At 37.7% G+C, this 1,153,433-nt stretch overlaps 7 protein-coding genes, 6 long non-coding RNA genes and 1 pseudogene across 25 annotated transcripts; 3 read left to right on the top strand and 11 right to left on the bottom strand.

Annotated features, from left to right (window-relative positions):
- The window catches only part of LOC106728792, a 334,339-nt pseudogene extending 272,705 nt beyond the window's left edge, over positions 1–61,634 (top strand).
- Positions 61,635–102,358: 40,724 nt separating this feature from the next.
- Positions 102,359–108,185, bottom strand: FZD1 (frizzled class receptor 1). The gene has a single exon (XM_032484024.1). It carries the CDS (start codon positions 107,710–107,712, stop codon positions 105,769–105,771), a length of 1,944 nt encoding a protein of 647 aa, XP_032339915.1. The 5' UTR covers positions 107,713–108,185; the 3' UTR covers positions 102,359–105,768.
- Positions 108,186–113,498: 5,313 nt separating this feature from the next.
- Positions 113,499–120,282, bottom strand: LOC106728793. The gene is made up of 3 exons (XR_001365052.2): positions 119,865–120,282; positions 117,367–117,455; positions 113,499–114,300 (listed from the first exon to the last, which is right to left on the bottom strand). It is a non-coding gene; the product is annotated as an uncharacterized LOC106728793 (long non-coding RNA).
- LOC116664988 lies at positions 115,255–179,725 on the top strand. The gene is made up of 6 exons (XR_004321562.1): positions 115,255–115,405; positions 127,505–127,612; positions 137,961–139,640; positions 165,376–165,494; positions 166,318–166,505; positions 177,014–179,725. It is a non-coding gene; the product is annotated as an uncharacterized LOC116664988 (long non-coding RNA).
- Positions 142,794–698,866, bottom strand: CDK14 (cyclin dependent kinase 14). 7 transcript variants are annotated; one of them, XM_032484028.1, is made up of 17 exons: positions 698,800–698,866; positions 654,189–654,297; positions 646,184–646,281; positions 625,017–625,048; positions 506,720–506,965; positions 494,873–494,967; positions 458,151–458,230; positions 411,828–411,922; positions 385,779–385,841; positions 370,270–370,393; positions 338,541–338,661; positions 319,106–319,199; positions 267,660–267,723; positions 251,504–251,552; positions 223,798–223,937; positions 218,191–218,334; positions 142,794–146,181 (listed from the first exon to the last, which is right to left on the bottom strand). In XM_032484028.1, exons 5-16 carry the CDS (start codon positions 506,948–506,950, stop codon positions 218,219–218,221), a joined length of 1,272 nt encoding a protein of 423 aa, XP_032339919.1. In that variant the 5' UTR covers positions 506,951–506,965; positions 625,017–625,048; positions 646,184–646,281; positions 654,189–654,297; positions 698,800–698,866; the 3' UTR covers positions 142,794–146,181; positions 218,191–218,218. The 7 variants fall into 7 exon arrangements, 6 of the variants coding, with proteins under 6 accessions (XP_032339919.1, XP_032339920.1, XP_032339918.1 ...); XM_032484029.1 differs by lacking the exon at positions 698,800–698,866 and adding an exon at positions 666,328–666,450; XR_004321561.1 differs by lacking the exons at positions 625,017–625,048; positions 646,184–646,281; positions 654,189–654,297; positions 698,800–698,866 and adding exons at positions 152,225–152,268; positions 601,762–601,926.
- LOC116664990 lies at positions 385,985–396,215 on the bottom strand. The gene is made up of 3 exons (XR_004321564.1): positions 395,685–396,215; positions 394,947–394,949; positions 385,985–385,995 (listed from the first exon to the last, which is right to left on the bottom strand). It is a non-coding gene; the product is annotated as an uncharacterized LOC116664990 (long non-coding RNA).
- LOC116664989 lies at positions 569,719–581,109 on the bottom strand. The gene is made up of 3 exons (XR_004321563.1): positions 580,596–581,109; positions 577,802–577,805; positions 569,719–569,728 (listed from the first exon to the last, which is right to left on the bottom strand). It is a non-coding gene; the product is annotated as an uncharacterized LOC116664989 (long non-coding RNA).
- Positions 698,867–700,683: 1,817 nt separating the features above from the next.
- On the bottom strand, positions 700,684–707,490 carry LOC116664991. The gene is made up of 3 exons (XR_004321565.1): positions 707,397–707,490; positions 706,107–706,200; positions 700,684–700,742 (listed from the first exon to the last, which is right to left on the bottom strand). It is a non-coding gene; the product is annotated as an uncharacterized LOC116664991 (long non-coding RNA).
- Positions 707,491–743,484: 35,994 nt separating this feature from the next.
- Positions 743,485–753,807, bottom strand: CLDN12 (claudin 12). The gene is made up of 3 exons (XM_014566919.2): positions 753,682–753,807; positions 752,122–752,211; positions 743,485–746,798 (listed from the first exon to the last, which is right to left on the bottom strand). The coding sequence occupies exon 3, from the start codon at positions 746,763–746,765 to the stop codon at positions 746,031–746,033; it is 735 nt and encodes a 244-aa protein (XP_014422405.1). The 5' UTR covers positions 746,766–746,798; positions 752,122–752,211; positions 753,682–753,807; the 3' UTR covers positions 743,485–746,030.
- A 5,594-nt stretch (positions 753,808–759,401) lies between these two features.
- GTPBP10 (GTP binding protein 10) lies at positions 759,402–778,355 on the bottom strand. Of its 2 annotated transcripts, none has more exons than XM_032484039.1 (10): positions 778,084–778,355; positions 774,704–774,897; positions 774,008–774,099; positions 773,429–773,573; positions 769,816–769,889; positions 768,274–768,326; positions 767,346–767,453; positions 766,780–766,857; positions 764,611–764,734; positions 759,402–762,728 (listed from the first exon to the last, which is right to left on the bottom strand). In XM_032484039.1, the coding sequence occupies exons 2-10, from the start codon at positions 774,841–774,843 to the stop codon at positions 762,457–762,459; spliced, it is 1,086 nt and encodes a 361-aa protein (XP_032339930.1). In that variant the 5' UTR covers positions 774,844–774,897; positions 778,084–778,355; the 3' UTR covers positions 759,402–762,456. The 2 variants fall into 2 exon arrangements, with proteins under 2 accessions (XP_032339930.1, XP_006193852.1); XM_006193790.3 differs by lacking the exon at positions 778,084–778,355 and adding an exon at positions 777,578–777,723.
- A 26,018-nt stretch (positions 778,356–804,373) lies between these two features.
- CFAP69 (cilia and flagella associated protein 69) lies at positions 804,374–857,954 on the bottom strand. 6 transcript variants are annotated; one of them, XM_032484034.1, is made up of 23 exons: positions 857,619–857,954; positions 849,497–849,556; positions 847,993–848,058; positions 846,748–846,857; positions 844,156–844,232; positions 841,212–841,310; positions 838,061–838,210; positions 837,779–837,953; positions 835,986–836,109; positions 833,843–833,891; positions 833,624–833,745; positions 831,190–831,406; positions 828,647–828,811; positions 824,895–825,013; positions 823,236–823,354; positions 815,133–815,214; positions 812,206–812,398; positions 810,984–811,121; positions 810,317–810,393; positions 808,929–809,126; positions 807,166–807,252; positions 805,853–805,957; positions 804,374–805,331 (listed from the first exon to the last, which is right to left on the bottom strand). In XM_032484034.1, the coding sequence occupies exons 1-23, from the start codon at positions 857,736–857,738 to the stop codon at positions 805,161–805,163; spliced, it is 2,823 nt and encodes a 940-aa protein (XP_032339925.1). In that variant the 5' UTR covers positions 857,739–857,954; the 3' UTR covers positions 804,374–805,160. The 6 variants fall into 6 exon arrangements, 5 of the variants coding, with proteins under 5 accessions (XP_032339925.1, XP_032339924.1, XP_032339926.1 ...); XM_032484033.1 differs by having other exon boundaries at positions 837,779–837,956; XM_032484035.1 differs by lacking the exon at positions 838,061–838,210 and having other exon boundaries at positions 837,779–837,956.
- Positions 857,955–863,973: 6,019 nt separating this feature from the next.
- Positions 863,974–891,324, bottom strand: STEAP2 (STEAP2 metalloreductase). Its single transcript, XM_032484038.1, has 5 exons — positions 890,613–891,324; positions 877,889–878,413; positions 874,886–875,413; positions 871,830–871,994; positions 863,974–869,840 (listed from the first exon to the last, which is right to left on the bottom strand). Exons 2-5 carry the CDS (start codon positions 878,378–878,380, stop codon positions 869,553–869,555), a joined length of 1,473 nt encoding a protein of 490 aa, XP_032339929.1. The 5' UTR covers positions 878,381–878,413; positions 890,613–891,324; the 3' UTR covers positions 863,974–869,552.
- LOC116664992 lies at positions 875,593–896,191 on the top strand. Its single transcript, XR_004321567.1, has 4 exons — positions 875,593–875,739; positions 880,484–880,585; positions 886,287–886,388; positions 895,607–896,191. It is a non-coding gene; the product is annotated as an uncharacterized LOC116664992 (long non-coding RNA).
- Positions 896,192–918,398: 22,207 nt separating this feature from the next.
- On the bottom strand, positions 918,399–928,020 carry STEAP1 (STEAP family member 1). The gene is made up of 5 exons (XM_006193793.3): positions 927,881–928,020; positions 924,202–924,316; positions 921,752–922,264; positions 920,915–921,079; positions 918,399–918,818 (listed from the first exon to the last, which is right to left on the bottom strand). Exons 2-5 carry the CDS (start codon positions 924,283–924,285, stop codon positions 918,561–918,563), a joined length of 1,020 nt encoding a protein of 339 aa, XP_006193855.1. The 5' UTR covers positions 924,286–924,316; positions 927,881–928,020; the 3' UTR covers positions 918,399–918,560.
- Between the last annotated feature and the right edge of the window lie 225,413 nt (positions 928,021–1,153,433).

Consider the following 1,153,433-nt stretch of genomic DNA (forward strand, 5'->3'; position numbering starts at 1 on the left):
AGGCAGGAGTAGCTTCCCAGAGATCCCTTTCCTACTCTGATTTTCATCCCAGTTAACATTTTTTTAAAAACATGAAGTGTTTAACAAATGATTTAGTATATTCCCCTGAATCTCTATGACATTTCATCTTGAGATGCTTAAAACATAGTTTCTCATTCGTTTCTGCCAGGTAAAAAGACAGGTAAGGCTAACCACATAACCCCAGTTCAAAGAGTGAAGGTGAGAGCCAGAAATTTTTTTCCATGGAACAGAGAAATAAGAGAAGGAAGCAAGACCAAAATGGTAAGCAACTCAGTGTTAGTCCTGGACAAAACTGAATTTGGAAAAGTTCGTCTTTGGCCTCTATTCAAATCCCACTTCCTGTTTGTTCTTTGTTCTCTTCAGAAGGGTTATTGTTCTCTGTTACAGTAGTGATTAAAAAGAAAAAAGTCCTCCTCGAGACATTTTATTTGAATAGAGTCTTGAAAGTGAGAAGAATCTGCATGTACCCAAAATGGAATCTAAGGAAAGAAAAGTACTTTGAGTGGAGAGTCTGGCTTAATAACAACTAGCACACTCTTCCTTCATGTCTCCATTTGTCTTCATGAATAAAGTTTAAAGACAGTGATTGGAATAAATAAAATACAAAACTCTTTCCTTCCCTCCTGATGACAGGCTCCCAGCTGGCAATTTTCTTTTCTTGAAATCACCACGAAAAAGAAATGGGTACCATGTCCAGGTCTTGCCAGCTCCTCATGTGCTTTCTGGCCCATCCCTCAAATTTCTCTCAAGGTTTTCTGATTCTCTTTAACTTTCTGCTTCTCCAAAGAGAAGCTATGCCCAGTGGTAACTTAATATATATCTGACCAGTGCAAATGTGATTAACTTCATTAATCTACTTCTAACGGCCTTTTCTGTTTCTGAAGGGAGCATCAAAGCTGTGGGAAATAAACTACAAATAGCCCCACAATAGTAGCAGGATGGCATTTCAAAAGAAGGCATTAAAGGAAGCTCATCAACAGTGATACTTTTTCCTAATGGTTCTGGGACGATAATTAAGTTGTTTATCACCTTTGATGCTTATAACCTTAACCCAGGTGTTCCCTGGAAACCAATTAAAAATACTTAGAGCTGATAAAGAGTGTCTCTTAGCTCAACAAATTTACTAATAATTTCAATCCCATTTGGAAAAGAATCTTGTCAGGTCTTTTGACACCAAAAAGCAACTTTCACACTCATTTACACTTCAGTGCCTGTAGTGATGAGCACACACGGGTATTTACTCAGCCTCCCTTGATCTCAATAGCAGTGTCCTCCAGAAACCTTCCCTTGGCCATTGAATGATAAATTTAGTTTCACAGTATGAATTGTGCTCAGTAGCTTGGGATTTCCATTGAAAGGAAGTGGACTAGGATCTCTTGGATGATACCTTTGCCTAATTGTCAGGAAGTAGTAGTGCCTTGAATCTGTAGCCCTAACTTTGTGACTTTCAGTGAATGTCAAGTTGATTATTTTTAGTTTCTCCAAGAACTGATAGAAGTAGGAAAGGGTTCTTTGTGAAAATCTTAGGTGGTCACAGGAGGCTTATGTGGCTGACTCACAGAAGGTGGCTGACTTGATAAGTTTGGTCAGGACCCATTTGTTTCCTTATATTCTGAGCAGTTGGCACACCCAGCCCCCAACCCTGGCCCCATCCTTATAGGCTGACCATTTTTCTGGAACCTATTTATAGCAGGCCTTTTCAACCTGGTTGAAAAGCTCATTGACAAAGTTCCTGATTCTTGTGTCTGAAGGCTCGTTAGTTCTCTTGTAGGTGTGTTTGCTGGTTGATTGGTGGATTGGTTGAGCTCATTTCCTCTGCCTTAGCCTCATTCTGATTGATCCTCCATGTCTTTAGAGCAATGGTAATTCTCAGGTCACTTTATTTCTCATCAGTTACTCTCTCTTCAGTTGGGGCAAGAGTTGTGACTTTAGATGCAGGCATTAATCTCCTAGTCTGCCATTAAATAGTTGAGTGGCTTTGGTCATTCTGTGTTCCTCTCTGGACCCTTACTTCCTCATGTCCTTATTTGGGGGGAAGGAATTAGACCAGATGATGTGTGAAGGACCTTTCAGCCCTAAATTGTATATGATATTTTCAGCAGATGGCTAATTGCACATTTTCATATGAAACATTTCTTCATACTTCACTCTGTTAACCGAGTTATTTTGTAATGAGTTTCTCATCTCATACCCCTCGAATGTATAGTTGCATTTAAGAAACTGATTCCTGGACTATGTTGAGAGAATGAAGAAGAGAGTGGCATAAGACTGGAAAGAGAGTTTGGCACCTCCTAAGGAACCAAGGAAGAATTCTTGACACGTGGAAGAATCACTGTAGCTATAAATGTGAAGAACAGGTCAGAAGGAGGTTGTAGTCAGTGAATATAGCTCTTTTGGTTAAGAAGCCATTGCAGTGGTCTAACAAGGGGTAATACTCCTTTGAAAGAGGTGACTATGGACATAAAGAGAAACGAATGGACTCAAGAGCTGTTTGGGTGGTGAGATTTATAGGAGTCCAAGATGACTCTTAGTTGTTTGGCTTGTGCCATTAGATGCATGGAGGTGTCACTTACCAAGATGTGGTACAAAAGAAGAGGACCAGGGCTTAGGTAAGCAGAGGATGTATTAAATTCAGCCATAAATAATTGAGTTTGAGATAACTCTGAGATACCAAATAGGCAACTTGGGTATATAGGTCTGGAACTCAAAGGGGAGGTTTGGGCTGGATGGTCAAATTTGGGGAGTCATCAGTAAATAAATGATCGTTGAAGCCATGGACAGAGAAGAGGTTACCTGAAGGAGAGAACATAGTCTGAAAAGAGAAAAGGGCCTAGGACTAAATTCAAACTTCAATGGCCGGGTAGAGAAGGATAACTTGGCAGTGGATACTAAGAAGGGGTGATTGTGGAGGTAGAAGGAAAACCAGAAAGGTGCAGTGCTGGTGAAACAAAGCTCTTATTTCACGAAGTAGGGAGTCGTCAATAGCATCAATTCTTGTCTAGAGATAGGGGAAAAAAATGTCCGTTTGACTTAACAAGGTGGAATTAAATGGTGATGTTAGAGCTGCTTTGGAGGAATGAGAAGAGTGGGGCCAGGCTGGAGTGGGCCGATGAAGTCACAGGGACAATGAGTGTTAAGACCTGTTACAAAATCTGGTTCTGAAGTGGGAGAGAGAGATGGAGGAGTAGATCTAGGGAGACTGCGGGGTTGTATGACAGTTGTGTTAAAAGCAGAGAGACTCAAGCATATATTTATTCAAAAAATATTTATTGGACACTTACCTTGTGCTAAGCCCTATCTTGGGCAGTGTGAACACAGCAGAGAATTTAAAAATCCCTATTCCTATGGAATCTACATTCTAGTGAAGAGGTAGAGGAACAGAGACAATAAACAAACATATAAATACATAATATGCCCAGTGGTAATAGTGTATGAAGACCAAAAAAAAAAAAAAAGAAAAGAAAAGAAAAGTAAAGGAAGGTGATAGAAGCTATCTCAAGGGGGAAGTACTATTTTATACATTAAGTGGTCAAGAAAGACCTCTGTGGTATATGGTTGTCAGATTTAGCAAATAAAGATACAGGATTCCCAGTCAAATTTGAATTTCAAGTAACAACAAATACTTTTCAGTATAAGTGTATTCAATGCAATATTGGATGCATACTTATACTAAAACATTATTTGTTGTTTGTCCTGTATTTAATCTGGCAAGCCCACTCTGGTCGTAGGACATTTTCAATGTTTAATGTCAGTGGGAACTCTCCAGTTAGAAGAGACCAGTGGAAGATAAAGGAGAGAAGGGAGGCTTCACTTGAGAGCGGTATAAAGCCCCTGAGAATCATTAAGGGACGGGATCCAAAGCCCGGATGGAGGGGTTTGTCCTAGACAGGGGGAGGAAGAGGGGCTGCATGTGGATGGGCGATGGTTTGTAAGCATGGTAGGAGGAAGGGGAAGGGTTCCTGCGTGGTATCTTTGATGATTCTCTGTGAATGGGATGGAAAGACAGGGGCCAAGAGCTAGAGGTGTGTAGGCAGGGAGATGGGTTGGGGGTTGAAGAAAATGGAGATGTAAGAAGAGGAAGGGTGTGAGCAGCCTGACGTGTTGAGAGCATTCAGGTCATGAATGAGGTTCATTCTTCACGGTCTCCTTTGCCCTCACTGGGCATCCTGAAGGTGGGAACAGAGAAGCTCAATCTACTCCCCACTGACCCCTTGCTCTACCCAACCCATGGCTCCTGGTGTGACTACTTGCTAAGTACTTACTCCCCGCATCTGTGCCCCAGGGCCTCTGCAGAGAATGGGCCCCATTAAGCATTTAAGCTGTTTTCCTTTAGTTGGAAAGATGCTGCCACTGTAGAAGCTACTTTAATAGCCCCACTTCTTAGGAAAGGAGATGAAGTTGAAGATAACATCAAAAGAGCCATTTATGAGGCATCTAATTTTGACAAACTCCATCTACACAGCCTGAAGTAAACTAGAGATTTGGCAATTAACCCACTAATTTGAACAATATTGACAGCCAGCCTGCATAGATAACACAGTGAACTTGACTTTTTGGTTTTTGGCTTTTGTCTCTATTGTGTTTCGATTTCTGCCTTTTACACACTTCTTCAGTGCGGCATCTTTCCGTGTTCTGGTTACACACAGTGTTTTTAAGAAAGAGGCAAATCATTTTGAACAAGTTAAAACGTATTTTATTCATTATTAACACTTTTCATTTCATAATCATATTGTTGCATTCTTAACAAGCATAATAATTGCTTTGCATTATTTCATTTATATGCAGAACATTTTTACAACATGTGCTTTCACGTTCCACAAACACTAGGCTGAATACAGAGCTCCTTTCCAGAGTGAGAATAACTCAGGCGAATGCAACTTTCTTTCACGTGAAGATTAGCATTGCAGGCCATTTCCCCAGCGCTCCTCTCCTTGCAAATCAAGAGCTCAGCAGGCAGCAGCATTTAGTGACATGTCCCTTCCGCATATGAACACTTGAGTGCACGCGCGTGAGTTCAGCGTTCAGCAGGAGACACATGAATGTTCACCAATTGTGAAAGAATGTATTTGATGTGGGGGGTGGGGTGGGGGTCAATGCAAAGAGCTGTACGCCTCCCTCCTCCCAGGGTGAGAGTAGCACTGAGAATCTTCAGAGGCACACTTCCGGCACCATCTCTGGGTGAGTTTAAGTAGAAGAGGCTATCTATAAAATAAACAAACAAAAACAAAACAAAAGAAGCCTTTAATTGGTGACCTAGCACCAAAGGAAAAAAGGGGAGGAATAATCAGGATGGGGAAAGAGTCAAATATTTGATATTTGCCCATCTTGGCTTCCTTAGACTTTCCTTCATGGACTTTTTCTTGAGTGCATTTTTACATTTTGTGAAACTGGATTTCCACATATTGTCTATGCCCACCTCATACAAATTCCGCATTAGGCAGAAGTGCGTGAATTTTTTGGAGTTTGTGGAGTGGCTGGGAGAGCAGAGAGAAATTTTCTCTGGGCTACATGTTAGGAAATGTTGTCTCTTACGTGTGGGAGAGAAAGACCACTCTGGAGCCAGATCTCTGGGTGTTTCTATACAGAATTACTCTGGTTGATCAAAATCCTATGAGGAATTGCTGCCTGGTTGTGATGGGATCTTTGTTATCTTTCATAGAGTCAGAGAATTCAGATGTGAGAAAGACTGAATAGTTGACCTTGTCCAGTGGTCCTGTGATGCCACACTGGGCTACACTGGCAGGTCACAATTACTTGTGAACAAAGTGTCAACGTTTTGTGCCTCAGAAGAGATTGAAGATTATCCCCAGGTTATTGTCGCTCTCCCTCACTGGCATTCTGACGTGTTGTCTTGCCTGGGTGGCAAAGTGAGTGTGCCACTTCTACAGCCTGTGTATGTCTGTGACTGCAGGCTGTGCTTGTGAACAGTGTCCACCATGAAGATGTGGAGGAATAAGGGCCGAGAACTCAGGCACCGTTAGCAGATGGCTGTCTTACATCCACAGGCCCGCTGGCGGGTGTCTAGGCTCTGCTGCAGCGTTAGCAACACTCCTTCCAAATGCTTGGGGTGGGCTTCAGAGATCTAACAGGCAGCCTGTGGTTTTTTCACTTTGGCCACAGTGGTAGGAAATAGCAGAGGCCACCTACCCTTGAACTGTCTTCCAGCCCTTAGACAAGAAAAAGGATTGCATTGGTGTGGGGGGATTACAAACCATATACCCCAACCCTGTCTTTAGGAGAGGGTCCCATTAGGCGTGTCCACTTTCCCTAAGTCACGGGAATGAGGCAAATTCTCTTGTGTACTACCTCTTGTGTTGCACAGACAAAATGGAGTGGAGAATGGTCCAATCAATCACCCTTAATTAGCACATATAAGGAACTTAGAAAATTAAGACCAAGACCCACATATTCCTCTTACATGCAGGCTTGCTGGCGGTAATACACTGGTGAGAATTTTACTGCTCCATTTAATTTAAATTTGTAGATATCTTATCAGAAATAGAAAATTCAGCCACCATATCCCCAGAACAGAGCATTTGAACTGTAGGCTAGGCTGAGTAATAATCACAAGCTTCAAACTCTACGCTTTGGTGTTCTATCTAAGACTTCTTGGTCTACAGCTACGGTGTTTTAGCTTAGTTAGCATATAAAAATATAAAATGAAAGTTGGCAAATGCCTGTAATTTCTCCTCCTGGGAAGAAGGCAGCCTCATTGACTGTGTCCAGATGGAAATCCATAAGTTTGTGTTCCTACCCGAGCTGTACGTATTGGGTGAACCACCGAACACTGTATCTCAGTTTCCTCACCTGTGAAAATATTGTGCTGACCTAGTTTCTCGGGATAGCTGGGTGGGCTACTTCATGATTTAAAAACTGCTTTGAAAATACAAAGCCCCATTGAAATTGTTTGTCAAGAGTTCCTCCTGGCTTACATGTTCCTTCCTTCTCTGGCATATAAGCCCTGTAGGCTTGGTATTTTTCTTATCTTAAAGTCTACAAAATTAAGCAGTAATTTTCAAATTGGAAATATGTCCTCTGGTATTTGGTTCAAATGAGAATGGAGTCATTCTCTCTCTTAAACCTGAATGCAAAGTGTGTGTGTGTGCGTGTGTACACATGTTTATCACAACCATGTAGAAGCCTATTGGGCCCAGAGGCACCTTGGCATGTGGGCACTTCCTCTGGCTTCATTTGGCTTTGTGAGGTGTCACATCACCTGGACAGTAAGAATTAGTGGCACAGCCTAATGAGAGGAGGCAGGAGCTGTTTTCTCTTCTCTGCCTCCTCTCATTCACTTTCCCGGCCTGTCTCACGATTGCCCTCTCCACCAGGCTGTGGAGGCAACATCTCAAAAAAGCACCACAGAAACAAAAAGAAGAAAAAGAGATGAGGGAAGGGAAGCTAAGAGTTTGCAGGAGCTGCTTTTACCAACCAAAATATTGTTGAGTGAAAGGAGAGCGCCTCCTCCTTCCACCCCACCTCCAGCCCTGACAGGGCTGAGGATGATGGGGAGGAGATGCGGGTGGTCATATTATAGGTCCATCCCTGGGGAATACTTAACACGGGTGTGACACAGATCCAGGGAATGCCGGCCTTCTAAGTAACAGCTGGAATCTCTCCAATTGCTCCCTCTTCTTTCATATTTGAATATTTTGAAAAATTTCTCAATGTTGATCTTGAGTTTTTGGTTAGTAAAAATGTCTTTCTCCAAATATACGATACTTTCCATGGGCAATAAACATCCTATAACTCTCTCAATACCTACACCAGTGCTCTGTGTATAGCAGGCAATTCAGGATGATGAATAAAAATAGTTCTACATGCTGTCCAGTGTGTGTCAACTGTTCTGCAATTCTGAGATTGTTTCTCCAGACTCTTCCAGTTTACTCTGGCAATATGTACATTTTTGTTTAAGGGGCTTTCTTTAGTTAATGATTATCCCTAGCACATTTGTGAAGGCCCCACAAAACCCAGTTTTAGAAGAAGAGAACTAACCATTCTTCCTCTCTGCCATGATCTCAGATTCTTTTAAGTTATGTTGTCTTAGATTTTTGAAGAAGAACGGAATCTCCATGGTTTTCCAGCCCTGTCGCCTGCTGGGTTTCCAAAATCCCTCCCCAACTTTGCCATGAGGTGGGCTCCCAGTCTCTGGTTGAAGCCCTTCAGGGGCAGGCAGCTCTTTCTTTCTTCGAATAGCTCTGTCTAATAGAAGAGGCCTCTACCACATTGAGTGGACACATGTCTACCCTGGAGTTCTGCCTCCTGTGACCATGGAGAATAAGCCGATCTCTCTTGGAGGCAACACTCACCATGTCTCCCCCATCTCATAGGCCATCTTCAAGTCTTTTCTTCTCTTAGCTAAACAGTCTTGCTTCCTTCCAGAAAATAGCAACTTGGCTGCTGCAGGTATCATGCCTTGTGGGACAGAGATGTAGTCCTCTGACCCCTGGAATCCTGAGCTGGCCTATTTATGGAAGAAATGTGAGCATTCACATCTTCTCTCCTTTGCACTTGAGGACCCCATGCCCAGTACTTCTGCGGAGGGTGGGCGGGCACTCGGGGCACGTGCCAAGGCAGGGAGACCTTCCTTCCCACCATCCAAATATGCCCTGGGAGGCCAGTCAGTGCACGCTTCACAGCTCCTCCCTCTCTGAGGCATGAGCAAGAGTAAGGCTTGGCGTGATGACTGATGATAATAACACTGATGCACTAACTTATTAGACCACAGCCCCTAACCTAGGAGCTCATTGTTCAAAGCATGCTTTTCTCTAATGTAAGATCTAGGTTTAATTTAACTAGTTAGAATAATGACAATGTTTCTGGGTATGGTGCACATCATGGTGAGGGACCATCATCTTCTTTATCACTGGAGATGCTCATAAAGACAGCTGGAGGAAACAAACCAGGACTGAATAAAGCCAGGCTAGTGGGGGTTTTGTTTCTCATTTTGTTTTAAAGTTAGTCATAGAATTATGGCCTAGGGAGATTAAAGCACCTAACACATCACCGGCTCCATTCCTAACTAATGAAGGAGAAATAATTAGGTAGTGTGTTCTGTTCTCTTTCGGTTCATGCAGTAAACGTTTTGATTTAGGATGGTTTGTGTGAGACTATTCTAGACATATTCAAGTGTACTTTATGTGAGCTATCCTGTAATCTTTGATCCCGGGAGAAACATGTTCAGAATTATCTAGGGCTGGAGCTACCTAGAGCAGGAATTAAAGTACTTGCCTGTAATATTCAGTCAGCCTGATTCCCCCGGTGTCTTCTCATCAGTCTCTCAGGTTGGATCACTCTCTGGACCCAGCTCTGTTCCTTGGCAGCAAAGCCAGATAAATTGTCATTAATTAGAAGACTTCCCACCTGCCCCATTTGGACACATTTGCACAAATTTGGTCTTCAACTATAAGAACAAATGCCAACAAATGACTTCCAACATTCACACAACAAATAAAACCCAAAAGTGTAGTTTAGGGTCTTTTGCCTTTGGTGTATTTCCCTCCCTCCCTCTCTCTACCAGGCATTGTGCTGGGCACTGGGGCTACAGAGTGAACAGGTCTGGCCTCTGCCTTGATCTCACAGTTGAGATGGGATGAGGAATCAGCTGTAAAAACCCAGTGTGCCAACTGCTAGAACAGAGGGCACTGAGGCACACTGTGGAGGGGAGGAGGGATGACGGTCTGGGGTGATGAGGGTAGGGTGGAAGGCTTTGGGGTAGCCATGATCCTGAAACTGAATCTCAAAAGATGAGTAGGAGTCAGCCTGCTGGTTGAAGTAAAGAAGGGTCTCAAGGGCAGAGGGAATAGCACATGCAAATGTACTGCCGGAGTGGTAGGAGGAAGATCAGGAAGGGCAGTTGGAGCATCAATTGACTGGAATTGCAGAGAGTTGGAGGAGACCTTGGAGACCCTCAAGGCCAACCTTCCTCCCATCGTGGGAACCTTTCTATGGCTTTCTGACTGGGGCCTTTCAACCCAAGTCTCATCATTTCCAGAGTCGGGGAATCCCACCAAATCTCATGGCCAAGCCAACTTTAGTGATTAACAAGTTCTTCTTTACACAGACAATAGCTGGGGCCTGATATTTGAGAACAGAGATTCTGTGTGCCTACCTTAACTTCGTAATGTGGCTTACTCCCCTCCGCCCCCCACTGTTGGACTTGTTCTTCTTTCATCTTGGGCTCACAGAGCCTGATAGTTACAACAGCTACCATTTATTGAAACCTGTTGTGTTCCAGACACTGGAACAGTGTCAGGAGCTTTATGTATATTTTCTCATTTAATCCTCTCAGCAACCTTTCTGTGGTTGGTATACAGATATAGTTCTTTGTTTCAGCAAACTACAGAAATTGATTCAGCTATCTTATGTAGAAACACAATCTATTGGACGAACATGGGTCATAAAATTAAGGAAGCTGAAAAACCAGGCCCCAATAAAAACAGCAATCTGGTGACTTAGGAAATCCTGGCGGCAGGAACTGATAGTCATTTCATAATGCCATCCTCAGAAAGAATCAACTCCAATCATTTTCCATCTTTGGATCCCCCTGCTCAGGTTTAAAATTCCAGGGAGGCAAATTTTGATTTTCCAGGGGTAGGCAGGCCACCTTGATTGACATGAGGACTTGACTTGGGAAAAATCAAGGTGCTTTTCTTAGAACAGGGAAAGTAAATTCTGAGTGGACATGATAGCTGTCCATTAGCACGAGTGTTATTATCACCATTGTACAGGTCAGGAAACTGCAATTCAGAGAAGCTAGGCTGTCTCCCAAGGTGACACAGACAAGAAATGGTACAGCCAGGGTTTCAACCTAGACCTTTCTGACTCCATAGTCCAGGTGCCTCCCATTCCTCCTCGCTGCCTGTTTGGCAGAAGTGCATATGGATATTGCGTTTGGAGTCAAGCCATGCCTGGTAGGCTGAAACTTTGCTGTCAGTCCCATATGTGGGTCAGTCTCCTTAGTTCCCTTCCCAGTTCTTAGGGGATGGCTCCCAGAAGCATCTTCCTGTCCCTTCACATGAGCCTGTTTTGCTGTGAGGAAGTAGCCGTGCTCTGCTTGCCCTAGTAGGAGACAGGAGAATATTACAGGGGGTGCAGTCCATCTCCCCACTGTCTCCAATGTTTTGCCCTTGGGAGGAACACGCAGTACTCCCTTCACATGCTGACTTTCCAAATGTTTGCAAAGAGCTATCTGTCCCACCCAGATCTTCTCTTCACAAAGTTAAATATTCCCGTTCCTTTAACGATTCCTCATACTGCTATCCTATATGACCACATGGGGATAATTTCCATATGTCGGCTAATTCTCCAGAACTTACATCAGATGAGAATCTGGCCCTGTATGAAAAGAAACTATTTCCCCTTGCTTTCTCTTTCTGATTCATTAGATTTCATATAAACCTTTCTGATGACTACCTGCTGTTTTCCAATTCAGCTGCAACCCAACATGACTCACTAGGCAAAATTCTTATTCTTCAGTCTTCGTTTATCGTTTCCCACCAACCCAGGGCCCCCAAAAGCACCCTTCAGAAGCCATAGCCAATGGGCAATATATGTCGACAAAAACGCTAAGTTTTGATTCCTTGCCATGTTTCAGTTTATATACAGTCATATGACTTTTTCAAATCAAGGTTTTTGTTCAATGTAAATAATTTTAAGTTTGAACAGCTGTAATCACATCCTCCAAAGAAAATACCCTGAAAGGTGGTTGAGGGGGTTGTATGTCAGACTTTCCCCCTAAAATCTCTTTAATTGTTCCTTCCAGTTTTAAAAAAAGAAAGTAGAGATTTGAAAATTGTTTTGAGGTTTTGAACATTTACAGGGCATTTCCCCACAAAGACATTAATTGTGCTGTTTCTGAAACAAAGTGTCTGATTATATAAACAGTCATGGAACCTCCAAGTTTGAGTTGGAAGAAAGGGAAAAGAAGGAGAATTGTAAATGTAGGGAAGGAAGTTTAGGGTTTTTCTGGTCCAAATCTTATAGCTAGGCAACTGGGAAGACTGGAGCTGGCACTTTAGAGAATTAAATAAATACTGACAGAGCTGGACTGAATGACTCCATATCCTAGGCTCAGCATGTAATCAGCCCTGTCAAAAATTCTCATCCTCTTGCTCTTCAGAACTTGATTCGAAATTCACCATTTATGATCTGCACATCATAGAAAAGGAACCGAACTCAAACAGGGGCACTTACTGTCTGGGCTCTGCCATCAATGAACTATGTATCTTTGAACAAATCCTACCTGATTTTGAAGGCCCTTTGCATAAAACTGTGGGTCAGTGACCATCTCTCTAGAGAGATGATCTTTAATGATGAGTCTGTGGTAAGAGGAATGAGCAGTTTCTACTATATTGTGTTGTTCCATCCAGAACAAAAGGAGAGATGGTTTCTGCCAGTTCTCTGCTTGACCAGACTTAATATAGGCAGGCTGAAGAATTAATTGCTAAATGAAGCTGATAGCTTCTGTGGTCACTGGTCATCAGGTTTATGAAATATAGAATCTCAGAATTGGAAGACTCATTAGATGTGCAAACTGTTTGCCTGATGCAAAAATGCCTTCACAGGACCACTGAACAGTGGTGTCTAAATGGGGGCTACTTCAACACATAGGGGTGGGGGCTCCTGTCACCTTCCAAAGCAGCTCATTCTATTCCGAGATGGTTCTAAACTTATACCCTTTCTGTGTTGAACTGAAATCCACTACCTGTTGGTCTAGGGTAAGCCCTCTAGAGCCACAGAGAATAATACCTGCACTTTTCCTGAACTTGCCGGTTTCTTTCAACTGCTCTTCGTAACACATAATTCCCAGGCTCTCTACTTCCTTGGTCACTTTTATAGTGCACATCTTATTCTTCTGCAATCTCCTGTTCATACTTTAAATCTAGTCCTCCTACTGGGCGAGCCTCCCAGATATGCAGATGTCTTGAGTGTAAGCTTTATGTGGGTGAAGGCTGTTTGTTCACCAGCAACTAGTAATACTTGAAATGTTGTAGGTACTCAAAAAATATTTTCTGAATGAATTACTCTTTGATCTTTTATTTAGTTGCGTCATGTAGAACTCCAACGAATGTTGAAAATCTGCTCTCCTCCTAACATATGGGAAATTATGCCTTTTGTGTTTAATCTGAATAAAGAGAACGTCTTTCTCTCTCACAGGCAGAGCCAGGTTAGACTTGCTGGAAGGCTGATAACTTATGCTTTAAAATGTTTAACTACATGGAAACATAATTACCAGATAGTAATTTAGACATTGGCAGTTTTCGTTCAACATGTGTTGTACTGATGTTTTCCAGCACGTGATTCATACAATTTTTTAGGATCTTTTGATTAATAAGAGAAAAATTTACAAATCAGCAAGAAGAGGAACTGTGGTGTTTTGCCTTTACTGAATGTGAGTAATCACCTGAGATCTGCAGAAGGTCACCTCGGCACCGGAAGTGAATGATTCACTGACTACTTTGTTGTGCACCCCTCTAAGTGATTTTGGGGATGAGTGGGTGTTTGAGGGACTACAGTGGAGTGAAACAGTTGTTGAGTTTTTTTCTATTCACTTGAAAGCAAAGAACACCTAAAGCCCTGTGATTTCACCTCGACATTTCCAGCCTCATGAACAGACTTTGGCTTCTCCTTGACTAACAGGAGACCCAGGACTTCTCTCCACCACACACAAATGATAAATATGACTTACCTCTCTGTCAGGTGCTGTTGATTAGCAGGTACCTCCGTTTGAGGCCAAGAAAACAATCTACTGATGGGACTTATTGCCTCTCTTCTGTAAAACCACTTCCAGTTTTAGTGACATTAAGTTAATTTTCTGTGGTTCTGTCTCACATTGAGCTGTGTGTGTGTGTGTGTGTGTGTGTGTGTGAACATGTGCACTTTGTTTTGTTTTATACTCTCACAAATAGCCAAGGGACTGCAGAGGGCATGGCCAATCAGTTCTCCAGTTCCTGGCAAGAAATTACAAACTGAAGGAAATCAGCTTTAAAAGCTTTTTTGGCCCCTCACATTATTATTAAGCTAAACTTAACAAGAATATGAGTAGGAGAAAGGAGGCAGTATAATTTCCAAGGAAACTAGCCTGAAACTATTTAGAGACATGCTATCTACAAATTCTATTAAAAAATACTTTCTTCCTAAAGTTTGAAATAACCCTTAAAGCCAATACAATTACAGCATTTATTTCTAATCAACATTTTTTTGTCAGCCCTCTCCGATCTCAACCTTGTATTTCCCTTGCCACTAGAAACCACCTCATTTAAAGTGAAAAAAATAAAGACTATGAAACAAAAAGAAAAGCAAAGACTCATAATCATATATGGTTCTAATTTTTGGCAAAGACCAACAGTTTATTATAGAAACATGTAAATTAAATGACTAGTGGCAAAATCTGTTCTTTGGTGATGCTGGGTTGACCTTTCTCTGAGATGACTTCTGTTTTCATCGGGAAGCAGTACCTATGAGGGACAGACATCTGTCTGGTAAGAAATGATTATAATTCATGGAGAAGATTAAATGTTCACCAACAAGGTTTTCATTTTTTCTAAACTCCCTAGACCAAAACCTCACTAGACTCTAGTTCTGCAACTCATGGAGAAGGATTTCACTAAGGGCTTTGGCCGTCTTCCTTCCAGTTCCTACTCTCCTTAATGCTCTTGGTTGGAATTCTCCCCTGCTAAGCACCAGCAGTCTGACTCACTCTAGGGACTGGGAATAGATGGGGCCTTCCACATTATGAAGTTCAAGGCTTCTATAAAAGAAGGTCAGACAGCATAACCACAACTGGTGTTAAATAAAGGCCCAGGGGAAAGGCAAAATAATTGTGGGGCAAACTCCCAAGTTTTACTGAGGACTTGTTGATTTTAGGTTTCTTTTTTGCTTTTATCCAAATAAAAGGTTTAGTGTAAGGTGTTTATATGTGGCTTCTTGACCTTCCAAGTGATTATTGAAAAGTATGCGGTGGGAAGACTTTCATCCCAAACTATCTCTCTCTCCAGCATCAGATCATTACAATTTTTGGTGCAGAAAGCAGAACACGCCATTGTAATGTTATTTACTTGTTTATAGGTCTGTGTCTTCTACTCAGCTGGAAACTTTATCAAAGGGAAGAACTCTGCCTTTTGTGTCTTTTTATCCCCAAAGCCTTGTTTAATGCCTGGTACGGAGCCAATAAGTATTTGCTGAATTAACCCATGAAGGTAAATTGTAAGTAGGCCATTAGCATTAATTGTTATTACTGGCAAGACCTTCCGTAGGCAAATAAACAGCCCCACTATGGCTCTGGTAACCACTGTGTCCTTTGAGGCCCAACGTTAAGCTCTTTCTTATTCTCCTTCCCAAGCATGGAGCCTGAGAAGGTCTCGGTTTGATTTCCATATTTGGATCATGCTGAGTGCAGACCCCAATTCTATAATCCATTTCTTTTTGAGGCTGTTGGCATCTCTGGAGTCAGGAAGTAACATCTGCTTCAGTGAGCTGATTACCAATGAGAAAAAAGAGGTAAAGGCCAGCATTAGGTGGGGTCTGGCTTAGCTTCAAAGCGGGCATATGGCTTGTATCTTAATGAGAGAGTTTACATATTCAGGAAAGATGCATCTGAAGGGCAAATTAACTGGTTCAAGACCAAGTGCATAATGAAATGTTGCTTATTAGATTGCTCTAAGTCAGTGGCGCACTGCCGTGTAAAAGCCCTCATGTCTATGCTTCCCTTTCACTGCTTCACTCTAGCTGGGGTCCTGGTTGCCTCAAACCGGTATTACTGCCGTGATTCCTCATATGATCCACCATTGTTGGATGCCTCTGCACCAAATCCTGTTCTGTAAATCCCTAAAATGACATTTTCATTTGCTCAAAAACCTTCAAACCTCTCTTCGTGGCATTCAGGTGTTTCCATGAGGGTCTGGTCTTAAACCATATTTTCATTCTACCTCCTGACAGAGTTCCAAGCCAACTCTCCATCTCACCAGCCTGGTCCACTCACTTACACATAGTCTTCTGATTCCTTTCTGCTATGTTTTTTGGTGCACAAAGTCCTATCTACATTTCTTCAAGTCCCCAAATTCTTCCCACCTTTCCAGGTTCAGTTTAAGCCTTATCTTTTCCACAAAGCCTTCTGTCATCATTCTAGTTCTCAATAGCACTTCCTTCTCTGAATGCTTATAGAACTATAGGACAGTGGGGACGGACAAATGTGCACCTATATTTTAAGTACCCTTTGATTCAAACATATTCAGTGGGATAAAAGCATATGTTCTTTGAAATATCAATTTCAGCTCATAGACTTGCAATGTGGAGACCTCCTGTGGTGCAGAGACCTCAGTCTCATGAGATAAAACCAGTACATTAGGATGGAATGCTCTAGCCACTTTATCCCCTTTGTCCCTTCTCATTGTTGTCCCTTTTGATCAAACACAATGCATTAGAGTTATGTCTTGAGGATGAGTGGTATCAGTCAGACAAAAGTTTTAGTCTTAAAAGAACTCCACCCTCAAGAACTGGGAGATCCAAGTGAAAAGACTCTGCTCATTTGGATCTGAGTGGTGGTAACTTGAAGTGGGACTAGCTAGTTTGAATATAGGGAGTGATGGCAGAATGAAGCTGAGCTCCCCAAGGAGAAATGGGTGGAAATGATTGAAGGAGAGAATCTCAAGGGAGAGGGTATTCCCAGCATGCGTGCAAGGCAGGGACAACACAGCAGAAGGTGGCTTGAGAACAACAATGACAACAAAAATCTGCCCTATCCTTTGGGCTCTCTAGGGATTTCTGGGCAACTATGAGTAAGACTGGGTTATTTCTGGTGGTGGACTGGATGGATCATGTACTCATTTTTAGGAGATATAGAGGGTAACAGCAGGGATACTCCAGCTTGTAAGGGACTAGATCTGGGGACTCTGCCACAGAGATTCTCCTATGGAAAATAGGAGGAAGGGGTGTGGTGGTGGTGGTGGTAGAGATGAAAATGACATAGGTTGGGGTGGAATCCGCTCATTGGTTCATTCAGCCATAACAGAAGAGAAAGCCATTTGTCTAATGGCAGTTACATATATACATATATATTGTGAGAATGCCTAGAAGAAAATAACCTCTAAAGTGCTAGACTTAAACCTAAAGTCTAACCCTTGCCACTTGTTCCATGAGCACTCTTGGCACTTACAATGTTAAGACCTTGTTTCTTAAGAACATGTTTTTTGAAGACTTTTGAGGCCACTCCCTAAAAAAATATCTTACCCAGGCTAATGTTTCATGGGGGAAAAAAACCCCAAACTGTAGTAAGGATAAGTACAATGCATTTTGATATTTTTTAATCTAGTGAGGTCTTTTTAATTTAAAAAATTCTGGTCAAGACCTACTAAATTGGCTTCATGACCCACTAATGAAAAAACCTTGTCAGAGCAATTAGGCATGGCTGACTTCCAAGACTATAAGACAAGAGCAGAGAGAGACCCAGCAAACCTAGTTCCAGGTATGTTCTAAGGGATTATCAAGGGTGTTACTGGTAGACAATTTAAAAAGCTTCTTGTACCCTTTAAACTATAGTCTTTATTGTTTAACCCTTTATGTGCAGGCAAACTCCTTACAAAACCACACGAGGATGGAGGGACTGCTTAGGGATGTGAGAAATAACCTAGAATCTGAGCTTGATTCTCATTTCACAGTGGTCCTTGGAGGGAGAATAGATGTTCATAGTAGACCAAAGCTCACTCTGAAGGCAGGACCATGTCTTTCTATCCCCTGCAGCACCTCGTATGGTGCTATTCATGAAGAAAGTACACAATAAAATGTTGGCTCACACTCTTAAGATTAATAAATTTTAGAATCATGGCTTTCAACTTTTGAAAGGTATTCTTCCTTTTGATAAATGTGCTCACATTTCTGATTAGATACTCCCAGATTCTGATTCTAGACTTTCTCTTACTTAACCACAATATTGGTGATTACTTGATCTAGAAAATTAACAGAAGAGGAAATTAGCATTTGTAAAAAAAAATTAAGCTTCAAGCACATAGTATAATTAATCTCATTTAAATGGTTTAGCAGTTTTATGAGATAGGTACTACTTCCCCTTCTGCCCCCCATTTTAGATGAAGAAACTGGAGCTCTATGGGGTTAGGAGATTTGATCAAGAACTCAGAGCTAGAATGTACTAGAGCCAAGATTTAAACCCACACCTAGATGATTCTGAGGCCTACATTCTTTTCATGCTTTCAGAATAGGTCATACATGGAAGTCAGGCCTCTGTGGCTTTGGAGGAATGTATACTGATCTGGATACAAGTGTTAGCTCTCCCAAAACTCTCCTTGTGGCCTGGGCATATTGGTCAACCTCTATGAGTCTCAACTTTTCCATTTATAAAGTAAGGATCATGCCGTCCTCATAAGAGGACCACAACAGGACCATTGCAAAGACTAGATGAAATGATTTATATGGATTGTAAACTATGAATGATTTCATAAATATGAGATGCCACTTAATGCCTTGGCTTCCTGTAAAGGGTGATAGTAAATGTGATAACTTTTATAAATTACCTGGCATCCTGCCTGAAAAATGATACATGCTCAATAAATTTTCCTTCCCTTTTCTTTGTCCTTAAGGTATATATGAGAAACCTATACTGAAGCAACCCAGTAAAATCATATAGGTACATGCTAGCCTGGCCAGATCCAGGGCAAACGTGCCACGTGGTCCTACCAAGAAGGCAGGGGCCAGAGCTTGAGAGCCCAATATTTAAAAATAGTATGCTCATTGATATACTTCTACTTTGGGGCCTTGTCTACAGATTACATGAGTGGCACCCAATGCTGAAGGTTTAAATTCAGGGTGCTGGCAGCAGTTTCAGAAAGGTTCTCTTTGCCTTTGGAAAGTGAACAGAAAAACTGGCTCTAGCAGCTTGTCCATCTCTGTGTCTTGGATAACCCCAGCAGTACGCGTTAGCTTGAATGGGAAAGATCAAGGGAATAGGAATAGTTTTGTTCTTATTCAATTAAGGATCATTAATGATATTTAACTGCTTTGCCATATCAGTAGGTGGAATCAGATGGTCTCCCAGTTCTCCAGGTGCCTCAACTCCCCCTCACTATCAGAGTATATACTAGAGTTTATGACAGATTTCACAACGAGCCTCTCCTGAAAGTCAGAGGACCAAGGGAATGAAGACTTGCTCTTCTGAACCCTCTTTCTTCTCCAGCATTTCTGCCACAGCTGCTGGATTTCCAAGCTAATCACTTCCAAGTCGCATTCCTTTTTCCTGTCACTTCCTCTCAAGTTCATTTCATAGGCATCTTCCTCTGTTTCTGCACTTTGTCCCCCAATTTATAGGGAAGTGCTGCTTGAGAGTGTTGCTGATGAGAATTCCTAGCCCTAGTTCACAGGAAACAGAATAGAAGGAATTTTGCTCAAGTCACTGCCAAGGGCCAATTTCAGGATGAAGTATAGAGAACATTTTTCTGGTGTCAGGGGACTTGGATCCTCTACCACTGAAAAGATCATGGGCAAAACTGGGGAGATCTTAATGTATCTCTCAGGGCCATGAGAATCAAGTGAGTAAACATGCCTTGTTTTGTGTGTACATATATACACACACACATACACACACACAGAGCATTTTACAAATGCAGGAAAAGTTTTTGTGTCAGAGGCTAGAGAAGCCCAAGACTCACCCCTCCCCTTTTCTATGTTCAGACTGACAGAGAATAATTGTAAAGGTAAAAACCAAAGTGAAGCAAGTATAGACTTTGCACCTGGCAGAAAGAATGCCCAACCTTCCTCCAAATGTGGGATCTGGAAATACCTGGATTAGAGAACAGAGTTTGGGCTGAGGCCAACATGGAATCATCCTAATACTCTCTTGAATCCAGGCCGTAGGGTTTACTTGACTGGTGGTCTCAGACTGGAGCAGGCTCTAAATCTGCTTACGCAATCAGCCATGGACCTGGGAGCGGAAAGGAGCTGTGAGCTCCAGTGCTGAGATTCTGCCCCCTGCTGTGACATGGGTCCTGACCAATCAGATCGCTCTTCCTTCTATGGGGAGAAGGGAATTCGGTGAGTGAGGAAATGTCCTCAACAATCCTGAAGGGAAGAGAGGGCAGAATGCCAGTGGAACTATGGGAGGTAAGGTGAGTGGGGAAGAAACATTCTCCTCTTTTCAGCATTTCTTACAGGGGACAATGGCATCATCATTCATATTTCCCCGTACAAAGCAAAGACTCATAAGTAATTTGGGGAACTGACTTCTCTGTTTCTGGTCTTTCAATTACCCTCCCTAGGTTTGGTTCACTGTGATTAGTTGGGAACTGTACTGTAAGTAAAAACACAAGTTTAGGATTAAGGGTGACAAAGATCAAGAAACTCCTAATGGATGGATTAAAGGGAAGTGAAGAAGCATTTAGGTTGTTTTGATGAGTTATTTTACCCAATATATTATATCTATTTGCAGTAACAAAATACATTTAGAGCTATTAAAGTCTTCTTGAAATTTATATAGGAAAAAGAATATGTTATGACCTTAAATTTAATAGTCATAACCCCCTTTTCCCATTGAAACAATTGTTTTTGTAACAGGTTTTCTCAGGGGGACAATAATCTTATTATGAAAGATAGATCATATTTTGTGCATCAAATATCTGCTATGTATCTGGTATGTGTTAGACACCATGAGGGATTTAGAATTAAATAAGACACAGTTTATGCTCTAAATAGCCAATAGGAGAGACAATGGAAAACCAATAATAAAATAACAGGAGCTAAATGTATAGAGCTGTCTAACTCAAATTGGAATAGGATAAGTGCTCAGAGTGGGGTCAATAGATATATTAAGTAACAGGGTGATTATTAGTTTGGGGAACAGGGATGGGAAGGACTTTGGGAAGGATAGAGAGACTCAGGCAGGACTTGAGGAAGTAGCATTTGAGCTGAGTCTTAGAAAGGTGGGTGTTATTTAGACATATAAAGAGGATAAATAAGACATAACAGACAAAGAGAGTAATAAGAGAAAGGCACTGCATGGCGTGTGAATTAAAGAGAGTAGTTTCCATTGACTAAATAGTGGGGCTCACCAACGGGAACATGAGAAATAGAAGGCTCAGTAGAGGCTACATAGAGAATTCTTCATTCCAGGCAAGGGATTTTGGACTCTGCTCTTCATTGGCAGGAGGGCTTTGTAACAAAGCCAGGAGCAAATTGCGGGATCTCTTGCATGTTTGGTGTGTGTAAGCCTTGGCTTTCTCCCCAAAGGATTGGAGATGGAGGAAGCCCTTTGGGAGGCTGTCATAATTGTCCAGGCAGGAGTTATGCTTGCCTGAGTTAGGACGGTGGCTGGGGGAGCTTCAAGAGGGAATGAATGGGAAATGAATTGCTCAGAAAGAACTGATGGGATTTGATACACTTGATGCCAACCCAGGGAATGCCATGTCCCATTTACTCTAACAGAGATCCCCCTCAGCAATGTAATTTGTAAATTACTTTTTATCAAGAGTAAGTATAAAATTATTTAGGTAAACACACGTTGGTGTCAACCCATTGATTTTCTAGCACTGCTTTCTGTGCTGCCCCATTTTCTGAGCTAGACAATGCTTGAGAGAGCAACTTGCCCAGGAGTTTGAAACCTGGTTCTCCAACTCCCAAGCTGTCCCTTTTTTATTTCTTTCACAGACAGGCTGCCTTTACCATTTCCTTTGCCCAAAGGGTTCCATAGCTATAAAATAGTTTGAAAATTACTAACCCAAACTTCATAGATGAAGGAACAAACTGGAAGGATACCAAAATTTCTGGACTCCAGGTCAGATCACAAAGAAATAGATAATAAATCCTCTTTCCATATGCTGAATTCTCTACTTCTCTTTCAATGTTGTAACCCCTGCTGGGTCATTATTATTCTGTTTTTCATCCCGGCACAATATTAACATCAGAGCTGGTTATAGATTTATCAGTATTCAGATGTGGGAAAATCAATCATTTACAAAAAGAATGCCAGAATCTAGATGGAGAGACGCACTCACTTTGGTGCAAAAGGAGTAGTTTAATTATTTGTGTGCAGTACCTTTTAACTCAAGTAGCTAATATCCCATTAACAGCTCACGTTATAAAGTCAGGTAATTATGAATTTCTGTTTGTGGCTGGAAAGTTTGTCTTTTTCAACAAAATAATTACAATGTACTAATCCTCATGCGAAGTTGTTGGCATAATCAAAAGACACTTTAGAAATTCAAAAGTGGTCTGAAGGGTCAAAGAGAAAACAAAAGTAGAATATATTACCCTTTTAATAAACTTATACTCCCTGAAGAAATCCGAAAAAATGCTAATAATATTACACAAATTATTGAATGTGTAAAGAGAATTAATGAGATGCAGCTTTGGCAAAATTTAGTTGCGCTCTTTTGCTATGCCTTACGTTTTGTGATGCTTTCTCCCCCTCCCCTCTCACTGAGCTAGGGCTTCTCAAATGCTAATGTGCAGACAGATCAGCAGAGAATCCTGTCAAAATGCAGATTCTGACTCAGTAGGGCCTTGGATTAAGGTGGTGCTGCTGGTCCTTGGACTATACTTTGAGTAACAAGGCTGTAAATACCTTTCTGCTCTGACTCAGTGGAGTCTGGTCACCTTCACAGGATTTTCTATGACCATGCTGCAAACAATTTTCTCAAACAGTGCTCCCTGAAATTCTAGGGAATAGTGAGTATTGCTAAGGGGATAGGGTAGGGTCCAGAAACATTCTCATCATGGGAATACTCAATACACATGGCTAGGACACTGTACCACCCCACTACAAGAGTTTCATTTTTATGGATTTGACCTATAGGCTGTTGTTTGAAAAAAAAGAAACAAAAAACTCTAATGCTTAAAGAGGAAACAAAATCTGGGAATGATGGCTGTAGACTTTTGCATCTTCTCTTCTCTTTAAGGACAGCTAACACTTGCTGAGAACTTAGTGTGCCAGGCCCATGCAGAGGGACTGCCCAAGATCACACATTTGAGGAGCAGTGGAGGAGGCAGGATGGGTCCCAGATCTCTCATTTTACCTAAGCCTGGGTTATTTCACGTGCACCAGGCCTGCTTCTGTGCTGCACCTTCTCCTCAAGGGGTCTAGTGCACTGCTTTCTCTACTGAGAGCTAAATACTATGAAAAGGACAGCTTTTCGACTCAACTAAATTTTATATGCAGTTTAATCAATAGATGTATACACATTTACCATTATGGAGTCTCTGGATGAATTGGTTCCTTTTATCACTATGAAATGACCTTCTTTACTTCCGGTGATATTTCTGTCTTGAAGTCAGCTTTGTCTGATATTAATGTGGCTATACCACCTTTCTTATACTTGTTCTGCACATGGTGTATCTTTTTTCATCCTTTAACTTTTAACCTGTGTCTTTATATTTAAAGCATCCTCCTTTTCCCAGTCTGACAGTCTCTGACTTTTAATTGGAGTGTTTAATTCATTCACATTTCATCTAATTATTGATATAATTGGATTTAAGTACATCATCTTTCTATTTTTCATTTGCCCCCTCTGTTCTTTTGTTTCTTCTTTCCTGTGTTTGTGTGTGTGTGTGTGTGTGTGAGATAATCAGTTTGTAGTATTTTATTTCATCTTCTCTGTTGGCCCTTTATTTATACTTCTTTATATCTTTTCCTGGAAATTACAGTATATATCCTTAACCTGTCACAGTCTATGTTGAATTAATACTGTACTACTTGCAACAGTACAATTCTATTTATACTCTGGCCCTTTTTTGTGCTATTGTTTTCAAATATTTTACTGCTACATATGTTATAACTCTCCAAAATAAACTGTTTGCTTAACTATTAGCTGACTTATAAAGATTTTTTAAAAAGGAAAATTGGTATTTTATAATTACCACACATTTACCATTGCTATTATGCATCCTTTCTTCCTGTAGATCTGAATTTCCCATTTATATCATTTCCCCTTCAAATAATTTTTAGCATTTAGATTTAAAATTTTTTAAATTTAGACATTCAGAACCTTTAACATTTTTTGATAGTCTGGTCCGCTGGTGTAAATGTTCTTGGCTTTTATCTAAAAATGTCTTTATTTCACTTTAATTTTTAAAGCTATTTCACTATATATAAAATTCTAGATGAGGAGTTTTAAAAGATGTCATTCCATCGTCTCTGGCTTCCACTGCTTCTGAAGTCAATAGTTATTATAATCAGCATCCCCTATATTTAATGCATCTTTTTCCCTGACTGTGCTAAGATTTTTTTTTCTTTATTGTTGGTTTTCGGCAACTTGTTCTGATATGAGGGTATCTTAGTAACTATCCTGCTGGGGTTCTTAGTATTTATCTACTGGGGCACATTCAACGGCCTTCATCCATGGGATACTGGTTTTTTGTTTTTTTTCAATCAGCTTTAAAAATATTGAACCATTATTTCTTAAAATATTTTTTTCTCCTATTTTTTCTCTTTCCCTTCTGGAAATCAATTTATACCTGTATGAGGTCACCTAAACCACATGTTAATTCTCTTCCCAATCTTTTTTCTCTTTGCATTTCAGTCTGGATAATTTCTATGATCTGCCTTTAAGTTTCCTAACTTTTTAAAAATGTTTTCTCTATAAGCTATTAGTTCCATTTAATCATTTTTTATTTTTTTATTGAAGTGTAGTTGATTTACAATGTTAGTTTCAGGTGTACAGCAAAGCGATTCAGTTATACCTATACATACATTTTATTTTTTAAATGTCAGATAATATATTTTTCAGTATTAGGATTTCCATCTGATTCCTTTTCAGTCTTTAAATCTCTCCTGGAAATCCAGTATCTGGCCACTTGTCAGTCTGTTTTACTGATTGATTTTTCTCTTGGCTGTGTGTCGCAATAAATAATTTTTCTGCATGTCTAGTAATTTTTAATTATTGAAATGAGACATTGTAGAGACTCAGTATCCTGTGATCTTATCCTGAAGAGTGTCAAATTTTGTTGCAGCAAGCAGTCAAATTGCTAACAGATCACTATGAACTTCTAGAGTCTTGGTTATGCTTTACTGGATCTATTTCCATTTCCCCTTATTTCTAGGGTGAACCCATTAATTCTGTTATATGGACTTTACTGTTAAGGTCTCTCTGGTGTTTCGATGGCAAGTCTAAAGAGTTTATACCAAGCTCTTCTAACTTGTCAAGAGTCAAACTACAAACAATTGTCCCTGTGGTTTCAGCAGCAGCAGTCTTTCCTCAGCTGTCTCCGCCGCCTAGATGTCGTTTTCTCCTTGGGGTATTTGGAAACCCACTCATACCTGTACTGCTCAGAAGTCAATTATGATGTTGATGGGAGTTAATATGCAGAGTTCAGCCCCCTCCTTCACCACAGTTTCCTCTTTTCTGGGATCCCCACCCTCAATTTCCAGCCATTCTGTCTATCTCACACTCTGTTCTCTATCCCTCCAGGCCAGAAAGACTGTGGGGTTTTTTGCTTAAGTTCTAGTACCTTGTGTAGCATGTAGCCTGGGAATCTCTGCAGGGCAAAACTCCCTTCTTTCATGGGCCGATGCTTCCCTGTTTCTGCCTACGTCTGATCACTGTCCAGTACCTTCTAACAGTTCTTTTTTATATTTCGTACAGATATCTGCAGAAGCATTAGTCTAATAAAAGCTGTTCTTCCTCTGCAAGAGTTGGAAACCCAAGATATAGTTTTGGTGTCAATTACCCTGATTCCTTCACAGTATGTTTTTCCAGGGACCATTTCCTAATGCTGGTTCAGGGATTACCAGTTAATGGTGTATGAAACTGCTCCAAATTCCTTGTAACTTTCAAACCAATTATTTTGTGCTATAAACAGCCAATCCAATTATAGGTTTATTACTTTAATCATTTTCTCTTTTAACTTTAAAGGAATTTTTTATATAACAAAAACTCAGAAGGATTGTCTAAAACAAAGCTCCTACCAATCCAGTGTAACTATTTTTAAGCATAAGAGCTCCTTCTTAGTGTAATTTACCACAAATACTTTTCTCAAGAATGTTCTCCTCCAGGCTCCTCCTCTAACTCTTCTTCTTTCCTATCTTTTAATTCTCAGATCAGACATTCTCCTTAAAAAACTTCCTGGATCTTCTTCACCACAGTAACCGTGCCTAGCTTTATCATTGCAGCTACCACATTGTTTTAATAAATGTAAATTTAAGGCCATGCTGGCATCCCACAAGTTTTTCTAGGTAGTGATTTGTGGTCATTCAGTTCTAAATATTTCATAAGTTCCATTATTATTTCTTCTCTGATTCATGAATATTTATAAGATTATTTTCATTTCCAAATATATGAGGTTTTGGGGGCTCTTTTTTTGTTATTGGTGCCTGATATAATTGCATTATAGAAAGAGAATGTGGTCTTTGTTATCAATTCTTCGGTGTTTCTTAGGACTTCTTTTGTGGTCAGTATTTTCAGTGTGTACCTGAAGAGAATGTGAATTCTCTATGTGAGGTATACAAGCTTCCTCTATAGAGGTTTCCTTTAAAGCAGGCACGTTACTTGTGTTGCTCAAAATGTCTATAAATTTATCAATTGTTACTGTTTGATCAGTTTATGAAAGAGGCATGCAAAAATATTTCCCATTAAAAGAGATTTGTCAAATTTATTTTATGTGTTGGTAGACTGTTTTGCTTGGAACATACAGATTCAGTGTTGCTATCACTTCCCTGTGAATTGCTCTTCAATCATTAATTCATGACTTTCTTTATTCCAAATAATACTTTTGTGCCTTAATATCGCTTCTCCAGCAATATTATTCTTTACCTGTTTTATCTTTTCCCATCCCTTTCAACCTTTACGCATTATCATGTTTTATTAACATCTCTTACAGACAGCACGTAATAGGTTGTGTTTAAAAATAATCTGATCTCTACCTTTGAACAGACTAGTTTTATCTGTCTACATTTATACTAATATATTTAGACTTTTCCTACTTTATCTTGTTTTTTCTTAGCTTATATATATATATTTTTTCCTTCCTGCTTCTTACTAGATCACTCCAGAATTCTTTAATTCTCTCTTTTGCATGTACTTGTTTTGAAGTACACATTTTTTCCTATTCTTTGAGTGTTACTCTTAAATTTTAAAAGGCATACTTGCTTAATGTCTAAAATGAGCCTCTGTCTCTTCCTCTTGAATAACAGAATGAAATTAGAGTTTATAATTTCACCCTCTCCCATATTCCTTTGTCTTTGTTACTGTCATCTCGAATTTTAGTTGCTTCTTGTTTGAACAAATACCTGATTTTTTAAACAGTACTTCTTTAGATTTACAACCATGTTTACAAATTTTTTTGCTCATCATTCCCTCTTGAATTAAAAAAAAAATTTTCTGGAGAGGAAGCAATTAGGCTTATTTTTATTTACTTATGTATTTATTTAATGGAGGTACTGGGGATTGAACTCAGGACCTTGTACATGCTAAGTGCATGTGCTCTACCACTGAGCTATATCCTCCCCAACCTCTTGCATTTTGACTTTGGGCTTCAAATCTATTTCTTGAATTATGTTCATTAATAGCTATCTTGGCTTGGCAAAGGTCTAAATTTGGTAAACTCCCTCAATTATTGCTTTTCTGAAAATGCCTTTCTTTCTTTCTTTTTTTTTTTTTTTTTTTTGAAAATGCCTTTCTTAATTCCACCTCACACTTGAATGATAATCAAGCTTGGTATATTATTCTAAGTTAGTATTTATTTTCCCTCACAATTTTGAAGATATTCTGTTGCTGTGTAGCATCTATTGTTGCTGAGGGGGAGTCTGGAGGATGACTGAACCCAATTAATTCTGAGTAGTCTCGGGTAAATGCCATCATTTCAGACATTCCTCTCTGTCACTCCTGTTAATATTACTGAGAAGGATTAATTCTTATTCTATTAATGCAAATGTTATAATTTGAATAGGAAAATGGAACCAATATCACTTCTTGGAGATACATTTCTACTTAAATGACAATTTGATTATTAATAATAATATCCTCTAAAAAAGGTAGCCGGTGTTTGCTCTTTAAAGTTTCCACATATATTCTTTGTTGTTGTTTTTGTTGTTGTTGTTGTTTTTATTGAAGTATAGTCCACATATATTCTTTTAATTCATTTGGTCCTCAGGTAAACCTAATGAGTTAAGAATTGTTGCTTTCGTTTTTTTGCAGCCGAGGAAACCAAAGCCCTGAGAGAATTTGAGTGATTTGCTTTAAGTTATGCAATCAGATACCTGGACTCAACTCAAGATTTTTATTCTGCTCTCTCTGATTTCTCTTTGCCTCTTCTTTGCTTCCCATCTTTTGTTCCCCTAGCCTCTCAGGGGCCAGACATCAGTGTTAAGTATACATGCACCCCAGCAAGGGCAGCCATGTGAAGAGGGAGGGCATCCCCAAGTCTCCTGAGGGGCCTTTGAGCATGTGCCACATGGACTGAAGGGAAAAGGGAGAAAGCCATGGGGTGATTTTTCTAGGGCCATGTCACAAGCTACAGAAGAAAACAGAGTGGGTTATAAATATCCACGGAGACTTCTACCAACCAAATGACCTTGAATGCGACTGCTTCCTCCACCAGGCTTGTTTCTCCGACCCTGTCCTTCCCCCACAAGGCCATATGGTGGAGTCCTTTCCATTAGGCTTGCTCTTCACTCTTCCTCACTCGGCACCACCCTTTAAACTTTAGCAAACATCAGTTAGAATTCTTCAAAACATTCATACTAACTTACCTCTAGTGCTGGGGGAAGTGCAAATTGGCGCAACTGTTCAGGGAAACTGTTTGGCAGCATCTTCTAAAGCTGAAGATACATAAACCGTACCGCCCAGCAATTCTGCTTCTACATATGGACCCAAGTGCATGCATATGTTTACCAAGTGATGTGCTTGATATTTATAGCAGCTTTGTTCATAATATCCCCAAACCAGAAACTATATAAAGACCTATTAACAGTAGAATGATAAATTGTAGTGTTCACCCAGTGGGATCCTATACAGCAATGAATGAACAAATTGCAACAATATAGATAAATTTTACAAAAATGGTATTATATGAAGGTACCTAGTCACAAAAGGACATACACTGTATAATTTCATTCAAATTTAGAGCAAAACAGGTACAATTAATCTCTGTTGATAGAAGCGAGGCTAGTAGTACCCTTAGAGGGAGTAGAAATCGGATCAGAAGGAGCACAAAGGAGGTCCTTTTGGAGTCTGGGTGATGTTCCTTGTCTTGCTTTGGGTGCTGGTTATATGAGAGTGCTCATTTGTAAACTGGACAATTATGATACGTGTACTTTTCTATATGTATACTATATATCCAGTAAATTAAAATACCTATATTTATCTACATAGGACATTTAAATAGACATCCAAGACTGAGATATACCACATAAATGTATATACTAGTTATGTGCTTGTCCATTATGGATGGATTTGAAGGCCCTAATCCATTTCCTCAAAAAAAAAAAAATCAACATTAGTCACTATCTGGACCAGAGCTGGGATTTTAACTTGTTCATTTCATGAGATACTATGTTAGTGGCTTCCCACCAAACCACACTGAGATCAGTAAAGAAATCACATACATACAATAGCCAACACTGATGAAACAGCAATTATATATCTTAGCAGCTGTGTGCTTCTGTTCATGTTAGATAATTAGCCAGAAAATTGTTTGCATAATTATTTTATGGAGCATTTGGTGATTTAACCATTTAACTCTGAAGGCTTATCCAAAAGTCATTAAACCGTTTAAAGTGGTAGAGATCACAGTTGGTGCTGTTTCAGCAAACATAACAAAACCCAAATGGCTTCAGAATTCCATGGATCTCTTCCGTGTAACCAATCATTGCAGCTGGCAGGTCTGAGCTGGCTTTTGCTTTTTAAATATTATTATTTCCTCTCTACTCTAAAGAACATGTGTGTCAACTCTTTTAAAATGGTGTACAGCCAAATGAGTTCTTGGGCCTGCCACTGTTCTTTCTGACTAGATGAAAGTCTACATGAATCACTGCCTTGGTTATTAAATCCATGTGGCTCATTCCCTGTTTGTGAATAGGAAACATGGAGAAGAGAAATCAAGAGAGGTTGCAAAGGAAGGCAAAAGTAAAGAAGGAGAAACTGACCTTAGAGATTGGTTTGAAAAATACTTCTGGCCCACCAAAACTATTGCCAATCTTATAGTTTCCCAACAACGACATCATAATTTAAGCTTTGAGGCTTCAACAGGGAATGTTTTCTGTTTCTTTTTGTTTGTTTGTTGTTTGGCTTCACTGAAGAACTTGATTCTGCATACCTGGCAAGATGCTGAACTAAGTCACTGATGAAGGCATGTTGCCTCATTATAGCATTAAGCTTGGGGTCCAAATACCTGTATTCAAGTCCTAACTAGTTCTTCTCATAATGTATAACCTCTCAAAGTCTCAGTCCTTTTTTCCAAAGTGGGAACACTAGAGGCAATTAAAGTGGTGTTTAGAGTTCAGATTGGAATCAAACCACATATGCTCCCATCTCAGCTCTGGCCCTACCAGCTCCATGACCTTGCGCTCATCATTATTCAGCCTCTGAGCATTTCTGGCTAATTTTAACAGAGCCCTGTTTCATTTGGTGGTTGAAAATTAGATGAGTTAATGCATGTACGGGAACAACTTAGAATTGCCATGCATAGAATACATACTTAATGAGTGAATTCTGTTGTTATTTTTGCTTCTAACTATTGTTTGGGAGAATAAAATAAGATTGCATCGATGAATCTGCTACTAAAACTGTAAATCCTCGAAAAGTTGATTCCCATGATCCTGTCATTTCCTAAGAATAACCCATTCATGATTCTCCAGGGAACAAGTGAGGAGAAATTGTAAATCAAAATTTACTAAGCACAAGTTCAGGTTAGCGCTCCCTAGGGAAGGAAACCCAACTGCACAGCTGCCATCAATTAACTAAGTCTCCTCAGGGAGCCCACTGCAGGCACAGCTTTTCTGAAAGATGGTGGCCGAATAGGTAAGTCCAGGAAGAGAACAAAAGATGGGCAACTATTGCTCAAGAAACATTGTCTATCATTTTTAAAATTCCCCCTTGGGGAATAGGTATTGGGTTTTCTTTTGGGGGTGATGTAAATGTTCTAAATTTGCCTGTGTTGATGGTTGCACAATTCTGTGAATATGCTAATACCATCAAATTTTACACTTCAAATGGGCCAACAGTATAATCTCTGAAATATGTCTCAATTAAAAAAATAAACAGACCTCTTGTACTTCAATTCACATCACAGATTTCTTAAAAGAGAAAGAGAGGGCAAGGGAAGAGAGAGGAATGAAAGGAGGAAGGAAGCATTTGGCCTCTCCCCTAGCGTGGTGCGGCTACCGGCGCCAGGCCAGATGCAGCAGGCCCAGCCCTGGCCGTGTAAGTGAGCACAGCAGATCTACAGACTGTGGCAGCTTAAAATCTTCACCAGACCCTAGGTGCACAGAAAAGAATGCCATTTTCTTTCTTTTTATTTGTTTTCTCCATTTGTTTCTAAATCAGAAAGCAGGATTTGGAAGGAAAAGGCCAATCGCAAGGGTGTGTTCTATCAGAGCAATGGTGGGAACGGGAGGGGAAAGGAAAGCTCACCCAGGGACTGTGGTGGGACGTCCCCCGACATGGGGCAGGGACGCCCCCCGAGGAGACCTGTCTGCAGTGCTTATGGTACAACTTCTCTCAAGCTGTTTGTGTTCCCATAGGGTCTTTTGAAGTAGAAAGAGCCCGAGCTCTCATGTGGTGGTGGTGGTTGAGGGGGGCTCCTCCTTTCCCTTCTAATGGGCCCCCAGCTGCTCACCACTCCAGTCTACCAATTCAGACACAGGGCTTGGAGCTTAGGGCCCTGCCGGAGGCAAAGCTATTCCAATATAATAATTTCCAATTGAAACAATTTCCAACATAAACAATAAGAAGCCATCATAAAGATGATCCCCAGACGTGAAAAGACAAAAACTCTGCAAAAAACCCCCAGAACAAACCACCAGACTGCAGTCTCAGGAATGGGAGTGAGAGATACTTGGGAGATTCTCTGGAGGCTGGCAGGGGGCCAGTTTGTCCCAAGACCAGCTTGGAGGACTGTTTGAAAGAGTTCTTTCCCAGGGGAGAGGAAGGAATTGTTAAAGACACAGGGACCTTGGAGACACCAGAGAACACAAACCTGGTCTCTGGGCATCTGGGCTCTGTCATGGGACTACCTTGTGTGCCTCAAAGCACACCCTTCTTATTTGTGCCTCTCTAGGGGAAAGGAGCTTTAATTAATAGTATAACTTTGTTATTTTTAGCCAAAAGATACAAAAAGGGGCAAGTGCTAAATTCGTTTAAAGGATAAAACCAGCGGGTAAAAGTTTGAGGAGACAGACGATGTTTAAATAGTGTCCAAGTATCTCCCTACAAGACTTTTTACTAATTATGAAGAAAACAACGCAACAGTTTGGATGGTATAATAGGACAAATTGTTATCAGGTGCTTCCTGGTATGATCCACTGAGAAAGAGCCAACATATCTCCTAGGATATTCTTGCCAAATATGCATAACGTGAAAATAGCTATGAGGACACATCAGACAAGTCCAAATTAAGGGGTATTCCACAAAATAAGTGGCCTATAGGTCTTCAAAATTGTCAAGGTCCTAAAGGACAAAGAAAGACAGAGGAAGAGTGCAAGATTAAAGGAGACTAAAGAGATGAAAGGCAATGTCTGATTCTGGATTGGATCCTTTTGTCATGTCACTATTGTTGGGACAACAGTGAAATTTGAATAAACTCTGAGGATTAGATAACAGTTGTAGCACTGTTAATTTCTTGATTATAATAATTGTACTGAATTTATGTGGGAAAATGCCCTTGTTTTTAGGGAATACACTGCATATTTAGGCATAAAGAGGCTTCTATCCGTAACTTATTCTCAAATGGTTTTAGAAAACGGTAATGATAATAATTATATATAATTAGAGAGATAATAATTAAAGCAGCTGTGCTAAAATGTTAACATTTGAGGAGTTTGTGTGCAGGGCATGTAAGATCCTTTGTACTATTATTGCAACTCCCTTGTTAAGTGTGAAATATTTCAAAATAAATAGTTTTTTAAAGAGACACTAAATTTCCCATGAGAAAAACATGAAATAAATCCTACATGGCCCATTGAACTGAGTTTTGTCTGTAGACCCCAAAAGGAGGATGCAGATTTGGATAAAGTAATTCTTACAGAGACTCCACATACTGCACTGTGTTACTGCTGGAGCTTTGGAATTCCAGCGAAGTCTCCTCCAGGAGGCTGCTCTGTGGGTTGCTAAACTTATCATGTCCCCAAAGGGAGCTAAACTGTTTAATGGTTAGGAGAATGTGAAACACTCCCTTGACACTCAGCATTTGGAAATAATATCTAATGTGATAGAGAGGCTGGGGACCCTATCCAAGGAAATTATTTCCCATCCTCCTTCTGTGTGAGGCATTGAAGGGCTGTTGTTTTTGGATTATTAAGATAATGAGATGCAGATGAGAACTTAAATGATGATACTATAGACTCTTGAAATGTTTTCTTACTGTATCTCAGCTACCTCCTCCTTCTTCTTGTCCAATTTCCTTTTTATCTGTTTTATGTTTATGAGTTCATTAGCTGCCATCCCCAAGATGCTGTAGGAAGAATCTTAGGACTTTGTAATTCATCATTTGCCAAACACTTTTAGGATCTTCAGTATAACATTCCCCCCACACCCAGCTGCCCTCGCCCCCTTAAAGTTGTATTTTTAACTGGTTAAAGGAATAAAAGAGAAAGGAAGGGGAAATATCTAACAAGTGATTTATACCAATATCTCATTTAATTTTCACAGTATCTTGAAAAGTAGGTGGAAACACCATTTACAGATAGAGACCAAGGCTCAGAGAGGTTAAAAAGAGGCTAAAGCCATACAAATTATAAGGAACAGAGCAGGGATTCAATAGCCAGGTTTGTTTAACTCTGAGCCCTATGCTGTTTCTACCTTACCATTTAATACTAACAAAATCTGATTTGTTCATTTCTCTTTTAAAATAGCATTTTTTCTAATTGCGGGGGTGATTTTTTAATTTTTAAAAGCATAGAAAACTTAGAAACGTAGAAAAGCACAGTATGAAATCCATTTTCCTCCTATGCACAGTTAACCTGCATGGTTTGGAAATCAAAGCTAATTAAAAATAGCACCACATTTATCAGTATTAACAAACCAAATCTGATATTCAGTATCTTGGCTCTTATAAGTAAATCAAATTTCAGGGAAAAAAAAATGCATTTTAGGTAATCCAGACTGGAACTCTCCTTCTTAGGTATGAGATCTCCTCCATCTGGCAGGGATATGAAAACATCAACTTTCTGAACTGAAAAAGAAGTTGGATTATGTAATCTGAAAGGTCCCTTTTAACTCAAAGGTTTAATGATCTGAGGGCCTGTGTTTATGTATATTTGTTTCTCCTGTGCATGTCTAAACCAAACACTCAGTTCTTCTGTATCCAAAAAGGCAGTGATGGAAACGTGTCCGCAGTAATGAAAGAAAATTTTAAATATGACACCAATCCATCAGTCCTTTCCAGATCTCTTGTCTAAACAGCATGCAAGTGATTAAGACAATGGGCTTCAGAGTCAGACACTCCTGGGATGCAGTCTGAATTCTACTATTTTCTAGCTGTGAAACACTGTTATTAAATCCCTCGAGGCCTCCTTCCCTATTCCATAAAATGGAGGTCATTATAAAGAAAAGTTGAAGGTAATTCAAGGAGGCAATGTGTGTACAGGGCTTTGTACAGTTCCCGACACATAGGAAGTGCTTAACGAATAGTTCCTATTATCTATAAATGCTGGGATTAATGTGGGTAGACAGTATCCCATAGTGAAATAAGTGTAGGTTCTGGAGTAAGACAGGAACAGGTCACATCTTGGCATGCTTTTCCTTACAAGCAACATGATCTCGGTCAAGTAACAAACTCTATGCACTTCAGTTTCCTCATCTGTAAAAATGATAATAGTGATTCCAATCCAGGTCTGTTTGCCTCGCAAACTTATGCTCTCAGCTACTACATGGCAGTGGTGAAGATGTCACCTGCAGGGTTGATACACATGCAGGGCTCTGCAGCGAAAGTGACACCTAGAAGTCACTGATAGGCAGACATGGTAGTAACAGCATAAGCAGCAGTTGTGGTTGCTGTGGCCATGCTCTTTATTCACCATCTCTGTCATTCAGTGGTCTGGGATGGTTTCGACAGATAGAGCTAGGCCTGTCTGAGAAGGTGCCTGGGCTGAACAGCAGACTATGACCGGCTCGGTCACAACCACTCCAGCTCAGATTCTCCATCCATTTAATGGAGATGACGGTGGGGGAGAGTTGTTTCATAGGTTTGTTTCTGTGTCTCCTTCCCTGAAGGAGAAATGACTATGAAAACCACGAAGGTCTCTTACAGCCTTCCAGTTCTCAAACTGAATAACTAGTAATGAAATCCTTCAGGACACCCTGGTTCTGAGCCACTTGACCTCTCCAACCCTGTTTGTCATCTGCCAAATGGTGAGACTACACCTACATCCTCAACTCCTGGCAGGGGTCATTTACTCCTGTGTATCCTGAACGCCTAAGATAGTGCCTGGCCCTGGGCTAAGGGTGTACGTCTGTGCTTGTTGAACGCTGGAGGAATGGCGGGGCTGGGAGTTGGGGGAAAGGTCCTTGCCAGTGCATTTACCCTCCTACTGTTAATTAGAAACACTGAGTAGAGGCCACTCACCAGCTCTGTTCCTGCAGCAACTTACAGAGAAAGGCTCTTTGAGAGTGGAGAATGCTGAGGGTGTCCCCATACTCTTAGGTATAGAGGACACTATCTGCAAAGTTTAGAAACAGTGCAAAAACAGTACTTCTGAATTGCCCATGGGAGAGCCAATTCAGCCTCCCTCCTGTGCTCACCAGACAGGAATGTGATACCCAGGAGGGGGCGATTAGCTTGACCTTGTAGGCAAAGCCCAGCCCCTTTAAGTGTTTCTCCATGCTGCCCACCAGCCACTGCTGGGAACATCTTTTAGCATCAGTGAAACTGTAGCCTCTGTTTTGTGCTTGCACGTCCCGTTCTCCCTTCCTCCTCAGTCCACATCATCATCATCATTCATTGCCTTTATTAAGGGCCCATCTGCAGGCATTTGGCTGCCTGAGTGCAACAGTGGGTCAGCCCCACTCCTGCTCTAATGTGGTAGGAAACTGCTTCCTGTGCATCCCAGTCCCCAGTTGTCTTCACCACTGGTTTTACTTAGTCACACACACACACACACACACACACACACACACACACCACTCACTTGCCATTTTCAGGCAAGGGGTAGAGAGCTAGTTAATAAGCAAATGTTACTAGAGATTGGGAGCACTTTCCAGCCATTTCAGTCCAGATTCTCCTGCTAATTCTTTGGGATTGGGGGATTCAGAAGCAGGTACTTGAAGTATGTTTATATCTAGGGGGTTGGATTGAGGGGACGAAGGCTGAGACTAAGATCTGGAACAAGGAGCAGACCTAGATAGAATCCACCACTGTGGGAGGATCAGAGGAAGGGGAGCGTCTTTAAAATCAGACTTCTTTTACCCAGACCCAGCCTGCAGCTGCCTTCCAAATACTTGTCATGGGATCTAGACAGTCATTTCCCCAAACTGTGCTCAAATAGAAAAGACATTGAAAAATAAAGTCAAGGTGAGTGACAACATTTCTTGAGGCAAAATCTCCCACACCAGATGGGAAAATGTGTGTCCTCGTTAGCCAAGGCCAAGCAGTCCTCTGGACTGCCCGGAATCGAGACTCAGGTACTTCTCTGAGTAGGGACAGTTCTCAAAGTCTGAGCCTAGTGGTCTGTCCACACTTCCCAGTGTGTGGCTTGGAAACAGCCCGGAAGGAGACAGAGCCCAACAGGGCGCCCTCTGCTGGCTGAACTTCACACTCCTTAACCAAGTGGTCCCCTGGGACTGGAAAGGTAAGTAAAGCAAAATTGAGGAGAAAAAAACCCTTTCTCCTGGTAAGAAACAAGATTTTCTGCTGAACTGCTCTTAGGATGTCAGTGATCTCATTGTTGATTTCCTGTGGCAGAACCTTGGGTCATAAGTCTTTTGTTTCTCATGTGGCCTCATGGTCCTCTCAAACCACCTTCATCTGGATGAATGGCAGTGCCATCTTAACCCTGATTTCCTAATGGCATATTTCCTGTTCTTGCTCTTGTGTGAAATGACAGCTTTCTTTTGGGCTGGGTTTCCAAGGAGCCGGAAATGCTGCTGTCTGACTTCTTGAACTAACGAGTTCACTGTTGGGACAGCACAAATAAAGACGGCTGCTTGGGACATCTTGGCTCACTTTCGAAGGATGGTGTTTATGAGAGAGCCTTAAACGGTGATCAGAGGAAGACAGCAGAGAGTTATAAAAAGAACTATGTCTAGTCATGGGGGGAGAGAGATGGGAAAATCTTGACTACTCTTACTGAGGGGTCCCTAAACAACACTACTAAGCTTCAAATGCACAAAGACACTTAAATAAGTTGAAGTTTTAAAGTCAAAGGAAAACCAAACAGAAACTAATATGGGAAAGTGTCTGAATGAAGAGGTGCTGTACCTGACTTGCAGAAATGACTTTCAAGATCCCAAAGATAGAGAGAGTGGGAATTGCTCTTTTTAAGATTTTAGAAATTCTCATCTTGCTGTTCTTGTAAAGGGAAAACAAGTCTGTCCTTGGGAGAACTTGTAAGACAGCCTTCTCTTTAAAAAAAATGCTCTGAAAACAGTTAAGTGCCACAAAACTTTGAAAGAACTAAGATCAACTTGATGTTTGACAAAGCTAATATAAGAATGATAATCAATCCCTTGGCAATGGAAATTTTAAATTTAAAATAAGCTTCAACAAAGCCTTTGAACCTTCAAACACTTTATCCTTAAGAAATTAATGGGTCCCTGAAGAAGTCACATTTCCTTTTCTGTTTCTGTAATATATACTTCAATTACATTAATCAACAATACAGCAAAATAACTGACACCAACCAACTTCCAAGTCACATTTCCAAATGCTTCTTTTCTTCAGCTGAGACTTAGCATTTGAAGATAGCTAATTGAGGTTTATATAAGCATGAATAAATATTTGGTGAAGCTGGATTTTCCCATCCTGTTGTCACCCTTTGCTCACCCCAGTATAGTTTCCCATCCTTTTTTTCCTTCTGCTGTCATTTCTGTTGAGTGTGATAAACTATCTTGCTGAAGGAGATACTATGTTAAAACCTTCCTTCTGCAGTATCTATGAAGATGCTAAAGTACCCAACAAATATGTCTCCTTTTAAAGCAAACTGGAATTTGTGAGTCATTTTGTTTTTCCCCAGTGAAAAGTAAGCTGAGGTTTCTCCGGTTCCCTGTGTTCTCCTCTGCTCCGGACAAAACAACAACAACAAAACAAATTTCATAACAGTCATCTCTTTAGATGTGATCTCCCTTGAAAATTAGATTTTGCTTTTATTGTGTCTACCCTCAAATCTGCCCATAGTAGAATTTTGGTTTCACTTAACTTTCCTCAGAGAAAGTGACTCCAAGGGCTGTTTTTCCATTTTGGCTCATGCGCGCGCTCTCTTTTTCTCTCTCCCTCTCTCTCTCTTTCAATCACAAAAATGGCAACCTTAAGAATAAAAGCCTCCAAATATTACTTTTACTAGTATGGTATGGTGTATGTACACATACACAAAAGGACTTTTATTTTCCATTTGGGATTTCACCTTTCTATTTGGAAGTGACCAATATCTGTCCAGTGGGAGGTCGTGTCTCCTTTTTGCCAACGACCTAGAAGAGAACTGATCCTGACACTGCATGCCACAAAGATGGCCAGTCTTGCTTTGGAGCTCTTTCAGCCCCTGGCGGGCATTTCCACATCTACCATCTCCTCTCTGTAAGAGATACTGAGTCTGTTTCACTATGACCCTTGTCTTACTCATCATCTTAGAAAACAATCTGATAAATTTCCCCTCCCAAGGTGAACCAAGGACTTTGAATTCTAATGGAGGAACCTTCTGAGAGGGAAAAATTAGTTACTATGGTGGAATTAGCTGCATAAGGCAGTGTAAGAGATTTCTTAATAGGTCATGCAGTGGGTAGACCTTTGAGTCATATCAACTCAGCCGCTCAAATTCATAGATTCACAAGGCTTATCCTTTGTAAAAATAATTATGGATCATCAATTATTGCAAAAGTCCAATTATTCATAGTCCAATATACTGTGAGGAAATTCCATGTAAGGAGAGATCTGGTCCATGGTTGATACTTCAGTGGTTACTTTGCTTTCAAATCTGCTAGTCGCTGAAGGGGAAATCGGGACATTAGGTACCACACAAACAAGTCATCTCTACAAGTGGTTGGATTTTTCACTTTCCACGTGAGTGTTTGAGTCAAACAGCTAGAGACATGGAAATTCAGGATTTAGTTGTCAAGGCTGACTTCCCCACAGTCTTATCTTGCTTCTCTTTGTTTCACTGGAATCAAGAAACTTGAATCTCTTCCCTTGAGCTCCTGGGGAGGGAGAAGGGCTTCTCTTGTACTGTTTTCTTATCTGCCTTGGGAGTCACTTTTGTTCTTGCATACGTGTGTTTTGGTTGCTTTCTTCTGTTTATTAAAGTTGGCAATTTATTGTGAATAGACCAAGCTGAATGAGACTCTCTGCTCACACAATTACACACTGTGACTGTTTGGGTCTAGATCTTCACTAGAATTGGAAACCAGCATTCATTTAACCTACAACATCCTACAGAGGAAGGTTCAGCCCGTCCACAGCATTTGCCTATCAAGGAAGCAAATGCTGCACATTTAACTGCTCAACCTGGCCGCAAGCAAAGCTCAACATTTCCACAATCTCTGGGAAAATGAGATGTTACATGTTCTTAGCAGGAGCTGACAATTAAACTGAGTGAAGAATCCTTCGAGGTGGGGAGTGGAGTTCACACTGCTTAGCCACAGGCCTCAGGTGCTGGGGCGAGTGTGAGGCCGAGGGCCAAATGCTTTCAACCACCCAAGAAGCTAGGGATCCTCAAATCTACAACCCTATGGTATGTCATCCTGTTTATTTTCATGGAGACTGCCCTGTTCCTTCCAACTATTTCCTCTGGCACGATAAGGATTTTGTGAGGTGCCAGGGGAGATATAACTCATTAGAATCAAGTAATGATTTGTAATATTTAAACTATTCCATTAAATCAGGAAGCAGGTCCGAAACTAACCTTTAAATACAGCCAAGGGAGAAAGTCAGCCCAGCAGCTTAAAATTTATATCTTTTGCAGGAAGCATGGAGCGTATAATTAGCTGTAATTTCTGCAACTGTAGTCAGGAAGCTTTATTTTTTGGCTGATAGGCAGTGTTATCGGCGGATGGCCTGGGAAACCAAATTCTAGGGTTACATTCCTGGCTCCCACATGGACCCTTGTGGGTGGCTTTTGTGGGGAAACTGGGCAAAGGAGCAAAGGAAAGAAATGAGCAGGGTGGAGCCTGGAGCTGGAGAAGTTACAGGAAGGATCTGGGTGATAGCCTCTTTGATTCTTCTGTAAGGAGACTCTGAATGTTGTGAATTATATTTAAACATATTTTGATTTCCAGTGTGATCATTTCCCCAAGACATTCTTAAGGCTTAATATATTGGGCAAAAGCTATCCACCTTGGCTCCCGCTGGTAGCCATGGAGGTGGTTAAATATGCCACTGTTAGAGGATAACTTTTATTTGGGGCTGTTTCGGCGAGCATAGCTTTTTTTTTTTTTCCAGTGGGCAAGTCCCAGTCTGGTAGAGGCATTAAAAATTAGTAAAGGTGGAAATGCTTTGAAACATTTGATCTCTTCTCGAGGAAGCTGAGCAGAGGGGTGGGGAGTCCCTCAGGAATGTTTGCTGTGTGGAAGCGTATACACCAACAATGAGATTTCTTCAATACTGCCTATATTAAACTGCTTTCCTAATTATTTATTTAAAAAAAATCTGCTGTCCATTTGGGAGAGAAGAGATGTGATTTTAAAGGATTTAATCTTTTAAAATAGCGTATGCCAAGACTAGCACCAGAAAAGCCCAATATCACTTCCCTCTTCTGCTTCCCGGGATGAGCGCTCTTTGATGGGGATCACGCTCAGATGTGTATTATACTGATATTCCCCAGATAACACATCTTGAATTACAAACTCAGGCATCTTCCAGGTACCGAGGAGGAGAGGATAAAGCAAGAAGGTGAACAAACACTCATTAGATGAGAAATGGAAAAGCAAGGGGGCATCTTTCCAGGGACCTCTATTGCCAGCATTTATCCCACAACAGTCACGGTAAACAAATAATTGCCTCCCAGCCCTGACTTGGTCAGATAAATCTGCTTGCTGCCTCCTAGAAACAGCCCGACACCAGTTCTCAGAGGCTCGCGTCTTCCACAGCAGCTGCTCTCTCTAATGTAACAGTTCCAAGCTGTCCTCCAGAGCAGAGCGCCATTGTCCCAGCTATGAATAAATCATTAACCCTATTTTATTAATAAGGCGAAGCTAACAATACTCCCAACTTGGCCCTGCTTTTCCTCTCCAGCAGCGCCTCAGAAACAAGCACCACTGCACTCTTCCTGTGCAGAGAAGGGCTAGAAGCCTCACGGACGCAGCTTGCAGGATCTGGGGTGTGAAGAGCCAGCCAGCTGTCAGCAGATGAGACCTAACTCTGAAGCCTCAGAGGTTTGCAACTGACGAGAGGCTTGGCTTTAAAGAGAGGCAGTTACTCAGGGACATCCACTGCTTCCCGGGACCATGAGAGGGGAGGGAGCAATGCAGTGTTCCGGGGAGGGAGCCTGGGTAAGGAGGCAGAGCAGACCAACAACTTACCTTGGGCTCATTTTTTAAAAAGAAATAACTGAATTTTAAAAGAATTCTGCTTAAGAAATCATATTTTAATGTTGTATTCCCCTCTTCTATGACCTCAAATTGTCCTTCCACCCCACCCTTGGAAACAGGCAGAAATAGATTATGTTTTGTTTTAAGAAACGTTATCAGTGTATAAAGTACTTTGCTATGTCATCCGTTCTGTTATACTATTTGCTGAGTTATATTTCTTAGTGTACTGAGGCCTCTTTTGGAGGCCAATAACAGAAACCTAACTAGAATAAACTTAAGCAACAGACGAGGAAGAGGTTGTTGACTCAGGGTAATGAAAGCTTAAAGAGGTGGATGGACTTTAAGCATGGGGCCCGGGAGCTCAAAGAATGTCATCAGCTTGTTCCCTGTCTCTCTACAGACTTTATTTTCAGGCAGACTTTTTCACATGGTGACTCCCATTGGGAGGTGGTTGAGGCTTTTGGATGCCCAGCTGCCCTCTGAACTAGCTGAGGAAAGGCTGCTACCACTTGACGTTTCCATAGACCTGACGGGGAGCTCAATTGGGGATGCCTGGGTGTCTCCGACCTGCTCTTCTCTGAGTCTCCACCCAGCAAATAATAACCAACATCTACCAGGGCTCCACCTGGAATCTCGGAGCCATTCTTGGTTCCTCTCTTTCCCTCACTCCCTGCTTCAACCCACCAGCAAGTCCTACCAGCTTTATCTTCAAACTATATTTGGGCCCAACTACTTGTTACCGTTTCTGTTACTAACCACCCTTGCCTGAGCTACCAGCATGCCTTGCATGGACCAGTGAGGAAGTCACAGGGGAATGACTCGTCTTCCTACCAACATTCTTGCTCCCCTAAAATCCCCTTTTCATGCTTAGCTTTAATAATCATTTTCAAACGATCATAATGGGTCTCTGACCCTATCCGTGTAAAATCTTCTTAATTTAATTTCTCACTGTTCTGAAGGCTGGAATTCTGGAATCAGAGTGTCGGCAAGGGTTGATTCCCTCTAGAAACTCTAAGGGACAATTGTTCCATACCTCTCTTCTAGCTTCTTGAGGATGCCAGCAACCTTTGGTGTTCCTTGGCTTGTAGCTGCATCCCGCCAATATCTGCCTCCACCATCCTATGGACTTCTTCCCATGTTTCTCCATGTCCACATCTCCCTTTTTGTTGTAAGGAGACCAGTCCTTAGATTAGGGTCCACCCTAAGCCAATATGACCTCATCTTAACTTGATTAGATCTGCAATGACCCTATTTCCAAATCAGGTCACATTCACAGGTACCAGGGGTTAAGACTTGAATGTATCTTTTGGGGAGACATAATTCAGCTCAGTACAGTATTCTTTCCAAAACTCATATCTGTTCCATGGGCAAAAGATATTCACTTCCTCCCAGATCCTTAAAAGTTAAGACCTTTTCCACCATCAGCCCCAAGTCCAAAATCTCATCTAAATATAATTGACCCCATAAGTACCAAATCTCATCTCCTAAGTCATCTAAATCAGGTATAGGTGAGACTCTGGGCATGGTCCATACTGGAGCAAAATTACCCTCCATCTGTGGGCCTGTGAAACCTAGAAAGCAAGTTATCAGCTTCCAAAATACAATAATTGGACAGGTATATGATAAACATCCCTATTCCAAAAGATAGAAATTGGGAGGTGAAAAAAGTGTCACAGGTCCCAGAAAGGCCCGAAACCCAGCAAAGGAAATTCCATTAGGTTTCAAGGGCCACATTCCTCTGTGGCTCAATGCTCTGAGTGCTGGGCCAGCTGGCCTGGGTACCCCAACCCTCAGGTAATTGGCTCCCTTGGAGGAGGCTGAAGGGAGGGTGACATGTAGTGAAAGGAGAAAATAGAAAAATATCTGAAAACAAACTACTCATTTTTACATGTTGCTGAGGATGAAACCCAAGGAGGGTCCCTTGGATTGGCTTTAACCGCATCTGTAGCTGCAAACACTCTGGCAGCCCCAGAGGTACCCTTGAAGCCAGGAGAAGGGAAGGGAGGAGAAAGTCCTGCAGCCAATAAGCTGTTTATGTTTGAGATTGAGGGATAAGCAAGGCTGACTTCATGGGTGTGCAACCCAGACAGTTGCACAAGGCCCCACACTTAGAAGGGCCCCACTTATTGACTTAATGCTCTTCTGTTAATATCTTGAAATCCTTCATATTTGAATGAGGAGTCCCACACTGTAATTTTACACTGGGCCCCCAAAATTACGTAGCTCTGAGTATAATCACTGCCCTACCACTTAACTTATGACAGATTTGTATATACATAAGACAAAGACTGGAATCTGTACCAAATTATTGACACAGTTATTTCCAGGATAAAGGTAATTTAAAATTTTCTCCTTTTGCATACCTATATTTTGTAATTTTCTATAATGAATATTTATGCATTACTTACATAAGAATTTTTTTAAACTTTGCAAATTATTGACATGGAAAAGTTGCAGAAGTAAATTTCTTATGAAACACCTTTACCATCTTGAACTCAACTAGAATAAGTCCTAGAGGCCTTATTTTGCGCATAGATTTTATTGGGAAGAAGTCACCTCGGGGAAGAAAGCTATACCAGGCAGGGAGGCTTCCCTTGGAAGCAGCAGATGGACGGAGGGTCATAAAAGATGATGCCTTCAAGATCCTTAAGCTGTCTCCATGTAGTCTTCCCCGAAGAAAGGAAAGAGGAACAGCCTTCCAACACTCACTCTGTTCCTTCACAAAGACCTAACCACTGATGTGTGTTTCTGTCCCGGGTTGTAAATGTGCTGCAGAAGAAAACCATACAGTTCTGCCAGTGGGCCACACGACACGCTTATGGGGCCAACATAAGTTGTGCCCAGTGCTTTTCAGCATACCATGTCTTCTATTTGGAATCATCTCCCATTTTCCACAGCATATGCCAAACTTAACTCTGCTCTTCTCAACCCTGAGTAAGCACTTCCTCCTCTAACTTCCCCAAGAAAACAAAGGGCATTCAGTAAGAATTCCACAGGCTCTCCTTCAAGCTTTTCTTTGTTTTAAAGTGTCTCCCTCTGCTCTGACTTCTACCTCTTAACTTCCAAATGAATAATAAGGTCTTGTTTCTCTTTTCATATAGTAACATAATGCCATCTTTACCTAGAGGACATTTGCTGGATTAGAAACCCAAGATCACTCTCATCCAATTTTTTTGTCATGCAATGTGTCTTTCAGGATTTAAAAAGGTCCCTGTTCAAGCCTGGGTATAACTTTCTGGAGGTCACTGATGCTTATATGCTAGTTAACATGCTTTAATCTATTTATGAATTAGCTCTTTCCATCCACCTTAGCTCAGAGCTCACTTTCCCTATCTTTTGTCATTGTTGTTACCTTGGCTCGTTATGGTGGCCAGTCTCCAAAGATAGTCCCCAGTGAGCCACACCTCCCAGAATTCATGGCTTTGTCTAGGGCCTGACTTTTGAATTTGGGCTGCCCCTGTGATTCACTTCAGCCAGCAGAACATGAGGGCAGTGACACTGTGCTAGTCTGAGTCCACGCCTTCAGAAGACCTGGCAGCTTTTGCTCTTGCACTCTTGAGAGTTACATGTAAGAAGCCCATTTAAAGAAGCTTAAGTTGGCCCTATAGTGAGACCATATTGAGACAGAAAGATGTCTCAGCCTCCCAGCCAACACTTGAGACAAGCAATTAGATCATCATGGATGATCCAACTCATGCCTCCTTCTCTCACCACATGAGAGACTCAAAGAGAAGCACTTAGTCAACCCACTGCAGCTGTTATGAGAGATAATAAAATTATTGTTTTAAGCTCCTAAATTTGAGATGGTTTGTTAAGCATTAATAGATAACCAAGACACTAACTCTCTTAACCAGTCTTCCCTGGTAGCTTCACAACACCCCCATCACCTCCATTGTCTAGTTTATGCAGGCAGTCACCGACAGTCAACATACTGAATAAGTGAATTCCAAGTGGGTGGAATTCCAAAATGTATCTTTGCTTACACAGGTTAAATTTGGGTGGCGGGGTAGTTCCTTCCCAACCTTTTAAAACCCAGCTCTGGGCTGCCATTCAAACATTTACTGATGATCTTATAGTTTCGGCAGTTGTATTTTTGCCTGACATTTCTGTGGACCTCATTTGTATCAAAACGACTTCAATTTGGATGTAGTCAGTATATAGTGTATATACTATATATAGTAAATATATATATATAGTATAGTACAGTGGTCTAAAACACAGAACACTGTTAAAATGAATGTGTTTTGATCGCTGTGAATGCCTCGTCCAATACTGAGGTAATTCAGAAATGACATGTTGGGACTATTCTTCCAGTGTTTCAGGCTGTTCTCTATCATTCCTAGCCATGTGCTGCAGGCTTTTGAAAGTAATAGTCTACAATGCATGCCACAGGCAAATACCACTCTGAAGGACTGAAAGAGGAATGTAACAAACCACCATATTTGTGAGCAGTTTGAGGTACCAAAATCTTTGTGAAATTTCAAAGACCATTTCCTCAGGCCTATACACACCAATGTGGTAACATTATAAATCAGAACTCACAGGCTCTTGCCTGTAGAAATACTTCCAAGGAATGTCTAGTGAGTCTCCAGTGAGGATCTCGTGTCCACTCCAGGATGACACTGTCATCTTTCCCCAGACATCTGACGGTACCTATATAACCTCCCAGAACAGATTTTTCTCCCCTCAGCTGAGGCACCAGAACCCTCCACATGCCAAATCATTCAGTGTGTTTTGTTTCTTTGTTTCATGTTCTGTTTGGTAGACACATAGCTATGCTCCTTGGACACAATGTTTTGCAAAGTTTTCCTGACACAGATCTTCCAAATTTACTCACTGCTCCCTGCTCACCACACAATTCACATATACACTCATTAGGCCTAGAGAGAACTCATCTTCAAGGACACTAAGTGCCAGACACTATTCTGTGGTCAGGATGACTCCCTTCCCCACAACCCTGAAGTTTTAGTACCAGGTCACACTTTTCAAGCTTCTGCTTCCCTTCAGAAGCCTTCCCTTTTCTGGTAGAACCTTTTAGCAGGCCTGCTCCACCAGCTCAGAAATGCCCTGCCAGTCTAAATTGTAATCATGTACCAACTTATATTCAAAGTACGTCCTCCACCACACACACAAAGCGTAAATAAATGCGTCTCATGTCAAATAGGCCGTGGCTTGAGGAAGAGAAAAGGTAGATCTGCACAGGAGCAAGAAGAGAATACAGGTTGATGTGTGAAGGGGCAGGACAGTAAAGAGACTCACTGTAAGCGCTTGCTGCCTGGTGGCTCACGACGTGTCAGCCAGTAGGCAGCCATCTTTAACTGGCAACAGGATGAAAAGGAAATGGTACGTCACGGAGGCTGAGGTGCTAACTGGGACAGGCTAAGGGAGCACTGGGACTCATTCCAGACATAACCATAAAGGGCTTTCAAGAGACGCTAAGGCGCCTCTGAGATAGCCAAGAAACACTGGTAAAATCTACCCTGAGCCTTCATTGCTAAAACTAAGACTGACAGAGAAGGTTCAATGGCATCACTACTTGAAAGCAAGAAATGTTAAAAATTCAGGGAATATAAGGACACAAGGCATGAGAGAAGATTTTGCCTTCTTCATTAAAAGCATCATGTCAGATTGGTAATGCTTAAAGACTTAGAAAAGCCACATTGGGTTTCATAGGTCAGGTTTGTCAAGAAATCTATTCACTTATTAAAACAATCAGTTTTCTATATGTCCATTCAACTTTCCTGTGTCCCAGTTTCTTCAACTGAAATAACAGCCGTGTTGTACGTGACTTTATCTTTTTCACATATAATATTTAATTAGTTTTCGTAGCTCCTTGAGAGGTGGGTGTTACTGTTCTTAATTAACAGATAAAATTGAGGCTCTGAGAGGTTGAATTACTTCATTAAAGTCACCTAAACTGTTCTAAGTACACAAGGTTTTCTATTTCAAGTTCTATACTCTTCCTAGAATCCTGCTAAAAACCAGAGATGAGCTCTCTGAGGCCTCTCTCAGCTCCCAAATTCCACGATTTTCTGGGTTCTGTGTTTTTGAAAGCATATCTGTTCCTTTTGTCTTCCTCCCTTTTATCCCGCAGGGGTTTAAATCATCAGAGGCAGAGGATCCCCCAAGGGTACCTGGTTTCCCCTTTCCCTGCCATTTTATATCCCTTTCTGCTCCAACCATTTAGAAGACCTGCAGATAGGCCCCAAATGCCTGTACCAGTTAAGTGTTTAGATTGAGAATCCTGCTTCAGAAAAAAAAAAAACACAGAGAGTAAGTTAACTTTGGGAAAGGATAATCCAGACAGATGCTAAAAAAGGCCAGGGCTAACTCCGGACAGTGTAGACCCTGTGGCCTTTTCTGAGTGAACGGGAAGTAGAGCAATCTGAATTTGCAAGTTCAGTGAGATGGTACTCCCTTTGGAACACCTGGGAAGAGACCACCTCAATATCTTCCTCGTCCAGTGAGTCCTTCACACAGAAGGCAGATGAGCCTCGGAAAAGACAAATCATGTTGCTTCTTGACTGAAGCATCTCTGTGGGGTTTCAGCAACTTTTAGGAAAATCCAAAATCCCAAGCACAACCTTCAAGCTCCTCCAGAACCTTATTCCTTGTGTTTTTTTGTTCTTTTTTCCAGATCTGACTCTCTCAACATGCTTATATTCACATTGTGCTGGAATTCCTGCTCTTCTTCTGACAAATTGTTGGCTCTTGTGGTGAGCTCCTCTCTCCATCATGTGAAGTGCCTCCAGCCAGCAGAAGTCTTCTCCTCTATAAGCACCTCAAATACCTGGATCCTACTTTTGGTAAGATCAGCTACTTTGGATTATCATTCTGTTTCTCTCTTCCCCCATGAGTCCATATCTTGTCTGTTTTCTTATCTTGGTGTTGAGCTTAAAACAGGTAATCAGAAAATGTTTGAGAGAATGCATATGTGTTAAGAAAGAATTGGTCAAATGAAGTAATAAGAAGGAACCAGAGTATGCACCCTGATGGCACTTTGTCTTCTTTGCCTTTGTCACTACCCCTTTGTTTAATTTTGTCATTGGTTGTTTACATTAGAATGAATTAATATTATTGGTTGACTTATGTTAGAATGTATTAAGCTCACCTGTCCTGAGATTTCTTGGTTGTTCCAAATGGTTTCCAGAGCTCCTAGTCACTGGGGATAAAACATAGAATGTTGCAGAAGACCTCTCCTCCACCCCAACTGTGCCCCAGGACTATTTCCTTCCTTCCAACTGCACTTTCCAAATAGCAGTTTTTACTTAATTAATGCCCTGACTTTGACTTTTACTGCCCCCAATACAGGATTAGACAGTGCACATTCACAGCCAGACCAGTTGAGGAAGACCACAAATGGTGAGATTTAGAGATTAAATAGGAAGCAGGGAATATTCAGACAGGCCAGAAAGGAAGCACAAAGGGTGGTGGGCCCAACATGCACAGAGGGGCACAACTCTGCAGCAACGTTCTAATTACATGCAACCTACAGGCATGGCTGGGCCCATTACTAGGTAGACATGAAGATCAAGTGTTATTTCTAAAGATCACATTTTTATTCTTTTGTTTAAAGAAAGATATAGATAGAGTTACCAAACAGACCCATGTTCGAGTCCAAGCTCCACAACTTTCTCACTTTGAGTGAATCATTTAACTTTTCCAGGTCTCAGTTTCCTTTTATGTAAAATGGGTACAAACCTCACAGGATGGTTGTGAAGACTAGATGAGGTCATAGGAGCAAAGTGCTTAGTACAGAGTTTGGCAAAGAGTGAGTTCAGAATAAACTCAGGCATCATCATCATTATCATCAACATTATTATGTTGCTTAAAACCCAAATTAGGGCAAGTAACTTGCAAAGAAAATCTTTAAACTAGGAAAATATCCCCTGCTCTATTTTTCTCAGTGTACTGAAAGCGCAAGATTTGTCATGAAATATGTTGAGAATTAATTGCACATATATTTGGGGGTCACTATTCACAAAAGTGTGGCTGCTGTGAAGAATAACCAGTGCCCCAAGCCTGCTTATCATTGTTCGTGACAAATCACATCATGAAGGCAGCTGAAATTTACACAGACTCCTCTCTTTTGAGTCATCTCAGCTGGGCTGGCTATGAATGCATCTTGCCTAATGCTGTATTGGGGGGTGGCCAATTGATGCAATCTGGACTAGAAGCTGTCCTACAGTGAATACCAAGGCATCTTACTTTTCTTGTGCATGGTATGATACAGAGCACAGAATGGACCACAAGAAGGTGAGTAAGAAATGCATTTTACACCAATGTATGAATTACATGTGTTTCTTTTGTTACAAAGATTCTGGGTCAAATTTTCTCTCGAATGAATGGCGACTTCTATGATGTCAAGGAGAAACGAGGAATGCTAAGAACTCTTTGGCTTTCACATGCAGCTCAGGGGAAAAACACATAGCTTTGTGTCATGCTAACCTGAGTTCAAACCTTTCTCCACCAGGTATGAGTACAACCTTAGACAACTTAGTCATGGAGCTGGGTGATACGACCCACTTCATGAGGCTGTGGCACTGCATGATTTGACACATGTAATTGGCACAGTGCCTGGTGCTGTAGAAGTATTAGCTATTCAGCTCATTGTAGAATTAAAAAAAAACCCCACCCTACCTTTTGCTTAAGAAAATAGGACAGAATGAGAGACAAGGAAAATTATCGCTCTAAGATGCAGTTCAAAAAGGACCACTTAGGGAGAGGGGCCAAACTTGTCTACAGAGTTATTTTAGAAGAGGACACAGCGTCTCAATTCAGGAAGAAAGTTTGTTTTTTTTTAAAGCCACGTAGCTTATCTTGAAACATTTTTTTTTTTGAATTTGCAAACATTTAAAAATTTTACTTTTACATTAAAAGCCAAGATTGAACTGCTTTCAGAGTACAGTATTGGTTCACTGAGTGATGGCGGGGTCTGTGCTTAGTCTACGGCTCCATAAATATTAATGAAGGGCCGAGATACCAGATGATAAGGCAGCAGTGCTGGGCTGGTTCTCATGCCTTACACTTGCGCCCAGAGGGGTCGGCTATGATTTCGTGTTTAAAGAACTGAGCTTCATGATATAATAAATCAGGCTGTGTGATGTATGTCTTCCTACTACTGAGCAATGAACTTATACAAACTCACAGCAATACACATACACACATATTTAAATCAGTAAAAACTGAACTAGTAGAATTTATACAACTGTTTATTTTGTGTCTGAGTTTCAGCTTTGCTACTGGGACTATATATATAGGTATATTTTTGCCTTAATCTAATTATTTTGCTGATGTCTAAAACGCCTAGATATGGTGGCTTTTTCTGGGAAAAGCAGTTCCTTGCTCTAATTTTCCCCACCTTACCCCAAGGTCTCCTTCCCTTCTCTTTTCCTCCCCCCATCCACACGTGACACTCTCAGTTCACCCGTCTTCTGTTTTTTCCATCTGACTGTGGACATGTTTCTTTGGCAATGATCTAAGGCCCTTTGAATCAGTGTCTGCATGTGTCTTCATGGTGTGCGCCTTCACACAGACACAGGCCCGAGTAGATGTGCTGCCTGCTGTTGGTCAAGGAGTTGGGTACCGTCTTCAGGCTGAATGGGGACAAGCTGCCCTTTGCCTTCATGTTACATTCACAATACACTGGCCATAGGGATCATCTCGTTGTTTAGTAACTGAAACTCTAAAGCAGATCAAACACATATGCCTGCCTACGTAATACTACCCCAAAGTACCATGCCACACATCACTAGCATGAAGTCACAGAATTATAACAGGAAATCACAAAGAAACTTAACGAAATAACTATTCACAATTTTCCTTTTTAGCAGCAAATGATAATTAAAACCCACAAACTGTAAACGGACAATTAATTTGACAAAATAATCATTGGACTATAGCGTGACTTTTCCTTCTAGAAGAGCCTTACATAGCCATTAGATATTTTTTTCTATATCATGGAAAGGCAGGAAATAAATAGATAAATATCCTTTTTTAAAAAAACCCACCATGGAGGCGTCCATGACAGTTAACACTAATTCAGCTTTCTAGAAGACAATATGAGAACACGTAGCCAAATTTCAAGCATTCATAATCTCCAAATCAACAAGACTACTTCTAGAGCCTAAATTTATCCTAAAGATGTCTAAAATAGTATAAAGTTATATCCAAAAGTTCTTTATAATTATGAAGAAAGAAACCATATGATTATTACTAAGAAGTCATTTGAAAGACTGCTGTAGAACATAGTTATGGCCGTAGGAATTTGGACACGATAGGCTTCTAAATGAAAAAAGGAGGTTCTTGAAAGAATATACTATGTTTCTTTGTGCTTGTGTATGTTTGCTTGTGTACATATGCATAGAAAAAATGCCTAGAAAGATATTTGTCAAAGTACTAGATGGGTTATTACTGGCAGTAAAATTAAAGGTTATTTTTACTTATTTCTTTATACCTCTTTGCATTGTACAAACTGCAAGAGAATAAAAGTAAAACTATTTAAATCTAGGGGAGGGAAACACATACTAATAGAGGACATACAAATATTAATGCCAAATTGAAATGCATTGAGGTCCACCATCAAAATCTATACCGCAGAATCTCAAGGGCCTAGTGCAGGTACTGAAAATCCCCTCTGTGCTCATTCAAGCCCAGTGATGTAGTGAAGATGAGGAGAAATCACGACCATAGAAAAGACATGGAGCTTTCCCAGTGGTGTCACTCCACACACAGCCTTGTCTCATTAGTGATTTAATATTTGCCACCCCGCCCCTTCCCCGCCTTCCCCAACACTCACCAGCAGGCTGCTGGCGATTGACGGTCTGAGAAAGTTGAGCTGAGCTGTCAGGGGAGTGGAGGTGACAGTGAAGTGGGGCATGTTCTGCAAAGCAGACTAATTCCAGGAAAGTGTGTGCACATACGACATGCCTACCGAATCCAGAAATGCACTTGCTCATTAGGACACAACCAGGTGAAACATTCAATGCAGGTTATTTAGCATCCATTTCAAAAAATTAAATAGGCACAGGAACAAAATCCAACCTTTAGTTTTTTTCTCCTTTCTTTCCCTACGCCCAGCCTCCTCTATCTCTCCCTCCCTCTCTCTCTCTGCTTCTTCCCTTCTCTCCCTCTCTCCCCCCATCTCCCTCAAATTTCAAACATGTCTTATAACCTGATGTACTAAGTACTAAGGATAAGTAAGTACTAAGGATGTAACGTACAATATAAGTATAATTAGCATTACTCTATGAAAGTGGTAAGGAAAATAAATCCTAAGAGTTCTCATCATAAGAAAAACATATTTTTTTCTGTTTCTTTAATTTTGTAGCTATGTGACACAATAGATGTTCACTAAACTTATTGTGATAATAATTTCATCATGTATACAGGTCAAATTGAACTCAGGTCTGGCTGCTCACTGCTTGAAAGCTAATACTCAAGAGGCAAATGTTAGTAGAAAACGAAAGGGTGCTTATTTCGGAGGCTGGCCACTTGGGGAGAAAACAAACTCATGAACAAAGGCTAACTTCCCCTGCTGATCAGGGGTCAGGAGGTTTTAAAGGGGAGTTTCAGGGGTGTATAGGTGGAGGGAAGGGGTAACATGCAGAACAGCAGTCAGCTCCAACAATTATCTTGAAATTGTTGTGCAGTGTTCTGATCAGTGCCGTCTTGACTATTTTCAGTACAGTTAATCTTCAGTTCCAGGGTCAATTTGTTCCCATTTCCATGAGGCCAGTTCTTAGAACTGTGTAAGTTGGAGCAGCTGATGCCATGGCTACAGTCTGGTTATCGTGTGGTTAACTTCTTCCATCTAAAAAACGGCTCAAAAATATGGCTGAGAATTTTATCTATAGCCCCTGGAGAGGAACTAAAGGTCCTTGACTTTGCTTAATGACTCATCTACTAATATTTTGTCCTGTTTGACTGCTTTTCCTTTATTTCTGCATTTCCTCACTTCTCTGATTAAATTTATTCTTTGGCTAAAGTTTTTCTAGACAACAAGTGGGCTAAGGACATGGTGGGTATCTGTCCTGGAAAGGCCCCATAGAGTAAATTTATATAGGGATGTATGTCAGTTATATCTCAATAAAATTGGACGATAGATAGATAGATAGATAGATAGATAGATAGATAGATAGATAGATAGATAGATAGAAGGAAGGATAGAAGGAAGGAAGGAAGGAAGGAAGAGAGAAAACAAGAAAAGTTCCCTTTCCCCCTTGCGTTCTGGTCCTGGAAATGGAATAAGTCCACTTTGCACATTCTTGGCCACAAGTGTGACCAACATCCAGTACATTCCTTCCAACACTTCTGCAAGCATCTCCAATTTGATATGCTGCCTTATTTCCAAACTGCCTTGAGCTGAAACACTCCATCAGGCATATGATGGGCCAGCTAAAGCTGCACCCCAAGCAGAGATAGAGCATGTAGATTTTATCTGAAAAAACACATGCCTATCCATTCAAGATGAAATGTTGTCATCCTAGTCAGGTCTGTGTTGGAGAATATGAAAGGAGCCCTGACTACAACAACACATCACCATCCTAATGTACCCTAGTCAGGTACACTGCTATTTCTTGCCATTTTCCTTTTTGTCATATGAAGCTTGCCATCATTTCACACACATTTTACAATGATAAAGGTGGTTCTGTTACTACTCGTCTGGTAGGGATTGGGGAGCAAGCATTTTATAACTGGGTTTCGACAACTTTGAACATACTTCCTCAGATCTCTCTCCGTCCTAACTCTATCTTCTTTACATGATTTTTCTTCTTTAAATATAAATATTATGTCTTTCTCTGTGATATACAAGCACACAAAGTCTGGATAAATAGCCAGGGGGTTGGGAACTCTATGCCCAGTGCCCAATTCCCAACTGAATTTTAAAAATGGAGTTAGGAAACTCAAATCATAATTGTCTCAAAGCAGTTCAGAGAGTTCAGAGGTGAGCCATCACCAGATTGATGGGATGTAGATGACACAACAACTCATTCCAAATGTTAGAAACCTGAAGTCAAGGAGACAGCCTGCAGCCCCAAGTCTCTGGAATTATCATCACTTACTGATCCTGAGGAGTCTAGCCTTCAGGCCTGGGACATGACAGCCAGTGCAGGGAGAGGCCAAGCCTTGTAGTGCCTTTAAGTTGGTTGTTGCTGCTGTTTATGTGTTTCAGACAACATAGCTCCTAATGAGGTTATTTAATGAAATGTTCATCTCCCTCTGTGTTACTGCCGTGACACTCAGTGGTGAAAGGGAAACAATCAAATATGCAGTAACTAAATATCCAGATAAAAATCTGGTTTTACAGACTTTCTCCCCTCCTTTCAGAAGAGAATTTCTATTGCTTTCACCTCTCAGGTGTGTTACAAGGCACTTGAGAAATAAAAAGGGGGAAGAACAAATAGCATTTACCACTGACTGATGGAGCAACAGTAACTGGCAACATCGTTCACAGATACTCACCTGCAGGGCCGAGCCACACAGAAATGAGTGAGAATAGTTCCATTTCAGTTACAATAACAACAGGACCCAGGCCCACATGTTTGTATCTTAGTAGAGGCAGGGGACAGACCGCAAAGCAAGCCTAGATTCAATGATCAGACAGGAACGAAGCCCTCCTCCTAAAAATCAGAATGAAATAATTGCCAGTGGCAGTTCGCCTTGGGTTCTGAGAGTTAGGAGGCAAATGTGTTTGCAAAAGGAACCGTAGGGAAGCAAAAATGAAAATAAATTGCTCTAGTTCTAGGCATTCTTTGACTCTTTGGGGACGCTGGCTCTTTTTTACACAATCCTTAGAAAAATGGTTGGTTCAGAAACAAAACAGAACAAAATAGAACATGTCAGGGACCATATCTGCGCAGCCGTGAGTAAAACAATTCAGGTCTCCCAAACTTGGGTCTACAGTGTAAGAAGGGCTCAAGAATCTACCTTGCAGTGTTTCTAGTTCTTTTTTTTTCTACAACTGGGTTAAAACACAAAGAACCTGTTATCATAGAATTTTCTAAATTAATACTACACTGGAAAATATAAATGAATATTGGAAACTCAAAAAAAGAATGTCTTCTTAGCTTTGATGCCACCCTGAAAACAAGCAACCCTGAAGAGGTCTGTTCACTTGGATTTGATCTGAGAATTTGAAATCTACCTCTCCTTACCCCTGCCAAGTTAGTCCCACCCCTCCCTTCCGCTCCCTGTTATGGGCCCTTTATGATTTCCTCCCTCCTTTACACCCAAATGCAGAAGTGAAATGTGAAAAGCTGTTTAAGTACTCTTAACTTACAGAGAAAGGAAACTATCTGGCCATTTTTTAATATTCCATGATATTAAAGTAATTCATCTGAGTTTGCGCTAATGACAGTAAATCTCTCGTGCTGACAAGCCGTGGTCAATTATCCTTTCTACAGCCTTTTAAATCCAAAGCACTAGGAAGTGCGTCAGTGTTCGAAACTTGTGGCTTGCTTATTCAAAAGAAGCAGCCAACCAGTTTGAGCAGCTTTCTAAACAGTGCACAACTAGGCTCTCTGCCCCCAAACAGCTCTCCTAGGGGCCTGCAAGTGCTGGGTTACTTCCGCTAGAATTTACATGTATGGAGGAAACGGTTTAAATAAAGTGGTGTGTTATTTATCCCTATAATGAGTACTTTAACAACGACAATTAGAAAGGAAATTCTATAAGCCTGAACTCCAGTTACTTATTGTCACCGACAGTCAATTACAGTATTTCAGTAATTACAGGGATTCGGATCATCTGTCATCTGGCAAATCATATTAGAGGGAAGAGGTGCTTGTTTTGTTTTGAAAGCATGTGATCTAGTCTCCATCATGTTGGTTAATTTTCGGAGCAGGGAGTGTGCGAGGGGGCTTGCCCCACACGTCTGAGGATCTCTTCACCTGGGAGAGCAACGGAAATGTTCGATGGATTTCCATCCAACCTCAGTGGCTGTACTAAGGAGTAAGAGTCATTCAAGAGGTGGGTGGGTGGTGTCCACTCTGCTGGACAAGTCACCCAAGGACATTGTTCTTCAACTCTAGTGGTGCCTTGTTCCTCCTTGAGCTCCTACTATATCAATTCCTTGCTGCTTTGCTCACTTGAAGGCCCACCAGCTCCCTGACTTCCCCCCTGTACCTCCTTTGGTCATTTCTTGTCAGTTCGCTATCTCATAAACATTATCATCATGATTAAATCACTTCTGTGCTTTTTCTCAACCTGTTACTTAAAATGTATTCTTCCCCTCTCTTCCATCCATCCAAACCCTCTTCACCCTTCAAGGCTCAGCCTGAGTCCTGACCCCTCCTTGATGTGGATCCAATACCAGACCCCTCCTTCTATGAATTGCCTATAGAATTCCAGATATACCGCTCAGTTGTTCTCAGATTGTGAACCCCTAGCAGGCCCTACATCTTAAGTTTCCACTTCTCACCCAGCATCTGGGATACATTTACACCCCTAGAGTGGTAACCTCTTGATTCTTGACTTCTGTTGTTGCTGTAGTTTAGTCCGTGTTTGGTGAAATGTCTTAATCAGACCTAGCTGGCATTCCTTCATTATCCACTCCTTCCTTCAGCAGCATGTTTTGAGCAACTTACTTAGAGCAGGACACCAGAATGATGGCTTCTAAGTTTGAATCCAGCATTTCCTCTCCTACCATGTCTTGATGGGAAATTGTGTTTGCTCACAACACCCTGCACAAATGAGTCTCTCAGTGCTCATCATTCCTGCTCATCATTCTGTCCCTGGCCAACATTTGAAGGGAAATCATCATAAAAGCCCATATAAATAAAGAAAGAATGAGCTCTCTCTCCCCTGTGGTTCCACATGGCTCTCCTCAGAGCATTCTCAGTCTGAACCTGGAGGCAAAGAGAGGAAAATATTTTCAAATCACTTCAGGGCTTATATAGGGTTCAAGTTTGGTTCAAGGGATGGGCAAAACTTGGGTCGGCCAGCTACATTACGGTCAGCCAGACATTGGGGTCAGCCGGCCATGTTTGGGTTGAATCAAGAACACGTGCTATTCTTCACATCCCAAGACAGATACTGGAATTTTAATTTTTCTTTCTGCACCCTCTTTATGTTTTGAAAGCTCGTTTCATCTTGGAGTGAGACTTCCCAGAAGATCTCTTTTCTCATTCACTTCTTTGGTGATATGTCCTTTGGTAGCTCCTGTTCTGTGCCTGTGGTGTTTAGACTTCATATTTCCACTAGCATTTGCCCCCAACATGCTGTTTGTGTTAAAAAAAAAAAAAAAAGCATTCTGCTTGAGTCCAAGGAACTAGGAGAAAACGTGAAATCTGACTTGATGTGAAAATCCACAAAGTGTTTTTATTAAAGCTTCTCACTATTTTCTGCAGGAAATATTGCCCATAACAAAGCATTGGAACTAGAATGTTCTCAGGCATCAAACATAAAGGCAAGACTGGCAAGTTCAAGGATATCAGGCTATATCAAAGGGCTGCTAAAAACCGTTCAGTGGCTTGAACTCTCTGATAGTAGTCAGCACACTGCACTGAAAGTATTGTACCTGCCTCATAACACCCACACCACCAACAAGGAGAGCTTACGTTCAGTACAGACCACAATTGGGTTGTGCGTCTCCCTGGTGGCCAGCACGGTGCCTGGCACACAATATGCCCTCAGTGAATATTTGGTCCCTATTTGGTTATATAAACACCATGTGCTAGGTGGGAAGGTTTTACAATACTAAGATACACAATTCTTGTCTTCAAGAAGTTCAAACCCTGATGCTGTGTTCCCAAGCCTGAGTGAGCATCAGAATTGCTCAGGAAGCTCCAAATGTACAGATTTCAAGGCCTTGCCTCCAGAAGTTCTAATTTAGTAGGTCTGTGTAGGGGCCCAGAATTCTGAATTTTTAATAAGCTTCCAGGCACCTCTGATGATCAGCCAGATTGGGAACCTTTGGACCAGTGAGTGGTAAGAGAGCCTGATGTTTTTATATCTCTTTTCCTATATATGAAGTGTTTTCGTATCCTTCATCTCTCTTGATTGTTACTCTCTGAGTGGGGTGGTGTACCTGTAGGTTACAAATGAGGATGTGAAGCCCAGAGAGTTCACGAGGTTGGTGAAGTCAGAGCCTGGCTTTGAACCTAGGATTTCCATCCACAAGCTCAGCACTGTTTCCTTCTCACTGACTCCTTGAGAGTGATGACCCAGGTTAGCTCTGTCAGGTAAAGAGCAACAAACCCTAGGTCATCATTAAATGAACAGCCAGTATGTTCAGGTCTCTCTCCTAGGTTCTGTGGGAGAGACACAGTAAGAGGAAAACATTACCCCAGCTCCTGGAGAATCACACTGGAAAAAAGAATTGATGATGGGCACAGGTCCTCTCAGTGATGGCAAGTAATGAAGGTTATTTCCTTATGTTTTACACAGAAAATAAAAAGATCAATGGAGAAAGTCAATCCTAATAAGTGAAGTAAGCTCAGTTCATACTCCACAAGATGCCTTGGTAGGGACCCCATGGTCAGCCAGACAGCAAACCAGATACAGTCCTTTACCTGGATGTGGCTCCTGAACCCAGTCCTCTTGCTTCACTCTGGATTGTTACCTAGCCCACTTCCCTTCACTCCACTGTCAGCGGTGTGGTTGAGATAAGCCATTAACAGATTTATTTCACTATTATCATGTCATCCAATGTGACATTAACAGTGCATTTGACAGCAGATAGTTGAAAACTGGCTGCCTTTCGGAATTAGTAACACAGCAAGTTTCACTTTGCAGCGACGAGCTGCGAGAGAGCAGCGTCAGCAGGTACCTCCATTTTCTACGCAGGTACACGGTGCGAAGCTCTTCCACGACACATCCATGACAAGAAAAAGCCAAGGGCTCAACAGTGGGGATGCTGAGTCATCCCACCTCTCAGGGATGTGGTCCCTTAGGCTGTGTCTGAGGGTGGAGCCCTGTATGCTTCCCCATGAAGCAGACAGAGGATTTGTGCCGACCACAAAAACGGGAGTTGGTGTGGGGAGAAGTCACTAGAAAAATAAGCAGAAACACACAATCTCCTTTAAATTCCGCTTGAAAGTGTTTCTGGGTAGAAGAGCATCTCATGAAGGTTTTTAAATTTTCTTCTCAGAGACAACGTTCTTTCATGCAGTAGCACCAAGTATTACCTGAGGAAGTCCTGTAGGGAGGGGAGATGGAAAAGGAGAAGGCTGACAACTTGCCGAGACATTTATCAGAGCATAGATACTCAAGCACAATAACCAGTGGCTCCCTTTCCTTATGCTTACAACTGGAATTTAACAACTCAGAAAGCGTAGTTGTGAAGAAGATCGCATTCTGTGAAGATTCTCCTTTTTGCATCTGCTGGGTTGGGATTTTCTGACCTAAGCATACTAAAATCAGACCTCACTGGACTGACTGAATTACACACACAAATATACAAATTCAGGTCACCTTCTAAGTAATCAGTATGAGAGGCTACATGCTTGATGGGAACCCTTCTCCTTTTAAATTGAGCATGGCAGCCAGTGGTGTGCTCATTTCAACCACCAAATACTTATCCACTGACTCTATTATTACATGGCCCAGCACTAGGTGCCCTAGGACACGATCTCATCTGAGCAGTGGCAGCAAAGGTGGCCAGAGATCTTCCTGGGGAGTTACAACTTGGCACTTCCTGATGGAGAGGAGGCCAGCTGCAGCCCTGGCTGTGCCCACTTCCCACTGGACACAGATGAAGATGGGGTGAAGGGACAGGGAATGATGGTGCTGTGCAGCCCCTGAGCCTGTATGGGGATGTGAAAATCTAAGATCTGAAGACTGAATCACACTTTCTCCAGTACCAACAGTTTCTCTTCTTCTGTGGTCCATGTGATTTATAGGAGCTTCTTCAGGAGCAAATGCCACATCCAGAAACATGGATTCTATGAGTTTTATGTTGGTCTGGGATTGTCTATGAGCACTAGTATTTTTATTGGGAAAAATTGCATTTTGAAATAAAACCAACTAAAACAAGGTCTCCTGCAGCTTACCAGAATAGGATCCATGAGAGCAGGTCAAAATGGTCATGCAGATCTTAAAGAATGGTTGTGGTGGCTGGACTGCTTTCAGTGGGAGCTGGTGGGGTGGCCAACTTCGCTGCTTATGCATTTGGACCAGTCACCTGAGGGCCCCCATTAGGACCTCTCATAATCCTTATTAAGATCTACAGTTACACTCATTTGTGCTCCAGAAGAGGACATGGAGACATCAAATAAAATGTTGGTTTATGCAATAATTGTGGTCATTGTAGCCTTGATATTAATCTTTGAGTTAGGACTTCACCACAAAAAACAAACATTCTTGTTACATAACCATCTGCTCCGTAAGTGGAGTGCTTTTAGTCAGCTATGCTAAAGGCCTGGGCATTGCTTTAAAGAACTTTCTGCTAAAAAAGCCTCAGCTGAGATATCCCTTGACTTTGATTCTGTTGCTAAACCTCAGAGTCTGTGTACACACACAGACTAATTGTCCAAACAGGGCCCTGGACATACTGAACCCTTGTATACTGTAACTCCAATGGATTTCATATGCTTTATAGCAGGGGTTTGGACTTGCCCATCTCTTCTTTTCAAGGAGGGGCAAGATATGACTGTTGAAGACATCATTGGTACTTTGAGTAGCTAGCTCCCTTAAAGTCATTGTAGGGATGTCATGATTGCATACCTTTAAAGATTTCCAGTTAGTCTAGCAAGACTGCCTGTGTCTTTTTGGTAAGATGAAAAAGTAATGAATGTAATCTCTAATATTCTTAATATTGCTAATATTTTAATAGTACTGAATAAAGCTTAACCTGGGAAACTTAACAGCTAAATGGTGAAAATATCTCCCAAAGAAATGGAGATCTGACAGGTTTTTGAGAAACAAATTTAAACATTATTCTGTAGTTCTGCTACAAAATGAGTTAGAATTTCAGAACATGCCTGAAAATGACATTGTCCTCTTAAATGATATTCTCTAGAGACAATCTTTTTTAAGATTTCACTAATTTGGATCAAGAAAAATTGATTTTCTTATATTTAAATTATGGCAATTAACTAAAATAACCTCAGTATGTGGCTGGTTTCTATTTTTATTGACACTGTATTATTGTATTTGTATTTTAAGTCTTGATTCCTCCATGAAAAACTAACATATTAATGACAATTTTAAATGTAAAAGATAAAATGCCTTATTTCTTTATTGCCAATAATAAAGTGACATGTCCCTGTATAAGGGTATATAGGTCAAGCAACCTCAAGTAAGAGTAGAATTTTTTCTAAATATTCTTGCAAATTTTTGTTTGCTTGGGACTATTGATTTGGGAGAATTTTTGAAAACAGTCTGAAAATTGTGTGGAACTAAGCCTGGTAGATGGAGTGGGTTATCAAACTTTATAATAACATTTTGAATGATTTGTAACTATAGTGAAGAGATGACTTTTCCTTTTGGCTCAGAGATAACTCTACCAAAGAGAAATTTTGAAAATGTTTGGAGAAAGGGCAGTGCCAGCAGAAGACACAATACATGTGTCCTCGTGCATGACTGCCTTGAGGCGGCTGTCATTTGAACTTTAAGATTATGAGATGTTTACTTACAAATCATCAGTTCAAGAACAGGATGGAAGAGGTTATGTTTATGTTTAAAAAATCTGATTATCAAAGGTGAGAAGCTTTATTTTTTTTAAAAAAATGACCCCCCCCCCCCTTTTTTTGCAAATAATACCAGAGTGAAATTTTTCTAAGATCACATCTTAGGCAAAGAATCCTAAGTGCTTTTTATTTTCTAGATTAAAAACAAAAAATCCCACACACCCAACATTCCTCTCTCTGCCTAAGGGATTAATTTCTCACAGCTTTGGGTTAGAGCAGCAAAAGGTATTCTGGGGTTACTCAAAAATTTTAATGCAAGGGATATATGATACGGGAACACTGGTATATACATGCCATGATTAACTAAGAAGTGTTTTCTTTATACACAAGTAACTAAGCTGTCCATTAAAAACTTGAAAAAAAACAAAGCTGGAAACTTGGCAAAGTTTTTGATTTAAAAGAAGTTGATGTTAGTTGTCTTCATTGTTACTACATTTATCTGTCAATGTGCATCAAAGGAATACTCTCTGAATACATCCATTTTTATAAGTTTATTGTGGGTGAAACAGACCTAAAAAAGCTGCATAAATTTAAGTGTACGATTTAATAAGTCTTGTTATATGTGAACGTCCATGAAACCATCACCATAGTCAGTATTATGAACATACCTGTCACCCCCAAGTTTCCTCATGCCCCTTTGTAATTCCTCCCTCCCCAGACAACCACTAATTTGCTTTCTGTCACGATAGATTCTAAGATTTTATATAAGTAGAATCATACAATATTTACTCTCTTTTGTCTGGCTTCTTTCACTCAGCATAATTATTTTGAGATTCATTCACATTGTAATGTTTATCAGTAATTTATTCCTTTTATTATTATTTATTCCTTTTTATTCTAGTTATTCCTATTTATTCCAAATATTTCTATTTATTTATTTTATTTTGTTATATGGCTAAAGTGGAGTTTGTCCATTTACCTGTTGATGCTCGTTTGAGATTTCTCTAGTTTTTAATTTTTATGCCTACGGTTGCTACAAACATTTATGTTCAAATCTTTGTATAAACATGCTTTTTTTTCTCTTGAATCATAGGTAAGTGTATGTTTAAATTTTCAAGAAAAATTTCCAGTTTCCTAAACCAGTTGTACCCTTCCACATTTCCACCAGCAGGATATGAGATTTCTGGCTCCTTCATACCCTCCCCAGTTTAGCACAGTCAGCTTTTTTAAGTTTTTATCACTCTAATGGGTATAAAGTGATACCTCATTGTGGTTTTGATTTGCATTTCCCTGATGGCTAATGATGTTGAACTTCTCATCATGTTTTTATTTGGCATCCATAGTTCTTCTTTGGTGAAGTGTCTGTTTAAATTTTACCAATTATCATTGCGTTGTTTATCTTGCTAATTAGTCATAAGAGTTCTTGCATAGCCTGGACATAATTCCTTTGTTGGATATATATCTTGCAAGTATTTTCGCCTAGGCTGTGGCTTGACTTTTCATTTCCTAACAGTGTGGTTTGAAGAGCAAAAGTTTTAAATTTTGATACAGTCTCATTTATTGACCTTTTCTTTTGGGTTTTGTGCTTTTAGTGTCATATTTTGAAGTCTTTATCAAATTCAGGGTCATTAAGATTTTTCTCCTATGTTTTCTTCTAGAATTTTTATAGTTTTATCTCTTACATTTAGGATGGTGAGCCATGTTGAGTTAAATTTTGTATGTGATAGGAAGTAAAGGTCAAGGTGTATTTTATTTCATCTTTGCATAAGGCTGCCCAATTGTTTCATCACTTAGCCTCAGTAGCTATAGTTTCCATATCTGTAAAATGGGGTTACATTTTCCATGTCAAAAATTTGTTGTGGAAACTAAATAAAACAATATATGTGCAGTGCCTGGAACCTAGTAGGCACTTAATAAAGTTTTTTTAGGGGGGTGAGTATAGGAAGGGCACCCCCCCAAAATCATTAAAAACCATGGAATCCTATTTGCTGTATATTAGAAAATAATTTATCACTTAGTACATATTTAAATAAATAAAAATATGAGCAAAGAATTCATAGACCCTTGATAATTCGGTGCTAGAAAGGTTTTCAGAGGTTATTTCATCCACCTCTCTCTTTTTAAGAGGGAGAACATGAAGCCCAGGGCCGACATGATTCACCCACTGTCATTCACCAAGATGGTGGCAGACATGGCCTAGAACCAACCCCTTAGCCCTCCATCTCAACTCTTACTAATCAGTGCTTAACTGAAGGATGGGCTACAAACAAATTTTTCCAGAGTAAAAACTCACCACATACATTGAAGTAGAACAGTTTTCAAAGAGATATATAGTAATTTCCTCTCAAAATTATTACTAATTGTATCTAGTAGCCTGAAAGTGTTAGCACACAATCTTCTAGCCAACAAAATGGAATTCTTAAGAGGTGGCTATTAAAGTATTTTAGAATAACTGTTAGGAGTACATTCATAATATTATTGAAGTTTTTTAATGAACAAAAAGGGAAATATTTTTTATATATTTGGCTACGTGAAAATTAAAATTTATGCCTGGCAGAAGACATTGTAAGTAAGAATTTTTTAAACTGAGATGAATTAGAAAAAAATGGCAAGCTATATAACAGACAGTGGATTGATACACTTCATATATTATGAGCTATTACAAATCACCAGGGAAAACATGAAGACCGCCTACAGAAAATAGGCAAGGTGTGTGTACAAGTGTGTCCTAGATAAAGAAACACACATAACCATTAAACAGAAGGAAAGGGTCTCAATCCACTGATATTTAACAGTCACATCGGGGGGCAGGGTATAGCTCAGTGGTAGAGTTCATGCCTAGCATGCATAAGGTCCTGGGTTCAATCCCCAGTACCTCCGTTAAAAATAAATAAGTAAATAAGCCTAATTACCCCCCCCCAAAAAAACAAACCAAAAAAAAATTTGAAAAGATATAAAATAAAGATCATATCTGAAAACAATAAGATATGTATTTACCTCAGAAGTTGCCAAAGATTAAAAAGAATAATAATACCCAACACCTTGGTGAGGGTGTGGAAAAAGAGCCCCTTTCATCTGGTCTGTTGCTGTGAGCCTAGTATCGACCCAGCTTTCCTGGAGGGCAATTCTGTGAAATTTCTATGAAACATTCCATGAAATTGTTGCCGTAAAAATGCCATTGCCGTGAATTTATCTTTTACAAATACTTACCCAAATGCCTAAAGATATTTTTATTAAGATGTACATTGCAGGCTGGGTTATAACATCAAAAACTAGAAAACCAACAAAATGTCTGCTCATTCTGATGAGTGATGACTTGGGGTCAGCCGGGGCTCATTCTCAGTGGAAGGGGAGGCTCCTGTTCCATCTCTGGGAGCAGTGGGAGCACACGTTGGGGCACAAACTGGGGGTAAGGAGTTCCCTACAGGGCAGGATTCCGGTAAACAATCTGTCAATGGCACACTTTAATAACAGTGTTACTATTGTAATTGAAAAATGCAAAGATGGGGACTGCAGGAAATGAGACAGATAAACAGCAAACCAGGATTCCTACTTCGCCTCTAATCAGGTGCCCTTTGGAAGATTTAAAAGAACAAAGTAACATACACACACACACACATACGCTTTTCCATTATTTTATCAAAATGGGGCCTAGGTCCTTCTTGGCAGCAAAGTAGTTAATGTCTTCTGGAAAGATACCAGGAAAGGAATTTTTATTGAAGAGGCTGATTCAGCCTTTTCTAGGGGCAGAGACCCTTAGATTTTGCCAGATAAGTGAAGGGAAGGCACAGGCCTGGTGAATGCTGAAGTGGCTCTGTGTGAGCCTGTCCTGGAGCCCCGCGAGGCAGGAGGACTGGAGGGCAAGGCCAACATCACGGCTCTGCTGCAGCCCCAGGCCTTCTGACAGCTTCTGAGCCGGCTGTAAGTGTCCCCAGAACTGATTTTTCTCTGTGCACTCTGTCACACTTGCAGCTGACTGCCTACTCCACCCCCCACGCATCATAGGCACATCACAGAGAAACCAATAATGTAAGACCTAACAGCTAAACTTAGTTTGGATTCCACGAATCCTGCGTTTGAGAGAAATCAAATAGGAGCTGTAATGAAGTTTCTGTGTTTATTATCTCTGAATAAAAGATTAATTTTGCAAATTATAGGGTAAATAAGATTGCAGAAGGAAAGGAGAGAGCTTCTTTTCAATTACCCTTCACTATTTTAGAATCATCCATCAATAGATAATCAACTGATAAAACCAATAACTAATTATAACTCACTGCTGTCTATTCAATCAAGTATATTTTTAATCTCCTACTACTGGACATTTAATAGCCTGGTTCCTCATTTCTGTGTATATCCTCAAAAGTTATTAAACAAGGTATAATTCAGAATGTTTTACTAATTCAGATTACAGGAGAATTTTTATTGTAGAATGGCTAAGACTCAGATGTGATAGCTAATGTGAAATCTGGCATAGTTACGGTGGTTAAGACTTTTGAGTCAGACAAGTCTGGTTCAAGTTCAGGTTCTATCATTTAATGCCATCTTGGGCAAGCTGCTTGCTTCTTTGTGCCTGTTTTCTAATCTGTATAACTGGACTTGTGTTTTAAATGTACCTGACTCTCCTGGGTTCCCAAGACATTTTTTTTTTAAAGTTGTGGTTGAGTGAGAACAGAATAGGGTTGGCCCTAAACACATGTGGACCAAGTTCTCACCTCTTCAGTACAATAGGTCATGTAGCATCTGAGAGGGGAAAAAAATATATCATCTGAACCACCTGTCGGCTTCTCACTTCATTGGTTTTATAGGATTTGTGGGTTCTTTCCTTAAGAAAGAAACCTTCTCTACGATGTTCTACTTTTCTGTTAACAGACAGACAGACAAAATTCTCCATAGAGTTGGGCAGTATCTTGATCTATTCAGTCTTGGAGGAGTCCACCAGCATAGATGGTTCCGTTTCAACAATATCCTACTGTATGGCACGTGCAGGCAGTGTTCGTCCACAGACAGCCCTGGGTTATGAGCTAGGAAATTGTGAGGCAGGTCAGGCAACTCCAATTGAGTAGAATGAGCGGTGAGAACGTAAAATGACAAGCAACGAATTGGGGAACAATATTTTGCACACGTGTAACACGCAAAGGCTGTAAAGGACTAATATCAGAGTGTAAAAACATAGAAGACTCTATAGACCAATCAGAAATGTCGAACAGCCCAGCAGCAGAATGAACCGAGGTTAGTCTCTGCCAGGTCGCAATACAAATTTAGTGTCAAGAGCTCATAAAAAGCTGAACCTCACCAGGAATCAGGGAGATTCAAATGCAAGCAATAGTGGCTCACTACTTTTGATTATCAGACTTTCAAAAATTAAAAAGATTGAAAAATATCTAATGTTTAGGATTTCAAGGACTGGGTATTATCTTAAATTAGATATATATTTTTTCTATTGCTGCAGTAACAATTTGCCACAAACTCAGTTGCTTAAAACAACACAAATTTATTATCTTATGATTCTGTAGTTCAGAAGTCCAACACGAGTCTCACTGGGTTAAGATCAAGGTGTTGGACTGGGTGGCATTTGTTTCTGGAGACTCTGGGAGAGGGGATCTATTTCCTTGCCTTTTCCAGCCTCTAAAGGACACCAGCAAACCTGACTTCCTTCAACCATCTTTAAAACCAACATTGTTGCATTCATTTCTTTGATCATTCTTCTGTAGTCATGTCTCCCTGTCTGACCACAGCTGGGAGAGAGTCACTGCTTTTATCAAATAATCCAGGACAATCTCCCTATCTCGGGGTTCTTAACCTTATTCACATCTATAAAGTCCCTTTGCCAGATAAGGTGACTTATTCACAGGTTCTCATAATTAGGAGGTGGACAACTTTGGGAGGGAGCACATTCTGCCTATCATATTAATGGTGATCGTATAGTCTATTTGGAAGACAGTTTGAAAGTGCAGTCAGCTGTCCATATTCACAGATTCTGCTTCCAAAATATTTGAATAAAAAATATTCAAAAAAATTAAATTCCAGAAAGTCTCAAAAAGCAAAACTTGAATTTGCCATACCAGCAACTATTTATGTAGCATTTACATTGTATTAGGTATTATAAGTAATCTAGAGATGATTTAAAGTATATGGGAATATATGCCTAGGTTATATGCAAATACTACACCATTTATATAAGGGACTTGAACATCCACAAATTTTGGTATCCTGAGGGGTCCTGGAACAAATTCCCCATGTATACTATTCATACCCATTGACCCAGCAATTTGACATTTAGTTTTTTATCCTACAGAAATGCTTGCATATTTGCATAAAAATATGTCCAGAAATGGTCATTGCAGCATCATTTGTGAAACCAAGAGGTTAAAACAAATTAAATACCCTTCAAAAAAGGATGTTAAGTATATTATATGTCCATATTATATTACTAGGTAGCAGTTAAAAATACAAATATGGATATATAATTTACATGCAATTTCAAATGTTACTTTTATAATCATAAAATAAAATTCAAAATAATCTGTACTTACAAATTATAATAAGCTCTTAAATGAAAAATTTAACCAAGAATTTATAGAAAAATCACTAATTCTCTTCACATTTGAAAAATCATCTTTTTTTCTTTCTTCCTTCTGTTTTCTTTGGATTTTCTGTTTCTAGTTTCCTAAGGTGGAAGGTTAGTTATTGATCTGAGATTTTTCTTTTTAAATATAGCTCTTTAGAGCTATACATTTACTTCTAAGCACTAATTTAGCTGTATCCCATAGTTTTCAATATGATATATACTTTTTCAAAGTACTTTCTACTTTGCCTTATGATTTCTCCTTTGACCCAATGGTTTTTTTGGAGGTTTTTTTTTTAAATTTTCATATAATTGTGAATTTTCCATATTTCCTTCTAATATTTTTTTCTGACTTAATTCCATTGTGGTCAGATAACATACTTTGTTTGTTTTCAATTCTCTTTAATAAGTGTTGAGACTTATTTGTAGCCAACATATGTTCTGTCCTGAAGACTGTTCCATGTGAATTTGAGAAGAATGTTTATTTTGCTGCTGTTGATTAGAATGTTCTATAGATGCCTAATCAGTTAGTTGGTTTATAATGTTGGTCAAGTCTTCCACTTCCATATTGACCTTCTGTCTATTCTATCCTTTATTGAAAGTGGGATGTTGAAGCCTCCAGCTATGATTGCTGAATTGTCTATTTCTCCCTTCAATTCTGTCCATTTTGCTTATGCATTTTGGGGTTCTGTTGTTAGATTCATATATGTTTATAATTGTTATGTCTTCCTGATAAATTGACCATAGATTGAACCTTTTATGATCTTTTTGTTTTTTAATCTCTGGTGACAATTTTTGTCTAAAAGTCTATTTTTTTCCTGATATTAGTATAGCTACTCTACCTCTCTGTTGGTTATTGCTTGCATCATGTATTTTTTCCATCTTTTTTGCTTTTAATTTGCTTGTATCCTTGAGTATAAAGTGTGTCTTTTGCAGGCAACAAATAGTTGGATTATTTTTTTAAATTCTGCCAATCTCTAGCTTTTAATTGGAGTGTTTACTCCATTTACATTTAATGTAATCACTGACAAAATAGAATTTATAGCTGCCATTTTCTATTTGTTTTCTGTCCTATCTTTTTTTATTCTTTTCTTAATGTATTAGTGCCTTCCTTTGTGTTAAATAGATATTTTTAGTGTACCATTGTTGTTTATTTTTCTATATTTTGAAAGTTATTTTCTTAGTGGTTGTCCTGGGGATTACAATGAACATTTCAACTTAAAATAATCTAGTTTAGACTAACACCAACCTAATTTTAATAGCATAAAAACTTTACTCCAGTACAGCTCCATTTCAGCTCTCAATCCTCCCTGTGTGAGAATAACTTTTGGAGGGCTGTTCATTGTCTCGTTTCTACTAGTGAGCACTGGTTATGTCTTGCTTTAACTAGTGAGCATATCTTAAAGAGTCTAATTTCTACTTAGGAGTGAAGTGAAGTGAAGAGAAAAACTAACCATGTTAGCTATTTAAGCAGGAAGCGTGGCAGCTCCACTTCACACAGGAGGTTTTGAAGGGGGCATTCCCATTCACCGGGCTTTCTCAGTTTTCAGTTGGCAGCTCATAAAGTGATTTTATGTGCAACTAAAAAAATGTAAAACTGTTTCCCACAGTGCTTTAAACAGCTATAAGGCATTTTCAGGTACAAAGGGCTATAGGGAGCTCTCCTGACAAGTTGAATAAAGGTGGAAATTTCAATTTTTTATGAGCTTCTTTAAGCACTGAGTTTAAGGCAGCAGCAGCAGGCTCATTCTTTTGAGCTATGAGGGCATTGTAACTCTCAAGCTGAAGAGGGGTAAATGAGCATCCCAAGGTCTGCAAAATGAAAAAAAATATATTTGCAATTCATGGGTCACAGGAGCAATTATTCTTCGTTTTATGATCACAAAGTGAGAAAGGCAAATCACCCTGTACGTAAACATTCACACACATAAATTTATATAATGTATTTATAAAATATATAACACATTACTTTGTATTGTAGTATTTGGCCATGGACAGAAATAGAAAGTATGGCTGGTATATAGTAGTTTCTATATGGTCTTCCAGACCATGTGTATCAGTTCAATTCAAAATAGGCTGGTGTGAGTATTAGGCAGGTCTGAACTTGAGTCATGGTGCTGCCACTTACTCCTGGTGTTACTTGGCATTTCACCTCTTAATTATTTAATCTCTCTATGCCTCAGTTTCTTCAACTAAAAAAACAGACTTAAATTTGGTACCCACCTCACAGAGCAATTGAGGTAATGAATGAGTGTGATTAGCTATTGCTAATAATATAGATATTAATAAAAAATAATAACAGAATCTGTTTTGAGCACCTGTTACATGCAAACCAGTGTACTAGTGCCTAATGATAAATAGTAGATGGAATATATTGAACCAATGTGTTTCAAATGTGCTTCAAGATGAGTCTGGGAAACAAGAAATAATGACATACAGAATGCTGACAAAAATCAAAGTTAAGTCTCAGTGGAATTTTTAGGGACAATAAAACTAAAGTAGAAATAGAATTGGTTTCGGAATGTGTCTACTTACTAGTTTTCAACATACTAATAAAAAGAAAATAGGCTTTTTTTTTTTTTTTTTTTTGCAAATCTTCACTATATTTGTACTTTCTTCACTACCCTAAAGAAATTCTATTAGTATTGGTTGGTCTTTGAGTTCAATAATAGATTACCTTCATTTTTTTTTTTTTTTACAATTAAAGGGTTTTTTTAAATTATGTATAAAAAATTATATATGTATTTGTAAAGTGAGTTATGTTTTAAATGGTTCTGAATGAACTTTGTGCTTTCTAGTCATCACATTTTGTTCATTTCACTCCCTACTTAAAATCTATTCCCATCTCTTACCTGCCAACTCAAATCCTATCCAGTCTTTCAGAATCATCACTTCTTCTCTGAACCTTCTCTAAGTTCATCCCAGGTCTCAGCTTTTCCCATTCATATGATTTATTATAGGATCTGCATTTAATTATAAAGAAATTCAACAAGCAACTGTTGACTAGTTATGATGAGCCAGGCAGCAGGATTGGTGCTGGAGACAAAGATGAACAAGAGAGTGCCTGCCCTCCTCTTATAGGATGTCGAGTCCAGTGGAAAGAGACAGAGATACTAAAAAAATCATTATTCCAAGGATATTTTTATAAAATAAAGGGCACAGTTATAGAGAAATACTTTATCAGAAAGAAAACATCACCCATTAATTTGTCTTTTTTACTTGAGTTTTCATCTGGAGCATGAAAAGCTCAGTCAGGCGTTAAACTTTTTTTTTTCAGAGATAGAAAAGTGATCACTTAAAAGTAGTTTTTGGTTTTCTGTCTCTACAGTTAGAGGAAAAATTCACCTTTAGAGGAAGACTTTTTATTTAGAGAAAGCATTCTAACATGCATTTTGATTATACAAAAGTAAAGCCAAAATGCTACTCTGGAATGGGGACACTAGAACCATAAGTAGCCAAGCTACTTTGCACAAAAATGTCAATATTTGATTTTACCATGGAAAGAGTTACATCTTGTATAAATTAACTTTTGCCACAATAATGGTGCATAACAAACAACCTCAGAATGCAGTGACTTAAAAAAAAGCTTTATTTTCACAGATCTGTGAGTCAGCTGGGCTGGTTTTGCTTCACATTTCAGGTCTGCAGATCTGGGCCTTTCCCACATGTCTTTTATCCTCCTTGGTCCCAGTAGGCTGTTCAAGACACATTCTTCTCATGGTGATGGCAAAGGCACATTAAGGGGCAAGCCCAAACACATAAGCACTTTTCAAGCTGATTTTTGCATCACAACTGCTAACATCTTACCACTCAAAGCAAAACACATGGTAGAAGCCACAGTCAAGAGGCAGGGACTTTAGTAGGAGCAAGTGCAAAGCTATAAGGCAAAGGGTGTGGATATAGGAAGAGGGGGAAGAATTGGGTCCAAGTCCAGTAATTCAGTGTATCAGATATCTCCACAAAGATATCGACTGAAACTGAGAGAAGGATTTGTGGTTGTAGTTCTTATTGCTGGGCCAAGGAGAGGAGAGATTTGAGAGATGTAGAAAAGATATGCCTACAGCAGAAGGTAAACAATCTTCACAATGCGGGCAGGAATTAAAGTGAGAGCTGGCAGTGATACCCAAGTTCCTTGTAGAGTTCCTTAAATGTTACTGTTTGATAGTAGCTGGGCTAGGTAAGTTAAGACAGGCCCATGCAAAGCAAAGTCAAGAACAATGGATAGCCAATCCATTTTTGGAATGATTATAAAATTCATCTACAATAAGATGCCTGGCCACGAAGACAAGCAATAATGAGAGGGAATTGTGGGAAATAGGTAGTTTTCCTCCAGGGTGTTTAGAAATATTCCACATGGGCAACCCCTGAGAACACTAAACTTTCTGCTAACACGGGCACGTAGAGTTTGCTCTTTGGGATATCACAGTTATGAAATAACTGTGAAATAGGACATAATTAAGTTTGCCTAATTCAAGCAGCTTTACCAAGGATATTACTAATTATAACTTGTCTGTTTTAGATTAGGCTAAGTTTTAGTCACTTCCTGGACCTCTTAGCCCAAACTCATTTATTTGTATATAAAAGTAACATTTTCCCTGTAGGCTTAAGTCATACATCTCATGATCACTTGTATCTTTTATCATTTACTCAGTTCATAAGTATGAAACCCAAGCTATGCACGAGATACACAGCTATGTAAAACAAAGTCTCTAATTTCAAATTATTAGTCCAAATAAGGTGATAACACTATACGACAAAAGATGCAAAGTCTATAAATATTTTGAAGAGACAATCACGAGTCAGTGAAAATCTTGACCTTTAAACCTGATCACAGTAACACACCCCTTAATGTTTTTAAATGGACCATGACAATCAGTAAGTAGCTGGCTCAGCATTCAAAATGTGAAGCATATAAACCAAGCATATATCATCTAAATGTTGGAATCCATCATGGGACCCCCAGTGAAAAACACATTACAGAAACCCAAAACAATGAAATATACCCATTCACTTATATATTTGTTCAAAAACTAATCAACAGGCCTTTCTGAGGCCTGAGCATCCTTGCTGGGACTTGGTAAAAATTTCTTTCCTTTTCCTTTATATTCCCCAAACACGTAACACAGTCCTGTTAAGGAATGAGAGAGTCTGCCCTGCTCAGTTCCCTGATCTGTACCTCCTGCCTCTTTCCACCCCTACTCTCTCCACCAGAGGATAAATAGTTTCTCTCAACACTGGAAATCAACTGGGGAAAAAAATCTAGTAGGAAACTGTGATTAAAGCTGATCAAGAGAAATGATTTTAAATGGCTGGGGAGCGACATGCAGACACATGACTGGTTTCCTGTGGACAGTTTTGCTTCCCTCTTCTGTGGGAACCGGTTTTCCTTTGCAAAATCCTTCCTGGGTAGGTCGAGCACTGCTTCTGGCTGCTCCTTGACTAATGCACGTGTTTGTTTAGTGGTCGCCCCTCCTGTCTCCCTGACTGGATTTGGATGCCTTCCTGCCTGAAAAGGATCTCTTTAAATCCTTTTCAATCTGTTTTCCCAACAGGTTTGTAGTAGCATGAGCTCAGGTTCTGAATTGGGGGTCGGGGGGTGGGGGTGGGGAGAAGTTCAAGCAAACTTCTTACCGTTTGGTTCTCAGTGTAAGTTAAAAACAAAATAGTTCAGATCTGAGCAAAAGAGAAATGCTCTCCCTTCTGCGTTGTGCAGTAAGTGCCCAATCTTCTCAGTCATAAAAACACAGGCATTTCCCGCATGTAACTATAGGCATGGTCATTTACAAGGTTTAGGTGCCTGGTACCTTTTCTAGCACATCTATTTTCCTTCTATCTTACTTGCCACTTCCTTTTCATGGCCAACCCTCCGCCGTGCCCATTTCAACCCACCACCCTCCATGTTCCAGTTCACAAATTAAAGCGTTTCTGCTGGGAGTTATGTATTTCACTGGATGACAGGGGTTGACCACTGGAGTTCATGTAGCTGAGGTATCCAGATGGTTGTCATAATTTTTCACTTTAATTTTCTGCGTGCCTGCCTATTCTTTCTCATTTCATCCATCATAAGAACATTTTTGAAAGTCATCCTCTCCAAAGAATGAAAAGGTGAAGCTTCAAGTAAGGTGTTCTCAACTAAAGTTAGAAATTACACTTGAATTTGGAGAGCAGGTTTTTCAAAACAAATATTGACTGAAGTAAGAAAATTAACATATCTTTAAAATATTTGCCTTTTCTAGATAAGTGGGCTTATTTATTAAAATTTTTGAACAGATGTTTATTGAATACCTATTATGTGCCAGACATTTTTTTCTCAGCACTTAGCATGTCTCCATGACCAAAATGAAGCTCCCGACACCATGAGAGCTTACATTTCAGATAGGAATGCTGAAAATAAACATTAATGTAATAAATATATAAATCACATGTCTTGTTAAGAAGCTTCCCATGTGATACAGGAAGGTTTCCCATATGAGATGGAGAAAAAAAGAATGAGAAAACATGGTAAGGAGGATCAGAACAGGAGGTGTTGAGGGTACAGTATAAAATAGGGTAACCAGGGTAGGCTTTCTTGAGAAAGTAACATTGCATAAATAGGAAGGCTGCTTTTTAGGCAAAAGTCAGAGCCATGGCAAAGGCCCCAAGGTAGGAGTCTGCCTGGCATATTTGAGGAACAGCAAGGAGACCAGTGTGGCTGGAGTGGACTGAATTTAGGGGAGAGAAGGAGAAAAAGGGGGCCCAGACAGGGAACTGGCATCAGAAGACACAGGGCCCAGGAGACCATTGTAAGGATTCTAGCTTTCACTCTGACTGAACTGGGGAGTGCTTACAAGATTCCAAGTAGAAACACAATCTGATCAATCTGATTTTGGATTTTAAAAGGGTCAGTCTGGCTGCATTGCTGAGAATAGATGGTGGGGGGTACAGGGATGGAAACAGGCGAGGAAGCTGGTAACGCTGGTGCAGACCAAGGTGTTAGCAGAGGTAGTGTTGAGAAATGGTCAAGTTCTGGGTCTGTGACGAAAAGAGAGGAAGAAATTTCCTGATGAACTGGATATAGGATGTGAGAAAACGATAAAGGGCAAGGATGCTGTCAGAGTTGTGCCTGAGCCCCAGGAGGACTGCATTGCCGTTAAGTGAGTTGGGAACAGCTGCAGGGGATACAAGTACGGGGACCATGTCAGGAGTTCAGTATTTGACGTGTTCACTTTGAACCAACCAAACAACCATATGGCAGGTAACTATATGTGAACCTGGAAATCAGGAGAGAGGTCTGGGATGAAGAGGTGAATTTAGGAATCACATGCATTGGAGTGGTATTTAGTCATAAGTTTCGATGAGATCACCAAGGAAGTAAGTGTAGGTAAGAAGAAAAGAGGAGCAAGAACTGAGACGCCAGGGATCTTCACCATTTAGAGATCAAGTCGGAAAGGAAAAGCCAGTAAGTATGACTGAGAAGGAACTAGGAGGAAATCCACGAGAGTGTGGTATCCTAGAAGCCAAACAAAGAAAGGTCGAAAAAAATAAGAAGTGAAAACTGACCATTGGATTTAGCGACAGGGAGGTCATTCATGATCTTGACAAGACAGTTTCAGTGAAATAGTGGAAGGAGGCAAAATCTGTTTGGAGAGGATTCAGGAGAGAATGGAAGGGGAAGAATCAGAAATGGCAAGTCAAGATGTCCCTTTCCACAAATTTTGCTGCAGGAACCCAAAGAAATGAAGTGATAGCTTGAAGAGGAGGATAGGAGAATAACAGCACATTTGTATACTGCTGGAAATGACCCAGGAGAGAGTCAGCATCTTGATAATACAGGAGAGAGAAAGCATAATTGCTAAAGCAAGTAGGTGAGAAAGGATAGGATCAAGTGCACAGGTGGAGGGGCTGGCTTTCATTAGGAGGATGGATGCCTCATCTTTGGTAGCAGGTGGGACAGTAATGTATGAGGGGGGAGAAGTGAGGGTGGAGATGTGATTGTAAGAGTCAGTTGAAGTTCTCTTCTACTTGCTTCAGTTTTCGCAGTAAAGTAAGATGCAGTATCATCAGCTAAGATGATAAAGATGGAGGAAAGAGGTATTGCAGGTTTGAGGAGAAAGAAGGTATCAACTAGGTGGTGAACAGGTGAGCAAATGGACTGGAGAGGTATATAATGGTTACTGTGAGCACCAAGGGATCACTGAGTTTGTGCTTATGAATTTAAATTGAGACCAGTCAGCACAGTTGTGTTCTTTTCCAGTCATGATAAGTTACCCAGGTCCCATACAGAGTAGGGAAAGAGTTGGATTTAAGCAGCATTACAGTTTCACAAAAAAAAAAAAAAAAAAAAAAAAAAAAGACAAAGCAAGAGGGAGCAAGGAAACTGAAGATGTGTACAACTGAGAGAGAGTGTTCTGGATGGAAGTCACCTGGTTAAAAAGGAGTCCGGACAAGGGAGTAAGAGATAATGAAAAGATGTTAGAATTGGAGGTCCCAGTGGGATCAAAGAAGAATAATCAGAATACTAGAGGGGGTGATCTGGAATGTCAAGAGATGTTGGTCAGAGTGGGTACATGACATAGAGAGAGTGGGAATGACATGGCCTAGCAGGGTCTGTCCATAGGAGTGGCTGACATCAGAATAGGGACACAACTACTAGGGAAAAAAGGGCCAGGGACCTGAGAACCCAAGACATTGAAAGGATCATTCACTGCAGTATTGAAATCACTAGGAAGGTAAAATCCCCAATGGCAGACATTAAGTTAAACAAAATTATGGTACAACTGGGCAATGTAATATTATGCAGTTGTTAGAAATAGAATTTTGGAAAAATATTTAAAGACAGGAGGAAATGATGAAAGAATACTAAGGGAGGAATCCAAGATATATAATTTTGTATGCCGTACAATCTAATTACTTAAAAATATATCTTTATGCATAGAGAAAAGCCTAGAAGGGGCTAAAACAAAATGTCAGTGGGATTTATCTCTATGTGAAATGGATTTTTTTCTTTGTATCTTTTGTAATTTTTCTAAATTTCCTACAAAAAAATAAGAAAAAATATATTTTAAAAAGAGAATAAACAAAAAAGAGTAACATTATATTATAATTTTAGTGTATAAAACTTCCTAAGAGCATTTTTCAAATAAAACAAAAAACAAAACCTTCGTCACAGCTCCCAGATTTCCCACTGCCTTCTGGATGATAGTTTACATAGGTTATGTGAAATATGGCACAGTTTTGTGGTTAAATTTTAAATTTTGTTTTATCTTTAGAGGGTTTTTTTTTTGTACAATAGATTTTTTTCTTAGTCAATTGGGACTCTAGGAATTTGCTTTTCTTCCAAAAGTTCTATAAATGGATGTTCACATTTGGAATGATCTTTCCTCCTAGATAGGACAAATATCTTTTACAGAAGATATGAAAACACACAGCTATATTTCTAAAGCTTTGAGCATCTAGGTCTGGCATGGAGAGCCAGGATAGTTGTAAGTTAGGTCACTTCAGTAGAACTGCAGTTCAAGGGTAAGTGGGAGAACAAAGCTTCTGCTGAGGGGTCTTTGTCCCTTGTGATTGGTCATTTTTAAAGAGAATGCAGTTAACTTTAAATTTGTAATTAAGTAATTAGCACATACACACATGTCTACCAGGAAAATACAAATGTCCATGTTTGTGAACCTAGCAGTTGTCTTATGTTGTTTCGCTTTTACTTCCAGCTTCTCCCAAAGAATTTTTTCCCCTGACCTATTAAGGGAAACTACAGGGGAAAAGAAAAAGACCTCCTTTTGACTCAGTAGAAAAGATTTCTACCAGACCTTATCTTGAACACTCTCTGTAGTCTCATGTTGACAACAGAGGAGTAGGTTAGGGAAGATATTCTAAGAAAAGATTTAGGGTCGAACCATATGACATTTTGGAAAACATTAATCTCCTAATGACCCAGCCTGAGAAACAAACCCTGTCTGCCATTTTAAAGATTTATTTTATTTTTAACATATAAGGTTAAAGAGGAAAACTTTTATTTTTACTTTAAAGCAATTTACAATACAGCTGACAAGAGAAAACTGAAAAGAAAATATGGTTGAACTTTAACCGTCAAAAGTTTGTGTGCCTAATCTCTGCAGAATAGTCTCTGGGGGTAATTTTGAGAGGAAAAAAACACTTTCTGAAAGTTGAAAATTACTAGTTTTAAACATGAAATTTCATAAGTCATGAAGGTCTAGAATCACATTGCTGCTTGCCTGGCTGCTACACCATTTAAATCTTTGGCACCCTTGACCAAAAACCTAGTGCCTACAGCCTGGCCAAGGATGGAGATGGGGATGCTCACCTGTAGAGCCCGTATCTCATTTTGCATTTGCCTCTATCCCTAACCACAAAGCCAAGGCAAATGAAAAAGAAGACTCCAATGTCTACATTAAGTTCATGTTAAATATTCCATTCAAAAATGTAAGTTTGAGGTGTCTAGGCAACTTACAACATTTTTGTAAAAATTCTAATCTTTTTTCATTCCACTTTGATGGTGGTATAAGCAGCCTGAAAGGAGAAAAGACGTGAGAGATAATCTAGAGTCCAGTCTTGTGGACTAGAAAGACTCATGACTTATCCAAGTTCTTGAGGCTGAGTAGGAACATGTAAATAAAGACCCTGGAATTAGGTTCTTTTGTACTCATGTTATCTACAGTATAGATTGTCCATCCACAGACACAGACACAGACACAGACACAGACACACACACACACACACACACACACACACACACACACCTTTAAAGTCTTCAAATAGCTCTATATTAAGGATTGAAAGAAGCAAAAACGAAAAATTTGGTTATAGTTACTGGTTCAATCATCTGCCCACTATAAACTGGAATTCCTTCTTATTTAAATGTAAGATTTTAATTGCACGGGTTCAGACACTTTGTATTCTGAACAATCCTAAATGTACACATACTTCAAAATTATATAAGTCCAAATGCTCTCTTTAGTATATTAATGTTAAAAATTTCTGTTTCTTCCTGCACCAGTTTATGAAATTTCTCTTGATTCTAAATGGAACTTGGCTGGGTAATCCAAAAGTGCCAAGAACCTCTGGCCTGCATGGTCTAAGATAAATAGAAGTTTGTGCAACTAACATGACTTTGGCAAAAACATAATTGAAGTTAAAAGAGCCCTATAGCTATATAAAGAAGCTGTTCATGGTAAAACTAAGATCAACAACAATAGTAGTAACAAATATCTACTAAGTGCCAGACACTGTGGTATTGTCTCATTTAATACTTCCAAAAACCCCATGGGGAGAGCTACTGTTCTTATGCTCATTTTATAGATGGGGGAAATGGGAAAATTATGGAATTTGCCAAGGTCATAAGCCAGTGAGTAGCAGAGTTAAGATTGGAACCAGGCAGTCTTAACCACTCCTTCACCGAGATAGCATAGAACAGCTATTAGCAAATTGGAAAAGTATGCATTGGTATGAATTCAGTTCTCAGTTGAATGGTCTGTGTATTTAACTGCTGGCTGATAGCATTATTAGCACCATACATGCTTTGGAAATGTTGCTTGTCATGCGTGGAAAAGTAAAATATTTGCACTTGCTCTTCTTTTCCCAAGACGAATTGTATTAATTTCCACTCACATGTCAAGATAGTAAGAATGAAAAAATGACTTACATTATCAAACCATTAGGTTAAGAGTCTACATAGGCATGACCTGCCAATTTTCCAAACTGATGGTAGCAATTAATGGGTTGATGGACTTTAACCATTGCACGAAAACAACCCCACGTGCCCTTGTAAATCATTGTCGAACTCATTACTCATTACAGATAGTCCTTCTCATTATCATGCCACATGTGCAATCCTGACGAGATCTGCCTGACGTCCATACCGACTCTTCTCACTCTAGTAGCACGCTTCTCTGGTGTCAGCCCGCTGCAGGTGTTTCTTTATCACAATGAATAATTACATCAAACAAAGACAAGAAATATTCCAAAGCTGACAAAACCACACATCTGAAATCTGTATTTTCTACCTCTTGGGAAATTAAAATCTACAAGGATAGGGGCTTCAGTGCCCGTGTCTTGGGGCCATTCCAGGTTGAGAAAGAAAGATCTTTTCTTTGCAAGCCCACAGATTGCAATAATACAGGAAATTAAACTATATTTATAGACTGGACACCAGCATGCCAGCGTGCTTTCTCAGCTCTCTGAATCTCCCAACAAAAACAAAAACACTAGCAATCAAACGGGTGAGCAAGAAATGACAAGTGTTTTGACAGCTCTAGAATACTTTGAGGTATTTTTAGCATATTTCTGAGTCGTATTAGCTTAACCTGTAATAGAATATAAATGAGCCCATATGGCACAGATGTAATTATGTTCCATGCGAGAAATCCCTGTGGTAGGTTGGGGAGGCGGGCCGGGGGAGAAGAATACACCAGCCCCACCTCCCTCCCCACCCTCTCCCCCTCACCACATGTGCCTTCTGGAGGGCATGATTTACACATCATTTGCATTGAGAAGAATGTGAAGAAACACAATGCTAACAACATGGGGCTGAAAAGGGCAAGGGAAAGATTGGGGATCCCTAGGGGTGCTGCTCTCTGTGACTGACATCCAGTTAGGAGCAGAGGCAGCGTCCCCTCGGGATCGCATTTGATGAAGCGATCTTTGATTATGTGGGCACAGCAATCATAAGGCGTAATTATTATTACTGCAAGAGAATGGGCAACACATCTCTGGGGAAAGCCTCTGTCACAGACACTTTGCAGGCGCACGCTGGAAGCAAATGTTCTCCCAAGGATCATTTTCATTCCAACCTGATATTTAGCTGAAGCTTCTTTGACTACCAGTCATGAAACATTAAATATAGATTAGAGCCAGAGAGATGTTGAAAGTTGAAATTCACCGGAGGTGCACACTTGTGTCCTTGAGAAACAACCCGAATGCTGTCCAGATGTTGCAGCAGCAAGGCAGAAAGGTCCCAAGCTGCAAGGAGGCCACAACAGAGGAGAGAGGGGGATGTTTAGCATTCCACCAGCCTTCTGTTTGGTTTATTTGTACTACAATAATTTAGCAGAGAATCCTAACAGGCTGTTAGTGGTAGATGTTGCAAAGTGCTCACTATCTGGAAAGAATGAAGAAATGCTTTTGTGTCAGGGAAGGGAGTAATTCAAAGCACGTAATTGATTTTCTACAGTTTCAAACTGTGATAAGACTAAGGCCTAGCAACAGAAACATATGTTAGCAGTTTTGTCTGTGTTTCTCAATGAATCACAAAAAAGAGCACCCCCTTAACTCGTAGATGGTTAACTGGCTTTGAACATCTCACTAGATATTAACAGACACTTGCGGTGGAATTTGGAATGAATTGGCTTGCTTTGGAACAGTTTGCAGAAGGGCAGCTGTGCTATGCAAAGCAAAATCCATCCCCCAGGTGTGTGATGGGAACACCTCTTCTGTTTCCTCAGTGAATTGCAAGAGCTGCGTTTACACTTGCAGCTTTCTCCACCCCACCCCACCCCCATTTCATCCACTTTTGAGAACACGAATCAGAGGGAGGCTCTGTTACAAGTTAGAAGCATGTAACTGGCACTCTTCAGGGAAGACTCCTGCTTCCTAGCAGTCCCAGTAAACCAGAGATATTAAACCAGTCCCCCTGCAGGCAGGAAATGGAGTTGTAGGAGATAAGGAGCCAGGCCGGCAGGTAAGGATAGGAAGTGAGACTTGGGAATTCCTTGCTGGTATGGGCTGACATGTGCTGGCTTGGATAAACAAAGAAACAGGAGATACTGGTTAAGTTCCTGGAGTCTTTCTGGAAGCAATGAGCTGAATTAGATGTCATGCTGACCTCTCCTTTCCAGCTCTAAGATTTTACCTTTCTATCAAAATAGCTCACAGGATTTCTGACTCTCTCTACGACCAAAAAAAAGGGGGAAACTGAAAGCTTTGTCTGAATTTGCAACAGTCACTGGGGGTCCCTCATCACTGTGCTTCAGGGCCTAAGGTGATCATTAACAGTCAGCAAGGCAAGTGCCCAGAGGCACGAGAAAGCAGGGGGGTGCAGAGTCGACTCTTACCTTTTTAGCTTCCCTCCCCTAGCTCAGGCTGGAGGCCCCTTCCCCAATGCTAATTCTTCTATTTATACTGATGGTGGAAATAGATTTGTATCAAATAACCTTGGAGTCATGTTAAACAGATATAATTCACCAAAAGGAGGGGAAATACCAGTCCCTACCAATCTTCATCAATCTGTGTTCCACTTCTGTAAGAACCCTGGCAGCTGGGCACAAAAGAGACCCCAGGAAATGTTGCCATACTCTATCCAGTGGATAGCCCTTCCTATAACAGCTCTAGGGTGAGGGGCGAGGGGTGGAATGGGAAATGTCCCACCAGAGAGGAACCCCTTGAGTTGGATTTTAAACATAAAAAGGATTTTCCTGGGTGAATGGAGTTGAGGGTGTGGAGTGCTATGGAGGACATTCCTGTGGTTGGAACGGCACATGTAGAAACACAGATGTTGGAACTGGACATCATCAGGGAACTGCAAATGGCTAGAAGGTAGTAGTAAGTGGGAGGTTAAAATGGGAAACAAGACAGATAGGTGGCTGGTGGTCATCCTGAGGCGTTTCCTGCCGCTCAAGTGTTTTGAGTAGGGGTGGAGAAAGGACTGCATAGAAGTTATAAGGTCAGTTAGATGGTATTACAGTGGTACAGATGAGGGAGGATGAGTCCCTGAGCTAGAACAGTAACCATGTGGATGGAGAATAAAGAATGGGTAGGAGACAAGTTAAGATGGTGGAACCTAGTGGACTGAGTGGCTTTAGTATGTAAAGAATGAAGGAAAGAGGGAGTCTAGGATGATTTGCAGGGGGAGTGAGCAAATAATCTCCAAATCATCTAAATTTCATCTCCAAATTGATTATCGGGTTACTCAGGTATATTCTTGCACTTTATTCTTATCCAATTTGGGGAGGCTTGATTTGGAATATCCTGAGTATCTCTTCAGTGGGCAGGAAAGGGAAGGTGCACAGAGAAAGGGCTGGGAAGAGGGTGTCTGCGCTGGAAGCCTCGGGACTGAGAACAGAGGAGGAGAGTTAGAGTCACTGATAGACCCTTTTGGGAAAGTAATGTAACAAAATGTATTAAAAGTCTTAAAAATTTTTATACCTTTGACCCAACAAATTACACTTCTAGGAATCTATCCTAAGGAAATGATCCAAACTACGCAGACTCTGTGCAAATGTTCACTGCAGCATTATTATAATAGGAAAAATTCTAAGTGATCAACAATCGAGGCATAGTTATATAATTGCTCTAGAAGTAGTAGTTGATACAGTGACACAAGAGAAAAAAGCAAAAAGCATAAAAATTCGAAAGGAGGAGGCAAAATAGTCATTATTCACAAATGAGACGGACGTCTTTGCGGAAAACCCCAAGAGAATCAACTGAAAAACTACTATACATAATAAGAAAACTCAGGAAAATGACAGATTACAAGATTTATAAAAATGTTCACAGCTTTCTTACATATAATGTACAATCATTTAGAAAATATAATAGAATGAAAAAAAATCCCACTTGTCAAGGGGTCATGAAATGACTAAGTGAAAAGATATATTCTAATTGAAATGAAGTTAAATAGCCTATTTGAGGGGAGAAAAGGATGCAACAGTGTAAGAAAGTCAATTCTAGCTGAACCAATGTCTACATTTCACAAGTTTCTAGTAATGATGGGTTTTTTGTCGGAGATGGTGTTTTTTGGGTATTTTGTTTTGCTTTTGAATGGGAAAAGTGATTCTAAAGTTCATGAGAGGGGGGAAGTCGTTTCAAAATAGTCTGGACATTTTTTTTTTTTAATTAAAAAGTTAAGGAAGGGGGACTAGTCTTACCTGCCTTAGTATTCGTAAATAAACCCTTATGCACTGATAATTAAATACATGGCCAGATCAGTGGAGGAGTATTGTCAGGCTAGAAATAGAACCAAATACACACTGGAATTTAGCATATGATAATAGTTAAGCATTGGTCTGGTCTTAAATTCCAAGGAGATGATGGTCCCATTAGAAGCAGACAAAGTATTTCAAAATTTAGTGGATTTTGAGTAATTGTTTACCTACTGGGGAATATTATAATTTGGTTCCATTTTTACAACAGTCAGGATGGGGAGTATATTTGTTTCGATACAATGGTTTTTACCAATTGATGTATACAATTAAATATACGAATTCCCCACATTTGTATTTGTATATAATCAGATACCCAACAAGCAGTATAGGTGTGACATTTTTGCTTAATGCAGACATTCTTGGGCACCCAGAGACACAAAGCCCTTACCTTATCATCTTTAGCAAAAGGTTTGATAGGTGAGGCATTTAAAACTTCTGGCTAACATAAGGTTTGGGGATTATTAACGGATTTAATTTCTGCAAGCCAGCCCCATGACACATTACCATGGCTAGCTAAGCATTAACTGGATTTTCCTTCCTTTTCCCATATTGTTGGGCTCAACCTAAACTTGTCAGCTTGGGTAAATCCCTTAACCCCGTAAGCCTCAGTTTCTTCCTCTGTCAAATGAAGGAGTTAGGAGAATTGATCCCTCCAGGCCCTTCTCACTAAAAGCTTCTGTTATTCTGGGGACAGCAGCCATGGCCATACTCCGCTGCACTAAGCATTAGGTGAAACAAAGGAGGAGTGTGTTTAGCTAAAAACGGTGCAGATGTTTTAGGGGAGAAGGTTACCAGTTAAGAACAATGGTTTCCAAGCTTTTTTGAGCCTGCGATTCTGTGTTTGCTTTTTGTTGTTGTTGTTTGTTTGTTTTTTCAAGAGAGAATTCGTCCCAATATCTGAATATACATTTACTTATAAATTATACAACTTTATATCTACATATGTATATTTATATATATGTATCAAGGTATTCTGTGGTGATTTATTATGTTCATTTAAACACATTCAAAATTATAAAACTAAAAATCCTAATATTTTCTTTCTTGTTTATATCCTCTAGAACTGCTGGTTTAGAGATAAAAATACTTTAGTCTTCAGTTAGTATCTTTAGTAGAGAACAAGCTGGTAGAACCCAGAAAGTGCGTCTATGTTATGGCAAAAAGAAAAAAAATACTCAAAATGATTTTGTTTTTCAGCTTGCCAGATGCCACCAATTAATTTGTGGTTGAGAGGCAGCCAAGTATGGTTTAAAAAATATCCTTGAATCTGAAGTCAGAAAACCATGGTCTAAATCCCCATCTCGGGGGGCTTCTACCACTTTCCTTGCATCTTAATTCTTTGTGCCTCAGTTTCTTCATGTGTTAAATAGAGTTAATATCACATGCCCTACATACCTCACAGAGTTGTTGTAACCAAATAGATTATATACATATTATATATAATAGATTATATATAGTATTATACAAATATGAAGTATAAGAATTAGTATTATCAAGTACAAAAATAGTATAAATTCCAACCCAACTTAACCTTCTACAACTAACCTAGATCTTACATACATGTAACCTAACCAAAGAGTACCATAAACTGTACTGAGTTGAAAACGTTCTGAGAAGAACACTGACTTTCTCATCTTTGAAACATGATTTATTCCCAGATAGACAATAGCTATTTCGGTAACAGGGCCCCCCTACCTGTTCTGCTCACATCCTGCTCCCCCTGCCCCTCAACCTTAGCCACTCAGCATCTGTCCATTTATAGTGCTCCTCCCTGGCAGGATGGGCTTCTCTTCTTGGGCACTGTCCCGTGCTCTGATAGCTCTGTGCCCCATTATCAAACCTATCTGCCCGGTGGTCCTGTCTCTCAGAACTTCACCCTCTCCTCACCAACAACACAGCATCCCTGGGCAGATGATATAAATCCTGCTTGCTGATGACAGGTTAACGCATCAGAATCAGAGTCAGTGGACCGGCAGCCCATCTGCTCTCACACACAGCATCAACTCCAGCTTTGCTTGCAGCTCTGGGGTCACTAGGAAGCTAAGCCGCCAAATCTCATCTCCCTCATCAAGGGAGTTGTTCAAGGAAATGAGCTGGGAGAGTGGCAGAAGACCACACGGTTCTATTTGTGCTGCCCCTGTGGACAGAGGAAGAGTTCAATTTCCAATGCCGAAACTTTTTAAAAGCCACTTGAAAAGAAGTTAAAACCAAACAAGTACACTTTGCAATGGAAACTTCTAGCTACATGTTAGAATTCACTAAAGACAAAACCTCAACCTAGTTTTAAAAAGAAGTCAACTTTGTGAATTAGGAGCAAAGTAAATTAGGATCTTGATCTCATGGATACTCGAAATAAATTTTCTACCATTAGTGGCTTGACAGGACTGATGTGGCCAGCTGTGATGAGAAGCATTGTGTTTCTAAACTGGACCCCCACGCTTTTAACATAAAATCGTCCTTTTGGACCTGAAAAATCTACTATCCCAGAGGAAGGCAGAGAGTAAAATCAAATAGTTAAAGTCAGGCATACCACGACTGCTGGGACAGTGTGACCATGCTAAGCAAGGCAGGCCACAAAGGAATAACTGACAGACAATAATTTTACAGACATCATTTTCTAGACTGTAATGTGGTGTAATGGAGGTACTAGGGTCAATATAACAATGTAAACATTGTGCTTCTAGCTTTGCCCTGTCACTCTTGTGAGACCTCATTCCCTCTGCTTCATTTAGATGTGTAAGTTAAATAATTTTATATATTTTTCTAATTAAAAAAAAGCACGTGGTTAAGATAAAACTGCAAATGTTACAAAACTAACAGAGCAAAAGTGATAGTTCCTAGGAAGAACTATGTGTGACTCTACATTGCAGTTTGTCCAGGATGGTCTTACCTCTGCTGTCTTGGCATAATTATTAGGAACATACTGTTCATTCTCAAAGCCATCCCTGTTTGGATGACAAATTACTCGTTACCCTATTCATAACCCACACTCTAGACTTAAGTACGTTAACTCTTTCAGTCCATTTTCAAAATTCATTCTCACCCGCTAGTTTCAAGAGCCCTGAAGGGTGTCTCATATGTGCTCAAGATCATGGCCCTCCCAGCTCTTTGATGATGTCCATCATTTTCCCATTTTTCTCCTCCTGAGATAATGCTTCTGATGCCTGCAGCATCCACAGAGCTTCAGTGAAGGCCCTCTGGCACCTGCTCTGCTCCCCCACTGGCACTGGGCCACTTCCATTTAATGTCAAAACCAGTTGGTTCCACTTGCACAGATAATGCTGTAACATAATAGTTCTGCATGAACCAGATGCACCCAAATTGCCAAACTGCCAAAGAGCCAACCCTTTCAGCTCCACAAAGTCTCAATGAACTCTGCAGTGATGCAGGGCACTTTGTCATGATGTGTTTTGTCAGTGCAGAGAGAAGCATGCTACTAGTGTCTTTGACAGCTTTTAAATGAAAATGGCACTGCTCTAGGGAGGATTCCACGACAGTCCATCCAATGGCAGTATACTTGTACATCCCACTCCTGATACTCTGGCACTAATTTTCCACCATGCTGGGGATTTGACTCTCAGCCTAAGGTGAGCTGTTTCCCAGAAGGTGCCTTGGTCCTCGTTAAAACAAAATTCCGACGGTGCCCTAGCTGGGCAGGCATGTTTGAATCAGTGTGACCTTATTTGTCAATGCAGGCATTTCTTAATCTATTTACACCCTTTGTCCCCTTTTGCTTTACCTTTTGCTTCATTTATTTCCCTCCCGTGTCTCACATTTTCTTGACAGTTTTCCAAGCCCTGTAGTTTTTTTTTATTAGTGTAGTATTTGTCCTTTTTGTCAATTCTTGTACTTTTTATTATTTTTTATGGTGGTGGAAGTAGGGGAAAAAAATCTTGTCAAATGACATCTCTTTTCAACTGCAAATTTCTAGAGAACAGTACCATGTCATAGCACAGACTCAGTGCTGCATGCATGTGAGCTCTTAATAACTGAAGTTCTGGTTCAGAAAACACAGCTTGGGATTTATGATAAATTCTTCATATTATTCACTTTTTGACAGAACATAAATATAAAAATCTCAAGATATTAAACATATTGGGTGGGTTCAGGAAATTGAGATTTATTTTCTTTTTCATGGCATCCAATAGCTGACCAAAGGGAAAGAGAGCAGACAGGAACAGTATTTTTGTCTTGTTAGCATCTGCTAACAGAAAGCCTACTTTCATTAGGGCTGCTTTATGTGAATGTATGTTAAGAAGCAAACCATACCTGAAAAGTTTCAGTTTGGGTAGTTTTCCACTTCTTACATTTTTCTGCCTTGGTGTTCCAGAAGTTTCTCTTGTCAGTTAGCCTGTAGCTGGCTGTTGCATCCTGATGATATAGTCAAACATAAGAATTCAGTGTAAGGTCAATAAAAAGGCTCTCAGATCTGGAGAGAGCGCTCACAGCCAGCCCACATTCCTGTGCACTACGGTTCTCCGTTTCCTAACACTCTGGCTTAGTTTGCCAAATGGGACAAGTTAAGATAATTTTAAGCAGCCTTAAATTGCACTGCGGCGTTTTGTATGAAGGAACTGAAATTCTGTGCTAACTAGGAATATTTATATCATGGAGATGTCTTTTAGAGTGGAATGCTTAAAAACCAAATTATACTGAGTTCTCACCATAACACTCTCCTTAGACTTCCCACTGTGGGACCTCCTTTGGAGTGTGAGTGGCTTCTAATAAAATCTTTTTAATGCTCCAGGAATAAAACCCCTTGTGTAGTGCCTAAGATGCCCCCATTGATTCAGCATTGCAGCCTAGATCTATACAGACATTTCTGGGCAACAAATAAACTTTGAAATGATTAAATTCCAAATCGACATTTTGTTTATTGATGAATGATCATATTCCATATTTTAGGAGGTTTTAAATTTTGCTGAATGTAAGTCATTATTTGATTAGCTTATGGTGAACCTGAAATGGTGCTATCAGAGAAATAATATGATGGGCTGATTGCCTTTCCTTCTCTGAAGTAATGTCTCTTGCCACTTTGAGACAGCATACTCCGTCTTATTGATCCATTGGTGAAGCCACACAGAAGAATATAGTATTTATACATATTATACAATTGATCTAAAGTGGATTTGACTCAAATAAAATTTAAGCCAGGCAATGTGCTAAGCTGTTGAGATGTTGAGTAAAGCAGACTGTAGACCGGTAAGGGACAGAGAGAGTAATGCAAACTATCACGGGAGCTGCGGCGAGCTCCGTGAGGAGGAGTGTACAGGATGCTACAGGAGTACGCAGTCATGACACATAACGAGGTCTGTAGGGGTCAGGGAAATACCAGGCACAGAACACGTCTATTAAGTGATGACATATTTTCCCAAAGATATGGAAAGTTTTGATGGGGGGGTTCGGGAGGGAGACAAGAACGTGGTCTTTTAGAATCTTGGCTTAGAAGAACAATGAGTTTCCCAAGAAATATTTAGATGTACTGGATAGTTTTTTTTCTTTAGCACTAAATACACAATAGTATTAAAAAGGCAAATAAATGCACATGTTTCACATAAATCCTCCCATACACAGTTGACATCAAACTGGTTGATAGAGTGAATGTGACAGATGACAGAATTAGAAGTGAAATTTTACTTTTTGGTCTGGCAAGATGAAGGTATCTTTTCCTATGGGAAACAAGGATACAAATAAAGGCTTGTATTTAGATTAGAAAGTGAAAGCTGAGGAAAGCCTGGGTACCAGAGCATATGGGCACTCTGCACATGGATGGACTAAAATCCGGAAAACGTTTTTCATTCTGGGTGGGAGGAGGTCACTTCTAAAGAGAGACAGGAACAAACCAATGTGCACCCATGGGAAGGTGAGAAGTCAGGAGTGACTGACAAAATCAACTTGACTCATCACCCTTGGTTGAGTACCTGCTTTGTGCCAGGCACTGTGGATGTAAAAATGAAGACACTTCACTCCCATGAAACCCATCACTGTCCACCAGGGCAGGCTGACACATAAGCGAATCATGTTGATAAAGTCTATAAAATGGCTGCCTAAAAAGTGCAATGGGGGCACAGAGAAAGGAAATTCATTCTGTCTGGGGGTTTTAAGGACCTACCAAGAAAAAAATCACATAGGAGTTTGGCCTTGAAGACTGGAGTTTGAATTTCTTCAGTGGGAAAGGAGGGCGGGGCAAAGAGGAGGAGTGCAGAGAAGGGCTGGCCAGGCAGAAGGAAGTTAGAGGCAGTCTTAGCCCTTCTACCATCTGGGAGGGACAGCGGTGGGAAGGACTGCATCAAGATTGAGCATGTCCTTGATATTGGAGGGTCCATGCAGAGAATAGTTAATGACTCTTTAAGGACTTCTGTCTTATTTTTAATCTTATGAGCATTATGGATTTTACAGTTTGTGACTTTACTCTGGCTCCTAGGAAGCTCAGAGACAAAATTTTAACACTCCTCTGGTAAGTGTACAAAGCCTTCTGATACACCTATTGTATATTAAAATTACATCACCTGTTTTCTACTCACCCAATACAGTAAGGTCTATTACTGGATAGTAATATTTTATATTTTCCTACATTTACTTATGTTATAATATACATTTTGATAAGCCATATGCAACCTTTTTATTAATAAAGCTATAAATAAATAAGCTAAGTACTAATTCTAGAATCATTTTCCATTTTCAGTTTATTCAGAGATATGAAAGCCATCATGAATATCCTTCCTTTTTTACCATTGAATCGATTTCAAAATATTGAAAGAGGCACAATGCAAATCACAACTGCAGTGAGATACCATTTCACACTCATTAAAATGGCTGTAATAAAAAAGACAATAGCAAGTGTCAGCAAGCATGTGGAGAAATGGAAACCTTCATTCATTGTTGGTGGGGATGTAAAATGGTGAAGCCACTTTGGAAAACAGTGTAGTAGCTTCTTAAAAAATTAAACAGAGTTACCATGACCTAGCACCACTCCTAAGAGTATACAAGAGAACTGAAAACATAGGTCCACACAAAAACTTGTACACAAATGTTCTTAGCAGCATTATTCATAATAGCCCAAAGTGGAAATAACCTAAATATCCATTCACTGATGAATAGATAAGCAAAATGTGTGTATCTATACAGTGGAATATTATTCAGCCACAAGGAGTGAAGTACTGATACGTGCTAAAACATGCATGAACCTGGAAATTATTATGCCACATGAAAGAAGCCAGACACAACAGCCATATGTATGATTCCATTTATATGAAATATCCAGAATAAGTAACTCTATACTGACAGAAATCAGATTAGTAGTTGCCAGGGGCGTAAGGGGTGGGAGGAATGAGACGTATCTGCTAATGGGTCAGGGTTTCTTTATGGCATGATAAAATATCCTGCAGTTAGGTAGCTGTGAGATTGCACAACTTCATGGATATCAAAAACCACTGAACTTTTACACTTTTCAAAAGGGTAAATTTTATGATATGTGAATTACATCTCAGTTATAAAGTATTGAAAGAATTAGTTGGGGCAGGTGGAATGTATGGGAGATAGATCAATTTTATTTTCCTGTAAAAGTCTTTAATTGACTATCACCTCAGCCAGCTCTACCTACTTCAGGTACTTTCTACTGTAACTTTCTTTAAAAACTTCATGACAAAATTTCTTTTCCTTAGCCTTGAAATGTATACAGTTTGTTATTTGGAAAGGATGGCTGTTTAATGACTAACTTTTTTTTTCTTAGTCATGAGCTGTCCTTTGAATTACTTATTAAGACTGTGTACACAGGTAATTAATTAGATCTAATAAATATTTATTTTTGAAATTTAATATCCATCTTTACTTAGATGATAAAAACATTTTAATAATAAAAACCTCAATCAAAAATTGTTTTCAGTATTCCCTATCTCAACACTAACATGGCATTCACCATACCTGGAGGTGGTTATTACCTTCGCAGTATATTACCTGCACCAAGGAAGAAGCTGCTTAAAACTTTCCAAGCTCTAGTAAGTTCTGTGGAATAAAATTACTTCATTCTAAAAAGATATGACTGTCCTTTCCTCTGTAACTGTGATTACTCTTTCCTATGAAGCAAGTTCTTAAAATGCTTAAGACAACATGGGTTTATCTTAGGTTTGGTGTTTTTTTTTTTAATCTTGTAAAATCAGTTGGGATATATTTTAGTCCTGTGTTACTCACATTTCCCAGTTACCTGGATTAATTGATGTGAACAACAACAATGATGCTTTGAAGCACTCAGGTACAACAGTGGCAGTGATCACATTTCTTAGTTAATCAATGAATTACTCTTTCATAAGGCTTTGTTTATAGAAATAAATGGAGTATTACCTTGATTAGTGAATTCCCTGGGAAGGAAGGGCCTTCTAAGAAGTCAGTTGTATTAAAAACCTAAACAAATAAAATCAGAACGGGTGAGAAGCTAGGTTGTATGAGAGGCGTCCACGCTCAGCTTCTGCCAATGGCTGCCCCGCCGAAAGCCGGGAGGCCCAGCATGGGGGGAAGCACGAGCCGTTTGAAGTCCCTCCTCTGCCTGCCCATCAATCCTACACCTGCTGCACTGTCTCCCTCTCTGTGTCGTTATCAGATGCTGAACGTAAGAAAGAGAGAATCCATACATACCCTTCTTTCCTACCTCTTGATCAGTGAACTGATTGGACTCTGAAAGTCTTCTAACTAAAAGAATAACTTGAAGTTAACCTCTAGTTATGGAATTAGAGCCTTCTCTTTGAAAAAAAAAATTTAGACCTGGGCAAACCACTCAGCAGCCTTGGAGAGGGGCCTGTCGGGCACACCTGGTGTACCCTAATTTAGATCTTTAGGGACAAAGACAGTCAGGGTAAGTCGACTCACTATTGAGAGTTCTAAAAAGCTAGTTCTCATAGTTTTCAGATTCTGAGTCCAATGAACTTTCCCCACTGTTGTTAAAAGAAAGGAGATTTGTAGACAGGAAGAATGGCTAGGGGCTTGTCTTGAGGTTGTGTTTACTAAACCCTTCATGCAAGCTTGAGAAACATCAGATGTCCCTATCGAAAACTGAGGGGAAGGGTGGGGGAGCAGAAGGTCTGACTGGGACTGCCACTTCTGTGTATGTGGTCACCAGTTCCATCCAAGATGTGGCTGCCTTCATTTGGGTCTCCTGGTGTGTTCCTTCTCTAAGCCATCTCTCTCCCTGGACTGAGCATAATCGGTCCTTTACTCACTTCCTTAACTTTACCTAACCCAGCATTTCAAAAAACTCCTCTAGAACCACCAGCATCAAATCACCAAAATGGAGGGTCCTCAATCCCTCCCCTGGACAACAAAATCAGAGTCTTTTAAAATTAGGCCAGAAATCCTCATATTTAAAAAAGCTCCTTCAGTGATTCCTGTGTACACTCAATTTTAAGAATCCCTAGTAATCCATTGCCACTTCTGATATTATGAGGATCATCTGGTTTTATTTTAGTCAGTACCAAATGTTTCACTATACCTTGCCTTATCTGAGATCTTTAAACATACCCTATACCTCCTACATTAATTCAGCTTGGCTCTAATGAAGCTGTATACTATTAAAACACATCGTTATTTATAGAACCATTACTGCATTCAAATGACCTCTGGTCTGTTACTGAACTTGGAGGCAGGGGGAAGCTATAGAGAGATGAATGGTGTAAATTTTAAAAGAAGGTAAATGATAGAGGCATTAGATGGTAACTTGGATGGACTCATTACTGATTTCTAGGAATTCTCTGTATCTCTGTACAATCCGTGCAAATTCAAATGCTTGCAAATAATGCATATTTGGGGGTTGCTATGAATATTTGAAATCCTTCTTAAATAAGCTGCTGAAAAAGGTATATCTTTCCAGACATATATTTATATGTATATGGGAGGACAATGTGTACTTTTAGCTATAACAGTCTAGATAGAAAAAAAGCCTTGCAGTTGGTTTCTAGTGTAGACTAAAAATTACATTTTAGAGAACATTTTCCAGGATGCATTTGTAATGCTAGAAAAATTTCTTCTCCAAAAATGTCAACATAACATTTTAAACTAGGGCAGGCGTATTCATTACCTGAATTTGTATGAAATGCAACCCAGGCGATTGAGAGTTTTCTTTTTCAACAAAATGTTTAAATTAAAGATCATGAGGGAAAAAAAATGTCTGTCTGAACATGATGGTAACTTCATAAAGAACTAAAACCTATAGACACAGCTAGAAATACAGATCGAATTAATCAGAAATGAGGTGAACTATGTAAACTATTTCTCACATCCAGCCCTTCACCAAAGGGCAAAATTACAATCATTTGACAGATGTGTCTCTGATGAAAGCCATAAAATTATACCACCTGTCATAAAAAAATAGTGGGATTGTGTGTGTTCACTTGGGAGAAGATACTTGACATTAGTCAATCACTGTCTTTTTCTGATCTGTTTCTGGGACAGACACAAAATATGAATCTAGAGGGAAATGAAAAGACAGAGAGGGTAACAAAAAGGATAGCAAAGGAGAAGATATATAGGAAGAAAGAGTAAGAAAGATGACATCTGGGCTATAAAGAGATCTGGTAGTCAGAGGATTAGAACTGTTGTGCAAACTACTTAACAGAAAATGTGGTGAAGGGAGAGGGGAAATCAATGAGGAACTGGCCATTTGCAGAAACATACTTTGAGAGAACAAAATGGAGAACAGAAGAAATTCTGACAACCAGTTTCTAAAAAATGGAATTGTAAAGAATGAGAATGTGATGGGAATACTTCTTTTAAAAAAAAAAAAAAAGATCCTGTAGCTATTTCCAACAGCTTAGCATAGATAGATGTGGCGGGTACAACTAATGGTCCCCCCAGAATGTCCACACTCTAATCCTTGGAGCCTTGTCCTGCATTGATCTAATCATATGGGTCCTTAAAAGCAGGGGACCATTCCCAGCTGGAGAGAATCATACAGTGAGAGAAAAGACCTGATCCAATGTTGCTGGTCTGAAAATGGAGGAAGGGTGCCATAAGCTTCTAGAAGCTGGAAAAGGCAAGAAAACTTACTCTCCCCAGAGCTACTGAAGGAAGCACAGCCGTGCAAGACCTTAATTTTAGCCCAATGAGACCAGAGTCAGACTCTGACCTCTAGAATTGTAAGGTGATAAATCTGGGTTTCTCAAGTCTGTGGTAATTTGTTACAGCAGCAACAGAAAACCAACACACTAGACCATGGGGGTCATGAAGGCACCAAAATGGCTAGCTGCTCTTTCTTTATGAGGAAATAATGAAATGACCAGTCAACTGCTTTGATGTAAGCCCTCAACCATGCCAGACCTCAAGCATCAAAATACATTCAGTATGTTCCAGTAGCATCAAAGGAACATTTTCATAACCGCTATTGAATAAGCTCCCTCTGGCAATACAGTCAACAAGGACAAGCAAAGGATGCCCACAATTCTTCAGTTAGTTATCAATCCCATAGAGGAGCTTATTTCTAAGAGGAAATTATGATTCTCTTCCTGGTTATGATCTAGGGTGGCCCCTACAGAACTGTTGTCGGGTTACCCAAGTATACAGCCTACCAATTAGGACAGAATTGTGAGCAGCCATAAAGAAGCTGGATCTGAGTGGGGAGGCTATAGCTCAGTGGTAGAGTGCATGCTTAGCATACACAGGGTCCTAGGTTCAATTCCCAGTACCTCCATCAAAAAAATAAAATAAAATAAAATAAGTCAATAAATAAACCTAGTTATCTCCCAACCCCAAAAAATAAAATTAAAAAAAAATTCTTAAAGAAATTGAATTTGAAATGGTGTATCCCAAAGTGGGCACAAATGCATAGAAGTTCATTTATACTTTAGGAGCAATATCACTAGTTGATTAATATACAGAACATTATTCATGTCATTTAACCTTAAGGTTGCCCATTAACTTAATCTTTTATCTGAATAAGTCTTGTAAAACACGCTTAGCCTGAAAAGAGGATGCAAGAAAAATCCAGCATTCGTTTGCATTATGCATTTTCAGATCCCATCAGCAATAATGGTGAGTTATAGAAGGAGGAAGGAAAGGGGAGGGAATTACGGGAGAGAGGAGTGAGGAAGTGGTGGGGGAGAATAACAGGTGGGAGAGGAAGAAAGAAAAGAAATACACAGCAGGGAGAGGAAGACTAGGTAGATGACTCTCAAGTGCTAACAATACCATTACAGACTTTATTTCTTTAATCCTCCCAGCAGCCATATGAATTAGTCAAAAGTTGTTATTGTTACCATTTCAGATAAGTGGATCTGAGGCTAAGAGCTAGTTGGGATTCAAGCCGTGTCTTGCAAGTCCAAAATTCTTTCCAAGATGACATTCAACTTCTTTGTGTCCAAGTCCCTATTATCTTGAAATTGATTTTTTTTGAAAAGGAGGAAGAGGAAAGGTGGTCATATTTCCAATCCAGGATTATGGCCCTATTCCATTCAACTCCCACTCTGTTGACTCCCACGAGAGCTAGCTCCAAGAAAAATAAGCTGCCTTTGGCTTTCATTGTATCCATTTCTTTTTTTACCCCTTCCACTGCCTAAAGGACCCCAACCTGTCTGCCTTCAGGGCACAAAACATCCCATCACAAACTGCTTCTCACATCTACCCCAGCTTCATTAATGAACAGATGGACAACACAACTTCTGAGGCACCTGTGACACAGTGAGGGCTCGCAATCTATTGTCTGCCTGTGAATTTGTCACATTTGAATCTAGAACATATCCTTAGCCCTCCTGCTCCTTTGACCTTAAAGTACTCCCACCCCACTCAAATAGTGCACTGCAGATTGATTTATACTAAATTTAACCAGAGTCTCCTGAAAACTGGGAAAAATCCTAAGTGTGTCCCAGAGAACCCAAGTGAACTGATACAGCCAGTGGATGGTGGTCAGGAAAACTGCAGAAAGACCCCCAGTCACCCTTGGGTCCCTTCAGTGACTGAAACATCCTTTTCCAAAAGTGGAGAGGAGTAGTCAAAGCTGAGAAAGAGCCTTCAAAATATCACAGTCTCCTCCTTAGTTAGCTCTGTGCAAGTGACAATGGAAACCCTGAACATTAGTACAGAGCTTCACCATTTATAAAAGGGTTTTCATGTCTGTTAATTTCATTAGTGTCTCCATTTGACTCATGAAATCCTGTGAGTAAAACTCATCCAATGTGCTTAGCCCAGTCCAGACTGGAGTCTAGGTTTTCTGCCTCCCAGTCCAGAGTTCTTCATCTGTACTGTAACCACTTCAATGATGCAGGGAAATGTGTAAAAGAAAATGGAAATGTAGAATATGGAGTGTAATAGCATGATACTAACCTTTTAAGAGATTTTTCCAATAAACTTGTTTAATGTTATTTATATATTTTTTCCCACTGAAATTATACTGTGTCCTTGTCTAGATTTAAATATAAAAGCAGATTTATTTTATTGACTATTATGGGCTGAATGTTTGCTTCCCCCCAAAATTCACATGTTGAAGCCTAACCGCCAAAGTGTAGGTATTTGAAGTAGGGCCTCGGGCAGATAATTAGGTTTAGATTCAGTCATAAGTATGGGACCTTCATGATGGGATCAGAGCCCTTACGAGAAGGGAAAGCTCTCTCTCCACCCCCATGGGACCTGTGGGAGCACACAGTGAGAAGGTGGCTAACTCTAAGCCAGGAAGCAGGATCAGAAACCGAGTTTGCTGTCTCCTTGATCTTGGATTTCCCAGACCCCAGAACTATGAAAAATAATGTCTATTGTTTAAGCAGTCCGTGGTGTTTTGTTATAGCAGCTTGAGCAGATAAAGGCACTGACTACTATGCAATATCATCCGGCTGTTCACCATTGAAAACAAAATCTGCAGGGCAAAAGTTAAGTCCATGCTGTAAGCACAAGGAAATTCATATTTTTCTCAATCCTACTTAATAAATTTAATGTTTTATTATTTTAAAATGTATAATTCACAATTTTAAGTATTCCTCTAGAACAAGGTTTCTCACCCTTGGCACTCTGAGTCAGATAATTCTTTGTTGTCAGGGGCTGTCCTGTGCTCTGTAAAATGTTCAGTAGCCTCCCTGGCCTCTACTCACTAGATGCTCGTTGTAACCCCACCCTCCAGTCATGACAATCAAATATGTGTTCAGACAGTACTAAATGTCTCCTGGGGACCAAAACTGCCCCCTGTCGAGGATCAAGGCTTTAGAGTCTAATGTGTATGTACCTCCTGAAATAATTACATTATCTGCATATCTTTTTTATTTCTTTACGTTGAGCTTAATGAAAAGATAGCAAGAATAGTGTTTTGTTTTAACAAAAGAGTGAAATTTCAACAGTGAAATTGTATGTACATTTACAAGACCAACAGGGATGGATGGATAAGAAGGATGACAAGAATGATGAGCTCAGTATAAAAAGGGGTGGCCAATTCTGATTAAAGAGTTTCACGCAAATAGAAATGTGAGTGCCGTAGATTGCCTGGTCCACACCCTACATTCTACAATTCCCAGTAATCACTGTAGAATTTTATCTACTTTTTTTTTTTTGTCCTATGGATACGACTTTTCATTTGGGGGGAAGTATGGGTGTTAAACCTACTTACTTCTGAGAAAAAGTATGACAATTAAATTCAGTGTTGATGTATAGTCATTTGGGGTAATCCCTGCTTGAGTTTGTAATCTCATTACAGTGGGCTGTATTAACAGGAAAATAAAAAACACATGCAAAAACCTAACAGTTCCTTACAATCCGATAAACTTTAATATCAATTACAAAAAAACCCCACAACATTTCATTCCAAGGGTATAATTTTGAAAGTCTCTTATAAAATATAGCTGCTTGCTCTGATTTCATAAGCAGCAAGAACAGGGCTCAGTGGCCAGTTAGGTTCCCGTGTCTATGCCCCTATTTATTCCAGAGGCAGAAGACAGAATGGCCAAGGTATCAGTGTGGTTTGTTCCACTTATACCTCATGACCCACTCAGCGTCTTGTTGATTGGTACTCACTGTCAAAATCAGTTACAAAGGGCTGTGTTCACCGGCTTTTCATCTGGTAATGAACAAGGCTAAAGCTACAGGGGGATACTTCTAATGCCAGACCAGTGCCCACCACAGAAGCTTTTACTCTAACTTGGAAGCACTGTTTAATCCATGGACTAGGGTGACCCCTCATCCCAGTTTGCCCAGGACATTCCTGGTTTTGCCACTGAAAATCCCACATCCCAAGAAACTCCTCAGTCCTGGACAAACCCAAATAGTGGGTCACTCTGCCTGAGTTATGAGTTTTTGATGGAATATTTATTGAAGTTAACTTTCAGAAAGTGCTCTCCAAGAGTTGGGTGAAAGATAAGGTTGGGAATAGTCTCTAAATCTACCTTTAAAGAAAAAAAAAACCTTTGTAACAATCAAGCAGCACTTGGCATTTGGAATATACATTTAACTAGCCTGTATGACTGCCAGGTATTTGCTGCTGCATTTGTGAAGACGAGCATTTCCAAGGGCAAGAGAACAATCTGTCTCCGAGAGCTTCATTTAAGCAAGGACACGCTGCCAACTTGAAAGGAAATAAAGGCCGCACTTTGTCTATGGGGGGATCCTACAGTTAGTCCCCTGCAAATTTAATTCAAACAGGTACTAAGATCTGAAACATGGAGATATCCACAAATTAGAGGATACTTGGATTTTAAAAAGGAAAGAAAAGAAATCCAGGCCACAGAGAACCATCTCAAAGCAGCAATAGTGGTTCCTTTTCATGTTAATCACTGTAGTCCTGTGAACATGTTTTGAAAGCTTATATTGTGAACAAAATTTATTGAGAGCTTCTTTATATGAAATATGCATCTTACAAATTTTAAAACCTAAAACTTACTGTCCTCAAGCAAGTCAATTTTATTTAAAAATAACATGCATGTGTAAAATGTGCAAATCAACGCTATTCTAATACTTTGCTTCTAGAATTATTATTTATACACATATGCCATTCAACTAGTGTTTAATGATTTCTTTAGAAAATGCAGCATTATTTTAATTTTATCACAAAAATATACCTCTTGAGAATATCACATCTTAAAAGGATTTATTTAGAGAAATCACTATTGGAAAATGTTATTTTATTTTTTCAAACAATTTTAAGAATCTGCTTGACTTATAAAACTGATGATAATCCTCAGAGTATTATTATATGTTCATTGTAGGATGTACTTATAAATTATACTTGATCCTATCTATTACATGAGAAAGATTTCTGTGAGAAATCCTTTTTTTGACCTGTTATTAGGGTCCCAAGCCAACTTAGAAACAAAAATCCCCAAAGAAAGTGTTATTATATTTAAAAAGGAATTTGATTCTGTAATGGAGTAGAGACACTTGTCACCACAGACCATGATAAAACTTAAGAAAATTAGTCTAGAGTCTGTCTTTTTATCACCAGGTTGCAAATAAGCTGTTTTATCATTATAATTGTTATGGTTTAACACATCCACTGTCAAAAGGTATGACTAAAGTGAATAGAAATACTTAAGCCCCCCAAATTTTAGGGACTTCTGAGTCATGAAACTCGAATACTCTTTCTCAAATTCTAGGGGCTAGTGGTATCTGCCAACAGTTCAAAATATAGATATAAATCTTAGGAGTCGCCAAAATAAACTTTACCTGTTTGGCATTTCCCTTGCAAGACCTCATTTCAAATGTAAAAGTCTTAAAATAAAAGTCTTGAACTTAAGGTGGTATTGCAATTCTGTTTTAATAATGTAACTGGAGAATTCTTAAATGTAGCCCACATCTTATTTTGGCTCCTACAAGTTAATCCTGCAAGACTTTTATATTCGTATATTTTGTGGAGTATTTAATGACAACATCACTAGGTTCCACCTTTAGACATATGTAATGACCACATATTTGATTATCTCTCAGGCCCCAGTTACACAGATCATTATAATCAGAAATGTATCAGAGACACCCAGTGTCATAACACTGGTTTCAATTAACTGCATGTCTTACATAAAATCTGGCTTATAGCCAATAGATGGATTAGGAAGCAATAAAAGCAAGAGTAGCTAAAATTGAGCACAAACACACACACTGAAAATACAGCATCTTTTAAAAAAACGAGTATGTACTGAGATTGAAACATGATATCAGGGAAAGGGATTTGAAGCAATCCAAGTCCTGAAATGGTTTGTGATTTAGGAAATTAAAAAAAATTGGTCACCAACTCTTCACTGTGGACTCCTTTCCGAGTTCAGTAATGCTGGACTCTGGGAATGATGCAACTACAGCAGACGGCTTCAGTGCTCCGTGGAGACAAAAGAACCAGGACTGTAAACTCAGGCTAACAAGTGACTGCCCCAGACAAACTGGAAAATCCGATCCAGCTGTTTTGCATATGTTTGACACTAGCTGGCTTTGAGATTAAAAATATGACTTTCTGCCCCCCACAAAGTTTAAGTTAAAAAAATGGCTTTTTTCCCCCCAAAAAAGAGCAACAGAAAGCTTTCATATTATTTATACATTTACTACAAAAGCAGAACCAAGCACGCCGTGAGGGGGAAAACTGACCCTAATTGATAGCTGGCTTAAAAAAAATAAAATAGGGAAACCAAATAATCTGAAAATAGAGTTTGTCATGGAAACAGCATACTAATGGCGCTATAGTCCCGATAGCTCTGTTTTTTTAAGGCAAGTCTTATTTTGCCATCACTATTGAAAGAAACAAAAGAGCACACTGGCTTTCTATATGCTACACAATTTAACATAAATTGTTCTCTAGAAACAAAGCCTAGTAGTGACTTTAAAATGTCTTTTTAAACTACTTAAATCCAGCATTATAAATCCTTTCTGCATCAAATTTATAGTTACATCATTTTAAGGACACCCACAATGAGAATGCTTTATATTTATTCTTTGGATAGAGACTAATAATCTTAAAATTTTTTTCCAGAAATTATCTGTTGAATTATCTAGTGAGAAGACATGTTTTAATGTGGCCTAAGAATTGCTATTTTGTGCGTGTTTCTCTACAATAAAATCTTCTCAGATATCTACTATATTAGATTAATGTAACAAAGAAAAAAGAACATAAAATTGCACCTTGCTAATTAAAATTGAACACTGTATTTTCAATTAGATTTAATTTTTTCAATTGCCTTAAAATAATATGATGACTTGTAAGTCAATTGCCTTATAACCATTAAAGTAACTCTATTGTATTAAAGGTCTTCATTTTAGCCCACAAAATGTTTTCATGAGAAAATTTAATAAAGTTAGTCTATAATGAGACCTGTTTTCCAAAGGTATTTGAGGTATTCCATCTAGCATTTTCCTTTTCTCATGACCTTATTTCCATATTGTAAAATATATAAGTAAACTTTGCATCTCTATTTTATAAAAATTAGTGTGTGTATACTTATGTGTATATTATATAGACATAGATATATGTACATATCTGTATATACACTCTACATATATATACATTTATGTAAATTCTGACTAACAGTAGGCCAACTAGATAATTCCTCAGGGAAAGGTTCCTTGAACAATATAAAAATGGGTCTTCAGAAGCAAACAATAAAACAGCCCTATACACCCAACTGCTGTTTAAAATGCTTATAAACACACTGTCAGTTAACCATTTACTGATTGCCTATTTATGGTTTTGGAATATCTAAGATTATGGAAAGTATAAGATAATACTTCATAAAAATCATGACAAAGATGATGGCTGATGATTTAAAAATAAACTTCCATATTATAAAAAGTCATGTAAATGTACCCCTTAAAAGAAAAAAAAGCTGTAATAAAATGAGAATTCTCTTTTTAATCATCTTCTTCGAGTAAAGAAATAATTTGCAAACTTCTATTATATACTGTCACTACTATGGAAGCAGACCTTTTCTAGGGACTTTACAACATCAAGCACCATGCAAGCAGGCTAATTCTTTGGAAGGATCTGAAGGTTTACAGATAGACTTTTTCCTTGAATTCCTGAATTTATATACTGTGAGATTGACTGTAGACACTATAAAATGTAAAGATAGTTTCATAGTGCAGACAGTTCCAGCTCTATTATTTTCAGGCACAAAAAACCGTATAATTTTGTACAAAACTTTGATTTTTTTATTTGCGAAATTAAAAATATGGTATTATATATATATAAACTTCTATTCCTCTATAAATATAGATGATTTTGTGATAGTGAACAGAATAAATGCATACCAAATTCAAAGACCATTGTCACTTTAGGGTATGACAGACATAGATAAATTTAGGTCCTAAGTACCGGTATTTTGATAAACTCTTAAAGTTTAAAACCATACAATCAGGAGGATCGCTTTTCTCCTCTTTTTCACAGAGAACTAAAGTGAATTATTTTTAAATGGCTTTGAAAGATTTCCATTTGACACATTTCTGTAAATCCAAAAAGGAGCACATAGGATTTAGTGCAGTAGACCTGCACACATTCTCCCTTTAGCATGCATGCCCATATTTTATTTCAGGAGCTAATCCCATCAATTATTCCACCTCCTTTGCCTCCTGGAATCTTACCAGGTTATTATTAATGATGTGGATTGTTCCTCCCTTGAATAATAATCATAATAATATGTTGAAAGTGTACAACTTTTACATTTTAAAGTTTCTGATAGATGTCTAATTATTATTTGATTAAAAACAATAAAGTAGCATTTCATTTTGGGGAAGCCCATTACACTGAAATCTCCTTCAAGTTTTCATATTCAGTTTACCATTTCCTGTTAAAGGAAAGCAAAGATCAACTCTTTCAACAAAGCTTCCCAGGTGACCAAACGTTTCCATTTTACAGAACGGTAAAATCTCAACTCAGGCTGTTTCAACCCTAGAGGCAGGTTGCCAGGCATCAGTATGCAATTAGAATTAACATTTTATAACCCCCATCTTCAGTCTCTCCCAACCCACACAAAGCTTCATGCCTCTTCCCGAATCTCAGTAACCACATCTTTCCATGACGCTGGCCAAACCCATACCAGGTTTTAGACGCTAGAGAATGAAATGAGCTCATCCATCAAAAATTAGACTTAAAAAAGTTTGGCATTGGTTATCCCACTCACCCTGTAACCAACTTAGGTGGAAGAAGGGAGTGTCTGGGCGTTGGGGGCCAGACAGAGGGAGGGTGCGACAGCCAGTGCACCCTGCGGGCCTCCTTGAAGCCAGGGGGAAGGTTCTGGACAGTGAAAATTTCAGCTTCGGAGAGTCAAAGGGACAGGCCTTTGCTATCCGGCCCCAGACAAGGGCAGGCCTGGGATGGGCAGGAGGCCCACCCCCAGATTCGGAAGCTTTGTGTAGTTCAGTACCTTAAGAGCCCCAGCCCCGAGCAAGGAAGGGAAAGGAGGGAGCAGAAAGAGGAGCAGGGAAGTGACCCGGGCGGCGCAGCCCCAGGCGTTCCCCACCCGTGGCAGGGAGGGGCGCGCCAGCACGAGCAGGAGGAGCGAGCTATGCGCTCGGATTTTCTCTCTGCCGTACTCTGAAAAGGACAAGAAGGAAAAGCCTCGAATGGTTAAACCGCCCTAAATAATTAAAATTTAAACAAAAACAAAAAAAGGAAAGGAAATGAAAAACGCGTGAACGGTCGTCATTTAAATACAAATATACTTACAAAAATCTTACACAGGCTATTTACAATCACAAAAGCGTACAGTTCCAGGTACCAGAGTGTGAGAGCAAGAGAGCTCTGTGCATCCCCCCTCTGGCAGTAGAGTCTGCCCCCAGGGACAGAAGCTTTTGCAGGAGCCTTGTTGTTAAAAGGAGCCTGCGAAAGCGAATGGCTAGTGAGGAAGACTCGAGCAGCCAGATTTGGCAAGGATTCCATGGGGCCAACTTTTGGGGGCAGCTGGGGGCACCAGGCCAAGGGCTGGGAATGGGCTGAGCCTCTGGTCTTAGACGGTGGTCTCCCCCTGTTTGCTGTTGGTTAGCCTGGTGTAGAACTTCCTCCAGGAGTTGAGGGTCTTGCCGGACCAGATCCAGAAGCCTGACGTGATGCCCACGATCAGCGTCATAAGGTACTTGATCATGAAGACTGTGAAGTCGGGGCTCATGGGCGGGTGAGGAGGGGCGCCTCCGCCCGCCTGGAGGTGGGGGCAGGGGATGGCATAGCTCTTGCAGCTCTGGGCCACCCAGCTGCGCTCCCACTGGTCCCGGAAGGCCTGCTCATAGAAGTAGCAGGCGATGACGATAGTCGCTGGCACCGTGTAAAGCACGCTGAAGACGCCGATGCGCACCATGAGCTTCTCCAGCTTCTCGGTCTTGGTGCCGTCGTGCTTCATGATGGTGCGAATGCGGAAGAGGGACACGAAGCCTGCCAGAAGGAAAGATGTACCGATGAACAGGTACACGAACAGTGGCGCCAGCACGAAGCCGCGCAGCGCGTCCACGTTGTTGAGCCCCACGAAGCACACCCCGCTCAGCACGTCGCCGTCCACCTGGCCCAGCGCCAGGATGGTGATGGTCTTGATGGCCGGCACGGCCCAGGCAGCCAGGTGAAAATACTGAGAGTTAGCCTCGATGGCTTCGTGGCCCCACTTCATGCCAGCTGCCAGGAACCAGGTGAGCGACAGGATCACCCACCAGATGGAGCTGGCCATGCTGAAGAAGTAGAGCATCATGAAGAGGATGGTGCAGCCCTCCTTCTTGGTGCCCTGCGCCACTGTGCGCGCCCCGTCCTCGGCGAACTTGTCATTACATACCACCCGGTCCTCCAGCAGGAAGCCGGCGATGTAGGCCACGGCCACTGCCGTGTAGCAGCCTGACAGGAAGATGATGGGCCGCTCCGGGTAGCTGAAGCGCCGCATGTCCACCAGGTACGTGAGCACCGTGAAGAGCGTGGAGGCGCAGCACAGCACCGACCAGATGCCGATCCAGGTGCGCGAGAAGCGCAGCTCTTCCGGCCCAAAGTACATGAGCCCGTACACCTTGGTCGGCTCGCAGGGCGCGCCGCAGTCTTTCTCCCCCAGAAAGTGGTAGTTGAGGTAAGACGGCACCTTGAGGGCGCGCGGGCACGAGAACTTGCCTCGCTCTGACGCGCCGGCGCCGCCCGGGAAGCCGCCGCCGCCGCGGTGACCCCCGCCGCCATGCTGGGGATTGCTGGTCCAGAACTCAGGCAGCAATGAGGGCGTCGGGGTGCCCTTGTCCGAAGTGTTCTGGCCCACGCACAGCTCGCCGGCGCCGTGCACCGGGAACTTCTCGCACTTCAGTGTGTCAGGCCACTGGAAGCCGAACTTGTTCATGAGCGCCTCACAGCCCTGGCGCGCGCGCTCGCACAGGGAGCGGCAAGGCGGCAGAGCCTGCTCCAGCACAGTGCACACGGGCGCGTACATGGAGCACAAGAAGAACTTGAGCTCGGCCGAGCACTGCACCTTCACTAGCGGATAGAACTGGTGCACCTCGAGGCCCGCATCCTCCTGGTTCGTGTGGCCCAGCAGGTTAGGCATGATAGTCTGGTTGTATGCGATGTCCGTGCACAGCGGGATGGAAATGGGCTGGCAGTAGCCGTGGTCCGGTATAGAGATGCCCCGCTCGCCGTTGTACTGCTGCCCGCTCTGCTGCTGCTGAGGTGGCGGAGGCGGGGGCTGCTGTCCCGGCCCGGGCCCCTGACCAGCCGCCTGCGCCCGGACCCCCAGCAGCAGCGGAGCCTCCAGCAGCCAAAGCAGTAGTAGCAGCCGGCGCGCTAAGTGCCGGGAGTGAGCTGAGGGACGGCGGCGGCGGCTGCCCGTGTCCCCGCTTCCCTCTGCCACCGGCCCAGCCGCGAGAGCCCTGGCACAAAGTTCCCAGCTCGCGCCGCCGCCCGAGGCCCGGGACTTCTTAGGCGCCTCCTCCTCAGCCATACTTTCTTGGCTCCTTTCTGGGCGCCGCTCGGCTGGGGCTGGCGGTGGCGCGGCCGGTGGCGGCTCCCCCTGCGGCCGGGGCGATCTCCTCCCCGCCGGTGCCCTCCGTCGAGCCCGGGCCGCGCACGGCCCGCTCTCCCGGCTCCCGCTCCGCGTCCCGCAGCCGCCGCCGCCGCGGAAACTTGCGATTCATGAAGCGCGGGCTGCGAGGAGAGCCCGGGTGGCTCGGGTCGCGTCCCGCCTTCCTGGCCCTTGGCTAGCTGGCTCCCGGCTGGCGGCGCCGCGCTAGTGGCCGCGGCCCCGTACAGCGCGCGACTCTCGGCAGCCCAGCGGCCTCGGCTCCCCTCTGCGCCTCCGCCTCCTTCTTCGCCGCCGCCGCCTGACCATTTGTGTCAATCCCTCAACTCGCTTGCTCTCCTCTCTCGCGCGCGCCCTCGGACCGGTTTCCAGGCGCCCCGCAGTCTGTCTTTCACCAGGAGGGAGGAGCCTTGAAACCGACGCGGAACTGGAGGCTCAGGGATCGTCGCCCAATGGCTGCACTGGCTTCCCGGCGCAAAGGGCGCCCGCCGCCTCCTTCCTAGAGCGAAAGTCGGCGGCGGGTGGGAGGAGGAGGCGGGAGGAGGAAGTAGTACTGGTGGCAGAGGCACCGCTCAGGCACAAAGAGTGGGTTTGCTATGAAGCGGGACAGGCTTGGTTGCTTTTGCTTTTGCAGAAGAAAGGGCGAGGACGAGTGGGAGAATGGTCCCATATGCTGGTGGAGATAATGAATAGGAGTCCGCGGACCGCGGGACTTAGCTTTTCTTTTCTTTTATCCATTTTCGTGTTTACAAATGCTGCTCTTAACGCTGGTTACACACAGCGAACTGAGCGCTTCGATCAGAACAGATGCCTTTGACTTAAGGAACGCACCGCTTCCTTTGAGTTTATGTCTGTCCAGATTTTGTTTAAAATATTACTCTGATAAATCCTACAGCTCTCAGGCTGGGCCTGGCAGGCTTTGGTCGCGCCATTTCCCCCAAGGAGAAGTTCACGGGATCGCTGTCAAAGAAAAACAGCAACAAAACACAAACTTCGATGGAATTTTAAAAGACAGGCCGTCTGCTACTGTTATCCTTTCTGTAGTCAAACTCCTTTTTCTCCTGTTTATCAATCGAGAAACAGAAGCCAAGGGAAACTACCGAATAAATATTTAGAGACGAAAAACTAGAGAACCCGACGACCTCTCTCCAGAAGCAGAGTCCTCGCGGCCTGAGACCCCAGAGGTGGTCCGGCCGAGCTATGGCTGGCGGACAGCCCGGACCCTTGGGGGAGCTCCTAGGAGTCTTCTAGAACCCGGGACGCCCACGACTTTGGGGGAAATCCTGGGAGGGTAAGACCTGGGCCAGTTGGGTGCCACAGAGTGGTATTCCACTAACGCGCAGAACTGCAGATGCCACTTTAAAAACCAAAACAACGAAGTCTGAAAGCAAAAAGCAAACTGCATGTTTGCTTCCTGATTCCAAACAACACAATCCATCTCAGCTGACTTACATTCTTGTTGTTTCCCATGTAAGAATTTTTCAAGTGATGGTTTAACTACATGACTCAGTTTTATCAGTAAAATGCCACTGTATTATTAATTCTACCTAAGATTTGTTGGCTGGTGATTAGGATCTCTCTTGGGATACTTTTCTACAATTATTTTCTATCATTTGTTTATTCATTCATTTAATAAGTACTTACTAAGCTCCTATTATGCTATAAGCACTGTTAGGTAGTAGAATACAAAGAGGAGCAAGACAGGGCCAGCCTTACAGGAAGGCATAGTGCAATGGAGTACAGAAATGTAGATCACTTATCAGAATCCCCATCTCAAAGCTAAAGGAGCACAGGAAAGCAGCCAGTGGAAATGGGTGGGGAGAATTCTGTTGGAGAGGTGGGTGGAAGGTGTAAAAGACAGGACCCTGAAGTGCTTAAATTGCTGAAGCTTGAGAGGGGATGTGTGTGGCTGAGATATTATGGGGAAGGCAGGAGAAAGTTTTAGTCCATACTAGAAGGTTTGGGTTGAACTACATAGGCAATAGGGAGCTATTGAGGGTCACTTTTCCTACATAAGCAGGGGGTGGCTTCAGGATGACTGGGAAGGAGGGAACCTGGGACACAATGTCACTGGGAAGCTTATAACATTAGTCTAGACATAAAGGTCACTACTTAAGAGGACTGTTACTTCTACTTACGTAGTTTTAACAGGGCACTGTGAATTTCCTCACCATACATGCTGGTGTCTCTAAAAAATGTGCAATTATATCTTTATCTGTTAAAACAAAATGACATCTCAGATACTTAACATTTTTTCAAATATTCATGGATGTAGTTAATTTAGAAAATTCATATTCGTTTTAAAGCATTTCTGGATTTCTGGTATTTTTAGAAAGAAAATGCAACAGGTACTAAATGGACGACAGGTATCAAATGTGAGTGAGTGTGTGTGTGTGTTGGCAATAATTCATGAAAGATTTTGGTATTGAAAAAGAAATTGGGAAGCACAGGTGCTCTCTGAGGTCCTTTGAGCACTCACAGTCCATAACTGTTCACTTTATCTGCCAGCATCCTGGCCCACAGTCTCCCAGGGACAATGTTCTCTAGCTTCCTGCCCTTATGCTCTTTCTTCTGCCGATAGTATCCCATGCTTAGAAACTGTACCAAGCCATTTTCCTTCTGCCACTCCTGTCTTGTAAATACTTATCTGTCTTGTGTTCTATTCTCTCAAGGTCATTCTTGGTGACTGGGTTGGATGAAAAGTGAATTTATTCTAATGCATTAATTACCAAGAAGCATCATGTGCATTAAGCATCCACCATCACCATCACTGCAGACTCATCCTCTTCTCCCTCAGGAGGGTAGGGCTCAGGGAGTTTGGCAGAGTCTGGTTCTGTTTTCCAGAGTAGGTGACACTGTCCTGCTTCAAAAGTTATTCTTTTGAAACTCTTTAACTTGTTTTATCTTCCACTGGATGGTGATATTTACTAGAGAGGAGGCTCAGAAGTGCAATCAGAGTTAAAAAGGAAAAAAAGGTCATTTTTTTTTTTTTTACCAAATCATGAAGCTGGAAGGAACCAAAAACATCACCTAAGAATTGGTTAATTTTCTGCAGTTTATAATTAAGAGTACTAGATCGGAAATTTCAAAGGAAGAACTACAGGTTAAATGACCTTGTTTGGCTTGAATTTAATTACATGCATATTTTAACCCTTTCTATGTTCTTTTGAGTAGCTATTGTTCTTTTTATCTTAAAAAATCAGTTTTCTATAGTTTTCTGTCAGTGGATTGTGAAAAAAGATCTCGTCAAACAAACAAAAACTCATTTCCTGAGAGTTGTCTTCCAAATTTAAAAAAAACCAAAACACCTAGATTGTCTATTTATTTTTATACCAATGCATTATTTCACTTATCAGACCTATGTAATACAGAGGAAACTATTAAAATCAGGAACAGGTCAGAGTTGTAACCAATAACAGTTAGTGTTATGGAAGGTCATTTGGGGAGGTGATGAAGGCAGCAGATAAAAAAAATGTTAGAAGGAAACTATGAGCAGCATATTTTTACTATAATCTAAAATATATTATTGTCAGGATGTGGAAAGGTTTGAGATCCACAGATAAAAATTACTAAGTAAGCATGAACTCTTCTGAACTTGGTAATAAAAATATTTCGACTAGGTAAAAACTATAAACATAACCCCATTCCTTCTTGATACTGGTTCTTCAAACATCAGACTCAGTCAAGTTTTCTTATAGCAAAAATCTTGTTTTATCAGGCTTTTCCCAAATCTTCTGAACTCTCTCCAGATTGCCTATGTGAGGTTAAATATGGATAATTACCAGTTCCAGTTACATACAGTTGGGCACCCATGGACAGTGGTTAGGTGAATTCTCCACGTGCAACCTGGCAGACCTTGAGCTTTTAGGTGAGTTGCTTTGCCAGTGGCGTGCAGGTAGCAGGCTTGAGATGTCTTTGTTGAATGACAGAGATTACAACGTAGGTTAAGACTATATTTTTGAGCCCCTACCATATGCATTTGGCATTGCTTTTCTTAATGTACACTAAGTGCACTACATTGTGTCACTTAAACTTTACCACTTTTTGAGGTAAGTAGTAATTATAATTTTCTTTTAATGGATGAAGAATCTAAGGCTCAAAGTAGTTAAATTATTTGTCCAAGTTCCCATGGCCAGAAAGTGCGAGAGTAGGTCTTGTGTGTGACTAAAACCCATGGGTTTCCATTGAATAACATTATGGGAACATGTCCACTTCTAAAAAGTATAGAAGAAAATGTGGTTTCTGAGGGAAGCTTGTGATGATTTCTCAGTATTTAATATAGTCTTGCATACCAGGATCGAGAGGGCAGGGGTATCAATACTGGGACTCACTGATGCATTAGATCAGCATTTTCCAAGCTGTGTTCTGTGAAATAATAATATCTTCCCCAAATATGTTCTGTGAAAAAAATTTGTTCAAGTAATTTTGAGGAAAGGCCATGCTCTGTGTCCTTACTGGAAATTCATGTTAGACTAATAAAATCCCTGAGAAGTCCTGAGGTGAAGAATCTTTTTTAAACTTTGTCTTCCTAGTATTTCCCACATTTGGGACTCTCTCTCTCTCTCTCACACACACACACACACAACAACTTGACACTTGTGCTCTGTATAATACAGTTTGAGAAATGTTGGATTAGACCTAATATATTTTAAAACTAAACTTTATAAGGTTAGACTCTCACCTCTGTATTACTTTGGTATGTTAAGAGTGGAAAGTGAAAACTTGGCTTTCAATACTTGAGTTCCTGATGCTTTCTCATATTTGAATTTCTAGCGTAGGGATGGATGTTGGTTGGTTAGGGAACTGACAGTGACAGAGCCAGCCTGGGCTGTGCAGTTCCTGCCGTCCTTGGCGGCATCACATAGGAGTCTGTTTAATTGTCTTTGTAGAGACACTTCAGGTGTAACTCTGCCTGAGTTTCCGCAACATTGATAACCTCTTTCCTCTGGAATTTCCAACCCAGGAATTTTGGCATAAGCTAAGTCTTCCAAAACATCTGTATACTTTTGCAAGAATTCTAAAACTAAATGTCTTTTCTGTCTTCATTTTTTTCTTCATTCTTACACAAATCTGTTCTTAACATTGGTGAGATGGTTCTTGGATTCATTTATACATGGAACCTCAATTTATAGACTCTCTTTGAAAGGGCCAGCTTTTAAAAACATATATTGCTCTCCCTAAAACAACTTATTAAAAGTAACTGTCAGCTTGACTATTTTGACTTTTATCTTCTAGGGCACATATAGCTGATTCATATTAAGATCCTAAACTAACTTATCTTTTGTGAATCAGACACGATTTGTTAGAATTTATATTTTAAACATGGTTAAGACTTAAAATTTTTATATAGATGAGTATGTTCCATAGGTCTAGGTATGAATCATGGATTACTTATACACAGATCTCACAAAACATATTTTAAAAAATAGAATTATGAAAGGAAAAAAATGGTCATCACTGAATTATCATCAACAGATTAGGGTAGTTATTAGTCCCAAATTTTCTTATAATTCAAAGATTAAACTATAAAAGAAGATTTTGCTACATAGATTACTTAAGTCTCAGTTTAACATACAAAGAGCTATCTCATGGCTCTGCTTTAATTTGTTCTGTTGTCATTATGCAATTGGAAATAGTGTATACTATCTGGGAAAATGTTTGCAAGACATACAGGCATTTGTATTAGATTTAAAATGTAGTCCTTCTGTGAGGCCCTGGGAAAGAAATATAGATGATCCCTTGTAAATTAAAACCTTATGTTTCATGAGCTTAACGAGGTCTCTCTGATTGGCTAAGATATAGGGAGCAGAGTTTGGAACCACTTTGGTGCAGAAAGAAGTTTTCAAGAGGATGAATAAAATTCATGCCTCTGTAAGTGAACATGTCTGCTTTCTCTTCTGGATGACTTGTCTTTTTTTTTTTTTTTTTTTTTTTTTGCGTGAATGGGGGAAATAATGTTATTCATCTTTAAAAATCATAGTCTGAGCAAACTGTTTTCTTTTTATTTGTTTCTCGCTTTAACCTGAAACCCTCTAGCTGAAGATAATATGGAAATAAATCCATGGTGTCTAAAGTATTAGTAAAAATCCTTCTTAGATAACATCTTTGGAATTATGATCAAGAACAAATAGAACAGGCTACCAGGCTTTCTCATATAGATTTGACCACATTTCTTCGGACAAAGTAAAGAAAAATACTGGGCTATTTGTACTTTATTAGACATCTAAGGCAGAAGAGATCCTAGTACTTGAAAAAAAGTGAAAAAGGAAAAACCATTCTTCTGCTATGAAGGTTGTCCCTGTATCATAGTACCCGACTTAATCTTCACAACAGCGCTGATGCAGGTGGTGAGATGATGACCCTCAGTGAAGACGCAGACATGGAGGCTTAAGAGGTTGACTAGCTCACCCAGGCTGTCAGCACGGGAACCAGACTTCAAAGGCACCTACCATGTGCATTAGCACAGCAGCTCACCAAGGGAAACAAGACAGAGCCCACAGCTTGTGTAACCTAAAGAAAATTCATTAGAAAATGCAAAAGTCTGCTAAGAATCTAGCTCTGAGACAGTTATTCGGATGTTTTAATATAAAGGATCTCAAACACCACCAATCACTGTCAGATGGCCATCTCTTGTGTCTACCCGTGGTAAAACCTGAGGTCTAATGGTGCATTTTTGCCAAGGGATGGTGTTCTGTAAGGAGGCAGAAAAATAGATTCAAAATTACAGCTTTCCTGTGATCTGATCTGATCCATGGGTAGACCTGTAGGGGATATAGTCTCCATTCTCACATTTCTTTTGCATCAGAAGAAAGGCCTGGACACTGGAGTATTCTTTAGTGCTCAGTAAAAGGCACCGTGATTTCTTTTATTGTGATGAGTTTTCTTGCTTTCTCGAACGTCATTTTCTTCATTTATAAAATTAGGGTGATAATCTAATGAGTATTGTGTATCTTGCTGGCTTTAATATACTGTAATTCTGATCCAACAAAGAAGTTTGCACGTTTATATTTAAAAGACAGAGTGTTAATCAATAGGCAAGTGCGTTTGGCAAAACTGCTTCAGCACGCTGACGTTAGGAATCTCTGCATTATTGATCTGATGGGTTGGAATGCAATCGGGATCCATTTAAACAGACGGCTTTTCTTTTCAGCTTTCCTTTCCCTTCAGTTCTCTCTACAACAGAAGTAAGAGAAGTCCCTGTCTTCATGGGCTAGTGTGCCTCCCTGTGGGGCCCTGCAGTGGGTGGAGTTTATACAGCATTTTGTTTGCCGCAGGCCCTTCAGTTTTACATAGGACTTATAACTCAGAAGAAAGTAAACGTTGCCATCTTTAAAAACTGATGTATATTTGAAAATTATGCACACAGATCCAGATTGGATCTGATGATTTTGATATGGTTCATTTTCCCTTTTATGACATTATTTCCCCCAAATGCATTATTTTCTAAATGTCCCATATATTAACTGATATATAACAAACTACCTCAAATTTAATGGCATAAATTAATAGCCTTCTATTATGTTCATAACTCAGGGTGTCAGGAATTCGGAGAGAATGACTCGTCTATACGCCGTGAAGTCTGGGAACTCAGCTAGGAGGGCGCCAGCAGCTGGAGGTGACTCGGGCAGGGGAGGGCTGGAACAGTTGGAAGTGGAGGATCTGCTTTCAAAATGCTTGGCCCCTAGGCAGGGACGCTGGATTCAGATGGGACTGTCAGCTAGAGTGCTTACCATGACCGCTCCAGCTTAGAAGCCTTGGGGTAGTCAGACTCTACATGGCAACTCAGTGTTCCCGCCAACAGGCAGAAGCTGCATGTTCTTCCGTGACCTAGCTTTGGAAGTCACCTAATGTCACTTCCAACAGATTCTAAAGTCAAAGCAGTCACAAGCCTGATCAGATTCAAGTGGAGAGGGCAGAGACACCACTTCAGTGGGAGCAGGGTCAAAGATTTGTAACAACTTTAAAAAACTGCCACACTAAGAAATCTGAATATATAGAATAAGTTTATTTTCTATGACAGGGTTCAGGAAAGCTATAATAATAACATCTGCTGAATGCTTACTGTCTGCTGGTTAATTCTTACATTCATTCTTTGAGGGATGTTGTATTGTTATCTCCATTTCACAGAGGAGAAAAATGAGGCTTAGGGAGGATAAGGAACGGTCACATACTACTGAACAGGAGAATGGAGGTTGAACCAAGATTGTCTGGATATAGACTGTTGGAACTTAACCACTGAGCTGTATCATTTCTTCTTAGCTAATTAGAGCAAAGCCTTTAAGAACTGTTAAGCAAAAAATTTAAAGCTATGGTCCTCACCAAATATTAAGAAATGTTTTGCACAAAATTGTTACTAAAACAGATGTGGTGGTCTGGGACCCATAACAATTGAACAAAATGCCTCACCTCCACATAGACACCTGTACTTTGGCAAAATATTTTCCTGGCAGGATTGGACAAGCTTGAACTGGTAGAGCTGGAACCTTCCCCAAGAAGAATGAGGTGAATCATGGGGCTTGAAGGTTACTGTACTGTGACTGCTGGGAAAGCAGGCTTTTGTCTTTGACTCTTAGTTGGATATCATTCCAAAGTTCAGGGATGCTTTTACATCCGTATTTGGCTGTGATCAAGACATATTACAATGCAAAGTTGTTTCATCTTTCAGGCCAATTGGAAAGTAGATGGCTAAACCACAGAGATAAGATACAAAGCTCCCATTTTTTAACTCAATTTTCACACATCAGACCAAGTTATCTAGCAGGTTCATGTCCTATAAAAAATATAAACTGGCAAAGAGACACACCTCTGGGATGAGTTAAAAACCTGTGTCCTGCTGGAACCCTGCTTCTTACTAGAATACCGCAGCATGCAGCTAAGATGGCATAACCCTTGTGATACCAGCCTGGACATGCTAAGAGCTTAGCAGGTAGGGAACAACCCCAGAGTTCTGTGGCTTTAGAGCCAACATGGGTGCTGAAGTTTGAACCCTGCCTGCCCTGTTTCCAGGGAGTTGGAGTGAACAGGAAATGGGATCTTTTCTAGCCCCTCTTTTCCATCCACGCCCCAGCCACTCTCCCTGCTGCAGATAGCTGTCATCTTGCTCTGTTCTCACACACCAATCACCGGAGACTTCTAGCATTGTTCCTGCAGCCCTCTCACCAGTCAGTCTATGACGGGTCACACAGCCCTGCAGGGTCTACTGCTTCACAGAGCTACCATCCTTCCCTCCTGCACTGACCAAGTTAAAGAGATTTTTTTTTTTTCATCTATGGTAAGAAAGCTCCTTTACCTAACCTTGGCATCCAGAGGTAATCGGGGTCCTTATACTTTACTCTTTCTGCTGTCAGATAATATAGGATGTTTTCCAAAAGTTGAGCTGTGTGACTACCTGAGCAATTCAACCAAGAGTTTCCATTCAAAGCATTTCTCACCAACATGGAATCTAAACCCATGATGGTCTCTTTACCCTCCTGCTGAGCCAGAGTAAAGTCTCATTCTTTCTCAGGCAATGCCAAAGAGCTGCATTAGTCTTATATTTCCATATATTCATTCAATAAATATTTATGGACCACTTACCATGTGCCAAGTGCCTTGCTTGGTGTCCAAGATTTAACACCAAGCAATGCAGACATCTTCCCTGTCTTCACAGAGCCTTCATTCTAGCCCTGAAAAAGGACACAGAACAAATACACCATTCATTGTACATGCATACATGAGTTCATTCCAGCTGGTATACATTATTTTAAATTTTTGGTTTGGACTTATAGACAACTCTGGATAGTTTCATCAAAGAAAGGAATGCATGGGAAAGTCATAGAGGTGACTAACAAAATTTCAAGGAGGAGGTAAACATGCAAGAGTCAAACTAGCTCTCTCTCCTTGGCAGGAGTTTATGGATCTTCCTTGTGATGTGTTGCATTAATGTAACTTAGTTATCAAAACTCCAGTTCTTTCAGGGAATGTCTTTGGTCCATCTTAAGTTTACTGTCTGCCCCTGGACTAATGGATCAGAGCCAGGGAAGCTGGTCTTAGTGTACAGACATAGCTGTTGGGGGTCACCCCTGAGCAATAGGTTAAGACCCTAGAGAAGAGGTAGGGCAGCCTCTGCAAAATTATTTATACAACAGAAGTAGGAATAGCCCCAAGAACATCTGACTTAATTTTGGAAAGGAGGTGGACTCAAAGAAAATTTCATTACGGATGAGAATTATAATCCCATCACCTAAAAGATGAAGGGGAGTTAGCTAAGACAAAAGGAAAAGTGTGGGAAGGAGAGAGAGTGGGGCGTAATGATAGACAGAAATGGTGTCTGTGAAAACTCAGAGGTAAGAAGGAGTAAGACACGTTGGAGGACCCACGAGAAGGCTGGCTTAAAGCCAACTGCGTATCTTAACTCTGGTGGACTGGAGGGTTTATCTCCAGCACCACATCCCTTTGATCAGCCCTCCTAGGAAGCCAATGGGACACCTGGTGGCCAGTTCCGGCACTGCTGGGTTGCCCCTGGGCAGGGCCTCCAGAGCAGGCTCTTGGCTACCGTTAGTAATAGAGCTGGTTGACACCTCTGTTTTATGGCTGTTCCTGCCTTTCAGAAATAGTTATATTCTTTACAGAAATATATTGGCTTTTCTTTCTGAAAAAAAAATGTTGATTAAAATTCACTTCACCTACTTTCTCTAGACTTTATAGATATGTCACCTGATCTTTGTATCTATAAAACAGACCTATATAAATTCTAGCTGAATTTTTAAATCATTTTTAAAGCAGCTCTTGAATTTTAAGAGTCTAGAAAATTACTTTTCTATTAACCTAAGGCCAGAAATTGAGCTATTTTGTTCTTTTGGAGAAATAATAGCTTCTAGGAGTTTCATAAGATGATCTGACCCATATTTATTAACTCTTTAGGGAATAAGTCAGAATAGCTATTGTGATAACTGTGGCTAAGCAAATGTGGAAGTCTCTGGTGGATTAAAGTTGACCACAAATTCCTTGCCATTCTTCTCATTATGAGCTGGAGTCTATTTCCCCTCCCCTTGAAGCTGGGTTGGCCTTGAGACTTGCTTTGACCGGTAGTGCAATGGAGAGGAAGCAACACTGTGCTGGCTACAGGCCTAAGCCTTCAAAAGGCAGGCAGTTTCTGTTTTGTGCCCTTGGAAGCTGGATGCCATGCTGTCAAGGAGCTCCAGGACTCCTGGATGGGTCCTAGAGGTAGAGCTATCACCTTGTGCATTCCAGCACCAGCCATGCTCCTGCCTGAGTACCGCTCCTGATGTGTCTCAGTTATACCCTATGAGCTAAAGAACTGCCCCGCTGAGCCCAGTCAAACCATGGAATTAAGACATCATTTTTGTGTTTTAAGCCATTCAGCTCTGGGGTGGTTTGTTACACAGCAACAGCCACTAAAGAGGATCCACGTGGATTTCTTTTCCATTTCTTCAGGAGGCAGTGGATTTTTTCCCCTATGACTTTAATGTCATAGAAGCCAGCAAAGAGAGTGTGCCACGAGAAATGGAACAGGCTCAGAGGAATTGAAAAGACTTCAAGCTCTTGGTGGACACAGGGAAACATTCCAGGAAAGAGAGAAAGGCTGAGACACACAGTGGGATGGGAGTGTCAGGGGGAGATGTTTGTAATTGGTGGAGTGAAATTCTCAAGGAGGGGGTAAGGGAGGGATTTCTAGCAGAAGAAGGGGTTGATTTAGCCTTGGAAGGGAGGAGGCCACCTCTTCTCATGACAGTGGGACTGACTGGGGGAGAAAATCCAGGAAATTCTGAGGTGGCAGGAATAAAACCGAAAAAGATCTCATCAGATGATTGAATCCCAGTCGAGCAGAGGGAAAGACCATACGTAGAGGAGGATAGGGAAGCCAATGTTTGCAATAATGACCTGTTTGGAAGAGTATCAATAGTAAATGAATAATAACAATAATAAATAGGCAGACTATTAAACCACAAGTGGTGATTCACTACCACTGTTCTAGCAATTGGACAAGCAAAAGAAACATTTAATAGAGAAAGTAAAAGTTGGCCGATTTGAACTCCAGGGCCCAACCAATGCCTTGCCCATACGTTACTCACCCCGATGAATTGCCTTTTCTCTCCTTGTTTAGTGGAACTAATTCTCAGCACACAGTGTCCATAACCAGAAGAGAAGGGACACATTCCTGAAACAAGGGAGATGGCTCTTCTTCAGACCTAGAGAGTCCCCTCACTCAGGCAGTGGGCAAGCAAGCAAGTTCAAGTCCCACATTTGTCCCACTTTTGGTAGAAGTGGCCAGATGGGAACGCTTCTCCTTTTAATGACCCTGGAAAGTCTAATTCATGTTCTTCTCAAAAAGGAGAAGGGAGTTGGAACATGGAAATCATTAAATATTCTCAAATGTCCTGTCTGCACCCCTGAGAAGGAATTGCTCTGACGCTCTGACTTTTATTTAAGGGTCTGATTTTAGCAATGATATCACCAGAAACTATTAAGCCTAATATGAGATGAGATAATTTACAGAGCTTATTAACACATGACACTGCATTCATTCTGCTCCTGTAGCTCATTAGCTGCTTGACTTTGGACAAGTTTATTAAAATGGTGCTGAGCCTCAGTTTGTCATCTGTGAAATGGCAGTTATAAATCTAGCTTCCCCGGTTATCTCACTGGCTGTTGTGTAAGGATCAAATGAAATAATGAATACATAGAATGCTTTGAGAATGCTCTCCAAACATATGGTATATTGCGTAAGTCACTTGTGAAAAATACCTTTGTTTACTGTACAAACTCATCCTGATCCTGGGGAAACTAGTGGGAGAATTTCACTTCTTCCTTCTCTACAGTGCAAATGAAGGCAGACTTTTTCTGTACTTTGGAGCAGTGCCTTGTTGAACTTGGAATGAAATGGATTGATGATTTGCTGAGCTTATGAAAGCCTCTTTCCCAGTCACTCTGCTAAAGTACCAGCGAGTCATCCATCTAGAAAATAAGCACAGTTGGGGTGGGGATGGGATCATTGGCCATGTGGGAAGATGCTGCCTGGAATAATAGGGTTAAGTGGATAACCACCAACGTAAGAAACAACCTTTGAATGACGAGATAGAGAGAGAGAGAGAGAGAGAGAAATAGTACATTTTCAAACAAATAACTATTATAAACTTGATAGCTGCAGAATGTTCTGCTTTAAAGACGTGAACCCAAGAACCAGATCGTGAGGACGGAATCTCAGCTTTGGCACTTAGACCAGCTGTGGGACCTTAGGCAAGTTGTCTAGCTTCTTTAGTTTTCTTCCCAGTTCAGTGAGGAATGGAACGGCACCTCCTTCATGGGCTCATTGTGGGGAGTCAAGGCGTTAATACATATAAAGCACTTAGAACAGTGCCCGACATATGCGTGCTGCATGAAGATTAGTAAACAGGTTATCTGGCAGGTGGTGTTTAGTATGTCAGAGTCCAGCCTAGACCTCTATGTTTGTTTGCTAATTAGATACACTGAATACAAAGTTTAAAAAGCCTGTGAGTGTACTGACCTTCATGTAAATATTTTCGGAGACGTTCCCTGCACTGAGTGTGAAACCCATACGTGAGCACATTGCAGGTGCTGTCAGACAACATCAAACCAGGATGGAGCACCGTGATCTCAGATCTGCTGTCTGACTGGGCAGTGCGTTTAACCTCTTCACGCCTCAGCTGCTCTCTCTGTAGTAATGGCAATAAAAAATGCTTGCTTCACAAGGGCATCATGAAGATGAAAATGAGATAATGTTTGTAAGACTCAGTGCTTGCCTGGAGAGGCGCCACCTAAACGCAGATTGTAATTATTAACATCATCCAGTACCCTAATGGTGACTGGGTTGAATGCTATTACCTTATTAAATGACTAAAGACAATCTTAGAAATTACGTTGGGTGGTTGGATAGTTAGGAACACAGCACCAGACAGCTTCCTGCATGAAAACTGTTGAGAAGGCACCACCGGACTGTGCTGTGTTAAAACTCACTAATTAAAACTCACTTCCCCTGGGGCAGATGCTAAGGGGAGAGCTTAACCACTTTGCAAACGTGGCTCTCTCAGGGTTACCCTCTGTGATTCCTGAGCATTACTGAATCAGGAATCTGGAGTGAGGAGATTTGGAGCATAAGTTTCCTACCTGAAATTCATTAGCCACAAAGCTAATGGGCTTACAAAGCTTTTTGGAGCAGTTTAAAATTTTGTGGAACCAATGGTGTTAATTTTCTCCTGCCTGTTCCAGGTTTACATACGATAGAGAGTAGGAGACAAATGCTCAGGGAGCAAGTTAATAAACTAATGGAGGCAGAAAATCTTTCTATAAAATTCTGCTGTCCCTGGAGGGTAGAATGGTCCCAAATGGGAGGCATAATTGGTGATAAGCAAGGTGATTTTAGATGGTACACCGATAACTATTGTATATATGTATGCACGCACACATATAGACATGTTATATACACACATATATGCACACACACATATAGACATGTATACATTTCTATGTATATGTATGTGTATAAAAATTAAATTATTAGGACATGTAATCTATACATTGATTGATATTATTGCTTAAGCAAAGATAAAGTTGGTAATTGAAAAAGATGGTTGATAGTAAGAATAAAATATATTCGACTTAAAGAAAAACATTAGGTAATTAATAGTAATGAAAACTAATGATGCAATTTTTATAGCAAAAATCATGACTGCAGTTGAGGAAAAACAATCTTAGAAGACAAGTAAGAGAGCCTCGTTTCGTGTTAGGTTGCTGGGTGTGGGGTTTCAATCCCAGGGCAGAATGTAGAGAACAGTGATTTCTTACATCCGAATTGATCGCCACTGTCTGTAAAGCCCTTTTACATACTTTTGCTTATTTTCAGATCAGGCATAATTATTTCTGTTGAATACATGAGGAAACTGACTAAATGTCCTTGAAACGTTGTGCAAGAGCAAGCTGGCAAGTGACTAAAAATCTGCACATGTTGTAATACTGTTTAGGGAAAAGACTCATATGCTATGTGGTTTTTACAAAGTGGAGAACTGTTTATTAAAACTAGCAGTCATTCATTTAACTCCTCGGGAACCAACACTTCTAATGATGGTCCTGGTCATCCAGGATCTCATGGATCCTGTGCTGAGCACTGTGCGGGTTGCTGAGGCCTCAGTGGGAATCACCTGCTCTGTTATTTCAGGGGCTTAAGTCTGGACGTAGGTAACACAGTACTAGCCCAGCTGGGCCTCCCGTTATGTTTTACTTGAATAGTAGAGGGTTATAATTTTTAAAAATGTGTTGTTGGTATTTAAGAAGCTGTAGAGTTCCCATAAAAATCTGGTGCCTGGCTTTTCTTAAAACCCTGTGAAGATCTGGCAAGACCAGGTCTTGGGTTCCTGCTTAGTTGGCCTTTGGCGGGGACTGTGTGCTCTCCGCGCTGACACAGTCACTTGCTGGACTCACGTCTCTGTCCCTCCTCTACCTTGGAGAGCCCCGGTGCCCGGAGCAGTGCAGACAAGTGAGTAACGCTTAACAAAGCAGCCCTCACTAGGGAGCAGGGCAACGAGCACGGTGGGCATCAGCCCACAGTAAAAAACACAAGTTGGGAGAAGTCAACCATACTTTCATAGAACCTAAGGGTCAATATTTTTTTTTTAATTTTTAAAAATTTATTATTATATTATTTGGGGGGCAAGGGGGAAGTAATTAGGTTTATCTATTTATTTTTAATGGAGGTATTGGGAATTGAACCCAGGACCTTGTGCATGCTAAGCATGTGCTCTGTCACTTAGCTGTACCCTCCCCCTAAGGGTCAATATTAAAACAAATAGTATATCATGTTGCCTGCAAAATATTTTCACTGCTTTGGCTGTTTAGAAAATTCTTCCACACAGTTTGCCCTTCGCACTGCCACTTTGAGAAGTAGACTAGGCAGAAATTATTACTCACGTTTTATTGATTAGGAAATTGAATGTCTAAAATTGAAAGAGGTTTCCTAGAAACACAGCTGGAGACAGGGGTTTGGGTGTCCTGATCTCCTGAGCAAGGGCTCTCTGGGAAAATGCTGTGAGGGAAGGAGTGAACAGGAGAGGGCAGGAGGGGATGTGGCCTCAGGGAAAGTCCCCCAGGACCTGGACCATAGGGAAGGGATCTGGAGCTGTAACCACGACACAGGACTGTTCCTGGTGGGGCCAGGGCGCCAGCCTTTTGTACCGCTTACCAGTCAGTCATTGGCCGTGGCCTCCCACCAACGTCCTGGGTCAGGTGGCCCCTCTTTTAGCCCAGGACAACTTTCCCAGAAGTGGGGGCATCTGTGAGCCTTTAGCAGCCAACACTCCAAGCGGAGCCTCACCAGCCCAGTAAATGGGACTGGGGAAGGGACATCACAACAGCACCTTTGAAAATAATGAGTGAACATGCAGAATCGCAGTGAGATTCAACTAACAGCAGCCGTTACTCAGGCAGTGCACATACACCACATGTGCGCGCGCACGCGCACACACACACACCAGACACAGCGTGTTTCAGGAGGTGACAATTTCAGAAAATACACCGGGGTCCTTCCAAAACCGGAAAGTTCTCAGTCAACATTTTGAGAAATTGAGAGGAAATTGTCTCATCTTTTAAAATACTATTTTCAAAAAGAATGAAATAATGCCATTTGCAGCAACATGGACGGACCTAGAGATGATCATACTAAGTGAAGTAAATCAGATAAAGACAAATATCATATATCACTTATCTGTGGAATTAAAAAAATGAGACAAATGAACTTATTTACAAAACAGAAACAGACTCACAGACATAGAGAACAAACTTATGGTTACCAGGGGGGGAAAGGGAGGGAGGGATAAGTTAGGAGTTTTGGATTAACAGATACAAACCACTAAATATAAAATACATAAACAACAAGGTCCTACTGTATGGTACAGGGAACTATATTCATTATCATATTATAAACTATAATGAAACGAATATGAAAAAGAATGTGTATATATGTATATACATATATGTATCACTGAATCGCTGTGCTATACACCAGAAACTAACACAACATTGTAAATCAACTATACTTCAATTAAAAAAATCCAGTTTCACAGTTTATTCTGTGCAAACCATGGAAATAATTGAAAAATAAAGTCTTAGATTTTATAAATTAATACATTAAAATATACATCTAGATACACACATACAGAATCTAAGTATCCATGTACGTAGTGTATGTATGGATATAAATACAGCTAGAAGATGTGATGGTTAATGTTTGTCCAGGAAAAATATCTTGCCACAGAAAATGGAAAAGCTTTGTGTTCAAAGGGCTTAGAAAATAAATTCTCCTTTGACAGAGCCTGGCCCCTTGGGATTTGTCACAAGCAGGAAGAATTTCCAAGAAATATCAGGTTGTTCTTCTGGCATATTCCTACTTTGTTCTGAAACAATTTGAGCTCAGAAGCACATTTCAAGTACAGAAGTTATAGGTTTTGCTAAGTGTGAACAGAAGAGGAAAAATGAGATGCAGGGTTATATTTTTAACCTTTAAAATTTTAGATAAAGATTTAATAGACTTCTCCTTATTAAAGGACGTAATTATGCACCTGTCCTTCACCACTGATGGGACATTGTCAATATTCACAATTGTGGCAAATCAGGGAGAAAATGAACAGGCAAAAGTCCAGTGTAAAATACGGTTTATTTTATTTTATTTCTTCCTTGATTTTTTTCCATAACACCTTCAAGATGCCATCCCAAAGCTATTATCGTAACTGAATATTTTACATAATGAAAAGCACAGGCACCTCAGATCTCCTTTTGCATGACAAATGCTTAATTAGAAAAATAATAGGATGGAAATGAAATTGGTATTTACTATGACTGGAACAGAGAATTGTCCTGGAGAAGAAAATTCAGTTTTAATTTACCAAAGGCAAAAAAGAAAGAGGATAAAAAAAAAAATAAGCAAGCTAGAAAGAAGTGAATCTCATATGATGAATACTGGAAATAAATCAGAGACTAAAGTATATGGCTTGTGCCCATTAATTAGGATGGAATTTCTCTCTCTCACTCACTACACATATGCATGCGCGCGCGCGCACACACACACACACACACACACACACATCATAAAGCCCAACAGAATTTTTTAAAGTGTGATATTAAGCTGAAGTCTTTTTAAATTGCTTGTGAAAAAAACAGTCAGGCCCTCTAAATGTTACATTTCCATCAGGTTAGATAAAGTGTATACCAAATTTGTGTATGGTCGAATTCTGCACTGCATTAGCAACCTAATTATAACTGTGAAATAATTCAGTGTAGAACCATATGCTAAAATATGGTAATTGCTATGTTAAGGTTTTTGTAGAACAGAGTTGCATTTTCCTGTGTCTCTCTGGGTTGTTGTTGCTGATCTGTTGCCTTTGGCCAGTGAGTCAGAGGCCATGAGACTCCTCCTTACCACAGCATTTAAGAATTAAATTAATTCCTCCCCTTTGCATTTATTTGCAGATTTTCATTTCTTTAGCAGGAATACATCTTGTCCTACGAAAGAAGATAGGGTTCCACACAAGTTAGGTCCCTGAACTCTTTGTCCATCTCAGTCCTGTTCTTCTAAAGCTGTCTAAAAATGTGCAGGGTATGTCCACTGTTTGTCAAAATTCTTTTTTGGGAATGTACAAAAAGTTGGAAGTCTTGAATTATTTGTTGAAATGTTGGGCCATAGAATGTTAAGTGTACTTCACTCCATTGTGGCTGATGCCATTAAATTTACTCCGCAGTTGTTTGTTCTGATTTTGTTTTCTTTTTTCTTTTTTTAATTAAGACTTTTTTTTAGAGCAGTTTAGGTTTACAAAAAAAAATGAGAGGGAAGTTCAGAGATTTCTCATATATTCTCCTGCCCCCACACATGCATAGCCTCTCCCATTATCAACATCTCTCACCAGAATGGTGCATTTTTAATCATAATATATCACAGTCACCTGAAGTCCACAGTTTACACTACAGTTCACTCTATGAGTTGAGTAAATGTATAATGACATAAATGCATCATGATATAGCATACAGAATATTCTTACTGCCCCTAAAATCCTCTGTGTTCTGCCTATTCATCCCCCACCCTCCCTGGCAACCACTGATCTTTTTACTGTCTCTACAGTTTTGCCTTTTCCAGAATGTTATATAGCTGAAATCACACAGTAATTAGCCTTTTCAGATTGGCTTCTTTTACTTAGTAATATGCGTCTAAGTTTCCTGCATGCCTTTTCATGCCTTGATAGCTCATTTCTTTTTAACATTGAATAATATTTCATTGTCTGGATGTACTACAGTTTATTTATCTATTCACCTCCTGACTGGCATCTTGGTTGCTTCTAAGTTTTGGCAATTATGAACAAAGCTGCTAGAAACATCCATGTGCAGGTTGTGTTTTAATATTTTTCACTCCTTTTAGGACAAGGACAAATTAAGACCACCAGATGGGAGAAGTTATCCAAATTACTAGCTATGAATTGTGTTGCTCCCAAAATGCTACCCAGCAGGTCCTCAGCTGATTGGAATGTCTCAGCCATTGTTTGTGTGTGTGTGTGTGTGTGTGTGTGTGCGTGCGCACACCCAGTTCAACTTGTCACCATTCTACCAGACTTTTGTCCAATTTTTAACAGGGAAAAATGTGAAGAGAGGGTTCATCCCTTCTTCTTTATCAAAGTAAATAGAAAATTCCACTGAGTTCCACTTCTTTCTCTTGTAGGTAAGTGGTCTGAGGTGCATACTGCCCAACATCTGTCTCCTAGAGTCAAATTCAAGACAGAAGAGGTACTATATATGAATCAAGGAGCATCTGCCTTGTGATAACCAGGTCAGTTGCATCTTATGCTTAATCACAACTTCAACCCAGCTTTTGTATCACCTCTGAATGAAGTTTTATTAAACAGGAAAATGGAAACTATTCCAGTTCATTCATTCTTCTATTTAGCAGTCTTTTGCTAGGTGCCCACCCCTGCACTCGGCTTTAGGAAGAAAACCAAGTGAGATGCAGTGTTGGGTGTGGGAGGGTAAGGTAACCCCAGACGTGTTTGAAGATGTGACATCACAAGCCACCCTGGAGCCTGAACTGGAGGTGCAGTGTCACAAGCAGGTGTCCAGCAGATGGAGCTTCACGGGAAGAGCTGTCCCTTCTTTTCTATCTCTGTTGTCAATGCCCGAATTCAGACCAAAATCACTTCTCACCAGGACTCCTGACTGTGAGGGGCTTCTAACTGATCCCTCTGCACCCAGTTCTGTCGTCTCAAATCCATCCTCCCCACTATTGCCAGAACGGTCTTTCCAAAATGCAAATCAGCCCATTTCTCAACTTCATGTACAAGCTCAGCAGCTTGCCTGCACCTTGAAAACTCTGGCCAGGAGCATCAGCGAGGCCTCTTTGAGCTGCCCTCCTGCCTCTGCCCATGCGTTACCCCACACTCGCTCTGGCAAAGCCCCCACTTGTGCACCTGTCACACTAAAGCACTCGGGAGTCCCCCTGCCACGCAGTTTGTGCTTAGCACCCTGGATTCTACTGTTGCACAGCTCTGGATTTGACTGTGGGCTCTGCTGCTTCCTAGCTCTGTGACTGGATGGGAGCAATTTTGACGCATGAGCCTCAGTTTGTAAAGTGGGGATGAAAATGGAACCTGCTTCGTAGGATAATGTTATGGGAATTAAATTCAATAATGAAGGTATAACACATACCCAGTTCCTAGTCTATAGTAAGCAGCCAACATATCTTACCTATTCTTACTATCTTTAAAAAAAATTGTTTTAAGAGAGCTGAGGCTTAACCTTCTCCAGAAACCTTTTTCTCTGTTCTGCCTCCAAGTTTACAGGCTGTATTAGACACTCATCTTACAAGGTCCTCATTGCCCTGGGTATAGCTCCTATTGCAGTGTGGAATAATTACTATTCTGCACCCAGATTATTGTTTCAGACTGTGAACCTCACAAGGGCAGGGACTGTGTCTTTATAGTCATTCCCAGACCCGCAGCGCCATGCGGTGCTCTGTTATATTTGCGCTTTGGGTGGATGCACCCTGGGAAGACAGCTGAGGCAAAAGGAGCAGGGATGTGCTTGGCTGTGCAGAGGGATGCCTCTGTGGTGGCAGCCAGGAATCCAGGCCAGGGGGTGGAGTCCCAGAGGGCCAAGCATCCCGGTATGTGCCTAGGAGATGAGATGTCAGAATCCATCAAAAGAGTCCAGACAACGGGCTCAGGAGCTGCGGGTGGGGCGGTGAGCTTGGAGCCTCCCAGGGCCCGTCCCCTTCTGCTCTGTTTGGGGAGGGCAGCTGCTTGGGTTTATCCAGCTAGAGTTGGGAAGAGTGGGTGGGAAACAGGGCAATTTCTCACAACAGATAGACATTGAAATAAAGAAATCCTAGAAAACCAACAAAACTTCTCCACTTGAGTAACATTTTCATAAATAGAAATATTGTGGTAAGAAAGAAGATCTTCTTTTGGGGGAAGTTCCATCCATGTTGGTGACTCACAGAGAAAGACCCATTTTGGATAGGTGTCCTGCTTTATGTTTCTGTGGTTCCAGATTTTGACTCGAAGAAAGAAAAGGAATGCGGAGGTGGCCCTGGGCCTGTGTGTGTGGCTTCAGCCCTCACCACACAGAACAGGGCAGCAGGTTGAGGAAACGATGTGATCTCAGCAGAGACAAGCCTCCCTTGTGCATCTTTCCTGGGCAGGCTTGGTTTGGGCGTCTGTTTCCATGTGACCAACAGAAGACAAACAGTCAGACAGACAGAGAGGCAGGAAGTTCTGAGAGCCGCTTCATGGTTATTGTTACTAAGGAAACCAGTTCTTTAGTATTCATGTGTTCGGCAGACGGCCGCTCTGAATCTCTGAGGCTGAGGCGATATCACAGAATGGCATGGGGGAGAAGAAGGGGCGAAAACAGCCAAGCAGATAAATATGGAAGTGGTTTAAGAATATGTTGGTAATTTAGCCATCGTCTATGCTTACTAATGGCTTTAAAAATGGGATCCCTGCTAGCATCAAATGATTTCAAGAATGATCAGGAGTACGTCTTCCCGCTGCATGAATATAATCGTATGCACATACTGCCCACACCCTGGGAAGAAAAGTCTCTGGAGGGGACAAAGATCCTTGAAGTCTGGTTCCATTTTGAAAAAAAAATCATCACTGTGTGAAAAGACCTGTGAAATTTATCTTCATCTGTTGCCTTCATTCCAAAAATACCTTTCCCTTAGCATCTGAAGATGGAGATGGCAGATGTGTTGTTAAGGTGACATTTTCTCTAGCTGAGGATGGGAGCATTTACCATAGCTGAGCAGCAGTCCCCACGTCCAAGAGAAGTATTCCCACAGAAGTCACAATCCTAAAAGGAGGCCCATAATCCCATGGATGAGTCTATGGGTAGCAAAGCCCTTCAGAATATGAAAAAGCCAAGTGTGTTGCAGATCAGACTGAGTGAAAGAGAAGAGCCCGAGGAACTAGGGAGGAGAGCCACTTGGCGTCCCCCCTCGCCCCCGGTCAGCAGAGTGACGACCAGTGAGTTTTGCAGCTGAGACTGTGGCCAGTTAGCAATCCTCCTAATAAGAATCTGAGCAAGGGGGAGCTAAGAACTTTTTTCTCGTAGAGAAGTCCTATAAATGGAAACATTTAGGTTTAAAACAGTGCCATGCCCCTTCCTCTTTCGTCTGCATGGCCTGGGGGAAAACACTTGGGAGTCTAGGGGCGTCTCTTGGTTTGGGGATACAAGTGTCTGCTAAACGAGATCATTACTAACATCCTAGTGCAAGGTCACATCACTGGCATCCTTTCCACATGTTCAATCAGCATTAATTGAGCACCACCTGCATTCCAAGCTGGCTGCGGTCAGAGATATAAACACGAGTAGGAAGCAGCCTCCTAACTCAGGGAACCCACAGTCAAGTTTTATAGTAAACAGGGTGAAAAATGTAAAAGTGGAGCAGATCCCAACCCTCAACATTCTTAAAGCTTCATGATATGACCTGAGCTTCCCTGGCCCTGTCCGACTCTCCCCCTCATCTCCGTGGGCCCCTCGGCCCCTCCCTCCCACATCGGCCTCCTCAGTTCTCCGGCTCCCTCTCCATGCTCAGAGCTCACTTCAAAAGTCACTTCTTCAAGAAAGTTTTCCCGAGTCCCCAGGTCAGGCCCCCTGCTGCATCTTCTCATTGCACCCTCTTTTCTTCCTTTGCGTCGGTCACTGCAGTTTGATTATATATTTATGCGACTGTGTGATACTGGCCATCCTCCCCCGTTGGACTTCAAGTTCGAGGGTAGCAGAGGCTGAGACAGCGATGGCTCATGACTGTGTCCGCAGGGCCAGTCACGGGGCCTGGTACAGAACTGGCTCTTGAAATAAGTGAATTACTGAATTTATGAATAAATGTGCACAATGAAATAAGTTTGAAGATGAGAGAAACAAGATCCTGAGGACAGAGGGCCATTAAACAATGGGGCTGGGGCCTGGTCGTTTTTCCCCCAAACCCTTGCTATGTACACAGTGCCCTGCACATAGAAAGCTTGTAGAATGAAGGGAATGAATGAATGAATGAATGAATGAATGAATGAATGAATGAATGAATTGTGAACTGGGAAAGTCATCTCTCATTTGCTTTGCTTTGTTTGTTTACATGTATACTTTACATAAACAGCAATGTTCAAAACCCCCTTTTTTTTAGTGCCAGAAAGACGTGAAAAAAGAGTTAAAAAATAAACAATAACCAGTCAAAATCCCAGAATACGGCTGAGTGACCCCTCTTTGTCATTTCCATCAAAAATGGATTCTGGCCCATAAGCCTCTGTGGTAAGACCCTGGACAACCTCAGTTTGCTAAGGGAGGACTCCGGCTGCCTTGGCTGTGAGTGCGGACTTGAGAGGCCTCCGTTTCATACGTCCTTAGAGCCAGAGCTACAGTTCTTCCATTCATTCATTAGTTCACTTGTTCATTGATTCACTCAACACACATTTATAGAATGTCCACCATATGCTAGTTACTGAACTATGAGTGTTCCCCACATACCAGGGAAAAAGATAGTTAAAGTCTCTCATGGTTTACTTGGGAAACTAACTCTATAAAAAAGACGATTCTGCCCTCACAGGAGAGTTGAGAAAGAGACGCGTTTAGCACTCGGTACTTCCTCATCCGTAGCATTGACCAGACTCATTACTGCACTTTTAGTGGCTGCGAGCTCCACCAAGGCCAGCCTGCTTTTACCTTATCCATCTTTGTACCTCCGACAACCAGCCAGCTAGCACTGTCCTTGGCACACAGTGGACTCTCAGTAAACATTTATCTCTTGACTCACTGTAGCAAACGTGTGTCATATGAGCCAAGCCCTAGGTTCTGCATGTTAGCATGCGGGGCCTCATTTCATCCTCATAATCCCGCTCTGATGTAGATGCTATTCTTACTTCCACTCTACCAGGGCACTAACGCATGGAGAAGCCCAGGGGCTTGACTAGGACACACGACCGGTGGAGTGGCAGAACCAGCACTCAACTGAGGTCTGTCTGACACCCACCACCTGTGGGCTCCTGCTTTTCCGTATGAAATTGCTGCTATTTGACCCTTTTTACCTGCCAAAATAGCAAATGTATAAATAGGTAGCATAAGTACTTCTAATCTAGATGGAATAGGACAAATGAAGGGTTATGCAGGGGGCACTGGGGAAGCAGAGCAGGGTCAGGGTGGCTTCCCGGGGCAGCCGGGCAGGACGGCCAGGGGTTCATTGGCATTTTAGGAGGAAGGAGGGGAGCAGCATGAGCATACCCACTCCCTCCATCAGCCCATGTTCTGTCCGGGCCCACTGTCTGCCAGACCCAGGGCTCGTGGAGAGAGGAAGCAGAGCTTGGAGTCATGCAGAGAGGATGATTATAAGAAAATGGGGTATTTATTACACTCTAGTAAAATGCCCTGAGAATACACAGCAAAGGCTGGAGTGTGAGAGAGACCTAGAACAGAGGATAGTGGCTCAGACCAGAGAGAGCAAAGGATTCCAGAGCAAAATGAAGAGGAGCAGATGCCGTGAGGAAGGGCCTGGATGCCTGGCATGAGCTGGATGCAGAAGGCAGAGAAACGAGTGGATGGGGTGCGGCAGAAGAGGGCTCCAGAACGTCCCCTGGGCTGCAGCACGGAGGAAGGTCTGGAGCGGGATGGATGGGTGGCAGGAACAGCACGTGTGGCTGTTTGGATGGAAACATCAAAAGGCAGTGGAAATACTGATGGGCAAGTCCCGTGACGTTTGGAACTGGGTAAACCCTGAGAATGATCAGTTCCTCTAGGTATTCTGTGAGACACAGGTGTTTTGATTTAATTGGTTTAACTCTGTAGAAAGCTTCCACTATCTTTCTACACAAAGGATTCTGCATGCCAGATGGCTCTTTGTGCGAGGTTCCCTCTTTAAACGCCTTCTTTGGATATGTTTAAATTCAGTCAGGGTTCCTTGGCTGTTAGAAGTTGCTTGTTTTAACATGTGTGTTCATGGGAGGAAGAGGTTTTAATCAAAGATAATGGAACTTCATCTCTCCTGAACTTAGACTGGCTTCTTACCACCACGTGCCTCTTTGAAAAGTGTCAGGAGTCCCTATTCTGGCTCTTAATGTTTGCAGTGTGATTTTTTTTTCTTTTGTGGGAGGGAGGTAATTAGGCTTATTTATTGATTTATTATTGTTCTTTTTTTAAATGGAAGTACTGGGGATTGAACCCAGGACCTTGTGCATGCTAAGTATGTGCTCTACCACTGAGCTATACCCTCCCCCCTGCAGTATGATTTTTAAATTGACTGCCTCATGTTTCCTCTGTTCTATCTCCTAAGATGGACAGGGACCACTTTTGCTCCCCATTGACACTCAAAACATACGTGAGCATCCCAGGTACCAGGAAATATGAAGCCCATTCAGAGTAATGACATAGCTCTGTAACCCCTCCTAACACGTCAAATGCAGTGAAAGCTGTTAACAATTATAAAAGATATGCAGATTTGGATTTTTAAGTCAACCACAAAAAGTGTTTTTAAATAGAACAAACTAAATCCTAGCTGTATCTAAGAAAGTGTTAATGTTTTGATGTATTTAGTGGAGCACAATTGACCAAAGGTTGTCACAGAACAGAAAGATGGGACATCAAAAAAAATTAAGACAATTCAGCAAAAGGTCATACTCTGCTTAAGTGCCTGATCATAGATTCAAATATGTTTTTTGAGATTCTCTGATCAAAAACAGGGCTTGACCATCTGGCTTTCACTTGCTGTAATCAAAGCTATCTTTTCGCCGGCCACTCTGTATGGTCAGGAACAGACTTTTTGGAGAGAGGTGGCCAGATGTAACGACCACATCTGTTATCCTGGGAGGCTGAGCAGAAAGGAAGTTGTCGAGCTGCTAATTGGTAAATTTCGTTCCAGCATTAACGTTCTGCTGCTGTTGTAATTCCCACAATCGCAGCCAAAGAAATTCCGCCTAAAACAATGCAGCATCTTTACTCCTGAAGGTAAATCTAAAAATCACCCCTGTGGGAAAGTCACCTCAAATGTCCCATTCACCACAGAGGGCGGCAGCCCTGGGAGTCCTCTAAGGGAGCAACAATGGAGATTTATGTTGCCATCTGTCTCTGGTAGATTTAAGTGTTTATGTCTCCCATAGCTGTAGGGTTTTGGCAGCAATATTGTTGATACTCAAGAAGAAAAGATGTGATTAAAATTAAGAGACTAAGAGCTGGGAGTTGATCTGACTCAATGTGATGTTTTGTCATCACAGCCTACTGCTTCTCTGTCTCTCCTGCCCTGCTGCTGAGTTTTTTTTTTTTTTTTTTAAATTCATCCAGTCTACACCAAATCAGTGATCTCTGAGGTTTACCTCAGCTGAGTCTCTATCAAAACTTCCTTGAGTCCAGACAACACTTGCTAACCATGGGAAAGAGAAAGTGAACAAGGTGGCATGGAAGGGGTGCTCTGGACAGACAACAGAACCTCAGCATTTAAAACAACAGTAAGGACACCACTGAAAAGCTCAGCATGAGAACACCCCCTCGCAGCTCCCTCCCAAGCTTTGTGGATTTCAATCATGTCTCCTCTGATCCCCAGTACAGTAATCTTTGGCTTACTCAAAGATTTTTCACATTTTCTGTACAATTTATTTTAATATAAATTATTCACTGAATAAAAAATGTCTACAAGAGCTCTCCTTTTTTTCCTCCGGAGTAACTCGCTCTCCCCAAGGATGTGAACAATAGGATTTGTGTTTGAGCAAGTTGTTAAAAATAGGTCTTAAGCTTTAGGAATGAATCACATGTGACTTAGTTATTTTTAAAAATAAATAAATAAAACCTGGAGAGAATAGGGGGCAGAGAGAGAATGACTTAAGGGGAAACAGAACAAGCAGTTCATTTTCATGAATTGCTAGACATGGTCTAAATATAAAAAAGGAGACTCTAGTCATCTCTGGGGGCTGAGCATCACTTCCTTGCACCACCCCCTGTACCAAAATACATACTTTCATTTGTCAGCCTGCAAAGAAGAATCTCTGCACCCCGAGAATTTCTCTACACTTGGAAAATTGATTGCATACCATCCTAGCTATGGCCATAGAATCAAAACCTTGTAGAAAAGAGATTTTCTTGCCTCAAATGAAGTGCGGTGGAAAACTAGATTGTCTGTCCCAAAAGGTGTTATTTTTAGTCCCCTGTAAAGCATTTAAAGCTAGACAAGTGCTTATTTAATTCTTTGGCACAGCAGGGTTTTTTTTAAAAATCAGTATTTAAAAGTTACTTACTCAGGCTAAGTCAAGTTGAAGCATTAGCAAGTCTTAGAGACTAGAGGTGGAGGGAGTGCTGATTGTTGGCTACCCGAGGAGCGTACTTTTTCCTTTGGGACAGTGGCTGCCTGGCTTGGGGAAGCATGAAACTAATGAGAGTCAGAGAACAAAACTCCTCTGTAGAACATGTGGTTTCCTGTGAGGAAAGTAGGGCTCTATGCAGTTATCACTCCCAGAGTCAAAAGCAATCGGACAGGCAAAGGTTTCCCAGGTGCTCATGGGGGATAACATTCAGTTACAGATAATTTTTAAAATAGAGACCTAACTCCCAGAATTCCAAGATCACAGTCTTGGCTTCTCTTCCAGTCTACCAAACTCATCCAGATCAGTAAGTAAATGCATACCAGGGCAGGGCCTCTTTGTTGTTCAACTCCAGAGGTGCAATGGTTTTAACGCAAGTCTGCATAGGATTTGAAACACCTCCCAGTCAGAGGTGGAGTCTAGTTCCCCTCTAAGTATTGGGCTGTTCTTAGGACTTGCTTCTAATTAAGAGTAGGTAGCCTAAGTGGTGGTGTGTGGCTTTCAAGGCTAGTTCATCAAAGGCAATATGGCTTCTGCCTGGCGCTCTCTTGCGGTATCTTCCTTTGGAGCATGGAAACCGCTTTGCCAGAGAAACCACAGAGAGAGACCGTGGAGACAAACAGAAAGATGCCTATGGAGACCCAGCAGTCCCAGCCCCGAGCCGTTGAGGTCTTCCCAGCCCAAGAGCCAGAGACATGAGCGCAGGAGCCCTGAGCTGGCCGCGGCCCCAGCGACCTCTGAGCTCCTGAGCCAGAACCACCCAAACAAGCTGAGCCAGAATGCTGGAGCCACAGAAACCACGAAAGAGATCATAAACGAACTCTGTTTTTAGGCCGCCAATTTTGGGGGTGATTTGTTCCACAACAATAGATACATGGAAAATTTTTTGGTACCTAAAAGTGAGTCATTGCTGTAACAAAACTTAAAACATGTGGCAGCGGTTCAGGGCCTGGGGAGAGGGCGGGGATTGGAAGAGCTTTGAGGAAGGCTGTGTGTGCGGCATTAAAGGCAAGTGAGGGAAGGGTGCTGGAAGCCGGAGGAAAGGAGATGCTGGTTGTGAAGTGGTGGAAAGTCTAGGAATATTTTCCCCAGTGGTAACATGGACGTTAGAAAACATACCTAATAAGCTCATGATCTAGGAAGATTTCCAGGCATATCGTTCAAGGTGCCCCTGATTCTTCCAGCTGCCCATAGAAAACACGAGATGAGAGAGATGAACTAGAGAAAGAATTGTTAACTATAAAAGAGCTAAGACTTTTGGGGTTCAAAAATTAAAACTATTCCTCAGTTTCATCCTCGCCATATGGCAAATGAGGCTCAAATTAAAATATGTAATTTCTCCCTAAAGATGGAAGCAGTGGTGTGACCCTGGAACCCTTCCTTAAGCCCTCAGACAGATTGGAGGTAGTGCCACATAGGTTCTTTCGAACCATCAAAAGTCCCTCTAAAGATATGAAAGGCATGCCTTTTAGATGTCTCTGTTACACAGAAATGCATGTTAAAAATCCTAAGGGCACGGTCCCGCAGTACCGTTAGCAGGAGTCAAGTTGGAGAAAAGCTTATCTCAGTGAGACTTGTGAGTGCAGTGTTTGTCTAATGGAGTGAATCCCAACAAGACTGATGAGAAACAGAATATTAAGGAGTCTTGTTCTAATGAAACCATTTCCAGCTCAGACTTAAAGGGACAGAGGTAGTATAAAATGAAAATAGGCTTTTGGACTCCCAAAATTCTATGAGAAAGAAGCAGCCTGGGAAGATTGCTCAGCTATAAAAAGGCGGTGCACTTTATAGAACAGGAGGGAGGCAACAAGAGCGCAGAGAATGAAGCCAAGAGCCACGGAGAATCATTCCTACGGAACCATGCTGAGCTCTAATCAAGAAACTGGCAGCGTGTGCCTGGCTAGATTTCAGAATTGCTGCAGACTGATTACCTGATTGCTATAGACTCTGAAACGTCTATAGTGGCTTCCTATGCCTATCCCACTGAAGTATGTCGGGGTGGGAGGAGCAAAGAACGTGTCACTTTAGTTCACGGATCATGAGGATCAGATCAAGAACAGTACTCAGGAAGCTGTGATTGAGGATCTGCACTATGGAGCCTTGTCTGCAGCACCTGAACCTGATTTGGGTGCTGGGATACGGGACCTTGAGCCTGAGATGGATGCCATCCAGATGAGATATTGGGGGGGGGGGGTCAAGGAGGGCCTGAGTGTATTTTGCATGTGGCATCAATATATGTATAATTTGTGGTCAGAAGGCGGGCAGTTGTGGTTTTAAAACATACCCACAATTTTTAAGACATTCTTTCCATCAAAAGGTAGAGCCTAATTCTCCTTCCTTTAAATATAGGATGGCCTTTGTGACTCACTTCTACCAAATAAAATGCTTGGTCATAAAAAGCAATACGGCTTCTACCTGATTCTCCCTCTTCTTCTCTTGGTGCACGTGCTTTGGAACCCTGAGCCACCGTATTAAATGTGCAGCTAATCTGAGCCACGATGCTGAAGAGACCTTGTGGAGTAATCACGTTCGGTTAGAGGTGCTCTGCTCTAGCTGTCTCAGCTCCCAGCTCTTTGAGTTGTCCCACCTGACTGCAGCCTCATGAGAAACCTCAAGCCAGAACCATCCAGCCAAACTGCTCCTGAACTCCAGAACCATAGAAATCAACCTGCTTTAAAAGGGTAAATGCGAACTTGCCTGCTTGAAAAATGGGAGAGGGTGTTCCAATCAGAGGGAACAGTGCGTGCAAAAGAATAGGGGCATGTAGAGACCTGGAACATCCAGGGATCAGTGGCAAGTTCAGCACCGCGCATGTGGAGGAAGTGTGCATGGAGACGGGAGATGAGCCTGGAAAGAAAGAGGTGAGAGGCAGTGCTGTGGCGATTTCTGTGGTGTAAATGCTCCCTTCTGGTTTCCAGGTGTCAGTGATTAAAGAACTGGCTCACAAACTTCCTAAATATTCAGTAATTGGTTCTTGTGAACTGCTTTTCAGCTAGTTCCAGCAAATGACTGACAAGAGGCCAAATCCTTTAATTCCAAGAGATGTCCGCAGCCTTGAGTGAGTAGGAGTAGGCTGTGGGACCCAGGGCAAAGGTCACAACAACACGCCTGTGTAGGAGGTAAACAGTAGAAGTACGCATGCGCTAGTGGTGGTATGTACGCCTCATGAACAAAGCAACGAACAATTGCGCATGTGCGGGCAGAACAGGCGCAAGCAGGACAAGTGCGCCGCGCGGTGGGCGCCATCTTGTTGTGCTAGAATGGAGTGTTGTTTCTCTCCGTGTCCGCTCCTCGCGCAGTTTGTTTCGTGGTATGGCAGCTCCTAGCGCATTTTTCCGGTTGGGAAGCTCACATTCTCGAATCCCTCTCCAGCCCCCCTCGGCTGACAGGTGTGCTGAAGCAATTTTTCGCCCTTCACGTTGTGAAGTCGGCTCCTGTGGGTTCGGAGGAGAGGGGCTGATGATACGCGTGACGGACATGAAAACTCCCGGGAGCTAATTCCCAGCCTCCCATCACCGACCAGTAGTGCCCTTAAACCAAGGCAAGAGGGACCACTGTTTGAGTTCCCACGTTTACGGGGCCTGGTTCTGAACCTTTGTGGACATAGCCTTCCTCCACAGAAGGCGGACTCCGTGGCGCCGCGCCCACCAGGAGCCTGCCTCCCCCACTTCTACTCAGACAACTCCGGAGGTCTGGGACCCTGGAATTCTCTCTGCAAATGGAGCCTTCTCTGAAACCACCGTCCCTGAGAGTATGCGGCTGATGCCAAGGGCTGGCCAGTGGGGTACTGCTTACCACGAGAACGGACAGAGTCTGGATGTGGGGCGCTGGGGTGTTCACACACATGCATGTGTGACTCCTCACACTGGACCCACACCCCTACAGCTAGGAGTGGGAAGTGAAATGAAGAGGGTAGTTCTTGAACCAGGCAAATGCTACACGTTGCCCAGTTTTGGTGAACTTTGAGGAGTCCAAGAATTCGAAGTGCAACCCTGGCCGCCTAGGTCATTCTGAAGACATACTGTTAAGGTAAGAGAATCACATTTATTTAACATTTTGTCGGTTGGATTTACATTTTGAAATATTTTGCTTTATGGTATATGGGCTTCCATTTTGGATCTACCCTGGGCCCAGCAAATATCAGGGGTGGTCCGAGCTTACCCCATTACCAGGGCGCATTCTCAGCCAAGGTAAGCAAACTACAGCCACGGGGCAAATTCCTGCCCACTGCATGTTTTTATACAGGCTGTGAGCTACAAATGGGTTTTACTTTTAAAAGAGCTTTTAAAAATCAAAAGCAAAATATTTCATGACCTGTGAATATTGTATGAAATTCAAACTTAAGTGCCCCATAAAGTGTTTCACTGGAACACAGCCATGCTCGTTCATTTCTGTATTCAGCCCGGCTGCTTTCACGTTAAGACAGTAGAGTGAGGAGTTGTGACAGCGACTGTATGGCTCAGAAAGATGACCGTATTTACTATCCGGCTCTTATAGGAAAAGTTTGCCTACCTTCTTCCTGGAGTAGCAGACAGACAGGAGGAAGAGAAGAGTCCAGCAGGTCTCACTCAGGGTGCATGATATAAACACCTGTTGAGCTCCCAGACTGATGCCAGGGATCCACCCTCAATGTTTCTACAGTGAATTGGTTTGGGATTGGGGGTAGGTTTTCAAAACTTTCCCACAATTTTAATGAGAGCCAGGGCTGTGAGCCACTAGGCTAAGGAGAATGGATACATGAGGGTTTGGATTTCCCAAATGTTTCACAGAATAAGGTGGCAGGACTTGTGCCTCCTTGCCCCGAGGGTCTGCGGGGTACTGTTAACCGATTTAGTTAGAGATGGAGAGAGGGAAGAGTCATTGTTTTACACTATAGTATGATGTATAAGCTAAGTTGATTTGAATGTCTCTAAATCCTTAAACTGCTGCTTCAAACATATGTCCCTGGATGTCTGCAGCATTGTCTGCATCTGTCAGGCAGGCACACCTTGGGCTGTTGGAACATATCCCTTCACTGGAAGCCCCGCTGGGTCACTTCTCAGGATACACTCCAACAGGGAACCCTTACCCCATCTTTGCAGCGTGCCCTCCATAATTATTGGTGGTCTCGCAGAGAAGGAGAAAAAAGACAACTCTATCAGAATCCCATTCTCCACCAGCACAGTCAGCACCGTTGGCAGAGGCTGGCTCCAGGGCTGCAAGGCTGCTCCGAGCTATTATTGTGCCTGGTTCTCTCTCAGCAGGACTCAACGCAGACAATATAGCACACGGAGAGCGTGGGGGATGAACAGTAAATACGAAGCCTTGGGTTTTTTTTTTTTTTAATCTTGTCAGTCTTCTCCTGATTTGTGTCCTTTATCCTAGCCCCCTCTGCTGTATAAGCTTCTCAAAGCTAATGCCCATAACGCCACCACCCACTGGTAGCAGCAGGCTGCTGGGCCACGGCGGGGTCCTCATTGCAGAAATTTACAATGCCCGCCATTCTTCAGCAACTGTACGCGTTAACCTAGTGGCACAGGGTTGCTCCGACACCTTCCCCTCTGGTTTCTCTTTTCTCTGGGGGCCAACAGCAACTCGAGGAGTGCGGCCCTCCTGTCTCTAACTGATTGCCTTCGCGAGCACACATCACATCTTCCAACCCGGCAGAGCTGGAATAGCCCCTGCTGAAAAAGAAGGGAATGTGGGGCCATAATGAGCTGAGAGAGGGTTGTCATCTCTCCTGCTACATTTAAAAAGTTAAAAATATTTCTCAAAGTTATTTCTTTGGCTTCTTGTAGATACCAGCTGTCTGCCTCCTTTCTTGTATTAAGAACTCATGGGATTAAATCAGCCCAGGCTTGCCGAAGGGCCCACGGCTGTGGCCGCTGGGAGTGACGTCACATTGGGCATCAGCACGCCTGTCACTGTTGACATGGGACTGTGGCATGCACTTTACTCCCTTCAAACAGCTCCAAGGAGCAAGTTATTTCTTTCGACACCTGTATAATTCTAGTCAGTTTTTGGGATAATTTATGGTTCCCATTTAAGAAATCTGCCTATTATCTCTACCTTGGAGACCACAAAGTCTGCCTCTACACAATCTTATGTCTCAGAATCCACTGGTGGTGACAGGAAATGCATGTGCCTTTGGCATAGATGACTTGCTGTCTTGGGGGAAACAGCTGGGGCAGTCGGGGGCTGGAGATGTGGGGGTTGTCATGAGCTTTTGTGGCATGCAATACACATCAACTGAGAAACCTTACATTTGGTTTTGTGAGAATGTTAGCTTGTGAGGGCTTAGAAACTATGAAATCACATAAGTCACAGGAAAGGAGCAAGGGAAGGGAAACCTGAGGTAGCTGCTGCTAGTGGGTAAGGGTCTGTGCAGGGGAGAGGCAGGGCTCCAGGGTCCTCTCAACGTGAGATACGAATTTTGATTTTGACCTTCAAGGATAAATGTTTTCAAATCACCAAATAGCATATCTATAAGTTGAGGATTTTATTGCTATGAACTTTATTAATCAGTGTATCAATTCATGGGGGTTTGTTTGGGGTTATGAAGCTCATAGATCCGACAAGAAGAGGTGATGAGAGAAACGAAACTAGCCTCCTCAGGCAGTGCTGCCCATCCCAGGGTGGCTCCCAGCAGTGCCAGTTCAGCACAGGTGCCTGCTGGGTGGGGTTCACAGGAAGCGTTCTCAGCTCGGAGAACAGTGACACTTCTGGCAGAATGTCAGCATGCTCGGGCTTTGATTGGTATTCAGTGATGGGTAACCTACCCACCTCATCTTAGTATATGTGCAAATTCACCCCCCACCCCCGCAAAAAAGAGGCACTAAAAGATAAATAAGACCGTCATTAAACAAAACCAGATTGGCTCCAGATGCACAGAACACGTGGTGCATGTCAGTAAGGAGCTGGGGGAATTGTGAAGCTCTTGGAGCTCATGAGATTTGTTTTGCATAACCTCCACTTCTTTACTTATGTTCCACACAGCAAATCAAGGAAAGGGAGGGTTTAACAGACTCCTAGAACATTCCTGCTAACTCACTTCTTCCCACATCCAAGAGCATTGTGTGTTTGGTCTCTTACTGCACTCTTTAAGAATGGTTGAGTCTAAGAGTTTTTAAGACAATGTGTCTTTGACGTATATGTATGTCATATGGTGTTATTTGGTACCCACCAAGATGTACCAGGAGAATGTAGAGATTCTGCTATACTTTATTCCATATCATGTTACAAGAAAACAACAGTGACAGCTGACAAACCATTACGTCTTCCATAATACAGACAAATTACAATTGGTAACAAATATGCAACATGTATTATTCCATTCTCCTTACTATGTGTCATTTTGCAGTATAATAGTTTTCTGAATGCTAGCACATTTCTTAGGTACCAACTCCCTGTTAGAAAGTACGCATCTCAGTGTATCATACAAAAAAAAAAGATTAAAAAAAATTTAAAAATCCACTCCCAACTAGAGAATGTAGATTTTGTACGTGCCTCTAAAATATGCTGCAGTGGGAAGGGACTGAGAATAGGAGATTGCTTATTTTACTTGAGTTTGGTTTGGTTTGGTGTTTGGTGTATGAGAAAATTGCAAGGCAGTAACATATACAGTTTCCTCTGCCTACAAGCTGGTAAGGGAGATGGAAATTATATGCGATTTTGCAGCATATTCCTATGTATAAGGGGGGCAGGCAATAATCTACCCCAGTATGTACAGCCTAAACATCCTCTTATATAACAAAGATTACAAAACCAGTAATATTCACAGATGATTATCTTGTAGAGATGCATTACCTAGGGTATGATTACACTGGCTATCATGTACACATTGAGGGAAGGATACCAAGAGATTTTGCTTTCTCTGCAAGCCTGGAGGCTCCTCTGGAAACTTTTCTTATCACTCTTGGGAGGTAGAAATAGCTTCTCATCCTTGGGTCAGTGGATGGACAGCCACCCCTGCCTTATGCCCCCTGTTTTTTGTTTTGTTTTGTTTTTTCTGAGCACTGCAAATTTTTTTTTTCATGTCCTATGTATTTTGTATTTTGAAATCAACCAAAGTGTTCCTTTAAGAAAACAGAAAGGAAGTCCCAAATTTCCTTTCAGAATGCTGTGTGTGCAGTGATGTCACACTGATACAATCACCATGCTAATGTGTTCTAACTATTCCAGCTGTTTGAATGCAAGCTACTCCTTCATATAAAAATAGTATCACCAAAACATTCCAGTGCTTTCTCAGTAGAATAATAAATCTGCTCATGAACACAGTCTGCAACGATTTTCATAGCTGTCCTCAGCAAGAGGTGGGAAATGAAGAAGGAGAGGGTGGCTACAAATGGGAGAGGAAAGGAGAGACAAAGCAGACTTTGGATGTCCTGTACCGATGGCAAGCATGGGGAACTCAAAACCTCCTAAATGAGACCCTTCTGAGACATATGTCTCTGTAATAAAACAGATTTTCCCTCCACTGAGAAATATTACATTTAATTTCCCAAGAGAAGCTGCCAGGGATGGGCATATATCTCTGAATAACTCTAACATTTCTAATCAAAGTCTTTAAACATTAAACATTTTCAAATTTTCAAGTTAGAAAGCCTGTTACATAGCAAGACTTAGTCAACAGTTGCCCTTGATTTAAATTTCATAAAATACAAAAGTTTGCCTCTCCCCCAAATGAGTAATTCAAAACAAATAGCGGGAAAGGCCATTTTCGATTGCATGTAAATTTTCTTTCCACATTTACTTTAAGAAATTCTAATGTAAATACACATTAAAGCAAAATACCTCTATGAAAACTTCCAAAGGGTTGGAATGTAAGAAGCATGGGAAAGATTTCTAGGTAGCAAACAGTAAACATTCTGGCCTTGGGTAATTTTTCCTCTCTTTAAAAATCAATCAGTGAATAACTCCTCACTTAGCACGTAGAAGCTTACAATGAATGCTACTTTGGACAAGATGGTTGTGACCTTGACATCTACATTCACACCCTCCCTACTCCAGGGAAAGTAGTGTTTTGATGTTTAAGAATTCTAGGTCCAATTTTCTAGGTTTCCTGGCTTTGACTATAGAATAGGTTTGCCTTCACCTGACTCTCAGAGAAAGTCTTTGTCAAACTGGCTCATAATTCATATTCTTGATCCTCCAAAGTGCGATGTGTTTCAAGCTCTTAGTCTCTCCTTCTAATAGGAAATGTAAAACAATGTACATGAAGGTATTTCGGTAGGAATTGGTGTCCTGAGGAGCTAGGTTTCCTAGCTGCCCCCTTGGCCTCAGTATTATTGGGGTTCTGCAGCGAGGCCGCCCCTACTGGGAGCAGACCTACGTCCGGAAGCTCTCCCCTCGATGAAAGCACGCGCATGCCCGGTCCCCTTTTCCCTCCATGTCACATACTCGCCTTCCTCCTATAAGTTCTCTCAACTTGTTAAAGAAGGGAAGCTGGACCTTTCTTTTTTTCCCTTTTCCATCTTTAAAGCAAGACTCCTGCCTGGTTTCTAAAACCTGCATCGAACAGTTAGTTATTCTAGGAGACTGTCTAAAGTTAGGGTGCCTTTTAATCAGCTTGGAATGTTTGTTTTAAAAAATGTAATTCAAAAGTGCTTTGGTGTAAATGAGCAAATTTTAAACTCTGGATAACTCTGTAATTTTCTTTTTAAATGTGAACTAGTAAAGACAGCTTTCAGGGCTCACCTAGCAGAGATAATTCTTATACCCACGCTTTAAACATTCTGCTCCTCACTCTTCTCTCCATTTAGAAAATACTCACAAAGCATAACAAAGTGGATGGAAAAAATAAGATGTTGACAAGACCCAGAAAACATGTAAAAAGTCACCTCACTTTCCAGAGGTCAAAAGCAAGCAATTTACCCCTGTCTTTGTTCTTAATCTTGATACTGGTTTCTTCACTTCCAACCTGCTCAGAGAGCAGTCACGCTATGTGACTTGAAAATGCTAAGCAGATTCCGATATCCTATATAAATGTGCAGTTATTTCCAAGAAAAAAAAAAAAACAACACACATTTGCAAATGTCCTCAAAAGGAAAGAGACAACTGGGGCCCCACGGCCAGGGACCAAGTTGTCAAGTCAGTCGAAGAACACGGATTTGCTTTAGCTCTAATTTTCCTTCCTGGTGGTTGCAAAATGTGCACTGCTCTCAAAGAAAACACACAGTGTTTCATGCCACTGTGTGGCTTTCAAGTACAGACATTACTGAAGAAGTGTGAACACCGAATGTGTTGTCTTAATGTATTTAAGACATGGCTGGTGAAAGCATAAAAACCTTTACAGAGACGCTGCGGTGCAGAGGGAAATCAAACAAAATCAAACACAAAAGACTGAAAAGAATACATGCCATGTATCAGTAAGCAAAACTTAATCTTCACATAGTTCTTGGAAATCACAAGGTATCCAAATGCGTGCAAGGTTTTAAATAAATTGCAGAGAAAACAGGGTCTTGCCAGCTTCAATTTTCTTGCAAGTGAAATCCACCACAGGGAGTGAAAGGAAACTGATCCATGGTTCCCTTCACATTATTGGCCACTTCATTAATGTTTTTATTCTTCCCAGAATGATGACAACTTCATCCTGGAAGGAGGAAAAGAGAAAATTGTTATATGTTAAAAACAAAAAAGAAAAAAACTCTTACATCATTCATTTTTCCTAAATTATATGAGATGTCAAAATTGGTCAGGCCAAAGTGAGCCTGCCCATTTTTTTCCACAGCTACCCCGAGCACACATACCTGAGACAGAAGAGTCTCCTTAAGCAAAACAGTTCTTATAATATGATAAATAAATGTTCTGACTGAATTTTTTCCCTTAAAATAATTTGACTCCATGAATTTAAATAGTCTAACATCCTTTTGGATTATTTAGAGAAAAAGAACTTCAACAAATTTCCTTCCCTAAATCGTTAGTACTAATACTGGTCTTAATTAAGTGCCTGTGGCATCCTACAGACCATTAAAAAGACACATCGTGTTCATTTTTATGAACATGAAATAGAAAAATGGATCATATACATGCTTTTACAAAAATTCCAGCTGCATATAATTCCTTGGTGCCTATTATCAGACCTAGTTTCAGCAGAATGAAAATTGGCCAGCATGACCTGAATTGCCAGCCTCTTCCCAACATCCTGCGTACAGCTATGTTTCCGACAGTGCACGCTTAAACTCAGAAACTGCGTGCACGAGAACGGTTCGGGAATAAAGAAGGAATGTTCACATTATTTCTCTCCATGTTTCTTTTGGCCCTTAAGCATTTTCATTTCTAGGATGCAAGTAGAATGTCTTGCCAGGAAGGGTGAAGAGAAACACTCCCAGGCTCAGGTCACACAGCCCAGAGATTCGACCAGTCAGCTCCACTGAATCCCAGAACCAACTCATCTCAGTTTAGTGGCTCGAGGTCACTGAGGTCTGGTCTGGCCTGCTTGTCCCCTTCTGCAGTGCCACACAGTCATCTTCCCGGGCAGAGAGGGAACCTGGGCCTTTGTTGAGACCTCACCGTGTGGTTGCCCTGATGCTGCCCTGGCAGGCTGTACCACCAAGGTTATCAGCCTTGAATGGCACTACTGGATCAAGGGAGCAAAGAGTTCCCATCTTATAGATAAGAACCATCAAAACAGCATCCTCTCCACCCTCTACTCATTTCCCCCCACTTACTACAATGATTTTTTCGAAGGTTAACCTTTACCCCCTTTTTTTAAAAAATTGAGGTGAAAGTCATATAACAAAATTAACCATTTTACAGCATATAATTAATTGGCATTTAGTGCATTCACGATGTCATGCAACCATCATCTCTAATTCCAAAACATTTCTGTCACCCCCAAAGGAGACATTATATCCTCTACTTATGTATCTTCTATCCTTCACTCCCATTCTTCCCTTGCTCCAGCTCCTGGCAATAACGAATGTGCATTCTGTCTCTATTTACCTACAGGTATTCACCTATTCTGGGTATTTCATATAAATGGAATCCATATAATGTGTGTGTCTGGCTTCTTTCACTTAATGTTTTTAAAGTTCACCTATGTTGTAGCTTATTTCAATATTGCACTCCCTTTTTATGGCCAAGTAATATTCCATACTATGAATATACCACATTTTGTTTATACATTCATGAATTAATGTGTATTTGGGTGGTTTTCACCTTTTGGCTTTTCTGAGTAGTGCTGCTATGAACATTTATGTACAAACATTTGAGTACTTGTTTTCAATTCTTCTGGGTAACACTTGTTCCTGGAATTGCTGGGTCATATGGTGATTCTGTTTAACTTTTTGAGGAACTGGCAAACCATTTTCCATAGTGGCTGTATCATTTTATATTCCTGCTGGCAATATACAAAGGTTCTAGTTTCTCCATACCCTTTCCAATATTTATTATTTTCTGTTTTTTGTTTTTGTTTTTCCTTGATTGTAGACATGTAGTGGGTGTGAACTGGTATCTGTCTCATTGTGATTTTGATTTGCATTTTCCTAATGACTAGTGATGTTGAGCACCTTTTCATGTACTTGTTGGCCGTGTGTCTATCTGTTGATAGTTGTCTATCTTTGATACCCAAGAATTTGAATTTTGATGAAGTCGAATTTATCAGTTTTTTTCTTTTGTTGCTTACGGTTTTTGTTATATCTAAAAATCCATTGCCAAATCTGAGGTTATGAAGCTCTGTCCCTATTGTTTTCTATGAGATTCCAGCTCTTCCAGGAAGCATGCCCACCCTGGCCAAGCAGGTCGGGGTTTATCCTGACATATGCTTGCCTGGGCATGGAGTTCCTGCAGCCACACCCAAGTGATGCAGTCATTGCCTGGCTCTCCTCCACTCCACCACTTTAATCAACAGAATGCAGACCTGGCGCCCAAGCTGACCTTCCGAACTTTTTATGTAGTCCCTCCTGAGGCATGGGGGCATTTCCTGTGAGGGAGCATGGAGAGGGGCAGGTGGCATCATTATGTTCTTGATTAAGCTTGCTTTTGTTGACCATTCTGTCCCTAGAGCATAGCCCAGATCTGGCCCAGGTACTCAGTAAATGGTTGTTGAATGAATAAGAAGAGGAAGGGTAGGATCTGAGAACTTGGGAGTGGAATATGCTCTCAGATGTAAAAATCTTCTCATGGCCCAGGGACAGAGGGCAGAATGCTGTGTGTAGGCTCTTGCTGAAAGAGCACAGTGCTGGGTACAGAGCAGGCTGTCCACAGATACACTGCAGGCTAGGAAAGGTAGCTAGGATTAACACCTGCCTGTAGGCCAAGCTTTTTTTTTTTTTTTTGCCTCCTGACATTCTATTTGAAAGAAATGATTTGATCTTCAGTATATCTGATTTCATGTAACAATGAACTATGTTGTCATCATCATCCATAGCATGTTACTATCCTATTGGGCTGATTTATGACTTTTTTTTTAAGCCATTGATGGTGTCTGTCTTGCCTTTGCCCTGATTCGCTGGGTGTAACCTCCAGGAGAATCATGTGTACCTGACCAAGGGCATAAACAGAGTTGGAGATTAAAGGATAATACATAATAATAGTAGTTGGATGATAAATGGTGGACACAGTGATTATGAGAAGTATGTTACCAAGGTTGAGGCTCACTTAATGGGAGGAGCCAATAACATGAAAAGAAGGCAGGTGCCAAGGAGAGCCAGACTCTTCCCCAGCTCTGGGAGCAGCTGAGTCCAAACTGTGCCAAGTACCCTGCCTGATACTGCTCACTGGCAGCACAGGATGTCCCTGCTCCCTCCTTGGATGGCATCTACATTAGTTTCAGTTTTCAAGGACTGCATCTAAGGTAGGACAGTTCACTGCCAGAAAAAAATTTTTAAATCTAAATGTAATCATGCATTTGATCGGGGGGGGGGGGGAGGGATACAGGTGGAAGGAGAGAGGGCACATGACAGTTGTAGGTAGGCAAACTATAATAGTGAAATCCTTCCCTTACATTTAACTGCTTATTACTATACGCTGCATACATAACACAAACAAAACTGAATATAAATCACAAGCTCAACTATGTGCACAGCAACTCATAGGTATATGAGCCATAAGATTAATGATTGCCATTTTTATCTTGCTTTCTGCTTTTACAATGTTCCTTCTCTAGATATGAATGCTTTAGACAAGAAATTGGATTTTATTGATAAAATCCTTATTCAGAAATATCTACATAGAGCTTCTCAGCTATAAATATTAATTAATTGGGTCGCTAGTACCCATAATGCAACTTTGTTCTGACCCATGTGCCCTATGAACTAGATATTTTTTGGATTCAATTTTCTTAAAACCAACTGTCAGCATCATGTGATGGAGGAGATGAAAAATGAAAATGAGCAGCCCTGCTGTGCAGGTGGGTGACCTGTGGGAGAGAGTCTGCCTGGTAGGATTTTTACACGAACCATCAGACACAGACCAATTGATTAGATCATCTCATACCCGCCACCAACTAGGCTCAAGAGACTAATTAGAGAGAGTACTGCCTGCGCAGGCACCCCATTGACACCTAATTTGCTCAGCCAAAGCCTTTGGGGAAAATGTATTATCTCTGCAGCTGCACTTCATGCATTTCTGATTTGAGGCATAAGCAAGGAGTGCTTCATCATTCTTTTGAGTAAACTGAATGTAGAAGCCCTTAAGTGCTAAATGCAAGCAAACAGACCCAAATTAAAAATGGGCCAGGCTCTTTCTAATTCCCTCTGTGCTCCCTGTTCAGTCTCTGTGTGTACACACACATGCAGTTTACATGCCGGCGGGACAACACAGCCCAGGACCCCAGCTCAAGGTGCTTCCATTGTGATCAGATGGTCTCTCTTTTGCTGGACTATTTCCCACTCTAAGGTTTTGTGTTTGTTTTATTTTTAATTTTTTTTAACCCTGCTGCACTGCCCCACCACAAAATACTCTTTTTTCTACAGGGAGACTGTGCCCCCTCCCCTCCCCGCTTTTTTTCCCCTCTCTCTAAGCCTCACTGGAGAGATGTGATTATTTTGGTTCCAAATTAAAACAACTGTAGGTTTTCCTTTCATCACCCAAATTGTGAACAGGATATTCACCAGGATGTATGTGAAGCTGCAGGGTAATCCACTCATTTATATTTGAGGGACTTCTTTGTAAAGATGCCTAACAGAAAGGGAAGAAATTTGATGGAAAGCAAGCTACCTCATGGTAGCAAAGCCAGTACAGAATTATAAAATAGTTAATGTCTCTTCAAGAAAAACAATGTATATTAGTTGACCACCTTTAGCTTTTATCTGTTTCTAGCCTAGAATAAAATTAATTCTAACCTTATTTTTCAAATGTAGAATCCAAAACACTGGTATGTAGGAACATATTTAAAAATACATATATAATCACATGCTTTAAAAAAAGGAAATAAAAATGAAAATTCCAGACAATATGGAAAAATGAGAGTATGCTGGTGTCAAGTCTAGTGACTATGGGGAATGAATTTCCCTAATGCTGGAATAAAAGAGAAAAAACAAAACAGGACCTGCTATGGTGTGTTCTAGAGCCGACCTCATGATGTCATGCCTTCCTGCTCACATGCTGGATGAATTATTTACCCATGTATTCTGGTAAATTACAGTTACACTTTTGTTTTTCGTATGTATCTCATTCGTAGTAATTTGGTGAAGATTTGGGGGGATCATTTTAGCTGCCTGCTTTTGAAATCAGCTTTCATACTTGGCCTAAACTGGACATTCAGGTAGTAAGAGGACTCCAGTGGCCATTGGAGTGATTATCTTTCTGAAGGTTTATAAAGAGTGGTTGTAGGGGAGATGTTTGAAACTAGTTTAGAGGGGGAGGGTACAGCTCAAGTGGTAGAGCATATGCTTAGCATGCATGAGGTCCTGGGTTCAATCCCCAGTACCTCCTCCAAAAGTAAATAAATAAGTAAACCTAATTACCCCCCCCAAATTAAAAAATAAAATGAATTAAAAAAAAAAGAAAATAGTTTAGAAATCAGGGCCTTAACTAATCCATATAACAACCATCTATAGAAGGTATTCTGATTTAGTGAAAAATGAAGTCCAGAAAGCTTCTCTTCCCCAAGGACCATATTAACAAGATTTCACATGAAAAATATCCAGGAAAAAAAAAAAAACAAACTTACTGGGCTGTGCCATTTTGAGTTTGACTTTGCTTTACATACTAAAATAAAACAATCAAACCAATCTTTTGCACCTAATTAATCTTCAGTCAGATTTTGGTACTGTAGAAAATTAAGTCCACAAATAAGGCTGCTAAACCTCAAGCATTGAGGCAACTACAAACCTCTCTGAAGTAAAGATTTCAAGTATATATACAAATACATACACATATGACACATATACTCATTGGTGTGTGTGTGTATATATATATATAGTCTAATTTTATACTGTAGATTTTATAGGAACGGTGAATTCAAAATGGTAAGTTTTAAACTTCACACTGATTTCCAAAAATCTGGGAACAGCTTAATTTATTCTTTTTTTTCATGAGTTTAATTATGTTATGATTTGGCTAGAGATACAGGTTTTCTTTAACATCTAAGATCAGTGCTTTCCAGTTACTCTGACATTGCATTGAAGCTCCTTGGGGGGTGGGGAGAGATGGGATGAAACAGAAGGAAGTAGAAAATTAGTCAAACCTACTTCTGTAACTTATTTCTGATTTATGATAATCACACTTCTTCCCCCTAGAAGAGAACACATCTTTGAGACCAGCAAGAGAATATTAATTAAAATGAATGCAGAGCTAGTCGGGCTTTGTTTTAAGCTTAACAGAAGGTACATCACTCAAAATAGCCCAAATCCTTTAAGTTGAAAGCTGACTGGTAACATCCATATGGATGCACAATGCACTAATTGCAGTGACTTCGCACATTTTATGCTTCTTGCCAAAGTGGGGATTTTAATTAAAAATTTTTAGGCAAAGCTTTAAGTCTAACATTTCAAAACAAAACATTTCTCATACAAGGAGACCGACTTAACATCATTTTAATAATCATCATTATCAACAAACATTTATTGAAATCCTCATTGAAGACCAGGCATTATATGATGTTAATTAGCTGTGATTGAAAAGAATCCTCTATTTTAATGGGGTGACTGTTTATGAAATCAGATTTATGTAAATGTAAAACACTGGTCGTATTTTAGACACATGTGGACCAAATCATGGGAGGATGTCCTGAAGGCCAAAATAAAGTGCAGGGAAAGTACTGATCTAGGTCTTCAAAGGGCCACCAAGACACATTTTAAAGCTTTAAAAAATCATATACATATATATTCAATCATACATATAATCATTTATATGTAATCATACATTATATATAAAATAATAATCATACACATACATATACATATAATCTAAGGTTTGAAATAGCTCATTGACATAGTTTTAATGACAAAGTTAAGAATAGAAAAGCCTTCACCAAAGTGGCTTATTCTTTTCAAGGATTTCATATGTGAAGCTTTATTTGCTCAGCATACCCTTATAACTGACTGGTTCCCAAGTGGGTATAAGTTAATTAAATAGAATTCTGACCCTTTAACCTTCCTTACATATTACAGTCCTACTAAACTATATTTAAATAAACCAAAGTCATGTAACCCAGCAGTGTGTGCATTTTTTACAACTTAAAACACATACACACAAATCTCCTAAAACCACTTCTAAGTATTTAGCAGTCAGAGAAACATGAGGGTTCATGTCTGACTTTAATTAAAAGATCTGAGAGGAGATGTGACTACATTTGGGGTGTTTTTTTTTCTTTCAAATTAAAAGTTGTGTAAGTTACTACTGTCCAAAGTTTTGAAGCACAAGAAGTTTTCATGTTAAGAGTTTTGAATTCAGAATATATACGATTAATGACAATTTGAATCTGTCTCGTGAATCATCTCATTCAGCAGAAATCCGCAAAGCTGAAATGCATTTCTGGAGAGAAAACTAGATCACATATGATTGGTAAACAGCGAACAGTGTCAGCATAAACCAGAAATTGTGTTGGTTCATGTGAGAGATTTCTTTGCAATGTCACAGTTTTGAGCCACCAAGTCACAGCAACCATGTGCAAGAGACATAAACACAGTTGCATGCAAGCTGGAGGGTCCCCAGCACTGTACATGCTGCCTATTTACACCACATGCTTCATCTTGGCTTGCTTTGGCCACATGCTCTGTCTGGGAGTTGTTTATTGTACAAATCTGCTAGCTCTCTGCACATTTTGTCCTTTCACCCAAAATTCAGTATCCTCAACCCCTGCATCAACCTTCTTTCACCTGTAAACTGTGCTAGTACTTTTAGTAGTGTTTTTACAACTTTTGTGAGTGCTGTGTGCTATAGACTGAATGTTTGTGTCCTCTCAAATTCAGATGTTGAAACCTAACCTTCCCAAAGTGATGGTATTTCGAGGCAGAAGCTTTGGGGGAAGATTAGTTCATGAGGGTGGAACCCACATGAATGGAGTTAGTGCTCTTAAAAGTGACCCCAGAGATCTCTCTTGCCCCTGCTGTCATGTTGAGGACACAGCAAGAAGATGAAGATGGCCCTCACTAGACACCAAATCTGCTGGAGCCTTGATCTGGGACTTCCAAGCCTCAAGAACTGTGAGAAATAAATTTCTGTTGTTTATAAGTCACCCATCTATGGTATTTGGTTACAGCAGCCCAAACATACTAAGACATCATGCTGAATACATTTTGAGTGGTCTGCCCTTTACTCTGTTTCTTTCCATAAGCTGTACAATTTTAACTGTGGTAGCTTGCTAAACACAGGTAGGAACACATATTATAGCAGAAACATCTACTCCTGTGGGGCACAATCTGATGCTGTCACAAAGTGACAGGTTGTGAACACTACAGCATATCATTTCCACCAGGAAGTGACTGCTAACAGCAAGGAAGGTCCACCAAGGCCATGCTGAGGGATGCGGACACTGGACACCCAGCTAAGCTCCCCACCCACTCTTTCCCACGAAAACAGTGCCGGCGAATGACGAATTACTGAGGGTTGATTCACGGAAGTTAAAACTCAATCAACATGTAAAAGTCATCTGATATGCACCCCCCACGAAATCCTAATAGGTTATGTTGAAGTATTTTGATACTGGTTATCCCATCATAGAAAGTTGCTATACTTCTCTGATACCCAAGAAGAATTCTGAGAATATGGGATAATTACAGAACACGTGTATCATTATGAGAAATAAATAGCATTTTGTGCACATATAACATTATATATCCAAAGTACATTTCCATTTATGCTCCATTTAATGAATGTGCCTGAAAAATAGGACCATAACCTTAAAGAACAGATTTTTATAAACGGGACTTTTTAAAAAGTTCTGATCCTTTTAGTCACCGGTTCAATGTCTTCTGGCATACCAGCTGTGGGAGGTGTGTTCCACGTGTAAGAGCCCGCGGCATTCACTATGGGAACCACAACCTACCCAGGGTGGCCAACTGTCCCTGTCCATCAGGACTGAGCTGGTTTCTAGGATGCAAGACTTGCAGTTTTAAAACCGGGGTAAATCAGGAGTTGGTTACTCATAGGAGCAACAGAATTGATAAGCTGTTATTTCCAAGTTTATTATAAAAACAGAGCCTGCAAGCTTGGCGCTGTACTACGCTAACTAGAATATGCTGATGTTCCAATCTCAGACTGTGAGTCACAAAAGTATTACAAAGGCTCAACATCAGGAATGCCAAATGATTAGATGCTAACTACCATACATACAATAAGCAACAAGTTTATACTGTATAGCACAGGGAACTATATTCAGTATCTTGTAGTAACCTATAATGAAAAAATATGAAAACGATTATATGTATATTCATGTATGACTGAAACCTTGTGTTGTACAGCAGAAATTGACACAACATTGTAAACTGACTATACTTCAATAAACACACATACACACAAAGAATGGCAAATGATTTAGTGACAAGACAGTAGGAACTGAGCCTAAAACCTCTCTCCTCTCAACCCTCCCCCCAAGAATTTCACTTTCTGCTTGACTCTGTTTTAGGCTTTCCTCCGTAAGGTTTCTATTGAGGGCATGGTGGATCACGTTCTGTTCTAATTAAGCTGCTGAATTCAAGACCATCAACTTGCTTCTCACCACAGTTCTTGGTTGTACTTCTGATAAATCTGTCTACTTAAATTCACACATGCCTGTGCAGTCTGGCATGGAGGAGACGGCTAAGGCCACCCTCTCTCAAATGACAAAAAGTGCAAATAGCCTCTGAATCTCTGCAGCCAATGACTTCCCAGCTCAATGAGTAGCGGCAGAACCCAGCTGTCAATTGGCCTGCCTATTTCAACTCAGAAAACACTTAACGGAGCATCTATTTTTAAGCAAAGCACAACATCTAGTGGGGAAGAGGAGACTACCACAAGGCCAATTAAATCAAGGTCCCAGCGGTGTTCTTGAGCTGGCTTGAAGTGGCTTGTGAGAGGCCAAGGTTAAAAAATTCAGGAATTTTGGAAGCTGTTATTAAACACAGCCACCCTTGACACTGGCAATGAAAGGAGGCATGGGATACAGACAGTCGACCAGTCAAGGCTTTTCTGCTCTCTTTCTGGTGAGCTAGCTGTTTGTCGTTCACCAGCACACCACTCTGTCCATGGAAGCCTCAAGAGTTTGGAAGGGGATGATGGTCAGGACAATAACAACTTCTAAGTCAAAATGAAAAATGGAAGTGTTATACTAGAGGAGCCAATGCAGTGAAGAAGAACTGGGCTTTGAAAAAGAAAGAAAAGTTCAATGTGTAGAAAGGAGGAAGGAGGGCATTCTTGACTGGCCTAGGGCTCTGGGGAGCAGGGAGTGGCCATTGAGGCAGGCACGGATTTGGACGTCAGGGAACAGAAGCAGGGGAAGCTGACAGGGTGGGCGAGTGTGGTGGAGTCGAGGGCCTTACATGCCTGGCTTAGGATTTGGGGCTTTCGAGCTGGGGAATCCCAAGGGCAGTGCCCAACCCAGGGGCAGTTGTGTGCTCTCCACCCAAATGAGGTCTCAGCTGCTTCTGTGAAATGTGTGGGTAAACAGTTGTCTTTCTTAGGATGCCAGCAAGTCAGATAGTGCAGCAGGTTCTTCAGATGACTTGTGACTGCCCACAAAGCACCAGGTTTTGTAGCACTTCACGTGGAAAGGTCTTATTCTGCCCGTGAGAAATACCCAAAGTGTCCTGGACTAATGATGACAGAGAAACTAAGTGTCTTCCCAAGGGCTGCAATTCTCAAAATGTAACCCATGGGGATAATTCGGACATTTTCATGCACCAGAAAGATGCCTTAGGTCCTTGATAAATGGTCTGTTCACTGGGGTTTTTATATTTATCTATGCATTTAAAAGGAAAAGGAAAAAGATATGCACTGTTTCTCAGTTTTACTACTTTGCTGTCCTTCATAGCTCAGACATGATTTACTGTTTTTGATTAGCACACAACCTCAGACAGAATTTCAAACTGCAGCATTTAGAGTTCTGAAATACTGTCAAATCTTTTAAAGAGCAACTGCAATAAATTAGAGAATGTCACCATGGCACGTCTTGGTTCACTGTGGTTGCATGTCGTGGACTTGGAGTTTCAGCCCATTAAAAATGTGAAGCCTGTAATGTCTGATGAATAAGACATTCACATCAACACAACTGGCTTCCCCCTGGTAGAAAACAATTAAAGTGCCAACAGCTCAGTGGTTTAGTGGCAGAGCAAAGAACAGTGGTTGCAGGCCTGAGGTCAGTCTCTCACTTCCATTGGCAACAGAGTTGGAGAATGCAGTGATAGGAGCCAACACACACCAGGCTCATGGGATTAAGAGATGCTTCATGCCTTTTTAATGTCCATTTGTGGCCAACTGAAACAAAAGCACTAATGGAGCCGAGTGAATCAAGCTTTTATTGTGAGAGACAATACACTACCCTGTCGTCTTGTCCCAAGCCAGAATCCCACCCACAAGGTGGAAAGTGGGGAATGTGACATCTTCTCTTCCACACCTGTGAGCAGGAGCACACCCCAGAAAGATCTGATTTCCTCTTTACACAGATGCAAAAGAACAAAGTCATGTCTTGTCTGGGTTATGCTGTTTGTTTTCCAGTCTGTTGGCGTTAAAATTGCACTCTAAGCACCTATCACGTCTCATGATGCTCTGTTAAGTCCTTTTCAAAAGATCTGACTTTGAACACTGGGGTCATTTGAAGGAAAAAAAAAAACACAGATCTAGAGACTCAGCTGCTTCCCTGTCATGGGGGAAAAATCACTAGAGTTCTATCTGAGGCAGTAATTAAATATAATGCATACTGTATGAAGTATAGAAATGTGAAAATAGAACAAAATAGCCCAGTCAGCTCCATTAAGCTGTTTTAGTTTTGTTCCTTTTTGCAACTCTTCCATTCAGTGGCTCTGCGTGAGTTGTCACCCAAGATGAGCCATTTTAAGATGCTAAAATTGAAAAACTCTTTTTTGTTTTTTAATTACGAACCTCCCAGGTTTTAGTGCTAGAGTTTATACGGTTCTCATGATCAATTATTGAGCACGTTGGTCCAAGCAGGATATAAAACCACTCATGCCTGGATTAACACGATTAAATTAAATCTCACCTCTCTCGGTATTTCCTTATTAAGGAAGATTCTAACAGGTTGATTTTTAGGCACCGATGTATGTCTGGTAAAATGTAAATCAGAACACAACAACTCTTTCTTTTGCTCTCTGGGATGTAGTGTGCTAAGACTGGCTACAGACTAGAGATGGGTGATTCAGATAAGACATACCTAAAGCAGACAGGTAGAGGGAAATTATTAAGATAAATGGTGTGAAATCAAGCAAAGAAATATTTGTAGAGATGAGAAAACAATGGCAGGAAGAGCTCTGTGAGAACAAGCTCCAAGTAAAGCTGCGCAAACACTACCAAATCTGGGGAAAATATGCAATCATGGTCACCGCTCAGAGGACTGTTGTTAAGCACTGACACACATCAGAGTAATTCCTCTTGACCATAAGTCTTTGCACTTGAAATCTGAACATATGTAGGTTTACTTCTGTGTACTAAAGAATTACCTCCAAATTGAATCAATGAATATCAAAGTCATAAAATCAACTTCATTCACTTCTTTCAACCCTTATTCTGTGTGTCTGCTATGTCATATGCAGTTGTATATACCCTAAATATTAACATTTTCTAACATATAGAAAAACAGAAGAATCATACAGTGAACATCAATACACCCACTACAAAGATTCTACAATGAACATCTGATGTGCTTACTTTGTATCATATCTGTTCATCTGCCCATGATTCCATCCATCCATTAATCCTATTATTTCGATGCATTTCAAGGAGAGGTTTATGTGATTTCCTACACTCTTCCTAGATGACAAAAATAAAACCAACCACACAAAAACGAAACAAAAAACAAAAATCTCACCTAGTCCATTCCTCAAGTTTCCTTTGAGAGGTAGAACCTGGACCCTTCTCTCTGATGAAGGCAACTGCCAATAGGAGAAGCATAAATAGGCATTGTGGATCCTTAAACAGAGATCTAAGGAGATGATGCTCAGACCGTGAAGGGCTAAGTCAAAGTCTCTTTGCCCCAATACGATCCCTTACCCTTCCTTTTCTTCTCTATTGAAAGTCATTATCAGAGACAGAACAACATTAATGGAGGATTAAAGATAAATGGAAATTAATTCCACAGTACCCATTCTTCCTAGTTATATTAAATACCATTAATAATTGCTTTACTTCATATGCTATTTGTATTATTTTATTGTGAAAGTAAAACTTATATGGGCTCCTCATAGCTTTGTCAACGGCACCGAACTTCTATTTTTCCTGTTAAGGTAAAAACAGCATTGGCCAAGATTCTGCCATTGTTCTAATATGGCCACCTGTGTTTCCCCTCTTAGAAAGAGTCACAGACAATCATTGGAGCAGCTGGAGAGGAATTATTGTGCCTCTGGTCCCCAAAGCAACTTTCAAGGCAGGCATTTTTATTTCATCTTATGGCTGAGAAAACTGAAGCTCAGAAATACGTGTTAGAAAAGTTAAGCCCCACTCCTACTCTCTGGACAAACCTTTGTCTCTCCTGTCAATAACAGGGTTTCTTCTTATCATCAGAAAACCAACTCTTTTATATCTGACTTCACAGGCTGCTCGGGCTTCTACGGTCTTACTTTGGCTCTGTCATTTCAGAGTTGGTAGTGTTCTAGGACTTGGCCTGGAAGCTGGGCATTCTGATGATTGTTGCTCACTTTCATCTGCCTGGTTAAACCTTATCTAGACTTGTACCCTGTTCATCCCAGGCACATGAATAACCTGTGCCTTCCTTGCTAGGGGACAGCCACTTCTGGTTACATGGTGTCTCTGTAACCTGGCTTGGTAGTGCTGAGACCTCAAGGACTACATATCTTTCTTTAGGAGCCGGTTAAGAGAAAAGGAAAATGTGGAGCCAGGGATGAATCATGACTCCTCAGTCTTATTCCAATCAACACAACGTTGCCATAGCAACCACAGCTAACTGGTCCCTCCACCTTGCTCCTCCCGCTGATCTGCTTGCTGGTTTGGGTGTTCAAGGGAATCTGCACAGAACGGCTGTGGTTCTCTGATCCTCATAATTCAGTTTCACATAACTTTATACCACTTCTTCCCTTGAGCATAAAATAAAGAAACTAAGAGTTTAAAAAGCAAAATACACAGTATTTTTTTTTACCACAGTTTTCTACTGATCGAATGCAACCATACCATTCTCCATTTCCTCCTCCTGAAGCTTCCCATGTCCTTTTCCTTCATGCTCCCTTCCCTCCGCAGGCGGACGGACACACACACACGCACACCATCCCAGGGCTACTTGGTGATATTTTTAAAGGCATATTCTGAAGAGAAGTTCTAAACATATATAGATACGGGATCCTAAGCATCTTGAAGACTTGTAACCCTTCTACAATTAAGTCAAAGGAGAGGAATTTTAGGAGAAACTGGACTTGGAATAATGAAATCAAAGCCTTTTTCATTTATGTTGACATGCCTTCCATTTAAATAATAAGGGAGGCTGACTTCCTTTAAAGCACCAAGAAAATAGGATGCTCTATAGAGGTTCGGAGAGGGTAGAAAGAAAATCTTGTGATTGTTTCAGGGGTTTTTGAAGCCTGGTGGCCGTGGTGTTGCCAACCCTGGATTGGGAAGTGATCTTCTATAAAGAGCACCAGGAGCTGTGCAAAGGCCAACGTGAGAATTCAGTGCCAACGATGAGACCAGACAGCAGAGACCATACCAGGAACTGAGCACAGAGACGGAGGGAGGTGGCTTTGAGGTCTTTTGTGTGGCACAGGCATCCTACATGGATGATACATGGAGGGGACTGAGGAGGAGTTCACCTAGGCTGCAGTTTGCAACCCACTTCAGATCTAGAAGCGTGGGGCTTAATTTCCAGTCAAACATGAGATCAGCTTGTTTCACTCTGATGCTTTCCCTTCCCTCACTTTCTTTTCTTATTGAAGCCCTCACCCCATGTTCCTTTCCCCAATTCTGACACCCAGACAAGGCTCCCATTTGTGTACCAGACTCATTTTCTGCCCTTGGAAATCTTTCTTGAATATCTTTGGGGTCACGGCAAATAACAAGGAATGACTTCGACCTTCCCTGGAAATGCTTCACATTATCTCTAAAGTTTGCTAACATTTCTGTGGTGGTCATTAGTGCTATTCACTAATCTCCAGCTCTCTTTCTTCTGGACTCTGGGTGGAATGCCCTTCCCATCTCCCCTGGAAGTTAGGCATGGCCGTTTGACCTGCTCCGACCAATGAAGCGTACATGTCCATGTGGTTGCCTTAAGGGCCAGTATTCCTCTTGCCACGTCTCTGCCGCCTACCAAGGTGACTGAGGAATCTGAGTAAAATTTAAGTAATAGTATTCTTTGAAATTATAAGCATGAAATGTCGTGTATATCAAAAAGGATCTGGAAAGATACATACCAGCTATTAATAGTGGCTACCTCTGGAAGGAGATCAAGATTTTCTGGAGGTTGGAAATTTTAAAGTTTTATTAGAAGTTCCTGTGTGACTTGAATACTTTCCAGTAAGAAAGTTTTATTACTGGAATTCTATTTTTAGAGTAAATAATTTATTATTTGTATAATGAATACATACATAATGTGATGAATAACTGCTGATCCCATAACTGTGAATTGGTGAGATGGTTAATATTTGGTAATCGCAATGAAAACCTAAACCTGTCCAGCACTTGACTTAGTTGATCAGCACTGTTTAAACCCTTGTGAAATATCCTTATATTTAAGAGAAAATTGTTCAGAAAAAGAAGAAGTGAAATATGTTTCATGCTTCCCATGGTATATCAAAATTGAGTTAGTTTGTGATTTGGGGGGTAATGATATCTTTTCAATGCATTAATAATAAGCTGAAGTGATAGGAAAAAAGGCTATGATATCTACATAGAAAATAATCATGAATGTCAAATGTTGCTCAATCTCTTTAACTACAAATACATAAGACACATGTTTCTGGAGGTTCTTTCCTCCTAGAAATTTTTCATGGCTCTTTTATTTTCAGGAGTGTTGACAAGTATAAAATTTCATGTGCACATTTTTCCCACAAAGGGTATAACTAACCCTCAAAGAGAATGTTTTAATTATCACAGATTCTGTGGGGTCAGCAATAGTCCAGAGCTTCTGATATCTAAGTTCAGGCTCTTTCTGTTTCAGAATTTAAAGAGAAAACAAACCCTAAACCACCTTTTGGATTCATGTAATCGCTGAAAGGAAGACCATAGTCAAATGTGTCCCTTTGGCAAAGAACATTAATCCATAAAAATATTTTCCCCCCAAAGAAGGATTCACTCAAAAGCACAATTTCAGACTTTATCATAAACTTGGAAGATAAAGCTTTTGTAATTTGCACATACACAATGAACGGACCAGAAGCAGCCATCTAACCTACCTCAGACCCTTCTGTTCCGGAGTAGAGGAAGCTCCTTCTTTTAAAGGAGTACATTAAAATGTGGAGAAATTGGAATCCTCCTGCATTGCTGGTGGGGATGTAAAATGATGCAGCCACCTTAATGTTTATAATAGCAGTGTTCTTCATAGTAGCCAAAAAGTAGAAGCAACCCAAATGTCTGTCAGCCTAAGAATGGATAATTAAAATGTGGTTATATCCACAGAATGAGTATTACTTTGGGGAAAAAAAAAAGAAAAGAAAAGAAAGAAAAAATATAATACTGATGCATGCTGCAACTGGATGAATCTTGAAAACATTATGCTAAGTGAATGAAGCCAGTCACAAAAGGCCACATACTGTATGATTCCATTTATGTGAAATGTCCAGAATTTCAAATCCACAGAGACAGAGCATAGATTAGTGGTTGTCTGGGGCTATGGGGATGTAGGGAAATGGAAATAGGAAATGACTGCTAATAGGTATGTGGTTTCTTTTTAGAATGATGAACATATTCTAGAATTAGATTGTGGGGATGTTTACAAAACTCTGAATATACTAAAAACTACAGAACTGCACACTTTAAATGGGTGACTTTTATGGTGTGTTTAATGTATCTCAATGAATTTGTAAAAATAAAAGAATTCTATGTTCTTTCCAGGTATAAAGTCTAATACCATAATTCCTGATGTAAGTTGCCCACTTTATAATAACAAAGATACACTGGTGGTTGTACAGAAGTAAAATATTAGAGGAATATGTACTAATGCAAAGTGGTTCTTTTTAGTGAGTGTATTTTCTCTTTATGTTATTATGGGGTATGTTCTCTTTATATTAGGTACTTATACCGTTTTTGAATTTGTATACTGAACATATGTTATTTCTGTAATCAGAAAAAAAAAGCTAAGTTATCTGAGTTTCTTAAAAAAGTTTTAAAGTAGGAGCTCTGGAAGAGAGATCAGTAGGGGCTATTGCTGAGTAAGGTGGAACTGAGTTGGGCTTTAAAGGGTGGGTGGAACTGGACAGAGAAAGGCCAAGGGAAGGGCGACAGTCTTCTAAATAGTTCTTTTATTTCTGGCATCATTGCTTACCTTCTCTGGGCTCTGAGGCTGGAGACAGATCTGTCTTACTGACCACTGAGTCCCTAGGGTCTAAGATGTGTCTGAACTGTAGGAGTGCTCAGTAAACATTAATTGGATCCATGAACAAATATCTGTTGTTAGAATCCTTTCCCTAAAATAGAGAAGACAAGTGGGGCTACCACTTGCAACATGTGTGTCTTTGTGCAGATTAGAAAAAGGGGTCCCCTTCTTCTAGGCTGATGCAGCTCCTCTCTAGGACTTGTGTCTGGGAATGAGTTCACCCATGACCTGCCCCAGTCCTGCGGCCTGACCAACCTCCCTTGTGATGGTCCCATCCTGAGCTGCAAACAGGATAAAGTCCATGCTTCTGGGGCTGGCCATCAAAGCCCTTCTCAATTTGACCCCAACATTCCTGTCCCATCATAAACATTTCCAACACTTACTCTGTGCTGAAGTCATCGTAATCCGATCCTTCCGTGTGTTGGCTCCCAATACTGCCTTCATCCCACCAGTTCAGTGATTTTAAGCCAAACACCTACCATTTAATAAAGATGAGCCTCTGCTAACACTGCTCTCAGTGACTGTCCAGGACCCGCCCTCTTGTCTTTGCATGCTCCCATTCCGACTCTCCTTCTATCTGACTCTTGACTCCTTCCTCATTTGAAGCTCTATTCCTATTCATGCGATTTAGAGCTGGATTTTAGTACGAGGTAGGAACAGTAGCTTCTGACTCTCAACTTTCCCTTCTTTTGGTCTTGTCTTCGCTCCCTTTGGACAATTTCCCTGGCCCCTTTGGACAGTAATCGTCAGCCTGTCTCCCCAGCCCACTTCAGGTGGAATCAGTACTTTCCTCTTTGATCAAAGTTTATGAAACCTTGATCATATCATGTTATGTTGCTTCCTTACATATTTCCACCTTTTAGCTTTTGGAACTTCTAAAGGAAGGAACTGTATCATCTCTTAGGCACTTAGCACTGTGTCTTTCACTATGAATGAAACATGGAGGCAGAATCTGATCTGAGCAGAGCAAGTGGGACTTTTGGGGTAGATTCTAGTAGGATGGAGTCAGATTGTGAAAAAGGCTTGACATCTAAACGGAAGAGGTCAGACTCATGTTGGAAAGAAACAGAGAGTCACTTTATATCTCTGAGAAAGGAAATGACATAATGAAAACAGCATTTTGGAAGACTTATTATGTGTCACTGTTCAGGGTGGAGGGGAACAAGGTGGGGCTCGTAGTCATAGCAAGCACTCAATAAAATGTTTGCTGTTTGACTGGTTGAGCCCAGAGACTCTCTTATGGAAACACAGGTGTGAGGTGAGAGAACAGAGAAAAGGGCAGACGTTCAAGAGACTATTCAAAGCAGATGGGCAAGCCCTGGAAGCCGACAGGAGATGCAGACAAAAGGAGCGCCAGAGCCACAGCGAGCAGAATGGGACCAAGTGGGACCACGGGAATAGAAAAGCTGGGACGGGAAGCCAACTGATAAGGGGAGAAGAACCCAGCTTTCAATACACTGAGTTGCAGTGGCTGGTCTGTGTGCACATGTGTGCTTCTGTGACTGTGAAGTAAGGCATGTCTGTGACACAAACCTTGTGCTGTTCCAACAAGTCCTCCCTCTCACTATGCACCACCCCTGCCCTGGGTTTAGTTTTCAGCCAATAAAAACAAGATTCCCCATAAAATTAATAGAAACAATCTGCTTTTTCCTTGACATAGAGAAGATTTTTCTTAATTACTTTATTTTTTTGTCCTTTGAATCTTATATCCTGTAGCTTGATTAAATCCCTTCGAAGTCAACCAAGCATTAGAGGTCTGTGGCATGAAGCTCCAAGCTCGTGTTTACTTGTCCCATGTAAACAGATTTTCCTTGGGAGGCTGAACTTCAGCTAGGGTAAGGAGTGCATGCTTTCCCTCTCTGGTGCCACATTTATTCCTCAATATTTTCAAGGAACTAAGGTCTGGTTAAAATGTTAAGAAAAACTGAGTCTCTCACAGACATAGAAAAAAAACTTACGGTTGGTGGGGGGAGGCAGGATGGAGGAATAAATAGGGAGTTCGGGATTTGCAGATACTAAGTACTATATACAAAATACATCAACAGCAGGGTCCTACTGTAGAGAACAGGGAACTATATTCAATACCTTGTTACAGTCTATAATGAAGAATATGAAAAGAAATATATATATATACACACACACACATATACATATATAACGGAATCACTATGCTGTACACCAGAAACTAACACAATACTGTGAACTGACTATACCTCAATAAAAAAATAAAAAAACAAACCAAAACAAAAACCCTGAGTCTCTGGATAATCTCTCATTGTGAGTCAGGTTTTCTAATATGAATCTCTTGCATTTCGATAGGTCTTTTCTTTTTTAAAAAGGGCTTTTCTCTTATTCTCTCAAATTCTCACAAAAGGAGGCATGTCAGGCAATACAATCCCCATCTGGAAAAGTATTCCCTGATATGAACTGAGACATTAAGGAATTTTCCAGATGATCTAGCTTGTAAGGGTCAGAGATAGGCCCCAACTGCAAGATGACGTTCTCTCCACTCTATCAAGCTTCCTCCCCCCTAAACCCCTGAAGGCAAAATGTCAAAATACTTCTCAGCGATGGGAAAAGTTGAGAGAAAAACGGGACAGAGGCTGCAGAAAATGGGGCGCTAGGGCCTTACAGTAAACCTGACTCACCTTCCTTTAGGCACTTACTCCTGGAGGCTACACGTGGCCAAGACCTAAATGTGTGCCACCCGAGAGCTTCGTGGGAAGCTTCGCTTCTGTCTCCAATCCCTCTGGCTTCCCAGCAAGGATGGAATCTGTTGCCAGAGAGCACAGACCAAAAGCTGGGCTGATAGGAGTGAGTGGATGGATGCCTGGCCCTCTCTACAGGTAGGATTACCTTTTTCTGACGTCCAAAAATGATCTGAAGGGATGCAGGTTTTCCTGTTTGTCTTAATAGTCTGTTCTCCTACTGACAGCCCATAACCTTCTGCCTAAAGCCTACAGTCACCTCAGGCCCAACGACAATGGCTTTATTACCGAAGGGAGCTCCTCATTGTAAAAGTTAAAACTAAGCAAAAAGGCACTTAAACTTACCCACAGTTCTATGTGAGCAAGAGAGAAAGACTGTTAACATTTTGCTTATAAATTTCCATCTTCTTTTTATGCATATACATATGAGTGTACTTCAGTTACTGAAATGGGGCTGGACTATACAGAACGGTTTTGCAACCTACTCTTTTCACTTAGTGATAGCACAGAGAGTATTTCAGTATGTCATTGAATATTACTTTAATGACTATTTAATAGCCATGGCATGAGCTGCATTAGTATTTAAACTTTTCATCAAAATTAGAGAGTAAACTCCTTGAAGACAGGAGTGATGTGAATTTGTAATGTATTTTGCATCCCAAGCATCTAGCAAAACTTCTTTCATGATAAACATTGATGGTGTTTACTCGGTGTGGGGAACATCTGAGTTAATCATGCGGTTATGCTTCAGTATCTCAGCTGACAGGGGAATCTGGAAACTGTGGATTAATTACAAATGATCCCGTGACATATTTAACCCAGGGTCCATGAGCTCCTTCTATGTGAGTGCAACGAAAAAAAATTCAAGGCTAGAAAGTTGTGTATTTAATGGCAATGTTGGATGTCATTAATTTCTCAACTATATAAATTCTAAATCCCAGTAAGAACACTGAACTCTTGCCCCAGCTTCTTTCATGCTAGATCAGCAGCAAGGACAGGAATTAATAAAGTTGCAAAGAGTAATCATGTGCTTATGTAAGAAATCCAGTAAGTTCTGCACCCACCGGAGTTTAGCGAGGCACTTTGGCATAGGCCCAGCTACTGAGATTTGCAGAAGTCCTGTGTCCTTGGTGGCTACTGATTAGCGTTTGGATAAAACTCAATGTTTAGCATAACTGAGGGGAAAGTGGTTTTGCCTACTTGTCCATTAGTAACACTAAAATAAAGTAATGGTAAAACCAACCCTCTTAAAGGTACAGGGATTAAACATTCCACGCATTTGCTCAGCATGTCTAGGATTGGAATCTGATCATTCTGAGTCAACAGTCTTCAACCTTTTTGGCTTGACTGCTTCATAAATGTTTATGTTAAACTATGTACTCTCCTGCACATCTTAAAGCTGAAAACGAATATTTTGATCATAAATGTAATAGCAGCAAAGAATGTAATGTTTGCCTTATTAAAAATATTGACATTTTAAAATAAAAAGATTTTACATAAATCTTTAAAACTGGTCTAGTGTAATGTAAGTATATTTGATCTATCATCTTCTGTTTTCAAAGTACATGATTCTATTATTCACAGTTGGAAATTTTACATCATATTTTTTTCTCCTGTAGTACTTCGATCCCAGTTCCCAATAGAATTTTATCCTAATATAATATAAATTCCTATTGGAATATATTTCCCATTCTATAATACTCCATAGAATAAATATATACAGGAATTTTAATTTAAAAAATTTCCCAAGACAAACTGATCAAAGTGACAAAATATTATAAAATTGAAAATAAGCATTAAACATAAAGCTAAACTTTTATTGGAAATGCATCTCTTAATGAGGTAGGTGAGGGTGGCCTCCCTTCTCCCCAAGTTATTTAGCTGACACATCCCTGGAAGCATACTATTTATTATTAGAATGAGTCTTGGGTCTTTTATTAGAAGAGGCTTTCTGGGCACCTATAAGCGGATCTACCCCTTTGTTTGTTACCTGGAGGTTTGTACAACTCAGGACAATTCTACAAGGCAAGGCTGGGGTGGATGAGAGGATGCTTTCATTGGTAATGGGGAGGAAGGGCCACTGGGAAAGGAGAAGCAGCAGGTGTTCTCAAGAAGACGAATTTTAGAACAGAGGGGAAATTAGGAAGGAGTCTGAGTATACAGGGGTACATTCATCCTAGTTTGAAGACTACAGAAATAAGGTATGATCCATGGTTTACAGGTACTCATAATTTGCTGGGGGAGACACATAAATTAACAAAAATAAAATTTAATGTGAGTGCAACAATAAGGCACAAGGTCCAAGAGGAATAACCATGACCTCTTCCTGGAGAAGTGAAAAAACGCTTCTTAAAGGACTGAGCCTGAGAGAATAAGGAAGGAGGCATTTCCATGCATAGGGAGACAGGTCTAGGGAGTGGGAGTGGGAGGCGCGGTTAGCACCCGAGCGTCTCCATGGCTGGAGCACTGAGTGTCTTGGAGGAAAAGGTGGAAAGGTCAGTCAGGGCCAGACTCTGTAGGCTCTGTATTCGTTACTTCACTCTTCTAGCCAAGGGGACCCACTAGAACATTTCTAAGCAGGGAGTGACTGATCAGATTGGAGTTTTGAAGAGAAAAAAAAACAATACCTCTCTTGGCAGTGAGGAAGATGGATGGAGGTGGGGGACAGGAGTGGGAGTAACTTGAGGCAGAGAAACAACTTAGGAAGCACACGAGGGATAAAGAGGGCCTCAATTAAGGTTAGAAGACAGTATGGGAAAAGAGAAAATGGATTTTAAGATAATATTTAGAAGGGATTGACGGGTCTTGGTGGATCACGCAACATCTGGTTAGAAAACGGGGCAGGAGGGTATAGTTTGGTGGTAGAGGGCATGCTTTGCATGCACGAAGTCCTGGGTTCAGTCCCCAGTGCCCCCATTAAATAAATAAGCAGACCTAATTACCACCTCCCCCCAAAATAAAATAAGTATGAGAGTATTAAAAAAAAAAACAGGGCACATCATGGAGGACACTTTCTAGTTTAGACAACTACATTGATGATTATATAATTAATGGGTAGGAAAGATACAGACTCTTCCTTTGAAGGTAGTTCTCACTGTTTCACTCATGTTTGTTTCTACACCACCTAAAAGATATTAATGAATACTTAAATAAAATTATCAATGCATTTGACCTCACGACTTCCAAGCTCAATAAGATGGTACCTCTAAGCAGGTTTTAAATTTTATGATAAAATTTGTGGACTGCACGTAACTGACCCTTAATAATAAAATGACAATCGAAAATCTAGTCCAGTTGTTGAAAATAATAGTACACATTTAAAAAATTAAATATACTTTAGAAGACTGAACACATCATCCAATTGGAAATGAAGCAGTCAAATATTAAAATTATTAGCAGTTTGGCCTAAAATTATATAGTGTCAAGAAAGTTAGTTCCATGTGTCATTACGAGTTCTACATTATAAAAGAGACTATAAAGTGGCATTTTAAAAAAACTCAAAAAATGTGTTGTATTTACTCATGTAACAACGCTAGTCATGGTAAATAGGGAGATAAAGCCTGTTTCAGTTGGAAAACCACTTTAAAAAATAAAAGACTTCTGGAAATGGATGGATGGTGATGGTCGCACAACACAATATATTTCATACCATTGAACTGTACACTTAAAAATGGTTTAAAAGGTAAATTTTATGTTACGTGTATTTTACCACAACAAACATTTTTGGAAAACAACTGAATTGAAAACAAGAAATCAAAAACAAGCTATAAAAATATATTTGGTTATAATATAGTAACTTAAAATAATTTTCCCTTTTAATTTGGTATACTTTTCATTATAAAAAAAATCAAGTACAAGCAAACTAAAATTATTTTTAACTAACGAATCAATTTTCACTAAAGTGAAATGACTTCATTGTATCTCTGCACTCAAAAACCATCTTCCTATGTGGATGGTACCAAGGTGTCTAATATTGTAGTCTTTAAACTACATTAAATATTGTTTTAAGATGAGAAAACCTGCAATTTTACAATGTATTTTATCTATTATGCATGCACACACACACACAGAATCATTTATTTCTGCCATCATCAGAACTAGAGGGTCAATTCTGATGCAGTGGAATTACTCATGATACTGAAACAATAAAATACTTAAAAGCAAAATTTTTCTATGCAAAATTAAAACATAAGTATGTAATTTTTAAAAGAGCCCCAAATCCAGCACTTTGGGGAGAAACATGCCAAACTGAGCATTTATCATTATTTTTAGACTGATGATGAAATTTAGACTCTGGTCCCTTCTGTATCTGTGAACTCAAAGGGAACAACTTATCATAGCATCACTATTTGACCTCTAAGGAACAGCTCATGTCATCACAGAGCAAAAGTGCTGGCGAACATTTATCTAGATGAAAGACCACAAGCAGTTAACCTGCTCAGCAGAGGCAGTGCAACCAGGCAACAGGATAATGACCTCTATCCAAATGTGGAAGGTACATCAATTTAATACCCTGACAGCTTGACAAAAGATGATGGCAGCTCAGCAGGAAAATATTAGCCATGATAACGCAGGGTACTGTATGTGAAAAGAATGAATTATAAAGCACAATGCTATTTGGGCCGAGTAGGGATTTTTTTTTTTTAACCAACTTTATATTTAGGACGGTAGTTATTCCTAAAACCTCCTTCTATTCTCTTCTACCTGAAGAATATTCTGATAAAAGTAAAAAGGCAGTGTGGATTAAATTGATAGCTTAAACACAAGTCGAGTTTCCCAACCAACCCAGGAGATGCTGCACTTCATTTCTGGCAGGCTTGTTACTGTCTCAGAGCAGAAAAACCTGGGCATTGATAAACTGGTCTAACCCATTTGAAAAGAGAGGTAACTCAGATATGTGCGGATGGGACCAGGCTTAGTGTGTGTGTTATTTTGTTTTATTTTGAAAAGGAGAATGTATCTGGCACATGTTCCGGTGCTTTGGATCTTTCGCTATAAAACCTGCACACTGCAAATTCAGTTTAAAAAGTAATTTAATTTTCAAATAGTAGCATGATCATGCTTGTATGTTTATTCAAGGACCTTTACTCTGCGACAGGGTTTCAGCCTGTGAGGTTTTCTCTGCACATGGCAGGCAGCTGTCAGAACCAGTGTGAGGGGTGAAAGGGCAGCCCGGCTGCTCTGTTAAATCACGGGGTTCCATCAACATCTCAGAATTCCTGCCGAGTGGGAGCTGGGAGACCACAGATTAGAGTACACTGGAGTGTGTATATTAGGTCACTCAGTGTCTATCAAAGCAGTATCACGCCGGTGAGCTGTACAATAGATTTTACTATGTTCTGTTCAAAGAAAATATAAGGAAAGTGGACATGTGTGTAGCAGACCACAGCTGAACACTGAATTTTTCTTGTCTTTAAATGGACGGATTTATTATCACAAGATGAACGAAGAATAGGGGCATGATCAATGGCTTTGGAAATCATGCAAAGCTGGTGGTTTTATTCTGTTCTTGGAAATGACTGTTCAGCAGATGCATGAAGAAGCAGATAGAGTCCCTGGCCCTGCACAGTCAAAGGGCTGGAATCAAGGCCCAGCACGACCCGGAGCTGGGTAACGGCTGTGGCCTTGGACCATGAACATGTTCTGCTATCCTGGATGGTCACTTCACCTCGGTTACATAAAACTTCAGCATCCTCTTTTGTAAATTTAAAATAACAAGATCTGTCTTATCTACCTCTCAAAATGGGTAAACAAACTAACAAAAATTCCTAGATGAAAAAGGACTTTTTTTAAAAACTGAAAGGAGTGCAGCATGATGGTATGTGTGGTATTTGAGAAACATCTGAGAAATGGAATGTAACTTGTATTAATGGATATTTGGTCTACATATAAAAATAGAAAATACCTACTTCTTCAGTGTTTATTGTTTTTCTTATTAACAGACTAAAATATATGTCACCCAAGGAATCCTGTAGTCTTTAACAAGATAATGAATATAATATGATTAGCACCATGCCTGACAAGTGAAATTTTAAAAAGCTTAAACATTTTGTTCACTATTTTATTTTTCAATTATGACTTCTGTAAGAGCCTTTTTTTGCCTGTGCTAAGCATATCCCTGAATTTATATTAACGATAGCCAACACTAACAAAATGTTTACCACGAGCCAGGCACTGTTCTAACCACTTTACAAAAGTTAATTTATCTCACTCACATGACTGTATATAAAGTGGCCCCAATGATCAGTTCTTAGGGTGGATCACCATCTTACAGAAAACATCAGGCTCTGCATATGATCTCCTTTTGGGTTTAAATACATTTTCTAATCTTGTAAAATGTGAACAAACCAACCACCTTCTACAAAACAACTTCATTTCATACCCTATGAATCAGACACTACTCTTTCCACATTTTTTTTTTTTTCAGATGAGACTACTATGCCCCAAGAAATTAAGCGAATTCCAAAGCGACCAAGTGGCAGACTCAGGAGTCATACCCAAGTAGCCTGGCTCTTAACACACTGTACTTACTGCCTCTTTGCATAAGAAGGGCCCAGAGACCCCATTACCTGGGGCAACTTCTTGATGCCCCCTTGGCCCATACAGGAATCCAAAACCCAGACACCAGGTGGAGACCTAATTAATTTTCCACAAAATAGCTCAAAATGCAATGTTGCACTGAGACTGGGCTCACATTGGAGCCATGGCCCTGTTTATATTACAGCAATAGCTGGGCAGTTATAGCAACAGCTGTTTTAGTGTGAATGAATGTAGCAAAGGCCACCATGTCAAAAATTCACTTCCCAGGTAGGGGGGAGCTGAAGAGACGCCTGACGGCCTTATGTCCACATTCACCAGGTGAACTACAACCTGAAATCTACTTCTAACAGTTGCCACTCTGATGCAGAAAACATACCCTATAATGAGACAAATGTTGGGGGGATTGTTTGTCTTTTTTGAAAATTGGAAATATTTTTCCTCCTTATTTGGAAATAAGTCCTTGAAGAAAATCTTTAAAAGATGGTAAAGAAATTCTTAGATTGAATTCCATTTTGCCTGTGTGTTACTGGTTGACGAAAGTGTGAGATACAAATAGGCATATATAGAGCTGCATGTAACAGCTTTGCAGCTTTCCCTTCAATAAATTCAGAGACCGTCTTTGTATCCAGTGACCTTTTAGGGAGAATTTAAAATCAAAAATCAAAAGACACAGTACAATTTGTCTACACCAAAGGACCCAATTATAATTCCCAGCCTCATCTTTTATGGTTACTTCTCAAAATTCAGCTTAGGTGGCAAGAAGTGAAAAATAGTCCTCTTTTCTGAATAATACCCTCAAGTGAAGTGAGGATCTCAGTGCTTCTTTTCCAGGCTCTGGGGCTGGTGCCCTCTTTGGTGACTGATTCTGTAATGGGTTTCACTGGCAGGTCCAGGAGCACAGAGGCTGCCTGCCTCTCTAAATTTTAATAAATGATCAAATCAGATGCAAATTGAGCTATGTTCCTAGGACAGGTCAGAGAGACCAGGGGATATACTCTTTGAACAACAAAACTGAAATCGAGATGCTTTAACAAACACATTCACATGTACTCAGAGACCTTACAGACTGAAAGAGAAAATGCCAAGTTGCTTGGGTGGTAAAACCAGCCCAAACCATTACCTTTTGGGCTGGATCAGCACCTTACCAAAAGTATAATCAAATAAAAATATAATTAAATAAAAATATATTATGACCCTTTTGCGGTTAAATTCATTTTCTAACCGAACCATCTGACTGCCTTCTACAAAACGATTTTGCTTCATAGATTTTGTCATCATTGGGGCAGCTAAAACCCACTGCATTGCTATAAAAGAATTAAGAGGCACTTCAAGTTTAGCCTCTCTGCAAGGCCATCCTATTTATTTATAAATTTTATTAATTCTGAAGCCAGTCGCTCCTCAATGGTGTATTTATGTTCAACTAGGTCAGGTCCATTGGGATGATATTTGGTCTTTCAGAGCAGACACACAGAGCCCGTGTGGGCAGCAGGCCCAAGCTACCAAACACACTTCCGTTCTTGAGATCTGACTACATGAATTTGTTAGACTTTCGTGAAAAAAAAAATCTATCTAGAAATCCAGATACGCATTTCTCGAGTCTTTCTGCATGAGACATTGTACACATAAAGCTGTCAGTAATACGTGGCTTCCTGATTAGGGAAACAGGTATTTGGCAAGCAGTCCATTTGTGATGGTTTGTGGGGCTTGGTGCAGTCACCAGGGGAGGGCACCCACAAGTACAAGTAGAGGGAAACACTGAAAACTGCCCTTTCACAGCACGTTAGTTTGCTTAAAAAGTATGCACTTGTGGACCAAACCTACAAACCACAAATTTTCCAGCATGCTGCAGTAGAATAAAATTTAATGCAGTAAAGACTTAGGTGAGATAAAAAAACATTCATGTTTACATTTCCCAATAATGCTGTGATTGACTAACTTTGATAATGATGATACTGTAGAGAGAATTTTAAGGATAAAAACAACGTAGAGGCATTTGGCATTTAAAATGTTCAGATGCACATTAACATTCTCACTTGTCCTTTCAGCAAAGGGGATGTGTGGACCACTTGGAGAACTATCAGAGCCACCCCCAGTTGATGGGTGAGGATTACACGCATCTGCAGTGGCCACTTTCTTGACCTTCCTGCTCTGATTTTATTCAGTGGAATCTGATGAACATCATTTTTGTTTGAAACTATTACCCAGAACTCATTGATGCCTCAGCACAGGATATCCAGTTAAAGGGCTTCTGGGACCCAAAATTCTATCCTTATTTTACAGAAAGGAAACCAGAGGCCTCTTAGAGGTTAATTGACATGCTCAAAGTCACAGCTAGTCAGTGACATGGTTCAACTTCATACAAAACCCATGTCTCTGGACTCCTAATATGGTGCTTATTCACCCTGTCACCCTAAATATAAGTGAATACAGATAAATGACACTGATTCCTTGCAGTTTCTATGTCAGCACGTGATTATGAGATGTGTGCTGTTGACTCTGAGTTTTCTGAGGTTGGAAGAAGTGTGCAGCAATCTCAATGTCACAGGCCTGGAAGTAATCAAAAGGAAGCTGAATGTTAGTTACTACTGTGCATAATGCTTGCAGTGTATCTGTGGTCGGTGGCAATGTGTTATTAGAGCTTGGGTTTTTGTTGTGATTGTATGAACCAAACCACACAGGGAACGCTGAAGAGTGATCACAAAAATACCTTTCTTTCCCTACTGTCCCTCAAGCAGCAGGGATCAAATAACTGTTTCTCAGCTTTCTGTCTTTTAAACAAAAAATCTCTCCTTCCCTCTCCATGTATCTGTGGCAGGTTGGTTGTTTGCTTCCTCTTCTCTGTTCTGTTCTATTTTTTAGACCCCAACCTTGAATCACCAGGGGACACTGGGACTAGAAAGGGCCTGACATGATGTTTTACAAATTTATCTTGGATTCCTTCAGAACGTCACAGTTTGTGTTCAATAAAGGCAGGCAGTGGAGAGCAGGCAGGCAGAAAATGGTCTGCAGTTGGGTATTAAACTTGCAGAATCATCAGCCATGAGTCTTGATACTTGAAGGGCTTTCTACTCTGAGCCTGGCAGTTTCCACCTGTATTTTGGGCTCGCTGCTTATGCTGCTATGCCAACATAGCAATAATGGTGTGTTTTACTCATCTGCAACATAGCCAAGTCTCCCTACATTCGTCTAGGAAATCACAGAGTTAGGTGAGACCTGGAGGAGCCATCTTTAATCCACTCTACTTCCTGGATGCACACAGATTCCACAGTTCCTTTATCCTAGCTCTGGCCTGCCCGCTTACTAGCCGGGTATGCTGCTTAATATGACTGTGTCTCAGTAGCCTCATATGCAAAATGGGTATAGATAATAATAGTAGCTCCTTATTATGGCTGTTCTGAGGATTTAGTGAGTAGCTACAAGTACAAGACTTGGCATATGAGCACTACAGAAATATTAGTTATTATAATTATTATTTCCACTCCACAAAGTTAAGACTTCCTTATAGTTTTGGACCTCAGCTGGCTGTAATTACTTTTACATCAGTTAAGGAATGGCTTGTTAAACTAATGAACATCATATGGCTATTCCATAATTGATTCAACCACTCACCTATTATTGGACATTCAGTGAGTTTCCAGTGTTCTGCTATGCAGATAATGTGGTAGGTTACCTGCCACTTCTAGAAACTATCCTTACAGCTTCCTGACGAGGTGGATGCTTTTAATATTGCCATTTCCCAAACCAGGAGACAAAGACAGACAATGTAAATACAATATCATCACACAACTAGTTAAGTGTTATATGCAAGACTCAAAGCCCAGGCTTTTGGACCCCAAAGCCTTAATCTACTCCCTACACATCTCTTTCTATCCAAAAATGGTTACAGTAACAACTAGTGTGTGAACCTACAGTTGCAAACTCCACTGATTTAACATTTTTCTTATAGTAGGGCCATTTAATTCCTCAATAATTCAGAATAACTGCAGTGTTATTTTTTCCTTGGGCCCGAACTCCTCAATTTAAAACCCTTAACCTACTATCAGGAATGCTGACGTCGCACAACCACCAGCAGCCTCTCAAAGCCTCCTTGCACCAATTCATTCCAGACTGCCTGGACCAGCAAGACACCCAGAGGACATGAAGAGCAATTTCAGGAGACAATATAATTACATTTCAGCAAGATCTTCTTTGCTGCCTTCACCTGCTACGAGCCTGTACAACACATTTAATAAAACATGACTAAACACCTTGTTGGTCAGCGGGGAATGCCTGTCATCACCTGGGAGCAGTGTGAACGAATCACACAGGCGCTACCTCTAGGAACATACAGATAAGTTTGCTGCTTTCAAGATAGAGGTGATAACTGAACAATGGTGTAAGTATACTAAATGCACACCTCGAAAAGGAATCAAACACTTACTATGTGCCTGACGCTGTTCTAAGAACTTTATATTTGTTAACTCCATTTAATCCTCCCAAACTCTATGAAGTAGATACAATTATTTTCTCTATTTTATATGCGAGGAACCAGAGGTGTGGACAGGGTGAGTAACTTCTCCAGGTTACAGAGTCAATATGTGGTAAGGCTGGGATTTGACCCTCTGACCCTGGAGCTTTTGCTCTCTGTTGCTACCTTATGCCTGTAGGTGCCTTTGGTCCCTGATGCCCTTGCCCTCTGCCCTCCCTGCCCAGTTCACAGCAATTTATTTCTCCCCTGTGTTCCTCAATGGGTACCTTTACTGGGCCACTCTCAAGCTCTGAGTCCCCAGCCTTCTGCCTCCTACCTCCCCCATCCCTCTCTGAAAGTCTTTCTACCTGTTTCATGAGTCTTTTCCGGGACTGAAAGGAATGCCAAAGTATCACTGAAACGACCACCAAAAAATCATGTCCCTTTAACACAAAGCTCAAATGATTACTAGAAATACATCGATAAGAAATAGTTTATAAAAAATGAAAAAGTACTCATTAATACAAATACTTATTTTTAGAGAAATCAGTGCTTAAAGAGACCACTGCCCCCAGTGCAATTTCCTGTACCTACAAGAGGCAATAAATAAACATGTATTGAGTGACTGAACGAATGAAGTCCACTCGGGACTGTGGAATTTCAACAGAGGTTTCTGGAAACTTAACACTTGGATGTTTTTGTTGGATTGCTTTAAGAAGATGCTTTTCTGAAAGAAAGACCATTTTGTCAGAATATATATAATCTAATGTTTCCACGTGTTATAAAGCCCTCCACTGAGGGTTGTCTAACAAGTCTGTTCAGGCTACTGCCACTCACCTGCCAAAGAAGACCATGCCTGTTCTCTTTTATGTGCCTGTCTTTCACAAGTTTTTAAAAAAATAACAAACATTTGTGATACCAAGAGAAGAGTTAATCTTTCTTCAGTATCAAGGTTGGAGAAGGCAGAATAGCTAATTTGCTTTCTTGACTTCCGTGGAGGTTTTATTACTTCAGTGTTCTATAAAAAATGTACTTCCATTTCATGTTGACATGCCATTTTATGAACTGTTAATAGAAATTATTGACTCACAAATTGAGGGAAAAACTAAGACTAATATATTATTTATTATGTTCTAGCCAAGTGCTGAATGCCGAGGAGAATTTAACAGTATCTACAGCTTTGTTGTTTTAATATTCAGTTTATTTATTTTGTAATCATATCTTAGATTTAAAAAGCTGTTTTAGGCTCACTGGGTTTTATTCATTAAATAGAAATTGTCCGTCTCAAACTGTTTTCAAACAGTAAAGGTAAGAATTTATTAACAATGGTATAATTAATATAAGGAAGAGGCTGACTGACTCCATTATAAAAGCAGGGTTCTGGTACCTTTACCCCATAGCTGCTTTGGGATTAGCCTATCACAGAAATAGCCCTGCTGTTGTTACCTTGCATCAAAATATAAAGTTATTCTGTTCTGGTATTGCAGAAAAATGCACTGCTTTCAGCAATAAACCTTGCATTTCAGGAACCTCACAGGTCAAGTTTTTCTCAGCAAACTGTAACTTGTACAGTGAATGTCCTGATTTCTAAAAGAAATGAATTCAGTTTTCCCACCTTACCTTCCACTCTAAGAAACCCACCCTCTAGCCACCTGCCTGTGCTGCCTTCACAGTACGCCTTGGCTGTCCCATCACTGACCCTGTGCCCGGCAGCTCCTGTTCAAATCCTCTGTGTCCACCCACCCACTTGTAACCCACAGTATCCATAATCCTGCTGACTCGTCCAGACCCAGATCAAATCCCACCTCCAGTATGAGTCTTCCAAGCCAGAAGCAGCGTTTCCCTGTTCAGATATCGACACTGACACTGATCGTCCCTATGCCTTCAGGTTGCTTCTCTTAGACGTGCCCTTCCCTGGTTTATGTGGGTCTCCATGTCTCCCTCCCCTGCCAGACTGGGGCCTCCTGGACATGGAGACTCTGGAGACAGTCAGCAATTTGATCTTTTGTATTGTATATACATTTGGAAGCTGCCCTCAATCACATGACAAATGAACTGTGGCATAAATATATCATGCTTATGACAGGGTTATGAAATAAAGATGTGTGGACATATTATGTATGGCCTATAAGAGCAATTGCATTATTGTGTAGTGACACTTCCTACTCTGTAAAACCCAGAGCATCTATGCACATAAATGCAGTTGATAAATACATTGTAACAAAGGAGATGAAAAAAAGGAAATGGCAAGTATGTAATATAGTAAAAGAAATTTGAAATAGACAAAAATATCTTTAAAATATATACAGTATATAGTGAAGATCTGATTACCTATAAACCTGGACAAATAAAATCAACTGACAATGAGAAACTAAGTGCTGGCTATAGGTTTCCATCATCTGTTGAACTAAACATTTCCGTACAAGTATTTATTTCTAGGTCACAAGTTGCTTATTTGAACTTACTTCCCCTCCCTGTCACAGCACAACCTCTCTATGTATATTACCCAGGTGGTGGCTAGAGACTTTTCTACCCTTTAAGTCTGGGTGGAACAGGCAGGGATCCTGCCAATTTCTCAGCCCACAGGAGTCCACAATCCTAAGATTTCTGCAAATTCCAGGGACGGCGGTGACACCTACACCCTTAGTGGGTTTGCTGAAGATCTGGAGAAGGTGGAGCTAAGAGCCACATGGTGTTATACCACCCAGATGGCTCCTTTCTCCCTGTTACCTTCTGCCCTTCTCCCTTTTCATCCTCTCTGTCCTGGATAAAGTAATTCACATTTTCTAGAGGAAATCTTAGAACCATCTCATCTTCTCAACCTAAGTGGATCTCATTTCTCAATATAATCTTCTAATCAGTATTTCCTCAGACAAAAGTAGTGTCCTTCTTGAGATTAATACTGATCCTGGCTCTTAAATATTGTAAAAATGTTTCCCATTACAACTCACACATTAAAAAAACAGTATATAGCCAAAAAACTGGAAACCAGCGGAAAACCATCAGAACTACTGCTCTGCCTCTAGGGCTCCTAACCTCCACCACGGGCATGTTCCAGACCCCATGACAAGCTGTGCTAGGCTGGTAACCCCAGCACTGGTCCCACGGCCTGTCTCTGGATTCTTCCTTTTCTTCATGGTACTCCTGGTTGTGATGCACAACTCAGACTTATGTCCAGTTTTGTTTCCTTCTCTCTCTTCTTGAGACTACCACGGTCTTCCACCCATGGCCCAGTTTCATTCTCCTTGCTCCCAGCACAGCCTCGACTCACATTTGTCCACAACAGCAAGCCTGATACAGTGCTGCAGATGATTTGGGATGTGGATAACTGGCCTATGGGTAATGGGCAATTAGATCCACTTAAGAGTTCAGGTATCATTTCTAAATTTCCAGGTTTCATGATCCTCATGATGCTAAGTTACTCATCTCTGCAGTATGTTCTCTTGTTCGCCACTGAGGTAATAGGCAGAAAGGAGGGTAAGTGACCGTCTCTTAGACAATAACAGCAGACAAGAGTGTTACCACGTGAAGTCCTTCAATCAACCAATCTATGGATTTGAGCACCAGAAAGACCCCATTCCATACCTTCTAACCACCTTCATTTTTTTTTCTTAGGAAAACTGTCTCCACAATTTGTTTTCAGTTAGAAAACACAGTCTCCCATAGTTATGACACCAAGCCAGCATTTTCCCTGTTTCCAGTTAAAGGAAATATAAAGATGCCAGAAAATATTTGCCCAAACAGCACTGTTTTTCATTAGAAGGGCACTTCTAGAGCCGAGTTACTACAATATTAACTCTGTATTGTTCTATTAGTGTGAACTGCAAAATTGAAATAGGCAGGAGTTTTTTGGTTTTTTGCTTTCTCTATCAGCAGCACATCACATTTGTTGGTTATTAAAGAAAGTGTTTACAGATATTAAAAGTTTTTCTCCTCTTTGGGAAAGGCATATTGAAAATGTAACATAATGTCAATTCTCTTTCGCAGCCCTGAAGTTTTAAAAGCATAATTTTTCTGAGTTGTGTCAAATAGTCAGGACATGAATGCTCCCTCCCTCTCACCTCCCCTGCAATGACCTGACTATCTCAGAGCTGAAGAAAGATGTCTACCCTGTGGCCATCAGTTCTTTACCTCTGTCAGGTCAGAAGGATCATTCACTCATACACCTGCCCTGGAATGGCCTTTCACAGTCCTCCTTTTCCAAAGCATTTTCAATATAATGTAATTTATCATGGGACAGACACATTACTTTGCAGACAAAAAAACTACTCAGGGATTAGAGAATGTTTCATATTTCATTAATATGTAAGTCGTGACCAATTCCACTTCCCCAGTGGAACAACTCTGGAAGTGTCAGAGCATAACTGGATGGCCAAGACTTCTGTGTCTGGCACATGGCTGTTGTGAGAGAAAGTTTCTTGGGAGCTGTGGAACTCATCATGGCTTGGGAGGATTGTAGCATCACAGATGTTAAGTGCCAGACCAGGCGCTTGTGTGGCCATGATGAACGTCAGAGTGAAGAGCCAGGTGTGTCTAATCAGGTGGGCTCCCACTGGATTACTTCTGGATGACGGGACAGCAGCCTCTAGTTATTGTTCATTCGTGACGTGCCAGGAATCACAGGCATTAATGCCCATCTGCCTGACCATTCTGCAAGGTCAGCATATGAAAATATTGAGTACCTTCCAAATACTGAGCAGAAACAAGTCTAAGCGCCTCGCAGGGACCATGTCCATCACTTCGCACCACAGCGCTATGAGATATGAGCGAGATTACAGGCTATGCTTCTAAGGCCACAGAGTTAGGAAGTGTCAGAGCCCGGACAGTGGACTCCGAAACCAGAGTCCCTAATGGCCATGCCACAGTGCCCTATTGCCTCTCAGGTAATAGGGGGCACTGAACACTCTCCTCTCTCAATTCTCCAACGGCTTTATAGGATCAGTGTTACCGTCCATACTTGGAAATGGAGAAAACAAGCCTCTGAGAGATTTAGGGACTTGTCTATGGACACAAAGCAAGAAATGATGTTACTGGAATTTGAACCTGGGTCTGTATGAACCTGAAATACAACTAGATGCACCATGTGGCTTCTGACAGGGAGCCTCTGGCTTGTCATGAATAAAAGCTGATTGTGGCAAAAGTTTAGGTGCTCATATCCCAAAATCTCAGGGAACATTGAGGCCATTTTAGTTAGAAACTGCTTTTCTTACAGAGAAAACACGAAGCGTGTGATGCAACTTCTCTGATGAACCTAGTCTTCCACCCTAATCTGGACTCAAATTCAAAAGTCTTTTTCCACGTGTTTCCCTGTTTGAAATGTCTTCGAGCTCTTGCTGATACCTAAGTCACGAGGGTAGATATTAATCGCTGGAGACATGTAATGCCCCAAATATGAAAATGACAGTTGCTTAAAATACAGGTTGTATCATCCAAATGAAGGACGATCCAAAAATGGCAAGTCAGACCGCTAACATTTCCTTAAATGCTATCTGCATGTTCTCCAGTTTTGTCTACAGCTCTTTCATGCGTCTGCTCGCGCTCCAAGTGCCGGGTGTGCCAAGAGGCTCAGCGTAAATGGTTTCAAATGCACAGAATGTGATGGGAATCTCATTTGAAACCATATGGCCTTTCACAAATGCGCCAAATGGCCACTATTCAAAGGTACAAGATTTAAAAAATAATCCTGCCACCATTAAAAATATACGAATAAATAAACGATGGCAATGATTTCCTTTCCCCTACTGGATTCGAGGACGGGTTGGGGAGTATGAACTGCTTCTGCTCTGTGGCTGATTTTCGGTTCAGATAACTCATCTTTATTCATTTCCTTTCAGTCATGATGAGCCATATTGAGAGCAGCTGTAGGCAGGAGGGAAAAAAAAGGATCTCCTCACTCCCTCCTTCAAATCGTGGTCAAACAGCCGTTATAAAGAATCCATCTGGGCTCGGTGCTGTGCTGGGCACCCATGAAATAATAGAAAACAGGAGAAAAAACAATTTCAGCTGAATCTAACAAAGAGATTTAAAAAATACCCAAACATGTTTTGAGGACAAATCGAACTCAATGATTTAATGCAAAGTCAGGTAGACCAGGAATAAAGGAAAATTCTACTTCTAATTAGTTCGAAACCCAAACGAAACAAAGCGTACTTTAATGTTGATGGGAAACACCAATCAAGCGTCTGGTTACGAGGCAGGTAACTAGAAGTGAGAGGTCTGGTGGCCAGTACTGGTAACACACAAGTCAGAAGGTGGTGAGTGAGTGCCAATAAGCCAAGCCTTAAAATACAAGAAGAGTGAAATGGTCATGGGAAAACAACTTGCACAAAGTGGAAGGAAATGAGACATGATTTACATTAGTGGCTGAGTTTTTATATCTGAAAAAGTCTTTCCAGGTTTACAGAGCAAATGGATTGGGAATCAAAACTCAGTTTTGTTTCATTTTTTAAAAATTTGGATGAATGATGTATATTTTTTGGATCAGGCTTGGTCTGAACTAGGAAGTAAATGCTTTTAACATTTTACTTAAAATGATTTCATCTGTTTTAATACATAAACCCAACAGAAATCTTGTTTATAGATCATTCTACTCTACTTCAATGACACAAAAATGGCTTCAGTTTCAAAGGGGAGACTTGGCAAGTGATTACTGCATAAAATACTGCAGTCTTGTTTATTTTACAGCAGTTTTGTTCATTCGTTTTTAATGGTTACATGAACCAAATGCTTAGGCAACTGTGCTGAAGATGATATGAATCAAAAACAAAGAGATGTTAGAGGGCAAGCTGGAAGACTGACTGCTTTGCAAGTTTTCATAAAACATAACTTACATGGTGAAAAAGTATTCTGAGCAGTGTTTGAAAATGACCAAGAAAACGGAGTGACTAAAACCCACAGTTTTAAGAAGCTAGAAGAAAACCCAACAAAAAGACCACCACAGAATAGGCAAAGTCAAACTCTCTTACCTTCAATTTATTAACTAGAATTAGTAACGGTTTTATTTCTGGTCAGTCTCTGAACTCTCTGCCACTTTGCCACACTGCTGAGTCCTCTCTCCTTTGGGACATTTACCATTCCCTGGTACCCCAAATTTGACTCTCTGTCCACCCCTGCAGTGGCATCTTTTAGTCTCCTTGGCTGGTCGGGTCCATCTTTCATCTAGCCACTCCTCCTCATCACTCACCTCTAGCAGTCCAGCTCTCTAAGCTCCTAAGCCTTCCTCTCTCCTGGGAGTCCATTCACTCATCCCGACAGGCCACTTCTGACCATTCCCAAACCAACACGTCTCCACCTGTAACTGACAGGCACCCGTCAGTGTCCCTCACCCACTGTGGCAACTTCAGTAAGTAAGGTCGGAGCCATCTCCACCACTGAGTCCACTCCTCCAGTCTTGAAAACTTCGACCCATTTTAAAAAACTCTTTCTCTCTCTCTTTTGGCCAGTCAGTCACTGAGTCCTACTAATTTGTCTCTCTCTGTATTTTTCCTCTCAATTGAATCGAGGCTCTCATCACTTCAAATCTAAATCACTGCACCATCATAATACTAACAACTCAGAAATGTCAGCTATTATGTGCCAAGCACTGCTTTAATTGCTTTACATGAATTATCTCATTATACAGGAAGAAATCAAGGCACAGAGAAGAATTTATCCAACTCAGAAAGCAAAGAGGATGTGAACCAGAGCTGTCTGATCCTAGAGTTCTTCAGTGCTAGATTAAATTGCTTCTCACAGAATCTCTCATCCAAGCCATGCTGCACACTTTTTCTAAATAAATACAGCCACTCAATTTTTCTAAAATATTGTTTTAAATGTGGCAATATATACTAGCAGCCTCAATTACCCATACCTCTTGGCTCAAAATTTGAGTTAAAATTTCTGGAAATTTATCCTAAGGAAATAATTAGCAATGGATGGGAAGATTTATATACAGGGACCTTCACTGCAACAAGATTTATAATAGTTCAAAACTGGAAACAACTTTAATGTTTAATGGTTGACTAAACAGAACTGTGGCACAACCATATGAGGGAATATACACCATTAACAATGAGTCTGCAGAAGAGTATTTGATGACATGGGAAAATGTTCAAGATTTACTAAGAGGGGAAGAAAAAGCAGATTATTAAAGTTACACAGAGCCATAAAGAGTATGAATCCAATATTGTTAAAAAAAAAGGGGGGGGGGAACCACAACCCAAACCAAAACAATTCAAAATACACCAAAATGGTAACCAAAAGTGTTTCTTAAGTATTGAGGCCCTAAGGGATTTATTTTCATGCTTTTCCAAAATTTTACGATGAATACATGATACCTTCTAATCAGAACCCCCTCTTATGATAAATGTCATTTTAAAAATAATATTCAAATCCAATTCCTTCCATAGTATCACTTCCCTGCTCAAGGACATGGCAATAAATACTTGTTATCTGTTACGTTAGGTTAAAAGTTTCACTACCTACAACTGAAACTCCTTTGTTTAAAGGCTTCTTGTTGGTTCTTCAGTCCCAGCCCCGAGTCCTTCCCAGAGAGTGTTAGGCCACAGCCAGACCAACATCTCCGTGACACTTCTGCACATCAACGCCGGCTCCCCGGGGGGTCAGGGCCCAGCCGGAGCCCCACTCCGCCACTCACACCTCACCGATACAGACGCGTCCACTGCTCCACTGGATTCTTAGAGAATAACTGGAATTTATTTACAAACATTTGGTACTTCTTTCTAGTTTTACCATGTGTGGAAAATGGTACTCAACATGTGGGCCAGTTACTATAAAAAATCGTCATTACCATACACAAGCCAGGCCAGTGGTATTCATTGTATCACCCACACGTCTGCGCTGCAGTTTTACTATTTACGTGCTGGGCTTGGTTGCTATTCTCTGTCTCCGACATCACATTTTTCACACTTGGGCTGTGCAGTACTTCCCACATAAATTCAACTGATACATTTACTTGTATTTTTTTCTTGCTCAAATGTCAGTTCTTTGAGTTCAGTAATAACATCTAATTAAGCTTTATAGCCCTAGAACATAGCATGCAGTAGTTACTCAATAAATATTTGTTGAATGAATTACAGATTAGAGAAAATGGGTAAATCTGTATCTAAAGTAAATATAGGTTGGTTGAGGAACACCCCGGAAGCAACTCTAACATCGCTTATGACTGAAATACAACATCAAACACTAGAAAGGATCCAAATCTCCATGAGTGAAACTGCTAACGCTAAAATATGTCCTATGCCCACCTGGCTTTGCCATATATCTAAGCTGCATAAAAGTTAACATGAAAATACAACTCTTACCCATTATACTAACTTCTTATAAGACTGTTCCTACCTAGAGACGTAGTTATGAAATGGGTGAGAGGGGAGAGGAGAAAAAAAAGAATTTTTACTGGTTGTGAAAATTCCCAAATAGTAACTCTAATTGCTACTTTTCCCCCACCATACTCTAAATTACTCTTAAGTTGCTACGTATCTGTAGAAACCAAAAGATCATACCACGATTCAGAAGACAACACTGTATGAATTAAGTGATCCACAAGGGGACCTATAATTTTCCTGTGGTGCTTTGGAGAGGTTGTAACCACATGAGGAAAATCTGACTGGTTAATATAGCCAATCAAGCCACTGGCTGCATTTAAGAATACCATAATCCCAAACACACAGGCTTGGTTTTTATAATGCATGGGTATAACTCTAGCGGAGTCTGCATACTGCAAGGATTTTTCCATCTCATGTTGGCCCTAATTTCCATTTCTTTAGTCTACTTCACTTCTCTCTTTGAGCTGTATGGGTCATAACATTACATCATAAGTGGGCAAAACTGAGACTCCTCTTTCCATCTTAGCAACCATGAAACGGAGATATTTAGCTACTAGTGGATTCCATCATCCAGCTAGGAATGAACCTGGATCAAAGGGAGAACATGCAAAGAGAAAAGTGAAGCATTTTTCCTCTTCTTCATCTATGGACTAAAGAACAAAAGTGCCCCCTTGGAAGCCAGTGGGGAACTCCAAGAGGGAAGCCATTCCAAACTGGTTTTATTTAGACTGTTGCAAAAGCATGGCAAACATTATTTAAAATAGAACTCCTAACAAATCAACCAGAGAAATAAAAATCAAGAAATAAAAAGGTATAGTTTTACATGAAACCCCATCATAACATTACAGGTAGGGAAACTCAGGTCCAGTCCCCTAATTTATAGGTTAACCACATTCCCTCAGGCTTTTAACAGGTGAATGAGAGCATGAATGAGAGCAGGATGAGATGCAAAGTTATCTGGATGGGAATAACAAGGGGCCACTGTGAGTAGGGACATTCTGTATCAAAGATATGATCTGCAACGAACGGACTCTGGGATGAGGATGCTCTCATTGGACCTGTAAATACTTTAGCCAATCAGACTCACTTTGGAAGTGGGAATTTGAGTTCTCTGTGCCAAATCATGAGACAGCCTGAACACTGGGGTGTGAGCGAGCGGACGGGTTGAGGGGTGGTGGTGAACAGTAAAGCAGTAAAGCAGAAGCAAACGGCGTAGTCTCCACAAGGGAACTCCAGTCTTAAGAACAGTTTCTGCTTCATGGGATATACAGTCCTTGGGACACTGCAGGCATTAAATAGGAACTGTTCCTAACGATACTGGTGTTCTTTAGTGGAGAGTTCTCCATATAAACAAAACTTAAAAATACTTTGTGCTTTAATGAGGCAAAAAAATCAAGAAATATGAGTCTTGTATCTATTACAGTAAAACCTAATTTGGATTAATGGCCTGAAAGACACATCTAAATTAAAATCTAAACTCTAATATTTTTTAAAGTGATACAACTGTATTATCTTTAAGTATACACAGAAATAGAAGAGGACTGAATTCATCTAGCAGAGGTCCAAGGGTTTCCCTGGACTTAGCATATCAACAGTAACTTCACCGTGCTAGGAAACATTTTCTTAAAAAAAAAAATTATTGAAGAAAACAGTTTTCTTATAGGATAAACATTCCTTTGCGTTTTTCAGAAATGTTATCACCTTAGCAAACTACTTTTCATAGATGAAGGAAAGGTCAAATTCACCAGGCCATTCGCCTTATCAAAAAGTATTATACACTAAGTTTAAATGTTTAAATTTAGAAAGTTGTAATAAATTTAGTAGTAGCTCCATACACGTGTGCACATGTACACACACACACACACACACACACACAGTACCTTACGCCTTTCTAGTTTTTAGAACAACATGTAAAAAAAAATCACCAGTTGTCTGCATTGCTACAGAGCAGCCAAAGTAAATGGATTGACAGACAAGACTGCACCCAAATAGGTAATTAGTTATCTGATCTAATATATTTTAATCTAAAAGGAGACTTGGAAAAGGGAATTCCATTTTAGAAAATGCTTTAAAACACAAACTGTCCCCCTGTAAACAAGCAGCAGTCAGGACGTCTTACATCCCTGGTGCTAGAAGGGTGAAGTACTCCTCTAAATGTCTCTTCCACTTCCTCCCAATCAGAGGATGCTGTGACTTTTTTGGATTTATGAATTAGCCAGGCCAGCCAGCATCTTGAACATGACAGATTCTGTCTAGATCTATCCACTGCCTGCTGGGAAGAGACAATGCCTCTCACACCTGGAACCCTGAAGCCCTTTCAGCTGCCCGCTCTGCAACCGTGGCAGCTGGGCCCCACACAATTCCTCATCTCCCGCCACCGGGCCTCACTGCCTAAAAACTACGTGCCTTGTTAGCCAACAACCGAGTGTGAAATCACTACACTGCAATTCCCTGCTCTCTGAGTCAGTCCTTTTTTCCCCCTACTACAGATCCAGATGCATTGGGTCAATACGAGAGTGGGGGAAAATAGAGTAGAATAAAATGAATGTATCAGGGCAGTCGTAGCACACTGGGACAGCATATTTAATTCCGTATAGTAAAGTTAGTTGGTGTATTCACCTAAAATAGTTTAGAGCTAGCTAACAAAACCAAGTCGTATGCTATTTAACATCATCATTGTGTTCTGAACTTACACGGGATACATAAAGGAGAGAAGTATGGAGACAGATATGTAGCCAAGAACAAGCTTTTGTCAGGTCTAAAATTGCTAACAGATTAGAATGTGTGTGACAAGGCCCTGAGATTGCAACATATGTTCTTTTTAAGGAGTATTAACATTTCATGCATTAGCTACATGCTAACCAAGAGGGCTTGAACCACTAAGAACGATCAGAACACCCCACGGTGAGTCAGCAGCTCTCCTCCATACTCTGAATCCTGTGTGTGCAGGCGCCCGAGGATGAAGGATGCATGGAAGATTGGCGTGAAGAGGAGGAAAGTCAAGAAGGAAAGAACACGAAGAAACAGGCTGTAATGTGTGCTGCACGTGGTGCTTTTTTTCCTTGAAGAAGCTCCTAATGCGAAGGGCATGTTCGAAAGAGGGAAGGCATGTTCTGAAATAAAGCTGTTTTCCACATTCCACCCCACCTAAATAACACCTCATATCTAGTACGACTTCCCCAGTTGCAGGCCTGGTTTTGCTCCACATCCTTTAATAGCTCCTTCACTTCTATTCTCATAATGATTCTTTTTCAAGAGTGCAAAATTGTCTTATGGCAAAAATCAGAGGGTTGAATGAATATTATTATTAAAAATAAACCAGGACCACTAGGTCCATCCAGAGCACCTGAAAATCATTAGGCCATTAATACAGCCCCCCTAACTGTAAATGTCAACATCTGGTGTGTTACATTTTGATACAAAATTTCAACAACTTGTGCTCTTAGTCTCCAGGCTCCTACAGACAGCAGCTATATTTGTCCCCCACAATGCCGGCAAGTAGCAAGAATTCAGTTCGCGTTTGTAGACTTGTACTGATAGAGAAGAAATGGAAAACATAAAATAATACTTCTAAGCAAGGAGTCTCACCAGCAGCCTCATTCACACACCCCTCTTCAGCAGTCCTCTGGGACTCCTGGGTGTCCCTGACCACAGACCTCATTCCTCTGGCCAGACTCACTGACCACTGTCTGTCTTCCCCATCAGACTTCAGTATCCCCCAGGATGGGCACTAAGGCTTACCTGACTTTGTAGTCTACATATCCGGAACAGGACTGCACTTACAGGAGGTGATCCACTCTCCACCCTAAGGTGCCAAACCTAATTATGACCTCAAAACTTCATATCCATCAAAGAGGTTCCATCATATCTTATTAAAGAGACCGAAAATGCAGAACTCCCGCATAAGTAAAATGTCATTATGTGCACATCATTATCGAATTTGCAAATTCTCTTTTAAAATGAGTTATTTTGTATTGTACAGCTTAATCTTATTATTCACAGGTTATTCAGAATCTGGAGATAGGCAGTAGTTATATATGTGCCTGTGTGGCTACACATATATATGTGCAGACAGATAGAAATAGAAAAAGACAAAGATACATAAACTTTTAACCCTAGGCCTCTTTTTACTTCTTGACTGATTCCCTGGTGGTGATTTTAAGGTTAAACATAATTAGAAATGTAGATTGGAAGCATATTCTATGAAGTATTATCCTACCAAGAGAGAAATAATTTTAGAGTTAGTTGTTTTCCTGGATTATCTGTGCACTTACCCAGATTTTTATGGGGAAAAGGAGTTGGGTTTGGATCTTGAGATTCATAGCCTCACTTCATACATGGCAAGTTGGTAACCCCTATGATAAACTGTAAGATATTTATCACATATGCAAACATTATCTGTTAGAGGAGAGGCAACATGGTTTACATAGAGAAAAGGCATGTCTCTCCAATCATTTTGAGTTATTTGAGATGGTAAATAAGCAGAGCACATAATTTATTTAAACTTTCAAAACCCTTTGACAAGGTTCCACATCAAAGATGGTTTATAAAAACGGAGTTAACATGAGATTGGGGAGAGTGTTTTCCTATGGAGAAAGGGCTTGATTAAAGATGGGAAATAATGAGTAGAACCAACATTTTCCATCAGAGGACTGTTAAAAGTAACTTGTAGCCAGCATTAGCTGGATTTTCTTTTTAATATTAAAAATTATCTTAGAATTCTTTAAAAAAAAAAAAAAAGCCCATCTGTAGAATCCACCTGCCTCTTTCAGGTGATGAAATACCTAAAACCATGGGAAGATCTCTGTGTGTGTGTGTGTGTGTGTGTGTGTGTGTGTGAGAGAGAGAGAGAGAGAGAGAGAGAGAGAGAGAGAGAGAGAGAGAGAGAGAGAGAGAGATCAAAGAAAAATAGAGACAGACAGGAGACGACAGAAAGTGGAAGCTGCTAGGGTGTTCAGCTTGGGAAAACAGAAGTTGAGAGGGGGAGACTGGAAAAGTTTACAAAAAAATCACAAAGGACACAAGTGGGGGTATCTCTTAGACTCACTGTCTGAACAGTAAAGCCAGGTAAACCCCTTTGAAGTTTAAAAGGCTCTTTTAGGACATCTGATCGGAAGGGCTTAGATTCACACAACAGGTGTCTCTTCAAGAGAAAGCATCCAGTGAAAAACTGAAGTGAGCTTAAGATGTTTGGGACACTCAGGGAGGCTAGATTCTTAACAGGTTAATAAAGGTCCGCATCCCCACCTTTGAGCGTCCCCTCCCCTCCACCCCTCACAGACAGCGGTGGTAGAGGAGCCAGGTTTGCAAGCCGTTGCTTCCGTTCCCGTCCATTAAGGCAGAAAATGGAGCATGAATTATGAACGTCGCGTTAGCTATCGCTGCTGTCAGCACGAGCCCCTCGTGACCCAATCTGGGGATGAGGGGTAGAGGGGAGAAGATTCCAGCCAAATAACAGTACTATCTAAAGGTGTAAAGGATCTTTTTTGAGGTAATTAAAAAAAATTGGGGGTGACTTTAAAGACTGACTTTCTTATGTGCAGTGTGGCATAGAACAGCTTGTAGGCCGCAGATCAATACATTCCGGTTAACTTTCAAGTCATGTTGGCATGCAGCCCTGGCTGGTTTATTAATTCAAATTTCAGCCCTCTAAAAAGGTGTGTCTAAGGAAATAAGGCACTCTATAGATCGCAGGGAGACTGCTCAATCAGAGCAGGCCTCCATATATATTGGTGACTGGTTATCAACATCAACAGGAAATCTTAAAACACTGAATAGGTCACCCCTCCTGTCTCGTTCAGTCAGTGTTCTTAGGAACCATTCCTTTTTGCTTTTAAGAGTACTTAGCATCTGAGCAGCAAATGTCTGTGGCTTTCCTTAGGCAACATTCAGCAGTTAGGTAATTAAGAATAAAAAGGGTGTGAAGGAAAGGAGAGGAGCTGTCTCAATGTTCATCCTCCACGTAGGAAGGAGTGTCTGCGGTGGTTTCCTGTTCTTTTTCCTTTTCCTGCCCCTCTGTCCCCAATACCTATCTAACTATAAGGACATAACCTAAAAGTCTGACAGTAGAGATGAAAAGCTAGAAAGAGCTTATGTTTCTTTCTTTCCATCATCTCTCCCATGCATTTTTTCTTATCTTTGATGCTTCACTTTGTTTGCTTTCCATATACAGTTTTTAAAAGCCCTCAAATATCTGCCCGTGGATTATCCCTTCTGTGGACTTGTTCCAGCTATCAAGACATTCTGGAATTCCCGCTCCAAAATGGTTATCATTTGAAGTCGACAAACGGCTTTTATGATTAGACTGTGCCAAAAATCACCCTGACAGTACAGCTGCAGTGCAAACGATGCATCCTCAAGCTGAATGATCTGGATTCTCTGCATTGCTTTCCTTTCTGCTGACATAAATAAGGGGAAGCTGCCTGAATCTACGAAAACTGGTCAGAGACTGCAGTTGAATTCCACAGCATTTTTCATTCTGAAAGAATTATTTACAAAACAACAATACTATTTGACTATGGCCCATCATGATTGCTTCTTAAGTATATGTTTTAAAAAAATACAAGTGCTTATGTAGAAATCAGATATTTTCAGATCAGTTGTGTGTTCATCAAGTTTACACAGAACATTATCATTTTATTAAGAACTGTGATATGAATTTTAAGAGCCAACTAAAACAATATGAAACTTATGCCGCAGTTTCATGCCGAGAATTTTAGATTAAGGACAGCTTTACACTTTTTATTTCTGACTGCATTCAGTTTTAATCAGGGTTCCTGGAGCTTCTCACGAACAGTGAAATTGTATTTAAATAGGGCCTTCAGGGTGTTCGAGTTACGGATTAATTAACTCAATTTGGACGGGGTTTTAGGGGGCACTGTAGTTCTCGCAGCTCTAATTTTATCTCCAGAGGTAGTCAAAGTTTCTCTAGACATTAGCAACTAAATAATTGCATAGGCTAAGACTGGCTGTGACTGAAACATCTAAAATAAAGCAGGCTCCTCAGAATTCAGAGTAAGGCCAATGCAACGGGATGACAGTGGTCGGCAGAATGGGGATGAGAACGCTTCGAGGTCTGCTGTGAGCACTGAATACGAGCGTGTGTGAAGCGCTGGACACGCCGCCTGGCACACAGTAAGTGCTCAGTAAGTGAGATGCTGTCATGATGATTATTATAAATTGGATGAAGGTGATTCATGGCAAAGCAGACTTTTCTAGAAATAAAAGGCAACGAGAAAAGGTTCAGGAAGAGAGCACCCTGTGCTTGTTCAGACGTTGCAGAGAACGGCCCTTCGTTAGGTTCTTCTCTCCTGCCTTCTCCCAGGCACCATGTGTGCCTGCTCCCACACCCTCCCGTCCTGTTGAGGCCCTTACATTTCTTGTCTGGCTTCAAACATGCCCTGGACTCTGCGACCTTTCTGTGCCTTTTGATTCCTGGCTCTGGAAGCCCATCCCTGACTGTAAATATCCCACCTGGTCTTCAGACTTCAGCTCAGAGGCTGTCTTCTCCCTGACTCAGTGAGGTCTGTCCCTGCTGTTCTCATTGCATCTTATTTATACTTGTACAATAGCACTTTCCACATCTTACCTTGAACTAATCATCTGTATCTTATGTGGCCTACTGCACTGTATACTGCTTGACAGTAGGGACCACTGGTATGGACTGAATGTTTGTGTCCCATCAAAAGTCATCCGCTGAAGCCCTCACCCCCAGCGTGATGGTATTTGGAGTTGGGGCCTTTGGGAGGTAATTAGGTTTGGATGAATTCATGAGGGTGGGGCCCCATGATCAGACTGGAGTTCTCATAAGAGAGAGAGAGACGAAAGCTCTCCCCCCCCTCTCTCCCTTATGAAAATACACTGAGAAAGTGGCTGTCGGCTGGGAAGCTCTCACCCGGAGCCACATCTGCCAGCTCCTCGATCTTGGATTTCCCAGCTTCCAGAACAGTAAGAAATAAATTCCGGTTATTTAAACCACCCAGTCATGGTATTTTTCTTTGGGAAGCCGAAGCAGATGAGTGCCACCTCGTCCTGATACCTCTCACAAATCCATCTATGGGCTTTGTTGGCGTTTAATAAATGTTTGCCAGCTGCCTTCTGGCTCTTGCTCATCTAGGCCATTTGTTTCCTTGAGTATCTTCCTTCCCTGGAAACTCGTTATACCCTTTCAGGTTGCTCCTGGTTCCCCAGCAACTATATGCAAACAGAAACGTGTATCATAGTAAACCTGATTCACTGCTGAACAATTAGAAAAGATTCTAAGGCCTAATAAGGGCGAGGAAGTAACGAGTGAGTGAAGTGGGCTACGTCATTTACATAAAGAAATCCGTTCTTGCCAATTCCTCTCCCAAGGAAAGGCTCCTTTGGGCTATTTTTATATTTGTTATTTAAAGACAGGGACACAGTTACAAGAAATAGCTCACTTTTCTCTTCCCCCCACCAGAAGATAAACAACAGACAAAAGGTAAAGGGGAGCGGCAGCTGCTTCTCAGCCTCAGTGGCAGGAGGACAGTCAGTGAGTGGTGGGGACCGTGGCAAACTTCACAGCATGGCCTTTTCCAAAAAGGCAGTGGCTACTCAACTCTGGCCCATCACTGTGGTTAGAGAATGCCTGGAATGGCTCAGTCTTCCTCTCTCTCTTTTTTTTTTTTTTTTTTCAGAGAAATAGGGATTTTTATATAAGATATGCATAGTTTTAAACACTGGCTCTTATCTTAAAAATTTAGAACCACTGTTTGAGGCAAATACAGTGTGTACGGGTAGTATCCGTTGAAGGCTCCCCGGTGACAGCCTCCACCAGTGCTCTGGAAAGTCAGAGACAGACCGCACAGCTGCAGCCTGGAAAGCTCTGGCTCGGCATCATGAAGACGGTACCGGGGGGACACCTCCAACTTGCTGTGTCTTCCTTCTGACCCTTCTCTCTCTGCTGTGGGTGCGGGTCTTTACCCACAATAGCTCAGGAACAGTGATCCAGCCTTTGAACCTTTACACTGATCTCCGCAGAGTGCTCTCAGGCCGGAGGTGCCCAAATCTTCAGTTCTTCCTTGGATTCCTCACTCTCTATTGATACGCCAACCCAAATGAAAGGGCATTTCTACTTTGCATCCCCAGACTTGGCCTAATTGTCCTCACCCACTGCTTACCCCTTCAGAGTTCTCCCAGGCCACCAGTGAAGGCGCATCCGGCCTATTTGCTAGTCTCACTATGTGGGAGGCAATTTTAATTCTTCTCTGGTCTATGTCCTCCCGCTCCAACCACGTAACTACATCACATTAATGATTTCTTTGGAATGGTGTTCAGCAACGCCTACTGGGGCCATGAAACTTCACTAATCTTCCTTAAAAACTGCTGCTGCTTCTATGCTTTTTACAACACGTCCAGGTCTACTTTTGTGCTTTTTTTTTGCTGACTTAAAAAAAAAAAATCTCTTGAATGTCTCTTCTCAATTTCCACCAATTCCTTTTCTTCATTCTCTTTAAAACTCATGCCAAACCAAGCCCCAATTTGCCCTTCCTTCTGTCATGATTATGTATGATTTGGACCAAGACCTGTGTTGCATTGTAAGGATTTCTAGTTTTTCCTCATTTTAGGTAAAGGAAATGGAAAGACAAAAATAATGATAATAAAAGAGTTCAAGTAAATGTGTCTTTCGTTTATCATAAACTTTATGGAATTGGGGATTCGTAACAGTTTACTGAGCATTTGTTATGAACCAAGCAAGCCACTGTGCTAAATACTTTACATTTATCAACCCATTTAATCTTCACAACAAGCTAAGATAGGCATTATTCTTAGTTCTGATTTACAGATGGAAAAACTGACGCTTAGAAAGGTTAAGACCTAGCCCAGGAAATGGCAGATAGCACAGTGCAGTCTCAAGACACAAGCGGCTGGTCCAAGCCAGAGACCGTCATCCCTACCCTGCACAGGTTCCTTGAGTTAAAGACAGCTGCTTATACTGAGTGAATCCCCTGCTAACAGGACTGATGTGTGCAATGCAGTGAATGGCTAATAAAATGTTCACCAACATCAGGTCACACTCGTGTATGTGTGCAAACAGGCAAAACAGAACTCATCACTAAACAACAGAGCTCAACATTAGATCCCACCTTTCAGGAAAGTCTGTGTCACAGAGGTCCCCTCAACAGTGTCAAAGGCGGAATAAAAGCAGCTGCTAAACCCATTTCAACTTCCCAAAGGAAGTCCTATAAAACATTTTTAAGAAAGTCAGCTTGTTTTCTTACTTAGTCTTGTTCTCTTACTATTTAATTCTATTAAAGAGACTCTCTCTCCCCAGGATGCTCAATTCTCCAGGGACCACGTGAGGAGGCTGCCACATGGCTCTCACTCGTGTCACCGCTGCTCACGTCTGCCTCTCATCCCCTCTAAAGAGCCGGACAGGGAGAAGCACAGGCAGAAGGGCTTGCTGCTTCCCCCCTTTTTGATTGTAAGGCTGCTTAAAGTCCATTCAGATTGAGTATTGTCCTGGTTATATGCCAAGTCTCAAAGTTTTCTATGGGATTAAGTAGGGAAACTGCATTTCAATTTCAGAAAGACAGAAAAAAAAAAATCCCCCAAACAGCTGAGGGCTGGATGATTTCCCAAGCCCTCCCTCGTACAGAAAACCAAAATAATGCCTGATCTGGTCCGGACAGCTACTGTACTTAGCTCTAAAAATCCCAAGAAGGGACCTGGGAAATCATTTATTCAAACTTCTGGCCACTGCATCCTTTGTTTAAAAGCTATCTTAGGTGGAAACATAAAGTATAAAGCAGATTACAGTGGAGCCACTTTGATGGAGAGTGATGCGCTTGGAGCCCTGCCCAGTGTTTCCCTCCCTCCCTCCGCCTCCCAAGAGAAACCCTGAAGGGGGTCTGAGAAGCAGTCACTGGCTTTCAAACTTGTTGTGGGCACAACTCACTGTCAAAACTCATTCTATTAAGTGACTCAGCGTTAGTGCACTTGCACACAAACACACGCGTCACTGAAACAAAACTTTCAGGAAATAACCTTTATTCTTAGTTCACATGAGCATTTGATCATCTCCGATATTTCTCTTTCTCACCTAGTCTATCCCATTTAAGAAACACTATTTCCAGTCCACTAGACTGGTATCACCACCCATGCGAGGCGTTGAAAAACACTGCATCCAAGGACTTACTCCTCAAAATGAGTCTAAAGATGAAGAAATTTCTACACACGTCTGCGGTTCCTCCCGCTAAGGAACTGAAGAGAGTCCAGTAAGAAGTGGTAAATGGAGGCACTAAAATCTGGGTGTCGGACTGATTCACTTGATCTGGGAAGGGCAGATTACCTTTGCAGGGAATGGGGGACGCTGACCAACAGCGATGCCTTGTCTTTTTTCTGATGACAAATCATGAGACAAGTCAACTTGGTTTCCACTGCATGGACCAGAGAAGCTGGGAAAGTCAGACTCAAGGCAACTAAAAGATGGAGAAGGAAAGAGTTTGTCTGTATTTGAGTCTCTGCTTCTGGTTTATGCCCAAGGCCCTGTTTTATGTTTGTCCTTGGTCCCCAAAACATCCTGTATCCTGGTAATCTACCATTTGATTAAAAAGAAGAAGAAGAAAAGGAAAAGAAATCCAGCACAGTCATGATAAAAATTTTGAAAATAAGTTGTCATTAATATACATAAAATCTATTCATGCTACCAAATTATCACCAATATAAGGGGGAAAAAACTACCCCTTTAAAAGAACAGTACAGAAAATATTTCTGGTGAATTTAAATAAAGTGAGAGAGGATGCAAATATATGTATCTGTGGAAAAAATTTCAATGTCTACTACTTTTCCACCCTTAACGATTGTCAGCTCACTATGTCAATCCAGTGGCAGCCACAGGATTTAAAGGCTCTACTGAACTTTCTTCACTAACTTAAAAGATAATCTCCAACGCCATCTATTTAAATATGTGTCCCCTTTTACTTTTCATTTTAGGAAGAGGTTGCAAGAAATACACCTTAAAAAATAATCTAGCCAAGGCAAACCTGTAACAGGGCTTCAAACATAGGTACTTCCACACCAAATCACAAAATGGGCTTTTATAAGTTTCCTTCTACAAAAATAAATAAGAGAAAGTAATAAAAAAAGATAAAGCCTTCATACAGAATTGCAGCAATTACATCCCCACAGCTACACTATGACCCAAAACTTTGCAAAGGCTTTGATTATTGAACCATGGCTGAAGTGAGTAATTTGCTTTTCCCTAAGAAAACAGGCACATTCATTCTCACCACAATGGAGAGAGGCAGTTTTAATTAAACCTTATCAAAAGATGAATAAAAAATAAACTCAATACCCATTCCACAGAACTCTATTTTCATCTATTTAGTTTCAGCTTGCCATGTTCATGCAATAATTATCCACTGTCCAAGGAATGCTGGAGTTGTGTTAATGTTGGTAAAGATTTAATTAGCTCAATTATCTGGAGAGTATTGAATTGAGGCTCAGCACAGTACAAATTTCTTCAGGCTTTATACATACCTCTAATCAAAATACATGAAAACTGAAATCTCAGTGAACAAAGGACTCTTACTTCTACAATTCCACTACTGAAACAGTTCCATACTTCATAATTTTATTACTCCAATTAAAAAAAAAAACACCCCACAATATAAGTCTTTAGAAGTAGAACTCACAAGTGAAGGCTTATCTTGGTGTGAGAGCGTGTGTGTGCGCGCACGCACGTGCATGCCGGCCTACACAGTGCATGCAGTTAACTTCCTGGATCTATAAACATGTTCTTAGAAAGTTAATTAAATTTTCCTTTTGGATAAACATTAACATCCAAAGTCCAGCCTTTTCAAAAAAGTTTACCTTTTCAACATAGCCTACATACAGTACCTTTTTCTCGGAAAACGAGGCATTTAAGAAGCATTGAAAGTGCAGTAACACAGACAACTGTTTCAATCTGTCAGACACCAGGGACAGACAGTAGGGTTCGTTTCAGAGAACAGACTGGCCCCCAGCGGCCTGACCTTCCTGGTGGGAAAGAGAACAGAGGGCTGTGCTTGACAAGCTCCGCAACAAAGAGGTATATTCAGGTCTCCCCAGTTCAGACATGCTTCTCACAGGGGAAAATGCAAAGCAGGAGAAAGAAACGCACCACCTCCAGCAAAGCAGAGTTTACTCAGATCACAGACCAGCATCTCAACCGTAACAAAAAAATAACGTATTTAGGAAAGTAGCAAGCACCATTTTATTCATTCAGTTTATAACTTCAGAAAGCTCTCATCTGGCTATTGCCAACACCTTAGCTTCCGGCCTCACCTGTGATCCATGCTCACTGGAAACCCCCAGATATGATTATCCTGATAAAGGTTTTCCTAATCACCAATGAAGAAGGTGCAACATTTCTCTTAGAAGCTGGCTCATGCTCATTTCGAAGTAAGCTTTCTCTTTCTTTTTACACGTCACAGGTTTTACCTTTATTTTGAAAGTCAGATGGACATTTCCTCGTCTTTTAGACCCTTAGATAAACAGATTTTTCACTACTCATTTTTATTTTGAATTTGTATAGGGTCTCCGGTGGAGGTCTCTAAATGAACCAAAAATCCAGCAAAAGGATCAACAATAATAAAAAAGTTCATAAAGCAGTATCCTTAATTAAAAAAAAAAAATCTCAAGCTAAATTTGTTATGTGTAAATACATATAGGTTTTTCTAACTTCAAAGGTCCAGTTTTACTGTATACCCTGCATGATCAGCTGCAAGCAATGCTTAGTTTGTATGTTTTAAATTATACATATAAAGCAGTAAGACCATATTTTTGGAGCATTAAGCTCCACATAGGAAGATCATAAATTTAAAAGGCATTCACAAATGCCCACATTATCCTTATAAACAAATATACTGCTATTTTTTATAACTGAGATTCTGTGTTTTCTTTAGTACATACTTCTCCGAACTATAAGGATTATGGGCACTTAGGCACAAACCAACTAGTGAAGTTGAAACAAGTCCTGATTTCTGACCCATGAGTCCTGTGATGATTTATTATATAAGCAGGTACACACTTCCCACTGTAGACATGTAGACTAGAAGGAAAACTTCTGGTGAAGAGTAGATCACTGCATACTACCTAGTTCATCTTGGTTTAGGAAAGAAGGCATCGTTTTGAAATTTAGACACAGACCACAAGCATGAACTCATATTGCCAGAGAGAATGATAAGGTTGATGGGGTGGTGAGAAAACTTGTTCCGCTTGGTTGTCTAAATAACTTGCCTCAACTTTAGACTTAAAGCACTTCAACCTCAGAACGTTTTGTAGAAAAACAGGGCACAAATGATGTGTGGTAACCAAAAAATTACTTTATCTGCCATATATATATTTTTTGGAGTCATCTTTGCTGGGAATTACATAAAGGACTTTGTTGCGCTGGCAAAGAAAGACACAAGTCTTCGTCGGTTTTGCCTCATTTACTAGCCTGCAAATGCTCTGATGGTGTGACTCACTCAGTGTGGCTCAAAAAGACATCCTTGGAACTTTCAGAGTATTTTGTGTAAGAACAAAGGGTGCTTGGGTTCAGTTTGCAACACGAGTCACTTTTACCACACAAATTTCTTTCTTTTGTGCCAGCAAAAGGGGATACTTGGAGCCCTCTGAGTTGAGAAGATCTTCAAACACACAATAGTGTGCAAACAACCCTCAAGAACCTACCTCGACGAGAACAACCTCAAGGCTGAGACCAAGGCTTTGAGAAAGGCCCCGTCAGCAGATTTCCTTCTGCTCTTTACCCCGAACAAAGCCTGCGTGACAACACTGAAATCTCTTTCTTTCTTTGGCTTAAACCCCCTTTGCAGGAAAAGTATGCAAATGCTCTACGTGGCTCCCTTGTCACAGGAGGCTGCTCTTGCCAGCAAACTTTTCTCTGTCTGGCTCACCCGGCAGACCATCTATGCCTGCCACCGGGCCCAGCCTTCCAATTCAACATCTTTCACTGCTCTGACAGTCAGCTCCCTGGCCTGCCACTGCCTCTAAAAGGGGCTCATGTTGTCATAATTAACGATTCCCTGCATATTTCCTAAGGAATGGTTAATTGTGCTAAAAGCCCACAAGTGAAGCATTCTTTCTCCTTCTCCTTTAAATCTTTTTTTTTCCCCTCAGCAGTCTTCCTTCCTCTGCCTCTTTTTCACCTCACACCACTACACCTCCATCACGCACACACACACACACACACACACACTTTTCTTTTTTCTACTCCTCCCTGGTAGCATTTCAAGTGAAGAGATGGAATGAAGGTGGAAATTGGAAACTACACGAAAACAGTTCAGAAAGCAAAGCTGACTGAATGGGGAAGTATCACATGGGAAGTCACAAAGAAACTGAAAGAGAAATAAAAATGAAACAAATTGTCTTTGTTGACACAAATATATAAATATATATAAATATAACTGTATATTTGAATATTATTTATGTAAAATGACCACATAATAAGCTGGTTTCAGGTCTGAAATATGTTGTGCACCCCCCACACGACATAGAAATCCTACAAATTCATTTTTTAACACATATATTTTGTCTCAAAATTTATTTTTCACCCTGCATTGCAAATAAAAGGTACAAATAAAAGGTAATGATTCTGTCTCGCCAGCCTCTCTCTTTTATCCTCAAGTTGCAGACGAGAGAGCTATGGTCAAGTATCTGAATTTCTGACCTCTCGCAAACGTCGCAAGCCCCCGCCAGCGGGCAGCGGGCCACCGAAGAGTGCCTTGTGCTCTTGCAGGTGGATCGGTTCTGCCACGATCAGGAGACGTCTTCTCTGCTGCACCAGGGATTTCCAGTTTAATGTTATGTCCTCTGTCATTTCCCCTCACACGTAAGTTTTATATACACAGCAGGATTAGTCTACTTTTTCACACTATCACATGTATTTATTTCTCCACGTTATTTGCCTTTATGACTTTCATTTTTAAGACTGCATAATATTCTATCTAATTTGGTAAACTGTAACTTTACTTAATAACTCCTTTTAAAAATATTTAAATGACTGAACTATTATGCTATATGCCAGAAACTGACACAATATTATAAACTGACTATACTTCAATAAAAAAAGAAACTATACACATTTTGCCCAAATAAAATCTCTTTTTATCATGCTAAATAAAAATCCTTTTTCCCACCACATAAAAAATATATTTAAGTGGTCTATTCTAAATAACTTATGTTTAATCTGTCTAATGCTAACTGTTTTAATATTTTTCCTTTGTCACTGTCACCATCATTAAAAAGTTACTGAGTTATTAAAATATGACGTGGTTTTAAGAAGCTGGTTAGACTCACTTTAAGATCTTTAATAATTGAGAGCTTATTTGTATTTAGGCAAAAGTGGACATGAAAACTAGAGGTAACTCTTACAAGAGCTTAAAGTTCATAAAACTCAGAGGATGAATTTATTCATGAAAACGCTTTTGCACACCTACAGAGTGCTGAGCACACTACCAGTTAGACCATGAAAATACTAGATTCTTAAACATTTGTTTCAGTTTCAAAAATTACTAAATTCTTAAACATTTCTCTCAACTTCAAAAACTGTCTTAGATTTTTATCCCTGAAAAATCAGCTCACTTTTTAGTTTATGCATCTTTCCTAAATGTTGTCAGTATTTCTTAGTATACAGAATTCTACATCTCTAGAATTAAGGGGATCCTTACTCATCTTACAAAAAGACAATGCAAGCAAAGAAGGCATATTCTTTCAACTAAAATAATGAGTTAAACATAGCCTTTCAAGAAACACATGTATGCACATGTTGAAAAATGTATACTAAAGGAGCTATACCCATAATAGATTTATAGGATTTCAGGGCTGGGGGATGAAGAGGTTTTCGGCTAAAGAGAAGGGTAAGTGTTGGTACAATTTATAATATTCTAATATTATATTCGACGTAAGTGTGAATGGAAATTTATGCATTTCTTTACTTATTTTCAAGACATGATTTACCATAATAAGAAGCTCAAAGAAAAGGAAAAATACCACATCTTCTTTTAAGGTTGATATATGATCCCTAAAGGACCTTCCAGCTTTAAGACATTTTGACTCTCCTGTGTCTGACCAGGAAATCATATGTATTTCTCCATGGCCAATCACATTAAAATCCAGACTCTTTAGCATATCATTCCAGATCCTTCACAATTCAACTTCAAATCACTTTTCAATCTCACCTCTTCTCACTCCCCCATCCCCGTGTCCTTTGGCTTTATCAGACCACTCCCTAGGATGCTGCACCTCTGGGACATGGCTTTGCTCAGAGTGTTTCTCCAATTCCACCTCTTCCTCAAAATCTCTTCTTTTGTGAAAGTTTCTCAAGACCCTCTGGCAGAATTAATTTTTACCTTATTTGCCCTCCCACATAGCTTTATGAAAAACATCTACTGTAGCTTTTATCATACTGAAATTGAAATGTGTCTCTAAACTGTGATTGTCTCCAAGCTGGAAACTGTCTTATTTGCTACAACCTAAAACAGTATCAATATAATGGCTACTCAAAAAATACTTGTTGGAAGAATAGAAGATTACAATATGGTGAGTTAGGTGGACATTCACTAATTTGGTCAACAGTTTAAAAATATTTGATGGGCACAAATTATGTGCCATACTAGGAGATGGAGACAAAGCCATGAAATGAAGACAAACCTGTGAACAAATTCCTGTATTCTGGGATTTAGATTCTAGTGAGGAAGACAGACAAATGACAGGGGACTTCAATACAGAGGGGCTGAAACTCCAGCTTTGCTCCCGACATGTGTAAAACAGCCACACATTTACTCATGTCCACAAAAAGTATTTCACACTCTGCTGGACATCTTGCTAAATTCTTTCACTGATCCTGAGTCAGAGGCTGGAACACCTCAGGATTCTAAACTCAGACACGGTCCTCTCTGTCAGGGACTCCTCTCCTCCATTTCCACCCATTTTCAGCCTGAGCCTTGAGACTAATTTTTCTCTCTTCTCTGATTCTCACATCAGGCAGCCCTGTTCTTAGATCAGTAACTCATCTTGAATTCATTCCATTTGATTGAGAACTTGTCCCAGGCTTCCTGCTTCTCTGATTTTACTTTCAGGATATCATGGTGACTTTAAAACCTCACCCGCCTAACCTCAGCGATCAAGGTGAACATGACAAGTGATAAGCCACGTGGGTATCACATACTTCCTGGCATGAAGTGAAGAGAAGAGTACTTCATCGTGGTGGTAATCTTCCCCAGAACTCATAACCCCAGTGTAACCGTGAGAAAACATCTTTTGTAGAGGGACATTCTACAAAATACCTGAACAGTAATTTTCAAAAGCATCAAGGTCATGAAAAACAAGGGAAGACTGAGAAACTATTACAGACCAGAAGAGACTAAGGAGACAGAATGACTAAATGCCATGTGGTACCCGGGATGGACTCCTGGCACACAAGAAGGACATGAATGTGAAAAGAGGTGAAGTATAAATAAAGTTGTAGCTTAAGTAATAGTGTGAATCTACGTTAATTTCCTAAGTTGATAAGTGTACCATGATTACTAAGGTTATTAATTTTAGAAGTTGGGTGAAAGGTATAGCTCTCCACACTGGCTTAACAACCCTTCTGTAAATCTGAAACTATTTCAAAATAAAAGAGTTTAAAAAAAATACAACACTAATCTGTCTGCTACTCATGCTGAATAGTTACTATCAATTCTGAACCTCAGAATTCACTCAGATTTCCATGAACTACCTCATAGCAGTGGGCAGGGAAAGACCTAAGTCCATTCTCCTGAAAGAAGTTCAGTTTAGGCTGAGTCTGATCAGAGCACCATATTGATAAAACAAGCTACGTAAAATGGCCTGATGGCTTAGTACTGTATGATGAGTGTCTCTCCATGCAAGGTCAAATCTACTGCATGGAAAAAAGGGAAAGTTACAGCCCCACAAACTAATATATAGGAAACGTATATATTTGAAGAATTGGTCTACTAGTCATCAAGGACATAGTAAATGACACTAATTTTCAGATGGCATCTGTATGAATATAATAGAGGTTCTATCCACTGTACCTCAGAAAAACAGAGATATTCAATTAGATAGGTAGAACTATAATAACTTTATATAGCAAAAAAAAATATGTTACGGAAGAGTAATTTATTTGAGGAAAAATTGTTATCCGCATTAATTAGCATATTAGAATTAACCCAGAGCACCACTGATACAGAGGAGCAGCTCTCACACCTCTTGGTCTTAAGGATGGAACCCTTTATAGTCTTGAAAACTATAAAGATCCCCCAAAGAGCTTTTGTTTATACAGATTACAGCAATTGGTGTTTACCATACCTGAAATTTAAATTGATAATTTAAAATATTTATTAATTCATTATATATAACCCTATTGCATATTAACGTAAAAACTTCATTTTGATAAAATGACTGTATTTTCCAAACAAAATTAGCAAAAGGGGTGACAAGCTTTTATAGTTATGCAAAACTTTAAAATATCTGGCTGAATAATAGACAGCTGAGTTCTCACATCTGCTTCTGCATTCAATCTGTTCTATGATATGTTGTTAATGGTTGAAGCAACCACAGAAAATACGTTTTCTCACAGATATGATATGTACTTAGGAAAGAAAGAAGTATTTTCATAGCCTTTTCAGATAATTGTGGGTATATATTCTTTTATATTACAACAAAACTCAACAAGTGCTAGTTTCTTAAAGATTAGTTGCACTGGGAAATCTGAAACTGTACCAGTGAATTCTTTGTATTCTGTTACTCTAAAATCTATCGGTTTATTTTGCCCTTTAGAATCTATTGATTTATCTATGCAGTGATCTCCTAAATTCATGCATTGGTCATTTGGAAAATATTGATTCAGTGAGTTAGGGAGATCTTTCAAATGTTGACACATTTCACTCTACAATATCAAAAAACCACATTTGCTTACATCGCCACCCATCTCACTTGAAAAGTGTTTGGGAAGTTCTCAAGAAGCAAACAAAGTTTTCTACAGTTTTTCCAAATTCTGATTTTCTTCTGAAAGCTTTAATTTTATCTTAGGCAGCAAATGCTATCAGTTGCTTTCCTTGGGTGACAGGCTCATTTTTTGTTCATTTTTGAGAAAATGCCTGCCAAATACCCAAGTTTAAATAAGCATAGTTTCTCCATTGGTCAGTCATCCTTTCAAGTAAAAACCATGTTTCAGGATAAAAACAGACAGTTCTCCTTGCAACTCAAATACCTGCATTACAACTCTTCCTGGAGACAACCTGAGCAATTAGGTATACAGTGGAGACAGTTTATGCAAACTTCCTATTTAGCCACATCAAATATGAAAAAGATAATTATTTTATTATAAAATTAATAACTTTTACTGCTTAATCAAGAACATTAGTAAGTGAATCTGGGTTTTAAAAATGATAACCATTCTGTGCCAGTAGAGAAAACAGTGCATAGGAATACAATTTGGTGCCACTGCCTTGATTCATCCTAAGGAGCCAGCAGTTGGTTTTACTTCAGTTGCTTTAGCACCACTGAGTTGAGTGCAAACGTCAACACAGTGCAAAAAGGCAAAGACTAACTTGATATTATTATGAGAACAGTTCTGAGCCCCATGGAGCCTCTGGGGATCTCCAAGGTATCTGGACCAGTTGGGAACCGATGATAAAGAGGATAATTATAAGGATGCCATTTCTTTTCTTTCGAACTAGGGACCTTATCTAAGGGGAATCCTCAAACCTGAAGGTGAAACTTTCAACCACAAGGTCAGTCTATCCACAGAGTTGTGGAAGGATTCAGCAAAGGGAATGATAAATATAACGTCAGTAGGAATCAGGTATTATTTTAGTTAATGGAGAGGAGATTAATTAAGAAGAATGCAAATAGTGGAGAGTCTACCAAGTCGGTGAATGCAGAGCTGGCTTTGGAAGGCCAAAGTGAGGGCAGGACATGGAGGAAAAGGTGAGAAATGAGACCGGGCATGAATAAAGGCTGCCATTCACCTCCAGCTCTGCATGGCTAGATGCCTTTGACTGGCTCATCTTGAGAGGTAAGGGCATCTTATTTCAAGCTTCTGATTTATATATATATATATATATTTATATATATATATATATATATAAATATATATATATAATTCAAGTATAATCAGTTTACAATGTTGTGTCAACTCAATTCTCTCATTAAAAAATTTTTTTGAAAGTATTTTCTCTCAAGACATTTGATTTATTCATTTTTCTAATAAATATGTCAGTTATTAACCAATTCAATTACTGTGGAAGAAAAAAAAATCTTAACTTTAGATGAGTCATTTCAAATAGTATTTCATAAAAATGTTTTTTAAAGGCCAGCTCCTGGACCACACAATAAAACTCCTAAATGAGGGGATGAGTGGATTCACACTGATGTTTAAATTTTTAGACTTGACAAAAGTAATGCACTCTATCTTGACAGCTATATTCAGTAGCTTAATGCTAAGCTTTTTATGCTGAATACAGAACAGAATGAAGTTTCCACCAGCGTTTCGACTAGGAGGTTTTAGGGTTCTTCTTCACTTAAGACAGCAGTCTGAGGCTGCTTGAGAAAACAAGCATTGGCTATTTCATAACTGTCTCATAAAATGTCTCCATATTAAAGAGAAAAGAAAAACTCAAGACAAAAACATTTTGAAAATATATGTTTTAACCAAAATCTGGATGCTAAGTAAACAGCCTTTAGTTTTCAGCCAGAAAGACTTGCAGCTGGGGCATTTGTGACAACATAGGATGAAGATCTCCATGTAAAAGATAAATGATATCATAAAAGTTTCCTATCAAAAGAAAATACATTTTTGGATGGAATTTATGTAGGAAAAGGCTTTACACTAAAGCCCATTTTATACACTGTAAAAATACTGGAGCCTTTTAATTTGGAGTTTAGTTTGAGCACATGCTAGGCAGTATTATTTTCTGTTTTGCCACTACATTCTCTTTTTACAAACTGCAGATTTGTTTCCTGTAAGGGCACCCATTTAGTTTAGTTTTGTTTGTCTATGGCTACTGTAAGTTGTTGACTTTATGGTAAAATATCAAATTCAAGATGAACTGACAACCAGGCAGTAATGAACTGGGCGAGCTGCCCCTTTAAAAAAAATTTAAATTTTAACATTGGACCAAAATATGATGGAGTCATATTCTAAAATTTACAGATATATTTTAACATGGATTAGATCTAAATCTCCCAAAGGGCAAAAGCTCTCCTCTATAAATGAGACTGCATGAGAATCAGGAACCCCGGCTTGATTTGTGCATCCTAGCTAACCACTGAATTTAAACACCAAGCCTGTTATAATTCAGTATGCAACAGAGCAAGTCTTCCACACAGCAGAGGGAAAAGAAAAAAATCCCTCTTATTTTCTAAAGTTGCCCATCTCTATCCGTTTCTGTCGAATTGCCACAACTGCCCAGATAAAACATTTGAGAGCATGTCAGCTTTAATTAATGTAACATGACCTGAGCATTTCCACAGTTAAGAATAAAGAAGTTTGCATTCTTTAAATCCAAAGCTCAACCTGGAGATTATGCTAAGTTGCTTCATTCACAGTCCACACTCCTCTGCTCATGTCAGAAGGACAGCATTTGTCCCCTCTAGTGATAAACAAATTATACATGAAATCAATTCCACTTCACAATCATTTTCCCTATTGGGTATTATCTTTCCTTCTCTGCTCCCTCCAGTTAAGCCCGCATCCTGTAACTTGCTAATGAGCTGGGGGCTTTCTGTTCCAGGTGGCACCCCCTGCCTCGAAGTCATGACATTTCCCATTTCGAATGCTGCTGGCATTTTTCGACAGCTCCTGCTAACTAGCCTTTTTGACCTGCACTAAGAGGAACTCATCTGATCGAATCCTCTAACCTGCCAATCATTCCAGCAAATGATCTTCACAGTCACTCCCAAGGCAAGGATGGAAAAAAAAAAAGAAAGAAAGAAAGAAAGAAATGCGAGTTAGAGAATGAGGGAGTAGGCAAGCGGCTGCCTCTGCAGCTACCTAATGAGAATACTTTAAGTCTCTGAGGCAGCTGAAACACTGAAAAACTGGTGGGAAAATTAGGACACAACTGAATGCCTGGCTCTGTAATTACTGATTTCTTTCCATCCTGAGATCATTTTGAGAGCAACACCTCTGAGATGTGCCAGTTTCTAAAGAACACAAGAACACCCTACCTTACGTAGAGAAAATAGATTTATTTCTCCTGCCACTATCAATATGCAATTCTCATGATCCCACTCTGTCAAACAGCATCTTTTGCAGAATTAATTATGTGCTATAAGCTTGTTAAGTGTGCGTTTGTAAACTAGGGATGATTATCAGTGTTTGCCACAGTGAAGAAAGGACTTTTTTTTTCCCAGACATATTTAAAATGTTGCCACCATTTAGGGGGTGTTGATTTTTACACATTTACATTAAAACCTAATAGGTATGGTGAAGAGCGGCATTGGGCTCAGGGAGGATTTAACACGGACAACACAGGATAACCTGGGCAGTGTTCATTTTAATGGAGGTAAAATAATTTTCTTTTCCTTCCAGATTGTTCTTGCCTATGCACAGTCAGTTCATTTGGTGGGTCCCCAGTCCACAGAATAACCCAATTACTTTGGGAAAAAAGATCTCCTACATGGATCTTTGGCAACGGATCTCAATTCTAGGTATCTTAATATGATGGAGATTTGTTGACCAAGGAATGATACGATATAATTATGTATTATCATTACAACATTTATATAATAGTGTAAAATAAATACTGTACATGATTTAATTGCACATGATAATCACACATCTTTCTCCATTTATAGTAATTAGGCCAATAGCCCCATTTACAGTAATTATTATATGTAATTGAGAGCATTTTACTAATTGCATTGGAAATGATAATCCAGAGCAATTAAAAATCCAAGGGCACTACACATAATGCAAACTACATTAAAAGAATGGTGATAATTTAAAGGGAAAAAAAAATCTCAAGTACAGAAGTTAACAGCACAATATTTGATTCCACGCTTGGTATATACCTGGTAATATTTTTTATGAGATAAATTTCCACCTACTTCTCTAACTTTTGTATTATTTTTGTTCTAGATCTTGTGCCCTATTTCATTAGGTGGAAAAGTTATCCTTTGATTAATCTATGATGTTATCCTAACAACTCTAGGACTGCTGAAAAATTATTCTATCTAGCTGTGTGAGTGTACAGACAGTGTGTGTGTGTGTGTGTGTGTGAGTGTATTGGTAGATGAAACAGCTATCCTAAATTCCAAAAGAGCCACGCTAAATTATTCATTTGCACAACCAATTTGATGTTCTTAAAAGCTTTATTCATTGAAGCATATCAGAGTCTTGCAAACATTTTGTTAAATATACTTGTAATAATTTAGCTAAAATGTTTAACTTTGTTAGACTTGAAATATATTTGGGTTGCGGTTTTCATTACATTTGCTATCTGTCTAGAATTTTAACGTGTCTCAGGACTGAATCCCTGGCTTTTGTCCCAGGGCCCCAGTGTCTATCCCTCCCTGATCCCACTCCCCATTTCTACCCAGACAAAGCTCGCATGAGAGGACTGTCTCACGAGTGATGAGCATTTGTGGGACAATGGCAATAGTTTCGAGCTTCTTTTTGCCTTCCCTTCTTGACATTGTTATTTAGACACTGTCCTCCATGCATTTAAATGTCATCGCAGACCATCAGCCCACTTCAACTCAAACAGCCTCCTTTTATGCTCAGACACTTCTTAGAGTATCCACAGACCACAAAGACTGTCTAGTGGGACTCAGCTGCTGTCCTGGTATTAATAATACAATACAGTGCACTTAGGGCATAGACGATTCCCTCTGTATCCCAAATTCATAAGGATCAACAGTAAATGAAAAGGGAAACTAGAGCACCTGAACTGATTATAACTACTTGTTATATGTGACGGTTAACTTCATAAGAGTTTGGGCAAGCATTCTATTAGATATCTTGCTTACTAGCCACATCACATCTTGTGCCCACTATTTATAAGAAAGCTTCACTTATATTATGCTGCTGGCTAAACAGTCCCTAAGAAATTAATTTAGGTTTTAAAAAGACAGAAGATGCAAGTTGCAGTGCTCTTCTTCCCCCACCCCCAACCCCATCCTTAGTTTGAAAGCTTATCTGACCTGGAAACACTAAATCACAAAAATATAGCCAATTTTTGAGCGTCCGTGGGCTGATGAGACAATCTACTGGAACATGAAACCAGTTTCTTCTCTATTAGCCATTTTGCTTTTTAAAATTCAATCAGAGAAAGGAGAAAGGAAAAGCAAGGGCAAAAAACCCTGTATTTTTAACGTAAAAAATATCATTGAATTCTTTGTTTTTCAGAAAAACACACCGAAATATTTAAAGGTAATGAAGCATCGTGTAAGGAAAAAACAATGGTTTGGAAAAACACGCATGGGCACACATCTGTGTGTCTGTGTGAGAAAGAGAGCCAGAGAGGGAGGGAGAATTAACACGATAAAGCAAATGGCGTAAAACGCGAACATCTGGGGAAAGTGAGTGATGAGTATCAGGAACTCTTGGCACTACTCCTGCAACTTACCTGCACATGTGAAATTATGTCAATACAGAAAAAAGAAAAAAAAAAACTTTAAAAAATGTACCCCAGATGAATGAAGCATGATATTTTTAACTTTCTTTTCTTCTGCTTTGTGACAATGCCAGGGCATAATTAAGCAGATTAGACAGTAGAGGCCTTAGAGTCTTTTGCTAGCCCGTTCACAGGGTGGGTGGAGGGGGAACAGATCAGAGGTGACCCAGAAGAAGGGAGGGGCAGAGAGGCGGAGAAGGGAGAGGACAAAGTTTGTCAGAGAAGACACAAACTTCCTCAGCCACTATTTTGCATCAGGGTTTGGAGGAGATAACAGACTCTCCAGAGTAGAGGGGAAGCCAAGGAAAAGGAGTGGAGGTGGGGTGGGGAAGCTAAACCACATTCCAGCCTCTTCTCAATCAGGTGTTCACCATGCATAGTATGCATTTGTGTGGTTTGAAGTATTGTCAATTTCCTGAATAAAATACATTTTTTAATCTGCAGCAACACAGAATAACAACAAAAACCAAATAAATAAAGCCTGCAAGGAACATTACAGTTGTTTACCCCTCTGCCTGTTGTTATTTGCACAACTACTGCTGTCCATGGACTACATGAGGCGATAGAGATAATAAACAGATATAAAACTGTAGTTGTTGGATAGGAAGAAAATTTGCAGCATCATGTAGAAAATAACAGTTCTTGAATGAAGAGAAAAATCAGAAATCTTCCTGCTACTGAAAGAAAACTAGACCCAACACCTGAATTTCTTACATTGTGTTAAGTACTAATGTGTGTTACCTCCTTTTTGCGTCTACAGTTGAGAAAATGCAACAGGGCTTAAAAAGACCTTTAGTCAAAAATACACACCGAGGATGCTGTCACTCCATGAAAGCTGGGGCTTCCCTCTCCACCTGTCTGAGTTCTCCCTTCGTAGGGCACTGGCCAGGCAAAGGCCCTTCCGGCTAGCCTGCTTGCTTTCGTAGAAGCTTCAGAGACTGCTAAGCCCAGAGCCCTCTCTGAGGGATCCTTTAAGGAAAGGTGGGCCACCACGTTCACAGCTCAGCTGACGGCCAGGCCTCAGCGCCCAAGCCAGCGCAGCTCATGGGGTGACCGACCCCGCAGCCTTGCTCAGAGCTCTGCTCTCTCTTCATGATGATTGCGACACCCACCACGGCTGCTCTGGAGTGGGGTCGAATCTCAGGAAAAGAGCTCAGCCCAGATTGCCCCAGAAATAAAGGGACAGGGAGAAACTACAATAAGCAGAAACGAGTCAGCGGAAGCCACGAGAAGAAGAGAAGATGAAAGCAGTGTTAGTTGACATACAGACAGAAAAGGTGGCTGCCACAAGGTCACAGCACAACGGAGGGTAACAGGCCCTGTTTCTCTGGGACCCAGGGACCAGCACTGAGATGGTGGCCGAGATGGCAAACAAACCAAAGCTCCCTGTGGGTTCTGAGGGACAAAGCTCCCTGAGGTCCTTGTGGGCCCTGCCGTGCAGCGAGAATGTCAGCCTGTCTTCCTCACTTCCCCAAGCAACCTCAACAAAGCCCGCCATGAACTGAGGAAACCTCACCGCGTCTGCTTCCCCTGAGAGACCCCCATGCCTGTCCTCGTGGTCATTCCTGTCCCTGCAGCAGGGCTCTGTCATTCTCAACTGCCCGCCTCTGTCCCTCTCACTTGAGTGTTTCTCTTCCTCAAACGTTTCGAGCTTAAGTCGCTGTGTTCTAGAAGTGAAATATATTTTTAGTGATTGAATTCAGTTTAATTTTCCTGATTCCTCTTTTAAAAGGCAGGCAGGAGAAGTGCTCTTCACCAGTGTGGTCCAGCAGAATGTTCTGCGAGGCTGGCAAGGTTCTGTCTGCCCTGTCCACCATGGCGACCACCAGTCGTGTGGGGTCAACGAGCACTTGAAATGTGATGCTGCTGCTGAGGGAACAAAGTTGTAATTTAATTCTAATTAACTAAAAGTTAAACTTAAATAGCTAATGTGGCTAGTGGTTACCATGTTGGAAAGCACAACTCTACACTAATCTTCCTCAAAAAAAAAAGAAGGGGAAAAAGGGATGGATTTTCCTTTCTTGTCTTTATCCAGTCCTGGCCCAAAAAAGTTGATTATTTTACTTCATAAATATACAATTCCTAAATATTTACTTAAGATTTCATAGTATATAATTCAAAGGTTACCTGCGTGAACATCCTTTGCAGTTATTTAAAATGCAGATTCATGAACATCAGGAACCTGGATTTTAAAAAATTCGACAGGGGTTTGGCACCCCAGGGTGTGTGAATAGTGCTCTATGAATGTTCAGATATCGATGCCAAAGAGTCTTAAGCACCAATGTATTATATTTTGTCTGAAGTTTGGTTTTTAAAAAAATCTTTATCTTATTTAATTAAAATTCTTGAGCAATTTATGCATCCTACTGTTTACCTGCCAGTGTACTTTTAGGAAATTATTGCTTGATGACTGACTCAGGCAGAGAGCGTCTACCACACTTTTGACAATGTTGATTAGCAAAGAAACCATACTATAAAGCAAGGAGAGGGTTACCAAAATATGCATGCAGCTAACTTCTTGCTCTTCAACCAAATACAAATTTTTTCATGCACTAGACAGATATTTGTATATCTATTAAGAATTTAATAGGGTCTGAAGACCAGTTGATTCATCACAAAGAGATATTCCATAATGAGCACATACTATTTCAGGAAAATTATAAAACATATGTCTGAAAGAGGCCATTCTTATACCTTATATTCAGCAAAGGGAGAAGCAGACAGAGTGACTGTGCACTTCCTGTCTCAATTTAGAATGACTGGAAAATTAAGCTCAGCATGTGGGTGTATTTGGTATCGCTGTGAGCAAATGTAAGTGATACTAATGGATGTGATATTCAATAGAGTCTCCGGTCTTTTCCTTGGGGAAAATTTCTATGCACATTTAAGGCTCTCTTTAGGAAAGACTCATCCTTCAAAGCTGATAAAGAGGGTGGGGACAATCTGTGCAATCTGCAGTCTATTCATATCTTTAGAGGATAACAAAATGTAGGAAGCACAGTATTTTGATCATCCAGTGGCTCTTATCCCATTTTTAAACTTAGATGCATGTGGCTTTCTTTTCATTTAATTTGGCTATAAGACTCTGAAACCAAAATTGCTTTCTGCTGCAAAGAAGAATGCTTCTTATTAGCTTTTCCAGTAAGGTCAGTTTATGCAAATCCATAGTTATTAACTAAAGAGTTGAAGTGGCCTTAGTATGCACGTTTAGAAACAATCTTGCATTGTGGTATAAGGGGAAAATTAGAGCTCGAAATACTCCTGTCTACTGAATCCTCCATCATTTCAAAAACAGAAGTGATACAACGCATTTTCCACAATTACCTCTGTGTGACTCCCCAAAGAGAGGTGGTTAAAATGCTCCATGACAGTCTTAGCCTCTTTGAGCCCTCAACCTCTCACCTCTCCCCTCTTCCTCTCCTTCCCAATCTCTATGGGCTTTACAAAGAAGTGGGACACCAGAGGAAAACTTAAGATGTCACAGTCGGCTCTAAACAGTTAATTAATTCATCAACAACAAAATTAAAATCTAGGGAAGTACATCTTTCCCTAGGAATACTCTTATTTACACAGACTGTTCGCTCTATAATGTCTACAATGTAGACATTGAGATTCAGCTACTGGTCAGGATAAATTTCACTCTGCGCGATGCAGTACGCTATATTACAGGTTATATATTATTTGACCTCTAAGATGACCCCATTTGATTAAAACTAAAACCCTTCAAAGGTGAAAAATTAAAATGATTTCTTTTTCTGCTGACAGAAAACTCTAAAAATCCAGCTTCTGTGCAGCTTTCTTGAGAAAAAAACTTTGATGTTTCTTCAATATAATGGTGAGTCAAACTGAGTTATTTGGATTTGGAAGAAAACAAAACAAAACAAAATAATATTAAAGCTGTAAAAGTTGATGTGAAAAAAACAAAATTCACAGAGAACATATTTGTATTATTCTCAAATAATTCTAAAGGAAGAGGTTTCAGATATAACCTTAAATCTACTTTAAAAAACATACTACAAAGAAAAAACATTTTTGTAAAGACTTTTGAATAGTGATGACTGTAGTTCTGAGCAGCTCTTTAAAATCTCTTTCCATTTAGCGATTTTTGAGACCTTAAGGGCAATACTTTTGCCCAGTGAGCTGGATTTGATTTACAAGGGGAAGCTCATCTGAAACTTTCTAGCAGGTCTGATTGGCCAGACTTAGGTCAGAGAGATCTCAAAAAGAGCAGAGAAGAAAGAACACAGCACTGTGGTTGAAATTCAAGCTTGCTTGTGTGTGTGTGTGTGTGTGCAAGAAGCAACAGCACAAATAAAGTCCACTTTTTGTTTTCTTCTACCGAATTGGCTAAGGAATCCACAAAGCCAGGGGCTTTCATTACGGTAACACAGGTTAAATACTTTACAAAACATCTGTTGCAACCGTCGTCAGTTCAAACCATTCTCAGAACCAGGGGTAACTGATCAAAAACTCAGCTCCACTCGTGGTTTGACCAACTGAAGTGAGAATACAGGCGCTACTGGGTGAACAGGCTGTGCTTCTAGGTAACTTTTAATCCAACAGGGAGAAGTAACTGGAAGAAGGGAACATCTTACCCTCAGGTGTGGTATGGCCAATCTATTGGCAGCATTTTCCAACTGGCAACAACACATCATCTTTTATCAATTTGGGACGCTCTTCTCCAATCATCCATCAATCACTAAACTCCTTCTGAGATGCCACTAGCGGCCCCCATTGTGAGTATACACATGAGCAAAGTCCAAACCAGCTCAAGGTACTGGCGAACCACCCACAAGGTGGACAGTTTAATTTGCTCCCTCTGCCGTGCTGACAGATCAGCCTGTTAACATATTTCAAATTAACAGCGAGAGGAAGGAAGGGGAGGCCCTGCAATGCTGCCTCTATCTTTTGAATCACTGCAACATCTAATTACTGAACATCTACACCGACAAGTAACAAACATGGGCTAGCAAATAAAAAGCCTTTCCCACAAAAAAGTTTGTCCTCTACTTGCTTCAGAGTTATGTAACATTAAAAAAAAAAAGAGATATATGTATGTGTGTGTAGGCACAACATTCCAAAAAACCCAGACATTTCCATCCGGCTGTAAAGACACTGCCTTTTCAGAAACCACCATCTTCTGCCTGTTTCTGTAAAGCCCGGGTGATGACCAGGACAGGCTAATGTGCTCAGAGATTGTCTTGTTTAGATTATGCTTTCCATGTGCAGAATAGCAGAGGTCAAAGAATTGAACAGGAAAGAGGGAAAAGCTTCACCAAGACAAAGTCTGTACCAGGGGCCAGGCACGAATCAGAAGTGGGTGAGGTGGTCCATGTGGTCGCTGAGCTCTATGAATCAGGGAGCCCAAGTCCCTTCCAAGGGAGGCGGCTACAGTTCAGTCACACACACAAACTTCTGGTAGAAAGGTGAGTGCTGTACTACCAGAGTTGCTGATTTTTTTCAAGAAAAGCCAGAAATCCAGACTTCGTGTAAAATCTCCTCCATTTAAAAATGAAAGAGACCAATTAAAAAAATTGTGTGGGCCAAAGAAAGTAGATCTGTGGCTTTGGATGTCATGTGAGGTTAACCTTTTTCTAACCTCAGTGAAGAATGTGTGAATAGTGAAATGATTCGCTTATGACTAAAACGGTTTGCTTATAACTACATAAACAAAATAACATTTTGGTTAGAATCCAGCAAGTGCTTAATACGAGAACGACTGACAGTACTCTGCTTCAGTAGAATCTGTAATGAATGCTATAACGAACATGAGAGATTCACAGGACTCTTGGGAAAAAAATAAGCCCGAAATATCTCATTGGAAAGATCGACTCAGTGTCTTTTCACTATCACTCTGCAGGTAAAGCAGGTCATCTTACCTGTGCTCTCTTGAGAACGCAGTGCGCATCAGTGCTTGCTATTCGACAGACTTTTGCCATAGCTATTGTTTTTCCCAAAGGCCCGCATGCTTTCTCCAGCTTCTGGTTGCAATCTTACATTTGGGACGGTAAAAATAGAAGACACTGTGGACAGAATGAAAAGAAATTCATTTATGTATTTACAGGTGTATTTATAACCTTTTCTTTTAAAAACTGGAGATTCAAATGCAATGCTGGATGTCCAGCGCACGGCACGTCATGGTGTGCATTGGTCTCGGTAACATCAAGTTGTTACAGCCAAACACACACATACATACTCACACTGATTTACATACACATATGACAGGATAGCTGGCCTTCCCCTCTGAACCACAGCTCAGTTGATCTCTCATATTTCTTTGATCTAGAACAATTAACTTGAATTTGGAAATGACATAAGTTGCTCTTTCTTTGTGACATTCTTTCATCCATTCATTGGAGAAATATTTATTGAGCTGCATACTATTCTAGGCTTTCAGAATCCTGTAGTGTATATAAATCAGAAAGAAAAAAAAAACCCTGGTTTCTGTAGATTCCATTTAGGGGAGACAGATGATAAACACTCAAATATACCAACTAGTCACAAGTCTTATGAACAAAAATAAAGTAGGGAAGAGAAACGGGAAGTGCTGGATGGAAGCAGGTCAGTGAAGGCTTCCCAGGTGTGGTACATTTGAGCAGAGACCACAAAAAGGTGAATGGGTAAGTCATGCACTTGTCTAGAGGAAAAGCAGAGACAAACTGTAGAAAGAGGAAATAGGAAAGGCTCCCTAAGGAGTGAGAAGAGAAGCAGGCAAAGCAGTTAGAAGACTATTGTCAAAATACAGGTGAAAGAGGATGGTGCATGACACGGGACAGGGTGATAGCAGTGGAGAAGCGAGGGTGGTGTCATTCCTGATCTGTTTTGAAGGCAGCGCCAACAAGGTCTCTGGCAGAATTGGGCCTGGAAGTGACAAAAGAAGAGGAGTCAAGGGTCACTTCCAACAACTGAAAGAATGACATGGCCATTTATTCACAAAGCGAAGACTACAAAATGAGCGAGTCTGGGGGAACCACCAGGAGCTCACTTCTGGTGATGTGAACTTGGAGACACCTACCAGATGGCCAAGTGGAGATGCTGAGTAGTCAGTCGGCTGGATATGCAAGTCTGGAGTCAGGGAAGATGGGATGGGAGGTAGAAATTTGGAAGCTGTCAGTGTATAGATGATGTTTAAATTGTGAGATTGAATGAGATCACCTAGACTCTAGGGAGCGTATGCAGGTAGAAAGATTTGAGGATTAAGCCCCAGGGCACTCAAGAGTGAGAGGTCTGACAGATGAGGAACCAGCAAAGGAGTCTGAAAAGGAATGTTTAGGAAGGCAAAAGGAAAGTGTCCTGTCCTGGAATCCAAGTGAAGAAAATCTTACTAGGAGATGGTGGTTAATTGCGTCCAATTATACTCATGGATCAAGATGAGGGCTGGGGCAAGACCAATGGTTAGAGACGAAAACCAGCAGTTTTGAATTCTTGGGTGCAAAAGCTTGATTCAAAAGAACTCAAGAGAGAACGGAAGTCCAGGAACTGGAACAGCAAATATATTTGAATGGGGTGTGTTTTATTTTTAAAAAGATGGCATGGAGCTAAGTTAATGGCGTAAGGTTGCTTTAGGATAATAATACAGGACATATATAGGAATAAGTAGGAAACCCCACCAACATTAGAGCTGGGAAGGTCCTTAGGGATCAGTGTCTCTAAACGAGAAACTGGAAACCCAAAGAGACTAAGGCACTTGTCCAACGTTGCCTGGCGAGTTAACAGCAGAGCTGAAGCTAGAATCCAGGTGGTCTGATTCCCAGTTCAGTGTTCTTCACAGTGCACCAATTTGTTGGCCTTCTTTTACTGCAGATCTGAGTTTTGTGAATTAGCAAATGAATGTAATAAAATCAAGGACTCTGTGCTATGAAGTGTATTTTGTTCATTTACTTTGACAAGGGTAGTTCAGCTTCAATAATTTATGTAACTTGATAGTATACACAGGAGAATGCCCTGTGGTGTATTTGGGAAAAGTAATGAATTTCTTTTAAATCAGCCCTCCATTTACTTCCCTGCAATTAAATCTTTGTGAAGAAGTGGGGCAAGGCTGTTGGGGTTTGGGGATAGAGGGAGAATGACAGGGTGCCACCAGAATTAGCCTGCTTTAACCGCCAGATTCCTAGGTAACTGTATCATTATTCTTGCTTTATGAATTTATAATTACTGCTTCAGTGGCACCCTAAAACACCACTTCTAAATTTTGGTATTACATAAACTGGTGAGGTTTTAAGTACTAGTACCATAAAGAAAGATATTATATTGTTATATGTTCTTCCAAAGCAAACAACAATCTGGCATCAGCATATAATTTCATTTTTATATGAATCCATGGAGTGACTGCAGTGCTCTATGTAACCAAGGTTCTAATAATATTTGACGCTCTGCTCGAAAGGTCTGATATATTGAAGTAGGCCAAGAAGGCTGAAGTCCATTTTAAACTTATTTTTGTTCCAATCTTCTCCTTTTAACCTGGGTTTGCTTTCTGCTTGGATAAGTGTGTTTTCTTGTGGACACTCTTCTTAAAAAAAAAAAAATGCTATGACCTATCTTTAAGAATGTGACTGCTATGGACTTAATTGTGTCCCTCCAAAATTCATATGCTGAAGCCTTAACCCCCAATGTGATAGTAATTGGAGATGGGGCCTTTGGGTAGTAGGTAGTAGATGAGGTCATAAGGGTGTGGCTCTCAGGATGAGATTAGTGGCTTTATAAGAAAAGGAAGGGGGCGGCAGGGAGAGAGAGAGAGATTGTCACTCTCTCTCTCTCTCAATGCCATCTGAGGATACAGGGAGGTGGCAGCCTGCAAGCCAGGAAGAGTCTCTTATCAGGAACCTTGATTTTGCCGGCACCTTGATCCTGGACCTCGCAGCCTTCAGAATTGTGACACAGAAAAGTCTGCTGTCTTGAGCCCCAGTCCATGGTGTTTGTTACTGCAGCCTGAGCAGACTGTGTATTAATGTGAGGTTCCTGAAACTGATAAATCCAAACCATGACTTGGTTGCTAAGACAATCCATTTACTGGTTCTGTAACACTTCTTTTCAGAGGGACCGCCTTCCAAATCTCCTTGAAAAGGAAGCGTATGAGGACCCCGGCACTGCGGCTGCTGCTGCTGCCATCTGCCAGGAGGTGAACTTACACAGGACTCCATGCTAATGTCAAATTTAACTTTAAGAATTTCCAGAACTTCTAAATATAGTCTGCAGAATATTAACCTAGATAACAGAGTCCCCCAAACTAGTCATTTCACCTCGAAGAACTAGTTCCCCAAGTCTCCAAAGCCTAGGAATTCTTTGTTTTGTAAACATGTTTGCAAGCACTACCACGTTGTTCAAAATGGAAATGACTGTGGTATTTAATACTGAGATTGTCCTTTCTTGCGACTGGATTTATGCCTCATAATGATTATCTACTAGACACAGAAATAGCATTTCTGTAACTCAAAATTGTTACCGGAGGCATTTAGCAGAATCTTACTTTAAAAATATAATGATTTTTCATCTTTATTCTCCCCCCTTCAAAAGGTTTCACTGCTCCTGATGTTTAACGTTATGCAAAGACGTGTTTCTGCCAATGAATATCGCCTTATGGTTATGCTTCTGCAAATAGCCTGCTGTGAGCTGATAAAGGGATTAATGCAGCCAAAATTCTTAATCTGTGAAATTACAAATTAAATTCTCATATTAAAAATACCACCCTGAGGTATTTTTTGTGGTTTTAATTCCCCTCTGGTGTTCTGCATACATTGTGCTTGTTAATGACGGGGACAAGGCTGTCTCCGTTGGCAGCCTGCTGCCGAGTGATAATGTGTAGGCATTTACTTACTGATAGAAACTGGATTTAACCACTGGCTGATAAACTAAGTGGCAAGTGGGTAATAAGTCCATATTAACAGAAGAATACTACTACAGAATTCAGAATTCATAGACCATCAAAATCCTGGCTTAAACTCAATCATCAAGTCAGATGGGATAGAGATGTCACCAAGGAGGAGTGATATCAAGTTACAAGTTATACTAAATGGGAAAACAAACCATATGTTTGAGTTTGATGAGCCATAAACTAATGGGTCCATGTGCACCTTTTTTTTTTCCCTCAGGATGGGAAGATGTGTCACCAATCCCTTACTTTTCTATTGGGATTTCATCTTTAATTTTGTTTTTAAATGGGGATAGCTATACTAAGGGTCACTGGGTAGACTTTTTGAAAGGAAGTAGGGAAGAATATGGGATAGATATGGGCAGGGAATGTATGAAATATTGAAGAAGATTTCTGAAGTATAGGGGAGTAGTGGGTTACTGTATCTACAGTCACTTTAGGGTAAAAAAAGTAATGAGCATTAAATACATGAAATCAGAAAAGATTTAGGGTAGAAATACCCAAGAGTTGTTACTTGGGACTCCGTTCCAGAATAAAGGGTTATTGTCATCAAGGAGAATTCAATACAACCATGGGAGGGGAAAAGCCTAAAATCTAAGAGATTAAAGATATAACTTTTATGTATATCTAGGGTAAGTGATGTATATTCGAGGATTAATAATCATATTACAAATATCTATCTATATATGCAATATATTAATTTTAAAGCAAACAGAAAAGTAAGAGAAGAAATCTCTCTCATTGGCACTTGGAAAGAATGTACCACCACTGAACAAAAATGGTCTACTGCAATAGTGTTTTCCAAAATTTCATAAGAGTTTTGTTTCACACTTTGGAAGAAAGATGAGATCCTCCCAGCCATAAATCCTCCCCAAAATATTTAAAATGTAATTGGAAAAGGCTGTGTAAATATGAACACTTTTGTAAAAACAAAACAAAAACCCACCCAGGAATGTGTTTTGTTTTAAAAGACCCAGAGAAGAGCTCTGTATGAATACCAAGAGCATTTGCAGTCAAACTGAATTACGCGTCTTCTGTTTGTACGTGTCAATTCTGTGCATTAGCCAATTGCCAACCCTGTTCGTCAGCTCACTGCATAGCAGTCCTTTTTAAGGTTATTGTTACAACTAAGATGGTCTCTGAAAATCAAACAGAAATGAATCATTTCTACTCTGTGTAATGCAGCCACTTAAAAAGTACTGTATGCATAAAGCACTAAATATGTAAATCATATTTTCCTTTTTCTTTATGATGGTTCACATCATTTTTTTGGACACACACATAATCAAATACAAAGACACGCAGCTGCAGACTGCAGAGCAGAGATAGCAAAAAAGGAATCCATTTTCTTCCTATGTCTGGTAAGCTAGCAATTGAATGGCTGGATTCCACTAAATATATATGCACACTACTCCCCTCCCCCACCCCCATTTCTCTCTCTCTCCATATATATACATATATAATAATACACACATACATGTATACGTGTAATACATACACATACATAATCTTACAGATGCACATATAAACATGTGAGCCCCTCTACATGTGTGTTACACACAGGTGCTAAAATCATGTCCCTGCTTTGAGTAGATGTTTTCCAATTTGTTGTACTCACTATCGGTCAGCTCCCATAGCCGTGGGGGCAGGTCACTAAAATATTCATGGCTCAAGGCTGCCTGTGCTGATAGTCTGTTCTTTGGGGAACATTGTAGGAGCTTGGAGGCCAGATCCTCTGCATGGTTCACATAGCTGAGCCTGAAAACACAAGAAAACAAGAGAACTCAGAACAAACAAGAACATCCACTAAATAAGATAGAAGGCTCACGTAATTTTTCTGGACTTATTTGTTCCTGGTTAAGAAAACAAGCTACATTGCCTGTTGAAAAATAGAAAGAAGCAGAATTCACATTACTTCTTAAGAGTAAAAAGCTAAACCAGCTTTTATTCTTGACATCATGGTCTCATTGATTTCACATATTTCTACTATAAACAAAGGGTTGATACTTTCAGGATAGAATTAGGTCCCAAGGTAGAAAATTTCAGAAGATAATTTATCAAATAGTTGCCAGAATTTGTTTATAGACTATATGTACCGCATATACATCTGGATACATTTATAGGACAATTAATACAAAATAGCCAGGAGAATTAAAATAAATCTGCTATTAAATTCTCTTGTTACTAAAGTTATTTTTTCTTCTAAGAATTTACATTTTCTTACATTGATTATAAAATTATTGGACTAAGCACCCTTTTAAATATTAACAATCATAATATTAATATGCAGGTTAACAAAAGGGATAAGTTTAAACAATATAGAGCTGAATCAATTCAAGACGACCTTCAAAGCCCCAGGAGACAGAAAATATGTGTTCTCAAGATTACCAAATAAGCAGAGGAGTAAAGTCGTCCACAGGGTACAACTCTCAAACGGGTTTTTCACAGAAACTCGGTTTCACTGCTCAAGGCAATCAAACCCAGATAATTAACATAAAAATGATCGTAAAAGTCTTCCTAAGGTTGACTACCAGTTGTAGGTAGTTGAACACGTGTCGAGCGCTTTCACGCACTCCCATAGTTATTATTCCGACGAGGTAACTGTTTCCATCCAATAGCAGTGGGAGCTACATGGAAGTCAGAAGACGTAGTGGGCTGCTCAGTTAGCAGGTGGAGAGGATTCAAGGCCATCTGGAACTAGCTAACTCTAAAGTGGTCTGCCTTTGCCAAGCTCTCAGATCCTTTCTAAAGGCTTCTACCCACAGATTCTGCAACAAGATGCACTAAGTGCAGAGACTGAGGAGCCAGAAGAATGTGAAGAAAAGTTGCATCTGCTAGTGGGTATTTTTTCAAAAGCCTTGAAGCTATGAAACACACAATTAGCCAATAACTAACTTCCCTCAATGACCAACAATCCTCTCTCTTCCCCTCCTCAAGCAGCTCTTTAGTATTGACTTAAATTTCTTAAGGGTGGGGGCGGGTGGGGGGAGGGTGGACTGGGAGTGAGGAAGAGAAAAGGAGGTAATGCATTTGGGTAGAGGAAGAGAAAGGGAGAAGGGCAAAGAAAAGTACTCAGCCATAAAAAAGAGTAAAATAATGTCATTTGCAGCAACATGGGTGGACCTGGAGATTGTCATATGAAGTCAAGTAAGCCAGAAAGAGAAAGAAAAATACCATATGAAATCACCTATATTTCAAATCTAAAAATATGAGACAAATGAACTTATTTACAAAACAGAGACACACAGACATAGAAAACAAACTTGTGGTTAGTGGGGCGTGGGGGGTGGAAGGATAAATTGGGAGTTTGGGATTTGCAGATACTAACTACTATATATAAAATAGATAAACAGCAAGGTCCTACTGTAGGGCACAGGGAACTCTATTCAATACCTTGTAATAACTTACAATAAAAAAGAATATTAAAAGGACTATATATGTACAACTAAATCACTATGCTGTACACCATAACACAACATTGTAAACTGACTACGCTTCAATAAAAAATAAACAAAGAAAAGTTTACTCCAAAGATCCAATTAAGAGACCTTCTCACAAAATCTTCACAGGTGAAGGTCTCATGTCAGATGGGTTCGGTGTTTGGCCCCTACAACGGCTGTCTTTAAAAAAACCCATCAGTGGCTTGGTTTTAAATATCTCTTACTAGCAAACAGAAATTTGTCTGCAGGAAAAGGAGGCATTCTTAAAATTCTCTATGGTTTTTTTCTTTCTTTCTTTCTCTTAAGAGGGCCCAGGGCCATCCAAATTATTCCTTCTTCTTCTTAAGACTTTCACTGTTATAAACTTTTCATTAGTATATTTCTAAATACCAAATGCAAAATTTCAGATAGGTAGACTTCATGGTAAAAACTGCACTGATATTGAATGTATAGTTTATATGTAATTGTAATGAACAACACACTGGTATCAATTATACAGCTTTGATAAAACACAGCAGGGCCAGATGGAGACAAGATCTGAGTTGCAGGCCTGAGTCTGTTACAAGAGTGATGAACCACAGTAGGTCTGCAGTCCTTCCATCTCCACCATGCCATGCTTCAAACTTGAAGCACGGTTTCACTGTTTGGAGGAATTATAAATATTTATAGTTGTATCTCTTTTTGTAATTGATTGCTGATCACATTTAGATTTAATGCATATACATCTAAACATAAGGAGTTAACCAATAAGACATTTCCCCTCTCCCAAATTGACTAAACTTGTTAATAATGTCAATGAAATAACCAAATGCTTATTTGTGCTATTCAGTTTATACACAAACACTTAAATTATCATGTAAAATTTTAATTTAGAAAATTTGCTCTCACTTGTGTTTCAAGAACCACTTTTGTTCCAACTCCCCACATGCATTTTCAACATCAGAATCTTCATCATTACCAGAATCACGTTCTGAGTCCATCTAAGCAGTTTGAGATAAGATATTTCCGGGATATCTTATTTGGAAGTTTTACCCCAAGCCGTAAGTTTGGAATGTTAGAATCATTGTGCTTGTTTTCCCACTGTGCTAGTATTTTAAAAAATCTTTCCTTGTAATTCCCCCAACTTTTGTTTAATTTATTCTAAAACTGGGTAATTAAATGCTTAACACAATCTAGCATTGCTGTCTCTTCTGGGTAAATTCAGTCTTTAATCCTTCCATGGTGACCTTCTTTCTTTAATAAAGCTTTCAGGACTAAAGTTCATTTTTTAAAATTAATTTAATAATCTCAGCTTTCTTTTGTTTAGTATTTGCCTGGCATACCTTTTGTCACTCTCTTACTTTTAATATTCAATACCCACAAATTAAAAATGTCTCATTCATAAATACTACATTGCTTGGTTTAATGTTTATTCAATTAAACAATCCCTGCCTTTTAAGGAGAAAATTTAGTCTATTTATATTTCATGATTACTGATAGATTTGGAATTACTGCTACCACTTAATCATATGTCTTATTTTGTCCTGCTTTATCTTTTTTCTCTTTTCTTGCCCTCTTCTGAACTGAGTTTTAAAATATCACATTTTCCACCTTCTATTTGAGAAGTTATACATTCTATTTCCATGTGTTTACTGATTACTCTTTTCCTTTTTCCCCCCAATATTTATTTAGATCTTTGAACTCTCACACTAAGTTTTTACAAGCTGGTGTACAGTGACAAATTATTTCTCCCAAAGAACCATAATCATACATTCCAAATAGTATAAATACATGATTAAACTAATGTAGTGAACAGCACCATTTTATTAATCACATAACAAGAAAAACTGTAAGCATACAAATACTAAGTTATACACCTCAACAGGAATTAAAAATATGAAGTTTTTCTGGTTCATTAGCAGAAACTAACTTCTCTTTTTGTAAGAAAGATTGGGAGAGAAGGAAAAAACTAACAACAATAGTTGGCAAACAACCTCCAATAAAAATGGGAAAAAATTAAAAGGATTTTCAGAAATTTTATGATTTAGAATAACTTTATCTACAACAAATCATGTCTACCTTTAAAAAATATTGACTAAAGGGCACATTCCATATGTTCTACACAAGACAAGCACAATGTTTTGCTAAAAATACTTAACAGCTCACTCCCAGTCTTTTTTCAGGCCCTCTCTTTTAAGTTGCACCCTAAAGTGCAAACATTAAATTAACTTTAAGACATTTTTGTCTGGAGACATTACAGATATGAGCTTCTGTACAACGTGGACTTTACATGAACTTTACAGCTAGAGGTTTGTGATTTTCAAAATGGAGTTTTTCATAACGGCATGAAATGAGATTTATAGAAAGACATTAAAAAATCATCGTAAGACTTGGTCAAAAGCCAACAAAATCTGTGGTTACACAAATCTGATGTGTATTATTTTAAATATGGGAGACAAAGACAGAGTAGCAGGCAAATAGCCATGCAGACTCTGCTATCAATGTTTGAAATGACTGAGGGGATAAATCACAGAAGATAGTTTCTGGGTTTTAATTCTGTACAATATTAAAAACATACAAGTAACCTGCTGGGTATTTCAGCACACAATCTCTCTAAAGGTCTTACAATTTGATAAGATTCTGGCATGGGAATAGATCTGAAGAAGACTTATAACCCAATACTGCATGGTTTCAGGAAAGGTCAATTGATAAAAATGATCAGCACATTTTAAATGCTGAATAGCAAGAATCTTTTGCTACGTTTCTAAACAGGCTGATCATAATCCAAATGCAGAGGCTGCAATTCTGCTAAGCTTGAGGCCTGATAACACTGCTAATCAACGCTTCTATGAAAGCTTCATTAGACCTCATTCACCAAGTCTATATGTTGGCTAATATGTGCAATAAATTGCATCCTGTCTAAAGTTCCATTTCCAAGGAACTTAAGACATCAGGCAGCCCAGCTTTATTGACTGCGACCGTAGTTTCTATGACTACTGGTATCTATGAAGTGCAGCTGGATATACAAAGCTGCTTGCTTTTAAAATCTCCACTCCACTTTTGTCTTGTGAACTTTACTGCATCTTCGTATTTCATTCCACTTTGAATGAATGCTAAGACGACAAGCACTGAAGCTCTCCCAAGACCTGCAACATACTGATGGTTCTTCAAGAAACTTCATTTTTATAAGACATAATGAGTTACCCACAGTCTGGCTGGATGCCAGTGCACCCCAACATTTGTCCAACTCAGAACGTGGACACCTTTTCTGTACAAAAGCAGTGTTGTAAATTGCTTCACCTATTCATACTATTGTGGTATTGCTACACTTTTAAAGTTCCTCTATAAATTTGTTAAAGTCACACTGGTTGGATTGTCCTGTGTATGACTTCACAATAGTTGGTCACTTCATTTGTGCCATATTAATTTAGTTTAAAAAAACACTCAATGGGATTATATAAAATAAAAATTCTGCATATAGAATACAGAAATGATACAAAGAATGATGTAACTGAAACCACACAGGAAACTGAAATCTACTGCAATACACCACACTTGAGATTCTCAATGCTTTGCATATGAGGTTGGGAGTAATGGGAAGTGAAATAATCCTCCTGGCAAGCCTCGGCAACTCTGTAATCCAGTAATGAGGCAACAGAAAGGAAGTTCCCCCAGATTTGGCCCACCTAGGTCAGAACTCTTACAACATGCTTTCCTGGTTTTAATTCATTTCTCCTGTGTCCTAGTTAAGCCTTCCAAAGGACCTTCTTGGTCAAACAGCAATGAATTCCCAGGGTTCACTTGTCCATTCAGAGGTCATGCTGTGTTCCTGCAATAATCTCCACTACCCTCCAAAAACTTAATAAATATGTGACCAAGAACATCACAGAACTGCCCAATCTGCAGCCAGTGGTGTCCGCCTTTGGGATAAGTTAGTTTAGTGTTTTTATACCATCAAGGACATCAGAAGAAACTTCCACACTTTATAAACCTTCACCCTTAGTTCTCCAAGTATATGGCTCTTTAACTTTGTAACCATTTAAAGTGCAGAGTTACACTTTCTCTTTGCCCTCCTGCCAAACAATAAAAGAACATAGGAACACTTGAATTCTGATATTCCCATCTCTCATGTTATATTGCTTAATATTTTATTTCTATCTTTTACATTTCATAAGGACACACATTAAACACTGCTATTATCATTTAAGATTTGCCCATGTTTATCATGTATGTAATCATCTTTCTTCCCATGTTTCAGACATTCCTTCCCAGATCACTTTTTTGTATCTGAAATACAAACTTCAGAAGTTCTTTCTATGACTAAAGAACTTGGTGGCAAATTCTCTCAGTTTTGTTTTCCTACAGCGTAACAGCTGACTGCAGATACAATTCTACATTCAAAGCATTTCCCCTTAACTCTGAAGATACCATTTCACAGGCTTCTCTTGTTGCCTGTTAGCTATTCTCCCCCTCAGAATTCGGCAATTGTGGCAATGTACGGGGTTCTTTTGATTTAACCTGCTTGGTATTCATAATGTTTCCTGAATTTGAGGTTCCATGTCTTTCATCAATTCTGGAAAAAACCCCAGCCATTACTTTTTGCGTATTACCTTTCTCTCTCTTCTCTCATTTTGTAACTCCAATGTAATGCCATCCTATTAAATTTTCCATGTCTTTACATGTTCTTTCATATTATCCATCTGTTAGTCCCTCTGTTCTCCTTTCTGGGTAATTACTTCAGAGCCATCTTCCAGTTCAACTTACTCTCTAATCAGGTGCATCTAATATGCTGTTTTCCCTATTCATTTTGTTCTTATAAGCTCTTTTTAAAATCTCTGGCAAATTTGTATTTTCAACTTTAATGGTTTCTTGTTCAGGTTTCAAAATTTGATCTCTTATTTCTTTACAATATTTCAAATATAGTTTTGTTCTATGTCTGAAGTTCAGGGCGAGGTGGGGGGAGTCCGGTTGTGTTGCTTTTGCTACTGACCCTCACCCACAATGACTTTTTCACATCTTATAATCCTGGATGTGGGGCTCATGCTGGGCTTCATTAACTTGTGGGAACCCTGAGGGGTCTGAGTGGAGAATATGTGTCTCTATAGGGATTTTCTTTGGCTTCCCTGGACCTCTTTCAACACCTAGGTACTCCAAATTTTTCTGTTGGCTTCTGAGACCAAGTGAGTTATGTAAATTTAACCTAAACTTGTAGCATTCTCGGGGAGACTTCTTCATCCCCATTCAGAGCCAAAGGCAACACAAACAACTGTCGTCGCAGTCTCTCTTTGCTGGAAGCAGACTTTTTTCTTTTTTTCTTTCTTTTTCATTTTTAGCCAGCCCATTACTGATTGAAGAGCTTTGAGGGTCTTGACTCTCTGTGGGGAATCTCAATTCCTATGCCCTACCTTTTTCAGGCCCACAGCCTTGTTTCCAGGCCCCCCAAGTGGCCCCGCGTTCCTGTTTTAGCAACACCTCCAGTGCAGCTGCAACTTTAGCACCTACTTATCACTTTGGTTTCTTCACTATTGACCCCAGGAGATTTCACTTAATTTCTTCTTGGTTCAGCTATGCATATGCATTTCAATAGATATGCTTTTATTTTATCCAGAATTTTAGGTGATTTTTAGTGGTAGTAGAAGAGACTATTTTCCCCCCATAGGTATACATTTATAATTTCTATAATCTAATTAGCTACTATAATATCATCTATATTTGTAATTTCTATCTTTTTCCCTGGAATAATCATCAAATTGGTTTTATTTTCTTGCCTTAAAAAAAAAAAAACTAATTCTTTTAGGTCACCTCTATTAAGCCTCAAAAACCAGCTAACCTAAGTTGTTTCAGGACAATATCCCTTCACCACTCAACTTTATAGATGACTCTCAAATGTATTATCCTAAGGAAAGAAGCCAAAGGCTGCATACAATATAATTCCATTTGTATGACATTCGACAAAGGCAAAATTACAGAAACAGAAAAGTGATCAGTGGTGATCTGAGGCTGGGGGTGGGAGAGGTTAATAAAAGGGGCCCCAGAGAATTTTTTCAGCTCGCTGTCCATCAGGCCATCTAGAGAGGTGGGAGGGTGGGTCAGGGGGACGTGTCAAGGAAATTCAGCAGAGGGAGCAGTTTGGAGAGATGGGGTGTTGCAGGTTTTTCACAAGGAACATTCAGACATCTGGGGTGGAGGGCTGACCTCCTGTGAGGGACTGACACGACTGACATTGGGACTTCTGTATTCAAAGGGGGCCCTGATGCCTCAAGGGATGTCCTAGAAAATGCAGAGATGCGACTACCAACGGTGAGGCCCTCCTAGGAATTTCAGCACTGGACCCTGGGTCGCTGAGTGGGGTCTGCCTCAGGCTGTCGGAACCGAGACGTCAGTGCACGGGACGAACGCAGTGAGCTCTACAATCAAGCAGGGTCACGTGGACCGGGGAGGGGACGTGGGGCTGGAGACTGTCATGTCCATTTCATACTCATTTTTTAAAAAATAAAAGATATTGTTTGTTGTTTGTGGAAACTCTGGGAAAAACCGTAAGGAATTTTAAAATTATAAATCTGGATGACAATGAAGAGAAACAATCTCTACTGAATTCAAAACGTATTTGTGGAATCTTATATCATGAGTAAGTGTCAAGCAAATATTTTTATAATACAGTTGAAAATAACATTATTTTGCTATTCTAATAATAATAAATTTTCATCATTTTCCTCGTCTTTATCTAAGCAACACACACACATACTTAACCTGAGTTAAAAAAAAAGATATGAAAGAAGATAACATGAATAGTGAAAAAAGCTTTAAACCATGAATACAGGGCAGGAGATTTTCTTTATTCCTTGTGCAGGGCAGTTTTCTGAGGACGACGGAACAGATGGTCTCTAAGTGTTGTCTAGCTCTAAAATTACGTGTCTTCCAATCTAGGAGGAATCTGAGTGTGAACCAGAGGCCAGGATGGTGAGCACGAACCTGCCATTGCCGGCCAAACACAACGGTTCCCTCTGCCACAGAGGCAACGATCCATCCAATGGCGCCTCTCACTTCTCTGCACTCAACCCATCAGCTGACCGCTTTAAAAGCCCATCTACCTTTCTAAGCTATCCTGAAAAGAGGCAAAGAGCAAAGCAAATCCAGAGTCTTTTGTCAGACTAAGGGAAACTGTCACAGTAGAGAGGAGAAAACTGAAAATGAAGGATGATAATGATGGTGCAAAAAAGAGGAAGAACTGGGCAGCGGCAACGTGAAGAGGGCTACTTCCTATAAGGCAAGGCAGTTGGTACAGTGTGGGAACATGACGCTTGTTGAATGACAGTGCTTGCTGGAGAACTGAGTGTATTAATTTTTTTAATAATTATTTTTTAAATGGAGGTACTGGGGATTGAACCCAGGACCTCATGCATGCTAAGCATGTGTTCTACCACTGAGCTATTACCCTCCCCTCTTAACTTTTATACTCACAGAAGTCTTACCTAACCTGAGAAGCATGAATTTAAAAAGTAAACAATCATTTTGGGCCAAAAACATCTTAAGGTCAAATTCTGGTCCTTAAGGAACATCTTCCAAGCATACACATCCCAGAGGATGACTTTTTATTTATTTATTTATTTATTTTTGAAATCGGAAAGAAATTTGTCCATGTCTTTTCAAAGCTACTTTTATAAACTAGGGCTGCAAGGGGTTTTTGTTTGTTTTCACATTGTAGCTTCAAAAGACCCCCTTTAAGACTGATGATACACCTGCTTGTAGAACAACTACAAGTTGCATTTTGCCCCTAAGAGTTGACTTCTAAACATCTCTGTAAAAATCTTCTCTGGGATTTATTAACATTTTAGCTCATGAAGGCTGGACATAATGAGCAGAGGTGTAACAGGTTCAGTTTACTTATTGAAGCATTCAGTGGAGATACTATTACCATAGAAAAGTTTAAAAGGAAATTTTAAAAAGGACAGAAAGTTGCAGAACACTTCTCACTTGCACTCTATGATGGGGAAGAACTGCATGCACTGAAGCAGGACAGCGTGCTTTGTCTCCCAGGGCTGGAAACAGAGCGACTGAGTGAGCGAGTGACGTGGAGGGTCTCTACACTCCTGCTTTACTTGCTGTCACACTCGGCACAGAGCAAGGCCAGAGAGCCTGGGTCCTTTCGTTAGACAGTGCACATCTTGTCTCTGTGGCACAGATGCCAACATGCCGCCGGCCACTGGACACAACGACTCATCTCCTGAAAATGATTTGTGAAGACGCCCACCCGCCCATCAAGACAAGTCTGCCTCCTCAGCTGCACGGACCAGATCTGTCAGGCACAGCGCTCCTTCCTGTCTACACATCAAAAGCGGAATGCTCATTAAGTCACCTTCTTATCAAAGTTCTGACTTAGAGGGAGGACTATGTTCATAAAACTGCTCTGATGTTTCAAAAAGTGACTTATTTTGTAGAAAACAGGCTTGAATTTATTCATTTTGCCAAAGAGGGGTTAGCAATTGGTCAAGCAGAACATGAAGGGAATCCCTGACACTGGAATGAGCTCTTGGGGAAAATAAAGACTCATACAAGGAAAGATGTAGGTCTGTGCAGTGAACTTCTCAACTCCAGGTGCGGAGCCGTGGAACGAAACGAGAGGCAAGGCTCTTAGTTACGTAAATAATAAAGACAGGCTTGTTTAGCACTGAGACTTTCTTTGTCAATAAACAGCTGTTAAAAAAAATTAATGAGATTCCTCCTCTCAAGGTAAACAGATAACATTTTTATATTAGTTTCCATAAATAGTTTGTGTTCTTTTGTGCACAGAAAATTGTTCAATTCTCATTCATTTACTCAAGTGAAACTATTTAAGGACACAATCTTCCCTGACAAACACTCATTCCCAGTAATGGTCAGCTCACTTAACTGTCAAAATGCTGTGTAATGATAATGCTATTTGTAAGGAGCTCTACAGTTTACAAAGTGCTTTCACACATACCATTTTATTTGATCTAGACAATCGAAGGGCCATTACTTACCACATGGAGAGCACCTGGATTTCTGATTCTTTGGTGTCTATTACATGTCGTATCAAAGATTTATTGCATATATATATATATATATACACACACACACACACACACACATATATGTGTACACACACACACACACACACACACACACACACCCCAAGCTGTATGTTACCTGGTTGGTAAAGTCATTATTTGACTACTTTAAGGTTTTTCTTAAGGACACCTTACATATTTCTACATTTCTCTCTCTTCCTTTAATTCTGAACCACTATAAAGACTATTCTTTCCATATGCTTAGCACCTCCACAGCCCTATATTAAATAAAGACAACAGGGAGAGTCCAGCCTTACATGAACAAGATGAATAATCCCTAAAGCCAGTCATTCTAATCTGCACTGCTAGGTCTTCCCTTCAGATCTAACCCTCACTCAAGACATAGTTGCCCTTGCAGTAAACTCTATCTGGTGGAAAAGTACAGAAAGTGCTTGTAGAGCCCTCAGCAGGATGTGAATGAATTGAGTTTTTGAAAACGCTAGCACTGACACTCTTAAGAGTATTATAAACTGCCAAAAAGTCAGCCAGAAAAAGGAAAACATTAAATTCTTGCTTTGGATTTCAGAGCTTAGCTAGATAATATTTACCCCACATTTCCTAGCTTTGATTTTATTTATGACAATTTTCTACCCTCTCCAGGAAAAAAGAGATGTCTTTGAATGTTTAAGTTCACTATGAAATCAAATAAAGAGTGGTCTGGCTGTTAAAAATTGGTTAACTTATGTAATTATACCAGCCTTTTCCATGTATTAATATGAAGGTATAGATTTTCATATGTATATTTCATAAATTTATGGATGCAGATATTATGATAAAATATTCATGGAGAAAAGCTAATATAAGTGAACTTCTTGTTACAGCCTTTCAACAAAAGCCCTGTGTATTTAGACCTACTTTTACTTTATTACAAAGGTAGTAACTTACTTACAGGAAAGAAACGGTTAACCAGTTCATACATTGTTTTTGCAGACTCCACTTTAATCTCCTTTCCAGTTCTTCTACAGTACCTAGCAGCAGTAACTTTCAGAGTTGTGAAATCGTGGTTTTTAGTGGCTTAAATGAAACACTATAACCAATAGGCACTTAACCTCTATTTCTACTTGCCTAAATAGTATAATTTCAAAAAATTCCTCTAAGATCTGCTAGAGTTTGCAAACACTGACATTTTTCTTTCATAGGAATAGCAAAAGCCTGTCAAGCATTACATTAATATTTTAGAAAAAATTCCTAGATTTACTTGACTAGTGATTATATTCTATGTTTTTGTTCAGTATTTCACTTTAATAACGTGGTTAACAGCAGAAGAAGCGCACAGGATTACTTTTCAATCCTCTGACTGAAGGACATGGTAGAAAAGGATTTATCTTATTTCAGTAAAATAAATAAATAAAATACATGAATAATAATTAATCCTTGTAGTCAGAAGGATAAATGCTTACGGAATACTTAAAAGAAAATTCTAAACTCACAAATCAGTGTGGAATATCCTCAAAACCCAAAGGACATGCATTCAACAGAACTGATTTCGAACTTCCTAGTTATTTTGTGTATTGTTACGTCCAGTCATAAACACTACACCTTCATAACCATATGACCTTCCCCCACATGGAATTCCAATGTCACCTGAAGGACATCAAGCAACTCATAAACTTTCTGACTTTTGGACACAGATCAGGGAAAAGTGAGCACCCCTCCATACTTCACAGGACTGCTGTAGATACCAAGCTTTTCTTACTGTAACTTGTTTAAACCAATTATAGGACCATATTATTCTACCTATTTCACAAGTTTTCAAAATACTTTTAGTAAATCAAGAGTGAAGCAAAGCAAATTGTTAATGAATTTTCTACCCATGTGATGTTTTTGATACTTGTGTTATTTAGAGAATAAACATCGTCCAATTTTCCTGAATTCAAAGTGGTTGATTATAGCACTGTTTTATCAGAAAAAGACAACTCTCATGTTTTAATGATAAAACACTGCATCAGGAGTTTAAATTCAATTCTGTATTTGTCAAAAAAGAAATCAATACACATTAAACTTTAGTAATGGCTTATGTTTTTACATTTCAGATGGATCAGTTATAAATACTCAGTCCAGTATTTTCACTCTAAAAGACTAGTGCAAAACACTTTACCTTATTGGTGTATCTCTATTATGGTAAACTGAGTTAATGGAAAACGGTAACTTCACAGCCTTTCATGCCTCTGAAACCCTATAGAAGTTACAAATCTCATCATCAGAGGCTGGTTTTGGAAGCCAATATCTGCTTCACCAGAATGGAACAGTGTGTCCTTCGCCTGTAAACAATGCTAAAAATAGCTTCTGAAAGGTATCATTTTGTGTGATATTACTGCACCAAAAGAAAAAAAAATATTCTTTAATCCTGAAAAAAAAGCTCTTTAAAGTTTGTGTTCTCAATAAACCTTTCACTGAGAACTTAAAATATAACTTTGTAATGCAATAAATGCCCTAACAAATATATCAGATTTTTCACTTAATGCTTTTTACAGGCTTAAACCAAATGGACTAAAAGGAAATCACCTTTTACAGTCCGACTCCTACAGGAAGAATGCCTTGCTGTTACGCTTTTTAAAGAAGGCATGGTGAATTTATATCAACTTTGGCGAATCTTGAGGCATGATAAAAGGAAGAAAAATACCAGCACAGTTAACATTCCACAGAACTCTTTCTTCACATGTTTATTTCCTTAGAGACTGGACATGATCCAAGGTAATAAGAAAAATGTAAAAAGGAAATTTTTTTAAAAGGCAAACGACATACAGTTTAGCATCCTATAGTGATATAGAAGAGATAATGTTTCCCTACCCCTTAAGAAAAAGGAATTGCTGTTTTTTTACTTTGTTTTATTTTTTAATTTTTTGGGGGGGTAATTAGGGTTTTATTTATTTATTTTTTAATGGAGGTGCTGGGGATTGAACCCTACGACTAAGCTATACCCTTCCCCACGGAATTACTGTTTCGTAGGTTAAAGATATTACGAAACAGTTCTCCCATTTAAATCAATATGAAAGAAAATTCAGTGAGGACAGAGCTTATGGGTTAACCAGGCAAATGAAGAATATATTTTCTGGGTATTCTCACTTCAGCTTCTTTATCTTATGACATTGAATCTGGAATTGGAAAATACATGATTTCATTATGATGTAAAGAAGAACTGGACTGTGTGTTTACGTCTAAAACAAGACTTGGATTAAGACTGAACAGCTGCGTGTCCTCTACAAAGGGCCTGATGATCCTTAGGAAGAAAAGTCATGTGGCTTTTGATACTTAACTGTTTCCTTATGCATGTAATTTTTTTATTCTACTTTTTTCAGAAATCATACGAAGCATTCCCTATGTTTTCAAAGTCTTATAATACCACCCTAACATTGTTGTGTAATATTTCACTGGGCTCATGAATCATGACTTATTAAACATCTTCCTATTCCCTTAATCTTGGTTAAGTTGGTACCAAGTCTTTTTTTTAAATTCAATATATAATATAATGAGAACCTTTGGGCACTAGGTTTGTATATTCCATTGATTTATTTTCTTGGGAGAAGCTCTAAAGAGTCAAATTAATAGGTCATAAACGTAATTCCCCAGGCTTCCTATTGAAAGTGAAGTAACATCCCAGCTGTAGCCTGCACGGCCTCTCCTGACCTGGCCCCTGCCTCCAGTCTCCAGTCTCGTCTCCTCCCCCTCTCCTCACACTCACTGTGCTCCTTACCACGGAGCACCTTCATCCTTCAACATGTACTTTTTGAGCACCTACTATGTGATGAGCTCTGTCATAGGTACAAAGGATATACAAGCAAATAAAATGGTCAAAACCCCAGGCTTCATATACTGATAGCTGGCCAGTGCTACTCCTTTTTGTCACATTGACTGTTCTACTGTCTCCATGTACTTGTCACTCTCTGAGATTCCTTTGTTTATTTTTACTTGTTTATTGTCCCAGATACTCTAGAAGGCGAGCGCTATGAGAACAGGGGCCTCGTCTGTGCGTTTCTGAGTGGAAGAGCTTTTAGATGGTGCTAAACCGTATTTCTTGAATGTGCCACAAATGAGTATCTTTGCAGCTTTTAACATGTTTCCACGATGTTTTCCATGCTGTTTATCAGTCTACAGTGGCATCAGCAGTAAAAAAAATGGGCCCATTTCTCTATCGCCCTATCAGCACTGGTGTTTAGGAAGGTAGAGGTTAACGATCTGGGGGATGGGGGCTAAGGAAGGGTTGTTTGATAGATAGCATAGAAGACACTGAAGTTATCTTTTGGTTTTTAAAAAATATTGCATTAAAATGTTATTTATCTTGATTACTACGTTTTTTGGAGGGCGCTTCACCTTCAATTCTGAACCAAGGGGAGTGCCTTAGTTGCCTCATCCTAGTCTCAGTCCTGCTATGTATAAAATGGCAAATAAGGGATATATTTATAGATTTGTTCTTGAGGCTACAATATAATTGAGCACAGGGAAGTAAATTTCCTAAAATAAGCTGAAATGCATAAAAAAGGAATGAAATAATGTCATTTGAAGCAACATGGTTGGACCCAGAGATTATCATACTAAGTGAAGTAAGTCAGACAGACAAATACCATATGATATCAGTTATATGTGGAATCTAAAAAAAATGATACGAACTTACTTTCAAAAGAGAAAGAGATTCATAGACATAGACAACAAATTTCACTTACCAGGTGGGGATGGGAGAAGGGAGGGATAAATTGGGAATTTGGGATTGGCTGATACAAACTACTATGTACAGAATAGATCAGCAAAAAGGTCCTATTGTACAGCACAGAGCACTATATTCAATGGCTTGTAGTAACATGCAATGAAAAAGAATATGTGTATATATGTGTGTGTGTGTGTGTAATTGAATCACTATGCTGTACATCAGAAACTAATACAACACTGTAAATCAAATATATATATATATAAAACATGCAAAAATAAATAAATAAAAGAACTGAAATGTTACTGTCAGAAAAATACAGAAATTATTTGAGAGTTATTTTCAGGACTAAATGAGATACTGCAGACACAGCATTTGGCAATGCTTCAGGCACATCTATGTGCACCATGAACAGCGTGGCTGTTGGTATTTACGATAAATATTACTGCCAGTGCTTCACCACATCTATGCATGTAAAAAATTAAACTGATCCTACGAAGAGCAGTAAAAAGGATTCTTTTAAGACTATAATATTCTTTCCCAAATCAGAGTCCCTAAAAATTCTCTGGTAGGAAACACCTCATTGGGAGGTGTTGTTGTTAGACAAGCTGTAGCATCTGACTCTTATTTTAAGATTTTGTAACCGTGTTTAGCAGTGTTACCCACCAAGGCGTACTACCTTCTTTGCCAGTCTCCCTTTACCCTTGACTACACTTGTCCTCTTTCTAAGTGTCCAATGTCTTTCTTGTTCTATGGCTCACCATGACTATAGTTCTTTCTCCGGCTGGTCTTCTATGTCTTGATTTCCTCCTGCCTAGCAGGCCCTAGGGTGCTGACCTCAAGTCCAGATTTATCAAGACGACAGTGAAAGCATGTCACCTTTTCTGCTGTCTCTTTTCTCCTTTTCTCTTCCCAACCCTTCTGTTCAGCTGCTCCCCAAATAAGAGTGACTCACAACCATCTGAACCAGGGCCCTCAGAACTGTAAAATAACAAGCTGACATCTACTAAAATACTGGGTCACTGCAGCAAGTGTTTGGAGAGGGTTTACTGTAATTTTTTACATGGCCAGGGCTGATGCCAAAGTTAGTATGGAGAAAACATCTTTTGTTGTGTTTGTTCTGGTTTTGTGGTTCGAGGCCTGAAAAATAATTTATCTTACTCTGTGTGTGATGTGTATTACAAATATGAGAACCATTCAAGGAGAGTTTTTTTTTTAATTTTTAGAAAAAATATTTCATGTATTTCCTGTCAAAAGACATCATTTCCTCTGACATTAGAATATGCAATTTAAGGAATGATTTTTAGCTACAAACCTGCAGGGTGTATTCCAACTCAAGAAAAGTTAAGACATGGTACCTTATTCTTCTCCTGGTTCCAAGCCCTTGCCTTTGACCTTTCATTTTTCTCTCTCTCTATACCTATATGAACCTGCACATGGTAGCATGACTATTATCAAATAATCTAAAGTGCTTCTGGAGTTGGCAAATGGCTGTTCTCAGCACAGAAACAGTTGCTACATTAGAAAAACTTCAGTCTAATGATTTCTCTGCAGATAACTCACATGTCCATTAACAGAAAGTCAACCAGTCTTAAAATGGCAGGGAACTGCCTTTGTGCACGAGAGCTCAGTCTTAACGCCCATTACTAACAAAGCACTGACAAGAACCTCAAGATCCCTCTCTATTTTGCTCTCTCGTGCCCTTTGGTGTAGGGGTGCCTGAGCTTTTCTGAGAGGCCAGTCTCTTAAAAAATAACGTGGCTACCAACCATCCTTGCTTTCCTCTCTCCTAGTGTAAGGCAGCTGTGGATCCAGGGGCACAGGAGCTACAAAGCATGGTTTGATGGTGTGCAAAGAATAGGCAGAGGCTGTCTTTATTGGAAGTGAGCACAGCCTCTGCATTGCACGTTCCTTTATTCCTGCCTTTAATGCTACATTTGGCTCTTTATAGAAAATGATTTCTAATGGAAGGGTGCCATTCCATATCCATTTGGGCTTAAAGGTCTCCTAAACTGGCATAATTGCTGAACTATCTATCTTCTTGAGCACTGATTCTATCTTTACAGCTGAAATGAAAGATAAATAAACAGAATTTAAAGCTGCACATTTATTATCATCTAGGTCCAATGACTTAGAACTGCCAGGTATATGGAGGTAAGGGTGTTTTCACTCATATATCTAACAGGAGGCAGAAGCTAGTGGCATGACACAAACTATTAAAAAAAAAAGAGTCTGCCTTTGTTTTAAAATCAGCAATATCAATAATAAAAGAAACAAAAACAAAAAACCAACAAAAACAACAAAACAAACAAAAAACCAACCATATCAGCATAACGTGGAAAACTAAGGCATTTGTAGATGATATGTAAAAATACGGAAGCATTTTTAAAAAAATGATTACTTGGCAACTGATAAGAACATTTTAAAAGAACAGCGAGGTCACTTAGAGAGAATGGCACAAACACAGGCTTCATTTGTAGTCAGTGTAAATAGCTGTTTCATACCTATATGGGGGAGGACACTCCAATTTAGGAAATCTGCTAACTTGTGTCAAGCTCGTATGCAGTTGGACACACTTGAGCACACTGCCAAGTTTTACTTCTATATTTAGGGGAAAACAGATCTAGAAGTGACAGAGCTGAGACCGTGAAATGGCCAGTGCCCCCAGAATCAGTGCTGTCCAAATGCCAGGCTTTAAAACCCCATTCTGGAAACCCAGGAGACAGACGTTCAATATTCAACAAAATCGAAGAATTTGAAAATTGAAAATCTCTCAGATGTTCTATGAGAGAGAAAATCCTGGGGCAGCGTCAGAGGATTTGGATTTAAGCCTATAGCTATATGAGAAAGAAATAAGTGAGAGAATAAAAGCCTGGGCAGTAGGTTTTTAGCTGCAAAATCTAATCCACCTCACAATATATTTTGATAAAACATTTTGTTATAAACTGATCAGAAGTCATGGTCTGTTCTGCACTTTCCAATTTGGTCACCATAAGCCACACATGACCATTTAAATTTTAATTAATTAAAATTAAATGCGATAAAAATGAAAGTCCTCAATTGCATTAACCATATTTTAAGTTAATGGCCCCACGTGGCTGGAAGCTACCATGTTGGACGGCGCAGATATAGAACATTTCTATCATGCATCAAGATCTACCAGACAGTACTGCTCTATCTTTCAAAGATCTCCTGCAGCTTCTAGAAATTTCTAAAATAAAAACATGCATACTTTATACACTGGAAAGATTTTATTCTTTAGATAAAGAGCAGAGATTGGATTGAGAAAATCAGTACCTACAGAGAGGAAGGCTAGGTCAGGGATTACGTCAAGGATCTGCTGGCCCGTTATGAGAAAGAGCCTAAAATCATGACGGATGGATCATGTCCCTGTGGAAACGTTTTCTACTTCCTTGGGAAAAATAAGAGACATTAGAATTCCTTCAGGGTCACAACCTAAAAGTAAGGGATGTAACGTTGCCGAATTCTAAGACAAGAGAGTAAAGCCTCATTTGACCACCAAATAAATTAGAACTGTGGGTACAATTCCACTTAAATTCTAAACTTCAGTCAAAGGTGACAAGAAATGAGAGACAAATGGAAAAATCCCATTTGTATTCATCTTTATAAATAAAATCATAGGCTTATTTCCAGTTGGAGACAAAGGCATGGAACCTGGAGCAATCTTTAAGTGGCCTCCAAGGTAGCTGAGCCAGTTCGTAAAGATGTCCCCCGTCCAGGTAGACACCCAAAGCAGCAGATGGACAATCAAAGCATGGAGCAGCACTGACTTCTCTACCTGAGATACCTTACCTGTTTTGCTAATGGAAAAAAAAAAATCAGTTCTTATCTCACATACTTTATGGAGATAAGCAGCTGTCCTCTAACCTTTTTTCCCCAGAACATGCTGCCCTCTAGAGGCCAAACAGATACAACATAAGTAAAGACAATGCATGAATAAGGGTCAGTTACATCCAAATTAATAGGATTGGCAGTCAAGATATGGTGAAAAAGAGGGGAGGCAGCAGACTGCATCTATTGTCTGAAAGATTTTAGGATAAAATGAGAAACAATCAACATTTATAAGCCTCTAGTAAACCTTTCCTCTTCAGCTGACATAAACATGAGAAATCATAAATAGTACCAGAGTCCATTAGCTAACAGCATTTTCCTGGAGAAACTTAAAAGTGTCAATAGTCACCTTTCCTTTGTTTTAAGGGAGGAGAGGGTGTGGAAGGAAGAGGAAGAATAAAGTGGTTTAACAGCTTTTACTAACATCTCCAAAGTATGTCAGTTTGGATCTAAAACTTACTGTATTAAAACTAGACCCTGAGTTGGAAAGTAAGAGCCAATGAATTCAAAGGAATAGACATGATTTTATCTCTGCTAAGAGTTTAATCTTTTAAATCTTGGCCACAGTAAAGTGGTCAAAATCTGGCCTAAGAAATGAGAACCACTCTTCATCTTTACTTCAAATCAATTCTTCCCCAACAGTCAGGCCATGAACACACACACACACACACACAGAGCTGGGATGTTTATTGGTTTAGTCACTAAAGGACTTAGCTGGACAAACATCACAAAGATGATGGCTGATTTAATTGAATTTATGATCAAATGTTTTCCATTGCAGGAAGAGTGGGAAATCACTTATGGGGAGATTTGAATAATTTAAGGGAAGTTCTCTATTTGGCATTATGTTTGTATATCAAGTCTGGAGGGATTAAATTCAGCTGAGGCCTGGCAGAGAATTCACATACACATACACAAAGATACGGTGTACATTAATGCAGCAAGGGCCAGAATATTGATCCCTTTGTGTTAAAATTTCTATTGACTCGTATCTCATTTACAGTCTGGGTAATAACACACACACACACACACACACACACACACACTCTCTCACAATGAGACTTAAATTGTAAACCACTCCTGGATTTTTCTGAGATCCCCAAAATATTGAAATTATCTAAAAATGCTCTTTTAGATAAGAAAAGTAACTGACTTGGGGATTACAGTATATGTGTGTTTAAGGCATTTTAACTTATCTTTGTTGTTTTTGTTAAGGACATAATAAAAGCTATCGTTAAAGTCACTCCCGTGATGGATATAACAAGGTAACATGGGATTTGTGCCTTCGGGTACGGACTTGGCTCAGTGTCTGAAAGACAAAGTAGTTTCCTTTGGCATCACCTACCCATTTGCTCGCCAGGGATGATTGGTGAACCAGACTAAGGCGCTGCTTCCAGGCTTTATTCTTTGTGTTTCTAGAGATAAGTCATCTATCCAGCCCATTTAGGAGCCAGAAACAGCAAGAATGATTACTTTTAGGGTCACCAGTGAAATTCTTGGGTCAAGCGAACACCCAGGCCCTGTGCACCTGGTTCAGGCTTACCCGTCAGCTCACGCACAGAGAGCATCACAGGTGCTTTGAACTTGGTGACAGTGTTTGTCTATGGGCTTCTCGCAATTTAATTAGGAAAACTGTCTAACAGACGCATTTCAAAACTTAGGATAAATCTCAGTTTCACATAAATTATGTACAATGCTATTTGCTAACATAACACTCTTAGGAAGAAACTGCTGGGCAAGTATTTTTTTAAAAATCATTTCGTGACCAAGAAGCTCAGCACACGTTCCCAGGAAGGTAGAAGGAATACAGAAGGATATTCCAGATGTCTGGGGACCGACCCTATGTAGCAGTGGTGTCCATGTTCAAGGACAACTGCTTATTTTGAAATGAATGAAGCGCTCGGACTAGAAGGAGAGGGCAGGGCGTGCTGAAAACCAGAAGCTAGTGCTTCCTGAAAGCCCCTGTTCATCCATATCTGCACCTCACTCATTCCTCACAACAATCCTGCCAAGGGTCTTAAAGACGGAAAATCTGGGTCTGGGATCCTGAATAGTATATGGTTCGGTAGTGGATCTAGGATTGAAATTTGGCCCGTGCTGCTTCAGAATTGTGGTTGGGTATTACTACTTAATGAGCTGGATGGCGGAAGGCAGGTTTTAGACCAGAAGTGTGTACTTTTGGATGAGGAGTCTAACACGTAATCTGAAAGGATGAAAAACCATGGCTATAGCCGACTCCCAGACCTGGCACACACTGCCAATTAGTAAGAGAGAAGATGGATATTTTCTATCAGACAGGGAATAAAAAATTCGTGCCTGAAAGATAGCAAACAGCACGGGGCCTGCCCTTGGCCATCACCAGGGTTATTAATGTCAGCAAACTCTTTGCTACAAAAAGAAAGACACGAACGAGAAATCTGGCAATGACACAAAATGAGAGAGGATAATTCCCTGGGGGTAGTGGGAGCTGTGCGGAATGGGTGATAAGTCTCACTAGCAGGGCCTGAGTGGGTGGCCAGCAGGCCTGTCATCTCCAGCACTTGGATTGTCACAAACTCGCCTTTATCCCAAAGGCACATTACCCAGCAGTGGCTCAGGAGAGGCCCTAATTGATGGTGTGGGTGGTCAGCCTTCTGCAAACACTGTTCCCCAGGATAGAGGAAGCCAGGTTTCTACTCCACCCCCATTCTCCCACTGGGAATGAAAGACACCAGGTCCCAGAAGAGCTCTCCCAATGAAAAGTCATAGTGAGAACAAAATAAATCCAGGTATTGATAAGCCTACTCAAAGATGAGGGGTTTTAAATGGATAATATTTCTTTCATAAGATTCACTCTGGGGCATATCTTCCAAACTGTAATTCTCAATAGCACTGATCCTTTGACCTCACCAGGCATGTTTTTTTTTATTTCAAGCTATAAAATGGAGATGATACTATCTGCTCTACCTCCCAATATTGTTATAAGGACATGAAGATGGGACAACGTGTACGAAAGCCAACTCTGTATCACTCAAGGCTGTCTGATTACCACTACCACCCCCATCACAGCCAGCACTACGGACTCACAGGTGTATGTTAGGCCTCTGACTAGGTCGCCTCACGTGTGATCGTATTTATGCTGCTGCTGCTCTGAGTGACAGACTGGGCCTTTGGCAGATCTGCCATTTTCTCTTGGGCAGCTTTCTCTTTGTCTGCCTCCAACCTGTGTCTTTGCACAGAACTTTATGCTGTCTTCTTTGACTCCCACCAGTTCCTGCAAACCATGTCCTATTTTAGGACCTTCCCTTTTTCCCCTTCAAGAATCTACTCTTCAGTTTTCTAGAAGAACTGCTCTCTGGTGAGTGGCAAGGGGTTTAACAGATCAGATCAACATCACATCTACATAATGCTTCAGGAGCTGAACTAATGATTCATTTATAAATTATTCTCATGAAACTGAATGACCCCAGAAATTTCTCTGAACTGAGACTGTCAAGCAGGCGGAGGAGACTTTGTAGCCTCCAGACTGTCCAGGTGTTGAAAACTGTATTTACCAGGGTGTGATGAGGAACTACACCCCCACGTAGCCTCCCAATGCTGGACTCAAATCCCCAGAGCTGGGACGTTGACAACCGCAGCTCCAGCTCATCCTCTGAGTGAAGAGAATGAAATTCCAAAATGTCTGCTCTAGTGTCTGCGTTAGAGCTTGTCACCCCAATAAATCCCTCCTTAAAAAAAGTGCATTGATGATGTAAAGTCCAATTTCTTTGAAAATACTGTGAGAAGAAATCTCCAGGCACTAAATAAATTAAAACTGCTACTTTGAAGTAAACAGAATTATAACAAAAATGATCAACAATGAAAAAAATGTGAAACTGTAGAAAGAGGATTTAAAACTCTGGCTCGACTCAACTGCTCCACCTAGTGGCAGTGACTATGCTTACCTTCCTCTAACATTTCTAAGCAGCTAGTAGAGAAACCAAAAGCATGAACTTACTTTTCAGTGTATTATTATTTTAGAAAATTTTAGGTCAACTTAAAACAATAAGGCAGAGTAGCAAACAGGACTTTTCTTTCTTGAGAAGGCACTGACTTAAGTCTTAATGTGATGCAATTAGATATCACAAGAAAAATATAATAGAGAATTACCAATATAATTAAAGTGAAATTTGTTATTTCTCTAAATATTATTTTAAATACATTATGTTTTACGCACATGGAACACAATTATCTAGCATGTCATTTTTAAAATATGCTTTGGAAGTTAACCATTAAATCAGATAAAATACTCAAGAAAAAGTTCAAGAACACCAAGTCAGAAAACACTTCTAAAATCTCCTAAATTAGGGTTTGGGATTCTGCTGGTACATTCAAATATACGCGGGTAAATGTTTTAGTTTCTATTTTTGCATTTCCACCAAGGTACAAAACAATGTCTCTGAATTAATTGGACATCTTAAATTACCGTCTTTTTTTTTTTTTTTTTTTTGGATTTGTAGGAGAAATCCAGTTGGATTTACTAACAAGAAGGATTATAAGCAGAACTAGAGCACATGGGCAGGGCAAGGTTGACTTCACCTGTTCGAAGTCTGTGGACATGCTCTGCTTTACCAGCCATGAGCTGTGTTATCCAAATTCATCTTCTGTGACATTGTGGTTTATCCTTACTTCTCTTTTTGCTACTTTCAAACCCCCAAAATTGTTCAGCTGCTAAAAAAGTTCCAAAACAAGCAAATGTGTTCCTGGAATCCTACCCTTAACATTGCTGGAGAGCATATTCTAAGGCTTCTTCTCCAGCCAAAATAATAAAAGAGCTTTTAAGTGGCTGAAATTCTTGGTTGATTGCACATGCATGCCAATGTCAGACAACTATAAATAGAGAGATTTGGAAGAAAAATAGAGAGAGTCTTTCTAACTCCGAGGAAATAAAATGGAATGTTTTGAAGGCCACCAGAAAATGGAACATGCATTTATAAAATTAAGATTTGTCTCCCTTCAGTCCAAAATCCCCTAGGAGGGAAGAAAGGACTTTCTTTTCTTTATTAATATATATTTATTATTCTCAATCCTGTAATTAAGACTTCTTCTTTGTATTGTCCTTTTGAGTTTAGATATCTGCTGAATCTTTTGATATTTTTCTCCTATCCCTGCTTTGCTTCCCCAGAATACTAAAAAAATCCTTCAAAGGATAAAATTATGCCCATGGTTACTGGTATAAATGAAGTCAGTGGGGAATTGCATGGGTGTTACCTAGGGCAGACGTTGTCCCAAAATAAACTGGGTCACTTGTGACAGCCATTCAGAGCGACGTGAGAATTCATTTCTCTAGAAAGTCTTACCCCCTTAGGCAGGTTAACATACTCACCAGCTCCCACAGCTGTGTTAATACATATTTTTAATGACATTGTTACTTAATTTTGAACAGCGACTTACATTTGTATATTAACCTGCCCATCTTGTACTAACCTATCTAAATTGAATTCCAATTAATTCTTACAAATTAGTTCACTTTATTTTGAACCAATTACTGAACTGCTGTTCAAGAGAATTTACCAATTGCTTTGGTTTCGTAACTGTGCTGTAGACAGCAAATTAGTTAGTGATAGAGAAAGCCAACATTTGCTTAATAGTCTTTAAATGCAATTCTTCCAAATCTGGACCCCACTCTGAAGTGAGAGATGTTTGAAATGTCGATGATGGCTGCAAGGTTACAAGTCCGTTTGGAGGAAGAATCAATAATATAGTTAATGTCTCTGAATTCTCAGTTCTCTCTAAACTGCACTGGGTTCCAACTGGCTGGAGGCTATATCCTGGCTTTAAGGATTCAGTACATAACACTGGGAGACCAGAAAGTCATATTTTTATAATATGTTTAGTGATGATTTTATTACATAGTGTCTTCTGAACTAAAACCTTCAGGCAACAAACAAAATAAGACTTACGGGGACCAAAACCAGCACGGTTCTATTTTTTAAATTTTACTTCAAGCTCAGCTTTTAGTATTTTCCCCAAAATGGTTTTAAAGTAATCTAAGGGTGGGACTCTGTTAAATGACTTTGAATTAATTCTAAGTTAAAAAAAAAAAAGTATGTGATGGTAGAAATTAAAAGAAAGATATTAACTGTAACTCTAGCAAATGATTAAAAAGACTTTACATAAAAATGTAGTATTTCCTTCAGTAGTTTAGATCTTGTTTTGGTATAAAAAATATAAATGTATGTTCATGGAAAATGCAAATAAGAAATATCTCCGAAGTAATATCTTAAAGAAAAACTGTGTTCTTATTTTGTGTAAAATCATATTCTGGAGGATTCTAATTTGCCCTCAGAAGTAAAAGTATATTTACTGCATCTACCATCTTTTAGGAAAAAAATTAGGGAATTTTTTCTTTAAAAAATTTTTAAAGCAGCAACAGCAGACGATCTCACATCCTAATTTTTGTCAATGAAATTAACTCCTTCTGTTGTGACATGAACAGTACGTCTCAGAAAAAGGAAGGCTTCAGATCTTAGGTGGCCAGAACAAGGGAAAGCAATGCAAAGCTTGAATACTCCTTCCATCTTCTTTTTCTTTTTGAAAGACATGAAATAACCTATTTTCTCCTGAGATAGAGGAATATAAACGGACAAAAGTGTCTTCTCTGAGAGGCATCCCACGAGTCACTATGAAATGACTGAACAAGAAAGAAAAGCCATCCATCTGGGCATATAGATGGAGGTGTGGAATATGAGCTGCAGAAATGAACGACTGGTGTGGGCTGGGTGTGCACGGTGTGGGCTGGGTGTGCACGGTGTGGGGTCACATCCACAAGAGGACAGTGGACGCAGTTTCACTCAGCATCGTGTCTAGACCTCCCTCTCCCCTGCCCTGTCTTTTGTAGACTATTCTAAGCAGAGAAAAATTGCCGTTTATTTTCCTGGATGATCTGGAGGTTATCCTGGCTCTGAAGGAGGGAAGTGGAGGGTTAGCTAAATTGCGGGCTGTTCTTCCACAAATGCTACTGTGTAGTAGATTTGCCAGGTTTTCCTGTTACTTCAGAGACAGAGATTCAACTGCTTCATGGTTACTTGGCTGGACAAAACTTTTTGAGGAATTATGAGAAATGTGTTTGATGATTTAATCAAGGCAGGAACTGTACACTGTATATATTACCTGGTACATTAAAGCACTTAAATAAAGTATGTCAGACCAATGGTCAGTGAAGTTGGGGGGAGGAGGGTAAGAGAGTGAGGAACACACAGAATGTTCCTTCCCAGCCCAGGGCCTCCTCCCAGGGGAGATTCTAGGTATTAAGAACTGACTCTTCCAATGGCAAATGCAGAGTCTTGTGTTAGACAAAAATAATTATACAGGTGTGTTCTAAGTATGAATTTAATCAAAATAAATTGCTAAATCTGTCAAATAATCCACTGAAGGGTTTAATGTATTCTTTCCAAGAGTCCCTCACAAAAATAGCTGTCTTCTGTTATCAGCTGACAGCACTGATTTACGGCATTTTTATTATAAAATTTATTTTTTCCCATAATTGATAGCGTCTAAAATTAAACATGTAGTAAAGTAAAAGAGAAACAACAACCTTAAATTCCCCACAGACAAAATTTTGTTACTGACAAATTATACTTTGTTTAATCAAAGCAGCTCCATCCACCTTTCCTCCAACATCATGCTGGAAGTGTGAAGCTCGTCAGACAGGAGTGACCCCATTACTCTACTTTCCCACCTGCAATGATTTACTAACAGTCAGTCTGGTTTGCAATAAAAGACCTCTGAATAACTTGAGACACCCAGATCTTCAGATGTCATCAAATTTCAAAACCAATAAATAAAAGTATTTCATTGGTTTTGAGAGGTCAGATGAGAGAATAGAAATGAAATGCAGAGTACATACATATTCCAAGTGAACATGGACTTAGCTTCCCCACAAGGCCTGAGGAAAAATAGGTAAACTGAAAAAACCTGTAAGATTAGTGTTATCTAGCTTGAAGGTTGTCATCAAGGTTATTTATATTAGAAAGTCAGTTGCTATATTATACTTAGGAAATATGATCTTGCTGATGCTAAACAATTTCTTGGAATCTAGTTAGGAGAGGATGAATTTCAGGATTTACAACTCTGAAGCAACCCTACATCACTCTAGGAACCCAAACTCCAACAACGGTGTTGGCTCAGGCAGAACGTGGTGGCTGGCACACAGTAGCTTAATGACTGTTTAGTTGTTAAACGTACGGATGAATAGATAATTGGAGAAAGAAATGACAAAATACTATGACAAACTTATCAGGAGAGTTTTAAAAATTAAAAGAGAAAAAGAGAACGAGTACAATCTGTATTAAAAAAACTTACTTATTCCATGCTTGTCTAAGGTTTTTAGAGCTGTACAGGGTAAAGCGTTCTGAAATAAAAAAGAAAAATGATAAACAATCTTTGTTTCAACTGTCTATTTTGCAAGCATGTTAAAAAAAACTTCTAAAAAGTTCGTGTTTGATTTAGCCATAGTTATGCTAGACATAGTAGGTCTCTACCTTTAGATTGCACTTACAGAGTAAAACAGGACGATCTTAACATCTTATTTTCATTTTAAACAATGAAGCATTGTTTTTTTGTCTAGAGTGATTTGTTTCATAATCTGTTTTCCTAGTTAATTATTTCTTAGAATAATTACGTTTTAATTGGATTGAAAAAAGAAATGCAAATTCCTGATCTCCAAACTGTAGGCAGACTTACAGAAGAACACTGACACACGGACCCAGGGAGACCTGCTGCCTTCTCTAGGAAGACACCTCTGACCCAACACACAATGCCAGCGCTCCTTCCTTACACTACAGGGTATTCACACACACTCAGAGCCAAACCACCAACGCCCCGTAATGTATATTTACATTTATCATTGAACAATCTTTATTATACTTAAAAAGGTAAAACATAACACTTGCTTTGCCAAGTTAAACAATAAAGTGGCACAGAATATGCTTAATAATCTTTTCTCCTGCTCTCCATTTTTCACTCCTGATGATACAGCAATTGTCAATGGCTTGGTATGTCTCTCCCCACATACTTCTTCATGTTTATAAATACAAACCCATCCATTTTAAAAAATATATATACTATTTAAAATTTTTAATGGGTTGTGCAATAAACTTTCTCTTAAAATTTTAAGCATTTAATAATATATAGCAAATAGTCCTTAAAATAAAAAAAAAACAATTGTTTTAAACCTGTGTAATATTCCATAGGATAGAAGTACATAAATTACTTGACCATTCTCCTACTGATAAAAATTTAGTTTCCAATCTTTTTCCTTAAAAACAATGCTTCAATAAATAACCCCCACTAATAATTTCATGATGTATGAAGTCAAACCATGCTGTACCCCTTAATCAGTGCTGCATGTCAGTTATATCTCAAGAGAAGTGAAAGATAAATAAACAAACAACAAATAAATAATCCTTGCACATCTATCTCTATATACTGTTGCTTTCTTTTCTTTTAAATAGATTCCTCAACATAGAACTGCTTGGCAAATGATACGCACACAGATGCTGACAGATTACTTTTCATTTTCCCACCAGCAATTAAAAAAAATATTGTCTCTTTTATATTATGCATCCCTGGGATGCAAAGATGGTTCAACATATGCAATCTGTAAGTGTGATACATCATAGTAACAGAATGAAAGATAAAAATCACACAATCATCTCAACAGATGGAGAAAATGCATTTGACAAAATTCAATAGCCATTTATGATACAAACTCTCAATAAACTGGGTACAGATGAAACATACTTCAACACAATGAAGTCCCGTACATGACAAGCCCACAGCTAACATTGTACTCAGTGATAAAAAGTAGAAAGCTTTTCCTTTAAGATGAGGAACAAGACAAGGTGCCCACTCTCATTATTTCTATTCAATAGAGTACTGGAAGTCCTAGTCAGAGCAATCAAGCAAAAAAAAAAAAAGGGGGGGAGGAGGGCGGCATCTGAATTGGAATGAAGACGTAAAATTGTTGCTGTCTGCAGATGACACGATTTTATACACAGAAAAATAAAGACTCCACCAAAAAACTGTTATAATAGACACATTTAGTGAAACTGCAGGACACAAATTCAAAATACAAAAATCAGTTGCATTTCTATATACTAACAATGACTTATTTGAAAAAGAAATAAAGTAATCTCATTTACAACAGCATCAAAAAAATAAAATACCTAGTCATAAATTTAAGCAAGTAGGTAAAAGATCTGTACACTGAAAACTATAAGACGTTGATGAACGAAACTGAAGATGACAAAAATAAATGGAAAGATATTCCATGCTCATGATTGGAAGAATTAATATATTGGTAAAACGTTTCATACTACTCAAAGTCATCTATAGATTTAATGCAACTTCTATCAGGATTCCAATGGCATTTTTTAAAAAACAAAAATTGAAAACAGCAATCATAAGATTCCCATGGAACCACAAAAGATCCTGAGTAGCCAAGATAATATTGAGAAAGAAAAGCAAAGTTGGAGGTATTATCCTTTCTTTGTACATAACGATATGGTTGATATTTAAAATCTTTGTACATAACAATATGGTGTCTCATTTTGACAAGATCTGTGTACATCCTCCAGTAAAATGAAATGGTTTCTTTTTCATACTGATCTCATCTCTTTTAAACAATTTAATACTTAATAGGCTATTATGCTTAATGTTGGCTGGTGTCTTTTGTTAGTTGTTATCTGCTTTTAATTACAGACTTTTAAAGAAGAAAATCAAAATGATTTATATTGTTTTTGTTCTGGTATGTTTCACATATAAGAATATCACTAGAAAAAAAGAACAAAAAGAAATTTAAGAACACACTTTGGCTTCCTATCTCTAAACACAGAGTTTATTCAAAAGAAATGACTTGAAATACCATGCAGTGATTCATTTATTCAACTATTATTTGCTGAGCAACTACTCGGTGCTAGGTACACTTCTTGGGACTGAAGATACAGGTGGGAACCAAGAGGAAGACCTTCCTGCAGGGAACTCACATCTTAGGAGGGGGAGTGCAATGTTGGAGTGAGCCTGGAGGACCGGGTGGCTGGAGCCAACAGACAGCCCAGGAGAAATGGGTAGAAGACTGGCTCACACAGACTTTGTGGCCTTTAACATATGATTTAGATTTTTTTCTTAAGGGATCACTCTAAGTTCTGTTTGGAGAATACACTACTGGAGGCAAGGATGGAAGCAGGGAAACCAATGAAAGATTATTACAACAGTCCAGGAGAGAGAGAACACGACTTGGGCTATGGCAACAGAATGAATGCAGTGAGTGCGAACAGTCTGAAATATTTTCAGGTAGAGCAAGTAAGATTGCTGATGAATTGCACTGGGTTTTGACAGAAAAACAAGGAGTTAGGATGACTAACTGAGCAACTACTGATCTTCAATTCCCAAGTTTCAAAGATTTGGAATTTCATATTCAATTCAAATATTACCCTGAGACTGCATTAATCTTTTCATGATGATTCACAAAGTCTTTAATATTCTCATGGGGTTTCAGAGTCATCACTCAGGCAGGAGTAATTGTCAAAACACTTAATACTCTACAAGGCATGGGTGCTGACCAATCACAGAAACCAGCCATTTTGCTTCAGTGGTGGGCATGAGCGGAACAGCTGCCCTGATTACTAATATAGATTGTTCTAAAGCTATAGGCAAAAGTGCTCACCAACAATTATGTATTTATTTGTTTCAAAAGAATGTCTACTGTCTGAGTTTATCCTCCACTGGACTGCATTACATAAGATGCAACACATTTCACCTAGTTGATGCAGAGCATATTCTAGTTTTGAGGATTAACTGACAAAGAGAGGAGAAATGGGAAGAATAGTTCTTTTCACAGAGGTTTAAAAACCTATTATTATCTAAGTCTGGTATTTAAAAAGCAAGATATAGTTTAAAATTAATTACATCAAGTGTCCTTGTAAAACAAATTTGATTGCCTTAATTTTGTACTCCCCACAAAGCAATTTTAATAATTTGCTATGATTTCAGGAGGAACAAGAATTCCATTACAGATAAAATTAATATGATCTCGCATTTACAAGTAAATTATTATTCTTACCAATTAATGACTGCACATAAATATGAGTTCTAAGAATTGCCTCTATTTAGAGCTTGACAGGATATGCTAATAGAAAATTTTTTTTTCAGAAATACAGTATGTCAGTTTTAGCTGTGCATAAGAGAGCCAAAATTGATAGTGAAACATGTCACATAGAAGTAGACAAAATAAGGAAGAATGAAGTCTTACATCCACCTTCTAACTCCACTCACATAAAGTCTTAATTTTTCTAGCAAATGTCACCCGGGCACCTGCCTGTATACCAGCCACTGCACCGGGCAATGGGCACACAGAAATAAGTAAGTCCTGGTTACAGCTGAGTGGCACAGAAATGTAAACACAGAATTACAAATACAGGGGGGGTACGTGCTACAATGTGGATATCGACGCAGTCTCCTGGGAGCCCAGAGGCAGAGCCACTAACTGCATCTGTTTCTCTTCCAAAGGAAGACAGGGTAAACTCAAATATCTGAAGCTAGCTCCAGGAACACGCAGGACCTGTTCTCTTGCTTCTGACATCTTTCAGATCTAACTGTCAAAGTACACAATTTCAAATGGAGCCACTTGTAACATTTCCTCCTATGAGCCTGTGTCATATTTATAATTAGATTTTTTAAAATTCTATTTTAAAAATGGTTTCCATCATGAGTAAAAGTAATATTCCATTAGAATGAAAGCAACCTAATTAGCTGTGTAAGCTCTGAAAACAAAAAGGTGCTTAAATTAGTGCCCCCAAACAGTAACAGGTATATTTAATAAAATAGATACTCAACTGCCTATGAATAATTTTCAGAGATTATTTGAATATTTGCAAAGGAGTGTTTTATACTGTTCTCCTTCAGTTAGGTTTATTCTGTCACTACTTTAATGTCAGCTTTTTCTTTCCAATTATGTTTAAGCTAGAAGTTTAGAATGCCGTGATATAAAGCATTGGCTAACTCGCAGCATAACTGAGAAGTGCAATTAATTTAAACCTGCAGGCTGGTTTTCACCTTCTCCTCTTATTGCAGGGACACTGCAGAGGAGGTGGCACCAGGCGGGCGGCCAGGGGGGAGAGCTGGTAGAGAAGAAATCACTTGCTCTGCCACACGGGGGGGGGGGGGGGGGGGGGTAGAAGGTTGGAAAGGTTTTCCCTCAAACTGCCATGCGTATGCACTGCAATTCATTGGAATTCCACAGGAAAACGATGGAGAACCATGCTGCATATTCTAAAGTTTCCCAGCTTAAAAGAGCTAAACCTGAAAAGGCTTGAGGCAGCATGAAAGCAGATAAAACCTAAACTGGGATTTACTCATTTGCTTATAGGTACAGACTGTATACTCCAGGAGAGTAATTTTAATTTTTATTCTCCTTTATCCTCTTCTTGACAATGCTTTTTAGATCTTATATGATATTACTGAGTTTTTAACTTCAATAGCACGAAAACATGTGAGTAAATCGTCAAATCAACCAACCAATTAAAAACCCCAAATATGTTCAAGGGACTTGAAAGGCTAAGCCAGGATTTGTAAGAACACGTTTCTTTTCCTTTTTTTTTTTCTGTGGGGGTGGAAAGGAGAGACAAGATCATTAAAAATCTCAAACTTCAGTACATCAATTTTTAAATAATATTGTGGGATAACTATTTGTAAATCAATACATAAATGAGTGTGTCCAAAATGCCACAGGAAATGTTAGATATACTTTATAGTTAACATCTCTAAACCATATATTCAACTACTCACAATTTTAGTTCTTCAGGATTATTTTGCATTTAACAAATGCATTTACTCTTTCCTCCTGCGCGTATAAGAAAGTAGTAACCATTCAAGCCAAGAGCCGTGGCCGTGCTGTCATCTGGCAGAGGCACTGGGCCCGAAGGCTTTCTCGGGATTGCTTCAACGGAGCAAAAAGGGTCCAGTCCTTTTTGTTCATGAGGATGAACAATAAACACAGTCATGAATCACTCTGGTGATGCTTCAAACAATCACTTTAATTACTTGTTTATGTAACAGAAAATAGCCTTGAATCCTTTAGGTTAGAAGACATGAGTATTCATTCTCTCACACATCCTACAAATATTCCTTCTGGGCCTACTGTTTGCCAGGCAGTGTGGACACAGCAGCGCACAAAACATACAAGGCCTTCCGCAGCCGACAGTAAGCCATGGGACCCAACACTAAGGGGCCACCAATGGAAGAAAATGACATTTACAAGTATTCATAAGAATTTTTATGCAAACCTGAATTTCTTATGGTTATTAGGAAAACCAAGCCAGCACTGAACATTTCAGTTGATATTCTCACCAAGATGTAGAAAAGCTGGATTTAAACCACCTAGAGTCCTAAGATCAGAAGTAAAGCAGAATTCATGCAGAGTAAATGAGAGTTTATCCCAAATAGGGGTAGACTTGTTCCAGAATATGTGGATTTTAGATATCTCAACACCAAAAAAGCATAGTGATCCTAATAGGCATTTTAGAAATAATATGTATGTCTGCACAACCGCAATTCACAGCTTTAAAACACTTGCTGGTCCCCAAATATACAATGGGTGTGATCTGACACAACTCCAGCGTTACCGGCGAGAGGCTCCGTTGTCACATATTAATGCTACCAGAATTGCACTGCCCTGTAGCTGTCACCCAGAGGGGCTTCCTTAAAATGCCAAGTAGCCATCTTCAGTCCTGAAAACAGGAGACTGCAGCATCCTGACCTGCCCTGGCTACAGCAAATCATCTTTTACGGACCAAGGGTGTGTGTTTTAAAATGAGCAATCTCTGAGTAACTTGTAGAAATAAACGTCTACTATATTCATTCAACGTTCTTACTTCCTAAGGCATCGGGTTTTTCTAACAGATGTACAAATGCGGGTTTGTAAGTGCATATTCCCAGATGAGGTCTTCAAACGAACCACACCTTTCTTAAACTAAAAGTCATGGAACACTTCTCTTTCCACAGACATTTTTCTTTAAAGAAGTAAAGTTTAATCAGTTAGGCATTTATTACAGTCTAAAGTGTACTATTCACAAATGAGAATGAACCTTTACAGCTCCCAGAAAAGAAAGAAGAAAGATTTTGGGTTTCACTCTCCATGCGTCCCCACTCAGCCCTCCATCCAAACTTTCAAAGGGAGAAAGAGATCAGGAAGAGAGCGCTCAGCACCTCCTGGGGAAAAGCATAAGCAATCAGGCAGTCTAACCACTTCATCCTACAAATGAGTACACTGAGGTTACAAAGGTTGAGTGGCCTGAGCCCATGATATAGGCTAGTGGCAAAGGCTGAACTAGGATTCTGCACCCAGGCTACCATTTGTTACTAAAGAGCTGGGTTACCCAAGCCTCCTATTTGATATTTAACAAACACTTCCTGCGTCCTATGTGGTTTGCAATTATGAACTCACTTTAGTCCTTCTAACTATACTATGGGGAAGGGGATATGGTTATCTCTGTTTTACACAGAGAAACTGAGACGCTGGGCACCTTGCCCATGTTACACAGCCCGTAAGTGGCAGAGCTGGGATTTGAACCCAGACAGTCTGGATGTGGAGTCCATGCTCTTAGTCACTGTACCATGACATCTTTCTGTCTCTCCACTGGAAGAGACTTGAAGTTTGACCCCCAACAATGCACAAAGCCAGCAGCAGCACAAGAAGATCAAAGCTCCTTTAACCAGCAACAACAACAATTAAAAAACCAAGAAACAAACAAACAACAAACAAAAAACATGCACACTTCTAGCCATAAGACCTCCTGGAAAAGGCAACCCTATGGAGACAGCGAAAAGATCAGTGGTTGCCAGGAGTTAGGAGAAAGAAAGGGATGAATGGGCACAGCACAGAGGATTTTTTCAGGGATGTGAAATCACTCTGCCTGGTACTATAAGGTGCATACATGTCATTATACATTTGTCCAAACCCACAGAACATACAGAACCAAAAGCAAACCCTAGTGTATGGATTTCGAAGTATAATGATGTGTCAATGTAGGTTTACAGAGTTTAACAAATGCACCATCCTAAGGGGGGATGTTGATCCTGGGGGAGGCTGTGCATGTGTAGGGGCAGGGGCATATGAAAAATCTCTGTACCTTCTGCTCAGTTTTGCTGTGAATCGAAAAATGCTCTAAAAAATAGTCTATTAAAAACAACCAGAACAACATAAACAATACTCCTCCCACTCCCGACTCCTTTCCACCTGCCTTGGGTGCCTTGCCCTTGTAAGTCTGCCTTGTGTTTACAGGAAACGCCAGACTGATGCTTCCAAGCTCCTGTGACCCTGCACTTACTGCTTTAAAAAAAAAAAAATCTTCGGTGCCTCAGTTTCCCTCACAGACAGGAGTAACAGCAGTGCTTACTTCATGGTTTACCATGAATGTTCAATAAGAAAATGCATCTCAAGAGCTGATAAAAGTGTCTAATGCATAATAAACTTTTGACACCTACCAGCTATTACTACTACTACCGCCACAACTACTACTACTAATGGGCTTTAAAAACTGGCCATCCTGCACAGCTGTGTTACACACACACGACAGACGTGGCATCCTGGAAGCAGTATTATTCCAGGGAGGCAGGATACTTAAGCTCTCCTAAACTACCCTCTTGTGGCAACAGTTACAGAAAAGAATAAAAATCATAGATATGTCAATACTGTTCTAACTCCTTACATGTAATTCTGTGATTTTAATGCACAAGTGGAGAGCAGGAGCTGGCATTCAATTGTCTTTTTTTTACAGTCAAGAGATTATGAGTTAGGTGTACAAAGCTGGCTCTCGAGGCAAAGCGTATACACACTTACATCCTTTCTTAATATCCTCCCCTGCAAACATGCCTGTCTGTTAGTTATCAAAGCACTCTATCAAGGACGGTGTAAGTGAAGGAAATTTCATCAGATCTTAAAACCGAGCTAACTGTCAGTAGTTTGTTTTATCATGTGTTACTTGAATATTTGGGGGTTACAATATTACTCATATCTTAAATAAAAGAAACCAAGATTTTTCCTTTCACCTCTGTATTAGCAAAAGAGTTACCCTTCCATAGTCCTGTATGTGTCTTGCAGGAGCCCTATGATAATGGCCTAAACAGGTTTTTAAAAATCAACATCATTTTAAACAAATCAATGCACTGGATTCACTTATTTTAGCCAGGAGTAGCTGACAAACTTAGAATTCATAAGACCTAACATGGGAGATTGGATTATTATTTGGTAAGTATTTCCTCTCTCTACTTCTAAACTTCCGGAGTAAGGTCTTCTCTGCTGCACTGATATTTTGTGTGAACAATGGGATGCTGGTGGTATTGACACAAGCAGAGGCTGGAAATTATTTTCTGTATAAATTTCATTACTTTTAATTGCAACCTTTTTTTCTCCTTGAACTATACAGCACCTTCCTTTTTTAAACTCCTGAATAGTAATTTGTCATTAAATAGCTGTTGCTGGAAGCATTTAAGAGATGGATAGAAGTATGACACATGGCCTCTACATGTTATTTCGGGGCCAAACTATTTCATACAAAATGATGTTTGTGGTTCTATGTATCTTACTAAATACAAAGGCGAGATCTCTATTTTTCTATTATTATCTGGATGGACTAATTGTCAGTAAGTTGTTCATTAGAAGAAGCTCAATGAGAAATCATGATGCAGATGCAGTAGAATGATTTTCCACGATGCAAAACAGAAAACTGAACTGAAAGCCAGGGAGACCTGGGATTTACTTCCATCTCTGACACTGACTTTGAGGAAGTCCTGTACCGTCTCTGACCTCAGGTTGCTAGCCTTACAATGGAGAAAGCAGGACTAGATACCCTGGGACTTCTTCCAGCCCTAACGTTCAATTTGCTTAAATAATTATGACACAGTTAAAACACCACTCCCACTCCAAGCTCAAGCAGCCCTGGGGTTTTCCTTGACAGCAGAAAATTCCTAAATCTTCTCAGAATTCTTAGTCCTTACTCTGATTCTACCAATGTGGAAAACCTCAAATGTCTCCCTAGGTTCTGTCCTGATCTGGGGTTACCACAATTCTACAAAGCCCAAACAACCCCTCCAACACGTACGCAAGATGTGTTTTTTAAAAAGTATTAATGCTAAGTCCGTCTTATAACACAGAATTTCAAGCATCACTTCACCAGAGGTGCAGGAGCCACGTGAGAAAGTACCCGTGGGCAAGGCAGGCAGGGACGCGTGATCCGGGGACTCACGCGGGGAAGCCTCTTCCTATCCTGGACGGAAACGGAGGCAGAGGGCAATATGCAAAAGCACCCCGGCAATGAGCAACTATGAAACAGGTGCAAGGGAAGATCTCGTTATTTTGCAGCTGGCTCTTTGTTAGAGAATGGGGTTTGGTCTGTGATGAATCTCATCGAAGGTGACAGGATTACTGAAGTGCTAAGTAAGGATACTGTGCTGTGACCTCTCCCCTCCGAGGCTGGCCCACACCAAGCACCCTGAGGATGGTGATGAGAGGAGACATTCTGAGAGGTGGGGAGAGAGGGGGGAGAAGGACAAGAGGGACAGGAGGGGAGGGGGACGGGGACAGGGAGAGACCCGTACTTTTGAGAGCATAAACCAGAGGGTGACGGAAAAGAAATGAGAAGGCAGTCGAGTTCAAAGAAGAAACAGACCCACTTTCCACTTCTTTTGAGAGAAATTTAAATAGAAGTAAATGATGGAAAAGCAGCAGCTCCCAACGTTAGGCTCCTTCTTATATGTAATACACACACGTGTGTGTGTGCGGGCGCACATGTGTTTTACATGTATTTATTTATTTTATGCAGCTGCGGCCCATCCCAGCTGCCTGGCTGCTATGGGGATAGTGGAGGTTAAGGAATTTTGGATTGGCATAAATGTAAGGGCAGAAGAGGACACACACATGTTAAACACTGTATACCCCCATCTGTTATATGATTGTCCTTTTAATATCTTAACAATTGCTCTTAAACTGTTCCTCCAGTTTTGCTTTACTTTCCAAGGGATGATAACATGTTAAGTTCTGAGCTAAAACAAAGAAGCTGAGAAGGTAAGACCAGCCTGTTCACCTCTCCCCTAGACTCCTGTCATGGTCCAACTGGTCTCCCTGCTTCTGCCCCAGGCCTCCATCTTATCAAAATGTAACCCAGAGCAGGCGCCGCCCTGTGCAAAACCTTCTTCCAGCATTTTCTATCTCGTTCAGAGAAAGGGGTGAAGGACTCCTCATAGCCCCTCAAAGCCCCTCATGACCGGACCTAGTGCTCTTACCTCTGACCTCACTTTCTACCCTCCCCGCCTCTTTCCCACATCAGGGCCTTTGTATTTGCTGTTCTCTCTAGAAAGTTCTCCCCTCAAATACTTTCCTGGTTCTCTCTCCCTCACGTCTCTTAGTCAATTGTTGTCTTTTCTGTGAGGACTTCCTTGGTTACATTTACAATTTAAAATCACCCTCTTCCCCAGCACTTCCTCAACCTATTTCTCCCTCTATTTTCCTCCATTATACTCCCCATCACCTAACATACATTACGTTTTACTCATTATGTGTCTCTCCGACCAACCAGGATCTTGTGTGTTCTGTTCACTGCAATATCCCCACACTCTAGCCATACAAATGGTGCTTAATACACATTGATGCATTAATAAATAAATTTAACTTCTTCTGTAGTAATGAACTATAAAAATAAATTAATTTTTAAAGACCTGCTAGGTAATTAGATTAAAATATGCTACAACCAAAAGACTCAGCCTTTCAGCTTTATTCATGATCCAGATCATGGCCATAAAATAATCCATTTGAAAACACAAATTGGCTTTCCCTACAAGTGTACATATATATGAATTTGTACATATATCTATAACAGTAACTGATCTTTTTCAAAAATATGACTGCACTGTTGTAAACCACTATGGATTTTTCTCTCTTGAGCTAAAAATTTTCCAGCTAAGCAAGTCTAGTAAGATATAAGGGTGAGGATTATTTTCAAAATTGCTTAAAAAAACTAAAAATAAAGTTACCATATGAACCAGCATTCCCACTCTTGGCATATAGCCAAAGGAAACTCTAATTTGAAAAGATACATGCACCCCAATGTTCATAGCAGCACTACTTACAATAGCCAAGACATGGAAACAACCTAAATGTCCATTGACAGATGACTGGATAAGGAAGATGTGGTATATTTATACAATGGAATACTACTCAGCCATAAAAAGAATGAAATAATGCCATTTGCAGCAACATGGATGGACCTAGAGATTATTATACTAAAAAAAATGACAAATGAACTTATTTACAAACCAGAAATAGACTCACAGACATAGAAAACAAACCTAAGGTTACCAAAAGGGAAATGTGGTGGTGGGGGTGGATGATTAGGAGTTTGGGATTTGCAGATACTAACTACTATATATGAAATAGATAAACAACAAGGTCCTATTGTATAGCACAGGGAACTATATTGATCAGTTTGTAATAGCCTATAATGAAAAAGAATATATATATGTATATAACTGAATCACTATGCTGTACACCAGAATCTAACAACATTGTAAATCAACTATATTTCAATTTAAAAAATAGAATAATTTTTTAAATTCCAGAGAAGCAAAAAAAAATTTTATAGAAAATGGGATACTTTCTCTAATAAAGAATCTCTAGAAATTAATAGGAAAATGACAAATGACACATAATTACAAACTGGGCAAAAGATACTAGCTGTTCACAGAAAAGGAAAAGCAAGTGATCCTGAAACATATGAAAAGATGCTCAACCTCATCATAAAAAAGGCACTTACAAATTAAAATCATATTGAGATTTTCTGTCACCTACCAGGTAAAATCTAAAAGTCTGGCTGAACCCTGTAGACTGGACAGGAAGTGCTCTCATGTACTGCTGGTAACAGAGCCAACTGGTGCGACCCCTTTGGAGAACAATCTGACAGAAGTGCTCAAAATTGTAATTGTATACAGTTGACCCTCGAACAACACAGGAATTAGGGGTGCCAACCCTTACAGCTGAAAATCCATCTGTAATTTACAGTGTGCTCTTGGTATCTGTGGGTCGGCATCCATCCCCACTCAGACAAGAGTGATGTAGTGCTGCAGTGTGCGTTAATGCAAAAACCCATGCAGAATGGACCCATGCAGTTCAAACCTGTGCTGTTCAAGGGTCAACTGTATAGTTTTTAATTCTTCAACCCTACTTCTGGTAATTTATCCTTCAGCCATGTGCATATTTATGTGTTAATGGGAAGGTTGTAATATTTATAATAGCAAAGCACTGGAAACAACCCAAAGGTCCATAAGTAGGGATAGGTTAAATCCATACAATGTAAAACAATGTGGCTGTAGGGAAGAGGGGAGCTACACCTGCCTCCTCCATGCAGTGACATGAGAGGACTTACAGGATGCAATAGTGAGAAAGGCAAGAACCAAGTTGTGTTTAATATGGGTAATATGGAAATATATATTCATAATTTCTTATATTCCTCACATAAAGGAAAGAAACATAAGAGAAACTAATAAAATGTGGGCCTGTGGTTCTGGGGAAGTGGGCAGGTGGCAGACAGGGGTGGGGACGCTTTGCACTGTGCTCCTATTTCATAGTTAGATACTTTGAATTGCTTAAATTTATTATCTGTTCAAAAATTAGGCAAAGAATGTCCCGATCTAGCAATTACACTCCTTGGTGTTTATCCAAAGGAGTTGAAAACTTATGTCCACACAAAAACCACAAAGAATCAATTCCTAAGTACCCAAACTTGAAATAATCAAAATGCACTTCAGTAGGTAAATGGACACATAAACAGTGTTACATCCAGACAATGGAGTATCATTCAGAGCTACAAAGAAATGAACTATCAAGCCATGAAAAGACATGGAGGAACCTTAAATGCATATTACTAAGTATAAGAAGTCAATCTGAAGGGGCAACATCCTGTGTGATTCCAATTATATGACATTCTGGAAAAGTAAAACTATGGAGGCAGTAAATAAATTAGTGGTTGCGAGGGGTTAGGGGAGAGGGAGGGATAAACTGGAGGAGCACAGAGGATTTTTAGGGCAGTGAAGCGACTCCGTACGATCCCACAGTGGTGGATACGTGTCTTTATACACTTGTCCAGACCCATAGAACGTACAACACCAAGAATGAATCCTAACATAAACTATGGACTTCGGGTGACAATGATGTGTCAATGTAGGCTCATCAACTGGAACAAATGTGCCACTCGGGTGGGGAATGCTGATAACGGGGCAGGCTGCACAAGAATCTCAGCACCTTCTGCTCAGTTTTGCTATGAACCTGAGATTGCTCTAAAAAAGTAAAGTCTACTAGACAAAACTAAACAAAGTATGTCCTAATGGCTCAGACTCTGTTTTCCCTCAGGCTTTCTAAGGCACTCTTTGAGGGTAGAATAAGGAGATGGAATGCAGGGTGGGGAAGGTGGACCTGAGCACCTAATTTTCACCTCAGGAATGTGTACCTTCGTCCCCAGGACTCTCCTGACAGTCTGGTAAATGCTGCATGAAAAGACTCACAGATTTGCTTCCTTTGCCTGTCTTTTATCCTGTCTCTCCTTGACTCCCCCTAAGCCAACTCAGGAAGCATTTATCACATCTTCTCTTATTCACAAGCCTCACGGGTTGCTGGAAATATCTTTTTTGCTAGTCAGCACCCATGCCTTATACGCATCTAAACGTTTTATTCTTCCAGACCCCCATTATCTTCCCTGCCCTGCGTGTCTGCAGTGGCACTTGAACATAATATTAATAACTGAAACATATATATTTCCTAATTTATATATGTCTACCAGAAGATTCACATAAATAATGTCTGTTTTAAACATTCAGTATCATTCAGGGCAACAGACATTTACTGAACCAAAATTTGTACTATGCATAGTCCCTAATCTCATGAAATTCCCAATTTGTTGGTTTAATTTTATTACATCACAGTACTTTCCAGAACACACACACTTAATAAATGCTTTTGTATGTTGTTGATGAAGGTAAGTTCTATTCACAACAAAGTAAACCAATCACTCCATGTTTTCTAGTCCAGAAACTTGGCAGGCGGAATGACTATCTGAATTGTTCCTTTCTGCATCTAACTTCATTCATTTAACCTCTTTCCATATCCTCCTCTACTTTATTTCCCTAGGAATTAAGATTTTGGATACTAACATGAGGAAGCTATCCTTCTTTTAGAGCCCACACTTGGAACATTTATAAACAGCTGCATTCTTACTTAAAACTCCATTCGTGTGAGCAGCTAGACGATGCTTCTTGTTTGGTTAAAAAAACAAGAAAAAACTCCATTTTAAATTGTTAAGTTTCTATAGTCTTTCAGAACAAGGTAGTTATTTAAAATTTTTAGTAAAGCACAAAGAGTCCTTGGGGAAGCCAAAGAAGATAAAGGAATTCTCAGCACACCGTACACTTTCAGAAGAAAAATATTAAGAATAAAAATAGTTTCCCAACTCAGTCATTCTTTGGGATGGATAATTTATTCCTGATGGTCCCCCAAAAGACGAGAAGGGAAGAAAAATAATATATTTGGCTCCTGTAACAGTAACTATTCATAGCTCTTTTCCCTCATAAAATAATGAACTATTAGATCTCCCATAAAATCCCTTTCAGCAATTTTATGGTAGGTCTGCATTTTATAATCCATGTTTTGTAACCAAGAAAAGGAAAAACACCAAAAAACAAAAAGAGGATTATTTTATAATAATTCACTTCACTGATTTTTATTAAATTTCCAATTCCAAACTTTTCATCCCCCTTATAAAAATTTATTAGATAGACCCTATTTGAGATTCTTAGAAGTGTAATTATTAAAACTGAAAGTTTCTTGACTGCCACCTACTGGTAAGAAAACAGTGTCAACTTATTTTAAAAGTTCTGTATTTCCTCTGTTTTCCAGTTTAGGGGTTTAAATATTTAACATTAAAAAAAAAAAAAAAAGTGGAATGTTGGACATATAGGACATTTTGTATGTTTAAGCTCAAATTAACTGACCATGTATTACTAGATTTCAAAACAACTGAAACGTGATTTTTCCTTTTTACAATTTAATACTTTTCCTAGGATTATTAGTAGAAGTCACATAGATGGATTATAGTAGCTTGATTTAAAGTTTGTTTTTATAGACATGGGTGCTAGTCTAACTGATGATGAAATGAAAGGTTACCTCAAGGTTAGCCAGTCAAATCAAACAGAGAACATAGGGTGACTGACTCTCATAAGGGATGTCATTCACTGTAGCCTTACAGACAAATAAACTGCGGAAATCAGAGGACAACTCCAGTAAGAGGTAGATTATACAATGACACATATAACCAGAATTTTTCCAGGTAATAAATTAGCTGGAGGGGGAACATTTATATATTCCCCACCCCCCTTGAATATAGAAAGCACTTAGTTATTTGTAATTAGTGAAACATACCTGGCTTAAAATGTGGTAAAGAATGAACTCCAGGCCACGTGTCCTCATTTGGCGTTCCAAGAACCTAGTGGAGAGCAGACTTATTATTTCCAAAGCACTCAAGATCCTCCAGTGTAGAAAACAGTACGTTGCATATGATGAAAACTCTGGGTTTTTTTCCCATTATCATGTGCCAAGGATTTTATTTCAGTAAAAACAAACCCGGCTAAAGAGCCACCCAAGTCGAACGTCTGTGTTTGAACAAATGTAGCTGAATGTGGTGAGGCAAGTTAAATCTGCTGCGTTTTATCAACTCCAGGCTTACTACGTAGGCTTGGGACTCAAAGGATGAGCTGTCACTTTCATGGAACCGAAAAAGTATGTGTCTTTCCCTCATGATTCTTTCATGAGCTTTTGTCCTTCAGTCCAGGATCAACATGTCATCATTTAACAGTTCGAAGAATTCTGTCATTTCTTCCCCCACATCCTCTGTCCGGGAATCAGAATGTTTCAAAGAAGCAGGACAGACAGCTGGGACACACGTTCTCTACTGGCCGCACTATTCGTTCCAGTTAACACCTTTAGTCACGTGATTTATAGTTTTCTCATCCCCCAACACTGTTCTCCCTACACTCTCATCTTTTCCTATCCACACCTCCAGCTTCTTTCCCCATCCACTTTTCTATCCCCACAATGTCTGATCTAGTCAAAGGAACGAAAGGCAATTCCAGCCCATGTATAACTGGGTACACTCTATTTGAATTTCCAGTTCCACCATCTATTACTATTATACTCAGTGTCTTGATAAATCGCCTACGGAGAACAGCAGAGTTTAATGGTTAAGAGTTCAGATCATGCAGACAGACTTTTGGAGTTCAAATCCTTGGTCCCCTCCTTACTAGCCATGGGACCTCACAGAGCTTCACTTCCCACTTTGCACACCAGGGGTGATGACAGCCCCTGCCTCATCTGTGGCGAGCACACCACCTGGCATTCAAAGCACCCACAGAAAATGGGGTCAGATCAGGGAGATGCTGGCCACATGGGAGAATCTAGCCCATCCACTTTCTCCACAGGGACTCCTTGATCTGGGGAGTCAGTGCCAAATGCTGCAATTTCAACCGTGGTGGACAATATGGATAGTCAAACAGGTTAGAAAGGGGAAGACATAAAGCCAGAAGCTGGCAACCTTGGAGGAATGGCAGAGATCACAGGAGGAACTGACACCTGTTCCCCTTATCTCTGAGGATCAGTAGGTGCTACTAGGCAATTAGAAGACAGGCAGGGGCAGGGCCGTGATGTCAAGGCAGGTGCACATACAGCGGGCTCTTCACTCACCGCTTCTGACTCTGGTGAATCAGGGCTCAACAGATGTATTAGGTTCCTCTTTGAAACACGGAATCTGGGTTCGGGGGACCAGATAATACAATTCTTTACAACTGCATTGGTTAATCTTGCAAGCGCTTAGTAACGCTAACATTAATAGGCAGAACTACACAAACAAGGTCACACTGTTGATGGGCTGGGTGGGAGCAGAATGTGACAGACAAGAGGGCTTGAAGCGCTGTAAGACAGAAGAGGGACCAGGACAAGTCGGACATGAACAACGGTGATAACAGTGTCTCTGCAAAAGGCATGTCCTCCTTTCTCTTCACTAAGTTCAACTGTTAGTTCAAGAGAGGGTGTAACCAGGTCTGCAGGCAGCACTAGCCCCTCCACTTTGAGCTCCCCTGAATTCTTCATGAAGGACAAAGGGGTTTGATGGAAATAAACTTTTGAAAATGAAGGGAGAAACTCTCAGCTCAAAATCACATCTCGGTCACAACCAACCCATCACACGTGAAACAGACTTTCTAAGGTTTTATAAACAATGAAAAGTCCAGCCAGAACGTGAAATTCGTTCTCTCCCTCCTAATTAAGGTATGATTGATACCCTGACTGCACCTGTGTCTACAATGTTTGTGTGAGCAAAACTTTTTCACAGATACTACCCCATCCATATTCAGTGCTCTGTCTCAAAGTGATCATCAAATATTATGGCCATTTCATAAAAACTACCTGCAAGGAAAAAATACGTAAGACTTGTTTTGCATCACGATAGTGCTGACTGATGAAATTCCAGACCTCAAACTATTCTCCAAACTGTCTACGACTCTTAGGCCATTTGCACAGGAAATAGAAAATGGGCAAAGGAAAAGAAGAATTAAACATCAACGGTGCTTCCTGTAAAAGCCTTTTTAGGAAAGGCAATCTGGGCTACATGTGTGGTGAGAGATGACAGGCTACTTGTGCTCTAGGGCAAGTGGGTGTGTGTTGTCTCTGATGTCAGATTTTCCTTTATATTAATTGACTAAGAAATTCCACTACCAAGACACTTTTAAGTTACAAGGAAAAAGAGGTGTTCTCTAAAAGTGAAAAAATAATCTTCTGCAAATAAAACAGTGCAGGAGAAAACTGCATCCCAACATTTAAAATGTGGCTTCCTCACCTGTAAACAAGCAGGTTTAAAACATCTGAGGTCCCTCTGTCTTAAAAGGACACATTGTGATATGCTAAAACATCTCTCTTCTCAGTAGAGGATGACACTACCTGACCCTGATGAACTGTGGTTTAATCACCCCAAACTCACTCTCTGGTCTTACACATGTGCTGATGGGGCGGCGTCAATCCTGCCCAGTGTGTCAGCCTCTCTGCTGGGCGCAGGAGGATGCTGAGAAAAAGAGGGCCTCTCTGCTGAAACATCTAATTTCTAAATAACAGAAGAAAAGTGAATGCCAAACTTCCAGAGCTCAGAGTTCAAGAATTAGTGTTTGTCAGAAATATCTACTTGCCCTTGCAAGTTATTAAGTGTCACTAATTCTCACATTTGCTAGTCTTTGCTTCTGCACAGGCCCCAGGCTAAAAATGAGCCCATGGGCTTTCCCTGAACAATGCCTGTGGTTGAACAGAACAAGGACTGCTAATAGTTTTCCTGGGTCAAGGGGTCAGCGAAGTCTCTAGCAGACTCTAGCACAGAGGAATTCTGGCCTCTCAAATGCAGATAAAACCGGCACACACAAGTATGTGCTAATGACGTGATTGGGGTGGAGCATGCTGGGTTCCCGGCTTGGAGTCGTCAGTTTTATGAGCTGGGTGTTCCACGTGGTGGTGATGCTTTCAAACTGGCTTAACAAGGGCCCTCAGGACACGGAGAACAACCCAGTAACTTTAAGCATTTTGAAACTGACACTCTCAAAGTCCCCACTTAGAACGTCTCTACAACAATGATAGCTTCATAGCTGTGCTACTTTAGGTTCTGGAAAAATTATTTTTCCTGGTTCCTGGTGAGAAGTCCTAAATGGAACTCGTGAAGAAGCTCAGCAGAACTCAGCCTGGATATTACACACTCCGCTCTGGAACAGATGGTTTAAAGTTCAAAGACGAGCCAGGGAGAAAGCAGAACCTCCTAATTCTCATCCTGCGTGTGTGCTATCCATCCAGAAAAGTAATTACCAAGCGGGTGCAGCTGGAGCTCAAAATCAAGTTGGTTCGATTGAAAGACTGAGCTGTTAAGAGCTGTGCTTCCTGGGCTCCCAGAAGGATCAGAGAATGTGACTCAGATGGTGTGAAATGATTCAGCGCCAACTAACCAGACTCTAGAAGGAGGTATTAAGTATGAGGAGTAAGGCTTTTTTCCATTCTCTCTCTAGTCCAACACACACACACACACACTCACACACACATTCACCCACATTAGACATTAGACACCAGTACCAACCTCTTTGGCATTTTCATCAGTGACTTAAAGGAAGACACAGAAAAATATCTTACATTCTCAGATGCCATAAAATAGAAGGGATGTGTAATATTCTCATAGCTGAGCCAGGATTAAAAATACTTAATCAGGTAGGAGCCACTGGCTGAACCTAACACAGGGAATCTTAACAGCAATAAACATAAGTTCAGTATTTAGGTGCTATTAATTAATTGCTCAAGATGGTAAGACCAGGCAGGCAACAATTTGTATTAAAAAAAAAAAGACCCAGGGCTTTTAGCTGAGTACAAATTCCACTGAGACCACCCAATGGAAATAAAAGCAGGTGGGGGTGGGCTGACTTAAGGTGGTCCCTTAATCCCTGACACTGGGTGTTCATGTCCCATCTGTCTCTGAGTGTGGTTGGGACCAGTGACTTGCTTCTAACCTACAGAATACAGCCCAAGTAATGAGATGTCACTTTTGGGTGTGAGAGGCTGACTCCGTTTTGCTAGGGGACTCTCCCTCAGTGGCTTTGAGGAAGCACGCAGTCAGATTAGGAAGGCTGTAAGGCAAGGAACTGAAGGTGGTCTGAAGATTGTGAGATGATAAATGTGCATTAAGGTGCTAAATCTGTGGTACTATTGTTACACAGCCTAAACAACTAACACAGGTTTTATCAGTGAATCATACCATATACTTGTCAGAATACGTGTGGATTTCTGCACGAGTACCAGGCGCTGCTAAAATAAATAAGGCAATCTTCTAAGGTATGTACCCAGAGAGGTGAGGGGGTGGTGGATCCCGTGAGGTGGACTGCAGACGTTTACCCGCAGTGAGAAAGGTTTGGGACGTCACCTTGAGCAGAGCAAGTACTGCAGTGTTGATGGGGGACGGGCAGGCTGTGCTGAGTCTGCTGGAAAACAGGGCCAATGGGGTAAGACACCAGTACATGACAAAGAAGGGCATTCTAATGACAAGAGCTGTACAAAATGGAATGGACAGCTTCAGGAGGCTTCATCAGAACGAAGGGCTGGGCTGCACCACATTTTGCATTCAGATATAATAAGGATCAAATTCTGTCTCCTTAGACAACAAGGGTCGTGTGCAACACAACGTCTGATGTAACACTACAACAAAGAATCTGGTGATAAGACGAGGCCATGCATTCACATCTACCCTTGTTTATATTTGGCTATAATTATAACTTACAGGGCAGATAAGGAAAAGTGAGTTGATAAGGAAAAAGATATGATTAGATGAAAGAGGGTAGAAAAGAAAGGTATGGATGAAAGCTTTCCTTCCCCATTTTCCATCCAAAGTATACGTCAAAGTCAATTATTTTTCAGGGAACCAGCACGAGCAATGGCTGATAACAGAATATTTTCTGGCAGCAAAATAAGCAAAATATATATGCATATGTGGTATGTGTGTGTATGTCTGTGTGTATATTTACACACACATATATAGGTCCTCTCCTCCATCATCCCTTAGGCTTTACCTGAAGTGCCACCAGATAAGGGGTTAGCGCATTCAGACTGTTCCCTTTTGGCAATGGCCAATGGCATACAGGTTGGACGTGGGATTAGAAAAGCAGCATTAATGCCGTGTGATCCTGGGTGAGAACAGCAGAGCCTATAGTGAGAGTCTGCAGAGCAGGGAGCATTTTACCTAGGACAGGCCAGCAGAGGGAGCAACTGGACTGAGAAAATGAAAAGCCGCTGGGGCTTCAGAAAGCCGCTGGTGCCAGGTTGAAGGAGATAGTGATTCCAAAATATTAAGCAGCGTATTCAACATGGCAAAGGTTTAGATAAGAAGGAAACCACATATGTAAAGGACAGCTCTTAAGAGTTTTATCTAAAGTGAGTTCAATTTACCAGCTAGAAGACAAAGGTCTGGCTTAGTGGTGCTTGGCTGCATGTGGAAATCACCTGAGAAGCATTAAGAAAAAACACAGATAAAAGAAATACTAAAGACTGGGACCCACCTCAAAGGTTCTGATTTAATTGGTCCAAGGTGCAGTCCTGGTTTGTGGAATTTTCTGAACCTCTAATGCCACAGCAAGGGCTGGGCCCAATGACTGGCTCCATCTAATTAGGCCACCTCTCAGAGGTTTAGTTAGATGGTATACAGATTTTTTTTTTAAGTCTTCAGTCTAGGTCCAGAGGACCACAAAAGATTTTCAGTAAATGAATGAACAAAAACAAGCAGTTGGCTGTTAGAGAAATTAGAGGATAATCAGAAAATAAATTTGAAACTACCCCAGAAAACGCTCTTAACCGGAAAATTCTGCAGTGAAAGCAGCTCATTTAAAATATGTTCTCCTCCATCAAAATTCTCATTCTTTCCCCTCTCCCTTTCCTCCTACTGTTTCTCTTCCCCATCTCTCTAAACCCTGACTCCCTCATCAATTTCACTCTGATCTCAATGGCTTTTCTTTTCACTGAGTGAGGTTATCGTGACACGGGGCTTCAGACTGTCAGCCCCCAGCCGCGCTGTGGGAGCCACAGCGATGAAAACGCACGTGCACGTTGTTCAGGAGCCCGAGGGTGGAGGCTGCTGAGGGTGGAGGGGGGCGATGTTGCCAAGCAAATGCCGCAGAACTGGCTGGCTGCCTGAGGTAGCCGGCACAGAACACACACACCCCAGTGAACCCAGGGAGAGGTACCTGGAGGCAGGGGCACCAGATGCTACAGCCTTGCCATTGGAAGTGTGGTCCACAAACTAGCAGCGTCAGCATCGCCTGCAGAAAGAAGCCCAGGCCCCACTTCTGACCTGACGAGTCAGGATCTATAATTCCACATGAACCCCGGGCTCATAGGCAAACTTAAGTTTTAGAAGCACTGCTTTAAAGAAGTCATTCTAACTGGATTTTTCAACCTAAAAAGTGCAAACAGCAGACAGCAAGTTATCACCAGGGGTATATCTTCATTTGGAGCATTTGGAAAAGAGAGGTGGGCACTTCACATCAGGAGCTACTACAGATGACAATGGCTGCGTGGAGAACTGGCTCAGCAGTTCTGTAGGTCAGAGCTCATCTACCAGCACCTGCTTTCCTGTGCTGACTTTAACAGTCTCACACTCTAGGGGTCTTATATACAGCAAGAGGCGTCTGATAGTTTCTCAAAACTGGCAGGATGTGAACAACAACAATAATAATAAAAAGAAAAACTCAGTTCATTCGCAGATGCTTTTTACTTCAGCTGCAAACTTGAGGCCAATTAAAATTCAATGACACACATATGTGTCATACATGACATATAACACATGCTCACATCACCATCTTTTTCTTGAATGAAACTAGTTTTCCTATTTACTAAGCATTGACCATGTTCAAGGCAGTATGCTGATTACTGGCAGATGGAAAAATGTGTAACTATAATTTCTGCCCTTAAAAATATACTATTTTAAATACTCATTTTTTATTCCATTTAAAACTGAAAAGGACAAAGCACTGAACTGTTTAATACTATGAAACTTTGACACCCTTGAGAGTGTTTTAGAAAATAATATTTTCAAAAACATATTAATGTGAATGCATTAATTTCCTGTGGGTGCTGTAGCAACCTACAAACTTGGTGGCTTAAAACAACAGAACTTTAATTCTTTTGAGGTTCCGGAGTCAGAAGTCAGAAATCAGACTCACTGGGCTGAAGTGAAGATGTCAGCAGGTCACCCTCCCTCCGGAGGCTCTAGGGGACAATCCCCTTCTCGCCTCTTCCAGATTCTGGTGGGTGGCTAAGGGCATTTATCTTCCCAATTTCTGCCTCTGTCTTCACACTGTCTTCTCCTCCTCTTCTGTATCAAATCTCTTCTAAGGGCCCTGAGGACTGCATTTAGGGCCCTCCTAAATAATCCACGATCATCTCCCTGTTTCGAGATCCTTAACTTAATCCCATCTGCAAAAAAACATTTTCTAAATAAAACATAATTAGGTCCAGGGATTAGGGTCTAATTCACCCGACTACAGAGTAAAATGACCATTTACAAAATACTGTTTCTAAATGATACTCAAAGTAGATATTTCATGCATATAAAACATAAAGGAAACGGAGAAAGCTGTGGAAGTACGTCTACTAGCAGCAATAACTTCACCTAAGCTGCTTGACTGTTTGCACTGTTGCACCTATTATTTCATATGAGTCGTGATCAATCCAGTAAAGGAGGGCACTACGGGCCAGTCTGCAGGTGAGAAAACTAGACTGCAAAGTGGGGCATCTGCCTCAGTGCCCTAGAAGAGAGGAACAGAGCCAGGACACAGCCTGGATTTGTGTCTGGTGCCCTCCCCACCTCTCCACTCAGGTGCCAGAGCAATACTGTTAACAGGACTGTTAATTCCTCTCGGTTGACTTCTAAAGCAACTTACACATGCAAGCCCAGCAGAGACTGAAGCCCAGTGGTCAGCCAGGTGACCTCACTAGCTAAGTGACCCTTTCCTCACAGCAGGTGCTGCCCTGCTTCTGCTGACCTACTGGACAGACTGAGATTGGCTGCAAAGTTAAGGCGTGATATTCTCATAGAGCTGTTTACTAAGAAGACTGATTTTGCCAGTATTCTTACTCGATCCTAACAATAGCAATCAAAGTGTTTATCTCTCAAACCAAACAGAAAAAATGTATCTATTAATTTTTCTTTCTTTGGATCTAGTGCACAGAACTTTTTTATTGAAGTATAGTTGATTTACAATGTTGTATTACTGTCAGGTGTACAGCAAAGTAATTCAGATATAGATATAGATATAGATATATATCCTTTTTCAGATTCTTTCCCATAGGTTATTACAAGATATTGAATATAGTTCCCTGTGCTATACAGTGGGTCCTTGATGTTTATCTGTTCTATATATAGTAGAGTGTATATGTTAATCCCAAACTCCTATTTTATCCCTCCCTGCTCCTTTCCCTTTGGTAACCATACTTTGTTTTCTATGTCTGTGAACCTATTTCTGGTTTGTAAGTAAGTTCATTTGTGTCATTTTTTAAGATTCCACATATAGGAGATATCATATGATATTTGTCTTTCTCTGTCTGACTTACTTCACTTAGTGTGATAATCTCTAGGTCTATCCATGTTGCTGCAAATAGCATTGTTTCATTCTTTTTATGGCTGAGTAATATTCCACTGTACACATATATGTGTATCTGTATATACTACATCTTCTTTATCCAGTCATCTGTCGTTGGACATTTAGGTTGCTTCCATGCCTTGGCTTTTGTAAACAGTGCTGCTATGAACACTGGGGTCCATGTATCTTTTCAAATTGCAGTTTTTTTCCAGGTATATGCCCAGAAGTGGGAAGAATTTTGTTTTAACTAACATAAAAAGCACTCAAGCTCACTGCCCCAGACAAGAGCTAGATTATTTAACAACAACCACATGTAATCCAGTGGGCCAGGACCCAAGCGATCACCCAGCCTCCCCTACCCCCACCTGTCGTAAGTGCCCTCCTGAACCATGTCCAACACCCTATCCTTTTTTTAATATGATTTTATTGTCCTTATAAAGATTATGAAATCCTTTAAATTATTTAAAAGTTTACATACAAGATATAGTGCTGTAGCTAGTCTTCTGAGATTTTCTTTTACATAACATCATATTGCTAAGATTCATCCAAACTCTTGTGTGACGATTATGTGAATGGATATTATTCACCCACTCTCCTATTGATAGGCATTTGTGTTGTTGTAAGTTTCTGCCCAGGACTTAGGAAGGAAAATTGCATTATGTACAAATGGCAAGTTGAAAGCTCAGCAGTGATCTTATTATCCCTTCACCACTAAAAAATTCCATAATACAAAAATAAAATATTGGCATCTAAAATGGGGCTGTGTTCCAACAGTCTGAGAACTGTTTGGGACTCACAATATATTTCCCCAAAGAAGCAGCTCTCTACACGGCGGTTAGTCCCCTGGCTGCCACACAAAAGCCTGTTGAACTCATAGCAAACCAAAAAGCAGTACAGAGCCAAACCACTCTGGATGACAGGGCTTCCGATAAAAATGCAGCCACCGTGGAAATCACAGCAGTCTTCCTATGGAAGCAGCCAGGGAGCAGGACAGGGCTCCTGTCTCCAAGACTCACCAACTCCCAGTTTGGGGCAGCAAGTTCAGCCCAGAGAGGGAAAAACAGGCTGGTGTGAGGCTTCCAACCTGGAGAGGCTGGATGGAGACTGAAGCCAAGAAGGGCAAGAGACTGATTTGGGAGAAATGACAAGCCCTCCAGCAGAAGCAGGGAAGGGTTGTCAAAAAACTGAACGGCTTTCTCCGCGTTCAGTTTTTAGCACTGGTTAATACAGGGCAACCCAATAGCAAGGTGGGGTCCCAGGCTGCCCGCAGGGTGTCGCCACCAGGGGACAGGCTTGGATTTTCTTTCTCTTCTTCATAACCTTTGTATCTTTTCTTTCACAGAGGAACCTCCGGGCACTGAGGATGGGCATTGAAGAGGTAGAACAGAGGGCTCTGGAGGGAGTGGAGTCTACAGAAAGGAGGTGTCCCTTCCCCTGTGCTGTGCTATCTGCTGCGGGCGGGGCGGGCGGCGGAGAGCAGAACAGCCTCCCATGCTGTCCCTGCTGTAAGGGCTGTGTCCGTATTGGGAGTATGTAGGTCAGGGCCTGCCTATCAAAGGAAATATATACATTTAAAGATTTCTAAAAAAAGATGCTTTTATTTTTAGAGCTTTGAATGTGTGAGTTACAACTAAACCTCTGGTAAGTTTACTGGCAGAAAGGCTGTTAAATTTAGGTCAAGATAGTTCTATAGAATGTGCTACATTTGCAATATTTTATTAGTTTCTGCAACTGTATATATACCATTTAGATGTATACAATTACAATTTCAACATATGTGTATATTATTACCCATTATTCATTTATTCATAAAAAGTTACTGTTAACTTGTCATTGCCAAGGGCTGTGCTAGAAGCTAGGATGCAACTATGGAAAAGGTGGTCCCTGATAAGGTGACCTTCATGATAAGCTCTGGGTCCTCCAGGGCCCCACAGGCCTGCTCCTTCCTGGTCAAGAGTGGATTCCCAATCCCAATGCAACACTCTCTTGGCAAATCACATGAAATACCATAGACTTTCACCTACAAATGGGTTACTTACTCCTAATAGACTCAGTGGGTCAAGAACTGGTATTTAGAATGCCAATGATAAAATTTAGTATTCATGATCTGAAATCAGTAAATTACTTAGAGTTGAAAAGGAAGTATTCTATCAGGAAGAAGGGCTGCCACGGAAGTGCTGACAACTCCGGACGCTCCTGGCAGCCCTGGCGCATCAAGGTGGCTGGAGTTCTGCAGTTCTCTGGACAGCACTGAGCCAGGGGTTCATCAGTGTTACAATTTGCTGAACTTTCGGTTGTTGTTACTCTTGATTTTAAATTCTCAGCTGGTATTTAGCTTCATCAGTACCAGATTATTGTGAGCTATCTCGTTAACTTCGCATTATATTTTAATACATTTCTGCATCAATGGCACCTGTGGCCAATTATTTTCCAATAACTAAAAATGATGACAGTTGTGCACTGTGGGTTGTAGATGAGTCAGCTAAGAGACTAATGCTAAAGGATATAGATACCTAATTCTTCCTAAATCCGTGTTTTTCAAACACATTGCTATGGACTGAATCTCTGTGTCCCTCAAAACTCATATGTTGAAACCCTAGCCCCCTAATGTGATGGTATTTGGAGGTGGAGTCTTTGGGAGTTAATTAGGATTATACTAGGTCAGGAGGGTGGGACTTTCACGATGGGTCCTTATAAAAAGAGGAGGAGACACAGGATCTCTCCGTGTGCACACTCCAAGGCAGGCCATGCAGAGACATAGCAGGAAAGGGGCCCTCACCAAGAATCTGACGATGCTGGCAGCCTGATCTTGGACCTCCAGCCTCCAGAACTGAGAAATAAATGTTTGGTGGGTAAGTCCCACCGGTGGATGGTATTCTGTCATAGCAGCCAGTAGTGATTAAGATATTGAGACTTACTGCTACCTCCACAGTTAACTGGAAAGGGTGGAGTCGGCAGGCCGAGAGATCAGCTGCCTGCCTACGTGCACCAAGGAAGAGACAATGAGAGCCCATCCTGGAGGAGCCCGCGTGAGAAGCACACAAAACCCTATTTACCCTGCATCAAAACAGTTTGGACAGAGAGTTTATAATGTTTAAAGGGGTTGGGAAAAGGGGGCTTCAGCACCTATGAATATGAAATGTGATATAATGAATAAAAGCCCTAAATGAGGACCTCTGATTTATACAAAGATACACAAATGGTGTCTGAAACAGGTTGACTGACTTGTAAGGGTCTCACAGCCAATAGTGGGGAGGGGATTTGGGATGGTCTCTGAACTCTAGAGACCTAATGGGCTCCCTCCTATTAGAATATACTGTAAAAATAATTTAAACACCTGTGATGGCCTTTGATCATGAATTTTATCCTCATGTGAAGGACAAAATGGAGATGAGAGACTCTCAGACAAATCAGGGGTAGGGCCAACGACAGGTATCTCTTCCTATTCTCCACCATTCTTCTCTAAGACCATCCTGTTCTGTTATTTCTTCAAGGAGGCAGTGTCTCACCATTTCCTCTCCTCTGTGCCCCATTCTCCGGCTGACAGGTTACAGGGGACAAAAAGGACAGCCTGACAAGACTGCTGTCAACAAAAGGAGCAAAGGGCCAGTCCAACCAAGGCACAAAGCCCCCTAATGATCGCATTCACTACAGAGGCAGGTAACTTAGTCCTTTCAAAGAGCTCACCTAGGTTTTTTAATATTCAGCCACCTCTGTCTTCCTGTTTCTTACAATTCAAATAGGCTCACAGTGCAACCAGCTGAGGAACAGAGACCAAGGGTGGATAGGCATTTCTGAAAGATAACAAATGAGGATTTTGGCCAATGACGCGGCTGCCTGAGGGTCCTAGGCACTCCTTCTTTTAGTATAAGTGAAATTAAATTCAACAAGGAAGGAAACACTTGCTGCGGCTCTTATTTTCCTATGTTGCGTTAGAGACAGTGCACACGCAGTTGGCTCAGAGTCTTATGTGCATAAGATTGTCCTCGGGAGATGCATTTTCAGACCACGCTGTAATTTACAGACAGAGCCATTTGTGCCTTTCTGTCTCCTACCAGCCTTGTGGAAAGGAGGCAGCAACAACACGATCAAGATCATCCACAGTCCCTTAAAGCACCAGACCTGAGTCCAAGTACAGTCACCATCATCTTCAGCATGTTCTCATTCCAGGCACCATGTTCACATGAGTACAATTTAATGAGACTTATTAAGTCATAAAACTCACTCACTGTCCTCTACTAGCTTATTCACTGAGTAAGCCTTAAACCACCTCCTGCTTGAACTGACAAGCTAAGTTTCCCCAAGATGCCTTTGAAAACGTACTTCTCTCTCTTTGGACAATCCCCTGGAAGAAACCCACCTCTTCCTTAATTGGCTCATCTATCACTGACTTAAGAATTAAGAGATCTAAACAGTGCAAGGCAATTAGTTTTGTTATGGTATGTTTATAACATAAAACAGAATTTGATTCTCTTATTCACTATGTACTACAAAAAGTTCTAGTACTAGATGAGAAGCAAGGAAATTTGAGAATACTCAAACCCTCCCACCACCGACCAAGACCTCGCTTATTTTAGATGATGCCACTGGTGATGCAGGTGAGTAAACAAAATACCTGAAGACATACATCCCTAATTCTTAAGTTACTTTAAAACTATTCAGCATTATCTGCATTTGAGGCCCGGCTGGACTATGGAGTGAGGAGGGTAGAAAACTCTTAGTTGGCTGAGTATGAGGAGTACACACGGTCGTAGACTTCAGAGGGGTATTAATGCAAGCTGAGAGCATTAAGTACTCAAGGGCTGCGACTAGGAAGAGGGGTTTGGAGAGTGCCAGCTGAGAGCTGAGGGAAAGGAGGGTCTCTGCTCATAACCAAGTGCTCCCTCTGTGCAGGACATGTTGACATATCCTCTTATCCAAAGCTCCCAACAAAGCTTCCATATTCCTCCATGTTACAGATGAGGAAACTGAGGCTTAGAGATGCTAAGGGACTTGACTAAGGCCTCACCAAGCAGGCAGAAGAGGTGGGATCTAAAGAGAGCGTCTGGCTCCAAACTCCACATTCCTTCTTAATGTGACACTGCTTCCAGGGCCTAGGCTCAGGCTGTCTCCTTCCCTCTGGGATGAAACTGTCCACCCCTGACCAGTCATTTCTCCAGGTGGGAAGCCACCATCACATCCTGGAGGCGGGCGGGGCAAGTTGTGGGGGATAATCCTAACATGATGAGTGAACGCTTGTCTTCTTTATCCTTGATAACCTCTGTGTGCTTTGTATTTACTCCATTTAGCTCTGAAAAGAGTAAATGATCACATCACCTCCTACGAGACAATCCATCAAATGGAATTAGCTTAACTACTCAGCTGCACTGCTCAGTGACTAAGAGCCTGCCTACCACTCCTGAGCTTAGGTCCTGGTCTGCCATTTATTTAGCAACCACACGATCCTGGTAGACACTACGATAAGAGTGTGGCCTCCAAGTCAACCTATCTGTACTCAAATCCTTACTTAAGTATTTTGAACGTGCAACTTAACCTCTTTCATTCTAGTTAGTTAACCTTCCTGGGCCTCAGGTTCCTCACTGGATTCTTGGTAAGAAGATTAAATGAGGTAAAACATGTAAAGCACGTGGTGTCCCAGGTGACATACTGGTGCTCAGTGGCTGCTGTGAGGTGTCACCACTATTGTCACCATCACTATCATCATCATCATCATCAATATTTTAATGGGTTGATTAATTTCTTTAAGACACATTCTCCTTTCATGGTTATGGGAGGATAACAACACCCATTTCACAGCATCGTGAGAGTTAGGGGGAGCGTGCATAAAAAATGCGTACTATGTCACTTTGTGAGCTAACAGGAATAGTAGGAGTAATAATGATGATATTTATCTATTTCCTCTCTGTTGGGCTTTTCTGTTCAGAAATCTTTGTGTCCTTGTGACTATTTAGGAACTCTGAGAAGTCTAGCTTCTAAGCCAAATAGTATGAATATTTAACATTTTTTCTAACTCACTCTGTAGAGTCATTTGTCAATGTGTAGTCCCACCGAGAGCATGAGTACGTATTTCATCCTGCCAAGAGTAGGAATGATCATTTTGAAAAGTCTTCCCTGAATGATCACACTGAAGCTGTGGAAGTCAAATTTATGTGGCAATCACCACCACCACGACCAAGACCAACAAAAATCAAACCTAAATTTTGTGTTACTATAATTCAGAAAACAGACGGTGGAGCAGCAGGAACCACAAGCACTTATTGTGAAGCCGGTAAATCACGCGTGCTGATTAAACGAACAAGCCTCGGTAAGAACCTCACAGTCCACTGTGTGAGGAGGTTGTGCTGTGATGTGAAAAATACAACCTCCTCAAGTCCACTGTGTCCCCAACAGGACGAGAAAATAGATAAGAAGCACCGTTCACATTCTTCCAACGAAAAACCAGGGGTTAGTACTTTTGAAGGATTCAGTTGTTTCATTAGATGAAAAATGTCTACTTCGAGGGCTTAAAATATTGATGCCCCAAAGAGTTCTTCCTTACCGCCACACGGCATCAGTCTTAAAAGAGATCGTGGTGAGAGGCTCCAGAGGCCATGGGAGTAAGTTAAGGGGATGCAGCTTCACACCGTGCAGGAAGTAATTCTTCTTGAGAGGCCACCTATCAGTCCCCAAAGAGCTGACAAGCTTTTTAAAAAATGCATCAGAAACAAACTCAAAGAGATGCATGCTGATCATTTTCTTCTCATCTTGAACACAAATTTTAAAAAGTTGCTAATAAAAACATAATCCACACACCTGTATGTCTTATAATAACTTGATACCTAATCTGCATTTATATAAATTTTAGTGCCATCTCTGGAGATCTCTTGTGAACTGAATAATGGTAGCACGTTTGTCTCTGGCATGGAAACAGTAATAAGAGGCATTTTTTTTAACTGTTTACCATTTTGTACTGCATAATTTTTTTTAAATCATGTACATTTTAATTTTTAAAAAATCATGATAACTATATAAGTAAATAAATGTATAAAATGTACTGGGACATTTGGCAACTGCTGTAGACAGTTTTTTTTGGGGCATTTGGTAACAGCTGTCACAACTGGGGGAGGGGCTGCCATTGGCACTGAGTGGACAGAAACCAGGTCTGCTGTTAAACATCCTACAATGCACAGGACAGCCCCCTACAAGGTGAACAGCTCCAAAGGTGAACAGTGCTGCTGCAGAGAAACCCTGCCCCAAACGATGGCCCTTTCCACAGAGAACATAAACACAGGATGTGAATTATACAAACAACTGCTGAAGCTGCCTCTTGGCTACTCACTGCTCCAGACAGCATCTACCAGCCAAAGAGCCAGGGAAGGGGGTGGATCCTATAGATGGCACCCTCCCCGACTCCCAGACACGTTCCTGCCTGGCTGAGGAGGCACCGCTTCCATCAGTGGCTTTTAGCAGGGAAAGCAGAACAGCAAGACCTGGGCCTTTCCTGCTGCCTCAAGGCTTCTTGGAGAGACGACCTAAGGCCCTCTCTTCACCGGCCTGTGTGAGTGGGAGGGGGCAGTTAAGGGGTGTCCTACTCCACTTATTTGTGTTTAAACAAGCCTGGTTAAAAGCCATTCACGCTTTTATGTCTCAAATGTGAAAGCAGGAGCACCTATGTTCAAATTGTTACATGATAACCCAGTGGCATCATCCAACGGTCTAGCTGACATTCACAGGCTTCAATTAATTTAGGGGGCAGGATGGTGACCAAAGGAGGAGAGTTCCTCAAAAGGCACTGTTTGCTTAGAGGGATCTTAAAAAATAATCTAACAATATCCTCAGATTTTATAGATTAAAAAAATACCTAACACATACAGGGATTTTTCTCTAGCCAGCATTGTTCTAAGGTTAGGGTTAGGGTTAGGGGTTAGGGTGATGCCTACTTCTTCTTCTTCTTCTTCTTTTTTTTTTTGGTGGGGGGTTATTAGGTTTATTTATTTACTTATTATTATTACTATCATTTTTTTAAATGGATGTACTGGGGATTGAACCCAGGACCTCCTGCATGCTAAGCGTGCACTCTACCACTTGAGCTATACCTTCCCCTCTCTAAGTGCTTTACTTCTATTAATTTCTTTAATCCTCAAAACCACTTGATGAGATGGACATTATTATTATCACCCACATTTTACCGATGGGAAAACTAAGACACAGAAAAAGTTAAGTAACACATTGTGACAGGCAGAATTCTAAAATGGCCTTTGGTTAGTCATTTATAAACCTTCCCCACTGAATGCAGGCAGAAGCTGTGATTTGCTTCTGGTCAACAGTATATGGCAAGGGAGGTGGAAGAGTCACTCACATGATTACATTATGTTATGTGAGACTCTGTCCTAGTGGACTCAGTAGACTGGAGAGAGATTCTCCCAGTGGCCTTGAAGAAGCAAGTTGCCATGTTGTGAGAGGTACGACAAGAAAGCCACAAGGTCAGAAACTATGGAGGCCTTGAGGAGCTGACAGCAGCCCCTGACGGACAGCAAGAAAACAAGGACATCACTCCTACAATTGTAAAGAAATGAATTCTGCCAACCACCACCTGAGATTGAAAGAAGATCCCAAGTTCCAGAAGGGAATGTAGTCCAGCCAACACCTAGACCACAGTCTTGAGAGACCCCGACCAGAAGATCCAGTTATGCTGTGCCTGGACTCCTGAACCACACAGGCTATGAGGCAATGACGCATGTTGCTTTTATGTACTAAGACTGTGGAAATCTGTTATGCAGCAATGCAAAGGCAACAGCCATCTCCAAGATCACAAAGCTAGTAAAAGAAAAAGCAGGGATTCAAACCAGTGGTCAGGCTCCACTATCCATCCCCTTAACCACAAACACCAAACTGTTAACAATGGCCATCTATGGGGCAGGGAGAGAGGAATTGTTTGACTTACTGTATTTAATTTTTCTTCATTGCACTTTTTATCCTCTGGCCTATTATACACCCAAGAACACAGGCACACACACACACACATTATATAATTACCATCTGGCTATTTGACTAGAATACAAGATCTATGTGGGTAAGGATTTCTGACTGTTTTGTTCACTGTTGTGTTCCTAATACCTAGAACGATGCCTGGCACTAAGTGGATGCAGAATAGTTACTGAATCCCATGAGTGAACACAGTCACTGAGAAACTGAGGCTTGCAGACTTGCTCAAAGTCCCTCGATGGTTAGTGGCAAAGCCAGATGTGATCCACTGTGTTACGGATCTTGATTTCTCACCCCTTCCTAAAACCGCACCCTCTGTCTTATGACTGCAGTTCTTCCATGGCTGCTCTGACTTGTCTGGCCAATGGGACGGGCTGGAAGTGAAAGGAGCAGTTACCAACTTAGGACTTAGGAAGTAGCACTTGTTTCTATTCATCCTTCTTGCCCTTCTGCCATCACCAGAGAAAAGTACACCTTGGTCCAAGGAGGACGCAAAATACATGGAGCAAACCTGGACTCAACCTGTAATTGATGAGCTGAGCTTGGATCAGCCAATCCAACTAACCCATGAGCATTTGGGCAAGAATAATTGCTTTTTAAGCCACTGAATTGTAAGACAGTTTGTTATGCAGCATTATCATGGAACAGGAAGAGTTCTTCTGCTCTTTTAGTTCATCTGAGGCCTTATTAACAGGAGGTTTCACAGCACTGGCATTCTGGCAAAGAAAGCCCCAAACAACATAGGAAGATGTAAATGATGCTTTAATAGTTCTTTTGTTGCCTATAGGATGCTCTGTAACCATTACACTAAAAGCAGCTTTTAGAATAGAACACACCAAAGACCATAATTCTGCTAAAATAACAAAACCAATACATAAATACATTTCTGAAATTAAGGCATTACAAAAGAAAATTATATGGGATTAAGGGGCAAATGGAGGTGTGAACTGGAGCCAGGAGTTCAATAGCTAAGAAAGCCCCAGTCAATGTAGAGCTGACAATGGTTAATCATCTCATTTCAAGATCTGAAATGACTAAAAAGGGTTTGAATTTTTGTAGCCTGGAGTCTGACTATACTTTCAAATACAGTACTATTGTCCATAATTTAGTCAAAATCAAAAATAGATCAAAGCTAGCTCTATTTAATGTAATTTTCCCTGAGTAAGGGTGTAGAAGGAGCATCAAAGCTTAATGTTACAGACATGAGAGAAGTCCCAAGAAGCTGTTAGCTGATGGAGTGGTCCGTCCACAGGGCTGAGCCAGCCCATGGGGGCTGATGCAGACAGTGCGGGCGGAGGTAAGCCTAGCACGGAGGCTGCTACGTCTCTGCCAATGAGAACAGCCAAGTTATTCTTACTTATTGGGACCTACTACATGCTGAGCTTCCTCTGCTAGAAATCTCCCTAAATATATCATCTTCAGTCATCACAGTGATCCCAACAAGTTAAGGACTCTTATGTTCATGATACAGACAAGGCTCAGTGAGTGAAGTTTGATGTAAGAAAACAAACCTGTATTAAGCAGAGGATGAGGAAAAAGAATAGAGGGTTCTGACCCCAAAGCCTAGATTCTTTCTGCACCATCACAATGCACCTTGGGTTTCTGAACAAACATGACTTCCTTTCCTTTCCATTTCTCCTTGCTTCTTTCGAATTTATCCAGCTTGAATCTACTCATCATTAATGTCATGACATACAATAAATTCACTCAGAAACACGACTGTCCCCATGCCTTTGTTTGGGAGACAATGCCACATTTATTTGTCTGGTGTTTGGCAGCACAACCCATGGCTGATGCAAAAGCCAACCCAATTTGACTTCCTCCAAGCCCTGCAATTGGACAAAGCTGGTTAGCAGCACCACTCTACGGTTATGGAAATAATCTGGAAGGTGGGCTAGCTGCTGCATTCTGGTGGCCTTATAACTCAAAATGCTGTTATCTCCATGCACAGATTCACCTACTCACAGAAGACAAGGCATAACAGACCACAATGGTGTTGGCCCCTCCTCACAGAGCTCTTTGAATGCAGAGTCCTTCCAGAGGCACTGACACTCATCCACCATAGAGCAATGCCCGTCTGCCCTGCTGATGTCAAACGCAAGCACCCTTTCAGGCAGCTGAAGTCATCAGTAACAGCACCACACGCAGCAAGAGCCCACATCCAAGTGAGCATCACCAAGCACCTAGGACGTGGGCTGCAAGTGTCTATGAAAACTGACCAGGAGACGCCTGTTTTAAAGGATTTTCCTTTCTAAAAACTTTAACTATCAACTGTTAAAATTTTATTATAGATAGTCATATACAAATAGCAAATAAGAATAACAACTAACAGTATATAAGCATGTTTGATGAACAGTGAGTATGTTAGCACAGGCCCAGTCCTGGACCCCATCGGAAGCTATGGAAATGCTCCATGCACTCTCTGGACATCCTTTCACATCCACCTTTTCAGCAGAATGTTCTCTTTTCGTTCCGTTAATGGGCACTTAGACCTGTTTTATACTTCGCTTTTTTTCTTTTACATATCTTGAAAATCTTTCTATATTGGAGAAAACAGTAGGGAATCAAGTCTTAGGTCAGTCTCCTTTGAAAGTGAAATGTATCTTACTAAAAAGTATTAACTTCAGAGAAAAGAGACCTGTGTCCTTAAACCATTTTTGCTCATTACAAATGGATTCCAGCAGATAAAGTGAAAAAAAGGAGTATCAGGGGACCCAAGAACAGACAAACAAGAGCTCCGCAGGGATTCAGTCTGCCTTCTTCCTTGAGATTGCGATTTTGTTTCTTATTTCCTTTTCCTCTTTTTCCTAACAGGAACAATGGCCACGTTGACATTTGTGGGAGCTTTAACAAAGATCCCTCCTAGGTCACTTTCTATGCCTCGTAAGGTGGTGCAGTAAGAAGTTACTGTAGACAATGCTTTGTTGAGCTTTGTTTGAAAGTTCGACAGATGAATAAAAATTCATTCATATACATTTGCTCCCCACCCCCCACTCCTCCTACAGGATGTGGTTTCCAAAATCTTAAAACTTGTCATAAATGATGAATATAAAAGGCAACTTGCGTACAGGAGGCACCAGATTTCACTGCAAGGTCTGAGACAAATGATATGATATGATATTTAGGTTTCAAACGCACCCTGCAATTCTACTTCTGACCTAGACTGCGAATCTCTCAAGAAGTCCTTACTGGATATGTGTGATTGGAGACTAGGTTGGGTGGGCAGGGGAGGAGCCATGAAAATGCACAAGTCACATTTCAGCTGAGGTTGTTAGTCCAGATGGAGCCCTGGGGCACACACTAAATGGTCACAGAGAGTGCAATCTATAAAGAATATAAATTAATGAATATAAAACATCCATCCACTTGACTGAAGGTATGATAATGGCTTGACTGATTTGCATGAATGCTTGAGAGCACATTTGAAACAGTCTTCCTTAAAGCTGAGATTTAGACCCAATTCAGTGGAGGCCTGAAGGGCCACCAGAAATCGTGGTAAAATGGGAGGCATGTGTAGAGGTGGATGGTAGGAACACGTTAAGAGTACTATGTTTCTGCCAGCAGAGAAAACATGTCAGATTTCAAATACTCCTAAATCAAAATTCACAAGGGCAGAGGCTCTCACCTGCAGGCAAAGGGCTGCAGGTGGAGACTGGCTGGAGGGCTGCTTTTCCCGTAGGCAGCTCTCTGCAGCTCCACACAGCATCCTGCAGTGTGACAGCCATGGGGATCTATTTATTCAGCAGTGGTTCCTATAAGTATTCCTCATGTTAGGTCAGTAATCCATTCCTGAAAAGCCAGTTCTGCATGGAAATGGTAAGTGAGAGCCTATTTCCCATTATACTAAGTGAGAGAAATTCTGACATGCTACATGTCAAAACCCCAATCAATTTCCCAAAATGTAATTACAACATAGTCGTCAACTAATTATATGTCACCAACTATCATATTAGAATACTTCCTATAAAAGCAAACAAGTGTTTTGTGGATGTTCATATACATTTTTTGTATGTGAACAAAGAACTGAGTCTTGCCTATATTACAGGAAGTAGAGCATGAAAAATCAATACAGGGTCTACTGGGAAAAAAAAAAATCCGTTCACTGGGAAGAGAAATACTGCTGATGTATCTGCAATTATTGTAAGCAACGCTGGGTGCAGACGGCATGTGGATAAATACAACCTGCGTGATCTGGGCTGTGAGTAATTGGAGATTGGTAAGGGAAGAGCTTCCTGAGGCTGCAGACACCACAGTGGCAAAGGATGTACAAAATGTGGATAAGGGAGTGACTTGAGGAAGGGGTGATGGCTGGACAAAAAAGAGAGGTAAGAAAGAGCCTGGTAAATAAGGAGGCTCAGTAAGGAGACCGACCAGATTTGACATAAAGGAACAATGGGCAAGTGCTTTCGAGTCAGGTAAGAAGAGATTAAGGTGTCTGGACTTCACCTAATACAGAAAGACAACGAGCAAAACCACAGACAAAGGCAAAGTCAAAGGACACATGAACAGAACATCCTCTGTCAGGTGAAGACAGCCTGCTGGAAGGGAAATGGTTAAACATGCTAATAAACCTCAGTGATGGTGGAAAGAACTTTTTAAAACTTAGTTTCAAGGATTATATGTTTTAGGATGAACAGAAAACTCAGAGACTTTGAGAACTGTAAGGGGCTTTCACAGTTGTCCTGGTCAAAAGTGAATCTTCGTCAATGGTTGTTTCACACAGCAAGGCAAGTGGGCACCTGGGCACTGGAACCTGGGCCAGGCTGTCCCCTCACTCGTTTGGGGGTACACATCATAATGGAACTGGGCACTTACATCTGACGTCAAACGAGCCTCTATTAGCAACAATAATGACAACTAACCTTTATTGGCATCTAACCCTGTTTAATGACAATTAACGCACTGGCAGGCTGGTTTATATTAGTTTGTTTTGTGCTCACAAAATCCCTATGCCTGGGTAGTAGTACTGCCACCTCTACATCGCATGTAGCCTGGTTACAATATACGGTCTTTTCATAAAGATGAGGAAAAAGATCATCATAGTATGTGATGGCATATTTAATGCCATGGAGTTGGTAACCTTTTTCAGAAGCCTTGGGGCGGGGTGGGGAAACAGGGGCTGACCCAACATTCTAAACAGGATCTCGTATTTTTGACTCCAAGGAAAGAATGAGGAATTCACAAAGAAATATTTACTTCTGTTCTGGATGACCCCAGTGTTTTAGTTTTCCCCTGTCTATAATAAAAATCAACCCTGGATCATACTAAACTGAGGATGAAGTTTGGTGATGCAACCAGCAGAAAGACAAAACATGTCATTAAATGTGATGTTTTAAACTTCTAGCATCCTGACAACTAACAAAAATGTCATCAGCTTAAACACTGAGAGAGTTTTCCTGAGATGCTCTCAGCACCTCTGTAACTATAAAAGAAAATAAAATTAGGTCACCTACTTTCCAGTCCAATTTCCCAACTGTGAACAGCTATTTCACTAGTCACACAGATTCATGCAGGGCTGGAAACACTCTACCATTTTCTCCTGTGCAGAGCTAACCCTCTTTAGACTGTCTTAAATACATGTTACCATAAATTAATCTTATTACATAAAGTTTGAGACTATTATAGTCAGACACAAAGATTCTCCTACCTCAGAACTGCCTTCTCTTTACCTCAAGGAGAAGCAGCACAAATATAACATGACTATGTGGTCTACAGAAAGATCTTACCTTAAAAACGGGTAAACTGATAGGCTAGGACCCCCGGCTTCAGCCAGACTGGAGCTACTCATGAAGAAAAGAAGCCCAAATATTCTCAATGGCAGAATGACGTTTTAAAAGAAAAAGAAAAGAAGGTCTCATGTGGAAAGCAACCTGGTAGTTTCCTTTGATGATCTCTAGAATGTCTTTCCTTAAACCCTGACTCCGTTTCTGGGGAATAAAATAAAATACAAAGAAGTTCTCATAACTGGTAGAAGCAAGTGGACATAAGCAAAGAACAATCCACTGCCAGAAAGAAGAACCCAAAGCAGGAAGAAGGTGAAAACAGATTAATGCAACAGGGGCTGCTGTGGGAGCATCTGTCTCTCACAGAGGAACAAATCGGAAGCCCTGGTAACAGAAGCCCTGAGGGAGGCACTGGGCAGGAAGCTGGGAAGAGGACAGGAAGGGAACAAAGAAGGTAGCAAATTTGGGTTTTCTTTACTATGTAAATCTGAGCCTGTGCTTGGGACTTTCTTGGGGTGGGATGACTTGATGCCTTTCCTGCTGGCTTTGATCAACCAGGTTAGGTAATAAATTAAGTAGCTTCATGCCCATGTTATTTCTGCTACTTGACAGTGCTGGGAGCAGGTAAGGTTCAGTGGAACTAGTGCCCTGAGTTACTGGCTGGGGCGTGGAGCAGTCCAGGAAATCCCACAAAAGCCCTGCTCAAAAATGCTTTGGCATCTGACACTAGTTACTCACTGTCATATCCTTTCAACAAGTTACACATTAGTCTTTCACTTCCACACCACCCATTATTTGTACATCAATCTATGAAAGTGATTCTCCATAGTCACTCTTTGAGGACTACTTGCTTTGTACCCAGCAGCACTCTGAATGCTAGGGGCCACGAAGAAACAGTCACAGCTTCCAGCCAAGACCAAGTAGTAGCGACTGAACTTATCCTCCCACATGTGACAATTAAAACACCAAAGAAAATAAATGAAATAATGACTCTCAAGTATTTAAATATCAGGCAATGAAGGACAGTGATTCTTGAAAAACAGGAAACAAACAAAGTGAAATCTATAACTGCTCTAATTTACTGGCTGGAGAAAATGTCTGGGTCACAATGCAGAGAAAGGACAACCAGGGAGAGCTCAGTAACCTCTCTCAGTTTTAAATACGCATCTGGGAGTCCAGGGAAGCAAAGGCTGCTAGAATCTGTTGAGCATTCTATCAGAGAGGAGAAATTTGTGTTGAAAGAAAACTCTAAGGATCTTAACTGACGATTCAATTAAGTGCTAATCAGTGCATAAAGGAAACTACTGAACGCTAGGGGAAGAAGTATCTGAACGATTAGAGGGAGAATAGTGCGTATTCCCAAAAGCCAGCATGGAAAACCTCAAATTCACAGGGAACCAATTTTAGAGCACTAAGAAGGATCTTGCTTCAGTAATGAAGAAAAATTTACCCTCGGCTAAATACAGCATGGGTCCTGCCTATTAAAGTCTAAAAGCAAGAGCTACAAGGATGACACTGTTTCAAGTAATCTGACCATGTCACAGAACAGCTGAAGAATATATTTTTTTGGAATACAAAAATATATAAAACCATTGTGTTTTCACAATGTATGGCATTGAATTAAAAATTACCAGGCATACAAAGAAAGAGAAAAACACAACCTATTTAAGGAGAAAAAAATAAATTAAAAAAAAAAATTCAAGCTGAACCAGAAATGACAAAACGGCTGAGTCCATAGAAAAGTAAATTATTACATAGGTATTCTATATGTTCAAAAAGCTAGAAGACTGCATATGTTAAGTAAAGATATGAAAGAGATAAAAAGCAAAGTTCTACAGATAAAACCTACAGTACGTGAGATAAAAAATGCAGTGGATGAGATTAACAATTTATTAGACAATGAGAAAAAAAAGGTGAGTAAACTTGGAAGACATAGCAGAAATGCTCCAAATGGAAACATGGGTTAGGGGGTAGGAAGGACAGGAAAAAAGGGACTAGTCATGAATGATTGGAATTTTAAATTAAAAATACTATTTATGACAGCATAAAAATATTAAATAGTTATAAATCTGCCAAAAGTTTGCAAGACCTGTACATTGAAAGCTATGGAACATTTCTGAGAGCAACTGAAGAAGATCTAAATAAATGGAAAAATACACACGTTTAGCAATCAGAAGTCTCAAGATTACTAAAATGACAATTATCTCCAAACTGATTTGCAACTTCAACATAATCCCATTCAATCACCCAGCAAGCTTTTTGTGGAAACTGACCAGCAATTTCTAAAATTCATATGAGAATACAATCTACAAAGTTGCTAGACAAGCAACTTCGAAAAAGAACAAAGTTGAAGTACTTACATTACCTGATTTCAAGTAACAGTAATTAAGACAATGTGATACAGGCATCAAGATGGAAAAGTCTAGTAATTTTCAGACACACATAGTCAACAGATTTTCAATAAAGTTGTAAAAGCGATTCAGTGGAGAAAGGATAGTCTTCTCCACAAATTGTGCTGGAACAACTGGATGGCTATGTAAGAAACTGACCTATCCCTAGCACTGCATACAAATATTAACTAAAAATGGATCAGAGATCTACCTAAAGCTATAACTTCTGGAACAAAACATAGAAGAAGCTCTTTGTGACCATGGGATAGGTCAAGATTTCTTTGAACTTCATCAAAATTAGGTACTTCTGCTCTTCAAAAGAAACTGTTAAGAAATATTTGCAAATCACATATCTGATAAAGTTTCTATCTAGACTATAAGAACTCTTAAAACTCAATAAATAAGAAAAAAAAGTAACCCAATTAAAAATGAGCAAAAGATTTGAACAGACACTTTACCAAAGAAAACATATGGATGGCAAAAAAACACATGGAAAGATGTCCAATATAATCAGTCATGAGGGAAATGCAAATTAAAACCACTGTGAGATACCATTACACTCCTACTAAAAATGTCCAAAATTAAAGCTGTAAAGATGGAACTCTCATAAACTGCTGGGAGTGATGTAAAATGGTATATCAGTTTTGGAAAACAGATTGGCAGTTTTTAAAAAAAGATACACACACACCTACCATATGCCAGCCTTTCCACTCCTAGGTATTAACCCAAGGGAATAGGTAACCTGTGTCAATACAAAGATTTATTCATAGCAGCTTTACTTGTAATTACCAGAAACAACAAAACTGGAAACAATCAAAATGTCAATCAACAGGTGAATAGATAAACAAAATGTGATCCACCCAATGGAATACCATTCAGCAATATAAAAGAATGAACTGACACTAACACAGATGAAGCTAAAAACAGTTGTGTTCACTGAAAAAAACCACACACACACACACACACACACACACAGAGTGCACACTCTATTTCCATTTAAACGAAATTTAAGAAAACATAAACTAATCTACAGTGACAGAAAGCAGATCAGTGGTTGCTTGGAGATGGAGAGGTTACGGAGGAAAGGGGTGGAGGAACTACAAGGAGGTATACAGAAACTTACAGGGATGATGGATTTGTTCACTATCTTAATTATAGTGATGGTTTCACGGGTGTATACACATAGCAAAACGTATCACATTGTACACTTTAAACACAGTGTGTCAATCATTCCTCAAAAGTAATTAAAATCTTTTAAAAGGAGACAGCCTCAAAAGGTGAAAATTCAGCATAAAATGAAACTTTCAATTCTTGTTCTAGGATAGCATTTCTAAAACGTTTAGTTAACACAATATCCTCTTTTAACCACAAAATCCCATGCCTTCCATAAATATTACTTGGAATTTCAGAAGCAACTAAGTATTCTGACAGAAACAAAGAACTGGTAACTGAACATGCTTTTCCAAATTGCAAATTTCCTTCACCCACTCTAATATGCTCCAGTCCCTTTGAGATTATAATTTGAGAGTTTTCAAGAAAAAAAATTACTGCCAAATAGGCATTGGAAAATATACTGTAAATACAAGGAAGGAAGGAGAGAAGGGGGATGGGGGAGAAGAGAGGGAGGGGCACAATTAACAACCAACATCCAAACACACAAGAAACTTCAAAGAATGACCTCAAATGTAGTATGAATTTTAGCCAAGTTTAGTTTGGCCTTTATTCTAAACTTGAATCAAAAGCTGCAATGTTTGTTTAGGTGGCTTTGTTCATTATTCCTCACCTGTCTATCTTCTCACCCTTGATTGCTCTGATTAGCCCTCCAGCTACACTAAGTTCATAATTTCAGTTACTTGCTGGCTTCACCTAGAGTCAGCAGAGCTTTGTGAAGTGTCAGACAACAAATTCCTGAGTGGAATTATTGCAACTAATGCCATCACCACCAGCTCTGTTTTCTGGCCTTCTTTCCCCTCTGGGTCACATTCCCAGACTCTGCAAGGCCCTGGTGTGCCCAGAATGAGCAATTCTTGTCCAGTAGTAGGACACTTAAAGAGGCCCTGGTCTTTTCTGGGGAGGCCTCTGCCATCCTTACCTGAACTAACACAATAACCACAAAGGCTGCAACTATTGGAATATCTAACAAAACGTCAGGTTTAAATTTAAAAAAAAATTCAGAATGTAGAGTTATATTTATAAAGGGATTTCAACCATGAAAAATCTTGACAGATGGATAGAAATTGGAAGGACATGTGTAAAAGTGAAAATAAGGTAATTGTTAGAGTTTATGTCCCCTCCCTCCTGTTTTTACTATCTATGTTGATGTTTTATTGTCTTTTTAAGGGGAAAAAATGGTTTATTGACAGCTGCTGGCTTGAAGGCTTTTTTCATTCTATCCAGCTGAAATGAATCTGAGGCTTCTATTCATCTGGGAAAAAAGGAAAAATAATAAATTTATTTTTCTCCTGCGGTGGGTGGTTTTAACCGTGGTGGATTTGCTTCACTGCCAGTTACTAGTAACAGTTATCTGATTGTTACACATTTTATAAATGTGTCTAGCAGTGTTCTGTTTGGAAATGTATACAGTTTAGAAAAAAACTATCATAACTTTATCTCCCATTCCACAGAGTGAAGAAAACTGACCCTGGTTAATTTAGTGAGATGGTCCAGACCTCACTATATGCACAGTGTATAATAACTCCCAGCAAGGTCTGGGTGGAATACTGTCTCCCGGGAAGGATGCTACTATAACAATTATCTGAGACAGGAAACAAGCTTTTGTTGGGTTTATTCTGAATGGTAGCAGAACATGCCATTCCAAAATATGCCACTTTGGTACGTTGATTATTTTGAGTTGTAGGCACTTGAAAAACAGCAAGTGCAGGGAAAGGCTTTCTCTGAACTCCTCTTACCTGCCAAAAGACAAAGCCTCCAAACGGGATTCAATTGTCATAAATCCCCTTCCCGGAAGGAATTTTCATCAACCAGGGAAGACTGACTCTTATCACAGAAGGGGAGACTAGAAGCAGACACCAGACAAACTTTGTCACATACTATCACAACTCCACCTACTCTTCTAAGAGCCCCAACTTTCCTAAAACTCACTTGACCTCCCCTAAGAGGCTTACATCTCGCCTTCTCTTTCCCTACTAAGAAGGTACTGAGGTCTGCCTCCAAAGCCACATCTAGGAGTTAGTCATTTTCCCCAATTATCTCCCACATACACATGAGGGGTACATGTGAATAAACTTTTGTTTTTCTCTTGTTAATCTGTCTCTTATTATAAGGGTATCAGCTAAGCACTCAGAAGGGTAGAGGGAAGTTATTCTCACTCCTCTCCAATCTTATCTCAAGCAAACCATGGGCTGAACAATGACATTCACCTAATTGCAACCCATTGCTGTCCCCGGGGAGGCAAGGGCAGCTGCAGGGGGTTGGGCAGAACCAGTAATACTGGCACAAAAGTGGGACAGGAGAGCACACCCCTCATTGCTGATGGCGTGTAAACTGGTTCAACATTTTTGGAGGACGACTGGTCACAATCTATAAAAATGTTCAAAGTGCACCCAGCAGTCTTCTAGGAATCGTTTCTTCAGAGATAATTTCTAGGTGCATAAAGCTCTGGGCAGAAATCAGGATGCTACTGGGTATATACAGGATGCAGGCTCTTCCTTCCACCATAGTAAAAAACTGGGAACGACCTACATTTTCAGGGCTGGTGACATAAACACGTATCAGCCACAGAATGGATCATCGTGCAATGGTTAAAACTGCTCAAGACAAAATGAAGCAAGATGAAACCAATGTTTTAACTTTTTTTGGTGAAACACACATCACTCACAAATACGTAGTATTTACGTGAATGACCACATAGGAACAGAAGAAAAATGTGCATGAAATTTTTAATAAAAGTTACCAGGGAGAGGACTTCAGTGACGCTGGAGAGAATTTCAATCTTTACATGTACATACTTCCATAATATAGTGGATTTTGGAGTGCTTTTTAATTTAATAAATCAAAAAGAAAAAGACAACGAGATCAAATAAATTTAAAATAAATGGAACAAGATATTGACATTGAAAATAAAAGGTAAAAAGAATGGGACGGGATCAAATTAAGAAAATGAATTTGGCAATAAAGGTGTCAGTTGTAAGAAATTTCCATTAAGGAGAATATATAAAGTTTTTTTTTTTTTCTGGAAAAAAATGAGCACATGTTAAATGACTTTCTCTCTCCTCTCTTACCCCAACAACTAACCAGAATCCAAGTTTCTGGATAAATGTAGCCTAACTGCAAACTATGTAATATAAAGAACAATGAAAAGAGAAGACCTCTGGGAAAGGGGAGTTTCAACACTGTTATTCCTTTAAGAACTAAAGAGAGCCATGGGGCGGGGAATTCCAAGTTCCCTTTCGGATTAAAATAGGCACGGTAATGCTAATTCTGAACGTAGCTGGCAGCTGAGTTCCCAGCTGCCCGTCTAGTCTCGGGTGCTGCCAGCCTGCAGGGCCAGCAGTGCCTGCCTACAGGGATGGCTGACACCATCTTGCAGCAGTCGCCCGGACCAGCCTGTAGCCATCACTGCCTCTAGGGTGGGACAAGGACAGGACCGGTTGTCTCTATGAACTGCTTCAGATCTTAAACCACAGCCGCCCACAGCACCATCTGTTCAGTGCCATGTGGACCCTAAAAGAAAAATCCGGTTTGGTCCTAAAAATACTATTTGCTTCACAAGGAACTGTCTCCTAGGGCTCTGCCTCTCAGGCCTCTGTTTTACATAACATTAATTAGAGATGCTAATTCGGTGTTGGAATGGTACAGTGGCCACACCTTGCAATGTGAAATTGTAAACTCCAAAATTCTGCCAGAAAGTGTCATTTTATCCACGTGGAGCAAACGCAGTTTTAAACTGCTCATGTTCTAAGGTTCACTGACCACGAGTTCCAACTGGACTGCAGTTGTAATCTTGCTCTTCCTTTTTGACTCACAATGTGTAAGATGTTTTTCTCCTGTATCTAATAATAAAACTACCACTTAATAGTAAAATTAGCACAAGCACTTGCATATGACTTAAAAGAAATAAAATCCCTGAAATTGTTAATAAGTACTCAGGACAGAAGTCAAGAACTGCTTCCTTTATCAATGCAATGTCCTTCAGCTCCAAATGCACATTCCATTGCCCACTTGTGATACTGGAATATGTCTCCCTTGCTAATGAGCACAATATAAAGTTTTGTCAGTAGATGGTGGTGGAGGGACCTTAGAGGAGGAAGGATCTTAGCTTGATCCAGTGGCAATTGACCCCCAGCCATATATGCTCCATGCTACCTAACGGTACTCATCTTCCAGCTTTCCAGCCCTAGCCGGAAGTTCCCTGCCTGTCCGTCAGAACCCAGGAGAGATTTCCTGCTTGCAATGCCCTGTCCACCAGCCTAGGCCCCCTGGCAACCCAGAGGGAGGCTCCCAGCTAGCTAGTTTTGGTTGCCAGTTCCATGAGACCAGCCTTTGTCTTACAGCTGTGGACAGCTCTGGCCCAGGGCAACCCAGTGGGCTTTTCTGCCACCCAGTGGGCTGCAGAAAAACCTTTTCCAAATGAGGTTTGAATCTAAAACTTGGGGAAGGAAATTCTTTCTAAGTTTATTCTTTTCTTGCGTGCTCTTTCAGCCTTAGGGTATTCTTCAAATTCTCTTTTATACTCTCTCAATAGCAAATCCCTTGTAAAGAGATAGTAACTCTCTATATCAAACCACTCCTGTTCAAATTACAGTGTAGCTTGGCTCCAGATTGCATCCTGACTGATAACCATCCATCGAAGAAGACAGCAACTTTAAACTTAAGTTGGCTCTGAGTGCTGGTCATTAATTTCATCATTCACTTCTTACTGTTAGTCTGGCTCATGACTTACCAGGTTATTTCAGACCCTCTCTTGTCCTTTAGAATCCAATTCATTTGGTTTACCAACAACTTCCTAGCAGAAGATGACAACAATTAATATTCTATAAGAAAAAGTGGGAGCTTCCTTCAGAATCTGAATTTTTTAATCCCTGTATTGTCCTCCTATTGATGTTGCTCAAAAATACCACCCACCCCCCAACTTGGTATATAACATGCTTGTTTTTTATTCTAGATTTTAGCCATCAGGACTGTCCTTACAGTTAACTGCTTTATCTTTTCTTTCAATAGATTAAATCTGGACACTAATTTTGGAAGACTTCACAACAATATTGAGTCTATAGGTTGAGGAACATGGTATATCTCTCTATGTAGATCATTTAAAGTTTCATTTAGTAGCATTTACTAATTTGCAGAATACAAATTTGAACATATTTTATTGGAGATATATATATATATATATGTATTTCATTATTTGATGCCATTATGAAGGATGTTTTAAGATTTCAAATCGTGCTAGTATAGAAAAATATAATTGATTTTGTGTATTTTCTAGTAGCTTTTTGTAGCTTCCTTAGGAGTTTCTACATAGGTGAGCATGTCTTTCAATAAGAAGAGTTTTACTTATTTCCACCCTTTACGACTTTTATTCCTCACCTCTCCTTTCCTTTTTATCTTATTGAATTTGCCTCCCAGGCACATGTTAAATAGGAGTGAATGACACACTTGCTTTGCTCTGAACCTTAGAGTTAAAGTATTGAGAATTTCATCACTAAGTATAATGTTTTTTTGTAGATATCTATAATCAGGGTAAGGAGGTTCTCCTGTATTTAGTTTGCTGAGAGTCTTAACCATGAATGGGTGTGGAATTTTGACTAATTCTTCTTCTGTACCTAGGGAGATGATCATATGATAACCTCATGAACCACCACGTTGTACTATACATGAAAAAGAAAGCCATACTGAGACATGCTGTTTTTGCCTCCTTTGAAGCAGCCAAACTAATATGCTAACTAATACACTTTCACTGCCATTTGAAAGAGACAGAAGCATCATCAGGGGCTGGGGCAAGATGGAGGTCAGATGGAGACTATTGCACTGGCCAAGAGAGACATAACAGTGGAGAATTGTGGATCAGATCAAGATCTATTCTAGAATAGAACTAATGGAACTAGCTGATAAATTTGAGGCACAGGATGAAGAAAGGGTAGAAATTAAGAACTGCTTTTAAATTGCTGGCTTGGGCCTCTGTGTAAAAGATACTGCCATTTACTGAAACAGGAAAACTTGGGGAGGAAAAAATTTGAATGATTTTGTTTGTGATATATCAAGAGCCATGATTTAGATGGATCACATCTAATATTCTTATTAGACACCAAGTTCATGGATTAATCAGGAGACTGGATTAATGAGGCTGAAACTCAGTACTGACCACACAGAATCATAATGATCTGCTTTCTTATTTTTCTCTCTGGCTAGACTGTGAGTTCCTTGAAGGTGGGAACAATGTCTTACTTATTTTCACATTCTGGGTTCTAACACAGAGCCTGCCTTAAAGTTGATATTCAATAAATACTGGCTAAATTAGTCCATGAACCCTTAGTTTTAGTGAACGGCAATTCACACTATGAGCTATATTAAATTATTTGCTATAGAATTAAAATACTTATCTATATTTCAGTGATCAAAATAATTAACTAAATAACTAAATGAAATCAGAAGACAAGGACAAATATTTTAATGAAGGCAATATATTTAAAACGATTGTGGCAAAAAGCAACATATTAATGTTAAAATGTATGAGATATAACATACAACAAAAATGACAACTGTGGAGAAGACTGAAAAATTGTGGAGATACCATAAAGATCATCTAGTCTAGTGGTTCTCACACTATGTTCCTTGAAGTTATACCATTTCTTGGAGGCACACGAGGGCTATGGTGGGGATGGAGGTGGTAGGTCAAACAGGTGCAATTTGGGATTTCAGGATTATAGGTGGGATTTCACTTCAAAAAATAATGATCTCACTAAAAAATGTTTTTCAAAGCTATGGATACTCCAGTCTCATTCTACAGGTGAAGAAACTGAATCCTACTTAAGCATGTCCACATTCAAATAGAGACAAGACTAGAAGTTGGATCTTCCAACAACCAGTCCAGAGATTGTGAGCTTTCATTCCAGAATTTATCTAAAAAAAACTTGATATAATTTTATATTTACTATCTATCTATCATCTTTTAGAGTCATAAGTTCCATAAATTTATTATAGATGGTTATATCACTTACACTGGGCTTAAACACAGTGTGATGCAAAGAGAAAGAGCTTTGAGGACAACGACTGGGCTTAAGCTCTGCTGGCTACAGTTATAGGAAGGATTTATGTGTGAGTTATTTTCATGGAGGCAGGACAGAGCATTCAGGTTGACCAATGTCGTTCCTCAAACATTATGAGGAGGTGCACACTCAAACATTATGAAGAGGACTGCAAAATATCCTAATTTCCCCTCAGGGGTTTCAGTGGAATTAATTAAGTACTAATCAGAAGTAAGGAACAAAGAGACAGGATAAAAAGAAAATCTTTTTATATTTACATTTGAAAAGGGTATTGCCTTTTCCAAGAAAGGGAAAAAAATAGAAAGCAGAGGTACTACTGAAGGTATCTTCATGTTATATTTTCATTATCATTATATTATTTCTCCAGCAGGTTATGCTGCAAGACACTGTGGATAAAATCTCTTCATTTGCTTTCTTCTTTCTTTCCTGAGTGAATTTGTTATCTTATCTGGAAAGACAGGCTGGTATTATCAAAGCTGTGTATCCTGAGAGTCAGTAGCAGGACTGCATTTCCTTTTTTCATTATTTTTGGTAGAACACACAGACCATAGGGGTAAGCTAACAGCGCTGATATGTCTTCAAATTCTTACTAGGCTCCCTTAAGGGGAAAAGAAGGTAATTAATCTGTCATCCTAGACAGTGTACTGCTCCTTCACAATATTTAAAAGCCTATTTCAGAGGGATAAAATGTTATGATAAATAGATGAACCAGAAGAAAAGAAAAGGAAGCATTTCTAACCAAAAGCTGCTGAAGAGCATAATGGTAAACGCTGAATTTTTAGAAATTCTAAGACTAAAAACCAAAACCAATAACAACAATAACAAACAAAAGCAGTATTTTTGCCTGCTAACTTGTACTTGTTATTTCTGAAAACTAATCTGCCACATGACTATCATGTTCCTAATAAACTTTATTATAGCAAAGACCAAATAAATATGAATAAAAAGATTTAGAAATGCACTGATTTGGGGGAGAGGTGGTAATTAGGTTTATTTGTTTTTTTAAATGGAGGTACTGGCAATTAAACCCAGGATATCATGTGTGCTAAGCATGCACTCTACCACTGTGCTATACCCTCCCTCCTAGAAACGCACTGATTTTTAAAATGTGTAATCCTCTTTGTTGATATGTTGATCTCTTGGTAGAGTTTCCTAAAGCTCACAGAAGTGTTCTGAATCATCCCTTTTTACAAGCTGCTCTTTTGAAGTTGTCACTAAATGTGCAGACCCCATTTAGAATATCTCCTTTTTCAGGGGTTTGGGGAAGAGCCTCTTAAAATGAGTTCTCATCTTTGTCTTTTTCTACTTCATAAAACTTGTCCTAAATATTGTCCCAGGCAGCCCCGAAGCAAAAACATCATCAGAAAGCAAACCTGGGGTATATGGGAAGGAAAAAGGTCAGGGTATCTTCCTTGTCATTGGAACAACACCTTAATAAACTACTTACACAGATAGGAATTTCAGCATCTTTCTCGGTACCTGCAGGGGTAGCCACATCCTTCTAATACTTTCTTGGACCCTATCCCAGGGCTATAAACATAAGGTTTGGCTTGTCAGGCCTGGCTGACATCAGTGGAAACAATCAGGAATAAGTGCACATCAGCAAGAAAGAAAGCACAGCTGTTTGGAGAGGGGCAGAATCACATGAGAAGAAACAGTAAGATATTGAGCAGTGAAATGGAAGTAGCCTGTAGGAGACATATTTGTAGTTGTTTTTACTTTAATACAGGGTTTTGAACACTAAATTCAAATTATAGGCTATATTCCTGGCACTTGTCAAACCCAGTTCTTGGGCCGCAGGTTCACCAGGGGACAGTAAGTCAAAAGGGAAGGGGAAATGAATGTTCTGTTGTGTTTCATTCAGCTCCCTAATTTTCTGAGCGAAGGAACAGAAGTAGTTGGCTTATTTAAAAACTATAGCTTGCTTTTTGAAACATTTTCATGAGTAAAATCATTACTTTGGAAATTTGAAGACAAAGAAACACATATATCAGTAGAGAAAATGAAATCATTTCATTGTATGTCTGAGTCATTTTTTTTTCAAAATGGTGTCAAAGAAATGCTCAAGTGGTGGCTGAGACAAGTCTGCTAGTAAATAATCATTCAATATTTGTAAGTCAGAAAATATTTTGTGTTTTAACAAATAGACTACTCTTTATCTTCAAACTCAAAGGTAAAAGGTCCATTAATTTCTATTAACATCTCTGTGTTTTGGACAATATAGTGTAGCACCTCTTACCTTTTTTTTTTTTAAGTAATGTTGACCCAGATTTGTTCAAATGAATGAATGTTCCCATTTTAAATAATTCATACCAACTTAAATACACAGGAAGAAGAATGATCATCAGTAATGTCCCCCAACCATGCTCCCCACTCCCAAAGTATAGGCTTTTAATGCCTCAACTTGACTTTATTACTATACTGCCAGGCACTTTGCTTCAGGACCTGATATTTACGTGTCTTTGCACCTCCCTGCTCCATCTAACACAGCTTCCATTAAATTGTCAGGAAATATTTTTATTGCCTAATTGTCTACTCCCTTCCACATAGTGGCTCCCTGACAGAAAAGAGTTATAATTCCTGAAAGGGGAATCTTATTATTGATTCAAAAGAGGAGAACAGATTTTAAGAACAGTATTCTGCTTTGTTTGATTCATCTACAGAATCTTTTTTTTTTTCTGATATATTTTATTTTATAAAGCAGTTTCAGGTCCACAACAAAACTGAGCGGAAGGTACAGAGACTTCCCATATAACAGCATATTTTATTGTTTGCAAAAATTGAGCTTAATATTTGGAAAGATGAACAAACACTGTATTACGTTTGTTTAAAACTATTTTGCTAGATAGACGGTTATAATTTCACTAAAGTTAATGCCTTTTCCATTTCACATCCAATTTGACATTGGTATATCAGGAAGATTACAATTATGAGAAGAGTCACTCTACACACTACCTATTTACGTCTAAAAATGATTTTCATTATAAGGAAGAAAAATTAATAGGAATTGGCAATCAAATTTATTTCTCTTATGATTTTAGCTTCCTGGTTTCCTCAGAGTGGCACTTCCAGTGTAAAGTACTAAAAAGAAACCTCAATGAAAATGTTGTCAAACTTCTTCAAAATAGACATTCACTGAAGCCCACTTCTGGGCATATCATAAGCCCTCACAAGTGCTGAATGATTTGGATCACATTCCAAGAGTCAATAATCAGATTAAAATGTGCATTCATCACCATTCTGTGTGAGAGACAAATAATATTTCATTTTATTGGGAATAAGATGGAATCTGAGAAGTGAGCCAATATTATCTTCCAAAAAGAGATTTTATTAACACCTTTCAGCTATTTAATTTTCACTTGGCAAACATGAAACATTTTTAATACTAAATTTTACTTAGAGCAAATTGATAGTAATTTGTTCTACTGAGCTTCAATAAAATGAACTTTGCATTTGAATGTTAAATGTTATCTGCCGTGAGTGATTTACATATTATTAGAACAAGAAACTGCAAAAGGAGAAACTAAAGGAAAATATGAACTCACACTTATTTTTAAAACAAACGAAGAAAAAATTGTCTTTAATTTTTAAAGTGGTTCTTAATGTCATCCCTGCAGAATTATCCCAAAAGATGCATTTTAAAAAGAACACAGTGAAGTATAAAAAATGCAATAATTCTCTCATGCGTTTCTCTCTGCAGCGTCAGGGTACACACTAATGCTTTATTTGCATAAAGTACTCCTTTATTCTCCACCCCTACTCCCAAATCCTAAACTCTATTAGGGGAATAAGAGCAAAACTAACTACTGCAAGGTCAAAATTGAAGGGAGACAGCAGAGAGCTTTTGGTAAAGAAACTAAGAGGGCCAAAAGAAGGAGAGAGAATTTGTAATTAGGAAATCAGAGAAAAAGCCATTAGGGTTACTGGGGGGAAAGCAGGTGGGAAGGGATAAATTTGGGAGTTTGAGATTTGCAAATGTTAGCCACTATACATAAAAATACGTTAAAAAAGCAAGTTCCTTCTGTATAGCACAGGGAACTATATTCAATATCTTGTAATAACCTTTAATGAAAAAGAATATGAAAACGAATGTATGTAGGTATATGCATGGCTGGGAAATTGTGCTATATACCAGAAATTGACACACTGTAACTAACTGTACTTCCAAAAAAAAAGCCATTAGAGAGGAAAACTTTCTAATATTTAGAAGGATGGGTTATATTTAGATTTTGGAGATAGGAGAGGAGGAATTGAGAGGAGGAGAGTTCAATAGCACAGGATGTATCTCTGTACCAATTTTGTATTTTTACCAAGGATTGGCCAACATGGCAGGCAAAGTGTGACAAAACTGTCATTTGCTCTTGTCATGGAGAAAAATATCCTCCCAAACAGACTCAAGTTCACTGACAATTTTAATATGTAGAGTTATTCAAAACTAACAGAAGCCTGAGTTTATATGAGACACAACACTAAGAAAAAATTAATTGAATGGTACATTTAACATAGACAGTTCTTAAGAAAATGTGGTAATACATACATGAAATATTATTTAGCCATAAAAAGAATGAAATCCTGCCACCTGTGATAACATGGATGGACCCTGAAAGCATTACACTAAGTGAAAGAAGTCAAGACACAGAAAGAGAAACACTGTATGATCTTACATGTGAAATCTAAAAACCAAACCAAAACAAACCGAAAAACAAACAAGCTCATAAACACAGAGAACAGAGGGTGGTTCCAGAAAAATGTGTGTGTGTGTAGGGGGCAAAATGGGTGAAGGGGGTTGAAAGGTACAAACTTCAACTTATACATAAATAAACCAAGGATGTGAGGTAAATTAATGAATAAAAAATAAAATAAAATACTTCTCAACACTTTTCCTGTACAACTAAACTCACAGATAAAGGGATTTTTTAGAAAGATTTTTTTTTAATGCCATAGTCTACACACTACCTGGATAATGTATACCTGTCATTTTCAAAAGAAGTGAGTGAGATAAAGGACAAATTCAGCTCCAAGGTCAGATCATCTGTTAACCTGACTTAGGATAAAACTATTCTCTAGGGGACATGCTCCAGTGACTAGGTTGGATTATTTCATACGATAAATTTTAATCAAACAGTCATAGCTTTCTATCAAGATATAAAATAATGAGACATGAGAGATCACTTCAGAATAGGATGTTTTGAGGATGCTTTTTTAATTTTTTTATTTTTTGCAGGCATTTGGGCAGGATATGAGACCAGGTCAGATTTTAAATGAACTCATGCCTCACAAAAAGATTCACAGCCTGGACAAATTTACCCTTGTGGGTAAAGTCTTTTAAGGCATAAGAAGAGGTAGGTTATAAAATGAGGGAGGGAGCCAGGATGCTAATCAAGTAATGAAGCCAGATAAGAAATTAAAGCAGCTGGGATATGGTGATTACAGACCTTTGTTTGCTTGTCTACATAATCCTAATAATAGTCACCTAATATTATAAATACTAAGCCACGTGAAAGAACCCCCCAAATAAACTGCTTATAAGGCTGCCCCTTGAGAATCGTATCAAAAGTATCCCTGTGAGAAACACAGGACTTGGTCTGACTGAATACTGACTCTGTATTCCGGATAGTATGGCTGAGCCATCTAGGTTTTGGGGTTACCACATCAGGCCAGATGATTTAAAACACACATAACATTTCAAAAAGTCTGACACGTGTCTTTTAAAGTGGGGTTTCTTAACTCAGAGGACTCATCAGCCAGGGTCTGCTTACTTGTCTGAAGGCACAGACTCCTGTCCCCCAGGACCCTGACGCTAAAGGCCCTGAGTGGGGCCCACGAACGTGTACCCAGGAAACAATTCCCAAGTCACCCTCATGCTCACTCCTGATTAGGATCAGAGCCAAAACCACCAAACAACAGCTGCAAAACAGAACATTTTGGTGCAAGAGTCAGCAGCTTCAGGATTTAGTCTCAGTTCTGGCACTTACTGAACACCTCTTCTTAGGCAAGTTCATACAGTCTCTGGAGACAGTTTTCTCAGCTATAAACCAACCCAGTAACAGTACCTTTTTCCTGGTCATGGGATTAAAGGAGATGTATTAGTTATCTATTGCTACAGAACAAGTTACTCCAGAACTTGGTGATTTTAAGTCACACTTACTACCTCACAGTTTCTTTTGCTCAGGAATCCAGGTGCACCTTAACTGAGTGCCTCTGGCTCAGTCTCTTACAAGGTAGCAGTGAAAGTGTTAACTATGGCTGTGGTCTCCCATATAAAGTTCAACTGAGGGAGGGTCCACTTCCAAGCTCACTCACATCGTTGATGCCAAGCCTCAGGTCTTCACTGGCTGCTGGCTGGAAACTCTAGCTCCTTGACACAAGGGTCCCTCCACAGAGCACCTTACGACATAGCAGCTGGCCTCCCTCAGACAATTAAGAGGCTTGAGCTATAAAGAAGCAGTAATCTTTTGTTAACTTACTCTCAGAAATAATATCCCACCTCTTCTACTACAGTCTGTCCATGAGAAGCATGTCTTTAGGTCCAGCCCACACTCAAGGGGAGGGGATGACACAAGGGCATAAAAACCAGGAAGGTGGGGTCACCAGGACCATCTTGGATGCTGCATACACAAGGGGTAACACGTGTGATGCTCTGAGGAATGACTTACATGTGGAAGCACATGCCTTATGAAAAAATAATTAAGGTGGAATTTGAAGTTACAGAAATCTACTTTATGGATAACATTCTGAGAATTTGCTAAGAAGTGTCGCTGCCTCCTCACCTGCCTCAGATGTGTCACGCTAGGGCAGTATTTCACCATTTTTCCTTCAGTCTGACACATCTGTGAACTTGTTAGCCAAAAAAGGAAGAAAAGGAGGGTGAGCAAACAAGGGACCTCATGACCCACCAAGTAACACTCTGTAACAATTCACACTTTCGTATTTATTCTGGGAAGCAGTATTGCAATGGCTATAAGGAGTATGGGGGAAAAATGACAAAAATTTTAGATGCTTCAGAAAGTTGTTTCCCAGATTGGTTTTTCTTACAAATTTTTTTATCAGTTCAAAATGGTGATATGCCCTAATGGAAATTTACATAATTCATGTGGCAGTTTTAAAACATAGCCCCAGCGTTTGTTGACATTCTTTCTATCTAGAACTGAGGTCTATGTCCCCTCCCCTTGACTCAGTGAGGGTCTGTGACTCGTGTGACCAACAGAACCAGTGTATGACTTCGGGGGCTAAGTTAAGAGAAGCCATGTAGTTCCCATCTGGTCCTCTTAGGATATCCACTCTCGGAATCCAACCAGTATCCCATGAGGGAGCTCAAACTAGCTGGCACGGAGAGAACCCATGTAAGCCCTCAAGACTATGAGAGAGATGCTTGGCTAGTCCCCAACCACTCCAGCTTCTGATTGTTTCTGCTCCAAGCACCATCTGTCTGCAGCCATATGAGAGACCTCCAAGTCCAGAACTGCCCAGCTCACCTCTTACTGAATTCCTGACCCTGAAACTATGACAGGTAATTTAAAAACGTCTGTTGTTGATTTAGTCCAGAATTTTGAGGTGGTTGCGTGACAAGAGATAACTGCAACAGCCAGTAAGTAGCCACATTCTGACAATAAAGCCACATATAAACAAAATGGTATTATAAAAGGGAGACATAATAGGTCAAAACATTTTCAAAACATTTAAGACTGTTAGACCACAGATGTGAACCACTGCCTCCAGAAAAGACTGAGAAAAACCACTGCAATTGAGAAATATTTCCAGCCAGGATGGATATGCCTATAAAAACCATCTTATGCTAATAGGAAAGTAAACTATTAAAAAATCACAGAAATTGGAAACAGAGCATTTCTGTTCCTGTAATAATGTCTCTGATCAACAACTGATTAAAAAATGTGGTCAGCAACTACCTCCTTCTCTTGTCCTATCACATATCATAGTACCATTTGGTATTACACCAGTTTTGCAAATACCCACTCCCCTCAACATCTGCCCCATACAGATGCACATCACTCTGTCAGCCACATCCCCTCCCCTTCATTTAAGAACCATGCAGATCATGAGACCTTCAAATTTGTTTTTTCCTCCTCTACAACATTTACTCAAATCTTCCTCTTCTTCCTTCCTTATCTTCCTTCTTTCTTATCTTCCAGAAAATCTTTTCATCCATGTTTTCAAGGCACCAACTCTTCCAGCACCCATCCACTCTTGCCTACCAATACCCTGATCCACCAAGCATGGATGGTTTTTCAGCACCATCCTTCGCTGACTCCACTGTAGTATTTAGTGCAGTTTTCCTTCTTGAAATTCTTTTACTTTTGACTTAAAAAAAAAAATAATGCTCTCTGGCTCTCTTTGAGCTCTAGACATTCTTTCTCTGTTCTCTAAACCACTGTCTACTCTCCAAAACAGGGGCATTTCCCATCTTCTGTCTGCACCAACAATTCTGATGTACTAAACCAGGAAGCCCAAATCTCTTGCTCCAGCACAATTCCAACCTGAAATATTCACACGGGTGTACTTCTAACTCTCTTATTGATTTGCTCAATCCAATGTCTGAATATTAATCTGTACAGGAGTTTAATGCTTCACACAAAGCAAGGACTTCTCATGTAAGAAAATGATTTCTATACAGGAGCTCAAAGTAACAAGAGTATTAGCAATCACCTTGATGCAGTAGGAAGAACAATCCTTAATTCAGCAAATTCAGGCTTGAAAACCCTGATTTTAATACTCTTATCATTAAGCATACACAAGTTGCTATCCCTTCTGTCTAAATGCTCTGATCCTTGTGCCTTTGCTAACTTCACTCAGTGTACAAGTATCATGATGCTTCTGAGAGAGACCTCCCCAGAATGCCATATGTAAAGCAGTGTCTCTCATGCAACTCGCATGAGACACATTATATATTTATCTGCTCAGTGTCGATCTTTTCTCACAGGAATATAGGTTCTATGAGAGCAGGGACTTTGTTTTTGTGTATTGCTGTCTCCCTAGAACACGCAAGAGTAGCCCACAGTAACCACATAATAAATATTTGTTGAAAAATGAATAACTTAATGACACAGTGAGTGATTTAATGAACGCGTTCTCATTTTCCACTTTGTTCTCCATTTTCCAGAAAGTTTGTAACATTATAAAGTAAATGTAAGAAACCTCAAGGTAAAAAAATACTTTTTTCACCATGTGAACCAATTCAAATCTCTATGTTAACAGCCAGCTAATTTTCACATGAAAGTTTCTTTGCAAAAAGTAATGTGATTAGCTAATCTGTAGTGGGATATCCCACTTTGTTTTTTCTCAAGACAAATAATCTTACAGAAGTTTGCTACCAAAATTTTTATTAGCTTATTAGCACAGAACTTTCTTTATTATAATATCTATCTAACGTCTCCATATATAAATCATTCCATTTTAATTTCTCTAATATCTTCCTTTTCACTGGATCTCCCTTCATCATTTTTCTTCCACACGGACTTTTTTTTCATAGAACTCTTGACCTAGGAGGACCTTAAGGTAACATTAGTCCAGGGGTTTCCAAGCTTTCTTTCAGGTGTGAGATCTATTTCACATACAATCTTAATGACTGCAAAGCCAGGAGTCAAGGGGCTGGAACTTGCCCCCCTTGAGGTTACATTCACTTTCACTCCAGCATCCCTAAGACACGGAGGAGAATCATAAGTCTCCTTTGAAAACCATGGATAGTTGAAACTTTCCTAATTAAACCCAGATGCATTTTCTGTGTCGACTCCTCCATTTCTCCAGCAGGAAACCCTCTAATCTACTCTCCGCTCTGTTGCTAGTCTTTCTAAAATGCAAATATTCTCCTAAAAGCGCACCAATAACAATACAATAATCTTGAATCAGCATGGCATACAAGGATGTTCCAAATCGCTTGTATTTAGCCAAATCTTTTCCCCTATATGCACTTAAAAAAAAAAACCAACTTTTTATTACTGCTTCCTTTCCCCATCTACCTGAAAACCTTCTATTCACTGTTTAAGTCCTTCTCATCCTCTGGGCTAAAAGCCTTTACTGAAAAAAAATACAGTACGTGTGCCATACACTATACAGGTGGCGTGAGGCACACACTGAAGGAATGCAGAAAGGAAGGACACTGGCCTCATAATTCCTCACCCACCAGTTAAACAGGCCTGAACTGATCTATAATTTCCCTCCAGGGAGTGATTATTTTCTCCTTTCTTATCCTTCCCTTCTCCGCTGTTTAACCCTAACCCTGACTTATGTTGCTGTCCTGATTTCCTCCTGGTTTCGCTCCCCATCTCTCCCCACCCCCACAAACAATGTGCAGCTCTAAGGTTCAGGCAGTGCTCCTTGGCACCTCCTCTGCCTTCTCCTGGACAGCTCCACCCGGGGTCACCTGCTATCATATAAAGTCCAGAAACCTGAGCTCTCGTCTTCCTCTCCCTGCACTGCCACTCCTTTTTAATGTCCCCATTATTTTCCACGACTTCATCAATCACTTAGTTCCATAAGCTGGAAACTCTGAAGTCATCTTTGATTCCTTTCTCGTCCTTATCATTTACATACGAGATGTGTCACAACAGTTCCACAACAACATCCTTCTGATCTGACTTTCTGGAAGCTATGCACATGTAGCCCAGCTGACAGTACTTCTGAGATGAGCAGGGACTGTGTCTGTTGGTTTACCACCGCCTGCAGGCACAGTACCAGGCACAGAATAGATGCCTAATATTTCTTGTTGAAAGAATAACTGAACGAGCTAAAAACATGTGATGCTTACTGTAGCGTAAAAACTGCAAGCAAATTACCTAGTAATAAGGCAATGTGTTAGTACATTTGGGTGCATTAGTAAGATATTATAGCACAATTAAAATAATATTTTCAAGCATATATTAATGGCTTGGAAATTGCTCCCTATTTAATGTGGAAATAAAGAGAAGCTGAATATGAAAACCATAAATATTTTATGAACCCAATTGTGAAAGTCTAGAAAAGACAGTATAAAAATATTTAACACTGGTTACCTCTACATGGTGATTTTTGTTTTCATATTGCTTTAAAATTTTTGTTTTATTTTTTATATGCTTAACACTCTGAAAAAGTATTTACCTTATAAATAACTATGCCTATTAATGAGGCTGCAAAGAAACATGTTTAAGTTACAAGAGGCATTTGTTCCAGGGTGGGTGGTATTATAATCCATCTCCCCCACCTTGTTTTTCTAAAATTGACTTTAAAAAAAATGTTGCTTCATATTTTTGGTATCTACGCTAACATGATTGCTTGGCTCTCTAATTCTATCAGTCTTTATATAGTTGAGTTTATCATTATATATGATACTAATTTTGCTAAAATGCCATTTTAACCTCATTATTCTTGTCTTTAAAAACTGTACTGTCTCCTTCTTACAGATAAAATAAAATTAAAAGTCTTCAATCTATCAAAATCCAGTCTTCAACATCCAATCTTACCTTCCATCCACACAGAACAGATTCCTACTGCCCCTCCTCCACACCTGTACCATCTTGCATTGCCTAATGGCCCCCCATCTTCCATATTCTACTTCAAATTTGTACTTTCTTCAATGCTTAACAAAAAAGGCCTCAGCAATTTTCTCTTTAAACACTCACAGCCCTTATGCATAATCCTGCAATATCATGCATTTTTAGAATTAAAAAATGCTAGAGCTGCAAGACATTACTGAAATCATTTAGTTCATCTCCTCCCTTTACAGATGCAGAAACTACAATCCAATTAGAAAAGGTGGCTTGTTCTGGGAAAAAACAATCTAGGATTAGAATTACAGTTTTAACTCTTATTAGAGTTCAGTATATTTTAATTAATACAGGATCTACTATTATTACTGGGTCTCCCATCTGCTGATCAACTGCTCAGCAATTCTTCATGACTCTATTCTTAAAGGTATGTCTTGCCTGCCTATCTTGATTGTCCTCACTTTCTCCAGGGAGGACACCATGGCACACAATTTCTTCCCATCTCCATGGTACCTAGTGCTGCAGAGTGAGTGTTGAAGAAGTGTAGTGGATAGCACCTGAAGCAACCCAATAATGGGAATGATGATACAAATCTGTGATAGCAATGTTCCATCTTAACAACGAGGCTGCTACATCCAATTGGATGGTAATCCCCATTGAAGGAAGTAGTGTCAGCTTTCTTTTACATTCTATATGGCTGTTCTAGCCAATCATTGAAACCTCAGCTTATGGTTTCCTTTAAGATTCTAGAGAGCCAGGATAAGGAAAGAAGGATCGAAACTGGATCTACAGATGACATCTCTGCAGTCAGTTCACTGACAAACACAGAGGCTTAAGGAAGATCCTACTCAAAAGCCAGGCTGAGTAGTAGATTTCAAAGTTGCAAGTGGCTCTTTCACACACACACACTCTTTCTCTGTCTCTCTCTCTCTTTTAAATTCTGAATGACATATATGAAGAAGAGAAACATTTTAACAACTGCACCAACTAAATAATGTACAACTTGTTAACAAATAACGGTGGATGAAATCCCATTGCAAGCCAGAAGATGCAGGAGACAGGGAAAGGTGAGCCCCATGGCGTTAATCAACATTCAAAGGCAGGGAGAACTAGGACAGCCCCCCAGAGACATTCACACCAGCCCCTCTGCCGTGGCTGCTGTACACTGGGCCATGAGCCACACAAACCCAGAAGCATCTGCCAAAGGTCTCAGACAGCTGTGCAAGCACTCTCTGCCATTTGTCCAGCTGTTGTGAAGTGACAAAAGAACGTTTCCAGGATTCCATCAAGTAGATTTCTTTTTCAGTTCAGAACAATGTGATTAGAAAACAAATTTTCTTATTAATTCTCATTTTGTCATTCTAAATATCATATTTACCTCAATGAATGCATCTACTGTTTATTTTCACAGCTAACAGAGGTGAAGACAACACATCATGAATATTAAAAAGTGAACAATGCAGAAGAAATAAAAATAAATCACTCTTATCCCGTAAGTGGAGAGTTACTGCTTTGAGAAGTAGGTGCCCATTCACCTGGCCATTCAAAATGTCTTGAATATAATCTGTCAAAATTCCATCACTTTCCTTCCTTTCTTGTATATGAGCATCACAATTTCAAGGAAAACAATTTAATAGTGAAATCTCAGACTGTAGCACATCCAGTTCACCTTACATATATCAACACAGTTATGATGCTGCAGAAGTGAATGCACTGAATTTGTTTAAAATGTGAACTCCTTCCATCAAAGGAAGGAAAGAGAAAAAAATAAGGAAAGAAAACCTTCAAAAGAAAAATATAAAGGCTCTACTGACTGATCTTTGCTGCTTTTCACATAAAGACTCAGTGTGTGGGAGTTAGTATGTTAGTCATCTTGGGTAATAAGCTAATAATTGTGTGCTTCCAAGTTATTAACCACCTTTCTAGATACAGTTCACAGGCAAATGAATGGACTTAATCTCTGTATTAAAACACAAAACAAACCAAACCAAACAATCCTATGTTTCGTGACTTTTCAGTGCTGATTATCTCCTTGGCAATGCTTTACCAGAGGCCAGATACACAACTGCTGCTTTGGAAAAGAGTCTCTGGCACTTTGCAAGAGAAGCCCGTGAAAGTGGACTTAATCACATTTAAGTCAGTCCCCTTCAGACCAGACATAAAAGGTTGCCAAGGAAAAGCATTTTTTCCCAGTGATTCAACCAATACTGGGTTAGTAAAATTTCTCCTTCCAATGATCACACCACCCCTGAGAGTCTGCCTCTTTAATGTGTCATACAGCTAACATCTGCAAAATCAAACAACTCAGTGGAGGAAATGAAATATTTAAGATGATAACATTTACTGCCAAAAGAAGTTTGTAGATTTCTCTCTTTTTGGTCATGTCAAACTCTTCAGGGTAAAACATTACATTACTTAATTCTAAAGCAGCAATTTTATAAAGATGAGGATCTTTATCTCCTAATTACCAAAGGACATTTTACTTATAAAAATCACTACATATGTAAAAAACTACAGTAAATGAAGGAGTTATTACCGTTAATCATGATGCTTATCTGCATTTAAGGGTCTCTGTGCTCTAATAAGAGCAAACAGTAGCTCAGTGTATCAATATTCCCACGGAAATATTACAACGATTTCTTTCTTTGATTTATTAAAAGCCTAGTCATAGCTCAAAGGTCTTTGAATACCCATAAAATTAGGAAATAATTGCCATAAAATTAAGAAATAATAGCAAAATCTCCATACAGGAAGCAATCCAACAAAGACAGTACCTACTGGAAATTACTTACATTATAAAAATAATATTGAAAATTGAAACACTAACTAAGGTATACCAATAAACTATGCTTTCAGGAAACTCACTTTTTGGTACAACTGCTATGGAATATGCCTCATTTATATAACCATTTCCTTTTCTTTTAAATTCATCCTGAAATAATGTATAAGTGGCAATATTTCTTTCTATATAAATTTCCTCTGAAGTTTTCTGATTTCAACCATAGTAAATTAATGATTTTAGCATAAAAAATCAGTACTTTGACAAGGTTATATAAGTATTGTTCAACAGCTATCAGAGACTGAACAGTTAAGTGGAATCTAAAGTTTAGGAAATTATTATCAGATATAATTAAGTGGTATTATTATTATTATACTTGAGCTTTAAATAAATTAAAAAGCTAAATATTTAAAGATATGTCTTAGCACAAAAATCTATATGATGCAGACTACAGTCCATTAAAATTTCCTCTCCTGCCATTTTTTTTCAGTGATACAATATATGAACAAGTTCATTGTATTTTTGAGAAAATAACTGTGGAAAGTTATTTAAAATAATTAAATGAAAATAAAGTCTTGGTTAGAAAAAAGGAGAAGAGGATATGTTTATGCTACAATTACACAAAGGGACATGAAATATGAGGAAAGAGATATTATTTACTCTTGGATGGGAAAGCTCAATTTCATATCACTTCTTTGTAATATAGCCTATGGGCTCAATACAATCTCACTGAAATCAGTAAGTGATTTACTCGGGAACAGAGACAGGGAAGTGTCTCATGAGTTCAGATGAAGGGAAGGATGCAGAAGAATGGTCAATAGATTAATGAAAATTAAGTCCAATTAAGGACTTTCAATTCTAATAATTATCCTTAATTAACAGGATAACTATGCAAAGGTTTCTGGTAGCACTTTACGATAGTTAAAAACTGTAAACAAGTGATCAATATGGGACTGATTAAGCAAATAATATCTCATCTGTACTTATGAAACACTCCCCTGTCATTAAGAATGGTGGTACGTTTCTGGATTTCTTTCTCAATAAAAGGTGTTAATTCCATATTGTTAAGTGAAAATAGAAAGTTACAAAATAGTATATAAAATATGACTTAATTTTTTAAACATGTGTAGAAATGGGTATATATCAAAATATTAAATGTCATTTTCTTGGGTGGTAGGACAAAGGGGTCTTTCAACTTTTATACTTTTTGACATTGTGGGAATTTTTCATAATCATGAAGATGGATTATTAAAATCACAAGAGATTATTTTAACATTCTGTATGGTAATTTATGGATAACAAGTAATATTTAAGTAAAACTGAAAGGAAGTGGATACAGACAGCTTCTGGGAGAAGAAACCAACAGGACAATACTTTGAAGAAAGTCGCTGTAATATTAGGGACACTGCTGTTTGTCCACCTGCTATGAGTACACAGGGGTGCCTGTGACAGAAGATACTGCATGAAGGAATCACATGTGCTTTGGTTCTCTAGTTTCCATTCTCCTTTTCTTTTCATTTTAATGCTGATACCAAGGTGAACATGGTGGTGATGGAGTCTCAGTTCGTATCTCTACACCTGCCTGCAGTCCTTATACTTACTACTTAATGTGAAATCTACATTTTAAGGCTATCCTTGCATAATCCAGTAAGTACATCTCTCGACATGGTCCATGCTAAAATGCGCCCCAGTGATTTCATATGGGAACTTTATTAAAGAAGAGAAGAGTATGATAGTGTGGTTACTACTACAATGTCTATAGTCTGAATCATTTTAACAAAAGGAGCTCTTATTCCATGTTTTAAATAAGTTTATACGAATATTAGCTAATGCGAAAGTTCCACTTAATGAAAATATCTGGTATACAAATGATTTGATAAAAATAATAACAATGTATTTATGGGGTGTTTATTATGTGTCAGGCATTGTTCTAAAAGCACTTTGTGTAATTAAGTGAATTATTCCTCAAAACCATCTATAAGGTAGGTGTTATCATTATCCCTTATTTTACCCATGAGAAAACTAAGGCTTAGAGAGCTAAGTACTTTGCCCAAGGCAACAGAGCAGGTGATAATTCCAGGTTCTTTAGCTACAGAACAAATATCATTTTTATTTTTTGCAGATTTAAGAAAAATTAAATACTTTACATTTTAGAATCGTTCCAGATTTACAGCAAAGTTGGGACAAGTAGTACAGAGTTCCTCGATTCCCCTGACCAGTTTCCCCGATTGCTGAAGCCTTACATTATAGGGAATGTCCGTCACAACTAAGGGGCACGCACTGGGATGCTGATGTTAACTGAACTGCACACTTCACTTGGATCTCACTAGTTTTTCCTTAGTGTTCGTTTTCTGTTCCCAGATTCCTTGCAGGACAATTACACTGAGCTGTCATGTCTCCTGAGCCTCCTCAGTTTCTCAGACTTTTCCTGTTTTTCATGACCTTGGCAGTTTTGAGGAGTCTTAGTCAGGTATTTTGAAGAATCTCTCTCAATTTGGATTTGTGTGATGTGTTGTTCCTGATTAGGCTGGGGTTATGGTTTTGGGAGGAAGACCACACAGAGGAAGTGCCATCTTAATACATTAAGATATATTAAGGGTACATGAAGGGTACCAGCTACCAACGTAGCTTATCTCTGATGATCCTACCCCTGAAAACCCTGGCTGTGGTAGTTTGACTAGTTTCTCCATTTTGAATATACTATACTCCCTCTTTCCACGCTCTACCTTTGGGAAAAAAGTTACTTATCAAACCCCACATGTAAGTGAGTGGGTTGGGGCGGGGGGTTAAGCTATGCCTACTTGAAGGGAGGATGGCTGTATAAATTATTTGGAATTTTTCTGTCAGAGCTCTCACTTTTAACCTGTTCTTCTATATTGCCTTTGATGTCCTATTCTTTCTTACCATTTTGGCATATTATTCACATGCAGTGGTTTAAAAATATAATTTTTCACTAATTTCCTGCTTTTGCAAAGACCAAAAATATGTTAGAATTAAATGTGGCAACCAACAAATTTGTTTGAAATTATTTTCCACTACCACTGTAGAATTTGTCACCAAGGGATGCAGTCGAAACCAATTTTTCTCAGAAGCATTCTGAAAAGAACTTACCAGAAATATTCGTTCAAGTTGATCCTGAATGTCTTTCATTCCTGGAAAAGCAGCAACTCCTTGGATCATTTCAACAAAGATACAGCCGACTCCCCTAAAGAGAGAAGGAAGAATTGTTACAAAAATTTCAATATATTCTGCTTAGAAAACTAAATCTGGAATTAGAACATCTACTCCTACAGGAAAGGAACAATGAATAAATAATATTCTCAATGGGTATAAAGGGCTGTACCACACGTACCGAGATTCCGTAACTTCCCTTTCTCTGTCTACTGCCCAGAAAGGACTCCAAATAGATGCAGCTATACTAGGCTCAGAAAGTGGTGGAAACCAATAACATGTAAACCTCATTGGTTTCACCTGGCTCACAGGACACAGCCAAGAAACTCCTTAGCCTGATACAGAAACCCTCCACAGTCCTGCTCTACATCTTTTTCCAACCCTATATCACGAATTCATAATGTATTGTCTTCTCTAGCTGTCGAAGGCTCAAATCTCTCTTTGCACCAAAATCATTTGGGGAACTTTTTGAAAATGCAAATGATCTGAACACAAACCTCGGAGACTGTTTCAATCAGCTGGAGGCCAGGCATTGACTCGGGCTGCTCAGGTGATTTAGGGCAACTACACTGATGATCTCTAAGCCAGCGTGACCTGCCCACAGGCCAAGCATAAACTGCCACAACCTGGCTCAAATTGCTCCACTACCTAGAATTCCCTTTTTCTTCATCTATTTGCTCTTGACATGCAAATCCAACCCAACCTCTGTAATCTAATTACAAAGCCTTCCATGAGCATTCTGCCAGACAGGACACCTCCATTTATGAGTTTGTTAAGCTCTTATTCAGCATATTGGCCATCTATTGTAATTAACTTCCTCACCTAGCTTAGCCTCCCATGCTCACAGTTCTTACCTAGCATGGCAGGTCAGCATATCAGGAGACCTCCCCCCAGACCACAGAAGACTGCACCTAACTCAACAGGAACATCCAATCCATAGCATAGGCAGAGAGCCAATCAGATACTTCTGCTGGAAGTTTGGAAGATCAAGTCACTTGGGAGCAGGACAGAAAGAAACTAACATATGTAGATGGGATAAGTCACATTAATAGCAGAGAACCAGCAAGAATGGCCACTTTCCTACAGATGGAACTCACTGAATTGATCTGGTTCCCACTTTCTGAAGGCCTCAATGCTCAGATAATCCAGTGTTTTTGCTAGATCTCTCTATCTTCCAGCAATTCTCCAGGATTTAAAAAAAAATGGCTCTACCTTGAATGGGTTTATGTTTCCTGAAAGTATCCTAAAAAAATCATAAACATATTGGGACACTTCTTCAATTGCTCCACTCACATTCAATTTATGGTGAGCAAACCCTTATGTATTTAACTTATTTCAGGCCCTCTGTAGGTTAAAGACAAGGAACTTACTTCTCTATAGCTGCCCCAGTTGTACATAAACAATGTTTTGAATTAAAGAGGTAATACATTAGCAGAAATCTCCTCTCTATGACATCATATAATTTTTATCCAAATTAAATACCAATAGCATACAGAGTCAAAATGACTGAAAACAAACAAAAGCTACCTTATATCATAAAAAATAATTCCATTTTAGTAATAAGAATTAATTTCAAAATCAATGCTCTAGGGTGATGGGTTTTAACACAAGCTGTTTCCTTTTCAGATAAGAGGGAGATCAAGATCACGATGGCGGACTAGGAGGCCATGGGACTCACCTCCCCCAACAAGCACATCAAAAATATATCTACACGTGGAGCAATTCTCACTGAAAACTACATAAAACCCGCAGGAAGACTTTTGTACTACCTGTAAGAAAGATTCACACAGAATTAAGTAGGAAAGGAAGAGAAGTGTTCAGGTTGTGACTTGTGTCCTGGGAGGGGACTCAGAAGAAGAGGGAGATCCTCCCTGGGGGGGGAGCTGTTTGGGCCACATATCAGGCACCCCAGCCCTGGGGTCCAACAGCAGGAAGAAAGATGAGTCCTCTTAGCTCGTTAGAAAACCAGCACGACTAACAGAAGGACTGTAAGAAACCTAGAGTCTACCTGTGAAGCGCACACACACACTTGCTTACCCTCAAAACAAGGCAAAGAGAGCCAATCGAAACTGCACTGGACTCTGGCCAGTTTCCTGTGACCACTTTCATGTGGACGCCCCAGCTTGAGCCTAGTGTTCATTCTGGCCCCACTTGCTTCGTGATGCAGCTCCACACTAGGGTGAGGGCTGCCACAGTCCAGGGGAGTGCGCGGTTGTGAGAGATGGAGCCAGCCAGCTGAAATAGCATCTGAATGAGGGTGGCCACTGCTGGCGCCAAAGGGAGCAGTGCACCAGATCAGTCCAGTATGCCCATAAATTCTGCCATTTGCAACAGCATGGATGGACCACTAAGCATAGTTGGTATCATGCTTAGTGAAATAAGTTAGAGAAAGACAAATACTCTGTTATCACTTATATGTGGAATCTAGAAAATAAAATAAACAAATGTATATAACAAAACAGAAACAAACTCACAGATATAGAGAACAAACTAGTGTTTACTAGTGTGAGAGAGGAGAAGAAAGGGGCAAGATCGTGGTATGGGATTAAGAGATACAAACTACTATGTATAAAATAAATAAGGAACAAAGATATATTGTACAGCAGGGGGATATATAGCCATTATTTTGTAATAACTTTAAATGGAATATAATCTATAACAATATTGAAACAGTATGTTGTACACTTGTAATATAATACTGTAAATCAGGTGTACTTTAACAAAAAAGTATAAAAATCATAGTAATAATAATAAAAAATTTTAAAAGATTTGAGAGACAACAGATATCAAGAATTACTTTATTGGTATACTAAAATGCAATGATATTCTTATAAATATTAGGGCTTCAGATATCTAGTTAGGTCTAAAATTTCAATTTGGTGGTTTTTCACATTTTTATACCAAGAATTCTTTTCTAAGGCTACTGACCTACATTTCTACTGTCTCCTTATTTAAGTTGACATAAAATATCCTGACTCTTTAATAGCTACCAGTACTTTCCTTTTTTTCTATTCAGACTGTGAACTTTATTCTCTACCTTCTGACCTCAGTCTCTCCCACCACAAGCTGCAACTGTGAGTGCAAAGACCCTCAGCAGAAGCCACCTCCACCGACGTTGTGCACTCTGCCAAGCGGCTGGTGAGGTAACCTTTTACACTGTCAGAACTACTTATGGAAATTCTTTTACCACTACTTGTGCTTGGTCCATAACATCTCCATAATTCGTTACTTAGAACAATTTAAAAGATAAATCTATGCTGCAACGCTACTCAGTCGGAATGAGATGATATAGCATTTCTGTAGGCTCTTATCCGCTTAGCTGGCTAAGGGATTTGGACTCTCATTTCTAATGGATGTTTCCTATGCTGTCATTTTTCAAAGATGCTTGAGGGTATACTAATGAAGCTGAGAGAATTATGTTTAAAGGATTTAGAAAAAGAGAGAGAAAGCACAACAAATAAAAAAGTAGAAGTATAAATATATCAGCATCTTAACATAGCAGAATACTTTATTACTGGAGTTTCTTTATTGCTAAGCAGCAATAAAAAGCCCTTCAACTTAATATGGAGGGACTACTGCCTGCTTTCCTTTTTTTTCTTTTTTCTTTGCTACCCTCCATTAGCCCTGTGCTACCTCTCTATTGATGGATTAAGATGACTGCCCTGAGTGGTTTACTGACAAAGAATTCAACCACTTAAACTCTATATTTATGATATATAATCTTATTTCAGGAAACATCTCCTTTAATTTGCTTCTTTGGGGAATTTGAATCATTGTGTAATTATCAATCACTTAGTAATTTTTCAAGAATAAGAATTTGGTCATAAAAGCTCCCAATTAAAGGTGTCACAGGATGCAATGTGTTCAGACTCTTATTTTAGGATTAGTTACCAGGCAAGGTAATATATAAAACACCCACTCATGCTCACACACCTTTAATTCTTTCGATCTTAAAATTTACTAATTTATTTTATGCCACAGCTATGTAAATATTCTTTCATTATGATTCAAATCAAGATTTTAAGCAGAATTGATAATTTTTCGTCATTATAAGCAGAGACAGGCCACTTTTTAGTCCTGAAGTTCATACAATTTGGGAGTTCTCATTATGAAAAATATACAAAATTATCAATTAAAAATTGGGTACAAAAGTGAATTTAGGATGAGAAACATTAATCAAAAGAAATCATAAATTTTTAAAGCTAACAAATGTGGCAAATAATATGTAACTCAGAAAAATAATACAATATATTTATTAATGGTCTGACACCCTTCCTAATACTTTTCTTTCTACAGTTTTGGTAATATTCAATTACCTCTTCCATGAAAATTCTGTAATATATTTCTCTATAAAGAGAACACAGAGATAATTTAGTTGTTCCTCTAGCACAATGATGACTTTTTTTTCCTGATGGTATGGAAAACTGTTTTTTTCCCCAGCTTTACTTATTATTGGTATGGTATGGTCACATAAACTTTTAGGACTGGTGTCAATTAGGGGAAAATGTCTCTCACACGTCTTTCAAATATGTATGTTATAAACACAATAATTCTAAAACATTCTACATAATTCCCATGATAAGGTATCAAAGGAGCACGAGAGGTCATGCTTAGTTAGCTCAATGTCGGGGGGAGGAAGGACCTGCACCAGTGGAACCCAGTGGATAATGATGTGGTGGAGCCAGGAAGGAGAACAGTGCTTCCAGGCAGAGAAAACAGGAGCCAACAACTGAGAAATCTTGGGAAAGCCAAGTGCTATTGTTATGGCTTTGAGTGGAAAAGGGAAGGAAAAGTTAAAAAGAGAGTCAGAGTCCATACTCTAAGAAGTCTGTGTTTTATTCCTAGGCTAGAAGTTCTCAATTTTCTTCTGTATCCTAATACTCATGGTGAACAAAGCTCACCAGTAGAGTACATAGAGTGGAGAACTCAGTTATTTTAACAGCTTTGAGGACAGAAGCACTAGTTGTAAAGCCACTTCATTCTTTCCCACTCATGGTAGCCAATGCATGGGACTGATGATAGTATAAACCCTCTCTCTACTGGGTGGGGGCAAGGGTAACATGCAATAATACACAGGGGCCCACAAACTACGGACCATGCACCAAATCTTACCCAGTATCTGTTTTTATACAACTTTTGAGCTAAAAATGGCTTTTAAATTTTAAAATGGTTGAAAAGAAACAAAAGAAGAATATTTGAACACGAATTCAAAGATACATGCATTCCAATGTCCACAGCAGCATTATTTACAATTGCCAAGGTGTGGAAGAATCTAAGTGTCTATCAACAGATGACTGGATAAAGATGTGGTATGTATATAACAATGGAAAGCTATTCAGCCATAAAAAAATTAAAATTTGCCATTTTCAGCAACATGGATGGACTTGGAGGGCATTATGCTAAGTGAAAGAAAGAAAAAGTGCCAGAGAAAGAAAATATTGTGCAATATCACTTAAATGTGGAATCTAAAAAATACAACAACCTAGTGAATAAAACAAAAAAGAAGCAGATTCACAGACACAGAAGAAAAACTAGTGGTTACCAGTTGGGAGAAGGAAGTGAGGAGGGGCTATATAGGGGCAGGGGAATAAAAAAAAAGGTTATCATTGTTAGGATTCAGATTCTAATCACCTAAATGTGGGTTGAGGCCTGAGGTCCTGCATTTCTAACCAGCTTCTAAGCAATGCCAATGCTGCTGGTCACAAGACCAGAAAATGAGGAGCAAGAATCCAAAGGAATCCAGGTAATTATGTTTTGAAAGGAGTTTTATAATTCCGATTAATTCTCTAAATATGCATCCAAGTTCTACCCAAGAGGACCAAAAAGAAACAGCAGACTAACAAAAATAAGTTAGATTAAATGCTAAACACAATCTAAATTTAACACATAGGGATGCAATACCAACTCAGAAAGGTTCTACATTAATTAGCCTAATAGGTAATTTTATTTAGCCATGGTTCACTGAAATACACCATTATGCAATTAAAGCTAGTGCAATTTGACGCACTAAGTGGCCATTTATTTATCTCACTTTTCTCTGTTACAAATATATATATTTGTAAAATAGAACAAATAGACCAAAGAGTTTTGTTCCCTGGGAGGTTAGCTTCTAAAGGACTAAAATTTAAAAAAAATTTTTTTTTGGCTAAACTTGCAAGAAAATTTATTACACATAACAGATGTGATCTTTTCACGTTGGCATTTGCAGTACTTGAAAAGTGAAAGATTAAAAAATTACATTCCATGTGCCCTTGGTGACTACTGAAGGAACTGAATTGATTAAACTGTCACTCATCATTTGCTGTGGTTAGTGCTTCATTAGGCACAGATAGGCACAATATATCTTAGTCAAATACTTCTATGGCGTGCTTAGCTCTCAAGGAACGAAAACAAAACCAATCCAAACACTAGACTGTGGGTAAAAGCCCATCTCAGAAGACATTCAATTCAAAACAACAGATTTTCTTATGTAAGGGGAAACTTTAAGATTTATTTTTCAGTCTATGAAAGAAAACTATACCTCTGAAGAGTTGTACTTACAAACTAAGCATATCAGAACAAAAATCAAACAAAAGCGAAGAATGAAGTACCAGAAGTTAAAGAGGTTCAATAACGCCACGGCCCAGGGCGGCCTGCTGCTGACTGGGGAGGAGGGGCCAGGCAGTGAGAGGGAGCCTACTGTCAGTGTCCCCATCTAAAGTACGACTTGCCAGAAAGATCAAGAAGCCTAACCACCTTAAACTACTAGCTGGCACGAGTGCTTTAGGTTACAATGTTAATTCCTGCTTGTACATTTTAATATGCACATATCTATGTACGTATTTTTAGGGTATGTATTTCAGTATACATATATCTCAGTACATATATATATTTTAGTGTGGGTATGTGCATATGTATATATACACTTCATATATATACAACTTATTTTATATATTATATATAAATTATATATATTTTATAATATAGAAAATGTATAAAGTATATATGTGTGTATATATATATATTTCAATCACATGGGAAAGCTGTTTTTTTGCTCCCTGGTCTAGTTACCTACCCAGAAATCCAGGAATCATCTGAAGCCCTTGCCCTTCCAATACCACTCTCATGTTGTCACATCCCAACTATTCCTAAATATTCCTGGTTTCCAATCACCTTCCCCCCTCTCCATTTTCCCAACCTGCTTCTTCAACTCTGTCCTCCCATACCTACAAATATCAGCTTGTTCACCCCTTGGTGGGCTAGTTTTTGTCCACGGCATGGCCTACATGTCCTTCCTCTAGCTCTGTCAACTTTCAAAAATGCCTTTGACGAGTCAGCCCAACTAACTGCCACCTGGTGACATCTCCCCTGATCCTCTACTTCTCTTCAACCATCCACCAAGGATAAATGTATCACTGTCACCTCTGAGCCATCACTGTACTAACTGTATACCTGTGTTAGCTTATTATGCTGTTTTTCCTTCTGACCTTAAAGGCATAGATGGATTCTTCTCATCTCTATAAGCCCCAGGACCTAACCTGATGCCTGGTACAAAACAGGTGTTCAATAAACATCTTTCAAATGAATGAATGAATGATTCCATAGTCTGAGGAATGCATATAAGAGAGTGCAGTAGAGAAAGGAATTTGAGTTAGAACTAATATCATCATACAAAATTAAACACCAGAAAAAAATCAGTTCAGTCACTTCACCAAAATATCTAAACCTTAACTTCATTTATGTCGCTCTGAAGGAATTCCAACGGTCTCCATGGAAACCTCTGGTTCAGCAGTACAAATTACTGGACTGCTAAAATTTAGAGACAGAGGGACTTTATGCTTTGATTTTTACATGTAAGGAAATTGTATTACACATTTAAATGTCTTAGTTTCAGTCCCAGAACCTGAAACTGTTACTCGGAATCCTGGGCCAGTGAGCCCTTCATCATACCACGTCTCCTCCCCAGTTAGAACAAGTGTCTTTACTTAGTTGGTCTGGTCAGATTAAAAAAGAAGAAATAGAGATGGCAAATTCGTTCTCATTCCTGATGACACAAATGCTAACAAGGACAAATACAAACCCAAAATCAAGTCTTCAAAATTCAGTTTGGGCAGGAAAATAATCAAAACTCTCCTTAAAACTAGAGTCTATCACCATTGCTAGTGTACTGAAAATAAGATGGTTTTCAGTGTTAAAGAATGCTTGAAAATTGAAAACAGACTCCCATAGATAATGAAGACCTCCAGAGAGAAAGTTAAAAGATATCAGCCACAGGTTATAGATAACTGGGAATATTCAGACGAGGAATATGCAAAGCAGTAACGATTAACACAAAAATTTAAATAGGAAAGGCCCTTAATGAGGACCACCATAAAGGAAAAAAATGTAAAGCTCAAAATGTTTCACTGAACAGCAGAGAAGTATTATTTCTTGTACTATGGAACAATAAAGGAAGAGAGAAGTCCCATTTGATTAGTCGTGTAAAATGCTACCACTGAAAGCACTTCTCCAAGGAATATCTGTAGACCAGGAAGGACAAGAAAAAACAAATTAATAAGCCTTGCACATCTTTAATTTCTGTTTATATGACAGCTGATGCAGAACAAGGAAGTCATATTATAAGATTTCTCCCAGCAAATGTATTAATCCTCCTGCAATAACGTGGAGAATTAGGAAAAAAACTGTTCATGAGTAATTATCTTAAAGATCAAAGCAAATGATGCATTCTAGTAATCTTGTTAGAGACATCATATCTAGTATACCACAAAGACAAATCACTGCTAAAATCATCATGTGAATTACTTTCCCATAAGGAGAATTCTAAACTTCAATTTATAGTGTTAGGTTGATATATTTAGTTCTAGTCATCAAACGGCGTAACTGGGCTTTGACGGACTATGGTTTAAAATGTTGGAAAGAGAACCACTAAGATATATGACTCGATGGATGCTATCTGACAGCGAAAAGTTTGACAGCCATCTTAGATAACATATGATACACCTGAAGGCAAAGATTTTCCCATTATAAATCCTCATTGTCCATTTTTTTGTGAGGTCTGTGGGCTTTTTGGCATATTCTCAAGGACTTGCCCTAGAATGTGGCTGTATAGACTAGATAATAGGTACAGACTACAATACGAATGACGCCCCCTGGAGTTGTGTAATGCTGCAGCACTAGCGGGTGCTGCTTGAGGACAGGGACTACTAGGTCTTTTTCACTCTTGAACCTTGGAAATTTGTTAAGCTTTTGTGGAGTGAATGAATGAATAAAGATAATCATGTTGTGTAAGACAGACCTTAGTGAGAAGAGGGCTGCCCTGGGATTCTAGAGGTGCTTTACCCCTCCGTGCTGCCACTAACCAGCTAGCTTGAGCAACATAACCAAGAACCTTCAGACTGGGGGCGTGGGGTGGGGGTATGTGTGCAGGGGTATAAAATGTCCATAAAACCACAGTATAACAAAACTATAAATTGATTTCACTGGGTTGTTAAAATTCTGAAACAGTTTCTAAATTAAATATGTTAGGATTAAATATGACAAACAGATGAAAATTTATATAGTTGATATAATACAGTTTTTCAATTTGTCGAGGCTACATTAGGTTATGAATATATTTTATTTTCAGAAGCAAACATGGTAAAAGCTGGCAATCAAAGAAGAACCACTGAATTACCAATGAGAAATAGAACTGTCTGGCCAAGCTCTACAGAAAATGCAATTATGTGAGCATCTCATTCTTAGAATCTACTGTCTCATATGGAAATCAGAGAAATATAAAATGCCACAGCAAAAGATGAACAACCACTTATGTATGAGAAAATAGGAAGCTACTCAGATTCTGTCCTTGGTAATTACTAAGTGCCTATCATAGACTATGATTAAGTTTTGTTATACATGTATTTTTTGATCTCACAGGTACACTCATTCATGAATGAGGGCAGCGGCACGTCTACAAGTCAACATGATGCTCCACGTTCCCAACAAACACAGCCAGACCAACGCTCCATCCATGTTAAGCTGGTTGATGGTGACCATGAAAAGGCACTGCAAGCTTTCAAGGCTTTACTTCTTTTGTCAGCATTCCTGGCTTTATAAATGATGAAGCCCACCATCCCCATTCCTGCCCAAATCTCCTGATAAACTTGGGTACAGTAGGGCTTCATGGGGATTCAAACATTCTTAAGGCTTTGAAGCATCTCGGCGCAGGACCAGTGGCTCAGGTGGCCCCAACCCACAACCAATGACACGGAAAGGTCACTGAGTGCTCCTTTTACATTTTAATGGAATTTAGCAGGCTGTTTCTTGGCCACTGATAGGCTATTGTAGTTAAGTTTGACTTTAACTGCTTTTTAATTATTGTACTATTTCTTTTTTTCCACTAAAAAATGATACCTTTTAGCAATAGAAATCTAAAGACATTACATCTGAAGAGCTAAACCAAAAAAAAAAAAAAATCTAAGTTTATCAATTACATAATATAGTGTTTAAAATCAAGAAAGCTACTAGTATATTCATTATATTAATGCATACGGCAGAATACTGGTAAATGAAAGTGTGATTCCTAATTAAAGTACACTCTAGACAATGCAGTGTCCTGAAGAATTAATTCACAAGTGTCACAACAGCACAGAAGTCCCCACTCTCGTCCTTCAATGAACAGTATGAAGTAGACATTCAAACCTCTTTACCAACAACAATGTTTACACAAGTTCCATGCTTCTCTCCAATCACATTTCCATTCAAGCATCATAGCTTCCCTGTACACATAAGGTGACAGTCTACCTTTTCACTCACTGGATTAGAAACAATATTGACTGGAACATTTGCTGAAAGAGTTTCACTAATTGCTTTCACTTGTTTTAATAACAAGCTTATGTTGGATTCACATATGCCATTGATTCAAAAGAACTACTTTGTACAATCACTTGTATAAAATCATGTAAAATTTTTATCTTTTAAAGAACTGTCAATTCACATTCTATTCCCTTTCATCACTAAGCTTGTCAAAAAGCATTTCTCTTTCTTTTCAAGTTTGTTTTCATAAATAAAGCTGTCATTACTTCCCTAACAGTTAAATGGTAAGGATTACAAATTTCTACCACTGTACTGAGATGCTGGCAGTCAAAAAGCTCCTGCTTGCACTGTGCTGTTTTTGTTTGGCTCTCACCCACCAGCATAAGAGGATGAGAGATGATCTTTTTTCAGAAGATGTGGATGAAGGTGTGGCAATCTAGACAGACCATGGGCAGTTACAATTTCAAGTTACAGTCAGAGTATTTACCTACAACAACTAAGAAGAGACTTTAGAGACGCAGGTTCTAGAAAGTGTGAAGGTGAGTCTGACAACCGGAAATAGGGTGGAGGATTGAAAGTTTGTCCAAAGCAATTGACCCATCAGCCTTCCCTGACCATCTCCCGGCCCAACCCACCATCAGGAAACTGAGTGTTCTCTAGAGACGTTAAATCCAAAAGGCTTCAAACTGAGGAAAAAAAGGTGACAGTAGGGTGAGACACAAAGTTGAAAAAGGGAAATTAAATGAAAAATGTTTAATTGGTCTGTGTTTCTACTGGAGAAATTTGGAAATTGGTCTGTGGCACTAACAGAAATTTGGAAATTTGCTTAATTGTTCTGTGGCACCAACAGATAAGACACAACCAAAGCTCACTATCAAGCAATTTCAGAATACCAGGGATAGACAGAAGAGTCTAATACTTTCCACAGAGAAAGTATGGAGGCGGCATGTAAATGATTGTGAGCCAGAATGGAATCAGACTTCTCAGCAGTAATAGAATGAGAATTCTGAAGGAAAAAAAACCTAATTATATATTCACCTAAACTTTATCAATCTTGTGTAGAAGCAGAATAAAGACATTTTCAGAAAACTAAGAATTTGAAAACTTGCATCTCTAATGAATTCTTTCTTAGGAAACTAAAAGAGGAAGACAAAGAATACAAGAAACTGGGAATCTATAATCAGTAAAAGTAGAAAGGAAATGAATCCAACCCAGAAAAAACTCTAATAAATTTAATACTTACAGAGGCGTAAAGGAACGAATAAGACACAGTAAAACACTAAGAGGCTAGCAACAGCAGGAAGCCATTATCGGCCTTAGACTAAAAGCCATTATTGCCCCTAGAATTAGAAAGGTCAAGTATTACTGAAATCTATTGACAGAGTCATGAAAGAGGGGCTTCCCCACAAAAGTTGTAGTTAGTCATTCCCCCAGATATGGACTAAAGCAGGGAAGAAGTAGGGATGAATATTTAATCTTTGTCTCCTCCCACTTGTCCATTACCTGATCACAACTGGAAACCAGTAGCTAAGGCAGCTTGGGGGATGTATTCCCTTGGGATCAGCCATCCAGGACACAGAGCAGGGCAGAAGAGGTTAGAGAACAGATTTGGAGGGAAAAAGAGAATAACTATCTTAGGACTTACAACAGGAGAGGGGTAAATGGAAGTCCTGAGATGACAGATGTTCAGCTGTGCTTAGGCAAGAAATCAGAGCGCCAAGAGAAGAAAGTTTCAAGAAAAAGGTTGAGTAAGAGAGATGTCAAGAAATTAAATGGGATTAATTAGATTTGCTGATGAATGTGAGCATCTGGAAAATACTTTTCATATGTAACTGACAAATCCTTTACATCCATAAATAATTAGCAGTAGGTACAAAGACAGTTAAACTAATAACAAATCAGAGACAATTATAAAGTCCAGGAAAAGCAAAAGGTTATACAAGAAAGCATACATAATCATGAATACTACTTGACTTCACCATGAGTAATATTTACATATTAATATTCAAAATACTGACAGAATGAGATGAAGGAGGTGTGGGGGAAAGTTGATGAAGTTAAATCCTTGTCTACTATACCTCTACTTAGTAGTAATGCCTAAAATAGTAAATTAATAGGTAGCAACATAAACAATTATTTAACACCTATGGAGATAGTTCCTAAAAGAGCTGAAAGTAGTAGTTGCTTCTGGGAAAGAGGCTAGAGGGTGAATATATTGGGTGAGGCAGGAAATTACTACTTTTGTTATTGTTACTGTTGTGGCATCTATTAGTTACTGATTATATCTGAAATAAGTTTAATTATACAGGTTTTCTGATTTGGAAACTGAAGATAAAGATAGTTAGGGGATTTAGTCAACCAAGTCCACACAGGTAAAGAGTGGCAGAGACAGAACCTACTTTAGGCTTTCAATGTGTTTTTTTCCCACAGGATTGCCTCCTTTATACACAACAAACCACTGTTAGTTACATGATCAGAGAATCAATTTCTACATGAATACCCAACTTAAAACATATAAGGCGCTAGTGTACATCCAATGTTCTCTAAACTCTGAGTACTAATTTATTTCCAAATTACACATACACACATACCCCACACAGAGTAAGGTGAGAACATCTTGTTCCAAAATTTTGCTCTAATTCTGGAGACAAAGACAGTATGTTAATCTCCCTAAAGCCAAATATAGCAGCTTCTTTTTCTTTGACGTATCTTATAGCACCCTTTGATGCTGTGCATTAATGCAAATGCAAGATATTTAGTGTGGCTGACTGATATACTAAAAGCCAATAAGAACACTATTCTCAACTTTTGTGGAGTCTTATGTTTCTCGAAGAATTTCACATTTAACCATCTCTTGCTATTCTCATGAACCAGGGAGGCAGCTGAGTATACCAAGGGCTATCTTAGTATCATGAAACTTTAGTCATTGTGACTGACTATTTAAAAATTATCCAAAAAACAGTTGTAGGTAACCAATTACTTTGTGAACTTTGATTTAAAAAAATGGGAATTTTTATTTGTTTTTGAAATATTTATTAGTGAAGACTACATACAAAGTCTCATTTTATATATTTATAGTCAACTAACTTATCACTAATAAGTAGCCAAATATATCCATTGAAAACAAACATACACTCTTTGTCTCACAAACACACACTGATAAACAACATGGGATGTAAAGATCATAACCATGCTAAGCTTTTGATAGAATAATGGAACTGGTTCCCTTCAGCATTCCAAAGCCATAACTAAATTCAGCAACTTTGGCAACCACTCTATAATGCCATAATAAACTAATATTAGAGAACTGTACTTTTGGAGATAATTTGTTATTAAGCAATGTAACAGAAGTTTTCTGCAAGGAATTTGAGTTTGTAGCCTGCAGTCCTTGGGTGTGAATTTAGCACTCGAGTGCGTCGTCTCTTCTGACTACTAGCATTTAGCAAATTATTGCTCCACATATAAGTAAGGCAACCATATGTCACAGTTAAATCCCTGTTTTATGCCTATTGTCCTAGCAGAATTACTATTAACACTGAAAGGTATCCTGGTATGGATGGTATCATCTACATCATTCTAATTTTCTAATTTTAAGGGACTTATCAGTGGTGGGAATGGCTCAGAAACCATGGCTGCCACCAGGAGCTGTTTTCAACCCCCTAGATGCCCTTCTGACTGTCTGTGTTTCGTTGTCATGTTCCATTGCATTGTCAGTGGCTACACCAATAAGTCACTCAGATTACGTATTATTTGAGCAGCTCTCAAAAGCTCTTAAAGAGTTGTTACTTTTGACAGTGACAAATTTGAATCCTCCTTGGTCTTATGAACTGATTAATTAGAAAATGTGTAAATGATGTTGACAGACAGATGACTTTATATAGCTCATAAACTCAAATTCTCATTCTAACCAGAATTCTTTTTAAAATGGGCTCATTCATTTTAGCAGAAGTAAATGAGTAATGATTAGGAGTTGGGAGCATACACGCCAGCACAGGCATTGAAAATGTACTCAATCCAATGAATCATGTCTTAAGTGTATTTCAAAGAAAGTCCTCCCTGAATAAAACTATGTAATGTAGAAAACTGATGTGAGGGGAGAAAGGCGGTCCACAAGGCTGTCATGTGAGAATGAAAGCCACCCACTTTATTGGTAGCATGCAAAGGATCCAACATGACTCAGAGCATAATGTAAAGTCTGAAAGAGGAATTTACTGATTTGTGTTTTGGAATCACTTTACTAGTAAAACTAAAAAAAAAAAAAAACAGTTTCTTGTAAATCATCTTAAGAGACTATGTAATACGTTGTACGGAGAAGGGGCTTTGAGTGGGTTAGCCCTGAGTATGAATGCTGGCTCTGCTCACTAACTGTACAGCTTTTACTATTTTATTCAGTCTCTCTGGGTTTTGTTTTCTTTCACTGTACCATAGAACAGTAGGTAAGTAATTAAAAATGCGTAAGAGGGCTTAGAATAGTTTGCGTATTAAAGTATCCACTGTCGCTATAATTGTTATTACTATTGCTTAAGAATCAATTATTATTATTACTATTACTCAATTACTCAAGATAGGACCTTCTATGGAACAAATTTATTTTAGTAGGTTTATCCAGAGTAGGATTCAATTATGATTTTTCTCTCTGTAAACACTAGTAAACAAACCTGAGTCCTAGGAAACCTTGTTTTATTATATAAGTTTCCTTGGTTTAAGAAAGATCGTTAAGGATGATGGCAGAACACTGTATACTGCCAAAGTGTATGGTGATTAGGCTTATTTTAAAAAATGCAATGCTAAATGGCCTTATAATACTCAATAAATAGGTAATTTCTTTTCTGATATATGCAAAATCAATTTTGATGCAGATATCTTTCTATATATCAAGAATGGTACAGAAATTTTTTTCTAACCACCCAGCTGCTACAATGTTAAATAAATTAATTTTAATTCTAAATCAGAGATGTAATAGAGAAAAGGGTGATTTAATATGCAATCTCATTATACTTGACAGGCTTATTTATAAATGATTTGCCCCACATTTTGACAAGCATAGTTAATATGTTAATTAGCTTTGGAAAAGATGATAACAGGAGAGACTGACACGCAATCATCCTGCACACACTGTGTTGGGGAGCACTGTAATTGATACAAGGTGGTACCACTATAGAGGGTGCCCACCCAAAAGCACCACAGTCTTGATGAGATATTTATTAGCTACAGATAACTTAGTCACCCTATGTTAAAATTAATCCCTTAAAATAATCCCAAGTGACCTTCTGCTTCAGAAAACAAATGCCACTCTAAACATATTTATGAACTTCTCTAAAGGAATATAAAGCTTATTTAGAGCAATGACCTCGACAGATAGAGCAGGAACTCCTTGACAAGGGAGGAACTACACAGATAAGCTCCTTTTCACATCTGCGCTTCTCTTAATGTGGTTTTCAGTACATGGTAAGTCTTTTTGGTTTAGAAGCTTAAAGATGATTTCCTATGCCTTGACTTTCAAAGAGCTATAAAATCCAAGAATTAAGGGAAGTTATACACAAGACAGTGTCCAGTTTGAGTCCTCTGCTTAAATCCTCCTTCACGGAGGAAGACAAAGATACCAAAAAATATCTTTTTTTAAAAAATATATTAAGTATAGTCAGTTTATAATGTTGTGTCAATTTCTGGTATACAGCATAATAGCTGAGTCATACATATACATACATCGTATTCATTTTCATATTCTTTTTCATTATAGGTTACTAGAAGATACTGAATATAGTTTCCTGGGCTATATAATATAAGCTTGTATCTATTTTATATATGTATCTATTTTATATATAGCAAATCTCTAACTCCCAAACTATCTTTCTTGATGAGTTCTCAAATTGCACAGTATATTCATACATCGCCACGGTGCTGGAGACCTAGAGCAGTAAATCATAACACAGAGAGCTCTGATTTCCATCAGTTGCCGCCAATGTTAATGCAGAAGTGTCTTCATTAATATTTTTATTGCCCGAGGCTATTTAAACAGAAAATTGGAAATTGTAACACTGTGTAGGGATCGTTAGTTTTTAGTTACTACCCTACTGCCCCAGGATGGTAAATGAGGTATAAAAATAGCCTGAAATCACTGCCACCTGCCTCCTTGCTACTGTCTATGGGTTAATATTTGTACTGCTCTTTTGTGCAGCTGAGCCTTGACTCAATTCCAGTCCCATTTCCAGATCTTTGAATACCCAGCATCAAGGTCACTGATGATGCAAAAATCAGTGCCCTGTGAACTTTTCTCTAAGTGGGAAAAATACATACGTTTTACCTAACTTACAGGAAAAAAAACAAAATGGCTTTTAGCAAAAGGCCTGGAATGAAACCAGATTCAGAGTGACAGGCATAGCATAGACATAATTCAGGTTTTAAGGCTTAGAAATAAAGAGCCAGTAGCATGGGAAACTGCTCCAACATAACACATTTACTATTTGTTTTTTGGCAATGAATAATCTTGGCATGCAGACAAAAGGGCACTTGGGGGTCTGCTATTTCATATCAGTTGTCCTCCCTTCCACTTAAATAACCATCTTCTTCTCATGCTTCATTACGTCTCTGTTTAAAGCAAATCGCCAGAAAGCAACCAAGTCTTCTTCCTCAAGAGAAGGGACACACATAGGCACATAAACATGAAAGAAAGAAAGGTTGAGGGGAGGAGGGTGGAGAGGCACAGACTGGGAATCAAATCAGAAACCGGCATATTAGCACGTCACAATCCATGTGGTTCTTTGTACTTTACAGACACTTTCAAAGGTTTGGGAAAAACCAGCCACTAGTGTATAAAAAACAGCTTCTCCTGATTCTGAGGGTAGAGTCTTAATTACACTGCCAAGCACAAACACAAAACTGGCTCCAAGCCACAAATATTTCCAAGCTATGTTCTATTAGCAGAGTCCTTAACTGACCTCACTGAGAGACAATCTAGAATTTTCATACTCAAAAAACAGAAAGTAACATTCCATAACTCAAGACTATTAAGTAATGATTATTTGCATAGCCAGCTCTCAACTATAAGGCAGGAAGGAAGAAGGGAATGAAGTAGTTAGTAACCAATATCCAAACGCATTCATTGACCTTTATTTCCAGTCTTTCCCTCCCTTACAACTAATGATCAAAATATCTATTTTGCTCAAGCCCCTGCTTAGCCTTGGGGAAAAAAATCTAATTCTGTAAACAACTGTCCATAAAAGCCAGGAAGTGTGATGAAAAAAATGAATTAGCTCAGCTCCTCAATGACAGATGATTGTCTTTATTCTCAGTGTTTTGGAGCAAGCGTTACAACAGCATTAGATTTATTATAAGGCATTACAAAATTTATGGCAATAGATCTTAGGCTGTTTGATGACCCAGATTCTTTCATAGCTCTATTGAAAGCTACAGATCTACCCTCCATAAAAATAAATATATCTATGGGTACACAAAACGCTGCATATAGTTTCAGTGGTTTCACAGATCCCCAAATCCCACTCCTAAGGGGGTTGCTAGAATTTAAATGAAGGAAATCTACACTGTGTCCTACATGGCAAGGAACTTGATTGTTTTCTCTCCATAAAATGTTTGGATCAAAAATGTCAGGGAAGAAGCCAGGCCTCATCACAGCCTAATTTACTAAAAGCCAAGATGATTGAGGGTTGAGCAATGAAGTAATACACGGCAGGAAGATAAATGACACATGCTGAAGTTTTATTGAGGTCATAAACATTATGTGAACATGTAGCTGAATTCTGTATGTGGGACATAATCATTCATGGAAGGTGATTCCTGCTATCAGATAGCCATGTGCTATGTGAATTGTTTTATTCTGAATACAACTGTGAGTCCAGAAAAGGGATTTTTCTATTAATAAAGGACATTTTCAACATTCACTATTAAGCCCTTCCTGAGTACTAAAAAATAAGATTATTCCCTTCTTTGATTATTTGATTTAGATCATGCTAGATTGGGAATTTATCACAGTTTATCATTAATACTAATTGTACCTTAAGTCTCACCAGTCTTTGGGTCTCCTAAGATAGATTTTTAAGTTTTGCTAAACCATTGTGTAAAATTGTGAGTCTACTGAAATTAAACTTACTGTGGTATTTTCAAAAAGTAATTGTTTTATTTCATTTTGGATAATTGGTACCAACAGCTTTCAGGAGTATCCCCCGTCAACTTCAGCACCTAACAATGACACCAGAATTTTCAGACTACTTATCTGAGCTCTGTTGTGAATTCAAATGTGCTCCCTACTTCTTCCAACCCAGGCTGCCATTTGGAGATACATACTTCCTTGTTTAAGCTAAAGCCACAAATTAAGATCCTTAGGGAGAAAAATCACTGTACTGACAGTTAGAAAAATGTCTCTGCCCCTGTCCATCAAGAATCATTACCAGACACCATCTGCAAGGGAGTCCTTGATTAGGGAATATTCTCAATTATGTTTTCAAAAAACCCAGCAGTATTGCCACACACAGGCAAACACTCCAGTACCATTAATCTTCATTCAGACTGTTAGGATGTTTGTCTAGGCTTGACCCAGACCAAGCACTACAGATAAATTAGCTAGAGTAAAGCTTCCATTTCTCACCACATGTCAAGGCAGGTGGAATATTCTGTCGAACCCAGGAGGACATCTGGAGGTCTGTACCATAGGGTAACCACTTCATTGGAGTATGTGTGGCTCGGAACGGATTTTGCTCTTGCAAGACCTGTGGGTTACATGAAACACAAAGAAGTTTAATAGGCCTTAATAAAGCAAGGGAATTTAAATTTGAAAGCGGACAGTTTTTAAAAGGTCAAACATGATATTATAATAGAGAAACACAATTGCAGGGTCAAGGTTTACTAGAAAGGTTGGGGAAAGCATACTGTGGTCTACCTGTTTCAAATACATGCTAGTAACCTATAAATCATTTATGTTTTCTAATAGAGCTTCATGAATCCAGAAAAGCCCCAGGAGAGGAAACAAATGATTCATAAACTACTAGATGTTACACAGAAGCTTAGACATCTCCTAGGCTTTCCAAAGAATGTTTCACGGCACTTTAGTTCTGAGAGTTACAAAGAAGTGTTATGAGAAAGGGTTCTAGGTCAAGAAACTTCGAGAAAAGGTGGTTTAAAAAGTAAAACAGGTCTCCATCCTGTGAGACTTCTCAGTGCCCTTAATTTTTCTAATGTATATTGTGAACCTGAAAAAAGAGGCTGTGACTTTTTCCTCAAAGGGCTGTTCCAAGACATTTTTTGGTTTCAGGGTGCTGTCAAACACGCACTAGGAAATGCTGATTCAGGAGGCTCGTTTGAAAACCATTTAAGTAAATCATTATAAAGGAATAGTTAAATAAAACTGGTACAAAGAGATGATGAGATGCCATATAAAAAATTAAATTTGCTGAGAATTTTTGAAAACTGAGAAAAAGGTCACAGTAATATGTTAAGGGATGAATTACATGCAGTTAGACCTCACGGTGACAAACACATGTGCACTGAAACAAGAATAGTGGAAAATACATTTGAATGTCTTTGATGGTTAGCTCTGGAATATAGGATTATCAGTTTTTTTAATTTAATAATTTTTTCTGATTTTTTCCCAGATTTTCTATAATAAATACGTAATTGCTTTAAAAGAAACTTTCAAAATCTATAAATGTTATTTTTTTTAAAAAAAGAAAAAATCTGTGTGATAGCTTTCTTTGTATCTGGGTATATTCATTAATGACAACTGTAAAGTATTATTTACCACTGTGATCCTCAAAGCAAATATACCAATTTTACAGTGAACCTACCATAACATATTTACTTTAATGTTCTAATTATTTAAATTTTTTATGTAGTACTTAGGAGCATAACTTTTTTTTCTGTTTATTAGACACTTGGTATTCCCTTTAATGTCTTATATGTAAATGGTAAAATTAACAGGGCAGCTGGTGAGACAAAGAATGTATAATTAGTTCAGCTATGGTTACAGTAACTCAGTTTTTTCTACAGTGCAGTTTTCATCACAAAACAATGGCGTAATACAAATTGGTTAATGTTTTTAACTATTCCATACTAAAATGTACAGATAATACACACAGAGACATACACATACACAGTCCCTAACTTTTTTGCACATGAATAGAATAGCTTTTTCTGATAATAGATTTCCATAATAACCTCTACTCCTTTGCTCTGCAAGGTTATATCCTTGCCAGGCAAAACTGAACAACAGATAAAACAATCAAGATGGTAAAGTATTTCCAGAGTTTAGTAATCCCATCAAAAGGTTTAGTTCCTCAAATGAGTATGTTTATCTACAGACCAAACAGCGGAGAAGAAGTCCTGAAATAGGTTCTGACTTGTTCCATATGCTGTTGTCAAGGCAAAAGGGATGCCAAAGACATTCAGGCTGGATTCCCTTGGTTTTGCCAAGGCCTTGTTGACAGAATGCTAGGCCAGAGGGACAGGAGAATGAAAAAATCTGAGATTTTCTTTGACAGCTCAGAAGACCAGACTGGTTATAGAAAACTGTGATATTCCCGGTTTTAAATGGAGAACCAGAACTCAAAATAGCCTAGGAATAATGTAAGTCTACATAATGATACGTGATTTCAGATCAATTATGTTCGCTCTATTAAACTGATTAAATATTTCTGAAAAATATAAATAGAAAAAGCTCTGGGTCTACATTATTTTTCTCCATCTCACATGTTTAGGTCAAAGGTGACCCAAACTCGATTCACATGGGCCTCATAACTTTCTAAATCAACAGTGAAAATGAGTTTTCAATATCTAACTCTTCAGTGTGTTCAGTTTCTTTAAAATGGTTTGCATGTAAATGTGTCATACTGAGAAATGTTATATTTTTAAGATACATTCTTCTGCATCACTTGAGGAAAACTCTTTCACATCTCACCTTAATAGAGTCAATTAAAACATTTTTTTTCCTGGAAAGTGTCCTGTATATGACAAACAAAAGGTTTTCACTCTAAAACAATTTCTATTCGGTTAAAAAGATAAATAAATGCCAAAATTTTTCAGGAAGGGAGCAAATTATTAAAACAATGATCAAAGAAAATATACCTTGAAGTAGAAATATATAACTGCATTTTTAAATAAATATTTTTAGTAAAGATATTGCTATGTATTTATACAGTTCATGCATCAAAACACGCTTACTCATGCAAAATTTATTAAACTGCATCCTCCAGCTGAAAGAAAACTGTAGGACAGGATTAATTAGCACAGCATGTGTGAAAGCTTTCTTTCTCTGTTCCTTATCAGTTGCTATGGTTACACTACAGGAAAAGAGCTACACTACCTTCTAAAAAGGATGAAGTTCATGGGTTATTATCAAAACTTCTTATATTAATGTTTAGTTTGAATTAAAAGTCAAAAAGCAAAGTTAAATGCTATCCAGATGAGTATAGGTTATTTACACGCTGCTGCCTTGCTTGAGTGTGTGCATATCAAAGGGTGCATGTTCCTTTGGGCACCTAAAGTGGCTTGCCTAATGATTCAGAGTATCCAACTTTAAGATGTTACCCCTTCTAACTGATGAAAGACCCTAAGAGCAATAAAAAATCCTACATTCAAGCCCTATTGCCAATTATTCAAAGTTGGGCAACCTTGATACTAGCCAGCAGAGTAGCATCTTTCATTTCCAGAAGAGCTAAGAAGCTTTATAGTTAACCTCTTACCCAAGGAAAGAATTCCTTTCCGTATCTCTATAAGATGGTCTAACTTCTGCTGCCATCCTGAGCCTGGTTCTACCCTCTGGCAGGAACAAAGAGTAAGTCACGTGACAGTTCTTTTGCTATTTGCCTAAAGCAGACCAGTCCTTTGGCATCAACCAATGAGGAGATTCTTCAGGCCTTGTATTAAAAGTTCTCTCAACAGCAATGGATACTGTTGACCTCCTGTTCTTTTAAATTTACTCCCTTGCCTTCTCAGATATAGAAGAGTTAACAGAATGACTTGGTCGGCTTCTGGGTTCTTCCTCGATCTGCCCCATAACTGCAGGTTTTGTCTAGAATTGTATATTTAAAACAGTGCTTTCTAAATGTATACACTCTGGAGGTAACTGTGACTAATGCCATGTTTTAACTAGAAATCATCCCTAGGTGATTTCTCACAAGATTTTATCTCTAGCTCATACTTGTCCATGGACTTCAGATCTGGGTCTATCCAATCACAAGTACGAAGATGTCCTACAGGCAATAAACAGGATCAACACCAACCACAAGTCTCTATAGCCAACTGCATCATTAATACAGAGAATATACTATGAGTCTAGGAGCAAATGCAATTTACTAGTAAACCATTTTAGGTTCCCAAAACAGCAAAAGATTTTTTAGCTGTACAGAGATGTACATTTGATTTCTATTTCATGCACATCTAATTAGTCTTTCAAGTTTTAATGCACCCTCTTTGCGGGTGGTAACATTGGTTGGAGACTTGAGTTATCTCCTTGACTCCATGGAGAAAATTGCTAAACCTAGAATTGAGGTTCAAGAACACTAATTTCCACGTCTTTGCTTTGACTGAGGAATTGAGAAAGGACTGTGAAATAATGGCAAAAGCTAGATGAACTCTTGAAAGCCAACTAAAATACAACATAAGGGGGTAACTTTTACCACTTCAGTCCTTCCAGAGGACGTGCCACTGTTGTGTGCTTGTCAGCGGTTTCGTTTTTATATTAGAGCAACTCTCACACCTCTCTCTCAGCACACCTCATTCCTCACACTGAGTGATCAGAAAAAGAGCATCTTGCTCTTAGTTAATCACAAAATCAGTATTTCTAGGAGAGAGGATGCTTTCTGCACAACTTGATTCCAAACAGGCATGAAATACTTGGGTAACAGTTTATTTACCATTAAGGCAGTCAGGCTAAAAAGGGGAAGACTTCTCTATTCTGTGAGTTAGTCCACGGAGTAAGGGCAGAGGAGGACATTTATATTTCTTTCCCATTTCACAGTCCTGGGAACTGGCCAGGAATTTCTTTTTAAATAGACATTCTTAATGGAGTCCTCTCCCTCCTAGTGGATTTATATTAAGTATCTTATACGCTAAAGCTATTTGAAAATTCATTATTGCTGTTCTTAGAGTGTATCAATAAAAAGTGATTAAACAGAACAAAACAAAAAGCATTTTCCTCTGGTGCTGTCCAGCGTTTGGGCTTTAACCTCTTCTTTCTGCTCCTGACAAGTTTTCCTGGAGGATCTGATTTACTCCCTTGTCTTCAGTTACCATCTATCTGCTGAAGACCCCAAATACACCTGTCTACTATCAATCTCCCCCTACAACTTTAGATTTCTATATTAAAAGTCCACTTAGATCTTCCATGTGTACCTTTGACATTTTTATTGTCCCCAGTTCTCCAACTAGTACTACCCCTCTGGTTTTCCATAACTCACTGCTAAATGTCAACCATCCATCCATTCACCAATGCCCCAAGTCTTGTTTCATTATAGGCTCCTTTCACTTACAAAACAATGGATTTTACTTTATAATTTCTCTCTTTTCTTCGTTCTCCTTAGGTCCTCATCATCATTTCTTGCAGGATTATTACACTAGCCTCAAGTCTGTCCATGGCAAATAGTATCAATTTTGAAATACATTCTAGACAATGAATGATCTACATTTATTGAGATTTAATTTTATTGAAAATTAAAGTTTAACTGGAACGCTCTTCAATGTGAATAATAAAAGGCTTAAATGCCCCATCTTTCCTTATAAGTGCTATGAAACTTGGATTTCCTCCAGTTCTCTTTCCCCAAATTTGCCATAATAGGAAGTAGGAAATGTGAGCATTGAAGGGACAGGCCTATGCTTTTTCATACATTTAATAAAACATGGTGTTTCTTAAAGTTTTGAGATTACAACTATAATCTCCTTTTTGTTCCTTTGAATGAAACATCTTTGTTTTTGTTTCTGTGCAGACTTATACTTTAACAGAAGCTACTCTTTACAGGAAACTAAAATCCCTTAAAAATGTTATGATTAGCATTTGTCAGAGTCTTTCAACTGAACAAGAGTAATCTCTGAAAACAAACTCTAACTAAAATGAAATTAAGTCCAGAAGACATTTAAATATGTTAAGGCAATATTTTATTTTGCTCTGATCTTATTAAATTATCTTTGAATTTTTTAAGTTAATAAACTATGCCTAACTTCTGTCTCTCCTTAAGGGTACTCTTTTTTACATTGTTCATTTGATATATCAGAAATGACTGTAACATTTTCATAAAGACATTCTAAACAAGAAAGAAAATATTCAAATAATTAAATTTTATATATAGAAAGACTTTCTTTTCTATTTTGTGTAGAAGATAACAACAATCTATTTCTCTGGGAAATACTGTTTTAAATGAAATTAATAGGTATGGTGGTAAGACGAATTAGTCAGATTTCCTTAGCTGACTGTCACATGAGGAATGTGCTCTTGCTGTCGGAGCACTAGTAAGCACACTGGAAGACTTGAGATATGAAAAAACTGAATGCCTGATAATGGTTCTGACACTAACCAGTTAGTTGTGTGTCCTTGATTAAGTCACTTACATCCTCTTGAAAATATGGGGGCTGAGATCAATATCAGCAAACTATGGCCTGTGACCTGGCTACCTGTCTTTGCAAATAAATTTTGCTGCGAACACCACTATACCTGTTCATTCATGTATTGTCTGTGGCTGCTTTTGTGCTAAACAGCAGAATTGAGTAGCTGATGCAGACAGTATGACCTATAAAGCTATGAAATATAGTATCTGGCTCATGGGTTGGACTAAGAAAACTTTCAAGTTCATCTAGGCACTTAAACTCAGTCATCCTAAGAAAATATTACTAAAAACCTTGTTCATTAAATGTATGAAGATCACATATGCTCAAGCTCTTAAACAGCCCTTTGAAGTAAATAATTCCACCTCACCGATCCCATCATAGCACATCTGCATTAGCAGAAAATGCAAAATCATTTTCAAGAGAGTATATGTGAATATATCAGCATTTTCACAGTTCACTGGTTTACATTTATTTTCTAGTTTCTGCTTCTCAGTTAATGAAACTATCATAGTTATTTCTCCAATGCTAGATGACAACACAATACAGAAAATGAATTTCATAACCTGACTAAATTGGCAATTTTGATGAATTTCCATATCCATGCTGATTTGCTTCCAAGGTTTAAAAAGTAAAGGTAAAACATACTAAATTCATCATAAGAATATAAGTTTTAAATCAAGACATAGCACTCAGAACTTTCAGGCCACTGCTTATAAATATATATTTATATATCAAAATTATTGTAAATATGTACTCATATGTGTTGAAGAATTACTTATTAAGTGTAACTATAATTAGGTCAAATAATTAAGGATAATTATGATTTTTTGCCAGAGATATTCTTTGTGCTTAATATGAAAGAAGTCAGTCTATAAAGATGAAATATCATACATACCTAACATTTGAAATGACATCTGCTCATTACTTTTTTTAGCTTTTAAGAGGAATAATAAATTGGAGTGAGTGTTCCTCTTGGAGACTTATGAGAAAATCATTTCCATTTCCTTCCTAGACCACCTAAAATTTTGTGGGAAAAAAAGGGAGGGCACAATATCCTCACCTGATCTTACTATGGAATACAAAAATATGAAAATCAGTGTATATGCTAGTGCTTATAATAAGAGGCAAACCTTGATGAGAATTTGTTGAGCAGTTATAATCTGTTAGGTATTCTAAGGGTTTTAAATGTGTGGTATCATTTAATCATAACAATAACCTAGAAGGTAGTACGATTATTAGTGCCCCAATTAAACAAAAAGGAAACTAATTTACTCTTAAGTGGCTGTGCCAGGATCTGAACGCAGGTAGTGTCACTGCCTTTCTGGGAAGACCGGGAATCTGGGAACAAACGTGTTTGTTCCCGGGCTCCAGGTGGGCAGCGGTATAGACTAAGTGGGTCCAAAACCCCGAACGGTGACAGGTCAGTCTGGTGAGAGAGGGAGAGGGGTGGGGAGAGGACAGGGTGGGAGGGGAGACAGGAAAGAGAAATGAGAAGAAAACACAGCTGGTTTTACTGGAAGGGGGTTCCAAAAATAGGAGTAAACTCAAGAGAAAATGACTGATGTTGTCTAGAGAGCCTCAAGGAAAAATCAGACAAAAACCCCTCAAGGCAAAGAGAAATTTGATAAGACAAATGCTCAGGAACCTTCAAGTTAGGGTCTGGTTGCTAAAACAATTCTTATCAGCTGCTTTATTTGTTTGTTTGAAAGTGGAAATGGGCAGAAGGCAGCAGTCCCAGAAACGGAGCAGTGAGCCAAAGGCTGTGATAACTTGGACAGTAACAGCTAGAAATTCAATTTTATTGTGGTAGGTGGGAAGGCATATTTATCTTACAGGATCCCAAGGGACCTTTTTTTCCTCCCCAGAAACCCCAAACTTAGGTGTGGTTCATCTGAAGGATATGTAGTAATACCTAAAGAAAAAGCTCTTCTGAGGTGTCTGTCCTTACTGAAATGAATTTTTTAAATATTCTGTGAGAAGAAAAGAGGCAACTACTCTCAAACTTGAACTGAGAGGTTTTTATGTTGTTTTTTTTTTATTACCAGGAATATGTCCAACTAAATCTGGTCAAATTAATGAAGCAGTTATTGAGCCAATTCAAGGCAAAAAAGGTTTGGGTCATACTGAGTCATTACAATATTTTTTAAATTTTATGGTTGCTGCTCAGGTTTTATGAATTATTTTCTCCATGCTTTTAGCTTTTTCTTTTCTCTTTTCATACTATTTGAATGGAGGTTGAATTCTATTTTGGATCTCAACACTGTACTCAATAAAGGATTTCAGACCTTATAATTAGAAGACAATGTCTACTGAAAGACATGAACATTATTTTGATGATTTAAAAAATTATTTTGATGATTTTAAAACATGTTTTATGACACTTGATGAGAATCTCAGTTGTCCTGGTACTGGCGTTGGGCATTACTAATGTAATGTAGAAATAAATTTCAAATCTCGAAAGGGAGATATGTTGAGAATTTGGAGAATATTTTTGAAGATACATTAATTCCGCGAAATAAGTATGTATCACAATCACTGCAGAGGCGAGTCACACAGCTTTTGTTGTGTGTCCTTGATTAAGTCACTTACATCCTCTTGCACAATGACCACACTTGACTGGAAAGGATCTAAGACAGTCTGTCTTCTGTAGTATCATTTCTTATAAGAAGGAAGTTGAGGTCTACAGTTCTGTCCATTCTGCCTCCACTGTTTCAAATCCATTCCCTTCTTTCTGTCCTCCCTCCACTTAAGGCCCTCAAACTTACTGGGTCTTAATTCTTAGAAAGAGCTTCTCACGGGTTTCCCAGCTGCCACGTTTGCCCTTCCTATCCCTTTTCCATAGTCTGAGGAAGGGACAGTTCCATGCAGTGTATAAGAGCTTCCTGTGTGCGCCCAGGTGAGACCACCACTTACAAGCTGTGTGATTTGGGGCAAGCGACTTAACAAGCCGACTTTAGTTGTTTCATCCATGCAATGCATGTGGTAACTCTGCTGGACACTCTCTATTTGCCTTTCCTGATACATTCTTGCCTCTTCCTCCTCCCTGTTCTCTGCTCCCCAGAGGCTGACCTTAATGGGTCTATAATTACGGAGTCGCTGGTCCTCTGGCCTCAAGTTGGGTTTGGCCAGTGGGAGGCACAATGATCAAAGATCAGAGCAGAGAAAAAAAGTGAGGTTGGTGTATATTTTTTCCCTTGGCTCCTTCCCAGCAGGACAGGGAAATGGCCATGGCTAAGTCCTCCCCTGGAAGGCTACCACTCTTGCTTAGTGGGTTCCAGAATCTATTTCTCCCTTAATCTCACAGAACAGAATGGTAAAGCCTCCCCACTGTTGCTAGCCTGGAGGGGTTTCACATCTTCAACCCCACCCACAGTTTCATAAATAGTTCCTTTACCCAACTCTCTTCAATCAGCCCTCTTGAGTTGCCCTTTGTTTTTATTCTAGGACCTCTGATACAATGACCACACTTGACTCACAGGGCATTTGTAAGAATTAAATGAGAACTGCATGGAAAAATGGAAAATATAGTGCACTTGGCCTATAATAACACAACACATATTGACTATTATTAGTAACTAAAACACTGTTTGATCAGGTTACTCCCCTGCTGAAGGGCTTAATGGATCCTCTGGGGTTTATCCTGAAAGTCCAAACTCCAAGGAATAAAACCCCTTGATATTATTACTTCAGCCTTTTTCTTCCCATTCCTTTCTGTGTTCTAGCCAACTGTTAGCTGCCTATCAAATTACCTGTAATTACCTGATTCCATGTCAGTTTCTTTACACAACAGGGTCTCATCCCTTGGAAATGCTTTACTCAGTTGATGAGCTCCAACTCCTTCAAAGCTATACTCTGGCCAAATCCTCCAGAAGCTTCCCTGACTTGCCCTCCCCTCCCTGGTCCAGGTAGCATGCCTTCCTCGCTTCTCTGATTGACTGCAGCCCTGAGCTTGCATGAACATCCCAAGTCATTCATTTACATGTCAGCCATCACCTGCCCCACACAAGAATGCAGCTTCCCTGGATGTAGGACCATGTGTCATTCACCTTGGTAGCCCCCGCTCCTGGCATGGTGTCTGGCCCACAGTGAGTCTATTGTTGGACTGACTGACGAAGAGAGAACAGCTTCTGTCATGAGCCACTGGGACAGTGTTCCCATAGCAGGTGGCACGAATGTGTCTTCCTGGCCAACAGGGAGAATAGCCCAACCCACCGCATCCAGAGTACCTCTGCTTTTACCTGTCTTACACTTTGAGACTTTATGTCAGTTTCAATAGAAAACCTGTCCCTGGGTTTTAAAATGTTTAAAAACCTAATGCTTACAAGCAAAACTAAATTTGAATCACCTAAGATCTCATGATTCTTTTTTTTTTTTTTTGTAAGAAGTAAAGCCAAAACTCACATAATCCCACTGTGATGCTCATATATATGTTAAATAAAATTATAACAGGGCACAGGACCATAAGGCTATTAATATAGAAGCTACTGGTTCTTAATAATACAAGTGATGAACCTACTTTCTTAACCAACTCCAAGATTTCTCAAACTTTATCTAATGTGGTATTTAAAATTTAGATAAATGAATATGAAAACAAATATATGTGTGCATATGCATGACTGGGACATTGTGCTGTACACCAGAAACTGACACACTGCAACTGACTATACTTCAATAAAAAATTTAAAAAAAAATAAATAAAATTTAGATAAATGAAACCTCAAGAAATAATCAATGTCTCCTTCAAATTTTTATGTTACATCTTGTTTTCTATTCAACTCACTTGGCAGTAAGCATATAAAACTGTTTTATTCATCTGTTTATCTCTATATCTATATTATAAGCTCCCTATGAGCAATGATCATTTCTTCTTCCCACCACTTCCCACCCCTTCTGCATCCCAACAGAGCACTGAGTCTTCTGTAAAGTGTACTACTTAGACTGTCTAAAGCACATTAAGACAGGGGACCAGTTTGCTTTTACTTACTAGGATTGCTGCCTATGAATTGCAGTGCTCAAATGTGTTACACCAGCTTAGATCCCAACTATAACAATAGCAGGTGTCTGATTCTGCATGGCAACTTCGCTGCATCTCAGAGAGTTAACTTAAGCATAGAAACAGGTGTGCCCAGAACTGAGAGTTTTTAAAAGAACACTGGAGCACAAGTACAAATACACTCATCTCAAAGCTTCTAGTTGTTTAGTTTTACTGACAGAAAGAGACCTGAAAATACCTTTGAGGCTGACTGTTCCTTTGTTCTAAGAAAACCAACTTAATGGCAATTTCTGTTATATAAAGGTAAAGCAAGTCCCTACACACTGTTCTGGGGCAAGCTATGAAATTAACCTGCATCTTGATGTGTCAAACAGACCAAAAGGTTTAAGGTAAACTGGGTTCCTGTTTTGGCAGAGTTAATAGGTTTCTGAGGTTCTGTGGATTTTTGGAGGGAGACATTTGCTGCCTTGAGGAACACAGAGACAACATGCCAATGCTTCTCCCAGTTCTTGAACAGAGGTTTTCAGGAACCCAGGGGACTAAAGAAAGGGTGGGTAGTGAGAGATATTCTTTACCCTACAAAGGACAGGATCAACAAAGCCCAATCTGTAGTAACATTTAAGTCTAAATCCCACCAGGACTACTGATATTGGACTGTTGGTTGTGTTTTGATATAAATATTAAGTGCTATGATTGTCTATCAGAGCTGTACGTCAGAGCCCCTGGTTCTGTGGCCAGGGGATAGACGGGGGAATCCCAAGATCTGAAATTAGACCTCCCAGGGGTCTTAGATTCTCATGAGGAAGGAAATTCCTCTTTCTGGAGCCTTAGGGCCTGAATTCCAGCTAACATCACTGGGGTACACTTGCTTGGGGGGGGGGGTGAGAGAAGCTAGTCCTAGGCAGAGAGAGATAAGCAGGAGATAAACAGAGAGGACCCTTTCCCCTGACACTGACCTGGAGCACTCATTTCTGACATGCCGGACAACACCAGGGCTGGTGCTGAGGAGTCCTAATGACCTACTGTGGGCATCACTGTAAAGGGAGCAAGCCACCGAGAAATCTAGGGGAAGTATTCCAGGCAGAGGGCAAAGCAAGTGCCAACCTGCTGAGGTGGCAGCGGGGCTGACCCACGGCAGGTATGGTGAGGAACCCTGTGTGGAGGGCGGGCACCTACTGTGAACTCTGGGGCACTGAGGGTTCCTGGATACCCCGCCCCCACATGCCTTTTCTGCTGCTTTCCACATCCAATTCTAATTCCAACCCATCTTCCAAGTCTTCCCTGACCCCCAAGATCAGAAGTCATTCCTCCCTGCAGTGGATTTCTACAAGATTCTGCTGTGTCTCTGACTAGTCACCCAGCACTTGACCTTGAAGCATCGCCATCACTGGAGAGTGACGTATTTAAGGTGGAGACTGTGTCTGACTCTTGAAAGTCTCTGGGGACCTGCTTAGACAGGGCCTAGAATGAGTAATGTGTTCAGGGAGCTGGCTGGTTGAACTGAACTGGGAAGTCACTGGGTGTACTTCAGAAGTTTTAGAACATGATTGACGGTACCTTTATTCTAGGTGTTTATCCTATATTTATATACACAAAGACTTATGTGCATGGATGTCTACTGTAACACTATTTACAGCAAAAGACTAAAAATAACTTCATATTCCAGGAGGAAACTAGCTAAATAAATTACGGTACAGCTACAAAATGCAGGCAATGAGGCCAATAAATCTGTATGTACTAATATGGAACCAACCATAATATATTGCTAAGGGAAAGGCAAAATAAAAACAAAGTGTTTTTGCATGTTTTATGTTTTGCATAAAAAGAAATGTGCTTATACACACATATTATATCTCTGAAAAGAGACATGAGAAACAGGGAACGGCGACTTGCCTGGAGGGAAAGAAACAAGGAAACAGGAGGGAGAAGGACAGTTTTCACTATACTCCCACTAGACACCCTAGACTGTGTCCATGTTACCTCCTGGAAAAAAAACAAACGAACTTGTTTTTAAAGGAGAAAAAGAAAAGTGGTCAATTAAGTCCTCAGCCAGTCCTGTGCAGTCTTAGCCCCCCCCCCACTTCCGCCTCCGCCCTATCATTCCAGCGTATTCTTTACACTTTATAGAGTGGGTCCCAAAATAGTCATTGGTTGTAAATGACAGGCTTTCCTGGTGTGGCAGGGAAACTGATGGCTGGCAGCAGTGAGTTAATGACTGGGTGGAACAAGCCGAAATACACTATTATTTAACTATTCTCACCACTACAACCAAGCTGCCTTCTAAAGCTCAGGCTTGTCTGCATAATAGCCAGTTTAGCTACTAAGACTGAGGATAAGCTTGCATGAACAATCTGAATCATCAGGCAATTTTGAAGTCGAAAAAAAAAAAAAAAGTTCCTTGAAGGAAAATACGCTTGTAATAGATTTCCCTAAGATGAAAGTGTCAAAACTGCCCAGGCAGCCAGGATTTTATCTTCAATTTTTATAATTCACACAATGAAGGCTTCATTTCTACATCTAATTAACCACATGAAGGCATGCTGCTCGAAATAACCAAGAACTAATGGATGTAAGACTTTCAGGTAGATTTTGAGAAGTTCGAAGGCAGAATTAGCAGCATGACAATCTATTTATCCTCACTTGTCAGCAAATATCACACACATGCTAAGTTTGAGAGGACCAAGAGTGTTCCCAGAACACTGCCATGGTTTTAAAAGAGCTGTCAGCAATGAATTGTAAACTCATCTTGTTCTATACTAGACAACTGTCTTATCCTTTAAGAATTAAAGACAGAAACCTAACATCTGAAGAACATGTCTTTTTTAGAATCTGTTAAATAATACTTTAAATATCCCCATCTTGTCAGTCCAAATAACTTGTTCTTCAAGGCATTTATCTTCACCAATGGAGTTTCATTTGAAATCTTACAATGTAGCTGAGGCATTTTAAATTTAGAGACTTTCTTCAAACCAAATTTGAGTTCCAGAATCATAAAGTCCTTCCTATTTTGCTATGCATTCTTTTATTGATCCTACTTTCCCCTTCATTAAATAGTTCATTAAAGGAGAACAAAAGGGAAACTGTACTAGAAATATATGTCCGGAAGTTAAGTAAAATTTAGTACATGTGTGGATTCAGTAATCTTTGAAACCACAATTGTATATTAAAATCCTGAAGTATGAAACAATACCTCATGGGCACTAAATTACTCTGCATCTAATATACGTCATTAAAAATGACACTATGCCAAGTGTTATGAACAAATGCAGTATACACTTCTAAAAATAAATTTCAGAGGAATTCAAAACAAAAAAAAACCCATAGAATTTTACAAAAATATATTCTTTACAATCATTTTCTATAAACTTTTGTCTTAAAAAATGGCAACTTTACACATCACTCACTTTTAAGTAAAAAGGTAAGCCATCTTATACAACACTTTTTTTTCCAAAAACACTTTCTCTATACTAACATCCAGTTTTTGCAATATTTTTATCATGAAGTTACAGGTGCTATTTTATATTACAAATTACTGACTTTACCTAGCTCCTGTGATAAGCCCATTCTCCCTCAATGTGTGAATTAGTAAATTTGGGCTGATATTTTTATAATATTACTAGGTTTTAACTTTAAAATGGTTTGGTTAAAGACAGTACAACATTATCAAGTTGGACTTTCAAGGAGAGAAAAGATGCATGTGACAAAGGCCATATGTTCAGAGGTTAAAAACTCCAACATGTGTAAGTACTCCAGTCACAGCCGAATCTGTAGATATGCTCACCCATGGAGCCCAAGGGGTAACATTCTTCTTTCACTACAACTCTCCAACCATCAGGATTTAGTTAAGACTCTTTAAATGGTTATAAAACACTCACAAAACAAAGGTAGATTATTCATTAAAAAAACAAAGAAACAATTTTGTCATTTAGTACAGCAATATTACACGAAAAGAAAATACAGTTGACATACATCAACATTTGCAAAACTTTTATAGGTTAGTGCTATAATTTTGGACCTACAATTTGTGTTTTACTATTAAGTATAAAATACTAATTTCAAACTACTCCTTTTTTCATTATCTCTTTGTTAGTACAAAAAAAAACAGACATTAATTTATTCTAATTGCACTTTGCAGGTTTTTGGAATATCTCATATATTGGACATTTTCAGAAATAACTTCCAGAAGACAAGTGTACTAAATTAAAATGCTACAAATTATTTTACTAACTAATGTATTCCTTTGAAAAGCTCACTGAACCAAATGTTTTATTATCACCTCATTGGCTATATTAATAAGAAAAACTGAATTTCAAATGTCTAGAACATGGGTTGGCAAATTACATCTCATGGATCAAATCCGGCCACATTCATTTGCTCAAATAGTGTCTGGCTGCTTTTTCACTAAAACAATACATTTGTGTAGCTGTGGCAGAGATTTCATGGCCAAAACTATTTATTATCTGCCCCTTTAAAGAAAAAGTTTGCCAACCCCAGTCTAGAATATCTCATAAGACAGAAATTTTGTTTTCCAAGCAGTGTTTTATTATTTGGAGTCCCACTCTCCCAAACTAAGGTCTTGAAAATAATTCAAAAATAATAGTAAGAAAAATATTTACTTGACTGCTGCTACAGAAACAAGGGAACTTTCTGACGTGATCAAAGTGTTCTAAAACTTGGTTGTTGAAGTAGTTTTACCATTATGTATCTTTATCAGGCTCATCAAATTCTAATTGGTAAATTTCATTTTATGTAAAATACAATGCAACAAACAAAAACACTAAAAGATAACATTTGAAGTCTATTCACCTCATTGTTATAGCTGGACAGAATATAACTGAAGATCAAAATAAGGGAAATCAGCTAATGATTTGACCTTGTGATTTCTGACAGGAATGTTTCTACCATTTACAACATGAATTATTAAACATAAAACAATGTAGAATTATGAAAAATATTCTTAATTATTATTTATAATGCCTATGTTTAGAATTATTAAAATTATTTAATTTAGATGCCAGACTCAACATGAGTATTCATCCATGTACCAGGAGGTAGATCGGGGAGCAGTAATTACTTTGTGATGAAGACTGTTCTCTTCCTGAGGGCACCCAGGCTGAAGTTTCAGAACTGAAGGGTTTAAAGAATTACTTAGCTTGAGATACACATTCAAAATTAAAATTTAAGACTGAAGAAATCTACCATCTAATAAAAGAATCTAACAACTACAGCGAGTTCAAAGGAATAAAAGAGAGAAAGAGCATTAACACAGGAGATCATCCAGATTTCCTGCACAAAAGTTTTCTTCATTAAAAATCTGAGTAGTATGTTTTATGTATATTGAGATATTAAAAAAGCAAAGGACTTATCTGTGTTGGAATGCAATATTACTGGATTTCAGTATAAAGTTTGTGAGCATTTTATGGAAAAATATTTGTCCATTTTCTACTGCATTTCCAGTACGTCACATAAACCTTCACTTTACTATAAAGGTCATTTTGGACAACTAATAAACTGGTGATTATTTGATAAGAAAATTCACCAAATTAATAAAATCACATGCTCTTAAAAAAGCAATGTATGTTATAGATATGTTATAGACATAGCATGTTAATAGATAAAGCAATTTACCTTTTCTAAGAAAAAGATGTCATTATGTAAGCATACAAAAAAGGCTGTGAGCTATGTTAACAGGGGCTATACTGTCGAAGATTAGTTGATAGTGTTTCTTCTTTATAGCTGTCTATAATGCCTATTTTAAAACAAAGAAAATATATCACTTATAACTATAAAAGTTAACATGTAAAAACAAAATATTAAAAATTTTGGTATGCTAGAGATAAAAGCAGAATCCACACTACCAATGATATAATTACTACTATGTGAAGATGTGTATGTATGTCATCGAGGAATTGAAGATTTTAAAATAGCTACTGTGATTAGGTTCACAACATGATGAGTAAATGTTTCTAGATATTTTTTCCTTTGTCATCATTCTTATTCTCAGTGTTCAGAGCAATAAAGAGCGAGATAAGGAAAGGATTGTGCATTCTTTTTTGGTGCAATGTAAATATGCTTTTCAAGTTTTACCTTAAGTTTACTTTTAAAAATGACACTTTCCACAAGCATTAAAAGTTCTTCATTCTTTTACCTTATTTTCTAGTTACAGTCATTAGAATGATTACACTAAGAAAGGTAACAAAATCTCCACTCTAGATAAGGCTGGCAAATCACAATAATTCTATTATTTGCTGGATTTAAGTTTCATGGGCAAAGCAGAAGACTACTTTGAAGCTGGCAAAGGTATTTTTAAGAAAATGACCACAAACTATATTCACATAATGGTGAAAAAACTTATTTAGGAGAACAGTTTTTAAGGGACACTTAAAAATACTAAAACCTGAAACTTAAAGCTTAAAAACTGTTAAATCCAGTCTTACATTTTAAAAAAAATTTGCAAAAAAACAAAACTGCCTGTTTAAGTGACTAGTCCAAGGTCAAAGAGCTAATTAGTAAAAACATTAGAACAAGGGCTTGGACTTCTCACTCCTGCTAACATACTCTTTTTATTAAAATTTCATTGTGAAATGAAACGGAGGGGCTCCAAAGGATACATGTGTTTCCTAGTTTTTCACCCTCAGTCTTTGCTGAGGACTTGGCTGTCACTCTTCAGGCAGAGGACTGGGACACCGAACAGGACTTACTCTCCTAGCTTTGGCCTCCCCAGACCTGTCTAAGGGCTCTGCATGGCGAACAGCAGATTGCAGGCACCTGGCTCCAAGTCCTGCCACAGTCCCAGGTGGCCTATCTGTGCGGGGCTTGAGCCCAGCCCCAGATCCGGGCTGACTGGCAGCAGGTTCTAGCTGATAGGAGGCCAGAAAAACGAGTGCTAAAACCCTCTTGCACTGCAGACCACCAGCCCAAGGCCTCCAGGCACCGCACACGTGACTGGAGGTGAAACTGGAGAGGGGCAAATGGTGGACGGAAGCAAGTCTGCCTAGAACAGCCAGCAGGGTAAATAAGAATAAAGCAAGTAGACCATCAGATCAGCAGCTGTTTCAGGGCCATTTTGGAAAGAGGCCGGGGATAAATAAATAATAAAAAATATAACCAAATAGTTGCCATCTGCTGCTGTTGCCGCCACCTAATTGACATTTAATCTACTCTCCGGCTTTGTTGCCCATATGTCCACCAACATCTCTGCCCGTGGCTGAACAGTAAAAGCTCTGTCCTTTGCCGTGTTACTCACAGAGGGACTGTAAGTATTACCGTGATACGAACCTACTTGTCTTTACTTATACTGGGCCCTGACCCTGTCCTTGTCTCAGAAACCTCATAAAATCCTACTCATCCTTTGAAAAGACTTCTTCAGGGTGTCCCCTCTAAGTCTCCCAAGCAAAAAGTGTGGAACCCTTTTCTGGCCTCTCATTCTATATAGAGAAGTCACCTGTTGGAAAATACTATAATTAGTGGCATAAACTGTATTTTCTCAGCTTTACTTAACTTCTCAGCCTTCTATTTTGGTTTCTTATGTGAGGACAGAGTAAGGTACTACAAGCAGAGGGCTCACCCCAGGACCTGACCATAAGCACCAATCAATAAGGTTACTTATCATCACCGTCATTACCAATACACTTCACACAGCTTTACACCCTGGCATAGGCTTTACATGCTCATTGCTCATTGTTACTCTTTATGGAAAACTGCACCCAACAGTACAATCACCATGAAAAAACTGGATAGGACTTTTCACATCAGCAGCGGTTGTCAGACACTAAGGTGGTTCCCCTGACCCCTGCACCCAAACTCCTGGTATCCATGCTCTTGTGGAATCTCCTTCCCTTGAGTATGGATGGAACCTGTTACTTGTTTCTTAAAAGATCAAATACGGCAAAGGTAATAGGATATCATTTCTATGATTAGGTTTATATGAGACTGTAACTTCTATTTGCTGCAGACTCTCTTCATGTGCATGCCTTGCTGAAGCGAGCAGCCACGTTGGAGAGGTCCACACGGCAAGAAACTGAGGGTGGCCTCTGGCCTACAGCTAGCTTGGAACTGAGGCCCTCAGTTCTGCAGTCGCCTAGGAACTGAATTCTGCCAACAATCATGTGAACTTGGGTAGATCCTTTCCCAGCAGAACCTTCAGATGACACTATGACTGGAGCCTTGTGAAAGACCTTGGAGCAGTGGCACCCAGCTAAGCTATGCCCAGACTCCTAACCCACAGAAACAGTGAGCTAATAGACGTATGCTGTGTTAAGTAGCTTAGTTCATGGTAATCTGTTACACAGCAATAAGAGAACTAATATGCCAACATTTCCCCAACTTACGTTCCGCCAAGTCAAAAATCTGCCTTTAATGAAATAAATCTGGGAGATGTGATGTTAAATTTTAACTGCAGAAACATCAAGGGTCTTTAACTTCTGGTTAATATATGCTATGATTCCAGGGGCAGGGGGAGGTGGGGAAGACACCCATGCAGCTCACCTGAAACTGATTTCACCAAAAAAAAATTTTTAATTCAAAAAAATGATTTCTCAGTAATGAATGTTCAATGGACCACAATTTTTAAAAATGACTTTAGGTTTATAGAAGCAGTAAAAGTAATAGCCATCAAAAGCTGGCTCTGGCTGCCTCAGGAAAAAGGCAAGATAAATGTGCAAAGGGGAAATTGGCCATCTGACTCACTGGGGGAGTGGTCTGGCTCCTCTGAAAAATTGTACAAGGATGAAAAAGTTTCACTTCCAATATTTCTATGAACTTTTCTGGTCTTTTTATCATTCTAAATATACCAAGTATGATATTTTTATGAGCAAAACAAATTATACACCTGTGTTTCTCAACAGAACTCACAACTATGAAGAAGACCAAACAGCAGTCCTCATTCCTTCTTCCCCGCCGTTTCCCCATCACGTCAGTGCTGTACGTGACCTCCTACAATATCGGCTGGTAATGCCGAGCTGACCGCTTGGATGAGATGGGGCAGCTCGGCAAGAGGAAGGCAAGTGGCAAAGTCTAATGAATACCTTGTTTGATGTCATGTATGTTGAAAAAACTTTTTTTTTGTTTTTGTTTTTCAATGTTTTTCTGATTTCCAGAAATTTTATCTTTGGCAAGGAAAGGGCAAGTTGGCATACACTAGAATGTTTTACTGCCTTTAATGTCTGTGTTTTCACTTTATAAATAACTCTTTAGAGCCAGTGGGTAAAAGTGCTATGATTATTTTGGCATTCACTTGATGATTTAAAGACAATTTCAAATCTGTATTACAATTTCTCTACTTATCGGAGGGATATCCAACAACTTACTTACAGTTACTCCCATTGATAAAGTGCTGGATAATAAAATGCATTTATCTATAACTTTCATATTTAAAAGGTCACTGATCATAAAATTAATTAGAACTACTTGAACATTCTTCATGTTGTTATTTAAAAGATATAAAAGAAGTCATATGATCTTAGAAGACGATTTCAAGACAAATTATTTTCAAGCCTACAGACTCAACAGAAATGCCAATGTTAAACAAGTATCGGTCATTCTGATGCCCACGCTGAGAAGCAAAAATGAATGTTCTCATTTTAAAAAGAGGGTAATGAGACCTGTACCATCCACTTCACAGGGTTATAAGAATAAAATGAGAGCTATGAAATCACCTCATGAACTATAGAGGGCTGCTATTACTGTTATTAGAAATAACAGGGGTTTGGATCAATTTCATTTTCTAAGAGCAATCTAATGCCAAGAAGCAATCTAATGCTTCAGATAAAGTTTTTCAATGGTTCAACTACTAGAATGCTTCCAAGTGTTGAATTTAATATTCACAAATAAGAGTGCTTTCAGACACTGGAGTCTGCAATGACTTCATCTTGTACTAGGCAAAACGCCCATCCTCTGTTTTGACACTGTATAGCACGGATGCCTGGATCCAAAGCAGATCACAGACATGTCGCTCACAAAGAAGCCACAACAAGCAATTCTTAAAATTTAAGAAGTGACTATGTTTGCTGTCATAGTCAAGGTTGACAAAATGTAGGGCACTGATATTTTTACTGGAATGAAGGACACGTGCTACAATGTGCTTGATTTATGAATTTGCTACGGAATCTACAATCTACCATTATCTTAAATCATTCATTTGACAATCTACACATATTCCTTTTTGAAGATTACAAGTGCATTCCTTAATTTATGCATATTTCTAGTTATCTATTTTTCCTCTTGAGATTTTAAAAGACTGGTCAAATGAACTTTGACACAAAATCTAATTTTCAAAACATTGCCAGAAAAATCTTAGAAAACAATATAACGGTCCCATATAGTTTTCTTATCAACTAATTTCACTGTTTTACAGAGCAGCAAACGTCCAAGGATCCTTAAAAAAAAAATCAATGTGTCATTTTTCATTTAGGTTTCTGCATTATCTGACAATGGAAAAGTAATTCCTGAAGCACGATTATCTCCTCAGAGACTACAAACACTGACACTGTACAGAAGTTGTCTTTGTTCTTGCAGTTTCAAGGATTCACTCATTTCTTTATTAAACTGGACACTGAGGTGTAACTGTATTTTTCACTAGGACTGGTTTTTCCTGTTTTCTCATCTGACAGGTCTTTGCTAATGAAATACTGGACAGAAGCACTCAGATGTTGTTTATGAAGAGAATATGTGTAACACCACTAGATTTCTGTTTGGTTAGCACAGTGTTCTACCTCTTAAAAGAACTAATATGAAGTAAAATTTTATTCTCAAAGAATGTGCTGCAAACCTATCATAAAATTTCTTATCACAAGAATGACTCCCTTTTACTAAATTATCCTTAGTCCCTTTACCAGGGAAGCTGAACTGAATGGCACTATGAGAGAGAGATTTTAAACTCTGAACCACAAACCACAGGAAGTTTTTAAAATTAATTTGTAAATAATTATCTTTAAAAATCTTACCTTGCCTAGTAATTATACTTTAAAATAGACAAACAACACTATCCAGAAAATATATGAGAGAGTGATTAAAAATCACATCCTTTAAAAATGATTACTGGTCCCAAGGACATCTCTGTCCAGTGCAATAACTGATACTCAAAATGGCGACTGTCAGGAAAGCTCGAAGCAGGACTGCAAGGACCACGTGGCCTTGATTTACCGCTGTGCTATCAGCCACGAGCACAGCACTGAGTATAGAGTAGGCACTCAGTAAAAACCTGTTGAATGAACTATTGAATAATAGTCCATATTACCTCCTTGTTCAAGAAAGCATTTTATACATTTTAGGGGGAAAAAAAATCACATGAAAAATAAATGACATTTTGAATACTTAAACCCTAGACCCTAAAGGGTCAAAAATAAGCGTAACATTTATATGGACTGTCTACAAGCCAGGCACAGTCCTTAAATTATAAGTATTAACATATTTAATTCTTCTAGTGATTTTGTGAGGTACCCAGTATTACTATCACCACCCTCATTTTCAGACAGGTAAATTAAGTCACAAGGAATTTCAATAACTCACAATTTGTAAAGAGTAGAGGCAGGATTCAAACTTTGGCATCTGGCTCCAGAATCTGCACGCTAACAATTCCGGGATATTTTATTTTGTTTTTTCACGTGGGTATATTTGTTTCTATGTAAAAAGTTTTCTCTTTCAGACAGTGTTTCACTTGGTACTTTGGTTATAGCTCCACCTGCCCTGCAGTTATGTACTGTCTCTTTCTAACTTTTGGAAAAGGTAAGATCTGAACAGAAGATTCCTTCCACTGAGAGGCATCAAGGGTATTTTTCAGCTACTACCCAACACTGCTGAGTCATAAGGGGGACAATGTTAAAACCAATACAGCCTTTATTTGCCCACAGGGCTTCTCAATACTTGAATTTTTTCCAGGAATATAATTAAAGAGGGTGGTTCCTTCTAATTCATAAATTACCCAGGTTTTATTCCACTTTATATTCCAACAAGGCTTCCTATAGGTCTACTGTAAGAAATGTTCTTTATATTTGTTTCTTGCGGTTTCCTCAAGACGCAGGTCCTAGTTTCAGTGTTCTGGGCTAAGTGATCTCACAGTTCAGCTGACGCAGGTCATCAGACCAGCAAAGGTTACTCTGATCCTCTGTTACAAAGGACATCTGGTTAGCATTTCTACCTTCTCACGCACTTGGGGCACTAAGACTGCTATGCATACGCTAAATAAGTTATCAATCGTCTGTCAGGAACTACACTAGGACTCTAGAGACATTGGTAATAATGATAGTAATGATAATTTAACACAACACTCACTAAGTAACAGGAAGAATGTTCTCTTGATTTTCCATCAATGGGCAAAAGTATATACATTTTAAGATGAGAAGTTTGGAATAGATAATCTGAGGTTCCTTCAAAATCCAGAGAAAATAAAATAATTCTAAAAATGTGAATATAATGAGTTTTCCTTTTCTCTTATACAATTATAATAGACTTATTTCAATTTTCCCCTCAAAGTTGCTGCCTTTATTCTGAAAATTAAAAAGAATGAAACTTTCCCAATGATGTGACTCTATCAACAGCTAGATGATGACTTCAACAATAACATCATCATCTGCTTTTCTCTGAGCATCATACTCTTTGAGCAAAATGCTTGCATACCATATTTATTTTGTATTGTTCGGGTAATGTTAGTATCAGGGATTCTCATTAGATGTTCTCAACTTATTTTAAGTCAGTTGAAAGCTTACTGGTAACTTTTCAGAAACCACCATAACCATATTATCCTGAAAGTATCCAACTTTTCTCATGCCCCTCTTTACGCCTCTGTTGTGTCATTCTCTTGATGGGGGCATTCAATTTAGCCAGCTCATTGATCCTTTTCACCCCCTGCTCCCCATTCTATGCCTTCCAGGCTGGTTCTAAGACAGTTTCCACATTCAGTAGGGGCTGGCTGTTGTTTCACACAATAGATTTCTTTAGCTGACAACTCTACTCCCAAACTGCAGTAAACACTTCAATCTGCATTTCACATCAGTATCTTTCCAGATTAAAAATTAGAATGTCAAATAACTTGACATATATTTAAAAGAGATATATTCCATTTTTAAAGTTTGAATTTTTACAAAAAGTTCTATTCTTTTAGCTAGGTGAGCTTGATTATGCACAGCAAGGTTATTTTTACAATATGTGATAAAATAGATTGTTTTTCAGATGTGTATCTAAACTTCCTAAGCAGTACAGATCATTAGTACTCAACTGCTTTTTACTTTTTTAATTTTCCAGTACTTTTTTCTTCCATTAAAATGAAAAAGGACAAGTCCTAGCTTCCTATATTTATCTATTGCAACAGAAGAAATCATTCAGGTGAAAAGAAAAAATTTAAATATTAATGTAAATATGTACTATTTCAAAGTAAATAAGCCAACACATATGGCATTTTAAAAAAACCTCAGAGAACAAAAGAAAGCAAACTAATATTGAACTGACTGTATTAAAGTGAGAAAAAAATCAAAATGAATTTTTCAAGTATATCTAACTCTCAGAATTTACAGTATATCTCAGATTTCCTATAGCAGCCAGTTTTCCTTGCTTCCAGTAAAAATTTTAGAAAACATGTGCGTTAGACTACAATGACTCACTGTCATCCAAGATTCTGGTAAATCAGGCATACTGATATGTGTATCAGTTGAGTCTGGTTTTGGCTGCATTTAAAAATGTGGCTTCTTGGAAAGTAAAGAGCAGAAGATGAAGTAAGATTCATAAAGGACGTGAGTGAATTACTGAACTCTAAGCAATCTTTTACATTTACCTATAGATTACGAAAACTCATGTTCAAATGTAATCGTTGTCTTGAATAGCATGTGAGTGTTAAGTAATTCTAAGTTGCGTTTCAATGCTATCTTGCTAACATCACTTATAATTCTTCCACTATGGTCATCACTGCCAGCACTTAAGGTTCCAGTCATTTCATATGCAGATTTTTAAAGGAGATATTGGTATATTTCAACCCATACTCTGAATTACTTATCTGACTTGCTGCCAACAAGTTTGCCCTCATGTAGTATAGAAAAATAACATTATTTTGCAGATTGAAATCCCTTTGCCTAGAGAGTTTCCATCAAGAGCAGAGAATAAGATGATCAGCCTTATTTCAAGCAGTCTGTTCTGCATTTTAAGATGTCTCGTTACCTCACATGCATGATTTGGCTAAAAATGAACTAGCAGTTTTGAATTTCCTCATTTCCATGGAGTTTGAAGCTGCCATTCTTTGAAATCAACCCCTATCGACATTGCTTCAATCTAATCTGCTTTGTGGTGATTGAACAGAGAAGGTTTCTCATAGAGAGAGCAGAATATGCTTATTAGTTACAGTTCATATATTTCTTTCTTGTTCCCATTTATAACTTTAAAAAAAATACAGGTAAGTTTATAAATTTTTTTAGGGCAGTGAAACTCTTCTGTATGATACTGTAATGGCAGTTATATCACATGGCATTATAATTTGTCAAATTGCATAGAATGTACATCAAGAGTGAACCCTAATGTAAACCACGGACTTCAGGTGATATTGATGTGTCAGTATGGATTCATCACCTGTAACAAATGTACATTCTGGTGGGGGATGTTGATGGAGGAGGCTATGCACGTGTGGGTGCAGGGGATATTTGAAAATTCTCTTTCTGCTCAATTTTACTGTGAATCTAAAACTGCTCTTAAAAATAAAGTCCATTTAAAAGGAGAAAAAAATCACATGTAGGTAGTATGTTAACATATCCAGGAAAAGTTAACATTATGATAACACAAAGCAAAAAAAACCAATATAATGAAATGTCATCATCATCCATCCCTCTTGAATGCAAGAAAACTTCCAAGGGAATGAGCAGGGATATTAAACAAGATTTAAACAATGAAGCTAAGTGATGATTTCATGATCTAAGAGAAAACAGTTTGAAGCATCAACATTCCTTACCTAAAGGGTTATTACCACATTTTTAAAATACTGAATCAGGGAGAATAACTGTCTAATTCACATGTCAATCAAAATATTCCTAACATGGAATCTTGATAATCTATTTGATAGATTTTAAGACACATACATTTGGATTTGGAGTTTTAATGAAGTCCATAAAAATTAGGGAAAAAACAGCCCTTTCTTTGGTTCATATTGTAGCAGAAATTATTATAAAAATATTCTTTAGTTTTCAGATCTGTATGAAAGCAACTGGCTGAACTTTTAATTAAAATTGCTTATCTGTTAAACTGTTCAAAGGACCTTTCTAAAAGTAGAGTGTTACCTCATATTAGATAATAAAGATACTTTTACTATTAGAAAATACATTCTAAAACAAAGATACAGTAAAATTAAATCCTTCAGGCCATAACAAACAAAGTAAATTATATCTAACCCTGAGTTTATAACTATGACTTTCATGGTGAATTTTACATGCTAATAAAAAAAAATAGGTAAAGGTCTATACTTTGGGGACTAACAGGCTTTTTATTCAGAGACTTCATATTCATCAAACTGACAGACTCTACTCTGCATCTGAGAGCAGCTGATTTCTTTCTGTTTTCTACTATTCCCTACGTGAATTCTGAGAGGCACAATACAAACAAACCCTGCACTCACCATGGCCTCTGCAGAGATACATCTCTGGTGTGTTCTGCAAATTAATCTAAAATGTGATTTACCATAATTTCCTTTTTCAAATCGAGACAAGGAACAGCCTGGAGGAGGAAACTACCAACATTAGGAAGGTAATATTTTAAGACCTCTGGTGGGAAAGAGACCTGTGTAATTTTACTTGATTAAAACCGCAGAGCTGTTTAATTCAGCTCCTGCATTAGGAAAGCCAGTAAAATAAGCCAGGACCTTACTTGCTGATATTACAGAGTTCTTACTGTCTCTTTTTTTAGGGGTAAATTTAACCCAGCTGTCTTTCCATGTAGCAAAGCTACGACCCCTCAAAAGAGCAGAAGAATGGCTGGGAAGTGTGGATGACACACCACCATCATCTTGCAGGAATTGCAGGAAGCTGTACTTCCACAGACTCATCTTTTGTTTTAACCTCATTTACATGGAAAAATACACTTACGTTTTCATACCATCATACTGCAAATGAACATTAATTTCTCGGTGAGTTTATTTATGACTTTACTTGTCTTACTTTGATAATTTTCTTTTAATGTGATCTCAGTGCACATCATAAAAAGTGTGGCTTATCTATTTGAATTTCCAGAAGCTGGAACAAAAAATTAGATTCTAGGAAGGGATGGTATAGCACTGATTTTGGATTCAACGGACTGAATTAGCCACCAGTGAATATTGGATCATTAGAAAATAACTTAATAATTTCAGAAATGTACAATGTACTGAGAAGAATCTTAGAAAGTATCTGCTCAATGCTCTTATTTTTCATCTGAGGAGTCTAAGCTCAGAAAGGATAAATGACTTCTTGAAAGTTGTAAGCTAGTTATAGACAGAGCCAGGTCCCCTAATGCAATGCTCTCAAGGATAGTACAACTTGACAATCATTTAAGGTCTGCAGAGTAAGAACTCCAAATCTTATACATGTTTTGTGCATGTTTACATTCACTCAGCAATGTTTATTTCTGCTGCCTGAGATTACAAACATCACACCAAGCAAGTATGTAGGGCCTATGTGTAAGAGCCTCAAAGCATCCTGAAGCTCCAATCCATCTAAAGTCATCAAATTCCATCTGCACTCTTGACTGGGCCCAGCCAGGACAACACTGATGAAGAAAAGATTAACTTGTAATCTGCTGTTTTGCTAAAACAAATCAGGCAGAAATTAATAAATTCAGGCGGGTCTTAGTCTTCACACTAATACTCAATTTTGTTATGCACATTGTTTATACATTGTACCAATATTTACTCATCACCTTCTATGAGCTAAGTGTGGTTCTAGACAGAACACAGACAAGCATGAGCAAGACAGGCCACTCCCTGCCCTCATGGAACTGACAAGCAAGTAGCAGAAGCAAAAATAAGCAGATAAACAAATGAGCAAAATAATTTCAGGGCACCCTAAGTGCTACTGAAGAAGCTGAATGGGATGATCATAATGAGAAAAATTCTGTTTTTGGAAAGATGGCCTATTTGAACATATGATTTATGATTTGTGTAATGAGAAAGAGGCAGCCAGGTAAGAAGTAGGAGGAAGAGTATTCCTCGCAAAGGGAAAGGCTGAGGAAGAGGCTCTGATGTGGGGACACGTCTGAGATTTGGCTGCACCACGGGAAGCAAGGAGGAGCAAGGTGGTGAGGACACAGGCTGGATAAGGGGTTTGAAGTTTTTTTGCCCCCAAAGGTAATGTAAAGACAAACCCATTTTTAGAAATGAGTCTGAATTCCTCTACACAATTTTATTATCTTATTATATACAAGCAGGACAAACCTCTGTATTAGGAAAGCCATAGTGATTCTAAATCATGTGTAATTTACTTATTTAAAATGCATATAGGAAATAAGTCTTAGCTGAGTGCTTGAATATGACTTCTGCATACCAGAAAAAAAAAAAAAACAGTACAGCATTTTGACCATTCAGAACTGCATTCCATTTAAACCTAAATGGGTCTACAAATACATTATCACCTGGTTTACCCCATCCAGCAGGTAAAATCTCCAGAGTACAAAGGTTGAACTCACTCCTTACTACTGAATTAGTCAATTGACAATATGTTCTTTAAATTATGCAATGCATTTTTGAGGGTATTAGTACAATCTATTTTCATAGCATGAGTGTTATATTTGTTGTATGTAGAAAATACATATAATGATAAATAATTTTCTGTAATTATTGAGGTACAAATGTAACCATATATAATGATCATTAATTTACTGGAAGATTAGGAAGCTCTGTAAGGTAAAATATCTATGTTTATAAATACAAAGATCCTGGGCCACCTGAAATTGAAGGATATGGATCAAGCATCTGAATTTCAGTTTTGTGAGCAGTTACCCACATGATCAAGCTTGGGCAAATTTCTAACTCTCTATGAATCTCAAGTCTCTCTCAAAAACATAGGTTACCATACTTTACTAGGTTGAAAAGACAATGAAACAAGAATTTCTAAGCATCTGACACATAGAATAAACTCAATAAATTTAAGGGTTTCTCCCTCTTCCTGTATATTTTTTTCTAATAACAACAGTAGCATTTATGGTACAGGAACTATGCTCATACAGATTTCATTTGTCTGTTTCAGGCAAAACGTGATGGTATTTTTCACTCAAGAGAAAAAGGTAGGACAAAGGAACTGCTGCTAAAGCTCTTCATATATCAAACTCTGAATTAAGACCTGGTGTTTCTAATTGTTCTGCTGCTTGGAACCATCCCATTTTGACAGCCTAGCTTCTCCACAGCTTCCACCGTGTTTCCTTTATCTCAGACACAAACACATGCCCAGAGCGCAGTAAATCACAGTTAATTGCATGTCTTAAATTAAAAGACAAAAATAATGCACAATTAATTGGGGGAAATTGTCAGTTGGTGAATGAGTCTCACTCATTACACTTGATGCAGAGGATGCATGCCAAGTGTGTGTTCCAGGCAAGAAGATTCAGCCCGTGACACTGAGGTACAACCTTTCTGCAGAGCAGTCTGGTCCAAAGAATCAAACGCTTTAAAACACTCAACACTGTAATTACAGCATGTACAGCTTTCTCTGCAAGGATGTTCAATACAGGACTGTGCATAATCAAGAATGATCAGAAAGAACGAAAATGTTCAGTGATAGGGACTGAAGAAAGAGACTAGGTTTTGGCCATTAGAGGAAAAAATCTAAGATGTTTACAAATGATTTTTTCATATTAAATAATAAGAGAAAATGTCCATGACATATTCTTATGTGACAACTGCTTATAAAACCATGTTTTTTGGAGAATTACATTATAAGTGGAAGAAGCAAGAAAAGAGAGAGGAGGAGGAGAAAGGTACTGGAAAAAAATACAACAAAAATGTCAACATTTGTTATCTGTGAGTTGCTTATACTTCCTAAATTTTCTAATTTTCTAAAAAAACTTTCTAAGTTGTCTAAAATTTCATTTCAATTTATTTCTGAATCTGATATTACAAAACGTCAGTTTTAAAGATCCATAAGAATCTATTAAGATGAACTTACCTGACTATTATAATAAAAAGTCATCATAAAATTTAAAAAAAAAAAACCCAGGAAGCACTTAGATACAATCTTATTATACCTTTGGTTATACAGACAAAATCAACTTTGTAAAAATGTACTTTATAAATATACAAGAAAACCATGTTCAACAAAATTAAATGTTCAGTACAATGATTTATTGCAACATATACCTTATAGTATATTACTGTACCAGAAGAAAATCACTATAAATCCTTATTAATTTAATACTAATACTGACAAACTACAAAATATGTTCACAGAAAAACCAATAACCTTGAATTTGAGGAACTGCATATCTTCTCTCCTCCACCCACCTACTCTCCCATTATTTTCTACCCTGTAATAGTAAAACTTTACATCTAGCCACCGAGTTATTATTCTGATGCTAAAATTTGACAATAAACAATTCACACACACACACACAAACACACACATATAGTTTCATCATTTTTACCAACCAAGATGAGAACAAGTAAAGTTTTGCAATATATCACCAGTCATGCTAACATTTGTTTCATTTCAATTTTAGAAGAAAAGAATACACAAAACCCAGAGTAGATTCATTCCAAAAGTACTGAACACTCTACGAACCTTGAAATAAGAAATAAACATTTCCTGCTCTCTATTATTTAGCTGGGGTAGGGAAAGATAATCATATTTCAGCAAAAGCCCATATCTCAACCTCAGGCGTCTTTCTGTCCCAATGGAAGTATTTCCATTCCACTCTTAATGGAACAAATTTCTAATCAGAATACAGTATTGAAAAATAATTGAGGCAAGGCAATGTCCACACATCATGCTGCCATCGGCCCTCCTGGTGTTGGGAATTAACTCAGCAGACTCTGGTGTGACAGAGAGCCAGGACAGTGGGAATATGTCAGACTTGATGACGGGAGAGGAGCCAGTAAGGATGACACAACGTTCTGCTCCCTTTGGGTGCTTAAGACAGTGTTGGAGGGAAGCTTCTACCTGGAAAACGCCAACCTTAAAACCTTTAAGGAAAGGATGACTTATAATGGGTCCAGACCAGGACCTCAACATTTAAATTGGCATCAGCGTCTACTTTTTTTCTTCTTTGTTTTCTCCTTTTTATATTAGTGTCTACATTTATAAAGTTATGGAGAATTTTTGAAGTAACAGTCATTTTTGGAAAGGTTAACACTGTCTTTGGATTTTTAAATTATTAAAATCTTTGGGTAACATTCACTATGGGATATACCGTGTGATGCTTTGAAATAGTCCAAAGGCTTGAATTCATGTTCTTCAAGTTTGACAACATACTGATAATTGTTGAAGCTGGGTGATGGGTCATGGAGGCTCATTATGATAACCTTCTATTTTTGAATCTGTTTGACATTTTCATGATAAAAAATAGAAAAAATAGACTTCTCACTATTCATTACATGTTCAAAATTTTACTGACTTTTCCTTTGGTATGAGATCTGATTTATGCTTAGGATTATTTAAGAATTTAACAAGCAGTGTAAATTAAAAAGAAAAACCTACCAAATATGATGCTGATCATTAAAAAAAAATTCCTTCACTCCTGAAAAAAATGTTACCAGGATCTCTAATGCTAGAAGAAGTGCACCTAAACCAATGCAGTGCCACCATCTGCCTGGCATTCTCACAGTGTGACAAAATAGACTGGTAATGAACTGCTTTCCTACCGAAATCTGCCAGCTTTAACTCCCCCGTGTCACTGATCAGAAGGTTCTGTGGTTTCAGGTCTCTGTGCAAAATATAACGCTGGTGGATGTAAGACAGCCCTCGCAGCAACTGAAATAAAAACAACTGAAAAAATAGGGAGACAAAAGTTAAAATCTGAACACAGATAAATGCCAGTTTCTATATACAGTCGGCCAAGTACTTGTATTTAGTGAAAATGGATACCCATCACTATACTTCCTACCAAACTGTTTGAACAGAATGTGCATAAAGGTATGGTAATCCCTAATTTATTAAGAAGTAAGTCTGAACATGTCTAACAACCTGTTTTGTCAACCCAGAGTGGTACCTCCTCAGCCAGAAAGATCTATAATCCAATCTGAGCTTTATAAATTAACAAAAATGTAAAGAATCAACTTTTTTCATAATATTCGATTTCCTCAGATCTAAATTGACACTTGAAACAGAGTAAAATATCTGTCCATGACATTATAAAAAGAAACAGGAATTTTATTAAGTTTATGTAAATGTGCACATATTTAATTCCATAGAAATGACATAAACTTGGTACCCGAGGACTCACCCATTAAAATGCTTTAAGGAATAGAAAGATAAGATGATTTCAAATAATTAACACAAAAACAGTCACATGGTCCAATTATTACTACATGGTAATTATATTGCTTTTGCACATATGGCCACAGAGATTAGGCTGTAGCCTAAAGACAGACATGTACCTTCACTAATTACAGAACAGACCCATCCTAAAGGGAAAGGAAACACAGAAAACAGAGAAATCAAGAATTCAAGAGCAATGCTTTTGTAAGAAATAATTTTAAGAAGCGACTGATGGCCTTCTCTGTTTAGTTTCAGAGATCATGTCAACCGTTTCCACCTTGATAACAAAAAATGTGATGCACTAGGATTTCCAATATTATGTTTCTAAAAAAGGGAGTACCTTTAAACAACTTACTTGCCAAAATATCCTAACTGACATAGTTTTTAAAAAACCAATCTCCTAAAACAAAAATAAAAACAAATGGTTTTAAGTGCTGTCAATATTGTAGTCTATGTAATCAGCTAGTAAAAAAAACACAGATTCAGAAAAATTTTAAATGAATTAGCTGCCAAAGATTAGTGTTACAAGGATTCCAGAATATTCAAATGGAAAAGACTGGCAACTTCTCGAGGGCCCTGGAAGCTAGTATTTCTGGAATATTTTCTGACTAACTAGGGGCTCTGAAAGCCAAGTAAATTTTTTACAGGGTGGATACCTTGAAATAACAGTAGATGAATTCATTTCACAGTCTTTGTATATGATAATACGCCATGGAGCAGTGAAGGCCTAGGATCATTATTTCCAGAATCCAAGTATCAGAAAGTAAAAGCCTGTTCTGTGTTAGCCTAGATTAAATTACTGGCTCAAGAACCTCAGGAAGCAAACGTCTCCTGGACACCTCGTTTCAATTCTTCCTGTGCAGCAGATGGAAGACTTAACACCACCACCAGCCTCATTCCTCACTTCTTATGCCCCCTGCATCCCAAACCTGAAAGCTTATCATTTCTAAGAAAATCCATATCCCTTCCATTTGGAAGGACAAAAGGAAGAGCAGATAAAGCCAGCCTGTGTTTCCAAAAGCTTTAAAAAAAAAAAAAAAAACCAACACAAAGACAGATCACATAACAAACTGAATTTCAAAAATAAGCTGATTTTGAAAACAAAGTTCACATTCTGCAAGGTCCTAACTGATCTCTGGGGCCGAGCCAAGACTTACCCGAATGTGATTATGTGTTTAACCACAGCAACACAATTGAGTTGAACAAACGAATGACATGAAGTACCAGCTACCATCTTCTGCTTCACAGAATATGAGCTTATTTATTCTCCGTAACAACTTTAATACAGAAGGTTCGACTATTATCTCTGTATTAGTCACACGGCAACCAAATGGCAGAGCCGGGACTAAACCCAAGCAGTTTGACTGGAAAATCCATGCCCTTAACCCCTACGCTATAGCAATCGTGGCTAGGAAACAACACAAGCAGGCGGTGTTGACAGAGAAGCTGCTCCCTCCAATTCCAGGACAAGGTCTGGGCATATAAGAGCATGGCCTGAAGCTGCTGAGCTGAGCCCTGGTCCCAGCGGGGTGCTTGGTCACAATCACTCTGCATTCCCTGACTCTGCACAGTCTCACTCACCCCACACCCCACACTGCTCCTCAACCTTCTTCCTTGCTTCTTGCCTCTTCTCTGATGGAAAAGCCGTCTCTCATCATTGCCTGCTAATCTCCAGTATGTATTATTTAGGTATCTCCTGAAAAATCACTCCTCCCTGGAGCCTTCCCTGACCCCAGGCCTTCACTCTGCCAACACATCTGTGTGAGGTGCTCCTCCTCTGTGCTCCTGGGGCAGCTCCTACATCTGTCATCACAGCACAGTATTACCCTACCTCCCATAGACTGCGTGCCTTAACCATCCTCCTAACCTGGGTACACAGCTGATACTCATATACCAGTAATGTGATTACTGCACAGAATTTAGAGACATCTGGATAAAGTAGATACAAAAATAACAGACTCCTGGAACGGTATTCTCCAGAAGCTATGGGTAGGGGTGGATAGTCAAACAGTCCCAAAGGGCTCTTCTTTTAATACCTTAACTAATTAGTGAAAATATATAATCCTCATGCTAATCCAGAAACCATTCAAAAAGGATATCTTATTAAAGAAGATTAAGAAAATCAGTGTTAGGAAAGGATGCAACCACATACTACAATTAGAATTGTACACATGACAAACTAAGCCCCAAACAAGACAAATAAAGCCCCAAACATTAAGCTATAGCCCCAAACAAATTTTTAAATCTCTGAGTAATGCACGAAGTTAAGTCGGAACAAATCCCCATAGAATACATTCATTCAGGATTTATTAAATGCCAACCATGTGTCAGGTGCTGTCATGTAAGAGGAATGCAGAGATGAACAGGGTATAAGATGCAGTCCCTGGACCCGAGGAACTCATAGCCCACATAAACTGGTAACTGGCACTTAAAGAGGTCTGCACTGTGACAGCAATGCGAACTGAGCGTACTGAAGGCACAGAGGAGGGAGCAGACTTGTCACTCTGAAAACAGAATTCACTGCACATAAAATTTTAATAGGAAAACAAGCTGAGCCTTCACTAGGGGCACAAGTTGAAATGACGTATTATATGACAAACCCCTTGCTATTCTGAGCAGGAAAAAAAATTGAAGAGCTCAAGCAAGCAGGTCACTAGATAAACTGAAATGAAGAAAATCTTAAACAAATAAGTGAAAAGAAGACAGTACCTGGAACTGTAAAACTACCAACGCACCATCCAACAGTAATGGTGGCAAGAGGACAAATGTATATGTCACTGAAACCATCAGTAAACGTGGCATTTTAGAAATAACATTTTAATGTGTTGAACAGAACATGCACTGCTAGCTAGCGGTGAGAAGCCTATCAGGAAGCAGCAGCCATTGTGAGGTAAACAGGATTTCCCATGGAATATTCTTTGGGAATGTCTTGAGAACACAAGTCTTGGGGATCTCTTCCTTTAGACAAACAGGCAAGTACCTAACTTTCCCATGTAAATTTTTGAGCAAGCCACTTCACTGGATTGTTGTATAAAGCACAACACAACAAACTAGACTTAGTCTTTGTGAAAACCAGAGGCCACTGTGAAAACCAGAAGGATCACACACAAAGAAAGAGTAAAAAATCGGCTTTGCTACTTGCTGACAGAACTCGGTCAACACAAATGCAATCTTAGGTATGGAAAAGAAAAGAAGGGAGACTTCTATTATTTGAAAGCTTATGCTAATTTAAAAGCTGCTCCAAGTACTTCTACACATATTTTATAATCCTGTATTTTTCCTTTTCTTTTAAACAAATGAGAAAACTAAAGCTCTAAAAGCACGAGAAGCTTGCTCAAGGTCATCCAACCATCACACAGCACTTGTGAACTTCCCACTACCCCTCATTATTCTAAAGGAGGTCGATGCTTACTAAACATGGATGAATATAGTTATACACCTAATATAATCAAAGTGCTTTTTATTAAATGAACCCAAGTTTGTACAAGTCTCAGCATATTACGTAATGAGCATAGGATTCTTGAATCTCTATTTTTGCTATTTAAAATCCTCTTAGAGATAAGTAACATGGCAGAAGACGGATTTATACTGAAGCTGATAAAATTAACATATTTTAGTCTCTATCTTCTTATTTTTCTATCATAGTAGCCATAAGGTCTTCCTAAGAATCCTCTGTCACCTCAGGCTATTCTCTTCAACTTTATAAAAGAAGGTATCTTCAAATCCTTCAATATGATCACTGAAGAGTTATATTCTAGTTTGAGTATGTTCCCTTTTTGCAATCAAAACCCCAATGGGAAACTGCCTTAAATAGCAATAATAAGATGAACAGGGACACTTCTGCCTGCAGCAGATCTATCTATAGCCCCACTGTCTTGCCATCGCAGCAGGAAGCAGCACATATTCTCAGTGCCACGACATATACTTCTTGGGAATATCCTTTAATATTTCTTCTATTTCCTTCCGAACCTCTTTAGAAAGTATGTAAAAAAAATATCAAGAGAAGGATTTTTAGCAAAACATTTCAAGCAGGTTGGTAAAAAGCAAATATCACTGGACTCAATATGTTATATATATTACTCAAAAGAGTTACTGGCACTTGCAGTGAGCAACACATTTTATAACCCCCACCCCCTCGAAGTCTAAAGCTGTGTAATCAGATGCTCTTTGTCTCAATGCTTACAATCATTAGGCTCCAGGAACAGTCTGAAATGCATGCATTATTTAATATACGTGGTTCCACTTAATATGAGACTAAGCACAGTGAATATCCTGCAGGTTTTCCAGGCACAGGTCAACTACCTTCAAGGAATGTCCAGGGTCTCTTAGGGCTTATCAGAGTGACTAACAATGGACTCTATGTCTTACGGTACAGCACCAATTCTTACAAAGACAAGCTAGCCAAGCTAGTTTTCTGTCATCTGGGGACCAGGGGTAGCATCTCTGTATCCTAGGTTTCTCATCTTGAAAATTACTGATTGTCTCAGATGCTCTTAATATTCATTCATCCTGTAAAACTGCATCATTTTACAATTTTATGAATGACAGAAATAAAAGGGACTCTACAAATCAATAATTTGTACTAACCGCCATCTACTAAGTACTTACTATGATAGATACTGTGCTAAGTGTTTTATATCTATAAGATAAGTTAATCCCCCCCAACACCTCTGCTAAGCAGATATTATTATCCTTATTTCACAAAGAAAGACATAAAGGCTCAGGGAAATTGAATTGAAGAAAAGATACACAGCCAAGTAAGAGGCAGTAGTGCTATTTCCCACTTTTGTCTTGCTCTGACACCTGCAATTAAAAATACTGCTACCAGAAAGTAGGTACACTCTTTGATGAAGGTACCTATACATTCTGTGAATCCAAGGATAGAAAATGTGACATTGGCAAATAAACCAAAGTTGTCCATGGGTAATAAATACTTCAAATAATATGCTCCATGATGTACAAACATCAAATTACCCATGCATCAAACTTTTTAAAAATGAAAAATAATCAGGAACTTTGAGTCCCCAAAATATCTAATGAATGTGAAAATATAATATGCATCAGATAGTGATTTTATTGCAACATTAGATCTTTCATCTTTAAAAGCCAAAGAATGATTCATTCCACTTAGTTGAGTTTCAAGTTTGCAAATATCAAATCCTAATTTGTAATATAATGTATATAACACATGACCAAGTAGTTCTTATTTCACAAAGCATCATTGCAATTGCATGTATAGAATTTTTTAAAAGAATACTTAGAAGGCTATACAGAGCTATAAGGGAAACAGACATAAAGCCCCAGATAATAAAACATTATGATATAATTTCTCTGTTGCTTTGGACATACTTGACAGTACTAAATGTGCTACTGAGAAGGGTTAAGACACAAATATTTATGCCAGGGCATCAGGTCATAGATGTGTCCTTTTTGCCAGGTACTACGGATAGTTCCAGCTCCTGGAAAATCTGAGTAGTAGGGCGACTTTGGCCACGTTTTGACCTTTTTGAGTTCTTCCATGAATCTTTCTGCTTCTTTGTTCTACTCCCTCAAAGTCCTAAGATATGTAGCATGCTCCATTGTTTCTAGATAATGTAACAACACAATTTGATTTGCATTCTCTAAGATATTTGAACGTTAATATCTTATTCCTAATGATGATAACTTTCTGGAGAGGAATAACTCAAAAAATAAGAATTTCAGGTACTTGAGTGAGGATTGTGGGGCACTCCCCAAGATGAGGTTCTTGGAGGAAAGAGCTTGCACAGTTTCTGTGATGCTTAAGCATGCCAGGAATGTTGGCCTCCTCTCTTTCTGCGTCAATATGGTGTTGGACATCAAGCAAGGTGTTGTTCCAGGCACCGAGATGCCCAGACTGAGCGAGGTGACCGCAGCTATAGGAACAAGAACTGGGATGCTTAGAAGAACTCAAATGGGAACTGTAAGACAAATGGTTGTTTTTCCATGTTCCTTGAAAGAACCTCAGTGGCTTCTTTAGTACATTAATGTATTATCATAATATATAATAACATATATTATAATTTATTAATATTAGTATACTAAGTAGGTTTCAAAGTTATTAGGGTTTGCATGTATGGTGAAGAAAGTGGTGGGGGGTGGTGAGAACAATAATCTCTTCTTTAATAAAACCGGTCAGCAGCCTAAAATTAGTATTAGAAATACTCCCTAGTTGAATAGAAACAAGATGAAAACTTAAAGCTATTGGCTTTAATAGTTATTCAACGTAATTTTCCAAGAGAAAAACTGAAACAGCTGTTTCCAGGAATTCAAAGAATATAATATTAAGACCTGTGGTCACTTGTTTGTCACTTTAGTTCAGAATTATACAACTGACCTTACTGATACACACTTTTTGGAGCCAAAAAGAAATAGCATGAATTACAAATTTTTACTGAGCTTAATTTGCAAATGTATGCTACTCTCCCCCAAATACAAGGCCATTCTTTTTACACACAATAAAAAGGAATACATAGAGTTCTAAATGGTTTTACTGCCGAACTAACATCTTAGACACTATCAAAATGAACTGTCTTAATATCAACTGATAAGGCTAATGTAAATTTTTTATGAAATGAGAGAGAGATGCAGACCGAAAATCTGACAAAGCTGATGAATCTTGAGTCTGAGAGTCATGGAGAAAGCTCACATCTGCAAGCTATACAGCAGAGAAAAATACATTTCAAATGGAATGCAGAAAGACTCTTGAGTTTGGATACATATGATCAACAAATCTCTCTCTGCATCCTCATAAGAGAGAACCCAAGAAATAGGAATTTATCTATTAATGAGAAAATATCTACAAAATGTACTGGCTAGTCACATGAAGGCTGAACCTGTCCGAGACAATCAGAAAACTCCCTGGTAGTGTGCACACTATACTACTCAGCTCATTTTCCTCCTAGGACCTCATGTCTGTCTTAAAAAACATGCAGAGGGATCGAGTGCAGGACCAGTCTTAAACGGGAGAGAAGCAAGGTGAATGGCTTGAAGTTTGAAATCCAGGAGGGCTTCTTCCCTGTTCCCACTGGATATCCTCACCAAGCTGGGTAATTCCACTTATAATTAAAATATCACATGGTATACTTCTAATGACTATCTGTATTTCATCAATCTTTGGGGTTATTGCTCTTCAATCTGGGTTTTAAAGCACCTCTAGGAATAAGAAAACGAATATATGTATGCGTATGTATGACTGAAACATTGTACACCAGAAATTGACACAGTGTACCTAAGTAAGCCTCAATTAAAAAAAAAAAAAAAAAGAAAAGCACCTCTAGGAAAGAGTCGGCTGTTTAATTAACTGTCTTGATTCCTTTGTCTCATTCAGATTGTTACAAGCAGATCAGCAGATGATGCCAGGGATACAAAAGACATGTTCTAAACAACTGAATGCAGGCCCCACATCTTAACCAGAAATTCACTACTTAGACTGTCTCAAAGTGTCCAACACAATAGGAAGTGACACATGGATTTCACTTTCTTTTATTGTTAATCTTTCACTTTCTAGATATGGAAAATTACTTTGTTATAACAAAAAGAGGATGAAAAGATTCAAAAGAAAGCTGGACTGGACAGGTGCTGAGACTAGGTGTCAAATTTTTTAAACACTTTTGAATGGCTTCATGAAACAATCATAGTTCCCAAAATTCAGAATAAGGAAAGGCTCTATAATATTCACAGAAATGCAGAGCAGGAAATTATCACCAGCTAAATGAGAGCTCAAATGCAGAGTATGGAGAAAATCAGGTGTTATCTGATTTCCTATCTCAACATTAGAAAGTCTCATTTAGGAATCAATTCCCGGTGCCATCTGTATAAGACAATCTTAATTTGGCATAACATTACTCTGACTGTTACACACCTGCTTGTTCTCTGGACTATGAAAGAAAAATAGCAGTTTTTCAACCATAATAACCTTCATATCTTTTTAATTAATATAGATACTGAAATAGAAAAATAAAACTCAGCTTTATGTCAGTATCAGATACTTCAGAGAATATAAGCAGATAATTCAGAATTACTTTGGTTATTTTGTATTATGGTTCTGTTTAAAAAAAAAAGGGAAATGTGAAAATCTAGAAAAGTCATTAAGATAACATGGAAATGAAGGTACATTACATTAAAAACACAAGAAGATCCAATGTCATCATGGTAATAAGATTTAGGCATCTACATTTCTGAATATGAGCTGGAGACAGCATTAATCTTTCTTCTTTAAATGAAACTGAGTTTTCTGTCTCTCAAGCTTATCAATTTTTAAAGAACCCATGAAAAACTGAATGGAAGAGGAAATTTAGACTGTTATGGTCATTTAAAAAATTTTTGACCAATCTGTAAATCACTGAGAATTATAAAATGAAGAACTTCAATACAAGTTCTGCATTCAACTCAACTATGGTAGCCAAAACCCAGTAAAATTCTAGTGAATGGTTTTTGTAAAGGGGGAAAAAATTAACTACTCTTTCCAAAAAATTCTAACCAGTTTCCTACATACCAATTACCATGTTCTAGCAATTGCTTGTTATACCTTTAATCATCATAAATATTTATAACAAGGCCAATGTCCTCAGGCTTTCAATTCAGATTTTAAATTGCCCTCTATGTAATTAACTGCTAAAATTACCCATTTGTCTAAAACTGATATTATACTATGAAACAAGCCATTAGTTAATAGTGAATATTTATTTGAGAATGCCATATTGAGAATAGACACATTTTGTAGGCAATTAAAGTAGCAAAGTGATTGCAGAAATTTAGTTAACATTGACAATTTTTCTTATGAATTTATTCCAGTGCTTACAAGGAATATACAACAAGAAAGATAAAACTGTAACAGATATTTTTCTGGGATTTACTACAAAATTACCATAGACTAGTGTATGCTTTATTATTAAATCAAGAGTTGGGTACTCTTTGTCATTCTTTTCTCCCCCTCACTCTTCAGTGATACATCACCTTTGTAATGCCTGCAAGTCTATTGATTCACACTAAAGAACAACCTCCTCAGTTCTTCCATGCATGGCATTGCACCTTTTTAAATAAAAATACATGAAATCTAAACAAAGATATGTAAATTTTTAAAACCCAAGATAAATGTCTAAAATGTTTCTATATATTATCAAACTGCATAGTGATGAAACTAAAAGTCAAAACTGCCAAATTTAGAAGCAAAAGGATTTGATCTCTGTGTTTTCCCTTCTGTTCACCATAATAAATATTTAGTATTTATTACTTTCTAATTATTTAATGATCTATGAACTATTTAGCCAACTACAGGGCTTCAGAGTTATTACAAGAACATGCTCTTTTAAAGATAATGGCTAATCTCACCTGGTTTTCACGTCTTACATTTCTAGGGAATCATTTCAAGGTCTTATTTTAGCTCAACTGTTTTCTTTTTTTTTTTTTTTAATTAGCATCTAGCACAGCATTATAAACAGCTGTTAACTTAGTAAATATTATTCTTATATTCTTCATTTTGCATTCATAGATTAAAGCGACAATAAATATCACCACATGAAAAAAATATGTTAATCCATCACACAGAAATACCCATGGGACATCTGTCACTATGTCATAGTCAGACTTCTTTGAGAATAATTTCACCTGTGGCACAGATCCTAAATGAAACCCTGGAGAAGTGCATTGTCTCTAAGCAGACAAACTATGAAGAAAAGCCAGTGCATAATTAGGTGAGTGGCCTCCCATGGAAACCAACATGGTAATAAGGGCTGTCTGCTTCCAGGCACTGCAATTCAAATGCCAAAACACAGGCATTAACAAGATGCATTCTATTTTTTAACTTCCCAGACCCTCAGAGAAGGTATAACTATTATCTTTAATGTAAAAATGATGATAAACCTATGTGACTGAGTGCATATAAAGTCACAAACAATAAGCTAATTACAGTAATTTAATGTATGAATCATGCAGTGTAGGGAAAAGAACACTGGACAAAGAACCAATATGCTCTTTGACAAGTTCTCAATCTCAGTGATCCTGATCTTTATTTTATATAAAATGTGGCAGCTGAAATGGATGACTATTTTAGGATACTGATCCTGGAATGAGCTTGGCTACAGAAGAATCACTTAAAGAGGTGTTTTTCTTTTTTTAACTATATCAACATTTAATGTTTAAAGTATTATAATCATATAAATGTTATTTACAGCTGAGCCATTAAGTTTAGCGTGAGTACTTTTTTCCCTGCACAATGTGTTTTTCCTGGTGTTAGCATGATCGAGTTCTTTTTTTTTTTTTTTTTTGGTTGTTTGTTTCCTTTGTTTAGTTTTCTTTGGTTTCCCACTGATTCAACACCAAACTCCTCTTTCGTCTTGTAAATCTGTTCAGACACATTAGGTATTCTATCTAACAACTTCATCTTTTAAGAAATCTCTCATGGAGCCTTCTGACCTTCTCCAATCAGACAGATGGGTTACTCTTCTAGCCTGATGCACTGCTATTATTCTGGGATTCTTTATACCACTGTCTTAAGGATCTCCATCTTTCTCTTGTGGTGGCCACCATTACCCGGTTTCTTTTTCTTTTCTGCCTTGGTTTATTCTCCGAGTTCTAGTGGAGTACATCTTCAGGTAGCTTCCTGAGAAATGATGCAAGGTAGGCAAAAAGTTCAACTTCTTGAACATCTGAAAATAATTATTCTACTCTCACACTTCGTTGAGATTTATATATAATACCAGGTTGAAAATAACTTTACATCAGAATTTCCCAGTCATTGCTCCTCTTCCATCTCCCCTCCAGTGTTGCTACTGAAGTCTAACACCACTGTAATTCTTGAGCCTTTGTAGTAACCTGTTTCCCTTTTGTAGGAATTTTTTTCTTTGAAACCAGCATTCTGAAATTTTGCAATGATAAATGTTATTGCTAGTCTATTTTCATTAATTGTTCTGGGCACTTAATGGATCCTCTTAATCTTGAAGTTCACATCTTTCACATGTGGATGAAGTATAGGTTAATGATGATTACTTCAATGATTCCCTCCTCTCTATTTTCTCCAATTACTCAGATGTTGGATGCCCTGGGCTGGACTTCTAATTTTTGATACTTTCTTTCTCAGTTGTCAGGTTTTTATTTTATGCTTTATTTTCTGGCAAAATTCAACTCTATTTTTCATCCTTTTTTATTGTTGATTTTTATGTCTGCCACCACATTTTAAATTTCCAAAGCTTCTTCATGTTTACTAAGTCCTTCTTTTTAAAAATAACATTATCCTTGTTTTATAGGTGTACTATTTTCTTTCACCTCTTTGAGAATAATATTAGCAGGGTTTTTTGGTTTTTTTTTTTTTTGGCATTTTCTTTCTTTTTCTCTCTGGCTAAGTCAAGAAACTTTGCTTCCTCCAAGTTACTGATTTGTCAAATTGGGTTTGTCACTGTAAAGTCATCTGGATTCTTTAGCTCTTGGACTGATCAGATTCTCCACAAAAGATGCTGAAAATTTTCTACCTTGAGGCATGGGTCTGATACCAGTTTTTTGAAGCACCACAGTCTGGGTCCTGTCTCCCATGCTCTCCCATACTCCCTTCTACTTGCCCAGTCCCTCCCATACTCTTGGACACCCCACCATGACCACCTTGCCGGCAGACTGAGGAGCAGTGGAGGCAGGCAGGCTGCAAGGCTGTGAGAGAGCAACAAGCCAGTATCACCCGCAAGTGTATGTGTCCTCTAAGCTGGGCCAAGGGAAAAGCAAGGGGACACTGTGGGTCATGGGAAGCACCCTGGGCTCTCAGCTCTGATTTGAGCAAATGCCCACCATTTCCTATTTACAGTGATTTTAAAAATTTGATTCTGTTTCTGGGAAATGAAAAGAGAATATGTGTGTGTGTGTGTGTGTGTGTGTGTGTGTGTGTGTGTGTGTGTGTGTAGTGTGTGTGTATATATTCATATACATATACACACACATATATATGTAAGTTTCACAGATGACTCTGTTGTGGAGCATAGTATGAAGAACTCTTCAATGACTATTAAAGTTTCTTATACCCTTAAATACTTTAAGAATTGAGATGACCCAGTATATTTTAGCAAATTCTCAAAGAGCCAGTATTTCAACAGCTATAGGGAAAGGGATGCTTATATATCAGTATCTATTGCTGTCTTTCAGTTATCCAAAAAAGTATAAGAAGAGGTAAATCACATCATGCACTTCTGGAGGTAAAAATGTAGTAGGGTATCAATCTGTAACCATGTTAACTTCTGAGTGAGAGGAGTGCCTCCTCTATATGACTCATCTAGACTCGTTGGTGTCATACCTAATTTCTGTGACATTCGTTCATTTTTAAAATCAAAGTACAGTTGGTTTACAAAGGTGTGTTAGTTTGTGTGACACTATTTCTATGCTGACTGCACATCTCATACACTGTTACATTTCCACCACTCCTTAGGGGGCACCAGCTCTTGCAGTAATAAACCTTGTTTACTGCCACAGTACAACCTGGACGTGAAATAGGTAGCAAATACTAGGTATCTGAAGTATGATGCGTGATCATAGGGTGAAAGAAAAGCTTGCAAAACGTAAGTAAGAGCTGTTGAGACACAGTTTCAAGGAGTGCAGCTTAGTGGCTGAAAATTGTCAACCTAGAAGCCCAATTTCCCCCTGACCATTAAGAGATGAAGGAAACATAAAATATAATGGAAGAAGCAGAACTTATAAATGCTACAAAAATCACCACGGTTACTGGCTTAAGGACCCTGAACATGGTGATGCTTCATGGAATGAACTTTCCTTATTTCACCAACAAAATTTTCCACCAATACTTGCCCATAACTAATGATACACAATGTTGGTGAGAATACCAAACAAGGATAACAGAAATCCAATGATGCCATGGTTCTTTGAAAAGGCTCTTTTATCTCTTTAATCTCAATCCAGTCACTGAACTTGAAAGTCAGGAAGTCAAAGTCGGCTCAGGGTATCTGCTGATTTCCCCTGGGCTTCCACTAGCTGGGCTCTCTATAGATTCCTGGGGCTAAACTGGAAAACAGAACTAAGGACGTACCATATTACTGTGCTTGAACCCAATCGACCCTAAGAAGAGAACATTAAATGTATAAATGAGACAATGTGCAATGTTTTAATGTAAAAAAAAAAATTATGTTCATGCTATAATACTAATGTTTAAAGTTAAACTTGAACATGAACAAGATTAATAAAACAAATCTCTTCATCTGTTAAAATTTCTTGCCTGATCTAACCACTAAAAAACTATTTCAGTGAATATACATTTTTAAGAAAAATGGATAGTCAAAAAATTTAAAATAAATCTAAATAAAACAAAACACCACAGCAACAAAAAGGAGGTAAATGAAAAAAATAACAATTACTATAAGCACCTATTGATTCTATTATTTATTGCAAAACCAATGTTTTATCAGAATTCCTACAAGTTCCTAAATTTTAAAATTGTACAACATAACTGACACCATGAAACTTCTCATTATTAATGCCACAAACATTAAAAAGTACTTTCAATATATTGAGGGAAAAAACCCAGTAGAAAAATAAACAATATATAAGAACAGGCAACTTACAATAGCAGAATTACAAATGGTCAAGAAACATATGAAAAGATGTTCAACATCACTAGCGGTCAAGAAAATGCCAATGTAAAAGATATTTCATTTTTAATCATCCGAATGGCAAAAATTTAAATGACTGGTTAGTCAGTCCTAGGAGTGTAGAGAAAAACAGTCTTTCTATAATTTACAACCTTGTGGGCAAACATCCCAGCTAAATTCATTAAAACTGAAATTACGTCTCTAGCTTAATAAAGAAACCCAATAACTAGATATCCAAAAGAAATCAAGTAGAAAGGTTTACACTAACATCCACTCCAGAATCATTTTTAATAGCAACATACTGAAAACAACCCAAAAACCCATGAATAAGGAACAGTTTCAAATTATGGTGTATCCATAGTATGAAATAATACGCAGTTATTAGAAAGACTGAACTACATAGAGATGCACTGATGAAAGGATATCCATGACATATTTTTAAGTGAAAAAAATTCATACACACACACACGTATATATATATATATTATTTCTATACAGCAAAAAGAAGTAAACCCAGATAATACCATATGTTCAAATATACCTCTACAAGCAAAGGGAAAAGCACAAAAGAAAAAGCATGCCACATTGCAAGAGTGGTTTAGATAATGAATGGAAAGAAATGGAGACAAATAATTTTACTTCAAATACATTTAAAGTGCTAAATTGGTTCTCAGGATCATGAAACGTAGTCACTGGAATAATGAAACGAAAGCACATCATTAAGCCTTCATATAAACTTTGGCATCTTCCAACTCCTTAACATTTGGGACAATTTCCCACATGGTTGCTAGGTCAAATCCTAGAAAAACCTCATTCTTTTACACACAGAAATCCAATTTCTGATACAAAAGAAATGAAAGAAAGCAGTAGGAAAAACCACTTTTTATCTGTTTGTATAAACAAATGAAAAAATATGTACTGTAAACTCAACATAACACTATTTTGGATCATAGTAATACCTAATTGGTATATTGAAACCAATTAGGACTTCAGTATGGAGTTCCAAGCTAGAGCTATCAGATTCTCCTCTCCCGAGAACAGTGTTATGCTAGGATTCCAGTGGATCTCACTCATTATTGGCAAAGGTTTCTCCATGAAGAAAAAATTAGGATAAGGTCTAAATAATAATACTCCAATGAAAATATTTAATGTTAAAGCATGCCTTCCAATCACTAAATGAATGCAATTACTTCTCTTTAGACAATTTTTTTTAAGTTATGGTAGGAGATTAGATTTTTGCTCAAAAAATGCACAGGAAGAATGCTAACTCTTGATTTAGAAAGATCTTTTCCTACCTTCACATTATCTGGATGCAGTCCCCCAGGGTGTTTGTCCATGTACTGACATAAATCAGTGTGCTAGAAGAAAAAAGGGAAAATGTATTAATGTCCCTCTGGCTATAACATAATGAATCAATATTTTTCTACTTCAAAGTCACCATTACTGTCCAAACAAAGCAAATATAAGACAAGTGGGTGGATTTTTCAGTTATGCAGTTGCATGCTCCTCCGACTCCTTTTTAAACCACTATCGAATTATTATCTTTACCTCTAGGCTTTGTCTTATGTTAAACATACCTGTGTATTAGAAGGAACTTATGTCCACAATTTGTTAATTCATTAAATGCCGAATTTTCTCCTCATTGAATATATATCTCAACTTAAAAAAGGAACTCAACTAAAAAATATATATCTTAACTTAAATAAACTAAAGCACATGCACACACACACACAACTAGCCAATCCAATTACAATTTCAGTTATATTGTATTTTCCAAGTGTAAATGCAGGTTTTGATTATTTATTTAATATGAGATGAAAATAATACAAATTATTCTAGTAAAATTAATCATTGGATTTATTTAAATTTTTCATGACTATATTCATTAAAAAATAATTTTCAGATTCTCAGAACTCCTAAATATATTTGAGAAAATATTTACTTTATAAAGATTTGATTTAAAAATCAATACAAATACTTTCAAAATTATAAATTAAGACAAATACATCCAGATATAACTTAAAGGAATATCTCTAGATAGCAACTTAAGCTATTATTCTTTCAAATATTCCAAGTTCAAATTTTACACAATTATATATTTTTTTCTTAATACTTTTCTGCTTATATTATGAGCTACCTAAAACTTTGAAAAAACCTGTAGAGTTGCTATTTAAATTTTTCTAATCCTACTAGAGGATACTATAGATTTTTAATACTGAAACATTTAATTATTCTTTAAAAGCCAGTGATCATAATTCTTTGTGCTCCATTACCAGGCTTCAATTACGCAGGAACTATAAGTTTTTGATAAATTCAAATTACACATTTAATGAATTGACAAATGATTTATGAACCTCAGACTGCCAGTTTGTAACTCCATATAATTAATCTCTCTGTCCTTTCAAATAAGGCTGACACCATATCAGAGCTTATGGAAGAATATATAGTATGTGAGAAAGCATTTTTTTGTCTATAATATGATACACAGAAAAACGGTGTTATTTAAGATACTGCCCATTATACCGTAAGATCCATTTAAGGGAGAACTGTAATTTGCCCATTGCTTCACACACAACAAGTAAAATGGTAAACAGAGAGTGTATCCAGTCATGATAATAATTATATATCCATGACTTGTTAAAATTCTTATTAAAATGTAAATTTGCAGTTTACAAGACAAAATCAAATTCACATTCTTTCCAAGATACAAACTGAATATAATAAACAAAGAATAACAGAAAGTCTAAAAATAAATAATGTATGATATATTATATTTATTATCATATTATATATGATATATAATTACATATGATATCATATGATATATATCATATTTATATATTGCACATTTACATTATTTATATTTTATGTCATTTGTACTGGTAAATAACAATAAAAAAGAATCTGTATATCAATGTAAGTATTAGACATAATAGGATTCAAGGAAAATGTATTCAACATTTATGTACCTAGCAACACGACACATCAATATAAATCAAAAACAGATAAAAGAAGAAACTAAAACTTTCACACAATCTTGAAGGGTTTAGCTTACTTCTTTTAAAAGCCAACAAATGGAACTGACAAAAAATTAAAAATAAAAAGGCTATAAAGGATATGAGTAATACAGTTAAAAAGTGTTTAGTTTTGTGCCAGTATGGGCACATATGCTTTTGAAACACAAATGGCATACTCACAAAAACTTGACAATACATTAGACACAGAGAAAGTCTCAAAACTTTCTAGAAAGCAGAAGACATATTACAATCTCTCCCTACAACTAAATAAAATTAACATCACAGTATTCTGTATTTTACCAACTATAAGGCATACAATTCTTTTTATCTCTGTCATTGGAACCACTGCATTAATTTCCTATTACCCAGGCAGTAGTTGAAATATAATTGCCATGGCCTTTGTTTGAGCAAACTTTTTATTTTGCTTAATTTGCAGTTATTACCCGGTGGAATGAATCATCAACAAACAACTTATGGACCACTTGAGGAAGAAAGATGAAAAGATGAGATGTAATTGTTACCCAGAAACCATTCATTGAAAATTTCAGGTAAGATTTTATTAAAAGTGCCAGACTTAAAACCTGTAAGTCTCTCTCAATAAGCATAGAACAAAAAATCTGAATTAAGAAAAGCACTCAATCATAGTTTGAGTGCATTTTTTTTTTATTTCTTAGAAGAAAAGAGTACTGTTTCTGCCAAACAGTGGTAGTTCAAGGTCAGCGGCAGCAGAAAAGGGAAGGAAGAAAAGCAGTCAATGGGAGGGAATGAGAAAAGAATGAAAAGGAAAATCTATTTTATTAGAAATTGAAAATTTTAACCTAAACTGTTTAAATCATTTAAAATGAATGATAATAAGATACTATATACATTTCAAAGCATTGGAAACTGATCAGTGTATTGCAACAGGAAAATTTAGATTTTTAGGTACATTAATTTTAACACAAGAATAACTGAAAATGGATAAAACAACAGTAAACTCAAGTTAGAGAATACCAAATAAGAAAGAGACCCAAAGAAGATAGAAGGGGTTCAGGTAGTTAGTAGTAAGAATTAACTGAACAGAAAAATTAGAAAATAACAGGTTTGATCAATTAACCAAAAACCAACTTCTTTGAAAAGCCCAATAAAACAAACAAATCTTTGGCAAGTCTGATTTGTTTTTAAGTGAAGGGCTTTGCCAAGATGTAATCAATATTAAAAATGAGAAAAATGACACAAATGAAAATGTGGAGATCTTAAAACATACTATAAACATATAGTACTATAAATTCATCAGTATTATAAACATCATTAAGATCAATACATTTGATATCTAGATAAAACTTATCTCTTTCAAAAAACATGAGTTATTAAATTTGATTCTAGAAGAAACAGGAATTAAAGAGCTATACCTGAAAAGGTGACTAAGTGCAGATGGTTTTAATGGAAAATTTTCCAAACCTTCAACAACTGATAGATAAAAATTACTCCAGAGCAAAGAAAAAGACAGCATGCTTCTCGTTCCTTCTTTAAGGTTACAATGTCAAAGAAGGCAAAAACAAAGGAGGGAGGAGAGAACTAACCCAATCCCTTTATGATACTGCATTATGAATTGTAGAAAGGAGGCTTCTCCAGAAATGAGATCTTGAGAAATTTAACAAAGATTTTTCCAAACCTTTTCAATTTTAAAATTCATATTTCCTTAGCTGCATGGCATGAAAATCTGTGCACACATACACACATGGCTGTCACATGCTGTGTAGTCTTGGGCAGGATAACCCCTGCATTATCAGCATCTGCATACATGTAATGACGATAATCCGAGTACACCTACATGGTGATACGTGGATATTGTGAAAATTAATGAGTAAATATCCATAACGGTTTTATAACACTGCCCAGGACATGATGGATGCTATAGGTGGTGGTGGTGATGATGATGATGATGATGATTTTCCGTGGTGTGTTTAGAGTAGGAAGGGATATATGGGAGAACTGCAATCAAAAATGGAATGATAAATACCATTAGAAAACTGGAACTCATAGGGGTGACAATTCACTCTTATATATATGTCCTTTCTGTCTGTGTGCCCAGAGGGTCTCATTCACACTACACAGCTCCCTGTATACAACCACTGAGACTATTTCTAGCAAATATACAATTAACCTTAAATTGCTCTGGGTGATTAGGGGCAAGAATCTTGAAAATCTCAAATGGAGGAAGACATAAGAGGTATTAAAGGGTCTTACTTTGCACCCTGGCAAACTTCTGTTCTACCTGCATTTAAAAATGTTTCTTTTCCTTCTCTCTTTTTAAGTACACAGTAGTATGCCTGAAACTGCAACAGAAGTGCCTAAGTTACAAATTTCATTACATCTCTTCTTTCTTTTTAACTTCTCTCCTTAGTTCAACTCATTGGACTATGTGACTCTTATGATTTGCACTGGTCCAGAAACACAGAACTAAACTTAACAATAATGCTGGGAGGTACTTCTTTTGTTATTCCTTTTTTTTTTAAGTCATCCTACCCCATAAAAGTTCTGAACAGAAGGCCCCCATGGCACATGACCAACAGATCACTATCCACTGACGAGACACAGATAACCTCAATAACCTCAGGTCCATCTGGCTTGACCTCTGGCTATTTCTTGTTCTAATACTAAAAGGAGCATCTTCAGAGCAGGTGCTGGTGACTGCAGATCAAACACAATTGCTCTCCTCCCTACAATCCCTATCTTGGCTCTTCGCTGACATCTCTACTTCCCCGCACTACATGACGCCTCACCTCATTTTCGTACAGCTCTCTCTTACTCACTCTGTCCCTGCTGCTGTTCTTCAAGGCAAGGCCTTAAGAAGTGCTTCTATCTGACAGGTTTATATCCGAATGCCTAAGAACATTTCATCAATCTTCCATGGAGTGGGTGGTTTTAAATGAAGCTATCAAATGTGGCTAGATTTGTAGACCAAGCAGAAGAGACAGAGCTGAAAGGGGCTGGAAAGGCTCAGTCTCCACGCTCGCACATACGTCTTTCAAAATCAGGTTCCTCCTTCCTCACTGCTGATTACCCATCAGGTAGTATTTATTTGGTTATTTACATAGTGTAGGAGTGTTTCTAAGGGAAGGAATTTGAAGAACAAATCTGAAATCATAACACCCTGAATATAAATGTTTTCTGTGAAGGAGCCACATTTACTATTTGGGTTTCTCCATATTGATTTTATTACTCTGTGGCTGGATCAATTTAGAAGGTAGGAGAGAAATCTTTGTAAAAAGACAGGATATAGAAAGACCACAAAAAAATCAAAAAGACTTTTTATTCATAAGCACTTTCACACAATAGAGTCTCAGTTCATTTCAATCATATGTAGAGCTGAGAACTGCATGAATAACAGTACACAGCCATGAGACTTAAAGAGAAAGACATGAAAGAAAACTAGAAAGATAAATTATAAATATGATGACAATTTCAAAATAGGCCTGAGTGGAGAAGAACCCTTGAAAAGAGTACCAGGAAAAAGAATCTAGCCAAAGAAAAAGAGGAGAAACAAGCAGGATATGACATTCACCTTTTCATATTTTCCACTCTTCATCACTTACTCTTTTTGAAACTGAGTTTGAGTGAGAGGAAAGAAGCAGTATCTTTCCACTGAAAGACTCTCTGAAGACCACAGAGTCAGACAAGCCCTTGGACATAAAAGTTTACTCATATTCCAGGGAAGAAGTAAGTATAAGTCAATTGTTAAGTAGGCTTTGTCATAGGGTATGTGTTTATGTTTCTTTTTATTCAATGTATTGTCCATGAGGTGAGGTTTCCAATTGTTGGCTAACGTGATCAAACCTATTATTCAAGAGATACCAGGTTCCACAGAGAAATTATGCTTTTCCATTAGCACTGGCTTTCAGACTAGACTTTTCTTATTAAGCAGGAATCCAAATACAGCCTCTTCCCAAACACATGCATTTTTTTCCCCACTCTCCTATGTTAAGCATGATGTCCGCAATATCTGTCAGCTACTTCTGATGTCTTTCAGAAAAACTGCCAAAATATGACACTGAAAATAGCACAGCCTAATTTTTAGCACTTGGACTAAAAATAAGGATATCCAAGGATATTTCTGTTGGGATAACCAACAGAAATTCTCATTTTGAAGTTATGTTATACACAGCCTCCACATTCTTTACTTTTCATTTAGTTTTCCATTTTGGCAGCGAGAGGAAAGTCAGTATATTCAGGTTTGGTGTAATTTTTATAACATTGAAAAAAAAACTGCTTGACCAGAGTAAGAACACATGAAAAGATGCAAGAATAAAATAAAACTAATTCTGAATTTTTTTCTTCTTAAGGAACAGGCTTATTTTAATGTTTAAATACCAAGGTTAGCTATACTTTCATTTTGAAATTACTGAAAACTTGATTACAAAACAAAAAAAAAATTAAGTGAAAACATGTGATTTAAAAAGAAGATTTGATATGTTAAAAACTAGTTGACAACACTGGCAAATTGGAAGCACAAAAGTACAGAGCCCTCCTTTTCTGGACTGATTTTGTTTAAGAAGTTCCCTTGTCTTCATCCCAGTTTGATTATACTCCAGTCTCTTCCTTATAATGGGCAACTGGCCCATTATAAAAAAAGCTTTAAATAGTACTCTGACTGGTAAAAGAGCATATCAAGAAATCTGCAAATATCTAAAGGATAAGAGCCATTACTTCCCTCTTCAGTGGTTCCAAAATTAATGGCGACAATGGTAACTGTTCATGTGTCCAAGGCAGCAAGTGTGGCAGATGCTTTCTGGTGATGCTTATTCAACAGCAGGCTAATGTCACCTTTATTACTATTGTCCCAAGCCTAGGACACACCACAGACATTCTAATCAAAACCACACTTGAAGGATAGTCACAAATTTGGGGAGAACTCACTATCATTGTAGTTTTTAATCTATTTCACCTGTAGCTCATTAAAGTTGTTAATTCACTGGGGAATAGTTGCTGCTAGAGGCAACTGAAGAAAACTTGTAAGTTGAGTCTGCCTTTTCTTCTACAGCAATCAATGCCATTTTCCTCTAGCTATAATCTGTTTTAATCAGCCTACATTGCTGTAAGAATTAATACATCAAATTACTCAGCAGTTAGTTTCAAACTGCCCTTCTATGAAGTCCACAGGTTTAAATTGACTTTGAAATTGCTTTTTTTCCCATTAAGCTTTATAGTACTCCTCTATTTATTTCCAAATCATAATTAATGAAATTTTAATGTTGGAGTTGCAACATGTAAGCACTATTCATTATGATATAAATTAAAAAAAAAGAAAAAAAATTAATCAATTTTTCCCTTAAAACAAAATGATAGTCATTCAAGATGCTTTACAGAGAAAGTTTGTATCCACTATATACCAAAGGGGCTCATTTTAAAAACAGTAGTTAAAAAATAAAGCTTTGTAAGCATTCTATCAAATATTATTTAGGCTTTTTGCAAATGCATTGAAATCCCTTACCGTTAATGACAAAAACAAGACATTCATGAACAAGTACAGAAGTATTATCTCTTCCCTCTGAAGTAGAAATTCTAATTACAGCCAGATTACTATGTCTTAAGTTGCATTATAGGACATGGTATGACAATAGAGAAAACATGATCTTCTAATCTGTTTCATCATCACCCAAAAACATGTTCTTAAATGGAATATTCTCAGACATTCCACTGTTCCTGCAAAGATTTCATATTGCAAAGTCTATTTCTGGGTTATTTTATTTTCACCTGTTTTTATGCCACTTAGGAAACGATTGAAATTCTACCAGTAAACCACACACATATTTCCTGGGGAGGACAAGGGGAATTAACACAATAGTTTGCACTATATAAAAATCCTCCAATAGCAATCACACCATCCTGGCTTATTCCTAATTAAATTAGTCATTTCTTATCTTTTTAATCACATAATGTATTCTTTTCCTTTTGGCCATAATAAACCTATATGTGACTTAGATATCCCATAATTCTACATAATTGGTTTCAGTCATCATTTCTGAATCCAAAATGCATGGGCAGCCAAATGCATGAGGCTGGTGCTTGGAACAGGAAGTGTTTCCAACCACATTCCCATCAAGGAAAACCAGCAACCTGCAAGATCTGTTTCCATTAAAACAAAAAATTTACTATTTGGCTTCTGGCAACGACACCAGGGGTAGAAGGACTATAGCTCTACCCAGGCAGTAAGACTGTCGTGAGTCATTCTCTGATAAAAAGAATACAGACATTTATATTTCAGTAGTTCACGTGTCTGATGTAGTTTCAATACTGTCATGACTAATGCATAAACCAAACATATATCTATATCCATGTATCTGTCTCCATATATCCATATATCTATATAACTTATTTACTTCATAACACCTCTAGGAGGTATAAGTGATACTTCTTTTTAAACTTAAATAAAGTCAAAGTATAGATTTGGGAAGTTTCAAAAAATTGGGGAAAATCTTCTAGACGGAGCACATTGTGGGTCTACATTACCAAACGCTATTCCTGCAATAGAAGAATGTACAAAATGTGCTCTCTTGAAGCAGTGAAAAGCTACCTCGTATGGTTTATATGCTCCCTGGTATGCCATTCACAAGCCTAAACCATATGATAAGTTTTAACAGAGTAAAATAGCCACTTTAAAAAGATTGTCATGCTATTTTGAAGCCATGTTTAAAAGGAAACATAAAAAGCCAATGGGTATAAAGAATGGAATGCTCTGATCATCCAACATCCTCAAGAATTTGCCAAAAAAAAAAAAAGTTAACAAAGTGGGTCATGTAAAATTTTTGGAGTCAAAGTATGAGATGGGGAAAAAAAAGTGTGTGTGTGGGGGGGGGACTGGAATAGTTCTCCAGAGTATCTTAACTCTGAAAACACCTTCTGGAGCTGTCCTGCCAGAAATATGAGAGATCCTGAAATTACAAAGTAAAAGCAACATGAGTGAAAAGGTTAGAAATAGTGAACTAAAGTGGGAGGGAGGAGAGAGAGAGAAGAAAGAAAGAGACGGGGAGAAGACAGAGGAACCAAAGGCAGCCATCCTGGAATAACTTTTTTCGCCTACAAAGTGGAGTAGAGGAGCCCTTTATATAATCTGAGCCTTAAGGGGTAAGAGTAACACCCACATAGGTACTGATCATGCCAGATATGTGGTTCAGAAGACTCTAGGGATCATACTATAATGAGTTTTGTGTACCTGTTATTTTTAATTTAAAAACAGTAATTCTGGGACCCATCATCACAAAGAAAATATGAAACAATTAGAATTTGTTAACTTTGTCACTCTAACTTTTTTTCTGGCATACCAACTCATATTCAAAGTATAATTTCAAACTCATAATGGGCAAAGTATTGCAATATGTATAAAGATGGGTAAAAAGTATTCACTATTCAGGTTCTTACTGATGACTATGGAGTGAATAAGAATGAGAATCAGATCAATAATACTCTCTTTACCTAAAATGAAACATTTGTAGCTTTGTTCACATCGTTTGACCAAGAAGTGACAATTTTAGGTGTTTTTGCTCCCCAAGGAAATACTGAGGGTGTATTAGAAGCAATGTTACTAAGATTTTACAATGCAAAATTAATATTAGAGTTCTTAAATATGGTTATGAATATCTGATTATTTATGGAGCAAGAGTGTAGGCTACAGACTTCCTAAACGGGACAAATCCAAATCTCTAGAATTGGCAAAATAGCCTGAAAAATAAATTAATACTACAAATGTAAAACTCATTTGTAACTTCTCGGCTCATGGGAATACAAAGAATATAGAACGATAAAGCTTTTGGACAAAGTCCTGGCAAACAGTGACCTACATAAAATGCATGTTAGTTATATCTGGTGAAAAAGGCAATTTATATAGTTATTCCTGTGACGCATCTCATGCATAAGTACATTTAGGAAAGATATGTTTTTTAAAAAAAATTAATTTTAATTATTTCAATATAGTACATAAAGGTGTGAAAGTAATTTAGGTTTCTTCAAACTCTTTATGAGTGGATTGCACCAATGTTATTTTTTTTTATGCAAGTTTTCACCTATAGGATATAATGCTCTGAAGCATGAGAGACTGAGGAGTAGTGCAACATGTAGTTAAGGATCCACAAAAATTGTAGAAGTTTCTTTTGAAGTAGCTCTTTCAATAGCATAAAACAGAATAGAATAGAGACCTCAGATCACGGGGGGGGGGACCTCACGAATTCTTGTCTTCTGAGTATTGCAAAGAGTTAAAATGGAGTGGAAATTTCAATGTATCTCTTTTTTAGGATCTACAGCCAAAAGTCAAATTTGCTAACTTACCTGACATAAAGAAAATTCACCAAAGATTAAATCATCACTCTTTTCTTTCACTACTAGCCTTGCTCAATCCATGGACAAAGAAAATGTGCTTAATTCCTTGCCATGCATGAGTGGTAAATTAAAGATACCCCAGAAAAAGAACTGCTTTATTTTTTCCTCAATCATTAGGCACCTATAAATTTACCAAGATAATAACTTTCCCAGGAGCCTGACGTATTTGGCAGATATATCTGATGTTTTGAATATGAATCCTGAAATTTCAAGAAGCAAAGACCAACATTATTGCTCCTTATGATATGTTTTAAATTTTTATGCCAAAATCCAGTTATGCATTCAGTGAACCAGAGCTAAAAATATCTTTAGAGCAATTTGCCATAAAAAGGTTACTGAAAAATTTTTCAAGAGAAAGAATAAAATCTCACCAAGTCTGTCTGGGATGAAGTCAGGTAGTGCTTTCCTGATGCTGCAGGCAGTTGAAAATACCATTTGAAAGTCAATCTTAGCAAAATTTAAAAAATTATTGGTGTTTAAATTTGAATCAATTACCAAAAAGTTTTTAGAAAAATCATACTAGAGAATTTGGTGCAAAGTATTTCAATATTTACTTCAAAATAAACTAGCAGGCCTAGCATGTAACTATCATCATCAACATACAAAGCTGCCTGTAATAATTTCTATCAACAGAAACATAGCAGAAACCATTCTTGACATGGAAGGTGACCCAATCTGTACTTGACCCTTGACACTATCTATGATACAGAAGTTTGTGGTAAGCAAGCTGCTTTAGTGCCCTCATTGATAAATCGTATGGCTTTTTCCATGTTAAAAAGCCAGAATCAAGTGTTTAGTAAAATCTTTTAAAATAATCATTATTTAAGTCTGTTTTTTTTTAAAGAATTTAAAATTTATCCAAATTTAAAATGGTATCAAAGAAAAGTATGAGATTTTTATACTAATACAAAGGGTGTATGAATTTTAAAATGTGGATAAATACTGATACACAACTACATTTACTGACTTGGAACAACAGTAGCATTAACTTCTGTGAGTTTTCAAATAGCTTAAAACACATCATATGTACTATATGAGTACTGGATACACATAAATAAGCATAGATTCATATACACATACAACATGCATGTGTGTGTGAATTATGAAAGAAGTTTTCAAAAATAACACATTGTAGCATTAGCTTTCTCTGGGGTGGTTGGATAGTAAGTAATTTGGGATACGTCAGTCGGGATAGGCTAGGTATGTTGTAATAACAACTTTTGCTCACAATTTATTGGCCAAAGCAAGTATTAAGGTCATACCTAAGTTCAGTACAGAAAGGAGGTATACTATTCCTTCAGGGACTTGGACCCAAATATACTCTAATAAGAATATTTAATATATACATATATGTATATATTTGCATTGAATTTTAAAAGAAACTTTTGTCAAGGACTTAATTTCAAAATGCTGCAACATTACAAACTCACTCAACTATTTCTCATCCAAAGTTAACTTTCTAGAAATTATTGCTATACTAGGTTAATTTTTTTCCCTCTGAACTTTGAAAATATTTTGCTTTTCTACTATATGTCTGATATATTTCGATATGTTAGTCAGAACATCATACTTTAACAGTAACTTCTCTAAAAGATAACAAATCCCTGATTAAGGGTTAAATTGTATTTTAAAATTAATCTTTATAACTGTGTCATAGGCTAGGTTCTCCAGATGAAATTTGGGGCTACAATGTGCTCATTACGTAAACAGAAGAAAACACATGTGTTAGGTGAAAGGAATGAAAAAGAAGCAGGTTGGACAACGGATGTGAAAGTGCAATGCAGGCAAGTAAAGCCTTTGTCAACCAGCAAGAGAGCTGCCCTGCGCTGGGCAGAAATGACCGGGCTTTCTACCCCCACCTCACACAGTCACCAGATACCTGATGCCTGGGGAAAGGCATGACCTCGTTCAAGATGGGCCCCTGCAGCTGAGCCAGACCCTGGAGCTGCTGACTGGGGATGCATTCTGGGCATCATACAGCTATGCTTGCTGTAGCTAGGCAGCAAGTCCTCCTTTAAAGAGGACATGGACCTCACATTTCTGTGTCTGTCACACTGGGTAAGGGTGTTTTAATGAAAACCTTGAAAAATGACTCTACATTTGTGTTACACAAAATCATGTCTAATGTACCTATTCTATGGAAAAAATATCAATTTGGCAAAGATTTATAGAGTTTCTACTGTAACTGTACTATGAGACATGCCAAATGAGATCCCAGCCCCTGCCCTCAGGAAGACTAGCTGCCCATTCATCTTCCACAGATGTCATGATGAAAGACAAGAATAATCGTGTTGCCCTGTTCATCCTTCACAAGATACCACTCAGTTCACTGTATTTTTAGTTAGGTGACATTTACAAAAACAAAAACTGAAAACAAACAAAAATCACCACAAACACCTTAATCCTTTCTTTTCTTTTAATAAATATTCTGTTACTAATCATTCCTCCCTGCATCTCTTTCCCCAAGCATCACCGACTATCTTGTTGTTAGAATTAGATATTGTTCCTCAGTATATTTCCCAAAATCCTAGCTAAAATACTCAACATTTTGTCTTTCCCTGGTTCTTTTAAATTCCCTACCTGAGTAAAAAGGGCAGAGAAATAGAAAGAAAAAAGAAAACAGATTCGATCTTCCCAATGTCTCTGATGATGGCTACAATGAAAGATAATAACGGAGATCCAAACAAAGATCACATAGTCAAGAAAAAAAGGGAAATCCCAGAAGATGGAAAATTCTTACTTAGCAAATAGCTGCCATGACAAATTAGTTTTTCAGATTCTGAATTATGAAATAAAAATGAGGCATGAGCATCTGCTGGGGATTTACAAACCAGACTCATATCTGCCAGGTAAAAAGGAATAAATTACTCACTTGAAGTTTGATGTTAACTTTACAACACTAATGTTCACATTCTAAAAAAGAAGTCTCTAATCATACATAGTAATGAAAAGCATACTGAACTTGCAAAATGAGCAACCTATTATACATTCTTAATAATTAAGTTTCAAAGTCAGAACCCTTCACCACTGTTTATTCCTTGCACATGCACTTGCATTGTAAAAATGTTCTCACTGGCTTTAAAATGCTATCAAATGCATGGGTGTGTGTTTATACAGTCTATCAACATCCCACAATCATCACAACAAATGACAAGAAAAAACAAACAAACAGAATGGCTAACCTACCAATTAACAATCATAAATATTTTCCATCAAGACAGGACAGTCACACTTCAGACACTGCTTGTGTGCCTAAAATTTTACTGATGGGATGATAATCTAATAACAGTTAATTCAAATATCTTCACTCCCACTAGCCTTGTCACATTTGATAAAATCCAGTAATTGATAAATAGCAAAGATTTATATGCTTCACAACCATTAATGTGAAAAAAATTATCTAATTACACAGTGACATAATTACACAGTGACAAGCTCAAGCATTTGTTCATATTTAAACCTATTAAGAATGAACGCAATTCCAAGGTAAAGATGGCAAAATGAACATATGTACCCATCTTGCACTCTCTTGAATCTCCACTCACCAAAATTTTAGGAACTCCAAAACAGATGGTAGCAAGTTTAGCATAGCAAAACACAAACAAACAACAAATGGTTTATTAAGCTGGCATCAGGGAAAGCCTAGAGGCAGCCTTATTTGTATGACAGAACAACCAAAAGGCTCAGGCTAGCACCAGAGAGTGGGACTGAACAGAGGGTCTACATACAGAGGTCTAAAACATGAAAGAGCAGTTGAAAGTCTTTTCAATAGCTATTTAATCCTAATATCCCTTATCCCACTTGGCTTACATAGGTTAACTGCCTCCCCCAAACCTAGAGAGGGTAAAACAGTGAACTGGGAAACCCAACCAGTTAGGGATAGGGATACCATCCTGAACAAGAGGGATTAAGTGGATTTCTATCCCCGATTCTGTTTCCACAAGATTGGCAGCTAGGCCTCTATTTTCTAGGCAGGAGTTTGGGAGAATCTTCATTCGGAGTCTTACAGCACTGCAAGGAAGGTGGATACTGATATCAAGGGTTTTCAACAAAGTGGCTTAGTCATTTCCTACAGTGAGCTTCATGGTGAAACAGCCACCCAACACACTTGGAGCTCCCAATCAGGTTGTTACTGCACTACGTCTAAGTACAGCCAGATAGCTAATAATCACCAGTTATCACCCTACAACCTCCAATGTTAATCACAGAGACCAAAACAAACCAAAAAATTTTAATAGAAATAAAAAATACTGTTAGAAAAGCTTCAAGAAAACTATTATTAATATTTTCAGCAAGTTAAGAAAAGGTATTGCAACCTTGGAACAAGAAAAAGATATTATAAAATGGAATATTCTGAGAACAAAAAGATATCTTGGAGATACTATCAACAATATTAAGTTTTAAAAATTTTCAATAGAATAGGTGAAACATAAAGTTGAGAAAATGTTCCTTAATGTTGAACTAAAGGAAAAAAATAATTAGGAAATAGGAGAGAAAAGACAAGAAAACTAGAAGAGCAATCCAGGAAGTCCACCATTTAAATAACAAAAGACCCAAACAGAAAAGAAAAAGTGAAGGGAGGAACTCATAACAAAATCATTTAAGATAATTTCTTGGAACAGAAGGACACATGCACATTAAAACAGCTCGACATCATCAGTCACGAGCAAAATGCAAAACAAAATGACAGTGAGAAACCACTACACACCCCCTGTAATAAAAAAGACAGACAATAACAAGCACTGGCAAAGGTGTGGAAAAACTGGAACCCACACACACTGCTGGTTAGATTGTAAAATGGTGCATCCAATTTGGGAAATAGTTTAAGACAGTCCCTCAAGAATTTAAAGGTAGATTTATCAGATGACTCAGCACCCCTATTCTTAGGTACATACTAAAAAGAACTGAAAACAGAGACTCAAACAAATCCTGATTCTATTTTCTTTTATAAGCTATGCATAGCAAATGTTCATAGCAGCACTACTCACAGTAGCCAAAAGGTGAAAACAACCCAAATGTACATCAACTGGTAAGTGGATAAACAAATGAGGTATTATCCAGTTAACCATGATTAAAATAATTTAAAATAAATTAAAACCTGATTAAAATAAAGAGATGTTTATTAGGGGGTTGTTTAGGACTATCTCTGGGAGGCACGGATTCAAGAAGCATTTGAATTGTATTCTGTCAGACTACAAAATGAAGGAGGCTTACAAAAACAGAAATTGCAAGGACACAGTTACATAAATTGTCAAGAATTATGACTGGAATTGGCAAGAAATAAGGGTGATTGTTTAGCAAGGATGGTTGGGGTCTGAGATGGTTGCATAGTTACAAGGCGGGACCTTAAGACCATAAAATTGCAGCTTTGTTCTCAACACAGCTGATGGTGTCCTAGGGTTCAATGCAATTTAGAGAAAATTCAAGTTCTCAGTGGTGCAGGCACATGTTTGAGATCAGATCTTCAGCGACTACCTGACCCAATTTTTGTATGCCTAAACTATGATTATACCATTATAATGTCAATTTGTCATCAATCCATACCATGGACTACTATTCACCCATAAAAAAGAATGGAGTACTGATACATGCTACAACATGGATGGACTCCAAAAATATTATGTTAAGTGAAAGAAGCTTGCACAAAAAGTCACATACTAATGATTCAATTTATATGAATTGTCCAGGCAAATCTAGAGAGATATAAAGTAGATTAGTGGTTGCTAGGAGTTAGAAGGGTAGAGAATTTAAAGTGACTGCTAATGGGTATGGGACTTCTGTTTAGGGTGATGACATTTTCTAAAATTAGATAGTAGTGATGATTCCAAAACTTTGTGAATATACTAAAAACCACTGAATTACAAATTTTAAATGAATTGTATATGAATTGTATCTCAATAAAATTGTCATGTATATATTTTTTTAATGGAAAGACTTGAGATTCCAGATAGAAAAGGTACACTCAATGAAAATAAAGCTACACCTTGCTCTAATTTTTTTCTTCATGATGCTATTTCAGAACACTGGAAATAAAGAGATGTATTTTAACAGAAAGAATGGAAACTAGACAATAATGGAGCAATTCCATTAAAATTCTAATGAAATTATTTCCAATCAAGAATTCTATACCTAGCCAAAATGTCAATCAAATATGGGTACAGAATAAAGATATTTTCAGAAATGCAAAGTCTCAAAAAAAAAAAAATCTTCCACATACTCTTTCCCAGAAAGCTATTAGAAATTAAGTTCATCCAAAACAAACCAACAGGAGATGGAGGATAGAAGAGCTCCAGCTGCAGCGACAGGAGACGCAACAGACAGAGGCTTGGGGAGGCCCTGAATTAATGGTAGAGATGAAAAATGAGACATTATTATTAATTTCAGGGAAACTTTAAAATTGAACTGAAGGAAAAAGTAATTACAGTATACTACATGCCTCAGCTACAAACAAGATTTATAATAGTTTAAATACAATAGTTTAAATCTTGAATTTTGGATTTAATTAAAATTATAATATACCTATACTAGGAGGATGCAAGGTTGGGAATATGGCAGGATAAGACGGGTTCAATTCACTTGAAAGTGGAAAAGTTAAAAAAAAAACACATTTAATTCCCCTTTTCAATGTAGGAATCAATGGATGATGCCAAAAGGTGAATGATCAAGAAGTGGCAAAAAAAAAAAAAGTCTTATTACATATTCACAGGAAAATCTGAAAGAATCAGCTAAAAGAGATGAAAGATGAAAGTAAAAACGGCTATTTTTCCTAAAAAAACATAGTATTGACTTTTTATATGCATGTGATGTATACTTTGCATAAAAACATCGATTACATCAACAAAAATGAATGATTTAATCTTGCAGTGGGTTTAACTCCCTTTACCAAAGCACAAAATGCATATTAAACTAAAACATTATGTGATGTTAACTAAATATTTTTGAAATGTCATAAATAATAATAATGATAATATGAAAGAAAATCCTAAACAGTCAATATAATGATATGCAATTTATCAAACTACTGATTCTGAAAATCGGTGAGAAGTTGCAGACACTCCATTTTGTATGATATATAATAATGTATACTTTCTCACTTAGAGATAAATTTGCTAATGATTTTTTTTCTCCAATTACTTAATGGCCTAGTCAAACATAACGTGAAGGTAATTGGAATTATTGATCACCTTCACTCTGATCTTGGCTACTTTTATTAGATGGCAAGTTTAGTACTTTAGCTGGAATGTTTCTGCAATTTCTCCAAGCTGATCATTATTGTCACTCTTATTAATGCATCACTCGCATGCTTCCATGTGCCCTCTGAAGTATGCACAGTTTTTTTCAAGATTATTATTTTCTTAAGTTAAGAAATATGAAAATAATTCCTGTGGGGGGAAAAAATCAAACAATTAATACACAAAATATGTTCTTTCCTTTCTAAAAGAATTATCTTTTTATTACTGTCTTTATCTTCCCCATGATTTCCTTCTGCCAATGAAGTCTTTTTCAGTCTATTCTTTTTAAATATCACGTATCTCAGCTTCCCTGTTAAATGTCTGTAGTTTAAATGATGAGATTCTAAATTAAAGCAAGAAAAATAAATTTTAAAAAACCACAGAGGCATGGTGTATTCTCATAAAACTGCCTCATTTGTAGTGGAATATACTCATAAACTGTGTGTCTATGTAAATGCTCAGGCATTTACTATGGCAACAGTTAAAGATCAAACATGCTTCCATATTAAATCATGTGGATTAAAATACTGAACTATGATCAAAACTGCCTAATAAGAATGGCAACTATACGAAATAAAACTAGAACACAGAGAAGATAGGTACGATGTAAACAGAAAAAAATGTACACTAAAACCTCAGCACCTAACGTGATAGTGAACAAACACAGTTGAAAATGACTAAAGGAAACCACGACTCCCTATTAGATGAGAAAAAGCCATTAGGGAAAAAGGATAAAAAAGAAGATAACTGACTTTGTCCTACCAATTAGAGAAAATAAGAAGTTCATAACAGAGTGCTGATTGAAAGCTAGCTTGTTTCCTTTTCATTTCTTTAATTTCTCCTTATGGTTCAGAATTCTTTTATCTTACACTGCCTGCACGTTCATTCATCCACAATGTTTACATCTGTTCACACTGAGTACTTGGTTCTGGATGACAACCCACCCCTTTAGAATACAGGATCACAGTATTACACTGCATAACTAGTTCTCCATGTGTGAAACTAATAAAACATCCTTCAAACTCTCCTATAAAAGAAAAGTCCATGAGTCAAATCCATTTTTCCTACTGCTGTCACTAGAAGACAAATATGCTCTAGTCTCATGACACATGAAGATCTATGACAGCATCTTATAACTCAAATGGCACATGAAGATTATCCGGCCTAAGACTGCAGTCCTCCACAGGATTTCAACCTCTTTAAAAGCTCTATGTGTATCCCTAGAGCTTAAGGATAGTCCCTGGCACAGTGTACACAGTCCGTATGTGTTGGAGGAAAAAAACAATGAATAAGTAAATGAAAATAACAAGTTGTGCTTCTGCTTCCAAAAAGTATGCCAAATGGGATGAGTTTAAATAACATTGCAAAAACTGGGGCAGTCCCTTGCTATGTAAACCTGGAGTTATCTGGAGTCACACTCAACACAGATGATAAGATGCAGCCACTTGAAAGGGCCTGCATAAAGGATTGGACACCTGCGTCCTCATGACATGAGGTCCTCATCTGCAAAACGGAGGGAACGTATACCCACTTCATGGTTTCAGCTGGGACTATATGAAATAACATATCTAAATTACATATTTCAATCCTTTGCATTGAGTACAAGTTAAGAACCCTCCCTACAATATTTCTGATGTAAATCTATTTATTCTCTACTGAATAGTTTTAGTATAAGGTGTTCATTACACTTCAAGGCACTGAATTTAATTTATAAGTAACACAAAACATTTGAACATTCTCCCCAGGATTAGCCTCTCCAGAACTCTCACGCTTGGCTTTCTTATCCTATCCGAAATATGAACCTCACTGTTCTCTATTCTCCGGTATGTCTTCAGTGCCCCTAAGTCTTCCTGGCATATTTACTGGTCTCCTGTGGTACATGGTTCATAGTGCCCTCCTTGGTGCATGCTCCTGTTTTTTCAGTTCCTTGAGCCAAAGAAATTACTGGTCTTTTTCACATGAACTCTTTTTTTTTTTTTAATTTTTAAAAAAATTTTGAAATTTTTTAACAGAGGTACTGGAGACTGAACCCTGGACACTCATGTATTCTAAGGACACCCTCTACCACTGAGCTATACCCTCCACCCTCACATGAACTCTTTTAAAGATTAACTTTTCTTCATGCTGTTTTTCTGTATTTGGTTGGGCTGCCATTTTTTTCCCAACTCCACTGCAATTTACCTTGCAGGTTCGGCTCATTTTATCCCATTCATTTCTGACCCCTGATTCCATCACACCAAGTGTTAATTATGACTCCCAGCTGTAACACACACACACACGCACATCATCTCAGTCTCTTCATCTGAATCATTAATAAAAATATCAAATAGGACAAGGTCAAGGGCAATGCCCTCCAGCATACCCCAACAGACTTTTCTCCATCCTGATGTCAATTCATTAATCAATAGGCTTTGGGTGAAGTTGTTCAACCAGCAATAAACTGAAAGAATAATCTTCTCACCACAGAATTTCAATTTTATTCTGTTTATACAGATCTCATGAGAGTTCCTGTCGCAACCTTTGTTGAAATCAAGAAGTAACAGTTTCCTACTAAAAGGGAATGAAGATTAGACTTCAGTGTCTAAAAATCTGTTTTTGAATTTCACTACTGTTCTATAGTAAACTTATATGTCTATAGATTCAGATGTTTGTTCCTGACCACCTTTAAAAAGCAGCGTTACTTTTGTCACCTTCATTCTTGATAATTTCTCAAAGATTATAAGCAATGATTTTCTTTTAATATTCTATTCTAGTTGTCATTTTTCTGAGACTACATAATGAACTTACTGTAGTAGATGTTTATGAGAATTTTTATGAGTGGTTTTTTTTTTTTGGAAGGAGGGAGGGAGGATTGGGAAGAGCAGGGAATTGGAGAATATATGTTCTATATCTGAAAGTATTCCCCATAATGGGAAAATCTTGTGCTTTATAAATTTTGTTGGGAGGCAAGATTCAACTGTCATTACAAAAGCCAAAAGACCAGACTCTCAATTTTCTCAGGGGCCTGTGCAGTGAAAACATGGGTATGTGACCTAATGTCAGCTAACCAAACACAACAATTAGCATTAGGAGCTAACAACTCAGAGCAGCAGGGACAATGTCAACACCATTTTGACACCATCAGCAGAGGTAATAATATCCAGTCACCATGGGCAGCCAGCCCAGCAAAGTAGGAGGCAATGTCTGGAGCCCAGAGTCCTGGTGGTAGCAGGATGCTTGGGGGACAGTCCCTGGCACGATTCTGGTTCTGGTTCTCACTCCCCAGCCTAACACTGTCCCAGCCCATTTTTCAAGTCTTCCCAGTAGGTGTGTCAGCCACACAATATCCTCTCAATAAACTTTTCAGATTAATTCAGCTAAAGAGAATGTCTGTTGCGTGAAATAGAGAACTCTGACTGGTACATTTATTCACAGCAGCCAGACACTTTAATTCCTTTGACACAACAAGGTGGTTTCTGACTATCCTGTTGTCTGAGCTCTGTTCTACTTGTTAGGGAGTCAGATTGGTTCTAAATCTTCTGCTTAGAAGAGTATTTGCTTTGAGAGAAAAGTAAAGACTGTAAGTAAAAACTAAAGATGGAATATAGATACAAAAAAAATTTAATTTGATGAATTAAGTCGTCATACTTTCCTTTGGTGCTTTGCCTGAAGTAATGAAACTATTACAGTCTCTTGCTCTTCCTGCTTCAAATGTCACTCATTCATTCATATAAACATTATTTGCTAAGCACCTACTATGTGCCAGACAGTCTGCTTGGTGCTGGAGAGGTAGCCTCTGCTCGTATGTAACCCAAGTCCATCTGGCTCAGAGTCTCAGATGAAATAGTTTTATCTGAGTTCATAAATAATCTCCTTCCTTACTGTGTTTCCTTTTCAGTGTCCTTTGTTGGTTGTTCCTCATCACTTTGAAGTGCCTTACTATTACGTTGAATGTTGAAGTGCCCAAGTGTTCAGTCCATGAAACTCTCTTCCATTTCTGTGTTCACTTGCTCACATGGTGTTTTAGTGACTGACTGCAATACAAGAAATTAACTCAAAACTTGGTGGCTTAAAGCAACAACCATTATCTTTTACAATTCTTGGGTTAAAAATGCAGAAAAAATATAGCAGGGGACAATTCATCTTGCTTCCACATGATATTTGTGAGACTGGAATTTGTCCCCTACTCCCACCCAAGAAGGTTTCTTCAGTCATATGTCTGCCACTAGGTTGGCTGGGAAAATGGCATGACTGGGGTCCTATGTCTATTTTTTCATAGGAAAGCAGGAAAATGTTCAATTGCCTTAGGATAGTTTAATCTGGAAACCAGAACCCTGATGGAGAACTAGTTTTTGAGAACAGATGTGACATAAAATCATGCAAATTAAAACATCCTTCATAGACTCAGAAGTCAAAATGTAGTATGAGGCATGGAAACCAAATAATTGGACAAATTGTGTGGCAGGGTGAAAGACAGAATGTAACTTTCAGCTGCCAGTTCCATTTCCTAACATCACACATACTGCAGACCATCACATAAAACTATGAGGATGGTTAACGACAGCAGGCTGCAGGGTGAAACGGAGTCACAAGGATTTTTAGGCACAGAAGACTTGACCTAAGTCTTATCTTCACCCTTTTCATTTATCCATGAGATTTCAGTAAATGTTTTAATTTCTCTAAGCATTATTTTTCCTCATCAATAAAAAAAATTGGACAATAATAACACACGCCTTATGCACTTCAAATGGCTAAAGATGGAATCTAATGGAATGACATTATATGAGAGTGCTTTGTAGAATGTAAAAGTACTACAAAAATACTGTATATGATTTCTGGTGAATCATATATCACTTTATATGAATTTTGGTGACTTTTTAAATGCAGAATACAGATTTTTTTGTTTTACATAATGGCGCACATTAGTTTGGAATATTTCACAGTAGAAGAAATAAAATGATTGCTCCAAAGAATAATCATGATTAGTTAGTTCTAAGTTTGTTGCTCTTCTTATACGTAATTATTAAATGAGTAATGAAAAGTGTTGCTACACATACTTTGCTCTCATGTAATTTAAAATAGAACAGAATAGCTATGCACTTTAACTAATGGTAATATATATTTACATAATCATGTTTACTATTAATATTCTTATTTCCACTTATGGAATCTGTTTTCGATTTTTCAGCATGGCGTTAAATCGGGAAATGCAGCACTTACTTGTCTTTGGCAAAAAATAAAAACTAAATTGCTTAACTTTCTGGCTAGGTAGATAAAAAATTTTGTTAGTATTTTCACACTTTTTATAGTTCTCTTCAAAGTCTCAAACCATGCAGAAAAAAAAGATGGCTATAATATTTTAGACCACTATGAACCAGATATCTTTTCGAGCTACTAGAGCTGCTTCTTGGTTAAAATACTCGTCCACATTTGACAACAACTGGAGGAAGGGAGCACCCAAAACAGCACATATCATGGGGCCCACAGGTGACATGACTGAGCCATGGCAGCTTGGGCGGCACATTTCCCAGAGTGTTTCCACCCTGCAGATGCTTGCAGTTCATCATAGCTACACATTCTGACAGCGTGCAAGAAACTAGATTTCCGAAGTTTCAGGAGCCTTTCTCAGTACTTAAGAGATAGCCTACACTAACAATATCTTATTATCCACTAAATCACTTTAATAATGACTTCCAAAGGCAATTCCTCAAGTATTCTTTCACATCACTAACTTTTCAACATTTATTTCATTAACCTGGACCTCAGAAGGCTTTTTTTATAACCTAAAATGTTATTCGTGGGAATACTATAAAGCAGCCAGGCTTAGAGTTCTCTTTTAAGGAAAAGTACAGAATATATATTTATACAGTACGTACACTATCATAAATAAGAATGTTTCATTTTGCGGAACTCAAATTACACAGGTATCTCAAAAAAACCTGTGAACACTTAATTAATTCTTTCTTTAATTTTTATGTTTATGGAGGGAGGTGATTAAGTTAATTTATTTATTTAATTATTTACTTTTAACAGAGATACTGGGAATGGAACCCAGGATCTCGTGCATGCTAGGTATACACTCTGTCACTGCGCTATACTCTCCCCCTTAATTAATTCTAAAGTCCAAAGGAAAAATCCATTGTACCTAATGAATCTTAAATTATGTTACTCTCCCTTCATATCTAGGGTTCTAATGGGTATGAGGTATGGCTCTTCTTATACTATTTAACATACTCAGTCCCCTCCCTCAAAAAAAAGGAAAAAGTTCTGTCTAGTCCTTCGGTCATCATCTCAAATTCACAGTTACTCCTGTTTCCTACCCTGTATCCCTCAACTAGACCTGCTCTAAATCCCACAGCATTTCATGCTTTGAAAAATTATTATCACCTTTCCATGACTGTGAAACATGCAAGAAAAGGGTAGGATTTATTTCTCTTAGATACTGTCAGGAAAGCAATTTGATTAAATGAATCATTAAAGTATTAAGAATCTTAATTTTCCTTGAGATATTGGCATATGTTAAAAAAAAAAAGCAATCAATGAAGAAGCAGTTAAGAAAATAAAAACTTCAGGGAATATTCAGGGAAGTTCTTTTTGTACCAGGCAACTGCCAAGAATCAGGTTAATACTTCCAAGGAGTGTCCAACCTTCCTAACTCTCACTGAGAAGACTCTTGTAAAGAATTTCTACAGTATGCAGCTCTTCTTCCCCACCTCCCCAACTCTGATTTCAGAGATTCAATGGAACATTTTACTTAAAAGCCAAACAAACTTCAGTTGTATCAACAAAAAGTACTTCAACAGAGAGAGCAGAAGGACAGGGGATGTATCTGCTAATACCAAACTGAATCACTATGCTGTACACCAGAAACTAACACAACATTGTAAATCAACTATACTTCAATTTAAAAAAAAAAAGGATAAAAGATGAAGTGAATAGAAAAAGGCAAAGAAAGGCAGAGAGGAGATAGGCAAAGAAACACTGGGAAAGTAAGGAAATAAACGTGGAGTGAAGAATAGAAGAAGAGGCAAGGCAGGGCAATCATACACCATGAAAGACTCAGCATGCCTCATTCTCCAAAAAAGAACAGGTTAATCTGCGTGTTAGCTACCCCAGGGAAGTTTGGAATGAAATGTTGCCTGTAGAGTATCACTATTACGTAGTTTATTGAAGAGGACCCGGGATGTCTCCACAAGAACTGGGACCAGAGAGAATTTCACTCGCACAGACAAGAATGATTTTACAGGTCAGTCTTAACCAGTTGACAAATACTGCAGGACAGTGAAATTCCCTCCTTTTACGTGGCAACTTCCACAGAATATAAAATCATCAAATGACATCTGATTTGATATGCACAGTTTTAGACTCACAAATATGTTTAATTTTCCTTTTTAGATTTGGAGGACACATTTTCTCTTTATTTTGTTAGTTTTTCTATCACTGTTGCTGATTTTAGGGGCCAAACTATTTTTTCTTCCCTTTAATTTAATTATCCAATTTGAGGGAAGGGAACAAGGATATTTTTGAAATCTCTTTTGTAATGTTTTGTGGAAAAGTAGTCAAGTATACTAAGAAAAATCTGGATATAACTGAAATATCACAAGACATACTGAAAAATATGAAACAAAAATTCCAATTCTAAGTCAGCAAATACATTACTGACTCCAAAATCATCAACTGAACAAAAGAAATTATATTTGCATTGATGTGAATCTGCATCCATTCTTGATAGTCTGTAATATATGCAACTGCTCAGCTCTAGCTGTCCTTGTAGCCACATTACCATATTATTCAAATGTATCTATCATTTATATGTAAATAGACAAGATGAATGGCTTCTTCATAAGACAACAATTTTCAAGTGACAAACAGACATAGGCAGACATTAGCAAGATAAAAATGTTGGAAATATTCATTCTATTATATATTTTTAAGAAAAAAATGGACATCCTTTTAAATTGTTAAAAAAGTACTATGGTAATTACAAAATGGGGTCTTAATACATTCACTATACCAACAGCTATTCTTCTCAATAAAAGTCTTCACCAATGTTATTTGTGTCTTGTAAATTACACGCTCTTATATCCATCTGTGAAAATTGGGATGTTAATTATTATGGTTACATTTCATGATTCCACAGTTAAATGCTGAAGTGGTGCTACACAAATACCATATGTTTTTCTAAGAGAAACGGAGAAAGATTAATTATGAGTTCAAGTCCAAGTCTCAACACAATAAGATCATTACATTGTGTGCTATGCAAATTTGAAGTTTTAATTAATAGCTGAAACAATGAATGAGGGGGAAAACTATGAAGCCTAAATTGTAAGTATCAGGCTTTTCTACACACACACACACACACACACACACACACAATCCTAATAAGAATGCCTCTGAGAAACCAAGTTATAAATCCAATGAGAGAATAAAAAAACATTTATTATCAAAGGAAATCTATGAACTTCCTTTGATGGAGTATCACTGACATGCTGTTAAATCTTATTTGGTAAACCTAAAAATTACAGTGTATACTAGCAACAAATAGGTTATAAACAGATAATATATCTGATGAAAATTCAACTTAATGTTTTTTCTGGATTTTTCTTTAAGATACATACCATTCAAAGTTATGCAAAATTACAAGTCTTGTGTACTCAGATAAAATACTCACTTCAGTATAGCTACCTAAAGACAGAACTCTATGATAACACTGTAAGAATTTCATTCATATTTATAGAATCTGAATTCTCATTTTACTTACCACATATTCAAACACAAGTGTTAGCGTCTCCTTGGTGTGGATGATGTCATGAAGCAGCACTATGTTAGCATGTTTTAGTCCTTTTAATAGAGAAGCTGTAAAATAAAGTGGACAAAGAGACAATTTATCATGGGTAACAGCCACCTGATATGTTTCATTATCATTTTGGTACATCGTCAGATAAAATACATCTATTTTCCCATTTTCTAAGCCAATAACAATTCAGAATCAAGAGCACAGGAATAAGATTTTCATTTAGAATAAGTTACCTCTAATTATTTCATCTGTTATTTGTTATTAATCTTTAGTTACATTCCATTATGGTCAGATAATATCCTTGATATGATTTCAATTGTTTAAATTTGTCAGGGTTTATTCCATTACCCAGGGTATGATTTATCTTGGTATATTTGCCATATGTATGGAATATATATTCTGCTTATGTTGGTTGGAGAGTTTGATAAATTTTAATCAAACCATTGATTGATGGTGTCACTGAATTCTTCTCTATACTTGCTGATTTTCTGAGCAGTGGTTCCATCAATGACTAAGAGTGGGTGTTGATATTCCCAACTGTAACTGGGGATTTTTCAATTTCTTATTTGAATTCTGCCAGTTTTTGCTTTGTTTATTTTGAAGTTCTGTAGTTTAGTGTATATACATTTAGGATTGCTATGCTTTCTTTGCGAATTGGCCCCTTTACCAATATATAATGTCTCTCTTTAACCATGGTAATTTTCTGTAATCTGAACTGTTTTGTTTGATATTAATATAGTCACTCCAGCTTGCTTTTGGTAAGAGTTTATATGGTATATCTTTTATGTATTTTTCCTTTTAGACTACCAATATCATTATATTTGAAGCAAGTTTCTTATAGACAGCATATCATTGGGTCATGTGTTTTTTTTTTAATCCATTCTATCAACCTCTGACTTTTAACTGATATTTAGACCATTTATATTTAATGTAAACATTAATACATTAGGTCATCTATTATTTGAATCCATTTTTCCCTTAGGTACCTTGTAATTTAGTCTTCATTTCTGATTTGATTTTTCCTTTTCTTCTGTACTGCCCAGGAGTTTAATTAACTCTCTTTTCACTTCATTTTGGTTTTTGTCCATTTCTCCTCTTTTGTGTTTCAAACTCCAGGTGTTTTTTGTTTGTCTGTTTGTTTCATATACCCAAGAGCCTGAGTGAAAAACTTTAATTTAGATTAAAGTGTTGTGTATAGTTTTAATTTTGGAATTGATTTTTTGAAAAGGAATTTTATCAGCTGAAATGCAGTGATTCGTATTTTCAATTTTTTACAACAGTTTTGTATAGATGTCGGCTACTTCGTTCTATTCCTATTCATTGAATAAAGTGGGTTTCTTGAGAGCCCTCTCTTCCATCAGTTCTTCTCTTTCCTTTGCAGTTTTTATGGATGGTGCTAGTGGAAGAAAGGGAAAGGGTTTAGGGTGTCTAGTTTATTTTTCATTTCTACAAGATGCTTAATTTTTCCCTTTTCTTTCCTCTCATTGTCATGTCTTCAAAGTGTACCTCCTTTCCCTACAGGTCTGACTTGTTCCCAGAAGCAATGCTACCCAACAGCTGCCAGTTCCAGTCCCACTCACTTTTGATTTCCTTTCTCGTAGTCAAGTGCTGTGAACTACATGGAGTCCCAGGTTTCTCCTTCTGTTACGATTTTGTCTGTGCTCCATCTAATTCGTCCATGCCCCTGTACTCTTTTTCACAGTCTCTAAAACTTCTTAAGCTTCCCTTGCATCACTTTCTGCAATCACAAGCTTGTTGCTGTCTCCTAATGCTCTTGAAGGTGTGAATCATGTATGTTTTCATTTGCTCTCTCCGTTGGATTTATTAATTTGGCAGGAGCATGAGTGGGAAGAGGCCATCATTCATTGTCCTCCAAACCCTCCATCCTAGATCAAGGTCTGATACATAGTAGCAACTCAATAAATTTACTGAATGTCATTCATTTAGGTTCTCCATTAGCTATATATGTCAGGGGTCCATCTATTTCTTGAATGAGAAAGGGGCCTGTTGTCATCTAGAAGTTCTTCTTAAGTTTGATCTACTCTTCCTTTTACTATGAGACCAGTACTAGCCCCAGACCTCAGTCTGGTGACAGATGACACTCATTTTCAACACAAGGCCCCTCCAAAACCCAGAGAAGACCAGCTAATAATGTTGCCAATTTCAAGATCTGGCAAGGCGCAGCTGCTTCTGCCTCTCAAATTCCATTCTTTCCCTTTCCTTTGCATTAAAAAAAAAAAGGAAAGCAACAACCCCCACCCAATCAGACGCACTGTAACACAGCTTATCTCAAAAAAAAAAAAAATTAAACTAGTTAAGATTTCAGCTTTTTAATTAATACCACAAAGGACATAACCAGGCCCCTTTCAAAAAGTATTTCTGTAGAATTTTCTCCCTATAATGAATTGTGGAAAATGGAATGGCAGGGTAAAAAGACATGAACATAATTACAAGACAGTATTTATTAATTAAATAATAAGTGGATTTAGATCTTTCTAACTTCATGTAAGAATAAAAGAACCATAAAAGATGGATAAAATATATAGAAAAATAATGTAGCATGAAAGTAATCCATTTTATCAAATAATCAAAACCTTTATTAAATAAATTTGAGCATTTTATATAAGAGCATGTATTAATTTAAGGATAAACTCTTCTTTTTCAATAAGACCAGAAATAAATAGAATTATTTCCCCCTACACCAATGACCATTCAGGTAGAATACTCAAAGAATAGAAGCATCTTCTACCATTGTTAATTATTTAAATAACACTATATCTTCAATTTGGGGTTTTGGTATACAGCCTGAAGAGAAAAAAGAAATGGTTTGCATGTGTTCTTTCAGGAACTTGTAATTGTTCATTTATTCATCAAATATTTATTGAGAAATTAGTTACTGGCACTGGTGGCCCTGGACCAACCTTGAACCCTTGATACTCGATAATATTGCAAGATTACCTCTCTTTAAAAAGAGATTTATAACACCAAGCATGAACCCTCTGCCTTGAATTTTTTTTTTTTTTAACTTTTTCTCCATTACCACCTTTCTTCTCTCACCAATTAGATCTAACTGGTTTCTCATTTCTCAAAGTAACGTCTTCATGCCCATCATTTTCCATTGGGTTTTTCTACAATTTCAAGTCTCTGCTGCTATTTATCCTGGGGAAAAACTACTGTTTCCTGACGGTGATCAATATTATAGAAAAGAGGCATGTCATTTTTTACATGATATTTTTGACCATTTCTACATAAAGATGCAAAACCTCCAAATTTCATTCTCTGAATTATTACAAATTTTAGATTTCTAATATATCTTACTACACATTTTAAAACACACTACCAGTTAAATAACTACCGATATCTGCATCTGATAGCAAGCCCTTTTTCTTTTGAGATTATCATAATGAATTTGTATTCAGAAAAGGCTGAAGCTACTAATTTCAAAGCTGATGGCAGAAAAATGGCACTGAAGGGCAGAAAACCCTGCACGATCTCTACCAGCATCAGGCTAAGTGACAGACCTGACTAACCTGGAGGCTGCCAACACAGCAGCCTCTCCTCCGAGCACCGTGCCAGGTACTGTCATTCCTGCTGTTACCAAAGCAAGGGAGTCTCCTAGGCTGCCAAGTCAGTCCAGTGATTAACACCCACAGGTCCCAGAGCCAATGTGTCTCCGTTTTCAAGACAAGCACTGTCAAAATAATACTCCATGTAATCCTAATAATATCTCAAATATACTACATGTTATTTTCTTATCGTTTATATACAAAACAAGTCCTATAACACGAGTGTTAGTAATTCCAGCATGCTTGGTTTCCCCACAAGTTTTAAGCAAACATATGGCAAACATTTTAAATTCATTTTACCAGTGAGGCTTGAAAAGGTACAATTGTACATGACGTAAAAGACTTGTAATTAAGGTTGAGGGCAAAATTCTAACAACAGTTTTGGGGCTGTGATGTCGAAACAAGACAAAAACAGACAAACACTGTTGCTCATCAAGATAACTGCCTCTGATAAAGTCCCAGTAGGACAGGAAGACACAGGGGTCCTCCTTTTGCTTGGCAGCAGGATTCAGATACCCACTCATCAGCCATATCGAAAACTTGACCTCCCACTTTCAGAATAAACAGCCTAGGTTTCCACTCAGAGTTGGAAGAGATAAATTTCACCCAGAATGCCAGTCTTATCATGATTAAAATAAATTTTGAGGTATAGAAAAATTCAGAGTATGTTCATTTATCAGGTTCTCACTGCAGTGGTTATTTTAAAAAGCAATGTTAATAAGGAAAAGATGAACAAAACCCTCCTTTACTATTTCAACTAGTCTTCTAGGTCATTATTTGATATCCCATTGGTAGGAAAGGAGCGATCACAAGTAAACACAACCCATCCTTTCCTTAGTTTCTGGAAAGAATTAGTGCATTCACATTTTCCTCTCATCTTTTTTATGTGTTTTCAGTGGAGTAGACTGACGGGTCTATGTGACTTTTGTAGAAGACAAAGATTATTACCTATTAAACTCAAGAAGCCAACCATATTTCAAGCTACAACCACGTGAGACATAAACTTTTTCTTCAAGCCCACAGCTTGACAGCTCTCTGGGCACTGAAATTCACTTTATACTAGAAACACTATACTTTCTGTCTTTCCTTACTTTCAATGAGAAGTTCTCTCTCACTTACTTGTCAGTGGATTCTGAATATTTTCATAGCAAAAATTTCCTGAATGGAAAAAACTTGAGGGCAAACAACAACCAAAAAATACACAAAGAGAAAAGACAGAGTGCTTGTTTAACTGTGTCTGTGCCGAGCAGGTGATCTAGACAGAGAAAGGAACTTGTGTACACCCTGAAAACTTATGCGCAGCTCCACATTAAGGTGTACATGATTCTGGAAGGCACGTTGCTTACTGCAGCTACGTATGAGGAGAAAGATACAGTTCTACTCCATTCTGGACCTCCCTCTTAATGAGATCTAATCTGATAAAAAATGCGCACGTGCGCGCACGAACACACACACTTCTAAGTGAAAAGGTGAGAGAATCAGATTAAAAAACTGAATTGTATCTTTGATTCCATTTTTGCGTTTTCTATTTTTACACACATACATACAAAAGATGAACTCTGTTACAGGGAAGACGACACAGCTAACCCAAAACACAATGGTAAAACAAATATGGTGTCATATAAACTTAACTGAGCTAAAAATCACATTTTGGATATAGAGACATGTTTTTTGTTCACCATGTTTGTTGTCCAACTGTTTGAAGACAATACAACAGGTTAGGAATACTTCACAAATATCACGTAAATTGTTTTCTATCCATCAAAAAGTCTACTGTTTTTATTTGCTCCTTAGCTGAGTTTTTCTTTGTGGGGATGGACAGAACTTCAATCCCACTGTATATTCCTCCTACTCTGCTCCCCTCTGAATTTCCCCAACGACACAATACTGGAAATTACAGCCTCAACCATTCCCTCTGCCATCAATGCCTGTGTATCCACCACTTGACTACTGGCAAAGAGCAGTCAGCTGGGGGCAGTTTCCACCCTGCAGCCTCACACGACCACATCAACTGCTCACTAAATCACTCAAAGAACAAATTCTTCTAACAGTAGAGCTTAACCACATGAAACTGCCAAGATTTGACATTTCTGACCTATGAACACAGCAATTTCCAGTGGCTCAACCTAATAGAGTTTACCTGGTTCAAAGCAATTTTAACATTTTCACATATGCATTGTTACTTTTACCACTGTTAGTATTCAAACCAATTAATCAGCCAAAAAATGGCCAAGAATTGAGTCTGCGTGAAAAAAAAAAAAAAAAACAGAAGAATCTGTTCATTAAACTATAGTTATAGCTGAGGGGAAGGATATAGAAATAAGTACCTTTCTACAGCATCTGAGTTATTTATGATAAACATATGTTTCTTTTAAAATAAAAGAGATACCTGGAAAAGTTCTTTATTACAGTGGATTGGCTAAAGAGAACTAAACACTGTAGAAGACATACCAATGTTTAACCACACAATTAATGTCCAACTATGATACAGCTACAATAATGAGTTATTATAACTACAGTGTTATCCTTCACTACTAATCCCTCCTCACTAAGGAATTAGTGCAAATCCTTGCATTGTACGGGTCTCTCTTCTTACCCTGGAACAATGCAGGCCCTGTATCAGCCTCTCATTTGCACTCATATCACACGTTAATCCAAAATGTTGAAACTGTGTCATCTGGTTACTTCCCTGCATTAAGATTAATTCACTCACTGCAAAGGAGTCCTAGTTTTGTCTCTGATTACTCCCAGTTGAACCTGTAAATGACCCACCAGATGCCTTTCCACACTCTAGCTAATCTTGTCCCTATTTGTCACTGGAAAGGTCCACATACGTCGCACATGTCACTAGTACATGAATGCAAGCCGTGGTTCTCCTCAAATGTAAACGTCTTGCTAGTAACTTCAGCAGAAACAAATCTTGCCAGGCAACGGGATTGTAGGTGTAGAGGTTATGGTCCATGTACTGTCTTTAGGCAGGAAAGAGACAATTTACAAGCTGAGGGTTAACTAGAAGAGTTGGTAACAGAAGATTTTTTTGTCTGGCTATAAAAACTAGGTTTAAAAGCTGTTAGGCAGGAGGATGGAATAGCTTAGTGGTAGAGTGTGTGCTAAGCATGAACGAGGTCCTGGGTTCCATTCCCAGTACCTCCATTAAAAAATAAACCTAATTACCTGCCCCTTCAAAAATAAATAATAATAAAATCTATTAGGCAATTTACTTACACTATTTTGCACTTTATTACGGTGGGTTGCATGTACAGTCAGTAAGAATACTACAAAGTATGTAGTAGTAGTAGTAGTAGTAGTAGTAGTAGTAGTAGTAGTAGTAGTAGTAGTAGTAGTAGTAGTAGTAGTAGTAGTAGTAGTAGTAGTAGTAATAATAATAATAATAATAATAATAATAATAATAATAATAATAAAAAAGGCGGTGTGGCACCAAGCACCTCACGTCTTCTGGTTAAGAAGAATAAACGTTTATATCAGAAGAGCGATCTCTGTTTGACTACACTTAAACAACCTCTCCTTACATGAAAGTATGTGAAGAGCTATTACTGCATTCTTTTACAAAACTAAAGACAAATCTAAAGTTAGAAAATTTATTCCTTCCCATGGCTGCAAGTCTCAGTGCCTAATGGTCTGCACACAGAACACTTGACTTTGCAAGACACCAGTCAAGGGGTGGGGCACTGTCAGACTCCTCCACAAAGCATGGTAATTCTGCAGCATATTTCCAAACACAGGAGACTCTACCCCCTCCACCTCCACAGTCACAGGTGTTTGTCAAAGTATGGTCCTTCAACCACCTACATCAAAGTCAACTTGTGTGCCTGATACCAATGCTAATGCAATAGGCCCTATCCCAAACCTACCAAATCCAAATTGATGGGAATGGGACCCAAGAATCTTTCAACAAATATTTAACAACTGCTATGTACCAATTACTAAGCACAGGGGAAACACAAACTGCTGTTCCCATGAAACTTGTATTCTATATTTCAACCAAGCTTTCTATTCAATTCTTACAAATCCTAAAATTTGAAAATCACTGTTATGTTATGGTTTTGATATGTAGGTATAAGTAACACACTCATGGTGTGTGTGTGTGTGTGTGTGTGTGCACTTAGTTACACTGCAATCTACTCACTGTTCCACAAGCAAATCAACAGAAACAAGACGATCTATTCATTTACCTAGTATCTACTTCTGTCTGTCTCTGTCTCTGTCTCTCTTTCTGTGACATGCACATACATGTACACAGCCATTGAGATAGATTTCACTGAAAGATATAAAGTCATGTGCTAGAAGGCAGAGAGAATTCTTCATTCTGAAAATTTGATGATATTTTGAGGTGTGCCGGTTTTTTCCTGTTCATTTCAAAAACCCCAAAAATGTGAGCTCGTATTTTCAATATGAATGAAATGTTGATAAGGTCATGGTTAAACAGCCTTTTCAATCTGGCCTTTTCAATCCATAACAGTTAAAGTCTTATGTAAAATGCTTGCAGTAAGATCTGCCTCAGAACCCGTGCTTTGATAAACAAACACCATCAGCAGATCTGGGGATACTGTAAACAGATTATGAGCAAGGAAGGAAGAGAAGTGAAAGACGACAAAAAATGAATATGAATCTTGGTTATGGTTCATTCCCATCCTTGAATGTCCTCTGAACTGAAATTTCAAACTTAATACCACTTCATTTGACTGAATAACAAAGTCAAAGCTATAAAAATTACAAATCAGAGCATAACTCAGTGGAAAGTGCACAGCCCCAGAGCACCGTGTTTCACACAGTCAACCTTCAGGCAGTCACATCATCTTCACTCCTCTCCCCATGACAAAATACAGCTGACTGTCCCTAGGCCTGGACAATGCCTTGAAATCCTCCATGCTGCCTGTAATCAGTGGTGGCCCTGGTGGGACCCCAAGTTCATCTCAGCCAAGTGAGCTTTGCCACTTCTGGGAAGGTTGCTAATATGAGTCCCACCTTGCCCTCCTCCCTCCAGCACTTACTCCTGCTCAGTGTCTTGATGTTCAGTTGCTAGTGACACAACGCCTGGTTCGCTCCAGCACCACTGAAATGTTCAGGAGTTTTACAAGGTATTTAGTAAGAAAAGCACTGGGGATTCAGTCAGAGGTTGCCTTCCAACATTCTGACCAGCAGGACTGACAAACCCCCATTATCTCTGATGCTCTCACCTCTCTTCTGCTTCACATTCTCTTGGCTCTGGCAGCATTTGAAGGAGACTTTTCTATATTTGGAAACACACAAAAGCAAGGGAGGAAAACAGACATACCTATAAAGAGGAGGGTGACAGCTCAAGTGTTCAGTGTTCAGAATCCTATGATGATAATAAAACTGTTTATGCAAAGTCACATGGGCAAAATGCTATGTAAGCAGTTTGGGGAGAGGTTCCTCCCAATCTTTTCTGAAAAGAACGTTCTAAGCCTCTTCTACACTAGATAAGTCACTTCAGTAAAAAAACAGTAACTTTTAAAATTTCTATTAGTCTCACCTTTTTTAAAGTTACTACCTACTTGTCAGAAACTGGGAGCATCTTAGAAGTGCTAGATTTCATGCAACGTATCACACAATTGCTTAAGATAAAACATTCATCTACTGTGATAACTATATGAGTCAAGGAAAAGACAAGTTGTACATTGTATATTTAATGTTTCTAAATTATCAAGGTAACTTCAGACTGTTACTGTAGTTAAAAAAAAAAAAAAAGCCATTCAAGAGAATGACAAAGGAGAAGAAAAACAGTACTATGGGCTCCAACTTTCTAGGAAATGTGTACCTCTATCTCCACCACTGCCAACCAGAGAAACAAGGGAGGAAACTGTCTAGCTCCTGACACTTTGAGCCTCAAATGTTGAGCCTCGACGGTTGAGGGCTTTTCTGTTTGTTTGTTTGTTTTTAATGTCTCTGCAAGGCACACTTATGACTGGTACTGACAACAGTTCCCGCTCATACAACCTGCCTTTCCACACATGAAGGCAACTCCTGAGAACTATGGCAAACATCCACCTATCAATAGCGTTACTGTCATTCTCTCAAATGGGTTCTACCTCCTATTGACCCACATTTCCCTTTTTAATAAAATTTCATCTTGTTTCATATACACCATTCACACATGCATATACATGCACACATATGTAACATCTTAGTGCATTAAATACATCTCTGTTTGACTTAACACAGGGTGACTGGGTCATGATGCACAGCTGAAATAGTCCTCAGAGGATGTCAAAGCCAACTGTCATCATCAACAGCATCTAACTCCAACCCTTCATTTGACAGCTGAGGAAACTAACATACAGAAGTTTGACCACAGGATTCCAACCCTGGTCTCCTGACTCCTGATACAGGAGGATTCTGTTTCTATAATCAAAATAAGCAGTATCTGCTCTCTCCCAGTCTTGATTTTTCTTATCTTCATTCCTAGTATTTTGCTGTGATCATGGTTTACCTTTATCTTCATATCTTTCCATGTGCAGAGGGCAGAAAAACCTAAGCTAAGAAGACTAGGGCATCAGACATTACAGACATATCTGCACAAAGCTCCACCTGCACCATCACCACCTGGAATAAAGACGTTTCAAAAGAAAGTAATAAGAAGAGAGCTAGAGGGGAATTGTTGTTCAAACTGGCTTTTTAAAATTGCCTTTATCTGATCAAGTCATTTCTCTTCTTTAAACCTTTCAACAGCTTCTTAATAGGGCTCACAAGGACCCGCACAACACGGCTTCATCCAGAGACTCAGCTCCTCCAACTCCCAGCTATCCTATAAACCCCAGCCATACAGGGCTTCTTGCAGATCTCCATTCACCATGTCCTCCCAGACCTCTCTGGGATGTTGTCTTTTCTCTTCCCTCTCCCTCTAAGTCTCAGACACTCCTACCATCTCTTCAGATCTTAACTTAGCTATCATTTCCTCAGAAGTCTCTGCTGACCTCCAAGGCCCAAGTTAGAAGCATCTTGTCAGTCCCTCAGCACCGGGGGTTGTCCTGTCCCAGTGTCATAATTACCTGATGACCCACCTCCATCTGTCAATATCCCCCACTCAATCACGATCGGTTCTTGCTCCTGCTGTGCTCACAGCACTCAATTCAGTGCTGAGTTTATAGAAGATGCCTATTAAGTGCAGCTTGAGTAATGCATACATGAATGAGAAAAACAAAATCCTTAAATAATCTTCCATAAATCACCACAAGCAGCATAATTCCTAGTATTGCTCTCTGCTGAGGATTGGTTATCTTACTACAATGTGTTTAGTTCAGTCTGCATATATTGATCAAAATAAATCCATTTTCAGTTTTGTAATAACTCACCAACAACACTGAGGCTACACATTTCACTGACTTTAGAAAGAAGCAAAGAAACATCTTACAAGGATGTCATTAGGAGTTTTCACAAGTAGATGAAATGCTGTGTTCTATTGCTATAACTTTTAAAGGTATTCTTTTATTTCTATTCATATTTCAGATTATGGAAAGATGGTAAAAGGATTGTTTGAAACTGTAATTTATTTCTGAAAGCTTTTGTAAGAAACTAAAATTATACCCTAACATTTTACCCAGCATGAGATAAGCTGACAAACAGTAAGGTAGTATCAATGAGAAAAGGAAGATGTTCTCAACCATATGTTAAGTCAGATCCAACCCACAGACTTGGCTTGTTTGGCCTGTGCAAAGTTTTAGAAATTTATGAAGTATATAAAAATCACAGGATTTCACATAAAATGCACACCTTTGGCTCTTCTAGAAAGAACAGATGTGGGTAAAAGTTGTGTGTCTGGAGCTACACAACTGGTCTCTCCCACAAGACATCACTGCTATAGTCCCTGGTCCTCCTCGTCCCCCTAGTCACTGAGGCTCTTTCAGCCGTTATTTAATGGACCCCTAGTTTGTGATCCTGAATAAATACTTGAGTTTCATGTGTAAAAGTCGAACATCATTCTGATCGCATGAACTAAAGTAACAATCGTGAGGAAACTGGAAGTGGCCAACTCAAAGTGAGTTTTATGAGTCCCACAAGCCAATAAAAGAGTAAGAAAGGGGACTAGAAGGAGAACAGGAAGGAGTTGTTACTACAGGAAAATCACAATTCCTATCAAACAAGAATAGGCTGAAATGAAGTTATATCCATTTCAAACTGTTCATCTCAAATCCCCAATGAGACTCACTAGGTGGAATAGGAACCCATTGGGGTTACTAGCATAGGACTTTTTTTTTAAATATTATTTTGAATAGAGGTTCATTGACTGAAAGATCTACACAAATCTTGGAGAACATTCAGTCCAACTGATTCACTTTTTCAGACAGAATACTGAATAAGAGATGCTGTCAAAAGCCATACAGTTTGGTATGTCGCTTCCCCTCTCTAGCCCTTTTTCTCCAATTCATTCTCAGAGACTGAGAAAAGATGTCAGGTAGGCATTAAACGTCTGATATTTACATCGGAGGAAAATGAGAAATGAAGGAGGAAAATGAGAGATGAAGAAACAAAATGTACTTATTCAAAGTAGCAATAGCAAGCCCATGGCCAAGCTGGGCCAAGAGCCAGGTCTGTGGTTCCCAAACCATTATGCCAGGATTCTACCCATAAAACTGCAGAGTTTAAAGTCTAAGAGACTACAGGAAACACCTGTGCTGGCCTGACAGCCCCCACCTCAATGCACAGACAAAAAGGACTGAATGGGAAGGAGGGTAGTTACCAGGGAGGAAACCTAAAGCCTGAAACTCAGAGCAAATAAACCCAAACAGTATTTCATATTGACAAGGCTGTAAGGAAATAAATACACTCGTACACTATTTGAAGCCAGATGCTATTGGGGTGGGAAGGGAGATTGGCCAACATCTATCAAAAATTAAAATATTTCTCATAGCTCTGAACCACCATTTTTCCTAGGAATTTATAGACAGAGATATAAAAATAAACAAAGTTAATAAGAATATTCACTTCAGTATTCTTAATAAACAGTGAAAGTTTTAAAACAATCCAAACTGCCCATTCATTGTGTTCTGGTTACATAAAATATGGCACATTCATATAACCAAAAAATTATATGGCCATTAAAAATAATGCAATAAGTCTAATAAAAGTACTAATATAGAAATGTCTAAGAAATATTTAGTGGGAAAAAACATCAAATTGAAAGTAGTCTGTATTTAAAAGGGAAGTGGAGGGGGTGGAAATACTCCAGAAGCTATGAAGGGAGGTTACCTGTGCTGAATCACACTGGGGTCAGGGGATGAAGTGAGGGTGGAGTGGTGGTTTATTTTTGTCTCATATTCTTTATTTAAATTTTTAACTATATCATCTATTATTTTATATTATAATTGTAGTTAATAAAAAATTAATGAAAAATATTTTCAAATTCTTTTTGTTCTCTACTTTCTTCTTAGGCGGACTTCTCTTTAACAAACTACTTATTCATTCATTTCTTCAACTAACATTTATTGAATGCCTATAATCTGTTGTGATTATCTAACCCTGGAAGATGTGGAAAGATACTGTAGGTTTTGGAAGACCTTTAAGATTTTACTCCTCCAACAACACAAGCCAAAATCATACTATGTGTAGGTCAGCTGTGGAGTAGACAAGCATCCAAGAGCAACTCCATATTGCTTGGTATGACCTGCCTAAAGAAACATTTTGATAAGTACAATTACTAGCTCTGCTTCTTTAAGTAAGATACAGCAACTGAACCAAAAATAAATAAGTATCCTTGCCACCACCTCTTCCAACTCTTCCCCCCAAAATCTCTGATGGAGTCTTAGAAGAAAAGAGAGTAATGAGAGATAAGGGTCTGTTTGCTCCTTCTCCAGTCACATATAACAGCTTTTGGAAAATGGGCCAGCCAGAAGGAAAACTGCTCCTGACAAAGGCTAAGGGGAGAGAAAAGGTAGAAGTGGCAGGAATGGGTCTATCTAAAGGTTGGGCTCCAACATGAGACTGCTGGGTACCATTGTGGTTATTCAGACAATGCTCATTTCTTTTCCAATGAATTACCTCATAAAAACCAAGGCAAGCAATGGGTCTACAACCAGGTGATGACTGATCACACCTACAGCTGGCCACACCTATTCCCTGCCCAGATCACAGTCCTAAACTACCATGGCATAGGAGTCTGGGCAACAGATGTGCTTGTGTCTTTGTCCTCTTTTTCCTGCTACCTCCATAAATAAATAATTTCTCTGTTCCTTTCCAGCACCTGAGGCACTGCTCAGTTTGATGGAAACATGCAGGTGAGCTACTTTCGGCACCGAGATGGCCTTCTGTCAACAGTCTTGGAATATTCTAGAGAATGTTCGCAACAGCACAGACTGTGGCACCTCCGAGAAGAACCGTACCTAGATCCCCACTTTAAGTAAAACTTCTGTACTCAAGTGGGTGAGAAGAGACACACACATAACTTTGCTACACAGATCTGCCTAAGTGCCAGGAAAGAGAAATAACTGAACAACTGAAATGCTGAGGCACTGAAGAGGAAGGAATGCTAACTCCCTACTGGAGCCAAGTGTGGAATCACATAAAATAGGTATCAGATGACTGCTCTAGAAGAGCCTACAGATGTGCTGTAAGAAGACGGGACATTCTAAGCTCAAGGAACTTGAGTGCAGGGAAAGAACAAGAGTCATAAATGAGGAAATATTATGCAGTTTATTTTGGCTGGAAAACAAAGTGTCTGAAGGGAAGTCATAGGGACAGGTCAGAGACAAAGGTTTGGGTCCCCATAACATTTGTATATTATTGTGCACAAAAAAGAAGGGGGTGAAACAGGACCTGCACTTCTAGAAGATTTATCCAGCAGGAACAGACAGAACAGACTGCCATCTGAAAAGAGGGATTCCTTTCACATAAAACTACCTACCTATTCTAGCGACAACTTGACAGAACAGCTGTTAATGGATAGAACCAGATTCTCACCGCCATCCTAGCTCAGTGACATAACAGTGTCACCAAGGGGAGAAAAACAATTCTTTTTATTTTTTCAGAAAAATTCACATACATATTTTACTGCCTGAAATGAAAATGTACATGTCTAATAGAGGGTTAGCACTGAGCGGTGCCTATTGCTTGTCAAATAAATAATATAATTTGCTACAAGTCTTATGAGTAGGTTTGTTGGGAATGTGTTCAAATGAGTGGCACCAGAAAAGAGAGCTACAAAAACAATTTTCACTTGCCTACACGTCATACATCTGAAATTAGACATACTTTTTCCTGCTAGTTTTAAATTACCACTTTTTATTTGAAGAAAAATAGATTAGAAAAGGAATTCAAATAAGGAGATTACTCAGCTTGCTGATGGAAATTTCACCTAGAAAATAATGTTTCCATTTAATGATTTTGAAGGATGAAGAATATAACGAAACCTTTAAAACAAGTGGGATAAAAACACCAACATCAAGAGATGTTTAACTAGATTTAAAGTAATTTCTATCATTTAAATACATTCAAAAATGTAGAAAATGTGGCTTTAGAACACAGAGATGTATGTAGTGCAATACTTGCTTAGAAAATGTTATGAGAACATTCATTCATTCATTCATTCTGTAAATGTTTACTGAGTAACAACCATAGGAGAGGCACTGGAGACACAGCAGCAAGCAAAAGATGAAAATAAACAAAAATCCTGCCCTCATGATGCTTATATTCTGGTGGGGAGAGACAACCAAAAGAAAAAGGCAGAAGAAAACAGGAAAGGTGTTTTAAAAGTTTGTTAGAGTTTGATAAGCACTAAGGACAAAAATAAAGGACTTCCATGCTTGAGTTTCTCTCTCTTTCATTGCTGGGCAAGAACAAGGGAGCATTTAGCCACAGGCTGCCATCTGTGACTGACCTAAGGCATGTTGTCTTAGAACAAACTAAGGAGAGAGCTGCACAGAAATGCGGGAGGGGGTGTGGTTATAACAAGGCATCAGGGTCCCACCTTTCCTCTGGACTTCTGGCTCTGTGAGATAATATATTTCCTTTTCATTTAAACCATTTGAGTGAAGGTCTTCTGTGATCTGCCACCAATAACATCCAACCAGACACCTAAATGGCACTGAGACTTTCTCATCCCTCATGTGTTGACTTCAGAGAGGGTTAAGATCATGTGAACCACAACCTGGAGCCTAGAAATGAAACCCAAGCATCATTCCTACCATCTCTTTGAAAATTTGTGCATATGAAATTCAAACACAAGCCAGAAAATAAAGAATTTTTTATCTAGAATTTCTAAGAAGATAATTAGGGTTCATCCCTCATTTTAGAGAGACCAAATCCCAGCACAGAAACTGAGAATCCTTGCCTCCTAACTTAAGACCAGTGCTCTTTCCACTGTTTTAGATGAACACCAGCTGAAAGGGAGCTTTCAGATTATTCAGACCAAATCCCTCATTTTGTAGACTAAAGCTTGAGCTCCTGGGAAGTTAAATCCCTTGGCCAAGTTCACGGTTTATCAAAAGCAGATTTTGAACTCGCCTCTCCTAATACCCAATCTTCACTACACTTCCACAGGCCAACTGCCTCCAAGCTCCAGTATTACTGCCCACGCAATTAGAAATTAAAGTGCTTTTCTAATTTTTCAAAATCTTTCTGCCCGAACATGCAGAGCCTGGCATTGCTCTGTTGCTCTGCTATATGCCTTTTGCTAAGGGCCCTCCAAGGCTCAAAAGGAATTTTTTGGGGGGGGGGGGATCCATTACATTTTAAACTACAAAACCCAAATCATAACTTGGTAGCTCTTTGAAAAGAAGATGGAAACTCTTACCTTTTCTTGACTGAAAGCTTTCAGGATGCCATAACAACAGAAGACTGGCAATCGGATATAGTTCAGTAAAAATTACACCATCCTCTACACATCGTAGTCAAAAACTTCACTACCTGAAATACTACAGGAGCCATCCCAATTCTCTGCAGGCTACTGGATCTCCCTGTACTGTGCCTTCACAAGGATTTTTCTCCCTCTGTTCATGAGGTGGGCTTTGGCTTCCAGACCATAAAGTTCCTAAGAGGCTGCCTCTGACCCTCTCAGGCACAGGGGAACTCTCTTCACTTTCAGGGACCTGGGTCTCTGCCTCAGGCAGCATCACCTCAGATCTGAGTCCAAAAGTCCCCCACCACCATTTTAACACTCAGGAGAACAGACCTTCAGTCATGTTCACATCCAGGATCTGTTCATTCAGGAATATGTTTAGATGTGTTGTTTTTCCTAACAAGGATTATGCTTAAAATTCAGAACAATACAGACATCTCCTATATATATGAGGTCAACCTACCCAGATATAGTTAATTCCCAGGGGCTTAAGAAAGTCACCATCAATTAACTTTACAGAATAAAATAATCACATCATTAATAAATTTTCTGAGAAAGCCACAAAATTAATCTTAAAATATCAACATAAATCACTACTTTTAAAATTGAAACTTGCATTTCTGTGTGTGACAAGTATATATGACTTACATTAAACTATAAGTATGTACTTTTTGAAGGAAAAAAAAGGACTGAGATTAATGATTAGTGAACCAAAATATCAGAGCCGAAAGGGAAACAGCATTATTTGGTGTCAATTTTGTGCTTATATCAAATTCATATGACCTCTAAGCAAATATCAGTAGCTCCTATTCTTGGTGAAGAACGTGTACATTTAAGGAGCTATTATAATTTCTCTCATCTACTTAAAACAAGCAAACTAAGTAATTAATAGCAGAGCACTCCTTGCAGTAGAGTAACAACACACTGGTCCCAATAAAACCAAGTGAGAAAACAAGCATCACTGCGGAAAATCTCTCTGATAAAAGCAACACTAGCAGTAAGACTGGTTTTCCTAAGAAAGATCTGCACAGCAACTCAGCCAAGTGAACATGTTTCGCCTTAAGCTGCCTTCTTTCAAGTTCTTCACAAAGCCTTCACATGAGTCCCACATTAACTAAGTACTTATGGGAATCATTAGACAAGAATAAAGAAAATGAAGTCAGATACCTAATATTACTGCCAAAACATCAAATGATAGTTTCATCGGATCACGATGGCACCTATAAGAAAATATATAACAAAAGGTGCTAGATTTGGCTAGTACATGTTAAGAATTAGCACTATCGTAAGTCAAAAGAACATAGGGTCACATAGATCTGAATTTGGCTCTGGTCTCTACTAGCTTGGGAGTTTGCTCAAGCTCTTCTTTGTCTATAACATGAGGATAATAATATCTATGCCATGAGAACACTACAAAGGCTACCTGAGGACATGGGAAACACCTAGAACAGTACTCAGCATGGAGCGGGGGGCCACGCCATAAAAACTACTTTCCTCCTTTCCCTAAGCAGGTGTCTGGATCTACCACAGGGATAAGAAGTACCCTCAATTAACCACAATCCACCTTCGGATCCTCCCAGCTCCCTCCGTCCCAGTGGGGAAAGCTGATAACTACATATGTACCATGAAAACACCATCAGTAAGTGCTACTATAAGACATTCCGAAACAGAGGCAACTAAGCAGCATGTTCAGTTACCACAAACATTTAACAATACTCCATCAGACTTCCATTTTTAGATAACAGACTTTATTTTTTAGAGTAGCTTTTAGGTTTGCCGAAAAACGAGAAGAATGTTCACAGGGTTCCCACAGACCCTTTCTGCTCCCCCTACTTCCCACGGTTTCTCCTGTGGTTAACAGCTTGCATTAGTGTACTACATTCTTTATATCTGAAGTACTATTGATCACTAGTATTAATAAAAGTCCATAGATCATGTTCACTCTCTGTGTTGCACATTCTATGGGTTTTGACAAATGTGTCCACCACTACAGTATCACGTAGAATAGTTCCACTACCCTAAAGATCCTCTGTAGTGCCTTTTATTTTTTAAGAAGGAATAACATGTTTTATTCTGATTATGAAAGTAAACTGTATTCACTGCAAAAAAAATTTTTTTAACAGTTTCAGAAAGTAAAAAGCAAAGAGGTCTACCACAATCCCAGCTGGTAGAAAACCACAATTTGGTGCTTTCCCACCTTTTTTTCTCTATATGTCTATATACGTGTGTGTGCGTGTGTGCGCATATATATATATGCGCACACACGCACACACACACACATATATACACATAGTATTATATATATAAATGTAGTTGTGTGTGTGTGTACTGTCTTCTATCGTCTCTTTATTCACTTGCATTTTAATTTAAACAGACATGTCAATAAAAAAGGAAAGGAAAATCGTTTAGAATTTCTACAGTTTTCGTTAAATCTTTCAGTGGAGATCAGTTGTAGTTCTTCAATATATGAGAATCCATTTGTTAAGGGGTCTAACTCAGTTTGAATTCATACAACTCTTCAGAGCTTCTGCACTGTCCTACCCTGATCTCAGGCCACAAATTACTGTATTGTTTCCAATTCCCCACCCACCAGCCCTGCCCCAACAAAGCAAGGTAATGGGAGAAACCACAGTTAAAAGACAAGTAATTATCTGAATTCCTGATCTCCCTGCCTTCCTACGTCCTAACATATCAAAAGGTGTCTATAATTAATTTTAGGAGAGTGTCCTGTTTTAATTGTTCTGTTGGATACTTTTGGCAAATCACTAGAAGTCTTTAAAGAAAACTAAAAGCCTTCTTCTATTCTTATTTTTAAAGATCATAAACTCCAAATTCTACAGTTCAAAATGACAAGTAAGACTTCAGTTTCATTCATCCCTTGGTTCTTGAAAATCACTCTGCCAATCTCCCCAGTGGGATAACTGCACCCACTATCTTTCTCACTCATTTAAAAGAAAACGGGGCTTTGAAAGCAAGATAGGATGTTGCTAGACTAGGCAAGATAGGAGAAAAGAACATCTTAGCTTGAAAAGTTGACAGCTTCCAGTGATAGTGACACGGTAATAAGACAGTCAGTCCTTCTTAGCAGGAAAACAGATGTAGCCTGTCCTCTGAAACAAGTTATTTCCAGCCTCTCATCCATCTATCCTAAAGTTTAAATGACAGTCAGCCTAACTCTCACCCTTCATTCTTTTTATAGCTTTCCAGTTGTCTACAGTAGGCACACAATAAGTGTTGGCTGCACTAAACTGAATGTCCCAGCAAACAAACCTCTGCACCGGTACAGAAAGGAGGGATGAAGAATCACCATAATGCTAGGAAACAATTTCAAAAAGGGCAAAAATTCACTATCCACCAGCGCTAAGTAACATATTTCACTTTGATTCTGAATTAAGCTCTACTGTCTGTAATATATTATTTCAGTAAAACCAGTGGTTTGTACCAGCTAAGTGAAAGTAAGCACACGATCACGGATGCTGTCTGGAAGAAGTCTGAAAGATGACCGTGTTTGCTTCTCATACATAACGTATAAGATTTCTACAAGACCTTTCTAAGACTCCTGAGACACTAATCTTCCATTCATTTCTGAATCTTAAGAAATGCGCCACAGCAAGTAGAGCACTGCATTCTACGGAAAGAGAACAGATAGGGTGGGAGGAAGTAACCAAACGGGCTTTCCTGCTTACAACCTTTTGTTACTAGAAAGCTATCTTGCTGTGGATTCCACCAAGTGGAAGTTCATTATCACTAATGAATCTCTTTGTAGGGAGGCGAGGGGATAAGCATAGCAGGAAAAAGCACGGGGTTAGAACTCTGGAGACCGAGCCAGAGTCTCCATTCTCCACTATCAGCTATGCAACCGAGGGTAAGCCAGTTCACCTTTGGGACTTGATTCATTTCCTCACTTCTTAAATGAATGGTGAGGACCAGATCTCAACATTTTTTCATCCAAAATTTCTACAAAACCTTCTCACTTGATTTGCCAGCGTATCTGCCACAGCCAGGAGAATTCTGATCAGTATTGTGTTCTGTAATTTGTAGTATGGAAACACCAGGCACACCGCACATGTTTTTCCAGACAACACATGCTTTCTTCTCCCCACCACAATTTTGACATGCAACCTACCTCAGGCTTGAATATCACTACACTAAAAGATGTTCGATTTGCTTTCTGACTCTAATGTTTTGAGAATCTGGAAATCTACCATTCATCCAACAAAAGCCAGGCACATCTTCCAACCAGAGATGGTGTCCACACATCCCTCTGAATCTGTCTGCCCAATTGCCCTCAGTGAGGTAAGCAGGAACAAAAAGCCAGAACCCAGGAGCAAAAGTAAAAGAAGGACAAGCTCTCTGGGCTTCCAAATCCATCTCTAACACTGTGAGCCAACACACCTTTCTCCTCAACACATCCAGTCTTTGACTACAAACCCAGAGAGCAGCAGAAAGATGGGGTCTTTGATTGGAGAGAGGCAGTTGGCCCATCTGTAGCTCTCTCTGTGTAATCTGTGAAGATTCTGATACCATGTTCTAACATACTTAAGCTCATCATTCTGCAGCCTAGAATTTTATTTCATTTGTAAATATTACTAAAAAATATTGTAAGGTGAGGGATGGAATAGCTCAGTGGTAGACTGCATGCTTAGCATCCAGGAGGTCTTGGGTTCAATCCCCAGTACCTCTGTTAATAAATATATACATAGTATTAGTACAGCACATCCAAAAACAAACTCTCCACGGCCTAGAGACTCTCTCACATAAACCTTGCACTTGGTCATAGTGCCCAGGAATAATCATTGCTCTGCAGTCCATAGGACTGAAGGAAAAAGGCTCCGTTATTTCATTAAACTCAAGAACAGAGTCCATCTAGGGACCACAGGAAAGCACCAGGTGTCCAAGAAACCCCTGAAATGTGTGCTAATTTTTACAATTTTGTATTTTCCTGATGCGGAAAGGTTGACTCAAGAGTCTGCAATCCAAAAGAGGTGAACAGTCTATTTGCTGATCATGGTTGGAGAAACACTACACACTACACAAACACACACACACACACACACACACACACTTGGTACTGTACTAGTACTATGTTACTGTATGTGACTCAGTAGGAGGTGAGAAAGAGGAAAGAGGCAGGAGGAGAAGTTAAGGAGAGCAAGCAGTAATAGGGGAAGTACTTGCAGTGTGATAGTTTCATCTCACATTTATACAGCACTTTGTTGTTAACAAGTTTGGACTTTGTAGATTGTCTTGTATAGAGTCTTCCGCATAAGAGATGCATCTATATTCAAAGTCTCTGCCATCCATTGCTCCTGCGGAGAGCAACATGAATCACCTCTTCTTTGACTGCCTTCCAGCAAGTGTCTGTTCCTTCTTATAACTTAACACTTCTCTTTCTACTAGATCATTCCCATCAAACATAGCCTAGCATCATCTACAAAAGTTCCTCCTTGTCTCAAGTTCTTCATCCCACCCCTGCCACTTAACAATCCTTAACCGTTTCTCAGTTACATTTCAGAAATGCTACTCCTTGTTGACTCCTCTGATCCACAATATAATACGGCATCCATCTCTTTCATTATTTTTAGTCAATTTCTGTCTCTTAAAAAAAAATCCGACAAAATTGAATACTGTCTACTTCCATGTTTTTATTCTCCTGTTTATCTTGTGCCCCTAACCCTCTTCTGTCACCTTTGCTTCTTCATTCTTCCCTGGCTGACTTCTTAACACTGGGCTCTGTCCTGAGCCTTCTTCTCTGTCTAAATTCACTCGGTAGGTGATTCATCAATTTCTGTTGCTTTAAAGACCATCTCTTCACTAATAAATCTCCAGTTTTTCCCTGGGGCCTGGGTGTCTCCTTGAGCACTAACCTTATACGTCCAGCTGCTAACTAGACATCTCAAATTGGGTGACTGACGAATCCTTGATTTCCTCCAGATCTGTCTCCAAACCCGTCATTCTTACAATGTATCACATTTCAGTCAATGCTAAGCAAGTAAAGCCCAGGAGTTGGCCTTGATTCCTAGTTTACTCTTATCCTTTGGATCAGTCCAGCAGTTAGATCTATTAGTGGTACCACCAAAAATATATCCAGACTCCGTTCACTTTCTCCATCTCCATACTATTACCCTAAGTTAAACTACCAACATCTTTCCTCCTGGTCTACTAAAAGTACAAAGGCAAAGTAGTCTTTTAAAACTTAAATCAGGTTATACCATTTCCCTGTAAACAAACAAACAAAACCTTCAATTTCTTCCCAATTACCCCAATGGCTTCCCATTGCACTCATAACAAAAGCACAGCTTTTTACACACAAGGTCCTACCTTACCTGACCTCTCCCTCTGCCTCAGTTTCTACACTTGAGCCTCCAGGCTCACCTGCTTTTTACTAATCTTCAAACAAGTCAATCTATAGTCAGACATAGTCCTATTGTTTTAACAAACAAAATCTATGTGATAACCAAGGCTTCGTTTTCAGAGAAAACCTAACAGTATTGTTAATTAATAGGTTTTTCAAAGTAATTTCTAGTAAAACATATTAATTACATATGCCAAATGAGAGATGCAAAGTAGAAATATAATGACCTCTAATTAATTCCACCTTATTTTCAGATTATTTACTTATAAAAGCCCTTACAATAAATTTTAGAAAGCCACCAATCTTTTTGACCATAAGACTAAAAGAGAACAAGCACCAACAGCTAGTAATTGGCCTCATCACCACCAAGGGGTCTTTCAATCACCGCCTGAATAGTTCATAACAAAGCAATTGGGTAAAATAGTAGTCTCAATGGTTTTAAATTGTTAAGATAATGAGAACTACTGTGCAAGATCCAACGTTCACATCCTTAAGGAATTTGAAAGGAGATGCAACTTAAATTTATAAATTTACAAAGGGTTGTTTGTTTTCACAACCAAAACAAATTTAACCTAGTGACTGGGTCTATTTTTAAGCCCTTCTTGAAAAATCTTACTGGCTTTGGGAGACAAGTAGAGGGGAGGACTTAACATTATATGCTTGGAAGTCAAACTAATGATTTGTACACTAAAATAAGTCTCGCTTTACTAGTCAGACTGTCTGGTACTTTTCTACCCACACTCCCTAATCCACGAATAAATCAAGGACACCCAACCCACGCTGTCTTACCTAGACTTCCCTCTATTCACCTCAGTCAAATAAACAAAGTCAACCCCATTACACTGTCTAATTATGCCATTCCTATTCATTTTCATTTGCTAACTAGATACAAGCATCTTGAAGGCAGAGACTATGAGACTATGTATCCCTTACAATTCTTGTTCTGCTGCCAGAACAGAGGTTTCAAACATCAAAACTTAACGGATGAGATCCCTGTTCCTAAGCTGCAAAGATTCTGATTCAGCACAGCTGGGGTGTGTGTGTGTCATGGACTCTGTGTGGAACCATGCTCCCAGTCCCCCCCAAGGGATTCTGATTGTGGAATGTTGGCGAATCACAGCTCAGAGCCCTTACACGGTGCTAATGTCATGGCCAGTTTGACTAAAGGCTTCACAAATTTTAGAACATGACTGAGATCTGAAATGAAACCAGCCTGTGAAACAGAGAGTGGTGGAACTGAAGAAGCTGAACAATCACCCAGGCCTAGTGACTGTGATTCATGGTCTCCAGAGATAAGACCAGGGCAGAGTCGAAAGTGGAGAGCCGACACGGTGGACAGAAAGGTGAGGGCTGGAGGGATGGGAAGCAGATGGCTCCAAGCATCAGAAGAGACCGTGCAGGTGCCACCAACAGCTCTAGAAAGTTCACCAAGTCCCAACCCATGTGACCTTTCTCATCTCCACTGACTGCCCTAGAGATAGTAACCCACTACTCTGAGCACCATCCTCTAAAAGAACTTCTTCAAAGCCTTTCACAGAAGTTCCTCTCATGACCTACATTCTGAAGCTGAAGTATTTTTATCAAATCTGATCTGAGGCCCACATCTGCTTAAGATAAAGTAGAGGACAGTGCTTCAGGCACCATAGAGCACTGTTCAAACATAAGGGCTGTTTTTATCCTCAATGATACTTCAATACTTAGCAACACATTTTTTTTCATCTGAGGTGATATTTTAAAAATTCAAACTTATTTAAGGGATGTCCAGGTATATATTTTAAGCACTCATATTAAATACTAGATATTTTACTATAAATTACTCTGTATGTAAAGTGACTTTCCAAAAAAAAAAAAAAACTATAAATGGCAATGTCTAAAGCACATTCCATGCTGAAGATAACGAGTTACTTCAGCAAGCCCAAGCTCTCCAACAATTTCAAGTATTCCATTTGATTCTCAGCTTTGTGCTACACCACTAATTTTATTTCTTGTTTTATATAACATAAAGTACAAGGGAAAACTAAATCAGTCAGCTGAGGGCCCACTGACAAGTGTTTCAATCAGACTCTCTTATGTGTAGCTTACAAAAGACTCCCTACAGCTCCTTCATCACTGGCAAGGGGTGCAAGCAGCAAGGGAGGTGGGGAGGAAGGGTACTGGAGTAAGTCAAGGGAATCTCAGACCAGGAACTGAAATGCCTCACAGAGACTTGAACTCAGATCAGTCCATCATTCACTCAATCAATATTTTCTGAGTGTTTCCTATGTGTCAAGCACTGGGGATGCAGCTATAACTCAGGCACAGCCCTCACATATATTGGACTTTCATTCTAGTGAGAAAGCCATTCATTCATTCATTCATTCATTCGTTCATTCACTCATTCAGTACATTGTATTACAAGTGTTACTGAACACTTACTAGTGGCAGGAACTATTCTAGGTGATGTGGTTACAGTAATGAACTTGTAACAATAAACAAACAAATATACAGGACAATGTCAGCTATTGGTGAGAACTACGAATAAAAATTAATCAGTAAGAGACCAAAGAATGCTGGGGACTAGGGTATAGTGCGGGAGGAGGTGACAGGGAAGGAGTTTAAATCAGAAAGGGTGATCACATATACTCCCTGCATATGCCTCTGAGGAGGCAATCTTTGATGTGAGGGGCATGCTAACATTACAGGGCAGAGAGCTGCAGGAAGAGGCACCGTAAATTCCAAGGTCCTGAGGTAGAACCTCAGGTCAAAGAATAACAAGGAGGACATTCTGGCTAAGGCTACTGATCAGACATGAGGTTGGAGAGAAGTCAGGATCTAGGACATACAGGTAAAGAATCTGGATTTATCTATTCTTATTAAAGCTACTGGAGGGTTGACAGTGGTACATTAACTCTCTGATTTATGTTTTAGGATCTTTCCAAGTACTGTGTGGAAGACAGACTATGGACAGGAGTGGGGGTAATGTGGAAGCAAAAAAACCCCAAACCAACCAAGAAAAAAACCATCAAGAGGCTATTTAACAGTAAAGCTCAAGCTAAAGTAATGGCAGCCCAGGAGGTGGTGAGAAGCTGTCAGATGCCAGGTCTGTTCTGCAGGTGGAGCCAACAGAATTTATTGTGGAAGGTGAGAGAAAGAGGCAAGTCAATCCTAATAACCTCATCTCAAAATTGTCCTTCATAATGAATCTTTTGTGAAAAGCCTTTAGTTGTAATTCAAACTCACCCTGCCACTTTTAGGACAAGACATTTATACATAATACAAATAAATGTCAGAAGATACCTCAAATATCTGAACTCTAAAAGGACACTACTTCTTTACCTTCCCTTACTAAGTATGATTCATGGTCACTGTTTGGTCAGGAAATTATTCAACAACCAGATGAGTATCTCAGGCAGACATAGCTGGAAACTCAGTCAGCATAACTGTCATGAGTAAGACTTTAGTGTTACAGCCAGACACAGACAGAGGTATGAAAGATACAGTGTATTACATCAAAATAGCTTTAAGAGTTCTGAGCTAACCAGACAAGAAAAATATGAAAAGAGTATAAAATTCCATGAGAAGAAGAGATTAGCTGAAAAAAGTTAAGTGTCTCTGGTTTGGAAGATTGCAGATTCAAATGAGATAAGAGGATTACTTAAGAGTAAAGACCTGAAATCCTCCAGCTATAATCCTGACTATACAAAATGGTGCACACATCTTTCAGCAGCAGAATACCTGTGACATCTGTGGAAGCCCACCACCAGGTCGCAGAGCTCTGGCTGGTAAGTTACCTAACTCACTTTTTATCATGAGCCTACTCTTCCTAGAATGACAACTCTAAATCACTCTGGGTGACAAGAACTCCAAGACTGTTTAGTTTTCAATAGAGACGTAATGATCAAATCACACCCACAGTATTAAAACCTCTGATGTTAAGTTTAGGAATCAATGTGTAATCATTTAGACAAGGTTCAAAATTTAGTTTATAAAATGTTTACTACATTGAAGACAGTTTGATATATTAACACACTATACTTGTCATTTCAACTTAATTTATTTTAAATTTGTGATTTTAAATTGAAAGGTGTAAGAGACTTTTACTAGGTTCTCACTAGCATTGGAATTCTTAAGATGAACTTTATATTTATAAATTTTGTTTTTAATAGGTTTACAAGAATAGTTTAAGTACTTGGAGATGTTCTGCTTGTTAGATCAAGGCATTTGAATGCTTTAAAAGAACGAAATATATTAAATTTATAAATGCAGTTTTAAAGTGTTTATGGAAATTTAATTAACTAGACTTGTAATTGGGGCTAGTTAAAGCTGTTTATTAGTACTCCTCTTGATTGTTTTGAACTGTAACCAAACAGGAAAACATCCTTCTGGCTTCTCCCTGCAATCCACTTACCCACTGGCAGGAGACAGGCTGGAGTTTGCAAACTTTGCTGGACCTATACTTTAAACTGACTGGTTAATCTTACCCTCTCCCAGTCTCCCACCCTCATAAGAATGGTACGTTTACCTTGACCCTCATCTATATATCTATATATATACTCACTGTCTACTTGCTCTTTCTAGGTAAAAAGAAATTAAGTATCCAAAGGAGCTGAAAACATATGTCTGCACAAAATACTACACAAGAATGTTTATAATAGCTTTATTCGTAGTTGCCAGAAGTTGGAAGTAAGATGTCCTTCAGCAGGTGAATGGATAACTAAACTGTGATATACAAGCAATGGAATATTATTTAGCACTAAAAAGAAATGAGCTATAAAGCCCTAAAAAGGCATGGAGGAACCTTAAATGCATATTACTAAATGAAGGAATCCAATCTGAAAATGCTACATATGCTATAGTTCCAACGATATGATGTTCTAGAAAAAGCAAAACTATAGAGACAGTAAAAGATCAGCTGCTGTCAAGGGACGGATGGGAGTCAAGGTTGTGGAGGGTTTATAGGTGGAGCACAGGGGATTTTTAAGGCAGTGAAACTATTCTGTAGGAGACTATAATGGTGGGTACATGTTATTATGCATTTGTCAAAACCCAGAAACCTGTACAACATAAGAGTGAAGCCTAATGTAAGCTATAGACTTTAGTTAATAATAATATCCATTCATCGGTTGTAACAAATTTCATGCCAGAGCAGAAAGGTGTACAGGAACTGTATTTTCTGCTCAATTTTTCTGTAGGCCTAAAACTATTCTAAAAAAACAAAGTATATTAATTAAAAACACATACATATGCAACTGAGTATTCAAGTTTAGAGAAAAAGAAAATTTTTAAATGAAAATTTTAAAAATTAGAAATCAAGCTTTTTAAAAAAAAAACAAAAAAAAAAACCTTCCCCAACCTTGCCTTCCTACTAGAACTGGCATCTCCACAGAGATGGCCAACAGCACCAGCGATAATGAGCTTGGGAAAAAGGAAATGACGAAATCAATCCTTCATTCAAGTATTCAGTCAAGTGAGTGGACAATGGCCTACAAAGCTTTCTGGTTGCTAAATTACAGCATTTAAGAACGTCCCTCTAAGTTATTAGAGGTTGAGCTCAGACATTTACATATAATTCACTCTAACAGCTGGAATTAATTGGCATCCTTGCCCAATTTCTCTGGAAGGAATTCTTCTAAGATAGCTATAACTGCAAAAACAATTTCTTGAAATTTCTATCCAGATGACTAATCGAGTCTTTAATTTAAAAATAAAACTGCTAGGAGCTTTGACTAACAGAAGCATAACTACCACACCGTGTGTGGTCATTTTGATGTAAATCTATTCTTGAAGGATTCTTTCCAAAACATGAGTAATAAAAATTTTAAACAATGATAAATACATTTATGATATAGAAATATTGTCAAACAGTTCATTAAAAATAATTCACATTTATTTCCCAAGTCCCTAATATTAAAGTTCATACTATGTGAAAAATTCTGTTAGAAAGAACTATATTTGCTATAATTTGCATATCAAGCTATCTTTAAAAAAAAGTTATTCCAAACTTTTTTGATCTAAAAAATAATCATTTCCTAGTTATCAGCTTGTACACACATGCATCCATTACTTACACCACAGCAAGAAAGGCAAGGGCAATACCATACTTACAAACACAGTAAGTATGAAGTAAATGTTTTCTACCTCTGAAGAATTCCCTCAAAGAGTACTTGAATTTAATCTTTAGAAATAATTATATGGTTTTAGTGACTTTCATAAGGCATTTTACTTAAAGAGATGATTTGCAAATGACTAAAATGTTGCCATTATCTCTCATTTATACCAAAATTTTCCTGGAGACCCCTAGGGACTCTTTCCAACTCTCAATTGCTAAACTGGAGGCATCCTCCCTCCGTTAAATTAGCAAGCTCTGGCCCAAATCAAATGCTCAGTCAGCATATAAGCACAACCACAGACTCATAGATGGCTATATTTCAGTCTGTGACTCAGGGTACAAAGTACAGAACGACAGTCCCTATCTCCCGGCTATACTGTGAAATAAAAGTCACTTTACTTAAGTACATAAACTTTAGTTATGTACATAATCCTATTCTTTATGAATAGGCCTCAAGTGATTCAGATGTTAATTTGGCCATGAATTGTGAACTGAAGCCAAAATTTCAGCAGCATAGGCTGTACAACCGAAGGTAACCTTTCATGACTTCCTGAGGAGAATTTAATTGCTTGTTTGAGCCAAGAAGCGCATAAACTATAAATCCACCAAAACAACTTAATCAGCAAATATTTGAAATATTGCCAGCAAAGGGCAGTTCAGTCCTTGAGGCCATCTGACGCAAAGCTATTTAATTGTCTATTTTTACTACTATTTTAAATTACTAGTAGTAGTAGTAGTATATCATCACCATAGTTATTATTATCATCACTATGCGTATTACTTACACTATTAACAAAAATAACTTATTTTGTAGCACCTGACAATTGATTGCCCAAGAGATGTTCACCACGTACCTATAGAGCAAAATGGCAAAGTACATTATTTCTCAGCCCTGTTTAAAAACACGTTAAAGAAACTGAAGTTCTGCTTTGCTGAGTAACTTGTCCATGACTGTGTAGCAGCAAGCAAGTGGCAAGGGCTTGAAGACAGTTCTCATCCCACATCCATATTCTTTCTGTGAAACCCTGCTACCTTTTATTAGCGACTGTTCCACTGGGCTTTGAGAAAACTGAGGTAGAATTATTGATCCCCAGCTGACTCACAGCTCTCCTGAGAGCAACTGTTTCCAAAACTATTTCAGTAGTATCCCCTACAAAGGCCGTGTTCACCCTTCCAATGAGGCAGAGGGCGACAAGGGCTTTGGCCACCCGCCCCACCCCTCGCTAACTGTGTGGCTCTGGGCAGGCTGCATCCCTCTTCCTGAAGCTTTGTTTTTTTTCTCCTGTAAAATGGAGGGTATGCCAAGAGCTATACCTCACAGGGTAGTTGTGTGGTTTAGATGAGATAACACACATACAGCTGGCAGACAAGTGCCCACCTCAGAGTCCATTCAGAATCAATGTCATCTGTTGTCATTATGATTAATTTTTCAACACTCAGCTCTAGGCACACCTACTTCTGTTAACATGTGCCTTCTCTGATAGACCACATCCCACAGGAATCATTTACTTTGGCTTCCCTTTGAATTTATGTATGTAGTGTTTTATACTACTTGCTAATACATGGCCATAAAATTGTTTGGTTCTTTTTAGTTGCTTAGTTTAAGTTTTTGTAGTTGTTGTTTTGTTGCTTAGTTTTTTTTTGTTTTTTTTTTTAAGTCTTGCTGGAGTCTTATATAGAAAAGGAATATAGGCGTCTTTTGAATCCCCAGGGCCTAGAAATGCTTGGTAAATGGCAGGTGTTCGATGTCTGCTGAAGCTATTGGGGACTCAACCCTTTAACTACCAGAGGTCTTCGTCTGATCCCTAGGAGATTATGTCAAAAGAGGTTCTCAGGGTCAGTTCACTAGGGCATCTCTCTTTCATCTCATCCAGTTGTGGAGTTAGTTCTTTCACAAACTTTTGTGTTACTCTTTGAAGAGGGAGGACTGCTTCCTTCTATTTATTTTTATTTCTCAAATAGATAGGGAGTACTTATTATGTGATACCTGTACTGAAGTCTGTGCACTCAGATAACAGTCTGGAAATGTGTGTCCTCTTGGTTCCAGTCCCATGTCATCACAACAGGAACAATCACAGACTTTAGTTGAGCACCTACTAGACCTAGAGCTTTACAATCGTTATGTTTCATCCTCACAGGAATCTTAAACATTAAGAGAGCATTGTTACCACCCTTTCAGTGAAAAGTTAAACAATCTGCCCAAGTTCCTATACTTACTAAGTGCCAGAACCCAGACTGGAGATTAGGTTTGGCTGATCCAAACCTACTCTTTCTCACCATGGCTTGCTACCCACACTTCTCCTGTTTCTGCATTTCCAATCTGATTACGTTAATTTACACCATCTAAGTAAAAGTGACAAGTCCAACAGGGTCTCTCTCTTCTCTGTTGCTGAAAGCCTTTGCACCATGAAAAAGTACATCCAAGTTGAAGGATGTAGTCAAAGAGAAAAAGTGGTAATTGTTCCTCTACTGTGGACCTTCCCTTCCTAGATATGTTGAAGTATTCAATGAGAGACTTTTCAAAACAGATTAATCATTGCTCTACCTGGAATACCTCAAGAAAATCATGATCAATTGTTCACTAAATCTTTCTGAAGATAAAATAAAAGTAAAAGATATTTCCTATCTGATAACTAGGCTCTATTGGAAGACAAACTCTAGACTTTGAACATGAGTTTTTCATTATTATGCATAATAGTGTCCAGTAGCAGATGGATGGATTTAATGACCTCTCAGTCTTCCCCAGAGCCACCATGACAAGGGTAAGCACTTGGTGGGGGTGGGGGGCACAACTTGCTCAGGGCCAGGCACTTGGGGAAACAGAAAGGCAGATTCTAAGGTGGTGGTTACAGAGCAAAGGAGAGCCATCCAGGAGATGAAATCAGAGAGCCATGAAATGAATCACATCAGGGGCCTCTTGGAAAAGCTAAGGGTGTTTAAAGGTCTGGCCCTCTGCCTCGACTGTGACAGTTCTGAAGGCCCATTCCAGCTCTGGAGCACTCTGTAAGATCAGCTGCAAAGCCACGGCAAACGAACTTCTCCCTGCCCAATCTGCCCTTTCTGCCCTCCCCACTTCCTTGCAGGTGCATCTGCTGAGGTACTCCCCACAAACCTGCATGCAATCTTGCCTCTAAGTCTGTTCTTAGGGACCCGACCTAAGATTGCGTACAGAGGATGAATCCAGCAGCAGAACGTAGAAGAAATAGAAAGGATGGACCCATCAATAAGAAGGATTATAAAAGGAAGCTATTTCAAGGAACTTCACCACTTTGTATCTGGATAGGAAAACAACAATGAAGATGAAAAGGAGGGGATAAAACTGGAAGTCAGTTTGATGGAAACTCAACAACCATGAAGACAGATTACTTATGAGGAGAGAGAGAGGTCTAACATAACATGACCCCAGCACAGATAACCTGATTTCTTTCAGTAAATAAAAATAATGTTATCCCTGAAAACAATGGCATCATTGGTCCCAGGGCATCCAAAATAGTTTGCTGGATTGTGTTGAGTTGGAGAGAGCAGCAAGCAGTACATTCAACAAGAGTTATACTAGGTGGTCTGAATTCGGGGGCATAAAATAGTTAAGGCTAGAGATGTGGATTTGGGAAATCAGCACAGAGAGGTGATGGCTGGTACCACAAGGATCATCACCTCCCATGAGGAAGTGAGGAGGGTCAACTCCTTGGATTTGCAGGATGCCCTCAGGAAGCATAAAAAGAAGGCTTCCACAGAGAAGAGAAGGGTCTTCAAGATGCCCACTATAACAAATAAAAATATAATGTAGGATGCCCAGATAAATGCTGCAAGTAAAAGACATACAGTTCTTCAGTTATAGCAGCAAACAGTGTCAAGTTATAAAATGGTGTTAAAGGTGACCAAAAGTTTAAAAAGGTCATAAGTTTTTGCTAAGTGGAAGTCACTGGTCACCTTTAAGGGAAAAATTTTAGTTTTTATTTTAAAAATTATATAAAAGATTGATTCCTGTGTTGGAATGATCATGTATCCTTTTTTAACTATTTGGCTTCTGATTAAATTATTCTTTTATCAAAATTGTTTCAAAGAGGGGAATTTCAATGCTTCTCAAGAGATAGGGCAATTAGTTGGTTGGGGAGGGTACAGCTTAAGTGGTAGCGCACATGCTTAGCATGCACAAGGTCCTGGGTTCATTCCCTAGTACCCTAGTACCTTCTCTAAAAATAAATAATAAACCTAATTACCCCCCAAAGAAAAACAAAAAAATTAATTTAAAAAAAATTTTTAAAGAGATATGGCAATTATTCAGCATTAGAAATTCTCTTCTAACTGGGAGAAGGTTAACATTCCTTAAAAATCTAGATGCTCTCAAAAGACTGGTTTTCTACTTTAACACATGCATTTTAAATGACCATTTATAATCTTAAAGAAACATCTTCTCTGTATTCTCTAAAGGCTACAAATTGCTCAGTGATTCCATGAATTCTGGGGGCCCACAGCAATTAAAAAGAAGACAGTTTCCTACATGTTTATGTCTGAATTAAAAAAAAAATAATCACACTCAACCAGGGAAATGAAAAACACGAAAACTGCACTTTTTAAACATGAGTTATCTAAAATAAGCTTTTAATTTGCAGTGATGTGTCGATGTGTCATGTGCACATATACAGAAAGGCTGTATCATGGAAATATTAGCACTGAAGAAAGCTTGCTAGATATCCTCTGGGTCACATATGCATAACAAATCATTTCAGTTACTTCCTTGTAAACAAAGAAAAATAAACATTCTTCATAAGAAAAGTGTATAGGTTTGAAAATCTCAGCTCTTGCCTGTCATCTCAAATTTGTTTTTGCATTATTCTTCTATTTGTGAAATATAAAAGGCCATGTACTGCCCTCCGATGACACATAAAGCTTCCACTAACAACTCCATGCAAAGACCAAGGCAATATATTACCATACTTAAGGATTTGCCTAGATGCTTTATGAAGCCCAAAAGCAATACACAGGTTTACCAAATCACTGAAATATTATACCCATATATTTCTCTGGTCATATGTTTGCTCCAAGTACACTAGTATATATAATAACATGGCAACAAGTGAAGAGTTTGGGTAACAAATTACATACATACATACATACATACATACATACATACACACACACACACACACACACACAAAATATACTGGCTATTTGTTCTTTGTGGGTTTTAAGATTTTGCTTTACTCAGAACATTATAGATTGATGAAGGTTTTACTTAAAGAAGTAAGGCAGGAACTTCCTGTTAAACACTGAAGATTTAGTATCAGTAATTTTTCCATCTCACGTTTAAAAATTAAAGTTGACAGAAAATATTCCTCACAAACCAAGTTTACTATCATTCATTTGCTCAAAATATTTTTATGACTTTATTTTTAATGGTTCAGGAAAATCTTAAATTTGAATAGCAGAGGCTTGTTGGCCAAGTATTTTCAGTAATGTACTACTGAGGTAAAAATATCTGGAAATACAAGAAGTCATCTAGAAGTAGTTTTTCAAGCTGTAGCTAAGCTACAAGAGATCCACAATTCTGGAAACTTTCAAGCACGCATCTGAAAACAAAATTCTATGATAAGCAGCTGTGCTTTCATGTTTTTTCATTTTCAGTTTGATTTAGCTTCCCTGATAGAGCAACACTCGAAAAATATTTTCTTTTGCACTAATTATTCCACTACATGCAGCATCAATAAATTCTGCAATATTAATCACCTTAAAATTAGCAGGATGTCTAGTATTTGGTTAATCTCTGTTTCCAACATTTTATTGGCTATGGATGAATCTCTGCCAGGCAAGTTTTAATTGTTTTCTAACACATTCATGATTCTGCTAAAGAGGATTGCATGTGTTGGGCTAAGAAAGGAAATTTGGAGCTGGAATTGGGGTACTCATCTGTGGCTTTGGGCCAATCAAATAGCAAATCACTGAAGAGTTAAGTCTTAATCTCTATGATCCTGCCTCTGGGAAGCAGTACATCCTAGTGCTAAGACCTGCATTGCAGAGTAAGATGGACCTGGTTTGAATCCATCTGGTAATCAACTCGGCAGGTTTATAATCTGCTGGTACGAATGGGAAGGTGGTGGGAATTACTGGTTCCCTATAACACCATCAACCAACTGTAATATTCCAAATGTATTAACATAACAGGGGCAGAGGGAAAGACCTACTCCAGATCCAAATCAACCCTGGGAGTCCCTGAGAAAGTAGGAATGTATAACTGCTTCCCACAGGCTTACAATCTTTTCAATACAATTAAAGGCACTTAGAAAGCAATGTAATAGATAGCTATTTATTAAATGCCTATTATGCATTGGGAATTTTAAAATTATTACCAAGGTCATCTTAAAAAAACAAATTCAACATATCTGCTGCTCATCATGGAAACGGCCTCCAATCTCTGGAAAAAAAAAAAAAGGCCCTTACAGAAAATTAATCCTAGTCTCCTAGTCTTCACCAAGAAAATGTTATAATCATAAGTCTATGAAACCAAGTTGTCATCATTAAAACTGACCCCTGCTGCTGGTTCCTGCCCATACTAGCCCTAAGGACAGAAGGAAGAAGTGTCAGCTCATAGACGACAGAAACACTGCCAAGTTCTTGCTTATTATTTCCTTTAATTCTTTTTCTTGGGCCCTGTTCAAATTGTTAGAGCTTTTACAAAGTGCTATTATCAATACCATTCTTATGAGAATATTCAGAGACTTGACTGGGATGGCATGTGTCCAAAAAATATAAATGTCCTACACTAAAATTTCCTTTTAACGTTCTACTTCTTAACTTTTCCCACAATAAACTATGGTACATTCTCTCCACATATGGTATTAATTTGCTTTTTGAAGAATTAAAATAGGAATTATCTGATGGGTCTTTTGAAGAGTTCTACCACATTCCAAAATGTCAGAAGACAATGAGAAATAGAGAAAAACTGAAATGACATATCTTTTTGGCACTTCCCACCGAGATCAGTTACAATCTGTGGTGAGAGCTGCATTTTCAAGATGTGATTCACTGGCCAGATCTCTGACCATCTTCTCTACAATAATGACTCAACAGGACTTTCACTAAGGACTAACCCTTCTGGTCTCAGTAGTTCAACTACATACTGAACTCTATAGAACCCAGTTTGTTCTTTTGTAAAATGAAGAAACCAGATTATATATTCAATAAAATTCTTCCTAGCTCTAAATTCCTATGATTTGGTGATCTCTACTGGTATAAATGGCTATTACCTCAAGTTCAGCATGTGTAATCTCTATTTAATCCGTCTGACCTTAACGCTGCTGCCACTTCTAGCTTCCTGTTTCTATAAATGGTTCTATAAACCTCTAACTCACTCTTGCTTAAGACACTCAAATCATTCTTAGCTCCTCACTAATACCCCTCAACTTGACACATTTTCCTCTTCAGTGTCTTGTTTTATCTCCTCTTTCTCAGGCTTCACACATTCTCTTAAAGATCTTGGGTTTTTTTTCCATCACCAATTATTCCAGATGCCCTGGTCAAATTAATGATCCAGGGTCAACAATGAAACTCATGTTACAGTAAAAAAATATTGGAGTAACAAAAACAATTTAAAAAACTAAGTCCTAGAAACTAAGGCTGTGCACAGAACAATACCTAAGTTATCTTTTTTAACAGACTATCAGTGAACACAAGCACAGATAGAGTTTTCATCAGAAAATATTTAGGAACAACCCACATACCCCACTATCAAGAGATTTAACTTCCTCTATGCCAGTCAAACTGGTGACGGCTTAGGGGGAGGGGGGAGAAAGTGATATTTCCTATCTCAGCCAGCTACCCTAGTGGGCATGCCTTTCTCTGTTCGTTTCTCCTTCTATGAATCCTACCTATCTGCTACAGTCTGAATATATCTTCTCCACCCCTGACAAATTCATGTGCTGTAATCCTAACCTTCCAAAGGTGATGGTATTAGTAGGTGGAGGCCTTTGGGCAGTGATTAAGTCATGAGGGTGTTGCCCTCATGAATGGGATTCATGCTCTTTTAGAGAGATTCCACAGAGCTCTCTAGCCAATTCCATCATATGAGGATACAAGGAGAAGTTTTTGACCTGGAAGAGAGCCTTCACCCAACCATCCTGCCACCCTGATCTTGGACTTCCAGCCTCCAGAACTATGAGCAGTAAGTTTCTGCTCTTAGTAAGCTACTCAGTCTCTGTGTTGTGTTATGGCAGCCCAAACCAACTACGTATGGTCCTATCATTTAAGCTCAGCCCAAGTCCCATCTCTTTCATATTCACATCAGAGAGCTCTTTCCCTCTTATTTCAAAAACTACACACCCCTTTTCACTACTGCTTAAATTCCATTAAAACACTAACTGGACTCTGGGTTGGGTCCATTCTGGTGGCAGCAGGGAAAGAGCTGGGACATGACTAGTCAATGCTGGCTTTATACCACAACCTTCAGAATACAAAGGCCCCAGAGGTTACCAATAGTTTACAACTGAACACAAATGACCACATCATAAAGTATAGCGTAGCAAGCGCTAAAAGATAAATGACTAAAGCAAACAACAACAACAACAAAATAAGCAAGCAAAAAAGAGCACAAAAGGAAAAATATTATTTCTGTGAAAGCCAAGAAGGTTTCAGGGAAGATACAGGACTTTAACAAGGCCTTAAAAGACAGTCAAAGCAGGGTTGGGGAAGGGATGGGAGGACTCAGGCCTGAGAAGAGCAAGTGACATCCCTTCCTCTGAGATGGAGCTTCTCTGCCTGCTTCTTCATTACGGAGTCACAGAAGTTCCACCTGCCAGTTGCCATTTACAATCAGCTTCCTGGCTGCATAAGTTATACAGTGATTTTTATTTTTTTTGCTTCTATTGAGTTACTTTATCTCACTGAACAAATAGTGTGTTGTGATTAAAGCTATTTGTCAAAAACTGACAGCAATGACATATGGCTTCAAAGGGTTCTTCAGCACAACCTTGTAGGATGTCTCTTTCCTTCTTCCCAGTGGTTAGGGCAGGTCAATCCAGCACACAGAGGCCGCCCATACTCCTCCTGCTCTGCCTTCCTGGGATGACTGAAGACTCTAACATCACTGATGTCAACATTGTTAAGTAAAAGTCTTATTTTCTGACAAGTATGTAGGAATGAATCCCTTTTTAAAGTTCTGATGTAAAATGTGGTCCATTTTTTATTATGACAGGACAGGCTGGGAAACACGAACAAGAGACCCTCAAAATCTTCCTTTTGACTGTCTGACTACATCACTCAGATGCCACCTCTTTCATCATCTATGTAAAGGCTCTTTGACTTACCAACAGTTTCCCTCTCACTATTTCCCCTCTATAGACATTTGTTATTAGGTCTTATAATTCAATTGATAACATTTTATCCTTCTCCACTAATAAATTTTAAGATCCTTGAGAATAGGAGGTATCAATTTATATATTTAACAAAAAGTTTTATTTCTGTTAATAAAATTAACACAGTTTAGAGAAGTTGGAATAAATAGGAATAAAGATTTTCTAGATTTAACAATTAAATAACTTACTAGTAATTAATAAAGATTTAACAATCACCAGTGTTAACATATTAATTATCTGCTATTTTTAGGTAAACATATAAATATACATTTCAATAGAATTAGGAAAATTTCTTATTGAGTTATAAACCATAAAATATATCCACTGTAAGTATAAAGTTCAATGGTTTTTAGTAAATCTATAGAGTTCTACAGCCATTACTGTATCTCAGGTTTGTCTAACCATAAACACAATCCAGCAGTGGAGTAATTTTATCTCACCAGAGAGTGGGGACACTTTGCAGTCAATCCCCTATTCCAATCCCAGCCCCAGGCAACCACTGATCTGCTCTGTCTTTACAGATTTGCCTTTTGTGGGGATTTTATGTATATACAACCAGGCTTATATAACTAAACATAAATGTTTTGAGGTTCAAAGATGTTGAAGCATGTTATCAGTAGATAGCTCCTTTTTATTGCTGTATGAATATTTGACGTTATGTTTAACAGTTCAACAGTTAATGGGCATTTAGATTGTTTCCTGATTTCGGCTACTCTGCAGAATAACGTTAGGAACATTCATGCATGTATCTCTGTGTAGAAGTATGTTTTCCTTTCTCCTGGGTAGATTTCCAGGAGTGAAAATGTGGGGTCATATGGTAATTTAATATTCAACTTTTATAAAGCTGTCAAAATGTTTTCCAAAGTGGCTATACTGTTTGATATTTCCACCAGCAATGTAAGAGGGTTCTAGTTACTCCACATTCTTGCCAATACTTGGTATTGTTGGTCTTTTTGATAGGCACTGGGTTGGGTGTACAGTCATATCTCACTGCAGTTTTAATTTTCATTTTCTCTATGACTAACTCTCAGGATCATTTCATGGGCTAATTAGCCACTGGTATATCTTCTTTGGTGAAATATCTATTCAAATTGTCCACTTAAAAATTGGGGAGAGTCTTCTAATTATTGAGTTTTGTACCTCTTTATATATTTTATATATTTTGGATATAAATCTTTTATCAGATATTTTTTGGAAATATTTTCTCCCAATTTGTGGCTGATATGAAAATGTCTTTAGCTTTCATTTTTGAAGGATAGTTTCACTGGATATGGAATTTTTGGTTGACAGACTCTTTTGTTTTGTTTTTGACATTTTAACTATGTCATTACAGTGCCTTCTTGCCTTCACTGGTTTGGATGAGAGGTTAGATCTTAAACTTTTTTTTTTTCCTCCTGCATATAAGAGTTGCTTCACTCCTACTACTTTCAAGATTTTTCTCTTTGTCTTTCAACAGTTGGACAATGATGGGTCTAGGTCTGGGTTTCTATGTTTCTCCTAACTGTGGTTCATTTAACTCCCTGGGTTAATAGGTTAATCATATTTTTCATTAATCTTAGTAAGTTTTTGGCAATTATTTCTTCAAATACGTTTTTGCCCCTTTCTCTCTCCTCTCTTTCTGATACTGCCAAATTCCTTTCCAATATACATGATCTATTTTTTTAATGAATATTAAAAAGTCTCCTTGTTTCTTATCATCCTTGAATGTTCCTTCAACATTCAGGAAATTTACCTTAATCTAGAACTCAAAGATAAGTGACACCAAATCCTGTCAGTGGTCAAGACACTGGTCATGAATTAATTATTTTTCATGGTTGGTTATCTTTCAACTATTTCTACACAGCTTAGGCGGCAAAACAATGTAACAGCTCCTCAAATATTGAAAAGTAGAAAACTTTTTTTTATTAAAAAACTGAGAAGTAACAACGGTATTTTTATAAAGCAAATTGTAGTAGCTATGATAATTACCATCATGACAAGCAGTTGATATGTAGATTATAGATTCGCATCCCTTTTTTAAATTGGACAAGAGATTTTGAAGGGAGATAAGTATCATCTTTGAAACAAACTCTTCAGTTAAAAGACCCCACTTAAAATCCTAACTTAGCTGTTTCCTGGTAAATTGTGTGAGACAGGATAAATTATTTATCTCTAGGCCTCAATTACCTCATCTGTAATAGGAGATACTGATATCTATATATAACACAGGATTTTGTGGGAGTTAAAAGAGGTATCATTTTTAAAAGGTTAGCAAGATAGGTACCAAAAAATTCTATAAAGATTTTTAGTCAGTTATAAATGCCTTCAGATTAGAACTAGTTTCATAGTCCTCCTAAAAATGTTTTAAATATAAATGTATCAGAGCTCAATTTACATTTCCAATAAAATATTTGTATTTCCTAATATAAGTATAAAACTATTTTTCCAAATAAAATAGGGGAAAAATGTAATATAAAATTTTTTATAAATTTAAAGCAGACAAGAAATAATTAATTTCATTAAAAAACATTATCCTTGAAAATAAAAGGCAAAATTACATGATTTTCTTAGTTTTTAAAGTCACATGATCTAACAGCTTGCAAATTTTTGTTGATATCAATTGGCAGACACCCATCAAATTACTCAGACTTAGAAAAAAATAATAATTTTGGCAATTTACATAAGCTTACTAGAATCAGTCTAGACTCATAGATTTTTATCTTCCATTTAAAAAGTTTTGTCTGTCAATTGTCAAATGCTCTGAAGCAATTCATGTTAATTTTTTTCAGTGACAGACAGAAAGGGTTATTATTAGAGGGTTTAAAAGAAATATTCTAAACACAATAAATGTGTATCACATTATAGCACATGTGGATGAATAATACTGATGTTACAAATATAGATCCTTTATCCAGGTTAAGATTCACGCTGGTACTATTATTTTAATCACGAAGCTCTAAGATCACATAGTCCAACCCCTCTCACTTCAAAGATGAAGAAACTAAAGACAAAATAAGTTAAGTGACTTTCTCATGATCACATAGCTAGCTGCATAGTCTTCATCAAGACAGAAATTTCTGACTTGCAGCATGATGCTTTCCCAGCTTCACCTCTCTGCCCCCTTAGCAGCCTGAAAGACTATACATAATTTTGATCATATAGGTTTCTGTCTTGATGGTAATCCAGTATAATAGAATAAAAAGTAAGGATTTGGAATGTATTCACTCACTGATTCAACATGTATCGAATGGCTATCACGTGTCAGGCACTGTTCCGAGCACTGGGTATTAGACCCAAGCTGAACTCCGTATCTGCCACATAAATTAATTGCGTGATTTGAGACAAAAATCTCTTAAGGTCCCAGCTTCATAATTACTCACATGAAGATGGTAATATCAACCTTTCTCACAATGTTGAAACATTAAATGAGATCATATACTTGGAAGTGCCAACAAGTAAGGTCCCCAATTTATGTACAATTGACCTATTACCTAAATTGCACACCATCTAAACAATTATCACATGAATGTCAGATCTCAAACTTAACACGTTGAGATTGAACTTATTATCCTTCCTTTCCTATAATCGCCCCATCTCATAGTCCCTTTCCTATTATTGGGTCCACTATCTACCCAATTACTCAAGCCAAAATCCTGGAAGTCATTCTGAATACCTCCATCTTCATCAGGCTCCATACCCAGCCAAACAACCAAACCCATCAGGTATCCCTCTGAAGAAAACTCACTCCGATTACCCTACAATGAAACCTACCAACTAACATTCCCTACCCAAGCACCCAGAACTCCAACTCAGGGTATTTAGTGCCTCACTCTTAAATATGAGTTGATAATGAAGATCTCCAGGCAGCTAAAGGTTGCTTCCAATAAGAAAGAGAACAAAACAGACAAGCAAAATAAAAAAAGAAAAGAAAAAAGAAACAAGACAATACCGAAGAAAACTGAAAGGAATTATATAACTTAACTATCAAAGAGCTGGGATGATAACTCTTTTTTGATCTTCTTTTTAGAGTTTTCCTTGCATTTTCCATCCAAATCTTCTCTTGAATGTTTAATTCTTGTTAATGATTTTTTATATGTAAGAAATTCATTATTTCTTGGTTGTTTTTATTTTATGACCTCATGGTTATATTTAATAAATACAGTAGCCGAACAATCCTGTAAGCTTAGTAGTATTTTCATCCTTCTTTTACAGATGAGGAAACTGAGCACAGAATGTTTAAGAGGCTTGCTCAAAATCACACATTTAGGCAGGAATGGAGGCCAATTCTGAATCCAGGCAGTTGGGCTTCCCAGTCCAGGCTCTTAACCACAACGTGAAACTGATCCTTGCTGGTCATTCACCCAATTTGTCAAAATCCACTGTAAGAGCTCAACATACATCCTAAGAACTACCAGCATGCACAAGAAACCCTTGGACAAGGTTAATGTCTAAAACCTGAAAATCTTGTATTAGACAGCTACATGGAAAAAAAACTCTGTGGTTAAAAAAAATCCAACAAAAACCAAGAGGTTATGACATAAGACAGATGTGATTAAGAAAATCAAGTAGCAGTCAAACAATGAAATTTTAATGGCTCGATTAAAATCAGCCTTGTTTTCTATCTCATAACTTCACACCAAATTTATAAAAACAATATCAACAACAAATAATTTATAAATCAAACTTACTGTACTATTAAAAATATTTTAATTATATATGTGAATTATAATTATACAATTAAGTAACAACTAAAGGATCAAATTACTCATTTTACTAGCAGTTTTACTGATTCCAAATAAAAGAGGTTGTCCTTCCTTCTTAATCTCTTCTTGAATTTCTATCTGTTTCTGCCTCCCTGGGTACCTCAATTTTTATTAGAAATCTAAAATGTTTCCCTAGAATTCTAACAGAATGAATGATGGTTGGGGCGGGGGGAATCAACTGAGGAATAAACAAGCAAAAATGAAGATTCAATTTCTGAAAAAGGCTAAAGAGAGGAAGAGAGAAAAAAGCTGAATAAAGCATATGGGACTATTCAGACATGACAAAGGATATATTCAGATGATGAGTTCCATACTGTACAGTTGCCAGTCACAGGTTCTTTTTCTCCTACTTGCTTACTACTACTTTCTCCTTAGCTACACTGCTGAGCTGATTTTTCTGTTGCCCTCCTCTGTCCCAATGGATCCTGCCCTCTTTTCTTTGTTGAATAATGCGCTGTCAAGTTTATAAATAAGCTTTTCCTCTACATTCCACACCATCCAATCTATCTTTTTTGCTGACCTTAATTTTATGGCAGTAATGCAAACTTCTGCATGAAACAAAAATGCAGTATAAGTTCAAATTTTCTACTCAAAATCTCTCTCTCCTACTATAATGCTTAAGTGTGGGCTCTGCAGCATGACTGCTCAGGTTCGACTTTCAGTGCTACCAACACACTGGATATGACCTTGGGTGAGTGTTTTAACCTCTCTGTGCCTTTCTCTGCCTAAAAACAGAAATAACGAAAATGCACACCAGAGAGGGTTTCATGAGAATTTAGGAAGCCTAGGCCCCAGCTGTCAGTACACACTAAAACTGTCTAGCAATATTATTCCCGTTATCCTTTTAAATTGTTCTCTGGTAGAGTACCTCAATTTCTCTTTAAGCACAACTCTGACCTAAGAAAATCATTAGCTATTCAAGAATCCACAAGAAGAGACAATTGGTTCCCTTGCTTTTATTCCTCATCTGGGGAAATTTTAGCCAAAAAAAACCCCAAAAAACAAGTTTAGGCATCTAGAATATAATATCACAGAGCAATATAACATACACATTTTGAAGTTGTTTAAAAGATGGGGTATCCTAAGGAATTTCTACTCCCTTTCAGACCTTTCCTAGACCTCCTGACTCTTTATCAGTACCATCAGAAACCATGAAGGTATTGTATAAGGATTTTAAATTAAAATAGAAAAGCCGGCCTTAGCATGGCTACTCAATTTCTCTAAGCTCCAATCAAAGACAGCATGAGTTTCATAGCACCTGAACCTGAATTAAGCCATTAAGCACTCGAGCTCTATGAGATAAAATTCAAAGTCCATTTTTGGACATAAATCTGGGTAAGATTAGGGTTGCTTACAAGTGTTTCTACTTTAGGTGAAAATTATGTGTTAAAAATCTAAATTCCCAGGTAAGCTAATAAGTGGTAAGCAGTCACTTGAAAACTACTTTACTACCCACAGTGCTTTCTTACTTTGAAATCTTCCTGCTGTTGACATTTTGTGAATGAGGAAATTGACCAAAACAGCAGAAAAGAGGCAAACTCAAATTAAAGCTCTTCCTTTCAATTGAACAAGCCATGCCACTCCCTTATTAATGTAAAAATGTAAAAGTGAACATATCCCAAGCATCTCCCGCCCTTGTCCTAAATATTTCAAGTTCTACCATTAGATACACAGAGGAGTTACTGTGCATGGATTTCTGGATTTAGTAACACCAAAAGAGACTGAGCAATAGTGATAGCTTTTGCTTCCACACATAAATAGCAGAAAAATAAGACTAAGAAAGGCAAGAATGAAAAGGCAAGAGAGGAACAATTAACCAAAACTGACCCAGACTTTAATTCTTCTTATTCTTATAGGGTCATTTACGTCCATTAAAAATCACTCAGAAGTCAGATTTTATTAGAAAAACCTTAAAATATTTTATTCAAAGGAAAATACAATGTCATTTTGTAAGCAGTTCCTCCATCAGGCATCAAGAATTCTTGCATCTGATGTCCAGAGCATTCAAAGCTCTGAGTTTAAAGACTCCTTGGGAAATCAAAATCACAATGCAGAGGTAAATGGTTCCTGAGAGATGGCACAAACCATCTCCTGTGTTCTGCAAATACAGTTACTCGGGCCCAATGCTTTTAGGTGGTGTTATGGACTGAATTGTGTCCCCCAATATTCATAGCCTAATCCCAGCATCTCAGGGGGTGACAGTATTTGAAAAAGAATTTTTTCAAAGGTAATCAAGTTAGAGTGAGGTCATTAAAGTGGGTCCTAATCCAACATGACTGGTGTCCTTATAGGAAAGGAAATTTGGACAAAGGCATAAAGGAAGATGATATGAAGACACAGGGAGAAGACAGCCATCTATAAGGCAAGAGAAGCTTTAAACAAATCCTTCTCTCGTGGCCTTCAGAAGGAGGGCCCTGACACCTTGACCTCAGAATTCTAACATCCAGAACCATGAGATGATATATTGCTGTTGTTTGAGCCTGAGGGACTACAGTCTGAGGGACTACATTACGACAGTTCTAATAAACTAGTACAGTGATGAAAAACAAAGTCAGGATCGAAACCCAGCTTTCCAGACTCTACCATAAGGCCTTCCATCTCACTACACTGTCCTACAACTTAACTCCCTGTTTACACTCAAAGTTCTCACCCATAAAAATCTTATACTTGTTCACTTTAAGGATCATGCTAAGTACATACTGTTTATGCTGACCTCTTGTGAGCTACACTCCCACATCACCAACAAGGCATTTTCTTATAGATGTCTCATGAACTCAGAATGTCTAAAACCCCAATCAACTACTCCACAAAGTTAGTATGGACACTTTTATAATCTAAGAACATCTATGTACAAGAGCTAAGTCCTGGGATAAGTCATCTATTCTAATGATGTTGATATGTAAAGAGCATCTATAAATCAGTAAGAAAAACCAACAGAAAATATATTAAAGGATAGGAACCAAGAAATCAAGAAAGAAGAAATATAAAAGACTAATAAGATAGCACTATCCCCCCATTTTTAAGCACTTTCCTTAAAAGTCATGAATGTAGAGTAATTCTAGATTAACAGGTGCCTTAGAAGTTCTGCAAACAAAATCAAACATATAAAACTCTTCAGTCAGTTATGATAGCCTCACCAACAATACAAAGCAGTTTTTTTTTCTCACACTGGAGTATACAGCAGGATTGTTTTATTTTATTTCACATGACCTAATATGACTGTAAGAGGTACTGAGTTTTAAATTTCAGTTTACACATTACAACCAGAAATATAACTATATAATTTAGAAATACAGCATATTCAGAGGTGTATAATATTTAAATAGTAATGGGTATCATGCAAACACAAAAGCAAAGATAATGAGAAAAAATGCTTACCTTCCCTGATAGCTGTAAAAGGTGTACCTTCTTCTTCTTGAAGCCTGATCACCTTCAGGGCCACCAACTTCCCGTTTACTCTGGAGAAACAAAAGAAAAGATGAGAAACATATGGGTGAAAATATGTTCCCATTATGGTTCTAATTGTCTTTCTTACAATTTATGCTTTATGCTTTTTTGCATTGAAAATGTCAGTGACTCAATTATGCCATCACAACAAGATTAATTTCAGTAAGACTGGGAATACTATATCATCACCATAAATATTCACACTTTAAATATTCACACGTGCATAGTCCAAGATTTTAACTGAAGTTTTCTGTGATTCACTCTATGTTCCTTCCAAAATGAAACTAGTGCTTAACAAAAACACCATGTTTGATCAATTATTCACAGATTAATTAAAAATCAAGCCGTCAAAATAATGCTCTCCTTTTGTTTCTCCAATAGCTCCTTTGTTTCCTTTGGTGAAATATCTTCTTCTTCAGTCTTAAGTTGAGGTCATTCATCCCCACGGACAGAAGCTTAACGATCAGTCTTCTCTCTGTCCTCTTCTTTCTCTGTCTCTCTCTGTCTCTGTCTGTCTCCCTCTCTCTCAACACCACCCATTCCTTCCTTTTTCACTATTTTCTTTTAACTCAAGCCTCCTAAAATTACATTTGGTTTAATAGTGTTTTATAATGTAGTAAGTAACATCAAAATAAAAGTTATGAATATTTTACTATTACAAAATTACACAAGACCTTTCCAAAGCAGATGGCTTTTCCAGACACAATCTAAATGTATATCGGCTCTACTTAAAAGTAAGATTGCACGAGGCAGATAACTTTTATCCAATAAAATAAAGACATGATTATTTATGTTGGTCTTCTAGTTGAATGCTCTATTTTCTAACTTTACAAGGCTTACCAGCATACTTTCTTAATTAAAATAGGTAAAACAAGTACACATTAAAAGTACAGAAGCTGTAAGAAAGCATTTAATGAAAAGTAAATTTCCCTGCCACATCCTCCCTCAGCCACCCAGCTCCCATGCTCTGAGGTCATCATTTACCACTGTTCACTCACACTCTCACACACACACACACACACACAAATGGTAGTATGCCACAGAGGGTACAGCATATATTATTTTTATAACTCAATATACATTTGGGTGATTTCTTCATAAATTCATAGAAAATTGTCTCTTGCTACTGAAAGACTATAGAAATATTGTATGAATGTAGTTTATATTAATTTTAATCTCAATCCTTTACTGATAAGCATTTAGCATATTCCCAATTTTCTGCTACTAAAACAATGATGCAATAAATATTCCTGGACATAATTTCATTCACATAAAAATAGGTCCATAAGACAAATTCTTAAAAGCAGAATTGCAAGATGAAAACATATGTGAATTTCTAAATTCTAATTCTGATGAACACTGAGAAATCATCCTACATACAGGTTGTGCCAACTTATGCTACCTTCAGCAAACAGAAACTCCTGTTCCCCCCTTATCTGTATACACTATATTATCCACCACTGATTTTGCCAATCTGATAGATGAAAAATGGTTTCTCTTTACAATTTAAATTGCACCCAAAAATCTTTAGAGGTTATGGAACCAGCAAAGGAGAATTCACGTGGCCTGGAGAATCCAGTGCCGGAGTCTGAAATAAAGAATTTGAATGTCTTTTTTAGGAACTGCATCCAATTTGTCTGTTTTTGATCACATAAACTGCCATGGACACAAAATTTGAAAGGTCAAGGAATTTATCACAGCGCAACCATGCTGGGGTACTCCTCGTCGAACTGATTGTTAAATACGTTACTGGTTACAGTAATCAAAAGACATCTGATTACAAGGTTCACAATGTGCCATCCTCTCAAGGTTAGGAGTTGTGTTTCTTTTCTCTTGTATTTCAGCTGGGAGGACAGGCCTGCTGCTTTCCTGCTCTGCAACTCTCCTCTCCTGAGTACATCACCTCAATTTTTTTCTAACCCTAATTATGCTCTAGGTACCCAGGTGCAAGCAAAACAATTAATATGCACATGGGGTTCAACTGGAGACTGAACCTTGTGCTCTTCACTTTATCCTTTACGACTAAGGGACGCCCCTGGTGGGGCTTGAGGCTGGGATGCAGGCAGTGCTGACATCTGCACAGATTCTCGCAGCCCAGTTGAGCTCATCACTGGCTCCCTGAGGAGGCAGGAACTGATTCCAGGAACTGCTTGGAATTTTCCCTTCATTTACACATCTTCTCCCCTCATCCATAAAAAAACACACACACAACCTTCTTCCCACAAGGCTTTTCCATTTCCCTTGAGGTCATTAACTTACATATACCAGGACTGAATTCTGGAATATAGGGAATTCATGTTGTTGGAAGGTTAGATGCTTAAAACACACTCTCAGACCACGAAGCTGTGAGTCCCCTGTAATACACCGAAAGGAGACGAGCCTTAAACTGAACCAGCCCTCACACTTTAAATGCAACTAGAGAAGGAACACATTTAAGCAATCTCACAGACTAATGTGCATAATTTTTGTAGTGAAAAAAATTTGAACATATTTACTATGACAAACTGCATAAAAGAGTAAGACTCAGGATAATGGAATTCTGATTCTGAAGCATAATTCCCTGTGAATTAAACCTCTAGGTATTAATTTCTTATAGTTATGATAATCATAGCAGTTAAAGACATTGAGATTTACGTATTATATTATGTGAAACTAAGAAATACCTTAAAATTTATACTAGACTATTGGCTTCAGGAGCAAAGAAATCTTCTGTTTTGTTAACTATTACGTGTCCAATGCCTAAAAATGTCTGGTACAGAGCAGACCGCCAAAATATTTTACCAAATGAATATTAATAATGTTAATATACTGATATTTCTTTCCCAATACCTGTAAGATAACTCAAGAATAAAGTATAAAAATTATTACTTTCAAGAATTTCAGAAATATCAAATATAAAAATATTTCATTATCTTCTTTCATATTTAGTTTAAATATTTATTTTCTCTTTTCAAATGAAAGGTAAGGTCTGTTTGTTTTCAGTGATGCATGCAGGTAAAGTTTTCATTTCCTTGAAGTTTTAGAATTTATAGAGTGCTTTGTTAATTAACCTTTCTAACCCAACAGACATGTTTAAAAACCCTCACTATCTTTAATAATCCAAGCCCAGATCACTAATCAGTATCTCCCTCTTCTCCAACTGCTTTATTGGTTTCCCATTAAGAACCATATTGATTATCAAATTGCTCTTTAACCTAAGAGTCATTGTGGCTCTCTATTTTCTTAATTAGTTTCTCTCTTCATGTCTAGACACTCACCAACTACTGAATCTCTCTGTTCTAAAGTTGAGAAAAAAACGTTAAGTCACTGGCTCCACTTTTGGAAAAGGCAGCTTTTGAAAAAGTAATGTTATAAATTTTCTAATGCTCTACTTTTGGTGTATACTTTTTAAAAACTTTAATATGGACTGAACCATTTGAAATTCTAAGTTACTAATAGGAACAAAATGTCATTTTTAAAGATATCAAAAGAAGATACCTATTATTCTATGAAAAACAAAATGAACATTGTATCTAAGAATTACCTTATGTGGTTTAAACTATTTTATTAAATATTCAAAACACATACTTCAAACATTGATTTAAGCTCTCTAGAATAATTACAAAATTCAAATTGAATCAATAAATTAGAGCTGTTTACAAGAAAACATTGAAGATTCCTCTACAAGTCTTATTAATTAAATCAAAGGCTAATGAATAAAAGGCAATCAAGACTTGATTGGCAATGGAGACATTAATTCAGGTAAACAACAAGGCAAAAAAATGTGCTTTAAACTGTGTTAATATTACCACAGAACTTTCTATTGGAGATATTGCCAGGTTTGTGCCTAGTTCTAAGCTAACCAGGGAGCTGTTTTAATTTGAGATTTTTTTTAGATCAGTAGCATAATTTTTTTTTATTGAAGTATAGTCAGTTTACAATGTTATGTCAATTTCTGGTGTACAGCATGTTTCAGTTCTACATATATTCATTTTCATATCCTTTTTCATTATAGGTTGCTACAAGACACTGAATATAGTTCCCCATGCTATACAGAAAAAACTTGTTGTTTATCTCTTTTATATATATTAGTTAGTATCCCCAGATCTCAAACTCCCAATTTATCCCCTCCCACTCCCGAGATTTCTTTTTTCAGTGGAGGTACGGGGGATTGAACCCAGGACCTCATGCATGCTAAGCAGGTGCTCTACCACTGAGCTATTCCCTACCCCGGCCCCATTTCAAATTTTTTTTTTTTTTTTTTTTTTACTATTTTCTAATGCTTCCAACAATTGCCATTCCCAGCTTGGCATCACTGTGAAGCTCACTTCAGGCCCAAGGATGCGTGACTCACTGCTCTAGTCTGTCCATCACACGAGAAGAGCTGTCAACTGCATCAGGGGGAAGAGCCAAGGGAAAGCCCAAGAACAGAGCTAACCACATGCAGAGACATGGGGACACTGGGGGTTCTGAGAGCCACAATGAAGTGGAGCCAGCTTTCAACCTGGTTCTAACTACAAATCCAAACCTCTGACAACTTCAGAAACTCCACCCGCAGATCTGTGTGCCCTAAGTTTGTAAATAATAAAATGATCTTATGTGAGTGAAGCAAGAGCTAGAAGTTTTGAATAAGGAGAACAGCCTATTCATTTTTTCATGCATCTGTTCATTCAACATGTTGTGAGCCCTATAAAGGAAAACTCCCCACTTAGGGTAAATTTTCCAGGCTCAAAAGACGATCTCACAAAGAGATTTCCTTAGGGACAATCCTCAAAGGAAAGCCTGAAGGTTTTCTACTCCATCAGTTACCTCAAATCCATAAGATAACTTAGTACAATAAAACAAAATTACAAATATTATCTAGGTCATCTTTGAAAATAGTGTTCATGTGCTAACACCTAGAAGAAATTATGTCCAGAGGATATAAAGGAAATTAAGGCAATATACCTAAAAGAAATTTAATATACTCTGGTAAATTTAATATATTCTGCCTCTCTCTTCCATTATGATTTTGTTTGAAGAGAAACTGCTATGGAAAATAAAACTGAGTGCAGGGAGATGCAGTGCTTTTGCTTCCTTACTGTGTTGGTTGAGAAGCAATAGAAGGAAATGTTGATATTACTGAGGGAGAGACAATGGCAGGCTGGAGTTAAATCAAGGATGATATTTTGGGCTGAACTTATACATTTTTGGCAAAGTCATTAAAAATACTTTAAAAGGTTTTACTATTAATGCTTCTTTTATTAATTCCCTCTTAACACACTGGTTAAAATCCTGACTACAGCTTATCACATACACACTTCAAGAATTAAAACCTTAACTAAATATTAATGGCCTTGCTATCTCCAACCAAATTCAGTTTTTGTTCTGGTGTAAATGAGAAATCATCCCCTACTATTTAACCTTTGCTATTCTGAAACATTCTACAAGTGTTATCTACCATATTTTATGCTGGAAAAATAAATTAGAATTTCAAGATAAGTTGTCAGTAATTACATCTCACCCTAATCTTCATCAGAATATAGAGAGAAGAGGAAGAAGACTAATGCTATTTCTGTTAAATTAATTTCTTTTTCTAAAATAAAATCCAAAGATTTATAAATGAATAGTGTAATGGCTACTTATTAGGATGTGAATAATAATGCAAAAAGTCTTGAGGATTTAAAGCAATGAGAGAATGGTATATGCCCAATCAACAACTATTAAGAGTTTGTACATTTGATAAAAAAAAACACATTGATAATGACATTTTTAATATAAAAACTTGTAATATTTTGGAGCATAAAATCAGAGGGACATATATTGTTCATGGGGAAAATAAAATAATTACATTTCAATAATTTTTAATTTGCATCGTTCCAAAAATAAAATCTGTCAACAAAGGATCTGGGAGTCTTACTACCTTGCAAGAAGAAGTAACCCCAGTGATCATTCAGGCTCCTGAACAGACAAAAAGATCCTGAGGGGCTTGATTGTCTATAGTGGTCCTCCCACTCCCTGGAACAAAGTAGCCCCTCAAAAGACCTTGATAGAACTTAACTCCCCTACTATACCCCTAGTTATTTAGTTCTTCTTTATGTTGAGCTGAAATTTGCTTCCTGTAACTTCTACTCTCTGATTCGAGTTCTGAGTCAACAAAGACTAAACTAAATGCTTTTCTACAAGATAGCCCTGCACTTAATTTTCAATATCCTGCCTCTCGATAGAGGCAGGATATAATTAGGAGACTATGATTCTGTGCTTGGTATAAAGGATAAACAAGACAGACATGGTCCCTGCTCTTACATCTACTGTGAAGCCAGATTTAAAACATGTAACTACAAAGACGGCTGAGACACATCAAAGGGAGGTAGGAGTCTCTCGCTCATCAAAGATGGGACAATTTAAGCATCACTAAACTAATATCTGTGTTTGAAAGGTATCAACTCTGTTTAACTCAATAAGTTGATAATGAGATACATACTAAAAAACCCTCATGAGTCACATTTGGAGGGTACTATGGAACCATCTCATTTGTTTAAAAACTATTAAATAAAGAGAATACATCAAGAATTTACCTTCCCTTTTCATATGCTTTCATACACACTGTACCTCAGTGTGACCAGATAGTTGATATGTGGAAGTTTCTCTGTATAGATGCACTGCATGTAACAAATGAAGAGGGAATGAAAGAATTTTAGTATCACTATTAACAGTTGCTCAAGTCACAAAAAGTGGCTACCAGATATGTGCCTCATGATGGAAGTGCTCATCCCCTTAACAGAATAAATCCAACCTAATCTGACCAACTCTAAATCTAACTACTTATTCTAAGGAGGTAAGGAAACAAGTTAAACAACACCTTAGGACATGATCCAAAAAAAAAAAAAACCAAAAAAAAAAAACAGGCTATAGGAAACTATAAGAAAATGAAACTGCTTCATCAACAAATAAATTTCAAGAAAAAAAAAGGAGAACCCGTAGATTAAGAGAGAGGTATTGAGGGGACGAGGCCAAGATGGCGGAGTAGTAGGATGCTCGTAGCTCACCCTCTTCCACAGATACACCAAGACTCACATCCACAGACCCACTCAGCCAACCAGAGCACCTGCAGAACTCCAAAAAAACATTGTCCTCTTGAAAAGACAAAGACGCCAAAAATGTGTTTATTCCTACATAGGCATTAGATAGATAAATAAATAAACTCCTTTAAGGACCACAATAGATAATTGATACTCCATAAGCCACAGTGCCAGAGAGATATGAGGAGGATGAAGAAGTAGAGAAACCATTCCCAATTAAAAGAACAAGAGAAATCCCCTGAAAGAACGATCAATGAAATAGACATCGATAGCCTGCTAGATCAAGGTTTCAAAAAAGGAGTGATCAAAGTATTGAAGGAACTAAAAGAGATCATGTTTAGAGATATAAAACATGTCAAAAATTAAATCAAAGCTATAAAGAGCCAAGTAGAATTGGTAAGCTCATTGGCTGAGATGAGAATGGATCTAAAGGCTGTGCAAAGCAGACTAGATAATGCAGAGGAACGAATTAGTGACCTAGAAGACAGGACAACAGAAAGCACCCAATCAGAACAACTGCAAGATGAACAAATAAAAACAAATGAAAGGAACATAAGGGACCTATGGGATAATATAAAGCATGCCAATCTTCGCATGATAGGGGTCCCAGAAGGGGAAGAAAGATCAAAGGGGATTGAAAAGGTTTTTGAAGAAATCATGACTGAAAACTTCCCAAACTTAAAGAAGGAATCAGATATCCAAGTACAGGAAGTTCAAAGGGTCCCAAACAGGAAGAACCAAAAGAGATCCACACCAAGACATATCGTAATCAAGATGGCCAGAGTCGAGGATAAAGAAATGATCCTAAAGGCAGCAAGAGAAAGGCAAAGAGTAAGTTACAAGGGAACCCCCATAAGGCTCTCAGCTGATTTCTCTACACAAACACTACAGGCCAGAAGGGAGTGGCAAGATATATTCAAAGTCCTGAATGAAAAAAAGATGCAGCCTAGGATACTTTATCCAGCAAGGCTATCCTTCAGGATAGAAGGAGACATAAAGAATTTCACAGACAAGAAAAAACTACAAGAGTTTAGCAATACTAAACCCATGCCAAAAGAAATATTGAAAGGTCTACTCTAAATAGAAAAGCAGCAGGATGCTACAGAAATGAGAAACTCATAACTGCAAAGGTGATATGAATTACAAATAAAATAAACATGAAATTGTAAAAGAAGACATCAAAATCATTAAGAGTGGGAGAGGGAAGCAAGGAAATATAGAGTATTTTTTTTTCTTTCTTTTTTAAATTTTTTGTTTTCAGTAGGGTGGGTTCAAAATACAGTAATGGGCTAATGGGCTTACAGAAAAGGGTAACCACAAGCCAAAAACTTACAAGGGAGTCACAAAATCTAAATAAAATCCATGATAATACAAAGGAAAATTAAAAAACCACAAAGGAAGAAGAAAGGAACAAAGAGGAAATACCAAATCAACTGCAAAGAGAAGTTCAAAATGGCAATAAACACACATCTATCATTAATTACTGTAAATGTTAATGGGCTAAATGCTCCAGTCAAAAGACACAGAGTGGCAGACTGGATAATAAAGCAAGAACCTTCAATATGCTGCATACAAGAGACCCACTTTAGGGAGAAGGACACATATAGATTGAGAGTGAAAGGATGGAAAAGGATGCTCCATGCAAATGGAAAAGCCAAAAACACAGGTGTTGCAGTACTGATTTCAGACAAAATACACTTTAAAACAAAGGCCATAAAGAAAGATAAAGAAGGACATTTTATAATGATTAAAGGAGTGATACAAGATGAGGATATTACACTCGTTAATATATATGCACCCAATATAGGAGCACCTAAATACATAAAACAATAACTAACAGAGATAAAGGGGGATATTGATGGGAATACAATCATAGTTGGAGATTTTAACACCGCATTAACATCACTAGACAGATCTTCCAGACAGAAAATAAATAAGGCAACAGAGAAACTAAATAATACAATAGAAAAATTAGACTTGGTGGATATTTTCAGAGCAATATACCCCCCAAAAATAGGATATACATTCTTTTCAAGTGCACATGGAACACTTTCCAGGATTGATCATGTACTTGGGCACAAAAGAAACCTCAGCAATTTTAAGAAGATAGAAATTATCTCAAGCATCTTTACTGACCACAATGCCATGAAACTAAAAATCAACAAAAGAGAAACAAAGGAGAAAAAAGGAAAGCATGGAGATTAAACAATATGCTATTAAAAAACCAACAGGTCAATGAGGAAATCAAAGCTGAAATTAAAAAATACCTTGAGACAAATGAAAAGGAAAGCACAACCACACAAAATTTATGGGACACAGCAAAGGCAGTGCTAAGAGGGAAGTTTATAGCGATACAGGCCTTCCTCAAAAAAAAAAAAAAAAAAAAAAGAGAACAATCTCAAACAATTTAACCCACCAACTAAATGAACTAGAAAAAGAACAAAAAAACCCAAAAGGCAGCAGAAAGAAGGAAATTACAAAGATCAGGGAGGAAATAAATAAAATAGAGATTAAGAAAACCATACAAAACCATTAACCAAACCAAAAGCTGATTATTTGAAAAAGTAAGTAAAATCGACAAACCTCTGGCCAAACTCACAAAGAAAAAAGAGAGAGCACAAATTAGCAAAAAAAGAAAGGAAAATGGAGAAATTACAACAAATAAAATAGAAATACAGAATATCATATGAGAATATTATGAAAAACTATATGGAACCAAACTGGATAACCTAGAGGAGATGGACAAGTTTCTAGAAACATACAGTCCACCAAGAATGAATCAAGAAGAAACTGACCACTTGAACAAACCGATCACTAGAAATGAAATCGAAATAGCAATAAAAAACCTCCCTACAAATAAAAGTCCAGGGCTGGACAGCTTCATTGGGGAATTCTACCAAACATACAAAGAAGAACTCATACCAGTCCTTCTCAAACTCTTCCAGACGATTCAAAAGGAGGGAATACTCCTAAACTCATTCTATGAAGCCACCATCACCCTGATACCAAAGCCAGCCAAAGACACCACCAAAAAAGAGAATTATAGGCCAATATCACTGATGAACATAGACGCCAAAATCCTCACCAAAACTTTAGCAAATAGAATCCAACAACACATAAAAAAGATTATACATCATGACCAAGTGGGGTTCATCCCAGGGACACAAGGGTGGTTCAACATACGCAAATCAATCAATGTAACACATCACATCAACAAGAGAAAGGACAAAAACTACATGATCATCTCAATAGATGCAGAAAAAGAATTTGATAAAATTCAACACCCATTTATGATAAAAACTCTCACCAAAGTGGGTATAGAGGGAACATAACTCAACATAATAAAAGCTATATATGACAAACCTACAGCCAGCATAGTACTCAACAGTGAAAAGCTTAAAACCTTCCTACTAAAATCTGGGACAAGACAAGGATGCCCACTATCACCACTGCTATTCAACATAGTCTTGGAAGTCCAAGCCACAGCAATCAGGCCTAAGAGAGAGAAATAAAAGGGATCCAAATTGGAAAAGAAGAGGCAAAAGTGTCACTATATGCTGACATGTTACTATATGTAGAAAATGCTTAAAAGTCCACACAAAAACGAAGAATTCAGCAAGGTAGCAGGTTAGAAGATTAATGTTCAAAAATCAGTTGCATTTCTTTACACTAATGATGAGTCAACAGAAAAAAAAAGTAAAGAAACAATCCCCTTTAAAATAGCACCCAAAGTAATAAAATACCTAGGAATAAATCTAACCAAGGAGGAGAAAGAATTATACACAGAAAACTATAAACCATTGATGAAGGAAATTAAAGAAGACTTTAAAAAATGGAAAGATACCCCATGCTCTTGGATTGAAGAATCAATATTGTTAAAATGGTCACACTGCCCAAGGCAATCTACAGATTTAATGCAATCCCTAACAAATTACCCAGGACATATTTCACAGAACTAGAACAAATCATAATAAAATTTATATGGAACCATCAAAGACCTAGAATTGCCAAAGCATTACTGAAGAGAAAGAGGCTGGAGGAATAACTCTCCCAGACTTCAGACAATACTATAGAGCTACAGTCATCAAGACAGCATGGTATTGGTACAAAAACAGACATATGGAACAGAATAGAGAGCCCAGAAATGAACCCACAAACTTTTGGTCAACTCATCTTCGACAAAGGAGGCAAGAATATACAATGGAATAAAGACAGTCTCTTCAGCAAATGGTGTTGGGAAAACCAGACAGCAGCATGTAAATCAATGAAGCTAGAACACTCCCTTACACCATACACAAAAATAAACTCAAAATGGATCAAAGACTTAAACGTAATACAAGATACAATAAACCTCCTAGAAGAAAACAGAGGTCAACATTATCTCACATACATCTCAAAAATGTTCTCCTAGAACAGTCTACTCAAGCAATAGAAATAAAAGCAAGAATAAACAAATGGGACCTAACAAAACTTACAAGCTTCTGCACAGCAACGGAAACCATAAGTAAAACAAAAAGACAACCTATGGAATGGGAGAAAATTTTTGCAAATGAAACAGACAAAGGCTTGATCTCCAGAATATATAAGCAGCTCATATGACTCAATAAGAAACAACCAAACAACCCAATCCAAAAATGGGCAAAAGACCTAAACAAGCAATTCTCCAAGGAAGACATACAAATGATCAATAGGCACATGAAAAAATGCTCAATATCACTAACTATCAGAGAAATTCAAATCAAAACTACAATGCGGTATCACCTCATACCAGTCTGAATGGCCATCATTTAAAAATCCACAAATGACAAATGTTGAAGAGGCTGTGGAGAAAGGGGAACCCTCCTACACTGCTGGTGGGAATGCAGTTTGGTGCAGACACTGTGGAAAACAGTATGGAGATTCCTCAAAAGACTAGGAATAGACTTACCGTCTGACCCAGGAATCCCGCTCCTGGGCATATATCCAGAAGGAACCCTACTTCAGGATGACACCTGCACCCCAATGCTCATAGCAGCACTATTTACAATAGCCAAGACATGGAGACAGTCTAAATGTCCATCAACAGATGAATGGATAAAGAAGATGTGGTATATTTATACAACGGAATACTACTCAGCCATAAAAACTGACAACATAACGCCATTTGCCTCAACATGGATGCTCCTGGAGAATGTCATTCTAAGTAAGCCAGAAAGAGAAAGAAAAATACCATATGAGATTGCTCATATGTGGAATCTAAAAAAAAAGAAAACAAAGCATAAATACAAAACAGAAATATACTCATAGACATAGAATACAAACTTGTGGTTGCCAAGCAGGCTGGGATGGGAAGGGATAGACTGGGATTTCAAAATTGTAGAATAACAAGATTATACTGTATAGCACAGGGAAATATACACAAGTTCTTATGGTAGCTCACAGAGAAAAAAATGTGACAATGAATATATATATGTTCATGTATAACTGAAAAATTGTGCTGAACACTGGAATTTGACACAATATTGTAAAATGATTATAAATCAATAAAAAATGTTAAAAAAATAATAATTGGGAGGAACAAATATAGATAAAACAAGGTTAGACGCTGGTTGCCCATGTTGGAAACTAGGTAATGGGATCATGGGGATTTATCATAAATCTGGCCTCTACTAATTTTCCATAATAAGTTCTTTAACAATTAAAAAAAAAATACCTATCACAAATTGGGATAAATATGATGAACGAAAACCACAGCGTATCATAAAAAAAGATAAAGAACCTATTTTATATTAGACAGTTAGGGAAAGATTCTCTGAAAATATGACATTTCAGATGAAACAAAAAATATAAAATAGTAAGCAAAGAACATTCCAGGCAGATGGAACAGCCTGTACAAAAGCCCAAAGGCAGAGAACACAAAATGTTAAACAAAAATACAAGAAAGGAAGAGTGGCTGGAGCTTGTTGGCCAGTGGCAGGTGGGGTTGGGGGACATGGAGAAACGGACAGGAGAGTCAGGTCATGGACGTCCTTAAGGGCCACAGAAGGGGTTGCTAAAAAGCCACTGGGGAATCTGAAGAAAAGGGATAACGTGATTAAATTACGTGTCTGCAGCTCCCTCACTATGGTCTAGTGAACAACAGTGGGAGCAGGGAGGGAAGTGAAGAAGCTACTGCCTTGGTCCCTGGGAAAGAAAGATGGTGGCTACAAAGAATCAGAGTATTGGTAGAGCAACGGGAAAAAGGAAAACAGTATTCTGAAGACAGAATCAACAGGCTGTTAGGATAAACTGGATTGGGCACTGGGCATGTGGCAAAGGATGACTCTGAATGCCCTGACTTCAGTGTCTGGGTGGATGCGGGTACATGTACCGAGTCAAGGGAAACTAAAGAAAAGGAGACTCAGACAGAAGGAACCAACAGTCCTATTTGGGAGGATCTTTGTCAGCAAGTGAAAGCATTAGCATTTATGGGTCTGGATCTCAGTACAAAAACCTAGGCTAGACATAAAAATTTGTGAGTCATTTGGAGGACTTCAAGGGAAGTAATAAACTCAAGAGTGAACCAGTATTCTGTCATAGCAGGAGTAAAGCAAACACTCAGAAAGAGGTATCATGTAAGAGTTTGCTGAGCAGAGAATAATATTCTAAATCTAGACAACATGAAAAGAGCCTGAAGGACAGGGGAAAGGGACAGGTAAGAGAGGCAGTGAGAAGTATGCAGTGAGGTTTGAGAGACAGCAGATAATCAGGGAGTTTTACACCATGGGTAGTGTCTGTGGTAAACAGCGGTGTGAGGCAGAGGAGATTCCATCCCAACCTCCTCTTGGAAGCAGGTGGAATCGGGGCTGCCGCTCTGGCTGCTGCTCAGCGTAGCTGCCCCTGCGTGCCTTAGACAAGGCCTGGAGAGAGCTGGGGCCAGCCTCTGCACCTGCACAGAAGACTAAGGTACACGTTCTCAACCCTGGCTACGTTTTAGAATCAACTAGAGAGCTTTAAAATATATCAATGCCTGGCCCCACCCCTGATTTAATTGATACGGGGTGGGTTTCTAGCATCCATTTTGGGGTTTTTTTTGTTGGTTTCTTTTGTTTGTTTGTTTGTTTGAAACAACAGAAATTTGTTTCTCACAATTTTGGAAGCTAAAATTCAAGATCAAGGTTTTGGTTCTGCTGAAGGCTCTCTCCTTGGTTTGTAGATAGACATCTTCTCCCTGTGTCTTCACATGGTCTTCCCTCTGTGCACGTTTACTAGCATCCATATGTTTAAAAACTTCCTGGGTGATTCTCAAGTGTAACCAGGGTTGAGAGCCACTGTGTTAAGCCTTCAGAGTTCTGACATCAACTTCCCATTGCCTCTCTTCTTTGTCTGCTCTCTCCAACACTGCAGTCTCCTTTGTCTCAATAAACATTCAAAATTTTTCAACTATTTTGAGGGCACTCAGAGTCTTAATTGCAAGCTTGTGGCAAATTCTCACCTGATTAATCCCTTTGGAGATGGGGCTGCCAGGGTGTACACCCTACCAGATGTGGTCTGATGAGTCTGAGTGGACGGGGACAGCACCCTGACCCATGCCGGAAACCAAACTTACACTCATTTGGCCTAAGCATGTATTCAGCTGTGATAGTCACAAAATACTGTAAACTCGTGGATCTTGCCAACGATGAAACCCCTGAGTTTTCTTCATGGGCCCCGCAATCACATCATCTCTAACTTGCCCTATGCCTAATAATTCACTTTTTAAAGATGATTTTGGGAGTCTGATATCCCTAATAAAACAACTTGTCAACAGCAACCAACTGCTCATGCCTCTCATGTCTGCTTTAAATTCCATTCTTGTTTTTGACGAGCACTGGCCACAACAATGAAAACACTGAACAGGATAAGGTCCAGGGCAATGCTTTTGAATCACACTCTTGACACCCAAACCATCCACTTTTGGGAGGAACTGGCTTCATTGTCTTCTCTTTCTCTTTCTCTCTCTCCCTTCCTCCCTTCTCTTCTCAAACTCTCTAATTCAGTCCTTCCTCTCTGTGGCCCGCTCTGTCCCAGACCAATGCCCTAACCTTCTGCCTCTACACTAGACTGTCCTGGAAAATTTGCATCACGCACACAGTTCATGAAGCTCAGTGGTGAGCAATGAGTCAACCTTTTACCATGTAAAAGAGGTCCTAGAACCCCTATCACTCTTACCAGCCAGTTTTAAATCCACCACCAGCAATAGCATATCACTCAACCACCTATCACTCTCCTACCTGTCAGAACATAATTGGAAATATTTACCTATGTTTGAAAAACAAGCAGATACCCAACATCTACAGTGTTCTGCTAGTCCCTTAGCTTAACAATCTCATCAGAAAAAGGAAGTAAGGTTATTTGGGTTTGACATAATTCTTTATGAACTCCTGCATTACCATTTTGCTTTCCATTTTTATTTATTCAGAAATCATGTGAATGATAATCTGTCCTAAAGTTTTCTCCTGGAGGAGTGGGAATGAGAAGGGCATTCAAGGGACAGTTACAGTATTTCCCTTGGCTCTGGTTCACAAAATTCATCTTTTTCTGTGAACATTTGGACATCTCAAAGCTGCTAATGCCTCTCCAATTTTTCATAGTTCCTCAAACATGGCTGACAGTGATGGGACAATCTCAACTTCTAATTTCTTTAAAATTCTATGAAACAGCATAGTACCAGCAAACTTCCTAAGGCATATAATAATTTAATTCATTCCTATGTTTGCTCTGCACTTTGGTGCTAGAAGTTGACTCTCCTTGGTAGCAATGATATAAGCAAAACAGGTGAATGATTGTACTTGTTTCTACCTCAATAGCAACTTTTTTAATTTTTATTTTTATTGAAGTACAGTCAGTTTACAATGTTGTGTCAATTTCTGGTGTACAGCACAATACTTCAGTCACATAGCAACATACATACATTTGTTCTCATATTCTTTTTCACCATAGGTTACAAGATATTGAATATGGTTCCCTGTGCTATACAGTATAAACCTGTTTATTTTATATGTATTAGTTAGTATGTGCCAACAGCATCTTTTGTGTGTAAACTTCAAACCTGAGCTTTTCCTAAGTTTCTGATGCTTCCTCTCCTTCCCTCACAGAGTTGGATCGAATTGTGGTTATCTGGTCTGATGTTTGTTTGCTTTTGAGAGGCACTTATCATCTATGTTGATACATTAACCTTCAAGTGTTTTAGGGCAATAGATTGTACACTTCTTGGTATTCTTCTGTGATATCTCCGGGGGTAAGGGACCATTCTTGGGAGAACAAAAGTCACATGTATACAGCCCTTGAGGAGATTACCAGCCAAAGAAGAAATAAAACAGTATCAAGCAACTAAAATGCACCGTGATGAAAGGTGGGTTTCTTTAAAAAAAAAAAAAAAAAGTAACAAGGAATGGAAGAATTGCTAACTAATCAAGAGAAAGCACAAAGCATGGAAAAGATGCCCAGAAAGACAGTTACACTACTCCTGAAATTACTAGAGAAGGACTATATTTATCTGATGAGATGGGAGGGCTTCACAAAAAGTAAAATGTAGTTCATTTTAAGGAGTTTTTAGAGACTAATTTTTCACACATAGAGAGACTTGAAGATTACTTTGTTAATTAGTTCTATAAATTTTTATCTGCAATGTACATACAACAATCCGTATCCCTGAACATACAACACCCATATGCATTCATATGTGCTGAAAACTAAGAATTAAGGGATGTTGTGAAGGTAAAGAAAGAAAAAAGAAGTAGGGTTTTTTGATTTTGTTTCATTTTTCTCTAGTCTCACCTTCAAGCATACTTGTCTGGGGAAACATATTACTGAGATCTTTGGAAAGACTGCATTTTACATTTCTAGAGAAATCAAATTTTCTTCTTCTGAGGTCAAGTTGCCACTTCAAATAGATTTTTATTTTCAGTAACTTTTTTCTCCCATAAAAAAAATGATTTAAAAAAGCAAAAAATAAATGGAAATACATCTTAATGATAATTTTCCCCTACCTTGGATTACCTATTATTTGGTGACTAATTTGTACTCCATACTATACCTTGTACTACATCTAAAGAAATCCACACATTCATAAGTTTCTTTTTAAAAAGTCTAATAACTACAGCATTACAATCACAGTGAGCCATTACATGAGCTGGTATTGAAGAAAAGACGATAAAGCTTGATGCTCACCCTTACAGAATTTCAAGTTTCCTGGTTCTGAGGTATGTTTAAAGCATGATGTTCCCATTTCTCTAGCAGAGTCGTAAATGTTCCCCTTCCTCTAGTGGAGACATACTTATTCAGCATCCTGAGAAAGAGATCAAGCTTCCACTCTCAGGAAGAAAGCATCTCCAAAGAAGTTAAATGAGATGCACCAAAAAACACGTCACTGAGTCACCAAGAGGCTCTGGGGTGTCCCCAAATACTCCCTGCCAAGTAGTGTTAACCACAAAGATCTGGCATCTCCATTCAAACAATCTTATGAAATTAAGTGAAGTTTGGAACAGCCGGATAAAACAATTAAAGCAGCCCAGGAGAGCCATCAAGGCAGGGGTATTCAGAGTTCAGACTATTCTAAACCCATTCTCCCAGTCTAATGAAGACAGAGAGACAGACACACACACACACACACACACATCCCACAATACACCATACACCGTACCTTGGGTTTATGTTACAAACAGGATAGCCAGCAAGTGTTTTCTTTTTTTTTTTTTTTGGCTGCAAAGGCCCATGAAGAACCCACAAAGAAAATTATTATAAATACATAATAGCTTAGTTAAAGGACTAGAAAATCTACATCAAGTCAAGAGCATTATGAGTGATTTTTGTTTGCTCCAATTAAAATGTACTTTCATAATTACAGAAAATATGTCATTGTTAAATATCTTTCAAATGAAATTTAAAAAAATCAAGCAAAGCCAAATGTATCTAGTTAGATTTAAGTCTTTTATGACAAAAAGGGTTGGATGAATTACCTAAATCTGAAAGACTATCCTCCTAAAAATAAAAGTGACACTAAAGTGAACTGTTTTATGGACAAGTAGAGTGCAAAGTGAAAAATAATTCAATTAACTATCAAGTCAAAAAAAAATCTACTTACACATGTTGGGGAGGGTATAGTTCAAGTGGCAGAGTGCATGCTTAGCATGCACAGGGTCTTGGGTTCAATTCTAAATCCAATTAACACACAAACAAACCAACCTAATTACCTCCCCTCCTGAAAAAAAAAACAACAAAAAAACTTACCTACACATGTTGAAGATCAGGGTTTAAATTAATTCACACATTACTAAAGAGCTGATTACATAAAGAAAGACCTTTATAAAAAATTATATGTATTTTGTATGATAAGATCTATGCTAGTATTACTTCCAAACCCTAGCAATACAGCCAGAGTATAAACCAGCCAGCCAGATTTGGAATGAAATGACTTTATACACAGCTAGGAAGGTTAAAATCAAGATAGTTGTCTTAAACTCAAAAACAGAACTCATGTTAAATACCCCTATTGTTAAGGCACCTACGGTGTGGCAGACCCTGGGACAAGGACTTTATTTACACTAATTTGATCCCTATAGCACCTCTGTATGGGAGACATTATTGCTATCTCCACCTTATAAAGAAACCAAGGCACAGTTCTCAATCACACAACTTGAAGCAGCAGCTTCATAACTTGGACGTAGGAGATTGGACTTCACTACCCATACTCATAAATTCTCTGTGGGGTAGCAATAATTAGGGTGTGAACTGCGGAAGAAAGGTGTATGGTCCACACCCTCATACTCCTCCTTCATTCGACAGAGGCACTCACCTTACACCAGTATTTTTTTTAAGACACTTATGATTACTTACTCTCATAGAAATGTCATTATTCTTTGTGGTTTCTAATAATGTTTCACCAACCTCGAAATAAATCAGTATCTTTTAGAATGGCCTTAATAAGTCTTACCCTAATTACAAAAGTAATGCATGTTTACGGCAGAGTAGTTGGAAAATACAGAAAAAATATTGTTTATATCAATAATAATCCCACTCTTCAGAGGTAAATTCTTCAACATATGCAATGCATCTTCTAGACTTTTTTTCCTACGTGTAGATTATTTTTTTAATGCTATCCGACCTTATTTGGTCATTCACTTTTTTTTACTGTGGTTTAACAATATATTCTTTTACTGGATGGACTGAAATAAGAACCCAAGAAGACTCAAGTTCAAACAAGCTCAAACTTTCCTTTTTGAAAAAACTGTCCCAAGTACTCCTTTCTTTCATAAAATCTCATGACTCCTGTATTTTGATTTATCGGTGACAGCAATCCTGCTAGCTAAGCAACAGAGGCCTGACTGGGCACACAGTGTTTAGGACTGACAGTTGCATAGCGGAAGGACCTATGGGGCACAGCTCCTCTGAGCTGGCCTGGCTGGAGTTCAGTCTTCCAGGGGTACTTCAACCCAATGATAGGAAACAGCACTCAAAACATCTCCAGGATAGACATTCTAGCAGATTTTATGCTTTGAACCCAGATACATGATCCTAGACCCAGAAGAACTGAGACCCATGTAATCAAATGTGTAGTTGAAGAAAGAACTTCATATGTTCTGACTACAAATCTCTACTCCCAAGGGCCACATGTTAAAGTCTTCTCACACTTAAAGAGCCTGATCAGAGTATTCCTAAACATTTTCCCCAATCATTACATAATTAACGTGTATTAAGCAACTATTAATAGCATTGTAACAGCTGGTGAAGAATAAGGTATACACGTAAGAGAATACGTTACATACATGTGAGGAGGTAAAGGGGACTCTAACAAGGCAGTAAATGAACCGTGAAAAAGAAGAAATTATTCTGACATTTGTTAAAACAGTACAATTTTATTCAAGACTATTACAATAGTGGAGAATGAGATAGGGCTCAACTCTGAGTATAACAAGAACAAGTGGAAATTTATAGTCAGGGAGCAGGTTAGAGGTTCACTGGTGGGTGGAAAAGTACTAAGAGGAGACATCAAGAGTAGGGCGGATTCTTGATAAACTGATCTAACAAGATTCCTGCTGAAGGCAGATTAAGCAATCAGGTATCAAAGGTGGGAGGATTTCCTATAAATTGACTTAGCAGGATTCTTACTAAAACTGAGCTATGCAGGCCTGGCAAGGACAGGATTGGGGATGGGGGGAGGGGGTGGCAAAGTCAAGGCCGAGTCAAGAAGAGGACTTAGAGGAATATAACTGAAGTTTAGTCAAAGACAGTGTCTTGTCAGAAGCCAGGAAAGTTTCACAGTATGAGTGGGACTTGAAGATGGGATAGGACGTGGATATGTAAAATTGAGAGTCAAGGCACATGCATGGAAGGGTCTATCACAAACAAAGCTGCAGAAGGGACAGGGGGGAGGCTCATTTAAAGAACAGAGAGTAAAAACCAGGGGAGCAGTAGGCCATAGGGAGAGAAAAGCAGACTCGAAAGAGATTTTGATGCCAGGTCCACTACAAAATTGATCCAGTAAAGTAATTAGATACTTGATCTTGTTAAACACCAGTATTTTCATTACCTGCTACATCTTTTTAGGGTACAGCTTGAATGAAGCAAAAGCTAATATATCAACAATGTTCTTTTGAAGTTAAATATATATTTTTATTCCTAAAAAATAAAGGTAAATTAACTGAGCTTACTAAAGTCTACTAAAGTAGACTTTTACTAAATCTACTACATATACCTCCATGATACAAATATAGATTAAAAGACTATAAAATAAACATATTTATAAATATAAATTAAAACACACTAAATATTTATAAATTTCCTAGATTTAAATACTGTAATTACACATACAGACATAACTATAAAATATCTGGTGGCAAATCTTTATTGTAATGACAAAGAAAGCTGAATATACAATTTGTTAAACGCAATTAAATTACTTCCAGGGCTGTCCAAGCAATAACATGTGTGTTTATCACCATCAAACAGGACATTAGCATCCTCTTTCTACAGAGCAATCTGGTTTCCCAGGTTTAGTGCAGCAAAGTAGGGAAAACTGACAAGGTCTTAAGAGACAATTCAGTAATGTTAAAGCTTGGCCACCAAAGTTCTAATAAGAAATCTAACTTCCACTCAGTGAGATGACATAATTTAGCTACTTTGAGGAGGAACTGTGTTTTATGGCTTTTGTGGAGTCTGGCTTCAATAATACTGCATGCCTGAAGGAATGAGGTCTGTCTCAAACAAGGACTAAACCAGTAAACAGCTACAGATAGGACAGGTTACATCAGCTGTCCCTGATAAAACAATTTCTTTAACTAAGAAATCCCTAGGCTCAGCTTTCCTAACTGTCTCTCCTTTGTGTGTGTCAATCTTCTCAGTCATTAATAGAAAGCTTTCCAATATGATTTTCATTTAAGTTCAAGATAAGCGCAAGAGAAGTAAAGTCCCTGACTTCAGGGGCAACATATACTTAAGAGCAATTAACTACCTGCTGGGTTTTCACCTAAAATGAGGGATGAATACAACTGCCATGACTCTTTTCCAACTGCAGCAGATGGGAAATCATCAGCAGTCATCCAGTTGAGGAATTCTTCCACAACAGCACCTTATTTACAAATCCTAGCCCAGAAAATGAATGTGACTTTAGCTAGTGTACTCTGATACCTGATAATGATGATAATGAGTTTTTTAAAATAGTGTATCTGTAAATTAGAAAACTATATACGTATATCTAAATCTTTCTGTCAAACATCTGCAGATATTTATTGACTTAGTAATTGTCTACCATTTTCCTCTTTTCTAAGATTTTTACTCTTTCTTGTTAAAAAAAAATGGAATGAAGCTATATAAAAATTACAATAAAAATGGACACTATAAAACTTATGTCCTGTATCCATGGTAGATAAACAACTTTGTCTGGTTATAACATAGGATTACCTTTCCTTGTTTCTTTTTTTTTTAAATACACAAATGCTTGAAGAAAAATATATCTCTTATATTCTTTCTTTTAACCATGATGTTAAAAATCCAGACCACTAATTAGTCAACTGGATTCAGATTATGAACTTCAGAAAGTTGAGAGAACATGATTAATCATGTATCAAATGAGCATCCAATCATTATGCTTATAGCATATTCACCCATTCTGAGTGACTAAGGAGAAAGTATGACTGAATTATACAGGAGATTTGAAAAACCAGAGAGATCTACTCATTTCGGATAGATGGAATGGCTCCAACTCTGAAGTACAGTAAGAAAGTGACAGATGAGAAGTTGAGACACCAGGTTTTCAGTGCAGCAATGTGACTACTCAGGGGTATACATTTACACCCATCTTTCAACTTGTCAATTCTACTTTCTCTAACTTTCAAAGACAATCCCTGCTACCTCTTTGTGTTTTCTTTTTCATATATACACATATATAGAAATATGTCTATTCATATGTTACACGTATATATATATAAAATAAAAGGGAAAGTTTTTGACAAGTAGAAAGGAAAAATATAATTATACAGGCTGATTACTAAGCAGCTACTGACACTGTCTCTACATAAGAGGTCTTATGTCAGCTTCCATAATTGCATTTGTGATGAAGCATCATCCACAGAACCATGTTTATTAGACCAAATAACCTTAACTACAATTGTTCTCTCCAGGTCTTATTAATTAAACAAGCCTCTTTTTTAACAGACGGGTCAATGGTAAATTAGTTCAGATCACATCAACCATCACAAAAATGATTTACAATTTAATCAAGCCATCGGAAAGTTTGCATGAATAAACACATACAAACAATATAAATGTACCTGCTTAGACAAAAACTCACTTAATGAAGTGACTAAAAACAAGAACAAGGACCATGAAAATTTAGCAAGACTTTCAAAGGACATAACAGAGAGAATCATTTTCTCCTCAATTCAATTTTGAATGCTTAACTACATTCACAGCTACTGCTCAGAATATACTTTAAGTGAGGGTTGAAGGGTGCTGAGTTTCTGATTTACTCAAAAACCTACGTGAAAGAATTTTATTTTGGTAATGTACAATTCTTACTAGAATAGTAGTCCCAACATTATTTATGAGAAGGATAAAGGGGTTGTAAAGGTCCTGGCAGATCAGAAGTTATGTTTGCCATATGAATAGGACAAAAAAAAAAAAAAGAAAAGAAAAAAAAGTAGTAAGTGAAATGGGTGCCATCAAATCCAGGGCCAAAGTCCACAATGAGAAGGCAGCAACAGAATGGAAACCTTGTCCAAATTAAGTGCATCCAATAGAAAAAGAAAAGAGAGCAGTGAGTGTTTTATTTCACGCAGGCATCTACTCTATGGAAAGCCACAAATCACTTGGGAGAAATAAGGGGGAAAACAGCTATGATGTCACTGTGGAGTTGCCCACAATAGTGGAGAACGTGGATGATACGTGACTAAAGGGAAATTACAACACCGGAACAGAGAGGAGATGTGAGAATCACGGGGAAAACTGGCTATGAACACCTAGAGTTAATCATTAATGAAGCGTAGAGTAAGCATAGAGTTTGAGAGCGGACTGCAAAATTTCCCCCCAAAAAATAAAAGGAGGTAAAAATTAAGAATTCAGCTGTGGAGTTGGACTGAATGGGTCTGAATCCTGAACCTCTGCACACACACTTAGCTGTATGATCGTGGACAAGTTACTCAAACTTTATGGGCCTCGGTTTCTGTATCTGTAAAATGAGGGAAATAATCTCATTTCAAAGCTTTTCTAGGATTATTAAAAGAAATAAAGAAAAAACCAATAATTGACATTCATTTAACATGAGAGACATGGTTCTAAACACTCCAAATGGAGTCATTCACATGTATTCGTCACAGCTATGTGAAATCAAATCCATTATAAGCACTATTTTCATAGGTGAGAAAATGAACCTTAACCCAGTTGTTCAATAAATACCATCCTTATTTCATGAGCCTAATTACAAAGAGAAAGCACTGAGAGAGAAAAGATTCACAAAAATAGATGTTATTTAAAAATTACAATAGTATCAATGAGGAAAAATTGGCTGAGAAGAGAAATCAATGTGTTACATAGTAAATTCAATAATAAATAAAAAGATGAGATATCTAAGAAGGAAAATGTTCTCGTAGGTCTAAGTCCTAAATGAGATGAAGTTGGCAATAAAAGCAACTATTTCAGATCTATGTCTTATCAGAAGAAGAAAGGGGAGACCATTTATCAGGGACATATGGAATAAAGTTCAAGAGACAGAGGAAACAGAGCTCCTCAAATTTCTTCATCAAGAATACATTTTAAGTGTTTCCTTAATCATTTTCTCTCTCCTTTCTCACTGACTCCTTTGTTATCGTCTATACTCATACTCAATTCCTTCCCATTCAATTTAAAGCCAAAAAAAAAAAAACACTACTATTTTTACCCTTTCTTCTTATTCTCCTCTCCTTCCCTACCTCACTCCTCAAAAGAATAACTTGCATTTCAGCCTCCATTTTTCCCCTTTCTCTCTTCAATCCAAAGCAATTTAGTCTCTGTCCCCACCAGTTCCCCTATACATAGTTATGAAAAAAACCTCCCTAATTGCAAATGTAACGGATTCTTTCAGGACTATCTAATTTGACTTGCTGAATATTTGCACCATCATCCAATCTTTTCCATAACTCTTCCTTCCCTGGTGCTTGGCTGGTTTTCTTGCTCTCCCTCTGGGCAATCCCTCTCGTATACTTTGGTTCTTCCTTTGTCTAACGTTCTAACTATTGGTGTTCTATTATTTCATCTCTTCTATGCCACTCAGAGATGTGGTATAGTCTACTTTAATTTAATAACCCTCCATGCTTTACTTTGGGCACAGTCCCAGGTGCACTCAACTTCTCCAGAGTTTAAACATTAAAACTTTTCCCAGGACATGAATTGAAAAAAAAAAAAAAAGTGTCGCTCTGCTTAACTTAGTCCATTGCCTTCTCATTAGGAATGCAGCTTCCTCTGGGATCCCCAATTGGCCTCGTTTGTAACATTTATTTGGTTTCCCGGTATTTCCATTTCCCTCTTCTCTCTCCTAAGAGGTTTGATCAGACACACAACAAAAGCCTCTGGTTCCTTTTCTGCTTCCTCAGGGGACTTTTTTGTCTGTCGGTACCTGTGCTGCCTGCTAAACTGCTTCAGAATTCACTCTTATCTCACCCATCAGGCCAATTAGGAATGACATCTATCTTACTCTCTGTTGAGTTACAACGGGGCTTTCAACTGTTAACCAAAGTTCCTAGTGTTTACCATTTTTCCCTCAGCTCAGTCAATGCTGCTGGATCCGTAGGATCACTGATTTAAATCCCTGAAAACAGAGATAGTTACAAACAGCAATCCCAAGGAGACCATTTTGAACTAGAGACAGCATTATCTTTTCATTTTCAAAGAATTTGTTTATACAGGGAAATACATGTCTGTTTCCTTCAATCCTAGAAGGAAGGGTGTGCATATCTGCTTGGAAACAACCGTTAAGCATGAAAAATGTCTCATGCCTGAGATCTTTAAAATAATCTCCTTTCTGTCTGAGACTTTTCTGAGCTCGGATATTTTTCTGCATAAAAGCCACCGAGTTCGTATTATTGTTTCCATTTTCAGATTCTAGTGACAGAGGTGGATATCACTCTTCAGTTCATCATGATGGGGCAACAAAGGAAAGCCTGAAGTTGAACTTCCAGGGCGACCAAGCATACTTAGGGATAGAATCAGATCAAGCCCTACTCCTTTTTTCCAAAGCCTTCCCTTTTCATCCTGGCCTTCTAGATCTCGTATTCCTTAAAAATCACCCCAAATCAACAGTGTCTACGATCCAGTTCTGCACTTGATGACTCTGTACAATTTGTAGTTCTAAATTTTCAAGTACATGCCATCTCTCCATTATTATAATTGCTCCTAATGATATAGCAGCCTCCTTTTGTATGCATCAGTGCTAAATAGACTGCAAGCATCTGACTAAAACTTATGTGGCATGACAATCTACCAGCTTGGAGCTCTAAAAGCTCCTGATTTCACCCAAGGCCTAACTTACTCATTAACTCATGTTTTGAATTTCCATTATTTCCCCTACCTTGAATTACTCTGAGCCTATTATTTATGTCATGAGTAGTAAGGGATCTGTGTAAAGTCTTTTGAATTTTAGACTGATTAGCCACTATTTCACAAAAATCGTTAAGTCCAGTTTCCATACTTTGCTGTCCAAGAGCATGTGCTGTACCTAAAACTCATTAACCAGCCATGAAACTTCTTAAATTAATTGACAAATCTGCATTAGAGGTTCAATGACAATCACAAAAAAACTCAAAAAAGCTCCCAAAGGTTCACTGCAATTAATGCTTCTAAATCCTCAACTGGAGTTTACAATAAAATATTTTAATCAAATTTCATTTTTTGGCAAAATGTTTTATCAAGTTTCTAGAAGAATAAAGCAGTATAAAAGGACAGTGATCATACAGTTTATCATCCAAATGGGGACATTAAATAGTAAAAACAATTAATTAGTAAAAAAAGAAGCACTATTAATAATTCCACAAAGACAACAAACATAAACCAGGATTGTTCTAGGCAAGCCAGTACATAAGGCCCTTTATATTAAAGGTATGTTTTAGGTAAACAACATATAGTTGAGTCGTTTTTTATCCACTCTGACAATCTCTGTCTTTTAATTGGTGTATTTAGACCAATTACATTCTAATTGATTTTCATATAAGTGTATTAATATCTATCCTGTTTGTAACTATTTTCTATTCATTGTATTTGTCTTCTCTCCTCTTCTTTTTCTCCCCCCTCTGATTTTAATTGAGCATTTTATATGATTCCATTTTATATCCTCTTAGTGAATCAAAAATAATTTTTAAAAATTTTGTAGTGGTTATCTGTGAGTTACACAATACATTTCTAACTAACCTAAGTCTACTTTCAAATAACACTGTAACGTAGCACAGGTACCTTATAACAGAGCATTCTCAATTTCAACCATCCACCCCTTGTGATATTGCTGTCACTCATTTTACTCTATATGTTATAATCACTCAGTACATCGCTACCATTATTGGTTTAAATAAGCAGTTCACTTTCAGATCAACTATGAAGAAAAATGAAAGACTTTATTTTAATTTTGTTTATTCCTTCTCTGACACTCTTCTTTATATAGATTCACGTTACTGATCTGTATCATTTTACTTTTGCCTGAAGAACTTTTTAAACATTTTTTTTACAGGACAAGTCTACCAGCAATGAATTCCCTCAGTTTTTGTTTGAGAAAGTTTTTATTTCTCCTTGACCTTTTTGAAAGATACTTATTGGATACAGAATTCTAGGTTGATGAATTTTTTCAGTATTTTCTTTAAGTATGTCGCTCCACTCTCTTCTCGCATGCAGGTTTCTGATAAGAAGTCTGATGTAATTTTTATCCTTGCTCCTCTATAGGTAAAGTATTTTTTCCTCTAGCTTCATTCAAGATTTTCTTTGTCTCTGTATGTCTGTAATTTGAATATGATACCAAACTGCAGGGGTTTGTTTGTTTTTTGGGTTTTGCATATATACATATATACACACAAGTACATATACATCATGCATACATACACAGACACAGACACAGACACAGACACAGACACAGACACACACACACACACACACACACACACACACAGCATCAGCCCTCTGTATCCATGGGTTCAACAACTTCAAGTTCAACCAACCTTGATTGAAAATTCTACAAGCTCTCTGGTCCTGGAACCAATCCCCTGAAGGTTCCAAGAAATGACTCTCTCTCTCTATGTATATACACACACACACACACACACACACACACACACACACATACATACATACACCATATATATAGCCTACTTGGTATGCTCTCAGCTTCATGGATCTGTTGTTTGGTGTCTATTAAAATTTTGGAAAGTTTCTGCCATTATTACTTCAAATACTTCTGCTCCATTCTCTCTTTCCTCTGCCGGTATTCCAATTACATGTATGTTATACTTTTTGATATTATTTCCCAGTTCTCAGATGTTCTGTATGTTTTTTCTCCTTTGCATTTCAATTTGGGAAGTTTCTACTGACCTGTATTCAAGCTCACTGATTCTTTCTTCAGCAATGTTGAGTCTACTAATGAGCACATCAAAGTATCTTTCATTTCTGTTACAGTTTTTCATCTTCAGCTTTTTCTTTTGATTTTCTAGCATTTCATTTTCATCTTCTTTTGATTCTTTTTTAGAGTTCTCATTTCTCTATTTACATTACCTATCTTTTCTTGCATGTTGTCTATTTTTTTCTGTTAGAGCCCTTAACATATTAATCACTGTTACTTTAAATTCCCTCTTTGGTAACACCAATCTCTGTGTTATATCTGAGTCTGTGATGACTGTTTTCCAGGCTGCATTTTTTTCTCTTCTTTCGTAGTGTCTTGTAATTTTTTGTTCAAAGTCAAACATAAGGATTTATGTTAATCTGGCTACAATTTAAATTATTCTTGTGTTCCTGTTCTTGTCTCCTCTTGACGTCAGGCTTCCCTTGGTACTCCACCTCATAGTCAATCTGTGTCTTGCAACTCTCTCAGCTGGAATCCACTCTCATTACACTGGAGCCCTGATGGATTGGTGGTAAAGTATGAGAGAATATGAATATTCTAAAATCTTCTGAGTAAACCTAAGTTATTTTAGTGGTTCTGCATCTTGGAGATGTGACCTACACAAGTGTTTCTCCTGTGATACAGCTTTTTCTCCCTTAAACTCCTATTTCTTTCCCTGACTGCAGTGTTTCCAATCTATTTCCTTGAGGCCCTAACTATTATTAACCATGGTTTACCCACAGTCAGGCTAGAGAGAGCTGAATGGGAGAAACTCCCATCCGCCAGCTGGAATAAGGCTCTAGCACTGATTTACCCCTGCAGAGTAGGCTTTTGTGATGGAGAATACTCTGGCTGTATTTTATAAGGATTAATCTTCCCCCTCCTCTGCTAGAGCCACAAGGGGATCTTTCCATGATTTTCACTGTGAGAGCCTTGTGAGGTTCCTGGAGGCAAAGTCCAAGAAAATGTGGGGCCCTTCCTAAGACTGTGGCCCCCATGAGTTTTCTCTCTCACACTAACTGTGTCCAAACTCAGTCTCCAGTAATTCATCAAAATTACCATTTACGTGTCCCGCCAGTTTATGGCCCCAGTAGCTTTTACTCCAGGTAAGGAGATTCTGACTGTGTCTATCTGGATGTGTCTGTGTCTCCAGAGTTTAGTATGGTGATTTGCCTTGTGATCGCCATTCTCTGATGAACTGAAGAAAAGCAATTGGTTTTCATTTCGCCTAGCTTTTTCTCTTTATTAGGATGGGAGCAACAACTTCCAAGCTCTTCACATGTTGGACCTGAAGCCAGCAGTCCCATACTCTATGTCTTGAGATGTTCGCTCTGAGAATCCAGTCACCATGCTATTAGAAAGCCCAAGCTGTGTGAAGAAGCCAGCACCAATTTGCCAGCCATGTGAGACCACATTGGCAAATGGATCCCTCACATCCCAGTCAAGCTGATACTATATGGGGCAGAAACACACTCTTCCTGCCCAACCCTTCCAAATGTGGATTCATGAGCAAAATAGACGACAGTTGTTGTTTGACCTCTCTGAGTTTGGGAGTGGTTCATTCTGCAGTCATATATAAGCAGAACATTCCTAAGACGATACTCAAGGCCTTACCTGCTTCTCAAAACTCAGTTCATACCAATTTCCCCCAAACTCCCAGTCACATGGGGCTTTCTGAGTCTGCAGAAGACACCAAGCTCCTCTCAGGGTGTGGCCTGAAATACTCTTGTCCCTGCTCTTTACTTGGTAGGCCACATCTCCTCCTTCAGATCTAAGTGTCCCCATTTCAGCAAGGCTTCCACTGTCCAGCCATCCAAGATATACTCACTGCTTGCCCCTCTCTCTCACACAAACATATATAACCTACCACTCTCTGTCCTAATTCTTTCTCATAGCTCTCTTTTCCTTTATGCAATTTAAAATTACAATGGATCTTAAAATTTCTTGATTAATTTTTGCCTTCCCCACTAGATGACATGGTCCACAGAAAGAGAAACTCGGTTTTGTCGACCATTACATATTCTTTGCCTGGCCCAGTACACGGAAAACAGTGAGGGCTTAGTAAATATCTCTGAAGGAAAAAGATCTTTTAAATAGGCACTGCCTCTATGCATTCCTTGTCTACACCAGTGCTTCTCAATTTTCACACTACTGACAGTTTGGGTGAAATAATTCTCTACTGAGGGAGACTGTCCTGTTCATTTGTATGATATTTCACAACATCTCTGGCATCTAGATTCCAGGAACACCTACTGCTCCCCGAGTTATGAAACCAGAAATGTCTCCAGATATCAGTAAATTTATCCTGGTTTAAACTAAAAGAATGACAATAATAATGAAGCAACTCAGGAATGTAGGTTTGCTTTAAACCTAAACCAGTCTTACCATCATGTCTTCCTCCTAGTGTTCCTCAAAAACCACTTAGGCTGAACTATGAGAAAGAGATTCTAGGAGCCCTGGAATTATGCTAATTGGAAATTTCTATACTAACTCTTTCAAAAAAGTCCTCCACTCTCCAAAGAATGCCTCCATTTTCACCAGCTGGACCACAACTTTAAAGACAGCAAATATCACTGATTATTTTGACAGTCTTTCAATTAAAGGATCAAAGAATCCTGATAATAAATATGGCTAACAGAGGCCAACATTAAAACATTGTCTAATAGGAAAGTTATTCCTGTAAAGTTTGGTCTAATAATTGAAATCAGGCTTCTTACTTAAACAATATCTTCACTGTCACTTTGGTCAAAAAGATTAGGCATTGTCTGTTTATCTGCTGCAAGGTAAATGAAACCAGCTGTACCCATGAACCAGCCTCTGATGCCTTGCACTCTTCCTCTAAAGGAAGTCAGGGCTGCATTTGCAATATGAATAGCTTTCAAGGTTTTTGAAAATAAAATTAGCAGATGTTGGTGGGTGGGCTATTATCCTTCTTAGACTAGGTAAGGATAAAAACTCTACTTTTCCAACTTTCATCTTACACACAAGGAGCACCAGATCTGAAAATCACACGGAGCAAATTCCATTCATCCCATTAGCTCTTTGTCTTTAATCCAGTTTCTCTTGTTGCATGCTGTAATGCTGTATGTGTGCATTCAATTACAAAGCTAACACTGATTGTGTTATCATTGTATGATGCCATTTTCATACCCTGTGACTAACAGTGTGGTTGCAGGCTTGATCTTTGAAGTGAGCTGTGATGACAAGCCTATGGATCCAAAGTCTAAAAGAAATCCAAGCACACCTAATGAAAAACAGAGAGTGCAGCAAAGCCTGTAAAATGTAATCAGACTTGCCTCCTTTTTGTACAGAGTTCCCGTTTGTAGGCAGATAACCTCTCAGGACACTGGCAGTCAGCATGCCAGTCCAGGTGTCAACACTTAAGATTGAAACGTCAGTGAACCCAGAGTCCAGAGTTTTCCATCTGGGTAAGTGTGACTTTTAGAATTCTTCAAACTCCTTCTGATAGTGTTTCAGTGGAGCTGACCTTCAGGGCCAGCAGTAAGAGCCACCTCTTTAATCTCACCTATTCCGAAAAGGTGCTTAACGGTCGCTGCCTTTCTTCTTGCTACTGCTTGTTTTAATTAACAGCATTTCTTTTCCCCATTTCTCCTGGGGCTTTGAAGAGCTCTTTGAAATGTATTTAGTATAGTTCAGTCTTGGTTTGGCATAGTCTCTCAATTTATGAGGTCGTTTAATTCAAGTTCAATTATTCAGCACAAATTGGCAGAATGAAATGCTAAAAGAAGACTGGCATTTTCAATCACATCAATCTCATGTTACATAAAGTGAGCAAATTCCTCCGTTGTTCTTAGTGACCTCTGAGATAACAATTTACAGCTGGCACAAACCAGTGTGGGCTGGCTTCTTGGTTTACCAGGCTCCCGCAGGAGTAAGGCCTTGGCATCTTCACCTCAACAGAAACTGAAGATAAGCAGAAAAGGGGACCAGAAATCAGGGTCATCTGGGGGATGACTTAGTCTGCATTAGTCCAATACTCTAATTCCAGAGGTGGAACCAAGAGCACGGTTTTTCTTTCTCTAAATGACACCAGAAGTATGAGAAAATCAAAAGTAAGCAGCTACAGCTTCATGTCTCCCCTGGATAAAGTAGGAAGGAAAAGAGAGGAGTCTGTCCCAGGCAAGAGTAAAAGTTTATGGCTTCTCACCACTGATGGCAGGGTGCGGAAACCCGGGAAAACGAAGGCATGTGGGGAGGACTCAGGTGTGCTCCACCAGCAGATCCTAGTGTGCTAAGGGACATGTGGCTCCCACATGTTTGGGAGTTGAGGTGGCTGGTGCTCACAGCTCTTACCTGCAACAGCCAGGCATTTGTAGGTGCTGCCACATAAACAACCCCCCAAGCCTTCCCAATTATAGTGCTTAACACCAACTCCACCTTAACATTCAAACATAACACTTCTGCTTAATCAAAATTTGCACAATAATTAAAATAAATCAGCTTGCTTTTACTTTAAAGCCCTTGGGCGTTAACAGATTTTGTGAAGAATCTGGTAACAAAGAGTGAAAATTTCATTATATGTTCTTGGAGGACCAGGTTCCAAAAATATACACAGTGATGAGGGAAGCTTGAATTTACAGCCTCATGGTCTTTTAAATCAATCAGTCATCACTGGTGAGAACATATTTAAAATGCTTTAGTTAACATCATCCTCTCTCCTTCCTTTAGAAACTCCACACTATTTTACTGGGCCTTTCTTACTGCATTCTAGCTTATACAGAGACACGACATTCTAACTCATGCAGAGTTATGTACGTATATGGACCATTTCCCTTCAAGATCATTATGTTTCCTGAGGGCAGAATCCATATCTAAGTTCCCTCTTTTTCACCTACCGCATAGAAATGGCATAAAAACAACATGACAAACACTCATCGTTAGTTGAATAAGCTCAAAAAATGTTAACCAGTCTCTTACTGTACAAAGTCCTTGAGAAACTGAAAAGATGATTTCAAGGTGTTGAATTAAAGACATTTTTAAATGCCACATGTTTGAAAATGCAAAGTATTAGGCAATGCATTTTTTTTATCCTATATTACACGTTACAGGGATTTAGAAAAGAGAACATTATCAGGGAATCAAACCAGGATAAAGACTGGTAATCAGAGTGGTGATAAACTGCCTCCCTTCCCCAAATATAAACACATACATGCACAAAGAAAATATTAGGAAGCTGGAGAACACTGGTTTGAAAACAAAACGAAACTCTACTCATTTATAAAAATGTTGGAAGTTCAAAGCTTCTTTTTTTTTTTAGTAAGAAAACTTATTTGTGAGTGTTGTATGTTAATATGGTCACAGTTAACCAGCCACATTCTACACAGCCAAGCTCACTACCAAGGGGGCTACACTACAGGAACTCCGGTCAGCTTCTCCCTATAAGAATAAGAAACTCATAAGAACTCAAGAGTAATGAAAAGCTTTCTATTTCTCCTCAAGTTTCTAAACAATGGCTAATAGCAACTGTATCAAAGTCAACAATTACATAAATCTTTTCATGGGGGGGCAGGGGGTGAGGAGATATCCTTTGCTTATATTATTTGAACCATGAAATAAAAGATGATTTGCACATACCATAAGTAGGAAGAGAACATAGTCATGAACACAATGCCAAATTACTGAGGTTTGAAATTAATGAGTGTTATGGATTTAATTGTGTCCTCCAAGAGATATATTGAGAGTCAACCCCTCACATCTCTGGATGTGACCGTATTTGGAAATAGGGTCTTTACAGGAAAAATCAAGTTAAAATGAGATCATTACAGTGGGCCCTAATCCAAAATGACTAGTGTTCTTATAAAAAGGGGAAATTTGGACGTAGAGACAGATACACAGAGAAAGAACACCATGTGAACATGAAGGCAGAGATCAGGGTGATGTATTTAGGAGCCAGGAATGCCAAAGATGCCAGCATGCCACAGAAGCCAGGAGAGAGACATGGAACAGATTCTCCCTTCCAGGACCAACCCTCAGAAGGAACCAATTCTGCCAACACTTTGATCTTAGATCTGGCCTCCAGAACTATGAAATGATAAAATTTTGTTGTTGAAGCCAACCAGTCTGTACTTCATTTCAAAATCCTGGCAAACTAATACAAAGAGATTTATGGCAAAATCCAACCTTGACGCCTGTAAATCAAAACACATGTATGTAAAATGCTAAGAAGCCAAATATCAGCGGTATCTCTACAAATGCCGGGCAACTTTATTTCAAGGTAACGATAGCTGCTCTTGGGAAAGATGCTAAAGATAATGTTTACAGATGGAGGCAGAGATGCAGACAGCTATGGGAGAGTGATGAGGAGTACTGGAACAAGGATCCCAACACTGAGTTGACTCTTTAAATTATGTAGGGCTTCAGGCAACACACCAAACAAACTTGGCTCTCAGATGTTGCTAGATGGCACGTAACTGTTGTTCTTTGGCCTGACCTTGCCACCATAAAGCAAATAAGCACAGGCAGCCTGTCATCTCCTAAAGCAGGTGAGTGGTCAATGGCTTTCATCTCCAGCTGGAGGAAATTAAATAGTACATGTGACCAGCAGGCTTGAAACTACTTGAGAAAGCTGCCAAGACACATTGAGACCTGCTAGAGTGAGAAGTTTTAAATGTCCAGAACTATCCTTCTCAAAGATCACAAGTACTTAAAGGCAGTCTTTCTTTTATTCAGGCATAGTAAATGAAGAATTTTTGAACTCTCTCTCAAGATTTTGCCATCAAATCTTAAAGTTCAGCATTTAATAGAGTTACTAACTTGAATTTGGAAATCAGTTGAGCACATCTTTGGTGGGAAGGCACTTCAAAGTGACAGGTTTATTTCCTTTTAACGAAATAGTATGTTTGCTTCTGTTTGATTCACAGTTAAACAAGTCAGAGCATCTGGGAGAACCATCTGGAAGACTCAACAAGGACCAACCAAGTCTTTCCAAGGAAGTCCTTATACGGTGGAAGCAGTATATACAATGGTTAGGAAAAGACGGCTTCAAACCAGAAAGACAGGAGCCAAAACAAGCTTTGTGACTAATAACCTGTATGGACTTGGACAGGTGACTAAAATTCTCTAAGCACCAAGATGCCTGGTCCAACAGAGATGATAATAATAGGGCCTATCTTACAGAATGCTGCACGGAGTCAATGAGACAATGAATATACCACATTTTATACAAAGTAATTGCTTAATCCAGTGTAGTTATCTTCACCTTATTAACATTAAAGGTACAAGTAATTTTTATATAGTAGAGTACTTAACATTTCCTTAAGAAAAAGTACAAAAATGTGGGTCACACCTACCACTGAAATTAATTCAACCATTTAGGCCATTACCATGAAGTTCCGTAATGATCCAGAGACATAGTGAAGTCATTAACAGCCCTCAAAGATTTTGTTCTTTTTTCCAATCCCCATCATATTTATATTTCTTATTCAAATTTTTTAAAAGACCTTTTTTTGCAAATGTTTAAGATCTCAAAATTAACACACAATTTTTGACTTACAATATTTCTTAATTTCCTTACATATCTTCCTTTATCAGGAATATTGCTTCATCTTCTTAACTTGAAAACCATGAAGAAAGGTATAAGACTATATTCCAGAAAAGCCAAAGATCATCCAAATAAGTGCAAAGTCAAAAATTCCAATTATATGTTTAGAATGATCCTTCAGAGAATTTTCTTGTATATCTCTTTATCTAATTACTTAGCTTAGTAATTCAATTATTGCTAAGTAATTAATCAGAATTTCACATCTTTTATAATGACTTAAAAGAGACAACAACAAGGATAGTTTAGAAATTTGTTTTCAACATTCTTTGGTACTGTTACTAAGGTAAAATAAGGCTTTTGTCTACTGTACTTATTTCAGAAAGAGTATTAAAAGTTTCTACATGCCACCAAATACAATAACTTAGTGCTCTTAATCAATTAAGGGAGACGAAGGAGGCCTATCAGAAACACATGAGGACCAGCTTCTTAGGAATCGAAATCTGTGCCTTGACCCCAGGATAGTATGCAGGGAAGAGGACAAAGAAGGGAAGAGTTGTTTCTCTAAGTGAAAACATATGCCCCTTGATGCCAAAGCAGACAGGAAGAAACACAGTGTTTATAGTCTGTTTAATTAAGTGACTTCTGAAAGATGGAGTAAAAGCTCAATTTAAAAAGACACCAAGAATGGTCAATACATTTGGCTTTGTAAAATCAGTACCCTTATTCTTAAGCAAATGCTAAACCTCCATGAGAAATTAATCACATCATTCACCTGGAAATGAATTCTCATTTGAGGGTTCCAACTCCAAAGAGAGAAATAAAAAACAAAGTTGAGGGAGAGGTAGGACAGAAAAGATAAATTGGACAAGTCTGCAAAACTGCTCGCAGAAAAAAACAATTCTACTGAATTTTACACTTGGTAAACAATGACAACAACAATAATGACAGAAAACCTGAGGAAGGAAAATCTATTGTATGTTAAATAAAAATTCTTTAAATATACTATTACTTAGTACTGAGAGAGTGGGTATATTTTACACATGAAATATTCAAAAATTAATGAACTTACTTGCTTTTCCCTTTGTATACTGTAGCATAAGATCCTTCCCCTAGTTTTTCCAGTTTTTCATATGAGTCAGCTTTTCCAAATTTGGGACTTGTTGGCTAAAAATGAAGCAGAGGGTAAACAAGACAGATTGTATCAAACAAATTAACAATAAATTACCCAATTTTGCTGAAAATGTAGATTCTCTGTCAGTTTTTAAATAACTTTTTTCTGCTATAAGAATGTTTATTTTTAAAAACAACATAATAAGTATTCAGGGTACAAAACTCAGAAAATGCAAATGAACACAGTGTAGAAGTTTAAATTTACCCATAATCTAATCATCAACGGGGAACCACAATTAATATTGTGATATCTCTTCTAGTGCTATCTGTATGCTGACGATTGCTTTTTTACACAAATGTGATTACACTATAGATACTGTTTTGTAACCTGCTTTTTTCTCCCACTCAATATATTATGAATATTTTCCATGTTATTATTCAATCTTCTAAAGTAGAGGCTGGCAAATCCAGCCCACCATCTATTTTTGTATATCCCATAAACTTAGAAAGGTTTTTACATTTTTTAATTGGGTGGGGGAGAGAATCTAAAGGAGAATGTAATTTCATAGCATGTGAAAATTATATAAAAATCAAGTTTTAGTGTCCATAGAGTTTACTGGAATGCAGCCACATTCATTCATTTACATACTGTCCTCTGACTTTCAAGCTACAAGAGAGTGGTAGTTACCACAGAGATCGTATGGCCAACAAAGCTGAAAATATTTACTACCTAATCCAGGCTGTAAATCATGACTGTTCAAAATTCAGTCATCTAAAGTTACTCCTCTAATACCTTTTAACAATAATGCAAACAGATAATCAAAGATGTGTCATTCAGTTAGTATCTTTTCTGTCCTAACATAAAAGGAACTCTATGTCTACATACATCAATCCTTAAGGTTTAGCCACAACAATATAACTCTTCCTTAAGAAACTGTACATCCCATCAACACCACAGAAGGGCTTGAGTGAGTGGTCTCATCACTCTTGCTGTGCTCAACTTCCACCCCAACTTTCACCAGAAAGCAAGAAAAGGGGAGTGTTGTCCTCCAGGGGATATATTATCTATTATTTAAATGTTATTATAAAAGGATAATATTGAAACATATTAGAAAATGATAATTATATAAGAAATTAAAAACACCTTGAAAGGATTATGTAATCACAGTTATAAATAAATTTATAATTGATTAAAACATTACTAATGATCGTGGTACTCTGTAAGAAACCAATTTTAGAAGCTTAGGGAAAGAAATTCTTGCAGAAAGTTTATAGTACACTATTCTTAACCATGCACTCTTACACCACTTACAAAAAACACAGCATACTCACAATGAATCTGACTCCCACAATCTATAAGGATTTTATGTGATGAACTGAGCAATGCTTCTTACCTCCTTCCCACCCAAAATGCCACATAGTTACAGAAAAGATATTTTTCAAAAATAGTAAATCAGGAACAGAGATGGGAACCAAAAAAGAGTGCAAATATCTAATCAGATACTTTGAGGAATTCTAAAAGATAAAAAGTAAACAAAATCAAAATTTCAGAGAAAAGACTGAAGGAACTTAAAGTCCTAACATGTAGGAGAAGACTAGTACAGATAAAAGAAGCAAGACTCTCCAGGTAAATATGAGACTAATCAACACAGTTGAGCACATGGTGTCCTCCCAAGCAAACTGCAGGAAATTCTGCAGAGGAGACAGCTGAGAATGTAGGTATTCCGGCTAGCAGGAGAGAGCAAGGACTAAAGTTGCCAATATCTAGAAAAAGGATGACATCCCCCATGCCCAAATTTTAATTCTTGGGCACATAATCACTAGAGACAACTTATAGAAAACAGAATAAGCTGATAGCAATTCTCAAATACAAAAATGAGTATGCAAGCAAAAATCACAAATCATTTCAGAAAAGAAAGCATAAAATTCAATAGGCAAATAAGCTAAACCCTGATAAGAGAGCTGACACTGCAAAGGTAAGAATAACTTTTAATAAAAATAGCCAGTGCTTCAGAGAGATTTAAGAATATATCACAACCTTGAAAAAGAAATATAATGGTTATTTACAGATTAAGTATTTAATCAGCGGAAAAAACATGCATAGGCAGTGAACAAAAGAATGGACATAGGTGAAAAAGTAATAAACTGAACATTCGAACATAATCCTCCCAGAAAACTCTAGGGAGAGGTAGCATCTAAACGGAAACATTATTCAACAAGCAAAATATTTTTTAGACAATAATGGCTGAAGAAAGACAATCCCAATATTCAAAACCATTTTCCCTTTTCATTTTGAAAATATTCCTTGTCTTTTTTCAGCCATTTTATCTCAATATAAGATGTAGCTGGAGTGATGGGGGAAGTGCAGGAAGGCAAGAAAAGATAAAAAAGGAGAAATAAAAGCATGCTGAGACTTACTGGATTGTTTAGGATAGACTGCAGATACTGATTAACTCCAAATGCATAAGTTTTAGTGTATTTCTTAACATTTAAAAGGTAATTGCTGGAATAAATAAGATGTACAAATTCCAAACAAATTAAGGAGGGAAGAAATAGAAGAAAAAAAGTACAAGGAAGAAGGGGGAAGAGGGTAAGGAATGAGAAGTTAAGAGAAATGGAGGGGTATGCAATAAGAAAGCATATTAAGTAAAAAAGCATAAAATAAGAAGGAAGTTAAATCCAAACATATCAATAATTATAATAAATATAAATTTTAAAACTCTGTTTATTAACAGAAAGTTCTTTGATTGGAAAGACAGAAAATCTAGCAACATGCTAGAGAGAAGAGACAAAATTAAAACAAAAGTAAATCTGAAAATAAAGGAACATGGAGAAAATGTAGAAAAAAAATTTTCCCCATGCATTACAGCAATATTGATGGTAGACAAGACAGAATTCACAAAACAGCAAATAGATTAAATTAGTATATCCTATAAATATGAACATTAAAATCCACCAAGCAATTTAATAATCATAAACTAGTATGAGCCCAACAACATAGTTTTGTAGTGTATCAAACTGCTGGTAGCAATAAAATGAGAAATTATCAAATCCACAGTGATAACTGGAGATAAACATACATCACTCAGACCTCACAGAGCAAGCAGATGACCAATAAGTAAGGGATACATAGTCTTGAATATTAGAATTAACATCTTAATCTAATATACATATTAATATATATTCTTTTCAAGTATATATTTAACATTCACAAAAAATGGCCAGATAAGCCCTCCAAAAATCTCAATATTCAAACTGCAAAAACATTTCAAGTTACTTCTTCTGAACACAATGCAATAAATGAGAGATTATGGATAAAAGGAAAATTTATCCTTTAAGTTGTTTAGCCACATGGGCTAAAAAGAAAATCAAAATTGAAAATTCATAAATAATTATGTGGCACTGAGGATATGACATTTTAAGACCAATGGGATGCAGCCAAATTAGTATCTATAACAAATCTGAATATATGTACACACAACAGAAAAGAAGAAAAGTTGAAAGTATAATTTGAACAGCTGGAAAAGGAACAAGAAAAGACACAGTACGAAGGAATTAATAAAGAAGACGGACCATCTATTTTTTTCTTCAAGAAACTTGTAAAGTACCAACCATGTGTTGAGTTGCATCAAGTAAAACTTAATGGAAAATTACATTCAAAAGCGCCTGACTAGTCCTGTGTGGGTTATGTTCTCATGCATTTTTCATCACCGAGAAACAGCTTGCGAATGTCACACTTTACCATCACCCTCCTGAGCCCAAGTTTTAAATAGAAAATTTTAAAACTATATTAAACTTCAGTATAAAATGATCTTCAATGGGGAAAATATTGTGTTCACAGTTCCATTCTAAATTATTTAAAATCAGAATGAGAAGTCTGTATGTTTCCTTTTGTGCTCCTTTAAGAATAAATCCAATTTAAGTTTTAGAAAAAAGTAGCAGCAGAAAATTACCTCTTTAGTCCTATTAAGAGATAAACTGCTAATGTGCATTTAAAGCAAGCACAAGACACACAAAATTGGTAATAGAATAGGAAGCTAATATTTTCTCTTCCTATAAAGGCACAAAATTTTCTAAAAATGATATATTTCACTCTTCACACACTGCCTTATATAAGTTGATGTAATCATTTTAAGGCATAGATCCTATTAAACTTACCACTTGAAGAAACTGAGTTGAGGAAATTAGAAAAACAAGAATACTCTTTTTTAGCCTACATCCCATTTATCTACAAGAAAAATCAAATAAGAGATGCTAATGGCACAAAGTATTCTATTTATCTAATGGAATGGATTTGGATGCATTAGCTGCCGTGGTTAAAGTACATTCTATTAACAATGTGATGGTAGAAAATTAATATTTTGCCACATTAAGTGGAAAAACAGTCAATGGGATTTTCCCTGTGAAACTGGTAAGCACACATTGTGGAAATATACTGTAATTTACTGATCAATCATGCTAGTACCATATGAAGAATCACACACATGTGATACCTCTCTAAAAGTTGTTCTAGTCAACAAAAGAATGGGACTATGGAACAGACCACGTCTATGAGATAGTCTGAGCTTTAAGAGTTAGATTCTTGTAAAGTTGGTCTCCTATTTTAAGTACACAGAAATGTTCTGATCTGTAATTACTATGCATATAAATAATGAATCCAAATGCCAAGTGTTTAAAGAGGCCAATAATACACTTCTCCCTATCAAATGAGCAAACTAAGAATAATTCAGAAAGAGAAGTCCCTATTCTGTTTGATAATTAAAATTCAAGCTTTTGGTTTGCCTTTCTTTTTTCTTGCAACTTTATTAAATCATGACATTGAAACAAAGATGCTAGATCAAACCAATATATAGTCAACCCTGAACATTATTTTGGCTCTTTGACATCAGGTGCATGGATAGATGAGAAACAGCTTTATGGGGCAACTATTCTCTGCTTATCGCTTCCCTACTTAAGTGCAGGTTAGAGATAGCACTTTAGAGAACTGGAAATACAGAGGGCTAATCAGCAATTATTAACAGACACTAACTGCACAGAGATGTAGAATTTAATGAGATAATGTTAATACATTTTTTTAAAAAGAATAAAGGTACAGAGGACAATCAATTGTCTGGATCAGTGGAGGGGAACATTGGCATGAATAATGAAAAAGTCAAGATAATATTCCAGCTGAAAGGTGTTTGCCATCCCGCCCTGAAGGAGACGCTCCTGGCCCTTGCTAGTTCTAGTTCATTGTTGTGCAAGCAACAAAAACAACCAGCTAAAATCAAATGTTTATAGTGTTCCATGCTTTGAGTTTATCACTTTAAATACATTACCTAAATTTAATCTATCACCCTAAGGTTGGTTCTATTAGTATCCCTCTTTGAAAGGAAGAATTTAAGATGGGAGAAATAAAGTCACTCATCTAAGATCCTATAGCTAACTGCAGAGCTAGAATTCAAACCAAACTGATGTGAACTGAAAACTTATTTTCTTCACCACCACTATTACATTGGCAGAATCTTCCCATGGAGACCTAACTCCCACCTGAATGGAGGAGATAGCAAACCATTCTTAAGTCCAAAATCCACTGAAATCCTATGTCTAGAAATAAAGATGGTGTTTTGAACTGTATTTTTATAAACCGCATGAGGATACCTCAGCATTCACTGTAATGATACCATAATATGGTTCTAAGAATGTCTACAGTTTAACACTGAATTCACTGAAAATTTACTTTAACTGTCATACATAATCCTTTACTTAAGATTGTTGATGACCCCCTGAACTGTAGAAAAACCACAAGTAAGAACCACTGCTCTATCACATTATCCTAATAATTGGAGAGTGGGTGTGAGGGTAAGGTGGGAAGAATTCAATCAGAACTGTGCGACGTCCTTAAACAAGGGTTTGAGTCAAACCTTCCCTGGCTAATTTTTCTTCTGCCTTTGATATTCACAATAGGCTCTACCATCCTATATTTCTAACACTTCTAAATCCAGCCACACTAAGATAATTTATAGTTGATGTGTAACTTGGTTACAAAATAGATCTAAATGCTAGATGGAAGGATAAACCCACCCACCACACGTGCTAACAACCTGATACGGTGGCTTCGTTCTATCTGGGAATTTCCCAGTCTCCACAAGAAGGAGGCAATGCCATGATGAGATCCCCAAGGATGAGCACCTGAGAACTGAAGTGAGACTCTCATTTTCAGGTCTGTACCCTCCTCCTCTCTTTCCAAATTGGGCTTGCCTATCATGAGATGTAGATTTTTTTTAATGAGGGAAGGAAGTAAATTTGGAGGAATTTGTGGAATGTATAGAGGATCCTAATCTGAAAATATGTTCTCTTCAAGCTTAAATTATGATAGCACAGTTCAATGAAATACTTTCTAAATTGGGCAGAAGACAGGCAGTCTCACATCGCACTCCCAATAGTTCTAGCTATTAAAGAGCACAGTGGGTTGGAAGAGGTGGTAGAAAAATAGGAGCAAGTTTGTCCTGTCAGTGATACTAAGTACGTCCCAGGGACACTGGCCCAGGAAGAGTAGGCACTCAAAAACATCTGAAACAAATAAACACAATCTGTCAACACCTCTTGAAATATACCAATGTAATAAAATCACATTCTTTAAATTCTGCTTAAATTTTAAAGCAACACTGCCTGGACAAAATCAGGAAGTAGCAACGAGTGTGGTGGTCACTAAGGTCCAGGCATTCCTGGTTCCTTGACTTCGTGACTCCTCACATAGACAATGACCAGTATGCGAGCAGCAGAGAGATGAATACAGAGTTAGGAAGATGCACTAATGAATAGTAGTTTCTACCAGTCTTTCTAAGAAACAAGAGTGGCTATCCTGCTTTCCTCACTAAAACAGGGGTGGCAATGCCACACCTCTACTCACTTCCTCCCTCCCTCCCAGCTGCACTCCTGGAGCCTATTCAGGATAACTAACACTCTCAAAGAAATAGCAATAAAATAAAGATATGACATTAATCCTGGTGGTCCTTAGGTAAAGGAACTCCTTTGAGGCTTATCAGCCTTAAAAAAAATCTTTAAAAATAACAAAATCTAAGTTTATAAAACCCTCTTGCCAGTGAGTATGAAATGATCAAACCCATACACTGTTGGGCAGGGTGTCAGATGGTGTTACACAAGAATGTGTAACCACCTCCATTTTCTGTCAAGAATCCAAAGGAAAACCGTCTTTCCATGAGAAAGAGTATAATAAAATTCCCCTTCCCGTTGCAATGAGGGAGAGAACAAAAAGGCAGGAAGCAGAAAGGACTCAGGATAAAACAGAATACTATAGCATGGAGTTAAAAAAGAAAAGGGAACTATTTCCAGCTCTAGCAGGAAAGAGCAAAGACCTTTCTTCCAGGGCATAGAGAAGGGAAGCAAAAACTCCCCAAATGAAAAGAAGGCAAAGCAGCTTCCATACAAAGTAATATAAACACTCTGACATATAAGAAAGGCACCTCAGGGTGGACCAGGGAAGGGTAAACCCAGAAAGAAACTCTCAGGAAAGAGGACCTAAAAGAAGTTAACATTGTAATAGGAGAGAAACAGTGGAAATTTCGAGTTAAACATGGTAGCTTGAACACAAGTATTTATCTCTCCCCCTTACCAATATGTACTAAAATGATAGTAAAGTTATAATCCACAAGGGCAAACAGAATGAGTAAGGAGAAGATTTCAGACAAGACACAAACAAGAATTTCAAGATTGGAGACAAATGGATAGGAGGTCATGGACAAGGATGATGACCAAAGATGGAAACCAATAAGAAATAAGTCAATTCTTAACTTCAGAACCCCAGAAACACTCAAGAATTGGAGGCTGAACTTCAAGGAGAGGACAAAAACAAAATGATCAGTTGGAGTGGATTTAAGGAACAGGTCATTTCCCCTAGACTCTCCCAGTCAGATGTCTGCTCCTCCCTGAGCCCAGCACAGGTTTATTCTCTGAAGAGGTTGGACCTGAGAGACTCGGAACTGGGACACCAAGCACCATGGAAACCAGGATAAGATCCAGACTGAAAGAAAATGAAGCACAAAATGAAGCACAAGAACTCCCTTCTTGATCATCTCAGAATAACAGCAGGTAGGCTTACATACCCTAAAAAACAGACTGCTCAATCACCTTTGGAGGAATGCAGGAAAGCCTCTAGACAGCAACTTGGAGATCAACCAGTCCAGACTGGATGAGGACAACAGAGGACCCCAAGGATGATCTCAGGGGGAAGAAAAACTGACAGATTGCCTGATTCTCATTTGTTTCAGAGGAGTTTTAAAGTTTTATCAAATAGTTTGGGACTTCAATTTACGATTAAAATTCTATTAATTAGCCACATTAATTAGGAATAAGTGAAAAGAGGAGGCAATTACAACTAGGAAAATCAAAAAGTTGTGCAAGGAAAGAAATGTACTCATAGTACACTATATGGCCTCACTAAGAACAGTATTTACATCACCATAAGATTGTAAATACTGGATATTAATTAAAGCCAAAAAGTAGGGGAAACATACTTGGGGATAGGAATATAGCAGAGAAAAATCCTGTCTTGATGTGGTCTTTTGTACCCTGTAAATCACTAGTTATATCTAGATACTTGTTCAGATTCAGGTAAATTCTGTCCATAGTTACTGTATATTTCTATCAGGACATCATAACGTCTTGCTGTCCCTCTTCTGGTGATGTTAGCAGGTATTGATAATCATTTCCTAGATGTATTAATTCCTCAGGGGTTGCCCAATGGTAATTCCTAAATCTATTATTCTTTCTTGATTTATTAGTGGGATTACTACGAACAGAGAAACTTCCCTTCATCAATGACTAGTTTACTGTGAGCTAAGTTTCCTATAGGAATCATTGAAAAGAAATGCTTAGTCATTTTCTTTACTTAGTAGTTTTCAACACTATTATTTGTTTTTATAATGGTGTCTATTGGGTTGTGTATATTAATGTTATAACCTGCAATTTGGCTAGCTTCTCTCATTGTTTATAGTATTTCTACTCATTCTTCTAAGTTTTCTGATGTATCATCATAAATCTGCAATGAAGATAATTTTACCTCCTTCTAGCTTGCTTTCATTATCTGTAGAGATGTTATTCTCCTTTCTCTCTCTCTTTCATACTTTTATAGAAGATTCAGCCATAATTTTTCTACTGCTTATTTTTAAGTAAAATGAAGTTTTCAGTAGCTTGAGGGGCAATGGCCAAGACAGAGTTTCTAGCTTAATGAAATAAAGCTCTTGCTCTGTTTTCATGAAGTGAAAAAAAAAAAAAAAAAAAAAAAGACAATCTCACACACATCGAGATTTTGCCATCTGCTTCGCTTCAACACTTCTTTCTGGACTTTCTCTTTCCTTTTTCCCCTATTGAACGCACCCTGTACAGAAGTCTACTCCAGCACTTTCTACTTAGTGCAGGGCTCTGTCTTGAAAAGGAACTTAATTTGATATTCTAGGGAAGTCACAGGAGACCAGCAGACACCCCATGGTCTCCATGCACTATCTGCTCACAGGAGCCATCAAAGTCCCCTCCCAGCTGCTGCTGCTCTCCTGAGGACGGCCCGATGAGCCACCAGTATGTGTCAGATGGCAGTTTTGGGGTTTCCTGGCTCTGAGAGGAGTCACTAGGTCCCTGGCCTTCCTTGACCTTCCTCCCTCACACCTTCTGATATCACATGTCTCTTAAAACTATTCATGATTTGTTCCCCTCACTCCTACTTTGAGGTTCATGGAGATAGCCTGTCACCTATATTTGTTGCTGATGTTAGCCACTGGTTTTGGTGTTACTGTGCTAGTTGCTCGGTCTAACTATAGGATGGGTTTCAAAACTATGCTACTGCCATCCTCCCAGAGTCCTCTCCTACTCGATATTTTTAGCTATGTTCAAGCATTACTTTAATAAAAATAAAACTTAACTTTAAAGAGGGAGAAATACAGAATGCATCAGACAGACAAGTCTAACTTTCCTTGATAAGAATTTGAATCAGTTCATTATTAAAAATTAAAAATAAATATCAAAATCCCACATAGTTATAATTTATACTATGATGTACATACACACTGACTTTTAAAGCTGTAAGACCCCCAGTGGCAGCAAGCACACCCACAACCTATTTCCGTTTCTAAATACTATTTGCCAAAATAAAAAGAAACGGAGCTTTTTGGAGAAATGGCCAATTCTAGGCCTGTGGCTAGAAAAACACAATACAAGCCAAGAGCAACTTGTAGGACAAGAAAGTAAGGAAGTGTTATAAAAAAAAAACAAAAACCAAAACCAAAGGGATGAAGACATCTCAAAAGGACACAGGGGCCAACTAAAAAGGGTTCCCAATGGCCAAAGCAGGAACAACTTGAGCAAGAAAAGAAATAATATACCAATAGATAAAAACTAGGATTGCAGATAAAATACAGGACAATTAGTTAAATTTGATTTTCACATAAAAAGTGAATAATTTTTTAGGGTAAGTATGCCTTATTGCATTATCTGAAGTGCCAATTTCTGTATATCATTCAGGTTGACATACAATATTATTAAGATAACTATATAGTAAAATATAGATAATTATCTTTCCATAATAGAGGCTTAATCATTCTCAACAATTCCTTTCATTTCTTCTAAATGATACTAAATCTAAAAATGATCCCTGAAGTTAGTAACGTATCTGTGACCTAGATGGACACTACCCTGCAATCATAGACAAGATTACAAAGGCCAGTTTGGAGAAAGCCAGATAGTTGAGTCTCCTCACAAATGTTGTGTTAAAAATATTTTTAGCTTCATTAACACAAAATGTGATACAAGATTTGTGCAGTGTCATATACTTTAATTAAATTAACGTGTCAATATTCTCTTCACAGTGGACATTTCTTGTTCTGGGTCCTCATGGAATTCAGTATCTAAAATGTGTGAGGTAGAGTGCATGCATAATGGCTCAGTGGCAGAGCGCATGTTTAGCATGCACAAGGTCCGGGATTCAATCCCCAGTACCGCCATTAAAATTTGTGAAATGGAGTATGTTTCTTAGTAAGAAGACAGAATCAAAATTCTAAGGCCATGTCTATCAAAAAGTTCTTAAGTGTAGGTTAAATCTGAAAATTCCTTAATTTCAAAAGATCATAAGGTTTGTTCGTTTGTTTTTTACAATGTTAAAAGCAGGCCAGTCTTGGCAAAATGAGTTTCAGTAAAATTTTTACACTCAAAAAGCAGCAATCACCTCAGAACTTTATTCCTCCTTAAGTCAAAAGGCAAGACTTGTCTTGATTCAGTTTGAGTGTAGAAAATTTCATTGTGATGAACGGGATTTATCTTTAAGAAGATCAATCTCAATATCAAGCTCTTAAATTTTAAAATATTGACAGTGGAAATAACCAGGAATAAGACAAGTGAACAAAATTTAACATGTATTCAGAAATGAAATTCTTTGTTAATCTGCCACATTTGAAACTATCCTTCCAATACAAACACAGTAAAGTTCAAAATCCTCTCCAAGGGTTTGAAATATCAAAAGATCTTTAATTATAAATTCCTCTAACTGGAAACAACTAGAAAAAAATAATTTTTCCAAAAATAAGTTGAATCACTTCTCATTTACTTGCTGGGTACTTATGAATAAAGAGTCTGTATATAGTTGGCACTTGCGCACGTACACGCTCTTTCTCTCTTCCAAAAACATTAAGCCACCTGGGGAGAGAATGCATAATAATGCACTGACAGAGCTACCTGCCGCCTTCCTGCACAGCGTGCCACTACTACAAGAGGGCCGCTCCTTCTGTTCACCACTGATAAGTGAGAAGGCTGCGCTTACCGAGCTGGGGCTGGAGTGCCGCCGAACTTTAGGAGACTCTTTGACAGTGGAGGAGGTCTTGAAGTTAATGCAAGCATTGTTCTCAGAATGCACCCTCTTTACTTGGTTAGCTGGTTTCTCAAAGGGGTCAAAAGTGCTCTGTGTCCTCTGAACCCTGACTTTTTTATCCTCAGGAATTGTGTCCAGGGGTTTGATCACCGAGTCCATTCCCGGGCAATTCCGTGTAGACATCTTTGCGACACATATCTGGAGGTAAAAAAGAAATTAAACTCAGAACTCTCCACTGACACTTCAGTATCACTAAACATACTGATTTATTATCCTAGAAAGCATGCCAATGTTTGATATCAGGAAACACTCCGAAAGGCCACATTCTAAAAGCTACACCAGCTTAAATCATAATATGAAAAACTCCTCGTAGTCATTCTGCTTATACTCACTTAGGGCTGAGTATAAAAATGCTATTCCTAAAACAAGACGTTTAAGGCCTAGACCGCCAGTGCCCTTGGGGGTTCCTGCACTCTGTCACATATTTTACCATCTGACTGCAAGTGGGATTATTTCTGAATCAGTAAGAAACTGGATAACTTGCCTTAATAAAAAAAAAAATTAGTTGAGGGAAATCAGATCATTATTTTAATTAACTGATGGTTCATCATGGAAGCAGCTAACAGGGCTAGATAAAAAAAAGATTATGTTCTTCAAAACTTTAATGCTTGAATACATGTTTAAAAACATAGCCCCTGCTTGATTTCATCTCCAAATTAGATTGGAGCATAGTAAAGGCTGATGGTTAGAGATACTGAAAGTTGAAAACAATGTTTTTCCTAATACCAAAACTAATGGATGAAAGGGAATAATACTGTAAAAGAAAAACTTTGAACAACACTCAGTATGTTTCAGTCAGGTAGCATCTCATTTAAAGGACTTGCCTGATGATTACAAAAATCAGTGCAAACTATACACCTGTGGAAAACCAGCTTCTCTGAGGCCATTAAGACAGAAAAATGGCAGCCTAATCCTAATTTTTAAGAAGAAAATATGTTTCAGCAAAATTTTCTAGACTTAAAATATCTCCTACAAACATTCTTAAGCATTTCACATTTATCATTTTCACCACCTATCAGCGAATGACTAAATACAAATAGAAAAAACAATCGTAAGACAAGCTTCTGGGAAACAGTGTACTTGTACAAACATTTGCCTTTGGTTGTGATTTTACTTACTACATTCATAAACATATTTCTTGTTCATTAGTTCCTAAATCATATAATAATTTTAAAATAATATCCCATAGTGGTTTGCAGAGTATCATATTTTCCAGGCAGCCCATCAGAAAAACACATTTGAGACTCAGTATCTTGTTATCCAGTTACATGCAGGAAAGGATGCTGTCTACATCACCATCACTGCACCCTTTTTTTATAGTGCATCACTCAGTGCCTGGCTCACAGTAAAGCTTAATAAGGTTCTGTCGAATTAATCAATCAGATTTAAGAAGATTCATCCAAATCAGCAATCTTCACATTCTCTTGCTAAAAGGGCTGAAGCTCTGATTATTTATTATCCAAAATCTACTGCCAAAAAACCCCCAGCAGTCTTAACACAAAAATGTTCATAAAGTGTCATCAATAAAAGTAAGATTTTATTTTTACTACAAGCTCATTATGATAGGCAGAACTCTACAATGACACCCAAGGCCCCCTCACCTTGAATAATCCCTTCCCCTTTGAGTGTGAATAAGATATCACTCCCATGATTCTGTTATGACAGACTACTGTGGGTGGGCCTGACCTAATCAGGTGAGCCCTCGAAAAGCAGAGCATTTTTTCTGGTTGGCTGCCTAAGAGAAAGTTGGAGATTTGGCTTGCCAGGAAGAAAGAAAACATTTCATGTCATGAACTGCCTACTGGGGCCACATGGCACAGAACTGGGGGGCAGCCTCTAAGAGCTGATAGTGGTCACTAAGAATCAGCAGGAAAACGGGGACCACTGTCCTACTAGCACCAGAAAATGAGTTCTGCCAGTGAGCTTGTAAGAGCATTCTGAGTCCCAGGTGAGACCCACAACCACAGTCAATACCTTGATTTCAGTCCAATGAGCCCTAGGGCAGAGAAACCAGCTACACCACGCTTGGACTTTTATTTAAACTACAGAAAATGTGAGATAATAAACTAGTAAGTTTGTGGTAATGTGTTGTTACACAGCACTAGACAACTAATACTCTCTCTTTTCTAACATTGCCTGAAGCACTTTGATACTAGAGCAGACTGTTTTTAAGAACCTGTTGCAGATATGACTTTCTATATTTGATACAAAGTATCAGATACAGGAGAAGCAAGCAATGACTCTTAGAACTGTTGTCAATAAATGGCCATATATTGAGAGTTTTCTGCATGACAATGCATCAGCACCATAAAGCCTATGAACAAATTCTGCCTCCATCTAAATTCAGCCACAGTTTATGCTGGGTCTCCACTTGGCCTGGGTTTATATGAATAATACCAGTATCAGACCCGCTTTGTGCATTCATCTTCATCCAGGAAAGTAATCTATACTTGAGTTTTCCACATGGGGCAAAGTGACTGTTCTGGAAAAGTTTCAAGTTTCCAATATTTGGGACAAATACCTTTAATATGATCTGGCCATCTCTGCTAACCACAATCACAACAGAAAGCAGAATCCTGGCCCCTCATAAGGATATGGGGAATCAGCCTTAGTGACTCTCCGCGCTTGTCAGGCCACTCACCCTGCAGACCCAGAAGAAAAGAGGGAGGGGTCTGGTCGAGGGAAGGATCCAGGCAAGGTGAAGTAAGAATGGCGCTCATTCTCCATAGCTGCAATCTCTGGCAGCTTGTAGAATAAAATCACTGAAGTACACAGGGTACATGAGGAGGAGACTAAGCAGACTGGAGTTCCAGCCATGAAAGAAGGTTCTAGAAGACAGATTATATACTGGTGCTACTCCCCAGTGCCCAAGTCTTCATTTGAATCCTTCTATTAACCTGTCAGCAATCTAAACAAATATCTCCCCTCCCCAAATAGAATCTGTCCTTCTCCTACAACAAAATGCTTATGGTCAGTGCAGCAGAAAGTCTTGCTCTAAGAAAACAAGAGGACAAAAGTATGATATGTCAAACTGGAAAAAAAAAAATCAGTAGGAACCCATAGCCTCAAAAAAGCAGAGTTTTTTCACACATCCAATAGTAGCCTTTTGATCCACTACTAACTTTCATGTGCACCCTCAGTACCCAGATTTTGGTCTATGTTCCAATTCTCCACTATGAAAAAAAAAAAGGAATCCTTGTAAGTAACCTGATTCCAGTTCATAGGGCAGGAAGAACAAAACAGCTATGAAATATCTAGCTGTTACCAGAAAACTAGGATCCTTTCAAAAATGCCAGGGACAATGCTAGAAGGACAAAGAAATCTGCCTATAGAGATTCCTACTGGCCAAACTGGGACTGTGCATTTGAGCATCAAAAGGAAAATAAAACTATGGTTAAATGGAACAACTGAGTTATTAAAAGACCTTGACTTCATTATGATTCTGAGAGAGAAAAGTCAATATAAAGGACAAATGGCAGTTATAATATAAAAGAAGAATGAATATAATAGGGTTTATAGTTGGTTTTCATACAGGGAACTATAAGCCAAGCAGCGCTAGAAAAAGTAGAAAATGTACCAAGATAGGAATGATTGCTCAGGGCTTATGAAGAGAGGGTCCACACAGTGCAAGTGTAGAAAGAACAGCAACATGGGATGTTCCAGTAACAGACCAGGTCAACATAACACAATAATAAACTAAACGATATGGAATGTTGCCTGAGCAACATTTTACGAAGAATGCATTTGGCAGAGAGAAACCAGATTGTAAAGACAATTTATGTGAAGTCAACGTGGAAGGCATATTTGGGAAACCGGCTAAATTTTAATAACTAAGTGAAATTTAACCCTTAAACACAAAAACTCAACTTGACTGCTAACCAACTATTCAGATCCAAATCACTTTGGAAAAAAATCAACCAAGACCCCAACAAGTCTACAACTCAGATCCTGTAACCCCACTTATTCTGAAAAGATACTGTTTTACTTGTGGATTTGTAAAGATTACACAATTCCAAAAAAATTCAAATAATATTATTACTGAAATCCCTGGAAGGAATCTAAATTAGTAGATGTATAACACCACGAAGATATAAAGAGAAATACAGAAATAATATAAAATTAAACCCACAGTGTTTGTGTTTTAAAACAGGATGACTCTAAGTGTAGTAATATAATATGCAATATCATAGTTGTGCATGTTTTCTTTGTTTAAAGTATCTGAAATACGTTTTTAAAAATCAGCCACTAAATTAGCACTTGAAATTGAGGGTATTTAATTAAGTCAGTAATCAATGCTTAAGTAGATTGAGACAAATTGATTTTCAAAATTACATTTATTAGCTATGTATATTTTTAAGGATGTGGGCACTTAGCCAAGTGCACAGGCCACTAGCTGTAAATGTTCCAAGCACAGAGAACTCTTGGGCATTCTATACACCATCAGCTTGCCTTTACATATAGTTTGTTAGTGCCTTCAGCATAGGGCACTCGAAGCTGTAGACTTCCTCCCACACCAAGCCATGGACTAAGCCAATGACAGTAAATAGCTGTGCTAGCAGTACTGCGTGAAAACAACAGACATTCCAATATTAATGGGAAACAGGATATGTTTTCTCTATGATGGTATTTTTCTCACACTTCCTTGATCCATTTAGAAACTAAAGTCACGAAATTTATATAAGCAGAGATGTCTGGTGGTACTTGAAAACAGATAAAAAGAAGAAATTATCACAAATACCAAAATAAACTTCTGCGTTTTTTTTTTCCAGTAAATTCAACAGAACCTAGAATATCAAACATGGTTAGCGATGCATCCACACATTTAGGTGTTCAACTGAATCAATTATTTTGGTTCACTCATCATTAACAGGGGTCTGTACTTTGGCTGGCAGACTCAAAACTCAGTAAAAATTGTTAGAAATTCAAACAGTGTTGGAGGCTCCAAAAGTCACAGTTTGACCTACAATTTTAGCTTGGAGCTATGTAAAATCCATACAACTGTCTCCCAAACTCACAGCAGTGGATTTGAAAGAGCACAGTTTAATTCAGTTAAGATTGGCATTCATTTCAAGCGAATTCATTGGGGCTAAAAATTGTCTCTTTGAATCAACCATTTTCTGGTGATAGGCATTTTATTGAGTTCAGAGTGTGACGTTCTCCACTTCCTCACTCCACACTCTTCGTGAAGGCAAACACCAGAAAAAGAATTGGTTTAAGTCATGATCTTTTGACATTCATGAAAGTTCCAATGCAAAACTGAAATCAGCAAAATTCTTGACACTGAAACAACCTCTTACATTTGTTTTTCTCCTCATCTGTTACCCCATGAGGGCCTGATGGCTTTCTCTTACTCAATATCGTCTCTCAAAATCTGCTTCCAATAAAAAAGCCATCATCAGTCATTTACAAGTTTTTGAACACTTAATTCAGAGTAATACCTCTCCCCGTAATATTTGAACTTTAAGCCTTACAGAACAAAAAGCTTCATCCCTTGTAAAAGAAATTTCAGCTATCAGGGGTAGGTGGACAAGGAATTTTGGCAGTAGGAGCAGTGAGTGGGGTGGGGGGGTGACAAGGAAGAGGGTAGGAGGAATTTCTAATGCCACTAGAACCATAACCCATGACAGCTGCCTTCATCTCTAACCTAAACCTGCAAGATCTAAAAGTATGCTGTCCTCTCTTTGGGTGTAGGCTTCTCTTTTCTCACGTGTGTGTGTGTGTGTGTGTGTGTGTGTGTGTGTGTGTGTGTGTAGAGGTGGCAGTGTGAAGGGCTACATGAGCAAAGAAATACACTGCGTTATCTATACATATATAAAGGAACATTTGCATGAATGGTTTATCAGAACCAACATCCTGCCTAAAATCACCTTCAGAACGTTAGTTAATATACAGGCAAGCCTGTCACCCTCATTAAACCAAAACTAAGTGACTTAGAACAAATTGTTTAAACTCTCCAGGTCTCAGTCTTCTCATCTGTAAAATGATACAGCCAGAGTAAACAGCTCTTCGGATCTTTCATAGCTCAACTGTTCTGTTATGAACCCCAGGCGGCAGCTTACAGCTGATAAATGATTTTAAGCAGTTAAGTAGACCAACTAGATAGATAAGACCAGACACATAAATTCACTTCTTTGTGCTTCCTTTTGCCTTCCATTTCCCTATTATTTTAGGGTTTGGAGAGGAGGCAGACAGGTCCACACCACGAACACCTCTCCTGGGAGCTCCAGCCTCTATGGGTCTTCTTAACTCTAAAATCCTGGCATTGTTTCTCAGTGATGACATCCTGTGCTTTTGGCTGAGGGGTTATCTGAGAGCAGAACGGGGCAGCAGTCAACACTGTAGGATGTTTTGGCAACCCTGGTTCTGTCTACTAAATGTTTACTGTGCCCTATGTCACAGTCACCACAGTTACCATCGCAACTAAAAATGCCCTCACCAGGAACGTCACTTTTGGACTGTACTTCATAATTTGTCACTTAAATATATGCTGTCTAGTTTACTTTCACATATACTGTGGAATTTGTTTTCATGTGCTTGGTTTATTCTGCTGGGGTGGAAGGGGGTCTTTGTCTTGTTCTGTTTCTCATGTGTTTGTACTTCCATGACCAGACTGTAAACACCTGAGCACAGAAGCCACATCTTCCATTTCTTTCATGTTCCCAAAGCCTCAGAGATGGCATGAAATGGGTGCTCCACTAATATTTACTCAAAGATGAATAGTTTTCCTTATTGTAAGCCTTCCTCTTTAACTATACCTAGACCATTACAAAAATGAGTCCTAAAAAACTACAGAACAATGAGGCACCTTCTGAGTGGAGATCTTTTCCAGTCAATGAAAAGGCTTCACCAGCTGTTCCCACACACCAGAGTTCAGTGTCTGTTATTGGGATTTAATTTGAAAATGCTTATTTTTCTACTGACTGGTTTCTTTGGGGTCTGACCTAATTTTATTCAATCCTGAGCCCATCAGCTAATGGATACAGTTGAATGGAGAACTCTTGAGGACACACATTCCTTACTGCCGCTTCAGTGATTGTAATTTTGTTACAACACTTGCTGGGCTCAGTACTTATCACCAAGAGACTTGATTGTCGTATTGTTGATTCTATTATGAAATATTTAGATGGTCTTCCCAGGAGCTTAAGCTTTAATCTGCATTACTAAAATCACTGCATTTAGTTGAACTGTCCCTTCTGTTATAATTACACACTTGATTTAGGTATTAGATTACAGTTTGCTTAAAGGCGTACATAGATGCATATATTTACTGACCTTTAGGTTCTTTATTTTACACTATTTCCACTAAAAACTAACTATTCCAAAAAGGTCAAGGGGAAAAAGAAGTTGTTATGTGAAATTTTCTGACCTCCCTTGACATCTGTAATTATATGCTGGTTAAAATTCCATGATTTCATAATGATCAATTTAACACGAAGTTTAATGAACACTCATAGAAAGGGCAGAAATGCCCTCTGTTGTTAGTTGTGGCCTATATAGGTTTCTTGGAATGTGGTTATTTTGAGCGATCAGGATTTCATCTGGAATATTCTCTAACCCTTGCTGCTTGCAGACCAGCAGCACTGCATCCCCTCCACCGGAAATCACAGTCCCCACCCTCACCCCAGTCCTGAGTCAGAACCTGCATTTTAACAAGATCCCCAGGGATCTGTGTGCACATTAACGTCTGAGATTCAGTTCTCTAAACCATATAATGAATGATAGATTCTGTTGCTACGGTCAAATATGGGACTGAGATTGTGAGAGAGGTCCAGGGTTTGAGAGGGAAAATTTGTTTCAATCTCTGGGTACAATATGAGTGATAATCATTCAACATTCCCTGGGCAGCATTTTTGCTCAAAATTCCCACAAAATATCATGGTAATTTCAGATAATTCTTTACTATAATCGAACTCTGAAATACAATCTTCCAATAAAGTTAACGCAATATATTTAGGAATTTTTAAAAAGCAATGGGATTGGAGTGAGCGAGGAACAGAGGAAGGAGAATATACATGGGTTATAATAGCATATGTGCCATTACTTCCTGCATAGAAACATGGATTTATGTGTTTCTAACACAGAAGCATTGTTTTGCCATGAGCCACCACAGCTGTGAAAAAATTACCACAAAATTATTACAAGGAGAACTGAACCAAGAATTTTGCTCTACTCTTTATTTACCAGAGTTTATGTGATAGCTTTGGGGAAAAAAAATTCAGAGGAAGTGACTTCAGGATCCAGAAGCAGAATTTTAAAAGGAACTTACATTTGTGAAGAGTGCTGTGTATTGTAAAACAAGTCTTCCTTTAGAAGGAAGAAAAAAGCCTTTTGCCTGCGAGGCATCACTGAACATTTTGCACCCCAGTCTGGACAAAGGACACGAACCCCTACTCACAAACAGAAGGACATGGCAATTCTGTGGAAGTCTGGCATCTTTCACTCACTGTTTCCACTGAAAATTTACTAGAGATCTCAAAAATGTCAAGGGGAAAAAGAAGACGACGTGTGAATTTTCTGACTTCCCACTTGACATCCATACTTATATGCTGGTTAAAATTCCATCATGGAAAAATGACAGTTAGGAGTCTAGCATTCATATCATATGGCCAAACAAATATATGGTGTTGGGAGGTGAAATATTAGAGTCGACATCTATATTGCGTTTCCCCTCCCATTTAGAGCCAGAGGGCTCAGAAATGGGGCAGATGAAATGAGAATCCCCATGCACAGCATGGGAGTGGCTTTGTGGAGATTCCACAAAGCAAAAGCCTGATCCAACCTACAAAATTCCCACAGCTGCACTGGGAACTGGAATACCCATTCTCGACAAAACAGAAGAATCGAGCTACAGAAAGTGGCTCACACTGCATGGCTAATTAGTTTCTTCATCAAGACGCTATTCCCTTATAGCTCTTAATCTCGGAAGACAGTCTGTTTCTGCAAATAGGGACTTTCTCCCCTCTCTCACAGAATTGACAGGTTTAAAGGTAGCTTTTCTTTTTATTAGGTTTTGTCTTGGGTCCTAATTGAGAAAAGGAAACCAAAGAGTATTTTCAAAGGACCCCACACCATGCAGACGTGCAAAATAACATGGCAAAGGGGTGGCAACTAATATTAACTATGGCAATTTTAAAACGAATACCATCTCAGAAGCTCTAATAACCCATAAACAGATCAGGCTGAACTCAGATTCACAGATGTTTAAAATCAATAACATGGTCCAGGAGGCTTTCTACCAGGACACACATGCTTAGCGTTTGAGAGCTTTTCTTTTTTAACATCATGAGGACAGAGAAGCTCTCATTTGTCTCAAAGGCTGTGCAAACAAAGAGTCTCAGGTGCCTTCTGAATTCTGTTTTCTCTTCCTAGTTTCACTGCACCACCTACAGCTTCTTTGTACTAAACCAGGCTGGTTCTCCCTTCATGTTATACCTTTCAAATATCTGTAGCTCACTAGTCTGTGCCTCATGTAAGATAAAGTATCCAGAAGGTAAAATAACATTAAAAATGGAAACCTGAAAAGAAGACACTACCGGAGGTACTGAGTAAACCATTAGAACCTGAATTTCTTTCCCCTGGTAACCACATGAACCAGCACTTAAAAATAAAGATTATAAATATTTTTAAATTCTTTCCCTGAAGGAGAAATAAAATACTACCTTCTTATTCTGAAACAGATGTCTGTATAAATAAATACAACTTACAGCTCCTCACCTACAATAACCATATTTTTAATAACATTTAAATGCATTATGAATGCTTGGAAAGTAATTTCATGATCAATGTCAAGAGTGATGTTAGAAAGTTTAAAAGTTTAATGATTTTATTCTAATAAATCCAGATGCAAACCCCAACAAAGAATTTAGAAAAATATAGGGCATCACTTAATATAGGATTGACTTTTGAAGCTCTTAAAATTTTCAGAGAATCATATATGGGTCACCAACCACACAGAGCTTATGAAGAGAAACACAGGGAACAATGAACCCTTGGGGAGAAAATGGAAGCATCTTTCAATGTAGGTTTAACAACTGGCCCATCTATTGTAAAGAGCTAAAATTTCAGCAATAACAAATCTGACAGCAATCCGTTAATAATAAAGTCCTAACTGCTTTCATGAGGACTGGTCGTGTAAACCTTTCCTGTGGCTGAGAAAATTCAATAAGGAATCCAAACTGAGATATCCAAGGTGAATAGAGCAGAACAGTGGGATACACGTGTCCTGCTGTTCGTCTGCCACCTGAAAACAAACCCCAGTGCTTCCAGGAGCATTTCACTATCATCTTTGTATTTTTAGTGAGATCTCATTTAGCTGTGGAATAAGCTGCTGGGCAAACTTGTCTCAGCTGGGCAGAAGAGGAAGTCTATAGAATATATCACCCTTCCAAAACCTGCCAGATGATAATCGGAACACTTGAGCATTCTTTCATAACCTCCTTTTATCCACTCAAACCCAATAACATTAAGAAACTGTCACATACACTCAATAATCAAGCAAACTGGAGAAGGATCTTGGGCAAGACACAACACAAGTTGATAGAAAAGAGATTTGGGAATTAAGGGTTTCTAGATGATGACAACAATGATATGATGATGATTACTGAGCTCCTATTAAATGAGCTACTGTTTAAAATACTTTATAAGTAGTTTCTCACTTAATCTCTACAACAACCCCATGAGGTACTATTATTATCTCGACTGAATAAATGATTAAATTGAGGCACACAAGAACTAGATAACATGGCCAAGACCACACAGAGTATGCACAGGAAATGGGATTTATTCCAGGATTCCAATTACAAAGCCCAAGCTCTTGACCACCAGGTTGTCTTCCTTACGTGTCCCCTGGGACTTATATCCTGAGCAAAATAAGCAAAGGACAGACCTGATCTGCAACATTTCTCTCATTCTTTCCTCTCCTGATGCAAAAGAGAAGCACTTTTAAAACTGAACAAAGTAACTGCTCTGTGGTTTAACGTTTTCTGACCCATCCTCCTCGCCATTGCCACCACTTAAATTTAATGTACTTCTGACTAATCTGATTCTGAATCAGCCTCATATTAAAAGTCAAGCCTGAACATCAAAGTATTTAGGGCTCTGGGTGAGGGTGGGGGCAGAAAGCAGTAAGATTTATTAAGAAGAACAGGCTGATGGGGAGGATGGGAAGGTTCAGGCATCAGACATCACCATGTTGAGTCTTCCTCTTCACATACATGTCTGTGTTTCCTGAACAGTACGTTAAAGCCATGGATATAAACTGCTGATTGAGCCCATCTAAGAATCATTGAATTGATCAATGGCGGATAAAGGAACAGCTCTGGGGCCTTAACTTGGCTTCCTAAAAAGGATCCTCTATCAGAAAATCGTCTAGATTTAAGAGCAAGATCAAGAAAAAATGTAAGAAAGAGAATGCTATATTGATGAAGCCAGGCTTACCTTATCCAACGGAAATCCACTTAATATGGCATCAAGCTTACACCCTCTCTCATTCCTCTCTGTCTAACCCAGATACTTGCAGTTTAGGGATTGAGTGTCCACTGAAAACGGCAGTAGGGAGCGAGAGATGGCTTGCAGTGGGCATAAGGGGACTGAGTAGAGTCTCACTCTCCCACTGGCCAAATGAAATGACAATAAGCCAATTAGATTACACGATTATTGAAGTACCTCCCAGTTCTAAGAGTCTGATTCTGCAAGAGGACTTCAACATGATCAGTCTTTGCTTATAAAGCTAGAGTAAGGGACTAGAAGCAGAGTGGGTAAAATTCGAACGATAATAATGAGAAAAGCCACAGTCCAGCCTTCCACTGAATATTTCAGACGATAACTGCTCTCTGTCAGCAAAGAACTGACATGAAAGTCTCACTAGCCCAATTACCATGCTCAATTACCAGGCCATGTAAAGAATCCAAATGTAATATATCCTTGGATCATTTCTTCAGTGCCATTCCTTACCCTTTCTCCCCAGGCACTTATTTTTAGTATCTCTAAATTACCTATTTATTAGATGCCCATATGGGAACTTGATTGAGTAAAATCATATAAGGGGGGAAATTGCTGTCTTTTCAGTATGAAAACCAAAGCATACGTTAAAAAGGAATGAAATTCTAATACATGGTATGACATACATGGATGAATCTTAAAAACATGCTAAGTCAAATTAATTGAACACAAAAGAACAAATACCGTATGATTCCACTTGATATGAGATACCTAGAATAAGCAGATTCATAGACACAGAAAGTGGGCTAGATGGGGTAGGGGTATAGCTCAGTGGTAGAGTGAATGCCGAGCATGCACAAAGTCCCAGGTTCAATTCCCAGTTACCTCCAATTAAAAAAAAAAATTAAAACAAAACAAAAAAAGAAAGAAAGAAGATTCAGGGGCTGGGGGAAGAGAGAATAAGAAGTTATCATTTAATGGGTACAGAATTTCTACTAGGGATGATGAAAAGTTCTGAAAACGGACAGTGATGATGGTAGTAAACACTGAATGTACTTATGCCAATGAATTATACTTAAAAATGACTAAAATGGAAAATTTTATGGTATGTATATTTTATATCATAATCTTTAAAATGAAAAAAAATCAAAGCATACAATACCTGGGGTTTGGGGGAGCTTCACAAATGTCCAAAATGGGGGGAAAAAACTGCTCCAAAATTTCTCCTTGAAATATTTTTTTTTAAAGTAGATGGTAAGTTTTATGTGGACAGGAACCAGATCTGTTTTACTTACTGGTACACAGCAGTCACACAGTTACATAGTGGACTCTCTATAAACGTCTGTTTAATAAATAAATGATTGAAGAGAGTAGGGAAAGGATTCTCCTAAGTAGGAATATATAAAAAAGCATCAAGTTTACTTATTCATGAGAAAGTATAATGGGGCATATTACCAAGGAAAACACCAATGCTACTATCTCTGAGCTCTTTCAGGGAAGGGAGTGTATCTGTTTCACCTGAACTTCCTTCACAGCACCTGTCTTACAACATCTTACACAGAGTTGATGGCTAATAAATGTTTGCAATGAATAAAAAATTGTACGATTGTAAAGTCAGTGTCACATTACTGCTCTCCTATTCCCCCTTTTAAAAATTACTTACTTTTTGCAAATGTACAATTCCTTCTGTCACAGGATGAAAAAATAAACCTCACAGCTGAAGGTAAAAATATAAATAGCTAGAACACATCATTCACAGAGAAAGAAACAGCAAACACAGGGCACATCATCTTCTGAATACAAAAAAAAAAAGTTTTTTAAGACCAAATGAAGTATAGAAAAGAATAGCTTATAGTCCATCTTGATTTTTTTAGGAAATAACAAATTGTCAGAATAAAAGAAAATTTGAACTTTTTCTGGAAGAAAATCCAAATATTCATTTCCCAAAATCAATGTCCAACTTTTACAATAAACAGTTCAGTGAATACAGAAGAATATTTAAATCTCCTCCTCCCCACCAAAAAAATTCTAGTGAACCCAAATATTATAAATATTTCTCTCAATTAGCCTATCAAGTAATCAGGTGTTCTTTCTTAAAAATACTTTATGTCACAAAATTATACATAACTGGTTTATGGCCAACATGCTACAGCAAGTTATGATCATTATCTCAACTAATATTCGCTACCTACATCATTTACATTTCACATGAAGAACTCAGTTAAAGTAGACACAAGTAGAATTTTGAATGCAAAAAAATCGAACGCTGACATCCTTAACCGTATCTACATAATAGATGGATCCTTATAAATTCACCGGGACTATGTAATGTAATAGTCTCAGTTTGAACAATATTAAAACATGCCTTCAACTTTAACCACCCCCACTCCCAATACCATGTGCCAATTAACAAAGGAAATAAGGAATGCAACCTCGGTAGGTATCAAGGTTTACATTTCTGTCTCTCAATTGTTATCTTCTCCACAAGCAGGTAAGCATCATTTTGGAGGAGACTGTCTGCTGCCCCGTCCTCCATGCATGCATGAGTTCTCCATCAGCATCCTATCAGCCCACTCTTACAGCCAGCACTTCAAGCAGAACTGCATGAAAGATTATCACTTCTGTACATGAAAGCATAACCACTACAGGTGTACTGATGCAAAATACCAACACACTGACCTCTGCCAGGCAGCACACACTTAAAGCAGGTGCGTTTCTGTGCTCCAGCAGGGAGGGGGTGGGAGGAGCAGGGAGGAAGCCCCAGATCCCTAATATATTAGAGATGTTTATTCCACTCAGATCCAATCCAGCTAATTCACAGACATCAGTTTACCCAAATGAAAAAAGTGGTCTCCCGTCCTTCACGGGCTTGACTCAGAGGGCATTCAGCCAAGCGTAGCCGAGCAAAACAATCTGTAACATCTCTTTAAGCTATAATAAATAAGATGAGTTTCAGAAGAAATAAGACTCAGCTATGGCAAAGAAGCACAGTCGCAAACCTTTTCCTCATCTTATCACTGCTACTGGTGTTTACAAACTACAAGCAGTAGCCTCGGGAACCTCAACAGACTCTCCCGTCGGTAACCTCCTGTCAGATCTTTCATTTAAACAGCCCCTTGATCAATCTGTGATGTTTTTGGCAGTTAAATAGAAGGGGGTGAGTAAAATGACATGCATAAAATGAATCCTTTTCAAGTTGTAAATGAGTCAGGATTCAGACTTGCTGACATGCTCCAAATTAAAACCCCTGCTCTAATTTTAAGCATGCTCCGTCTTACCGTTTTGCTGTTGTCTCTCTCAGGCTCGATTCACCTGGAACTCTTTAACATGTCTCTAGCAATGTGATTGCACCAGGCCAGGCTCAGACAGCAACTGAATTCACATCTTTCTGCACTAGCAAGCTGAAATGGTACGGCCGTACTACAACCAAGAAAGGGGGATGCAAAAGCGAAAAAAAAAAAAAAAAACCCACCCAGAAATTACCTAGAGACGCTGATCTCAATAGCATAAGACCAAAAATGGTTCAGAAGAATACAAAGGACATGCTAACATTCAGTATCAATAGCTTTAACAGTTCAATTTTTTCCCCAAAAAAATCTAATTTTTTTTTCCTCCAAACACGATGGACTTGCCTGTGGAGTTCCCAGGAAGGCAGAGTAACCGGGCTCTGCAGCAGCATTGCAGCCAAAGGAACCGTGCATATGCTGTCCAGGCAATTCACAACACACTGTCTCTTCAGAAAGATATTGATTTGCAATGCAGAGCTGCTTCAAAAGAATACAGAATTGGAGCCAAACAGCTAATGGTGATTGCATAGGAGGAAAAACATTTAATCAAGGGGATGCACCTCATCATGCTCAATTCAATTTTTTAAAAGCACTTGAGGAAACCAGTAAGAGTCTTGAGTGACAACCCCATTAAACAGTAATCTGAGGTCCTACGGAAGACCAAGTTTAGGCTACCATCATTCGTGCTGCAAAAGCCACTAAAACGGTTTCACGTGTCTATGTGCATAGATTTGTCATATGCAAATGAGGCATGATGAGAACTCTAAAATAACCATGCACCAAATATGAGAGGTTAAAAAAAAATGCACAGGTGTAGCATTTACTGAAGCAAAGTAATGAAATACAATTATAAGCCTGCATATCTCTTGACCGAGTTAGAGCTCATATCACTCTCAAAAGTGAAATATCAACACTAACCAAATCTCACAATCCTTAGGCTAATTGCGTCAAGTCATACCAGACGGTGCTGGGTGGCAAGGAAGGATGCCAAACTGCTACTCTCTTAGCGACCCCTACAGGAGAGTGGCTGATCTACAATTCATCCTTGTTTAAAGTATTTCCTATTCTCAGAAAACAGAACCACAAAACGGCACATATTAAATTAAGACACAAGGATACAACCGAGAAACACATTAGGCAAGAAATTTTTAAAAAAAGTCAGGCATGAAATTTGACCTCACAGATATTCACTTAATTAAGAAATTAAAGTACAGGAAGAGGCAACTTCAGTGTTAAGGGTGAGTGGCCAATATTCCCATAGCTCCCAGGACTGGATGCATGCACACTTATAATCAGGCAAAAGTGTTTTCCCTTCGCGTCCTAATCAGGGTAAAGGAATCATCTCCCCTACCCCGCATCTGCAAACCATCCTCATCTTCATCTTTCTGAATGACATGGTGAAGATACTGAACTTTTCTGCAACACAAAAGGTCATTCAAAAATCTTAGAAAAAGTTCTGCAAACACAAATATTATGTACTTCCTTTTTCACCAAAGCCAAGAGAGAAAGCTATCGCCCTAATATCTGAAAAGTATTGAATTATATGAACATTATTTCTGTGCAGCAGACTTCATTTCAACAAGTCTTTCAAAGAAACTGAAGTTTTGTTTGTGACTGCACAACCCTCCAGCCCACAAAGACTCTCTCCTATTTCAGAACCAACAGTACCACTTATCTGAATCATTTAGGATTTAATCATATGCCTCCTTATAAAACTCTCTTTAGTATTGGCATTCTCCCCATTTGAAGGCCCTTGAGAAATAAACCCGTATCAACTTCATTTTTTTTTCACTCCTCCATAGCACATAACACAATGCTAGGCATCTAGCCAATATTGAATAGAAAAGTTGAAGAATTCATAAATTTCCCAACTCCATACTTTGGGGTGTAATCTCCCTTCCCCTATCATTCAATGTTCCCTGACAAAAATCCATGTTAGAAGTGTTATCTTTAGTCACTTTATATAAGTAGTTCCCACATTTTCTTTTCTATAGAATTGCTAGATAAGGGCATGTACAGTGTTTGTGTTCACTAAACTATTCTGTATAAAAAACTAGCCAACTTAACATAATAATATTCTCTTTTATTCTTTCATTTATTCATTCAACAAACACGTACTGATGCACCCAGCAATGTGAAGAGCAACATTCTCTGTATTCAAGGTTGTTAAAAAAAAAAAAAAAGCAAGTAGTTACAATATGCTGACATGAGTGTTGTGAGAGCACTTAGTTGGGTATAAATGCTCTTTGGGTGGCTCACAGACATGTCCACTGAGGAGGTAATATAAGGCTGAGGCTTCCAAGTACCATCAAGGAGGGGATGGGCATCTGAGGAACAGCAGGACAGGACTAAAGCATTAGTGGCCTGAAACTGGAAGCTGTCTTAAGGAAACCATGAGCAGTATATACAGTGGTGGCAGCTGCAAAGAGATGGCCGAATGCCAGAGCCTGACAGGCCCTGTAAACCATGTTAAGAAGTTAGGAATTTTATCCTACAGGAAGGTGCCATTAATCCAACAGGAAGGCACCAAAGGACTATAAGCAGAAGAGTGGCTGGATGGGATTTTTCATTTCACAACAGGGTAATGGGGTGGAAATGGACTGAGGGGTGGAGGGAAGGTAGGGAGGCCACTTGGGAAACTAAGACAGTAGTTCAGTGAAGTCTCTGAACTAAAGCAGTAAAAATGAAGATGGAAAAACAAAGGAAGTGAAAGACAATCAGCATGAATTATTTCTTTTTTTTTTTTTGGAGGGGGGGATTGGGTATTTATTTATTTATTTATTTATTTAAATGGAGGTACAGCGGGCTGAACCCAGGACCTGTGCATGCTAGGCACACTCTCTACTGCTGTGCTATACCCTTCCCCTCCCAGCATGAGTTACTTCTTGATTGACTGGACAGGGGGTCTAATGGAAAGAAAAAAATCCAAGCATGACTCTGAATTCTCAGTATAATTAGGCGAAAGGTGAGGTTATAAACTAAAGGTAGAGCAGTAGCTTGAGGAAGGAGGGAAATTAGCATGAATTCATTTTTTACATGCTGAGTTTTAGGCATCTTTGGAATCTCCAAGTGGACATGTTCAGTGGGCAGTTACATAAGGGTCTGGAACCCAGAAAAAAGGTGAAAAGTTCACTTGTGTGTCTTAGGTTAGGGTTTCCTAAAATAGAGCTGAGCCAGGATTCTTGCTCACCTCATTTACTGAGGACATGGTCTCGGAGAAAAGGAGTGAGGAAGCAGGACAAGGAAGAATGTGGCCTCCAGTGAAACAACTGCGCCCAACATGAGTCCCACGGAAGCAAGAGGGTGGGCCTCGTGTACACCTGGCTGGTCATTTCTGACGGAGGCCTGGAAAGGAAGGGCTGCCCTACAAAGGCCAGGCACCCACTGAGCAGGTGACCCTGAGCCGGGCTCCCACAGCACTCACTATACCAGGCTTCAGGTTTTCTTTTCCAAAAAAGCTAATTCCTGCCTCAGGATTCTTTGTCTTCGCTGCTCTCTGCCTAGACTGTTCTTCCCCCACCAACTCCTTTTCATTTCTCAGGTGGATCTCGGGATCTCCTCCTCAAGTTCCCCGAGTTTCCCTCTTCTGCTGTTGCTCCTCCCTCCCCATCACACTGCACTGTTTTTGCTTCATGACCCAATTCATTTATTCGCTTGTCTTCCTCCTCTGCTAGAATGCAAACCACTCAAGAGCCTGGACTTCTAGTCATTTGTTCGCCTGCATTTCCCCAGCCCCTAAAACAGCCCTCAGTACTTGTTGAATGAATAAATATTAGAAAGAGCTGCTGATGACAGTAGTTCAAACAAATTTTGTGGCTTCCTGTGAATGGAAATGGATGGGGAGCTTGAGAAATGTGTGGGAAGAATGTGCGGGAAAAAAAATAGTGTCAACGAATGTGTACAATTATACAAGAAGTTTGGCCCAGAACAGAAGCAGAGATAGAGGCTGAGGGCAGAGCTCTGGGAAAACTAATCATTATGCTCTTGTCACACAGGATTCACAATCTACTGCTAGGAAGACTATCTTTATTAGGGGACACTGAGATGCATATGGATCACACCATAGAAGAACAGTAGAGTTTAAAATAAAGGGTCTGTCCTCAAAGAGAAGAGACAAAAAGTCTCTTGGAAAAAACATCACCTCAGTGGATATAGAGGAAAAGATAGGAAAGAAACATGACTGACAACAATGCTAGATACTAACATCTACTTAGGTCATGTTTGCAAGTAAACAAAAAATTGATTTCTGGAAATGCCTGCCTTTATATGTGATTTTTTAAATTCTAAAAAGTATTGCACTTCCCTGACATTTTAAATGGCTTATAATCAACTAAATCTAATCTTCAACTGATGATGAGGTCAGTTTTGAACATCAACGACAGCCATCAGGGTTTAACGGCCGGTGCACAGGGCCACCAGCTCTTAATCTCAGTAATGACATCTGTGAGTTTCTCTGCTTCATTTTTATGGTTCCTTCTCTCTTTGCCATCAGGCCTTCCTTCCTAAGCTGTAAATGTGCCACTTTCTTCTAACACCACCACACTCTTCTAAGTCTTGCCACAAGCTTCTTCAACCATCCCTGTCCTCAGCTTGTTAGAAGACTGTGTGAACAAAGATTAGTTAAATGGTGGGTTCAAAGCAGAACTAGGACCTTCCTCCTCAATGAAGAAATATTAGCCTAAGCACCCACGGACCACAGCCCTTATCTATAGGCTTGTGGTGCTTCTCATCTGCACAGAAACTCTTGTTTAATATCAGCCTACGTGGAGCTATCTAAGAGCTATGAGGCTGCCAGATGTCTGACGACCACACAAGTAGGGTCTTACAGACAGATGGGGACCAAAAGAAAACTGAACCTGGAGAAAAAAAAAAAAAATACTTGAAAAGAAAAAAGGATAGAGAAAGACTTTTTTTTTAACTGAAAAAAGGAAAGGAAACATTAAATAAGAAAACTTTTTAAAGATTAGGAAAGGAATAAGAGAAAAATGCTACTTTATACATATAACTCTAATATAACAAGTCATCTACTTTATGAATTAATTTTATCAAATCTTTAAATCTAAATGAGGGAAAATATTTTATTTTATTCTGAAGTGATTCAGAAAAGACTGAAATTTCCCCAAAAGAGGTTGAATTTCAAATTATTACAGTTTCATGTAACTCCAGCAATTTCTTTCCTTTGTAAACTTTTACAGTGAAATGTTCACATGATGATTGATTGTTAAATGTTCGTGATATTTTAGTAACCCTAAACTCTAATGTTCTAATAAGCCCCCAAATTTTATGACAATTCTTCTCCAATGATGTCAGTCATTACTTATACTTCCATATATTCAGAGAAATGTTATTTACTTAAAATACTTTCTGGAAACACTGTGAAATTCTGGAGAAGCTTGAATTGAATATTTAAAAGCTATTTCTTAACCATGTATCAAACACATCAATATGTCAATCATAGAATTTAATGGAAACTTTGGGATTTTCTTAATATTACATAATTCTGAGTATTTCTAGATTCCAGAGGTAAAAAAATGAACTAATTTATAACTATGTAAGTTTATAAAGCTAAAGCTCTAAACCTTGGAAACAATGAACAGTACAGATAAGTAAATTTTAAAATGTGCAGTATATTGTGTATATGTATTTACATGCAATATATTGTATATGTGCAGTCAAATTGTAACAATTCTACCTAATAAAACGTGAAAAATGAAAAAAAGAACTGATTTTACCAGGAGATACAGGTAATTCTATCAATCAATAAATTGGTTCCCAAAAAATGTTGCATTCTGTTAAATTGCACCCTGAAAACAAGAGGGCTTATGATTAAAGTAAGATCAAGGGCAGACCACTCAAAACCCATGCGTTAAAAAGCTCTGGTTAAAATAACAACAAACAAACCCACAAAGGCCACATCTTCATCTCTGCATCCCCTACAGTGCTGATATGAGGTCTTGCATACAATAGATGTGCTATAAATGTTTCTCGGCTAGACATAAATCCTGTGCTGGTCACTGTGAACTGCAGAGAATATGTCCAGGTGAATAGAGTGTTCAGTTATGAACTTCATCCAGGTTGGAAATTGAAAGTTCAAAAAACAGAGCTAGAGCAGAGCAGCTTCAGATTGTTTGTCAAAAAGCAGCATGGAAGTTGAGAATCATGAGTCTAATAGTAGAAACAGGTAGAGGCAGGTTACAATAATTAAAAGACAGGTCTTACTTTTGCCTGTATTTAAAAATCTTATGTCTGATCACAGTACTGCTTCCACACAAGGTTTCAGCCTAATCCTTTTCAGGGAACAACGGTCCTCCTTCCTGTGCGTTGTGTTTCCTGGTTGTGTGCTCTCAACTACCCTGGGTAACAACCTGTGTGCATCTCAGTCTTTGTTTCTCCTCAGTTAAATTCCTAATCCCTGTCACACATGATTGTATTCACATTAAAACATACATTGCATGGTTTCTACATACCTACACACACATTTATGTACTTAATAATTATTCGGGGGATATACAAAATGCATTGGTATTTGCATGGCCAGTACAGTTTTTCTTATTAACACCCTAGCAGACACACTAGAGGTTTTTGATGTGGTGTCATGCCCCAAGTGTGTGAACTGCAGCAGAGGAAACCAGGGGTAAAAGAGATTTTATTATGACCACATTCACAAAAGAACAGTCTCAGACAGTTTCAAGGGTGTAGAACTAATATGATCTAAGCAATGAGAATTAAGTGATAAGATTTCAGCGGCAGACACAAAAATCCTCAGGTCGCAGCAGGAAGAAAGGCAAAAGCACTGAGAAAAGATGTGAGGGTTTTCTCTCTTCCTGATGTGAGGATGCCAGTAAGGACAGAGGCGACAAATCCATGACTGTCAAAAGCTTCTTAAGGAGCTAAGTTTCATTTTTTAAACACGTCTCTAAGTTTTTGAGTTAACTATGAAAAGAGAAAAAGTTTTCTCGCTCAAGGTTATAAGTCAGCTTTATTGCTTTCAGGAACTTTACCCCAGCTTTCTAAAATTTCACTTGGTTAGAAAATTAGGAAAATCCCAAAAGGAAGAAAAGTTTCTTAACAGAGCTGGCCCAACAGACATACAGAAATAATTTTAAATTATATTTGGCATTTTTCAATCCAGAAATACTCTGCCACTGATCTAGTATGTACTTTAAAATACTAAAATAAAAAGTATTCATTAAGTAATTTGCTTCCTTTGTCTCATCTACATACCTAAGAAATAAGATAAAACAGGATGCCGGACCATGGGAAAGAATGGGTAACACTGTTGTACATTCAACAATAAACACTCATGATAATGAAAAGATAACCAACTGAAGAAACTCACAACTGAAATGAAAATGCTCCTCTGTAATCTAATTAACCTTCCTGTGACCAATGTCTTAGTATTTGCTTTTCAAGCTAATACTGGTATAATTTAGATCATTCCACATGTACATCATCCTCAAAGAACAGAAAGCAAACTAAAGGGATCATCTGTGTAAGGGAGAATCATCATGTGACCACAAAACCAGTCCAATCTCACTGGTGCAACAGAGAATGAGGTTCACTGCAAAAATGCGTAAGAATAGGGATATTAACCACTCTGAAATGCTTTAACTTACCCCTACCCTCCTTTGTATTCTGTAAAACACTGACAACAGCAGCACTCAAATATTGATTGAATCCTTTCTGCCATTCCTCATGAAATGTTTTTCTTGAGTGGTTATTAAAATAAGAGAGGTTCCTGTTTCCAAAAAGAAGTAGACTAATTGTTCTGAATTGCCAGTACATCTTTTCTTTTTGCCTAGAATGGCTCCTCCCCTGATGCCAACCACTGCAGTCTAGGGAGGGCTGCACCCTGTCTAGGAACAGACAAGGGATCCACCTTAGGTCAGGCATTCCCTGGGACTTTTCCAATCAAAGCTGAGTTGCACTCCACCTCTCCACCCTGATGGTGGCAAAGCAGAGAAGGCATCAGCTTAGCAGCAGCCAATGTCAGTGTCTCTAGCCCTGTAGAGAAACTGGACAGGGATCCTGAAACTACGAAGTACTAAGAGTAAAGATGAGGCCGAGAGACAGACAACACTGATAACATGGCATCCCTGGTCCAGCCCCTGAAGACCAACTGCCTGGCTGCCTAACTTTCTAAAGCACAGCTGTTCAGCCCTCATTTCTATGTTGCCACACTATACTCCCAATAAATCCGCTGTTGTTTTTCTTTTGCAACTTCAAGTTGATTTTCAGATCTATGTAACCCAGAGTGCAGGTGCTGGCACACATGGAGATACATGTACAAAAGGATTCCAAGCTATTGTGAAGCACTAACATCAGAGATAAAGCTAAGTAACAATAGATGTGTTGCTTTAAACTCCAGGAAAAGATTTAAGGTTCATGTTGACTTCTATGATGGCAGGAAAGGAGGGTTTAATAGTGGCCAAAGGATTTTACAAAGCTGCTTCACATACCTACTGTATCTAATAATATTTCTATAAATTTGTACTAAATTATAAAATATATTAAATTTTATTTATTCATTCTTATAATTTACAGGGGTAATTGTATAATGGCCATAAGTAATGGAGCATGACCTATTCATCAGTTATCTGCACCTGGAGGACACCTGAATGCTTGAACCAAATTCTTTAAACCAGGCATTCAAGCTGCTATGATAGCATGTCTTCAAATTTTTGAATAGCACCTAAAGGGAAATAAACTGACTTGGCCTTGCAGATACCACTTAAAAACTGCTGGTAAATATCACCACCCATAAGTAGCTAAGAAATGCCATAGGAATTACAAAAGGGAAATCAGTTTGTTACACCAACCCTGGGCTTTAAAGATTTCTGGCCATGAAGGAAAGACAGTTATTAAAAATTAAAGAACTAACAGCAAGGGGATTTTGGAAAAAGCCACAAAGGTACACTAGGGACTGGTGGAGTATGTAAAGAAAGTGCTAAGAAGACATAAAGTAAACTACGTTTTCTGTATTTCATTACAGAAGGATTTTTTTTCTCATGTTCAGTTCATTTACCAACCATTTACTGAACTTTGTATTAAGGACTGTAGGGGGTACCAAGATGAATGAGGCACCGTTGCTGCTCTCACGGATACTTATACAAATAAATATAATACAACAAATAATTGCCATAGAAGAAGTAAAAGAAAATACTATGGGAGTTTAGAATGAGAGACGCCTCTGAATTACAGATCAAACAAAATTGGCAGATTTGCACTTTAGGCAATCAAATTCTGAATACTTGAGTCACAAAGAATTCAATAGGTAAGATGTCGAGGGGTGACAAATATATATCCAAAGACTAGCAATGATCGCTCTTAGCACAATAACTGTTATCGATATTTGGGTGTAATCTGATAATTTAACAAAGAACCTTTGTAATATTATAGGAGGACAGCCCAGAAGCGTTGAACAATTTCCGTGATTTCAACCCTCACAAACAATGATTCTTTTCTCCCCTCTGGTGGAAGATTATTTGGATGAACTCCAGGGACTCCATGTACACTGCCTGCCCATATGGTTCAAAGATGTGTTTTTTCCTAGTTACCCTGGACACAGACAAGCAAACTCTTTTTGCATATTGCTTAAGGAAAACTGAGCTTTGGAAGTTGTTCCAACAGCAAGTCACAGGGAACTTGGAGATCATCTTTACTTCTCATTTCTCTCCCCAATACTGATTCTAATTCAGGGAAGGTGGAGTTTTACACATTACAATACAAAGGCCAAATCGATTTAAGTTATTTTTATCAATCCTCCCCCTGAAGCACGTGATTCCCTCAATAGTCACTATTTCTCCTAATCATTTAAGGAATAGTCCATTCATATGAAAGCTTTAAAAATAATAATATTTCAGTTCACACTTCCTGACTGAACCCATCACAATCAGTTCCTTCTAGGGGTACAGAGAAACTACCACGCTGACTTCAAGGAACCACAGTGGGGTGGCAATGCGCCTAGTTTCAGATATTTCCTCTCGTATCCACCACAGCTCTTTGATTCAGAACTCTGAGAGACAAAACAGGTTTGGCAAGGACAAAAGAGACAACATCATGGATTGAACCATATAAGCAGGTACACTGAAGTGCTGACTTCAACATAACTTTGGATGCAGAACAATTAGATGGTGAACATGAGCTCAAGAATCAGACAAACCAGGTCTTGGGCAAGATACCTAACTTACAGGGATAATAATAGCAGTAGTGTGTATACTTCAGAGGGTTGCTGTCAAGCTAATTGGTGTATAAACTACTTAGGATAGTGTTCAGTAAGACAAAGGCTTTTTCACAACCCAGAGATAAGCATTACATACATTGAGTCGTGACATGGCAATAAGCCTTTAGGCACCACAGACTCTCCTTTATCCTCGGGCTCTGACTTGTGCATAAGATCTGGTACTGGTCTTGGTTCTCTTGGTTCAGATCAGCCAGGGCTCTTCCTTCTGCATCAGCCATGGGCTGTCAGGCTTAATTTCTTGGTCACTCCTGAAGTCCTTCAGTTCCTACTGATTCTTCTCCAGCACTTCCATTTCTATTTCTATCAAGACTGCACTGTGCTTTTGCACCATTCCATGAAGTTCAACCACCGATTCAAGACATTATTTAACTATTTGGTTAACTATTTAGTTCTAGGTGCTACCCTACTACAAGCTTTCTTGGTATTTCCTTTAGGTAATTATAAAAGAGCTAAGTATTTACAGCTCTCTATGAGTTTTAATTAGAAAGTTTGGCTCATTCTCTCTCTTTCTGTCTTTCTATCTATCAATCTACCTATCTATCTATCCATTATATCTATCTCTATCAATTTTCTTCCATTTCTCACTGTCATTCCATTGTAACTACAAAGCTGCATTTAAAGAATCAAGTCAGAACTGAGAGCCCACGGTTACATAATGAAACTTTCAAGCTAAGGTGTATTGAACAGATTAGAATGGTAACAAGAGATTTTACCATTCAGACACACGAGAGAAATTCAGTACACAGTGGATGCTAGGAGAGATGAACTTTACATTTACTCACAGGAAAATCAGCCCCATAATGTATTCATACCTGGCTGTTACTAGAAAGTGGACAAGAGAAGTTTAAAATAAAACAAAACCAAAAACTCATCAAGAATCAATTTTGCCAGCAGCTACCAAGCAACTTTATATTATAAACAATTCTAAATTGGAAAGCACACATTTTCAAAAAATTTGGGGGTGCTTTAAGATAATTGATGCCAATCAGGAAGCAGGACTCTGTTTTCTGAGACTCCACTAAACAAAATATTCTATCTATTCAAAGAAGGAATAAAATTCTGAGGCATCAGCTTTCAAAATACACACAAATAACTGACTTTCTTATTAAAATTTGGTGAATCGTCCATGGTAATATCTATACAGAAGCAGAGTCTACTCTCATGTGCTAAATCTCAGTCAGAAGAACCCACCACTATTCTGCTCTTTCTGTCATCAACAAAAGTATTTTACCTCTATATGCAAGTAGCATAAGGTAGTACAACTAAGAAACTGCATTTTAATAGTAAGTAAGAGATTTATAGATGGAATTCAATATTATACTATCATTGCAACTAGCATGAAATTAGAATGAGAATATAAACACTAATGAAAAGTAATTAGCATTAGAACAGTGTATGTAAGTACACGGGGAAATAGCACCGACACAAAATTTTTTTCTTAATTGAAATATTGTCAGTTTACAATGTTGTGATAATTTCTGGTGTACAGCATAGTGATTCGGTTATACATATATGTGTGTGTGTATATATATATATTCCTTTTCATATTCTTTTCCATTACAGGATATTACAAGGTATTGAATACAGTTCCCTGTGCTTTACAGTAGGACCTTGCTGACCTCTTCTCCAAGAGATCCCCCACACACACTGAAAAAGTAAGATAAGCATATAATTGTGTGGGCAATTAATGTTAACTAAAACTAACTTGACCTATCAGAACAAACATCAAGTAGCATGTATCAACTAATTTTCTTCACATATTTAAGTACTTTTTAATTTTTTCTTAACAGTCAGCATGTCCATCCAACACTTCTTTTTACTGGGAAAATGTTTGACTCTTTTAACTCCATTTTGGTATTCTGAAAGAATTAAGAGTATCATAACAGTCATCAATTTTGTTTCAAACATATAAGTCCTCTCTAAAATTTTTATTCTGAAATTATTTCTTGTTTGTAGAAAATCTCACAAGGAGAGTTCAGCTTTATATCAGTTCAGAGACACCATGTGACATGTGGAAAGTTAAAAGAAGAAAGCCACACTGTAAATGTGCTGAAATCTAGTATTTTATTAAAAGATTTTTAACACCATAGAGAATGTAAAAGGTTCCCCCTCTTTCCATGACAATTTTTGTCATGTTTATAGAGACTGTAAATATTAGAGCTAAAGAGTGCTTCAACTAGGCCATGTCTTCTTGTTTAATAAAAAAAGAGGGGAGGGGAATGAAACTGCCATTATTCCCGAAGTTATCCTCCACTTTAAATCTCCCTTGAGCTCTCAACCCCTCCCAGCTTCACTTCTCTGTTCCCTTTATACCAGAATTCTTCAATGCCTCTTCTGTCATTTTTGTTTTTTTGGTTTTTTGGCTTTTTAAAAAAATAGAGATATAATTGACATACAACATTTTATTAGTCTTAGATTTATAATATAATGTGTGTACACACGTATGTATGTAATGATATATATATATATATATATATATATATATATATATATAGATATAGTAAAGGTAACTATAAATAATAACCACACATCAGTCATGATAATGATTTTTTGACACCAAAAGTAAATGCAACAAAAGCAAAAATCCCCTTCCTTTCTTAAACTCATTTTAAACAGGCTTCTGTCCTCTCCACTCCACCAGTGGTCAGCAATGGCCTCCACTCCGCCAATCCATGAGCACTTCCCTGGACCTCTCAGCTGCAACTGACAAAATTGATCACCTCCTCCATCCATGAACTTGTTCTTCACTTAGGCTCCAAGGCTAGTTTTCTTCCTACCTCACTGGCTCTGCCTTCTCAGTCTCCTCTGCTGGAGGATTCTCTTTCCAACCTCTAAAGATAGAGTTGTCCCAGGACTGGAACCTTGGACCTCTTTTTATTTCTGTCTACATTCCCTCCTTAGACGATCTAAAAGTCATGATTTAAACGGTTTAAATACCAAAAATATACTGAGGGTTCCCAAACTTACATCTTTAGGACCCACCTTTCCTTCATCATCAGATTCATATATAGCCTACCACTTATATGACAATTCTTTTCAGATACGCATTAGGAATCTCAAACTTAAAAAGTCCAAAACCAGATTTCTGATTCCATACCTTCCCAACCTTGTTCCTCGCCGCCCCCACATATTCTCCATCTCAAAAAGTGGCCCTACCATTAATACACTCAATGTCTCCTGTCCGAAACTTGAGAATCCTTGATTGCTCTGCCTGATATCCTACAGCCAATCCAACAGCTAGTTCTCTTGGCTCTACTTTCAGAACATATCCAAATCCAACCACTTGTCAGCTTCTCCACTACTTCCATGCTAGTCCAAGCCACCACGTACCACAACACAACAGCTGGATAATCACAACAGCTCCCTACCTTGTCTCTCTGTTGCTACTCTCCCTGCCCCAGTCTATACACAACAACCAGGATTTTTAAAATTTTCATTGCCCTGCTCAAAACCTCAGTTTCTAATCTAGAATAAAAAGCTACATCCTAACCACAACCAGCAAGGCGCTGCCTTTCTGACTTTCTCACCAGTCCCCTTGTTCACTGTATCTAAATTCCTTCCTGTTTCTTAAGAACATTAAACCCCTCTATATCTCAAAGTTGCTGCACCCTCTTCCTCCAGATGGTCTCATCGTTTGCTTCCTCCCTTATTACAAATCTGCACTCAACCATCACCTCTGAAATACCTTTCCTGACCATTTTATTAACACTCCCCTCCATGTCTCTCTTTCCCCTTGCCTTGCTTTGGTTTATATTCTTTTTACTTCTGCCTGACCATTATATTATATTTCTGTTTATTATCTGCTTGTCATCCCCACTTACATAAAAGTCCCACAATGACAGGGATTTCTCTGTCTCACTCACTCTTAAATCTCCAGGGCCAAGAATGAGTCCTGGCAAATAGGAGGTGCTCAAAAAAATATTTGTTGAATGAATACATGAATGAATCATTTCTAAACTCTTACTCATTTCTTACTGGAATAGAGAACATATGTTTCAATTGTTTATTACTTTAATACATGTGGTAAAATGCCAAAAGGAGCCGTTAAATATTTTTCAAGTTATATTTTTAAAGCCTTATAATGTTAACAAGGGGATTTTTAGACAGAACAGCCAGCGTGGCACAACAAATGAAGTGGGAAATATTCTAACATACTTATGGGAAAGTAGGTAGTTCCCTACAGGACGTCTGGGGAAAGCTGAGGGAGAAGAAAGCAGGAAAGGTGAAAGATAAGGCTTGGAATAAGGCTGAAAGCAGACAAAGGACAATCATGAAGGGTAGGACATGTTATCCCGAGTTTTGAGTGTTATCCTGAGGCAACAGGGAGTCATAAGCAGGGAAACAGCAATCAGAATTTCATTTGAAAAAAATACTCTGGTCACATAAGATTATTTAACCCTCATAACCATGTCTGTTTTTAGCTGTAGTAGCAATTTTGCTGCTGAAGGTCCATACAGAAATAAGACGTGCCACATAAGTCTTCAAAAATTACTCAACCCCTTATCATTCATATCTAAAAGGTATTCTTAGATTCTTGCTCACAAACCTTTAACTAATTTTCCCAAAGAAACATTTTCTCAGCATGTTCCTATTTGGATATCTTCAACTTTCAATCAATTAGCTCTCCAATTCAAGAACACTTATATGGCAGTTTTTAATTAATGCACAGAGTCTCTTGTATACACAGTGAATCAGTTAACTTACAATACTAAATGTTAATACTATATTAGGTAGTGAAATATTCAACAAGAAAATTCAATTATGGTTTTTGTAATAAGTGAAAAACTGGCATCTGACCACTCAGATACCAAAATAGTCTAAAGTTTATCCCATACAAACTTCAAATTAAAGTAAAAGAGAGTTCAGTTGGTCTAGACAAGAGGCATATAAAGTCTTTTTAAGATTAAAGCAGAAGTCTGACTTTAATATTCAAGAAGCAAAAGGACTTTAATATTCAAGGAAGTAAAATAACTCAAATAAATGAGCAATGTGTGCTATCAGAGGCAGCTTAAATAACTTCTCTCTGCTTAGTAAGCAGGTTTATGATTAATACCAAGTCAGAGGGGGACCAGAAAGGGAATCATTGGGAAGAATGAACAAAGGTAGAAGATGCAAAGTCAGTGACCAAGTGGATATTCTCTCACTGGGACTTCTTCATGTGTGCTTGGGACAGCCACTGAATTGAGTCTAGGGACAAAGAAGCAACACAGCACAGTTAGGCTGTAACACAAAACAGTTCAATTTCTGCCCTCCTGATCCACTTCCCTAATGAGCCTTTCCCAGAAGATCCCGACAATACAACCATGAGTGTATATGGTGTTATAGGGAAAGCCAAAAAGAAAGGAATCTGCACAGCTATCCACAAGACTCAAATCGCAGGAGAATGGGGAAAAGAGGTCTGTTCTCAGCTGGGAACACTCAAGAGTGGGTGTTAATCTTGGCCCATTTCCTCCAACTCTATGTGGGCATCACAGAGTAAGGTCTATTCCAGGACTCAACGCCCGTTTATATAACTTATACAACTTTTGTTCAATAAATATTTAAGTATGAAGGAGCATAGATGTTTTAAATTTTAAAAATGACCTTTAGACATCAACCTTAATATTTACATTCCACAGAAGTCATCACATTTTAAATACCTTTGGGAAGAAGACACAGAGCAACCAGTTCAAAATGGGAAAATGCAAATATGCACAAAATTTAAACACTTCCTATAACAGCATGAAAATCGGGCTTTTCACACACAGGCTAAATGAACTATTCTTTCCTTCATGTGCCTCACAGTTTAATGCACCTTTTCGCAATACATCCCACCAGCGACAGAACCCTGCTGGCAAAAATGCTTCTCTCTGGGGAGAATTTTTTTTTAACTTCATAGAAAAAAAAAAGGCCTTGAATTTAAAACAGCTTTTCTTTCACATTATAACAGTGCAGTGACCTCTATGCAAAATACAATGAAAAATGCAAGTCAGTGCTATCAGGTAGAAAATGAAACCAGGGTTTGTGTCTATAACGATATCAGATCTATAACTTTAGAGTTCACACAACTGAAACACAGAAAATATAAAGTAATTCTATGTGTGTAGGAACCCCTCCTGATTGTGATCTCTCTCAAGGGAGACCCATATACTACTGGGAAGCCAATTCTGATTACCAGACTTCTTCCCAGATTTCCTGTATTGTCAAAACAGATATATAGAAAATGCTGGTGGAGTCAACAACAACAAAAAAAAGTTTAAAAAAATAGTACATAGACACTACTTGCTACAATATTCCGATAAAATTCCATCCCAGAGTAAATTCAGAAATTATTTCAATAAAAAGGGCATCAGACTGAGATTCAGAAAGAAAAAGCCCAGTCTAACTTGCAAAGTTAATGGCTAATAGTTCATAAATGCTTACTGACTTAACTACAGAGCTGTATGATCATGGGCAGGAAGGAGGTATTGAGATCATTCTCTTTCATAAAAGCCAGCCAATGTAGCAATGAGGAGGAGTGCTCAGTGGTTGACTTTATGATCTAAGATGCAGCAAGGAAGTATAGCCCTTTGTCCATTTCTCCAAACCTGTGAATGGTAGTCTGAAATAGCTGAAAATACCACCTGGGGCTTAAACTGAAGGACAGACTCTCTTCCTGCAACTATGAGAAGGATCACCTTTATCCAGAAGGCTATAAAAAACACTGAAAGGGATTTAGCAGTGAGGGGCAATTCACGTTTGAGTTTTAAAGAGATTGCTAGCCAGAATTTTGAGAATGCATTTTTAGAAGTACAGAATGAGTCTCATAATGAAGCCAGACAAGACACTACTGTAGCAGTACAGGTGAGAGATGAAAACTAAGACTGAGTTTTCAGGACCCAGGACTAGACTGAATCCTGACAGGCATAGAAAAGAAATTTGAGACACTTAGCAAAAGAAATCAACAGGGTGAGTATGTGAAGGAGAGGAAGATGCTGCTGCTGCTGCTGCTGCTGCTGCTGCTGCTGCTGCTGCTGCTGCTGCTGCTGCTGCTGATGATGATTTTTACAACTAGTACTATTATCACTAAACGTACTGTGTTTCAACATGTCAGTCACTGTACTAAATGCTCATTAATATTATCTCATTTAATCCTATCAACATCCAGGAGTGGAATACTATTTTTCTCCCCATTTTATATATGAGAGAAATAAAGATTAGAAAGGTTGAAAAGCATATCCAAGGTCACATTCAGTGGTAGAGCCAGGATTTAAGCCTGAATCTGTAGGTCAAATTTTTCCTTAAACTCCCAGGATTCTGAATTTGTGGGTAACTGGAAAGCATTATTTACCTAAATTACCTGATCTTTTTATTAGACATCTTAATTCCATACTCTTTTTCATATTCTGTTTTTCCTGTGAGTATCTGGAGGGTGCAATCTTTCAGTCATGCTAGTCTCTCCTTAACTCATGGCACATGATGGGCACCATGTTGGCCTCTCACACAAATAGAGATATTCTGTACTTCTGTCTGAGCTCGAGGGACTTGTTCCTATAGATGCTCTGGGATTAAACTATGTAGAGTCCTCAGTCCAACACACTTTTATCTTCTAATGCAGGAACCAGATAATCTACACTTCCTCTTTGCCTTTAGTGCTTTTTACTTTTCCCCAAGTTGATACAAGATCTGAGTAATTCTGATATTTATCTCCTGACCTACAAATGCAGGAAGTACCCAACATCATGCTGCCTATCAAAGTCTAATGCCTATGTGTACATACTGGGCCTCACAATGAGAAAATTAAAATATTCCAAGTTGCAGGCATAGAAATTTATTTTATCACTTCTGAAAATGCGCTCTCCAATCCACTATCTCCTAGTCAGGCAATGTGGATGGTTACAGAGAGAGTAGGGTGTAACACTGTGCTGGAGGAATCCATTAGGTTTTGGTCAATAATAAATGCCTTTGAGAGATTTAAGGTGTCATACCTCCTGCCTTCTGTGCAGCTCACTGGCTTGGGGGGATAATAAAAACTCCCAAGTTACTATCAAACCAAATTGGTTTTTGTCTTCTTGTAAGATACCTAAAGGGTCTCAATAATTGTGAGAAGGAGTCCTAGCTCCATGAGTGCTGTCTGAAAACACAGCAGAACTCCTAAGCACTATCTGCTCTATAGCCTCACCTTCAGAGAGGCTTTACATACAGAAATGGTTTAGACTGATTCATGCTTTCCTTTTTAAGGATCATTAAATGTAAAATTTGAAAAGGTTCTTCGGCATTTTTGTTGTACCAGCACCAAGACAGTCAACAGGCTTTCTCTTTTTAGGGGGTGGGGGGTAGACTTTTACTTTATCTGGAACCTTACGGTTACTTCACATGCTCTTTAATGAATATCATGGTTCAAATAGAGACTGAAGGGGAGCTGTAACAGCTTTATGATGACGCAGAATGATCATTCTAGGTGAGTTACTATTTTATTTCATACTGGTGAAGACTGTAGACTCGGAAACTAAACTGCCTTGTTTCATATCACGATTCTAATATTTACCAGCTGTGTGACTTCCAGCAAGTTCCTTCACCTCTCTGAAGTTTCCTCATCAGAAAATAGAGAATAACAGTACAAATCTCAGACAGTTGTTGTAAGAATTAAACTAGCTGATCTTTGTAAAGGACTTAGAATAATGCCTTGAACTTGGTAAACACTACATATGTGTTTATTACATAAAAAAAAAACAGCTCTGGCCAAATGCTGAATTTTTGCCAATGCACTAAGCAGTAAGATGGAAAATCCAATTACAATGTGCCCAAAAGCTAATTAACCTTCAAATTAAATACTATATTTATATATATACATACACACATATACACATATATATGTGTGTATATATATGTATATACACACACACACATATATATCATTACAAGAAATATACTCAAAAAAAAAAAAAAAGAAAAAAGAAAGAAAGAAAGAAGAAAGAAATATACTCCAGCAAGGAAACTACTCTCTTAAATAAATGCGTTATTCCCTGTTCAGGAGATATATATGAAAATGTGCTAAATCTATACATTGTATAGAAAACAAATACAAGGAGGATTTAGTCCATTTATTATTACACTCCCTTCTGAGTAGATAACGTTGGTTACTCTATTTGTGCAAACACAAACATGTACTTTTTTACTTGCCTACCTAAATTTAAGTAACATGACCACCAAAGAATAAATTTATCTTTGAAAATTAACAGAGTAATAATTCATCATTGGGAACTTTCATGGAATAGTTCTCTTAGAAAGAAAAATACATACATATCAAACCTAGAAACTATAAAATCTGAATTTTTTTATTTTACAATGTATTTTTAGTAATGGAAAAATTATAGTGGTCAGCAAAAATCACATAGCTGTATTTGTCAAGATCCATACATCTCTAAAGAACTCACAAAGCAGGGCAAGAGAGGTAGCAATGGGAACAAAATGTGCCCAAAGGCATACTCAATTAGTCTTCAGAATTCTTCCTTCCTTCCTTCCTTCCTTCCTTCCTTCCTTCCTTTCTTTCTTTCTTTCTCTCTCTCTCTCTTCCTCCCCCCCCCTTCTCTGAGATAATCTGAGAAGGAATAGTGATTACATACTTTAGATACCTAAGATAGCAACGATTGTCTTTAATCACACTAACTCTGTTCACTATGTATCAGTATATTAAGGTTTCACTGAACTTTCAATTCTGTGTTCTCTTGCATATTGCAGTTTTATACCCACACACAGCACTATCCTTTAAAAGGAGCTTTTAAACATTTTGTACTCAGTCTAATTCCAGAAATGACTTTTAAGATGAATAGTGAAATACTTAGAATACAGCAAGATAAAATAAAAATTTTAATAGCTAAATGGGAAATCTGATTTAACATGGCAGATTAACCACTCAGACCTTCTGTCCCCTCTCCCTCTCAAAACACACGCTGGTAAAGGAACAGAAAGGGTGTAAACCCGCTAGGACAAAGAGAAAGTCAGAAACATTTCAGCAATGCTGGAGGAGCAATCACTGGTTTGACAGAGCTTAGAAAGCTGCTGGTCAAGGACCTGTTGAGGGGATACTGATGAGATGTGAGTCAATTCAAACATAAAGCTCAACCAAGGACCGACTGAGGAGCAAAGCTGTAAGCGGAAACCCCTTGCCACGTTATTCTCGGAAGACACTGATCTTTAGAGGCTTGAAGATCAGAGTTATCATCAAGGGAAAAGTGGACTAAGAATCAGGACTGAACACAGGGGAATAAGTGAAAACTTGGAAACTGAAAAAACACAAGGACTGTCAGATCTACTCCCTTGATCTACTCCCACATAGGGGGCCCAATTTCCCCATCTAAGACGCTGAAAGAGTCTCCTCTGGAAAAATAAACCCTTCTTTAAAAAAAAAAAAAAAAAGTCTTCACACACTGACATTTATGAGTCCCCTGCTTGCCATTTCATCACCACAAGCCAAAACGACCTGCCAATAAAATGTACACACAGAGAGAGGTACTAATCATGTCAGGTCTTACTCTTAAAAAACACTTGATAGAGAATGATAACTATACATTTAAGAGCAGCCTCCAACAAATAAGAGAACATAAAAAATAAACAAACAAAAAAAAAAAGAGGAGTCTATTACTAACAAAGACATTGCACAGAACACAATACTTTAAAAGTAAAGAGAAACTTCTTATTTAAAAAATTACATTTAATATTCTGTAAAGAATAATTTAAACACAGAAAAAACAAATAGAATCTAAATTTAATATCTTCAGAGAAAGAAGACATCGTATAAGAACTCAATGCTATGTAAAAGAAATCATCAGTGACCAAGAAAGAGATCCTTGACATTAAAAATAATATTAACAATTAAAAATTTAAAACAAGGTGTTGGAAAACAAAGTCAAGGAAATCTCCTAGAAAACAGAAACAAAAGACCAAAGAATGGGAAATGCAAGTGAATAAATAAAAATATTAGAATACCAATCCCATAATCCAGTAGACCCAAAAATCTAACTAACAAGGGTTTCAGAAATTATAGGGAAAACTGAAGAGAGGTGACTAGAAAAGTAATAAAACCAAAAAGCTTCCTGGAACGAAAAGTCTTCAGATTCATCGTAGAACCAAATGTTGGTTACAAGTCTCCAGATTCAAGTGAGCTCACCAAGTGCTCAGCACAATGAATGAAACAGAAGAGACCTACTATAAGGAAAATTACTATGGAATTGTACCATACCAGAAACAGTAATATACAAAAGACCCCAAGAGCATACAAAGAAAAAAATTTAAGATACATATACATATATCTAATTAGCAATTACAATGGCAAAGAGTTTTTAAAAGTAAAGATGGAATCTGGAAAACAATATAGAGCAAAGATTTTTAAATTCTATAGGAAAAAATTATTTTCAACATAAATTCTATACCCAGCCTAACTAACATTTAAGTGTGAGAACAGAAATAAAGGTAGCATTAGCCATTTAAGAACAAAAACTTAGCATCCTATATGCCTTTCCTCAGGAAACTACTTAGTGTTCTATTAAACAAGAAAGCACGAGTCATGGAATCTTAATTCAGACAATCCAACATGACAGAGCACTGGAGAAAGTCCCAGGGTAATGAAGATTCTTCAGGCCTAAGGGATGAGCCACCTAGCCTGGAGCTGGAAAAGTGGGAGCCATGAGACAGAGGTCCCCCAAAAGCACTTAATCATTTAAAATAGTGTCATCACATTTTGCAGGTGAAAAGAAGGAAAGGGACTTAGAAAAGTAACAAAATGGGCAACAAAGTGTAAATTATTAACTCAAATTAAAACAAAGAGTTACACAAGAATGGCAACAAATCACAGTATATATCACTGCACTGGACAGTGAATACTAACACAGTCTTCATTACAAAAATACACATTACTTATAAATAAGAATAGTGATATAAGCTAAAAACAGCGTGAAAAGAGTTGAAAGTCATCATCTACACAGAGTAAAGACTAAGAGATGAAAATGGGGAACTATAGGTATAATGGGAAATAGCTGTGTTTTTTTCACAATCATCTAATATTTAGTAGGATTTGACATTTTAATGCTTTGTGCATGTATGTCAGATTTTTTTAAAGTAATCTTTACAAATAAGTAGATGAGAGGGAGGCAGAAATGGGGGACTGCTGTCCAATAGAGTTTCTGTTTCGCAAGAAGAAAAGGTTCTAGAGATATGTTACCCAACAATGTGAACAGAGTTAACACAACTTGACCGTACACTTAAAAAAAGTTAACATGGTAAATTTTATGTTATATGTTTTTTTACCACAATTGAAAAATAAAATTAAATTTAAAAATAAGTTCACGAGAAAATTGAGTTGGAAGAAAGCATTTCACATTTGCTAGACAATAAATTTGACTGTAAGCTTTTTAGCAGCCATGATATGTAGTGTCTATAAAAATTTAAAAATTTTCAAGAGAATTATAACTAAATCCTGATATGGGAAACAAGGAGATTTTGTGGCAAGGATTCCTCCAATTAAAGAATTATACGAATATAGCAATATGCCTCATTTACTTTAAAAGAATCTGTTGGGAGTTAACAGATTTTGAATATATAATATCTATTTCAGAGAAATAAAAAGGTATTAAATGCCTAGTAGCAGTTCCTGCAGACCCCCCGCTACTCCTGGCCACAGAGACAGGAACAGTCATGGCGCCTGGCAGACGTGGGACAGGTGGCAGAGGATAAATAAGGCCCAGCCCCTTCCCCAGCACAGATTCCAACAGGCAGAGCCGTATGCACTTTCATCTGTATACGTCATTAGTCTACTAATGGGTTTAAGACCAAACTTGGCACATGAAAAGTTATTGGCTTGTAAGGAGTACCAATGCACAATGTGCCAAAGCAGAGGTTGAATAATTAAAGTCAATATCTAAAAATTGAGAATCTCTTTAAGACTAGTTTTCCTTAGTGGCTTACAAGCTAGTTTTGAATTAATATAAGAACAGAATCCCAAAAACATTTGAGCAATTATGGCATGATTGTGGGATAAACACATAGCTCACCAATGCAGATTATACTTAAAAGTCCCTAAAAGATAAATATGTAAAGGAATGTCTGGGTGTATTTGTCTAAAACCAAGCCAGTAAAATAAACAAAAAGTTACACACTTGCCTTATTTTAAAAAGGGGAGTGGTAGATGGAACAATGTCATAAGGAGGTGCCAGAAATATGGTTTCCTAAATATCTGCAATCAAGTGAATCTTTAAATCTTTAAAATAATTCCAAATGTAAACATGCATATATCTCTCAAGTTGGAGCATTCCATATCTCATTTTCTTGTCTTTAAGTGCAACACTCATGTGCTATGGATTATGTGCAGAAACCTGCACCTTTCCCCTCAAACTTAACACATATGAAACTAAACTGCTGATTCCCTGCCCTACAACAATCCAGAAAGAGACTCCTCTAACAGTCCTTCCAAAGGTCAGTTAGTGGTAATTCCATCATTCAAGTTATTCAGACCCAAAGCTTTGATGATTCTAATCTGTTATCCCATCTGTTAGTAAATCCTGTTGACTCTGCCTTCAAAATAAAGCAAGACTCCAACAACTTCTCAATATCTCCAGATATCACCCTAGGTGGATGGTGATGGAATCCACCACCATCTTACAGATTACTGCTGGAGCCTCTCAGTTGGGCTCCTACTGCTGCCCTCTACTCTCCTTTCTCAGAATAGCTCACGAAGTGATTCTTTTAAAATGGAAGCCAAATCACTCTACTCCACTGAAAAACTACTAATGGTTTCCCATTTCATTAAGAGTAAAAGCCTGTTTTACAGTGGCCTACGAGGCCCTGTGCAGTCTTGCTTATTTTTCTGACCTCATTCTTACTACTCTGTCCTTTGTCCACTCTGTTCCACCCACAAAGACCTCCCTGCTGCTCCCTCTACCTGAAATACTCTTCCCCCACGCATTCACATGGCTCACTCCCTCATGGCTTCCAAATCTATGCTCAAAAGTCACATTTTCTGTTTTCTTCAACCATTCTAATTAAAACGACCAACTTTCCTATATACTCCCTTGCTTTCTTTCTCCCCATAGTACTTACCACCATCAGACAAACAAAGTCTACCTATGGGTTTATGACCAGCCTCACTTCACAATTCAGTTCCATGGGGGCAGGGATCTGTGTCTGTTTTGTTACTGCTGTACTGTCATTGCTCAGAACTGTGATAAACACATTCTAGATTTTCATAAATATTTGTGCATGAAGTAATTCCTATCTGCAAATCACCTTGTTGCATGTGACCAGATAGGAAGTACATTTTAGAGTTTTTAAAAATATTTTCAAGTAATATTGCCATGAAGAAAATAAAACAGAAAAATCACAATACAAGGTATATTAAGGACTTAAATCTGAGCTGAACATCAAGAGAACCAGGGTCACACTTACAATCAAACTTACAAGCTTTTTCTGTTTCTGCTTTTACTGAGTTACTTTCTAAAGTAACCTTTATCAATATAAGCCCTTACAAATGTAATTATTTTAATGCCTCTTTTTGAGGCCCTTAAAATACTTAGATGCAAAAATAATTATCTTACAACTGAGTGAAAAATTCTATACAGTTGCCATTATCAATTTCTCAATTTCATATTAGTTTTATTTTAAACTAATTTATGTGATTGCTCCTAAAACAACACACAGCTAAAGGATTCTTTATTCTGTAGCTAGAGAACGCCATCTGGCTCAATATGAGAGAAACCACACTGTTGCACTGAATACTGCTAAAAATGCAGTATTTGGTGTTTCTACAGGAACTTCCTTCTAAAATGAAATAAATCATGTTGTGGTGTTTTATTCAATCCATCTAATAAATGCTTTCTAAATAACAATTACACAGATACAGTGAAGGAAGTTAATAGCAATGTTAATAATAATATTACTATAACAATACTAGCTAGTTCTAAGCATCTTACATGAATTGCCATATTTAACCTGTACACCAATCCTTTGAGGCAGGCAGGTACTATTGTTATTCCCATTTTACAGATGAGGAAACTAAAGCACTGAAAATAATAAGCTACTGAACAGGAATCTTTGTAGAGCTAGAATTCAAATTGGAATGCACAATATCTGGAGCTGGGGGTCTGGCTGCAGAACCCACACACTTGAATGTCACGGTATCTGCCTCTTCTAAGACAGCAAATACCAAGCAAACCCATCCTGTATGTCCTTCAGAGCACTAAAAATAGGCTGTGATCTGCCTTAGAGGGTTTGTAGTCTAAAGATATGGGCCTTCAATTTTGGTAATACATCACTTTATCAAAAATTAAGATGCTCAGAACAAATGATCAGATTCTCCTAATGCAGTTTCATATGTATCCATTTTAAAAACTATATTAATTTTGGAAATTTTAAGTAAAAACTAAAACTGTAGGTTCAGGCATGAATAGAGCAGTTACACTACATAATCTCTTACATCAATCGTGAATTCTAAAATTCTATAAATTTTTTAAAGAAGGCCAAAAGTTTCTTTTCTCATTAGATCATCAAAGAATGGTTTCTAAGTAATTTGCAATTTATTTAGCAACTTTCAAATTCCTCCATCCATTCAGCAAACAATGATTAAGTACCAAGAACCTACCGAGGGTGGAATCCAAAAACAGATAAAATGTAGTTCATGTCTTTGAAGTAACTGAAGTAAATTCCATAGATTTTCAAATATTTTGAGGGAAAAATTCCCTAACTTATGGAAATTAAGTTTATGAACACTGAATATACACAAGCAGTCCGTCCTCAACAACCATGAGCTTGCTACTCTTTCTGACGGCAACTAAACTAGGCTGGGTTAACAATGCCCTTCTCAGGACTAGTATGTGAAGATCTGAATTACAAAAATGCCTTCAGTCTAGCTCCTCAAAGAAAACCACGGACTCACAGACTACAGGTCACTGGATTAAACATTCTTCTTTTAATTCCTGCCTACCCTCTCACTTTAATCCCTTTCCTCCATTCTCTGTCATTTCTTGCTCAACCACATAGATTCTCTACTCACACTCAGCTTCTTTTAACATCCCTGCAGTCCATATGTAAAACAATAAATAATCTTGATAACAACAGATAAAGATAATAGTATTAATCTGTACCAATACCAAATTTTTTAAAACCATACATTTGAGGTGAAATTTGTCATTAAAACCAGCACCCTCGTATTCTATAGCTCCCAAAAGTAACCACAGGTCCCTTTAAGAATTCCACAAGTCTCCTTTCTACCTTTTCAACCACATTTAGGCATATCTGCTTCTACTGGAGTGCCAGAATTCAACATGATAATATTAAGGACTCCTATATTCCTATCAGTGTGAACAAACAAAAACAGAGAACGTTGCTCACAGTTCTACAAAGGTTATGTTGTAACCCACTGCAGTTGTCCATGGACAGTACACCCTGAGAAGGATTCAGGATGACAAACAGGAGGATGAGGCACTCTGTGCTTTGGACAAACAGGTCCCTGGATAGTCAGATGCAGACCTCAGGAAGAATTTCAATCATCCCACCCACCCCCACCCCACCGCCCAGACACTTGCATCTTCCCGTACATAGAAAAGCACCAAAATCATTAACTTGAGATATCTGTTCTTTATGATCAGCAGTAATCTTTTACCAAGATGCATGCACAGTCATTTTGGTGGGTGGGATGGAGGAAAGGAAAGAGGGAGGGAGAAAGGAAAAGGAAGGGAAGGACTCTGCAAATTCGCTATGGCACATGAATTGATACAATATAATAATATAATCACATTGGAAACATTGTTTCTACACATGAACGCTATGGTAAACTGTCTCTAAAGTCAGCACTAACTCCACCAAGGTAGCTGTCTCAGAAATCCCCTGTCTTAGGACATTTTCCCACTAGGTCCCTATGAATGACAGTTTTTATTACATTACAAAGATACATTTTCAATGTATCATGTTTACTTGCAATATATTGTATTCTCTAGTTTATTTCTGCAATAATCCCTTAGCAGTAGGTTTTTTGTTAAAATCTGTTATTGTCATTGCCCATGAATTATCGACTTGGTGCTTTAACACAAGAGATTGTTATGCCATTTCCATGTGCTATATAAACAATGAAAAACATTTTTTATAAAACAGAAATTATTAAACAGATTTTAATTAAGTAATTTAATAGTAGCGGCAAATAAAAAAGGCGAATTATGACCAAAGTGAACAAGATTAAGTCTTTGGGTTGTTAGGTTTTTTAATATGATCACAAGAGACATGCTATTTCCATTTATATGTCCCTTTCTTATTTATTTTCTTAGGTATCATTACCGATTTCCACTAGAAATCTGTATTTACTGGTCTATGACTGATCCCAGGTGTCATAAGCAGACATTGAATGTCCACAGGAAATCTGTAAATCAATCATTTGATTCAGCTCATTTTAGATGCAGGAAAGGCTCACGGGAATATGTTATACATGTGTATTCTGACTGCTCTTTGATTACCACAATCCAACTTGGATTTCTTGAACTTCCCTCCTAATACCTTCCTTGTGGCCTACGCTTTTTAACTTTATACTCTGTCATTCTAATATTGTTGGTATTGATTCCGGTAACACTGAGAAAAAAGAAATCATAATTCTAAGTCACATTTCTTGGTAAGTTCTCTGGTGACTTAAATCAAGTATTTACTGGCTGTGTTTTCTGGCCTTTGGCAGTGATTGCTTTGACCTGCAGCAACTGTTTCTATTTGTTTTAGATCATCAGCAAAAGATGCCACCATTCGACAATTTTATTTATCCGAGTATCTCAGAAATGGCTTTTATAAAGCAAGTTAATTTTCTTCATGACTAGTAATGTCTTTCTCTTTCAGATTCCTTTAGAAGAAGTTAAATAGGTTTTAAAGGTAAAATTCTATGCTTAAATAACTGCCTAAATCCTCTGTGGGCTGGGTGGTGGGACCATTACCCAAAGTACAACAGATTAAAAACAAAAACAAAAACAAAAAAACTATAGAATGAAATACTACTCAGCTATAAAAAAGAATCAAATAATGCAATCTGCTGCAACATGGATGGGTCTGGAGACTGTCATTCTGGGTAAAGTAAGCCAGAAAGAGAAAGAAGAATACCACGTATCATTCATATGCGGAATCTTAAAAAAAGAAAGAAAAAAAGAAACTAATGAACTTACCTAAAAAACAGAAACAGACTCACAGACATAGTAAACAAACTTATGATTACCAGAGGGGAAGAGGGTGGGAAGGGATAAATTGGGAGTTCGAGATTTGCAAATATTAACTGCTATATATAAAGTAAATAAAAAAACAAATTTCTTCTGTATAGTACAGGGAACTATATTTGATATCTTGTAGTAACCTATAATGAAAAGAATATGAAAATGATTATAGGTATGTCTATGTATGACTAAAACATTATGCTGTACACCAGAAATTGACACATTGTAACTGACTATACTTCAATTAAAAAACAAAACAAAACAAAAAAACAAAAACCTGTCTGGTTATCAAGACACTCCAAAACCTAGTATATTGCTTCCCCATCTCCCCATCTCATTACATAATTAGTCATTAATATCCATCTGGATCAGTTCTTGCCCCATACCCCATTATTCCTTCTACTTTCAGTACCACCACTCCCATCTTTTCCCCTTGTCCAAAAAGCCTTCCCCTTTCCCCTTCTACCTTGACCCTGCTCATCCTTCAGAGCCCAATTCAAATCCCACCTCCTAAGGAAAGCTTTTTTTCCCTCACACTTCTTGTTTCAATTAGCCTCCCTCAACCCAAACATCCACTATCCCAGGGCTTCATCTTACCCAGCCTGTCTCTGAAACCTCTACCATTGGGTGATTAATGTTAACAGACTCATGCTGAAGATGATTTTTTTTTTTTTTGGTTTAAAGAGAAAGAAAAAAGGAACACATTTCACTACTCAAGCCATCCCTTAAATCTTCCTATTTCTTATGTTTATATGGGGTTTTGCAGCCCACCCAGATCATGGATCAAGAAATACTGAAATCCCTTTTTGACTAAATGATCTAGCTGCAAGTTAACATTTCTAAATTGCATATCACAGCTGCAGCTTTAAAAAAAAAATTCATTCACAATTAGATCATGCATTCACTCATGAGAAGCGATCGTGATGGATGGATTTTAAGTCTGTCTTCCTCCCTTGTCTTTAGTTCATGAACAGTTTGGTATTTGTTTAGAGTTTTTCACTTTCTCTTGTTCATACAATCTTATGGAACCACATTACTCACTTAAAATTCACTTTAAGCATGACAGAATGTTTAACACATGGAAGATTTTAATTGGAGACAAAATAATACTCCACTGACTTTCTCCACAAATCTCCGTCTCAGGATTGCTGGCCACTAGTAGCAATCTGAATTTGTCATCTTCTCCACAACATCTTACTTGTAGAAAATAATAACAGAGATCATTTTATATCAGCTTATGCACTCCATACAATAATTTCTGGTTAATCCATTTAGTTGATAAGCTTTACCAGTACTCACACAGAGATGAGATACAAACAGAGTCCTTCTCTTTTAATAAGATAAATGCTGACTTCAGCTTTTGACAAGGGCATTCTAGACAGCATACTCGTTTACAGATCATGTCTTCCAAAAGCTTCTCAAAGAAATAAACAAAGCCCTATTATACAACTCATTTTTCATCAGTTAATTCCCCAAATTCATTCACTGTAAGAAATGGCCGACATTTGGATCAATAAGTCAAAGACAACTGACAACGGTAATGATCCAGGACACCTTCTCCCTGAACTACACTGCTTTGCAGAAGGCACTCTGAAACCTTACCTAACTGGAAAGAGAAGACAAAATATTACTGAGGAGTAAGCGACTAAATATTTGGAAATCACAGAGAATCAACTGAGAGAAACTACTGGGAACAATAAGAAAATGCAGAGAGAAACCCATCAAAGATTAAAAATCTTAAGGGGAGGGCATTGTTCAATGGTAGAGCACACGCTTAACATGCAGGAGGTCCTCAGTACCTTTGTTAAAAAATAAATGAATAAAAATAAATAAACCTAATTAAATAAAGATAAATAAACCTAATTACCTCCCCCACAAAGAAAATTTTTAAAAAACTAAAAATTATAATAAAAACAGTAATTAACATTTGTTGAGATCTATAATGTGTTATACCTTTTAAATATCAAATCACTTAAACTTTAAACAATCCTTATGAAGCAGTTACAGCTATTATCCTAAAGATGAGAAATTTGGAACTTGCCCAAAGACACACACTATGTTGGATTGTTTATTAAAATTCATGAGTAGACTAAAAAGCATTATGTACCAATATTAAAACAGAAAATATAGTTGAGTAAAAAGTACAATTAAAATATCAAGAAAAAGAAATATAGAATATCAGAAAATAAATATTAGTAAGAAATCCACAGGAACTACTTGAGGAAAACTAGAAAATACAAATCAGAAACAGAGGAGAAAACAAATATTTGGAAAGATGACTTGGTTTTGAACAGAAAGACTTCAATATTCTTAAGTTATCAAGTCTTCCTAAATTAATTTCTAAATTAAATGCTATACTAATCAAAATCTCAATGGGAAATGTTTTCCATTTTGAAAAAATATTCTAATGTTCACTGGAAGACTAAATGTATGATTAATGTATTATCATGTTTCGGTAATTAAAACAGTGGTACTAACACACACAAAGGAAGACAAACCAGTGTAATACCATCATCAAGATATAGGCCCGAGTCTATATTGAAAATTAATTTATGATAATGGTGGTACTTGAAAGCAGTGGGGAAAAGACGGATTGTTCAATAAATGCTACTGAGACAACTGAAAAGCAATGTGAAAGAAAGGGAAAGATGGGTTCCCTACTCAAACCTTATAAGAGAATAAATTTCAGATAATTAAAAAACATAAACGTAAAAAATAAAACTATCAGAAGAAAATATGAGTGAATATTTGTCTAGTATAGTATACTGAAAACTTTCATAAACATGATCCCAATACCAGAAACCATAATAGGATTGACAGATAAGATTCCCTGAAAACGAAAAAAAAAAAAAAAAAAAAAAAAAAACCTTTACATAAAAAACATTACATATATTTAAAGGAAAGATGACAAGCTGGAAAAAAATTATTTCCTATATAAATATGGAAAGCAAAGATTCCCTAGAAAAACAATAGCTCTTAAAATAAGAAAAAAGTACTACTCCAGTGGAAAAATTGGCAAAGGACAGGAAGACTAGTCACACACACATACACACATGTAAAAGCAAATGACCAATAAGCAATTAAAATGAGTTCAACCTCATTAGAAATCAAGATAATACATATAAACACCAAATATTTTCATCACATCAATTTAATCTTTTTGAAGACTAAAAAGATCCAAAAATTGTAATGGTATGGGGCTCCCATATAATTAACTTGGTACAACCTTTCTGGAGAACAGTTTGGGTATTTCTATTAAAATAAAACTTCACATTGACTTAGAAATTCTCTTAAAACTTCTTCTGGGGGATGAAACATATACAAGTATATGTGGATATAAATTACCTAGATTTTAATAACAAGAAAAACAAAAAGAATCTAATTGTCCATAATCAGGGACTTAGCTAAATAAATCATGATGCATCATATTGTGATTTTTTTCATGATAAATTATTTATTGGCTTTAAAAAAAAGTCTGTGACATTTTTGATGACACAGCAGATCTCTCACTATCATGTCCAATGAAAGTTACCCTCAAACAAGTAGGTGGGAGGATTACAGAGTAAACAAGGAAAAACAAGAATTTAATGGATTTGAATAGGGAAAAAAAAAGAATAGGAGAAACACTCAGTACTATACTTTGGGGAGGAAAAGTGGAAATAATAGACTTAATGGAGGGATTTTACAAGAATATTAATTGCCAGAATTAATCCGAGATGTAAACAAAAAAAGTTGATATATAATAAATCAAAAAGTCATCATAGATCTATCTTCCTAAAGGACACTTCTGGAGAAAGTGCTATTGAATCTTCACAGAACAGATAATTCCTTGACCACTAGCATAGCCCTCTTATTCAAACATGACCAAAGTAATGTGAATTTTAAAACTCTAAACCAATTTCATTTATAAATATGAATATAAAAGCACAGGCAAATCAAATTTAAGATTAAATATGTATTTTAAGGCTGTCCAACATTAGAAAATATATCAAAGTAATGTATTACACTAATAGGCCAAATCAGAAAAATTACAGAACACCCAGGTAAAAAGGCATTTGATAACATTCAAAATAGCTGTGCTACTTTAAAAAGTAATAGGTCAACTGGTAATAAAAAGAAACTTATTTAACATGATGAAGAGACTCATGAGACAACAACAGCAAACATTCTACTTAAAGATTCTAGCAGAACACAGTTTTGTTGTGGGAACACTGGTTCCTTGAAAAAAAATTTCAGAAGTTAAGGATGAAGTAGGGGGAAATTTTATGGTCAAGGGAACTCAAAAAACTTGAGATTTAATTCTAAAAAGTTTCTTAGAAACTAATATGTTCATGTGCACAGTACATTATAAATGAAGAAAGCAGGTAACCTCACTTGTGCTACAAGACATAGACGGCTTCATTGGGGGACATAAAGAGACATATGTACACTAGATAAATAGGTCTTAAAGAATCATAAATGTGGTGTGGTGGTTTTCAAACACGTCCCACAATTCTTTGATATGCTTCCCTTCAAAAGGTAGATCCTACTTCCACTCCTCTTCACTGGGGGCCATGGCACAAAACAATGGAGTTGGTTGCCTACAGGGAGGTGAGGGGTAGGAACAAAGTGGAAAAGATGCTAGAGTGGGTGAAAGTTTTCTGAGTTTATCTTTTTGGGAGCATGTTATTGATACTTGAAAAATAAAATTAACAAGGATGAGGAGGGAGGCGTAAAACTGAAAGCAAACTGAAACAAATCAACCCTAAGTGTATTTGAAATGAATAATATAAGCACACTACAATGCCAAAAAGGAGGAAGAGGATATGGAGGAGAAGGAGGACTTATTCAGCTTATGATCACAGAATTGTTGGCTGGAAGGAGGGAAGGGGCAGAGAACTGTAACGAACCCTAAATTCTTTTACTAAATGTGATTTTGTAGAGTTATGGCCAAATAATTCTGAAACTATTCCAGATATATTATAGATTTTAGAAAATGAGTAAGTACACTGAAGTTTCTGGGAGCTAGGGTTCTTACCAGGGAAGAAGAGAGATACAAATATGAAATGGGGGAAGACAAAGAAAAATCCCATAGAGATGTATGAGAATTGGGATTTGGTGTGGATTCAGGGTTTCTAAAATATTTATGTGTAGATGTCACACACATGAATGTGTGAACGGATATATGAATGTATATATACACACGCATGCATGTATCTTCCAGCTCTGTCTATTCAACGACCTAAAAGCAGATTTCCCAGAGGCAATGAGTGCACCTATCCAGAACCTGATTTCTAACACCATTCCCCACTCAAAGGAATCAGAGCTCCTTGGGGAAATAGGTGGGGCAGAAAGGCCTAAGATAAGTCTGTGACATCTAGATATCCCATAAAGTAAGAAAATGCTAAACTGAAAAGAACATAGGAGTCAGCTTCAAGAGGCTTCCATTGCTGATACAGACAATTTGAGCACCAAAATAATTCTAAAGCCAGGAATGAACTTATAAACCATTAAGGGAAAAAATGGGAATTGATCAGTTCACACCAATAGCAAATGGATAAAGAAATAAAACAGAAAAATAAAAGGAGGGCTCTTGCTTCCATGAGAAGGCTAAGTACTGATGGGTCAGTGTGGAGGGAAAAATCATCATTTTGCAACCACCACAGTAAAGAATAAGCCATGGATGCTAAATCTACGGGGCATATTTTGATGAGGAACAAGATACTTAGCATGGAAATAAAATGTCTCTCCAGTTATTGCCTATTAGTAGGAAAGGAAAAAAAAAACAGTATGCAGAAATCAGCTAACACCTTGACTGGAAGATCAAAATTAACATCAAAACTAAGGAGCTAATGGACATCACATGCCTCTAGGTGTGAGACCCTGAGGACACATCAGTTATGAAATATTCCAGTAGGGAGCACATAACCTGAATCTGAACAAGAGGAAACATCGCACAGACTTAACCTGAGGAATATTCCATTGGGGGAAAAACCTTTATAATTAAAAATGTCATTGTTGTAAAATATAGAAGTTGAAGACACGTTTCAGATTAAAAGAGACTGAAAAGACATGACAACTAAATGCAATGTGTGATTCTAGAATTGGTTTTGCACTAGAGGGAAAAAATGCCTTACGAATATGTTACTGGATCAACTGACAAAATTAGAAAACAAACCAAAGATTAGATAGAAATTACTGGATCACTGAAGTTGAGAACTGCACTAGGATAATGTAGAATATCTTTATTCTTAGGAAATATATACTACCTTATATGTATCTTACTCTCAAATAGTTTAGAAAAAGATTGTGTGTGTGTGTGTGTGTGTGTGTGTGTGTGTGAAGGAAAGAGAGAGAAGGAGTGAAAGGGAGAAAGAATGTGTGTATTGATATTTATCTATTTATATGTAGATTAGATAGATAGATAGACAGACTGGCAAACAGAAGAAATAACAAAACAAATGATAAAGGCCATTTTAATGATCTCTGTACTATTCTTACAACTTTTCTGTAAATTTAAATTATTTCCAAATAAAAAGTCTTAAAATGTATTTATCTTCTACACAGACAAGAAAAGCCTTCTTTTAGATATTTATACATTTTTCCTACAGGGGTTTTTTTTTAGGTTACTACTATTTTCTAGATACTTCCACTACATAGTAAAAATGTAAACTTTAGTATTTGGGGACTCTATCTGAATTCTTTAAAATAACAAATGAATGAGGCTCAAATACAACCTCAATGCATAAACAGATAAAGGTATAAAGATACTCTACAGTAAAAATTAATGTAGGAAGTGGATACCACGACTAAATGGACAAAGCAAAAGGTTATTTAAAGTAGGGATTCACATTAAAAAGTGTAACATATCCTTAAACATTGTACTTAATTCTTATAAATGGACGTTCACTCAAGTATCTTTTGAAATAGTGAAGCAATTTTCTTTGAAGATGATCCAGAATTCAGTCTTTTATTATCCCCTAAAATTAATTATAACCATGCAGTGTCATCTACAGATTCCACTACTGAGTTTCATAAGCGAAAGATTTAAAGACACTTGGGCAGAAGTCTTCTAAATTGGTGCAATTTTTAGAGCTGTTTCTCCTAGACCAGAGTAAACAGAGGGGGAAAATAAGTTTAGAACATGCCTGTGTCATTTCTCCCCAACGTATTTAATTTACTTTTCAGAGAAACAACCACACTTTTTCTTTGCGCACTTATATTTTGCAGGTTTATTGTTACTTCATTATATTATATTATTACAAACACAAGTATGATCAGCTAATCTGCTTGACCAATAAGAGCAGAGAGCATGGGCATCCTAGAGGGTAGCTGAGCACTGCCAATCAGGATGTTCCCAGAGGCAATGGACAGTACCTGTCAGTCCCACGAGACTATTACATGGAGACTGGTTATGAGAGTGTCTGGTAGTTACCCAGTTGGAGTCACCTCTACCACATAATGAAACTATTTGTCTCAAACCAGTGAACTAAGCCCTTCATAAGTAGCTCTAGTTCACCAGAAGCACACAGGGATTAAAGTGACATTTGATCAAGTTTACAGGCAAGTGGGCTCAATTTGATAACCTCCCTGTTTTTTTTATAGACCAGCAATATGAGAAAGCAGAAATGCCTGATGCTATATAATAGACAGTACTTTGAAATGCATTCCCCAAATAGCCAAGTTTTAAGTAGTTTGTAAAAAAAAAAAAAAAAAAAAAAAAAAAAACAAATCAAAACAGAGTAACAAGAATATAGCATGAGAAGAGAGTTAAAATTCTGACATTGATGCTCTCTTATAAAATAAATCCAAGCATCTACACTTTCAACATGTACACTACTTCCAAATGCATGAATTCACCTCTTTGCAAAGTCCATAAAAGAGAATAATCTTCTAAGAGAGTTTTTTGAAAACATGTTAATTGCGCACATGGTCATAATCTAAAGTACACCCAGGCAGGCTGAAATCCGGTTTGCCCCACAACGTTTCAAACCATTAAAAATAAGTCATATAGGCTTCTAATCTGTGATCACAATTATGTCTCCATTAGAAATATGTGCCAATAAAATAATGATCACTGTCAGAGTAACTGGAGCTAATTTCTATCAGCCTCACCTCTTCATCACCCTCAAGGACCCAAAGGAAAAAAGTGTCCAAAAGCTCCAGCATAATCTGAATCACTACGTATTATGTGTTATCTGATATGGGATAACAACGAGATGTGCACCTAGTACACTGCCTTGTTATGAAGAGCCTACAGAGGAAATTTGATTAATTTGCTGAACAGATTTCCATATAACGTGTCTTTGAGAGCAAGACAAATAGAAACTCAATCTGTCTGACCCCAGGGTCTCATCTGGCTTCTTCTACACTGATTTTAAATGTATTATTCTTGCTATATTTTATTTCTCCAATCAATGAAAAACTGGTGCTCTCCTACCCACATTGTTTTATGGATGGAGAAATTTACTTACATTAAATAATACTTGACAACCTAAGATAAGATCAAAATAAACTTAGTATTTTCAAATCAGACATTAGAAAATATATCTCACAATACAACAAAATTCGAGTTCTCCTAAGAGGTCGTCATAAAATCCATGGCAGATAGAAACTGGTATCCTTCTAATGTCATTATTTGAGCTGATATTTCACAACCTAAAGAAAGTTAGATGTTACATGAGACTTTTCCCTTAATGTAGACATTTTCCTATTTAGTCCTCAAATTTTTCTCTCTATATATGTGTATACAGTATATGTGTATATATACACAAATATATACTCTCTATATATACATATACAAATATATATAAGCAAAAATTATATTTTATATATGCTTATATAAAAGGGGGGAATACTAATGCTATAAACCCCTCAGACTCAATTACACAGAATCATTTTTAATCACATCTAAAGCACTAGAGAAAAATAATGAAGACAATGGCCTCGGAGAGTCACCACACATCTATGAGTTGCAGACATCCATCCTCACTCTGAGGCAGCCTCTTCAAGGGCTTATGGTGACTATGAATCTATATGGCAAAAGATGGTTTTAAAAAGTACATTCTTAAAAACAAGGGATTCAGTGATTTATAAAGCAAATCATATAACATAGCTGCACTATACTAACAAAAATGGGTTGACTTCCTAAAAAAATACAAAAAACAAAAAACAAAAAACAACCTCCTCTGATCCAATAAAACTACTGGGGTCACATAAAAGCATTTCTTGCATATCTAGAATGTACAGAGTATTTTAAGAGGTTTAAAAAAATTATACCAGTTGGATCCTTCTCCATTTTTGGCAGTATTACCTATAACTCCCTTTTAAGAGAAACTGCTTTGGATGAAGGTGGTCAAAAGGTACAAACTTCCAGTTATAAGATTAAAAAGTACTAGGGAGGTAATGTAAAATATTATAAATATAATTAACATTGCCGTACATTATACACGAAAATTAAGACAGTAAATACTGAGAGTTCTTATCACAAGGAAAAAATTTTTCTTTTTCTTGAATTGTGCATCTCTATGAGATGATGGATGTTCACTAAACTTACTTGGTAGTCATTTCATGATGTATGTAAGTTAATCACGCTATATACCTTAAAGTTGTACAGTGCTATGTGTCAATTATATCTCAATAAAACTGGAAGAGAATAAAAGACAAATTGCTTTGAGAACTGATTTTCTAGAGGTCCTCGGAAGGAAAAGACGATTAACAATTTGACAACATCTATTCAGTTCGGGATAATTTTCATTACAGGCTATTAAAGAGACAATACATTACCTATCCTAATAAGTCATTAGTTTTATTATACAAAAAGAAGTGCTTTGGGTAAATTATCAAAAAAATTTATCTTAAGTAACAAGCTTTAAAATGTTATGTCTGAATATGTAACAAATTATTTTAATTCAAGCTGCTATCAGTTAATACATTTTAAGCTGATTGCACAGTATTATTTAAGCTACATTTCTTAAGAACTATTCCAAACTCTCAACACTACATAATACAATTCTTTTGGAGACAGTTTAGGCACATAATTATTCTCTCACTCTTTTTATTTCAAATACAGAAGCCTGTGAGCTCCTTCTTAAACCACTGATTATGCTGTGTTTTGTATCCCCAGCACCTCACATTTAATAGGCAGTGGCCAGTATATGTCTGATGAATGAATGAATGAATGAATGAATGAAGTACAAATGACATGCATTCATGTAAATATGGCCCTGCCCTCTGCTCCTATCCTTCTTCATTAAATCTCATACCTTTAAAATAGTGATGTTACACACTGTGGACTCCTCAGAACATATGTGAGTAACACATTACCCTCAAACAGAAGAGGTTTAAAAAATGACATTAAGAAGAGAAATTCAACCCACCCTTCAGTTCATTTCAGTTAATAATGCAGATATAAAATGAATATGCATGAACACCACCCTCAGGGAGTCACAGTACAGAGTGTCCAGGTGTAGACATAAACATAAACAAATAATAATACACATAGTAATTGTTCCCTTGATTTCTGCTACTCCTTTCTCCTAAAGCTTTGGGTCAGGTTTATCTCCTTCTGTACAAATGGATGTGGCTGTGAAGGGTCTCAGTGACCAACACCTTGCTTTAGACCTAAGATGCCAAGCAAATCACTTCCACTCTCTTCTGTCTGCTGGTCCTTCTGCTCAGCCTTGAAGAATAAATCAAGTACCTGTCCTCCAACGCCGTGGCTTCGCTTGACATTCTGAACATAAGTGGCTTCCCTTAAAGTCCTATTTTACATGCTTCTAACAGCTCTGTTCTCCAACAGAAGCTGCAGCTTTCCACCACTTCACTTGTATAATCACCTAATAACCGAAGACCAGAAGCTCTACTCCTAATCATTCAAACTAAACAAATGTTTACACTCATCACTGATTCACAGCCTTTCTGGTCCAACTGTCGACTCTGCCAAAGAAGCACCCCCGTGGTCCAGCTGCTCGCCAGCCACACAGCTGGCACCACTGGGCATCTTCCTAACCCACTCCCCTGATAGCCTAAAGAAACAACATGCCCTGCAGGGGGGTGCTAATGCATCAACCCAGAGACCTGACATTCGTAAAGTAACACTCGCCCCCATTTCCCCTTTCCATAAACAACAGGATAAAAATCACAAATGTTATTAAAATGGAAAAATCAAGTCATCTTAGGCACAAAACATCAATTTCAGAGGAAACAGGCTTGATTATACACGCATCGGGGTGCAGATGGTTGATTTTCCTTCTCCTAGTCACATGAAGAAAGAACAGTTTCCAAGAAAATATATTATGCATTCTTCCTCCATCACCTCGAAAATGCCAAGTGACTTGATGTTTTCCTCTTTAGTGTATACATACGAGAGACCTTAGTAAAATGACTACCGGGATAGATTCTGGAACCAAAACCATGACTTTATAAATCTCACTCTATTTTCTTTAAATAAGCAGATAACAAACAGCCAATGATACAACGACAGTGTGAAAATGACTACGGGACTTCAGAAAAATAATTTTAAGATACCTTTATCTGGAAAAAAAGTATAAAATTAGTTTGAAATTGACTATTACAAGCATCTTGAGTTGCACAGGAAGTTTTATAGAAACCCATAAATTTAGGGGGAAATTGGCAGGTAGGTGAGTGACAGGAAATTATATTTCAGGAATCATTATTTGCAATTTGACTGCTTAAATGTACAAACCACAGAGTTTACCAGCTTAGAGAACAACACTCTCTTAGTGGGTATTTGTCTAAGTACTCATAATGTCAAAAAAATTCAGAAAGGTCTTTTTTCATTTGTTTCCAAAATAAACACTGATGGACCAAATTTAGAAGTACATCCTAAAATGTTTGCTAAAATTTCAAAACAGTCGAAGTAAACAGAAAAGAAATTGCAAATGTGTGCCTGTATACGCCATTACTTCTCTTCATTCTTCAAGGTGTTCAAAACTCTGACCACATAAAAAACTTGACAAACAACTGAATAAAAGTCAAAAAATACAGCAAGGCTAGTTTCTTGGGTTTTATTGGTGGCCCTGCCCTTTCTTATCTGAAGAGCCTTGAAAACATCTGAGCCTGGGCCTGGAGTTGTAGGTGGAAACCATGACCCACCTCCCACCACTCGCCCCTCATGCACTCTACCCAGCCTCTTCTCAACCCCCCTCTACAAAGACACCAGGGCCTTTGCACTGGCTGTCCTCTCGCAGCCTTCTGGCCATTTTTCCAAAGTCAGTTTCTCAGGGAGGCCCTCCCTGACCACTCCATCAAAGAGGTAAGCATGACCTCCAAACTTTCTATCCCCCTTGCATGTTTTTTCTATCCATAGCAATTATCAATATCTAACATACCACATTGATTTTATATTTTGATTATTGTGGCTCCTCCACTAAAATATAAGCTCTATGAGGGCAGGGATTTGTGTCTGATTCCCTCACGACCATATTTCCAGTGCCTAAAGGAGTGCCTGGCATGTAGCAGGAGCTCAACAGATATTTCCTGAACAAATGAATGAATCTACATAAAGACTGTTCCTGTAGACTGGTCTACCAGTTTGCCTTCTTGACAAGCTGGAAGGTTTACTAACTCCACCTCACAGTACCTTTGCCTGGCCTTCTAAAAGTTCTAGATATTTAACCTCACCACCCACCCTCTCCCCTTCTTCCTTCCTGTAGTCATTGCTTCAGATCTTATCAAAAATGGACTTTCATTATAAGCAACCTGAAATTTTTGGTGAAAGCAAGCACGACATAAAGAAATCAATAAATAGAAGATCGTGGTTGCCATGAAAGGGTTCCTCTCTGCCCCTTTTTGTAATCTTTGAATCATATTATAAGCTCACAGAGACGTGGCTGATGCTTAACTGATGTAGAAAACAAATCTGTGTATATGTTTAGATATATAGAAAAGAGAATAAACTGTGTTGGTGCACTGAATCAGTTCTATTTCTGAGTATAATTCAAGAAGGTGCTGTTAACCATATTAAACCCTTTAATAGAGTTACAGCTGGCTGGTTATTTTATAGAGCATGCCCCTTCCCATCAACTTCATAATATCCCCAAACTAACTAGTGTCTCTTTGCTAGCAATAGTTAAATTTATATTTCAAAAAAAAGTTTTCAATGGTCTAGATCAACATTCATTTGAGGCGGTGGGAGGAGTCTATATTCAGATCTTAAAAGCAAAGCATTCACACAGATGAAAATAGTTCAAAGAAATTTGAAAACAGAATGAATTAAAGGTTAAACTAGCCATATCAGGTATTAGAATCCCTTATTTGCCTACAATAAACAGCACAGTTTTAGCACTAGAATACACATGCAGGTAAATGGAAAATAATAGCTTAAGGGGGATAGAAGAAAAAAACCCTGTCAAAATATAAATACAAAATTTTTCTCTTCTACTCAGAAGAAAGTAGAAACAATAGAAGTTTAGAGGAAAAAAATCCTTTAACTCTGAGCAGCTGATACGGTTTGATAGTTTGTTATGTAAGCATGATATTTGTTCCCTTAATAAAAAGGGGAAGGGTGGTATTAGAAAAAAGAAAACACATCAAGTGCTAAACAACAGTGATTATGATAACAAAAAAAAATTAGTGAGCAAAAATTTAAACTATTTTATATTATGGCAAAAAAAAATCTAAGTTGTCATGCATTTTTTAAAAAATTCAAACTTGAATGTGACCACATCTGTGAAGTGCTGTTTCACTGACCCTTTCAAAAGTAAGCCATCATCCTTCTTTCTCCAATAACGGTATCCCACAACACAACCCAACACACTGAAGTAGATCCATATGTTCATTTCCTCCACTAATGCCCCTTCTTGCCCCTTGCCCCTCCTGACATGGAGCCAGCCCCATAGCATATGATGGGAGAAGGTCCTATCCTTTAGGCAGAGTGAAATGCTAAGAGTGTGAGAACCACTGACTTGGACACTGGTGTGTCTGAAGGAATAAATTTAAAAATTCCTTAAAATGGATCAAGTGGAAAAGTTCTAGCTCCATAACTTGAACTAAAATCAGTCTTCTGAATTTTTTATCTACTCCTTAGAAATAAATACAGTTTTTGTGTTATAAAAGATCAACCAGCATTTAAACTATGGCAAGCTAAAATGTTTCTGACATCTTAGTTGGAATAATTTCCCACTGACCTGTATATTACATCTATGTAAGAATAAAATGTATAAACAAATGCTTGCAGCAGCATTAGTCCCAACCAAAAGGTAAAAACAACCCAAATGTGCATCAACTGATGAGTGGATAAACAAAGTATGATGTATCTATACAATGAAATATTATTCGACCATAAAAAGGAATGAAATACTGATGTATGCTGCAACGTGGAAGAATCTTGTAAACATTATGTGAAGTGAAAAAAGCCAGAAACAAAGGCCATATATTGTAATTGTATGATTTCATTTATATAAATGTGTCCAGAGTAGGAAAATCCATGCAGACAGAAAGTATACCAGTGGTTGCTTAGGGCTGGGGGATCCAGGGGTTCGGAGCAGGATGAGAGCAATAGGGGGTGATAGATAAAGCATACAAGGTTTCTATTTGAGGTGATGCAACATTCTAAAACTGACTGGGGTAGTGGTTGCACAACTCTGTGAATGTACTAGAAACCACTGAACTGTATACTTTACTTTCAATGGGTGATTTTATGGTATGTGAATTATTATCTCAATAAAGCTATTACTGGAAAAAAGAATATATGCCTTTCTACATCCTTATACTCTATGTTCTACATGCCTGTATTCTTCTATATTCTTCCCGCCCAGCTTTACTTAGATTTCACCTCTTCCAGTCACCTTCCCACACTAGGTCCAAGTGATTCCAAAAGTTCTATTTCCCTCCCACTTCACTTATCCCCCCAAATAAACTACTTTTGGCATGAGGATAACCGAGAGGCCATTCTATTCCCAAAGCTCTGGCAAATGGCTCCTGGGAACAGAATAATTTGCAGCTAGCTTCAACACAATTGTCTTTTTGTACTATCCTACGTTTTAGACAGCAAACTTTTAGTAAGCGTGTGTCATTTTGATTTAATTTTTGTTTTTACACACAGCACTAGTAAAGTGCCAAAGGAATTTCTTATTTGTTAGGCCAGCTTCATAACCACAATAGTGGCAAATTCATTAGAAACAATTCCACTGAGCATCAGGAAAGATATGAAGAAATAACCAGAGGTGTTAAATACCAAAGTCGCTGCAGGGGAGGGCGGGAGGAGTGTTACTAGCCTTCCTCCCATGACTCCATCAGCTGCTCCCTATTCAGCCACCCCAAATAACACACAAAATCAGAAACTGTGGGCTTGCTAGTCAAATGCAACTTCAAGAGCTGTCATCCTGATTGTCACATAAACAGATGTCCTCTCCTGAGCCTATTCCATTTAAAGATTTTGAGTGCCCGCCATTGGACAGGAGCAAATATTAGCATCAATTTTGCTTAAAAAAAAGTCTAATTTTCTTTTATTGTGTTTACTTACATCCTAGTATTTTCATACTTACCTCTGATAATCTTATTCAAAGCTACAGTGAGTCTGTATCGCCTTCTTATTATGGAGTTGCAGAGGGGAGAAGATGGCGGCTCAGTAAAGATCAAAACATAATCTGAGAGTTAGAAAAAAAAAGAATGTGTCGCTCCTAATAATTGCTTGATCTCAAATTCAGTATGCTGGAAATAGGTGTGCTGAGAAGCTGCACGAGGACCACAACTTCCCGCCTGACTTAACAGACACGAGGAGCACCATCTGGATGAAAAGTGGCAGCCATCCAGCCATTCCAGCGGAGCCTGAGTACCAAACTCAGAAGGATGAAAACAACCAGCTGGCAATTTGCTAAACAAAAGGCTCATCCACATAAAATCCTCCCCAATTCTTTATTTTTTTCCTCAAGAGTGTTATTGCAAGTCTCACCAGCTAGGGTTCGTAAGAAAGCAGTTCTTTCTCAAAACAAGCCTCGATAGGGGAACACATGAAACAGCAGGAAGAATGCACCAAGAATAAGGAAACCACGATTATAATGCCTGTGTGACTCTGGGTACATTCTAGAACCTATATGGGCTATTTTTTTTTTTCTCTCTGTGAAATGAGTGAGTTTAACTGAACAGAATTCTGAGTCTAATAGGGTTGGTCATAAAGCACAATACTACACTGGGCCTTTATTTCAAAAATCATTAAATAAAATAAAACAAGGTTCTGAAAACCTTAATGCCACTTCCCAAATTACGAAATTTCTAACAACCTGCTACAGTTAGTTCTCACCTTCTCTTCCTGGCTATTAGAACAGTGCCATTATGGCCCATTGGATGGGCAGTGCCACACCACTGGTAGAGGCTAACAACACGTCCATCTTTGACAAAATAATGGAAATGACTCTCACAGGCTGCCATGGAAAAATCAGTTGTGCTGTTTACAGAAAGACTTTGTGAATGTAAACTCATTTTTCAACCCTAAATCAGGAATTATCTTTTTGAGGATTTTTTTCAGCTCCCTAAGCCCCCCACCAATATTCGTGCTGTCCATCTATTTTACCCAGATGTCTACTCTTGTATTTGTCATGTATTGATTTATTTCTGTCTCTCTGTTTCCCTTTGAGGTTGTCAAGTCCATGAAGGCACAGAGTACCTTACGTACCTTGGGTCTTCAGCTTCTGGCATTCTGTCTGTGTAACAACCACAACTCTTTCAGCTGTGAACTTAAAAAGGAATATAGGTTTATCTCATGTATCGGAAAGGTCCAGAAGTAGTCTAAACTTTGGGCAAAGTGAGATTCCACTGTTCAGTGGATTCCATCTCTCAGCTCACCTTTCCTCATGTTGGTTTTATAAACAGACAGACACCCCTTTCCGGTGATAAGGCAGCAAATTAAGTATTTCCAGGCTGTACCAGTTTTCTTTCCCACTAATTCCACGTACCTCTCTCATGTTTTGGATCTGTGTCCATCCCTGAACCAATCATGGCTCTAGATAAAATCCTCATTGTCCAAGCCAGCACAATTTGCTCACTCCTTGAGCAGGAATATGTGTTGTATGTGTTTTAAGGTCAGCCTATAGACAGAGACTGTGGGAAGGGAACTTCCACAAACCCAGCGTCATGTCCAGAAAAATAGAAAGGGTAGGCAAGGAAGGCAAAAACAGCAGATGTCCATTACAACCTGGCTGTTTGTTTAATTAAATGTAATCACATTTGTAATAAAGACTCTGATTATACCACTTCCTAGTACACAAATAGATTCTAATAAACGATGTCATGATTAGCTAAGGACGGAGGACTTGGAATGGGGGATGGTGTGTCCAAGTGCTTGTAGGCAAAGGGAAAACAGCTGTCTTTCTTGGTCACCCTGAAAACTGAAGTGAAAATTCTACTTCTAAGAGTGTGGCCCTTCCTTACATTATATACAAAAATTAACTTGAAATGTATTGAAGGCTTAAATATAAGAGCTAAAACTATAAACCTCTCAGAAAAAAACATAGGCATAAATCTACATTACTTTGGATTAGACAATGGTTTCTTGGGTATGACACCAAAACCACAAGCAACAAAAGAAAAAACAGGTAAAATGGACTTGATCGAAATTTGAAATTTTGGCACTTCAAAGGACACTATCAAAAAAGTGAAAAGGAAAACCCAAAGAATGGTATAAAATACTTCCAACTAATATATCTGGTAGTATTCAGAATATATAAAGAACTCTTGCAACTCAGTAATAAAAAGCGAGTAACTCCTTAAAAGCTAGGCAAGGATTTGAATAAAAGAAATACAAATGGCCAAAATCCAAATGAAAGGGTGCTTAACATTAGTCACTAGAGAAATACATACAAACCAAAACAACGAGATACTACTTCACACCCTTTAAGATGGCTAAAATCTAAAAGATAGATAATAACAGGTACTGGTGAGGATGTGGAGAAACTGAAACCCTCATAAGTTGCTGATGGGAATGTAAAATGTTGGTATTCAAATGATGGTATCAAAAATGTCATTTTGAAAACAGTTTGGAAGTTCCTCAAAAAGTTATATACAGAATTTCCATATGACCCTAAGAGCAACTCCACTTTTAGGCATATACACAAAAGAAACATAAACATACGTCAACACAAAAACTTGTACACGAATGTTCATAACAGCATGTTTCATAATAATCAAAAAGTGGAAACATCCCAAATGCCCACCAACTGCTGAACAGATAAACAGAATGTGATGTAGCCATTCCATGGGCTATGAGTCAGCCATGAAAAGGAATAAAGTACCAAAACATGTTACAATGTGAATGAACTTTGAAAACATTAAGCTAAATGAAAGAAGCCAGTCACAAAAGACCACATAGTTCCCAGAAGAGGCAAAATCTAGAGGCAGGAGTTAGATGAGTTGGGGCAGGAAAAAAATGGGAATGACTGTTAATAAGTATGGGTGTCTTTTGGGGGTGATAAAAATGTGCTAGAATTAGATACTGGTGATGGTTGCAAAGCTTTTTGACTATCCTACAGACCACTGAATTGTACATTAAAGGAGTGAATTTTATGTTACGTGAATTACAACTCAATATTTTTCAAAGTTTGAATATGGACTGGGTATTAGACATTATCAAGAAATTATCATAATATTGATAAGTGCAACAATATTATTGCAGTAATATAAGGCCATGTTCCCTTTTGTGAAGATGCACACCGAAGAGTGTAAGAGTGAAATGATATGATGTCTTGGATGTGCTTTGGAACAGTTCAGCAAAAAAATAAATAAATAAAAGATAGATGATTTTTTAAATGTTGCAAAATCTTAATAACTGTTGAATCTGGGTAATAAGTTTATGTGGGGTCAACATACCCTCCGCTCTACTTCTGTATGTGTTTGAAGTTTTTCAAATAAAAAATTACTAAAAGAGATGATACAAATTTGCATTTATTATGGTTGGACTACATGGCAGTTCAGCAAGCCAGAGCTATAAAGGGTTTTCACTAGTAATGATGTAAATATTGAAATACTGAAGCCAAGTTGTGAAGCCCCTTCAAAGAAATGGACAAAATCTGTCTGGTGTTTCCATTACTTTGAAGACATTCTGTCCTAAGATACTTCCTCTTATTAACCAAAACCATATTTTAAGGCAATATTTTCCCCAAACTATGTTCCCACACCAGATATTCCTCAAGACTTTAACAGATGTTCTCAAACAAAAGTGTTCCACTGTCAAACAAGTTAGAGAAACACAGAGTCAAACAAAGCTAATGTATTTGCTACACTAATTCTGAGTTGTTAATATGGGCCCATGCACTGTGAGTCATCCTACAGGAGCTGTAATACGCCTAATTTGGGAAACTCATGTAAATCCACTCGTTTATACAGCACGTCTATTAAGCTCAATAGTTCTCTTGCAACCCTAGCAGAGAATCAGAACCACTTCTAGAGCCTGATATAAATATAATTTAGGGGTTTTTTTAACGATCCACCTTGAACCAGAGTTTATGATACACTGGTTTACAGATAAGAAAAGGTTTTGTTTAAGAAAAGATACTTGAGCTGAGTCTGGAAACCAGAGAAGCTAACCGGGCAATGTTGTATTCAAGGCAAAGGGAATAACAGGTAAAGGGGTGCAAAAGCAAAGGGATCCAAGAAGCATTTAGGAACTGAGAGTAGCCCCTTTTACTGGGCAACAGGAGAACAAGAGGGCAGGAAGGGCTGGCAGAAGATGAGGTAGAAGGCACAGGCAAGGGCCAGGCAGGGAAGGACTTTGCTGGGCTACTGAGTTTAACATGTGAGCAGTGGAAAGCCACTGAAGGACTAAACAGTGCAGTGATGTGGTCAAATCTGCAATTCTTTTTGTTGTCCCCAAATAGAGATACATTTGCCTTTAAGTATGATGATTTGCGAGGGACAAGTCACATAGTCTATATTAAAACTGATCTGCCAAATGAAGAAATTTCCCAGTCCACATTGGTAATTATTCAAACTTCAGCCTAGGCATAATTCAGTCATCAATTCCACTACTATTCCAACTCTTTCTACTATTGGCTGCAAATGCAGAAATTTTTAAATGTGTGATTCTCCTGTACCACACACATGGAAAATTCTCTCCAGAATCTCTTTTTTTTTTTTCCTCTGATGCTTGGATTTCTAGAAAGAGGAAAAAGCTTCCAGGATGTGCTGCCACTTGAAAGAATTTCCCCTCGTTACTTAAAAGCTACTCTACAGTCATTTCCTGTGCTGCACTTTCAATTACCAACCCTGACTGCAGCTGAGGTTAAAAACTGTCCCCTTACTGTGTGACAGGGGATTTGCTTTTTAACTGGTTTGTCCATCATCCAACATGCTCTTTAAAAAAAAAAAAATAGTTAAGAGCATTTAAAGATCTAGTGATTTAACATAAAGTCTGGATTTCTAGAGTTCCTTGATACTTTAATAGACCTGATAATACTGAGCTTTGGTTTTTGCAGCATACAATTAGCTAGAAATAATAACAGTACCACCCCCCTAGAAGAGCCTTCCAAATCCACCAAGCACCCCACCCGCCCTGCACTTTGCACATTCACATTCATGCAGTGTCGATTGTGCTGCCTGATTTTATTTTTATTAAATAGGTTTATACTGACCTAAATGTCATTCAAAAAAAATTCAGCAGTTTATCAAATTAAATACATAACATAGGAAAATTAACAATAAATGCAATACCCTCCAATTAAACAGAATAAGCAAATAGATTTTCCAGGCATCTGGTGGATATAATTACATAAAACGCAGTAAGTAATCACTGCAGTTGAATCCTGACTTTGCCTAAGTAAACTGTGACTTCAGATTCTTTCTCTTCAAGAAAAAAACTTTAGGATTCCAAGACAGAGCTAAACTGATCACCAACTGAGGTTTTCCAGAAATTTCTCACTAAGAGCAGAGTTCCTTCAACTAGCTTTAATCTTCAGATCTTTACAACTTCGCTCAAGCACAGAGCAGAAACCGTATTACTATGATCTTGCCATAGGTTATCAATCTGAACCATGTAGGTAATAGCTAATGAAAGATAAAAGCCATAAATCATTTATGGTTGATAAACTTTTATCAAATGTATTAAGTTCTGCTGGCTCTTTCTTTAGCTACTTCAGTTTTAATAGTCAATCCTCCTTACCTCATTCAAAAAGACAAAAGAAAACATTTTACACTGGGTGTGTCTATAGCCTTCATAATAGAATCAAGCTGTGAAGAAACAAGGGGGACTTGGAGAGATTATTTGTTCATACTTTTTTGCCTTCAGGAAGGTGACTGTGACAACTCAGCATTATAATTATCAGATAAATCTAGCACAGAGTAAAGGCATACAAAATTTCATCTAAATGTGGGGTTGTCCATTTTCTGATGGAAACAGAACCGCATAGTCACCTGCTCTCTCCTTGTGGTCTTATGTTTTAAATAAAGACACTTTTTCCTTTCCCCTGATTTGTTTCACACTAAAGCTCAAACACTCTGCTCCAAGGGGTTAAATTTGTTGCAGATGTCAGATGGTCCCGGGATAATGTCTAAGATCCTTTGAGTTCTGTGTCACATAAAGTTTAGAGAAATAATTATAGTCCTTTCAAAATAAACAATCATGGGGGAAAATATTCACCTTGTCCTATTTTCACAGTTCATCACATCTTGAACATTTTTTTAAATATTCATTAGTTTCAGTACTAGTACAATTTAGCAACTTCTGCTGACTTTAACCCTCCCTTACCCATTACTTTATGTGAAAACTATTTTTTTTCCTATTTTCTACTACACTGTAAACTCCTCAAGGGCTAAAACCAAGTTTGTGTCATTTGCTATTATATTCCCAGAATCTAGCAGAGCACCTACCATAAAATGCATAATAAATATTGAATGAATGAATGCTCCTTAAATATAATTAACAACATAATTTTAAGCAACATCCAGATAAAATGCATTTAGAAAATTATCAAGCAAAATGTGAGAAGTAAAATGTAAAAATTTGTTACCAAAAAATTAGAAAATACTAAAACCCTCCAGATTGAGAATGTAACTACTTTCCACTGGCTTCAGCCTCTATAACTGTAAAAACTCAGCATTTTTTAGAAAGCAACCTCTATTCTGCAGAGAAAGGTACTATAAAATGTAAGCACTACTAAGGAGCTCTTGAACCATGAAAATGTTGGAAATTGTTTTTGTTTTATTAAAAGTGACTAAAGGTTGCAATGAATTTTGAGAGAGGCATTCTGAACAGAAGAGTATGACCAAAAAATCTTAAGCAGAAACTGCGAGTAACAAGTCAATGACTATCTCTAGTTTCTTGTGCTAGAATAACAGAGACAAAGAATATTGGCTTCTCAGAAATCAAAAGCAGAAAGCACTAATACAGAGGTACTGACGTGAAAAAAAGGGACTGAGAAAAGGAAGTTGAAGGGGGCAGATTCTGAATACGCTGGCAGGAGAAGACCCACTCCTTGGTTACTTCAATGAGTTGTTCCATCAATGTCAATAGTTCCTTTTTGAGCACCTATTACACACTTGGTGCTGAGGAGAGAGTGATCCAAATTAAGTACAAGTCTTAAGGCTCTTTCTCAGAGAGAGAAAGCAAATACAGGACAAACTTTTAAATAATTCAAGACAATACACATGAAGTGAAAGAAAGCACTGCAGGTGTGTTATAGTTTATATGGAGAGAGATTTATGGAAGTTGCAGAGTAATGGGGGTAAGGGAGCTTCATAGAGGAAGCAGAACTGTGTGTTTGTGTGTGTGTGTGCATCTGTGTGTGTGTGTAGACATTCCACTCAAAGAAAAGGGAACAAAAAGCACCTCCCATCTGTGTGCTGAAGCGGGTTTCACATCTACCTCCTCTAACCTTCACAGCCCCATGAGTACATATCCACTTAGTAGATGAGCAAACAGATCACGTGGCATGAGATGAATCAGTCTGCACAGCTAGAAAGTCGAGGAGCCCAGATTCAAATCTATGATTATCTGATGCCAAAGTCCCCTCTTCAACCTCTTAATATAAACAAAGCCTCAAAATGACTGTTTAAGCCTCTCTATGGATACTTCCTCTCTTATACATGGGTTTTAAAAAATTAAAAGGAAACTTTCAGCATATAATCCTATCAGCTCATGGTTGCATAGAACCTACTCTATGCCAGATACTGGAGTAAGTAGTTTACAAGTATTGGCACATAGCATCCTTGCATTTGTATGAGAAAGTGAATATGATTTTTCAGATTACAAAACTGAAACACACAGAGGATGACTAACTGTCAGAGGTCACTCTTTTAGTAAGTGGGTTTGGGATTCTACAAGCATTATCTCACACCATTCCAGAAAGTGTTCAAATGAGAATCACTCTAACTGCATAGAGGGGTTCTTTAAATAACCTCAGGCAGATGTCTGGCTTCTTCAAGGGCACCTGACCTGGGAGAGAACTGAGCAGCACTTGTCTCTCCCTGGCACACCATGGCCTGGATGGTGGCTCAGATTCTACCTCACATCAATTCTGTCACTTTGCACAAGTTATTTAGCTTCTCAGGGTCTCAGCTTTGACACCTGTAAAATGAGGGCTTGTGATCAATGATACCAGAATTTCTTCCAGTTCTAAACTTGTCCATGGTTTAAATCAACCAGACCTACTTTATACACTCCTAATTGCCAAGAAAGAAAGAAAAGAAAAGAAAAAAAGAAAGAAAAGAAGGAAGGAAGGAAGGAATCTGGGAATGATCTAAGTCACTGATGAGTAAGCATAAATTTATAATGCCCTATATGAGCAAAATGTATCATCTTAGTTTCAATAACCCCAAAGGTAATAGAGTTATTTTTTTAATACACTTAAGAGTGATTTAGAATCACAAGCTTAAAATATTCATCAAAGTATCTACAAAAGTGGTTAAAATAAAGAGAATACCAACTTTCTGTCCCAAGTGAAGTGATCTCATGGAGGTAAGTGCCAACATTTCTAACTCCTTTATTGAAATACAATTTTGTTTTTCTTTCCTGGAAGTGTTCTAAGGCCCTTGCCAGACGCAGCTCTAGCAAACAGCGTATTTAATCCTTTGGTAATGCAGGAGAGTGCCACGCAGACTCGTATGGCAGCTGCTGCAGTTGCTCGAGACCCTGCCTGGAACAGCTGGAAGCAAGGCTGGCCCTGCTGTACAAGAGACAGCAGCCTCTCACTCACAGCCATTAGTGCATTTAGAACCTCCCAGACCTCCAAGTGACAACAGAAGGCTCAATCCCAGCAACAGAGGGCTTAAAAGTGAAGAATGCTTAATGAAGTCCCAGCCCCAGCACACCAGTCACCAGATGACTTACAGAGACAAGGCATGCCACGATAACCTGGAGAGCTTGGGTCAATGCCACCAGACATGGAAGGCATTTGGTTAAGCACGGGGTTATCGGAGTATTTGGGGTTCAAGAACTTGCCCAGTTAAAGGCCCAATTTCATCCCTAAGACCAGCACACATTCCAAAGAACTTGTAACAACAGGTTCTAAGGATAAACCTAAGAGCCATATTCAGCATGAGGACCTTCGGGAGCAGCTGTGCAGGCTGGGTACTGCACAATTCCGGGGGTGCAATGTCTCCTGGAGCTGTGTACTACCCTGGTCCCACTTAGTGCACTTCTAAAATTGCAACAAACCTTAAAAAAAAAAAAAGCAGTAGCCAACAGAAATTCTGCAAAATATATTGGTTTTTAATTTCACCTTGAGTAACTTCACCTCAATAGGCAAGTCTTGGCCTCTCAAAAGTTTTCACAGGAATTCTGTAGCAGACACAGAATTCAATTTACCTGTGTCTCCACATTTGAAAGGCCTCAGAATTACTGGGAAACTGACCCAATGCCCAGTGTCTGTTCCATCTCTAGGTGACAAGTGGTATGGCTGAGGGCACCTCATGCAGTAGCTTCACACCATGATTTTGCCAGTTTCCATTTCTGTAGACGCAGGAGCTACTGTTTTGCAGCTGGGCTCTAAAACAACATTCTAGAAACAGGAGCATTTCCTCATAATTGGTACATTCACCAGAGACATGAGGGTAAATGTTAGTGTGCATTTCCCCAATGGGCCAAATAGTCCAATTTCACTAAATCAATCCAGCTAGGGGAAGGTCATTCAGAATTTATGAAAAAGTCTAAACCACAGGGCATGTTATAAGAAAATTTTCTACTTTTAGGTTATCTGAAGAGATTCATACTAGACTTTTGAAAGTCCATTGAATTGATTATAATTTTTAAATAGCAAACTAGATGGATATATATTATTTGTCAATACATGTTCTTTTACCTGCTAGTCTGTACCAGAAATTCTCCTGTATCTCCCCACTGCACTCAGTCCAGAGCTAGGAACACATTAATAATAGTGAACATTTAAGGAGCACTTACTGGGCACGAAACATGGATCTATGCATTGTATATCCAATCCTCACAGCAATGCTATGAGGATGGCAAAACTGTTATGCCCATCTTACAGAAGAAGAAACTGAGGTTCAGAGAAATTAAGTAACTTGTCGAAGCCACAGAGCTAGTAAATAGTACAACCACATATGAACCCATGGAGTCTGATGTTAACATCTATGCTCTTAGCTATCATACTCTTCTTTCTCAATATTCTACACAGTAAATGTTGCTGGAATGTTTATGCATGGGTCATTCATTACAGAAGTACTTTAATCCATTATCTTCTCCCAAATGGGTCAAACATTTACTTTATGTCATTGATGCTATTAATTTCTTGGAAAATCCTATCTAAAGCCCAATCCATACCCAATATTTCACAAAAATTCCCTAATTCATGGAATCCAAATTAATACGGTTGTGCTTTTACTGTAAAGAGTCAATTCAAGGTTCATTCTGGTTAAAAAAAAAAAAAGTACCATTCTGGTGAGCGATGCTGATAATGAGGGAAGCGATGTATGGATGGGGCAAGATACGAGGAATCTCGGCAGCTTCCTCTCAATTTTATTGTAAATCTAAAACTGCTCTTAATAAATTAAATGTTTGGGAAAAAACAGAGTCAATCCAAAAGATTTACACACACAGTCCCCAGTTCCAGGATTCCATCCCCTCCAAGGACCCTAGACTGCTGAGCTCTTTCTGAACTACTGAAACTTTCTCATGGTCCTTTGTATCCTTCTTGAAGCCTTTTCTGCATTTCTGCTTTATATTATTATTTGTGTAGGCTTCTTGAAGACAAGAACAACATATATACTTTTATGGTCTCTTCAGCGCCTGGTATAGAACACACACAATAGAGAATATTTGGGTAAAACAGGGGAAATCAAAGCAATCTCACAAGTGTGGAGATTCTTATACCAGAACTTTTTTTTCCCTTTTTAAATCAACTATACTGTAATTCAGAAGACTATTCTTGCAGGCCAAAGTACATCATAACCTTGTTTTAATAAGATTATTTCTGGCTACGTTCACAGAGTTAAACTACGTGTATTTTTAAAAAGTAGTTTCAGACTTTTGTCATCTCAGCAAGAATGTCTACTTATTGAACCAAAAAAAGCTATATTGCTTTAAAATTCTGCTGTTTCTTGCAGACAGATCAGCAGGGAGGCATGGAGTCCAGCCCTCTAGGGTCTGAACATAATAAGGCCGAGAAAAATGCCATAAACCAACAGAGATTATTGTCCTGCTTTGGGTTCATAAATCCTCCCCCCAACTATCATTAACACTCAAAAGTGCAGACTCTTATTTCAATGGATATTCTTCCAATGATCTGTAGAATCCAGTGGTCCACATTATACTGGGACTACAACTTACATAAATACATATATATATCTCTCTATATATAGAGAGATATATATATACACACACACACTTTTTTTCTCAAACATGAAGAAAGACATAAGAAGGAAGACGTATGCATTTTTTTTTAATTTCAAATGTATGTGCAGAAATCTGAAAATAAGTTTTGCTATTTTAAAAAATGTTTCAGCTGGCAATAAAGAAGAGTACCAGATACATTATTATTATCATCTTCAGTCTATATGCCACTGTATCCCTAATTCACTAGTGGACAGAAACCACAAGAGACAATGAAGAACCAATCACATTTAACAAAAAGAAATTTCCCTGCCTCAGAAATGCTAACACAGTTACCATACGATCCAGGAATTCTGCTCTAGGGTATAGAGTATTTGACCCAAGCAAAATAAAACTGTATGTTCCCACAAAAACTTGTACATGAATGTTCATAGCAGCATTATTAATAATAACCAAAAAGTGGTTAACAACCAAAATCTCCACCAAAGGATAAATGAATAAACGAAATGTGGTATATCCACATTACGAATTATTACTCAACCACAAAAAGGAAGAAAGTCCTGATACGTACTTAAACAAGGATGAACATTCAAAACACGGTAAATGAAAGAAGCCAGTCACAGAGAGCATACAGTACATGATTCCATTTACATGAAATCTCCAGAACAGGGAAATCTATAGAGACAGGAAGTAGATTCCTGTTTGCAAGGGGCTGGGGGGAAGGAGGATGGGCAGTTTCTGCCATTAGGTACAGGGTTTCATTTTACAGCAATGAATATATTATAAAACTTCAATCTAATCATAAGAAAGCATCAGACAAATCTAAATTGAGAGACATTCTACACAGTAACTGATGCTACAGTTCGAAGTATGCCAAAATAGAAAAAGCAAACATGGTGGACGAAAAGCTCTACGGCTTTTGCCGAGTCACTTATGCTCCCAGGGCCTTGCTTCCTCGTGGTAGAACAGAAGCTCGCAGGGTTGTTATACACCATAAAAATTAAATAACCAGTGACATCTCTTACACAAAGCAAACAGATGCTCAATAAATTTTTATTTTTGTTATTGTTGTTAAATAGGCCAGGATGTTAAGATAAAATTAAAGACGAGCCTTCAGCAACCAAATGATTCACTTGAGCTGCGCTGTCCAATACGGTAGCCACAAGCCACGTGTGCTTATTTAAATTTAAATTAATTAAAAATAAAAATTCATTTCCTCAGTTCCAGGAGCCATTTTTCACACGCTTAATAGTCACAAAAGTCTAGCGACAGCAGTAACAAAAAGCACAGATCCAGAAAAACATCAGATTAATTTCTGTAGATGCAGAACATTTTTTCCAACACTGCACTAGAGACCTGAAGATACTCCTAATGAACTATCACATGGTAAACTTTACATTCAGCTTTAAACTTTCACATCTAGCCTAAGACACGGTCAGCATCAACTACCAGAAGTTCTGTCAAGACAATAATAAGATGGATGGGAAAATTAAATTGAAAAATACTCACAGAAAATATTTGCAAAATATATTTCAGACTAAAAGAAATAAAAATAAATCAAACTTCAACCAAAGTCCTTATCACAGTTGTATGATCTGGGCTGTTAAAAAAGTACTTCCAAAGTATAAAAGAGTGACAGTCTTCTATTATCGAATGAGAAGGAGGAGGAATTTAGTAAATGAGCAACAGTGATCTCCGAAATCAACAAAATGTTTGAGACACCAATTTCTCACCCGTAAGTTATTATTTTAGAAAATACTTTAAAATATGTATTTCTATGCAACTATTTCCAGTTCACTCTTTATCAGCTGATGTCAACACAAGGGGGCCTAAATCTCCAAGAGCAGTGAGATGTTGTGTTGTATTTTTTAATAGGACAGTTTTTAAAAGTGCTATAAAAACATGAGCTAACCTACTTTTATACTTTCCCCAGGCAGCAGAGAAAGGCTTGGTACTCTCTCAAATACAAAAAACGTTTAAGTGATTTCCCTGAAGTTAACCCATTCAGATTTGAGATGGAAATGTATACATTCTGGCTCAGCCCCTGTATCCCTGAACTAGAGGATTTAAACAGGCCACTAGAAACTCTAAGGGCATGAATGAAAGTCTGCAGAAAGGCTAGCAAATTCCCAGTCATTTTCTATGAAACGAAAAATATGTATGATTTATAGATGTACAAAACCTTCTTTTTATTATTTTTATTAATAATTATAAGCATTTATAAAGTCATTCCTCAACAACTTTCACTTTTAAATTACCACACCAGATGCTCTGACCTACATGGAGAATCTGCAGACTGGAATGGCTCCATTAAACAGGCAAAACCAGATCAAGAAGCTTAGCCAGGTAGTGCCCTTCAGAAACAAGAAAAAGCACCTGTCCACTTTTATTTAGGTTGAGATAGATTCTGGGCCACTGTATATAATATCTTTAGGTTCAGATAACAAAATGATAAAGTCTAAATTTATGACAGAATATTGAATAATAATTAAAATATCCCCCATTGCAACTTAAATACTCTCACATTCAAAATATTGTACTCCCTTGAAGGAACTAAATGGAAAGCTGAGCATTTGGCTTTAAAGTGAGTGCACTTTGCTTGCCTTATTCCAGCTGGAATACACCCAGTAATTATGCCTGGAAGTTGCAAGGCATTTTCCCCTGGAGAGCTTAAAGTGCTTTAAAAACATGGGATCCACCTTTACAATACCTCCAGGCAGCAGAGAGAAGCTTGGTACTCTCGAAAGCACAAAAAAGTTGAGGTGATTTTCCTGAAGTTACACCACTCAGAGTTAGGTGATTGCAGATGGGAATTTATACGTTTTGGCTCAGCACCTACATACCCTGAACCAGAAGATTTAAACAGGCCACTAGAAACTCTTAAGGGTGTTTCAGCATGAGTCAAAGTCTCTGAAGAAAGGCTGGCAAAGCCCCAGGATGTCAGACTCTTTGGCAGAATCACTGGTGGCCACAGGAAGCCTCAAAAGAATGGTTCTTTGCTTACTCAAAAGCAAGAGAGAGAGCCACATTAACACCCCGAAGATGTGTTCATATATCAGATATGCATTTGTAATGTGTTTACTTTTCTCAATTTGAAATAAAAGTCATCGGGTAAATTACTCATATAAAATTATAAAACAGATAAGTATTTTATACTTGATATATTACGTCAGATTCTCAGTTTGTATTTCACCTCTAATTCTCAGGTCATGCATAAGTATGTGATTAATTATGTGATTAATTAAGCCTCAGTGTGTCTGGCAAAGAAGCCAGTATCTGCCCTTGGCTCTGACTAGTTCAAAGAAATCCCTTTTCAGGATTAGAGTCTGAACTTGGCAACTGAGAATAGGTAATATACTTTCTTTTCCTGTGTTATCTTTTGATGTTATGTCTTTTCCTTAGTGCTTGCCCGATCAGCCAAGCCATTATAAGACAGTGAGAGCTGAACATTGGCAAAGGAAACATTACACTCCTCCTGGCTATTAAAATAAATTAAAAACCTGACAGACCTTCCGAAACTCTATTTACATCTTAAATCCTGGGACACTAGTCCACACAAAAACCTACACACACATGTTTATAACAGCTTTATTCATAGTTACCAAAATTTGGAAGCAGCCAACATGTCCTTCAATAGCTAAATAGTTAAACAAACTGTGGTACATCCAGACAACAGAATATCATTCAGCGATTTTAAAAAATGAGCTATCAAGCCACAAAAAGACATGGAAAAACTTTAATGCATATTGGTAAGTGAAAGAAACTGATCTAGAAAGGCTACATGCTGTAGAAGTTCCAACTACATGACATTCTGGAAAAAGCAAACCTATGGAGACAGTAAAAAGATCAGTGGTTGCCAGGGGTTCAGAGGAAGGGGAGAAGGGATGAATAGGTGGTGCACAGAGAATTTTTAGGGCAGTGAAACTGTTCTGTATGATAACATAATGGTGAATACATGTCATTCTACATTTGTCAAAACCCATAGAATGTGTAACATCAAGAGTGAACCCTAATGTAAAGTCTGGACTTTAGTTAATAATAATGAATTAACATTGGGTCATCAATTGTAATAAACGTAAATAAATAAATGAAGCAAGATATTACTAATAGAGGAAATTGCCAGAGGGGAGGAGTGGAGAGAGGTAACAGGAGAACTATTTTCTGTAAATTTGAAGTTGTTTAAAAAAAAAAGTCTATTAATTAAAAAAAAAAAAAAAAAAGCCTGATAGACCTTCCCAAATTTCACATGCACCTTAAATTCAGGGACCCAGATACAGAATTCTATTTGATTGACAACTCTTATGGTGAAATTAGCTTTTTAGTGAACATGATGAGTCCTAAAAACCACACTTCTGGTTACCTTTTTCAATTTAAGTATAGCTGACTTACAATGTGGTGTTAGTTTCGAGTGTACAGCAAAGTGATTCAGTTGTACATATCTGTATATATTCTTTTTCAGACTCTTTTCCATTACAGATTATTTCAAGATACTAGTTACTTTTTAAAAAAGATTTTATATCCTCCTTGATGTCATCTTATTAAATTAAATAAAGATGAGTTTTTCAAAATTCTGGGCAGGGGACACAGCCAACACACAGGTAGAAAGAATAAGCAACCAGTTTGTGAGTTGCTGGCCACATTTCACATTGAATAATCAACTAATTTCATGTGCTAGATTGTCTCTTCAGTCACTCTGCTTCCTAAATCCATTACAAGTTTTCATTACTATTAATCAAATTTTAACCTATACTATAAGTTCTCTGAGGGCAAGGGCCATGTCCTAGCCATTTCTTGTCCTCGATGCCGAACATGCTGAGAAATGACAGACTTGGGAAGGCAGGGAGAAAGGAAGGAGTGCCTTAAAAGTATTTGTCCATGACAGTTTTACAGGAAATCCATGATACACTCAAACTGGGCTTAAACATTCAAACTGAGTTTGATCGAGAGACAGCTTTTAAAGTTGGCACAGGGTTAGTGCTACGTTACCCACTCTGAGCTGGAAGGGTCTGGGGTGAGAGTCATTCCTGGAATTTAGACACACACACACACACACACACACACACACACACACACACACACACACACACACACACACACACACACACACACACACACACACACACACACACACACACACGAGCAAGGCAGGAAGCAGGGGACGGAGGGAGAGGTAAGGAGCCAACAGGCCAGGACCCAGGAGAGAAGAGCTGTAGGAATAAAACACCCAACATCACTCTCGACCTGCCCTCAGATTTCCTGATATCTTGCCATTGGCTGAATCTGGAAGCAGAAGGGCAGGGGTGTTCACTCCTGTGATCCACACAGGTCAGCCACCCAGGGTCCAGAGCAGGCTGGAGAGGACAGAGGCAAGATCCAAGGGAGTAAACTGAAATATCCAGTACATTTCAAAACACACATGCATAAGGGAAGGAGGGTTAGTTCAGTGGTAGAGTGCATGCTTAGCATGCACAAGGTCCTGGGTTCAATCCCCAGTACCTCCATTAAAAATAAATAAACAAATAAACATAATTACCTCCTCCCCAAAAATAAAAATAAATGAAATGATAAAAAATAAGAGGAAAAAAAGCTGAAATATTTTTTAAGCTAAAAAAAAAACAACACACACATGCATACAAGTATGATCCAAGTGCACCCAACCTCTGCTTCTACCTGTTAAGAGTCTTTAGACTCAGACCAACCTAGGGTTCAAATCCTAACTTCTGTCACTTTGGAGATAAGGATCTTCATCCACGGTCATGTGATTTAACCTCTAAGCCTCAGATTCGCCACTTGCAATACAGGACTAACTAGAGGAACTGCTTGAGAATTTTAAGGATTAAATGAGAAAACATAAAATGCCTGGTGGCTGTGTACAGGAAGCACTGTTATTATATGCCCCACAGCACACACTTAAGTAGTTTCTATCACATCATCTTACACTTATTTAGGTCCCTTAGCTGTTTAATGTATGTGTTTCTCTTTCCCCAGGTACACAGTATCATCTTTCAAGACAGGCAAGAGCTGGGTCGTTTTACTGCCCTGCTATCCCCCGATGCACCTACCTGATAGACTGCTGGGTAAACAGGGCAACAAGATAAATATTTACTGAAGAAAAACACCACAGAACCCCTCCAATAAAAGTCGAAAGGCTTAATTAATTTATTAATCTGTAGAACAGAAGTGTCACTAACGAAATCACTAGCTGTTTCCTCTGGTCTATAAAGTGCTCACTTGATTCATAAATTGATATACCTTTTTAGCAAGTGCTTCAAATTTTAATATATACAAACTCTGAATTATTCCAATTGGGGATAATAGGAAAATGAGGGAACTGGAGGTGGGAAGAGAAAAGGAAAATTAAAGCAGATGGCAGAGTAGGAGTGAAAGTCTTGGGAAAAATAAAGGCAGATGAGGGGAGATAAGCTCAGGTCCCGCAGTTCCCACTGGTGGTCAGTGTCTATGAGGATGGAGGCCACTAAGAGGTGTGTAGAAAAGGCTCAAACAGCAGGTGCTCAGGCAGGATCTGGTAGAGGCAAGGATATTCAGTGGATATCCCTTTGTACTGGGAAGTACTGGGTTTAAATAGATTAAATGAAATGACTCAGGCATCTCAGGTAACCTGCAATGGTAAGACCATTACGGAGACAAGGAAGTAGAATGCCTCATAAGCCAGATCCACAAAATGAAGTCAACCTCAATAAACCACCAGAAAAACACTAAACATGTGGACAAAGAACCAGATGAAGAAAAAGTGGCCTCCAGCTATGACTCTACAAGAAGGAAAACAACCACAAACAGGTCACAACAATTGTGAGGAATGACGTATCTAGAAACCTCAGTGACTCTTTTAGTCAGTTGGAATGCCAAAACATCAGGTATTTTAAATGGCAGACATTTAATACAAGAAATTGAATACATAGGTATTGAAGCACTGAAAAAGAAAAAAGAAGACACAGAGATAACCTTGATATTAGTCACTGCTAGAAGCAGCCACAACCTTAGGGCTGAAGAAACAAAAGGGAAGATGTGGGGTTACCTGAACCAGGTGCACCCAGGAGGAACTGGTAATAGGACTCAAAGCAAGGTGGCGGGAACAGGAAGCACACAGTATAATTGACACTTGGACCTTGTTGGGGCCATAGTAAAGTTGATGCCAAGAATTCCTAAGGAAACTCCAGACTAGAGCTGGCCACAGGAGAAACGCTGACAGGAGCTGAAAACAGCAAAGTCCTTGCTCTCCCTTTCTCGTACATTTCAATCTCCCACCAACCTCTCCTACTGCCAGAAACCAACAGGAAGCCAGCTGGCAAGGGAATCTGGGAAATGGATTTTGCGGAGTTCCAGCCCCAGCCTCACAAAACAACATAGAAAATGGTGGGCTTGAAGCTGAAACCACAAAGAAATAGCCAGCACAGTCTGATATCCACATTTTGCCTATTAGGTTTCAAGTTCCTTGACTGAAAAATCTCCAATATTGGTTTTCCAGGAACCTCACCCTGATTTTTGGAAAACTACTGAATGTCATGAAGCTTTTCTAACTAAAAACAAGTTGGAATATTTCAGTAAAATTCCTTTCCTCTGTCAAGATTATAAATCTATTTCCTATTCATTTGGGCCAGAAATTTCATAGGAGAAAGTATAAAGAAATAGTTATAATCAGAACACTAGCCAAATATAACTGTCTTCCAACAAAAGAAAGTTCTTAATAGACTCCTAGCACTTCCAAAATCTGTTTGAGTAACTCCTAATTCTACACAAAGAGTTGGCCTCTGTACTGGGATAAGATTTGGGGGCCCTGAGAACAATGCATGCATTTTGTTTTGCATTTTGTTAAGAGAGATCTGAGTTTAGGGGTCAGAAGGTGAGGGGTCATTCTCCAAGAAAGCCCCCTGTGATCCCTGCCTTCCAGAACCCACACTCATGTGTAGTCCTCTCCCATACTGAATATGGCTGACCTGTGTAACCACAAGGAAACTGCAAAAGAGACCATGCATGACTTCTGAGTCAGAAAAGATACTGTAGCTTTCATCTTGCTTTCTCTCCAATTATTCACTCTGGGAGAAGCTAGCCATCAGAATGTGAGGACATTCTCTGCACCTCCACAGAGGTATTTATATGGCAACTAAGGCCTTCTGCCAACAGCTGTGGTGGTGAGCCATGGGGTAAACATACCCCAGGCCCAGTCGAGCCTTCAGATGATGACAGCTCCAACATCTCAACTACAACCTCTGAGACACCCAGAGCCAGGACCACCCAGCAAGGCTGCTCCCAAATTCCTGACCAACCTCCTGTGGCTCTGTGAGGTAATAGATGTTTATTGTTGTTTTAAGGCATTAAGTTTTATAACTTATTACGAAGCAACAGATAACTAGCATACCCTCAAAAAGCCCTCCCCGGGCTCTCATATATTCTCTCATTCCTTAGTCAACGGACAAGGTTCACTTCACATGCACTGCTCCTGGTCCCCTGATTGGCCCTGAAAGAATCTTTAGCTTCATTAATGTGGTTTATTTAAAGAGTCCAGTTGCTCCCACCCTCTCTAGCCTACTACTCTTTTAACATATCTTGAATTTTCTGTCAACTAAGCCAACAGAGGAATTAGATGCCCATGAGGTTTTAAGCCTCTTTAATACTGGAAGCATTCAAGCAGACGATCAAATGTTATAAAGTACTTCTTACACCAACTGGATGATGACCTACAAGGTTTATAATCACACTAAGAAGGTTCTAAGACACAAGTCTCTGGGTATCCCCTTCAAAACTGTGCAGTAATTCTCATCAGGTATAACTAAGTACTGAAAGTAGCCTGGAGTTCACAGGGGAAAAAAAAAAGAATTAAAATGGCTCATAACTCACAAACATAGAAAACAATCTAACTGTTACCAAAAGAGAAAGGCGGGGAGAGGAGGAATAAACATGGAATTTGGGATTAACAGACACACACTACTATATATAAAATAGACAAACAACAAGGACCAACTGCATAGCACAGGGAACTATATTCATGATCTTATAATAACCTATAGTGGAAAAGAATCTGAAAAAAGAATATATATTTTTCCAAATATATATGTATAACTGAATCATTTTGCTATATACCTGAAACATCGTTAATCAACTATACTTCAATAAAAAAATTAAAATTTTTAAAAATGGATCATAAACTTAAAAAGAAAAGATGTACAGCCTAACTAATAAAGTAATGCAAATTTAAAGAAACTAGTAAAGCATTAATTTTCATGTGCCAGATTGGGAAAATCTGCGTTTCAGAAAACACATCAGGGCAAAGGGTGGAGAAACAGACAATGTGGGTGGGGGTGTGAATCAGTGCATTCTCTTTGAAAGGCAATTTGGGCAATATATATTAAAATTTTAACTGCCCATAGCCCACATGACACAGCACTTCGAGCTGTGAACAAAATGATCCATTCTCTTCTGTAAGGACAAAATCCTATAAATGATCTAAATGTTCACCAATTTTTTAAATCGGTAAATAGATTGTGGTGCAACTATACAATGAATAGCATGCACTCTATGAACCGAATAAGCTGTATCTATATATGGACTGATATGAAACACCCTCAAGATACATTGTCAGGAAGAAAAACAAGATATGTCCTATTAGTATAAAACTGGTGGAAGACCTATAAGCATAGAAAATGTCTGGAAGAAGTTTTTTCCTTTTTTTTTTTTAACTGAAGTATAATCAGTTATGATGTGTCAATTTCTGGTGTACAGTATAATGTACCAGTTATGCATATATATGTGTGTGTGTGTGTGTGTATATATATACACATATAATCGTTTTCATATTCTTTGTCATTAAAGGTTATTACAAGATATTGAACATAGTTTCCTGTGCTATACAAAAGAAATTTATTTTTTAATCTATGTTTATATATAGTGTTAACCTTTGCAAATCTCAAACACTCAAATTTATCCCTTCCTACTCTCTGTCCCCCAGGAACCAAAAAATTGTTTTCTACGTCTGCGAGTCTGTTTCTGTTTTGTAGATGAGTTCAAGATGGAAGGAGTTTTAAAATGCTGTTCTTAGTTGTCACTAAGAAGAGGTGCTAGGGACTTGGGAGGAGGAAATCTTTTTATGGGATGCTCTTCTGTACTGTATGCATACACTTTATTTTTTATTTTTTTTAAGTAGGGAAAAAAGCTTAATGCAGAAAGAAGAAAAAAAGGAAAAAAATAAAGGTTAAGTGATAGCTACTTTCTAACTAATTTATAATGCAGTCCATCAAAGTAGCCAGGGGCTGTCTTTGGGCTTAAGACACTCACACGCACATTCAACTGTTAAAAATCATCTTTGAGAGAATAAAGGTCCTTCGCACTGTCAGTGTGCCTCTCACTAAATGGGGGACGAGAGCTCTCTGGTCATCTTAATGTAAACCACTAACTCAATGACTAGAGGCGTCCATGAGATGAACATCTTCTGATCCTAAGCTTTGTAAATCATGAAATATAATAGAATTGCCTTTCTTTGAATGTTTAGGCAAGGAGTGGCAAGGTTAAAGAAATCAAAAGAAGTCCGCATTCATTTTATTAACTGGGGGGAGTTATCCAGAGCACACAACTGCTGTCAAAACGCTGGCTGCCCCCACGACCACCTCTACCCATAAACGTCAGGCACGATTTTCTTCTCCACTGACCAAACCCTTGCTGGGACAAAGTGAGCACTTCCCAGATCAATGATCTGCTTAAAAGAAGCCTAGTAAGTGGTGGTTAATTATTCTCAGGGTGTGTGACACAGCAGGGACACTGCATTCAAAACGAACATTCTTTTTCTCTTTGGGCCAATATGCTAAAGAGGAGAACTTCCCGTCTTAAAATGGGCTTGTATTTGCTGAGAGATGAGGGCACTTTTGTTCATCTAACGTAAAGAAACTATAGCTGTCTAAAAACAGTCATTTAAGTGTTATCAAATATGTGCTATGACCTATTAAAAAAGAAAGAAAATACCCAGAATTTTCCTAAAAAATTATTCAAGCAACGCTATCATGAAACCAGACTGAAGCCTCCCCCAAACAATTCTACCAACACCTTCACCCAGGTGGTCAGCTTCTTTTTCAGTTCAAACCTGGCAAATGTCTAGAATTCTAAAACTTCATTTGAGTTACAGAAAAAAAGGGGGGAAAACTGTAGAACCACTTTTAACCAGTCTCTTTGGAGATTTTAAATCATTTTAAGGTTTAAAGAAAAACCATTCTTTTAGTAATTGGAAACAAAATGAAGTTGCAGACTGATAAACTGTTGACCAAGCGTAGGCCCAAAGTTAGTTTCTATAATCAAAACACTAATACCTGAAAAAGCTGAGGGCTTATTTATCAAGAAAAGGCCAAGTGCCCAACGTCATGTTATGCAGAGAATCTTCCAACTATAATAATTTGTGAAGATATATATATATGTTGAAAATGACACAAGTAACCCCTAATCTCCAGATCTCTGTACAATGTAAATTTATTAAGATCAGGACCCTCATCCCTTCCTACAAAATGCCTGCCACATACATGCTCTCACCAAAATCAAAGGAGCTTATTTTTATAAAGGCAACTACTTTCATTTCTTAGAGTCAAGATGTCTAAAGTTCATAACTTTCCACCTCGTGGGTTTTGCCTAATCTTTATGCAAAAATAAAGCTAATTCAATTGAATTTTTCAAAGTAACACAAACTTTTAGTCTCATTACATTTTAAAATTCAATAAATTGTGGTAAGTATCCATGCTCAACAAATATTTAGGTACACTGTAAATTAAATAGGCCTTTGGTAGCCAATGCAGAGATCTCATGACCAGTCTGGGCTGTACTGCCCAAGTGGGTGCCCAAAGAATGGTGCTCCACAGAGAATCACTGAGGGCACCCCTAGGAAGTGATCTAAGAAAAATGAGGGTAAAGTTAAACAGCTTTCTTCACTGAAGAATTTCTCAGAGACTTGAATATTAAATGTGCATCCACCAAACAGAGGAGGTAAGTTTCCCAAGCCTACGTGAGCAGGAAACACTCTGTAATCTACGTGTGGTTATTGTTGGGTCTTTTTCCCCTTAACATACACTACATAAAGCTGTTTCCTCAACTTGGACATAAGCTCAACAGGGATTCACAGATTTCTTTCCCAGCACTGAGACCTGAGACAAGTTATTTAATCATCAGATTCCCCACCTGTAAAGTGGAAATAAATATGTGACTTAACTCATACTTTGCTGTAAGGAAATCAAAAACTAACATATATAAATCAATCAATAATTGTTTTGATTATTATTATTATCATCATTATTCCTGTTTTAGACTGCTTGGACCACCATAAGAAAATACCAAAGACTGGTTGGCCTAAACAACAGAAATGTATTGTCTCGCAGCTCTGGAGGCTGGAAAGTCCAAGACCAACATCCGGCAGAGTTCAATTTCCAGTGAGGGCTCCCTTCCTAGCTTGCAGATGATCACCTTCTCATTGTGCCCTCACACAGTGGGGAGAGAGAGCAAGCTCTCTGGTGTCTCCTCTCATTCTTATAAGGACACCAGTCCTACCAGATCAGGGCCTAACCTTATACCCTCATTTAACCTTAATTACTTCCATAAAGGCTCCACCTCCAAATATAGTCACATTGGAGGTTAAGGCTTCAGCACAGGAACTGGGGGAGGACACAATTCAATCTATAGCCAATTTCCCTTCCATTATATTTTGATTCTGTCACACCTTAGTATCTACTATATTACTGAAAGAATAAAAATCTCAGGCTGTTGAGATGTGAACAAGTTTGTCTCTTTACTGCTGCCACAGACCCATAGAGAATAAGGTTGCTGGTTTGGCAATCTGGGTCAAATAAATGAAGCCACCTGACCAGGAAAGACGGAAGGAAAAAGAGAGAGACAGAGAGAGAAATTGTGCTCTGGCTTCCTGACTCAACACTCAGAATAATATCAGGCTGTATAATCTATCATTAAGGGGTCAGACAGGGAAAGAACTGGTGTGGGAAACATGGGCTCCACATGCATTTCACAACTCTTCTCACCACATAGTGGGGAAGACATTTTCAGAAATGAGATTTTCCTGCTGCTGGATCAGTCAAATCCATAATCTTATGAATTAAGAAATTTCCACTGGTGCACATTTAAACAAGTAATCATAATTCTATGTGATAAGAATGTAAAAATTAAAAGTAATTATGATAAAGAGTCAAAAACAGACCAAAATAAAATGTTTGTCTTAAACATGACAAAAATTAATATTAATATTAATATTTGGGCGAGCGCGGCGTGCGGGTTCCAAGTCGCTGCAGGCGGCCTGGGCTGGCGGGGCCGCCGCTGCGCCCCCGGGGAGATGGCGATCCTGGGCTTGGAGGGCTGAGGCCGCCGGCCGCTGGAGGAGGCTCCGCAGCCGTGGCCGCCGGGAGCCAACGGCTTCGCGCCGGGTTTGTCTCCTCTCTAGACTATAAGCTCCTTGAAAGAAGGAATCGTGTCTTACTCAGCTTTATATCCACAGTGTCTAGAACAGTTCCTGGTACAGAGTTTAAGCTGAATTTTGGGACATGGCCACTGCTTCACCAAGGTCTGATACTAGTAATAGTAACCACAGTGGAAGGTTACAGCTACAGGTAACTGTTTCTAGTGCCAAACTAAAAAGAAAAAATAACTGGTTTGGAACAGCAATATATACAGAAGTAGTTGTAGATGGAGAAGGTAAGAAAACAGAAAAATCTAGTAGTTCTTCTAATCCAAAGTGGGATGAGCAGCTAACCGTAAATGTGACCCCACAGACCACGTTGGAGTTTCGAGTTTGGAGTCACCACACTTTAAAAGCAGATGCTTTATTAGGGAGAGCAACGACAGATCTGAAACAAGCACTCAGTACACAATAGAAAATTGGAAAGAATGAAAGAACAATTAAAACTTTTCTTGGAAACCAAGAATGGTGTAGTGCAAACTGGTGAATTAACCATTGTGCTCGATGGCCTGGTGATTGAGCAAGAAAACATAACAAACTGCAGCTCATTTCCAACCATAGAAATACAGCAAAATGGTGATGCCTTACATGAAAATGGAGAGCCTTCCGCAAGGACAACCACCACGTTGGCTGCTGAAGGGACTAATGGAATAGATAATCATGAACCTACAAACACTGTGGTACAAAACTCATGCTGTTCATACATAGTTAATGGAGACAACACACCTTCATCTCCACCTCAGGTTGCTGCCAGACCCCAAAACACACCAGCTCCAAAACAACTCACATCTGAGCCTACCAGCGACACTGGTAAGCATGGCTCTTTGTGACTCATTCAAATGAAGACTAAATTAAATTTTATGTAACTATACCTATACTTACTGTACAGTCTTTTAAAATCTTCCATTCTATGATAGAAATGTAAAGATTACAGTGCAATTTTTTCATAATAAAAAATATTAACATTTGAATGGAATACAAAGAATGGAAGCATACTAAAAATAAAAACAACTGCATGTACTAATGAACAAATAGGAAACACGAAGGAGCTGACAATTCTTCAGCCATAGGGAACCTCTGGGACCTCCTTGTCCACATCACAGCGTTTGGTGGCTGTGTCTATAATTCACTCTCTCCCTAGGATGCCCTCTCGTTGCCCTTCATCTTTCCTCCAGGCAAAGGCTGGTTCATCTTTCAAGCTGCACAAATATATAACCTCCCTCCTATACTGGTTCCATGTTCCTTCTCAAACTCCTTTTTATACTTTAATCAAAGAGCTCATTTTACCTACTAAAATTAATTATATCTCCATGAGATGTGGGATTTTTTTTTTTTTTTTTTTTTTTTTTAGTTCACAGGCTAAATAAGTCTTTCTCACCTTTGTATCTCCAGTATCTAGCACAAGTCCTGACACAGAGTGGGAATTCAGTAAACGCTCACCGAATAAAAAAAAAATGCTCATTATTGATGAGGTAATAATAGGTTTAAAACCAATTTATTTAGTCAAATAAACACAATTTAAAGGAACTTCGACTATGGTAGGGGCACATTACTCTTAACAAAAGAGTAAAATTTTATTTTAAATGATAAAAATTGGTTTAACCCTTCAGAAAAAAAAAAATGGCCATACCTATTAAAAATCTCAGCAACCTATTCATTCCTAACAGTCATGTAGAATTTTATCTAAGGGAAACAGCCGGGGGGGGGGGGACTAAAATGTATAGTAATTTTCATTCTTTAAGTCAAAAATACGAGACAGTCCTTATAGAGGAAGAGAATGAGCAAGGTATCCTGCATCAACTCAATGAAATAGAATGCAACCAAAAAACTGATCATTTAAGCCTACAGAAATATGGTGAAATTTTTTTTTCAGTTTTTAAGGTTACATCTGCAACAGTTCACCATGTTTATTTAAAGGATACAAATTATGCCATTTCTACCATATTGCTACCGCTGACATTTTAAAAATAGAACAATTATTTTTTAAACAGCTCTATTAAAGTATAATTCACATGCCATACAATTTAGTCATTTAAAGTGGCTTTTAATATATTCACAAAGTCGTGCAAATGGCAACACATAAATTTTAGGACATTTTCACTACCTCAAAGTGAAACTCCACACTCCTTAGCTGTGAGTTCCCAATCCTCTCATCACCCTCCTATCCAGCCTTAGGCAACCACCAAGCCACTTTCTGTATCTACAGATTTATCTGTTTTGGAAATTTTGTATAAGTGGAACCACACAATACATAGTTCCTTGTGACTGACTTCTTTCTTTCAGCATGTTATCAAAGTTTATTCATGTTTCAGCATCTATCAATACTGCATTGCTTTTTATTAACTAATAGCATTCTATTGTATAGATACACCACATTTTATTTATCCATTCATCAGTCTATGGGCATTTGGATTGTTCTCACTGCTTGGCCATTAGGAACAATGCTGCAATGAACAGTCTGTGTGTGGACATATTTTCATTCCTCTTGGGTGTATACTGAGGAGTGGAATTACTGAATCATATCATAACTCTATGTTTAACTATTTGAGGAACCACAAACTGTTTTCAAAAGCAGCTGAATCACACCTTCACCAGCATTTGTAATTATTTTTCTTTTAGACATCCTAGTAGGTGTGAGGTTTTGACTTGCAGTTCTCTGACGGCTAATAATGTTGAGCATCTTTTCATATTTTTATTAGCCACCTGTATATCTTCTTTGGAGAAATGTCTTTTCAGACCCTTTGACAATTTTTAATAGGACTGTCATTTTGTTATTGAGTTGTATTAGTTCTTTATATATTCTGGATACTCACTCCTTAACAAACATATGATGTACCAAAATCTTCTTCCATTCTGTGGACTGTCTTTTCACTTTCTGAGCACTATTTTTTTTAATATGTCCGGAAAAGCTTAAATATGATGGAGATTTCATTCCCACCATACTCCATATAAAGCATACATGAACAGGACTAGGAAGATTTACATCATACCCTTTCTCATGGAAATGATATTTCATTCCTCTTTCCCTTCAGAATTTCACTCTAATATATTCATGTTTGAAAGTCTTTTACTGATTTATTAACACTCTATTGTACTTCCTTGCAACAAAAAGTTTCATACATACTTTAAATTTGTAAATGCCTTTGATTTCCTGTGACCACAAAACTCTAAGCGTTAATATTTTTATTCTGGATTTAGTTATTGTAATTATTTCTATATTTTTATTTTTGTATTTTTATTACAATTATCTATAATTACACTATAATTATTAATAGGACATAGAAAGCATAATATTTACCATAATAAATAATCATTAAACATAAGGAATAAATTTCATTGGTAATGCACTCTTTAATAAAGTGGATGGGTCAAAATCCTTACCAAAATATTAGCAAATAGAACCCAACAACACATGAAACAGATTATACATCATGACCAAGTGGGGTTCAGCCCAGGGACACAAGGCTGGTTCAACATACGCAAATCAATCAATGTAATACATCACATCAACAAGAGAAAGGACAAAAACCACATGATCATCTCAATCGATGCAGAAAAAGCATTTGATAAAATTCAACACCCGTTTATGATAAAAACTCTCGCCGAAGTGGGTATAGAGGGAACATATCTCAACATAATAAAAGCTATATATGACAAACCTACAGCCAGCATAGTACTCAACAGTGAAAAACTCAAAAGCTTCCCACTAAAATCTGGGACAAGACAAGGATGCCCACTATCACCACTCCTATTCAACATAGTCCTGGGAGTCCTAGCCACAGCAGTCAGGCAAGAGAGAGAAATAAAAGGGATCCAAATTGGAAAAGAAGAGGTAAAAGTGTCACTATATAACGACGACATGTCACTATATATAGAAAACCCTAAAAGGTCCACACAAAAACTACTAGAGCTGATCAAAGAATTCAGCAGGGTAGCAGGTTACAAGATTAACGTTCAAAAATCAGTTGCATTTCTTTACACTAACAACGAATCAACAGAAAAAGAAAGTAAAGAAACAATCCCCTTTAAAATAACACCCAAAGTAATAAAATACCTAGGAATAAATCTAACCAAGGAGGAGAAAGAATTATACACAGAAAACTATAAACCATTGATGAAGGAAATTAAAGAAGACTTTAAAAAAATGGAAAGATATCCCATGCTCTTGGATTGAAGAATCAATATTGTTAAAATGGTCACACTGCCCAAGGCAATCTACAGATTTAATGCAATCCCTATCAAATTACCCAGGACATATTTCACAGAACTAGAACAAATCATAATAAAATTTATATGGAATCATCAAAGGCCTAGAATTGCCAAAGCATTACTGAAGAGAAAGAAAGAGGCTGGAGGAATAACTCTCCCAGACTTCAGACAATACTATAGAGCTACAGTCATCAAGACAGCATGGTATTGGTACAAAAACAGACATATAGACCAATGGAACAGAATAGAGAGCCCAGAAATGAACCCACAAACTTTTGGTCAACTCATCTTCGACAAAGGAGGCAAGAATATACAATGGAATAAAGACAGTCTCTTCAGCAAATGGTGTTGGGAAAACCGGACAGCAGCATGTAAAACAATGAAGCTAGAACACTCCCTTACACCATATACAAAAATCAACTCAAAATGTATCAAAGACTTAAACATAAGACAAGATACAATAAACCTCCTAGAAGAAAACATAGGCAAAACATTATCTGACATACATCTCAAAAATTTTCTCCTAGAAGAAATAAAAGCAAGAATAAACAAATGGGACCTAATGAAACTTACAAGCTTCTGCACAGCAAAGGAAACCATTAGTAAAACAGTAAAGACAACCTACGGAACGGGAAAAAATTTTTGCAAATGAAACCGACAAAGGCTTGATCTCCAGAATATATAAGCAGCTCATATGACTCAATAAGAAAAAAATAAACAACCCAATCCAAAAATGGGCAGAAGACCTAAACAACCAGTTCTCCAAGGAAAACATACAAATGATCAAAAGGCACATGAAAAAATGCTCAATATCACTAATTATCAGAGAAATGCAAATCAAAACTACAATGAGGTATCACCTCACACCAGTCAGAATGGCCGTCATTCAAAAATCCACAAATGACAAATGCTGGAGAGGCTGTGGAGAAAAGGGAACCCTCCTACACTGCTGGTGGGAATGCAGTTTGGTGCAGCCACTGTAAAAAAAGTGTGGAGATTCCTCAAAAGACTAGGAATAGACTTACCGTATGACCCAGAAATCCCACTCCTGGGCTTATATCCAGAAGGAACCCTACTTCAGGATGACACCTGCACCCCAATGCTCATAGCAGCACTATTTACAATAGCCAAAACATGGAAACAGCCTAAATGTCCACCAAAAGGTGACTGGATAAAGAAGATGTGGTATATTTATACAATGGAATACTACTCAGCCATAAAAACTGACAACATAACGCCATTTGCAGCAACATGGATGCTCCTGGAGAATGTCATTCTAAATGAAGTAAGCCAGAAAGAGAAAGAAAAATACCATATGAGATCACTCATATAAGGAATCTAAAAAATAAAAACAACAACAACAACAACAACAACAACAAAGCGTAAATACAAAACAGAAATAGACTCACAGACATAGAATACAAACTTGTGGTTGCCAAGGGGGTGGAGGGTTGGAAGGGATAGATGGGATTTTAAAATTGTAGAATAGATAAACAAGATATACTGTATAGCACAGGGAAATATACACAAAATCTTATGGTAGCTCACAGAGAAAAAAATGTGACAATGAATATATATATGTTCATGTGTAACTGAAAAATTGTGCTGAACACTGGAATTTGACACAACATTGTAAAATGATTATAAATCAATAAAAAATGTTTAAAAAAATAAAATAAAGACCAAATTAAAAAAAAATAAAGTGGATGCAGTTGGAGAAAATTAAGAGGCACTAAAATTTACCAGACATCAAAACTATGAACTGGTCCTTCATTTGATGATCAGGGCTTTGAAAACCTAGGCTCAACAGTAAGACTGTGGGTGGAGAATAGTGTTTTTTGTGAAACAAGAGAAGGCTATGGTAGAAGAAAAGGTGGGAAAAAAGATTCCACATGACGCCCAGACCAAGTGTGTGTTTTCAGGAAGATCAATTTTCAGAAAGAACACATCAAAGTTACACATCAAAGTTAAGGATCTGGAAAGAGATTCCCTTAAAACCATCCAGGCCGACACACCTCTTGGAAAGCCTTCCTGTACTTCCCTAAGTGTACACGTTACCCAGTTGTGTGGCAGCTGCATCAGAGGGTCTTATACTCCTTTGGGTGACTGCTAATAACAAATACTTGTTATATTACACAGTCTCTATTTTCTAACACCTCTTTCTATACAGGATGGAAGTGGTACCTTAGATGGATAAAGTAGCTTGCTTTCTCCTGTATTTCATAATAAAATACGATGGGTCAAAGCAGTCAAGATAATTCACATAATAATCAAGAAGGTTTGTGTGAAGCAGTTGGTAAGAAGAAATCCAAATGCTGATAAATTTTATGTAATTTTCTATCCTTTACTCTAAAGTTTGATGGCTTCAAATCACTTGCTACACTCGACAGCGATACACAAATAAGCCTAAAATAGCTACTTTTAAAAACAGACTTAAAGTTGACAAGAGCTTATGACTGGGTTAATATTGCTTACCCTCGTCTAAACGTCACTTTGACAAACTACATGTTTGTCTTGATGACATCTCCCCCTAGGCATATGGCGCTTCCATTAACTCCAGTGTTATCTTTGTAACAGGAGAATATGCCTCATTGTTTTCTGAATATTCATAATTTACAAGGCCTCTCTTTGGTCATGATTCATAACTGAGGGGAAAGATCCCTGCACAGATGCTATCTAGTGTGGGTTTTTTTTCAATTATTATTAATTTCAGGGAACAAACTATTCTCTTTGAAGTAAACAGTTAAGTCATAATTCAGATTATTGCTGAAAATGTTACTTTATAAAGTATAACATAAAAAATGTTAGTCTAAATTTTATCATGGCAACCTTCGGCAACTGAAACTCTGCAAATATGAAATCATAGAAGAATATAAATTCATGATATTCAAAACCCACTCAGAAAGCATTTTTTAATAGCTCACCTTACATAAGACTCTATGATAGACACACGGAAGATAAACACACTTCAGCCCTTGATTCTGTCACCTAACTGGCATCACAAAATACACAAAGAATCTGAGGGTTATAAGGGGATTTGTGTCCCAAATATTTATCCCCAAACTTAGGTTGTCATAATTCAAAAACTTCCTCTGGAGAACTGACGACTTACAAAATAAGTTCCACAGTCAAATATTCCTCCCTATCTACCCTTCCTGCAGTGACACTAAAATTCAAACAAACCCACTACAAATCTTGCCAAATAGACAATATTTCATGAGATTAATTCAAGTCATTTTGGAAAACTGCTTGTCATATACAAGTCCACAGAAAATGAGGATCTCAGGATTCTCTTTATAATTAAAGATTTAAAAAGCTACAATTTTATAGATGCTTTAGAAGAGAATGAAATGATTACCAAATTTTTAAATTTTTATTTTTAGAAAAATAGAAGTCAATAAACAGGACCCTCTTTATGATTATACTTAAACAAAGGACAGCATATGTGTTATTACACAACTTTCAGGAATAATTATTCCCAAAAACCTTAACTGATTTCTTTTTCCTACTGATCAGCACATTTTTTTTTCTAATTAGTTGCAAAGAAAAACTTAGAATGAACTTTATTTTCATGATTATCAGTTACTTTCTAAAAGACCAAATTCCAATCAAACCTTATATGTATGTCAATCATGAAATGTTGATCTCTGTTATAAGTGGATTCACCTTCAGTGAACTTTTCCCAGTGCTAATTATCCTTGAGCCTCCCATTATCTTTCTAGTTCCAATTAATGAGCAACATTCTAGCCAGACCTAAGCCTACTCGAATGATCTGTGCTTGAAGGGGCTTTCTGCAGTAGAACCTGTTGCCATCTTTCTCCAACTCAGTCCCAGGAGCCTTTCCTGGCACCAAGTGTGTGCTGTGTACTCCTCTTTGGCCTTTGTGCGTGGTGGCCCAGTCAAGCCAACTGCTGAGCAAGACACACATCTCCCCAGCCCATGAGTCTTAATGGATTTTGTTGTTAATCACTCTGGAATAGACAAATGTAACTGTCAAAAAATTTTTACAATAGTGACCCCTGGTCTAAAAATCTTAAATTCTTCCTGGAAAGCTAAAACATACTCTCCTTTTATTTACTAGACAAATTTGAACTTTAACTCATAGGACAGCCTCGCCGCCACGACCAGCACTCTCTACACCCTCTTCATGCCTACTCAGGTGGGCATGCTGCCTTTCTGAGGAGCTCCAGGCAAGAAGTCACCAAGTAAGGTAGGGCATTTTTCCACGTTCAGTCATTCACGAATCATTTGCTATTACTTTTACGATGCAGAGCAGCTAATGAATTCAGAGGCATTAAGTGAGCGGCTTGGAAAAAAAAGTCAAATCTTTGATACTTCCACAAGAACAGGGGTTCCCAACCCTATCAGACCAGCTTTTGGTAGCAAACCTTTGGAATCCACAGAGTGTATACACACAGAGGAATGGAGAAAACTGCAATATAAAGGCAAATAAAGGCGAGTAGCTTTTACTGTCTTTCATGTGTGTAAATTATGTGTATACATATTCTAAGATGCAAATAGGCATGACTACACTAAATGATTTAATTATGTAAAATGCTTGCAATGAATTTTAATGAGTATATTTGAATTTAAAAGAAGTAAAATTCATTCACTTGAGTATTTTCAACACTTTTTATTGGGTATTTTTAAATAAAAGCTATGTGTGTGTGTGTATACACATAAAGGTATATTCATAATCCTAATACTGCCCACAAATGTGTACAGGTACAATTCAAATACCAAGCACTGCTACAGGTCTTGGGATTTGCCAAAACGGTGGACATATCTTTGGAAAGTTACTAATAAATCCAAGTACAACTTCTGAAGTATTTGGCAGTTACATTCCTGAAAATTTCAGAATATATTAAAACTGGGTCAAAGAAATTTTGGGTCTTTATATGCTAAATGGGGTTAGGTTTTTGGCTCAGGTAATCATAGAAAGGTTCTTTTTTTTTAACAACTGACTCTCCAATAGTGATATTCTAAGATTTTGCAGAATGCACATAATAAGCTTTCACATGGTTGGCTATTGCTCTGTATACTGCAAAATGTCTAGCACCTCCTGCTCTCCACCCACCAAACATCAGTGGGCACTCCATTCTTTTGGACAACTAAAGTCAGTTCCCACCAACTTTCAAAACACTCCGTGAAGAAGCAGTACCACTGCCACTGAGACCTGCTGAATAAAGCTGTCCTAGAAGTACTGGCTGAAAACAAAGAGGCACCAGACCTGGTGCCAAGTACTAGGGACAAAGTGGTGAAAAAACAGAGCTTGGACACAGTGGAGAAAATGACATTAAACAACTACCCAAGTAACTATGTCCCTACAATAGACTGAAAGTGCTATGAAAGAAAATTAATAAACTAGTAATTTAGATAAGGGGGTGGCATCAGACTAGAAGTTCGTGGATCAGTAAAAGTATCTCTTTTTTATTAACTTGGAGACTTAAGTTTGTCAGCTTTTTAATTTTGCCATGAAAGATCATTTTTTAAACAATAATAACTACCATTTACAATCACCATGGTAACAGAAGGCGGGAAAGAAGTTATTTCTGACTTTTTAAAAAACAGATAAAACACAAGAGTGCTTTTAGTGTAGTGGAAAACCTTACTCACTACATTATTATTTTTCTCTTTTTATTGCAGGCTGATAAAAACTTATCAAACATTGGCATTTTGCGATCACAGCACAAGATCCTTGCTGCTCCAAGTGTGCTCTGTGGACTGGCAACACCAGCATCACCAGAAGATTTTTGAGAAATGCAAAATCTCAGCCTCAGACTTACTGCATCAAAGTCTGTTAACGATACCCCCAGGTGACTCACATCCAAGTTGAAGTTTGAGAAACACTAGACTACAGACCCTCCAATGACTGAAATTCAGCCATAATCATTTACTATGAAGATTTTTAAATGATCTTAATACTCGAGAACCTTCGTCTCAAAGAAGGTTAATTGAGGGAGTCCAGAAAAACAAGTGCACAAGATGAAACATAAAGCATCGTAAAGACCAACCATCTTTCACCTTTTAAACCTGATGACCTTGAACAGTTATGGGGGCCAGGGGCACAACGGAGTGTCAAGCACAAACAACTCACAGCCTTGCAGTAGACGGCAGAAGCATGAAACAGAGCTCCCCAGCTTCCATGTGAGAGAGAGAACACATCCTGGAGTGGTGCTAAACGCTGAGTCTTGGTCGGACTGCTAACTCTCACCATACAGGACAAAGCAGTTTTTATCACTAGCAGTCAATAAGTCAGCCAACTGTTTAGGTGACTCGACACGTGCTACATTTTAATTCACGTTTCAGGTTATTTTGTCCCACAATTGGTTTTCTAACAAAGGAAATCTCTCGAGATATACGTTAATTACTGGCAAAGACAGGAGGCACAGACTCAGGCCTATTTTCTAAGGCATTAAAGGAAAAATAATTGCCAGTACGGTGCAGTGCTTTTTCAAGACATACGAAAAGGTGCAGTGTAGACCTCTGCTGATCTATGAGGTAGCTGCCAGCTACATGTGGCTAGTGACTGAAATGTGGCAGTCCAAACTGAGACATGCTGTTAAGTAAAATATACACAAGAGAATTTTGAAAACTTAGTCGAAAAAAAAGTTAAATACCTCAATAATAATTTTATATTGACTACATGTCCAAATTATAATATTTTGATATACTGGGTTAAATAACATGCTAAAACTGAAGTCACCTACTAAAACTGATGTGACTACTAGAAAATTTTTCATTTTCTAATAAATTTTAACGTGGCTTGCATTATAGTTCTACTAGATACTATAGGCCTAGACGCTCATTAGACTTAGACATATATAGATCTTAAATTTTTTTTAAAGTATGTAAATCGATAAATCCTAAATTCTTGAGAATAACTGCAGAAAAAGTGTATTTAGGAGGCAGCAAATTTTAAAAGGGACAGAAAGTGTTCAGCAGATCTTTTTATTTTAACAACTGCTGAGAGGAAAGCCCTTTCTGAAATCGGGGTCCCTGAATTTACATTCAAAGAGAGACTTATCAAGTATTTAACAAAAACAGAGCAAGGGGAGGTGCTGATACAAACTGAAGTGCAATCCCAGTGGTGATGAGTTCTCTCAGGGTCCAGGAATGCAGAGGAGTGGAAAAAATAAACAGATTCCACTGACAATAGCCAATAATTTCCTGGCCAGAGCTACTCCAATAACTAAACCTTCCCACCTCTCAACTGGGGAAGGTAAAACCACAATCTCAAAACTTGACTAGATCCAGAAAGGTGCTACACGTGGAGCACCGCCAGGGGCTGACCCTGTGGAGCTGCAGAGATGAAACTGTAAGTGAAAGTGAACTCCCGGTTCTTCTTCCACAGTACAAAGAGAAACAGAAAAATTCCATGGGATTAAAAAGAAGACTCAAAACTTACTTTTTTAAATATGAAGACCTTACAGACCAGTGTCAAAACAGCATCCCCAACACTGGAAAATGGTGCTGGGTCGGTGAGTTTGGGAGTGAGGCTACGAATATGCAGCAAGCAAAGGAGCCGAAGCCATCTCCAATCTGGGCAGATTCCTCTCATTCCCTGCCCGGGAACAATCCCATCACTTAGGAAATCTGGATCTCTGCCAACACACTGCTTCTGCAGTCTGCTGGGGGATGGGTGAGGAGGGTGGAAATGTCTGGGCAGCTGGCTTTTATCACAAAGCCTTCTCTCTTCGAAAGGCTTATAATGAGTTTCCTAGACATGATATAACGCAGTATTTTAAGTGATTAACAGTACAAAAATATCACATTTAAAAAATAAATGTCCAAGGTATGAGGCCAATAACTACATAAATGCAGTCTGATGCAAATATTAAAATGTTACATTCTTGTGGTTTTTAAAATTCCTTTCATTAGGCTTAACCTCAGCAGATCCATACAGGAGAAAAAGAAACTAACATTTTGAGTCGTCATAGAGGCATCAGGTACTTCCCTATCTTATACCACTGAAAAACGACTCACTTTCGATAGGAATTTACTGTGAGGCATCCACGTAGGATCATGATCCTACCAACTCTATGACGCAGGTATGATTATTAGCCCCTGTTTCAAGAAGCATGAAGAGGTTAAAGTATCACACAACCAAGAAGTGTTGGAGCCTGGATGTGACTGCAGGTTTATGACACCAGGCAGATCAACACTAGCGTCCTGATTTCTGGCCCAGTTCACAAAACTGCCTCACAGCCTTTACTCTCAGATGAGGATACGGAGACTCAGGGGCTGGAGAGACGGTCGGATCACTGGAATAAAGGTGCTAAATGGTGGAACACGGGCTCGAATCCATATCTAACATTGAATTCTTCCCACAAGCGGCCTCCTGTTTCACCAAACCTTTGCCCCAGTTTGTAATGCTGTCACAAGTATTCTCTCCCTATTCCCAAGGGGATAGTTGCTAGCCACTTCTCCCTTCTTTTCTCTTAGCCAAACGGCCTACATTCCCACTAAAGTTTGAGCTGTTGGCTCTTGAGGCATCTGAAAAATACAAAATAGGATTTATGCTCTTCACAGCTATGTCAGATGAAGTATTCAGACCTATAAATCTGTCACGGAATATGGAAAATAAAATACATTTATCTGAATGGACAAATTAGTGGGTGATTCATATTAATATTGCAACATAGAGAAAATTACCATTTTGAAATCCACATTACTGGAGCTCTTAGGTCACACACTGCCCCTGATTTGATCCTGAATGCAATGTCTTCAAATCTTGACTCTCTCAGGTGAAGCACAATAATGGGGAGAGGGTAGAAGAACAGGAAACCTCAGTTTCAGGCCCAGCTCCACCATGAGAACAGAGAACAGGTGGGGCACAGCACTCACTTTCTGGGAATGCAATTTTCCCCTCTCCAAAACAAGGATGAAAATATTTAGCCACTACTTCACAGAGTTGTTGCAAGAACTGACTGAAACAACATGTGAAACTGTTTTGTAAACTCTGAAGCCCTGCAAAACTGGCTGTGAATATGCGGTAACACTCCTGTCTGATATCAGGCAGCATGAGAAGGGGTTTCAGGACTTCTGATGACGGCAAAGTGGGAGACAGGGGTCTTTCCCTCTTCTCCTACATGCCCAGTAACTCACCCTCCAGGTGAAATTATCACTGGATTTTCAGGTTCAAGAGCTGCATTCTCATACAATGGTGAGAGATAATAATAAACTGACTTAAATAAAAGCCTTGAGAACTCCAGGAAGGCACATCATCACTGGAACCACCTTCCTAATCAGGTCTCCAAGGGACGCTGGATGCTCTAGAGGAGCTTTCACTGCTGGACCTTCCAATCAAGTGCAAGGTAGGTGGAGATTCTGCCTTACAATTACTTAAAAATGAATTGACATGCACAATGCTTAAGTGTTTTATCTTTTTAAAAAATAAACTGGAAAAAAGTTTAAGAAAACAAACATAATACCTTAAAATCTAATGCTCTGAACATGTCAGATACTCCTTTTCAGATTTTTTATTTCGGTTCCTGGTGTCACATTATCAACATGCCAACACCCAAGTCTGCTACCAAACCTGTCAAAGAGATGCACTGATGGAGAATAGCCCTTTAGAAAGAGGAGCAAAACAGCTAAGATCGTCAAATTCAACTACAGTAACAGCTGCCCCTGTCTTAAAATAAAAGATGCCAAATTATTGGTATTCATGTGGTTAGACCATACCCTCAGAAGGCACAGAGGCACCCTTTCAGGCTGCAGCAGAAATCCTTTTAAGCCATTTGACATCCCACACCGTGCAGTTTAAACGTGCACATATGTCTCAGTTAAGGGCAGAAAACACAGGATTACAAATCCCAGGGAAAAAATTTTAAAGAAGACAAAGAAAAATGCCAAAAACTTTAAAATAAATAAATAAAAGACAGAATTTTTTTTATTATAGTACAAGGAAGCCTGCACATTGACAAATTAATGATGGAAAGTATGAATATTCATTGCACAATAGTCATAAATAGAATTAAGGAATACTAGAGAGTGCAGATGGGGCAAAAACTCAAAAACTTTCAAAAGAAAAAGAAGAAAGAAAGAAAGAAAACACATACAGCCTCAAGACAATATTATTTAAGTAAGGGTCGCTGGGTGGAAACTTTGATCGAAGATAAGACGGACAGTAAAGAAAGAATTTCCTTACACAAAGGTAAATAAATAAACAGTATAAACTACCCAGAATGACAGGAAATGCTTTCAGTAAAAACACATTCAGGACAGTCTTTGCTTAGGATGTTTGGGATAAGAATGACACATCCCCCTAATCACTACCGAAGTTAGTAAGAACTGCCCCGCCCTCACACCCCCAACTCCCCACTTAGAGAAAGGACAACCCCAGACAAAAATCCAGTGCACTGATGAGCAATCTCCAATGTTTAATTTGTATGTATCTTGGGAATAAGGAGGAAAAAACCAAAGATACAAAGAGAATTAACCCCAAAACACATGCTCATGAATCACAGAGTGTGTTTCCCCCATTACACGCTAGCGACTTCTGGGAAAGGTTACCACACTGGACCAACAGTTTTTCTAGAGGTCAGTTTCAAGATAAGCGCAGAAACCCCATAAGCTCTAGATGAGCAAAAACACTGTCGCACAAATGGACAGTCATTTTATGTTTTTAAAATACGTGCACAGATTACTCTAAATAAGTGTTTCCAAACTAACCATAGGGGCAAAAAGACACGAGTACTAAATTATTGACAACGCATAATACCTGGCCAGTACTCTTTAATTAGATGAGAAAGAATCCTTTAGGCAAATGCCACAGGATTGACGGGACTGGAGGAAGCACCCACCCTAAGTGGGAAAATCAATCTGTTTGCAGCGCTTTCATTTTGTTTCTCAATTAGTCCCAGAGCCAAGGGCTACCCTAATACACTCTCAGCATTCATTTGCAACTTAAAAGTCACACAATTCTACAGTAAACGGAACTCAATCGTCATTTAAATGCAAGGAACGTTCAGTGCTCACTTTAAAAGGCCAACAATCTAGCAGGTCCCTCCCAGCTGCTACTTGAGCTGTCGGGAAGGGGGTCGTCTAGGTCTCCCCCAGTTCTGCCACTTAGCTAGCCCCAGGAACCTGGGCTGGTTGCTTAACTTCTCTAAACCTGTTTCCCCATCTGTAAAAGCAGAAATAATAATGCCAATATTATAGGGAAGACAATAATGTACACAAAGAGAAAACATTTAAGGTTTTTTTTTCCCAAGTCTCATCATCAATAAATGGTGAATTCTAAAAAAGAGAGAGAGAGAAAATAAATCTCATGTCTGAATTATGGAAATAAATTCACCAAAAAGATCCCCAAAATTATGGTCCGTTTATTATTCAAGCAACACTTATTCAGCCCATAGCAGATGCTGAACAACTATGTCGAAAAAACGAGGTCTAGAGAGAGGGAAAAATGCATCTCTGTCCCCAGGAGCCTTTGGCCCCCAAAGGAAAAATAAGAGATGATTTTAAAGATGTGAATATCTGTTCAAACAGGTCCCAAGATCCTGACAATAAGCACCTCTGAGGGGAGAATATCTAACAAGGACAATCCCCCAATTCCTCAACACATGGACATAGGACACACAGAATAGGGACAAGGGGGCCACCCTGCCAACAATGAATAGATTCCAGGAAAAATGCTGGTAACCAAGAAAGAGAACCAAATAGACATTAGCAGGAGAAACCTGCGGGGGCGGCACCAATCCAGAAGTGGAAAAGCAGGGGAAGACTCTCCTCCTTCTGTATCTGGGGTGATCAACACAGATCTTCTAGAAATTCCTGTCACCAGATGCACACTGTAGATGTGACGTATGCAAGCACTGTTTCCTACTAAAACATCGGTTAAGAATGCTCACAAACATCAAGCTGTCTTCTGTCTTCTGTGAAATCCCATCCACCAAAACCCACGGAGCTCACAAACCCCGCAGTGGACGTTCCCTTCCTGCCAGATCCAGTCAGCACAGGGTCATGACAAGGCCACTGAGATGGGGGAGGGTGGGGGCAGGGACAGGAAGAAGACTAAGTTTGGACTGCACCATTTCCCCGTCTTTAAAATGAGGTGGTTCCTAAAACGATACCACTGGGTGCCAGGATAAAGCTAGCACCCTGTGGCCCTCAGCTTGTGTCCCACAGAAGTGAGGGCTCACACGGAGAGAAGTGTGACATAAATGTCACCAAGCACGAGGGATGCTGTGAGTGCCTCAATCAAGCCCTGGGAAGTAGAGTGCCCGCTCTGTGCCAAGTCTGTTAAAGGATTTACAAGCATTATCTGATTAACCATCATAACACTGCCAGTAGAGATTATGATCCTTGTTGTACAGATACCAAAAAAGGAGGTGCACATAGATTGGGTGGGGGGAGCCCCAGCTGGAAGATGAGAGAATCAAGATCTCAAAGCTCCTGCTCCTGTGCTTTCTACTCTCCACTCAGCTTCAGAGGGAGCCCAGGGTAAGGTGGGGCGACACAGCCCTGGTGAGAGAGCACACACAGTCACAACCAGGACAGCCAGCGCCAACCACTTGAAAATAAGGATCTCGAAGAAAAATACCCAGCCCATCAACCACTGCATCAATAGTTCCTGAGACTCCTCTCCGAATTGGTGAGCCTCGCTGATCCTGGATATAGTGGTAGACATCTCACTAAAAGTTCATAAGCATCTGTCAGGTTTCTGACTAGGTAAAAATACCCTGCCCTAATGGCAACATCTTGCAGAACACACTCATGTCTTTCAACACAGAAACATTGAACATACAGACTTCCAAGACCAAAAGAATGACAAGAAGATAATGAATAAAAAGGTAGCTCTTTTTTAAAAATAAATGTAATAATTCCTCAAAACAGCCTTCAAATAATCACACATAATCGGCAGTTCTCTAACACAGAAAGCTTAAAAACTCACCAACAAAAGTTACTGTAAGACATATTTGAGGACCCTTTGGTTATTAAATATCTAGAGAAGTTGAAATAATCAATACTTTATGCTCAATTTTTTTTAATTTTGAAAAAATACTCACTTGAGACCTGAGGAAAAACAATAGCTTCCATTTAGAAAGTTACAAGCATCAAGAGAGAAAAAAACTGATAAAATCATCTCATGTAATACTGGGAAGGAAGTGATAAAAAATCATTTGCAGATGGCATGATTATATACCTAGAAAATCCAAAGGCAAACTCTGAAAAACAGTGGAGCCAATAGAGTTGAGTAAGATAGCAAAACACAATATAAATATGTAAAAGTCTCCAGGAGCAAGCAGAAACAATAAAAATTAATTTTCATTCTTAACTAGCAATTATCTTTAAAAAGATGTCTCAAAATAGCATTGCTGACAAATGAAAAAAGCAGGATACAGAAATTTTAAAAATTACAATACTTTGTGAAAAGATCTTTATTTTTTAAAAGAAAAAAAAAGGCTTAAATGATAGTGGAGCACACCATGTTCCAAGATGAAAGAAAAGAAACTGTAAACGTTCTGTAAAGGGTATTTTTTAATAGTACTGAAAGAAAACTTTTTACCAAATATACAACTTAATTTTTTTAATTTCCAATTTTCTATATCATCTGTATTTTTTTATTTTTTCATTAATGACCAAGTGTTATTTCATAATGAAATATATAATGGTATTAGAATTAATAATGATAAGAAATATCAAAAGTTTTCAAATGTAATCTTGGAGTTCTGAGGTTGTATTTTAAATAAAATTTCCAGTTTTCTTAAACCCCTAAGTATGTGCCAACTGAGTTGGTAGAAATGAGTTTAACAAGATTGATCAGTAGACACTGAGAAACAGGAAAAAAATGACTAAGCTTCATTTCTTTCCCTTCCTTTAGTTATAAAAGTATTTTGAAGCAAAAACAAACAAACAAACAAAAAAATAGGGTTACAGCAGGGATCAGCACATCCTACTAGTCACTCGTCTCCGAAGTGAAATGCAAATGGAAGAGGAAACTAGTTAGAGACTCTCACGTGTGAGTTAAATGGTCCCCAAACAAACAGCAGGAAGGGCTGGCAAATACATTCATTTTAAAAGTAAATATTAACTTAATGAGCTTGGTGACCGGAAAACCGATACTGCTCTCCTGAGATTTTTACTTCCCTGCTCCTTCTCATCAAAAAGAAAAAACACTAAGAAGGCATACATTCTCCTATTTCTGACCCCAACAAGTACTAGAGTAGAATCTAATGTCATTCTTTATGTCTGTGTCCTCAAAACTTCCCCACACAACTGGTGGCAAAAACAGAAAGACAAAGGACATCAAACAATACAAATGCCACAACTAGCCTGTGAAATGCCGTGGTGGGGCATAAGGAAGTTCAAGTCTTTTTTTCAGGGGCCATCATTCTTTGTCCAACTGCAGAACAGGGCCCATCTGTATAAAGCACCTGCATTGCCTGCCTGCTACTGCACACTTCTTCTACCCTTCCCCACACAGTCACACACCAGAAAAGAATCACGTCTGTTATTGTGGCACAAGCAGCCAAAAGATCACTAAACTGACTGGCCCTGGTGCCTGGGCTGAGAAAGAGCTCAGGGCAAAGAAAGCCCCGTGGCTGGGAGCTGGACCATCTGCTTCAGAGAAGATGGAGCTGACTGTCCCCAGCAAAATCAAGAATTTTCAGGAAAAATAAAAAGAAAGAAGAAAACCCACTGATGCTGAAAGCATAAAGAAGCGGAGAAAGCAAGAAAAAAGTGGTCTCTTTTCTCAGCACGTACCCTACCAGTAAAAAGGAATACGAAGCATTCAATGCCTCTCTCCACACCCACTTATAAACTTTTCTTCTTACTAAGATCTAACTATCAAAAAGATCTGCCTGTTTCCTATTTTTAGTCTTTACAAACATTTCAGTTGTCACAATATGAAATAAAAATGAAGCTAGAGTCATTTCACATGCAGCAGCTAATAACCCAAGTGCAGAGTCAGGATTTGAAGAAAAGTCATGCATTTAACATCTGACATTTTCTGTTCAATATTAACTATTTGCCTTGTTTAAGGAAGGCAATGCCCACCCATTGAAAGATGTTCTGCCACTGTTGTCTGAACATCCCAGCTGAAACACACACCAGCATCGCTCTCATAATGCTTCCCAGCTCAAACCAATCTGCAGGCAGGCTGGTGATCCAGGGTCCCTCAACCAACAGTTAACCTTCCATAACCTTCACTGTCTGCAGAGCCCTAATGTCTAACAGGAAATTCCATTAAACTACCAAAGGATCAAGCTTATATCTCAAAAGAATTCCATCCATTTCCCCACCCATATCTAGATAAAAATGGCAGTACCAGCACAGTTTTAACATAAGCATGAAAGTGAAATCTAAAACATAAAGAGGAGTTTAGAAAAGACCTCCTTGATCTCACACTAACCAACCATGTTCTCTTTGGCAACTTACTTAATATGCCTGGACCCCAGTTTCCTCTGTAAAACGGGTGTCACTTGGCCCGCAAAGGACATAGCTCCATTAACAGGAATCTTTTAGGTTCACACACTCTTTGTCTCATTAGGAAAATCATTTATCTGTCAGAATCACAACCAAACATCAGTTGCATCTTTGTAAGAACGTTGGGCCCCTTCTCCATCCACCCGCTGCAAACCACGCATATCCCATAGCGCTGTGTATTATTTTTCCCTTCTCCTGGGAAACAGCCTAGTAAAATGCCAAGCACACGCTGGAGTCAGAGAGACTAGGCTGGAATCACAGATTATCCACTTTCTAGAGAGGGTCTTTGAGCAAGTCATCACTTCAATGAACCTCAATTTCCATATTAGCCCTTTATTGTTTTTCCTTTTTTTCAGATGTTTCTCCCACGCAGAGGACACCTATTTTTCACAGAGCTGAGATCATACTACGTATACAATGGTCATTTTCACTTAATACTATGATTTTCATTTTCTGCTTTTTAACATTTCATAAATTTTCTGCAATGAGCATACTTAACTTTTCTTAATAAAAATATTAAAACTATTCAGTGAAAAATCTGTAACTGTGATAAAAACAGAAAATTCTGAACCAGACAAAAAGTCCAGGGTGAGTTCAATACGCTATGTTGCCTGAAAAAAAAATACTAAAATAGAGGGAAATGCATATATAAAATAACATAATAAGAGAAACACATGGAATGCTGTAGATACTAAAAGTGAATCATCTGAAATTGTGGTCATCCAATTAATGTCATTCATATGAGTTGTAAGATTTTTATCTTCTAATAACTGTAGAGAAGTTAATGTAAAGGCAGATCCTTGTACCTTGCAAAGTACATATTTATTTATTTTTTTCCTTTTATGACCAAAGCACCTTTTTGTTGCACATGTAACACATCATTTAGATAAAGTAATTCAAACCTCTTGGGGAAAGTTCTAAAGCTCAATTAGGACATCTGGGAACAGGCCATATGTTACCAACTCTTTTGCACACCTGAACCCCAATATCTAATGACCCAAGGATGCTCATTTATAAAATTAAATAGTCTGCCTTTTAAGAGAAGAGAATCAAGCGCTGCAGAATATTCTCCATTGTATTCACTTGAAAACAATATAAAGAGAGCTATATAGCTATAGAAGATTTAAATAAATGAGCACTTATAATACAGAAGATGATGTAATTCATGCCCTAAATGACTATTACTAACACACAATTTTATCTTATCAATCTTATCTCTTCTTTATCTATAATGTTTTTAATCAATGAGATTTTCATTAAAATTGAAAAAATCGTAAGAACCATACGTTACTCTTACTCATTTTTACCTGTTATAGAATATCATCTACTTTCCTTCTTTGTTAAAAACTTCTTCATCACAGTCTGAGTTTTTCTTTTGGCTAAAATATCTGGAAGGGGGGAAGGAACAGCTCAGTGGTAGAGTGCTGTGTGCTTAGCATGCACAATGTCCTGGGTTCAATCCCAAATACCTTCATTTTAAAAAATCAGAAAGAAATAAACCTAATTACCCCCTAAAAAGAAAAGGAAAACAAAAAAATCTGGAAAATTAATGTGATGTTAAGAAATACATAAGTGTAGAATAGGGCTATAATGTCTGAACCAAAAATCAGGCTGCATGATCTGAAATCAAGAGCTGTTCAAAAAAATTCAGACTGCATGTGACTATACCAATATCCATCTCCAACTCGTTTCTAATGGTTCAGTAATACATATTTTAGAAGAGTGGCTCTCAATTATTTCTATCATCCGAACACACTTGTAGGACATGACACACTCAAAAACTAATCTGTGCTAACTGCTGCAGTAGTATTCTTAAGGCATGTGGTTAGGGGTAGAGGGAAGTGAAGACGCCCGCATGAAAACCTTCAGGAAGCATTTAGAAAACTCTCATTCTCCACATCATCACAGTTTTATAGAGCTGGTGCAATCTCCTTTTTTGAAAATCCTTTAGAATAAAACAAATAATGCTCTAAGATAACTAAGTTACAGTCACAGCCCAGACTTTAAGGCAAGGAACAGACTAGAGGAACATATTTCATTTTGTTTCCACCAAGACATATGTCACGGGTGATAGTTTCATACTGGGCACATTCCCAAGGGCAAACTCTGGAACACATCAAATTCCTGATACTCTAACTGCAACTCAGCCCCTTTCTTTCCCACTCAAGAAAATATATCAAAACATAATTGAGAGACTGACATCAATCTGCTCTATATTTTTTAAAGGAAATTATTTGCATGCGTCAATATTACAGCTGATCAGAACAGAGTTGTAACAATATGTTAGAGGTAGGCCAGGCCAGAACACTAATTCCCATACACTGAATATGTAGATACGTTCTAGACATCACACTTTATAGACATCTCACATTAGGGTATCCACAGATTGAGAAAACACAGTCTACAGATTGTAAAACACATTGAATTGGCGGCTTTAAGACCCACAGATTCCCTGTTCAATTCCAAGTCTCTTTCAATACTGACAAGTCAGTCTGATTTGCCAAGCTGGGAAAAAAGTCTATCAGTGGAAAGTCAAATAAGTACTCTACCTAACACAGTTTAGGTTGAGCATACAATTACATATTGAAGCAATTTTTTCTACTTTAACTCCATGGTCATAAAAGCTTTAAAAAAGTTTTTCCCACACATTCCTTACACATGCATATAAGTTTTAATATCATGGGATTTAGAGTAGCTATTTGAAAGACTTACCCCATAAAACTATTAATATCATTATTTAAAAATTAAGCACTGTTAAGACACAGTAGTAAAGAGTACTGTCATATTTTCAGATCATAAAAAATATTTTTTAAGATAATCCCCAGGCTCATGTGCTGAAAAGAAAGAAAAAGAAAATCTAAAAACTAAATAAAAATTTGAAAGAATCATCAGAACCAACTCTACTGAAAATAAAATAGATTGAGAAGGAAAAAGTGAGTATTCCTTCAATCTTTACTGTGTCTTTACACAGTGAAATAACTCCTTCCAAAAACCTGGCATTGATGCATTCTGGAGAAATAAAGCTTGCAAAATTGAGAGCATTTGCTGGATCCCATTTTTCATAACCGTGCCTTTTGTAAATTTTATGACACACAAAGTAAGAAGAGGCAAGCACGGACCATAAAAAACATTTAATAACTGTGTCCCTCAAAGAAGGATCATTTAGGAAGGTCAACACAGTCCAGTGTAGACCATGATTCCAGTCCACAGAGAATCCTCACCCCCTGGCTTAGCTGATTTCAATTATCTCTATGGCTCCCCGGATAAGAGGCCATCTCAAACACAACCAAGCAATTTAAGGATCTGAGGATTGTAACTCAGTGGCTCTAATTTCAGTCAGAAGGAAAATGGGTATAATGTACTTCCTATAACTGGACCCATTTTCTTGGAGAGACTCATAAGTACTTAGGCTATACAGAGAGACTTCCTAAGCCAGAGGTCATCTTTCTGCAAATGAATTCAAATGTGCAAATCAAAGCAGTGCCTGGAAGAAACACCAACTACCCCTATAGGAGAGACTTTCTAGTCTGATGGGCCTGCTGTCAGGTTGCGCAGTGCCCACAAAGAGAAATAGGACACTCCTCAATGCTTTCAACTTCCGTAACATTCTTTCTTCAGGGAATTAAGAATATGAAAGTGATTAATTTTCCCAGATGTCATACATTTTGCATTTTGTGACATGCACCTCCTTCTCTGAATCTCTACAGCATTACCCAGACATTCTAGCCACTGTCTGGGACTAGATATAATTATGGTAATTATGCCTACCATAATTTGGGAGAGGGTAAATGAGATCAAACATTTACAGAAAGGAAAAACTGAAGCATAGAAAGTTTTAAGAGTCAGAATATTTCAACTAAATTTCCAAAGAGAGAATCAAGGAGAAAATGAAGTTCTTTCTCAGCCAACCAAAATGTCGAATTTGAAGTATAATGACTTACCAGGTTACTGGTATAATCAGAGAGCAGTCTGTTAATTTCTAGACTTCTTGCATGGGATAGGTTCACATCATCCAAGGCTGGCAGACAGGACCATGGTGATATAAAGGTAATGTAAAATCTTACTATAAAGAGAGAGTGAGACTGAATCTGTGCCCAGGCTCAACACTGCAAGATGACAGAAGCTGGTCAACCCATGAATGCCAATGGGATTAAATCTTGCGAGACTGACTAGATTGAGAGTCAGGTTCTGAGCATATCCAGAGCCTGACATAAAACAGACATCAACACAGCTACCCCTCAGTATCAGTGTGGATGTTCAACTGTCTTATATAAAATGGCGCTATATTTGCATACAACTTACACACATTTTCCCACATTCTTTAAATCATCTCTGAATTACTTATAATACTTAATACAATGTAAATGATATGCAAACAGTTGTAAATACAAAGTAAGTACTACATAAATGTAAATAGTTGCCAGCATGCAGCAAATTCAAGTTTTCTTTTTGGAACTTTCTGACATTTTTTTTCCAAGTATTTTCAATCCGAGATGGGCAGAATAAATGAATGAAAAGCCATGGACAGGGAGGGTTGACTGCAAACACTTCATGTACAAATCTTTCACCAGGGAAGTATTGTGACAAGAAAGACATTTGGGGAAGGCTGAGGTGAAGGAGTGAGATGGAACAGTAAGACCGATTAGAAAGTTTTTGGAGTCAAATAGCTGAAAGTGATAAAGTCCTGAACTGAAGTGGTGGCAGCTGAAATGACAACAAAGGCATTAAAATAAGAGGTGACTCCAAGATAGAAACAACCTAAATGTCCTTTGACAGATGACCAGATAAAGAAATTGTGGTATATTAATACAATGCAGTACTACTCACCCACAAAAAACAGTAAAATAATGCCATTTGCAGCAATATGGATGGACTTGGAGATTGTCATTCTAAGTGAATTAAGTCAGAAAGAGAAAGAAAAATACCATATGATATCACTTATATGTGGAATCTAAAAAAAAAAAAAAAAAAAAAAGACAAAAGAACTTATTTACAAAACAGAAACAGACTCACAGACATAGAAATCAAACTTCTGGTTACCAGAGGGGGAAGGGAGTGGGAACAGATAAATTGGGAGCTTGAGATTTGCAGATACTAAATAATATATATAAAATAGATAAACAACACGTTCATACTATATATTGCACAGGGAACTATATACAATATCCTGTAGTAACTTATGGTGAAAAAGAATATGAAAACAAATATATGGTATGTTTATGTATGACTGAAGCATTATGCTGTACACCAGAAACTGACACAACATTTTGTAAACTGACTATAATTCAATTAAAAAATAATTTTTTAAAAAAGAGATGATTGCTTGATAAGGGTGGAAAGGTAGGCAAGAGATAGATGACGAAAGGCTTTGAAAGCCAAGTTGGGAGTTTGGGCTTGAACCTGCAACTGACAGGGAGCTTTTAAAGTATTAAGCAGGAGAATAGCATGATTGTATTTCATATCCATCATTCTGTTGGAACAGGAGGCAAGCTGTAGGCAGAGACGCCAATTAGAAGACTACCGCAATACAGGCAAGAGAGGCTGAGGCTGAATGTGCACCTCAGCAGTGGGAATGGACATGACGAGAGGGAAGAAGAACCAAGACAAAGCTTGAATGTGAGACTTGGAAAGAAGTTTAGGATGATGTCAGGTTTTTGTCTTGGAAAATCACGTGGCTATGAAAGCCGATCACTAAGACACGGTAGAGAAATGTACACGTTTAGATAATACAGGAGTTAGGAATTCAGTTGACCCCTGAACAACTCAGGGGTTAGGGGTGCCTCCATATCCACAGTTCTGCATCCACAGATTCAAGCAACTGCTTCTGGCATAGCACTATATTATGTATTTATTGGGGGAAAAAAATCCACATATAAGCAGACTCACACGGTTCAAGCCATTGTTGAAGGGTCAACTGCATTTTGCATGCACTGAGATTGGGGAGATTATGAAATACAGAGGCAGAAACATCTAATGGGCAGCTGGATATCTGGGTGTGGTGTTCAAAAAAGAAAGCTGCACCAGCCAGTGATGTGAGTATAGTAACAAAGTAACCAAATAAATGCTGGAGAGGGTATAGGGGAAGAGAACCCTCCTACACTGTTGGTGGGAATGTATATTGGTGCAGCCACTATGGAGAAAAGTATGGAGGGTCCTTAAAAAACTAAAAACAGAGTTACCTTACAATACAGAAATCCCACTCCTCGGTATTTGTCTGGAAAAGACGAAAACTCTTAACTTGAAAAAATATATGCACCCCAGTGTTCACAGCAGTATTATTTACAATAGCCAAGACATGGAAGCAACTTAAATGTCCATCAACAGATCACTGGATAGAGAAGATGTGGTACGTGTATACATATATAAAATAGTGGAAAACTACTCAGCCATAAAAAAGAATGAAATAACGTCACTGCAGTAACAGGGATGGACCCACGGATTATCATACTAAGTGAAGTAAGCCATACAGAGAAACACAAAAATCATATGATATCATGTGGAATCTAAAATAAATGATACAAATGAAGTTATTTACAAAACAGAAATAAACTCACAGACATAGGAAACAAGCTTATGGTTACCAAAGGGGAAAGGGGTGGGGAGAGATAAATTTGGAATTTGGGATTAACAGATAAACACTACTATACATGAAATGGATGAACAAGGACCTACTGTATAGCACAGGGAACTATATTCAATATATAATAACTTATAGTGGAAAAGAATCTGAAAAGGTATATACATATAAAAGGTATATAATATATATTATATATGTTAAAAAAATCATTTTGCTGAGAACTTGAAACATTGTTAATCAACCATACTTCAAAAAAGATTTTAATGCAAACAAAAAACCAAACAAATAAACGAAAAATAATGGAGTGGCCAAAAGCAAGGGATAGACAAACTACTAGAGGAGAGCATGAAAAAATGATCCCAGAGCACGGGGTTTCCATTATGACGGAAGAGCTGGGGAAGAGTTAACCATACTTAGAGCCTCTGGTGAAATACCTATAAAAAGGAAGAGATGGGAAATATATTTAAGAAAGGAAAGAATCAATAACTCAAGTTTCTGAAGTGGAAAGGAGGGAAAAGAATCAAGAGGACAGGAGGAGGAACTAGCCTAGAACAATAACAAAAAAAGGACACATTCTCCTCTCAGATGGGGAAAAAGAGGAAGTAAGATTGGAGCAAATGAAGGTACATGTGGACAAGGGGCTGATGTCTAATATTTTTAATTGTTCTAAGAAGATGGAGGGTGTTTCCAGCTGAACTGTATCAACTGAAAATTCCCATGTTTAAGTCTTAAGTTACCCCAGTACCTCTGAATGTGATCTTATTTGGAAACAAGGTCGTTGCAGATGTAATTAGTTAAACTGAGATGAGGTCATAGCGGAGTAGGGTGAACTCTTAATTCAATATGACTGATGTCCTTTGAAAAGGGGGAAATTTGGATGCACAGACACTCACTGAGGGAAGATGATGTGAAGACACACAGGAGGAAGATGGCCATCTACAAGCTAGGGAAAGAGGCCTGGAATAGATCCTTCCCTCATCGCCCTCAGAAAGAACCAAACCTGCCAACACTTTGATTTCAGATTTCTGGTCTCCAGACTTATGAGACAAATGTCTGCTGTTTAAGTCACCTAGTTTATGATATTTTTCTATGGCAACTCTAGTAAATTAATAAGAGAAGGAAAGTCATCTAGTAAAAGAAGGAGGGGTGACGGAGGGTGGCTAGAAGGTCCAAGGGGACTGGAAACATTTCAGCAGGAAATGGGCCAGCCACACAGTGCAACACTGTGCACAGTTACCTCAGGTTCCAGTTAAGGCTGGAGACAATAAATTTATTTACAGAGTGATTTCCTCAAGCAGCTCTTGGCAGCCACTGGGTAAAAGAGGAAAAGATGCCAGGCCAAAATCTAAAGCTGGCAGAGCAGATTACAAGCAAAGTACAAAGGGGTAAGGCCACTGATGATACTATCAAGGGAGTGATATACCACGAGGGAACAGAAAAGGAAACAAAGGAAGGGGGATGGGTTGTGGGCTAGAAGAATGTGACAGGGAAGGCAGAGAAGGGGTTATCTGGAAACTGAAGGCCAACAAAGAAGAATTAGAGGGGGCAGAACAGGGGCAAGAGAGCTAAGGAAAGACTGTTACTGAGATTTAATATATTAGATGAGGAAGTCAAGGAAATCTGAAGCTGGAACATTGTATACAACAAATACATCATTCACAAGACACTGAGGCCTCTGGTGATGAAGATAGGGTGAGAAAAGACTGCAACAGCTTCCACTACCCTCAGTAGATGGAAAAGAATGACCAAGAATATCTACAAATCATATTTGTACCTAACCCCTAGACTCTGGTTCCCATAAAAATCACTGCCGTATTTATCATCTTGGGTATTAGAGTTATATCTTCATACAAAATAAGAGGGACATAGATTAGAAGCTGAGATCAATGTACACTGCCCTCATCTATATTTCAAAGTCAATATATGAAGCAGATACTAAGCAGGTTAACCTACAAGACTGTCCCTTAAGCAATTACAGATCAAATGTAAAAATGTTAAGATATTTTATATGCTGTGTATACATTTTCCTAGGATATAAAAAATAAAATAGTCGGAAAATGCCAAAGCAAGTGTTGCCAGCCCCCTCTACTTCTCAAATATAAAATAACTGACCAGAGCAGAGAATAATCAGAACACTAATAAATAATCACCTTTTTTTCAAACAAATAAGTGCTTAATTATCTGAATTACAGACCATAAACAAATGAAACTCTTTCCATTTCAAAGGTTTATTTCAATCACTAAAGTTTCTGTATTTCTCCCTCAAAGAGCCAAACATAGTCAACACTTTGGCAACTCATCTGAGCTAAAATAACAGAATTATGAAGTAGAACTAAAACCACACATTTAACCTCTTAATTTATCCACAAGAATAATCCATGAATCTTTGTGGCTTCAGGCATTTCCAACTCTTTCCATACACATAAATTTAAACTTAATTGAAGCTTTTTGTTTCTGAAGTTCAAAAGGTTTTATGTGTGGTAATTTTACAGTGGAAGAGATTAACTGAATTTTCTGATCTTCTATATTTTAGGTATCATTATTATTTTATAGAAAATCATTAAATCAAAAACAAGATTCAAAAATTCACCTTAAGTCATAGTGTAGCTACTGTTCATAGCCCCAGGAAGAATGGGATCACTCAGGGGACATGGTCTGGGCACTTATTAGTAACAAAAAGGTAAGAAAGAAATTTGCAAAGTTCTGCAATAGTATCATATCATAAAAAGACAACAGAAGAGATCAATGAAAACAAGAGCTGGTTCTTTGAAAAGATAAACAAAAATGACAAACTTTTAGCCAGACTTACCAAGAAAAAAAAAGAAAGTGGGCTGTAACAAATAAAATCAGAAATGAAAGAGGAGAAATTACAACTGATCCACAGAAATGCAAAGGATAAGAGATTACTATGAAAAATTATGCCAACAAATTAAACAAAATAGAAGACATGGATAAAGTCCTAGAAACATACAACCATACAAGACTAAATCATGAAGAAGCAGAAAATCTGAACAGACTGATTACCAGGAAGGAGACTGAAAGTGTAATTTTAAAACTTCCTACAAACGAAAGTCCAGGACCAGATGGCTTCACCAGTGAATTCTACCAAGCAATCAAAGAATAATTAATACCAAGCCTTCTCAAACTCTTCCAAAAAATAAAAGAGGAGGGAACACTTCCAAACTCATTTTATGAGGCCAGCATTTCCCTGATAACAAAACCAGACAAAGATAACACAGGGAAAGAAAATTACAGGCCAATATCCCTGATGCACATAAACACAAAAATCCTCAACAAAATACTAGCAAATTGAATTCAACAACACAATTAAAGGATCATAAACCATGATCAATTGGGATTTATTCCAGGGATGCAAGGATGGTTCAACATCCACAAATCTATCACTGTGATATACCACATTAATAAAATGAGGGATAAAAGTGATATGATCATTTGAATAGATGCAGAGAAAGCATGTGACAAAATCCAACATCTATTTATAATAAAAACTCTCAACAAAGAGGATATAGAGTGAATAAGCTCTTTGATATCAGTCCTGACAATATTTTTTTTTAGATTTGATACCAAAAGCAAAAGGAACAAAAGCAAAAATAAACAAATGGGACTACATCAAACTAAAAAGCTTCCGTGTATCAAAGGAAACCATCAGCAAAATGAAAAAGCAATCCACTGAATGGGAGAAAATATTTGCAAAGTGTGTATCAAATGAGGGATTAATATCCAAAATATATAAAGACCTCATACAACTTAATAGCAAAAAACAATTCTATTAAAAAATGGGTAAAGGATCTGATTAAGTATTTTTCTAAAGAAGATATACAGATGACCAACAGATACATGATAAGATGCTCAATACCACTAATTCTCAGGGACACACAAATCAAAATCACAGTATCACCTCACATCTGCTAGAATGGTTATTATTTTAAAAAAAAAGAAATAAGAAATGTTGGTGAGGATGTGGAGAAAAAGGGATCTCTTGTGCACTGCTGATCAGAATGTAAAGTGGTACAGTGACTACAGAAAACAGTATCAAAGGTCCTCAAAAAATTAAAAGTAGAACAGCCATATGATCTGGCAATTCCACTTCTGGGTATTTATCCAAAGAAAATGAAAACATGAACTCAAAATGATATACGCACCCTCATCTTTACTGCAGCATTATTTACAATAGTCAAGTTATGAATATAACCTAAATGTCCATCAATGGATGCATGGATAAAGAAAAGATGGTATATATACAATGGAATATTATTTAGCCATAAAAAAGAATGGATGCAAGTTGGTGCAGTCACTATGGAAAGCAATACGGAGGTTCCACGAAAAACTAGAAGTAGAACTATCATATGATCCAGCAATTCCATTCCTGTGTATATATTCAGAAAAAATGAAAACACTATTACAAAAATGTTCATAACAGCATGCAGTAGCCAAGACATGGAAGCAACCTAAGTGTCAATCAGCAGATGAATGGATAAAGAAGATGTGGCATGCGTATGTATACACACACACACACTGGAAAATTAGCCATAAAAAAGAATTAAATTCTGCCATGCTTAGTGAAACAAATCATAGACAAACTAAATAACATCACTTACATATAGAATCTGAAAAATAATACAAACTAATGTGTATAGCAAAACAGAAACAGATTCACAGATACAGAAAACAAACTACTGGTTACCAGTAGGGAGAGGAAAGAGGGGAGGGACACATTAGGGGTATGGAGTTAAGAGATACAAACTATGATATGTAAAATAGATAAGCAACAAAGATATAATGTATAGTACAGGGAATTATAGACATTGTAATAAACTTTAATGGAATATAATTGGTAAAAATACTGAATCACTATGCTCTACAGCTGAAACTGATATAATATTATAAATCAACTATATTTCAATAAAAAAATTTAATATATACAATGGAATATCATTCACCAATGAAAAAGAATGAAATCCTGCCATTTGCAACAACATGGAAGGACACTGAGGGCATTATACTAAGTGAAACAAGTCAGGCAGAGAAAGACTAATACTATATAATTTCACTTATATGTGGAAACTAAAAAAAAAATAGATTGGTGGTTGCCAGAGGCAGAGGATACAGAGTGAGCAGAACAGGTGAAGGAACTCAAAAGGTACAGACTTCCAACTATAAAATAAATGCTACAGGCATGTAATGTAGAACATTATGACTGCAGTTAATAACACTGTACTGCATATTTGAAAGTTGGTAGAAGAGTAAGTTTTGAAGGTTCTCATCGCAAGAAAAAAAATTCTGTAACTATGTATGATGACAGATGTTTATTATGGTGATCATTTTGAAATATATACAAATACTGTATCATTACATACTATACCTGAAACTAATATAATATTTTATTATACCTTAAAAAAGAAAGAAGGGAGGGAGGAGAAGGGAAAAATAAATAATCCTTTCAAATAGGTTCATATTTCTTTTTCTCCTGTGTTCAAAGTCAAACATTTACACACACCTTAAAGAAATCATCTACAGGAGTCAGGGAATGCCCCCTGACTAAACTCCCCCTCCAGGCACTCTGGAGAGGCCACTCCTTGAGATAAGGAGCCCTGCAGCTCATCAACACTGAGTAAGGAGTTGCCACACCTCGATGCATATCTAAGAAACTGACCCAGGCCCCAGATTCCAAGACTCAAATATTTATTGAATTTCAATGAATTGCAGAGACCCCCAACTCCCACAGGAAAAGTGGAAGACCACGAAAGGAATTCAAGAAAGTTTGTAACATTAAAATCTGAAGATAATCATAGAAGACCTCAGTGACTTCCTATTCATAAAATCACAGATCCGTTGCTCTTTTCTGATCCTGGTAAAACTGTAATCTTATGTTGATTGTTATGTAGGATTCTATCCTGCACTTAAAGACAGAAAGAAAGAAACTTGGCAATCACAGTCTCACCAATTGGTTTTACAAATCGGAAAACTGAACCCCAAGCAAATTAAATGACCTGCCCAAGTAGCTAGGAAGTGGCAAAGAGGATCCCCACCGGCTGACCCTGGGATCCACACTCTCTCTTTCTCTGCAACAGATACTTACTCTTATCAATAGATATTGAATGTTAACCATGTGTAAGACACCTGAGGGAGCTATACACAGTCATTCCCTCAAGAAAACTAAAAAAAAGTTGGGTTTTACAGTATTTTTACAGTTTTAATATGCAAATCATCACATGAAGACTTACATGGCATTTTAGAGGAATATCTGAAAGCAACTCTCCTGACAGGCCTGACACTTAATCTCAAACTGAATCTTCCCATCTTCCTTGCAGCCCGTAACTACAGAAGGTGCATGTCATGGTGAGAGCATCAGTGATGATGGCGATGATGACGACAAGGACAATGATAATACCAAATATAAGGCATTTACTACATGCCAGTGACTATTTTGGAACCTTTATATACTGAGCTTATTTAATTCTGGCAATAACTTTAAGAGGGAGATACTATTATATCTCTATCTTATAAAAGGCCTGAGAAAGGAAGTCAGTTGCCCTTGAAAGGGTGGCTGAGCTGGGGTTTATGTTAGAACATATCTTCACTAATACTGTCTCCCAGGCTCCTGGCCCATGATTAACTGAAAATTACCCACCACCCCCACCAGACCTCAGTTTCTTCACCTGTGAAATGATGAATTGGGGCACAGTTTCCAATGTCTCTTCCAAATGGAGCATTTTGTGATTTACTGATTTAAGTATCTAACCAATCTCTTTCCTTTAAGAGAGGAAGGAAAACACTTGTAAAAGCTAAGGATAATCTTGCCCCCAGTTACAAAATCCAGACCTTTAGCTGCACAGAGGTTTCAGGGTGAGGGAGGGCAGGTAGTTGTGGATTTGACTCACATATCTTTAAGTTTCATCTGGGCTCCAGCCTCAGAATTTTTTGAAAGCTAATGTCAACAGCCATGTGACAGAATAACACACAATCATTAATAGTCGTGTTTTGACAAAAATTCTTTTTTTAATTCCTAATAATGATTAGGAATCATCTGTAAAAACATGAGAAAATATAATATTACAGGTTGAAAGACAAAAAACAAGATATAGTACATTGGCTATGGTTGGGGGGGGTTGTTTGTTTTTGTTTTACACAAGGAAAGAGGCAAGAAGAATATTCAACAGTGGCTGTAACTAGATATTAGGGTTTGGGAGATTTTTCTTCTCCTTTTCCTTATTTTTCTTTTTTATGTAAGCTTAAATTATCTCTATAATTAGAGGGGAGACTTTTCTTTATGAAGAGAGAAAAGGTGCCCAATATGCTCACATTGAATTCTTCTGAGAAGAAAGAAAATTCTATTCTAGAAACATCTCAGTAACACTGCAGAAATTCCAGAAATACAGGTTTACAGAAGAACATTATTATTACCCACTACAGCTGGGGAAGAAAAGACTCTACTGCTTGAGGTCTAGAATAATTGAGTTTCACAGGATGTTTCAGGAATGCTGGCAGGGAAAGTTGCTTTGGAGTCCAGGGACACACGGTGTTGTAGAGCTGGACCCAGGGTGAAAAAGAGCAGGTGCAGCAGACGAAGCAGCAGACCATGAGAGCCAAATGTCGCTGGCCCCATCCAGAAATCCCGGTCTGGAGCAGGTTTCCCCAGAGTGCTCCTGCCCAGCCCCACAGCCAGCCACGTGGCTGGGGGTACTTTCCATGAGCACAAATGTCCTCACCTCTCAGAAGCACTACAGTAGAGGGCGGACAGGTAGCATATTTCATGGACTTTGCAAGTGTTAAGACCAATCGAACCACCACAACCAAACTAATCTACGCAATCTATGCTCTTGTTAAGCTACAGGACAAGCACGTTGTGTAGATACATCTGTGTTCATATAGAAACTCACAAAATATACACACACACGTGGCCCAGTTTACAACACAGATCAATAACTGCGGCTTCGGATGGCGACAATAAAACACTTCACTCTGTAGCACTCTTGAGAATATTTTGTAAACCCATTATTTCTCTGGTGATTCCCACTGATAGTACTAAAAACTCAGGAAAGAGTACAAGTGAAAAAATCACATTCAGAATGTTATTAATTACATATGAACCCTCTGCATTACTTGAATTGGCTTTTTTTTCTTTTTTTGCCATTTTGTGGCAAGTAGATAAAGACAGATCTGATATACAAAGAATAGGAAAACTAGAACAGGAAAAGTCAGCTCCTCCTCTGGGAGTCTGACAGACAATGTGTGGCGTCAACATGGCATCATGGCCTGATTTAGGGGAGGGCTGCAAGGGAGCCGTGGAGCCCAACTTACCAACAGCTCCAGACTTGACCTAAGCACACACATCACAGTGGGCTTCATCAGCACTACTACCGACAAGAAAGCAACAATACAAAGGCCTGCTGGTGTCTTTTGTTTATTAATTTCAAAAGACAACATTTCTGTTGATAGATACCAAAATTCAACTCAAACAGTTAAAGTTAGAAAATATTATAATGTAACTAAATAAAGAGAAGTCATCACTTGTCGGGGGGGCAGTTTAGACATTTTGTTTGTTTCTAAGTGCAAAGCTGGCACCTACTGACTTTATCTGGCAGAAATTAAATATATCTAACATTAGATAAAGAAATTTAGCCTACCTCATCAAAGGTGGTGTCGTCTTTCTTCAAAGCTATAAAATAAAGAGGGAAAGGAAATGGTTATTGTGAAACATCTCAAAGAGATCAAGTATTTAAGTTCTAGATAACAGGAAAAAAAAAAAGCAGTATGGTGTTTTCATTTCTAAAAGTAAAACTGTACCCCAACCTGAATAACAATGTTATGATACAAATATGAAAACTGCAAATGAGAGAGAATTGCACAGCATGCATCTGTGAAACACTTTCATAAATATGTAAATAGAACTATCTTCCCAAGTATGGAAAAGAAGTATGCATATCTTTCCTCTATTTCCTCTTTAGTAGGAAAATGTTTTACTGTATGAAAGTATGAAAGAATCAAGAAGTAATCTTAAAGAAATTTCCCCTTAAACTTCTGGTGTTTGCTCATCTATCATTATGCATGACGTCTGGACCTCCCAAATCAGTTGTCGGGAGGACACCCACCCTGCACAGTTTAAGTACAGTGATGAAAGACCAGGCATGTAAAATAAGCACTGCAGAAACATAATTCAAACATTTCAACACGGTAACTTTTATAACGAAGTATTACCAAAGGGAACAATACATAGAGTATTTTATAGGAACTATCAAATATCTAAATCTCATTTTAAATATTTATGGCTTCAGAATTGGAATTTTACTACTTTAAAGAGAAACAGAAGCACTTCATGCATAGTTGGCAAACACCTAAGTCTTATAGCCTACAATTATTCAGAATGTTTCATATTAAGGACAATGCACAAAGGAGCGAATTTAGCTGAAATCACCAGTTGGAGAAATGTTTCAGATTTACAGAATTGTGCATGGGTGCTTACTGGTCTATACTGGATAGTTTCATTCAGGATAGAAGCACTTGGGTAGCTCTCACTTGAAAACCTATGTTCTGACAAAAGCAATGGAAAGCAAATTATTTTGACAATTAAGCTCTGAGAGATGGGCCTAATCTCATGTGTCTAAAGAGCAGCAATCATATAAAAGCTTATGTAGTCGAGCAATCTTCAAAAGGTTCTTTTCTCTGGTTCATACTATAAATTTGTCTTTTTAAAATATCAAGAAGTCTGTGGTTGTGGTGCTGAGCTAAGGCGGACAACGGTAGGTCGAGGGAGATAAAATGTTGTTCAAAGTTTAATTCTTAGTCTTCCCATTTTGCCTAAGAAACTAATCTTGTAATAGTTTTCTCTACTTCCTTTACTAGGGAACCATTTCTTCTGAATGGAAAATGAAAAGTTAGATTTTTGTCCCAGTCTCTAATAGCTTATCTTGCATTCAATTACTCACACATATTATACCATGTATTTGACTTACATTAAATCTAAAATAACCTATTTTGATAGAAAGATATAACATCCTAGATGATTCTTAAAGGTGACATTTTAACTCAAACTGTAAAACTTCTAATCTGGAAGGTTTTCTTTAAGTATCAGTCAACAATATTACTAGACTATAGCCGCTACTCCCTCAACTCAAGGAGAGTCATTTAATTAACATACTTGACTAGTGATTCCTTTATAAAATATTAGTGACCTATGTAAATATAGACAAGTTGCTCCATCTTTTAAAAAAAACCAATTTTTTTGGAATAAGAAATGACTGACTCATTGATTTCAAATACAAAGTCAATCATTGTACAGCCTCATACCTCACTCATTTAACAAAGATTAATAGAAAACACATGTCACTGCCACACAAGCGGCAAGCTACAGCAGCAAGCTTACACTGACAGTATGAACTTTTAAATATACCTTCTTTACTAGAGACATGATACAAGTTCTGGAAATTTAGCCATGGGTTTTCTCAAGCAAAGCGTCCAGTTGATACTTTCTCTTCGGGAATTGCAAACATGGAATGAAGATACTCAAGTTGAGAGATGAAGAGAGTAGAAACTAGAATGCCTTTAATATCCACACTGAATTATTTCCTACTTGCCGCCTAAGCCCTGCCAATTCCTCCAACACTCTGGATAAAGGGATGGGGTCTGTAGGTAGAAAGAAAAGGAGGAAACAGAAGGGAGATTGCTGGTGTATTTTCTAAGATATAAGGAGCAGGAAGCCAGATTATTTCCCCTGTACACTAGTCTCAAGCCCAGGACACCAGAGGGGAGAATATTTTAAGGCCAAGAAGTCTATCCCTTCATTGAAACCCTTCATGGCTAGACTGATATCCTGCAGTTTCTTTTTAATATTGAATCCTTGCCCTGAACATCAATTAATGGTAACAACAAAGACCAATTAAAGATGTCTTCACCAAATATTTATCAGGTCATTGATGAATAAACTCTGACCTAAACAAGCATACAACATATCGTTATTGATTACATTTCCTGACTGTCATTAATCATTCATGTAAATGCAAACCCACAACTGACTTCAAGGATATCATAGAATAACAAGCAAATTACATTTTTCTGAGTTAACAAAGGGGCATATATTAAGCCATTTAAGATAATCAGATATATTCAGTCCTCTGCTCAAACACTGTTTCCTCTAGAAAGCTTTCCATGATCTCACCAAGACTAAACTGGTATGCCTCCAACGTTCTCCAACAGCAAATTTTGCTAATCATCATGGTAGAATTTGTCAATGCCCATTCGTTGCCCTGTCTTCTTTTAAAGTCCTAAAGGACAGGGACCATAACAATGTTCACTGAATCTGAATGCCAGCACAGTATCTAGTACATAGGAAGTAGTTGGTAATTAATGAGTTGTTATTTCAAGGGCAAAAGGACAGCATCTTACATTTTGAGACACACTGAAGTTTTGGCACATGAAAACCCTGCACTATTCTCTCTTATGAAAGAATCACAGATATAAATTCCCTTTCACAGTTTTCAAATTAAAATCTTTTGAAACTACATTGGGAGAGGACATAGTACAACAGTTAAATTTTGCATCTGAAGCTTTAGACAGAAAGGACTTATCAAGTGACAGCTGGACTCTAAAATTACTCTTAGAGCACAAGGTAACAAACCCCAAAATTCAGTGTAACCACAGCCTCTTCCTTTTATTCAGTTCTCTCACAAACTGTATCTTTTAAAGAAACAGTATACATGGGGTTCATCTCAAATATCGCAGAGTACAAACTTCCTTTCTCTAGGAGATAATCCAAGTAACTGTGGAGAAGTGCATTCAAATCAGTATTAAGAAATGTCAGTTTGACCTTAATCTTACAGTGGATATTACAGAAAGCCTTTCTCCTTCTAGGCAATCATTCAAAAATAAAAAAGAAACAAGGAAAGAAAGGAGGAAATGGATTTTAATATAAACTTTTTAAACAGTTAAATTTCCATTTGTCAATGTTTATGCTAACTTACATTAAAAAAAAAATGTGAGACAACTATAGTAATTCCCAAATAGGGGAACACATTGACACTATTTAGCAGAAAACCATAAATACTCACTACTGAAATCAATCGATGACTTTGAAATTCAATTACAAAATTCTTATAAAAGAACCATAGCTTCATTATAGTAACTCCCTGGCAGATGTTGTAAATTAGAGTCCTATGGCTTGAAAGCCAATGTGTTTTATTAGACCTTTTATAATATAATAATCTCAAGGCAGCTGTATTTGGGGTGGGCAGTGACAAAATTGGCATGCTCTTTCATGTGTGAATAAATAAAATATAAACACTGTTGCTTATATATAGTCAGAATTATTATTATTAATATTTTATAACAATGGATTATTAATCCATAATTAATGACTATGACATCCTTTCAAAATTGTCCTCATTTTCTGTAGATGAATGATGACAAATTTCTTATGGTTAAACAATGATACTGTATATTTTACCATATAACAAAGTACACTTTTGAATCATACTTAAAAAGCAAAATAAAGTCAGCATGTTTATTTCAAAAGCCGTCATAGACTGGTTAAAGGGAATGACTATATTGAGATGCTGGATTATTCAACAGGAATAAACCATTCACTCTTTGAAGTACCAATGAAGAAAGGAGGAAGATAAGAGATAAACGGAGAAATCAGAAGGAATAATAACAGCTTCCAGTATGGATCTTCACCAGGGGACAGGCACTAGATTTTTTATGTATTTCATCTCATCTAAACAATATTAACAGAATTTACAGATGAGGACTCTGAATCTTACGGAAATTGTGCTAGTTGCCCAAAGCACACACAACAAGCAGGGAAAATGGATTCAAGCCCAGACCAGCCTAACTCCAAAACCCATCCTGTTTTCAGGTTAGTTATAGTGTAAAGTCAGTGGCTCCTTCTGTTACTTCTCTTGCTGTCCACCTAGAAGATCCACTATGTGAGCCCGTTGTAACCACTAATAATGACAATAACATATTACAAAAATCTACTGAGTCTTTATTCCATACAACACAGGACATTATAGGCATTATGTCACTAAGTGCCAATAACAAAACTGATTTGAAAAACTAAAGCTCACAAGGTGAGGGACCTGTCCAAGGTCACTCAGCTACAAGTGGCAAGGCTGGAAACCCCAGTACATCCAACACACAGCCCACACCTTTAATCTATGCACTACTTAATCCCATAGTGGAGCCTCAATTCAACAGCCTCTGGCACCTTAAAAACCTTAAATAATCAGATTGATTTCACTGCATTTTCATTTTGCAAATAAAACTTCAAAAAATACATAGAGAACTGTAATGCTACTTCTTATGAATGTCTTGAGCTTGGTATACAATCATAATCACTTAAAACCTCTTTATTTCCTTTTACAGTATTCCAGAATGAGACTTGCTATTCAGAAGCATGACGCTCCATCAATACAAGAAATAATCAGTCATGTTCACCACACTGCACTGTTTCTGAAAGGGAGGAAGTAAAATCTACTAGATCTCAGAAGACATTTTAACAAGAGCTGGAAGCAAAAGGAGTTTCACATCACTAAATCTCGGTAAGCTAGAAAATCCAATTAACTGCCCATTGGCCAGCATTGTAGTTAATCCAAATCTTACTGATTGTCGATCAAAACCTTCAAATTATTCAAACATAAGGAATTTTTATATTAAAGTTCTTGATTTCTTACTGAGACTCAATTGTAATGAATTATTTAACACAAAACTGGAAGGGTTCCAATAGAGTCATCAGCATTAGTAAATACACAGTTAATGTGTCTTAGAACAGGGTTTAATAGACACCAGAACCAGCCTCTGTGATGGTTTGGGCCCGGGGCTGAACATCCTCCTTAATAACGCACAGCAACTCAACACCTTGCTCTCTCACACTCTCCCTGGCTTTAAACTTCATCTGAATGCAGGGGCTCTTCATAGGCATCCTTAACTTGTAAGACTGAAACTGCAAATATCCAATACATGAAATAAATAAAACTAAGACTAAATACAGATTTCACACCCTAACTTTTCAGTCACCTTGGGAAAGATGATGCATACCAACACAAAATTGTAAGGTAAAAGACAACAAAAGAAAACTAGGCTAAATTTTGATCTATGTTTTTCTCTTATTTGGAGAAAGTTTGCATATTTCACAATGCACTTATATAATGATTTTTAAATGAATGGATGGAAGGAGGACTACAATACTCATATGCACTCCAGGGTTTTATTTCAAGGAATTAAGCACCTTAGGCTTAATTTCCATTAACATCTTCATTAACATGGATGGCATGTTTAACAAGTGAAACAAAGGTTAGGGGCTTCTTGGAGACTCTAAGGGGTTGTTTTTAGTGCTTGTACCAAGTTCTTGCTGAAAGTAGTTACCTGTATGATGAAAGTTAAATGTTAGAGGAGGTAGCAACCATCTTAACGTTAAAAGGGGTTTTTATGGCCAACCCTAGAAAACTAACCAACCTATTCCACGTGACACTGTTGTTACCCTGTTTTAGTCTGACACAGATTTATTCTTAAACGTCCTAAACATTTCTTACTCAGTTATTTGTCGGTCAACTGGTTGGCTGATTTAAAGACAATAGCCCTAGAACTCTAGTAAATGGAAGAAGTTTGGGAGACTTATTCCTTTAATGTTCAGGCAAGTTCACAGAGCGCATTTCTCTGCAGCAATGGAAAAATTCAGAGAACTCTAGATTGAATACCCAAATCTCGCTTTTGAGGACCCGAAGTACAGAACAAAAGGTCCCAAGGTATCTGTCCCACTTCTCTTTAGCTTGGATGTGTTAAACAATACCAAGGCACAAATTCAACATTTCACGAATTTCCTAAGCTAAATTATTGATGAAACACCCAATACCAAAGCCTTTGCGCAAAAAAATAAAATAATAAAATAAATAAAAAGTGACCCAGGCATCCGCGCAGCCGGGTGCACAGCGGGGGCCGGGGCGTCCCCTCGCCTGTCCCCCGCGGGCGTGAAAGCCCGAGCGCTACTGGCAAGGAGGGGGAATCCAAATTGTAAGCTTAAGATTATGCACAAATGAACCCTCAGATCCTGAGGGAGAGGGGTGTCTCTCCTTTTTGCTGTCGCCCTCCCCCAGGTCCCGGTACAGTTCCCTCCACCCACCGCGCGCAGCGCACCCCACGCCAGCCCCGGGTGGCCCCTGCACCGCTAGTGCCAGAAGCGCGGGGCCGAGGGCGCGGGCGCGGGGGAGCCAGGCCGGACGCCCGGGACAGCACGCCACTCACCAATGCGGCTGAAACTATCCGACAAAGTTCTCCGCAACTTCTTCATCTTGCCGATCTTCTCGGCCGGCTGCGGCTCAATGAGGTCGCACATCTGGGCGACACGGGGCTCCGGCAACTTCCCCAAACTGGTCCAGAGCGGAGCGCAGACAACGGCGAGGGCGCGCGGCGCAGGGAAGGCGGCGCCTCCTCCTCCTCCTCCTCCACCTCCTCCTTCGGCCCGGAGGCAACACGCAGGGCTGGGGAGGCGAGGGGCGAGCGGCAGGCTCGGCTCGGGCCTGGGCCGCGGCAGGGCGGGCGGGGGCGTTCTACGTGGTGCCGGGGGCGGCCGCGATCTCCGCCGCGGTGGTGGCTCCGCGCCGCACCGCCGCCGCTCGGCTCATTTTCTCTCCTTTGTAACCGAGAGCGGCGCGGCCGGCGGCCGGCAGCGGGGGCGGCGCGGGCGGAAGGGGACCGGGGGCGGGCTGGGGGCAAGGTGCTGGAGCCGGGGGTGCTGAGTGCGCCGGGCGCGGGAGGGGAGAAGTTCGCAGCCCCGAGTTCCGGGCGCTGAGGAGAAAGCCGCGGCGCCGAGTCGCCAGCCGCCGCGCCCTCGCTGCCCCTCCCGCCACCGCCGCCGCCCCACCACCCCCTCGAGGAAGGCCCCCAGGCGCGGGACCCCGGCACGACCTCAGCCCTCGCTCGGAGCTCGCGTCCGCCGCCACCCTCCTCAGTCCGCCGGCGACCCCGCGGCGCCCTCGCCCCCGCGGCGCCCTCGCCCCACCGCCCCCACGCCCCTCCCCCCGGCTGCCCGCCCCGCCCGCGCGCTGACGGACCCGGGCCCGCGGAGGGGCCGCGAACCCGCAAGGCTGGGAGCGGCCCGCCACTGGGGACCCAGGTCTTAAGCTGTGGAGAGGCCCCGAAAGGAAAGGGACAGAGACTAGGTCTTTTATCTGAGTGGTTTCCTCCCCGCCACGAACGCCTGTGAAAAGAGCGCGGAATTGGGGGTGGGGGGGTTGGCCGACACCACTGCCTCCAGGTCTGGGGAGTGGAAAGGCCTCGGGGATGCACTCAGGTTTGACGGTGACTTTTTGTTTTTCTTGAGTTTTGCCAAGGAAACTGGGACATGAAAGATCTACAGGGAAAGGTGGGCCCGCATTTTTAAGACAGTCAAGTGCAAAGGCAGAAGCCTCAACTGTAACTCCCCAAGCCAAAGCCAGTGTTCTGTTTCTTCCATCCCTCTGTCACACTAAGTGACAGACGGCAGTGTAGATGTAGCTGACTTCTGATATGTATACCCAGTTCTATAGTAAACAGCAAACAGAAGGCCTTAGTCTGTTTCCCATTTTTAGAATATACTTCTAAATTGGAAGACAGAGTTCAAAAACATTCTGACCTCTTCTTCCCCCACTTCAAAAAAGGAACTTTAAGGGAGCGGTGGGCCTTTATAAAATCTCAGAATGTACAGTTTAGGCAGCAAACACACAGTCGTCTTCATTCTACTAAAACATAGTGCAGCGAGCCTCCAAATGTCAGTCTCCCAGGGGAGAGAGAAGGAAGATGGGGGAGGGCCTGGATGTGTTGATTTGGGGCCAGCAAACTCCTTATGAATAGAAATGTAGTAATCTTGAGTCATCTGGCTGTGTAGTAAGAGCTTGTGAGCGTGTGACAATGCTGTTTGGTTTAAAGGAAGTTTTGGGGAGTTAACGTTTTATTTATAGATTTTTTTATCTGAAAACAAAAACTAGCCCCCTGCCTTCCTTAAATTGTGAAGTAGAACACTTTGATTTGTTCTGCTCTGCAGTGAGCATATTATAGGGTCTTGATAGATTGCAGCTGATAAAAGACAGGAAGTCAAGCAAAGTGGGGAGCAGAGAAGGGTGGGGACTCATTGAAAAAGTCATTATGAATTAAAATGCAAGGATGTTGGGTCCTGGTGACCATATCTTCATTTCACAGACAGCACCAACAGTGTGGGCTTAGACAGGAAAAAGTTTGACTTTCACCATTTCCTCAGATTAGTTAGGGAGAAAGTTACCAGCAGTTATGAATGAAAAGACAAAAGCAACCGAACAGTATATTGATGGGTTCTACCTATCCATCAGAAAGATGAAGAAATAGTCATTAACTGAATGAACTTTGACAACTATACATCTATGGCTGTCTTATTATTCATTTTGACAACGGCTGTTTCATATGTTTGTGTCAGAGACAGAGAGATCTATTTTTTTCCTCTGTTTTACCTTCTCAGTATTTATTATTTCTGACTTTTTAAGAGATCAACTTCTGCTTGAATAAGTCATGGTATATGCATACAAAGGGGAAGGAGATGACTATTTTTTTAATGAGAAAGATTAATATGGATTGATGTATAAATATGTCTAAAGTAAGTGCAAAGTAACATATTTACCATTAACCCATTTTCATATGTATAGGAGAAATAGACACATACATTTCTATATGCATAGAAGATTTCTGAAGGAAAGAAAAAGAATAAAAAACTGTAAGTGTGCATACCCAGAAGAGAGAGAACGTTTCCTTTGCAGTTTATACCTTTAGGTATAATATGTTTTACCCTCCCCCCAAAATGCATTACTTTTATTATAATAAAAATAGTACTTTAAAACCTAAAACTAATATTTTCTTCATTTTTACCTATCCCACTCCAAAAATAATTTTTCATCTAATTACAATGGTATACCTGGCAGGAGAAACAGTTGTTAGTAGTGAACCAAGTAAACCTTGGCAATTATGAATAACCAACTTTCCATTATATGCTTATTTGCTTCCTTTGTTGGTTATGTATTAAAATGGCTAAATTTTGCAAGAAACTGCGATACAAAGAAGGAAATGTTTAACTGGATGCTTTTACAATATGGACACTTATCTTACAGGATTTAACTCTTGATGCAGTTATTTGTTTCACATTTGCCTTCATCTTAGATTGTAAGTTCCCTGAGGGCAGGGGCCCTAGATACAAAAGGTAAAATGTTTGTTTCATAGTGGATGTGAATTAAATATTTGTCAAATGAGTGTCAAATATATTGCTGCCACTGAGAAGTAATGAGTTGTCCTCAGAAACAAAGATGACTATCCAGCATCTGTGTGGCTTATGTATTTTCAGTGGAGGATGGATCTGTGCCAGTTGTTCATCTGAACTTCTGGTTCACAAGGTTATAGTTTTGGCTGGCCTGAACTAAAGGTGCAGTGTCTGCATATACACAGATCAACTTACCGAGGGGCTGAACCCAGCATGGGTGACCTTAATCAAATTCATCAGTTAAAGCCTGTTTGTGTACAATAGTGGCTGGAGACCCAGGACTCATGGGTCGTCGTCCCTGCTCTGTCACCAAGTGTTGTATGGCCTTAGACAAGTATGTGACATGCCCACCTCCTTATCCATAAAATGAGGGTCTTGGAGGGGAGGGTATAGCTCAAATGGTAGAGCACATGCTTAGCATGCACGAGGTCCTGGGTTCAATCCCCAGTACCTCCATTTAAAAAAAAAAAAAACTAATGAAATAAATAGACTTAATGACCTCCCGTCCCCAAGAAAAAATAAAATAAAATAAAATGAGGGTCTGGAACTAGCCAACCTCTCGAGTCACCCATAGTAGTGAAATTCTAAGTTGAATGGTAAACTTTCTCCTCTCCCAGCTGATACACTGAGATACATTAATGAAGAGTAATTAATACACAAATATGATAGAGGGACAAAGATCCACACAAGAGTTATGGGAAATTTAACTTAACATACATTATTTCTAGTTACGTTATACATAAATTATGCTTTTATTATAAATGGATCTGTTCCATATAAGAAAAATAGCAGACTAATATGCTGGCAGTAAATTTTAAGGGAGTGAATCCTAATCCAAATGAGAGGAAATATAGAGGATTTGATTAGAATCTAAAGTACCAGCAAAAGCAGAAGCAGATTTACTGACCTGAAACAGTATCAAGAGAAAAGAAAAGGAATCCATGAAACAAACATGCCAAGGATGTGGGGATTAGAGTTGGAAAAGTGAAGTTAAAGCAAAAACATACGTTTCCTAATGTAAAATTTTAGAATTTAACCAAAGTGTAAATAGCTAAATATTAAGACATACATACAGTTGAATGTAATTATTAAAGTGGTGGGAACTTACATAATTAAATATCCTCTTAGAACTCTAAACAGTTACCCTAGTTAATTAGTTTTAGGATCAAACATTATCCTCCTTTTTTGAACACATCCAGGAACTGATGTAGTACAAGGTTAGGTGACCTATACCAAGTTTCCAGTGAGTCATCAGTGAAACTGGTAAGTGGAATTCAAAACTCTTGTCATCAACTTTTACATTCCAACTTGTTGGATAATGTCCAGTCTTAAGGGTTCCTTTTTGTTGTTGGGGTTTCTTTCTTTCTTTCTTTCTTTCTTTCTTTCTTTCTTCCTTTCTTTCCTTTCTTTCCTTTCTTTCTTTCTTTCCTTTCTTTCCTTTCTTTCCTTTCTTTCTTTCCTTTCTTTCTTTCCTTTCTTTCTTTCTTTCTCTCCCCACCCCGTCTGTCTCTCTCTTCCTTTCTTTCTTTCTTTCTTTCTTTCTTTCTTTCTTTCTTTCTTTCTTTCTTTCTTTCTTTCTTTCTTTCTTTCTTCTTTCTTGACAAAGAGAAAATTAAAATCAAAAAGAGAGAGAAATGGAAGGTTGCAGAAGCCAGTGTATTTTCACACTCAGGTAAATGGAGGCTCTCCCATTCCCCTCCCTCTCCCCCTCCCAGTCACTCATAATTCAAATCCTTTTCACTTTTACAGAAATCACTCACTGTTGACACAAACCTCCAGGCTTGTTCAGGAATAAGACCTGTATTTGTCTGATTGTTTTGTAGGTAATTCTGTATTTTTTCATCATGTATTGCAAGAGACCTAGGGACATAAGTAAATTGACTTGCAAATGATTGTAGGAGGAACAAAGAGGTTGCCAAACCATCTAAATGATGTCATGTATAAATTAGCTCAGAATATGAAGAAAATAAACTCCTACCAGGGTCAAAGTGTGCACTGAAATACTGGTAAATTCCCTTCTCCTACTAAACCGTGCTTAAATAAAATAATGGCATCTCATTCTTATTTTTCATTGTTATATAATTTGTACAATAGGAGTTTATATGAGAAAATAATCTACTACCATTTCGAACTAACTTACAATTCACTTAATTGTCCCTTTGGTGTTATCTGTGCGTGGTACAGATGTGTCATTAAGAAAGGGTCCTCATTTATGACTGTCATCAGTTTCCATGCATCATGTTGCACCCAGCAGAATTAAAATTCAGAGGCCCGTCCTATAGTTGAACTCTGGACATGGATGTAAAAGTGATCAGAAACTAATACTTTAGTGAACCAAAACTTTATGCTCTTTGGTCAGTCCAGACAAGGCCTGCTAGGAGCAATTACACTCAGAAACATAGCTTTTCTATCAAAAACATCTAATCTTTCTTTCCAAGTCCCTTGACAGTTCATCTGCATTCAAATGCCTATTCTAATCAGGTGCTTACAAGCCAGAAAAAGTATCCATACGTTAATTATATTGATGATGTTATTGGACATATCGCATTCCCTAGGTAAAATCACTAACTATTTATAATTTTAAAATGTAACTAGAATAACTTATGGCTTTATAATAGGCTATAAATTGGTGACCTCATCTTATTTTAACCTATGCCACTCTAGGAGACACTGTCATTTTCACTATGTTACACTAGAAAATGGGCCTAGAGATACCAAGAGACTGTCCCCAGGATCATCACACAGGTTCCAGTTTTAGCCTGAGACACACTTTGGTTACCAAAATCTTTTATAAAGCATGATGTACGGCATTTTCTTTCTCTTTTGATATACTCTGGGTATAATTATGGTTGCCCTTACTGAATAGAAAGGAACTATCCTGAAGCAGGAAGAATATAGAGAACAGGCTAAACTCAAACAGGTTGACTGTTGGATTAAAACTCCTAAACTCCAGCACCCTATCTTGCTTTTCCCTTCCTTATGGGAAGAAATTTAAAGTGTGGTATTAAAGGGAAGAAATTTTAAGTGTCGTATTAAAAGATGTACAGTTGACTCTGGAAAAAAAAAGGTTCTTTTCTACTATAGTTGGTATTTGTAAATGAACTAACCGTTCTACAACTATCATTGCTGAACCATTGTAGCAGGTGTTAGTAATGGATTAATGCAGTATGCTCATAACTAGTATTTAATCCAATATTCCTCACCTGTGAAGATGAGTCATCCCAAAATTACTTGGTGTATTAGTCTGTTCAGCTGCTATAATAAAATACCATATAAACAACAGAAATTATTTTCTCAGTTTTGGAGGCTTGAAGTCCAAGATCAGGGTGCCAGCATGGCTGAGTTCTGGTGAGAACCCTCTTCTGGGTTAGGAACTGCCAACTTCCCATGGTGTTCCCACATGGCAGAAGGGGTGAGGGAGCTCTTTGGGGCCTCATTTATAAGGGCACTAATCCCACTCATGACAGCTTCATGCTCACAAGCAAATCATCTCTCAAAACCCTTCAAATACTATCACATTGGGAATTAGTTTTCAATGTCTGAATTTGGTGGGAGGTGGGCAGCAGGGGAACACAAATACCCAGTCAATAGCACTTGGGTAGCATTTTCAAAGGACCACTCTAGGACATCCTAGGCAGGGACTGGAGGGGCAGGAGGCAGAAGGGGCATGTGTAGATTGAGAAAGTCTCCAAGACAATTCTTGTACAACCCCCACCTAAAGAGAATCACACTGATTTAGTCCCTTAAACAGCAACATAATGGTTGTTATTTGATGAAAGTCAGATAGGACAACATAGAAACACCCATGGAGCACAAAAGACAATAAGGTTTGAGAGATAACATCCCAGGTGTGTTTCAAACAGTAAAAAAGAAAACAAGGTTAGGAGTCAGAAGATTTAATTCTCAGTTCTAGAACCTTCTCTCATGATCTGTATAATATCACCAATCCTCTGCTTCCTCACTTATAAATCAGAGATAGACACTTATCCTTGTACTACCCACCTATAAATTTAAGGGATCATTATCTCTTTTTCCTAATCAAGCATATTTTGATTTCTTCTAATTACAAACCAAGAAAACAGGGATAGGCTGATACAGTTGAACAGAAAGGACTGAAAGAATCAGTTTTCTGTACTATCTCTGTTTTCTTATCACAAGCACGTCATTTCACTTGTCTTCATTTGTTTATTCATCAGATGCATGTTGAGCACCTATTAGGTGAGTCACCATGCTAAGAGCTGGATGTACTGCAGTGAAAGAAGTGGAGCATGGTCACAGCCCCTATCTCTGCAGAGCTTACAGACTAGTGAGGGAAAATAAAAGATGGAATGACTGGGTGCTATGGACACCCTACCACAGGGAGATTTCACCCTAATCTGCAGGTCAGAGATGTCCACTCTGAGCAATCACACTTAAGCTGAGACCTGAAAGGTCACAGAGGTATCTATGGGGTTGGAGGGCAAGCAGGAGCTCCCAGCAGAGGGATCAGCTCTTGGGGGACCAGATGGCAAAGGGTGAATGTGGTGCATTCAAGAAACCGAAAAGTGGTCTGCAGGTAGGATGGACATGAGATAAGGCTGGTGAATTCAGCACGGGCCAAAAAGGCAGACACTTTAATAATCATACAGTAAAGACTGTGTATGCTTTAATTTCTATTAGAAATGTCAGGCAACACTCATGGTAGCTTCTGTTCCTCCTGAAAACCCACTAAAACTATACTGAATGGATTTTTTTAAAGTGTAAGTCCACAAGCACATAGATAATGAAAGAAGAAACAGCACCAACACAGTTTTAGAGCTAGAAAAGTTATAGCTGAGTAGTAACTGACTTGAAAGCTGAATCCTAATCCAACAGTTGGAAAGGCTGAAAGACAACCTACTGAAAGTTTATAACTTTCTGTCAAGATACCTAGCCTTCTTTTCACACTTTCTTCTCATAGTTCTGACCAAGAGATTGCCCTACAGTGAAATCCACAGTTGACAAGCCAACCATGTAAACTGAGCTTGCCCAAAACTTTTTAGTGCCTCTCTTCTAGATATGCACAGCCAGCCAAAGATCTTCAGGTAGTTGATGGAATATTCTAATAAGAAAAACAAAGACCAAAACAAACTAACAGAAATGTAATGAAGAAGAAATAAAGATTATGAAGGAGGGAAAAAAAATCCTATTATAAATGTCTCAAAGAGTCAAAGACAGTGAAATATCATAAGATACTGCAGTCTTTAAACAAGAACCAGATGCTATTAATGTTTTTAAAAGCAGCAGCCAGAGGGCAAAAATGAAGTCTTGGATATTAAAAATGTCATCATGTAAAAGAAAGCTTCAACTGAAGGTTTAAACTATATAGTTGAGGAAATCTCCCAGGAAGTAAAACAAAAAGAAAGAGAAGAGATAAAAGATGAAAAAGGTACAGACTAGACCAGGAAGTTCAACATCTGAATAAAGGGAGTTCCAGAAAGAGAGAACAGAGGAAATGGAGGGAGAATATAGAGGGAGAACAGTACCATCAAAGAACCAATTCAGGAAAATTTCCTAGAATGAAAGGACATGACTTTCCAAATTGAAAGAGCCTATTGAGCTCTTAAGACAATGGATGAAAATAAACCTACAGCGAGACATGTCATTTTGACACTGCAAACTCCGTGGACAAAGAGAATATTCTAAAAACTTTCAGGAAAGAAAAACAGGATTCTAAAAAGAATCAGGTATCAGAATGGCTTCAGATTTCTCAATAGCCACACTGGATGCCAGAAAATAGTAGAAGGAAATGATTTCTAGTGTACAGTTCCCCAGCCAAATTATTAATTAAGTGGAGGGCAGACTATAGATTTTTCAGAAGGGAAAGTTCAAACACATTACCTGACAGGTCAATTTTTCAGGAAGCTATCGGAGGATTTATTCAACCAAAATAAGAAAAGAGAAAAATGGAATCCAGGGAACAGGGTTCTGATACATTAGACAGTCAGGGTAATGGTGAAGGGAAAATCTAAGATCACAGCTCCGAGGAAATCCTGAAGATCAACCAACCTACTGGACTAGAGCTGGGCAGAGGCTCTGCAGATAATCACCAAGAAAATGACACAGATAGAATGACTGGCATTAAAGAATGTCGAGGGAAGATTTCTAAAACTGGGGGTGCAGTAGTTTGGAGATGTATTAATGATAAGTGTATAGAAAGTACATCGATCAGTCTGCCTAGAGGTGAGCATGATCTCCCACATAGGAACTTATCTGGATGTCCAGACACATGACACAATGCACCCACCCATGAATATAAGTATATTTAGTACTAAGCTGGGAGTTCCCAGCAGGGAAAGGGCTCATAGAGGGGTCTGATGAGAAAATGACAAAGGTGGTTCGGGGCTTTTATTGTGGTTAAAGGGTGGAGTCAGCATGGTGGGGTCATCCCCTAACATGGGCTAACGTCTACACTATATGAAATTCCCAGCAACTCTTACAGGTAAAAGCCTACACAGGTCTTCTCATCTTGGCCACCCAGATGTGGCGGAGATAGGAAACAAGGGTGGAGATTGAAAGCTGCCAACAGTCAAACATCAAAAATAGAGCCAAGCCTCTTTATTACAAAAACCAGGTTATCAGGGCAGGGGCCAGGGTAAGTTATTAACTCAAAAAGTTGTACAGGAAAAGAAAAGTATTCATAGCATAGTACTCTTTGGCTCAGATGTGAATAACATTTACAAAGTCATATCAGTGTAACTACTGAATGCACTACAGTTAAGTCATGGCCATGTTGAGAGGACGAGGAATGGTAAGTATTCATGTATATGGTGGGTATCATAGGGTTTAGTGAAAATAAGCTGAATCTTCATCTTCTAGAGTGGAAGTCACTGAAATTATTTAAAATACCAGTTTAGACATGTGCTTTAGAGACATGGAGATAATCCCAAAAGAATCAGGTAAAATAGTTGATAGTGGTTGCTGCTGGGGGGTGCTAATGAATGAGAAATAGTGGACAGTGCTGTGGGGGAGAATGTGTCAGAGGAATGCTGTTTTGTTTGTTTGCAGCAAGTGTTCATGTACAACTTCTCAAACATATATAATTAAGTTTTCCCCCAGATTTGGCTTTATCTTAAAGGCAATAGGGAGCTACTCATTACCTTGGAGCTTTCTAAGCAGTGAGGCTCTGAGGGTGATAGTGAGATCAGACTTGCATTTTATTAAGATGCCTCTAGTTACTTTATGGAGAAGAATTAGAGGAAAGAAAGAATGGACACAGTGGTGCCCTAAACACTGCACTGCACCCTCTAAATGATCTGCCAGAAATAACACTATTCACCCATTGAGTCAACAAACCTGGTGTGTGTCAGGCACTATTCCAGGTGTTGGTGATCCAACAATGTACAAAGCAATGCCCCTGGCCTCATAGGACTTACTTTCTAGTGGAGGAGATGGACAGCAAACAAATGAAAAAATGCATGTGTACTTTTAGTATAGTGTAATGAAAATACCAAGAAATCAAGGTAAGTAGCTGGAGAGTGGCTAGGGAGGAGAGCTATTTTAGATCATAGGCCTTCCTGAGATGACATTTTGGCAAAAACCTAGAAAAATTCAGGGATTGAGCCCAAAAAAGATGCATTCCAAGCTGAAGGAGGAGGAAGTGCCACAATCCTGAGGTGGGGGGGTGCAGAATGAGTGAAAGGGAGATTGAAATTAGAAGGCCATAGAGTTGGTACGGAAGGCGAGGCTGCATGGCTGCATCATGCTCAGCCTCAGAGGTAAGAATTTAGCTGCTGTTCTAGGACTGACGAGAAATCAGGAGGATTTTGAGCAGGACAATGACAAACTCTGACTCACATTATATTCGCTTGCAATAAAGCCCAGACTTTGTATTCTGTGACCATCACCCTTTCTATTATTCTCTAGAATTGAGATGCCACGTGGCTAGTGAGCCCCTGAAATGTGGCCAGTCCAAACTTAGATGTGCTGTAAGTGTTAAATGCACACCAGATTTCAAAGACTTAGTACCAACAATAGAATGGAATAGATCTCATGACCACTTTTTTATATTCATTATGTGTTCAAACAATATTTTAGATATATTGGGTTAAATAAAATATAATATTCAAATTAATCTTACCTATTTCTTTTTACTTTTTAAACAAGTGTAGCTACTAGAAAATTTTTACTTATATACGTGGCTCGTGATATATTTCTATTGGACAGCACCAGCCTAGACAACTTCCCTTCTGCTCTCAGCTTCAGAATATTCTAAAGACATTGTTTAGGGCTCTTTGAGTTTTCTTAAGGAAACACATTATGTAACAATAAGATAAATTATTGAGGATGATAGTCAAACCAAAAGCTGTATTGTTCTTTATAGGCCAAAGATAATGTTACTGATTTGATTGTGGCCTTGTGTTGTTTTTCCAAAAGTGCTGATGAGTTTGCATATAGTCTTCTGTAATGTTTCTCTTCCCACCCATGCCACCCTCTCCTTTTGCTCCCTTATGACTGAAGCAGTATGTTTTTGAAATACCTGGCCCAGGTTAAGAATGCAATTCTCTAGCCATGGAAATTTTTCTCTGTGCAAAGCATTCAGTCTTTTGTATAGGTTTGAACCTCAATCTATTTAATATGATATTCCAATTATCTGGTCTACTCAAGCAAACAGATTCCAAATGTCAGTGATTATATCTGTAATCATAATTATAGAATACCCTTGGCTCCTTTATATTTAATTCTAAATATGGTCGATTAGAATGTACTTATAGTGAAAAAATTTGCATACATGCTCTGACCAAGAAATTTGTTTTTCTTTGTGAATTTATATCTATGGAAATGTTATAAACTAAATCATATGTTGACTTACATACAGCAGCATTAAAATATTATTATAAGATGTTGGAATTATTGGGGATAATATAACTACATTACTCTATTCAAGCCTTGAACGACACTAGTAAGAAAGCAGAAGCATCAGACAAAATCTCCCTTATCTTTGACTACTCACCTCTGCTCCCACCTCCTTTTTCTGTCCTGTCAGGTAGATGAGGGGACTTCACTCTCAATTTTCAGTCTTTGTTCTTTTTTGGGGGGGAGGTAATTAGGTTTATTTATTTATTTATTTATTTTTAAATGGAGGTACTGGGGATTGAACCCAGAACCCTATGTATGCTAAGCACGCGCTCTACCACTAAGCTATACCCTCCCCCCCAGTCTCTGTTCTGGATTCAGTCTCCTTCTCAAGGACCTCACTGCTTTGCTTAACCCTCTTCTGCTGCATGTCACCATCTCCTATTCTCCTGGATCATCTCCATCAGCAAAGAGATAGCTTTAAAACCTCTCATCTTTAAACAAACACACACAGTATCTTCCTTAGCTATATACATTTCCACATTCCCTTCTCTTTATAGCTTCTCTATTCCCCTTATTCCCCTTCACAGCAATATTTTTCAAAAAGGTTGCCTATAATTCTGCTTCCATTTCTTCACCTCCCATTCATTCTTCAGCGCACTACAATTACGTTTTCTTCCCCCACTGAAATTCCTTGTGCCAAGAGAAAGCTTACACCTCCTGGGAGCAAATACAGAAGACCTCTCCGCCTTCATTTTACAGTGTTCTTGAAGTGCATTGTGATATAGTTGGCCACTCCCTTCTCCTGATTTCTATGATGCTGTACTCTGGTTTTGCACCGATCTAATTGGCTACTCATTCTCATTTTTTTCTCCAGCTCCTTTGTTTCAATCAGACCTCTAAATATTGGGAACTTTCTGATTCCGTAGCCTCTTCTCTTTATCTACTCTCTCCCTAGGCACTCTCAATCATTCCTATAGCTTTTAATGTCATCTAATTACTGATAATTCCCAAATATATAACCCAAATGTAAACTGCAGATTCAGTTGAATCTCTACAATGTCTACATATAAAATATTGACATATTCTTCACATACTGAAAAAAATAGCAATAATAATAAGAAAAAGAAGGCAAAGAAGAGGAGGGAAAAGAGAAGAAAAGGGGAAAGAAGGAAGGAGGAAATGAAATATTATGTTTTTGCTCTAACCAAAAATCAAGATGTGCCTTACTTCCCGTATTTAATCATATTTAATCCATCAGCAAACTGTGTCTAGACTAGCTCCAAAATGTCTCAAACCCTTCACTTTCTGTTTATCTCCACGGCTACTCCTCTAGAGCAGGGAATCATTAGCTCTCACCTGGGCTACTGCTATATCCTTCCAGCTGACCTCCTAGTCTCTGCTCTTGCCCCTGTCCAGATTGTTTTCAGAACAACCAAAGGGATCTTTTTAAACTATGTATCAGTCCATGTCATGCTCCAGTTTAAACTGTTCACTGTTCACTGGCATGCTCCAGTTTAAACTGTTCATTGCACTTAGAATAAAGCCCAAACACCTGAGCTGACCATCACTCACAGCCCCACATGGCTCAGCTCTTCCCTAATTCTCCAGCTTCATCTTGTGCCACCTCCCACCCCCACCATCCCCACCCTTCCCCACCTTAGAGTCTTTGTACTTGCTGACCTTTCTACCTGGAAAGCTCCTGACTCCAGTATCCTCCCCTCATTTGAATGACAGGCTGCTTTTCATCTTTCAAGTCTCAATTTAAATGTCATCTCACAAAGGCTTGCCAGATTACCCCTTTTAAAGCAACCTTGTCCATTTATTTTTCTATGTCTTGCTTGTTTCCTCCCAAGTATTTGCCACAATTCTAATTAGGTATTTTTATAGGTTTGCTTTCTTGACTCTCAGCTCCTGCCCCTCACTTATCTCATTCCAGATAAGAGGATTGACATACTGGTGGGGATTAGACTCTGGGTGCTGTAGCCCTGCCCCTCTTTCCTCCTTCTCTTAAAAGCTAGCCTGTCTGTTGAGTGGGTAACTATCTGTGCACCTTTGTCAGGAGCTTTACAAAACTGGTTGTAAAACTGGTTCAGCACTGCCTATGGCTGAGTGTGAAGTCAGTCCAGTTGAGGCCTGAAGTATTAGGAAACCCACTGTGATGATACAGCTAAGCCATGACCACAACAGCTCCATGTATACGAATACTAACATTTTGATCTGGATCTCAATGTCTTTGGAGATCAGTTAGAAGAAAGAGAGGTGCTATATATCGACCTATATAAGCACCAATATTTCTTTCCTGAAATTAATGAAAATCTAGGTCTGTGGCTTTTCAATCATCTTGAGCAATTGTATCCTTTATTTTAACCATGTATATGTCAGTCCCAACGTATATGTTCCTCCAATGTGGGGGGAAAGAACTAATACAATAAATGCAGAGATGTTCTGATTATAGTAGTGATTATATTAATTAGCACTTTCATGTAGCAAGTAATAGGGAACTCAATTCAGATTAAAAACAGTAAGAAAAATTCATTGGTTTACATTACAGAATATTTGCGAATTTATCTGAATCAGGGAGAGGTTGATCCCAGATCAAATGACTATGACGAGGTTCCCAATTTCTTTCTCTCCATATCTTGGTTCTGCCAAGAGCTCTGAGAAGCTCAAGATGGAAAAAGAAATTGTATCACAAACAAACAGTATTGAGTCTGATACTAAGGGACCTACCTCTGCCCTCATGGTTGCAAGATGGCTACCAGAGACTCCTGGGGCTGGGTATCTCCATTCACGTGCAGCAGCAAAGAAAGCATCTCCGTCAGTAGCTTCTGCCAAAATATATATTTAAGAATTTTTATGTTTTCTTTCCCCTTAGAAACATGGGGAAAATCTCTTGGATTGAATTCTATACTATATTGAACCAGTCAATTCCTACAGCCAGGAATATGGGACACACTGGCCTAGGTCAACAACCAGGTCATACCTCCAGAGCCAAGATGGGAATTGACCACCAAAGCTGTGTGACTGAGAATGAGCTGGAGGTCCTCTTGCTGAGGGAAGCAAGGGAGAGATGTTGAATGGAGGCACCCAATCAATGTCTGTGTAAACCTAACAGGCCTGAGTAACTGCAGCCTGATGTACAGTCCTACTCTACAGAATCAGCCTCTTATAATTCAAAACCCCCTATCTTCGAGAGTATTTGTGATCTTCCTCCCTCCCTTCCTCCTCCCTTCCTCCTTCCTCCTTCCTTTCCTCCTTCCTTTTTCTTTTTTTCTACTAGACTGGCCAGGATAGTTAAACATCTGTGTCCATAGAGTTGTCTTAATTATAAAATCCTAAGGGAGCTTTTGGAAGAGCTTAAAGTTTAAGAAAATATGTGCTAAAGATGGAGACTGGGAAAAAAGCCCATTTCACAGAACAAATATAAAAGTGACAAATGAGCTGAGGCTTGGAAAAACAAATGCTGGAGACCAGGGCCTTCAATTAGGGGAGGGAGGCATAGGAAGTCTTACCAAGGAGTAAGTGGCATGGATTGTTTCAAGGGAACGTGTTTTCAGATAAGCTTTCCTAAACTGGCTTGACCCAAGAACGCTCCTGTTGTCCAGGCATCAGGCTGCTTCTCCTTTCCTATCTCCTCTAGCTCAATTTCTTTCATCAACTGATAATAGGAAGGCACCTCACACTCATCTCAAACCTACTAAGGCATTGCCTGGGGTGTAAACACCCCGAGGGTGCTCAAGAAAGGAGAAGTAAATGACTCTAATGATAGGGTAATTAATCCTTTGCAAGTCAGGTGGACTCCAATTCTCTGCTTTCCACAAAAGGGAAAGACACGTAATCAATTCCTCAAGACGAGAGATTACTAAAAATAATCTTGTTGACTTATTACCTTGTAATTTTGGGTATGTAACTGAGAAGAATTTGAAAAATTGAGCCCTGTTGCTATAAGAAAACCCCATCATTCCTATTTAAGTTAGGTGAAGACCTTCTCACCTGTATCTGCTAAGTCATACACTCAACACTCATGATGAACCCTGGACATTCATCCCTGGATATGTGGAGAGAAAGGCTTTACTCATCTCATTAAGAACTGCAATTCCAATACAATTTTACGTTTTATGTTTAGTAGTTATTCATCAATATTTGCCATATGTTTATGCTGTTTTGAGAAATTGTGCATTATTTTCTAACATTTATAACCTTATGATAACAGCAAATTTTAAATTATTTCCATTTGCTTTCACATTTCTGTTGCATAGAAGTATGTTATTCATGAAATACTTTAAAGTATAAAACATATTAGGAAGCTGAATGGAAATAAAATTTCAAGAAGAAAAATGAACAAAAGAAAATTTCCTACAGGTAAAGAACAACTTATTTATGTGTATTTTAAAAGTATGATGAAGCATCAAATTTTTATATTATTTAGATTCTACTGGATAGATATTAAACAGTGATGGCAGTTTATTTTTAAATGTCATTATTTATAATATGTTGGGATATATATTATATATATATAACTCTTTTAACATGATAAAAATTTTAGGCATCAACTTAAAAATGTGGTGAGGGTTGTATTGCTTCTTAAAATATTTTAGGAGTACTTGAGTGAACATGTCTGGAGACAATGAAAGGAGAAAATTATGTTAGACAGGAAAATGATGAAGGAAAGAACAGGCCCACTGTTGAGACTGATTGCACAATGAAATATGATGACAAAGAACCTGTCTACTCACATTTGCTTCTGTGCCCTTTATCAAAGAGAAAGATCTAATAAGAATGATTGAATGGAAATTGGTAAAGGGGAAGAGAAGCCCAAGACAGAAAAAGAAATTGTAAGAGTATACTCATCTCCTTTGGGAGCCAACAGAAGGTAGTGAGAATAGCAAGGATTTGAGTCAGCCAGTTGTTATTTATGTACCATGGCGAGAGACACAACCCACTTCAGCTGTACTATGGGCATAAAGTGATCTACCATATAGGGTTAAATTTCATAAATCTAAATGTAAAGTGCTTTGAGGCACAGAGCCAAGCATAGCCATACATAAAGAGTAGCTATTGTAGTTATTAGGAAGCTGTGGGCCTTGCAGCAACTTATCCTTTGAGGTTTGAGCTCACTTTCCTCCTCCGTAACGCAGGGGTAATAACACGTGCCTCTCAGGATTACTATGAGGATTAAATTGATAATAAACCTGAGAGCACTTATAACACAAAGAAGGCATTCAATAAATATTAGTTCTTTCCCCACCCCTTCCTTCTCTAGCTCTCTATTGATTTAGACAGTTCTAAGGTACCCCTGATGAGACATGATGAGAAAGAGTCTAATTCCAAATACCTATTTATAGAAGAGTCTATTACTTTTACTGTCTCTACTAGTAAGAAGACTAAATCTGGAATGATTCTTTCTCTTGCTGAGAAAAGAGACCAGGGTCTTGTATTACAAATGACTATCCTTGTGGATATGACCTTTCTGCTTTACTGGCAAATCTCATTAATGACCAAATTATTTTCATGAAATTGTAGAAGACAAATATATTGCTGATCTATGACCATGTAATCAATCCTCTCACAAAGAGGACCTCCTCACAAAGAAACAGTTCTTCCCAAGTGTTTCCTTTTCTCTCATGAGTGAAATGACAAAGCGCTTAATAATCTATGGGAATAAATGCTGTTGATTCATGTGGTTCAATTATTTTGAATGGCACCAAGTATGCCTTCTCTTTGCAGCTTTGTGTACAAAACAAAGCCTGGTTTAAGATGAGTTAGGATGCGCAGGAGGGAGTTAGGGAACCAATTTTCACTGAACAGGCAGGAAATATGTCTAAAGCCACTTCCTCCATTTTAATCTGTGGGATAATGTCCATTTGGGTCTTTTCAGAAATAGTCTGTCAAGTTGCTGTTCCCTGTTGAGGAGAAGGGTGTAATGACTCTGAAGAGTAGCCCAACTGCATAGGAAGGCCCCATATCAGCCAGGATCCCAGCAAAAACAAATGGTACACTCTCCAAGGGAGTGAAAGTAGTTATCGTTGACGATGGATAATGGGTAGGTGGGCATCCATTATACTAGTTTCTCTATATCTGTCTATGTTTGAGACTGTCTATAGTAAAACATATGAAAACAGAGGAGTACAAAAGAGGGACTGAGGAAAGTGACTTACAAAGGTGTGGGCGGAGGTTACAGGAAAAGGAGGGAAAGTGATTCCTCCCTCCTTCCCCTCCACACCCCACCCACCTAGAACTGGCAACAGTGGGAAGTGCTGCCAGCAGCCATCTGGAAGGCAAAAGGGAGAGGGACCAGCCCCAGACACCCAGGGAGACCTTTAGCTGTAGGAAAGGGCCACCATCAGGAACTGTGGCTTGGGGATGGAGGAATGCAGCCACTGTCAGCCAAGGCCCAGTACTTAATTTGTGGAGCCCAGTGCAAACTGAAAAATCAAGAAAAAAAAAATGCGCTTCAAGGTCCTGCATTATGAAACACTAGCTTTTCTTCCACAGTCCCCCCACCCCACCAACTTGACTGGTCATGTTTTAAATGTTTTGTATTCAATAACATTCTAAATAAAGAAAAAATTAAAAGTTTAAATTATTAGCATGAACTCTACCACTTAACTTGTGCACTGTCAGTTTTAAATGCAATATAAGAGCATTTAATTTGCATGCAGAACCACTAAAATTAGCCACTCAGTATTTCATAGGACATACTTGCACTAGTATTTTTTTTCTTACTGGAACAGTGGAAACACTGCACAAAACTCAACTGTTTTATTTCACTTTTTTATACACATTGTACCAACACTGGCTGCCTTTGGTTTACTGATGAGTAAAGAGGGACTGAAAGGAAAAGGAACTATGGATTTCCCTATATTCCCTTTCCTTCTATGGCATCATTCTTAGTGTAAGTGGTTGGCTAAAATAGGGAAGTAACATGACTGAAAAAGGACATGACAGAGTGCCTTGGCTGTTTGGGTTTCTTAGCACACCACTGCCTTTTTTCCCCCTAAATTTGAAGCAAGTTTTGGTTCAAGTGGAAAGAGAGGCATTTCAGGCTTAATTAGTCATAAATGTGACAGGTTTACCTTGACCCTGCTTTGAGTCTCAGTGAACTCCCAAGTGTCATGGGTGCACAGGAATCCTATGCCTGTGGGGCATGGGAAATGCTCTATGCTAACGGGACAACCAGAAATGGCAGACATATCTCGTGTGTCTCTCCTCTGTTCACATATCAGACTTTATCACCAAATACATGTTCAAAGATAAACTTAAGAATTGCAGAATGGTGTCAACAAAGCATTAAACCAAGTGCAGGGCCCTTCTGAGTCTGGGGCCTTGTTGACTGCAGAGGTCACACACCCATGAAACCCACTCTGCTGCCAACCCTGACCAGGCAAGGAAGGGCCAGGAGAGTTAATGCTCCTTCTTCCAGTCCACCACCTCCTGCAGATGACCCCACTGGTGGCAAAAGAGCCAGAGATGTATCCAAAGAGGATAGTCTCCTAAGCTACAGACTAGGCGAGAGAAGGGTGGAGAGTGGGTCTGGGGGGGCAAACAGAATATCCAGCACAGGGTACTCCCAAATCTATTTCCAACAAATTTGGTTCCTTTTCAATTCATCTAAGATAACAAGGACCAGGTAGGCCCCAGGCGTGTCTCCAAATTTTTGTGGGGCCTGATGCTGATGCAATTTTGTGAGCCCTCTACAAAACAAACAAACAAACAAACAAAACAGAATTACAAATATAAATCTAGTACAAAAATGGCTATTTACTGAGAATGAGAAATTACAGTAAAATAAATACTGGAGCTTGGAAGGTCCAAGTCCCTTTCTTCTGAGGTCCCTTGAAGATATACCAGCAATGCCTACAGATAAATGCTTCCTGATCGCACCCTGGCTTCCCTCTCCCCACCAAGAGCACTCTATAACCCCAAGCAACAACTTCCATTCACAGGGGCCTAGGAAGTGAGGAGTCCTGAGGCTAAAACTTTATCAGCTTTATGGTAAATTCCTCTGTAGACCCAAAAACTTAAAATGTAGAATTAAGTGACTGGAGAAGCAAGCATTTCCTAGCAGGTGAAAAGGGTGGGCCCTTGAGCTGTGATGTGACCCCTCCCCTACTGCACGTAGACAGCGAGCCCGCGTGTTGGGCTCCTCTGGCTTAGTGCTTTTTCGCTGTAGTCAGGAAATTCCATTGAGTCTCAGGTATGTTAGGTAGGGAATCGAGAAGGTAGTGGACAGTCAGGGCCACCCCTTTGCATTCTCAGTGTCTTGTCTACCCCTTGCACTGCTGGTTGGCTAGGCTGGAATAAGCCAAAGGGAAAACGACTTTAAGGACTCATTGTTCTCAGTCACCTTCAAATTCTGACCAGATTTTTTGCTGTGGCCTAACCAACAGACTCCTCTGTAGACAGAAACTACTAGTAGGCTTTCTTCACAGCAGCTGAGGCAAAGGTGGAGGCAGTTTAGATTCAGGAGAAAGAAGGAGCACTTCAGTTGGATGGAAGGGCTGCCCTCAATGGGGCTCTGGGGTCTGAGCCCTGGAGGCTGAGCAGGAGCCCATGGGGAGGAAGGAAGAGGGAAGATGAGGACAAAAGAAGGGGACTCACAGGTAAATGTAGGGAAATGGAAAGGTGCTAAAGAAAGATTTCAAACTTTGCTAAAGCCCTGGTGTGGGTGAACTCACTATTTGCTCTAGGCATAGGGGTAGCTGCTGATACACGAGCGAAGAATACGTGCTTAACATGAGAGCATTTGATCTAAATAAGACAGAAGAAAGTAGTCTAAAGTGCCTAGGTTAAAATCTTGACCTTATTCCTTAATAGCTGTGAGACTTCGATCAAGAAACTCATTCTTTCTGTGTCTCAGTTTCCTTAGCTTTAAGATGAGGGTATGTTACATTACAGTATGTTATGTCATATCACGTCATATCACGTCATGTCACGTCCCATTATGTTATTACATCATGTTATATGGAGCTCACCTCATAGTGTCGCTTTGAGAATAGATAAGTTAACAATTATCAACTATCTATAATAGTTCTTAGTATGTATGAGTTAATAGAAAATATACATATTGGTCTCCACCCCATTCCCAGCACAGAGCTCCTAAAACCTTTGTAATTTCCTACGTGATAAGAGCACTAGGAGCATCTTTGATTCTAACGTTTGGTCTTTGGCCCTAGTTCCAGACACTGATCTCCTAAATCCCTTGGAATTTCCTGGGTGACAGCAGTGCCTTTTGTTCTAATAAAGTGACTCCTGGTGGGCTTTTGGATGGGAGCTGGTCACCAGAAAGACCAAGCCATGATTAGAAGCTTAGAATTTTCAGCCCACCTCCCATTCTCTAGAGAAGGGAGAAGGGCTGGAAATGGAGTTAATGATCCATCATGCCTACATGATGAAAACTCCCTAAAAATCCCAAAAGTATGGGGTTCAGAGAGCTTCTAGGTTGGTGAACAAGTGGACATGCTAGGAGAGTGGAGGGCTAGTAGAGGGCTTGGAAGCTCCATGCCCCTTCCCCCAGACTTTGCCCTTCATATCTCTTCCATCTGGATGCTTCTCTGTATCCTTTAATAAACTGGTAAACGTAAGTTTTTCCATGAGTTTGGTGAGATGTTCTAGCAAATAATCGAATCCAAGGGGGAGCAGGTAGCCAAGTCAAACAGAAATTGTGGGTAATCTGGGGAGGGGAGAGGGTTGCGCCTGGTATATAAACTGGCAAGGGAGAGGGACAGTCTTGCAAGATGGAGCCCTTAACCTGTGGGATCTAATGCTATCTCCAGGTAGATAGTGTCAGAATTGAGTTAAATGGTAGGACACCTAGCTGGTGTTGCAAAACTGCTTGGTGTGGGGAAAAAACCCACACATCTGGTGTCAGAGGCGTTGTGAGTGTGATAGTGGTGTGACTGTAAGAAAGTAGTGAGAATACAGGAGTAGTATAGGTTTTTCTTACATAGTGCACAATTAGTGCTTCACAAAAATGAGAAATTATTGTGAAATGACTCCAAATTTAGGGCTTATACACATTCGGGCAATATTTAAAGCGCTAGTATTTCTGCAACAGATGAAGAATATGACCCATTCATTTAATGATGTATAGTTTTACAAAAATTATGATTTTGAATGGGTGGATTTTTCCATGTTTAATCTCTAGCCAAAGATAAGTATTACGAAGTTTTCATTAATAAAACACAGTCATTTCTGAACTTTTCTCACCAAAAAGCAGAGTTACACTTTACCTTTTGATGCCTTGCTGATAAACTGTCCTACTCCACCATCCCCAAACACTGAGGAAAGGTTGTGCTTTCTCTTTAACTTTGGTCAGTTTATACACTAACATATGGAGGTCAGATGGAATACCAGATCCCACTGAGCAAATAGCTAGGTGGGGCTCTTTCCTCATTAAAGGCATTTAATTTAGATTAGAATCAAGTTTGAATAAAATAAACAGTTTTGAAAATGTTAGGGAAGGTTGATTTTTTTTTGCTTCTAGAGGTCAACTTGAAATAAAATAGGAAGAGTCAGACTTTCTGGACTCCTGTGCATCTCTGAGCAAGCACATCACATAACCTCACTGATTTCCATGTCTCCATCCACAGAAGAATCATGTGGAGAGCGTTGCCCAGCCCCGTTCCTAAGGTTCTTGTGAGAATTAAAAAAATTTTTTGTTGTTTAAAAAAACTGAAAAACAAAAACACTCTACAAATGCAAAAAGAATGTACACAAATAACTCTCTTCTTACCCGATTTCTTTTTTGCATGTCATTCAACAGTAGGTAGACTGGCTTATATGTCAGGAGCAACAGCCCTGAATTAATCCCATTCATGTCTTTGAAGTGCTCTTACCGGTATCTGCAAGGGAAAAAAAAAAACACAACTTGATTAACCAGTGTTCTTTAATGTTCCTTAAAAGTAAATGGTACCTGGCCAATAAGAGGTACTCAATAAATGTTTGTTGAGTGAATTTGAAAGTTCTATAATTTAAAACATTTGACAAGATTCCACTCCCAAGGATGCTAAAAGTCAAAACAATGACTAAAACAACCTAGTTACTAAGGAGATATAATTTTCTTGGAGAGAGAGTTGAATAATAACGGGAACCAGGGCCTTGTGGTAAATGCTCTTCATCTGGAACCGTTGTGGTGACGGTCCAGCATGAATGCATAATATCAACACGATTTAGCATTTCTATTAAAGAAATAAAGAGTGAAAGGTAAAAGTAAAAACTTGAAGGTGTTATTAAACTCTTCATTGTAACATAACGTTGGCAAAAAAATGCATGTGGATTTCATAAACTCTGTGAGTAAGCAGGACATTAGCAGTGTGTGTGCACAAGCATAGAACGGTGACCCCCTAAGGGGGAGAAAAGGGTTAAAGGGGTCTTATAGATTCAAGATATTGGTAACTGCTGGCTATAATTCATAAAGAAGGTTGGGAAAGGAAAAAAGGATTCTTTGTGGGTTTGTTTGTTTGTTCGTTTGTTTTGGTTTTTTAACGTGATATTAACAGAGACCATCTACTATCTGTCTTTTCCAACATTTGTCTAAATATTTTGTAGGTATTTGTTAGCAATTTTTTTTCTTTCTCAGAACAGCTTTATTGAGATACAATTCTCACATATCACGTAATTCACCCATTTAGAGTGTACAATTCAATAGTTTTCCCCCTATTCACAAGATTGTGCAACTGTTACCACTATTTAATTCCAGTACATTTTCATCACCCCTAAAAGAAACCCCTCCCTATTTGCAGTCACTCCTCATTTCCTCCCCTCCCCCAGGACAACGATTAATTTACTCTCTTACCTCTGTAAATCTGTCTGTCTATTCTGGACATCTCAAACAAATGGAATCATACAATGTGTGATCTTTTGTGATTGGCTTCTTTCACTTACATAACGTTCTCAAGGTTCATCCTGTTGTAACATGTATCTGTGTTTCATTTTTCTTTGTTGCTGAGTAATAGTCCATTGTATGGATACACCACATTTTATTAATTCTTTTAACCAGCAAGAGACATTTGGGTTGTTTTCACTTTGGGGCTATTTTGAATAATGCTCTTATCAACACTGCTGTAGAGGCTTTGTGTAGACATATATATCCATTTCTCTTGAGTATATATCTAGGAGTGGAGTGGCTGGGTCATATAGTAGCTCTGTGTTAACTTTTTAAATAAACTTTTAAAAATTTGAGATACAATTCACATACTATAAAACTCACCATTTTAAAGTATACATTTTACTGGATTTTAGTATAGTCACAAGATTATGCAACCATCATCAACATCTACTTATAGAAAAATTTCATCTCCCCAAATAGAAACCCTGTACCCAATATCCTTGAATTAATGTTGGATCAGTAAGCCTAAGAGTCCTTTGTTCTTTCTTTTGCCTTGGGAAAACGATTTAAAACACATTGTCATTTTTATTAAAATTGAAATTTCATCTGAGTGAAAAATAAGTACTTTGACTTTTTAAAATAATCGGTTTATTGAGATGTAATTCATATACCATAAAACTTACCCATTTAAATTGTACAATTTAGAGGTTTATAGTACCTTCACAAAGTTGTGTAATCATTACCACTGTCTAATTCCAGAACATTTTCATCATGCCAAAAAGAAACATTGTACCCTTAGCAGTCATTCCCCATTCTTCCCTCCCCTTAGCCTCTAGCAACCACTAATTTATTCTTTGTTTCTATGAATCTTCCCATTCTGGACGATGTTTAACTTCTTAAGGACTAAAAAAAAATTATTATACTATTGTCCATGAACCACTTCTTAGAAGCATAAATCACTTGGTTACACAATGTGTGTGTGCACAGGCACAGGCACACGCACACACACCTACTGTTTTTTGTCACTACTGACATTTTCACACCTCCATGCCACTTTGTTGTACTCACAGGTGAGCTCAGTACCTGTTAAAATACCAAAGTGGGGAAAATATAGGAAGCATACGGCAAACTATTGGTATCCTCAACAGAGAGATTTACCCATCTCCCCAGTAATCATATAATTTCAAACTAAAACAAGATAATTTTTTAATAAAAAGAAATCTCTTCCAAAAGAGAATCTCAACACTATAATACTCAGTATTGCTGAGGATGTAAGGAAAGAGTTACTCTCATACACTATCAATTGGAATTTAAAGTATGTATAACATTTCTCAAGCCCAATTTGGTGAGATGTATCAAAAATCTTTAAAATATTTGTACTTTTTGACCCAGAAATTCCACCTTAAGGAATTTAATCTAAATAAATTATTTTAGAACTCCCTAAAGATATATGTGTAGGGTTGTTTATTATCTCATTGGTATTTAAAATAGCAGAAAACAGGGGAAAAAAACCTAAATTTTTTTAACATTTTTTATTGAGTTAAAACCTAAATATTTTTAAGAGAAAGAGGTTAATTAATTAACTTCCAAAGAGCCATATGATGAATTACCAAATTGTTAAAAATTATATTGAGGACCAGCAATGAACAGTGGAATTTGAAATAAAAAACACAGTATCATGTACACTAGAACCCCCCAAAATGAAATTCTAAGGTATAAATCTAACAAAATATGTACAAGGTCTATATGAGAAAAACTACAAAACTCTGGTGAATGACATCAAATAAGCACTAAATCAGTGGAGAGATATTCCATATTACTGAATAGGAAGAGTCAATATTGTCAAGATGTCAGCTCTTCCCAACTAGATCTATAGATTCAATGCAATTCCAATCAAAACCCCAACAAGTTATCTTGTGGATATTGGCTAATAAAATACTCTAAAGTTTATATGCAGAGGAAAAAGACCTAGGATAGCCAACACAATATTGAATAAGACCAAAGTTGGAGTACTAACACTACCCAACTTCAAAACTTATGACAGTAAAGCTACAGAAATTAAGACTGTGTGAAATTGGCAAAGGAACAGACAAATAGATCAATGGAACAGAATAGAGAGTCCAGAAACAGACCATGGACTATTTATAGAATAAATACATATATTTACTTACAAATAAATATAGTCAACTGATCTTTGACAAAGAAGCAGAGGCAATACAATGGAGCAAAGATAGTCACTTCAATAAATGGTACTGGAACAACTAGACAGCCACAGAATGTCTAGATACAAAAAATAAATCAAGACAGAGTTTAGATCCTTCACCAAAATTAACTCAAGATGGATCATAACACCTAAACATAAAATATGAAATTATAAAATTCCTACAAGATAACATAGGAGAAAACCTAGATGACTTTTTCGATACACCAAAGGCACAACCCATTAAAGAAAATTGATAAGCTGGATTTCATTAAGTTAAATACTTGAAAAATGATGTAAAGAGAATGAGAAACAAGCCACAGACTGAAGGAAAATATTTACAAAAGACACATCTAATAAAGGACTGTTATGCAAAATATACAAAGAACTCTTAAAACACGACAATAAGAAAACAAACAACCCAATTTAAAAATGGGCCAAAGAATTTAACAGACGCCTCGCCAAAGAAGATAATACAGATGGCAAATAAGCATATGAAAAGAAGCTTCACATCATATGTCATCAGCAACATGCAAAGTAAAACAACAAGGAGATACCATTATACATCTATTGGATGTATAATGCAAAGTAAAACAACAAGGAGATACCATTATACATCTATTAGATGTATAATGCAAAGTAAAACAACAAGATACCATTATATATTTATTCATTGCTGGTGGGGAATGCAAAATGGTATAACCACCTTGGAAGACAGTTTGGTGGTCTCTTACAAAGCTAAACCTATTCTTCTATATCACCCAGCAATCACAGTCCTTCCCCTCAGCCCTCTGGGGGAGGTGGTTTTTCCTCTACCACCTTGTCCCCAGTTCTACGTGATCCCCTCACAGTGACTCCTGGGAGGCAACTGGCTCAATCCCAGCATCTCCGGACCTCAGAATATGGAACTTTTGTGTCTTCTCTCTGCCTGATGCAGGCTTTGAGGAACTTGGGGTCAAAGTTTCTTCTCCACCATTTCTTTCTATCTACAAACGAGACACTGACAGTTCTACTCTACCTAGACTGCCTCTTGCTGTCTTTAGGCTCTGTGAAGGACATCTTCCTCCCAGAATTCCAGATGCAGGGGGACAAGCCACCAAAAATTTTCTAGAAGTTTCCATTCTTCTCACAGTTTTTAAGGAGGAGGAAAGTAGAAAGTAAACTCTACAAAAACACCCAACCTCTCTATTCTCTCTCCTTTCTTCTCCCTTCCCTCCCCTTTCTTTTTCTGTTCTTTCCTTTCCTTCCCTTCCCACTGTGGATGGGAGGTGGCTGTGGGTCCTCTAGGTAAGCACAAAAGACTGAAGTTCTGGGAAGTGGTCAGGGCTTGAGGTGCAGATTTGAAAGGCATCAGCATAGAGGTGATGGTTAACGGTATGGAGTTTATAAGTGAGGAGAGATCGTGGTGCAGGGCAGAGTCCTAGGTCTCATATTTTATTATTAAGAAGTCTAAGAACTTAAGGAATAGAGATCCAAATGCTCAATATAAGATGATGGAGATGGTGGAGATGCTAACAGTTCTTAAGAAGAGGTCATGAGAATCACCGGGAACTTTTCCAAATCTGCCAGGAGAATAGGAGCCAAGCCCTGAAGGTCTCTTCCCCAGGAGTGGGCCTGGGTCTTAAAGCAGAGCTGTTTCCTCCTCTCCACTTAGGCTTTCCAAGCTGCCAGGCTGCAATCACCCACTTCGACCTTCATTTGAGGGTCACAAGTGGACAAGTGGATTTAGAGGAGCTCATCCCTGGGTTGAAGTTCCTCTTCCTTTACAAGCTGGGGGGGTCTTCACATGCAAACAGCATCTTCATGGTTGATTCCTCCAAATCTAAAGAACATTATTGCACTTTACATAATGCACCGAAAAGTATGGGAATTTCTTTGTCTTTGCAGAGGCCTGAATTCTCTCTCATTAGCAATGAAAGGAATGTTGTACTTAAAAGACTAATCTTTTACTCAAATTGAATCTTCACAACTATATTTATTAAGCTACTGTTTTGTTGTGTGAATGAATTATTTATATTAATTATCTATATAATATTGTATTTTAATTTTAAACTATATTCCATTTAGCAATAAGCACTTTTAATAGTTTAAAAAAAGCTGGAAGGGTAGCAATAAATTTTTTTTTAAAAACTCTGACATATTACAAGGTAAATAACGTAAACCTGGTGAAAGAGGAAAGGCCTCATCTTTCACTTTGTCAAAAAGTAGCTCCTAAATAGCAACCAGGGCTTTAGGGAAGGAAAAAAAGATCAAAATGAGCCCTTATGTACTCTTTCACCATGGCACTGGCCAATGGGAAGAGTAGAGGAAAGCTGTCAGTCTTTTTAAAACAAGGCTGTCCCTACTGTAAAAACTATCAAGCAATTTTATCAGGCAAGTGTTCTGGAAGGAAGTCTTTGAGCCAGGAATTCTTCACTGAAAAAGTTTCTTTTTCAATTACTGAAGAGAAAGGAACCCTTTCTGAAGATTGTCTTTGAGGGTTAGATGTCTGTAGGGATAAATGGATGGATGGATGGATGGATGGATGAGCAGGTGGACAAATGGACAGATAGATGATTGAGGGATGGAAAGATAGTCAGATGGACAGATGGAGGGATAGATGGATGGATGGATGGTTAGACAGGTGGGTGGACGGGTGAGTGGAAAGTATTTGTCTACATGAACACTTGGAATAGTCCTTAGAAGTGTTAGTTCCTTAAGAATTTATAGTTAATACCTAATTAAATCAACAATTAATTATTGAAAGCCAACGGCTAGCCCCTGTGTTTGGCACAGTCCCTGAAGTACATGTCCTTGACTTCGTGGAGCATACAAACCAGAGGAAGAGACGAAACAGCAAGCAAATTAATACATCAATTATTAAAAAATATGAAGTAATTTAAAGAGGATGATCATTATCATCTTAATTTTTTTTTTTTAATTCCATTAAATTAGAAACAAGTTAGTAGTGCCAATTCCTTCTTACAGGAGGAACACTGGCCACCACAGAGAGAGGGGAATCAAAGATCACATTTAAAAAAAATTAATATTGGCCAAGTTGCTTGATGTCCTGGCCAATTTTGCTGCTGCCAAAAAAAAGCAAGGGGAATCAATTTAATTCATATCTATATATGAAGATCAACTAAAAAAGTGCACTGCATAGAAAATATAATACAAATATACCAAACTCAGAAACATTTATTATAACTGAAATTTTAAAACATTTTATTAGATGTCTCTTTTCACTTTCTTTCCTATATATCTGTAATATCTAACTTATTGGAATTATTTAAAAAACACTACTACCATACTTAAAAGTATTCCATCACTACTGTATTAAGCTGCCCTCTGGTGGCTTTTAATTTAGTAAATATCTTTAACTGCCTTAGTATCTGATGTGAAGTATTATTTAAGGTACTAGTTTGTTTCAAACCGTATTAATTCTTACTTTCTGAATTTATTTATTTGGCAGAAACTTTGAAATATTTATTTAATAAAAATGGATGCTGGTTAATGTCCAGAACAGGGAAAAACAATTAGAAAATTCATGAAGCAGAGTTTGTACATGCAGTTTAACGAGTCATCACTTACTAGCTTTGTTTCTCTTATCATTATAGTACAAGAGTGACTAATAAGATCTCAGTCATAAAGCACAGAATATAACAATCAAAAGCATCTGAAAACTAAAATATATTTATTAAGTGATGTCCCTAATACATATTAAAGACTCTTGTATTATACAGTGCAATTAACCTTTGCAATGAAAGTATAAAATATTCTCATTAATGAATTGGCTAAATGTTTGTCAAAGACACAAATAATTTTATAGAGCTGTCTTTTAACTTCTTGCCAAAGATAAACATGATGTACCTTAAAAACAGATACTTCTAGTCAAACCAGTCCCTTATCTTTTGTAATAAGATGGAAACTGTCAGTCGCTTTTGTTTTATTTTGTTGAACTTTTTCCAGCATGACTGTAATACATACAGACCAATATATTTCAACCATAAGAGTTTAAAAGTTAGAATATCATTCAACATTTCCTATTATTATTCTTTTTAGATAAGGCAAGATCTATTTGGACACAATTAAATTATTTATCTTACATGTATACTCTGAGTTCAAGGAAAGGAGAACCCACTATATGAGATTAAACATTTTTTTTCAAATGTTCAAAAGTTCAACATTTTTTTAGGTATTTGAGTACCTTCTGTGTGCTGTGCCTGTGTGGTCTGCACTCTAGAAAAGAAGGTCAAACCAGAAAAGAAATTCCAAGTACATTTTAAGCTGTTGCTTCATCATGAGAAATAGTACTTGAGAGGAAAAGTACAAGAATCAAATGTTGAAGACATTTTGGATCAGAAAATAAAGATGAACAGAAACATGTAAGGGGATCACATGTTAGTGAAAAGCACTGAGGGAAATCAGCCATTTTCTAAAACAAATGTGTTATATTTGAACACAGAAGTTAAAATAAATCTGCAGCTATCTTCAGCAAAATTCAGAAGATCCATAACACTAGCTTTACCTAAGTAGATAACACATATAAAATGCTATTCATCTGTACCATCGAGTAATTGGCCATTATTAGTAGAAATGGTAGGATTTATGGATCAATTGTTATAAGAAGCTAAATGCAATTATTAAATTATTTTAAGCTGCTCAAATTTTTTCTTAAATTGATACATCATTTAAATACAGGGAAATGCACAGATCTTATGTGTATATTTTGGTCAGTTTTGAGAAAACTGACACACAGGTTTCAGTTCTGACACCTGCGTTCATCCACACTCCTATCAAGATAAGTAACGTTCTATCACAGCAGAAAGTCCTCTCAGCCCGTTCCCAGTCATTCCCCACCACCTCCACCCCAAGCAACTGCTGTTCTGATTTCTGTTAACCATCGGTTAGTTTGCCTGTTCTTGAGATCTTACAGTATGCACTCTTTTCAGTCTGGGTTCATTTACTCAAACGTAATGTTTGTGAGAGTCATCCTTGCTGTTATATTAGTAGTTAGTTTCTTCTTATTGCTGAGTTGTATCCCTCTGTATGAACAGGTCACAGTTTTTCCTTTCTCCTGCTTACGGATACCTGGGCTGGTTCCTCGTTATGGCTACCGGGAATATGGCTGCTATGAGCATTTACGTATAGGTCTTTCTGTCGTCATCTTTTCATTTCACTGGGGCATATATTTAGGATTGGGATTGCTGAATTGTATAAGGATATGTTTAACTTTATAGGAAACTCCCAAACAACTTCCCAGAGTGGTTATATCATTTTCTACTTCCACTAGCAAAACATGAGAATTTGGAGTTTTTATCCTCTTTCGTTTCAGCCATTCTAGTGGGTGTGTAGTATCTCATTGTGGTTTAAAATTATACTTTTATAAAAACTTAATAATGTTGAGCATTTTTCAAGTGTTTATTGGCTACTTATATATCTTCTATGTGAAGTGACCATTCAAACTTTTTTGCCTCTTTTTAAAGATTGGTATTATTATTATTATTATTATTATTATTATTATTATTATTATTATTATTATGTTTCAGGCATTCTTTATATATTTTGGGTGCAAGTCCTTGGTCAGACACATGTGTTGTAAACATATTCTTCTGTTCTGTGGCTTATCTATTCATTCTTTTAACATTGTCTTTCAAAAGTGTTTAATTTTGACGAAGTCCAATTTACCAATTTTTTTCCCTTTTGTGGTTAGTACTTTCTGTGTTTTCCTCAGGAAATCTTTGCCTGCCCTGAGATTGCAAAGATATTTTTCTGATTTATCCTAGAAGCTTTATCATTTTATATTTTATGTCTAGGTCTATAATCCATCTGGAATTAATTTCTGTGTGTGGTGTGAGGGATGAGTTAAGTTTCATTTTTTCCTACATGAATATCTAGTTGTTTCTGCACTGTCTGATGAAATGACTTTGTTCAAGTTTAATTTCACTGAAATTATGTCAAGAAAGAGGGAACTCTTAAAAGATGACTGAAAAAGGGGAAATTAGGAGTAAAATAGGACACGATTCATACTTGAGTCATTCTTTGAACTCATACAGCAAACATGCACAGATGACCATTCATATTTTTAAAAAATACAGCCATCACACATATGAATTTCTGACAGTTAGATCTAGTCTCTGAATGAATTAACTAAACTATTTTACATGGAAAGAGTGCTCTCTATCTGCAGCAGAATCCTGACTTTTTTGAAAACTTGCAGTATCTATTTCACTAAGGGCCTCTGAAGGCATTTAGATACTTTTGGGTGGGGAGAGTGATTGACAATCTTCAGCAGACCTATAGACTGAGCAACAATCAAGCCGAGATCTCTTCTAAATTGAAGAGTGTTAAGGACTCGAAGGAGTTAGACTGCATGTGATGACACAGACTGGGCTGGGGCAGGCTTTACACCAGGACAAGAAGGGAAAACTAGATTTTTCTCTATCTTTAGTCCTGAGATGAGATGGGGTTTGTGTTCTAGGTAGGCGGTAATTTGGAGGAGGCATAAACATGAGGTAGAAGGGGGATGGGGTTGGTGAGCAGCATTTTAGCAACACATCAAGGAGTAAAGCCAAGGTCAGAACTCCCCTTGGAAAGGTGTAGCCATGAACCCCTGAAGCACTCCTCTCCAGTGGCTGATTTTCTGCATGTATTTTCATTTCATAGACTCCCAAGTTCTTGGTAAAGTTATAGCTAGCTCTTGCTTTGGGAAGTTAAGAGAGGGGCTGTGTTTCAGCTTGGAGTGAGACTGAAAGTGTAGGGAGCAGCAACCTCAAAAAGGTGACCTGTGAAAGGCTTAAAGAATAAACAGAAAAACTTTGCAAGCAGAATACAAACCACAGAGAGAATATCAAGTGTTTGGTTTTGATGTAACAAATTCCAACTTATGTGAAACACTGTGTATTTATTGTTAGGATTTCTATGTTTTTAAGAAGAAAATTCAGACCTAGAAAAGGATTAATCAGAGGCAGAGAGTAGGGTCACACAAAATTTGATTCTTTTTATAAAAGGCAGTTTGAAAGGTGAAAGGTAAATGAATGTATGAAAGGAAATCTATAGCATAAACGTTATATTCATGAGGTGATCTTAGAATTGTCTGACTTACACAAGATCATCTAAATGAGTGCTTCTCAAACTTTAATGTTCAATGTTTAAAGTTGAAATTAATGTTACATGTCAATTATGTATCAGTAAATTTAAAAAAAACTTTAATTTTCATAGAGATAATCTGAGGATTTTGTTTACATGTGGATTCTGATTCAGTAGAACCAGAATGGGACTTAACAGTCTGTATTTTTAACAAGTCTAAAGCAGTGGTTCCCAGGCAAACACAACACTATGTCCAAAAGCTCAAAAGCAAGAGCAATTATGGTGAGTTCAAGGAGCTGAGTGAAGTTCAGAAGGACCAGTGTGTATGGTAGCACAGGAGACAGGCTGCTAAAGTTGTTGGGGACCAGACTTCACAGGGCTTTATCAATAAGGTGACCTCTTATCCCATTTTCTCAGATGGTCTCAGTTTATGCTCCTGTTCCTTCATAATAATTAGCAGTACTCCCTTTCACTCTCCAAAGTGAAGCCCCATTTGGATGAGAAACTAAATGATCACACTACCTATAGGTAAAACTTCAACGTTATCTTCGTAGGAAGATATTGATGAATTTTAAGCAGAGAATTGACATTTTAAAAGTGTTTTGAAACAATCCCTCAGGCTGCAGAGAGAACAATGAATTGAAGACCAGTTAGAAGGCTCTTACAGTTATGCAGGCAAGAGACGATGGTGTCCTGGAGTTGTGGCACTGTGAATGGATAAAAGTGAACAGAATTGCAAACCACTACAGAAAGAGGAAGATAACAACTGCGTGTATGCACAGGTGGAAGTCAAGTTGACCACTTTTCTAGTTTGGGCAGGCAGGAACGGCATTTGCTATGACAGAGAGAAGAGGAAGAAAAGGAGGATGGGGGTAGTAGTTAATAAATCTAGTTCTGCACTTGCTGAGAGGAACTGTTGGATATATGTATCCAGAGCTCATAATGAGCCAGTGATCAGTTTGGGATTCATCAGGAAGTCAGATTGCCCAGGTCAAGCATATAGAGTGGGAAGAGCAGATAATCTGGGGTCACACTGCATTTAATGAGAAAAAAAGAGCCTGCAAAAGAGGCAGAAATGAAGCGTTCCAAAAGATAGGAGAAAAACTAGGGAATCTTGTATAATTGCTACGAAGGAAAGAAGACATTTGTGAGGGAAATGAGGTGTACTGAATGATTCAAAACTGTCAAGTAAAATAAGGTCTGAAAATTCCCACGAGATCCATTGGAAACACTGGTGAGAGGAGTTTCTCTGGGGTTCCTGGGGATAGAGACTACATTGCAATGAAATGAACAGGAGGCGAACGGAAGAGAAGGGAAATGAAGGGAAGAGAAATCGAGTGTAGATAATGCAGGAAGTTTGGCTCTAAAGAGGAGGGGAGAAACATAGCTGTAGCTGGAAGGGAAATTGGAAGTGAAGGTTTCCTTTCTTTGAAATAGATTTTCCATTTGTATTTGCAGATTAGAAGGAGCAGGTAGAAAGAGAAGACTTGAAGACGTGGGAAAGAGAAGCATGTGAGGATCCAGATCATAGATGAAGGTTGTATTAGTTATCTTTTGCTACAAAATAAATTGCCCCCAAATTCAGTAGCATAAAATAGCAAATATTTGTTATCTCATAATTCCAGTGTGTCAGAAACCAGGACACAGCTTAACTGGGTGCATCTGGCTCAAGTTCTCTCATGAACATGCTGTCAGGCTATTTGCTTGGCCTGTGGTCTCACTGAATGACTCAGCAGTGTGGGGAGAGGAAGGGAGAGGACTTCTATACTTACTCACCTATCATTGTCAGCATTCAGCTTCTCACAGGCTGGTGAGCCAAGAGCCTCAGTTCCTTAATGGCTCTCAGCTAGAGGCCTCCCTTAGACCATGAACCTCTCCATAGGGCACCTCACAACAGAGCAGCCGGCTTCCTTCAGGGTCAGTAAGTGAGAGAGGAAGAGAGAGTTAGAGTACCCAAGACAGAAGTCGTAATATTTTTGTTAACCTAACCTCAGAAGTGACATTCTATTATTTTGACTGTATTCTATGTCTTGGGAGAAGTCACCTGTGTCCAATCTTCATTCAAGGGGAGGGGATTTCACAGGGTATGAATACCAATAAGTGGGAGTCATCGGGAGACATCTCACAGACTGCCTGCCGCAGAGTGATAAACTTTAAACAGAAGAAGAAGACCTCGTCCCTGGTAGTTGAAAAGAAGGGAAATGAGTTGAATCTAGATAAGGGAACTTTGGGATAATTGTCATGAGAATGGAGAGAGGACTTTTCAGATGGCTTCTATTTTCTATGCCAAGGAAGACACACAGTCTTTTTCTGAAAATAAAGAGAGAATTGAAGTTTTGATAGTAGAGAAGGTTTGAACAATCCCTATTGAGTATAAGAGAAAGAAGTGAGTTGAGAACCACTGAATTAACTGGGAATATTTTGGACCCAGCTGAAGTGGGTATCCACCAATTTAAAGTGAAATCAATCTGCTGAGCAGGGTGATTTTTCTCCAGCAGCAATTGGTAATAGGCAAGAGGAAGTTCTCCATGGCTACTTTCTGATGATTGCCCACTTTCCCTTAGGGTGACATGGAAAGCATGAAAAATTGCTGAGGCTGACACCAAAATTTATATAACCATAAAATTGAACAAAATAGCTGCCAGTGTCAGAGTCTAAAAAAAAGAACCTGTCACACAGAGTTTCATTTGCCACAAAATTCAGAGTCAGGTTAGCACAAAAAAGGCCAGGCTGCTAACTTATATGCCACAAAGTTGCTTGTTTATCTGCCATCACTGGAATTCATGCTTGCTAAAGGTAGTTAAACCCATCTACCACAACAGAGTGTTAGAAGTCTTTCATTGATTATTCTGGAAATGATTTTTTTTTTAATGAAAAATCCTCAAAATCAATTTTTGAGAAATAGGTTCACCTATTTACTCCACCTTCTGAATAAAAGCTAATGAAAGCTCTACTCTGATGCTTTTATTTCTTATCTATAAAACCTAGTCCTATACTAAGAAGAATGAGACAATTTCCCTAGACTAGAGGCCTGGATAGTGATGGAGAGTAGACAGCACCCTTTTGCTGTTGATTCTTGGCCAAGTGAGCTAATCACGTGTCAGCTGCCTGGACAACACTTGGCCGCTGCAGTGGAGGGAGGGCTCTGACAAAACCTGACATACACAGTCCTGTCGCACACCCTTGAGTGCCTGTGTTGTTTGATCATGAAGGTGAAAATATTCAGGCTCCACAGCCTGACTTCACTCGGCCTTGCCTCACCTCTTTCTTTATATTCAAGTGCCTAGTGAACAAGGGACCTCCAAAGACTGGAACATAAAAAGGCAACGTAAGGCAAAAGGAAACAAAATTTTGCTAATCCGGAGAGAGCTTAAAGCCAAGACACAAACATGGAGAGAAGACAGAGAGTTAGATTTTTCTATAGCTGAGATTTTCTCAAACAGGAGAGTTGGAAGGACAGAGAAACAAGGAAGTTGAAGATTAACCAGTAGGCCTGGCTGACACATTGCTCATGATAGGGTAGGACACGGAGGCAGGAGAGGCTGAGAGACGTGAAGAGAGTAGAAATGCTGGTGGGTGGTGTTTAAAGCAAACCAGAAGTGATGAGGATGACTGAACCACTGGGCTAGAAAGGGAGGCAGTTATAGCCCTAAAATGGGCTTTAAATTCATGTTCTCTGGGAGTTCTACAGTGTTATCATGGTGTAATGGGTTTTGCCGACTAACTGCTATGCATGCCATGGTTTATATGGGAGAATGCTTTCCAGATTCCTGTGTTTTTACAGAGATTTATTCACATCTCTTCTGTCAAGTGGAGACTCCTACCTAGATCTTGTAAGAGGAAGAGAATAGCCGAAATAGGCCTGGAAAATCAGTAGTTATGACATTTGAGAGATTAATTATGTAACAGGTGAAAATCCTTCCTGACACAAGATTGCCCTTCAGGCAACATATTCCTTCTAAATATCTTTTCCTTACTATTAAGGGGCAAATGCTCACCATAGAAAACTCAGGAAACTGATCCTTCATTTACCCATTCATTCAGTGAAAACACAGAGAGCCTTGCTGGCTTGGTTAGAGTCACAGGGCTATAACGATGAATACGACAGATAATGTTTTTGCTTTCCTGGGCCCTACTCCCTAGTGAGGGAGACTGCTAAGGAAAAAGCATACTATTTCAGTTAAGGAAAAAATAATCAGAGCAATGAGATGGAGGATGACTGCTGGGTAGGGAGGGGAATGGAGACACAGCAGATGCGGTGCTCAGAAAAGGGCCCCCTAGAGGAGGTGACAGTTGAGCTGAAATCTGAATAATGAGAAAGGATCAGTCAGAACTGGGAGAAGGATATGTTGAGAAAAAATTGCCAAGCTCTTCAAACGGGAGAGATGTTAGCTGAAGCTAGGAACTGACCAAAGCCCAGTGGGGCTGGAGTTGAATGAGCCAAGCAGAGAGCTGTCAGAGATTCATACAGACCAGCTCAAAGGTAGGATCACAGAGGACCTTGCAGACATTGTGGGAAGGGCTTGCATTTTGTCCTAGGTGCAATGCAAAGCCATGTTGGGATTTTAGGCAAGGGAGACACATGATTTTGTCCATATTTAAAAAGATGACTTTGGCTGTTTTGTGAAGAATAGGGAAAGGTATAAGAAAGTATAAAAAGAAAATCAAATCTATGAATATATTTCCAAAATCATAATTCTAATACAGGTACAATTTTGTGTCTACTTTCTTCATTCCATGTCATGAAGCTATAACCATGTCATAAAGTCATTTGAAATAATTTTTTAAATGAATGCATGAAAGTCCTGTCTGTGTCTTACCTTAATCTATTTCACCATTCCTCTATTGTTGGGCAAATAATTCCAATTTTGCCTGTTTTAACTATGGGAGCTATAGTTATATTTTTATTTAATCTTTGACTACATTTTCCTCCTCATCAGAATCCAGTCCTATATGTGGAATGGAACTAACAGGATCAAAAGATATGAGTGCTGGATTTATTTTCATCTTGGTGAAGCCAAGAACTACATGGCCCAGAAATACGTTCCCTGCATGCTCAGAGGTAGAGTTGGCCGAGAGAGGAACTCCTGTGAAGTCTGGCAGCAGAAGTGAGGCAGCAGCTTTGCTTAGTCTTTGGAAGTCTTTGTTGTCAGAAGCTGAGCTGCCTGGTAGGTTCCAGGTGATCCTCACGCTTCTCTTGGCATGCAGCCCTTTTTCCAGACTCCTGGCCCTGCTGATGGACAGAGGCCCTAGATTGGGTGCCTGATGCCTGACTTTGGATCCCCAGAGGCAATGGCCTCCCAGAGATCTCCCAACAAATCCGAATCCCCCTTTGCATGCCCACAGCAGTGTCTCAGATCTGCTCTACCTTGTCCACCCATCTCAGTGCTTGAGGATCGGTCAGTGTCTCACTGACTCAAACCCCCATCAGGGCTTCACTTCCCAGCTTTTCCCACAGTTGTGTAAGGTCCATTCATATGATAAATCCCATACTCTGTAACACTCATAGTAGTTCGCTTGCCTGAGGCACACTATGTGCATATTCTGATGGGTCTTGTTACATATTGCCAGGTTGCTCTCCTGAAAACTCACAACCAGTTATATACCCACCAGAGGTTTATGGAAATGCTTATCTCACCACCCTCTCAACAGTGCTGATATTTCATATTATGCGGAAAAGTTGGTATCCAGTCTTAATTTATTCCTTTTGATTATTGATGAAGTTGAACTTTATTTTTCTGTGCTACTTTGATACCTTCCCTTTTCTTTTTCATTGAAGACAATTACCATGTTTGTAAAGTTTTTTTTTTTTTAATTTTGAGAAAACTTTGCAGCAACTTTATTTGTATTTCTCCCTTTTTGTCCATCTTTCCACTTGTTGGCACTTTCTGCCTAAGTTCCCTTATACATTATAAGGTAGTGGCTGTTGTGTGTGTGTGTGTGTGAGTAGCAATTTTTTTTTTTGAGAGTTATGTTTTATTTGGCGGGAGGACTCGAGCCAGGATGACAGCTCCTCACATGGCTCTGAAGGATTGCTCCGAAGAGGTATGGGAGGAGCTAGGATATATAGGAGCTTTACAACAAAGACCAGGTAGTTGGAACAATAAATGATTACTTGTTACCTAAAGAAAACCAGGCATCTCAAGTTCAAGAATTTAGTGCTTTTCTCTGTATGGGAGGAAGCCAGAGTTGGGCTCATTGTATTCATTCCTTTGACAAGCATCTAGCTATCTAGGGCGTTTTATTTTGTCCTTTATTATTCCAAGTCCGCTCAGAGTGCACCATTATGAGTGGCTGCAGAGGCTAGGCTGCAGGCCTGTCCTCACTGGGGGGTGGCGGCAGCTGCTGATGCCTTGGATTCAGTATTTTTTTTTTACTGATATGGTTGCAGTATTTTTGTTCACAGTGTTCCCCTTTTGTCTTAAATTCAACCAATATTTTGGGAGACATTTCGTGACCAATTTTGTCCCACGGTGCTAGGAAGGCTCATTCCTAGATCAGGTGAAGAATCTGTTGACATGCCACTCAAAGTGCTAGTTTTTGGATTAGGCCCTGTTGATCCTAAAAATTCTCTGGATCACCTGTCTTACTAGTCTATTATGATCCAAGAGATGTTTACCCCTCATTGCTCATTCCCATACCTAGAATCACACTATTACAATTATTCTATGCAGGGTTATAAATTTTATCTTTTTCCTCAGGATGTTTAGCCATCATCAGTCTTGTTGGAGGCCTAGTTACACATTGGGAAATGTAAGAGACAACAGTCTTATAAAATAGACAGGATATAAGTAATACAGCTAGTAAAGCAATTTTTAATATGTGTGAAACCTTTTCTACGAGGGCTATTTCTTCAGAAAGATGTTTTACTAAAAATTAGAAGGGTTTAAGAGATTTAACAGAAAGCCCTACCAATAACTTTCAGCATCTGTTATACATGCCTTTATATTACACACACACACACACACACACACACACACACACACACACCCCTTCTTCTATGGTTGCCCAGTTAGAATACTAATGTATATTATCAAGCAATTGTGGAGCTGACTTCTTTCCCCGTTGCTATTATGGCAATTACTTTCCAGTAAGAATAAGCAATAAGACCTAATTTTCTGAATTGTTGGATGATAGTAAGTCCTTATTTGGCAGGTAAGTGGGCATTGTAAATAAGAAAGTCACTTTGAAAAGAAACTAAAAGCTGAATTTATAAGCAATTTAGGACCAAAAACTAAGGAACAAGAAAATATTCCCATAACAAGGGATTAGAATAAAAATCTAAAAAGCTCTGGCAACCCAGGCAACTTCTTTCTCATTTGCCCTGTCTCTGGTCTTTGGTCTCTCATTTCCACTCTCCTGGACTTCTCTGTCTTTTCCCATCTTTTTCTTTATGCCAGCCTTTGCTGCTTCTGTTACCTAGTAGCCCTTTCGCACTTACTGTACTCCACTGCATTGCCTATTTATGGTCTCTGTCCCCATGAACGGTCCCTTAACATCCATTTGCTCTTTGTTCCACAGTAAATCATATTCTACCTAGGCCCCTGACTGCTTAGATATATGCTACATTTTTCAACCTTCCTTGCAGCCACCGATGGATTTATAATCCTCTTTTAAAAAGAAATAATAAGTGAAAATTCCAGCCCATGCCCTTAAAAGGAGTGTGCGTTTCCTTTTCCACCTTCCCGCTGGTTGTGATGTGGAGATGCTGAGAGTCAGAGAAGCTGCCCTGTGCCCAGAGAGGAAGTCAGTGCAAGAGTGCACAGCCACCCTGTGGGCCTGGCTGTCCACCTCAGGACACAATGTGGGAGAGAAATTTCCACCTCTTCCATTCTGGGATCTCTCTGTCATAGAGGCTTACATAGTATTCTAGATGGAATATATCCTTCAATATTTGAATCCTTACAAGGGTGGGCAGGAGGACTTTTCTTTTGTATAGTTGTCCCCAATCTTTAGAGGAGCTCATATTAGGCACTCAAAAAATATTGGTTAAATAGTGTTATGAGCTGAACTGTGCCCTTCCAAAATTACTGCTTTGAAGTCCTAACCCTTAAGTACTGCAGAATGTGACTGTGTTTGGAGACAGGGTCTTTAAAGAGATAATTAAGGTTAAATAATGTCATCAGACTAAGTCCTAGTCTAATATGACTGATGGCCCTGATAAGAGGACATCTGGACACAGACAGACACAGAGGAAAGACCATATGAACACATAGAGAGAAAACCAGCCATCTATACCATCTACAAGTCAAGGAGAGAGGCTGCAGAAGAAACCAACCCTGCCAACCCCTTGATTGCAGACTTCTAGCCACCACAATCGTGAGACAATAAATTTCTATTATTTAAGCCACTCAGTCTGTGGTAATTTGTTATAGCAGCCCTAGTTAATTAATACAAATGTTTAAATGATAGGGAGGTTTTTAGAAGTTTCGTTTTGTTTTTTAAATAAAAGAAGTCCTGGGGGACTGATCCTGGTTAGAAAAAGAACAGAAAATATTTCTCTTCTTTTACTCAAGGACAACTTCAATGTATGCTAAAATCACTTAAATATAAAGTAAAAAGAGACCATAAAAACTAAAGGTAAAGTTCAATATTTTCAAGTTTGCTGATGATTTGAGTCACTGTGGACTTAGTAATTGACTAGAAATCTAATTACTGCTGAGAAATTCAGAGGAAAAAATCTTTCTTTATGTTAAAATCCCCAAGAACACTGCAAATTGCACCACTCACATTATCCACAGTAAAAATCACTGCTTTAAATAGAACTTTCTTATATTGCAGAAGAGTAAATTCTTGTTGTGACAGTAATCATAGAATTTCAAGACATGCTCAGATCGAAAAAAAAAAAAAAGAAAAGAAAAGAAAAATCACACCCTCCATCTACAGGAGCAGCAGAAGTTGCTTCTTAGAGAACTGGGGATGACTTGTGTTTGTGCTAACACTCTCCAAAGTTTATGTTATGATATTCACTTAAAAAATCCACATGTACCACTTTACATTCTGGACTTTTTTTTTTTATTAAAAAAATCACACACTTAATTAAAGCCTGATTTTATAGGGAACATAGTGATTAGTTACTTGAAGTTGGTAAAGTATATGCTTTTTCCGTTTATTCTCATGTAATGTTCCATGTGACCTCAAGAAGTTAATTTTGAAGGTTTAGAGTCTCTGCTAGGGGACCAGAATTCTGAGCTGAACCTTTATGAATTGTTACTAAAACCAGACAGGCACTGGAGATAGGGAATAAGAAACAAAGCTGTTTGAATACACATATACATCATCTTACATTCTGAACACAAACTGTCGACAAATAGTAGAGCCAGTTATCAAAGGAGTATTTACTTCACATGTTTGGACTGCCCTTACTGATGAAGCTGATGATGAAGAATTGATGCTTTCAAGAATATAGGATTCATTAAATTGTTTGAGTCTTTCTCTGACATTTATCACATCATAGCATATTTTCAATTGTCCCTACTGTTGGATGTTATAAATTTAGCAATACTTTCATGACTGGATTATTGTTTGGCAGTTTATAGCTCCTTTTGCTCATAAACTAGGAGGATGCAGGTATGAGGCAGGTGGTATCAAGGCAAAATGGGGCTGACAAGGAAGAAAATTTATACTGGACAAAGAACTCCCTCCCCACCAGGATGCAGAGGAGGGAGATGGAGGAGCTTTCTCATTTACAGAGATTGGTTAGATCAAGGTTAATCTGCAGCCTTAGGACGCACAGCAGCACAGACATGAGTCATTCACACAACACCATCAAGAAGCCTATCAGACATGATTCTTTCAGTCGGCAAGTGACAGAAACCTCACCCCAAACTGGCCTGAGCAAAACCCAAATGAATTAGCTCATAAAACTGAACGGTCCCAGGAGAGTGTTGGCTGTAGATGTGGCTTATGTGCAGACTGACATGATACAACTATAACCCAGTTCTCTCTATCTCTTGGTTTGGCTTGGTTCTTCTCCAGTGTGTTGGGTTTACCCTAAGACAGGTTCTACCCTCATGGTTGTGAGATAATTGCCTGTAACTAAGTGCCATCCTTAGATCCAGATAAAAGGGACCCTCCCCTGGATCCTGAGCAATTCTCTGGTTGTCCTTCAGCATGCCCCTCCTCATGGGGCAAAAAGCCTCTGGAGCCAGTCACCTACTCTCCTGGAACCTTCTCACATCCCTCTAGATCACACTCTGGGTACCACGGACCCAAGATTCCCTGCCAAAAATCTCCAAGCTAGTTCTCAGCCCTGAGTGGACCCTTTCCTTTAGTCCATCCCCCTTGAGGGTGAACCAAACTGACCATTTGCATATCTTTGGGCCCAAGCATTGTTCGCTGTTTGCAGATGATGTGTATGGAATCTGGACAAGCACTTTGGGGTGTTCATACTTGGTTTATGAGTCCTCTTATGGCACAAAATTGAGGCAGGAGTGAGAAGAAAAGGAATTAGGCTAAAGTATGTGTGATCTTTTCAGCCAGCCATGTTCCTGAGCAGAAATCTGAAGAGTATGAGAAATCTGATGAGTATGGAACCTTGTCTTCCAGATCACTATGAAAGTATATTTGTTCATGTAGGAGAAAAGAACATTTAACATTGTGTTTGATTTTATAATTTTTACATATTTAAGCATATGGTTCTATGTTTACAGGCCTCCATTTGTCTTCTTGCTCTGTGACCTGCAAATATTAGAGTTAAAGCTGTCGAACTTAAAACTTTTCAGATTTGAATTTAAACAAAGAAAAGAGAGCAACTATCCTACAACTCCCATAGGAAGTCCTGACATTTTCTCTGCTTCAGCTATCTTAGGTCATATTCCTACCTCTGAACCAATCACTGTGGGAATAGGACATCCTGAGTCCCAAACTCCACCTCTAGGGCTTAGAACAGAGGCCCACCAAGTCTACTTTAACTAAAGCAGAGGAAGGCTAAATCCCAAGCAAAATTTGGAACTGTTGCTAGAAGAAGGAATGGGTATTTAAGCTAGAAGGCCAGTTATAATATTAGGAAATTTTGTCTGGTTCTAAGATATTGATGGCTTGTTTTACAGGATGGCCTGGCAGGAATTGGTTGATCCTAGGAGAAGACGCATCACTATTAGGTAAGGAAGGTGAGAAGGCAGACAGGGCAACAGAGGCAGACACTGTATCTATGGGCAAGCCAATCCAGGAGAAGGGACAGGAGAAAGAAAGCTCTAGAGCAGGAGTTCCCAGGCATCCCAAGGCATATCAGAGACTCAAAGTTTATCAAACAGCCCAGGAATCCAGGTCTGGTATGATGAGTTAATTCTGAAAAGCTTGCAGATAGTCTGAGGAGCCTATGCTTAGATAAAAATGGGTAAAATTGTGCCTGTGGGTAGGGGCATCTGTGGCAAAGACAATGGAAAGGAGATGAGGCAGGGGAATTAAAACAGGTTGTCTTTCCCTAATATTTTTCTAAAAAGAAAACTGTTCCAAGAAAAGGTGGGCTCTTGACTGTGATGTCTGCAATGTTAGAACCATTATGACCAAAAAAGAGTTTTTGCACTTTAAATAAAGCATTAGATGAGAATATTAAAGATCCCCAAATCATGTTTATATTTGCTCTGCCATAATTCATAAAATTTTAAGCCCTTTATAAACAGGTGGTTTTTATTATAATCAAAAGTATTCAACTGTATAGCACAGGGAAATACATACAAGATCTTGTGGTAGCTCACAGCAAAAAAAAAAAATGTGACAATGAATATAAGTATGTTCATGTATAACTGAAAAATTGTGCTCTACACTGGAATTTGACACAACATTGTAAAATGACTATAACTCAATAAAAAATGTTTAAAAAAAGTATTCAATTTACTATCATTATATAGGTGGGGAACTAAGGTACAGCTTAATTTAAGTCATAAACTGCAGGATATACTCCCAACCCCTTCCCTTTCTTTGCCTAGGGTTTCTAAGGATGTTTGCATTTCTATTGGCTTAATTTTCTGGTTATAACATTTTAACTTTTGCATGAAATAAAAGCATAGTCCCTTGTATATTATAAGGACTCATCAAATATATAGCTCATATGGAAGAAAGTAAGATAGCTTTTATTAAAGACCTAATTAATATCATACTGATTCATATAAATTAGAACCTGGAAAAATATGTGGAGAGCTCTCTTTCCATCTTTTCTTTTCTTGATAGAGGTGGTTAGTAGCAACCCTAAGGTTGGGTAATTTAGTGTGGTTCAGTGACATCACTGAGGACCCAGGTTCTCTCCAGTTTCCAGTTCTGCCTCTCTAAAGGTATCAAACTCTTTGATTATACTTTGATTATACCACATACTTGCTTATCTCATGATAGGAAAGTAGCTGAAGCAGCTCTAGGAACCACATCTAGATACAATATTGCCCAACTGAAGAGGAGGAACGTGACCTTCTTGTGTATTATTTAAGTGTAAGAAAACATTTCCTAAAGGCTTCCAGCAGATTTCTCATTTCTGATTGGTCAGAATTGGGTCATGTGTCCTTTCTAAAACAATGGTAAGTAAAATGATAATGCCACAGAACAATTAGGATTTACCTTCTGGGTCAGAAATCGGGCCAGCCTCCCACGAGGACACGGCCACGTGGAGGGCAGTGACTATCAGGATCATTTTAGCACGTGTGTAGAGAAATAGATACTGAATAGGCAGCCAGTAGGATCTTCTACAATCTGTTAGGAGCCCAAAGCCTCAAGTAACAGCTGAAGATCACTGGAAAGGATTTATTTTAGAACCTGCAGAACATTTCTCTGCTGTCTCTTGCTCTATTGCACCTCAATTTTTCTTCTTCTTTCCTGTCTGCATTACCACCTTCTCCTTCTCTCTCCTTCCCCTAAACTGTCTATGAACTGAAATTAGTCAACACTACTTTGAGGGCGTACTGTATGCAAAGCACCATACTGGGGAGTGTTTATTAAAATGCTATAAGCCATAGTCCTTAAAAGTCAGTTTAATTATTTTATAATATTAATCAATTTCTAAGTTAAATTGCTATTTTAATATCAAAGACTTGTTTGTATCTTTTTAACCTGATAATCAAAAATCTTCCAGGGTGCCTGCTACTAAAATACATAAAATTCCACATCAATGTGTAGATTTTTCCTTCTTAAGTGTTCACTGTATCTCAAAATGCTGATGAAAGAATTTCTGAGGAAAGTTTTGTCTAAAGTTTAACATGTATATAGAAAGTGGGTACATATCCATAAGTGGATTTTCAAAAACTGAATAAATCTATGAAACCAATAACCAGATTAAAAATCTATAAAATTAGCATCCAGATTAAGAAATAGAATATTACTAACATTCAAACTGAAATATTCTTGAGGGTGAAGGGTGGCATTATTTTTTTAACAGCCTACTTGAGGTATATTGATATACAATAAAATGTGCATATTTAAATTTACAGTTTGACGAGTTTTAACATATATCTGTGAAACTATTGCCACAGTCAAGACAATGAAAATATTCACCATCTCAAAAAAAAAAAAAAAAATTCACCATCTCAGTTGTGTCTTTTTGTAATCTCTCCTTTCACCCCATCCACCCTTCTCTTCCCTATCTTCAGGCAACTACTGATCTGATTTCTGTCACGTTTGCATTTTATAGAATTTTTTATTTGACTTTTTTCACATAGAGATTTTTACAGGTTGTATGTATCAAAAATTTCTTCCTATGTATATTTGAGTAATATTCCATTGTATGGCTATACCATAATTGTTTATCTATTCTCCTGTTGATGGACATTTGGGCTTCTGGTCAGGAGTTATTACAAATAAGGCTGCTATATACATTCATGTAAAAGTCTTGGTATGGACATATGTATTCATTTTTCTTATGTAAGCAACTAGGTATGGAATGGCTGGGTGGTATGGTAAGAGCATTTAAGTTTTTAAGAAGTTGTTAAATAATTTTCCAAAGTGTTTACACTACTTAACATTTTTTACAGCACTGTATTAAAATTATAGTTTCTGTACATGCTCACCAACAATTGGTATGGTAAATATTTATAATTTTAGCCATTCTAGTGAGTGTGTAGTGGTATCTCATTTTGACTTTAATTTGCATTTGCCTAATGACTAATGATGGCAAACACGTTTTCATATGCTTATCTGAAGGGGCTCTATTTTTCACTACACCAAGACAATAGGAATAAAGTAGAACTGTCCTGAGCAAACTGGGACATATGATGACCCTAACAAAGAATAATGAAAGGCTGAAACATCCTTGCATCCCTGGAATAAATACCGATTGAACATAGTGTAGGTGAGAACCACACCAACAAAATGAAGGTAAAAATCACGTGATCATCTCGATAGATGCAAAAAAAGCATTTGACAAAATTCAATACCCATTTGTGATAAAAACTCTCAACAAACTGGGTATAGAGGAAATGCACCTCAACATAACAAAGGCCATATATGACAAGTTTATAGCTGAAATGCTCAATGGTGAAAAATCGAAAGCTTTCCCAGTAAGATCAGAAATAAAACAAGGATGCTCACTCTAGCCACCTTTTTTCAACATAGCAATAGAAGTCCTAGCCAGAGCAATTAGTCAGGAAAAAGAAATTAAAGTCATCCAAATCAGAAAGAGGTAAAACTGTTTCTATTTGCGGATGACAGTGTTATGTAAAGAGAACCATATATACTCCAGCAAAAACTGTTAGAACTAATAAATGAGTTCAGTACAGTTGCAGGATACAAAACCAATATACAAAAATCAGTTGCATTTTTTTTATCTTAATAACAAACTATCAGAAAGAGAAATTAAGAAAACAATCCTATTTACAATTGCATCAAAAAAAATAATAAAATACCTAGGAATACATTTAACAAAGGAAGTGAAAGACTTATACACTGAAAACTATAAGACACTGATGAAAGAAATTGAATACGACACAAATTAGTGGAAAGATATTTTGTGCTCATTGATTGGAAGAATTAACATTATTAAAATCTCCATATGACCTAAAACAATCTACAGATTCAATGTAATCCCTGTCAAAATTCCAACGGCATACAACTCAATAACATAAAAAACAAAACAAAGCAATTCAAAAGTGGCCAGAGGAACTGAATAGACATTTTTCCTAAGAAGACATACAGATGGCTAAAAGATACATGGAAAGGTGCTCAACATCATTAATCATCGGGGGATATAAATTAAAACCACAATAAGATGTCACCTGATACTGTTGAAATGGTTATTATCGAAAAGACAAGAAATAACAAGTGTTGATGAGGACATGGAGAAAAGGGAACATTTTTGTGCTGTTGGTGGAAATGCAAATTGGTGCAGCCACTATGGTAAACAGATGGGAGGTTCCTCAAACATTAGAAATAGAATTACCATATGATCTAGCAATTCCACTTCTTGATATTTATTTGAAGAAAATGAAATCACTATTTCCAAAAGACATCTGCACCCCCATGTTCATTGCAGTGTTATTTACAATAGCCAAGACATGGAAGAACCTAAGTGTCCATCGACAGATGAATGAAGAAAGAAAATGTGGTAATATATATATACAGTGGGATGCTATTTAGCATTAAAAAGAAGGAAATCCTGCATTTGTGACAACGTAGATATCACTGAGGGCATTATGCTAAGTAAAATAAGTCAGACAGGAAAGGACAAATGTATAATCTCACTTATATGTGGAATAGTCTGAAAAAAACAAACTGATAAATACAGAGAACAGATTGGTATTTGACAGATTTGGTGGATGAAACGGGTGAAGGCAGTCAAAAGGTACAAACTTCTAGTTGTAAAATGAACAAGTTCTGGGGATGTAATATACAGCATGGTGGCTTTAATTCACAATACTACACTGTGTATTCAGAAGTTGCTAAGAGGGTAGATCTTAAAAGTTCTCATCACAGGAAAAAAAATTTTTAACTATGTGAATTGATGGAGGTGTTACCCAATGCTATGGTGGTAATCATTTTGCTATATATATGTGTATGTATATATGTGTGTGTGTGTGTGTGTGTGTGTATATATATGTGTGTGTATATGTATATGTATATATGTATGTTTATATATGTATATATATATACTTGTTTTATATATATAATTTTGTCGAATACCTATAACAATGTTATATGTTAATTATCTCTCAATAAAACTGGGGGAAAAGAAGAATGAAGGAGATGAAGGGAAAGGGATATGGGGAAAGAAGATTAAAAACCTTTCATTCAGTTATAATTCGTAATAATGTTCTGTTAACATAAAGTTATGTAAAATTTTATTCTTGTTATTATGTAAACTAATAATAATAATTCAAGCTGATTCAAGTTGTTTTTTCTCAAAGGAAAAATATGGTAAAAGTTATACTCTTGATTAAGGAATCTGCGGTTTAAAATTTTTATAAAAGTTAGCAAAATGTTATGTTTAAAATTTACATATATACACAAGTATATAGTATATGTTGTGTAGATTACAACACTTTTAGAACTATATACAAAATAGTACCATATAGTAACCATCTTGCAACACTGTATTTAATATGGCTCAGTTTCATAGAACATTATAAATGGTTCTTCCTCCTAAAGCAGTTCTAGTCTTTCTTTTTCCTTTAGTGCAACAAATCAGAAGGTGTAAGATTATAGAATGCTGAGGGCTCTTTTGGAGAAAGTTTCCCAGTCACCTTTGAGATAACTGGAGAGAATGAAAGACACTTGATTATGAGTTTTGAACTATGGATGCTTTGTTGTTCTGTCCTTTTTGTATAATAAAAAAAATTTGACAATTGCTGATGTTTATGTAAATGCCACTGATTTTTTTTCCTGTTGTAATGATTTTTTCAAACAAAATAATCGATGTCTATAGGCTAGAGCACCAAGTTTATGCAAGAGGACATGAAAATATCCTATTAGCTAGAATCTGTTTCTACAGCAAATAATGTCCAGGGGTATTATGCCATATTTTTAAATGCAGTGTTGTTTTTGAAATTATTCTGAACAACCTATAATGCTTTGTACAGAGTAGGGTCTCAAATGTTGTTAGTTAGAATTAAACATTGGATTTAAAACTATTCCTAAAAATGGAAACTGATTCCCTAAGGTTTTAGTATTTGATTTCCAGATGACTGGAGGACTGCCTTTAGTATAATCTTATGTGCTTTGAGATTTTCACAGTGATGAACAAAGTAAGCATTTGAGCTGAAAATCAGTTGAAGTGTTTGAACTGAATAAAAGTAATAAAAAGCATATCTATCCTTAACTTTAAAACCAAGCATGGATTTTTCTGGTTTACTGTTGCACAACTGAAAAAGCACTTTCCTCCAGAACTGTTTAGTTTCACTGACAGAGATGTCTTTTCTAGCACAATAACCTTTTTCTTGCATGACTTTAGAGAAATTTAAAGAAAATTTTTGAGCTGTTATCTTACAGAGAAGCAGCTTTTTAGGAGACAAAAGCTGTGTCTTTCCAAGCCTACCACCACATCTTAAGCCCTTTATGATCTTGGACAATTCATTTCGCTGTAGCTGGCTTGTTCTCTAAATTTCTTATCCATAAAATGGAGGCGCTAATACCCATCTAACTCAAGAGATCCATTTAGAAAATGAGCAAAGCACCATTTTCTAGAATCAGTTTGTCAAGGTCACAAACAACGTAGAGTCAGAGCTGAAAACTGGACTAGGTCTCCTAAATTTAAAACTTGATCTCCTCTTCCAAGCACTCAATTTCATGAGGTAAGACATAAAGAAGCCTGGATAATTAGTATAAAATTTCAGTTAGCAGCTTGTATTAAATTGATCATTTTTGATCCCTCTCCAGAATGCAGCTTCCTAAAGTGAAAACCACTCAAAGTTCTGGTTAGAATAGAAACTCTCTCTGAATCTAGGCTCCTTTCCTCTTTTCCAAATTTACTTTGCTTCCTCTGTCCAAAGCTGACATTTCCTGGAGCCATCTAGATTCAACAATATCTATCCCACTCAAGAGTTTTTAGAAACTCAACAAAGCTGTCTCCACAGTAAGAATCAAATGGGATGGTACAAGGTGGAGAGTAAGGGTTTTAGCCAGACTTTTGCCAGATGAGTGGAAGAGCCTTAGGGAGAATTAATCAGACTCAGTTTTAATTTATATGCTGTTTACTTCAAATCTCAATACGGACATAATGAACTCAGAAGCACAAATGAAAATCATATAAAACCTCAGTGCTTCATGGGCTGCCAGTACTTCCAAATGTTTGCATTCTTTCAAAGCAGTCACCATAGAAAATTCAACATTTTTTTTCAACAGCTGCTAAAAACATTTTGGATTTTTCTTTTTAAATTGCTAGCCTATCATAGTCAGCTTGGGTCCCTCCTTTTTCTCCCTGCTTTTTCATTTTTCCTCTCCCATACACACAGCAAGTTCTTTTTAGCCTATCCCTGATAATCCAAAAATGGATTATCTGAAACCATCAGTTACCTGTTCATCACATATGGCTCCAAATGCCTTTCTGCTATTTCAAAAACAAATTCTTTGTTTCCATCTCTCAATCATCCTTTAAAAATGATGACCTGCCACCATGCAAGATTTTAAATGTTTCACAGGTGTTTAAGACATTTCAAAGGAAGAGATCCAAAGACATTTTGAGTAACATCAGTAGCACTGAAATAAGTGGATAATTTCAAATAGTGAATATTCTCAAGGGAGTAAATTAATTTTTGTACTTAATTTTAGTGTTTGTTAAAAGATGAATCAGATTAAGTTATAGCTCTACTTTATATGTGTACACATACATGCTATGTGTGTGTGTACATAATCTTGAAATTTCTTGCGTATTTTTTAGAGGAAAGTTGAATTGAAAGACAGAAACAGAAGAAAAATCAGCATGTAAAATGCTATAGAAAGAAACACCTGCTGGGAAAACATAAATGTAAAAAGATCTGACAGGCTTCCTTCATAATTTTACCCAGTAAAGCAGTAATATTTAGGAATAAAAATATTGTGGAAAAGCAATAACATTTCAGTATTTTAGCACATTTAAAGGCTCTGGCTCCATAGTTAACATGTCAGGAATCTAAAAACCTAAAAGAACACCTTTTGTTTTTCCAATAATCAATTTCAATATGCATTTTATTCCATTATCTTACTGTTCTGTTTTAATTAGTGAACTTTAAGGAATAAATTTTAACTTTATAGACCTAAATTTTATGTCTTATTGAGATACTTGTAAAGATCGTATTTACATTTTATATAGATGTTTCATTTTGTTACATACTACTGAAAATTCAGTAATCATAAATGCACAACCTTTTACTCCTGAAGCACACACACAGGGTATCTTTAATAATTCAAAGAGCTTTCTATAATGAAGTCATACTGGTGAACTCAATAGGAAAATTCTAATACTATTAAACATAACTTAAATAATCCACTGGAGAAACCAGGCATAATAGAGCAAGAAAAATAAATTCTAAGTGCTCAAAATATTTTGCTTTTTCTTATACCAATGCATATTTCTTAAATCATAATGACAATTTTCCTCTCTTTTGTTGGAGTACATGACAGCTATTCATATACTGGAGCAGATGCAAAAGATAAATGCTTTCCTATTAAAGTCAAGAATGTCAGCATTCTTTGTGCAGTGATGGGCAGACCTCCATCATGTTTGCATAAGATATCTCCTGGGAAAGCTATCACCAGACCATTACTACACTATCGACTTACTCTCATCTCAAATTATTATTCTTCAAAGACAGCCAGCTGAATTGCACTTTACTTTTTTAGACTCCCCGATAGGTGATGAAAAGAAAATGTCAAACAGAGCAGAGAACAAAGTTATTTATAATTTCACTTAACAGCAAACAATTCCAAAATTACTGATCCTTTAAATATAGCATTGTGCATTTTGCAATTACAATATATTGATAATTATTCAATTTGACTATATAAAATAAATGATTGAGAAAAAATGATTTCAAAAAGTCAGTAACTGATTTTTCTAAATACAGAATTATTGTGGATTCTGAAATGAATTAGTTAGGGCCAGTAATAAAGAAATTAATAGAAAGATTCTATTAAAATTACAATAAAATAAATTAACTATAGTGTAATATTTTATTATTTCCTTTAGTATTTGTTTATCAATTTCAGAAGACTGTAAATCAAGAGCCATACTCAGGTTATATAATTCAAAGATGATTTTTTTTTTTCATAATTTAGTGATGGTGACATGACATTCTACAGAAGACAACAGTCTATACTGAATTGTTTTAATGAAGAGCTAAATTGGAGTTTATTTTGGTGAAAGGAGAAAAAAATGAAACTCCCCGAAAACATTAATTAACGAGATTTTGAAAGATTTGTGCAAATGGCCATATGTATTAACACAAAATGAATATATTTAATATATTTTTGATATTCAGAAAGTTAGCATGCTTTTGAGATATGAATCTCTTCAATTAAAAAAGATATATTTAAACCCAGAAATAGTAATATTATAAATAGTAAATATATGTTATATACATGTTATGTTATATAAGCATATATGTGTATATATATAAATAAAACAATGGAATATTATTCAGTCATGAGAAAGAAGGAGCACCTGCCATTTGTGACAACATGGATGAACTTGGAAGATAATACGCTACATAAAATAAGCCAGACAGAGAAAAACAAATACTATATTGTATTATATCACTTATATGTGGGATCTAAGAAAAAGAAAAAGTCAAACTCATAGAAACAGAGTAGAATGGTGGCTACTAGAGGCTATAGGTGAGAGAAGTGGTCAAAGGATACAAGCCTTCAGTCATAAGATGAACAAATTCTGGGTATATAATGTGTAGTATGGTGACTGTATTAATAATATTGTATTTTATACTTGAAATTTACTGAGAGAGTAGTCTTAAGCATTCCCATCACACACACACATACATGCACACGCACACACACACACAAAGGTAACTATGTGATGGATGTATTAATTAACCTGATTACGGTAATCATTTCACAATATATATGCATATCAATCATCATGCTGTACTCTTTATTATATGTAATTTTGTTTGTCAATTATACCTCAATAAAGTTGTGGGGGGAGGGAATAAAGTAAAGACAAACTCCAGGAAACAAGTTAAAGGTGAAAGAAAGAGACAGACAGGAGCAAGCCTCAGTTACTACTTATGGGGAAAAAGACAGGAAGTTCTTGAATTTTGGTAGAACAAAAGAGATTACTTATTTCTGCACTGTGGTTTCAGTTCTCTAACCAAAGTCAAAATTTCTGCCCAGCATAGAAATCAATTTTTGATCTGTGCAAGGTCTGTCTTGCTGGAATTACAGACACCTCAACTTAGACAAATTCGTTTTTTCCTAGCTCAAGTTTTTGCACCCTATTTCTGGCTTAAGGGAACACTGCTAAATATATACAGAATCGAGTTTTATTCACCCCATTATGATAATGGATCATCTTCTCCACAATTTTTGATATAACATCCCCCCACCCCTAGTTCAGCTGGAGCCGTATTAGTTTTATATCAAAGTTACTGCAAGTAGAACAATATCAAATACAAGTTTACACCTTCTTTTTCCAAATTTTGCCTAACAGGTATAAGTAAAAAAAAAAAATTTGGTGAAACATACTTATTAATAAAGGCACCAGAACCTTACTGAATTTTGATGAAAAAATTATTTGGTATTGAAACAAGCCTGGCATAGTTTTGTTCTATTAAAAAAATCCTCAAGTATTTTGTTTAAATTAATAGGAGTCTTTACCTCTTTTATTTGAAATACTACAGCATTAAAAATATATTATCATTGATATATATTTCATCAATATAGGTTCTAATAATATCAATCATTACCTAAAATTTACTACTGCAGGGAAGATTTTGAGTAGTGGAGCATTTTTGTAGTAATACATGTAAACGAGATTAGAATTAGAGTATTTATTGTCTGGTAACACTGATGAGAAAATAGCACTGTCAGACATAATCATAGGATGCAGCCTCTAATCCTCATGCCATAAATACATTTATATGTCAGGTGCTTGAGCATTCTATATTTACACCACTTCACCTTCAGAGGGAAGCATATTAAGGTAGTAAAGCTAGCTAGGAAGGAGATTATTCAAAAGTTTTAAAAAATCTTTTAAACTAACCATAAAATCTTATTTCAAGAGCTCTTACAACCCTGATAGTTGCAAATTACTGCACAAGGCATAATGTGAAAGTAATGAAATACTCTACCAAAATGTTCAATAGAATTTAAAATTTTGACTTAAGGGAATTTGGAAGTTCAAGCATTCTCAAAAAGGCTGTAAGGATGATTAAAATCTTGAAGGAAGCCTGAAAGAAAAAGGACACAGTCATTACTGGAAATGTAATACAATGTTAACTCTCAGGTTTCACGTTAGACTAGAAAGCTTAAGTTCAAGGCCATTACACCAATCTTTATAGAAATGTAATGTTCTCCAACTCATGGTCCTCCCCTTAAAAAGCTGTGCATGGGTAATAATGATTATCAACTCAAATTAGTCACACACATCCAGGAAAATTGGAAATGAAAAGCTTCTTCAATTACCCAAACCAACATAAATGATTTATTTCCTTCTTCTGACATGAAAGGAAAGGAGTTGAATGTTCACGAAGGTTAGCATTTACCCACCCTGCACTAAGGTCAGAGAGCACACTCAGCACAAATATTCCCAGAAAAGGTTCAACTTGGCAGAAAAGAAACCATCTATTCCAAAAGGTCACCATGTCAGCTCGACTTTTCGTCTGCTGTGAGAAAAATCCTGTCCAAGTCCATTACTGTAAGGCAGCAGCTGTTCTGTAGAACGATAGCCTCCACGAGAGAACAGTTTCTCATATGCTCCAGTGACCCTCCTCCACTTCACAGACTATTTCTTGTCTCCTCTGACACCATTCTTCCTCACAACCCTATAATTTTGCTCTTCCATCTCAAATGCCTACTCCCAAACATTTCTCCACATTTTACATAGTCGTAAGCCCAGCTGAAAATCCAACCCTCTGAGTCAAGTCTAGTGGAGCCCAAAATGCCTTTGATGAACTATAAACCCTTACACATCGTCTACTCCCTGCCTATGTCTCCAGCTCAACCCTGGCTCACTTCACACGCTGAACTTCAGCTTCCCCAACACCTGAAGCTCTGGCTCTCCCAGGAGCCTCTATCTGGTATGTTCCTTCCCTCAATTCTGTTCCTGGCTTACTTCTTACTATATTTTGATCTTTGCTTACACCGCACTCCCTCAACACCTTTCCTATTTATCTCAAGTACATTCCCCACCTTTATTTGCCCTAGTTTCTTTCTTCCCAGCAGTGTTAGAATTTTTTTTTAATTATTTTCCTTTGCTCCTCATTTCTTTTGTATCCACACTGGGATTAGTGTCTTTCCCCCTCCTTTCCCAGCTTTATTGAGATATAATTGACATATAATATTGTGTAATTTTAAGGTATACAATGTGTTGATTTAATACTTTTATATTGCAAAATGATGAGCACCCTAGCATTAGCTAACACTTCCATCACCTCACATAATTACCACTTCTTTTTTTGTGGGAAGAACATATCAGATCTACTCTATTAGTAACTTTGAAGTATGTAGTATGGTATTACTAGCTATAATCATCATGCTGTACATTAGAGCCTCAGAATTTATTCATTTTTTAACTGGAAGTTTGTACCCTTTGACCAACATCCCCTGTTTTTCCCAGTATTACCTGTCTTGTTCGCATTGTATCCTCAATGCTTGGCACAAAGCAAATTGCAATAAATGCTAATTCAATCAAATCCATCCTACTTTGACCTATCTTTTTCTAACTACCTTTGTTCTTATTGGAATCAGAGCATAATGAACTCATCATTTACTCAAGTTTATCATTATTATGCAAGTCAACATATAAACCTACTATATGCCAGGAGCTGTAAGGTGCTGCCACAATGGCTATCCTTTACTGAGTACTTATTACATTCAAGGCACAGTTACAGTACTTTACCAATGTTATCCCATTGTATCACCACAACCATGTAAACGAGCAACTACTTTTATTCCCTTTTTAAAGACGAGGAAGCTGAGATATAGAGAGGTTAATATTATGTGCTCCAGATATCACAAATAGTAAGTGACAGAGCTCAGATTCCGCACTCTATTCAATGAAACACAGTTTCTACCTTAAGAAAAGTACCAGGAGAGAGGGGAAAGGAAAATGAACTGAAAACGCAAAGAGGTAACAGTTTCTTAAGGGAGGACAGGAATATTTGTTTGATGTGGCGTTTAAGATGTGATTTGGAAAAAAAGGTAGCATTTTGACAAACAGATATCAGGAATTGGTGCAAAAGGCCCTTCTTAGGGAAAAAAAAAATGATGAGAACAAAAATACAGGGAAAACAGACACTAAGTGTGCACAGGAAATGGTAATAGCCATGTTATTATATGTTGTTGCATCTCTTGAGCCCAAATAGTGAAAGTCCTTGCCTATATCACTGAGAATTTATCTGTGGCTAAAGAAGAAATAAAAATGAAATCAAAGTTTTAAAACAGCAATTACTGTGGACCTATTCTCCAAGTTATCAGTTACCTCCCTTGTTCATTAGCTATTTCTGGTGGCTATTCTGTCAGCAACTGGATTTAAGTTTTCTGATGCCAAGCACCATGTTTTACACGTTCACCGAGGCGTTATAAAAGCTGACTCTTAAAAATGTCGGTGGACAAGAAGAAAAGTCAGAGGTGATTAGAGAGGCACTGCATATAGAAACTACACTACACATCTGTCAATGGTACAGTGATAAAATACTGCCCTTGCCCTCAAGGAGTTACATTCTGACACAGAGAAGAAATGATTTGTGCAAATTCATATAATACAGTAAATATGTTAGAAGAAATACAAAGCTCTAGAATCCTACAAAGCAAAATTATTTTGAAATTAATTCCAATAGGCATTTAAATTATAATGGTGTTTTCCAAAAGTGTTCATGTACAAATTTTTCAAGACCCAGAACAGTAAATTTCTATGATATTGAGTACTTATAAAAGCTTCTCTGCAATAGTCATTTACATAGAACAGAGCAGAGCCTCATCTAAAACTTCATTAATGTGGTTACCATGAATTTTCTTCAGTGAATAATCCAACTCAGCATTTGCTTTTTAAGTTCCCTGCCTGTGGCTTTCTATAATCAAAGTTCTTGACTGGAGGAATTTAAATAATTTTTTTTCTCTTTCAGTAAAAAGCAATTACTTTCAACTCTCTTCACATATTCCCACCATACTCCCATTATAACATTTATCTAAGTCCAAAACAACTGAACACACACACACACACACCCCCTTAACGCTTGTATTTGGAAAAGGCTGAGTTGAAGGCGTACGGTGATTCTGCCTTATTTATCCTATTGAATGCACATAGTTTTTCTTCATTCATTCACTCCAGAGAGCCTGACATTCAGCCTCATTTTACAAGTCCTGGAATTAGAAAGCTGTGCTACAAAATCATGAGGAGTAATTGGCCTTTTAAAAAAAAGTGGATGCGTATGATAATCACAGAAACTTAGAGTTTTGACAGATCTTACAAAGCATCTAATCCAGAAAAGGCCAACTTAGATGCAGTATTCTCCATTCCTGCCGGAGAGGGTAGATATTACTGATGGATCTGTGTCCTTTCCCACCAAAGCTGGGCATTACTCAGATCCCTTCTCTACATGATGCTCCAGGCAACCTCTATCCTGTAAGATAAAACATTTATTGTCCAGGACCCTTCTCATAGGATAGAAAATGCACTTTGGAAAGCTATAGTCTATTTTTAGCTGCCATAGTACCTAATATGCACCAAAGGATTCCTTAGTATCCTGAAACATCCTAATTGTTTAAAGGCATTGCTGCAGTTTACAAAACAGACTACGTGTACGAGCAACTTTGCCTGTGCCATGCCTTTGGTGTTCCTGAGCACCCTCATCTTATACCTCAGCACTGCTGGACTCTGGCTTGCTTCCTGAGTCACTCCTCCATCTTCTAGGGAGACACTGTAACCTCTTTCCACACTATAGACTAAGGCTGTCCAGAAGGAACCATTCTTGTACTTCTGTTTCTCTCAACACACTCCACGATCACTATCACCCACAGCCATTGGCTTCATGTAGACTCTTTACTCATTTCGCTCCCCAGCTCAAATTTCCCCAGCTCCAGACCCACAATTCCAACTCTTGGTAGTAGTTTCCACATGTATCTTGCCATTACCACAAATTCAACATGAAAACTTTATCTTTCTCACCAAAACTTCCTTGCCCTTCCTCATGTTTCTGTTCCTTATCTTAATAGCATCATTGTCTTCCAATTACCCAGGCTGGAAACCTGGTGATCTCCTTCAGCTCCTCCTTTTCAGGCTCTACTTCTTTTATATATATATATAAAAGTGTATATATATATAGTGTATATATAGAGAGATACACACAAATATATATAAAATTGAAGTAAGTTGGTTTACAATGTATTAATTTCTGGTGTACAGCATAGTAACTCATAGTTATACATATGTATATATATTCCTTTTCATATTCTTTTCCACTATAGGTCATTACAAGATATTGAATATAGTTCCCTGTGCTCTACAGTAGGACCTTGTTGTTTGTCTATTTTTTATACAGCAGTACCTGCAAGCTCTACTTCTAAATGATCAGGAGGGTTTGCCATTTCTAATCTGAAATGCCATTCAAGTCTCCTCCCGATTTCATGCCACCACTCAGGTTTGGGCTTTCCTCTGTGCCCACCTGAATGACTGGCACTCTCCTCCTAACCGGTCTTCCTGCCGGAATCACTCCTCTCTAAGCCACCCACCCGTCCCTTCTCCCTGTCCCCCCAATACCATGAGGTGTATTTCCTTACAAATGTGACTGTTATTCCCTACCTCTGCTAAAAAGTGCCTCCACCTTTCTTCAAAATATAGTCAATGTTTCCCCTTACCTTTAAAATAAAGCTCAAATTCCTGAGTGTGGATTTCAATGTTCTCCACAGATAAGGACCAGGTCCCTTTCTCTTTGCATAGTGTCATGATTAAAAGCTCAGACCCTGGGAGCCAGATCGCCCAGCTCTGAGACCTTAAGCCAGACTGCTGCACACTCTAGTGTAGGCTGAGGGGTCCTGAGTGAAGCACCTGGCTAAGGGGGGAGAGAGGAAGAGGTGCTGGGGTAGAAGTGTAGCCCATACACCAGTCACCAAGCCATGTATCACCAAGGGGCAGCCACAGGCTTGGGGAAGGGACATCATTTTCTATCTCACATATAGGCAGTATATGGGCTCCATTTCCTAAGACATCTCAAGTGGCTGTTGTGAGGATTCAATGAATTAATACTTGTAAAGCCCTCAGAACAGTGCCAGGCACACAAGTGCCGTCAAAGTGTCAGCTGTTAATCCCACACCTTCCCTGTCCCTTGTATTTTAAATAAACAGTAGAAATTATTCACTATTTTACTCATGTATGATTATGCTCTTTCACTTTCATGGCTTTCATTGCTCATTCTGCTTCCTTTCCCCAAAACTCCCTCCCTTGGCAACGCTAATCTCTACCTGTTGATAATCCTGTCTAATCTTCAAACTCAGCTGAGCTGCCATGACTGCTTCCATTGTCTTACTTGACCCCTACTAACAGAAGTTATCTAGACTTTAACTTGTGGGACTTAATACACTATATTGTGTACTATCTAAACTTACACTTATCTCAAGGCCTTATCTTCCTTTAAAGATTTTAAGTGTCTTAAGGTAAACTGCAAGGCTCCTCCATGTGTTCCCATAGTTCCTACAGACCGAAAGTGGCATAATAGGCTTACAACAGGCAATAATAGAACCATTATTAAGTACCTACTATATGCCAGGCACTATAAAAAGTAGTTTATATACAGTATTTATATTACTTCTCACACAACTTTTATAGCAGTATTATTTCCCTTTCATATAGGGAGACAGTATTTAAATAATTTGCTTAGTATTAAACAGCTAAAAAGTAATGGGCAGAGATCTGAACCCAGGATCTTGCTGGTTCAGAAACAAACTCTACTTCACGGTAGTATCTTGCCTGGCTCCTTCCCTTGCCCAGGAGCTGCCATTTATTCATTATATACTATATTCCAGGAGATTTTCCTACATTATTCCTAAACTTCCTTGCGAAGTGGTTATTATTATTCCCATATGCATGAGGAAATCCAAGGCTTAGAGATGCAATTTACCTTAGATCTCACAGCTAGTAAATTTCAGGTGCAACTTTTAAACCTGACCACAGGACTCACCTACCTCCCAAAAAAGTACTTATCACATTTTAGGAGGAGTCCTTTGAGAAAAATGTTATTGCCCTCACTGATTTTTAAAAATTACTCACAGGGTCTCATTTATGTGGTTCTATTTCATATAGACACCCTTTTAACAGAAACCATCACTATATACATATAGAAAAAATGTTATTCTGCATTATATTTGTCAACTTTATATAGTAATTATTAATCTTATCTGTTATAAATAACCTGGCAAAAAATGCTTGTACTTCAAAGAATTTGATGGACATTTACATAAAAATGATCTTGATATTAGAAGGATAAAAGTTTACTGATAAAAAGTAATTGCTTACATAAACATTAGATCAAGAATATGTTGAGATATTCATGCTTAGTACTTGTCGTTATTAATTTCACCAGATCATCAGGTTTTGTTTGGTACTTCTATTGCATTCAAGTTACTTGGAAGGTCAAGATAAAACACTACATGTAAAGAAACACATAAGCACTGCTATGAATACCACAATGAATCTTAAACTAAATTCCATGCACAGAGAGGAGAAGGGAAAAAGGAAAGATGCAGGATCAGAATTAACCATTAGATTCTTGAAGAATATAAGAATATAATTTTGTAAAGGGAAAAATTTGAGGGGGGTGATTTTACTGCAAATTAGTCTGACATTTATAGGAAAACAATTCTCAATACCAAATTAATATGTATGCAGCAACCACCAATGTAATTAAAATATACTTCAAGAAATTATTTAAAGTTACATGACTTGAATATCATGCTTCAATTTTGCCAATGCTCACTATTTAATCGGGAAAATCCTAATGCTTTTGAGGGTAAAAAACGGGAAAGTGAAAGTAGAAAAAAAAAAATTAACAGAACCGAGATCTTCCCAAGCAAAGAAATAACTCCAAAAGAGTATCCCTCATCATGAAAACACTAGTCTCTAGAGCTCCCAGAGGATTCTGAGCAAAACTAGACATACTTGCAATGCATTATAAATGTGTAATTACCATTTAAATGGATGGAGGAAAGCTGGTGAGCGAAATGAGAAAAAGGCATTTTCTTACAGCCAACCAGAAGCTGGCATTTCAGGCAATGATCATCTAGTCTACAGAGTCAAGTTAACAAAGCTATTGTCATTCTGCCACTCACCCTCCGCCTTTAACTGTTGCTCTCCTCTACCAGGAGGAAACAGAAGGTTAAGTCTGTCTTCACAATTTACAGTCACAATTTGCTCATTAGGCTCTGGCATGCTCAGTACATAACTGAATAGCATATGTTTACCAAAAGACATAAGCAACAAAAAGGCTTCTCTTAATCCTCCCTTTTTAATTATTTGGGTACCCAATTTATATGAATAAATGAAATTTTGGAGTAAATTTCTATTGGTTGTACAATCAAGATCATCTCATCTCATACAGGCCAACGAAGACTTTCCTTAATAACATCTCTGTTCATGGATTTGGCCAGGAAGCAAGTTGGATATAGAAAATACTGCCTTATTCCAAAAAGGCATTGACTATCCTTTTCAAAGGAGTTTAAAATTTGTCATGTAGATTTTAAAACTCTGGAAAAGTATCAAATGTGTTTTTATTGGACAGCTTCATAATAACATGTGAAATATAACAGATTTGTCAAGAATCACACAAATTAAGAGGAAAGACTCCTGTCACACGTGTATTTTAGAAGTCTAATCTGTTCCTCTTGGATTACTGCCACATCTTTGAGATTAGCTGTTTTTTTATGGTCTGTTCGTCAAAATCCATTTGGATTTATTAGGGTGGCATATGTTAGCTGGATTAATTGTTGCTTTGATCTCAGAAAACTCAGTATTTAAGGAAGTAAGAATATAAATGTGAAGTATGAAAAAAATTAGTATATCATGAAACGAAAGGCTGTGCATGTATGATCAACCATATGACAAAAGTGATCACATTATGAGTTACATAAGGTTATTTTATTCCAGCCTTCTCTTTGTATCTTCTTTTGGCTCTTTTATTTGGAATCTTTAAAAACATTTGTTACAAGTCAGTGTAATAAGTTAGGCAAACACCAGTTAGCCACTCAGTGGTCTTTTTTCATCACCTAAACCAAGGCTCCACAAACTATGGCTTGCAAACCATATCATCATATCATCAGGTCTGACCATCTTATGTTTTTGTAAATAGAATTTTGTTAGAACACAGTCACATCCATTTGATTATGTATTGTCTGTGGCTAATTTTGCACAATGACTGCAAAGTTGAGTAGACGAGAAGGACCCAAAAGCCCAAAATATTTACTATCTGGCCTTTTATAGAAAAAATTTGCCAATCCCTGACCTAAACCAATTCATCTCAGTATTCCAGGAGGAAATTTTACTCTCTGGTCACAGTCTTCTACTCCCCGACTCTCTGTCCCATTAGATCTGCTTTTTTCTACTTCTCCAAGACATCCTTTTTTCAATTACCTTCTTTTTCTAGTAAATCTACCACCTTTTATTTATATATTTTTCCCTTCTCAGTCACCATCACAATTAATTCTATTCCAAAATTTATTTAATGTGAAAATAAAGCTGATCAAATGTGGCCCAATCTCTGCATAGGGTCAATCAAATAATAAGAATAATTTCAGTAACAATGGAAAATATAACTGAAAGAAATGTTAATATTTCCTTAGATTATAAAGAAAATGCTTAAGCTGTGAGGGACAAGTGTGCACTTAACAAGCAGGAGAACATTTCAAAATCCTATCTTCCCAGCATCATTCTTGTCAATATTCCCCCAAATTAATGACAGCTGCTGTTGTAGATGCTATGGTGTACTGCCTGGACTTCTCATTCAGGAACAAGGCACTCCTTCCTCCAGCTGCCAGGCTCTCTTTGAGAACTGCCCTCAGACAAAGGGAGCTGCCCTGCTCAAGTTAAGTCTCCTTTTGGAGAGCATCCGACATCTAATGTTAGTTGATGTGGGGGCTTGAGCCCCTGTGCCTCAGTTAGAAAGGCTATCCAGGTTCCAGGACTACCTGTAAAATTGACTAAGGCCTCTGTTATGATCATATGACAATTCAGCTCTTCTCCCTGCCCAAGTCTGCTTCTTTTTCTCCCTTACACGTGTTATTTTTAGGAGCTTTCTCCAATAGACTCTTGCAGGTAAATCTCTGCTTGGAGTCTATTTCCCAATTTAAGACAGCTCTCTCATCAAACGCTCTCTCTCATCCCGTTCTTATCACTCACACAAAAGTTTCCCTGAATCCCAGTCTTTCTAGCTCTTTATGTCTCTCTCTTCACAGTCCTGTTTCCTCACAATCCTGGGTCAATTCCTTTCCTCTCAATAGAGGTCACTACCTTTTCTTTAAATTTACTTATTAGATATGAACAAGAATTGGTAATTAGTCCTACAATTTGTGCTAGCTTATTTTTACATTTTATTCCAAGATTTCAAAATATTGCCTTATAGAAGACAGTTTGGGGCTAGAACATCAGGGGTCATTTTTAAAATGTTTTGCTGTTTTATTTTTAACAGAATATCTAACCAAAAAGCATTAAAAATGGAAACTTCTACATTATGCATTTGAAAGTCTTTATATGATTATTATATGATCAACTGTATTGTAAAAGTTCTTCTTCAATGACATTTTCCCCCCTGCAGTAGCATTTTATTCAAAATGAAATGTTCTGGTACAAAAGTTGGACAGTAAGGCAACATGAGAAGACATAAAGTTTTTTAAAAAAATTCCTAGTATCATCAAGGCCTTCTTTGGGAAGTCTGCTTCTAGAATGGAGAAAAGAAAAGAAGGAAGGAAAAAGAAAAGAAAAAAGAAAACGAGAGAGGGGAAAAAGAGAAAGAGAAAGAGGAAGAAATACAGGAAAGAGGAGGAGACGGAAACCAAGATGAACCACATCAAGAGATCACTGTAAATTCGTTAATTACTTTGCACACAGAATCTCTGAAGTTGTAGAATGATTATCTCTTCCAGAGACCAAATGTTTAATTTTCTGAAATTTCCAGCATTGGCACAAGTTAGAATAAACAACCGGTCTTTATTATGCTTAAACTTGAAATTCAGAAAGAATGGAAACAAAAAGAGCAAAGCAAGGTAGGGAGAAGTTTAATATCATTTCCAGATATCAAAATAATGTATATATCTTCCATAATTAATTACAGCATTGGGGAATGATTAGCGAGATAAACCAATGGCAGTGAATAGAATATACAAAAATATACTCAAATGTGTATGGAAATGTAATCTATGAAAAAGATTCCATCTTGTATCACTGGCATAAAGATTGACTTCTAAAACAAATTGTGTTGGGACAACTGGATAGCCTTTTGGAAAAAGATAAAATTGGAGCTGAATCTCACACCACATACCATGCTTAATTCCAAATGGATCACAGAGCTAAATGTTAAAAAAATGAAACTATTTCAGATTACATTCATGGGATAAATTCCCAAGAGTAACATTATTGGGATAAAGAGTAGAAAAAGGATAAGGCTCTTGATTCATATTAGCAAACTGACTTTTAGAATTCTTGCACTAATATATACCCCCAAATGTAGTACATGGCACTTCCATTCTTATTTAAGTCTAGACAAGAAAGTGTATGTCCTATTTTTTAAATATTTAATAGAATACGTGTGTGTGTAGTATAGCTTAAGTTTAGAAGCCTTCATTTGCCCTAGGCGTTTTGAGGTCCTGGGAATGTCTTATCAGAGTAAAATATTTTTGTAAAATTAACAAAAGGAAGATTTTTAAAGAGGGTCCCCAAATTCCATAAGCTTCAGGCCCCACAACACCTAGATCAACTCTATCATTTTATTAATCTGAACTATAAGAAACTGTCCTTGTAGTATGTCACAGAATGACAAATCTAGAAATTTCATATGGTTCAACTAATACACAAAATTTTGGTGACTCATAAAGGGGAAAATTTCTAATAACCAACAGCAGAGTTATCAGGTCGAAGAGTACCCAAAAATGTTTTAATAGATACAATCAGATTGCCTTCTAAAAAGTTTGTATTCTCAGTCCCTCCAACAGCAAATAAATGTACGCATGTCCATTACAACAGTGCGTGTTAACCAGCATGACTACACACTTTCTTTTGCCCAAGATAGTCCTGTTTTATATCTGTTCTCCCAGTATAATTATTCATAGCGTTCCTTTTTACTCTCAAAACATTCCCAGTTTGAATGATAGATGGCCTTTGCAGTGTCACTGATCTTTTAAATTCTAATCTCTCTCCTGGAGATCATTCTGGCCTGTAGGAGGCCTGCAGGCTTCTGAAAGTTACCTGCATTCTCCTTTCCCTCCCTCCTTATTAACCTGGACCAACTACTTCAGGAGCTATAGAATGACGGAGCTTGTCTCTAGTCAGAGACTTCCTTTCTGTTTAGGTGGATGTAGGAGATGGCAATAAAAGTATGCCTGTGTGTTCATCCTGTTGAAAGTCAAGCACCTGTGTGTGCGCGCACACACACACAGCCAAATTAGTAACTGTTTTAATTCAAGTGACAGTCCCTAGCTGATCACCATCCAACATGCCAGAGATTTTGGTAAGAGGGTCCCAGCAATGGATGAGGGGTGGGCAGGGTGACTGTTATATGCTTCCAAGGGCTGGGATTCTGTGACTCCAGCAGTAACAATTAACATTTACTGAGAACTTCCCGAGTGTCAGGGGAATTCTAAAAATTTTTCCTGTAAAATCTCATTTTGTCCTCAGAGCTACTCATTGATTTAGTCACTATTACTAGAGAATATTAACAAGTGAGTAAAGTAAGGCACAGACAGATTAAGTTAGTTGTCCAATAGTATGTACTTACTAAATGAAGCCTAGATTTCAACTAAGGCAGCCTGATTAAGGAGCTGTTATTGCTCCATTTTCTGCTCCCTTCCATTACATGTTTTAGGCATTGAAAATCAGTTCACATTATACAGATTTGATTTCTGCTTACCTTCTTAATTCTGATTGCATTCTGGAAAGTTGCTTAATAAGAGGTGGGGGAAGTCATGCAATAAAATTTGAAAGCTTACCATTGAAAACTTCCTTCTTCTCTCTCTGGATGATCTATCTTTTCAGTTATCTATTCATCATACTCTGTGCAAAGAAAGAATTAATTTACCTTGTCAAAGTCTTTCTAAGAAAAGTCAGTGATGACTTACCTAATTTAAAAAATGCTAAACACAAAATATTTATAAAGAATCATATGATTTCCATTCTGAGATTTTACTATTACTGCTATTTTAATAATTAAGGCTTAAGTGACTTAAGGTATTACCACCTTGGGTATGAGTTTAACAAAGAGGAAAAGTCCAAATATTTGATAGTGACCACAAAATTAGTTGTCTCTGGTGACAGAAAACCTGTGGCTGGCTGCTCAGTGAATCCCTAATCCCAGCAAATCATCTTCTGAATTCAATTTCTAGGCAAGTTTGGACCAAGGACCAACAGAGGTGATATTACCACCACTCCTGGAAAATAACTCTGTGGGTGAGGGGCATCTTGGTCAAATAGTGCATAATATATAACGTTTTCCAGGTTATGTATTTTCCTCCTCCACAAGTTAGAAGTCTAAACACACTTGTCTATTGTCTTGAATAAACACTGATAAGACTACCACATGCAAAAAGGGTACCAGTAAACTTCCAGTTTGTAAGTCCAAAGGACACTCATGACTCTCTCCCTCCATATTCAGACCCTCCTCTCTTGATTTCTATGACACCACTGTCTCCCACTTTTCCATCTTCTCAATTCCTCTTGAAGAATCTTGTTTCCTTTATTCAACCTTTTGATATAGGCAATCCCCTGGGCTTGAGATTTTTCTCCTGGGTGAAAATAATACTGCTTTGTGAATTTGATTACATTTTTTCTTACAATGAATCTAGTGTAACTCAAACTGTGAATAGATAACTATTTCTACCCAAAAGGAATAAACATTCAACTCTGTGTTCTTTTCAAAGCATTTCTCCTGGCCCAGTTTGTTGTAGAATTTAAGATGGAAGGAGACAAGTTGAAATGCCACATCATTCTCTGCAGTCCTCTGTTTTGATTTCAACCCCAAGAAGTAGCAATTACCCTGCACTTCAGCTCCTCCTCTCAAATAGCTTTTTGAAATAGTTCATGATCGTGTTACCACCAAAACAATTTCTACATAACAAGATCGAGGAGTTGGCGATGGCATGCGTACATGCTTGACAGTACATCCTTGCCCCTGTAAGGTTCACCCTGCTTCTCATTCAGATTCAGTATCATGTCCCGGAGGCCCAGAGAAGCATAGTAACCTGGATGTCCCCCAAAGTTATTTTTAATGGAAATTATAAAGGACCTTGCAGTACTCTTTCCTCAGTCCATTTTTTATGGTCCAGTAACCAAGGTGAACAAAGGGGCCACGTTTCTGACTTCAGTTGGGGTCCCAGGTTCTAGGCCTGGGCAGAGGAGTGGAAGGACCTGCTCAGGTGCTGCATGTGATGAACTGGAGGAAGTTAAGATTTGAGTCCTGGGTAAGAGGGAGTCCTGTAAGTAAGGGAAGGTTTAAAGACTCAAGCTGAAAATAATGGATAGCGGGTCAGCCAACTAGTTAAGATGAAATGAATTGATTTGGGGAAAATCTTCAAGGATTTCTTAAGGCAAAGTTAATCTGTTGTTGAGTTGCTTTTGTGGAGTGGGAGTTGGGGGAATTGGGAAAGTTTTTAATATCCAATTTAGGTTGGAAATTTTAAACTCTTCTCTATCAATATACTGGTTTTTACCCACCCTAGACTAGCTACGGATATTATAAGAATGGGTCTTAGAAATGAGAACAATGTTTCCTACTCATACTTTAATTTGATGCCTCAAATACATATAAGGGGAAGACTTCCAGCTGTGAGTTACTGAAAGAGTCTGAAACATTTCATCAAATAAATTAAAACACTTGCCAGGACCACTCCCACGAGGAATGTAAATTGTGCGTCTTCCAGCAATACGGACTTGAGTCCTGTTCAAAATGATGGTAAATTTAGAATTAGTGAGGTTTATTTTCAGAATAGTTAAAGCTATTTGAATTATTTTATTTCATTAGATAGATTACATTTATGCAATTTTTAAATCACCATTGCTTTATTACATTAAATTCTCCTTTTATTTGTCTACCAGGAGAATTAAAGTGTTTGATAAAGAACAACACAGTTAAAATAAATGAAATATCATTTAAAATATCAGTAAGTTAGCAATAGAATTACCAATTGCCTATTTTACTCTCTATGTCCCCTTAGTGGGATGTAAGCTCCATGAAGGCAAGGATTTATCTTTCTTGTTATGATTATATCCTTAGTGACAACCACACCACTTAAGGCATAATCAATACTCAGTAAATATTTACTGAAATAGATGAGAGTCAAGGAAGTACTGAATGTATGAACAGTTAAACATTTATGCTCTCCACCATTTGGAATAAGACAAATTCCTCTAACAGAATGCAGTGCCCATGGAATTAACAAGATCTAGGACATCTCTAGAAGAAATCGAAAAAGAAGAGATGGAAGATGAATGGCAGAGCTAGACCAGGACTGAAGACAAGTGTTGTAGCCTATTTGCAGAGAGGCTTCAGGGTTTTCCTTTTAAACTGCAGAAGCTTCTATAATGGATATTTGCTCAGGCTCCTATTCCCTTGGGGGTATGATTTGCTACATTACTCATAAGCACTATGCAAAAAAATTGATGACACTTCTAAGAGACCAGGATCCCGGGAAAAAATTATAAAAAAAAAGAAAAAGCAATGTTTGCCACAGCCTCTTGCTACAAATTCAACGTACCCTTATTGATTCTTCCTTCTGGGTATATTTTTGTTCTAGACGTAAAGGATAAGGAATTAACTTCCATATTACCCTTTCCTTTATCTTTATATGGTAATAAGGAAAGGGCATAAAGTCTCAAAGCCAGGTAAATACAAAGTCCTAGATAAAGTAGCGGTCTTAACTAAGCAAACAGAACATTTGGCCAACCTGTACTTTTTCACATAGGCACATTTTACTTACAGATGGGCCTATTACTGTGCATCTACCTTATCTATGGGTATTTCTATCTTGTCGGTGTGTCCTTCTTGAAAAAGGCATACAATCTGAAGAAAGAAAATAATACTGTGTTAGCCTGAAGGAGAATGGAGACAAATAAACTTCTCAACATGTATGGACTATGAAAATACTTTCCAGAGGAGCAGCAAGATGGTTGAGTAGAAGGACGCTCATAGCTCACCCTCTCCCACAAATACACCGAAACTCACATCTACGGACCCACTCAGCCAACCAGAGCACCTGCCGAACTCCGACAGAACATCGCCCTCTTTGAAAGACAAAGACGCCAAAAATCTGGTAGGAGAAAGTAAAAAAGAAAGAAGAAAAAGCAAAACAGTGTGGGACCAGTCCCGCGGGGAGGGAGAGGCAAAGGAGGAATAGCGCTTGTTCGCTGGGTCTCCCCACTCCAACGGAGAGGACAACGGGACGGAGGGGGAGCCTCCGAGTCTCAGATCTGCCCCGAGCACCCCTTGACTGACAGAACTAAGTTAAACGGGCACAAAGGGTCCCCGCAACACCCAGCCCGAGACGCGAGCCGGCAGCTGGGACCAGGACAGGCTGCCCGAGCCAGGCGGAGGACTGGGGTGGCTGCACTGAGGCAGCCCTGGGGGACTGCAGGGTGCTGCGCACCGTGGCTGGGAGGGGATACAGAGCAGAACAACCTCAGTCTCCCATAAATTGAGAAAAAAGCAAAGCAACAAAGCTGGTGTGCCCTGGGGGAAAGGGCACTGTAGCCTTTGTCTCCTCAGACCCACGGCACAATTACCGGTGCTTCTCGTGAGAAGAGAGGCAGGGCGCAGCCACAGCCACCATCTCCTTCTGTACGCAGCACCCAGGCGGGGGCAGGGCGGAGACCTGAATCCACACCCAGGGGCTCTGCAACCTCCTAGGCAGGACTGAGACTTGTTTACAGCCTGAGGCAGATAGGATCTTTCTGCCCTAGCACCTCAGAGAACTCATGCCACCAAGACAAACAAGGAGCTGAGATTTGGCACAGAGCAGGGGCAGGGCTGTTCTCGCGGTCTTCCCAGAGCCTGCGTATGAAGCGCCAACCCAAGGAGGAGCAGGCAGCTGCACAGAGCAGTGGAGCAACCAGTTCCCTGGAAGGAATGCAGCACCTGACCATGGTGCTGGGAGGGGGCGCTACTGGCCCACCTGTCCCGTCGGAGCACAGCACCTGACTGTGACATCGGGAGGGGGAGTGACCCACCTGCCCACCAGCCACAGTGCCAGAGAGATAAGAGCAATAGGAAGAAGCAGAGGAACCACTCCCAATTAAAAGATCAAGAGAAATCCCCTGAAAGCACAATCAAGGAAATAGACTTTGATGGCCTACTAGATCAAGATTTCAGAAAAGGAGTGATCAAAGTACTGAAGGAATTAAAAAAATGTTTAGAGATATAAAATATGTCAAAAGTGAAATAAAAGCTATAAAGAAGAACCAAGTAGAATTAGTAAACTCACTTGCTGAGATGAGAGGTGACCTAAAGGCTGTGCAAAGCAGACTAGATAATGCAGAGGAACGAATAAGTGACCTAGAAGACAGGACAACAGAAAGCACCCAATCAGAACAGCTGAGAGAAAAACAAATAAAAAACAATGAAAACAACATAAGGGACCTATTGGATAATATAAAGTGTGCCAATCTATGCATAATAGGGGTTCCATAAGGGGAAGAAAGAACAAAGGGATTGAAAAGGTATTTGAAGAAATCATGACTGAAAAATTCCCAAACCTGAAGAAGGAATCAGATATCCAAGTACAGGAGGCTCAGAGGGTCCCAAACAGGAAGAACCCAGACAGACCCACACCAAGACATATCACAATCAAGATGGCCAGAGTCAAGGATAAAGAAAGGATCCTAAAGGCAGCAAAAGAAAAATGAAGAGTGAGTTAAAAGGGAACCCCCATAAGGCTCTCAGCTGATTTCTCTACACAAACACTACAGGCCAGAAGGGAGTGGCATGATATATTCAAAGTCCTGAATGAAAAAAAGATGTAGCCTAGGATACTCTATCCAGCAAGGCTATTCTTTAGAATAGAAGGAGAGATAAAGAACTTCACAGACAAGCAAAAACTAAGAGTTTAGCAACACTAAACCCATGCTAAAAGAAATATTGGCAAGTCTACTCTAAATAGAAAAGAAGTAAGATGCTACAAAAATGAGAAACTCATAACTGGAAAGGTGATAACTACCATGAATTACAAAAAAGAATAAACACAAAATTGTAAAAGAAGACATCTAAATCATTAAGAGTGGGAGAGGGAGGCAAGGAAAGCCACTGTGGAAAACAGTATGGAGATTCCTCAAAAGACTAGGAATAGACTTACCATATGACCCAGGAATCCTGCTCCTGGGCATATATCCAGAAGGAGCCCTACTTCAAAATGACACCTGCACCCCAATGTTCATAGCAGCACTATTTACAATAGCCAAGACATAGCAGCAATATTTACAATAGCCTGGATGTCCATCAGCAGATGACTGGACAAAGAAGAGGTGGTATATTTATACAACAGAATACTATTTAGCCACAAAACCCGACAACATAATGCCATTTGCAGCAACATGGATGTTCCTGGAGAATGACATTCTAAGTGAAGTAAGCCAGAAAGAGAAAGAAAAATACCATATGAGATCACTCATATGTGAAATCTAAAAAAAACAAAACAAAACATAAATACAAAACAGAAACAGACTCATAGACATAGAATACAAACTTGTGGTTGCCAAGGGGGTGCAGGGTGGGAAGGGACAGACTAAGATTTTAAAATATTGAATAGATAAACAAGATTATACTGTGTAGCACAGGGAAATATATACAAGATCTTGTGGTAGCTCACAGCAAAAAAAAAAAAAGTGACAATGAATATATGTATTTTCACGTATAACTGAAAAATTGTGCCCTATGCTGGAATTTGACACAACATTGTAAAATGACTATTACTCAATAAAAAAAAGTTTTAAAAAAGTAAGTACTTTCCATACCTTCTATGAACTGCTTTTGAAAAAGTTACTTGAGAATATACTCCAGCAAAAGGGAAAAAAACTGAATCATTAAAAAAGGGAAGGTTTGGGATCCAAAAATTTCTAACTCAGTAGAGCAATGATATGAAACTAGTTTTTGTAAATTATAACAGGAAGTCAGAGGAATTTTAAAAGCATATAAGAAGAAAATGAATATATTTTACCAAATATTAGATGAACAATCGTAGTGATGGAAATAGAGACACGTGTGTCCTATGTCCTTCTTGACAAGAAATAATGAAAGAAACTAAAAACTCTAAGAAATGCAAAAGCTGTATAGGAAAGTCAACAATGTAAACATGAAACAAGCTGAAATATATCATGATTTTGAGAAATGGAGAGTAAGGAGAGAGACTTTATTTGATCTTAATACTAGGTAATTCCTTTTCAAGTAATACGTTAGTCACATAGAATTGCATTTCCTGTTTCCACTTCAGTTCTTTTCTAAACAGTATTTATACAATCACAATATGTTTTATTATTTTTATTAGTTAAAACATTTTAGATTCAAACTATAGAGTAAGCATTTCAAGATATAAATATAGCCACAGAACAGAGTCTTAGATATAAATATAGCTACAGAACAGAATCTAAATATTATACACTTGACAAGGTCAAATGAGTGAGAAAACCTACAGAATTTAGGAGAAAGAGGGAGGAGAGGATAGATAGAAGCATAGGGTTCCAAATTTTCTTATATTAAATACTGAGAGAAGTATTGATGGATAGAGAAACAGAGGTTTTAAATAGGTTACTCAAACTCAGAAAGATAACCAACAGCAGAAATAATAGGCATCTTAAGAGCTAATAATGAACGACAGTAGTTACAATTCAAAAATAGCAAAATAATGATATCCCCTAGCAGCAAAATAACAAAAAGATATGGATAGAGCAAGATAAAAATTTCAGCTTTCATAATGGGGAGTGAATAGATAATATTTAAAGTTAATAAATCATGAAAAGGAGATATAACCATATTGTTCAAACACATGGAGGTAACCAGAAGTAGAAAGAACTACAAACAGAATCATACTAAAGAGATTACTTTTGGAGAGGAGGTTTCAGAGGTGGAATGTGGAGTGGGAAAATTAAACTTTTCATTTTACAATTTCCTGTACTTTTTGAAATTTTTTCCATATCATATGGATGCATACATTATTTTTATTACATAAAAAAGGCAAAACATGTCCTGATTACTAGCTTAGCATTCTCTTCAATGATATCTCAAAGTGCATTCTTACTAAGGGTAAAATGAACATACGTCTGAAGGTAATGGTGATAGATGCAGCTATGCCAAATGAATGCTATAATTACTATTGCAAGGAGTAGAAGCATCAGCATTCCAAACATGTCAACTGAAATGTACAAAAAGAAATATACTTTAAGTTAATGAAAGTTAATTAGTTCTTATATTTTCATCATTTCTCATAGCATGCAGTGTGATTCTTAAATACAAATTCACAGGTCACTATTAAAATGATACAGTAACAAACATCATATATTCCAATAAAACTACCATTAACACAATAATCACTAAGATTTGAAAATAGTCTAGATTGCTAAAAAGAGGTAATATTTAATGTCCTTTATCTCCAAATTGGTGAACAATTAGGCCATTGGCTTATTTTTTCCTTTATTTTATCTCTAACCTCATTCCAGGCAATATCTCAACAGAAAAAAATAGACTCCTCAGGTTGCTATTTCTGTGAGGATACAGTTAGCAGCAGGGGATGGTATGTTGTTTGAGTTTCAGGAGTTCCTTATCAAAGAGATAACCAATGCTTGCTGGGAAAGCAGATTTATAACTAGCACTTGTAAACTTTATCCCCTCTCAGGACTATTTAACTTATCAGCCTGGTGGACCTATAAAATGAAACCCGACAGGCAGAACATGGAGTAGGAGACTAGGGTTGCCCATTCAGACTTAAATACATGAAGTGTCACTTGCTTATGTAAGTTCTTTGCTACAAATAATTATGATTTAAATTTATCTGATAGTACCTGGAGAAAACATGGACTTGAGAGCAAAATTCATATTTTTTCACTTCAATTAAAAAAAATAAAAATACTACATTACAGATATAATTTAAAGATTATTTGATGATTGAGATGAGTTCAGGCCTAGGGAGTTATTGCTGGCAATTCTCAGTATTGAACACATTAGCTGAAGAAATATAAGTTACAGTAATGCTACTGGGATCAATATGGCCTCACCTCAGGACTAGCTAATTAGAAACTCCTGGAGTTCCTAAAACAACTGAAGAACACAAACCTCCCTTCCATGGGTTATGGTTATCATACATCAGAGTACTTTAGAGATGAAATTTAAAGTACCTAACAACTGGTATGATAAGGCACCCACCAATCAGAATGAATGTTGACCTAGTTTGAACCAACACTGGCTGGAAACAACCAGTATCAGTACTGAATAGACTTGTTATATTTTCATAAAGCAAATATAATAATTTATCATCCTTCAAATGTAGCAAATTACTAGCATTTAGAAGTCAATTGAAAAAAGTACATACAAATTCAAATAAGGACAACTCACCACGACAGTTTAACCAAAATATAGAAATGAATCGACAGTTGAAATATGGAAAACAAAACTTTTTGCAAGCCCTTTCTTCACTGCACCAAAAACACTGTATTTGAAAGAAAAAAATAAAAGCACTGACCAAGTTATAATAATCACAATCCCAGTAAGCTTCTAGTACTAGTTCAATAACTGTTCAGTATAAAACTGCCATCATCACCATCATCATTATTTTATTATTATTTGTAGTAGATGCTGTTGGTGGTCTGCCCAGACCCCTTTACCAGGCCCGTGCACACAAACCGAGCTGTAATGAGTGTTGACTGCCAATGGCTCAAGCTGCCATTTTTCTTGACATTCTTAACCACCTTGCCTGTGAGGTTACTTCCACCTCTGTCAGTAATTGGCCAGTATATGGGGTTCCAAGCAATAGGCATCCTTGCCTCAAGGCAGGCATAATTCTGCTATGGAACTTTTTGCCCAGGGCTGTCCACAGTTCAGGCCAAATGTAGTGTTTAGCTGAGATCACATCTTTGCTTGGTTCCTGTCCCTTAGTTTCCCTAAATCCCTTACACTTTCATAGAATTTTGCTGAACAGTGGTCACTCAAGAAATCAAATGTACCTGAATCCCTTTCTCAGGCTCTGTGGTTAGAGAACTAAAAACCTAAGACATTATTTCACAAAGCAGTCATACGGACTTCAGTAGATAGGTTTTTATTTGTTTGTTTTTCAATCCCCTCTCTTTTTCTAACACTTTCCTGTCCCCCTTGTCTGCAGCACTCACACTTTCCTCTGGGGATTCCTCTTCTGTTACACGTGGGCCTGGTGCTGCTGTCAACCTGCCTTGCTTTACCCCCTCCCTACTTCTGTTCACTGATAGTCAGAAGAACATGTGGAAATAGGAAAACTGAATTTGAAGACCCTTGCTGAAGTAAGCAAAAGCAAGGTAGAAAGGTGGCAAGCATTGTGGGAGACAAGACTAGAAACTGGAAGAGTAAAAAAAAAAAAAAAATGAGGACAGAGTGGTGAAAATGGCTGTCACTTCCACAGGGCAGGCACCATTCTAAACCATATATATATATATATAAACTCACTTGATCCTCATGGCAGCCCTACAAGTTGGGTACTGTTATGTCCACTTTAGAGAGGAGGACAATAAGGCACAGAGCAGTCAACTGACTCACATAAGGTCACACATCTAGCGAATAGGGGAGCTTAGGTTCTAACCTAATCAATTTGGTTCTATGCTGGTAAGCAATCTTATAAGATTGATTCCAGACCCCTCCCAATCACTACTTACTATATATCCTGAAGCCATCAGGATATACATTCCAATGTAAAAAATCACCCCTTAGACACTGTCTGAGAGCAAGAGATATATTATAGCTCAGCTTTTGTTTCATGTTAATTGAGACCAAAGGTCAGATGAAAACAAGTTTAAGATTGAAGCCATTTAGGCTTAATGGGTCCTGTCCTCTTGGACTGTTGCTTAAAGACTGAGCTGCCAAGTCAAGGCCTAGATTCAAGGATTACAGCCCAGAGACTTCTGGCCTTGAAGGGAGGGCCATATTTGACAGTGACCTTGGGTAAATACCATTTTACTTGAGGGTTAGTTGTCTTATTCTGCCAGGAGCATTTTTTAAAATGTAGGAATGCAGAAAATAGAATGTGCACTTCCTGAATGGTCAAAGGGTGAAAATACAGCAGCCTAAGGGAGTTTATCTTTTTACTCTCTGTCTGCCCAGCTTGTGTCACCATCCTCCTTTCTCTGGTAACCACACTTTCTTTCCTTTGCGGACCTATTCCCCAGCTTTATGGATTCTGCAGCTGTCAGTCAGCTGTGCCCCACCACTTTCCTCCTCCTGGAATCATCTGACCCAGGCAGTGACACTAAGAGTAGCCCATCCCTCTGGCCCAGTAACTAGGGCTGGACTGTACATAAGACTCAAATAGAGTCAACCAGAATCTTCTGTGGAATTGAATGCAGACATTGGGAGAAATCTGCTGGGAGGCAGCCTCTTCCCCAGATATATGGAGAACACTAATTTGCCACAGAAGAAAATGAGGAAACACACCGATGGAGACAGAGCTGGGAGGTGAAAAGAGAGAGGAGGTGGAAATAAATGCTTTAAAGTTCAGCTATGCATGAAATTAGGGCCACCCTGGACTTATCAATTTTGTGAGTCAATAAATTCTCTTTTTTATTAAATTAGTTTGAGTTGGGTTCTGTCACTTGCCACAAAAAAAATTTGACTAATTCCTTAACTAAGTCTAAAAAATCTTCAAAGAGCAGAACTTCGCATTACTCAGAGGAACAGTACAATATATTCAGCATCCCTAAATTGGTAACGCATAATTGAAGACAAATTACATGAATTTTTTTCTTGTAGCTAAGGAAGTGACCCACATAAATACAAAGCCATAACAACCTCAGACCCTTAAGAGAGTGCCTTGTAATTTATTTATTGTAAACCTAGTAGTTGTACCTCTTAATCCCAATCACCTGCTTTGCTCTTCTCCCATCTCTCCCCCCTCTGGTAACCACTATTATGTTCTCTGGGAGTCTGTTTCTGTTGTGTTATATTTGTTTGTTTTATTTTTTTAGATTCTACAGATAAGTGAAAACATACTGTATCTGTCTGTCTGACTTATATCACTAAGCAGGTCCAATAAAATCATTGCCCGGGTCCATCCATGTTGTTGCAAAAGGCAAAAAAAGCCCAACTTCATTCTTTGTTATGGCTGAGTAATATTCCATCACACACACACACACACACACACACACACACACACACACACACACCCCCCACATCTTCTTTATCCATCATCTGTTGATGGGCACTAATGTTGCTTCCGTATCTTGGTCATTGTAAATAATGGTGCTATGAACACTGGGATGCATATATCTTTTTTAAATTAGTGTAATCAAAGCAGTGTGATACCAGCACAAAAGCAGGCATAGAGACTAATGGAACAGAATAGAGAGCCAAGAAATAAACCCATGCACCTAGGATCAATTAGTCTATGACACAAAAGGGAAGAATATACAGTGGAGAAAAGACAGTCTCTTAAATAAGTGTTGGTAGTGAATAATGTGGAATATCCATACAATAGAGTATTACTGAGCTATTAAGAGGAATGAAATTTTGGTACATGCTACAACATGGATGAACCTTGAAAATCTTATGCTAAGTGAAAGAAGCCAGTCACAAAAGGCCATATGTTGTATGCTCCTACTTGTATGAACTGTTCAGGATAGGCAAATCTATAAGACAGAAAGTGGATTAGTGGTTGCCAGGACCTGGGGGTGTCTGGACAGAAATGGGAAGTGGCTGCTGGTAGGTATGGAGTTTCTTTGGGGGATGATGAAAGTGTCTGAACACTGACTATGGTGATAGGTGTACTAACATGAATATATTAAAACCCATAGAATTGTACACTTTAAATGGGTGAACTGTATGCATGTAAATTATATGTCAATAAAGCTGTTATTAAAAAAATGCTGTTGGAAAGACTGGACAGCTACATATAAAATAATGAAATTAGAACATTTCTCACACTGTATAAAACAAAAAAATTCAAAATGGATTTAAGACCTAAAGGTAAGACTTGAAACCATAAAACTCCAAGAAGTAAACATAGGCAATACATTCTTTGACTTTGGTTTTTGCAATACTTTTTTGGATTCATCTCCTCCAGCAAGAGAAACAAAAGCAAAAGTAAACAAACTGTACCTAATCAAACATAAGAACTTTCTCACAGCAAAGGAAACCATCAACAAAACAAAAGGACAACTACCGAATGGGAGAAAATATTTGCAAACAATATGTCAAATAAGGGATTAATATCCCAATATATAAAGAATTCATACAACTCAATATTTAAAAAAAAAACAATTTAAAAATGGACAGAGGACCTGAATAGGCATTTTTCCAAAGAAGACATACAGAAGCCAACAGACACATGAAAAGATGCTCAACATCACAAATCATCATGGAAATGTAAATCAAAACCACAGTGAGATATCACCTCACACCTATCAGAATGGCTATTGTCAAAAAGACAAAAAAATAACAAGTGTTGGCGAGGCATGTGGAGAAAAGGCAAACCTCCTGCACTGTTGGTGGGAATGTAAACTGGTTCAGCCACAATGGAAAACAGAATGAATTTTCCTCAGAAAATTAAAAATAGAACTACCATATGTCCAGCAATTCCACTCTGTGCATTTAACCAAAGTTTGTGTTTTATCTTAATAAGAGGGATTCAACTGAATTATTTTGAGCTAAAGGTGACATGCTGAAAAGTGCTAATGTAATATAATGAAAAAGGCATCAAGAGGGACTGGAGGGATTTGGCGAGTAAGAAGTCTAGGATTGTTCCAGTTGAAAGAAAAGAATGGAAGGATTGATAGGACTTCATGAACTAAAGATAGAGAAAAAGGAAAAGAATGAAACCAAAGATTTCTAAAATTATACAGCTGGGAGAATGCTACCAGAAATAATAAAATAGTAAATAAAATGAGTTTCTTTAGGGAAGGAAAATGATAACTTTAGTTATAGAAAATTTGAGCTTGAGGTGATGAAATACTCCAGGAGGAAATGTCAATCAAGCAATTGTAGCTGTGACCCCAAGGCCTCCAGCCTATTAGATCTAAGGATGTGAATTTTGGATTTCCTCATTTGTAGGTACATAGCCTTTCAGAGTCCATGAAGGTACGTGAGATGGCACCAGGGTACGAACACAGTATAAAAAAATGCATAGGAGTATGAGAAACGATGAGGAAGAGGAGTTGGTAAATGAAAAAGAGAGGTGAGAGAAAAAGTAGGGCAAGTGTAAAATGTAAAGTCAAGATCACCATGGAATGAGCAAGTTTCCAGAATGTGTGACTGATTTGAAAGGTCATTGCATTTGGTTGTGGAGAGTCTTTTTTAACCTCTAAATCCATTCGCTAAGGCTTAAATCAGATAGTGTGGTGAGGAAGCAAAGAATAAGGACTTCAGCTGCTAGAAAGGAATTAACAAGGAGGTTTTGTTTTGTTTTTCCCATTTTGTCTGAACTCAGAAGGGAAGGAAGCTAATGTAGAGAAATAGACTGAGTTGGTCACAGAGGGAACAGGGAAATGGGAACCGTTCTGAGTTTGTGAACATGTATGTGTTTTCGAGTATGATGAATGCATGGAGGTAAAGACTAAGGGATTAGCCTGGGAACTGAGAATGGACTTCCTAAGGGGAAAAGAGTGTAAAAGACAAGACACCGAAATGGTTCAGAAGGAAAATAAGGAACTTGAAGCTGACAAATGGCCTTGAACTTCTCAAGGAAAATCAAGCTCCAGAAGGATGAACGTGCTAATAGGAAGTAAGGTGTTGGGAATAGTTGCCTTGCAGAATAATCTGTAAAACCAGTTCTCCACATTTTTTTTTCAGCTGAGAGACTCTTGACAGATGATATTCACATGTTCACTGGCACATTCAGATTTGGATCCATGACCCTGTCCACGTTTCCCTACTCCATGCCTTAATACACACCTCCCCACACACACAATTTTTAGAAACATACATATCAAAGTGGGCATCGCTGTTGGGTGTGAGGATGGCATTTATAAATGCATTTCACAAGCATGTGAGTAATGGTCATTTCCTATGAACTGTGCAATAAAAAAGGTAGGCTGTGGGAGATTAAAAAAATCCCACTGGGCTTGCTGTAACTTTATTCCTTTCTGCCTCAACCAATAATCCATATCAAGATGCAATGAATGGGAAAGGTGTGATTATAAAGAAAACCTAGAATTTACTCTGGTTTTCTTTAAGTCAATTGTAAAACTCAGTCTTCTAATTGTCATTAGCAAAACAAATTACTTATGACAAATTTCATCTTTGTGATATCATGATTGAAAACTATCATTCCAAGAATTCAACAATGATATGTACATGGTTCTGAATAGAATTAAAAGCCCAGATGAAGGTTAGTGCTAAGTTTCTTAGATAGAATGGTTTTTGAAATTTTATTTCTAATGGGAGAGAAGATATCAACAAAATGTAATATTTTTCATATGCTGTGTTTATGAGTTGTGTGTTGGGGATAGTACTATAAAAGAGTAGCTTTTTACTTGTCTTTCATAAGAATGTTATGTTTGGATTTTCATAAGAATGTTATGTTTGGAAGGGTGTGGCCATGGAATTCACTTCTTAATGCACAGGGTTGAGGAAGTCAGGACATTGTGACACTGAGTGTGTCTGGGCCATTGCCAATATGGAAGGGAGTCAGCGGGAACTGGGTGAAGAAGTCCATGAGCCCAGGGCCTCATTAAAGTGGAAGCGTAGCCTGGAGAAAGATAAGGCACATAGGGTGGTACATCCAGATCACTATAACAGATAGCAGTCACTAGAGTGCACCCTTTCTAATGACTGATTTTGTGTCTTTATGTCTTTAGTGTTGTCAGTTCTCCAATACTGGTTAGAGTAGAATGGTTTTGTGAGGGTTGCCACAAAGCTCTCCATGGAGCAAGTAATACTATTTCCCTCGTTACTTATGGCATTTCTGATTTTTCCCAAATCTGAAGCAAAGAACAATGATGTCAGAGGTCTAATCATCAGAGAAGGGGACCTTAGCACCACTGGGGTTAAGGAATAGTGTGTCATCCATTCTAGTCTTCAGGAAACAAAGTGGCAAGGAAATTTTCACTGCATCTCAAATGGATTATCTTCTTCTTGACTTACAAAAAATTCTTCCTGAAGTCAGGATAATTTTTTTCAAACAAAAAAATTGTTTTTGAAGTATAAGTTTCTATAAGGAAGCACATGTTTGCACTAAATTATTTCCTTTGTTTCTAGATTCTCAAAGAATATTTTGAAATGCAGAAATACATTTAATAACTGCTATTAGTCATTCCTATTATTTAAAAATTGTGTGAAACAAAGTTTAGCATGTCTTTTTAGACTACAACTATACATTGTGTGACATTATAACATTCCCAAAGTAATTTTCTCATATAAAAGTTAACTTACATTTTTATTTTCTGTGCACGATTCACAATTTATCTTCACAGAACATCCTACAAAAAATTACATACAAAAGTGTAAAAATAAAGCCTATTTATTGCTCAGTTTTATATAAAAATGCATTTCATTAAGTCACTCCTGCTTCATGGCATATGTAACCATATGCTATACCCCTAGAGTTTTCCTTCATTATTTTCATATTTCTAGATACTTTCTCATTGGTACCATTTAAATCTTAACTCCTTCTTCTCTCTTGTTACTTGGAAAAAATATGAAATAGCATCATCTAACTTTGACTAGTCAAGTAAATTCTGACCAATAACTTCCAAAACACAATAAGGAAAAACAATTGGCAATGTAACTGTATATTTAAAACATCATACTTTAAAAACCTCTTTTAGTAACCCCTTTGTTATCCAGCATGGTTTTGCCAAGATAGTCTGGGTTAACTAGTTCTTTAAACATTTAAAAAAATAAATAAATTTTCTACCTTGTTTTGCCACAAAGCTTTAAAAACTTCCTCCAAATGAGGATTTTCATCATTCTTGTTTTGTGAAAAAACAAGCAATATAATTTATATTTGAAAGTTCTAGAATAAAAAATATGAGTTTGGAAAAAACATTTTGAGGGCTCTTTTTATTACTTCATCATCTCTGTAAAGTAAGTAGGATCTGGAATTAATACCCTAGTGGTCTTGTAATACAATAACAATAAAGTTACTATTATTTTGGGAACAGGGTTCACAGATCTAGTAGAAGCATCAGATTTTTCTATTTAATTTCAAATTGTTTGACTGGATACAGATCTGATTTGGCTGGGGAAAAACAATCGTTTTTCAATCTAAGTCCTATTCACTATTACTTCCTCCTACCCAATAGTATACTTGAAGCCCCCAAGGGACAGTTGAATGGAGGAAAACGCGAGGTAAAAGGGAAAGATTCTACTGCTTCCATTATGTTGGGAATTATCTGGCTTCAGGATTACTTTAGGAGGCAGGACCAGGGAAACAAAAGTCACATGACTTGTCCACCATTCTCCAAATTCTACTTGTTTCTCACAGGTTTTTTTTTTTTGTTTTGTCAGCTGAAGTTTTTATTTTGGAATAATTTTAGATTTACAGAACAATTGCAAAGATTATACAGGGAGTTCCTCAATACTCCTCACCTGGCTTCCCCATCACTAACATCTCAGATTACCATGGTACCTTTATCAAAACTGAGAAACCAACACTGGTATGTTACTTTTAAGTAAACTCCAGATTTTAGTAAGATTTCATCAGTTTTTACACTAATGTTCTTTCTCTGGTACAAGATCTAGGATATCGCATTGCATTTAGTCATTGTGTCTCCTCTGATCAATGACTGTTTTTCACGACCTTGACAGTTTTGAGGGGTACTGGTCAAATATTTTGTAGATTATCCTTCAGTTTGGGTTTGTCAGATGGTTTCCTAATGATTAGACTGGAGATATGAGTTTGGGGGAAGAATTCTGCAGAGTGAAGTTCCCTCCACATCACATATACATCATTTATACTCATTAGAGAAAGTTAAAGACACAGGGCTGCTGCTAGGGCTAGCTGAAGACAGGACATCTTTGCGTCAACTTACATATTTGAAAGGACTAATTAGAAAAATGCACACTCTTTCTGAGCAGTCACAGCCAGAAACCTGGTTTAGCAGAACATAAACTGGCTTTCAATCTTTGGTTATACAGAGTCCTTATTAAGCAATTTATAAACAAAAGTGCTTATCTATAAACAATTATAGCCAATCTTCACATTCCTGAAAGGTGGTTATTATATCCCCACTGTAGTGATGAAGAAAGTGACCTAAGAAAATTCAAACAACACATTCAGGTTCCCTTGCTAATAATAACAGAATTTGGATTTGAGTCCAAGATACTTACTGTTTTGACCACTAGCACCTCTCCTGTCTCCTGGGAAGTATACCCCACCTTTCCTTTGCAGAACTGTTCCCTCCTCAGCGCTAGACACATGGTACAACTGGTAACTGCCCTCTCCTACACGAACTCCCTGGTCCCAGCCAGGTATCTAAGGCTACACACCTGAATCGAACTGGACTAATCCCAGATTATACTCATTGATACAGGAAGAAGGACTCTGACCAAGTCAGGTCAATCAGAATCCTCCTCCCACGATTTACAAAGTGGAACTTGAGTGGGAGTTTAAATTTTCCAAAATTTAAACAGAATTTTTGTCTTTATGTAGTTATAAAAATGATGCATATTCAATATAAGAAATCAGTATCTATAAAAAATAAAAATCAAGAAATAGACTCATAGACATAGAATACAAACTTGTGATTGCCAAGGCGGTGAAGGGTGGGAAGGGATAGAAGGGATTTCAAAATTGTAGAATAGATAAACAAGATTACACTGTATATAGCACAGGGAAATATACACAAGATTTTATGGTAGCTCACAGAGAAAAAAATGTCTCAATGAATATATATATGTTCATGTATGACTGAAAAATTGTGCTCTACACTGGAATTTGACACAACATTGTAAAATGATTATAAATAAAAAAAAATTTTTTAATAATAAATAAGTAAATAAAAATCAGCTGAAATTCCACCATCCAGAGAAACTGAGGCTTCGTCTTACTTTAAACAAATTATTTCCATGATCTAAATTGGATTTTGCCATCATTCCAGATGACTTCCAACCATGAAATTTTAAATTCCAATATTCTAGTCTCACTAGAATCTTCTTTCTTTTCCCCTCTTGTTTGCATCTTGACATGACTCAGAACTTCATTTTCCTTGAACTTTCCATTGTTTTCCAAATCTGTTTGCCCTTGGTGGCCTCATTCCTTCTCTTTAGCCTGAACTTCATGTAGTGAATGACCTGATCTGGTTCCATCTCAGAGGTTTAGATTAAGCGTTTGTATAACTAACCAGCAATCTTTCTTATAGTCTTTCTTGCCCTTACTGAAGAACCAGTGAGGGCCAGATGATCTATGTGACCCTGTGCTATATGAAGCAATAGGTTTTTTACCTCCTCTCACACCAATTCCTGAAAAGGTACTAGCTATTTCCACAACATTCTCAGGACCAGATTCTTTCCTTACTCTCTAAAGGCTTGATTTTTTGTCTATTCGTTTTCTATCTCTTCATATCCTTCCACCTGATACATTTTCATAATTTCTATGGCATCATACTCTCTGAGTTCTCTTGGAACATCTCTGGCCATTCTTTTTGAGTTTCCTAACTGGTTCCACTTCCTCTATCAAAGTTTAAAATATTGTTATTCCATAAAGTTCCATCCTTGGTCCTCTTCTCTTCTCCCATGAGGGATCACAGTTTCAAATGCCTAGAGATGCCAGGCATCAACATATATTATACCAGATATCAAAACAATATCTTTCTTTTTCATTGGCATTGCAAAAATTAATAAATTAATAAATTTAAAAATAGAACTGAATCAGACAGATTCTAAAGTTTACGCGGAAGGGAAATTTCTTGGTGAACAGCTAAGAAAAAAATGGGGGAGATGGGTAATAAGATTTTACATATTACTATTTTATATACTATATTCTTATATTTTATTTATTTGATCTGTTGATTACTGATATAGGCATGTAAAGTGAGCCTTATGTGTTTTTAAATTTTTTACGATGCTCTTTCTATTTCTATCAGCTTTGGTTGCATCTATTTCAAAACTATGTTGTTAGGTGAATAAAGGTTCTTAATATGTCATCTTCATGTATTATGCTATATGTCAGTATGGAATATCATTTATTCTTCTACTTCAAGCTTTTTTTGATTTGGATTTTATTTTCTCTAGTGTTAATATTGCTACACTTGCTCTCTTTTTCAGTAGCATTTCCAAGGTATATCATAGTCCACCAATTTATTTTTTGTTCCTTTATTTCCTCTAGTCACACCCTGAAGTCACACCTGTTTCTATTTCTATGTGAGCTGTTACTTTAAAATTTTTGAGAGATATATTTTATATGCCTCTTTGTATCACTGCTTAATCAGGGTCTACATTCTCTACCTATATGAGGATCCTAATATGCTTTTACTTTCTTCCTTTTCTTTCCCATACCATTTCGCAGGCAGAAATCATCTGGAATTTTTATTATTAAATAGTTATCAATTATTATTAGATTGCTAATGTATTTAAATTGCTGTTGACTTACAATCAATCATTTATCATTAACTCTAAGTTTTACTGGATTTCTTTTCTTACTGCTCTTTCTTGAATCCCACATTTCCCTAGTTTACTTTCACTTCGCTGAATAATATCCATGAGTACCCTTTTCAGAGGGTCTGTGAGCAACAGCAATCACTCTGAGTAAATATAACACAAGGCATTTAGTACTGGGAATCAGGTATGCAGATGATGGAAGAGACGGAGAAACCTACCAGGGGAAAGACAAGAAACTCCACCTCCTCTCAGAAACCAGCGTCCACTAGGCTAGAGGACAGAGAAAGGAGGCAACTACCAGAGCCCAATAAAATAGGTATACTTAGAGTGTGCATGTCAAATATTCTTGGTGTGTTCACCACTGGGAGAAATAAAGAAATGGGAACTTACAGAAGTAAAGAGAAAACCTATAAGCTTTCCCCCATATTCAAATTATTTAGCCCTCAATTCATTTCCTTGAAGAAATTTGAATTTGAGACATGTTTCACTGAATCAGTTTGTCATTTGGTGGTTCTCTAGCTCAGCACTTGTGGGGAGATTTTCATCTGTTCCTTGAGTTATGTTTTCTTCTAAGGTAGATTATCTGTCTACATGTGATCATATACTCCTTAATTTCACTATTTATTTGGTTGGCTCTGCAGTGTTTGTATAGTTATATATCATCTATTTTCATCTTACTAATGTTTGGATAGCTCTGTTCAGAACTTTTATTTGTGTTGACATAGCATAGGTGACATCTTGACCACTTTATCATTGTCCGTGAGAATTTTTTTCAGATAAACTACACTTTCACTATATTTTATGTTCTATTCAGTTGGTTGTTCTCAGCATTTGACAAATGGAGAGAACTTGGGTGAGTCTATAACAGACTTTGTTAGAATATCTGGGCTTTACACTCTCTTCAGATGTTCTGCCATTTCCCACTGCCAAGGTTCACTCTAGCTAATTGGAGATGTATCCCACTTCCACAATAAGGGAATTTATGGACTGTAAATCTGCCCCTAAATCCAGTTTGTAGCCCAGGAACCTGTGTTTCCATCAGTGAGACCCACTGTTCAGTTTCTCTCTTTCTCTTATTTCTCCTCTGTAACCATTTCTCTGTTGATCTTCAGAACAGGGTGAAGAACAGGACACTCACTCACTTTGCATCTCTCCAGACCTGGGAGTATTAATGAAAATTCTTGGAATTTAGTGACTCACTAGTTACTTCGAAGTGGTAATGGTGGCACCTGGAGCACTGCCATGCTGTGCTATTCTATTCTGATCCAGAATCTTCTATTTCTTTCCTTGGTTGCCACTTACTTCTTAGGTTATACCCCTTTGTTGTCTGGTTGCTCCTGGTAAAAGAATTTCTCTACATTTTAGTATTTTTAAAAATTCATTCATTAGATATTGGAAAAGAATATTCTTAACCCAAAGTTCCAAGAGTAAACTATAACTTCTTGGGATATTACTTATTAAGCTCTCAAACATAAATAAACATCAGACTAAAAGTCCTGAGGATCAAAGCAACCTGCTTTGCAGGAGATCTCATTTGATGTGGAATTGTTCACAAAGTCCTGTGGGTTGCCTGTGGGAAAGGTCTATCACTCAGAACCCAGGCAGGAATGTAGGTGGAGATGTCGGTGAAAGGCCTTTCTCAGTCCTGGAAGTAAATAAATTATAATGCCTAAGAAACTATATCCTTATAAAATGGGAAGGTAGAATGGAAGCACAAAGGGGAAATTACCCCAGGCTAGGAAGCAAACACTCAGGGCCCAGGACAGGCTGAGCAGGCTTTCCCTCCCAAAGGGAAGCTGTTTCCTCAGAAACACTGACCTGGGTTGGTCAGCTCCGGAATCAGCTACCTAGAATCAGAAACTTTAGTCTTTAGAAGACAGGACTATATTATCTATGATTCTTGATTTGTTTTTGTTTACTCCCTTTTTAGTCTTCCTCTGCATTTAAACAAGTTCTTTTGAAAAACTCCAGTATGACTCAAAGGGAAAGATTTGTTTCTATGTTTGGTTTATGTTTTTAGGCACTTTTTGTGGGGAGAACAGGACTGGGTTGGTACCAGAACACTGTTCCTCTTGAAGTATGGGGATGATTGAGAGGTTAAGAGAGAGAGAAATGCATGGGAAAGATGAAACCATAGGAAACAAGCCTCTTGTTTTTTTGATTTTTTGATTCAGCCTCTCCCGACCCCCACCCTCTCAAAGGAGAGTCTCATTTTAGTGCAAAGCTGAGATCTTTGGGTTTGGTTTTAGGAAGGAAGACTTATTTTGCTTACAGATACTAACATTCTTTTAGACTCTGGAAACCAGACAGCAGTAATTATTCTGTCTTATAGTCTTCATAAAAATGACAAACTTAGCTTTACAGGGCATGTTCCAAGTAATTCAAATCCTGTCCTTAATCTATCTATACGATTCCAACTTAAGATATTTAAAAACCTTATTTCCAGGTTCATGAATTTAATTCAGTATGATTTTTAACAAGTATGATTTGTTTCCAAATTTCTTCTGCTGGGGAGGGGAACCAAGGGAAATCTCCAAATCAAAGTAATCATTTCTTAATATAAGACCCAAATTAAGCAATTTATTAACTAAGACCTTAAAACACTAAGAAAGACTAGCTATGGCCATTGAATTAGGTCTGATTAGAACAAAACCCAAAACCTTATTCACAGCACAAAGCTTTTGTGTTAGAGGTCATGCAAAAAGTGAGGGTGGGGTGGGGAACATGTTTTCCACACAAAACTGTTTCAATCCACTTTTCACATTTCAGATAAAGCAAATTAATTCGACTACAGCTTAACTGGATTTCACCAAAAACGTTAAGAACCTTTGAAAATGTCTTCCCACCAACACCAAAAGGCAATTTTAGAGATGAACGTCTCAGCCAGCGAGCGTGGCACAACCAGCAGGAAATACCGTTCAGGGGCGTGCGTGGGGCAGGCACCAGCCTCTAGGCTCAGGATGGCTCACCGCTATCCTCATATTTTGGTCCGTGGTTGTTCTCGTGTCTGGAGATTTGGGAAAAACTATTCTCTGAGAAGCTGATAAGCAGCTGGATGAGAAAGGGGGAGAGGAAAACTGGTAGGAGGATCTGGCTCCACGACCGCGGCCAGCACATGGTTCCTCCCACCTGGGCTCCACCAGTCCCCGGCCCGTGGTACCTCGGTGAGGACCAAGGGCCAGGTTGGACCGGTGGACCCGCTCAGGTACTGTGACCTGTCCTAGTCCCAGCCCCTTACGAGGCAGCCTCTTCGGAGCCCTGGACCCCAGCATAATTCGCAGAATTTTAGTACCCCTAACGTTCCAGCCAGAACGCGGAATGTTAGTAATGCAACTCTGGTACTGCTGGCCCCGCTTCTTGGGGTCCTGACCCCCGTCTGGACTGGATGGAGGTCTTTTCCCCTCTAAAGCGCACAGCTGTTCCTTGCAGGCATTGCTTTTGAAGAAAGGCCTGGATTCTAATTTCCACCCCTCAACAGCTGTAATGCAGTTCAGCTTCCTGTGCTACTTTTCTCAGATGTAAAGGAACCTACTATCCTCATCACCCCATGGGGGTTATTATACCATTAATAAGTGGTGAGGTCCTGAAACTCAGCTGTCAATCTTTGACAACCAATGGGGACTTGACCTATAGGGAGGTATGGAGATGGTTAACAGAGCAGAGCATCATTAGGGGCAAAATAGAGGGGTAGCCAGCAAGGGTGCTGCTTAACATCCACAATCAGAAAGGGACAAGAATGTAAAAGCAAGCAGCTGAGAGCAATGGCCCTAACAAAAAGTCATAATTCCTTGCTCAGTTCCCAAATTTGAGCCAGTTTTTAGATCCAGAACCCATTGACTCAAGAAGTGTCCATGTTCTAGAAAGGACTCCACAGCACTGCATTAAAAATATGCTGTAATGATTTTCCCAGTCCTTCCCCGAAGGGACTTCAACCATCTCCTAGAGTGACTGCACACTGGGAAAAGAATATCTGGCATTTCGAGGACTTTTGGACATAGAGCTCAAGTTGGCATTGATTCACAGAGACCCAAATCGTCACCTTGTCTAATCCTGTCTTGGCATCTGCTTCTCAGAGGACTCCGCCTCATAAGGGAACAAACAGCCAGCTTTAGAATAGGGTCATTACAGAAGAAGAAACAGATTCCTGCTGATCCATCTGGACACTGGATCAGATAGTTCCTGGAGTCAAATTGTTCTATGGTCTAGTCTATAATACCTCTTTTGCTTAAGCCAGTTTGAGGTACATTTTCTGTCTCTTGAGCATTCTTCAACAGCAATATATCAAGATTCCTTATAGGAAGGAAAAATGGGGATAACAGATTTGTGATACTTGTTGTTAAACAAGGTCCTGTGCTCTCCTGGGAGTTTATCTGAGTATCTGCAATGAGGAAGGGGAATATGTAAGTCTACAAATCCTATGTATAAACCCCTTTTTGTTCATAAATCAAGCTTGCCCTCTTGCTCTTTCTATCTGCATACACATTTCCATATATGTATGTGGAAATACACAAAAGAAATGAAAATTATCTATCCAAATAAAAGATAAAGGGAAAGTTTTTTTTTTTAAATGTTGTCTCAAATTAAGAACAGACTATTGTTATTATTGCCTGTTATAAGAGACTCTTAGTTTCCAGAGCAGAACAGTGGAGGAGGTCAGAATACCTTCTCCCTCAGAGCATCATTCTGCTGTGCCTACTCATGTCTCCTCTGGCCCAGAGGTGTACCTTGCCAGCTCTGAGTCCCTGAATCTGTTCAGATAATAGCAACATCCTACTTCAGGCAGAGGGTTGAGAAAATGATATTACCACCCATGATGCCTGAAACCCTCGGACTGACCTCAGTCTCTTGGTACTTCAAGAGTTAGGTTTCACTGCCTCATCATAAGTATCATCTTGCCCAGCGAGGTAGCCTTAACTCTGGCTGACTTGGAAATAGCTGTATACACTCTAATGTAACAATTGCCATGTATTCATCATCATCCCAAACCACTCAGAGTTGATGACCCTGTTTACTACTTCGCAGAGAAAATGGAACCATCAGAAGGAGATTTACCTAGACTCCACCTTCACACTTAACCCCAGCACTCACATTCTCTGCCTTCTTGCCTGTAACTATAGAGGAATTATTCATGCTCCTATTCAAAGCCAAACCTGCCCCAAGGGCAACAGATCTGACCTCCAAGTCTCTTCAACAGCATTGCTCCAGCAACTCTCCCCTCCCCTACTCCTCTATCCACAATGTTCTTCTGCAGTTTTTGTTTTTCAGTCTGTTGGATCATTCTCAGTAGTATATCAACATGCTGTTATTGACCCTGTCTTTAAAAACTACATACAAGCTTTGTCCTAACCCCACGTTCTTAACTAGCTATCAGCTCATTGTTCCCCTTGGCAGAAAATTTCTCAGGAGTAGTCAGTACTCATTGACTTCAATTATCAACCAGTTGTCTCTCAAACTCTCTCTAATCAGACTTCCCAGCCACCACTCCACCAGTCTCTGTCAAGGATACTAATGATCTCCATGTGCTAAATCCAATAATCAAATCTCAGCCTTTATTTTCCTTGACTTACTACCAACATTTGCTACTGTTGATCACACCATCTTCCTTGATACCCTTTGTCACTTGGCTTCCAGGTAACCATCCTCTCTTGAGGATGCTGTTCCTGCTTAGTCTTTTTCTTTTAAGATGCTACTTTTCTCCAATACCTGTTAATATTGGAGTGGTCCAGACTGAATCCTTGGTTTTCTTTTCTAAGTACATTTATTCTCTTGATAATCTTATCCAGAGATGTGGCTTTAACTATCATCTATGTGCTGTTGGCTCCTAAGTTTCTATCTCCATCTTGCTTCTCTCCTAAACTCTTGGCAAGTATATCAAAATGCCTGTTCAACATCTTCAAACAAAGGCAAACAAACATATTATCTCTATATATTCAGAACTTAAGATCTTTCATCCATTTTCTTATCTTTCTAGTTTTTCAGTCCCCAAATCTTAGAGTGATTCTTGACTCCTTTTATCCTCTGAGACGCCACACTCAATTCATTAGCAAATCACCTCTACCTCCAAGTTAACAAATTTTGACCTCCTCTTCTGTTACTCTATGCTCTCATGCTTGCCCTGTCTTACTCTCACAGCCTTGTTAACACAGCAGCTAGTGACTCTGTGACAATGAAAGTCAGACCAAGTAGCACCTCTATTTGGAAACTTCCATCTCACTCAGAATAATACCCAAGCTCCTTAGAAAAAGCTGACACCTATGTGATCTGACACTTCCTACCTTGCCTCTCTGGCATCATCCACTATTAGTTTGCTGTTTCTCAAATATACCAGGCATGTTGACACCTCAGAGACTTTGCAGAGGCTGTTTCCTCTTCCTAGAGCATGCTTCCTTCAGACAGCCCCTTGGTTACTCCTTCAGGTCTTTGCTTAAATGGCATCTTCTCAATTAGACATAACGTGAGCCATCTCAGAGAATATTTGCCCCCTCATATTAGCACTCCCAATCCCCTTAGCATATCTATTGATCCCAGGCATTGTATTACCTTCTAAAATACTGTAAATTTTACTTGTTATGTTATTGCTTTTTCCCTTTCTCTCATCCACTAGAATATAAGCTCCACAGAGTAGGGATTTTTGTGTCTTTTGCTTACTGATATAATTCAAGCATTAGTACAGTGCCTAGCACATTTAGGTGCTCAATCATTTTTTTTAAATTGAATCTATACCCCCAAAACATTCATTACCTTAGTTCTGGTCTTGTACTCCATTTTTTTCCAGAAATCTCTACTGGAATGTCCTTCAGATGCCTCAAACTCAGTCTCAGTCTTCCCCATCCAATTTGTTCTTCCTCCTGTTTTTCTAATTTGATTCATATCACCAATATCCAACCAGTCACCTAAGAGAGAAGCCTCAGAGTCATTCCTCATTTTAAGTTTTAGAAAAAAATTCCTAGCCCTCTCCTAATGCTAACAATCATTTGCTATTAATTATGGTCATCTAGCCACACACACAAACATGTTTTTCATTGCTTCAGTTACTTGTCTGAGTCTCTCACAGATCACTGTCCACTAGTTAGTGAAATAAGTCTGTTTGGGCTGCCTTAACTAAGTACCAGACTGGTAGCTTAAATAGCAGAACTTTATTTCTCACAGTTCTAGAGCTGGAAGTCCAAGGTCAAGGTGCCAGGAGGGTTGGTTTCCTCTATGGCTTGTAGATAGCCACCTTCCCACCATGTCCTCATGTGGCCTTTCCTCTGTGTGTGCACACTCTTGGTGTCTCCTCCTCTTCCCATAAGGACACCAGTCCTGTTGGATTAGGGCCCCACTCTTACCACCTCATTTAACCTAAATTACCCCCTCAAAGGTCCTTTCTCCAAACACAGTCACATTGGAAGTTAGGGCTACAACACATAAATTTGGGATTGGGGGGCACATTCAGTCCCTAACAGTCAGGCACAGTACTTTTTCCTCATCATGAGATTCACTCTTTGTCCTTCAGAATTATTCCTATCAAAAAAAAATTCATTCCTTGTGCACATGAAAATTTTTTGTTGTTTTCTCCCTGCTTTGCTTTTTTTCCAGATTATCTTTATTTTTGCCTTTATCAAAAGCAAATGTGTGCCTATTAAAATAGGTTTCTTCAATACTTTCACCGGTCTTGTGTTTATCACGTGGAGAGAGTTAACATTTGTAAAACATTTTAAAAATAGAAAAAAAAACCCCAGTTCTTTTAGGTTTTGATCACCAACTTCAATGTGTGTGTCAGTGAGCAATGGGGGTTGTTATTGGGAGAGGGGAGAATTCCCCACACAGCAACAAATAATACTCTGGACAAAGCTGAGTGTCCTACAATTCAACTCAATTCTGACATTGTCTACATGAAGATAGCATTAGATTCTACAAGTTACGGATTTAGTCCTACAAGACTGCACTCCCCCCAACACACTTCAGACACCAGTGGAAAGTCCACCTTACCTTCTGTGCTTCTGACCAACGGGCTATAAATTAGGGGTTCACACAACCTCCTCCTCAGGTTCAATTAATTTGCTAGAGTGGCTCACAGAACTCGGAGAAACATTTCACTTTCAAGATCACCAGTTTATTACAAAAGAAGGTAACTCAGGAGCAGCTGGAAAGAAGAGATGCTTAGGGAAAGGGCAAGGAGCTTCCATGTGCTCTCCAGGTACACTACTCTCCCCACATTTCCTCATGTTCACCAACTGGGAAGCTCTTCAAACCCAGTCCTATTGGGTTTTTATGGAGATAATAAAGAATTACATAGGCGTGCTTGATCAAATCACTGTCCACTGGCAACTGATTTAACCTCCTGCCTCTCTCTCTTGTGGTGTAGGGGGAAGAGGGGGCGACAAGCAACCAGTTCCCATCCTGAAGTGGGGGTCCAAAAGTCACCTCATTAACATAACAAAAGACACCTTTATCAACCTCCTCACTTAGGAAATTACAAAAGTTTTATATATTTATTTATTGAAGCATAGTTGATTTATAATATTATATTAGTTTAAAGTGTACAGCATAGTAATTCAGTATTTTTATAGATTATATTCCATTAAAGGTAGTACAAAATAATGGCTATAGGAAATTCCAGAGGTTTTAGGAGCTCTGTGCCAGAAATGGGATGAAGACCAAATATATATTTCTTACTGTAAATCACAATATCACAGTAGCCAGCAGACTCAAGAACAATACACAGCCCTAACTGACTGACAGGACTGTTAATGCCATCTATTGGTGACAACAGAAATGACATGTTTTTATTCTGGATAATAGCTTTGCTCAGATCTATCAAAATGTGTATGTTGAACATTTGAAGGTAAAGGAACCTCTGTATTATCTTTCTTGACCTGTATTTCTGTGTCAGTCAAATGCCCAGGAGGGCTAATTGAAGATAATTCAGTGAAGGAATAACAAAAACAAATAAAGGATGGTGGACATTCTGGGACATCAAAGGGAAACTATTACCAGCCCTGGAGCTGAAGGGGCAAAGTGGGAACAGAGAGGCTGAAATCCAGAGAGAACTGCGGAGGGGTTTCCTGACAGGAGCTGTGGCCATAACGTAGAGGAAATATAGTTTGGCTGAGTGAGTAGGGGAAATAAATACCCTGGTCTCTCTTTTCTCCTTCTAGCCTCTCAAAGCTGGAGGGGCAAAGAAACGCAGCTAATGCAATCTGTAGAGGTCAGGGCAGGGCAGAGAAAGGCAGAGAATGGATTTGGAGGGTTAACTGGTGAATAACCAGCATACCTTTCCTTCACAAAATAAATAGCCCTGTCCTCCAATACACATTTACACACAAATATGTATTTGTATATTAAACCACCTGGAATTATGAATACTCATTTTATGTGTTTGGCTCCTTATACTAAACCAAGTTTGAGTTCTTACATGTCTCATTCATGGTGTTAAGTATTCCAGCACCCATTATAGGAGGAACTCATAAATAAATATTTAGTGAATAAATGAGTGAATATTCATTATCTGTCCCCATGGCTTAAAATTTTGCCTGAGGAAAAAAGGACAAATGTACCCTATTTTATGTTATGTCTTAATCCCAGTGAATTCTGTCTGGCTCCTAGGTACAATAAAGACATCAATAAAGCAAACAGGATAATTTTTCCTGATTGCCAGCTGTAAGTGTATGTGAGAAACAAAATCAAACAGCAGATTCTAAGAGAGTTTCCACTGCAATTTGGCTTTTAAAAATTAAATTTGCAATATTAAAAAAAATAAGACTAACTCACTTGTCTTTGCTTTTGGCTTTCAAAGTCTACACTTTTAATGGAAGTGAATTGAATTATCTTCAAAAGAAGCACTCAAGTCTACATTTGAAGCATTCAAATGTAGTCTAACAGCTGAACTTTAATAACTAAACAGACTGTTGAAGGCAAGCAGATGAAACGTCCCCAGGATACTACAGCTTAATTAGTAAGTACTGTTAAAGCCAAGGTCCATGCCTCTTTCCCCCAAACACACAGAGAAATTACATTTATGGTGACTGATATTTTTTTGTTCTGGCCATAGTACCTGTCAGCCTCTAGCTGTAGAAGTTGTCTGATATGACATTTGAGACAAACATGCAAGTGTACTCATCACTAATTACTATAGTTGGCATAATGACCAGGTTGCATCAATTTTTCAATACTGCAGTAATAGAGCAGATAGTTCTCCAAATGTCACATTCTTTTTATATGCCCAGCTGGGGGAAAGAGAGCATGGTGGGGAGTGTTTTCTTGGTACTCTGTTGTTAGAAAATAGAAAAAGGAATGTTTATAATCTATTAGACATTTTTGAGGTCACATGTAACATGAAAAGGATGTTTCAATGGAAAATGTACATTATGGTTGGTCATTGTTGTTAAGCGCATTGTTCAGCAAATGTTCCGCTATATTGAGTTTCAGGCATGAGTTGAATTATGTTATGGTGAAATTTGTGATTAAGGTGAGCTAACTCAAAATGACAAGCCAAGGGCTTTTAAAACCCACATTTCAATGAAATCTGGCAGCACAAGAACAGCTGCTTTAAGTCTGCTCCTCTAATATTTCAAAGGAAGAATAGCAATGGATTTCTGATACCATATGTGCCAACTGCAGAAATTCAAGAACAGCCTGAGAGACCCTGGGTGAAAGGTCACACTCTGCTTTATACAGATGGCACGTTCAATTATTAAAGAGCAATTTTAATCATTTAATCATTTCAGGCTCTGAAATGAAAGGTCTTCTCGGATATCTCAAAGCTTGCTGCAACCTAAACTCTGCTGTCAAACTTCTATGGAGCCAGTAAGTAGCACATGTGATTTCATATCCTAACTTCATTTACATTCTCATGTGAGTTGAATTTATTTTGCAGACTCTAATAGGCATGTCTTGAAAAAAAAAACTGAAGGTCATGTCTTTGGCAGAGAATTTACCTACCCATAGCAAGAAAATTAAATCTAAATCTTTGCTTCAGACTTAAATCTGGCTCAAATTCCTCAGGAAGATGAGTGAATGGCTCCTACTTTCAGCAGAATTATTTACAGTTCTGCTGGAAATTTTTGCATCTAGCCTCAAGAAATTTTTCAGAAAAGTCTCCTTAGCTTCTGTTCATTAAGAAGAATAAACAACCCCAGCAAAGTGTCTGGTGTGCACCATTCAGTAATTGTTAGGCCCTCCTCTCATCCTCTCATCCAACGCATGCATGCACACATTCACACGCATACACTGGAATTCAAGGTTATGTGATTTGTCAAGAACCACAGAATAAAATCAATGATAATTCCACCAATCTATAAAGGCAAAGTCAAATGCAAATCTTAGAATTAGTATGTCCACTACATTAGGAAAATGATACTATTACTGAGCCAATAATGATAGCAAAAATTTATTGATAACTTTATTATGGGTAAGGCACTGTTCTAAGCTGTTTACTTGTTAATATTCATAACAGTTTGATGGAAAGGTGTTATAATTGTCTCTATTTTACATATGAGGAAACAGGCAGAGAGGTTAAGATACCTACAAGGTCATATAGCTGGTAAGTGGTGGAGCCAGGATGCCAAACCAGGTCACTGAAATTTCAAAACCCATGATTGTGTCAATACTCTCTAGCTAAAGACCACCAGGAACATACCTCTAGTTGAACAAGTTGCTTTTATTTCTTATTACAGAGAGGGAGAATGCACAGCATGGGGAAACATAGAGTATCTCAGTGAGAGGGTGTTTGAAAGAACTTATTAAAGGATTTGGTCTTAGGTGACTTGGGGACGGGCTTAAGGAAGCAGGATGTTTCTCTGGAATGGATGCTATCAGGAAATAGGGGTAATTCTGTGATTGGGTGTCTTAATAAATATTATGTAGAAGGAGGGAAGATTGACAGTTATAAGTGGTAAAGCAGCAACAGTCAGTCATATTAGCCAAGATAGGAGCATAGAGGGTCACCCAGAAAGTAGATAGAAGAGTCTGGATTAGAAATCAGGCAGTCCATTCTCCACATTTACCTACTCTACAGGGAAAGACAACAGGAGCATCAGCAGAAGCAAAATGAGGATAATGGAAGAGAAGTTTTAGGAAGATCCTTGGCTATGGTGTCAAGCCAAGGTATCAAAGTGGAAGACTGGCACCAGAGAAGTCTCCTGGGGGAGCTACTGCCCTAAAAAAAAAAGTCTGAAGTTTTACTTGTTTTGTTTTTTAAACTCCATTCAGGGGACCTTTTTGCTTTCCTGGAAACCTTCAGGTCAATCTACCAATAAGTACCCACTGAACAGACTCTTCTCAGTTTTGGAAGGCTCAGCCCCATTATTCACATGTGTGATAAGGCTACTTTCTCCAGGACTAAGGTCCCTGCTGACAGCCTGGTGTCCCCAGTGGACTTGATGGAGCCTCTGCTCCCAGCATCCTCAAGCCCATTTTCCAGAGGAGTCATCTGCTTCTAGGGTCCTAGACGCCTTTGGTGCTATTGCCTGGAGGTTCTGCCAGGAGACTGCTATATTAAGCTTTCATAAAAAGCAGACTAAGGAGGAACAAGATGAATATCCATTGTGTCCTCCTGTACAGCTGATTCTCCTCCTTTCTTGGGTAAGAAGACCCTGATTTCCCTTGGGAACTTCCCCAACACATATAGTCCTGGAAGGACCTGGAAATGAAGGTGCCCTTCCTGCCACCCTCCAACACACATATCACCCTGCATGAGCCTGGCAAATCAGTCTCTCTCCTCCGGGAGTCTGGATCTTGAGTGAAGTGACACAGATATGAATATGTGTAGAGCTGACACGTGGCAGTTCTTTGCAGAGACAGTCCATTCGTTCCTGTGACCCAGATCCCCAGAGCTGCCTTCATCCTTTTCCTTCCTGAGACCTAGTTGTTCAACATATCCTTTGACTCTCTGAGTTACCTAGAATATTTCCAATAACTTTTTTGCTTAAGTTAGTCAGTTCCTATTGTGTGCATCCAAAGAATCCTAATTGACACGTAGAGTTTACTTGATAATGTTTTCTATTGAGCAGAGTTTGGGGGACGAACACTGTCCTTTAACAACGTTATTTTAAAATAATAAGAAAGGACACACAGTTAAAGCTCTGGATTCCAGTTCACATGGAAACGAGACTATGTTCTCCGAGGAGACTCTTGCTTTATTAAGACTACTGGTATTTTGCCCAGCATTGATTAAGTGCTCAGAATAAATGGCCACAAAGTTAAGGGTCTTTGACCTTGATTTTCATTATGTGACCCTTTACTTTTCTTCTTAATGGGAACAAATGATTGTGAATTCACAGCTTTTCTCCAACTTGTTTTTACTGACAAACAAAAAGAGAACAAATTTGTTTCATTTTGTTCACAGAGAAATGTGATTAGTAGCTTCATAAATTTAAAGACTATTTCTCCAAAAATTCTACTGTTCTATAAAATCATAGATATTAAGTAGGATACTATGTTCTTCTTGAAATAAAAGTCAAATATTTGCTTCCAATTCTTTGGCCTTGTGGTGTTTCATTTGAAGTCACACTAAGGAATAAAGTCTTAGGGGAACAGAGCAATAAAAGAATATGGTAATAACTATACTTCTAGAAAAACATTTGGGACGGGGACTAGGAGGCACTTTCTGATTATCTGCACTGGAACATATGCTTGTAGATACTGGAGACTGATTTTATTTTAGAAGTCAGATATCCTAGGAGCTTTTTATTCTGTGACAGCAGGTCACACTGAGAAATATGATCATTCTAAAAATGCTTGCCTGTTCTTATTTTCAGATGATTGCCCACATGGAAAATCTAAGAGCTCTTAGAACTAACAACTGAGTTCAAAAAGTTTTCTTGATTCCAAATCAATAGTGGTCTCATATACTAGTCAGAACCAACTGGAAAATGCAATTGAAATGAAGGTCCCATCCATATCATAAAAGCTAAAGGTATAAATCTATTAGTGTTAAATATCAACATAATTCCCCAAACAACATTGAATGTAAAAAACAAATTGCAAAATGGTAGATACAACATATTTATATGTGATAATTTTATCTTCTTATATAAATTAAAAAATCTTATATGAAAAATTTAAGTGCTAAAATACTATATACACATTTAGGGATTAATATAAAAAATTTAGGTTGCCGGTTACCTCTGGGCAGTATAAGAAAAGAGTGGGGTTAGGAAACACTCACTAAGTCTTTATTACTTTAGAAATAAATCAGAAGGAAACATACAGTAAAATGGTAAGGTGTGTTGTAGCTGGGTGGTGAATATCATTTTAATTTTCTTCATGGGCTCATCATCATTTTCTATTACTTAATATTTCATAATAAAATGTTTTAAAATGCCACTGTAATTGGGAGGAATAGGACAAAAATATTTCTTCTTGTTCTCTTATGCAAAGTGGAGAGTCTGAGAATGAAGTAAAAATCAGCTTGAATATGTGAATGGTTTTGTTTTTCTTGGGAACTTCACCAGCAGTTTAGCCAAAGATGAAGCACACAAGTTCGAACCTGTCTGATGCTCTTCAGACAAATAACGTTCTACAATTCCCCTTATGGAGAAAATTATCCCTTCAGCTTTTATAAAACAGAAGTGTTTATAGTGGCCCTAGACTAGGGAGGAAAATGTGCTGAGTCTTGGTGCCAATTATTTCACCACTATTTGGTGACCTTGGAGAAGTTACTTTCTCTTGTTCTCAGTTTCTTCATTTGTAAAGTGGTGGGTGTTCCCTGTTTCCCCTTCTCACAGTTTTTTTGTGCACAGTAAATGAAGTAATATAAATGTGAGACTGTTCACTGGTGTAGAAATGTTACAGGATTCTGTGTTCATAGTTGTCACTGATTTTTCAGATTGAATTTTATGAAAAGCCAAATGTAGTTAAGATGTTGAGTGAGTGCAAAGACAACTACTTTTAGGAGAAAAAGAGTGAACTCTGCCTAATAGCAATGGCTTGATATCAGGAGAATAATAATGTGCAAGTAGGATTTAATCCCAAGGATTCTCTTTAGAAGAAAGTGTACAGATGTTATTTTAGTGCTTTTTTTCCTCAGTTACTGGAAGACTTTCTTGGAAGAATTTCATCCTTCTTTTATCAGACTGAGATGTTTGGTAAAAATTAAGATGCTTTAGGTTATTTTTGTTAGGATAAGGGCTATCCTCTGGGATTTACTGGGAAAGAGAATGTCAACTATTTTTGAATTTTTATCCACAGATATAAAGGCAGTGGTTAAAAGCACAAACTCAGTAGTTTCACTGTCTGGGTTTGAATCAGACTTTGCCACTTGTAATTGATGCCAATTTCTTTAACCTCTCTTTACCTCATTTTTTTCCTGAGTAAAACAGGGATGATAATGGTACCTAACTTTAGGCTACTGGGGTTTTAGAGAAAGCAATCATATCTCTCCCCAGGGGTGGACCTAAGTTTTGTGGGGTCTGAAGCTTATATTTTTCAGGGCTCTCTTTATGAGAAAGAACATAAAATTATAAATACAAAGTTACAAGCCGTGGAAGGAGCTCTGAAGCTTAACCTTTATCTACCTCTACCCTTCTCCACTCTCCAAGCCAGGAACCAAATGAGAAGATAGACACAGTTGGAGATCAAAATACACCCAAAGGATCCCTTATCTACAATTCAAAATCCAAAAAAAGTCCCAAAACCCAAAAGTGTTTTTATAACTCATTTGGTAGCAAATTCCAGCATCACCTGCAACTCATTTGACAGTAAATCTGATCTGACTTAATGTGATAAAGTCTTAATTTACCAATTCTGTGTGAATATTCATACCTTGTATTGCAGAAGTAACAAGGTGTTTGATGATGGGGAGTTGTCCTAAAACCCCTAAATGAACTATATATAACCTTTCTAAAATCCGAAAATTTCTGAAATTTGAAACCCACCTCATCCCGGGGATTTCAGATTAGAGATTGTGTACAGTGTCAAGCTGATTATGGATAAAGCTGAACTGAGGAACACATCAGAGCCCCAGGAGTACAGGGGCAGAGCTCTCCAGTCTGTACAGAGGTCAGAGAACTCCATGGGCTGGAGAGCAGGCCTCCCTGGGGAAGGAGCTGCAGCTGCTTTTCCTTCTCCCAAACTCATCTGGAGGAGAAAGAGGTTTGAGAAGCCCAAAGAGTCACTCCCAAATGTGTCTCTCCTGGGGAGTCGAGAGGAAACATGGCAAACAGGAAAAAATGTCCCCCACTAACAATGAGGTTAGTGTGAAGATGAAATAAAATCATGACTTAAAGAGCTCAGCATTGTTCCTGATCCACTGGAAGCCTTGGTAGAAGCTGTAGCCATTGTTATTGTCATACATAAATCTCATGCATCCAGTGATTCACTTTGGCCTCAATCTCAGGACAGTTTGACCCTCCCCAACTCTGGTCTTCATCTTGTGGGGTGAGGGAGCTAATTAGAAGAATTAGATCACCCTCAAAAGAGTGATGGACCTTAAGGGATAGACTTCATCTTGTGGTTTCATTTTATCTCGCCTCTCATATTTTTTTTTGTCCTGATTTCTTCATCCACTTATTTTACATTTTACTTTATCTGGTTACATTTTAGTTATTTTTAAACTTTGTGTGTGTGTGTGTGTGTGTGTGTGTTTTAACTAACGACTTCGAGTTCTTTCTGGAACAAGACTGAGTATAATTATATAAATAATTTTAAAATAATTCAAAGAATGTCAAAAGTAGTTGCTACTTATTCCATATAAAATATAGATGAAATCAGTCAAGTATGGAGGAGAAATCCAAGGATTAAGAGGTCTTGCATGACTAAAATTTGGTGGAAGAAATAACCTACATGTCAGATATTTTTGTATCCAATTATCTTCTGGCTCCATGAACCAGAAATTTCTCCTTTTAAAAATATTAAGAAGTATATCATTTTATTTTTTAAGAACTGCCTGATGAATCAAACTTCTTAATGATAAAATAGGTCGTTGGAGTAGGGAAGAGAGAGGGCAGTGCTAGGCCTTTGGGTAAGTAAAACATGCTGCATGAAATTACAGTTAAGGTATCTCACAGAGATCTGTACACAGGAATTAATTCTGAGATATACATGTATCTGTGTATATATATCTATGTATATCTATGTATATAAACACACACATACACACACACACATTTACTTTTCATAATCACAAATGTAGTATGTGTCCACTGTAAAGTATTTAGGAAATAAAGATTAGTACAAAAGAAAACAATAAAAATTACCCAAATCCTTCAGCTCTGAGATCATTGTTAACATTTTGTTGGGTATCCACCCAGTCTTTTTTCTTTACACAGACATTCTTTTATTTTCTAAAGTGGGATCTTATTTTACTTATTGCTTATAACTTGCTTTTTCAGTTAACTACAGATCCTAAATATCTTTCCATGTTATTAACTATTACTTTAAAATAATTTTTATAATATACATAGTACACATTCATGGTAGTATGTTCAAATAGTAGAGAATTGTAATAGAGACAAAAGCAAAATTCTACTTACCTTACCAGTATCTCATATGTACTATCTAGAAATGTCCACGTTAATAGTTGTGTGTGTGCGTGTGTGTGTGTGTGTGTGTGTGTGTATCCTTTCAGGCATTTTCTGAGCCTTTGCAGGTAAATAATTTTTCTACATAAAAGAATCATATTATCAATATTATTCCACCCTTTGCATATTTTTGACATCTTTTCTCATCAATTTACATACTTATCTCAATCTTTTTAAGAGCTATACTTACATTTACCAATCTCCTCTACATTGTTAAGGGTAAACAAAGTTACCTATTTTACTAAAATACCAAAGACTAAATTCAAAAAATAAAACAAAATCTATAAATAGCATACATGATTATGTTACATGAATAAACATATACAATTTAAAAATTTTACGCAGTGGGAGAAGAGACAGCCTTTTAAAATGATACAAAAATTATAAAGGAAAAACTGATACACCTGACTTAACACAAATATTAAGCTTTAGCAAACCAAAAAAAAAAAATCATGAAGTATAAATAATAAAAGACAAACTGGGAAACATATTTTCAATGCAAATTACATATAAATGACTAATTTCCTCAATGCTGGTTGGTACTTCACTGATAAAGAAATACAAGCGGGGAAACAAAAAAGTTAAAAAGGGGGGGAAAAGCCATAATAAGATGAACTGCTCAGTCATTAAGAAATGAAAATTAAAACAAAAATGAATGCACTTGGTAATTTTCATTGTTGGTATGATGTGAAGAACTATGTATTTGCAGTCATAGTAGAAGTGTAAACTGGTGCAACCTTCTTTGGAGGGTAAATTGACAATGTCAACGTTCTAAATACACACATCCTTTCACTCAGGAATTCCACCATTTGGTCTTTATTCCATATAAGAAAGTATGTAAAAAGGAATATACAAGGATATTTGCTTCAGTGTTGTTTAAATATCAAGTTCTCATATTTAAATGAATTTAACTAAGGAAAACATGTGAAACTATTCCTTAGAACTACTTAACCACTAGATGTCACAATTGTTCCACAAAAATAAAGCTATAGTCAGATCAAATTTGCACGCCAGAAAGAACTTTCCATATATAGTCCCTCACTTTGAAATAACTGGTACTTATTCATGCCAGTGCAACTCTAAAATGAGGACAATTTACATCACAAAGTACTTTGCAAAACAGAATTTCACAGAGTGATCTTTAAATTAAATTATCTTTAAAAAAATGTTTTTCTCATAAAGAAGTCTCAATGAGTTTTTAATATGCTCTTACAAGACTTTAATCTAAAATGCACTAAAATGAGGTAGGCTTATATGGTGTGATTTGGGAGCTTCCAGGAGGAACTCAGGCTTCAAAGAATCTCACCACTAACATGCATAATACCTAAAATTCCACCACTGAAGATTCATTTTGAGGAGTTTTAGAGTTTCCAAATCTTTTAAGTGTTAACTGTAAAATATCTCTGGATAAGGTGACCCTTCAAGCACCACTGCTGAATAGTTTTAAAAATTCATTGGGATTTAAACAAGAACAAGGCCCACTGTGAAAGAAACATAAGTTGGGTGCCTAGGAAAGGAGATGGTGGGGTGGGGTGACAGCACACTAGAGAGAGGTGGCTCTCAGCCTAGGCTCTGGATGTTTATTGTCCTGTAAGAGAAACATGACACAATTCGGTGTGATCTTACTTCTGAGAAATGTTAATACTCTGGGGAACCTAAGACCCTAGATAACATTTGGATTAACAAAATCCGTATTGTCACAAGTATTTCCTAATACTCTTATATTGAGCTGCACAATTTATTTTGATCTAAGATAAATAAGCACAAATACATTAGGAAACAGATATCATTTATTTATTTCTGTACTCATAAACTAATAGCTAAAGCAAATATTGAAACCAAATCCACATTTAGTTTCTGATTAAGGAGCTCCAAATCTAAGCAACCGCATGTAGACATAGGGCTAAATAAATGTTTGGATTTAAAATAAGAATTTCTTCATCAAAGAAAGAAGCAGGAGGTGCAGATTAAACAGGAAAGTGAATCAACAGTGTTAGGTGATAACTTTTAGAAATAGTTGCTCATTAATTTAGTTTTATAGCAGACATAAAATACAACCATAATCATGAAAAGGGCTGAGAAGATATCATCTTGGCTAAACAAAATATGGACTATCAAACCTGAAGACACAGATGATTTTTAAAAGTCTTTCATTTGAAGGAATTACATTAACAAAATGATATTTATAAGTATACTTAACTACAGATATCAGTCAATTCCTAATACCTTCAGTCCATGAGGCATTCATTCTACAATTTTCAAAGCAGGTTTACATACTTTATTTGATTTTCTCCTACAGAATTGCTTTTTTTGGATTGCTATAAAAAATACTAACAGCCTATTATCAATTTTCTCTAGCCTACTTATAGATCCAAGTAAATTAAATATCTTTAACCTTAGGCACTTCACAAAAAGGAAAGTAAGACTGCCTAGTAAGTTTGTGGACAAATTTTTAAAAGCTAGAGATGACATCAGTGCCCAGTCCCCTAGCCAACTTCCCCTGCCTCAAAATAGAGCCCACTCACAGCTCTGGCACATGTCTTTTTCAGATGGACATGGATTATAACCTATGAAAGAGTAATGCTTTTTCCTGGGCACAGGAAAAGACCCCGAGCAGAGGGCCTCATGTGACTGCACGGGTCTCATGACCACAAAGCCAGTCCTGCCCTTGTGACACAATGCCTTTCAAAAGCACAAATCCAGCAGGAGCTGGGGGAGGGAAGAGGGTGTTTCTTATGTGCCCTTGGTATGACTCATGTCTATGCCGTGGTGAAAGCATCACTAATTTCTCTTGGCAGTGAGAGTGATTGCTCCTAACAAACAATTCAGAGGTATCAGTAGAAACAAAAACAAATATATAAACACAGAATAAAAGGCTGCCAGTCTCTTAACATGTGACAAAAGCAGGATTTCTAAGTAAAACATGAGTAAGACGATTTTCTTTCTTCTTTGCCATTTTTCTCTTTGGAGCATCTTAAAAGTTTCATCCATTTACTTCCTTAACACTCACATACTTTTGTTCTCTGGATAAACTGAATTTTTGTTCATCATTCTTTCATGGTATCACTTCTAAGGGCAAGAATTTTACTTGGCTTGAGCTGAACTATAGGTAATTCTCATTGACCACAAAGTATTATTTCCTGCTCTGATCCGTGTCAAAGCTAGCTTAATTCCACTGGCATTGTGGTTCCATTTGGGGGAAAATGTACTAATTACTCTGTACTCCACTTTAGCATTTATGCCTTTCCACCTCAGCTGTACAGGCCGGGGGGGCAGAGGAGCAGCCTAAAAAGAGTAGGGAAAGTTGGCTTTTGATGCTTTCCATTGCTGAACCATCCCCCGTTTTCTCCCACGAATCTCTTTTATTCCCCCACCGAGGAGCTCAGTGTTCTTAGGCTGCTCTCCTCTGGGAGTCCTAAGCCACCTAGTTTGTCCCCTTTTCAGGTGAGTATTAGGAAAGCAATCAGATTAACTTCACTGTACTTAAATATCAGTATGATTCTGCTTCCCTCTCCCAACCCTTATCTTAAAATTGCTGCCACAGGCTTTCATCTTGCTATTTGTTCTACCAAAGGGAGGTATTGCTTGTCAACTCAACTGCCTAATGAGTCTTAGAACCAGCTATCTCCTCTTCTGCCTGGGAAACTCTTGTTTTATTTTCTTCCTGAAGGGCTTACCCCAAAACTAATTGGACGGTTACATAAAAACAAATGATGTATTCTTTATAGGTAAGGTTTATTTGTTCCTGGTAACCACAGAACAACATAATCACTATGTCTATCAGATTAAGTTGACTGTAAATGTATTTAATGTCTATTCCACACTCCATGTGTGTTTAGTCTTTAGTTTATTTTCCTGGTAACAGAAGCAGTCACTTACAGCCTAACCAGAATTAGAGGGAACTCTGCTCTTAATCTAAGCTCAGCTCTTTCTCACCTCTCACCCTCAATATACACACTTCCAATTAGGCTGTTTTACCACATTTTGGCAATAAATATTCAGCACTTTTCAAGGGAATCTGAAGCCATGAGAGATTTTTTGATATGGAGCAAGAAAAGCTCATAATACCTCTTCATAGCAGAAGGACAGATATTCCTCAAGATTGGCCTCCTGCATTTGCTTTATGCTCTTGGTATTAGTCATCTAATGCTGTGTAACAAATTGCCCCAAAACATAGCATCTTAAAAGAACAATAAACATTAATATCATACAAGGTGTGTGGATCAGGAAGTTGTGGGTAGCTTAGCTGGGTGATTCTGGCTTGGGATCTTTCAACAACATTGCAATCAGGATATTAGTTAGGGCTGCTGTCATCTGAAGGCTTGATTGGGGTTGAGGAAGTCTGTTTCCACCATGACTGGCAAACTGGTACTGGCTGGTGGCAGCAGGCCTCAGTTCTTCCCAAATTAACCATAGGACTGTGTATGTCCTCACAACATGGCAGCTGGCTTCCCCCCAGAGCAAGTGATCCAAGAGAAAGAGGCAGAAGCTACCTCTTTTATGACCTATAACCTCAGAAGTCACAGGCTATCATTTTTTCAGTCTCATCGGTAACATGTCAGCCCTGCTCATTGTAGGATGGGATCACATAAGGATACAAAGACCAGGAGGCAAGGATCATTGGGGGCCATCTGAAAGGCTACGTGGCACATTCATTTTGCTACTCTTTCCGTCATACAGGAAACAGAAATTCCTTGAATAAGGTATGTGACCAATCTAGATGTCGCTGAGAAGGAATACTCCCTATTATTTGTTATTGAATTTACACTGTTACAAATTAGACTTGTGAGATGTTAGCATCAGTAATTGCTAAAAGCCCATTCAGCTATGGGCACAGTGGGGGGAAAATCTTTTTAGATAACATGCGTGGCTGTGCTACACCAGACAGTTTGCTTTTCCTGACTATATTCTTTGATGTACTCCTGTGCGTACTTCTGCACAAGACCTACCACTCAGACTTAAGGCAAGAGCTTAGCCTCTGTTCTGAGAGGTAATTGCTGACTTTAAGTAAAGCAGAGACTAGGGCTAGGTCATCTTCGCATTCTGTACCTAATAAGACAGATTGGTGGTGGGGAGGGAGACAGAACAATACTGGAGATAGAGACCCACTAACAATTTATTTCAGAGTCCCTTTATCAGTTTTACAGCTCTCAGCACTTGCCATAATTCCAAATCCCCTCATTAACTAACCTGAAGCTCAGCAAATTAATTTCACTTGAGCAATGGTGTGTGCTGGTACATGTTTAACAAAAAGCTGAGAGGCATAGTGGGAGAGAAAAAAAAAACAAAAGAAAAGAAGGGAGAGAGAAAAGAAAGAAGAACAAAAGGAAAAAGAAAAAATTCTAACTTGCAGCACTTGCTAATTTCTGTGGTAGCAATACTTCCACCATGGTTAATTTCAACCTACCAACATGATGTCACTGGGTGGGGCATTGGGAAGAGTTGTGCACAATTGGCCAGTACCATTTGAAGAATTTGTTTCATAGAACAGTTAGGAAAGTTGGCATATTTCCAAAAAAATGTAACAAACCAACCCAAATTCCTCATTAATAGCAGTCTTGGATATGAATACAAGGTAGGTTATAGTTGTGCTTTTTCTTCTGAGTTCCACAGTTCTGCAGGGAGGTTTAAAGGACTCTGGCAGGCTACGGCACTGACACAGAACTTTCCTGGGCTAGAGGGTGGTGAGACGCCCAGCAGGGACAGGGAGAATGACTTCCTCCTAGAAAGGCTACCCCAGTGTGGAGGAGGGGGAGCAAGGGGAGACAGCCCTTAGGCTACCTGTTAGTATATTTAAGGATTGGAGATATTGCAAATCAATGAATGGGTCAGCTAATTAAGATCCCACGAGTCCTGTGGTTCTGTCACTTTGATTTACAAGTCTTCTGCAGGGACCTTTCCTTTTTCCTTTTCCCAGGCATACCTGACATAAGCTCTTCAAGATCTCTCCTGAAAGAGTTACTGTATGAAATATTTTAGAGACAACTTAGACTAAGTTTTTATGCTTTTAATAAAAATGAAGAGCGTGAGATTAGGAGAGGTAAAGGAAGCAAAAAAGCAAAAACAGAACTGACAAGCTGCACAATTCCTCAAGATTAGTCTCAAGTGATGTATTTTTTCATGGAAACACCACAAAAGCAATGATATGGCCTTCTCTCTGCATCACATCAGGAGGTGCATGGTGGTTTGTCATTACACTGGTGATAAATTTGATCACTTGGTTAAGGCTGTGTCTGCCAAATTTTTCTACTATAAACTTACTATTTTTCCGTGTGAAATTATTAAGTAATTTGTGGGGCAGTATTTTGAGACTAAATAATTACCTTGTTTTTCAACAAACTTTCACCAACCAGTTTTAATTCTATAACTGTTTTCTCAACTCCATTTATTTTTCTGTATTTGGTATTTTACTATAAGATCTTTTCTTTCTTCCCATTCATTTCAGCAGGGACACATGGATTTTTTGCTTTGGTCAATGGGTCTTAACTCGTTACTATTAATTATTTTGATGCTCAGATTGTCCCAGATTTGGCCAGTGGGAAACTCTTCAAGGTGGCTCCTGTGTAATTTGATCAGCCTGCATCATTCATTGAGCATTTTCTTTCCTTATGCAGGAAGATGTATTGGGCTCATCTAGTATTTTTCCTACCCTAGAACTGGAATTGGTCTTTTCTCCAAGAACTCTGTGTAGGATGTATTTTTAAAAATTGGTCTCGGATGGTGGTAGCAAGTAATTTATATTTCTCACTTCTTGTTGGTAAATCAGTCTCTTGTGAATTTGGTTAGCATGAAGAGTTTTCTCTCATTTCGGCCACCCTCAGTGAGCCTGTGCAACTGAAAGGCAGACTCCCAACTGTGGTCCATCAGTATAATGAGCTATGGGGATGCCCGGCCTGAAGCAGCTTCGGATTTCCAGTTCAACATATCGCTCTGCCATCTAATGTCCCATAACACAGCTGTGAGTTCAATGAAGAGCGCACATGAATGCCATCCCCAGGAAGCAAAAAATGAAAAGCTCACAAGTTCCAGAAATTTTGAGGTGACTAACTTGTTAGGACCACTTTTCCTGATAACCTCAAGTTCTGAAGAGTAAGGAAAGATCCTCCTACTCAACCATTTGAGAACTCCAAATCTCCAAGATTGTGGGTCACTGGAAAACTCCACTTGATGAGGCAAGTCTGGCCATTGAGCTTTATTTGGTGCTTTTTTATGGAACGTTGAAATAGTCCAGTGGACTCCTAGGACCACTCTTAGAAATAAAGGGTCTTGATGCTTCTGAAATAATAATGCCAAGTTTTCTGATTCCTTTCCAACTTCTATTCTACAGGGCTTTCAGTGGGGCTGTGTCTTTTTCAATTTGCATATATTTGAGGAACATTTCTCAAAATATTTCACCTTAAAACATTGAGGACAATGAGGACAGAAACAGAAACTTGTAAAAATACATCTTTTAATAAACATCAAGAAGTACAGTGCAGTTTTATTGAGGTTTTACATTGCAGTTTACAGGAAACATATTACCTACTACAGTGTATATTCACAGGTAAGGTAAACACAGGGGTTTTTTTCTCCCATGGCTGGATAAGCCAAATCTGGTGCATCATACCACATTTAAAGTTTTCTAAGGTGTTTTCCAAGCTGGCTTCTGTAAAAAGGCCCTTAACATTATCAGACTTGTAGCAATGAAAAAATATATCCCCCATAACAATGATAGCCTGGTGAGTACTCAAAAGTTACTAAAAAGAATCATAAATATTTGCTTTCCTTTGATGGCTTTGAAGAATAGCTCCTGATCGCAAATATGAAGTATTAAAGACAATAAAGGAAACAACTGTTTCTTTTGCCTAGTGAATATAAATACTAATTTGAGGCTACAGATTATGAAAAGAATCCAAAAGATTCTTATAGGAAAAGTTTAACATTTTTATGTATGATCCCATTGACTAAAAAAGTATCTGGAATGTTAATGGCTGAGTCTGTTTTCAACACTGTTTATATAAAGAAATGGTGGAATTCTTGACACTTCTGGACAAAATTAGTGAGTGGACAGAAATTAATTAGCAAAGGGGGAAATTAATATTAATCTCAAAATTCTATATGCCATTGTCTTGGAATAATCAAGACTCAGCTACATCTGAGAAGAGTTAAAAGAACTAAAGGAAATCAGAAGCTACAACTGAAAAATCATAATCTTGCATGCTTTCAACTGATGGCATTTAAAAATTATACAACTGGATTTACTTGCTATATACATAAACTATTGTTTGGAATTAGAAACAAAAGTACCACTTACATCCACAGAAGTACCAGAATCATACTCAGATTTGTAAAAGAGGCACAATATTCATGCAACTAGTTGTTTGTGAAATTTCTAATGGGTAATAGAACAAAATCCCCATGAACACAGTACCAATGTGTAGCGAATTATACCAATTAAGCAGCTCAAATTCATAAGGGTAAAGACCCAATATCCCTAAATTTCTAAGCATTCATCTCAGTGTTAACTGGTTTCCTCTAAAGGTTACCCCATTAGAAGAGAGATTTTAGTTGCTCCTCCCTCTTCAATACATCATCATACTTTCAGAGGTGAAAAGGGAACAATTTAACTTCTTTTATCACTTTTGCCCATTCTCACAAATCTGATATAGTGTTATTACAGTGTCTAGGCTAAGGAAGGTGCTCCAAAGGATCCAACAAATTTGAATTTCTAGGTTTCAGAATATGGCTGCTATTGTACAATAAGCCTGCCTGCTAGAAAGCCATGTCTCTGGGTGAAACACATTCCTGGATAAATGACTGAGAAGTGAAGACCAGCTGCCAGTGAAGTCAGACTGTTCTCGAATTGTCAGATAACAATCTGATCTTCTCTATTGAATTAAATTGGTATGGGACCAGATCTCATACTTTTCATGTATCCTTTATAGCACCTAGTAAAGTATTGGGCAAAGATATATGCTCAAAGAAATAATCAGTGATGGGGCAGGAACTGAATCAAAGGTGAATGTGGTCATATTGAAGCCATACTTCACACATCACTCAAAAGGCAGTGACCAGAATAAATCTCTAATGTTGTCACCAAAGAAAAGATGTTTCTTCCCTACCAATAAATTCTTGTCTAAGGGAGAACAAACCACTCGGACCTTTTTATTTCTTTCGCTTAGTCACTAAGAGATATACATCGGCATGAGTACTACTTAGTGGATGGTATCTGGAAAAAAAGTTTTTCTGCCTCAGAGGAAGCACCAGTCCATCACATGGCACATTTTAATTCTAATAATACAACTTATAGAACCATTAACTTTAAAAATTATGTTAAATGTTATCCATACTAATAGATATTTTAAGTGTTAGGCTTATTCTCTCTGACATTACTTAAATTACATTTTATTTTTAAACACAGGCATGAGGTAGAAGATAAGGAACTCACAAAAGAAAATCATCTTCAAAATACCAAACTCTATTCAATACAATTAGCCCCGAGAAAGAAGTGAGAAAAGTTATAGCCTTAAGCTGGTAGACTGGCTACTGTTAAAATATTGCCCTTACCTGAAAAAAATTTCTTAAATTTGAAATTGCCCTTCTTTCCCAATTTAAGGTATTATAGAAAATGGGCAATACACATTCTGAAATAGTCATAAAGATTGCATACAACAGCTCCTCTTAGCAAGCATTTTTTACTGTACTATGTTGCTCTACATCACGTCAAATGAGATACCAGTACTTTCCCCTAAATAACTGACCAGATATCAAATGGAGGTTAAAAATCCTTCTAGCATAAGAAGCAAGATAAAAGGAATGATTCACATTTAAAATAATGTACTTTTCATAAAAACTAGCAGCACTTTATTCTACTAAGACATACAAATTTGGCTTCATTGAATGGTTAGAAACAAAGGAAAATGTATACAGGCCCAAAAGAGCTCCTTGCACAAGGAAAATGTGAGGCTACAAGCTTGCTTTAACAACTACTTCCCCATTAGGTGGTGTGTGAAACTACTGGAATGTCGATTTCGATGGCAGAGAGGCGGGAGCGTGCTGAATAGGGCTGTGAGTAAGTATGCATACTGGGAGGATGGGAGTACAGTGGTTGCCAGAAAGGAGAAGGCAGAGATTTGCATGCGCAGTACCAAATAAACAGTAGAAGGGAAGTCATAAACAGGCCCCCAGCACTAGCGATAGTGACATACACTGCATAGTCAAACGTAAAGACTGGCTCAAACTTCTTGTTCAGGTGGATGTTGTAAAAGATGACCCAGATGGATGGGGAGAGGCTCACAGTACCTGCCAGGGAAAACAGCAGCCCGGCCACCAGGTGACATCCTGCACTATTGACCAGACACTTGGCCAGTTTGATGTTGGGCACGGAGGACCTGAAGGCAGTGTTACACATTCCAATCAGGCAGAGCAGCAGGGCACCCATTGCGATCAGGATGCTGAGGGGCAGGGCAAACTGTAGGACCCGCAGGTCCAGCTGGTCAACTGATGAGTACCACGTAGTGTCGTACATCAGGCAGTCATTGCCCCCGTCGTATCGGGCACACTTCACCCACAGGCCTGTGTAAACGGTCAGGTTCTTCTCGTTTCTGTTGAACGTGATCAGTCGTAATTTTCTCCAGTTGGGAAGCAGAGTCCCCGCAAAGAGGCCTGCAACTGAGGCGATTCCACACAGGAAGGAGAGGACTGTCGCTGCATGGACATCCCGACAGCCCATGGCAGGCAGGCTTGTGCAGTGTGGTCAGTCAGACTAGGGGGTGACACACAAGAGGACACATCATGAGGGGGCAACAGCAGAGCAGGAAGGGTGGTGCTGACTGGTAACACAACCAGTGACATCAGTGCAAAGAGGGAAATCCTGTCCCTTGTCTCCTCTCCATTTAACAGTATGAATGTATATAAAATAAGCACATGTGCATGTGACCTCAGAGCGCAGGTGCACACACACACACTAGGTTACCACTGACCCGGTCATACAGCAACTACAGTCTTCACACATGAGTATTTTCTTCACAGCAAATCAGAGGAACAACCAAAATAATTTCAAATTCTCTTACCATCACATCTGAAATTCTCTCAGTTGTCAATAATCACTCATTCAACACACACATATCAAGCATTTTGATGTGTCAGAAACTCAAATATACAGTGTCAGAGCACTCATCAACCATCAACCACAAACGACACAAATTTGGCCTCAAATGCTCTTGCAAATGTAAAATGAGACTAGCACGTAGCTGAGGTGAAGGCGACAGATAAGAGACAAAGGTGAAGGGAAAGCAGCACTACAGGGCAGCAGAGTGGCTGGGGGCAGACTCTGAGCCCAACTGCTTGGGTTCTGTTCCCCACTTCCCCACTTAGTAGCCAAGTGACAAGACCTTGGGTCAGCAACAATACTTCCATGTGCCTCATTTTCCTCATCTATAAAACAGGAAGAGTAACTGTGCCTACCTCACAAGGTTCTTCTAAGGATTCAATGAGTTAATATAATGTCAAGTGCTCATAAATACATCTAGTGCCATGCAAGTGTGATATGAGTGTTAACTCAGTGCTTAGCCTCCTGGACCAGTTCAAAGAACATTTGTTGCATAAACGTTAAATAAGAAAAAGCAAATATCCGCATTCCTATATACCAGACATACCAGATAACTACAAAATGTAAACAGGCTCTTCTCCAATGAGTTAGTCAAATGAAAAAAAAAAGAAAAAACAAACAAAAACAACAACAACAAAAAAATACCAAAGGTCCCTGAAGTGATTCTGCCCAACTACTTCCTGGGTGAGTCAAGATGACTGGTGTGCTCTTCAGGTTATTAATTAACTATTGGTTATTGGTTATTATACTAACATACTATTATTGGTTAGTCTACTTTACTGCTCATATAAGATGAACGCAAAGATTTCTGAAGTAATGACAACCTATCTCTATTAATGCTATTATAAGGAAAAGAAAAAAAGTAGCCAGGCCTTTCTCTCATCTCAAATTAAAAGGCTGTATTCTTTTTCTGACGAATTATAAAATCAGTACCTTATTCAGCCTTTTTTCTTCAAGAGTTTGAAACTCAAATGTATTTTTCCTGCCTTCTATCATGCCTCCCATGAGGCAACAGAACAGACGACTTTAATAAGATAACATGTTTGCTTCTTTTAGTCTGATCACGACAAAGGAGCAAGGTTGAAAATACTGTTATTTCTGGATACCCTATGTGTTTAGAGAAACTATTGTCATTTGCAGAGTCAAATATCATCTGCTGAGATGGTGGAGTAGCATTCCTAGGAGTTAAGGGGTCAGAAAGAAGACCATGATCAAAATGCTAGGAAACCGAATTGACTGAGTTGACTTGATTCTCAAATGTGTTCAAATGGGAGGGCACAATGTTCTTTAGAAAACAATGTATCTGTATATTTAATCCAATCATGTGAACCAGGAATAAATTTAGTAGCAGAAAATACATAGGCATGTGTACATACCTATATAGACACATATATAAGTGTGCAATAGAAAAACCAGAGTTTAAGTACAAGTGACCATTTTTTTTAAGTCCTCAAGTTAAGCACAACTAGTTCTGAGTTTCTCCATTAATAGTGGTTTACTACTTGTTTATCATGTTGTCTTCTGTCAATATTGCCAGAAGTAGCAACTGTTTTAAGAAAATGTTATGGATGAAAACACTTGAAACAGAGGAATTATAATCCTAATTTATTTTCTTCCTGAAAATGTTATATACTTAATTTTAGCAACCAACCCCTTGGTCCAGCAATGGAAACTGGTGCAGGTTTGAGAACGCTGATGCTGGAAAAGGCAACTACTGATGTCAGTCTCCAGAATTCAGCTTCCTGTTGGTTTCTGCTCATTTGCCTGTCTCCCCAGGATACTGTGAGCAATTTGCACAGTGGCTGGCACACAAGTCATTTTAGGAATATTTGAATAAACAAATACTGGGCCCTGATCCAAGACCGCAGCAACTCACAAAGGCAGGCTATTGATGCAGAACTGGACAAGGAAGTAGCCATGACTAAGCAATCATTCATTCAACAGGTATTTACTGCAAAAATTCTGTTAGGCCCTTAGAGGGACACTGAGGCCATTAAGATCTGGACCTTGACCCAGTGTGTTCACAGTCAGACGGAGGGAAAGAATATGCTTTTTATGAGAACTCAAAATGCTGACAGTGAATCAGGTATCTGATTACCATATATCAAGTGATTATTGTTAGGTACTAAGCAAAGTGACCCAGTAAGACACCAGTTCATAAAAATACATCATTCAGGGTTAGAGAAAAACTGAGCAATGAAAGAGAATGATGGTTTAATCAATGATCTGACGATATAAGAAAAAGGTTCCTTTGGTTTCTTTCAAACGTTCAGAACACCTTCAGATAACCCACAGAGTCCTAACCCATTCACAATTCCTTCTTCCTTTCAGCAATAGGGGACAAATACTTGGGAGTATCAATATAAGTAAGATTTCTCTAATCAAGCTGCCCTGTACCCCTGATTTCTACAACACAAACGGAATGAGAAACAAGATCAGGGTGAACGACTTATTAATAAATAAACTTCTGTATTCTTAGCCTATGGACTATCAGACAACACCAATAAACAGAGATAGGCCAATATTTATTTCAGTGTCAAGTGTGTTCAAATTTATCCTGCATCAAATCAATACAAGTGTTTTATCAGTCCCTTGAATTTGTTTCTGCTGGAGTATTCTTAGCTTAGATCCCAGAGATTAACTAAAAGTCCTATTTAGAGAGTCAACAAGTATACCAAAGCATTTTTCAGAAGGGAAATACTACTAATCTCGATGTAACTAAATTTCAACCTCAGAGCTGGAATTAATGTCCTTGCTCTTTGTAACTTTCTTTGGCTGCTTTACTTTTTATGTCCTGCTTTTAACTCCACATATGTATGATGTGATAGTAAGTAGTATATCTCACTAGAAGGATGAAGTAAAATTTTATAGAGATAGTTGGGAGAATGAGTATGTTTAGTGATTCAAAACTAAAAGATAATGCTTTTATCTCTTGGATTAGGATCTGTTCATATCGGGAGGGTAAGAAGACCTCTACTCTTGAGCTACACCAATTAATTTTGAATCTGGAATAATTTTTTGCAAATGTACATCCAATCATGTCACTACATTCTCACCATTCAGTGGCTTCCTATTTTCCTCAGGATAAAGTTTCTAAACTTTCAAATCCTTCCCACAGTTTCCAAAGTTTCAAATCCCACCATCTGGTTCCTGCCAAATTCTCAATCTCTTTATTGTGTCACTCTCCCACCTTACATACTACAGTCTATGTAGCCATACTGCTTTTCTTTTCAGCTTCTCAAATTTTGATTTTTCATTTGGCTAAGAGCTTTTACTCATGTTGTTCTTCCTCCTGGAACTTTCTTAATCCCATTTTATTCTCTGCTTAGCTGACACATACTCATCTTTCTAGTTTCCAGGGAGGCTGGTCCTAAGCCTCCCCTCTCCCTGCCCACCCTTCACCTTCCCCCTGCCCCTAGTTACACACTCTGGTTGCACCTTTGTATTTTTAATTTGGTAGCACTGATTATGCTTATATTCCTTGTTTAGTGTTTATCTTTCCCACCAGACTGTAAATTCCAGGAGGACAGAGGGCCTTCTGTTTTATTCACTGTCCAACACTGGCACACAGAAGACATTCAATTATTTGTTAAATGTTAAATGAATGAACAGACAAACAAATGGAAGGTCCATATGAGTATGGTCAGGACACACAGTTACAAATCTGCTCTAGTATTAGTTCCACTCATTTCATTCATCCATATCTTGTGTTCTGAAGCCTCCAAGCTTCTTCTAGAATGTGTTCCTGTTCCCATCTTTATTGGCCAAAGTCTCTCTCATTTTTAAAAATAAAGTCCATTTTCTTCCCCCAGAAACTTCCCAAGAAAGGTAAGGCCATCCCCAGGTATTTATATACAGCCTATACTTTTAGAAACACATATCTCAGTTTGGTGACACTGGTTAACTTCCACAGTGGTTAGAGTCAATCAATCATGACCGTGTTGATTCTTATGTTTTCAACTTAACAGGTATGTTACGTAATGGCCCCTCGCCATTAACAGTGATTCACATATCAAATTAATGTTTGCATATCAAAGTTAATTTATTATATTTGTATTTTTTCTTTTAAAAATATTTTTTCCAATGAGGGAAAAAGTAAACATCTTTTTGCCTTATGAAAACCCCTCCTTAGTCCCTAAAAATGTGCAAGGCTAAGAACATATGTTAACCATCTGAGGAGCATCCATGAACACTAGCTGAGCGCCAGCCTTGAGCCAGGTCATATATACAGATGTATGGGCTTGTTTCCACCTAGGAGGCAGCTTGGCATTGTAGCCCAGGCAACCCAAGACCCAAATGCCAGTCATAAACTACTATGTACAAACTGGGCAAGTCACCTATATCCTCTGAACCTCAAATTTCTCAAATGTCCCCAAAGGTAGTTGTGAGATGATAAACAGTAAAGCCCTTTGTAAATCAGAAATTTAAGATTGTAGTGATTACTGCTAGGCTTATTTGAGAGTTTTCTTTTTGAGAGCAGATACTGACCAAATCAGACAAGAACTCTGTTCAAAACACCCACATCACATTTGTCATTTGACTATCTGTTCCACAGTGACTTGCAGAGCAGTAGATGGATATAATTTAGTACACAATTAAAGGTTATCAAAGATACTTTAAATAAAACATTTTCAAAAGGGTATCTTTTTCCATGGCTTTGCATAGAGCTCAAAGAAGTCTGGAGCAGGAATAGTGGCTAAAAGCTTTAGGAATTCCCAGACCCATTACTGTATTTTTTCCAAGGAATAGCTATAGGAGAACACATTTGTAATCGCAGCTCTAGTAATTCTTGGTAGTAATACTACCAGTCTCTTCTATCTGTAACTTGGGCTTTCTTAGAAACCATCAGTCATCAACCTTGCACTTACATGAGAGGTCTGTCCTCTATCTTTATTTTGTTGAACAAGAGAAAAAAGTGTCATCTGATATATGGTAGCAAAAGGAAGAGATAAAAGATATAATCAAAGGATGTACTTACTCTTTGAGGTACGTGATAGTTCTAAAACAACTTTAATCAACTCAGAAGAAATACATGCACATTTGAACACACAGTAGAGATGATCTGGGCCTAAAGAAATAGGAAAAGTACTCCAAGTTAATATTAGCACTTCTTTAAAAACTCAATTTGAATTCACATGGAATTAGGAAAACTAGTTAGCAATCACCTAAAATCAAGGAAATGTTATACCAAAAAATGTGGGCGATAGGGTTTTTTTTAAGGCAGTTTATTCTTAACATAATATCTACACGCAAGATAAACAAGAAAGATTTAACTCTCATTTGTGATTTGAGAAAAATAAGGATAAAAATCATTTTACTGTCTTGGAAACAGATTGTCTACATTTAATGAATTTTTTAGATCCTTTCATGACTATAGTGAAAGAATAAGGAGGACTGATGAAACACTGTGCAGTTAGTTGTCTTGGCATAAAAGAAATTCATGATGTTTCTTTTATACCTTATAAAAGGATAACGATAACAAAACTAGTCAAAGTTGATTTGCACTGTGTCTCCTAAAATTTGCATCTAGAATGTTTTCTTTTGAGCTTATAGTTCCACCAACAGCTCAACCTGCCAATTAAACATTTCCACGTATCTTTTTTTTAAGCACAACTTCCTCTTCAACTACTATTTACCTCAAATAGGTAGGAGGAGAAGGAAAACTTGTAAATGCCTGAGAGCTTTCTGGATTAAGGCATTTAAATCTAGCCCTACTATGATTGTTATGTAGAATGGTTTTCCCAACAGTCTGCATGGAAGAGATTTCAATCAAGTTTTTTTTTTCTCTTCCAAATGTATGTTTGAGTTGGTATCAGGCATAACTGCTCACTCCAAAGTTGTTAAATAGTTTTTTTACAATAAAAAACACACGGTAAGATCCCTGTAACAGGATCCTCATTTTGAAGTGGAGTCACCAAGTTTCTGGCCTTCTAAGGTCTTGAAGGCCCCCTTGCAAAGCCTGTTAACACAAAACTTCGGCTTCAGAGGAAAGCAAACCAAGCTTCAAGATTTTAACCCACACTCCCCACCGCCCGCACCCCACCTCCCCCGCCCAAATCTCCTTTCCTCCTTTGGAGCTGTGTCCTTAGGAACACTGGAGCTGGCAGAAAGAGAGGGGAAGGAAAAGAGCTTTCCAGCTTAGAGCCAAGGGAGAGACTGTGTGACTATGAATGCTCTCAGAACAAGCCCATTCCTGCAATACTGAGTGGGTTTGAACTGCGAGCAGGTCATCATTACACAACCAGCATCAGACGGGGATTCAAAAATAGCAACTTGCAGCTCCACACAGCACACCGGGCCAGCCAAGCCCCAAGTCCTTGGCTGCTCCGGCAAGACATCTCGACATTTCCACACTCCTGGGTCGAAAATCATTTTTTAGAGCTTTCTCAAATACCTCCTCACTCAATTTTCACGCCCACAAATGTGGTCGGCATTTTTCAACACTGAATGATTCCCCTCGTTTTAGCAATCTTTACACAAAGTACTCAACTACTTAAGCAAAAGACACAAGAATAGGAACATTCTTGACCACACCTACCTGCTTCTCACATCCAGGGCATTTTACTCGCCCACACGGAGGAGCCTCTTGGAGCGTCTCCCTCTCAGCGCCCCAGGAAGTGCGTCCCGAGCGAGCCGCACCGGAGGCTTCTGGGATTGTAGTCAGGTTCCCTAACCAGGAATGCCCTGGATGACTGGGAGACTACAATTCCCAGAGTCCACTGGACTGCCAGCTGCAGGCGACATCCTGCTACCACCTCCGGCGGTCCGGCCCCGCTTCCCGCCTCCCCAATTTCTCTTGCATCGTCACAGTCCCGGGCGGATTTCGGTTATAGGTCTAAAAAACGTTAAATGAAACAAAAATAAAAATAGTTTTGAGTTGGGTTCCCAAATAGATATTTCCCACTAAATGATTTATTTACCACTTTCAGTGGGAAAGGTGGGGAGGGATCAGTGTTTTTATATCATTTTTTCTTCCCACCTGCTGCTTCTCAAATAATTTTAATTAAAAATAATCAATATGCCATTAAGGCATAATTGGGGGTGGTCTGCCCTGGGCAGATGCTGTAAGTGTCATGATCACACACACACTGGAAATAAAGTAAATAAGGCAAATGTTGGTAATTGTTGAATTTAGATAAACTATATGGGTGTTGATGTACTATTCAAATTCTCAGTACCATTGAAAAAATTTCAAAATGAAAATTTTAGTAAAAGCATCATAGTTCTAAACAAAAGTAAAGGACAGCAGCCATCCCTATCCCACTCTACCACTGTATGACCTTGGGCAAGTTAAGTAACCTCTGTGTACCTCAGGACCTCATCTGTAATAATAATGTATTTATATCAAAAACTGTAGTGAGGATTAAATGATTTACTATACATAAAGAAGTTTACAATTGGGTCTGACACACAGTAAGGACTGTACATATTTGCTATTACCATTTGACATTTTTGTGTTGCTTTAGTAACAGGACTGTTTGTAATAGATAATGGCTGCTATCTGTCCCCTGCTACCACCTTCTCGTCTGCCATACTGCTTCAGAGGACATAAGGTTATTTAAGGCCAGAAGTAATCTGGTCCCAAAGCCAGACCTAGAGATGTAACAATGAGAAAGATGGACAGCGTTGGGTGGTAAAAGGACCTCTTTTACTACCCAATGACCTCTGGGCACAGAAGGGCTCTGGGCTTCAGGCCAGCTCTGGCAACAGCAGACGGATGATGACATTATGACACAAGATAACTCATTCTTTGCTCTGAACTTCAGTTCTTACATCTACAAAACTGAATTGAATCAAATAACTGTGTACAAAATCATTTTATAATTTATGTCACAATCACTGATGAATACTATCTGGTTACCAAACTTTAGCTGGGATGTCTATGTAGGTGATAATTTTTTTAAAGGATTCAAAAGGAAGGGAAGACAGCCCTATTTCTAGACTTATTGATCAAGTTCAGTTCTATGGTCAGCCTGCCTTTGGTATAGAAAAGATAAAACAAAATACTTACATGCCCTAGTGGGACTAGAATATTGGAATCTCATTCTCAGAAAGACTGTGAATGAGGAATTAACAATCCTGCCTTCCTAGTTTTTCTCAGCAGAGACTCTTTAACTTAAGGAGTAAATCAAACCTTAAAAAAATTGACTGCAATATACCATTCATCTCCAAAATTCTACAAAAATTCTCATTTGGTTACTCTGTTTCCTACTGCTTCTGCAACAAATTACCACAACTCAGTGACTTAAAACATCACCAATTTATTACCTTGCAGATCTGGAGGTAAGAAATCTGACATAGGTCTCCCTGGACTAGAATCAAGGTGTCAGCAGGGCTGGTTTGTTTGCTTTTTTTTTTCCTGAAGGCTCCAGAGGAGGCTCCTTTTTCTTGCTCCTCCAGTTCCTAAGGACACATTCATTCCATGGCTTGTGGCCCCCTTCCATCTTCAAACCCAGCAATGGCCAGTCGAGTCTACATTCTTCCGCCTTCTTCTTCCAACTTTTAAGTAATGTTGGGATTGGCTGCCTTTCTCACTCCCTCCTCTTCAGAGACATACCACACTGTCTATGGAATGTGTAACTACTTTTACTCTAATCAGAGCACCCAACCCCCACACCTCGTGGCCTTTCTCTTGCCTTTTGAAACAGCCTACACTCTATGCAGCATGTATCTCTCTTAATAAATCTTTACTAAAAAAAAAAAATGTTGGGATTAAATCTGACCCACCCAGACTACCCAGGATAATTTCTCTATTTTATGGCCATCTGATTTGCAACCTTAATGCCCCCTCGTCATGTAACAGAGTATATTCAGATTGCAAAGATGAAGAGGAGGACATCTTGGGGGACTGTTTTTTCTTTTTTTTTGGTCCTAATTCTCTTCCATCCTCTTCAGGTCCACATCGCACAACTCAGACCACTTTTTTTCCGCTGAACTTTTCGTCCTTGGATTTGGAAACACAACATTTCTACTTCTCTTCTAGTCGATCTGATTAGTTCCCTGTCCCCCAACTGCTTTCACTTCCTCCTCCCCACTCCCCAATTATCAAAAGGCTCTGTCCTGGGCCCCCTTCTGTGAGGGACAGTGTGTTTTTTCTCTCTCCAAATTTACACCTCTAGGCAAGACTTTCCATAACTTTAGTGCTATTTCTAATTACTGGCTTATATAGTTAATTATTACTTCAATTTCAGCAGTTTCCAAATATAAATTAATAATTGTATCCCTTATGTCTTCATTCATTCCTTGTTTTGTCATCGGATTCACTTTATTTCTTTTCTTCTTTGACATCTTTTTCATATCTTTTACTCAAATTAGAACCATATCCTCTCATTTTTCCTTTGAAATATCCATTTGCCCCTTAGTCACTACAAAGAATTGTCACAGTTCTATGTAAGCCTTTACCTGTTCATATTAAGATACATATAAGTTTTCTCACATATATATTGTTAATTAAAAAATAATAGCATTGAATATGTACCAAGAACTTCCTCATGAATTATCTAATTTAATCACAATAACCCCATATTAATGACAAAGAAACTGAGATGCAGAAAGTTTCAATAATTTGCCTAAAGTCAAGAAGTAGTTAAGTGTTAGATCTTCCTAAAAGGTAGCTGTCACTATTCAGAACTCTCCAGACTTAGGATGGTCTCCTATCTTGGTTATACCTCTAAGACATTACTTAACTCTAAATGCTCACTGAAACCATTCCTGAACTTGGAATAACCTTCTGCTATCCACCTTGCCCACTCAAATCCTACCTAACTTCCCCCTTTTCTGAATATCTGTATCTTCTCTAAACTACATAGTTGAACCTCAAATTGTAAACTAACTCACACATATTGTACCTTTTCCATGCATTAGTCGTATCTCACCATGGTATTTCCAAGTCCATAACTGAAATTCAGCAAATACAGATTAATGAAAAAACCCACATACTAGTATTTAGAAATAAAAAATAATAGATAACATTATAATTGTGAAGTTGGTAAGTATAATTGGGAAGTATATTTTTACTATTAGTTGGGAAGTGTAGAGAAGCTTTGTGGGTTGAATGTATCTCTCAAAAATTCATCTGTTAAAGTCCTAACCACCTCAACAAACCTCAGGATGTAACCTTATTTATAAAAAGGGTCTTTACAAAGGTAATCAAATCAAAAAGAGGTCATTAGTATGAGCCTTAATCCAATATGACTCATTTCCTCATGAAAAGGGGAAATCTGAAGACAACCACACACACACACACAGTGTCACATATAGATGAAGGAAGTTGGGGTGATGCTTCTGTAAGCAAAGGAACACCAAAGACTGTCAGCTAACCATTGCAAGCACGGTGAGTGGTGTGGAACAGATTCCCTCTTACAGCTCTTGAAGGCATCAACCCTGTTGGCACCTTTATCTCCAACTTCTAGCTTCTAGAACTGTGCAATAAATTTTCTGTTGTTTAAGTCCTCAGTTCATGGTACTTTGTATGGTAACCTTAACAAACTAATACAGGAAATAAGGGAACAAGGTTGTGGATACACCAAGCAGTGAGATGTCACTTTAAAAACTGTTGGGAATGTGTAGTCTACTATAACATAGGTAGGATGACAGCACTTGTCTCTAATCTTTAACAAAGTTACTAGTAAAGAGGGAGTGAGGGAGAGAGGGACGGAAGCGGACTGTACAACAAAATTGACTTAAAAAACAATAATTGAAGGCTTTTTCTTGTAATTGCATTCAGGTATTTTAAATCTTTATCTTTTACCATGCCTATTACTTCCTCCTCCCACCACCGCTATTTTTAACCTGGTTTTTAAAGAGAAACCTGTATGTTAAACTTTTAATGAATGGGTTACAAATTTGGCATTTATGACATCAATGGTTCCTTAAAGCATGTGAGTTTTTCTGCTTCATATTTTTATAGAAAGGCCATGTGTGGCTAATATTGTTCTTACTTCTCTCGACCCTAACAGTAGTACCAGTTCACAGAAAGATTTGTTTTTGAAACTGGGGCTCAATGATTGTACAATACTCTTATTTCCCTCCATTAGGATTTGGTTGACCAAGGGCTTTTATTTACCCTGTCATTTAATCATCAAATACATCCAAAGCCATAAGCTTTTACTCAATGTCTGCTCTTGATGTAAAATATTTCCAATCTCTCTCAAATTGCAGCAAACCATATACAAATAAAACTGAAAGTGTTTTAGCTTTATAATCATATCCTTTTTCTTAATATAAGAAGATCATACCATGGCCTTCCTGAAGCCTTTTATATAAAAATAATACCAATAATAATGCTTAATAACAAATAAGAAAATGAAGGCACTGTTCAGAAGACATTGACAATTTCAGAGAAATATATTGAAATATGTGCCATGAAGAAAGGAAGCTCTTGCCCTTTGCTTTCAACTTTCAATGCACTCAGTTTACAAAATAAATAGAAAAAAACCTGCCCTGCCATATATTGCTCCAGAATTAGTTATAATAAACAACATATCCTGTTGTTCAAATTCCAAGTACTTCAAAGGACATGATTCAGATAATAGCTATGCTTCACACAGCTTGGTATCTACGCACCCCAAAGGATTTACTTTCTATTTTGAATACATTAATAATATATACAAAGGTGATTACTTCCTCTGAAGTCTTCCAAGTACCCAAAAACTATTAATTAAGCAACTGTCATATATTGAGAAAGAAACAATTTTAAAATTAGGACTTCCCAAAATTAGTGGTTGGCTATGATCAGAAATGGTAGTTGAAATTGCCATGACTTTTTCATCCAACTGAGGTAATGACCCCCACCTATTACTCCTCATTTATCCACAAGAAAATACTCTCAACTTACCAACACACATACTTCCTTTCTTTTTTATCTCCTTTTCTCATTTCTACTACCTATTTGATTTTACTTTTCCTTCAGCTGGCTTGTGACACCCCCTCAAAACTAGAGAGTCTTCTGATTCTCTCTATTTGCCAACTCCAATCACAAAACAGAAAACAGAATGCTCCTCCGAAATATCTCTAAGGAAAAAAAAGTATTTTTCATTATTATTTAACTCTACAGTAAAAACTGTAGCATGTTGTCTGCCAACATTCATCAACTATGTTTATCTAAATTTTCAAGGTAAATTTATCTAAAATTTCAAGGTTTATCTAAATTTTGTAAGGCTTTTTAAAAATTATAAAATATTTTAGATTCATAAAAAGGTTAAAAAAAATAACCCAAATGCTCATGTACCTACCACCCAATTTAAATAATAATAAATGATCAGGAAGCAATACAGTTTATTGTTTAAAAGAGATAATATATGTGAAACACTCAGCACAGTGCCCAGCATATGAAAACATCACCATGTATTATGATTACTAGCATAGACTATGCACTCAAAATTTCTGGATTTGATTCCCTTGTCTATTCCACAAGAAGGAGCAGATTTAAACCAAATTAGAGATATTCTTAAGGGACTTAAAAATATACATTCAATTAAATTCACAATTTAGTCTTAAAAAAAGAAAGGTTGCTATACTTTTGAAATAAAGTGTCTTTTATATAGGTTTATAATTTAAATGATTGCTCATTTTCATTTTTGTTTTTTAAGCTATAGCTTGTAAGTATACTTACATGCTGCTTTGAAACATTGTTTTTAATATCTTAATTGGTATTACAGATGTCTAGATGGAAGTTACCTTTGTTAACTGAATATTTTATCTGAACTCTGCAAACCCTGTGAAACTGCTTGGAAAATATTCTATGTATTTATGTGCACTTTTAGCAAGAAAAACAAATCTGTAGCTTTCATTAACTTTATCAAAGGAAACTCTGACCTCTACTTTCCCAAAGTAAATGAACACTGAGCTAAAACAAAACACATAACTTTACAAGAAAACTAACTGGATAAAACCTGAAATAAAATACCCTTGACTTTATTTTTCCCATTATGAAAGCAGACTTTCCCCCTGATTATATAACTAATACAAGTTTACCACTTAAAAGAAAACATTAATTTTATATAAAGTTCATTTTGCTATGATAAATAAGAATAATACGGATGTACATTACAAAAACAACAATATAATAGGTTTGTAGAATTTTTTTTCTTTTTTTTTTAATGGAGGTACTGGGGCTTGAACCCAGGACCTCGTGCATGCTAAGCATGTGCTCTACCTCCGAGTTATACCTATACCCCAGACTCCAGCCCCGCTCCCAGTTTCTAGAATTTTTTTATTCATAGGTAAAATCTTCAGAGCACAAATCCAACCTTACAGTATAGTATGCTTAATACTTGACAGTGTCTGGTAGTATAAACTTATAATCCATGATGGTAAATGAATCTGACATAGCAAGCTCTGCAAGAACTACTGGGACTTGGTAAACATTTGTTGTATATAGTATATTGATACCCTGGCCATTCAGAAATATAAGAAGTAAGTATTCCAAAAAGTATGTATTTTGAAAGATAAACATTTTAAAAGTCTTGCTTACGGACAAAGTAAATAGTCAAAATATCTGCTTCAAAATAAATCTTTAAGCTTTCAAAATTTTTCTAAAAAATAAAAAAGGAATCCAGATTTTCTCCTCTCATTTAGAATAAAAATCAACCATCAGAAAAAGGTACATAGATTACACTTTTGGTAAGTAAAAACCAAATAATAGAACATTTTAGTGAGCCACATAAAATGTTTCAGTTGGTGGAGGAGTAGTAACCTGGGCATTACGACATAACAAATAAGATACAATTCCTCTTAATCCTCAACACACATCTACTATCCTTTGTCATGGCAGAAACTAAGATTATTATTATTATAATTATTATTAAGATGATCAGAACTTCAGAAATCCACCTGATGAAACTCTTCGCACATTGCCACTTATTTACATTTAGGAAACATTGGAAGTAAAAAAGAGAAAAATTACACAAGTCATAAATGCAAGACATACCCAATATGAAACATGGTCACTATGATCAGTAAGGATGTTCAAATTTCAAACGCTTTCCTGACTCTTACTTTCTTTGTTGTACGGGGGTACCAGGCTATTTTAATCCTCTGCAGTTTCCGCCATCCAGTGTGAGACCCATGAGGGAAGCAGGTCTTGTCTATTCTCAACACTGTACATGTAGCACCCTGCACGGTGCCTGGCACATGGGAGACACTCAATAAATACCTGGTGTAATGAAAAGAAACACAAGAAAAGCCAGGGATATGGGGACTGGGATGGGAGGTGGAAGTGGGGAAGAGAAAACGGAACAAATACAAGTGAAATAATATTTATAAGAAGTCACAAACATTTGTCCTATCAGAAGAAATATAAGTAGAAGGATAGTGACATTTTTATTTAATAATATAGCCACATGTTAAGACTTCACTTAGCCTTAAATTCCAAAGCAATTCCTAATACTTTAAAAGTAGCACTTAAGAATAATTTTTAAAAGCTCATTAGCTTGCTATTGTTTTGTTAAAAAAAACTGGAAAGGTATATATAATGAACTCATTTGGGCAAAAAGACATGCATAAAAATTTTCTGCAAGAACTGAAGAAACTATTGACCTTGGTTTTCTCTGGGAAGAACTGGAGAGCCTGATACAAAGATGGGAACTTTTCTTTTTTACTTTATATGTTTTGCATTGTTTAAATTTTATTTTATTTTTTTTACAATTCACATGTATATTTTATAATACAATTCATTCTGAGAAAATGTCTAATTTGTAACTCAGGCATTTCCCATTTATTCTCTTTAGTAAAATATGAAGGCAGACAGTGAAACAGACAAGGATGCAAGAAAATGAGACATACATCAGTGTGCTCCAAAGCAAGAAAAAACACTTTCATACTTAAGAAAATTTTCCAAAAGCTGAAATCACAACCATCTATCTGTTAATTTGTGTTAAACATTATCAGTGATCTTTATCACCACTGAATATACTCAAATTTAGGGTTTTGAAATTTTCCAAAAAGGAGAACTACTATATATTTTAGTGGGACCATGTACAAGACAGACTCAAAAACACAAACAAAACCTAGTTGCTCCTTCTAAAACTACTCTAGGGTATCCTCTTATATAATTTAAAAAATGATCTCACTAGGGACATCATAAGGTAGGAATATCAGAGGATTTTATTATAGGTGAATTGGCCATAAAATTATAAACTGTCATTTTTAGTCTGCAGTTACTTTTTTTTGCTGTTGATAGACAACCTCAAAACAACTGTAAAAAGTATGGTTCTTGAATGATGGCATATATATATATCAGATTAGTAACAACTAACCTTCTAAAAACTGTCTGTGGAAAAGCTTTCAAATGAACATAATTTCAATATCATTTTTAATTGATTGACGTTACATCCATTCTGGGACTAGTAAAAGCGTTCTTTGATGGTGGCTCACTGTAAGATACTGTACTGGAAATGTGTAAATTAAGCAACTGCTTCTTATGATGTGCATCATTTTCCTGGTTGGCATTTTCATCCAGAGACTTTCTTATACAGTTTTTAAGTTCATCAATTCCTTCTCCAGTAACTGCAGAGATGGGGATGATGTGTTGGAACTCCACAGTCCTCTCTGGAATCATGTTTTTTTCAAATAAATACAAAAAATCTGAAACAAGGAATAAAAAACTAAGCTGATTTTCATTGTCTTTGAAAATAAGTCAAAACTCTGCTAAGGTTTGATTTGTGAACCGATAGACCAAAAACTTAGCATTTTAAATTTCTTTTTTCCTTCTCTAATAAGCTCCCTGAACCTTTGGCTTTTACTAGTGACAATGGTAAGGTTCTTGGCACATGATAGGTGTTTAGTAAATATTTGTTATATGAATATATTTTAAACCAAATTAACTGTAAATAAGATGAATCACAGATTATTTATTTACAGAGACAAGAAATTTTATTTTGGGGTAGTTCAAAAGTGAGGCAACATAGATTCTTTGAAAGAACTTTTCTATAAAAATAACGTAATTTGGGATTTGGGATATACGGCTTGTCTCAGTACACAGGTAGCCTTTGACTATCTCAAAGGATAGGCTTATCATCACTGGTGCTAGGAGCCATACTAAAATAGAAAAGGGTGCAGGGAGAGTTAAAGGAGAGATCATTTTCAGATGAATCCAATCTATTACTCCACAGAGGCTGACAGCTGTTATATACCTTTCTCCTCTTCTCTGTCACCAAGGCAACAGAAAGGGGGATGGCATACTCATGGGATGGATCAACACCAATATGAACTGGAAAGGCTGGCTGAAAGAGACTGGACAAGCCAATATGGAGACTGGTTTCGAGACTCATATACCCCCAAGGAAGTCTGAGAGGCTAATTCAGTAATTATTACCGAGAGAACTATATTTTATTTTATGATGGTCCGAAATAGCCACAAACTCTTGGGTTACCCTTCCTCCTGGTACCTCCTCTGAAAATTCCCTTTTCTGCAAGACCAACTAGCAAACACATCTAATGACTTCATAAAGCAAATGACATAAAGGAATAAAGACTGTTTACTAATTCCAGGGGATACTTGTATCCTCAGCATAACTTATTAACTCAAGGACAGCTCCAGTAAGTAAATTATACAGGTGAGAGATTTTTGAGAGAGAAGAGGGGATCTTCTTGTGCTGTCTGCTAGTCCTAGTATATTAAATTTATTTTCTCTAATTTTTATCCCAAGGATAAAAACACAGAAATTGGGTCTATTTAAAATATGTTAGCCACTTACTATCCACCCTACTTTCCTCATTTGTGTAAGAGGTCCTCCAGAAGACTCAGAAAAATGAAAACACCATCACTGTAGGATAGAGAGTGTTCTGCAAAGATCAATATTCAAAACTATGGAGATTCCCTTTAAGTTCCCTTACATGAAGTAGTCTACTTAGGAACAAATTTCAAATAAATAAATTCTTTTGGAATAACAGCATCTATTATTCTGTGCCACACATACATAGGGACTCAAGTTCTTTTTAGAAGACTAGTACTCTTCAGAGACCTAGTAAGCTGGCATTGCAAAGATACATAATTCCTTTAGCTCTGTTTTTAAATTCAAGGTATACTAGAGAAACTAGTATTCAGCTCGTTTTTAAACAGTTAGCTCCATTTTTAAATTCACATCCTAGGGGAATGAAGTTCAAGAATTTGTGAAATAAGCTAAAAGTAAAAGACTTCACACGAAGATGCTGACTTTTTCCTCTTCTGATCCAAAACCCATTAACTCTTTAAGGGCCCAGTTTAAGATTTACTTCTTCATGAAGCCTGAACTTTTCAGTTCAAATTAATCCTTCTTTTGTCAACTTAATGTTCATATCCCAGATTCTGAAATTTGATGATTATTTTGTTACAGTATTATTTGAATGTTTCATATGGTACGTGTTCTTTCTTCATTTTTTTTTAAGAGTAGCAACTGTCAGTTTTTTTTTTCTCTACTGATTTCTCTACCAGTCTCTGCAAATAGTAGGTACTCATTAAATTGACATTAAGTGAATGAATAGGTTTACCTTTAGGATTCTGGAGTTGGCTCATCAGTACGTGGAATTTATCTTGAGCATCTGGCAAGTCCATTTTATTAACTGCCAGGAGTGCAGGTTTTGTCTGAAGCTCCTCTTTGTACAACTCCAACTCCTTTAAATCAAAAGATAAAAATGAAATAATTTTATTAAAATATCTATACAAATGACCAAATATGGTAACATCTTTCTTTACTTTATAGGCCTGGGTAATCTAAAACCCATTCACATCTCTGAAATGCAGTAAGTCCCAACAACCACAAAACTAATTAACAAAGGAAATTCAGAAAATGCTTACTGGTTGTGTCATGTGCTAATATATTTTAGCTCACGTGACATCCTAGAGACAGTTGTGATTTTGTGCTTAGAGCACAAATACAACTACAGGTATTTGGACTTTTTTAAGCACATAGATAAAATTCAGAACTGAATACCGACAATTTAATGCTTATCTGTATTATTCTTGGAAAAAGCAAGTGTGCCTAGGAGTAAATCTTTGTGACCGTGGATTAGGCAACAGTCTCTTAGATATGACACTAAAAGTATGAAGAAAAAATAGACAAAGGGGACTTGATTAAAATTTAAAATTTTGTGCTTCAAAAGATATCCCAAAGAAAATGAAAAGACAACTGAAAGAATGGGAGGAGGTATTTGCAAATCATATACCTAGTAAGAGACTTGTAACCAAAACATAAAGAACTTACAACTCAACAATTAAAAGAAAACAGAATTTTAAAATAGGCATATAATCTAAATAGACATTTCTTCAAACACATACAAATGGCTGATAAGCACATGAAAAGATGCTCAACATCATCAGTCACCAGAGAAATGCAAACCAAAACCACAATGAAATACCACTTCATCCCTACAAGGTTAAAATAAAGACACAATGAGTGTTGATATTAATATGAAAAAACTGGAACCTTCATACATTGCTAGTGAGACTGTAAAATGATGTAATGCTGCAGTCACTTTGGAAACGTCTGGCAGTTCCTCAAAATGTTAAACATAGAATTACCATATTATCCAACAATTCTACTCCTAGGTATATACCCAAGAGAGATGAAAACATGTCCACAAAAGCCTGTGCACAAATGTTCACAGCAGCATTATCGATAATAGGCAAAAAGTGGTAAAGGATATAGGATATAAAAGTCCTGAAGGTAAATAACATCGTTGCGTTAGAAACCACATGGCTAGATATAGGATGCAAGGGGTGTGGAGCGGGTGGTGACAGAGATGGCTTGCTAGGTAGGAACCCAACCTTGCCAGATCTGTTAAACCATGTTCAGGTTAGACTTAACAGCAATGGAGGACCATCAAAGTGTTTTCAGCAGGGAACATACATCAGCTTGGTTCTTTAACAAAGATCACTCTAGCTCCCATATAAAAAATGGCTTGGAAGACTGGAAGCAGGAAGACCAGATAGGAGAGACTTATCCTAGTAAGAGGGGCTGATGATTTTAACAGTGCGGAGGAAGGCAAGTAGCTGAATTTCAGAGAAATTTAGGATATAAAACTGACAGGCTTGATGTAGGTGGTGAGAAAGAATCACTACCACCTGGTTTCCTGCTTACATAGTCAGTAAAGTGCTGGGGGGAGATTGGAGAATTTTAAAAAAAAAGTTCAGTTTGTGGGGGGAGGGTATAGCTCAAGTGGTAGAGCACATGCTTAGCATGCTCAAGGTCCTGGGTTCCATCCCCAGTACCTTCTCTAAAAATAAAGAAATAAGTAAACCTAATTACCTCCCGTCTACGTCAAAAAAAAGGTCACAGTTTTACACATATTAAATTTGAGAAGTTAATGAGATATCCAATCAAAGGTGTCCAATAGGCAGCTGATCTAAAGCACAACTGAAACATCTATGTATCAGAGAGCCTAAAAAGTAGACAGAGAAATAGTCTAAGAAGTAGAAATAAAAAGTTTGCAGAAGATACAGTCTGAGAAACATGTAATAGGAATTTGGAATCAAGGATGGTTTTACTGATTACAATAATTCGAGGAGCAGGTAAATACTGAGAAACTGGAGACAGCTTTAATTGACATCAAAGATTTAAAAAGCAGAGGCAGAATACATATTCATTCTAACTGTGATATATTATTTCATACAGTCCTATTTGCCTAAATATTAGACCAGATATAAAACATAAAACTTACTTTTGTAAGCAGTATTATGGTTTCAAAGGCAGATCTGTATTGAGTTTGGGAAGAAAGCTGAAATCCAAAAATATCAACCTAAAAAAGAAAAAAAAAAAAGGGGACAGAGATAGCCTTTAACAAAAGAACAAGAGCTATACAATTCTATTTTGAAATGTTTTACTGTCTCAAGCTAAAAATAATTTTTTAATCTACATTCTATTGGTTATTTAGGAATTCAGAATAAGAGAAATTAATGTTTTAAGATAACTATAATTATTCTGATAAAATCACAATCATTAATAACATGAAAAACCAGTACAGGCAAGACAATTTATACCAATATACACAATCTTATGTATAACACACCACTACAAGTGACATAGGAAAGTTGATACTATATAATTAAGTAGTATATTGAAAATCTTAAGGAATTACTAACTCATATTTGACCCCATCTAAACAGATTTAGTGGAATAATATATGTTACTACTTTAAATTGTATTATTATAAAAAATTTCTAGGTATACTAAATTCACTGATTTTCACATTCATTTGAACATTACATTGACATGCATATGACTTACAACAAAAAGTAGTTGTCTAGTTCTTTCTATATGCTTGAGGAATTTGTGGCCCATTCCTTTGTTCCTATGTGCTCCTTCTATTAAACCAGGAAGATCAGCTACCGATACCTAATACAAAATTAAATGGTTTGATAATAAAGAAAAATATATGAAAACCACAAAAACAATTACATCCAACAATTTTCATATTTCCATTATAAACAGTTCCTAATTTGTGATTATCACTGCATTTTATAAAGCCAAGATACCTTACAAGAAATGTATTAAGAATCAAAATCCTTTATTATCAGAAATTAGAATCCCATTTTACTTACTAATCTGACAATGTAGGGATTTTAGGGCTTAGTTTAACAGTTATTAGTCACATAAATTCTCTTTAAAATTCCATAAACCATATTGTTCAATATGAACTTTTCTAAGAATTTCAATTTTCTAAATTCATGAAAAGTATACAAGGATATTAATTCAGCAGACACTTACTTAGTACATAGCTCTGAAGTTTCTCAAGTTTTTTTAATTCTGTATGTCATTGATTATTTGGTACCTTTGTTCCTTTACTGTTCATATTCTACCAGGACTACTGTCCACTCTTAAAAGGAGATAGGAATTTTTTAGGAAACAGAAGTCAATAATCAAGTATGGCAGTAAAACATGGACTTGCAATGAGAACAAACAGATTAAGGAGATAAAGATACAATGTTATGACAAAACTGGACCTAAGTTTTGGAAGAACAAAAAGTTCCATTTTCATACAATATTTTACTCTGACAGTGCTCAGCAGAGTTGATTTGATCATGGTTTCACTTCAAAACCAAAATCCTACTACTACCTTTTTACCCCTAACACAAAATGCCAAATATTATAAGGTCTAAGTATCAAAGCAAATACTTTAATTTCTAACCAAATGTCTTACTTTAAAAGTACCCACCTGTTTGAAATCATTATACATAATTTTTCCAAGTTCAGGCTTTAATGTTGTAACTAAAAGAAAAAACAATAATAAATTAAGGCTAGAATAAAGGCTTGTACTCTCAAAATTGTCTTAGAATTACGTATAAAATAAACTATTTCTTTTCTGTAAAAAATCTAATTATGTTCTCATTTGTTGAAATGAAAGATACAATTATTTTTGCTATTTATGATATACTTGGAAAAGTATAGATTTTTACAATCTGTGTAAGCGTAAGTCTAACTAGTGGGTCTTAAAGTTCCTCTATTGAACTTTTAAGGAGCATGGTAAAGGTGCTGGGGCTGGGGAAAGAATTTAGGCTTCTATCACCTGGTCTGTGGGTGAAATCTGTCTAGTCCTTTCTCATTCAGTTATCCTCAAGCTTTATTAATCTGCACTAGCCATCTTCTTATGACTTTTTGCTTTTTTTCCCTCTTTCCTTTTCAAGAGTCCCCTGTATGATGACAAAAAATATTGGCCATGTGATTTACAGTAGTTAGTAGTACAGATTAATTCTACTTTATCAGAGTCTGATTTTAGAACAGTTTAGTTTTATTTTCCAGTTTAATGTCATTCTATACTATCTTGTTTAATTATGGCAGAGATCCTATCATATTCTTTCACCACTTAGTCTAAGCTTCCATTGTATCTCATCTAGCTACTGCAATAGCCAGTCCTACTAACTGTTCTTTCCAGATCCACTTATGTCCCACACCAACCCATTTTCTATATTACATGCAGAGATCTTTTTGAAAAGCAAATCTAATCAGTTTATCCCTTGTTAAAAGGCTATCAACTGCTCTTAAGACATAAAGATCAAATACAGCCTACATGGTCTTATTACAGGTCTTGACCTACATCTCTAGCCTCATCTTGATTCTCTCACTTACCACATGTTCTCTAGAGAAACACTCCCTGTCACCACCGAGCCTCTGTGTACACACTATTTCCTCAGACTAAAAGACCCTCACCTCCACTGTCCACATTTATTCTTCACGTGTCAGCCCCAGCATCACACTTCCCTAAAGAAATCTAAAGCAGTCACCTACATTCTTTCATAGAATCACATTATATTCTCATATTCATTAGTGAGATATGTGCCTTTCTCCATTTGTCTGTAAGTTCAACAAAACAAATTCAGTATTTGTCAAAACAATATTCTCTTCTGCATAATCTAGAACTTAATGTAGTTCCTAGAAATAAATACTTGCTAAATGAATGAAAGAATTCACCTCAGGCTTCCTAGTATTTATCATAGTGCTTGATAAAGGTAAGGTGCTCATAAAATCACAGCTAAACCAAATAAATGACTATGCAACAGAGAAATAAATGCAACAGGGCCTAACAAGTACTAGGAATTCTGCTGAGAACTATGGAGGTTTCAAAGATTAATGGGAAATGCACGTATTCTATCTGCCAAGAGCCTTCAAACTAAGGCTACCCTCAAAGTTATCATTTTATTCATACTCAAAGATTAGTCTTTAAAAATTTACCTCCACATATTTAAAAATATATACTTACATGCATAATCTGCAATTGTAGGTTTTGCATGAGAAATCTTACTTAGCAAAGAGGATTTTCCAGCATTTGGGAATCTGAAATGAGGAAATAAATTTATATGTTACAATAAGTATCAGTATTATTAATACTTGCTTATCTCTGAATTCCTAGCATTCCAAGAAGCAGGCTTCCTGAATAGTGCTGGGATTAGAAGTAGAACATAAATTTAAAACAATCTTAAAAAACTTGAGGAACAAAATATACTCATGACAAAGGTGAAGATTAATTTATGAACAATGAAGATGTTTCAATATTAAGAGTAAATCAAATTATGTAAAAAAACCCAAAACCTTGTAAATCATAGGAAAACAAAAATAAACTAATAAAAATACCTACAATCTACCATCTCTAGCTAAACACTAACAAAATACTTCTTACATTGTTTTGCGGATTTTTTTAGACATTTTATATGGACACTTTCAAACACACACTAAAGTAGAGAGGAGTAATGAATCCCATTTAGCCATCATCTAGCTTCAACAAATATTAGCACATTCTGAATAATTTTTAAAATTTTATTTGTTCAAACAGAGACTCAAATACAGTCTGTGTATTACAAGTGGTTGATGTGTCTTTTGAATTTCTTTTGGTACAGACTCCCCCTCCATCTTGTTTCCCTTTTCAATTTTATTTTTAAAGAAACTGGGTCATTTGTCCTATGGAGCTTTTTTCCCACAATCTGGATTTTTCTGCTGACACCCATGATGTCATTTACCATGCTCCTTTGCCCTGGATTTTCTATAAATTAGTAGATATAAAGCCTTGATCAAATTCAGTTTTGATTCGTTTTTTTGCTGAAAGACTATTCATAGTTGGGTGGCCTCTTTTTTAAACTGAATTATGTAAGGTGAACACCTTTCAAGGGAACACTGTAAATTACTTGACTAATATATTATTGTTAGGCACTTGGGTTGTTTCCAATTTTTCACTGTTGTAAATAACACTGCAAAAAATATGCATGTAGACAGACATATACCAATATTAAGTCAGTTCTTAATGATGGGATTAATAGACAATTCTTTTTTTTTTCTTTCTGCGAATAAGCATTATTTGCCTAACTTTTTTCTAAAAAACTGTAAACAATGAAGTGACTATCCTTGAAACTTTATACACATCTTTAATCTCTTAAATTTCAAGATGAGGAAACACATCTTTGTTATAGATGTGTTTCAAAGGCTTTGATTCTATTGCTAAATAAAGAAAGGCCTACAATGGGGGCCAATTAAGAGATGATTTTCTAAATTTCATTCAGATATTTTCATTAAATTTACTCAACAAATGGGAATGTAAAGTGGTACCATCACTATGGAAAACAGTATGGAGGTTCCTCAAAAAATTCAAAATAGAACTACCATATGATCCAGCAATTCCATTTGTGGACATTTATCCAAAGAAAAGAAAAATCCTAACTCAAGAAGATGTACGTACCCCCATGTTCACTACAGCATTATTACAATAGCCAAGACATGAAAGCAATCTAAATGTCCAATGATGGATAGATGAATGCATACAGAAAGTGTGGGGTGTATATACATACATATATACACACGTGTGTGCGCCCACGTGCATGTGCATGTGCACATACTAGAATATTATTCAGCCATTAAAAAGAAGGAAGTCTTGCCATTTACAATAGCATAGATGTTCCTTGAGGGCATTGTGCTAAATTAAATAAGTCAGACCAAGACAAATACCATAGCATCTCACTTATATATAGAATCTTAAAAAAAAAAATCAAACTTATAGATACAGAAAACAGACTGCTGGTTCCCAGAGGCAGGGGATGCGGTGGGTGAGGGTGAAAAGGTACAAAATTTCAGTTGTAAAGTAAATAAGTCATGGGGCTATAATGTACAGCATGGTCATTATAGTTAATAATACAGTACTGTATATTTGAAAGTTGCTAAAAGAGCAAATCTTAAAAGCTCTCATCATAAGAAAAAAATCTGTAACTCTACATGGTAATAGATGTTAACAAGACTTACGGTGATCATTTCACAATATATACATATATCAAATCATTACACTGTATACCTGAAAGTAATATGGTATATGTCAATTATATCAATAAAAAAACAACAAATATTTATTGAGCATTAGCTTGTATCAGGCAATATACTAGCCATGTGAAATACAGCAATCAGTGAGACAAATGTGACCCCTGTCTTCACAGTTTTCATTCAAATTAAGATTATTTCAAATTTTTTCCAAACTTCCCTTTGGAATAATAAAGCAATATTTTGCAAATATTAATTTGGAATTTTCTACAAATTTATAAGTTATTCAAACAATTTTTCTCATTAAAATATTTCTATCAAATTCTGAATAAAATTATGTGAGCTTTCTTAATGACTCATTTCCCTTGGAAATACAGTATTTTCTTATATCCTGCTATACTCAGGCTCTTGTAACTTTTTGAAAAGCAAAGTGCAATCATTTTTGCCATGATTATCATTAGTTGGACTTGCTTATGTCTTTCTAACATCCTCATATTTTCATAATAATGATTAAGCACAGAAAAACACCAGCAACTTTAAAAGAAGAAAAAGAATGCTAATGATTAAAGAAGATACTTGAAATTTTCTTGAAAAGTACCTAATGAAATTTTTAGAGGCTGGAATCCAACCTATGCAAAGATCAGATTTGTTAACAGCAGGACAAGTGTATTATATGATAACTTTCATCTCAGGTTCAGTTCATTTCTGAAACCAGCTACAAGGATGCTGGGATTCACATTAGTAACTTTTTAAGAATAGCTGCCTAATTTAAAAGGATTAGCATACATGCTAAACACTGTGCTTATGAATCATGATGCTTTAATTATTGGCTAATACCAAGTCCACTTCTGAAAAGCTTAGTATTTCACTAGATGTAGTCTCCATTAAGTTGGCAATATAATGCAATGATAGCAGCCACCAATCATTCATTGAGCATTCATAAATCCGAGGCATGTGTTGTGCTACAAACACAGTATCTTACTCACCAACAACATTTTAAGGTCAGAACTATCACTACCCACTATTAAAGATATTAAAGAGACTGTATCCAGCCAGCCTCCAGAGGATTTAAGATTTTAACCCAAATAGTCTCACTTGAGTCCCCCATCACCACCCCATTTTTACTTCTCAGCCTTGCTATGCTCTTCTTAGGCTGTAAAAGGCATCTCTTTGGAACTTCAAACATATTTTTCTACCAAATGAGAGAGTAAATGGCTGGATTCTCAGTCTTATTCACAAAACCCTCTTTTGCCCATATTGTTCCTGAAAAATATATAATATTACAGAACCTATGACTCATAAACCCTCATAACTATGATTTTTCTTTATTCACTTTCTAACATTTCCACTGGTCTATTCAATTGCTATGATGTTTGACAAATGAACAGCAACTATGAAATTCTATGTTGGCAATATGAAAATAACTATATTTAGCAGCATATTCTCAAAGTACACAAACAATAAACACATTCTATAAACTAGAAATAATGCTTGTCCCAAATTACCATTTATATTTATTTCCTATTTATAAACTACCTCTCTGAAAGTATAAAAATAAAAATATGAATGATACTTACCCCACTAGACCTATATCAGCTATAAGTTTTAGATCAAGGTGAATTACTCGTTTCTGGCCTTTCAGTGGTAAGAAATTTGTAAGTAATTTACCACCAAGACCTCCTTCAGCTACCAAAATTCTGTCTTTCTCTTTATTGAGTTCTCCTTAAAAAAGAAAGAGAGAGAGATACTTTGAGCAAAGATTAATAAGTGGAGCTAATCACTAATGACATTTTTCTTTGAGAAATAGATGACAGGAAATTCCAATTTACAATTCTAAAGGGCAAAACAATAGGATCAAGTTTCTATCAAAAGTCTGACCCTGGAAAAGCACTTTTGCAATGCTTGAAAAAAGGCTAGTTACATGTTTTAAAACTGAGTAAATACTCTTACATCTTTAAAACAATTTTAAATCTAGAAGCTAATTCTGAATGACTTTTATATAAACATTTTAAAAGCTCTTGTAAACTAGCAGCTAAAATACTTAATGTTTAAAAAAAAAAATCCTGAAACCCAAGAGGTGCTACTCCTCACAGCTCTCAAACAATTTCAGAAAATGTGCACCTTTTTCACAACCTTAGAATCCACAGTACACTTACCTATAATTTTACCATTTTCATCAGTTACTGAAATACCAACAGGTACCGGAATTTCACAGTCTTTTCCCTTGCAGCCTTTTAGTGCACTAACTCTATGAAAAAAATAAATTAACATAAATAAGACCTGTTAGATTTAATGGTTTATGTTTCAAGCAAATACAATGATATACAAAAAAGACTAGCAATCAATTCTTCTAATGTAGACATTAAATGCCCAAATAATACAGAAAAAAATAAAATTGTCCCTATTTATTTATTGCATTTTAGACTACTGTGTCCCAATAAAAATAATAGTAAGTAATGATTTAAGTTATCACCATAAGTCATTTTAACTCACAATGAACTAAAATATTGTATATCTGAAATGAAGAGATCATTGCAACAAAAATAAACCAGAAAAAATGGCAAATCCACTGAATAACAAAGCTTTTAAAAAACTGACCTCAAATGAGAGTACTTTAAACAGACATTGGGAGAAGAAAAGGATAAAAAGTTTAAAAGCTTCAAAACATCCCTTAGTACCTACTTTCTATCTTTACTAGAATTGAGATAAATACAGTAGATTTTCCCTTAGTTACAAATCCAGGATATTATTTACTTCAAATTGCCAATTACATTTTTATCTTTTAACATTTTTTTTATAATCTCTAGGAGGAATTAATTTCATAAAATCAAAGTCATTCAGTAAATACTTACCGACTGTTTGCTCCTTCTCCAGCCACAAACCGTTTCTGAGGATATCTGTCTTTAAGTTGTTTTAAAGTCATTTTGTTCTGGGCTACAACCCAGACATCACCACCTTTTCCACCTTCTCCACCTAAGCGAGGGTAACCCATTCCACCACTTCCTCCCCTGGTGAAGAGTCTTAGGTTATCAATGAAGTTTCCATACTTAAAAAAGAGAAAGAGAGGAAGAAAACATCTGTATACCAAATGTGCTTACCAATTTAGACAATTTCTTTCTAGTTCTTTGTTGCCACTAAAACTCCTAAAAAAAAAAAAAAGGCTTTCTTTATGCCAAATTTGCTGTACCTTCTTAGTTTACCTCCTGTCTGATCTTCCTTTTCCATTAGATTAACTCTGTTAAGACCCTGTTTTTTATTATCAATAGTTATCCTTCCAATCCTGAAGGTCTCTGACATTGGCCCATTTTTCAGTCTAGACTTTCTCCCCTATGTGATCTCAGACTGTACCAGTAACTACTGCATAGGTGAGGTATTTTCTATGTCCAGCTAGAACACAGGACATCTCCACCAGATGTAAGTGTCATAGTCTAAAGTAACTGAGAACAAGATCTGGATTTGTATTTAACTTATATTTGAAACCCCTTAAATATGTAACTTGTTCTCAGGTATTGAAAGGATAATAGTCACCTCAATACACAGCAGTATAACAAAACCAAACTTCTCCCTAGGTAAATTCTGTTCCTCCAATGTTCTCCCAAATAATAAAACCATAGTTTATCTATTCATTGAGACTACATATGAGGTACTCTTGAGTATACCTGCTTCTTTTCCTGAAGCCCTACTATCTTTCCTTTTTATCGCAACCAACTCCTCTAGTATCCTGACCATTACTTTAGCTTCTAACTGGTCTTTCAGTGTCTAGTCATTTCTTCTTCTACACATTGTCTCACTGCCTGAGCTATTTTTCTGAAAATGGATCTGATCTTTAACCATATTTCTCCCTTACTCAAAAACCATTCTTGGTTTTTTATTTTTTGCTGTTTATGAAATAAAGTCTAATATTCTCAGTACTATAGTCAAAGCTATTAACCTACACTTCCAATTTCATTTTCATTCATTCAACCCCTCCAGTATCTTCTTCCTTTCTTTGCTCTTTACTACATGATATACTGTCACTTCTCCATGGCATTGTGCTCATGCTTTTCATCTACTTACGATGTCATTTGTTCTTTTCTATCATAAACCCATCTGAATATCATATTTCAAACATCTCTCTTAATTCCTGTAATCAGCATTTACCACTAACTTTGCTGGGCTTTCAGCAAATTCATTATTGCTTTTATACCTTTACAAGTCATATACTGCATTTGGGGTTTATTTCTTTTTCCCTCACCAAATCAAGAACTTCTTGGAGGTAAAGATCCTATGTCTTAACCTCCTGAGCTAACCTTCACATCTTCAGCCATTCAGGATAGTTTTAAGTATCAAAAACATCTGGGAACTTTTTTCAATACACTCCACTGACCACTGTGATTAAACTCAGGAGGAAGGGATGAGGATAGGTTAAGCCAGCACATTTATCAAAAGCTCCTTTGTTGATTCTGATAATCTCAGTCTAGATCTGAGATTGTAGTAGATGGTTGCACCACAAAGATTTGAAGTGCAGGTTTTCATTTGAGTATGCAAATACAGTTATGAAACAGTATTGTTAAGAGTGGAAGAAATAAATAAAAGATGAACTTAAAGGCTAGCTGGGTATTTTTCTATGGGGATGAAGAACTTTGGCTTTGGTTCAGTAAGGCTAGATCAGAAACGCTTCACAGATAAGTGAAGAGATAGATTCCCCGGGCAAACATGTTCGGAAGTGACTGTTACAGCAGTAAAGTTATACAAGTAGCCAGACCTTAATAACATATTCACAAAATGCAGCAGTTTCTTTTTTTGGTTTAAGGATTAGTTACCATACATGCCCAAGTTCTGCTCTTTACAAGTCCCTTTTCTTTTGACCACTGATTTTCTGTAAAACAGAGGGTTGAATAAAGTATAACTTCACTCAGGTATTACTAACCATGCCTTTTCTCCGATAAAAAGAAAACTCCTGTTCTTAAAGCTCCTTTCAATTCGTGACACATTTTTTACTGCTCCAGATTTATCAGACTCAGAGATTTAGAACCCAAACTTAAAAGGAATATCCCAATCTCGTCCTTTGCAATAAGGTAATGACCCAACTATGATGCCTGCAGGTTTCAAAAACCATTGCTAGTAAGGATCTTAAAGAGGTTTTTAAATCTGAAAAAAAAAATGTAAAATTTTTTACAAAAACGATTTTAAAACCTGCACTGCCAAAAAGCTGACCTAGTTTTTTGCAAGAAGGCAAGTCACCGATTTTCGTTTACTGATGAAAAGTCGTCTTTAAAAAGCTTTTAATAACAATACACTCAAAAGAAAAAATATGTTAGAACAGGTTACGGATATTACTACTTAGAAGAAAGAAAATGCAAAAAAAAAAAATGGGGGGAGAGGGGAATACACTACTTGAGCCAAAAGAAAAAGTCAAAACTACACTCCACGCATACCACATTGTGTGCCTAAACAGCGGGTAGCTATCCCAGCTCTTCATCCCACGTGCAAACAATTCCACTGAAAACAATCAAACCCTATTCCCAAACAACCGTCTTAACCATGCTGGGTAGACATTGCTCACAGGACAAGCCTGACTCCTGGACGGGCTGAAAGGAGAGGACTATGGTAGAAAAAAAGAGCAAGAACGAGGCCCCCAGGAAGAAAAAGTGGGGAGGAAGAGAAGCAAGGGAGAACGAGAGCCCTCAGGTGGGGCTAGAAGTACCAAGGGTCCCGCATCAGGGAAAAGGGCACAAGTCACGGACCTTTCTCAACAATAAGCAACTGCTGCGGACCATGACTGCTGTGGAGAAGCATCCCTTCCCGCGGAAGCCTTACGCACTGAATTACGGCGCGACCTTTTTACGTCACCGCCGGCTACAATCGCTATATTATCCCCGCACGCTTCCACGTGGACAGCCGCAGGCGCCGTAACGTGCACGCGCACAGAAACCTGCGCATGCGCTGTGCCGTGCCCCCTACGGTGAGGTGGAAAACTGCGTCAGCCGAGAGGAAAGCCGCGCTAAACACTGAGATGTAGAGAAGCAGCGTGACGAGAGACAGGCGAGTACGGAGTGGTGCCTCAGGAATTGATATTTTGAATGGGACGGCACTGGAGAGTGGGCTGTCTTCGAGGAATTTTTGTGCTAATTGAGGAAAGCACAAATTACTTCAGTCTTTACTCTCGGCGAAGTGGAATGGGTAAAAACAAAACAAAAAAGCACCTCACATAGACAATAAAACCACATGCATAAAAGACATGGAAACTCACCTGGGAAAGAAGAGTCAGGAAAAGCTGTTAAGTCATTGACCAGCTGAGTAATCTCTAGCAAAAGCTTACAGGAGACAATTTAAAACCTGGGACCCAGTGTCAGAATCTGAGATGTGTAAGAATTTCTTTGCGTTCTGTGGGGAAGGGAACTTGAAGCTTGTCAGAAGAGTTTCTCGGAGTCGGGTAGATAAAGCTCACTAGCCACCTCTCATTTGAAGCGCGCCTTTGTGAGACTTAGGCTACTTTACTTTTCCTCGACCTGGGTAGGATCAGCAGATGGGCTGGATCCCAGTCCGCCCCCCTGCCTCCCTCTCCCCACGCCCTCATGCGGTGAACTGAGGTCCACAGCCCTGCTAGGCAGCCCTGCGCTCCACTGCCAGCGTAGTCATCTTTCTTAACTCAAAACTATTAACTTCTAGAATCCTTTTCACATTTCCAACCTTCACTTATGATAGTGATTGGAAATACACGCTGTAAAAACTCCCTCTCGATTCCTTTCCTGCTACTGAACCTCCCTCTTCCCCGCCAGTCAATAAAGCTATAATTGTCATTTAACCTGTAACGATTAAAGAAAAAGGAAATTGGGTTGTTACTATGTAGGTGTTTAGTTTAATCTTGATAACATTTCCTGCCATTTGGATTATTCTTTTTACTAGGTCTTACGATGTCAGAATTATACTGAGCCCAATCTATTTATTTTCTAAGGTTTATTTATTTTTAGTGAACACAAGCCCAAATTGTTTTCTTTCTCAACGTTTGCTTGAGAAAATGATACCAGCGAATAAAAATAAATGAGAGATTTATATAAAAACATCTCAGAATACTGGGGAACATTGTGAACTATAAACGAAGGAGAAACCTAATATTTTTCTTGAACAAAACATGATCGGAGCCTGAAATATTTATTACAGCTCTGGTTACCAGATAGTAAAAGAAACATGAAATGTAAATTATCCACTTTTAATGTGTGGCTAAAATGAATATGAGGTGAAGTGACACAAGGCGTCCAGTTGCAGAAGTCACAATTGGCAGAAAATATTATTACTTCTACCATTGAGAGGACAAAATGCCTTCCCCATGGTTGCTCAGAAGATTGAAGTATACGCAAACCATTAAACTCAGTGACACTAGAAAATTTTGCATAATATGCATGTTAGCCTCAAGCCATTGGTATAACTTACAATTTGATTTAATAAATGTTATAAACTAGAGTTATTCTAATAAAAAGTTAATAAACATTTTATTTTGGAATAATTTACATTTACTGGGAACTTAACAAAGCTAGCCCAAAGAGTTCCTATATACCCTTTGCTCAGCCTGTCCTAAAGTTAGCATCTTGTATAACTGTTTGTCGGCACTAAGAAATTAATGTTGGTACAATACTATTAACCAAAATATAGACCTTATTTGATCTCACTAATTTTTCAACTATAACTTTCCTATGTTCCAGGATCCAATCCTGGACACCACATTATATTTAATCTAATAAACATTTTAGTGCCATTATTACTTTAAGCATAAAATGAACAAATATAATTAAGAAAGCTAGAATTTTATAATGCTATTTTCTAATCATCCCACTTCTCTCTGTTAATATAGTTACTCAAGAGGTAATTTACCTCAGTATTTACTGTGATACTAACTTTCTGGTACTCTTCAGCATTTATAATTTTCGTTATGAATAATACAGGTTAGCAGGAAGTAATCATTAGATTGGATTTACTAATACTTATTAACAAAATGCTGCTTCTCTGCAGTTCCTCTTCCAGAGCCACCCCAACGATGAAATGTGGAAATAATTGTCTGTTTTTAGTGGTCTTAACCTCCCTTTTCTGCATTCCCCTACCCTCTATCTTGTAATTACTTCTTCTTACTACCGGTACTAAGTACCCTTCTGCTTCCTCTCAGTGCCTGTCAAAACTTGGATCTCAGGCATGCATTTGATACCTGCATATTACAAGCTAGCATGATTTTAAGTCAGTATGTTAATTCTCTTAGGGCATTTACTTTTAGTTTTTATCTCTAATTGTGGAATGAATAAAATGCCCTCACTTCTACTGAAAAAATTTCAAGCTTTAGCATGGGAGATCCTTCAATGGGGGAAATGTATGAAAGCAGAGAAGGCTCCTTGGTATCCTTTGTATAAGAAAAGGTAGCCGCTTACATTGTTTCTATAAAATTCATTTTAACTTTAATTATTTTATTAATTCTATAACCCAACTTATCGGGTTCCACCAAATTTCATATACAAAGAAAATAATATAGCCCGAAGTTTTTGTTCACTGGAGTCCTTTATCCATAGGCTCTCCAGAGGTGTTTTTTCCCCCATAAATATACAAATTTGATCATATCATCAAATTCAGCATCCCCTTATGGTCTCAGCATGACTGCTATATCCATGTTCCAGATGGGAACATTTATAAAATTGCTTTCTTGGAAGTTCCATCTATGTATCTTATTGCTGCCTTTATTTAGAAAAGATCTTTTTTTTTTCCTTTAAAATGGATACCTTGCCATCTCCAACTATTTAGATGTCTACATCTTGTCCTTTTCTGTATTTCCTAACAGGTCCTTGGACTCATGATATACTCTCTAAATATTTCTTAGTTAGTTGATTTATTTTTTAGGAATGACAATAGCTAGAGTGCTAATTCCTATGACATATGAATTGCCTGAAATGGGGCATAGCGTTATTCTCACGCATTAGCCTTATAATCCCCAAAAGTAACATCAAATATTCTTTTAGTTCAAAGTATTGTTACTCTGAGACCATTATAAATTAAGGTCTTACATTCTACAACAAAATCAAATTCTCTTAGGTGATAAAGGTAAATGGATTGAAAAAATGAAAGCTATATACCAATTAAGCTCTTCATCTCTCTAAATTAAAATGTAGCATTGTCAAAGTAAGGACCTCAAGCCATGTAATTATTGTTCCTAAATAAGACCTATATAAAGAAAAATAAAAGTGGACTTATTGCCTTTCTTCCTAAGGATTCTTGGTTTCTTCATCTGTTCATTCTTAAAACAATTAGAGTTCCTAATTTGTCCCACACACTCAGCTATGTGCTAGAACATTGCCATGGTTACTGGAATAACTAAACAAGAGTAAATAAACAAAGTAGTTGTGTTAGCAAAAGAAAGAAGCGAATTTTAATATTTCTGATACTTGAATTCATAGTTAGTGGAAAAAAACTTATTGAATATGATTTTCCTTTGCTCTTAATACACCCTGTTTTTAATTTGAAGGATAGCATTGAAAGTTATTTTCTTAGAAATATATATATATATAATATAAATAAATAGAATTAGTTGAATCATGTTTCATGACCCCCGTTGTCAACTATTTCTACTAGAGGAAGAAAGGGTTTTAAGGGGCTTCTACTACATTGAGTCATTGATTGCTCTATTTTTTATACTTTCTTTTAATCATATACAGGTATAAGAATGGCAGTGGAGTTATCAGGAGGGCCTTTGATAATGATGCTTCCTGTTTGTCCAAAACAAGAGTACTCATGCAGCAGGAAAGTTGGTAAAGTATTCAGAATTCATATTTACCTAAACCATTTTCTTTGTTACTTAGTATTACTGATACTTCATTAAGCAGTAACCACTTACTAAGAAACAGAATTCTTAGATAATTTGAAGAATAATTTAAAATAAGGAAATGAATGTTTACATTAGTGTTTTCATGTATTTTTCTAAGTCTTTATTACTACCACATTGTAAGCTAATCAGCTAGAATATTCTCCTCTAGAAAAAGGTATTGTAAGAATATGTAAATCATTCTAAGCATGCTTGTTGGACTATCACTCCATACATGGTAAGCTACAGTTTTGGAATGGAACAGCATTTGTACACATGGCACCCATTATATAGCCTACTTAAACAGATGACAGAGAGTATATTCTGAGATGATGCCAAACCCATAACTTACTAGAGGACATGGTTGTGTGAACAGAAATGAAGTTTACTGAGAACTCATTTTGTTCAAGAGATTTATAAAGTATAAAATATATATAGTTTCTTTTTAACCTTTCTTAAGGGTCATAGACACTTAAAAGAGATATAATTTTTAAAAATTAAATCTGTAATAATTCTGTTTGGCCTTAAAATTCATTAATTCATTCAATCTAGCTCTTGCAATGGCACTAAATCTCTGATTTGGTTGCTGCAGAGCTCCCAGATATTTTGGTATTAATTTCTTGTGTCTATTTTCTTATCTCCCATTCACTCTTCAATTCACTAAAACCTTTTTTCTGTTCATATTGTTTTACTGAAATGGCACTCACTTGGTCCTTTTCTCAGGCCATATTATATTTGAACTGGAAATAACTATTAGAGAGGAAATTAGATATATTGGATATGCACCATTTTTGTTGACCAAACTGAATACTAAAAAAGGAGGAAAAAAATGAAGATATCAAAATGTAATATAATCCATAGAACTTTCTATTCTATATAATTCTTTTCCATGCTTCTTGGTAAGAAAGATCAGGCTCAAACCCCAGTATGCAACAAAACTTAGGCAGGAGGAAGTTTACAATGTTTTGCAATTATATTAAGCATCATCCTCCTTGACCTAACAAAATGCTAAGACACTTTCTGATGAATCAAAAGGAGATGGCAGTAGTTGAACAATGGAGAGGGTAAGGCTGTGTCTAGAGAGAGTATAGAATAAATTGTTTACTCTAGGGAGCTTTATAGGATGTAGTTGGCGTAAGTTTTATATGTGAATGATTTTTTACTTTTATAATGAACAAGCCGTAAGCAAAAGACCTAATAAAACACATTTTTTTTTTTTTCTTTCCATTATTTCCTTAAATGTTTCCAATGGTGGAAACATCCCCTCACCATTCAATTAAAACTTCTAAGATTTTCTGCTTATTCTTAGATAATAAACATATCTAAAGACAGTTTAAAGACAACCACTGTCTGAATTTCAGAAATTAGAGTGGTGGTTCCTATATAATAATTGAAACTCTGCATGTAACTTAAAGTTACATCTTTTCCCTTCTCTCAGCCAGTGCTGAGTTTAAGTACCAGCTTGCTTCAGATCTTTCCAGATTTGGATGCAGCATGAAAGGGTGAAAGAAAAAAATAATAAGAAAATTCTTACTTGAACTTGTCTTTGGTGGGCTAGATTTAAGTTCCTGGTATTGAGAGATATTTAGGGCTACCCTCTCATGGGTGCTTTTGTGGGTACTTGGAAGAGTCCCATCACTGGAACCTCTTACCTTGGGTTTCCAAGTGGATAGATCTTTATTTGAGTGGTAGATTTACACTCTCTGACTTTGCTACATCCAGAAATCTGGGGTGCACCTCGATCTATCCTTGTGAATGGGGCCCCTTCATCCCTTTCCATACCCCTATTGGGCTGAATCCAAAGTGAGCTCTTCCTCAGATACTGCCTACCTCCAGGCCATGGGGAGCCCTCATGTAGACTTTACCTGGGCAAATATGAGAGGACAGGCCAATCCCCAAACAGTAGAAACTCTCCTCTATTACCACCAAAGCTGTTGATGAGTCAATCTCTTGGCTGCTTGATTTCTCTGGATAGGAGTCAGACTACAGTCACTATACCTCACCACTGCAGAGGTGAGACAGTAAGTTCTCTCAGTAGGCTTCTTGGTGGTCCCTGCACATCCAAATGAGTGTGAGGAAAGGGAACAGGCCCACCCTAATCCCTGCCCATCATGGATGGAGGACCTGAGAGGTACAGGAATTTTGTGGTCATTTCCTTTAAAAATCTGAATTTGGATCTGACACCTTACTTTGGTATGAAGCATCTCTGTCATCTTCATGTGTCAGCTGTAACTTGTCATTCAATGTCCTAAGATATTTTCTTTTTGAAAAATATGAAATTTGGGGCTAGAATTGAATTTGACTAAAATGTGAACACATTATGTTCTATTCTTTCTTGCTTCTCTACATGATCCAAAACTCTTGTTGTTTCTTTTCTTAGTTGATTAATAATTTAGTTATGGGGAGCTGGAGAAGGTATTAATAGAATTTTTCCCTTTACAACTTTTCTATTATAATAAGTAATATTTATTTGAGAATGATATTTTCCACCTATTTTATTCTTTTTTCTCTTCTGATATATAAAGGAAATAATAATAATCCTTCAAATAAACCTCTGAGGACTGATGTTGGACCATGAAAAATGCTACCTTGTGTGCCATTCATTTCAAATTTGGACTTCTCTTTGCCTACTGTGTGAATTTGTCTCTCTAACAGTTAGGAATGATTGCATCTCTTCATCAAGGAAATCATTTCTCACATGAAATGTCATCTTAGGAAAAAATGGTAATATTATCAATCTTGCCATGTAAGATTTCTGACAGAAAATTCTCTCAGAGATGAAAGGTAGTTTCTTTTTTTCAAAGGAAAATGGTGTCTTACTAGGTGAGGAATGCTATTTTTGTTAAAAGAAGACGAGATCTATGGATGTATAGAAATTGCTTATAGTTCACAGAGGAGTGAAACCATTAACTACATCAATTTCATATTACTTCCTTCTAAGATTTTAAAATGTTTCAACAAGGAAGCAAACAAAGATCACTTATAAAACATAACTATGAGGCTAGATATAAAAGGCTATAGCAGACTTAGATGGAACATAAAATTGAGTAGTCTTGACCCATTTTATTTATCTAGGCACATAGAAATTACCAATGAGTCAAAGCTATTATCCATCCCACCCTGATTTTACTAAACAAAGTAGCCCAAGTTTATGAAAACCACTATGCTACTGCTTGTCATAACATCTGAGAATTTCAAGTGGAATTGTTGCATTGTTGGAACCAGAAAGTTGAGTTCTTTGAGTTATTTTGCCCTGTCATATTTGGTATTCTTAAATACACTCATCCTCATTTCATGTCTCTTTAAATAGGGCTGTGATTGGGGTCACTGCCTTCTTTCTCATGGTATGTTTGGTGAAGAGCATGACTGTGGTAATTTGCTACTTTGTCAATTCAGCAGGAACTATGGTTACCAGAATTTCCTTCCCTTTAGTAGTTTCTGTTTAGAGTTGGCCATTAGAGAACTCTGCATGAAGTTTAGAAGGAAGAAGCAGCAGCCATTGTGCTCGAAAGGTTGCTGCAGGGCCCCAGGCTTTGCTCAACACACTTAACACATGCTTGCCTATGTGTGCATGGGCATGAGTGTGTGTGTGTGTGTGTGTGTGTGTGTGTGTGTGTTGAATGGGGGACAGTGTGTTCCTGTTGTTTTGGCTCAACCTGTTCACATGGAGCAGCACCCAAGCCCAAAGCTTCTCTTGTTCTCATGAGATCTCTTCATCTTTTCCAATTTATGGGCCAGTAGCAAGGTGGTCAAAGACACCAAGCAAGGTGGCCTTGGTGTTTGAAATAATCAGTGGCCAGCATAGGTTCCAGTTTGTCCTTGTGGAAGAAAAATGTGTCTGTGCTTTACCCACCTGTCTTTCCAACTTTTATTACTGAGTCTCTGACTTGCCGACTTACAGTGACTTCAGGCTCACTGGCACACAGAGGCAACAGCTTTCCACAGCTCCCTTTATGGTCCCTTGTTATACACTTTTCTCCAGTCCTCCAACTATTCATATTCAGACCTTTATTTCCTCAGCTTCTGTCACTGTTGCCTTAGTTCTCATATCCATATTAATCCCTTATTCATAATGTTCTGTTTCCTTGATTGAACCATATCTGATATGATGCCTATTTATAAAAAGGATTACAAGAGTTAACCTTAGTTGTACCTCAGTGGAAGAGCTCCAGAAACCCAAGGTAAAAGGGATCTTGGACATGCAAAGAAGGAGAAGATACATGTTTAGCCTGGTAGGAGAGACTAAGAAAGTACAGAATAGCCTATGCCAAGAAATACCAAAGATCTTAAGTGTAGCAAGGAAGTTAAAAGGGAATCTGGATATCTTTTCAAGTCTACCCTGTATATGTACTTATATTCTCATGGAAGTAAAATTAACAAGATAACTAACTCTCAAAATGTGTCCCTTTTTAACATATATTTAAAACTCTGTAATAGCAATTCAGTTTCTGCTCTCTTCTCTCTGCTTTCATATAATCATAAACACAAAAGAAAGGAAAAAGAGAAAGAAAATCCAGAAGGTAAGATGTTCCAGAGTTAACTTTTCAAATTCTCTAAAGAATTTGATGAAACTTGTGCTCCCAACCCAAAGTCCATGTGACTATATAGACAAAAATTTTTCATTCTATTTAAGGGCATTTAAGGACCCTACAAAGCCTGTCCATGTAAGCATGGGGAGTTTATAGACTCCATTTCCCACCACTTCCATAGCATCATTTTCCCCCAGTTATCCCCATCTTAGTTATTAGAATCATCATAACTAACTTGATGAAGCCAAAAACCTCAGAAGTTAACCTTTTAAAAAAAATTTTTTTTATTGGAGTATAGTTGATTTATAGTGTTAGTTTTGGGTATGCAGCAAAGTAATTCAGTTATACATATACATACATATATACTTTTTCTTTTCAGATTCTTTTCAATTATATGTTATTATGAGAAATTGAATGTACTTCCCTGTGTTATATAGTAAAAACTTGTTTATCTATTTTGTATATAGTAATGTGTGTCTGTTAATCCCCAACCCCTAATTTATCCCTCCCTGCCCTTTCCCCTTTGGTAACCATAGTTTATTTTCTATGTGCATGAGTCTGTTTTTGTTTATAAATAGAATTTGTGTCATTATTTTAGATTTCCCCTTGTAAGTGATATCATATGATATTTGTCTTTCTCTGACTTACTTCACTCAATATGATAATCTCTAGGTCCATCCATGTTGCTGCAAATGGCATTATTTCATACTTTTTTATGGCTGAGTAATATTCATTACACACACACACACACACACACACACACACACACACACCCACATCTTCTTTATTCAGTCATCTGTTAATGGACATTTAGGTTGTTTCCAGGTCTTGGCTATTGTAAATAGTACTGCTATGAATATTGGGGTGCATGTATCATTTCGAATTAGAGTACCCTCTGGACATATGCCCAGGAGTGGAATTGCTGGATCATATGGTAAGTCTACTTTTAGTCTTTTGAGGAATCTGCATACTATTTCCTATAGTGGCTGCACCAAAATACATTCCCACTAACAGTGTAGGAGGGTTCCCTTTTCTCCACAGCCTCTCCAGCATTTATCATTTGTGGACTTTTGAATGATGGCCATTCTGACTGGTGTGAAGTGATACCTCATTGTAATTTTGATTTGCATTTCTCTGATAATTAGCTATATTGAGCATTTTTTCATATGCCTCTTGGCCATTTGTATATCTTCATTGGAGAATTGCTTGTTTAGATCTTTTGCCCATATTCTGAGTATTTTTCTTATATATAACACTTTTCCTTTAAAAGTGAAGCATTTTAATCCTTTCACTGTTTAAAGATTTTATGATATAAGGACATGATTATTTGCAAATAGCTCAGATGTTTGCTTTTATTTTAGTAGTATTTTCAATAGAGCCCATAATAATTTAGAATTTCTAGTTATTTGGATGGAGCATTAAATGTACAATGTGTGAGAAAAACATGGATGAAATTTTAAAATGCTTTAAAATGAATGAAATGTTTTGAGGATTTTTTTTTTAATTTTTAAATCACTCTTTTCCTTATTGCAAAGCAATACAGGCTCAAAGTATTACAAACAAAAGAAAAAAAAACCCAAATTCTGTCATCCAGAGAAGTAATTGTTGTTTGCTTTTGCATATACTATTTGCGCTTTAGAAATAAACATTCATGTTATGTTTTTTGTTTGCATATGTGCATATACTAATTTCAAACAGTTGTTAGATACTTAAAACATATCTTTTAGGAACCTCTATTTTTAACACTTTTCTAGCATTTAAAAAGTAATAAAAAGTTACAACATTTCTTTTATAATATTTTGTAATATGGAATTTTGATTAACACTAACTGGGTGTCACTCCAATGAACTCAAACTAGTGATGTTTATTACATTTAAGGAAAGTGTCCAATAACCTCTATCTTACTACCACAACCCAACTCAACTCTCATGGTGGCAAACCCCAATTCCAGTAAATTCCTTATGAATGAGGAAACCCCTCCTCAGACCTCAGTTTTCTTAACCTACAAAATGAGGGCAATGGAGGAATTCTGGCATAGGTTGCTCCTGCATATAACAAGGATAAACTAAGTGAAAGATAAAGAACAAATACATGAAGGCATTGGAGAATGACCAAAAGGAAACAGATTCTGGAGGGCAGTTGACATTTGTAAGAAGGGAAGTACTCAGACTCCTGTATTCACAGTTTATAGCGTAAGGACTGGTCTTGGTGTGCTCCCTGCAGATTGGCTAAAAATCTGCCACAAAACATCAGGTTTGGGGGCTTGAAGAGTGAGAGTATTGAGTTTGGGTTAAGTATACTTGCTGGAAAGTAAAGGGAAAGTCCAAGGAAGGAAGGATCCAGGGAAGGGAATTCTCAATTTTTTTTTCTATGAGTCTTTTGCTGATGCCTGAACCATGCCTGAATGGGACACACTTTAAGCCAAACCCAAAAGATATAGCCCAATCAAGTCGATTGCATGCTAAACCAAACCAAACAAACATAAATGTGTGTGTGTGTGTGTGTGTATATATATATATGTTAGTTATATATTGTATATATATGTATATATAACTAACATTCTTTAGGAGAGTATTAAAGACTCCAGAATGTTTGGAAAATAACATTTACAATATCAAAGATACAACCTAAAATTACTTAATAAACCAAGAAACATGGAAATTTGACTCATTTTTGAGATGAAAGACCATCAACAGAGATCAGTCTGGAGATATCCCAGATGTTGAAATTAGCAAAGATTTAAAGCAGTTACTATAAACATATTCAAGGACATGAAAACAACAGCAACAACAACTGTGCATTATAAATGAAATATAGGAAATCTAGCAGAGAAATAGAAACTATAAAAAAGAAACATATGAAAGTTCCAGAACTAAAAAATGTAGTATCTTATATGAAAATTCATCAGATGTACTTAGCAGTGGAATGCAGATGATGAAGTAATCAGCAAAGCTGAAGATAAATTAATAGAAATTATCTAACCTGAGGAACACAGAGAAAAAATATTGAAGTAAAAATAAACAAGCCTCAGGGACCATATCAAAAGGTCTCAGATATATTTAATTAGAGCCCCAGAAGGAGATAAAAGAAAGGAATAATGGGCAGAAATAATATCTAAGGAAAACATGGCTGAATATTTCCCAAATTTGGTGAAAGGTATAAATTTGCACATTCAAGAAGCTTAACAAAACCTCAAGTGAGATAAATATGAAGAAAACCACTATTGTATAATAAAGAATTTGGCTAGCCTTGTCCCTAGTTCCTGGGAGATAACCTCTAAATCTTTGAAATTTCTTGGAGTGATAAGAATGTCTTTGTTACTCATGGTGGGCTTCTGGGACCATACCTGAGTTTATGCTAATGAGGTAACTCAAAATGGGGGCTAGCCACACCAGAAAGACCAACCATGTAATTACAGGGTTGGAACTTAGAGGTAAGTGATATGAGCCCAGCTTCTGAAGAGGACATGGTTGGCTGGAGATTGAGTTTAATCACTTGACCGGTGATTCACTCAACCATACCTTTGTAATGAAACTCCAGTAAAAACTCTGAGCACTGGGGTGAGCTTCCCTGATTGGTAATTATACATCAGTGTGCCTAGAAGACGATGTCTTGTGGGGACACAAAATCTTTGCGTTTGAGACTTTATTCATCTCTTCACTTGGCTGGTCCTGATTTATATTCTTTATAATAAAACTATAATCATAAATATTGTGTTTTCCAGAGTCCTTTGAATCATTCTAGTGAATTATAGCACTTTAGGGGACTGTTGGGAACCCATGAATTTGTAGCCAGTAGATCAGAAGCATGGGTGACCTGAGAACTCTGGAATGTGCATCAGGCTTCTCAAGTGAAGGGAGGATTCTGCCCCTAACTTGCAAAATTTGACCTGATTCTGGGTAGTTAGCATCAGAATTGTGTTGCACACATCTAGACATGTTACCATCAACTTTGAGAAAACTAAAGGTTTTTTGAAACCTATGAGAGAAAAATAACATGTTGTGTACAAGAGAACTATGATTTGAAATGTTGACAACCAGAACACAGTGGAACAACATCTTTAAAGTGCTGGAGGGGAAGGGGGAACAAGACCATATCAACTCAGAATTCTATATCCAGTAAAAATGATCTTCTAAGAAATGAAGGTGAAATAGAATACATTTTCAGAGAAAAAAAACTGAAAGAATTTATTGTCAGTGGGCAGTGCATTACAAGAAACAATAAAGAAATTCTATAAGCTAAAGAGAAATAAAAATATGAAAATTTAGATCTTGATGTGGGGAGAGGGATGTAGAACTTGCAAATTATAGCATTGTATTGTGGAGCTTTAATGTCTGTAGATGTTGTACATTTGACAACTTTAGCAAAAACAGGCAAGGGTGAGTAAATGGACTCATATCTTGCGAGACTTCTACATTTGACATGTATTAATTCAATACTAACCCTAAGTAGCCCGTTAAGGATATGTATTCTTATCCTTAAAGCAACCACTAAAAAAGAATGCAAAGAGGTAAAATAAGGATCCTGGAATACGTAATGTTTATTCATATGCTATGTTTCAGCTAGACTAGAGATAAACAAACCTAAGTTAAACTTTTATTTCTTTATCTTCTAAAATGATGACAGCAAAATATTTCAATTAATGATCCTTTTAGTCAGGGGTAAGGATTAATGCTCTTTTCTCAGTTTCTCTGTTGAACTCTTTCTTGTTCTCCTGTCTCAGAGTCAGAATTTTGTTCATTTTTGTCTCCTGTGTTGCTGAAAAGAAAAATGCCTACTTTCTCTTCACTTAGTCAGCAGTCAACTAGTGCTTGTTTTCTCTGCATCCTACTTATTTGTCTCAACTTAATTTCCTGCCCCCTTTCTCCACAAGATCATTGAATCACACTTTGATAAATACATTGTTATTAAGGTTTACTAGAGGCAATTGGAACTGTAGATGTTTTAAATTAATGTCTTTCATTATGAGTCAGAAATTTGGTGAATTGAAAAATTATTCTTTTTGTGGGTATTCAGCATTAGTTAGTCAACATGTCCTTGCTGTGTGTGGAGTGCTTTTCTGAATTCTATGGGGGTGTAATTATGTAGTATTTCCTGGAGAAACATGCTCTATAAAGAAGAAACAGGATAAACAGAACTGTGACAGAACTACAGTGAAGTGAAGCATGGGGGCAAATAAATAAGCTGCTGGCCTATTCACCAGGAAATCTTCACAGGGCAACATTAAAGTTCTGAAGGACTTGGGTGTGCCTTGTGAAAAGTTAACAAACCTCCCTAAGTGGAGGGAGTATTCATGGATATGAAGTAGAAGTCAGATCGAAATATTTATTGAGTGCTGATTGTACTATATGCCAGTCACTAGAAAACATGAACTAAAGATAGTGTTATTATAAACTAGTAGGAAAGAGTACATGTTCTCATGGAAAAAAGACAACATATATAATAATAGATGCCAAATACAAATATAAATAGATGCCAAAGAAGGTCGTGAAAATGAACACCTAATTGCAGAAGTAAGGTGAATTAAGTGGAAGAGACTTTGAAGTGGGGTCAGGGCCTAATGTGATGGAGAGAAGGGGAGAGATGTTCAATGATGTAAGTCAGAGATGAAGTTTGGGGACCACAGGAATATGCTGGGAACAAGATGATAACAATAGGTTGGTGATGCATATATTGCTGCTGGTGAAGGTGATTTTAATAAAATTAATGCATGTCATAGAAAATATAGGTGATTATTAGGATAGGGTTTGTTTTGGATACAATGATAAATAAGATAGATTAGTTAACTTTATAAATAACTGGTTGTTAAATCTAAGCTTCTACATGAAATTATCATGGCTATTTTTTAAACATATTGTATGCTTTTGAGTTTCACCACTGCACCCTCTTTTTGCCAAATGAAAAATCTTATTTCAAGTGTTTGACCTACAATACAACAGACTTCTGATTCTTTATATCCTCTATCTAAGTCTGTTCAGGAGGGTATAACAAAATATCAGAGACTGGGTAGCTTACAAACAATGGAAATTTATTTCTCACAGTTCTGAAGGCTAGAAGTCAAAGATCAGGGTGCCAGCATGGTTAAATTTTAGTGAAGGCCCTCTTCTGGTTCGCAGACTGCCTACTTCTTGCTGTGTCCTCACATGGTGGAAGGGGCTGGGGGTTTCTCTGGAGCCTCTTTTATATGGCATTCTTCCCATTCAGCAGGGTTCCATGATTTAAACACTTCCCACAGGCCCTACCTCCTAAAACCATCACCTTTCGGGATTAGCATTTCAACATATAAATGTGGAGGGGGCAAAAACCTTCAGACCCTTTGGTTCTGTGACATCATACCACCCTGGAGCTTGAATAGACTGATTGTTCTATCTCTTCTTCCTTCATTGATTCCATTTGCAGTTCATTTACCCCTAAATCTGGGCATTGTCCTCCACCTTCATCTCAGCTTTCTTTTTTCAGTGTATACTCTCATAACAACAGTAATTTTCTATCAAAACAGAGACCTCTCAATTTGTATTTCTAGCTAAGTTGGAGATTCTCCAGAAGATCCAGAATCAATTCTAATGCAACACATCCTGAATCAAATTTATCCTTCCCTCCATCCTTCCTTTCCATCTTTCATATTTGTCATTGTCAACTCCATAAGCAGGCATGCTAAAAACATTTGTTCTCTTTCCTTTTCATATCATGTCAATGTGACCAGTCAACAAGTTTTGTCTTTATGCATTTGAAATATAGTATCCTGTCCCTGTCTAAAAATTTTATGTGTTATTTGACAGTAGAAGAGAATATGCCTAACATATATTTGTTGGCAATTATAATCATAAAAAGAGTAGTGAACTTACCATCGTAGAAGTTCTCTATACATTTTTTCTACATCTCATTCTCTTGTACACCCAAACCTAACCACTCTCCTAAATCACTTCGTTACTGTTAAAATTACTTTGTTAGGTATATACGTATTTATAGACAGCATATAATTTCATTTTGCTTGTCTTTGAAGTTTATAAGAATGGTATCTTCTGCAATTTGCTTTTCTTGTCTGTAATGCATATAGCAGTAGTCTACTCATTTTCTCTGCTGAATTACATCCCATTGCGTGAACATACCATAGTTAATTTATCTGTTCTCCTGTTAATGGTCATTATAATTGTTTCCATTTTTTTGCTTTTATGAACAGTGCTACTATGAACACCCCATTCTAATGTATGTCTCTTGATGCCCATATACACTTTTCTTCAAGATCTTTTCTGGGAATAAAAAGACTTACTGCAGGTTATGTGCTTGTTCAGACTCACAAAATAGTGCCAGTTTGTGTTCTAGACTAATCAAACCAATTTACACTCCTCCTGGTATAGTGTAAGAGTCCCTGTTGCTTCATTTGATGGCTAATTATTTGTGTCAACTTAACTTTGTCGTGGGATGCCCAGATATTTGGTTAAATAGTATTTCTGGGTATGTCTATCTGGGTGCTTTCAGATGTGATTAGCACTTGAATTGGCCATCTGAGCAAACCTTCCCCAATGTGGGTGACCATCATCCAGTCTGTTGAGAGCTTGAATAGGACAGAAAGGCAAAGGAAGGGAGAATTTTCTCTCTCTGCCTGACTGATTGAGCTGGGACATTGGTCTTTTCTTTACCTTCCACTGGACTTACACCATTGGCTCTCCTGGTTCTCAGTCCTTTGAACTTAGACTGACTACACCACCAGATTTCCTGGGTCACAAGCTTGCAGACAGCAGATCATGAGACTTCCCAGGTTCCATAATCATGTGAGCTAATTCCTTATAATAAATCTTTATATATATGTATTTGTAGTATATACACATATATTATATGTATATTTTTTCCCTTTTTTTCATGGAGAACCCTAATACCCTTCATATAATCACAAACATTGATATTGCTAGACTCTTAATTTTTGACAACCTGATGGTTGTGAGTTGATAACTTATTGTAGTCTTTCACAGTTTGTACTTCTCTACTTGCAGTGAGGTTATGAATATACTTATACAAGTCATTCATTATTTATGTTTCCTTATTTATGAAATGCCCCTCTAAGCCTTTTGCCCAGTTTTCTGTTGTGATATTTGTCTTTTTCTTGTTGATTCCATGAAGATTCTTCTATCTTGGATCCCAGTTGTAATCCATTTGGGGTTATATGTGCTATAAATATCTTCTCCCAGATTATAGTTGTCCTTTATCTTTATTTATGGTGTCTTATGGTTAACAAAGGTAATTTTAATGTAATCAAATGTATTAACTTTTCTTTTATGGTTAGCACTTCTTGTATCTTTTGTAAGAAATGCTTGCCAACCTCAAGATCATAAGGATAATCTGAATTTCTTCAAGTTGTAATGCATTTACACATTTCACATTTAAATTTTTAATCTACCTAGGATTGGTTTTTGTGATTGTATGAGATAGAAATCCACTTTTATTTTTTTCCATGTGGATAACCAATTGTCTTAGCCTCAGTTAGTGAAAAAGATGCTGTTTTCCTAAGGATCTGCAGTTCCGGTTCTGTCACAGATAAGTCTCTATGAATGCATATGTCTGTTTTTAGGCTCTCTAGTGTACTCCATTGGTTAATTTCTCTATTCCAGTTATGTCCTATTTAATTACCAATGAGTCCCCTCTCCTTATTGTTGTCCTTTAGAAAATTTTTAACTATCTTAGATCTTGCTTTATCATAAAACTTTTAGACTAACTTTTCATTAACCCTGTTATGGTTTTGGTTGAAAATTTATGTATCATTTTGAGAAGATAGATATCTTTATAGACCACATACTAACATTCTTTTTAAAAAAATTTTCTTTAATGTCTTTTAAAGAAAATTCTCCATAAAGGATTTAATTTGTTGAATTAATTTCTAGATAACTTATATTTTTGTTATTATAAATAGTATCTTTTCTAATTTATATTTTGTTTGTTACTTATATAGAGATGCAATAGATATTTTAGATTGATCCTATATTCAGCCACCTTATAAAACCTTACAAAACTCTTAAATAATTTGTCTGTAGATATAATTTGTTTTACTATTATCTAAAGCAAACACATATATAGCATTCTTACTATGTAGTAGGCACTGTTCCATACACTTCACAAATATTTATATAATTACCTCAACATCCCTATGAAGCAGGTTCATTTTTTATCCCCATTTTACAGAAAAGGAAACTAAGTCACAAAGAGATTAATTTGCCCAAAGATACAGATTTTCATTTGAACCCAGAAGGCAAGATTTAAACCCAGTCCGTTGATCTCTAAACTTCATGCTGAAGCAGTAGCTTTGCTGCCTCTCCAGGAGGCTGAAACGTTCTGATTCTTCCTTTCTAATCCTAATCCTTCCTCCTTTTTTTTTTTTTTTTTCAACCTTTCTGTGTAGGTATTGTTTTACACGTGAACAAAGATAATCCTTGTCTTGTTCCTAATTTAAAAGAGAATGCTTTTGATGTTTAAGGAAAGATGCTTGCTGTAGGGTTTTGGTTATGAGATTAAGGAAATTCCTTTCCATTCTTAGTTTGCTAAGAGTTTGGTTTTCTTAAAATCTTGAATAGGTGTTGAATTTTATCAAGTGGTTTCTCCTTTAATTTGTTTATATGTACTGATTTTTGTGTGTTGATCCTTGTATCCCTGGGATAATCCCAGCTTGATACTGATGTGTATTTTTCTAAATCCTAATGAATTTGGTTTGATAATATTTTGCATAGGATTTTTAATCTATTATCATTAGTGAGAAAGGCTTGTGACTTCATGCTTTTTCACGCTGTCTTTGTCCCTGGGTCTCTGGGCTGGGGAGGTGGGCAAGGTGAGGGCGTGGCCTCTGGAGCGGCCAGCCCACTCTCTGCCCCCTCACTTTGTCTCTAGAAAAGGAGCGGGATGAGGGCTTCAGGGCTGACTCCCGAGCCCCCTCCACTCGCGGCAGAGCTCACCGCATCGCCTTCCGCGAACTGGAGCCTCCCGGCACTCCCTCCCGGCCCAGATAGAGGCACGACCCAGACGGTTCAGCAGGGCGATCTCAGGGCGACAGGTGAGTGCTCGCGGAGGGGCCGCGGAGGGGCCCTGAACGCCGCTATCTGCTTATCGCCTGCCTTAGGGTGGGTCGGGATGGGCAGGGATGGGAACCTGAGGGCAAGGGTCATCCCTAGCCGGCTCAGAGACTTCTTGTTCCTCCCAGGCAGGAGCCGCCCTTGTCCCTCCAGCGAGCGCAGCGCAGGCAGGACATCCCGTCTGACCACGCGCCTCTGCAGACGGCTAAGGTACCACTCTCCCGTGGGCTTCCTCTCTGCGTTGTGACCCCACCAGTAGGGCACTGGTCAGACGACCTGAATAACCTAAGTTTCAGTTTGTTTCATTCTATTTGTCTCTATAACCTAACTTTTTGAGGGGAAGTGGAGGGATGCAGGTGAGTCCTGTCTTCTGGATCTGTCTTTGTCACTTCACTCCTCCGCCCCGGCTGTCAAGGTTGTGTCAGGGACATTTCCACTTCCAGAATGGAATGGTAACTTGTGGCAATTCAAAGCCAGTTTAGACCTTGACTTCACTTATGTACTTCAGGCCGATTTAACAAGCAGTCAGTAATCAGGGAAACTTGTGAAAAGAACCATGTGAAAATACCAAGATTTTGCTGAATGTCATTGGTGCTGCACCATTTCATATTCTCTTATATTACCTTTATTGTCTTTGTGCTCCTTCGTGTATGTATGTTAACTTTCTCTGACCAGCTCCTGAACACCCGGAGAAAAGCCAGGGATCCACCAGACATCAATACAGAACAAATAATGGGAGCATCAGTAACTTTGAAACTTAAAATAGAGCTTGAGCATCCAACATCATTTGGGTTAAGAGATTGGAAAGCGTCAATTAAAAAACAAGCAAACCTTTTATCATGGGATGGGCTGCATTTTGATCCACTTGGTTGAAATATGTCATGGTAGGAGTCTTGGATAGGGAGACAGGAGACCTGAGAACTTGCTGGGTCATATCACTGAGAATTTTTCTAATCTCTAAAGGCACAAGGTTGGAGCACATGCTTTTTAAAGTTTCTTTCAGCTTTAAGTGTCTGTAATGAAATTAATCTATCACAACTTCATAAACATGTGCTGGATTTCAGTGGCTTCTGAAGACTTTATCAGGAGGCTGGTAAAGCTGTAATTGTAATATCCTTTTGAAGGGAGGTCTGAGAGTTGGCAATTCGAGGAAAACCAACAAATACCTAGTAGGCAAATTTGGCTTGATCAAAACCAAGTTCATAAGTATTACAATTTTTCAGGTTTAAACAGATCATCAAGTAATTGAATAATTTTCTTTTAAAGTTAAAAACATATCCCCTCATTTTTTTTTCCTGTGTAGAATATGGATTTTGTTACAAGATGGTTCTACCTACCACTGGGCTGCATGATGCTGATCAGTGAGATTAATGCTGATTTTGAATTTCAAAAGGGGGTGCTTGCCAGCAACAGCCCAGGGATCATGGAAGACATTGATCTCCAGTGCTGGAACGCTTGCTCTTTGACACTGATAGATCTCAAGGAACTCAAGATAGACCACGATGTGGATGCTTTCTGGAATTTCATGTTGTTCCTGCAAAAATCCCAGTGGCCGAGACATTATAATGTCTTCTTAAGCATAGCTCAGGATTTCTGGGATATGTATGTAGACTGCTTGCTTTCAAGATCTCATGGAATGGGCAGAAGACAGGTGATGCCTCCCAAGTATAATTTTCCACAGAAGATTACAGGAGGTAATTTAATATGTACTTAAGAGAATACAGTTTAGTTTTCCTAAAAACTCAATAGTTAATCCTTCTGATTTTCCAAGTTTACCCAAGAAGATAGAAAATTTGCCATATTTTCTCCTAATATGATTGGTTTTGATTTTTACTTTTAATTTTTTTGTATTATTTAGGTCTGATGTACAAATATTTGATTCTGCTATTTAGCCCTGTAATTATATTACATTTGTTGAAGTAATTTTTAAACATCAGATAGTGTTTAGGCTTTTGAAATTAATTTTTTCAATAGAGTTGTTTAAAAGATGGGACTCTTAAGAGTCAGATTACAATAAATATTAACAGTTTCTCCTCTCTAACCTTATAGGACTGGATTTTAACAAAACGTGAGTTTTACATTTAAGAGAACAGAGAAAATACCTCAAGCAAGATGACACCAACCTGAAAATTTAACTCTGTCAGTATTTATGAGTATTAAATGTTTCCTGTAGTATTTATCAAAATTGTTGTTTCTAATTCTTTAATATTGGTGAAAGTTGTATTTTTGTTGATATGTAGTTGTTTTATGGCTATTGAATTATCATTCCCATCTTTTCAGGTAACTTGTCAATAATTTTTTATTTAAAAGACACCTTTTAAAACATCTTCATTTTAAAGAAAATACAGCTTAAAATGCAAATGCAAAATGTTTTTAATACAATGGAGTAAAATTATAACCAATTTTATATGGCAACTTATACATAATATTGACTTTAAAACTCTGCCAAAACTGATGTCAGTATTATCCTAATAAGTATTATTTAATCTTGATGTAGTGTACTGTGTGGCTTCTAATATATGTATCTCATCACTGAGCTTATACATTATTTTTCTATGCATTAGGGCTAAATTTTTTTATGTTCCCATTTTATTGTCTTCATTTTTAAAAAGGAATAATAAACAGAAAGGCAGTAAGGAACTTCATGTTAGTAAAGTGCAGTTTGATAGAAGTTTTTTCTTTAGTCTTTAACTGTTATCTCAGGTATTTTCTGTACTTCCTGTTTCTAGCACACATCTTTTTCCAAAAAGAATATGAAGCTTTAAAGAAATATACCAAACAATAGGATAACATGAAGTAGATGAGGAAATTGGGATAAGTGAGAGATAAAGGCAGGAAAATAATAATATGGAGTTTAGTTTTATACTTTTAATGTTTAGATTCATAATTAATGTTTAGATTCATACTTTAAAAGTTTAGATTCATACTTTTAAATGCATGTCATAAAAATCTATACCTTTAATAAAGGGTAGCTGTAAATTTGGTCCAAGTTTCCTATTTTCAAGGTGAAGAAGGATTCATGAGCAGTTTCAGGATTCACAATGTGTTAAGAAAAACCAAACATGTTTGGGAGAAGCCCAGCTTTTCCTCAGACTAGGGACTGATAGAAATCTGTCCTTTAAGTGTTTATAATGGCTGTCATTGTGTATGGCACCATGTTTTTTCAAGTATCCCAGCAATGATGGATTGCCTTCAGTGCAAGCTGATGCTAGCACATTCAAACTAAATTAAATATGAACAATTTTAAAAGCAGCAAAAATAATACAGAACAAGTATACAACTGTCTTTTGGTTTGACTTGATCCCAGGATAAATTTTGAATTAAAGGAGGGGGCCTGACATTTTTTGAGTTATGGACCATTTTGAAATTCTGATGAAGCTATAGACCCTTTACTAGGGGTTTTATATACACACACTTATCATTTTAATTAATTTAATTAAACCCTGTATAATTTCAGGGGTCCCATGAGCCCCAGGTCAAGAAGCTCCAATATTAAAGGATGAATGGACTGCATAGCTTTCAGGTATTCTTTTACAAATATCATTTTATATAGCTGAGTTTTGTATAATAACTGGTTGCAGATAATATGAGGTTGTAAGTCTAATAAATTCCTAGATTGAGAATATTTTATCTTACCAATTATGGGTAGATCCCTAAGCTCAGAAAATCCATTTGCCTGGAGGATAGGGCTATATTCTTTTATAAAAATGACCAGGCAGATACCCAAGAAGATGCCTAATTCATTTCTTGCTATAGAGACACACAGGGTCATGATTTTCCTTAGAAAACAGCTCTCTTTTACAACACGTGGGTAGGTGATTGAAGTTCAGAAGTTCAGTGCCATAAAGCACGACCATGTAGTTTTAGTCTAAAAAATTTGTCCCATCAGTTGTTATCAATCATAGTTGTCGTAAAAATTTTATTATAGCAATGATGACCTTTTTAGTGTTAATAAAATTGTTAGCCTTCCAAAATAGATTAATTGCAAATGGTTTCCCAGTTCTTCTAGTTGAATTTGCATGCTACCATGGATTACTAAACATATTAAAAATAAGGACATTTGCCCAATGGGCATTCTGGTTTTAAAGCAGTTCATTAAGATGGCTTGTAAGCCTTTTTGATGTACTTAGATATGTTCTGTTAAATTCCCCCAGTTTTTGGCACAAATCATGTGATTTGTATATAGAAAATTTTATTCTTTTTAAAAAAAATTATTCACTTATTCATTCATTCAACAAGAATCCATTGAGCTTGGAGGTACACTGCTGAGGAATCCAGACATAATCCTGACTCCCAGAGCTGTCATTGCTGTAGGATAAAGGTATAGCAGGAAATAATATCACTAACTCAAAAGCAGTTTTGTGATGCCAAAAAAAATTTTTTGAGGTAGAAATGGTAGCCAAAATGGGGTTGAATGGGGAACAGTATGTGTTCCTTTTTGGCCCTGTTCAGTATCATCAGAGTAGATCAGACAAGGCATCATTTGAAAACAAAACAAAACAAAACACCCACACACCAATTCTTGCAGTGGTATCACAGCTTTGGATTTATGCTGAGCTCATACAGCTTACCTCATAATCAGTTATTTTCCAGAACCCTGAAAGCTGAGGAGGGGGAAAAGGCAGCAAAACATCTAATATTGCTCCTAAAACATTTCTTCATGAGGTGGTACAGTGGATAATAATTGAGTATTTGTGCCTTAAGTTTCTCTACTCTTCTTATAGGTTTTTTAAAATTTAAATAAATGTTTATTTTAGAGTACTTTTGGGTTTGCAGAAAAGTTTCAAAGATAGTCCAGAGAGTTCTTGAATACTCCTCAACCATTTTTCCTGTTAACATCTTACATTAATATGGTTTATTTGTCATAACTAATGAACCAACATTGACACATTATTAATTAAACTTGATATTTTATTAGGGTTTCACTAATTTTTCCCCTAAAGCCCTTTTTCTGTTCCAGGATCTCATTCAGGAAGCCACTTACGTTAAGCTGTCATAACTCCTTAGGCTCTAAGAAAATGTTTTTGATGACCTTGATGATACTAGATAGATATATTGTAGGATGTTCCTTAGTATGGGTTTACCTGATGTTTTTCTTATGGTTAGACTTGGGTTATAGGCTTTTGGGGGTGAAGATCACAGAAGTAAGCACCATTCTCAACATTTCTTATCAAGGGTACATGCTGTCAGCATGACTTAAAGCACTAATGGTGTTTAACCTTGGCTAAGGTAGTGTTTGTCAGACTTCTTGGCTGTAGAGTTGCTTTTCCTTCCTTTTGTGTTATATTCTTTGGAAGAGAGGTACTAATCATAATCCACAGTTTAGGGAATGGGGAGTTGTGTTCCATTTCCCCGAGAAGGGACTATCTACATAAATTATCTGGAATTCTTTGTATAGGGGATTTGTCTTCCCTCTCTTCCTTCTCCCTTCTCTCCCTCCCTTCTTCCATCATTTTTTATATCAATATGGACTTAAGGACACTTATTTATACTTTGGGTTATAATCCAATACTATATTAGTTACTTTGTTCAAATTGTTCTAGCTTTGGCCACTGGGAGCTCTAGGATGCTCCAGACTTATCTGGTATATTTCTGCACATCCCTAAAACCACCCATTTCTCCAAGGAGCTTATTGGAGAATGTTATTAGAAATCAAGATCTGGGTAAGGGGTGTATCTATAGATTTTTGCATGATAGTACCAGGGCAGTACCTAGATGTCAGGGGCTGCCTTTTTCTTTCTCAGAAATCATCCTTGACATTTTCCTTGACTGTAAACTAAATGCAAAGCAATTATGAAACATGGTTGCCAACAAAACTAATGTAAGCTTAGGCTGTGTTGGAAGAAGTTGTGTAAAAATGAGAGGGACTACTTTTATTATATCCTCTATGTGTCCTGTTAAACCTGAAAATCTTTGTCCAGTTCCATTGGTCTCAGGATAGAGGAATAGTAACAAATTGCAGCACTTCAGAAGGGTCTGGCCAGATTCATAAAGTCTGGAATGATTAAATAAGAATGATTAAAGAAATTGGATATTTGACCCGAAAAGAAGTGGAGTGAACATCATTGTTTTTTCCTGAAGGCAGACTGAGGACCGGATGAACAAAAGTTATTCACCTATTTATTCACTGGTTTTCATCTAATATGAGCAAGCACTGGATAACAGGTCTAATCATTGAAGGAGCTCCCCTGTGCAGTGAAAATCTTCCTGAAGGGTGTTGAAACTGCTTTCATCTGTACTCACTAAACTCCTTTTTATTGTTTTGACTTTCTTTTCATTTAGTTTATTATCAGGAGTATGTTTGAGAGCTGAAATTTTGTCTCAACTGACTCATGAAAGGAAATATACTGTCCACCTTTCAGCCAGGCTGAGTGGGCGAGGCAGTACATCCCCTCAGGCTCAGGAGTGGTGTGGGAGCACAGGGTGTGAGGAGAGACAGACTTCTCAGTGTCATTGTCAGACAGAGGGACTGATTCACTGTCTCACTGCCTGGTGGCTGGAACTGTAATATGCAAACTTGGGTGCTGTCTACCAAGTGCAAGTGTCTGGATTAAACGTTACTACCCTCCATCCACCTACATCTCTTCCTCTGCTAAATGGCTGCTGGGTTATTGCCTGCCATATTTTACCTTTCCTCTTCCTCATGGGTAAGATATACAATGGCAAGGAAAAGGTTCACAGAAATCACAGACTGTTTTGACTGCAGTCAGTCCTTATCAGTCTGGAGGTACTGTATTACATTCAAAAAATTATCTTCAGCCAAGAAATATCAGTTCTATTCCTGTTAATGTAACATTTTATAAGCCTTACCACTTTAGAGAAGGTCTGTCACTGTTATGAAGTAAATACTTTAACATGTCCATGTTTAGCATTCCCTGTAGTGTTTTGTTGGCTGGACCTTCCCTTTGAGTTTAGGATTTTGCTGCATTTGCAGAAGTCAAGGTGAAGGCTGCCAGGAGATGAGGCCAACCTCACACTTATTCAATCACTTAATTTATTTACTGAGGAGTTGGTTACAACAATGAATGAGAAATGGTTTCTATCTTGTCTTAAGGGAGTTTAGAGTCTGAGGAAGGAACTTACAGTCTAAAAAATGGGGCAAACATTCTTTGCTCTTAGCCTTTAACACTTCATCTCAATTCTGTGTGTCTGAGATGTACCTGAAGTGTGTCTGGTGCTCCTGTATGGGTATCTCATGGTTCCATCTTCCTACCCACATCCATTCTTGTGTCTCAGTTACTCCCTTTTACATGTTATTTTTGTGCTTAGGGCTTCCTGGGAAGATGAGGAACAAATTATGCCTTCTACTGTCTTCTCGGGGTGGGGTGGGGTAATAAAGAAAGGGATTCAAGAGAGGACAGAGTTCACTGATAAGCTGGTGCATGTTATCTGCTCCTGTGAGCCACAAGGAGAGTGGGCAGCTGGGCCACGGTGAGAGGCTGCTGGCAACTCATTCTAATTAGAACAGTAACAACAACTGCAGTTTCTTCTCTCATTGCAGATGCTACTGTCCTCACAGTCGGGATCATGAAAAATTCCTGGAGGAATGTGAGTCGGGAGAGGAGGAGTCAGGAAAGGAGGGAGGAGAGAGCAGGAGAGGGTGGGGTGATGGAGCATTTGTTTTTCTGATAATAAAGGTGGATTCTATGCATGTCTTCCCAACTCTGCACTTAGTAGCACCATGTTGCTAGCTTGAAATTAGTCATAGTGGGAGTATTTATACCATGCAAATTGCCAAGCATTACAAATGAGGGCTTTTTTCCCTTGAAGAGCTGGTGGTTATACATTTAGCACCAGTATACTGCACCCGATAGGCCTAGAGTCTAGACTCAAATTCCATTGTATTTTCCTGTCTGAGAAAACAGGCTCTTGTCTCTCCCGGCCTTGGACATGAACTCAACTTTACAGCTTCCTGGGTGGATAAGGGGGTGGATGGGCATAGAGACAGGCTGTGGAAGCCTCATAGCAGCACACAGGGACACAGGCACTTTTCTCTACATTCAGCATTCAGGCATCTACCTCCTATTCTTTGGCAAGATCCTTCCACCACCGAAACTGTTTTCCCCCACTCTCCCTTTCCCTTCCCCATTAAAGAAGACAAGTAGCATTGGAGTTTGTTTCTATATTCCATCTGTACTTTTGTTTTTTATTTTTATTGTTTAGTTCATGACTAACATTTGCTTTTTGTAGGCGAGGTAACTTATTTTACTTTTACCAATATATTTGTTGCAAATGTTTTTGCTGCCCACTATTTATATATACTTATAATAACAATATCCTGATTCCTCATATCCATATGCTTTGGATGGTATTGGCCTGCTTCTGGCTCTGGGAGTAGACAGTCCTCAGATCTGGCCCAACTCATGGTGAATGGCTCAGGAGTGGGCATGTGGCCAATCAGGGGACCCAAGATGCAGAGACAATTGCAGAGACTGTTCAGATATAGGCATTTCTTCACTGGGTATCAACCTGGGAGAATATAATTCAGGACCTGCTAGGGAAGGAGAAGATCCTATTCACAAAGTTTTAGTCCCTGGATCCAACAATGCTTGCTTGTCATTTAATTACTAGATTTTATAGGCACAGAATGTGTAGAAGTTTTTTTTTTTTTTTCCCTCGGCTTAAACTACTTAGAGTAGCTCATGCCAGCCAAAAGAGTCTTAACTGATACAGTATGTTCTACAGTTTTCAGTTAAGAGAATTAGTAATCTTTAGAAAGAAATTGATGACAACTTTTCTCACAAGTGTATGTTGATATTTTCAATAAAAATAAATTATATGTGCTTGCTTTTATTTTTTAATAGTACTTTACTAAAATATTTATTCTAAAATATTTGCTTTACATTTGCATGTAAGATACATTTAACTAAAAATTATAAGAATTTATTTCAGAAAGTCTCTAGAGTATTTATGTGGGAACACTCTTCTTTGGCTCATCCACAGTTTTTACTGCTTTCACCCTCTGTAAGGCTCCTCCTCGAATAGGCAGTTTCTTAAGAGCAATATCTGTATCAGCCAGAGGTCCTCCCACTAATCGGGCAGGAGTGCTTTCCACTGTTACTACCCGACCAGAGGGAACCTACAAAGCAAAAGTAAATATTTAAGAATCCATTTACAAAAATTTTCAATAAGAGAAAAACCCATTCCTCCTTCAGCTAACTTTGGAAAAGACACAAAATATACATAGTAACTAGGAGGCAGTGTGGAATAATGGAAAGATAAAGTCTTTGGAGCCAAGAAAATGGGTTTGAATTCTACTTCTACTGCTTTCCAATCAGGGCCAAACATGTCCAGAAGAGGACAGCAGGAACACTGGAATATGGTCTTGGGTCTATTTGCCAGGCAAAGGAGGCAATGCACACTTTCTGTCAAAGAGATGTAGAGATATATTTTGAACAGTGTTTATAGTGTTTCTTGGGAATCCTAGAGGGCTAGGTCTGGTCTAAACCTGGACCAGGAAAGGGTAGAGATAAATATCCCTTACCTGTTTGAAATTTGACCAGCAAAAAGAACTATGAGACAAAACCCAATGGAAATAACATACTTTGGGGACTAAATTCAATACCTGCTAAGAAAAGTTATGGAGGAAAAAACTCTTACTGTTGTGTTAAGGCCTTTAATATCTGTCCAGTGAAATACTGCATTTGGAGGTTGCTTACTGCGTCTAGAGGATTCTATAGCTTTCTCCTGAAGTCGTTTTGCTTTCTGGAGATTTTTGAATTAGAAAGAAAATTAAAAATAAAATTAATTGCTATTAAAGCATCAACTATGGTACTTAACAAGGAAATATACAAAACACATTTGTGTCTGGCTTATAATTTATTAGTTAGCTCTAGAACCTGCATTTACTCATTTAGGCTAAGAAAATACTTATTAGCAAGTTATACCTTTTGTACTGAGCAGAAAACACCTGAAAGTGCTACTGAGATTTCCAGAGGTACTGTTCACATATGACCAAGGGATAAGGTAAGTCCTACAGAAATCAGGTTCAATTTTTTGCACATAATTGAATAAGCTACTAAATTTACAGCAGGTGATGCACGTTTTCAAATTATTTTGCATAAATTAAATACTAATTCAGTACACTTAAAAATTTCAAACATTCAGAATAATGTAAACTATATAATTTGCTGCAGTTACATTCAAACTCAATAGTTGAGGCACTAGAACAGGCGAAATTCAATGTAATAAATGACCTGCATAGAAGAGGCTATCTTAATATGATTCTACTATTTTTGTGGACTAACATAACATTTAACAATTTCATACCTAGAAGAATTGTGACATTATGTAAAAGTGTATCCCAAATATTAATGGAAAAGTTAGGAAAAAGTAATGAGATTTTGGAAATCTATGGTGCTGCTTAACATATTTAAGGTGAACAATTAGCATTATAAACTTTTTAGATTAGTTTCTAGCTTATAGCTGAAACAGGTAATCACATCTTTCCAAAGAGGTGTTTAGCCCAAATTCCCATTTAAGCATTGATATCATGTTTCTTTTGATGGTCACAGAGGGGAAACATCTTTGAGGGAGAGGGTAATACGGAGAGTTGTTTTTTGTGTCCTTCACTCTGCTTCTACTAGAAAAGACCAGTGAATAAGAAGGCTCAGAATGGAAAGTAGGAGCACATTTCTCCTGCTCATTCCTGACTGATTCTCATCTCTTTTATACTAACCAGGAATACCATCTTTGCTTCCTACTACTGAGCCAAGTGAAACTCAGAGTGGTATCTTATATAACTGTAAAAATGTGTAGTGTCAGTTACCATCCTAAATTGCAAATGAGGATCTAATAGTGTTGGTATTCCATGAAAGATCAACAGAAAAAGGTGAGTGAATATTTATTCCTGAAAAATTCTGTCAGATTAGGTATTTGTTGTGGATATCATAATATTAAAAAAAAAATCCTACCTTTAAAGTTTTAGCATTTGATGTTCTAGCCAAGAAATTTTCCCAGGATTTATTAGCCAGTTCTCTTTGCTTGTGTGTGGCTTGTATCTGAAATGAGAGCGATAATTAAGATTTCCAGTTTCTATGAAAGAATATTAAAGGGCTTGAATACTTGTATTTTGAGGGAAGACCTAGTTTTTGCCAACATGAATTTTAAGGCAAGCTAGCAAAAAGATTAGAGTTTAAACAACTTAAAAAACAAAAGTCTTAAAATGGAAAAAAAAAAATCCTTCCCTCACTATGTGGCTAAGGTTTGAACTGCTTCCCATGAAAAGTAACACAAAACTGTTTATAAAATATGAAAATAACAATATTATTCTCAGCAAGATGATTGTTTTAGATGATTATCACTTGTAAAGACAGTATATAATCCAGAACAAGCTACATAAATGACCCAACAGAAAATTCACAGGAGAAAATAGATTCCTGTTGCCACTTATAATAGTTCAAGCAAGATTATATTGATAAAAGTGCTCTAATTTCTGACTGTAGCAAGACAAGCAATTTTGTGAGAGTGCTGAGTTTCTTGTGGTGATGCAAACCAGGGAGGTAACTACTAACAAAATGCAAAGACTAGTTCTCAACAGGCTTACCCCTACATATATAATCAGAAGATATATGCCCTTGGTTAGTGTATAATATGCTATTAAGTTTAAATTATGAACCTTAGAGTATTTAATTAAACAACTGCTAAAAAGTGGGGTAAAAGCCGTGATAACTAGCAAAAAATAACCAACAAATCAACAATAGCTAGTCCATGAAGCAGAATCGGGCCTTTCAACAGAACTAGTGAGGCAGCAGAACTTCCAATATGGCTACCCACTTAGGAGCAAATAAGTGGGTTAAGTGATGGCATCCTTGCAATAAAAAATCTCACAAACAAAACTTTTGAGCCGGGAGGTGGCTAAGATGAAGAAGAAATTATAGGTGGATACTGAGGTCCACTAGACTGAAGATACAAACATTTAATAGTCTATGTGAGAAGATCAGGCAATAGAAAACACTTTGGGAATCTCCTTAAAGAGTTTTACATGTTTAATTTTAGTCATAAATGATCACCAAGCAGAAGCGAGGGGGATCCAAATCATCTCTGTGGACAAGTTCACTTAAATAGCCACTTAACCTATTTGGTCACTTCTGATATGTTCTGTTTCTTACCTGTGTAAAGCTTTAGGAAAATGGCTTATATCTTCCTGACAGGCTTTTTCTGATTAGCTAAAGTCAGAGACCAGATTTACAGAATGATCATAGTAAGTGCTTTCGCAGTGAGGTGAGGAGAATCTTGTCAGTATCCCTACGGTTATCACCAAGTGAAGGATGAGGGCCAATGTTCTCTATGAGGTGTTTTATATATATATATTCACAGAGATACACCATTTGTCTGAATTTGCAAAATGAAATATTTAACTAGATTACAATTTTTGAAACTCTGACCTTTCAGAAATGGAAAGGTCTGAGGTGTCTACCTTTTAAAATATAAGTCTGTAGAAATCAAATGATAATTCCATAAAACAGCATTGAGCATAGTAATTAAACTTCAAGCTCTTAACTCCATGTTTTCTTTAAAAATTGTACAAAGACACTGAAAGTAACAATAAAAGAAAATTATAAAATAACTAAGTCCTGAAACACTCACAAGTTAGGCAAATATATCCTGTGGATAACTTCAACTGGTTTATACATTAAAATTATTTTCTTATGCCTCAGTGGCATATGTGGCTTACTTTTGTATATACTTTTTGTTCATTTTGCACATCTTGGCATGCTTGGCTTTCAATCATCTCACTTTGCAGAGAAGCGACCATCTTTCCAATATTTTCTGATGCTGTTGTAATAGATTCCAAAATATTTTTGTCCATAGTGACTGGTCTTAACTTTTCTAACTTTATTTCTTCATATATTTCATTCCATATTTCTCCAGTCTGTTATAACAAAGTTTAAAAGAGTTTTTAAAAGTTAAATTAACCAAAAAAAAAAGATATAATTTTAGGTAGCCCAAAATTTATTTGGGTGGTCATTCCAAAGTTAACACTACTGAACCAGCTTTTCCTAACTTACCCCTTCGGAATAAGTTACATGCATTCGGAATGATTCAGGGCAACAATTACATTTGCGTAGTCAGGAGTAATTTAGCAAATATTTTTCAGTGATAAAGTATTCATAGACAAGGCTCCACTCCCTAAGTCTAGGTCTTTGCTATCATCACTGCCCCCTCCTTTATAGTCACTCTGTTTTCACAGCTACACAGATCGCTGCTTTAGTCTCATGCTCCTGAAGTACTGATGCTTTCTTTCCTAAAGCCCTGTTTGAAGGCTAGGTCAAGCTGAATTCATAGAACAGTGAATATGAGGATTCCTAGGACCCTAGAACCCACGCATCCTGAGAAATAGGGCCTTGTCCCTCACCTTCCAGCTAAGGCAATAATTGAATCTGAAACTCTTCACATGTTGGTTTCATCATGCTGTAGCTCCATCTCATATTCTGGGTTATCTGGAAATTACTGTACTTGAGTATGTTTAAATTTAGAGAAAAATTTATACATCCAGGATAAGGATAAAATTCAACCTTGTTTTCCTTTTTTAAATAGAGGTTTATTCATTTACAACATTAAAATACATAGTACCAATATTAGTAGAAGAGACTGTTTACTTGAAAAGACTTTTCTAAAATTTCAAAAGCATTTATTTACCAAAGAGTATATAATCAGCAAAGTAAGCAACCTAGGATCCTTTAATTGATACCTATATAATCATATAATCTAATGATAAAGTAATACCTTAATAAGTATTAATGATTTATTTTAATAAATAAAAATTCATTCAATTCTAGCTTATAATACCCTCTAAAGAGAAGGTATATTTTAAAGATTGTTAGTCCTCTATGACAGAAACATCCATCTTCTTTTATAAATTAATAGTTAGATGAAATCTTATCCCATGGAAAATACCCAATCAATTAACTGTATGTTCCTTAAATAGTGTCAGATGCAAAATGAAAAATAAAAAACTACACAGTACGTGGATGATTGCTTACAACTGTGAATGGATCTTTTATTTCCCAAAGGAGCTTTTGCTATACTAAATTTTAATAACAAGGTTAAGAAGGTACTCACTTTAAAATCAAGATATCTATGTATGATACAGAGAGTGACAAAATCTTCAGCAGATAGGCCAGGTAAATTTTCAAAATCTAAACAAAGTTTATAAAGAGAGAATTAATTTAACAGAGCGAATGATTCCAAAAGGCATATATCTATTATTTTAAAAAATGCAAATGATTACTTTTGATTTCATCCTGATTTATGAAAAAGTTACTTCTTTGAGCTCTGGTTTCCCCCTATAACAAACCTCTGCCAGGTCATCCTTGTCTAGTCTTTAGAAGAGGAATACTTTCTGTGCTGTGGTCAGACCATGATACTATATTTTTATAATGTGAAGAATGAGGACTCTTTCCTTAATAAGAAGCATGGACTTCAAAAAATCTCAAGTGATTCAGAATTCTAGTGTTTAAGCCTCATCATAGAAACTAACTGCCTTTAATCCTGGTTGCACTCTGGAATTGCCTAGGGAGCTTAAAAATACAGGTGCCTGTGCTCCAAACCCAGAGGTCAAGCGTGTAGCCTGAGCATTGGGATAACAATGGAATATGCATTTATCTGTATAAAAGGAAATTTTGTTCACCACGCTTGAAAAGTGGATTCCAAAACAAAATCAGTTCTCAACATTCAGCAAAAAAGAGAGCAAATTCACTCTTAACGAATTTCACAAATATCTTCTTACCGAGTTTGCCCAACACAGCATAAATTTTTGCTCTGATATTCTCAGCAACATCCATAACTGCAATGGTTGGGCAGTTAGCAGGCAGTGGTGTGATTTTTTGCTTTTCTTGAAAACTGGTAAATAGAGGTTTCTTTGTATCTAATCATTGGATATCATGAAAATATAGAAGGGACAGATAAAAACTGTAGTAAATTAATACACAATTTTAAGATTTTAGTCTAGATATCATAAAATATATAAAAATATTGTAACAGTAAAATAGTGCTTTGTATATGGTTACTGTTTTAAAAGCATAAGTAATCAATAATTTGTTCCACATTCTGTTGCAAAACTTAAAGCTTTTATTTTTATTATTTATGTAAAACATAAAAATTTCACAAAATTACTTTTAAAAGTGAAACTTTTATGTAAAAGACTTTTCTAATTTTGAGATCCAGAAACTGAACAATGTCAGTTTAACAATGATGTAATCTCTCCTGCTTTTGGTTTCTATATATTATGCTATAAATATAAAACTGTTTTATGATGCTGTAGATCAAAAGTTAGAAATAATAAATATGGATTGAAGATAGAAATCATTAGAAGTTAAAGAGGAAGTATTTTCACTTAAAAATAAGTAATACTAACAATTAGATGAAACTAATTAGATTACTAACATTAGATAAAACTATAATAAGAATCGTTATAAGTTTAGAAAATGTAATGTAGCATTATAGAATAGATAAATGAACTATAAATTCGTACTGTAAACTTCATTCATTTAGAATCTAGTAATTAAAATTTATGAACATTTGATTTTTAGTTAGAAAATTTTTTCATATAAAAAGTAAATAATATATAAATATGAATCAATAGAAATATATAAAATACTATAAAATTGTTTTTAAGCACTCTATATCCCAAATTTTTTAGACATGAAATATTACTGAATATACTTGTAAAAGCAGGTAACCCAAAGAAAGTTCTTTAGCAAGTACTGTTAGGTTTTTCTTCAAGTGAAAAATATAATCAGATACTATTTCCTGAAAATATTCTATAAAAATATGAACCTGATACTAATTTACTTAGTTTTCTTCCAATCATTCAGAATTTATGATAGCAACTTCTGCAAACCTCTGTGAAAAGAACTTTACAAAGAAATGGAAGTCTTCATATTTTTCTAACATTTCTTTTTAAAAATATGGACCTAATTGCTTCTCTGAACAATTACAAATACACTTACCAATGATCTTCCCATGTTTATCACGTTTTACTCCTAGTTCTTTTTCTTCCTTTCTCCACAACTTAATTAAAAGACTAGCAGCTGTCTGGTCCTTCTTCCCTCGCCAAGCATTGACATGAGCCGCAGTTTTGGGATTATCACAAAATTCAACCATTATTCCAAGTATTAGGTTACAGAATTTTTGGGGGTTCAACTTTACAAGCAAACAGAAAAAGAAAAAAGTTGCAATAAATATTTAAGAATTACTGTCTTATAAAAAGAGAAACATTTGTATTAATCAGTATGTTTTCTTTAAATTTGATTGCCTTATAAAATCAGACTATTAAGTATGATTTGTGACAATCTCCTGTTAAAATAGATACCATTGTAATGAGTCCATTTTCAAAAATTTTTAAGAAAGGAAAAGAGTCAATATAATTCCTATGTAGTCATAAACATAAGTCATCAACAAAAATGTAACTGATTTAGCTAAGTAGGAAAAAAGGAGATTGTAAAAGTAAGTGAAAACGTTCATTTTAAGTGGAGCAAGGTCAATGGTGCTATGCATAGGACACTGTAATTACAGGATCATTCCAATTTATATGCTTTATTGAAGTTTGTAAAAAGACTCATCCTAGCTAGAACCTCGTTGTTATGAAGATAACTGACGGTAACTGCAAGTGGCAGTCACATATGAAAATAAATCAAAATAAGGTGTAATCTTTGTATTTTGAAACTCAGCATCCATAAAAGAGTATTTAACCACTTAAAAATTATCTTAAGAATATTTCCTCTGTTTTGCTACAAATAATTTTCAGCAAACCAAAATTTAGGTATAGTAAAGTTCATCCCAAGCAGTATTTTTGGTTGATTAACTCTCTTACCGTGTACTGCTAATAGAATATAGCAAAGGAAACATGTAACCATGTTGTCTGGATTGCCAACATTATCAGTTTCCTCTTTCATTAAATGAAGGGTAATAATATTACCTACTTAAGAGAATTATTAAGATGAGTTATATGAGACTGCTTGTCACATAGTAAGCTCTCAATAGTATTTAACCTTTATGAGCAATTATCATTGCACACTGAATAAATATTTTAACAGATTGTATTAAGCAGAACTTTCAATCAAGTGAGTTTTTTTATTCCTATATTTTACTTTCCGGAGAAACAGGGAAATGTCAAGGGCTGAAGTTTATATAGAAACTTCATTAAAGAAGATTTATAATTTGTAATTAACTTGATTGGTTTAACCCACATTAAGCACAGTCTAATAATTACATTCATAACAATAGAAAACACGTAGCAAAAATATGTATCAGGAACTATTCTGACTAATGCACGTATATGTACACATACATACACATAAGCACTTATATAATCCTCCCAACAGTTCATGAGGTAGAGTGTTGTTACCTCTGTTTTATAGTTGAAGAAACTAATGACAGAATGTTAAATAATCTGTCAGAGTTATACAGCTAACAAGTATTGGAGGCCTTAATCAGACTGAGTCCAGCCTATGCTCACAACCACTGTGCTATATGGCTTCTCCTACCAGTCTTCATGCCTTTCCATCAAAGAAACCATAATGGTGAAGGCGAGTGAGAAATGTCTTTGAGGTCTTCTATATAATATTAAATATTAACATACAATTTAATTACTTAATATATACATGCCTAATATAATTCCTCACTTCCAAATCTTAAGTAGAACCAAGATTCCAGGAAGATATGCCACATTAATTTTGTAGCTTTGAGAATCCCCTGACACATGACCATGTGGCTCTGGGCATACTTGTACTCTAGTCAGAGAGGCATGGTGAGCTATATGTCAATTAGGATTACATAAGTAGAGCTATACATACATCCTTTTCTATTATGTTCAATTTTCTGAATTTTCAAAGGGTTTCTGGTTATAACTCATTCAAGGTGGATTATTTTGATTATTATTATTATTGTTTACCTATTTTTTGCTTGTGTTTTCCATCTATTGAGTTTGCTCTCTTATCTCTAGTGTCAACTAATTTTCTTTCAGAGAAATAAAAGGACACAAATAAGTTTAGTACCTTTGCTAAATCAAAGTAGTCTATTATTTTGTTAATAAAAATTAAGAATGGTGGCAATCACAGGCAGTGCCATAGCTAGAAGTCTGCATGAGATTATCTCCCAAAGTTTTACTGAAACAAAAGTATTTTTCTCCCACATCATCTTGACTATGGACCCACTTAGAATTGAAGCTAGAATGGGGTTACTTTAAGGATAAATGAGGGTCTTTGCCATTCTTCTCAGCTGCCTTCCTGGAAGGCTTAGTACGCTCACTCCTGCTCATTCTGTAAAACGGCCTGTGACACACTAAGTTCTTCACATTGCCTACAAACTACAGTTTTTAAAAAATGCTGACCTTTGTCTAATGTGGCCTTTAACATTTATTTATTTATCTATTTATTTATTTATTGTGATACTCCTTTTATTTATTTATTTATTAAAACAACTTTATTGTGGTACAATTTCTGTTTGGTAAACTATACATAGTTCAGATGTACAATTTGATGAGTTTTGATAGATATATATACCTATGGGCCCTTAACTTTTAATACTGAGAGAAGAAGCTAGAAGTTATTAACAAATGATTGTTGATTTTGGAATAATCTAGCTGTTTCTTTAAAGTTTGGTGGGAAAAAGAAACAACAACCATGGAATAAATTCTCTGCTGTCATGTGTTTGAGAACACTGACCTAAGTAAACCGTTGTTTTACTGGAGGAACTTTCAGAGTCACTTCTTTGCCAATGCCTATTATGAATCTCCAGGAGGGATTTTTGTTTAAAACAAACATTTGAACACTATTTAGGGGCATAGTTAATCACAGAGTAGTGTTCTCTTATACTCAGTTTGGAAAGAGTTAATAAAGACTTTTTTTAAAAAAACAATTGTTGAAATTATACTTACTGCCAATAAATCCAAAAGGAGAAAAATGCCTTCTTTTTCAAGAAAGTATTCCTCCAAGGGGTAACATCCTAAAATACAGCACCTTAAATAAAAAGGAAGTTACTCATTTAACAAGGATTTATTGTTAAATTCAGTTTGTGAGTTTATTTTTATCAGAAAATCTTTTCAAAGAATATTTTTTCTTTATTTCCTTAAATCAAGAAGTTAATTTTCTTGCTTTAAAAATTGGACTTTGAAGAGACTTTGCCAGTGTAAATTTCAACTATTTTTAAACTAATATCAATTAATTATTTTCATAACTATATTTCTTTTCTGTAGATGTAACGTTCTCCTTTGCTTTCATATTAATTATTCTTAAAAGTCTCCTCTGGTTGCTGTAATAACTATTTCTTCATGGTTTATCCATTTACTGTCTCTTTCACAGTGCTGGGATGCCTCAAACATTTGATGATTTTTAATTACATCTTATCTTTGCATGTGAGATTATTTGTTGAAGTGCCTCCTGCTTAGGCCTATGCGGCTCATATGAAGTGAGGGACTGAAACTGCCGCCAGAGCTGCTTTCACTGTTTTCCTGGGTCGGGGATAGATGTGGGTGACAAGGCTATTGGTGGTGGTGGTAAAGAGTAGTAGAGCCTAATCTCCCCCAAGTCCTCCCAGGCATTGCAAGCCTGCTGGGGTCAACCTGTATCCCTTTCCTATTTAACATGGCTTTTATTTATTTACTTACTTATTTATGTATTTACTTACTTACTTATTTATGATTCAATAATATGATAATTATTTCATATGGTTTCCTCTTGAAAAAAAGAGACCCTTGTTTCTGCTGGCTGATTTGTGATGGTGGTTGCATGTGGTGGTGGTTGTGAGGGTTGGCACATAAAGGCCATCCACTACGCCCCTCTCGCTCAGGTGGTTATAGGTCTTACCACCTCTGAGTATGAATCACTTATTTTGTTCTCACTTTTGAGGTAGTACCCTATGATGCCTATTATGGGCTGCCTTTTGCCTCTTTAATTCACAATTACAACAAGAGACAATATAGAACATCCTTCTCTGTTTGGAAAGTAAACAGTATACTTCTAACTTAGCCAAAAATTGGAAAGAAAATCAGAATGAGAACTAGAAAATAGTTTGGACTCAATGATAATAAAAATAGAAATAATAATGCACATAAATTAATTCTTTGAAAAGACTAATACTATTGATCAACTCCTAGTGAAACCTATCAAGGAAAAAGAGAGAAGATAGAAATGACTAAAACCAAGAAAGAAAAAGAAGGCATTACTTTGTACCATACAGACATTAAAAATCCTAAGAAGATATTACAAACAACCATATGACAGTAAATGTGAAAATCTAGACAAAATATATGAGTTCCTAGAAAAAGACATCTTACAAGAACCTACACAAAAAGAAATAGAAAATTTTAATTTGACATATACATATTAAATGAAATCTATGCTTCAGAACCTTTCTATAGAGAAAACCCCAGGCACAGATGACTTAATTGGTGAATTCTAGTAATTATTTACAAAAGATACAATAACAGTCTTACACAAGAGCTTTCTAGAGAACATGAAAAGAAGGAATACTTAACTTGTTTTATGAGGTAATAATGAGCTAGATACTAAAACCATTCATGGAATGTTCCTAAAAAGGAAAATTAAACTCACATCAACATGGTATCCACCCCCTAATCTAAAAATATTAGCTAACTGAATCCAGCAACACAGAAAAAGAAATAATACACCATAACCAGGTAAGGTTTATTCAAGGAATACAATGTGATATACCATTAACAAAGGGAAACAATTCATGACATCTCGATAGAAGAAAAACTGATAAAGTTTAAAGTTCTTTCATGATACAAATGAATAGTAGATAGAGAACTTCCCTCAGTTTAAATTTCTAAGGAAAAAGACCAGATGCCTGATGTCACCAATTAAACACTGACCTTATTTATTACTTATCTCTTATCAGGGATTTGAAGTTGTGCTGTAATAAAAGACACATAAAACCATTTATCTTTATCTTAGTATAATTGTGAGATATTAAGAAGGGGTAAAACATGAAGTCATTTTCTGCAATAATCACTGAATCACAATATACTAATAGATAGTAAGCGAGCTACTCATTAATATTCATCTCTGAATTTTTTACTATGCTTAATAGAGCACTTTGGTCAATAGGAATTTGCTGTTGAAACTTAAGATCAGGCTATCATGTTATCACTATATGCCTCTCTTCTCTCCAATAAAAAAGAAACTAGATAGTTGATTAGTCCTATTGCCTATGTGTATCTGGGAGAGAGCTGAGTGAGTATTCCAGCTTTCTATACAAACAGAATTTGCAGTGGCTAAATCCAGCTACTTGATCTTATGGAAAGTACTATTCATCAGTTTCTACCCCGGCTCCCCAAGTTTGTTGAGGTATAATTAAAATTTAAATATCTGCCTATAATTAATGTATATGATTTGGTGAGTTTGGACATACGTATATACTTGTGTTACTGTCACCACAGTCTCAGTAATAAAAATGTCCATCACCTCTAAAAGTTTCCTTATATCCCTTGGTTTTTTTTTTTTTTTTTTTTTTTTGTATTAAGAACATTGGACTTGAGATCCACCCACTTAACAAATTTTTAAATACATTATACTTCATTGCTAACAGTAGCCACTATGTTGTAGAGTAGATCTATGAGCAATATGCCATACTGCAGATCTCTGGAACTTACTAATCTTGTATAATAGTAACTTTATATCTATTAAACAACTCCTCATGCCTTCTTCAGTCCATCATTCTACTGTCTACATACTATTGTTTGCGTCTACACTTTTGACTATTTTAGATACTTCGAATGAGAGAAATCATGTATAAGAGATATCCTGTGAATGACTTATTTCACTTCGCATTATGCCTTCTAGGCCCATGCATGTTGTGACAGATGGTAAGATTTCCTTCTTTTTTTTAAAGCCAGGTAATATTCCATTGTATGTATATTCCACATTTTCTTTATTCATTCATATGTTGATGGACATTTGAGTTGTTTCCCTACCTTGGTTATTGTGAATAATGCTGCAGTGAACATAGGAATGCAGCTCTCTCTTAAGATACTTTGGATATATACCCAGGAGTGAGACTGTTAGATCATATGGTAGTTCTATTTTTATTTTGAGGAATCTCCATACTGTTTTCTGTAGTGGCTATGCCACTGTCTTTCACCTCTTAGTTATGTTTATTTCTAAGTATTTTATTCTTTTTGGTGCCATTGCAAATGTGATTGTTTTCCTAATTTCCTTTTTAAAAATAGTTCATTAATGGTGCATAGAAATGCAACTGATTTTGGTATGTTAATTTTATATCCTGCAACTTTACTGAATTCACTTATTAGTTCTATTAGTTTTTTGGTGGAGTCTTCAGAGTTTTCTATCATGTCATCTGCAAACAAAGATAACTTTACTTCTTCCTTTCTGATTTGGATGCCTTTTATTTCTTTTTCTTGCCTAACCGCTCTGGCTAAGACTTACAGTACTGTGTTGAGTAGAAGTGGTGACAGTGGGCATCCTTGCCTTGTATAGATCTTAGAGGAAACAGCTTTCAGCTTTTCACCATGCAGTATGATATTAGCTGTGGGTTTTTCATATATAGCCTTTATATGTTGTGGTAAATTCCTTCTCTACCTAATTTATTGAGAGTTTTTTTAATCATGAAAGGATGTTGAATTTTGTCAAATGCTTTTTCTGCATATATTGAAGTAATTATGTGATTTTTGTCCTTCCATTAATGTGGTTTATCACACTGATTGATATGCATATATTGAAATTTTCTTGTATCCCAGGGATAAATCCCACTAGGTCATGGTGTATAATCTTTTTAATGTGCTGTTGAATTCAGTTTGCTAATATTTTCTAGAGAAGTTTTGTTTCCACATACATCAGGGATATTGCTCTGTAGTTCTTTTTTTATAATGTCTTTGGCTTTGTTATTATGGTGATGCTGACTTCATAAAATGAGTTTAGAAGTATTCCCTGTTTTCCTATCTTTTGGAAGTTTAAGAAGGATTGGTATTAATTCTTCTTTAAAGTTTTGGTAAAAATCACACGTGAAGATCTCTGGACCTAGGCTTTTTTGGTTGGGAGATTTTGGATTACTGATTCAATCTCCTTATTGTTATTGGTCTGTTCAGGCTTTCTATTTCCTCTTGACTCATTCTTAGTAGATTGTATGTTTCTAGGAATCATCCAATATCTTCTATGTTGTCCAATTTGTTGGTATATAGTTCTAATAGTCCTTTATGATTTTTTTTCTGTGGTATCTGTTGTGATGTCTTCTTTCATTTACGATTTTATTTCAGTCTTCTCTTTTTCTTAGTCTAGCCAAAAATTTGTTGATTTTCAAGAAACTTCTGTTATCTTTTCAAAAGCCAACTCTTAGTTTTGTTGATTTTTTTTTCTATTCTCTATTTCATTTATTTTTGCATAATCTTTATCATTTTCTTTCTTCTGCTAACTTTGGGCTTAGTTTGTTCTTCATTGTGTAGTTCCCTGAGGTATAAAGTTAGGTTGTTTGATGCTCTTTTTTTCTAACATAGGATTTATCACTATAAACTTCCCTCTTAATACTGCTTTTGCTTTATCACATAAGTTTAGATATACAACATTTTAGTGTTTTCTTTTTAGTTTGTCTTGAGAAATTTTCTAATTTCCCTTTTGTTTTTGTCTTTGACCCAATGGTTGTTCAAGAGTGTATTGTTTAATTTCCATGCATCTGTGTGTTTTCCTGGTTTCCTTTTGTTACTGATTTCTGGTTATATTCCATTGTGGTCAGAAAGGAATAACTTCAATCTGCTTAATTTGTAAGACTTTTTTTGTGATCTTGCATGTGATCTACCCTAGAGAATGCTTCATGTTTGCTTGTAAAAAAACAGCCCTGTGTCTCCTCTCAAAACTACTATAAATACTTCACTTCTGGCCACCAAATTTGTAGGTTTTTCCTACACCAACTAATTCTCAGGTTCTCTTTGGACATCAACTGAGTGTCCTACAGTTTAATTCAGTTCTGAAATTATCTACCTGAGTTAGCAGATCACAGGTTAAGGGCTTAGTCCCTTAGGACTGTGCTGCTCCCCGCTACCCTCAACCTTAGATTCCAGTTCAGGTTGTCACCTGTGCTTCTGACCAACCAGATATAGAAAAGTTCATAGAACTCAGGAAAACAGTTTACTTACTAGATTACCAGTCTATTATAAAATGATACAACTTGGGGACAGCCTGATGGAAAAGATGCACAGGGCAAGGTGTATGGGGAAGGGGCATCAAGCTTCTGTGCCCTCTCTCAGTACCTCTGTATGTTCACCAACCTGGAAGCACTCTTCAATCTCATAGTTTAGGATTTTTATGGAGGCTTCATTATGCAGGCATGACTGATTATCGTTGGCAATTGGTTAAACTAAACCTTCAGCTTCTCTCCCCTCTGTGGAGGTTGATGGTAGATCTCAAAAGTTACAACCCCTTAATTAACCATATAGTTAGTGCTCCTGGCAACCAGCCCTATATCCTGTGGTTATCTAGGGGCTTTCCAAAAATCACCTCATTAACATAAATTCAGATATATTGAAAGGGACTTGTTATAAATAACAAAAGACATTACTTTCATCTGTATTATTGCAAAGCTATTACAGGAACTGAGAATAAAAGACCAAATACTATAACAAAAGATGTTCCCATTGTTCTCACTGATTAAGAAATTACAAGAATTTTAGGAGCTCTATACTAGGAATGGACCAAATATATATTTCTTATTATAAATCACAATGTTACAGTGCTTGAAAAAATGTGCATTCTGCTATTATTGGGTAGAATATTCTACATGCATTTATTAGGTTCATTTGGTCTAGGGTCTTAAGAGTTTTTATTTAATAAATGCGTTGTAGTGTGGCTCTCATGAATTACACCTAAATAGAACAAAAGAAATGTGTTAAGTGTTAATGATACATGAAACTCAAGTATTTTTCTCCAAAACTTCATAAATTAATGGTAAGAAAAGCAGTTTTCTGTCCCCGCTTAGGAATGTTAAAAACTTTGGAAAACAATATTGATTAGGAAATACCTAATCAATTGGTTTCCAGTTCCATAAAGATAAGATGAAGAAAGAATTCAACAGTCTTCCATACGAATGGCCAATAGACACATGAAAAAATGCTCAGTATCACTAATTATCAGAGAAATGCAAATCAAACTACAATGAGGTACCACCTCACACCAGTTAGAATGGCCATCATTCAAAAATCCACAAATGATAAATGCTGGAAAGGGTGTGAAGAAAAGGGAACCCTCCTACACTGTTGATAGGATGCAGTATGGTGCAGCCATTGTGGAAAACAGTATGGAGATTCCTCAAAAGACTAAAAATACACTTACCATATGATCCAGCAATCCCATTCCTGGGCATATATGCAGAGGGACCCTTAATTCAAGAAGACACCTGCACCCCAATGTTCACAGCAGCACTATTTACAATAGCCAAGACATGGAAACAACCTTAATGTCCATCGACAGATGACTGGATAAAGAAGCTGTAGTATATTTATACAATGGAATACTACTCAGCTATAAAAAATAATAAAATAATGCCATTTGCAGCAACATGGATGTCCCTGGAGAATGTCATTCTAAGTGAAATAAGCCAGAAAGAGAAAAAAATACCATACGATACCACTCATATGCAGAATCTAAAAAAAAAGACAAATGAACTTATTTATAAAACACAAACAGACTCACAGAAATAGAAAACAAACTTATGGTTACCAGGGGGTAAGGGGATGGGAAGGGATAAATTGTGGGAAGGGATAAATTAGGAGTTTGAGATTTGCAGATACTGGTATATATAGAATAGATAAACAAGTTTATACTGTATAGTACAGGGAACTATATTCAATATCTTGTAGTAGCTTACGGTGAAAAAGAATATGAAAACAAATATATGTATATTCATGAAGGACTGAAGCATTGTGCTATACACCAGAAATTGACACAGCATTGTAAACTGACTATACTGCAATTTTAAAAAAGTAAAAAAAAAAAGGCAATAGTGTTCAAGTAGAAGAAGAATACTGCATGAGTAATAGTAAATGCTTGTGTTTTCCAAGACCAGGCCAAAATGGAATAGGTTCAAATCACAAAAACAAAGAATGAGACCAAGTCTTGGGAAACAGTGGCTGTAGATCTCAACGTGGGTAATCTAGAATGGCTACTCTGATTTTGTTGATAAGGAAAATGGAGAACCAGGCATCCAAGTGGCTCCTAAGGATGGGCTGAAGCTGGGATCTGGCCTTTCCTTACGTAAAGCTGCCAAAAAGGCTTTGGGAACTGTCAACAGAGCTACAGAAAAGTCAGTAAAGACGAATGAAACTCTCAAACAGAAACAGACAACCTTCTCTACCAAAAAGATGACTGAGAAGACCATTAAAGCAAAAACCTCTGTTCCTGCTTCAGATGACAGCAATCCAGAAATAGAAAAATTCTTTCCCTTCAACCTGCTAGATTTTGAGAGTTTCGACCTGCCTAAGGAGCACCGGATTGCACAGCTCCCCTTGAATGGAGTATTTCTCGTGATCCTCGATGAGGAAGGGCACCATGAATAGCTGTGACACCTGGGTCCCTCTTCGCCTCTGAAGATGCCTCTTCCACTTTGAGAATCTAATCTGTTGCGGTCTCCCCCAAGAATTCCTGTTGACCCTGGATGTTGAATGCCACCTGTTTGCTATGACTTAGATATTTAAATTTCTTAGCACTTTATAGTTCAAGGGTATGTATTAATAGTTTGTATTAATAAAGCTGTTCTTTGTTTAACAGACTCAAAAATCCAAAAAAAACAAGGATTTAAGTTTAGACACAGGAATGGTTTTCTATATTTGAGTGATGCACAAGACTACTTTCCAAAGGATGTTGGTAAAAATTTCATTTCTAGACTGTTGAAAGGAAAAAGGCTTATCTTTCTAATGTAATTTTGAGGGAAGAAAATTGGCATACATAGCTACATACATACAGGGGTAATTTTCTTTTACTGTGAATCTATCTAACTTGGGTACAGTAATACTCACCAAATGCTGTCCAGTGTACTAAAAAGGAGTACATTATAGCCTAATCCACTCTGTAACTTCTTGGGGTCTGTTTTCATTACATGAAGAATTATATCCACTCCTTCAGTTCCAAAAATTTCCTAAGAGATTTATTTAAAATTATTTCTTGAAATAAATAATATTTTTCTTTCCCATTTGTTCCTGTCCCCTAAAACTTTCTACCAGATAAATACAACATTGTTAGGAAAACAGTACTGTAATACAAATTCTTTCTTCAAATTTGTGCTCAATTGTTTTCAGGGATTTCAGACAAATTACTGTAAATAATCTTAAGAGAGGACATCAGTCAATATATAGCTTAATGTCCCTTTATTTTTTTCCCTTTCTCTTTCTGGAAAAAAAAAAAAAAACTGTAAGACTTGTCCCATGGTTTTCTTCCATGTTATAATGAATGTAGTCTAACATCATGCCATATGAGTACTAGATAGCAATAAGTAATTTAGGAGGTTTAAAATTCTATCATGGAAGATTTTCTAATGTTTCCAAGAGAGAAATAAATATATAAGTGGTAGTTAGAACCTTTAATAATTCATATTAAGTTATTACCAATTAATATTTGTCCCTTACCAGGAACTTTTTTCATTGCCTTGTTTTTCAGTTCTGGTTCCCTTATGTAAGCAAGAGTATAAGTATTTTTCCAGAAGAACACAGGCACAGGGTTGGACAATATGAGAAGTTGCACCAAAGCTCGGAGCTAAGTATGCATTTACTGTTCTTGTTCCCTCTCCATAAAATCACTCTATTGAAATCTTCATAATTTCCTATTTTTATCTTTCCAAATCTATGTCTTGCAGTTTAAGTTATCCAGAGTTTTTGCTATGGCATTAAAAAGATCAAAGGGAATTAAGCTCTTTTTCTAACTTTTAGTTTTAGATATGAATCTAATTCAAACCCAAAACAGCATTTATAATGTATAACCACTTTGGAAAACTATTTGCCAGATTCTCCAAAACATACACCTACCTTATGACCCATCATTTGCACTCCTAGGTATTTATCCAAGAGAAATGAAAGCATTATGTCCACAAAAAGACTAGTAAAGGAATGTTTATTAAAGCTTTAAACATAATGGTTTCAAGTGGAACCAACCAAAGTGTTTGTCAGTAGCAGAATGGAGAAACAAATTTTGATATATTCATACAATGAAATACTATTCGGCAATAAAAATGATGAATTATTGATGCATAAAAAATGGATGTATTTCAGAAATATGGTGCTGGATGACAGAAACCAGAAATAATAGAGTAAATAATTACGTGATTCCATTCATATAAAGGTAAAGAATAGGCAAAACTAATTTATGAGAATAGAAATCAGAATAGTGGCTACCTGTGGGCAAGTCGGGGTGTGGCTGCTAAGAGGAATGAAAGTAATTTTACAGGAAGATAAAAATACTCAATATTTTAACTGAGATATTAGTTAAATGGGTGTATATATTTGTCAAAACCTACTGAACCATATACTTAAGATCAATATACTTTTCTGTACATAATTATGATCTAATTATAAAAAGAATATTAAAGTAAATCTTCAGAAAATTAAAAAACACCATTTATGGACATTTACTAAGAAAAAGTTCAGAATGTTATGTGATTGAGAGAGCAAAACTTTGATACATACCTTCCTGGGAATATGATGTTCACAAAGACCAGATAAAATAAGTAATATATCAGATTGAATTTCCAAAAGAATGGCCTCTTCCTTGTCATTGTACTTGCTTATTGTATTTTTAAAGATTCCTGATTTGAAAAAAATTTTAAAGAATGTAAAGTTATTGGGCATTGAATTTTTACTTTGATCAATAACTGTTCTGAAATTCCTTCTTATAAAATTTCAACTGAAAATATATATATTATATAAAATAGTTAATAATAATATATTAAAAGGGGCTGTTATCATGGCATGGTTACCTAGAGGCTGTAGACAGATGATAAATGGGTTCTTTGAGCCATCAGTACAATCAGTAGCTCCATATATATATATATATAGAATTTCTAGTACAGAATTAATGGATTATCTAGTACAGAATTAATGGAGTATAAAGAAAAGGGAACCTCTTACACTGTTGATGGGACTGTAAATTGGTGCAGCCACTATGAAGAACAGCATGGAGTTTCTTTAAAAAAACTAAAAATAGAGTTGTTATATGATCCAGCAATCCCACTCCTGGGCATATATCCAGAAAAGATGAAAACTCTAATTTGAAGATACATGCACCCCAATATTCATAGCAGTACTGGCTACAACAGCCAAGACATGGAAGCAACCTAAATGCCCGTTGACAGATGACTGGATAAAGAAGATGTGGTACATGTACGCAATGGAATACTACTCAGCCATTAAAAAGAATGAAATAATGCCACTTGTAGCAACATGGATGGATCTGGAGATTATTATAATAAGTGAAATAAATCAGACAGAGAAAGACAAATATCATATGATATCACTTATATATGGAATCTAAAAATGATACAAATGAACTTATTTACATAACAGAAATAGACTCACAGGCATAGAAAACAAATTATGGTAATCAAAGGGGGAAAAAGGGATGGAGGGATAAATTAGGAGTTTGGGATTAACATATACACACCACTATATATAAAATAGATAACCAGCAAGGTCCTACTGTTCAGCACAAGGAACTATATTCAATATCTTCTAATAACCTATAGCAGAAAAAATCTGAAAAAGAATAGATTTATATATATATATATAGCTAAATCACTTTGCTGCACACCTGAAACTAACATAACATTGTAAATCCACTATACTTCAATTTTTTAAAGTCAAGAAAAAAGAATGGAATGTCATTAAAAGATTCCCTAACAACCTGATACTTTATCCAGCAAACAAAGCTGTTTAAAAATACACAGTTTCACGAGGCAGAGATGTGTGCCTTTGTAAACACATGACCAAAATGCCTGATCATAGCTTGCTTCATCTCTTCTCCTCATGGTTAACAGGATCAATTTTAGGCAAAGGTGGAAGACATGTCTAAGTACATTTTCTATTCCTGTTACTTCTTTCTGCATCCTCTCCTTATGGCTACCTGAAGACCTCTTCAGCAACTTAGGCAGCAGTATTCCCTTGCCCTTTAAAATCTCTCCCTAGCTTCTAATCAAAATTTTAAGACTTGAATACAGATGGAATGACATTTGCTATAATATTTTACCTCAAAAAAGAAATTTTTCTTTAAGCTTTAAAAGAGAGACAAAAGTCATGTTTCCTCAGTTAAAGTGGTCACTGGTGGCATTAGCAGGAAGTATGGAGCTATGTTCCAAAGTAAAAGGGCCATGGAACTATCTCCATAGTTGGCCCTGAAGGGGCAATTCTTGTTCCTGTTAGGATGAATTTCAGGGAGGGGATCAGAGTCTAGAAAGACTCGTTGAACATGCTGGAGGCTAAGGAGAGGCATGTAAAGGACAGAGGGCCTATGTTCCCTTACTAGGAAGCACCTTCTAGGAATCCAACCTGGCTGGCTTCAAGTCTGCTTCTCCTTTCTAGATTATCTCCTTCTCCTTCCTACCTGGGTACAGGCATGTCACTTTCCCTGTTGTCTGTGACACATGGTATGTTAATAGTGAATTATTTCCTTCGTATTTCAGTTATCTTTAACTCCCTGCCTTTACCATCTCCTTGTTCAATTCTAAATCACCCAATATAATTCTTTCAGATTTCCTCTTTCTAAAACAGCATTGTACATATATAACTTCCCTGGTCAAAACCACAAATAGCTCCCCATGCTTAAAGAGGATGTAGTTCAAACTCTGTCTGCCATGCAGAACTCTTTTTTTAAAGCTTGGCCTCTGACTAGACAGTTAACTTTATCTCATATTGTCTTCATAAAACTTCGACTCACTTAAGCTAGCTCTGAACACATCATCATGCGTATTTTGGCTTCATGCCTCTGCTCATGCTGTCCCCTTGCTTGAAATATCAAACTCTTTCATTTTTCCTCTTGAAACTAGCCTTATCCTCATACCCTAACTCCATAAAGGTTCCAGTTAAGATTGCCCAGCCTTGAAAACTACCCAAAACCTCTTCGTTTCTGTGGCATATACTTTCTGTTACTCACTATTGCCTTACCAATGGAGCAGGGTAACACATACTATTTATGACATATATCTTTCCTTTTGTTCTAATTAAGGGCAAAGTCCCGAGAGCCCTGCTCTATACATGTTTATGACACTAGTGCCTACACAAAAAGTGTATAAACATTTACATTTACAATGCAATTCCTATTTTTTGAGTGTATTACTACTACAGAGCCCTCTGTTAGATTCAAGTAAGAGAAGGTCCCTGCCCTAAGAACTCACGTGATAAATATCAGCTTCTTTCAAGTTAAAGGAAAAAGGTCCTAAGGAAAAAAGAACCATTGTTATTTGATTTCCCTATCCAATTTGCCACTTGGGTAAAGTTAAGACTTCTTCCTTGACATATGGAATATTGTATTCATCCATTTAGGCGGGGGCCTTATCACTGAGTTCTGTACAATGGACTGTGCACAGAAGTGGTAAAAATCTACTTTCAGGTTCGGTCATCCTATGTAAACTAATCAAGAAAGTGAATGCTTTTGCCTAACCCCCTTTTCAATGTACATGTTTTGCTTACTAGTTTTATTATTAGAGGGCACCACTCCAGTCCAGTAAACGGAAGAGCAGGCAATTAATAGGTAGAAGAGTTTTTGAGTAAGCATTTGTAATTAATTGACATCCAGCAAATTATATCACTTACTCATGAGGCAGTCACTGAACATGAATAAATACAACCCTTACTTCTCAAAGTCAGGGAAGGCTAAGGCCAGAGGACTATTTATTTTTTAACTAATGTAAGATATAAAGCTTTTGTTTAAGCTTTAGGCTTCTGAATTTTACACTGAGCTCACATGTGTGGTGACTTAGCATAGTCAACTCTAAGTTGAAAATCAAGGATATCTTGATATTTCACATCAGAAAAGAATCTCCCATAAACATTTCTCTATACACCAGCATACCAGTGGTCTAGTATATCAAATGCACTAGAAAATGTAATGTTATCCTCTTTTAAAATGACTCCAGAAGGCCTGGCCAAAAAGTGGTGATCTTATCACTAGAAGAAGGAAACATAACAATAGCCCATTACATAAAAAGAGGATAATCCTAAATGAAATGGTACCTGAACTAAGTAAACAAATGTTTAAAGGACAAGTGATCATGATGTTTCAGTAAAGAAAAACTGACTTACAGCAATAATATGAGACAAAAATCAAGTAAATATTTAGGAGTTTGTCAGTTACAGGACAAAATTAATGTGTAGAAAAACATTTCAAACAAAATTTCAAATTTATAAACATTCTGCTTTCATCAGGACATGAACATGTTATATTTTACCTAGCAGTTGCTGAATTGTTCCCTTTTCACAAAGATCCTTGTTTATAGTCTCATTCTCAAGGTAGACCATGGCTCTCAAGAGTCTTAAACTGTAACGCATCTGGGCAAATTTGTTGCCACGGCCACCTGTACCATGAAAACTGTTACCTTGACTAAAGAAAGAATCTATGGAGAAATATCAATAGTTTACATCAATAAATTTAAAATAAAATATTTCAAATAAATAAAACAGAATATATTAAACATCTTTTATATCTATCTTCAAGTTTAAATGGATGTTAAAATTTTGGCCTTTATTTAGAGAAGTATTCCATCCTCCTCTACTTTCTATTGCCAGCATAGAAATATGTGTTTTAAAATTTTACTCAGAAATGTCATTATTTTATATATCTTTTGTAACTTGCTTCTGTTACTTAACATTATGCTTTTAAAAATTATTCACATTGTTACAAGTAGATCTAGATCACTTAGTTCTAACTGCTTTCAGCATCCATTTTATAAATAAGTTTATTCATTCACTAGTACAAACTGCTATAATGAATATTAAAGTTCATGGCCTCTTATTCTCTGCCAAGAGTTTCACCTGTGACACCAGAATCATATAGGTATACCCACAATGAATTTTACTAAAGTTGCCAAATTGTTTCCCAAAGTGGTTATATGGATACAATGTATAAGAAATAGATTGTTCCCAATCTGTTAAATGTGAAATGGTAGTTCATTGTTATCTTAATTTGCAGAGCAATTGCATTTCTCTGATTACCAGGGGGGGTTGAGTGTCTTTTAATTTTTTTGAAAATTTGAGAATATCTCCAAAAATTTTGAAAAATTTTCTTGGCAATCCCTAGTCTTTGTCTACTTCTCTACTGAGTTATTTTCTGTTTAATATGTAGGCATTCTTTATGAATCTGGATTCTAATCCTTCATCAGTCAGAGGGGTAAGTAAATGTCTTCTCTCAATTTGTAGATTTTTATTTTATTCAGATTTGGTCATGCAGTCATTTCTGTTTTACAGTAGTTAATAAATTTAATAATCTTTAGTAATCTGTATAGTTTAAGCTTTTTTGGTTTTTAAAACTCTGTTTCTATCCTGTTATCATAATTTCCTGTTTTCTTCTAAGATTTTTACAGTTTAATTTTTCATATTTAGGGCTTTAATTCATTTTGCAATTGATTTTTTAACATGTTAAAAGGATCTAATTTTTATTTTTTCACATGGAGGGCCAACTGCCCCAGCACCATCCTTCTCTCATTAAGTGGCAATATCATCTCTGATAACACCAGCATCCCATATATTCCGTTCTGCTGGTCTGTTCCTGCTCTAGTACCATACAAGTTTTATTACTATAGCTTTGTGGTAGATTGTGATAAATAACAAGGCAAGTCCTCCTTTCTTTTTTACAATATGCATTCTTTGAAAGATTCTTTTAGAAATTGCTTTATGTTTAATGCTAAAAAAAAAGTTCAAAATACTGTTCTGAGTAGTGTGTATAGGTTAAAAAATGTGAGTTCTGGAGCTGGACTGCCTGTATGAAATACTGGCTCTGCCACTTACTTTGTGGCCAGGAACAAGTTATTTAACTTCTGTGACTGAGTTCTACCTACTGATCAACAGGAATAACAATAGTGCCTATAACTCTTCAATCTGTTGTGAGGACTAAATGCTTTAACCTGCTAAGGGAGTGAAGGCCTACCACATAGTAGGTACTCAATAACTGTTTGCTGTCAGGCTTCCTCCTGTTAGGCAGTATTTCTCTTTTTTGCTTTATAGTCTTCTGTAAATATAAATGTTATAAAGGATAGACAGGAGGGTTGTTTTATTTAATGCACAGTAACTTAGTAAGACTAAATTTAGTGACTCAGCATATTAAAAACCAGGAAATAAAAATAAGCTACAATTTTTTTCTCCTTCATGGATAAATGAGTTCTATTCTTGAGCTAATGAAAATGCATCAGAGCAAAGTTACTACCAGAAAAGAATATAATATCTTCCTTATAATTTTTAAAAAATAATATATTTCTTATTTCCCTACTAAGAACCATGAGAATTGAAATATTCGTACAAACTGGGGCTTGCTAATTTGGTAGACTACATGTGGAGTCATTACTTCTGGCTAGAGATCTAGATTTGAAGCTGCATGAAGGTAAGGATTTTATTTCTTTTGGTCATAAATATATCTTTAGTAGCTAAAACAATATATGGTACCAGTAGGCATGCTATAAATACTTGTTGAATGACTAATTAAAATATTATCAGTACTTAGTATAATTGTTGGATAGGCCTAATATAAAAATTTAGATCGGTTTATATGAATGATTTCTTTTACTGAGAGGTATGAATCAACTATAGCTAATATTTACTATGTCTGACTCTAAATGAAATCTCAGGCTTTTTTCCCTTAAAACAGCATATTAAATACATTAAAATCACTGGCAGCCAGATCTATATTTTTATTTCTCTTATTAATTTTATTTCTTTTTCTACACCATTCAGTTGAAATATGTAGATTAAAATTTTGACAGGAATCTGAAGGGCCACTTACCTTCACTTTCACACCATTCTAGAAATGCAAGGACTCGAGCATTTCCCTGACACAACATATACTCTTCTATTAAAAAAGGAGCCACTGATGACAAAGTGGCAATTGCATGCAGTTGTAATTCTTCATACTGTGCTGCAGACCATTCAATTATTTTCTGTTTCTCGGGCTTTTTAACATAGCTAAACAAAGCCAAAATAACTTTGCCATCAATTAATAACTATGAGAAAGGACAAATAGTACTGTGTTAGAAACATAATTAGAGCAGTTTTATTTAATAAAATTAAATAAAAGATTTCCAATCTGATGTGTTATTGATGACCACTTCAAAATATTTCCTTCCTAAAGATCCCAACCTATATTAAGTACCAAAAGTTAAAAAATTAAAACACCAAAAACTAAACTCAATAGTAATGGCTTGACTGTGTTCCCCTTTCTGGGATTTGCACTTTATAGCTGACAATATGCAAATTACATCCTACTTATGATAAAAACCACAATAGTAGAAAATTTGGGGCAAATAAACTGCTGGTTATTTCTCTCTTCCTCACTTTTTAAAAAATGGAAACATTTCACAGACTCAACTGTATATATACTTTAAGAAATCAATTTTATTTGATGTTATGATAATGACTATGGCTATTTTTAAGCACACGCAGCAGAACTTATACAAATATTCTATCCAATGAATGCCACATTTAATTAAATGCCTAGAATTTTTAAATTGTATTGAATCCATGATTTCAATATAAATAAAACAATATATATATATATAGCTATTATAATGTTTAATCAAGTTAATATTATAGCTGATTCTTATGATACGTATTTATGGTTCACAAGACAGTAACACACCATGTGCTATATTCTATTCAATTTACTTTTCATCTGGCATTATTCTACAAAGACTTTTTTACAATAACATCTACGAATTTTTCCAAAGTTTTTATAATTCCACATGGAAAGAACACAAGATTCAGAATTGAGAAAACAAGAACATTAGCTCTAGCATCGCTGCAAGTATTAAGTAGGTAATTTTTTTTTTAAATACTCCGTGAACTGCAAATAACAGTACACATATTCATTATCACTACTTTTATTGGGCCACAAACATATGGCATAAAAAAATTAGTTGATTCCATTGCTTACATACTGCTTTAAGAAGCTTACCATGGTCTTTGTGCATTTGACTCTACTATCAACTAAAATTGGTTTATAGGCTATAGTATAAATTTTATTTGTCTTTTGTAGCTATCATCTTAATAGCTATGTAATACTCAAATAGAATAATAAACCATAGTGAATGGTTTTTCCTATATGGCATTTCAGAAAATACATTTAGGTTCTATGTAGTATATATTGTTATATACTATGTATACTATACTATATTATATATGAATAATAGTAATATATGAATATGAATAATAAAGTTCTAACTGTAAAGACAGTTTTTTTCTGAGCATTTTTTAGTATATTCTTCAAAGTGGCATTACCAAAAAAATTTTTAACTCTTTTAATACTCATAATATTTCTAGGATAGGTGAGATAGGTGTTTTCCCCATTTTGAAGTTGAGATACCTAGGATTTAGAGAAACTAAGCAACTTATTCAGGATCACGTAGCTAGCAAGTGACAGCACTGGATTCCACCTGACTAAAGCCTTAACCACTATACTATACCACCTTTATATTATCATTAATAATATTGATAGAATGCATTTCTCTTTGGAACTTGAAAGATTTCTAAGACTAAAATGAAACTTCATTTAATGCAGTAAATAACTAAACTAATGGAATTGTTAATAAGTAGTATCTTTTTCTAAAGCTTTATAGTTTACAAAGTTTTCATCTCAATCTCACAACAGAAGGAAGAACTGAGCCTCAGAAAGTTTAGGTGATTTTGCCAGTGCCACACAGCTGGTAGGTGATAAGACAGAAATGAAATTCATTTCCAGTGTTTCTCAAATTATATCATGCTGTTATGTAGGATATAAAGTTTTAAGATAAATTTATTGGTATATGGGTTTTTATGGAGAAAAAGCAGGTTCATAAGGGTTTTAGATTGGTGGCACAGAATTAGCAATTTCCTCCAGCATTAAATCATTTGTTATTACTATGGTCAGAGATAGACTATCAGGCTGGATGGGCCCATATGGATTTTCTTTTATTTTATGTTCTCTTATTCAGGAGATCTAAACATATAAATAAATCTCCAAATTTCTCCTGCTTTTCCTTGGTCTATGTGGTTTAAATTTAGGTAAATTCATGGTTCACTAATAGATAAGCAAAAGAAATTTTGAAAGGGTGAAATTCCAGTGAATAAGAGTTTGTTACTTTCCATGGTAAACATACAGGCATTATGATGAGAGATTTGCTGCCATGACTTTTAAAAAGTTGTACTACGAAGTGAGACAATTTAAATTTTTGATTACTCTTTACCTGTATAGTAGATAAATCTTTACATAAGATCACAATTATATTGAATAGCAGTTTCTTCAACTCAAAATCTTCATAGGAATTAGAAAGCTTAAGACCTTTTACCAAAGGATTTTGACTTTTAACTGTGAGGGGGAGAAAAAAAGAAAGGTAAAATGAAAGCTGAAATGATGTATAAGATTCATTAAGACAATTGTAAGTTGAAAATTTTATGGTTTTTACCTTCATTAAAGGTTGCAAATAGTATCAAATCCCTGGTAAAGCCACATTCCTAATATAAATATACAAAATAAACAGAAGTGTGAATTAATTACATGGAAATTAAGTTACTGATGGCCATATTTACTTAATATTTAAGCATCTTTATCAGATTCTCCCTGTCATTCATTTGAATTCATAAAGCACTAATAATAGGAAGGGATGAAAGCAAGAAAATAAAAGCATATAGCCAAATAAACTGGTAATTTAGTTAATATTAAACTTACTTCTGTAGGTTCTAAGAAATATGTTGGTCTATGTTTTACAAGTTGCTGTTTAAAATTTGGTAAGAACCCAAAATGTATTGCAACAAGTTACCTATGTAATTCATTATCTATACCTTCGAGTGACAAAATAAGGGAAGAAAATAGTTGTTTTTAACAGCTTTTCTTCTTAAACACCCCCAGCTCCCTAATACATCAAAGGTTTGGCCAGGAGATAACAAAACAGTTCTTACTAAACATGAAAATTACTGAAGAATGACCAGAACTGCAAACATTTCAGCATGAGGAAACTGCTGTTCAGAGATATCCTAGTTGGACTTTGTACATTAGGGAGAATCTATATGAGCAAACCTTGGGCTTTTGAGCTTGCCAACTTCATATTCCTACTACTTTAAGATCCATGTGGTTTCTTGAAAATGTGAAGATGTTATTCCTGTTGACTCACATTCATGGAATTCACCTGAATATTTGCAACGATGTTAATGAGAATTTGACTAAGGGCCTCCAGAGAAACAGAGGACCACCTACACATTACAGCCTTGACAATGAAGCTATGTCAGACTGTTTCCCCATTTGCACAGTGTGAATTCCATGACTGTTCTCTTATGTTCTGATCACCAGCTGTTGATTGATACGGGGTTGAAGACATCATTGCCAAATTTCCTTTAAGTACAGCTTGGGACATGTGTGCTGATATGTGAATATTGCTGCCAGAGATTTCTACTCTAGGATGTCAATCATAATGATTTTTACATTATAAAATATGAGGAGGGGCAGCTTCTGGTATGGCTGAGTAACTCCTACAAGAAACTCTCCTATAGGTAACAATTATAAACTCTGAACAAAATATAAAAACAACTATCTTGTAACCAAAACCAAGCAGAAACTGGTGGGAATCAGGACTTGGAAGTAGGAAATGGTACTGCATGAGTTTCTCTCTCTCCTTTTGTTTTTTTAAATGGCTTTTTAGACTGAGTCCAAGCCCTAATCTATACCATATAGGGATGCTAAAACTCAGGATAAACTTGTAATCTAATGGTTTGAAGAACCAGAGGACAGAGGCAATCACAGGGCAACCAGTGGGACAATATCAAAAGCATAAGTGTAGTCAGAGTTCCATAAGAATAGGAAAGAGAGAATGGAGCTGAAAAAAATACTTGAAGAATAATGGCATAAAATTCTCCAAATTTTTACTTAAATTTACATATTCTGGAAGCTCTATGAATCTAAAGCAGGATAAATACAAAGAAAATCACATCTTGGCACATCATAGTAAAACTGCTAAAAACCAAAGATAGAATGAAAATCTTGAAAACAGCCAGAGAACAAAATGATACATATTACGTAAGGAAACAACAATTTGAAACAATGACTACTTATTGGAAACAGTGGAGGCCAGAGACAGTGGAATGTCTTTAAAGTGCTAAGAGGAAAAAAGAAAAAACCTGCAACCTAGAATTCCATCTTCTGTGAACACAGATTTCGAAAATTAAGGTAAATCCAATATATTTTCAGATAAAAGAAACTAAGAGAATTTGTTGCCAGCAGGCAGCAGATCTGCATCACAAGAAATGGTAAAGGAAGTTCTTTAGGTGAAAGAGAAATGATACCAGATAGGAACTCATATCATCAGGAAGGATAGAAACACATCATAAGTAGTAAATATATGGGTAAATTATAACATATGAGGAAGATCTCAAGCTTCCGAAAGATGCAAAGAAGAACTGGCAGAGTGCAAGTATACTGGTGACTACCATGACATTATAATATAACTTGGCATTACAACAAAGTACATAAACTTTACAACATACTTTATGACTCCCTCCTTCCCCCACACCCACAACTTCCACAATTAAAATGAATGCAAATTGACTCATACTTACAATCATTGGTGCTCCAGGATTTTGAGCTATAATTGTAGTGATCACTAATATATCATTTCTAAGCTGACGATCATAATGACTAAAACCTCTTGTAAGCAGACTTTTAAATACTTCCTTCAAAGCCCTAGAAAATAAAATCAGATCTTTAAAGCCATATTTCTATGGAAATACTACTTAAGTGTTTATCAACAAAATCTCCCTTTTTATATTATACTACTTATTTCGAAGTATTTCTAATCTTTTCTCTTTCCAAATCCATCTCTAATTCACTGTACCAGATAAGAATCCCTCACTCCAATCTATACATGATGGTCAAAGTGGCTGCTTTAAAATAAACATTCAGTCACATCGTTTTCCTTTTAAAACTAGTTAAAGGCTTTTCTTTGTTCTTAGGATAAAGTCCTACCTCCTTACCAAGGTTTTCATGTTTTGATCCCTGCTAACTTTGTTAGCTTCATCTCTCACTGTTTTACCCTATACCTCCTACTCTCACCATATTGAATTTCTTTCAGTTTTTAAATTTTACTTTGTTCTACTTTTACTTCTGCTCCCATCCAGGATGCTCTCTGCATGCAAAACTCTTCTGTGTTGCTAATTCATACTTATCATTCAATACCAGATTAGGGTTTTTGAGGAAGTGTTGATTACTCTCCAAATCTGAGTCAGGTTCCCTGTATAAAGGGCATTTGTTGCTTTGCCTCCTAGGACTGACCCATTTGCTCTTCTTATTGATAATGGTGCCCTTATTTTTATTTAGGCATTTGGTCTTTCCCCACTTTTGGTCTTGTAAAGCTGCCTTCAACTAAAAGGAAGCTAGTTAGAGCATTCCTTCTTTCTGTCACTAGGCATTCACTCTGAAATGAGCATATGGCCAACACCAGACCACTCAGAGTCAACAGGGACTCGACTGAAAGAATTTTCTTTGAGGTTTCAGAATAGCAAGTCTTCTGTTCTGCTTGATTTAGGGTTTGATGGTGTGAACTTAAGACTTCTTAGGTCTCACCATGTGGATCTTGAGACTAAAAGCCAACATAGTGCAAAATAGTGCATAGAGATGAAGAGGGCCCAAGTCCTGGTATTTGCTGGGCCTTAAATACAGCTGCACAAGACACCAGTTTTATCCTTGATTTTTTAATTACATGAGCCCTTAAATTTCCTATATGGTTTAAATCAGTTGGCTTGAGGGTTTAGTCACTTGCAAACAAAAATGTGCTAATTCACCCCTTTCTGGAAAACATGTAGCTCCTTAACATTTCTTCATAACATTTATATGCTCTCTTTTAGTCGCCTACTTACTTGTCCATCTCTCCTAATATAATGCAAGTTCCATAAAAGCAGAGACCATTTCTGCACTGTTTTCAATTGTATTTCTACAGCCTAGTACTGAACTTGGCACAGAGCAGACAATAATTATTTGATAAATGAATAAGCAAATAAAGGTTCACTCATATTTTATTGCTAATGCTTACTGTAGTATCTGGAAGACAGTAAGTACTCAAAAATAGGTTTACTGAATGAATGAATGAAACAGTTCTTCTAAGTGCCTAATTGTACTTTATACATATTCAAAGACATACTTTAGTTTTGTTAACAAGATACTTTAAAAGCCTTCCACATAAAAAAGTGACTTGTTCTTGTGCAGATGCATTTATAATATGGTACAAAAAATGTTCCAAAACATAGCCTTTACATAAATCAAAAGCTTAATTGAATACAAATTCAAAGATTTTAGTTATGTCACTGGCTATCATTTTAAGGTTAAAAAGCATTCCTATCTAACCACATATACTTACAGCACACATTCCAAGTTACTAAGTTGCTGTATGATTTCTTCTTTTGAAGATTTTTCCAGTAAGTTCCAAAGTATTTCGGATGAACGAAACAGAAGTTGTCCAGAGGGATCTGGGTCATTGAGGTGAGCACAGATTCCACTGGCTGCTTGTGCTTTCACCATTAAAGTGCAATTAACTTCTGAAAATAAGTTTTAAAATTATTTCTGTTGTACAGTTTTGACATCATTAGATAGAAACAAAAATAGTTGGGAACGAAGTGTTCAAATTTAATAATATACAAACCAGAAGTTGAGAGATGTTGCAGAGCTTTAAGCACCCAAAGTTTCTCAACAAGTTGATTTTCTAGCAAGGCCAATGACTGGGCCATTGTTTTTGCCAGTCCTCCAACTTCAGCCATTTTAATCTTATACAATGAACTAGCTTGCTGGTAACCTAACAACAATTAATGAATAAATATGTACAATTTTTTCACATAGTAATCATCTACAATAAACAAAGAAATGAGTAATTTATCATTAAACAACAGCAACAACAACAAAAACTTCAAAGAATGTATGGCATTTTAAAATGGTATAGCACAGGGATAGGCAAACTTTGTCTATAAAAGGCCAGGTAGTAAGTATTCTAGGCTTTGCAGGTTATAGGGTTTCTTTCTCAAATATTCAACTCTGTTATCCTAGCACAAAAGCAGGCATAAACAATACAAAAATAAACCAGCGTGGCTGTGCTCTAATAAATGTTTATTTACAGAGGGGCGATTTTGGCCTGGGGTTCATAGTTTGCTAATCCCTACTAATAGCATTTCAAAGAGGACCAAAAATTTGGAAGCATATCTTACATTCTATAAAGGAAAAATATTTATTTGTCAGTAGATATACCTTTTAATAAAGGAAAATGGCATGATTACAAATACAAGTGTTTTCACTATTCAAGTTAGTGCATTACTATAGTGCTTTCAAGTGGCAAAAGTTATATAATTTGACAATGAAATAAGAGGTGCAAATGTAATGCTGTTCTGATAAACGCTAGTGAATATGGTATTTTAAGGAAGCTTGATTCTTGGCGACATGTCTTATAAGAATTTCCTTCTGCCTTAGTGCCTGTGAGAAACACCACCTCTCCTTTGGTAGGTTGCAAAGGTGCCTGCTCAGCTACATTCAGCTAGAGAAATTACACATCAGAGGGTACTTGCTCTCCTGAGATGCAGCTAATTTTCTCTTAGTGATGTAATTATCTAACTTCTTGACATCTCAACTTTGAGACCAACTAGACCTTTAACTTTGCCATAGTTCTGAGATGTCTGTCAGTCTCTTATTTTTCCGAATTTGATCTTTGGCTCTGGACAAGGCCTGGCCCATTCCTGTGATAGGTTCTCTATGGTATGCCCTGGCTACTCACTTTAGGCATTTAAAAAGTATAAAGAGGAAACCAAAAATTGCCATAATTTCACCATCCAAAGACAACAACATTAACATTCTGGTATATTTCTTATTGATATTTTAATGTATGCATATAATTTGAACAATATACTGTATGCAGAATTTCATATTTTACTGTAGCCACTATACATTTTATATAAGCCTTTTCTCATTCTATAAAATATTTTCCCAAATATGATTTTATTTGCATAATACTCTGTCATATGCATGGACCAAAATGTACTTTATACTTACTGTATTTTTATATATCAAGTTTACATTTTTATAGAAGAATATAGTAATATTAAGTCTCATAGACTTGATTCCTGTCTGCAGGGCTATGTCTCTTATAATTGCTCTACTGAGGACTTTTCAGCTGTGGACCCATCACTTGAAACTAACTGAGTGACAGCTAGTGAGAACATTGCCTTAGGGTCCTAATTTTCAGAGCCTGATCAAATTAAGATCAACCTCACTTCTCTGCACCTTAACTCCTCTGTCTTGTCTTATACACCAGTTGTCTCCCTGTCTATCTTAAAGAAGGGTGCCTATATATTGCCAAGGTTAATCCTAAACCTGTGCTCTTAATTCCATTCTCTCGTGCTTTCTTTGGGAATTTCATCCTCTCATTTTCCATGTACTAGCTTCTTGTTCCTCTGCCTGTGGGGGAAAGCATCACCTATCCTCAAAATTGAAAACAACAACAAAACCAAATATCTTTCTTTGATTTTGCTACCAGTTGACTTGTTCTCCATCTTCCTTGTTTTTCTTCACCATCTGATCTTAATAAGTTTGCATTCACTGCCTCTACTGCCTCATGACCACTGCCTTTACTCTCACAATCCTCACTTTCTTCAGTCCTGTATCTGCCCTGACCAGTTTATGGAAATAGATCTGCCTATGATGAACTACAGCTTTTCAGATACCACATCATTTGGCATTTTCATCCCTCAGTTACAGAAGCCTCTACAGTATTTGACACTGAGACCACTTCTTCCTTCATCAAACATTTCATTGATTTGCAACAAAACATGGTGGTCTTTAGCTTTTCATCCTCCTCTTTGAACCTTTTCTTCACTACCAATTTCTTTGGATTTTTTTTTTCTCCAGATCTCAATATGAGCACTTTCCATATTACTATTCTTGGTCACTTGCTGTTTATATGCTTTATCTCCTGGAAAACTCAAGCATCCTGACGGTTTCAATTTTCATTTCTATTTGGATGAATTCCAAACCTGTATTTCTGGTCTCTGCTGTTTATTTCATCCATAGCTGAAATCTGACAGTTAATAATCTCTTTACTCATTTCTCTACTTCAGATGTCTTCCCATTTTCCCCTAGTCATAAGTAATCCTTCTCTTCTACTAGAGCCTTATTTGCACCTATCTTAAGGTGCATATAACTTTAAAATATATTTTACATCTTCTCTCCTTTCCTAGATTGATTATAAATTACAGAAACTTTATGAAGGTAGAAAGTATGTCCTAAACAACATTATATCTACCACATTGCAAGTGCCCTCTACCTTGATATCACATTTTAGTGTGACTCGTTTTATCGTTATATATTAAGATCCTTTAGCTGTAGCATGCAGAACTCTTTTTCCAAACATGGTGGAAATGTTATTAGCATTAGGAATTTAACATATAATTGGACGGGATAGATATTACAAATAATTATAAAATGTTAGAAAATAATAAATAATATTATCAACAGTATTAAATAACATTAACTAATAGTAATCATCATAATTAAACTAATTTGGGTATGATTTAAAAATTCTGTCACAAATATTTGGCATCAAAATAAAAATATGCAAATCTAAAGTTGAAAAAATTATATACAATTTTTTTTTGTTTAAAATGACTGAAGAGTTTCCAGCTACCAAAAAAAATGTTTTTGACGTGCTGCATTTATGATCCCACTGGTTCTTTCCAAGTTCGGAGAGAAATGAGACAGAATGTTCTGTTTTACAAAGATGTAAGTTATTACTGAAAGAGTACTGAAAACTTCACCTGGAATATGCTGCTTTGGTGGTTCTGCATGATAAAAGTCAGTTATACACTTACAAATTTGTATCCTCAATTCAGAACTCGGTACTTTCATTAAGTCACCTGCCAGAAAGATACACCAATGCTATTTAATAACAATGTCATTAAGTTTATTTGCAAATTTAACCATAAAGTGTTAGTAATATGAGTACTTAAAATATCCTCATCAGAGATTCAGACTGGATCACATAATATATACACACACATACCACACACACAAAATACCTTGGATATATCTTTGTAACATTTGGCCTCTCAATCAACTCATTCTCTCCTTCCCAGGAAGAAAAGAATGGTAATTAAGAGCATAAATGCTGGAACTAGATTGTCTAAGATTAAATCCTGGCTCTGCCACTTACTACCTGTATAAACGTGTCTCTTAGTTTTCTCATCTATAAAATGGTACAGCAATAGTTACTACTTTAAAGATTGCTGTGAGAATTAAATGAGTTAGTATAAGAAAAGTTGAGAGTTTTCCTCCCTAACTAGAGAGTCAGTGATTCGTTGCCTCTAATAGTGCATCCTTTGCTTAGAGAAGTTCCAAGTGAGCTCTGCTCTTCAATTTGTTGACAGACTGGAAGACAGTGAGTTTCTGGGCAGTCTTTGCCCTGCAGGTAATAGTTTAATATATGTTTAAGTTATTGTGGTGGAGATAGACGATAGGGAGGATTCCTTTTCAGTCATATCTAAACTACTTTTGAATTGGCTTCAGCCTTTACTTCAGTCTGGATTGTATTTGCTCTGGTGAAGTCCTGCAAGTATGATCCCCAAGAAAATCTGAAAAGAATCTGTGGGATTCTGGAAATGATCCATGCCCTCTGGATGCTGAGGACAACTGGAGTCAGGAATATCAGCTTCAGGACTGCATCAGATCTGATTGGATTCTCTGAGGGAAAGAGATATTTAGGTGTTCCTTGAAGACTTGTGTTTTGCATTAGGCCTTGCCTAACGTTCATCTCTGAGGGTAGGTAGTCAGTACGTGGGGAAGCACGTAGACAGGGAGGGAGCACGTAGGAAAGCCTTATCCTTGCTTTAGGAGACTCTATCTGGAAAACACATCACTTAAAAAAAAAAAAACAGTTTCAAGATTATTCTCTTAAATTTTTTGGACCTGTCCTTTGAAGTTGAAAAGTCACTATGTTTTGAAAAAAATTAGGGCAACAGGAATAACTAAACTTTCCCAACAAAACTAGACAAGTTTATGGGAAATTCTAAGATTTCTCATGTGCTTCTCCACCCTTTTAGTTCCTGTTAAGTTTAGATCATTTCTCATAGTTTCCTGTTTTATAATCTCAGGGCAGAGTACCAACTTTTTCCTTAACATGTTTCCAGAATTCTGTTCTTCAGTCAGAGATATCTATCATTTAGAAGAAAAGGTAATATAATTTACTAGTAATAGTAGAAACTGGGCAGTTATTAGTAAAAATGAATAGCCTTTGTTCAACACTTTACACTACAATTATTTTAGTTTAAACTCATGTGTCTAACAATTAAAAAAATAAGAGACAGAACAGCAGTACTTGCAGTCAATAATCTGTAAAAGGAGTTCATTTTAAGCTAAAAGTTCATACTGCCATCAAGTGAGGCTGTGATATATCACTTCTTGGCCTTTTGGTTAAGATCAAGTAAAGTGAGGCAGTGATGTGTTCTGTAGGCGGGCATTCAGCAAAGAGCAGACAGACACAGTAAGAAAGGACTGTGTATTTAGTACACAAATGTCTGCCAATACTTTTGGAGGCAACATTTTAAAATAATAAGGGCAAGAGAGACATTTTTTAAATGTTATGAACCAAACCTATACTTTTTATCTGTTAATATTATCATATCCTCTTCTGGGTTGTCTTCACGTTCTAAATTTTCGTTGATGATAGAGAGTCACAGAATTAGTTTCTCATTAGTTTCCAGCCTGCCTGCTTCTTAAGGTCTCTTATCTAACTCCCCATGTTTATTCTAATCTCATTGACCCATTTTAGGCCATAATTTCTTCACCCTTTTTAGGCCATAATAATTTCTCCCAAAGTACCTACAGCTGAAGACTATGAAACTTATTTAGACATAAAAGTGTTAGTGTTTGTGTTAAAAATTTTAAATGCTTTTTACTTATATCTGTCTCCAACATCTTTCAGTATGGAGTATAATGGTGGGAATATAACCAGTCAGTAAATACTTATTTTTCATTTGTTGGGCCAGTTGTGTATCTTTTATTTCTCCTGTACAGAGACCTAAATGAATAAGCATAAATTTAATGTAGAATTTGTTTTGGGAACACACTGTTATGTCCCAGAGGCTGATTCAAGGAGCTAGTGTTTGATCTCATTTCTAGGAAATTATTACTTTCTCTAGAAAATTGAGCAATAACCTAAACACCTGCTTATGATACTTTTTCATATTTTTATATATAAAACACAGGCATCTTTATGTATATTACACTAAAGTTCCCAATATTTCCACCACTTTATGATTTTATTTAAGACTTTAAATTATTCAATGAACAATTTGGTTCTCAATCAATTCTAGCACTCAGTTAGATTCTAGCAATTATTAGAGGTCAAAGTTGAAAACACTTTTGCTGAAAGAAAGGGACACACAGTTTTGATTTACCAAAAAAGTTAACAAACATTTCATCAAACTTGAATATATAACATCAAGACAAATAAGCACAAAGAAGTATCTGCTAGCCCTTCTACTTAAGGAACAAAGAACCCTGTTGGTATCATGAAATACCAGAGTGGAAGACAATACAGAAATTATCATCAAGCACACTATGATTCATTCCCAACAAGAAAACAAGAAAAGAGCCTAGATTTGGAGGAGTACTCTCTGTGAAACTTAGTGCAGAGATATTTCATTCTTGTCAGTAGGACCTGTCATATGTTACACCCCTCTATCTAAGGAAATCTCAACTCACCCAGAAGTGCAATTGAATTAGCAGTATCTTCAGCATATGTTATTTCATCCGATACTTTCTTTTTCAAAAATGGCAGGCTTCAGTAAGAATGAAGAATATACAAGTTATGTTTAATGAAGTCCTTAATTGAAGCATCATTTGCAAAGTAGAGGAAAATTTATTTTCTATAGATTATAATGAAGACAGTATCCTATTTTTAGCCCTAGAGAATTAACAAATATCAGAATTTTTTGTGTGTGTTTCTAACTAGCTGACCCCGAATAAAATAAGATAAAATAAAATGGGTTTATAAAAATGAAGAGAGATGGACATAAGAGGCAAGGATTAAGAGAGTCATCTTGCAACTGCATAAATTAAAAAACTTAAGGATCCTTTTTCTCTCTGAGGGCAAAATAATAGATCATACCTGTACTTCTATCAAAAATTAGAAAGCCATTGGGTAATCTGATACAAATCATAGATCTAGGACTACCCATAACTTAAAAGCTGTTCAAGGCCTTTTTATGATGTTTTTGAAACTCTATTTAATAGATCAATGGTCTATTTGTTTTTAAAGGTCAGTGAGCTTTTCCTTATTAACTGGATCAGTTACCACCCACAAAATAACAAATACACTTTTTGAGACAGTAAAGAATTCAAGTTAACAAATATTAATTATATTAGACTCACACGTCACAGCTACTATAACCAAAGTTATTTGAAAATAATTTAGTTACAAATCATAAAAGGGCACTCAAACCTAGGTCATACAGCCTAAATGTCAAAGAGAGAAAAATCATTTTTTAAATACAAAATAGAAACTATTTCAGCATTCCAAGAATCAAAATTTGAAACTCCTGAGTTATTTTAAAATATTTAATATATCTTATATATAGAACTTTACACTTATTTTTTTAAAAAAATTAACCAAGTGGTTGAAAAACAACGTTTAGAATTATCACATGGGGATGTATATATGGGCCAACTGGAATTAAAAGATATTTCAAAGGCAATCTATAAAAATTGGACAATTTTATAAATGCCATATAGGTTCATTTCTAGTGTTTATTAGAAGTTTTCAATCAAAATAAATAACTTATTAGTTATCCAGCTCATTGTTGAATCTCTAAAGTGAAGAACTCTAAAGCTAGTTCTTCTTGTCTTCAAGTTTTTCCTTTCCTACCAAAGGAAACAACCTAAAAGATAAAGCATCAGGAAGTTTTCCACCAAAAAGTTTATTAAAAGAATAAGCATTATACTTCTGATGCACTGAGAAAAACATATAAGCTAAAACAAGAGGACTGTCTCCCAAAAATGTCCTTGAAAAGGGATTCGAGTGAGGGTGCAGCGTGGGAAAATGCAGGATGACAGTAGAAACTAGGGAAGTTAAAAAAAATTATGTGAATAATTATAAAATATGAAGAAAAGGGAGGAGTGCAATTCAAAACATTTGTCACATTATATAATGAAACATTCAGTCACAGCTTTCATAGAGAACTAATTCTTGGTGGAGCTCTGTAGAAACCTTGATGTTGAAAGTAATGCTTACAAATGCTGTGTTCTAGGACTTGCACAGCCTCAAAATTTGAAAGTGTTTTATATAATATAATCTCACATCAATATAACAATAAATTCCAGTTAGTACATTAGAGTTCCTTGAGAGCACCAGAGAAATAATTTATTTCTTTATTTTTCATGGTCTCTATAAAAAAGTAAGCCATCGTAAGGGCATTCAATAAATTATTTTCGACTATTCAAATATCAAAAAACTTAAATGTAAGCAGTTACAAAATTGTAAATATTGCTGCTAAATCTAAAAGTGAGAGATAAACCTACCATGTATACATAGTCTTACTAATATTATTATTTGTATATTAAAAGAAACACATTATTTAAAAAGTTAAATTGGTAGAAAGGTTTAGAAGGTTGAATTGTCAGAAAAGTTTATTCCTAGTTTAAGAAATTTCCTCTACTGTATTATATTGAAAACTTAAAAAACATATATTTTAATATACATCTTGATTAGCCACTGAGTGGCAGCAAGGAAGCAAAAGATATTCCTACTTCGCCAAAATGGTTGAAGAAACAGTAGTACAGAGGATGGAATATATGAATTTTATAATTCTGACCTCTACTTTGCATTTTGAAAAATAAATACCAAAAATAATAGATGCCAATTCATTCTTTATTCAAATTTGGAAGATCAAATAAAACATGACATAGAACCTAACATGTTTGTGAGAGTCAAATTTTCTAAAGAGACAGAGAAAAAACAGACATAAGCTATTAAGTATTGTCCATAAATGTTCTCAAGGGATTCTGTAAAAATATTATAATTTCTTGGTTTAATCTCACTTTTATCATTCACTTGAGAGCAATTTATTATGAGAAAACATTTTAATATACTTACAGTTCAATCTCTTGTGGCCAGCAATTTCAGACTATAATAAAATGGACTACCTTTGAGATACCAGCTGCTGGAATCAAGTGATCAGGTGAAGTTTCCTGAGTTCTGTATCACTTTGCTACACCATAAGCATAACATTTTTGTAATACAAAACAAAACATAAAATACTGCATGCTAATGTAAAATAAAATTAAAAAACAACTTACCCACATAATTTTAGGATATTATATGCAGGTTCTATAAAATGGGGCTGTTTTTTAATTTTTCCTGCACACAGATTCAGAATTTTAAATATCTGTGCTAAATCCCTTAGGGGCTTTAATATTTTTAGTTAAGAAATAAAATTAAGATTTTTATCAATAGATTCTTTAGAGCACTTCTGTCAAGAAAGTCTTATTGAATTCTATCTATTTGTTAAATATAGTTGACCCTGTCCTAACTATACTATTTTTGAGATCTAAAGAGGAAAACTTAGAACCATATTTTTTTAGGAATATTATTTTTGTCTTAGTAACCTCTTACTCAAAATATTTTTTTTTCTCCTCTCACCACACCTTTAGAATTTTATTACCAACTACTATGCCACATATTCAGTTGAACAATAACTTATTACTGGCCATGAGTAATAATACATGAAAGAAATTAATGGCTCAATTGTATCTTTCATCTCCACCCATCCACATACAATACGTACATTGCTCAGGAATAAGCAACCCAAACCTACCTTACTTTTCTGCATTATTTTATTAATGTTATTCAGGTGCATTTTCTTGTTTTTAAGGTTTCAACTGGTTGAGATTTTATTTTATTTAAAACTAGTTTATGAAAGGAAAATGTACCTTGTAGATCTTCAGGTAAAATCACCTTTTATTTAACCTATTTAAAAAACCCAACTGGTACGTAAACACATTTTACAGATTTTGTTTTACAGTCAAGGGCACTTGGTAGCTGTGACTTGCACTTGTTGATTTAATCTGGTCACTTCTAGTCTTTTTTAGGAACTTCTTAGGAAAAGACAGGAGAGCTGGATATATTAGAAATACTAAACTCTGTTAACTTTCTAGAGAAGTGACCAAGATACCTTGCTACCTTATCTTTCCTTTTGTTTTGTAAGTTCTAAAGCCAACCAACTAAAGGCATTCACCGAGAATCATTTGTCATCAACTCTCTAATGTGAAGAAAAATAAGAGGTGTCGAGCTATCTGTTTAAGATAGGAAAAGAAATCACTTGCTAGTAGACTTTCTTGGCTACCACTAAACAGTGCTTGATATCCACATGCCCTCAGGTAACTAACTGACCTAACAAACCCATATAAAACTATAAAACCAAAAATGTATGTTGTTTTAAGGCACTGTTTGTGGTAATTTGTTACAGCAGCAATAAGAAACATATTTTCTAATGAAAATTCTCCCATTTCAGGATAAATGAAACACATATAAATAAAGGATACAAGTCCATTCTGATAACACTGCACCACTTTCTTGACAGACTTAAGTTGTTTTTCTTCTAAATCATCCTAAAACAAATGATCTATTTTAGTTCTTTTGTGCTATTAATTCTGTTGAGATTTTTTAAATTTTCCTTAATATAAAAAGAAAGTAAACATATTACTAAGTAATTCTTAAATTACTAAATTATAATATAGGCATTACAAAATGTTTCCTGAAACAGTAAAGGTAAAAATAAATTACCATTTACATTTGAATAGGAAATTGAGACTCAAAATGAGGTTAATATAAAAGCAGTAATTGTTTCCAGAAATAATATTAACAATACCTGAAGTGTGTTGAGCATTTTTGTATGCTGTGTACCATTTAGGCACTGTATATGCCAATCATTTCATTAATCTTCATAGCAACCCTATTAGGAAGGTACCTCTTATCCCTCTTTTCTAGAATAGGAAACTCAAGTTGAAACACTAAGTCATTGTCCAAGATCACACAGCTAGTAAATGATACTGTTAGGAGTCAAATTTGGCAGTCTGACTCCAGAAATTGTACTTTTAACCTCTAAAATATGCCCGGTGTAATTGCTTGCACCAAACATCTTCAGCCAATTAAAACAAAGTAAAACAAAACTCTATACAGTGATATGTTTTCATTGACAGAATCACTTCTGTCCTTTAAACCTTCTTAAACTGTGAGAAGCTGTGGCATTTTCTATATATACCAAAAGTACATATAATACACATATTTTGTCTACCCTTGTTTAACAGCAAGAAGGAACTCTACGTAGTTGGGTTTCCTTTTTTAAAAAAATACAGATTCTAATAAATGTTAAGATAGTGACTATATTTTTATGCATGCTAACCACAGGACATTGTTTTGTTTTGATCAGCTCTACCGTGGTCAGCCTATTTCCTGCCTTCTGAAAGTATGCAGTCTTCATCCTGTAGTAACTTTGTAGTGTGTCCTGGCTTTTTAGGCAATCAGTCAATTCTTGGGTAACATCAGGAGAGTGTGGTATAAACATGCATGCAGATGCATTTATTATCCTTTCTCCTAATGCCTAAACTCTCAACTTGAGTCTTGTATCTTTATTTCCATTACATTCTGTATAAGAGTTCTCTCAAAATAAATTACCTATGACTATGTATGAGTGTGTATATATCCTGATTTCACATCAGAAAACTAAGCACTACATCATGATATACTTTTTTCTACCCTTGCGCCCTAACAGGCTAGATGAGTCTTTCTTTACTCTTATGATTCCTTCTGTTTATATCATGGATTTGTCCATCCCACAAAACCAAATCTATTCTTTTCCAGCCTCCCTACCAGGTTAAATATATTCCTAATAAATTTAATAGTCTTTCAATATAAGACATATACTATTTGAAATGTTTTCAACAAAAAGAGAAAAATGAGACTTATATTTAGGGAAATATATGTTAACTTTCAGGAAAATTATAGTCTATAAGTGAAACAGCAGAGAAATTTTCTCTTAAAGCTTACTTTTTCAGTCTCTTCAAGGAGTTTGATGACACGATTTAGGTCCATAGACGTGAAAACACCCTAAAAAAACATACAACTCATAGTATTCTATATAATAAGAATCAATAAATCCCACCAAACATACTATTTTTATATTATATTATCCCTTGGCAACTTAAAAATGACAAAAAGATAGGGGAGAATGAAAAGTAGATGAGAATTATAGGAATACATGAATTTTGCAGTAAAAAAAAAAAAACACCTCTTGAATTCTAGTATAATCTTATAATCTTCATGCCTAAATTTCATTAGTGAAAGGCCCAAGAGAGCATCTGGAATAGCAGCACTTCCAGGCTTTAGAAAAGAAAATGATCTCATGCATAGACATTACACTGAGTTTGCCTATGCAGATATACGTAAGACTTGCTTCTAAACCACAGGTAGGAGATCACCTTCCTGAACTAGGTATTCCTTCTCCCAGCAGTCTTACCGTCATACATATTAGAAAACAGGAACCACCAAGTTCTATGGATTTTATATCTTAAATATTTCTTGAGCTCATTCCATCATACTGATTTATTCAGTTCTCATCTCTCACTCAGTTGTGATGATTTCCTCCTGTTCTCTCTGCCTCTACTATTGCACTCCTCAACATTGTCCTCTACCCTCTGGTCAATGAAACAATGAAATGCAAATCTGAACATAACACATCTAAACCATTCATTGACTCTCCACTAATGCCCCTCACCCCCTCCTCTGTTTCCATTTATGTTATTACAGTCCTGTTCCTCTCCTCAGTTAAATCCCACAGGTCCTTTAAGACACAGCTCAGGTGTCACCTCCCCAAGGGATGAAAAAGGATACAACAAATGTCCCTCCTTTGTGCTACCATAGCACCCTGAGCCTATAGCCGTTACAGTTCCCATCACCTTGTTCTAAAATGGTTTACGCGTTTATCTCCTACCATACCCTACGTCACTTGAGGGCCAGGACTTTTGTTTTCTGGCACCCCTGACACCAAACACTGGGCCTGACATATAGTTATTTGTAGGCAAATGGGGAAGAAAACAGGAGGTGTTATCATCCAAAGTTTAAGTACTTATGATGATACAGAAGTCTGCAAATTCTAAGTGCAGATTTGGCTGTGTTTATCTTGAGGGTTAATGCTTTGTTGCATGACATTTTCTTTTTAATTAAAATGTCATATCAATATTCTTTACTCCTGTTATATGAGTTAAGCTATCCCAAACTTGTTACCTTCTTCCCGTCTGTCCTGCTTTTATACTTATTTCTATTTTAAAATGACTGAAAAGATGATGTAGTGGCTATATAAAATTATTCAAAAAGAAAAAATCTTATTCTTATTTAAATACTTCTATTTTATTATATATATTTTTTATATTTTTATTTTAATTTTATGTTTATTTTATATATTTATATTTTATTTTCTGTTTTGTTTACATGTATAAATACTTTATATAATTTCACTTATTGTTAACACCATTATATTTTCTGATTTTTAAATCCATAATATGTAGCTTTCCATATTTTGACATAGTCATTATCCATTGCCTCTTAGGTCTAGAATTTCCTTTCACAATTGCAAACTTATATATTCTATCTCAATAAATATCTTTCAAAACCAATTTCAGTTAAGTGTTCTAACATTAAGTCTGCAGAATAACTATCTGAATGAATTTATTTACTCAAAGTGACTTTTACTTAAAATATTAACAATCAAAAGGATTTACTATATAATTGTCTATACTTGGTATTACAATTACCATTAAAATTATTACATTTTACTGTTAAATTATTTAAATTATTAAATTTGCTGTTACACATTTTTTTGATAAATAGAATTTTGCCTTTTGAGATTTGGGGATTTAACAGTGCCGTCTGCCACTGCCTCAGTTGTCTTTTTTCTCCCTGTTTTCTCAGAGAAATAAATATATATAGTTTGTTTTTATTTTCTGATTTTCTGTGATACTGGCTTTGTGAGTTGGAAAAGATATAAAAATGACATGTCAGTGCAGGAGTTTCTTTTTAATACCTGCATGTAGTATGAGAATTTTCCCCCAAATGATCAGATATATCTTTTATAAGAAACAGAGAGTAGTAAAAATTAAAGCATAGATTCTTTTTAGATTTATCTTGTATTACCACTTCATGTTACTCTTTGTTTTACTTGCTTGGCATATGTTATATTTTTAAGATTTCTCCCTTTCTCCCTCCCTCCCTTAGCCTTTTTCTCCTTCTATAAACATTTATAAGCAGCTTCTACATTTCAGAAACTGCTAGGTATGGGGAACACATTGCCCTGACTTCAAGTATCTATCAGTCTGGCATGAGATGCAGGTAATATAGATCACATACTACAAGACTCTCCATGAATGTTGAGAAGTCTACTCTGGAACCATATAGAAGAGGGACAGAATGGCATGAGGAAAAGGGATGGGAATCTGGGACAACTTCTGGAAGAAATAATCTGCAGGCAGAGGTAGGGCTGAGTAGGATTTGTGAGATGAACTGAAGGTTTCACAGATGGAGCAAAGGGAGTAGCTTATGTGAAGGCCTGAAAGCAAGAGAACACATGGCATTAAGAGGACTGGTGAGTCACTCAATATGTTGGAGAAGATAGTGCAGGGGATAGTGGCTACAGATGATGCTGACAAGGTAAGTAGAGGTCAAATGGTAAATAATAATAACGATGGTAATAACAATGATGGTGATAGCTAAAACTTAGTAGTCAATGTCTATTTCCAAGATAGTTGTAAGCACTTTACATGTATTTGTTAACTGAATTCTATGAGGTAGGTACTGTTATTAACCCCATTTTACAGAAATGTATAGTATGCTAAGGATGGTTGGAAGCTATTGAATGGTTTGAGAGACTGGACATATAAACGGACAATGGCCAGACTACATCTGGCAACAGAACTCTGTCCTACAACCTCTGCAGCAATCAACCTTGGGAGCCAAACCACAACTTCTGCAGCAAGTGGCTCAGAAAAGTCAGGATCTGGTCAATGATTATCAGATTCCCTGTACTTCCCCTCCTCCTCCCATTTGCTACTTAGGGCCAACCAGAAAAAGCCAAATGAATCACACAGGATGTCCTGCTTCTAGCTAGCTCACTTCCAGCTTCCCCTGGCAGCAGCCTCCAACCAGAGCAAACCAGAAGCCTTCTCTTCACTCACTGTGACACTTTCCTGCCTGCCTTGGAGTCTCTGCCAAATGCATGTAATGGTAGCTGACTTTCTATAGCAAGTGTTGAGTAAATAGCCCCTGTTTGTTCTCATTAGGATGATCTTTGTTGATTTCCACAGGGTTTAGCCAGAGAAACGTAACAATAAACAAATCATTCTGTCTGCTGAGTAAACTGAGTTGGGAAAATCTAGACTGGAGGTGGAAGACCAGTCTGTAACTTCAGGCCTCAAGTAAGGAAATGTCCACTGGGATAGACAACAATGAATGGATTGAAAAGCATCAAGGAGGCAGAGTCACCAGGACCTAATGAGTGATTTGATTTGGTGGGAAAGAGAAGGAAAAGGTAAGGATGATTGGCTGGCTCGAGGAATGATGTACCTGGTGGCACCATTTGCTGAGATGGGGAATGCTGGAGGAAGAGGCTGGTGTCGAGGCTGCAGATGAGTTAAATTGGGGGTAGAGATTTCTAAATCACAGGCTTAAAGTAATAATTGGAACAGTCTAGTAAATGAGATCACACAGGCAGGTGTAGAAGCAAAAGAGAACATACAAATATAAACATAAAAGTAATTGCTGTTATTACAAGATGTTTATGGAGAAACCGTAAAAACATTTAACAAACCTTTTAAGATCAAAAGCTTAATACAGTACTTTGAAGAAAATTAGACCCCGACTTCAAGTTATAAGATGAACTTATTTTCCCACTTTACCAAGGAACATTTCAAAGGGGAAAAATCCTGCTTAGCTGATACTTAGTAAATGGGAAAGGAACTAACATTTATTGTGGTCTGTTTTTATGTCTAGTACTTTATATCTTAATCAATCCCCAAACCTACCATATGCAAGCAGAATTATTATTCCTGTTGATTAAACTGGGGCCTTGAGATCTAACTTATTAAGGTCACAGAGCTCGTAAGTGGGCTCACAGGGCCGCCTGATGCAGGAACACTGGTTCTTTGCACCTTAGTCCTCTGCCTCACTCCTCAACTGACCACAAAGATTACTTCTAACAATTACTCCAAAACAGGGGTAGTCAATTTTAAGGACACAGTACATGGCAGTATTACAGACAGCGGCAGGATATGACATCAACTAGTGGGTTGTGGAGGTTCTCAGAGGGAAAGCAAATTTGGGCACGGAATCTCAGCCATGATACCTAAGCAAGTGAGCTAATCAAATCATATATTTACTCTACAAATATTATTGTGTGCCTCTACTGTGCCAGACATTGTTCTAAGCACTAAAGATATGGTATTGAATAAAACACATAAAATTTCCTGTTTTCATGAAGAATTAATATGCTTTAGGGGAGACAATAAGTTATATATTGTCCTGCAAGATAATACTCGGGAGAAACAGGCGTAGAAAGTGCTAGGATGCTCAAGCAGTGGTCAGCAAAAGACTCACAAAGTGGGTAACAGTTCAGCAAAGTCAGGAAGGAGGTAAGGGAACAAGCCATGGACATCAAGAGGCAAATTTCCAGGCAGTGGGCATAGCAAGTGCAAAGGCCCTCAGGCAGGGTACACCTGGCGTGGTAGGGGAGAAGCCAGGAGGCTAGTGTGGCTGGAACACAAGTGGCTTTGTAAGGTACTTGAGGACTTAAATTTCTACTGTGAGATCAGAGTTGAGGCAGGAAGGACACTCGAGTTTTAAGATATATGTCCTACACTTAAGGAATCCATACTCTAGTGGGAGAGACAAAACAAGACAAATTAAATAGTAACAGAAATAAAACAAGTGATAATTAGGTGAGAAACTGTGTGACTCAGTTGGAGGACTATATCCATTTATGAGAAGTTCTGTGAGGGTGAAAATGTGAAGTGCTTCCTATCGGGGGATACTTTTAGAGAGGTGGGATCTGAAAGTAGGGTAAGATTTAAATTCATAAGAGAGGAGGGTGTAATATTTAATATTACCTCCTGTGTACCAGGTATTGTACTGGGTGCTACTGGGGAATACTGGGGGATTGTGGGGTATACAACAGAAAAAAAAAAAAAAAATAACAGAGAGGGTTTTCTGCCCCCACGGAGATGGCACTAAGCAGAGTACACAGTACAGAGAAAAGACAGATTATGCATTGGGAAACCCTGAAAACAGGACAGAGAAGCAGACCTGATGCAATCCGGGGATGGCAGAGATCTTAGATATCATCAGTTCAGTGGTTCTGAGGCTAAAAATCACTTGAGGGAGCCTTTTAGGAATCCCATCTTCCACACCTGGGATTATGACTAAGTAAATCTAGGGTAGGGCCCAACTATGTACATTGGTTATAAAAAGCTCCTCAGATGACTGTGATGGTCACCCACATTTGGGGAATAGTTGTCTAGTACAGGCTCATTTTATAGAAAAGGGAACAGGCCTAGAGAGGCTGAATGATTTGGTCACTGTAATGACTTAGGTGAAGGAAGCAATAAGGAGCTACTGTGAAAATCTGAAAGAAAGAACAGGTGGGACTCGGAGGAAAGAAGATGATAAAGTGTTTATGGAGAACAGAATAGGAAGAGAGGAAGAGATGGACCCAAGGATGTAACATTAATCCAGGATTAACTGAGGCCTTGTGGTGACAGGAAAGGAGAGCAAGTAGTTCTTTTAAAGCCTCATTTGGTACCACATCATCTGACCTGGCAGGGGGAAGGTAGGAATTTTGTTTTATTGTTGTTGTTATTGTTTACTTTGTTTTGTAATCTGAGTCCATCTCCTATAGCTTTCCAGGAGTTAGCTGCTGTGAAACCCTGCCACACTGTTCATACCATACTGCAGCTATAAGGCTACTAAGTGTTTCTACTCAGAGTGGGAAACCAGGACCTCCAACCAGTAGCAATGGCATCACCCAAAAACCTGGTAGAAAAGCAGAATCCAGGGCTCCTCCTGAGACCTACAGAATCAGAATCTGTATTTTAGTAAGTTCCCCAGGGGCTCCAAATGCACATTAAGGTTTGAATAACCATTGCTCTAAAGGCTTCTGCTTCTTTAGAATGAGAGGAACCACGTGAAAATAAACAGGAAAGAGATGAAAGGTGAACACTTTGTGATGTCAAGCATGTGATGAAGCTGTCTTAATGAACTGAGGTAGACCCCACATTCTTACCTTTCGCTACTAGGATATACTGTACTGTCTCTGTAGGCAGAGGAGGATGCAAATATGGAATGGTTTGAAAAGATTAGGAAACATTTAGAATTCCAAGGCAGAGGTCTAAAAGGTTATCAATTTAAATGACAAACAGCACTAGACCCCACTCCCAGAAAAGAAATGGAGTAACTCTCAGTTAACTTCTCATGGCCTTAGGCTCTTATTTGTAAAAACAACCACAAACAAAACCCAGGAAGGCTAAGTGATCATGTCTCCCAACTCTAAAATGTCTTCATTCTATTTCTTTTGGTAGAAACTGCCTTTTTCTTCACTATTTTAAGCAATGTTAATAATCCTACAAGTAGTTATTAACAGGGTATGGTTTTAATTAATACAAGTTGATTTCTTCCTAGAGGAGAATCTTAGGCCCTGTAAGGAGAGGTCATAAAAGAAAAGGAAAAAACAAAGGGAAGGGAGAAAACACACACACAAATACACGGGTATACTTGTTCTGCTTTAGTTGACATGTTGTAGACTATTTTAGCAATGGCCTATTAAAAGTATTTCCCCTTTTTTCTTTTTAACCCAAGCTTGCCTGCCTCATATAACCTTGCTCCCACCCCTATTATTTATACTAAGTATAGGAAGAATGAGAGCTGTCAGATAATAGATTCACCTACTTCTCAGTTTCGCCCAGTGCCTGGGAGAACAGCTGTAGTGTTGAGCCCCCTTGCAGCCTTGGGAGTGAAGGAAGAGCTGCTGTTTCTCAAAATTCTTCTCCCTGCCCAGATTGGAATACTTCCACAAACCCAGTTCCCCTAACACCTGCTCCTCCTAATGCAAAAGTGTTGTTGCTCTTTAGGTGAAGTGTCTGGCCACCTTCAGAGAGCTTGATTCTATTCCCACAGTAGAAAAGGTCCCCAGTCAACTGGCCACTTCCAAGGAACTCTCCAAGGCTCCAGAATGTGGACTCAGGAGACAGGGCTTCTGACGCAGCCTGATACTTGAGAAGCCTCAACAGGAATTCCCATGGCTGCCTCACGCCATCAGTGTGAAGAGGTAGGAGAGGATTTCTCCGCAGAATTCACGTTAATTTAGGGCTTGATCATGGCTCTCTGAGGAGGAGCAATGGAACCCCAGTATGAAACAAACCCCTTGAAGTTTCTAGACCCCCATGCCAGGAATGGCGATCTAAGCCAGTGTTTAATGTGAAATTTCTCAGCAAACCCCCTCGAAAGAATTAGTTCTGTATTCATGACAAAAAGTAAACTCAAAACCAAATACAAGCACAATAAAATAAATAAATTCTATTCTCTCCCAATTTTCTCCGATATACTCCTAACCAGCTTCCAATTTCATATAAAAATGATGTTTAATTTCTAATTTTAACAGCGTTGTCCTGTCCTCCAGGTGCAGGTTTTGGTAACAGCGCATTTAAACACGGGAGAATTTACACCTGTATCAAGAGCAGCACACGGTAACAGGGATCTACATATAAAAGCCGAGGGCAAACAAAGTGGTCATCAAATCTAAATTCTCGCTGTGAATGTTTCTTTCGCTCCCAGGCCCTTCGTGGTCACATTTAATGAAAAAAAGCCGCAAAACCTCGCCTAGTTTACTGGGAGGCTTCGGGAGGACCTTGAGACAAGAGAGTCCCCAGACAGGTTGGTTGACAACAGCCGACCCCCCTCGCAGGTGGCTTAGTTCTCGAAGGGATCAGCTTCACGCATGGAACCTCTGTCCCGCGGGCTCTCCTCGGGCCCCCATTTCCGCCCCTGCTCTCCCCAGGCCTCATCCCCGCCCCCAGATCTAACCCGCCGCCCCGCCTTTAAACCCTCCAAAGCTCAGACACCTGGCCCATACCTGCGCTTCCTCGTCTTCCGTCACCACCCCGACTGCCGGGATTTGGCGAGGGCTGCTGGACTTGATCCTGGTGCCGGGTTCCCGGGCTTCGGCCGTTGCCGCGGCCTCGGCCGTTGACATGGCTGTGGCGGTGGAGTGAGGGATGGAGGGGGTTCTCCTGTCCTACACTGTACCCCCTACAGGTGGGGACCCAAAGAGGCCTCGCCACAGAGAAATGAAGGCCGCCTGAAAGCCGCTAGAGTCGCCAAAGGCCTCGGGGATCCTGCCGTGGCAGGGTCCACCGCGATGCCACTCGCCCGGCGCGGCTGCAGCGCACCGGTGCACCTCGGCGCCTGCCGGCCGACCGGTTGTTAACAAGCCAATGCGTTGCTAAGGGCGGGGCCGGAGGCGACGGAAGCACCTGCTCCTACGGAAGCCCGGGGATCCAAACTACCCCAAACCCTAATCTCTGCACCTCTAAATTCGGAGTGGCGGAATTTGCCTGCACGCCGGAAGGAAGCGGGTGAAGACCTCAGTGTTTGGCCGTGGAGTGTTACCTTGGCGCCCTGTGTGTCTCAGTCTTGGTAGTTCGCTCTGGTCCTTTTTAAAACAAGCATGAGTCGGTGGAGGGATGAGGGATAAACGTGGGATGCAGGAATGATGGATGACGGACTCAGTGTTGGGAGCAGAGCAGTTTATCTCACCTCAGAGAAGTGATCAGTATCAGCGACATTACCCAGCCTTTTACCTCATCTGTACTCTAGTGGCCTTTCCAGACAGTTAAGTAATCACCAAGGCATTGTACACAATGTTAGAAGGCTTTTGAGTCAAATCACTGTATCTAGAGAAAGTTAACCCCAGGAAGCCCCACTTTTCTCATAATTTTTTCACTCTTCTTGTCGGTAGGAATGCTGTGAGAGGACTGAATGAGATGATAGTTTTGTAAAGTGGTGCTTGGCACATAACAAGCAAGATTATCTGAATGACATTTCTGGGCCTATAAATGAAATGAAAAACCTAGTTTCCGCTTGGCAGCACTTTATGTAAATCATTGCCAAAGCCGCCAAACTTCTTTGAATGAGTGCTGAAAGCTTCCAGTCCCTATTTCCTCGATTCTGTTCATTCTTACGCTTTCCTCAACCCCAGTCCTCTGAAACTGCCCTGAATGAGGTCACCAACACTGTGGTCAAAGTCTCCGGGCACTTTCTGTCCTAATTTTGGTTTACTTGTCTGTAGTATTTTACTCTGTTGACCACTCTCTCCTTCTTGAAACTCTCTGGCTTGGAGTTCAGCATTTTTTGTTTTTGTGTTTTATCTTTACAGCTACTTACTGGTGGTTTTAGAGCTCCCATTAGGCTTTACACCTAGAGGTGGTTCAGTAGGTCTAAGGTTGCAATTACCCTGAAAGTGCAAAGGGTGTGTCAAGTATATTATTAACATAACTTTAATTGCTGTTGCACATTCCAAGTACACTACATGAAAGGGAGACTGAAACCACTTGTATAATCACAGTGGAATCCTGTGAGGATGGCACCCGAACCCAAGATGGGGTTTGGAAAGCTGATAGTCGGCTGATTTGCTCTCCTTTGTGTGCTCATCCTGGCATCTCAGGATAAGAAAGGATGAAGAGGAGGGATTACCAAGGAAAATATTCTGCTTAAAGCAGAGTTTGCCCAACAGATATCAACTGGCTTTTGTAATTTAGCACAATAGGCTGAAGCTGATAATGATTCATCAACCTCAGTGATCCTGAAAAGTCCTCGCTGAACTTAACCGAAGACACTTTCCTAACAAATGAACAACAGGGTTTTTTTTTTTTGTTTTGTTTTGTTTTTTTACTGTTACCAATTGTGTACAGACCTACATATTCATTCTGTCTCATATCCAGGGTACCAGTTTCCCATGCTTAATTAGTACAACTCCCATGAACTCCCCCTTACCAGCTCTTAAAATTTTCTGGCTTTTCCCCATCAGTGGAATCAGTGAAATTCTTCATGGAATGAGTTCCCTTACCTGAGAAGTTAATAGATCTAGCTTTATAAAAAAAAAATTTAGCTCTAATAGTTTTTTGTTTTATTCTGTGACAGGTGAGAAGCAACTAGGATGGAAGTCCTCAAGCACCCCACACTCAAGCCATCTTGACTGAATTACTTGTGGTTTTACACAGGTGCCAAACCTCTTTCTGCATTACCTTTGTGTATGTTGTACGTTACTGTCTTGAGGTCTAACTCCCTATGAAACTCAGATTATGTGACCTTTTCTAGGAAACCTTCTTTACATCCTCTGCTATGTTAGGTGCCACTTGGTCTGTCATTCTGTTTTTGTACTCACCATATACCTAATGGTATTTACTGGCTCAGCAGATTTTCTGCTAGGCTGAGATTTTTGAAAGCAAGGAGTGTCACTTACCCAGGTTTGCACCCCAAGCCTTCAGCGTAGTATCTAGAGCAGTGTTTCTCAAAACTTAGTGTGCACCAGCATCATCTGGAGAGCTAATTAAGAGACTCCTGAGCCCCACATCCAGAGTCGGCTTCAGTAAGGCTGGGTTGGGTTCAAGGGTTTGCATGTACAGTTGACCTTTGAACACAGGTTTGAACTGCAGGAGTCCGCTTATACGCAGAGCTTTTTCAACACATACTACAGTCCCACACAATCTGGTTGGTCTAATCTGTGGATACAGAATGTTGGGCTGACTGTAAAGTTACACCTGGATTTTCGACCGAGCCAGGGTCTGTGCCCCTAACCCCACATTGTTAAAGGGTCGACCGTAAACAAGTTCCTGAGTGATGTTGATGCTTCTGGCCTGGCCACCATACCTTGGGACCTTCTGGTCTAGATTATACTAGGTACTCAGTAAATGTTCATTAAAGATTTCAATGATTACTTTTTTATTTGAGTTGAAGCCAAGTTAAAGCATTTCATAAGTTACCCAGAATAAGGTAAACACTAAGTTCTTGCTACTCAAAGTGGGGTCCATGAACTACCTACACAAGTGTTACCTAGGGGCTTATTAGGAACACAGAAGTTCTGGCCCCAAGGTGGACCTACTGAATCAGAACCTCCATTTTCCCAGGACTCCCAGGTGATAGGTATGCACATTAAAAGTTGAGAAGCACTATTCTAGTGTGTGTTGTAGTTTTTCATTAGCACTGTTTTGGCAATTGACATAAAACTGGTTTTTACTTTGTGAATTTTCCACATCCTTTGTTTTCTTACTGATGATACTGTTGGGTGTATTTATTTTCCTTCTTGTTAAATGCACCAAGCTTAAGCTTTTTAAAAGCTTTACCTGCTTAAATTAGGTGTTGGATTTAAGTTTAGTCATTATTTATTGATCCTTCTGTAATATAGATTTTTGAAGGTTGTAAGTTAAGAGCGCAGGAGACATTTTTATGGCATCAAAACACAGAAGGATGTAAGGGCAAAATGGCTGACTATTGAAATGGAAAATTATTTCAGCAAAAAGATAAATTAATAGTAGAGAAACATATGAGAGATGAATTATACAAAGAGACTAGAAATGCTTCAATCTGGTAACAGTTCAGCAGAATTTAACATTTCTGACAAGTTACAAATTGGAATTTTTAAAAAGCTGCTGTAGATTTAAAGATTAACCATCAGTTTTCATAATATATTGACCTATCCACCATTTTTACTTTTAAAAGTAATAAGGCTAGATATATTTTAACATAAATGTAATATTAGGAAATAATATTATTCTTCTAATTTTCTCCTGATGCCTAATTAGTAGTATTTAGGAAAATTGTAATTATTCACTAGCATTAATTAACAATGTTTCTAATAAGTATTTTAGGTTACATATGAATTTGGTAGTCACTAACCTAATGCCAGATGTTCTAAATGTTCAAGTAAATGTTAATTCTTTCTAAGTCACAGTAATTTATTTTAAACAGAAAATTTTTATAGCACATGTGAAATGTAATTATAGTATAGTCTTAGTATGTTAGGTGTAGAAGAATTATGTAACAGAAGAAATACAAAAAAGCTGGAATTTGATCTACTTTAAGTGTTTTAAAAAATACTTCACATTGATTGTTGCAGAAACAAAGCCTAAAAAAAGAATCAAAAGCAATTACATCTCTCTAACAGAATCATCAGTGCAAATTTGGGAGTAATAAGTACATGGAGCAGAAAACAAAAGAACATCCACCCCTGAAGTCAACCATTCTAATAAAAAGTGTACTAATAATCCAAATTGTAGGTAATTTTTAAATAGGAAGCTGGAGGGGCTATTCATGTTTAGTGGAGCAACTAAATAAACAATAATAAGTGAAATTAATTTATAAAGAGTGACTTTTACCTGATCGAAGCTTCAGTTTCATGACATAGGAATATTTCCATGAACTGAAAATGTTCTTGAGCTTTTAGAACTAAAAACGTTTAATGTGTTTACATGGTGGGAAGTTACAGTAAAGTCCCCCCAGGAGAGAACTGTCTTATTGTGGAGCAGGATTAATCAGACAAGTTCATTCCAATGACATTAATTATTCAAGTTCTATAACTCACTTGATGTGTTCTGATTCCATGAACTCCGTGTTAGTTTTTGAGGGCTTTGGGAATAAATACCACAAACTGGGTGGCTTACACAACAGACATTTCATTTCCTCACAGTCTGGAGACTGACAGTCCAAGATCAAGGTGTCCAAGATTGGTTTCATTCAGAAGCCTCTCTCCTTGACTTGTAGATGGCCATCTTCTCCCTTAGTCATCACATGGTCTTCCGTGTCTTAAACTCCTCTTCTTATAAGGACATCAGTCCTATTAGATTAGCGACCACCTATATGACCTCATTTTACCTCTTTAAAGGACCCTTTCTCCAAATATAGTCAGAGGTACTAGGGGTTAGGACTTCAACATGAATTTTAGGGGGATACTATTCAGCCCATAATAGATTCCAACATCCTTTGAATTATAATTTGAATTCTATAAAGAACAGATTCAAGAATAGAATGTGTTTAGTTAAGGCAATACTGGTATCCTAGCCTATAGGACATTGATATTTCTTACAGTAGTGATAAATTCCTTTTCTGATTTAACAGTCCATCACTGTACCTTTATCAACGTGAATCTGTCCCTGGGAGACATTTCCACTCAGGGCTCTCAGCCAATCTGGATTTTGAATCTGCAGGGCTCTGTGCTTGACTTTGTGAAAATCATCATTTATTTCATGTTTTATTTTCCTTTTGAAGAATCCACTACCAAAATTACTGTGCTGGCCCTTGGTTCCCTGAAGCCTGCCATAAACAAACAAGAAGAAACATTCACCTGCTGCCACTTTATTGGGGGACACCATTTCTGGGAAGCAGAAGTGAGGAAAAGATGGAAGTGAGGCAGACAGTGGAGGAGGGACCACAAATATAGGTGCTACTGAGCTGGCCAGAGCTTTGAAACAAGTGCAGTTAATTGCTTGGTCTTTTAGTGCATTTTCATGGAGTCCTTATGAATGACTGCACTTTGAAACAGTCCACCAAGGGGAAATGAAGGAAGAATTTATCTACCAGCTCTGTCTCATGCTGCATCTCCGTGGTCAAAGTTCACCCCCAAATAGGGTTCCCCTATTGAGAGGGGGGAAAAAAAAACTCCCATGCAATATGTCTAACAGAATTACATGAAAAAGTTATTTGTGTTTGCCTGTAATTCAAATTTTGCTGAATTTTACCTGGCAACCCTACTCTCAGTATATTCACACCCACGCATTTCCAGGCAGCTGCAGGGGGAGCTGGAGCCCCCACAGATCCTGTGCACAGGCACGAAGGTCAGTTTCTTCTCAGTGCAGCAGCATGATGGTGGTGCAGTAATGGCTGCAGCTCCACTCTGGGACCGCAGGGCAGCTCCGGGCCACTGGCCAGGAGGCAAGGCAAGAGGTGGGGGCAGTGATGGGGAGGGGAGTAGGCTGGAGGATGTAGGCACAGCTGCATGGATGGGGGATGATAAGTAACACAATTTTCTGTAAAAATGAGGCAACATTCATTATATTGTTAGCATCTGTGGGACCACACTGCATGAAACAATAGGAATGTAGTAGTGAGTAAGACAGAGTTCCTGTTATCAGGAGCCTACAGATATAGCTTGAATATTGTGTTGAGTCCTGGTTTAAATATACTTAATGAATGCTAGTGAAATGAAATCTTTTTAACAATGCCATCTCATTAAATGGATGTTTTTCTAAATGACTGCTTTGGCAAAAACAAACAAAACTCCCCCAAGCCCCAAACTATTACCTGCATGGCTTTCTGGATGCTTCTAAAAGGAAATAGTCAGAAAAGTATTAGGTGGCTTCCATCAAATATTGGAATTATTATTCAGTAAGAAAGAAAATCCATTTGTATATAACATTTCAAAAAAAGGAATTAAATCACATTAAATAGTACTTTTTATTTAGATGTTTATAAGGCAGATCTATGAGAATGATATAAAAACATGGCATGTAATTTGATAGCGATATTTTGGAGATTACAGAGTTTTAGCAAATATTTATTACACAGTTATAAAGAAGACAGTATTTTCCAAGCAGATACAAAATACCTAATGAAAGGTCAAGGCAAGAAAATGAGTATAATTAATTAACAATGGAAAATCAATTCTAATGTGAATTGCACATTATCCTTTAAAAACTTTTAAAGGTAAGAATTATTGCAATCTAGTTTATTCAAACAGTGCTAAACGGTATCATGACAAAGAACTGAAGGGCCAGAATGGATTAGTTTTGATTTCATATAAGAAAACCCAAATTTACAATGGCTTAAATACAGGAAAATGCAGTTGAAGTAGTGATGCAGTCAAGATCTTTTTTAGTCTCCAGCATGCTTTCCTTAGGGTTTGACCTTGCTCTTGGATATTTGTAAGGACTCCTGTTATATCCACAACTTTGGCAGCAAGATGGAGGAATAAGATAAACAACACATGCTGCTTTTCTTTGAAGAGACTTCCAGGAAGTCACTCACAGGTACCCCTACATCTCACTGAGCCAACACTCAGTCACACGGAAACACCTAACTGCAAGGGCAGTTGAGGAATGTTAAAGGCAGCGGGTTTTAAAGTAGGGTAACTAGACATTGGAAGACAACTTCCATTCCTTGTTCAGGCTGGATATCTGCAAAACCATTAAAGACCTATAAAGAAAATCTTAAGAAAATACCTCCTTGGATTTGTGAATTTGTAAATCATAAAAAAAAATCTGCTTTGGTGATTTACCTTAGCCTATCTAGCCACTGGGAGAATCCAAATAGTCTGGCCTAATTTTGGATGACTGCATGATGTTAATCCAATGATTTGGAAAGCTAAAAAATCTCAGTATAGTAATCTCCCCTTATCCGCAGGGGATATGTTCCAAGACCCCCAGTGGATTCCTGGAACTGCAGATAGTAGCAAACTTGATATATACTATGTTTTTCCCTATACACACATACCTGCGATTAAGTTTAATTTTTAAGTTAGGCACAGTAAAAGATTAACAGCAATAATTAATAATAAAATAGAAAAATAATAACAGTATATTGTGAATGTGGTGTCTCTCAAAATATCTTATTGTACATATTTAATACCTTTTCCACAGTGCATGACTAAGCACTTGTCAGTGCACTGTGGCAGTAACTTTTGCAGTTTGAGGTGCAACAGAATTTGTGAAGAATTTCTTTTTCCTTCTTCACAATTTCATGGATAGAAGATTCATTCTTACTGCGTATCTTACCAGCCTCAGCATATGATTTTTTTCTTTCCTTATTAAGTTGAAAATGTTCACCTTTTCACTTAGAGGGAGTACTTGACAACTTCTTTGTCAAATCCGAATTTCTAGTGTCATTACTCTTGCACTCTGGGGCTATTATTAAGTAAAATAAAGGTTACAAGCACTGGGATACCAGAAGAGTGGATCTGGTAACTGAGATGGATACTAAGTGATGAATGGGAAGGAAACACTGAACAAAGGGATGATTCATGTCCTGGGCAGGATGGAGAGGGAAGGCCCGAGATTTCACCACGCTACTCAGAATGGCACACAATTTAAAATGTCATGAATTGTTTATTTCTGAATTTTCCATTTAATATTTTCAGACCATGGTTGACTATAACTGAAATCAATGAAAGTGAAACCATGGTGAGGGGTGGGGTACATATGTTAGGCTGAACAAAACATTTTTTGGTATTGTATCAACAGAATCTCTGAATATTAGCACTTTATAGTTTTCCTGCATTAAAAAAAATGGAAGAACCTATTCATTAATATAAAATTCACTGTTCAAAGGTATGAACAAATTGTGTTTCCACTAATATTATTACAGTTTCATTTAGAGCAATTTCATATACTGAATATGTTCCAGAATTTGCTCTACTGACTTATGAACAACTGAGGATGGAGCATCTCATTTTGAAGACAATACATCTACATCACAAATATAAATCTTAACACTAGACTGGGGTATATTATACTATGTGTTGCACTGCTTTAAGTCATGAATATACGAAATAATTTCAGCATGACATTTGAGGCTGCTTAAATGCTTATTTCAATACAGAGATTTCATAGACTGACACAAGTTCAGTGCCATAGTATTCTTAAAGAAAGATTTACGAATTACACTTACGGTACTTTATTTAAAACATTACATAAGAAACTTTAGGTTTCACAAATAAAACCTTTGAGGGGAGAACTCTCTGTACAGAATTTATTGTGAAATAGTTTAATGGCAAATGGCAATTAAAATAATTAAGATTTATCATATTATATAAGAGGTAAACAATATAAAAATTGGATATGATATATTCTTGAAGCCCTTTTACACAAACAATTTTTATAATTTGATTGTTAGGATGAACATACATTAAGTTACTATTATCAAATTAATTTTGAAAGTAAAATTCCTTAACTCAAGGTTATGCTAATTTATAAGAAATTAATCAGGTAATTTAACCCTAGCTCATTAACCAATTCCATACGTAGCACAAAATAATTATCTCTGATAAACACCTATAAATATAATTTATTCATACTTTAAAATATTGTAAAATTTAAATAAAAATCTCTACATGTAGATAATCTAGGCTAATTTTCATATATGTTTTGAAAAATATATGTTAGCATGAATATATTCTTATTTAAATATGATTTTAAATATTCTTAATACAGGAGACATGAAATCAGTACACAAAAGCTAAGTAGTATGATTCAGTCCATGATTAATTTCCTTTTAGGAAAAAAATTACTTAATTTTTTTGCATAGGTTTAAGACTGGATATATTTTCTACATTCTTATAATCGTCTCAGGGGCACTTCTCCAAATACAATTTAGGAAACAAATCCCAATACTTTAAATTTCTCACTACTTTCTCACATCTAGTAAGAGCAGAATACAGTCCTACTTCTGAGGCCAGAGTGATGATTTTAAAAGGATAATTATGAGAAATAATGATTAAGGAAAATAATCAGGTAGGAAATAGTAAAATAAAGCAATAAAAAGGCATTTAAGTCAAGCAATTAAAAGTCAATATTTTTGCATTTTTAGAAGGACTTTTATACATTTAGAATTATAATGAATATATTATGTCTATTCTAAAACTTCAAAATTATTTCATCTTTGTAGTACTGAAAAGGAGATATTACCATTTATAACAAAAGCTACATCTCATATACATTTTGATAAACTCTGTTTTCTCATATCTTCAAAGGCCCCTTTTATCTGTAATAGTGATAACTGTATTTATACTATTGGCTAACTAATAAATATATGCAACAATATAGTTCAGCAGTCATCTAACTTTTAAAAGTATTTCATTGTATTTTCACATTAACTAGTGAAAGCATGAGCTTAAGGGAGTGGAACTTAAGGAACAAAGTATTAAACTGCTAATTTCACTAGTCCACTATATAGTTTATAGGTGTTTGCCTTTAAGTTATCACCCAACTGAATCCCTATTGCACACTAACAAGTGATTCTTAAGAGGGAAAGAATATAATTAAAACAAAGAAAATGAAAAACTCAATTAAAAAGTACAAGATATTAAAATTCACCAAGAAGAGAACATCAGAGAATCATGAGTGATTTACCAAACCAACATGATGCAGTGATATTCAAAGAGCCACTGGTAGGAAAGGTGGCCTCCACTAAGTATAGTTCTTTTATTTTTGGCAGCTGGATTCAGCACTACCTTAAGTGGGTAAGTTTAGAAATGTTGTAATTTCAGGAAAGGAATGCATATAATTGTATCTTGTCTTCAACTTTCTAGTTTTAATAAGGGAAGAGCAAATGGAAAAAAAATGTAGGGCATTCTAACCAAAGTATGGACAGAATGCAATTTTAATGTGGAATGTCAGCAGTGAAAATTTTATGAATAATTTATATGATTATGTATCTCTAGAGTAGATTTATAATTAAACACTCATCCAAATATCCTTCATGCTTGCAGTGTGCTCCCTAATGAATGGCTGAGCAGGCAGGAGGACTTCTCAGAAAGAGGAAAAGAGATGACCAACTCTACAGGGACTTTTTAAGATTCCATAGGACCTCAGCCATTCATTCATTAAAACTATTATGGTCCTATCTCTGCTGGAGTCCCTCACTGCCAGAGGGAGGCGTATGGACTGCCATGGGTCTCCAGAGTCCTGTCCCAGGCAAGATCCTCTCTCATGGTAAGTGTGGATTATCCCACAATAATAAATGTATGATTATAGTAATTCCATATATATTTTGACACCACCAACACACTGTAAAGAATGTCAATGTCTTTACACAAAAGAGGGATCATCTAGATAGGTAGGCATGGGGATGGGGCAGGGGCCACACATCCTCGTGGTTGAAACTGTAGCCTCTAAAATGTGACTGTCTGGACTTGAATGCTGGCTCTGTCACACACTAACTGCATGACCTTGGACAAATTACTTAACTTTTCTATCCTTCAGTTTTCTCATATGTAAAAGGAGGATAACTGCCTCTGTCATGGGGTTATTGGAAGTACTAAATGGGATAATACAAATAAAGTGCTTAGAACAGTGCCTGGCATGTTATAATCCCTCAGTGAATGTTAGAAAAATCCTCCACCATACAGAGCATGACTGACTAAGGTGCAGCAACATAGATCAGCTGACAAACAGCTACTCGTGTGTAAAGTGAACACCTTTCCCTCAAACCAGAAACAACTGTAAGATTCCTAGGATTGTTAATGTATTAGGAAAAGCCGTTTTGGAGGCCATATATTACTGTCTTCTCCCTGATCAGCGTATGAACATGCAAATAAAACTTCTCTGTAACAAGATAAAGAATAAAATCTTTCATGAGGCACACATTATCAGTATGTATTTCATGTCTCCGATGCATTTTAAATATAATTTCAAGTTCAGTTGTCTTTTTAAGTTGTGTTTGTTCACAAATCACATTGATTCACAGTTAATTACATTTTTCAAACCCTATCTTATGAAAGAAATCTGGGGATGTTACCATGCATCCTTACCTAGATGCTAATGTAATGTGTCTTTTCTTAAAAATAATGGATGATTATGCATTTCTGTTTCTTAAGTTGGATAACAATTAAAACCTTACTTAAGCTTCAGAAAAAAAAATCCATTGGATTATATTAAAACTTAAAATTCTGCTGGTTTGCAAAGTTTTTTAACATTATGTTGTATCCATATTGTTAACTATAAATATTTCTGCCTGATTATGGAATATAGTTTGTTAAAATAACAATAGTATCACGGTTGTCCAAAAGAAAACAAAACATACCTACATTTCAACAGTAAGATGACTATAAAAATTCATGTTGGTAAAATAGGACATTTGTGAAAATAAATCTGAAGAAAATTCTACTACTAATTCAGTTGAGATCTCACTGAACTGGTTTCGGCCCACAGCAATTTGACAGCGCCCTTCCAAGTGAAGATGAAGTCATAAAAAGAATGGCATAAACAGAAATTTACATGGCATCAGCGAGCACCATTTATCATCACATTACTGTAACCCTCTCTGGTGAGAGATGAGGAACTGCTCCTCCAATACCTTCTTCTAGAAATTGGCTCTTTTCCCAGCCTTTTTTAATTCTCTTTAGCTTTCGGCTTATACATGGAAGGAGTAAAATGATCTTACCCAGAATTACAATTGAGGGCAAAACAAGAGCAAGAACAAAGTTTGGTGGTGTGTAAAACCGGTAGTACTCTTCTTCAAAAGCTCGTTTCCATCCATAAATTACAACATGGAAAGTACTTATGAGCAGAGCCACATAGCCAAGTGTCGACTTGGGTTAAGGAAGGAAGAAAAGGAAACAAAGAATAAGAAGCAAATCATTCAAACTCATAAATTAACCCATCCAGCTATACTGTGTTTATGTTTTGATAACACAATTTTATCTTAAATTATTGAGCTACTCTTTGTTCTTTACTGAATTAAACAATTTTAATATTTTCATATATTTCTTATAAATTTATATGCACTTTATTTTACACAAATAAGGCCATATTGCATACAGTTTAATATTCTGATTATTTATCATATTCAGAACCTTTTCCTCATGTCATTAAATATGAAAACATGATTTTAATGCTATATATTCTACTGAATGGATGTACTATAATTTACCTAACCATTCCTTTTTGTTGATGATTTACTCTGTTTCCTACTTTCCTCAATTATAATGTCACTTTAAGCCTTTTTCTATATTTTGGTTTATTTCCTTAGAACTTATTTCTAATAGTGGGATTGCAGGTCAAAACATCTGGCTTTTCCTTAAGCATACTGATAAAAACTGAAAAACTTTTTTATAAAAGTTACCCACACCTCCACCAGTTGTGTATATTTTTAAAAAGTCTGTGTATGTACATATACATATACATGTATATACATTTACACACATTATGTACATAATACATTAAATGCTGAAGAGCATTTTCATGGGTATACACACACATACTAGTTGAAGATAAATATGGTAAATATAGTATTAATACATAATATAAATAGCATTTCAAACACGTGGCCATATTGACCATATTGAGATTATTAAGAGTACTTTGTTAAGCAGTTTACAAATCAAAATCTAAAAGGTCAGCTGCTTTGGGTTCCCTACATTATGTTTGATTGCTTATTTGAGAAATCATCTTGTTACATAAAATGTTATATTACATCAGCATAATAATGTAATGTCTAACTTCACTGGGAAAGAATCAACTCTCTAGCAGAAAACTGTTCTGTTTGCAATGTCTCATCTAAATTTACAATGATAATTTGCACCTGTCTAGCAGCACCTTTTATCAGAGGGCTTTCTATTTCTTTTCAGATGTCATTAAACTAGCAGTTGGGAAAGTATTCGCATTTTCTTTCCTTCAAAAAGGAAAAATGAATTTAGACCAGGGATATGCTGTTAATTTGAATGAGATTTTTAGATCACTTACATTTAAAAAAACTCAAGTGAATAGGCAAAAAAAAAAAAAAAACAAAGCTAAAACTTAGTGTACTACCAAATGACACTTATCTGCATATTGGGCTATGAACTATTTGGATATAACCAGTACTGATTTTGTAATAATATAGGTAGGGTCTAAGTTTGAGTTATATTTTTAAAATATGCAAATTTATTAAATAGCTATTATTGGAGAAAGTGAATGTTTAACTTTTTAAAGAACATGTTATTTTGAAACCCCTTTATAGACACATATACATATGCATACAACTGATATACCAAATACATATACTAACAAAACTCATAAGGCTGTCTACTTGTCATAGTCCATCAACCTAGTTTTGCTCCTATTTGTATTTGTGTATGTATGCACATTTCTTTTAAAATATTCAAATTGAGCGTCTCTCCACTTGATTTACAATTAATGAGACTTTTCTAGATAGATCAAGATGACTCAAAATATAAAATAAGTCTTCATTCATTTGACTAACAATAAATTGATTTTGGTATTAAACTTGATCTAAGCTCACTCATCCCCCACTTTCATTTTTTTTTTCCTTTTTAAAATAACCTTTATCTGTAACATGGTAGGAAGTGCTATCAAAGCCCTCCAGTAGAATCTTGTACTGGTCTTTCACTTACTAACCAAGAGTCCTAAAGTGTTTCACTTACTAACCAAAACAAGTCCTAGCAATGTGTTCCACAAGCTAGACACATAAACAGCAGCCCCAGAGCACTCTATTATAAGAAGCATATTTAAAGTTCAACTTTACTTAACTGTAATTAAATTCTACACCATCCATCCTTAACCAAACAAACCCTACGTACCTGAATAAAACTGAATTCCCTCCAGTTTAAAGCATTGCTCACTGAAGGGATGGAGGTGACAGCCAGGAGGGAAAGCAAGCCAAGGCTCATTATGCCAAAGGAGATATACATTTCAATCCTCCAAACTTCTTCCTCATTCCAAGAGTTTTCAATATTTGCATGAACCTAACAAAAAAGCAAACATGAATTTCCTTTATTTGGTAGAACATTAACTGATTCAGCACAGAGTTCACTCTCGACCTAAGAATACGTCATATATGGACATATTTAAGTTGCCCTAATTCAATTTAACAAATTGTTATGAAGAACCTATTACTGGATGGTACTGTCCCAGGTGTGGGCGGGGGGAGAGAAAGGGGAGTTGAAAAGAGGACTAAGATTCTCTCCTTCCTCACATACGTGAGAAGAGTGGTAAATCTGACGTCACATTTCTAATACATCACGATGACAGGGACTCTGGAGTCCTGGGACTGTGATATAAAAGAAGTTAGGCTTAGTTTTCAGGTACTTTTACAAGTTGATTTAAACTTGGTTGAATATTTTGAGTACATTCTGGCCTTAGTTCAACTGAGAATCCAGGCAGGGAATTCCTAAAATATATCTTTATCTTCCTTTGTCACATGAAGAACATTTACATGCTGATTTACTGTCCTTCTTACCTTCTTTTCCCCAGGAAGCTGGGATTTCCCCTGGGATAAAGCCCTACAGAGCTCAAATATTTATTCATGTGAGTTGCCTCATCAATATACTTTTCCAGCTGTCCAGTTGCCTCATTCCTGTACAGTACTTTTCCAGATGTCTTCCCCTTACATTGATAATGCATACGTAATCATGTCAGACTTGGTTAACTCTGAATCTGCCATATTCTGCAGAGGGACTACCTTTAGAATTATCTATTTACATGCAAACAATATAATTAGAGTATAAATCAAAAGTTGGATTTCCTAAGATTAAAGCTTTGATTTAAATAATCTATACATGGAAAACAGATTTTAACTTAACATCAGCTTAACTTTTAATCCAATTTCAGTTAACCAAACATATTGAAATTAAAACCCAGATAAAAGCTATTTCTTAGCCATTAGTTCCCTGAAGCAATCATACCAACATCCTGAAAAGAGACACAGAGCTCCTCTGTGGAAAAAGGCTCTTATTATCTTGTCTGATGTCTATACAACAATACAGGATAACAGCATACCCCAGTATACCCAGAGATTACAACCTGGATCTATCTACCTGCCTTCCCAAGTCATCCCTTCATTGCATAAATATGTGTTATGAGTGTCTACTCTGTGTCAGCACAGTGCCAGGCATTAGACATATATCAATGAACAAAACAGGCAAAAATCCTTTCTCTTAAATTCTGACAAGAGAAGGCAGACAACAGTAAATATAATAAACAAAGAACATAAACTGTGTTAGAAGGTGGTAAGCACTATTGAACAAAGAGAAGGTAGAGCAGGGGAAGTAAGAGGGACTGGGAGTACCAGGGCTGAGTCAGAAGGCGGCAGAATTTAAAACAGTGTCCAATGAAGGCCTCGTTGAGGAGGTGATAACTTGATGGAACAAACTTTCATATTGAGGTATGGGAAGTCATTCTGGTTCATACATGATTTGGCTTGAACTTTATGCTGACTAGAACGGCCTGTCTATGGCCTGCCAAACATATGTTGTACATCTGCTTTAACCATTAAAGAAAAGAATGTTGCCCACCATCAAGTTATACAAAGGGTTCTGTCCCACCCCATTGTCAGTTGACAGTGGGCCCTGAGGGGGATTCAGGAAGAAAGAAAACCAGGATGAGGCTTTCTGTGCCCTTAGGTAGTTAAGATGCACACCTCAGGAAGAATTTCAGTGACAACTCTCCCTCCCCGCCCCCATTCTTGCACCTTCTTATACATAGAAAAGCACTAAAGTCATTAACTTGAGATATCGGTTCTTTGTGATTAGTAGCAGTCTTTACCAAAGATGTATGCTTGACTACACTTATTAGCTAGCCAAAAAATTCACGTATAAACTGGCTCCTCCCTGACATCTTCAGAGCAGATCCCCTCAGAGCTGCTAAGAGGCTGTTTCCCAGGCTATCATCCTCAGTTTGCTATAAACAAAACTGTCTTCTATTCCTATTATTGATTGTTTACTGATTATTTGTGTCAACAAACTGAAGAAAAGACTTGAGGGAGGTGAGGAAGCTGGTGGAGCAGATATCAGAGCCTTGTACTGAGTTAAGAGAAGTGGCTATTTTTAGAGAGAATGGCTTAAAGACATCAATCTAGTAAATTTTTTTTCAAATTATTTTAGGTTTTATTGTTGAAACAAGTTTAAGTACTGGATGCTACATACTTGAACCATGATGCCTTGATTCCTTATAAAATGCAAAAGCTTTTTCACATTTGTTTGGCGCACTGTCCTCAGCTTTCTAAGGAATGCTACATCAAAGAGCTTCAGTGAAACCCCTTATATTTGCTAAATGGAAATTATTGAGGAAAATCATGGTCTACTTCATCATCAAGCCCCTTCCATGAAGCTCTCCCTGAGATTTTCTTGAAGAGTTGAGTGCTAGAAAAGCTTCACCTGCAGAACCAGTATCTTTCCTGCTTTTTGATAACAAAAGCCTTGTGTGTGTCTCCTGATCGTGACTTCCTATTCTGTATTATATTTTCACTGATTCTAATTTTACTGTATATGTTTACTGAGAGCTGCTTTATTATTTCATGGAACATGGCCAATTGTAAAATAATTAACTGTTTGATGGTGAAAGTAATCATTACAATAGTAACATTAAAAAACAAGAAAACAAAAACCAACTCTATACTACTCTTTTATTCTATGAAGAAAAAGATGGTAGCAACTTTTACCCTAAATGATTCTGAAGTAGCCATGTAATTCTTATGCAGAAACACTGCTTAAAGAGCAATTCTTTCCCCTCCCAAAATATACGAAAATTTCTTTTACAAGGTATGTAAAGGTTTATACTATTTCACATCTTACGTTTTACAAATTGCACTAATCAAGTGTTTTACTAGCATCAGATAAATATCAAGCACGTTCCATACCTGCTGATAAGCCATGTTGAGAAACAAGTATCTCTCTGACCTTCTCATCGGTAAGCAGAGGCTGTAGGCAACGTGGACCGAAGCGAAGAAAAAGCTTAGTAACCCAAGCTGCTTTCTACACTGTAACCAGGTCTCTAACCAAGGTGGAAATCTCCTATATTTGGTTCCATAATAAAGCTGATAAGCAGCTGCCAGGAGACCTGCCAGGTATACTAGGGACAGCAAAGTAATGGCAACTATGGGCAAGGTTTTATTCACAATCTCAATAGGAATCTTGTAAAAGTCACTCTGCTGGTTTCTAGCATATGGATGTATCACATCTCTGACAAAGGAGTAAAGAAAGAAAAATGTGGCCAGGCTTATGGCTACCACCACTGGTCCTCTCCAAAGAGTAAACAGTCGCAGGGGTAAATTTTCAATCTCCCTGGCTGATGATAATGATCCCAAGTCAACGGGAATGAAATTCAACTGACGCGCAAGTTCAATAACCTGTTGTCTAGCTTGAATATTGTTGCTGCATATATAAACCTGTGGGAAGAAACAGAAGACACATCATCACTGTTGTTGTTTATAACAATGGTAACAATCACACGCTCCACATAGTCCATGGAGCATCACTTGTGATGACTTTGAGTGATACAAAATGTTAAGGAGATAAAGCATCTATTAATCTATTAATCTATTTATTAATAGGTTAAAATGGTGTCATAAAAACAACAAAAGTCCTTCCTACCTTTGATGGCATGAAAATAAAATGCAGAAAAACCTGCCAGAACATGAGATCAGAAGTCCTCAGGGGAACAGAGGCAGGAGGAAAGAAAGGTTTCTAGACCACATGGTTCTAAGCAGACAAGGTAAGGTCTTCCCTCCTGAAGTTTGAGCTGCTGGCCATGTCCCTCCCTCCTCCAGCTCTCTCATTCCAGCAGGGATGGGGTGGGGCTGGCTCTTCAGGCTTTTGGAAAAAGTAATTTAGTTTAGGACTGCAGTGATTCTGCCAAGTAGGGGGAGTGCAAGCACTGCCCCTTAACAGCTCTTCAGCAAAGAGATGGGCATGGATTCTGGATGGCTGAATTTGCAAATAAAACCTCTAAATTGTTATGCTGTACTATTTATAACATTTATCCTTCGGCTTAGAAACCAATTCACCAAGTATCTCTGAAAAAACATGGATAATCTCAGTATATTATTTCATTGGTCAAAATTATAAAATTAGTTCATCTTTAAGTGAGAATAGTATACCTGGAGGAGGGGGGAATGGTATTATAAGGCTTAGTTAATTTAAGTAGTAAAGCCACCGCCATTTTCTAAGAGGTGTTATACCTATAGGAACTCTAATGACGTGATCGCTGAGGGTAAAGGTGGGTTTTCAAACTACCAAAACCTCTTAGCTATTGTAATACAGTTGAGAATTCAACAAATATTTTCAAGCACCACGTTCATTGCTGGAGTGAGCCATGATCACTTACAGGTAGGTACCTCACCTAGAGTTAGAAAAATATTGCTACAAAATCTCTGAGCGATGTTAAGGGAAAATAAATTCCTAAATACATCCCTGAAAGATGTTTATATAAGGGCTCTGGAACAGACCACACTGAAATGCTTGCCTGCTAAACCTGGTTACATAATGGTGAGCATGTAGAGCTCTGTGGATTTTTAATTTCATCTCACATTAGCCAGATGAATGACAAAGTCTATACTATTATACAAATGTTCATGAACTTCTAAAATGGAGCAGGGAAGGTAAAGAAATAGATACCAAAGAAATAAGGAAAAGCATTCTCAATTTATTACAGGTGTGACAATGGTGAATTAAACATTTTTTTAATTCATTGAGAAAAACTACAAATTATAAAATTTTATAATAAACCTTAGGAATAAATCAGACATTCATAAAGGCACGAGGACTATGAAATACAAATGAAGCTCTTTCTGTAGCTCATGCTGAACTTAATCTGTTCCACAATTATTCTGTTGAATAATGAAAATCATCATAAATATGGGCAAAGAATTAAATTCAGGTTCATCTCTAATTTGCTTGGTCTGTGTCCACTGCTAAACCTTGGTGGATACGCAAAAGAAAAAAAGATTCAGAAATAGCCTCTCGGAAAGTAGGGAAGTATATCCTCTTTTTCTAGGTCTTCCAAATTAAACACTTGAAAAGTGAATGGTTATCATGACTCTGACATGCAGCATACAGTGATTTAATACTTGAATTTATTTTCTAAGGCATCTAATCAACTGTCTTTATGGACAAAATAATAAAAGTATTTTACCATCACACTTCATTATCATGCATAACCACACTTCTAAAAGATTTTTAAGGTGCACTGTTTCATGTGTTTACTTATAAAAGCTCTCGTTCCACAGAAGCATTGATGGAGCTCCTCATCTGCTTTATTCTCAGGTTGAACTGGATAAAACTCAGATTAAAAGAGAATCTGAGAAATCCAGTCTGCTTCTATCTTCCCCACCCAGATTACCATCTACACTTAAAATAAAACAAACTGTACGATTTAAAATTCTGTGAATAATCCATGTAAAATAAAAAGGTAACTCTAAAGCAGTCTTCTTAAGGGTCATACTAAATAGTATTTCATACAGTGATGGAATACTGTTTACCAAATAGCTGCAAGGAAGGAAGAAGGGAGAATAAAAGGAAGGGCAGGAAGAAGAGAGGGAAAGAAAAAAGACACGTTTGGGATTGTTTCTGCTTTTGAGGAGGCAAGGAGGTGGCCCATTATTCATCTGCCAGCTGAGCCTTTTTCTTGAATTGCCTGATTATGACAGGAAAGTTCAAGTTATTCTCTCAGCTTTCGACATCATTTTGGGAATAGAAATGTGCCCTTATAAGGTCGGGACATGAATCTGCAGGAGCTCATACATAGTTTTCAAAATGATAATGGTCAGAGAGCATCAGAATTTGGTTTTAAAATGCATGATATTTGTTTAACTATTGAAATACAAAATACCAGATAAATAAGAATAAAATTTAAAAATACATACCTGCCGACTGGCATCCTTAGGTCCTAACTGAAGTGCCCAAGCTGAGACAACATTAAATCCTTTCACAATCAAGGAGTCCGGGAATAATGAAGCCAAATATTCAGCATTGGATTCTGGGTACTGATTTATCCTCATGTTATTGCTCACGTCAATCAGGATTTTACCCACAAGCAGGTGTCTCAGGTCCCAAAGGGAGGTGTAATGTTCTCTATGTATAGCAACAAATATTATATTTGTTTTGACTAGAACATCTTCATGGTGAGTGACATCTACTACATGAGGGAAAAATTCAGAAGCAAATTTAGGATTTCTGCTTCCTATGACCACATGATAGCCACATCTAATAAGTCGAATGGTCAGGGATTTAGCAAAGTCTCCACTTCCAATTACACCTACAGTGACCTTCTTTGCATCTTTGATACCATTCATGCCATTAGGCAAAAAAGTTTCGCTAAGGCTCTTAGGGCTTCCCATCATAGAGATCGATTCCATGATACGGACTCTTCCAAGATCACCAGGGATGTCCTAGGGGAGAAAAATAAAATGCTTATCGATTACCTATCACCAAACATGAATGCACTTGAACGTCCCTTGTTTCTAGAGGTAAAATAGTTCAGCCAGCTATATAACTTCGACCACTGCAAGACATGATTTGTAAGCTAAAAATGGATCTCAAAATAGGAAAACGAACTGTCACAAAGTCGATCTGCTAAAGTGGAACTTCTCAAATTTTAATGTGCACATGAATCACCTGAGAATCTTGTTAAAACACAGATTCTGATTTAGTAAGTCTGGAGTGAGGCCCAAGATTCTGCATTTCCAATAAGGTGAGGCCGATGGTGCTGATCTGCAGGCCTCACTTTGAACAGCAAGACTCTAGGGCACAGAAGGAAAGAGGCTGAAGTTTTCAACAAGGGAGAACTTTAAAAAAAATACAGTTCTAACAAGTGTGATTATCTAGTTTCTCAGCAGATAAGAGACAGCAAGTCAGAACTGCTGCTGGAGGTGGAGGACTGTGATAGTTCACAAGACAACAGAAGACAGAAAAACAATAATAAGAAACAAAGAACTACTGTCTAGAGTCATTTGGGGTGGAGGTCTATAAACCGTGCTCTCCATCTCAGTAGCTAGTGAGGGACTTTATCATTGAATGACAGAATGATAAATCCAATGCTAAAAAATGAACAATATTATATTAAGTAACATTATAATATATAATATTATATTATATTTTAAGAAAATAATATTTTAAGAAAAGTAGACGTCAAAATATAACAAAAGATTGAGTACTATAGACTTCTATCATTCACCCTATGTCCTTTAAACTTATCATCGAGAAAGATAGCTTCCCTATGAAAAGGGGGCAGTAATGGGTTTATGGTCTTTTTTTAAATTGAAGTATAGTTGATTTACGGTGCTGTGTTAGTTTCTGGTGTACATCATAGTGATTCAGTTTTGTGTGTGTGTATATATATATATATATATTCCTTTTCATTATAGGTTATTACAAGATACTGAATATAGTTCCCTGTGCTATACAGTAGGACCTTGTTGTTTATATATTCTGAATATGGTAGTTTGTATCTGCTAATCCCAAACTCCCAATTTAACTGCCCCGCCCAACCTTTGGTAACCACAAGTTTATTTTCTATGTCTGTGAGTCTCTGTTTTGTAAGTAATTTCATTTGTGTCATTTTTTTAGATTCCACATACAAGTGATATCATATGATACTTGTCTTTGACTTAGTACAATAATGTCTAGGTCCATCTATGTTGTTGCAAATGGCATTATTTCATTCTTTTTTATGGCTGAGTAGTATTCCTTTGTGTGTGTATATACCACAACTTTTTTAGCCAGTCATCTGTCTATGGACATTTGGGTTGCTTCCATGTCTTGGCTATTGTAAATAGTGCTGCTGTGAACATTTGGGTGCATATATCTTTTCAAATTGGCGTTCTCTCTGGATATATGCCCAGGAGTGGGATTGCTGAATCATACTATGTTTATGGTCTTAAATGACACAATACTTATGAAATCTCTTTCTTTCCCTTTTATTCATTGGTTGCATAGAATATGATGCAGTTATTTTTTTCTTGAAAAATTTGTTGACTTCTTTTTAAGTAACTAACATCTGGAATGTTCATATTTGTAATAACTTGCTCAGGAATACCAGTCAGATTGCCATGAATCATTGTCCCTGTTGGGTCTGGCTGAAAAATATTCTTCCACTGTATCCACATTGCACAATTCCTTTTATGTTAACAGCAGATGTGGATCACTCCACAGAACTTAATAGATTTTACAGGAATAGGTGGAACATTTCAAAAAACATGCTTTTTTTTTTTTTTTTTTTTTTGGTTTTTACTAAATGAAATTTGAAATTACTGGAGCCAGGAAAATTCAACTTCTTACCCTAGAAATGGAGCATTTTCAATGACTCCAAATACATCAGTACATTAATCTTTAGAAAGGTAATACTAATGTTATATAATACTCTTATGTGCCAGCTCTGTTTGTGCTTTAAAAAATAATTGATTGAATCCCCACAACTACCCTATGAGATAGGTACTAACACTGTCATGCTCATTTTGCAGATGAGGAAACTGACACATGGAGAAGATAATTAATTTGTACAAGGTCATTCATTCAAGAGAAACAAGGAGAACCAAGATTAGAACCCAGCCAGTCTAGCTCAGGTATGTGTCATTTGGGTGCATGTAAGGAATTTCAGAAAGAGCTTTTTCTTTGGATATGGGGGGGGCAAGGAGAAAAAGGGATGCTTGTGTTCGTATCAGTATATTCTCCTTCTTTGGCCATGTCATTGCTCCTTAGCATTATCTAGTCATCCTAATCTCTAACTTAGATCCTACAAAAGGAGAAAACTCATTATTTTTGAATCTGTTATACATGTTTCATTTCATACTTCTAACAATAGAAGGAGTGATAATTATCTGCTTTCCCCTGGAGTGATCCCATGCACCCATAAAGGTAGGGAGGGGTCAGAGGCATCATGTTAGTACAAGACTTTCTACATCCTCTTGTTACTATTTGGGGAATCAAGAGCAGTTAAAGGAACCAGAATTAATTAAACCAATGCTCAATTTCATTTAACAATTCAAGGTGAATTGACTAACGGACCCCTAATCATATATATTATCTGAGGGTAAAAAGAGTTACTAGACTTACACACAGGAACCCAAGTTTCCTATATCCTGCTACCAAGTTATTCTCAGTATAGACTGTAGCATCTCCCAAAATATAAGAATTGCAAAATCTTTAAATCTAAGACTCATGCTTATAAAGGTCTTTTCAAATAAAAAACAAAAAACAAAAGCAAAACAATATCTGTTGTTTTTACAAAGCAAGTTGAAACCCCTTGTACAAATCAGAAATGTGAATGGGTAAAATTATATTAGGGCCTAATAACGCCATCTCTGGGTCCCTTATTATACCATGTATTTTATACATATTAATGGGTGACTCTGCTCTAACATGTTTGGGCCTTATTCACATTGTATTTCTAATGGCAAGTTCTAACTGAAACCTTCAATAGTATGACTGTGCCTACACAAACAGAAGTTGGCCTAATAAATGAGCATCTTTTCATCAATGTTTTAAGGAATGTAAAAGCATCCATTAGAGGGGAAAAAAAAAACCAACCATCTTTAATGAATTTGAGAAGTAGATTATTTATGTATTGCTAAAAGCATATAATAATACCATATGCTGCTGTGATATTTCATAGTTCACAATATTTTCATATATATTACCTTATTTAATTTCCAAAGGGCTGTGAAGTACATATTTATACCCATCTTAAAGATAAGGAAACAGAGGCTCAGAGAACTTTAGCGATTTGCTGAAGACAGTGCCGTCTGTCGAACACAACCTGGCTTCAAATACAAGTCTTTCAACCTCTGCCCATTCTAAAGCTTCAATGCAAACAATGTATGGGGAGTCTTAAAACTGTTTAGATCTCTGAGTGTCACCTATATCTATATTCTCTAAAAGAAATACTAACTTTAAAGAGTTAAAATATGAATGTCAGCTTAGGATAGTTTCAGGTAAATCCAAAGCTATAAGGTTATGAATTCTAGCTTCCCCTCTCCCTCAAAATGAATAAATAAATCCAATTTAAAGTCAAAACCAATGAAAGACCTAAATTTATTAATACTCCAAAACAAAACATGATTGGATGCTGGGTAACTCTTGAAGAACCCTGAATAGCAATGTACTTTCTTTTGCGGACACTGCAGATACTGTGAAGGTGTGTACTGCTTCTAGAGGGGAGGCAAAAAGCTGAGAAGCATGTCCCTATCCTGTTGAACTCACCCACAGCCAGACCTAAGAGCAGTTCATCTCCACAAGCTATGGGAAACTATCTGGTGCTGAGACACTGGAGCAAAAATCTCATCAATCAGTTTACAATTTGCTAAGCCACCATTTTGAATCACTTGGTTACCAGCTGAGCTGAAGTCTACAACTGTGATATCCATAAAAAATAGGGTTATAAGAAGTGAATAATGTCAATAGCTGGAAAAGATTTACATATTTACAAAATAAGAGCAGTAAATACCTTACATTGTACATTTCCACTGACAAGGAATGATGCAACTATAATCTAAAGGCAGATCTGCCCTGCTGTGACCCAGCATGAATTTATCCAGGCCAGTGGGGGCTTTGTACATAAGAGATAAGGAAGAGAAGCATGGTGCTACACTTAAGGAGTTTACACTCTAGTTAGGAACAGACAGGATGTACCTGGAAGGAAAACTAGAAAGTCTCTTATCAGCATATAATTAAAAACTTTATGATCAGAGCATAGTTATTCTAGAAAATCAAAGAGAGAAAATATCACATGGTATTCCCTTACCTCAAATCACTCTCTATATACGTATGTAAGTGTGTGTGTGTGTGTGTGTGTGTGTGTGTGTGTGTGTATAATTATACTTGTAGAATAATCTCTAAATTACACAGAATGTCTTCAAAGCCAGGTTCATGACATGAGTATACTACAGGTTCATTCTAGCTTAAAACCATAAGGACCCCAAATTAAATTTGGCTTTCTGTGCCCTTACTTTAAAAGTGCTAGGGCACTGGTTCCCAGGTATGAAGCTATCACTGGTCTACAGTGATTAAAAGGTATATGGATACAGTAGGGAGTTTTTCACAAAATTATTCAACTGAAATTGTTCTTTCACTCTGAGAGTATGTTTTAACTACTTTTAGGGGTCAAAATGTCCTTTTTCCTAAAAGGATAGTGGTAACAGTTGTTTAGTTGACAGTCCTACATAGATCCTCTCCCTCCTTTTTATTTTACTGGTCTGTAAAATCCGTTAAGTCTAGAGAATCGCTGATATAGCAGACATTAGGAAACTCTCTGTATGAAAGTGTTCCTTAAGCCTGCTGGAGAGAAAAACTTCCTGGGGGAGGGGAGAAAAGCACCCTGGAGCAAGCTCCCTAAAGCCGAAGATGTCTGCTTAATCCTCAGATGAAATATCAAATATCCCAATCTAATTTTCTGTAACTAAATGGTGATTTTTACTATCATGACCTTTGGGTTGCAAAAAGATTACCCCTACATTCTCTCGGTATTTAAATAAACATATAAAACCCGGCTGTTTATATCTATGACAATAAAGAATTTCTTTGAGGGAAGAGGAATTTTTTCTTTTTAGGTTTTCACTTTTTAGAAAAAAGTTCGCAAGCCTTTTAGACAATCCTAGAAGCAAAGCTGCAATTCTGCTTGAAAAATTATAATGAGACTTCCTAATGAAGCAATTGTCCAAGTGTGATTCCTGAACGAGCATCACCTGGGAACTTGTTAGAAGTGAAAATTCTTAGGCCCCAGCCCAGACCTCCCAAATCAGAAATCCTAGGTGTGAAGCCCAGCAATCTATGTTTTAAAAAGCCCTTAGGTGATTCTGATGCACATTAAAGTTTGAGAGTAACTGCCCTAATGTAATGCAGTCCAATCACTATTTGCTGTTTGAATATTAAAATGCATTTAAGTCAAACTATTAAATTGTATCCCTCAGCTGAAACACTTGGGTAATTTGTATGCATCTTCATTTAAAAATCATTTTCCAGAAATTATGAAATAGTAATTTTACTAAAACTATGCAGATTTATTTTTTGAATTTCTGTTTATGAACTACACTAATTGCAAATGATTCATCAATATTTCATATTTGGATCTGAGTGTCTTTTTGTGTTCATATTTTACAGAAACAACCAAAGAATTTTCAGAAAAGAAATATAATAGCATTAAAGCAAAAGCTTGACTAACTCCAAGCCTTCAAGACTCTTCAAAAAAACCCAAAATTTTAGTGAGACAAATTCAAAATTACAAGTAACTTCCAAGATACTTCCTAGACTCGGCACGTATTCAATATATACCTTTATATGGGTATGACTTTCTGAAATTTCTAGGCCCTAAATCACCAAAACAAAACTTGTTTATTATGTTGCAATTAGTAGTGCAAGAAAGCAGTCTAATTCATGTTAGGAAGATTTTCAACATAAAAGCTTTTTGCTTAAGTTTAGGTTAGTCTAGAAATTCAATTTTAAAAAGTTATTACTCAAGGACTTCAGTTAACAAAAAATTTTAGGATCTTCTTCAATAAATTAAAGCAACCACATTCCCCCAAGACCTCCCCACCCATTTTTCTTCTATGCATAAGCCAGAGAAGAAGCTATATGCTCCCTCCATCCCCCCTTGCAGAACAGCCTTATACGTCAAGCACAGCCAAGTGCCCCGTGCACAACTGGGCTTTCATAGCACTGCAAGTTAACGTGGCCACGGGGTATGCCTAAAATGAAGCTGGGATTAGCAGATCATAGCATGCCTGAACTAATTTCCCCATTTTATAATCTTGTTGCAGATGGTACCTTGAGATACGGATACCTATGTTTATTGGCTAACAAAAACAAGTTTTTCTGTGTTGCAGTAACTCACTCATAATCCTTATGAGTATTCTAGCCTCTACACAAACCAGCTTCCCTAATTTCAAAGCCATACCCTAAAACAGGTTACATATAGCACCAATGCCCACTGGGTGCTATGAACTTCAGGGATCTCTGGTGACTGACATCAATTCAGAAATCAGTCCACAAACATCTAACCATCCATCCCCAACAAATATCTTATTGAGTGAGCCCTATCCACCAGGCATTCGGCTAGGTGTTAACACTCCAATGACACAAAACAGGCAGGGGCTTCCGGGCCACCTAATCAATATGATGAAATTAGGAATATTGAAGCGTACACAGCAACGGAAAAAAAAAGCTTTATTGAGGTACAATTTATATATCATGAAATTTACCCTTTTAAAACGTATAAATGAATGATTTTTAGTATATTTACAGTTATGCAACTATCACCACAATCCAATTTTAGAACATTCCCACCAGCAGTAACTGTTATTACTCAAATTTTAATAAAACTGAGGAGAGTGAATGCCTCTTTAAAAACATCTTACCTCCCACAATGTCCTGGAAGGCCCACCAACTTTCATACACACAGCAGACTGTGACCTGAGTGTTGCTGACTCTGCTCACTGCTGTGGGAGTAACAGAAGGTCCCACCGCCTGGGTGAGTGGGAGGCAGCATCTCAGTCTCATAGCTGCCTCTTCCCATAATGGAGAACAGCTTTCTAAAGCTCAGCTCCAGCAGCACCCTGGAGTGGCCTGAGGAGCTTTACCACAGAGTGGTATACCTGGCCCCCACCACCCTTCCACCCAGATTTTTATTTAATTGGTCTGGGGTGCAGCCTGGACATCAGGACTTTCCTTTTAAGAGATCCTCAGCTGTTTTCATAGGCAGTCAAGGTTGAAAACTACTAATTGTAAACAGTCAAAATTCAACTTAATACTTATTTTGGTATTTGGAGATAACCGATGTGGCTTTTTTTTTTTTTTTTAATTTTTGGAGGGTAGGTAATTGGGTTTATTTAGTTATTTTTAGTGAAAGTACAGGAGATGGAACCCAGGATCTCGTGCATCCTAAGCACACACTCTACCACGGAGCTACACTCCCCTGCCCCTCCTCAGATGTGGCTTTTTCATCCTTGATTACACTCCTTTTCACACTGTTGTTTGTAATAATGAAAAATAACTCTAGCCATAGAGTTACAGCTGCCCTTGAACGTCAGAAGCTGGAGCATATGCATTCAGCCCTTTCCCCTTTCCCACACAGGCAGGAGCCATATCAGAAGGTCCACTCACTGTTTTGCAATTTCCTCTCTTCACTTTTTGGAAAGGGCAGTGCCACTCCTTAAAATGTGGCATCCTACCACACAGCACACTTTGCTCCTGTTATTTCATAACATTCAAAATTCAGAATGTTCCAGTAATGGTGTCTCTTCTTTCTGTCTAACAAGGGGCTCCTCTCCTTAGTTCTCCAGGCATCACAGGCTCTGCTGACCTGCGTAGAGTTTCCAGGTGGACCAACTATCGAACTTTAATGCAGATATGATCACCGGGGGATCTCGTTCCAAGGTACATTCTAATTCTGTAGGTCTGGAGTGAGGTTTGAGAGTATGCATTTCTCCCAAGCTCCCAGGTGATACCCATGGTCCCAGTTCACAGGCCACACTGTGACTTGCAAGGTCCTAGAGTTTCTTTACCTTTTCTTCTGATGTTATTCACAGGTAATACAGACTAGATAATTGAGAAGACTATGACATTTACAGAAAGTTATATTTATGTGGTGTCAAGGACAAAGAATAGGCCTAGGCTTCTGAAATCACCTAGTTTTCTGACTCTTAATTTCCTTTGTTAAATGGAAAACAAAAAAGTTGTCCTTGACTCTGCAGTCCTTTCCAACACTAAAATTCTTTTGTTTCCAAGACTTATAGCTGTATAATAATGGTAATCACTAGCTTATGTTTGACAGTGTGACACTGCAACTTTATGAGCTCCATCTAACTGTAACAGTGTGATTTAAGTAGCACATGGGTTCCTTGAAATTTCAAGGTCACAGTTTTCTCGAGTGGACATTTGACTTAATGTATGGATTTAATACTTGAAGGAAATTATCAAAATAAGAGAATTCGATTACACTCAGATACATAGCCTCCTAAGATTTTCAATTCAGAGGAGTTTCCTGGACATTTCCTCTGGCTGAAGGGCAGCTCTTGGGCTATACTAATTTCACTAAACAGAACTGAATGTTTCACATATAAAGATCTAGAGCATTAATTGTTGGATGAAAGCAACTCTGAAAGGGCTGTCCTCAGAGATCTTGATGACATTCACAACCTGCTGATTTGGTTATGTTATCAAGAAAATGTAATCCTCCAGGGCCGTGCCATGAGCTAGAGTTGGTGTATTTTTAACTTTGCAAGCCACATCTGAACCTTTCTTCTTCTCCTCCTGCAAACACCGTGCTCCTTTGAAGTTCATGGTGACCTGTATACCCTCTCTCTATACCCACTGCTGTCATCTGCTGACTTCTAGCATATTCTTTATCACTAGTAACTTTGGACCCCCATATACACAGTCTTTCTCTCTGCCCCAGCAGTGGTCACCCTTGTTCACTACTTCATCATTCAAATGGATGAACCATTCAACTCATGGGCTCATTTCCTTTACTTATTCATCAAAGGTAGTGAATCTTTGTCTTCACCCAACCTCACTATCTCCAGGCTCTTATCTCTTAGCCTTCCAATAATCTTAGTCAAATATTCACATTGATAATTCCAGACAGCAGAAGAAATCTGATCTACTGGCTGTTTTCTCACTTTCCTGGTTTCTCTTTACCCATACTAGATTCCATAGTGTATAGTTATTATTACTCACTTAAAATGATTGACTCTTGTTATGGACTAAATGTTTACATCACCCTCCTCCAACTGATTCATATGTTGAAGTCCTCACTCCGAATGTGATGGTATTTGGAGGTGCAACCTTTGGGAGGGATTAGGTCATGATAAGGTGGAACCCTCATCAATGGGATAGAGTCCAGAGAGCTCTCTCTCCCCTTCTGGCACATGAGTACACAGTGAGAAGACAGTATCTATGAACCAGGAAGTAGGTCCCACCAGCATGAATCTGCTCGTGCCTTGATCTTGGACTTCCCAGCCTCCAGAACTGTGAGAAGAAATGTTTGTGGTTTAAGCCACCCAGTCTACAGTATTTTGTTATAGCAGCCTGAACAAACTAGGACAGCTCTTTTGCTCTCCATCACATCCACTTGGCAAAACTCTAGCCCTGGAAGAACCCAGTTATCCATTTTCACTGTATCTGTATCCAAGTTGGTGAAGGTTGCTAAAGAAAAATCAGACACTGAGCTTACCTTACATTCATGATCACCAATCTCACCTATCAAAGGACAGTCTGTCCATTTCTGTCCGAGAGACCATGCCTTTTCTCCTCTCAAGCAGCTCCTCAGAGACACTGCAAACTTAACAGGTTCAAAACTAAAGTCTTTTTCTACCTTTTTTGACCTGTTCACATTCATCCAAACTTCCTCCTCTCAGTAAATGATATCATTACCCATCAGTTGCTCAAGCCAGAAATCTGGGAGTGATCCTCAAGTCCTTGCTTTCCCTCAGCCTTGACATAAAATCCAACACCGGCATCTATACTCCAGAATATTTCTTAAATCCCTCACCACTGATACCAGCTTAGTCCAGGTCTCTATCATCTCTCACCTGAACTCTGTAAACATTTCTGAATGGGCCTCTCTACTTAGTCCTTGGCCTTTTTCCAAACCTTTCTTCACATAACAGCTGAGATCATCTTAAAATGTAAATCAGATGCCTTTCACCTCCTTAAAAATCAGTGGCTTCCTGTTGCATTTAGAACTACAGTCCCTTCCTGACCATGACTGAAAAGGATCTGAATGAACTGGCTGGTCCCAGCACACTTCTCCAGTGTCATCCCCTGTGACTGTTACCTATGGTCCAGCCACAGCATCCTTTTCTCTGACCACTCGCTTTTCCATCCTGTGAAAGTTGCACATGCTATTATGTCTCTTCAGTAGAGTAATTCACTCCAGTTTCGTTTTGTTTTGTTTTGAGCCCTTGTTAGATTCCCTTTCTTATGTAGTTGTTTCTTTACTCATTACTGTTTCCCACGCCAGCTAATAAGCTCCCTGAGGGCGGAACCATATTTGTCTTGTCCATCACTGCCTCCACAATGCCTGGCAAGTAGTAAAGAAAAATACAATGAATGTTCTTTGTGGTCAAAATGCATCCAAAAATGTCAGGACCCAAAGAAATCTAATATGTCTCCAGATAAGATCCCTGATTTTGATGAAGGCATGTGAACCAAAGAGGGTAAGTGACATGTCAATGTCACAGTTGTGGCTGAGCACAGAATAAATGCATCTCCTGATGCCCTGATTGTGTCCATTTTTGAAACTGCAGTCCTAGTCTTTCAAACATTTGGTGTACCCTCTTTCTCACCTTTCTAACTCATTTATGATCCTGTCTTAAAAAATTTGTTTGCCTTCATCTGTGCTACCTTTTCAGTATTACAATATAATTGCGCTCATTCACTACAAGTCTATCTTTCATGACACAAGTACAATATAAAGTGACTTGGATACAGCTTTTCAATTTTCTTTCTGCACAATTAGCTCAATTCATCATTACTGATATTGTCTCATTCCCTCACCGCTCAAAAGAGTGACTGGCTATGAGGAGGAAACTGCAGCCGTTCCAATTATGTTTCCAAATATCCTGCAAAATATCTAGGATACATATTTTTCATCTGTAGATAGCTTTCAAGCTTTGAAACAACAGAGGGAGAGCTGCAGAGTGAAAAAAATTTAGCCTGAGAGAAAAAAAATGGCGACCAACACACGAAGAAATTATAATAAAAGTGAAAAAACTGTGTGGTGTGTGATGGAGGATGTGGTTTGGAGAGACCAAAAAGGTTCCCAGCAGCGGGGCTGTTAACAGGACTAGGATCTAATCAAAGTCAAGAGGGTGAGGGTGGGACAGGAGTTCGAATTCTACTTCTCCCACTTTCATCCGTGGTGATGAATGATAATTAACCATGGCCTGGAATATGTATTTCCAGCTAAAAAAATGTACTGCCTGAGGAGTAAAAACTGACACCAATCCTTCTCCAAGGGGTGGCGAAGATAATGAATGGAAATCTCTCGACAAAAATTCTCTTTATCTTTCTGCTCTATTTTAGGAGCAAGATTTTTAGGGCATAATTTTCAACAAGTTTTGGCTGAGGCTGAATACAGGGCTCAGATAATTTAGGACACTCAAAGAAGAGTCCAATTACTTTCTAATACACAATGGCCTAAACACACCATGGGTCACATCATTGGGTAATAAACAAAATGACTGCTAGAAATACCCGTTCGCAGAGCAGCGCTACATGATCTTCAATGAAATGAGCAGCATGAACTGAAAGTGGTAGAGACTACCAGGGAGGCGCAGGTAACCTGCCTGTCCTTTCCCTTTGCGGCACATCCTACCTGGGACATTGTTTCTCCTGGGCCCAACCAACCTTAGGACTTTCTGGGAGCTCGGGGAAAACCAGGAGTAGGGGGCAGATCTGTGGAATACACACCCTCGCCACCCTTCCCACTCCCGACCTCAAAGTGCCAGGAAATCAGGAACCCCGGCAGCTCAGAGCGGACGACGCAGAGGGCGCGGAATCCAGGAAAGGAGGGATGCAGCGCGTGGCGCCGACCGCATCTTGACCCTCAACTCCACCGCCGCCACCCGGTCTCGCGCTCTTCCCAGACCCGCTCACCTCCGCGCCCTCGGCGCCGGGCAGAGGCTGGCCTCGCGGCTCTGCTGGAGCGGCGCCGACTCCCCAAGGGCCCGCCCGGTCTCCAGGGCCTAGGGACTGCGCCTCTGGCCGCCGGCTGGAGGGTGGCTGCCGCGGCGGTCGCGCTCCGGATCGCGCAGGGCTGGGGCCGGGGGTTGGAGGGAGGGAGGGAGGCGCGCCGAGGCCGGCCTCGCAATGACGCGCCGCTAGGGGCTGCGCGCAGGCAGGGCGCAGAGCGAGGAGAGGGCCCGGGGACGCCGACTAGAGGGCCCGGCGGGCGAGGCCGGAGAGCCGAGGAGCCGGGGAGGAGTCGGGTTGCTCGGAGAGGGGGAAGGGAGGGCTTGGGGAGAGCCCTGGAGGACGTAGAGCGCCAAGGGGGGCGAGCAGTGCGGCGGGGAGTCCCGGCTGCGCCGCTGGGGCTGGGCGCTCCCCGCCCCCCTACTGGGAGCAGCTGAGTATCTGCCCTTCGCCTGCGCCCCCCTGCAGGGCTCCCCCGAGATTCCTTTTGAAGCCGCTCTAGAAAAATCGAACCCACTTTTCTTTTGTACTGTGTGGTCGCCTTTCCAGCTCTAGACTTTGCGTCTTACTACGCCTCTTCCCCATTCCCTGTTCCGCACTCTCAGTTCTTGACAAGTCTCCAGAAAACAGCGCTTTTATCCTGTACGTGTTTCCCTCTCACCTCTCCCCACCCAAACCATCCTTGGCTGGACCGTGTCCTTGGAGAAAAGTGTTGAGAAATGCCCTTTCATAAACCGCATTAAAAAAAAAAAAACTCCCTTGGATAGGAAGACCCTCACAGCCGGCGGACTGCGGATTAGTTTGTTGCTTTGACCTTCACTCTAGCTGGTGGCGTGTGAGCTTTGCTGTTGGTTGGGCCGGCGGTCGGGAGACCTGTGTTAAGCCACTTAACTGACCGGGCCTCAGAGGCCTTGGGTGTTCAGGGGATCTCTGAGCTGTAAGACCACCTTCGGTTTGGGGATTGTGTAAATTTTCTCCCTGCAGATTCCCAGATAGTCGGGTATCCTTTATCTTTTGTGCGGAAGATGCAGCAGAAGCAAGAAATCTTTATTCTCAGATATAAAATTAATTTACTGAAACTTCTCAAGTTTAGGGAATTCTTTTTCATACGTTTGTAAATTCCCATTTCAGCAAATTTAAGTTTAAAAATGATCTCTCCTGGTGGTTTATTAACCAGGAAAAAAAAACTCGAGAAGCGGGTCTTGGATCGATCATCAGACATCAGTCGCTGCACTTTCCCCTCTGTAGTCTATACACGGATTAACCTTTGCAAATGCTGCTTTGGAAATACATTCTTTGTTTGACTTGACATGTCCCGCCCCCCCCCCCCCCACGACGCCAAATATTAAGGTTTACAGTTTAGACATAAACAGCTTTTAATGATGTGTCATGATATGGAGGCATTGGCAGCTCGTAAAATTCTTTCCACTTTGATAACTGGAAAAAATAACTAAATTTTATATCAATTTTTATTATTTTGCTTCAACACTACTCTGAAATAATGAAATTAGGATTTTTAGCACTTTTGGAGAACAAGACGAGGAAATTCATAAATCTTAGTTGATGAAAAGTATTTAGCTCTCCCATGTTATTAAAAAAGACAACAGCATTATATAACTTTCACAAAGGGTTATTTAAAAATAAAGCGTTTAGAAAGTATCCTAAAACTAAATTATTGTATAAAATATGTAGGTAAACCATATATTTAAAATATTTTAATAGCTGTTTAACATGGACTCAGACTATCCAAAAAAAAATCGTTATACATGAAATCACTTTACCTAAGAGAGAATCAGTGAGTCAATAATTTGCAATTTCCAGAAGGAATATCTGCTTTTCAAACTCAATCTATTAAAATAAGCCAACATCCTTGATGGAAAAATCTCATGTGAACAAAATGTGTTCCCTCAAATTGAATTTTTGGTGTTGATGCAAAGCATGATTCCTTTCAACTTTTTTCATGGTTATGGTCATTTTTACTGCTGTTTTTAGTTGGAGTTTTGGAGTATAAAAATGATTTCACAATATTTTTCCAGGTCACGACGTGCTCTCTGAGAAATCTCCTCAGTTCCCTGGAGCAGTAATGGATTCTGCCAAAGCACAGCAATAATTTATTAAGTGGATCTCTAGGGGCCTAGAGGTGTTAACACAATTTTTCCTTTGAAGTTATTATAAAATTGAATAACTTTAGAGTGGTAGTTCCCAAAGTATGTAACTTCAAGCACTAGTCCCTCAAGATACTCCTCCAAGTAATACATTCACTATAAAAGTATTTATTGAGCTCCTGCTGTGTGCCCTGGCTGAGGCACTAGGAACAATGGTAAGGAATGGAGATATACTTACTATCCTGTTACTTGGGGGCGATACATTAGTAAAACAAGCACAAATGAGATTTACACAAGTATAATAATTGTAAATCATGATAAAAATAACAGACTTTCAGATAAATAATACAAAGAACCTCTTTCTTTTAGAGATTCACAGTGCATGTTAATGGATTAAAGGCTCTGAGAATTTCTACTGAAAAAAACATACTTATTTGCAGCAAATTCCCCAATTTTTTGAGCACTGAATCTTTGTGAGCAATGCTATTAATGAAATAGAACCCTTTTTTTTTGTGAAACACTGCTTTTTGAAAGCAAAGAATCCAATAAACATTAAATTCTGTTCATATTACCTTACATTTATTAATGCACATTCATGTATTTTAATAGATTTATAGGTATATATATAAAATCTGTATGAAATAGATTTTGTTTGAAGACAAAATTACATAGAAACATTTATAAATACATTAATAAATTTTAGTAGATTCATAAGAATAAATGTTTTTATAGATTTTGTCTGAAGACAAATGACAAAGAAACACTTATAAATCTATTGAAGTATATGAGTGTAACCTGTATAAGACAGATATTTTGTAGTTAACATTGTTTCATGAATGAGTTTCCATATATCAACATAGTCCAGATGCTTATAATTCTTAATTGCTATATAGTCCATAATATTGGTATAGAATGTTTTCTTAACCCAAGTTCTAAGAATTCCTTTACTATTATAACTGATTATCTTACTATTATAACTAACACTGCTTTTATCTCCTTGAACAACTTGCTCTTTGCAATATTAAGTGAAGGGGATATTTCTGATATTGGTACTTTATTAGACATTTGAAATGTGTATTTTTTTAAATGATAATCAAAATTTCATTAAAAGTAGATTTGATTCTGGCTGTCATAGGTGACCACTTTATAACTGAATAAAAGAAAGCAGTTTCAGAACCCAAGTTTTTTGCATATATCATAGCACTGGTGCCTAGCATTACCACCCTGTCAAACCTTGATGAGAAAACTCACAGCTGAACCATAAAAAGACAAATAACCCAATTATAAAATGGGAAAATGATTTGAATACATATTTCTTCAAAGAAGATATGCAAGTGATCAATAAAAATATGAAAAGATACTCAACATCATTAGTTCTTAGAGAAATGCAAGTCAAAATCATGGGAGATAACACTTCACACCCACCTGGATGGCTGTAATCAAAAAGTCAGTATCATAATGTTGAAAGTTCATGAGAAAGTGAAGAAATTAGAATCTTCATACAGTGCTGGTGGGAATGTAAAATGGTGCACCTACTTTGGAATACTGTTTAACACTTCCACTCCTAGTTATCTACCCAAGAGAATTGAAAGCATACATCTGCAGAAAAACTTACCCTCAAATGTTTACTGCTGCATTATTTATAATAGCTCAAAAGTGGAAATAACCCAAATATTTATCAATCGATGATTGTATAAATGAAATGATAGGATATTATTCAAATATTATTGTAAAAATAAGTGAAGTACTGATACAGACTACAACATAGATGAATCTTGAAAAATTAGTCCAAGTCAAAGCTTCCAGAAAAAGCCCATATTGTTTAGTCAACAGTATGACCATTGAGGGTTTTTTCCCCCTTCTTTTTTCTTTAAAAGGAGTTCATACTTTACTCAAATTTGGCAAACGTTGGTCTAGAATAAATGGGCTTTTTCTCTCTCTGTACTCCACTTTATACTTTCCACTTCCTAATAAGTATCACTTTTAAGTCCAAAAAATTAATAAGGATCAACCATACTGAAGTCCAGTTGCTTTGGTAGTAATTTAAAGTTTTAGTTGACATACTACTAGGTAAATGAAAAGGCAACATGTTGTATGCAAACTTGTGGACTAGGAGTTATAATGTCTTCAATGACATATAAACCTTTAGCAAGTTGCTTAACCACTCTGGGCTTTAAAATGTCTTTAAAATGGAGATTGACTTTCAATTCCCTTCAAGGTCTAAAATTCTATGACATTTTCAGTATACCCACTATTATACTATGATAAGTTGTTATGTACACCTAGCACTTAATTAAGAAATGTGCCTATCAAGGGGCACATTTCATGGTATCATGAATGTTTCTAGGTGCTTATTCTGCCCTTTTCTCATTCTCTGGTATCAGTTTGAATATACAATAAAATTCCCCAAAATAGTAGAAGGGAATATGGTCAGAAGGATGAGCTATAGGAATTACCTAAAGATTGAAAAATTAACTGGAAAATTCACACTTGGCTGTGTAGGATTAAAGAATTTTTCCTGATTTTTTTCCCCATCTTTTTAAACCCATTAGATTCTTTCAATGTTATTTTTGGGCACCTTGACCAGCCTCTATGTAAAATGTTGTAGAAAGCACTTGTGGTAGCTGCTCTCCAAAGATGATCTCCCAGTGAATGAACTTTCCGGTATTCATGCCCTTGTGCAGGGTCCCCCCAATAGTGAATCTGGGCTGGCCTGTATAACAAATAGAGGGCAGTAGTGGTGATGATTTGTGACTTCTAATGATGGATCACAAAAAGCCTTATATCTTCTGCCTTGGTCTCTTGGAGCTCCTGTTCTAGGGGAAACAAGTAGCCATTTGAAATTTACCTTAGGCCACCATGCTATGAGGAAACCCAACCTAGTCTCATGGAGAGGCCATGGGAAGACACAGATGCCCGAACAGCCTACCTAGTTGAAGTATGAATCCTGTGAGTGAAGAAGCCATCTTGGATGTCCAATGCCTACCTTCAGATGACTTCAGCCCCATCTACCATCTGAGCAAAAAGCATGAAAGACTCCAAAGACTCCAGGTCAGTCAGCTCACAAAACTATGAAAGATAATAAATTGTTGTTTTAAGCTGTCAATTTGGGGGCAGTTTGTTACTGCAGTGATAGATAAGCTTGTTTAAGGACCCAAAAATGCTCATTTTCTCTTTTGATCAATAGAATCTACTTTATATCCCTCTCATATGAACTCCTGAAAAAACAGTACAGCCATAAACATTTTTTTCCAGTAGACTCTTTCCTTCTTTGTTTCATCATTTTTAAAAAATTCACAAAGACATTGTTTCATGGTTTCATGTCATTTCATCATATTTTTGATGCTGGGTTTAAGATGCAGTTTCCAGGAATAACTGAGTCATCACCAAAATTACAAATCTATTGTTAATACCTATGAAAGAAACCAGCTTTATATGATAAAACCCAACCACAATTTCTATAAACATAATTGTTTGATCCTTATGACTATAAAAGGATAAGAGATTAGGAATGGGAGAGATATTAAACAAGAGTCCATTTTAATCTGTTTTATTATTCTTAAAGTTATATTTAACCAAGGTCATTTATTTTAAAACATTTAAATAAAATTACATTTAAGTAGAATTGAAATGTCCTTTAAAATGGCTTTGAAGAGGGTCATTACATAATGATAAATACATAATGATTCAGTTTACCAAGAAGATAAAATAATTCTTAATTTATATGCCTCTAATAACATAGCCTCAAAACATAATATGACAGAAGTGCAAGGAGATTTTTAAAAAGCTACCACCGCCATAAGAGATTTTAACACCTTTTTTGGGAAATTAAGTCTTTAACTAAAATCTTTTTATAAAGTAAAATATAAACAACAAACAACTAAAATCAGGTATCGGTGATCAGTTATCTAAACACTCAAAGAACAGACTAATACAATATAATACAAACTCTTCCAGAAAACAGATTGAGAAAGAATGTTCCCAAATTCACTTTATGAGGTTAGCACAACCTTGAAACCAAACTTAGTAAAAAATAGTACAATTTTATTTTTGAATTCAGTGCAAAAAAAATTTAAATATGAATGAATTTATTGCTTGATAGAAAATTTAAAGGTAGATAATACATTATGGTTAAGTTTATTACAAGACCGTTAAGATGATTTAGCATTAGAAACTATATTAACATAATTCACTATAGTAACAGTTCAAAGGAGAAAATCATGTGATCATCTCAATAAATTGAGAAAAAGCATTCTGCATAATTCTATTCATTAAGAAAAACCTCTTAGCAAACATAATAAAAGGGAACTTTTGAAAATTGAAGCATAGTTGATTTATAATATTGTGTTAGTTTCAGGTGCACAGCAAAGTGATTCAGTTATATATATTATATTTTTTCAGATTATTTTTCATTATAGATTATTACAAGATATTGAATATTGTTCTCTGTGTTACACAGTAAATCCTTTTTGCTTATCTATTTTATATGTAGTAGTTTGTATCTGCTATCCCAAACTCCTGATTTATCCCTGACACTTCCCTTTCCCCTTTGGTAACCGTAAGTTTGTTTTCCATGTCTGTGAGTCCGTTTCTGTTTTGTAAATAGATTCATTTGTATTACTTTTTTAGATTCCACATACAAGTGATATCATATGATATTTATCTTTCTCTGTCTGACTTACTTCACTTAGTATGACGTTCTATAGGTACAACCATGTTGCTGCAAATAGCAATATTTCAATCTTTTTTTATAGTTGAGTGATATTCCTTTGTCTCTCTCTCTCTATTTTATATCTTCTTTATCCATCCATCTGTTGATGGACATTTAGGTTACTTCCATGTCTTGGCTATTGTAAATAGTGCTGCTGTGAACATTGGGTTGTATGTATCTTTTCAAATTAGAGTTTTTGTCTTTTCTGGATATGTGTCCAGGAGTGGGATTGCTGGATCATATGGTAGCTCTGTTTTCAGTTTTTTAAGCAACCTCCATACTGTTTTCCATAGTGGTTGCACCAATTTACATTCCCAGCAACAGGGTAGGAGGGCTAAAAGGGAATTTTTTAACCTACTATTGGGCCTGTCCAAAAGCCATACAGCACTTCCTAACAAAATGTTGAAAGTACGTCCTTATATAATGAACAGGAAAAGATGTCCTCTATCACCATCACTGTTCAACATAATACCGGTAGTCCTAGCTTGTGTAGTAAGGAAAGAACAAGAAATAAAAGGTATAATGATTAAAAAGGGGGAAACAAAATTGTCATTATTCATAGATGAAATACAGTTGACCCTTGAACAATGGCAGGGTTAACGGCGATTTTCACACAGTGGAACTTCATACTAGGCCCTCTGTTTCCTCATTTCCTCATCTACAGTTTTAACCAGTTGTGTATCATGCAGTATTGTAGTATGTATTTAATTGAAAAAAAAAAAAGATTCACATACAAGTGGACCTGTGCACTTCAAATCCCCGTTGTTCAAGGGTCAACTGCAACTTTATATAGAAAACCCTGGAGTCCACAAAGTATGAGATTTAATCAGAGTTTAGCAAGATTGCTAGATTAAAAATGTCAACATACAAAAGTCAATTGTATATCTATGCAGCAGCAATGAGTAGTTAAATAATGCAATTAAGAAAGATACCATTTTTTTATAGCAACTCAAAGCACCAAGTACCTACTAATCGATCTAATGAAAGATAAGCAAGCTCTTTATGGAGAAAAGCATAAATTGTATTAAAAAAAATTAAAGCATAGCCAAATGAACATAAACCTCTTCCATAACCTTGGGTAGAAGAATTCGGTATGGTAAAATTGCAGTTCTCCCCAAATATATCTGTATTTTAAGTGTGATTCTAATTGTTCCATCATGGTTTTTCCATGGAACTAGACACATTATTTCTAAAATTAACAAGGAAAAGCAAGAGGTCAAGAACAGTCATGAAATTCCCAGAGAAGAACAACATTATGATTTGGCCTCCCAGATAACAAGGCTAATATATAGCTGTGAAAATTGCTTAACACAGGGTTAGACAAACAGACCAAGGGAATGGAATAGAGAACCTCAAGACTGTCCCAGGCAGGGAGGAAAAATGTGATTTGTAACAGAGCGTGTATATCCGTGGGAAGGAAGGGCTATTGTTTACATTAACTTATAAAAACCATTTTATTAAAAAAGTGAAATTGTACTTTCCCCCCAAAAAAATCAACTAGGAAAAATGAAAGACTTAATATGAAAGGAAAACTTGAAAATATAGGAAAATATCTTTAAAGAAGAAAACATAGAAAAAGTAAGGATAGACCTATTAAATAAGACACACACAAGAATGTGAACCAAAAGAGAGAAAAATGTATCTATATGATGCTAATATTAAAATTCCTCATAATCAAAAGAAACCACAGAGTGACTGAAAAATACTAGTCACATTGCAAAGCGGTACTTGTTATATGTATGAGCAAATGATTAGTATTCAAAAATAAAAACGATATAAATTTATAATAAGAGCAACATCAATCTGAAAGATGGTTAAAAACATGTGGATAGCTTTCAGCAATACCATTCCTGTTGCACTCCTCAAATACTTTTGTCTCAGAACCTATTCACACTCTTAAAAGTTATTTGAAGAACCCAAAGGGTTTTTGTTTCTGTGGGTTAAATCTATCAATATTTACCATCTTAGAAATTGAAACTGAAAATTTTTAAAATACTTATTTCATTTTATATAACCATGATAGACTAACTACATGTTAATATAAATAACTTTTTTTTAATGAGAAATACTATATTTTCCAAAACAAAAAGTGAGCAACGTGGCATTGCTTTACATTTTTTCACAAATGTCTTTAATGCCTGACTGAATAGGTTTCTGCATTCAAACTGGTGCAATATGACAAGTCATGTAGTCTCTGGAAAACTGCACTGTTCACTTGTGAGAGAATTAAAGTGAAAAAGTGAAAAACATCTTACTAGTATTTTGAAAATAATTTTTTATACATAGGAGCTAAAATAATAAAGGAAAGTGAAGGAATGATGGACAAAAAATTTAGCATGGTGTCTACCTGTGAGGATGGGGATAGGAAGCCTGCTACAACAAGGAAGGTCACTTAGGGGCCTCTGACACACTAAGATTTTATTCTTAAGCTGATGTCTGCTACATGAGTATTCAACTCATTATTATTTTAACTATGCATACATATTTCATACACATTATATATAAATATGATATAATTTAAATATATATATATATATATAATGCAATACAAATAAATTCAAGATGACTTAAACAATACTTGAAATATATTGCCTTTCAAACTGAAAGAAGGAGCTCCGAGTATGGTTTGATCCAGATCCCTGTAGCTGGGGAAGAGGTCATCTTCCTTCAGAACACTGGATTACATTGGGAAAGGTTGAATATCAGAATGAAGAATCACTGAAAGAGGATGTCTAGGCAGGGAAAATTAGTAAATGTCCAGAGCCACAAATCATAAAACAAGTGCCATAAATATTTCAGTTAGCATTTCTCATCTTGCACCCAACTTTTGAAATCTGTGTTTTTCCTCTTTGACTTTTGCTAAACTGGATTTCTAGCCGTAATGAGCTTCCTAAGAGGCATAACAATTTTATAAAATCCCTATATTATTTTGTATCCATAGTATTCCAACTTATGCTTTAACTTTTTGCTCAAAAGATTTTGGTTCAATAATAAGCACTCCTTTTAAGTGTGGTGGCATTCTGACTGAGAAATAGTGTTAAACACTTGTTAAAATAATAACTTCTGTGCCTGCATCCTTGTGTTCCAAATATGTCTATGAGTCATTTATTTTGTTATCTTATTTAATTTTTCATAATTTAAAAATTTGAAACCTGTTGTTATAATAGACAACTTTCCCAAGCTAATTATTATTATCACAGTATATCATTTGTTTTGAATAATTATGGATTTAAATAATTTAAAATTTCCCATTTAAGTCCAAAAGTTTTAAAGAAAATTGTTCTTGATAATAATCTCTCAAGACCTTCTTAAACAGATTAAATGCTATGTAATTTAATGTTTTGTTCATGACATAGGGTCTTTAGGAATGTAGATTACTTCATTATAATTACAATAATTTTAGATGCAAGTAGCTGGTTGCTTCTGTACTTAGGAGACTATTCTAACTGGTGAGTGTACATTTTTTAAAATGGTTTTTTTGGCTTTTACTCTCAACATGAGCTTTAACTGTCTGAAAGCTATTAACATGTCAGCACCTAGCATCAAAACTCTTCTAAGTTGTTAAAATCTGAAGTGATATAAGCTGATAAACTGGTTAAAAGTTAGACATAATGATGTCAAAAGTATCTCTAAGTAGGTTTTAAGTAAAGTTCTTACTGAAAATGAAGAATTTAAATTTTAAAACAAAGTTTTTGATATCTCTTTTATATCATAACATTTAAAAAATTTTTCCTTATAATTTTCTATCTTACCAAGTTTCCAGTTACATTTTACATTGCTAAAATTTCTAAAGACTCTGATGAATGTGGATTGTTTCATAATCATGAAAAAACACTAAAATGTGAATGAAAGTGCTGAATTATTGCAGTTATATAAGATGATTCAACCACTGTAATGTTTAAATTCTGTACTTCCTACTCATAATGTTGACTTTAAGCTTTATTAATTCCTTTCTAAGCTATTTGTGATTTCTATTTTAAAAGATTCTGTTTTTTATTGTCTCTTTTTCTTCAACACTTATTTTAGTGATTTAATTATTCTCACTTTATATTAAAACATTATTTTTAGGTGCTCTAAAACTTTCAAAAATCTCCATTGTCTAGAGGACAAAGCACAGACTGCTGAAACTCTTCTCTAATGTATTTACAAATTACCTAGCTTCTTTTACCTACTATACCTCTGTGTAAGCCCTCTTTTTACATCTTATTGGTCTAGAACATGTCATTTTTGGTCCTGTCTCCTGCTGGGACTCTACTAAATTACCCACCTCTACTAAGTAATCCACTGATTAGATCCCTTTTCTTTATGAGAGCTTTCTTGAGTTCTCCCAGCCCACACAAAACTCTCTCTTCTCTATTTATTTATGGTTACACATGTTATCCTTATTACTGACGTAGCGCTTGCATACTGTTTTGTGTTGCTACTTTTCGTAGAGGAACCTGTGGATGACTTTGTATATCCGCAGCACCTGACACTGTTTATCCACAATACCTAGAACAGTGTCTTAGTAGATGCTTGGTAAGGATGTCATGGTGGGTGGCTTCATTTCCCATAGAGTATACACCAATAGTGTACCTGCGAGAGCTCTTGTCATTTCATGATGAAGTGATGGGGGTTTCCTTCTGGCGAGGAATCCTTGCAGGCAGGATAATGTGAGTACACGTTTCTACCAGGAAAGCAAAATAGAGACTGCAAGCCAAAACTCAAATAATTCTGGCCAAGGACATAAATAGCTAAGTGTTTTCAGAAATAGTTTCCTAGAAGCAATTTGCATCGACTGTGCTTTGTTCCAAACAGGCTTCTTTAATAAGAGTCTGGTAAATCTAATCACTGCAGATAGATAGCTTGGAGCAGTAGTATTTAACTGCTGGCTAAAATTATCTTGATTATTGCGTCAATAATTCAGTTCATTTCGGAAAGTCACAATTCATTTTCTGCAGTTGTATAACAGAAAGTACACATCTTTTTAGAAATAGAGTACCTTTCTAATTACTGAACAGCCCTTCCTCTGGCATGAAATTTGTTGAACCTAGGGTGCCGACAGAATTTTAAAAATATGTGAATTTCATTGTATAGTGACTAGTTGGTGGAAACTTGGCATTTTTCCTTAATGTGTACATGGATCAGAATTTCTAATTCCTAAACTGGGTTAAAGCATTCATATGTATAAATAGCTAGAGGTGTACCATCAAAATCAAATAAACAAATATTTACTATTTGCAAGCTAAGCCTTCCATGGGATGAAAAGAAATATAAACCATAATCCTTGCCTTTAAGAAGTTTGCAATCTAGATAAGTAGATATAGGTAGACAATATGTGTTATTTATTGAAATATGAATTCATGATATAATAAAGTAGTACATCATATCTGCCAAAGAATGATGCAACAAAAATATTATCAAGAGAGAGAAAGGGAGAGTAGTTCCTTCAGGCTGGGATGACTCCAGAAAGGAAAAAGTATGGAAGTAAACTCAAGAATTGTATTTGAAGAATGGGTGGACTTTGAATAAAGGAAGAAGAGAGAAAAAGGCATTCTTGGAAAATAAGGAATGTGAACAATGTGAACAAGGCCATGGAGTCAAAGCCATTTGAGGAGGAGAGTGAGTAAACTGGTTTTCAGAGAGGTGAAAAATGATAGATTACCCTAGGATAGGAGTTTGGAGTCAGATTGTGGAAGAGTGAATACAAGGTTAAGGACAAAGGACTTACTTTGTAGGCAGTAAGGAGCTATTCGGGGAAGTTTTTTTTTAAAAGAAAACACTTGATGCAAATTGAGTTTTAGGAAAAGTAATTTGTTAGCCGTGTGCCATTTGAAAAGGAAGGCAAAGAGGCCCGGTAATGTGAGGATATTTAGAAGACTAAGAAAGCAGTTGAAATGTGAGGTAAAGCACAGCACATATGTAATTTTTCTCTTCAGCATCCCCTCTTTTCTGATTCAGTGGTTCAGGTGGAGATGACACCATCCCCTTTCAAGAGCTACATGGGCACATGACCCTGATGTGCTCAATTAAAGGAATCCATTCCTCTGGTCAAAATTTTTGGTTCACAAATGGGCACATGCTCTAAACGGAGCCAATTAGTATTATCTCTAGAACTTTTTCTGCTAGACTTATCAGGAAAGATAGCCTCTTCAAGGATCCTAACATTCTCAGTGGTCATCTTTCCCGTCACATTGTGTGGTAGTCAGCCTCCAAGATGGTCCTCAGTGTTCCCTCCTGATAGTCATGTCCTTGTGTAATCTGTGTTGTATTCGAGTTGATCTATATGATGAATGAGTAGATAGCAGAAGTGATGATATGTTATACGTGAAACTGGGTAGGGATAGAAGCTACAGATTCCAAAGTGGAATCAACACTTGGTAAATGAATGGATTTTTAGACGAAAGGGAACACAGAGTTTTTTTTAGATTGACAAATGGTTATATTATTAACAGATGTAGCAATGTCTGGAAAGGGGATTTGTGGTGGTGGTGGGAGATGGGTAGGAAAAGATAAAGAATTTATTTTCAGGTTGAGGTTCTTGATGGCAATATTAGGAACAAATGGCTGGTATTTACAAAAATAAAGTAGACCATCTCACAAAGTAGTGAGCTCCCTGTCACTGTATGATTCCTTACTGAGGCTGTTGTATACTGGACTTATTATAATAATATAGCATCTGAAATGACATCCAAGTACCTACTAGTTGTCATACGCACAAACACACACTCAAAAGAAAGGATTCTAAACATAAGTGGAGGCAATAGCCACAATCTCTCCTATCATGGAGTTCTTACCAATTTTTTTCCTTGTCTCTCACTTGTTGCCTCAGGTGAATTATGATCTCTGTTAGAGTGTACCCAGTTCAGTAGACAGACTGGAACCAGGATCAAGGGACTTATGGTTACACCCATCTCTCAGCTTTGCAAATTACTTTGTCTACACTCTTACTTGATTCTATGCTGTATAAAACTAGCCATCTCACAAAATACTCAGAAATAACAGAGAAAAGCAAAAGGTACCCTAGCAAACTGACAAACTTGTGTATCTTCTTTGCATTAGAAATGATTTTATGCCCTGTAACTATCCTTCCTGTATTGCTCCATACACTTAAATCCTCCCTTTCCTTTCTTTTCTTTTCTTTTTTTGAAAAAGTTGTCATCTAGTCCTGCTTTCTAAAGAATTTTCTCCTTTTTTTTAACATGATCCCAAAGAAAACAAAGTACATTGCGTGGAGAAAATAAAACAAATATAGAACAAGAAAATTAGAGTAGACAATTGTTCATAAATGTAAATAGCAAATCCTAGGTGTTTTGTATTCAGTATCGCTGGGCTCCTTTAGTAATAGTCAAAAATATTTTTAATGATGCAATTATTCAAGCTATGTTTCTCAATGCTTGTTCAACAAATTGTTGTAAAATTCTGTGAACATTTAAAAGGCACTTATGGTTTGGCTAACATGCTTCTTTATTAAGTATCTTATTCATAAGAAACCAAATCTTGGTATTCAATAGGATTTGTGCAAAACAGCAAACAAGTAAGTGGGACAATGCAAAGATAATAGGTCCATCTGGTTCTTGTCTCATTCTCAGCCTGCCTTTGCCCCACACTGTGGATTCTCTGGGTCCTTTTTTCTTTCAAGTGTGGAAAAGACTATTCTGCTTGTGTGGTTTGGTAGATGCCTATTTACTTTCCCTGTGTCCAGTTGAGTATGTTAATGAAAAATAGAGCCTTTCTTTGAAAATCTTTGTTTTGGCAAATGAAAAAGGATTAGCAAAAGCACTGATAGTTGAGTGATTTTATAAAACCACACAGAAAATTTTTTTCATCATTGGCAATACACCTAACATGTTAAGGTTTTCTTATTGTCATCTAGGGACATCAGAAAGACCAAGCTGATGCAGTATTCACTCATCAATTATCTGATGAAAGCAGGGGAATTCTCAGTCAGCCACTTTTAACTTCTCCCCATGGCTAAAGCGGCTATTTGGTTTTTTAGTTCTGTTTGCATAAACAAATGCAAACCAAGACCCAAATTGAGGGTCAATTGGCTTCATAATTTTCTCTTCTTGTTGCTGTTTTTTCCCTCTGTCCCTCACTGAAGCCTCCTTCCCCATGTTGACAGTTCACTTTACGATAAGCTATTATAATACAGAAGGTATAATCTTTCAGGATAAAGGCAGAATGCCAAGGGAGGAGGCGGAATTTTGGCAGTATTCTGGATTTTCTTAAAGTCAGTGTGCATTCTTCTTCCTTTATCTGCTTAGAAGTGAGAAATAAATCTCACCAGCTTTAATGGTATAAATTTAGCTCAACTTTCAACAGACAAAGAGTTCTTTTTAATACATTCACCTCAGGGAGAGGATTCCTGAGGTGTGTAAGATTGTTTTAAAAACCCTTTGCTCTTTCTTTTAGTATGACTTGTGCAGTATGCAAGTGTAATTTAGTAATAAAATTTTAGTTTTCATGTTGCAAATCTGGTTGCCCTAGTTTAAAATTATATGTTGAATTATGAAAATCAAGCTTTTGGTTGCCAAGGAGAAAAGAAAATTCTATCTCGATGTTTAACTATACAGGGCTGGTGTCTTTCCCACTCATATTTTCCATCCAGAAAGTTGTCTGGAAAGCCACTCCCCACCCTACTAGAGATATTGCTCAAATGTAATGAAAACCTAAAATTATTCTGGTTTTCATTGACCTCTTCCTGTGAATTAGTCACAGTTTCTTATTCTCTGAAAACAACAAAAAAATGGATTTTCTCAAAGGACTACTATGAGGAAGGAAACATGATTTGGCATTGACTAATAGAGATATGAGAAGAGAATAAAATACTGGTTTATATGAAAACAATTGGCCTTGAAAAATTCAGAAAGACTTGGTTTGCCTTGAAGACAATACTTTATTCTATAGCCTATGTAATATAGATTTAGGAAACGTTGGTAGCTATTGGAAACTTAGCCATTAATAGGCTATTTTGTATATGAATTTCAAGTTTTAAAGGCCATATTCAATGAATTTTACATTGGATTTGCTTTTTGGTGGATTAAACAATTTTTTAAAAGGAGGAAATGGTGTCTCTTAATTTGAAAGCATATCTCAGTATCTGTACTAGTCCATGGAATTTGAATGATTATTCTGGGTTGCTTTTGAAGAGGAACTACTGCTAGAGATACTGTTTAACTTTTATCCATAAGGTCTGGGGATCTGAAAAACGCCCAAGGTGGATCAGGAAGTCATGGTGGTCACTAATGGGGATTTCAGACTGTCTGTCCCAATGGGGGAAAATATTTAGTATGAGTAGTCATTGAACAATGCCTGGACATGGTTTTTAAGTTTCTGTATTACACCTCTCACCCCTCTGGTAACCTGAAGCAACCTCAGATTTACTGCCTTTGACTGGTGAGCTTGTTAAGCCAGGACTGAGGATTTCTGCAAAGGACAGGGAGGTTTGCTCTGTTGTGAGTCTCTGGACTCTAAGCCAACTCTTCCAATGGCACAAATATACATCCTTCATCACAAAGGAGCCCGAACACAAGCGTAGAAGGATCAGTGCTAAGCTCTCAGCATGACACAGTGGCTACAAAGTCTCAGCGCCTTGAGTCTTAGACCTTGTTTTGCCACCCACAGATCTCTGGAGCAGTATCCTCTTTCTGGCCTCAGTGTTGTCTATAAAATGCGATTCATGGGGGACTTATGGTATGAAATTATGCTACATAATTAGAGTTTACAGAAATTATTTTGGATTATGCATATGTAAACATTAGAATGTGATCTTATGAACTGTTTGTTATGAGAGGCGGGTTTCATATGAAAAGTTGGGTGATGGGGCTTTGATATTTTGGCACTAGTTCATTAACAGCAGGGACCAGAATTATTATTACCTCATTCTTGCCAGAACATAGAGCTTTATGAGGGAAGTAACAATTTTAATATCCTTAGCTCATTATTAATGACATTCTAGCAACACAATCCACTGCCTAGCTTTTTTCTAGAGCCAAATTTTAAGAGTGTATATAACCACCTACTCTCTCCTCAGTTGCTTGGCATCTAGATACTTTTTTCTTAAACTAGTTAGTCTGTATTTTCTCTATGGAAGGTTTTGGAATTTTTCTCCCTATCCTTGGTAGTCTGAAATTTCACCAAGATTGAATAGGTGTAGATTCCTGAGCTCCTCTACCCACTCATTCCTCTTAGAAAGCCCTTTGATCTGAAGTCTAATGTTTTTCTCTAGCTCCAGGAAATTTTCTTTTATTATTTATTGTCACATTTTATTGCTTCCATTCCATGCTTCTGAGGACTTACATGAGAGGTATTTAAAATCATCTAGATCTCTTTTCCATGTCCCATAACTTTTCTTTAACATTTTCCATTTTTCTTTTGCACTGTACTCTGGCAGAAGTCCTCAGTTTAGTTATTTAGTTCTGAAGTTAATCTTTAGCTGTATCTATTCTAGAATTCAGCTCTTCCATTAATATATTTTTTTCCTTTCTGAATCCTGAGTGTAGAGTGTTGACTTAATTATAAAACCTTAGTTTGTAGCACATTATCATCTGTCCATGTAAGAATCTTGTTTCACTCATTTGCTTTTTAAACTTCATCCCTGATTTGCATTTCCATTTCCCAATCACTGTTTCTATTTAAGATGTTTGATACATGTTCTCGAATATGCATGTATTCTTGCATGACCAAAGATATTTTGTTGTCTTCTGTGTGTGCTTTTCTCCTAACTTACACATATGTAATACTGTGCTATGCAGCATAGTTTTTTTTTTTTAATTTTGGCAATAATAGTTTTAATTCCTAAGAACTCCAATTGTTTTCTCTTTTTTATAGCAGTCATATTTTTGCTAATGAATATAGTATCTTCTCAAATCTCTCCAACTATATTAGTTGTACTTACTTGAGGTCTTGTTCTGTTGCCCCCATTAATTTTCTGTTGGTTTTAGTTCTGTTATTTGAACCAGATAACCCTTTCTAATGTTGATTCTCCTTAAATATTTGGTGATGATTATCTGTTCTTATTGTTGGTGAGGTCTGTTTCCTTGGCTGGATGAGTATCCCTGTTTACTTGTGTTAGTGTATGTTCCATTTGTGGTGATAAAGGAGGAGTACAGTGGAATGCGGGCCCGGAGGGCTGGTGTGTCAGTTTCCTAGGGCTGCCCTAACAAAATATCCCACGCTGGGTGGCTTTAAACAATAGAAATGAATTCTCTTACAGTTCTGGAGGCTAAAAAGTCCAAAATCAAGGTGTTGGCAAGCCTGTACAATCGCCAAGCCCCTAGGGGGAAATCCTTTTTTCCTTCTTCCAGCCTCTAGTAGCCCCGGGGACTGTTTGGCTTGTGTTTTGTCTCTGCCTTTGTCTTTACATGGTCATTTTCCCTCTGTGGCTGTCTCTGTGTCTTCATGTGGTGTTTTGCTCTCTCTGAGTCTCTCCCTTCTTATAAGGACAAATAAATCATATTGGATTAAGGGCCCACCATACTCCATTAGAATGTCGTCTTCACTGGTTATACCTGCAATGGCCTATTTCCAAGTAAGGTCACATTCTGAAGTACTGGCAATTAGGACTTCAACGTATATTTTTGTGGGGTGCGGGGATACAGTTTAACCTATAACAGTGTAAGTAGCTTGCCACTGAGTGAAAATGGGCTTCCCATCCTTAGCTTGTACATTGTCCCTTTCCATTCCCAGAAGATGCTCTGAGACTCTCTGATTTCAGAACCCCCAGTTTAGAGAGCTGTGCAGGACAGTTTATCCTGGTGGTGAATGCTGGAACCCGAATCCTCTTTTCTTTCTGTCCTGTGCTGTCAATGTGGAAGTCCTGCTGGACTCCACTTCTCAGGCCCCAGCACTGAAGCCGGGGGCCTTTCCCAAAGCCTTTTAGCTTTGTTTATAAATGAGGTCTGCAGCCAGCTGTGCAGATCTTTGTGTCAAACGGTCACTGGCCAGATCTTCTGCCTGGTCCTTTTATGACTCATCCAGTGATTTCTGCAGGACTGATTTAGTTTGATTAGCCTGGAGCATAAAACTCATCCAGGGTTTTCTTAGGAACTTTTGCAATAGCTTCTAATTGGATCTAGTATTGAAGTTTCTCCTATTCATTTCTCTGTAGATCTGATCTCATTTGCCTTCTCCTCCTCCCCCAAATACTCTTTGTGTACCAGAAATTCCTCACATTTTCTGGTCCACTGATGGCATGCCTTTCTGTTTTTCTGTCTGTTATGGATCCTTCTTTAACCATATCTTTTCTTTAACATTTTGGTGACATATGGATGGGAAAGATATAGATGTATGTGTTTACTCTCCCACAATTAAGCAGTGTAAAGTATTGACCTAAACTTGGGGTCACTAAAACTTTTTCTGTGAAGGACCAGAGAGCAAATATCATAGGCTTTGTGGCTGCAAGGTCTCTGTTGCCACCACTCAACACTGCCATTTTAGAGCAAAAGCAGCCTAGACAGTATGTAAGTGAATGGAAGTGGCTGTGTTTCCTTAAAACTTAATTTGCAAAGAATAGGCAGTGGGCCAGTGATTCTCAAACTTACCATGCATCAGGATCTCTGGAAGGACTTGGTGAAACCCAGATTGCTCTCTTCACCTCCAGTTTCTGACTCAGCTGGTCTGGAGTGGGAGGTCCCAGGATTTGTACTTTTTTAAATAAGCTTCCAGGTGATGCTGATACTACTGGTCTGTGGACTACAGTTTGAGAACCACTCATCTAAGTAATTTTTCCTTCCTAAACATCATCACCTCAACCATTTATTGATAATACAACTGTGTTCCTTATTCATTTGTTCATTTGTTTATTCATCCAAGTATTTATTGAGCTTCCACAATGTGCCAGGCTCTGTTCTCAGTCGTGAGAACATTGTCATAAGCCAGTTGTTGCTGGATCAGAAGGAAATCCTCTTTCTTCTTTCTGGGTCTGTAGGCTGTAGTGAGTGATAATGGGCAAGAGAGCCCTCCCTGCACCGCTTTCTGACTCCACTTTGATGTATGTGGGCTTCCTTTGTACATTTCCATGCTCTTATTTTATAACCTGTCTCTGTATTTTTCCATTCCTTTTTTTTCTTTACACTTCATTCTCGTAACCATTTTTACATATCTCCTAGTTCACTAATTGTCTCCTAATCAGTTATTAAATCCATCCACTGAGTTTTTAACTTCAGTTAAATTCAATTTTAGAATTTCTTTTTTTAAATATATATATTTTTATTGAAGTATAGTCAGTTTACAATGTTGTGTCAATTTCTGGTGTACGGCACAATACTTCAGTCATATAGGAACATACATATATTCATTTTCATATTCTTTTTAACCTTAAGTTACTACAAGATGTTGCATATAGTTCCCTATGCTATACGGTATAAACTTGTTTAATTTTAGAATTTCAATTGGTTTGTTTTCTAGTTTCCAATTTTCTGTCAAATTTCATTATCTAACCTTAATCTCCTTGAGCAAAGTAAGAATCTTAAAGATACATCCATTATCTGATGCTCCTTTGAGTCTATTTCTATTTTTAGCGTTTAAGAAATTTTTTTAATTTAATTTTTTTATTGAAGTATAGTCAGTTTACAATGTTTATTGTTAGAATTTTTTCTTTTACTTTCACTCATGTCATTGTATCTTCTAATATGACTATTTTATTGAGTGCTGGACACTGTATACTAAGACATTGTAGGAATAATTTGAGTCCTAGAATGCTGTTATCTTGAGAGAATTTGTGGTTTCTTCTGATAGGTAGTTAGGGGCACTAGCAATGTGAGCTTTCCTTACTTCAATTTTAAGGGTTGAGTTTATTTAAAGCTGGGCTTCAGTCCCTGCTAAACTTGAACTACTTCTGGTTCACACTTACTCCAAGAGTTAGCTTCTTGAGATTCCAGCTCAAAGCCTGGTGGAAGATGACTACCTGGCTCTCCCCCTTGGCATACTCTGGATTATATATTTTGTCCTGTTAGTCTCCTGAGTCTGTCAAAAGTGCTGTATACTTTCTCAGCCTCTCAACTACACCTTCTTGGATCTCCTAATGGAAAAGTAAACTTCAGTGCTGGGTTTACCTTTCTGGGCTTTATATACCATTTCTGAGAACAACTAGAAAGACAAGACTATAAATTCTTTCTGCCTGAAAGCATTGGGTAGCTAACAAAATGGTGAAGAATAGTAAGATTTGGAAGAATAAAGAAACCCAGAGACGTAAATCTATCAACAACAAGTTGCCCACTGCTTGCAGCCAATAAAAAAACCTGCCATAGCCCTCACTAGTTTCCTCCCAAAACATAATCAACACTGCCCTTCCCTTTGTCTCCTTGGACTTTCCTGTGGTTTGTCATAGTTTTCTTGTTTCAAATTGCAATTTCTCTGCTATTCCTGACTAGTGTTTGGCTCATTTTGGCTAGCCAAAGATCTTATTTCATTTTTAAGGTCAATAGGAGATAGAGTGAGAACATCTAGTGTGAATAATTGGAGCCCTGGAAGAAGCTGAGGAGAGCGAAAATGGGGCACAAGCAATATTTGATAAGACAATGGCTGAGCATTTTCCAAACCTGTTAATGAATATTAAACTATAGATTCAAGAAGCACTGTAAAACCCAACAAAGATAACTAAAAGGAGAAACCACGCCTTAGCCTAATTATAGCAAAAGTACTGAAAACTAAGACAAAAAGAAAAAAGAACATAAAGGAACCACAGGAACCTCAGGAGGCGACAGAATGAGATTCCTCTTTTTTTCATCAGATACGATAGAACTTTCTACAAAGTTCAGAAAGAAAATAACTGCTAACCTAGATGTCTAAACATCTGAAAAGATAGCCTTCAATAATGAAAATGAACTAAACACATTTTCAGACCAAAAACTTGTGAAGAAAACAGCTTTTTTTTTTTTTTTTTCTTTTTCTAGCAGGCGTGCATTATGCACTGAAAGGAGCACTAAAGATTTTTTTCAGGTAGTGGGAAAATGAAACCAGATAGGAAGTAGGAGATGCAGGAAAGACTAAAGAGCAACCAAAAGGGTAAATGTGTGGAAGTCTGCATGACTGTATAAAACCAGAGTTATAATTGCTGTTGGGTCTAAATATATAGAGAATTAAAATACACAACAACAGAGAGAAACAAAGTTTATCACATTGTGTAAGAAAAGGTAAAGGTGCCAATTAATGTTAGATTTTGTTAAGTTGGTGGCATAATCTCTAGAGTAATTTCTAAAAATGGTAAGGAAAAAGTGTATAACTGTTATGGAGGGGAAAACTGGAGTAATAACTGAAAGAAGGCAATGTAATAAAGAGATGAAGAGTGTAGAACCTGGTGAGGAAATAGGAAACACACAGTCAGATAGTAGAATGAAGTCCAAATATGTCAATAATTACATTATATATGTGGCCTAAATGCTATCAATAAAAGCAAAGATTACCAGACTGAATTAAAAAACAACTATGTGTTGCTCTCAAAAGACACATCTAAAAATGTGGAAAAACAGAAAGATTGAAAGTATTAAGATAGGAAAAAATACACCAAAAATACACTCAAAAGATAGTTGAATAGATAATTTAGTATCAAAATAGGCAAATGTTTGGAGGGATTTTGGTTTAAAGGTTTTCAGAGAAATGGGTTAAGAACTAGAGGGGGACATTGGTTCAAACTATTTAATTTATTTATTCTCAATACTGTGTATTAATGGGAATAATAAACAGAGATAGGTAGATTGATGACACCAGAAAGATGTGCATAACCTGTTTAAGAAGAAAAGGGAATTAGATTCAGTTCTGAAACAGAACAGGTGGCCTTGGGGACAGGGACAGTGTTGTAACAAGCAAAGGATAAGGGTACCAGATGCGTGTACATTGGTGGATAGATTTGTTGGTGAGAAGATGAGACAATTCTTTTCTGATTATGTCTATTTCCTAAGGAAAATTTACCAGCTGAGTGTAGGAGGAGAGGTTATTATTGGTTTGAGCAGAGGGAAGGTGTGAGATAGCAGTTTTAACAAGAGGAAAACCAAATTCACTATGGAAATATACAAAGATTATGCAGTGGTGAGAGTGCCCTTAAATGTTTTATCATAAGTTTAATGTGAGGCTAGTCAGTGTGGTAGCCAAGTCTGCCTTCTTCAGTGGGGGTGCAGAGCAGGGGAAGCGTTTAACCTGTGGTCAGCTGCAGTGAGGTAAGATGTAGGTATAGTTTCTCTTTATAAATGCTTTACTTCCCAGACCAAAGGAGACTCTCACTGCTCCCTCTTTTAGATGTATTAGTGGTGAGGTAGTGAGTGGTGGTAGCACTGGTTCTGCTGTAAAGCACCTCTCAGCCAACCCTGTCTGACCTCACAGCTGGTTGTTCTGGGAAATTGGAGTAAGGACTACTTAGCAGTTTTGTTCCCAGTTGTGGGCCTAGTTGTCAAATTTGAGAAAACGGGAAAGAACCCCCTTTGGACTTCACAGCATTGTTACATCTGTCTGCAGAGCAGAACAAGCAGATGCACTTAGACGCTGTCTCGTGGGATCCCAGCTCTGGGGACTTGACCTGTGGGTTCTGTCAGCGTCCCTCTTGCTGTTATCGGTATCTCCCCCTTTACCTGAGAGCCTTTAGTAGGTCTCTATGCCTTACAAATAAGCAATCCTCAACAAAAAGATCAGTTTCCTCATCTGTCTAAAGGAGGAGGGGTTTTCAGACTGTACTGTGGAGCCCAAGTTGTTACAGGGGCTTGTGAGCAGGATAAATAAGTCACAGAAAGGCACGTCTCCTGGTTCCGTGAGCCCACTTCTACCCTGACCGCTACTGTACGCTGGTCTTTTGTCAGGAATTGTGCTAAAAAATGTTCTATTAAAAAAATTAAAATAAAACCGACTCTTCCAGCTTTTACACTTACACAGCTTACTGCACTGTGTAATCCACTAATGTGTATCTTTTGCAGTGGTACAACTTCAGGTTATGAGGGAGGTCTGAAATCATTTCCTGGATCATGTGCAGGGACACTGGCCAATGGTTATGGCCCGGTTGTCACAGCCTTCAAGCTTAGCTTCCTCGTTCTCTGACTCTCAGAAGACCTTGTCCAATCATTTCCTCCCTGGTTAAGTCGGGGTACAGGACGGGGTATTGTTTCTAAGAAGATTAGCAGTTTTTCATTATTACAATTTTGGCATCTGTCCTCTTTCTCCTTTTTCTCTCTCTTCAGTGTTGTTCAGAAGTACAGACATTTTAGTGAGGAAGCCTCATTTCAGTGGGATCATGCCTCCGGGCAAGGGATTAGTGAGCTCAGGTGATCTCATCAGTCTCTTCCAGTTCAATAGTTTTATAGCTGCATGAACCGGCAACTTGTTCTTGGCAGTTCAAATGGGCATCCGTTAATCATTCTGGGAATGTCACATTTTCACCAGCAATGATATGAGGACCCCCTGACCAGCTGAAGTGGTAGAATTAGCTGAGAAGAAGAAGGTACTGGACTTTAGCCTCCAGTCTTGTGATTAGTCTCCAATCACAAGCCAATGATTTATTAATTTTCTCAAGCATAGTATTGTTTTCTTTAAAAAAAAATTTTTTTAGTATTATTTTCGACAAATAAGAGATCAGACAATTTATTACCTCTTCAAAGGGCCTCTTGGAGACATCTGGAAAAAACTGGCATGAAAAAGGAGGACTTCTAATTAACTGAGTAAAACTTAACATTAAATCCAAACTGGAAAATTTCTAACACTTTTACTTTGAAGACCACTTTTGGAAAAAGCAGCTATTGCATCTTACTCATTTTCTTGGAAAAAAATTCTAGAGTTAATGTTATCAATTAAAATTACATACTTTTTCATATTTATAATACAACATTAGAAAGATTGTTACATTAAAAAAAAACTTATCTATGATGAGAGGCTGATAAAAAATTTCTTCAAGTATCAGAGAGAGACCTACATGGTTCATCTGTAGGTTTTCTCAAATAATCACAAAGCTCCAAAACTTTTCCCAATGTATTTGTTGAAAAAAATCTGCATATAAATGGAGCCATGCAGTTCAAACCCTTATTGTTCAAAGGTCAACTGTACATTAAAACCTGTTATATGGAGAAAAATTACATATTTTTGTTGTTAATTTGTATGTTTAATTTTAGAGATCCCATGTTAGCAGGTCAAATTTTCTTACAGGCTTTCTTAGATACATAGTCTATGATCTGAAAATCAGATCAGAATCATAAATTTCTCTTTTATTGTCTTAGAGCAACATTAAATATAACTCATTATGAAAACAGTAAAAAGACATCATTTTTATAGTTTTTTTTTAATTGAAGGTTATAAGATCTCTATAGAGCAAATGCTTAAAGAAAATAAACCTCAGCAGCCTTTATTTTGAGTAGGAAAGGAAGCTCTGTGAGAGGAAGGAAGGCCCTGGGCTCCTGGCTAGCACTTTTCTAGGTGTTCTTTGTGCTCCAGGGAGACCCTGTGTGACTGTCTTCCATGACTATGCTTTTTTAAAAAAAAAAACACCTTAGCAAAGGAGAAGGCAAATACCTTCCTTTTCCTTCCCACTGCCACACACTGTATGCCTTTCATGATTGTATTTGTGTTCACTGAAACTAGAAAACCACATGGCATCCCTTAGCAACTGTGATTTTTATAAATAGCATATGATGTACAGAACACACATTCTGTTTTCGTTTGGGTTAAAAAAATCTGCTTCTCCTGTAGAATTCCCTGTCCTGTTTAATGGCATCATCTTTAAGTCATCCAGGCTCACAGAATCCTAGAAGTCCCATCCTAAATGCCTTCTTCTCCTTCACTCCTCATAGTCTATTAGGCATGAATTCTTGGAAATTCTGTCTTCCTATCAGGTATCGTTAGTTCTCCTCTTTTACCCATCCCCTCTGTACAACCTTTGTTTAGGAACTTAGTGCCTCTGTCCTGGGTTATAGCAGTTGTCTCCTTAGATAGTCTTCCAGCCTTCTAACTGGCTTTCACCCTTAGCACCACTGCTCATCAAATCTATCTCCTGGATAGTCTACAGACAAATCTTTCTAGAATGCAAATATGATCATGTTAAGACCTTGTTTAAATTTTTTCACTGGCTCCCCCATTCCCTGGGGGGCAAAATCCAAATTTAGTTTCATGTCATATGATGAACTTGTTGATCCGCCTGGCCTGTGTCCTTACCCAATCTGAGATTTTCTTCACATGCTCTGTTCCTGGACGTTAGTCCTTCCAATACATCCCGCCCCATCGTTTTACACCGCCGTGCTGCTCACTGTGCTCCCTGCCATCCCATTCTATCTGAAGGACTTCTGCTTATACTTTCATACACCACTCAAATAGTTCCTCTTTTTTTGGATCCACCTCTCAACTTCCTGACTTTGCCTTCTAAACAGAGCTGGTCATTCCCTCCTTAGTGATACCAGTAAGCCTGGACTCTGTCGCTGTACTAAAATCCCTATGAGACTGTGAGGAGGAACGAGATACTTCTATCTTGAAGTATCTTCTGTCTAGCACTGGACCTGGTATGTGGGAGGTGCTTTACACATTTTCATTGAGTAACAGGAAATCCAAGTTCATAGTAGAATATAATACTTGCTCTTTTTAAGATAACTTTTTTTTATTGTTTTCTTCCACTCATAACAGTATTACCCAACCATAGTTAAAAATTCAGAAAAGATACAAAGAATGAATGGTCTAGTTTTCAACAGCCTGTGAGTACAAACTGAATCCAGATGTTTTTATGCTTTACTTCTAAGGCCCTTGTAGACTCCCTCTCTCCTGTCACTGGGAATTCTGTTTCAGAACAGGCCTGTTGTCACTTATTCCCATGGATCACAGAGACAGGACTCCAGTAACCAAGCCAGAACTCAACTGTTGTCCCTCACAGTATCACTGAAGTGTCACATCCGGTTGGAACACTGTTCCAAGCTGCAGCCTCTATGATGTCTTAGTGCCAGAAAGGTTGAAACTCAATTTCTTGCTCCCAGAACTGGAGACGCTAACACTCTACCACCTTGCAGTGCAATTGAGAGCGCAGATACTTGACTGCTGCATCGCTGAGCTGGTTGGTTATGGTATGACTTGTGTCAGGCTCGGTTAAGTGGCCCCATATTTATGTCTCCTTGCTGAATCTGACTTGCAATTCTAGAGCCCTAGATTCCTTTTCCTCTTGTGGTGAAGTGTTTCTCAAGGACACTATTGTCTGCTCTGTTTCCAACTGGGCTACCTTCAATTCCTTTCTTCACTCTGTAGACATGTATGTATATGTCTGAATCCTATTAGGGTATAGAATTTCCAAGTTTATACTCGAGAAGGCACCTAACCCTCCACGTAGTAATGAATAGTCCTTTTTAATATAACAAAAAAGTGAACTTTACTCAATGAATGTACTAATTGTTTTTTCTAATTTGTGCCCTTAGCATGAGTTCTGTGGTCTTTAATAATAAATAATTTATCTATGTAAAAGACAAAGTTTATAGTTAGTTTTGCTGGTTAAGAAAAACTTCCGAAGCATAGTCGGTTGGGTTAGCAAGTCCTGATAGCTGATGTATAAAACTGTATGCTCTCTGAGGACCTGTTTTGTGGTATGCTTTCAACTGAGCTGTATGTAAGTCAGAAGTAGAAAATGGAATTTACCTTTTCTCGTGGGTAGCCTGAGTTTTATTTTGCCTGGACATGTACCTGATATTATTTTGTTGCTTTACTTTTCTAGACATAATCCATGTGTTTTGAGATAGGTGTTTCATGAGCAACACCCAGTTACAGGAAAACAAAAGTTCTTTAACAGCAGTCATGAACACTGGATATAATTGTGTGGTAGATTCGGATAGTATCTTTTTTCATAGCTTATAATAAGTTTTCAGGAGTAGCAAGGATTGGTATTTCAAGGCCTTTTTAAAATTTGTAATAAAATTTATGAATCTATGCAGTATGGCATATCAGATGTGATTATTTTGTTATGCTCAGCTTTACTGAACATAGAGAATGTGCTGAAGATTTTTTTTTTTTTTGCTTTGGATCAAATCTGCAAGCAAATACACATATTCCAAACTCATCACCCATAAACAGATATGTTAAGACCCTCAAGTGGTCATTTTATTAAACAAATACAAATTTGAAATGTTCATGATAAAATATATCAATATTACATGAACATGTGTGTAAATAGTAATTCTACAACTGGGAAGACATCTCAGTTTTATTAATTTTGGTGACATCTTCCCAACCATGTCTAATCTTCAGTAACTTCTTCCTCAAGCATGGCAGGACTAGGATGACTTTGCATAGCAGGACAACAGTTGGAAGGAAAACAGCTATCATAAAAGTTGGAGGTGTATACCATACAAATTGTTTTATATCCACCCATTTATTCCAGGCAAAAATCAATGCATGTATTGTACCCAGCAGAAGGGAAACAATTCCTAGTTTGCTCTGCGAAAGAGAAAAAAAAATTATCTTAGTGAGATTGATTCACTAAGAGTTTATTCTATCCTATATCATCTGGATCTGTTCTGTTGCTTGGAAATTCTTTCATTCATCTGTGATTGTTTTCCTATTACGTTTTACAAAAATGTCCACTCATTATCTTTCCACTCTTTTTACATGTGGGTAACGTGTTTGTTTCTGGGCTATCTTAAGTTGAGAAAATTAACAACCATCCTCTGGTCTCAGTTAATCAGTAACACGGTCTCCCCTTTCTCCACACTTTGTTCTTCTCTCTTATGACATTTATTTTATGATGTTTTGTCTCTTGTGCATTTGCCTTAACTCAGTCTATCAAGAGACATCTAAATCAGGGACTCTGCTTACTCAGCACAGAATTAACACAATGATTACACATTTTAGGTGCTCAATAAATATTGGTGGGTTGACTGAAGATTAGTGTAAAAATCAACTTGACATTAATGATCTTTAACAATTATGAAGGCAACTAAAGTGATTGACCCTGATTTTGGTATATGAATACTAAAGTGAGTAAGTTTGGCCTTTGTTAAAAAAATGTCAAACATCTGATAAAGTGGAAATATACCAACAATTATTTCAATGTTTGAACAGAACATAGAGATACAGAGATGTGAAGAAAGATTTCAGCTTGCATTGGGATACTTGGCACCATCCAGATAAAAAAGTTGCTTAAAAAGAAGTTGTTGACCTATGTATTTTTATGGCATTCTGACAGTAGCTGTGCTAGATATCTTTTGACTTCTATTCACTTTACAGGAAATGCTCACTAACCTGCCAGAATGAATCTAACTCACAGTTATTTAGCAGGAAGTACTCTTAAGCCCCAGTGAATATAACCAAATAGCTATGTTTACATTTTCAAATACAAATCTCCAAGGTAAATTGTAGAGTAACCAGTTCTCGGATTGTAACTGAAAATGTCTAGGTAATTAATTTTAAAAATTACATGATTGGTTGAAGATTACTTTTACAAATGTGTACTGTCATATTATGGGCTAGGTATTGTATACAGAGTGGAATAGGCCGAGTTGTCAAGATGCAGTGTTTGAATTCCTAATGAGATCGGAGAAGTGATGCACAGCACATGAGTGACAGGCAGAACCATGTAAGAGGAAAGTTATTTAATGAGGATCAGACAACTCCAGTGGCTCTCAAGCTAAACCTACAAAATCAGCAAATACTGCATTTGGAAAATGTGGCACCATCTCTAAAACAGATCAGAATAATTCAGATGGAGACATGCTTTCCAGCTTAATCAGACTTCCTGATAAGGTGTCTGTTGAAGTATATAGATGGACATGTAGAAAGGATAGTGAGGATTATCCAACTTTGCAAGAATTTCCAAAGATGTCCACCCATAAATGTTAAAGCTATGTAAATTAAAAAATTTTGGCAGTGATCATGACTGAATTAAATTTAGTCCTTTGAATCTTGTCAGACATGGATCCCCTTGCAAATTCTGGCACATTGTTCTTTTTAGGGTATAATCTACCACCAGGAAGTTTAACCTCAGTAAATCTGAGATAGTTTTGAATTCTAAGAATGTTGAGAAACTTCAAATGAGTAAGCTACACAAAATGTAACTTGGAAAAAGCAGCCTTTAAGATTAGATACTAGAATATCTTTGGTAGATAAAACTCCGTATTTCAAGGAGAGAAGCTTTTTTATGGATAGTACAAAGCTGTGTAATTTTAAAGGCATGAATAAAATCAGAGGATAGGCAAAAAAGATTTTTTTTTGGAGAACTAAGAAATCATTGAATTTGAATTTCTAAAATGTCACATTTGTTGTTATTAGATAGACAGCAAATTGTCTAACAAGTTTCAAATGTTAGAGATACTTTTGAGCACTGCTTTTTATGTATGTCTACAAAACACTTCTATTTAGAAGTAATAGGGAAAAATGGTAGGAGAGCACATTATTAATTGGAACAAGTGTGAGATCTTTGCTACTGGGAAACTATCTGTTTTCACTGGGGTAAAGTCAATACACTTGATGATTTAGTAGCACAGAAAGAAGATTTACCTCTCTGAGGGACCAGAGTTATTTTATATGTAATTTACCTGAATATAGTGAAATTCTCTCCATGTCAAAGTGTCGCTCACAGATGGGATAGATGTTACAGCCAAAAGAGCCAGTATTGCAAGTGCCACAATTCCCAGAGACACATAAATTTCCATTCTCCAAACGTCATGCTCAATCCAGGCATCCTCTTTATTTTGTTGGACCTAACAGAGGGTGAAAAGAAGAAGAAAAAAATGCAAACAACATTCCAGTATAAGAACCTCCTTCTATACTCCCTCCTTTATGGGGGGCCTATTAACTGGGGGCCTCCACAAATTCATGACTTTGTTTTTGCATTTCCTCTAAGAGAAATAACATAGGAGTATTAATCTCTTTCTTTGAGTGCAACATTTATATAATGTTTTATTATTCTCTCTCTATATATTTATATATCTATATATATATATCTATCTCTATAGATATATAAAATACACATAAATTCTAGCCATTAGAATTGTCATGTGTGTAAGCAGAAAATAAGAACGATTTGCATTAAAAAAGTAGTTTTGTGAGGGTGGTAGAAGATTGAAATGTGGCTCTGTCCATGAACAAAATACTTGTTTATAGTGTTAAAGTTGTAGTTTACTATTTTCAACTTAAAAAACAATCCTCAACTCAATAAAAAAAGGGTTAAAACAAAACAAAACAAAACAATCCTCAATTTAAAACTATACCACCAAACCCCAATCAAGCGTTATAATAAAAGAAATTTAAAAAGCAGATCACATTCTCAACACAGGGTTTTAACAGAGGTTTGGGGTGCTGATAGTGAAAGAAGAAAGAGTTCATTTGTGAGGAGACTCAGACTTTTCAGTGGAGTGATATTGTCATCCTACCTGTTGATACGCCCAGTTTAGCAGCTTGTATCTGTAGGATCGCCTCATTGGATAGGATAAACTGTACATTGCATGCAGTACAGCAAAAAAGAAACTGAGAAGACCAAATTGCTTTCTTGTTACCATCCACCTATCCAGCCAGTGTGGAAATTTCTTATATTTGGTTCCATTATGAAGCTGTACCACTGCTGCTATCACACCTGGCAAATAAACCAGTGCCAAGAGGGTGATGGAAACCATTGGCAAGACTTTGTTGATGACCAGGATGGGAATTTTGTAAAAATACTGTTGATGGGCAGTTACAAAAGGGTGAATTACTTCCCTCAGAAGAGTGTAAAGGAAAGTCAGAGATGAGACTATAGCAGCAATTTTCATTGGCAAACGCCAGTTTGGAAAGAGTTCCTGTTTGTGCTGAAGCTCTGGGGGGCAATCGAATTCATTGAAATGGTTTGTTGGGTGCATGTGCAAAAGCACAGGTCTTTTCAGCGCGCTGGTCTCTCCTGAGTCCTTATTCTACAAAGGAAAGAAAGTAAACATCTTAAAGCTGAACAAAACAATGGGATGCCTCTGAAACTAGTTACTTACTGCTCATTGTGCTTATCAGTTAAAAAGGACATTCAGAACCTTGCTTTCGAATCCTGCTGAGCTGAAGTTGGCATCGACCGTGTGGCATTGGTCAAAGGTGCTCTTGGCTGTCCTACCTTTCTTAGTTGGGGTTCTCTATGATTTCTGTTATTCATTTTTCATTAAGACAAAAGAAATACATGCTTCAGATACCAGCACTAAAGCTTAGACCATTGTGTTTCTATCTTGAAAGCATAAAAGAATGGATTAAACCAGCTGGAAAACAAACACTGAAAAACTTTAAAAATCCAGTAATCCTTGGTAAAAATAATGACACTTGTAAGTTGTGATGGTTGTACTTGTTTTATAATTTTTTTTTTTTGATTACTGGACAACTCCTTTGTCACTAAACAACTCTGAATAATTGAAGAATGAATTCTTCATTAATTCAAGTACAAAGGATCATGAATAATATAGTCATTACTATTAGATAAAATACTAATTTCCATCATGTAGTCTTATATTCACAAAATATCTCATTTGTGTAAGTACTAACAGACAAATAGTCTATTAGACAGAACAAAGGCTATATAAGTAGTTAAGTCCCACAGGGATGATCTACTCCCTCAGAAGGTTGTGCTCCTTTACCCAGTTGCATTTCTAGGTAGTCAACAATTCAAAAGAAGGTTGCATTGAATATTCTGTCACTTCCCCAACTAACTGATACACTAACAAATTAGAAAAAAACCCTCAAAATAAGAACTTATATTAGAGTATTTCATATTGTGTTACTTTATGAATAAGTTTACTCTCTTACCCAATATGTTATTCCTCATTTCTTAAGCCCTATATGTAGGCTCATAACATTTTAGTGCTCAAAATGATATTAGTGATTATCTTGTGCATTTCCTCAGTTTAAGAAGAGTAACTTTAAATCACAAAGTTCTCTATAATTTTTAGTGTTTAAAAGTGACCTTTTGCCATTTGACTTTTACTTGCAGTAATAAATCAGTGTTACACCCAAGGCTTTTTCCGATTCCTCCCTTTAGACGGGAGTATGATACAACTTCTTCCGTCTCTGCATGTTAAGAGTCAACTGAGATCAATTTTATGGTTAAGGGTGAAGAATTGTGGAATAGCAAGTAACTTGAAAATAAAAATGATTTTATCTTATGCACGCTTATTTTAGACAGTATGTACTTGTAATACTTTATTTTTCCTATTAAGAAAATTAAGATAAAAGAAATACGTTCTGTTACAACCATAGTTGAGATCAGTTAGAAAGGTAAAAAGAGTTTGGAACCAAAATTTTTTCACCACTTTTTCAGTCAAATAATGTAGTAAGAAGTATGTGATCTTGATGTGGGGCAAAAGTACAACAAATGATTCTTACTCCAAAATTGAATTTATTTGGTTAAATAGTGATTCATTAATTAACTTGATGATCTCTTGATAAGCTACCCTAGTGCCTATGAAAAAAATACATGTTTACGAAACTACTGTTATATGGGTATTGGTGACTCTTTTAAAAAACTGAGACCCACAAAATGTTAGAAAGAATTGCAAGGGCTTTGGAGATGATCTGGTCCAACTTTCTTGCTTTATAGATAAACCAAGATCCAGGATATTCATTTGTTCAATTCAATAACTGGGATTATTCAAGGTTATTCAGCTAAGTCCATGACAGTGAGTCAACGTACAACTTCTCTCATCCCACACTGCCCTTTACCCATCACAGTATCAGTGACAGGAATCAGAGTAATGATATCAGCAGACTAGAGTGAAAATCACTGTTACAATATTGGGAGATACAGAACAGCATTTTAAATATTTATAGATGATGATGATGATGATGATGATGATGATGATGATGATTATTATTTTACCAAATAATCATCTTCTTCTAGATTTCTCCTAGGCTTCATTTTCCAAAGTTCTTCTGGGTTGGTTATGTTTTGTCTGCTCTCCATTAATTCTATAAAATAGTATGGCTTCAGCCACCTATGAAAATAAAAATAATTAGCTTCGTCAAGTCTATGCTCTTTATAGTATTAATGTTTGACAGGGTAATATGAAAAAATATAAGGGCTAGAGTGGCAGATAAAGTACAGTTTAAAATACAGATAGTGAGTGATTTACACACTTCAGGTTACTTTATAATCTGTAAGAATTCAAACAAGCGCCCTTATGTCAATAGTAAATGTTCTTTTGTCCAATTATCAGTGCAATGAATGACCTAGGTGTCCAAATGGAATTCTAAGGGTCAGATGTTGCCTTTTATCTTAGGAGAATTTAACTCCAGGTGCTCATTTACAGGAAGTCAACTCCCCTCAAAGGTAAACAGAATTAGAAATGCACTTTTTGAGAGTAACAATGTTATCAATGGGGGTTGGAATTGGCTGATAAAAGATTATACTTCAGGAAGTTGTGTTTCATAGGCTTTGGGGTTGACACAGAAATCTGAAATAATAATTAAATGATTTCATGGGGAAATGTATTCTGAGTTTCAGACAACGAACACAATAGACACTCTTGGTAAGGTGAACCTTGACAGCAAGATAAAGGACTGAAAGGTTGTATTTTCAGAGAGCCATTTTCCCATCGGAGTAACAGGCTAGTTTTTGTTGGTAAGACATGAATTACTGGTATATTTCCAGTGGGGTAGTTGAGTTGTGTTCAATCATTGACATACCCACTCTTCTGGTCCACCCTGTGGAAATTATTTTGTCAAACTTCCTACCAGACAAAAACCTTTTCTTAATACCCTTCACAGATCTTCATTTGGGCTTGGGATAACATTTTTTTAGGAAAGGCAAATATGACATCATAATAGCATTCACTGCTTTATGAGTTCTAAATTTATTTCCAGAGGATTACATTGCCAGTTTGTTCTTTATGAAATTCAGTAAGAAAACAGATTTGATATACAACCATTTGATTGACAGAAACATTCTAATTGGTTCTGAATTTGAGACCACTTGTAATACTTTACTAAGTGGAAAGTTCTAGTCATTTAAAATACTTAAAACATTCTCTAACTTTTAAAGATGTGATCTTCACAAGGAATAAAGAAGAGCCATATTTACAGGCCAACATGTTCCTTTGTTGAAGTTCTCTGGGAACATTTTCCACAAATTATCTATTTTATAATTTCACAATATGCTTGCTGAGGGTATTTGTTTTGGTCTGCCCACAATCTTTTCCCAGTTTTTTATGATCTGAAACATTTCCTCTAACCGGAGAGATGCTCTCCTTTGGCCACTGTAGTGGGACTAATGACTCAGTCCTGGCTAATCACAGATCTGTGTTCCCTTAGCCACACTGATTGACTCAGGGATGGCACTCAACTCCAGGTGAGCCAATTAGAGTCCTTCTCTGATACTTATATACAGAAGTGAACAATAAAGAGAAGACGTCTTTAACGTTTTGTTAAACTGGAATGTTAGAAGCCTACAGTGTTTTCTTCTAAGTGCTGTAAGGTGGAAGATGTCTTTAACAGGACAGAAGAAAGCCAATACATGGAAGCCTAGGCAAGAAATGGGGCAAGACACAAGAAGAGACCTAGCATATTCAAGTATTTAGAGTCTCTGAGACCAGATCCTGAATTTTTCAGTTATACAAGCCAATACATTCCCAATCTTGCTGAAGTTAAGAGTTGAGCATGTGTCACTGGCATTTGAAAGAGCTTTGAATAAAGCACATGCCAGTCATCAAGTATTCATAAACTCAAATCTATGACAGACATTGAGTAATAAAAAGAGAAATGAGACTTCATGTTTGCTCTGGAGGAGTTTACAGTCTATTTTCTGAAGAAGTATTATTCCAAATCATGGGATGATTTAACCAGCATTATTAACAGAGTGATTTGCGGGTGTGTGTATGTGTCTAGGAATAGAAGTTTTATATACTGCAATCAAACACAAGAAATAATTCACTATTTAAAAAATGTTTTAACTGTGCGTTTCCGGATGGCAAAGATGCTAACAAACAAATCTACACTTATTCAATATTAACTCACTATACTGTGAACAGCAAGGCCAGGCAGTGGGAATATAAAGTTAAATGAGATAGAGATTCTGCTTTCAAAAATCTTGAAGTATAGGACACAAGGAAGACATTCCGACAACTAACTGCTTGGTCATGCAATGAATCACAAAGGAAGACAAAGTTGCATAGACAGATGGTGGCATGGGAAGGGTGAGGGCTCTCTTCTGGACCTGATCCTGGGGCATCTATGTAGGTGGCCGTGTTTGCTGGTTGAGGGCCAGTTTGTACAGAGTCTGGGTGAATAGCCAGAGTGGCCCTGGAGAGGTATCCAACCATTCGTCTGGGTAGTAGGGAGACCATGCTGGAGAGCAAAGCCAAGGAAAAACCCCAGGCAGGAAGGGAGCTTGTTGACTGTGTAGCCCACAGTCAACTTTGTACCCTGAAGCCAAAAAATAAAATATCAGTCAAATGAAGTGTGTTGTTTTCCATCAGACACTAACCAAATACATAATTTTAAATTCTACAATAAAATCTTTTCATCAACAAAACAACAGGAAACAGCACAGTATTTAGATGTTAGAAACTCCAGAATTTGATCCAACATTCTCTTTCCTTTCCATTTAAAAGCAAAGCCTATTTCTCATGCAACTACTCTGTTTTGCTGTACCAGGATGGCTGACCTGATGGTTCTTGCTAAATATTGACACAACCCGACTGATTCATATTTATGTCGAAGAATTTAGTATCTGAAGAAACTCAATGACTGGGATACAACATGAGTTGCATTGGATTTTCAAACCTTCTATACTTTCAATTGCACACTTAGCAAACTACATTTAACTATGTGAAAAGGAGATATTTTTCTTCACTGGGCTGTTGTTAAACTTTGCTTCCTCCCTGTACTCAACATTCTGTGCTAAATAAGTGACTTTTACTAAATGAAGGTTTTTTTCTTACAAGAAATAGAACAGAGTAAGGAATTTGAAAGTGTTCGTAAATTTTGCCTACAAACTTCTTTCAGTGGATTTGACCCCTGATTACACATATAAAGCCCTGAGTGACTATTGGGAGGAAACTTGAATCCCAACCCAGATCCTGAGAGTTGTACTAATGTTCTAAGAACTTAAAATGAAAACTCTGTTACTAGGAAACCTGAATACAAGTTGCACGATTTTAAGTACTAGTATCAATCATTCAGCAATGCTATGCAGACTCGTGACGATTTTGCTAAGTTGGAAAACTTGCCATCGGAAACCAACCTAAAGACAGACTTAACCCATCAAAGCCCCAGAACCCCTAGCGAAAAGGCTTCCTTGTGAGTGCCTGGCTCCCAGCTCCCGGACCTGCCACAGTGGAGCGGTGTGCTCTGCGGAGGGCTGGGCTGCAAAGTTGAGCGTCCTGGAGCCGCGAATAAGAGGCAACTTGAGCTGCGCTCTCCCCGGGGCGCCGCCGTCCCAGTCTTGGGAGGGCTTGCAACTCGCTTACACCCCTCCCGAGGCTGGGAGCCGGCGCCCGGCCTCGCAGGGACACCTAGAGGAAGGGAGGAAGCGGCGAGCCAGAGCGATACAAGGGACTCACCTGCTTCTCGGCGTGACCTGACGGTAAGTCGTGGCCTCAGCGCCGGTCTGGAGGAGACAGCCCCACGCGGCGCCCGAGCCTCCCCAGCGCGGAGCCTGCACACGCCCGCTGCAGACCACGCCTCCTAGGCAATTGCGGGCCCAGCGCCACCTCCCGGTGCCGGGCGTCCGCAGGGCTCCTGCTTGGCAGGACAGTACTGGGAAGTCCGAGAGGCCCAACCGAAAATTTTCCTAAATTGCAATCCGGCCGCTCCTGGCTTTCTTTCAAATAGCTCTGTTCTCTGCTTGAGGTCTGCACGACGCCCTCCCAGTCCTCGCCTTTTCTTTCTCTTCCTTTCTTTCCTTTCCTTTTTCCTTTCGTCTCGTCTCTGTCTAGTCTCCTCTCCTCTCCTCCCCTCCCCTCCCCTCCCCTCCCCTCTCCTCTCCTCTCCTTTCCTTTCCTTTCTTCCTTTCTCGCTTTTCTTCAGTTTCTTTACAGCAGTGGTTCTCAAATTTTAACGTGTATTTCTTATAGGGCTTATTAAAACACCTATTCGAGCCCTCCTCACGCTGTTTCCAGTTTGGTAGGTCTGGGATGAGGCCTGAGGTTCTACATTTTCTAACACATTCCCAGGTGGTGGACTGCTTTAGAGCTTAGCTTGCTCATTTTAAGCTTAACAGCAACTCTTTGAAGTGGCTGTAATTGACAGTTGACAAATACGAATCTGATCTCTGAGGGTGACTTGCTACCTAAGTTGTCCAAATGTTGAGTACCCTGAAACGCACAAACCCTGTGCCCTAGGTGAATAAGCCCTCAACCCCCACATTTACTTCTTCCCTTCCCCGCCTCAGATATTAAAGCCGCCTCATGTACCCGAGCCCAATCAAGCACTCCAAACCTAAAGCAAAGTTACTGCCAGTATTGAAAAGTTTAAGGTTTTTTCTTTTTCCTTTCTTTCTTTTTTTTAATATGAGGGATTTGGAAAAAGAGTGAATATGAGCAGGGGATTAACTCCTCTGAGTTAGAACCAGCCTGAGGGTAGAGTGTCTGAGACCTGAATTGCAACATCTGAGGATTTGGTGTACAATATCCCCAGAACTAATCTGATTAGGAAAAGCAAAGGAAAATAAACTCTCAACCGCATTTTCCATGATTGCCTTTTACTCATAGCTAGAGACTGTTCATGTTTTAACATGTATTTTGGCAGTCATTGGCTGTCCATGGGTAAAAGCCTTTTGAAGATTAAATTACCATGGACTGACGCCTTGTGGTAGAAATAGATTCTTATGCTTTTTATTTCTAGTGAAGCCAGTAAATAATTATTTGTAAAAGTTTTAGAAAAAATCACAGTACGTGTGTTTATAGCACAGGTCACAAATAATGAAGACAAACTGTTGAATATGTCTAAGCACTATTAAATTTTTTAAATGATGATGAGTCTTAAATGGTCAAACAAAGCAATGTACTTTTATTCTTTAAGATTTGGTAGAATGAAGTTCATTCACTGTTTCATAATTTATTTTGCATATGAAAAGGGCAAGGAAGCTAAAATTATATTAATATAGATTGGCTAATGATAACAAGCTCTACTTAAAACCTCTTTTCCTTTTTAATTAAAACTTTTAAAATCAGGCCCCAAATATTTTTGTTTTATAATTAGACAAACAGTTTTATTTCTGCACTTCTTCTGAAAGTTTTTTTGTTCAATATTTTAGTGTGGTGAATAAATATGGTATGTTTCAAGGTAGAATGATTGAAAATATGAGCTTGTTTACTAATTAGTTTGTAGATTTTATAAAGGCAATGCAATACTGAATTAAAAAAAACATGGTATTAAAGAATTTTATTGAGTTGTCAGGAGTTAACATTACAGACAAAATTTCTGCAGTTTTTACATACATATGATATGTGATTTGAGTATGAGATGAAGGAAAAGATTTTTTTTTTGAGAAATGCAAAGCCAAAGCATCTGAAAATGCTGTGAGTCAGCCTCTATAGCTTGTAATTTTATTTTAATTAATTAATTAATTTTTAACTGAAGTATAGTTGATTTACAATGTACTAGTTTCTGATGCACAGCTTACTGATTCAGTTATACATATTATTCTTTTTCATATTTATTTCATTAGAGGCTATTACAAGATATTGAATACATTTCCCTGTGCTATACAGTAGGACCTTGTTGTTTATCTACTCTGTACATAGTAGTTTGTATCTGCTAATCTCAAACTTCCACTTTAGCACTCTTCCCCTCCGGTAACCATAAGTTTGTTTTCTATGTCTGTGAGTCTGTTTCTGTTTTGTAAATAAGTTCATTTGTGTCAGTTTTTTAGATTCCACATATAAGTGATATCATATGATATTTGTCTCTGACTTACTTCACATCAGGTCCACTGATGTTGCTGCAAATGGCATTATTTTATTCTTTTTTATGGCCGAGTAGTATTTCATTGTATAAATATACCACAACTTCTTTATCCAGTCATCTGTTAATGGACATTTAGGTTGTTTCCATGTCTTGGCTAATGTAAATAGTGCTACTATGACATTGGGGGTACAGCATATAGTTTTAAAAACCAATATGGCTTTCAGAAAACAATGCTATGCTATTGCAAATGTTGAAAAGCAGATTGCTAGTTTTGGTATGACTTGTAAGAGGTAGCAGATTTGAAAATAAAAATTCAACTGTGAATTACAATCCAGTTTGGATCATTCAGAATATTTTGTAATAAAGTTAAACTCTAGCAAGAAAGCCAGTTAACAAAACGGTTCTTCAGTCTTACTTAGGGTCAAATACTAAACTAGGGATTTCACAGTAACATGTCATGGGGAAAGTAAAATGATTTAGAATCCATGAATACTTTCACCTAACCAATAAGCAACCTAATCTTAGAATTTGATGGGACTGCATTTAAGAAGTAAGTGGAATACAGTGTTGTGGGAGATAAAATTAAAAAAAAAACACACTCTTAAGATTAATTACAATGAGGAATAGACAGTAAGTTGTGAGTGGATGACAAGAACAGTATTTAGTTTTTCTCCTTTGGAAATCAAACTAACTCTTAAGTGCGCAGTAATTCAAATAACAATCAACAACATTTCCAGGTCTACCTCTTACTGTTTATGAATAATCAGACTTATTTTAAGATGAGACAAGAATTACCCAAAGTTCACGGGGAAATATTTTGTCAAGATGATTCTACTAGCACAGATGTGGTAAAGCTCTATTGGTCTAATTGTCTGATTCTACTAGCCTCATATGATCAGTTCTCTTTGCTAGTTCAAGATCTATTGGTAGAGTAATGCTCAAAGTGTGAGCTCAGTAGTCCCCAGTGTCTGTGTGTGAAAGTAGTTGGGAATAGAGAGAGTCCACGCTTGGGACTGGAGGTTTTAAAAAATTCTTCCATGCGTTTTCCCCCAACTCAAGACCTTTATTACTTAAACACCAGCATAGTTAACAACCAACATTGATTCTAGGTGTGTTTTAAGAATAAGTGGTTTATTTCGGGGTTCACAGGTCCATTTCTGCCCAAATACTGCTTAATGATGCTCAAAATTCCATGACAAAGTCTATTCTATCCTGTTAGAATCTGTTGTCACCTATAAAAAGGTACTTGCAAATGGTGTCGCATTCAGTCTTACCAGCTATTCATATTCTATTATCAGTGAATATTTCAACAATTTTTGGAAAGTATGTTCTGGCATCGGGAGTGAAATATAAGGATATTGAAGACGGATACTGGGAGGCTGTGAAGGGGTTATACCTTAGGAAAAAACAGAAGTGTTGGAGCCAAGAGGACAGATTTCATAATATTACTTAAACTAGGCAATTTCTCCTTTTCCCATATCTCCGTATCAAATGATACATAATGGTGAAAAAGAAAAATCTTTAAACTGCTCTATCTTGGTGCCCCTGTCAGTAGCTTAGCCCATTCCCTAGCCTGTTTGATAGTGTATTACAGCACTTTCCAGAATTAGCCTGTATTAGAAGTTTTTGTATATGTTTGTGTTACTCTCGTTTAATTGTGAGCTTTAAGAGAGCAGAGATCTTGCCGTTTTTATGTTTGTATCTCTTGTAGCTTAGAGGTTGGTGGACTGTGATTTTACCTCTGGGAATAATGTGATGAAAATGTGATATATATATACATATACTTTTTTTTCTTTATCCATTCACCCACTGATGGACACTTAGGTTGTTTCCACTTCCGACTATTATAAATGATGCAATGAACACAGAGGTGCAGATATCTTTTTGAGATAGTGATTTCAGTTCCTTCAGGAATTGCTGTATCATATGGCAGTTATTTATTTATTTTTTTTACTATTTTCTATAGTGGCTGACCCAATTTATCTTCCCACCAACAATTTATAAGGGTTCCCTTTCCTCCATATCCTTGCCAGTGCCAGCTGGCATTTTCTTCTTACTCCAAGTTTAAACTCTTTATCAGTTTGATTACCAGAAGTGATTTTTGGGAAACCATCCAGAAGACTATGAAATGTGGATTTACATCCAGCATCGCTAATGACAAATCTCCCCTATCTTGATTTTAGTGGGGGGAGATAATTAGGTTTATTTAATATTTATTTATTCTTAGAAGAGGAAGGGGGGAGATACTTAGGTTTATTTAATATTTATTTATTCTTAGAGGAGGTACTGGGGATTGAACCCATGACCACATGCATGCTAGTCTTGCGCTCTACCACTTAAGCTATACCCTTCCTCTCCTCCTTTATTATCTTGAGATGTTAGCTGATGACAGCATATGTATGCTCTGTTGAAAATGTACACATGAACAGGGTGTGTGACCAATAGTTGGAGAGACCTTTGTGGTAGGAAAGGGGAACATGGAAAGGTTAGGTGAGAGAACCAGGAGACTCAGACACTTCTTCCTCTGCACTCTCCTTGCTTTGTATTCAGCCTTCTCTGCTAGACTGGAAACTGGGCGGCCAGGGATCCTTTCTTCTCATTTGATTCCTCAGGCTTAGGAGGGAGCACAGTATATAGAGAAAGGCTGGTAAGTATTTATTGAATGAAGAGCACCTTGGGGAGAACTTAAGGAGGGGCACATGGTCAACAGTGTCAAGTGCTGTAAAAGGTCAAATAAGATAGGAAATAAGGAAGAGTCTGTTGGGCACGTGAAAAAACACTCAACAACACTAATCATCAGGGAAATGCAAATCACCTCACACCTGTCAGAATGGCTATCGTCAAAAAAACAACAAATAATAAATGTTGGCAAGGATGTAGAGAAAAGGGAGCCTTAGTACACTGTTGGAATGTAAATTGGTGTGGACACAATGGAAAACAATATGGAGGTTCCTCAAAAAATTAAAACTTCCATGTGATCCAACAATTCCACTCCTGGGTATATATCTGAAGAAAATAAAAACACTAATTTGAAAAAAATTTTTTTTAAATTAAAAAAAAATTACAGATTGTATTTCTTGAACAGAAGTTCAATCAATCAAATATTTTAGTTTTCTATATTATCTCTGTAATAAGAGCTCCCAGGACTCCCTGGGGGTTATGGGACCTTTTCTGTTATATAATGTAATGTATATGAATTTAACAAAGTATGATTACTTGAAATAAAGAGATAAACTTATTTTTTAAAAAAACCTCCAATAATTTAAAAAGATGTATGCCCCTGATGTTTACAGCAAAATTATCTACAATAGCTAAGATATGGAAGCAACCTAAGTGTCCATCAACAGATAAATGGATATAGAAGTTGTGGCATGTGTATGTATATATGCAATGGAATGCTACTCAGCCATTAAAAAGAATAAAATTTTGTCATTTTTGACAACATGGATGGACTTGGAGGGTATTCTGCTTAGTGAAATAAGTCAGACACAGAAAGACAAATACTGTTTGTTTTCACTAATATGTGAAATAAAAAACAAACAAACGAATGAATATAACAAAATAAAACAGACTCACAGATACAGAGAACAAACTAGTTGTTACTAGTGAAGAGAGAGGTTGGTGAGGGACAAGGTGAGTGAAGGGGATTGATTAGAGGTACAAACTACTAGGTATAAAATAAATAAGTACAAGAATGTAATGTTCAGCACAGAGAATATAGTCAATATTTTATAATAACATTAAATGGAGAATAATCTACAAAAATATCAAATCACTATGTTGTACACCTGAAACTAATATTATATTTTAAATAAAGTATATGCTTCAATAAAAAGAAAACACCATTAAGAATATACAGTAAAGGGAAAGTATATGGAGTAAAAGATAAACAATTGTTAAATTTGAGTAGTGTTTCCAATTGTATCTTCTATTCCCACAAAATTTCTGTAAGTTTGAATTTCTATCAAAATTTTACAAATACCAAAATTAATTCATGTCTTGCGCTGCTTAGAAAATGGGCTGTGTCATACAATCATCTCAAATACATAAAAATAATTTGACATAATCTCAACCAGTCTTGACAGTAAGACAAACTAGAAATAGAGGGGATCTTCATTGAACTTTTAGTAAATATCCACAAAAAATAAGCCTGCAATAACACACAAAGAAAGAAAGAAAGAAAGAAAGAAAGAAAGAAAGAAAGAAAGAAAGAAAGAAAGAAAGAAAAAAGAGTTGTTGGATTCAACATTTGAGGACTTTGCTATCTGTATGAGAACAATTATTGAGGGTAGAAGCCAGACTGAGCACATCAGGAAAGAGCCGGCATAGGGGAGAGTGAGGACAGTGATCACAGACTTCCTGTAAGAAAGGAAGGAGACAGTTGGGGCAGCAGCTGGAGAACAGTTTTCAAGGGTGAGAGAGGTTAGATTCTTCTTGTAGGCTGGGAAGAAGAGAATTGCATAGACAGAGAGCGAAGGTATGTGAAAAAGAGAGACCAGTGGATGGTGTCAGGTGCTGGAGACAAGTGAATGGAGATGAAAACCAGAACATGGTGGAAAGATTCTCTTTGAGCAGAAGCAGGAACACCTCTTTCTCAGGGCTTCGAAGAAGGATGAGAAATGCAAGTTTCGCTGTACAAACCTTGTGGGGAGGGGTCAGGGACAATGAGCTTATGCCTAATGGGAGCCAAGACCAGCTGAAGGGAGATAGGGTAGGGACTTCAAAACTGCAAACATCACGGACTTGTCCCCTGCCTTCAAAGAGTACAGTATGTATTCGGGAGGATCAGGGAGGCAAGATATATGAATAATTTAGTCCACTGGTTAAAAAAATGCAAAGCCACTCAGAACCAAGTACTAAGTACTGAAATAAGGACAGGGGTGCCTAAAATTCATAGAAGCAATGGAGCAATGATTTGGGATTCAGTTGGTACGGGAGTAATGGACAGATGTTTTGAACTTGGTCTCAGAAGAGTGAAAGATTTTTCTCTGGGGAAAATGAAGGGAAAGATTTTGTTTTCTTTCCCAAACAAGAAGTAGCATATATGGATGAAACTTTCCTTTGGTCTAGCAGCATTTTCATGTCCACAAGTTAGCTTTCTATATTTAGCAGTCTTCCTCCCCTAGACCCACGGCTTGTTTGGGTTAAGCAGAGAATTTCTAACACAATGTATTGGATGTGATTCCTCAGTGCTTTCTAAAGATTTCTCCTAGGTGAGCTTCTAAAGGTGTTAGCCTTCTTCAGATCTCTAGCCCTTAGGAGAGAGCATGACTCAGAGCAGCTGGAACTCAAAGAGAATTTATTGAATTAAATTTTCCCATTTTCCCACTCAGCTCTTGGTATAGGCCTGCTTTTGTCTTCAGGTTAGCTTACCCCATAGCCCTGATTTGTCTGCTCACCTACATCACAGCTCTTTTCTGATCACGTTCTAGTCGCTTGTGTAACCTATCTCTTCTTGATTGATTGGCAGCTGCAGAATCTTTAAGGACACACCACGAGTGTCACAGGGAAAGTGTTTACTTGGAGTAACTCAATAAAAAACACAGAGATAAGTCTGTGGACGATAGAGCGAGCTTTATGCATTGTTTTCTTCTGAAACAGGATAGAGTTCTTCCAAGCAAGGAAACTATTTATCTTCTCAGTATCGAAGGGGGCCTTTGGGAGGTCAGACTTCACAGCTTCTGTGGAGCTGGAGTCAGTGATGGGCTGCTGCGCCGTGTGGCCACAAGGTGGCGCCAGAGCCCTGTGCAGTAAAAATGAACTTTCTGCTCACCTTGTTTTACCCGGGCGTGCTCAAATCCGCTCGGAAGAGAAAAGATTCTGTACGTTCAGACTTACTTCTGTGTGTATTAATCTTTCTATCTGTCTATAGTCCATGTGTTTGCTTATATGTATCTATGTGTGTGTATCTTTATATAATGTCCTTTATTATCTATATTTACATCTGTATCTAATATTTACTGAATGTTTACAATTTCAAGCATTTCACATAAATTTTCTTATTTTCTTTATTGAGGTATAATTGACACATAACATATCAGTTTCAGGTGTACAACATAATAATTTAATATTTGTATATATTGCAGGTTGTATTATTGCAAAATGATCACCACAATAATCTTGTCATACACTGTCAAGAAGTATATCACAAAAGTTTTTTTCTTGTAATGAGAACTTTTAAGATCTACTCTGTAGCAACTTTCAAATATACAATACAGTATTATTAATTGTAGTCACCACAGTGTTAATTACACTCCAGTGGCTTATTTATTTCATAACTGGAAGTTTGTATTCTTTGATCTCCTTTACCCATCTCCTATCCCCTGCCAATCTGTTCTCTGTCTATGAGCTCATTTTTTTTTTGATTCCACATGTAAGTGAGATCATATGGTACTTGTCTTTGTCTGACTTATTTCACTTAGCATAATGCCCTCAAGATTACCCATGTTACAAATGGCAAGATTTCATTTTTTATGGCTGAATAATATTCCATTGTATATATACTTCACATTTTCCTTATCCATTTTTCGGTCAGCAGACACAGGTTGTTTCTGTATCTTGGCAATTATAAACAATGCCGCAATGAACATGGGGGTGCACATATTCTTTTGAATTAGTGCTTTCATTTTCTTCAGATACATACTTAGAAATGGAATTGCTGGATTATATGATAGTTCTATTTTTAATTTTTCTGAGGAATCTCCATACTTTTTCCATAGTAGTTGCACCAGTTTATATTTGCACTAAATTTATATAGTGTACTAGATTTCCCTTTTCTCTACATCTTCAACACTTATCTCTTGTTTTTGATACTAGCCATTCTAACTGGTATGAGATGACATAAATGATCTTATTTAATTCTTATAAAAACCCTTGAAAATAGGTACTTCTATCATTTTAAAGATGAAGAAATTGGGGCTAAGAGAGGATAAATAATCTGCTCAAGAACACAAAGTCTTTTTACTCTTTACAACCACAGTGTGATGCTTCCTATAGTTTAACTTTCATGACACTGGCGTGAGTTTAAAATATATGCACAGAGAAATAAGAGCAGTTTATAGTGAATTGATTAGAAAGGGAACAAAGCCCCTGTGACCAAAATGTTTGTCTCTGGTCCCTGTCCTGTTGACTGTTGGTTTTTGTGAGTGTGGAGATCCTGTCCTGGATCAAGACTCCCAACATCGCTGAAACACAACTCTGATCTACGCGAGTTACTATCAGAAGGCAGCTTGAGAAACCACTCCCTTCCCAGAGCAACTTCAGCAGCCCCACTTGAACTTCAGGCCATAGTTAAGGAAGGGATTTACTTCAGAATCTCACATCGTGAGACGGTCGTTCATTTGTGCCTTCTGTTCTTGTCACTGTGGCCGTGGTCTTCATTCAAAGTGTTTAGTGATATTTCGTTATGTATGCTAGACTGCTGCAATCAGAGGGAGGATAAAGGAAAAACTATCTTTCGAAGTCTCAGGCTTATAATCTGTAAAATAGGAAAATAATTTTATCCACTTTATAAAGCAGTTGTGAGGTTTATATGAGCTAATGAATGTCTATCTTGATGTATATCTTCCAGAGAAAGAGAGACCGTTAGATGTTGTTACATGTGAGTAGGATTACGCTAGATATTGTTGCTTTTTAACCATATAATCAGTACTCAGATTCCTGGAATCTGAAAAAAAATATCTTACTGAAAGGAGGTGTGGTCTAATGGGAAACAGCGATGCCTGTAGAAAATAGAAACAGAGCGATTTCTTTATGATGTACAGCTTTGGACACGTGACTGTGTCTGTGGGTTCCCAGGATTTTGCTGATATGAGGGTCAGGGATTTGAAAGTGTTTGGATGGATGAAAGCAAGAGACAGGGTATAACAAAGGAAGAGGAGGGAAAATACTAGCTTTCTGAGTAAGTCAAGGATAGTCTTTCAGTGGAACTGAGTGTGTTGATTCAGTTTTTGTGGTTTAACCTATTGAAATCGCTTTTTGCATCAATGATGCTCTTATAAAAACCCTCTAGGGTTGCTAGTTTTTGCCTCTTCAAACAATGTTACACTAAACATCCTTGAACTGATATTCTCACTCACTGGCACTTTTATTTCTATCCAAGCATGAAGTTTCTGGATCTGAAGCTGTGTACATTTTAAAGTTTAATTGATAATGGCAGATTGCTTCTTGGAAATACTCTTAATAACTCACATTTCTGCTAGCAATGCTGTATCCTGCCAATAGTAGGTTTTAACAAACAAGAAAATTGCTAGTCTGATACACACACACACACACACACACACACACACACACACACACTCATAATATGGCTACTTTAAGTTTTTTTTCTTGATTTGAAAGTTCAAGCATACTTCATAGACTACTTGTTATTTCTTTATTGATTTTGTTAGGGTACCTTTTGTCATTTTAACATTTTTTTATAAAGTCAAATCTACCTTTTCAAAACCTTATTTATAGCTATACATATAGTCTTCTAGATTTTTTTTAAGTTTTAAAAAATCATTTAATTGTTTATTTAAGTCTGTAATCCATCCTGAATTTATTTTTATGTATTGTGAGAGATAGGGTTATAATTTTATTTTCTTTCAAATGAGTGGTGATTTGTGCCAACCTATTGTTTTCCTACAGAATTTAAATAATCACCTTTTTCATAAACAAACCCCCATATATAGTAGTGTATATTTGTGTTTAGATTTTTTTTTGTTTGTTTCACTAACTGTTCGTCTTTTACCATGTAAATGACAAGTTGATTTGAATACAATGGTGTGATAGTGAGCTTTACTATCTGGTAAGGAAAATCCTCCCACTCTCCTTTCATTCTATTTCATTTACTTTAGTTTTGGGTCCGTCAAGCTGTAGATGTACACAGGTTAAAGGTTAAGTAGTTTTATAAGTTTTTTTTTACTCCTTCAAAAACCAGCTGGCCTTCCTGGCTCTCCTTTCAGAGACAATAATAAAATAACTCAGAGATTCCTATTTTACATTGAAGTTTTACATCTGTATCCCATTACGACAGATGAGGATTTAGTTTTCTTTTGTCCGACATCCCCATCACATGTGGACCCTACCCATCCCCTCAGTGTAGATGGATACTCGAGTCTTGATTAGATAGTCACTAATTTTATTATTGTAACTGTACCACTCTGTTCACAGCTGAGGTATTTAGTATACTGTGATTATTTTTCCTTTGTAACACAACTTTTAATTATACCAGGGATTAATAATAGTGATGGAATTTTTGGTTGTTGCTTGCTCAGTTTTTAATATATGGACCATTAATTCACTCAAACTTGGCACCAATTGTCTAAATCTCCTGCCAGGATGTTCAGATACATCTGCTACTCTATTAATCTTGGAGGAAGCTAACTGTTTTCTGGTTGCGCCATGTGGACCGATTGACCTCTAAGCCTGATGCACAGGGTTCTCCTCGGGTCTCCCTTCCCCATCATCTGGAGATTCTCTTATTCTTTCTCTCTCTTGCATTTCATGTTCTCTGTCTTGTATCCCAAGGTTTCTTTGTTCTTGGTTAACCACATTGTTGAAGTCAAACGTGCCTTTCAACAGATTCCTGAGAAAGAGGGCATGAGAGATGGATACTTTGTATTAAAATCTTAATTCTATCTTCATACCTGACATGTTTGATAGTTTGCATTTAGAATTCTAGGTTGGATTTTATTTTCCTTCAGAACTTTGAAAGCATTGCTTCATTGTTTTCTTGCTTTCAGTATTGCTCTGAGACGTCCAAGTCATCTAAATTACTGACGTTTTCTATGTGACCTGCTTCTTCTCTGTAGAAATGTCTTGATCTTTGATTACTCCCAGTATTCTGTGTTTTCACAATCATGTGGTTTTTTTGTGGGCCTGATTTTGTCCAGTTTCCTAAGAAGTTGTTGGACATTTGCAGTAGTCAGGTTGACTAAACTTTAGTTAGACTGGCTTCTTTCTGACTCCAGACTTCTGCTTTCCCTTTTCTTAGGACATTTACTTTAGAAAACTTGTAATTTTGTACATTCTTGCAATGCTGTTTTGAGATGTAAGTCTTTTAAAAAGCCTCTTGTTTGTTTTATAGCCCAGGATTGTTTCTCAAGGACCTGGGAACCATTCCTTTGAAATGTAATCACAAGGAAGACTGTACCCCCATCGCCCACTCTCTTTAGGAGGATAGGAACCTGCTTCAGTAGGCAGCTTCCTCCAAGTTATAAAACGACCTCCTGTCATAAAGCTACAAGACAATTTACTCTTCCTTGGTTAGCCTAATTAGCAAACATGTGTAGCCTTAGATCCCCCCACCACAGCTCTTAAAACCTCTGACACTCACTGTTCAGTGGAGTTGAGCTAGACTTAGTTCTGGCCTCTCTGCCCTACTGAGGTGACCTTGAATAAAGTTGTCTTTGCCTGCTTAATTTTGTCCGGTACAATTTCTGCTTTGATAGAGCTTATGTCTTTTGGTTCTGGAAAATGTTCTCAGCTCTTCGCTGGTGGTCCCCTCCTTACTCTTCCCCTTGTTCTCCTTTCATGGTCCTATGAGGACCCAGGCTTTTCACTGTTTGTTTGGTCTTGTGGATCTGCTGTTCCCGAGGGCCTTGGATCCCCCTCTGAAAATCTGAATCTGCCAGCAGACAGGAAGAGAGAGGGAGGATCACCTTGGGGAGTTTCACCGGGCCAGGCCTAGAACTGGGACACATCACTACACTTGTTAGAGAAGACAGATGGCTGGACATGAACAGAGAAAGGAGGGCACGGGCCAAGTAACAGGACACCATACATCTTGTGAACAGTGGGGGTCTTCGGGCAGACAGAGAAAAGCTGGAACCTCCAGACTGATAGAACCACACATTTTGGGGTCACAAGTGTCCTAGAGGCAAACAAAGAAAGGTAGGAAAAGACAAGAATCTCCAGCATCCAAATCTAACCTTCTGCTCATTATGCCCTCATTACAATAAAATTAGCCTTGCAGATAAGAAGTACCCATCATGCACTGTGTCATGACACTTCCAATGAAGACTAAATAAGATCAAAAATCCCTCCTCCCCTCGGGAAGGTGGAGCTGGAATGAAAATCAGGAAATATAACCCCAAACCCCTCCCTCCCCAATGGATATTCCACCTATTCATTTTTACACTCCATATAACCAGCTTGCCGAAGAAACTCAGTACAACTACTCACCTTAGTCTGCCTGCTCTCCTCTTGAGAGTGTATTATTGTGTAATAAATTCTTGCTTTGCTTTCTTGACCTCTGCATTTTTTCTGTGATGAGACAAGAACCTGCTCTCCGGTAACATTCATATGTTGTGTCCCATCACACCTAAATGGAAGGCAAGTCGAGAAAATGTAGTCTAGCATGTGCCCAGGAAGGTTTTGTGAACATTCGGGAGACTTTTGTGATTGTCACCCAAGGCAGACACCCATCTGGTCACTGCATCCAGTTCCAAGTTTGAGATTTCTGAGTGATACGTAGTCCCTCAATGAGGGCTGGATGTGAATACTTGTGAATTATTGACATGTGAACGAGGAAGGAAAGTTACAGCTCTCCCTACCCGGTAGTGATGGTGGAGCGGGGACAGGATAAACCCAAAGAAAACTCATTCAGGAAAAGAAAAGGTTGGGAGACATTCAGCAACGTCTGGTCCATAGATTCTGAAATTCTATTAAGCCAGCGTTCTAAAGACTTCCTAACCTGGAGGTAGAAGAAATTCCTTACTTGGCCCTGATTCTGCTTTCAGAGAGGAATTTCCTTGATTATGGTTCTTCCCGGGCCTGACTCTCCTTCTGGAAGGTTCTTTCTCATCCATTATCCTTTATGCCCACATCAGACACAGACTTCGGTGAGTCTGCCTTTTTCGAGAGTGAGTGTAGTTTCCACTGTCCCTTCTTTCCTAAGGGTTTTATTAAGACTTCTCCAAACCGGGATTCTTTACACCAGCCTCAGGATTTCTTTGGCTGTTCCACCAAAAATGTTGAGTTTTCAGTCTGTTTACGTTCAGTAAGTTCCCTGTGTTGATTACCACAAACCTAGATTTCCCCTACACGTCATTCTTCAGTTTTTCCTGTTTATCTCTTCACTCTCATATCTCTCAGCTTGGGAGTGGATACTTTGAGTCAGGGCTTGGTTGGGAAGGTGGCACCCTTCTTTTGCTATCTGCTGCAGGGCTGAGTCACGTGCCTAGCTGAAAAGTCTTATTGAGAAGTTGTTGCTTATAATATTTTAAAAACCTTATCTCTTAATTTTTGGAGAAAGAAGAAATAGATTTTCTAACTCTGTAAGGCATTTTGACTCTGATCATTCCCTTGTGTTATTGCCTGAAAACCAGAGAAATTCTTGCCTGAGCTCATCTCTTCTATGCAAAACCTTGTTGAAGGCAGGCAATAGTAGCCAATATATAACTCTTTCCAACCACTTTCTCTAGAGCTGCAGTCTTGTAGGTGATGGTCTGTCTTTCAAGGTTTCACAGACAGTGGTTTTGTGAAATGTTTTGCCTGGCGTTACAGGGATCTCTAGCCTTCCTGACTTTCTTTTTTCTTTTTTAAATATTTTTTTTATTGAGTTATAGTCATTTTACAATGTTCTGTCAAATTCCAGTGTAGAGCACAACTTTTCAGTTATACATGAACATACATATATTCATTGTCACATTTTTTTTTTCACTGTGAGCCACCACAAGATCTTGTACTAGCCTTCCTGACTTTCATGTTTGTTTACTTGAACTCCACGTCAGCTCCACATATCTTAGGGTTTTTTTTTTTTTGTTATAAAAGCTCCCCACTTCAGAGTAATAGGTTCTATGTAAGCTATTGTTTATCCTAATAAAGAATATTAGCTGTTATAACAAATTCCCAAATCATAATGATGTAACACTGTAAAGTTAATATTCTGCTCACCCAAAGACTAATGTGATGTTCAGCAGGTAGCTCTTTACATAGTTATTGAGGAAGCCAGGTTATTTATTTATTTAGGCCAACATTTATCCATCCAGCACAGCCACCCAGATACAGCTTTATGCTGTTAGAGAATAGCTTCTTGAGAAAAACTTGACCTTTCCCTCTCAAACTCTTCCATTCAGCCTGTGTCCTCATGTTGAAAAAAGATGGGACATTCTTCCATATCACCATTTTTCCTTCCCTACGCTTGAGGAATTGAGTGGGGAAAACTGGCCTTTAATCAGAACATTGCAGTATTATGTGGTTAGGACAATAAAAGTGACAGAAACGGAGCCTTGGGGAGGAGAAGTGTGAGCACTGACCCTGCCTGAATGGCTCTGTCCTCTCAGAACCCTTGCACTTGCTTTACATGGAGAAAAGACTAAAGCAAGTTACTGCCTTTCAAAACAGAGATACTTCAAGAGAAAACCAGGCTGCCCTATTGCCCAAGTCCCCAGAACTTATTCATCTTTTAACTGAAAATTTGTGCTCTTTGACCAATTTCTCCCCATCTCCCCCACCCCCAGCCCTGGTAACCACCACTCTAGTCGCTGTATCTGAGTTTGGCTTTTTCAGATTCCACTTATAAGTGATATTATCCAATATTTGTCTTTCTCTGGTCTGATGGGTCACTTTAGGGAGCCAGGTTATTTCAATTTTATGGCCTCAAACTTTATGCTGGATCTGTTGCATTTGGTTGGCCAAAAGGGGAAAAACATGTGGAAAGTTTTGATGAGAGAAACAATCGCTCCCACCCATGTTCTAACGGCTGAAATTCAGTCCTATGGCCACACCTCACTGCAAGCGAGGCTGGCAAATGTGGTCTAGCTGTGTTCCCAGAAGGAAAAGGAAACTGGCTTTGGTGAGCATATGGCAGTCAGTGTCACTTCTTTTGTTTCACCTTCTTTGGAGACTAAACCTCCTGTCTTCTGCCAGGGACGGAGAAGAGCAGTTTCCTGCTTGTTCTGATAGGAGGTAATTTCTGTTTCTCTCCCACCCCCAGCTTTATTGAGATATAATAGATATATAACATTGTGTGAGTTTAAGGTGTGCAAGGTGATGATTTCATATATGTATGTACTGCCAAATGATTACCACACTAAGGCTAGTGAACAGATCCATCACCTCACATAGTTAACTTTGTGTGTGTGTGTAAGGACAACTTTTAAAGCCCACTTTCTTAGCAATTTTCAAATAAACAGTACATTGTTGTTAAGTATAGTCACCACGCTGTGTATTACATCCCCACAGTTCCTGGTTCCTGGGAACCACCAATCTACTGTTTCTGTGAGTTCAGTTTATACACACACACACACCCCATGGTTTTGTTTTTTATTTTTAATCCATCGATGGACACTTAGGATGTTTCCCCATGTCTTGGCTATTGTACATAAAGATGTAATGAACATGGGAGTGCAGATATCTCTTTAAGATAGTGATTTTATTTCCTTCAGATACATACCCAGAAGTGGAATTGCTAGATCATATAGCTGGGCTTTGTAATCAGGCCGGTGGCTGGCTGTGCTCTGCTGCTGGATGAGCTCACAGGCCAGGCAGGGCCTCCAGCTGTATCCTATAATTGTGTGAGGCTGGAGACTGCGTCTTCCGTCAGCTGAGTTGCTGTCTAGGCTCCCTGGTCAGGGCGGGCGGCCGGCGGTGTCAGCAATCAGGCAGGGCTGTAGGCTGGGCTCTGTGGAGCCCAGTATCACCATTCAGGCTCCCTGATTATGTGGAGCCAGTTGGTCTACAGTTGCACTGGGCAGCTGGCTTGGTCCCCTGCCTGAGTCGGGCTGCAGGACAGTCTTCGCCGCTGCCCAGGCTCTCTGGCTTGGCTTCGCGGTCAGGTGAGCTTGGAGGCCAGGCTCAGCAGGTGGGCGGGGCTGTGAATTAGCTTCGCTTCCTGGGCGGGGCCATAGAACAGGTTCCGCTACGGATATAGCCAGACGCGGCCATTGCTTGGGTGAACAGAGGTGCTTGCTGGGGTCACTGCTATGGCGGGCGCAGCTCTCAGGAGGAATGTGTCTTCCAGTATCTGAGCACTGGCTGTGGTAAGCCCCACTCCCCTTTCGCGTCTCTGCCTGACCCCCCGTCCAGCCCTGCAAATTGTCCCTGTGATCCCCGTGAGGAGAGACCCAAGTGGGCCTCCTGAGAAGGGTTCAAAAATGCTGGGGCATCTAGATGGCCACCGTGGACTCTTTTCCCACTAGAGAGACCACAGGCCTGGGGGTGGGGGTGGGGTGGAGAGACCTCCATGCGGCGCTGAGCCGGCCTGGGGAAGGGGCAGCGCGATGAAAGTGAAACTCTTACAGTTCTAACGTGGTCTTTCTTGATCTCTGTCACTCAGGGAGGTTCTTCGGCCTCACCCCCAGGCTCTGGGTTTTTCATGGTGGTATCTAGTCCATGGATAGTCAGTACTTGGTCTTGTGAGGGGGGCTGAAGTTGAAAATGACCGATGTTGCCATCTCGACGTCACCTCCGCTATTTCTTTTTATTTTTAAAAATTAAAAAAATTTTAAAACATTTTTATTGAGTTATAGTCATTTTACAATGTTGTGTCAAATTCCAGTGTAGAGCACAATTTTTCAGTTATACATGAACATGCGTATATTCATTGTCACATTTTTTTTTGCTGTGAGCTACCACAAGATCTTATATATATTTCCCTGTGCTACACAGTATAATCTTGTTTATCTATTCTGCATATGCCTGTCAGTATCTACAAATTTTGAACTCCCAGTCTGTCCCTTCCCACACCCCACCCCCTTGGCAACTGTGTATTCTATGTCTATGAGTCTTTTTCTGTTTTGTATTTATGTTCTTTTTTTTAGATTCCACATATGAGCGATATCATATGGTATTTTTCTTTCTCTTTCTGGCTTACTTCACTTAGAATGACATTCTCCAGGAACATCCATGTTGCTGCAAATGGTGTTATGTTGTTGGTTTTTATGGCTGAATAGTATTCCATTGTATAAGTATACCACATGTTCTTTATCCAGCCGTCTGTTAATGGACATTTACGCTGTTTCCATGTCTTGGCTATTGTAAATAGTGCTGCTATGAACATTGGGGTGCAGGTGTCAGTTGGGGTGCAGTTCCTAGTCTTTTGAGGAATCTCCATACTGTTTTTCACAGTGGCTGCACCAAATTGTATTCCTACCAACAGTGTAGGAGGGTTCCCTTTTCTCCATAGCCTCTCCAGCATTTGTTATTTGTGGACTTTTGACTGATGGCCATTCTGACTGGTGTGAGGTGATACCTCATTGTAGTTTTGATTTGCATTTCTCTGATAGTTTGTGATATAGAGCATTTTTTCATGTGCCTATTGATCATTTGTATTTCTTCCTTGGAGAATTGCTTGTTTAGGTCTTTTGCCCATTTTTGGATTGGGTTGTTTGTTTTTTTCTTATTAAGTTGTACGAGCTGCTTATAAATTCTGGAGATCAAGCCTTTGTCTGTTTCATCGTTTGCAAAAATTTTCTTCCATTCCGTAGGTTGTCATTTTGTTTTACTTACGGTTTTCTTTGCTGTGCAGAAGCTAGTAAGTTTCATTAGGTCCCATTTGTTTATTCTTGCTTTTATTTCTGTTGGTTGGGTAGACTGCCCTAGGAGAACATTTTTGAGATGTATGTGAGATAATGTTGACCTCTATTTTCCTCTAGGAGGTTTACTGTATCTTGTCTTATGTTTAAGTCTTTGATCCATTTTGAGTTTATTTTTGTGTATGGTGTAAGGGAGTGCTCTAGCTTCATTGCTTTATATGCTGCTGTCCAGTTTTCCCAACACCATTTGCTGAAGAGACTGTCTTTATTCCATTGTATATTCTTGCCTTCTTTGTCGAAGATTAGTCGACCAAAAGTTTGTGGGTTCATTTCTGGGCTCTCTATTCTGTTCCATTGGTCCATATGTCTGTTTTTGTACCAATACCATGCTGTCTTGATGTCTTTAGCTCTATAGTATTGTCTGAAGTCTGGGAGAGTTATTCCTCCAGCCTCTTTCTTTTTCTTCAGTAATGCTTTGGCAATTCTAGGTCTTTTGTGGTTCCATATAAATTTTATCATGATTTGTTCTAGTTCTAGTGAAATATGTCCTGGGTAATTTGATAGGGATTGCATTAAATCTGTAGATTGCCTTGGGCAGTGTGACCATTTTAACAATATTGATTCTTCCAATCCAGGAGTATGGAACATCTTTCCATTTTTTAAAGACTTCTTTAATTTCCTAAATCAGTGTTTTATTGTTTTCTGTGTATGAGTCTTTCACCTCCTTGGTTAGATTTATTCCTAGGTATTTTATTACCTTAGGTGCTATTTTAAAGGGGATTGTTTCTTTACTTTCTTTTTCTGTTGTTTCATCATTAGTGTAAAGAAATGCAACAAACTTTTGAACATTAATCTTACAACTTGCTACCTTGCTGAATTCTTCGTTCTTGTGTGGACCTTTTAGGGTTTTCTATACATAGTATCATGTCATCTGCATATACTGACACTTTTACCTCTTCTTTTCCAATTTGGATCCCTTTTATTTCTATCTCTTGCCTGATTGCTGTGGCTAGGACTTCCAAGACTTTGTTGAATAAGAGTGGTGATAGTGGGCAGCCTTGTCTTGTCCCAGATTTTAGTGGAAAGCTTTTGAGTTTTTCGCCATTGAGTACTATGCTGGCTGTAGGTTTGTCATATATAGCTTTTATTATGTTGAGATATGTTCCCTGTATACCCACTTTGGTGAGAGTTTTTATCATAAATCGGTGTTGAATTTTATCAAATGCTTTTTCTGCATCGATTGAGATGATCATGTGGTTTTTGTTCTTTCTCTTGTTAATGTGATGTCTTACATTGATTGATTTGCATATGTTGAACCACCCTTGTGTCCTTGGGATGAACCCCACTTGATCATGATGTATAATAATTTTTATGTGCCATTTGATTCTATTTGCTAATGTTTTGGTAAGGATTTTTGCATCTATGTTCATCAGTGATACTGGTCTGTAATTCTCTTTTTTGGTAGTGTCTTTGCCTTGTTTTGGTATCAGAGTGATGGTGGCTTCATAGAATGAGTTTGGGAGTATTCCCTCCTTTTCAATCTTCTGGAAGAGCTTGAGAAGGACTGGTTCCTATTTTTTAAATAGACTCTCACTCAGTCCATGTGACTCTAGCCTCATTCAACTATTCCTTCAGAGATGCGTGTTATCACCAATTCTGACTCTTTTGGGAACCTTACAGTGTGAATTGGTTTGTTTTTGGCTTTCTTCAACACTGACAGTATTTTATTTTCTTGGCTCTGATACATGATTTCCAAAACATCCATGTGCTTTCTAGCTTCCAAATTTTTGTGGCTGTTAGGCACTCTTCCATTGTCCCTGTCATTGTGGGTTTTTGATTTATAATAAATTTCCTGTGAATTCATTTTAGTAAGCCTTTAGGAAACAGCAGGAGTAAATGTGTGTGTTTAACTCACCATTTTGTTTTTCCCATCAGCACTTTCCTTTTCATAATCTTCTTGTATATCCTTTTCTATCTTTAGGGGAAATGGTTGAATATGTGTTGGTAGGTAAATAGCATAGATACACATCCAATAACAAGAATTTTAACTTCTTTCTGTGCAACTTGGAGTGATTTCCAATGTATTGTGTTAAAGAAAAATCAGAGATGGACGGTAGTTAAAGCACTAAAAACAGATTTTGTTCAGAAACTATTGCAATAGGGGGAAAGAGCCCTCAGTATAGAACTGGGCTCAATTTCAAATACAGCATGAACAAGTGGGAATATATAGCCAAGAAGCAGGGGGCGGGGGGTGGTCAATGGAAGATTACTAAGAGGAAACATTAGGGATAAAGGAGGGATTCTGGCTAAACCAACTTGACAGGGTTCTTGCCAAAGGCAGGCCAGGGTGATCAGATATTGGAGATGATCATATATTATAGTGTTCAGATATCAAGCATCTGGATTTGCTCTAAGTTGACTGAACAGGATTCTTGCTAAAACTGGGTGATGCAAGCCGGACAAGACAGACCTTGAAGTTCAAGGTAGAAGCAAACCTAGTTGAGGGCTTAAAGGAGCCTCACTCAAGTTTGGTCAAGGAAAGAGTCTTTGTCAACTTTTAAATGATTAAATACGGGGTAGGGGGGAGGGAGAGGGAGTGTATGTGTAAAATATATGATTATATGATTGCAGAAAAGGATTTTAACACTGGTTACCTGGCTGAAGAAAGTTTGTAAACATTGGTTATCTGGCTAGGGAAAGGAGGCATGAGTTTAGGGGGAGAAAAGTAAACCATTTAAAGAAAGGTGTTCACAAAAATAGCAATGGTCACGTAATTCCATTTATTTAAAGTTTATAGTATATGCAACTATGTCTAAAGACACACTTGAAAAAATGCTTAATATATATTAATTGTGGTGTGGTGGATAAAGGATGGCCAAGAATTTCTTGTTGCCCTTCCTATCAAGATGTGGGCATCTGTGAACCCTCCCCTTGAATCTAGACAGGCTCTGTGACCGAACAGAGCAGAGTTGAAGTTCACCAGTTTCCAGGATTAGAGCCAAAGAAAGTGGCAGCTTCCATTTTCTTCTTTTGGAACACGTCCCCTTGGAGCCCTAAGCCACCATGTAAGGTCTGACCACCCCAATGCCCTAGAGGAGGAGGCCATGTGGAAAGAGAGGTCAAGGTGACATGTGGGTGAACAGCCGTCTTGGAAGTGAAACTCTATCTGAAAAAATACTTTAAATAGTAACAGTCTCATATCTCAGTGCTGAGATTTCAGGTGATTGACTTTCTTGCTCATACTTTCAAAAGAGGTTGTATAGTGTAGTAATTTGAAACATTTATTCTGGAGCCAGACTACTTGGGTGCAAATACAATATCGTCACTCACTAACTGTTTAATCTGGGGCAAGTTAACTACCCTTATGTACCTCAGTTTTCTCATCTATAATATGGGGATCAGAGTATCTGCCTGATGAGATTGTTGTGAGGATTAAATGAACTAATTCACATGGAGAACTTAGAATAGTGCCTAATAAATGTGAACTAGCATTAGCAATAAATGTGTTGTTCAAATTATTTTCCCTGAGCCTGTGGAAAAAGGATCCCAAGGATAGCAATACAGATATACAGGCATACATTAGAGGTATTGCGGCTTCAGTTTTAGACCAATGCAATAAAGTGAATATCGCAATGAAGCAAGCCACACAAAGTGTTTGGTTTTTCAGTGTATATAAAAGCTATGTTTACACTATATTGTATTCTATTAAGTGTGCAGTAGCATTTTGTTGAAAAACCCAATGGACATACCTTAATTAAAAAATACTGTATTGCTAAAAAGTGCTAACTATCATTTTACAAGTCATAAATTTTTGGCAATAGTAACATCAAAGATCACAGATCAGTAATAATAACAATGAAAAGGTCTGAAATATTGTGAGAATTACTAAACTGGGACACAGAGACATGAAGAGAGCAAATGCTGTTGGAAAAAATGGCTGATAGACTAGCTTGATGCAGGGTTGCCACAATTTGTAAAAAAAAATGCAGCATCTGTGAAGCACAATAAAGTGAAGCATAATAAAGTGAGGTAGGCCTGTACACTTTCCTTCATTCTTAATAAATTTTTTTGCTAATGAACCCAATATGTATAGGCTTAAGAAAATTGGAATAAAATCTCACACATAAAGAATTTTGAGGTTGATGTTATTTTTAAGTTAAAAAGTGCAGAATTGGCACCTAAAAGAGAACAAGATATAGCTTACTTATAGTATATCTGATAAATATTTGGACTAAAGCAAGAAGGAGCCACAATTTTCCAACCTTCAAGAGGGAAATTAGGGAACCCCCATGGACTGGAGAATTTGTTAAGGACTAGGAGTGGGGTTGACAACGGAAGGGAATTTAAAAATCTTTCCGAGTTGTCTGCAATGACTATGAATTACTTATAAAATTAGAAAGAAAACAATAAATGTCATTAAAAATGAAAATAATATTCTTCAAGAAGTTAAGAGAGCTCTCTGATTCCTGGAATTTACGTCTGTTGGAAGGCTATAGTGTTTAAGAACTCTTTGGTGAGATTCTATCTCACCAAAGTTTTAACGCTAGTTTATTGGGAAATATTTTTTAATATTTTTAATATGAAATGGAATTGAAGACAATAAGGAAAATAAATGAGAAATATAGAATTGCCTCCCTGGCTTGATTTAAAGTAAAGCATTATCTGTAGATTCATTTCCCTAAAGCTGTGCCAATGCAAGTAAACTCAGCGGAAGGGAAATTTTCCTGATGATACAGGGCACTAAAACCCACTCTTAATGTATTTTGGATTTAAATTATGCACACTGACTTTTTACATTTATTTGAATGCATTTGTTAGCTGCACTACAATCTCCACTGGCTGTATTGAAATGACCAAATTATGTGGTAATACAATGCACATGACCTAGTTCTCAGAAATCATTAAACTACGAATGGGTTTTTCTCCATGATATGTTAATGTCAGAGGGTAAATTATGTTGTTTTATCTTCTTGTCTTAAGAAGTTTAATCTAGTAAGTGTGGGTTGAGATGGGGGTGGTGAAGGAAATGTGGGAAACAAACTCAATTTCCTCTTTCCTAAACTAGCTTCAAATAACCTGTGGTAATTCTGGGTCATCATTTAATTTAAATGGGAAAGATATTTGAGTGTCTATTCCACATAAAGCATTCTGAAGAACATAATGGAAGATTTAAAGATTCAAGAGGATTTTAAACCTAGTTTTGGAGGCAAATTATATGTAATTATACAAGGCAGTATGATAGAGGAGTGATATTATTTTATTTTATACATATGTTTAGGATCTAATTCTGTAAAGAAAGTTTCTGGAGTCAAATAAAGTCTGTAATAGAATCAATCAGTATTGTGGGATCCTAGAGAATATAATTAATTTTATTCAGGAGGATTAGGTAAGGTATTTTAGCTGAGTCCTAAGGATCTAGGATTTTGATTAATAGAATAGGGACCACATAAACAAAAGTATGCAGGTATCTGACATAATCAGTCAATGGCATAGAGTCTGCCTGGGTTACAACATGTGAAGATGGGTAATGGGGCCCCAAGTATGATAGATCTCTGGGGACTCAGGTTATCTTAAGACTTGGCTCTTGGTTTTCAGATATACCCAATGGTTAACTTGGATCAGCTATTTAGAAAGCTAGTTGAGCAAAATATTTAGAGATATTCCAAGGAAAAAAGGGCTCCATGATTAAAGATGTTTTGGAAATCCTAGCCAAAACAATCTGGACAATAATCTTTATTACGGGACTTTTCAGAGCCTTTAATTGGGCTAGTATGCAGAGTTAATCTTCCAAAGTGAGTTCTTGGCTTGGTGTTTTGTAAACATTGGTTTAGTTTGCTTTAAATTTTAATTATGTGGGGGGAGGGTATATCTCAGTGGTAGGGTATGTGCTTAGCATGCACAGGGTCCTGGGTTCAATCCCCAGCACCTCCATTAAAATAAATAAATAAATAAACCTAAGTATCCCCCCAAACAGACCCCTCAAAAGAATAAATTTTGATTATAATCTAAGTTCCTTTTAATCAATGACATTAGATACTTAGTTCCTTCCTTGTTTCTTTTTCTCCTTCCCTCCCCATGTCAATTTCTGGTGTACAGCATAATAGTTCAGCCACACATATACATATATATATTTGTTTTCATATTCTTTTTCATTAAAGGTTACTACAAGATATTGAATATAGTTCCCTGTGCTATACAGTATAAACTTGTTGTTTATCTACTTTATACATAGTAGTTAGTATCTGCAAATCTCAAGCCCCCAATTTATCCCTTCCTACTCCCTTCTCCCTCCATAACCATAGGTTTGCTTTCTGTGTCTGTGAGTCTGTTTCTGTTTTGTAAATATTTTTTTTTAAGATTCCACATATGAGTGATATCATATTGTATTTTTCTTTCTCTTTCTGGCTTACTTCACTTAGAATGACAATCTCCAGGTACATCCATGTTGCTGCAAATGGCATTATTTTATTATTTTTCATGGCTGAGTAATATTCCATTGTATAAGTATACCACATCTTCTTTATCCAGTCATCTGTCAGTAGGTATTTAGGTTGTTTCCATGTCTTGGCTATTGTAAATAGTGCTACTTTGAACATTGGAGTGCGTGTATCTTTTTGAATTAAGGTTCCCTCTGGATATATGCCCAGGAGTGGGGTTGCTGGATCATATGGTAAGTCTATTTTTAGTTTTTTTGAGGAATCTCCATACTGTTTTCTATAATGGCTGCACCAAACTGCATTCCCACCAGTAGTGTAGGAGGGTTCCCTTTTCTCCACAGCCTCTCCAGCATTTGTCATTTGTGGACTTTTGAATGATGGCCATTCTGACTAGTGTGAGGTGATACCTCATTGTAGTTTTGATTTGCATTTCTCTGATAATTTGTGATATAGAGCATTTTTTCTTGTGCCTATTGGCCATTTCTGTGATTTCAAAGAGAGGTGATAAAAGCACTGAAGAAAATAAGAGAGTATGAATAGAGATACAGAATACTATAAAAAGGAAATAGAAACTATTAAGAGGAACCAATTAAAAACAGAAAACTCAGTGGCTGAGATCAGAGCTGAGATAAAGGCAGTCAAAGGCAGACTAGATATGGCAGGGGAATGAGTGACTTAGAAGACAGGATAATAGAAGTCCACCCCCCTTTCTTATTCCCTTTCTCTTTACATATCTTTTCTTCTCAATGTCTTCTCTTTCAAGAAATCTGTAATTAAATTATGATTTAAAAAATCTGACCACAGTGCTGTGCTAATTTAAAAACAAAGTCTTTTGTCCACCTCTTTAAGAAATTGATTATAAAAATACTGATGAAATTAAGTGTTCTCCACTGTTCTAACACTGCCATCCTTCCAACAATGGGACATGGCTTCCCTTATGTTCTTGATTTAATGATAGTTCTTTCTAATTGGGGAAGGATATCTTTATAATTTTTTTCCCCCAGTATTAACCTGGAATCCAGTTTCTGAGTGGTGAGGAAAGAAATGGGAGAGCTCTCTGTTGGCAAGATCAGCTGGTTCACTCTGCAGGTCAGTGGGTGAGATCTCTTAGCTAAACACTCTAAAACAGTTTTTTTAGTTGCTGTCAGCCTTGCTTTATGCCATGCATCGGAAATTAAGTATTTTTCTCACGGTCATTTGACTCGTGTAAGAGGTAGAGCTGGAATCAGAACCCAGGAATCTCTAATTTCAAAATCACTGTGTTTTATTGCCTGCTGCTACGCAAATTAGAACTTCTCAGTCAAATCACCAAAGGAGGGCTACCATCCTTCATGTTTATTCTGATGCACTACAGAATCCTAGAACTACATGACAGACTCCTGTCCAGCATTCTAAAGTTATTTGTTTGGTAGCAGTGGCAATCAACATGTAGACAAGAAGCAAACCAGTGAACAGAAAACATAGCAATGAAACAAAGTAGTGAAAAATATTGTAAATAAAGAAATTATATCTTTTTATATCCAATAATGCATCATTTTGAGTATGAATGACAGAGATATAAACACTGTAAACTTCTGGAGGGGAACAAAATTTGCCACCTCAAAGTATCTCCTTGGCATGTAGATTATTTCAAGTTGAAAACAGTGAAGGCCCAAAAGACTCAGGGAGAAACTCTGACTTTCCCCCTAACTGTGTAAAGAGTGTAGACAGAGGACCTGTCCCAGGAAGGGAGACATCACCATAGATAACTATAGTATGAACTAGGTGTAGACAGGGAGGAACCTAGCAAAATCTGTTTGTTAAAATTCCTCTCTGTGTCCTATTGTCTCTGCAGGGCCCAGTAAACATTCATTTACTGAACATCTGCTTTTCCCTCTCCATGTGAATTGCCTTCCTCCCCTTTGAGATCCCAAACCACTATCCCCAACATCCTCTTTTGTCTTTAGCAAAAGATGGTATTGAAGGTGAAGGCTTCAGCCATTTGGTGACTTGAGTCTGGGTCTCTCCCACATGTACATGTTATTCAACTCTGTTTGATTTTCTCCTGTTAATCTGTCTCATGTCAATTTAATTCTCGGATCAGCCAGAGGAACCTATAAGGGTAGAGGAAAATTTCTTCCTCCCCAATGCTTTCAGTTTCACATGTAGATTAAATAAAGCCCTTTTCAGATTAATGCACCCTGCAAAAAAATTTAAGAGGGTAAATTGTTTATTGACTGTGGTGAATTGAGACTATTGGTAGAGAATATTATGAAATCTAGAAGACATTTTTCTAGAAGTGAATATTGTAGGATTCTAATTAAGTACAAAATAGCAAAATTAAAAATAATGAGTAACATTCCTTTGTGAGAGGAAAAGAATGCATGAGATGTAAAAGTAGTGGAACATGGAAGAAAAAGCTTTAACTAGAGCACTGGGACACATTAAATCCTCTTTGACCGAAGTTCAGTGGAGGCAAGTAGAGATTCCTAAATGCACACTCCTCAGGCTGTACCAGACTGGAGGTGTAAAGAATCAGCTGACTTGTGAAATTGGTTTTTAAAAAATGTGAAAATGCTTGAGGTTGACATTTGTTAAAACCTATTCCAGTAAAATGGTATAATTTTTAATAAATATACAAGAAACCAAAATGTCAAAAGATGAATCAATCTTCTCTTTTAGGATCTTTCGGAGCTCTACTGTTCTCACCCTACTGTGACTCTTTCACTCGGAAATTATTCACAACAAAAGGACAAGTCTCTCATTTTTGTGGCTGGAAGGGGATTAGAGAGATGCTATTTGAATTGCAAAAGTCCTTTTTTAAAATGCTTACTTTATAATAAAAATGGCACTTTGAAGAACAATTCTTTTTCACATTTGCTACCTAATACACTGCTGAGTTTCAATTGATCATCTTGATGACTTTAATTATTAAATAGGAAATAAACCCCTCTCTTCTCCATTAGGCTATTTAACTTTAATTTTCATAATGAGATGGAGTCTGAAAGGTCAAGACCTCCCCTCCTAAAACCCAAGTGAAAAATTGCCTTCAGCTTCTAGGCAAGAATGGCTTTAACAAAAGTTCAGGTTACATGGCTTCTCAAGGAAATAAGTTCTAGGGGGCAGCCAAGGACCTAAGGCCCTTTGGAAAGGTTTTCCAAGAATTGAATATTTTCCACTCTGACTCTACTTTATTTCCCTTATCCCTCTCCCTGGCAAATGCTGATCTGTCAGCCCCTGAGGTGACACTTTGCTGCTGGGTGGTAGGGGTGACAGAACTCTACCATTTGGTCTTGAAGCATACTATGCTTACATGGGGGCAGGTGGTGGGGAGAAAATGACTTTTCCCTCTACCCTTCTAGGTCCTTGGTTGAAACCCCTACTCCCCAGCCCCATGGAATAAAAGACAGATTAACAGGAGAAAAAACACAGACATTTCATAACATGTATACATGTATACATAGGAGAGACCAGGAGAACTGAATAACTGCCCGAAATGGCTCAAGCCATCACTTTAAATACGGAGATGTCCAGCTGAAAGCAAAAGACTGTGGGTGGGAGAGAGCCAGGTTTTCAGGCAAAGCACGGTAAACAAGGGTGTGGTTCCTATGCAGATTTGTCACTGTCTTCTCCGTGTAATAAAAACCAGAGAAAAACAGACATTTCATAACACATAGTTCTCAAGTCTAAGTGTGCATCAGAATCACATGAAAGGTTTGTTAAATTAGATTTCTGAATTCCAGTCCCAGAATTTCTGATCTAGTGAGAGCGGACTTGGGAAGAGACTGTATTTCGGATGGGTTCCCAGGTGGCTCCTGCTGCTAGTCTGGGTACCACATTTTGAGAGTTCTAATAATTGAGTTGTTGTTACCCGAAAACTAGTTTCACTTCTTGGGCATTTGAGCTGAAAGACACAACCAAGCCAAAGAGTGGGAGAAGGAAGGATTTATTACTTGCAGCAAGTAAGGAGAAGGCAGGGATATTTCCCAAAGCAATGTCTCTTTGAACAACAAAATTGGGTAAGTTTTAAGTTAAAGTTAGATGAATATTCATGAAAGGGCAAGGGTACATGCATATTCATGAAGGGGCTTGAGCAGAGGAGAATTCAACATATACCTGGGAAAAGGTTGACAGAGTCCAGCCTCTAGTTGATTGAAATCATGAGGATCAGCAAAGGTCAGCATCATCATTCCTTGGGTTCCAGTCAGTCTGGTGGTCAGTGCCCGAGGGTCCTGCAAAACAGCTCAAGAATGCGCTTCAGGCTAATCTTTACCTTCAAAACAGAACTGGGAGTTTTACAGCTGATATATAGTCTCCAATACAGTAAAGTTATCTCCTTGGCCTGGTGATGGCTATTTGTTCTTACATTCTTTTGTTCCCTTAAAATCATTAACTACTGAGACTTATTCTTCTGCAGGGGAAAGCGTTGTGGCCAGGCTTAGATTACAAAATGGCTTAGGCCTAAAATGACTTCTCTTATGTCAAGAAAGTATGTCCTCCAGGGTCCCCCTACCCTCTCTGCTTACACTGTGACTCAATTCCATTCCTTAAGTGGATTTCAAGTGAGCTGAAACACAGACAACCTCATCTTTGGGGTAGCAAGTGGCTTGTAGAAAGGCCAGAGCCATAGGCCTGTTGTCTCTGGCTGAGATTAGTCTCGTTTGTGGATTGCATTGTGTGTATAAATATTATTACTTTCTAAATATTTTGTGACATAAAAAAGTTGTGGGGGAGGTACTCCATTCTACAGAACTTTTCCAGTGACTTAACTCTATTGGGAAACAACTTAGTAGACATAACTTGTCTTTAGAATAGAATATTTGAAGTCAGGTAAGGGACCCTGGAATCATTCCCCAAACACTTCATAAGAAAGATGGGAAAGGAATCAGAATATTTGTTGAACATTCTTTGTTGCAGCCACATGCCAGCTACTTAATATGTGAGTGTGTTTAGTTATCACCACAACCTAATGAGATAGGTATTATTTCACTCTTTTGCTTCTCTTAACGGAGTCTGAGTATGAGTAAATTTGCCCAAGGTCACAGAGCTGGTGACCCAGAGGTAAACCCAGTATCTCTGATTTGAAGGTCCATGCTCTATCACTTGGACTCAGGTGTGATGTAAACGGAGGGGCCCTTTTATCTGAAACTGGACCAGCATCAGATAAACTTAAGCCAGACTGAAGTTATATTTAAGTTCCCAATGAAAAGGCTATCAAGGGTCACATTGCTTTATTGGCTTATCCAATTTAGGTACATTAGGTTTGCAGGGGATTATCTAGCTAGAAGTTTTAAGCATGTGATTGCCAGGCCTCTTATGTGCATGTGTATATGTGTGTGTGTGTGTGTGTGTGTGTGTGTGTGTGTGTGTGTTGTGTGTCCTTTCTGATGCTGAGCTGCAGCTGACACTTGTAGTATGTCATACATACAGCTTTCTGGTTGTATCACACAGGCACAGTGATGATTTGGGCAGTTAAACAGTAGTGGGTTTGAGGACCCAAGTTTTTTGGGTAGTTTTCCTCTGTCCTCCACTTCATTTTGTGGAGACTCAGCCTAGGGACCCTTGTCTAGAAACCATCTCTCATCACCATTGTAGCCAGTCTTCTTTGGATTTAGCCTCGTCCAGTTTTTCATTCTTGCCTACTTTGTTTTTGGACCACCTAATTTCTAACTCATAACACTCTTTACATTTAATTTGCATTTCTATTTTACTTTAGTTTCAACTTATCACTTCGAATATCCAAAGGGCTCATTAACTTCTTTTATTGTGGCTCCCCTCTCATTTATTTCCTGTTTGAAATGTGGCCATTCACAATGGGGTGCTGAAATAAGTGTTTTAACTGGATGCTTTATTAATTACTTTTGCTGATTTTCTTCAATTACTTTAATTAGTGCTTGCTGTATTATTTTTATCTCTTGGCTTCTTAAATTAAAAGTTCGCATTTTGGTCTATTGAGTATCTATGCAGAGAAGGAAATCACTTGAATGAATTAAGGCTTGTATCTGGAAATGTCCTGTAATTAAAAACACGTGGGACCTAAAATGTTGCTATTTGATAATAGATGAAAGACTTACATCCAGAGAGATTAAGAGATTGGCTGCTGGCACTGCTGGTGGAAACAGAAATCAGACAGATCTGCGTTTAAAACCAGAATTTTAATGACCAATTGTCAGGCAATTCACCTGATAGTTTTGAATGTGTTTCCTCTTCTAAAATATGGGAATAGTAACAATGCAGGGTCATTGGAAAGATAATTAAAATAATGGCATCAGCATAGTATTTGGGACACATAAGAGCTTTTTAAAAATTGAATTATAGTTGATTTATAATGTGTAAGTTTCAAGTGTACAGTAAAAAGTGATTCAGTTATACACACACAGATATATTCTTTTTCATATTCTTTTCTTTTATGGTTTATTATAAGATATTGAATATAGTTCCCTGTGCTATACAGTAGGACTTTGTTGTTTATTTTGTGTATAGTAGTTTATATCTGCTAATCCCAAACTCCTAATTTATCCCTCCCCACCACTTTCCCCTTTGATAACCAAAAGTTTGTTTTCTATGTCTGTGAGTCTTTTTCTGTTTTGGAAATAAGTTCATTTGTATCATATTTTAGATTCCATATAGTGGTGATATCATGTGATATTTTTCTTTTACTTCACTCAGTAGGATAATCTTTAGGTCCATCTGTGTTGCTCCAAATGGCATTATTTCATTCTTTTTTATGGCAGAGTAATATTCTATATGTATATATACATACATACCATATCTTCTTTATCTAGTCATCTTTTGATGGACATTTAGGTTGCTTCCATGTCTTGGCTGTTGTAACAAGTGCTGCTGTGAACATTGGGTTGCATGTATCTTTTCAAATTAGAGTTTTTGTCTTTCCTGGATATATGCCCAGGGGTGGGACTGCTGGATCATATGGTGACTCTATTCTCAGTTTTTTAAGGAACCTCCATATTGTTTTCCACATTGACTGCACCAATTTATATTTCCACGAACAGTATAGGAGAGTTCCAGGACACATTAAGACTTTTAATAAATAGTAGCTATTATTATGATAGCTAACACATGATTCAGTTCCATTAAAATATATTTTTCACTTATTGTCCTTTATTTAGATACTTCTAGGTTCATGATGATATAGTGTCATTTTCAAAAAGGTAAAATCATGATGCTCCTAGAAATACAAAATGAATACCTGACAAAGATTTAAATTAACTCTATAATGAGATGTCAAACAATAATCAGTATTAAAGCTGCAAAGAACAAAGAGCTTTATTTGAGGTATAAGTAAAACTGAAAGAGTGTTCTGGGGAAGAGAAAAAGTCAAGGGCTTATAAAGGCAAAGGCCACAAGGTTGTTTAAGTTATCTTGCAAGAATTATGATTGACTAGGATGCACAAAGGTGTTATTTGTCCTTAAGAGACAGGCTGTCATGGGTGACTTAGGGCAAGTGCTTGATAAGTATCTTGAGTTTCTGGGTCATTGTGCAGATGTTCTGGATGCCTGTGTTAAGACAGTAAGTGGTCAAAAGTTCAGATTTCATCTGGCTGAGATGTACATGTGTCCCATTTCCTCAGTGGCCTCCTGGCTCCATTCTAGAGAGCTCTCTTAGCAATACCAACTCCATTTTGATTTTCCTTTCCCAGGAGGAATCAGTAAGATGTTAAAACTAATTCAAATGAGAGCTTGATTTGCAGATATTTATATTTTACTAGCCAGAATTTATTTGCATCTCTAGGAAAAAGAATAATTTGCATTACTGCAGACTGGTAACATTCATTTTACTATTTAGCTTTCTCCAAGTTAACTTCTATCCCTGAAAAGTCTTTCAAATAGTCTAGTCAAAGCCAATCAAAGGTTCACATCCTCATGGAATCAGATAACCCTGGAGAATCCACTAGATAAGAGACCAACATTCCACTGGAAGGACACTCAGTTATCAATTATGCTATTTTTCCAATTCTGGGCAATTTGTCTGATAGTCTCACCCTCCCTCACTTGTGATCATAAATTATTTTGATCACAAAAAAGCTGGTGTCATTAGGTTTTGCCTGACTATTAACATAGAGTGCTGGAAGACTGTTGCTTACCTATATGGCCCTCATCGAGTTTGCTTTGTAAATTTGGAGCCAGTAAATATTATGAAACTACAAAGGCCACAGAATTGACTTTGATTTTGAAGCTTTTATAATGGATCTTGACTTGGACTTTTAAAAGGATATGCTATTTGTTCTTCTAGCAGGAAATAAAGTACAAGAAGCTCTCCATCAGATTTCACCTCTAGTACTGTAAAAGAGGAAAAAAAAATTTTCCTTTACCCTTCTAAGGTTTTAGGCAGAGATCACCCTGTAATAAAAGACAGATTAACAGGAGAAAAACAAACAGAAGTTTAATAACATGTATACCTCCTGTACACGTGGGAGAGACCCAGGAAAACAGTAACTCCTTGAAACCACCCAAGCCCTCATCTTAAATAGCATTTTCAGCCAAAGACAAAAGAATATCTTCTTGGGCAGAAGGGAGGGGGAGCCAGTTAGTTATAGGAGGTTGTCAGACAAAGTAAACAAGGGTATAGGGTTGTTATGTAGATTTAAGTTGCAGCCTTTTCTATCAACAAGATGAAGATTTCCCTTATAAACGTAAATTTCTCTTACAAAAGGTCAACTTCTACTTGGTTTTCAGAGCCTCTCCTGTGTCTGTTATTTCTTAAAAATAATCAGGCTAAAACAATCTTTCTGCCAAAGAAGCATATTTTGAGGTGACAAATTTTGTTCCCTTTCAGTACCTATGAATTTGAGTTTCTTCTTAAGGTCTCCAAAATTTGCTAAAGTTCCTAGCTTGCCAGCAAATCACCTTCCTTCCCTGCTATGACACTTTTTCTGGGAGGACTTTAGAGGCATTAGATCATACTTAAAGTCAAACTTTTGGGGTTAACTTTGGGTCCAATTAAAAAGTCTGCATTCTAGAAGAGTCTCTAACAAAAGGAAGCCACTGGCTATCACATTAGAGTTGAGTGAGATTTAGCAATCACACACCTGGTGTTCTCAGACATTAATATGTTAAGAATCACCTGGGGTTCTTATTAAACACACAGATTCCTGGGCCCGACCCCCAGAGATCTTGATTTTGTAGCCCTGTGGGTGGAGCTAAGAGTCTGCATTTTACCAATTACCGAGGTGATTGAAGAGAGTTGTCCACACACCACACTTTGGGAAGTACTGACCGACACCAGCCTCCTGCTTTTAGGCATGAAGACATTTCAGCCAGAAGTTCTGAGGTGAGCTGTTGGGCATCACGCTGCCATCACAGACTTTACTCTCTCTAAGTCTCAGTTCCTTACTCGGGAAGCAGGAGTAATAGTGTGCTCAATTTCCAAGGGTTATTGGGAGGATTACGTATGATGATGCATGTAAAGCACTTTGCATAATGACTAGTAGATAATAGGTTCAGGTTAATAGTTAATGTACTATTATCAGCTTATTGTTATGTTTGGTAAGTTATCTTTCTACTTGTACTACATGTTCCCCTAAAGCTTGCTGAAAGGGCCATTTGGCATGGATTGGCAAGGTGTTTCTGGGGAGCAAGAGACCGTCTCAGAGCCGTGCAGAGACCCCTTTCCTCAGCTCCAGCCATGGCTTCCTCCCACAGTTTTGGCAGCAGGTGCCTGACATAGGACTCTCCTGATCCCAACCTAATGCAACCCAGGTGGGAGCTTTTCCTTTGTCCTGTAGTGGTCATGCGGGAGGCTGTCTGTCTTAGAGGCAGAGATGTTGGATTAGATGGTAAGCATTCAAAGTCAGTTTTTGGTGGCGGTGATGAAATGTTAATACAAGGTCAGTGATTAAAAACTTGATCTCATAAAAAGTATCACCAAGTTATATAAGGTTAATGCTGAAAGGAACCGCGGCAAACATCTAGTCTAGCACCCTCCCCTCCTCGATTAACAGGTAAGAAAAGTACCTGGTTTGAGATGGAGCTGGGATAAGAGCCCAGTTAGTTCCCTTCCTGACCAGAAGTAAGCACATCGTATACTTGCCTTATAGTATTAACAAGAGGCCCTCACAGCCCAGTCAGATTTTAATATGTAAGCACGAGTTCACAACCTTGTAATAAGGACTAGGATTGAAAGAAAATATATCTTGAAAGTTTTATTTAGTTTATTTTTTCCAAATGTGGGATATGATCATGGGAAGGCACAATTAAGAGCTGACAGAGGCAATTTTGTCAATTTTTAAAGTTAAGAGTATGGGTTCCTGAGAAACAACATTTAGTTTTCCATTCAATACAGTGAAAATAAAATACATGAAAATAAACATAAAAGAAAATAACTCGAGTATAAAGAAACTGAGCTCTTTTATAAGTGAGAAAACTTTTGCTCCTACTGTTTTGTTTTTGTTTTTAAATCAATCTAGTGTACACGTCAACATAAAAAACAAAATTGTTCCAGTAAGAAACAGAATTCCTGCCATCTAGACAGATTTATAAAAGGTAAAGAATCATTTTTCAAATTGTAGATGAAAGTGCTGGCAAATAAGCCCATCAAAACAGAGCAAAATTTGCTAAAATTTTAACGTATTTTATGTATTTTCCCCTTCTAAATGCAAGTGTTATAAACCAAATAAAATTCACTTGCTTCAAATTTTGTCCTTCACTATGTATTTTCATAGTCTAGGACAAACTGACATTCTATTTTTAGGACAAAACAATTTTTTTTTTCTCTTGAAAAATAGAAACACTTGCTCAGCTGTAGTTCTCTCTCACTACTGCCTACTATAGTCTCAACTACCTGTGACATTAAAAGCTTTAATCAAAGTATTTAACACTGATTGCAACAGAGAAAGCTGAGAGGTAAGGTAACTGAAAACTGCCAATACAGGCATTTGAGCAGACTGGGAATACACATCATACAACTTTCTTTAGTCACACACAATAGCTCTCCGTGTTAAAGTCCCAAAGATGAACATGTCTATTAGTATGAGATAAAGATAAAGTCACTCTATAGCTTATGAAATAAAAATGAATAACATAAAATTGTGATTAGTAACTAGTGTTTCAGTATTTTGTCTTAGGAGTTAGGTAGGTATCTAAGAATTATCTTTTGGTTAAATCAATTTAATATTGTCTCAAGGTTTTAAGTTACCTAAAGAGCTTAGAAATTATGCTTAAGCTGACACGTTACAAATCATAATTCCTGTTGATATAAAAAGTTTTAGAATGTTTCAAATTAAATACAATGTATTTTTCATAATCTTAAATATACTGTGGGAGTGATGTTAGGAAGTTCACATAAACTAGTTTGTTTATGAGGAAATAGTGTAAGTCTTGTAGAAAATAGAATGTTGATAAATGGATGAATGGATAAAGAAATTGTGGTGTATATACACAATGACGTATTATTCAGCCATAAAAAAGAATGACATTTGTGACAACATGAATGGACCTTGTGGGTGTTATGCTAAGTGAAATAAGTCAAATAGCAAAGGACAAATATATGATCTCTCATATATGTGGAACCTAAAAACAGACAGACAAGAAAACCAAGCTCGTAGATAGAGAACAAATTGGTGGTTGTCATGGGTGGGGGAAACAGGTGAAGGGTGTCAACAGGTAAAAAGAAAAAAAAATGCAGTTGATGTAGAACAGATACAGAAGGAAAAAAATAAAATGCACACTTGTATTATACTTTGATAAATTAGAGAAGTCATAGCTTATTAATAAAACCCAGATTATTGAACTCATGTAATTAAATCTTAGTGTGTGGTCTTGGATTTTTAAAATATTTCTGAGCTAGTAGTTTCCATAGCAGGAATTTTTTTCCTTAAATGTCCAGCACATTTAAATGACTACAAGTTCAATGTCCTTATTGTTTTGTGAATTATGGGACTATTAGAGATAATGGTTGCTTAGACCAGCTTGATTGCTATCTCTATAAACAAATTCAAATGGAACTCCTCTAATTTGAGACATTAGAATCTAAATTATTAATGCTATTTGTAGATAAGAAAACATTTTGTGCCCAAATAACAAGAAATCAAGACTTTTCTCAATTATAGACATATGGACACCCAGATGTGGGTGGCTCATAACTTAATTTGTGCGACTTTAGCTACTGGTCAAAAATAAACAGAGAAAATAAAAACTCTCTGGTCCAGATCTCAAAGAGCTTTCTTCCTTTCAATGAGTATGAATCCTGAATTGATTTGTATTCACAAATAGACAAAGAGGCAAGCAAAAAAAAAAAAAAAAAAAAAAAAAAGATGAACAAATCAGATTCTCTATCTCTCACTTAACAGAAAACTGACCAGCATCATCCACAGAGAGAATCCATCAAATGGTTAGACTATAAACCAAATTCCGAATCATTGCTGCCGCCCATGGGAAGTAACTTGACTGTGTACAAACCAGAAACAAAAGAAAAACACAGATTCGGTAGAGAGGAAACAAAAATCCTAGAGAAACCATCAGCCAAGTTAAGCTTCTTTTGCCCCTGGGCATTCATTTCGGAAGCCAAGAAAAGATATGCCTGGGTTTAAACAGCCCATGAAGTATGCTTCTCTGGCAACACGGTTTACCTGGCTCCATCAAGTCAGTCCAGCTGGGCATCTCAGTGGGTGATTTGCAGAAGTACTAAAGAGTGATTTTCAAAAAGGTGGAAACGTTGACATTTCACGGAAATAAAACATAAATGCATTCAAATATTTTAATTAACTTTAACAATTTTTCTCAACATTGAGAAACATTAGTGATCAAAACTGACAGAGAGTTATGCCTTCGTGGAACTTGTACTTTAGTTGGTGAAATAGATGATACTCAGCGAAACTGACAAATCAATAAATGTTTTGGAGGCTTTAAGTTCTATGGGAAAAGAAATAGGAGATCAAGGTAAGTGGGATTACATTTCTGTGTAGGGGAGAACAGTTTAGCATATTGAATAGAGACTCCAGGTAAGGTCCTTGATCTGAACAGAGACATGAAGGAGAATTAGTAAACAGATATAGGGCAAGAGTCTTCTGGGCAGAGAGAGTAGTTAAAACAGAGTCTCTGCATGTGACTTGTACAAAGAATGATGAGGATGCTGTGGTGGCTGGAATGGAGTACATGAGGGGGAGAGGAAGTGCTACAGACTTAACGTGTGTCTTCCCAAAACTTATATGTTAAATCCTAATGCCCAATGTGATGGTGGGAAGACAGCCACCTAAGAACCAGTCTGGTGAGGGCCATTTTCCTGGTTCTTAGGTGGCTGTCTTCCCACCGTGTCCTCACATAGCAGAAGGGGGTCTCTATTCCCAAAGACCCTACCTCGTAATACCATCATTTTGGGCATTAGGATTTAACATACACACTTTGATCTTGGAATTCCCAGCCTCCAGAACTGTAAGAAATTTCTGTTGTTTATAAGCCACCTAGTCTGTAATATTCTTGTTAATGGCAGCCTGAACAGACAAAAACAGAAAATTCATACTGAGAAGTAGGTGCCACTATGCCAAACACCTAAAAAAGTGAAAGTGGCTTTGTGTAGAGGCTGGAGAAGTTTTTAAATGCATGCTAGAAAAAGCCTACATTTCTGTGAATGGACCATGAAGGGTGATTCTGATGAGAACTCAGAAAGAAAAGAGAGCTGTAGTGAAAGTATAAATTTTAGAGGATACCTACATCATCCTGAACAGAATGTTGGTAGAAACATGGATGTAAAGGCCACTCTGATGTGGTTTCAGATGGAAATGAGGAATATATTATTAGACGATGGAGAAGAGGTTATCCCTGTGCTAACGTGGCAAAGAACTTGGTTGAATTGTTTGTGTTCTAGTGTTTTCTGGAAGGTAAAACTTGGAAATGATGAAATTGGATATTTAGCTGAAGTTATTTCTAATAGCTTCAGTATTGATATCATTGAAGGAGCAGCACGGCTCCTCTTGACCATTTAGAGTAAAATGTGAGAAGAGAGAAATGGTTTAAAGACAGAGTTGTTAATCAAAAGAGAGGCAGAACTTAAAGATTTGGAAATTCTCAGCCATTCATATTGTGAAAAATGAGAAAGCTTTGTTGTAAGAGAACAGTAAGGATGTGGCCAGCTGATAAGGTTAGTTTGAGTTGGCCATCTCAACAGAAGCTAGGAGCTGTTGTCCAAGAAAATGGGAGAACGATTCTGAAGGCAATTCAGAGATGATCAGAGCTGTGGTGTCCATCACAGGTTGAGGCGGTGGGGGGTGGGGGGTGTCTGTGGGGCAGGGCCTTTGAGGGCCTGGGAGGCAGAGTGATTTCAAAAAAGAGGCTGCTGGCACCTTTGGGACAATGGTGCATATGGCCTAGCACCACCTGACATCTTGGGGCTTCACTCTGCACTTTGGTGCAGTGGTTTCTCAGCTGCCCCAGGTGCCACTTTGGTGGACCCTGGAGTGGCCTGGGCTGTGCCCAGCAGAGCCTGAGGGTAATGGCTGCCTCTACTTAGATTTCAAAGGACAGGGCCTCCCAGCAGAGTTACTGGCTTGGGACTCCAGTCTCAGAAATCTGAGGGGAGAGGGCCAGGCAGAGAAACACCATGGGGGCAGGTTTCATTTTTCTGGTCTGCTTTAAAGGACATTTATTTATGTTTGTGTGGGTTCTTTATAGCAGTATTTTGCATGTAGCTGAAGAAAGAATTTCCATTTCTACTCTGTTTTCCTCATTAGTTTTGGGGATTTCCAAGAGGGGGAAAGTTAAATTCTGAGTCTATGCCACCATGTTCAAAGTAGGTGACTTTTAAATTATTTTAGAGCCATATTACAATAAAAAATATACAAAAGACATACAAATATTCCATTTTGAATTCAGTTTTATTGTTTTGGATTTTTGACTGTGAAATAACGCCTATCCAAGGAATTAGAATGAAGCTAAACATTTTGATTTTAACTTTTCAGCCTGCTGAGGAGATTAGAAAGTTCTTATATTAGTTAAAATACATAATAGCTATGAAATGACAGAAAATAAAAGCTGTAAATAAATATCAGTTAACACTTTGATGAGTTTCTTGAGAGTTGGATTTGTATGAAAGTCATCTTGTATATTGGAGAGTTCCCAGACCTGCCTGCACATCAGAACAAGTGAAAAAACTTTTAAAAAATGCAAACATATGGGAATCACATCAGAAATTTTCATTTGGTAGGTCTGAGGTGTGGTTTAGGAACCTTTTTAAAAAGCTTCTCAGATAGTTCTGTTGTGCTATAATGTATGTGAAGCAATGTTGTATATTATTAACAGATTTTAGAATACATAGAATTTTCTCCTTTTTTAAAGGCTCGTTTAGAGCAATTCTCCACTATTGAACCTGTAGCAATAGCGGTGAATATTATGCGGATGCGTTCTGCAGACAGAATGATTCTTCAGATCTGCCTATGAATCTTTGTGTATAAGTGTGTTGGAAGGTCTGTGCCATTGGTGCACCACAAGGCTGTTGAAATTTTCCTTGTATTTCTCTGCCACAACTTTCTCTTTGCTGTGACATCATTGCAGCTGCCAAAGAGAGAAACCAGGGTATTTGGGAGACAGACAAATGAACAACTGCATTTTTGGAGAAAATATTTAACAACTCAAAAGTATTTTTTTCCCAAAGTAATGAAATGTGATTTTTCAAAACACATGAAATAACATGAATGATTTTCCTCTTTAGTGTCATATTTCTATAGAATTTCATAATTGGATTTGATTTATCAAATTAGCTTTTTGGTTGGTATGTTCTTCCATTATAATAAATCAGGTAAAATGTTCTAATGGGAATGTTTTCTTTTATCTCTCAGAGACCATAAAAAGGGTTCACTTTATTGCAAAATGCACCTAAAAGATAATTATATCACTTTAGACTTCAGATAAATTGTTCATAAAACGACTTAAAACTGCTTTTAGTGATAAATGCTTTTATCTGATGATGCAAGGAAATGGGACGTTGTAAGTGGAAGATGAATGGTTTTATATAAAGTCTTAAGCATTTTTTATTACATCTGTCATATTATAAAGAGGGTTACTTCTTTAAATGTTGCTTATAAAACATATATATTGTGATTTTACTATAATGCTTTAAAAAAAGCAATTAGATATTTACAGACTTACCTTACCTCTGATAGAACATCTTAGGAAATCTAATTATGCCTCATATGTTAAACATTCCTTTATTTGCCTAAGCAGTAAGGGAATGTAACTTAAAAATGTAGTACTGGAACATTACGATTAAATATAATCTTGGAAGACACCTCTCCTTTGACATTTTCTTGGTGATATTTTTGTAACCATATTTTCTGAGTCTCTGAGCATGGATTGTCACTGGACATTTAGTTGAAACATTTTTGACCATAAACTAAATTGAAGAATAATATGCTCTTTCTTGTTAAAAATGATAACTAAAAATGTAAAAACTATAACTGTGTAGTTGATTTTTAAAAAATTTCTGTTTATCTCAGGATAAATATGGAAAAGCAGTGTGTTTTTTGGGTAAGAATATCCCACAAACTATTATTGCAATTTTAATCCTTTTGGGAGATTAAAATCATATTGCCTATGTATTAAATGTTATGTTTTAGTTTGGAATGTGTTCTGGACCAGGGATGACATCATCCTGGTCGGTGAGACTAAGCCAGAGAATGTTTTAACTTTCTAAAGTGTATGTTTACGTAGGAAGGACTGTGTCCTTCATCCAGTGTCCTTGCCTGCAGATTCCAATGTGTATGTCAGCTGCACTTAGTTTGAGTCTAAACATCACAAAATCTGGGAATTAAGGTCCCACAGCTTCCCTTTTCTCCCTGTCTTATCATGTGCTGCCTACCAGAATCTGTCTACTTTTGTTCACTCTCAAGAGTTTTTGTAGTATGTGTAACTGATAGTAGTTTAAGCTTCCAGTAGGGTCTTCATTCATCATTGAGTTTTTATCTCCTCATCTTTTCTCTCTTGAAATCTTCATTATGATCCAATTTCCATATGATTCTAATCTGTCTTTATTTTATTTATTTTAATGAAGGTACTGGGGATTGAACCCGGGACTTGATTCATGCTAAGTATGTGCCCCACCTCTGAGCTATTCCCCTCCCTCCCCAGGTCTAATACCTTCTTGAATAATTTCCTTGGAAAGGATATCCAGGTATGTTTTCTTTGTAGGTTTGTCTTAGCTCAGGGAAGTTTTCTTCGATCTCACTTTGATAAATTGCATCTGATCTAATAATTTTTATTTCTTTTTCAGGAAAATCAAGAATTTTTAGTTTTAATCTCCATTTTTTCCTTCTTTTCACTCTGTTCTTTCCATTTATTTCATAATTTTCTCCCTCTAAATTTTATGAGATCATCTCAAGTTTATACTTATTACTTATGTTTTCTTCAGTTTCAATTCTGCAATTTTTATTATAACTAAAATGATTTTTTTTTCTATTTTTCCTTAATATTCCTTTGTTAGTTACATTTAAATTTTATCCTTCAGGTCCCTTTTGGCCATCTTTATTTTTAACTTCATTTTGTTGCCTTCTTGGATTTCTGTTTCTTTTTCTTAGAGGTTGGGGCTTTTTAATTTTTTTGAGAGAGTGGAATTGTATTTAAGCACTTTCCTCCAAATCCGGTCATTAATCATTTTTAGAGTTATGCTTTCCCTTTTAATATATTGTACTGTTACTTGATCATCAGTATTTTTGCTTATGCTATTTTAAAATTTTCCTCTGTTTATTGTTTTTTATAAAACTAGCTGTCATTTATTGAGTGCCCACTAAAGCTTAGATACCACGCTGGATATTTTTATACATCAATGATTATTATTTCCATTTAATAGATGAGGCTTAGAGTGCAGAAGCTAGGATTAAAATTCATTCCATGTGGATTGAAAGACCATACTTTCTCCATGGCTTCTGGAATGAAGAGAACTCTTTCTATATATATTTAATTATAAATAATTAAAGTGTTTGGATTACTATTAGCCAATGTGATGCTAGTTGAATTCCACATAAATTCCTCTGAGAAACAGAGTGGCTGTGAAGTTCTGAGTCTAATTCCCAGTCTCCAGCAGTCAAATATCTTTGCTAGACTGAATCAAGTGTGGGTTATTCTCTTACCATTTCTACTTAAAAATTTAACACTAGGAAGCAATGCAAGACCTATACAGCTCCCTGGACTCTTTATTTCTACCTGAAGTGCTTTACTAGTGGGGTCTATACTGCATAGGGCTTCCTTTCTGGTTTTGAGATGTTGTTTTGCAGTTGGAGTTGAGATCTGATCTCTGTCTACAGAAAGATAAACTGAAGGCAGAGCTAAGGTACACAACTGTGGCTACTTCAAGATACAGTGTCCACTCAATGTGGGTGACTCCTCAGTTTTACTTAGCTTGTACAGCTTCTGCATTGTTGAATGAGTGACTGATAGTGTATCTTCCCTATATCTTTTCTGGATGAGCAGTTTATTGTTTCTAGTTAGCGAAGTATTCATGAGTTATAAGTTGTTTCTCAGTATGTTTGACCAGTGACATTAATAAGATATAGTTATGGAAAAGTTTTGCTGGTTTCTGGGAAAAGGTTGACCATCAGTCTTAATTTTTGCTGTTTTTCTTTTCTTTTTCCTTTCCTTTCTTTCCCTTTCCCTTCCCCTTTCCTTTCCTTTCCTTTCCCCTTCCTTCCTTTCTTCTTTCCTTCCTTTCTTCCTTCCTTCCTTCCTTTCTTGTCTTTCTTGTATTTCTAATAGATAGAAAGGGGAACAGATTACATCAGGGAATAAAAGCCCAAGTGCTATTTTAAATTAGAACTCCTGTAGTTATTTTTGCAAATAATGCTTTACTTTCTAAACAAGATCTTTTAATTAATATATAATCTCCTGGGAATCTTTTATCATTTCATACTTTAAGGCAGAGGGGTCTTTGGGACTGTGAAAGATTTTGAATTGTTGTTTTCTCTTTTGCTAGTCCTTTGAATTAGATTTGGGAAAAATGATAATGGCCTTTGGTTTTCCAGTATCTCTGGCAAATGCACATTCCATCAAGATGCCCTGCCTTGTACATTCTCTCTCATCTAGAACTTTGCCTTCTGAGTTTTACTCATATTTTTAGGATTGAGTAATACAAAGAAACCATTAAAAATGTTTGTAATTTCAGTTGTTTTTTATACAATGTTGTACTCATTTAACTTAGTTTTCAAACTGTACCTTTCTCAAAAGCCTTTCTACACAGATTGCTTTGAAAGAAATTGAGAAAACACATATAGGATTTAGGAGGGAAGTATTTCCTGACTGTTACCAATGAAATATTCTTGTAATAAATTTGGTAAGAATATACATATATTTCAGTATAAATAGCCAGTGGTGATGGACAGTTAAATATTTATAATTTAAACTTTATTTTCAAAGTGATTAGAGCTCGTTCTCAGAGGAAATAATAATGTCGTTTCTCTTACTGCAGCAATTCTGTGACTTACTCATCTAAGTTATGTAGTGTTCAGATTCTTGTGGCGTGTGAAGTTCTGGGGCAGCTAGATTTCAAAGCATGACTTGGGATCCCTGAGTTTTTGAGACCCTTTCAGGCAGTTAATGAGATCAAAATTATTTTTATTCTAATACTTCAACATTATTTACCTTTTTTTCATTTCCCTCTCTCACAAGTGTACAGTGGGGGTTCCCAGAAGCTGCTTGATATATGATATCACAGAAGATTGAATGCAGAGACAGATAGGAGATTGGAGTTACCAGATAGTAAAGAGAATAAAAAATGTGAAACAGTGCCACTTGTGATAGGCCAAAAAATGATCTCTCAAAGATGTCCACATCCTAATCCTTGGAACCTGTGGATACATCTCTGTATGAGGCAAAAGGGACTTTGCAGATGTGATTAAATTGAGTATTTTCGGATGGGGAGATTATTTTGGATTATCTCTGGTGGACCCAATGTAGTCACAGGGTTTTTAAATGTGGAGAAGAGAGGTAAGAGTGTAAGTGCCAGAGTGATGAAATGGGAGACTCAGCAGGGCATTGATGGCTTTGCAGAGGGACTGGAAGCCAAGGAATGTTAGGAGACACCTAGAAACCGGCAAAGGCAAGAAAAACAAATGCTCCCCTGAGGCCTCTAGAAAAGAGCACATCTCTACCATCACCTTGATTTAAGCACAGGGAGACCTGCTTTGGATTGTTGACCTTCCAAACTGTAAGATAACAGATCTGTGTTGTTTTACATTACGGAGATTGTTAGGGCAGCAATCGGAAACTACTATAGTACTCATTCAAATCCTCTTTTAAATGCTGTATTGTTCCTCTGCACTACAGCCATCAATGAACCTCCTGGCTTTCAGAAGAAAATCAAGCTCTATAGTTTGACTATAGGCCTTTTGTCATTTGACTTCAACTGTTAATTCACGATCTCATCTTTCTTGAACCCCTAGTTTCCATCCTATGTGCCAACCATACAGAAGGATTGCTGTTTTTAAAAACCGCCGACTTTCCCATGCCCTTGTTCTTTTGCACATTCTATGTTCCCTGCCTTCATAGCCGACTTTCACTTGTCTGTTCAGCTCCTACCTGTCCTTATAAACTCACTTAAAAAAAATAGCAACTGATTTTTCTTTGTTTTTTATTTTGAGGGGGAGGGAATTAGGTTTATTTATTTTTATTATTTATTTAATTGAGGTACTGGGGGATTGAACCCATGAACTCTTGCATGCTAAACATGTGCTCCACCACTGAGCTATACCCTCCCCCGCTAAACTCACTTTTAATGCCATCTGCTGTGCAAAGCCTTGCTTTAGTCCTCCAGTCTAGGTTGCCTTGTTCATAGGTAGCACTTGCCACATTATGTCTAATTTATATATATATATATTGCCTATCTTCCTGTCCAAGTGTGAACTACTTGGGGGAGGTAAGGATGTCATATTTGTGTATCTCCAGCATCTAGTACATTGCTTGATTCACAGTATCCCTCAGAAAATGTTTTTTCTCAGTTGCTCAATTGATTGATCATTGCCCAATTACTAATAGTTTATTTCCCATGAATCAGCCTTTAAATATGATTCTGTCATATACTCAACTGAACTTTGCACTAACCTACTGTTTCTCTAAGCTACCATCCTATGTTTCTTTTTCTGCCATATAAATTGAGGAGTGAGTGATCTACATATGTGGTTTTAATTTTCTTCCTTGTGTGACCTCTTAACTCCTTTACATGTTACTCCCATTGTATTGGCTTTTCTTTTTCAAAGGTCCCTACTTCTCTCTCTCTCTTTTTTTTTTTTTCACGTTTTTGATAACTTCGACCACTAGTAATTCAGTCTTTCCCTCCTTTAGTTTCCATGTATATTTCTACTCATTTCCAACTTTTTTTTTTGTCTAGTTTTTCTTCTTTCTACCCCTTCTTTCTGGATATTCCCCCAATATTAAATGCTTAAGCATTGGTTCTTCTCTCTATGTGGTCAACAACTTGAAAACCTCATCCACTTGCATGGTTTCACCACCGTTTACAAGGATGAGTTTGTAGTCAAGACCGTACCATAGTCCTGTCCATACAATAGCGATAGTTGAAGCCTCTGCCATTGTCTTAAACAAAGAAAGAAACTGACATCAATCGATTCTTCACAAGTAATGCTCCCTCCTTACTTTTCTTTCTCCATCAGTAACCGCTCTGTTATGCTCATTTCTCAGGTTAAAATTGTTGGAATCCTTTTTCATATTTTCTATTTTTATCTTTTTATCTGTTATCAAGTTATTTTTCTTCAAGCTACCTCTTAGGTTATCTCTTAGCCAAGCTATCTAGGCCCTTGTTATCCTAAGATAATTTCACGCCTCTAGTATTTCTTTGCTTTAATCAACTATGAATCCCATCACTCTTCTCTCTACTCAATGAAGAATGCTACCACCACTTTTGCCTCTGGCACCAATTCATCCTGAGTGCTTTAATGTTATCCCTCCGCACGAGGAACTATTCGATCTGCGTTGATTATTCTAGCATGCCCTATGTGGTCTTCTTAGGTCCAACTAAATGTTCAGACTTGCTTTGACCATCAAAGGCTGCATTAACACCAGCCTACTCAAAAGGATTAAGACACTGATTGCCACAGGGCAGCCTCAGGGCTTTCTCTCAGAGGCAGTTGTAACAGCCTAAAAGCTCAGGGTTATGGGAACTGTCTGGTTTAGAAGTCTTATGCCACCCATGCAAATTTGCTCTGGTAATAACCCTACAGTCACAGCTTCTAGGCTGCTTGCAAGGATATATCAATTAAAAGAGTCACCATGTTCAGGAAGGGCCAAAGTATGGCATCTCCACCAGTTTTTTATAGTTCATATATGTTTCCTCCTGGTCCAGGGTCATTTTTACCATAAGCAGTATTCAGTAATATAGTAAACTTTCTACCCTTATTAGGTTATCAGAAGAATAGTGACAGCTTGTTAATTGAGGGTTAGCATCACGTGTAGAAAAGGAAAAGATTTTGTTCACTTTTTGTCCAAAGTTACCAATCAAACTGGAACTTCTTGAATCATTATTAAGGTCATTTGTAATCTGTCCCCAACCCCCATTTATTCAAACCTCTTTCCCAGTACTGCCCAGATAGCCTTTTCTGACTCCCTTACTTAATATAGTAAAAGTCTCAAACACTTTCTTCCTTCATTATATCCCCAAATTCAGTGCCTGCTCTAATTCTAGGCAAATAGTATCTATTTAAGAAATAGCCACAGAATAACAGAATCTCAGAATTATGAGAGACATTCCAAACTGATGGCTGGATTCCCGTGTTTTGCACTGATAGAAACTAAACATCGAAGAAAGCAAAAAGCAGCTGAATCACTATGCCGTACACCAGAAATCAGCACATTGTAAGTCGATTATACTTAAATTTTAAAAAAAGAAGCAAGTTAAATACTTTTTTGATTCATTGATGAATCAGTTGAGAGCACTGTTGTAAAACTTTTTTAGAGGTGAAAGAACTCATGGCTCAAAGTTTAAAACAAACAAACAGACAAATACCTCCAACCCAAACACCTAGCTATACAACTCTTAAAAGAAAAAGCACAATTATTTAATGAAAACCCAGGTTGAATCCTAAAATTGCTTAGATTTCAAAAGAGCGGGAGGGATTCACTTCCCTGTGTGGAGGCAGGGAGCAGCGAGGCCAAGCAGAGAACGTGAAGGAGGCCTTAACAGACAGAAGGCAGTGGATGTGGTTCAGGCTGACTGGTCGTGTGACTTCTGGAAAGCTAATTAAATTTTCTATGTTTTAACACATGTTCATAAATACATATAGTGATGTTTTCCTGTTATTTACCTGAAGTAATATGGTTAAGATTGAAGTGATACTGTGAAATATCTCAACTTACATGGAAGAAAAGCTCAGCTGAATTATAAAGTCTTTTTATTTTTCCCACTGGAAATCAAAGAGTAGAGTAAGGAGAGGGAGATTTACAAGAAAGCTACTTTTAATTGTGTCTACATGGGCCAGTTAGAACAGAAATCAACAATTTTGCTGTGGATTTGGTCAATATAGGCAAGAAATCAAATTAACTCAGGCTGTCTTGTATTATTTCATTTTTCAGTAAAAAGATTTGAGATCCGAATTATTCTTATAATTGCTTTCTTTCCCCCCAATTTTACTTTTTTTGGTGAAAGAATCAAGAGCAAATCCTTGATCCTTTTTTAGGTATACGATCGAATATCTTAAGAATTATATTTAGGACTAACAATATGGGAAAAAGTACTCTTTATAATAAAGAACAAAATAGAAAACTTTGTGAGCTACAAGTCTGATGCTTCTGTCGCCAAGGTAGAAGCCAAAATAGATGGACAATTTGAAAGATGTATACGTCTAACCAACACCCAACCTAAATTATATTTCAAGTTAAAAATGCATACGAAAAGTACACTTGATATATTGTAGTATGTGTTTTTGAAAAAAGTAATTAATATACAATAGGAGCTGATAACCTTCCTTTTTAAATAATGCATTTTCTCAATTAATAAGAACATAGAGAAGAATGATACATTGTATAGTGTTCTATAGTTTTTAGCTATTGTCACCAGAAAGTAGTCCAATTTTCTCTTTCAAAACACCAGAGGCCCTATTCTCCTCTTTCTTGCTCACACCAGCTTCAGTAAGTAAGAGTAATACAGTAGACAGAAGTGCTTCCCAGACTGCATTTATTCAGTCTGCAGAGTTTATTACCACAGGAGGTCATCAAGTCAGTTATAACAGCTGGATTCAAAATGAGATCAGGAGAATTTTTATAACCAATAACATTTATATAGTAAAGCAAGTGATTTAAGAGAGTTTTATGCTTTAGGTCATAAGATCATACTTCAGTTCATAAAATATTAAACTATGGTATTGGAAAGGAAATTTTCCTTGCAAAGTATCTTTGAAGATCTTTGATAGAGACCACTTCTGGTGTCTTATGATAGATAAAGAATTACCTAACAGTAAGATAGTAAAAATGTCATTTGATAGCAAGTCCAACATTTATGTGACACTCTAACCAAATACAACAAGCAAAAAGTCAAGTGAAAATTGCAGTTCCGCTTGACTATCTCTATATAGAGACAAAACAACTGATTAAAAAGTGTAAAAATTCAGTGGAACACATTATTGATATTTTGGAGACATGAAAAATTCTTGTCATTTGCTGAACTCAGCTTAAGATATTTGAATTCAAGTAAACTGGCTTCTATGTATGAATAAAGCCTAAATGCATCTAAGTAGTCGCAAATTGATTCAGTTTTTAATATAAAAATTTCCCATTTTTATTGGTGGAGTTGAAGTATTCAGATATGACCTTCTAGTTAGAATTATTTCCTGGTCTCTCTGCTAGCTAGACCTTAGTGCAGTTCTTCCTTCCTCAGAGTAGGTAGCTTGACTAGGAATCTGATTATTTTATTTTATTTTTTAGTTTATTCTTATTGAAGTATATTCGGTTTACAGTGTGTCAGTTTCTGGTGTACAGCATAATGTTTCAGTCATACATATACATACATATATTTATTTTCATAATAGATTACTAAAACATATTGAATATAGTTCCCTGTGAAGGAATTTTATTATTTTAAATCCAGTGCAATGCCATTTAGTTCTCAGAACTCCTGCCTTTTAGAGAAGGACAGGACATTGTCTGGGTTTGGGGACTGTAGGAGTCTAAAGTGTTGCTCTTAAAATGGAAAAGCTTTTACATGGACACTGGCAGTCAAAAGCCTTACTTTTTATTTGCACTTTGGATGTACAGAACTGCTGGGGATCAAAAATGGTAAGGAATGATACTATATAATGCAAGTCAGTAGTCTTTTGACTACTAAAAAAGTGCCAGTAAGTAGACTTAGAACTCTTTTCAGCTTCTCCATGTTTGGGTCCCACTCTCCATTGGGAGCGTGGAGACTGCTAAGGAGACATGCTTTGGTGGCTGATTTGTCATAATATTTCCATTCTCTACATTTGCTTTTTATGTTGCCTATATTGCTTATTTTCTGAGTTTGATTCTCAAGTATAGAGACAGAGTCTTTATTTATACTTGACTTAATGTTGGGCAGGAACAGAGTTAATGACCATAAAAACAGAGAGCCTGATTTTTTAAAAAATATCTATCAAATAGCATTATCACCTATACCCTAATTTTACAAAGGTTAGTAGTTCCAGAGACACATAAAATGACTAGTTCAGAACAAGCTAGTGTGATTGTTGATTTTATGTGTCAACTTGACTGGATCGTGGGGTGCCTAGATATTTCACTAAGCATTATTTCTGGGTGTGTCTTTGAGGGTATTTCCAGATGAGATTAGCGTTTGAATCAGGGGACTGAGTGAGGGAGATGGCCTTCCCCAATGTGAGTGGGCATTATCCAATATACTGATGGCAGAAGAGAACAAAAAGGCAGAGGAGGGGAAGAATTTGCTCTCTGTGCCTGACTGTTGAGCTGGGATGTTGGTCTTCTGCCCTTGGACTGGGGCTTACATAATCAGCACTGCTGGTTCTCAAGCCTTTGAACTTGGACTGGAACTACACCACGGGCCTGGGTCTCCATCTTGCAACTGGCAGATCATAGAAATTCTAAGCCTTTATGATTGTGTGAGCTGGTTCCTCATCATAAATATCTTAGTGTTTATCCCATCGGTTCTGTTTCTCTGTAGAACACTGACTAATACAGCTAGTCTGGGCAGAGATAAGACTACAACATTGTTGTGAGTCTACTGCCATTCATCACACCATACCTTTGAAAATGCCTGGCCTGACACCTAGTGTCAAAGAGGTGGGCAATAAATGTTTTTGAAATGATGAATTAATACCTAATAGTTTAAGAAAACATTCTGACTTTACCTTGCAACAAGTAGACAGGCCCTAATAGTAGTTGCACGTCTTCATTGTTTCATTGCTCTTTGTAAATTAAAAAGCTCTCTGCTCCTATAAAAAAAAAAAAAAAAACTAAAGAAAAGCTGGGGAGGTGGGAGGGGTATAGCTCAGTGGTGGAGTATATGTTAGCATGCATGAGGTTCTGGGTTCAACCCCCAGCACCTCAATTAAAATAATAAAATAAATAGATGCATAAACTTTATTCCCCCGCCACCCCCAAAAGAAACCCCAAAAACTGAAAGCTAGCATCATTATATGCCTTTCTTTTACCATAAGTATTACTTATCAAAACAGAGACTGTATGAAGTCTCTAATGAGTCTTTTATAGAAACTCTTTGTATTTATGCCCACATATGGCCAGTTCTTTGCATAAGAGGGTAGGAAATTTGAAAAACTGACCAAGTTAGTTATAATGACCACATTCTGAAGCCTTTAGGCACATGAAGTGTATTGACCATATCTGCTAGATCCAGAGGTAATAGTTTCAGTCAGTCTAAGCAATACCTTGACATGAGCACAAGGGACAGAGTGATGCTTGTAAACTATACTGTGCGTATGACTCACCTGGGAATCATGTTACCATGCAGATGCTGTGATTCTTGGAGTGGATCATGCAGGTGTCTGGAATGGGAACTGAAACTGAGTTTCTAACAAGCTCTAGGATGCTGCTGAAGCTCCTGGTTTGGGGGTCACATGGAGCAGGAAGAAGCTAGCTCCTAGAGAATTGGGCTCTCTGACTCTGGTGTCTGATTCTCTATTTTGCTTCTTGCCTTCTTGGTATTTTCTCAGATCTTATATGCTAATAGTGGGACTCCAGGCTTTGCAGCATTGAAATAAACCTGAAGACTCTTACTGGTCGTACAGTTGCCATTTTCTTCTCTGAGCTATGTGAATAATGGCCTCAATCTTTTGTTTTTGTCTTTATATATATAGCTCAAGTCATCTTCTATCTCATTCTATGATTATTTTGTGGAATAATATCAGAATTTAGAAGACCTTTTAAAAACAGATAAGCAAGTCTCTTTGGAAATATGTTTCACTTAAAGACTCATCGTTTAATTTAGAGATAAAAAGGGGATGTTTAATTTGAGGTGATTATAATTAGTAATATGGGTAGTATCACCAAGAGTTACTCTGGAGCAGAAGTTTCCATTTCATTGAAATGACATCCACATACATACATTTTTAAAGAAAAAAAAAGGAAGAAAAACATTTTAACCACAAGGTGGCAGTAAGATACATATGAAAAAAGAGAATTCAAATACAGATTTCAGACAGATCTCTGAGGAAAAGATTGTCAAAATAAATAGCATTTCCTAATGCAGTGGTATGCAGAAATGCCTTAGCAAAGCTACTTATTTGTGGCATTCTTGGATAACCACACTCTAAATTATAAGCTGTATAAACTTGGTATCTTCTGGGGTCCACAGTGAATATTTGCATAGACAATTTTCAATTATAAAAACCTTGTACTATTTTTAAAAATTTTATTTTGGTTCCATTTAACCAATAGTTATGTCATAAGTTACATGTCAATATTCCCAAGATGTGAACTCCAGAAGTTTTGATGAGTCATCAATTCCACATGACCTACTTAAACTACCTTTCTGTAAAAAGAAGATATTTATTAGAAGTTTTCAAAATGCTTTACTGTTCTGCTCTTTATGACAATATACCACATTATTTTAATCTTGAAAATATGCTTTGTTTTCCCCTTTTTATTTTAGTCGTGGAGACACCTGTACTGTCTACTAAAAATCGAATTGATTGCATTACGAGTACTGTGTCCACAGTGCATTGGAAAGCTAAATTTACAGAAGCCATGTTTAAAGAAAGATGAGATAAATATTGCAGAAACCACAAAGGTATCCAGATGAATGAATGAGACATTTTTTCTCTCTAGAAAAGGATTGGAAGGGTCATGGTGGAGGCTGTTAGGAAGGGTTCTGTGAAAGACAAAGAGATACCTGTTTCTGTTCTTTAAATAACTTTTCATGAGGTGATACACGGCTCTACATATATTCAGAACTTGAAAACACCCTCAAATGCCAGCTACAAACCAAAACTTTTGGCAGCCAACTGATGATGGGAAAAGGAAAAAAGTTCTGGCTGGAGTAATGGGTGGAAATTCTTCTAATTCCTGTCATTGGCAGGACGTGTGCCTGTCACTGGTTCTGTGGCTAGAAATCAGGCAGAGCGAAGCTGGGGCCAAAAAGCCAAGCAGTGACACCTGCACAGGTGTGCCTTGATTCTTGCTCAGTTATCCTTTGTGCAAAGCAATAGGGGCTGTACTTTTTTTATTTTAGACTCTGCTGGATGGTTGGGCAACATTACATGAATTATATGTGTCTAAATATGTGTGGGATTCCCTTAAAATCATTGCTCAGAAATCAGGGAGTAGTGTTTCTGGAATTTATAAGTACCAAAGGTTTATGAAGTCTGCCACACTAGAGTGCTCTTTCAGTTACTCTATTTTGAATAAAAAGCACTATTGTGTTTTTAAAAATAATTCAACAATACCTGTCAATGCTACATTAAGATACTTATAGTGGTTTCTTAACAGAATTAAAAATTAAGGAGAGAAAAAATTTAGATGTTACATCCAGGGGCTATTATGTCACAATCTGAAGTGATGCTGAAAGTTTATGTGGCTGCGAGTTTGAAACCACTGACAAGGAGGGAGATGTGCTAAAACCATAGGGCGTTATTTTGCAGTGATGCTGCTGCAGTTAATGGAGCAATGAAGCCATCAAAACTGAAGCCACAGTTACATACAAAACAGAGACATAAATACAAAACCGAGTTTAATATGAGGGATCAGACTTCCGAGTAAAACTATCATTATCATTTAGTCTGCTATCACCACCACATTCAGAAAAGGTGTATCTTTTCTGGAAAAAAAAAATTTCCAGTGACTAAGTTTGTTTTGCTGCCCTTAAGTTAGGTTATAAAATAAATAATATGAATTTTACTATTTTACTTTTCCAATTTGGTGAAGTTAAATTATTAATTTAAAAATAGGCTTGATTAAAAATAGGAATTATGGTGGCAACAGCCCTATAAGGGTATAAGGCTACCATCTTTTATGACACCAATTATATCTCTAACCAATCACAAATGTGTGCTCCAGTGACTCAGGGGGCTCGTGTCATGGCCAGAGACATCCAGGACTGGGCAAAAAGACATAATATCACCTGGGTTTTCCATCCACCTTCTTACATTCAGAAGATAGGTGTCTTTTAAATGGTAAATGGAATATTAAAAATCAGCTAAGAATTCACACGCCATCCTTACAAAAGCAGGACCATATTCTTGGCTGAAGCAGTTATGGGACAGACTCAGAGATGGCCTCTAAGAAGAAGGGGTAGGCAGGGGAACGGTGCACACAGCAATATGGAACACCAGGAGACTCACTTCCTAACAGTGACCGACACCGTGGGGACATCAGGGTTAGATGTAGCTGCCCTAAATGTGGGCACAACTCATTCTACTGCTAATTCACATACAGTTTAGTCACTTTCCAAGTTTAAAATTTTTTTTTCTCCAAAATTGCTTAAACAGTTTGTGATAGGCTTTGGATTGCTTAAATGGAATGTGATGAGTGGGAGTTGTTATTAACCTTGATTACAGTGAGGAAGATAACTCACAACCAAGGGTGAACATCTTTAGGTTGGGATCAGATAATTGTCCTGTCCAGTCAGTACTATTCCCCAGCCTGTGGATTAGGCAGGAGGGTGGGAAACCCCGTACTGTGGGTTAGGGGTGAGGGGATGCCAGGTCATACTGGTGCCAACATGCTATTGTCTCCCTCGTGGAGGCCTGAGAAAGAGAAAGATTATAGCTGTAGGCCCTGGCAACACAGAATGGATGAGAAAGTGGGAGGAAGGTAATTTTGGGCCATTTGAGGTCAAGAGAAAAGTGGGAAAATAAGCTTGTTTCCTAGGTCAGGTGGAAAGGAAGAGCCAGCCCAGATTGTCACATTTTCCTTCTTGTAGGACTCATGCTTCTCTTCCTGTTTGGGGACATCTTATGCCTGATTTATTTCTCAACCTGAAAATACTTCCATATTTTGCTCAGAATCTGAGGGCACTCCTATATTCTAACACTAGTTACGGGAACACCACTATCATAACTTTTTTAGTCAGGTAAGCCTCCTATCATGGAAACTCTTTGTGTTTGCACTACATTACCCAATCCTAAAATTTGAGTTTTCCCACATGCTCTTATAGCATATAACCAGGTGCCACAAAAGAACCTTTGTAACTAGAGCTAATTCTCAGCATACGAGGTGCCCATATAGCCAGAGAGAATTGGTGCTGTCAGATGGGTGTTCTATCTTGGGGTGCCACATGTAGGATACTGTCAGGGCTCTCTTTATGGCTGAACTGTTGTAGATCATGCACCCCAAAGCCCTGGGAGATGCAGCCCCCCTTTGCCTCACCTCTGATCCTTATCTATACTTGTTTAGGAAAGTGGGAAAGGAAGTTGCCCTAATTTTCTGGTTATTACTTGGCTGAAGAGGCACGTTTTGAGTGGTTTTGTTATTTTTTGTCAACAAAGATACTGGATACTTCACCATGGTCCATGTGTCTGAGATAACAGTCTTCGCCCTATGAGATGCTTGATATAATCTTGAGTGAAAAGTGAGTGTATTGACCTAGAGAATATTTACCCCCAAATTGGGAAGGACGGGCATTAGCAGGGATGACTCCCAGTGATGCCAGCCCAAATGAGTCTTCAGATAAATTATTCCTGGATGGGAACCCTACAGCTAACATCTACCATGAATTGTATCCTCATGGTCTTTGAGCTTACTAAGCTGCTGTTATGTGAGGAGGTCACATTTTCATCAGTTTGTCTCAAATGGTCAGCATTTGGGTGAGGCACATCTCATGTTGAATCTACCCAGGGGCCTTTAGGGGGTGCTTCCTCAAACCCTATCTCTGTCTCACTTCATCCTCAAGCCATCAACAGTTCTGCTTGGCTCAATTTTGAATACTATTTCCAGATTCTGACAACTTCCCACCAGTTCTACAGACGCCATTCTCTTCTAAGCCATCATCATCTCTCCTGATTTATGGCCAAATCCTCCACAGAAGTTCCCAGCCTCCTCAACAGTCTATGGTTCACACAGTTGTGGCTGTCCTATCCTGCCACCTCTTCTGCTTTCATCCTCCAGGGGCTCTTCATCTCACCCACAGTGATACCAGAGGTTTCAAGGCCATGACAGAGACCCAAACGTCTTCAGCAGCAGGCCCCCCCTTTCCCTCCCTGCTCCACGTCCTGGCCCTGTGCCCCTCCTCACCCCACCCAGCTCCTCCGAGAGCCCTGCTGTGTCTTCAGGGTGCTCATCGCTCTTCCGCTGTGGGCTCCTCTGGTGTTTCCTCTGTCGGAATTGCTCTCTCTCTCACCCCGTATTCACATGGCTTACTCTTTTCTTCCTCAGGTCCCTGTTCAAGGTCTCTTTATCAAAGAGAACTTCCCTGATGGCCCTTATCCCCTTTAATTTAAACTTCTGCTTTCATTCCTTATCTCCTTCTCCATAGCATTAACCCTTGACATGTTTTTGTTTAGTTGTCCACTTATTTATTGTCAGTTTTCTCTCTGTTAGAATTTAAGCTACCTTTTTTTTGTTAAATCGAGTTTTGTCTGTTCTGTTCATGCTTCTACTTTATGGCTCAGAGTGGTGCCTGGCAAATAGAAAGTCCTCATTAAATATATGTTGAAGGAATGAATGTAATGTAGCATGTGCTGTCAGGTTCATCAGTAGCTCCGTCATTCCACACCACCTGATGGAAGTCTGTCTCGCTCCTTTACATCACTTGCCTAGCCCTTGTAAGTTTTTGAATTCATGACTCCTGGTCTATGGCTTAGAAAAACAAACATCAGTTTAGGAACAAGTGAGCGAACATCCAGATAATTTCTTTTTGAGAAACATAAGAACCTCTGTTAACACCATCTCCCTGCCTCTTTCTATTTTCCCCACCGCCTCCTTCCCCCCAGGACAGAAAGTCCGAGTCTCAAGGACAGAGGCCTTAGGACAAAGACTCATTCTTTCTAGTGAGTCTACAGTGGTGATCAAGGCTTAAACTAATTCCTCTGAGGTAGAAATGGGATACACAATATATTTATACAAATATAGTAAAGCATTTATGAATTATGTTGAATTGCACATCATTCAGAAAGTATCCTCATTTCAGATGAGAATGATTTTTACTTGTCTGTGGCTGTTAATACTTTTTTGTTTTGCCTTACCCCTCACTGAGTAGTTAAAAAATATACAAAAGACTGAGGGAAAGGAAATTACTCTTTAAGTGAACTTTTCTGGCAGTCTTTTATATTTAATCAATTTATTAAGGTTTAGCTTAATACATAAGGAAAGGAATCTATTTTAATTGTCTATTATGAATTTTAATAATTGGATACACATCTGTAATCAATTTTTACCAATTTAAGATATAGAATATTTCCAGAAGTTCAGAAAGTTTCCTTGTGTCCCACTGTAATCATTCTTCCTTACTTCCTGTCCCAGGCAATCACTGATTTGTTTTCTGTCACAATAGATTAGCTTTACCTACCTTAGAATTTCATGTAAAATGTGTACAGTAGGTATTCTTTTATGTCTGATTTTTTTTTTTTGCTTAGCATGTTTTTGAGACACATCCATGGTTTGCATGTACCACTAGTTTGTTCCTCTTAATAGCTCTTCATATTCCATTGTTTGAACATACTAGTTTGCTTATTCATTCACCTGTTGGTAGATTTTGGGATGTTTCCAGTTTTTGCCTCTACAATAACTAAAGCTTCCATGAACATTTATCTACATGTGCTTGTATGGATGTGTTTTAATTTTAGGAGGATAAATAAATGGCTACTGCGTTTACTGTCAGTCATGCTGGTATAAAAATGTGGAAATAGCATTCAAATAGGGGAAAATTCCCTTTCTCTCAAACTGTGTGGCTGGATGATGGCCCCTCATGGGACCGCTGGGAGTATTAAATGAACTGAGATCTTAAAAAGTGCTTAACACAGTGCCTGGCACTTAGTTCCTTTTCAGTGATGTCAGTTGCTGTGATTATTATCTTGGGGTAGGAGAAGAGATGACCCCTATGCTGTAGATGTTGAATTCTGACTTTGTACTGTACTGTGATCACCTTTCCTGAAAAGCTTACCTCACAACACCCATAGTAGCTTATTCATCTGCATTATTGGCTAATAATGGGTGTTCATCTACACTAAATACATGAAAGGAAGTTCAGAGGATCAAATCATAGAGAAAAGCAGAATCCAATAATGTTGCAAACTACAAAATGAGAAAATACAGTAAGATCAGGACCACAAGGTGGAAAATTATAATAATTTACAGCTGAATAGGTACTTCTGTGAAGACTTTCTTTTTCTCAAATATAAGATCATTTCATTCAAACCTATGAGTCCTTCAACTTTTGTGAGGTCAACCTTGGTGCTTAACCCTTTTCTCTGATGAGAGAACCATGCTGATAGCTTCACTTTTCTGCCTTTATTTTCAAATCTTTAAGACTCCCTCATCTGTGAGAGGCACTGTTAAATCAAGAGATGAAGAGAAGGAAAAGTATTCAAGTTTATCAAGAAGCTGCATCTTTAAAACAAAGGGAAACCCTTCTTGTAACGTGTGTTTTAATCAGAAGTGCAAACCACTTAGTTTTATTCTCTGGCAAGTGGTGTTGTGAGAGCCTGTTGCTGATCTCCAAACTCAATGTATCCAAGTACTGTGGTCAAGCTCCTCTCCCAGTCAGAAAGAGTTACTGAATACCTCTATTTTCCAACCTAGAAGAAGACCTGTGCAATATTTTCAGTTTTTGATGAAAAATCAAGTTAGAATTAAACTGACTTAACAGAGATAGATGTCGTGATTCTTTCCAAAATGAAGTTGAATTAAGATCAAAAGGATTGCTGTGGTTAACGGTCTCATTAACCAAGTGCCCTTTGAAAAAGGCTTCATTTCAGGAGTGAACTTCACTGAAGATTGTCAGCTGGTAAAATGCATGCATTCTCCATCAGTATTTTTCAATCGTGTAATCTGACTAAAATTTGGGATAATTAGAGAACAGAATCACTTCCTATTCACCCTGTTGGTGAGGGAGGGGTTCCCACATTAGGGCTATAGGGATCTCTGACCACACAACACCTAACACTGAACAGATGATATTGGCAGCTCTTGGAATTAGTGATGTGTTATGAGGCAGCCTGGACAAGCCTCCTAGAGAATGAAAGAACACAGGAAGAGTGAGACCTATAGGAAAGCCAGCACCACTGCCAGACAGGTAGATATGCGTATATCCACAACCTGCTAGGAAAGGACGGAGCCTTGTCACACAGGGCCTCATAGGGAGAGGTTGTACTCAGGAATGGAGTGAACAGCCAGGGGCCATGGGAGGCAGGCTTTGTAGTATCAGGAAGGTGAGGTGCCTCCTGGTTGCAGTGGGAAGGCATCATTGGCGTGTTTGAAGAATTCCACAGACTGGCAGAGAACTGAAACTTGCTGTTCAGGGAGAAGCAGGAGCTATATATGGTCCATTTGTTAAAGAGGGTTGTTTAACCTCGGGACCTTACGCACAGGAGCAGAATGGGGAAGGGTACTCATGGTTAGGCCTTCAAATCACTCCTGATTTCACGAGCTATCAAGACAGCACACAATATTGGATTTTAATTTTAAGCCTTATACCAACTATCCAACAAATATTTAATAAGAGCTACTGCGTGCCAGGCACTGTTCTAGAAGCTGAGGGTAATTAAGATAAATAATAAAAAAAAAACTATGCATTTGAGAGTTTATAGTTTAATAGAGCCAAAAGTGTAAATAAGTAAGTGCTAAATGAGCTGTAGCAGACATTAAAAAATAAAGAACCCAAGAACATGAAGGAAAAGTAATCCATCTTATCTGATAAGTTAAGAATAGTTTCCCCAGCAAGTACTTGCTTTCTGTCTCTTTTATGAATAAGGAAAATTATAACAGAAGCTCTTCCAGAAGTTACTCCCTTATATATATTTTTTGTCAATGAAAGTTTTATATTATAAGTCAATATCTAAATCAGTTCTTGTTTTGGGGAATTTGATAGCTAATTGATTTAGGTAAGTCATCATTCAGCCACTGGGTTTGGGGAGGAGGCCAGGAAGCCTGGCTCAAAAAGTCAACAAAATCATTCTAATTTAATTCCTCTTCTACATCCTTTCCCCTCTTAATTCTTCTTCTCTTTCTTCTCTTCCTCTTCTTCCAAGATGTTGGGGAGACTCATAGTTAGATGGGCTTTAACAGCTTTTGCCTCATCTTCCCCTCTCTGACCCATCATGGAGTCTGTCAAGTCTAGCTTCAGTTCATTTCTAGAATCTTTCCATTTCCTTTCATGTCCACTGCCAGCACCTTAGTTTAGGCAAGTGGGGCTCTCTGCTTTCGCCCTGCCCTTTAGAGAACTCTGCGTAGCACAATCAATTTCTTAATGTGCACAAATCTTCCTGTATTAATTGGCTTTGGCACTCAACACAGACACATTTAACACTAAATGTCAAATCACATGGTTAACCTTGTTCCTTTCCCAGGGAAATATTTCTCCACAAATCTTACTCAATATTCTTTAAGCCAATGATGACCACATAAAACAAGCTGTGAAGGCTTGTGGGGTGTGTGTCCACCCATCTCACGGATTTAGTATCTTCAGGGTTGTGCAGTCTTCACTTGAATTTAAGGTTAGAACACTTTCATAATCACAGAGAGTTCCTGTACCCATTAGCAGTCATCCCCTGTTCTCTTTCCCCCTTCCCCACCCTTCTCCTCGTGCACTAGGTAACCACTAATGTACTTTATTTCTTTAGAGGTTTACTCATTATAGGCATTTCATGTAAATTGAATCACACAGTATGTAGTGTTTTGATACTGAGTTCTTTCACTTAATTGCAGTGAATTCTTGCACAAAGCAATATTGGGTGTTCATTTCTTTACTTATGAAATAGGAAATTCCTCAAACATAAGAAGAGTATCCAAAAGGTCTTAAGTAGTCCCAAATATGACAAATGTCCATTACACGTGGTTAGTCACACCTTATGTTTCGGGTCTCAGCCTGCATGTCACCTCTGATAGACCTCCTCACATGTCTTAAAGATAGACCATCCCTGTTATTCTATCTTCCAGACCCTTGTTTGCTTTTTAAAAAACACTATGATAAGCTCAAATAATTTCAATTGTCAGTCATCGTGTGTGTGTATCTGTCTCCCTCCTTCTTACTAAGTATAAAGTTTATGAGCAAATGAGCTCTGTCTAGGTTGCCATCATTGTACCTCCAGCGTTTAGCACAGTGGTTCAAAGCAGGCACTCACTTTTTGAATGAACGAATAATTCATTTATCAAGTTCAGTCAGGTTACTGAGTTATTGAATGATAAAGAGAATATAATAGAAGGCAAATACTTGATGGAGAATGATGATGAATTCAACATGGAGATTTTAAGTGTGAGCAAAGTTATGGGACATCTAGGTGACCATATCTTCAGGGTAGTGGATAAACATAGTTTATATGCACAATTTTAAAGCTAAATAATGTAGAAAGGCCTATAGGAAAAGGTGATAGTCTCTTAATCTGTTCTGCCCTCAGTCCATCTCTCTAGAGATAAGCCTTTTTAACCATGTTTAACTCCTTTAAACATGCCATTGTGTGTATCTTCAAATATGATGTGATATTGCTCTTTCTTCATTTGTCAATTTCTGAAGTATTTATTACTATGCTCCATGAACCTTTAGCCCATTTAATCCACTAGATAGAAAAATTTCCATCTTCCTTTCCCAATAGTTAATATCTTTAAAAAAAATTCTGTTTAGTACACCTGTAAATTAAATAAGTTGCTTGAATCTTCTCCTTTTGTGTACTGTAAATAGTTCCAGTCGACTCCTTAAATTGTAAGATAAATGTATGTGTGTGTCTAGCATTCGTTCTGCCTCCATTTCCAAGTTTCTGGAAGTTGTACTTTTAGTTTTTCGTATTCAAGCTTGATAACATTTACATTCTCCTGTCATACATTCTTCTGGCTGCTCAAAGTCATGTCACATTTGAATTGGTTTCATGTCTGAACTGTGTTGCATGTATCATTTTTATTATTATTTCTGGAGAAACTGATTCCATTTTTTTCCTCTGATGGATGAAAAAGCGTATGTCTTCTTCACTGTATTATTAACATCTTCTAGCTTCTTTCTTCTCCCCTCTCTACTTTTTGAAATCAATTATTTTCTTTTCCTCCAAGCCACTGATTTCCTATTTTCAAATGGAATGGTTGCAGAAACCTTGGCTATATGTACAATGTTTTGCTTTCCTAGAGCTTTGCATTTTCTTTCTTTCTTTCTTTTTCTTTTCTCTTTTTTTTGGAGGGGGAAGTTAATTAGATTTATTTATTTATTTTTTTAAATGGCGGTACTGGGAATTAAACCCATGACCTCATGCATGCTAGGCATGCACTCTACCACTGAGTTATACCCTTGCCCTGCATTTATTTTCTTCCTTTCTTTTTCTTTCTCTCTTTCTCTCTCTCTCTCTCTCTTTCTTTTTCTTTCTTTCTTTCTTTCTTCTTGTAAAGACAAACATGTATTGATACCAAACTCCCTCAAATAAATAAAATTTTAGTTAGAAATGGACTAAATTCTACAAGTGTGTAAATTACATTATAGAGATAAAATATTAGACTTCAGAGTTTGACTATAGCTTGTAATTAACATTAATTATATACTAAATTCCATGAATATGGATAACTTGTTACAACTTACATAGTTCCAGACTAATCAAGCACTGGCTCACCAATCCTAGTGGTTATTATATTATTGAAAAAATCAAAGTAAAGAATTAAAAGAAAAAAAATGAGCAGAGAAGCTTCCTGACAAAATTCCTGCTGCTGTCAAAGCCGTATCTAGGAGAGGAAATGCAGAACTTAATTCAGCTGTTGTTTTCTGCTGAGATATGAGTAGACAGTGTAGGTGACAACCTGATCTTTATCATTTACTAAGTATATGAAAATATTTAGAGACTGGAAAACTAGTTTACATACTCTTACAAGCAAAGTATGAATAATTAGATATCCCATAGATTAATTTATCAGTTTGTTTCACTTTGGCAAATAATATTTAATGATATAAAAGGTACATTTGTGAAACACATACACACGTGTGTGTATATAAAAGGCTTGATTGGCAGCAGGACCGAACTGACATAAGGTACAATAATTGTGCCAGCATACCCATCCTTATCCCATTAATGTGCCCCATTATGTGATGATTAATCCTTCCCATTTATCTATCTTGCCATAATATTTGCATTCCAAGCAGAAATGAGGTATACAAATTATGCTTAGCAAGGGGAAAAGCTTACATCAAAGTAATTATGACATCTTACAGTGTACAGTGTATAGAAAGTTTGGAAAGTGCTTTTCACATAGATTTGCTCATCTGCTTTCCATAGCAACCCTGAGAAATGCATTGCTATATTAGTTCGACTTTATCGCTGACAAAACTGAGGATCAAAAAAAGTTCTGTTTTTTAAGGGAACTGCTGATAAGGAGCAGAGCAGGAGGACTGAAACCCAGGAAATACGGCTCTTGGTCTCCTTCTTACAACACAGAATTATCTGCTTATCACCTGTTAATGTTTGTCCTGCAGACTGTATCTGAGTAATAAAGGAGAGACACTGGATACTTGTAGCCACTTAAATTACCCAGGTGAGGTGTTATTTGCACCCCACCATCCTTTCTAAAGTTAAAGTGTCATAAATAAGACCTAACCTTCAATCCCGGCTCTTTCCAGGAATGTATATGATTAAGGAGAACAATACTGTGTGTGTCTAGCACTCTTCACCACCCCCCCCCAGATAAATTCTGGTAAAAATTAATATCCAGAAAAGCTTTGAGATGGGAAAGAAGTAATAAAATTATTAATATTTTTATAATTTAATAAAATTATTAAAGCACATACCCACTGCTTTGCCTCAGTGGTGGTTATGGGTTGATTGGATGCATTCTTTTAATTCACAATATAGTTTTTGAGCAACTACTGTGGGTCAAATGTAAACAAAAGAACAACACAACAAAATGGATACAGATTGTGGTCAATAACATGAAGGAAGTAAGAAGAGAAAAGCAAAATGTTTTTATTTTATTTCATTATTTTATTTTCCCAACGTGCTAGACATGAGGATACGATGGGGGCAAGGGAGAAGACAAGTTGTCACAGCCCTGTCCTGCTCCTTGAAAGTCACAAAATAACTGGAGGTTAATTTTATCTTTCCAGATGAGATTTTGTTTTATTTTTCTCTCTTTAAAAATTGAAATGTAGTTGATTTACAGTGTTTTAGTTTCAGCTATACAGAAAAGTGATTCCGTTATATACACACACACACTATTTTTTGAGATTCTTTTCTATTATAGGTTATTACAAAATACTGAATATAGTTCCCTGTGCTATACAGTACGTCCTTGTTGTTTATCTATTTTATACATAGTAGTGTGTATCTGTTAATCCCAAACTCCTAATTCATCCCTCCCTAACTCCCTTTCCCCTTTGGTAACCATAAATTTGTTTTCTGTGTCTGTAAGACTCGTTCTGTCTTGTAAATAATTCGTTTGTGTCATTTTTTTAGATTCCACATATAAGTGATATCATATGATATTTGTCTTTGACCTAATGCACTTAATATGATAATCTCTAGGTCCACCCATGTTCTTGCAAATGACAGCATATCATTCTTTTCTATGGCTGACTAATATTTCATTGTATATATACGTATTACATCTTCTTTATCCATTCATCTGTTGATGGACATTTAGTTTGTTTCCAACTCTTGGTTATTGAAAAAAGTGATGCTGTGAACATTGGCCTGCTTGTATCTTTTTGAATTACAGTTTTCACTTTTCCCAGATATATGCCAAAGAGGGATTGCTAGATCATTTGGTAACTATTTTTGTTTTTTTTTAATGGAACCTCCATATTGTTCTCCATAGTGCCTGCAGCGTAGGAGGGTTTTCTTTTCTCCACACCATATCCAGCATTTATAATTTATAGACTTTTTGATGATGACCATTTTAACTGGTGTGAGGTGATACATCATTGTAGTTTTGATTTGTATTTCTCTAATACTTAGCAATTTTGAACATCTTTTCATGTGACTGTTGGCCATCTGTATGTCTTCTTTGAAGAAATGTCTATTTAGGTCTTCTGCCCTTTTTTTTTTTTTTTTTTTTTTGATTGGGTTGTTTGTTTTTTGATGTTGGGCTGATTGAGCTGTTTGTATATTCTGGAAATTAAGCCCTTTTCAGTCGCATCATTTGTAAATATTTTCTCCCATTCTGTAGGTTGTCTTTTCATTTTGTCTGTGGCTTCCTTTGCTGTGCAAAAGCTTGTAAGTTTCATTAGGTCCCATTTATTTATTTTTGCTTTTATTTTTTTGCCTTGGGAGACTGTTCTTAGGAAGTTTGCTACAATTTATGTCAGAGAATGTTTTGCCTACATTCTCTTGGAGGAGTTTTATAGTGTCATAGCTTATATTTAAAATTTTAAGCCATTTTGAGTTTATTTTTATGTATGGTGTCAGGGAGTGTTCTAACTTCATTGATTTGTAAGAGGCTGTCCAGCTTTCCCAACACCACTTGCTTGAGAGACTGTCTTTTGTCTATTGTATATTTTTGCCTCCTTTGTCAAAGATTAATTGGCCATAGGTGTATGAATTTATTTCTGGGCTCTTTATTCTGTGCATCGATCCATATGTCTGTTTTTGTGCCTACACACGCTATTTTGATTACTGCGGCTCTGTAGTATTGTCTGAAGTCTGAAAGTGTTTTGTCTCCAGCTTTGTTCTTTTCCCTCAGGATTGCTTTGGTGATTCTGGGTCTTTTGTGATTCCATAGCAATTTTAGGATTATTTGTTCTAGTTCTTTGAAAAATATCATGGGTAATATGATAGGGATTGCATTAAATCTGTAGATTGTTTTGGGTAGTATGGTCATTTTAACAATATTAATTCTTCCAATCGAAGAGCATGGGATATCTTTCCATTTCTTTGAATCATCTTCAGTTTCCTTTATCAATGTTTTATAGTTCTTAGCATAGAAGTCTTTTACCTCCTTGGTAGGGTTTATTCCTAGGTTTTTTATTTTTTTGACACTATTTTAAAAGAGATTGTTTTTTAAGTTTTTTTTTCTGTTATTTCATTGTTAGTGTAAAGACATGCAACAGATTTCTATATGTTAATCCTGTGTCTTGCTACTTTGCTGAATTTGCTTATCAGGTCTAATAGTTTTTGTGTGGAGACCTTAGGCCAAGTGTTTTTAAATGAAGGGGTCATGAAAGCATCTCTGGGTAAGTGACATTTAAGAAGATGGGCTGGAGCCAGCAACATGGGAGCCTGAGGAAGAATGTTCTGCAGGGGACACAGAAAGAGCAAAGGCCCTGAGATGAGGAAAGAACTCAGAATATGCTAGGAATGGTCCAGTCTCAGTGGGCAAGGAGAGAGCAAGCAGGATGTGAGGGTGAAGAGTTTGACAGGACCCTGTAGACCATGCAAGGAGATTGGATTTTACTATGAATGCAACAGGAAGCCATTGATGTAATTTAAGAAGAGATACCATGACATAATTTACATAAAAATAAAAGATCATTATGGAAGATCTGCTGAGAATAAGTAGAGGGACCATAGCTGAAGCAGGGAGACAGCAGGGATATTCCTGACAGGAGGAGATAGTGGTGTGGACTAGGGGGGTAGGTAGGACTGGGGAGAAAAGGATGTTTATAGAACAAATGAATAAATCTTTTTTCTTTGGGTGTAAAATGATGGACCTAACCTCTGCCTTCAAGGCCAACCCTGTAGTCGCTACTGTCCATCATGGGAGCTTCTAGATCCAAACTAACAGAGCATTAGCCAATTATCTGGGCTCTTTATTCTAAAAACAATTTCTCTTTCAAATTATGAAGAAGTGCTTTCTTCTTTGGAAGTGAGTGTTCAAAATTTAAACCAATTCCTTATTGACAATTAACATACTGGAAGTAATGCACACAAATCCTGAGTGTACACATTAATTAGCTTCCTGAAAGCAGGACACCTGTGTAAAAAGCTCCCAGATCAAGAGATAGGAAGACATTGCCAGCATCTCAGAAGCTCTCCCTTCTGTTCCCTCCCAGTGACTTCTCTTCTGACCTCCCTAACTAACCACTGTCCTGACTCCCTTCATCATAGATAGCTTTGTCTCTTTTTACACATTACAGGAATAAAATTGTACACTATGTACTCTGTGACTCTCTTCTTTCACTCAGTATGTGCAATTCATCCAACTTGTCAGTAGTAGTTTGTTGGTTCTCGTTGCTGTATAGTGTTCTATTTCCCAACTGTACCAATGGAAAAGTCTCCATTTTTCCAATCTACTCTGATGGACATTCTTTTTTCCATGAGAATAGAATTGAATCATGCTTTGTTGCATGGTGAAGTCTTTATGATAAACAACTTGTTAATATTTAAGTGAGTTACTTCAGTTCAAGTGAAAAGAAAATTAAAGCTTATTGTTTGATATGGATCCTACTTCCAAATATTTTACAAATATTAGTACAAATTTACAAATATTTATGGCAACATTGTTGAAAAATTAATTTATCACGTCGGGCACTGTACTAAGTGTTTAAACACAGTGTTTCATTCATTCCTTACAGGCGTTAGATGAGCCATGTGCTAACTCTATCCCTGTTTCCCATATGATGAACTTAAGACCCAGAGAGATAATTTGTCTCAGTTCAGAGTTTCACCAGCAAAACAGAACTTAGGACTCATATGTATGTATGTACATGAATTTTCATATATAGATTAGACAGACAGGTTCATTGCAAGGAATTGGTTTACGTGATTGTGGGGGTTGGCAAGGCACATGTTAAATCTCTGTTGGGAGGCCATCAGGGAGTGCAGGCTGGAACTTTGCAGCATGGGCTGAGTTGCAGTCCACCAGCAGAATTTCTTGTTCCTTGGGGAAGCCTCAGTTCTGCTCTTAAGGCCTTTCAACTGATCACCTCTGGCTCACCCCGATTATCTAGGATAATCTTCTTTAAACTGGTTATAGACTTTAATCACATCTACAGTATACTTCACAGCACCCCTACTTGGATTTAATAATCTGGCTCAGTTGACACATAAAACCTACCATCACAATCATATAATGAGATAGCAGGACTGAGGTATCAGTCCAGGTCTGTATGATATTAAGGCCCAGGATCTTCATTTCCATGATCTGTTCAAAAAATATTCTAGGCTGAGGGCAGAGAACAATGCAAGATTCTGGGGTGGTAATGTACTGGGGATAATCTAAGAATGAAAAGAAGGTAAATGTGCTTGAAGCACACAGATCTGGGGGAGGCAAGAGATAAAGTAAGACTCTCGAGTTTGGTCATCCTCTAACAGGTCTCTGCCAAGTACTAGCTGTGTGATATTGGGAAAGTTACCTAAATTTATTGTTATTCTACTTTATGAAATGGGTAATGAAACCTATTCCTAAGGTGGATGGAATACATACATGTGAAGTGCTTAGAATAGTACCTGGCACTGGTAAGGATGGCATAAATGTTAGCCATTAATTTTCGTGGGCGATGGAAGGGTACAGCAGAGCTCCAGCTCTTAAACAGCATCTTTGCTTGAGTCCTTTATAGTACATAATATATAAGAAAGAGAGAATCGTAGTCAATAAGGTGGAGGTGCATAACTCAGTAAGTGGTACTGGGAACACTGGCCAGCTCTTTAAAAAAACTAAATAGAGAGGTTCACCTTGGATAGTGTATCAGAAGAAAATGTGGGAGGGTTGAAAGTAAAGGTAATACCATAAAAGGAAGAAAACATTAGGCAAATATTTGACAAAGTGTGAAATTACAGAGGAAATGATAATACATCTGGTTATATAAAAATTAAAATTTAAAAACATCTCTGAACCATTATACTCAAAATTCAAGGGCAGATGTTAATCCTGCTTGCTATGAAGATGACAAAGTGGGGGGAGGGTACAGCTCAGTGGTAGAGTATGTGCTTAGCATGCACAAGGTCTTGGGTTCAATCTTCAGTACCTCCATTAAAATAAATAAGAAGTAGAAAATAAAACAGAATTTGGCATTAAAAAAACATGATAAGGTATGATAGCCTAAAATAAATTAAAACCCCAATATATTAATGGGTGAATAATAGGAACAAACATTTAAAAACATGAAAAAAGTTGGCTGATAAATGTATGAATAGATTTAATCGTAGAGTTAATAGAAATTAAAATATTATTTGAGTGCATACTTTTGCCTAACTAATCACTAAAACTTAAAAAAAAAACATTATGCAGACGAGGTGATGAGGAGATAGACACATTATGTGCATTCAGTTTCTTTGCAGTGTAAATTGTTACAACTCTTCCAGTAAGTGTTGTGGCAATAATACATCTTAGAAAGTTTTAAAATGTTCCTTGCCTAGTAATTTCACTTGTCTCCAAGGAGGAAATAATCTCTAATTCTGATAAAGCATGATATATAAAGGTATTCATCATAACATTATTTATCATAAAGAAGTATTGTAAAGCATCTAAATGAACAGCAATAGTGAAATGTTTGTATCTTTCTGATTACTACACAGCCATTTAAAATTATATCTCTGAAGTGGGTGGGGGAAATGAGGAGATGTTGGTTGAGGGGTACAAAGTTTCAGTTACATAAGCTGAGTAAGTTCTGGTGATCTGATGTACAGCATGGTGACTATCAGTAATACTGTGTTACATACTTGAAAATATTTCAAGTAGATTGTAAGTGTTCTCATCACTTACACACAAAATATTTAACTGTAAGGTAATGGATATGTTAATTATCTTGATTGTGGTAATCATTTTACAATGTATGCATTTATTAAAACATCACCTTGTGTGGCTTTATTATATGAAAATTTTAGTTGTCAATTATATATCAATAAAATTAGAAAAAAATTATGTCTAGAAGTAATTTTGAATACAAAAGAAGATGCTTTGTTAAGTGAAATATGAAAAGTGGAATGTCACTATGACTGTTATATATATGTATCTCCATCCAACCATAAAAATATATTCATAGAAAAGTAACCAAAAGTGATTATTTCTTGGCTTTAGAAATGTGGGTAATTAATGTTTTTCTTTATTTCATTATTTTCTAAATTTTCTACACCTTTAAGTTTAATTGATACAAAACTGCACAGAAAAAGAAACTGCAATTCTACTAAAGACAGAAGCAGGAAGGGTCAGTGAACCCACTCTGTGCTCAGGCTGAACAGAATAACTTCTAGTCGCTTCCCGGATGCTTGGTGCATTCTTTTGTCTCTGTTGTTATATCATCCTTTCAACCAGGAAACATTCCCTCTATTGTCTATTTCCAAATTCCTCCCATAATCCTTCTAAGTTCAAGCATTATTTCCTTTGTAAAATATTCCCTGACTTTTTTCCCTTTTTCACTCCTCAAGAGCTGGGACATCCTTCCTAGTGGTCCTGTAGCACCTGGCACATACATAAGGGTGGCCTTGAAGTCTTATGCATAGTCTTATACACAGGCAATATACATAAACATTTATCAATGGTATATTTAAATACATATAAAATAATATCTGTTTCCAGACTAAAAGGCCATGCTTTATATTAAAATATTTACTGCATTCTGTTGTAATTTTTATATTGTTCTTTCCATTCTGTGGCCCTTTGGAAGGTAATTCCTTTGCCTTTTTCATCTCTGTGCGTGAGCCTACCTTTTATAGCACCTAAGCTGAAGTGGGTCCTTGGTAAATATTTGTGAGTGAATGAGTGAATGATCTAATTGGCCTAAAATGCGTTTTTTAAGCAAAATAGTGTTCACTGTTTCTGTTGTTTATTAGTAGTTTAAAAATAGACTTTGAAACATTCTAATCCTCTCTTACCTTTTTTACCTGGAGGTGAATAATCTCTTTGATGTTTCCCTTTAGCTTTGGCTCTGTTGGTTGAACTTCTCATCTCTTTCTGGCCTCTTATATCAGTGTTGACATGTGAACAGCAAACAGAAGTTAACACATTATTCCAGTTTTGGATACGCTGCTCTTCTGTATAAAGATGTTGCTTCTAAAGTTTTCTAATGATGCTCAGCAAGTGTGAGTTTAAGCAGCATCATGCCCTACTTCCTGCATTCAAAGAACATTCCAAATCATAGTTATTTATGATGGTGTTTATGAAGCTAGGCAGTACTTTCTGGATAACACTTTTAAGCTTTTATCCTAGTTTTTTTTTTCCTCCCAAACTTTGTAGTAGTTGCCGTCTCTTGCTATGTAGTTAGCAAGTGAATTTAGAACCTTGTGTATTACCCTACAACTAATTAGTTTTGAGGCATAAAGTGGGATCTTAAAAAATACTTGTTTTGAATATATATCCTTTGATCTATAACACTACTGTGGGTATTTTTTTCACCCATTCCCACTCAACATCCCCATCTCAAATTCTGGTAATGTTTTAAGACTTTGGGTAATGGTGTGGTTGACTGCTCCAAACCATGACTTGGCTTGCTGTGTTTTGAATTCATGTCCAAGTGACTTAGTAATATTGAAAACCCAGGTAGTTTCCTGATAATTTGATATTTTCTCTGATATCTCATCCAAAACAACAAAGCATCAAGCTAGTTTCTTTAAAGACATTTTCTTGTTTATCTGCACTGTTTTGTTATTTTTTGGGGGGAAATATTTATGCAGTTGGTATTTAATTGTCATGGTTTTAGTTATTTCTGAATCTAAGGAAGTACTTAGCAGTTTGTGTCATGCTTGAGAAAACTGTTATTTATTTACTTATCTTTGGCTTTTTCTGCAAGTAGCTAACAACTGAGTGGAGCAGGACACCTTTGTTTGGACACTAAATTTTTACCAGAAAAACACTGGCTATTTATTTAGGTTTCAGTGAAATTCATGCACCCACGTTGTTGCAAATATATTTAAAAGTTTTCTAATAACTATATCAAGGGCTGATTTTTTAACAATTCAAATTAAATTAATTAAAATTAATTAAATATAATTTAAAATTGATTAGAATTAAATGTAACTTTATGTTAATTAAAGTTAAAATTTAGAATTACATAAAATTAAACATTCAGTTCTCAGTTGTACTAACCATATTTCAGTACCCACACATGACTGGTAATGGCAGTATTGGACAGTGCATGTTTGGATGGTTTGCTGTAATTCTGTACAACTTCACCTGTTGTTTTCCTAGAAAGATTTTAACTTTTATAGTCCTTTTTAAAAAACTTATTTGGGATGTAATACCATTTTTCCTTTCAGGTAATTTTAAGTCAAAATGATCACACTCTAGTTCAAGCAGCAGTATGTTCTTTGCCTTTATAGTTTCAGGGTCCTTCAAGTCATCATCGGAAAATGCATTCCTAGAACGGGCATATATTATCAATTGCCCATGAAACTGTACTTATACTCAGGAATTTGAACTTGACATTTTCATCTGCTGACTAGATGACTAGTTACGCTCCCAATTTGGCTGCGTACATGCTTGCACTGTTTGCTTATATATTCTGGTGTCAATTGCATGCTCAGAATTTGCCAGAATTTAAAAGGCCAGTGTTAGATAATTTTTATAGATGGCATTTATCAAGCTTTTGGGCTTCATGATATATTTACTTACAATGAATGCACATGTACTGATGGAGATTTAGTGTGGAATTTACTTTGTGTGTTTATACCGATATTCTGAAATGAGCCCAATCTACCTGTCATGTTGATTGTTGACTGAGGGAATTTGTGTGTGTGTGTGTGTGTGTGTGTGTGTGTGTGTGTGTGTGTGTGTTTTAAAGGTTGCATTGTCTTTAAATTAAAACAATTTTCTTTGATCCAGGGGATTCTAGGTGTCTGTATGACTGAAATCTGTGTGTGATTTTATTCTAGCAGAATAATTTTAAAGCCTTGTAGGTCTTAAAAATACCAAGTTTAGATTGATTAGATTGAATACCATTTATTTTTTCATTTATCATCCATTTATGGCCTACTGACTGTTCAAAATAAGGCATTCTCTAAGGGAGTATTCATGACCTCGCTCTGCAAGTAACTGGTATTTTTTACCCGTATATTCAGTTTATCTGTTAAAATATTAGCCATAGGACTCACAGTACTATGCTAGTTGGCCATCTTGGCCAGAAAAATCTGTTTACTCCTGTCAGAATATAAAGTGATGTGAAAACACAAGAAAAGAGACCAGTGTAATTGAGCTTTGTTCGTCACTCTGTCACAGCATTATTGACCGTTCATGGACAGATCACTTAACCTTTATGTTTTTCAGTTTCTCCATTTATAAGTATTATGATAAATGTCCTATTCACCACTAACCAATTCTGAGGGTCAATTGTAAGGATCAAATGAGCCTTGCTTGTGATTGAATGGTTTACATTAGGATGAAGAAAACATGACTCCTAGACTTGAGGTTGAATACAGGGATCTGCCATAGGTTGGGTGATTAAATTTACAGCAGCTGCAACAGGCTGATCAAAAGGTTGGAAAGAAGGAAACCAACAGAAGCACAAGCTCTGTGTGGCATTAAAGGTAGAATAATAGAATTTTGCCTGTTCTGTGCCCCGTGGTTCCCCCTGGCTTTGTGCGGTACATAGAGCATCTTGGCTTTTGTGTCCTGGGCTTCCCAGGAAGCAGAGCTTGAGGCAAAAGCTGAAGTTTGAGTGCTTTATTGAGGAGCTTCATTCTAGGGAGTAGAAGTAGGAGGTGCAGGGTCAGCAAAGCAGAAGGAGGATGTATTGTAAAGTTAGCCTTAGCTGTGGGTAGCTGTTGCTCCATCTTACGGGACCATTGCAAAAGATGTCTGACCTGTCTCAGGACCTTATCTGTCAGCTCTCCTGCTGGCTGAAGGTCGCTTCATGAGGTGTTCAACTCCTGCATTCCTGGGTTATGCCTGGATGGGTGCTGTGCAGGTCCTGGGATGTCCTGTGGCTCAGTGCTGCACTCCTCAAAGTGTGATCTGTGGATGGCAGACTGTCATGGGTCCATGATAAGATAAGCACAGAAATTGGAAGTGTTTAGAAACTTTTAGAGCGTTTTGACTAATTTTATGTCAGTTGAATTTAAAACAATTGGACTCGTCTTTTTGTATGTCTTTGGTTCTTATTTTTTTAGTTTATTTTTGTAGCAATTATTTTTTATTGTATTTTACGAAGTGTCAGCCAGCAATGGCTTGGAGAACAAAATGACCCTTTATCAAAGATAGCTCGAAAATGACTGCCTTAGTTTAAATAGAGAACACCTGTGTGGGAGGTGCACCGTGCAGGCAAGAGGTAAAGTAATACCAGGTCTCACTGGCGAGGTTAGTCAGGCCCCACATAGACTTAATTGGTCCCTGAAGAGGTGGCTGGAACAAATGGCCGAAATGCTCTAAGAAAAGTGAGGCTGGGAGGATTTGGAGAGACACTAAGAGGTATTGATACTCATGGTTCATCCTGATGATTTAGAACAGCAGTTCTCAAACTTTTTAGTTTTAGGATGCCTTCATAGTCTTAACAAATTATTGAGGACCCCAAACAGATTTTATTTAGGCAAGTTATTATTTACTAATATTTACCATATTTGAAATAAAAACTGAGAAAAAAATTAAATATTTCTGTGTAAATTTACATACTGTAACTATAATAAATCCACTACATACTGACATACATAAAACAATTTAATGATCATTTTATAATTTAAAATATAACATTTAATGATTATATATTCTAAAACAAAAATTATTTAGTGAGAAGGGTGGCACTGTTTTACATTTTCTCTTTAATGTTTGGCTTAGTCTCAGACAGCTGAGTTCCCATGCCTGCTTCTGAATTCATGTGTTGCGAAAAGTGGATCCTAGATCTAGCCAACAGATAATTATTAAACATTTGCTGTGTGCTACTTGCTATGATAAATACTGATGATATAGGTATGAATAGGAACCCATTCTCCTTCATTTTGATGTTAAAGTTTAGAGGGAAACGTAGGTAAAACCAAGAAATGAGAATACGGTGTGGAAAGCATCCCAGTCAAGGCAACATTCTGGGGGTCTTGGAGTGGCCCTTTCTTCCTGGCAGCAACTGGGTGTGAGGCATGACTGATTATGTCATAGCTTAGTATTTTTGTATTTGAATTTTAAGTAAGTAAAAGGGTAACAGTTCTTGTGGAGAATTAGAAGCATTCACATTTCACTAGTTCTAGGCTGGTGAAGCGAACCACAAAAAAGAATTTCAGAAAAAAAAAGATACTTAAAAAGCAAACAAACAAACAAAAATGACTGGAAAGAAATGCTGAGGAAGATGGTGGAGTCTGGCATAAAGGCAAAGATTAAAGAAAAGATAACCAGAAAATTCTCATGTAAAGGAAGTACCAGAGATCACCAGGACTTTAGGATAAGGACATTAAAAAGACTTTAAGAGGCTACAGGGATTTTAAAAACTAGGACAAGACAGATGTCATGTATAATTTATTACCTAGAAAACCGTTAGTTAGAATGGATGTGAAATTGCAGGGTAGGAGAGTCAGGTGTGGAAAAAAGGTACCCCAGCAAAAGTTAATGTGCTAAAGCAATATGCTTTCAAAGTCAGTTAGTCAAGATTATTGAGAATAATGGGAGGTGGAGTGGGCAGCTGGAGCTAGAATTTATGAGCTTGTAATAAAAAGAAGAGGAAAAGGAGAGTTCAGACTTTTTCTTACAGCAAAAATGTTGAGGTTTATAAATGTTTGAAGGAAGAAAGATGATCTGGCCTGTGGGTTAAAACACATTTTTAGTAAAGAAGAAAGAAAATAAGGTAAAAGAAACAATGACCATTGAAGACTCATCATGTAACTGAGCAGGACCCATGGGGCCTTCCCGGGACAGATTGCCACCCCTCCCGTATGTCCTCTGCCTGCCTCTTACTTGTACAAAAGTTTAGTCCCCTCTACCTTCCCTGAGTTCCAAAGAGCATATTCAAATAGTTGCTAACTAGGGAAATGAGGAAACACAGGAAAAGCAAGCCCAACATAACCTTTTTCATGATTGTTAGCTTAAACTAATGCCTTGGTTTATGACCCCAAACTGCTGAGATAATGTCCTGTGGCTTCAACCAGCTAGCCCCAAATGGACTTAAAACTGATGGCACCAGGAGGGTCAATTAAGAACTGAAACTCCCGAACCATCAGGCTCTAAGTAAATAATAAAATGCCTCAACCATGGCTTTTGCTCTCTCCTAGAAAGAAGTTAAGGGATCACAAGACCATTATTTACTAGCTCACTTTGCAGGAACACGTAGATCAATCACAATCACCAATGACACACTAAGTCACAAGACGGTTCCCGGAAGTCTACAACTGAGGGTCTTACCATGAAGCTGAAACCACAAAGACCAGACCCCACCTTTAACTTTTCTGCCTTTAAAAATCTTGGGCCCTGGCCAGCCAGCAAGATGGATTTTAGGACCCCCATCTTCTGGTTTGGTGCTTCCTCAACTAATAAACCTTTCTCTGCTCCAAACGTCAACATTTTCCATTTGTTTGGCTTCACTGTGTGTTGGGCACATGAACTTGGGTTCGACAATGGTAACTTTGAAATTTATTTTTACTTCAAAAAATTCTATTGTCATAAAAAACTCCCTAAGAAATTAATTTTAAATGCTTTCATTATTAAGTAATATATTCTCATTATTAAACATTCAGGAAATGTAGGAAAACCACCCATTATTCCACCATTTAATTTTAACACACTATATTTTTTCCAGTGTTTTTCGAAGCATGCTTTTCTTTGTTTTGACTTTGGTAAGATGTTGATACCACTATCTAAGTAGGTTTTATGTGATCATAGGACAAAGTTATAAATACAAATCCTTTGTAGAATCTTTTTATAAATAAAAGCTATGAGGGTCAAGTGGATCTATATTTAAGCAGTTTCTTCTACCATAACTGTGTTTGTGTAAAGCTTTCTAGAAACCATTTCAGGTGCTCAATCTTGAGCAAGTTTAACTTACTGTTGCAAGCCAAACTTACTGTTGCAAGCCAAGAGGGATTTTCTTGTTGGTTCTGGTAATGCCTTCATCCTTTTGGGCTGCTGTAACAAAATTCCACAGACTGGGTAGCTTGTCAACAGAAATTTATTTCTCCCTGGAGGTTGGAAAGTCCAAGATCAAGGTGCCAGCATGATTGGGTGATGAGCCCCTTCCTGGTTCATAGCCTTCTCATGTCCTCACATGGTGACAGGAGTCAAGGGAGCTCTCTGGGGTCTCTTTTATATGGGTATTAATTTTATTTATGAGGCCTCTGACCTTATGCCCTAATCAGCTCCCAAAGGCCCCGTCTGCTAATACCATCACACTGGGCATTAGGATCTCAAAGTATGAATTTGGGGAGGGGTAAGGACACAGACACTCAGACCATAGCATGTAGTATGTGTGCAGTTCTAATGTCTGGAGTGTCTTTCAGCTGAGTTCATGGCTACTTTATGGAAAGTCAATAATGATTTATATCATCCTTTTATCCTCTCTTCATAATCTTGTTTGATAATAGCTTTTAGATCTGTGCTTCCAGAGAAAGGACAGATCAAAACTTATCAACTCTCTGCTTCTGGTATAAAGAACTGACTCCAGTTGGGATGGGAATCGTCTCTAAGCTCTGATCTCTTATTTCAAGAGATCTTTTTATTTTAAAATAGTCATGTGCTTGTCTGTCTACCCTTCACACTGCTCTTTTCCCTGAAGAGAACAAGATTCATGTAGGCATATCCTAGATACACTTTCTTAACATTTGTCTTTTCTTAGGATAGTTCCACCTCAGCCGAAGTTTAAATTTTTTTCCTGCATTTTCATTTTAATTCCCAGTGATATGCATAATGAAAGAGCTGAATTCAGTGTTGAAGGAGTTAGACTCTGTGTCGCTACTAGAGCCATTCTTATAATCTTCAATGCATTTTATTTTGAATCTACGTATTTAACACAGTGTCTGGATGTGACAGGAACATAATAAAACATTTATTGAATGAATAAGTTTTAGTTTTCTCTTGTGAAAAAAACTGTTCCTAAATAAATGTCAAGTGAATCTTGTAGAATTTTTCCTTTGAGCTTGAATTCTGGACTATATTGCTGACCTGTTCCAGCCTAAATTCCTGACAGGGTTTCTCAAACCCTAGTGTGTACTAGAATCACCCAGGGAACTTGTGGACTCTTGGACCACACCCCATAGATTGTCTCATTCACTAGGTGAGGTCTAGTTATCCACATTTTTAGTAAGTGCTTGGAGTGTTTGTGTAGTAGATGGTCATGGGACCACACTTTGTAAAACACTGTTAAGAGGTAGCTTCAGGATGACAAAGGCAGATCAACTTAGATCTGTGTTTTCCTTAATTTGGTTAGGTTCTACCTATTTCAGGCAGATACTCCAGACAGCTGGTTTTGGGAAATGGTCTTAGGATGGTCTTTAGATCATCAGTCTGGAATGAGTTCCAAAAGACTTTGTCTCAGTTGCACATGCAGAAATTAACATCCTGTCATATTATCTTGTTATGAGTAAATCTCCATGATGTCAAATCTACCTGATTAAACAATTGACCATTGTTTTAAGAAATGAAATTCCTTAAGAACATTTCATTATCAAGTCCTCATAGAGCAAGGACCAGCCAATGACTTAAAAGAAGCTGTCTTGCAGGGAGGCTATAGCTTAGAGGTAGAGTGCATGCCTAGCATGTGTGAGGTCCTGGGTTCAATCCCCAGTACCATCATTAAAAAATGAGTAAATAAACCTAATTAACTCCCCCCAACAACAACAGAAAGATAAAATAAAAAAAAAAACACAACAACTGGTTGATTAAGAAAAGATTGATGCTCCTTTGGCAACTCAATGCTCCTTGCTTAAAAATCTGTGATTTGTACTTTGTGGTCACTGCTGAAGTCACCCTCACCATTTCACTGAGGAAGTGGGGCTCTACATGGTTGCATTTGCTTCCTGTACTCTCTGAGTCTGCCTCCTTGATTTGAGTTGCTAGGTGCTCTCCATCTGACAAGGCAGCCTCCCTTCTGTGGCAACATGCTATCAGGTAGTGTCAAGAGGCACGTGCCTGAAAGGGGAATTGCCACTTGCAGCAAATACCACCTTGCCACTGAGTCAGCAAAATCCCCTCTGCGACTTTTGCGCCAAGACAGAAAAGAATACAGAGGATCTAAGAAATGTTAGTTATTTAGGACTTGGCGCATAAATCTCTTCTTCTACATGCAACTACAACAAGAAATAAAAATTCAAACTCCAGTTCCCCAGACAACCAACCAAATAGACCAACTCCCCAGGATCCAGCCTTTCAAATGAAATAATATTTATAAGTATGGAGAAAAATGATTACTGTATCCATGAGAGTTTTGCTTTATTATGCTCTGAAGACCTGAAAATGTTAATAAGCCTTGCTGTACTGCCTTCAGCGCTGACTGTTAAGTTCTGTGACTCGGGTGGTGGAGGACAGAGGGGACTGCTTACCTCCTTTCATGTGGAGGGTCACCATTAGCATATCACTCTTGGCCTGTCTCCACATCTCTGTCCCCAGCTCCCTCTCATGAAGTGCCATCTTCTCTGGTGAATGTGGGAGCTGACATTGACATACATATCTCAGCTCCTTCCTTTTCTTCTTCCTGAAGAGCCAGCCACCAATGAAAACTGCATATTCTAGGTCAGCATCTCTGCGCTGAGTTTTCAGTGGCCCTTTTCTGTAAATGAAGTGTGTGATTACTTAGCACTGCCTGTGTCTGGTTGTCCTAGGGCCTGGTGTCATACTGGGAAACTATTGTTGCTGAATATCTTAGTCATGCTCTCCAACTTGGTCTGAGGTAGATAAGAGCCCCTTTAAGGAAGGACTTGCTGTCCTTGGACAATGGGCAGAGTGCCTCCAGCTGCCTGTATTTTCAGGATCTGCCTCAGCTGCATGGAGCTAGTTGCTTTGCATCCCACATCTTCCCAGGACACCCCAAATTTGGTGAGTGAGTTAGGAGGGGGTTTAGAGGCTCAGTGCTTTCGACTCACTCTGGGATGACTCTCACAGGCAATGCTCACTCCGTAACTGCCTGCCAGATTGGCCAAATTTTCTTTGGGTCTGCATCGCAGCGTGACTTTTTCTTCTATGCAGTCCTTCTTATCCTCTTCCTTTAATCCCTTATATACATCCTAAACTTGAACGCTGTCTCATGTCTGCACTTGGAGAATCCAAACTACGACACAGCCTCTTTTAGTTATAAAGGTTTTAAATATCTTTCTACTTAATTTTTGGTTTTCTTAGCTGGTTCAGAACTCAGGTAGGGAAACAATGGTGCCATTTCCAGGCTCCCTTAGGATCCAACAGTGGAAATAACTCAGACTAGGTGAGGAAAACTTTTACCCCATTTCTGTGGAGCTTAGAGGCGTAAATAATATGGATGACATCAGGTGGCCCTGAGTGGAGTTCCCTGTGAGTAATGAATGGGCACTCTGGTTATACCATCAGAAGTTAATATATTTTTTGACTCTTATAAATAAATAAAAATATGACTTCCTGTATTGATACACATAAAACACAAAGAGCCTTACTTTCAGAGACACATGAAATGTGGTTTATGATTGTATGGTTTCCTAAGAGAACAGCAGATACTCCATCTTATCAAAGAGGAGTTAAATAACCCCAATTTCTACTCAATACACATATTCATTCTTGGCTTAAGGTGTAAATGGTTGACACTATTCTGATATTTTGTAGAACAGAGCATTAGGTAAATCATCAAACTAGTGTTAAAAACACTTCTGTAAAGAATCCCTATCCTTCACGTGCAGATACCAAGGTAGCTCCGAGTTAATAATTGTGAAAAATTACCAGTGCTTCTACTGAGAACAGAATAAATAGAACATGACTTTGTAATACAGCAGAACTAATGTTGTAATGGTGATGCTATCAAAAGGGGCTATTTTGCGAGGGTTTTTCTTTAGAATGTAGCATATAATATTCTCTTGCAAATTCAACTTGTGGTCATAACTGGATATTTTATGAGGGGAATGGGAACAGAGAGTTTTATCTGGGACAGTACAGCTTTTGGAAGGTTTCACTTGGAAAAACTGGGGAGCAATCAAATACACATTTAATAAACCAGATCAGCTAATTTTAACCCTGAAACTCAAAAGAATGACATGTTACAACCAGGTAGTCCTCATATTCAGCTGGGTTTTTAAGTTTGTTTAAATCAGTGGTTTTCAACTGTGTAATAATATGAAAATAGATCATATTAAGTAAAGAGAGAAAGTGAAAATTGGCCTTACTGAAAAACCAGACCCATAGCATTAGCCAAAGAACATAAAATACACCATGTTTACAACAGGGCAATGATGAGGACACACCTTATCAATATGAAAATGATTACCCCCCCTGCTCTCTTTGCTACAGCCTTGCCTTCTGGGTGATGTTGAGTCTTTATCAATGATAATCCTGCTCTAATATTTCTGCCTCTTGGATAAAGGTAATTGAGATATCCAGTCTCTGAATTTTCCTCATTTCTGGATGTCATCCAATCCGGATTGTCTCCTGCTTCTCTCAGCTTTGCTTAAAATCACCCAGTCTGGAGTTCTTCCAAATTCCCCAAAATTCTAGAAGGGTCTCCCATGCTGCAGCAAGCTAAGTAAACTGACTTTCCTTGACTACAGGTGTTTTCTTTGTTGGTCTTTGATGGGCTTTGACACTTGGCTGCACATTAAAATCACTGGAGTGCTTTTAAAACTCTTGACATTCGGGCTGTACTCCAGACCAATTAAATTAGAATTTCTGGGCTTTAGGGCTGGGCAGCAGAATTTTAAAAAGCTTCTCAGATGATTTCAATGTGCAGTCAGAGTTGAGAACCACTGGTTTAAATGATTATATCAGAGGAGGAGGATGCACCGTGTAATAGCTGAGAGTTACTTGCATTCCTGCAATTTCAACCCTGATGTTATTTTGCGTGGGCTCTGCTTGTTGATGCTTGTGAAGTTGTCTTCATCTATTGAAGGGAGGGAGCTTGATGAGCTGGAAGAAATGCTTTCTCGATGATATTCATGATTAGCCTGGAAGAAGGTAGAGTGATATTGACAACAATCATATTTGGCTCGTGGAGTGAAAGCAAATGAGGTTATTTGAAAAGCTCCTTCAGTATGACTGAAATGGCAAGAGGCACACATTGTATTCTCTGTTCACATTACCTCGCTGGACCATCTAAATGTTAATGTTTTGATTTAACTATTGCTTTCTTTAATCTTTTCTTTCAGAACCGATGGTTAAACATTTTAATATGTTTGTTTCTAAGTATTTCTGTTAACAATGCAAATTAATTTCTTCCTCAGGGCAATAGTAATTATGCTGTAGAGGTTTAAGGAGGAGCATCTGAAACATTTATATGAATACTCTGTAATATAATGCTTAATTAACTTGTGTTTGCCATGTGTGGGATTTAACGTAGTAGAGAAGAATTGGTGACAGAGACAGAAAAACAAAACAATCAGTTCTATAAAATATGCCTCCAGCTAGAAGATTAAGATAAAATCAGACAAATTTTAACTTTTTCCTTTTTAGACTTGTTTAAGGCTTAAGGAACATGCTGTTCCTGGAGTATTGGACTATTCTGAGTCGAGCAACTTCATAGACACTTGAATTGTCTTGATTAGGTAGTTCAGATTTCGAATATCTGCTATTTGGTATTAAATATGATTTAAATTAATATTTGATCCAAGTTCATCCTGCCTCTGCAAAGAGGCAGACTAACTCATGTGACATTGCTGCTGGCCAAGCTTTGTTTATGCTGCACCTGGCAATGTAAGTGACCTGCAAGCTCAGTTCAGAGACTCATCATCAGTTTTTCCATCTTGGCTGCAAGAGCTGAGCAAGAGTTAAAAGTGATGAGGAAACCATCTTTGCTTATAATCTCATTCCAACAAGTAAATTTTATCTTTCTCCCCTCTGAATTTCAAAATAACTCACATTTAGCTTTGCTCCTTGAGGACTGGGTTGGAATTGAGGATCAGTTGATACATTTAGGTTCATGGATTGTTCAAAGTTGTTGTTGGGGTATAGTTAAACTGGATTCTGACTTATACCTTTTTCATATAAACATTTCTATCACTGTTTCTCTCTGTTGTCATGATATCTGAGAATCTATCTAACCCTCTAATTTCATGAGCTGGTGAACAGATGACCATAACTCTATGTGAGTGGTTGAGTGTTATAATGAAACAAACCAGTCCAACAATCTGATACATATTATTGCAAACTTGGTTAGCTGTTTAAATGAATGCCTGTAAGTAAGATGACTTTTATATAGCTGAACTGAGTTTTCTTTTGTTGGTTTTCTATTGTTAGTTCTCATGTGTCTATATAAGATGCGTCACCGACAGTGTATATCCCTAAGATGATGTACTTTCATATTCTCTACTGTCCCTTAAAAAAAATTTTTTTTTCCTAATGGAGTTACTAGGGATTGAACCCAGGACCTCATGCATACTAAGCATGCACTCTACCACTGAGCTATACCCATCTCCCCTAACTTCCCTTTTTAAATTTATGCCTTTCCAAGAGTCTAGGCTCTCAGAATTAGGTTCTTGATGTCTAGGGTATCAAAGGGTCAAAGAAAGCCAGACACTCTGGGAAGTGAGGCTGGGACTGCCAGCCTGGTAGCCTAAGCCATTTAAGGGAATGAGAAACCATTTCACTGGTTCTCAATCCTGGCTTCATATTAGGATCCTCTGGGGTGCTTTTAAACATTGGTGGCTAGTGCTCTGCTCATCCCCAGAGAATTTGAATTAATAAATCAGGGATAGGGCTGAGGCTGAAAGATGATCGAAGTTCTGTGCTTTGGCGTGACAGCTCCTGGATTCAGTACTAGGAGAAGCCAGGTCCTCCCATCCACAGCGGACACAAAGCCCTGGGTGAGTCCACACAGTAAAGCGGGGAGAACGCTGGCCTGAGAGTCCAGGAAACCTGATATTTAGACTAGCATCACCACTGATAAGCTCTGCTACTTTCAGGCATATCATTTCAGCTCTCCGACTTTTAGTTTTCTCATATAGAAAGTTAAAAAGTTTAACTATGTTACCTTTTTAGAACTGAGTCTACGATTTTAGCTTTCCATTAAAAAAATCTTTACATATGTCTAGTATATATACTAAGAAGGAAAAAACCCTTAAGTAATTTCATATATTTGAACAGAGGGGCTACCAGGGCTAAATTAGTCTAAAAGATTTAAAATAATTTAATTTTAATTTATAATCAATATTTAAATAAGTTCTAACTTTGATAGAATTAGTTAGTGATCCTAAGAGATGAGATTCTAGATGTATAAATTCTTGAATTTTATCTATTCCAAGAATAGCGGGAGTTAAAATAAATGATCACAGAATCCAAATGACTATTCCATGAGGTATATGATATTACAGAGACAGTTTTTGCAATTATAGATATTCAATTATAGATGATTTTTAAAGTTGGTTTCTTCAGCATCTGAATATACTTTACTTTAAGAAGTTTTAAGTCTTTTGGTTTGCATAGTAGAGAAGGAGTGGAGGAGGGTGCTATTTCAACCATTATATTAGCAGTCATTATACATTCCCATCAGAATTTTTTTTTAAGCAATGTCTTTAAAAACAGAAGAGACAATTTGACCTTTTATTTTGGAGAAGGACGGGGGTGGGACTGGAGAGTATAGTTCTGCCTTTCCTTCTCAACCAGAAGAAAAAAAAACCTTTAAAAATAACCCACCAATTTTCCACCATTATATTTTAAGCCACAGGAGCTTGTGAGTTATCTTTCATCCCAGTTCTATCACATAACCAGAGAAATTACACAGCATCTCCCAAAGGAGAGGTCTAGCTGGGAAGCAATTCAAACAAAAATATATTATAGAAATGTGATTGTTCGGGGTGTCATTGTAACAGTTACTCATCTTTGTCCCTTAATCTACAGTTTTCTCACTCCTCTCTTCGCTTTATCTTTTATGTGTCTGTGCTTTTGCACGTGGCAGGAAGAGTGGCCATGGGACAATGGTCAAGGAATTTATTGGACTTAAATGTCACTGAGTTGTTATCTGTAAAACCTCTGCAGATAGAAGGCATTTGAATTTGAATATTCTCCCTCTCCTTTTGATTTGCATCCTTGGAAACAAAGCTAGCTGTATTCAAGAGTAAATGGACTTTATTTTAATACTAGACCGTAAAAACAATTCGCCTTCTAAAAGGTGAGCAGTGTTCATTCAGGGCAGCCATCACTATAGCACATACTTCCTTATAGGACCATATTTCCAATGAAAAAGAATGGCATCTATTTGACATATCATATAATAGATAGCAGGATAGAATATTTACAGTCTGGCTTGTGTTGGAGAGTTAGGAAATATGGAATTCACTGCGTCACCTATTTATTATTGTTTAAGAAACCACCTGAAACAATAGCCATTTTTTTTCCCTTGTAGGTAAATAATTTAGGCTAGGCTTGGCTGGGTTCTTCTGCTGATCACTCTTGGATTCGCTCATGTGGCTACATTCTATATCTCTAGTGGGACTGGATAATACAAGGTGGCTTCACTGACATATCTAGGAGTTGATACTGGCTGATTGGCTAGGGGTCTTAGTTGAGATGACTCATCTCTTCTCCATGTGGTCCCCTGTTGTCTGATTGACTACTCTGGGTTTCTTCATGGCAATATCAGGGCAGCATTCCAAGAGGGCAAAAAAAAAGAAGCTGGAAAATCTCTTGTTGCTTAGGATTTGAAGTGCCCCCTAGGCCTGCCCAGACTCATGGGTTGGAAAAATAAACTCCATCCCTTGTTGGGAGGAGTAACAAAGTAACATTAAAAAGGGATGTGCATACAGAGGTTTGAGAAATTTTTATAGCCATTTTTGAGGCAACCTACCATAATCTGCCTTCTGGCAACAATAATTCACATTTCTTCCAAGTGAAAATATAATCACTCCTCCCCCCAAAGTCTTATATTTATATCATCCTTGAAGTCCAGGATTTCATCCTCTAAATCAAGTCCAGTTGTGGATGAGGTTCATTCAGTGCAGCTCCTTGGTTATGACTCTTCTTGGTTTGAAACTTGTGGATAAGTATTTTTTTTTCCCTGTCCCATTCATGGTTTATTGAAGGGTAACAATATTCTTTTTTTAAAACATTTTTTTTATTGATTTATAATCATTTTACAATGTTGTGTCAAATTCCAGTGTTCAGCACAATTTTTTAGTCATACATGGACATAAACACACTCATTGTCACATTTTTTTCTCTGTGAGCTACCATAACGTTTTGTGTATATTTCCCTGTGCTATACAGTATAATCTTGTTTATCTATTCTACAATTTTGAAATCCCAGTCTATCTCTTCCCACCCCCACCCCCTTGGCAACCACAAGTCTGTATTCTCTGTCTATGAGTCTATTTCTGTCCTGTATTTATGCTTTGTTTTTGTTTGTTTGTTTGTTTGTTTTTTAGATTCCACATATGAGCGATCTCATGTGGTATTTTTCTTTCTCTTCTGGCTTACTTCACTTAGAATGACATTCTCCAGGAGCATCCATGTTGCTGCAAATGGCATTATGTTGTCGGTTTTTATGGCTGAGTAGTATTCCATTGTATAAATACACCACATCTTCTTTATCCAGTCACCTGTTGATGGACATTTAGGCTGTTTCCATGTTTTGGCTATTGTAAATAGTGCTGCTATGAACATTGGGGTGCAGGTGTCATCCTGAAGTAGGGTTCCTTCTGGATACAAGCCCAGGAGTGGGCTTACTGGGTCAAACGGTAAGTCTAGTCCTAGTCTTTTGAGGAATCTCCACACTGTTTTCCATAGTGGCTGCACCAAACTGCATTCCCACCAGCAGTGTAGGAGGGTTCCCTTTCTCCACAGCCTCTCCAGCATTTGTCATTTGTGGATTTTTGAATGACGGCCATTCTGACTGGTGTGAGGTGATACCTCATTGTAGTTTTGATTTGCATTTCTCTGATAATTAGTGATATTGAGCATTTTTTCATGTGCCTTTTGATCATTTGTATGTCTTCCTTGGAGAATTGCTTGTTTAGGTCTTCTGCCCATTTTTGGATTGGGTTGTTTGTTTTTTTCTTATTGAGTCATATGAGCTGCTTATATATTCTGGAGATCAAGCCTTTGTCGGTTTCATTTGCAAAAATTTTCTCCCATTCCATAGGTTGCCTTCTTGTTTTACTTATGGTTTCCTTTGCTGTGCAGAAGCTAGTAAGTTTCATTAGGTCCCATTTGTTTATTCTTGCTTTTATTTCTACTAGGAGAAAATTTTTGAAGTGTATGTCAGATAATGTTTTGCCTATGTTTTCCTCTAGGAGGTTTATTGTATCTTGTCTTATGTTTAAGTCTTTGATACATTTTGAGTTGATTTTTGTATATGGTGTAAGGGAGTGTTCTAGCTTCATTGCTTTATATGCTGCTGTCCAGTTTTCCCAACACCATTTGCTGAAGAGACTGTCTTTATTCCATTGTATATTCTTGCCTCCTTTGTCGAAGATTAGTTGACCAAAAGTTTGTGGGTTCTTTTCTAGGCTCTCTATTCTGTTCCATTGGTCTATATGTCTGTTTTTGTACCAATACCATGCTGTCTTGATGACTGTAGCTCTATAGTATTGTCTGAAGTCTGGGAGAGTTATTCCTCCAGCCTCTTTCTTTCTCTTCAGTAATGCTTTGGCAATTCTAGGGCTTTGATGGTTCCATATAAATTTTATTATGATTTGTTCTAGGTCTGTGAAATATGTCCTGGGTAATTTGATAGGGATTACATTAAATCTGTAGATTGCCTTGGGCATTGTGACCATTTTAACAATATTGATTCTTCAATCCAAGAGCATGGGATATCTTTCCATTTTTTAAAGTCTTCTTTAATTTCCTTCATCAATGGTTTATAGTTTTCTGTGTATGATTCTTTCACCTCCTTGGTTAGATTTATTCCCGGATATTTTATTACTTTGGGTGCTATTTTAAAGGGGATTGTTTCTTTACTTTCTTTTTCTGTTGATTCATCGTTAGTGTAAAGAAATGCAACTGATTTTTGAACATTAATCTTGTAACCTGCTACCTTGCTGAATTCTTCAATCAGCTCTAGTAGTTTTTGTGTGGCCCTTTTAGGGTTTTCTATATATAGTAACATGTCATTGGCATATAGTGACACTTATACCTCTTCTTTTCCAATTTGGATCCCTTTTATTTCTCTCTCTTGCCTGATTGCTGTGGCTAGGACTTCCAGGACTATGTTGAATAGGAGTGGTGATAGTGGGCATCCTTGTCTTGTCCCAGATTTTAGTGGGAAGCTTTTGAGTTTTTCACCGTTGAGTACTATGCTGGCTGTAGGTTTGTCATATATAGCTTTTATTATGTTGAGATATGTTTCCTCTATACCCACTTTGGCGAGAGTTTTTATCATAAATTGGTGTTGAATTTTATCAAACGCTTTTTCTGCATCAATTGAGATAATCATGTGGTTTTTGCCCTTTCTCTTGTTGATGTGATGTGTTACATTGATTGATTTGCATATGTTGAACCACCCTGTGTCCCTGGGATGAATCCCACTTGGTCATGATATATAATCTTTTTTATGTGTTGTTGGATTCTTTTTGCTAATATTTTGGTGAGGATTTTGGCATCTATGTTCATCAGTGATACTGGCCTATAATTCTCTTTTTTGGTAGTGTCTTTGCCTGGTTTTGGTATCAGGGTGATGGTGGCTTCATAGAATGATTTTGGGAGTATTCCCTCCTTCTCAATCTTCTGGAAGAGTTTGAGAAGGACTGGTATGAGTTCTTCTTTGTATGTTTGGTAGAATTCCCTGGTGAAGCCATTCAGTCCTGGACTTTTATTTGTAGGGAGGTTTTTAATTGCTATTTCTATTTCCTTTCTAGTGCTCAGTTTGTTCAAGTGGTCAGTTTCTTCTTGATTCAGTCTCGGTGGACAGTATGTTTCCAGAAACTTGTCCATCTCCTCTATGTTATCCAGTTTGGTTCCATACAGTTTTTCATAATATTCTCGTATGATATTCTGTATTTCTATTTTATTTGTTGTAATTTCTCCATTTTCTTTTCTTATTTAGCTAATTTGTGCTCTCTCTTTTTTCTTCTTTGTGAGTTTGGCCAGAGGTTTGTCGATTTTATTTACTTTTTCATAAAACCAGCTTTTGGTTTGGTTGATTTTTTCTATGGTCTTGTTAATCTCTATTGTATTTATTTCCTCTCTGATCTTTATTATTTCCTTCCTTCTGCTGCTTTTTGGGGCTTTTTGTTCTTCTTTTTCTAATTGATTCAGGTGGTGGGTTAAATTGTTTATTTGAGATTGTTCTTCTTTTTTGAGGAAGGCCTGTATCGCTATAAACTTCCCTCTTAGCACTGCCTTTGCTGTGTCCCATAGATTTTGAGTGGTTGTGCTTTCATTGTCATTTGTCTCAAGGTATTTTTTAATTTCAGCTTTGATTTCCTCATTGACCCATTGTTTTTTCAATAACATATTGTTTAATCTCCATGCTTTCCTTTTTTTCTCCTTTGTTTCTCTGTTGTTGATTGCCAGTTTCATGGCATTGTGGTCAGTAAAGATGCTTGAGATAATTTCTATCTTCTTAAAATTGTTGAGGTTTCTTTTGTGTCCAAGTACATGATCGATCCTGGAAAATGTTCCATGTGCACTTGAAAAGAAAGTATATCCTATTTTTGGGGGGTGTAATGCTCTGAAAATATCCACCAAATCTAGTTTTTCTATTATAGTATTTAATTTCTCTGTTGCCTTATTTATTGTCTGTCTGGAAGATCTGTCTAGTGATGTTAATGCAGTGTTAAAATCTCCAACTATGTTTGTATTCCCATCAATATCCCCCTTTATCTCTGTTAGTAATTGTTCTGTGTACTTAGGTGCTCCTATATTGGGTACATATATATTAACGAGTGTAACAGCCTCATCTTGTATCACTCCTTTAATCATTATAAAATGTCCTTCTTTATCTTTCTTTATGGCCTTTGTTTTAAAGTCTATTTTGTCTGAAATCAGTACTGCAACACCTGCTTTTTTGGCTTTTCCATTTGCATGGAATATCCTTTTCCATCCTTTCACTCTCAGTCTATATGTGTCCTTCTCCCTAAAGTGGGTCTCTTGTATACAGCATATTGAGGGTTCTTGCTTTATTATCCAGTCTGCCACTCTATGTCTTTTGGCTGGAGCATTTAGCCCATTAACATTTACAGTAATTAATGATAGATGTGTGTTTATTGCCATTTTGAACTTATCTTTGCAGTTGAATTGGTATTTCCTCTTTGTTCCTTTCTTCTTCCTTTTGTGGTTTAGTAATTTTTCTTTGTATTATCATGGATTTTATTTAGTTTTTGTGACTCCCTTGTAAGTTTTTGGCTTGTGGTTACCCTTTTTCGTAAATCTATTAGCCCATTACTATAACTATTTTTATTAAACTGATAGTAACATGATCTCAAACCCATCCTACTGTTAAAAAATTTTTAAAAAGAAAGAAAAAAATATTCTATTTCCCTGCCTCCCTCTCCCAGTCTCAGTGATTTGTATGTCTTCTTTTATAATTTAATTTTTATTTTATTTGTAATTCATGAATTATCACCTTTCCAGTTGTGAGTTTCTCATTTCTGTAGCATCCTGCTGCTTTTCTATTTAGAATATACTTTTCAATATTTCTTTTAGCATGGGTTTAGTGTTGCTAAACTCCTGCAGCTTTTTCTTGTCTGTGAAATTCTTTATTTCTCCTTCTATCCTAAAGGATAGCCTTGCTGGATAAAGTATCCTAGGCTGCATCTTTTTTTCATTCAGGACTTTGAATATATCTTGCCACTCCCTTCTGGCCTGTAGTGTTTGTGTAGAGAAATCAGCTGAGAGCCTTATGAGGGTTCCCTTGTAACTTACTCTTTGCTTTTCTCTTGCTGCCTTTAGAATCATTTCTTTATCCTCGACTCTGGCCATCTTGATTATGATATGTCTTGGTGTGGGTCTGTTTGGGTTCTTCCTGTTTGGGACCCTCTGAGCCTCCTGTACTTGGATATCTGATTCCTTCTTTAAGTTTGGGAAGTTTTCAGTGATGATTTCTTTAAAAACCTTTTCAATCCCCTTTGATCTTTCTTCCCCTTCTGGGACCCCTATTATGCAAAGATTGGGACACTTTATATTATCCCATAGGTCCCTTATGCTATTTTCATTATTTTTTATTTGTTTATCTTGTAGCTCTTCTGAATGGGTCCTTTCTGTTGTCCTGTCTTCTAGGTCACTAATTCGTTCCTCTGCATTATCTAGTCGGCTTTGCACAGCTATTAGATCATTCCTCATCTCTGTCAATGAGTTTACCCATTCTACTTGGCTCTTCTTTATAGCTTCAATTTCATTTTTGACATATTTTATATCTCTAAACACTATCTCTTTTAGTTCCTTCAGCACTTTGATCACTCCTTTTTTGAAATCTTGATCTAGTAAGCTATCGATATCTATTTCATTGATCTTTCTTTCAGGGGATTTCTCTTGTTCTTTTAATTGGGAAAGGTTTCTCTGCTTCTTCATCTTGCTCATACCTCTCTGGCACTGTGGTTTATGGAGTATCAGTTATCTATTTGGTCCTTAAGGAGTTTATCTATCTAATGCCTATTTAGGAATAAGACTTAGGAAAAAAAGAAAAAATAAGAGAGAGAGAAAGAATTTTAAAAGAAGGGAGAAAGAGGGTTTGAAAACAGTGTATAATGAATAATAGAAGAGCGAGTTGAAGCAGAATATTAATTGGGTTGAGACGTCCTTTTAAAACCTTTAAAAAAAAGGGGGAAAGATGAAAAGATGTATTTGAAACCTGTGTCTAATCAATAACAGGACATCAAAACCCAAGAGAAATAGAAATGAATTAAGAAGTAAAAATTAAGAGGGTAATAGAAAATAGAACAGGTAAAAACAGATTTAAAAAAAAAGGGGGGGGGGTGTCAGTGTTCTCCTGGAGTCTGTGTGCTTTTAATGTGAAGTCTTTCTGTCTTTGTCCTGTTTTGGAAGCTCAGCTTGCTGTTTCCAGAGGCCCTCCATTGGCACCCTCTTCTGTGCTTCTCTCAGTACCTGTCGGCAAGCAGATCGTGCCTCCTCCCAACACTGGGTCAGCTGCAGCTGTCCTTTGCTGTGGGCGGGCGGGTCACTGCCCCTCCCGATGCCGCAGTCAGATGTTGCAGACTGGCCAGGTAGGAGGGCGGGTCGTGTCCGCTCCCAGCACCTCGGTCAGGGGCTGTGTTCCTGCCCGCAAGGTGGGGGGCCAATCTCCCTCTCCCCGCGCTGGTAGCTCCGCTGCTCTGTTCTGCTGCGCGCTCCTCCTCTGGTCGGCGCTCCGCAGGTGGGCTCGGGGAAGACTGAGGGACAGCCTTGTCCCTGCTCCGGGCCAAAACTCAGCTCCTTGTTTGTCTTTGCGGAGCAAGTTCTCTGAGGGACCAGGATGGAAGGATCCTACCTGCCTCGGGCTGTAGGCCAGTCTCAGTCTGGCCTTTGAGGCTGCTAAACCCTTCCGTGCGGATGCAGGTTTCGCCCCCACCCCCGCCTGGATGCTAAGCACCGTAGGATATGGCGGCTGTGCCTGAGCCCCGCCTCTCTTCCCCCGAAAACTTTCCGCGGGTTTTCAGAGATGGGGGTATGCACCCTTCCCCCCAGGGCACATCAACCGTGTTGTTTTATGGAGGGCCCAGGTTGTTCTGCCCTGTACACCCACAGCCACAGCGTGCAGCCCCTTGCAGTCCCCTGGGGCTGCCTCAGTGCAGCCGCCCCCATCCTCCGCCCAGCTTGGGCAGCCTGGCCCTGCCCTCAGCTGCCGGCCTGCGTCTCAGGCTGGGTGTCGGGGGACGCTCTGTGCCCGTTTAGCTTAGTTCTGTCCGTCAAGGGCTGCTCTTTACAGATCCGAGCCTCAGAGGCTCCCCCTCCGTCCCGCTGGCCTCTCAGTGGGAGAGGGGAGACCCAGCGAACGAGCGCTAGTCCTCCTTTGCTGCTCCCTCCCCACGGGACCCGTCCCGCTCTGCTTTGCTTTTTGTTCTTTTTTTTTTTTTCCTTTTCTCCTACCAGATTTTTGGTGTCTTTATCTTTTGAAGAGGGCGATGTCCTGTCAGAGTTCCGCAGGTGCTCTGGTTGGCTGAGTGGGTCTGTGGATGTGAGTCTTGGTGCATTTGTGGGAGAGGGTGAGCTGTGAGCGTCCTTCTAGTCTGCCATCTTCTCTCTCCCCCCATGGATAAGTATTTTTTAACTGTATACACGACATATCGTGAACAAGGATAACTGCAGGAGACATTTGCATTCAGAAAGGGGCAGAATGGAAACACAACAGTCATCTGCCCATGGAAGTTCTGAAATCTAACTAAGCATGTGTCGCCAGGCTTCTCTATTCTAGAAGCCAAGAATGTTCCTTGATTAGAGACTGTTTTAACCCCAGTGGATTGATTCCCTAGTTCATTGTTCTCAACTCTTGGTTTAATCCTCTGAGATCTTTCCTTTTTTTTTTTTTTTTTACAAGAAATGGCCTGTTTGTAATTAAGTTATTTTCTCAGCTTGCTTCTTGCACATAGAAAGCTGGAAGCCCGTTGGTCCTTTTTCATTTTGAATTATAGTCCTTTTTAGTATAAGCAGGAGGTGCATTTGGTAGTACAACTGTCTTAAAACCTTTGTGCATTTCCTATAAATCTTATCAGGGTATACTACATACCGCCAGAGTCACACCATAACTCTTTTTCAGATGGATCCTTATATCTGTGTATCAGCATGTTGTGGGACAGTGCCCTTAATGTTGTTAAAGTTCTTTGTCTATCTGAGAGAGTCTATTATGGTCCATCTTAAATATTTCTGAGGTTAAACAAAGGGTTTTATACCCATATCTTTGATTTGATCTTTGCTTGAGGTCATTTCTTAATTTTGGAATCCTTTGCCAACTGGATAGCCTGGGAGTAAGAAATAGGCTTATTTTCCAACCTAGCAACTTTCTTTAAATTCTCCTTGCAAACAATAAGTTTCTTCTAACATTCTTTCTTTTTTTTCCCCATTGACTTGTTATGTGCAGTTAGAAACACCCATTGTTCTGACTTGCAATTTCCTCAGCCAGTTCAATAAGTTCATTAGGCACATTTTCTAACTTTCAGATTATTGTATTTTTTTTTATCATGCAACAGTATGGCATTACTATTATGATTTAACATGTCTACCACTGTATAACAAGGGTTACTCTTTTTCCAGCCTCTAACCGTATTTTCTCTCCCCAACTCCTTTTAAGGGCTCCATTCACAATTTCCTCATCACTTTTTAGACTCCGTGTATCTCCTGATCCAAAACCAATGGTAAACGTTCCAGGTTTTGTTGCAGCATCCCATTTCCAGTGCCAATTATGTATCAGTTATCTATTGTTACATGACAAGCCACTTCAAAGCCTAGTGGTGTAACACAAAGCATTCATGTGCTTATAATTATGAGGGTATGCAATTTGCGCTGGACACAAGTGAGTAGCTCTTTTTTCTGTCTCACCTGGGATCACTCATGTGGCTTCAGTTAACTGGCAGCTTGATTGGGGCTGGATGGTCGGAGATGGCCTCACTCATGTATCTGGCAGTTGTTGGTGGGCTGCTGGCTGGTTTATCTGGAGGGCTTTAGCCAGGACAGTGTGGTCACACAGTCTTTCATGCTCCTAGAGTCTGGTCTTCTTCCTATGGAAGTTCCAGTGCAATGTTCCAAGGGGGCAAGAGCAGTTGTTGAAAGGTTTCTTGAGGCTTAGACTTAGGAGTCACAGCCATCACTTCCACCACGTTCTACTGGCCCAGTCAGGTGACAGGGATAGCTCAGATTCTGGGTGTGGGGAAATAGTATCTACCTCTTGATGGAAGAACCCTTAAAATCACATTGCAACGTGATAATGTGCCTATGAGAAAGGGAAGAACTTGCATGGCTCTCTTTGTAAACAATCTACCTTAAAATGATCTACCTTAGAAAACAATCTATCATAAATATTTAAAGGTATGTTTACACTTTTAAATTAACTAAAATTCTGCAGAATATTCTACTCTTTTGAATAAGTGTGAAGAGAAGATGGTACAGGTGTATACACATAAAAAGTATATTCTGTTCCTTTGGGAGATGAAATACGGGGATAAGTGATTCAAGACAATATAAAAGCTGGCCTAGAAACAAATGAGCATGTATCTAACTGTCCATTTTTAGACACAGAAAATTATGAAAAAATATCACTTCTTTTCCCCCAAAGCTAAGATTTTCAATCTATTCTCTGACTATATACCTTTGAAATAGTAGCTTCTGATTTTCTCATTTTCTTTCTTCTTGATAGCTTAACATAATACAGTTCTTCATTACCTCTTTATCTCCTGGTCTAGTTTTCCATGAAGCTAGACAACCTTCTTCTAGAGTTTTCAAATAGATTTATCATTTACTTTGAATAATTGAACATTAAAAATATCTTCTATGAGGCTTTGAAATGTCATTTTTGTATGTGCCACTTATTACATGATTTACTTTTGTTAGTCACTTTTGGGAAACACCAATTGATGTTTGTTTATTGAGGTTCCATGGGGGAATTAATTTACTGGGTTAATGATAACACTGTTTTCATAGCTAGAGAAAAAAAAATACCATTGAGAAAGCCTTTTTGTTTTGGATATACTACACTTACCTGCCCTGTTCAGCGTGAGACTTCCAAAAGGTTATGCTTTTAAAACAGAGGCTTCAGGGAGACTAGACTGGAAATAAGGAGAGCCTGCAAATAAAGTAGAGGCTGAAATGAGAAGGAAGGCAAGAATGACAAGGTGAAGCCCAAAACTCTGTTGGTAATAGGAGTTGAGAAGGATTCTGAATAGGCATTGATAGTAATTTCATTTAAGTGGCAAGAGGCAGAAATTAGCGGGGGAGGAAAGTAAGTTTCATTTATCCTTTTGCAACATTATGCGTCTTTTAAAAATGCTTGTAGTTTTGAAGATGATTAAAGCAATTACTGTTCAACTAAATACCTAGTATTTCCTTAGGTATTATATTTGAGCCTTGTCTCTGTGCTAAGAAGCTTTCACTCTGGCATCAGAATGCTGACATATTATGTAGAGATGAGAAACTGAAAAGTCAGCTGCCGTCTTCACTTGGAATATGACACTTAATCCTTCATTGTATAACCTTGCAGCTTAGGAAAAAAAGTATTTAAGAAAGGTGAGAGATTGAAAAGCTATAAATTTTAAAACTTTCCAGCACCAGTAACATTAAGTTATTGTTGCAGTCCCAGAAATGGTTTATTTGGAATCATTTATTATGCTTGATGAACTCACTGAAAACCATGAAAGGAGCACTCTTTTTCTTTCTGTGCCCTTCCATAATGATACTTACTGTTTGCACAGCGATCATTCAATTTTCAGAGATGCTCGCTACCTTCTCCTGCTGATTAAATTCCTGTTTGGTTTCACTGCCATGTCTGTTGGATTAAATTAACAAGTTCTGTTTGCTTTGGTGAGAATGACCTGCACCAACCTTCAGCCTGTATAAAATAATAATCTGTTCAATGATATATTGATTCAATGCTCTTTATCTTCTTTTAAAGAAATGTGCAGTGAAAATGTTATCTTCCGCTTGCTAGAATTTGAAGACCTTTATAGCTTATTTTAATATGTTGGAGACCTTGATCTTCCACATCTAATAACTCCTTTCTCTCTGCTGTTTTTAATGGCTATTCTTCTAAAGGATCACCAAATCTTGATTACTCTAAGGAAAGACTTGAACATGATCTTTTAGTCTATAAAATGCCTCACTCTTGGAAATTATCTACATCAAAGAGCCAATTAAGAAAGATTAAAACCTTTCTTTTTTAAAAGTAAATCCAATTTTTATTGGATTGCATTGTTCTGTCCCTCTTTTATTTGCTTTACAGCTAACAGCTAAGATGTTTGAAGAAGTTTTTGAAGAAAATGAATTAAAAATTTTGATATAAAAAGACTTGAAAGTATAACAAGATTTTATAAATTTTACGTGGAACCTAAGACATTGCAAGCATTATAGCAAGCATTAGAAAATTAAAATGACATTTTCTGAATTTCAATAAAAAAGAATGGCAATGGTAGAATAAGGAAGAGGACCTGAGGGCAGAGTAGTGTGGCAAAAACATCAACAATTGATATAATCCAGGGATTAAGCTATGGTATATAGTTTGTGTATTTTCAAATTTGTGTATCCCCCTGCCTGCTCATCCCTGTTACTTCATTGTGACAGATAAGGTAAGTGAGGACCAAAGAGATTAAGTAACTTGTCTAAAAGCATGCATAGTACACAGGTGAACTGACATCTACCATTTGACCTAAGTCAGTTTAGCTCTAAAGCTCATTCTCTTCTTAACAAAGCATCCTGTCTCTGAGATCTAACTACTTCCAAATTTTCAACTCTCTATCCTACTTTCTGCACAAAAACATGACCCATGATTCTGCCTACCCTGTAATAGGCACACAATAACATAGGTTATTTGGGAAACTTTCTAGTTGTGACCAAATTAGGTTTTTGTCTTATGTACCTACAGAGGAACTGTCATCTCCATCTGCACAGTCCTTCCTGCCCTTCTCTCCACTTCTCTACTGCCTCAATGCCACCCTTGGTGTAAGATGATCTCGGGTACGGCAGGTGCTTTACCCCACAACCTTTATCAATTGTTCTTTCCATCTGAGGTCCTGCTATAGTGAGTAAGAAATACATTTATTGAACTTATAAGACAGAACAACCAAGCTCCTTTAATACTGATAGTGAAAGCAATGTGTTTATTTACAAAACCAAAGCAGTTACAGTGGGTTTGAAAGGAACACCTTAATCGGCAGAACTATGTATCTGAACAAATCATATTTATTCACAGATCAGACAGATACATAAATCCTATTACTGCATTACCCACAAGATAATTAATACCTCTCTTTCTTATCTCTGAACAAATTGTTTGGCCAATCTGAATATCCAACTTTACCTTCTTAGATATCATGAAATAATTCCATATCTTTCTCAGTTGTAATTTCCTGGCTCCCCCCAAAACCATTCCTCACTTTCTTGTTTGCCATCCCCACCATCCTGAAGTCTGTGGGCCAGTCTGATGTTCTTGACTTCCTGCTGGCCTTTTTCCTGATTGTGTATTGCTCAGAGTAGTCTGCCACTTCCCCTGGAGGTAACCACCCAGCAGAGGGTCGGGTAAAGAATTTGGTCACGCCATCTCTGAGCCCTTTGGTTTTCTTGTTGAACTTGAAGGGAACTCTGCCATCTCTGCAGTCATCCAAGACATCTGTTTGCTCTAAATATCCTTCTTATGATGATGCTGATTGGCTGGAGAGAGTGATTTTAGGTTTCCGACCTCCTCTAGGCCCTGTTTGAATTTTGCTGAAGGGAACTTTTGATACCACGTTTTGTTTCTTTAACCTGTTGTTTTGGGATGTCCTGTTGGATTAGCATAGCACCGTTTTATCTGTGCCACTTTCTTCTATAGACGTTTTCGTCCTTTTTTCCTAGGTCAACATACTGGGCCCGTCCACGTGCCTTTTGGCATCTGGGTGAGTGGCAGCTCATAACGCTTCATGTGAAAACCTCAGTCACAGGAAATACAACAGAGCATGTTATCTGCATTTCTGCCTTGACCTCCACAGGGGTCTCATGGTTTACCCTTGATGCGATGCACTGCCACTGAAAGGCCCCCACTCTAACCTGAGTTAAGGGGAGGAGACTTTGAACAAGACCAATGACCACTATTGCCACAGTTGGTGCAAGAGATGACTTCTGCTTCTTTTCTCCATTTTGTTCTTTTGTACCAAGACTTTACCCCACAACCTGTACCAATTGACCTTTCCCTCTGAGGTCCTGCCACATTTTTAGTGATCAGTAAACAGTCTTCCATCTTTAAAGATATCCACAGACTTCTCTTATTTCTCAGTTTGGAGGATGTTTCGTTAGTTTAGAGACAGTTCTGCCTCTTCAAATTTCTTTTGTCTCAGCGAGGAGAGTACAGCTCAGTGGTAGAGTATGTGCTTAGCGTGCACAAGATTCTGGGTTTAATCCCCTTCATCTCCATTTTAAAAATAAATAATTAATTCAATAAACCGAATTATCTCCTTCCAAATGCAAATAAATAAAATTTTAAAAAAGTTTCTTTTAACTCCATCAATCCTACTTTCTTCCATGTCACGTATCTTCGCTGAGGTAAAGAGGTACAGGGTCCTCTTTCTCTCTAGGGGAGGGGAAAGGGGAAAGATAGGGAGGAACAAAAATTCAGATTTTAAAAATTTGCCTGCCATGGTATTATGCTCAGTTTCAGTGTTTCCCCATCCTGGCTGTCGAATTTCCTGGACTCAGGATTGCTATTTCTTATTTGGCATCATACAGAATGAATAAAAACATCTTTTCTACTTTTTCCCCAAGAGGAATGATGTTCTTCAGTGATGTCAGTCTGCAGGGAGCGCCTGTATAAAATTTAGCTGACACAGAATCAGTCCTAGGAAGATAATGTTGATACCAACCAACAAGCTGTGGCAGTAGGAGTTACAGGATTTAGGGAGAGTGGCAGCTGGACAAAGGGTCTCCCTTTTTGATGTGCCTCTGACATGGGTCTAGAACATTGGTGATGTCTTTCTTAGCCTATTGATGGTCATTGCCTGAGATGGATTTCAAGTCTTGGATTTGCCTTTGGTTTGTTAAATTCTCTGTACCATTGTTGCCTCTTACTGACATTCATAACTTCTCAGTACTTTTATTTTTCTTTGTAAAAATAAGAGTTTCATACTCATGCACTGTGAGAGAGTGCTGAGGTCAGTAGGCTAACACTTTTTTAAGGCCCGATTTATTAGTATTCTTCCACTCCCCCTCAGGTTATCTGCAAAAGAATTTCAATCACTCAACCTTTCTTTTGTACTTGAACATAACTCTTGAGGGCATTTCTTTTTCCCCTCAAGTGGGTAGTATTTTTTTTTTTTTTACTGTCCTTTTCACTGACACTACGCCAGTATCAAAGAAATGATTTCCAAGTAGTTGTGTAAAAGTTGAGGTTTCCAATAGATTTTTGCAGTTCTTTTCTGCAAATTGAGGTTGAGGAGCAAACATATATACAGAATGGTTGTAATACATTGAACAGAAAACAAAAGGGGGCTTGTAACTGGGGCTGTGTCCTGACCAGTTGATTTGGGACTGACATTGATGAAGGACAACATTCTGCAGTAAAGAGTGACGAGGTAACTGGCTGTTACTCAGATCGCTGTGTTTTTGTACTTGATCGCTATCTGTGAGCAATGATAAGGATTACGGTGGCTTTCCAAACTATGCCATAGCATTTGTAGTGACGCTAGGCCTTGAACAAGTCTTGTTATGGGTTGGCTATTCGTCTCTTCAGAGAAAACTAAAAGACACTTGAACAATATCCCAGGATGAATTTTTGGTGAGAGATTTCTACATTAAAACAAAACAAAGTAAAAGAAAGTAAAAGAAAATTGACCCAATGTATGACATTATCAGAAGGAGCTGTGATGCATTTTGGTTTTTTTCCTTAAAAGGAGTGATAGACTGTCAGAATTTGGAGATGACATCATAGACTGCCATGGGTTTGGTTTGTGAAAAAATTATTATTTGTCTGTTTTGGGATAAGAGCTTTCCCTTGGTGATTCAGTAAAAGGTTAAAAGTAAAATGACAAAAAGCTGGTAAACCTCCTACTCTGGCAGTGCTACCTGGGATGGGCAGATGGACTCATTAACATTAGAGCATCTTCTTCTTTATTATTCCTAGGTGTCTTTGCAGTCAAATTTTAGTTTCAGCTATTCCTCTTTCTTGCTGTAGTAATTTCTCTCCCCTCTTGGCCTTGGCTGTTTGATGTGTTCATTTCTCTTGGGAGTGATGTTGCATATTTTTCCTCATCAGCTCTGAATTTTACTATTTCTACCATCCTTTAAGTTCCATCTACTTTTACCTTATATTTCAAGGAGGAAACCAGTGACTACTTGCTGTGTGTGCACCCTGTTCCTCCTATTGTATATATTTTAGATACTTCACTTATGTGACTTAGTGGAAGGAGGAAGAGGTATTTTTTTTCTTTTTTCAGTCTTCATAGTGAAGCTGAGCACAAATATTGTTTCCCACAAATTAGCATGAATTTGTTGACAAAAAGTGAATTATAACTCTGTCTCCTGATTCCTAAGTCTGTGTATATTTGAGCTACTGTGACTATCGGATGCTGAGTGTGAAGTGAATATACCGCAATATCTCTAGTGACTTACTGCCTGGGAAGATGGCATAGAGGTGTCATGGAGCCACAGAAATGGAAGCTACCACTCTAAACAGATGTGACTTTTCTCACAAAAATGAGTTCAAAATTCTCACTTGTCTTTTTAACAAGAAAAATGTTGCTTCTGCAGAGAGGATATCCCCGTCCTAAGAGGCAGATGCATCTGGAGCCCTCAGACTACAGACGCAGAGAATTTTAGCACCATGCCACCTGCACAGGCTTGACAAGCACGGAAGAATGTAAGTTATCTGCTATTAGTTCCTGGAATTTCTCTTCCCCACTCACTTCAAATGTGTTCTGGCCTGACCTGCTCAACCTCTTCCCCTCCTGGGCTTTCCAAAGTGGGTTATGTTTGATAGTCAGTATTTGAGATTTTATGATGGAGAATTAGGAAGGAAAGGGAAACCAGAGAGGAACTTCTGGAAGAAGTTTTGTCTTGTTTTTGGTGTGGGGCAGGAGTGGGTTGGAGCACAGCTGTTATGTGAGAGCAGAAGCGAAAGCAGAAAATTGTGATAAAAAGGATCATCTTTTGTTAGGGTCATCTTTTTTTTCTACCATGTTTGACAAATTCGAAGATAAGATTTGTTATTTTGGCTTGAAATCACATCTGTGTTCAGTGTTCATGGACATTCAACACAAAGAAAACAGACTAGACAGTTACATGGCTTGAACTATAGTGAGCAATTTTTTTTACCATCTTAGGTGAAGCTTGAGGCCAATACTGGTCTGTTAATGTCTGCCTGTAATTGGTTACCTGTTGTGTGCCAGAGAGTGTGTTAGGCAGTTAACATGTCAATGCTGGTCATCCTGTCAACAAGCCTGTAAAAAAACCTAAAACCGTTTGCCTCAACAGCACAAAGTTTTAAAAAATTAAAATACAAAAGTAAAACGCTCAGTACAAGAACCAAGTCAAAAGTTAAAGTCTCCTTTGCTTCTCCTCTCATCTTTCAGGCATTGCCACCAGAGTTAAGTAGTTCATGTGCTGAATGAAATACATGGTATAATTCCATTTCTGTATAGAAAATCCCCAGACCTATGCTTGTTTGAACTGTATAGGCAAAAAGTGATTCTAAAGGAAATTAGTCTTTTATGTATATAATCCATTTGTGCTTGAGCTAGTTTTTAATTTCAAGTAGTCCAGTTGGAATGTAAAATAAATTTTACTTGAGTCCACCTTCCTAAAATTTAAATGTCATTTTCCATCTGTGTATTAGTGAAGATCCATTCAGGAAAACAGGAACTACACCAGGTATTTCAACAAAGTCTAACCTAGGGATTGGTTAAGTAAAGCTCAAAGAGCAAAACGGGAAAGTCCAGCCATAACAACTGTAGAAAGCACAGCTTTCTGGAGCACACAAGCAAAGATGTTAGGATTTTCAGAGTCTAGAAGAGTATGGATTGTGTAAACTGGGACTCAGATTACTGGGCAGGAGGCATGACTCAGTTACTGTAAGTCATCTGAGAAGGGTGCCGTGACACTAGTGCTAGGAATGCCAGTGCTGGTGTTGGGATGAAGGGCCAGCGCTGGACAAGAGAGACGGGAACAGGAAGGAGTAATTCCCTTTTTGCCTCTGCCTTCCAGTCTCTCCCACAGTCCCCTCCAGGCTGCACCAAACAGGGAGCAGGCTGACGAAGGACAAGAGTAGTTTTCACGGTCTTAGCCTCAGGATCACAAGAGTGTAACATGATAGATTTGGAGCTGAACAGTAAAAGCTTTATAACCGGCACAGTATTTATGATCATTTAAAGGCACTTCTGAATGTAGAGTTTTTAGATCACAGCTTAAATCTGAGAGCAGTCCTTATAAGTGGTCAAAATTTGGCAATAGACAGGGAGGAAACCAATTTAATTGGGATACAACCTTTACTAGTTACAATTATTCTTTCTCCAGGAAATGGTGGGTCCGATGCCTGCAAGTATTAATTTGATTAATGGTGAGAATGTTTCTACCTCTTAGATTTAGCTTATAATTAAATGATTTGAAAGATATTATTTCTTAGTATCAATTGCAACGCCAAGATTTAGAACAATGTTTAACACACTGTGTACTGTAAATAACTTCCACAGTTCTCATGGGTGAGAATGTGGAACCTACAATCATGTTTCTATTACTGCAATCCAGTGCTCTAAACGAAGACATGTTGCCCCGGGTTTTCTTGGGTGGCCAAGTCACACTTACGCATTTGAAATCAGTGTAACATTAATTTTATTCATATATCTATATCAGGAGTATTCTTAAGGGAAACATCTCAGAGGGACAAAGTATATGTTTGGCATTTTCCTTAATCGCAGTGCATAAGAACTTCAGTACTTTTCACCTGCTTCTCATATGCCCCTTCCCAGGCCCTCAGCTTTTATTGAAGGTGTGCTCTGTGTGGGTGAGAGCAGGAGTGGGGAAGGATTTTTGGTTGGCTTGATGATCCGCCTTAGTCTGCTTAAGCTGCCATAACAGAATATCACGGACTGGGTGGTTTAAACAACAGAAGTGTATTTGATCACAGTTCTGGAGGTTGGAAGTCTGAGATCAAGATGCCAGCTCAGCCGTTTTTGATGAGGGTTCTCTTTCTGGCTTACAGATGGCTGCCTTCTCCCTGTGCTGTGTCCTCATATGGCTGTTCCTCTGTGATACTAGAAGAGACAAAGTGAGCTCTCTGGTGTCTCTTCTTACAAGGACACTAATTCAATCAGATCAGCTCTCCCTCCCCAGCTCTACTGCCCCCATGACCTCATTTAACCTTAATAACTTCCTCAGAGGCCCTGTCTCCAAATACAGCTATAGTGGGGGTTAGGGTTTCAATATCTGATGAATTTGGGGAGGATACATTTAGGCTATAACACAGATGAATTCTGCTTCTTTGATATTCTCAGCATAAGCTCTAGGCACCTCATTTCCTTCTTTGTAAAGGTCAAGGGAAACATTTCAAATTACCTAGAGCTAATGATGGAAGTTATATTTCCTGCAGTTAATTTCTCTACTGATAACTACAATGTCTGCTCTTTTTTTTTTTTTTTTTGTGACTGCAATGTCTGCTCTTAATTTTTCTCTAGAGTAGTCTAATTTTACCTTCGGTTCTTATTACTGAATTTAAGAGAAACTAAAAGGTAAATTCGTCTTTAGCCATATAATATTCTCTTAGTACATGACATAATTTTACATAAAACATTTCTAGCTTAGTATTTAAAAAGGCACTGTTAGTTTTACTATGTCTTAGTTTTCCCTTCAAACCTCCAGTGGACAAGTGGGTGTTTGTATGGAGTCCAGAGGAACCTTGTACGTCTATAGAATTTTTTTTTTAATTGAAGTATAGTTGATTTACAACTTTGTGTTAGTTTCTGGTGCACAGCATAGTGATTCAGATATATATATATATATATTCTTTTTCATTATAGGTTATTACAAGCTACTGAATATAGTTCCCTGTGCTGACTTTGCTATTTATCTATTTTATATATAGTAGTTAATATCTGCTAATTCCAAACTCCTAATTTATCACTCCTCCCCTTTCCCCTTTGGTCATCAGTTTGTTTTCTATGTCCGTGAGTCTGTTTCTATTTTGTGAATAAGTTCATTTGAATCATTTCTTAAATTCCACATACAAGTGATATCATATGATATTTATCTTTCTCTATCTGACTTACTTCACTTAGTATGATAATCTCTATGTCCATGCATGTTGCTGCAAATGACATTATTTCATTCATTTTATGGTTGAGTAGTATTCTATCTTCTTTATCCAGTCATCTGTTGATGGACATTTAGGTTGTTTCCATGTCTTGGCTATTGTAAACAGTGATGCTGTGAACATTGGGTTGCATATATCTTTTCAAATTAGAGTTTTCTACAGATGTATGCCTAGGAATAGGATTGCTGGATCATATGGTGAGTCTATTTTTAGTTTTTTTTAAGGAAGCTTCATACTATTTTCCATGGTGGCTGCACCAGATTACATTTCCACCAACAGTATAGGAGGGTCCCCTTTTCTCCACACCCTCTCCAGCATTTACTGTTAATGGAAGGATTTTTAAAAATACATTATTTGGTGGTTTAGAATCATAGGACTGTACACAGGCTACATTGTGACAATAGAGCTGCCCCACTCCTTCCACACTCTAATAAAGCAATTATTATCAGTGGGATATAAAAATATATTCTGAATCTTATTTGAACATTCTTTTGATATTTAGTCTATATTAGCACATAAATGCAAATTGCTTGCTGTGTTTTCCCTTGTGAGGCTTATAAGCATGCCCAGAGGTTATTTAACACAATGCATAAATGAAGTATAATTTAAAGCAGTGCAATAAAATGCCTGATTTTCTATCTTCTATTGGGAAGAGCAAATTGATCACTGGAGAGTACAATGAGTAGAATAGCTACTAGAACCAAAGAATCCTCAAATTTGCATTTTAATTGAATAAAATCCTGAGATATTATTCTTCTATCAAAAGGAGAATTTACTGAAATCTCAAGAGAGTTCAGTGTCATTACTCTCCAGCTCTATGTATTTTTCAAATCTACTGAAAGAGAAGATTGAATCTGAGAATTTTGCCTTTCAAAGTTAATATTTTTTGCAAATTGAAATGCTACTTAATTATATTAAGTGGAGACATATTATGTGCCAGAAACTATGCTAGGCACTGGGGATTTTAAAAAGATGAATAAAATAATAATCAGGTATTTATAATATATGAACTATATATATGCCCACAAATATTACAACATGGTGGGACTACTCAAATCATAGAAGAATATGCTTGGTAAAGAGGTGATATAGTGGAGGGAATGATTAACCAAGACTCTTAGAAGGTGGAAGGTCCATAGAAGAGCTTAACAGAGGATGTGATTCCTAACATTGATACTCAGCACCTATTTCCTTCTCTTCAGTGTCCCTATACCTTGATAGAGGTTGAAAGGCTAAAAACTGTAATGAGATGCAGTAGCGCACAATTTGCAAAGCAGGAATAAATAGAATCATTCTCCCTTCAGCAGTGATGGCAGCTGACACATAAGGATCCAGCAAACATTGTTTTTCTTTTTTTACAGTGATCAGACCCCTTGTTTCACTGCCAAGTCATCCCTCTTGGCTGTAGGGGCAGCTGTGACATAGGCAGTAGTTCTGGTGGCTTTCTGACCTCTGACTGTCAGCAGCAGCTCTCAATTTCTGGATCACACCTGCAGAGTTGTGACCTGAAAGCTTATTGGTGGCCCCTGACTTGTGTTACTCTAATCCTCTCAACAGTTTCCTTGACACTTCATTCCCTGCATTCAGTGCCTTCCTATCTGATATCCCTGGAGTGGCTTCTCTTTCCTACAATGAACTCTGACTGATACAAAGGGTTTGGAAGATGAGTAGGAGCTCACTAAGTGAACAAAGGAAGAGAGGTTTATTGCATGCAAAACAAGCAGAATGAACAAATTAATTGGGGGCATGAAACACTATGGTATGTTAATATGAATCAAAGTAAGTTGTTATTGCTGGAGGGTAAGGAAATGGGAGAGAGGAAGTGAGGTTGGCACATTAAAAAAAGAGATAATGTAGTGAGTTGTATGCTTTCTTTTTAAAAAAATATATATTTATTGAAGTATATAGTCAGTTTACAATGTTGTGTCAATTTCTGGTGTACAGTATAATGCTTCAGTCATAAATGAACATATGTATGATTTGTTTTCATATTCTCTTTCACCATAAGTTACTACAAGATATTGAATATAGTTCCTTGTATATGCTTTCTTAAAGCTGGAATTAGGTATTGAGTTAATTTATCCAGGGGGTAGTGCTATGAAGGCTGCATTTTTATGTAGCCTGTTTTCATGACTCCATGGAGGACTAACCAGGGGAAGGTGGTTCAGATGGGAGAGAAGGCCCAGGGAATCATGTGGAGTCAGAGATTACCAAAGAGAAAATTTGATTCAAGTTTAGGTCTTTGAATTAAGTCATTAATATTTTTTTCAGGGAAAATGTTCTTAAGAAAATGCATGGTGCTAATTTGTTTTCCATGATAGCAAGAAGTAAGGTTTCAGAAAAAATTTCTTATTTATGCTCAGAGTACATATCCTTTCTTTGCTATCCAAAATAATCTCCAGCTTTACATATTTTAGATTTTCTGAAAAAAAAATTTTTAAAGGAAAAAGAGCTACTCATCTGTGCAGAAAGGGGATATTCTTGTCTTCCTTTGACGTTTGCATCAATTTAAATGAAAATTTCTTTTTAAAGCATACATACATTTATCCAAACTTTTCTTCCTGTAAATTATTGTAGCATAGGGTAGGAAGAAGCAAGATAATAGGACAAGAAGTGAGGACAGCAAGGAAGGATGTATTTGGCAGTGAGAATCAGGATTGGCATGGTTAGTCTGGGCACGCAAAGCTATTGCCAAGCTGTTGGAGGAAACTGTTAAGCTTGCTTCATTTGCTCACTCCACACCTTTTCTTTGCAGCTTTTTTCTACACAGTACTCTCTTGGAAATGAGCCTCTGACTTCTATTCCCTAGCCCAAGAGAAGCTGAACAGGCAACACAGATCACTAGGAAACCTAATATTTGCAAAAAAGCTTGAAAACTATGTATGCCTTTAAACAGGCAAACAAAAGCAAGGGAACATTTTTCTTTTCATAGTCAGACTCTGTGCTTTAAGCTTCTAAAAAGGAGGTAGTAGGAAGTGGTTTAAATTTGGGCAAGTGTCTTAGTCAAAATACCAAAGACTGGGTGGCTTTTAAACAGCAGAAATTTATTTATCACAGTTCTGGAGGCTGGAAATTTGAGATCAGGGTGCCAGCATGGTTGAATTCCGGTGAGAACCCTCCTCCAGTTTGCAGACTGCCAACTTCTCATAGTGTCCTCACATTACGGAGAGCAGAGATTGGAAGCAAATTCTCTCCTGACTCTCATAAGGGCACTAATCCCATTCATGGGGTCTTCCCCCTCATGACCTCATTTATTTCTAATTACCTCTCAAAGGCCCCACCCTCTTACACCATCACATGAGGGGGAGGGTTTCAGCATGTGAATTTTGGAAAGACACAAATACTGAGTCCATAACAGTGGGTCTTTTCTGCACCCTTGACAAAGATGGACTTTGAAGAAAGGAGAATGTTCTCTCTTTTTGTGCACAAGACCTATCTGGCCTTTTGCAGAGAAGTGGAGTTGTTTGCCAATAGACATTTGTCTATAAAAGAGCAATTCTATATGTAAACTGAAATGTAATATAGATATGTTTTCTTGATAAACATTATTTATTGAATAATTTATCATTTGTCAATAAAAGAATTCCTAAAAGAAACATTCTAAAGAATGAGCATATTTATACTATGGAATGAAAGTTATTCATAATCTTCTAAATTATCAACTCAAGTATAAAGGAATATTGAAGAATAATTATTGCATGGTAGGATTCTGATCTTAATTTTCAATTCCTTCAAAATCAGGTTGGGGAACTCCTTAGCTATACTGTCCCCTCCTTTCATCATCTAGATTTCCCAGTCACTCTTTGTGAATGATGTCCATCTCCGAAAGAATATTTATCAGATCTTTGAATTTTAAGATCAGAGTTTTTTTAAACTCGTTTATAAAGTTGAAGAAAGCCCTGTAATTAATTGATGTAGTATTATTTGCACTGTCATCACTGACAACTCTACAGATGCACACATTTTGGGGCCTAGAGGATTTCTGTCTCTTTCATCATCTTGAAAAATGTCAATATCTAGAGGAATTACTTCCTTTTTCACGTGGGAGCTCACCAGGTATGTGCTTTGTCCCTCTCTATTCTGTGACTTCTCAGATCTTTGAAACCCTTGTATCACTCTCTCATTATCTACAATTGTAATAGAAGTGTTCTAGTGCCTGGAGTTTTGGAAAAAGGAGAAAAAACTTTTAAGATGAGATGACCCTCTCCCAATACATAGTGATCCCTCCACAGTGCCAAAGTTGTGACTTTAGGATTTGCACATCAGGCCATCAGGAAGTGCTGAAGTATAGCAACTTGGGAGGTTATGTTTAACTGTTTCTTGGTTACTTTTGTGCAGGCTGTCATCCTTTATGCAGATGACTCGCTGTTCCCAAATCATTGCACTTTATTTCCTCCCTGCTTGATCACACAGTTCCCTGAGCCTGAAATGCCTTTCACCTTCATTTCTTACTTGTCATTGCTGCTATCCATCATTTGAAATCAAGTTAAAAGGGCTCCTTCTTCATGTTGCCTTTTCCACCAACTCTAGATTTAACTGATCCTGCCTTGCTTTGAGTCTCAGACCCCTTAATCTTACTATGTTGATGATATTATAAAGTATAATTTTTGGTTACTTGCCTTATCACCCATGTTATCTTAGAGAAATATATCTGATTATTTTCTCCAAAAGTATTCAAAGTAGTTCTCTCTCTAATTAAAGGTAAGCTCCTGAGAACAAGATTCTTATATAGGATTGTGTCAATTATTTTAACAGATACATCCCCAAATCAAAATAGTTTAGCACAACTGACGTTTATTCTCACTTTTACAACACTTCAATGTGATCTCTGGCAGACAGTCTTCTGTATGTTGATGTAGCCACCAGGCTTTTTCCATCTCGGGGCACTGCTGTCTTCAACATGTGGCTTCCAAGGATGCCATATAATGACAAGAGTGAGTAGACAGGAAGCCTAGGCTTCTTAACCAGGTTGGCCCAAAGGGTGGACTTCTCTTCTGCTTACACTTTGTAGTCACCTGGCCATGGCTAGATGCAAAGAAAGACCAGGAAATAGAGCGTCTGGCTAGAAGATGCTTCCCTGACACTGTGGGGTGGGAACACAGATCTTTGTTGAACAGGTAGTTCTACCACAACTATTGTAATAGTCTCTATGCTCCCTTGCCCATTGGACGTGCTTTAATGTATGTTTGCTAAAAAACAAAAAACAATGAATCAATAAATGTTGTGTACCACGTCAAGGGGAAAGGCATTTAGAAGATGAGAGCCACAGCTTAGCACGTGTTTTGTGGCTACTGGACGTAAGGGTTCACAGACTTAATGTGGGTGGGAGAGCAGCTCTTTACTCTAAGGGAGAAATAATAAGTTTGGTACTTATTTCTGTGCTTTAACCATGCCTTGATCCTAAGGTCACAGAGTATTCTACAGAGATAGTGATGAATACTTATGAAAATATGTAATCATCTTTTTTTTTCTGAGTATCTTGTATCATTTTTGTGCTTTAAAAATCACTTATTTGCCCCAAGAACATTCTAGAAGATATATTTCTACTTTAGAAAAAGAATTGTTCTCATTGTTGGACAAATACCCATTTGTTCTCATGATTAAAGAAGTGTTCTCTTACCTTGGGAGAGACACATTTCTGAGAGGCAGGGACAGAATCACTGAATTTTGAAGGGGATGAAATTCTTTTCTCCACAGGAAAGATTCATTGGGACTGCTTTTGCTATTTTTTTCTTATCAAGAGGCACTAGATAGGATATCTATTCAAAAGTGTATAATATTTCGAAGTGACAAAGTGTCATATGCACAGGCTGAGGGAGAATATCTCTTAATGCAGCATATTTCTTGGAAGCCTTTAGCATCCATTAAATTGCACAAGTGAACAAAATTGATAGCTGTTCAAAAAAAATTAAAGCATCAGCCCTGGTATGTTTAGAGTCTGCAAGTAAAACAAAACACTTTAGATCTGAGCTTCCACTTCATTTTATATGTGTGTTTACTCAGGAATTGTTATGCCTTATCACTTTTATCGTTCTTTTATCGCAGCTATGTGAAAAATTACAGTTGGAGCCGTGCTCATGTTTTTACGAAAATACATTTTATTTCATGCTATGAAGCAGATTGCTAACGTTTGCTACTTTTATTATTATGGCTGCGTGACTCCCTCCATTCTGGCTAAGGTTGTGTCAGTATTTCTGGGAAAAAAAAATCCTTTTTATTTATGTATTTGTTTTTATTCTATGATTGCCTTAGCTAAGCAGAGGTGAATCTCAGAAGAACTCATGCTACGTTAAAAAATTGGACAAATAAAACCTAAGCACCAAACACTGACTATAAATTCCCCACAACAAATATTGCCTCTAAAAGGAAGGTCAAGTTCAAAGAGGGTTATTTCCACAGGATTTGGTAAGAAGGGACATTTAAATTGTGACTTAACCACTCAGGTTCTTGAAACTGAGAGTGATATTATAATATCGCAGATTTCAAGAAATCAGATGAACTGTTGGAAAATATACTCTGGCTTGAAATTTGGTGCACAGATCTTTACCTGGAAATGCATGTAAAACTTGAGCTGATGGGGATTCTGGCTGTGTGATATCCTTTGGATAGGGAACTGAGCTTCCTTTTTCACCACTGTAGTTTAAAAGGTGTATTGCTCATTCGGGTTTGCTAGAGTAGGGATCGCCATCGGTGCTTGGGAGCATAATTTTAGCTCTTTTTCTGTATTTGGCATGGAAAGGGGTGATGCTGTTTACTTTTTCAAGTCACCCTGCTTGCCACGCTACTGGTAAAACAACTGGGAGATGTAATCCAACAAGCAAACATTTTATAGTTTCAGATTTTAAACTAATCTGTCTTTGCCTCATGGTAACCCACTCATCCATAAATATGGACAGAAATGTGGCAGGGGGAAGTGGAAAGTTGAGCCTCAGACAATGGGCTTGCAAGGAGGAGAGTTAGCAGGGAGATGTCCTGGTCACTTTGCTCATGTTTTAATTCCTGTCTTTTCTTTTCAACCAAGTTCCCTAATTTTTTTAGGCACAGAGATAAGGATAAAAGCATGGAGTGTGTAAATCTTAACTGCCACCCCAGTTCTTTAACTTCCTTTGGTCAACCTGAGAGCCTAGTAAGGAATAAGAATAAGGAAAAAGGCAGGGCACATATCTTGGGGTCAGGGCTCAGATGCCCTCTGCAATTGTACTTCTGAAGTCATGATGACTTTGGGTCCTATCACCTCCATCCAGCACTCTAGATATCCACCATCCATCATTTTGATGCCTATTTACTGCCTCGGCTAGTTCAGTAGCATCACATCCTATACGTTTCCTGATAGTATGGGATACCGTATTGTTCCTCTGACAGAAAATTCAGTAACATCCTAACCCAGAGCTCCTGATGATGTCCTAGCAGCACCGTTTCCAAAAGGCAGGGCTGTTTAATTAGAGACATTCAACTTCTCTGCCACGTCTGTGGTGCATTTATTCAGTAAGCAAGCATTTCTTGGGCATCAGCACAAATAGGACTGGTCAGTGAGAATGTGTACCGCATATAAGGAATTTTGAGAATCTGTGGTTATTTTATAACTACTGCGGTTCAAAGTCTAAAACAATAAACATTTCAGAGCATTAGAGAACAGTCTAATAACTGTGATCAAACAAAACGGTCAGCCTGGGACACTTAGAATACAGATTAGATTGTTTTCTGAGGCAAGGGGAGGTAATACAGCCTAAGGCCATTTAGGAAATCATTGTAGCAAATATAGATAGATAACTGACGAAATCATCTCAGAGGCATGAAATGCCTTAATTTACATCAGAGGAAGGGGAAAAAGAAATTGTTTGCATTTCCAGCCCCAGTGTCCAGGACTTCTTTGCATCTACAGAAAACACATTGCATCTGAGATTTGCTCTGCAGATTAGGGAGGGAAGTTATGTACTCTTCCTCGAGGCTGCAAGCTGAACATTACAAATAGATGCATCTAGGCTGTGTTGGGAGAAGATGCACTCAAAACTGTCCAGGGAGACAGAGAGGAGCCCATCTGTGTATAAAAGCCAGAATTGGGCTGCTCTTGCTTTTGTTGTAAAAATCCATTCTGTTCAAATCCCAGCTAATGAAAATGTGCATCTGTAAATAAAAAGTAAATCAAGGGAATATATTAATCCTGCAGCTGCTGTCTACTTAACTTTACTTATAAAAAATAACTCAATTTTCTGGTCTGAATGTTCTTGCTTTTTAGCAATGTGATGGCAATTTGAGAGGGACAAAATATATATTGAAATCTATGTGTGTATAACAACCTTGGCAATAAAAGCAGCCCTGCAGTAGCTGTACAGTCACTGCGTTTGTAGCTGTGTCGATAGTTGAGTTCCAGAGTCTGACCCTGGAAATCCATTACCTGGCTGTTTAAATTGCTGTTTTGTATGCCAAGGCTATTAATTAAGTTGTTTCTCTAACCTAGGACTAGTTCTGTGCATAGGTCAGCTGGATAACCTTCCATTTTTTGTGATTTGGAGGAGAAAATAAAGGGCTCCTGACCAAAAATTTCCTCCCACCTGTGTTCCATGGTGACGGAAATTTTTTTTTTTTATTTAAGTGTTAGACTATTATTTTCTCTAGAAAGGATAATATATTATCTAGAATTATATAAAAATCAATTCATCTTATCTGTCATAATCCATTGTAACTGGAAATGAGGCAAGACCTCAAAGAAAAAGTAAACAAAATATTTCAGTTCTAATGAAGCCAGAGAAAGATCTGAGAGCAGCATGACCTTAAAAAAGATCGTCTCTCCTTGATGGTTGGAAATTCTTACAGATCCTGGCATACATCCCATTGCTAGTGTTACCGTGGGACAAGGGTAGGCGTAGGTGCAGTGATTAAGAATAATTTTATCCTAGGAGAGAAGATGACCACTGATAGGATGTCTGGCTAGAGCACAGTGAAAGTGACATTGAAGGAAAAGCCCTAAAGATAAAGAATCTCCCAAATCCAGAGCAGGATGTTAGCTATAGAACTAAAGAGACTGTAGCTTTCAAACACCAACAGAAGCAAATGAAATTGCATTGTTACTGAGCTGTTTTTTTTCTTTTTCTTTTTCTTTCTTTTTTTGGGAGGGGGTATTTTGGCAGCTTATTTAAATATAGTCTTTCCTTGTATTGATAATGCAAAGACTCTCTTAATAGGAAGGATTCTGCCTTTTAGCTCTCAGAGACAAATCTCTGATAAATCAGGGATAAATACTGACTGTATCTTATAATTTTCCAAGACCTATACTTATTTATCTCTTGTGCTGTTAACCCACATTTGGTTTTAATTGATACTGCCCCAAATGTACCAAAGCGGAAGGCTTTAAAAACAGTTCATGTGACAGGAGCAATTGTTTGCATTTTGTTGTCTTTAAGAATCTTCAAGATAATCAGCAAACCTCTTATTAAAAGGCTCTTAGACCAGGCAATCCTCATGACTTGTAATCCTCATGGCTTGAAGAGTTTGTTCTGGTAAAATTTTACGATGGTTAGAGAAAAGTCAAGGGTTTCTCTTAGTGTCTCTTCTCTTAATCTCTTTACTTACCATTTCTAATTTCCCTGGAGAGTTTAATAAAGAAAGTACATTCACTTCCTTGGGCAGAATTGCTGCCTCATTCTTTGGTGTCTCATAGTTGGTTCATGGTTCTTTGCTGTGAAGCCTGATTGTGCCTACCACACCCCTGGCTTCCTGAAACAATGGGATTGATGACAGTATGTTGCATTCACCTGACTGTTCTACCCGCTCTACGAAGCCATTTTCAGTTTTATGTCTTTTCATGAGAGGCAAGCAGAGGAAATCAAATAAACTTGCATAATTCCATTTTGAAATTCAGCTGATTATTCTCAATTTAAAGGTTGGTGACTACATAACCAGAGGCAGCTGCATGAAGTCCAGGGTTTGCTGGGTACTGGTGGATTTTAAGGTACCTTTGATAGTTTCTGCTGCTATATTCCTACATTTTATTTGATAATGGTAGTTAAATTTTAGATAGGTACCTTGGATAATTGGTTGCATTATTTTTCATCATAAGAAACAAACTGTTCTTGTAAATTGGACTTGTAATTGTGTTTTTATTTTTCAAAGATGGGAAAAGTAGCCTCATGGAAACATAATTTTCCCCACCATGCTTCACTACTAAAATGCTGATGTTGATGGACATTTGTAGTTGACATATGTATTGAGCACAAAAATTCTGCCGGGCTTTATGGATAAGCAGCATGATCCCTGTTTATCATGTATTTGCCTTTTCTACTAATTAGAAGGCTCATTATATACCCAGTTTTATACCTTGTGCATTGACAACTTTGAAATAGTACACAGGACTGTTTTTAGAGTCCTTGGAAAGCAGAGCCTGGGGTAAAGCTTAGGTGCTGATGCTTTATTGGTAATCCAATTCCATGGCAGTGAGAATAAAAAAAGGGGAATTGAGGTAAGGAAGGAAGAAAGATAACATAAGGTGGTGCATTACTGAGTTTGTCTTTTGTTTCACAAAGGAACACAGGTGGCCTTCCAATGCCACAAAAGGTCTCCTGGCAGATGTTTGGAAGCACCTTCCCCCACAAATGGTCCACTATAGGGGAAATGCAAAGCAAATTTGTCTACTGGCTCTCTCCCATCTTCAGTCTCTTCCTGGTCACAATAAACTATATAGGGAGTTGATACTCCCACATATTTGGGTTGTGTCACTAGGTAATGCAGCTATGGAATCCAGATTCGTTGTTCTGTAGCTGGCACTTCCTCTGAGTCAGAGGCAATAGTCAGCCCCAGGTTCTACACCTGCAGATTTAACCAACCACCAATGGAAAATATTTGGGAAAAAAAAATCCAGAAAGTTTCAAAAGCAAAACTTGAATTTGTGTGCCGACAGCTATTTACCTAACATTTACTCAGTATATAGCATTTACATTGTATTAGGTATTATAAGTAATCTAGAGATGATTTAAACTATACAGGAGGACATGTGTAGATTATATGCAAATATGATGCCATTTTATATATGGGTGGAGCATCTGTGAATTTTGGTGTCAGTGAGGTGTCCTGGAACTGATCTCTCACAGTGATGGAGGGACAACTGTATAGGCTTTGTTAGCTGCATGTGACTGAACCATCCAGCATTCCAGTTCCTAGAGATGGTCTGAGAGGTGATGACTTAGTGAAACATGCCTAAGTCCCAGAAGTCAGGTGAGGTGTAGACAGTTTGAGGCGATGCATTCGATGTATCTAATTCAACTATATTCCATTCTTATTAGCTGTTCTTTGCTATAATCCTCGAAAAAAGTTATTTTCTCCTCTACTACTGTCTACTTTGTATATTTATTTCTCCCACAGATTTTCAGATTTATTTATTTAAATATTTTTGTGTGTTTTAGAATATCCTTTTCTTCTGGTCTTTCAGAAGCTAAGAGTGCATTATGCCACAGCATGAAGAAAGGCCACTAACCTGATTTAGAAAGTAGCAGTTGAAAGATGCTATTTGATAATGCATGATACAATTTTTCAACAATTCAATGAGGATATAGATAATTGTTTTAAACTGATTTATAGTCTGATAACAAGTGTAAATGTTAACAATTTGATCATTGACAATGACTAAAGATACCTTGAGGTCCTCCGTACAAAAGAGCTAGAAAAATTATGAGCAATAATATGGGAATTATAGTAATTGGTGATATGCCTGCATCCAAATTCAGAGAGGAGAAGAGGGAAGATGATTTGTTCTTGAATTGTATTGACTTTCTTGAACACTAGAGTCAGAATTGACCATGGAGTGTCTTTGAGATCTTGTTAGTCTTTCTAACTCACATCTTCTGGGTTCAAAGTCCAATTTTTCTACTTACTGGTTTTGTGGCTTTGAGTAGTTATTTATTCTCTCTAAGCTTTTGGTTTCCTCATCTGTAAAATGGAATAAATACTAGCATTTCACTATGCTCCATAAAATCTGCAGGTCTTTTTGTTGTTGTTGTTATATAAAGAAAATAAATGTAGTGACTCAGGTACATAAAACTATTTTAGTATAGACTGTTGACTGAAAAAAAATGTACAATGTGAGAGTTGTGAGTTAAATTTTATTTGGGGCAAAATGAGGACTATAGCCTTGAACACAGTCTCTCAGATAGCTCTTTGGAGGGGCAGGGGTCAATGTATATATATATTATATATATGATTTTAGTCAAGGGGGATACATGCAGTCAGTCGCAGAGCTTAGCAGAAGGTTGTTGCTAGTCACAAGGAGCAGATGTCTCTGTTAATGATTTTAGTGCTTATCTATATGTGAGAAGATGCAAGAATTTAGGCTCATAGAATCTTCTCCTGAAAAGATCTATCTGAAGACCTGTGCTGCCAGTTTTCCCAGAGCACGGAGTGCCTCATTCCTGATCTCCACCCTGAACTTTGAGGGTGTGTTGAAGATCAGCAACTGCAGTGGCTAGAGACCTAATCCTTGTAGAGGCAGATGGCAAGTGCCAACTTTTACTTGGCAAGACCTTTCAGTATTTGAAACATAAGTGACACCTGGATTCTTTCCCTATGAAACTATAAAAGCTCCACAATGCCCTTCCCCCATTCCACCTTTCCCACTCTATTAAGAATTGCAATTTTCAAATAATACTAGGTTCAAATTACTCTTTGACCTGTATCTCACTTCATTTATCAGGTGGCTTGTGGCCCACTATCTGCAGGCAGTTCAGATTTTTGCTCTTTCTTCTGGTGGAATTCTCTTATAATTCTTCTACCAGTTTCCTTTGGGTTCATGATTTCCATGTTATCAAAAATTCTACTGGATATGTTAGTCAATCAGTTGACAAAGACTTATTGAGCAACTTCTATGTGTTAGGTGTGATTTAAAGCAGTAGACATTCAGCAGTGAAAAAGACGATTCCTCATCTCCAGATGAGACAGAAGACTACATAGGGAGTACATGAAGTAATACATAGACTAGGGTAATTTCTAGTACTGGCGAATAATGCAAGTGGTGGCAGTAAGGAGCCTGGCTGAGACAGAAAACCTTGGGATGGAGGACCATGTCTGCTGCAGGGAGGTGCTGACTTGCTGGCGTGCTCTGTTATTGAAGGAAGAACTTGTGTGGACTGTGTTTGTTTCTTTGTCCCTTATAGCTGAAGATTTCTCTGAATTTTTTGTTAACACTAACCCCAACATCTTTAATTTGACTTTATGCCTGCTAAAGTGATTTTTGAAAATAATTCTCTTTCTCTCAGTTCCAAGCTATAAAACATGTTGTGCAAAATTCAACCACAGGGTCAGAGTCTGCTAGTGTTAAGCATGGCTTTATTGTAGGCTGACATGTTTCAGGAGGTCAACCATTGCTAGTTAATGATTTCTCTGATGACTTTTTGAAAAGCCTGTAAGTCTTAAAATTAAATGAGGCCACACATATTTAAAATTCCTATCTCACATTTAAGAAAAAAAGACTATGATTTATTTTAACATGTTAATAAATCACTTGAGTTGCATATTGATACATCACTTTGGTTTATCTTGGAAAATATCCTTTGGCTGTTGTAGCATGTAACTGGATAATATTTTTAGTTATTAAGTGCTTTAAAAAACTTTTTTGACTCTCCTCTCCTTATCTTTTAAAAAAATTTTTTTTACTGAGTTATAGTCAGTTCATAATGTTGTGCCGATTTCCAGTGTAGAGCACAATTTTTCAGTCATACATGAATATACATATATTCATTGTCCCATTGTTTTTCACTGTGAGCTACCACAAGATCTTGTATTTATTTCCCTGTGCTATGCAGTATAATTTTGTTTATCTATTCTACATATGCCTTTCAGTATCTACAAATTTGAACTCGCAGTCTGTCCCTTCCCACGCCTCTCCCCCTTGGCAACCACAAGTTTGTATTCTATGTCTATGAGTCTGTTTCTGTTTTGTTTTTATTCCCCTTTCCTTATCTTTAAGGAATTAGCTCACTCTGGGCTTTTTACCCAAGGGCAGGTATGGGGCAAGTCAGAGAGTGAGGTATTTCACAAGCCTTTGTAGCATTCATTTATTCAAGAAATGTTTATTGGCCCTTCTGAGTGCCAGGCACTGATCTGGGTGCTAGGGATATAGTGCTGACCAAGCAGATGAAAAAAATAAACAGACTCCACTCTGATAGACTTAGTGGGGGTTACTAGCTCTTAGAAGTCCTGAAAGCATTAAAAAAAATGTAGGGGATATTGCAGGGGAGGCAGAAGGAAGGAAATTTATGGCACCAAGCATTTTGATCAGAAACATCAAGGAAGGTAGGATTTTTGAGACTGAAAATCTAAACTTTTTCTGAGTTGGGTAGTGTTATGGGTTGAATTGTGTCCTCCAAAAAGATATGTTGAAGTTCTAACCTTTGGTACCTGTGAATTCAATCTTATCTGGAGATAGGGTCTTTGCAAATGTAATCATGTTAAGATGAGGTTATTAGGGTGGGTCCTAAATCCAGTATGACTGATGTCTTAATAAGATGAGGAAGATACCATGAGAGGATAGAGAAACATAGGAAGAACTCCATGTGATAACAGAGGAAAAGGTTGGAGTGATGCAGCTGCAAGCCAAGGAGTGCCAAGAATTGCTGGTGTAAAAAGATTAATAAACAGAAACCTCAATTAAATAGAGTTGGGAGACCAGCAGGGGGAGCTCTCACAGCCTGGAATGATAGCAGAGCCCAACAGGAAGAAGTTTTGTGGGTATAAGGCTATGTGCCTCTACTGGCCTTGAAAGTCAAAGCTGAAAGCCATGGTCACAGCCAATGCTGGCACTGCTTAGATTGTGTCGCTGCCAGATGGAAGTTAATAGAATCTGGCCATGTATACTGTGTTTGGCCAAGGCCTTCAAGTCTGCATGTGGTAGAGATAAGAGTGTCTAAGGTCCAGGCAGCCCTGCTGCTGTGAACTGTGGGGAAATCTCAGTAGTTACCAAGATGGTGTCAGGCTGTCCCACTGGAGGAATGGAGAGGGAAATTAAATTGCAGAAACAGAATGTATTCATCATTCTGTATTTGGCGAGATTTGCCACCTTTCCATGCTGCTTCTTTAAGTTTTCTAAGCAGCTTAAAAATGACTCCCTAAGATGCTCATGGTTAGATGTGGTATAACTGGGTAGGAGTGAGATGTGAGTTTCAGATTTACAGTCCACTTTTGACATTCACCAGGATGCTGTAGGGCCATTTGAAATGTTCAGATTCTCAATTAATAATATAGCCATGGAATCTGCTGATGAGAAAAAACTATGTTGAGAGGTACATACCTCTAGGCTCACATTGTTTTTCAAAATGTACAGAATCACCTGGAGGCTTGTAAAAAATGTGGTTTCCCACAGGCACATCAGATCTACTGAATCAGAATCTGCATTTTTCCCGAAACACATCGAATAATTCTTATGCATGCAACAATTTGAGAAGTACTATACATATTATTCAGATTTACATCTGAGCAAGATTCTGAGTTATGACAATTCATGAACCTTCTCTGGATTGTTCTCAAGTAGATGTGATTATGAATGTAATATCTGAAAATGCCTAGGTTCCAGGGACTGCTACATTTTTTTCAGCAACAGAGACAGCAGAGAAGACTTGGAGATTTTTTTTTTTTTTTTTTTTGCCCACTCTCTCTCCATTCTTCTTCTCCTTACCAATAAGTAACAACATGAACCATAAAAGAAATAGGAAAAAAGCAAAAGACTCTTATAAAACAATTCATCTTGTGTGGAACAGAGTACCCTGAATGCTGTGAGAGAACTTCATAGTCCTTAAAAAAAAATCTCAGGTGAACAGAATTTTATTAATCACAACAATCCTTCGTTGGTGACACGTTGTCATCATTAGTCTGTATATGGCACTCTCCCTCTGAAAATCACTGCTAATGGCAGAACTAGAAATCTATCAAAAACCCCATTTATTTCTAAGTGCCTGTTCTATTCCATTCCCGTAGACCCTCCCTGTACACATGTATGCTATCCTAAATTTTGTTATCCTTTGCTTTTTGTGAAATGTATTTACACCACATGTTTATATCTCTAAATGATATAGTATTCAGTTTACTTTGTTTTTAACTTAATAGAAGAGTAATGATAAAAGTTGTACTAATTTTGCAACTCTACGTTGCTTTCTAGGACATGGCATTTTGACCCTGTCCTGTTATTCCTTCAGGTTGCTGTAGTTGTACTTTATCCATTCTCAGTTTTGTGTAACATTGTGATATATACCACAGTTTATCTATTTGTTTCTTGATGGGCATTTTGCATGTTTTTCCAGCCCATGTGAAAATTACTGGGTCACAGAATATGGTTGTATGTGACTTTATAAGATAATACAAATTATTTTTCAAAGTTCCTGTACCTCCAGAAGGGTAAGGAAATCACACTAATCTCCATTGTTTACAACATTCCATATTGTCAGTTTTCTTGTTTTGGTTTTTTTCCCCAAATGGGTTTAAAATGATATTTCATTATGTTTCTCATTTGCGTTTTCTGATTTATCTGTGTTATTGAGCATTTTTTTCTGTTTATTCTCAATAGGTATTTCTTATTCTATAAATACCTGTCTATATTGTTTGCATATTTATATATTTTATGTTTTTTCTTTTTGGTTTCTAGAGGTTCTTTATATATTTTAACATTAATCCTTTGTCAGTTTTATGTGTTGTTAATATTTCCTCCAAGTGTTAGCTTGACCGACTGTTCTTATTAAAATGCTTTTTATGATAAGAAGGTCTAGTACTAATATAATTAAATTTATCAGTATTTTCCTCTACAGTTTGGAAATTTTTGACTTGTTGAATCTGTCCTTCTGAATTTCAAGGAGAGAAAAGATGTTAACTTGTATTACCTTCTGGTTTTAAAGTTTTGCTTTCAACATTAGTATTTTATGACTTCTATGTTTGGGGTGAGGTAAAGATCTCTTTTACATTTTTCATATGAATAACCACTGTTTTTGGCTTCCTTTGTTGCATAGTTTTTTCTTTTTCCACTTGATTGGCCCTGTTACCTCTGCTAGCCATCAAAATTCTGTATATGGGATGGACTTATTTTTGTTCTTTTCCATTGGCTAGTTTTTCTTTCTTTATGCTAATACCATTTGCCTTTTCAGTTTAGCATTGTAGGCAATCTAAATATATGGTGGGGCCAATCTCCTTCTTTTTCTTCTGAGGTGTTATTCTCAGCTCTTTGCTCTTCCATAGAAATTTTACAACTAATTTTCTAATTCTATGAAAAGCCCCATTGGTATTTTGGTTGGAGATGCATTAAATTTATAAATAAATTTGGGAAAAACTGACATTTTTGTGATATAAAAACTGACATCTTTATGATATTAAAAAAACCTGACATTTATATGCTACACCCACAGACATGAGATAGATTTCCATTTATTTAGGTATACTTCAGTGTTTTCATTAAAGTTGTATATCCCATCATATGTAATGTATTTTATAGTTTTTTGGTGCTATTTTAAATACTGCCTTAAAAACATTGTCTAATTCTTTGCTGTGATCCTGGATAGGCGATGTTATGTTCTTTTTAAGGTGTTCATCTGTCCCTCATATGTGGTGATAATTTTGATCACTTGATTTATCTACACTATAATTACACTCCCTGTGACCCTGCAACTAATAAACAATCTGTGAGGCGACATTAAGACTGTGCAAATATCTGACTCCTCATTAGGTGTTTGATATCAGAGTAAGTCTCAGGCTCAGCTCCCTCTGTTCAAGGATTAACGTGCAGCTCTACTCTGGGTAACTTTACCTTTCTTAGTCTGGCTGGCTGTGTGCCATGCTGGTCCCTATTTACTGACATACCTAGCAGCTTGGGTACTAACTCCCCTCCTCTGCCATCTGCCCCTATCCGTGATTGTGGGCTGTTCTGCTTAGATTTCTAGGCTCCAAACTATCCCCATTCCCACTATTTAAAGCTCAAGTCTGGTGGTCTGTCTGTTTGTTGATGCGTTCGTCAGGGTGGGTACTTTGAAAGCTTTTCTACTTCCTGTAAGACAAGAGTGCTGTATGCCTGAGGTGGGTGGATAGCAGAACAGTAAGGTCTCTTGGGAGTTAGTATTGACCTTGGAAGCCAATGACCTCTGGTACTCTCAGAATATAATTTGCTATTTCATGCAAATATTTTTCTAAATATTAAATTAAGCCATTTGTTCCTGAGATCACATTTGAAGCACTCAGCACTAAAAAAAAAAAAAAAAAAAAGCAAAAGCAAAATTAGGCTACTTACTTCTTCAATTGACATATCTAATGAGTTAGGGCAACCAAGATTTTCTCAAACATTAGAATTCTTTAAAGTTAGCCAGCACATTCCTTGAAACCTTATGAAGGGCAGAAAACTGGGTGGGTTGATTGTTAGATGATCTCTGAATCTAACCCAGTATGATAATATCTAGATCCTTCAAAAGAGTTTTGAAACACACAAGAATTACAACTCGAAAGAGGCTGTAAAGTGAATTGTTGTTTCTGTCACAATTTGTTCTTAATGTTTAAGAAAATTACTTTTTTCATGAGCTTGATGAGTAAGAGAAATAGAAAACAGTTTTAGAAGATTTTAAATTGTTAAACACATTAAGTTAAATGCTAGAATTTCTGCCCTCTCCTCTTTTATTAAGGAGACAACCAAATACAATTTCTTTCACTTATCTTGTAATAGCACTTATCTTGATTTGAAAGGTTTCAGGTTGAAAATCTATAGGGTAGTGAACAGAAAATGCTACTGAGATGATTTGAATTGCTAGAGTCTGGCATTCTATAATATCTAAGAAACACATCATCCAAGGAATGTCAGTGCAGCTGCATGTGGAAAAAAAATTGAGTCATTTATATTAAAAGGAATTGATTAGTGTCAGCTGAAGGGGGCTGACGCGGGGTTCTAGAAGGTGAGCGACCCAAAAGAAAAAATGCACAAGGAGTTGCCATACCACCGGACAAACTTCAGCAGGAGACACCATGGGGTTAACAACACGTTATTCTATTGCCACAGGGTGGTGCGTGTGCCTATGATGCGCTGTCTTGCTTTTTATCTGTTCTCTGCCAGCACATGTGCGATGTGAATTTCTTTGTTCATTAGGCTTACAGAATATCTCTAGCACATGCGTACTTCTATTTTCTTTGTTCTAAATCTTATATAATTGGCACATGCATACAGTCATCATTTACTGCCTACTACAAACATGCTCTGATCGTGGCCTTGAATCCCACGGCCTTAACTCATCTCAAGGTCAGCTCACAATTAGCTACATAAATTTAATGATGTACAAATTTTTAAAGTACTTTTTGATTCTTGAAACTCTCATATAACTTCAACAGTTTAAAAAATGCAACAGAACAGAAATAACTTTTGTACTTAAAAAACTATTTGAAATAGGACAATCAAGTCTGTTCCCACTTTCCCCCCTCCCCAAAATGGAGGCAGAAATATAGGTCCTTCGGCTGTGAATTTTTTCCCAAATCTGTATTTATTTTAATAATGTTATTGGAACAATTTTTGCACTTCCTTATTTTGTTATCTTTTGGGAACTGTGTTATTTCCTGTTGCTACTGTAACTAATTACCACAAACTTGGTGTCTTAAAACAATAGAAATGTATTCTCTCACCGTTTTAGAGAGCAGAAGTCTGAAACCAAGTAGTTGGCAGGGCTGTTCTCTCTCTGAACACTTTAGGGGAGAATCCACTCCTTGTCTCTCCTAGCTCTTGATGCCTGTTGACATTTGCTTGCTGTTTCTTGTCTTGTAGCTGTATTAACCCGATCTCTGCCTCTGTGATTATACTGCCTCCTCTTTGTGTGGTTTCTCTTCTGTGGATCTGAGTCAAAACCTCTGCCTTCTTCTTATAAGAATGCATGTGATTGCATGTAGGGTCTATCTGGATAATCAGGACTGAGCTCCTTCTCTTGGGATCATTAGTCACATCTTCTGCTATTTAAGGCAATATTCACAGATTCCGGGGATGAGAATGTGGACATCTCTATTTGGTGACCACAGTTCGCCAACTACATTCTAGCCTCGGGTTTGCTCCCCAATTGTGTTCATCCCATATGCAAAATATATTCACCCCATCCCAACATCCCTGAAAGTCTCAACCCACTTCATCATCAACTCCCAAGTTTCAAAATTTTACCTAGACATCATTGCTCAAAAAGTCTCAAATCTAATAATCTACATCATCTAAATAAGGTAGAGGTGAGACTCTAGGTATGATCCACCTTGGAGCAACATTCGTCTCCATGTGTAGACCTGTGAAACTAGAAAACAAGTTATCTGTTTCCAAAGTTCAGTGATGGGACAGACATAGTATAACAGCTGTAGACATTCCCATTCTAAAAGGGAGACGATAAATGGAATAAAGGATCACTGAGGGTTGACTAGAGTAGGGTAAATGGTGGCCACTAAGAAGATATGTCCATGTCCTAATTCTCAGATTCTGTGACTATGACTTTATATAGAAAAATAACTGATTCGATTAAGGAACTTGAAAGGAGTCATCTGGATTATTTTGGTGGGTCCTAACTGTAATCATTATAAGAGAAAGGCAGAGGGGTTTGAGACAGAGATACAGAGAAGACACACAAAGAGAATGAGGTGGTGTGACCCCAGAGGCAGAGACTGAAGCGATGTGGCACAGGGCGAGGACTACCAAGTATGCCAAGAGCCACCAGAAGCTGGAAGAGGCAGAGAACAGGGTCTCCTATGGACCCCACAAAGGTGGTTCATCCCCGCTGGCACCTTGTTATCAGAATCCTGGCATCTGGATCTGTGAGAGAACATATTTGTGTTGTTTGAAGACCCCAAGCTTGTTGTAATTTGTTACCAGCAGCCACAGGAGGTGAATATAGGAACATTTGAAGTTTTCACAGCTCTGTTTTCGTGCTCAAGATTGAATTAATTTTCCTTTATGTAAAATAAAGAATTTTGACCAGTAAAATTTTCACCATGAGAGTTTAACTCCAAAACACTGATGATTAACAGGCAATGAGGAAAAAAACACTTGAAAAGTAAGCCATGATGTGTGTGTTTTCTACCATTGCCAACAGGGGGGAGGGGTATTTCCAACTTTGTAGCAAAACTAAAGTCACCTCCTATTGAAGCTCCACTGGGTGTCAAATTTTGCTTTCTTTCTCTCTCTCTCTCTCTCTCTCTCTGTGTGTGTGTGTGTGTGTGTGTGTGTGTGTGTAGACAAGTTACAGGACAGAAAAAATTAGCTCATGTATTATATCAGACTGAGTTTGGTGAGGAGAAAAGACACTAGTTATTTTCACGGAGATCATTTAATATAAGGATATAAAATCTAAGCAGGCATTAGAGGACTGAAAAGAAAGAGGGAACATTGAGGCAACGCGGAGATAGTAACTGAAGGGAGCAGCTGTCACTGCTAGGGCTCAGGGAGCAAAGAGGAGAGATTGAGGTTTTGGGGATGGAGAGGCTCAGAGGCAGGATCCTGAGGATCTGGTCGTGGTTTCCTCGAAGTGACACAAGGTGGTTGGTTCCTGTTGTGTGGAAAAAATTGCAACTGGAATCAACTATAACTGAAGCCAGCCGCTGCTGTTGAGATGACGTATTCATGCTGGGTGACCCCCGACAGAACAGTCAGCAAACACAGAGGAGCAAGTCTTCTCTCTCTCCTCCAGCCTCTGGTCTCCCTCTGTTAACCACTACTGGCAGCATCTGAGAGACCCAGCTGGCAAAATGAGAGTTGGTCTACAGAGTCCCAGCCTCAGCACCACAAGGCTGAGTGTAGAGGGGCAGGTTTGGGGCTGAGAGTCCCTAGCTTAATAACCATCTCAGCTATGGATGCATTATGTATAAATGGGAACTGATGAGGTACCCTAAGTTATTTTGACTGTAAAGCATTGAGTCTTGTTCTATGGCACAAGTTCTGCCGCATCATTTAACTCACTTGGAGTGAGTGAAAGCCAGGCTGCTTGGGGAGAGATGCTGCTTGTTTATTCAGAGGAGAGCAGACTGTCATTCTAAGTGCTCATGTGACTCAGTTGCTGGACCACTGAGCTAGAGAAGTAACATTTAAAGACCTGTGGTAGCAGCTTTCCTGGGGCCTTCAGGGTCTCTTGGTGGGAGGGAAGGTTGGATGGAAGAATGCAATAAAGTTACAGGAATACGGTGGTGGCTGCATTAAAGGAGGATGCTTTTGCGCAGAAGGAGCTGTGGCTGTGCTTAGTCTTGGGAATCATTTAGAACTACTGCCAAGTGCCCTACTTAGTCATAAAAATGGATGCAATTTGAGAAAATTATGCTCTTGGCCAGCTATTATACTGGAATCAGAGGGCAGTTGGATATTTTTCAGTTATGCTTCATCTTGAATGGAGACTTCTTTTAGCAAAAAGGTTTTGCTGTTGACATGTCTTGAGACAGATGCTTTCTTGCTCTCCCACACTGCCCCTCCCCTTTGAGCAAGTTGTCCAACGTGCTGTAAGTTTTCAGCGGATAGTCTCGGAGCATTCCTTTCTTGTTAATGGGGTATCTTGACCTGGACCATTTGCCTCTTGCTCCAAGTACATCAAGTTAGGAAGGTGCAGGCTGCAGCACCGCTGAAATTGCCTGGCATCTCTCCAGGCAAGTGAAAAACTTATGTCTAACCTCTGGTTCTTTTAAGATCTTTCAAGGTGCCTGGGGAGCCTGGGTTCTCAATACCTGCTGGGGTGTCCTGGATTTTTGGCTATATGTTAATTAGTCTTAGCATCATTTTCCCCAAAGGAACTCTGTCATCATGCTATTTAGGACCTCTTTTAGAATGTGTGCTTTCTGCCATGATTTTATCTTCCTCGCTCCTTTCACAGTCACCCCACTGTATATGAAAAAGTTAAATTTATTAGAAATGTAGGTTTTCCAGAAAATGTGTACCCATGACCCCCATGTGAATGTGCTTCTCACCTGCCTAGGCATCGGTACCCTTGTCTAGGCCATCATGACAACCTCTCCTCTAGACTTCTAGTGCTCGGATGCCTACCTGCCTCTGTCCCACCTAATTGTTTTATTGAATTCTCAGGAAAGAAAGGCAGTAGCATGGAAGGGAAAGGAAAGGGAGAAGAGTAGAAGAAGGAAGAAAAACAGAATCAGAAAATGTTTATTATGTGTTCGCTGAGGGTGGTCTTTTGTTTTCTTCTCTTGAAGAGTTTAAAAGGCTGGGGCTAGAGGTAGGAGTGGGAAGACAGAGGAGAACTCAGATGGAAAGGAAGAAGGGGAGGAGCAGGAGGTTACAAAGGCCATCTTTGTAAGGGGGAGGGAAAGAATGATAAAGGACTCGTTGCCAAGCCTTCATCGGCTGTGGACCATCCAATGATGTGTTAATCTACAGCCAAATCCCTCTGAACAGAGGGTGGAGGACTCAAGTCTCAAATGGCTGCTCAGTGCTGCCTGGCCCTTCCACATCCCCCTTGTATATTTGCTCTCTGCCTCTTCCTTTCTCATTCTATGCTGATATGGTTGCCTTTGGTACTTCAGTAAGAGCAGTGGAAGAATCAGACTGGAACTTTTTTGTAATCCCATCACCAGCTCTGTCCACTCCCTGCATCATTTGTACCTTCTTTTCGCTTTGCGGTTACCTGGAGTATCCACGCTCCTACCAAACTCAAGCACAGCCTTCCCTTGTGCCCTGTGGATCCCATTTCTTTTCATCTTCTATAAACTTTGCTTCTATGGTTATTTCTCCCTCCTTTCTCTTTTGTCATTGATTCCTTTTACTTGACTGGTTCATGCCCGTCATCACCCTCCCTTAAAAACAACACAGAACACTCCGTCCAAATGCCTCCCAGAGGCATTCTTAAATTCTGCTTAAGTCTAAAGCAGGTTCAGCCCTGGAAGATACTGCGTCTTCTGCACTTCTCATTCATGGTGTCTTGACAAGATGCAGGTTGTTTTGCAAATAATTGTTTCTATTAATTGTTAGTAACTGATTTGTAATCATTTGTAACTGATTTATTTGTACAATTAGAGTAGGGTTAGTGTCTCTGGTAGTGTCACTCATTCACTAGCATTCTGATTTCCTTCCTTTAGTAAGAAACAAAGAGGTAAGGTGGAAGCTATCACAGTGAGAGTAGTGTGTGTCCTGCATGGCAGTAATTGTTAAGACTGAAGAAAAGTTTTTGTAATCGTTTTGCCAAGCCCTTTAATGGTTTTCCCAACTTCTCATTTTATGTAGAATATCCCTTCTTTTCACCAAGCAGGCAGTTTCAGAATTTTATTTTCTTCTTAAGCTATTTATAGACATTCCAAGAAGACAAATTTACTTTAAAAAATGATGTCACTAGGTGAATATTACGAAAAAGTTTTTTGTTTTTTTTTGGGGGGGGGGGAATCTTGTACCTTGCTAATTTAAAACAAAGTAGTGATTAAGAAGGACTAAGAGCCAAACTGAACCCTAGACTGGAAAATAATAGCTGGCACTTAAACTAATTAAACTGCCATTATTTTTCACTCGGCTACAAATCATAGTAATTAAAAAGTAAACAAAATAAGAAACAAAAATAAATCAGAAACCAGCTCTCCGTTTTCTAAAACAACAACAGTAGACTCTCAAAATGTTCTATAAACTGAACCTGATCTGAGACCCAGGTTGAAACCAGTCTTTTAACAGTGACACTAACTCATGATATTTGAAGTGTAAGACAAGAACAGGACAAGTGGAGGTTCCTGGATGACACTGCCTATTTGTAAACTCCTTGAGGGTCAAGAATGAGACAGTGCTGGACATTTATTACAGGCTCAAAAATTGCCTGTTAACTGACTCTAAAAATCCAGTCTGTTAATAGTTGATCAAATTCATGATCACCTCCCAGCTATAGGTAATACATGAACTTCAGCAGGTAAGAATTAGGGTGGCCTTTATGTACCTCTTTTTTTAATTGAAGTGTAGTTGATTTACAATGTGTTAATTTCTGGTGTACAGCATAGTGACTCAGTTATACATATATATATATTCCTTTTCATATTCTTTTTCATTATAGGCTATTACAAGATAATTGAATATAGTTCCTTGTGCTATACAGGTGTACCTTGTTGTTATGTACCCCTTTTATTATTATTTCTTAATAATAAGAAACTTTAACCTCTTGTCCTTCTGAACTCCCCCCTTATCCCTGAGGTAGAGACGGGGACGTGTAATTCTCCTCACCGCGCAGCATTCTTAGTGATAATAGGATTTACAACTTTAAATTTGAGCTTCAGTTTATGGATGGAGAAAGAATTGGGAGATGGAAGAGTTAGAGTTTTGAGTGGGTCTTCATTGTTCAGTAGCTTAGTATTTGGAGGAATAATAAGCTTTTTAGAGACTCTTCATCACATTCTGGGTTAAATGATCTGCTATAAAGTGCTTCCATGCTCCACTGATGTGCTGGGAATGATTTTTCTCAAAGAGAAGACTGAAGTTACATGTTAATAAAATGGGATTTGTTTCTCCCTTCTTATCTTTAATTATTGAGGTCACGAGTACAGAGGAGTCTGGCCTACCAGCAAGATTTTTCATTACACCTGTGCATACATTTTATTCACAACAGTTAACTTCCAGTTTCACTTAAAATGGATGGTATCTGCTAAAGCACATGTCAACAGTTTCTGTAAAGGAAGATGCTTCCTTAAAGTGCTCAAGCTCTAAGCAATAACAAAGTGTAAAAAGAAAAGCAAAATGGCTCCACTCACTGGTCAATCCACTTGATTTGTTCTTCAGCAGAGAAACTGCTTGTACAGTGAGGGCTATAATCAGGTCTGGAATTAGCCTGAGGTGTCCTACTGAAATAAAAATGTTCCTGTACTTCCCTGACTCCTGGTCAAGGCATGAAGCACACTGATGAAGAATGTTACTTTGTAAGCATGGACCATGGTGTTTGGAGTGGTTTTTATCAGCTTGTGGGCATTATTTATTAATAACAGTGAGACTGATGTTTTGTACTTGGTTTCAGTGAGACCCAAGGAGGGCTCTACTTTTAAGGCTGATTGTGTATTAGGATCTTGCCTATGTGACAAGCAAAATTCTTAAAAAACCAAAGCACCTAGCTGAAACTCCATTTTAGGCTTTTCAGTTCCAAAGCGTTCTGTGCAGATATGGGTGATTCCTGGTCCAAGAGAGAAAGTGCACTCTTACATTTGGAGGGTAAAGGAGCCCACAGCTAGTCTCCCTAGATTCCTTGCTGTGAGGCAGCCTTCGGCTTAGATTCATATCCTTACTTAATGCTATTTCTACATTGTACTTAAAAAAAAAAAAAGTCCTGGCATTGTACCTTTATTCAGAGAATATCAGAATCTTGTAGACATTTAGACTGACTCTACTTGAGTTTTTGAACTTTTGACTCTAATTTTTTTAACAAAGACTTTTTGAAAAGAGCAGTTTCAGATTCACAGAAAAATTAAAGGTACAGTTATATCCACGTACTGCAGTCCCCACACATGCACAGCCTCTGCATTATTAACCTTGCCCACCAGTCACACATTTGTTACAGTTAATGAACCTACAATGACATATCGTGATCATCCAAAGTTTACCTTAGGGTTCATTCTTGGTGTTGTACATTATATGGGTTTAGCAAATGTATAATGAAATGTACCTATCATTATAGTATCATACAGAGTATTCGCACTGCCCTAAAAATCCTCCATTCATCACTCATCTGCCCCCACCCCCTGGCAACCTCTGATCTTTTTACTCTCTCCATAATTTTGCTTTTTTCAGAACATTATAAAATTGGGATCATCCAGGATGTACCCTTTTCAGATTGACTTCTTTCACATAGTAATACATATTTAAGTTTTCTTCATGTCTTATCATGGCTTGATAGCTCATTTCCTTTTAGCATTGGAAAATATTCCATTGTACTATAGTTCATACATTCATCTACTGAAAGACATCTTGGTTGCTTCCAAGTTTTGGCAGTTATGAACAGAGCTGCTATAAATATCCATGTGCATGTTTCTGTGTGGACATACATTTTTAACTCTTTTAGGTAAATAGCAAGGAGCACAACAGTTAGATCATATGGTAAGAGTGTGCTTAGTTTTGTAAGAAACCACCAAACTGTCTTCCAAAGTGGCTGTACCATTTCACACGCCCACCAGCAATAAATGAGAGTTTCTGTTGCTCCACATTCTCACCAGCCTTTGGTGCTGTCAGTGTTCTGGATTTTGGCTATTCTAATTGATGTATACTAGTATCTCGTTGTTTCAAGTTGCATTTCCCTGATGACATGATATGTATGGAGCATCTGTTGTATCCTTTTCCCCAAAAAACCCGTAAGTTTTTAAACACTGCAATTCTGGTTCCTGTGTGTTTTCTATAGCAATTAAATCCTGCTTAATGGCCACTATTAGAACATCACTGTTGGTAGTTTTTTTGTATCCTTGCAGAACGTATTATTTGTATATTATTTTAAAATTTTTTACAAATTAAAAATATACCATTGATAATATTTGACATTTTGATTTTTTAAAAATCATGTGCATATGTATATTCGTTTTAGTTTTAAACTAAACTAGAAAACAACAGAAAAAGCAAATATCCTTGGAGTAAATTTTTAAAATCTTACAACTTTATGTCAAAAAATATACTATTTTTTAAGAGTTTCAAAATTTGCAAGAAGGAAAAATTAAATATAATTATTAGATAATTTCCTGGTGCTTCTAATGAAAAAGTGCTTTTAATTAGTGATGTCTATAGAATATATGACAACCCAAATGACAGTAATATTTAGGGACCTTTGAATCTGCTGTGTATTACTCTATGTATTTCTTGTGTTTTCCTTCATAAGTAGAATTCTCACAGAATTATCCTTCAAAAGTATACATTTTCCTGAAATCTATTCTCCAAGATTATATTTAACTTCATCTGTCACTCAAGGCTTTGTTTAGGTGAGGCCCTGAGCAGTTGCCCATTAGTTCTGTTTGTAGTAGATGGCATATATGGTTGCGTGGGTGGTTGCAATTCATGACTCCCAGTGGGACTAAACATCTTTAAATGGTTGTTTTTGCTTTGTCAAGAGCCAGGGGTATTTTTCTGTTGGCAATGGGGGCTGACAGTAGGGTAGGACCATCCTAACCTGAAGGAATGTGCAGTACTTGAATGGTATGATGGACAAATGGTAGATCATGGAACTGAAAATCATCTTCCACAGAGGGTAAGTGGATACATTCTGGCCTGCATTCTTTTGTGCTATGGTGGTGTAATAGAAAGCTCATACAGTTAGGGTCTTTTCTCTATTCTGATGCACAGTAAAATATCAAATCTTCTTGCTAATATTTTCAAAAGTCTCTTGCACACTGTTGTTACTTTGGACTTAACAAACAAGGAATTTATTGTTGAGTTGTTTTTCAGAATCTAATTTGTGAAAAGTAGAGGAGCTCAAGGGGTGTGTGTGTGTTCACCCCTATAGTGTATAATCTGGGTCACACATGTGCTGTTGTCTCTGAAAGCAGGCCCACTCAATTTCTCCATCACATTTTCTGGTTTTTAGTATTTTGCATGAGATTAGCTTTTGAGTTTTAAATGTTCGAATCCATTCATGGTTTGGATGGCCTCCTCTAGGTCTTCTGTCCTGCGGATCAATGGAATTCTCTCTTATGTGTATAATAATGTCTCTTACCTTTAACATTCCTTTTAAAATGTCTCTCTGATATGTCATCCTAGCTATTTAATAGTGCCTATTGTACTGTCATATGCATGAACATGGATTTATGAAAAGAGTCAGTCTGACAGAAGGCTGAAGTCAGGATCCCCTAAAGAGCTTCATAATACCATGAGAAACTGAAAGGGCAGTGAGGGTCTTAGGGCAAATTTGGGACTCATCCGGTATTCATCAATAGAGTGCAGTGGGGAACATCAAAAGCTGATGGAGGCAACGATGGTTTTGTTCCACTGAGTCCTCGTTCACTACAACTGCACTGAACTTTCACTTGAACATAGACCATCACAGTTACTTCTCACTCTGCTCAGGAAACGATTTGTGAGGGCAAAGTTCTATTCCTGCCTTCAGCTCCTATCAGTCCAAATCCTTCAAGGAAGATGACAGTGATACGAAATAGAGGAAATAGTTGAAAACAGAGAGGAAATGGAAACCATGCATACTTAGGCAACTAGAAAGGTGCCCACACCATTCAGTAAAATCACGTTTTTCCTTTAGGTCAAAAGAACCCATTGGTTAAAAAAAAAAAAAAAATGGAAGCAGTTCTTTTTCCATAGTCATTAACATCTGGCTTTGAGTTAGCAGAAATTTTTCAAGAAAAATTAAATAACAATATCTAAATTCAAGAGAACTTTTAAAACAAACAATGTGAAAAACTGATACAGATTGCACAAGGGTAGGACAAGTAGGAAATTCATAATTTGGAAATTTATTAAGAGATCTTTGCAGTACATTTATGTTTAATGTTTGACTTCTTCTCCATCACAATACAGCACAAGAATGGTAGTGCCTGGATCCCTGATGTGAAGTATATGATATAAAATTTAAGTATCTTTGATGAGTGCATGCACACACAGAGACACACACACACAGCCATGGTCATCAACATCAAGGATATTAAAACAGAAACAAAATAACATAAAACCAAAAAATCCAAAACCATACAAAATATTTTATGTGTGAATGACTGATATTGAAGGTCTTTTGTCTTCAATAAAAGTGTTTTAGAATAATAGACATTAACATTTTTAGTATCTATCTGTTAGGAACTATGCTATATGCTTTACTTACATTTCTTATTTAGTCCTTTCAATGACCATATATCTCAGTTATTATCACCCTTATTTTACCCTTGTGAGAAAACTGACATATTTAGAAATTTAGATTTATTATTAAAAGCAACTAAGTTCTATCATAATACCTTACCCCATCCTCCTCTTTTTTTTTTCCTCCCCTTAAAAATGATTTATTTTTATCACATAACAGAAAATCCAGAGGCAGGCAATTGCTGATTCAGCAGCTCAACAAGTCAGGACTAATTTATTTGCAAATCTCTTGGCTTTTCCTTCATGGTTTCATTATGGCTTTAGCAATTCCAGCCACCACTTTCTGTATTCAAGGGAGAAAAAAAAGCACCGGTATGGATTGCAGTGGCCACATAGGTCTTTTTTTGTAATGAAAGGAAAAGTCTTTCATAGATATCTGTAGAAGATTCCTACTTAGTTTAAAAAAATCTTAGAAAAATATTAGAGTATAGAAACACACAAGAAAATACCTAAACATAAATGTACATGATGAATATCAATGTAAAAGTCTTCAATAAAATATTAACAAGCTGAATTCAATAATATGTAAAAACGATCATGTACTGTGATGCAGTGGGACTTATTCCAGGGAAGCCAGTTTGATTCAGTATTTGCAAATCAGTCAGTGTGACATACCACATTAACAAAGAGAAGGATAAAAACCACATGGTCATCTCAATAGCTGCAGAAAAAGCATTTGACAAAATTCAATATCCATTCATGATAAAAAAAAAACTCTCATCAAATTTGGGATAGAGGGAACATAGCTCAACATAAGAAAGGCCATTTAGGACAAACTCATAGTTACATTGTACTCAGTGGTGAAAAGCTAAAAGCTTTCCCTTTAAAATTGGAAAGAAGACAAGGATGCCCACTCTCTTTACTTCTGCTTAATGTAGTGTTGGAAGTCCTATCCACAGTAGTCAGACAGGATGGGAGGATTTGTCTTCTGGACTTTAAGACACTTTTAAGCAACACTAAATAAGACAATGTGGTACTGCCTCAAGGAAAGACAAACAGAAAAATTAAATAGATCAATCGAATGGATAGTCTAAAAACAGACCCACGTATATGTGGATACCTATTTTACAACGAAGGTTGTATGGAGATGAATAAAGAACAATCTTTTTAATTAATGATGTCCATAGAATTGTATACAGAGGTGGAAAAATTGATATTAGACCCTTATGTTAAACATAAGCAAACAGAAAAAAGAAAATTTTAAAGTGAAAGGCAATACTATAGCACCTAGATAATAGCATTATAGAATATCATCATGACCTCAAAGTAGGGAAAGACTTCTTTAAAAAGACACAAAAAAGCACTAACAATAAAGGAAAAGACTGTTAAATTGGACTGCATCAAAATTTAAAACTTCTGTCCATCAGAAGATACTATTATTGGAGTAAAAAAGCAAGCTCAAAGCAGAAAATATTTGCAGCATGTAAATCCAATAGAAGACCCATATCCAGAATATACAAAAAACTTATAATTCAGTTTTTCAAGACAGTCAACCACATGAAATATGGTAAAGAGATTTGAACAATACTTCACAAGGATTGGCCCTTAAACTTAGTCACCAGCGAGATGCAAATTAAAAAACAATGATATGCAACTACATACTTATCAGAATGGGCAAAATTAAAAGACTGCAAAGATATAAAAAAATATGTATTCTCCTGTACTGCTGATGGGACTATACGAAAAAGTGAAAGATACAATAACCTATAACTAAGAAAATTCATTCCTAAATAAATAACCAGTGTTGTACTGATAAATGCTTAATGTCTAGCTCTCTGATTGGGGTTGAAGAGAATTTCTTATTTGCAGTATTTACTGATTTCCATGTAGTAAACACTCCTACATACCATGACTGGTTCTAAGCTAGCCAACAAAATGTCACTGAATTCAGAGTTGGGAAGAGATGAGCATAGTGGGCTCTTGCAAACCGGTAGAGTTGGCTTCATGTGCATACCCAATAGAAAAGTATTCACATGTCCAACAAGAAACATTAATTAGAATATTCACTAGAGTATTTGTTAGCATGAGCAAAGTAAAAGCAATATTTAGCTACATCCTACAAGGTTTATATGTAATGCCTTCATTATGATTCCTAAAACATATTTCTATTTCCACTTTGATTTCTTCTTTGACCCATTGGTTAACTAGTTGCACATTTCCTAATTTTCAAACATGCTGGTGTTGTCCAGTTACTTTTTGTTACTGATTTCTAGCTCAGGGGCATGTGGTCAGAGAACATATTCTATATGATATAAGTATTTTGAAATTAGTTGTTCAAATTTTGTAAATAATACTGTGTGTTTGAAAAGACTGTATGTTCTTATTTGGTACAGTGTTCTTTTATCTTTCGATTTCTTGTTTGATTGTTGAACAAAATTTTAGAAATCTCCCATTAAAACTTTAAAGTTTCTTTGAAAGTTTAATTTAAATTTATATCTTTTAAGGCTATGATGAATTGTTTTATCTTTCTTGTGAATGAAACATTTTAGTGTTTGTAAAGTGTTCCTTATTTCTAACTATGTTTATTTTTGCTTTTTTTGTCATATAGTTTACTTTTCTGATACAAATTTACCTATAGAAGTTTCCCTTTGGCTAGTGTTTCAGGGCATATAGATTTCATCTTTTTACTATTCATCTTTATGTATGCTTACATTTTAGATGAGTCTGTCTTAAATACATAACTTTGTGTTTTGTTTTTAATCTAATCTGCACTGACAGTTTATGTTTTTTTAATAGAAATAGTTGTCCCATTGACATTTAATGTAATTACGACAATTTTGTTGAAATCTATTGACTTACTAAGTGTTTTGTGTTAACCATGCTGTTTACTATTCCTCTTTTTATTCTTTTATCTTTTGGATTAATTACATGTTTTTATTATTTAATTTATTTCCTTCTGCTGGTTTGGAAATTAAACCCTCTTTTGCTGTTCTTTTAATAGTTTCCTGACAAATTACACAGGCACCATTCATGTATCAATGTCTGACATTAATTGGCACTTTTTTCCTCTTCCTAGAAAACATAAGGGCTGTAAAATACTTCAAACCCACTTGTATATTCCCAATTATGTTGTCACATATTCTACTTCTACATAAGTATATATCATTTGTACAGTTACTATATCTTCGTATTTATATATACAGTGACTATGAGACTATATATAAAGATAAATATATATAAAATGAAGAGATAGATAAGTATGTAGATAATATACTTTTTATTCCCTCCTGCATCTCTGAATTTCATCCGGAATTATTTTTTGAAGAACTCTATTTGTTATTTCCTTTTATGGAAGTCTTCTAATGATGCATCTCAGTTTTCATTTTTCTCAGAAATGTCTGTATTTTATCTTGTCTTTGAATAATACCATCTGTGAGTATAAAATCCTAAGTTAACAAATTCAGAAATATTAGCATTTAAAAATGTTTATTTTAAAAGGTCAAATCAACTTAATATTTTCATTACGTGTTCTAATTTTATTTTTTCTAATTTTTTATCCTTTTCTCATATATTTTTAATCATACTGATTTTTAATTATGTGTAAGACACTGTATTTGAAAATTTATTTATAAGAGAGATTTAAGACCCAGGATGATCTTACTTTAGAATTTCTGTCAGGGATCACGTCAAACTGATTTCAACACTGAGGTTATTTGAAGCTGAGCTTAAATTCCTAATGAGGACTGTTTGGGAACCCAAACCAGAGTGAGAGGGTTTCATCAAGCATCCCCCAAACTGCTAAGTCTGGCCTTCTATTCTAGTCTTATCCCATCAAGTTCCCTCAAACGTTGTTCAATCTCTTTGCCTTTCAGTTACCCAGTCAGGAATTGGCAGATGCCACTCAGGAAAGATATCCCCCATAGGCCAGTGTTCACCTTCTTGAGGCTCCATTCTCCCATGATTTCTGGCCTGGAATTTCTTTACTTTTTTATACCTTCAGATTGTTGTTCTCTGTGGTAGAGTTGATTTGAAACAGCAAATCCAACATTATTCTTCTTCCATATTCTTTTGAATACCTCTCTCTGGCATATATTTAAGAATTACATATTCATTAGAAAGGTAGCTGAAACTTGTCTCAGAAAGTGAATGTAAATGGAGAACATGAGTCTTTTTGAGAACTAATGTGGCATGTGGAGTGAATAACTGAAGAGAAAAAATGAAAAGACTACATAATTTTTTTTCTGTATGAAACATTAAACAAAGCCTATACATTGATGAAAGCTAATATATTGAATCTGAATTAATACTTTAATTTATCAAATGTTTTTCTGTTACTTAGTGAAATAAAATTTGTGTAAAAATAAGGAAAGTAACAAATTGTACACCAACAAAATTTTACTTTATGATTCTGTAGCACTTGCTTCAGAGCATTTTTTAAAATTCTCAAGCACATATAAATACTGGTGAGCTTTTTTTTACACCACTCCAGTTTCATGGTCCCTTCCTTCCATATTTAAGTACATTTACTACTTTGTGTTCTTACTGTTTTGCGTGCCTTAAAATGTACGTAAGTGCTACCATATTATATGTAAGAGTTTAAGCTTTCCTTTAGCAGTCACTATTACATATTTAAGATTATCAAAGGTACATATAGATCTAGCTTCTTCAGTTTCCTGGTATATAACATTATATTGTTTGAGTCAGACACAATTAGTTTATCAATTTAATCTGTATTCAGAGACACTTTTATTTCTTATAAAAATATGTAAGTGAATAGTTTTTAATTCCCTCTACATGCACGTGTATTAGGTTTCTTTAGGGAAAATATTTTGAAGGGAAATAACTGAGTTGGGGGCATGAAAATTTTCAACTTTTGCTAGATATTGCTAGATAATTGTCCAATTAATCTACAAAATGATGGTCCTAGTTTACTTTCTGTATAGAAGTTCTTGTGTTAGCTCATCCCTGCCAAGACATATATTGTCAACATTTTGTTTTTCCCAATCTGATGAATAAGGAATGTTATATGGGTATAATATCATAGATTAGTAGTCTGGTAAGCATCTTTTCATATGCTTACTAATTTGTCATCGTGAATTGCCCTGTAAATTGCCTCCTCATAACCTTTGCCCTCTTTTCCATTTTTTAAAAATATTGCTTTAAAGTTATTTGTTTTATATCATAGATACTAAGTTTTACATATGACGAATATTTTACCAAGAAAGGTATTTAGCTTTGGTATGACGAACTTTTATCACCTACATTCTTTGGATAGCTTGTTTAAGAAAATTTTTCTATCTCCATATCATACAAAAATCTTTCTCTAGTACTCAAGAGTAATTTTTTCAAAGCATGATAAACTTTTTTTTTAAGTTGCGTTTAGCTATTTAAATGTTTGAAATATATTTTGTTTATAGTTTTTAGAATTTTTGAGTATCTATTTAAAGTTTAACTTTCCATATGGATAGTCAGTTGTCCTGGCACCATATATTAAATAGTTTATCTTTTCTTTTCTGGTTCTGAATGCTACCTCTGTGACATTAACAGTTTCTGTGTGTGTGTGTGTGTGTGTTTGTGTGTGTGCACACCTGTGTGTGTGTGTGTATGTCTCTTGGTTTTTTCTTGTATTCATTGTTCTATTTCTTTACAGTACTATAATTACAATATTATATAATGACTGTTAGTAGGTGGTAGTTTAAATCCATCTTTATTATTCTAGGAAATTTTCTTAGCTACATTTTTCTGTATACTTTTTCATCTGAGCACTTGAAAAATTTTTATTGTAGAAATAAAGATTCAGAAAACCACATACAACAGACTATAGCTTAATGAGTTATTGAAAGGCCTTGTAATTGCCTCTAGGGTCAAGAAATAGAAATTTTCCAATCTCACAGAAGCCTCTCTATGTATCTTTGCCTAATTAAGGTCCTCTCCCTCCTCCTCCTGATTTTCATAGTAATCATTTGGGGGGGGGTGTTTCCTTTTGGTTTTATCACTCATTTTTGTATAGTGGACACTATAATTTAGTCTTGCCTATTTTTATAAAAATTTAAGATTTCTTTTAGCTTCCTACTAAATTACATGTTTTCCCTTCATCCTTTCTTTTCTTTACAATTTACAGTTGACCTTTAATAATGTGGAAGGATTGCGGTGCCGACCCTTTTGCACAGTTGAAAATCCGAGTATAATTTTACGTTGGCCCTCTGAGCCTGCAGTTCTGCATCTGTGGATTCAGCCAACTGCAGATCATGTGGCACTGTAACGGTATTTAGTGGAAGGAATTGTGTATAAGACCTGTGCAGTTCAAACCGTGCTCTTGAAGGGTCAAATGTATTTGTTGAAAAATCTTGGCATTGGACCTATAGAATTTCCCATGAATTGGTTTTTTTTTTTTTAATTGCATACTCATGTAAGGGCCCAACGTTTTAATCTGTCCTCTGAATTTTTCACAAATTTGCAGCTTGATCTGGAGGCTGGATCAGATTGTGTTTTATTCTTTCATTACAACTACAAGCAGTGTTGTATTATTTCATCAGGAAGCACATCATATCTGGTTAAGTCTCTTTTGGAGACAGAAATAGTTGTTGGTGCTTAGAGCCTGGACACATTAACTTATTGGGATAAACAAAGTGATTATATTCTATGTCTATTATTTCTTTTTTATTTACAGTTGAAATAGTTTTATGACATCTATCCTCATCTACCATTTACCAGTTTTACAGTTAGAAAGACAGAATATATTTGATTCTTTCCTTCTGTTTCCCAGTTTTCAAGATATTGAATTATTTCCTATTATTTGCCAAAGAATAAATTAGTTTTAGTTTTTAAATATCATAATGAATTCATAAACTAATACACATATTTGATAGATTTCAACCTATTGCAATTATTAGTATTTTAAAAGCTCAAATTGTTCCATTTTTGGCCAGTAGAAACCTCCTGAATTGAACTTCTGACTGCTTTGACATGACCTTATGTGTTTCTCATAGCTTTTTTACTGTTTGGTATGATAAAATTCTTACACATTGATCTTTCACATTTTCTGGTTTCCTTTAGTTGGAACTGGTATTTCAAGAATACCATTTAAGGAACATCTGGATTTAAGGGATGTCTACTTCCTGGGCAGGTCGTTGTTTCTAAATCTCTTTAGCAGACAGAACTAGGAATATATTAATACATAGTATTTTAAAGGTAAAATGTTTGTGAGTTCTTACTGATACTTCCAAATCCAAACCAAGACAAGATTTGGCTCTCTTTCACCACACCAGACCCTACCTCATAAATGCTCACTTCTTGTCACTTATCTCTCTGTGTAGTTAGAATGTTGAGTTCAGTACTTCCATTATGATTACTATGAAAACCCTATTCACAGCTCGGCCATGAGGTAGAATATGATTTCTTTCCCTTCCATGCACTCTGTTTTCCCTGAATGGGTATCTGTGTTTCTCCCCGCTTGCTTTGTTTTCTTTGTATCCCAAGTCCTCCCTAGTTGTCTACTTTCCCACTGAATGTGTCACACACGTATCAGATACTCTGTCAATTTCATCTCCTCACGCCATTCTCCCAGAGCTCTCTGATCTACCTCCATCTGGACTGAGTGTTTTCTAAATTGACTGCACACCTGTGTTCCAAAGATCTCTCCTCACCACTTGTGTTAGTTTCCTAGGGATGCTGTATCAAAGTAACACAAACTTGGTGCCTGAAAAAACAGAAATTTATTCTTTCATAGTTCTGCGGGCTAGAAGGACAAAATCAGTGTGTCCACAGGAGATGCGCAAATGGAGAATTTGTTCCATGCTTGTCTCCTAGTTTCTGGTGAATGTAAGCAATCTTTGATGTTCTTTGGTTTTTCCATATAGGTCTCCAGTCTCTGCCTCTGTCTTCATATGGCAGTCTCTGTATCTCTGTGTGTTCACATTTCCCCCTTATTCTAAAGGCGTGATTCATGTAGCATTTAGGGCACACCCTAATTCAGTATGACCTCATTTTAAGTTGATTACATCTGCAGAGATGCCATATCCAGTGTCACAGTTAGAGGTTTTGGTGGATAGGACTTCAGCTGTGTTTTGGGGGGACACAGTTCAACTGGTAACGTCATCTTCCTAGGATATCCTTTTGCCTCTCTCTTGAATTGAAGCCCAGTTTCATGAATCTCATGCCTTCGTTTTTTCTTAGCATAGCCTTGATATTTGTAGAATGTATCCTCCAATAGGTTCCTAAGAAAGGGAGCAATGGAGGTTTTCATTTTTAATTTTCTTGTGATCTTCTGTATCGTAAAGGGCCTTTATTCTTCTGCTTGAATTATTGTTTATTTGTTAAGGTATTCTGAGTTAAAATAATTCTTCCTCAATTTGGAAGCATGTCTTCATAGCCTTCCAGCTTCAGCGTTGCTTTGAAAAATCCAAGGCCATTCTGACTCTTGATCTTTTGTATGAGAAATATTCTATTTTTCCTCTGGGCGCTTTTAGAATTGTCTCTTTATGCATAGTGTTCAGAAAATTGCCTGCTGATATACCCTAATTTGTGTGAGTCTATTTTCACCCATTGTACTGGGAGGTTGATGAGACCTTTCAGAATAGAAACTTACTTTTGCCAATTCTCAGAAATTTTCCTGAATTATTTCTTTAATTCCCCACTCCACCCACCCCCTTGCCCGCCTTTGTTTGTTCTATTCTTTCTTTCTGGAACTGTTTTCTGGAATTGTTTTCATGTTAACTTTCTGGACCAAACCTTTAATACTTTTTTTTTTCTCTGAAACAAGGTGAAAAAAAAAAATCTCTTGGTCTTTTTGGTTTCCTCCAATTTTTCTTCCGTTGATTTTTTCACTTCTGCTACCATATTTTAATTTTTTACAGAAATCTTTCTTATTCTCATTATCCCTCTTTTTTTAGAAGCATCCCAGCCTTCTCATTCATTCATTTATTTATTCTTCCAGCAAATATTTATTAAGTGCCTACTGTGTACCAGGCACATATAGTTATTTCAAATAAGTTATTATGTACTTGTAATACATGAAAAAACAAACAAGGGCTTATATTCTAGCAAGGAGAGATAATAAACAACAAAGATAATGACTAAATTCTATAGTATGTTAAATGACAATAAGTTCTGTAGGGGAAAAAAGGAAAGCAGAATTGATTGAGTTTATTATAAGAGTGGTGGGTTGTAGTTAGAAATAGCAAATTCAAGAGGTGACATTTTCAACAAAGAGTTGAAGGAATGAATTACACGGATACCTCTGGGAAGAGCATTCCAAACAGATTAAACAGTTGAATAAATCTCCTAAGTGGGAGTGTGCTTTTTAGGAAGCAGCCTGGAGGCTAACGTGGCCACAGGCGAGTGAGTGAGGAGGAGGAACAACAGAGAGGGAGGGGGCAGAGAAGGGTGGGGCTTTGTAGGCTGTTGTCAAATGTTTACCTTTTACACTGAATGAGATAGGAAAGTTTTAAGCAGAGCAGTGACATGATTCAGGGTTTTATTGTAGCAGGATCACTCTAGTTGCTTGTTGGAAAAAGACTGGGGGCTGGACAAAAATAGAAGCAGACAGATCTCTCTGAGGAAGATATACATATATGAAATTGACATGCCTTCTTGAAATTAGCCTTTAATATGACAGAAAACATTTCATTCACAAATTTTTATGGCTTGTTTCATTAATCCATCAGAATAGTCTTGAGTTTCTGTGGGATTAAATACATAGAGACTACTGGGTTTATCAAGGGATGTATTACAGTGAAGAGTGTTATGTTATTTTGTTATGTTTTTGAGGAGAATATTTTTGCAACTTAGAAATTAGAATTTAGTCTCTGAAATGATGATGCAAGTCAATCAGAAACACAATTAAATCATAAGTATAATTAAATAAACAAATTCCATCTTACACATAGGTTATGGACGTAATTACAATTTTTAAAGTTTTCCATCTTCCTGCCTAGATGCTGGTTCTTCTTAGTTACATTTACTGTTTGTTTGGATCTCTGTCTTTTGCATTAGAGGCTTTCCACAGCTGTTTGTGCTGACTGCAAGCCCTGTACACTTGGGAAAGTTTGGGAGATTGTGGGTGAACTATAGGGATTTTGTTGGCTAGTTAATCGAGGAACCTCTTATGGTCTTTTCTCTTGATCTGGTCAGATTCAGTGAGAAGAACCTCCCAGTTGTCAGCCCAGAGTGTATACGCTTGGCTGCCAGTATTTAGGGAGCTGAGTTAGAGAATAGAGCAGGGACTTCCAATATTTTAATGAAATGTTTCCTCACTCCCTGATTTTATGTAGTAACCTCACCCTCAACCATACCTGGTATCTCCCAGATCCAAGATGCTCTCTTTGGCCCTCTGCAGAGAATAGAGCTCCACTCTGCTGGAGGAGGGGAGTGGTGGTCTTCCAGTAAAGCACATCCTAGGATGTAGTTACATCCTAAACAAACTTTCAGTTATTCCTTCATTTTTCAGTAGCCTCAATTTTATCTCCATCTCTACTCAGTGCTGAACCATTTGAGGGTTCTGCTGTATGAATTGGGTTACATATCAACTATCCATAATGCTGACTGAAGATTCAGCTTTCCCTTGTGTGCTAAATCACTTGCACTTATCCTCCTGCTTAAATTCTGTTAGTATTGTCTCTGTTTCCATTCCCTTTGTTTTTATAGTATAATTCCTTTAAATATACCCTTAATGTCATTACTGTCACTTAGGAGAGAGCAGAGTGAAATGTGTGTGTCCAGTCTGCTATATTTACCCTGTGGTTCTTCCTTGACTTTCTTCAGGGCATGTTGGTTTACACCCCAGATCCTGTGAGGTAGACAGGCAGCTGTCCTTATCCCTTGACAGGCCGGAAGACAGAAGCATACAAGATCCAACAGAATTGTCCAGTATCACAGAGCTTGACAGTAATAAAAGTGGATTAAGAATGAAGAGTTCTGGACTTCTAGAATTGATTAACTCCTTTTCCACATTGATTGAAAACAGCTACTTGGGAAAGAACAATAACAAAAAATAGATCTAGATCGTCACTTCTTTCTTACATTGTACTGATATCACCTATATCAATTCCCGAACATCTGTCCATGTATCCACTGCAAAAAACAACATGAGGTGTTTATTAAAACTATATAATCCCAATAGATAAAAAACAGTGTCCTACTGTATAGCACAGGGAACTATATTTAATATCTTGTAATAACCTATAAAAAATATGAAAACAACATGTATATATACATATAAATGAATCACTATGCTGTATACCAGAAACTAACAAAACATTGTAAATCAACTATACTTCAATTTTAAAAAATTGTATAATTCCAGATACCACAACAGACCTACTGAGTCAGAATTTTAGAGGGAAGGCACACAATATCCGTTTTACTTTGTAATATGTTTCCCAGGTGCCGATATGCGGGAAGATTTGGAACCCACGGAACTAGACTTCCCTAAAAAATGACTCTTAAGGATTTTTGTGAATTTGGACTGAAACGTTTCATTGTGCTTCAGATCTTCTCTCTTTCCATGGTCAAAAAGAAGATAGAAAATATTTATAATGTGTGACTTTAGCTTATCTTCTTTAGCTCCTTATTAAATCTCACAGTAGCAGTGGGTTCAGGTTACAGTATTCTTCCAACTGAAGTTTGGAAGATAATCCAAAGATTTTCAGTTTCGTACATGGAGTGAGCCAGTGCTCAGCACATCCAGGATTTCATGATCAAGAAGGCTTTACCTACTAGGACATATTAAGTTTGCCAAGACCAGTTTTGATTGCCTACACATAGGGGCTTATAGAATTCTATAAGGTAATAGCTTTGGCCATAAATGATCTCAGAAAGTTTTAAATCTAAATGTGTTTAATTTTGAGTAATTTGGTCTACTTCCCAGCCTTTGAAGGGTCAAAATTAATGAACGTTTCTTTATCTGGTACTGATTACTGCAAATTTTAAGAAACATAAAATAATGTGAATGAAAATAAGGATAGATGTGAGATACTGTCAGTGAAAAGGGTGCATATTTTAATCAAAATGGTAATGAGGCACGTGCAATGCATCACACTGCAGGGCTAGGAAGAGAACTCATGTAGTATGTGAGTCAGGTAGAGGGACAAGTACAATGCCAAATGCAGGGGTGATTTACTTTTTATTTTTTCTTAATTTTAAGGCAATTGATTTATTCTGGAGACTATACTTTTCAGTTATTTTTATTACTATTTTTTTAACTTCCTGGAAGAGCATACGAAAGAACTTGATGAAATGAAGGTGAGGGGTGGCCTGAAACTTTTTATTTAAACCAGGAGTTAGACATTTTTTTTTAAAAAGGCCAGATAGTAAATATTTCAGGTTTGAAGGCTATCAAGTAGCAACTACTCAACTTTGCCACTGTGAGAAGTCTGCCAGGAACAATATGTAAACAAATGGGCATTGCTGTGTTCTGATCATATTTTATTTACAAAAACAGACCCTTGTCCATAGTTTGCCAACTCTTGCTTAGACTAAACCTTCTGAATGTAAGGATTTTTTTTCATTTGCATGTATTTTCTTTCAGTCAAATTTAACTAACTTTAAATGCAAAAATTAATTAAATTTGACTAAAAGAAAATGCTACCTTTTAAAATCAGATAGCAGGGAAGGTAAAAAAAAAAAAATCTGCATCCTTAATAACCAAGGTTGCCTTAAATGACCAAGTTCTGAGACTATTACAAAAGTCACAGATTTTGTGATGGAGTTGAATGTAAGCAATAGCTACAAAGTTTGCCTATTTACTTGGCTTTGGGATGATAATGCTTTGAATTTTATCTCGAAAAACAAAATGCAGAGAAGTTAATATCTAATTAATGTTTTCTAATATTAATATCTTTACTAATATGTTACTCAAATGATTTAAAGATAAAATGCTTTAAAAATATTTAATAATGAAGTCATATATTCTATTCCTGATTTATGTTATTTTAGTCCATTTTTTAATTTTATGGGAAGAAAATATTGTCAGGAGAAAGCTAATCATCAATTTGCTACAGCTGAAACCAGCACAGCTGGTGGATGAGTGTTTTAATGTATTTCTAGATTAAGCGAGGCAGTTTAAAGAAAACATCATGCAAAAATTCAATCTGCCATGGGTTTAAAATAAAGTCTTCATCTGTGTTGCGGCAGAAAGAATAGCTACCTTATGTTTTGTCATATTGTAGTGGATTATCTTTAATGAAGCGTTTATCCCCCACAGCATTATTGTGATATTTTATGTTTGTCTTGGCCTACACTAATGCAGTGGTTTAGGTTTAGTGAACAGAAGAATGGATTTTACTCTTAGTAATGCCCTGGCAGGTTATCTTTCCTGAAGTTGTAAATGAAAGCAATTCACACAGATTTAGAAGGAGACCTTTGCTATGACTTCAGTGATATCTCACTGCAATGATAATGCTGATGTTCCCTCTCTGAAAAATTTGAAGAGGTCCTCACAAAGAATATAATTCATAAGGTATTTTTTTTAAAACTAGAGTCTCTTATAATTCAGTTTGAAAAGGAGAAAGAGACTCTATCTATCCATCCATCATCTTCATTTATTTATATATGTATTTAGCCATCCATTTATCTGTCATTATCATCTATTATTATCTCTCATTCATCATATTTCCACCCATCCATCTACCTGCCTACTTAATAATATGCCTACCTGCCTATCACCTTTCTGAACTGTGGGCATTGTCTTTCCTCTTAATTTCTACCCTCCACTTTCTGTACCTGGGGATTTGTCTCTTCACTGTCCCTTTCTCAATCCTTTGGAGTGCCTAGTAAGGATCTCACTTAGCTCTCCCACCCTTACTCACAGCCTCCTGCAGCCTGCTGCCTGACACTCAAAGGAGCCCTGAGCATCTCAAGGGAGATGTCTCTTAGCATTCCAGGCCTTCCCACAGTATTTGGCGTTTTATCCTGTATACTCGGTGAAGATCTGTGGGGAGAGGGAGCTGGTGGGACAGACTTAGTCTATGTGTGGTGTTCCTAGTGATTCTAACTTATCATACCTGCCCATACATATTCATTAAAAGTTTGACATAATTTTGGCTGGTTTTTCCTTATTCTATCTGGAGTGGATTCCTCGTCACTCCATAGCTCCCCCAGGAGGATACAAAGCTCTGAATCTTTACGCTCCTAAGAAGAGCTCACCACTTGCTAGAATTCAGTTTTCAGCCCTCTTTGTATCTTTAGCTCTTCGATAAATTTTTAAAAAATTATAATTTGCCTAATTTGTTCTCATCATGAGGGTTAGAGCAATGGTCTCTGTGTTAGTTTGCCATGTCTGCCATCACAAAAACCAGACACACCGAATGGCTCAATAATAGAAATTTATTTTCTCATTATTTTGGAACATAGAAGTCCAAGACCAAGGTGTTGGGAGGACTGGTTTCTTCTGAGGCCTCTCTCCTTGGCTTGTAGATGGTGACTTCTCCCTGTGACTTCACATGGTCTTCTTCCCGCTGTGACTGTGTCCTAATCTCCTCTTCTGATAAGGACACCAGTCAGACTAAATTAGGGCCCACCCTAATGACCCCATTTTAACTTAATCACTGCTTTAAAGATTCCAAATACAGTCACATTCTGAAGTACTGGGGATTAGGACTTCAACAAATGAACCTCGTAACAGTTTCTTTGCAACATTTTACTGACTCTGTAATTTTAATCTTTCTGAATCACTTTGTTTTAGGTGATTCTCTTATGTATACCATGCAATTGGGTTTTCCTTTGAGTGCTAATATGACAATTTTTTATTTATTAGATGAGTTAACCTCATTTACATTTATTGTATGACTGATACCTTTGAATCAACATTTATAGTATCATACATTCATATGTTAGTAAATATGAAAATATATATGAAAAGAGTGCTTTTTGCAATCATAATGTTAACTGCTTTTTTTTTCTTTCTCTTCTTTCTGCTTATAGAGTTATGGATATTTTGGAAGGTTTTTATTTTTGTTCTAGGGCTTACTTTTCTGTTAATACCATGTAGTGCCCTCTTAGGTACCCTGTGTCTATGATGAACAATAAATTTAGACTGGAAAGTTTTTCTTCCTCTGCTCTTTTCTCTCTTCTACCATCTAATTTTGGTCAATGGTGTTAACTTCCTAAGTGTTGATATTTGTACTTTCAAATATGCTAAAGCTTTATCATTTTAAATAATATTTTATTCCAACCCATAGCTTATGAGACAACCAAGGAATTTATGTCACTTTCTTCTTTTCCCTTTTTTCACTCAACTTTTATTTTATCCTATTTTCACAAGCTCTTAAAATTTTATTTTTTTTAACATACAAAAAGATGTATATAATTATTATATACAACTGGGTGAATTTGATCCACATTGTTGGATATGGCAGGATTTTCTTCTTTTTAAGACTGTATAGTACTCTATTGTACATATATAACACATTTTATTTTACTTATTTTTATTTATTGAAGTAACATTGTTTCATAACATTATATGAGTTTCATGTATACAACATTATGTTTTGACTTCTGTACACACTACAGTGTGCTCACCACCAAAATCTGGTTTCCATCTATTACCGTATAGTTGATCCCCTTTATCCATTTTGCTTCCCTCCTACTACCCACATTTCCCCTCTGGTAAATACTACACTGTTCTCTGTATCTGTTTGGATTGGTTTGTTGACTCACTCTAAAAAAATATTCTACATATAGGTGAAATCATACGGTATTTTTCTTTCTCCATCTGACTTATTTCACTTAGCACAATAACCTCAAGTTCCATCCATATTGTTGCTAATGACAAGATTTTATCTTTTTTATGGTTGAGTAGTATTTCATGATACATATATACCATATCTTCTTTATCTATTTATCCATCCATAGATTGTTTCCATATCTTGGCTATTGTAAATAATGCTGTGATAAACATAGGGGTTCACTGCATATATCTTTCCAAATTAGTGTTTTTTGTGTTCTTAGATTCCACCCAAAAGTGGAATAGCTGAATCATATGGTAGTTCTATTCTTAATCTTTAAAGGAATCTCCATACTGTTTTCCATAGTGGCTGCACCAATTTACATTCCCACTAACAGTGTATGCAGGTTCTCTTTTTTCCACATCCTCTTTAAGGCTTGTTATTTGTTACCTTTTTGATAATACCCATTCTAAGGGGTGTGCAATGCAATCTCATCATGGTTTTGATTTGCATTTCCCTGATAATTAGTGATGCTGAACATCTTTTCATGGGCCTATTGGACATCTGTATGCCTTCTTTTTTTTCCCCCTTTAACCTTTATGCTATAATAAAGTGTTTTAAAAGCTATTCTCATAAGCAGTTGTAATTTTTTTATTCTATTTATCACCATACTCAAAGTTTTGTGTACTTTTGCTTTTTTGTTTCTGGTAGAAGAGCTTCTGTCAATATTTTGTAAGGCAAGTCTACTGTTGAAGTCCCACAGCTTTTGTTTGTCTGGAAAAACCTTTATTTCTCCTTCATATTTGAATGTTAACTTCGCTGGATAGATTATTCTTGACTGACAGTTTTTTTCGTTCAGTATTTTGATAACATCATTTCACTCCCTTCTGGCCTAGATTTTCTGCTGAGAAATCTGCTGATAGCCTAATGAGGATTCCTTTTTAGGTTACCATCCTGTTTCCCTGGATGCCTTTAAAATCCTTTCTTTGTCATTGACTCTTTCATGTGTGTGTGTTACACACACACACACATATAGTCAGTTTACAATGCTGTGTCAATTTCTGGTGTACAGCATAATGCTTCAGTCATACATGAACACACATATATTTGTTTTCATATTCTTCTTCACCATAAGTTACTACAAGATACTGAATATAGTTCCCTGTACTATACAGTATGAACTTGTTGTTTATCTATTTTATATATATTAGTTAGTATATGCAAATCTCGAACTCCCAATTTATCCCTTCCCACCCCTTTTCTCCTCCTGATAACCATGTTTGTTTTCTCTGTCTGTGAATCTGTTTCTGTTTTGTAAATAAGTCTGTCTGTCTTTTTTTAGATTCCACATATAAGTGATATCATATGGTATTTTTCTCTCTGGCTTACTTCACTTAGAATGACAGTCTCCAAGTCCATTCATGTTGCTGCAAATGGTATTATTATTTTTTATGGCTAAGTAGTATTCCATTATATAAATATACCACAACTTCTAGTGTTAATATGTTTCTTGGAGAAGGTCTTTTTGCACTGAGGTTATTAAGTGTTTTCTTAGCTTCACGGACTTGTGTATCCGGTTTCTTCCCTTGGTTTGGGAAGTTCCTAGGTATTATTTCTTTAAATAGAATCTCTGCCTCCTTTCTATCTCTCTTTTCCTTCTGGGATACCCATTATGTTACATTGTTCTTCCTAATAGAGTCAGATAGTTCTTGTAGGATTTCTTTCTTTTTCTTTCTTTCTTTCTTTCTTTCTTTCTTTCTTTCTTTCTTTCTTTCTTTCTTTCTTTCTTTCTTTCTTTCTTTCTTTCTTCTTCCTTCCTTCCTTCCTTCCTTCCTTCCTTCCTTCCTTCCTTCCTTCCACAATCTTAATTCTCTCTCCTCTTCTACCTGTATTATTTCTAGATTTTTATCTTTAAACTTACTAATTCCCTCTTTCATATGGTCTTCTCTATTTTTAATATTCTCTAATGTGTTCTTCATCTCATTTATTGAATTCTTCAGCTCCAGAATTTTTGTTTGGTTCTTTTTTAAAGTTTCATTCTCTTTTAAAAATAAAATAAAATAAAATAAAGTTTCAATCTCTTTGGTAAAGTATTCCTCTTTTTTCACTAATTCTACTCCTGGGCTCATTGAACTGGCTTTCTGAGTTTTCTTGTAGCTCACTGAGTTTCTTCATGACAGTTTTCCAAATTCTCTATCAATTAGATTGCAATATTCCATAATTTTAAGTTTGGTTTCTGGAGATTTGTCATTTTCTTTTTGTGATATCATGTTACTGTGGTTCTTCATGACACTCGATGACTTGTTTCTCTGTTGGTGCATTTGAAGTAGTGAATGTATTTTTTTTTTTTAGGTAAAGCTACTTTTTTAACTTGATTTTAACAATTCAATGGGTTAGTAGTTAGAGGCTTTTCTTTTGTTTTCTAGTAGGTGGTGGTGTAGCACAAGTTATCGGTTTCTCTTACCTGAACTGCCTCTGGTTATATTTGAGAAGTAGTACTTTCCATCCACCCTTGCCACTGCCTCTGCCAGAGATCTTGGCCAGTGCCCAGGTTGTTGCTGCTTGTGCCCTGGGGTTGATGTGCTTTTCTGCTGCTGATATTGCTGGAGTCCTTGCTTGAGGTGCAAGATGGCGGGCACCTGTGTCACATCTGAGGTCTCCTGGATTGCAAGATCTGTCCTGCTGTGCAGGGGAGGGAGAAGGTGAGGGGCAGGGGAACCAAGGCCTCATCTAGGGTTGTTGGGTTTGTGGGTGCTGCTGCTGTGGGTTGAGGAGGGTGGGAGTCACAGGAACCTTCAGAGCTGGAGGGGTAGAGTTGCAGGCCCCGCTCCTGCTGCTGCTCAGCTTCCTGTGGCTGTTGGTACCACTGCAGCCTGGAAGCCAGAGTCACATGTGACACTCCACTTTTGCTACTGGGTTCTCTGGGGCTGTGGGCTCAGCTGCTGCAGCTGAGCATTTAAAATCTCAGACACTGCCTCTCCTGTTCCCTTGGTTCTACCTCCTCTGTGTGTTCTAGTCCACCCACCTTTAGATGTACATATGTGTGGAATTCTTCAGCATCCTGATATGCTTTGTTGATTTATGGATGTTTTACTGCATGTATATTGAAGGGAGAGGAAAAGGAAGTGTCTCACACCACCATGATGCTGATACCACCCATACTTTCTTCTTGAAAACATGTACATTCTTTCTTGAATTTTGCATATCCTTCTATTTTCTGGTTTTTTTTTTTTCTATGATTTCCCTGTTTCTGTTCTGTGTTCTTTCATAACTGTTATTGCTTCCCAAAGGGGTATTTTTTTTAAAGTTCATTTGGAAATGTTATGTTAAAATTTTCATCTGCTTCAAAACAAAAGTTTTGATGAGTGTTCATCAGTTGTTAAAAAAAATATGGTTACTCATTTTCGTCCTTTGCTTGTATCGAACCAGATCAGATTTATTTTATGTTATGCAGTTTGAATCAGGTACATTTTCCTCAGCTAGTGATGGGAGATTATTTTAGGGTGAATTTTAATTGGAATAGGATTTTCCAGGTTTTATAATCCAAGGCTTCCCTCCTCTGTAGCCTGTGTAAGGTATTGAAAATACAGCCTCTCTTTTTGGGTACCACTTCTCTGGCCCTCAGAGCCCAACCCAGCAGGATTTAACAAGGCTCCTGCCTTCAGTTCTGCATTTCTCACGTCTCCTCAGAGCCTTTGACTTAGACGGTGAGGGATTCACTTTACCGGTTGTTTGGCAGTGCCCATCAAGAATTTCTCTCTTCAGTGCTGTCACTGCCTCAGCAGTTCTGCTCTTTTTATACAACAGGCTGCTCTAGAAGTTTCCTTTCCATGTAAGGCCCTCTCCTCTGGAAGCGGTTATTTGTGGGAAATTTCTGAATTCTTTCTGGTCCAAGACCTAGAACTTCCTATCTTATCCTAAAGCCCCTTTGCCTTCTTCCTTTGATTCTGTTCTTGTTGGTTGTATCTTAAGTAGTGTTTACCCAGAACCTAGAGTTTATTATATTCTATGTTTCCGAATTTGCTTTTTGTTTGACTTACACGTTTCCCATTCATGTAGGGTTCTGTCTATCTAGGGCTGAGTATTTGCTGATAATTTTTTTTTGACCTTTAACCTCCTTTTACAACCCTAACTTCTCATTAGTCTCTCCATATGTGTTAACTCTGTACCTTCTTCTCTGCCCTTATGTTTTCTGATTGTTCTCTCTCAGGTCCCTCAGCCAATTTTACTCTTTTAAGGAGTCCTTGGCCATGCTTACTCATGCCTAGTAAATTTTGGGTTTTCTTTATCTCCTACTTTTGCTAAAAAGTAATAGTTTTTTACCCTCTTTATTCCCTTTACTCCACATGATTTTTAGGAAGAAAACTGGCAAGATTTGATACTAAAAGGCTGTCACAGATCTTCTGGAACCAGAACTCAACCTCAATTTCAATAGTGAGGGACACAAATATTTATATGATGTGAGTGATGGCAAATTTTACGTAGTCATACTCAAAATCACCAAATCCCATTAAACCTCCTTACATTTGGATATAATCCTATGGAAAGAGCTACTAACTAATTATTAGCTAACTTTTTATTACTTTTAAGTGATGTCTTAAATCTAATCTTCCATTAATGCCCAAGAACATTCTTTGTACATAGTTTAGCTTACAGTGTATTCTTTTATTTTAGTATTTAGAAAATGGCTTGACATATATGTGATCCAGAGGACTTGTTATGAACCGAATATTTGTGTCTCCTCAAAATTTATATGTTGAAATCGTAACCTCTAGTGTGATGGTATTAGGTTTTGATGCCTCTGGGAGCCCTCATGAATGGGATTATCACCCTTATAGAAGAGACACCAGAGCTTGCTTGCTTGCTCATACTCTTGCTCGCTCTCTCCCATATGAGAATACAAGAAGAAGATGGCCATCAGCAAAATAGGGTCTGCCAACACTTTGATCATGGACTTCTCAGCCTCCAGAACTGAGAGAAATAAATGTTTGCTTTAAGCCCTCCAGTTTATGGTATTCTGTTATAACAGCCAAAATTAAGACAGGATTAAATAGCACATGGTGAATCTTGTAATCTATTTACAGACTTTTTATTCTTCCTGCTTGATTTGGTACAATTGTTTGACCTTTGGTTTTGAAATTTTTGTTTAAAAATAAAAAGTTGGATTAAAGTTACCATGTTGTGTCAAATGACTAATGCCATTGATAAAATATTCTTAAAGTAAAACAGTATAATATGGTAATTAGAGGGATACATGTAGACATTAGAGGCAGACAGAACACCTGGGATTCAGTCCCAGCTCCATCATTTACTGTATGACCTTGGGCAAATTAATTAACCTCTCTGAGTTTAATTTCCTCATTTGTAAAATGAGGATAATAGTGACTATCTCCTGTGTTGTTACAATTAAATGAGACAACAGATATCAGTCATTGTAGCTCTTTTGGCCTTTGTGATTTACATCAGTGACAGAGATCTTGGCTTGACTTCCTTTGAAGGCTTTAACCATGGTGACATAGACACCATGAACACTGGATCCATTACTTTATTTATTGAATGCCTTCTAGATATTAAGGTACCACTGGAGATGCTGGTGATATAGCAGTGAAACAAAATCTCAGCATTTATAGAGCTTATACTTGTAGGACTATATTTATCAGACCTTTTCTTGTTAAATATTCTTAAATAAAAAAAATATATTTGTTGCCCCACATAATTGATACCTGAAATTCAGGCACAACTGTATCTAGACTGTCAAGGTTTATTATTAGCTTTTTTCATTCTTTCAGTTTTCAGTTTTCCTCTGTACAAAATTGACTCTGATTATAGGCTAGCTCTCTTCAAATGATAAAAAGATTATTGCTAGCAGCTTTAAGCTTTTGGCTTCTTAGTGACCTTAGAGGAACCTCATAGATGGCCTCTGATTGGCCCTCCTCAGGCCATGTGGCTTCTTTGAAACAGTTCTTGGGAAATGGAGTACTTTGAATCACTTGGTCTGGATGTGGTCCCCTCCTTGTATCCAGGTTGCAAAAGGGAATATAGTTTGGGGACTATACAGTTTGGGGACTGTTTCCACTTCAACCTCATGAAATGAATCCAATAGTAAAGCAGGGTTACTGTTGGAGAAAACTTGATATAGATCATCAAGCTATTACTGTTTAGTGTAAGTTCTAAACTATGTATATCAGTGTTAGGCAGCGAGGGTTAATAGAGTGATTTATTTATGTTAGGAACTCTTCAGGCTAACACGCAGTTATAAGTGGAGCTCTAGTTATAGCTTTGTTGTAAAATACCAAGGCTATTTTTTAAAATTCAAGATTGAAGAAAGTAGTCAAACTGACATTAAGTTTATGGAGAAAGGAAGATGATGAAAAATGAATGATACTCTTGGACCAATTCATCAGTGTAATTGCTCTTTGTTGGAACCATTATTTTCTTAAATAGACATGGTTTTTATAAATGTTTTTTGACTGTGCCTTTTATATGTGTAGTTTTTTAGAAGATATTTGAACCTGGATATTTGTGGCCTATTCCTGGTTGAATAACTAAAATTACATGACTTAAGTAAATCAAATTCTTTGGGTCTTTGATTTATCATCTGCAAGATGGATAGACTGTACTGGACTATTCATTAATTCATTTAGCACATGTCTTGGTTACCTATTATCTACCTGGACCTGGATGTGTTAGGCATAAAGCGATAAAAAAAACAGAAAATGTTCCCAGCTTATCAATGATGGTATTATTGTGAGGGTCAACTAATAAATACGCTAGTTGATACAAGATACAATATTGAGTGGTAACAAGTACTCTAAGTGAGATGGATTTAAGATCTACGATTGCAAGGTCCTTGTCTAGCTTTTCCATTTCTATATCCCCAGTGCCTAGAACCGTGCCAGGCCATAGGATTGCTTGGTAAACGTTTATTGAGTGAATGAATACACAAATTGAATTATTTGCAAATCACCGATACCTATTATCCAGGCTGAGTTTATTGAAGAGATTCAGGGACTTCAGTACAAAGAAATCCAGTAAAAACCTCTACTTACTCAGTTTAAAAATAGGGAACTCAGCTGTGATGTTAAATTTTAAGGCATCCACTTAGCTAGGCTATGTGCCTTGTTGTTTGGTCAAACACTAGTCTAGATTTTGCTGTGAAGGTGTTTTGTAGATGTAATAAGCACTTAAAATCAGTTGACTTTAAGTAAAGGAGCTACTTTTGATAATATGAGTGGGCCTCATCTAATCATTTGACATCCTTAAGAATAAAAACAGAGATTTCCTCAAGAAGGTAATTGTGCTTCAAGACTGTAACACAGAAATACTGCCTGAATTTCCAGCCGGTGAGCTGCCCTACCAATTTGCGGCTTAAGACTACAATATCAACTCTTGTCTGAGATACCAGCCAACTCACCTGCTATCCAGATTTGTCAGTCCATACAGTCTTGTAAGGCAGTTCCTTAAAATCTCTCTTTTTCTCTCTCTTTCTCTCTCTCTCTATATCCTATTGGTTCTGTTTTTCTGGAGAGCTTTGATACACCAGTAAAATTATTTTTATAATTCGTTAACTTCCTGTAATTGAATGCATTATTAGCATATAGAGTTTTTTAGGAAAAAAATCGAGTTTTCTTTAAATTCTGAGACCTTCAGCATACTTGGTTAGTTTTCTCTGCTAAATAGAGACAGATGAAAACATAGAAATTTTAATGTAAGATGTAATACGGTTAACCTTGAGGCCAGTTGTGTCATGGCTCTCTCCACAGTATTTTCATCTCTCCCTTTATTAATTTTTTTGATCTATATCAATGTTATGAACAAGCATGTAGGAAGTAACAACAGAGGCAGAAGGGATTCTTTGATCCAAATATAAAACAGCTTTGGGTTTTGGGGGAAGGCAGAGCTATGGAGGAGGAGTCCTGCTTTACTAGAACCTTCTTGCGTATGTAGAGAGTGAGCAAGAAATATGTAATATAAATTTTGTCGTATATTATAATTAGCTCTTTTACCAAGGATATATGTTGCTCTTTTCTCAAGTATCAATATATAATCTTTTAGCAAGAACTTTAATATAAAAGAAGCTAACTATAATGTATTTCAAAATTGATACTGCATATGTTCTTGCTCACCTTCTCTCAATGTTTAACGCTCAGATAGATGCCAGAAAGTAATCATCAAAATGGCAGAACTTTGAGATGGATGTGGGAGAAAGTTGGAATATAACCAAATCCTAAAATTATTCTTTCAACACGGTTTTTCGTAGGCGAAACAGGGAATCCAAAAACTAGTGAAATTTTCTAAAGGAGAAGTAAATTTAAAACTTTTGACTGTAGACATTGTAAAAGACTTTGAAAGGTTATCTCGTGCATCTTTTACCTCTAGGCACGTTGTGTGTCTTCAGCCACATTTTAAAGCCCTCTCACAGGGAGCGAGAGTTCGCAACTCCCCTTAGCTCTCCATTTTAGTATTAAATAATTTTTTTACCATTGAGAATTCTTCCTTTTATCTAACATAATTTTTCTCATGTTCTGGTCCAAATTGGAGTTGGAGAGAAGCTGGTGATTATTCCCTGTGTGAGAGCCCTTCATGTATTTATAGATTGTTATTAAATTGTCTCAAATCAACCTTTAATCTTCAAGCTGAATAATATCCATTTTCTTGACCTCCTTTAATAGATCTTTTTCCAAACCCTTCAATCACCATTTGTAGCTTTTCGCTAAACCAGCTCTATTTTTTTTTTTTTTCTTTCTGCTTACTTGTAGATCAGAGCCAGAGAGGTTATTTTTGGAAGAATAGGAGTTTGATGAAAGTATTTCATCCTTTGTATTTGTGTATATATGCACCTTTCTTTAAACAATAGATATTTAAAATAACACATTTTTGCAAGTGAAAAGATATTTTAATGCTCCTAGCAAGTTTACCTTTTAAAGGTTAGAAGTAAATCTTTTTTAAAATGAATACTTTTGTTTGGTAAATAGAGTCTCTTAAATTCTAATTTTTATGTTACATCAAGCTTTCTTAAAGTAGAGGCCACTTCTATTTTTATATTATCTTTGTCTTTTTATTCCATAGCAATACTGCAATGATCTCTGCCTGTGAAGTATTATGTTTTAGGTCTGCTTTTGAGTGCTACATTTGCACAATCAGTTCAGCACTTATTTGGCACTTATGTTAAAGATATTTGTAAAAACATAAAAAAAAAATCATACTCTATTCTTAAAGAGGTGGCAATTTAGTGGGAGGGAGAGAATGCATCCAAATAATTAAAATATAAATTGGGAAGGATATAAGTATTATAAATTGGGACCTCCTCAAAGAGAGAGATTATCTGGACACAAGGAATTTATTTGGAAGAGGTTGCATTTGATAGGGGGAGATCTTGTAGGTGGTGTAGCTTCTGTACGGGTAGAAGTATGGAAGGGTAATTACTAGCAGAAAGAACTATCTGAGAGGTGGAATAGGACTGGGGAATTGTCAGTGAAGGATCAGTTAAAAGATATAAGGAAAGGTTGGAAAGGAAGTTTGGGGGATGGAGTGGTTATTGCCTTGATGCGATATTTGGGAATGTGGATTCAAAGGTAAGGGTTTCCTTTAAAGAAGATGGTAGTTAACATTATTATTATTTTTTTTTTTTAGCTACCCAGAATCTAACCACCAGTACTGTTTTAGGGGAATTCATCTATTATGAAGCATTAGGCTGAGGTCTGTCTTCCACAATGAAAACCAAAGAGGGGGCAGACATTTCTTCTCCCCACTTGAAGTCAGACACATGGCCTTGACTCAGCTGACAATTCTTTAACTTCAGGGAGTAACACAATGATGTAGTGACATATAGCAATGTTATGTTAACCATGTATCCCTCTGGAGTGGTGAGAAATGTCCAGTGGCAGTGGCATCAGTGGCTGTGTTCTTCCCTGACTCTTCTTGAAACATGACTTTAATGCTTTCCCCCACTTTCTGGCCTTTTTTCATTCTTCCCGATTTCCTGAACCTCATTCTTTAGCCTTCCAACTGATTCTGAGGGCTTGTGATATTCTGTGTACAATTCTATTTCTGCTTAAGTTAGCCTAAGTTCATTTTGGTGGCTTACACTCTAGAATCAAGACTGAAACAAATATTCATCTAGAATCTTCACACAGAATGGAGTGGAGTGGGTAGCAATGAGATGCCAGAATAGTTAGTAAGCATGTACCATTGTCCAGGTAAGAAGGTGCATTGTTCAATGACACCACTTGAATGAGGACAGTGGCCATCAGAATAGAAAGGAGTGGCTGCATGTAGGAGATACGATGTTGGATTTGGATGTGAAGTTGAACAGCTTGCATTATCTGTCACTATTTCATCACCAAGGTTGATTATGCCTGATCTGCCTGGTTAGGCGAACAGCTCATCTCTTTTTCTGTAGATCACGTACTTTTCTTCTGAAGCTCTGAGGTGAAGAGGATGCCTTTTTGAGGCAAAAGAGGATTTTTATTTTCAATTGAGGTTGCTACGTCAGGACACTGCAACTAATTGGAGTGCAGATGAATGTAGAGTTGGAGAATGAAAAATGGCAATGTTTAAGGCGAAGTGATCCGTTAAGCAGCAATTATTAACTAAAATGGCAACGTTGAAGGAGGAATTGGTAGAGAGAAGGTGAATGACTGTTGGATCTTATTTAATTAGTTCTAGTTCAGTTCAGGATGCCAGCCCTCCACGTATTCTTTTCTTCTTTTCCCCACCTCTCTCTCCTTCTCTCCCTCCCTTCCTTCTCTTCAGACGTCTTCATAGTCAAAAAAATCAAATAATCCAAAAGCACATACAACTCAAATGTTGGCTGGGGTTTCCTGGGCCAAAACAGTTTAAAACTTCACCCCATGCAGTGTTTCCACAGCTTTTCATAAGATGTCTCTGGATGCCTGGGAGCTTCTTACCGTCTTACTGTTCTTATTGTCACTTTCTTATCAGGGGTCCTCTTTACACATGACTAGGCTATGTTGTTTTCCCCGGAGATTACATAAGCCCCATTCACTGTTTTGTTTGTTTTGTTTTTTTTGTTTGTTTGTTTCTTTTTACAATAACTTTGCCCACATAGAGCATTTACGTTATATCAAAATTTTTTGGGTGAGTTGTATGTCACCAGTAAGGATCTCTTTGAGCCATGCTGCAAACATCTCAGAATCTCATTTTAGAGATTCTCTCTTCTCTTAAATTTTTCTTCTTAATCACTGCCCCACTGATATTTGGTCACCCTCCTCTGTGTCTCATCTTCTTTGGGTTATTTCTTCTCATTCTTCATTTCCTCTTATCTGTTCTGCCACCTTCCTCCTCCCCTGGCATATTACTCTCCTGGGCCATGCACAGTGCCTCATTCTCTGAAACCTTGTCATAAACCAACACCCATCCTCTGGGCTTTGCTACTTATTTCAAGTGCTTATCAGGTTATTTTTGCAAAAATAATTGCTTTCTCTGTAAAACAAATCCTTTTTCCAGTTATTAGTTCTTTCTTTCCTTGTCACACATACTACACAGAGATGCTATTTGTTCATATCTACATATGACAAAAACCAAGTCCCCATGTACATATAGTATGCACAATATTTGCATATTTTGCATATATGTTTAATAAGTAAATTGGCTCAACCATACATATTCTGTGTCGTAAATGTCTCATTAAATCAGTATACATATCTCTTCCTTATATTATAAATGTACAACACACTTTAACCATTTACATATCAACAGACAATGAAGTTGTTTAAAAGCTTTTATTATAATAAGCAATGCATATTATATTAATGACTATTCCTGTACATATATCATTTTGCCTTTGTGTATTTTTAAAGGCTAGATGGCTAGAAATGACACTGCTGTGTCATGAAGACTCAACATTTTGACCTGAGTAACATACTGCCTTTCAAAGAAGATATACCAATTTAAACTTCCACCATAACTTTTTTAGAATTTCCATTCCCTGCATCATTGCTAACATTGACTCATTTAAATTTTTATCAATATCTTTGCCAAAAATGTTATTTTGCTTTTATTTTAACTTATTTTTCTTCAATATTAGTGATGCTGAACACTTTTTCAGACATTTATTTGTATTTCTTTCCTGGTAAATTACATGTTTACGTCTTTCTTTTCTTCATTGAAGTTTTGTCTTTCAAAAATAATTAATTTATAGGAGTTCTTCCTTATCATATAATGGTATAATATATTTGAAAATACTTTCTCATAGTGTCCTGTATCCTATATTTTTGTTTCAAGTAGTCTTTAATCTTTCCCTTTTTTGAATCTGAGTTTTGCATCTTGTTTAAAAAGGTACTCCTTCCTTTCAGATTGAAAGTGTTTTTGATATGTTGTATTATAATACTTCTGCTTTTTGCATTTAGCTTTAGCATCCAGGTGAAATTTATTTTTGTGTATGTTTGACAGAATGACAATTTTTTCCCAGTGTGTGGCTGACAATATGCATACCATTTATTGGATGTTGTTCTCATATTCAACACTTGCTGTAGCTTGAATGTTTGTGTCGCCCCAAATTCACATGTTGAAATCCTAATCACCAATGTTATGGTAGGTGATTAGCTTGTGAGGGCAGAGCCCCTTTGCCCTCTTCCCACGTGAGGTTACAGTGAGAAGATGACCCTCTATGAGCCAGGAAGCAGGTCCTCAGCAAACACTGAATCTGCTGGTATCTAGATTAGAACTTCTTATCTCCAGAACTATGAGAAATACATTTCTGTCGCTTATAAGCTACCCAGTCTGTAGCATTCTACTATAGCATCCTGGATGGACTAAAACACCACTAATTGGAAATGCCTTTTTTATCTTTCTGGAATCTTAATTTTCTTTCATTGATCTAAATTCAATAATTCTGTGCTGATACAATTTGGTTTTATTACTCCACCTTGGAATGATATATTCTAAGGATTGAAAAACTGATGTTTTTCACTCAGTATACTACTTTTACTTCATTGTTTTAATAACAGTATTATTTAATTTTTTATGTAGGCAAAAAGGAATCAGTATAAAATAAAATAATCTAAATAAAAATGTAACGTTCACTGTGTATTGGAGATAACCATATTAACTCATAATTTTTTTTCTAATAACAAATTATATCTCCTAGCTCTGTTCAGGAAAGGGAGAATACACTACACCTAGCAGTGAACCTTTTTAGTACTCTAAAATGGGTCTCTAAATATAATTTACCACAAATAACAAGGTTCATTAAGGGCTATGGCAGTTTCCAAGAGTGTAAAAGGTAAGCCAAGGAGATCTTGTGCCAAAAAGCAGAGAGGCTTTCAAGGACTGATGGAGTCTTGTCGAAGCAGCCAAAGGTGGGACAATTTTATCGTTGAAAGAAAAATGGCTATAATTGATTTGAAACACATGGGTATACTCGATAATGATGTCAGAAAGAAAACAAAATGAAACAAAAGCCTTATTTGTTATCAGTGGAGATGAATATTATACTAACTTAACATAAACATTGGTGATTAAAAAGAAAGAATTAAATATTTATTCTTCCATTCTAATTGGAAATTAATTTTAGGGTGGGTAGCCAAATTGTCCCAGTTAAAGAGGTGTTTTTCTCATTTGTTTGTTTTAAGAATAGCAACTAATCAATATGGAACAAATAATACAATTAGAAAAATCTTTTTTTTTTTTTTTCAGTCCAATTGAAATAATTGATTCAGGCAAACTCATCAGTACATGCTAACCCATTAGGTGAGAGGTGCTGGGGAACTCAAAATTTCATGGTTGCAAATGGAAGCAATTTACCTTGGCAATGGAGCAACCATGCTTTCCTCACCCAAACACAATGATCAACCATAGCAACACTAGCAGTGGACAATCATGTTCTGTATCTCCAAATGATGCTATAAGTAGAATCAGTGTCATCTATTAAACATTTGTACTAAAAAATTAAACCTGAATCTAAGCAAACCTTTTACATCTAACTTCTATTTGTCGGGAAATAATGGGCATAAAAAATAAAATGCTAAATAAGACTATGAAAAAACAATCAGAAAAATCTCACAGTTCATACCATAGGACAATTTACATAATTGTCCTGATCTGTTCAATAAGTCAGTGACCAGAAAAGAAAATGTGTGTTTGTAGTGGGAACAGTGAAAGGAGTCCTACTTGATATTAAAAGAGACGCAGTATACAACAACCAAATGCCACATGTAGATCCTACTGAAATCCTTATTTAAACAAATGAGCAATGAAAACCATTTTTAGGATAATTAAGGAAATTTAGAGACTCACTTCAGCTTTAAGGATATACTTAGGCTCAATGCGAAGAGGTTGAAAAAAGATATGCCATGCAAGTGGAAACCAAATGAGAGCAGGGGTAGCTATACAATGTCAGACAAAATAGACTTTAAACCAAAATGGTAACAAGAGACAAAGACATCATTATATAATGATAATGGGGTTATTTCATCAAGAAGATATCATAGTCATAAATATATATGCATCTAACATCAGAGCACTTAACTATATTAAACAAATACTAATGGCATTGAATGGAGAAATAGACAACAATACCATAATAGTAGGAAACTTAAACATACCACTTTCAACAATGGATAGATTAATTAGACAGAAAATCAACAAAGAAACATTGGACTTGAACCATACTTTAGAGCAAACCTAACAGACATACACAGAACATTCCATCTAACAGCTGCAGGATACATATTCTTCTTATGTGCACGTGGAACATTCTCTAGGATAGATCAAATGATAGGGCACAGACAAGTCTTAGCAAATTTAAGAAGGTTAAAATCATATCTAGCATTTTTTCTGATCTCAGTGGTGTAAAGCTAAAAATCAATAAAAAGAGAAAAACTGGAATATTCAAAAATATGTGAAAATTAACCAGTGCACTACTGAACAACCAATGGGCCAAAACAAATCAAATGCAAAATTAAAATCTTGAGACAAATGAAAGTAAAAGTACATCTCAAAACTTACGGGATGCAGAAAAAGCAGTTCTAAGAGGGAAGTTGATAGCAATAAACACCTACATAAAAAAATACTCAAGTAAATAATCTCACTTTACATTTCAAGGAACAAGAGAAGAACAAATTAAGTTCAAAGTTAGCAGAAGGAAGGAAATAAAGATCAGAGCAGACATAAATAAAATGGAGACCAGTATATTGTTGGTCTTGACAACAACATTTTGAATATGATACCAAAAGCACAAGCAAGAAAAACAAAAAATAATAAAATATATCAAACCAAAAAGCTGTACAGCAAAACAATAAGAACACAAACCAAAATGAAAAGGCCACCTATGTATGGGAGAAAATATTTGCAAATTATTTATTTGATAAGGGGTTAATATCCAAAATACATAAAGTACTCATATAATTCAATAGTGAAAACCCAAACAATCTGATTAAAAAATGAGCAGAAGAACTGAATGGACATTTTTCCAAGAAGACATCCAAAATGCTCAACAGGTGCAAAAAAAGGTGCTTGATGTCACTAATCATCAGGAAGATGGAAATAAAAACCTCAATGAGATATAACCTCACACCTGTTAGAATCGCTATTATCAAAAAGACAAGAGCTAAGAAGCTTAGAAAAGGGAACCCTTCAACACTGTTGGTAGGTGTGTAAATGGGTACAGCCACTATGGAAAACAGTTTAATTTAAAAAAAAAATTAAAAGTAGAACACCGTATGATCCAGCCTTTTTGCTTTGGGTATGTATCCAAAGGAAATGAAAACAGGATCACAAAGAAGTATCTGCATCCACATGTTCACTGCAGCATTATTCACAACAGCTGAGGTGTGGAAGCAACCTAAGTGTCTGTTGTCAGATGATGTGATGAAGATACACACACACGCGTGCACACACACACACACACAATTAAACATTACTCAGCCCTGATAAAGAAAAAAATTCCTGTCAATTGCAACAACATAGATGAAACTTAAGGGTATTACATTAAGTAAAATGAGTCAGAGATATATAAATACTGTATAGTATCACTTACATGTGGAATCTAAAAAAGCCAAACTTAGAGAAACAGAGAGTAGAGTGGTGGTTACCAGGGGCTGGGGGAAGTGAGGGAAATGGGGAGGTGTTTGCCCAATGATTCAAACCTACAATGCATAAGTTTTGGGGATCTAATTTACAACATGGTGGTTATAGTTAATAAAACTGTATTGTATCCTGGAAAATTGCTAAGAGAGTGGACCTTAAATATTTTCACCATAAAAAGGAAATGATACTTATGTGATGTGGTGAAGGTGTTAGCTAATGCCACAGTGGTAATCATTTTGTAATATATACATGTGCCAAGTCAGCAAGTTATACATCTTAAACTTTCAAAATGTTATATGTTACTTATAGTTCAGTAATGCTGGGAAAAAACTTTTAATGTGAGGACATAGGTGGAGAATTGGAAGGGGGAATCATCCTCTAAATTTGAACGATGTTGCAGTTACTGGGAAAGGAGCAGGGTGCTTTTTTTTCTTTTCTTTTTAACATTCTGATAGAAGAGAAAGATGTTAAAGAAAAATGAAATAAAAATAAAACCACACTTTCTAACCATATTTGGACACTAAAAAACTCTGTTAAGTGAAATAACAGAGGAGTATGTGCAGTCTAAACTGGAGTAACTGATAGGGTTTAAAGTATCTGCAACAGGTATGAAACCCCAAACTCCAGCAGTGTTTTCATAGGAATTAAAGAAAGCAATTTGCTGTCTCCCTCTATAATGTTTTGGCTTGTCTACAATGATAAACATATTTAAGGCCGATTTGACACTAAATCCTGAAACTGTCCAACCCCGATCTTATATCTGAAGACAGAAGAAGTGTACCTTGTAGAAAATCAAATGATCCTTATAATGCCAGGAGATTTACTTTTCACCTACCTGTCCTGAGTCCTGAAGGGTTTGAAGTTGGCACGTACTACTGGCAAGAAGAAGTGAGAAGTACACATGATTAGTTGTAGGTGTGTGGAAGGAATCTTTCCCCCATGATAATCTTACATGAGCATCCTCTAAGAGGGCTGTTGGCAGATTCAGCACTGGACTGGTCCATGTGGCATAGGGGATACAGGAAGATTCATATAGATCGGTATTCTTCTGGGTTATGATTTGCCAGGGGTTTCATTTTATAATATGAATAGACCTCAGTATTTATACCTTCAATGATATGTTTACAGAAAAACTTAGGTCTTATTTCTCTATTGGACTTACTTTAAATTCTCTTACAATCTGTAAAACTGCAGATGAATGGTAAAAGACCTGGAAGACTATTCATATCCTGTTTTTTTTTCTTTCCGTGTTCATGACATATTTAGAGGATCTTGTTTAATCCTACTTTAATTTTTGGGGTAATCTGCTTTCTACAGTTAGGGTGATTTTTTTCCCCCAATAAGCCAAAGTAAGTAATTTTTTGGTGTTTTTGTTTCAATAACTAAATATAAAGAATGTGATGCCTGCATCTGCAAGGATGATACGGGAATCAATTACAAAATACTTTAGCAATTCCAAAAGGGAAGACAGCAGAATTACCATTTTTTCTTACCAATCTCATTTTCTCAATGCCAATAAATGCATTTTGTCATATTAAAAAAATAGCAAATACAAGACTTTTCTCTCCTGCTATTTATTACTTTCATCTCATGAGAATATATTAATCTACAGTTTTTTATAAAGTTTTATAACTTTTTCTCTATACATGAATATATGTATAAATATATGTCTGTGTGTGTATATATATGTATACATATATATACACACACACACACATAGAGAGAGGAAAAATGCAAATACAATTAGGTATATATATATCAGGTGTTAATAAATTCATTTGAAAAATTATTTTTTTCTTAGTACACATGTTCATGTTTTGGCATTAATTAGATGCACTTATTTTTAAAGCCTTCCTATGAGAGGTGGATAAGCACAAAATTTCAACTCTGTGTAGAAAGCTGTAAATATACCAGTTTTAAGTTTAATTCTCAGATATTTGGCCTCCATGAAAGTTATGTTTTATTTTCCTAGGACACAGATATTTTAAAGTTAAAATTTTCTCACTCGTTAGTGATTTCCAAAAATAAATCACAGCAAACCACCCGCTGTTAGAACAAGGTTATCTGGATTAATCAGATTTGAATGGGAGGCAGAGCTGAGGAACATCTTGTGAACTGTGAAGAGGCTTTGTAATCAAGATGTAAATACTAAATTCTATAGAACTTCTTAAGAACAGGAGAAATCATTATTTTGATGTCCTCCTTTCCAATATTCTCATCAAAATGCAAATATATGGTACTTAGGATTTCCTAATTATAATTTATTAATCAAGAATTAAAAAACAGCTGCATTTTATGAATTTGCATGTAGGTATTAGTCAGTCTTGGTTCTACAATGCTCAGAATAAAATGCAGAACAATTGTAGACATAAGGATTAACTCAGGTTTGCTTCTACATGTCCAGGATAGAAAGCCTGCCTGGGGATGACAGGAAGAAAAGATGTTGGCCCATGAAAAGGTAGACAGAGCAAGGCGTTAAGAGTTCACTCTTCAGCTACATGGAAAGTGACAGTAGACACATACTATTTGTTTATATGCAGGTGGTTTCATAAAGCAGTGCTTGTCAAAGATTTTTTTCCCAGCAAAATATTCCTAAGAGGAAGCGAAGGAGCTGGGTCTGTGAATGTAGCACAAAAGCTCTCCTCCATGAAGGGGAAAATTTCTTCAAAATCTAGCTTATTATTTAAATTCTTCATTTGAATGCTGTATTCATCTGTATAGATATCCATGCTTATATTTTAATTTAAAAGTTTAAAATTATTTTCTTTATTTGTTTCCAGGTAAAACTGACATTCTAAAAATGATACGGATTTGTCCTTTAGCTTTGAGAACCCACCCTGAAATATCAATGTGTGTGTGATGTGCGTTTTCAGTTTGTAATATTACTATTCTCATTGCCCAAAACAGCAGTAACTAACATTTACTGAAGGTTTAATATGTTCCAGATACTGTTCTAAACCCATAAATATGTTAATTTATCCCACACTAGAAGTGATGAATAAAGTGCTTAAGTTTTGATTTAGTTGTGGGTATGGAGGACTGTCATTATATAATGGAAATTTACACAAACAAGCAGTAATGATGAGATATCTTGATGACTTTGGTTATCACATTTTTTCAATTCTGGTCTTGACCCTACCCTAAAAAAGAGGTTTGTACTGTTTTAAAAGCAATTCAAATTGCTCTATATCAGCAACAACTCTGGACTAGATATATATACAAATTAAATCTTATGTGGCAATTTTGATTTTAGATTTCTTATTCATTTTATATCTTCTGATCTTTATTAAGCATTTCATTTCTGTTACTTATAGAATATTCAATTAAGTATAAAATTTAGTAACTAAATACTGACACTTAGTGAATTTTTGCCTCTGAATTGCTTTCATATGGTGCTATTTTATCTTTTTCTTTTTAGATTTTGGGTCAAATGGATTGGATGGGAGCTGAGTTAAATTTAATGTAATTGGAATGTTATTCAATAACTGAGGTCTACCAGTGCAAGAAGTGTACATCTAATTGAGCCAAATGAATTTTATGCACATGGCAAAAACTTTGCTGCATAAAAGCACTAACTTGTTCACATACTGCAGGTTTTGTCCAGTTTTCAAGCAGCTCTTTATTCAGGGTCAACAGCTGTATATGCTCTGCTAGTAGAAAAGTGGCTTTCTTGCTAACTGAGCTTTTTAAAAATCATCCTCAAGAGATAGTAAATGGTGCGGGTGGACGGTAAGGGCTTGTTTGGATAACTGTTTTGTAAGACTGACTTAAATACAGCAAAAATCTGAGTTGAGATTTTAGATTATGGCAGAGAAAGCATGCCAAAGAAAGTTAATAGTTTGTAACCTAAATGCTTTCATCCTCTTAAATTCATTAAAATTCATTTAATACTTTAATTTTAGTTTAAATATTTAAAAAGCAACTATCTTTTAATGCATCTGATATCCAAATACCTCCTTTAAAGGCCCTAAAAATTTCATGCTGGTATTCAGGGCAAAATCTGTACTGGAGTCCAATATAAGTTTTTGATAGGGTCATGCCAAATTTGAGTATATTTTTCCTTGATTTTAATGGATGTCCTATGATGATAAATTTTGAAGGGGTGTCAGAAAATGGAGATGTTAAAGATTTGGCATTGAAGATTCAGTAGTAGAATCTGGCACAAAGTAAATCAGCAACAGATTTACCAAGTTCTAGGTCCTGTTTGAGGCATTGGAGGTTCTACAGTGAACAAACAGGCACAATTTCTTGACCTCTGGAAGCCTGTATTCTGGTGGGAGAGACAGATGGTAACCCCCAAAGCACACCATATCCTATGTCAAATGGTATAAGTGTGATGGAGAAAATGAACCAGGAAGAAGGATATGAAGGTTTAGGGGTGGTAGAGTTTGAAATTTTAAACAGTGTTCAGAAATGACCTCTGAGAATTTGCCATTTTAGAAAAGCCCTGAAGCAGATGATCCTTGCAGATATCTGTGGGAAGAGCATTTCAGGCATGAGGAACAGCAAGTGAGGATGTCCTGAGGTAGGAACTTGTCAGCATGTTCCAGGAATAGCTGGGCCACCCTGGGGCAGAATTGGGGAGCGTGCAGGGGAGAGTAGCAGGAGATGGAATCAGAAAGACAGTAAGTGGGGGTTTTTATGTCTTGTAGGGATTCTAGACTCTGTAGAAACATCACTTTTATTTGGAGTGAAATTTTGAGGTCACTGGAGGGTTTTGAGCAGAATAATGTAACTTGACTTACATTTGTATAGAATCACTCTGACTTCTGTGTTGAAAACTACTCTAGCTTCTGTGTTCTCCTCTCCCTTCTGGGAAAGGGATTCAGATAGACTGGAGAAGGGGGAATGATGCCACAGACTACCATGAAGAGAAGTTTAGGTTTTGGGACATAGTTTTGAAGAGAGGACTGGAAAGATTTGCTCATGGATTAGACTTGAGATGTGAGAGAAAGAATCAAGCATGAGTTAGTGGTTTAAGTCAACAAATGGTTGAAGCTGCTGTTGATATTGAGATGGGAAGATGGTAGGAAAAGATTTGGGGGAGGGGACAACATATGAACAAGCTTTGATGGGCCTGGAGGAATTCTCCAGGAGAGAGCAAGGGTGTGGAAGTAAAGATGTTCTAGGCAAAGGGATCATTGTGTACAAGGGCACTGAACCTCGAAAATTGTTTAGGTATTTGGGAAGTGGTGAGATGTTCAGTGTGTAAATAGTGTAGGGGCTGGCAGATGATGGGTCATGGGCCAAATCCAGCAGACTGCTTTTTTTGTTTGTTTTTTGGTTATGGCCCATGAGCTGTACAAATGGTTGAGAAAAAATCAAAAGCAGAATAATATTTTGTGCCATATGAAAATGAGATGAAATTCACATTTCAGTGTCCATAAGTAAAGTTTGATCGGAACGTAACCCTACTCATTCATTTATGTATTGTATTATGTATTCACTCATTTAGTGCTGCTGCACTAAAATGGCAGCCTGTAGTTGCTGAGACCGAGAGTATATGGCCTGCAGAAGTGAAAATATTCTGTCTTGCCCTTTGCAGAAATGTTTGCCAGAGTCAAAATGGACCATTATTTGCAGGGAGGTTGTGAAGTACCTTGTGTGCCTTGCTAAGCAGTTGGGACTTGAATCTGTAGGCAACAGAAAGCCATCAAGGGTGACTATATTACTAAATAATCACAAATAATTCAGGAAAAAAATTCTAGTCCAACCTAATTCCCAGATGGAGAAACAAACACAGACAGCAAGTGATTTGTGCGGATGTTCTCAGCACTTCAGTGCAAAGACTAGGCAAGAACTGCAGGGTCTCAACTCCCAGAATCATAGGTTTACTCCTGTTCCTCATCACCTCCTATAGAGCTTCTTCATACAAGGAGGTTCCTCTAAAAATCTCCTAGAGCTTGTATATCTGCTATAGGATGTCAGGAGAAATAATTACATAGAGTTCAATGTCTTATTCTTAACCTACCTACATAGTTATTTCATAATCAGTAGAAATTTGAGAAAAGAACCTTCATGCACTTTGAATGAAATGATAATGAATATTGAGCCATTATTTTCGTAAAGTTCAATCCTGGGCAAAGCTGAATCAGGATAAAATTTGGCACTTCTGCACTCTTCTTATTGAAATATTCTAGTTTGACTCATTATCCCTTCATCCCATTCTACAGGCCTGTAATAGGGCCTCTCATTATTGTCATAGATTCGAGAACAATTGGGGGCATATCACTAATTCTGGATACTGTTGAATGGAGGAAATTTTATGGACTGACAAATGGTTCCAGAGAGTGAGCCAAGAAGGAGTGTTAGGAAGGGTTCTGTTATTGCCAGTGCTTTGATTAAACAGTGTATCTGAGCTGGAAAACCCAACCATGGGGGAAAGGATGGGGAGTGCAACATGCAATAAGTGGAAACAGGGGATGTCATAGCAAACAGAGGTAGGATGTGATCCTAGGGAAGAATGTAGTAAGAGCAGGCGAATAATACTTTTAGCTATCTCGCTCATGTCTCATGTTGACTAATAGTGGATGCTGGGAGAAACTTCTTGATCGTTTTCATTTCTAAAGAAGAGAAACTGGACTCCTTGAATAATTTGAGGAAAGAAGCAATGCAGCATCCTGTCATGAATCAACTTCCAGCAGCTAACTATGGCTCTCATTCAGTTCATCGTTTACAGGCTGTATTTCCCACTCTGGCTGTTTCTTAGTTGACCTGAGAGAAATGCTACCACTGACTCTTACTGGGTAGAGATGCCAAACGGCAGAGCATCAGCATTCTGTGTGGGCAGGTCTTGATGATGCATTGCTGCAGCAGCAGCCTGGATATGACAGAAGGCAGATTGCTGCCTTCTGCCAAGTATATTGGAGCTTGATTTGTACCTTCGAATGTATCAAATTTAAATATGCATGGAACACATTTAAAGAAAGCCGAAATGGAACCCAGTGATCCAGTACGGCCAGTAAGTCTTTTTTGGAGGTACACAAAGGACATTTCTGGGAAGCATTATGGTGGACTCAGATGGAGCTGTATTTGAGAGGAGAATATATCCAATTGACAGCCTCACATGACACACAGTATTTCTCATTGCAGACTGTATTTCTATGCACAAATCCCATGCATGTTAAATGGCAGCAACATATGTGGTAGCTTGATAAGCAATGGCCTTGTCACTGCAGATGTTCTGTGGAGATTTTAGGAGCTAGCTTTGGATACTGAGTCAGTTTGAAATGTTTCTGATTGATCATCATGATAACTTGTTAACCCAAACAGTGACACTTGAGGGGGCTCTCTTCCAAAAATCACTTAGTAAAGCTATAAGTAAATGAATTAATTGAATAACTATTCAGTTGGAGAACTCTAATCAGTGACAACACTAGGAGAGGGTTTGTATCCTCACCAAGGAAGGACTGTTGGATATTCTAGTCTTTCCTGAATAAGAAGTTTTTAAAGGCCAGTGGCCAAGAGTATTCAAAGGCTACAGTGGGTGAATATACTTATGGGAACAATATGATAAACCTAAATTATGTCAGTGGACAATGAATCTTTTTTTTTTTATCATTGTCTTCTAATGACCCCAATTATCATGGATAGAAAATGAATTTGTCTTCCCTTTGTAATTGGTTTGGATAGGACAGATGATGAACATACTGTCTTGTACCTGTAGAGGTAGAGGGGTGATATTAGGAAATGATATATGGAAACCAAACCTGTCTGTAGATACCTGAACACTGATGTCTGAGATATGGTTATATCAAAAACCAATTGGAATCAAGAAAGTCCCAGGTGATACCTTGTAAGTCACCATTCCTGTCACTGGGATTGTGTGATACATGGGAAAATTTTGTTTCTGTTGGAAAGGATGGGGAATGTTGCTATAATTCTGACTAATTTCATGGTATGTTAAGTGTTACTTTAATCTTTCTACCGAAGCTATGTAGTATAACACATGGCTTGTTAATCAATGAAACTATACAACAATTAGAAAATATTTTGGGAGGTTGATTTGAAGCTCACAGATAATATGTATGGGAACCAGTTGGCCAGCAATATGAGTGAATTTGGCCTTACTTTAGAAATAAATACATGATTAAGTACCTCCATCAAAACATGTAAGTGGTTCAAATAACTATAAATGATAGAGAAAAAAGAGTAGTCAAATTTGAAGAGATTATCAAAAGACCCATGAAGGGATGTGGCTAAAATTAACATAATCTGCTGAGGAAATTCCTGATCTATATTGGATGGGCTCAATTTATGGTAATTGTCAGGATGTCGGTGGACTTATTCTTCTATATGAAATATTATGAGTCGTATAATGAAAAGAAACTCAAGAAAGAAGTGTCAAGGAGGTAGCGACTAGTGTCAGAGTGTGGACTGGAGAAGAAAATGCTGGTCACAGACCTGCAAGTCATTTTCTGCCTTTGCTGTGGAATGCCCCTGGAAAGAAAAGTATGCCAAAAACCCTTGTAAAAATTTCAAAGATCAAAATGGCAAACACAGAAATGGTATTTTCTAGCAGGAGAATTCTTACACATGGTGTATTTTTTAGTACCTGTGTCTCATCTGTCTAGGAGTGCTTCTTTTAAACGTGTGAGAATTTATGGGTCCTGGCTACCTGGGAAATATTACATAAGCTGTGTAACCATCTGTGTATAAAATGGAGATTTTTATGACAGAAATACCTCTTTTTTATGGAAGTAATGCTTTTGCCTGCAACACTTAAAGCTCCCCTATTAAATCTAGACCAGAACAGACACTAATGCCCCTCAAAAGGGCCTGGGGAGTGGCATTGGCTGTCCCAGACTTCTCCATCCTCCCCTTTTCTCATGATTTCCTATCTCCTTGAAATTATTTGTATGGCTTAATTCTGGGTAACTTCTCTGATCCTTTGAATGTAATGGATAATTCACCCCTTTATATTATTTCAAGCTATATTGCTCAACACCCAAGTTTTACCACTGTAACCCTTTAAAGTGGCTTCCTAGATTTTTCTAGATCCAAGCCTTTCCTCTCTAGAGCCACATCAAAACTTGCCTGCTCCTTGATCCAAATTCTCTATATCTTATTATTCTCAACTCATAAATTTATCGTTAATAATTAATGTATACCTATTATTACCATTATTATTATTTTGCTGTTGTCGTTAGTGTTCTGTGGTTAGAGAAACTGATCTGCAGTCCCAAGTCTTTACACAGAACTATAGTGTCAGGATATGTTATTTCTGGGTTCTCTTCAAACAGAGGTGACCTCTTTTACCTTTTGAACCATCCATGTGACTTTTTTTTAATGCCTCTCTTGACATATTCAGTGTTGAAATGACTTTTTTTTTTTTGTAAACATGTCTTATTTCTACAATTAGGACAGAAATATATGTCACTATTTTCTAATCTCCCACAGTGTTAGCAGAATATATTTTCTCAAAAGGCACTTCATGAATATTTGACAAATTAAATTGAATGAACAGATAGGCCCTTCAATTTTCCTCAAAGCAGGGGAGATGGTAATGATAACATTATTAACAAATAAACAAATTTGACTCCAGTTTATTTTCTAAGATCTCACCCTGAGAATAAAAGTTGAAAGATCTTCCTTCTTTTTCGTTTTCTTTATTGTGAGGAAAAAGACAGTTTTATTTTTCTTTTCCTTAGAGATAGGGAACACCTTCAAGGAATTTTATTCATTCTGTCCAACAGATTTCAGAAGATTCCTGAATTTGTCAGGAGTCAAAACTGTGGGGGAAAGGAGGAATCAGAGAATGAGGGAAATTAGGAATCCTATTATGTATTACTGATCTGAGGAATCCGTATCTGAGGCTTAATGAAAAGTCACTGAAAAGGCAACAGTGGAGAAAATTGGCATTTAGAGAAACTTGTAATTTGTTTGTTTCTAAAAAAAAAACATTCACGTTGAGGTCCAATTAAGATCAAAATAGTTTCTATCAGTAGTTCATTAAGCCCAACAGATGGTCAGTGATTTCTGTTGAGGGAGCTATAGTTTACACATGAGGACTTCAAGGAGTATTTAGATACTTGAATGCTTTGAGGGCACCTCCTCTTAAGGGCACCTCCTACCTTTCCCCATCCACTGATTCATGAGAAGCCTGCTCTGTCACCTGGAGGAGCACAGGTGCTGGGAAGTCCTGAGCCTGGGACCTTGGCAGGTTAGGGTTGTCACATCAAGTGCGCAGAGAAAACAGTCCGGCTTTAGTACTTTCTTGCTTCAGTTACTTCCTCTCCTGCAATAAGGCAAAGGTCGGGGATCTTTTGGTATTTTATGTACATATAAGCAGATAGCTGAGTGAGGCAAAAAACAGAAATGATTCTGTTAAGAGGGTTGTCTTTATCTCTCTCATCTGAAACTCTTAATAAAACTCTACAAATATAAAACCAACTTTGCTAGGAAAACAATTTATTATATGTAGCCTTACATACTTGAAGTTAAAAAAACTTATTTGTTTCCTAAGAATTTACAGTATCTTTGTGAAATAGACATAAATCAAACACTGCGCATCTTCGTTAAACAGGGACTTTGGTGTGGACTGTCATTTCAGTGGGTCATCTTCTCACTGGCTATTTTACTGGCTACAGAAAAAGCGAATTGTCAGTGTGTTTGTGTTTTCTCTAGTGGGCGCAATATCAGTACTATTTATTTAATTTTGCTTTCTTGATTTACAGAAAAAAACTGCTATGAAGACTTCCTTTGTCAACATATCTCAGATAAAGATATTTTACCTTTTAGAGAATAATTTTCTGTTAGGATTATTTCTAAAAGGCCTATCAAAATTGAATGTGAATTGCTAGTTTTTATTCTGGAAGTTGATATTTAAGTGCTATTGTGTAATACTCAAAAAGTCTTAAAATTTAGTCTCAGAGCAGTGTTGTGATTAAAAAAAAAAAACTATAACCAATAAATAATTTTGTAGAAACTCAAAAATTTCCTCGTACTTCTCAAATACCATGAAAAGCAATACTTTTGCTCATGTTAGTAATAAATCAAAATTTTTTCTTAATAATTAACTTTTGTTCCTTCATATGAATTTTAATGCTGTCTAGATGATAAATCAATCCTCTGAACCAGTTCTTTTTTCATAGGATTGGTTTGGGAACTGGCACACACTTAAAGGAAGGAAGGAAAGACCATTTTTCAGTCATGTCCCAGAACATGATGGCTGAATGACACCAAGAACTTGACTGGTTTCCTTGCCCACAATCTTACTAATTCAGTATTTTCTTAAAAATAAGTGATCAAGCAAACAAAAACAGGCTTGCTTAAATAATGCTTTTGTTCAGAACCTTCAATGACCCTATTTCATGTTCTGTTAAAACCAAATTTCTCTGTGTGGCTTTTAAGTCTCTTTTTACAGTCTGGCTACATTGTTAGCTCTCAAATTTGTTTTCTCCAGCCAGGTCTCTTTATAGTTTCATGAACATGGCATATATCTTCATTCTCACACATCTTTAGTAACAATACACATCTTTAATGTTTTTTTGCTCTGAAATTCCATCTCCTCGCCTGCTTATTCTCAACTGGTCCAAGGAGAAAGCAGGCACTACCAGCTTTTTAAAATCTTCCTGGACAACCCCAGCAGTTTTTGAACCCTCCATCCTAGTACATTTACACTGTATTATATAAAATGCTGTATTTAATTAATGCAATATTTGATCTGTTACTGTTGCAAATGATTATTTTCATAAGAGTGAATTTTCTGGATCTGGATTATGAAAGCATGGAAACGTCTTTATTTTTACATAGTTTTGTATGAAATATTTCTGTCAACTATTACAAACATCTCTGCCTAATTAAATGAAGAATACAGAGCATGCTTAAAGCTACTGATGGTTTAGAATCATTACTATGAACATCAATTATTATATTATGTTAGAGTAAATACCCAGCACTTGTTTATAAGCTGGTGCATTGGGGAGTATGGAGATGTCTTGTGGTTTGTGTGATCCGGTACTCTTATTTCCACTCCAGATACAGATTCTTTAAAATAGTCACTGGAGATCAATGGTGCTATTGAGACCCCTCACTGGGATTTTAATTAAAGATAATGTATTTATGCACCAAGAAGATTATTAGAAATTGTTAATAACACAATTTAAACTTTCTAGGAAGAATTTATGTTTCCCAATAACTTGTCTTTAATATGGGTAAAATTTATTTCACTTTCACTTTCGTTTTGGTAATGCTCTTTTGTTTCTCCAAACAATGATTGTATTGACCAACTGCTTACTTTAAAAATTTGTTTCTTTAAGACAGATCATTAAGGTCAGTTACTTGACTAGCTGCTTGGTTGATCTGTTAAATCAGGTAAAATGAACTCTTTAGTCCCTTATAGAAAAAAACCTACAATATTCTACAATATCTAAAATATAATTAAGCCCTCTTTTTCTTCCTCTCCATTTTAGTGAGTGCCCTTAATGTGCGAAGGTTTTTGCCTTCGCCTTATCTTCCCACTAGACTTTCAGGATTAAGCAATTACTAGCAAAAAAACGAAAGGAAAATCATCCTATTCTTCAAAGAATTAAAGTGAAATCTGGTAATACAATGAAGTATAAACCCAGGACACTGGGGAAGAACCAAATTGGGATTGCAAAAACAGCCCACATGATGGTGAACACTTCTGTGCTGTGTTGAGGTCAAGCTAGAAAGATGCTCTTAAGATATTTTGATGCAAGTTTTTTTTGTTTTTGTTGTTTTAAATTTCAGGTACTAAAGCTTTTAAACTTCCTTTCATGCATTGAATAAAAATTTTAGAAGTATATATGTGGGCCATTCTGGACTAAAATAACATTGGAAATACTTTATTTGATGGAGAACTTTTATAATCAAGTTTCCAAATTAGAATAAATCTTTTGAAGATCAAATAATCCTTTGGATAGTGATTAGTAAGATTTAGTTCTATTGGTATCTAATGTTTTTAGGCTTTAGTGAATAATATCAATAAACTTGATTTTCTATATAAATTGCTTTAAATTTTGAACCAAGGCTTTTAGTTTTTTCTAAGAGCTAAAGTCAGAAAATGTATCATATGCCTCTATAGTGCCATCTATTCTTATTTTAAAAGGTTTACAGAAGAGCTATTATATCTTATTATTATAGCCAGAAGCATCATGTTTGCATTATTTGCAAGCAGTTGTATCCATATACTGATGTAAATTCATAGTATGATTCTATTAATTTGTTACTCTCCAAAATACAGTTTTCCTGGAAAGTGAAAAATTTTTATCTAAATTTTTCTGTCTTTTGTAAATAATCACTAAAAGATATACTTGTGTTTAAACATTGTCTCTCTAGTTCCTTGCAAGTATCAGACAATGACATTTCTGAATTTTGTATTCCATCTAGCCATTGATGATCTCAGATTTGTTTCTCCAAGCTGAGGTACTCTCCTGAGCTCCACAGTGCACACATCCAGCATCTTATTTGATACCCTTATTTGGAGCTTTAATAGATATTTCAAACTTAATGCTTCTAAATAGAAGTATAGACACTCTAGTCCTCTCACCTCAATCCCAAATCTAATTTCCTCCAAGCCATTATAGTTCATATTATACAGATGGCTCAACTGAAAGAAAAAAAGAAGATAAAAAAAAAACAAGAAGTCATTCTTGACTCTTTTTTCTTTCATATTTCTATCCAGTATGTCAATAAAGCTATACCACCTCTTTTAAAAATAACTGTATTCAAAGTCTGACACTTCTCTTTATTTACCTTGCCACAACCAGTCCAAACCACCATAGTTTTTTTTTTTTTTAATTTTATTTTTCAAGTGTAGTTGATTTACAATGTTAGCTTCAGGTGTATAGCAAAGCAATTCAGTCATGCATATATATACATATTTTTTTCAGATTCTTTTCCTTTATATGTTATTACAAGATATTGAATATAGTTTCCTGTGCTATACAGTAGGTCCTTGTTGTTTATCTTCTTTGTATACATGCTAATGTGTATCTCTTAATCCCAAACTCCTGATTTATCCCTTCCCCAGCTCTTTCCCCTTTGGTAACCGTAATTTGTTTTCTATATCCATGAGTCTATTTTTGGTTTGTAAATAAGATTTGTGTTATTTTTTTTTAGATTCTACATATAAGTGACTCATATCTTGTCTTTCTCTGATTTACTTCACTTAATGTGATATCTCTAGGTCTGTCTATGTTGCTGCAAATGGCATTATTTTATTCTTACGGCTGAGTAATATTCCATTGTGTATAATATATATAAATATATACATACACCACATCTTCTTTATCTGGTCATCTGTTGATGGACATTTAGGTTGTTTCCTTGTCTTGGCCATTGTAAATAGTGCTACTATGAACATTGGGGTGCATGTGTCTTTTCGAATTATAGTTTTCTCCAGTTATATGCCCAGGAGTTGGATTGCTGTATCATATGGTGAGTCAATTTTTAGTTTATTAAGGGACCTTCATACTGTCCTCTGTAGTGGCTGCACCAATTTACATTCTCACCAAAAGTGTAGAAGGGGTCCTTTTTCTCCACACCTTCTCCAGCATTTATTGTTTGTAGACTTTTTAATGATGGCCATTCTGACTGATGTGAGATGATACCTCATTGTAGTTTTGATTTTCATTTCTTTAATAGTTAGCTGTGTTGAGTATCTTTTCATGTGCCTGTTGGCCATCTGGATATCTTCTGTGGAGAAATATCCTATTTAGGTCTTTTGCTCATTTTTTGATTGGGTTGTTTGTTTTTTATATATTAAGCTGTATGAGCTGTTTGTGTATTTTGGAAATTAGACCCTTGCCATTATTCTTGCCCTGACTTCAATAATAGCCTCCTTTTACCATTCTGCTTAAAACGTTCCAAAGGCTTCATATTGTCTATGAAGAAAGCCAGTGCCAAAGAATACTCTCTTATCCCACCAATATCCTAGTTTCTTTTCTTTCTTACTTGGACACATAGCTAAGCTACATTCCCCACCTCTCTTGAGATGGGCTGAGTTTGGGCAATGAAACATAGGCAGAAGTAGTAAACATCATTTCCAGGCCTGGCCCATAAAAATTCCCCATGTGGGATCCTCTTCTCTCTCTCGGTTGTGTGGCAAAGCTGGAGACCATGTATTAAAGGTGGTATTTCCACAAGATGAAAGGAGAATTGCTTCTTCATTGTCTCCATGGAGCAAACCACCTACCCCAGCCAGCTCTTACTGGAATGTGATGTGTGTAAGAAAGAAAGCTTTACCTTGTTAAGCCATAGTTTTAATCTCCACATGATTCAACTCCTGTCTTGAACTCTCTTGAACCTCATTTTGTTTTTTTGACACTGTCTCCTTTTTCACTAGGCCCTACTTACTCTGGGTTTCTTTCTGACCTATGAATTCACACAGAGGAGAACTTTGCCCTGGCTGTCCTTCGGCTTGGGCTGATCTTTCCTTCAGATCAAAACATGACTACTTCCTTCTCCTCTTCCGTCAGGTTATCAACTCAAATGCCACTTCTTTAAAGAGACCTTCCCTGACCACCCTATCTAAAATAGCGTCCCATATTGGTCACTTTCTATAACATTACAGTAACTCACCTTCTCACCAATTATCAGTACCAGAAATTATCATATTGTGTTTTTCTTTCTCTTCCATTTCTGGAATGTCAGCTCAGCAAGAGGAGGGAGTCTTTTTTTAATTGAAATATACAATATTATGTTAGTTCCAGGTGTACTACATAGTCATTTGACATTTGTATACATTATGAAATAGTGATTATGATAAATCTAGTAACCATCAGTCCCCATACAAAGTTATGATGATATTATTGACCATATTTCTTATGCTGTGTATTACATCCCCCTGGCTTATTTATTTTGTAACTGAAGTTTTGTACCTCTTAATCACCTTCATGTATTTTGTTCCCCTCTTCTTGGCAACCACTCATTTGTTCCTTGTATCTATAAGTCTGTTTTTATTTTGCTTTGTTTGTTTTGTTTTTTAGATTCTACATTTGAGTGAGGTCATGTGATATTTGTCTTCCTCTGACTTATTTCATTCTCTGTCTGACTTATTTTGCATATCAGATCCATCTATGGTGTTGTAAATGGCAAGTTTCATTTTTTTGTGGTTGAATAATGGTTCGTTGTACTCAAACCTACACACACATTGACACACACACACGTATCTTCTTTATCCATTCATCTATCAGTGGACACTTAGGTTGCTTCCGTATCTTGGCAATTGTAAATACTGCTGCTGTGAACATGGTATGCATATCTTTTCAAATTAGTGTTTTTATTTTTTTCAGATAGACACCCAGAAATGGAATTGCTAGATCAGATGGTAGTTCTATCTTTAATTTTTTGAAGAACCTCCATACTGTTTTCCTTAGTGACTGTACCAATTTATAATCCCAGCAAATATGTACAAGGGTTCCCTCTTCTCCATACACTTGCCAACACTAGTTATTTGTTGTTTTTTTGATGATACCCATTCTGACAGGTGTGAGGCTTTATCTCACTGTGATTTTGATTTGCATTTCCCTGATGATTAGTGATGTTAAGCATCTTTTCACGTATCTGTTGGCCATCTGTATGTCTTTTTTGGAAAAATGTCTGTTGAGGCTCTTTGCCCACTTTAAAATTGAGTTGTTTTTTAATATTGAGTTTTATGAGTATAATTTGGATATTAATCCCTTATTGTGTACATTGTTTGCAAATATCTCCTCCCATATTCAGTAGGCTACTTTTTTGTTTTGTTGATGGTTTTCTTCACTGTGCAAACCTTTTGGTTTGATGTAGTCCCATTAAACAATTTTTGCTTTTGTTTCCCTTGCTTAAGGAGACATTCCCCGCCCTGCCCCCCCCGACCCCAATTACTAAGAGTGACGTCAAAAAGCATACTGCCAATGTTTTCTTCTAGGAGTTTTAAGGGTTTAGGTCTTACATTCAAGTCTTTAATCTATCTTGACTTTATTTTTGTACACAGTGTGAAAATGTAGTCCAGTTTGATTCTTGTGCATGTAGCTGTCCATTTATTGAAGAAGAAGCTGTCTTTCCCTTACTGTATATTCTTGCCTCCTTAATTGGATTAATTGGCCATATGTGTGTGGGTTTATTTCTGGGCTCTCTATTCTGTTCCATTGGTCTGTGTGTCTGTTTTTGTGTCTACCATACTATTTTGATTACTGTAGCTTTACAATATACTAAAATAGTTTGCAATCAGGTAGCATGATACCTAAGAGAAAGGATCCTTAATGTTCACCATTATAGCCTAAAATAGTATGTGGTATATAGTGTGCACTCATTAGATATTTTTTAACTGATTGAATAGTACACACATGTATGTTATTTGAAGATTGGAATTTTATCCTGTAAAGCTCAAATGTATGTAAAGCATATGTCTCAAATAAACCTTAATATTTCTAGTATAATGTCTCATTTAATTGCATGTAAATAAGGTAATAATAGAAAGGTATAGAATTTGGAGACAGAAATACCCAATTCATGCTTTGAAACTATTATGTGATCCTAAAAAATTCTTTCTTAGGCTCTATTTCCACTGTTTTCACACTGGAAGTACTACAGTAATTATCCTATTATGATGGCAATCTCATGAGATAGAAAGGTTGTGAGTAAACAAACTTTATATAGTATAAACTGTGTAGAGTTCATATAATGTAAAAGTCAAGGCCACAAAGCTGTTTTTAAACACATACAGAATACTTTGTGTGTTATATAGACACCTTGTGTATTATATAGACAATACTTTGCTGGTAGACCATGCTGATAAGAGATATGTATTTTAATTACATGTATTATCCCATATTATTAAAATGAAAGATTCTCTGAGGTGTGTAACAGTCTCAGTCAGCATGGTTTCTTGGGACTTCAAAATAAAGAAATTGCTTTCCATTCAACATGTATTTATAGTTCAAATTCTTCTTTCACATGCGCTCTTCCTGTCTGGTGAGGGTGAATTGTGTCAACATATGGGTGAAAACTTTCATTTTTGTTTTGGTAGACATATAACATTTCTCTTCAGTGGTTCTGTTTAGTATCAGTCACAGAGGCCCATGCTCAGTTGTTTTTATTGACCTAAAATCTTCGCAGATTCACCAAAGTGGGAAAAAGCAGCATCGTGGGACCAAATATTTGTTGTTCACGAGCAAGTCTTACAATCAAACTTTAATCTGTGTGTACTTTTCCAGAAAACAACATATAACGAACACTATAACAAAGAAAGCGTGTAATGCTTGCTCAATTCCTATGAAAAATGTTCTTTGGGAAACTAGGCTTGGTTACTATTTAATATTGCTGTTGGAAAGAGGGAGGCTTGTCCCCTGAACCTTCCTCCGTAAGGAAGTGGGTTCTGATTGGTTGTTATCACTGTCCCTAGTTCTGCTCTGGACTTATGTAATAAAGTGATCAGAATATTCCTACTTTTCAAGAAGTCCTCTGTTTGACCCTCAAATGAAGATATAGGTTGTAGGCAGTTCTCTCTGTGTCTGCTTTGTGAGGCCAAGGGGTCATGCCAGCTCAGATTAGGGACTGGGAAAAGTCCTAGATTACTCAGACTTTTCTCTCTTCAGCAGAGGGCTGAAATGCAATGTGAGGTAGATCATAATTGAATTTTTTGAAAGTGTTGCCTTAGGGGAAGGAATAAAGGGAAGAGTAGAATATTCCTTTGATTGGTTTCTGTCTCCAGGTGTGCTGAAACATCCATCTTACCGCTTATTAAAAAGACAATCAAAATAGGCCTGGTCCTGAGAAGAGATCATTTCTGGTTTTGACAAGGCTCCCAAACAACGTTATTTTTAAATGCCATTCTGCGACTTTTCACAAAGCAAGATTTAACAGCTTTGTCCCACTTGGTAACGCTGGCAAAAAAGTTTTTTTTTCTTGATTTTTTTTAATGAAATCTACAAATCAAGGAACATTTAAATAGAGACATGGGAGGGCGCTTCTATTAATGTTTTATGATACTTATTTAAAAGAACATAAAGGAACCTGAGAGATTTCATGTCAGGATGGAATTGAAATGCATTATTGCATATCAGTGAGAATATACAGGAGGTTTTTTTCATAAATTGGATTCCAGCTAACCTAATACCCTGCTATAAAAGGGCTTTTACCTTATGGATGTGTATTATTACCAAACTTTATGGTGCTAAGTATATTACATTTATATGTCTAGTGGGGCCTGATCCAGCTTTTAAAAATTGTGCTTAATTAAACACTAGTGCCTCATCGAGCATGCTTACTCTGGAGGTAGGACAAGAACGTGATCCCATGAGCCAGCACTGTGGATGTGTTGTGGGTTAGGTGTAAAATAAGTATTTGTTTATGCTTTATTTTGAGCAAAGAAACCCTACTGTGGCTAACTTGATTGTTGTCTTTCTTGACCGTACTTGCTGCATTAAGAAATTAACTTTTATCAGGAGAAAAGCAAAAACAAAATTCAAAATGGTCTCATATCGCAGCTGTTAGGATAGGTTCCATAGACATTTTGGAAAACGTAAATGCATATGGTCAGAAAATTTAGATGGTATAGTAAATGTAAAATGAAAACTCAAAAACGTATGCTCCCATTCCCATTCAGGTCCTAAACCTAGTTTTCCACTTTTCAAACTTTGTTGATGTATCTACAAAAACACATGTACCTGAACATATGTGTATATGAATACATCCTTATGTATAACAATAGGAAAATATGCTTTAGAAATTGTTCATGAAAGGAAAGATACTATCACAGTGTGCTAAACTTGACTTTTTAATTAAGTTCATCTTAGAAAGGTTTCCTTAGCAATGAATATGGATTTACTTCAGTCTTTTCAATCAATGTGTACTAATTCCATTGTATGAATGAACAACAATTTATTTTACCACTCTCTTTTTGATACATGTTTATCTTCTTTTTTTCTTACAAATAATGCTGACCAAATCCCCAGATATATCTGTATCTGTGTCTCTATCTATCTATCTAATCTTTTAGCAAGTATTACCTAGAACAAATTCCCAGAAGTTGAATTGCTGGGTCAAAGGGCAGATACATTTTTAATTTTAGCAATTTTGCCAAATTGCACTAGAGAAGGTTGCAGGTAGTTTGCAATCCTACTAGGTGTATCCAAGAATAACTCTTCCCCGCATTTTACCAGAACTGGCTTTCATTAGACTTTTAGTTTCTGGCGATAGATGGCAAAATAGGAGGCTTAGGCAAGTGTAACTTGCTTGGTAAAATTTTTGCAAAGTCAATTAATAGGAAGGAAAGTAATGTTCTTCCATTCACGTAAAGTGTGGAGGAGGTTAGAGGGTCTAGAGGATTCGAGAGCTGAATTAAAGAGTTTATCTCCATCGTTAGTCTAAATGGGGAAATGCTTGCAAACCTGAGGCAGCCTACCCAATGGCAAATGCAACTTGTGTTCTAGGGAATGCCAGGGCGGACAGAAGTGTGTCTTCAGGTAAGAGAAATGTTTCTTGATACCTGCTATGATTTTTGAACTAATTTCTATCCAACTCATTTTTATTTGTTTATTATTACTTTTAACCTTTTACTTCAAGGGAAATTGGTTACTGTAGCTATGAGTGCTTGATATATTTTTTAGTCTTTTCTTGATAAAGTGTTTAGAAAAATTAATAGCTTTCTAGACCAACAGCTATGAAACAGCTTTACAAAAATTTGTTTTACTCCATCGTTTTCGTTATTTCAAAGTAGGCAAAAAAAACCCCTCTCCTTCCAAATTGAATAGTCTCTGAATTGCTCAATTAACCACACCTTAATTCAGTGGGGAATCTGGTTCTGGATGGGTATATAGTCATAGTGTGTTTTTTCATCCCAGGAAGATTTTCTTTCTTTTTTTAAAACATTTTTTTATCAAGTTATAGTCATTTTACCATGTTGTATCAAATTCCGGTGTAGAGCACAATTTTTCAGTTATACATGAACATACATGTATTCATTGTTACCTTATTTTTTGCTGTGGGCTACCACAAGATCTTGTATATATTTCCTTGTGATATACAGTATAATTTTGATTGTCTATTCTGCATATGCCTGTCAGTACCAGGAAGATTTTCTTTGTTTTTATTATTATTATTATTTGTGCTTATATTTATTTGCTTTCATTTAATTATTGGAAAAAGAGCAGCCACTACCATTGTGATTTTTTCTTTTCAAGTGTTTCCCCTAAATCCCGGGAACTAGTGGTGTATTAAGCAATTTCTCCTTAAACCACAGTGAGTTGCAGGGTCACATTTATCTCTGAAAGTGGTGATAGTATGAAAAGTTTCATTTTGGATTTTCTCTCTATTTGGAAAAAACTGCTTTCATATAAAGCATTTGCATTTCAATCATTTGGAGGGTTAGCCTGTGAGAACAACCTTTTGTTCATAGTTAATTTTAGTGGGTTCTTTCATTTTCTGATATCTAGAGACAGGCATTTCCACTTGGCTGGCTTCTATCTCTTCTCTCATCTGGTTTTTCATTCGGCCTAGTTGACCTGAATTGGCTCTGTTCTCTGTCTTTTATTTCACACATGCTCCCGTGACTCCTGCTGTCTGTTGGTCTTGGTGGTGGGTGTTTATTTTGTTCTTGGCAAAACTCCCCACTTGGAGTAGCTGTGTGGTGCTCATAGTCTGTGACAAAGTAAAATGAAGCTAGAAAAGAACCCTTCTTCTAAGGATAATATTTCTTCTAAATACCAGATACCTGCTTGTTGGTTTTTTTTTTCCCCAGTTTTATTGAGGTGTCATTGACAAATAAAAATTGTATATATTAAAGGTATACAGCTTGATGTTTTGATATGTGTGAACATTGTGAAATGATCACCACAATCAAGCTAATTAATATATCCATCATCTCTCAGAGATTTTGTTTCTTTCCTTCCTTTCTTCCCTTTTTCTTTTTGCTGTGGTGACAACACTTAAAATCTACACTCTTAGCAAATTTCAAGTATACAGTGCAGTATTGTTAACTATACTCCCCATCTCCAGAACTTAATCATCTTGCATAACTGAAACTTTGTACCCTTTGGCTAACATTTCCTTGCTTCCCCTTCCACTACCCCAGCAACCAACATTCTACTCTTTGCTTCTATGAGTTTGATTGTTTTAGATTCCACATATAAGTGAGATCACTTGTCTTTTTGCGTCTTGCTTATTTCCCTTACTGTACTCAAGGTTTATCCATGTAATCATAAATGGCAAGATTTCCTTTTTTCATGGCTACTTAATATTCTACTGTATGTGTCTATATGTATTTCATATTTTTTATGCATTAATGTTTTGATGTATATTTAGGTTGTTTCCGTGTCTTGGCTTTTGTGGGTAATGCTGCAATGAACATGTGGGTGCAGATATCTCTTTGAGATACTGATTTAATTTCCTTTGGGTATATACTCAGAAGTGAGATTGCTCGATCATATGGTAGTTTTATTTTTAATATTTTGAAGAATCTCCATACTGTTTTCCATAATGGCTGTACCAATTTATATTACCACCAACACTACCCAAAGGTTCCCTTTTCTCTAAATTCTTGCCAACACTTACTATCTTTTGTCTCTTTGATAATAGTTGTTCTAACAAGTGTGAGGTAATATTGCATTGTAGTTTTAATTTGCATTTCCCTGATGATTAGTGATGTTGAGCACATTTTCATTTACCTGCTGGCCACTTGTATGCCTTCTTGGAAGAGTTGTTTATTCAGATCTTTTACCCATTTTAAAATCAAAAAAAATTTTTTTACTATTGAATTATATGAGTTTCTCATATATTTGGATATTACCCCTTACCAGAAACAAGGTTTGCAAATATTTTCTCCCCCTCCATAGGTTGCCTTTTGACTCTGTTGATTGTTTCCATTGCTGTGCAGAAGCTTTTCAGCTTGATGCAGTCTCATGTAACTCATTTTCTTTCATTGGTTGTATTTTTGGTGCCATATCTAAAAAACTGTTGCAAAGAGAAATGCCAAGAAGATTTTTTCCCCTATATTTTCTTCCAGGATTTTTACTATTTTAGGCCTTACATTTAAGTCTTTAATTCATTTTATTTGATTTTTGAGAATGGTATCAGATAAGGGTCCAATTTTATTCTTCTGTGTTTTTCCAAGACCATTTACTGAAGAGACTATCCTTTCCTTATTGTGTTTTCTTCGCACTCCTGTCAAAGGCCAGTTGATCTTAACAGTGTAGATTTATTTTTGAGCTCTCTTAATTTATTCTGTTTGACTGTGTATCTGTCTTTATGCCAGTTCCAGAATGTTTTGATTTCTGTAGCTTTGTAGTATATTTTAAAATTAGGACGTATTATATTCCAGCTTTTTCTCTTGCTCAAGATTGCTTTGGCTATAAGGAGTCTTCTGTGTTTTCATATGAATTTTAGGATTGATTTTTCTATTTCTAAGAAGGATGTAATTGAGATATTAATAGAGATTGCGTTGAACCTGTAGATCATTTTCAGAAGTATGTCCATTTTAACAATATTAGTTCTTTCAGTCCATAAACAAAGGATACCTTTCTATTTATTTGTGTCTTCTTAACTTCTTTCATCAATGTTTTATAATTTTTAGTGTGCGAGTCTATCACCTCTTTGGTTGAGTTATTTGCCAAGTTTTGTTCTTTTTGTTGCTGTTGTAAATGGGATTAAAAATTTTTTTTCTGCATAGTTTGTTATTAGTGTTAGTGATTTTTGAATGTTAATTTATATCCTGCAACTTTACTGAATTAGTTTTTCAGTTCTAACAGTTTTTGTTGTAGTTTTTGCTGAGTCATAAGAGTTTACTACATAAGTGTGTCATCTGCCAACAGAGATAATTTTACCTCTTCCTTTTTGATTAGGATGCCTTTTATTTCTTTTTCTTGTCTAAATGCTCTCACTATGATTTCCAACAGTGTGTTGAATAGAAGTGGTGAGAGTAGGCATCCTTAACTTGTACCAGGAAAACTTTCAGTTTTCCTCATTGATTATGGCATTAGCTGTGGACTTTTCATATATCAGCTTTCTCATGTTCCTTCTATATTTGTTTTGTTGAGAGTTTTTTATCATGAATGGATGTCAAATGCTCTTTTTGCATCTACTGAGATAATCATGTGGTTTTAGTCTTTTATTCTGTCACTATGGTGTATCACATTGATTGACCTGCATATGTTGAACTGTCCTTCCACCCTGGGGGGTAAATCCTGCTCAGGCTCTATAATCCTCTTAAAATACTATTGATTAGATTTTGGTTTTTAAACATTATTTTTAATTCTGCACTGGGATCTCTTTAAATATGCATCTGTGTATCTATTTACCTCACTATCTATCACAATTCAACATGATGCTGGCTAAATCCCATTTCAAACAATTTATTGAAACTCCAAAAAGATGCTTTAAATCAGTCTCTACTATAAAGTGATTTAGTTTTACTTGAATTTGAATACCAACCTGTGACTTAGTGGATAATTGACTTTGGTTAGCCACTTAACCCTGTGTTCTCCATTTCCTCATCTACAAAGTGAGAACAATGTTCCTTACCAAGTGCTTTGAAAATACCAAATGAAATAATGTATATGGAAGTGCTTTACAAATAGAAGTGCTATATAATGTTAATTATTACTTTTATTTTGGGGTAGATTATAGGATTTAGAGCTTTATGTCTTTAAATACCTCCTAAAAGTTGCTTGCAAGGTTGCAATAGGAAAATTATTTACTTGTGTAAATTCTTCAGTTCTTTTAAGCATTTCTATTATTTTAGACTTTATTCAGGAAAAAATGATTAGCTGTGAGAGGTTTTAAATAAGAGAGTGATGTAATTATCCTATGCTTTGAAAGGTCACTCAGGCTGCAGTGTGAAAATGGAATGCGTATGAGTGGGAGTGGTGGCAGAAAAAGTGAGATGATGATGTAGGGAGCTGTAGGAAGGAGATAATGGCATTTTGAATTTAGAAGCAAAGACTAATGGAACTGCCAGTTTTTGCAAAATTTTGAGGGGGCAGAATCAACAAGATGAGGGAAAAGAAGAGTTATAAACAACATCAGGTTTTCGGCTTGATCATCTAGAGGGAATTTTGCTGCTTTTCATGGGGTTGGGAAACACAGAAAGAGGAACACATTTGTGGAATAAGTTATTGGTTCATTTTTGTGCAAGTGGAGTTTGAGACGCTTAAATGGATAAATGTCCTTGCAATTGCATAACTTTTCTGGAACTTGGGAGGATACTGAACTAGTGACGGTAATTGCAGTCATGAGAATGAGGTTATTTAGGGAGAGAGTCTGTAGACTAAAATAGTAGAAGTTAAGAGGTTATGAACATTTAAGTGATGAACAGAATAGGTCTATTTTCTGCCTATCCCATCAGAGAAAAAGTAGCCAAGATCATGAGGAAACGGTGGCACTGCTTACATCAAGGGAAGACAGAGTTTTACATAAGAAAGAGTGTCAACAGTGTTACATCCTACAGAGCCATCAAATAAGACCTGCATGTGTCTATTGGATTTACCAAAATAGAGGTCATTGGTCATAATAGTTAGAGCTATGTTAATGAACTGATGGTAGAAACCTGATATAAAGGGATTGAGAAGTAAATAGGAGGTGAGAAAGTGGAGACAAAACAAGTGTCAACTCAGTTGTGGCTGCCATGTAGTATGTGCTTATTTGTTGAATAAATGAAGATAAATGAGAGACAAGGCAGACGTGGAGAAAGAGATAGTCTTTTTTTTTTTTTTTTTAATACAACAGAAATATAAGCATGTTTAAATTTTATTTGGATGAATGACAGAACAAGAGAAAATACCATTATAGGAAAAGGAGAGAAGGAATAAACAGAAAGAGGTCCCTAAGGAGGAAGTTGTGTTTGGATGCAGAGCACTTCAGGGAGGCATTAGTCCAAGGGAGCTGACACCTCTTTGCTGTGAGAGGAAGAAAGGAAAAAGATTAGGTATGGCTGCAAAAAATTTGAAGTGGTTTCCTTCTGGTGGCTTCTTCTATTTTTCTCTGTAGAGGAGGAAGGAATGATAAGGGATTTTGCAGTACCTGAAGGTAATGAAGAGGTTTGAAATACATGCTTTGAACAGTGAATGACGAAGCGTTTTGATGAAGGAAACATCAAAAACCTTGGCAAGCAGCACTAGCATTTTGTCAACACTGGAGACCTAGAATGTGTTGTGATACCAATGTATCTAGTTGGGCAATTTTTAAAAAATGAGATATAGTTCATTTACATATTATATTAGTTTCAGATGTACAACATAGGGATTCAATATTTGTAAAGGATATATTCCTTTTATAGTTATTATAAAACATTGGCTATATTCACCATGGTGTACAATATACCCTTGTAACTTATTTTATACAAGGTAGTTGTAACCCTTAATACCCTGCCCATATCTTGCCTGTCCCCACCTCTTTCTCCCCACTGGTAACCACTGGTTTGTTCTTTATATATGTGAGTCTATTTCTTTTAAATTATATATAGAATAATTGACCATAAGTGTATGGCTTTATTTCTGGACTTTCTATTCTGTTCTACTGATATATGTATCTGTTTTTGAGCCTGTACCATACTGTTTTGAGTACTGTAGCTTTGTAGTATGGTCTGAAATCATGGCATGTGATACCTACAGCTCTGTTCTTCTTTCTCAAGAGTGTTTTGGTTATTCATGGTCTTTTTTGTTTCTATAAGAATTTTAAAATTGTTTGTTTTACTTCTGTGAAAAATGCCATTGGTATTTTATAGGGATTGCATTGAATCTGTAGATTGCCTTGGGTAGTATGGTAATTTTAACATTATTAATTCTTCCAATCTATGAACACAGTATGTCTTTCCATTTGTTGTGTTATCTTCAATTTCTTTCATCAATGTCATATAGTTTTCAAGTACAGGTCTTTTACCTGATTAGGTAGGTTTATTTCTAAGTATTTTATTCTTTTTTTGATGCAACGATAAATGAGATTGTCCCCTTAATTTCTCTGTCTGATAGTTTTATGTTAGTATATAAAAGTGCAACAGACATCTTTATATTAATTTTGTATACTACAACATTACCAAATCTGTTGAGGAGCTCTAGTAATTTTTTGGTGTTGTCCTTAGAATTTTCTATGTATAGTATCATGTCATCTGCATACAGTGACAGTCTTACTTCTTCCTTTCCATTTTGGATTCCTTTTATTTCTTCTTCTTTTTCTGATTGCTCTAGCAAAGACTTCCAATACTATGTTGAATAGAAGTGGCCAGAGAAGGAATTCTTGTTTTGTTCCTGATCTTAGAGGACATACTTTTAGCTTTTCTCCTTGAGTACGATGTTAGCTGTGGGCTTATCATATGTGGCCTTTATTATGTTGAGTATGTTCCCTTTATGCCTACTTTCTGGAGAGTTTATATCATTAATAAATGTTGAACTTTGTCAAAAGCTTTTTCTGCATCTGATTATTTGATTTTTATTTTTCAGCTTTTTATGTGGTATATCACACTGATTGATTTGCAGATACTGAAAAATTCTTGCATGTCTGGGTTAAATCTCACTTGATTATGGTGTATGATCCTTTTAATGTATTATTGGATTCAATTTGCTAGTATTTTGTTCAGGAATTTTGCATCATCAGTGATACTGGCCTTCAGTTTTTTTTTTATGATATGTTTATCTGATTTTGGTATCAGAATGATGCTGCCCTCATATGTTCCTTCCTCTGCCATTTTTTGAAATAGTTTGAAAACGATAGTTGTTATCTCTTCTTTAAATGTTTGATAGGATTTATCTGTGATGCCATCAGGTCCTGGACTCTTTTTTATTGAGTTGTTGTGTAAATAGTTGTAATTTTGATGTGCCTCTGAGAGGAGGTGAGGTCTACTCTGCCACTTTGGGAACTCTTCCTCATCTATTTGTGCAGCTTTGCTTGAAATGTCTACCAGACTCTGGGTGCAAGCCCAGGGAGAGAAGTTGAGTTGATTCAATATTGGCATTTAGTTAGGAACAACTAATGGAAGGAAAACAGAAGTATCTTCTGTTACAGATGTTATCTGTATAAGTATTACAGATCTGTCAAGAGAGTTGTTGATGTGATGAACCATGAAGTCTAGGGAAAATAGAGAAGAAAGTAAAGGCTGAAGATAAGACTTGTGTTCCTTTCTCTTATGATTTTCATAATAACATTCTCTTTTCTCTAGCTTATTGTATAAAAGGAAGTATACGTATAACATATAAAATATGTGTTAAGTGTTTATGTTATAGGTAAGGCTTCTGGTCAACAGTAGGCCATTAGTAGTTAAGTTTTTTGGGAATCAAAAGTTATATTCAGATTTTTGACTATGCAGGGAGTAAGTACTCTTAACTCCCACATTGTTCAAGAGTCAACTGTATATTCTATATATTATATTATTTTATGATTTCTTAACTGAACATTACCAGACTTAAAGAACTTTCTCCTTCTATGCCTTATGGCAATATTGTTCCAAAAGGAATTTTGTGCTTCTAACTAGATTATTTACTGTTCTGTTCTTGAAAGGTCATAGACTTCTTTGCTGCTACTGACCTTGATTCCTTATGGACAGAGAATTTTGAGGGAGTTGTTTATTTTGACACTTGAAGGTAGTCGATCTTCCATCAGGAATTCTACTATAAAAGGAATTTTGTGTCTGACATAAGATTTAAAGATTCTGCTTTGTTCTTCTGACTTTTTTCTTAGAAACATAGTTCTGTACCCTCTGTATTGCAAAGTTAATCTTTTTTTTTCTGCTTTTCTAGCACTGGAGAAATCTTGTTCATAACTTTCCACAAAGGAAGTGTTAGTATTTCATAAAAACTTTTAAGTTATCTGTATTTATTTGGAAAGAGGCTGCGATGGTTAATTTTATGTGTCAACCTGGCTGGGCCCAGTGGGTACCCAGACATTTTGGTCACATGTTATTCTAGATGTGTTTGTGAGAGTGTTTCTGTAGGAGATTGATTTTTAAGTTCGTAGACTAAGTAAGGTAGGTTGCCTTCCCTAATGTGGGTGGATCTCATCCCATCAGTTGAAAGACTGAAATGAACAAAAAGGCCGAGCCTTCTTTGAATAAAGGGGAATGCTTCCTGCCTGACTGTTTCAGTTGGGATATTGGTCTTTTCCTGCTTTCAAAGTTGGATTGAAAAATTGGCTTTTCTTAGGTCTGCAACCTGCTGGCTTTTAGACTAGAACTTATACTGTTGGCTCTCCTGGGTGTCAGGCCTTTGAACTTGAACTAAAACTGTTTCACTGGGGCACCTGGGCCTCCAACTTGCTGACTGCAGATCTTGGGACTTCTCAGCTTCCATATAATGTGAGCCTATTCCTTATCATAAATACCTCTCTCTATATAGATATGTTGATTTTTTTCCTCTGGAAAATCCTCACTAATACAGATGCCAAATGAATATAAGTTACATTCTCAAAATTTGGGGGTTTTTTTGAATGGAAGGTAGGGGAAGGTATATATCTGTGGGAAGAGAGTGTGAATATAGATGCTATTTTATGTTTTACAGAATCTCTTCTCAGCTGATGTCTTGAGTGGTCCATATTAAATGAGACTATATAATAGATGCTCACATTTTAAATCTGAACTATGACTTACTCATTTTATAATGTAGAGATAACTACCTTTTATGTTTTAAAGGTTTGCTGTCCTATTGATCTATTCAGTGTGTTTCAGTGTGTTTCATTATAAATGATTGCTTCAGATAAATGACTAGAAAATTATTTTGATAAAAACTGTGTTTTCTTTTTCCTAATCTATCAAATATTTATGTCTCTTCTAAGAATTATGACAGACATGGAATTCAGTATTCAGATTAAAGTCCTTCTTTTCCTTTTGGATCAGATGTCCATGAGTCTGTGATGTCTTCCTTAAAATTTTTTTTGATCTATTATGATCTGACGTTATTCTCAATACTTTCAAGAAATGCTTTGCAATATAACTTATTTATTGGAAAATAAAGATGTTCATTTAGTAAGTAGGTAGTCTGATAGATCAGAGATCTTAGAGTCAATCCTAAATATAAGACTTTCTCATACTGATAATAATTTTATTCAACTTCTCAACCAGTGAAAATCTTGTTTTGAACTACTCTGCAGATTTCAAGTTATATGAATTCTTTCAGGCCAAGGTGATGTATTAGTTCACTGAGGAGGTAAATTAACAAATGTTACTTCTAACACAAATTTTAAAAGGGATCATGGTGCTTTTGAGAACTTGAATTTTGTTTTATTTTTGGTTTCGGTCTTGAAGAAAGATACATCCGTTTGTTACTTGGTTAAAAAATGGTGCAGGTATATAGAAAACATATGTTCCAAGAATTTTAAACAAATTCACAAATAAAGATTTATCTTTCGTTCTGCTCCTTTTTTTCTGTAACTATTTTTTTTTAATTCAGCGTCCGGTCATGAGCATTGAGTTGTGCATTTGATCCTGAATTTTTACTCCAGCATATGATTTTGTTTCAGTGTTTGCTCACACTTGGTGATGCTAGTTGCTGAATCACTAGTGGGGACCAGTTTTAGCTTTGAAAATCATGATGTAGCTTGCTATTCAGATACCATTTTAACCTGGAAAATCTGTTTATTTGCTTTTCTCAAATTCCCAGAAACACTCTGGAAATATTTTTATGGCTTCCAAGTTACAATTATTAGATGATGGTGAGGTACCTTGATTTGATATAAAAGGATATTTTTAGCAAGGCTGTCCCTAGGGCATACAGGGTCTTATGTGTTATGGACAGAATTATATTCCCCAAAATTCATGTGTTGGAACCCTAATCACCAATGTGCTGTGTTTGGAAATGGGACTTTTAAAGAGGTAATTAAAGTTAAATGAAATCATAAGGGTGGGTCCTTATTTCAATATGACTAGTATTCCTATAAGAAGAGGAGGAGACACAGAAGGGGCACACTCACAGAGAAAAGGCCATATGGAAACACAGTGAGGAGGTGGACGTCTGCAAACATAGGAGGGAGCCCTCACCAGAAACCAGCCCTGCTGGGGCCTTGATCTTGGGCTTCCAGCCTCCAGAACTGTGAGAAATAAATCTCTGTTGTTTGAGCTACCAGGCTGTGGTATTTTGTTATGGCAGCCCTGGCAGACTAATACACCAAGCAGAAATTTTTTATGAACCACCTCTTCAGGTGAAATGCAGTGTTCCTAGCTCATTTCATCTTATTAAGAGAAAAAGGTAGTGGAGCTGTTGGTACTCACAACGTCACAGCTCTTATTGTACTGAAACAGTATAGATCTTGCTTCTGCAGTTTCCTGATGCCACTTATTTAATGCTGGTTACATAACTACTAATGAAGCTGCGTCATCCGTCATGCCACCTGTGAATACCGGCATCCCCTGACTCAGAGATTGTCACTATCCTTCTTTGATAATGATCACAAATGCAAGACTTAGCCAGAGAGTGCAGGAAAATGTGAAGCATTCATAATTCATTTTCTGGACATATCAAATGTATCTTTTCAGAAGTTTATAGAGTAAGCATAGAGCAACACATCTTCCAACCACGTTTTCATGAACTCTTTAGGCTATAATCACTGCATTCCTAGAAAGTAGTCTTTTTGATGGTGACCCCACTCCTATCTTTTATGCTTTTCTGTCTTTCCCACACTGCCACCAGTGGAAGGATAGCTGAGGTGCTGAGAAGAGCAGTCCTGGATGTAAGGAATGTTGTCACCACAATGGGAGGCAAGAGAGGATGTTAATGGAAGGAAATTGTTGGTATTAGCAAGCAACGGTATCAAAAGGCCTTCAGTGGAGAGGGGCACAGCCATCTGTGGGCAGATCAAGGAGGGGTGAGGTATGTGTGGGCATGGAGTAAATAATGCTTGCCAGCACCATGTCACTCTTGTGCAGTATAGACTGAGGCAGCACTGGTGGAATACCAACCAGTAAAAACAATGCATGTGCAGATGGCTCAAGGCCAAGGATCAGAAGCCTACATTCCAAATTCATTCATTGTGATACCTAAGTGAGATACCTTGAATTGTGTACCACAACAGTCGATGGGAGTGACCCTGGCACTGAAACCCTCCATGGGGACATGGCATCACCCGAAAGGTGTAAGTCCCAGAGGTCCTTTGTGTCTCTAGTTGACTGCATGCTGTAGAGGGGGCCAGAGTCTCAAAGGACAGAAGCAGAGCCAGGTCCTCCACAGATCCCCATCCCATCCAGCTCAGGCATGCTGCTTTGATGGTATGGCCAGCACCAGCCAGTCCCAGATACTGAAAAAGAACTTAACATATTTTGAGGAAGGCATCCAAACTCTGGCACCCCTGAGGCAGTGCTTGCCTGGGTCTAAGGGGGTACTGGTCTTCAGCACCATGCAAATGGTGGTCTGTGTTTGGCAACTGGTCAGCCTGGCCTTCCCTTTTCCCACTTCTGTTCATTTGTCTCTTTGTAGATATTTTATCAGTACTACCGACGCCTTCTCAAATTACACAGGTTTTGCACTACAGTCTACACAACACTAAACATCCCCCTCTTCCTCCCCAAAAAGCAAGCAATTAATGTTTGACTTCGTAACAGTATTTTCTTCTGTTATAAATATGTCATGTCTTCTTTCTTATGAATACTCTTATGTATATTGTAATATATTAAAAACACAAGTGTACTGCTTTTTTAAACTGTGCACTTTTATTTAGTGATTTTATTTTGGTGGGGAGGTAATTAAGTTTATTTATTATTAGAAGAGGTACTGAGTATTGCACCTAGGACCTTCTGCATGCTAAGCATGCACTCTACTACTTGAGCTATACCCTCCCCCCTTGTACTACTTTTTTTTATTGCTACTCTAACAAATTACTAGACATTTGATGGCTTAAACAATACAGATTTTTTATCTTAAAGTTCGCTAGGTCAGAAGTCTGACATGTGTCAGTGAGCTAACAAAGTGTAGTAAAGCTGTGTTCCTTCAAGCAGCCCTGGGGTACAATCTAATTCCTTGCATTTTCCAGTTTCTAAAGGCGGCCTGCAATCTTTGGATAGTGGTTCCTTCTTTCATCTTTGAAGACCAAAATATATCAGCTCACCAACTTTCTCTGATTTGCAGCCTGGGAAAAGGTCTTTGCTTTTAAAGACCCATCTGAGGAGATTGGGTCCTCTTGAGTAATCTAGGCCAGTTTCATTTTTAGTGCCCTGCAATACAATTTAAATGATACAATACCCATAATCATTACTGAGAGTTTCCTTTTTATTCTATGAACTAAAAGATGCCAGTATTGACATTTATTTAATATATTTAGTCATGTGTACAGAAAGATTAGAGTCCTAAATTTACCACAACCCCCATACCAAAAGGAAAAGTTCAGCCCCTGGCAAAGAAATATTTAAGGTCATCACCAGAGATGTCTTGTTAATTTGAGTTTGGAATCACTAGAAAGAGAGTAATTATGATTTGTGTCTCAAACCAGGGCTTCCAGAGACTGGTTGACTGGAAACATAGGCCAACAAATGTGGGCGTTTTTACCTAAGAAATTAAAAATGTCTTTCAGTGTCATGAAATCATATAGAGAAAAATGCTCTACTGTCATGAATGTTGGTACTATCCTGGGATATAATTAATAAAATGCCCTCAGACTTGAAGTCAGGAGATTTTTATCTTGACTCTGTCACTAACTTATATAAATAAATTGCTTCACCTGAGCCTCAGTTTCCTACCATGAGTAAATGAGAAACTTGGGATAAGACTATCTCCAAGGTCTCATGTAGTTTTTAAATTTTATAATTTCCTATTAAAAATTATCTTGAAATATACTTTATAGCAATTATGATTTTAAAAGAACTAGTCCCAGCTTAAAATTCATCCTCCTTCAAACCTAACAGAATAAGCGCTCGATACTCCCCCTTGTGTGTTACCATGTCAACTTGCAACTATGTCTAGAATAGCAGTCATATCTCATAGCAGTCCAATTTATGGGTATCACTCTTCCTACTAGGTACTCTGTTTCTCTAGGGCAGGTGCTTGACTTTTTTTTCATTTTGTCTCCAGAATTCAGAATAGGAACAGTTAGGAGGTAGGTCCTCAGTAAATACGATTTGAACAAATTCATTTCAATGTACTATTTCTCAAAGTATGTTTTGTGTACATAATAAATAGTCCACTGAGATACTCTGCAAAGGAGTTACATAATTTCAAGTTTGTTAGATTCTACTTCCTTTCTCTGGATGAATATTTACAATAAAGTGTTTAAGAAGTTCTGCAGAGAAGAAAATGACTTAATTTTGCATAAGCTAGAATTTTGCACACATTGGACTGTAAAATCATTTAAAATGAAAACAGTGATCCATGCAAGATGCTTTGTGAAGCAGTACATTAATGAAGTAAATGTAGAACTCTGATAAATATGATCTTTAGTAATCCTGAAGGAATTTCAAATTCTTAAGAAAATTTTAACATCAGTTATGATATGATCTCTGCCTACCTCATATTAAAATATTCTCTCTGGGCATTATTTCTCTAGTTTCATGGGGCTTCTCAAACCAGCAAATCATTTCTGCTCAGTGCCTTTGTACAAACCTTTCCAGTTTCTCAGACTATTCTTTGCTAAACACATTTTTCATTTCTCTACTGAGATTTCACTTCCTGAAAAAATTCATTATTCTCTCCTACAGAACTGTGTGAATTTCTTTTATAGAATTTATCACAATCGGAACCTTTGTTTAATGTTTGTATTCCTCATTAAACTCTATGACAACATTAGTCATATATATTTTGTTCACCATTTTTACCCAACTCCTAGTCCATAGCATGAGCTTAATAAATACTTTTGAATGAGGATTAATATATTTTTTATGGTAAATATGTCTCTCCCCCTGTAGATGATAATGTGCAAGAGATTACGGATCATATTTGTTTACTGCTGTATTGCAGTAAATATGTGTGCAGGAAGTCATGTTCAATAAATAGTTGTTGAGTAAACTAGTTGTTTATTTTACCAGTTTGAATAAACTATGTTGAATGATGAATGTTTTCTCCCCAGTTTTATTGAGGTATAACTGACGAACGAAATTGTGAGATATTTAAAGTGCACAACAGGATTTAATATATGTATATATTGTGAGGGGATTCTCCCCCTCCATCAAGTTGATTAACACATCCATAACCTCACATATTTGCCTTTTTATTCTTAGTTGAGGGTATTTAAGTTCTAGTCTCAGCAAATTTCAATTATACAATAGAGTATTATCACTATAGTTACTATGTCAGAGCATATTCATTTTCAAACAGAAAGTTTATATTCATTTTCCAACCTCTCTCCCTACCACCCCCCCACCCCTCAGCCTCTGGCAACAACTTTTCTATTCTGTTTCTATGATTTCAACTTTTTCTTTCTTTCTTTTTTTTTTTTTTTAAGATTCCTCACATAAGTGATACCATGAGGTATTTGTCTTTCTCTGGTTTATGTCACACAGCATAATGCTCTCCAGTTGTTCCATATTGCTGCAAATGACAGAATTTCTTTCTTTTTTGTTTTAAGGCTGAATAATATCCCATTGTGTGTGTATGTGTGTGTGTGTGTGTGTGTGTATGTATGTATGTATGTGTATGTATATGTGTATGTATATGTCACATTTCCTTTAGCCATTCATCCATTGATGGCCACTTAGGTTGTTTCTATACCTTGGCTGTTAATGAATAATGCTGCTATGAATATGGGAGTACAGATAGCTCTTTAAGATAATGGTCTCATTTCCTTTGGATAAATACCCAGAAGTGGAATTGATACAGGAAAAATGAATGTGGAATGAGAGGATGGTCATGCCCCAGGTCTCAATTGAGTCCCTGGGATGTGCCCTACCATGTGTGGGTCCTTGGTTTTGCACAGGAAAGAATTCAAGAGTGAGCCACAGTTGAGTAAAGGTAGATTTATTTAGAGAGATACATACTGCATAAAGTGCAGGCTGTTTCAGAAGGCAAGAGAAGGGCCACAAGGTGCGGAAGTTGGGTGCTCAGGTTTAAGTAAAAGTAGATACACACTCCATATACAGAGTGCAGGCTGTCTTATTCAGAAGGGAGAGTGGACATGAAATGTGGCGGTTGTTAGTTTTTGTGGGCTCAGTAGCTTCATGTGCTAACAAGTAGGAGGATTATTACAACTACTTTGAGGAAGGGACTGGGATTCCCAGGAATTGGGCCACTGCCCACTTTTTGACCTTTTATGGTCAGCCATGGAGCTGTCATGGCACCTGTGGGCCTATTATTCACCATGCTAATATACCACAATGAGCATATAATGAAGCTCAAGGTCTACTAGAAGTCAAGTCTCCTGCCATCTTGAGTCTCAAGATCTACTGGGAGTTGAATCTTCCACCATTTTGGTGTTAATTGCTGTGTCATTCCTTGAATGGCTATGCCCTGCCCCCTTCCTTCCTGTTTCAGAATTGCTGGATCATGCTAGTTCTATTTTTAACTTCTTGAGGAACCTCCAAATTGTTTTCCTCAGCAAGTCTACCAGTCTACGTTCCCACCAACAGTGTACAGGGATTCTCTTTTCTCCACATCCTCACTAGCATTTGTTATCGCTAATGATGAACTTTGAATTGTGAACTTTTGGTTACTTTTTGTTCTTTAAAGTACTTATTTAACATTCTAACTGATAGAATCCTAGAAAATAGGATTTTCATGGGAGCATGAGAAAAGAAAAATGAGGCAAAACAAATTGTCTAGTTTTTTCACTAGAACAGAATTTAGCTAGAAATCCAAATTTTATAAAAGACTTTTTTTAATGCTGTTTCTATAGTAAGAAATTCCTATATGAAGTGGAATGTGCAGGAAATAGAAAAGGATTCAGAACTGTGAGAGTTTTATTACCTTATCAAATATTTGTTGAGACAACCAGGGATTTTACAGTGTTCAGATAGATTGGGCATCTGTGTGAGTATCAGAACTACAAAGGATCACAGTTGGCTTTTCATTATTAACATTGCTAATAACATAAACACCAAAGTATCAAGAGACTGTAACAATTTTTTCAAATATAAGCCTCAGGAATTTCATTGTTTCTGAAGCAGATGAGGATAAACAATGGCTTAGCCCCTCTGAGGAAGAGGAAAGCTCGGGCCCAGTGGAATTGTGACTTTGTTCTTATCAGCAGTGCTTACGGGGTACATAGGAAATAGCTCTGTATTTGCTGATCTGTTCTTTTCCTGCTGTACTGATGCATTTCTCTTGCTCTTCCCTCCACTGCCCCCACTTTTCTTATCAGCTTGGTACTTCAGAAAATATTTTAGCCTAATGTGTTAGTCAGGGTAGAAAGTTCAGGAGCTCTTATCTCAAGATTTATTTATTGGGGAAAAATAAACGGAATTAGTGTGTTTAATTTCTCCAGGAAAGTCCTCTTGAGGCAGCTGAGCGTTGGGGGTTGGGGGGATGCCATTCCACGTGCTTTAAAGTAATCATTGCAAATGAGAGCACTTATATAATTGTATGTTCAGCAGTTTCTAATACCCAAGGTGAGCAAATTACAAAGAAAATATTTTTTAAAATATGCAAGAGAGAGGTTAAAGCCAGTCTATTTCCTATTTCTGGGGAATGTATATATATTTATATAAACATAAATAAATATAATCATAAATATAAAATATATTTTTATATATTTATAATATACTTAAAATATATTTATTTATAATATAAAATAAAAATATTTGAAATGTTTGTACATAGGTATAACACATAATAAAATATAAATATATTAAACTATAAATATATAGTATATATATTTATAAAAAATGTCTGGAGGCTTTTAGATGTCTTACAGTCCTGAAGCTCTGAATACTCTGTGAAAGAAAATATGTCCTTTTCTCTAGGGGTTTCTTCTGTCTAAAGTATGAGGTGCAGAGAGCATATCACTGTTTTGCAGTAAATCACACCTATCTGGGTTGTTTTCATTTAACCAGTTTGGGTTTAGAATGTGCTTAATGCTTAAGATCACAACTGATATCCCATTATTGGCTGTTAGATGCTGACTCAAAACTCTTGAATAGGGTTTTCATTACTTGGAAATATCATTCGTTTATTTAGTAAACATTTCCTGAGCTCTGGCTAGGCGACAGGTGCTCGCTATTCGTGAGTTGAGTGCACTGAACAAACAGGCAGAAAGCCCTGTCCTTGTGGGGCCAAATAAAGAGAATATAATGAATGTTTGGTAGTGATTATTGCTGGGAGTCTAAACCAGGGAAGGGAAGTATAAAAGGTCAGTGGTAACCAATGAGGAGATCACTGAGAAGTAGACATTTATGTAAAGACCTAAAGCAAGTGACAGAGCTAGCTATCTTGGGGAGAGCAATCTAGGGAGATGGAAGAGCAACTGTGCTGGCGCAGAGATGGGAGCTCGTCTCTTGGCTTCGAGGAACAGAGAGGCAGCCAGTGTGTTTGGGATGGTGTGACTGAGGAAGCACAGTAAGAGATGAAATCAGAGGGACATGTGGGTCTCATGTTTGGCCTTGAGGTCATAGTAAGGGCTGCATGTTAGAATTATCTGGGGAACTCAGACACCCTGGACCACTTAAATTAGAATCTGTGGGGGATGAACCCAGGCACTGATGGTTTTGGAGTCACTCAATGTGCAATCAAGACTGAGAAGCATGACTCTTTTAGGGGTGAAATGATATGGTCTGAATGGGATGATGGGGTGTCCATTTAAAAATGTTCACTTTAGCTGCTCGTTTAAGAATATTCTGAATGGCAAAGAGAAGAGCAGGAATAATTAGTTGGGAGGTTATTTTAAAATTCCGGGCAAGAAATGGTAGCAGTTGAGGGTGGCCAGAAGTGGTGGAACTCTGGGTATATAATGTTTAAATTGCATCCCCTAAAATTTCTGTCTGCAAGGCTACAGTAAGTAGTTTATATAACTCAAGTATGAGAAATATCCTGGCACTGACTCCTCGGTATCCAGCATAGCTGTGATGGTTCAAAATAAGGGAACATTGGCATCAGAGGTTCTGGAAATGTTCCAGTTCTTGATCAGGATAATGATCTCAGGTGTACTCAGCTTGTGAGAATCCATCAAATCATACATTCCTGATTTCAGCACTTTTGTGTACACATTTTACACTTCCACGTTTAACAAGGTGAAGGAGCCTGTCCTGGAATAGAAGAGACTAAAGAGACTTAAAAATGCAGTGGTGACACGTCTCTCTTGTTCAGTGGCTGCAGGATGGTACAGGTGATTATGAACATTTGGACATCCTTGCTTTCCAACCCCCTGATGAGCTACACTTTTCTATGTGCCAGTTTTCTGCAAAGACCTTTGCCATAATAACAAACTCGTAAGATGTCTGTTCTGTTGTGATGGGGTTACTCAGATGAAGGTCTTTCCCTCCTTGTTAGTATTGAACCTGGTGGGATTGAGACATCTTGTGGAAGTGAGATGAGTCTTTGACTTGGTGGGAGGGGGAAAGGGGCATGTCTAAGGTCACCAGAAGAGCAGAGAAGCCAGTTAACTTGAGAATCTTGCTCTCTTTACTACTGACTTTGCAACATGACCTTATACTTTACTAATACTGCAGTCTTAAAAAATGATTCTGTACTTTGAGGGAGTTCAGAGAAAGTTAATGTTTAAAAAGGAGCATTGGACCCCAAAGACTCAACTAGTGTAACTGGAACACATTCTGGAATGTGCTAGTGTGCACATTTTTATGTATTTATTTTTGAATAGACTTAAGCAAAGTTGGCATTTATAAACAGAAGTGAATACAGTGAAAGATTCCTATCTTGTAGAAAGAATTTGACATGCTAGACATAATTCACTGGGACATCCATTTGTTGAAAATACAGTGCATTAAGAGAGAGCATTTGCAGGGAGTCAAGTCACAGCGAATACATTGGCACTATTTCCTGGCTTTATACCTAGAAAGAGTAAGCTTGGAGGGACTTGCCAGCATTTGCTTGGCCGTGTGAGAAGGGCACTTGAAAGGACAAGTTGGACGTTAGTGCCTTGGTGATATTACAGGGAGCATCATTTGGATAACCACACTCAATTCTATTGTGTTCTCTACTCACGTACTTTAAGAGTTGGTTTTAAAGGTAGAGTTTTTCAGTGCCTGAAAGGGATGCCTATATATGTGTAATTACCCTCCAATGCAGTATCTGATAATCATTACATGTCAGCTAATCAGCTTAACAGCAATCTCAAAGAGGATTTTTGTTTTTTAGAGCCTGCTTTTAAAAGCTTAAGAGGAAGTGGAGAGGAAGTCTTTCCTACACTGAAAGAGATGCAAAGATACCAATCATTGGCTTTTTGCCGGGCTGACAGTGCACTTAACTTCTGCTGCAAATGGATTTTATTGTAATAGGATGATGTGAAGAAGGATGCTTTGCCACACACATGCAGGCAAATATTACACTCCAGGGCTTGTATTAATTGCCATCCAGACCATATGCTCTCCTTAATCACATGCCTTGCCTTGTGAAAACTGCTTTCCCTGGTAAAACCTAGTGTGGCCATCTCTCATTTATTTCCTTTTTAGGATTTAGTCTAGGCACTCAAGCTAATAAGTACTACTACATTTAATGTATTGAAAACATTGCCATTTTCTAGTTCTTACTAGACTTGAAACATATAATAAAACATTGGAGGTTTTTAACATTGTTTATATGTTTGCTTAATTGAATAGAATTTTGTGGGCTTTAAAAATGTGATCAATGTCCATAACTGAAGTTAAAATTAGTTTTCTGTTGCTTTTTTTTAACCCTTTAACTGCTGGGTAAACTTCAGATCATTCTGAACAAAATTCCAAATAGAAGCAGGATTCTTCCCTTCAGTTCTCCCTCTGGGTGCCCAACATGGTCTGTGATTTTTGAGCTTCTGTGGAAATGGAACCTTGAGGATGGGGTTTCCATATTGGGTCTGGATTATCTGAAAGTATTTTTCAAATAAGCTTTTATTTGCTGTAACTATAGGACTAAGATTTCTGAGAACCAAACCTAGAGCCCAGTCCTGAAGTTACCTGAATTTTCATGCAAATTCAGTTCATAGCCTTGTAGATTTTCTTTTGTTGATTACATTCATCTGGAAAAAGTAGAAACCAAAAATTGAGATGCGGGCATAGGGACAGAGCCTGATAAAGCTGAGGACATTGAACTCTTAAGTTCTGAGCCTCCTTTGCTAAGATAAGAGTCTCTTTATCCATTGTTGGTAGTGGTTAGTCTCTACTTGTCTGAAGAACAAGAAGCCTCCTTTTGAGGTAAAAGCCTTGCAAAACACTGCTGATCCTTCTTGGGACCTACCTCCATCTAATGTCTTCTAGATCTATAATCAGACTAAAATCCTGGGGCCAGCTCAGGGGTTCAGTACAAAATATGACACATGAAATAGTGTCATATGCACCAAGATAATTGCAATTTTACCAATTTATATTGACAGAATCCTAGAGTGCAAGTATGGGAATGAATTCTAAGGTAGTTGGAACAGCCTGGGAGAAATAAAATCTTGGATTGGGCTGAATTTGTTGATATGGATGAACTAAGCAGAGATTCTGAATCTAACGTTTTAGCTTAAGTAGCTAGGATGCATCTAAAAGTTTGGTTAGTTTGCTGAAACATGGGTCCCAAGATGACCTCCACTAATTGAAGTTGAAATTTCTGGAGTTCCTTGTACTGCAAAGGAAGATATTCAAAGTTTAGAAAGACTGTGATTCAAGAGTGGGTCTATAATGTAAGACCTGTGTCCCCAATTCTGAACTATGTCCCACAGGAGGGTCCAGAGGATGCTCCTTTCATCAAAGCTCCAAGAAATATATTTGTAAAGGAGCTCAGTATCCCTGGAGAGCTCTGTAGATCCTATTCTCTCTAAGTTAGGACTGATAGTGGGAATGTTGTCATCAAACTGGACTTCTCAAGTTCAAAGGGGATGTTGAGAACCCTGGGTGGCAGAGATCAAAAGGTGGCACCTAATTGCCAGAAGCAAGATGAGTGTAGTTTCCATACTGGACAGCAGAGCTAAAGAAGTAATCAGAATTTGACCTCTAGAAAGATCTTTGATGATCATGGTGTCTATAAAACTGGAATATTTTTATAGTCTCCTATAGCCTTACTTGAATTGTTTAAGTGGCAAGCTCTAGGTCTAGAAACAAAAATCTGACTTGAATAACAAACAGCAATAGAATCATGTCATCTTAATCAGTTCCCAAACTCAATCGATTTCCCAAAATTTCCAGACCCAGAGTTCCTTAAATGAGGAGAAGGCCAGGTCTCCTTGAAGAAGGATCCTTTGACATAGCCAATATTTTATACTGGGAATCTCGACATTCCTCAAAGGGACCTATTGCTACCTACCAGAGTGGTAAATTGAAGAAGGGGAAATAACCAGTGTTTGGGGGAGTTACTGGATACTAGTTTCATGACAGACATTTATTCCTAGAAACCCCAAATGCCATTGGGGTCCACTAGTCAGAGAAGGGGCTTATGGATGCAAGGTAATCAGTGAAGTTTTTATTTGGACATTAGTCGGCCGGTCCTTGAATCCATCCTGCGATTATTTTTTCAGTTTGGGAATGCATCGTCTAAATGGGCATACTAAGCACTTCCAGAGTCCCCACGTTAGTTCCCTGAGCAGAATGATGGCTATTTTGATGGCCATGTGGTAGCCCCTAGAACTTCTATCTACCAAAATTGTAAATCAAAGACAATAGTACATATTTGAGGTCACTGTAGAAAATACAGCCACCATCATGTGCTTGAAAAATGGTGACTCACATCTACACAACTTGTATATTGGCTTCTGCAATAGACAGATAGATCTTGGAGAATGTCAGTGGACTAGCATCCCCTAATTGAGTGTTAACTCCAGTTCTAGCTGCTATTCCTGATGTGGGTTTTTGGGAGGCAAACTGACATACCCTCATAACTTGGTATGTAGCTATTTACTTGGAAAATGCTTTTTTTTTAAAACCCTATATAAGAGCTAGTAGAGATCAGGTAGAGTGGTGAAATGGTCTTTTGAAGACTTTATTACAGTGCCAGCTAGATGACAACACAACACAGGATTGGACAGTGTCCTCCAGGATGTGGTGTGTTCTTTATGTCGGTGTCCAGTACATGGTCCTGTTCTCCTAAAGCCAGGATTTGTGAGTCTTGGAATCAAAGGGTGAAAATGGGAATAGATCCTCTCACAGTTCTCCTAGTGATCCATTAGCAAAATGTTGGTTCCCTGTCCCAGTGATTTTTGGCTCTGCTTGTTTAGAAGTCTCAGTTCCCAAGGAAGTAACGCTTCCATCAGGGACAGAGTACTAGTTCCCTTAAGGTGGGAGTTAATACTGGATACTTTGTGTTTTTCATGATAGTGAATCAACAAGCAAAGAAAGGGATGCTGTCCTGACTGAGGTTGTTTATCTATATTATCAAGAGAATGAGTGTGTTGCTGTGGGGGTTGGAAGGAGTATGTGTGGAATACAGACATCTTTGGCATGCCTCTTAGTACTTCCATCGCCTGTGATAGGAATTAGTGGGAAGACTATAATAATCTAATACCAATGACCCAAATACTTCAGAAATGAAGGTTTGGGTCATCTCACCAGGTGAGGAAACTTGAGCAACCAAATAGCTTCAGAGGCGAAGAGCAAACAGAGGCAACATGTAATGGGTAGTGGGCAAAGGAAGGTGTAAATACAAGCTACAACCACATGACCAATTAGGAATGAGAACTGTAATAGTTACGTTAATTTCTTACTTATTTTTATATGAATTTACTTGCATTTTATATTATCACTTGTAATATATTGATCCATTCTTTTCCATTGCTTCCCCTTCCATTCCTTTACTATCTAACATGAGATGTATTCAGAAGTGGTTAACCTACATTACAGAACATCAAATAGGGTGTATGATGCTGATCTGCTGGCTCATCTCATTGGAGCAGGGCATCATCTGTGCTTGCAGATTCTCCAGGTCTCCTCTCTTACCATCTCTGAGTTCCAGGCCAGGCATGTGTATAGCTCTGTGATGAAGGGTACCAGCTTCATCTGTAGGTCACCAGTGGGATCAAGGTTAAAGCACTGAGAGGCAGACACACACTCCAGTGGTTTAACTTTATCTTTGCAGGCTTCAGTCTGTCTTGTTCTACTCCTCTTTACATCCACCTTTTCTTCTCACTGTGGGTTTTGCTGACCTATAGTGACTTTGGGTTCACCAACCAATGCAGAGGCAACAGCTATTTGTAGATTTCTTCATCAGGGTCCCTTCCTGTTCAGTGCAGCTCGTCCCAACCTTTGTCTTCTGGAATTATACTGCCCTATCTTCTCCCACAGTTGGGAAAAGTCTCACATCTGTAATAAACTTGGGCTGGGTAAAGTCTCATATCTATAAAAAAAAAATCCCTTAATAACACTCAGATTACTGGAACCCTAATATAGCAGTCATCCTGATCATTAATACCAACATTTACCATGTTGCCAGTATTGCTACATTTTAACTTTTTCTAGATCTGAATTTTAAACTATAGACTATATTTATATTATTATTAGGATTTTGGTTTAATTAAATAAAATATTGTTAGCTTTAACAAAATGTGCAACATTTATAACTGTGAGGCTGAGGTTAGGTTTTTACTGTTTCTTCATCCCTCACCTGCTGAACCTAACAGACCATCCTGAACAAAATACGAAATAGAAACAGGATTTTTTCTTTAATTCTCACTCCCTGGAGCCAACTGTGGATTGTGATTTTCTCTCTTAGTTATGTTGTTGACTTTTGGGTGAACCTGTAACTCCTGTGCATGTATTTTCGGAGGTTGACACTGAGTCCAATATTATAGGATCATGGGGAGAAAGTGTCAGCTTTGCTGTGGGGGCTTTTTGTGCCTGAATGGTTAGACCATATTTAAATGCTAGTAGTTCTCCTCAGTATGGGTATTTCATTGTGCCTGGAGCATAGTGTTTTTGCTAGGCCATGGTCCACACATTAGAAAAAGAAATGAGGGGAATTTCTTTCTGCTTTTATCCATTGTAGGTTTGATATGTCACATGACATGCTTCTTAAATTTAGCAGAGCTTAATGCTTCCCTGTACTGTAACTTTCACCCAGGAAGATATCTAACACATAAACCTATTTGGGTCCTGGAGAGAGAATCTTAGGTAGTTTTATCATAGCAGAATCCACTTTTGACTCAAAACCAGTATATCCATATTATATTGTAATAAAAGAATTGGGCTACATGGAAGCTGTTAAATAAATATTGTAATGCAGGGATCCTAACAGTGATCAAAGTTATATCAAATAAGCTTACTATAATGATAGGTTTGCATAAAACCTCATAGGTTCTCTGAATATCATTGTGAACCATCCTTGTTCATACGAAATTTGTAAAAATTGCACTATATTGCATGGAGCTTTATGTAACATTATGTCTGGGACTACAGAAAAAAAAAGATAAAAGATTTTTTATTTCCTCAGAGGTAAAAATTGAGACAGATTTTAACAAGTGAGGGAATGTATTATTTTTGCCATACATATAGGAAAGAAAAATACCTCCTTTTTACATTTGGATTGGAAGTCATTCAAAAGTCAGAAATAAAGAGGAAAAAGATTTCTTGAGCTTTGGCCTAATTAGATGCAGCCATGATCTGGTGTAGCATTCAACCATTCAGTATGTGAACCTAGCTGGGATGAAATACAGCTAAAAAACAATAAAAGTAGGGGGAAAAAAACCCATAATAATAGTTGTCTGTAATGTTTATTAAATTGGTCAAGGACTTGAAAGTAATATCTTTGATAGGTCAGGTCGTAAATTCTCTAAATTTGACAGCCCACTCAAAAGGAAAATGCAGGCTTTCAGACAGCTGCCGACTGTTAAAGAATTTTTATCACTGACTAATCTTACCTTGTGATTTAGGAGATGCTAGGGATTACATGAGGCTTAAGTCAGGCCAGCTTCCATCATTTTATCTCCTGCATCCTCTTTTCTGTGTTTTGCTGCCATCAAGAAGTTACATAAATATTCCCAGGGCATAATCAGTCAGGCAGTCCATCTTGTCCTCTAGGCTGGCTGTGAGGTCATTCCGGGAAAAATGAAGGCTTTAGAGGATCAGGCTATGCATTGCAGGAAGCATTAACAAAAGGTATCTCCTCATGTGCTCAGATATATTTTACTGAAATGATAAAAATCATTTCTCAAATTGCAAATGTTGGACTTGATCTATCTGGGCTCACAAAGATTGAGAAAACGTGATTGTGTTTCTGGACAGATTCTTGCTTCTGGTTCATCTTTTCAAACTCCAGAATGATGAGAGGAAAATGAAACTCTTGTTTCATTCCTTCCCATTTCAGTATTAAGAGTATATGAATCAATTTCCTTTAGCTATGTTTATACTCAATTTGGCATTTATTTTCTTTTATGATAGGTCAACTTATTTTTATAACAACGATTTTACACCTGGATTTGCTGTGTTTTAAACACACATACATCCTTCTTTTTCCCTCAAAGGCAAGCACTGAGAAATCTCCCTGTGTACTATCTTCTTGAATATAAGATCAAGTAGACACGGGCTGAAAGATAGTCCTGTTGTTTACTGCATCCTCTTTAAGATACAGATCAATTTGCAGGTAGAAAGAAATGTTAAGCTAAGCATTGAGAATCTATCCTTATTCCTGTAAAAAGGGAAAAAGAAACAGAGGAAGAAACTGACAGGAAGTGTTTTGGGAGAGGAAAGGTAGAGTTTTAGAGTTAGAAAGCCCTTACAGGATGAATCATTGAAGAAAATACAATTGGGTGTTAGTGCCCAATTTTTGGTATTTGTTGCAGTAATGGATTGTGTTGATAATGTGTTTCAGTCATGCTAGAGCTGGAACTTTGAAATATATCTCTATGTTTATAATAATGCCCCTTAAAATTTAAGACCTAACACAATGTTACCTAGAAATTTCCATACACTATAAACAGACATATGGTTAGTCAGGTAGATGGTACCCTAGTAGATCCACGGAGATAGGTTGTGTGTTTATTACACACATAGGCACCTTGGTGCCTACTGGAAGTATGGCAGGTGCTCAATAACCCTTCATTGAAAGAATGGATGTTATTAGCTCAGAGTCCTTGATGTTATTATGTTATTATGCTCCAGGTCACTTTTGTCTGCTGGCAAGGAGAGCACTGAGGACCACGGAGGTTGTGACCCACTCCGGCTGCCCTAGTTAACCTAGAAGAATCAGGATTAGAATCTAGGTCTCCTCAAATAAATTTCTGAATATTCACTTAAATCTTTTTTTTTTCACTCTGATCCCTGCATTGCAAAAGCAAAACCATAGCTGAGAAGTACATTAGATCATGTTACAAAGCTATATTTGAATTTCTTTATTTTACAATATACTGTAAGAAATAAAAACTATGGAAAAAAATGTAATGGTAGTAGTACTGGTTCATGGATTGTGTATTCCTACATGTAGCAGCCATATCTAACAAATGCTATGCTCTATTTTCCAAGTTTTATTTTTCTCGGTCTTGTAGCTCCCTTGGATTTTACTGTAGTAACAGTGTCATCATGTAGTTTTCTTGGATTAAAAAATGATACCAGCATTTTGAACAAGGAAACTAAAAAAAAATCATTTTATTTTATTCTAAATTAAGGTATAATTTACATGCAGTAAGATTCACTGCTTTTAGTATGTAGTTCTGTTGAGTTCAGGCATGCATTCAGGCATGTAACTAACTACTACCACAGTCAATACATAGAACAGTTCTACCACCTTAAAAAAATTTCCCCAAGCCCCATTGTAATCAATCCTTTCTCTCAACCCTAGCCCTAGTAGCCACTGACCTGCTTACTGTCCCTACAGTTTTGCCTTTTCTAGGATGTTACAGAAATGATATCACCCAGTGTATCATCTTTTGAGACTATCTTCACTTAGCATAATGCATTTGAGATTCACCTACTTTGTTGCAAGTATCAGGAGTTCATTCCTCTTTTTTGTTTTTTTTAAAGTGTTCTAAGTCATTTATTTGTTTATTTATATTGAAGTATAGTTGCTGTACAATATTATGTTATAGGTGTACGATATAGTGATTCACAATTTTTAAAGGTTATACTCCTTTTGTAGTTATTATAAAATATTGTTATATCCCCTGTGTTGTACAATATATCCTTATAGCTTATTTAATACCTAATAGTTTGTACGTCTTACTCCCCTACCCCTATGTTGCCCCTCCCCCTTCCCTATTCCCTATGGTAACCACTCGTTTGTTCTCTATATCTGTGAGTCTGCTTCTTTTTTGTTATATTCACTAGGTTGTTGCATTTTTCAGATTAATATCTAGCATATAGAAATAGCTTATTCAACTCAACATCAGAAAAACTAACAACTCAGTTAAAAAATGGGCAGAAGACATGAATAGACATTTTTCCAAAGAGGAAATGCAGATGGCCAACAGGCACATAAAAAGATGCTCAACATCGCTAATTATCAGGGAAATGCAAATCAAAACCACAAAGAGCTCACACCTGTCAGAAAGGCTATCATCAAAAAGAACAGAAATAACCAAAGTTGGTGAGGATGTGGAGAAAAGGGAACCTCCTATGCTGTTGGTGGAAATGTAAATTGGTGCAGCCACTGTAGAAAACAGAATGGAGGTTTCTCAAAAAACTAAAAATAGAACTATCATATATGACCTAGCAGTTTCATTCCTGGGTATATATTAAACAAAAACTAAAACATTAAATCGAAAAGATACATGTACCCCAATATTCATAGTAGCATTATTTACAATTTGGAAGCCATCCCTTCCTACCGCAAGAGATTCAGACGTCGTGGGCTAAGGCGGTGGGGATTGCTAGATGATGGAGAAGTTCTCTCTGGCATCAAGAGATGAAGCGAGTCTGCAGAAAGCTGCCCTCTGGAGCATCAGAGAAACTGGTTGGGGAATAAGCCCCCTTGGGGCCAGTTGCCATACCAGAGGAAGGGAAAAATCACCCTAGGACTGAGAAAATAAGCCCCTTTCTATGCTATTTCTTCCAGTGTCCCTCTTTGTCTATTGACAAAGCCTAACATTGTGCCAGCTAACAAGGGAGAGATGTTCCCAGGGATTTTGCTTCACTCTAAAAATGCAGGACAAAGAATTGTGGATTTGGAAGAAGCAAGACATTGATAACTGGCACCTGTGCCAAAATAAACTAGTTGCAAATATACAAGGTATCTTAGGAGACTTGTCCACATAACAGCTAGAAAACTGGATATAGAACAATCTTCCCTGAAGACTTCACTGAAGAATCTTTCCTCGCCTCTCCCAGCTAGTATCTAGTGGCCCAGGTATAACTCAAGTCTCTGCCTCGATCTCTGTGTGGGCTTCTCTCTGTGTCCTCTCATCTTGTAAGGAGGCTCACCCTAAATCCAGGATGATTTGATCTTCAGATCCTTAACTAATTACACCTGCAAACATCCTCTTCCCAAATAGGGTCACAAGTTCTGCGTGGACACAGATTTTGATGGACATGTTCAACCCACCACAATCATTATACACAATTCAATTGCATTTGTACCTACTAACAATGAGCACTTGGAAAATATAATTTAGAAACTCATTTATAATCACAACTAAGAATAAATTCAGTAATGAATGCGCAAGTCCCTTATACAAAAATCTACCAAACATTGTTGGGAGAAGTTAAAGAAGACCAAATAAATGGAGAGATAGACCGTGGTAGCTTGAGGTGATCATATCAATGGTTGGCTTGTGGCATAAGGAAAATTTGGGGTGATGTAAATGTTCCAGGTTTGATGGATATGGTAAATATATACATGTGTATAAAAATTTCGTTGTTCTATGCACTTTAAATGGGTGCATTATATTTTATGTAAATTATAGGATTATGTGGTTTATTAAAAAAATCCAAACAACCTGATAATAAATAATCTCAGCATCCAGTGTTGAGAATGACTGCTAGACTGTGTGTTCTTCACAAGAGAATGGGACTTGAGAAAGTGCAGACATTTTTAACTCCTTATTAGAGGCTTGTGGCTGGGGAAAAGGACGCCAATTTGGGTGATGCCTGAACCACTTCTGTCTTCCTCCAAAGCCCATCCTGAGTACATAGCACTGTGTGTTATGCTCCCTATTTTCCAGATTGTTTCTTCTTGCACATCACTCTGTAATTGTTTGCCTCTGTGTCCCTAATAGACTGGGAAGAACGCCTTCATTTAATCTCTTGTTTTAGGCACCTGAAGTGATTGGCCCTAGGTCAGTGTCTGCAAATTTATTAGCTCACGATACAGAAAGATCAGGGCTGTGCTTAGGAATTTGGATTAACACCTGCAGGACCTACTGGCTATCACACTACTGTTTGCTCCTAATATGGTTTCTAGCAGAACATTCAGGTCAAGTTGAAATAAGAAAGAATCAAAGTAACAAAGGGTAGAGTAAATTGTTTAAATCTCAAACTGAGTTATTTCTGGTTCAGTTTCGAGTTCTAGGGGATGATCTTTATTAGTCCTTTGATATAATCTAAACCAGCCATTCCATTTTGGGGGAAGAATCAGTGTTAAACTTGCCAGCACAGAAATTCTTTGCCACAGTTAGCCTCACATTTGATACCTCTTAATCAGGTTATAGCAATGGGTTATACCTGAGCAGGAAAACTGCTCAGGGGTAGAAGCTACTAATACGCATTTGTTCTATTTAGCTGTATTTTCCCCTATAACTTTGTGTTCTAGAACCTGCAGTGATTGCTTATTCCCTTCTGGGGAAGTTCAGAGTTCTGACTTCATCTGTGGGGTCTCATGTGACTGGAGAGGGGGGAGGGTCTAAATCTCTTGGAAAACACACAAGCACCTATTTTCTAGCACTGTATTATACCAGCAGGGAGGTGCTCTTTATAGTTATAAACCCTGCATTACAGTTGAAACTCTGCATTACTTTGGGAAAAAAGAGAAATTGCTTTACTTGAAACGTCCAATTGAGCCAAATGTTTTGACCTCCAGTATAAAAATCAGAGTGGTCGCCGACATTTTGTTGTCTAACAGCTGTTTCTCCTCTTTGTTAACGACACCCTGATTCTCTTCAGGTTGCAATTAACCAGCCCCAGGTGAGGCTGATTTACAACCAGATGGAGGTGGCAACCCCATCCCTTTATCCACTGATTGGTCTAAGTGTGAGCATGTGGCTTACTTCTAACCAATGAGAAGTAACGGGGAATCTGCTGGGGAGGGTTTTAGGAAAATGCTCTTCTGTTGCGTTTGAGAACTGCACGAAGAGAGCACTGCACGAAGAGAGCGCTGCGCGACGGGGAGCTGCTTTTCTTCCCTTCTTTCTTTCTGCCTTGGTGCCAGCTCCTGGAATGCATTCCCTGCCCTTGTGCTCCCTTAGGGAGACCATGTCCTCACCCCTCATCTCTCAACGGGATATGCTGCTTGCAGAGGGCAGCCAGCCAAGCTCTAAGGAGAAGGGTAAGCAAATACACCTCTCGGGCCTCACGTTCTGGTCTGGCGTTTTTGCGTTATCGCACCAATCCTACTACTTCAAACTTATTGTTACATGAGGAAGTGGGATAACGTTCTCATTTCAGCTTCAAATGATCAAGTATTTTGTTACTTGCTGTGGAGAACATTCTGACCTCCGATGCGTTGGTTAATACAGACTGTTGGTTTCCTCCTCTCCTTCCCTCCTTCTATAAAACAACGTCAGCCTCATTGCAGTGATTACAACTGAGTTTCAAGCAAGAGTTAAAGTTGCTACCTCTTTGCAAGTTTTTAATATTCTTGAGAATCTTTAGAAGATGGAGTCGGTTCAAAGTAATTATCTAATTATGCATTTCTTGGGTGTCTGTTCTCACTCAGTGAAGATATGTTAAAATAATGAGGCCTGAGGCCATTGTTTATTTTTAGTGCTTACATTTAAACATTGTTTTTCATGTCCTTAGAGTCTGAAGTAAAAAGGAAGAAATAGAGAACTGAATAATTAGAGCCTGATGTTTCACTTGGTGTTAGCAAGAATGTGCTTATGTGTTTTCCAATCAAGGCAACTTTATAAAGTACTTAAACAATACCTTTACTTTGCTCTTATTTCATGTAATGTTTGTTCCATGATTTATTTTTCTTTTATTTTTAAGGAAATGCACTAACTTTCTTTATAGACCCCTATAAGTAATTTACATCCTGACAAATGACTGCCTGGTGTGCAAAGAGCAGAGTATAGGTGGGGTTGGGCCACTCATTACTCTGACTTGCTGGCAGCCCAGCTGCACCTGGAGGTCCAGGTGAAAAATCTTTCTTCCTCATTATGTATGCTCAAGTACCTTTTGAATATTTCAAAGATTTATTTTTCTGCCAGGTATAGATGGCCCCCATTGATACCTTAAACCCTAGTCAGAAAGCTACAGGGCCCTTCGTATTGCTATTAAGATGGAGTTGTTTATACTAAAATGCATTGTTTTATTTTTCTCCTCTTTGGTACGTAGGCCCTTTCTTCAGGTAGCTAGAGTATTTCCGCAATATGTAGTGTGTCTGTAAATACTTCATTACTGCAAACAAAAATAGCTTGTACTCTTTTTGTGGGTCAGGGTAACCAGTGGCTTTGTGAGCATCCCCAAAGCTCCTTAAGGGTAGTTGATTAATTAGGGAGTTGAAGTGGAGATCACAATGATGTTGGTTTGATGCTTCTTTGCTCAGGTTTCTTTTGGAGGAAACCTTCAGAATTACTTAATGTGTACTTAAGTCCTAGTCTCTGACCACATGGACTTCCATACTAATTATGACTCAGAGGCTTGTACTTACAGATCTCACACAGATTAAAAATATTTTAAGAGAATTTTTTTTAATTATCCAGTAAAAAATGCAGAGTAATATCCCTGATAAACTTTATAATTTTTTTAGTCCCTTATCTCTAAAGAGTATCTTTATTATACTTAGTGTTTGCAATTTGAATCTTGTATTAATCTTTTAAAGTTTTCATTGACTTTATACCTGAATATTAACTACTTTAGGCTAAAATGGAATGGTAGTCTTTATTTCTGATGTCTAAGCATCTCTAATCTCTTTTCTCTTAAAAAGGGCCATTAGTTTCCAAATAAAGTAGTGGTAGAGGCTGAGATTATGGGCAAGAATCCCCAGAATACTAAACACGATAAGTGTTTTCTAGTGAAGCTGGAGAGGCTGTGCCAATGGTTTTAGATGGAAAATGGAGAGTTGGATTTTACCAGATAGAATGGAAGAATTTAGTAAAATGAGAAAGAAATTCTAAGAGATGAGGTGATGATGATGTAAGAATTTTCACTTTTAACCTTATTCTTATATATAATTCAGTGTTTAACAAAGTACCTCATGGGGGCTTGAGATAGAGGCAACATACTAAGTAGTACAAAGGTATTTCAATATTTCAGAAGTGGTTACAGTCCTTCCAAAGAATGCCAGCTAAATAGTTGCACTGCCTTCTTGTAGTAAGCATCCCACATTGCTGAGAGCTCAGAACTTGGTGCACAACAGAACACAGGGTGCTGACACCTCTGCTCTAACTGTATCTCTTTTGATTTCTGAGCAAATAAATGCTTTGTTTTTAGCCTGCATTATTATTTTTGTTGGCTTTCTGGTCTACACAAAAGTTGATCTTGTTTTTTTGTCATCGTTATAATTTTAAAAAACCTATTAAGGCGGGGTTGGGTAAGTGTTGAAGGTATAAATTCAAAAATACCAGACTAAGAGTGTTCTAGTTTTAGAGTATCTGGTTGTACATTTAGGAAATAAACCCATTTTGAGTTTATTTTTGTATATGGTATTAGAGAATGTTCTAATTTCATCCTTTGACATGAGGCTGCCCAGTTATCCCAGCACCACCTATTGAAGAGACTGTCTTTTCTCCATTGCATATTCTTGACTCTTTTGTCATAGTTTAATTGACCAAACTAAATGGAAATCTCCTTGACTGTATCTTTTTATTATATAATATTAGCTTTCCTGTCGGTGCTATATGTTTGGGGGCAAAATCATTTCCCACTTCAGAGTCAACTTAACCTGACAACTCATTCTCTCCTCAGACCACTCCTATTTTGCTACCCTTCTCACTGGTTCACCAAAATGGCAGATCTCCGAAGACTCCCACCTCCCGAGCCAACAGATAATTTTAAGTCCTCTTCCGTGTACTCCCAGCAGCATTTAACCACTTGACCTCAACTCATCCTCAAAAGGCTCTCTTCTGTTAGCTTATGGACACCCTGTTCACACTTTTCCTCCTACCTCTCTAATCATTCCTTTTTAGTATTCATTGTTAGTTTCTCCTTTTGTTCTCAACCATTTTCCCCTCAAGTGATTCTAATTACTTCCTCTCCTTAACACTATAGTCTCCTATCTCACAAATTCATATAGAAGTCTTCTGAGCTTCACATTTTTGTACCTAACTCCCCTGTATGACACTTGTGTTTAGGTGACTCCAAATAATTTTGATCTTAATATACCTGAAACTGAACTTTTAAATTTTTTAGTTTTGGATTTACTCTTCTTCCAGGCTTCTGTATCTCAGTAAATTCCACCAATATCCTTATATTTGATCCTGCTAGAAATGAAGGAATCTACCTTGATGCCTGTTTCCCCCATACCCTCATATAAATCCATGACCACATTCCATAGGTTTTGCTGCCAAAGTATATTTGGAATGTGGCCACTGTATCCACTGCCACGACGAGTTTACTGAAAACTAAAAGTGTGTCCCCTTTAGCCACTACATCAGCTTCCTATTTGGTCTTTCCTCTTCTAATCTTGTCAAATTGGAATCCATTCTCCACAAACCTAGGCAAAGAAATATATTTGAAATAGAAATCAAATTTTGTTATCTCCTTCTGGGTAACTGTGTTCTCCCAAGGGGTAAGCACCAAGGTACAATTAAATGTATGTGGATTTTATTGGGCAAACACTTTTTTAAAATTAAAAAAAAATTTAATGATTGAAGTACAGTCAGTTTACAATGTTGTGTCAATTTGTGGTGTACATCATACATATACATACATATATTCCTTTTCATATTGTTTTTCATTATAAGTTACTACAGGATATTGAGTACAGTTCCCTGTGCTATACAGAAGAAATTTACTATTTTATATATATTAGGATCTGCAAATCTAAAACTTCCAATGTATTAGGGAAACCCTTAGAAGAAAAAGTGGGAATGGAGCTGGGAAAGGTTAAAGGTTCATCAGACTATGATACAGGCTGATTCCAAGAGGAGAGAAGGAAAGAAGGTTGAGTATTAGCATCTAAAGACTGTGCTCAGTCTGATGTGTCAAGGCTGTAGAAGTGCCTTTGAGTCAAAATTGCCTCTCAAGAGTCTGTGTCTCTCAGGAATTGATCTGCTTTATGTGTGTTGTTCACTTGGTCGTGGCTTGAAGCAGCCTGTGGGAAGTGTGGCCTTAGGGTATATACTGTTGTGGATGTTACCATGTCACAGCTGGGATCTTTGAACAGTGATGCCACCTAGAGTTGGAGAACTGTGAGGCACATTCTCATGGCCATCTGTGTTAGTTTCCTTGGGCAGCTGTAACAAGTTACCACAAACTGACTTAAAACAACAGAAATGTATTCTCTCATAGCTCTAGAGGCTAGGATACCAAGATCGAGATGTTGGCAAAGGTTGGTTCCTTTTTTTTTTTAATTTAATTTAATTTTTATTTTTTTAACATTATAAACTTTTTTATTGAGTTATAGTCATTTTACAATGTTGTGTCAAATTCCAGTGTAGAGCAAAATTTTTCAGTTATGCATGAACATAAACACATTCATTGTCACATTCTCTTTTGCTGTGAGCCACCACAAGATCCTGTATACATTTCCATTGGTTCCTTCTTGAGGGAGGGGGAGGAAACCATTCCATGCCTCTCTCCTAGTGTCTGGTGGTTGCTGGCAATGTTTGCATTCCTGGGCTCTTAGATATATGATTCTAAAGCCTGGCCCCATCTTCATACTGCCCCCTCTGTTTTTGTGTCTTCATGTGTCCTCTCATCTTATAAGGACAAAAGTCATTGAATTTAGGGCTAATCCTATCCTAGTATGACCTCGTCTTAAGGAATGACATCTACAAAAGCCCTATTTCCAAATAGGTCACATTCTGAGGTTCAGGATGGACATGAATTTATGGGGAAACTTAATCTATTAAATTGATGCACATCCATCCTTAAAACTTAATAGAACACAAATACATTAAAATGAGTGAGTTTTAATGAAGATGAGTATTATATAAAAGTTGTCATTGGGATGATGTAGGAAGGAAAGGGAATGCCTCAAGTCAGCGGAAATGTGAGAAAAGAGGCTCTGGGTGTCCTAGAGATGGAGTATGATGTTCTACTGGAGTGGAAGAGATGCTTCAGAGTGAAAATATACAGAGCCTGACAGCTGATGAAATAGAGGAAGTGAGGGAAAAGTTTAAATGCTTGATCTGATTGACGGGCAGTAGTGGAAGAGGAAAGGATGTTGAGTAAGACAGCAAACTGGTAAGTTCTTAGCAAAGAGATAAGTTAAATTTGGGGCATTTTGACTTTGTGGAGGTGGAAAGAACAGGTAAGTAACATGTTTTAAGGTTGAAGATGTTGGAATCATAATGAAGGAGCTCCCTGAGAAAGGAAGGGTTATTACTAATCTTACCAGTCTTGGATTAGAGATAGTTAATATCCCTTTTCCCTAGACATACAGGCATGTTTCTGAATGGTGAAAATCCTCTTTGTCCTTCTGTTCATAGCACATCTCTGAAACAAGCCAAAGCAACAAACACGAACCAGTCACTAAACTGGGGATAGGAATTCAGGGTTCCTATAAAACAGTAAAATGGTGTTCCTGTTCTTGAAGAGCAAAGTATCCTGGGCATGAGTCAGAGGAAGCAGAAATACAGGCACTTTAATTCCTTATATGTCTGCACTATGGAATAGTGCAGACTCTGTATAGTGCAAACCCTAAAAATCTGCTCAGTAAATTTCAAGCAAAGAAAAGCTCAGTTGCCCTTCGGATGTGTACATTGCACAAAGTTGAGCTGTTTGGCAACATTTTCTTTCACAGTACTTTTATGCTCTCAATCAAAGCAACGTCTAAGAGTTTCTCAGCCTTAGCACTATTGATATTTTGGTGTGTGTTTCAGGGGCGGGGGGTGTGCTGTCCTGTGCATTGTAAGATGGTTAGTAGCATCCCTGACACTACCCAGTAGATGCCATTAGCAAACCCCCTTCGCCCTCTGCCACCCAGTGGTGACAGCCAGCATTTTCTCTAGACGTGGCTAAATGTCCCATGAGGACAAAATCACCCCTGGTTAAATCTTAGCTGTCACATTAAAGATATACTTTGCAGAGTAAGAGCTCTTAAAATGATAACGTAATGAAGGAAATCGGCTAGATAAATTACATATCAAGCAAGGAGGATTTGACTTGAAAGCTCTGAATACTGCCAGCTTTGCTAATGACGGCTGTATTGCAGCCAAGGTGCAATGGCTATACTTGAGAAGTCTCTCAATCACCAGCCAGGTTTTGGAAGAAGGATACAACAACAAATGGCTGCTTCTTTCTCATCTCCTGGACCTTAGATTCCATTGAGAAACTTTCAATAGGGAGATTACCTGATTGCTATCTATGACCACAAATGGATGCCTAAGAATTGTCAAATTAGTCTATTTCACGTGCCATCTTGTTTGTAGTTTGCTAAATGTCTTGGATGAAATCTCTGAAGGTTGGAAAAGCCCAGGAAGGCTTTTTGATGTAACTCAGCTCTCTTACTGCTCAGTCTCATTAACATAAATGTAATTGACACCTCCTACTTATTACCAGTATTGAATGTTGGGTTTTGAAAGATTTTCTGAGTTGCAGCTGGGATTTCTCGGTAAGATTTGTCGGTATTTTTTTTCTCTCACTTAGAGTCTCATCACAGCAGGTTTTCTCTCCCAACATTATAAGTTCAGTGGAGCTAGCATGCTTTCTCCTTCCTAATTCTCTTTAGCTTTTATTTGTAGCTTTGTTCTGTGGGGATTCTGAGCCTACAGCGAGTAAAGTGTGGCAGATATCAAAACTGCTGACACTTTTTCCGAGCAGATTGAGAGAGCAGCCAAATTTCAGGGCTGTGCTTAATTTGAAAAATTGGTTAGGAAGTCTTGCATGCAGGGAAGCATCTGGGATGTTTGAAAAACAGCACTGGTTTTCTGAGCTGGAAAGAGGAGGCTGTTGACCAGAGAGAAATGAAACAGGGCATGCTGTTAGGCCTTCAAGCATTTTTTTTTCCCTCACTTTCTTCCTTTTTTTTTTTTTTTTTTTTTTAGCACATATCTTCTGCTCCTTTTATCATTGAAGGGCTTTAAACTATCATCATGCATCCTCCTATCTCTCTGAACTTGACGGGAGGAGAGTAACTAGAGAGGCTCAGATGCAAGAGTACCTGGCACAAGGTGCCTGTCGTCCATCACACTTACTCCCCACTGCTGTTACAAATGCTAAATGGCAGCGTCAGAAGACTTCTCCCCGTGGTGTCTCCAGCAGGAGTTTCCTTGACTGTATAGTAATCAGACGTGACCAGATGGTGATGAGTCCGGGAATACTTTCTGAGAGGATGCTTTTTAATCATTCCTGCTAGGCTTCCTAATTCTACATGGACCAATCAGCTTTAGGCTGTGCAAATTAGAAGAAATCTCATGGTTTGGATTAAAAGATGGTTACCAATTGTAAATTGCCCAGAGTTCAATGGAAGGCTAATTTTCCCTGTCTGCAGTCATTTTAGTTTAAGTGGCTGGCATGACAGATTGTGACAGATTGACAGCCATTGTCTAGAGACCTGATTCTGTAGGCTTGGATCTT

The sequence above is a fragment of the Camelus ferus genome, chromosome 7, assembly GCF_009834535.1.
Source record: "Camelus ferus isolate YT-003-E chromosome 7, BCGSAC_Cfer_1.0, whole genome shotgun sequence".
NCBI lineage: Eukaryota > Metazoa > Chordata > Mammalia > Artiodactyla > Camelidae > Camelus > Camelus ferus.

Bases quoted from the DNA above. Each gene is read 5' to 3' on its own strand.
- FZD1 (XM_032484024.1), bottom strand. From the start codon at position 107,712: ATGGCTGAGGAGGAGGCGCCTAAGAAGTCCCGGGCCTCGGGCGGCGGC.
- CFAP69 (XM_032484033.1), bottom strand. From the start codon at position 857,738: ATGTCAACGGCCGAGGCCGCGGCAACGGCCGAAGCCCGGGAACCCGGC. The intron at 844,233-846,747 runs GTAAGTTGTTTT...TTCTTACTGAAG, and splicing joins AATATCCTAAAATTATGTGG to CCTGCCATTTTTGAAAAAGA. The intron at 823,355-824,894 runs GTATGTATCAAA...TAAATCTCTTAG, and splicing joins AACATCATATTCCCAGGAAG to GAAATTTTTGGAACTGAAGG.
- CDK14 (XM_032484025.1), bottom strand. From the start codon at position 601,914: ATGAGAGGAATCTGCCCAGATTGGAGATGGCTTCGGCTCCTTTGCTTG. The intron at 458,231-494,872 runs GTAAGTTCATTA...TTGTTTCTCCAG, and splicing joins GTATACAAAGGGAAAAGCAA to AGTAAACGGGAAGTTGGTGG. The intron at 251,553-267,659 runs GTATGTTTCACT...TTTTTATTTCAG, and splicing joins TTTACCACATTTTAAGCCAG to AACGCTTTACCCTGTACAGC.
- GTPBP10 (XM_006193790.3), bottom strand. From the start codon at position 777,610: ATGGTCCGCAGCAGTTGCTTATTGTTGAGAAAG. The intron at 774,100-774,703 runs GTAAGTATTTAC...TTTTTTTCATAG, and splicing joins GGAGAAGGAGCAAACAGTCG to AGTTAGTGCACTAAAAGGCT. The intron at 762,729-764,610 runs GTAAACCTATTC...TCCTTGTTTCAG, and splicing joins CCAACTCCAGAATCCTAAAG to ATTTTTTGTATTTATTTGAA.
- STEAP2 (XM_032484038.1), bottom strand. From the start codon at position 878,380: ATGGAATCGATCTCTATGATGGGAAGCCCTAAGAGCCTTAGCGAAACT. The intron at 875,414-877,888 runs GTATGTATTTTT...TTCTTCCCACAG, and splicing joins CTAAGGATGCCAGTCGGCAG to GTTTATATATGCAGCAACAA. The intron at 871,995-874,885 runs GTATGGAACGTG...CTTTTTTGTTAG, and splicing joins TCAACATGGCTTATCAGCAG to GTTCATGCAAATATTGAAAA.
- CLDN12 (XM_014566919.2), bottom strand. From the start codon at position 746,765: ATGGGCTGTCGGGATGTCCATGCAGCGACAGTCCTCTCCTTCCTGTGT.
- STEAP1 (XM_006193793.3), bottom strand. From the start codon at position 924,285: ATGGAGAGCAGACAAAACATAACCAACCCAGAAGAACTTTGGAAAATG. The intron at 922,265-924,201 runs GTAAAATAATAA...TTTCCTTTGTAG, and splicing joins TAGAAGAAGATGATTATTTG to AATAAGGACTCAGGAGAGAC. The intron at 918,819-920,914 runs GTAAATTACATA...TCTCTTTCGCAG, and splicing joins GAGAATTTCACTATATTCAG to AGCAAACTAGGAATTGTTTC.